Source organism: Festucalex cinctus, chromosome 18 (assembly GCF_051991245.1).
Source record: "Festucalex cinctus isolate MCC-2025b chromosome 18, RoL_Fcin_1.0, whole genome shotgun sequence".
Lineage (NCBI taxonomy): Eukaryota > Metazoa > Chordata > Actinopteri > Syngnathiformes > Syngnathidae > Festucalex > Festucalex cinctus.
Genome location: NC_135428.1, coordinates 12,086,828 through 13,240,260, shown reverse-complemented (window position 1 = coordinate 13,240,260; position 1,153,433 = coordinate 12,086,828). Strand labels below are relative to the sequence as shown.

At 38.4% G+C, this 1,153,433-nt stretch overlaps 56 protein-coding genes, 2 long non-coding RNA genes and 4 other non-coding genes across 114 annotated transcripts in view; 31 read left to right on the top strand and 31 right to left on the bottom strand.

Moving 5' to 3' along the window:
- The window catches only part of nsd1b (nuclear receptor binding SET domain protein 1b), a 28,163-nt gene extending 23,466 nt beyond the window's left edge, over positions 1-4,697 (top strand). Inside the window, 2 exon segments of the mRNA XM_077504897.1 lie at positions 1-115; positions 564-4,697. The exon segment at positions 1-115 is cut by the window's left edge and continues 87 nt beyond it. Of these exon segments, the coding sequence (XP_077361023.1) occupies positions 1-115; positions 564-1,156 (708 nt within the window). The 3' untranslated portion in view covers positions 1,157-4,697.
- Positions 4,698-5,400: 703 nt separating this feature from the next.
- rab24 (RAB24, member RAS oncogene family) lies at positions 5,401-9,982 on the bottom strand. The gene is made up of 9 exons (XM_077504899.1): positions 9,560-9,982; positions 8,856-9,061; positions 8,482-8,550; positions 8,291-8,369; positions 7,978-8,045; positions 7,806-7,905; positions 7,555-7,605; positions 7,254-7,313; positions 5,401-6,541 (listed from the first exon to the last, which is right to left on the bottom strand). Exons 2-9 carry the CDS (start codon positions 8,970-8,972, stop codon positions 6,474-6,476), a joined length of 612 nt encoding a protein of 203 aa, XP_077361025.1. The 5' UTR covers positions 8,973-9,061; positions 9,560-9,982; the 3' UTR covers positions 5,401-6,473.
- On the top strand, positions 6,406-13,642 carry pgrmc1 (progesterone receptor membrane component 1). The gene is made up of 6 exons (XM_077504900.1): positions 6,406-6,524; positions 7,238-7,321; positions 8,866-9,090; positions 10,516-10,897; positions 11,754-11,909; positions 12,962-13,642. The coding sequence occupies exons 4-6, from the start codon at positions 10,603-10,605 to the stop codon at positions 13,054-13,056; spliced, it is 546 nt and encodes a 181-aa protein (XP_077361026.1). The 5' UTR covers positions 6,406-6,524; positions 7,238-7,321; positions 8,866-9,090; positions 10,516-10,602; the 3' UTR covers positions 13,057-13,642.
- Positions 13,643-14,403: 761 nt separating this feature from the next.
- On the bottom strand, positions 14,404-14,514 carry trnal-caa (transfer RNA leucine (anticodon CAA)). Its single transcript has 2 exons — positions 14,477-14,514; positions 14,404-14,449 (listed from the first exon to the last, which is right to left on the bottom strand). It is a non-coding gene; the product is annotated as a tRNA-Leu (tRNA).
- A 164-nt stretch (positions 14,515-14,678) lies between these two features.
- cox7b (cytochrome c oxidase subunit 7B) lies at positions 14,679-16,205 on the top strand. Its single transcript, XM_077505042.1, has 3 exons — positions 14,679-14,842; positions 15,349-15,464; positions 15,986-16,205. The coding sequence occupies exons 1-3, from the start codon at positions 14,806-14,808 to the stop codon at positions 16,073-16,075; spliced, it is 243 nt and encodes an 80-aa protein (XP_077361168.1). The 5' UTR covers positions 14,679-14,805; the 3' UTR covers positions 16,076-16,205.
- Positions 16,206-16,827: 622 nt separating this feature from the next.
- pgk1 (phosphoglycerate kinase 1) lies at positions 16,828-26,763 on the top strand. The gene is made up of 11 exons (XM_077504747.1): positions 16,828-17,035; positions 19,940-19,990; positions 20,057-20,212; positions 20,294-20,438; positions 21,848-21,951; positions 22,025-22,144; positions 22,428-22,542; positions 24,191-24,370; positions 25,347-25,524; positions 25,718-25,816; positions 26,228-26,763. The coding sequence occupies exons 1-11, from the start codon at positions 16,971-16,973 to the stop codon at positions 26,266-26,268; spliced, it is 1,254 nt and encodes a 417-aa protein (XP_077360873.1). The 5' UTR covers positions 16,828-16,970; the 3' UTR covers positions 26,269-26,763.
- A 135-nt stretch (positions 26,764-26,898) lies between these two features.
- On the bottom strand, positions 26,899-32,833 carry LOC144006083 (uncharacterized). 2 transcript variants are annotated; one of them, XM_077504750.1, is made up of 11 exons: positions 32,600-32,833; positions 30,975-31,079; positions 29,872-29,914; positions 29,750-29,793; positions 29,630-29,663; positions 29,536-29,552; positions 29,389-29,440; positions 27,709-27,764; positions 27,578-27,637; positions 27,439-27,498; positions 26,899-27,365 (listed from the first exon to the last, which is right to left on the bottom strand). In XM_077504750.1, the coding sequence occupies exons 2-11, from the start codon at positions 31,075-31,077 to the stop codon at positions 27,331-27,333; spliced, it is 504 nt and encodes a 167-aa protein (XP_077360876.1). In that variant the 5' UTR covers positions 31,078-31,079; positions 32,600-32,833; the 3' UTR covers positions 26,899-27,330. The 2 variants fall into 2 exon arrangements, with proteins under 2 accessions (XP_077360876.1, XP_077360877.1); XM_077504751.1 differs by having other exon boundaries at positions 26,899-27,362.
- On the top strand, positions 28,488-38,661 carry kctd7 (potassium channel tetramerization domain containing 7). Of its 2 annotated transcripts, none has more exons than XM_077504748.1 (5): positions 28,488-28,607; positions 34,632-34,985; positions 35,535-35,704; positions 35,941-36,119; positions 37,308-38,661. In XM_077504748.1, exons 1-5 carry the CDS (start codon positions 28,515-28,517, stop codon positions 37,682-37,684), a joined length of 1,173 nt encoding a protein of 390 aa, XP_077360874.1. In that variant the 5' UTR covers positions 28,488-28,514; the 3' UTR covers positions 37,685-38,661. The 2 variants fall into 2 exon arrangements, with proteins under 2 accessions (XP_077360874.1, XP_077360875.1); XM_077504749.1 differs by lacking the exon at positions 28,488-28,607 and adding an exon at positions 28,757-28,898.
- Positions 38,662-40,037: 1,376 nt separating this feature from the next.
- On the top strand, positions 40,038-49,977 carry kcnj6 (potassium inwardly rectifying channel subfamily J member 6). Its single transcript, XM_077504631.1, has 3 exons — positions 40,038-40,185; positions 44,799-45,720; positions 46,694-49,977. The coding sequence occupies exons 2-3, from the start codon at positions 44,823-44,825 to the stop codon at positions 47,008-47,010; spliced, it is 1,215 nt and encodes a 404-aa protein (XP_077360757.1). The 5' UTR covers positions 40,038-40,185; positions 44,799-44,822; the 3' UTR covers positions 47,011-49,977.
- Positions 49,978-50,597: 620 nt separating this feature from the next.
- rabgef1 (RAB guanine nucleotide exchange factor (GEF) 1) lies at positions 50,598-58,732 on the bottom strand. 3 transcript variants are annotated; one of them, XM_077504629.1, is made up of 10 exons: positions 58,653-58,712; positions 58,451-58,557; positions 57,136-57,315; positions 56,057-56,265; positions 55,622-55,788; positions 55,281-55,368; positions 55,081-55,213; positions 54,918-55,009; positions 53,600-53,856; positions 50,598-51,627 (listed from the first exon to the last, which is right to left on the bottom strand). In XM_077504629.1, the coding sequence occupies exons 3-10, from the start codon at positions 57,312-57,314 to the stop codon at positions 51,223-51,225; spliced, it is 1,530 nt and encodes a 509-aa protein (XP_077360755.1). In that variant the 5' UTR covers position 57,315; positions 58,451-58,557; positions 58,653-58,712; the 3' UTR covers positions 50,598-51,222. The 3 variants fall into 3 exon arrangements, with proteins under 3 accessions (XP_077360755.1, XP_077360754.1, XP_077360756.1); XM_077504628.1 differs by having other exon boundaries at positions 58,451-58,731; XM_077504630.1 differs by having other exon boundaries at positions 51,476-53,409; positions 58,451-58,732.
- trnaw-cca (transfer RNA tryptophan (anticodon CCA)) lies at positions 53,406-53,477 on the top strand. Its single transcript has one exon. It is a non-coding gene; the product is annotated as a tRNA-Trp (tRNA).
- Positions 58,733-59,584: 852 nt separating the features above from the next.
- On the top strand, positions 59,585-62,108 carry LOC144006381 (uncharacterized). The gene is made up of 3 exons (XM_077505191.1): positions 59,585-59,934; positions 60,160-60,462; positions 61,074-62,108. Exons 1-3 carry the CDS (start codon positions 59,623-59,625, stop codon positions 61,533-61,535), a joined length of 1,077 nt encoding a protein of 358 aa, XP_077361317.1. The 5' UTR covers positions 59,585-59,622; the 3' UTR covers positions 61,536-62,108.
- Positions 62,109-62,555: 447 nt separating this feature from the next.
- ttc3 (tetratricopeptide repeat domain 3) lies at positions 62,556-87,768 on the top strand. Of its 2 annotated transcripts, none has more exons than XM_077504882.1 (44): positions 62,556-62,819; positions 63,498-63,601; positions 64,141-64,198; positions 64,451-64,610; positions 64,879-64,960; positions 65,240-65,293; positions 65,463-65,595; positions 66,280-66,365; positions 66,529-66,623; positions 66,701-66,763; positions 68,434-68,488; positions 68,655-68,829; positions 68,900-68,960; positions 69,065-69,185; positions 69,291-69,327; positions 69,969-70,105; positions 70,503-70,658; positions 70,752-70,832; positions 71,012-71,121; positions 71,195-71,321; positions 71,401-71,520; positions 71,586-71,684; positions 71,788-71,927; positions 72,006-72,142; positions 72,495-72,815; positions 74,973-75,242; positions 75,350-75,390; positions 75,494-75,550; positions 75,650-75,714; positions 75,799-75,954; positions 77,985-78,465; positions 81,430-81,498; positions 81,567-81,716; positions 81,806-81,945; positions 82,025-82,093; positions 82,174-82,270; positions 82,414-82,517; positions 83,601-83,679; positions 83,845-83,937; positions 84,018-84,196; positions 84,273-84,387; positions 84,457-84,585; positions 85,541-85,633; positions 87,512-87,768. In XM_077504882.1, exons 1-44 carry the CDS (start codon positions 62,720-62,722, stop codon positions 87,617-87,619), a joined length of 5,307 nt encoding a protein of 1,768 aa, XP_077361008.1. In that variant the 5' UTR covers positions 62,556-62,719; the 3' UTR covers positions 87,620-87,768. The 2 variants fall into 2 exon arrangements, with proteins under 2 accessions (XP_077361008.1, XP_077361007.1); XM_077504881.1 differs by having other exon boundaries at positions 69,966-70,105.
- LOC144006169 (uncharacterized) lies at positions 87,763-95,238 on the bottom strand. The gene is made up of 3 exons (XM_077504883.1): positions 95,164-95,238; positions 94,766-95,063; positions 87,763-93,130 (listed from the first exon to the last, which is right to left on the bottom strand). The coding sequence occupies exons 2-3, from the start codon at positions 95,000-95,002 to the stop codon at positions 91,304-91,306; spliced, it is 2,064 nt and encodes a 687-aa protein (XP_077361009.1). The 5' UTR covers positions 95,003-95,063; positions 95,164-95,238; the 3' UTR covers positions 87,763-91,303.
- Positions 95,239-97,414: 2,176 nt separating this feature from the next.
- Positions 97,415-101,632, top strand: vps26c (VPS26 endosomal protein sorting factor C). Of its 2 annotated transcripts, none has more exons than XM_077505928.1 (8): positions 97,415-97,616; positions 98,082-98,225; positions 98,393-98,542; positions 98,700-98,780; positions 98,978-99,052; positions 99,136-99,286; positions 100,286-100,438; positions 101,462-101,632. In XM_077505928.1, the coding sequence occupies exons 1-8, from the start codon at positions 97,560-97,562 to the stop codon at positions 101,542-101,544; spliced, it is 894 nt and encodes a 297-aa protein (XP_077362054.1). In that variant the 5' UTR covers positions 97,415-97,559; the 3' UTR covers positions 101,545-101,632. The 2 variants fall into 2 exon arrangements, with proteins under 2 accessions (XP_077362054.1, XP_077362055.1); XM_077505929.1 differs by having other exon boundaries at positions 97,426-97,616; positions 98,050-98,225.
- LOC144006848 (uncharacterized) lies at positions 100,798-107,157 on the bottom strand. 2 transcript variants are annotated; one of them, XM_077505920.1, is made up of 4 exons: positions 106,857-107,157; positions 106,290-106,649; positions 105,260-105,697; positions 100,798-104,198 (listed from the first exon to the last, which is right to left on the bottom strand). In XM_077505920.1, the coding sequence occupies exons 3-4, from the start codon at positions 105,491-105,493 to the stop codon at positions 102,351-102,353; spliced, it is 2,082 nt and encodes a 693-aa protein (XP_077362046.1). In that variant the 5' UTR covers positions 105,494-105,697; positions 106,290-106,649; positions 106,857-107,157; the 3' UTR covers positions 100,798-102,350. The 2 variants fall into 2 exon arrangements, with proteins under 2 accessions (XP_077362046.1, XP_077362047.1); XM_077505921.1 differs by having other exon boundaries at positions 106,437-107,157.
- Positions 107,158-107,943: 786 nt separating this feature from the next.
- kcnj15 (potassium inwardly rectifying channel subfamily J member 15) lies at positions 107,944-110,621 on the bottom strand. Of its 3 annotated transcripts, none has more exons than XM_077505925.1 (3): positions 110,447-110,621; positions 109,454-109,547; positions 107,944-109,376 (listed from the first exon to the last, which is right to left on the bottom strand). In XM_077505925.1, the coding sequence occupies exon 3, from the start codon at positions 109,332-109,334 to the stop codon at positions 108,315-108,317; it is 1,020 nt and encodes a 339-aa protein (XP_077362051.1). In that variant the 5' UTR covers positions 109,335-109,376; positions 109,454-109,547; positions 110,447-110,621; the 3' UTR covers positions 107,944-108,314. The 3 variants fall into 3 exon arrangements, with proteins under 3 accessions (XP_077362051.1, XP_077362050.1, XP_077362053.1); XM_077505924.1 differs by having other exon boundaries at positions 109,477-109,547; positions 110,447-110,620; XM_077505927.1 differs by lacking the exon at positions 109,454-109,547.
- Positions 110,622-111,614: 993 nt separating this feature from the next.
- On the bottom strand, positions 111,615-118,004 carry smg8 (SMG8 nonsense mediated mRNA decay factor). The gene is made up of 6 exons (XM_077505919.1): positions 117,254-118,004; positions 115,393-115,884; positions 114,909-115,305; positions 114,098-114,243; positions 112,722-113,606; positions 111,615-112,023 (listed from the first exon to the last, which is right to left on the bottom strand). Exons 1-6 carry the CDS (start codon positions 117,869-117,871, stop codon positions 111,811-111,813), a joined length of 2,751 nt encoding a protein of 916 aa, XP_077362045.1. The 5' UTR covers positions 117,872-118,004; the 3' UTR covers positions 111,615-111,810.
- Positions 118,005-118,341: 337 nt separating this feature from the next.
- Positions 118,342-151,526, top strand: ppm1e (protein phosphatase, Mg2+/Mn2+ dependent, 1E). Of its 2 annotated transcripts, none has more exons than XM_077505922.1 (7): positions 118,342-118,971; positions 140,294-140,415; positions 142,567-142,766; positions 144,201-144,389; positions 144,463-144,606; positions 145,267-145,360; positions 145,484-151,526. In XM_077505922.1, exons 1-7 carry the CDS (start codon positions 118,787-118,789, stop codon positions 146,284-146,286), a joined length of 1,737 nt encoding a protein of 578 aa, XP_077362048.1. In that variant the 5' UTR covers positions 118,342-118,786; the 3' UTR covers positions 146,287-151,526. The 2 variants fall into 2 exon arrangements, with proteins under 2 accessions (XP_077362048.1, XP_077362049.1); XM_077505923.1 differs by lacking the exon at positions 118,342-118,971 and adding an exon at positions 140,031-140,097.
- A 54,967-nt stretch (positions 151,527-206,493) lies between these two features.
- trim37 (tripartite motif containing 37) lies at positions 206,494-223,671 on the bottom strand. 2 transcript variants are annotated; one of them, XM_077505185.1, is made up of 25 exons: positions 223,465-223,668; positions 222,987-223,064; positions 222,811-222,912; positions 222,254-222,294; positions 222,046-222,162; positions 220,804-220,891; positions 220,607-220,729; positions 220,405-220,528; positions 219,485-219,552; positions 219,147-219,271; positions 217,533-217,583; positions 217,362-217,443; positions 217,197-217,273; positions 216,947-217,126; positions 215,719-215,833; positions 214,808-214,978; positions 214,602-214,735; positions 214,316-214,398; positions 212,907-213,119; positions 211,538-211,813; positions 211,319-211,447; positions 210,411-210,549; positions 210,195-210,301; positions 208,667-208,789; positions 206,494-207,229 (listed from the first exon to the last, which is right to left on the bottom strand). In XM_077505185.1, the coding sequence occupies exons 2-25, from the start codon at positions 223,005-223,007 to the stop codon at positions 207,195-207,197; spliced, it is 2,724 nt and encodes a 907-aa protein (XP_077361311.1). In that variant the 5' UTR covers positions 223,008-223,064; positions 223,465-223,668; the 3' UTR covers positions 206,494-207,194. The 2 variants fall into 2 exon arrangements, with proteins under 2 accessions (XP_077361311.1, XP_077361310.1); XM_077505184.1 differs by having other exon boundaries at positions 214,602-214,978; positions 223,465-223,671.
- Positions 223,672-228,067: 4,396 nt separating this feature from the next.
- On the bottom strand, positions 228,068-241,630 carry castor2 (cytosolic arginine sensor for mTORC1 subunit 2). The gene is made up of 9 exons (XM_077505274.1): positions 241,307-241,630; positions 237,054-237,124; positions 236,153-236,346; positions 233,974-234,106; positions 233,763-233,886; positions 231,259-231,369; positions 231,101-231,183; positions 230,893-230,987; positions 228,068-230,815 (listed from the first exon to the last, which is right to left on the bottom strand). The coding sequence occupies exons 1-9, from the start codon at positions 241,417-241,419 to the stop codon at positions 230,753-230,755; spliced, it is 987 nt and encodes a 328-aa protein (XP_077361400.1). The 5' UTR covers positions 241,420-241,630; the 3' UTR covers positions 228,068-230,752.
- Positions 241,631-243,349: 1,719 nt separating this feature from the next.
- Positions 243,350-311,442, bottom strand: doc2b (double C2-like domains, beta). Of its 2 annotated transcripts, XM_077504021.1 has the most exons (10): positions 310,887-311,442; positions 278,325-278,404; positions 270,999-271,022; positions 265,823-265,897; positions 263,589-263,698; positions 258,891-259,017; positions 253,266-253,423; positions 249,885-249,966; positions 247,148-247,244; positions 243,350-247,060 (listed from the first exon to the last, which is right to left on the bottom strand). In XM_077504021.1, the coding sequence occupies exons 1-10, from the start codon at positions 311,164-311,166 to the stop codon at positions 246,927-246,929; spliced, it is 1,167 nt and encodes a 388-aa protein (XP_077360147.1). In that variant the 5' UTR covers positions 311,167-311,442; the 3' UTR covers positions 243,350-246,926. The 2 variants fall into 2 exon arrangements, with proteins under 2 accessions (XP_077360147.1, XP_077360148.1); XM_077504022.1 differs by lacking the exon at positions 270,999-271,022.
- A 4,529-nt stretch (positions 311,443-315,971) lies between these two features.
- Positions 315,972-323,395, bottom strand: tmem248 (transmembrane protein 248). The gene is made up of 7 exons (XM_077504025.1): positions 323,039-323,395; positions 321,544-321,702; positions 321,127-321,415; positions 320,867-321,017; positions 319,612-319,795; positions 318,925-319,068; positions 315,972-318,775 (listed from the first exon to the last, which is right to left on the bottom strand). The coding sequence occupies exons 1-7, from the start codon at positions 323,039-323,041 to the stop codon at positions 318,755-318,757; spliced, it is 951 nt and encodes a 316-aa protein (XP_077360151.1). The 5' UTR covers positions 323,042-323,395; the 3' UTR covers positions 315,972-318,754.
- A 1,317-nt stretch (positions 323,396-324,712) lies between these two features.
- Positions 324,713-341,116, top strand: lig3 (ligase III, DNA, ATP-dependent). Of its 2 annotated transcripts, none has more exons than XM_077504020.1 (21): positions 324,713-325,025; positions 327,179-327,664; positions 328,892-329,026; positions 329,980-330,198; positions 330,277-330,428; positions 331,581-331,663; positions 331,725-331,802; positions 331,877-332,045; positions 333,808-333,963; positions 334,290-334,421; positions 334,498-334,577; positions 335,270-335,357; positions 335,433-335,510; positions 335,594-335,717; positions 336,549-336,691; positions 336,769-336,843; positions 338,325-338,471; positions 338,554-338,695; positions 339,541-339,620; positions 339,714-339,818; positions 340,612-341,116. In XM_077504020.1, exons 2-21 carry the CDS (start codon positions 327,199-327,201, stop codon positions 340,858-340,860), a joined length of 2,901 nt encoding a protein of 966 aa, XP_077360146.1. In that variant the 5' UTR covers positions 324,713-325,025; positions 327,179-327,198; the 3' UTR covers positions 340,861-341,116. The 2 variants fall into 2 exon arrangements, with proteins under 2 accessions (XP_077360146.1, XP_077360145.1); XM_077504019.1 differs by having other exon boundaries at positions 324,722-325,025; positions 331,497-331,663.
- On the bottom strand, positions 339,666-379,839 carry rad51d (RAD51 paralog D). The gene is given in 12 exon segments (XM_077504024.1): positions 339,666-340,860; positions 341,988-342,117; positions 342,238-342,411; positions 342,500-342,570; positions 373,014-373,101; positions 373,175-373,270; positions 373,533-373,598; positions 373,600-373,668; positions 374,492-374,573; positions 376,760-376,878; positions 379,316-379,377; positions 379,455-379,839. Coding segments are annotated over 11 exon segments (1,008 nt in total). The 5' UTR covers positions 379,537-379,839; the 3' UTR covers positions 339,666-340,860; positions 341,988-342,018.
- A 6,168-nt stretch (positions 379,840-386,007) lies between these two features.
- Positions 386,008-656,220, bottom strand: tmem132e (transmembrane protein 132E). 2 transcript variants are annotated; one of them, XM_077504355.1, is made up of 11 exons: positions 655,861-656,220; positions 646,167-646,328; positions 640,411-640,635; positions 463,777-464,713; positions 430,143-430,283; positions 422,830-423,022; positions 418,522-418,665; positions 407,441-407,646; positions 400,584-400,863; positions 395,913-396,107; positions 386,008-392,710 (listed from the first exon to the last, which is right to left on the bottom strand). In XM_077504355.1, exons 3-11 carry the CDS (start codon positions 640,475-640,477, stop codon positions 391,625-391,627), a joined length of 3,249 nt encoding a protein of 1,082 aa, XP_077360481.1. In that variant the 5' UTR covers positions 640,478-640,635; positions 646,167-646,328; positions 655,861-656,220; the 3' UTR covers positions 386,008-391,624. The 2 variants fall into 2 exon arrangements, with proteins under 2 accessions (XP_077360481.1, XP_077360482.1); XM_077504356.1 differs by lacking the exons at positions 640,411-640,635; positions 646,167-646,328; positions 655,861-656,220 and adding an exon at positions 482,924-483,026.
- dtx2 (deltex 2, E3 ubiquitin ligase) lies at positions 647,115-657,906 on the top strand. Of its 2 annotated transcripts, XM_077504357.1 has the most exons (9): positions 647,115-647,715; positions 649,084-649,774; positions 651,516-651,574; positions 652,179-652,409; positions 653,622-653,689; positions 653,774-653,962; positions 654,698-654,859; positions 654,957-655,046; positions 657,144-657,906. In XM_077504357.1, exons 1-9 carry the CDS (start codon positions 647,394-647,396, stop codon positions 657,381-657,383), a joined length of 2,052 nt encoding a protein of 683 aa, XP_077360483.1. In that variant the 5' UTR covers positions 647,115-647,393; the 3' UTR covers positions 657,384-657,906. The 2 variants fall into 2 exon arrangements, with proteins under 2 accessions (XP_077360483.1, XP_077360484.1); XM_077504358.1 differs by lacking the exon at positions 652,179-652,409.
- A 438-nt stretch (positions 657,907-658,344) lies between these two features.
- gtf2ird1 (GTF2I repeat domain containing 1) lies at positions 658,345-675,490 on the bottom strand. Of its 4 annotated transcripts, none has more exons than XM_077504338.1 (27): positions 675,051-675,490; positions 672,025-672,155; positions 671,812-671,953; positions 671,425-671,616; positions 671,123-671,306; positions 669,399-669,715; positions 669,214-669,309; positions 668,470-668,553; positions 668,097-668,280; positions 667,844-667,869; positions 666,241-666,358; positions 666,110-666,153; positions 665,955-666,035; positions 664,844-664,969; positions 664,092-664,148; positions 663,553-663,633; positions 663,288-663,471; positions 663,148-663,203; positions 662,958-663,029; positions 661,683-661,950; positions 661,580-661,608; positions 661,457-661,504; positions 661,321-661,398; positions 661,051-661,243; positions 660,206-660,243; positions 660,009-660,127; positions 658,345-659,611 (listed from the first exon to the last, which is right to left on the bottom strand). In XM_077504338.1, the coding sequence occupies exons 2-27, from the start codon at positions 672,148-672,150 to the stop codon at positions 659,546-659,548; spliced, it is 3,009 nt and encodes a 1,002-aa protein (XP_077360464.1). In that variant the 5' UTR covers positions 672,151-672,155; positions 675,051-675,490; the 3' UTR covers positions 658,345-659,545. The 4 variants fall into 4 exon arrangements, with proteins under 4 accessions (XP_077360464.1, XP_077360461.1, XP_077360463.1 ...); XM_077504335.1 differs by having other exon boundaries at positions 658,345-659,614; positions 675,051-675,489; XM_077504337.1 differs by having other exon boundaries at positions 658,345-659,614; positions 664,844-664,966; positions 675,051-675,489.
- Positions 675,491-677,705: 2,215 nt separating this feature from the next.
- On the bottom strand, positions 677,706-701,342 carry clip2 (CAP-GLY domain containing linker protein 2). Of its 4 annotated transcripts, none has more exons than XM_077504340.1 (18): positions 701,203-701,342; positions 692,429-692,635; positions 687,484-687,998; positions 686,195-686,319; positions 685,787-686,000; positions 684,099-684,296; positions 683,923-684,026; positions 683,746-683,806; positions 683,267-683,317; positions 681,722-682,021; positions 680,210-680,719; positions 680,089-680,140; positions 679,942-680,025; positions 679,690-679,846; positions 678,600-678,759; positions 678,339-678,532; positions 677,982-678,044; positions 677,706-677,888 (listed from the first exon to the last, which is right to left on the bottom strand). In XM_077504340.1, exons 2-18 carry the CDS (start codon positions 692,535-692,537, stop codon positions 677,867-677,869), a joined length of 2,919 nt encoding a protein of 972 aa, XP_077360466.1. In that variant the 5' UTR covers positions 692,538-692,635; positions 701,203-701,342; the 3' UTR covers positions 677,706-677,866. The 4 variants fall into 4 exon arrangements, with proteins under 4 accessions (XP_077360466.1, XP_077360465.1, XP_077360467.1 ...); XM_077504339.1 differs by lacking the exon at positions 701,203-701,342 and adding an exon at positions 694,077-694,613; XM_077504341.1 differs by lacking the exon at positions 701,203-701,342 and adding an exon at positions 694,077-694,610 and having other exon boundaries at positions 678,344-678,532.
- LOC144005891 (claudin-14-like) lies at positions 696,233-699,069 on the top strand. The gene is made up of 3 exons (XM_077504352.1): positions 696,233-696,326; positions 696,413-696,665; positions 698,202-699,069. Exon 3 carries the CDS (start codon positions 698,217-698,219, stop codon positions 699,006-699,008), a length of 792 nt encoding a protein of 263 aa, XP_077360478.1. The 5' UTR covers positions 696,233-696,326; positions 696,413-696,665; positions 698,202-698,216; the 3' UTR covers positions 699,009-699,069.
- LOC144005892 (claudin-2-like) lies at positions 700,156-702,239 on the top strand. Its single transcript, XM_077504353.1, has 2 exons — positions 700,156-700,236; positions 701,230-702,239. Exon 2 carries the CDS (start codon positions 701,239-701,241, stop codon positions 701,956-701,958), a length of 720 nt encoding a protein of 239 aa, XP_077360479.1. The 5' UTR covers positions 700,156-700,236; positions 701,230-701,238; the 3' UTR covers positions 701,959-702,239.
- On the bottom strand, positions 701,684-738,829 carry rbm41 (RNA binding motif protein 41). Of its 3 annotated transcripts, XM_077504346.1 has the most exons (10): positions 738,601-738,829; positions 731,718-731,759; positions 705,829-705,912; positions 705,059-705,175; positions 704,705-704,906; positions 704,402-704,606; positions 703,767-704,227; positions 703,456-703,606; positions 703,248-703,372; positions 701,684-701,829 (listed from the first exon to the last, which is right to left on the bottom strand). In XM_077504346.1, the coding sequence occupies exons 3-9, from the start codon at positions 705,834-705,836 to the stop codon at positions 703,251-703,253; spliced, it is 1,266 nt and encodes a 421-aa protein (XP_077360472.1). In that variant the 5' UTR covers positions 705,837-705,912; positions 731,718-731,759; positions 738,601-738,829; the 3' UTR covers positions 701,684-701,829; positions 703,248-703,250. The 3 variants fall into 3 exon arrangements, with proteins under 3 accessions (XP_077360472.1, XP_077360469.1, XP_077360471.1); XM_077504343.1 differs by lacking the exon at positions 701,684-701,829 and having other exon boundaries at positions 702,920-703,372; XM_077504345.1 differs by lacking the exons at positions 701,684-701,829; positions 731,718-731,759; positions 738,601-738,829 and adding an exon at positions 706,050-706,954 and having other exon boundaries at positions 702,920-703,372.
- klf8 (Kruppel like factor 8) lies at positions 703,381-737,927 on the top strand. 5 transcript variants are annotated; one of them, XM_077504351.1, is made up of 7 exons: positions 703,381-703,652; positions 720,036-720,203; positions 728,621-728,890; positions 728,978-729,215; positions 731,378-731,489; positions 732,667-732,806; positions 733,257-737,927. In XM_077504351.1, exons 2-7 carry the CDS (start codon positions 720,156-720,158, stop codon positions 733,436-733,438), a joined length of 990 nt encoding a protein of 329 aa, XP_077360477.1. In that variant the 5' UTR covers positions 703,381-703,652; positions 720,036-720,155; the 3' UTR covers positions 733,439-737,927. The 5 variants fall into 5 exon arrangements, with proteins under 5 accessions (XP_077360477.1, XP_077360473.1, XP_077360474.1 ...); XM_077504347.1 differs by lacking the exon at positions 703,381-703,652 and adding an exon at positions 705,947-706,438; XM_077504348.1 differs by lacking the exon at positions 703,381-703,652 and adding an exon at positions 706,673-707,056.
- A 2,574-nt stretch (positions 738,830-741,403) lies between the features above and the next one.
- klf5l (Kruppel like factor 5 like) lies at positions 741,404-820,041 on the bottom strand. Of its 6 annotated transcripts, none has more exons than XM_077504878.1 (5): positions 819,986-820,041; positions 802,316-802,568; positions 748,870-749,773; positions 747,930-747,989; positions 741,404-742,756 (listed from the first exon to the last, which is right to left on the bottom strand). In XM_077504878.1, the coding sequence occupies exons 3-5, from the start codon at positions 749,759-749,761 to the stop codon at positions 742,578-742,580; spliced, it is 1,131 nt and encodes a 376-aa protein (XP_077361004.1). In that variant the 5' UTR covers positions 749,762-749,773; positions 802,316-802,568; positions 819,986-820,041; the 3' UTR covers positions 741,404-742,577. The 6 variants fall into 6 exon arrangements, with proteins under 6 accessions (XP_077361004.1, XP_077361002.1, XP_077361000.1 ...); XM_077504876.1 differs by lacking the exon at positions 819,986-820,041 and adding an exon at positions 803,078-803,496; XM_077504874.1 differs by lacking the exons at positions 802,316-802,568; positions 819,986-820,041 and adding exons at positions 756,673-756,829; positions 756,899-757,018.
- pou4f4 (POU class 4 homeobox 4) lies at positions 804,352-809,060 on the top strand. The gene is made up of 2 exons (XM_077504880.1): positions 804,352-804,645; positions 806,414-809,060. The coding sequence occupies exons 1-2, from the start codon at positions 804,526-804,528 to the stop codon at positions 807,383-807,385; spliced, it is 1,092 nt and encodes a 363-aa protein (XP_077361006.1). The 5' UTR covers positions 804,352-804,525; the 3' UTR covers positions 807,386-809,060.
- Positions 820,042-830,107: 10,066 nt separating the features above from the next.
- trnae-uuc (transfer RNA glutamic acid (anticodon UUC)) lies at positions 830,108-830,179 on the bottom strand. Its single transcript has one exon. It is a non-coding gene; the product is annotated as a tRNA-Glu (tRNA).
- A 267-nt stretch (positions 830,180-830,446) lies between these two features.
- Positions 830,447-830,518, bottom strand: trnae-uuc (transfer RNA glutamic acid (anticodon UUC)). The gene has a single exon. It is a non-coding gene; the product is annotated as a tRNA-Glu (tRNA).
- Positions 830,519-833,528: 3,010 nt separating this feature from the next.
- On the top strand, positions 833,529-895,164 carry LOC144006830 (uncharacterized). 3 transcript variants are annotated; one of them, XM_077505880.1, is made up of 7 exons: positions 833,529-834,091; positions 841,808-841,961; positions 862,553-862,639; positions 873,555-873,682; positions 892,074-892,280; positions 894,730-894,828; positions 894,924-895,164. In XM_077505880.1, exons 2-5 carry the CDS (start codon positions 841,917-841,919, stop codon positions 892,180-892,182), a joined length of 369 nt encoding a protein of 122 aa, XP_077362006.1. In that variant the 5' UTR covers positions 833,529-834,091; positions 841,808-841,916; the 3' UTR covers positions 892,183-892,280; positions 894,730-894,828; positions 894,924-895,164. The 3 variants fall into 3 exon arrangements, with proteins under 3 accessions (XP_077362006.1, XP_077362007.1, XP_077362009.1); XM_077505881.1 differs by lacking the exon at positions 894,730-894,828; XM_077505883.1 differs by lacking the exons at positions 892,074-892,280; positions 894,730-894,828 and having other exon boundaries at positions 894,924-895,010.
- LOC144006829 (protein sprouty homolog 3) lies at positions 881,960-892,371 on the bottom strand. The gene is made up of 2 exons (XM_077505879.1): positions 891,836-892,371; positions 881,960-883,970 (listed from the first exon to the last, which is right to left on the bottom strand). The coding sequence occupies exon 2, from the start codon at positions 883,882-883,884 to the stop codon at positions 882,976-882,978; it is 909 nt and encodes a 302-aa protein (XP_077362005.1). The 5' UTR covers positions 883,885-883,970; positions 891,836-892,371; the 3' UTR covers positions 881,960-882,975.
- A 107-nt stretch (positions 895,165-895,271) lies between the features above and the next one.
- Positions 895,272-898,861, bottom strand: LOC144006825 (homeodomain-interacting protein kinase 2-like). 2 transcript variants are annotated; one of them, XM_077505873.1, is made up of 9 exons: positions 898,520-898,861; positions 898,232-898,423; positions 897,572-897,753; positions 897,371-897,494; positions 897,094-897,207; positions 896,673-896,759; positions 896,205-896,401; positions 895,924-896,130; positions 895,272-895,858 (listed from the first exon to the last, which is right to left on the bottom strand). In XM_077505873.1, the coding sequence occupies exons 1-9, from the start codon at positions 898,763-898,765 to the stop codon at positions 895,702-895,704; spliced, it is 1,506 nt and encodes a 501-aa protein (XP_077361999.1). In that variant the 5' UTR covers positions 898,766-898,861; the 3' UTR covers positions 895,272-895,701. The 2 variants fall into 2 exon arrangements, with proteins under 2 accessions (XP_077361999.1, XP_077362000.1); XM_077505874.1 differs by lacking the exon at positions 897,094-897,207 and having other exon boundaries at positions 898,520-898,860.
- Positions 898,862-902,492: 3,631 nt separating this feature from the next.
- Positions 902,493-928,423, bottom strand: pof1b (POF1B actin binding protein). 2 transcript variants are annotated; one of them, XM_077505871.1, is made up of 13 exons: positions 927,749-928,423; positions 924,263-924,355; positions 916,794-917,023; positions 907,120-907,144; positions 906,967-907,041; positions 906,794-906,886; positions 906,605-906,718; positions 904,937-905,089; positions 904,721-904,840; positions 904,073-904,210; positions 903,670-903,743; positions 903,448-903,562; positions 902,493-903,181 (listed from the first exon to the last, which is right to left on the bottom strand). In XM_077505871.1, exons 1-13 carry the CDS (start codon positions 928,151-928,153, stop codon positions 903,176-903,178), a joined length of 1,641 nt encoding a protein of 546 aa, XP_077361997.1. In that variant the 5' UTR covers positions 928,154-928,423; the 3' UTR covers positions 902,493-903,175. The 2 variants fall into 2 exon arrangements, with proteins under 2 accessions (XP_077361997.1, XP_077361998.1); XM_077505872.1 differs by lacking the exon at positions 924,263-924,355 and having other exon boundaries at positions 927,749-928,420.
- On the top strand, positions 928,351-936,786 carry LOC144006827 (putative monooxygenase p33MONOX). Of its 3 annotated transcripts, none has more exons than XM_077505877.1 (9): positions 928,351-928,485; positions 929,648-929,835; positions 929,935-929,996; positions 930,079-930,254; positions 930,908-931,022; positions 931,120-931,247; positions 932,933-933,036; positions 933,133-933,305; positions 934,974-936,786. In XM_077505877.1, the coding sequence occupies exons 3-9, from the start codon at positions 929,972-929,974 to the stop codon at positions 935,192-935,194; spliced, it is 942 nt and encodes a 313-aa protein (XP_077362003.1). In that variant the 5' UTR covers positions 928,351-928,485; positions 929,648-929,835; positions 929,935-929,971; the 3' UTR covers positions 935,195-936,786. The 3 variants fall into 3 exon arrangements, with proteins under 3 accessions (XP_077362003.1, XP_077362004.1, XP_077362002.1); XM_077505878.1 differs by lacking the exon at positions 928,351-928,485 and adding an exon at positions 928,501-929,214 and having other exon boundaries at positions 934,977-936,786; XM_077505876.1 differs by lacking the exon at positions 928,351-928,485 and adding an exon at positions 928,506-929,214.
- A 387-nt stretch (positions 936,787-937,173) lies between these two features.
- On the bottom strand, positions 937,174-943,041 carry LOC144006823 (rho GTPase-activating protein 24-like). Of its 2 annotated transcripts, none has more exons than XM_077505868.1 (10): positions 942,778-943,041; positions 941,437-941,550; positions 940,662-940,878; positions 940,448-940,580; positions 940,284-940,357; positions 939,901-940,022; positions 939,611-939,827; positions 938,752-939,032; positions 937,922-938,489; positions 937,174-937,596 (listed from the first exon to the last, which is right to left on the bottom strand). In XM_077505868.1, the coding sequence occupies exons 1-10, from the start codon at positions 942,827-942,829 to the stop codon at positions 937,335-937,337; spliced, it is 2,040 nt and encodes a 679-aa protein (XP_077361994.1). In that variant the 5' UTR covers positions 942,830-943,041; the 3' UTR covers positions 937,174-937,334. The 2 variants fall into 2 exon arrangements, with proteins under 2 accessions (XP_077361994.1, XP_077361996.1); XM_077505870.1 differs by having other exon boundaries at positions 940,671-940,878.
- On the top strand, positions 937,601-957,553 carry LOC144006826 (dual specificity protein kinase CLK4-like). Its single transcript, XM_077505875.1, has 15 exons — positions 937,601-938,498; positions 938,764-939,053; positions 948,475-948,626; positions 950,578-950,670; positions 951,258-951,349; positions 951,565-951,688; positions 951,764-951,830; positions 951,983-952,096; positions 953,034-953,200; positions 953,440-953,534; positions 953,613-953,742; positions 954,563-954,645; positions 955,640-955,719; positions 955,832-955,922; positions 955,997-957,553. Exons 4-15 carry the CDS (start codon positions 950,634-950,636, stop codon positions 956,147-956,149), a joined length of 1,233 nt encoding a protein of 410 aa, XP_077362001.1. The 5' UTR covers positions 937,601-938,498; positions 938,764-939,053; positions 948,475-948,626; positions 950,578-950,633; the 3' UTR covers positions 956,150-957,553.
- Positions 957,554-957,840: 287 nt separating this feature from the next.
- Positions 957,841-959,812, bottom strand: gpr119 (G protein-coupled receptor 119). The gene is made up of 3 exons (XM_077505848.1): positions 959,783-959,812; positions 959,227-959,632; positions 957,841-958,391 (listed from the first exon to the last, which is right to left on the bottom strand). The coding sequence occupies exons 1-3, from the start codon at positions 959,810-959,812 to the stop codon at positions 957,841-957,843; spliced, it is 987 nt and encodes a 328-aa protein (XP_077361974.1).
- A 1,349-nt stretch (positions 959,813-961,161) lies between these two features.
- On the top strand, positions 961,162-962,346 carry LOC144006607 (uncharacterized). Of its 3 annotated transcripts, none has more exons than XM_077505537.1 (3): positions 961,162-961,353; positions 961,811-961,939; positions 962,134-962,346. In XM_077505537.1, exons 1-3 carry the CDS (start codon positions 961,177-961,179, stop codon positions 962,215-962,217), a joined length of 390 nt encoding a protein of 129 aa, XP_077361663.1. In that variant the 5' UTR covers positions 961,162-961,176; the 3' UTR covers positions 962,218-962,346. The 3 variants fall into 3 exon arrangements, 2 of the variants coding, with proteins under 2 accessions (XP_077361663.1, XP_077361662.1); XM_077505536.1 differs by having other exon boundaries at positions 961,811-961,962; XR_013279885.1 differs by having other exon boundaries at positions 961,352-961,461.
- Positions 962,347-962,845: 499 nt separating this feature from the next.
- Positions 962,846-970,769, top strand: slc25a14 (solute carrier family 25 member 14). Of its 3 annotated transcripts, none has more exons than XM_077504658.1 (9): positions 962,846-963,002; positions 963,690-963,864; positions 964,696-964,834; positions 965,052-965,146; positions 965,224-965,309; positions 965,479-965,574; positions 965,651-965,775; positions 966,333-966,546; positions 967,634-970,769. In XM_077504658.1, the coding sequence occupies exons 2-9, from the start codon at positions 963,801-963,803 to the stop codon at positions 967,673-967,675; spliced, it is 861 nt and encodes a 286-aa protein (XP_077360784.1). In that variant the 5' UTR covers positions 962,846-963,002; positions 963,690-963,800; the 3' UTR covers positions 967,676-970,769. The 3 variants fall into 3 exon arrangements, 2 of the variants coding, with proteins under 2 accessions (XP_077360784.1, XP_077360783.1); XR_013279731.1 differs by lacking the exon at positions 962,846-963,002 and having other exon boundaries at positions 963,022-963,864; positions 967,634-968,740; positions 968,781-970,769; XM_077504657.1 differs by lacking the exon at positions 962,846-963,002 and having other exon boundaries at positions 963,022-963,864.
- Positions 965,016-973,880, bottom strand: LOC144006035 (uncharacterized). The gene is made up of 3 exons (XR_013279732.1): positions 973,223-973,880; positions 967,623-967,731; positions 965,016-965,322 (listed from the first exon to the last, which is right to left on the bottom strand). It is a non-coding gene; the product is annotated as an uncharacterized LOC144006035 (long non-coding RNA).
- Positions 971,310-974,375, top strand: LOC144006034 (maternal B9.15 protein-like). Its single transcript, XM_077504661.1, has 4 exons — positions 971,310-971,714; positions 971,836-971,973; positions 973,241-973,493; positions 973,914-974,375. Exons 1-4 carry the CDS (start codon positions 971,542-971,544, stop codon positions 974,127-974,129), a joined length of 780 nt encoding a protein of 259 aa, XP_077360787.1. The 5' UTR covers positions 971,310-971,541; the 3' UTR covers positions 974,130-974,375.
- Positions 974,376-975,272: 897 nt separating this feature from the next.
- On the top strand, positions 975,273-981,008 carry LOC144006033 (heterogeneous nuclear ribonucleoprotein D-like). 2 transcript variants are annotated; one of them, XM_077504660.1, is made up of 9 exons: positions 975,273-975,429; positions 976,844-977,020; positions 977,781-977,949; positions 978,021-978,179; positions 979,348-979,479; positions 979,593-979,719; positions 979,823-979,990; positions 980,484-980,568; positions 980,645-981,008. In XM_077504660.1, exons 2-8 carry the CDS (start codon positions 976,866-976,868, stop codon positions 980,549-980,551), a joined length of 978 nt encoding a protein of 325 aa, XP_077360786.1. In that variant the 5' UTR covers positions 975,273-975,429; positions 976,844-976,865; the 3' UTR covers positions 980,552-980,568; positions 980,645-981,008. The 2 variants fall into 2 exon arrangements, with proteins under 2 accessions (XP_077360786.1, XP_077360785.1); XM_077504659.1 differs by having other exon boundaries at positions 977,769-977,949.
- Positions 981,009-1,055,776: 74,768 nt separating this feature from the next.
- On the top strand, positions 1,055,777-1,068,493 carry rtn4rl1a (reticulon 4 receptor-like 1a). Its single transcript, XM_077505682.1, has 3 exons — positions 1,055,777-1,056,013; positions 1,064,119-1,064,573; positions 1,066,123-1,068,493. Exons 1-3 carry the CDS (start codon positions 1,056,001-1,056,003, stop codon positions 1,066,975-1,066,977), a joined length of 1,323 nt encoding a protein of 440 aa, XP_077361808.1. The 5' UTR covers positions 1,055,777-1,056,000; the 3' UTR covers positions 1,066,978-1,068,493.
- Positions 1,068,494-1,072,512: 4,019 nt separating this feature from the next.
- Positions 1,072,513-1,114,757, bottom strand: LOC144005856 (replication protein A 70 kDa DNA-binding subunit-like). Of its 5 annotated transcripts, XM_077504280.1 has the most exons (24): positions 1,114,351-1,114,757; positions 1,113,902-1,113,949; positions 1,112,060-1,112,192; positions 1,098,011-1,098,112; positions 1,096,479-1,097,018; positions 1,094,172-1,094,296; positions 1,093,280-1,093,462; positions 1,092,954-1,093,195; positions 1,089,375-1,089,422; positions 1,088,521-1,088,602; positions 1,088,344-1,088,449; positions 1,088,134-1,088,219; positions 1,087,366-1,087,449; positions 1,084,410-1,084,746; positions 1,081,398-1,081,500; positions 1,081,252-1,081,320; positions 1,080,726-1,080,918; positions 1,080,500-1,080,636; positions 1,080,258-1,080,406; positions 1,078,126-1,078,255; positions 1,074,306-1,074,482; positions 1,074,025-1,074,132; positions 1,073,698-1,073,784; positions 1,072,513-1,072,926 (listed from the first exon to the last, which is right to left on the bottom strand). In XM_077504280.1, exons 8-24 carry the CDS (start codon positions 1,093,191-1,093,193, stop codon positions 1,072,819-1,072,821), a joined length of 2,244 nt encoding a protein of 747 aa, XP_077360406.1. In that variant the 5' UTR covers positions 1,093,194-1,093,195; positions 1,093,280-1,093,462; positions 1,094,172-1,094,296; positions 1,096,479-1,097,018; positions 1,098,011-1,098,112; positions 1,112,060-1,112,192; positions 1,113,902-1,113,949; positions 1,114,351-1,114,757; the 3' UTR covers positions 1,072,513-1,072,818. The 5 variants fall into 5 exon arrangements, with proteins under 5 accessions (XP_077360406.1, XP_077360405.1, XP_077360407.1 ...); XM_077504279.1 differs by lacking the exon at positions 1,096,479-1,097,018; XM_077504281.1 differs by lacking the exon at positions 1,096,479-1,097,018 and having other exon boundaries at positions 1,092,954-1,093,462.
- smyd4 (SET and MYND domain containing 4) lies at positions 1,092,611-1,095,197 on the top strand. Of its 2 annotated transcripts, XM_077504286.1 has the most exons (6): positions 1,092,611-1,093,200; positions 1,093,272-1,093,432; positions 1,094,183-1,094,315; positions 1,094,378-1,094,500; positions 1,094,679-1,094,802; positions 1,094,891-1,095,197. In XM_077504286.1, the coding sequence occupies exons 2-6, from the start codon at positions 1,093,289-1,093,291 to the stop codon at positions 1,095,012-1,095,014; spliced, it is 648 nt and encodes a 215-aa protein (XP_077360412.1). In that variant the 5' UTR covers positions 1,092,611-1,093,200; positions 1,093,272-1,093,288; the 3' UTR covers positions 1,095,015-1,095,197. The 2 variants fall into 2 exon arrangements, with proteins under 2 accessions (XP_077360412.1, XP_077360411.1); XM_077504285.1 differs by lacking the exons at positions 1,092,611-1,093,200; positions 1,093,272-1,093,432 and having other exon boundaries at positions 1,093,609-1,094,315.
- Positions 1,105,374-1,108,297, top strand: tpbgl (trophoblast glycoprotein like). The gene has a single exon (XM_077505179.1). The coding sequence runs from the start codon at positions 1,105,495-1,105,497 to the stop codon at positions 1,106,536-1,106,538; it is 1,044 nt and encodes a 347-aa protein (XP_077361305.1). The 5' UTR covers positions 1,105,374-1,105,494; the 3' UTR covers positions 1,106,539-1,108,297.
- On the top strand, positions 1,111,894-1,113,908 carry LOC144005860 (uncharacterized). The gene is made up of 2 exons (XM_077504287.1): positions 1,111,894-1,112,172; positions 1,113,385-1,113,908. Exons 1-2 carry the CDS (start codon positions 1,112,109-1,112,111, stop codon positions 1,113,840-1,113,842), a joined length of 522 nt encoding a protein of 173 aa, XP_077360413.1. The 5' UTR covers positions 1,111,894-1,112,108; the 3' UTR covers positions 1,113,843-1,113,908.
- coa4 (cytochrome c oxidase assembly factor 4 homolog) lies at positions 1,114,363-1,116,509 on the top strand. 2 transcript variants are annotated; one of them, XM_077504289.1, is made up of 2 exons: positions 1,114,363-1,114,567; positions 1,115,428-1,116,509. In XM_077504289.1, the coding sequence occupies exon 2, from the start codon at positions 1,115,429-1,115,431 to the stop codon at positions 1,115,699-1,115,701; it is 273 nt and encodes a 90-aa protein (XP_077360415.1). In that variant the 5' UTR covers positions 1,114,363-1,114,567; position 1,115,428; the 3' UTR covers positions 1,115,702-1,116,509. The 2 variants fall into 2 exon arrangements, with proteins under 2 accessions (XP_077360415.1, XP_077360414.1); XM_077504288.1 differs by lacking the exon at positions 1,114,363-1,114,567 and adding an exon at positions 1,114,791-1,114,936.
- LOC144005857 (olfactory receptor 1E16-like) lies at positions 1,116,239-1,119,028 on the bottom strand. Its single transcript, XM_077504284.1, has 2 exons — positions 1,118,609-1,119,028; positions 1,116,239-1,117,278 (listed from the first exon to the last, which is right to left on the bottom strand). The coding sequence occupies exons 1-2, from the start codon at positions 1,119,026-1,119,028 to the stop codon at positions 1,116,715-1,116,717; spliced, it is 984 nt and encodes a 327-aa protein (XP_077360410.1). The 3' UTR covers positions 1,116,239-1,116,714.
- A 4,017-nt stretch (positions 1,119,029-1,123,045) lies between these two features.
- Positions 1,123,046-1,131,273, bottom strand: ubl3a (ubiquitin-like 3a). Its single transcript, XM_077504495.1, has 5 exons — positions 1,130,601-1,131,273; positions 1,127,143-1,127,251; positions 1,126,926-1,127,012; positions 1,125,036-1,125,113; positions 1,123,046-1,123,779 (listed from the first exon to the last, which is right to left on the bottom strand). Exons 1-5 carry the CDS (start codon positions 1,130,625-1,130,627, stop codon positions 1,123,727-1,123,729), a joined length of 354 nt encoding a protein of 117 aa, XP_077360621.1. The 5' UTR covers positions 1,130,628-1,131,273; the 3' UTR covers positions 1,123,046-1,123,726.
- Positions 1,131,274-1,132,119: 846 nt separating this feature from the next.
- On the bottom strand, positions 1,132,120-1,137,125 carry LOC144005961 (high mobility group protein B1-like). 2 transcript variants are annotated; one of them, XM_077504494.1, is made up of 5 exons: positions 1,136,961-1,137,125; positions 1,135,193-1,135,375; positions 1,134,092-1,134,237; positions 1,133,833-1,134,007; positions 1,132,120-1,132,844 (listed from the first exon to the last, which is right to left on the bottom strand). In XM_077504494.1, exons 2-5 carry the CDS (start codon positions 1,135,337-1,135,339, stop codon positions 1,132,671-1,132,673), a joined length of 642 nt encoding a protein of 213 aa, XP_077360620.1. In that variant the 5' UTR covers positions 1,135,340-1,135,375; positions 1,136,961-1,137,125; the 3' UTR covers positions 1,132,120-1,132,670. The 2 variants fall into 2 exon arrangements, with proteins under 2 accessions (XP_077360620.1, XP_077360619.1); XM_077504493.1 differs by having other exon boundaries at positions 1,135,193-1,135,356; positions 1,136,961-1,137,106.
- Positions 1,137,126-1,140,235: 3,110 nt separating this feature from the next.
- Positions 1,140,236-1,148,580, top strand: uspl1 (ubiquitin specific peptidase like 1). The gene is made up of 10 exons (XM_077504709.1): positions 1,140,236-1,140,431; positions 1,141,156-1,141,310; positions 1,142,077-1,142,199; positions 1,142,375-1,143,128; positions 1,143,306-1,143,404; positions 1,143,534-1,143,663; positions 1,144,450-1,144,575; positions 1,144,670-1,144,830; positions 1,145,038-1,145,357; positions 1,146,366-1,148,580. The coding sequence occupies exons 2-10, from the start codon at positions 1,141,182-1,141,184 to the stop codon at positions 1,147,395-1,147,397; spliced, it is 2,874 nt and encodes a 957-aa protein (XP_077360835.1). The 5' UTR covers positions 1,140,236-1,140,431; positions 1,141,156-1,141,181; the 3' UTR covers positions 1,147,398-1,148,580.
- Positions 1,141,167-1,143,921, bottom strand: LOC144006061 (uncharacterized). The gene is made up of 3 exons (XR_013279735.1): positions 1,143,276-1,143,921; positions 1,142,354-1,143,192; positions 1,141,167-1,142,244 (listed from the first exon to the last, which is right to left on the bottom strand). It is a non-coding gene; the product is annotated as an uncharacterized LOC144006061 (long non-coding RNA).
- Positions 1,148,581-1,149,966: 1,386 nt separating the features above from the next.
- hunk (hormonally up-regulated Neu-associated kinase) overlaps positions 1,149,967-1,153,433 on the top strand; it is a 13,082-nt gene continuing 9,615 nt past the window's right edge. The window contains exon 1 of one of the 2 annotated variants that reach the window (XM_077504710.1): positions 1,149,967-1,150,484. In XM_077504710.1, coding sequence (XP_077360836.1) covers positions 1,150,245-1,150,484 — 240 coding nt within the window. In that variant the 5' untranslated portion in view covers positions 1,149,967-1,150,244. Of the gene's footprint in view, positions 1,150,485-1,151,295; positions 1,151,417-1,153,433 lie in introns of those variants that run through there. The other variant, XM_077504711.1, reaches the window with a different exon arrangement.

Sequence of the window (1,153,433 nt, the reverse complement as noted above, 5' to 3'; positions counted from 1 at the left end):
CGCGAGGACGAGTGTTTCAGCTGCGGCGACGGCGGGCAGATGGTCTCCTGCAAGAAGCCCGGCTGCCCCAAGGTCTACCACGCCGACTGCCTCAACCTCACCAAGAGGCCCGCCGGTCAGTCGCCGCCAATCACGCTTTGTCATCCTCAACACTTTTCACACATAGTACATTTATTTAAAAAAAAAATCAAATAAAACATCAAATATATTTTAGGGGTGTCAAAATTAATACGGTAAACGCCACACGTGATTAATGAACGCCCCTTAGTTGGAAAGCCTGTACTGGGGGAATTCCAATCGCAACACAGCAGACACGTCCACGTCAAATTTAGCTGTGATAAATCTAATAATAATAATGCATATATTTGTGGAGACTGGGGTCAAGTTGTATTTTACAATTTTCAAAATGTGCACAATTTCACAAGTTACTTCATGTTAAAGATGAGATGGAAAAATGCGCTGAGCTGTAAATGCAGTTATGCTATCTAGTGGCAAAAAAAATGACAACAATGGTCTCATTCCATTGTAGTTTATCTGGTACTAATTGCCTGTGTTGTTGCCAGGCCGCTGGGAGTGTCCGCGCCACCAGTGCGACATCTGCGGCAAGGAGGCGCTGTCCTTCTGCGAGACGTGTCCCAGCTCCTTCTGCGGCCAGCACCGCGAGGGCCTGCTCTTCATCTCCAAGCTGGACGGCAAGCTGTCGTGCACCGAGCACGACCCGTGCGGGCCCGACCCGCTGGAGCCCGGCGAGATCCGCGAGTACAACCCCCAGTCCCGCTCCTTGACGTCGGGCCTGGGGATGGCCGTCATCACCCCGTCGTCGTCCGCCGCCGCGCCCGACGTCTCCCCCGCCGCCGGCACGCCCCCCACCCCCGCCAGGGTCCAAGAGGTCGTCGGCCAGGAGTCGTTTCCCGCCTTTTCCATCCCGCTGCCCATCACCATTCCCGTTTCGGCCTCACCTCCCGCGGGCAGCGGCGCGTTCCACCTCCCGCAATACTCGCCCATCTCCTCCTACGAGGAGGACAGGGACGTCCTGGACGAGGACGAGGAGGAGATGCTGGAGGAAGACGATGACGACGAGGATGAGGATGATGATGATGACGAGGAGGCTCTGGAATATCTTGAGATCAGAGATGACGATGAAGAGGAGGAGTGACGCAGTGGTTTGTGAATAACTTTATGGAATGTGTCGTTAATTCTGTTAACAAGGAAGCACTTGCGACGCAAGCTCGGACCTTTTGCACACATTCACTCGCGACAACTGTAAAATAATAACAATTGTTTCATTCACCGTGTTCCGCCATGAGCTCATTTCCAGCGGCCATAACATTAGGTACACTTCGCGAGAGTCAATATGAGAGCTGTCGCCGCAAGATTCTGCCTTTGACGCGCAATAATTGACCAAACGGCGCCTTCTGCTGAATCTGCTTGAATACTGCACCTTTTGGCTCCCGAAGCAAGTGGACTGTAACGTTGACTTTGCTATTTATTCATGGGAAAGCACACCTCTCCTACAGCTAGTATTAATATTGCGTTTGCACCGTCTTGGAGCGAAGGAACTATGTTGATCTGAAGGTTAGGAGCTTCATTTACGAAAAAAAAAAAAAGATGCTTTGGCACCATCTTGTGGCTGCTATTGGCAATTACAAACACTACAGTGGCTGTAAATTACTTGTGGTTTCACAATAAATTGTGAATGTGCGTTAATTTTTTCATGTTGAGGTTGCTTGTGACCAAAATAACTCGGAAGAATTGTGAAATTAGTGATTAAATACAAACGAACAAAATGATGATCAAAACAATATTTTTTGCACTCAATTTTGCACTTACTTGAGGTATTGATACTTGGCGTTAAATGACTAGTAGTCATTAATATAACATTTCATTTAAAAACTATCAGATTTAGGGGTGTCGGGTGATTAAATTTTTTTAATCGCATGGCCTCGATAGTTAACTCACAGTTAATTGCAAATTTTATTTCTGTTTTAAATATACAATAGAATATACAGTAAAAAAATTTGTCTAAGTTTTCATAATCTTGTTAACAAAGAAGTGGAACTAATAGAAATATGGCTGCATTATTTAGTCATTTAAACAGTAATTTCATAATTCATAAAATTGCGTTAAAAAAGATGTACTTACTGTAAAAAAAACATGAGATATTGATTTGTGTTGGTCATTTTTCTGCCACTAGGTGGCATAATTGCATTTGTAAGACGTTGTGACATCTCGGTGCATTTTTCTTTTCATATTACGAGCTTTCTCATCTTTACCATAAAGTAACTTGTGAATACTGCACATTTTTCAAATTGTAAAATACCAGTCTCCACCAATGTTAAATTTTAAAAAATTGGCGTTAAAAGAATTTTAAATAAACTCAAAATTAATGCACTAATTTTGATAATAAAATAATAATAAATATAAATAATACATTTGCACATTTAATTGTATTTAGGATGGATAATACTACTGTATCTGGGGGTTTTTTTCCTCCCAAAGAGAGTTCCCATATAATGGGACTTCTACATACTCTCTGAATGTTTTGTGCGTGTAAAGGCAAAACGTTCTTGGGCCAGCTTTCATATCAACTCTCTCTGGCGTACGCTTCGTAATCCACTTGAGTCGAAGTCACCTTAAGTCGGCCTCTAATGGGACTGTCCTTTTCCTGTTTCCTGTTTTACTGGACACTTGTTGCTTCCTTAGATGCCGTCAGCAAGGAGTGTGGGTGGACCTTTTGGACCAACCGCGACTGACGCGCTTTCGACGGTGCTTCAGCGAAACGCGAAGGTGACAACCCGCTAGACATCACGGGCGGAATTGCGACAAAGCGCTCGAGTCCGAAGGATATTTCTTGGAATCTGAGTGGAGGGGAGAAAGAAAACAAAAATATAATACACAAGATGGACAAAAATATTGGGACACAGTGACGTTCACTCCTCTTTTTATAGTACTTATCCTCATGTGGTGTTTGCGCACCGGACTGGTTACCAGACCTTGACACACCTGTGGACTATGTAGTCTTTAATGAATCTGACATGTTTTTGGCAAAGGAAGAAAATTGAAACTGCACGTGAAAAGCTCCCAGCTGAGATGCATCCAAGCATTCACTCTCAGTGCTTGAGTCCAAATTCACAAGGCTGGGTCCTCCCGAAGGCCAAATTTGTCGGATGCATGACGTCACTTACTGTGCGACTCGACAGCACGCACGGATTTATGCTGCATTCGAGGATAGTCGGAAGTCGGAAAAATACGAGTTGAAACTTCCCAGTTCCGACCTCAAAGCGTTCGAGGTGAAAGTAAACAACCAAAATGGCGGATAGTGATAAATTGTTTTTTATTTTGGGCCTCAAAACTCAATTTGACCTCCAGAAAACGTACCTTTTTGCAATTTTGCTTCATTTATTGTTTTAATCTTATTCCATACAGTTAAGTAGTTGACCGTATAATTTCATGCAGGGAGATAGCGGTAATACTGTCACGTACGTTGCGTTGCGTTACGTGGAGTTAGGTCGAATATTTATGAATGAAGAAAGCTATCTAGTTTTATATTCGAGTAAATTGTATTTTGCTATTCAGAGTGACGTCACATTGTAGTCCGCCGGTGAAGTCTGGGTCCTTTTTTTTTTTTCTTTCTTCCGACTTCTCAAGTGGAATTTCCGAGTTCAAGGGGGCGTTCCTGTTCACACTTACTGGTTTGAACTCGGAAAAGTCCGACTTCCGACCATCCTCGAATGCAGCATTGAATGGATGGAATGGATTGTCAATGTTACTTGTCGGTAACTGCCTCTCCATTCATGTGTAAGTCTGTGCGTGTTTTCAAGTCACGCCGGGAGTGACGTCATGCAGCCGACGAATTCGCCCTTCGGAGGACCCAGCCTTGTGAATTTGGACATAGGCAGTGAGTACTCACCGATTCGTTTATGATGTACAAAGTTCCTGTGTCCCAATACTTTTACCCACATGATATATTTCCATTACGTGTTCAAAGGGGTCAAAAAAACAAAACAAAAAAAGGTCTCAACACTGAAACACCAGAGAGATGGCACTAAGTTGCAGTTTGTACGCTGTAGTCATTTATTTATATTACTGTAAATGTGACGCACAACAACCGCCACCGTGTTGCTTCAGTGTGAGTGCGTGTGTGTGCGTCGTCGACTAAATTAAGTATTGTGTGTGTGTGGGTGCGTGTGTGAGCGAGATCTGCCTTAAAAGTGTCTTCTCCCTGGAGCTATTTTGAAGGAATGGATTGGTCGGCCCTTACTAACACGTCTCATTCCAGCCGGTTCCGTCTCGCCAACATCCATACACGCAAATCTACAGAAATATTACAGTAAATATATATATATATATATAGATATATATATGTATAAGATGTTGTGAAATAAGCACTTTGTACTGGCCTCATTTTTTTTCTGCTCCAACATGAAGCCAAAATAAAAAGTAGAAACTGCAAGTGGCAAATTCCCATTTGAACGTGTCGCTGTCTGCACCTTTTGATGTGTTTCAAGTGATTCCAACAGAAAAGACAACACGAGGATTTAACACTTAACATTTCATATTGTATTCCCATTTTAATGTTATTTTATTATTGTTCTTTTGGAATGTAATTTTTTTTTAAATAATAGGAAATGAGTTTTTTATTTTTAAATACATTTTAAAATATTTCTGACGACAAATATTAAAATTATTGTTTTAAATGGTGTCACTGAACTGGAATATTTTAAATAGTAGCAAACAATGGTACCATGAAAACGTGCGACCAAAAGTTGCTGCATTCAGAGTCAGACAACGTTCAAGTTTGATTGGATGTTTCAAGATGGTACAGGAGTACATCAAAACAATTTGATTTGGTTTCAAAATATGAATGTGGAAATCTAAAAATATATACAGTACTGTAATATCTAAACATATACTGTAATGGATACAAAAAAATGATTTTTTTATTTTTTTTTAATAAATCGCTACAAAAACAAAAAAAAGAAGCTATGTTTGGAGTGCAGGAGTACATCGAACATTTTTTTTTTCCTGTAAAAGATATTTGGAAATCTAAAAATATATACAGTACTGTAATCTAATATCTATACAATGTTAGATACAAAAAAATATTTTTTTTTAACTTTACCAAAAAAAAAAAAAAAAAAAAAAAGCAGCTATGAAATCCCAGTGGCCTCGAAAGCACCACTAACAGGTCTAACCTCAAAAATGTAATTTCCTGTCAAGAACACTCAGTGTGGACATTTTGTGTGTTTTAAGAGATTTCACTTTTTACAACATCCTTTTTTTCATGCACAAACGTTTATTTAACAGTAGGAAACAGGGTGAAAAGTGTGAAATGAGAAAAAAAAAATGTAAAGCAACGAATCATTTTGCACTGTAGGCCACAATCGTAGTCCATAAATGTACATTATTTCAATTTTATTTTGACATTTTTGCATCAAAAAAGCTCAGTTGAGAATGGAACATTTTCTGAAGCTTGTAATTCCCAAGGGTTATCATATTTGAAACTTTCACTGACATCTTGTATTTAAAAACAAACATTCAAGCAGTTAATTGAAGCGTTTTCCGGCACTGTGATTTGAAAAGGCAATAAATAAAGAGTGCAATCACAAAATGTCAAACAACGCAGCCTGTTAACTTTTTGAGGTGACTTGTCAGTTTGTGCCATTTGAGGTCGTCTTCCCATGTGTTGATTCAACTTCCCACTCATGTAAACCAAGCGCAAAAAAGGTGGGAAAAAATTGTGAGAGAAAAATGTCAGTCACTTTTTCATTCAGGCAGCTCAGACCATGCACATTGAGGACCCCATCATGTGACGCACAGGAAAAGGAAAAAGTTGAATTGGCCGGTGGTCTTTTGCGCAGACGACATTCATGAACGCAGATGGCTGTAAACACTACAACGAAAAGGTAAGCAGAGCTCCATGGATGTACAGGAAATTCCATCCGTGCTGTTTTTGTGGGGAGCTCACATGTGCATCATACATCATACGTATTTTGCATTTTTTTTTTTTTTTTTTTGGAGGTTCCTTAGTCGTTAATGGTAACAAAATCCACACTTGCCATTGGCCCATTCGTTTTTGGGAGGGACAACTTGCATGCCACACCCTCCAAATAGGTTGTCAGTGCAGTGTGTTCAAATTCTTGATCCTTGCGGTAGAAACGTGTCACAAACATGTTAAAACATCTGCTAACTGGATAAACTGCATGACAACCTGTTCCTTCAGACAAAAAAAAAAAAAAAGTCACAGCAGCTTAGTTGTCTTCAACCAGCACAACTTTGGAAAGGAAACTCTCCTTCTGGATGAAATGTTTGTTCTTAAATTCAAACATCCACCCGACAGAGGATAGTCCAAACTGTTTGTCATGGCACAAAAAGAAATCACCATTTTGTCCACTTTTTTTCTTTTTTTTATTGTTGTCTTCCGCAGGAGTCGTGTCCTGATCCAGTCGGATCTTCCATCCCCAAGTCCAGTGTCAGTTGCTGTTGCAGCATGAGTAGAAGTACGATTCTTTCTTCTGGCCCAGGTTCACTCCTGTTTCTTCTGCTCAAACACAGTGCATTGTGTTTACCTGACTTTTTTTAAAGGGATACTTCACTTATTTAGCCCATTATAGCAATAATAAGTTAATATTTTGTCTATAATTAATTTGATACTTTAATTATTTTTCACGTACAATTAGTACCTTCAAAAACACGTTTTGCAACTTGCTGTCAACTGAAAATGACATCACAAGGACTCAGGTAACCAATCACAGCTCACCAGTTTTCTCGGTTTGGTCATGTGACATTCACAAGCTGAGCTGTGATTGGTTACCTGAGCCCTTGTGATGTCATTTTCAGTCGACAGCAAGTTGCAAAACGTTTTTTTTAAAGGTACTAATTGTACATGAAAAATAATTAAAATATCAAATTTATTATAGGCAAAATATTAATTTTGACTGTCAAAAACGGCTAAATAAGTAAAATATCCCTTTAAACAGATGTGCTGCTTTTAATGTCATGACAACGATGACATTTTGTCGCAGTTTTAATATCGCGATATCACCATATTGCCGGTATCGTTACATCCCTACTGTTTACTAGAAGCGAGTTGTAAAGGTAATTGCATTGATTCGTCCAAATTTTTAGGACATTTCGCCGTAACCTTATGAGTTTTTTAAGTAATGTGAAATATTTAAAAAGCTGAGCTAAACCCATCTGAAAGGATTTGTTTTTAGTTTTTTGTTTCTGTCTACAGTGACGAGCAAACTCACCCGTCATGTACTGGAAAGCGGCGTTGTTGTAGTCCTCGGCCACCTTCTGGAACAGCTCGTCTGTGGTGGTAAGAGGCGTGTCACTTTCATTTTCATTCTTCAACGCTTTCATACAAAGTTTGCTTTACAAAGCTAGCAACTATTCGCTGGTGCGCTAAGACTCACAGGCGTTCCATTTCTTGTTGAACTTTCAAACCGATCATAAAATGAGCACGTTTCCAAGTTGTCCTCCACGTGAGAATTGGACAGACGATGAATCAATGAATGCACGCGTTCATGTCTGCGGACGACTGTGACTCACCCACGTTGCTTCCCGTTTTACTGGAGGTCTCGAAATGCTGTGCGCCGATCTCTACACAAAAATAAAATAAAATAAACAAACCATAACAGTCAAGTCATTGAGGAAGTGATAGAGCAGGAAGTATTTTACAATCAGGGCATTTGACTACTTGCTCAGTTGTTCCCCAAAAATCTAATTTGATTTCACAGTTCATTTGACCACAAACGCTAGTTTCTCCTTTTTTAATCGAGGGCGAGAACTCGCGTTGTCACCTTCAGCAAAGTCCTGAGTGTCGTGGTAGTCAATCTGACGGAGACTCCGGTCTCCTTGGATCAGGTCGCTCTTGGTACCGCACAGGTAGATCTTACAGTGCTAAAAAAAAGAAAGGGAAAAAAATGTTACAAAAACAATAAGAGCACATCATCCTCTGAGAAGCTCTCGTACCTCTTCGCAGTTCTGCAGTTCTTTCACCCAGAAACGAGCTCGCTGGAAACTGCTGCTGTCTGTCAGATCTAAGGACGAAAATACAATCATTAAATATTTTTTTTTAAATGTTTAAATAAATAGAAAAATATTATTTTTTTATATTATTTATTTTTTATTAATATAATATGTATAATAAAATATTATTGAAAATTATTCATCCATGTTGACATCTCAAGTTGAGTTAAAAAACTGAAAAAAATTTGATTAGATTTTCAATCCAATTAAATTCAACACATGCGGCACAAAATGGCCGCCAGCACACGCGATTTACCGTAGCAGACGACGGCCGCCCGGGCTCCTCTGTAGTAGATTCTGCTCATGGCTTCGTAGCGTTCCGACCCGGCCGTGTCCTGGTAGAGTGTGATTAAAAATGATAATAAATGATAATAAAAATGATATAAAAGCGGCGAGGCGGGACGTCACATTATGCTTGAAGTTTGAGAAAGGGGGAAGCTGACTCACCCATATTCCCAAGGTGATCACTTTGTCCCCCACCTGGATTGGTTTGGCCACAAAAGCGGCACCGATAGTCTGCATGGAGGACAGAAATGTTTTTTTTTTTTAAATCTTATCAGCATTATATGAAATATGACAGTATTTTATTTAAAACATACATTTTCTCATTAAAAAAAAAATCACTTTATTCTTATATCCTGTACATTTTTCAGAAAAGTCATTTGATATAACAAATGTGATATTTTTGTTTGAATTTCCCCCTTTTTTTGTTTTAATATAAGAGAGCAAATCATTTTACTGTTATTTATAATGTAACGCCATACATATTCTGGATGTATCTCAAGCAGAATTTCAAATCCAGTTCTTGTGTTGGATCTTACGTTCTGATAGGGTCCGACCAGGAAGCGGTGATGGACGTATCGCTCCACCAGGCTGGTCTTGCCCACGCTCTCCTTGCCCAACATCACCACCTTGGCGTCCACCCGCATGCCGCTCATACTCCTCACCCACTTAGTGGGGGCGCGTGGTTGGGCGGGGGCAAAACAAGGAGGGCGAAGGAAGTGAGTGTGGAAGAGGAAGAGCTGGCCTGTGAAAAGATACACAACAGGCATATATGTATGTAGTAGTTTATTTTTATTCATAGAAATTACATAGGCAGGAGCAAAAGCTTATTTAAACCTAGAATTTTATTTCCCAAAACATTTGCTTTAGTTACTAAGATTATAATGGAAGTTACACAATCTGTATTAAGTAAAAATGAATAAATAAAACATCACTGTGAATGCTTTCAGTTTAGCTGAATCATAAATAAATAAGTCTTACTCCGTTACAAACTACTCAGATATTTGTCAATTTATTTCACTTACAACATAGGATGTAGGAAAACTATATTTTAAAGCATTTTACAGTGGCTAACTATACAAAATTCAGGCTTCTTTTGGTCATAACGAGGCCTGAAATAAACACTCTTGTTTACATTTAGCAGACTTGGTTTGTTTTGTGAAGCTTGCTAAGAACAAATCAATAAATCACAATCAATAAATAATTCAATTCTGGTGGCTTTAGGGGAAATTAGCAAGCTTACCTAGCAGCTAGCTGGTCTCAACACGTCTTCATCGTGTCTGCGCAACAGCAGAAAGCCGAAAAAGTGATGTCAACATCGGCGGCTACAAAATGTTGTGGACGGCCAAGAAGAAGGTGACAGGAAAGGCGCTTGTCATCTCAGGCCAGCCTCGTCAAGCTAAAGTGAGCGAAAACGAAGCTAAGCCGGCTGCTATTCGCGAACGTGCACTCCCCTGTTGCGCAATGGCAGAAAACACCAGAGCTACAAAACGTTTCACAAACGCAAAATGTACATCATTTCGAATTGATAAAACTGGGGATGATGTGAAATGGTGGATGAGTGCTAAAACGAGACCTAAGCGACACGTCCAAGGGGGGATTTTTTCCGAATTCAGCGTTGTTTGTTCGGGTAGGAACTAGAGACGAACGTCAACGCGGCTTGTATCTACACGGAAGAAACGAGCTGGCACTCAATAAAAGTTATTATTATAATTTTAATAATTTGGGTAAGAAAGAAAAACACGTTACATTGTTTTTTTATGGGCACAAGGGAAGATTGGCATACTTGTATAGACATTTTTTTTAAAATCAGAAAAACGGGGAAAAACAAAACATAAAATTAACAAAAATACACAAAAAATAAAGCTCTAAAAAAATAGTCTAAAAAAAGATTTTTTTTCCCAAGTGAATGCAATACACTTCCATACTCTGTACATAAAAAAATAAGAATTTGTATTTATGCAAAAACATATTCATTCAGTATTGCTAATAGCACAGAATTCATTAAAAAAGTAATAAACATCAAAGTTTAAGAATAAAATACAGTACACAACTCAACTAAAATGCATCACATGTTCATAGTTACTTTCACAATCACGCTACTTTGTACGTGACCTGCATGACGGCAATAATTTAATATCAATTTAATCGGATTTACAGTATTAATGTGATTGGACTCTATCATTTTTGACATCACAGATCCGGGAACTGTGATTGGCTGAAAGCTCGTCACTTCTCCCACTCCCCAGACACGCACACACAGACGAAAACACGGACAGAATCAACATGGCTGAAGCGGACGAGCTCGAAACAACTTCAGGCGGAATCTTGCAGGAGATTTTCACGTCCCCTTTGAACCTAACGCTTCTCGCGTTGTGTGTTTACCTGCTGTACAAAATCTTCCGCGGGGACAAGCCGCCGGAGGTCGACGCGGCGGAGCAGCCGCTGGCCAAACTGAAGAAGCGAGACTTCACCCTGGACGAGTTGAAGCCTTACGATGGGGTGCAAAGTCCCAGAATCTTAATGGCTGTCAATGGAAAAGTCTTCGACGTGACGAGGGGCAGCAAGTTCTACGGGCCTGGTAAAGCTTTGTTGGATGTTTAGCATGAAGTTTTACGAGGCCGAATGCGTTAACAGGGCCGATGAGGACAGCTAACAATCAATTTATCGCGTTAAAACAACACAAAGGGTCGACATATATCAACGTGAGGTTTTCTGGCTTGGATCTCGTTCCGCAACACGGTCGGAGAAATAAATTATTCGCTTTAAGTGACGTTTGAAAGTGCAAACAACTGGATGTGATTTTTCTTTTCTTTTTTTCTTTCAGACAAAGCACGTTAATTGAGATGCAGTAGGAGGCATTCTTCATGTTTTTATGTGGGTCGAATTCCAAAACTGCAACTTCACCGAACACTTTTAGGCACTCGTAATTGCTGCACTATTATACAATAGCACACTTGCATCTTCATGAACCCGGAAAATTCGCACCTCAGCTCGTTTATCTCATTTCAGCTTTGCAACCTCTGCTGTGTGTAACCTCTGACCAGCATTGAGATCACACTGCTGTCATGCAAAACCTTTCTTTTTTTCTTTCACTCCTTGCACTACACGCCCAGCTACAGAATCCCATGCTTGTGAATAGTACTCACACCCAATGATAAGTTCCGTGTGTGTATCAAATATGGAAGGAGATGATAAGTTAACACTTAGAAGTGCATCCAAAAAAAGCTAATATTAATTTGTGCATCCCACAAATCTCAGTGCAATTCTGCTTACCTTTTGGGCTTTGAACAGGTAGCATTTGAAAGGTCTCAGACCAGCCAAGCTTCTAAGTCACGGGTGGCAAAACTCATTGTGGGGTGGCCAAACTTAAGAAATACTCTGCGTGGTTGTTTTAATTACCCGTGTATGTCAAATTTCCATGTTGTATTTTGCAGACGGTCCGTACGGCGTGTTCGCCGGCAGGGACGCATCCCGAGGCCTGGCCACGTTCTGCCTGGGTCAGGAGGCCCTGAAAGACCAACACGACGACTTGTCCGACCTGAGTGCCACGCAGCAGGAGAGCCTCTCCGAGTGGGAGGCGCAGTTCACGTGTGAGTGCCTGCAAAAGTCTCGCCACATAGTTGAAATATTGACCAGAGCTGTCAAACGATTACATTTTTTAAAATCAGATTAACGACATTTTAGAATTTTGGATTAATTACGATTAATCGCTTAAATAAAAATGCTTTCATTGTTATTATTATTATTATTTTAGAATTTTATTTATTCTATTTTATTATTATTATTATTATTATTATTATTATTATTATTATTTAATGTTATTATTTTTTATTTTATCTTATTTTATAAATATAAAATAATTATAATTTTTTATTTTTAATTTATATTATTATATAATTAAATATCTTATTTTAGAATTTTGATTAATCACGATTAATCTCCTAATTAAAAAGGCTTTTATTATCTTATTTTAGAATTAAATTTTTATTTTATTTGATTATTTATTATTATTTAATGTTATTTTTTATTTTATCTTATTTTAGAAATATAAAAAATTATCATTTTTATTAATAATTTGTATTATTATTATTATTGTTATATAATTAAATATCTTATTTTAGAATTTTGATTAATCACGATTAATCGCTTAATTAAAAAATAAAAAAAAATTCCGTCATTTCATGTTATGAGGACGTCTTAAATATTTTTATCCACTGCACACGCTCATCTTCCTGTTTTTCTAATCAGTTATTTACTTGCATAATTTTAAAAAGGGTAAAAAAAAAAAAAAAATGACCACAATAGTTTGACATGAACAAATATTCTGAAAGTCATACACAAGCATTTATTAAATGCAGTCAAAATTAATAGCATGATTAATCTGCGTTAATACATGATGAATACAATAATTTTTTTGTGATGAATTAATTAGTTAACGCTTTAACTTTGACAGCACTAATATTGACATTTGTTTTTTGTTTCGTTTGCTCAGCGTCCATTTTATTGAAGGGCTTGACTTACCCAATTTTTTTCTCAGTTGAAGCAATAATAATAATTTGACAAATGTCAACGTACGCTTGTGTTCACTATTAAGCTAAAAAGTGAGGTTCTCAATACGCGTCCCGTTTTTCTACCGTTGCAGTTAAATACGACTACGTCGGCAAGCTGCTGAAGCCCGGCGAGGAGCCGACGGAGTACACAGACGACGAGGAAGGGAAGGACAAGAAAGCAGACTAAAGAATAAAACGCGCGTGGCGGCGAGACGGAAAAAGACGCGGGATGCCTTCATGTTAAATCTTCTGTGTTGTTATTGAAATACTGTCCACCTCCCACGAAGGTTACATGAATGCGACCTTGGGTTTCTGCTGCCTTGAGATGTCATAAGCGTTGAGCGGTTACAAATCAATTGGATCATTGTTTTGCACGTCTGGATGTGGTGCGAAACGGGCGCAAAGAAAGTAAGCTCTTGTTGATTAAAAGTCGCCAGGTGACTTGTATGTATACCGAGGCAGCATGAACGGACGGGTGCGGCCTTCCGGAAAGGAGAAGGGGGCCAATTGGAAGTCATGTAAACTGTTAGGCAAGATTTCTTTTTTGTTTGTTGGTTTGAGGTGGAACCAAGTGTATATTCCTTCCATATGAAATCATGCTTCTCTCTTTCCACCGTCATTCCTGTTTAAACATGCCACATATTCTCCGTTAATGTAAATTCATCTAGGCAATAACTGTCACTTGCTAAGCTCTGTACATAAAGACTGAGTGTTATAATACTGTCAGCCTGGAAATGATATCCATTTAATAAATAAACCTTTGATAAAAGCTATTTCTTTGTTTTATTATACATTGTTGTCTTGTGATACAAATTTACTCCCTCAAAAATGTAATGTTTCTCATGTAGATTTGAAGTGCACTTTGTAAAAACGGTCATAATTACCGTAAATATAGAGTAATTAAGCAGTTTGTGCATCGAGATCTCATACGTTAATTGTGTGCACATCTTGGCCACAAGGGGGCAGTATTTCGAGCATGCATGGACACGCTTACACGGTAGATGCAGATGGTTGCAAATGCTCGGTAAAATGCAGTAGTTTTACAGACGATAAGAAAATATGCCTGTGAATATTGTCAGCGAGTTCATCGCCATCATACAGCACTTAAATGTCAAATTTTTGGTTTTAAATGAAAGCCAAAAATTTGACGAACGACTCCTACCTCAAAAACTCATACACTAAAGGTACCAGTGTTCAAAGAACGATAATCCGGAGAGATAAGTACGGTACTTAGACATTTTAAATGGCAGCTGATACAACCAATTCACTGCAAATCCAAAGATTAATACTCAATCTTATGAAAATAGTCATTTCAAAGCCCAGCATAATGTGCTACCAAGATAATAAATGCTGTAAAACCAGGACATTTTTGCATTACATTTATTCAACATTACAGTGCAAATTGTAATTTGTAACATAACCTACTGCTTTCATACAAAATTCGACGTTACGTTTGGAAAAAATACACCTTATGACACGTTACTATTACATCTGAATCTAGCTCTACATACACTAAAATTTAAGAAAAGGTATGTGTCAGAAGTGGGATTCGAACCCACGCCTCCATTCGGAGACCAGAATTCCCGTTCAACGGAAGGAGTTGAGTCCTTGAGTCTGGCGCCTTAGACCACTCGGCCATCCTGACACTGCTACCAATCGACGTCGACATGTTTCATTTTATATTTTATTCAACCAAGTTTTGATTTACATTAAATGTATTTTTATTTACCTCTATAAATATGTAATATTCGTTGATATTTCGTGTTTTTAAAGCCCACAAGCGTAAAGTAGCACTTTTTTCTTGCTACATTCCTCTCGTGCTCATGCGTTAAGCGTATTTTTACTACTACGTCACTTCCGTCGTGCGGCTGCGAAACAGCCATACTACCACTTCCGCCGTTCAAGGGTATCTTCAACCAACGCCAGGCTAATCGACATGTACAGATTCGCGAAAGCGGCCGTTAACATCAGCGGTAAGCCGACTTGTCTTTATTAAATGCATATTTATGTGCTTAAAAATATCGGACTACGTTTAGCGATCAAGCTTCTGTGAGTCTACACGCGTCTCCGGTGGGTCACCCCGGTCAGCGTGCTAACATGCAAGCTAATGCTAAGCTGTGGTTTGCGATGTTTTACAATTTTCATTAATATGAGTCTAAAGAACTTTAATATTGTAGTCCATTTGATATGCTGTCTTGACACTGCTCGACACGTTGCTGCACAAGAACGCAGAAAAAAAGTCGTAACCTGAGGCCCCCATTCAAGAAAAGTGTCCGTTCTCTCGCTCAAAAAAATAAATAAAAAAATCAAAAACATTGTACCAATGTCCAAATAAATGTTTTGACATATTCAACATTATTAACTAAACAATTACATGTTGTGGCTTGGATGGCTTGAGTTTACAAAGCCATACAAATGGCAGTCAAACTGTACGTCAACTGTCAAAAGATGAAAATGGTATATTACTGTTGTCTTCCAGGTCAAGCTGCACGCCAATTGAGGCACGGATCCACCGCTCCCCAGGACTTCCACTCCAAGTATGGCAACGCCATATTGGTCGGCGGGTTTGTTTTCTGCACAGCTGTGTGGTCATACGTAAGTGTCGCTCATTTTTATTATCAACATGGCAAGTTTGAAATGTCTGTTGAAGTGGATTACAAAGCACTAACATTTTGGAAAATAGGATGATCGTTTCCTGAGAAATTTATATATTTATGGTCTGGGGGGGAAATTGCATTTTTTGGGGGGAATGTTTTTGTTTCTCAACCTATCAATGTTGTCTTGTCTACTATTTAGCTCCAATTGGCTGACAGGTTTAAAAAATAAATAAACTCCAATAAGCTCATTGGCTGAAAATTTATTTGTTATTGTGGATTTTAGTGATGTTTGAAGTACTTTATCCATATATATATATATATATATATATATATATATATATATATATATATATATATATATATATATATATATATATATATTTATTCCACAAAGATGGTGACCACTTGCTACATGTTGTTGCGCATCATAATTTCGTGATAATAGCTGTATTTTAAATGGCATTCCCTCATACTGATTTCTAGAATGTGAGCCCTTTCCCCCCCCTCCCTGCCTTACAGGTGGTGACTCAGACAGGCATCAGTTGGAATCTGTCACCTGTTGGGAGGATGATGCCCAGACCATGGAGGGAGGAGGAGACTAATGAGTGAAACAAAACAACAACAACAAAAAAGCCACCATGGTAGAGATCCAAACAAAATTCTTCAGACTGTACAGATGAACAGAAAATGTCTGCCAGAGTGTGTTTCAATATTGTCCAATAAATTAAATGTGATTCTAGATTTGTTTTTGTTTTTTTAATACTAAACAGTGTGAAAACAATTGTGATTACGGATATGCACTTGACAGAATAATTTTTATTTAAAAATAATAATAATTTGAGCAAGAATTTGATTTTCTATTTGGTATTAAAGTTTGTCAAAGTAGCTGTTGATGCCAAAAAGTGCATGGCTAAAATGTGATAATAAATGTAGAAAATCTAATTTTAAAACTGCTACTTGTTTTAACTTATTTGTGGCCAACATTTGCTTGATTGGAAAATAATCCATAGCATGGTGTAGATAAAATATCCTGTCTCATATTTAATAACCCAAACATTGCAGTTGTATTTGATTTTAATCAGTTTTTGTTTTTCTTCCATTGACCAAAAAATACACATATGATTGTGCACTTTATATTTTCAAGTTTTCTGAAGTTACTAAATATAGTTGTAAAAAAACAAAAAAAAAAAAAAAACATTCTATCTAGTTGTTAAAAAAACAAAAACAGAAAAAACCGTAGCTTATATAGTCAGATCATCCTCTGTGTGACGTCGAACAAATGACATTACGGCTAGCCAATGAAACGCAACGCCCTGCTTCAGCGCAGTATCCAATCACGTTGGAGGAGGGCGTATCCTCGCCCAACCTCCTTATCCCGGCGTGCTGTTAAGGTCACCGCTGTCATTCGGGAGCTAGCCAGCCACCGAACAACCATCGAAGCCACCGAAGCGGAGGCGACACAGCGAGGAACGCGACGTGACGAGCAAGCAGAAAGACGAGAAAAATGTCTCTGTCCAACAAACTCACTCTGGATAAGGTGGACGTCAAGGGGAAGCGAGTCATCATGAGGTAATCGCTTCACGGAAGTTAAATAAGGGGATTGGATTAGCTTGCTGTAGCTAACACTTTGGTCTTTATTTTTGTTTGTGCATACTGTCGTAGTTTTGCAACAGATAATTTTATGATAACTCATAACTTATCAGTTTTATGAAACTGCACGGTGATGGTGAAAATAACAGTGGGCGTGAGGGTGTATTTTGACGACACCGGAAGTTATTTTTTTCACGTTTTATAATGACGTCACGAACCAGTGCCGTGCTATTAATATTGTGGCAAATTGCCTTCAAGTACAGGTATACCATTGAATATTGCAATTTTGTAATCCTCAGTACACGCACAAACCAACTGTTCTAAAATCACAGGTATTTTTTTTTCTCCTTAATTCCTTAATCACAAACGCTGTATTTTTTTTTGTTACAAGAATAAAATGATCAGTAATTATAATTAATATCATAAATCAAAGGATTGATGGGGCTTTGCTGATTAGTATGTCAAAAGATTAGATTGGTAAGAATATATAAATTTAATGCCTAGGCCAACAATGGGAACATACTAGAGTCCAGTTGAAAACTGAAATATTAAATCTCTGTATGAGTGTGCGCATTACAGAATGCATAGCTTTATACTGTAATAGTGTACATACATGATGTACCGTGATTGGAAGTAGATAAAAATTGTGCTTTTAATGATTGTCCAGAGTGAGATTGGAACAACTGTAGAAAATTACCAATGCATTCAAAATAATGTTGCTAATATTTGGCATATCCAAGACTTTAATTACTGCCAGCTCCCTTGTCACTTAACTAAACTTTTTAAGTTAACGTAACGTATGTTTTTGGAATGTGGCCAGAAACATGCCGAAAAGGAAGATTTGATTCCCAATCTCGAACCTGTGAGGCATTTGTGCAGCATGGATGCTCGCCTTCCTATTAATAATTCATTTTTCATAAAATGTCTTTTCATGGCTGTGTCTTCGCATTGGCCTTGTCCGTGATTAGAGGGGGCACTTGAACCTGACACCCATCTGCTGTGGAAATGTCAAAGGTTCTACTTGGCATAGGTCAAAGTTCACCGCAAGATGCACTTTAGTGTTTGCAGGCTCTTAGCAGCACGTTAGCTGCAAGCGTCTCATCGTGCAAACGTTTCCATAAAAAAACATGAGCCTGAATGAAAACGGCGATGCAAGGCGGAACGTTGCTATGGCGACAATGGGCAGAGCACCCAAGAATCTGCTTGGCTCCCCCTGAAATGAGCTCACGTCTGCCCGTTTGTTAGGCGAGCGGATCACGGGCCAACAATGACACGGCTAATCCGCCACTATCAAAAGTGCTGCGTCTGTAAGGCAAGCGGATCATCGGACGCTCGCCCGGGGCTGCCAAAAAATGCCAGTGAAAAGCTGACCGCTGTGGTTCCAGACCAGACAATGCTTTTGCAGTGACTGTACGGCATTGTGAGCACGCTCGCTTCGGCTTACGGGCGCATCAGGTGGGGAGGAGGGAAGGGAGGGAGGGAGGGAAGTTGCGCAACGCTGGCGTACGAGGGATGCAGCACGTTCACGCAGCGATTCTGGTCTCATTCGTTCCAATCGTCAACTCATGAGGAAAATAGTGCCCACCTTTGTATTATGGAGAAAATGTCTTAAAAGGAAAAAAAAATAAAATCTGAAAAAAGTCACGATTTCGACTAGAAAATGTAAAACACAAAAGCAACGGTCATTAGTTTTGTTTTTCTTTGGAGAAAAAATAAAATAAAAATTGCACCAAATTCAACAAACAGTCCAGTTGCCTCAACTCAGCCTTTGCAGGTTGCCATGACAATCCACACAGATGTTCAGGAAAAACAACAAACATTCTTAGCAAGCACATTAATATAATTTTTATTGACACAGTGACAATATCATTTTTATTCAAGGGGCACATCCACACAAATTTGAAATCAAGTGGGCTTAATCAGTATCTTCTTGGCCTAATAAGCAAAATAAAAAATAAATAAAATATATATATATATATATATATATATTAGGGGTGTTAAAAAAAATCGATTCGGCGATATATCGCGATACTACATCGCGCGATTCTCGAATCGATTCAATAATCGGCAGAATCGATTTTTATTTATTATTTTTTTTTTTTTTTTTTTTTTTTTTTTTTTTAGGATTCACACCTTGAGCATGGAAGAATGTTATATGAACGGCACATTAAGCCTTAATATTTTTATTTTAATGCTGTTCAAACATGAAACAGATTACAACCTCTATAAGACTGAAATTTCAGATAAATAAATAATACATTTTCATATAAATCTTACACTCTACAAGCTTACTGATTAGTATTTTCTAAATATGAATGAAAAAAAATCGCAACAATCGACTTATAAATTCGTATCGGGATTAATCGGTATCGAATCGTGACCATTCGTATCGGGATTAATCGGTATCGAATCGAATCGTGACCTGTGAATCGTGATACGAATCGAATCGTCAGGTACTAGGAAATTCACACCCCTAATATATATATATATATATATAATTTTTTATTTATTTTTCCCCCAGGGGCCACATTCACACAAATTTGAAATGATGATAATTCCAAGCACATTCTAAAATATTCCCATTTATTGATTATTATCTAATTGCAGATCATGTGAGTAATCTGCAGTGTTTTAATAAAAAGGAGTGCACATTTTGGTATAAAATCCTGCTAAAGATGTCATTTCTGTTGTCATCAGTGCGCCCTCCAGTGGACAAAATTAGCAACAATAGTTGCTTTTATTGCTTTTTATTGACAAATGAAATTCAACTTTTTTTTAATTTATGCAATACATAAATAAAATCCTTTGCAGATGTGTTCCACTTATAGCCTTGTTGATAATGTCCTTTTTTCTCAGCATTTTTTTCTTTTTTAAATCTTCCAGGGTTGACTTCAACGTTCCCATGAAGGACAAACACATCACCAACAACCAGAGGTAAAACTGCGCATCCTCCGCAGCTCTTGACCGAGAGAGGTCACGACCTTCCCAATGTCGTTGTAGGATCAAGGCTGCCGTTCCCAGCATCAAGCACTGCCTGGATCACGGCGCCAAGTCGGTGGTCCTCATGAGCCACTTGGGCCGTCCCGACGGCAACTTCGTGCCGGAGAAGTACTCGCTGGAGCCCGTCGCCGCCGAGCTCAAATCCCTGCTGGGAAAGTGAGAAGGTTTCCGTGAACGCGAGGTCGCGTTGTAGGTGACTGTCGCCGTGGTGACGAAAATCCTCTTGCGCGTGCGCAGGGACGTGACCTTCCTGAAGGACTGCGTGGGCGCCGAGGTGGAGGCCGCCTGCGCCAACCCCGCCGCCGGCTCCGTCATCCTGCTGGAGAACCTCCGCTTCCACGTGGCTGAGGAGGGAAAGGGCAAGGACTCCTCTGGAAACAAGGTAGGGGGAAAAATAATAAATAATTTCAGAATAAATTTGATATGAGGCCTGGGATGAACGCTGCTTCTGGGGCCTGCTGACATTTATCCTTGAAGGTCGCGGTTGCTTTTCCTGTCCTGAGAGGCCTGCTTGGTATGCGGCCTGCATGGATTCAGTTCAACTGTACAGATATCATTTTAATATTACATTAGGAACATCTACAGAGTAGTGATCATTTTATCAGCCAGGTTTAGTCCAGTTTCAATCACGCTTGTTAGTTTTTATCATAGTTGTCATAACTATGTTAGCAGTTAGCAAATACTTTTAATGTATGTATTATAAATTTCCCCAAATGCAACTTATAGTCCAGTGCGACTTGTTTTTTTTTTTTTTTTTTTTTTTTTTTTTTTCTTCATCATCTTATTCATGACGCAGTTTTTAATAGGTGCCACTTGGTCTCTCGAGTGACTTAGAGTCCGAAAAATATGGTAATATTATGACATTAGTCCAATAAATTAAATTACACCCCGTTCCACCCACATAATACAATTTATTCACTAAATAAATAATTTAAAAATTTCTTGCTACATCTTTATATTAATACGAGTTTTTCTGGTAATATTATGACCCTTTTTTCGTAAAAAAAAAAAACCTTTTGCCTTGGTTATTGACTACAATGATTATAAATAAATATTTTTATTTGTAATGATTAATTAAGAAATAATAATTTCATAAGTTAAATTATACCCTGTTCCACCCACAAAATAAAATTTATTCACTAATAAATAAAATAATAATTTAAAAATTTCTTACTCCATCTTTATATTAATACGACTTTTTTTCTGGTAATATTATAACCCTTTTTTTTTTCATAAAAAAAAATACTTTGCCTTTGTTACTGATTACATTGAGTATAAATAAATGTCTTTTTTTTTTTAATAATTAATTAAGAAATAATTAATTTTATAAATTAAATTATAGCCCGTTCCACCCACATAATACAATTTATTCACTAAATAAATGAATAAATAAAATAATAATTTAAAATTTTCTTGCTATATCTTTATAGTTAGTTTTTTCTGGTAATATTATGACCCTTTTTTTTTTTTTTTTTCATTAAAAACAACAAAACGTTTGCCTTTGTTACTGATTACATTGAGTATAAATGTCTTTTTGTAATAATTAATTAATAAATAATAATTAATTTAATAAATTATACTCCGTTCCACCCACAATACAATTTATTCACTAATATGAATAAATAAAACAAAAATTTAAAAAATCCTGCTACATCTTTATATGAATGAGTTCTTCTGGTAATATTATGACCCATTTTTCATAATAATAAAAAAAAAAAAAATACAAAATTTGCCTTCGTTACCAATTACATCGAGTATAAATGTATATCTTTATTGATTTGAATGTGCCAGACGAAGGCCTCCCAGGAGCAGATCGACTCCTTCCGGGCGTCTCTGTCCAAACTGGGAGACGTTTACATCAACGACGCCTTCGGCACGGCTCACAGAGCCCACAGGTGAGCCCCCTCCTCGCCGCGCGCGCTGATGATGAACGATGACATCACACATCTGCGCCGTCCTCCCTCCCAGCTCCATGGTGGGCGTCAACCTGCCCCAGAAGGCGGCCGGCTTCCTGATGAAGAAGGAGCTGGACTACTTCGCCATGGCCCTGGAGAAACCTCAAAGGCCTTTCCTGGCCATCCTCGGAGGGTGAGACCAGCACGTGACCTTCACGCCGGCTGCTGTCTTGTATCCATTTCATGGTGGCCTCCCCTCACTATCATTTGACGGGCTCAGAGTCCGTTTGAACCCGATGCATTGTGCAACTGCCGCTTGTTGTTTGTATTGCGCAGTGTGCATGCAACACCACATTCGTGAACTAATAACATCTTTGCTGGAGAGTCAGTCCCAAATATTGCAATATTGTGCTATTTGTTTTGAAGGCTACAGAGTCTTTTATGTGGTGTTTGTTTGTTGTTGTTTTTTTAAAAAGGGCAAAGGTGAAAGATAAGATCCAGCTGATCAACAACATGCTGGATAAGGTGGACGAGATGATCATCGGCGGCGGCATGGCCTTCACCTTCCTCAAAGTGCTCAACAACATGGAGGTGAGGGAGCAAGAAAGCAAACACTTCACTTGCAACATTCGCCACACCAGGCTTATTATAGTTTTGGAATTTTCATTTTAGTTTTGAGTTTGTTTGTTTTTCTAAGGTTAAGTTGTAGTGAGTTTCAGGATTATTATTTTTTTTATTTTTTTTCATGTGTATTACTTGCGCGCAATATTTAACTCATTCCCTCCCACCCATTTTCACTGAAGCAACCCCTTTACTGGATTTTGACTGCTTTTGCGAGGCCCACAGAATATTGTGTTCTATTACTATAAAACATGGAATCTACTAAAAGAAAAATTACCATCTCTTCTTTCATCAGGAAAAAAAAAAAACGTAGATTTCTATCTGTTTTCGTTTTGGAGCAATTAGCATTAGAAGAGAGCTAAGTTTCATCACAAATCTGTTTAAAACAGTGGGGAAAAGAGTTTTTTTGCAACATGGCTCTGTTTGATCTCTTATACTCTGCTGCCACCGGCTGGCTATATTTTTAATAACTACCATTGCTTCAAGCGTTTTCTTCAGGTCAGAGGCTGCATCAAAGCCTTCTGTATGCTCTAGCATAAAAAAAAAAAAAAAAACGTATAAATACGTCTTTGGGAGCAAATGAGTTAATGAACAGCAGGATCATGTGAAAGTGCTTTTCTATTGGCTGCTGCTAGATGACGTAACTTCTGTGTGACACACTTTCAAACGTCCTTATTCCGGTTAAATCAACATCACATTTAAAATCATCCCCAAAGGCTCATGTATTAAATTAATTACCAAAGACTAAAACAAAGGACATTTTTCCTATAATTGTAGGTAGTTTTGTAAACATAAAATGTAGTTTGTTAGTTCTCTTTTTTTAAAAAAAAGCATTTTGGTTTTATTTTATTTGGTTAAACCAAATTTGTTTTTGAGTTTTTTTCGTTACCTGAAATAACCGTGAAGAAGACACAACATTAGGTAGAGCCGCATTCTGTTATTCGTTCCAATTTATAAAATAAACTAGTCGTCACCTTGTTCTCCTCCATTGTTGACGTTAGTCCTTGATGTGTTCATTGCAGAGTGGATTTCTCATGGACAAAATTCACTCGCTCACTGCCATTCTAAGTCCAAGATGCATTTGAACTGGGCTGGCCGTGAATGAGTTAATGAAGCCCGTCTTGGTCAAGCCCCAAAAATACCAGACTGGAACATTCAACACGACCCGCATAACAAAAGCGTGTATCTTTTGTCTTTTATGATAACTTAACCTCCTGGCACCAACACTGTAAACTCTAGTGGAGTCATTGCGCTTTAGTCACATCCTAGCGTGAAATTTGAAACTATTTCACATGAGGACCGTTATTTGCTTGGCCAGATAACATACTTCAACTTTTCTCAATATGTCTTTGAATATTTGTGGCAGTAGCAAGATAAAGCATGTTTGCGATGATTGCACTATTTTCTATAGTTGGGCCTCAGTGATGGGAATTATTTATAATTATTTCTTATTTTATTAATATAATTAATTCATTATATTATTATATATTAATTATTATTAATTTATATTAATTATTTTTTTCCGCAAATTAAATGTAAAAGAAACCCCATCAGAATAAGCTAAATGTAATATAACGGTCATTCTGTGTTGATGAAATTTGCGTCTTCCTCTTTCCAGATCGGCAACTCCCTGTACGACGAGGAAGGCGCCGGCATCGTCAAGGACCTGATGGCCAAGGCCGAGAAGAACGGCGTCAAGATCACGCTGCCCGTCGACTTCATCACCGCCGACAAGTTCGACGAGAAGGCCGCCACGGGCGTCGCCACCGTCGCCAACGGCATCCCCGCTGGCTGGATGGTAAGAGCGAGCCAAGTTCCCGCTCCGCCTTGCCGTCACGTTTTTTCACAGATTTACATTCTATTTTTTACCTTCACTTTTTGACTTTGCAAATCGTCCTGAGCAATAATAATAATAATAATAATAAAATCCCTTTAAAAAATGATACTTTTTTTTTCGTGCGCTAGGAGGCTGCAATATGGTCTTGAATTACAATTGCAGATTTTTTTTTTTTTTCTAAACATGATTTCACATGCTATTTTTTTTCCCTTCACTTTTTGACTTTGCAAATCGTCCTGAATAATATTTCTTGAGAATTTATTTTTATTTTTTTCCAATGTGCTAGGAGCCTGCAATATGGTCTTGAATTAGAATACAGATTATTTTTCCCATAAATATATCAGATTTTATGTTTACCTTTTACTTTTTCATTTTGCAAATTGTCCTGAGCAAAAAAAAATAAAAAAAATAATACTAATAAAAAATTTTGAGAAAATCGATTTTTTTGTGTGCTAGGCTGCAACATGGCCTTGAATTATAATAGCAATTTTTTTTCCCCATAAATATGATTTCAGATTTTTTTTTGCCTTCACGTTTTGATTTAGCAAATTGTCCTAAGCAAAAAAAAAACAATAAATAAAATGTATAGAGAAAATTGCTTATTTTTTTGTGCGCTAGGCTGCAATATGGTCTTGAATCATAATAAAAAAAAAATTAAAATATGATTTCAGATTCTATTTTGACCTTCACTTTTTGACTTTGCAAATCATCCTGAGCAAAAATAACATTTCTTGAGAATTTTTTCGTGCACTAGGCTGCATAATGGTCTTGCATTGCAATGCAGATTTTTTTTTTTCCATAAATATGATTCCATATTTTATTTTGTACCTTCACTTTTTGACTTTGCAAATTGTCCTGAGCAAAAAAAAAAAAATTCTAATAATAATAATAATGATAATAAAATTTCTTGAGAAAATGGATGACTCCTCTCCATTAGGGTTTGGACTGCGGGCCCGAGAGCTCCAAGGCATACGGCGAGGCGGTGGGCCGAGCCAAGCAGATCGTGTGGAACGGCCCGGTGGGCGTGTTTGAGTGGGACAACTTCGCCAAGGGCACCAAGAACCTGATGGACAAGGTGGTGGAGGTCACCAAGTCGGGCTGCGTCACAATCATTGGTAAGAAACAATCAAGTGAAATGAGATTCAAATGTTTTGGGGTTGGAGTGTGTCGTATATTTAAGATTTAATATAATCAATTATTTAAAAAAAAAAAAAAAGAGGGTTACGAATATTTTGCCACTATTGGACTAAAAGTGGTCCTATCTGGCACATTGGAAAAAAAAAAAATGTAATTGTCGGTTATGTCCAGGTGGGGGCGACACTGCCACCTGCTGTGCTAAGTGGAACACTGAGGACAAGGTCAGCCACGTCAGCACAGGAGGCGGAGCCAGCCTGGAACTGCTGGAAGGTGAGTGGAGGACAAAAAACAGGATGTACATTTATTTCTTTAAAATATTTTTGCATTATTAAACACAATAACACTTGTATGTGAGCTGCGGATATTTTTTTTCCCCACTTGGGCTATTCATTGTCGCACTCTACTTGTAGTATCTGTGACTTTGAGTATGTATGGCTTTAAAAGGCGGGGCTTGGCCTGGTGAGTGACATGAGTGCCAAATTGTGACAATTTTTTTTAACGTTTGGTTAAATAAATCAATTTAAAGTGCACCAGTAACATTAGTTTGCGTGGAAAAATGAGCCCTGCAGAGGTTGGAGGCAGACTTAAAAAAAAAAAAAAAAAAAAAAAAAAAAAAAGATGTAATTGGGTTATTTGATTAATCACTGCAGTGGCCTTTGCAACTTGTTTGTGTTTTTGCAGGCAAAGTTCTCCCCGGAGTGGACGCCCTGAGCAACGTCTAAACTTCCTTCCAATCAACCTGCTGCCGTGTGTGTGTGCGTGTGAGAGAGCGTGCATGTGAATGCGTGTATTCTGAGAGGTGAGCAGCTACTAAAACCAAGACTGGTGTTAACTGGTGCAAACCAAACAAAAAACTAAAAAAATAAACAGCCACACACAGCCAGTGGGTAGATCAATCTGTGACAAGTAGAACATCTGCCTTATTGCGACACCACTCGGCGACTACTAGAGTAGATGGATTGTTCAGGTGGAATTTGGTTTTGCTGTGATGAGAACTTGACATCACCACAGACTTACTTTTGGAAAGCACGCGTTACCCTCCTCCAGTCATTCCCTGCTAAGTTGTGTGTGCGACGTGTGCATATTCACAGCATGACTGCTGCCACACACGCTGGCCATCGATTTTTCAAGGAACGGTTCGTGTGGCGTTTGTGTACCTTCTGACATCCCAGCGCTTCTGGTCGCCTCTTCAAGTTAATAAATGTCCCGGAAACCTTTCCGCTGCTCTTGTCTTCCTTCTAGACTTTTGTTATTAGTGCATGGGAGATTAATTGAAATCACAATCAATTTTAACCACCCACCCACCCCAAAAAAAGCAATAAAATATAAATTATTAATAATAAATAACAAAAAAATTTGTAATGTTTTTAATTAGCACTCTTAATATTTTGAGTTGTAAAAACAATAACGACATAATTATATTGAATGTAAACAGTTTTTGCTACATTCAATTCACTGAACAGCGCTGCTCCTTCTGCTGTGTGCATTTTGGCCACTTGGTGGCAGTGTAATACACAACTGCTATACTGTACATGGAGATTGCCCTGAGTTGCTTTCAATGGATAAATAAGCCTGGGAGAGGAAGTTTTTAACAGTTACCTAATCCAAGTTTAACCGAAAACTCCGATGAATAAATAAAAATGTATTATTTGTAGTCCAGAAATAAATTACAGACCAAATAAGTGAAATCAAATCATTTCCAGTGGCACATGTGATGTCACGACACCACCTGGTGGCAGCCTTGCGTCACTACAAAAGGCGCCGTGTCCACTTTCACGTCCACGTCAGGCTGCTTTTTCATTCACGTACAAAAAATCTGCTTGAAAGAAAAGAGAACACTTGGAAGAAAAAATCTGTCAGCATCTGTGCATTGTGAGTGACTGTATGCTTACTGTTCTCCAGCTCGTGAGATTTTTGCGCCAGGAACTCCGAGTTCTCATAGTCGTCGGCGTCTGTGGCGACACGGTGGTTTGGTTAAGCGCGACACTTTGACCTTAAAATGAAACCGATGCAGGCGGCGACGTCTTGTACCGTCGTTTGTCAGCGCCGCACCAGCCAGGTTGGCGTAGTGAGACGTGTCGGGATCGGCAGCTGCACACGAGATGATGACGTTAGCGGGCTTTGTAACGGATGATGTCATGTGTGAAAGGTCGTGAGCCCACCTTTGCTCCTCGATGGCATCTGCTCGTTTTCATACACTGTAATGGGGAGGGGATCTCTGCGAAGGCAAAACATTGGGACTCATTTAATTAATGAATCCGAACGGCCAAACGGAATGAAAATGCTGAATCCGAATGGAATTTCATTCAGAATCACAGGAGTGGTATATTCCTATCGTCAGTCCGAGTGAGCGTCATGTCATTCGGAATGACGAGTTTTTTTGTTTTTGTTTTTTTTGCTTTATTGAACAAATTGAAATCAAAAGCCGAACATGGCAATTATTAAACACACAATAATTATCACAATGACGAGGTTGTGTACGGCATGCGCATGCTCTGTCTTGACGTAAATGCGTCATGACATCATCGCTTCCACCCACTAAAATGGCGGCGTCTCCCCAGAGCTCGTCTGCGAGGGGAGAATTTGTTTTGAAGTACTTGAAATTTGATTTTCATCAAGATGTTGCTTCATCGAAAGTGTGACGAATTAACTCCATCTTGATCACGTGATCAATGTCCGTGCGTCCGCGGGGCTGATCTGATTAAACCGGGGAGCATTTTCCCCCCCCCACTCACTCACACAAAGATGAATTCTCGCGGTATTTGTGAGTTCACAAACTCCGGAGACTACCTTCTTGTACCGCTCCCGCAGAGTTTAAAAAACAAAACAAAAAAACTGCCGTTCCCGAACCACTGGTGGTTCGGACCAATCACAGAGCGACATTGTTTGGGGGCGGGATATGCAACTGTGATGGAACCAGGAAGCCAGCGCCTACGCAGGGGCTAACAAACAAACCTAACACGGACGAATGGACGCTACAATTAATTCTGTTCTCGCAGAATTACTCACCGTTTCCTTGTTGAATGTTGAAAAACGAGAGGTGCTTCATGCATTTTTGCTGGTAAGATGTGCTTTCCCCCCCTTCGACAAGAACACAGACGAAATTTTCACCAGTGGCCGTGATTGGTTAAAACAAACGTGTAGAATGTCGCATTGTCCAATCAGCTCGAATTATTGTTGAGAATGTCCCGCCTTTTCCCGAGGAAATTACTGTGGAGCGGTACCAATATGGCTATTGCCAGGTTAACAAACGCGCATAAACCCACATGGTCTCCCAGGCGTGGACGCGAACCCACGCCAACCGGCACCGAAGGCAAGCGAGGATTCGACTGCTCCACCCAGAGCCCTTAAGGTGACCAGAGAACTTTATTCGGAATGATTTCAGTCGGAATGAGTAAAAAGTCTCCAAGTGTAAACCCCACTGATACTGCTGTCAAATAGCTAGCTGCACAACTACTGGACATTTTTTAGCGAGGCAGCCTTTAATTTTTAACCTTTAACATTTTGGTTGAGTAGAAAGTAGCAAACTTCCTCAAATGTCGGCTTACTAGGTACTGTATTTATTTGGAGGAGGCCTTCATTTCTATGCTAACATGAACGTTTGACCTTGTTCAAGTGAAAGAGCACCATTTTTATTTTCCTCGTCTGTAAATAGTGGTCAGGAGAGTTTTTTGACTCAACTGCAAAGATGAGTGGATATTTACTTGAGGAGGGCTTTAATTTTGTGCAAATTCGCTTAACATGTTTTCCTCAATTGAGTCCAGACTTCCCTCATGTAGCAAGGAGTGTTAGGTATCTTTTTGAGGTGAGGCATTTGTTGTTGATGAGCATGAAATACTTACACATAAATATGTTCCCAACTCCCTGGTGGTGATGCAGCTACTGCGTAGATTGCTGTTTGCATCAAGATGTACAATTAATAAGTTCTTGATAGTGTATATCTTGCCGATTTAATAAAACGTCGTCGTCAAAAAATGTCCAAAACTCACCTGGACAAACGTCCACACTACAAAAATACAAACAGTTAAAAGAGGGTCGACTGTTTGACATTTTTTCTTAGAATTGAATGTAAAAAAAACATACTTTGAGGAACGGCTCATTTGATTGGCTTTGGTGACTGAAAAATAAAATGGTAAATTGTTAGATAAAAGATTGTAAAAAAAAAACAAAAAAAAACACTTTTATACGTATTAGTTGATTTACCAGTTTTGGATCGCACGACAGCAAATCTGCTCCCCTCACGCTGGCTGTCAGAAAATCCAAAATGTCATTATAATATGATGTCAAATGACTTTTGAACGTTTATCACATAACGTGAGACTCACAATGTGTGCGGGTTGTATATTTGAGCTTCTTCATGTATGGTCTCTGTGGAAAAATACAACAATTCATTTGGATTTTAGTGCAGTTTGTTGCGAAAACGAATAATTAACAAAATTATTATAAAATAAGATATAAAATAATAATAATACAAATAATATAATAATAAAATAACATGCCCCAGCTCTTAACTTTCTCAAGTCAGTAACGCAGAAAGGAAAAAGAGAAATTCAATTAAAAATTAAAATGTCAAATTACCACAAATTTGTTGTAAATTAATAGGGCTGGGTATCAATTCAAATTTTCTCAATTGATTCAATTTCGATTCACAAGAGTTCAGTTCGATTTGATATAGATTTTTGTCAGATTCACTTCAGTTCCGATATTGATTAATTATGGAATATCAATTATTGTTAAATATCAAGGGCACGATTTTTTTAAAAAACAAAAACTCCACAAACATTCAATTCTAAGTTACATTTTGGAGAGGCAGTAACTGGTTAAATGAGTTATTTATGAATGAAAATAACGTGTCATAATCATAAGTGAGATTAAACTGTTTTCATAATTCTAATTCAATAATTGTAAATATAAATTAAACAGATTCAGAATTGGTATAAAGTGCCATAAGTCAGGTTGTTCATAAATGTAAGAAAATACTTTGAAATAAATTTCAGGAAAACAGTAAGATACAAAAAAATGGCCTTTAAAATGATATATTTCTTGTTAAATTATGGGGAAAAGGAGATATTAAAATAATCATTTTATGAATCCATTTCACACTCGAAAAGGAAAAGCGATTCAATATTGATTATTCAATGTTTTTAAAGTATTAAAGTATGGTAAAGACGCATAATGATTAGTAGTAAAAGTAGTGCAATGGTGCTAATTTGACCCAATTTTAAAACATTGATTTGAGCGCAGTTGATTTTAGTTGTCATGATCCTGTTTTCCCCAAGACATCGTAAATGCTGTTCAAAGATGTGCAGTCATCATGAGTTCAAGGAATTGCGAGCAAAATCAGTTTTGCATTTTGATGATTGAATTGAAATGAATTTGACTTGTCGTCCTGATTAACCACCAACAAAATCCCATTATCGGAACTTACTGGACTTGCGCTTGCATCTCAGACACAGAAGGCCCAGCAGACTCAGCGAGGCCAGCGACGCGACCGTCGCAAGCGCACACTGCACGCCGGAATTTCCCAGCATACCTGAAAGCAGCACTTTTTCAAAGTCTGTCCTTGTAGGTCAAAATGCATTATCTGCGTTTTTGTTTTTCTTTTCTTTTCTCCTGTGAACGACACACATCTGTGCCTCCAGGAAGTGGTTGGCCGAAACTTTGAGAGTTTGCGGTCACACGCTTTAAACTGCAGCAAGAGCGCTGTCAACTATTCTCATCGTGCATTAATAATTCGACCATTTCTATGATTTTTGCACGGCAGTGACGTGCAATTGTACTGAGTGGTGTTCGTAATGTTTTAGTTACGTTGCAAGGGGAGCAAAAGTGTGAATTTTGTCTGACTTGTGTGAACGGAAAAACACCGCACTCGATTTATTTATTTTTTAATAATTTATCTCTTAAATTAAGATATGCTCATGCTAGTATTTAATGATGTGGTCCTGTGTAATTTGTTGAAGCTGTATAATTTGTGAATTAATTATGGTTTCCTTTGTGTAATTTGTAATGTAATAATTCAAATTTAATATAGTAGGTGACAAAAGCCAACTAAACGAGCTAAAAGTAAAACCTGAGTAAAAAAACATTTTTTTTCTTAATAAAACACTGACATTTAAAATCATTTTAAAAATAATCAAATTGGGCGTTGATCATTATCATGAATTAGTTTGGTAATCTTAATCTCCTAAAAAACAATCCACCAATGATAGATTTGTACATTTGAAGATGTTTATTTGGAAATTGGCCAATTGGAGCGTGGCTAATTCTCGTCTTCAAATTTGGAAACGCAAATGGGCCTGTGAGTGACCCCTGGGGTATGCCACATGTAGAAGATGTTTGGAATGACATTTACAAATGTCATGAAAATTTAGTTTAGTTTTGTTTGTTTTTCTTGATAATTACTATGAATGAAATATTTTTCTAAAACGGTCCAACAATGCCGATTTTGTTTGTCAACTAATTTGTCAACTACTCTGCAAAAAGTGATTTTCACTTTTTTTTCCCCCCAGTTTGTTTCTTGTTTATCATTTGCAATATTGCAATAAGCCATTAAAATGAATACAAATTACATGACAAGCAAACTACAGTAAACATAGACACAAAACTTGAGGATTAAAATAAGTAAATACAGATTAAAAAAAATGTTGTGGGAGGAAATATATAAAACGTTGAAATTTCTTCAAGATTTGGGTGGTATTTGTTGATTATGAAATACCTTTAACCTTTTTTTAAATTTAATATAAACAGTTAACTATTTACATTAACGAATCTAAACAGATTAGTTCATTTAAAAATATTTCATCACCATCAACAAATACCCTCCAAATTTTTATGTGATCCACAAAATGAATTAGAAGAGCACAATTGTGCTTTTTTTTTTTAACCTCCTTTAAAATATAATATTCTTGTTTTAACCCCATATTTTTTATACTTCAAAAGTTAAAACCCAAACACACAGATCCAGATTACAATACAATCCAAGGCTCAAATTGATCTAAAATCCTACGAGATTATTCCAAGCGTGTTTGCATATTGTTGCTGCTGCAACGTTACCTTCGGTGGTCCGGCTGCTCTCCTTCCTGCGTCGGCTTGAGTCGACATTAGCGGTGAAGCATGCATTGGTTTCCTTTTACAAGAATTGGCCACATCCGCCACATGCTCAAGACAACACTCGAGACCTCAGAGCAACCTACAAAAATGTTTGTCATTTCAAGTGGACACGAGACAAATAAGTCAAAATGTCAGCAGAACACTTTGTAATTGTCATCACGCTGCCCATTCATTGAACTGGAGCAACTGAAACAAGGTTGATTGATGTTTGGCTACAGTATTTTCTATCGTCAAAGTTCATTTGTGCTCAATTCATTTGATTGGACATCATTTTGGAAATGCACACACCTGTATTTGGGCCACCCTGATACAAATGTAAGCAAAACTACCTGTCAATTCAACTAAAAAATGATCAATTACTACTCTTAATTTCTACATCAAGCTTGAATTGGATGTCATGTCATGCCTGTACTACAATGTACACTGTAACAAAATAAATCATGAAACAAACAGTAATTTTCTGGAAGCTGGGACACCAGAAAAATACTGTGAAAACACAGTATTAAGTTAACACAAAAAAATGTGATTAATCTTTCAAAACATGGTCAATAACTTGAAAAACTAGATTTTAACAGTTTACTTTTAGGGTTCATTTATATAGCAAATAAATTTTCTGTTATTTCACAGTATTTTTCTGGCACCCCAGCTGACTGAAAATTGCCGGGGTTTTTTTTTTTTGTTTGTTTGGGTTTTTTTGTTTTTTGTTTTTTTACAGCTGTCCTTTCAAAAATAAACAAATGCGTGCATGTGCGTGCGTGCAAATACATGTAAATTTATACTCATTAATTCACCTAAAACCTAAACCTAATAAAAATCCCATTACCCTTCACCTTAACCGGATACTTCAGAGTCTCGCCAGAGTCGTGTGGTTCAGACGGTCAGGAAACCAGAGAAAAAGTCAGAAAAGATAAAAAGAAAAGAAAGATAAATCAAAGTAAAATCCAGCACCGACCAAACACTTCCTGCCTTCCACATGCTTACAAAATCAGTCTTACACGAACCCCAGAAACCTCTAAATTCCAACAAATTAAAGAGATCTCAAGAGACCAGAGGAAAAACTAAAGAGAGGAAGGAGGGAAGGATAGATAAAGCAGAGTGAGATCCACAGACACCAACATCCACTGATTCAATGAGCAGTGGGAGGGAGAGGCGAATTCTGTTTGAATTTCAGTAGATGCTGGTGTGGCATAATGACCGCCACCAAAGAAAGGAGCAGCAAAGCGCCCCCCCCCCCCCCCCCCCTACCCCCGAGCCGCGGCAGCCACCCCCACACCACCCGGGCGGATACCGGTCGGCGAGCCAACCCAGATGCCCGGAGCACCCCCGCTCCCGCCCCGGCCCGCACCCCCGAGCCCAACGCCGTAGAACGAGGCCCTGCAGGCCCCCACAGCGCCCCACCGGTCCACAGCCCCCGACCCCCCTCTTAAAAATAAATAAAAATAAACAAATGCTACCATCTATAGGGCATTACATACATTGTCATTATTTTCACTTCTATGTTCAATAAATGTTTTAAAAAATAAAATAAAATAAACTTCCGCCCAAAGAGGAAGTTAGAAAATAAGAGTTGCAAGATTGACAGAAATTTAGCAAATAAACCCTTATCCTTTACACTCCCACCAAAAAATAAAAAATAAAAATACTTTTGGATATTAGTATAATTAAAATACAGATATACACGAGTCGGTGCTTTTTTAAATATAAGAAATAAATGTTAATACTTCTTGAAATTTATGCGTTGACTAACACGCTCTGACGTCATGACGTACGCCTTTGCCACGCCGCCGTAGTACGTAGGAGCGAAAACAGCTCGATGGAAACACACCCCCTTAAACTAGCGGCGGCTTAACAGCGTTTTAAACCAGACCCGGTTGAATGACGCCGGTTCCGCACCGTTGAGAGAGTGGCGTGACAGTGAAGCCTCGAGCTAGGTCGACTTGTCATCACTTGCAGTGTTGTTGTTGATGCTCTCCAGCGCCAGCGGTTGTCCGCGCGCATGCAACAGAATGGCGCGAGCAGCTCCAACGGCTCGGACGGCGGCGGCGGTGACGCGGAGCGTCAATCTCCGTCCCGTAGCCCCCTGCTGCCGGCGGCGACGACTCGGGTGAGACGCTTCATCCAAGAGCGGCGAACGCTGCCGCTCCCTAAAGTCATGGTGGTGTTCTCGGCGACGGGCGACGCCGAGAAAGTCAGCGATGCTATGGCCGACGACGACTCACGGAAGCCGGCCTCCCCGGTGGCGGCGGCGGCGGCGGCGGCGACGACGGTGGCGAACGTGTGTCGGGGAAAGCCGTCCCGCTGCCCGCTGGACGCCAGGCAGGAGCAGGAGGTAGGCCGCTAGTCCGACAAATAAGGTTTATTTTTATTTTTTAATAATTATAAGAAATCCACAAATAAGTACAACACGTGACGTCATAACCAAGCGCCAAACAAGATTGTTTGGCTTGGAACGTGAGGTTAAAGAAGCTGCGTTGTCATTGGCCAACAGTGGATCAAGTGATGAGTGTGTGTTTTGCTTTACCATCCTGATTATGGACCTAAACATGGCAGACTAATCCCCCCTCTTTGCTGCCTGTCACTACCAGTTTCATTGTAATTGTTGCTAACATATTCAGCAGTTAACATACAACAAACTAAAGTCATATTTTAGAGACACCAGATAATCGGGCGTTTGCTGACTTAGATTGGAAAAGAAGAAAAATGCTTAAAAATAAAATGTATTGACCTGACTGTATGTGTGCACTGAAGGTCTTAAATTGCTGCAGGTTGTATAATTGACATAGGTTGTACTAGGATCCATTAAATTACAATAAATTTATCTAACTGCACATGTTGCATAATTAATAATAATGCATTCCTTTTTTTTTTCCTTGTAAAGTTTCCTGAGGTGATCTCTCTGAACGTGGGGGGCTCCCACTTCACCACCCGCCTGTCCACGCTGCGCCGCTACGACGACACCATGCTGGCCGCCATGTTTAGCGGGCGCCACCACATCCCGCGCGACGCCGACGGACGCTTCTTCATCGACCGGGACGGCACCTACTTTGGGTGAGTTGCGCCAAGTTTGAGTTCTAAATGTGTGTCAAGACAGCAATGAAATTAAAGTGCAGTAAAGTTTGCTCGCTTAATGCTAACACACAATGGGAAACGCCATAGACGGGCTAACTGTTTTAACCATGCAGATAGACAACTCACAATACTCATACATGCAAGGCAAATGAAACGAGGCACCACTTTTCATTGCGATTGAGTGCTCCACTGTGTGTGGTCTCCGCCTCCTGAAGGGACATCCTGAACTTCCTGCGCGAGGGTGAACTGCCCCAGCACGAGCGGGTGAGGGCGGTGCATCGCGAGGCGCAGTACTACTCCATCGCGCCCCTGCTGGAGCGCCTGGAGGACATGCAGCCGCTCACCGGAGAGAAAGTGCGGCAGGCCTTCCTCGACCTGCTGCCCTATTACAAAGGTAAGCTAAGTTTAATTAAAAAAATATATGATATATATAAATATATGTGCAATGTTTCCCAACGTTTTATTTAGCTAGGGCACTAAATAGCCTTAGAAATGCCGACAAAATGGGAGCAAAGCATGACTTTGCCATTAGACAGGGCTATGGCCTGCTCAGGCCAAATCAATTCAAGTGCTACTTTGGCACCATCTCAATGCCAAGGCGCTGTTGAAGTGATTTGAGGAGCTTCAGGTAGAGAAAGGTAGTGCTTTGCCGCATCTCGGTGCCAAGGCATCCTGTTGTAGTGAGTTAAAGAGCTTTGTTTAGACAAAATTAGTGCTTTGCTGCCACAGTGGAGCATTTTGATGCCAAGGTACCGTGTTGAAGTGGGTTGAGGTGTTTCATTTAGACAAAAAATAGTGCCATCTTAGTAACAAGTAACTATGTACTGTATGTTATATTAGATATATTTTATGTGTATTCATTTAGAAAAAAAAGCCCTCATGTTGTAACACCTCTGTGCCAAGAAATTCCCAATTGAGTTGAGGAGTTTCATTTAGCATAAAAGTTGTGCTTTGGTGCTGTTTGTAGAATTTTTAGTGTTAATAAAATATATTTGAAGATGGGGAGGGCTTCATTTAGACAATAGTAGTGCTTTGACGTAGGGCTGCTCCATTATGGAAAAAATAATCATCACGATTATTTTGGTAATAATTGAAATCACAAACAATTATTGTTTGGTACAAAACAAGAAAGTGTTTAAACGTTTAAAAACATTAAGACAAATACAATTATTTGAAGCACTATCAACTCAAGATTAGTATTAATAATTTTTTTATTTTTGCTTATGATTATGCCGTTGATGTAATTTAAACCTAATTTACGCCATCTGTTCGCCTCTTCGTGTCACCGACCGAATTGAGGAGAGTTGAGGAGCTTCATTGAGACAAAGTGGTGCTTTGCCGCCACCCACCTTGTAGCGTCTTGATTCTGAGGGAACTTGAATTGGAAAAAAGTGGTTCTTTGACGCCACCTTGCGGCATCTCGGTGCCAAGGGACTAAAATTAAGTGAGGCAAGGAGCTACATTTAGCTAAAAGTAGAGCTTTGTCGCCACCTTGTGCTACCTCCAGGCAATTACAGTCAGTACTGTATTAACCATTTTGAGGATTTTTTTATTTTTTTTAATTTCCGTTTTGTCCCGGCAGACAATCTGGAGCGCATCGTGGAGATCGCCAAGCTGCGCGCCACGCAGCGGAAGGCACGCCTGGCCAAGCTGAAGGTGTGCGTGTACAAGGAGGAGATGCCCATCACGCCGTACGAGCGGCCGCTCTTCAACGCGCTGCGGCCGGAACGCGCCGAGGGCGAGGCCAAGCTCTTCGAGCACCACTGCGACGTGGACGTGTCCTTTGGGCCGTGGGAGGCGGTGGCCGACGTCTACGACCTGCTGCACTGCATCGTGGGCGACCTGGCCCGCCGCGGCATCGCCGCCGAGCAGCAGTGCATCGGCGTGTGCGACAAGCACCTCGTCAGCCACTACTACTGCAAAAGGCCCATCTACGAGTTCAAGATCACCTGGTGGTGAACAGCCGACGACCCCCCCCCACCCTCAGTTTCCCATCGGGCGGAATTTGGGATTGACAGGTTTCTACGCGCTTGCAGTTTAGACGCCGTTTTCGCTAACAGCGGTTAATGTTTACCAATAACTTTCCAGGTGGATTGAAAATTGCCAATAGCAAAAAAAAAATGAAGCTGAAAGCTGACAAGATCAGGGTACACACGACGATTAGCATTTTCCCTCACTTGCCATTAAAGTCAGCAAAGGCCAGATGATCGGGTGTCTCGAAAAGATTATCCTTAGTGATTATCCTGTGGTATGACGGCGTATTATGGCCACATATATATATATATATATATATATATATATATATATATATATGTGTATATATATATGAAAATACATCCATGCCTTTTCTTTTGTACAATTTTTTATTTATTTTTTTGTTTTTTTTGTAGGCTCTGGGCTCAACATTGCAACTAAAGCTGTACTCAGTGTTGGTCCAGCAGTAGAAGGGGAGGAGCATTGGCTCATTTGCATGATACCGGACCGCCCCCTTCAAAACAGGTTAATGCAGGGATTGTTATGCAAAATTCCCGATCAGTTGTGCTTCTTATTTAAAGCATTCCGCTCACCATTCCACTTTTCTAGATGTATAGTACAAACAAATGTTGTGATGTAGCGCTAAATGCTAAGCTAACGGGACCAGCAGTGTCCTTGTACTTGATGAAGTGTGCGCACCTTGTGATTGTAGCCGAGAAAGTTTATATTTTGTACCTCACTGCTATACAGTACTAATGTTCACTTTGTTTTTTTTTTGTTGTGTTCATAGCACTACTTGTTTTGTTTCTATAATGTCTCATCAAAAATATCTGTTGGCTTCTAGGAAGCTGTGGTCCTCAAAGCTTTTTTCCCCCTCTGCTTTGTATTGTACTGTTTTATGACTGACACAAATTGAAGTAAATATATATATAAGATATATAAACATTTCTTGTTGCACTTAACATGGCTGTGGCTTTTTTTCAACTTAAAATAAAAGTAGCCTATCTTAATTAAATTTTTTTCAATTGTAATGAAAGGAAGTTAATACATTCCAAAACAAATATTTTGACTTTTTTTTTTTAACAAGTAAAATAGCACGTTTGTAGAAACATAAAATGTCATAAAATAAAACCATTGGTGCGTCATTAATTTTATCTCTTCCTGCTTTATGCAACTTGGTCACTGGGGGCAGTATAACACAGTCATGAAGGCACAAAGAAGACTCACAACTATATGAGTGGCGCTACTTCACGTTAAAATTTGGATTTAAAAAAAAAATAAAAAATTTATTTAGGGGTATCAGAGTATAAGGGGCCTTATTAGGGCGTGACCAATTAATCAGCCGATATTAGGGCTACTATAATTGGTAAACATCGGCTGCTTGTTTTGCCATTTTATTTAAAAAAAATTAACACATCGTAACATACGGCAAACTTAATTACATTCAAACATTCCCACACCATAATTTGCCTGAACCCCCCCCCCCCCCACCTTATCCCTGTTGTAAATTTAAACAAATACAATAAGACCAAGTATTGTAAACAGTAAGGGACCAAAAAAAAAAAAAGAGGTTTTGAATTTTTTATATATTTATTTATATTATGTATATATTATATTTATTTATTTATATTTATTTATTCATTTTGAAAAATTATCTGTTAAGGGAATTTTGCCCTTACTTTGTTTTGTCCTGTCACATGAAATGTCAGGCAAATACACTCAAGTTTGTGATTGTAAGTAGTGTTGTTCCGATACCAATACTGGTATCGGCAGAGGCGCCGATACTGCATTAAAACAGTGGTATCGGTATCGGTGAGTACTCACAAGTAACATGCCGATACCATTAATTTCAACGCTAATATAGGATTTTGGATGCAGCATTTTGTTCTTGCTCGTGCACGACATTCACTGATATGTGACATGCTCACTGAATGCCGATCTAAGATATCCTATTGGTCCTTGAATACTCTGAACCAATGGCAGGACAGCTGACAGCTTTTTCATGTTGACGAAAAAAAACCTTAGGTATCGGTATGGTATCGGCATCGGCCGATACTGCAAAGCTGGGTATCGGGGGCCAAAAAATAGTATCGGAACACTAATTGTAAGTTAAAAAAAATGTGGTGAAAAAAGTTCCAATTGTACTTTCTCATCTGTCTCTTAATACAGTTTGGATTTTTGTGCCGCCTTCCATCTCTCTCCTTCTCCACAATTTGCCTTTCTCTCTCCCCACTGTTGACAGTGTCTCCCGCCCATCCAGGAGGAGGGCCAAGGTTGCCGTTCCTGCTGGAGGAGGAAGTGGAGGAGGAGGAGAGAGGGAGGGAGGGATGGTGGTGGTGGTGGGAGGAGGCTGACGGTCCAACGAGCTCCCTCTTCGCAGCCTTGCAGCAGCAGGAAGGATGGAGGCAAAGGAAAGAAGACATCTCTAAGCCGCCGATCTGGGAATTCTGATGGGAAGGAAGCGAGCGGGAACCGTCCTGCTGCAGGTAAACATCTTTTTTTTTTTTTTTGTTCTTCACGTGAAGATAACGCCTTATACGGAAAGGGCACGGACGGATGGGAGAAGGGGGGGGGTTGCATAACAAGAAGAGGATGCTATTAATGTTGGCGATGTGCGCGTTGCTTCCGTGACGTGATGAGAGCTCCATGGAGGAGGAGGAGGACGACTCGAGGGAGGGAGGGATGGGGGGGTGTGAAGGAAAATATTGCCGGCTATACAGGCGGGCCCGCGGCCTCCATCAACACGACACCTGCATGTGCTGCTGCTTGCCTTCTTCATACAGCCCAAATATTCCGCACAACTCGGGTCTCTTATCATTCGTAGTAGTAATACAGCAACTCACCTCCATCTCCATGACAACAGCTTCTTCCTTTAGAAGCAACCCCCCCACCCCCCACTTGCCACCTCAAATAGTTCAGGCTGTTTTGTAACGTGAGCGCCCCAGACTGCATTGTTTACAAGCTTGTTTGAAATAGAAACACAATCCATAACCAGACTTGACTAAAACTGTCGTAATTCTGAAGGAAATAATGGAAGGTTTCAAAATAATGACCATATACCCGAAAGCATTTGATACATTATTCCAGATGTCATTCCAGAAATCGCTCCAAAAACAAATTTGTGGCTGGGGCAAAAGTAGTACACTGACAAGACATGCAGACACAAGTGGGAAAAAAAATGGCACTTCATCTTCTACTACCACCAAAACTCTGTAAGATGCTGGAATATTACTAATTCTTGTAGAGGATAAAGAATATGAATATGCCTGTGAGGATTGTCCGATTATTTGTATATGTCTGCGTTCAAATATCTTCACTATCGATCACTATCGATGCTAATGGTTGGCGTTTTAGTTACGTTTTTCATCATTTGTTAGCATTTGGCTAAACAAACTTTCCTAAGGTCAAGGTCTTTTTGGTTGTTATAAATACATGTGTAGTTTTCTGTGTTTAATGTTCACTTTGATGGCAAACTTCAACTGGGAGTAGCAATAAACGGCTTCACTAAATACTGTTGGGTCAGAAGAAAAAAAACAAATTGGATTAAAAAAAAAAAAAAAAAAAAAAGGACCGACACAACTTTTTGAGTTCTTAAACAAATTCAATTAATAATCCACAAAACTACGTAATTTTTTGGGTTGTGTTTTGGGTTATTCGTTTGACCCAACTTTTTGGGTTAATTGAATGACTCAATTGAATTTGGTAAAAAATGAACCGACCCAACTTTTTTGAGTTATTTAATCCAAAATATTGAGCCAAATTAACTAATAACCCACAAAACAAGCTAAGTTGTTGGTCTTTTTTCTGGGTTACGCATTTGACCCAACTTTTTAGGTAAATATGAGAAGCCAATTGAAATGGGTCAAAAATGAACCAAAACAATTTTTTTGAGTTATGAAAAAAACATTTTATTTAACTAAGCAACACAATATTTTATTTTATTTTGTTTAATTGTGGTTTATTCATTTGACTACGTTTTTTGGGTTATTCTATTTTTATTTATTTAATTCTCGTTTTTTCGACTGTTGAAGCATCTTTTTTGAAGAATTGTTAACCATGTGCCAAACTTCTGCTTATTACGACATGTGTTCGCCGCATTTGCAGTTTCCCGCAGAAAGCATGCACTTGACCATTGCAGGGGCGTGGAGGGAATCTCGGAGCAGTAATTTTATGGGACACCGGTCGCATTTGAAACCGACTGTGGAACTGTCTGTGCATTTCGGAAACTGAGATTGTAAAATTCCATATAAAACTGGTCATACATTCAATGAAACATAATGAACAGAAGTCATGCAAAGGTCTGTTTGTGATTCATAATTTGAGGTCAGTGATTAATATCAGCATATTCTCGGTCCACGTCATACTCTGTGGATGGAACATGAATGAATGAAAATGGGGCAATGTCATGTCTCATCACCACTCCAGTTTTTTATTAGCCAGTAAGCCACCTCCTGACCATATGGCTCACATTAAAAGCCTTCGGGGGCTCTTAATGTGAGGCATATGCGCCAAACATCCGCATGGAGGAGCAGACCCGCGAATCGCATTTCATTTTCAAAAAGTGATCCAGGAATAAACACGGTAATTGGTGTTATAATAAGCCCCTGTCGACCATTGTGGCATACACCTGCTTCAACAATACCATTTTCTATTTGCTAAAGACCAATCCCCAAACAATGGTCACCAAGCAACGGCCGCCTGATGCTCCGTCGGGCTTTAGGATTTTTTATGACGCCACACAAAGACACCTTTTGTGGTGGCCAACCGTCAATATATAGAAATACTGCAGGAGATCTCGTTCTCACAGCAAAAATGTATGCTAACATTAGCATGCACTGCACGCTTTCAAGGACATTATTAATCATTGTAATGGAAGCAGTTTAATATTAAATGAGCAAAAAAATAACCTTTTTAAATTAAACCAGTACCTTTGCCTCTCACACTATTATGACCTCTTTTAAGTCTTCTTCGGCTGGCTAATATGCTAGTAACGGCTATAATATTAGTTCAATTCAGCCTGATGAATGTAACTAATAGTAATATATAAATAAATGATAATGGGTAATTGTTTTACTTTAGAGTCATATTTGCTACACCCAAGTCTAATGATTGCTTTTAGTCGGGCTTCTGAGGGCAACATTTAAATAAATAAATAAATAAAAATAGCGGTAGACACTGATGCTACTTATTAGCCTCCATTTAGATTGAGGGTTGTAAACTGTCTTTCACCAAATGCTACTTATTTATTTCCACTTATTTATTACATCTTCAGATAGGTTCAGTGTTATTAATAATGGAAGCAGCAACATATGAAAAGAGTGTAAATCAAAACTTTTAAAACACTAGTTTTTCTTCGAACACTGTAGCCTCTATTGCTAATACGCTATCTTTGATATTATTTATTATATAGGTCTTTGGTGTCATGTTTGGTTCACTCATTCCAATATTTGCTTTTACTTGGGCTACATAACGCAAATAATTATTAATTGGTGTTTTATTACCATGGAACAGTGTTTGCTTTAGCATTTGATGCTACCATTTAGCCTCTATCAAGCTAGAGGGGTGTAAATGATGTATTTTCTTTAGCCTGAAAGCATTTACAGTTAACTGGCTTTTGGAAGATTTTGTTTATACATCTGTTACAAAAATAATAAAAAATACAAAAATAAAGACAGAGAGAACGAAAATGAAAAATAGGCTAGCTTTACACTACAGTATGCTACTATTATTGCATCTCTTTTTGCTTCACCGTGATAAATGTAAGTGTAATATTTGTTCTGCCTTTAGGCTACATGGTTCAAAACCGTAATAAATTAGTTCATACAATGCTACCGGTTAGCCTCTATTTAGTTAATGGTCCGTGGGTGCTAATGTTTAAAACTAAAGTCAATATTTCTTTGACACATACAAATTAAAGCAGTAAAGCAGGTACCAGCGACACAATTTGTTTGAAAAAACTGACCGCACATTTTTCTTCGAACAGCAGCTTTTCCCCCATCCAAAATAATGAGACTCATCTTATCCAATGCTGTGGCCCGTTCCAGAGCATTCCTGCTATATTGTGAGCACTTGATAGACGGAGCCGTGCGTTGCCATGGATACCAGTGCTGCTCAAGCTCAAAATATTCCCTTGTGAATGGAGTGCACAACAGCTCCAACGCAGTCGTTTGTTCCGCCAGTAAATACACCGATGGGGTCGAAAGGCTCAGGAGGGCAGACAATAAAAAATATCACGTGACGTGCAAATTTAGTTTTTCTACAAATTCACAGAGGTGGCAAAAGTTCTGGCACTCTTTTCTTGAGGATAAGTAAGGATATTTTTGTAAGTGGTTAGATTAGAAGTAGCAATTAAAGTAATAAAAAAAATAAAGCAATTAAAAAAAAAGTCTGACAAGTCATTAAAAAAATAAAAATGTGGAATATATGTAGAAAAGTACAAATGATTTATTACTGACAGTTATGTACAATATTTAATTAGTAATTTTGATATGTTGGCACGACAACAAAAACTGCTCACAAAATATTTAGGCTTTTTTTTTTTTTTTTACTCTAATTAAAAAAAAAAAAACTAATCAGAAATCACTGTATTACAGTAGTTAGCAAAAAAAAAAAAAAAACTTAAAAATGTAAACTATTAAGGAGGATTATTTTGTAAAGATCTGGGAACCTTATTGAACTTATGTTGGACTTGCAATTTCAACTATTGTTAAAAGAGCATTTGTTTTTTAAAACTTTTTTTTTTTTTTTTATGCAAGTATTATTATTTTAGTTTTCCTTTGGGCTGAAGTTTTTTTTTTTTTATGTTCCTTTTGTGTGTTGTTGTTGTTGTTGTTTTTTGTGCCTGCATAAAATAAACCCAATAAAAATATATTTTAAAAAAATGTAAAATATATGTGAAATGTATATTTGACACAAATTACAATAATACTAAATTCAAATTATCATGTTGTATTTCTTGTTTTTCATTTTTAAGTTTTTTTTTCATTATTATTATTTGTCTATATTTTTTTGTTTCCCCAATAGTTATTTTTGTCATATTTTGTATTTTAAGGTTTTGCCTATCTGTTGGCCACTGACGCCGTTTGCGTTCCTCCCACAGCCTTGAATCCGTCCAGAACCCCTGATGGAGCAGGATGTGGAGAGCCCGGCCATCAGCAAAGCGTCCAAGTTCCTCAAAGCGGCCGGCAAGGATCTGCCCAAACAGCCGGCGGCCATGGAGCGGGCCCGGAAGGTCCAGCGCTACGTCCAGAAAGACGGCAAGTGCAACGTCCACCACGGCAACGTGCGCGAGACGTATCGCTACCTGACGGACATCTTCACCACGCTGGTGGACCTCAAGTGGTGCTTCAACCTCTTCATCTTCGTCCTGGTGTACACGGTCACGTGGCTCTTCTTCGGATTCATGTGGTGGCTCATCGCGTACCTGCGGGGCGACCTGGACCACATCGCCGACAACCTTTGGACTCCGTGCGTCAATAACCTCAACAGCTTCGTGTCGGCCTTCCTCTTCTCCATCGAGACGGAAACCACCATCGGTTACGGCTACCGAGTCATCACGGACAAGTGCCCCGAGGGGATCGTCTTGCTCCTGATTCAGTCGGTGCTGGGATCCATCGTCAACGCCTTCATGGTGGGCTGCATGTTCGTCAAGATCTCGCAGCCCAAGAAGCGCGCGGAGACGCTGGTCTTTTCCACCAACGCCGTCATCTCCATGAGGGACGGCCGCCTGTGCCTGATGTTCCGGGTGGGGGACCTGCGCAACTCGCACATCGTGGAGGCCTCCATCCGGGCCAAGCTGATCAAGTCCAAGCAGACCAAGGAGGGCGAGTTCATCCCCCTCAACCAGACGGACATAAACGTGGGCTACAACACGGGCGACGACAGGCTCTTCCTCGTGTCGCCGCTCATCATATGCCACGAAATCAACCAGAACAGTCCCTTCTGGGAGATCTCGCCAGCGCACCTGGCCAAGGAGGAGCTGGAAATTGTCGTCATTCTGGAGGGCATGGTCGAGGCCACGGGTAAGTCTGAGCGCTGTGGAGAATTCTGATACCGTTTTTTGCAATAATTCGGACCAAAAAAGACGCAGACGGAGACTGATTGTCTGATAGGGGTTGATAGACGGACTAACACACTTTAAAAACAGTTCAAAACAGGTCAAAAGTAACTCAATCATGGATCAAAAATGGACCGATCCACTTTATGGGTCAATTTGACCCAAATTTCCAAGTTGTTTAATACAAAATGGCCCAATTTTTTTTTACCCAAAGTTGGGTCAAATTGACCCAACTTTCTGGGTTGTTTTGTACAAAATTATTTATGTATTTATTTATTTTATTGCAGAGCAAGTCAAGTCATCTTTATTTCACGCAGAACTCTGTCAAATTGACCCAAGTAGAGACTCAAACCCAACTTTTTGGGTTGTTTTATACAAAATAACCTAATTTTTAACCCATCGTTGGGTTAATTTGACCCAATGAAGTAGAGGATCTGACCCATCTTAATGGGTTGTTTTGTACAAAATTACAACTGTTTTTAGAGTGCAGACAGAATGACTGACAGAGACGGGGGCTGATCGTTAGAGACAGAGACGCGTGGACAGACAGACTGATAAGGACGGAGGGACTGAGTGACAGATAGGGACAGAGGGCTGATATAAGCTCGGGCTGGGAAGCAAATGGACAGACAGATAACAGCGTGGCGGATTGATGCACCGGCAAAAAGGGATGGACTGACAGGTAATATGTAGACGGATGGACAGATGGACTGACAAATTGAGCAGCTTGGCAGTGATGGACGGACAAGCCGGCAGATAAACCGGCTGGACAAATGGACAAAAAACAGGTGGACAAACTGACAAATATGGAAGGACGGACAGACTTGATAAGAACAGACAGATGGACTGAGAGGTAAGAACTAGTGGACGGAAGGCACAGACTGACCGACCCCGCCACACCGCCCCCAAGTCGCCATCAACCCTTGGGCTGTTCCCAGGCATGACGTGCCAGGCCCGCAGCTCGTACGTGAGCAGCGAGATCAAGTGGGGTTACCGCTTCACGCCGGTGCTCACGCTGGAGGACGGCTTCTACGAGGTGGACTACAACAGCTTCCACGACATCTACGAGACCAACACGCCCGCCTGCAGCGCCCGCCAGCTGGCCGACATGAGCGGCCGGGCCCGCCTGCCCCTCACCTGGTCCATGGGCAGCAAGCTGAGCCAGCAGGGCCTGGCGCCTGAGGCCGAGCAGCCGGAGCCGCGGACTGAGCGCAACGGAGACGTCGCCAACGCCGAGAGCGAGTCCAAAGTGTAGCTCCTCCTCCGCACGTACACGCATACGCAAACACGCTCGCAGCACGAGTCCAGTATTTGGCCCATCGGTGAGGAAAAAACAAATCGAGTCTCACCGACCACCAGATCCCTCTTATTTTTTCTATTCCAATATTCCTATAGGGACGTTTGCATACTGAGTATTTTTGTATATAATATGATATGTTTTGGACTCCTTCTGGTTTCTTGGGTTTGCCGTGTGAAATATTTGGCAGATGTTTGATACTAACGCGCTGGTTTAATTTAGGCCTGTACATAATCTATGCCTTACTGAAGCCTCGTCAACAACTAACAAACTTCAGTTTCCAGACATTCAAAAATGCTAGAAAAGGTTTTGGAAATGTGAACAGTCACAAACTTGTTCTTTTGCTTCATTCAAGGAAAGTGGGAAGTCGGAATTTTCAAATAAGATAAAAACAATAAATGACGCAAAATTGCGAGAAGGCAAGTTTGCTGGAAGTCAAAATGTGTTTTGTGTTTCATCACTATCCCCCATTTTGGTTTATTTTATTTTATTAGTTTATTATATTTGGTTTATTTTCGCCTAGAACGTTTTCAGGTCGGAGCTGGGAAAAAACAACTGGGATTATGCTGCATTCGAGGATTGTCGGAAGTCGGATATAGCCGAGTTGGTTTTTCCCAGTTCCGACCTGAAAGCGTTCGAGGTGAAAGTAAACAACCAAAACGGTGGGTAGTGATAAAAGTTTTTTTTATTTTGGTCCTAGCTCCACCAAACTTCTCTTCTCGCAATTTTGCTTCATTTATTGTTTTTATTTTATCACATAAGCATTCCATACGGTTCAGTTGTTCACCCTATAATTTCATGCAGAGAGATAGCGGCATACTGTCATGTTACGTGAAGTTATGTTGAATATTTATGAATGAAGAAAGCTAACTTGAGTAAATTGTGTTTTACTATTCACTGTCTGTGTTTTTAAAGGGGTCGCTATTGTAGAGTGACGTCACTTGTAGTCCGTCGGTGAAGTCGAGGTCCCTTTTTTTTATTTTATTTTTTTTATTTTATTTTTTATTTTTTTTCTCTCTCTCTCCCCCGACTTCAACCGATTTCAACCGTACGCACTTCCTGGTTTGAACTCGGAAAAATCCGACTTCCGACCATCCTCGAATGCAGCATATGTTGGCTGGAGTTTGGCACAACACAGCCAATCAGAGATGAGGTGCTGATCATGTGACTCGAATGCATCATATGTTGGCTGGAGTTTGGCATAACACAGCCAATCAGAGATGAGGTGCTGATCATGTGACTCACTGGCTGGACAAAATGGCAGCCTCCAAGAGCAAGGAAAGGAGTTTAGCTTTTGAAGAATGAAATATCACGAGGATAAGGACAAGAAGGTGCCGCCGTTGATCCAGGTAGATCCACAATAACGACACACATGTAGTACACGTGGTCAAATGAACTGCATGTGTTGGGGGTAGCTAGTGAGTTGACGTCCAACCCAAACAAAAGCAAAGTTGATGTTTGGAAACGTTTGCTAATGTTGACAAGGCTTTACTGTATACTATAAAGCTTTTATCTTTTTATTTTTTATTTTTTTTTACTCTCTCTCTCTCTCTCTCTCTCTCTCTCTCTCTCTTTGTCCCAGAAATGTACATTAACGGGCCACAACATTAGGTACAGCTGCACAATCAAATAAGATCCAATGCAACAGTGTAAAAGAATCACAATTAACGTCTTAAAAATGTCTAAACATTTAAAATGCCATTTAATACTACTGCCTTGATGATTGTTCTACAAAGGGCTTAATGTTTTGTTTATGATTGGCCCGAGTGAGAAGAAACGAGACAGACAATGGCCGGATGGATATTATGAATATTATATTCCGGCTGTACATTCTGCATGCCATCATGCTGAGAGCATCTTATTTCAAATATACAGATTTAAATGTACAAAAACAAATCTAATATATCGATATTAACAATAAATATGTGCATTATGCAAAGTATAGAAATAAGCAAGCTCGAACAAAATGAAAAATACAGAAAAACATTTATAGGTACTTATGCAATAAAAAAAACTGGCATCTTTTTGTAGAGGAAAAAACATATCTATTTAATGTACATTTGACTATTTTAAAAACACAGTAATAAATGATTAAAATGAAATAAAATTTAAAAAATACATTAAAAATGCTGCACATTTATAAATATAATGTAAAAAAATGGATCTTGACGTGACGGGAAGGACAAAAAAAACATCCGTTTCTAATATTTTGGCTTGACTTTATTTAATGACAGTAATGTGACAAAATAAAAAAATAAAAAAATCTAAAATGTAACGCACAGTCAGGTCCCAATAACAAAACTTGAATTGTTGAGTACACTCCTTCAACTGCCGAAACCATTATCTTTCAGCAAATTACAAAATCTGGCATACTTTTTGAGTTATTAAACATTGCATCATTTAACTCAAGGTATTTCCCACACAAAAACTGGTGAAAAATATGAATTGACCATACATTTGTGCATTAGTTATCCTTCCCTACAATAGATCCTATTGGAGCGTGCAGGTGTGCCTAATGCCTTGTCCCGTGTGTGCATAAGCATGTACAAACATGAATTAACCCTGTAAATTGTTTTTTCTTTGTTGTCCGCAATCTCCACTTTAAGAAACCAATGACAGCTCTTCTTACTTGCTAGCCCCGCCCCTTTCTCCCTCTCTTCCCCCGAGCTGCTTGTTTGTGGAACATTCCACGTTCCCAGTCCACGTTTTCAACACTTCCTGCGGAAAGCCATGACTTTGAACTGCCCTTTAAAAAAAACAAAAAACAAAAAACACTTTTTTGCACATTGGAGAGCGAGTCGCTGTTGCAGTAAAACCCCTGAACCCTTACACCTTTAAAAAAAAAAAAGAAAAGAAAAAAGCAAAACCTCTCACACATCACCAAACAGTATGATAATTAACCATAATAAATATACAGGAAATTGTTGATTGTGTTTCTGTTTTTGTCAACCTGTGTTATTGTGTTATGAAGCAAAAACATCCAGGATTCATGTTTAGGTCATTTTTCTTGTTTAATTCATAAAAAAAAAAAAAATCAGTTTTACAGCTTTTTAAATTTAATTGAACACTGCAGAGATTAATGCAAATGTAAACACGTTAACGGTCGAGCTCAAACACTATTTATTACACATGTCAAAAGCCATGATTTATTATTTATTTATTTATTTATTTATTTTTTGCAGTCTATAGTCTTGGAGTGATTTAGGATACACTGGAAACTTCCAAGCCTACAAAATGTCTGCCTTTTTAAAGTTAAACTTAATGTCTTTATCGTGGCCTTTGTTGACTTAGTCTACTTAGCAAAAAAATAAATAAAAAAATAAAATAGAATCAACAACATACTTGTAAAATAAAATAATAAATACACAAAAAAAAGCTTTTTTTTATTTTCAAAAATAATTTTACCAATAAATGTTTTGTTTTGTTGAAAAGTTCTTTATTAATTTTTTGTTTCTTTTTCTAAATAAAACAACAAATACTACAATAAACATATTGGTATATTCATTTTTGAAAAATCTGCTTTATACAATATAATTTGTGATATGTTTCTTTTTCTTTTTTTCAAAATAAAGTAAACATTATACGGAACAACAAAGACATACTAAAGTCGTCTTTAATAAATCTACTTTCAAAATCTATAATACATAAATATATAGAATAAAGAAAATACTTTTGCTCAATAAAAAAAAAAAACAACAATACACATATTGGTAAAAATCGCAACTCAAAAAGTATGTCTTGAAATAATCAAATGAGCACTTGCTAATAGCGGATTTTTCAAAGACTTTCTTACCAATTTGTTTATATTAGTTTGTTGCCATATTAGGCAAAATAAACTGAAAAGTAAATTGATTTGCAGATTTTTGTAACTATGGACTGAGTGAAATGTTCATTATAATTTAGTTCTCAACTATCAAAAAAAATAAAATAAAATAAACTTTTTATTCGCCTTTTCTTGAAATGAGGTGTACCCAATCATGTGACCTTGTATAGTGATATAAAAAAATTAAAACGCAGTTCATATGTTAAAAGTCATTAAAAAAAATAGCAGCATTAACTCCCACCTTCAAGTTTGTATAGTTGAGAGTGAGGCCACAGCGCATGTAGTGGAGTTAATCATGAAAATGACAAGGAATGCGCGGACTTCAAGCGTGGAATGTTTGGACTCCATTACCCAGCAAACACCTGGGCCGCCACAGGCTCGGGGAGCAGGTCGGCGGCGTCAGCGTTGTTGGCGGCGGGTCGGCTCACTTTCAGCGGGTGTTTCTCCAGGGCGTCCCGCACCTCCCGCGCGACGCTCTCGGGCCAGGACAGCATCTCGGCCCGCAGCTTGAGGGCCGCCTCCATCAGCGCCCCCTGGCGGCCGTCCAGCTCCGACAGGAGGTCCAAGTTACGTCGGAGCTGGGCCAGAGCGGGGTTGGGGGGTGGGGTATCCGAGTCCAGGCCGGAGGGGGCTTCGGGGCGGTTCCAGTCGGAGTGCGGCGAGGCCTGGCCCGACATGTAGGACTGGAACTCCTCCGGGGTGAGGTTGAGGGATTGCGCGTCCAGCTTCTCAATGAAGGCTGCCGCGCAGCACTGGACAAAAACAACCACAGCATGTTGATGTTTTTCAACACTTTGGGGTATGTGATTATATTAGGCTGCCATCTTTGTAGAGTGGGTTGCATCATGTCCGCCATGTTTGTGGCGTGTGTTGCAACGGGGATTTTTTTTTCCCCCACGTATGTATGTATGTATGTATGTATGATTTATTTGTATTATTATTATTATTATTTTTATTTGTATTTTTTTTTACATATCAGCCTTTTTTTGTGGACTTCTTTCATGTCTGCTATGTTTGAAAATTATTTTTTTTACATCGTGTCATATGTCATGTCATCATGAGGTTTTTTTTCTTTTTTTATGTCCACTATTTTATTTTTCCAAATCAATGCCCGTCATGTATGTTTTTTTTTTTTCATGTCTGCATGTCAGAGCTTTATCTTTTTAAAATTATGTCCACAAAGTTTTTATTCTTTTATTTTATTTTTTTTATTTATTTACATCATGTCCAATGTCCACCACATTTGTAGGACTTTTTTTTTTTTTTTTCTCAAAAATATGTCCACCATTTTTAAGGATTATTTATTTTTACATCTTGTCCACCATTTTTGTGGACTTTTTGTCCATTATATTCTCAAACATGTTTGAGAATATATATTTATTACATTATGTCCACCATCACTTTTGTGGACTTTAGTACATCATGTCATGTATATCAAAATGTACATCTTTTTTATTTTTTTATTTTTTATTTTTATTAACATCGTGACTACCGCATTTGCATTTTTACCAATATGTCCACTATTTTTGTGGATTTTTTTTTTATGTCTACCATTTTGATTTTCATATCATGTCCACCATGTTTATTTTTTTATGTCTGCCATGTTTGAGCATTATATTTTTAAAATTGTCTACAATTAAAAAAAAATAATAATAAAAAAAAATAAAATACATGATGTTCAGTTGTCCATGACATTTTGGTGCGACTATTTTCCACTATGTCCATAATTTTTGTGGATTTTTTTTTTTGTTTACCATTTTGTTTTTCAAATCATGTCTACCATATTTTTGATATTTTTTTTGCCATGTTTGAGCATTATATTTTTTAAATTGTCTACTATTTTTTTTTAACATGTCCAATTGTCAATGACATTCTGGTGAGACTTTTTTTCCAATATGTCCGCCATTTTTGTGAATTTTTTTTATTTATGTCTACCATTTTGTTTTTCAAATCATGTCTACCATGTTTGTGATTTTTTTTTTTTTTGAGCATTTTTAGAATTGTCTTTTTTTTTTTTTTTTTTTTCATCATGTTCAATTGTCTGACATTTTTGTGAGACATTTTTTCCAATATGTTCACCATTTAAAAAAAAAAAAATCATAAGTACTGTTTGAGGATATTTATTCTCCCACGGTTGGCTTTATTATTATTATTATTATTATTATTATTATTATTACTACTACTACATCCTATACACCATGTTGGAGCATTTTTTTTTTATTTATTTTTTTAAATATCATATATACTATATTTGTGGATTGTGTGGCAACATAACACTCATTAAATGTTTCTGCGTGCCACGCAAAGCGCTATCTGGATTTGATTCATTTCATTATTACATCATGTCCGCCATATTTGTGGATTTATTTTATTTCTTGCAACCTGTCCAACACGTGTGTGGAGTGTGTCAGCAACGAATAAACTGCAGCTTATCTTTTCATTGGTCCGCTCTCCCCCTCCCATCTTTCCCTGCACTGCAGCGGCTCACATGACAAGTGTCAGCTGTCTTCTGGTCTGTCTCCAGGCAACCGACTCTGTGGCGCAACGGTAGCGCGTCTGACTCCAGATCAGAAGGTTGCGTGTTCAAATCACGTCAGGGTCATTACTTTATTTTTTTATTTTTTTAAAACAAAATTTTTTAAATACGCAAAACCAGAGGTTCTTTTTGAGTCACTTTCAACTTATTTAAGTGTGACTAATTGAAAGGAAGGAAGGAAAGCTGACCAGGTTGGTAAAGTAGTATCCGTCCTCGCCGGTCATCAGCCGGCTGGGGTTGCAGAAGCGCGTGATGTACTGGATGTTGGACTGCAGTCTGGGCGGGTTGGCCTTGAGGACGATATAGATGAGCGCCGGCAGGAAGTCGTCGGCCGATGCCGGCTCGCTTTTGGTGCTGCCGATGGCGGCGAAGATGTGCTTGCTGCAGCGCGTCACGCACGCCAGCTTGTCGCGTGGGACCTTCTTTGAGTCCATCTCGATGATGTCTGGAGGTGGGCAACATGGGGGTGGGTTAACAAATACATGATAGTAGCGGGAGTTTAGCTGAGGTAAGGCGTTTAAAAAAAGAATGAAGGTACTCTGACATACTGTACTTGTAGACCTTATTTACTCTAATGCAACTGCAACCAGTCCCACGCGTTTATTAGAGGTAAGGCGTTTTTAAAAACAGCGAAGGTATTTATTACTGAGACTCAAGATTGAGCTCTCACATATTTAAAGGCTTTATTTCCTCTAATGCAACTGCAAACAATACCACACATTTATTAAAGGTCGCATTTAAAAAAAAAAAAAAGCAGGAGCATGTTTTTTTTTTTTTTTTAACAGACTTAAGATTGAGCTCTCACATTAAGGCCTTAATTCCTCTAATGCAACTGCAAACATTCCCACACATTTATCAAATATTAAATTTGAAAAAATGTTGTTTTTTAATTAAAACAAAATTAAAAACATTTAAATTTAAAAAAAAATAAATTTTAAATTAAATTTAAAAAATTACAAATGTATAAAAATGTACAGTGTTTTTTAATTTTTTTAATTTTTTATTTTTTTTAACAGTGACTCAAGATTGAACTCTCACATGCTAACTTATAGACATAATTTCCTCACATTCTTATAGGCTTTATTTCCTCTAATGGAACTGCAAACATTCCCACACATTTATTAGAGATTAAATTAAAAAATGTTTTACATTTTTAAAATTAGAACAATTAAAATTAAAACGTAAAATTAAAAAAATACATTTAAAATTAAGTTTAAAAAATAATAAAATGTAGGGTGTTTTATCATAGTAACATAAATAATCCAGTCTGAGATCCTTTTCTCAATTTGAGCTTCGGTGCAGTAACGCAACTACAAAGTGTTAGACTGGCATTTGTTAGTGGTAAGGTTTTCATTACGGCAACAGTCCCAGATTTCACCGAGGGAAATTGATTGATTATTAGTTCAAGTGGATGACACAGGTGGAAGTGTGGCATTTATTACAGAGGAGAAACTTTATTTGAGTAAATAGAGACAAGGAATTCCAAAGTAAAGCTGCCCAAGTTACCTGTGATGGCTTTGACCACGTTCTCTGAGGCTTCTGGAATCTCCTCGTCCATGGGCACACAAAGCATCTGGATGTTGACCCAGTGAAGAGCTCTGCAAGGCAAACCGCAGCAAGCATTGAGGCGGCCGACGTTAGCAAGAAGAGAAAGACGCGCGACGCCCACCTGATCCGGTTCTGCATGGCCAAATCCTTCCTCTCGTCGTCGGTGGTTTCCGGGCAGAAGACGTTTTTGTACAGACGAGTCATGATGTACTTCTCCACTTGGTCCATCACCTGCTCCACGGACTCGGACGAACCTGGGGAACGCTGCAATCACGCATCCGTCACATTTTCACGCATGATGAGATGTTCTCCTAGGCCCACCTTTGAAGTGACTCATCAAGCGGTCGGCCAGGCCCTGGTAGAAGTCCTGAACGCACTCCGACACTTCTTCTGCGTTCAGTTCCTGAAACTAAAACCGTGTCGTTAGCATGTCGGCCATTTTTGTGGAGAACGTTGTATCATGTCGGCTGTATTTGTACAGTAAATTTGACCTTGTACAATTTGTTTGTGGATTGTAGCCTGTCCTGCCATTTTTATGGAGTGTCTCGCAAGTGTTAGCCATATTTGTAGAACGCAGATTGTCCGCCATTTTTGTGCAATGTGTTTACAGCATGTCAGCCATATTTGTAGACACACTGAGGACTTTTTGTGAAGCAGTTCACCTTCTTGCTGGACATGCTGAGCAGGAAGCTGCGGCACTGCTTGTGGATCTCCCGGCCGGGCCGCTGTAGGTTCTTCAGGAACTCCACAAAGTCCTTTGACACCTGGTCCGAATCGAAGCTGGCATGGCGACTCATGGATGGGCTGCTCGTCTTCACCTCAGGGGAGTCTGATGACGGGGAAAAAGGTAATTTAAAAAAAAAAGAAAGTTGTCTTGGTTCTAGACTTTGATTCCGATTGTTCTGTTATCAGAATGTTGCCTGTTTGTGGATCAAGAATGTGGACTTTGCCTTCTTGCAATCTCCTTGACACTACAAGACATGTTGCATTGATGTCACACATACCACATTTGAAGTAAGTAATTAATTAAAATAGTAAAGTTATTCTCGCATGAAATTTTTCCTATCATTTTTTTTCACGTTTGGTTTCAATGGTACCTTTCTTGGAAGCAGTGCGCGATGACGGGCTGAAGAACTTCTTGACAGTCGTCACTTTGCGCGTCTTCTCGTTGGTTTTCTTCTCCTCGAACTTGGAAAAGGGTCCGAGCGAGGACTGGGACTGCGATGATGGTGGTGGCGTGGCCTGGGCCTGGGCCGGACCACCATGACTGCTCGCGTATGCAGCCGCCTCCTCCTCTCGCTGCAACCTAACACAATTAAGGACGCGGCATAATTTTCTCCACTTGTGATCATATTTCCTCAAATAAAATTGAACAACTCTCTACAGATTAACAAACGGTAAAGAAATAAAGTCATACTACTCAGTTGCTGTATTTAAAGGGATACTCTCCTTATTTAGCCATTTTTGGCAGTTAACCATTAATATTTTGTCTATAATTGATATCTTTATTTTTTTTCATGTACAATTAGTACCTTTAAAAACACATTTTACAACTTGCTGTCGACTAAAAATGACATCACAAAGGCTCAGGTAACCAATCACAGCTCAGCTTGTGAATGTCACATGACCAAACCTAGAAAACAATAATTATTATAATTATTAATTATTATAATTATAACTTTTTATTGCTATAATGGGCTAAATAAGTGAAGTATCCCTTTAACTTTTAAATATGTACAACACAATTTAAAATAATAGCTTATGTATTTAAAAAATACAACACTACAATACATATATATTACATATATAACAATCTACAAATATTGCTTTTTTAAATCTAAAAATAGTACATAATACATACAAAATGCATTTTTATAAATAAACCCCCCCCAATAATTTTATATAAATAAATAACAATGTAATTTGGTATGAATATTAAGGGGAAAAAAATATTTACAGAAGAACTAAACTCTCTGAGTCTGTAGTTTGGTCAACATATCAAACAAATTAGACATGCAATCGCTTTTTTGACTAGGGCCTCCTAATGGTTTGGAGGTGCAGTGCAGTTACTTTGATTGGCCTTATTGTTTATTTATTTATTTTCTACGATATTTTTATTGTATTTATTTATTTATTTATGTATTTATTTATTTATTTTTACGATATTAAGTCGTACTTTTCAGCCAAGGCCCAGTCGTCCTGGATCTGTTTCTGGCGCACCCGTTGGTACTCCTCCCTCCAGCACTTGGAGCACAGGCCTTGCCAGGCGGTGTTGCCGTAGTAACCGCATCCCTTTTTGCACAGCAGCTCCGACTGGTCCACGTGGATGCCGCGTCGCTCCGTCTTCTGACTCATGCTGCGAAAAAGAAAATGTTTTTGCGGAAAGATGAAATTCCGCTAGCACACAAATGGGGAACAAAATGACCCTGACGTGATTTGAACACGCAAACTTCTGATCTACCATTGCGCCACAGAGTCCAAGTAGCTTATTTTATTAGTCTAATCATAATACGCAATAACGTGAACACCCTGAGCCATACCATGAACAGCAAAATAAGTGCGTAATTTGACACCCCCTCAAAAGGCTTATACTGTATTGCAACTGCACACAGTGCACAGTTGTCACAGATGTCGGCAAAGTACTACTTTTGTCTAAATTTTAAGCTCCTCAACTTGCAAAATGCAAAACTTGGCCTGTCCACAAAAAAGCAAGTGAATTTTTCAGAGAATAATAGGTTTGATATGTTTCCAAAAATGTCAAGCAATCTTAATAAAATAGTGAAACATACTTTTTTTTTTTTTTTTTTTTTTTTTTTTATAAACACAATTGGCTGGCAATCAGTCCAGGGTGTACCTATGGATGGATGGATGGATGGACAAGCTTATACAAAATTTATATATGTGTAGATTTATGTGCTTTTTAAGAGGCGGGGCTTGGGATCATGTGACGCGTCTGAGTTTTGGGATGTGAACTGTGGTTGACAGCAGTTCACGAGTATGCTCATTGTGTTTTACTGTTCTCAAAGCGTAGGCTCCATCATATCAGTTCACATCCAAAAAGTTGCAAAAGTGGCTCTCCTTTCCCACAAGTGATGGCATCACAGCAAGTGTATTGCAAAAACCCGAGAGAGAAAAAAGCAATAAATCAAGCAGGTACAATGAACGGCGGGGAACATTGTTTCACAACGGATGGTTTCCTTATGCTGCCTAATGCCACAAGGGTATCATTTTCCTGGCATTTAAGCATTGCTATTATATGCTGTGATGTGTGATGTATTTATCTGCATTCTAGTCCTCGATGCATTTTTTAACTTTTGCATTTTAGCATCCATAAACATGTTCATGTTGCAATTACACCTTTAGTTGCATGTTGCTAACGTTAGCCCCATGCTGCAGCTAAACCGTGCAGGTCTACTATCAGGAGAACTGCAACCCGTGCACTTTAAACGCGACAAATTATTTACCACAAATGTTCTATGTGAAATGCATACCTCTTGTGTTTTTAAGCACAAATGCGCCAACGTAGAAGCTGTTTTTCCTTCAGTTCCGATAGCAGCCAACTTTGCCGGACAAAACAAGGAGCTTCTTCGAGATTATCCTTCGTGATATGGTCACAAAATTAAACGATGATCCACAGAATAAAATCACTTGATCCTTCTAACGAGAAACATAGCAGGATGTGCCACATTGTACCTATTTTATTGGGTCCATGAGCCTTCAGACGAGAGGGAGGGATTTGACCGTTACGTCATCGGACGCCGGAATACACGAACGCTCGGACCACGTGGTCACGTGATTGGCGGAAATAGCCGAATGACTTTCGGTTTTGATTTTTTTTTCCCCCTCCAAGAAAACGACAGTTCCGTGCTAGTTTCAGCACCGCCACCTGGCGGTCGGGAGGGACGAAATAGAACATCGCACTTGTTGACGTTTAATCCTCGCAGGAAAATACAACGAATCTACATTAGTAAATATAACACTATTTTTCTTGTGAAAATTATTCTTCACTTTTATTTCGACAAAATTCCACTTTTTTCCCGTTTTCCCACCAAAAAAGTCGTCCCCAAGATGGCGCCGCGGTACCATCTACGCATGTGCAATTTTGATTTGAAACATGTTTGTATGAATAGTTTTTAATTTGTTTAGGTTTTTAACACAAAGTTGTCGTGTGTTTTTAAGTGGGAAAACGGCGACGAGCAACAATGAGCATGAAGTCATAGTGTTATATATATATATATATATATATATATATATATATATATATATATATATATATATATATATATATATATATATATATATATATTTCGTAGCAGTCCAGCTGCCTGAATTGGTTCCAAAAGTGTTTTGTCTCCAGAAGTGGAAAAGGGACTCACCCTCAATAACTTACTTTGCCTACACCCTGAAAAGGCACCTTACCACTCATTAGAGTGCATCGTTATTGTTCATGAGTACATGCGCATAATGGAAAGAAGGCAAAAGAGCGAGGGGAAAAGTAGTAGTACTAGGAACTTCCCACCACTGTTTGCCTCTGGACTTGTGTGATGTTCCAATGGCTGGTTGAGTTTACGTCACTGACTGTAAGTAAACACACACAAAGTCAAATATACCGTGGACTGAAACGAGCTTGTTATTGCACACACATACGCAATCAGCTCCAACCATGATCCTGCTGGGCTCCAGTCTGTGCCTTCCCTCACAGGCCACCGTCCAGGAACTGTTTGTGGTGGCCCGCGACGCCAACGCGATCCCTAACATCTCCCTGGAGCCGGTCCTCACCACCTTCCTGTCACTGGACTCGTCCGCCGCGCTGCAGCACCAATACGCCTCGCTGCAGAGGAGCCTGAACGAGGCTCAGCAGGCTGCGTTGGGCCTGCGCCTCAACCGAGAGCTGGGGGGCAGCAGGGTCACGCACGGAGGGGTTGGCGTCGTGGCACTGGCTTTGTCCTTGCTGTTAGACCACATTGCCCAACAGGTCGGTAACATTATTTTCTGGTTATGAAAACCTGGGTTCTCTTGTGACATCACAACTTTAAAAAAAAAAATATATATATACTCATAACTTCAGAATATATTTTCATAACGACACAAGCAGACATAAAATAGAGATTCTAAATTCTGTTGAACTACTTTTCTTTAAGTTATTACATTTCATAATGAATAAATTATTTTATAGTCTATAATTTTATTCATCCATTAGGTGAGAAGCAACAGTTCCACAGAGACCGGCCAATCACGTCTGACAAGTCCATCCAAAAAGATTTTCGGCATTGCAGTCTCTTCAAGAATCGGCGTTATTATGCAAAACTACCTGAGCTTGATCCCGGGTCTCGCCAACGACCAGGATACGATAGCCGAGACCACGGAGGTCTACGACAACTGGCTCAAACTGGAAATGCTGGACCATTACCAGAGGATGACCAAGAAGAAGAGGATGAGTTCAGTATCTATGCAGCAGTGGTTGACCGGCGCAGCACTTCATCTCCACATGAGGATACACCAGGTCAGTAAACACTTTGTAAAATGTCTTTAATGCCTTTTTTTTTTTTTTTTTTTATAGGGTTGTAAATAATGTATTGTATTTTAGCTTATTTTGTTTAAAAAAATAAAAAAATAAAAAAAATCTCTAATTTATTAATTTTGAATTCAAGTAATTTCTCTGTATTATAGCTTTTGTTTTTACTTGATTCATTATTTTATGTATTCATTATTTTCTGTAAATGTATTTTTTTGTGTTTATTTATGTTTGTTTTGTTTTTATGTTGTATGTATTTTTAAAGCTGTTGATTTATTTGCCTTATTACTATTAATATTTGCTACATTAAAAAATACATTACCTATTAATTCATGATATTGATACTTTTTCATATTTTAAACTTTTTTTGAATTATTTTTCAATTGCCATTTTTTTTATTTTATTGGCCCCATTGTTATTATTATTAATAGTACATATTTATTTGCACATCATTTGTTGCTTTAATTTTTATCTATTTTTTGACTCACAGTGTCCCGCACTTTTTTTTTTAAATTATGTCTTTATTTTTAATTATTTTTATTATACTGGCCAACATGACTGGGAGTCTCCTATTGCACCTTTGCTTTTTGTTGGACCAGGTTCGTCTTCATTCTGTACCATTTGGGTCGGTGGAGTCTCTTCGTTTGTCCTACAAGACGTCATTCAACCGTCTGGTGCAGGGTTACACCGTCTACCTCCATAGGAACATTCGGGAGACGGCACCGTCAGCACCGCAGCAACGGGCTAACACGACCTGCTCCAGTGAGTTGTCCTTTAACATCAGCCAGGCAGAGACATTCAACGAGACAAGCCACGGGGGAGCTTGTAAAACAGATGAACTGGCTTCCAAAGGGGGCCTGCTGGTCATCGAGCCGGGCAGAAACGTCAGTCACAGTGTGTTGCACCACCCCTGCCAGTCTCCGGCCATACAGCAAGCTTTGGTGACGCGCATCATAAACTCGCAGGACCTGGACAACAGCAGAAGCTTTTTCCTCTACTCCAAAAAAGTCTTTCAGGGACTGCTCGCCCAGGAGGATGCTTTTCAGATCAATACAGACTAGATGAACAGTTAGAAGCATCCCTCGTGTGTGTGTGTGTGTGTGTGTTTTCAATACATATATCATTTGAAAATTGGCCACACATAATAGCTGAATAAAAAAAAAAACGTTTGTTTTTTGTTTTGTCCATCATACATGTCATTTTTAATTTATACGAGGGCCTGTATGTTAAATTGTGTAAGATAAGTAACGGTACGAAAACCCTTTAATGATCTACTGAATGGGAATTCAGGTGTTACAACAGCACACAGCAGAGTTTAAAAAAAATGATAAAAATATTAATTATTAAATAGAATAAAAATAGTGTACACAATAAGGCAATTTTATATGAAACAACTTGTGGCAAATGGGCCCCCTCTAGTGGCATGCAAAAGAATCACTGCTTAAACTTCAGGTCAGAAATGTAGTTTTTTTATGTGTAATACATTTTTAATCCAATCCTTATTTAAATAATATTCTATGCCTACATGTTTAAGCGCATTGTAGATGTTCAAATTATGTGTAATGTTACAGTGGCTTACCATAATATTAAATGTACTTTTTAGGAATAAAACCTCGTTTCTGATGAACACTACACATTTGTATTTATATTCTCTGTATCCATATTAGTATCTCCTTGTCGAGATGTTTTTTTTTTTTCATCGCATATACAGAATTTAAAATGTTCTTCTGTTCAATGTGATTATTAATATAGATGGATTTGATCCATCCATCCATTTTCTGAAACGCTTCCTCCTCACAAGGGTGCTGGAGCCCATCTCAGCTGGCAATGGGCAGTAGGCGGGGTACACCCTGAACTGGTCGCCAGCCAATTGCAGGGTAAGGGAAAAAGTAGTTTAAAATAAATTTAAAATATATTTTTTAAAATCGTTCTTTATTATCATTAGAATTTCATTTTTTAAAACTTTTATTTGTAATTTTGTGCGTTTACATTTTGGAACTGCTGTAGGGGGCAGTGGGACATGTTATTTATTCACTCGGTTAGAGACAAAAGAACAGCTCCTCCCATTTTTGCGACGTCATGTCCTGTTTGAATTTGAACCCCAGCATTTTGTGTGCGACTGGTGGGTAGTTTGGCACATGTAGTCGATTTTATTCAGCCAGAAGGAGGGCCAAAGTAAGTACGGTTGTTATTTTAAACGTAAAACATTTCAAGCGGGTTCTGTTTGTCTTTTCGTCCGTGGAGCATGGTTCTTCCTCCCGGAAGCTGCCCCAAACATCGACCATTTGTTATGTATGGTTCTTCGTTTGGGCACAACTTCATCGTCGACGTCGACGACCAAAGTGGTAAGAAAAACACGAGAGCGACATGGAGTGTGGAGTGTGGAGTGTGGTGTTTGTTTGTTTGTTTTTTAGGCTTTTGGCGTGCTTATTTTGTGTTTTCAATGAAGCAGTAGCCGTCGACAACATTTTTGGAGTGTGGCGTTAGCTTAGCTTGTATGCTTATTGCTAAATGCTAAAACTAGCTTCTAGCTAACTAATATGGTACATTTCCTATTTTTTCCCCACACAATGCTTACGAACACAGGATGGGTTGTTTGCATCTTATATCGTTACGGGAATTACAGTAGAGCGATCATCTTTGTTTCCTTTCACCCAAAATCGATAGACGCTTGGGTCTTTGGGTCTCCTGGCCTCGTTTTTGAATAGATTCCATTCAACGTTTCTCTTTGCACGTGTTACAAGTGCAATAAGAAGTACATGAACAGTAATAAATAGCTAGTAGTACCAGCTAAAAAAAATAAATAAAAAAATTACTCTGCATTTCGGAAAGTTATTTTGCCGTTAATCTATCCTTTGTCGCTTCCAGCACCCAGTCTTTCTTGCATCAGATGCCCACTTGTATTTCTAAATCATCTTTCTGTATACAGCGCAAAGCTTTGATTGTTCAGTTGCCCTGTTTTTTTTTTTCTTTGTTTGTTTTCATCCAAAATGGCTTTAACTCGCCACATATTCTCCTTGCAGATTCGGATCCGGAGCCGATGTGTGAGACTGAGTCGGATTGCAAGCACTTGGGCTGCAACAATGATGGGGAAGAGAACAATGGCCTATTTTCAACATTTGAATCAGTGCGTTGACAGGCATCAGTTGAACATATTTATTTTTTTGTCAAGTCTCATGCTTTTTCTTGTCTCCTCAATTCTTTTAAAGTGGACTTAACGCGAGCTTTGCAGCTACAACAACGATCCTCTGGATGCCCTAATAATCTATCAAAATTTTATTTATTTTTTAAAATTCTGCAATATTGTAGAAATACGGGCTCCACAAGATGTTCGACTGTGAGCACAGCTTCAAACAGGTGGATCTGGTGGGCATGGCCAAGGCTTGCCTGATTTCAAGTGCTTCTGTTTATAACAAGTTGGGTGTGGCCAGGGTGGGGGGTTGAAAATTGTGAGGGTGAAGTTCAGGCTGAGCTAGTGGCATGTAAAACTGAAAAAGGTGGGGTTAGTGACGTATAAAACTATTTGAGAGTGCTGTTTGAGCTGTGTTAACACGAACTGCCATAGACAAGGGAAACATGGATCGTTTAATTCACAATTCTGGGGACTCTGTCAGGGTGGGGCAAAGCATTTTATAATTTTAAAAAACAATGCAATTTTCTTTTCAGGCCCCCTTTAAGATTCAGGCACTGCGTCCTGATCATCCTCCCGTCAACTTCACTAAAGGTAAATCTGGAGAAGAAAAATGATCGAAGCTTTGGCTTCCACACTGCAAATAGCTATCATGCTGAACACATCTTCCTTGTATTTGTTTGATGACGATTTGTGTTAGCAAAGCTATTTTTTTTTTAAAAATGGTACAAGTGTAAAACGTGTCGCCTTCATGAATTTGTGCAGTGAACATTGATTTGCGTACGTCAAGGTCGCTCACACCACAAAAGCAAAACTACGTGTATTGTGTGTGTCTGTGCTTACTAGTCTACGTGTCTGATTCCTGGAACCACATCTCAGTGGATGTCAAAAAAGCAGCGGGGCATTTGATGCGGCTCTACACCTATTGGATGCCCCTCCTGCTGAACGTTGACGCCATGAACGAAACCTACCACTGGGCTATGCGCGTCGGTCTGCTCAATCCACAGTAAGTCAGTTGATGTCAAACTTTCTCATGGGCAGCCAGCGTCTGTCGTCTTTGTGACGATGACCCGTTAAACGTGTAACATCAGAATCACAATCATCTTTATTGGCCAAGTATGTAAAAACGCACAAGGAATTTGTCTACAGTAGTTTGCCTTATTGTAGTATTGCAACTATTAGCAAATAGCTATAAAAAAAAATAACATAAGTACAGATATATTAGATTTCACCCGTAATTTTTTGTTTTTGTTTTGTGCTTGTCCCTCGTGAAGTGACCCTAACGTTGTGAATCTGAAGATGCTGTTCAAGATCGAAACCGTGCAGGCAATTCTCAGAGCTCTGGAGGTCGGATCTGTAAGTCCAATTTTCTCATGCTTCAAATGGTGGATCTACACTCTACTTGATGCCATGCCTCAACTCACTGCTGGGGCCTTGTCCGCTTGAATAAATAACATTAAAATGTTCTGCTTGTTCTGGACTGATTGTGTGTTGCATTCGCCAAAAGAGAACGGTCAAGGTTGTCTTCTTGCCTGCCCCCCCCCCCCCCCCCCCCCCAACCAAAATCAGAAAAGATAAGAATCTCATCTCAAATTAGTTTCACGTGGGGATTTTTCTTTCTCTCTTGTCTTTCAGATGGCCAAAGAAAACTCATCTCATATCATCTTACTCGCTACGAGCTTCCGTGAGGCAAGTCTGAGGCTATGTGTATATGCTACTAGATAATGCAGCGGACCCACAGGAGTAGATGGAATTCCAACATATTTGTTCGCCAATCTATTTCCGAGGGCTTCGCTGTTGCGTCACTTGCATCTCTGAACGTGTTTGTGTGTGTTTTGTTGCTTGTGTGTGGACTCAGAATTTGCCAGGGGCACTAGAGGACGCTTTGCAGTTACTAGAGCAGGCGGGAGAGCCTGACATCCGCCCTCGTATCAAGGAGCTGGGCCACAAGCGCACTCGCTACGCAGCGTTGTCCTTCATCTTTATCGAGTGTAAGCCGGCTTTGCTCAAACGCTCTTCTATCCGGCCGTCTGCCGGCCAACATTTCTGTGTCTCTATATTGATTAGGGCTGGGTTTCAATTCACATTTCCTAAATCGATTGTGTTTCGATTCAAATGATTTCAGTTTGATTCGAAAAGGAAAATTGATTCAATCTTGATTATTAGATTTATATATATATATTTTTTTAATTTGTTTTTTTTTAATTTATTTTAAAACCCAGCCCTAATATTGATATCACTTGAGCCACTTTTTCATTGTACCGGTTCCACACCTAAACAGCCTAGCTGGGCACAGACCTGTTGCTCATCCATGACACTTTTTCAGTGATTCTAAAAAGCAGCCCGATTGGGGCCGTGATATCTGTCATGTCATTGGCCGGCAGACCTAGGCTTTTCTTAATGCAGCAAGTAACAGCACTGCACGCTCCTATTTGCTGGTTTTACAGCCAGTGAGACAGAGCCGGCCGCCGGCAAGTCATAAAAATAAATAAAGGGGCAGCATGGCTCAATGGTTGGGTAGTCGTCCTGGCTCCTGCAACACTGCATTCATTGTTGTTAACACCGCATTTACATTAGTAATGGCATAAATGCTTATCGAAGCTGTGGCGTTCTCGCCGAATGACACGATGACGGCCTCCGAAATTGTCTTTTGCACTAACTTTGTCTCTTTTTAGACTTGCGTTACATCTCTCACATGGGGATGAACGTGATAAGGATGATGGAGGGAATGAAATCAAAGCCCAGTGAGCGCAGCATAGCGGTAAGACTTTATTACAAGAGGTTGGGTAACAGCACCTTCATTTGATTTTATTAGTAGCCTGCTCTTCAGCTTCACCATTTTCTCAAAATTGACAGTGTTCAATTAAAATCCGTTTATTTTTAAATGCTTGCTCCACTGGATGTTTTATGTGCTTCTTATCCAGGCCAGTGACTACCACAAGAAGTTAGGGAATGAGCTATTTCAGGAGGAGAAGTATGAAAAAGCAGAGTATGAATATTCAAGAGCCATCAAAATTAAGTACGTTTCTCCCTCCCCACCCACACAAGGCTGTATGACTATAAATAAGTGTGACAATTAATTTCTTCCTGCCCCAGCCCTGAAAACCACATCGCCTTTAGCAACCGGGCACTTTGTCATACCCGCTGTGAGAAATACCTGTAAGTACACGTGGCAATCATTATTTTTCTCGAAAGACTGGGTTGGGAGTAGTGTTGTTCCGATACCGATACTGGTATCGGCAGAGGTGCCGATACTGCATTAAAACAGTGGTATCGGTGACTACTCACAAGTAACATGCCGATACCATTAATTCCAACTCTAATATAAGATTTCGGATGCAGCATCTTGTGTCTTGCTCGTGCACGACATTCACTGATATGTGACATGTTCACTGCATGCCGATCTAAGATATCCTATTGGCCCTTGAATGCTCTGAACCAATGGCAGGACAGCTTTTTCATGTTGAGGAAAAAAAGCCTTAAGTATCGGTATGGTATCGGTATCGGCCGATACTGCAAAGCTGGGCATCGGTATCGGGGGCCAAAAAACGGTATCGGAACAATACTAGTTGGGAGTGCAGATATTTTATTGAGGGCGGTTGGGTTTGGGGTCTCAAACACAGATGTTGACAACTTGACACCTACTATCTGCAAATGACCCACAAATTTAAACGTACCACAGGCAGCCGTAGCCAAATGGTACAGTCAATCCCCACTTAGTCGCAGGGGGGGTCACCCATTAAAGAGATACTTGACTCATTGGGCCATTTTCAGCAGTGACAAGTTAATATTTTGTCCAAGATGAATTTGATAACTTCATTATTTTTCCATGTACAATTAATACCTTTAAAAACTATATTCATTTATTTATTTATTTTTTATTTTTTTGCTGTCGACTGAAGACGACATAACCTGTGCTGAGGAAGTAGGTAATGACAATCATGGCTCAGTTTGCTGACCAAACCCAGGAAACCGGTGAGTCATGATTGGCCGTTACCTACTACCTCAACACAGGTGATGTCATCATCAATCGACTGCAAGTGTAGAAATTGTTTATTAAAGGTATTAATTGTACATGAGCAATAATGAAGTTATCAAATTAATTCAGGACAAAACGAACTGTACTGCTCAAAATGGCCCAAGTACTCCTTTAAAAAGAACCCTGGCTGTGATGACAAGTTTGCGCTGTATTATTTATTTGGTTGTTACTAACATAACTTTGAGATTAATTTTTAAAAGATCATTTCAAGTTTAATACATTTTGTAGAAACTTTTAGACATACGCCACCATTGTTATTTACGTCGCAATGCATTCAGTGGGAAGTGACGTAGAATGGTGGTGGTTCTCTGCCAAGCAATGTGAAACACAAGCCTCCGTTACGTTCCTAAAGGTGACGACCATGAATGCGTCTGTTGAATGACGAGAGCACCACGTGAGGGAGAGTCATTGCACATTGTTTCTTTGTGAATGGAACGAGGTTTACCTTGCTTTCTTGATAGGCGTTTCACATTGCCTGGCAGAGAACCACCGCAATTCTACGTCACTACTCACTGAATGCGATGTGACGTAAATAACAGTGGCGGCGTACGGCCAAGCATGTTTCTACAAAATGTATTAAAATGGAAATAATTTTTGGAACATGAATCTCATACTTGTTAGTAACAACCAAATAAATAATATAGAGAAAACTTGTCATGACAGTCGGTGTTCCTTTAGCACCCACTATCCTCGTAAGGATAAGCGGTTCAGATGTTGGATGGAATTGTTGTTAAAATTGTTAATTGGAGTTGTTTTTTTTTTTTGTTTTTTTAAATGTATATGTATTCAGAGAAGCTGCTGTAGATGCAAAACGGGCCACTCTGATAGAACCGCACTGGACCAAGGTACTTTTGTCATCCACCAATAGTAAAATGTTTTGTGCATGGCGTTGTCTTTTGACTGTGCTATATAAATAAAGTGGTAGCATATCATATTATAAGCATTTTTTTGGGATTTTTTTTTTTATTTTTATTTTTTTGCCACTGACTAGCTCCACGGTTTGAATTCCAGGGCCACTACCGCTACTGCGAGGCTTTGTTCCTCCTGGGTGAGGTGGACTGGGCCTTTAGTGCCAACGCGTCTGCGCAGAGTCTCTGCAAGCACGACTGCGAGGGACTCAAAGACCTGGAGCAGCAGTTTCAGAGGTTTACGAGTGAAGTTAAAAAATGCAGCAGCGGCAACAAAGGTGTGCTTGACTTGCAGGGTGAATTGCGAGCACTGCCTCCCAAACTCATACTTTTATCTTGACTTTTCAGTGGAACCCTCAAAGAAAAAACAGAGTGTAGCCAAAACACAGGAGAAAACGCAACATGCCACGTAAGAGCAGTGTGAAGCTATTTTTGTATTATTTTTTTTAACCCGTTTTTCAAAGCAGGTGACAATGGAGAGTGACTTAAACCGACCCTTCTTTTCCCTCCCAGTAAACCAGCGGCCACTAACAAGTCGACTGTTGTTGAATCGCAGCAGTCGTCAGGAAAAGAAGACGGCAATGGCAGTAGCAATAATAATAAAAAAAAAAATAAGGACAACGGGGCGTGCAAGGTATGTAAACCACAGCTGATGACGTGCAAGAGATGGACACACCCATTCAGTGACCTAGTGTCGTTTCAAGTGAAACTTACCAGTAAATTATTCCTGTTCTTCCAGGCGGCCGGAGGGACAATAAACAAGCAGAACCAACCAGGTATGTTTCACTTTCAATTTAGATATAAGTCAGACTAAAGATACATTTATAGGTCTAATTCAGACTAAAGAGTCATCTAACTTACTTTGTCTGTGCCTAGGGTTGTGGAAATAGTCTTCAAATAAAATCATATTTAAATACATCAATAAATGAAAAACTTGATTTCATTTTGTAATTTTTTCCTTCTTTGCTTATTAACCAAATGACTGACATATTTCAAAACAAATTTTGCTCTTTTATTTTGCCCTTGTATTTTTTTCTCTCCTGATTGTTGAACTTGCATCAACTTCCACAGATATAATAGAATGCCGATTCATTTACTTGAACAGAAAATGTGTATTCAAACATGATCTGATATAACATTTATGAGCCCATTTGTTGAATAATTTAACACCATCAAATGAGTCATTTAACTAATGTCTCATGTCACACCTCCAACTCTTTGATGAAAATTAGGTCAGAAAAGTCACTGAATATTGCGACCAAATTACTCTAAGTTGGCAACACTCACGAAGCCCAGTGCTATTTGTAGCATCTTCTTGACTGGGTTTCATTATAGTTAGTTGTATAACTTCCTGTAATACCTATTTTGTTTTTTGATTCAATTCAAGTTGAGCTCAGCAATGTTGTGTCTTTAGCAGTTATCAACAAGACCACCTCCACGAAAGAGCCACCCAAGGTCGCTGCAGCAGTTAAGGACAAGACAGTCACCACTAAAGAGCCGCCCAAAACTCCAAAGAAGAAATCCACGGCCAGGAAGGAGCAACCCGAACAGCCGGTAAGAGTTTTTGTCGTCCTCTAAAGTGACTTGGAATCAAGTTTTTACGACACTACATTACTCTCAGCTATATCGCGTTTACCGGTAGTTTATGCTTGACATATTGTGTGTGTTCACTGTAATTTTAGTTGGTCGTTTGAATGTAAAATATTCTTCCAGTTACAGTTTATTAAAAATACTTGGTATGTTATATTGCTTTCAAAAATGTTTTTCCAGTCTATTTTGTTCATTTTGTCTTAACTGTAATAATTTTGGTGTTTTTAAATATATTTACAATGTGTTTAGTAAGAGTTTTAAGTATGGGAGGTGTAAAGCTCATGATAAGCAGGGGTTAACTATAGAAGCAATATTAATTGTGTGTGTGTGTGTGTGTGTGTGTCCCTACCCCGCACTTTAGCAAAACATCGACAAAATAAAAATGTACAAAGATGCGTTGAGTCATGTGATAGGGAACGGTCATACTGCCCTGAAGAACCAGTGCTATTACAACGCTGAAAATTCCTTCAGAGATGCGCTGGGCCTACTGGACTCTTTTACAAAGGACGAAAACAAGGTACGAATGCATCGCTACAGATATTTATTGTTTTATTTGCACATGTTAATTATTTTTATTTTATTTATTTTTGTGGAAATGTTACATTTTTAGGAAATTGGATTCTCTGCACTGGACATGCAGCTGTTGCTTTACGGCCGCGTGTCCGCCTTGATGGAAATCGGCAAGACTCAGGTAACTAACCAGTACACTTTGTATTTTTGCAATCAATGTTTATTGATGGGATAATTGTTAGAGGACTTGATTATTAGAATATTTCATAATTAAATCCCTAGATTATAGTTCCACAGTTATTTTGCCAAAGCATGTTTTCTTTTAGTACTTCAATATGTATATTTTTCTTTGTGCAACAGGAACTTGCAGAAGCACGAAAACTCCTGGAGAAGATCAAATCATACGAGGAGAGAGTTTTCCAGTGTCTGGTTTACTATGCCTATGGAAGAATTTACCTCAAAGAGAATAAGTACGGCCGCTGTTGGTGGAACAGATGTACAATAGTTTTGAGTATTTAAACTAAAGTTGATTCTCTTTGTCAGCTATTCAGTCGCGATGGAACATTTTCAAGATTCCATGCAGATGGTGAGGAACCAGATAACGCCGGGTAAACTCACCTGGCCACTAACGAAAGAAATAGTGCAAGAGACTGAGATGGACCATTTTAAAGTAAGATTACACTGAAGGCTCAAGTCTGCAAGCATTTTGGATGGATTCTGCCACTTCACGGCATGTGTTGTCGCTTTAGAAACTTCTGGAGGATTCCATATATTTGTGCAAATTCCCTCCTCGGCCCAATGGCATCTGTCGATATGTGGACTGCCTCTGTTCTACCAAAAATATATACATCACTGACCCGGACTTTAAAGTAAGTTTATGAATAAAAAGCCTTTGTTTGGGAGTGTAAACAAAGTGCTGATACTTTCTCCACAGGGCTATGTTGAGTTCAAGTGCAGCCAAAAGTGCCTCGTTGAATACCACAATGCCTGCTGGAAAGTGTTCAAGCCGTCGTCCTTTGAGAAGACTGAGAAGGTAACATCTCATGACGACACGCTGCGCTTCCTTTGCCACCTGAGGACATTTTCTCCTCAACACATCCTTTCTTTGTTTTTCGTCTGTCCTGCGCGGTATGTAGCCATGTCTGACGCCCGACTGTTCCGGCATCATCGATTCTATTAAAATTATTGACTCAATGGGCCTGATCAAGAATGTGTTGGTCACCAACCGAAGGGCGGAGAGTCCAAGGAAACCAAAAGTGAACCAGAAGCCTCCATGGTGAGAATTCAATTGTAATTGAGTTGCTTGTGATGTTTAATGACAATAGAAAAGAAAAAAGTTCTGTTTTCAATCCAGTGTGAAGAAATTGAAGGAGAAGAACCATTTTAAAAAAGAGAATCACAATAAGCAGACCTCGGAGAAGAAGGCGGCCACCGTCAGTGTTGAGGTTCCACCGGCGAAAACCAGCGACATATCACAGATTCAACAGAACGGTATGATAACACACCCTATGTTCAGATCACAAGCTTGCCATTTGTTTTTGTCAGCACAATGCTGTACTATCAACCCCTATTTATTGTGTAATGTTCATAACAGCCAATCAGAGCCCAAGAGAATGAGAGAAAATACCCAGTCTACACGTAAATGCTCAATTGTTTTATCAACGTATGAACATTTTACTGTGTTTCAGTCTGTTTGCATGTTTTGAGTGCAGTACACTGAGAACAGTAGAGTGATACTTTTGCTTTCCAGTGCTCCAACTTAGAAATGTTTGTTTCGGCTTAACCCCAAAAAATCCACAAGCTAGCGGATAACCCTATCGTCACTTTTTCTTCCTGTTTGCAGCCTGGTTGCTGTACCAAGATCGAGTCCTCGTGCAGCTCAGTCAGATGATGCAGCTGCTCCACCAGGAGAAGGCTCTCGCTGTGTCGGCCGTGAGCGCCTGCCTGAAGCCCTGGCTAGAGCTGGACTCAGCGCGGGGCAACCGGCTCGCCGGCAAGATGCTCAACTGGGAGCAGGAGCGGTTGGAGACGCTGGATCAGGCCGTGGAGCTGCTCCTCGAGAGGAAGAATCGCGTCTGGGCGCGCGTCTTCATCCAGCTGCTGTCAAATACTTTGGATATTAACGTGGAGCTCAGCCGCTGGGCGGGACGCCTCAACGATGCAGGTGAGTACATGCTTGGCATCTTCATCCTCCGTTTCTTAAAGGAGGTATTGACTCTTTGAACAATTATCAGCAGTGAAACGTTCATATTTTGTCCAGAATGAAATTCAAAAGTAAATTTTCTACTTGCTGTCAACTGATGACATCACATGTGCTGAGGAAGTAGGTAATGGCGAATCATGGCTCACTCGTGTTAATTTTGTCTGTTTTTACTCCAATTTCAGTCATGCTTGTTAGTCTTTGTCACAGTCAACCTCATCCCAATTTTTAGTTCATTTTTAGTCGATTATAAATCTAGCATTTTAGTCTTTATTTTAGTCCAAGAAAACAATTTTATTTGTCTTTTTTAAGTCAACACAAACTGTCAACGATTTAGTCCAGTTTTCACATAAAATTTTCAAAAATTTTATGTGAGAAACAACTTGATACACAATTACAGTGGCTACTATGGCTCCATGCTATAAGATAGTAATTTAGCCAACATTATTTAGCAGTCGTATTAACATTATTGTTGAAACGTTATAGCCGTTGGATTAATTTTAAATTATAACTATAACTTACTATTTTTTTATTTTATTTTTTTTAAACCTTTCACAGTGAATCCACCTGGCGTGACAGATTAGCAGAGACGAGATTTTACGAAAGCATATAATTTTCGTCTCGTTTTTGTTCGTGAACTAAAATGTCCATAGATTATTAGAAGTGTGCCAAAAAATCGATTCATAAAAGAATCGAGATTCTCACTTATGAATCGAATCGCTATTAATATCCAAAAATCGATTTTATTTACATTAGAAATTAAGAAGGGGAAAAGGCAGTTGTAGCCCACATGCTGTTTTTGTGGAAAAAGGCACTTACAATACAAAATTAATAAATGTTTAAACAACAAAAAAAAGACACTTTAATGTCTCTATTTGTCATTTTGTCTTGCAAAGCAGACTGGAGTAGATCATGACAATGTTGTGCATATCTATAAATTGAAGCAGAAATCATTTGTTAATCAAATCAAATGAATCGAAAATAGTTTGAAATGAGAATCGAAAATCGATTCTGAATCTAATCGTAGACCCAAAAATCGTAATCGATTCGAATTGTGAGACAGTCAAAGATTCCCAGTCCTATAGATTATAGTCCAGTTTTTATTAAGTGAAGTACATTTTCGTCTCGTCTTCATTAGTTGACGAAAATGCATACTGATTTATTCCCAGTTATTGTTTATTAATTAGGGTTTTAGTCTGGTGAAAAAATGTGTGTTGACAAAATTATTTTTTAGTTTTTGTTGACTAAATTAACACTTGACTAATTAACACTACCTGTTTTCTGGGTTTGGTCAGAAAACTGAGTCATGATTGGTCGTTACCTACTTCCTCGACACAGGTGATGTCATTGTCAGTCGACACAGTTGAAAAAAAAAAGTTTTTGTAAGGTTTACACGCCAAAACATATAAGAATGACAACACAAGGATGAGAAGACAAGACTTATTCGTTTTTACCCACAGCGAGGAGAGCAGAGTTGTCAGTTACAAACTGGCAAAGATGCTCTGACAATTCTCTTGCTTCCTCTCTTTCTTTTTTTTTTCTTTTTTTTTCTTTTTTCTATTGGGGATTATTTCCTGTCCTGTTACAAAAAATAGTGTTGCTCTACTAAGGGGTGGGGAAAGCGCAATATTGCAACGCTGCATTATCTAAAAATAACATATCTCTCTGCTTGGATGTAAGTGTGTTGCAAATAAGCATGTGATTCTCCATTAGCAATGGAAGTTTTCGTTTCCGCTTCTGCCCCAGATGGTGTGACACATTGTAAACACAGCCACACTGTCTGGTACAGTTCATCTAAATAAATAGATAAATAAAACCATACCCTCAAAGTTCATATGAGTGTAAAGCTATATACACTTTAAACTTAACAGTTTTTAAAGGTACTAATTGTACATGAAAAATAATTAAGTTACCACATTATTTATAGACAAACTATTAACTTTTTACTGCTGAAAATTTCTCAATGAGTCAAGTATCCCTTTAATAAGGTGCTCTGTAAAGGCCCTTGCATTTAAGAATAAGATTCAAAGGCTAATTATGGAAAGTAGCAATTTCTTTATTTTGTATTCTTAAATTGAATCGCAACGGTCTTAAATTTGACTTCCTTTCTGTGTTTTGAAGATCTTAAGGCTGCCGAGTCCTTCATTGAACGCAATGCCGACCACCTGGATGGCCTGGACCTAACCCCGGTTTTGACCTTTGCCCCTTTGAAAGAGATTATTTCCGACAACTGTCCCCCTGGCTCCGACTTTATTTCAAGCAACTTGACTAAATATGTCAAACAGGCCCCGCCGCACGAAATGAGACTTTTTATCTGGACTTTAGAGGAGCATAAGGACATTTACGGCTCATTTAATATTTTAATGGATGAGTATTTTGTTAGTATGATTGGTACGTATTTACGCCTTATATTTATATATATATATATATTTTTTTTTTTTTTGCCCGGACATTATCATTATGTGACTTTCAACTTCATTTTTTTCCCCCCTCTCCAGATGGTCATTGTACTGTTCTAAAGAAGTCTGATAATCAAAATGTAAGCAACGCAGGAGTCTGTACTTTTAGTCACCAGCCACAACGTGCTAATGACGGTATATTTTGGCGACATAAAGTAATACCTTTGACGATATCCCTTTCAGAGTTTTCCTGCGAGTGATAAAAGTCGAGGAAGAAAAAAGAAACCGAAAGAGCCAAGGGTTAGTAGCTACTCTGGTTGACATAAGGATCATGATTGCAGAGTTAGGATATTGGCTGTATAGTTATCTTTTTAACATGAACTGAACTGATTTTCTCAGATTCCTCTAGCTTTGTCCAAGTTAGAAAATGACGCAGCGGACGAGTGGGACCAAGACGATCCAATGTACGTTGCGTTGCCATAGTGGTAGTGGTCTCATCGGGATGTCAAAATCTATTTCCTAAAAAAGCCCATCATTTTCACCTACAGGTATTTCCTCGACCCCAATGAGCCCTTCCGCATTCCCAGCCACCTTCAAGGACAGGTAGCCGAGTTTGAGGAACAGTATAACGCCACAGGATACACGAAGGATTTTAAAAAGATTTTGGACAACAATCCAGATCCCACCATGGAAAATTTATATGAGTGAGTACAAGCCTCTGATGGTCACCCATGCTTACGAGGGGTGGGGATCGTAGACTGACACAAAACAATGATTTAGGTTTTGTTTTTGTTTTTTTGGTTTTTTTTTTGGACAATATGTCAGGCAATGAAAATTTTTCATTGTAATTAATCACAACTTCAATAGTTAACTCACGCTTAATTGCAAATTTTATTCCTGTTCTAAATGTGCAATTAATATTTTTTTTTCTTAGTTTTCATACTCTTAACATAATGATAAAAAAAACGTTAAACTAATAGAAATATGGCTACTTCTATTAGCCATTGATACAGTGATTTCATAATTCATAAAATTGAGTTAAATTAAAAATGTACTGTACTGTAAAAAAAAAAAAAAAAAGAGTAGATTTGTGTTGAGGTCATTATCTGCCACTAGATGGCATAATTGCATTTGTAAGACATTGGTGATAGCTCAGTGCATTTTTTTTCGTATTAAGAGCTATCCATCTAATTTTTAACATGAAGTAACTTGTGATATTCTGCACATTTTTAAAATTGTAAAATACAACTTGACCCCAGTCTTCACAAATATATGGAATGCATTATCATTACATTTATTACTGCTAAATTTTGGCGTGGACGCATAGACTGCGTTGCGATTGGAATTCCCCCAGTGCAGGCTTTCCAAGGAAGGGGCACTCATTAATCACATGTTAAAGAATTTAGTAGCAATTAAAGGAATTTTGCGCTAATTTTGACGGCCCTAATCAAGATTATGGGGGGGGGGGGGAGGGGGGGGGGGTTAACTTCACATAAATGTCAGTTGTTATACTCTAAGTGAAGGGAATGCATTTAAAAACTGCACATAAAGCATATGTAGCCTTTGCATAGGATTTAAACATCCCGCAATGAGGAAATTCAGTTTATGAACTACTGTGTAGGTATTTTAACCATGCCTCCATCAAAGGATACATTATGCTTTTTTTTTTTTTCTCCATGATTCATTGTGAAATTTCACGCCAAAGTCCAGTTTTCCAAACTTTTTTTGTTTTTGTTTTTTTGTTTTTTGAGTGTGCCTAGCGAGTGGGTCTGGAACGCATCTCAGTTTTGCCGCCATAATGTGTGCACTCCCTAAATACCTGAAAAGGGTTTGTACCCAATCATGAACCCATGACAAGTGAGTGTAGTCTGTAGTTTTATTATTCAACACAAAAAACACCTTAAAGGGATCGTTTCGGCTTTTTTAACATGAATCTCAATTTGAGCCTCACCTCCCGTGTGTGCGATCAGCACTGACTTACCCCGGACAGCATTCTGTGACACGCGTTCTGGTCCGGTGTTGGACGAGAGGAAAATAGTCCAGCAAGCTGGCTGGGGTGTCGGAAATAAAGCGTTTTTCTTCTAAAAACTATTTGTTTTCAAAAGCGTGATACATTTCCATCACAATACTCCTTTCCTGAAAAAAGTCAGTCGCCATTACCGCCAGCCACTACTTTTCTGTTCGTTCGTATCACTCCGCTAGAAGTTGTTTGCCTTTTCGAAGGCGGAAGTATCAGCTAGCTGGCTGCAGTGCGTCGGTTAGCCCTCTACAGGGCGCCGCGCAGTGATACGAACAAACAGAAAAGTAGTGGCTGGCGGAAATGGCGTCTGACTTTTTCCAGGAAAGGAGTATTGTGATGGAAATGTATCACGGTTTTGAAAACAAATAGTTTTTAGAAGGAAAAACGCTTTATTTCCGAGACACCAGCCAGCTTGCTGGACAATTTTCCTCTCGTCCAACACCGGACCAGAACTCGTGTCACAGAACGCTGCCAGGGGTAAGTCAGTGCTGATCGCGCACACTGGAGGTGAGGATCAAATTGAGATTCATGTTAAAAAATCCGACCGATCCCTTTAATGTTAGGTTCATCAATTTTATTTGCTTGCATATGTCAATTTTTCAGTAGGGGGAAAAAACCTGTGAATGCTTAACCACAAATATGTGGGCGTTCCCTATTAAGGCAATTAAAACCCCAACTTAAAAAGTCCCCATTTCTCCTCTTTCCACTTTGTAGCTACTTTGCGCAGATTCTGGAGGAACACGGCCCCCTTCCTGCCGACGACCCCCAGCTGCAGGGCGAGATAGAAAACTTCCCGGCTGTGGCTCGCACCAGGCTCGCCAATGCGGGCGGCATTGAGCCCTTCCTGCAGCAATCCCTCCGCTTCATAAACATCGGCGGCCGAGTGGGCCTGGCCAAGCATGCAGTCGCCCTGCAGCTGTCCACCCATTTGGACCACCTGGCGCCTCCCCCCGTATTTTCATCCAGCCCGACTGCCAGTCCCAATCTTCGTAACGCTGAGCCTTATATAACTTTCGATTTGGATGAACTCCTCCCACCTAAAGGCAAAGGCCCTGCCAACCAGTCGGGCCACGACTTGAGATCTCCGAAACGTTATACTTGTGAGGTGGACGAATCCTGGGAAACGTTTTCCTTTTCAAGTGATTTAAGTGTCACGCCACCTGAAGTTATTTTGAAGAAACACGCAGAAGTACAGGTAAGATTCCAGCATTTCGGTGTTGGGTGGAAACGCAAACTCAATTGAGTATGGAAGCACATTAACAATAGGGGTGGGAACTTATGGGTACCTCACGATATGATATGCAATACAACGCTCACGATAATTATTGATAATACCGCGATGATCGATATATTGGTCAGGTAATAAATCCACAATAAAACTACTCGACATAAACTGTTTTTTCAATGAGAAAATAGTTTTTCTTCTCCCATCACTGAAACACAATATTAAAACTGGTGTCTTCTTCAGTGAGTACTCAAGTGTATTATTTTTTTTAAACAAATACAAATGTCTTCTTAAATTTGTGACTTTCTTAAACACTATTGTCATGCAACATGTCAGTCAGTTACATAGTCAATTGTTTCATCTTATAAACTGACTTTTTTTTTTTGTGTAACATTGCAAAAGTAAAGAAATAAAATTAAATATTAAATCAATATTAATATTCCTCAGAAATCGTGCGCTTCAAAAAGTCGAAACATAAAATATGTTTTAAAATGTTAAAATTGAATATATAATACACATTTTTCATAGAAATGTTTGTTTTATTCATTTTTTCCTTTCGGACACATTACAGGTTCCATCAATCACATCACATCATTTTCAACATTGAATCCAAAAGAAGGACTGACGGGTAGAAGCCGATGGCTTATTTGAGACCCATCCCCATTGATCCATTACTAAAACGCATCAGTCATGTACATTGTTTAGAATAAACAATTCATATCGTTATCCATCCATCCCAGATTATCCCAGACACTGCTCGCTCAGTTCATCTTGAATGTCCGTGTGTAGATTGTAGCAAGTCCCAGTCATTTGGAACTGGTGAATCGGTCCCGAGACGCCACCAGCAGGCCCACCCCGCCAGGCGGCAGCCAAGCCAAGCGCATTTTTTTTTCTCGTTCGCGAATAGCGTCTTCGCTGACCTCGGATCAGCTTTCACATGTTGCGGCTTCCAGAAGAGTAGATCGGCTTGCATTGTGCCTATTGCTTTCAAGCAATATTGCCTCAATTCTGGTCAGCTCAGCCACCACTGTTGCAAGCTACTTGTAGTTCTTGATAGAGGACTCCTGAGCGCTACCAAGGCCAGCTCACCCAGCACGGCAGCCCACGCCAGCTGCATTCCAGAACCCAGACCACCAACCCCCATTTTGCGTATTGACGGCAGATTCATTGGAGCCACAATACAGCTTTATCATGTAGCCTTGACTGTTACAATAAATGTCCAAATGGAATTAGAGAGACAATATTTAATTCATACGGGAAGAGCAATACATGTTATCAATGCAGGTGTGTAAACAAGAGTTAGCCTTGGCAATGTCAGCAAGTAATCATATCCAACTCCAGTTTTGGGTAATTAGTGATGTTGTGATTTACTGTTGTTGATGTTTCTCAAGCTCCGCCAATTCTTCCACTCTGTTCACGTTTCGTGTTTTTAGTTGACCAGAGTTATCTTTAGTTTGAATAAAAATTCGGCAGTCTTTTGCCCACGTGCTTTCGATAAGTCCATTCTTTCTCATTTGTCGCGCCTTTTTGGCGATGTCAGCATTTCGTTTTAGTGAGATTTTGATTGATGTAGACATGTTTACCACAAAGCTTGTGACGGTCCCTCAGTAGAGCAATTGTTTTATTTCTGTCAACAAACCTGATCAGAACTGCCGGTGGTCGTGTCCCTCCAGTTGGAAGCGAAGAGCACATCTGATTGAGCGCAGGATCTACAGTTAATCCCAAATCTCCGAGTTGAAGTGTCACTTGTTGCTCTACAGTCTCGTTCCCTGAATATTGGCCAGAATCTTCTGTGCTAGTGCCAGCCACAGCTCTCACTGAAGGGCCGCGTCGCGGCTTTATCTTGATACCTGTGACTATCACATCGTTGATACGAAGATTCTGTTCCAAATCATCCACTTTTTGTTCCAAGGCAACAATGCGTCGATCTTTTTCTTGTGTCTCTATCTTCAATTGCTATATTTCCTGAAGAAGTGGCTCGATGCTCTTCTTCATTTCAAGTAATTCGGAGACTATTCCATTGAGTTTCACAAGAGAAGATTTTATCTCCTCAATCTCGTCATCTTGTCAGCTTTTTTTCCGCCAGGCATTTTGCAACACTGTAGTTAAAAATCCCAATGCAAAAATCAACAATTAGTTAGAAATCACGAGCGAGTGCAGGAGCAAGTACAGATGCGTCCTTCCTCAACCGATGCGTCCTTGACTCTGATGTATGCAAAACTGAGTCAGTTGCTGGACAGATAAATGACTTGCACAAGTAAAAGTAAGCTCATGAGTCTTCTAAGCCTGAAAACTTGCGTCCATTTCCCCACCACTCTTATGAGTATGGGTGTGCCAAAAAATCGATTCATAAAAGAATCGCGATTCTCACGTATGAATCGAATCGATATTAGTATCCAAAAATCGATTTTATTTAAATTAGAAATGAAGACGGGGAAAAGGCAGTTGTAGCCCACATGCTGTTTTTGTGGAAAAAGGCACTTAAAATACAAAATTAATAAATGTTTAAACAAAAAAAAAAAAAAGACACTTTAATATCTCTATTTGTCATTTTGTCTTGCAAAGCAGACTGGAGTAGATCATGACAATGTTGTGCATATCTAATTTAAAGCAGAAATCATTTGTCAATCAAATAATTTTGAATCGAGAATCGATTCTGTATCGAATCGTAGACCCAAAAATCTTGAATCGAATCGTGAGACAGTCAAAGATTCCCAGCCCTACTTATGAGGCACTCCCCCTAGTGGCCCGCCAATTGCTCAATAAGTAATGAAAAATGGAGCCGTTATAGTGGCTGTATGTTAATTACAAATATCGTGACACTTGCGTAGGCGTATCGATAATCTATCGAGAGACAAAGTATCACGATTTATTGCGATATCGATATATCGTCACACTCCTCATTAACAAACAATGTTTGATATCTTCCCTCAGACATATCAAGCAGTCAAGGACTGCATTGCGGTGAACACGGAACCTTTGAAGCCTTACGAGAGCAACCAGGTCAGTTCTTGTCTATGACCTCTTGTCCCGATGTTGTACTATTCGTTTGGTCAACAATCGATCTCCAGGGTGACATCAACAAAGCGGTCAAGCGTATTAACAAAATGGAGGCGCTGATGAGCAAGAAGGCAGATGACTGCGAGAAGGAAGCTCAGAAGCACCAAGAGACCTTGGCGTCCGTGGAGAAAGACATCCAGGAGATCTGCACCAACATAAAAGTGAGATCTCCAACCGAATGTGCAACCGGCAGATCCGGCTTGTGTCTTAAGTCACGTCCCCAACTCCTGCACCCACCACCCCTATCAAGGTTACGGACAAAGAGTTGAGCCTATTCCAGCGGAAGCTTGAGGAGGAGGTCAAGAAGGATCAGAAGGAAAAGAAAGCCAACCAGGAGGAACTGAAGGCCCTCAAAATTGAAACCGAGAAGTTGGTGGAGCAACGAGGGAGGTATGTATGGAAATTCACACAAAGCTGTCTTAAAATGTGGCCTTCACCTAAACAATGCTTTTTACTCGATCACTTGTAGTCTCACCAAACAAATTAAAGCTAACAAGGCCAACTTTGACGACAAGTTGAGTAGGTTCTTGGAGCTGAGGTATGTCTTGTTCGAGCACAATACGCTGATAGTAGCACTTAAATGGGATTTCAATAAGATAATTTTATTCCATCTTCAAGCCATCAGTCAGCAGTAGAGAAGATGAGTCTGGAGGATGAGATCACGCGCTACAAAAACTCCATTGCCGCGGCGATCAGGAGGTCCCGCAGCGCCCAGGTAAGTGGTAAAAATTATTTTGTTTGACAGTACAGGCTTCTCCAGAGAAAAATGCATGTTCCTCTGTAATTGTTTGAAGTAGTCCAAACATTTTGAGTCGAGGAACGAACCCCCCCAAAGTAATCCCGATTTTGCTCCACCAGTTGTCCATGTTGGAGAGCAGTCGGGATCAGCGCCTGTACGGCCTCCACGCTCAATTGGCCGACGTCAAGACTCTGCTGGCGAAACTGGATGACTCGGTCCAAAGGTAAGGAGCGGAGAAAAGCCTTTACATATATAGTGCTCTGCGTATCTGAGTACACACCCCCTTTTGAAGAATTTCGATTTTATTCAATATCTCACTGAGCAGAACAATTTCCAAAATTTTGACAAAATGTTTTTCTGTAGAATATGCGCTTAACTCACAACATGAAAGTAAGTAGGGGTGTTAAAAAAAATTGATTCGGCGATATATCGCGATACTACATCGCGCGATTCTCGAATCGATTCAATAATCGGAGAAATCGAATTTTTTATTTTTTTATTTTTTATTTTTTATTTTTATTAATTTTTTTTAGGATTCACACCTTAAGCATGGAAGACTGTTATATGAACGGAACATTAAGCCTTAATATTTTATTTCAATGCTGTTCAAACATGAAACAAATTATAACCTCTATAAGACTGAATAAATCTTTCAGATAAATAAATAATACATTTTCATATAAATCTTACACTCTACAAGCTTACTGATTAGTATTTTCTAAATTTGAATGAAAGAAAATCGCAACAATCGACTTATAAATTCGTATCTGGATTAATCGGTATCGAATCGTGATACGAATCGAATCGTCAGGTACTAGGCAATTCACACCCCTAAAAGTAAGGTAGTAATATAATAGAATGCATAGATTTCAAAATCTTCAATTGAATCAAATTAACTAATGCAAAAATATGAATGCATCCCACAACAAAAACGACATCTCGTATTTTCTATGACCTCCATGACTGTTATGGATAGCAACTTGTCTGCTAGGCCTGCAATTAGCAAGTTGTCAGTCTTTTTCTCGGGGTCTACTTGTGCAAAATGTACTTTAATAAATGAAATTTAAAAACTACTTTTTTTGTGGGTACTAATTAACAAATCTTGTTTTAAATCAATGGCTCACATTTGTGGGAGTATTTTTTTAGCTTAGTATCACATACAAAATCTTAATTCTGATGGGAAACTAAAGGCGTTCTTCTAAACCTGTTTTGGGTGAACACATTTATGCTGAGCACTGTACTGTATACATGACAAGTGCTGTTTTCCAATTGGAATGAACTTGACGTGGATATCAACACTTGGCAGATTTCCCTCCCTGGAAACAATGCGACAAAATGTGAGAGCCAAGGTCCAAGATCTGGAGCAGAACATCGCTGCTGCTGAGGTACACATATGGGATGAACCTTGGGAAATAGTCCAAGTAGCCCCCCCCAAACCCCCCCTCCCCCCTAATTTTTTTTTAAAAATATATATAAATATATATATAAAAGTCCCATGATGCAGTGGTGTAGAAAGAAACAGCTGTGAAAGTCTTAATTGCATCCCCCAGACACAGTACAAGGAGCAGGTGGAGCAAGTCAAAAGCGGTCGAAGTGCAAGAGACGTGCTCAGTAGTTGCCAAACTGATCTTCAAGTTTCTGCGGTAAGACGATTTGCGATGGAAGTTGATGCTTCTAGCTCGGAAACTGTCTCGACTCCGCTGTCTTTGGTGAAACGTTGCAGCTGTCTTCCGATCTGGCCGCGTTGAGTGTCGCTCCCGCGCCCCCATCGCAGCCAACGGCCGCTGCCGCGCCGGCTCCAGCCACAGAGACTCGCAACGCGGCCAAACCCTCACAGACCGCAAACACTGTGTTTGAGAAGGCCATGGAGAGCCTGAGAGCCATCTTCCCTGACTACACTAGGTAAAAACAAAATGGATGACAGATGAAATGCCAGTTCAATAACATTTTTGTCACCCCCCCCCAAAAAAAAAAAAAGGTCGGACTTAATGAAATTTCTTAAGGAACTGCGGTCATCCAATGGCGGCAGTTTAAGCAGCATGACCTTGCAGGATGTTATGAGTGGAGTGAGCCAGCTGATCCTTGAGCATAAGGTAGACGACTACTTCAAAGTGGCTCAATTTTTTGGATTCATCAAGTTCAAACTGGCTGTTTCCTCTCAGGAGGCGATCGCATCTGGCACCAAATCCGAGACTGGTGCCGTCGGGGGTGCGACCGCGGCTACGCCCCCTCTGGTAGACCCGCCTCCAGTCTGGCAGCCGGGTAAACAAAAATCGATCAGCTCCAATCCGGTAAGACCAAGGTTTTTTTTTTTTTTTGTTTTTTTTTTTTTTTATAAATCCATTGCAGTATACCTAAGTACAGTTCAATTAAAATTGAATTGTGTTTAACTTTTAAGTATGTTTGCATTTGGCTCAGTCACTGCTGTGGATGCTTATATTCGTCAGACAGAATCCAAAACTGACCATCGATTACTTTGTTTTTCATTGAGTTGGCACGGTTAGCTTTGTCTGTGGAATTCTGGTTTGTAAACCACGGTGATTATGAACAGATCACTCGGTCTAAAGCTAGAAGATTTTTTTTTTTTTTTTTTTTTTTTTTTTTTTTTTTACTGGTAGAAGGGAGAGTCTACTCTTTCTTTTGGTAGTTTTGGTGCTTATATTGTCATAGAACACACAATTCTGAAATGCTCTAAAATGACAGACCGTGATGAAAATGTGTTGCGAGTGAATGAATTGATGAACTTTAAGGGGAAGTCAACCCCAAAGTGTTTTTGACAATAATACGTTCTGTGCAGCTCCACCAGTCTAAATATGGTATTCTGGTTAAGATTGCATTGGTGGAATATGAGTTAAGCAGCAAAATCCAGCCATTTTGATCCATCTCAGGCGGCGGTCATTTTGCCACTTGCTGTGTGTCGACTGCAGATGACATCACTGTTGCTCAGGTGTCTGGTAATGACCAATTACAGCGCGGCTTCAGAAAGCAGGTGAGCTCTGATTGGTTGTTGCCCGAGACCTTAGCAAGATTGTCTTCTTCAGTCGACAGCAAGTGGCAAAATGGCCGCCGCCTGAGATGGCTCAAAATTGCTGGATTCTGCTACTTAACTCATATTCCACAAATGTAATATGAATCAGAATGTCATGTTTAGACTAGATTATTGTCAATAATATGTTTGTTTGACTTCCACTTTTAACTGAACATTGCTACTGTATTTTAATGTTAGCCTTTTGTATGTAATTGCAGCTGAACTTGGAGGACCCTTGTATCATCTGTCAGGAAGAAATGAGTCCACCCGACCGCTTGGTTTTGGAGTGCAGACACACTTTCCATAAGGATGTGAGTTGGACTAAGTCACATATTTACAAGTCTGAAGCGTAAACTAAAAAATCAAGCCGAGTCTTTAGTCTTGCTCAGTCACATATGCTATAGGAGGATCCTTTAACATTTTTTATCACATGCGTGGATAGCTGTGTGGCAGAAAACATGGCGGACTGCATAGAAACAACATACACGAAGAAAGTTAGAGGGCGAATCGCCGCTATTTAAGCACGTTACCGGCCGAAGGGTGGAGGAGGTTTACGGAGATGTATTGGCGACAATTTGAAACTGTTGAAAGCCCATATGAGACGTGGGATTATGACAAAATTTGGTCTGACTCACCTGTTTCCTGGTCACACATCTGCTTTGGGGACAAATTACTCTTATTTAATACAAAGCCCTGTGCAAAACTGGATAATTATTCTTCATTGAAGTGTAAATCCGTGCGTTGCTGTCGAGTCGCGCCGGGAGTGACGTCATGCAGCCGACAAATTCGCCCTTCGGAGGACCCAGCCTTGTGAATTTGGACACAGGCAGACTATCGCATTACATTTAAGTTTGTGGAAGTACGTCACTCCAAACCAACCCCTCAAAACAATCAGCAGTCAACAATCAATAGTTCCATAGGGGAATTATGTCAACAAGCACCACAGCTTATTCTTGATTTATTTTGGGAAATGCAGTGACTTTAGTACAGTGAGACTTGTCCTCTGTGTGAGAATTTCAATGGTATCTGGTCTAGTTTTAACAACTAAATATCAGAGCTGACAAAATTCTTCTTTTCAAATCCAGTCTTGGAGAAACATGCCGTCATTCTACGTAGCATACTAGCATTGTAGCACCTTTAATGGAGCTGTCAGGATGGAACTCACTATTATTTAATTCAATCTCTGGTGTAATAACCTTATTTATTGATTGAATTATTTTCTATTTTATTATCTGTTCTCATTGCTGCTGGGCATGTAAATTTCCCAGAGGGAGCCATCCCAAAGGGATCAATAAAGTCAAGTCTAAGTCTATAGATACCGCGTATACACAAGTGAGATCGGCAGGTATCAAAACAGATGCAGAATGCACTATTTATTCAGAGAAGATGAACGTGTGGACACTCAAGTATAAAACTAGGCACTCCCCCCCCCCCCCCTTCTCATTTATAGAAATCCATAACACAACTCTGATATGCCTTTTGATCCTCTGTTCGTAACGCTGGACGGCTTTTCCGTTAGCCTTCACGTTTAGCGATCCAGGATAGCCCATTTCAAGAGGAGGAACAAGTCAAGGTGGCTGTCGATCGTGCTTGGGAACACCTGAATAAAACCGCAAAACAATATGACTCAGCGGATTTTATAATGCACAAACGCTATTATTATTATTATTATTATTATTATTATTATTATTATTATTTAATCCTATCAAAATAACAAATATATGGTCACAAGTACTTACCGGCAATAAAGTGAGCGTTAGAAACCCATCAGCATCAGACGGAATCCGGGCTTTGAGCGTGAAGTTATAACCTGTCCTCCCTGCTTGCAGCCATTTCTTTCCCTTTTCGCGGCCCCTTTGTGAATGCGATTTTAAAAAAAAAACAAAAAAAAAAACTTTTTTTTTAATTTGTATTTTTTATTTTTTTTAAATCAGGCTCCCGACGGGCTGTACAATTTATGGCACAAGAATTAACCATCTGCTTCTCTTAATCCTCCTCCAAATGTGCGAAACCATCGAACTCCATGCAAAACACGTTGGTTCTTGTCACCCATTTCCCATGATGCAACGCGCGAAACATAAACAACACGTCACACAGGATCCTCCTATTGGCCCGTCAGCCATTTTGTTCTTAGCATGTTAGCATGTAGCCTCAGTACTATGAGCACGTGTTGTTGTGTTTGTGTCCAGTGCATCACTTCCTGGTTAAAGGAGAAGAGCACATGTCCCACCTGCAGGAAAGACACCATGTTCAAAGAGTTCCCCTTACTGCCCAGTAGGAGGCGCCAAGCCCCATGAGGTCATCTCTCACCGCTAATACCATTTTAAAATAAAATACTATTCACTTTCACCTTTTATGTAGACGTTCTTAGTTATGACTGATAAAAGTCAAATTTAAATTTGCCTGCAGACGTTCTTAGTTATGACTAATAAAAGTCAAGTTTAAATTTGCCTGTCAGTGATTCAAACCCACACACAAAACACAATTTTCCTTGTAGGAGTTCCTTTTTTATTGGCATTTTTTATTAGGTCATTAAAAAAAAAAAAAAAAAAAAAAAATGAAAATAGGGAATTGAGCATTATTCTAGAAAAATAGGACAGACACTTTCAAATTATTTTTCTCACCTGGAGCATTACAGCACATCTCCAAATACAAATGCCGAAAATAGCCTCTCAACTTTGAAAGCGCATCAGTGCTCCTAAATGTCTGTCTACACAATGGGGGGTGGCCTGCTAGTATTTAATCCACAGTAAGGTCTGGTGTGTTCTCTCAAAATGATCTCTTCATTTTGCTTGCCAGCAAAAAATGCATTTTGTTGTATACTGAATGATATAACCTATTCCAAGTTATTTCAACACTTGTTTAGCTCGGCTGTCATACGTCCAGCAAGTGTTATACAGTTGAAGCTTGATTTAGTGGACTAATTGGTTGAAAATGTCATGTTATAGCCTTCAAGTGAAGGCCTTTTTTTTTAACACCCAGTACAGTACAAAATCACTGTAAATGAGGAAAAAAATTGGGTGGTAGAGATGCTTACAGTCCTTTTGCATGCCGATGGCAATGCTAAGCTAACGTCAATGCTTTCCATTGCTCGCCTTTTAATGGGACTGTTGTCACCGCCATCATGGCCGCCATGTAGGCGCGTCCGTTAGCTTGTACAAATCTGTACTAGGAAAAGTGCCATTTTGAGTGGACTGAACACTATTTTCTGCCCATGAAATCTGGAGTCCGTTGCATTTCCATGAAATCCAATTTCCAGGAGAAGCTTGGTTGTATTACTTGTTTCTTTAGAAGTACAGCATATGCTTGCAGACTGTAAAGTCTTTGTCAAGTTTTCACTTCCTTTTCGTGAATCTACAGCGCAAATTTGAACGGAGCTGGGGCCTCATTTATAAAACTGTGCGTGAAAACCTGCGCAGAAATGTACGTACGAACGAAACTCAAAACGCATGTACGCAGAAAAAAATTGAGATTTATAAAACCATGCGTATACACACATGCGCATATCTGCACGCAAGTTCCCTTTATAAATGCCACACGATCCCAACCGGTGTGCGCAGCAGATTCCACGCCATTCCCCTCCCCAAGTCCGCCAATTTCATCCCATATTTGGCAATGGAAAACAACTCATCTGCGTATTAATAAGCAGCACGTGTTGCCAACACCAAATCAAAACAATTTGGACGGCCAATGAAAGGCAAGAAAGAAAGCTAAATTCACCATGATATACATAGAATTTTTGTGTGAACAGTACGTCCTATTTAAAAAAAATAATAATAATAATAATTTAAAACAAAAAGAAAGATGTGCATTGAAACCCTCATTGAAGGGGTCGAGTCACGGAAGGCCAATAAAAGTAAGCAGGACGAGCTGTGGCGTAATGCCGCCGCAGGGCGCACAGTAGCAGACTTTCATTTTTTAAGAAGGAAAAAGAATAAATAATAATAACAATAATAATATTAATAAAAAATAATCCGTCCATTTTCTTAACCGCTTAAACTTTTGTCGTCGTTACTCATACTTATTAATTGTCTCAAGGCGATCAATAGGCCGCCCTATTATTGTTAGTATTCCAAATGTGTTGTTTATGGATCTTCAACCTGAATCATGGCTGAATGGATCGCATTGTGAACGTTTATGACTGACGCGCGCATTCTTTCATGTACTTGCATGAGTGACAAAACCTATACGCATTTATTTTTATTTTTATCCTTATTGTTTTGCGTCATAGCCTTTAATGCCAATTGCGCGGCGGGCGGGTGAAGTTACGATAGACGCATATTGTTGAGCGGCGCGATGATGTAATGCGTGCAGGATGTGTCCACATTAGTTGTCACTAATGTGATTTGTTGCGTGAGGCTTTTTCAAGATAGTTATCAATGGGAGAAGACTGACATTTAAGATGTTTATTTGCGTGCAGCTTTCCGCCCCGCTGCGTGCTTGTGACGTCGGAGCAAGTCTGCAAAATATTATAATGTGACATCCAGCATACATGGCGTTTGAGGAATAGAAATGCACCACAAAGCTGATTGTGTCGCTGTTTTCCCATGTCTCCAGAATGTGCGGATTGCGTACGGTAGGTCCAGACTTGACGTGGCGGTGCATAAAGTTTCACGTTCAGTTTGTTTTCTATAAATACCACCTTTGGCGCAGAAATGTTCGTACGTAGAGTTTTGGCCTCATTTTGATCGTACGCAAGCTTTATAAATGAGGCTCCTGGTGCTAATTGAGTTGCGTCTATCAAACCCTCCGCTCGTGTTCGTGGATTTACCCCGTCCGTAAAAGTTCTGTGCAGAGCATACCGAACGGTATTTGGTCCCATCCCTAATCGACACCGGCCTAAACAATTATTAATAATTATCAGCAATAGAAGTATGAATAACTGTAAACATACATGATACACATATACACAGTGGTGCCTTGGCTTTGGAGTTGTTCTCTCCAATTGAATTTGTCAAATCAACTTTCCTCATTTAAATGAATTGAATTGCTCGCAATACAAAGCTTGTATCTCAACACTACGGAAGCGTATTGCATTCACTTCTGGAAAAAAAATCCTCCTTTTTTTCTGACTTTTTTTTTTTCAGGCATTTTTTTCTCTTTTTCTGAATTTCTTTTGTTTTACTGACTATTTTTGTCATTAAAAAATATTCAGAAAAATGGGGGTTGAGGGAAATATTTAGAAAAACAGAAGGTAAACAGAAAATATTCAGATAAATGGTAAAAAAATATTTTTTTTAAATTACTCAGAAAAACAAGCTGGTGCTCTGTTTTTAAGTTGTTTTTTTTGTTTGTTTTTGTTTTGTTCGTTTGTTTTACCTCTGAACTCCAAGTGACTTGTTGCAGCCTCATACCTCTAAAGACCTTCAACTATGTCACTTACTGCCATGATTTTAGTAAGCTAACAGTTACGTTTTTACGAAGCTTATTGCATGTGGAAAAGTGTCCAAGTCTGCATTAGAGAGTCTGCAACAAGTCATTTGGACTTCAGAGGTTAAAAAAAAAAAAAAAAAAACGAAAAAAAGCTTTTTTTCCTGACTATTTTTTCCCCGTTATTTTTTATTTTATTTTTTTTAATATAATTTATTCCGCTGTATTTCTGGAATATTTTATTTCGGTTTTTCCTAATAATTTTTCCTGCGTTTTTCCTATTTTCTCCTTCTTCTTTTTTTGACGGAAAAAAATGTGCAGTAAAACAGAAAAAATATTAAGAAAAACATAAAATTTAGAAATAATAATCACAAACAAAGCTCCCCCCAAAAGTCTTTTTAGCCAATATATTTTTTTTTTTTCTTTTTCATTTTCCAAGTGAATGCAATACGCTTCCGTACAAATAAATGGGTTGGGTTACTTGTAAGTAAAGGTACCACTGTGTGTATGACTGTAAACATGCATAAGTATGTACAGTTTGTACACAATATACACATTTGCAATAGGGTAATACCTGATAAAAGCAGGAGAACGAAAATGAGTAATGTCGCTCACATGGAGTGAGAGCAGAGCTTGGCCACGGACGAGAAGAAGCCGAGCTTGCCGCTTTTAGGCTGCTCCATGTGGGTTGTGAGTTGGCTCTGGAGGTGCTTGAAGATGGCATCGTCGAACGACGCTTCGTCCGACGTCACCGCCTCCACCAGTTTGCTGGCTGAGCCAAAGTGGGCCAGGAGCTTCTTGACGACAGGCAAGATCACCTCCTCCAGGTTGGCCATGGTCTCAATGTTGTCCATGTGCTGCGGGTTGATCTCCTCCAGCGCCCTGCAGGACAGATGCTCCACCACCAGTATCAGGGCGTCCATCTTCAGAGATTGCTTGTACTTCCTCGGCAGCCGCTGGCCCAGCTGCGTGGCCAGCGTGTAGGCCAGCAGGCGAGTCAGCTTCGCGTTAAAGGACGCTGTGCGTTCCGACCTGGGCGACAGGTTGGACGATGGCCCCTTGGGGGCGGAGGGCTCCGTGATGGGTCGCGTTCGGCATCGCGACCCTGAAGACTTCTTGCTAAGCGTCTTGGCGCTCGCTTGCCGGGGTTCCTCGTCTTCATTGAGGGCGGTGACCACCAGCTGGTTAATCTCACTGACGGCGCCCGATACCTCGTCGGCGTACGTCTCACAGTCGTCAGTCTCCATCCAGAGGAGCAGCTGCTGCAGGAACCGCCAGGCGGCGTCCTCCGTCATGGCGTACAAAACCTCCGGGGAGAACTTGTTCCCGCCGTCCCGGTTTTTCTTCCCCTTTTGTCCCCACAACACAGAGTCCATGAAAGGTGTATTGGAGCGGCTGGAGGGTACCTCATACACTTCACTCTGACAGGACATGAGGTACTCGTAGAGGCGAGAGGAGAGATCTTGGGAGAAGACCCGGAGCTTCTCGTCCATGTAGCGCTTCATTTTGGCCTCGCGGACTTCAGGTTCCATCTGGCTGAGGTCGTCGAACATCTTGGCCACCCGGTCCTGGATAGCCTCGAACTCGAACGCGGGTTTCTGCGACGGCCTGACGTGTAAGGTGCTGGACCTGAACGCGCCTGCTTTGGGGGACTTTGGCTGATCCGACCGCAGGCACACCAGACACGCGTCTTGGTTTTTAAAGGCGCGTTTGAGTCCTACTAACATTCGCGCAAACTGCAACCGCGCAAAATTGAAGAAGCGGAACCTGCGCAGTTTGACCCGGCCGTCCGGGCTGCTCATCTCCTGCGACTTGAAGAAATTCTTCACTTTGTTGGAGATGAGCTTCAGGTTGATGTTGAAGCGGGTCAGGTGACTTTCCACGCAGTCCCCGGAGCCGCGCGATGGCTCCTGTATGATGCTTCTGGTGATGTCCAGAGCGGCCTTGTTAGCGCTCTGCCGGGCGGTGGGGTCCGCCTCGTCAGAACGTTGACTCAGTTTCTCAACGTCCACCGCCGATTCCAGTCGGCTGGGTTTCTCACCCTTTCTGGCGCGGGACCACTTCAGGAGGATCCCGCTGACGGCGTCCGTCATGTCGCCGACTTTCATGGAGGAGCGGCCGCACAGGACCACGCACGGCGTGCGCGCCCGAGCGAACACGTGCCGCAAGTACTCCACGGCCTTGCGGAAGATGGAGGCCAGGTTGCCCACACTGGACATGGTGCCGCGGATGAAGAGGGTGGGGTCAGACGGCCACTGGGTGGTCGTCTGGGCCACGGACAAGGCCGACGTCACCCGGTGCTTCACCTCCGACTCAACCAGCGAGGTGAGCTCCACCGCGCCCTCGTACTTCTGCGGCGGGAGGTCAAGGGCAGCCGCAAATGTCTCAGTGATGCACTCGCTCAGTTTCGGGCTGCACCGGTCGATGGCGTTGCTCACCTGCGGTAAGTGAGAGTCGTTACTCAAAGTACATTTTTCCAAGTATTGTCAATTGACTATTTATTTTTCTGGTCACTTTATACAGGGAGTTCTCGAGTTAAGGCGCACTCCGACCTAAGGCGTTTCGATGGTTCCGCCCGGCCCGCCATTTTGGCTCCTCGTTCGCCATATAACCCGCAGTGTTTTCCCCTCGTCCGCTATTTAGCCCTTAGCTAGTGCTAGGCTTGTGCAATTGTGGGAGTATCTCTGGCTTTTTTGCTCTGTTTTTTCCACATGGCCCCAAAGAAGAAAGCTACGTCTTCTATTAATGTTGGTCCAGCCAAAAGAAAAGCAATTACCATGGAAACGAAGCTCGACATGAAAATATCACAGAAAGGAGAGACACCGGCAAAGACTTGGGCTTCGGTCGGACAGTCGCACAGCATCTTATTTTATTTTTGTCATGTATTTTAGATATTTTTATGCAAATTATTTTGATGTAAATAATGACTTTATTGGGGAAATTTGACTTAAGTTAAAATTCGGGTTATATCGTTAGCGTACGAACGCCACTCAGACGTAACTCGAGGACTCCCTGTATTTGAAAAAACATCTATATACTTGCCACTCCTTACTTTGTCTAAATAGGCCTGTTACCTTTGTTCCTATTATTTCAGTTAACAATAGCTACGGTAATTTTATTGGATTTTTTTTCCTCTTCAGTTCACGTTACCAAAGCTACGGGAGCATGTTTTGATGGCAGAAGTCAAGCAAACGCTAGCTGGCTCTGAGCCATCATTGTGCTAAGTTAAAAAAAAAAAATGTATATAATATATATATATATGGTGAAAATTCATTTTTAAGTACATTTGAGTCTTTTTTTTTTTTTTTTTTTCCCCTTCCTTCTACTTATGTTTCTACTTGTCTCCCCCACACACACACAAGTACACACAAGTATTAGTGACTACTTTTGCAGACTGACAGTCAAAAGGTGTTCTTTTTACTTTTGTACTTGTACATTTCAGACTTTTTTTTTTTTTAACATAAGTATAGGAGTTAAATTTGTACTCATGTTTTCCAACTTTTTTTTAATGCAAGTATGTTTTACTAATACTTGAATAGTTATTTTGTAATTTAGTTATCTTTTTCAATAATCCACCTGTATTTACAGACTAGTGTTTTTTTTTTTTTTTTTTTTTTATAAACAAGTTGACAAATCTGTACTTCTACTTTTGCCAGTATTTTTTATTTTTTTTTTTAAATACATGTAAGGCTCTGCGCTTGTACTTGAACAGCGAGTACTTTTGCCAGATGTAATTGACAGTAAAAAACAAAAATACGTTATAATGCGTAATACTGTATGTAAATAATATTGTAGATTGTCCCTTAGTTGAACCCGTACTTCTGCTTTTACCAGACTTTTTATTTTTTACACGAGTATCCAGCTTTTAGTACAGGAGTTTCATACTTTTACCAGAGACCGTCTTTATTTTACTTACGGAGTTTACGCCAGTCTATAAAAGTATCTGTACTTCCACTTGATACATAGCGTGCTTTTGCCAACTGTCATTTAAAGTAAAAACTGTTGAACTTTTTTTTTGGGGTCCTTTACAAGATCCCCTCACCACCACCACCATTTTTGGCACCTGGACTTACCTGAGCCTGAGACGCTTGCCCGCGCAGGTGTTCGCTGATGGCGGGCTGAAGTTGCCGCACCACGTCGGAGGAGATCCTCTGGATCACGTCGGTGATGGTTTCGGCCAAGACGGCCTTGGTCTCCGAATCGGGGGTCCCGGCCACCAGCAGAGCCCATTGGGCCGCGGAGATGAGATTGAAGCGGGACTTGACCAGCTCGAGGATGGCGTCCACCTTGAGTAAACGATCCGGCTCCATCTCGGGGTCGCTTCGATCGGCAGGAAGGTGACGTCACAAGTTCGGATCCACTACATTTAGACTGCGTGGAACCATATAAATTCATGCAAACACTTAGTGGTTCTGTCAAATTGCCCCCCGGTGAAGTATCGGCTTATTCTTTGTACAAAAGGTGACGTCACCGGCGAACTCGCGACGTCTGGCTGTGGTCGCCCGTGACCAGACGTGACGTCACAGCGTGTAAGACGTTTACTTCCTGTGTTGTAGTCCTCTTGTGTTTCCTCAACTACTAACTTAGAAGAAACATGTCACCTTTCTTATGAGTGTTGATCAAAATGACAACAAACCTTGCAATATATTCACATTTTTAGAGAGATAAAAATTGAATTAAGAGGATGTAGTTGTATTTGTCAACAAACAAAAAAAGTTCTGCAACAAATCCTCGCAAATTATGACAAAAGTAGCCCCCCCCCCCCCCACCCTAAAAAAAAAAAAGAAAAAAAAAGTTTTAATAAATAAAAGTTATAGCAATTGAATTTAGGAAATAAGTAACTTGTGATCGTAGACATTCTCGATCTTTGGGACATACTCTAATATGCCTATTGTTCTTGAAGAAAATAGGACATTTATTCCTGTTTTTTTTTTTTTTTTTTTTTAATATATTCTTTGAAGTAACTAATCATGCAAGACTCAAACGTAAGGTATGGAGTTACTAGTTCATATTGTAGCTCCATAAGTATTTACACTTTTTTTATATATGTATATATATATATATATATATATATATATATGCGGCTTGATTTGATTGCGTAACAAAAAATTCCCTACTAAGTCAATGAAATCAAACAAATTTCAAATTAGTAACTAATATCTTTCTCTCAGCTTGTTAGGAATCTTTCAATTTCAAACAGCAAATACAGTATTACATTACATGATGAGTATCGAATAAATATGTTGAGAAACACAATAAGGCCTTTATAATCGAAAGAGTATAGTGATGGGTCGATGGGGCATCGTGAAGCGTGTTGACACAATGACACACTGGTGACACTGTGTTGATACTGTGTCACTGAATACTTATAGCTGCTGGAATTTAAGTCTCTGCAGGCAACCCACTTGACAGTGTGAAATGACACTGATTAGATGACCTAGTATATACAATAACATTTAAGTCTTCGCATTCTTATTGTATCATTCCATATCTTTAAATGTGAACATATAATGAAAAAAATACCTAAGTGAAAATCATGTGAATGAAGACACTTGTCAAATATAGTCTTCACAAGTTTTTGTTCAAAAAAACAAGTTTCTCCAACAGGGTTATCAACAAAGCAAATGTGAGAAAGTCAAAGATTGCCTGTATACATGACCGTATCCTGGGTGTATCAGGAACTTCACTGTCATGCTTGGCCCGATAATGCCTCAGCATTGAGGAGGTGCTTTTGTTTGTGTACGACAACTCTGATGAACAAATGCAAATGTGACATTTCACCTGCAAAAATAATTTGAATGACAAATTAAGTTACCTTGAAATTGATTGGAATTAAAATGGAACAAGTCGAAAATCAGAGAGGAAACAAGGAGTTTTAAATAAATAACTAATTTTCAGAAAGGAGTTCAAAATGGTCCCACACGGCAGACGACTTTCTTTTCCCCTGGGTCTGCTCCATAATGCACAACAACGTCCACAAGGAACTATACGAGTGTTTCAAGAGTTGCATCCCGTTGACAGATGCACGTCCTTTAAATAATTCACTGAGATGAGCGCGTTCTTGCCGGGTCGACGCAGTTCAAACATCGGTCACGTGATTTTGTTAAAGCGGTACGCGCACCGACTCAGGGATTGCCCTGTGAGTTTGGCGCGTGCATCGGTGCATCGGGGTTGCGGATCCATCACTAATTATTATTATTTATTTATTGATTGATTGAATTTGTTACGTCCGCTTCTCCTGCTCAGAGACCTCCTAACCGTAGTATGAAGACTGAGCTGGCAGACTCGTTCTCTTGCTTCACAACAACTTTATTGTGCACTTTTTCCAAAAACAACCGTCCGCACACACACCAGCTCTCTCGCGCTGCTTTCCTTTTTCTAAAGCAACATCGCCCTCCTGCACCAAAGAGCGGCACTACATCAGTTAAAGGTCCAGGCTTGGCCTGTAACAAATTTTTATTATTAATTCAATCTCTGGCGTAATAAACCTATTGATTGATTGAATTTTTATGTATATTATTATTATTATTATTATTATTAATTCAGTCTGGTGTAATAACCTGATTGTTTGATTCATTCATTCATTCATTGAATTATTGAATTATTTTATTATCTGTTGTTATTGCTGCTGGACATGTAAATTTCCCAGAGGAAGCCGTCCCAAAGGGATCAAAGTCAAGTCAAAGTCTAAGATCTTTTATTTTGAAACGTGTCCCGGAAAACTCTCTCGAAGAGCTGCGTGACTTTTCAGGTAATCCCGGAAGTAACCACTCAAACTATCAGAATCGGCTAATTTACCAACAAGTTAAGTCATTCAGCATGTAAATTTCCTCCCCTAACTACTGGGCTGGCGTGTGACGACCGGAGATGAGCGTCACGTTGGACATACGACTGAAACGGGCCAACAAAGTTTATCATGAGGGTGTAAGTACGTCGAACGTGAAGTGATGCTAACGGGCTAAGCTAACATCTGTGTTTTGACAGAGGAGGCGCCATCCTGGTCTCATGACTTTCACCTCATGAGCGTTTCTTTCCACTCAAAAGTTATTTATTTTTTTAGTTAACAAGTTGAATCTTAGAATGAAAGTCGTTTCTACACCAGTGTGTCTCAAACTGTGGTCCGTGAGTTTTTTTGGTGCCAAAGAAATAATCGTATCATTTCATCTCCCAATGGGGGTGGCGTAATGAAACAAACATACCAAACTAATTCTGTATTATGCTTCTGAATGATACTGTACGTTAAACCAGTTTCCCACAGACTAAACCCTTGGTACTTTTATTCATTTTATCTGCACTGGACCTTGTGTGAATTTGATTTGGGATTCTAAACCAGTGATGGATCGGTTTCCATCTTCAGAGATGGTAGCGTGTTTGTCTATCATCGTGCAGGAGTTTGTGGCCGGCGTTATCGTCCTGGCGTGCAAGGAGGCGATGCAGCATCACGGCATCTCCCTGAGCATGGAGGGCCTGGTCAACCTGCAGCTGAGCTCCAAAAGCGTGGGTGTCTTCGAAGCCTTCTACAACTCAGTCAAGGTAACACAAAATGAACAGTAAAAACTGGCTGAACTCCAGATGTCAGCAGTGTCACAGAAACGGCAAGATTCACAGAAAGGCATGCAAATGGATGTCCATGGAAATGTGAAAAAAGCACTGAAACATTGAACGTGCACTCCAAAGTGTATTTGACATCGCTTCTGCAGCCCATCTCGCTGATCAGCTGCAGCATCGAGGTGGCCAAGGCCGGAAAGATCCCGGGAGGCAAGACCGAAATCCCTTTTGAGTTTCCCCTCAACGCCAAAGGCAACAAAGCTCTGTACGAGACCTACCACGGGGTCTTTGTCAACATCCAGGTGAGCGCACTGCAGAAATACACGGACTGCCTCTGTTCATGTCATTTCTCAGTATTTGTCCAAAAATAGTCCTCTTCTATTTTGCTTTAGGCACCTTAAGGGCTTTCACTTGACAAAAATTGTACTAATTTAAAGCAAAAATGTTGGTTCCATGCAGTACACTCTCCGCTGTGACATGAAGCGCTCTCTGCTGGCCAAAGACCTCAGCAGGAGCTGCGAGTTCATCGTGCACTCTCAGGTTGGGGAAAAGACACAACACAAAATATACAGTGCTTCCTCGAGATAAGAGTTGAAATCTTTCCATGGTCATGCTTGTATCTTGAAATGCTAACATCTCAAATGGTCTTTCCCCATTGAAATAATTGGGAATGCAATTCATCCATTCCAACAACTGCACTGAGATTTTCCTGCGTGCGCTTTGTCTCAATGTTTTAGCCACAGAAAGCCAACGTGGGCGCCACCCCGGTCAACTTCACCATCACACCAGACAGCCTGCAGAACACCCGCGAGGTAGCACAAACCTTTGGCTGCTTTTCTGTCGCTCGGTTCCTGTCAAAAGTCAAACTGACTTGGCTCGCCGTCTCGGTCGTCAGCGGAGTTTGCTGCCAAGGTTTCTCATCCGAGGCCACCTGAACAACACCACCTGTGTCGTAAGCCGGCCGCTGACTGGAGAGGTGATGGTGGAGAGCTCCAACGTTGCCATCAAGAGCATCGAGCTGCAGCTGGTTCGAGTGGAGACCTGCGGTGAGGCCCCCCACCTCGTTCCTTTAGCTAGATTTTCTTAGATTGATTGATTTTGGTCAGAAAATGACATTCGCTACAAAATCATTATATATAGTCTTTCGACCTCCACAACTTTTAAGTTTGTAGAAAGTGAATGGAGAAACTGAAATCAGCAAGAGTTCCAAGTTGCGCGGTGAGGGATTGTCCCTAGTTTTTTTACACTTCATGCACAAAGACCAGCAATTTCCAGCTATGTACATGTGAATCAAGAAAGATAATACTGCAAAAGTATCAAATAAAATCTGCTTGGATTGAGGTTTTAATTGGACCAATTTTTCCCCTTTGGATGTTGCCAACATTATACTATGCCCGATTGTAGCCAGTTTTACATTACAAGGTTGTTTATAGTTAACGAAAACTAAGTGATAACTCAAATTAAAATTGAAAAAGCATTTTCAATGATATAATAAAACAAAAATGCTTAAAAAAATAAGCGAAAACTAACTGAAACTACATCTTATGATTATACTAACTATATTGAAGTGTGCTTTGTTTTTGTCCTATACGTGAGCCTTTGGGGTTCATTTAAAAGTATTTTGTATTTTTGTACATGCATATAGCTACAGAGGAAGGAAGGTCAGTTGTTTACTTTATTACACAATACTAATACATTTTTTCTCCCCATCTTGCACTTGACAAATACTCCATATGTTTAAAAAAAACACATCAAACTGAAATAAAGAGTAATTATAATGCAAAATCCCAAACTACTATAACCTTGTTACATTAAGGGATTTTCTTGTCATGGATGTTTTGCTATGGCAAGTGGCACTTTTTTGCCTTCTTGAAGTCACATGATTTATGTCCAGAACACTTGCGTTCAATGTTTTGTGAATGTTGCCAGGGTGAATTTGGAGCATCCCCAAAATACATTGAAATGGTTCGCCTCCTTGAGCTTAGATTGTTATTATTATTTTTTAATTTCTTTTTAATTTGTGTTATGAACATCTTCCTGCGCAGGCTGCGCCGAAGGCTACGCCCGAGACGCCACCGAGATCCAGAACATCCAGATAGCCGAGGGCGACGTGTGTCGCGGGCTGCCCATTCCCATCTACATGGTGTTCCCCAGACTCTTCACCTGTCCCACCCTGGAGACCACCAACTTCAAAGTCGGTCAGTAGCCCTCGGAAGTTGAAGAATTACAGTACGTTTTATGTCAAGCCATGTTGGGCAAACGTTTCTGCTCGAGGGCTATAAGAGGTGCTTACAAAAAAAATCTTGAAGAAACGCGAGTATGTGCAGAGCTCCTAAAATGACGTGGGGAAAAAAGGTAAATATGTTTCGTATTAGGACAAGAAACTTTCTCATCCTAACGAGAAACTTAGGTCATCGTTTTTCATTCGAATAAGCAAGTTTTCCTGTAATGAGAAGCATCCATGTCACTTTAGACTCCATATATATGCAATATTTATTTGTAAATATTTACATGCAATAAATAGTATTTTCAAAGTAGAGTTCCCCACATTGCCAGCTGTTTGTTTTCAACCCACAGAATATGTCATAATAATTTGACTGCTTTTCACTATAATAATGTTTTACAGCTTTTTCCGTTTATAAATCAGCAGTATGGCATGGGGGTGTTTCGGAGCAAAAAAATGCGGAAAATTCACATTTTTTTGTGAACAGAAATGAAACTAAAGGGCTTTTGATGGCAAATAATCTATTTACTGATATACAACTAAGAAAAATGTTACTCCTGCGGCAGTTTCCAACGTGTACGTACTCTTGAGTGTCAAGTGCCTAAACTTGATGTGACAAATAAAAATAAATAAATAAAATAATGCATATTTTTTATTAACACATTTCAGACAAAAAAAATGTCTAAATAAGGCGATTGCAGCATGCTTGGTAAATACTTTGTGGGCTGCAGTTTAACCACTCAGTCTGCATGATTTGCTCAGATTTTGAAACAATTTTTCTCAGAGAAATTATACATTCCAAAGCCAGTCAGCGAACATGAAAAAGTAAAAATGTCATCTGTCACATTTCTCAGCTGCTTTTTAAAAGTGCTAATTTATCAACTTCACCACTAGGTGGCGCAACTTCTCCACTTCTATATGTAAATACAAGATACAATCATTAAATACCAAGTCTGGTGGCATTCAAGCATTTGTCTGCTTGTTTGTTTACTCGTAGAGTTTGAAGTCAACATCGTCATCGTGCTCCACGATGACCACCTGATCACAGAGAACTTCCCTCTCAAGCTGTGCAGGGTCTGAACCGGGAGGAGTTTTGTATTGACAAATAAACTGTTGAAGAATCAAGATTTGATTCATTAAATAAAAAAATAAAAAAATGTCTTTGAAATTGCAGGTTTTGCCCTTTTTCGGGTAGGGATGTAACGATATCCAAACATCAGGATGCAATATTATCACAATATGAAAATCACGATACGATAATTATCACGATATTGTCAGGAGGTTGGCGATACAAAAAAAGATCACAATATTGTAAAAAACAAAAAACACAATATTGTGCTTTTGTACATTACAGCAATGCATATAAACCTAGAATCTCTAATAACACTTAATATTGCTAATGAATATACACGTTGAGTTCCTCCACACATTGACTCTCTTCACAAGCATATTACATTCCCCTTCATCTGACCATTAGTGTGGATTTGAAACATAGATGGGCCAAAATATGCCTTGTTCAAATTAAACTGCACAAAAAAAAAATAGCCACCAGAGGGTGCTAGAACTGCACAAGTTGAAATCAACCTGACTTTTTTTTTTTTTTTAACAGATGCACTGCACATATTGTGACATGACGACAACGATATATTGTGGCAATTTTAATATTGCGATATCACATTATCGTTACATCCCTAGTTTCAGGTTTGAATGAAGCATTGAGGTCACATATAAGTTAACGCACGCTTATGTACATGTTTGAAAGGTGAACTAGCAACACCACACAAACTGAGTGATAGTCCATGTTTGTAGCTTAGCTAGTCACCGCCATCTGGCATGTTTGTGATAGTCGATTCATATAAAATACATGACGGATTGTTCAGTTGTCATCAGCGACACGGATAGCAGCACATCACGGACGATAGGGGGCGCTTGGGCGCATCTCGGGGTGCTTTCAGTTGGACGGCCAGATGCTTCATCAAGACGTCGTCAAAATAAGCCTCGTCCAGCATCACGGCCTCCACCAGTTTATCCGGCGTGCCAAAGTCAGCCAGGAGATTTTTCACCACGGGTACGATCACCTGCTCCACGTTGCCGAGCGTCTCGATGTCGTCGACGTGGCCCGGGCTGATCTCCTGCAAGGCCTTGGACGACAGATGCTGCAGGACCAGCATCAGGGCGTTCGGTTTTAGAGACTTCTTGCACTTCTTGGGCAGGCGCTGGCCCAATTCCGTGGTCAGCGTGAAGGCCAAGACCTCGCTCAAGTCCTGCAAGGACAGAGGTTCCGAGTCGGACATCGCCGAGATGGTCGCGCGGCTGTAGGGAACGGTGGAGGAACGTTTTTTGCCGACATCCTTGGCGGCCTGGTTTGACGTGCTATCCGTGGAGACGATGTCGTAGTCGTCGTCGTCCGAATCTTGGTCCGTGTTGAGCGCAGTGACGACCAGCTGATTGATCTCGCCGACGGCGCCAGATACTTCGTCGGCGTACGTCTCGCCGTCGTCCGTCTCCAGCCAGAGGACCAGCTGCTGTAAGAACCTCCAGGCGGCGTCCTCCATCATGGCGTACAAGACCTCGGGGGAGAACTTCTGCCCGCCGTCCCAGTTCTTCTTCCCTTTGCGTCCCCACAACACAGAGTCCGCAAAAGGTGTATTGGAGCGGTTGGAGGGCACCTCGTACACTTCGCTCTGACAGGACATGATGTACTCGTACAGGCGGGAGGTAAGGTCTTCAGAAAAGCCCGTCAGCTTTTCGTCCATGTAGCGCTGGATTTTGGCGGCGCGGGCTTCGGGTTCCAGCTTGCTGAGGTCTTCAAACAACTTTGCCACCATGTCTTGGATGGCTTCGAACTTCAACCTGGGAAACTGCGACAGTCTCACGTGTAAGGTGCTGGACCTGAAGGAGCCTTTAGAGTCCCGCCTGGCGGACTTTTGCTGATCTGGTAGGAGGCACACCAGGCAGCCTTCTTGGTTCTTGAAGGAGCGCTTGAGTCCTCCCAACATGCGCTCAAACTGCATGCGGGCAAAATTAAAGAAGCGCAACTTGCGTTGGTTGACGTTTGCGGTCGGACTGACTTTCTCTTGCGACGTGAAGAAATTTTTCACTTTGTTGGAGATGAGCTTCAGGTTGAGGTTGAAGCGCGTCAGTTTTTCCACGCGGTCCCCGGAGCTGCCAGTGGGCTCCTGGATGATACTTCTGGTGATGTCCAGCGCGGCTCGCTTAGCGCTTTGCGTGAGTCCCGAGTCGATGTCCACACTCGCGATCTCCAAGTCTCCCGGGTCGGAGTTTTGGCTGACTTTCTCCACGTCGATATAGGGGGTTACCGGCTTGGGTTTCTCGCCCTTATTGGCACGAGACCACTTTAAGAGGATTCCGCTCACGGCGTTGGTCATGTCGCCGGCTTTCATGGCGGAGCGGCCGCAAAGCACCACACACGGCGTGCGAGCGCGAGCGAACACCTGCCTCAGGTACTCCACAGCTTTCCGGAATATGGAGGCCAGGTTGCCCACACTGGACATGGTGCCGCGGACGAAGAGGGTGGGGTCCGACGGCCACTCGGTGGTCTTCTGTGCCACGGACAAGGCCTTCGTCACCCGGTGATTCACCTCCGACTCCACCAGCGTGGTGAGTTCCCCCGCTCCGTCGTACTTCTGCGGCGGGAGGTCCAGGGCGGCCGCAAACGTCTCGGTGATGCAGTCGCTCAGATTGGTACTGCACCCACCGATGGCCTTAATCACCTGCAATGGTGCGAATGAGTTTTTAGGCACAGCATCTTGCAAAAATGAGTAATATGAACTCGTTCATTGCCAGCCCAGTTAAAATTTGATCTTTGACGTCTACAGCCGTCAATGGCAGCGAATGGGTTAAAGATGAAAATGGACAAATTGGTACTGTGCTGCATCAAACTGCTCTTGGGGAGCACAAGAAAGCCTACAGTTTGCTGAAGACAAGACCACGATTGACATGGATAACCTGAACCATGTCCTGCGGTCTGATGAGACCAAAATATTTATTTTTTTGCTCAAGATGGTATTTCATTGGCAATCTGTGAAGTTTTGGTGAGCTCTATGCCCAAGAGGGTTAAAATGGTGCTGGAAAATGATGGTTGCCAAGGGCCACACAAAATATTTACTAGTGATAGACCAATGTTTTTTTTTTTCAATGCTGATACTGATGCTGATTATTAGTAGTCAAGGAGACCAATAACCGATATTTCAAGCCGATGTTCATTTGCAGTAAAAGAGAAAATATTAGCATCAAAATAAAGCTTTTTTATTTTTTTATTTTAAACATATAAAAAATTGACAGCTTTGTTTAAAAATTGTAACAAAAAATTGCAGGGAGCTTCCAAGGTCATCAGCATGTTAGTTTTCTACTGTAAATAAAGTTTTCCAAAATTTCAAAATTACTTAATTTGTTATTTTTTAAAATAGGTTTTCTCAGTGTCAGCATCGTTTTTCATAAAGTGGAAATTTAAATAAAACCATAAATTAAAGTACCCTGTATCTTACTGAGCGTCAAATGCATGCGAATGTAGCTAATTTGGGATATTCGTCAGTGTTCGTAAAAGATCTTCGGCCCGTTTGATAATCGGTCTATCTCTAATATTTAATTTATGAGCATAATTTGGACTCTTGTTTTGGACTTTATTTTGGACTTTTGTTGTGAGTATATGACATGTCATATTTATTAAATCTGTAAGTATGATCTGGCAGACCTTGCAGAGAAACTACCAAAGACTTTTCCCTCTGTTCATACCCGAGTACAGAGTGTGAATACTTTTCCCACCCGTTCTGACCTGAGTCTGAGACTCTTGTTCGCGCAGGTGGTCGCTGATGGCAGGCAGCAGGTGCCTCACCACGTCGGATGAGATCCTCTGGATCACGTCGCCGATTGTGTCCGCAATGATGGCCTTGGTCTCCGAGTCGGGGGTTCCCGCCACCAGCAGAGCCCACTGGGCCGCGGAGATCTGGTCAAAGCTGGATTTCACCAGCTCCAGGATGACTTCCTTCGGGAAAATTTCGGCCTCCATCTCGAGGTGGCTTGGACGCGATTTCACGAGTCGCGCGGCGGCGTCATCGATTTCTGACAACGCCTGACAACAGATGACTGAAAAGTCCAAATCTCAGTGGAAATGAGGTTTGCAGAGGGGGATACAAAAAAAAAAAATAAAAAATCAAAGTTTTGTGAACTTGAGACTCAAATTTGTTTCATTTAATGTGACTCAAAGTGGATTCTAAAGGGGGAAGAAAAGAACAGAAATAGTAGTCATATTTGTGCAGAATAATACCATAAGTGTGTGTTCTATTGATTTTGAAACATTTTATAGTCTAACCCTGTAATTTATACCGAATTCTCTTATTGCAAGTTATTGTAAGAAGCAACTGAAGACTTCAGTTTCCTTCAAAACCCACTGAAGGTGGGTGGACTAGCATGCTAACAGTAACCCACCTTCAGCATTGCTAGTAGTATTTCATCAATTCTCTTAATATTAGCCGTATATTGGTAATATGTAGGGGGAAAAAAAGTTAGAAAACCTGAACACAGGGTGAAAAGTCAAATTGTTATTCATAGGCCCTAGCACTTTGTTTGCTGTCTATATTCTAGCATTCAAAAAAAATTAATTACTACAGCATATTTTAAAACAATTTCCCATTTTCATCCACTATACTCTTGTTGTAAAATTTCACCTAATTCTACAGTATTTCAAGTCACTCTCCAAAAGTAATATTGATGCACTGTGAGCAGCTTTACATGGATGCAAGACTGCTTCATATTCATAATTGAGTAGTGAATTAAATGCGTATCTAAATGTCGGTGGGACTCACCTGTGTAGCCAATAAACACAGCAATTATATACAGGATTGTAGTTATTAAAATGGATGACGCATAAGAAATAAGATATTTGTGTGACTCTTGCCAGAGCTGAGTAACAAGAGGACTTAAAAACACAGGAACTGAAGTCGCGCACTCACATTCACAGTGTGACGTCACGGCGATTCATGGGCAACCACAGGCGGACGTCGCCCGCTCGCCGGTGACGTCATCTTTTGTACAAAGTTTGAAGGCCGACGCTGAACGTGTGGAAAAATTTGTGGACCAGAACCGATGACGTCACGGCGCGGGATTCGAAGCGACCCCAAGATGGAAGCGTAAAGTTTTGTTCCAAGGTGGGCGCCATCGAGGAGCTGGTAAGGAAGACATTCATTTTCTTCTCCGCCGAACCTCGACTCGGTTAAAACTATAAAATGAAGAACTACGACATTGTAAACAAACTTAACATGGACTGTAGCTAGCTAATTAAAACAACTGATATGTGCAAAATAAAGGAGGCAGAGTGTTAGAGTAGTCAAACGACATTTCATCACATTTTGAAATCAAAATTGTCCTCACACCTCAAATTACAAGTAGCCAAAGTCCAATGTTTTTCAATGTGTGTGGCGCTTTCACCGGGTTGAGCGCCATTTTGACTTTTGATGTTAAGGAGTTGTCAATTTCAAATTGTCCATTGTCAAAAGTTTTTAAGCCAATATACACTTTATAAGGTCACCTCGGAGAACTCAAGAGTTACAAAATGGTGGCCGAACGGACCGGCATGTGGACGACTTATATGAAATGCAGTTTTACTATTTGTAAGGCCCCCTTCCTGTTTGTCCTTGGAAGATTGACTTTTTGTATTTGTAATGATGTCACTGAAAAGATGAGCCGTGTTTTGGAGTCTTGAGTGTTTATAGCAAATACAGTACTGTAGTTTCAAATGTTGTCACAACAGGAGTGTCAAGTCCACAACAAAAAGGAAGAAAGGAAGGAGTAAAAGTAGGACACAATTTTATTCTAGTCACTGCCTCCGAACTTGCCACATTTCACTCTGGTGCATTTCAGTTACTTTACATAATAATGACAAAATTATTAGCACGCGCTCTATAACGGTTAAAAAATTGACAGCTAGCTGAAAGTGTGTCCTTGTATTAAGTTCTTCTTCTGCTACATGTTGTTAGCTGGTTCTTTAGCTTAGCATTTAGCAATAACCTGTTAACAGCAAGCATGTAACGCTACATGATATGCTAACTTATTTAATCTGCTGTTTTGGCTTATCATTTAGCACAAACTCTGCTGAGCAACTTTCAGTCTGTTTCCATTTTCATTAACATTGAGTTACAAGTAGCTTGTTGTTTTCCCATTTTCATGCTGTTACCTGCTAGGCTAGGCGCATCTTGGCAACTGGTGCTTTAGTTTTGCATTTAGCATTTAAGCTCTGCTGAAAATTACCTTCCACATTCTAATGTATTCTTATCTTTTGAATGTTTTTTTTTTTTTTTTTTTTTTTATATTTGGAAATTGTGTTTTGTCGTTTACGCACAATGGAGCTTCTATTCAATTTACTTGTGGTACAGTCACAGAAAAGCAATTTTGATTCTGTTGCCCGTTAGCATTTTGTTTCGCTTTTCATTCACTTGGAGTGTAATACCATTCATTCTGATGAAGGCTAGGCAATTAGTTTTTATTTTTATGAAAAGTATCATTTAAAAAAAAAAAAAAAAACTTTATTTACAGCAGGGGTGGCAAACTGCGGTCCTCGAGGGCCGGAGTCCTGCAGGTTTTATAGATTTCCCTACTCGTAATGCAGCTGATTCCAATTAACAGGCTCGTTATCAGGCTTCTGCAGAGCTTGCTGATGAGCTGATCATGAATCAGCTGTGTTGAAGAAGGGAAATATCCAAAACCTGTAGGACTGCGGCCCTCGAGGACCGGATCTCGCCACCCCTGATTTACAGGATTTCCCAGTCTTCTTAAATGCAGTAAAAGTACCAAACGAGTGTAACATGATTCTAGACTCGAGAAAACAACACCAGCTACTCTTTCTTGTAGTCCTCCTCCAGCTTCAGCTTTTCCGCATTGTTGAGGAAGGCAGCATCATTGCTGGCCTGGACTTTGTCGAAGAAGTTGAAGTCCGCGACGTATCTCCCGCTGGCCGTGCTGAAAATCACTGGCTTGAACTCATAACCCCACAGGATCTCGTTGGGCACGTAGGACGTCCTGCTTTGGCTCGTCGCCGCTGTGGACTCCATGGTGGAGTTGAGTGTCACCAGCAGCTCAAAGTCGCGGGTGAGCAGATTTTCTGCGCTAAGCCCTGCCAAGGGGCTGTTCTCGTCCAGGATGTGGTAGAAAGTGAGTGGCAGGATGAGGAACGGGCACTCGCTGCTGGAGTCCATCAAGAACTCCACCGAAGTCTGGTGGACTTGCGTCTTCTCGCCCTCTTGCGTGACGTTGGCGTGGAGAAGCTTGCCGGTGAGGTGGCACTGGATGAGCAGACTCTTGCGCATGTTGGCCACTCGGATCATGAGGCAAAGTTGCCCCTGCCGGCGGCAGACCACCGCGCAGCGGCTGAACTTGATGGTCTCGGCTCGCTTTTTAGGCCGCGCCAGCTTGGCCAGGAAGGCCCCTGTGACGAAGATCTCTGCCAGGCCGGTGATGACCAGCTGGGCCACCAGCGTGAAGATGGCCAGCGGGCAGTCCTCGGTGATGTAGCGGAAGCCGTACCCGATGGTGGTCTGCGACTCCAGCGAGAAGAGGAAGGCGCCGGTGAAGGTCTTGACGTTCTCCAGACATGGTGTGTGGTTGGAGCTGAGATTGACCTCGAAGTCGCCGTTGCCCATGCTGATGAGGTAGAAGAAGACCCCGAAGACCAACCACGTCATGATGAAGGTGGAGGCGAACAGGGTGAGCTTGTAGCGCCACTTCATGTCCACCACCGTGGTCCAGATGTCGTGCAGGTACAGCTTGACCATGCCCTCCACATTGTTGATGCGCACGTTGTTGCGGCCGTCTTTGGACACGATACGCCGACGGGCTTCTGCTTTCCTCACCGCCATCACGCCGCAGGTTTAGACACGCTCTCGGGTTTATAAGACAAACTGCGGAAATAACACAAAAACTGCATTAGTAAACGCTGAGCAAATTTCTTTGGAAGTTGTTGGTTTCAATTTCAAACCGTCAAAACAAATCAAGACCAACTTCAATGCGGCTCGGCCTGTTGCAGTTCCACTCTAGTCCTGTAGGAGTCGCTGTGCGTGTTTCAAACTTGACTGTCAAACCAAATCAAAAAGACGACGCGTTAATGTTGTTGCAGTACCGCTTAAGTCCTGTAGTTTTTTCTTTTTTAAAGTTTATTCACCCTCCATGTTTCAAACTTGTCGACTCAAAACAAATAGACAACATATTTAGTTGGATCATCACACCTAATGCTACGACTATGTAGCATGTATTTTAAACTTTTGCAGACTGTCAAACAAATCAAAATGACTTGTCGACTGTGGAACTGAACCGACTAAAAAGTGAAAAAGCATAAAAACATAGACTTAGCTGGCACATAATTATGCGCTGTAAATAATTAAATAAGCTACTGTAGTTTGACCTGAGGAAATAGTCAATTAGTTCCAGCTGTAATGACTCAGAGTTAAAAATTAAACTGTAGAAATAAACTATTGGAAAGTTTGTCTACTTTTTCATTATGCAGTATTTGCCCTTCTACATATTTTAAACATCTATGAAAATTGTAATCAATACAGTATCATTTGAAAATAGAAACTCATTTAAAAATTTCTGTGTAGGTTATGTAGGGAGCAAATGTTATTTCTGTTTTTATACAATAATGAGTGCATTTCATTTAAGAAAAAAAAAGTATTAAAACAAGGAATCAAACCATTCAGGCCTAATGTCAAACTGCCTCAAAAATAAATATGCTAATAAACTATAATATGCTTTTCTTCCACAATTTTTATTATTACACTGATTACACCCAAAGGTGTTCAATTGCTATGAACGTGCCTATAAAAAATTCACCATAGTCACTATAATGCCTAAAAAACATTATATGGTCCGTCTTGGGTCAAAGATTGCAGTTTTTTTTTGGTTGAAACTAAACTTAACTAGTGTCGTAAACCATTGGTGGAGAAAATTGTGATGAATTTGTGGCCTTTCTCACCTTCTGAAAGCGTCTTCTTCTCTGGGTCCACCTTGGGTGTGTTAGGACTCTCGTCCGTCAACGTTTCCATTCGGTTGTCGTCTGAGGAGCTTCTTTCTCCTCCCATATGAACTTTAGCACACTGTGGAAAAGATCCAATAATTTCCCGCCGCTCCTCTCGTGTACCTGTCCACTTGGTGGGGGGGGCCTCAGGCGAGACATGATGTTTTGTTTTGGCAGTTTTTGTTTTACGCTTGTTGTCGCTTTAAACATTAGCCCAGATTTACGTCAATCCTACTTTGAAGGTCACCAAGGAACTGATAAATAGTGGTCCTGCAATTAAAGATGTAATTTTTTTAAAAAGGTTTTTAGGGTGAATGTCACATTTAGTTTTGTTCCTTTGGCATTTTTTTTTTTTTTTTGCCAATTAGATACACAGGAAGTTGCATGAATTAAGAAGCAAGAGTTTTGCAGCGTCCCAATATGTTTGTCATTGTCTCTTATTATCGAAGGACTGGCATGTTTTTGCTTCTTCTGTAGCTTTTTTTTTGTGTGTGGTTAGGACAAGATACCCAGGAAGTTGAGTGAATTAAGCAGCAAGAGTGTCCCAATACTTTGTCTTTTGAAAAGATTGGCATGTGCCTCTTTTTTTTTTTCTGGCGTCTCAGTACTTGTTATTGTGACCAAGTGAAGTTTTTACGGTCGTAGAGCAGTTATTTTTTATTTTTTACACATAGTTGATAGTAGTGCTAAAATGTTATTTAAAACATTGTCCAAACATTCAAATGTTAGTGCATTATTTGTTCCAGGGCCAAATGAATAAAATTTCAATTATTACTTAGGAGAGAAATTGTGAAAAATTTGAAGGAAAAAAAAACATGTGGAACCTGTCAAATTCCATGTGGAAAAATAAACAATTGATTTCACGTCACTCGTTGTCCCACTTGATGACCTTGAATGGCCAGCTTTGTTATTAACCGCATTATTGGCTGCATTCCTTCAGGTTATATACCACGCAAATGTTTAACACTGACCCGTTTCCGTGTTGCTTATCAAAGACGCAGGGACAATGGACTCCGCCTCCTTTCAAGTGAAATAGTCCACTTTTCTTAAGGAACTTTTGTTTTATATGTCACATCCAGTCATAGACATCCATTTGCCCAGGTTATGAATACACAACACAACACAATGCAACTGTAAATGTTTAATAAACTAAATAATGATCACCAAACACTGGCAAAATACATTAACAGTTAATGTTAATTCAAAACAGATTTATTTACGTCAAAAAGTTTTAATGAGTATTTTTCATGTTTGGCGGTAGGAGCATTCTTAAACGGTTGTCGCCCTCCAGTGGCCATTTCAGAGATTGCACATTGCAGCTGTCACTGAGGTTGCGTGTTGGCGGCGGTGGCTCTGAGGATTCCCCGTAGCACCTTGTAGTTGCCCAGGGGCTGGTTCTCCTTGGGGGGGTAGCAGGGTCCCACCTCGGTGGCGTAAGCGTACGGGAAGCGCAGCACCCAAAGGCCGTCGGGCGGTAGCGCCAAGTCTGTCTGCTCCGGGTGAAATACGGGATACGGCGCCGGACCGGGCTGCACCTGCAAAATATGTTCATGTCATCCGAAGTTGATAAGCGATATTTGTTCTTTTTAAATACGAAACTCATATGCAAATTTTATGGATGTAAAAATGAAAAGTATACATTTGCAAATTTGAGAATTTTATTGCATTTTACATTAAAAAAACAACAACTCTAAATTGAGGATTTAAAAAAAAAAAAAAACATTTTATAGTTTACGGATCTTGAATTTTTAGAAAATTTTCAAGATTTTTTTTTTGTTTAGTAAAAGCATGCATATCTATTTTTTTTGTAAGCATTTACGTATGTGTTTTTAAAAAAATATAAATTTTGGAAGTTCATGCTTTTTTCATGCACAAAACATCTTAAAATGTTTTTTTTTTTTTTACATTTCTTAAATACTAGATTGAGAGATATTTACCTTTTTATGATAATTTTAAATATTTTACATACAAAATGTGAAATTACAAATTGGAGATGAAAAATAAAATCAAAATGAAGATTTTTGGGGGGTGATAAATTATTTTTTTTGTCAATTAATTTTTTATTTGCAGATATACGTTTTATTTTAAAAAAATTGTAGAGATGCTTTTGTATTTAGATAAAAAAAAAAAAAAAAAAGTTAACATTCCAAAATATTGGTGATGCATGCTTTTCATTTCCATTTAGAAACTCAAAACCCAATTATAGACGCATGCTTTTATTGTGGGCACGTACCTGCGGGTTGAGGGTGACTTCAAGCGGGGCGTCGGGCACCACGATAAAAAGCCGCATGAGCTGCGCAAAGTGAGGCTTGACGCCTCGTCCCTGCGAGGGTGAGGGCACGTAGAGCTGCATGTCGCCATTGAGGACCCTGCTGGCGGGCTCCTTGGCACCGCCTGGTCCCAGCACCTTGACGACCTTGTCAGGCCCCGCGCCGATGAAGCGCCGCCCTCGGCCGTCCTCGTACTCGAAGCCCACGTAGGCCCGCGCCGTGTCGTCCCGCCGCCGGCTCCTCCCCAGCCCGCCGGTGCCCCCCCTCTTCCCCACCAGCGTCTTGTTAGGGGCCGGCCAGGAGGACGCGCCACCGTCCAGGGGCTCGGCCGAGTCGTCCTCGGAACGGGAGCGGATCACCAAGTCCCACGGGAGCAGGAAGGAGGCGCCGGGGAGGAAGCCGGGCAGTTCCAGACCCGTGTGGCAGTTGTATGACTTGGCCGGGCCCAGTTTGACCAGGGACCAACTGGAGAATTTGGGCAGGAGGCCCTTGGGGCAGCCCGAGTGCATCATTCCCGGGAGGTACTCCACGGTGGAGGGCTGCCGGTCGGCCAGGCTGGGACGTTTTTGCTGCACTGGGCCGTCGGCGGCGGCTGTGGCGGAGGTCGAGTCGCCGTCCCCATAAGGACCCAAGCTGTCGGTGGACTGGCCCAGGCTGAGCGCCAGGCTCAAGCTGGTGTCGCCGGGCGTGTGACTGTGGGTGGCGCCGGGCTCCTTCAGCCGGTCGGCGTCTGCCTCGCAAGGGGGGCGCGGCGCCTGGTTGCTGGCCGGGGCCGGGTCGGGAGTGCTTGGCTGGAAGATTGGGAAGTTGATGCGCTCCAGCTTCCCGCAGCATTTCTCCTCCAGGGCCTGCACGACCACAACGACATGGGTAAGATCGTCACTTTTTTTTCCTCTCAACTTCAACTGTAAATTAAAAATAAAATAACTACCATTTTTTATGAAATCACTAAACCCAAAGTGGGGACTTTTTACTCTGACATTTTTTTTGTTTGTTTTTGTTTTCATTATAACAACCAAAAAAGTGTGTAACCCATTTTTGTATTTGGCTCTATTTTATTTTAATCACAAAATTTGGAGAACCCCCCCACACAAATATTTTAAGTGTAAAATTTCATAAAATGTAATTTTATCTAAAGAAATAAACACTTAACTAAATTTGCAGACATTTTTTATTTTTTTAACTAAAGATTATAAAAATGTGAGGGAAAAAAAGCTTTTTATTTTGAAAACGGAAATTCTTTTTTTCTTAAAAAAAACAAAACAAAACAAAAAAACACAAGCATGCTGTAAGTGGAACAGCAACCATCTGTGACATCTCAAAGTCGGCAATTGCATACCTGATAAAAATCGTAGTTTGCAGCTTGTACGTCGAAAGGGTCCTCTCGGGGAGCCTGCTTCCTTCCGCAGTTGCAAGAGCTGGTAGAGCGCCCCCTGCTGTTGTGGTTGAGAATGGGCGGGTTGTGATCCACGTCTGTTTTCTCTCCTAGTCAAATAAAAAAAAAAAAAAGTTGAAAGTCACCAATTAGATTTATCTCAAGTAGCCCATAAAAGTACATGCAGTTCCACTCCAGTGCTGCAATGCACTTTACAGAGCAGGTGCCAACTTTTTGCACTCTGCTGAAGGCAGACCCAATGCACGTAGACGTTAAGCATTTATGTACTGGTACTATTTTTCACATAAAAATCATACTTAAAGCTGATTTTTTTTTTTACTTTGAGTTCATGTTAACTAGCTTAAAAACTAATAAACTAATTAACTCATTCACTGCCTTTGACAAGTATACTTGTCAATTATACTTTTTAGAGCGGAGATACATGGGGGAGAATCTGATTATGCTCCACTGTAAACGTCAAACTTGGAAACAACTTTACTGATGCCCAACCACCGGTAGATGACATCATTGCCCCATTTTATACGAAATAAACACAGTTTCAGAGCCCATGGGAGAACTGGCTGTATTTTGGCAAACCTACATTTTTCTACTGTCAATTATAAAAGAACGGGACGAGACAAAAAGTAGGGAGTCTATTCTGTCATTTGGTAGATTCGGTTTATATATAATTAATTGATCGTAATGTCGAATGGGTATTGAAAATTTTGAAATTTTCTAAAATGGCTGGCAGTGAAGTTAAAAGCCTTGCGCTTACCCGCCTGCGGCAGAAGGTGAAACTTGTGAACGCAGTGCTGGTCAGAGAGGCTGCGCTCCTCGCACAGCTGGTGCCCGTTGCTCCAGAACTTGTAGCAGTCCTCGTGGACCTGCAGGGCATAGCGCTGGAAGGCCACGCCACGCGCATGCTGGCTGTAGACGCGCAGCGCCTGTGCCAGTTGATTCTTGTGCACCGCCGTAGTGTAGTTGTGTGGAAGGTTGGCCTGGTATGCGCTGTGTGCCAGCGGCAGCGCCTTCTGGCACCGATTCTCTGAGAACTTAGCGTCTGCATCCAGGAAGCCGTCCAGCACCTTCAGCTGGGCCTGAACCTTGGCTGCCAGCTCGGCTGCCTCGTCCTCGCCGCCGCCCGCTATCGCCTGGTGGAGCTTCAGCGCCACCTATAGGCCAATATTGGAGGGAAACAAAAGATTTTCAATTGCGTTGTTAAGTTTAACCAAAAAAAAAAAAAAAAAAAAAAGTCTAACCTGTGCCCACTTAGAGTAGGACGGCAGCTCAAAGTGGCACGGCTGCGGGTTCCGTCCCACGCTGTCGTCAAAGCCTTTCTTGGTCAGAACCAGTTCCACGTGCTGCCACAGGAACTCCTTCAAGGTGCAGTCGGCCGGCGCCGTACCTGCTACCGATTGCTCCGCCGTGCCCTGCCGGGCCGAGCGGCGCGTCTGTTGATAGCGCCGCGGGCCGGATACCAGCGTGCCCGAGTCCTGCTCGCACAGGACGCAGTTGGAGCGCAACTGGCCCAGCAGGGTGCCCACTGGGTCCTCGTCGGAGGCGGGCAGCACGTAGACGAAGGCCTGGTTGGCGGGCACGGTGAACAGGCAGTTGCTGCTCTGATTGGTAAGCACTCGACTTTTGCGGAAAATGCGGTAGATCTGGTCCTCCAGAGCGTGCTGCAGGCGCCGTCGGGGCGAGTGCTTCTTGGGTTTGTCCGGGTGGACGCCCGACTCTGAGCCATTGGGGACCTGGGGAAGAAACCCATCAAGAAACGTTTATGGCTAGCAAGAAAAGGCAACCATTGTAATCTGTGGGGTGACCTGAACGGAGTAGGGTTCAACCAATGTAAAAAAAAAAAAAAAAAAAAAAAAAAAGATTGTATGTAAATTAACTTATTCACTGCCTTTGACAAGTATACTTGTCAATTGTATTTTTTAGAGCGGTGCTAAATGGGGGCGAATCTGAGCATGCTCCACTGTAAATATCAAACTTGGAAACAACTTTACTGATGCCCAACCACCGGTAGATGACATCATTGCCCCATTTTATAGGAAATAAACACAGTTTCAGAGTCCTTGGGAGAAATGGCTGTATTTTGGCAAACCTACATTTTTCTGCTGTCAATTATAAAAGAACGGGACGGGACAAAAAGTAGGGAGTCTATTCTGTTATTTGGTAGATTCGGTTTATATATAATTATTGAATGTAATATCACGTGAGTATTGGAAATGTAAAAATTTTCTATAATGACTGGCAGTGAATGAGTTAAGAGTGTGACAATATCGATTTCGTGATAAATCATGATACTTTGTCTTATGATAGATTATCAACACACCTACGCCAAGTATCGCAATATTTGTAGTTAATATACAGCCACTGTAACAGCTCCATTGTTCATTACTTATTGAGCAATTACTTGGTGGGCCGCTAGGGGGAGCACCTCAGTAGAGTGTCAGGGAAATGTACGGAAATCTTCAGGCAAAAAAAAACAAAAAACTTATGAGCTTACTTTTACTTGTGTAAGACATTTATTTGTCCAGCAACTGACTCAGTTTTGCATACGTTTCTATGAAAAATGTGTATTATATCTTCAATTTTAACATTTTATGTTTCGACTTTTTGAAGCTCACCATTTCTGAGGACTATTATTGATTTAATTGGATTTAATATTTAAGTAATTTTATTTATTTAATTTTGCAATTTTACACAAAAATTTTTAGTTTATAAAATGAAACAATTGACTATGTAACTGACTGACATGCTGCATGACAGTAGTGTTTAAGAAAGACTAATTTGTTCACAGAAAGTGGTCTCTGTTCAGAAGACATTTGTATTTGTACACTAAAGTACTCACTGTGAAGAAAACACCAGTTTTAATATTGTGTTTCAGTGATGGTACAAATATATATATATATATATTTTTTTTCTCATTGAGAAAACATCAGTTTCTATCTTGAGTAGTTGTCATAGAGTGTTGGGGATTTATTACCTGACCAATTTATCGATAATCGGGGTATCGTCATATCTTGAGATAATCGTTATCATGAGCCATGTATCGCATATCGTATTGTATCGTGGGGTACCCAGAGGTTCCCACCCCTAATGTAAATGGAGGACCTTGAGCGTTCCGCTCATCTGGAAGACGAAGAGGAGCCGAGGCGGGCACGGCCGACAGTTGACCTTCCACTCCTTGGAAACCGGGCAGTCTTTGACGGCGGCCCGGATGAGGGGCAGCGCCTTCTGCCTGAGGGCGTCCAGGGCTCGGAAGAGCCGGTCGTAGGTGACGTCGAACGTGTGGCTGGGGTGGACAAGTAGCAGAACGTGACACACCGAGAACAAGTAGAGCAGGCGGAGGCAGTGCTGCCGCTCCAGACCCTTCCAAAAGTCGTGGGCGTCGGCGTGGCCGCTGCCCGTGCTCTGGGACAGACAGGCCCGCAGCAGCTGGCGGCCGTCGCACACGGAGGTGAGCAGCAGGTACAAGACGCGGTTGTCCGGGTTGTACAGCGCCTGGATACCACCGTCGCCTCCGTCGTCCGCTCCGCCGAACGCGGAGAAGACATGTTTGTCCGCTAGGGTGTTGACGAGGGACTCCTTGAGGGCGCCCATCTGCATGCTGCTTTTGCCGAAGATGCCCACCACGCACAGGCCATCGTCCCGGTGCTCGGCGTCCTCCGAGACGGCCGCACGAAGAAGCGCCTCCATGCTCACTGGGACGGCCATGTTGGTTTCCTTCATCTTCTTTTGGACCGAAAAAAAAGGGGAACCAAAATAGTGACGCACCAACAGTACTTCCGGTTTGGACTGTCCGCCTGGACACAAAGAATACCAAAATGTGAAGTTCCTACTTGCGTAAACGAACGACACAGTTTATGTAATATTATTTTAACAATAAACTTCGACGTATAAAATAATTAAACGGATTTTGTAATATCAATAAAATGTCATTAACAACCATGTGAGGCAAAAAAATAATAATTTTTTTATAAATATGTCAGGAGAAAAATACCGGAATTAAAAATAAACAAAATTGGATAAATAACATGGTTGTTAAATGAGATTATAAAGATTATCACATTATAAATATAAATATACAGATAGCACACAGACAACCACGAATTTTATTTAAATCTTTTTGTTGTTTTATTTGAAAGTTTAAAAAAGTTTAAGAAAATATAGCGAGAAAAGTTAGAACTGTACATTTAAAGATCATAATTGATTTTACTATTGCTTAGCTTAAAATGTATTCGGTTCGTTTGTATTAAAAAAAATAAAAATCATAGTCTCCCCAAGAATGGCTCCTGTGCGTGCGCGTTCACGTCATGCGCGACTACGTAATCCGTGACGTCAACGTCCTTCCGATCCGACGAAATCCCAGCTAGCGGCGCGCGCTCCCACTCGGCGGTGAATGGGGGGCAGTCCAACACTTTAACGAAATTAGTCCGCTAGCACCTCCCTTGTCTCTTCGGTCCGCACGCCGGTAGATACCCCTCTCACCCTCCGCTACCGGGAACCAGCTAGCTCGGAAGCTCTCCCCCGAAGACCAAAAGTCCACCGTCGAGTTCGGGCCAGCGTGTCGCCGCGAGTCTTCCCAGCCGAGTGAAGCGAAGCGACGGGCGGAGCTGCGAGTGCGAGTGTGTCCAGGAATGAGCAATGATGGCCGGCTGTGCAGCAGAGGAGAAAACCTTCCGACGGTTCTTGGAGCTCTTTCTCCGCGAGATGAGCCCTCCTCTGCAGGACAGCGACCCCCTGCCCTTGCGCCCCTTGACGGACCTTGTGTGCGAGGACGAAGTGGAGGGGGAATGCCTCGATTTGTGTCTGCAGCACCTCTACAAATAGTTAAGTGGGCACTTTTCTGCGTTCAAAACGTGCATGTTGCTCGATTTTAGGGTGAAACTGCGAGAAAGGGGGACTCGACCCCGACTGGGTCTTGTTCACACCTCACAACCACGCGAGCTGGGTGTGTCCCCCCCACACAAAAACAAAAACGTTGCATATAATAATTAAAAAAAAGGTAAGATATTTGCTTTTAGTTGCATACTTTATTGACAGCCGTGCTGCAGAGCCACTTGAGAAAAAGTTCCCCAAATCCAAAGGTGAACCCCCGATTTTGCGTAACATGCCGACGTCATCATTACATAGGCGGGGGGAGGAAGACCATCATCTTCTTACAGATAAAAATAACCCCACCGGCTCTGTTATTTGCCTCCATTTGACAAATTCCTGACAGGAAAAAAAATGCAACACAAGATGCGTTCAAGAGGATGATGCACTTCTTACATAATGTAGTTAGTGTGCAGTTCGAACTGGATTAGTGCGTGTGCGTGTGTGAACATACTTGGCAGAAATGGCCAAAAAGAAAAAGTGAGAAAATGAGATGCTGGCCTGGTTTAGAATCCAAAATAGGTGCAGAAAGAAGTGTGCTGGCAAGGGAAGCACTCATCTAGGGCACCCGCGGCACACTCGTGTCTGGAAAGGAGTTTGCTTTTTTTTTTTTTTTTAAACACACCGTGGGCGTGTGGAGGTGCTCTGAGATACTCCGGTGGTGTAGGAGAGCATGTGTGTCAGGGGTTAGTAATAAAATCGTTGGGGGGGGTTGCAACATGTAAATCCACCATCCATTGATTGTCTTATTACAGTTGTCCTCGTTAGGAGTCATCTATGATGGAGTCTGTCCCAAATAAGTGTTTGGCGAGAGAAGCGGGATCACCCTGGACTGATCTCTACTAGTTAATTGAGGCACATTTCTGAAGAAAACAACCCAAGGCTGTTGTGAGAATAGTTGACAGTTTGGTGAGCTGAGAGAAGTAACACCGCAGTCAGTCAGACGGACGTGCGAAATTGTCTGTTCCGTGATTTGGATTTGGACAGTCTTGGGTGTTTTTGAGAGTTTGCCGGACCAAACTTGATGCAAACTGCTGAGGCTGTTGGAGCTCATTTGAAACGTTTCACTTTTAGCACAACATGAATGAATATTATATTTGTCGGATTTGTCAACAAAATATTCATTTTATTCTGCAACTTACTTGGCCCCAGACACTTGAATCCAGTAGGATTCATTAGTTGTGTGAAATTTATTGATTTCTCACGTTTTGAAGGAAGAAAATTAATGCCTCCCTCAAATAAGCTTGCATCCCTTTTCTCACCACAAAAAAATACTTTTACTCAAAATACGATATTTCCTCAAATACCTGTTGTTCTTTAATAGATGTCATACCTTTAATAGTCTCAGCATTTCATTTAAGAAAAATAAATGCCATCCTCAAATAACCTTGCTGCTCTTTTTCGCCACCAGAAAAAAAAAAAAAAAACATTCTTAGTAGTAGGGCTGGGTATCGATTAGGGGTGTGCCAAAAAAATAGATTCATAAAAGAATCGAGATTCTCATTTATTAATCGAATCGAAATTAATATCCAAAAATCGATTTTATTTAAATTTGAAATTAAGAAGAAGGGGAAAAGGCAGTTGTAGCCCACATGCTGTTTTTGTGGAAAAAAGGCACTTACAATACTAAATAAATAAATAAATAAAAAAATAAATAAAAAAGACACTGTCTATTTGTCATTTTGCAGACTGGAGTAGATCATGACAATGTTGCGCATATCTGTAAATTGAAGCAGAAATCATTTGTCAATTAAATAATTTTGAATCGAAAATCGGTTGAATCGAATCAAAATTTGATTCTGAATCGAATCGTAGACCCAAAAATCGTAATCGAATCGAATCGTGAGACAGTCAAAGATTCCCAGCCCTAGTATTGATTCAGATTTCCAAAATTGATTCGATTCGATTCAGAAGGGCCCGATTTTATTCGTTATTTAAAGGAAAAACACTCCTGAAGTCGATGCTAACTTCCCGTCAGCATTTGCTAACTTCCTGTTTGCGCTAGGCTAGCGATGTTTTAAAAACGAAGCGTGTTTTGTTTTTAAATATACAGTGGATGTAATTCTTAACATATCGTGTATTCAGTTTTACAGTTAACTCTAACTGAGGTGTCATTAAAAAGCTTAAAGAACGCTTAGGGACAACAGAATAACATACGCTACACACTTGCTAGTTGCTAATGCTACGCAAGCAAAATGGTGCATTCAGGGGACTTTCATAGTGTTGGAAACTTCGGCTTTCTTTGATAACGTTTTAAGGGGAAAATAATCAACGATTTAGCTCAATTGTTTAGCACCCATTGTTTTGACCGATGTTTGAAGGCCAATCATCGGCCGATTATAATCGGTGGCCTATTAATCGGTCGGGCCCTATTTGGCACATTAATTTACAGGGTAAAAAAAATCTATATTAAAAGTATCGATTCATGGTTTTATGAATCAATATTGGGTTATGAAAAGGACTATCGATTCAATATTGATATTTTAGACCCAGCCCTAATTCTTACACACACTAATGCCATATTATCTCAAATAGCGGCTATTCCATTGATAGGCGTCGTGCCTTGATTAGCAGTACCGGTGTTCCACATAAGAAAATTAAATGCCTTCCTGAATAATTTAGCCTTCTTTCTCTAATCAGAAAAGGCATGCATTGCCTATACACCAAATATGTTGTTTTTCTATTGTCATTGCCCGACAGATGATGTGTCTCAATTAGCCTCTGCATTCTTACCTAAGAAAAATAAATGCCTTCCTCATATAACTTAGACTTCTTTTTCCCTCCAGAAAAAAAGCATGTCTTTTTTTTCAAGGATGGTGTTTTTCCACTAATACTGTCAATCCTTTTGATAAACTTAAGAAAATAAATGCCTCTCTCAAATAAGGCTTTCATTTCTCTATCAGAAAAAAATGGTAGTAAACGTCCTCTTTCACAATTCATAGACACTTTTATTCACAGAAGTTAACGTGTTAGCTGCTGATTTGAACTCCATCCCTCACCATAACGACCATGCGGCAGACGTGCTAACCACTACCACACCGCGCTCAAGTCAACGTTTCCGTTTTCTCAACCATCTTGTAATCTGCAGTGACATCCTTTTTCCCGTCCAGGCTATATCACGTTAGCGTTTGGCTTCGACATTGTTTGGAAGAGGCACTTAAAGGTCGGCCGTTTCCTTCCTGATGAGTGAGCGCTGCATGCGTTGGTATTGTGTCAAAACCCAAAGCGCGACTCCGCCCTCTTCGTTTCCTCCACCAGGGTAACGACGGCCCAGATGGGGGGGGGGAGGGTGGACTTCCTCTTCCTGCTCCTGCAGTCATTCGTCACAAATAGTGTTGTTGTTTTTTTTTTTTTTTAATGGTGTTACACATTTGATTCAATCAAACCCTTGTGTTGTTATTGAGCTAGTCACAAAGAGTTTTGTACTTTTTGCACAACTTGCTTTTATCTAAAAAGACCTGAATGGCAAAATTCACAACAGTTTTTTTCCACGTCCGCTTCTATGGCTTTCTGTCACTCTTCCAGTCTCTATTGCAAACTGCTGATGAAACTCTAAGCCCCTGACATCAGAATTTTGGCCTCTTTTACTGCCACCTCTCCAGTACATTCTAGCAGGAGGGGGTGAAGTGGCAGTAAAACAGGCCAAAATACAGACGTCAGGAACTTTTCGGGCCATCAGCAGGTTGCAACAGAGATACAGACAAGACTGGAAGAGTCACAGAAAGGTTCATCTGTTGGCGATTTTGGCTATTCAGCTCATTATTATTAAAGGGACACTCAATCATTGTTTTTCATGTACAATTAATACCTTTAAAAATGAATTTTTCCACCTGCCATCGATTGAAGATGACCTCATCTGTGCTGAGGACGTAGGTAACGACCAATCACAACCAGGGTTATTATAGTTTTGGAATTTTTCATTTTAGTTATTTTTTATTTTGTTTTATTTTATAAATTTAGTGGTTTAATTAGTTTTCAGGGTGGCTCTGTTAGTTTGTATTAGTTTTAGTTATTTAATAAATGCTTAGTTTTAGTTAGTTTCAGTATTTTACTTCCCCCCCCCCCCCCTTTTTTTTTATTTTTTTTTAATGTTTATTACTTGTGCGCAATATTTAAAAAACACCATGGGAGCGATGTCATCTGAAGGTGCTTTTCTATTGGCTGCTGCTAGATGACGTTACTTCTGTGTGACACACTTTCAAACGTCCTTATTCCGGTTAATATTAAAATAAATACTTAATCACATATGAAATCATCCCAAAAAAAAGGCTCATGCATTAAATTAATTACCAAAGACTAAAACGAAGGACATTTTTGTTATAATTATAGTTAGTTTTAGTTAGTTTTGTAGACATAAATTGTAGTTTTGTTAACAAAATTGTTTTTTGAATTTTAGCTTAGTTTTTTTTTTTTTTGTTAATTACAATAACCTTGATCACGGCTCTCCTGTTTTCTGGGTTTGGTCAGCAAACTGAGCCATGATTGGTCGTTACTTACTTCCTCAGCACAGGTGATGTCATCTTCAGTTGACAGCAAGTGGAAAAATTTCATTTTTAAAGGTATTAATTGTACATGAAAAATAATGAAGTTATCAAATTCCTTCTGGACAAATTAATTTTTTACTGCTGGAAATGGCTGAATGATTCAAGAATAGATCTGCAAAAAAGTATTAAAACATCCAACATGTACGTCAAAAACTTTCCAGTAGTTTAAATAAATGAAGTTCACCTGAAAAGATTATGGTGCTTTTTTTTTGTTTTTGTTTTTTTTGTTATTTTTTTATTTATTTATTTATTTATTTTAAGGTTTTTATCCTGAAATCTCTCCCGAAAGCACAAACATGCCATTTTTTGTGTATGGTGAATATTTGTTTGCCTGGTCTTTTGGTTTGGGCAAACAAACGTGGAAAAATCTTTGCCTTTTGGCTGAGCTGTCATCTGTTTAGCGAGGGAAATCCTGATGTCAGCGAGTTTCCTAAAAGCAGTTCTGGCTCAAGTTGTGTCGGCCCAGTCTGGCTTTTCATAATGGCTTCCCACCAAATTCCTCTGGTTTGCCATCTAAGCTCATTCTGGGGGAAACATCACTTATCTTTTTTTTTCCCCTTTTATGTCTGAGGTCACACATTTTTGAGTGTCTGAAGTGGTTCAAAAGTGAAGTGCTCCACGTGAAGTTGAGGTCAGCAGAATTCAATCAATAGAAGTCGAGCTGGAATCTGATCATCAAATTAAAACCGTTGTTTTATAAAATGGTGCCCGGTGGTGCAGATTGAGGAGGCATAAATCAGAACTATGTTAAAAGCTATGATTCCAAAACCGTTGATTATCCTTCTAAAGTTGAGCAAATGATTTGCTTTTCAAATCATGACAAAGTGCAAAGCTCCAAAAGTGAACCGAAACACAAACGTTACGAGCGCCTCGGCCAACTGACGTGTCAGCGTTCAGCAGCGCGCTGGAAGGAAGCCGCCAAACAACGCGCATGCCAATATGCCCGCTTTGACACAACCTTGTATCGCGGACAATAGTTGCCATGGCAACAGCCTGGGCGCCCTCACGGGAAAAGCAATTATAGGTCAGCTGAGCACCTCGCTAATGTGCTGTATGTAAACTTTTATGCGAGTCGTGAGTTGCACATTTTATGCTTCTGCTTTTTTATTTGGTTTGGCTTGTTTCTGCTTTTTTTTTTTTTTAAACTTCTCATTAATTAACCCTCCATCCATCCATTTTCTTGACCGCTTATTCCTCACAACGGTCGCGGGGGGTGCTGGAGCCCATCCCAGGTGGCTTTGGGCAGTAGTCGGGTTGCACCCTGGACTGGGTTCCAGCCAATCACAGGGCATAGAGAGACGAACAACCATCCACACTCACAAGCTCACCTAAGGACAATTCAGAGCGCCCAATAAACCTGCCATGCATGTCTTTGGAATATGGGAGGAGACCGGAGTACCCGGAGAAGACACACGCAGGTACGGGGAGAACATGCAAACTCCACCCAGGTAGGCCGGAGCCTGGACTCAAACCCGAGTCCTCAGAACTGGGAGGCGGACGTGCTAACAAGTCATCCACCGTGCCGCCCATTAATTCAATTAAATTAGTCTTCGGGATACATTGATACCACTTTTCCGACCGAGTACGAGTAATTCAATTTGAGTACTTACAATACCAAATATGGATGTTTGGTGATGCCATTATATTAGGACTGTCCAAATTAATCGGTTAATCAACAAATAATTTATCACATGAATCAACCATTTTAATAATCAAGTAATCGTTTGGAGTCATTTTTTTAAATTTAAATTGTACAAATCCTCTGATTTCAGCATATCAACAGTAATTCACTGATTTCTGTAGTCTTTCATGAAAGAAGACTGATTATCTTCTGTTGAATCAAAATAAGACATTTGTAAACTTCTGTTTTTACTGTGGAAAACAATGACAGAACCTGTAACATAGTATATCAACCCCCTTTTTAAAAAAAAAAAAAAAAAGTCTCTACGAATACGAAGTACGAAATAAACTGCAATCACCGGTTAATAAACAGTAATCAGGGGAAAAAAATGCTTTTATAATACACGCATGCAAAATTAAAATGAATCAGATTCGTTGATTAATTGACTAATCGATCCATTAATCAATCCTAAAAATATTTCATAGTGACAACACTACATCTTCCAATTGTGATGCAAATGTGTTTTAATCAAATATTGTTTAAAAAATAAATAAACTTGAACATGGCAAAAAAAATATTCACTAAAATATAACGCTTTAGACTAACAACTTGTCATGACTGACTTTTTAACATCCAACTGCATCATATATTGACGGAAGCGTGGGACTGCCAATGTAAACAGTTCTGACTGGGCTATGTTGTTCAAACGTACTGCAAAGTCGTTCAAACGTATCGGTAAAATGAAATGTTGACCAAATGCTACAAACATAGCAATTTTCCCCCATAATGCCACGGGGTAATGCTAAGTTTTTGTTATTCCCTCTTATTTAACATGAATGTCTGTCTGCATCCCCTTCTTAACTACCCACGAAAAATGACCTGAAACGTTCCGTGAATCAACCAGAAACGTCTCCTCTCGTTTTGAGTCGACTTGCCATCTTCTCAGTAATCTCCCTACGCAGTCCACTTCATCGTCCTTCCCTCGTGACTCGTGGGGCTTCTTCTGCCTCATGCGTGAAAACGTTTTTGGCACGACCATCTGCAGCTGCCCAAACAGACTTGACGGGCCCCACGTTGGGCCTCCGTGGATGTCTAACGGCTCGCTAGCGCTGCGAGTCGGTAGGCAGCAGGTCTGGTGAATCATCCGACGTGTCATTCGTTTGTCTCTGGGCTGAACGGCTAATAATAGAGTTGTGCGAGAGGAGAGTTCAACGGTTCAATGGATGCGGAGGCCGGCTGATGGACGGTGTTGTTTTTGCAATGAGTTTCAGTGGTGTTACTGTTCATGTATGTGCTTTGAAAGACCTGTTAGCTTCTACAGTTAAGCGCTCTTTATCGAAGGGGATGTGTTCCAGAAAGTCAGCGATATAGAGATCGTTTTGGAATGCTTTTACTTTAAAAGTCACACATAAAATATAAGAGAATTACACGTTGTTTATTTAAGAAGCAAAATCTTTAACCAAACCTAACGAAATTCCGCTAGCTTAATCCTAAGACATCCTAACTATGTTTGGACACGTAAGTTACTTTATGAAACACATTTTTTAAACGCTAAATATATTGCGACATTGCATAACTCTTTGCTACCTTTTGAAGTAACATCCGAGCGTAAACGAGCTGTTAGCCATCCGAGTTAGCTTTCCTTGCTAGCATAGACATGCTAATTTTCGTAGCTGGTTGCAAACGTTCATCTCAAGAAAGCATAATATTAACGTTGTGTTGAATTTGTCAGTTAGTGATAGCTAGGATAGCTAGAGCTGTCACAATTAGTTGATTATCAAATTAATCGATAACTTAATAATCGAGTAATCATTTGGAGCCATTTTTTAAATTTAAAATTGTCCAAATCCTCTGATGTCAGCATATCAACAGTAATTGTCCCCTGATTTCTGTCATCCTTCATGAAAGAAGAATGATGATCTTCTGTGTTTTAATCCAAATAAGACAATTGCAAACATCTATTTTTACTTTGGAAAACAGTGACCAAACCATGTAACATAGTACAACCTCAATCCCCCTTTTTTTAATCACTAGACAAATACAAAGTATGACATAAACACCAATCACTGGATAATATACAGTAATCGGGGGAAATGGTTTTGTTATACACTTTAATGCAAAATTTAAATGAATCGGATTAGTCGACTAATCGATTGAATAATTAATAGATTCTAAAAATATTCCGATAGTGACAGCACTAGCTAGGTGTGCCTCCCCTTACTAGCAAGGACGCGTTATCGCGGGAGAACACTTATCAGTTTTATCTTGTCGGGAGCTGCGAGATGATGCACTCTCCTGCTCACCCTAAAGCGTTCTTTTCTTTTTCTTTTTTGGCTGTTGAGGCCTTGTGAATAAAACTCTGGTTTGGATCCAAACGCAACGCTACGTTGCAACAGCAAGAAATCGTGCATGAGACTGTGTGGTTTATTGTGCGTGACTTTTGGGACTTGTTACGCAAGACGTAGTAGTAAGTCGGAGAGAAACTATGAAAACATTGCTTAACAATATGTGATCAGTGAGTAACACCTGTGTTAAAGCAGATTCATTCAGTATGAAATCTGGTGTCTTTTTCTATAAATAGAATCTAGTAGTTAACGCAGGCTCATTGTACGGTGGAGCCTCCGTATTCACGGACTATTTTTTATTTTTTTATGCTTTGATTTTTGGCTTCAAAATTTCCCAGAATCGATGCACCTCCTTCCAAAGCATTTCGTCAATTGTGTCCACGATGCAAGTAAATATAAGCATGAAGTTGAATAGCACAATTTTGGGCCACCTGGTGCACTATTTAAAATGCTTGGTCAAAAACAGCCTCATTTGGGTCAAAAATTGGATCGACCCGCTAACTTGGGTCAATTTAACTCAATTTTCTGGATTCTTTTGTACAGAACACCCCATTTCTTTTGTACAAAGCAACCCCAAAAAATTATACCCTTAAAACTGCTGGGTCAAAAATTGAACAGACCTAGTAACTTGGGTCAATTAAACTCTGTGTTTATTTGACAAAGCGACCCATTTTTTGGGGTTGTTTTGTCCAAAAAAAATGGGTTGTTCTGTACAAAACCACCCAAAGTTGGGTAAAAAAATTGGACCAAAATTGGTCCAATTTTTTGACCCAGCGGTTTTAAGTGAACACAAAGTAGTTTTAGCTCAACTGCGAAATGTTAGGACAAATAGTGTAGTGCAACTGTTGTTATAGTAGTGTGCTTTTATTTTGAAGGCCTCACCTTTGACAAGATGTTACACTGACGGAAGAGTTTTGCCAAGCAGACCGGGAGGCTTATTAATAATGAAAAAAAAAAAGAAAAAAAAAAGGTTTTGTTACAATTTGTGGCATTTTAGAACAGATGAATTGAATTAGCATTATTTCCCTTGGGAAATATTGCTTTGGATTTTGTACCATCCGGTTTTAGTCAGACTTTGTGGAACGGATTCATCAGAAAAATCGAGATTGACTGTACTTTCATTCGGAAATGTCACCCGATCAAAAGCCCAACTTTTTGACATGTGTGCCTTTGCACAATAAAGGTGACGGAAACACAGGTCTAACGAGCCAAAATATTCTCACTGCTAACTCTCTTAAAAAAATAAAATAAAAATAAAAAATAACCGCCAAGATAGGAAGATGTGAGCATGCACAGTTGCACACTAGTGAAAAATAATAGAGAGGAGACCCTCTCTTGTGCGTCTCCTACTGCAGGGGGTTGATCCGGCTTCCTCCAGTGTTCCCTTGACAAACACACACGCACACGCTTAAGGTTATAGTGAGTGTGAAAAGTGCCACATCGCTAATGAATGCCGACAGTTCTGCTGTGGCGTCATGACAACCGGTGGCACTGTACTTAACCCGCTGTGTGGATCCACTACATTTAATGCGACAATCTTGAAAAAGAAAACTCTATACAAGACGCTTCATATTTTGTATGTGACTCAGTAAGCTGCAGTATTATTAATGATAAGCCTGGGAGTATTGTCTACATTTGTTGTTATACTGTAGCCACAAAGATGCTATTTGTTAGCCTGTCGATGGTGTTTCCAATCATTTGTTAGCATTAAGCTAGCAGTTGTCTTTGCCTCTTTTTGAAGATTTTTTTAGATAATATTTGCCAAACTGCTGCTTGTTGTGATGTGAGTTGAGTTGTCGTGTCACAAAAAAAATATATATATATATCTGAATGATGGCTTATACCTGGAAAAGAATAAAAGTCATGTAAGTGTTGTGGGATGCACTTTGCTGTTTTGTTTTGTTTTGTTTTGTTTTGTTTTGTTTTGTTTTGTTTTGTTTTGTTTTGTTTTGTTTTGTTTTGTTTTGTTTTGTTTTGTTTTGTTTTAACTGAGTTCCTACACCTTCAAATCTGAATTGTGTCCTCTGTTTGAAGGGCAAGGCCGCTTTTTGTGGGGAAGCACCAACAGGCTCACTTAATGAGGATTTCCTCAGGCGGTCGGACGCCAATGCAACAAACATAAATGTCCACCTGCTCTCTTAACTCCTGAGGCCGTTTGGGAAATGAGCGAGCTTTTTTCATCCCTGCCACACGGAGCAGGTTAGAAACAAACGGAATAATTCAAAAGCCTGGAATTTGTTAGTATAGCATTAATGCCTGAAAAGACGTGTGATGAATGAAACCATAGGTCAGTTAAAAAAAAAAAAAGTGTCTGAAGTAGGGCTGAATAATAAATCAAATTCAAATCGACATCACAGTGTGGTCCAATGCAATTTTCCAAGGCTGCAATTTGCGTTTGAGCATATACCTAATCGTCATAGCAAGAGAACACTGTCAATAGTCTGACAAAAAGTCCAATGTACCGGTACACTCTGGGCTAAATCAAGTGCAATGAGGGCAATCTGCAGGCTGTTATCTTTTTGGTCTTGCACCCTGAACAAGTTAATGAGTGCTTTGCTTTCCCGCCGGTTATTTTTCCTCGATTTGGACTAAATGCGAGTGACAGATGGGAAGGCCGACAACCTGGACCCAAAGGTCTCCGACATTATGTCTCATTGTAAGCACCTTTTGTAAGCCCTGAGCTTTTCATTCGCACATTAGCCATTAGCATCCAGCTAGTTGGGTGACATCTGACGTGGGCCTCTTTCACCAACCCCAGAAACTTCTAAATTCCAACAGATTAGGGAGATCTCAAGGGACCAGAAGAAAAACTAAAGAAAGGAAGGGTAGATGAAGCAGAGTGAGATCCGCAGACACGAACCTCCGCTGATTCAGCGACCAGTGGGAGGGAGAAGCAAATTCAGTTTGAATTTCAGTATGTGCTGGTGTGGTGGATCTGGTATGCATGAGAACCTCCACCACCAAAGAGCAATGTCATGCTGGGATGTGTCTCACCACGGCAACAATCTGGATTCAGGTGGGATTTCAGCATCCAAGATGATTTAGACGAGTTGATGCGTCCCACGTGGATGGCAATGAGTTGACCTCTTTTCAAGGTGAACTAGTTTCACACTTGAGCAGACCGAAATGGCCTTTTTTTTTTTTTTTTTCCCCACAAAAATTGTTTCCGATTTTAATCTATTCTTGATTTTGTCTCCACGTCCGAAAAAGCAAATGACAGACGTTATTTGAAACAAGTTTGGCTATTTTTTCCCCCTTGTGGTAATTGAATAATTGAAAGAACTTTTTCTTTTCAGATAAAAGATCATCTGCATATTCACAGTTCAGCATTCTTCAATTTGCATTTCCCCCACCCCCCCCCCACCCCCCCAACCTATCTTTTATTATTTATTGCAGAACTCGCCTATTTCCTATGATTGTGCTGTCTGGTAGCATCTTGTTGTCAAGGAACTTGACTTTGTCAAAGTCCTCTTTTTATTCTCACGCTGTCATCTGTCTGTCTGTGTCTGTCTGTCTGCTGGCCTTTCATGATTTAATCAGAGCACTAAGACGCCGGGAGATTTGATCCCCGAGAGACACACGTCCTCCCAGGCTTCTGCGGGCCTTTCTGGAGCAGCTTTTAGAAAAAAAACTGAAGGCCACCCATTACTTTTCCTGCAAAGGATTTCAATGCCTGAATGTTGGCTAACAGTCACTCTGAATTAGCCTTCTTCCTAGACCATGTCCACAGTTAAAGTGGGTTACCCTGCTTGATACTTGGGGCTATATCTGGACTACTCTACTTTATAAACGGGGCTTTAAACTAGTTGACCTATTTTAACCCTGGTCTGTGGACCCTGGGAGAATTATCACCAATCAGCAGTCATCTATTGTTGTGGGAATGCTGAAAGCAAAGTCGGATTTCACGTTAAAGTCAATATGTACATCGAAATACTTTGTACAGTAATTTAAAAAAAACATATTTGCGCGACCAGGAAGAGCCAGAACCAATATTTGGTGTTTCCGCACGGACGTTCATTGCAGACAGACGGCAGAGTGGAGCTAATTCAAGCTTCAACACGGAAATGTGACGCTCCTGATGGCAGGCCGACCTGCTCGATGGACGTCCGTTGCTGGAGGTAACAACAACACAACTTTAAATAACTTTCAAATTGCGTGATTAAGGTGGGAAATTAATGAAGCCGTAAAGTCGAAACAGCATAGGTCGCGTACGACGTAACTCAATGACTCCCTGTATTAGCATTCAGTTCAGCATTCCCACGCAATTTCTGCAGAAATTGCACGTAGTCTAGTATTTAAAAAAAAATAAAAAAAATTAAGACAAAAAATCCAAGCAGAAAACATGACTGTTCCTAATGCATCGTCTGTCCATGTTCTTCTTCTGTGATGTCTGTTTGGCAGTTGGCAAACATTCTTACTGGCGCCATCTAGTGGTGGGTTTTTGAAGTGCACTTATATCTTCAATTTTGACTTGGAGAATCAGAATTTGGGCCCATACGAGTTTATTGATGGATATTTTTAACTGGAATTTATAAGCCAATTGGAGAACTGGATCTGCATGGACACATATAGAGAAATAGAGGTTTTGGATGCCAGACGTGTATTCTATTTGGGAGGTTATTTCTGTCGTCTGGGCCGCTTCCTTCCTTCTTCTGGCTGTCTCGGTGCTGGTGGCAAGCTATCCCAGGCTATCCTTTTGAAATTAGTGGCAGGAATAATCCCTTAATCAGAGTGTCTCGTTGGGATTACCACCGAGAGCGGCCCGAGTTCCTGCTTCTCTGTGGCTGGAAGTTGACCAGTATTTGGTGTACTGTACGCTGCTTTTCCTGGAACACTTTGCATGACTATAGCAGAGGCCTCGAATCCTGCGCTTTTATTTGGGACGGCGGAAAAAAATAAATAAATCTGTAATTAACTATAGTAGGGCAGGGGCAAAATAGTCGACTTTAAAAATAAGTCGACTGAAAATGACGCTGCGCCGGAAACATGTTTGCGCTGCCATCCATGTTTCTACAGGGACCTGTTTTGCAGACACACACAGTGGACAGGAAGTTATTGAGCTCATTGTAGCTAAGAGGCTATTGGGCTATTCGTGGGCTATTGTTGAAGCATTACTTGACACTGTTACATGTTTAATGTAGATATAATGATGTATGTGTAAACTAAATGGTAGTGTTTGTTTACCTTAGATGGATTGCTAGCACGCTAATGCTATTCGTGATTGCTAACTGTTTAGCATAGGCTAATAATATGTAATAATAGTGTTCATATGTACATAAGATGAGTAGTACTAGTTACATCCACTCAATTCAACTCACGTTAAACCATAGTGGATTAACAGCAAGTTTTGAATGTTAATTAGCACAGTCTGGTCACATTTATAGGCAACGCAACATGTCAGTCATGCTGTGAAGACATTAGCTTTTGTGCTGCTAATGTTTACTGTTGAGTCACTTTCGAGGAATTTACGATGGTCCTGTCCGGACTTGTGCGAGGAAGGCAGAGGAGAAAAACACTTGAATGCATTGACAAAAACTTGCAAGCAAGCGTTTGTATTGAGGCCTCGTACAAAATTATCAAGTTGATCCAACGTAAAACTTCATTTTCTTGTCTTTCTGTGTTTCGCCACATGCCCCCTGCAGATCTGCTCTTCTTAGAAATGTTGGAATTAGATGGTTTGGTGATGAAGTGCTGCCTTCATGGCTGAAAATTCAATTCCTGGTTTACTGTTTTGGGGGACTATTTCCCCACACCTGGGCCAGCAGTAGCCACTAGCCTGGTTGTAGTCCCCCTACCTCCGACTCTGGTTGTCATAGTGATCATAAAGGGTGGTGTAATTCTTAATGTTTGGTGTGTTTTGACGAAAGCAGGCACATGGAAACTCTTTTAACCTGTGGGAAGAATGTATCATATAAGGCTGCCACTAATGATTTAATTTCCATCCCTTTATTCAGAAACAGTATTTTTTTTTCTCCCAAAATGACAAAACAAATTAATGTATTAACATTATTTTTGTCATGATTGTTTTGTTTGGTAAAATGTCACAAAATTGACTAAAATATTAAGGATGCACGATAATGCTATTTTCAGCCGATACCGATAAACCAATAATTTAGAGGTGCCGATGTCTATCACCAATAAGCCGATAATTGTTTGCAAAAGTAACTTATAGGAATATGCTTTCAAGTCCTACTATAAGTCTAACAAATACATTGAAACATTGTATAAACTTTGCACAATGTTTGTGTATGTAAAGCACCATGAAGTTGAATTTTATTGATATGAGCCACAACCACAACAGATGGACCAACGTGGCATGTCTATAATTATTGCTGGATTCCTTTATTATCTGGTTTATCTGTATGAAATCAAATTGCCGCTAATTATCGGCAGATTTCTCTATTATCTGGTTTATCTGTTTGACGTCAAATTGGTCGATAATTATCGGCCACCGATATTATCGTGAATCCCTAAAAAATATTGATCATTACGTTCCAAAGTTAAAGTAGATGTTCATAAATATCTTATTTTGATTCAACACAATGATAATCAGTCCATTTTCAGTGGACTAAAGAAATCTGAGAACATTTACTGTTGAGAGACAGGAGGATTTGGATTATTGTAGGCCTTTAAACTTAATCGATTATCAAAAGTTATTTTCCATTAATTTGATTATCAATTAGTTGTCGATTAATCATTGCACCTGTATGTGTCTCCTTTAATATTTTATATAATTTTATATCCCATCCATCCTTCCATTTTCTTAACCGCTTATCTAAAATTGATTTGACATTCAATTTATTTTTTAAACGTTCATTTACGCTGACATATTAATATTAATAAAATTCAATGTAGGCTTGTTTGCGCGCTAAGTGGAATGGAGCCTCACTGGTCTTTTCCAGCAGTGAGTCACATCGCGTTTCTAAAGGCGGCGCCTTCATTAATTCCAGCTCTTGAGAGTAGGCCCCATTTTTAGCAACACGGTGACCTTCAAAAAAAAAAAAAAAAAAAGTGTACAGCGTCCTCCTTTTTTCGTGTCCTGCAGCTGCCGGGACGCGGCGCGCTTAATCGCCAGCTCGCCCCCCGCCGTGTGCTCACGACGGTCGTAATTCAAATGATGAGTCATGCTTGGCATGGCTGGCAGGTGACATGAATGCAAAGCAGCTCCGGTGGGTAAATTCCGCATAGGATTTACACGGTCAGGATTTTCCCGCCAGTCACTGATCTCGTTTTGATTTTTTTTTTTTTTACAATTTTGCATGCATTTCTGTTTAATACAATAATGCACCCATTTTATAAAATTTACAAAGTTTTGAACATTGAGGATGTTTAAACGGGAGAAATGTGAGAAAATGTAAATGTCTTGATGAGAAAAGTGTATAAACTGTGGTGAGGAGTTTTAGAGCCTTAAATGTATTATAAATGTAAAACATAAAGCTAACTACTTTGCAGATTTCATATATTGCGGGTATTTTGTGGAACCTAATCCCAGTGAAAAACAAGGGAACACTATTAAAAAAGAAACACTCATAAACATTTGATATAACATGTAAGGTGTTATTTCGCAGAGCCAATTAGTGACATCATTGATCGATCGGGCAAATTAAGACATTACAGACGATCACCGATTTTGTATAAAATGATAAATATCCTCCAGCTGATCAGATTGGTTTAAAGTCTAGTTGATGCAGGGCTTTCTTGGTGATGAAGTGCTGCCTCAATGAGTGAAAATGCAATCCAAGCTTTACTGTTTTTATGGGCTGTTTTCCACACCTTGTGTGTTTAGTCGTAGCTGCTAGCATTATTGCAACACCCCTAGCTCCTGCCCTGGTCGTTTTTGTTGGACACACACTATTTACTTGTGTAGATAGTATCAGATAAACAAATTGTAACAAACCTAATTTTACAAAGTAAGGCGTATAAATGTATTTAATTACAGTAAGGAAGAAAGTACTTTGCTACCCCCCCAGCCGTTAAACATATTTGTGGAGCTTGCGGCCATAAAACAGCAGCAAAAAGTGGAAATGATACGTTTGTTCTGTGGAGGACTAAAAAGTCGAGGCTGGATGCGAGCTATTCTCAGCCCGCGGCTCGACCCGAGTGCCGCCAGGATTACGTAACGGTAGGCTTGCACTTGTGTGGAGCAGGGGTTCACAAACTTTGTGGTTTTTCACAAGGACCCCTTATAAGATGATTCACCTGCATCATTGAGTCTTGCTTGCTTTAGTGTTTTTTTAAAATATATTCTTTTTCCATTTTATTTTCATTCTTGTCGTTTCACTTTTTGTTGCATCTCTTCTGCAACATACAAAGACAATGGAGGATTTTCTATTCTATTTGTACCATGCCATAAGAAGTTAAAGTAAAAAAAAAAAATGTAATGTAATGTTAAAGGAGAGACCGCTGGTCTAGGGTTCTGAGCACACAGTTGGAATGTTTGTGACGATTTATCAGAGGCCGGCGGCGGCGTTTGGTGGCGACGCTCGCGTGCGTGCCTCTTGGCAGCCACAAGGTGCTCCTCTGCATTGTCGAGTGCGCTGGCTTACGTCATAAGGTAGCATCAATGATAAATGAGTCACTTTCATGCCGCTGCGTCTGCTAGCACTTACAAATTGACATTTGTTTCTCTTGTATGGACAGCAAGGCTGTTAAAATTGTGATATTTTTTAACAGTTCAGAGTTGTTACTAGCTATCTTTAACACATTTTTAGTATCTAATGTATCGGGCCTTTAATTTCCATATTTTAAAGCATTAAGTAGTTTTGGAGGCCACCGATACCAGTCACGATACTAGAGGCAAACTAAATCTGACTTTTGTGTAAGTCCTCCTCGGCATTAGTTGGCGCTTGCATTGCGGGAGTCTTTTTGAGGACTAAAAATGAACATGTTTGGACAAATCTCAATGTTTGTTCAACTTTGTGTCACAGTGACCACTCAAGGGAATTTAGACCTAGATATTTCTCTTCTACAAGTCCTTTTAAAATCACAGACATGTCATGGACCAGCAAATTTGAGGTTACGGCAGGGTGCCCGCTCCCTGTATCGGCTCCCGTCAATTCCGTGCTAATCTGGCTGGTGCGTAGCCTGATTGCGTAATCCCGCCTCAAGGTTTTTTTTCTTGTTGCCGAGTTGCAGTGGGCCAGCTCAAAAAGTTGTGGTTGGTCCAAACAGAAGGTGAAAGCAGGTGAAACTTGTGAGTGCAACGCGGTGGCCCGTCGAGGCTTGCACACCCGTTCGAGTGTTACATCAGCAGCCGAGCTCTGCAAACATCCAGAGGTGCGCCTAAAAATAGAACTGCTGAGAGAGCAAAAGGGTGGGGGGGGGACTTTTTGTTAAGACTGACTTGCACATGACATTTAACACAATCATAATGTTGTTTACTTTTGGCTCGTCAATAATCTGATTAGTCGGTAGTAGAATTATCGATCAATAGTGGGGTTTTAGCTTAATTTTCTTGGTCGAGAAATAAACATTTTTTAAAATTTAAACTTTTTTTGTTTTGTTGAAATTTTAAATGAAATATTTATAAAAAAAATTATGTTAAAAAATAAATAAATATTATTCTAATTGAAGACTATAACTAGGAAGAGATATTTTACTTGATTTAATTGAACACAATCAATTTAAAACAACTAATTTAGATGTATACTAAATACAATTTTAAGCAGTTAAACATATATCTATAAAATCAATAAATAGATATTTAACGTATATCTTTATACAATTTATGTCCTTCATTGACTGAAGGGAGTATTGCTAACAAATTTGTGCACATTTATTTTCATATTAAAGTTGAGTTGAGTTATTTATTAAATAACATTTAAAAAAAAAAAAATATATATATATATATATATATATATATATACCTGTGAAATAAAACAAGAAATATTACAAAAACGACAAGATAGCTAGGATATGAACTTAATTTAATCTCTTTGATTGATCAGAGAAGAAAAAAAATTAATACATTTTTTTTTTTAAGTTGAAAATATTATATGAATATGAAATAAAACCTATTACAACTTGGGATAGGTATTTAACTTAATATTAACAATAAGCAAAAGCCTATCTGAGCATTTTTGTCAGATTATAAAAATACACGTACATAAATATGATTCTATAAATTTAAAAAATGCAAAGATAAAATGGTAATAATACATCTGTTGCATTGCTAATCTCATTTAATTGTGCTGGTGTACCTATTGTTGTGGTCCACACTTGCATCTTCTGAGATGCCAAAGCACCACATGGCCTGTGTGCATTCGCGTGCACGCGCGTGCGTGTATACAAATGAATTCATTTACGTCCTCTAACGGCCTTCTTAAAGGACTCGCTTTTGTAAAAGACGAACTGGCCCTCTGCGAATTATGTAATCCCGCCTCTTGAGAATAGCGTGTTCTCTCAACCCCCGGCGTCTGCTGCACACACAAATAACAAATGGCTCTTTGTTTTTCTTTTCAAAAATCACATTTTGATTGATTGGAGTGAGAAACGAGTGAGAGAAAGAGAGTGGGGAGGGGGGGTTTGAGGACGCCGTCACCTCCGCTTCTTGGCGTCGGTACGAAGACGAAAAATAACGCCGGCGTGGTGTTATGAGGACAGCTGACATGGTTGACTGTCTGTCAATTGGCTCTGTTGCCGTGGAAACAACCTTGATGCTGCGTTGCAGGGTAAAATCAAGCTAAAAAAAAAAAAACATGACCGCCGCATGCATGAGTCATCGGCGAACACGTACTCTCAGCCTCCTGAATGCGGCGCAAAGCATCATGGGAGCGCTCTAAGTTTAATCAGTCAGGGATTGACTAGTTTGGCAAAACTGCAGGGGTGGGAACATATGGATAACGACTTTTGATGCCACCCTGCGAGCAATTCTACAAAAGCTCAGAGCTGTTGACAATTTTATCAAAAAATATAATCATAACTAGCGTTATATTTTGACAACTTTTGGATTTAATGAAAAGTAGAAATGGTGTGCTAACCCTTGATAAACTTTCTAATGCTACTGCTAAACTAATTAAACTCATGCTAACTGTGCTAGCCTAAGATAAACACGTGTAAAGTCTGCTGAGCTTTGCTCAGTAAACCTGAGATAACTTTTCCAGGCTCGTAAACACATGCTAAGCTTGCTAGACTAGTCAGCCAGGCTAAATTGAATTCCTATACTGACTTTACTAAGCCAGTAATTACAGTTGCTAACTTCTCAAGCTTTGATAAATTCATGCTAGCTTCCCTAACCTGGATAAACTTCGACTAACTTTGATAACCTCAGTAAATTTGTGTACTAGCTGCTAGCCTGGCTAAACTTATTATGCTAACCTCAGCATACATGTGCTAATACAATAAACGCCATTATACACAGATCCTGTGTGCGATTCTACAAACAATTAAACCATATCAGAACTATACAGTATTAAAACATTTTAAGCCATATAAAATGATATAAATTTGACACATAACAGACAAGATTTTATTTTTTTTAACCATATACGTTTAAGCTGTGAAAATATGTCTGCTTAAAGCCTCCGATAGCTGACATATATCCAAGCACTGCGACGAGAGGCGTTAGCTAACAGTTAACTCGCAGGCTATAACGCAGACTAACGACCCCACTGTCAGTCCGTGACGGCTTTGTCCAAAAGGTCACTGCCTCACTCAGTGTTGTCGTATGTGGGTCAACATTGCAAACACACTTCAGGGAAGCGTAACTATTAAACAGTGGCACACTTCATTCTGCCTGTGGCTCACACTATACACATTTGAGCACATTTCTGCTAGTTGTAATCCCACAATGCATTGCGTTTCAATTTACTATGGTAGCGTGAATACCACAAAACAGATAAAACAGAGTTTTTTCCGTGAAATTGTGTGTAAATCTATTTTTCAGTGTGCTACCTTGGCTAGCCCGGATTAACTCATGTGCTAGCTGCGAGCATCAGTAAACTCCATGAGCTAACTTCACTAGCCTCACTAAACTCTTGTATACTGATGTGCTAAAATCATGTGCTCGCTTCACTAGCCCGCGTTTCCTCATTCCATGTCCTTCATTTAGCCTCCATTGCTTCAAGACCCGCGATCAGTATCATCGTGCGTCGTGGTGGTGATTTGTGGTGACAGCATTTGTGTCCATCTGCCATCTTGGTGACGCTTGTTAATGAGATGCAAACAGTGCAATATTTAATCCAATGTTTGCCTCTCATGTCAGCTCTCATATTTACTGTTATGCATATGCATCCTATTTTCCCGTATACACATTTCTTCCTACGTGGTGATGCACGTCTGATTTTCGGTGTGCGCTCCGGGCTGCTGAGATTAAGCCGCTTCTTTTAATCCTCCTACGCACCACATGACTTGTCCGTGATGCACAGGCTCCGGCGAGCTCTCATTGGTGTGTTGCCGTCGTCTCCTCGGGGACTACTTGGGCCAATCGGATGTCTTGGCCTCAGCATCCGCCCCCTCTGTTGGGTAGGGGGGTTTGTTCTATGAATGGAAAGAATTCTGGGAGAGACCCGCACCATACTCCCAAAGTCCCATCTTGGCTTTCCTGTATCGTGACTTGACTTTCTGCAAAGAGTAGGTTTCTGTTTTGAGTAGCACCAGCTGACCTTTTAATATATCTTAATACGACTGTTATTTACTAAATAGAATTTTTTTTTCTGCTTTGTGGTGACAACTCCACAATCCCACAGCGTCACAGATTCTGCATTGTACTGTACATCCCTGAAAGTCAGAAGATGTTAACTGTCTTTTTCCGTATCCAAATCCACAGTAACTGCCCATGCTCGCTGGCGGCAGCCTTGGCCAGGGCGACGTCGGACAGTATTCTACAAAGCGACCTCACCATCCACCACCTTATCAAGAGCGTGGAAGATGGAGTTGGACCCTTACCACGTGAGTCCCACTGTGTATGATTGTAACGTAACAAGAGTGGCTCTAAGATTGAACTCTGAGGGACACCAGTGTAGCATTATTGGTGGGAATTTCTTTCTCTTTCGTTCGTTCGTTCGTTCGTTTGTTGTGGCTTGCATGCAAATGTTTGACTTAGTTGTTCTAATTTTAAAAGAATCATAACATCATTCTGAATTCATTTGTTCTAACATTCTTAAATGCCCTACAACTGTTAAGTGCTGTATAATAATTAAGCTAAATAAAACTGCAATAAAGTAAGAGTGCTTACATTTTGAAATTCCCGACTGGCTTGTAATGGCGAGCGGAACAGAACAGATGCCGTCACCTAGTGTTGTGTTAGGTATACTGAAATTTTTAGTGTTGGTCTATGATAAATCTGTGAGGAGTTTCTTTTAGTCTTATATAAAAGTAGTGCTTTGCTGCACTCCTGTGGCATGTTTTCCTTCTTCTTAATTGTTGAAGTGCTCTTGTGGAATTTATTAAAGTGCCAAAGGAGTCAGAAGTCGACCTCCTTGGCTCCGCTTCTCCTCCCCCGTCCTCCATCTTCCCTCTTTGACCGTTTCACCTGCAGCGAGCATTAGTAGGACGTCTTCGAGTCTTAATGGCCTCTGCCGCTCGTTCTCTCTCGCTCTCTTTCCCTCTCTCACGCTTAACTTCGAACTTCTCTAATCTGCCTCTCGGAAAAAGTAAAACGGCTCCCGCTGGGCTTTTGACGTTCACAAGTGTGTCACTCACTTGCAGTGGAAACGGGGACTTTTCTAAATTGGCCACCAAGGAAGTGTGACGCACACTTTTTTTGAGTCTGCTTTCTGCTCTTTCGTATCGTTTCTTATGAATTTTTTTAAAACGTTAAGATGAAAAAAAAAAAAAAAATTGGATTATCAGTGTCACATAATAGATGAGAAAAGCTGACGCTCAACTGAAATGCTGTGCAATGAATTGAATTGTTGAAATGTAGAATCTGAGATGTGAATTGGGAATATTAGTTTTGGAATATTTGGCCATTTTATTGTAAAAAGTGTAGCATTTCACTGATGTGTGAATTCTTGGAATATGGAAAGTATTTTGAATTTGTAATAGAATTGGTCAAGAAATGTGGAAGTAAGCGTTTGGAACCACAATGAATGGGACCCCAAAAAAATCAACCTCATTCCTTCATTTGGTTACCCTTCCACCACTTTTGAAAATAATAATAATAATGTGATTGTGGTCAAAACTAAACTGAACTGGAGTGGTTGTTGCACAGGGATCGTTTCTGTGGGTCAAGTGCAAACAAGGATTATCCGTCCAAAAACACGAACAAATATTGTTTTCTATGTACAGTAAACAGGGATTACACACAAGAAGGATTAAAGAACGCTCGCTCGCTCTTTAATCTAGTAAAGGTTGTTCTCTTTCATCACTTTTGACCGCTAGAGGTGGTCCTTCAAGGTGACATTGTCATGATTGAAAACGGTTCCTAGGTATTTTTATCAAAATATCCTAAAGATCAACAATTATGGCACAACATTTTTATACAGTTTTTCTTGCCACTCTTAACCTGTTTTGTCTTGTCTTGTGCAAACAAGCCATGCACAGTAGACTTTTCGTTACCATGACGACTACCAGGCTGGCATAGCAACTTGTTGATCCCAGAGTCCATGCATCGCACAGTATTTAGTAGAAAACTTTTTGCTTAGTTTTTTTTTTTTTTTTTTTTTTTAACAAAGGAATAATGTGGCCTGGAAATAATATATTCCAATAATCACACAAAAAAAATATAATGTGAGATCTAGTACCAGGTCTGGAGTTTGATTTGCTCAGAGATTGTTGTTTCAGACCAAAATGGCTGACTTCCTATTCAATTTCAGGCTTGGGTCCGGTCAGGTTCAGAACCTCAAAAGTACATATTTTCACCAGGATCCTTGTTGTTATAAAATTTGCCAAAGTTGCAACTTGCAAAACAAAACCCATATCATTTTGAACTAGGGAAACGCTACTGGCTTCTTGCTAAGATATAATGCAATAGGCATAGGCAGGCTAATGTAAATTAGGATAGAAATTATGTCCTACCCATTGACTGTAAAAACCCATTGAAAAAAAGAACCATTTTAACAGCAATACTTCAAGGTGAACCTTTTCAACGCATTCCAGAGATCGAGGCGGTCAAGTTGGCGCGGCTCATCTTCAACCGACTCTTCGAGACGTGCGGCGCGTGGACCAAGGAGCTGCCTTACCGCCGCCGCCCTCAGCCCTACTATGAGACGTCCATCCACGCCATCAAGAACATGAGGCGCAAGATGGAGGACAGGCACATCATCATCCCCGACTTCAACACACTCTTCAACATTCAGGTAACGCAGCAGCCACAGCTGCCTTTTTTTTTTTCTTTTTTTTTTAAGTGCCGCAATTTGGCTGCTTGCCTTAAAAGCTTCTTTTTTTTTTTCTTTCAAGGTTTAATGTCTTGGAATTGGGAAGGTTTATCAAGCAGAGTGACTCATGCTTTCAGAGGTTTAGTTATGTAACGGATGTGGAAGGTGTTTATGCCAGAAGGGGGTACCTGTGAGTCTCTTATAAGGCAGGACTTTCATAAGATACACTTGATTTATTATAGTTCCTTATTTAAGATTCAAAATCGGTAGCAATCGGACAAACGCTCAAGGATGATTTTGTCTTTCAAGGACTCCTTGAAATGTCCCTAAAATGTCTGCTTAAAACCAAAATGGCAGACTTCCTGGATCTTTTCAGACATGGTTTATCGAAACTTTTTTTTTTTTTTTTTGTAGGTCTACTCATGATTGACATGTCCACCAAGTTTCATGTTTCAAAGTGAATCTGAATTTTCAAAATAGAAGTGAGGCTGACTATTCCTCGTAGAGTTGAGATATTAGAGTTAGCCTGTTGTACAACTTTGCCAACATGCTCCTCCCACCTTCAACTATTTTAAGGGCCCCTGGAAATGGTCAACCTAACCCCACAAATGTCTGTTTTGAATCAAAATGGCACATGGGTTGTTCAGACTTTTTGCAGGTCAAGTCTACCCCATGATGTCTCTTGAGTTTCATGTTCCGAAGTGAATCTAGCTTAACTCATTTGCTCCCCAAAATGGATAAATATGTTATGTTTTGAATGTTTTAAGTGTCCCAAAGACATATTGATACATTTTTTTGTTTTGTTTTGTTGCTAGAGCATACAGAAGGCTTTGATGCAGCCTTTCGACTGCAAGGAACGGTTGAAGACATGGTAGTTATTACACAAACGGCCAGCAAGTGGCAGCAGAGTATGAGATCAACCAGCATCTTTTCCCCAATGTTTTAAACATATTTTTGAATAATGATGAAACTTAGCAATATTCTAATGCTAATTGCTGCAAAATGGAAAGAGATAGAAATATATTATTTTTTTCCTGATGAAAGAAGAGACTTTAATCTTTCTTTTGGTAGGTTCCATGTATTGATAGCAATATAACACAATATTCTGTGGGCCTTGCAAAATCAGTGAAAATCCAGTAAACCAGTGAAAGGGATTGATTCTGTGAAAATGGCAGCGAGTGAATGAGTTAAGTGGCTGAAACCATAATGACTTTACAATGGCCACTTATGTCCAAAATGGCTGACATCTTGTGTCTTTTCTAGTTTATGAGATTTTTTTTATTTTTTTTTTATAGGGCACCTTGTGATAGACTTGTCTACTAAATTTTATTTTGCTTAGTGACTTTGGCATGAGGGACTGAAATTGTCAAAAAAAAAAAAAAAAAGTCACCAGTTTGCATCCTAATGTATGTTTAGGATCAAGAAGAGCAAGCATTCTTCGCCGTTTTTGACGGACACGGTGGCGTGGACGCCGCCATTTACGCTGCCAACCATCTCCACGTCAACCTGGCGCGCCAGGACTCCCTTAGCCAAGACCCCGGCGAGGCTCTCCGCCGCGCCTTCAAAATCACAGACGAGCACTTTGTCAAGAAGGCCTCGCGGGAGGTAACTACCTGCAGCCGCGTTGTTGTTTTTTCTCTCTGTGTGTCTGAAAACCAGCATGTGGTCACTCCGACAGAACCTGCGCTGCGGCACGACGGGCGTGGTGACGTTCCTCCGCGGCCGGACGCTGCACGTGGCCTGGCTGGGTGACTCGCAGGTTATTCTGGTCCGCCGGGGAGAAGTGGTGGAGTTGATGAAACCGCACAAACCAGACAGAGAGGTACACGCACAGCATTTTGATGTTTTACAGGGTCCTCACTTCCTGGCGGGGTGTCGTCTATGGCCGTGGGGACTCGACTCGGGTTAACTCTGGAGTAGGGTGACCATATTTGAATAAAAAAAATAAATAAAAAAATGTAATTGGATATTTTTTTTCCCCCCCTCCTGATTCTTATTTACTATGTGACCACTTTTTAAAAGGTCCTCCTGCCATGTATTTTTAACAAACACACAAAAAAAAAATAAAGAAAAAATAATCTACATTAAAATAAAAAAATATCAGCTTTAATATACATACATGTTTTGGTCTTAGAGGTTAGGCTTATGCTAAAATAAAGGCAAATGAACCATGAATTTAGTTATCTCCTTCAATTAAAAGTTGTTGAGTAACTAAACAGTTTGACTTGCAGTCTTTTAAATCTTGTAGTCTTTCACTACAACAAGTTTCTTCCAAGCTAGTTTGACATGACATGTTCTGTATATCTGTTTGTATAATACTGCCCCCTAGTGGTGTATGGCATGCACACCACAAGGTGCAGCACAATGTCCATTGATTGCAAGCAAAACTCTTTAATTTCTTCCAACAAAAATAGAAATGACATCCAAAATAATGATATTGAACAAAAATGCTATTTTGTTTTGTTTTTGCAACTGTCTGCAGGACGAGAAGCAAAGGATTGAAGCTCTGGGAGGCTGCGTGATCTGGTTCGGCACGTGGAGGGTTAACGGCAGTCTGTCGGTATCCCGAGCCATCGGTAATCTGCCCGTCCGCAACCCCTGAGAGTCGAATCAGATTTGAAAGTCTCGACGAGCTGCAATTGAAGCAGTTTTTTTTTTATTTATTTTTTTTTTTTTTTTTTATTATTATTTTTTTGCAGGCGACTCTGAACACAAGCCGTACATCTGCGGGGACGCCGACCACGCCGCCTTCCCGCTGGACGGCTCGGAGGACTACCTGCTCCTGGCCTGCGACGGCTTTTGGGACACGGTGAGTCCGGACGAGGCGCTGCGCGTGGTCAGCGACCACCTGCAGGAGAACGCCGGCGACACCGCCATGGTGGCACACAAGCTGGTGGCCTCGGCCCGCGACGCCGGCTCCAGCGACAACATCACCGTCGTCGCCGTCTTCCTGCGGGACCCGCGCACCCCGCCGCCGCCCGCCAGCACCGAGGACGACGAGGACGAGGGCGCCGCCGCGGCCGAGCCAGAAGAGGAGGTCGCGGCCGAGGCGGAGGAGGAACCCGAAGAAGAGGAAGAGGAAGAGGAGGAGGCGGCGGCCAGGGCGGAGCGAGGCGGCGAGGCGGGAAGCGCGGCGGACAACGGGGGCAAAAGCCGCGGCGGGTGGCCCCTGCAGCAGTGCTCGGCCCCCGCCGACCTCGCCTACGAGGACCGCACGGACTCCTTCACGGACAGAACCAGCCTCAGCCTGGTGGGGCCCGCCACGGGGGGCCATATCCCTTCCCTGCGGGGCCCGCCGAGGCGCAGGTCCCGCCGCACTTTGACGGACCCGCTGGGGCGCCGGACCGCCTCGCCGCTGGGCCGGGTCCCCGGGCCAAGCCGCAGGTTCGGCCACCTCAGGTGGCGCCGAAGATTGGCCGAACCGTTGGGTTGGCTGCCCCTCCGCGCCATCTGGAGGCCCGATATGGCCGCGCCACGACTTCCTCGCGACGACGCCATCTGATGACAACCGAACCCAAACACGGATGGATCCGCCTCCCTCACGTTTAGCCTCCTCCTAGCCAACTTTTTTTTTTTTTTTTTCGGTTTCTTTTTGGGTAGTTTAGATAGTTGCGTTGGGAAACGTGACGATCGACTGGTGGTGTCTGTCCCTAAACAAAAAAACCCCCCAAAAAAAGCAATTAAAAAAATAGTCCATGTCAGCCAGCGCACCAAACACAAGCTTCGCTCCAAAGTATACCACATCATCGTGACGCTACAAAGTGTTCACGCTGATGGTTTTGCTCTTTGTTAACGATCAATTAATGGATATCTTTACTGGGATGGGAGCATCTATCGGTGAATGTTCTGAACTCCTATATCATGTCAATGAGCAGAATAATGCTGCGCCGGAGGAGTTGTTTGTATAGCCATCCTGTGGATCTAGCTCCCAAGGCTAACGTCCTGTTTTTTTGTTCTGCTACTTTCATCAGCAAATTTGCTTGAGACAAAAGCAACAGCGCCTCTGCTGGTTGCACCCCAGCGGTGCACTGCATTTTGCCTGTATAGCTTCAAGGTGCTATTGCGCGAGATTGGCAAAATTCACCATCGATCCATTCGTATTCGCATTACCGTTTAAATCGGCTATTGCTCGCCAATGCCTGTAAAAATTTTGAATGAATTGATACCACAAGACCAGTCGTGCTATCAAACGTATGTAGTGCATTTCTGATTTTTTTTTTCACACATTTCGAGTTTTCGCGTTTTAAGGCGATCATCAAACGTCACTACCATGTTCCAACAAATAGTCAAATTCACAATTTGTCCGTGTCATCCACCAGTCTAGTATTTTTGTTTCAAATTATGTCCATTTTCCTTCCTACATTTTTTAAATCGTTTCCAGATAAAGTATGACGTTTTTTATGTTTGGTAGCAATAATCTCAACCAAGCTGTTAGTGTTTGATGAAACCCTGGAAAATTGCCCTAAAATGGCTGTTTAGATCCAAAATGGCTGTCTCGAGATGTTTTTTTTTTTTTTTTTTCAATTGTTGAACTTTCTGATAGACATGCCTAAGAAACATTATATTCCTAAGTGAAACCAACTTCAGGGGCTGCATTTTCTCTCTAGTAAAACAAAACAAATGAACATTTGGCAGTGCCGATATATACTTTAAAAGTGATGAGTGATTTATTTTTTAAAGGACCCTGAAAATTGTTAAAAATGGCCAACTTCCTATGTCAAGAGTTTTTTATTTTTATTTTTTTTATTTTTTTTGTGTGGGTTTACTCCTAATAAACGAGCATCCCACAAATGATTCTCAGGGATTGAATTTGAATCCCAACCTTTGTTGTTTAGGAGGCTAGCCGGGGCTACGGCTAACCTATGCCTCAGTCATCAAAGTTCGCTGCCGTGCTCGAGTCAGACAGCATACAAAACCTTTGTTTACAATTTAGCATGTTGCTCCCTTTTGTTTCCCCATGAGAGTTTTTAAAATTTGGCTTTTCATTCATCAGGAGGATGCTTTCTTCCTTTCAGGTTTTTTTTTCTTCGTGGCACCGGTACAACTGACCCCTCTCTCATTTCACTTTTGACCCGGCCCGTTATCCGCTCGCGGCTTGTCTACAGATAAGAGCACTTAGACGGCGGATTACGGAAGATTAGTACTCACTTACCTGATTAGATGCGGTGTCATGCTTTCCCCCCATGCAGATTTAGCCCCTGCATTAATGGCTTTTTGGGAGAGGACAAAGGGTGATTTGGGTGTTGCGTGGATGGCGGCGGACGTGATTGTTATCAGCCGAACGCAGCGAGCTCCAGAAAACGTGCCTTCGGTCAAAGCCTTCTTCCCCAAAAATGTACTAAAACAGCACCGTTGAGTCTGGAGTGTCACTGTCTCGTATTTGTGCCACTTTTCCAAAGAAATGTTGTCTTAAACTGGCATCAAGACTGGAAACCTCCTAGCCAGCTAGCTACCTAGCGAGCTTACTCGAGTTATTTTTTATTTTTATTTTCCCATGATAGTATGAAAAGTTGTCTTAATTAATAAGGATAGTCCGACATTTGGTGTAGTTTCCAGTGATAACGAGATGTCTTCAACTAGCATAACAGCTGGAAGCTAGCTAGCCAGCTAGCTACCTAGCATTTGAAATATCAACCAGGTGTAGGTGGTCCAGGTGTATTTTTTTGTTTTCCAATGATACCAGAACAATTTGTCTTAAGTGTGCCTAATGACTGGCAACTGACAAGCCAATTAGCCACCTCGCCTCTCCAGGTAGTCATATTAATATAGCAATTCAAATTTCAACGCAAAGTGGTCCAAGTTGTTTTTTGCTCTCCGGTTTTCCAGTCTTCTTGCTGAGCTAAGTCGTTTGCTTAGCTGTATGCATAATAAGCTACCCTTCAGCTCATCTTTTTACATTGTTTGCACATGTTTTGGTTGCTAACCATCCTAAGCTAGCTAGCACAACGGGTTCTTGTCTGTAAATAAAACTACGGTATTAATATCTCCTCTGCGATGCTAATACAGAGCTAACGGCAATTGCCGTGTGATCCATGGCGCTGCGTTAATTCATAAATCAAATAACAAAGCACATGTAATCCTCCTAATAGATTAATATGATGACGCCTTCTGGATATTACACGACAACCTTATGCTAAATACCTGCTAATTGTCCTAATGTAATTAAACTGTATTATATCCTTAATTCCTATTATAGCTGCATTAATATTTGATGGATTTTTGTATTTACTAGTTTTTTGTTTTGTTTTTTTTGTATGAAATGGTCATTTGATTTCACACAAAGGATGAGTACAGTTGTGGTTATTAATACGTAGCTCTCGCGTGCTTGATTCCACCTTTTGGAGGTAGTATGAAAAGCTTAGTCATCACTTCCTGTAAAAACGTAATTTTCCTGTGTTGCTGTTCTGTTTAAATGGATGCAGAAATGGGGGTATCAAGTCAAAGCAGAGAATTTGTATCTGACTCCTTTTGCGCTGCCTTTCAAAGCTGTAATTTGCCGAGTTGTTTGAACAGATACAGACTCGAATGGTGACTCGAATGGTCAACTCATCAATTTTCTGTTAATATCAGAAGCCCCTTTAAAATGCCAGTTTTGTTTTTGTTTTTTTCGTTATTGTTGTGTATAAATTGTACCAACATAAACGCGCGTTATAAGAAGTCAAGCTGGGAATTTTCCATCTTCTAAGGTAGTATCAGACGCACATAAAGCCAAAAAATTTTTGATTTTTATATAAAGATATTTTTTGTCCCTGTGTCTGTGTTCTGTATGAGGAGCACTGAAACAAAATCGGGTTACCAAAATTAATTGAATTAACAGTTGGATAAATAAATTTTCTGGAGGTCATTTGATTTATTTTTTTTCTCCCCCCCCCAATAATCTCCTAATTTTCCACCTTCAGAGCTGGTGACAAATTCACGACTGTGCGTGAGTGTGTTTAGCTATGCCGGCACGGTTGTAACACGCAACAGTCACTTATCCCCTCCTGCCTTGTGTTGCAAGAATGCTGACATGTTTGATTGCTATGTGAAAGCAGCCATATCCTGCTTTGCTGGGTTCTGTGAAAAAAAAACAAATGTGGACAAATTGTCCGTCAGTCTGTCACTGTTTCCTGCTGCTACGTCCAATTCACATTACCACTAATAATCAGTCAAACGTTGTGGTTAACATATCTGCAGCTTTATTTTTTATCCGCCTTAAACCACATTTTGCCAATCATGTGACGGTATGGACGACTCTCAAAAACCTTGGGGCGAACGGGCTTTTCCACTTGTGCTCCTCCCGTCTGGTTTTTGGCCTGTTTTCCTGCCACTTCTCTTCCCTTTCACCCCCTCTCTCCTCAGAGAAGCGGCAGGAAAACAGGCCAAACTACAGATGTCATGGTGCCATCCTGGAAGTTTCAACGACGAGACTGGAAGAGTCATAGAAAGCCCGACGAGCCCGTCGTTTGTGAGTAGCGCATACTAGTAGTTAGTCGGCTTTTATTTTGAAAGCACACAGTATCTTGCAATGACCCCTTTTCAATTCTACTAATAATCATCCGTGAATTTATCAGTAAAGGAAGTTTTGTATTCATTATGAAATGAATAATACTGCTTAAATAAATAAATATGTCAAGATCCTTTTCTTGCCGTGCTGTTAAAACAAAAAGGAAAAAAAAAACAATTCATGTTTAGCCTTTCATGATGAAAATGAGCAGTGTCGAACTAAACGCACCTCAAATCACTTTGTCATTGCTCCCGTTTTCCATGCAATACGGTATTTCTATATTGTCAACAAAAAGGCTTCACCTCTCAAATATGGTTTAAAAAACAAAACAAAAAGCAAAATTAAATGGAAATTTCTCAGCGAAAGATGTAAACCATCTGAGTAGTATCCAATGATCCCTGCCGTTTCCATGGCAACTGCTGCCAAAGAAAATTTCCAAAAATTGGACAAGGAGGTCCGTCAGAAGCTCATTTGGGAAAACAAAAACAGGCTGGAAAGAAATGATGCACTTTTTCCACCACGGGCACTGCCCCACAAATATGAATATCAAATATTGTGTTTGTACGCAGCCGATCGATAAGCCTTCATTCTTGGACAATGGGAGCAATTTCTTACCATCTTAGCGACTCTGGACAAGAATGGGCTAACTCCAATATTGTCATTTTGTGAGAGTGACTTCAAGTTTGTGGTAGCATTGGAGATTTATTTTGACAGAAGTGGTGGTTTTCCTTCGATTTTGGACCACATTGATCATCTTTCATTTCATCGGTTGGATCGCGTTTTCGTTATTTTTGGATGTTTTGCGACATTGCTTTTATGGGTTGCGCAGATGAGTCAGGACAAGTGCTGAGTGCAACAATGGGCTGCCCCATATAGGTCAAAATTAAACTGGAACTAGACCTAAGATGTCGACAGTCGTCAAGAAAAGGGAGTTAGCCCACTCGAGTTCAGTCGCCTCTTGTAAATGTGCACTGTGTCACCTACGTACACGGGAAAGCTTTTTTCTTCTCTCTCTGTAAGCAATAATGCGTTGAGGCAAAACAAAAGTTCTCTGGGGGTTTGTCTGTGGACACCGTGCGCGCTTCGAAGACGACCCCCCAGAAGAACTTGTGCAGGTTAAGGTTGAAAGCAAGTATTCAAAAGAAATAATCTGTATGTGTATGATGTGTTCCTATAGTATACTCAGTAAATAAATAATACATGTGTACTGTAACTGGTGACTAACTATCATGTATATAAAGACGAGAACAACTCCACAGTTTTGTCTTTTCTTGTTCAATTAAAAAAGTCCAATCAATCAATCAATATCATCCTACGCACATACGTCAGACTACTGTAAAGTGGAAGAAAAGCCATTGTTGCAGAATAAGTCGTATTTCTTTATTTATTTATTTATTTATTTATTTTAATGGACCATGCATAGTAAGGCGTTTAAAAAAAAAGCCTTACTATACAAAAATGCCTTAACTAATAAGGCCATAAGCAGTAAGGATTTAATTTTATTTTTTTGGTTTAATGGACCATGCATAGTAAGCCGTTTATAAAAAAATAAAAAGGAAAAAAAAGCCTTCAGTATACATCAGGGGTGGCAAACTGCGGTCCTCGAGGGCCGGAGTCCTGCAGGTTTTATAGCTTTCCCTACTCGAAGGGCAGCTGATTCCAATTAACAGGCTTGTTATCAGGCTTCTGTAGAGCTTGCTGATGAGCTGAATATGAATCAGCTGTGTTGAAGAGAAATATCCAAAACCTGCAGGACTTCGGCCCTCGACGACCGGATCTCGCCACCCCTGGTATACATGGTCTTTAAAAAAAAACGAACAAACAAAAAAACGCCTTAGTATACATGGTCTTTAAAAACAAAAATGCCTTACTACACATGGTTTAAAAAAAAAAAAAGAAAAAAACACGCCTTACTATACATGGTCTTTAAAAAAAATAAATACAATGCCTTACTATACATGGTCTTTAAAAAAAAAAAAAGGAAAAAAAAAACGCCTTACTATACATGGACTTTAAAAAAAAAAAAAAGGAAAAAACGCCTTAGGCGGGTTTTTTTTTTTTTTTTTTTTTAAACCATGTATAGTAAGGCTTTTTTTTCTCTAACAAAAAAAAAAAAAGACCAGCTTTTTTTTTTCTCTAACAAAAAAAAAAATGACCATGTATAGTAAGGCGTTTTTTTTTTTTTTTTTTTTTTTTTTTTTAAACGACCATGTATAGTATGGCGTTTAAAAAAAAGAGAAAAAAAACGACCATGTATAGTAAGGCTTTTTTTTTTCTCTAACACAAAAAGAAAAAGACCATGTATAGTAAGGCTTTTTTTTTCTCTAACAAAAAAAAAATGACCATGTATAGTAAGGCTTTTTTTTCTCTAACAAAAAAAAAAACGACCATGTATAGTAAGGCGGTTTTTTTAACCCGACCATGTATAGTCAGGCGGTTTTTTTTGTTTTTTTCAAAGACCAGCTCAGTGGTCTAGTGGTAGAGTGTCCATCCTGAGACTGGGAGATCGTGGGTTCAATCCCCCGGCCTGGAAACACCAAAGACCATGTCTAGTAAGTTTTTTTTTTTTTCTGTAACAAAAAAAAAATGACCATGTATAGTAAGGCTTTTTTTTTCTCGAACAACAAAAAAAAAAAAACATGTATAGTAAGGCTTTTTTTTTTCTCTAACAAATAAAAAATGACCATGTATAGTAAGGCTGTTTTTTTTCTCTAACAAAAAAAAAAAATGACCATGTATAGTAAGGCTTTTTTTTCTCTTACAAAAAAAAAAAAAAAGGACCATGTATAGAAGGTTTTTTTTTTTCTCTAACAAAAAAAAATTACCATGTATAGTAAGGCTTTTTTTTCTCTAAAAAAAAAAAAAATTACCATGTATAGTAAGGCTTTTTTTTTTCTCTAACAAAAAAAAAAATGACCATGTATAGTATGGCTTTATTTTTTTCTCTAACAAAAAAAATGACCATGTATAGTAAGGCTGTTTTTTTTGTTGTTGTTTTTTTTTCCAAACGACCATGTATAGTATGGCGTTTAAAAAAAACAAAAAAAAAACGACCATGTATAGTAAGGCGTTTTTTCTTTTTTTTTTCTTTTTTTCTTTTTTCTTTTTTTTTTTTTATTCAAACGACCATGTATAATATGGCGGGTTATTTTTTTTATTTTTATTTTTTTAAAACAACCATGTATAGTAAGGCTTTTTTTTTTCTCTCGCAAAAAAAAAATGACCGTGCTGCAGGCTTTTTTTTTGTTGTTGTTTTTTTTCAAACGACCATGTATAGTATGGCGTTTTTTCGTTTTTCTTTTTTTTTTTTTTTTTTTTTATTCAAACGACCATGTATAGTATGTTGTTTTTTTTAAGGCTTTTTTTTTTCTCTAAAAAAAAAAAAAAAAAAAAATGACCATGTATAGTAGGGGTTTTTTTTCTCGAACAAAAAAAAAATGACCATGTATATAGTAAGGCTTTTTTTTTTCTCTAAAAAATGACCATGTATAGCAAGGCTTTTTTTTCTCTAACAAAAAAAAAAAAATGACCATGTATAGTAAGGCTTTTTTTTCTCTAACAAAAAAAAAAAAAAAGACCATGTAGAGTAAGGCATTTTTTTTCTCTAACTAAAAAAATGACCATGTATAGTAAGGCTTTTTTTTTTGTTATTTTTTTCAAACGACCATGTATAGTAAGGCTTTTTTTTTCTCTAACAAAAAAAAAAAAAAAAGACCATGTAGAGTAAGGCATTTTTTTTTCTCTAACAAAAAAAACGACCATGTATAGTAAGCCTTTTTTTTCTCGAACAAAAAACAAAAAAAAAGACCATGTAGAGTAAGGCATTTTTTTTTCTCTAACAAAAAAAATGACCATGTATAGTAAGGCTTTTTTTTTTTTTTTTTTTTTTCAAACGACCATGTATAGTAAGGCTTTTTTTTTCTCTAACAAAAAAAAATGACCACGTATAGTCAGGCTTTTTTTTTTCTCTAACAAGAAAACATGGCCATGTATAGTAAGGCTTTTTTTTTCTCTAACAAAAAAAATGACCATGTATAGTAAGGCTTTTTTGTTGTTGTTGTTGTTTTCAAACGACCATGTATAGTAAGGCGTTTTTTTTTTTTTTTTTTTTTTCAAACAACCATGTATAGTATGGCGGGGTTTTTTTTCTCTAACAAAAAAAAAAATGACCATGTATAGTAAGGCTTTTTTTTTTCTCTAACAAAAAAAAATGACCATGTATAGTAAGGCTGTTTTTTTTTCAAACGACCATGTATAGTATGGCGTTTAAAAAAAACAAAAAAAAACGACCATGTATAGTAAGGCGTTTTTTCTTTTTCTTTTTTTTTTTCTTTTTTTTTTTTTTTTTTTATTCAAACGACCATGTATAATATGGCGGGTTTTTTTTTTTTTTTTTTAAACAACCATGTATAGTAAGGCTTTTTTTTTCTCTCGCAAAAAAAAAATGACCATGTATAGTAAGGCGTTTTTTCGTTTTTCTTTTTTTTAATTTTTTTTTATTCAAACGACCATGTATAGTATGTTGTTTTTTTTAAGGCTTTTTTTTTCTCTAAAAAAATAAATAAAAAATGACCATGTATAGTAAGGCTTTTTTTTCTCGAACAAAAAAAAAATGACCATGAATATAGTAAGGCTTTTTTTTTTCTCTAAAAAAAAAAATGACTATGTATAGCAAGGCTTTTTTTTCTCTAACAAAAAAAAAAAAAAAAAATGACCATGTATAGTAAGGCTTTTTTTTCTCTTACAACCCCCCCCCCCAAAAAAAGACCATGTATAGTAAGCCTTATTTTTTTATTTTTTTTTTATTCAAACGACCATGTATAGTATGGCGTTTTTTTTTTTTTAAATCAACCATGTATAGTATGGCGTTTTTTTAAAAAAAAACGACCATGTATTATAAGGCGTTTTTTTAAAAAACGACCATGTATACTTTTTCTTTTTTCTTTTTTTTTTTTTTTTTTTTTTTTAAAACCGACCATGTATAGTCAGGCGTTTTCTTTGTTTTTTTGTTTTTTCAAAGACCACCTCAGTGGTCTAGTGGTAGAGTGTCCACCCTGTGACTGGGAGGTTGTGGGTTCAATCCCCTGGTCTGGAAACACCAACCACCATGTCTAGTAAGGCTTTTTTTTTTTCTCTACCAAAAAAAAAAAATGACCATGTATAGTAAGGCTTTTTTTTCTCTCTAAAAAAAAAAAAAAAAAGACCATGTAGAGTAAGGCATTTTTTTTTCTCTAACAAAAAAAATGACCATGTATAGTAAGGCTTTTTTTTCCTCTAACAAAAAAAAAAAAAAAAAGACCATGTAGAGTAAGGCATTTTTTTTTCTCTAACAAAAAAAATGACCATGTATAGTAAGGCTTTTTTTGTTGTTGTTTTTCTCAAATGACCATGTATAGTAAGGCTTTTTTTTTCTCTAACAAAAAAAAAAAGACCATGTATAGTAAAGCTTTTTTTTCTCTAACAAAAAAAGAACGACCGTGTATAGTATGGCGTTTAAAAAAAACAAAAAAAAAACGACCATGTAAAGTAAGGCGTTTTTTCTTTTTTTTTTTTTTTCTTTTTTTTTTTTAATTCAAACGACCATGTATAATATGGCGTTTTTTTTTGTTTTGTTTTTTAAAACAACCATGTATAGTAAGGCTTTTTTTTTTCTCTCGAAAAAAAATAAATGACCATGTATAGTAAGGCTTTTTTTTTGTTGTTGTTTTTTTTCAAACGACCATGTATAGTATGTTGTTTTTTTTTAAGGCTTTTTTTTTCTCTAAAAAAAAAAAAAAAAAAAAATGACCATGTATAGTAAGGCTTTTTTTTCTCGAACAAAAAAAAAATTACCATGTATATAGTAAGGCTTTTTTTTTTCTCTGAAAAAAAAATGACCATGTATAGCAAGGCTTTTTTTTCTCTAACAAAAAAAAAAAATGACCATGTATAGTAAGGCTTTTTTTTCTCTAACAAAAAAAAAAAAAAAGACCATGTAGAGTAAGGCATTTTTTTTCTCTAACTAAAAAAATGACCATGTATAGTAAGGCTTTTTTTTTTGTTATTTTTTTCAAACGACCATGTATAGTAAGGCTTTTTTTTTCTCTAACAAAAAAAAAAAAAAAGACCATGTAGAGTAAGGCATTTTTTTTTCTCTAACAAAAAAAACGACCATGTATAGTAAGCCTTTTTTTTCTCGAACAAAAAACAAAAAAAAAGACCATGTAGAGTAAGGCATTTTTTTTTCTCTAACAAAAAAAATGACCATGTATAGTAAGGCTTTTTTTTGTTGTTGTTTTTTTCAAACGACCATGTATAGTAAGGCTTTTTTTTCTCTAACAAAAAAAAATGACCACGTATAGTCAGGCTTTTTTTTTTCTCTAACAAGAAAACATGGCCATGTATAGTAAGGCTTTTTTTTTTCTCTAACAAAAAAAATGACCATGTATAGTAAGGCTTTTTTGTTGTTGTTGTTGTTTTCAAACGACCATGTATAGTAAGGCGTTTTTTTTTTGTTTTTTTTTCAAACAACCATGTATAGTATGGCGGGGTTTTTTTTCTCTAACAAAAAAAAAAATGACCATGTATAGTAAGGCTTTTTTTTTTCTCTAACAAAAAAAAATGACCATGTATAGTAAGGCTGTTTTTTTTGTTGTTGTTTTTTTTTCAAACGACCATGTATAGTATGGCGTTTAAAAAAAACAAAAAAAAACGACCATGTATAGTAAGGCGTTTTTTCTTTTTCTTTTTTTTTTTCTTTTTTTTTTTTTTTTTTATTCAAACGACCATGTATAATATGGCGGTTTTTTTTTTTTTTTTTTAAACAACCATGTATAGTAAGGCTTTTTTTTTCTCTCGCAAAAAAAAAATGACCATGTATAGTAAGGCGTTTTTTCGTTTTTCTTTTTTTTTAATTTTTTTTTATTCAAACGACCATGTATAGTATGTTGTTTTTTTTAAGGCTTTTTTTTTCTCTAAAAAAAAAAATAAAAAATGACCATGTATAGTAAGGCTTTTTTTTCTCGAACAAAAAAAAAATGACCATGAATATAGTAAGGCTTTTTTTTTTCTCTAAAAAAAAAAATGACTATGTATAGCAAGGCTTTTTTTTCTCTAACAAAAAAAAAAAAAAAAATGACCATGTATAGTAAGGCTTTTTTTTCTCTTACAACCCCCCCCCCCAAAAAAAGACCATGTATAGTCAGGCTTTTTTTTTCTCTAACAAAAAAAGAACGACCATGTATAGTAAGCCTTATTTTTTTATTTTTTTTTTATTCAAACGACCATGTATAGTATGGCGTTTTGTTTTTTTTAAATCAACCATGTATAGTATGGCGTTTTTAAAAAAAAAAAACGACCATGTATACTTTTTCTTTTTTCTTTTTTTTTTTTTTTTTTTATTTTAAAACCGACCATGTATAGTCAGGCGTTTTCTTTGTTTTTTTGTTTTTTCAAAGACCACCTCAGTGGTCTAGTGGTAGAGTGTCCACCCTGTGACTGGGAGGTTGTGGGTTCAATCCCCCGGTCTGGAAACACCAACCACCATGTCTAGTAAGGCTTTTTTTTTTCTCTAACAAAAAAAAAAAATGACCATGTATAGTAAGGCTTTTTTTTCTCTCTAAAAAAAAAAAAAAAAAAGACCATGTAGAGTAAGGCATTTTTTTTTCTCCAACAAAAAAAATGACCATGTATAGTAAGGCTTTTTTTTCTCTAACAAAAAAAAAAAAAAAAGACCATGTAGAGTAAGGCATTTTTTTTTCTCTAACAAAAAAAATGACCATGTATAGTAAGGCTTTTTTTGTTGTTGTTTTTCTCAAATGACCATGTATAGTAAGGCTTTTTTTTTCTCTAACAAAAAAAAAAAGACCATGTATAGTAAAGCTTTTTTTTCTCTAACAAAAAAAAAAAAAAAAGACCATGTAGAGTAAGGCATTTTTTTTTCTCTAACAAAAAAAATGACCATGTATAGTAAGGCTTTTTTTTTGTTGTTGTTGTTTTTTTCAAACGACCATGTATAGTATGGCGTTTTTTTTTCTCTAACAAAAAAATAAAATAAAAAAAAATGACCATGTATAGTAAGGCTTTTTTTTCCTCGAACAAAAAAAAATGACCATGTATAGTAAGGCTTTTTTTTTTCTCTAAAAAAAAAAAAAAAAATGACCATGTATAGTAAGGCTTTTTTTTCTCTAACAAAAAAAAAAAAAAATGACCATGTCTAGTAAGGCTTTTTTTTTTCTCTAACAAAAAAAAATGGCCATGTATAGTAAGGCTTTTTTTTTTCTCTGACAAAAAAAAATGACTTTTTTTCGAACAAAAAAAAATGACCATGTATAGTAAGGCTTTTTTTTTTCTCTAAAAAAAAAAAAAAATGACCATGTATAGCAAGGCTTTTTTTTCTCCAACAAAAAAAAAAAAAAATGACCATGTATAGTAAGGCTTTTTTTTCTCTAACAAAAAAAAAAAAAGACCATGTATAGTAAGGCTTTTTTTTTTTCTCTAACAAAAGAAAATGACCATGTCTAGTAAGGCTTTTTTTTTTCTCTAACAAAAAAAAATGGCCATGTATAGTAAGGCTTTTTTTTTTTCTCTGACAAAAAAAAAAGACCATGTATAGTAAGGCTTTTTTTTTTTCTCTAACAAAAGAAAATGACCATGTCTAGTAAGGCTTTTTTTTTTCTCTAACAAAAAAAAATGGCCATGTATAGTAAGGCTTTTTTTTTTTCTCTAACAAAAAAAAAAAAAAAGAATGACCATGTATAGTAAGGCTTTTTGTTCCTCGAACAAAAAAAAATGACCATGTATAGTAAGGCTTTTTTTTTTTCTCTAAAAAAAAAAAAAAAATGACCATGGAAAGTAAGGCTTTTTTTTTTCTCTAACAAAAAAAAATGACCATGTATAGTAATGTAATGTATAGTATGGCGTTTTTTTTTTTTTAAATCGACCATGTATATAGTATGGCGTTTTTTTAATTAAAAAAAAACGACCATGTATACTAAGGCGTTTTTTTTTTTTTTTTTTTTTCTTCTTTCTTTTTTTTTTTTTTAAAAAACCGACCATGTATAGTCAGGCGTTTTCTTTGTTTTTTTGTTTTTTCAAAGACCAGCTCAGTGGTCTAGTGGTAGAGTGTCCACCCTGAGACTGGGAGGTTGTGGGTTCAATCCCCCGGCCTGGAAACACCAAACACCATGTCTAGTAAGGCTTTTTTTTTTTCTCTAACAAAAAAAAAAATGACCATGTTTCGTAAGGCTTTTTTTTCTCTAACAAAAAAAAAAAAAAAGACCATGTAGAGTAAGGCATTTGTTTTTCTCTAATAAAAAAAATGACCATGTATATATAGTAAGGCTTTTTTTTGTTGTTGTTTTTTTCAAACGACCATGTATAGTCAGGCGTTTTTTTTTTTGTTTTTTTTTTCTTCAAACAACCATGTATAGTATGGCGTTTAAAAAAAACAAAAAAAACGACCATGTTTCAAGGCGTTTTTTCTTTTATTTTTTATTTTTTGTTATTTTTATCCAAACGACCATGTATAGTATGGCGTTTTTTTTGTTTTTTGTTTTTTAAAAACAACCATGTATAGTAAGGCTTTTTTTTTTCTCTAACAAAAAAAAAATTACCATGTATAGTAAGGCTTTTTTTTCTCTAACAAAAAAAAAAGACCATGTATAGTAAGGCTTTTTTTTTTCTCTAACAAAAAAAATTGACCATGTATAGTAAGGCTTTTTTTTTCTCTAACAAAAAAAAATGGCCATGTATAGTAAGGCTTTTTTTTTTCTCTAACTAAAAAAAGACCATGTAGAGTAAGGCATTTTTTTTTCTCTAACAAAAAAAATGACCATGTATAGTAAGGCTTTTTTTGTTGTTGTTTTTTTAAAACGACCATGTATAGTAAGGCTTTTTTTTTCTCTAACAAAAAAAAAAAAGACCATGTATAGTAAAGCTTTTTTTTCTCTAACAAAAAAAAAAAAAAAAAAGACCATGTAGAGTAAGGCATTTTTTTTTCTCTAACAAAAAAAATGACCATGTATAGTAAGGCTTTTTTTTGTTGTTGTTGTTTTTTTCAAACGACCATGTATAGTATGGCGTTTTTTTTTCTCTAACAAAAAAATAAATAAAAAATGACCATGTATAGTAAGGCTTTTTTTTCCTCGAACAAAAAAAAATGACCATGTATAGTAAGGCTTTTTTTTTTTCTCTAAAAAAAAAAAAAAAATGACCATGTATAGTAAGGCTTTTTTTTTTCTCTAACAAAAAAAAATGACCATGTATAGTAATGTAATGTATAGTATGGCGTTTTTTTTTTTTTAAATCGACCATGTATATAGTATGGCGTTTTTTTAATTAAAAAAAAACGACCATGTATACTAAGGCGTTTTTTTTTTTTTTTTTTCTTTCTTTTTTTTTTTTTTTTTTTTTTTTTAAAACGACCATGTATAATATGGCGTTTTTTTTTTTTTTTTTTTTTTTTTTTTTTTTTTCAAAGACCACCTCAGTGGTCTAGTGGTAGAGTGTCCACCCTGAGACTGGGAGGTTGTGGGTTCAATCCCCCGGCCTGGAAACACCAAACACCATGTCTAGTAAGGCTTTTTTTTTTTTCTCTAACAAAAAAAAAAAAAAAGACCATGTATATATAGTAAGGCTTTTTTTTTTTGTTTTTTTCAAACGACCATGTATAGTCAGGCGTTTTTTTTTTTGTTTTTTTTTCTTCAAACAACCATGTATAGTATGGCGTTTAAAAAAAAAAAAAACGACCATGTTTCAAGGCGTTTTTTCTTTTATTTTTTATTTTTTTTTATTTTTATCCAAACGACCATGTATAGTATGGCGTTTTTTTTGTTTTTTGTTTTTTAAAAACAACCATGTATAGTAAGGCTTTTTTTTTTCTCTTACAAAAAAATATGACCATGTATAGTAAGGCTTTTTTTTTCTCTAACAAAAAAAAAAAAGACCATGTATAGTAAAGCTTTTTTTTCTCTAACAAAAAAAAATGGCCATGTATAGTAAGGCTTTTTTTTTTCTCTGACAAAAAAAAATGACCATGTATAGTAAGGCTTTTTTTTTGTTTGTTTGTTTTTCAAAAGACCATGTATAGTATGGCGGGTTTTTTTTAAAAAAAAAACGACCATGTATAGTATGCCGTTTTTTTTTTTTTTAAATCGACCATGTATAGTATGGCGTTTTTTTAATTAAAAAAAAACGACCATATATACTAAGGTTTTTTTTATTTTTTATTTTTTATTTTTCTTCTTTCTTTTTTTTTTTTAACCGACCATGTATAGTAAGGCCTTTTTTCGTTTTTCTTTTTTTTTTTTTTTTTTTATTCAAACGACCATGTATAGTATGTTGTTTTTTTAAGGCTTTTTTTTTCTCTAAAAAAAAAAAAAAAATGACCATGTATAGTAAGGCTTTTTTTTCTCGAACAAAAAAAAAATGACCATGTATATAGTAAGGCTTTTTTTTTTCTCTTACAAAAAAATATGACCATGTATAGTAAGGCTTTTTTTTTCTCTAACAAAAAAAAAAATTACCATGTCTAGTAAGGCTTTTTTTTTTCTCTAACAAAAAAAAATGACCATGTATAGTAAGGCTTTTTTTTTCTCTCGCAAAAAAAAAATGACCATGTATAGTAAGGCGTTTTTTAGTTTTTCTTTTTTTTAATTTTTTTTTATTCAAACGACCATGTATAGTATGTTGTTTTTTTAAGGCTTTTTTTTTCTCTTAAAAAAAAAAAAAAAAAAATGACCATGTATAGTAAGGCTTTTTTTTCTCGAACAAAAAAAAAATGACCATGTATATAGTAAGGCTTTTTTTTTTCTCTAAAAAAAAAAATGACTATGTATAGCAAGGCTTTTTTTCTCTAACAAAAAAAAAAAAAAAAATGACCATGTATAGTAAGGCTTTTTTTTCTCTTACAACCCCCCCCCCCAAAAAAAGACCATGTATAGTCAGGCTTTTTTTTTCTCTAACAAAAAAAGAACGACCATGTATAGTAAGCCTTATTTTTTTATTTATTTTTTATTCAAACGACCATGTATAGTATGGCGTTTTGTTTTTTTTAAATCGACCATGTATTATAAGGCGTTTTTTTAAAAAACGACCATGTATACTTTTTCTTTTTTCTTTTTTTTTTTTTTTTTTTTTTTTTAAAACCGACCATGTATAGTCAGGCGTTTTCTTTGTTTTTTTGTTTTTTCAAAGACCACCTCAGTGGTCTAGTGGTAGAGTGTCCACCCTGTGACTGGGAGGTTGTGGGTTCAATCCCCCGGTCTGGAAACACCAAACACCATGTCTAGTAAGGCTTTTTTTTTTCTCTAACAAAAAAAAAAAATGACCATGTAGAGTAAGGCATTTTTTTTTCTCTAACAAAAAAAATGACCATGTATAGTAAGGCTTTTTTTTTGTTGCTGTTGTTTTTTTTCAAACGACCATGTATAGTATGGCGTTTTTTTTTCTCTAACAAAAAAATAAAATAAAAAAAAATGACCATGTATATAGTAAGGCTTTTTTTTTCTCTAAAAAAAAAAATGACTATGTATAGCAAGGCTTTTTTTTCTCTAACAAAAAAAAAAAAAAAAAATGACCATGTATAGTAAGGCTTTTTTTTCTCTTACAACCCCCCCCCAAAAAAAGACCATGTATAGTCAGGCTTTTTTTTTCTCTAACAAAAAAAGAACGACCATGTATAGTAAGCCTTATTTTTTTATTTATTTTTTATTCAAACGACCATGTATAGTATGGCGTTTTGTTTTTTTTAAATCGACCATGTATAGTATGGCGTTTTAAAAAAAAAAAACGACCATGTATTATAAGGCGTTTTTTTAAAAAACGACCATGTATACTTTTTCTTTTTTCTTTTTTTTTTTTTTTTTTAAAAACCGACCATGTATAGTCAGGCGTTTTCTTTGTTTTTTTGTTTTTTCAAAGACCACCTCAGTGGTCTAGTGGTAGAGTGTCCACCCTGAGACTGGGAGGTTGTGGGTTCAATCCCCCGGCCTGGAAACACCATGTCAAGTAAGGCTTTTTTTTTCTCTAACAAAAAAAAAAACACCATGTATAGTAAGGCTTTTTTTTCTCTAACAAAAAAAAAAAAAAAAAGACCATGTAGAGTAAGGCTTTTTTTTTTCTCTAACAAAAAAAAAAAATGACCATGTATAGTAAGGCTTTTTTTTCTCTAACAAAAAAAAAAAAAAAAGACCATGTAGAGTAAGGCATTTTTTTTTCTCTAACAAAAAAAATGACCATGTATAGTAAGGCTTTTTTTTCTCTAACAAAAAACAAAAAAAAAGACCATGTAGAGTAAGGCATTTTTTTTTCTCTAACAAAAAAAATGACCATGTATAGTAAGGCTTTTTTTGTTGTTGTTTTTTTCAAATGACCATGTATAGTAAGGCTTTTTTTTTCTCTAACAAAAAAAAAAAGACCATGTATAGTAAAGCTTTTTTTTCTCTAACAAAAAAAAAAAAAAAGACCATGTAGAGTAAGGCATTTTTTTTCTCTAACAAAAAAAATGACCATGTATAGTAAGGCTTTTTTTTTGTTGTTGTTGTTTTTTTCAAACGACCATGTATAGTATGGCGTTTTTTTTTCTCTAACAAAAAAAAATAAAAATAAAAAATGACCATGTATAGTAAGGCTTTTTTTTCCTCGAACAAAAAAAAATGACCATGTATAGTAAGGCTTTTTTTTTTCTCTAAGAAAAAAAAAAAAAAATGACCATGTATAGTAAGGCTTTTTTTTCTCTAACAAAAAAAAATGCCCATGTATAGTAAGGCTTTTTTTTTTCTCTGACAAAAAAAAATGACCATGTATAGTAAGGCTTTTTTTTCTCGAACAAAAAAAAATGACCATGTATAGTAAGGCTTTTTTTTTTTCTCTAAAAAAAAAAAAAAATGACCATGTATAGCAAGGCTTTTTTTTCTCCAACAAAAAAAAAAAAAAAATGACCATGTATAGTAAGGCTTTTTTTTCTCTAACAAAAAAAAAAAAAAGACCATGTATAGTAAGGCTTTTTTTTTTTCTCTAACAAAAGAAAATGACCATGTCTAGTAAGGCTTTTTTTTTTCCTCTAACAAAAGAAAATGACCATGTCTAGTAAGGCTTTTTTTTTTCTCTAACAAAAAAAAATGGCCATGTATAGTAAGGCTTTTTTTTTTTCTCTGACAAAAAAAAATGACCATGTATAGTAAGGCTTTTTTTTTTTCTCTAACAAAAAAAAATGACCATGTATAGTAAGGCTTTTTTTTTTGTTTTTTGTTTTTTCAAACGACCATGTATAGTATGGCGTTTTAAAAAAAAACAAAACGACCATGTATAGTATGGCGTTTTTTTTTTTAAATCGACCATGTATAGTATGGCGTTTAAAAAAAAAAAAAAACGACCATGTATTATAAGGCGTTTTTTTAAAAAACGACCATGTATAGTATGGCGTTTTTTTTTTCCTAAACAACCATGTATAGTATGGCGTTCTTTTTTTTTTTTCTCTAACAAAAAAAAATGACCATGTATAGTAAGGCTTTTTTTTTTTCTCTAACAAAAAAAAATGACCATGTATAGTAAGGCTTTTTTTGTTGTTGTTGTTGTTTTTAAATCAACCATGTATAGTATGGCGTTTAAAAAAAAAAAAAAAAAACGACCATGTATAGTATGGCGTTTTTTTTTTCAATCAACCATGTATAGTATGGCGTTTTAAAAAACAAAAAACAAAAACGACCATGTATAGTATGGCTTTTTTTTTCTCTAACAAAAAAAAAAAGACCATGTATAGTAAAGCTTTTTTTTCTCTAACAAAAAAAAAAAAAAAAGACCATGTAGAGTAAGGCATTTTTTTTTCTCTAACAAAAAAAATGACCATGTATAGTAAGGCTTTTTTTTGTTGTTGTTGTTTTTTTCAAACGACCATGTATAGTATGGCGTTTTTTTTTCTCTAACAAAAAAAAAAAAAAAAAATGACCATGTATAGTAAGGCTTTTTGTTCCTCGAACAAAAAAAAATGACCATGTATAGTAAGGCTTTTTTTTTTTCTATAAAAAAAAAAAAAAATGACCATGTATAGTAAGGCTTTTTTTTTTCTCTAACAAAAAAAAATGACCATGTATAGTAATGTAATATATAGTATGGCGTTTTTTTAATAAAAAAAAAACGACCATGTATACTAAGGCGTTTTTTTTTTTTTTTTTTTTTTCTTCTTTCTTTTTTTTTTTTTTAAAAACCGACCATGTATAGTCAGGCGTTTTCTTTGTTTTTTTGTTTTTTCAAAGACCACCTCAGTGGTCTAGTGGTAGAGTGTCCACCCTGAGACTGGGAGGTTGTGGGTTCAATCCCCCGGCCTGGAAACACCAAACACCATGTCTAGTAAGGCTTTTTTTTTTCTCTAACAAAAAAAAAAAAAGACCATGTTTCGTAAGGCTTTTTTTTCTCTAACAAAAAAAAAAAAAAAGACCATGTATATATAGTAAGGCTTTTTTTTGTTGTTTTTTTCAAACGACCATGTATAGTCAGGCGTTTTTGTTTTTGTTTTTTTTTCTTCAAACAACCATGTATAGTATGGCGTTTAAAAAAAAAAAAAAACGACCATGTTTCAAGGCGTTTTTTCTTTTATTTTTTATTTTTTTTTATTTTTATCCAAACGACCATGTATAGTATGGCGTTTTTTTTGTTTTTTGTTTTTTAAAAACAACCATGTATAGTAAGGCTTTTTTTTTTCTCTTACAAAAAAATATGACCATGTATAGTAAGGCTTTTTTTTTCTCTAACAAAAAAAAAAAAAGACCATGTATAGTAAGGCTTTTTTTTTTTTTTTTTTTTTTAATTCAAACGACCATGTATAGTATGGCGTTTTTTTGTTTTGTTTTTTAAAAACACCCATGTATAGTAAGGCTTTTTTTTTTCTCTAACAAAAAAAAAATGACCATGTATAGTAAGGCTTTTTTTTCTCTAACAAAAAAAAAAAGACCATGTATAGTAAGGCTTTTTTTTTTCTCTAACAAAAAAAAAATGACCATGTATAGTAAGGCTTTTTTTTTCTCTAACAAAAAAAAATGGCCATGTATAGTAAGGCTTTTTTTTTTCTCTAACAAAAAAAAATGACCATGTATAGTAAGGCTTTTTTTTCTCTAACAAAAAAAAAAAAAGACCATGTATAGTAAGGCTTTTTTTTTTTCTCTAACAAAAGAAAATGACCATGTCTAGTAAGGCTTTTTTTTTTCTCTAACAAAAAAAAATGGCCATGTATAGTAAGGCTTTTTTTTTTTCTCTGACAAAAAAAAATGACCATGTATAGTAAGGCTTTTTTTGTTGTTGTTTTTTTCAAACGACCATGTATAGTAAGGCTTTTTTTTTCTCTAACAAAAAAAAAAAAGACCATGTATAGTAAAGCTTTTTTTTCTCTAACAAAAAAAAATGGCCATGTATAGTAAGGCTTTTTTGTTTTTTTTTTTGTTTTTCAAAAGACCATGTATAGTATGGCGGGGTTTTTTTTTAAAAAAACGACCATGTATAGTATGCCGTTTTTTTTTTTTTTTAAATCGACCATGTATAGTATGGCGTTTTTTTAATAAAAAAAAAACGACCATATATACTAAGGGTTTTTTTATTTTTTATTTTTTATTTTTCTTCTTTCTTTTTTTTTTTTTAACCGACCATGTATAGTAAGGCCTTTTTTCGTTTTTCTTTTTTTTTTTTTTTTTTTATTCAAACGACCATGTATAGTATGGTGTTTTTTTAAGGCTTTTTTTTTCTCTAAAAAAAAAAAAAAATGACCATGTATAGTAAGGCTTTTTTTTCTCGAACAAAAAAAAAAATGACCATGTATATAGTAAGGCTTTTTTTTTTCTCTAAAAAAAAAATGACTATGTATAGCAAGGCTTTTTTTTCTCTAACAAAAAAAAAAAAAATGACCATGTATAGTAAGGCTTTTTTTTCTCTAACAAAAAAAATGACCATGTATAGTAAGGCTTTTTTTGTTGTTGTTGTTGTTTTTAAATCAACCATGTATAGTATGGCGTTTAAAAAAAAACAAAAAAACGACCATGTATAGTATGGCGTTTTTTTTTTTTTTCAATCAACCATGTAAAGTATGGCGTTTTTTTTAAAAAAAAAAAACGACCATGTATTATAAGGCGTTTTTTTTTTTAAAAACGACCATGTATAATACAAAGGCATTTTTCTTATTCTTTTTTTTTTTTTTTTTTTTTTAAAACCGACCATGTATAGTCAGGCGTTTTCTTTGTTTTTTTGTTTTTTCAAAGACCTCCTCAGTGGTCTAGTGGTAGAGTGTCCACCCTGAGACTGGGAGGTTGTGGGTTCAATCCCCCGGCCTGGAAACACCAAACACCATGTCTAGTAAGGCTTTTTTTTTCTCTAACAAAAAAAAAAAAAGACCATGTATAGTAAGGCTTTTTTTTCTCTAACAAAAAAAAAAAAAGACCATGTAGAGTAAGGCATTTTTTTTTCTCTAACAAAAAAAATTACCATGTATAGTAAGGCTTTTTTTTGTTGTTGTTGTTTTTTTCAAACGACCATGTATAGTAAGGCGTTTTTTTGTTTTTTCTTCAAACAACCACGTATAGTACGGCGTTTTTTTTTTTTCTCTAACAAAAAAAAAATGACCATGTATAGTAAGGCTTTTTTTTTCTCTAACAAAAAAAAATGACCATGTATCGTAAGGCTTTTTTTTTCTCTAACAAAAAAAAATGACCATGTATAGTAAGGCTTTTTTTTTTTCTCTGACAAAAAAAAATGACCATGTATAGTAAGGCGTTTTTCTTTTTTTTTTTTTCTTTTTTTTTTTTTTTAAAACCGACCATGTATAGTCAGGCGTTTTCTTTGTTTTTTTGTTTTTTCAAAGACCACCTCATGGGACTAGTGGTAGAGTGTCCACCCTGAGACTGGGAGGTTGTGGGTTCAATCCCCCGGCCTGGAAACACCAAACACCATGTATAGTAAGGCTTTTTTTTTCTCTAACAAAAAAAAATGACCATGTATCGTAAGGCTTTTTTTTTCTCTAACAAAAAAAAAATGACCATGTATAGTAAGGCTTTTTTTCTCTAACAAAAAAAAAATGACCATGTATAGTATGGCGTTCTTTTTTTTTTTCTCTCTAACAAAAAAAATGACCATGTATAGTAAGGCTTTTTTTTTTCTCTAACAAAAAAAATTACCATGTATAGTAAGGCGTTTTTTCTTTTTCTTTTTTTTTTTATTTATTTTTTTATTTTATTCAAACGACCATGTATAATATGGCGTTTTGTTTTTTTTAAATCGACCATGTATAGTATGGCGGGGTTTTTTAAAAAAAAACGACCATGTATTATAAGGCGTTTTTTAAAAAAACGACCATGTATACTTCTTCTTTTTTTTTTTTTTTCTTTTTTTTTTTTTTTTTAAACGGACCATGTATAGTCAGGCGTTTTCTTTGTTTTTTTGTTTGTTCAAAGACCACCTCAGTGGTCTAGTGGTAGAGTGTCCACCCTGTGACTGGGAGGTTGTGGGTTCAATCCCCCGGCCTGGAAACACCAAACACCATGTCTAGTAAGGCTTTTTTTTCTCTAACAAAAAAAAAAAAAAAAGACCATGTAGAGTAAGGCATTTTTTTTTCTCTAACAAAAAAAATGACCATGTATAGTAAGGCTTTTTTTTGTTGTTGTTTTTTTCAAACTACCATGTATAGTAAGGCTTTTTTTTTCTTTAACAAAAAAAGAAAAGACCATGTATAGTAAGGCTTTTTTTTTCTCTAACAAAAAAAAAAAAAAGACCATGTAGAGTAAGGCATTTTTTTTTCTCTAACAAAAAAAACGACCATGTATAGTAAGGTTTCTTTTTCCTCGAACAAAAAAAAAATGACCATGTATAGTAAGGCTTTTTTTTTTCTCTAACAAAAAAAATGGCCATGTATAGTAAGGCTTTTTTTTGTTGTTGTTTTTTTCAAACGACCATGTATAGTAAGGCTTTTTTTTTCTTTAACAAAAAAAAGAAAAGACCATGTATAGTAAGGCTTTTTTTTTCTCTAACAAAAAAAAAAAAAAAGACCATGTAGAGTAAGGCATTTTTTTTTCTCTAACAAAAAAAACGACCATGTATAGTAAGGCTTTTTTTTCTCTAACAAAAAACAAAAAAAAAGACCATGTAGACTAAGGCATTTTTTTTTCTCTAACAAAAAAAATGACCATGTATAGTAAGGCTTTTTTTGTTGTTGTTTTTTTTCAAACGACCATGTATAGTAAGGCTTTTTTTTTCTCTAACAAAAAAAAAAAAAGACCATGTATAGTAAAGCTTTTTTTTTTTCTCTAACAAAAAAAAAAAAAGACCATGTAGAGTAAGGCATTTTTTTTTCTCTAACAAAAAAAATGACCATGTATAGTAAGGCTTTTCTTTGTTGTTGTTGTTTTTTTCAAACGACCATGTATAGTATGGCGGGTTTTTTTTCTCTAACAAAAAAAAAAAAAAAAAATGACCATGTATAGTAAGGCTTTTTTTTCCTCGAACAAAAAAAAAATGACCATGTATAGTAAGGCTTTTTTTTTTCTCTAACAAAAAAAATGGCCATGTATAGTAAGGCTTTTTTTTTTCTCTGACAAAAAAAAATGACCATGTATAGTAAGGCTTTTTTTTCTCGAACAAAAAAAAATGACCATGTATAGTAAGGCTTTTTTTTATTCTCTAAAAAAAAAAAAAATGACCATGTATAGCAAGGCTTTTTTTTCTCCAACAAAAAAAAAAAAATGACAATGTATAGCAAGGCTTTTTTTTCTCCAACAAAAAAAAAAAAAATGACCATGTATAGTAAGGCTTTTTTTTCTCTAACAAAAAAAAAAAAGACCATGTATAGTAAGGCTTTTTTTTTTTCTCTAACAAAAGAAAATGACCATGTCTATTAAGGCTTTTTTTTTTCTCTAACAAAAAAAAATGGCCATGTATAGTAAGGCTTTTTTTTTTTCTCTGACAAAAAAAAATGACCATGTATAGTAAGGCTTTTTTTTTGTTTGTTTGTTTTTCAAACGACCATGTATAGTAGGGCGTTTTTTTTTTTTTTAAATCGACCATGTATAGTATGGCGTTTTTTTAATAAAAAAAAACGACCATGTATACTAAGGCGTTTTTTTTGTTTTGTTTTTTTCTTCTTTCTTTTTTTTTTTTTTTAAAACCGACCATGTATAGTCAGGCCTTTTCTTTGTTTTTTTGTTTTTTCAAAGACCACCTCAGTGGTCTAGTGGTAGAGTGTCCACCCTGAGACTGGGAGGTTGTGGGTTCAATCCCCTGGCCTGGAAACACCAAACACCATGTCTAGTAAGGCTTTTTTTTTTCTCTAACAAAAAAAAAAAATGACCATGTTTCGTAAGGCTTTTTTTTCTCTAACAAAAAAAATGACCATGTATATATAGTAAGGCTTTTTTTTTTTTTTTTTTTCAAACGAATGTATAGTCAGGCGTTTTTTTTTTTGTTTTTTTTTCTTCAAACAACCATGTATAGTATGGCGTTTAAAAAAAAAAAAAACGACCATGTTTCAAGGCGTTTTTTCTTTTATTTTTTATTTTTTTTTATTTTTATCCAAACGACCATGTATAGTATGGCGTTTTTTTTGTTTATTGTTTTTTAAAAACAACCATGTATAGTAAGGCTTTTTTTTTTCTCTTACAAAAAAATATGACCATGTATAGTAAGGCTTTTTTTTCTCTAACAAAAAAAATGACCATGTATAGTAAGGCTTTTTTTGTTGTTGTTTTTTTTCAAACGACCATGTATAGTAAGGCTTTTTTTTTCTCTAACAAAAAAAAAAAAAGACCATGTATAGTAAAGCTTTTTTTTTTTCTCTAACAAAAAAAAAAAAGACCATGTAGAGTAAGGCATTTTTTTTTCTCTAACAAAAAAAATGACCATGTATAGTAAGGCTTTTCTTTGTTGTTGTTGTTTTTTTCAAACGACCATGTATAGTATGGCGTTTTTTTTTTCTCTAACAAAAAAAAAAAAAAAAAATGACCATGTATAGTAAGGCTTTTTTTTCCTCGAACAAAAAAAAAATGACCATGTATAGTAAGGCTTTTTTTTTTCTCTAACAAAAAAAATGGCCATGTATAGTAAGGCTTTTTTTTTTCTCTGACAAAAAAAAATGACCATGTATAGTAAGGCTTTTTTTTCTCGAACAAAAAAAAATGACCATGTATAGTAAGGCTTTTTTTTATTCTCTAAAAAAAAAAAAAATGACCATGTATAGCAAGGCTTTTTTTTCTCCAACAAAAAAAAAAAAATGACAATGTATAGCAAGGCTTTTTTTCTCCAACAAAAAAAAAAAAAATGACCATGTATAGTAAGGCTTTTTTTTCTCTAACAAAAAAAAAAAAGACCATGTATAGTAAGGCTTTTTTTTTTTTCTCTAACAAAAGAAAATGACCATGTCTATTAAGGCTTTTTTTTTTCTCTAACAAAAAAAAATGGCCATGTATAGTAAGGCTTTTTTTTTTTCTCTGACAAAAAAAAATGACCATGTATAGTAAGGCTTTTTTTTTGTTTGTTTGTTTTTCAAACGACCATGTATAGTAGGGCGTTTTTTTTTTTTTTAAATCGACCATGTATAGTATGGCGTTTTTTTAATAAAAAAAAACGACCATGTATACTAAGGCGTTTTTTTTTTTTTTTTTTTTCTTCTTTCTTTTTTTTTTTTTTTAAAACCGACCATGTATAGTCAGGCCTTTTCTTTGTTTTTTTGTTTTTTCAAAGACCACCTCAGTGGTCTAGTGGTAGAGTGTCCACCCTGAGACTGGGAGGTTGTGGGTTCAATCCCCTGGCCTGGAAACACCAAACACCATGTCTAGTAAGGCTTTTTTTTTTCTCTAACAAAAAAAAAAAATGACCATGTTTCGTAAGGCTTTTTTTTCTCTAACAAAAAAAAAAAAAAAAGACCATGTAGAGTAAGGCATTTTTTTTTCTCTAACAAAAAAAATGACCATGTATATATAGTAAGGCTTTTTTTTGTTGTTTTTTTCAAACGAATGTATAGTCAGGCGTTTTTTTGTTTGTTTTTTTTTCTTCAAACAACCATGTATAGTATGGCGTTTAAAAAAAAAAAAAACGACCATGTTTCAAGGCGTTTTTTCTTTTATTTTTTATTTTTTTTAATTTTTATCCAAACGACCATGTATAGTATGGCGTTTTTTTTGTTTATTGTTTTTTAAAAACAACCATGTATAGTAAGGCTTTTTTTTTTCTCTTACAAAAAAATATGACCATGTATAGTAAGGCTTTTTTTTCTCTAACAAAAAAAAAAATTACCATGTCTAGTAAGGCTTTTTTTTTTCTCTAACAAAAAAAAATGACCATGTATAGTAAGGCTTTTTTTTTTTAATTCAAACGACCATGTATAGTATGGCGTTTTTTTGTTTTGTTTTTTAAAAACACCCATGTATAGTAAGGCTTTTTTTTTTCTCTAACAAAAAAAAATGACCATGTATAGTAAGGCTTTTTTTTCTCTAACAAAAAAAAAAAGACCATGTATAGTAAGGCTTTTTTTTTTCTCTAACAAAAAAAAATGACCATGTATAGTAAGGCTTTTTTTTTCTCTAACAAAAAAAAATGGCCATGTATAGTAAGGCTTTTTTTTTTCTCTAACAAAAAAAAATGACCATGTATAGTAAGGCTTTTTTTTTTGTTTTTTGTTTTTTCAAACGACCATGTATAGTATGGCGTTTAAAAAAAAAAAAAAACGACCATGTATAGTATGGCGTTTTTTTTTTTTAAATCGACCATGTATAGTATGGCGTTTTAAAAAAAAAAAAACGACCATGTATTATAAGGCGTTTTTTTTAAAAACGACCATGTATAGTATGGCGTTTTTTTTTTCCCTAAACAACCATGTATAGTATGGCGTTCTTTTTTTTTTTTCTCTAACAAAAAAAAATGACCATGTATAGTAAGGCTTTTTTTTTTTCTCTAACAAAAAAAAATGACCATGTATAGTAAGGCTTTTTTTGTTGTTGTTGTTGTTTTTAAATCAACCATGTATAGTATGGCGTTAAAAAAAAAAAAAAAAACGACCATGTATAGTATGCCGTTTTTTTTTTTTTTTCAATCAACCATGTATAGTATGGCGTTTTAAAAACAAACAAAAAAAACGACCATGTATTATAAGGCGTTTTTTTTTAAAAACGACCATGTATAATACAAAGGCATTTTTTTTTTTTTTTTTTTTTTTTTTAAAACCGACCATGTATAGTCAGGCGTTTTCTTTGTTTTTTTGTTTTTTCAAAGACCACCTCAGTGGTCTAGTGGTAGAGTGTCCACCCTGAGACTGGGAGGTTGTGGGTTCAATCCCCCGGCCTGGAGACACCAAACACCATGTCAAGTAAGGCTTTTTTTTTCTCTAACAAAAAAAAAAAAACACCATGTATAGTAAGGCTTTTTTTTCTCTAACAAAAAAAAAAAAAAGACCATGTAGAGTAAGGCATTTTTTTTTCTCTAACAAAAAAAATTACCATGTATAGTAAGGCTTTTTTTTGTTGTTGTTGTTTTTTTCAAACGACCATGTATAGTAAGGCGTTTTTTGTTTTTTTCTTCAAACAACCACGTATAGTACGGCGTTTTTTTTTTTCTCTAACAAAAAAAAAATGACCATGTATCGTAAGGCTTTTTTTTTCTCTCACAAAAAAAAATGGCCATGTATAGTAAGGCTTTTTTTCTCTAACAAAAAAAAAAAAAAAGACCATGTATAGTAAGGCTTTTTTTTTTCTCTAACAAAATAAATGACCATGTATAGTAAGGCTTTTTTTTTTCTCTAACAAAAAAAAATGGCCATGTATAGTAAGGCCTTTTTTTTTCTCTAACAAAAAAAAATGACCATGTATAGTAAGGCTTTTTTTTTTCTCTAACAAAAAAAAATGGCCATGTATAGTAAGGCTTTTTTTTTTCTCTAACAAAAAAAAAATGACCATGTATAGTAAGGCTTTTTTTTTTTTTTTCCAAACAACCATTTATAGTATGGCGTTCTTTTTTTTTTCTCTCTAACAAAAAAAAACGACCATGTATAGTAAGGCGTTTTTTGGTTTTTTCTTCAAACAACCACGTATAGTACGGCGTTTTTTTTTTTTCTCTAACAAAAAAAAAATGACCATGTATAGTAAGGCTTTTTTTTTTCTCTAACAAAAAAAAATGACCATGTATCGTAAGGCTTTTTTTTTCTCTAACAAAAAAAAAATGACCATGTATAGTAAGGCTTTTTTTCTCTAACAAAAAAAAAAAAAAGACCATGTATAGTAAGGCTTTTTTTTTTCTCTAACAAAATAAATGACCATGTATAGTAAGGCTTTTTTTTTTCTCTAACAAAAAAAAATGGCCATGTATAGTAAGGCCTTTTTTTTTCTCTAACAAAAAAAAATGACCATGTATAGTAAGGCTTTTTTTTTTCTCTAACAAAAAAAAATGGCCATGTATAGTAAGGCTTTTTTTTTTCTCTAACAAAAAAAAAATGACCATGTATAGTAAGGCTTTTTTTTTTTTTTTTCCAAACAACCATTTATAGTATGGCGTTCTTTTTTTTTTCTCTCTAACAAAAAAAAACGACCATGTATAGTAAGGCGTTTTTTGGTTTTTTCTTCAAACAACCACGTATAGTACGGCGTTTTTTTTTTTCTCTAACAAAAAAAAAATGACCATGTATAGTAAGGCTTTTTTTTTCTCTAACAAAAAAAAAAGACCATGTATCGTAAGGCTTTTTTTTTCTCTAACAAAAAAAAAATGACCATGTATAGTAAGGCTTTTTTTCTCTAACAAAAAAAAAAAAAGACCATGTATAGTAAGGCTTTTTTTTTTCTCTAACAAAATAAATGACCATGTATAGTAAGGCTTTTTTTTTTCTCTAAAAAAAAAAAATGGCCATGTATAGTAAGGCTTTTTTTTTTTTTTTTTTCCAAACAACCATTTATAGTATGGCGTTCTTTTTTTTTTCCTCTCTAACAAAAAAAAATGACCATGTATAGTAAGGCTTTTTTTTTTTCTCTAACAAAAAAAATTACCTTGTATAGTAAGGCGTTTTTTCTTTTTCTTTTTTTTTTTCTTTTTTTTTTTTATTTTATTCAAACGACCATGTATAATATGGCGTTTTTTTTTGTTTTTGTTTTTTTTTAAAAAACAACCATGTATAGTAAGGCTTTTTTTTTTCTCTCGCAAAAAAAAAATGACCATGTATAGTAAGGCTTTTTTTTTGTTGTTGTTGTTTTTTTTCAAACGACCATGTATAGTATGGCGTTTAAAAAAAACAAAAACGACCATGTATAGTATGTTGTTTTTTTTTAAGGCTTTTTTTTTCTCTAACAAAAAAAAAAAAAAAAAATGACCATTCATAGTAAGGCTTTTTTTTGTCGAACAAAAAAAAAATGACCATGTATAGCAAGGCTTTTTTTTCTCTAACAAAAAAAAAAAAAAAAATGACCATGTATAGTCAGGCTTTTTTTTTCTCCAACAAAAAAAGAACGACCATGTATAGTAAGCCTTATTTTTTTATTATTATTTTTTTTTATTCAAACGACCATGTATAGTATGGCGTTTTGTTTTTTTTAAATCGACCATGTATAGTATGGCGTTTTTTTTTAAAAAAAAACGACCATGTATACTAAGGCGTTTTTCTTTTTTTTTTTTTTCTTTTTTTTTTTTTTAAAACCGACCATGTATAGTAAGGCGTTTTCTTTGTTTTTTTGTTTTTTCAAAGACCACCTCAGTGGTCTAGTGGTAGAGTGTCCACCCTGAGACTGGGAGGTTGTGGGTTCAATCCCCTGGCCTGGAAACACCAAACACCATGTATAGTAAGGCTTTTTTTTTCTCTAACAAAAAAAAAATGACCATGTATAGTAAGGCTTTTTTTCTCTAACAAAAAAAAAAAAAAGACCATGTATAGTAAGGCTTTTTTTTTCTCTAACAAAATAAATGACCATGTATAGTAAGGCTTTTTTTTTTCTCTAACAAAACAAAAATGACCATGTATAGTAAGGCTTTTTTTTTCTCTCACAAAAAAAAAATGACCATGTATAGTAAGGCGTTTTTCTTTTTTTTGTTTTTTCAAACGACCATGTATAGTATGGCGGGTTTTTTTCTTTAACAAAAAACAAAAAAACAAAACGCCTTAGTATACATGGTCGTTTTTTTTAATAAAACACCTTACTATACATGGTCTTTTTTTATTTTTTTTTTATTTTAAACGCCATAATATACATGGTCATTTTGTTTTGTTTTGTTTTTTTAAAACGCCATACTATACATGGTCGTTTTTTTAAAAAAAAACACCATACTATACATGGTCGTTTTTTTTTTTGTTTGTTTTTTTAAACGCCATACTATACATGGTCTTTTTTTTTTTTGTTCGAGAAAGAAAAAGCCTTACTAACTATGGTAATTTTTTTTTTTTTAGAGAAAAAAAAGCCTTACTATACATGGTCTTTTTTTTTTTTGCTAGAGAAAAAAAAAAGCCTTACTATACATGGTCGGGTTTTTTTTCCAAACAACCATGTATAGTATGGCGTTCTTTTTTTTTTTTCTCTAACAAAAAAAAAAAAGACCATGTATAGTAAGGCATTTTTTTTCTCTAACAAAAAAAAAATGACCATGTATAGTAAGGCTTTTTTTTTTCTCTCTAACAAAAAAAAAATGGCCATGTATAGTAAGGCTTTTTTTTTTCTCTAACAAAAAAAAAATGACCATGTATAGTAAGGCTTTTTTTTTTTTTTTTTTTCAAAACAACCATGTACAGTATGGCGTTCTTTTTTTTTTTTCTCTAACAAAAAAAAATTACCATGTATAGTAAGGCTTTTTTTGTTTTTTTTGTTTTTTTAAATCAACCATGTATAGGTATGGCGTTTAAAAAAAAAAAAAAAAAAAGACCATGTATAGTATGGCGTTTTTTTTTTTTCTAAACAACCATGTATAGTATGGCGTTCTTTTTTTTTTTTTCTCTAACAAAAAAAAATGACCATGTATAGTAAGGCTTTTTTTTTTCTCTAACAAAAAAAAATGACCATGTATAGTAAGGCTTTTTTTGTTGTTGTTGTTTTTAAATCAACCATGTATAGTATGGCGTTTAAAAAAAAACAAAAAAACGACCATGTATAGTATGGCGTTTTTAAAAAAAACAAAAAAACGACCATGTATTATAAGGCGTTTTTTAAAAAAACGACCATGTATAGTATGGCGTTTTGTTTTTTTCTAAACAACCATGTATAGTATGGCGTTCTTTTTTTTTTTTCTCTAACAAAAAAAAAATGACCATGTATTGTAAGGCTTTTTTTTTTCTCTAACAAAAAAAAATGACCATGTATAGTAAGGCTTTTTTTGTTGTTGTCGTTGTTTTTAAATCATCCATGTATAGTATGGCGTTTAAAAAAAAAAAAAAAAAACGACCATGTATTATAAGGCGTTTTTTTAAAAAACGACCATGTATAGTAAGGCTTTTTTTTTTTCTCTAACAAAAAAAAATGACCATGTATAGTAAGGCTTTTTTTGTTGTTGTTGTTGTTTTTAAATCAACCATGTATAGTATGGCGTTTTAAAAAAAACAAAAAAACGACCATGTATAGTATGGCGTTTTTAAAAAAAAAACAAAAAACGACCATGTATTATAAGGCGTTTTTTTTTTAAAAACGACCATGTATAGTCAGGTGTTTTCTTTATTTTTTTGTTTTTTCAAAGACCACCTCAGTGGTCTAGTGGTAGAGTGTCCACCCTGAGACTGGGAGGTTGTGGGTTCAATCCCCCGGCCTGGAAACACCAAACGCCATGTCTAGTAAGGCATTTTTTTTTTTTCTCTAACAAAAAAAAAAATGACCATGTATAGTAAGGCTTTTTTTTCTCTAACAAAAAAAAAAAAAAAAGACCATGTAGAGTAAGGCATTTTTTTTTCTCTAACAAAAAAAATGACCATGTAAGGCTTTTTTTTGTTGTTGTTTTTTTCAAACGAGCATGTATAGTAAGGCTTTTTTTTTTCTCCGTAACAAAAAAAAAATGACCATGTATAGTAAGGCTTTTTTTTTTTTTTTTTTTTTTTTAATCAACCATGTATAGTATGGCGTTTAAAAAAAAAAAAAAAAAACGACCATGTATAGTATGGCGTTTTTTCTTCTTCTAAACAACCATGTATAGTATGGCGTTCTTTTTTTTTTTCTCGAACAAAAAAAAATGACCATGTATAGTAAGGCTTTTTTTTGTTGTTGTTTTTTTCAAACGACCATGTATAGTAAGGCGTTTTTTTTCTTCTTTTCTTTAAACAACCATGTATAGTATGGCGTTTTTTTTTTTCTAACAAAAATAAAATGACCATGTATAGCAAGGCTTTTTTTTTTCTCCAACAAAAAAAAAGACCATGTATAGTAAGGCTTTTTTTTTTGTTTTTTGTTTTTTTTCAAACGACCATGTATAGTATGCCGTTTTTAAAAAAAAACAAAAAAAAAACGACCATGTTTAGTAAGGCGGTTTTTCTTTTTTTTTTCTTTTTTTTATTCAAACGACCATGTATAGTATGGCGTTGTTTTTTTTTTTTTTTTTAAACAACCAATTATAGTAAAGCTTTTTTTTTTCTCTAACAAAAAAAAATGACCCTGTATAGTAAGGCTTTTTTTTTCTCTAACAAAAAAAAGGACCATGTATAGTAAGGCTTTTTTTTCTCTAACAAAAAAAAAAAATGACCATGTATAGTAAGGCTTTTTTTTTTTCTCTTACAAAAAAAAAAAAAAAGACCATGTAGAGTAAGGCATTTTTTTTTCTCTAACAAAAAAAATGACAATGTATAGTAAGGCTTTTTTTTGTTGTTGTTTTTTTCAAACGACCATGTATAGTAAGGCTTTTTTTTTCTTTAACAAAAAAAAGAAAAGACCATGTATAGTAAGGCTTTTTTTTTCTCTAACAAAAAAAAAAAAAAAAGACCATGTAGAGTAAGGCGTTTTTTTTTCTCTAACAAAAAAAACGACCATGTATAGTAAGGCTTTTTTTTCTCTAACAAAAAACCAAAAAAAAGACCATGTAGAGTAAGGCATTTTTTTTTCTCTAACAAAAAAAATGACCATGTATAGTAAGGCTTTTTTTGTTGTTGTTTTTTTTCAAACGACCATGTATAGTAAGGCTTTTTTTTTCTCTAACAAAAAAAAAAAAGACCATGTATAGTAAAGCTTTTTTTTCTCTAACAAAAAAAAAAAAAAGACCATGTAGAGTAAGGCATTTTTTTTTCTCTAACAAAAAAAACGACCATGTATAGTAAGGCTTTTTTTTCTCTAACAAAAAACAAAAAAAAAGACCATGTAGAGTAAGGCATTTTTTTTTCTCTAACAAAAAAATGACCATGTATAGTAAGGCTTTTTTTGTTGTTGTTTTTTTTCAAACGACCATGTATAGTAAGGCTTTTTTTTTCTCTAACAAAAAAAAAAAAAGACCATGTATAGTAAAGCTTTTTTTTCTCTAACAAAAAAAAAAAAGACCATGTAGAGTAAGGCATTTTTTTTTCTCTAACAAAAAAAATGACCATGTATAGTAAGGCTTTTTTTTGTTGTTGTTGTTTTTTTCAAACGACCATGTATAGTATGGCGTTTTTTTTTTCTCTAACAAAAAAAAAAAAAAAAATGACCATGTATAGTAAGGCTTTTTTTTCCTCGAACAAAAAAAAAATGACCATGTATAGTAAGGCTTTTTTTTTCTCTAAAAAAAAAAAAAAAATGACCATGTCTAGTAAGGCTTTTTTTTTTCTCTAACAAAAAAAAATGGCCATGTATAGTAAGGCTTTTTTTTTTCTCTGACAAAAAAAAATGACCATGTATAGTAAGGCTTTTTTTTCTCGAACAAAAAAAAAATGACCATGTATAGTAAGGCTTTTTTTTATTCTATAAAAAAAAAAAAAATGACCATGTATAGCAAGGCTTTTTTTTCTCCAACAAAAAAAAAAAAAATGACCATGTATAGCAAGGCTTTTTTTTCTCCAACCAAAAAAAAAAAAATGACCATGTATAGTAAGGCTTTTTTTTCTCTAACAAAAAAAAAAAAAGACCATGTATAGTAAGGCTTTTTTTTTTCTCTAACAAAAGAAAATGACCATGTCTATTAAGGCTTTTTTTTTTTTCTCTAACAAAAAAAAATGGCCATGTATAGTAAGGCTTTTTTTTTTCTCTGACAAAAAAAAAATGACCATGTATAGTAAGGCTTTTTTTTGTTTGTTTGTTTTTCAAACGAACATGTATAGTATGGCGGGGTTTTTTTTTTTTTTAAACGACCATGTATAGTATGGCGTTTTTTTTTTTTAAATCGACCATGTATAGTATGGCGTTTTTTTAATAAAAAAAAACGACCATGTATACTAAGGCGTTTTTTTTTTTTTGTTTTGTTTTCTTCTTTCTTTTTTTTTTTTTTAACCGACCATGTATAGTCAGGCGTTTTCTTTGTTTTTTTGTTTTTTCAAAGACCACCTCAGTGGTCTAGTGGTAGAGTGTCCACCCTGAGACTGGGAGGTTGTGGGTTCAATCCCCGGTCCTGGAAACACCAAACACCATGTCTAGTAAGGCTTTTTTTTTCTCTAACAAAAAAAAAAAATGACCATGTTTCGTAAGGCTTTTTTTTCTCTAACAAAAAAAAAAAAAAAAGACCATGTAGAGTAAGGCATTTTTTTTTCTCTAACAAAAAAAATGACCATGTATATATAGTAAGGCTTTTTTTTGTTGTTGTTTTTTTCAAACGAATGTATAGTCAGGCGTTTTTTTTTTTGTTTTTTTTTCTTCAAACAACCATGTATAGTATGGCGTTTAAAAAAAAAAAACGACCATGTTTCAAGGCGTTTTTTCTTTTATTTTTTATTTTTTTTTATTTTTATCCAAACGACCATGTATAGTATGGCGTTTTTTTTGTTTTTTGTTTTTTAAAAACAACCATGTATAGTAAGGCTTTTTTTTTTCTCTTACAAAAAAATATGACCATGTATAGTAAGGCTTTTTTTTCTCTAACAAAAAAAAAAATTACCATGTCTAGTAAGGCTTTTTTTTTTCTCTAACAAAAAAAAAATGACCATGTATAGTAAGGCTTTTTTTTTTTTTTTTTTTTAATTCAAACGACCATGTATAGTATGGCGTTTTTTTGTTTTGTTTTTTAAAAACACCCATGTATAGTAAGGCTTTTTTTTTTCTCTAACAAAAAAAAAATGACCATGTATAGTAAGGCTTTTTTTTCTCTAACAAAAAAAAATGGCCATGTATAGTAAGGCTTTTTTTTTTCTCTAACAAAAAAAAATGACCATGTATAGTAAGGCTTTTTTTTTTGTTTTTTGTTTTTTCAAACGACCATGTATAGTATGGCGTTTTAAAAAAAAACAAAACGACCATGTATAGTATGGCGTTTTTTTTTTTTAAATCGACCATGTATAGTATGGTGTTTATAAAAAAAAAAAAAACGACCATGTATTATAAGGCGTTTTTTTTAAAAACGACCATGTATAGTATGGCGTTTTTTTTTTCCCTAAACAACCATGTATAGTATGGCGTTCTTTTTTTTTTTTCTCTAACAAAAAAAAATGACCATGTATAGTAAGGCTTTTTTTTTTTCTCTAACAAAAAAAAATGACCATGTATAGTAAGGCTTTTTTTGTTGTTGTTGTTGTTTTTAAATCAACCATGTATAGTATGGCGTTTAAAAAAAAAACAAAAAAACGACCATGTATAGTATGGCGTTTTTTTTTAAAAACGACCATGTATAATACAAAGGCATTTTTCTTTTTCTTTTTTTTTTTTTTAAAACCGACCATGTATAGTCAGGCGTTTTCTTTGTTTTTTTGATTTTTCAAAGACCACCTCAGTGGTCTAGTGGTAGAGTGTCCACCCTGAGACTGGGAGGTTGTGGGTTCAATCCCCCGGCCTGGAAACACCAAACACCATGTCAAGTAAGGCTTTTTTTTTCTCTAACAAAAAAAAAAAAACACCATGTATAGTAAGGCTTTTTTTTCTCTAACAAAAAAAAAAAAAAAGACCATGTAGAGTAAGGCATTTTTTTTTCTCTAACAAAAAAAATTAACATGTATAGTAAGGCTTTTTTTTGTTGTTGTTGTTTTTTTCAAACGACCATGTATAGTAAGGCGTTTTTTGGTTTTTTCTTCAAACAACCACGTATTGTACGGCGTTTTTTTTTTTCTCTAACAAAAAAAAAATGACCATGTATAGTAAGGCTTTTTTTTTCTCTAACAAAAAAAAATGACCATGTATCGTAAGGCTTTTTTTTTCTCTAACAAAAAAAAAATGACCATGTATAGTAAGGCTTTTTTTCTCTAACAAAAAAAAAAAAAAGACCATGTATAGTAAGGCTTTTTTTTTTCTCTAACAAAATAAATGACCATGTATAGTAAGGCTTTTTTTTTTTCTCTAACAAAAAAAAATGGCCATGTATAGTAAGGCCTTTTTTTTTCTCTAACAAAAAAAAATGACCATGTATAGTAAGGCTTTTTTTTTTCTCTAACAAAAAAAAATGGCCATGTATAGTAAGGCTTTTTTTTTTCTCTAACAAAAAAAAAATGACCATGTATAGTAAGGCTTTTTTTTTTTTTTTTTCCAAACAACCATTTATAGTATGGCGTTCTTTTTTTTCTTCTCTCTAACAAAAAAAAATGACCATGTATAGTAAGGCTTTTTTTTTTTTCTCTAACAAAAAAAATGACCATGTATAGTAAGGCTTTTTTTTCTCTAACAAAAAAAAAAAAAAGACCATGTATAGTAAGGCTTTTTTTTTTCTCTAACAAAAGAAAATGACCATGTCTATTAAGGCTTTTTTTTTTTTCTCTAACAAAAAAAAATGGCCATGTATAGTAAGGCTTTTTTTTTTTCTCTGACAAAAAAAAAATGACCATGTATAGTAAGGCTTTTTTTTTGTTTGTTTGTTTTTCAAACGACCATGTATAGTATGGCGGGGTTTTTTTTTTTTTAAAACGACCATGTATAGTATGGCGTTTTTTTTTTTTTAAATCGACCATGTATAGTATGGCGTTTTTTTAATAAAAAAAAAACGACCATGTATACTAAGGCGTTTTTTTTTGTTTTTTTTGTTTTCTTCTTTCTTTCTTTTTTTTTTAAAACCGACCATGTATAGTCAGGCGTTTTCTTTGTTTTTTTGTTTTTTCAAAGACCATCTCAGTGGTCTAGTGGTAGAGTGTCCACCCTGAGACTGGGAGGTTGTGGGTTCAATCCCCTGGCCTGGAAACACCAAACACCATGTCTAGTAAGGCTTTTTTTTTTCTCTAACAAAAAAAAAAAATGACCATGTTTCGTAAGGCTTTTTTTTCTCTAACAAAAAAAAAAAAAAAAGACCATGTAGAGTAAGGCATTTTTTTTTCTCTAACAAAAAAAATGACCATGTATATATAGTAAGGCTTTTTTTTGTTGTTGTTTTTTTCAAACGAATGTATAGTCAGGCGTTTTTTTTTTTGTTTTTTTTTCTTCAAACAACCATGTATAGTATGGAGTTTAAAAAAAAAAAAAAACGACCATGTTTCAAGGCGTTTTTTCTTTTCTTTTTTATTTTTTTTTATTTTTATCCAAACGACCATGTATAGTATGGCGTTTTTTTTGTTTTTTGTTTTTTAAAAACAACCATGTATAGTAAGGCTTTTTTTTTTCTCTTACAAAAAAATATGACCATGTATAGTAAGGCTTTTTTTTCTCTAACAAAAAAAAAAATTACCATGTCTAGTAAGGCTTTTTTTTTTCTCTAACAAAAAAAAAATGACCATGTATAGTAAGGCTTTTTTTTTTTTTTTTTTTTTTAAATTCAAACGACCATGTATAGTATGGCGTTTTTTTGTTTTGTTTTTTAAAAACACCCATGTATAGTAAGGCTTTTTTTTTTCTCTAACAAAAAAAAAATGACCATGTATAGTAAGGCTTTTTTTTCTCTAACAAAAAAAAAAAGACCATGTATAGTAAGGCTTTTTTTTTTCTCTAACAAAAAAAAATGACCATGTATAGTAAGGCTTTTTTTTTCTCTAACAAAAAAAAATGGCCATGTATAGTAAGGCTTTTTTTTTTCTCTAACAAAAAAAATGACCATGTATAGTAAGGCTTTTTTTTTTGTTTTTTGTTTTTTCAAACGACCATGTATAGTATGGCGTTTTTAAAAAAAACAAAACGACCATGTATAGTATGGCGTTTTTTTTTTTTAAATCGACCATGTATAGTATGGTGTTTTAAAAAAAAAAAAAACGACCATGTATTATAAGGCGTTTTTTTAAAAAATGACCATGTATAGTAAGGCTTTTTTTTTTTTTTTTTTCCAAACAACCATTTATAGTATGGCGTTCTTTTTTTTCTTCTCTCTAACAAAAAAAAATGACCATGTATAGTAAGGCTTTTTTTTTTTTTCTCTAACAAAAAAAAATGACCATGTATAGTAAGTCTTTTTTTGTTGTTGTTGTTGTTTTTAAATCAACCATGTATAGTATGGCGTTTAAAAAAAAACAAAAAAACGACCATGTATAGTATGGCGTTTTTTTTTTTTTCAATCAACCATGTATAGTATGGCGTTTAAAAAAAAAAAAAAAAAAACGACCATGTATTATAAGGCGTTTTTTTTTAAAAACGACCATGTATAATACAAAGGCATTTTTCTTTTTCTTTTTTTTTTTTTTAAAACCGACCATGTATAGTCAGGCGTTTTCTTTGTTTTTTTGTTTTTTCAAAGACCACCTCAGTGGTCTAGTGGTAGAGTGTCCACCCTGAGACTGGGAGGTTGTGGGTTCAATCCCCTGGCCTGGAAACACCAAACACCATGTCAAGTAAGGCTTTTTTTTTCTCTAACAAAAAAAAAAAAACACCATGTATAGTAAGGCTTTTTTTTCTCTAACAAAAAAAAAAAAAAGACCATGTAGAGTAAGGCATTTTTTTTTCTCTAACAAAAAAAATTATCATGTATAGTAAGGCTTTTTTTTGTTGTTGTTGTTTTTTTCAAACGACCATGTATAGTAAGGCGTTTTTTGTTTTTTTCTTCAAACAACCACGTATCGTACGGCGTTTTTTTTTTTTCTCTAACAAAAAAAAAATGACCATGTATAGTAAGGCTTTTTTTTTCTCTAACAAAAAAAAATGACCATGTATCGTAAGGCTTTTTTTTTCTCTAACAAAAAAAAAATGACCATGTATAGTAAGGCTTTTTTTCTCTAACAAAAAAAAAAAAAAGACCATGTATAGTAAGGCTTTTTTTTTTCTCTAACAAAATAAATGACCATGTATAGTAAGGCTTTTTTTTTTTCTCTAACAAAAAAAAATGGCCATGTATAGTAAGGCCTTTTTTTTTCTCTAACAAAAAAAAATGACCATGTATAGTAAGGCTTTTTTTTTTCTCTAACAAAAAAAATGGCCATGTATAGTAAGGCTTTTTTTTTTCTCTAACAAAAAAAAAATGACCATGTATAGTAAGGCTTTTTTTTTTTTTTTTTCCAAACAACCATTTATAGTATGGCGTTCTTTTTTTTCTTCTCTCTAACAAAAAAAAATGACCATGTATAGTAAGGCTTTTTTTTTTTCTCTAACAAAAAAAATTACCTTGTATAGTAAGGCGTTTTTTCTTTTTCTTTTTTTTTTCTTTTTTTTTTTTATTTTATTCAAACGACCATGTATAATATGGCGTTTTTTTTTGTTTTTGTTTTTTTTTAAAAAACAACCATGTATAGTAAGGCTTTTTTTTTTCTCTCGCAAAAAAAAAATGACCATGTATAGTAAGGCTTTTTTGTTGTTGTTGTTTTTTTTCAAACGACCATGTATAGTAAGGCTTTTTTTTTGTTGTTGTTTTTTTTCAAACGACCATGTATAGTATGGCGTTTAAAAAAAATAAAATGACCATGTATAGTAAGGCTTTTTTTTCTCTAACAAAAAAAAATGACCATGTATAGTAAGGCTTTTTTTTTTCTCTAACAAAAAAAAATGACCATGTATAGTAAGGCTTTTTTTGTTGTTGTTGTTTTTAAATCAACCATGTATAGTATGGCGTTTAAAAAAAACCAAAAAAACGACCATGTATAGTATGGCGTTTTTAAAAAAAACAAAAAAACGACCATGTATTATAAGGCGTTTTTTTAAAAAACGACCATGTATAGTATGCCGTTTTGTTTTTTTCTAAACAACCATGTATAGTATGGCGTTCTTTTTTTTTTTCTCTAACAAAAAAAAAATGACCATGTATTGTAAGGCTTTTTTTTTTTCTCTAACAAAAAAAAATGACCATGTATAGTAAGGCTTTTTTTGTTGTTGTCGTTGTTTTTAAATCATCCATGTATAGTATGGCGTTTTTAAAAAAAAACAAAAAACGACCATGTATTATAAGGCGTTTTTTTTAAAAACGACCATGTATAGTAAGGCTTTTTTTTTTTCTCTAACAAAAAAAAATGACCATGTATAGTAAGGCTTTTTTTGTTGTTGTTGTTTTTAAATCAACCATGTATAGTATGGCGTTTAAAAAAAAACAAAAAAACGACCATATATAGTATGGCGTTTTTAAAAAAAACAAAAAAACGACCATGTATTATAAGGCGTTTTTTTAAAAAACGACCATGTATAGTAAGGCTTTTTTTTTTTCTCTAACAAAAAAAAATGACCATGTATAGTAAGGCTTTTTTTGTTGTTGTTGTTGTTTTTAAATCAACCATGTATAGTATGGCGTTTAAAAAAAAACAAAAAAACGACCATGTATAGTATGGCGTTTTTAAAAAAAAAAAAAAAAACGACCATGTATTATAAGGCGTTTTTTTTTTTAAAACGACCATGTATAGTCAGGTGTTTTCTTTATTTTTTTGTTTTTTCAAAGACCACCTCAGTGGTCTAGTGGTAGAGTGTCCACCCTGAGACTGGGAGGTTGTGCGTTCAATCCCCCGGCCTGGAAACACCAAACGCCATGTCTAGGAAGGCTTTTTTTTTTTTCTCTAACAAAAAAAAAAATGACCATGTATAGTAAGGCTTTTTTTTCTCTAACAAAAAAAAAAAAAAAGACCATGTAGAGTAAGGCATTTTTTTTTCTCTAACAAAAAAAATGACCATGTAAGGCATTTTTTTGTTGTTGTTTTTTTCAAACGAGCATGTATAGTAAGGCTTTTTTTTTTCTCTAACAAAAAAAAAATGACCATGTAGAGTAAGGCTTTTTTTTTTTTTTAAATCAACCATAAATCAACCGTATGGCGTTTTAAAAAAAACAAAAAAAAAACGACCATGTATAGTATGGCGTTTTTTTTTCTTCTAAACAACCATGTATAGTATGGCGTTCTTTTTTTTTTTCTCTAACAAAAAAAAATGACCATGTATAGTAAGGCTTTTTTTTGTTGTTGTTTTTTTCAAACGACCATGTATAGTAAGGCGTTTTTTTTTTCTTTTCTTTAAACAACCATGTATAGTATGGCGTTTTTTTTTTTTCTAACAAAAATAAAATGACCATGTATAGCAAGGCTTTTTTTTTTCTCTAACAAAAAAAAAGACCATGTATAGTAAGGCTTTTTTTTTTGTTGTTTTTTTTTTTCAAACGACCATGTATAGTATGGCGTTTTAAAAAAAAAACAAAAAAAAAACGACCATGTTTAGTAAGGCGGTTTTTCTTTTTTTTTTCTTTTTTTTATTCAAACGACCATGTATAGTATGGCGTTGTTTTTTTGTTTTTTTTTTAAACAACCAATTATAGTAAAGCTTTTTTTTTTCTCTAACAAAAAAAAATGACCCTGTATAGTAAGGCTTTTTTTTTCTCTAACAAAAAAAAAGGACCATGTATAGTAAGGCTTTTTTTTCTCTAACAAAAAAAAAAATGACCATGTATAGTAAGGCTTTTTTTTTTTCTCTTACAAAAAAAAAAAAATGACCATGTATAGTAAGGCTTTTTTTTTCTCTAACAAAACAAAAATGACCATGTATAGTAAGGCTTTTTTTTTTCTCTAACAAAAAAAATGACCACGTATAGTAAGGCTTTTTTGTTGTTGTTGTTTTTTTCAAACGACCATGTATAGTAAGGCGTTTTTTTTCTTTTCTTCAAACAACCATGTATAGTATGGCGTTTTAAAAAAAAACCCCAAAAACGACCATGTTTAGTAAGGCGGTTTTTCTTTTTTTTTCTTTTTTTTTTATTCAAACGACCATGTATAGTATGCCGTTTTTTTTGTTTTTTTTTTTTAAAACAACCATGTATAGTAAGGCTTTTTTTTTCTCTAACAAAAAAAAAAGACCATGTATAGTAAGGCTTTTTTTTTCTCTAACAAAAAAAAAAGGACCATGTATTGTATGCCGTTTTTTTTTGTTTTTTTTTAAACAACCATGTATAGTAAGGCTTTTTTTTTCTCTAACAAAAAAAATGACCACGTATAGTAAGGCTTTTTTGTTGTTGTTGTTTTTTTCAAACGACCATGTATAGTAAGGCGTTTTTTTTCTTTTCTTCAAACAACCATGTATAGTATGCCGTTTTTTTTTTTCTAACAAAAAAAAAAAAGACCATGTATAGTAAGGCTTTTTTTTTTCTCTAACAAAAAAAAAAGACCATGTATAGTAAGGCTTTTTTTTTTTTTTTTTTTTCAAACGACCATGTATAGTATGGCGTTTTAAAAAAAAACAAAAAAACGACCATGTTTAGTTTTTTTTTTTTTAAACAACCATGTATAGTAAGGCTTTTTTTTTTCTCTCACAAAAAAAAATGACCATGTATATAGTAAGGCTTTTTTTTTTCTCTAGCAAAAAAAAAAGGACCATGTATAGTAAGGCTTTTTTTTCTCTAACAAAAAAAAAAAAAAGACCATGTAGAGTAAGGCATTTTTTTTTCTCTAACAAAAAAAATTACCATGTATAGTAAGGCTTTTTTTTTTTTTTTCCAAACAACCATGTATAGTATGGCGTTCTTTTTTTTTTTTTCTCTAACAAAAAAAAAAAGACCATGTATAGTAAGGCTTTTTTTTTCTCTAACAAAAAAAAATGACCATGTATCGTAAGGCTTTTTTTTGTTGTTGGTTTTTTTTTTTCAAACAACCATGTATAGTATGGCGTTTAAAAAAAACAAAAAACGACCAAGGCGTTTTTTTTTTAAAAACGACCATCTATAATACTAAGGCATTTTTCTTTTCTTTTTTTCTTTTTTTTTTTTTTTTAAAACCGACCATGTATAGTCAGGTGTTTTCTTTGTTTTTTTGTTTTTTCAAAGACCACCTCAGTGGTCTAGTGGTAGAGTGTCCACCCTGAGACTGGGAGGTTGTGGGTTCAATCCCCCGGCCTGGAAACACCAAACACCATGTCTAGTAAGGCTTTTTTTTTCTCTAACAAAAAAAAAAAAAGACCATGTATAGTAAGGCTTTTTTTTCTCTAACAAAAAAAAAAAAAAAATGACCATGTATAGTAAGGCTTTTTTTTGTTGTTGTTTTTTTCAAACGACCATGTATAGTAAGGCGTTTTTTTTTTTTCTTTTCTTTAAACAACCATGTATAGTATGGCGTTTTTTTTTTTTCTAACAAAAATAAAATGACCATGTATAGCAAGGCTTTTTTTTTTCTCTAACAAAAAAAAAGACCATGTATAGTAAGGCTTTTTTTTTTGTTTTTTGTTTTTTTCAAACGAACATGTATAGTATGGCGTTTTAAAAAAAAAACACAAAAAAAACGACCATGTTTAGTAAGGCGGTTTTTCTTTTTTTTTTCTTTTTTTAATTCAAACGACCATGTATAGTATGGCGTTGTTGTTGTTTTTTTTTTTTTTAAACAACCAATTATAGTAAGGCTTTTTTTTTTCTCTAACAAAAAAAAATGACCCTGTATAGTAAGGCTTTTTTTTTTCTCTAACAAAAAAAAAGGACCATGTATAGTAAGGCTTTTTTTTCTCTAACAAAAAAAAAAAATGACCATGTATAGTAAGGCTTTTTTTTTTTTTTAAATCAACCATAAATCAACCGTATGGCGTTTAAAAAAAAAAAAAAAAAAACGACCATGTATAGTATGGCGTTTTTTTTTCTTCTAAACAACCATGTATAGTATGGCGTTCTTTTTTTTTTTCTCTAACAAAAAAAAATGACCATGTATAGTAAGGCTTTTTTTTGTTGTTGTTTTTTTCAAACGACCATGTATAGTAAGGCGTTTTTTTTTTCTTTTCTTTAAACAACCATGTATAGTATGGCGTTTTTTTTTTTTCTAACAAAAATAAAATGACCATGTATAGCAAGGCTTTTTTTTTTCTCTAACAAAAAAAAAGACCATGTATAGTAAGGCTTTTTTTTTTGTTGTTTTTTTTTTCAAACGACCATGTATAGTATGGCGTTTTTAAAAAAAAACAAAAAAAAACACGACCATGTTTAGTAAGGCGGTTTTTCTTTTTTTTTTCTTTTTTTTATTCAAACGACCATGTATAGTATGGCGTTGTTTTTTTGTTTTTTTTTTAAACAACCAATTATAGTAAAGCTTTTTTTTTTCTCTAACAAAAAAAAATGACCCTGTATAGTAAGGCTTTTTTTTTCTCTAACAAAAAAAAAGGACCATGTATAGTAAGGCTTTTTTTTCTCTAACAAAAAAAAAAAATGACCATGTATAGTAAGGCTTTTTTTTTTTCTCTTACAAAAAAAAAAAAATGACCATGTATAGTAAGGCTTTTTTTTCTCTAACAAAACAAAAATGACCATGTATAGTAAGGCTTTTTTTTTTCTCTAACAAAAAAAATGACCACGTATAGTAAGGCTTTTTTGTTGTTGTTGTTTTTTTCAAACGACCATGTATAGTAAGGCGTTTTTTTTCTTTTCTTCAAACAACCATGTATAGTATGGCGTTTTAAAAAAAAAACCCAAAAACGACCATGTTTAGTAAGGCGGTTTTTCTTTTTTTTTTTTTTTTTTATTCAAACGACCATGTATAGTATGCCGTTTTTTTTGTTTTTTTTTTTAAAACAACCATGTATAGTAAGGCTTTTTTTTTCTCTAACAAAAAAAAAAGACCATGTATAGTAAGGCTTTTTTTTTCTCTAACAAAAAAAAAAGGACCATGTATTGTATGCCGTTTTTTTTTTTTTTTTTTTAAACAACCATGTATAGTAAGGCTTTTTTTTTCTCTAACAAAAAAAATGACCACGTATAGTAAGGCTTTTTTTTTGTTGTTGTTTTTTTCAAACGACCATGTATAGTAAGGCGTTTTTTTTCTTTTCTTCAAACAACCATGTATAGTATGCCGTTTTTTTTTTTCTAACAAAAAAAAAAAAGACCATGTATAGTAAGGCTTTTTTTTTTCTCTAACAAAAAAAAAAGACCATGTATAGTAAGGCTTTTTTTTTTTTTTTTTTTTTTTCAAACGACCATGTATAGTATGGCGTTTTAAAAAAAAACAAAAAAACGACCATGTTTAGTTTTTTTTTTTTAAAACAACCATGTATAGTAAGGCTTTTTTTTTTCTCTCACAAAAAAAAATGACCATGTATATAGTAAGGCTTTTTTTTTTCTCTAGCAAAAAAAAAAGGACCATGTATAGTAAGGCTTTTTTTTCTCTAACAAAAAAAAAAAAAAAGACCATGTAGAGTAAGGCATTTTTTTTTCTCTAACAAAAAAAATTACCATGTATAGTAAGGCTTTTTTTTTTTTTTTCCAAACAACCATGTATAGTATGGCGTTCTTTTTTTTTTTTTCTCTAACAAAAAAAAAAAGACCATGTATAGTAAGGCTTTTTTTTTCTCTAACAAAAAAAAATGACCATGTATCGTAAGGCTTTTTTTTGTTGTTGTTTTTTTTTTTTCAAACAACCATGTATAGTATGGCGTTTAAAAAAAAAAAAAAACGACCAAGGCGTTTTTTTTTAAAAACGACCATCTATAATACTAAGGCATTTTTCTTTTCTTTTTTTCTTTTTTTTTTTTTTTAAAACCGACCATGTATAGTCAGGTGTTTTCTTTGTTTTTTTGTTTTTTCAAAGACCACCTCAGTGGTCTAGTGGTAGAGTGTCCACCCTGAGACTGGGAGGTTGTGGGTTCAATCCCTCGGCCTGGAAACACCAAACACCATGTCTAGTAAGGCTTTTTTTTTCTCTAACAAAAAAAAAAAAGACCATGTATAGTAAGGCTTTTTTTTCTCTAACAAAAAAAAAAAAAAAAAAAGACCATGTATAGTAAGGCTTTTTTTTGTTGTTGTTTTTTTCAAACGACCATGTATAGTAAGGCGTTTTTTTTTTTTCTTTTCTTTAAACAACCATGTATAGTAAGGCTTTTTTTTTTTCTAACAAAAATAAAATGACCATGTATAGTAAGGCTTTTTTTTTCTCTAACAAAAAAAAAGACCATGTATAGTAAGGCTTTTTTTTTTTGTTTTTTGTTTTTTTCAAACGACCATGTATAGTATGGCGTTTTAAAAAAAAAACACAAAAAAAACGACCATGTTTAGTAAGGCGGTTTTTCTTTTTTTTTTCTTTTTTTTATTCAAACGACCATGTATAGTATGGCGTTGTTGTTTTTTTTTTTTTTTTAAACAACCAATTATAGTAAGGCTTTTTTTTTTCTCTAACAAAAAAAAATGACCCTGTATAGTAAGGCTTTTTTTTTCTCTAACAAAAAAAAAGGACCATGTATAGTAAGGCTTTTTTTTCTCTAACAAAAAAAAAAAATGACCATGTATAGTAAGGCTTTTTTTTTTTCTCTTACAAAAATAAAAAATGACCATGTATAGTAAGGCTTTTTTTTTCTCTAACAAAAAAAAAATGACCATGTATAGTAAGGCTTTTTTTTTTTCTCTTACAAAAATAAAAAATGACCATGTATAGTAAGGCTTTGTTTTTCTCTAACAAAACAAAAATGACCATGTATAGTAAGGCTTTTTTTTTTCTCTAACAAAAAAAATGACCACGTATAGTAAGGCTTTTTTTTTGTTGTTGTTTTTTTTCAAACGACCATGTATAGTAAGGCGTTTTTTTTCTTTTCTTCAAACAACCATGTATAGTATGCCGTTTTAAAAAAAAACAAAAAAACGACCATGTTTAGTAAGGCGGTTTTTCTTTTTTTTTTTTTCTTTTTTATTCAAACGACCATGTATAGTATGCCGTTTTTTTTTTTAAAACAACCATGTATAGTAAGGCTTTTTTTTTCTCTAACAAAAAAAAAAGACCATGTATAGTAAGGCTTTTTTTTTCTCTAACAAAAAAAAAAGGACCATGTATATTGTATGCCGTTTTTTTTTTTTTTTTAAAACAACCATGTATAGTAAGGCTTTTTTTTTCTCTAACAAAAAAAATGACCACGTATAGCTAGGCTTTTTTTGTTGTTGTTGTTTTTTTCAAACGACCATGTATATTTCAAAGACCACCTCAGTGGTCTAGTGGTAGAGTGTCCACCCTGAGACTGGGAGGTTGTGGGTTCAATCCCCTGGCCTGGAAACACCAAACACCATGTCTAGTAAGGCTTTTTTTTTCTCTAACAAAAAAAAAAAAGACCATGTATAGTAAGGCTTTTTTTTTTCTAAAAAAAAAAAAAAAAAAAAAAGACCATGTAGAGTAAGGCATTTTTTTTTCTCTAACAAAACAAAAATGACCATGTATAGTAAGGCTTTTTTTTTTCTCTAACAAAAAAAATGACCACGTATAGTAAGGCTTTTTTTTTGTTGTTGTTTTTTTTCAAACGACCATGTATAGTAAGGCGTTTTTTTTCTTTTCTTCAAACAACCATGTATAGTATGGCGTTTTAAAAAAAAACAAAAAAAACGACCATGTTTAGTAAGGCGGTTTTTCTTTTTTTTTTTTCTTTTTTATTCAAACGACCATGTATAGTATGCCGTTTTTTTTTTTAAAACAACCATGTATAGTAAGGCTTTTTTTTTCTCTAACAAAAAAAAAAGACCATGTATAGTAAGGCTTTTTTTTTCTCTAACAAAAAAAAAAGAACCATGTATATTGTATGCCGTTTTTTTTTTTTTTTTTTAAACAACCATGTATAGTAAGGCTTTTTTTTTCTCTAACAAAAAAAATGACCACGTATAGTAAGGCTTTTTTTGTTGTTGTTGTTTTTTTCAAACGACCATGTATATTTCAAAGACTACCTCAGTGGTCTAGTGGTAGAGTGTCCACCCTGAGACTGGGAGGTTGTGGGTTCAATCCCCTGGCCTGGAAACACCAAACACCATGTCTAGAAAGGGTTTTTTTTTCTCTAACAAAAAAAAAAAAGACCATGTATAGTAAGGCTTTTTTTTCTCTAAAAAAAAAAAAAAAAAAAAAAGACCATGTAGAGTAAGGCATTTTTTTTTCTCTAACAAAAAAAAAAAGACCATGTATAGTAAGGCTTTTTTTTCTCTAACAAAAAAAAAAAAAAATGACCATGTATAGTAAGGCTTTTTTTTGTTGTTGTTTTTTTTCAAACGACCATGTATAGTAAGGCGTTTTTTTTTTTTTTCTTTTCTTTAAACAACCATGTATAGTATGCCGTTTTTTTTTTTTCTAACAAAAATAAAATGACCATGTATAGCAAGGCTTTTTTTTTTCTCTAACAAAAAAAAAGACCATGTATAGTAAGGCTTTTTTTTTTGTTTTTTTGTTTTTCCAAACGACCATGTATAGTATGGCGTTTTTAAAAAAAAAACACAAAAAAAACGACCATGTTTAGTAAGGCGGTTTTTCTTTTTTTTTTCTTTTTTTTATTCAAACGACCATGTATAGTATGGCGTTTTTTTTTTTTTTTTTTAAACAACCAATTATAGTAAGGCTTTTTTTTTTCTCTAACAAAAAAAAGGACCATGTATAGTAAGGCTTTTTTTTCTCTAACAAAAAAAAAAAATGACCATGTATAGTAAGGCTTTTTTTTTTCTCTTACAAAAAAAAAAAATGACCATGTATAGTAAGGCTTTTTTTTTCTCTAACAAAACAAAAAGAACCATGTATATTGTATGCCGTTTTTTTTTTTTTTTTTTAAACAACCATGTATAGTAAGGCTTTTTTTTTCTCTAACAAAAAAAATGACCACGTATAGTAAGGCTTTTTTTGTTGTTGTTGTTTTTTTCAAACGACCATGTATATTTCAAAGACCACCTCAGTGGTCTAGTGGTAGAGTGTCCACCCTGAGACTGGGAGGTTGTGGGTTCAATCCCCTGGCCTGGAAACACCAAACACCATGTCTAGAAAGGCTTTTTTTTTCTCTAACAAAAAAAAAAAAGACCATGTATAGTAAGGCTTTTTTTTCTCTAAAAAAAAAAAAAAAAAAAAAAGACCATGTAGAGTAAGGCATTTTTTTTTCTCTAACAAAAAAAAAAAGACCATGTATAGTAAGGCTTTTTTTTCTCTAACAAAAAAAAAAAAAAAATGACCATGTATAGTAAGGCTTTTTTTTGTTGTTGTTTTTTTTTCAAACGACCATGTATAGTAAGGCGTTTTTTTTTTTTTCTTTTCTTTAAACAACCATGTATAGTATGCCGTTTTTTTTTTTTCTAACAAAAATAAAATGACCATGTATAGCAAGGCTTTTTTTTTTCTCTAACAAAAAAAAAGACCATGTATAGTAAGGCTTTTTTTTTTGTTTTTTTGTTTTTCCAAACGACCATGTATAGTATGGCGTTTTTAAAAAAAAAACAAAAAAAAAACGACCATGTTTAGTAAGGCGGTTTTTCTTTTTTTTTTCTTTTTTTTATTCAAACGACCATGTATAGTATGGCGTTGTTTTTTTTTTTTTTTAAACAACCAATTATAGTAAGGCTTTTTTTTTTCTCTAACAAAAAAAAGGACCATGTATAGTAAGGCTTTTTTTTCTCTAACAAAAAAAAAAAATGACCATGTATAGTAAGGCTTTTTTTTTTCTCTTACAAAAAAAAAAAATGACCATGTATAGTAAGGCTTTTTTTTTCTCTAACAAAACAAAAATGACCATGTATAGTAAGGCTTTTTTTTTTCTCTAACAAAAAAAATGACCACGTATAGTAAGGCTTTTTTTTTGTTGTTGTTTTTTTTCAAACGACCATGTATAGTAAGGCGTTTTTTTCTCTAACAAAAAAAAAAGACCATGTATAGTAAGGCTTTTTTTTTCTCTAACAAAAAAAAAAGGACCATGTATATTGTATGCCGTTTTTTTTTTTTTTTTTAAAACAACCATGTATAGTAAGGCTTTTTTTTTCTCTAACAAAAAAAATGACCACGTATAGTAAGGCTTTTTTTGTTGTTGTTGTTTTTTTCAAACGACCATGTATATTTCAAAGACCACCTCAGTGGTCTAGTGGTAGAGTGTCCACCCTGAGACTGGGAGGTTGTGGGTTCAATCCCCTGGCCTGGAAACACCAAACACCATGTCTAGTAAGGCTTTTTTTTCTCTAACAAAAAAAAAAAAGACCATGTATAGTAAGGCTTTTTTTTCTCTAAAAAAAAAAAAAAAAAAAAAAAAGACCATGTAGAGTAAGGCATTTTTTTTTCTCTAACAAAACAAAAATGACCATGTATAGTAAGGCTTTTTTTTTTCTCTAACAAAAAAAATGACCACGTATAGTAAGGCTTTTTTTTTGTTGTTGTTTTTTTTCAAACGACCATGTATAGTAAGGCGTTTTTTTTCTTTTCTTCAAACAACCATGTATAGTATGGCGTTTAAAAAAAAAACAAAAAAAACGACCATGTTTAGTAAGGCGTTTTTTCATTTTTTTTTTTCTTTTTTATTCAAACGACCATGTATAGTATGCCGTTTTTTTTTTTTAAAACAACCATGTATAGTAAGGCTTTTTTTTTCTCTAACAAAAAAAAAAGACCATGTATAGTAAGGCTTTTTTTTTCTCTAACAAAAAAAATGACCACGTATAGTAAGGCTTTTTTTGTTGTTGTTGTTTTTTTCAAACGACCATGTATATTTCAAAGACCACCTCAGTGGTCTAGTGGTAGAGTGTCCACCCTGAGACTGGGAGGTTGTGGGTTCAATCCCCTGGCCTGGAAACACCAAACACCATGTCTAGTAAGGCTTTTTTTTTTCTCTAACAAAAAAAAAAAAGACCATGTATAGTAGGGGTGTTAAAAAAAAATCGATTCGGCGATATATCGCGATACTACATCGCGCGATTCTCGAATCGATTCAATAATCGGCAGAATCGATTTTTTTTTTTTGATTTTTTTTTTTTTTTTTTTTTTTTTTTTTTTTTAGGATTCACACCTTGAGCATGGAAGAATGTTATATGAACGGCACATTAAGCCTTAATATTTTTATTTTAATGCTGTTCAAACATGAAACAGATTACAACCTCTATAAGACTGAAATTTCAGATAAATAAATAATACATTTTCATATAAATCTTACACTCTACAAGCTTACTGATTAGTATTTTCTAAATATGAATGAAAAAAAATCGCAACAATCGACTTATAAATTCGTATCGGGATTAATCGGTATCGAATCGTGACCATTCGTATCGGGATTAATCGGTATCGAATCGTGACCATTCGTATCGGGATTAATCGGTATCGAATCGAATCGTGACCTGTGAATCGTGATACGAATCGAATCGTCAGGTACTAGGCAATTCACACCCCTAATGTATAGTAAGGCTTTTTTTTCTCTAAAAAAAAAAAAAAAAAAAAAAGACCATGTAGAGTAAGGCATTTTTTTTTCTCTAACAAAAAAAAAAAAGACCATGTATAGTAAGGCTTTTTTTTCTCTAACAAAAAAAAAAAAAAAAAATGACCATGTATAGTAAGGCTTTTTTTTGTTGTTGTTTTTTTTCAAACGACCATGTATAGTAAGGCGGTTTTTTTTTTTCTTTTCTTTAAACAACCATGTATAGTATGGCGTTTTTTTTTTTTCTAACAAAAATAAAATGACCATGTATAGCAAGGCTTTTTTTTTCTCTAACAAAAAAAAAGACCATGTATAGTAAGGCTTTTTTTTTTGTTTTTTTGTTTTTTCAAACGACCATGTATAGTATGGCGTTTTTAAAAAAAAAAACACAAAAAAAACGACCATGTTTAGTAAGGCGGTTTTTCTTTTTTTTTTCTTTTTTTTATTCAAACAACCATGTATAGTATGGCGTTGTTTTTTTTTTTTTTTTAAACAACCAATTATAGTAAGGCTTTTTTTTTTCTCTAACAAAAAAAAAGGACCATGTATAGTAAGGCTTTTTTTTCTCTAACAAAAAAAAAAAATGACCATGTATAGTAAGGCTTTTTTTTTTTCTCTTACAAAAAAAAAAAATGACCATGTATAGTAGGGCTTTTTTTTTCTCTAACAAAACAAAAATGACCATGTATAGTAAGGCTTTTTTTTTTCTCTAACAAAAAAAATGACCACGTATAGTAAGGCTTTTTTTTTGTTGTTGTTTTTTTTCAAACGACCATGTATAGTAAGGCGTTTTTTTTCTTTTCTTCAAACAACCATGTATAGTATGGCGTTTTAAAAAAAAACAAAAAAACGATCATGTTTAGTAAGGCGGTTTTTCTTTTTTTTTTTTTCTTTTTTATTCAAACGACCATGTATAGTATGCCGTTTTTTTTTTTAAAACAACCATGTATAGTAAGGCTTTTTTTTTCTCTAACAAAAAAAAAAGGACCATGTATATTGTATGCCGTTTTTTTTTTTTTTTTTTAAAACAACCATGTATAGTAAGGCTTTTTTTTTCTCTAACAAAAAAAATGACCATATAGTAAGGCTTTTTTTGTTGTTGTTGTTTTTTTCAAACGACCATGTATATTTCAAAGACCACCTCAGTGGTCTAGTGGTAGAGTGTCCACCCTGAGACTGGGAGGTTGTGGGTTCAATCCCCTGGCCTGGAAACACCAAACACCATGTCTAGTAAGGCTATTTTTTTCTCTAACAAAAAAAAAAAAAGACCATGTATAGTAAGGCTTTTTTTTCTCTAAAAAAAAAAAAAAAAAAAAAAAGACCATGTAGAGTAAGGCATTTTTTTTTCTCTAACAAAACAAAAATGACCATGTATAGTAAGGCTTTTTTTTTTCTCTAACAAAAAAAATGACCACGTATAGTAAGGCTTTTTTTTTGTTGTTGTTTTTTTTCAAACGACCATGTATAGTAAGGCGTTTTTTTTCTTTTCTTCAAACAACCATGTATAGTATGGCGTTTTAAAAAAAACAAAAAAACGACCATGTTTAGTAAGGCGGTTTTTCTTTTTTTTTTTTTCTTTTTTATTCAAACGACCATGTATAGTATGCCGTTTTTTTTTTAAAACAACCATGTATAGTAAGGCTTTTTTTTTCTCTAACAAAAAAAAAAGGACCATGTATATTAGGGGTGTGAATTGCCTAGTACCTGACGATTCGATTCGTATCACGATTCACAGGTCACGATTCGATTCGATACCGATTAATCCCGATACGAATGGTCACGATTCGATACCGATTAATCCCGATACGAATGGTCACGATTCGATACCGATTAATCCCGATACGAATTTATAAGTCGATTGTTGCGATTTTTTTTCATTCATATTTAGAAAATACTAATCAGTAAGCTTGTAGAGTGTAAGATTTATATGAAAATGTATTATTTATTTATCTGAAATTTCAGTCTTATAGAGGTTGTAATCTGTTTCATGTTTGAACAGCATTAAAATAAAAATATTAAGGCTTAATGTGCCGTTCATATAACATTCTTCCATGCTCAAGGTGTGAATCCTAAAAAAAAAAAAAAAAAAAAAAAAAAAAAAAAAAAATCAAAAAAAAAAAATCGATTCTGCCGATTATTGAATCGATTCGAGAATCGCGCGATGTAGTATCGCGATATATCGCCGAATCGATTTTTTTTTAACACCCCTAATGTATATTGTATGCCGTTTTTTTTTTTTTTTTTTTTAAACAACCATGTATAGTAAGGCTTTTTTTTCTCTAACAAAAAAAATGACCACGTATAGTAAGGCTTTTTTTGTTGTTGTTGTTTTTTTCAAACGACCATGTATATTTCAAAGACCACCTCAGTGGTCTAGTGGTAGAGTGTCCACCCTGAGACTGGGAGGTTGTGGGTTCAATCCCCTGGCCTGGAAACACCAAACACCATGTCTAGTAAGGCTTTTTTTTTCTCTAATAAAAAAAAAAAAAAAAAAAAAAGACCATGTAGAGTAAGGCATTTTTTTTTCTCTAACAAAAAAAAAAAGACCATGTATAGTAAGGCTTTTTTTTCTCTAACAAAAAAAAAAAAAAAAAAGACCATGTATAGTAAGGCGTTTTTTTTTTTTTTTCTTTTCTTTAAACAACCATGTATAGTATGGCGTTTTTTTTTTTTTCTAACAAAAATAAAATGACCATGTATAGCAAGGCTTTTTTTTTTCTCTAACAAAAAAAAGACCATGTATAGTAAGGCTTTTTTTTTTGTTTTTTTGTTTTTTCAAACGACCATGTATAGTATGGCGTTTTTTAAAAAAAACACAAAAAAAAAGACCATGTATAGTAAGGCTTTTTTTTTCTCTAACAAAAAAAATGACCACGTATAGTAAGGCTTTTTTTGTTGTTGTTGTTTTTTTCAAACGACCATGTATATTTCAAAGACCACCTCAGTCGTCTAGTGGTAGAGTGTCCACCCTGAGACTGGGAGGTTGTGGGTTCAATCCCCCGGCCTGGAAACACCATGTCTAGTAAGGCTTTTTTTTTTCTCTAACAAAAAAAAAAAATGACCATGTAGAGTAAGGCATTTTTTTTTCTCTAACAAAAAAAATGACCATGTATAGTAAGGCTTTTTTTTGTTGTTTTTTTTCAAACGACCATGTATAGTAAGGCGTTTTTTTTTCTTTTTTTTTCCATCAAACAACCATGTATAGTATGCCGTTTTTTTTTTTTCTAACAAAAAAAAAAGACCATGTATAGTAAGGCTTTTTTTTTTCTCTAACAAAAAAAAAAAGACCATGTATAGTAAGGCTTTTTTTTTTTTTTTTTTTTTTTTCAAACGACCATGTATAGTATGGCGTTTTAAAAAAAAAACAAAAAAAACGACCATGTTTAGTAAGGCGGTTTTTCTTTCTTCTTTATTTTTATTTATTCAAACGACCATGTATAGTACGCCGGGTTTTTTTTTTTTTTTTTTTTAAACAACCATGTATAGTAAGGCTTTTTTTTTTCTCTAACAAAAAAAAATGCCCATGTATAGTAAGGCTTTTTTTTTTCTCTAACAAAAAAAAAAAATGACCATGTATAGTAAGGCTTTTTTTTCTCTAACAAAAAAAAAAAAAAGACCATGTATAGTAAGGCTTTTTTTTTTCTCTAACAAAAAAAATGACCACGTATAGTAAGGCTTTTTTGTTGTTGTTTTTTTCAAACGACCATGTATAGTAAGGCGTTTTTTTTCTTTTCTTCAAACAACCATGTATAGTATGGCGTTTAAAAAAAATAAAAATAAAACGACCATTAGTAAGGCGGTTTTTCTTTTTTTTTTTTTTTTTTTTATTCAAACGACCATGTATAGTATGCCGTTTTTTTTTTTAAAACAACCATGTATAGTAAGGCTTTTTTTTTCTCTAACAAAAAAAAAAGACCATGTATAGTAAGGCTTTTTTTTTCTCTAACAAAAAAAATGACCACGTATAGTAAGGCTTTTTTTGTTGTTGTTGTTTTTTTCAAACGACCATGTATAGTAAGGCGTTTTTTTTCTTTTCTTCAAACAACCATGTATAGTATGGCGTTTAAAAAAAATAAAAATAAAACGACCATTAGTAAGGCGTTTTTTATTTTTTTTTATTTTATTTTTTTTATTCAAACGACCATGTATAGTATGCCGTTTTTTTTTTAAAAACAACCATGTATAGTAAGGCTTTTTTTTTCTCTAACAAAAAAAAAAGACCATGTATAGTAAGGCTTTTTTTTTCTCTAACAAAAAAAATGACCACGTATAGTAAGGCTTTTTTTGTTGTTGTTGTTTTTTTCAAACGACCATGTATATTTCAAAGACCACCTCAGTGGTCTAGTGGTAGCGTGTCCACCCTGAGACTGGGAGGTTGTGGGTTCAATCCCCCGGCCTGGAAACACCAAACACCATGTCTAGTAAGGCTTTTTTTTTTCTCTAACAAAAAAAAAAATGACCATGTATAGTAAGGCTTTTTTTTCTCTAACAAAAAAAAAAAAAAAAGACCATGTAGAGTAAGGCATTTTTTTTTCTCTAACAAAAAAAATGACCATGTATAGTAAGGCTTTTTTTTGTTGTTTTTTTTCAAACGACCATGTATAGTAAGGCGTTTTTTTTTCTTTTTTTTTCCTTCAAACAACCATGTATAGTATGCCGTTTTTTTTTTTTCTAACAAAAAAAAAAAGACCATGTATAGTAAGGCTTTTTTTTTTCTCTAACAAAAAAAAAAAGACCATGTATAGTAAGGCTTTTTATTTATTTTATTTTATTTTTTTCAAACGACCATGTATAGTATGGCGTTTTAAAAAAAACAAAAAAAACGACCATGTTTAGTAAGGCGGTTTTTCTTTCTTCTTTTTTTTTATTTATTCAAACGACCATGTATAGTATGCCGGGTTTTTTTTTTTTTTTTTTAAAACAACCATGTATAGTAAGGCTTTTTTTTTTCTCTAACAAAAAAAAATGACCATGTATAGTAAGGCTTTTTTTTTTCTCTAATAAAAAAAAAAAAATGACCATGTATAGTAAGGCTTTTTTTTCTCTAACAAAAAAAAAAAAAAAGACCATGTAGAGTAAGGCATTTTTTTTTCTCTAACAAAAAAAATGACCATGTATAGTAAGGCTTTTTTTTGTTGTTTTTTTTCAAACGACCATGTATAGTAAGGCGTTTTTTTTTCTTTTTTTTTCCTTCAAACAACCATGTATAGTATGCCGTTTTTTTCTTTTTCTAACAAAAAAAGAATGACCATGTATAGTAAGGCTTTTTTTTTCTCTAACAAAAAAAAAAGACCATGTATAGTAAGGCTTTTTTTTTTTTTTTTTTTTTTTTTCAAACGACCATGTATAGTATGGCGTTTTAAAAAAAACAAAAAAAACGACCATGTTTAGTAAGGCGGTTTTTCTTTCTTCTTTTTTTTTATTTATTCAAACGACCATGTATAGTATGCCGGGTTTTTTTTTTTTTTTTTTTAAAAACAACCATGTATAGTAAGGCTTTTTTTTTTCTCTAACAAAAAAAAAAAAGACCATGTATAGTAAGGCTTTTTTTTCTCTAACAAAGAAAAATGACCATGTATAGTCAGGCTTTTTTTCTTTTCTCTAACAAAAAAAAATAAAAAATGACCATGTATAGTAAGGCTTTTTTTTTCTCTAACAAAACAAAAATGACAATGTATAGTAAGGCTTTTTTTTTTCTCTAACAAAAAAAAATGACCATGTATAGTAAGGCTTTCTTTTTTCTCTAACAAAAAAAAAAAGACCATGTATAGTAAGGCTTTTTTTTCTCTAACAAAAAAAATGACCATGTATAGTAAGGCTTTTTTTTCTCTAACAAAAAAAAAAAAAAGACCATGTAGAGTAAGGCATTTTTTTTTCTCTAACAAAAAAAATGACCATGTATAGTAAGGCTTTTTTTTGTTGTTTTTTTTCAAACGACCATGTATAGTAAGGCGTTTTTTTTTCTTTTTTTTTCCTTCAAACAACCATGTATAGTATGCCGTTTTTTTTTTTTTTCTAACAAAAAAAAAAATGACCATGTATAGTAAGGCTTTTTTTTTTCTCTAACAAAAAAAAAGACCTTGTATAGTAAGGCTTTTTTTTTGTTTTTTTTTTTTTTTCAAACGACCATGTATAGTATGGCGTTTTAAAAAAAACAAAAAAAACGACCATGTTTAGTAAGGCGGTTTTTCTTTCTTCTTTTTTTTTATTTATTCAAACGACCATGTATAGTATGCCGGGTTTTTTTTTTTTTTTTTTTTTTAAACAACCATGTATAGTAAGGCTTTTTTTTTTCTCTAACAAAAAAAAATGACCATGTATAGTAAGGCTTTTTTTTTTCTCTAACAAAAAAAAAAAAAAGACCATGTATAGTCAGGCTTTTTTTCTTTTCTCTAACAAAAAAAAATAAAAAATGACCATGTATAGTAAGGCTTTTTTTTTCTCTAACAAAACAAAAATGACAATGTATAGTAAGGCTTTTTTTTTTCTCTAACAAAAAAAAAAAGTCCATGTATAGTAAGGCTTTTTTTTTTCTCTCACAAAAAAAAATGACCATGTATAGTAAGGCGTTTTTCTTTTTTTTGTTTTTTCAAACGACCATGTATAGTATGGCGGGTTTTTTTCTTTAACAAAAAACAAAAAAACAAAACGCCTTAGTATACATGGTCGTTTTTTTTAATAAAACACCTTACTATACATGGTCTTTTTTTTTTTTTTTTTTTTTTTTTTTTTAAACGCCATAATATACATGGTCATTTTTTTTTGTTTTGTTTTTTTAAAACGCCATACTATACATGGTCGTTTTTTTAAAAAAAACACACCATACTATACATGGTCTTTTTTTTTTTGTTCGAGAAAGAAAAAGCCTTACTATCCATGGTCATTTTTTTTTTTTTTAGAGAAAAAAAAGCCTTACTATACATGGTCTTTTTTTTTTTGCTAGAGAAAAAAAAAAGCCTTACTATACATGGTCGTTTTGTTTTTGTTTGTTTTTAAACGCCATACATCTAGCCCGTGTGAAGAAATTGAAGAGTTGAGTTTTATTGCAGAAGGACAATTTGAACAATGGAAGGATGCGTCAACCTTATTATTTTTTTTTTAAATTGCACAACTGCAGAGTGTTTGGATCGAAACCACGGACACTTGTAAGCCACTTTGTTAACCAGTAAGCACAGCGTTAGTGAATAATTGACTGACTCAAAGGTTTGCTAAAACATGAACTTTATTACGTGAAAAACATCAGTCAGACACTTCAAACAAGGATCAGTGCATTGGGGGAACATTCACAACAAACAAAAAGAAATAATTCAAGATGGTGGTGGTTCTTCCCTTGGCTCAAATCCAAACAATGCCGGACTGAAATGAATGTGAACAAGACGTGCATGCGTACCGCTTCCTACAAGTTGTGGCCCAAACAAATGCTTGGTGAGGGGGGGGGGTGGGGAGGAAGTCTTCCAAAATGAAATATGACTCAGTGCACAAAAGGGAATGGACGCTTGTAAAGTGCGGAAAACTTTTTCTTTTTTTTTCCTTCAAACAACCATGTATAGTATGCCGTTTTTTTTTTTTTCTAACAAAAAAAAAAATGACCATGTATAGTGAGGCTTTTTTTTTTCTCTAACAAAAAAAAAGACCTTGTATAGTAAGGCTTTTTTTTTGTTTTTTGTTTTTTTCAAACGACCATGTATAGTATGGCGTTTTAAAAAAAACAAAAAAAACGACCATGTTTAGTAAGGCGGTTTTTCTTTCTTCTTTTTTTTTTATTTATTCAAACGACCATGTATAGTATGCCGGTTTTTTTTTTTTTTTTTTTTTTTAAACAACCATGTATAGTAAGGCTTTTTTTTTTCTCTAACAAAAAAAAATGACCATGTATAGTAAGGCTTTTTTTTTTCTCTAACAAAAAAAAAAAAAAGACCATGTATAGTCAGGCTTTTTTTCTTTTCTCTAACAAAAAAAAATAAAAAATGACCATGTATAGTAAGGCTTTTTTTTTCTCTAACAAAACAAAAATGACAATGTATAGTAAGGCTTTTTTTTTTCTCTAACAAAAAAAAAAAGTCCATGTATAGTAAGGCTTTTTTTTTTCTCTCACAAAAAAAAAATGACCATGTATAGTAAGGCGTTTTTCTTTTTTTTGTTTTTTCAAACGACCATGTATAGTATGGCGGGTTTTTTTCTTTAACAAAAAACAAAAAAACAAAACGCCTTAGTATACATGGTCGTTTTTTTTAATAAAACACCTTACTATACATGGTCTTTTTTTTTTTTTTTTTTTTTTTAAACGCCATAATATACATGGTCATTTTTTTTTGTTTTGTTTTTTTAAAACGCCATACTATACATGGTCGTTTTTAAAAAAAAAACACACCATACTATACATGGTCGTTTTTTTTGTTTTTTTTTTTAAACGCCATACTATACATGGTCTTTTTTTTTTTGTTCGAGAAAGAAAAAGCCTTACTATCCATGGTCATTTTTTTTTTTTTTAGAGAAAAAAAAGCCTTACTATACATGGTCTTTTTTTTTTTGCTAGAGAAAAAAAAAAGCCTTACTATACATGGTCGTTTTGTTTTTGTTTGTTTTTAAACGCCATACATCTAGCCCGTGTGAAGAAATTGAAGAGTTGAGTTTTATTGCAGAAGGACAATTTGAACAATGGAAGGATGCGTCAACCTTATTATTTTTTTTTTAAATTGCACAACTGCAGAGTGTTTGGATCGAAACCACGGACACTTGTAAGCCACTTTGTTAACCAGTAAGCACAGCGTTAGTGAATAATTGACTGACTCAAAGGTTTGCTAAAACATGAACTTTATTACGTGAAAAACATCAGTCAGACACTTCAAACAAGGATCAGTGCATTGGGGGAACATTCACAACAAACAAAAAGAAATAATTCAAGATGGTGGTGGTTCTTCCCTTGGCTCAAATCCAAACAATGCCGGACTGAAATGAATGTGAACAAGACGTGCATGCGTACCGCTTCCTACAAGTTGTGGCCCAAACAAATGCTTGGTGAGGGGGGGGGGAGGAAGTCTTCCAAAATGAAATATGACTCAGTGCACAAAAGGGAATGGACGCTTGTAAAGTGCGGAAAACTTTTTCTTTTTTTTTTTTCCTAGCAGCCTGAATGTTCATCAGCTCCAGTGCATCAAAATGAGAACGTTCAACAAAAAGTTCAGCTCAGCATGATGATGCAACGTTAGATGTTTCCAGATTTGACGCGACGCTTTGTATTCAAATTCTTCAGGGGGGGTTGAAAAAAAAAAAAAAAAAAAAAAAAAAAAAAAAAAAAAAAAAAGGAATGGAATGTTGAAGTCTCTCTGATAAGTTAACTGAAAATATGCATTTAAGTGGAACATGAAATTTAGTGTAAAACAGCGATTATGGAGGGGAAAAAAAAAGCCTTCAAAATGTTTGAATACAAGAGGCGGTGTCACACTAATACTCTAAAAGAATTGTGGAGCGATGGAACCAGGGGTGGGGGCGGGTCCATCACCTGTCAGTCATGTCTTCACCGAGTGACTCCCCTTGAAGGGACAAAAACAAAAGTTCATTAATACAGTTTTTTTTTTCTCGTTCAAGAAAATCTAGTCATGCCTTATGATGAGTTTAATATTAAGTAACTATTGCCGGTAATTCTATTTTCCATGTGACACAGTGCAGAAGTAGCCACATTACAAATAAGCAAAAAACAAAAATGGATGGATGTATATTTTTATTTGTTTATTATGTTTTTTTTCATTAAGGTATGATTTTTACTTTATTATAAATTCTTTTCATTCATCATGTTCTTTTTTTTCCATTTACATTCATTTTTTCCATTGAAAGTATATATTTTTTATTTACTTATTATAGCTTGTCCAAAATGCTGCTGCTCGTCTCCTTACTGGTGCCCGGAAGAGGGAACACATAACCCCTATCCTGGCACCTCTTCACTGGCTGCCCGTGAAATTTAGAATCCATTTTAAGACTTATCTCTCAATGGTCTTGCCCCACCTTATCTCGCCGAGCTCTTGTACCCCTACACACCTGCCCGGTGCCTCAGATCAGCAGACCAGACTCAATTGGAGGTACCAAGGGCTAAGCGGAGGCTTAGAGGAGATCGAGTCTTTGCTGTTGCTGCTCCCTCCCTTTGGAACGACCTACCACTAAATATTAGGCCGTCCCCCTCATTATCCTCTTTTAAAAGACGTCTTAAAACACATCTGTATTCTTTGGATTTTGGCGCAACATGAGACTTGTTCTTGGTGTTTTGTGGTGTGGATGAGTTTGATGTTTAGTCTACTTATTTATCTTTTTATTCACTACTTCTTATTTTTTCACTGATGTATAATGTATTTACTTGTAAAAAAAAAAAAAAAAAATGTATTCGCACTTCAAAATGTTTGCTTTGTTCTTGTTTACTGCAAAACTGATGTTTATGTACAGCACTTTGTATATAGCAACGCCTGTTCTTAAAGCGCTTTATAAAGTTGAGCACAGTATATATATATTTTATTTATTATATATACTTTTCATTTTTGTATGATTTTTACTTTATTATGAATGCTTTTTCCATTCATAATTTGTTGTTTTCATTTACAGTAATTTTTTCCCATTAAAAATATGTTTATTTATTATATAGCACAGAACATTTTCTATCTCTGGAATGCAATGTTGTGGAGCAGACAACTCAACTTCATTTATGAAGTACTTTAAAATAAGCATGCTGTATACAAAGTGCTGTACATGAAACGGGACAGACACTGTTGGAAAGGTCGGTTGAGACAAATCCAAGGATGCCCGTAAGTCCCCAATCGGACGGAAGCTTCGGGAGATAGGGCCGCACAAAGACCAAACAAAAAAAAAAAAAAAACAACACAACTGTAAAAGTCCAGAAAACCGCAAGGCCGCGAAAGATGATCTTGCGATAAATGAGGGAACACCAACTAATGAAGTTGGCAGTGGCTTGTTGCCATGGTTACCCGTGCAGGGCGGAGTCTGGTTGTCATAGCGAGAGTTGGCGCTGTGCAGAGCGTCCTCATCCTCGGTGTCGCTCTCGCTGCTCGTCCCCGCCGCCGCTGCTACAAGCACGGAGGACGCAGGGTCTACAAAGAAGAGAGGTGCTCTGAGTCTCGGCCTTATTCAATCAAATCTCCATTTTCCAAACCACTTATCACTATGAAGCAAATTAAAATGCATACATGGTCCTAAGACATGAACAATTTGGAGTTCAGCGATTGAGGGGTTTATTTAAAAAAAAAAAAAAAAAAAAATAGACTTCAGGTGCTTTACATGATTTCCTATGAATCCACAGTGTCTGGTGTCCCTCAGAGCTCTGTCCTAGAGCCCTTTATTATACATTACGGACACATGATAATAGTAGTGCAGACGTATATAGCGTTGTTCGGGAGATCCAATAACTTTGGAGGTTAACGTTGAACTAGGGGTGTTAAAAAAAAATCGATTCGGCGATATATCGCGATACTACATCGCGCGATTCTCGAATCGATTCAATAATCGGCAGAATCGATTTTTTTTTTTTTTTAGGATTCACACCTTGAGCATGGAAGAATGTTATATGAACGGAACATTAAGCCTTAATATTTTATTTTAATGCTGTTCAAACATGAAACAGATTACAACCTCTATAAGACTGAAATTTCAGATAAATAAATAATACATTTTAATATAAATCTTACACTCTACAAGCTTACTGATTAGTATTTTCTAAATTTGAATGAAAAAAAATCGCAACAATCGACTTATAAATTCGTATCGGGATTAATCGGTATCGAATCGAATCGTGACCTGAGAATCGTGATACGAATCGAATCGTCAGGTACTAGGCAATTCACACCCCTACGTTGAACGCTAACATCGAAGTAAAAATCAAGGTGAAGCTAATGTTCAAGGCGACATTGGAAACTCCGGAATTGAGCATTGGATGCTCACGTTAAAACGAACAATGCAAGCTAACAGAGGTAACATTGGAAACACGCACATTTGCTCCCAAAGATGTATTTATACGTTGTTTTTTTTATGCTAGAGCATACAGAAGGCTTTGATGCAGCCTCTGAACTGCAGAGAATACTAGTAATTGTAGTCATTACAAAAACGGCCAGCAGAGTATAAGAGAGCAACCATGGCCATGTTGTAAAAAAGCTCTTTTCCCCACCGTTTTAAACAGATTTGTGAACAATGATGAAACTTAGCTATATTGTAATGCAAATTGCTGCAAAACTGAAACAGATAGAAATATACATGTCTAATCATTCTTTTGTTGGATTCCATGTTTTTATAGCAATACAACACAATAGTGTGTGGGCCTTGCAAAATCAGACAAAATCCAGCAAAATAGACAGGAGTGAAGGGGGTTGCTTTAGTGAAAATGGCTGTGGGGGAAGTTAAGAAAAAAAAATACTATTTATGTATCACACAGCCAAAACCTTATTAAAATGGCTATTAGGAAAGTAGTAATGAGTATTTTTTACAAATACAAAGAAAACACACCCGAGGCAAACTGGCCTTCACTGGACTGCGGCTTTGATGAGGTTCCTTCCAGCAAGGAATGATGGGAGTTTCCTGAACTTTCTGATTCACAGTTCAACAGAGCTGCCCTGTGAAAGCCAGCAAGGGAAGGGGGAGGGGGAAAAAAAAAATAAAAAAATAAAAAAAGTTATGGAATTTCAACAAATTGTGGTTGCATTTGGAGCCACCAAGTCGCACCCCAGGGTCCTGGTGCCGCAGTTTTTGGCGGCCGCCATGTAGCTGGATCCCGCCAAGGAGAAGATTTCGTCCCTGGGCCCCGTTGCCGTCAAAACCTGCTCTGCTGAAACCTGACCACCGTCCGCCACCTTCGCTCCTCCTGCAGGACACAAGATTTTGCTTCAGAAAGGATGCACATGCATAACATGATGAGGGATAGACCGATTATTGGCCGGGCCGATTTTCGGTGCCGATATTTGGCATTTTGACAAATATCTGCATCAGTAATTTTTTTTTAATCTTAAGGCCGATAAAGCTGGTATCTCACTGAGCAGTGAATACTTGCGAAAGTAGCGAATTTGGGGTTTTCATCAGGGATTGTAAGATGTTCACAGTTAGTTTTTATTTGTCGTAAACACATTTGGAACATATTCAGACAATTTTTCACTGCGAAGATCTTTTGAAACATTTTACGAACTCCAACAAAAACCCCAAATTAGCTACATTCACATGTATTTGTCACTCAGTGAGATGCAGGTAACTTTTCATTTATGGATTATTTAAATTTCCACTTTATAAAAAATAGGAACTTCCTACACTTTTTAGTAAAAAATAAATCAAGAAATTATGTTGAAATTTTAGAAATCTTTATTTACAGTAGAAATCTTCAGGGATGTATTTAATTGCGTTTTAATTTTTGTTATTATTTTTTAATTTAGCTTAACACATGCTAATGACTCTGGAAGATCCCTGCAATTTTTGTTATATATATTTTTTTTAAACAAATCTGTCAATATAGTTGAAAAGAAAGTGTTTTTTTTTTTTCTTTCTTCTATTTCATTGCAAATGAGTATCGGCTTGAAATATCGGTTATCGGCCTCGGTCTATCATTAAACATGATCAATAAATCTAAATCCAAATCTACAGACCGTCAGTGGACTCTTTGAGAAGCAGGCGGAGCTCCGCAGCGGCGTCTTTCTCAATCTGCTCCGGACTCTTCTGACGAGCCGCTGGCGCGTCATCGCAGCTCTCCACGACGGCTGGCAGGCATTTCCGTCCTGGAAAACGCGGCAAATGATCCAAACGTTACTTCGATGAGACTCTTCCCGTCTCCCAGGAAGCACGACAAAGATTTTGGGACTTCTCACCGGGACGAGACGGCCTGGGCTGAGCTGCTGCGGTCGCCCCGCCGAGCAGCGCCAGTTCGCAGGGCTTGCGATCCGGGTCGGCGTGGTGCGCGGGTGCCCCCTCGTCTGCGCCCGAGATCCCCGACAGGCCCGGCCTGGAGTCGCTGGCCATGTGGGATATCTTGTCACGCATCTCGGCCATCTGCGCCTTGAGGCGGATGAGGACCGCTGAGTCTGGGGCGGAGCGGCACACCACCTGAGGTCGGCGCTCGCGCTCTTTCCTGGATGACGAACCGGCTGGAGGCCACACGGACAAGCACAGCAGTACAGCCATGGCTTGTTAATGGCTTTTAGTGCATACAGGCACAAATTTAGATAAATAAATACAATTATTATTATTATTATTAATAATAATTCATGTATTTATTATTTTAATTTTTAATATTATTAATTTTCATATTTATATACACAACGTGCACGTTTCGGTATCAGCAAATCTAACTTAATGCTCAAAAAGTCAAAACTAATTTTATGCTTGCATCGTATTGCCTGTACACACACGCACTGTTAATATATTAGTGCTGTCGATTGATTAGTTTTTAATCGTAATTAATCGCATGGGTTCCAGTTAACTCTCAAGCAATCGCAAATTAATTGCATGTTATATCGGTTCTAAAATTACAAAATATAATTTTTCCAAGCTTTTATACTCTTATTAACATGAAAATGGACAAGTATGATTTCCAAATACATGTTTGGTTGTGTCTTGGTTCATTGACAAAGCAATTTAATAGTATGTAATTCATAAAGTTGAAGTTAAAAAGATAGACTAAACACTAGTTAAAAGCAACGTTAAAACATGTGCATCATACATTTGCATTGAGGTCATTTTTACGCCACTAGGTGGCATTCGTGTTATATGTTGGACATCGGTGTCACATTTGTTTGTAAATTGGTGACTTTGCACAATGCGAGTATATTTATTTAATAATAAATAAATAAATTAATTAAAAATGCATCGTTTTTTCTATCAATTGTATTGACATTTCCACTGGACGTCATACTTAAGACTAATGCCATTCGAGGTCTTAATTTGAGCAAATTAGATTCTGATTTGATCATGTGATTATGATTAAATTGATTATGAACATTGCTTCCATGATCCTGTTTGTAACCTGTATCGTTCATAAATGGGAGGTAACGGAAATGCAATTACTTAACTACGGAATGGAAAATGACTGGATTATAAAATCAGACGATTCATGAGACGCAGAGGTGTCAAATCTGGCCAGGCCCAGAAAATAAAAAACCCTCGCCACAGTTCTTCCACTCGACCGGCAGGGTTTTTAAATTTCTGAGCTCGTGATGAGGCGTTCCCCAATCCCCTCACCTTGGCAGTGAAGGAGAGACAGCGGCGGACGAGGCTGAAGACCCAACAGGGACTCCACGTTGTTGTGCTCCTTCAGATCCAGCAGCTGGATCAGGATGACGGGGTCGATGTCCAGCAGGCTGCTGCTGCAGCCTCCGGCAGCGCCGCCGCTCGCGGCACAAGATGCTCCGCCTCCTCCGCTGCCGGGACGGCCAATAGTTGAGCTGGGGCCACCTGAACATCAGGCAGAACATCTCTTTTAATACAGACAATAATAGACATAAATACGTGCATTTGTAGGTGAAACCAACATTTTGAATGGTGATTCTATAACTATTAGGGGTGTCAGGACATTAAATTTTTTAATCGTAATTAATTGCATGACTTTAAAAGTTAACTCAATTAATCGCCAATGTTATATCTGTTCTAAATGTACAACAAAAAGTACAATAATTTTTTGTTTTTTTTCTAAGTTTTCATACTCTTGTGAACAAAAGTGGAACAAACGTTAAATGAAATATGACTGCATATTATAGTCACTGATACATTTAATAATTTGTACAATCTAATTAAAACTAAAAAGCTGTAATGTACTGTAAAAAACAAAAAAACGTGAGATATTTTTTTTTTCTGCCACTAGATGGCATAATTATATTTGTAAGACATTGGTGACAGCTCAGGGCATTTTTCTTTTCATATTAAGAGCTTTCTAATCTCTAAAATGGTTTTTTTTTTTTTTTTTTTTTTTTTTTTTTATAAATACAACTTGAGTGTATTTGTTCGGTCTCCACAAATATATGCATTATTATTACTGCTAAATTTTGACGTGGACGTTTCTGCTGCGTTTCGACTGGAATTCCCCCAGTAGAGGCTTTCCAAGTAAGGAGTGGTCATTAATCACACATTAAAAATAATGTGTTAAAGGAACTTTAAATGAACTCAAAATCAACACGTTTTTGACACCCTTAATAAACGTGTTTTTTTTTAATACCTCTATAAAGGAAAGTCCTTTTTCAGGTCTACTCAATGAAAGCCACTGGTTTTGTTTGTTATTATATATACTTTATAATATTAAATCACAAACTGTGGCATCATTTTTTTTATGTGCTTCTTGTACTTGTAGCCACGTGTTTCTGGATGAGCTCAGTGTCCAGCAACAGTGACTCATCCTCTTCACGTCTTTAACGCCAACACAAGTCAGCTGACGAGTGAAGGAAAACCAGGGGGGAGAGCGAGCGGTCACCTTTGTCCCTGCCAGGCAGTGCTAAAAATGTTACCAACATGACGACTTTTCTTTGACTCACAAAAACAAGACGATAAGAGACGTCACTGTGAGACGGGAGAGTTTGTGAGTCACCGTCTACCAGGGGATCAAACGCACGCACGCACGCACGCACGCACGCACGCACGCACGCACGCACGCACTGTACCCGAGGCGCCATCCAAATCGTCGGGAAGCTCGCCCTCCTCGGTGTCCAGGCTCCCAATGAAGTCCACGTTGTTATCGCCTGACCTGAACGAGCATGAACACGAAACGAAATGATAATGAACAAGCGATTTGATACGCCCCCAGTTTGGGCAGTTTTGGTTCTCCATGGTTGCTAAGGAGGCATGCTTAAGTGAATTTGGGAGTTTCATCTGATGAAAGTACTATTTTGCCACCATCTTGTATCGGCAATGATAAACCTTTTATTCGGTGAAGTGAAGGCCACTCACATGGTTTCCTCATCAATGTCGTTCTCTTCGGTGTTGCTGGTGGCCGTGGAGCTCCCCGAGGTGCTGCTGCCGTCCAGCGGGTTCACCTCCTCCTCGGTGAGACAGTCCACCTCCAGGTCGCCGTCGGACAGCTCCTTAAGGACACCGGCATGTCTCAGCACACTTTCCAGGTGACACAGGCGCTCAACGTGGCCAATGGTCCTCACGGTGGAGTCGTCTGTGGCCTTTTTGGCGTCTCTCAGCGCGGCGTGAATGTCACCGTCGCTTTTGACGGCGCGAGGGTTCCGTTCGGAAGCTGCGCTCCCGGCCTCCAGCCTCAGGTCGGGCGGTGAGGAGCTGCGCAACGAGCGGTGGCGGACCAGTTCGATGGCCAGCCTCTGAGAAATCACACGTGCGAGATGACAACAAGAAAGCTTCATTCTAACGTCTGAGCGATCCATTTTGGAGGCCAATACAGATTTTTACATTTAATGAAGGTGCACAATTGTCCAATAAGAAACCAACATTAAGAACTCACTTTACAGATTTCTTCACAAAAATAACTCATTACATTTTTTTTAATATTATAGAGGTTTGATGTTTGTCCTGCATATTATCACAAATCAGAGAAAAAAAAATACACCTACTACTCATTTCGCAGTAAAAGGCAATATAAGACCCAATGTAAGACATGTCTGCCATCTAGTGGTGAATGGCGATATTACAAATTCCAACTACATTAGACCCTTGCATATTTTGTTCTGCTCTCGCAGGTTTGTGGTTGCTTTTTTTTTTTTTAATATTCTTTTAATATTTTAACATTCTTCTAAGGGATTTTTACCCCCACGTCTCCCCATTTTTCATGGAAAATACATTGAATGTCATTGTTTTCGAACAATACTTTGAGTTTGAAAATTACAACAAAAAAAAACATTCAATTTGGACGTTTTAAGCACCATAATCAGCCAATTTAAATCGGTGATGAGATGAAGTTACACTCACAAGTACTTGTTTTTTTTTCCCCCTCATATTTGATCTTGCTCCTACTCTCACTCACAGGAACTCTCTCAGAAACTCACATTTACTTCCTTCCTTCCTTAACCCCCCCCCCCACTCACATTTACAAACACTCTCTCACCTCTTGGAGGTTGTTGATCTGCTGGATGAAGCCACTCTGAGCCGTTTCCAGCTGGCTGATGTACCAGCACTGCTCTCTGCACTTCTGGAAGAAAGTGGGCGATCGCACCTGGAACCTGAGCGCCACAAATCAAACAAACCGGTTACGGATCTCGCACCACAGCTCAGCATTGTTTTCCCTGTTGTTTTTTTTTGCAGTAAACAGATGAGTCCGAATTTAGCCTTGTGCACCCCCAGCTAAATTCCAGATCGTCCTTTCTACAGAGCACAAAGAATAAACCCAATAATAACCGATAAGTAAGCCGATAATTGTTTGCAAAATAAACTTGAATACAAATATATTTTCAAGTCCTACTATAAGTCTAACATGTACAAATACATTGAAACATTATGGAAAGCAGCATGAATCTGAATTGTATTGACATTTCTGCTTCAAAGACAACCGGTAACTCATTGTGAGTTTGCCAAAACAAAACAGTTTGAAAAATGCAACAACAAAAAAACTGCGAGGGTAACATTTTGCGGAAACACAGTCAAGAAAGCCCACACTAACGATTGCCATGTCGCCATGCTGCATCTTCAATTAACACGAGCTCGCACGCATTATGTCACAAATATGCGACACTACCATAGGAGGGGGTGGGGGGTTGGCGAGGGTGCTTCCCAACCACAACAGATGGACCAACGTGGCATGTCGATTATTATCGGCAGATTTTTTTTATCTGGTTCATCTGTATGATGTCAAATTGGTCGATAATTGCTGATAATTATCGGCCACCGATATCGTGCATTCCTAGCTAACATTAAGCTAGCAGATTTTCGTGATCATATGGTTTGGGTGAACATTTCGGTGTTTACAATGTTTACTTCTCGTTTGATTTAAGTGTCAGTTTCCCAATCAACTTCAACAACTTACAAGAATGTTGGAGTGTTAAAAGTATTATAAAAAATTATATTTTCTCTCAATAGGGTAGATTTTTCTCCTACTACTAAGCTAACAGTAAAGCTAATACTAAAACTAATAAAAATTAAAACTAAAAAAGCATTTATGAAATAATTAAAACTACTAAAAACTAGAGATCTGCTCTAAAAACTAATTCAAACTCAGTTTTAAAAAAAAAGCGAAATGAATAATAATAATAATAATAATAATAATAATAATAATAATAATTCAAAACCTAAAAATACCAAAAAATGCCAACCCATGCTAACCGCTAACGTAAGCATACCGGAGCACCAGCGAGTCTGTTTGCATGTTGAGGTAGCCCTCGCTGGCCAGGAGGTCCAGCCTGAAGAAGCGGTTGTAGCCCCAGCACTCGCCCACCTCAAAGTCTGAGGCAAACTCGCGGATGATGTTCTTGCTTGGGTCGCTGGAGGGTTGGTGGACCATCTCCACGCGGTACTCGTACCTAGGCACAACCAAGACCTGCATCACGCGGAGAGCGAGAGAGGCGACCATGACAGAGCGTTGAGGCCTACTTTGAGGTCTCAGGGAGTCCGGCAGACAACTCCAAGAAGACAGACAGGTAGTTTCCACGAACCACACCGTTGCCATCCTGAAAAAGAAAATCACTCAATGTGAATTTGATGCATTGGTAAAAAGAGTGTCTTTTCATGTCAACAAATGTTGGCAGGGGAACTCACCGGGTAGACTTTGAGCCTCCAACAGAGTCCTGATATCCGCAGAGGAGGGCTGTAGACCGGGTCGGCCCGCTGCCTTAGGGTGCTGCCAACACAAACATGCACAATTTCATGCCATCCAATACGAGAACTGGATCAACATGATGTGCCTTTACGAAAAATGCCAGCGCATACCTGAAGTTGATCAAAACAAATGGGCTGGAGTCATATGCGGGAACCAGCTCACTGAAAACACAAAAATTGAAACGTTCACAACCATAACATTACTAGGGATGATGCAACAATAACGGCAATATCGTGATATCGCAATATTAAAACTGCCACAATATCGTTGTCGTCATGTCACGATATTAAAAGCGGAACATCTGTTAATAAAGTTAGGTTGACTTCCTTGTGTGCAATTCTAGCACCCTCTGGTGGCTAGTTTTTTAGTGCAGTTTAATTTTTACAAGGCATGTTTTGGCCCTTCTGTTTAAATACATGCTAATGGTCAGATGAAGAGGAACATAATATGCTTGTGAAGCAAGTTAATTTGTGGAGGAACGCAATGCATATGTGCATGAGCAAGTAAGTGCCTTAAGTGTCATAAGAAATTGCAGGCTGCTTTTATCTGCTTTGCTGTTATGTACAAAAGCACAATTTTGTTTTTTTTTTAAGTCTGAGCTCAGTTTTTTACAATATTGTGACTTTTTTTTTTTTTTTCCATCTTCAACCTCCCCACAATATTGTGCTAATTATCATATCATGACCTTCACATCGTGATATCGTATCTTTATGATTGGATATCATTACATCCCTGAACATTACAACCTCCTCTTATGTTTATATTAGGGGTGTTAAAAAAAATCGATTCGGCGATATATCGCGATACTACATCGCGCGATTCTCGAATCGATTCAATAATCGGCAGAATCGATTTTTTTTTTTTTTTTTTTTAGGATTCACACCTTGAGCATGGAAGAATGTTATATGAACGGCACATTAAGCCTTAATATTTTTATTTTAATGCTGTTCAAATGTGAAACAGATTGCAAACTGTTTGTGTACAGTGGCTCACGGTTATAAGCCTCAAGTTTTAGATACATATATTCATACAAATCTTACAGTGTACATGTGTACATGTACAAATTTACTGATAGTATTTTCTAAATTTGAATGGAAAAAAATCGCAACAATCGACCTATAAATTCGTATCGGGATTAATCGGTATCGAATCGTGACCATTCGTATCGGGATTAATCGGTATCGAATCGAATCGTGACCTGTGAATCGTGATACGAATCGAATCGTCAGGTACTAGGCAATTCACACCCCTAGTTTATATATATATATATATATATATATATATATATATATTTTGTATATATGTATATTTTGTGCACAGCTAGAATATCAAAAGCCATTTGAGCATTTATTTGATATCCAGTTTAAGGTCCATGTTGTCTGCTCTTGTTCTTCACTAGTATGTCAGCTACATGTTACTAGTGAGACAAAACGATGCACCAGTTGACAACTACAGTATGTGCTACTAGTAGAGTGATTCACAGTTCTGCATGAGTGAATTTTAGATTCTTTTGTCCTCCAATATTTGCTGAAAAAAATTACCTTTTTTCCTGATTTTGTGCACAAGCCCCATCTGGCAGTGGTGCCAAGGAACTATATTAAAGTGAATTTTGGCTGCTTCATTTGGACAAAAGTAGTGCTTTGCTACCATCCTGAAGCATCTTGATACGAAGGATGTAGATGGAATAAACGCTCCAGTGGCTTTGTGTGTCGCACGTCAGGTACCTGGTGAAGTCGGGTGGCACCGGCGTGGTGACGAACGACTGCATGGGTTTCCTGTGGACTTGCTGGAACATGAGCAGGATCTCTGGACTCTTGGAGATCAGCTCGCTCTTACTGCACGAGTGGAGCTGGGACACAAACGCACGCATGTCAATTCCCACAAATCCCCTTGGATCGTTGCCAATTTTGAACACTTTCGGGAATTTGTTTCCAATGCATGCGTCTGGTCTTTTTACAGATTATTCATAGTATTTGGATGTTGCCGTTTTGCCGATTACAACAGTTAGAAAGCTCACTAAACGAGTGGCAGTAAGAGAATGGAAGGCAAGAAAGGCTCCAACCTGATGCTCCACCTCCTGCAAGATCGACTCCAGCAGCTCCGTCTCCTGCGTCAAGGACGTCTTCTGGCCTAATGACGGAAGCGGAAGAGGAGAGTGTTTCTATTTTCAGAGCACTTGCACATAAACACGGAAGGCTCAGATGAAGGCTTGCTGACGGAGTGTGCGTGCATGCGAGTTTGTGTGCAGGTCTGAGTACATGTAGTCTGGATGAATATTTCATTTTGCAAATATAAATATATACACAACAGCTGCAGAGTACGGAAATTCTCACTTGTGTCGTTGAGTCTGGATATGCAAGAGTTCAATTCAATTCCATGTTAATGCCTTTACTTCATTTCTCTGCCATGTACATTTAAAGTGATACTTAATATTTCGTATTGAATTATACATCAGGGATAACAGTATTACAAAGTTTGTTTCAAATCTTTTTTCTTTTTTTTTTTTACAGAGAAGCTGCCAGAGATTCAATTGTTACAATTTAAAATATGAAGGACCCTAATCCATTTTTTAAAAATCTTTTTGAAATGTTTACATTGTCAGATAAAAGCTGAGACATTAAAGTGAATATTTCATTTTTCAATAGTCAAATCGGATGTTTACAAGTCACTTTAACCCTCAACTTAAGTTTTGTTGTATTGCTTGTTACTTCAAAGACAGTGTGTAGAATGTAGCGCCATCTATTGGTGAGCTAATAGAATGCAACAAACTAAGCTTTGAGCTAATTGGGTATATGCCACGGAAGAGGCGGGACTGATTTTTGCACATCAGTTTGTTTTTGGTTCGGTTTGCAACGTTTGGGCTGCGTCAAAAATACTTGACGGAAACAAACTGATGTGCAAAATCATGTCCCCATACAAAAGTAGCATTTAAACCTAGCGGATGTGACTAGAAGTTGCAAGCAACGAAGTGAAGCAGCCTACCCATAAGCGTGATGAGTTTATTCTTCAGCTGGTTATCCAGACGAGCGATCATCATCTCCACCGCGTTACGGATCTCACGGACCCGCTCGTCCTTGGCTCCCCGCACCGCCTCCACGTTCTTTTCCTGACACGACGGCAACACTTCAGCGGCCATCTAACGTGTGTCTGCAGCATCTTATTGAGGAACCAGCGCCACGCTCACCACTTCCTGCACCAGGCTGATGAGCTCCAAGAGGCGTCGCCGCAGCTTGGCCACCTCCTCCTTCACCTTGCTCACGTGCTGCTCGTAGATCTCCACCAGTGGCTTGAAGGTGTGGCCGCCGTGCTGCGCAAACCGAACGCACGATTCACAACGCAATCCACACGAGTGGTGCTTTCGTATCACCGGGATTCGGTTACCATGCCGCCCCACAGGGCGCACTGATGGCAGATGCATTTCTTGCATGTCCAACAGAAGACGCTCAGCTTTTCGTGGTGGTTCTCACATCTGCAGGGATGATACGTCAGAAATGTTATTTAAAAAAAAAAAAAAAAAAAAAAAAAAAGGGACCATGTTATACAAATATCATGACATAAAATTAGTGTTGTTCCGATACCAGTACCAGTATCGGCAGAGGCGCCAATACTGCATTAAAACAGTGGTATCGGTATTGGTGACTACTCACAAGTAAAATGCCGATACCATTAATTCCAACGCTAATATAGGATTTTGGATGCAGCATCTTGTGTCTTGCTTGTGTACGACATTCACTGATATGTGACATGCTCCAAACCAATGGCAGGACAGCTTTTTCATGTTGCGGAAAAAAAACAACTTATCTAACTAAGGTATCGGTATGGTATCGGCCGATACTGCAAAAGCTGGGTTTCGGAATAGGCGGACCAAAAAACATTATTGGAATAACAGTACATAAAATATATTTGTACAGAACTCAGTTCTGTGTTACAGATGTCTACTCATCATTGTAAAGCAGATGTTCAAAATACGGCTTGGGGACCATTTGCGGCCACCGTCCATTTTTAAGCAGCATGTGGAATATACTAAAAATGACATCTGCTAGTGATAAATTTGAGATAATGTACACCTTTTGTAAATACGCAAAGATAAAAAGATATACATCTTTAAAGGGAAAAATGGTTTCCTCCACTTTCTGCTCTGTGTCAAGGTCTAAATTGTGAAACTATCACATGAATGACTGCTAAGTAAGTGCTTTAAAAATGGTCAGTTTATGACAGCCTGCTCCTGTTTTGGTCCTGAACATAGAGATGGGTTCCAGCTGCTGTTCATTGCAGGGGCTGATATTTTCTGGTGGTTTACAGGGTCTCGACCACAGCAAAAATGATATGCCTTTACAGAAAGCTTTTCAGTAGCAGAAAAAACAACAACAACACTAATGTATAAAAAAAAAAAAATGGAATTGTTTGATTGACTGATTTTTTTTCAACAAAAAAAAAAAAATCAAAGTGGCCCTTGCTTCCTTCAATGTTTTAGTATGTTTAGACACCCCTGCTGTAAAGGTAATTACTTGCCACCTAGAGACACTACTTGTAGTTATTTATTTACCAAGACCTAAAAAGGTAGCTTTTGAGAAACTAGTGTACGGTGCTAAAAACACACGATGAAGAAGACGAGGAGCTGACTTGTCTTTGTTGTTGTCCTCGTGCTTGGTGAGGCTGCACAGCTGCAGCGTGTCCAGCTGCTGCGTCACTTCCTCGGCCCAGCGGCAGTTCACCAGCTCCCTCAGCTGGAGGGGGGCCCTGCATGCACGCAAGCAATCTGAAATCTGGAATGGTAGTTTGACTTTGGAGGCCAGTTTCTCCTGGTAAAAGTCAACTTTGGAGTTCTTACCGGCAATGCGGACACTGAGATCTCTGCTCCGTCAGCCAGCGCTGTCAACAGACAGTTCCACGTTAATGGCATCATCACAACACACAAAAATCATACCTTGACTTACGAGTAGGACCAATTATCAAACAGGCCAATTAATGACCTGCACCAATATTCAGAATTTGTACACATTTCGGCCTTTTTTTTTTTTTTTTTTTTTAATATATATAAAAATAACTTGAGTGGCCGATAAGAGATACATTTCTAACTGGGGTTATTTCCAGGAACCATTTATTTATTTACATTTTCAGATTAGAGATGCTGCTGAGTCTGGGAACTCCTTCTAATGCCATCGACCTCTCTTTACTTATGAGCAAACAAACTTTTTGGTCTTTTTGGTCCAAGTGGTCTCTTCAACCGATTTCTTCTTCACTTTGTGTTGCCAAGCGGTGTATCCGAAGCTTGCTTGTCACACAGAAGCGCTGGAATGACTTTATAGCATTCCAGTAGGGAAAACTGATATATTTGATTAAATCAAGTTACAAGCTATGAATGAAATTCAAAGCATGTCCACGTACTCGTATGCAGCTGAAGCAGCAGAGTTTGGAGCAGTGCGGGCAGAGGCGAGCATCCCTCAGCTTCTCCATGCAGATGAAGCAGCGGAACACCTCAGCAATGCTCTGCGTCCAGAAAACAACAAGAAGTGTCAACATTAGAAACGTGACGGGTCTGAATTTAGCAGCCTCACACAAACCTCCACACTTTGTTCGTCCATTTCCGCCAGTTTGAGTCAGTTGTTTATGACGGCCAGGAACGAAAAAGTCGCCGTAACCTAGAAATGAAGCGAGACAGTGAGACAAATATTCACTTATACTAGGGCTGCAACTATAAAATGCTGTAATAGTAGTTTAATCAGTCAATTATTTTTTGATTATTCAAAAACAGGACATTTGGTCGAGTTATCGGGTGGTCCTAATGTTGTGGCCGGTGAGAGGGTAAACGTTTAACAGCATATTGTCAAATGCCAGATCTATATAAAAGTCCAACATTTGTAGGTAAACTGCTCCCACGATTGTTCTAACATATTCGTTCGTGTTTCTTCACAACGGATGAAACGTGAGAGCTTTGGAGTTGGATAAATAATAAATGACAGGGTAGCTAGCTTCCTCCAGGTGCTAGCAGCTAGCTGATGTCGACCACCGACCAAAGACGTCGACGTCGCTAAGTCTCACCTTATGAAACGACGGCCGGGAGAGCGGCCAAGCTACATTGTGTTGTTTCAGCGAAACGCCAGGCGTCGTCCGACGTCCAAACCTTCCCAAAATGTTGCTCATGAGACGGAGACTCGGCGAAGACGGACAACAAGCTGCGGCGGTTCAATCCCCAAACGGAAGAGACCATGGCAGGGAAGGAACAAGAGGTGTCTGTAAACCCCGCCTTCTTTAATAATGTCCAATCAGAGCTCAGTTTATTTTCCCTTCGTTGATGCTCGTTGCGTAGCTGACAATGACGTTGCCACTATCTTGTAGTAGTAATGAGCTCACCACAATGTTAAACTGTTCAACTTGAACGAAAACGTTTGTTATGTTCGAACGCAGTGAATTAAAGACACGTTTGCGTGCCCCACGGGTCATGTGACTTGATCGTCACAGCGCTGCCAAAAGGGGTCGCACGTCGCTCCCACAAGCCAAGGCAGAGCTGCATCAGCCTTCTTTTCTAACCGGCGTTTGTCTCCCTCTGCAGGCGTCATTGAATCATTCATAGTCATTTTAAAATGCTTTTTATGATGAACAACATCCATCCATCCACTTTCTGAACCATAATTGTGATTACTTTATTGATTATTTTAAATATTTTAAAACTTCTTTTTTAAAATGTTATTGAATTATTTTTGATGAACTGCATTAAGTTGTGGCCTTCAATTCTTCTTCTTCTTCTTCTTCTTCTTCTTCTTCTTCTTCTTATTATTATTATTATTATTATTAATTATTCAATAACAATATCAATTTTTGTTGAAGTTTAGACATCCTACTTTTGGTCTTAGAAATATATCCATAGTCTATCGCCACTGTTTGCTTAATTAAAAATAAATAAATAAATAAATAAATAAATAAATACATATTTGTAGTGTTGTTCCGATACCGATACTGGTATCGGCAGAGGCCGATTAAAACACTGCATTAAAACAGTGGTATCGGTATCGGTGAGTACTAACAGGTAATATGCTGATACTATTAATTCCAACACTAATATAGGACTTTGGATGCAGCATTTTGTTCTTGCTCGTGCACGACATTCACTGATATGTGAAATGTTCACTGCATGGCGATCTAAGATATCCTATTGGCCCTTCAATGCTCTGAACCAATGGCAGGACAGCTTTTTCATGTTGAGGGAAAAAAAAGCCCTTAGGTATCGGTATGGTATCAGCATCGGCCGATACTGCAAAGCTGGGCATCGGAATCTGTATCGGAGGCCAAAAAACGGTATCGGAACAACACTAATTATTTGAGTTGCCTGAAAGCCCAGTGTGTGACGATGTGATTTGTCTTCAGGTGGAGGAAAAAAAAAAAAAAAAAGTCCTGAAACATCAGCAAACGCCACTGTCGGCAAAACCGAGAAGAGCGAAATGCTGCCCCCTGCTGTTTAGCCTTGGCAAACGGGACATTCATTTGATTTTTGGTGCTGTTGTTATTTAACCATATATATATTTTAGTCACTAACAGTGTGAGAGGGAGAAAGAAAAGAATCAAAACGAAATAAATGCGGAAACGTTGATGAACGTTTACGCACGATCACGTGACGTCACTTCTGGCTGGCTGCCCTTGCTGCCTCGTTCTCCAAACGGAGTTGTTTTTTTTTTTTTTTTAAATAATTAACTTGAATTGCATTTCAGATTGGCTCAAATACAAATAAATGTAAAAAAAATGGTTCCATTTGTCATTTTTTTTAAATCCCAAAGATAGTCAATGGCAAAAGGTCAAATATTGGCTTCAATCCCGCGTGGCTCCATCTTGTGGACAAAATGTGCTACTGCGCCCTCTACTGACTGTCCATTGGAGAACGGATTGGTAATAAGTTCAATAAGTTCAAAAATCATCGGAGACAATTTAAATTCACTTCAATGTTACTTGACGAATACGCCATCGTGGCTTGAGCAAACCTTTCAGACACCGTGCTCACATTAGATGGCACACTTTTCATTCAGTCATTTGTTTTCGCTTACCACTACTAGGGAATAAAGACACTATGACGGGGGTCTACAACATGCGGCAATGGAGCCAGCCACATGTGGCTCTTTAATCCCTCTCCTGTGGCTCCCTTTGGAGTTCTATTTAAAAAAAAATAAAATCTTTGCATATTTATTTTTATGGCTAGATAAAATATTCTGCAAATGAATTAATGCTTTAGATTAAAAATGAATAATTAAATACAAAAAATGTCAGAATCCATTTTTTTTAGTTGTCAGAAAAAGATGAAAACGTTTAAAAAAAATAAATAAATAAAATAAATAAAATAAAACGTGTCCATGAAATGCCAGAAAAAAAAATATGTCAGAGAATTGAATAAAAGAAAAATGTTCAAAAAGTAACCTAAAATGTCCAAAAACAAATTGCAGAAAATTACCATAAAATATTTTTGGAATTGCCAAAAGTCAGAGAATATATATATATATATATATATATATATATATATATATAAGGTAGAAAAAAACATTGAGAAAAAAAGTTACAACAACAAAAGAACTCACGAAAATTACCATAAAATGTCTGCAAAATTGCCAAAAATGTCAGAAAATTGCTAGCAAAAAAGACAGAAAAAAATGTCCTAAAATAAGCCAATAAATGTCAAAAAGGAGGCAGAAAATTATTATATGTCTATAAAATTGCCAATAATGGCAGAAATTGACTAAAAGGTCTAAAAATGTATGAAAAACAAAGTATGAAAAATTACAAAAACAAACACAAGGTAGACGAAAACTAATGTCAAATCATTGGATGCTGCATAATGTGTTCTGGTGCAGCTCTAATCTCTTGGATCCAAGTGACTCATGTTTGCAAATTAGTTCTCAAAAATATTTTTACCTTAAAAAAAACCCAACAAAATAACAAACAAACAAAAAAAACCTAACAATGCTAACAATAACAACAAATATTATGCTAACAATAACACAGTTTCCTTCATAACAATCTTGAAAGGCTCCAGACAGATTTTTTATTTTTTTGTCATTTATTTGATCTAAAATGACTCTTGACAGGAAAGGCATCGTTGCGCACTTACTATCAATTTGTCAAGATCTCGCAGTTAGTTCCACTTTATTTTCGTCGTGGAGGAAGAACATAACATGACTGGCTTTGTGAGTGGCAACATAAGATGGCCGCCGGTGGCTTCCTCCCAATGGCGAGTAAGTGGAATCCATTCATATACAAGTCCCTTGCTTGGAGAATAGAAAGACAGTCAACGCAGCTGCTCTCAACAGGATCGGACCCTTTGGCTCCCCCGCCCTGCATGCAGCGCACTGCCACAGTGGGGCGGATCGCTCCACTGCGGACTCTAACAATGACCTCAAGTGTGTTTTTGCAAAACGTAGCTGGGCTTAGATGGCTTCTCTTGCTACGTCACTACTTTTTTTTTTTGCTTTGGTGTGTGTGTATATATATATATATATATATACATATATATAGATATTTTAAATGAAAATAAAATACAAATTAGATGATGCTGCAGTGTCACCAGTTTTATTGATTAAAGTATATATTGGGAACAGATCATAATGAGGACAATAAAAATTCACACCAAGTCACAAATAAAAGAAAAAAAGCTGGTTTTAATTCTTCCACACGCACAAAAAGCTCCAAATCAAAAAGAAAATTGCATTGAAATGGAAATCAGTAGAAATGATCTCTGAGTTTTAACACTGACAAAAAAAATGTTATCGACTAGTCGGGTCTGAAAGGTGAAGAAACTAACAGCCATTAACAACAACAACAACAAAACAAATACATTTTTCATTATCAGTAAATGTTTAAGACCAATAGTCATCTCCTGTTTTGACTCTTTCAGTTCAGCAGGCCTGTTTTGGGGCTGGGGGCGGGGCCAACCTGCATTAAAGTGCAGATGATTGGTCGAGGGATGTTTGGGGAGGCGGAGTTTCAAAGATCGGAAAATACACACTGAAGGTGTGCTAGCTTATTATTACGTTGTCATTCTCGTCACAAAAGTGGCTCAGTAATACATTAAGGAAAAAAAAATAAAAAAAACGCCAACACTGGGAGCAACGACAATGTCACTGCTAATGCTAACACCTTTTCTGGATTCTTGAGGGGGGGGGAAATAAAATGGGAAAAAGTGTTAAAGTACAGTAAAGAGTTAAGGAGATGGGCTAATAATTTGGCGACAACATAAACATGTTTTTGTTTCTTTTGCAAGAAAATTAATCAATGCAATTATGTATAACATTATAGACCTGTTAAATGATTGTACATCATATTTTGGGGTAGAGTTATAAAAACAAAACTAACTATAGATTATCTTTCATTTAAATTGCTAAAAAAACGGGCAATGTTAGTTACCAAAGATGGCAATTTTTTCTTCTTTGTTTTGGTCCAAAGCCAATCCATTTTTAAAGTGGAATTCCTTTTTTTTGTGTGTAAACAGCGAGAAAAATTAACCAATTGATGTATGACATTTGTAGTAGCCTATGTCAGTTTCATATTTCAAGATAAGCGAAGTGTTTGCTGGTCAATTCCATTTTTGCAAGACAATTTTCAACATTTCAGATTAGCACAATAGTGGTGGCTAAATTTATATGGATTAAAAAAAAAAAAAAAAAAAAAAAAAAAAAAAAAAAAAGATTATTTCCATCTAAATCATTAAATATTTGTCAATACCACTACGCAAAGCCAATCAACTGTTAATGGGTGAATTCCATTCTCTTTGGTGTAACATTTGGCTTGCAAAAAAATACTAAAAAAGGTGCAACTTACATATGAAATTTTTAGTAGCACACGCAAGTTTCACGGGAGAAGCTACTCTAATCGGCACATGGTCCTTGCTTTGTAAGTGGCAATTGCATTTTAGTGAAACCCTGCAAGAAAAGAAACGTGCAATTTACATACAACAGATTAAAAATGGCAAAATCATAAACTGTAAAATCTACTGATTATCTTTTTATTGGATTTTTTTTTTTTTTTAAAGGCGGGGTCTTCAGTTTTCAGTCAGGAAAATGCACTATATAAATACAGGTTGTATACCCATGAACTCCTTCTCAATCTACACCTCTGGGCTTCTGTTAATGCGTGGTGGTGATTTTTTCCTAAACCCCCACACCCCCCCAGCCTGTATTTTGCAATATTGTGTTTGTTTTGTCAACAGTGGGACAAGCTTAGTGAAAAAGAAAAAAAAAAAAATCTGTGTGTGTTGTCAAGTTGCCTCGAGAGTTACGTCATGCAGCCGACAAATTCAACCGGCCCCATTTGCAGACAGTGAGTGACACGCCCCCCCCACCACGCCCCACTCTGTGATTGGCTGGAGGGGTAAACAACTGTCTGTCCAAAAAAACGTCCCGCTGTTGATAAAACAAACACAAAATGGCAAAATACAGGCTTTTTAGGAAAAAAAAATCACCACCACACATTAATAGAAGCCCAGAGGTGTATATTGAGAAGGAGTTCATGCGTATACAACCTGTATTTATATAGTGCATTTTCCCGAGTGAAAACGGAAGAACTTGGCAACGCTAAAAAAACAGAATCTAGTTTATTACTTATTGAGTCAAACGTCATCCTCGCTACTAACCAAACCCAGGCCAGATTTTTGGGTTACATCAAGTTTATTTTTATTTTTTTATTCCTAGCTGTGTATTTATAAGAACATAAGCGAAATTTACTTACTAATGATGAGCTTTTTCATGTCATTTGACAAATTCTGCAAACTTATTTATCCGTCACAAAAAAATAAAATAAAATAAAATAAAAGCCAGTCATACAGGCTCACATTTTTTGTTAATCGTGTTAATCGTCTAATCAAACTAGTTACCGAGTTAAGCTAAGCTACTGATAAGAAAATAAAGCAAGTTCAACCTTATGATATTTTAGACTTTGATGTATGAAACCTAAATTGTAGTGAGAATTCAATCCTGGGGGGGAAAAAAAAAACAAAAAAAAAACTCACAAGCTAGTGATTAACTTTTAAACTTTTACTGGATGACATATTTTGCCTTGCGTGTGAATCAGCAAAACAACGTAAGCACACAGTGAATAAAACCTCTTTGCCCGATTTCAGGGAATTTGCCAGTTTCACAACAGAGCTAAAAAGAAATCAAACTTTTTTTCCTTTCCAAATTCTTGTACGATATTTGAGAGCTAACCAGCGACGACGACCACAGTAAGTGAAAAGGCAAAAAGTCCCAAACATTCAAAATTGAACGTAAAGTTAGCATTATCTGGTTAGGGGGGGGAGACAACAACACATATTTGAGGAACTACGCTGCTAATATTCTGTATTGTAACGTTATAAGCGGGGGGGAAAAAAAGTTAGGTAAATTTTTTCCTTCGCTATCAAGTAGTCAACAAACTATCAATGCTACATATCCACTGTCAATATCAGATGGTCTTACGTCAAAATCCTCCGAGCGGTGGGAGGGAAGCGACGGTTGCTCGCAGTGTGAGCGCTTCGACAAAAAAGAAAAATGGAAATAAAAACAACAAAGAATCCTTGTTGAGATGGATCAACAATTTCACGCTAACGGCGGCGAACGCAGCGCGGTGCGGCCTTGGATTGCACAACAAAAGGCATCATCACTTTAGGCATTCAAATAGAAAGACAAAAAAAACAAACCTTTTTGGCACTGATGAAAACAATTGAGGGGAAAACAATGAAAAAAAAGAAGGGAGAAAAGTCAAAAGAACAGAAATAAAAATAAAAATAGGAAAAATTGAAAAAAATAGAGAAATTAATAAAAGAAATTACTAGAAAAAATACAAAAATAATGGGGGGAAAAAAAAACACCAACTAAAATACAGTAATCAAAAAAAGTAAAATTAACACCCCAGAAAATTCTGAGGTTAAAAAACAACAAACAGGAAACAGTGAAAAATTTAGGAAATAAAAGAAAAAAAAATCCCACCCCCCCAAAAAACCCAAATTGTGAAAAAATTAGACAAAAACATGATAAGCAATCGAAAAAAATTGCAAAAAGCTTGTTGTAGTAATTCTTCCACGAGTACATTCATCATCCTTCCACTAGGGGGGCGGGGTGGGGGTGGGGGTTTGTAACAAACACAGTAGGTGCATGTGAAGCAGCAACAACTACCAGGGCGGGGCCCAGCGGGGGGGCGGGGCTGTGCTCTCAGCTGGCATCAAAAAGGAAAAATGGAAAGGGACGACGGAAAAATGGCTGAGCGACAAAATCCCCTTTGTGCCTCACTCCAAGCTGATCCGCAGCAGTCCACTAATTAACTCGTGACAGTTTTACAAACGCTAAAACTCCCCAACCGTCCCCTCCCCCGCCCATCCTTGCTACGCCAGATTGCTCTCGGTCCTCAGCGCTCCGATCACGCTCTGGATGTTTTCCTCAGGAACCTGCACAAAGACGGCATACTTGTTTTGTAAGCACGAACCCGATCCCCCAAAAGACGCGCTCGGATAGGCAAGCTCACCAGGGCGTGGTCAAACTTAAAGGTGCTAATATAGTACGCTGGAATGTCAGCTGTCGCCAGGGGTTCCGATATTTGAGCCACGATGCCGCATTCGTCTGATAAAATACATGAATTTAAACCAAAACAAACAAAAAAAACAAAAAAAACACACACATAGCAACATACCACTAATTTGGAAGCGCTAGCTCAGTAAAGCTAACAAACTCACCAAATCCTAAAGGTTGCCCGCCGATTCGGACCATTTTCCAAAGTTCGCCAGAAGCGCTGGTGAACAATACGTTGTTTGGGAACCTGTGGGAAAAAGTTGCAGCAATTTAGCCAGCTTTCAGCCAATGTGCACTAACTAGCCGTTGCTTTGCCGCTAACCTCTGTGTCGTCTGTTCATCCATGACCAGCGAAATGTAACCTTCGATGAGCGAGAAGGAGAAGAATCGAATGTGGCTGGCATCCTCGCCGCATGCGCCCGATTCTTTCGACCTGAAATAAGCCAAGCTTTAAACCTAAGGAATCCCAAAGCTAATCAACCCTAACCACGAATGCTTTTGAAGCAGGCTTCGCCAATTCCGGTCCTTGAGGTCCGCAGTCTTGCAGGTTTTAGATGTTTCCGCCTACCAACTAGGGGTGGGAATCTCTGACATGAGGCCGATTCGATATGTATCTCGATACACAAGTTGCGATTCGATTGAAAAACGATCATCTTTCAGAACAGAACGGTTCGATTAAGTTTGGGAACGATACAATTTTCGATTCGATACTATTAATTTCAATATTCAAAACTTATAGTGACATTTGTTGCTTGTAAACAATCTTAAAACACCACAATTTTTTTACAGTATCTACAAATGTGTAAAAAAAAAAGAACAACAACAATGTCTTCTATATTTTTATATATTGAATCAATTATTTAAATGGACCGGAACAAAGGGCTGGGCGATATGACTGAAAAATGTATCAGTTTAAATATTTATTAGTTGTTATTGACAGTTATAATTATTTTTTGTTTTTTAATTCAAAATCAGGATCAGGAAAACAAAAGGCTGATAATTCAATTTGAAATATAAAAATGTAACCTTTAAAAAGACACCAACACAATTAAACAGAATATGTCCACATTGTGAAGTATTTCAGAAACATAAATTTAAGACATGAAATAAACCTACCGTCCAGCCAAAAGAAATATGAAGCCACCTTATGGAACAATAAATCTATCAAACACATTTTAACAACTTAATATATCCAAAAATATTTCCAAAAGTGCATTTCCCTTTTTATTAACAATTTTTGTTTTTAACAATTTTTGTTTTTCTTTGCCATCACATTCATTTTTGGTTAATGTATGACATCTTTTTTGTTTTTTTAATCTGAGACACGATGATGACCACGGAATCACTACTGTTTCTGTTTTGTTTTTTGGGCTGTCGTTCATTTTGAGTTTGATGACGTAATTGCGGGCACGTCTCAGTTCCCTGCGGCTCATGCTAGTTGTAGACATTGACAGGGAGCCACAAACTGAGAAATGAGATACTTGCAGTGTGCTTTTAGCTTAGCTGGTGTGTTGGCTGTGGGACATACCTGTGTCGTTTGAATCCATGCATTGGATCGTCACGGGAGTTATTCTTTTTGGCTCGCGCGCAGTACCAACGCCGGCCCGGGACATACAAGTGCACCGAGAGGACTCGATAGCCATGGGAAATACCGAGATGTACGGCACTGGCTTCTGCTAACTGTCTCCACTGTTGCATGTTGTCACTCGTAGTGCGCACGCGCGCCGTGTCGTGAGCACGGCGTTGACGGTAGGCTCCCCCCCAAGGTGCGTAACGTCTTTGCATTATGTTTACAACATCCGGGGAATGAAGCGTCTCTGAGCGCTACTTTGCTAGCTCTCTGTAAATAAACACGGAAGTAGCTTGAATAGTGCTGCTACTGAAATGTAAACAAAACAAGTAGAGCACGGTGCAGAACTCTTGCTATTGTTATGAAAACCATAAAGCCTCACTCGCAACCGATTCACAGCAACGCGATATCCGGTCCACAGCTTCACAAGCAATGTATCTAAGGATTCCCGGCGGATTTTGTATCGGTTGACAAGTCTGCTACCGATACGGCCGTTTAGCTCCCCTTGACGAACGATGGTTCGGTCGAATTGTTTTTTTGTCCCACCCCTACTACCAACACACCTAATACTAAAGATCATGATTGTTATCAGGCATGCTGATGAGATGATTATATGAATCAGGTGTGCTAGTGGGTGGAAACATCTCAAACCTGTAGGACTCCATACCTCAAGGACCGGAATCGGGGAAACCTTAGCACTAGTAGTTAAACCAGTGGTGGGCAAACCTGGTCCTCGGGGGCCGGAGTTCTGCAGGTTTTGGATGTTACCGTGCTCCAACGTAGCTCATTCCAACCAACAGGATCATTATCAGGCTTATTCAGATCTTGTTGATGAGCTTCAGGTATGTTGGCGAAGGGAAACATCCAAAACCTGTAGGTTTCTGGGCCCTTGAGGACAAAGTTCTTCCACCCCTGCCTTAAACCCTTACCCATCCCCAAAACCGAAACCCAACCTCTGACACCTCAACTGTAACTCGAAACCCTGAAACTAACTGTAATCCAACCATACACCCTAAACCAGGGATGGGCAAAGTCGGTCCTCGAGGGCCGGAATCCTGCAGGTTTTGGATGTTTCCCTGCTCCAAAGCACCCGATTCCAATCAACAGGATCATTATCCGGCTTATGCAGAGCCTGTGAGGTGAGCTTCAGGTGTGTTGGAGAAGGGAAACATCCAAAACCTGCAAGTCTCCAGCCCCAAGGACCTAAACCCAAACCCCTAATACAAAGTCCCAAGTCCAAACCTTAAACATCTTACCCTCCAGAGTAGAACATGACATCCATGAGCAGGGTGGCTACCGAGTGAAGCGTGTCTGGATCCAGGCTGGTCACGCAGAACATGTTACTCGGGCTGGACAGCGGGTGGATGATTGGACGCGGCACTGGAGGGGGAAGGGGCGGGGTTTGATGTCAACAGCGTTAGTAGCCGCAACTGAAAACCACAAATGCGACGAATCCTCTTGACATACCGAGTTTGGGTTTGACGAAGCCATTGGTCACCCCCAGGTGGTGGGCGGCAACTGTCTCGCCGTTGACCACCCGCAGTAGCGTGAACTCCGAGGACAGTGTGTGCATGACCATGGGTAGGTCTCGTTCTCGGACCTGAAGGCGATAACGGTCCGGTCAGTCCCGGGTTGGCACGCTCACGACACGATTAGAGAGGGGACCAAGTCTGGGGGACAGACTGTGCAGTGGCTCATTTGCATGAAACAGAAACGGTCTGACTTCAGAGAGTATATATATCACAAGACCCGTTTGGGTATTTTACAATCCAGTAATTGGGACCATCTGTCCAGAGTCCGGACAGGAAACCGACAAACGTACGATACCTGGAATTCCAGCGAGCGAGCTCCTGAGCTGCTTTTACGTAACAGATTGTCAACACTGACACCATTTTCTTTTTCCTGCAGCAGAGCCGCTCAACAGATTTTGTTGTTTTTACACCCCCCGACAGTGAGGCAATCCAAAGACCCCCCGTGGCTTTGCTAAGAGAGGATTTCTTCATAAAGCCAAGTTGAGGGTTACGGGCACACCATCATCGCATGCATCTGTAACCCAACGAAGAGCGGTTCTGAGTTGTGTCAGGAAAACATGACCTTGACGACTGACTTTTCACTCAACTGCAATCTCCGCAATTTCTGTGATTTAAGGCCCCTCAACCAGAAACGCAAGCGTTCTAAGATAGTCCCTTCAATATGTTTCAGTCATGGATCAGTTTCAAGCCGGTTGGCCGAAAAAGTGGTAAAAGTTTATATGGGGTGCGTCAGTACCCTGAAATGTGCCGGACTTTCGGACCATGAAGCCTAAAAGGAAGGCAAGACCACAAATTGGAAGCATTGAGACCAAGGCTTTGCTAAGAGAGGATTTCTTCCTATACCAAACTGAAATGGTCACAGAACCACAAAAGTGGCACTGATACGCAAACAGTATGAAGAGCTCGCTAAAGTGGTTTCAAGATCGGACTCAAAACCAAGACCTCAAGACATATTTCCTGTAATTTATGACCCTGGTGGCCCTGGCTAGATTTGCACCCTGGGCGAAACATTCCTTGACGATTTTCCCCACTGTACTTGTGCTTTTAGTCACATTATGATATATTGTCTTTTATATATATTATACTTAGTTACACTATTTTTAGTATTGATTAATCTAATGATTATTCAATCAATTAATTCGATTCATTTTAATTTTTCAGTAAAGTGTATATAAAAAAGCGTTTTTTTTTTCACCCTCCTAATTACTTTATTTTGATTTGGATTATTTGGTTTATTAACCAGTGATTGGTGTTTATTTCACACATTTCATTTGTATAGTGATTAAAAAAAAGGGGGGAGGGGATTGATGTTTGCAAATGTCTTATTTTGATTCAACACAGAAGATAATCGGTCTTCTTTTATGAAGGACTACAGAAATTAGTCAACAATTACTCTTGATATGCTGAATTCAGAGGATTTGCACCTTTTGAATTAAAAAATGGTTCCAAATGATTACTCAATTATTAAAATAGTTGTCAATTCATTTGCGAATCAATTACTTGTCAATCAATCGATTAATTTTGACAGCTTTACTATTTTTAACTTTAAACTCATTTGCTCCCAAAAACGTATAAAAACGTTCTATTTTAAACGTTTTAAGTCCCAAAGACTTATTTATGCGTTTTTTTTATGCTAGAGCATACGGAAGGCTTTGGTGCAGTCTCAACTGCAAAGAATAGTTACAGCAGGCGGCAACAGAGTATAAGAGATCAACCAGGGCCATGTCGAAAAAAAGCTCATTTACTCACATGAAACATGAAGCTATATTCTAATGCTTATTGCTGCAAAATTGAAAAAGATTGAAATTACCTTTTTTTCACTGACGGGAAAAAAAAAAAAAAAAAAAAAAAAAAAAAAAGAGACTAATCTTTCTTTTGGTAGGTTCCATGTTTTCTGTAGGCCTTGCAAAATCAGTCCAAATACAGTAAAAGAGCTGGGAGTGAAGAGGGTTGCTTCTGTGAAAATGGCTGCCAGTTAATGAGTTAAGAACCAACCTTGAATTTTGGAAAAGTCCTGGTTCATAACCATTTATTCTCCTAAATTCTCCCGGAAAGTTGTCAAAGTTTGAAAATTGCCGCAGGGATTCTGCAAGCTCCCGCACGTGGCCACTCACCAGGATGAAGTCAGTCTGATACGTGGACAGCATGAAAACGGAGATGTTGTGGTCGGCCAAGGGCGCAATGACAGATTTGGCGATCTTGGTGACACCGATGGGCTGCGAGTTGGAAGCGTTTCCGCCGCCCGACACCACGTTGAGCGCCAGCCACGTGGCCTCGGCGACGCTGATGTGCTCCGACTCGGGCAGCTCTGCAGGGGGTGGGGGAGACAGTCAATGAAGACTGTGTAGCACACCTAGCGGTTTACGCTAACTGGGGCTTTCCCTACTGATTGAATATAACTATGAACCTCTAAAGGACATTGGGGAAAAAAAAAAAAAAAATGACATTGGGGAAAAAAAATGCGAAAAAGCCGTAAGGTTACATAAAATTGACTTTTTTTTTTTTTTTTTAAGAGAAATAGTTTTGTTTTTTTTTTTTAACACACCAAAAATAAAAATACTGGAAAAAAAGACGGCAAAATTATTATTATTTTTTTATATGGACTTAGTATATTGTAGATTTTCACTAAAAAAAGGACTATTCATGCACCCCCTATTTATTGCTAATTGATAATTATTTTGTGGACCCCCAATGTGAGAACCACTGGTCTAAACGACAATAGATCATGCTTATCAAGCTTTTCTCTCGCTCTTAAAAAAAAAGAAAAAAAAAAAAGAAAAAAAAAAAAAAAAGAAACACCCCCATCTCCGGTCTCCAGGGTAACGGAGGAGATTTGGTCAGGTGCGCGACCACGCGGACTCACTCACTGACGAGCGAGTGGAGCGCCACCATTAGCGACAAAGTGTGCTCAAACACTTTGCCGCTCGCCCAAACAGCCGCCGTAACCCCACTGACCGCTACACAGCACGGGCGGTGATGATGTCACTGTTGCCGCGGCGACACCCCAAGGCTCACCTTTGAAGCCCTCCTCGTCCACGATGATGGTGTAGTCCTCCGGCGTCTCCGTCAGGCTGAAGAACTTGCACCTGCGTGGCGGGAGATGACGACGGGTCAAACACAGACTTACAACCTAATATTAGCAATGTTAGCATTTGTTCCCCATCCTTGATAAGCGCACTAGTTGAAAGCATGTCTCACTAGTAATATTTTCCCACTACTAGTGTGTTTGGAAACCCGTTTGAGTAGTTATTCAATATCCTTGATAACAAGACTGAGGTTCATGTACTCTTTGTCCTCTCTACTAAGACAATTCAGTACGCTAATGGAATGACGCAATACTGCATGACATTTCTGCACACTAGTAGGAAAACTTCATGCTACTACTGTGCTACTACTACTACGGTAAAACTGCACACTAGTTGAAATCTGAAAGCTACTTGTACTATGGATGTAAAACTAACAATTGTCAGTGGTCGTACCCATAGCATGCAGTTTTGTCTCACTAATGTAGCTGCTATACTAGTATGCCAGTATTGTTCGAGTTCAGTATTTTTTTTTTTTTAAATTAATACAATTACACTCACAAGAATTTGTGAGTGCGTTAAGGCACCAAAAATCTGATTTATTGTGGACTCACTTGGCCAACAACGTGGTTTGTTTGTTTATTTATTTCCGCAGTGTGTTCAAATACAGACAAAAACTATTGATAAGCAATCATTTCACTGTGAAAAATGGACTCCCTCTGAAGCTTAAAGCTTATAAAATGGGGTCCAACAACCCACGACCAACACAATTTACATTGCAACCCCAATTAGGTTGATATCCATGCAATTTACAACTTGTAATGAAAGATATGCCCATCATGTTTACAAAAAAAGAATAATTTCCAATATAATCTTGAGATTTATTATTATTATTATTTTTTTATTATTTTTTTAATAATTAGTAAATTAAAATTGTATTAATAATGAAATAAGTTTAAATATATTGAGTAAAAGGGGTAGGACTAGATAAGTTTTTAACTTCTTCCTACTCCCTTTTGAACATGTAAGTTATGATTGATTGAATGATTATTTTATTGGGATTTTCTTCTCTTTTGATTGTTGTTGTTTTCTGTTTTATTTCTGCTGTTCATCTGTTTATATGTTCAAAAAAAATAATAAAAGGAAAAGGAAAGAGACAGATATGAAAAACTATGTTCATGTTACAGGTGTATCAAGTATGAAGTATAACCCCCATAACCTCTGTTCCATGCACAAGAGAATTTCAAATGCAGAAAGAAACTAAACAGAAATCAGGCCACAAAATCATCAGATGCATATCTCCTGTGTAAGTTATGTTTCAGTTTTCTTTGAAATAAGGGAAAAGAAGAAGAAAGTTTTATATCATTGTCCAGGTCATTCCACATTTGTGGACCTTTATAACATACACTAAAACGAGTAAAGGTTAGTTTTCTAACAGCAAACTACTACTACTACGACAACTAGTACTACACAATTTTTAATTTCAAACATTTGGCTGTTTTCTCTTAAAAAATTATCATATAATTACACATCGAAAAAGTACTATTTTTGTTGTAATAGTTACATGGGGAAAAAAAACACGACTCATATATATATATATATATATATATATATATATATATACACATATATATATATATATATATATATATATATATATATATATATATATATATATATATATATATATATATATACACATATATATATATATATATACACATATATATATATATATATACACATATATATATATATATATACACATATATATATATATATATATATATATATATATATATATATATATATATATATATATATATATATATATATATATATATATATATATACACATACATACATATAAAAGTTATACTTTCTCAGGATAAAAAAAAAAAAAAGACAAGTAATTTGGGAATAAAATAAATAACTGACTTCGCGCTTGCAATTTAAAAGTTTTTTTGCATTTTTTTTCCATGCAGTCTTTTTTTTTTTTTTTAAGGAAAATTTTTTATTTTTTTTAAATATGAAAACCTTGTACTTTTGTAGGATAAAAAAAAAAAAAAAAGACAATTTGAAAAAAAATAAATAATCTTACTTAGCTCTTGCAATTTAAACTTTTTTTTGCATTTTGTTCACGGAGTCTCATATTTTTTGTAAATGTTTTTTTCCTTAAAAGTTTAACTTTTTCAGGATTTAAAAAAAAAAGACAACTAATTAAAAACAAAATCTGACTGTAAAATGATTACTTTTTAAGTAAAACATTAAAAAAAAAAATTCTTCCCTTGTTGTAGTCTGTGGAACTGATTGCTAAATGGCTGCTTCAAACCAAAATGGCGGACTTCCTGTTCATTTCACACACTTTTTTTTTCGTGCAAACGTTTTGATTCCTATTCCCATGAATTCTTAACATAAGATGTTTTGAACAAATTGGGGAGCCATCAGTTGTTGTTTGACTATTGCGGGTGTGTCTTCATCCAAGGTCACGCAAGCAATAAAAAGCATCATGTGGGCCCACGCGGCAGGCCAGCGACGACACAAGTGTGTCCAAACATGACATCCGCAGAAATATCTAAAAGGCCGGCTTATGTCGAAATGAGCGTTGATGCCATCTCAAATTGTTATTGCCCTTCCGATGATGTCGTTCGGTTCCCGCTAATGAGCCAATTGAACCTCGGCGTTAGTGGAATTCCCGGGGCATGTAAGGAACTTCACAAGGACCCTTTGACGGAGCCTTGTTGTTGTTGTTGCCGCTGCTGAACTCTGAGTGACCGGGGGAACATTAATTACATCAAATATTTGTGGAGGGAGGGTGGTCAGAAGGCCTTGGGGGGGGGGGGGGGGGGGGGGGGGGGGCATTTTAAGATCAAGCCCACACAGGAAGGATGACTATTGCTTTTAATAAAGTTAACTACTTTGCATTTTGCTGCTTCACTGCATTTTAAATAAAAACCTGATTGCTAAACAAAGACAATAAAATGCTAACAGCTAATGCTAACAATTGGGTAGTTAAAATGTCACACACGTCTGCTAGAGAATTATAATCAAATACACATTTTTTTTCTCCACCAAGTTGAATCATTATTAGAACAGAATTGTATATTAAATGGATACAATCTTAAGCAATCTTACAAGAATTAAGTCCTTGAAAAATTACATTTTCAAGAAAAATGTTATTAACAGAAAGAATGGATTATTTTTTGTGAGGAAAAAAAAGCTGCAATCTTCCAAGAATGAGGTGTTTTTATTTTAAAAAATTTATATGAGAATTCAAAAATTTTAATATTAAGAGATTATTATTAAGACAACAAGGTTAGCTCTTAACATGAGACGTGTAAGGCAAGCTTAAACGTAAAAATAAACTCTCCTTACAGTACAATTTTCCAAGCTACTTTTAACTTACTTCTACCAAATCAATGACAAATACCAATGGGTATGAGAAAAATCAATAAATAAATCCATAAATAAATAAATAAAAAAAGAGTGCTGGTTTTCTGTAAATGTTCAAATCTTAACTTTTGTTTTGTACTTGTAGTTTTTTAACTTAAGTACAGGGGCTGACTTGTACTTAAGTACAGAATGTGAGTACTTTTACGTCTGCTTTCAACTTGCCTGTACGGTTAATGAAGGTTGCGTGAAGGTAACACTTCTGACATGGGAATAAGAGATCATTTCTGCTTCCCAGTTGTTCCGATGGGGAAAATCAAAACGTGTCACGAATGAATCATTTGAGACAAAAGATGTGTTTGGAGAAAAGCTTTGGCGAGCTCACATGGTGAGTTTAGAGGAACTTAACCTGCTTAAGGCTCACAATTAATCACAGCCTGGCGACAAAAACAAGTGCTAAGGCCTCCTCTCGCACGACGAGCATCTCCTCGCCGAGCCCCAACGCCGTCCGTGAACGCCACGCATTAGCAATAATGCCACTTTCGACGCTTTAATAACGGAGTTTTGACGAGAACGCGTCCAGTAGAAGACACTCATATATGTCGAAGCACACGCCGGTATGGTGCCGATTCAGCTACGGGTGGCACAGATCTAGCAAAGGCCCCGGAAAGGCGCAGCTAGAACGAGCAAACGTACAGGCACAAAAACACATTTAAACGGCATTATGATGCGTTCAGTGAAACTCGGGAAACTAGGAGCACACATTGAAAAATGACGGATATTTGAAGCTCGTTGCCGTTAAAGTCCAACACCGACGAGCCGGTTTTGCGGCGTGAAGGAGAAGAATGAGCATACCTGGTTTTAGAGGCCAGGAAGGCGAGTTTGATTAATCCGTGAGTGCAAATCTGGATGCCTTCCTTCTCTATACTGGCCACTTTCAAGCTGTGCTCTAGAATGTGAAGCTCCATCTTTTACGTCTTCTCATTGGAAAGGGGGGCGGCTACGAAAAACAAACTACAAAAAAAACAACTCTAGAAAGCTACGTACAAGCAAACAACAGGGGCATTAATAAATGCATAGTCTAAAGTCGTCTTAAATAGAGAAAGAGGAGAAGAAGAGGGGGGGGAGAGAGGGACAGAAAGAGAAGCAGAGAGGGAGGAAGAAGGCAAGAGGTAAAAAAAAAAAAAAAAAAAAAAAAAGGAAAAAACGGACCTGCTTCAAGGTGAAGACGGAAACGCTCGCACTTCCGGTCGGAGGATTTACAAAATAAAATGAAACGTCGTCATACGTTAGTTAAAAAAAAAAGAAAAAAGTCTCCCACTCAATATTTTCTTTGTAATAACTGTTGAATATATTTCCGAACTATTTGTTTTAATTACATATGTTTTGAATCGTTTTGTAAATAAAATAAATAATCTCAATATATTTCTTAATTGAACATATTAAAAAAAACCATATAAATTACTAGCAAATCTAAATGTTTAAAAATATAAATAATCTTAAATGAAGGTGTATTATTGTATTCATTTTTATTAAAATATTTTAATTAAAATATATTATGCACTTACCAGATTTAAATAAATAAAATAGTCTTAAATACATTTCGCAAATATATATTCGATTTTTTTTTTTAAGAAATTAAATAAAGCTAAACCCAATTCATATAATTTTTCAAATTCTAAATTATTTAAAAATATATTTCAATAAAATGTATTTACGTCATTTTGTTTAAGAATTAATTAAAAAAAAAAATAGTTGCATATTCAGTTCTAATGATCAAATCAAATCATTTTTTATTTGATTTAGTTCATATTATATATTTTAATGTAGCTATATTTTGCTGTCAAAGTATATTTAACTTTAATTGAATAATAATAGAAATTAAATACATGTTCATTTCATATATATTTTAATTAAAAAAATCAGTAAATCAAATTTACTATTTTCTATTTTTTTTAAAATAATGCTCTAAAAATGTTTTCGCAGGAAAATACATTTATAGTTTTTATTTATCAAATATAAATCATACTCAATGCAACTCTGACAGTCACTTTTATAAAGTAATATGTTCATAAATCAATTTTGTATAAATATGTTATTAATAATAATAATAATAATAAAAAGTATTAATTCTTAAAACCCACCCCTTACCATGCGGATGGTCTCCTAGATATCATAATATGATTATGTTGAGAATAAAAACAGATTCCTTTATTTTGAAGCCAGACCAACCAAAACGGAAGCTGCTTCCTTCCAACTTCCGGCAGCTTGTCGCAGGTCCTGAATGGCAGAGTGGCAGAGGCAGCAGCTCTCTGCCTCCTTGCTTGCTTGCTTGCCTGCCTGGTGCTCGTGTTTGCTCTCCGACTGGAATAGTCAGCAGCTGCTCTCAACTCAACCAAACAAACAACCTGCATTCAAAGAGACAGGGGCGGGGCTTCAGCCAAGTAAGGGGGCGGATGAGAAATGTTGTTCTTGCGTATTTTGTCATTTATTTATTTTTTTTCATCCGCCCGGGGTCACTGGTGTGCAGCAGAAAATTGAATCGGTCCAGCGGAAAAAAGTGCCCTTTTTTTTTTTTACTATATTGTGGTCCAAGCAGGCCTCTGGTGTGCAGCACGATTGCCTTTCACAAACCGAGTGAACCCAACAACGTGAACAGGCAGCACGTCCCCACAGGACCGATTGTTGCTCAAGTTTTGTTTTGTCACAACCAGTTGAAAAATCAAATCCGATTCAAGTTTGCCCCGGGCAGACCCATAAATGGCAAAAAACTGCACTTTTACATATGGTCGATTGTTGGCCAATTCTACACTTGTTTGTGCTTACATGCACTTGGTTGCAATATGGATCTCCACCACAAGAGGATGCCAAATATAACAGAAAAATACTGTTTAGTCCTTGGTGCAAACGGAACAGATCCACTTTATTTATTTATTTATTTTTTTGAGTGTGACCAAAATATAATGTGACATAATGCTTTGACATCATAACTCATACAAACATTCAACAAACCAACAAAATTCACACCAAAGTCACACACGGCAGCCAAACGGGTACAAAATGGAGTCCAGAAAAAGCGTTGCCATCACTGGAGCATTCAGTTTGAACATTTTTTTTTTTCTTTTTCCTTTGTTTTTGTGTAAATACAGAAAACAGTATCAAACATTAGGTCATCTCATGACAAAAACAGGAACACATGCATTTTTTTTGGTGGTTTTTCTTTTTCGGAATATTGAGCTTGCATACGAAGGCAGACGGCTTACAAAAATCACATCGTCGTGTTGAGTCGGTAAATATCGGTCAGGCTCACCAGAGATCGGATTATTGGCATCAATATATAGTAGAGGGAAACATAAATCGTAATAATAATAATAATAATAATAATAATAATAATAATAATAAACACCTTGTGAACTATAAGGAGGCTGCATGAAGGTTGAATAACGTAAAAAATAAAAACACGGAAGTTAAAACCAGGTTCCATTCCAGCTGAATGGCATCAAACTAAATGATTTCAAACAGAAACAACAAAATGCATAATTAATTCTAATACATTAAAATAAAAAATAAAAAAAATGCAATACTTAAATTAAATAAAAATCTAATACATATGATTAATTAAAACAAAAGATAAGCGGTTCAAGATAACAGATGGATGGGTGGATAGTTACAATAAAATATAATTAGAACTGAAAAACTAACATGTAACTGGGGAAAATTAATACAATAAAAATATAATGAAATTAAAATACATTTAAAATAATTTAAATATTAAAATATAATTAGAAAATACTAAGGGAAAAAATAATTAGTTGAAAAAAATAATGTGCTACATTAATATAATCATGACAAATTAATGAAATAAAACAATAAAATAAATAATTCTAATTAAATAATATAACAAATAAAATCTAATAAAAATAAGAACAAATTTTAAAAAATCCTACGTGGAATAAAAATAAAAAATACAATAAAATATATTCAACATCTATTCAGATAAAGAAAAAAAATACACAAGTAAAATAAGATGAAAGTAATAAAATATAATATAATTAAATAAATAATAATCAATTCAATAAAATAGGAATTTTTTTTTTTTTTTAAATAAAACAACATTTAAAATAAAATACAATTGAGTCCAAATAAAATACACAAAGCAGAAAAACATGCCAGGCGCTTGGCTGGCAGTCTTGCACGTCTTTGCATTGCACTTTGTTGGCGGTTGGCGCACGGTGCACATTTATAAGGGCAGCGTCTGCGTTAAAAGGTCACACTGCAGACAAGACTCATAAATAAGCCACACCCCAAAAAATGGCACGCACATCCCTGCTTCTACTCGCCTCAAAACGGGAGTCCCGATTACACGCGGGCCTGTTTTAACTTAACTGTTGCTGGCGCGTCTCGTGTGGAAAAAACAATGAAATACGGGGCCCTGAAATCGCGACAACAATGAAACACTGAGATGTACATTCTCACACCACTTGGTGTGGGTTATACATTCTGCTAAATTGCATCTTGCAGCAGAGCCATAACAGAAGACGTGCCATTTACCTGCCACAACAAACCAGGAGAGGGTCAAATGCGGAAAAATGTGTGAGAGCCGACGGGTGAGGCCTCGCGTCGGATTCTCCCTTGCAATGTGAAAAATGGCCAACTTCGCCCTTCAATTCATTCTTACTTGGAGGAAGGTGGAAAAATGTATGAAAGGTACAAGTCTCACGTTTATTACGATGTCCAAATACTGCACGGAAAATTTCTAGGTTGACTTCATCCCACGTTTCATATCATTTATTCGGAACAGGGACATTGAAAGTAGTGGAAAAATGCTCTTGTTTCAAAGTTGTGTGAAAGAGGCTACAGGTGCCATCTTGCCTCAATTACTACCTTCAAAGACAGAATATTGACAGTTTGCCTGACACTGAAAAAAAGACGGCTTTGACAGGCACGGTTAAAGGTAATATTACGGCAATGATACTACCCCCCTCAAGAAGGAAAACTGCCGCTATGCCTTCATTCACCCACGTCATGCTAGATATGGAAGAGTGACGGCAAAAAGACAAATTAAATGTTGGCTTTGAAAGCATTCGAAAAGGGACCGTTGTGGCTCTGATGCTCCGTCTGAAGGCGGAAAACTGCCGGGTCAACTTCGCCTCCCCTCACATTCACTACTGTTTAAAAAATAAAAAATTGGAAATGCCAAATGAATTGAAATGCTTCCTTTGCAGTGGAGGACGACATTAAAAGAAAAGAAAAAAAAAAGGAGAAAACGTCCATGACGGGAATTCGGAATTGTTATTCTTCTGCTCTTCTCTGCGGCTGTAAACAAGACATGCTTTCTTTGTTAGCATGTTAGCTTTTTGTTAACGCGTAAACATAAAAGCGGCGGCCACATGCGGAAACTGGTCTGACAAGATTTGTCAAACTTGGGCAGCTGCACTTCCAAGCATGTCCGTGTCTGGTTGTTCAAAACACAAGTGTCGCTGATCTGGGATTACCACCAAAGCCGGAAAGTTGCTAGGTTGACTTTGTCCCCCGCATTCTGCATCGTCATTGATATTGAACAGCCACAAGGGAGAAAGGTTGTAACTTCAGACATTTTACACCATCTCTTACAAATATTACGGCTTTGATATTACCATCAGAGGCGGAAAATTGCTAGGTCAACTTTGTCCCTGCCCCGATTCCGCATCGTGGTCATTTATACAGAAAAACAGGAACAACAACTTGCAGGAACATTTTTTTTTTTGAACACCTCTCAATCTCTCAAAAAGCCTCTCTTACAGGCTTTGTTACTACCTCCAAAGCCGGCTTGATGTTGGTACCGTGTCTGAAGAATAGTGGCATGACAATATCGCCATGAAATGAGTTTTCAGTGTTAACATGTCACACCCCATTTTTGGCATCGTGGAACTACCTGACACACAGATTGTGTATACTACCTCAGAAAACGGAAAATCGACCAGTCGACTATTCCGCATTTATGCAGAAGAGAGTGAAATATTTTGACTTTGCAAACTTGCTGGACAAACAATTGCTTTCAACACAACAGGGTACAAGTAGCAAACTCCACTTGGTAATTTGCACAATTCCCTTCCAAACATTCCTGAATTGATACTCCATCTGAAGCCGGAAAATTACCGGGTCGACTTTGCCCCTCAATTCTGTGACGTCGTTCTGTATCAACAACTCTGCTACGGCTCGCGTACGACCTCAGACTGCAAAAGCCCTCATTCCGTGTCGGTGGCGTTTATACAGACATTGGACAGGCAGTGCGAAAAGGGCTCTCAAACCCCTTGAGTCACTTTTTGTACATGCAAACAAAAGGTTTTCCGCGTCCGGATACTTTGACTTGAGCCCTATTGTGAGAGGAAATGTACCCGGTACTCGATGCGACGAGGGTGAGCAGGAAGGAAAAGGAAGGATGGATGCGGTCGTCGGGTGCGGTCTGACGAGTCCGATGGCAAGATGAGGACATTCAGTCGTTTAGCGAGCCGGGTAATTCGTTGGTCAGTGTGTGCCAGCGCTCGATTTTCTTGTCCTTGTTCTTGAGGCAGTCGAACCAGTGCTTGAGTCGCTCGCCATTGGCGTTGATGCCGAGAGAGACGCCGCCTGGAATCAGGGACCAAGGTGAATAATCGGGATCTTTGCATCCAAGTGGGACTAATGTCCGTTTTTTTTTTTTTTTCCAAAACTTACCGATGAAATCGTTGGACTTCCCAATGTCGTAGTCCCACACGGTCACCTCCAGGGTCTTCTTGGTGAGATCTGCGTACTTGATGTCGTAACAGAACTCCTACGCAAAAGCGTTACTGGTTAGTAGGGCTGGCTATTGTTTCTAATTTCCTCAATCGATTCAATTTCGATTCACAAGAGTTCCCTTCAATTCAAATTTTATTCTATTCCATTCACTTTAGTTCAATTAATGAATAATAACAATTCATTCGTTTATATTTACATTTATTTCAATATAATTATATCTATATATATCAATTTAATTTACATTTAAATAATTCATTCATAATTAATCAATTCAATTAATTATGGAACATCAATTCTCCTAAAATCAAGGACATGATAAAAAACTCCACAAACATTAAATTCCAAATAAAATTTTGCAGAGGCAGTAACTGGTTAAATGATTTAGTTTATTGATGAAAGTGACACATCTTATTAGGGATGGGCGAGTACCGATACCAGGTATCGGTATCGGGCCAATACCAGCCTTTTTTCAAGTACTCGAGTACTCGTGACGCAGCCGAGTACAAGCGACCGATGGCAGAGGGGGAAGACGTTAAGTGAGTCCTCCTTGCCTGCAACTGGCGCTAGCTTGCAGCAGTTTTTCACCAAAACTTCACCGGTTTAGAAATACTTCAAAATTGTGAATCTTAAACTAAAAGAGCATTTTTGTGTTTTATTTTGAGTGTTAAGAATATTGAAGGGTGACTGTGCTGTTTTTTTTTTGTCAAAATTAAAGGAAATATATTTGTTTAGAAATATCTTTTAGTGATTTTTTTATTTGTCAAAATGTACTACTGGTATCGGCAGTTGGTATCGCTATCGGTGAGTACTGAGGGTATTGGTATCAGTCTGAAAAAAAGTGGTATCGAACATCCCTACATATAATCACTTACGTGTTACACAAAGATTGACATCAGCAAGGATGAGCTGAAAATATTGTCATAATTCTAGTTCAATAAGTGTAAATATAAAAACTAGATAAAAAAAAAAGATTCCTAAAAGATTCTGAATGGCCTTAAAGTGCAATAAGTCAGGTCATTCATAAATGTACAAAAATACTTTTAAATTCATGTGAACAGTAAATTTCAAGAAAACAATAAGGAAAAAAAATCAGACTTTCAAATTTATTTTCTTCTGAATTTTTGTGAAAAAGAGATATTAAAATAATCGATTCAAAGGAAAATAGATTTGATATCGATTGTTTGATTTTTTTAAACCCAAACCTACTGGTTTGTCGATACATACCAAACCTGAAAACTTCTCATCAGATCAACAGGATCAGTTGAAGTACTCCATAATAAACTTAATGATTCGATTCCAGTTACAGTAAGAGTCCCGGGTATCACCCCACCTTTTGGGATAGGTCGGTGAGGGCAACCAATCAGGACACAACCCCAGAACCGAACCGTGGTACTCAAATGGTGCAATTTTCACCACCTTAAAAGGGGTTAATGTTGTATTCCAAGGTAAACTATCACCTGTATCCTTTTCAGGGCCAAAAAAAGAACCTGGTAGGTTCAAAAGACAAGAATCAGGTGTACTACACCAGTGAAGAACATTATACCATTTGAGGTACACAAATGTAATGTTGCGTAGGTCAGGGGCGTCTTTGAGCTTTCCCAGGGCCAAGAAAAAAGTAGCTGGTATATTTACGAGTTGTAAAAGTCAAGCTTGCTACATTGCTTTAATATCAAAGCAGAGCGAGATGTTTGTGTCGGAAGCAAAAGGCCAAGAGGTGATGGTGGAATACGAGTGGGGAAAAATGTCAAAGCAAATGTCAAGCCGCTGGCCTTTGAGTGGCTTTGGCCTAGGGGGAGGGGTGGGTGGGACGGTTGGCTCCTACCTGCTCCACCTGCCCACTGCACCAATGTTGTTTTCAGATTGATACAAATCTGTTCCATAATAATATTAAAACATAATCAGTGATATATTATGAGTAATGTTGAGAGTAACTGAAGTGGTGTGAAAAGTAAATCAAAGTTTGAATGGAGGGAGGAGTGAATTACAAAGGAGGCCTTTATTTCTACAAACATTTTTTGGACCAATGTTAAAGACATTTTTATGGCATGCCAAATGTATGTTGAATTGAACTGGCGTTACAAATAAAGTGAAAAAATGTAAACACCCTCTCCGTATAATATTCATCACTAGCTGTATATTACAATGTTTGTTTAGTGAAACTAAGCTAAACTGGGGGCATTTATTAGGAAGGAAGCCTTTATTTTTACAAAAGCATTTTCTGAATCAACATTATATATTAGCAGTACTGTCATTTAATTAAACTGAATGGAAGAAGGTGTCTTCGGGTGGAGGCCTTTATTTGTATAAATTAATAATGTTAAACAATATTAGTGGCATATTGCTAATTATGTCAAGTAACTGGGATGAAAGCAAAATTAAAACGCAGATGGTGGGAGGCATCTATTAGAGGGGAGGATTTTGTTAATAGAAACCTTTTTTTTTTTAAATAATATTAAACAAAATTAGTGGGATATGACAAATTAAGTCCATCGGAATTGGTGTTTAAAGCAAAAATAAAACAGCAGGGGAGGCCTTAAATTGTCCAAATACATTTAACCCTAAGCACATGACACATGACTGTGCCATCATGACTGTTGACAACTTCACATTGTTTGGTAGGTGCTGATGTTTTGGTTAGCAACATCATCCCAAAGGGTAGGAAAAAGGTTGATACCTCGTTAAACTCCGGATTGAGTGTCTTCTTCTTAACGGCCGTCTTGTGCTTGGACTTTTTGTTCTCATCGGGCTTCAGGTACCTGCGGAGAGCACAAGAACAGGACGTCAATACCGGGTTGTCCCCCCAGGGGGAGCTGTGGCGGCGCCCTTCATACCCGACACTGCCTTCAACGTCACATGAACAGACTTGGACTCTGGTGTTCTTTTATATTATTGCACATTATTGATCGATTGAATGACAATAAAGACACATTCATCTGGATACATAATATTACTACCTCATTTATAAGGAAAAAAGTTACAATAAAGTCATACATTTACAAGAAAGCCTAAATTTACAAGAACTTAATTTTAGAAGGAAAACGATCAAAGACAATGTCGAGAGAAAAAAAAAAAACGAGAAAGTTTGCAAACAACAACAACAAAAAAAAAATTATGAGAAAAATATTGTTTAAAAAAAATACGAGGAATAAAGTCAATTTTATGAGAAAATAATTTCCTAGCAATAAAGGTGTCATAGTAAAAGCAAAAAAGTAAAGTTGTAAAGTTGTAACCTTACAAACCAATAAAATCTCCATTTTGTGAAAAACAAGTCACAATCATACAGGAATAAATATGTAATTTTACAAATAAAAACACATTTAAAAGAAAAAACAAAACCTCATTGTACAAGCATAAAATATAAACTGTTGAAATTTTACAATGCATCCATAATATTACAACAAAGAAAATCTGAACTTTGAGAGTGAAAAAATGATACAGTCCTGATTTTACAAGTCATAAAATTAAAACAATAAGCTGAGAAAGTTGGCCCATTTACAAGAATAAGAATTTGTCCTGTTTGATGATAAAACTCCGCTGATATTCCGCAGCTACATTAACTCATCTGCTCCCAAAAACGTATAAATGCATTCTATTTTAAATGTTTTAAGTGTCCCAAAGACGTATTTATACGTTTTGTTGTTGTTTTTTTATGCTAGAGCATAAAGGAAGCAGAGGTTGAAGCAATGGTAGTTATTACAAAAAACGGCCAGAAGGTGGAAGCAGAGTATAAGAGATCAACCAGGGCCATGTTGCAACAAGCTCTTTTTGCCAGTGTTTTCAACAGGATTGTGAATAATGATGAAACTTAGCGATATTCTAATGCTAATTGCTGCAAAACGAAAACAGATAGAAATATACTTTTTTTTCCTGATGAAAGAAGAGACTCTAATCTTTCTTTTGATAGGTTCCATGCTTTTATAACAATAGAACACAATATTGTGTGGTCTGCAAAATCAGTCCAAATCCATTAAAACAGCCGGGAGCAAAGGGGGTTGCTTCAGTCAAAATGGCTGCCAGTCAATGAGTTAAAAGCATTCGTGCGTTCAAGTGAGTATATTTGAATTTTTCGACTTGTGCAACGCTGACGCAACAGTCAACTGCACTTGCTGCCATTGTCATTGAAGTGCCATTCTACGGCTTTTTTTTTTTTTTTGCCCCTTTTACGGACACACACCAAATTCCATTTCAATATCCCAAGGTGACACGGCGGCGTGATGTTGATGAGGACGACGCGGCGGCGGCGGACGTAATTGCTTTGGCGTCCACACCAAACGAGCGACCCCGAGGGCCAACGAGCCGGCCGAGCCGCTCGCTTGCTCCAATCAAACGCTCGTACCGCTATTTCATCATCCCGACCCGAGCAAAGGCGGATAACTCAAATAATCTCTTCCACGGGAAAGCGGCCTATGTCGTGAAATCAAATGGAAATGTTTTCAGATGTGAGTTGCACGTCTTTTGACGCATCGTCTCGTGGCAAGGTACCCTGCTCAAGTTAGCGCCACGGGAAGTGTGGAGCTCGTGGGCACGACTAAAATGACAACTTCTGAGAATTGTTTCTATGAACAAAAATATACACAATCAGAGTGATTTTTGTCTTGTTTTGTTCAACAGTTGTTTTTTACAGGAGGATTGTATTGGAGGATCAAAGAAAGCTATAAGAAAATCGAAATATACTTTCTGTTTGATTACTTTACATTCTTTCCAAGATTTTACTCAAATCTCAAAGTGGAAAAATGTAATCACTCACGAGGAATTATGCAAAATTGTATCATTGACTAATTTAAAACATTTAATCACTTGACAGCCATATATATATATATATATATATATATATATATATATATATATATATATATATATATCATAATTAAATTTTTTAATCGCAATTAATTGCATGACTTCAATAGTTAACTCATGATTAACAGCAAATTTTACATCTGTACTAAATGTACAATAAAATGTACAATCATTTTTTTTCTAAGATTCATAGTCTTATTAACGTAAAATTGGAAAACATGTTAAACTAATAGAAATATGGCTTTATCTTTCATTCATTGATAAAATAATTTCATAATAATGCATAAGATGGAGTTACAATGACAGATAAGATCTAATTTACTGTAAAAAATGATTGAGATATTGGTTATTTTTCTGCCACTAGATGGCATAATTGCATTTGCAAAATGTTGGTCACAGCTCTGTGCATTTTTCTTTTTTTTCGTATTAGTCAAGTCAAGTCAAGTCAAGTCATCTTTATTTAAGAGCTCTCATCGTTAACATGAAGTAACTTGTAAAATTCTGCACATTTTTCAAATTGTAAAATTCAACTTGACCCCAGTCTTCACAACTATATGCATTATTTTTACATTTTTAACATTATTACTGATAAATTTTTATATCTGCTGCATTGCGAGTGGAATTCCCCCAGTCCAGGCTTTCCAAGTAAGGGGCGCTCATTAATCACGCATAAAAAAAAATTAGTGCCGTTAAAGGAATTTTAAACTGCCCAAAGCCAGCTGGGATAAGGTTTCAGCACCCCTGCGACAACTTGTGAGGATAAGCGGGTTAAGAAAATGGATGTATATATACATATTTAAATGAGTTAAACATCACCTTACGCATCCATTTTGCACTTTTTTCCCCACCAACTGTCGGCATGTCCTTCAAGTTCCCCAAATCTATTGGACAAAGACGGTTCCTGCTTTTGTTCCGTTGCTCTGTCGGAAATTAATTGCAGGGCTGGTTCAAAGGAAACGTTCAGGTGTGATAAAGAGAGAAAGAAGAAACAAAAAGAAGAGGAAGAACTCTCCTTGAAATTGTAGCTTTTGATGTCATCTCAGGTGAGTGGGACCTCTTTTCAGCGCAAGCGTCTGAAGCGAGGTGATTACGATGTATTATGGCTGGTACGCACGCCGAATGGAGCAATTGGTTTGGCGGAACATGAGTCACGCACTAAAAGTCTCGAGTTAAATGCGCTTATTGTTTTGTGAGGCGGTTTAAGGTAGAAAAGAACATTTTGACAATGGAGTCCGTGAAAAAAGTGTTTTGTACGTACGTTTTGACGTAGGGGTCTGAGAATCCGTTGGCGTCCATGGCGGCGAGGTGGGCGCAGCGTATGATGCCCACCACCAGGCATGACTTCAGCGTGTTGTACTTGAGGGAGATCATGATGCGCCCTCGCTCCTCCAGCGACTTGTCCTCCGTCTTGTTCACCTGCGACGACAAACAACAACATGAAACCAGCGCGCCGCCGCCAAACTGGGAAGGCGCACACAATTGTAGCAGTAATGTGATGAGACTGTTGGTTTAGTACAGTATTAATATCGTTTTCATATATTCTGTACTTTTTATATAAATATGTTTGAATGTATGTTGAATATATTATTTTTGTTTTAATGTAATACATTGATAAAAAAAATATAATGTTATGCTAAGGGTGAGTAGTTGTATTGTATTTTAGTTTTATATTGGTTATATATTGTATATTTTGCTGCGATTGGCTGGCAACCAGTTCAGGGTGTACTGCCCGAAGCCAGCTGGGATAGGTTCCAGCACCCCCGTGACCCTTGTGAGGAGTACGCGGTTAAGAAAATGCATGGATGGATTGTATATTTTAGGCAAATGTTTTAATACAGTTTAATATGTTTATTTTTCCATTTAATAAATTAATTTTCTATGCCATAAGTGAGTAGTTTTGTTGTATTTTAGTTTTATATCAGTTATATTTTGTCCTTTTATGCAAATGTTTTACCAATAAGTGTTTAATATTTTATATGTAATAAATACAATGTGACAAATAAAAATGCAATGTTATGTCAAAGGTGAGTATTTTAGTTTTATATCGTTTTAAATACGTAGGTTTCATATATTAATTTTGTATTTAATAAATTCATTTAAAATATTTTTTGATAAAACTACGTATTTGAAAGAAAGAAAATGGAATGTATCACTAAAATTAATCAAATTTTCTGCGATATTTAAACTGATTTCTGTTTATTCCTGCTGGTGAAAATAAAAATCAGTTTGTCGTCTTCTTTCCTTGGGAAATGTCTGTAAATATTTGTCCCAATTTTGTCTTTAAATGAACATTCGTCCTCTTAAGTGTTCCAACCATAAAGTAGTGCGATTAATGGTTACGTTGGAAGTGAAGTGTCCCGTGCATTAGCACCGTATTCAGCACGCTCTTATCGTACAACTATAATTGCCTTCCTGCCACACACATACAAACACGCACACCCCCACACACATTCACACAGCTCTTGATGCTCACTCCACAAGAGGACTTTTTTTTTGCAGCTTGCAGAAGGCCCACAATGCAATTTCCCAGCGAGTGACCCTGCAGTCGCTGATTGTGTGAATACGCCGTCCCTCCACGCCACACTTTTCAATCAAATGCGGCCAAAAAGAAAAAAAAGTGCTGTACCAGCGAGGCGAAATGCACACACAGTCGTTGGGAGGGGGAAAAAAAAACACATCAAGCTTATCAGGAGCTATTTGAAAGTGCAAATGTGGGCTTTTTTTTCCCTTTAATTGGAGCCATTTCCAATGGATGCCCGCTAATTCATTTGGACTTTCGTCTGTTTGCAAAAGATTTGAAAACGTGCAAAGCTGGCCACTTCCAGTCACTTGGGGGGTGGGGCGTTGCTCGTTTGAATTTCGCACTTTAGTCTGTGGGAAACGATTTCATACAAATGGAAGAAAAAAAAGCTTGCACACCCTGACAGCTAGATTTTGGCCTGTTTTACTACCACGTCACCACCCTTTTATTTATTTTGGCAAAAATATGGGATTTTTCTTTCTTGAAAATCGCAAGATAAAACTTTTTTCGGTGAATTACTTTACCTAAAAAATGCCCCCCCCCCAAAAAAAGGAAAATGTTTCTGGTTTAATTCAGCGGAATACATTTTCCTAACTATTGTATAGATTTTTTTTTATTTTTTTTTATTTTTTTTTACAAATAAGACATCTTCTCAAGTATGACTTTCTCTCAAAAACTCCCTCAAAATTATTACTTCACTTTTCTAAAAAAAATCAAAAAAAAAAAAATCAGAAATATATATATTTTTGTATCACAACCTTTTCCCAAAACTATTACTTTCTTTCAATTTTTTCCTCCAATAAACAACTACTCTCAAACATTTTTTCTTGGAAATACACTTTACAACATTATCCTCATTCAAAACACAATATATATTAAAATATATACATATTTTATTCTTGAAATATGCAGTTTTTTAATTCACGACTTCCTTGAAGAGCACATGTTTTTCTCAAGATATATTTTCTTCCTTTCCTCAGATAAGACTCTTTGTTCTAAAAATGTCGTCACCCCCCCCCCCCCCCCCCCCCCCCCCCCCCCCCCCACACACACACACACACACACACACACACACACACAACTGAATTTAACACCGCGCCAAGAAGAAGACATTTCACATCTGGGTGGAGCCTTTTCGGTGCTGTGCCATGATTGGTTCGTCATTCTTTTGGATTGCGGTTGAGCAAACGGTTTTCCAAGCACACAAAAATTGCTGATCTGCATTTGTAAATAATGAAAGTGGCATCTCAAAGTCAGCAGATTGTCTCAGCAAAAAGAATTTGTGGTCCAGAGAGCCGACTTTTGCGCTGATGTCTGAAAACGACCTCTCCCTGCAAAAAGAAAATTTTCACCAGTCCAAAAAGAAAAAAGAAAAAAAAAATCTCCCTCCAGCCATCTCCATCTTGTTCTTGCGCATTACTTGCGTGGGAGCGCAACACAGCCACACCGCCTGTGTCCACAGCGGGATACTAATCAGACATCACGTCGGCATGCCAACACGCTTCCGCCTGGCTGCTGTCCCATTGCTCATTCACGTCCGTCATTGAGTCAGATGGTCGGACGGGCTTGTGGCCGCGTCTGTAATCCGACGATGATGGGAAGCCAGCGCGAGGGGGAAGCCCGTTGAGGCGCCTCACCAGAGCGCCCTTCACTTCCACCTAGCGTCAATTTAGCCTGACTCGCCTTCATTTTGGCGAACAAGAAACACGTCTCTCAATAAACAGGCCTGATAGCACTGTGAAAAATAGTAACTTAATATCACACAAGATGTTTGATCGTGATTTGCATTTAACTATCAGACAAAATCTCCAGGGACCAAAGAAAATTGACCCCAAAATGGCCACTTCAAGCCAAAATGGAAGACTTTGTTTTACAGAAAGGGTTATTGAGATTTTTTTGTGGGCTTACTCAGGATAGATATGTTTACCAAATTTCACGTTGATAAAGTAAACAGGATTCGGGGGCTGAATTTTCAAGATGTGTTCACGACCAAATTAAATGAACCTAAAAAGCTTTGACCTTCAAGCTTCAAACCAAAATGGCAGACTTCTTGTTTGTTTTGCAGCATAGGTTCTTGAGACTTTTTTTGTGGGCCTACACAGGACAAACATGTCTACCAAATTTCACGTTGATAAAGTACACAGGATTCGCGGGCTGAATTTTCAAGACGTGGAAATGACCTAATTAAATGAACCTAATGAATCTGACCTTCAAGCTTCCAAACAAAATGGCAGACTTCCTGTGTGGTTTTAGTCATATATTCTTGAGACTTTTTTTGTGGCTTTACTCATAATAGACTTGCTTATCTAATTTCATGATGCTGACGTAAACAAGATCCAGGGGTTGAATTTTTAACATATGGAAATGCCCAATAAATGAACCTAAATCGGTGGCTTCAAACCAAAATGGCAGACTTCCTGTTTGTTTTACAGAAAGGGTTATTGAGACTTTTTTGTGGGTCTCCTCAGGACAAACATGTCTACCAATTTTCACATTGATAACGTAAACAGGATTCAGGGGCTGAATTTTCAAGATGTGGAAATGTCCTAATTAAATGAACCTAATGAATCTGACCTTCAAGCTTCCAAACAAAATGGCAGACTTCCTGTGTGGTTTTGGTCATATATTCTTGAGACTTTTTTGTGGCTTTACTCATAATAGACATGCTTATCTAATTTCATGATGCTGACGTAAACAAGATCCAGGGGCTGAATTTTTAACATATGGAAATGCCCAATAAATGAACCTAAATTGGTGGCTTCAAACCAAAATTGCAGACTTCCTGCATGTTTTTGGTCATTGCTTCCTGAGACTTTTTTGTGGGTCTACTCACGATAGACATGCCAACCAAATTTCACGTTGCTACATGAAACTGGATTTGGGGGCTGATTTCTTAAAATCATGGAGTTACTTGTATTTGGAAAAAGACATCATATAATGTCACATGTTGTAAACAAAAGGTTCAACATATTTTCCAGATAATCTTAGACTTGCCTGGAGGAAAAAAATCAATTAGTGTCATGGGAGGATGTCCGTTAATTGAATTGAATGAATACCTCAGCATCACGTGCAGCCTGGTCATGAGTAAACGTGTCCATTGGGTGCCGGGCCAGCCAAGGCCAGCCGTATTCTGAGTGTATTGACTCGGTTCCAGGTATTAGCCACTGCCCCCAGGGTGCTTTTTCTTTCATGGAAACATATTATGGTGGAAAATGGTATGATGATGTGCAGGCCTGTCTCCTCTAAGTGACGTTCCCAAGCGATACAAAACACCGTTTTCCCGATTTTTTGCTTAGAATGAGAAACACAATGTCAAGAGGACACATGAGATTTCAGTTGTCTCACTATGGAGTAGCAGAACAGGAGTTCAGAACATTCCCAGAGAAATGTCCCATCCTGTTAAAAACATTTACATATACAAAATGAATGGATCGTTTTTTTTCCTGATAAAGTCGTTGAATTTGGGAAAAGTTGGGAGTCAAATCCAAAGAAAATTATGAAGCATTTTTTATGCCTTGACTATAGTTTCAATATTAACAGAAGCTAAATTATTTACGTTTGTATGTTGTGCTTTTATTTTGTTAATGTAAAACTGATTGTTGCAAATTGCTAGTTCATAAAATTTGCCAAATTTGACCAAATGTATTTGGTAGAATGAATTTGCCACCGAAGTTCTGAAGTTTGAACAACAATGCCATGTCTATTTCGACACCTCACAGAAAATGTCGCAGAATTTGTCTAATGTGACAAAAATACGTGGTGTAAAAATCAACTAAAAATTTGGTGTATGTTGTACTTGTAGGACGTTATGATTATTCAAACAAGGCATATTTGTCAAATTTGAAGCTTTTGGGATGTAAAAAAAATATTGGGGCAGAAATTGGCAATCTCTTAAGTTGTATGCAATTTGTCAAATTTGAAACGTCAAATTTTTCGGGTTTGAAAAAAATCTGATTCTAACTGTCCAGAACTGTGTTCAAACTACATTGGGATATTTATTTTAACTGATGACTCATGATTCTGATCTTTTAAAGTTTCACAAGAAAATCACGATATGTCACTGGCCTTGTCTGGAACTTGACGACTCTAACAAGGGCTCAGGTGGAGTCCATTAAATGAAGGTCCAGGTTCAAAAGAAAAGCATATTTTCTTCAAATAGGCCTTGGGGGAGCTCTCTGTTATGTGTTGCCCTACGGGGTAATAGCTGCGCTAATTAAAACGCACAGCAGACAGCCTCTTTTGTTCAGGTTCACGGTCCAAACCTTTGTCTTTACTTGGATACATTTATTTTTAGAAAACATATAAAAAGTACACTGAAAGTGACTGACATTTATTTTTAAACAGACTGACTGAGTTACTTACAGGTAGCTGTTTCTCCAGGCAGTTGTTGAAGTTCTTGGTCTGGTTGGGCTTTAGCTTCTTGAGGGGGATTCGTGTCTCACCGATGAACTCGTTGTGGCGGAATTTGTCCTCGTCGCACACCGAAATCCTGACAGGCGATACAAAGACAATACCACACATTCAAATGATTTCAGTGATTCGACTTCGCAGAGTCCGACTGCGATGATTCGGAGTTAGGCGACTCGCAAAACAGCAAAATTATGTGGTTCACTGACTCAAGTTAGCAGAAAGAGCACACACTTGAAGATTTGATTCACTGACACGGTTAGTGGAATCTGACTTGGATAATTTGCTTCCAAAGTTTGGGAACTAGCTGAAAACATTTTACATGATGACGGTTTGGTGTTTGAGGTAGTGGACTCGTGCGATTTGGATCACTGGCTTCAATGAATGAACTTTAACACCACCGAGTCTGATGATTCGATTCACTGACTGAAGTAAAAAAGGACTCTCGGGAATACTCAACTCAAGTTTATAAAGCACTTTAAAACAAGCATTGCTGTATGGGGTAAATGCCACGGAAGAGGCGGGACTGTTTTTGCACATCAGTTTGTTTCCGGTTCGGTTTGCGACGTGTGTGCTGCGTCAAAAATACTTCCGACTTTGTGCCCCTCGGTTGCGTGTTCGCAACCCAGACCGGAAACAAACTGATGTGCAAAATCACGCCCCGCCTCTTCCGTGGCATATACCCCATACAAAGGCTGTGACATGAAACAGAAAATCGGTCATGCAGTAAAGAGTAAGATAAGTAAAATAAGAACAAAACAAAATATTGTAAGATTACAAGTGAATAAAATTGACATTAATAAATTAATAAGAAGTAGGTAAGTGAATGAATGGATAAATTACAAATATATAAAATAAAAATAAAATAAAATAAAATATATAAATATAAAATAAATAAATAAATAAATAAATAAATAAATAAATAAATAAATAAATAAATAAATAAATAAATAAATAAATAGACTAAGATGATTTGATTCCCGGACTCAAGTTTGCATGTCCACATAACTCAAGATGTTTGCTTCACTTACACGAGTTGGTGGATTTACCGGAAAAAATGCTGACTCAGAGGATGAAATTTGCCGACTTGAATTAGCCAGCCCACTAGATAAACACTGCTGACTCAGATGACCCAATCAAGATATGTTGACCGACTCAAGTCTGCGATATGAGATATTCGGTTCACTGACTCGAGTTAGTGAATTTATCGGAAACACAAATTGTGTGGACTCACACAATTTGATCCAATGACTCAAGTTAGCGGACGCGCCAGAAAAAGTCGCCAGACTCAAATGATTCGATTGACTTGATTTGAAAACGTAGCATACACAGATGAATCGCTTCATCAAGCTGATTTAGTGGACTTATCGGGAACTCGACTGATTCGGATGATTCAATTCACTGACTCAAAAACAAACAAACAAACAAACAAACAAACAAACAAACAAACAAACAAACAAACACAATGGTCTTAGATTTGCTGTCCTCACCAGAAAAACACAAATGAGTCGATTACAGCAGACTCAGATGATTCGGTTTCACAACTCAAGTTAGATTTACTGCAAACACTGTCGATTCACCGACTCAAGTCTGATGATACATTTCATCGACTGGAATTAGCCGACCCAACAGAGCAAGAAATAAGTCAAATAAAGCACAAACAACATAATTCAGTTGACCACCGAAAAACACTGCAGACTCCAACAGACCAGGTTTCAGACCAGCCAGGTAAAAACCTGCAATATACAAAGACCTTTTTAGTTAAAAATAAAATAAAAATAGTTCTACCCCTTCAACACACGTTCAACAAATGAAAACATAATTTTTTAAAAGTATTTCTCAATGCTTGTTTCATTCTATCACTGTCAAGAATCCGGAGACTAATTGGAGACAAACTAAATAATTCAGAAAATGTCAACAACATCAAAAAAGTGACATTTCTCCAAACAATTTTTCTCTCAAATTTTCAAAAACGAATGAAAAGGGCATTTTATTGTCAAAAGTGACATTTTTTGTTGTTTTTCTTAAAAAAAAAAATAAAAAAAATAAAAAGATGGTGAATTTTAAAAAAAACAACAAGTTGAATTGGGAATATATATTTCTGCCCTAAAACTTGAATTCAGAATAAAAAAAAATAGTATTGTTAAATTTTCAAACATTCATGAAAATTTAGAATAGAATATTTCCCGATGTCTCTTAGTTTTATCCCCCCCCCCCCCCCCAAAAAAAAAAAAATAATCAAAAAATTCATAAACAAAAGTAATTGCACAAATTTCAAAAACTGACAAAAACAAAACAGCAACAAATTAATGTGGTCAAATAAAACTGCAAAAACACATTTTCACATTTAAAAAAAAAAAAACAAAAAAAAAAAAAAAACAAACAAAAAAAACAGATTTTTTTTTTTTTTAAAGCAAACAAACAAAAATCCATCCAACCTTTTTTTGAATCGCTTACTCCTCACAAGGGTCACGGGGGGGTTCTGGAGCCTACCTCAGCTGGCTTTGGGCAGTAGGCGGGGGACACCCTGGACTGGTTGCCAGCCAATCGCAGGGCACACAGAGACAAACAACCGTCCACACTCACAAGCACACCTAGGGGACAATTCGGAGCACCCAATTAACCTGCCATGCATGTCTTTGGCATGTGGGAGGAGACCGGAGTACCCAGAGAAAAGCCACACAGGCACGGGGAGAACATGCAAACTCCACCCAGGGAGGCCAGAATCTGGACTCGAACCGGAGTAGTCAGAACTGGGAGGCGGACGTGCTAACCAGTCACCCACCCACAAACAAAAATGAAAAATGGGAAAAAAAAAAAAAAAAAAAAAAAAAAGTACAACTTTAGCTTAGGTCGGATAATCATCAGACTTCCTTGACCTCTTGTTGTGTTTACATGTCTTCCAATAGAAGTCAGTGCTGCATGCCCGTAATTTTGTGGCACAACGCTGTACAACACTCAAGGTGGGCAACTCGAAATTTGAACTTGCCTGTAAAAAGCTACAAAAGAGATTCCTTCAAAAAATAGTAAATCTCATTTTCATCTTTGCATTCTGTTGCGTATTTTCAATTTCGGAGTCGACAGCAGCCCGCTGTTGAAACATAATGAGACGGCCTTATCTTATCTCAAACTAATGAGTGACTCCCACAATCTCCAAATCTCTTCAAACAACGACTCGGCGTTTTGAATATAAGAACGGCAAATAATTAATCGCCCTCGAAATGATGAAATGAATCTCATTACTTGCTGAGTCTTTTTTTTTTTTTTTTTTTTTTTTTAGGGTGAGTCATGCGTTTAAGAATGCCAGCGATGAAAATGGACTTCCATAGAGGGACCATCCCCCTTTTAGCTTGACTGACATCTGTAAAGAAGCAAACGGGAAAAGCACAGAGAAGAAAAATCTGCTGGAGAAAGCGAATGTTGAATTTGTTCTCAACGCAACGTTGATGTTATGCAAGGTATGAAGTGTGACTTCATCGTTCTGCGCTCCTTTTTATTTTTATCAAAGTGTTATCAAGTGCTGCAAGTAGGTTACATAATTGTATGCATTGTGATAAGTAATGTGCAGCGGAGGATTTGCTTTTCAAAGCGTTGAAAAGTCGTTTCTATGACAACCAACACAATTGCACGTTTACAACAATCTAATAGGGATGAGAAAAATGATTCTTCTTAAACATTTTTTTTTTAAGAGAAAGTCAGACTCTTGCAAGACTTTTTTTTTTCTCTCTCAAAGACGCAAGAATCGTACAAAAAAACGAAAAAGGTTTTGAGAAAATCTCTTTTCTATGACAGCGTATTAGGGCCACATATATATACATATTTTTTTAGAAGGCGGGGGAAATATGCAGAGAAAAAAAGCCGCAAATTCTAAAGTAGCATAACTGGCAAATTTGTGAGAGAAAAAAAACTCGTAAATTTGCGAGTTTAGAAAGTGGCAAATTTGCGACATTCTAAAGTGGCAAATTTGCAAGAACAAAACTTGTATATTTGCAAGTTTCTAAAGTGGCAAATTTGTGGGTTTCTAAAGTGGCAAATTTGCGACTTTCTAAACTGGCAAATTTGTGAGAAAAAAAAATCGGAATATGCGAGTTTAGAAAATGGCAAATTTGTGGGTTTCTAAAGTGGCAAATTTGCGAAAAAAAACTCGTAAATTTGCGAGCTTAGAAAATGGCAAATTTGTGGGTTTCTAAAGTGGCAAATTTGCAAGAAAACAACTCGTAAATTTGTGAGTTTATAAAGTAGCAAAATTGCAGGTTTCCAAAGTGGCAAATTTGCAAGAAAAAAAAAACTCGTAAATTTGCGAGTTTAGAAAGTGGCAAATTTGCTGGTTTCCAAAATGGCAAATTTGTGACTTTTTTTCCCGGTATATTGCCCCTGACCTCTAAAATAAAATATTTATATGTGGCCCTAATACGCCGTCGTACTTTTCTACCCAAAGAAAAACTACAAATATATTTTGGATAATTTTTTATTTTCAACAAAAAAAAGTCAGCAAGCCACACCAGAAAAAAACACAAGACTTTAGCCCGTGAAATTTGATGACTCAGCATAAAACAAAAACTTGAATAATTACTCAACAATTATGTAAATTCAGCCCCAGAAAGGAGTTGCACATTACAAAAAAGTTTGAGGGAAAGGTAAAGCAAGGAGTACCTGAGAGTTTTCCGTACCATATCCTCATCGGTGATGCCGTAGTAGGTCAGCGTCTCGCTCCAGACGGGGTTGAGTGTGTTGCGCAGGGTCTTGGTTCGAAGTTTATTGGCCTGCCAGACAGACGGACGGATGGACAGGACAGATCAGCGTATCGAACAGGACAAGGGAAGACGCGTACCCATCGACGAGCTGCTTCGCTTGCCGGAGACACTTCAGACCTCGCGTGTCGGCTTTATTGACAAGCTGACAAGATGATGTCAAAATCATCGACGATGTGCGGAAAGCCTCCACTGTGAGTAATCAATCCATTCCAAACAGTAGACTCCATTTTTGATTGAACAATGATTGATCATTCCATGGCTTGTTTGGTACAGTTTGCCGTTTTCATTTTAGAGACCTTACCTGTACTACTACTTCAGACAAGTTTGTTGATGTACCATCAGTAGTAGTAGCCACTGCGATCTGTTAATTTTCCACTCTCTTCTTCTTCTTCATTGTTATGATGTTATGATGTTATGTTGTTTCCTATTTTTTTTTTTTTTTTTTTTTGGGAAAAAATTGCTTATATTTTTTAGCTTGAAATCCTTTGAGAATAAAGTCATATATTTTTGTAAAAGGTTGTATCTTTTTGATGAATAAATTGTAATATTTTAAAATTAAAGTCGTTATGTCACGGGAGTAAAGTTGTGGATTTTGAAGTATAAAGTTGTATAACGGATTTTTGAGCAAAAAAATAAATAAATACATTTTATATATTTTCGAGAAACAAGTTGTATACATTCAAGATGAAAAGTTACGCTCAAGATAAAAAGTTTTATATGTTTGAGATTAAATTTGGATTATTAGAAGAAGAATCATGGTATATTTCTGACAAAAAAATAAATTTATAAAATAAAATGCACATACATATATATATATATATATATATATATATATATATATATATATATATATATATATATATATATATTATTATTTTTTTTTTAATTAAAGTTTGACTTCTGAATTCTCAGAAATATAACCTTTCTTTATCATGATATTTGGACTTTAGTTGTTGAGCCTTTATTATACATTATTTTAATAATATATAAAAAAAAACAAAAAAACAAAAAAAACAATCAGTATTGTACTAGTGCTCTGAATATCCATCGATTTGTGACAGTACGAGACGGCAAGGACTTCATTCCGCAGACGTACTCGACTTGATTGACCGTCTCAGGAAGTGACGGCGAGGTTTGGGGCCAAGCTTCGCCGTTTTCCGATGATCTCGCCAGCCGCCTGGCACACGAGCGCAATTGGAATTCAACGCCAGCGTTTCGCCGTCCTGCCAACAATCGGCCTAATGGCGGTCAGGTGCAGCGTTTGAAAGACTCAAGGTGTTCTTAGCAGATGTACGAGCACCTTGACCTTCGCACCAGGATGGGATCATCAACGGGGCAACGAAATTCAATTTCAGCGTGAAAATTAATTTATTGCGGCTTGGTGTTCTTTTGTCATTGCTTCAAGGCACAAGCGAGTCATCTTGTGACGTATTTGTCAGTTTTTATTGTAAATCTTTAAAAAAAAAAAATTGAGATGAAAAGTTGCACATCTGCAATTAAAAAATTGCGTCGATTAAAAGTTTGACATTTTTTTTTACCTTGTCATAACTTCTTTACTTGAGAAAAGATTTTTATTTTTTTAAGTAAATAAGCTTCAGTATTTAATATTCATCTACACAGGCCATATAAAAAAAAAAAAAAAAAGATATAATGTAATATTCCAACAAATAAAGTTGCATATTTGACAAAAAATGTTGTATATTTTGAGGTAAAAACATTTTTCACAACTAAAGTTATGTTATGGGAATCTAGCTGTATATTTATAAGAATTTTTTTTCAATAACCTTGATATCTAGTGTAAGAGTACTAGTACGCCCTTTCTACTCACTAGTAATACAACTTTGCCAAACAGCTGCATGTTACTAATCGAGCAAAACTCTGCACTCATTGACAACTGCATGCTACTAGTACCACTGGCGACATAATCAAATTCTTCTTGTTAACATCTGGTGCTTCACTAGTACTACGAGTCGCGGGCAGATGTCAACTAGCAGCAGCTTTGTGAAGTGGAAATGTATCAAATTGCAGGTTAGCCGCCTTGAACAGTCTGCGATGTTGTTAAGGTTGTTTTAAATGTCGTTTCTAAAATAAAAAATTTTTTTAACGATGTTTGTCATCATGGTAAAAACATACCTTACTGGCACCGGGTAGCAGGTGCAGCTTGACGTAAGGGTCTGAAAGCCCGTTGTGGTCCATTGGCTTGAGACCCTGCCAAAAAATAAAAAAATAAAAAAAAACATCACACACAAAAACAGAAACACAAAAAATTTGGTTAACAAGGCGTGAAAATACTTGAATGCAAATGAATGTTGCCTTATCCAATCAATAAACGGTTACATTTTATTTCTTTTTTGTGTTTGAGAACGTTACTTTTAACACAGCTAATTTGTTTTGATCTCAGTTTTATGGTCCCAGTTTTAATGAGGCCTTGTGAGGGTCTTTTTTTTTATTTTTTTTTTTTAATCACTTTTCATCGCCTTCATCTATTTCCGACACCAAACAGGCAGCAGCCCTGTAAGTCGGAAAAGACGGCATAAGAAAAAGCTGTTGAAGGCACCCCCGCCGGGTGCGAACGTTGAAAAACGCTCGATTGTGTGGACTCGCAGCGGATGTGAGCAGAAGGAAGGTGGGCGGGTCCAACGCCACCAAGCCAGCGACAATCTTCCGTGAAAATACACGCCCGTCCCCCGGCTAACATTTTTACTAATATACAAAATAACTATCATAGGCTAGTATTTAAAACATGAACTCGAAAATCTAAAATGTTATTGTTTATGGGGAAAGGCGATAATTCACCACAATTTCTAGCGTTATATTTTCAGAATTTTATTGAATACATTTATTAATAGACTCATTAATTAATCAATTCAACAATTAACATTTCATTTCCGCCGGAATTACATTTTAGAAAATCCACAATTTTAAATTAAATGAGCAAAATGCGACTCGAAGGGGTTTCTGATTTACTGTTTTTTGAGGGCAGAAGGATATTTTTTTTTAAATAAAATCCGACCCTAAAAGTTGTCAAATTTTGATAAATAATTCTAAGTAGAAAAATTGGCGCCATCCGGTAGACAATTTTGTCACTTTTGTTGTTGTTTTTTAAGCATCTCTTTTTGATCTTAGCCTAACTTTTCAAATCAAATGTGCAAAATTTGAATCTGGCAAACTCAAGTCAAGTCAAGTCAAGTCAAGTCAAGTCAAGTCAAGTCATCTTTTTATTTATATAAGTAACATTTTAAATGTTTTTGAATGCTTTTTTGTGTCGCACGGAACAAAACAAACATTTTTTTTGTTTAACCAAAAAACAAATTGGAAATAAACTGAAGATGCTGAAATGTCTCTTTGGGTTAAAATACAGTAAAGACGTATGTAATTTTACTGCATGCTTTGAATGGGAAGAAAAACCGCCATCTGGTGGACAAACTGAAATATTAACACAAAGAATTTCATTAAGATGTGAGACCAAAAAATTTTGCTTTCAATGCTTTCCGAGTTGGACTTTTCTCAGCACTCGCAACGAAGTTGTTATTTTTTTGTGCGTGCGTGTGTAATTTTGATATTTTTGTCTAATTCAAGGAACAGAATGAATAAATAAATAAATAATCCTGTGCATTCACTCACTGTTACGGATCTCTCCTTCAGGGTTTTAACACCAAACTTGACTGACATCTTATTTAATGTGTCCACGAGAAGTAAATAAATCAAACCTTATTTGAAGTGTCTTCTATTCTCGCCGTGCCGCGCCGCTCCGAATGACAAACGGCGAGCGGCCGGCATGCGAGAGTCAATTTACAAGCCCAATCTCCTCGCCAGCCGTGACCCTCCTGTGTCTCGTCCGCCGCCTTATTTCCTCTCGTTCCCGGGTGAATCATCATCCCCGTATATATGCGCAGCAGCGTATGTACCAAACACAGATTCCATTACGCCGCCGTTGAATGATAGTGGTGGGAAGTAACTAAGTAGAAATACTTTCTGCGTTAAGTATCTTGAAGTCAATGACTTCTGCTGTTATCATAGTCATTGACTCTTGCTTAAAAATACAGAGCGCGAGTACGTTTAGCCGCTGCGTGAAAGGGACAGCTGCATCAGCGGACACTTTTTGGACACTCCATTGATCGTAATTAGCGATTCATTAGAGACGGACGACCGTGGCGGAAAGGCAGATGGGCGACATGCATCACAATGTCGCTAACGGCCGCTAGCAAGAAGAAGAAACATCTGCTGGCGCTTATAGCTAGTAAGTCGCTTTTATTTCTCCACGCATTTGTTGGGGTTGGGGAGTCCGGCACTTTGAATTGATCAAAAGCTAACATGCTAACACGTAGAAAGATAGCAACTTGGATTTCAATGACAGAAATGGGATTGATAGGAAACGGTGGGTCGTACAGTACAGTTGATTTTTCTACTTTAGTTTAAAACGGCGAGCATGTAATCCTGAATGTTTTCATTTTGGTGCTGATCCAAATAATTTTTTCTTGTCCTTGGTGGAGTTCTACGCTCCAGTTGTTCAGGTTGTAGACGTCTTTCTTGTCCCTAAAAAGGGGACGTCAACCTTAAACATTTCTTGACAATAATGTTATATGTGACCACACTAGTCTCAACATGACATTCTGATTCATATTACATTTGTAGGTTAAAATTTATGAAGCAAAATCCAGCCGTTTTTATCCATCTCATGGGGCGGCCATTTTGCCACCTACTGTCGACTGAAGATGACATCACAGTTGCTAAGGTCTCAAGTAACAACCAATCACAGCGCAGCTTCAGAAATCAGGTGAGCTGTGATTGGTTGTTGCCTGAGCAACTGTGATGTCATTTTCAGTCGCCAGCAAGTGGCAAAATGGCCACACCCTGAGATGGATAAAAACGGCTGGATTTTGGTGCTTAACGCATATTACACACATTTAATATTAATCAGAATGTCATGTTTAGACCAGTGGGACTGCATAGAACACATTATTGTCCAAAAAGAGTTATGGGTTAAATTAGTTAAAAAATGTTTTTTCAAAAGTCTTAATTCAAATTTTTAGGATACACAGGAGAGGTGCGTGATCCATGTTCAACCTTGGCGGAGGTCTAGCCTCTCCCGAGAACCGCAGCAGTCATTTGTGATTCATCTCGCTCAAACTGGGTGTGTTCTCGCGTGTTTGTTTTGCGCGCACACACACGCACTTTGATTTCCCGCGCCGCTATCAGCCTCCTCATCAGCGCCGCATACGTCTTCATTATCATATCTGACCGGGCTGGTGACGCCAGGGCGGACGAGGCATCAATCACGGAAAATAACGTGAGGACTGCGACAAGACCATCAGAGGTGGCTAATGTACTCACAACTCTACACTTGAGTAGAAATAAAGATACTGATCAATCAACTTCTGTTAATGCGTGAATGTAAAACAAGGGAATGACTATGAAAAGTCCTTAAGTATGAGTAAAACTTAAAATTGTATACATAGATGAAGAAAAATCATATTACTTGTTGTTTTTGTTTTTTTTTGTTTTTTAAACCCATAAGATATCTAGGATTAGCTTGACTTTGAGACCATCGCATGTTCGCACAGCTTTGCTAACATTGTAAACTGACTAAGATGCAAAATGAACTTATGATAACAAAAAATTAGTGCAATCAGTAGAATGTGACTTTGTTTGCTGTTCAACTGTTATATTGCACATTGTGACATGTAGTTAGCTAGCTAGCGAGCTCGCTAGATATGCCGACACCTCCCCCCAAAAAATGAATGCCCTAAGCTGTCACCAATGTCTTACAAATGCAATTATGCCATCTCGTGGCAGAAAAATGATCTTAACATAAATCAATATCACACGTTTTTTTTTTTTAAAGTTTTTAATTTCAACTCAATTTTATGATTTTTTTTAAATGAAATTACCATATCAATGACTAAAAGGTGCAACCATATTTATATTAGTTTAACATTTTTATCGACTTTTATGTTAAGAGTATGAAAACTAAAAAATGTTTTATTGTACATTTCATTGGACTTTTAACACAGACATAAAATTTGCGATTAATCGTGGGTTAACTATTGAAGTCATACAATTAAATACGATTAACAAATTTTAATCGCCTGTACCTTTGTACAGCAACAAAGTATTTCTACTAAGAGGATCCCACCCAGAGCTAGAGGCTGGGGGTTGGGCGGGGAGGTGATTTTGTCGGGGGGGAGCACCTGGGGTCTTGGATGCTTGACGCGAGGACCGAGTGATGGCGGCGGGTGATGGAGGCGGGTAATGTGGCGAGCCCGGCAGATGGGTCCAACTCATCACCGGCGAGTGTCAGCGTTGATGAGGGAGGAGAAGAGTTACGGCTCAGGCGGTCGCGCGGGGACGGGCCGGGTTGATGCAGAGTCTTTTTTCTTTTTTTCTTTTCTTTTTTGCAGGAAAACAAAGGCTGAGGCAAGGTAGTATCAGAGCCACAACGGAGGCCATATGCAGCATGCGTTCATATCGAGATTTGGCATCCGCGTCTTATGCACTATATCGCAGATTTGGAACTGATTCCTTGTATGGGTTTTCGTTACGTTTCCATTTTACTCTTGATTTATTTTGCTAATATCAATAGAACTATGCTCTGTGTGGTGCCAATTTCCACTTCCTGTTTTTTGAACGTCATCATAACAAGAATCCCAATCTCTAAAATCATGGATAAATGTTTACAAACTGGAACCTTCATATATTATGGAAAGTTCCATTATTTGTTCTCATACAAGTAAACCGATCAGCAAAATTTCAACAAAAGACAGAATCGGATCTCTTGCAATTTGGAACTATGTTTGAAGTTTCATTCCATGTTTTGGAATGTTTGATTCTTTGATGCACCAGAAATGTCAATGGGTCAGTGTGACCCACGGCATATTTACCATTTACCAAAAAAATATTTATTTTATTTTATTAAATATAATGTGAATGCAAAGTGTCCTACAAAAAAACAAAACAAAAAAACACTGTACATTAACCAAATATTTTTGGAGCATTTTAAATGTGTAATTTGAACCCGCAACATAAAAGGAGGTCAAATTGGGGTTGGGGTTAGGGCAAATTGACCCGAAAGACAGTAACAGTGTTGAGCTGAGAAGACTGGGAGTGACCAGTGAGCAGGCAGGTTCAGGTTGAGTATGTTAAGGTGTAGAATCACAATGAGGGAAGTCAGAGGGGCCTTGGGGAAGGGGGGCGGGGTCCAGGGGTTGCGGGTGGGATGTCAATCAGGGTCCACGGGTGGTTGAGGATGCTTGTGGAGATAAGACCAAACGATTGAGTCAAGGGTTGGAGCTTATCTGGCAATGCTTACCTTCTTGTATCTGGGAACAGGAAGCTTTTGTGTGTGTGCGTGTGTGCGTGCGTGCAGGGTGGGGTGCGTGGGTGTGTGTGTGTGTGGAATGCATCAGACATGAAAGCATGCAAAAAAAAGAAAAAAAGAGTGAGTTGGAGGAGAAAGGACAAAAGAGTCATGAGATTGAAAAACAGAAAAAAGATGGTGTCATAAAAGAAAATGATTGCACATGACATGAGACAGGAAGTTGGAAAATAAAAGTTGCTGTGGAACCTCCAAAGTTAAACACAGGATTTCTTTCCAAAGAAATTCATATCAAGTTTGAGGTTTGAGGGTCAAAGAGTCGCCACTGAAAAACTTTGATTAATTGTGCAGGCAAACATGTGTTAGCATAATTAGCTTAGCACATATATTTGATGTTAACCACCGAATAATATGATTGATATAAAGTAAAATTACTCGCCCCTTTGATGGTGCGAGGCAAAATTGATAATCAGGCACAATTTGGACATTTTCACTGAGGGGTGTACTCACTCTTGTTGACATGAATGAGTGTGTGTGTTGTACACTGACTACTTCACATTGCCACAAACTATTTTCTTCAATGCCATCTCGTTGAAACAAAATACAAAAATTATGAATCACAAATAAAGAGGTGGTATTGTATTGTATTTTATTTTTTTACCCAGGCCTATTTCCTGCCGTTTTCCTACATTGGAGTCAGCGCACAACCCGTTTTGTATTTCACCATGACAGACGGCAACTGGCAGACTTTTCAGGCTGCGGTTGCTGCGGTTACACAGCCAGCATGGCTCATTTGTCACGCCACAACATTCTCCATTCCGATTGGTCGTCACAAGGTCGAGCGTTTTATCGAAAGACAAACACGAGTGTTTCTGTACACCGCAGACCACAAAGCATCGCGCCGCCTACGAAATCATTCGCCTTACAAATGATCACACGTAATAACCAATCACACTTGCCCACTTCAATCTTCATACCTTTTTTTTTTTTTAGGAGATTTTATGTAGGGCTAGGTTTAAATAAAAATAATAATATTAAAGTGATCAATCAATATTGAATTGATTCCTTTTCGAGCCCGATATCGATTCATAAAAGGATGAATCGATTATTTTAACATTTCCTTTTCTCATGAATTCTTAAGAAAATAGAATTTTCAAGGCAATTTTTTTTAATCTTACTGTTTTCTTGACATTTGCTGTTCACATGAATTTGAAAGAATTTTCTTAAATTTATGAAAGACCTGCGTTATTGCACTTAACAGAAAAGACCATTCAGAATCTTTTTAATTTATATTTACAATTATTGAATTTTAATTCTGAAAATATTTTCATCTCATCCTTGCTGATGTCAATGTTTGTGTAACACTTAAGTGATTATAACATGTTACTTTTATTAATAAACCAATTAAATAATGAACCAGTTACTGCCTCCGCAAAATTGAACATTTGTGGAGTTTTTATTGTGTCCTTGACATTTAAGATATCGGATTGAAGTGAATCGAATCAAATCGAACTCTTGTGAAATTAGAATTGATAAAGTGGGCTAACTCCATTTTTGTCATTATTAAGTCAAAATGAAGGATTAATTCATATTTTCATATATAACAAGCAGCTAGTCCATTATCTGGACTCAGCACTTTCCCGAAATCATCAGTGCAACACTGGGCCAACTCACATTCCCCGCTAGCTAGTGCCAGGGGATCATTCGACATGTTTAGAGAAGAAAAACAAAAACTAAACAAAACAAAAGCGCAGTATTTTGTGTTCTCCAGGTCGAGTAAACGTGGGTGTGCAGGGAAAACAAAAGAGCAAACCACAGCAGGAAGGGCCCAAAGAAAAGACGGCAGCTGGCGTGTCAAGGTAGGTTGTAGCGTAGGCGGTAAGGAATTAACAGGTCTCGCACCTTCTATTCAATGCTGACACAGCGTCTGACCCACTCGGCAGATTCATTAGTGCAATCTCACCAGCAAGGCTCTGGAACTTGTTGCTTTCCCTTAAGCGCATGGAATTTGGTAGGCATGTCTGCCGCGAGTAGACCCACGAAAAAAAAAAAAAAAGTCTCAAGAAGCCATGCCCAAAAAGACACAGGAAGTCAAGTTAAGGCCTAAAGTACCTGGCAAAACATGTTTCTAAAACCTATGGGTGACAACCCCCTGAAAACCTGAACTTTTCCTGTAAATTCAATAATATTTAAAATAATTCATATCTGACCTCCTGAAGCAGATAGAAACATCATTCCAAAAACATTTTAGAGCTTAGACCTGTGGTGTTCACACAAACATAAGTTTTTTTTTTTTTTAATAATAAATAGGAATGTTCGATACCACTTTTTTTTAGACCGATACCGATACTCAGACGCTCAGTACTCACCGATATTTTGACAAATAAAAAAAAATCACTAAAAGATATTTTTAAACAAATATATTTCCTTTAATTTTGACAAAAAAAAAAAAAAAACAGCACAGTCACTCTTCAATAGTCTTAACGCTCAAAATAAAACACAAAAATGCTCTTTTAGTTTAAGATTCACAATTTTGAAGTATTTCCAAACCGGTGAAGTTTTGGTGAAAAACTGCTGCAAGCTAGTGCCAGTTACAGGCACGGAGGACTCACTTAACGTCTTCCCCCTTTGCCATCGGTCGCTTGTACTCGTCTGCGTCACGAATACTCAAGTACTTGAAAGAAGGCTGGTATCGGCCCGATACCGATACCTGGTATCGGTACTCGACCATCCCTAATAATAAACAATCAATACTTAAAAAAAAATCAACTGGGGAATCGAGTGGTAATTATTCGGCGTCCATTCCGTTACAAAGCCGTTGACATTTTCAACATACTCATTGTCTACAAACATATTTCTGAACAATATGCCAGTCGACTGGCTACACTGATTTGAATTCCTCCAGCGCCGGTGTCAATCACGTCATTTATTTCAGAACTCCTGTGAATCTGCGTCATGCAAAAAAGTGCTCGAATAAAATTCCACGACATGCTACGAGCCCCACGTCACCATCTCGTTTATATTCGGATGCATTTCATCAGCTTAGAGACCAAGAATTGGTCAAAAGAAAACAAAATTACTTATCTGCTCTCCCGGGTTTAAAGGGAGAAAAGTGCTGGAGCGCTCCCGGCTTTAGCGGTAGGAACGCGTTTGCACGCTCCCGGCCTTAATGGGTTCAAGCAGACATTTCCTGGTCATAAAAAAACACGACCAAATCACTAGTCAATCCCCAAAGTCAGTTTCTTTTAGGAGCATAGAATTTCGAAGTCATGTCTGCCATGAGTAGAACCACAAAAAGTCTCAAGAAGCCATTCCCCAAAAACACAGGAAGTTGGCCATTTTTTGGATCAAAGTTGCATTTTAGGAGCAATTTTGGTGATTAAACAAAAAATGCTAAAAAAATTCAGCCCCCAAAGCTAGTGTCCTTTAAGAGGATGAGATTTTGTAGACACGTCTATCCTGTGTAGCTCCACAAAAAAAAAAAAGTCTCAAGAAGTCATGCCCAAACACACACAGGAAGTCAGACATTTTGGTTAAAAGCAGACATTTTAGTCATTTCTGGGCACCCTTCAAACTTGTCCAAGATATTTTGTCTGACTTCTACCAAACCTGAACCACTTACACAAGACATGGAAAACAACAAATTGTGAAACATTTGCGTTTTCGCCACTACCACATGGGTAGTGGAGTTTTATGAAAACTTGGTTCCTGAATCCTGTCTCACTTGAAAACATAACATTCCGCAGGATTATCTTATCGATCATGAGTACACCCAAAATGTCTGAATATACCCATACCAAAAAAATAAATAGGAAGTCTGTCATCTTGGTTGAAAACAAGCATTTTTACACTCGCGTTCAAGTTCAAGTTGTGATTTCACTCTGATTGCACCCAAACTTGACGCTCGCTTCAGTCAGAACTGTGAAACATTTGAGTTGACCTCATTGCTTGTCGGCAGATTCGGATACTTCAAGTCCACAAACAAACTTGGATTGTTTTCTACTTCCTGGAAAAGCTGGCGGACCAAACAAACCGCCTCAATTTGGCCCTGATTTAATTAGCGCAACAAGAACAGAGCAAGGGAGCCTAGCGGGGGCGGTGCGTGTGTCACCAAGGTACGAGACATTTTGGCTCCCTGGCACACTCAAAGGCAGACGGGGGAGTGGAAATAACCTCATTTGTCTGAGAATGAAAAGGCGGCGGAGAAGGCAGGGGTGGTAATTGCTTTAATCAAGGCGAGCCGCGGAGGTAACATTTTGTGCCTTGGACGCATTAGCATGTAAAAGACGTGCTAATTGTTGCGCCAGACCACTGACAAGTATGGCCTGACTTGAGCATACAGTAAAAGTCAACATCAGCCGCATCAGTTGAATTGAGACGTGCTATTGAGTCTGGCCTCTGTCCTTGTTTGACGGTTTCCTCAACTTATCGAGACTGTGGCCAAAAAAACAAAACCGCAGGAAAATGGATGCAATAAATCATCGGGCCCTTCTGCCCACTTGGCACCACCAAGGCTCAAACGTGCAATGACACACAGGAGAGAAAGATATGGTTGCAGAAATGGAAGCCAAATGCCTTTGGACTGAGGTGGTAAAAGAATTCACGCTGTGTACATAAGTAAAAGTACAGACAAAATACTCAAAGTAAAAGTACTGATTCAACTCCTGTACTATCAACTACAACAACACTATAGTAAACATATTGGGGGGGGGAACAAAAACATAAAATGATTAGAAAATACTGAATATATTGTTGCATCATTCTACAGTACATTAGGGATCGGCAAATGTTTTGTAATTTTTTGTAATAACCCCGCCCCCCCCAAAAAAATCTTCCAAAACATTGTTAAACACTCAATATAATATATGTACATCATTATATTAACAATATAATATAATATAATATAATATAATATAATATAATATAAGTTGTTCACGACAAGCTGGGGGTAAACAGGGAAAGTAATTCTGTAAATAATGGTAAAAACGTACATATTAAAAAATAATAAATAAAAAGGGAAAGAAATCAGCAAATATGTGAGTTTGCATCAACTGTAAGTTGCAATATCGCCATTCATCACTAGATGGCAGACATGTCTTAATTGCGCTTGCCTGCCATGCCTTATACTGCCAGACTATACTGGGCGGGGGGGGATCACATTATGTGGTTATTTTAAAAACCTTTATTGTTGGGTTAGAATAGTTGATATTTGATACATACATTGAGAAATGTAGTTTGAAAATGAAATATATTAAGAGCACATATTTTGTTCATAGAAGCATTTTTGCCCTATACCTGGTTCGGAAGTCCGTGGTCCGATACGGACGCCCGAATAGCACTGAGGAAAAATTGGGGTATGGCATCTATCAGAGGGTTGGCCACCATTTGAGGAACTTTTCCACAAGTTCAGCTCATGAAAAAGTTTTGAAGAAATGTTGTGTATTTCTTCTGTCCAAAGATGGTATCGGGCATCTGCAAGGTTGTACTGGCGTTTTATGTTATATTTGATAAAAACAGAGAGTCGCTTGCAGACGGCGCTCTTAATCATGTCAGGTGAGATTAATGCCGTACTCGACAGCAGTTTCACGCCTCAAAGTGAATCAGATGAAACCGGCGTTACTCTGGAACGGACGGGGGGAAGCCAGTAAACGAAGACATAAAGGTCTTCTCTATTAATAGTGTGTCACGATTGCGAAGCCTTCCCTCTCTTGGTATTCAACGTAAAGCCAGTAAAGGCCAAATACTGCAAATCAGTCCCCATTTTGGCCATTTTGAGGGGTCCTTCAAAGGTGAGCTAGATTTTGTCGACCTGCTAGCAAACTCAGATTTTTTATTGCGGACGGATGGAAAACGCTACATTGTGAAGCAAAGACAAAAAGTCTATCACCACCCGGATTTATGCTCACCATATGATCATTCCCTTTTTCCGACACTGTATGCGGTAATATGCTGTTAGAAATAATCAGTACCTGTCGACATTAAACGATACACGGACATCTTTCCCGCTGCAGGACGTGTTAAGGCGCTATTCCGTGGCAACGCGTAGGACGGAAAAAATATTAAAATATTAATATTGACGCGGGCAACATATTGAAAGCGTGTCAGTGGCGTTATGCAAATTTGGCTCGGATTCCCCCTCTTGCTCGCTGCTGTTGCGTATGCATCAGTGAAGGGAAAATGTCAGCAGTCTGTCACTGCCGCAAAATTAACAGTTTCAATGGCCAATTGCTCTTTCAAATTTTAGCCGCATACCATAAATGATGCCGGTGTGAAAGGTGACGAGAATCGCTGATAGAACGGAGGCCACCTGATTTTTTTGCCAACACATTCACAATGAAATTGTGAACATCTTACTTTTTGTTTTTAACTCATGCTGCCTTTTGAATCATGTCTGGAACACAAGGATCAAAAGAAAACATGACTTTTTGTTGATGGTTTGACCTTGAAGGAGATGAAAGGAAGTAGATATTGGGCATTTTGATGAATATAATCGGTGTTTGTTTTTTTTAGAAATTAAAATGAAGTACATTGTCTAAGATTCTTTAAAAAGAAAAAAAATATACATTTTGAAGAGTCTGGAAAATTGTTCAATAAGCATTAATGAGACATTAGAATAAAGTCAAGATCGGCATTTGTAATTTAAAAAATTTTGAGGCAAATATTACCTTGTAATATCTAATGCTAATTATATTATAATGATGATAACATAATTTAATAATAATAACTTATAGGTCTAATAATCGGTATGAGTATCGGCCCTGAAAACAAAAAAACAAAACAACTATCTAACATCTAACATCTAAAAAAAAAAAGTTTTGATTTCTCTTTATGTGCCATAATAATGATTTGGCCAACTTCCTACAAATTTTAAGGCAGGCTTCTTAAGCCTTTTTGTGGGTCTACTATTGAAACAGAATTACAGGATTAGCAACCTAGCAATGGCCAAAATGACCTTGAAATGGATGCTTCAAAGCAAAATGGCAGACTCCCCCATGGGTTCTTGAGACTTTTTTTTTAAATAGGTTCACTTGGGATAGATATGACTACCAAATTTCATGTTGCAACAGGCTTCGGGGCGGAATTTTCCAAGAACTGCCATTCCGACCTGACAATGGCAAAAATGATCCTGAAATGGCCGCTTCAAAACAAAATGGCAGACTTCCCGTTTTAAAAAGTTCCCGCTGTGTGAACGATTACTAGAATGGCATGGACACCATCTGACATCTTTTTTTTTTTTTTTTTTTTTTTTTTAATAATTCAAATCAGTAAAAGGATGGCAGCTCATTACATATTATTATATTAGATGGAAAACAAGATTACCTTGGCTTTGTTAATGGTGCAGTGCAGAGCATTGTTCTCCTGGTCGTACAGCAAGCTGAAATCCAGCGTTCCCAGCGTGGCTGGAAGAAAGGAAAAGGAAAAATAAAAACAAAAAACATCATTATGACTCACTAGATTCTTGATCATCTTTCCGCCATGATTCAAAATGCAGGATGTTTGCAATTGAATGGGTTCTGCAAAGTTTTGTCAAAATTGCTTGGCTTGTTTTGTACAATCATTGTGTGCTTTTTTTTTTTTTTTTTTTTAGGTGGAGCCATCTTGCTCACAAAGGAAAACCTCAACAGTCATGTACTTGTTTACTTTATTGTTGTCTTTGCGAACAGTTTAGGAAATAAGTTGTGTTTTTTTATTTTTAGAATACTGTTTAAAAAAAAACATCAAAATGATAAAACTCGCCGTACTTTTTTTTTTTGCGCTTAGCAGAGGTCAATGACATGCTTTGGTTTGACTTCCTACTCGTTTTTTTTTTTTTTTTTAAACTCCACCACCTACTTGATCATTCATTCATTCAGAGCCATAATTAAACGAAAGAGGGAAGAAAGGCACGGCCGGCTGAGATGAAGTGCATAATTTAATAGGTACAAGTAAAAGTTTTGCAGGTTAAACGCTTCCCTGAGAAAAGAGACATATTAGTCATCTAAAGTGGTGACTGGGGGGAAAGTGGATGAAAGCCATGCCGAATGCGTTTAAAAAAAATAAAATAAATAAAAAAAATAAAAAATGACGTATAATTCATGGGTCAATTTGTGAGCTTTCTGCATTGCTGCGCTGCTGGTAATTGGAAAATGAAGAAAGAATGAAAAACACAGCGAGAAGTTGGAAGAGGAGGAGGAGGCGTGATTCACAGAAACAAGAGTAGACTTCTCCATTGTGCCGGATGCGTTTAATGACCGAGACGTGCCTCAAAAAAGGCCTAGAGGAAAAACAGAAGAAATGTTAGTGTCTGGCGGACCCTTAAAACTCATTCACTGCCAGTCATTATAGAAAATTTTTACATTTCCAATACTCACGTGATATTACATTCAATAATTATATATAAACCGAATCTACCAAATAACAGAATAGACTCCCTACTTTTTGTCCCGTCCCGTTCTTTTATAATTGACAGCAGAAAAATGTAGGTTTGCCAAAATACAGCCATTTCTCCCATGGACTCTGAAACTGTGTTTATTTCCTATAAAATGGGGCAATGATGTCATCTACCGGTGGTTGGGCATCAGTAAAGTTGTTTCCAAGTTTGATATTTACAGTGGAGCATGCTCAGATTCGCCCCCATTTAGCACCGCTCTAAAAAATACAATTGACAAGTATACTTGTCAAAGGCAGTGAATGAGTTTAAGAAGCGCTTCTAGATCAAGGCCCTCAGTCTCCCTTTGGATAAAATGTGTTTTCCTATTCCGGAGAAATAAAATATAGGTGACAGATTTATTTATTTATTTTTTTGGTCTGGCTTGAAAGCTCATTGTTGAACTGTACCAGGTCAGGGCCCTCAGTCTCCTCCTGGATAAAAATATATTCCCAAGAATGCAGCAAAGTAAAAACAAGAGAAATGTTAATGTCTGGCAGGTCCCTTTAGGGCCTAATTATGTGCTGATGTGAATACATAACGGGGCCCACAATCTCCTCTTGGATAAAATATATTTAAAAAATGCAGACAACTTTTAAGGACCAGGTAATTTCATTTTAAACTTTTATTAAATTTAAAAAAATATTTGGTGAACTCTGGCCAGTTAAGGGCCCTCAGTCTCCTATCGGATAAAATATATTTACAATAATGTTGAATCAATAAAAAGGGAGAAAATGTTAAATGTGTGGTGGACCTTTAAAGGGTTAAGGGCCTGATCATGTGATGATGCACTTCCAGGTGAGAAACCTCAGTCTCCCTTTGGATAAAATTTAAAAATTAATACAGAAGACAGCCTACAATTTTTTCATTTTTCAGGTAAGGGCCCTCAGTCTCAGTCTTGGATAAAATGTACCCCCCCAAAAAAACAGGAGAATTATTTTTTTTTTAATGTCTGGCGGAGGTTTAAAAGCCTGATTGTGTGCTTTTGCACCTCCAGGCCATGGCCCTTAGTCTCCCCTCAGATAAAATGTGTCTCCCTCTTACTGAGAAGTAAATAGAAAATACTGGACACACTTTAGTGGGCACCATGCCGTCTGAAGAAACAAGTGGCAGAGTGTTAATTTGCTTGTCAGTGCCAGGCTCCAATGAGCAATTTTCTCGCATGCTTTGCAGCGGCATCCCATTACTTCCTTCTCATTAGAGAGTGATGACAAATTCTGCTAAATAAAACCATTTTTTTTAAATATGTTGTTTGTTTTGCTTATTACCAAAGAGATGATTTCAAAAGTGAGTTGTTTTGGAATTGGCTCAGCAGCCAGACGCGCACACTTGACACAACAATCTGCCGTTGACCTCGGGGGGCCAAACAGAAAGAAGGGTCTCCACTTGACACAAGCGCCTCCTTCCCCCACAACAGGGGAAATGGTTCACATATTTGCATACTGATTAAGAATTACATGCGTTACCAGTCCGTCTTATTTTCATCCCCCCTCATCATGATTCACAATTAGGGTTTGAGAGGAATGCATCTGAAATAATTGGCAAGGTTTGATTACTTTTTTTTTTTTTTTTTTTTAAACTCTGATGGTGACTTAAGGAGCTTTTCTATCAGTCCCGTACTGCACGCTACCACACACCGCACCTGTCGGTTTTCCATTACAACTGCTGCACGGCGGGAAAGGGGCGGCAACATTTGAACCCTCCAAGCCGAGATTGCACTCCACACAGTGCGTGCGGATCTGAAATAACATTTCACCAGTGGCAAGTCACGCCAACATTGAACCATATTTACAATTTAACATGGACCACCATGGATGAAACCACGACCGGCTGAATGGAGAGCTCTCATTCAAGTGAATGGGAATACACGACCAGCCCGCGTTGTGCACTCGCAATGTTTTTTAAAACCACAAAGAAATCCATCCACAAGTAACTTTTAAATTGTAAATATAGTTCAGCATTGTTGTAAAACATTATTATATCTATTGTATATAATGTATTTTTATGACTTTGGCGAAGACCGGCCTCTGCCTCTTCTCGCTTAAAACAAGGAAATGGGCGTGTGCTATGGCGCTTTTGGTCTTGCTGTCGGCCAATCAGATAACGTCACGGCCCAGCTAGTCCCCCGATGACCGGCGCTGCAGAACTTGCTGCCGAAAGGGTTCTAAACAGCGGTAACAATGGAACGGCTCGGTCCCGAAAATGTCCCGTGGAGACACGAACATCCGGGGACAAAAAGTGCCCCTTAAGTGTGGAACCGGTACGATGGAACAGCACCAATAGTTAACCCCCCCCCCCCCCCCCCCCCCACACACACACACACACAATTTTAAGGCAGTTTCCAGGTGTCTTAATAACATGACACATAAGTTACAGCATAGCCACAAATAACAAAAATCTGTAAATAATTGACTGTTTTATAAAATAAAAATAAAAAAGATTCATGCTTATGCGCATGCTTATTTCAAACTTAGTACTTATTAAACAACCAAAACTCAACCGGAAAATAAATTACTAATAATGTTAAAGAATAATATATTTAAATAATTACATTAAAAACAAAACAAAAAACAGCTGTTTGCGCTGTACACAGCTTCTCCTCCGAGGGGCAGTGTGGCGCCATGCATGCATGAAGTACACACTTGTATTAATGTAAAAAGAGTAGTAAAAGAAAGTTGCAATTGACATTATTAAAACAGTATAGCTATTTTTGTAAGAGGTTAGGAAGAATACACAGTTTTGAGTATTGTTATATTACCTGTCTGTATCTGTTAGAACTGTGTTTGAATATTTGTTTTTTGAAGGGATATCACTCCCTTAACCCAATGCTAATTTTCTGTTAGCATGTCAGTAAGATTTTACATGAGTAATGTGATGCAATTCAGTCCAATTACGATGCGATTTAGTCAATACGATCAATCGGACTGAGTCAAATTCCGTGCCAATTTCCTCCGGTTAGTATGTGATACTATTAACTTCAATTCTTCAATTTATTTTTTATTTTTTTTATTTTTTTTTTTTTAAAACCTCCAACCCTCTAATATGACAACTGGTATTACAACAGAGGCCGCTTTTATCAGCAACTCCCTGCTGAGTTCTGTTGAGCTCATTTGCAAGGATTTTAGATCTGGGGTGGTTGCTACTAACCGTGCTGTGAATCGAAGCATCCTGGCAGCCAAAGTCACACAAAGGACAAATGGGCTGCACGGGGGAAACGAGAGAGTTCATAAATTCCTCAGATCTTTATTGCCACATAACTTCATTTGGTGTGTAAAATCAGAACCTTTTGGGGCTGCGTCCGAGGAGATTACTTTGCATCTGCACGATTTATTGAAGCAGGATGAAGCTCGGCTGCTAATAATCAACGTTCGCATCAGTCTCTATCCAACACCTGATCTTTCTTGGAAAGCGGCCAGCAAATAAACCCCAAAAGATAATATGGATGGCGATATCTCGTGTTTAATCTAACTAAGACAAAAGGCGGGTTTAACGCATTGGCGTTTTTGCAGGATGTAGCAAGATCAACTTTATAGCTCTTCAAGCTTGCAAGTCGATGTGTCGATTTACGCCTGCTTTTTCGGGCAGGTGTGATTGTTTGTGACTCATCGCCTTTGTCAGCGGAGAGTTGGAGAAGCGTTTCATCGCCTCAAAAGCTTCTAAAAATATTGGAAACGTTAGAAAAACTGTCGTTCAGGATGACTATGGACCCGGAAGGCTAAGTCGGTCACAATGGGAAGTAGATGAAAGGCCGTTTTAGGCTTTAGGTTGGAATTTCACGAAAGTGCATGTCATGCTGCAGTAACTCATTTGTTGTTGTTGTTGGAAACAGTTGTGAGTCAGCACTATATTGCCATGTAACACACATCTTGTAGTAATATGCACTAGAATAGCCGCGAAGGTGCATGCCATGCTGCAGTACCACAAAAATCTACTTTTTTGCAAAAAAAAACAAAAACACGTGGGATTCATCAATAAATCGTCATACGACACAGATCTTATGTGTATTAAAAATTTGTCACAATAGTGCATGTCATGCTGCAGTGCCACGAAAATTTACCTTTTTTTTCCCTAAAAATAAGTGGGATTCATTGTGAGATTGTCATATGGCATCATACTGTAATACGTGTATTAAATTACTAGTCACAAATGTGCATGTCATGCTGCAGTGCTACGAAAATTGTTGTGGAAAATAAGTGGGATTCATCAATAAATTGACATACGACACATCCTACTGTAATAAATGTATCAAAAAATGCGTCACAATAGTGCATGTCATGCTGCAGTGCCACCAAAATTGACTTTCTTTGCGGCAAATAAGTGGGATTCATCATTAGATCGTCATTCGACACAACATACTGTAATATATATTTACAAAATAGTCACAATAGTGCATGTCATGCTGCAGTGCCACCAAAATTAACTTTTGCTTGCGGAAAATATGTGGAATTCATCATTAGATCGTCAGACGACACATCCTACTGTAATATATATTTAAAAAATAGTCACAATAGTGTATGTCATGCTGCAGTGCCACCAAAATTTACCTTTTCTTTGGGGAGGGGGGGGGGGGGTTATAATTCATGATTAAATAAATAAATAAAATAAATAAGTAACTTATTATATGGTCCTACAACACATTTCCTCTTGTAATACTGTATGTGTTAATAATAGTCACAATAGTGCATATCATGCTGCAGTGCCACCAAAATGGACTTTTTGGTGTCACTTTTTAAGTGGGATTCAGCATACGACACATTTCCTACTGTAATATGTTTAAACACATAGTCAACAGTGCTATGGACCAAAATGGACTTATTTTTGTGGGAAACAAGTGTGATTGTTAAAACACACATCTTGCAGTTATGCGTTGAAATAGTTACGAGAGTCGTTGCTGCTAGGAGGATCATTCGCGTACTGCATGGAAGTAAATCCGCATCACATACCAATCACACTTGACGAGCACAAGCAGCTTTCAACGCCTCTAAAAATACACCAAGTGTCTATTTTTAGTTAACGAGCAGCGGCAATCAACCGGGTCGACGAGACTCGGCGAACAGGTCGACACCCGCCACGTGATCAAAACGCCGCAAAACCACATCACCGTGTTGGTTTTCGCCGCCGGCTCAGTCGTCACGGCGATAGAGGCCCCGGCAGAGAGAGCTTATAAAAAGTGCGATGCATGAATTGCCTGACACTAAAGGTGTCGCCATGACAACTGAGGAAGATCCATAAAGTGTATTAAATGACAACAAGTGGACCTTGAGCTTGTGTTTCCCCCTCCCGGAATAAAAGATACATTGTCGGGGCCATTAAACGGTTTTGGCAATGTGACGTTGGTAAGGTGGTTAGCCGGGTTCAAGGTGGTTCATGGGGAGTATGTAGCGCAACACATAACAAGCGGCATGGCAACACGTACTGTAGCGCTGAATTGGCATGAGGATCACGTCAATGTCTAAGTGTGTACTCGCGTAGACTCCACATGCTGCGGTTATGAACGCCTCGTCGTCTCATCATCCATGCAGGCGCACGCCTTAGAGAGGAGGCCTGCATTTAGACAAAAACATCGTTCACGTTCCACATTACGCTTACGGTTACAATTAATCGCATGGAGCAATTCAAGTGGTGCCTTGGAAAGAACAAAACTAATATTTATTTATAAAAAAAAAAAAAAAAGAAAGTAAAGTAGCACTCTGCAATAAGGCAGGACTGATTAACTCATTTGCTCCCAATAACGTGTAAATCCGTTTTTTTTTATGTTTTAAGTGTCCCAAAGACGTATTTATACGTTTGTTTTTGTTTTTTTTTTAAATGCTAGAGCATACAGAAGGCTTGGATGCAGCCTCTCAACTGCAAAGAAATGTTGCAGAAATGGTAGTTATTACACAAACGGCCAGCAGGTGGCAGCAGTGCAAAGGAGATCAACCAGGGCCCATCTAGAAAAAAAACTAAATTACTTTGAATTTTAAATACATTTGTGAAAACTGATGAAACTTAGCTCTCTTCTAATGCTAATTGCTGCAGAACAGAAACAGATAGAAACATACTTTTTTTCCTGATGAAAGAAGAGATGTTAATATTTTCTTTTGATGCTTTTATAGCAATTGAACACAATATTCTGTGGGCCTTGCAAAATCTGTCAAAATTCAGTAAAACAGTCGGGAGCGAATGGGATTGCTTCTGTGAAAATGGCTGGGAGTGAATGAGTTAATCGGCCAGGTGATTTAATGGAGCAATATGAGCAAAAATTGTTAGATTTTTTTCTAATTTTTTTTTTTGTACATTACCCACAATACATCACAGGACAAAGATAATGACATTCAAAACACATTTAGAGCAATTTTTTATTATTATTATTTTTTTAACTTATTTTTTTTAATAATCGACCGATTAATCAGTTATCAGAATTTTATTTGGGTACATATCGGAATTGGCACTAGCCTGGAAAAATATAATTCGGGCCTTAGTCTAAAATATTGCACTTATATATTACAAAAGTTTAATATATATAGGCCTGTAACAAAAAAACGATTTGAATCAGAAAATCATTTTTGATAAGATGTGAGTGCAACATCGCTCCTCAAAATGAGCCCTACCATATTGACTCGAATCGTAATCCCGCTGAATCAAACTGAACTGAATCGTTCCAATTTAGAATCAAACAGGCTTGCTTTGTTGACATTGGTGCCCAATTGTCTACAATTTGTTGTTCCAACTTATGTCTGTTTTGTTTTTTCTCTCTTTTTTTCAGTGTAACCTAAAACAAGAAATGATGAATGACCTATTTTGCACGCGCATTCTACCATGACAAGGATTTTTTTAATATTTTTTGGTGGAATTCTGTTGACGTGAAGCAACAACAGGCAACAAAAAGTACTCGCTGTTGAGGAGAACGCAAGACTCAAGATGAGATGCGGCATGTTTTGCATAAAACACATTAGCCAATAGTTTTGTATTCGGCGCCGTCATCTATTAAATGCCTCAAGAGAGGAACAGACGGCGCCGTGCAACAGAGGGAGGCCCGGTGGGTCAACGGCGGGCGAAGAAACAGCTTTGGGATCCTGTTGGGGGCCTGATTATTCACTCTCACTTTCAACTGGAGTGGATGCCAGTGTGGCCCCAGGCTGTTTCGTATAAGAGGAGGGAAAGAAAATGTGCACTCAAATAGTAGCATGCAACTGACAAGAATGAATGCCTTCCTCAAATAAATGTCACACTAACCCCGGGTTTTCACTGGATGCGGTTGCGGTGCGGTTGCGGTGCGGTGCGTCTTGACTGCGTGCTCCGGACGGGTCAATTTTTTTGTCAATCCACACCGGCTCCGCACAGCTGCGGTCCGGCAGCTCCGTCGCCGCCCACTTCCCAACGTGTCTCGCGGGACCGCGCGCGCGCGATCATGTGGCATTTCACAACGACAAACATACAGAATGTCTGTGCTCAACAGAGAAGCAGAAAGAGAGGTGGACTTCTTTTGATTTAACTTTTTCTTCTTCTTCTGCTATGAGATTCCATGCAGCATCCTTTTTTTGGTTGTCCTTGTAAAGTATATTAATAACGAGAGTCGGGTCAGTGCGGGTCCACTCTTTATTTCTGTCTTCCCTGTCCGGCTGCCGCTCAGTACGGCAAGCGAGACGGGCACAACAAGCAATCGCGAACATCAAACTCACAATACATTACAGTCCTTATAAAAAGGATGTGCCGTGTCATATATTATTTTGTGGTTTTCCACCTCCAATATAAACCTCTCCTCGTCCATGTTCGCTGGTGTCTAAACCGTGAATGAGCACATGGCCCGGCGACGCCCACGTCACGTTTTGCTGAAAAGCTTGCGAAATAGGAGCTGGCGAGTGTTTTATTCTGAAAGGTAACCGGAAATTTATTTTGAAACTGCGTCGGTCTTCCTGTCCCGCTCGATGTGTTTTGTGCTAGCTTGCCATTTGCCGGAGGCCTACCGCTGCGGCGTCCGGCAAAAATAGAAAATAGGTCTATCCTTGCGGAAGGCTTGCGGCACGCCGCAGGCCTTCCGCAGTCGACACGCAACGCACCCGCAAGCGGTGTAAACTGCACCATTCGAATGAATGGAATCTAATTGCTTGCGTCGCCGGACCGCACCGCAACCGCACCGCAACCGCATCCAGTGAAAACCCGGGGTAACACCAGGAAACAAAAAAGCTCACTCCTTTGCCAACCAAAACAGTAGCCTCTTTCAAAGACAAAACAGTTTATCTGAAATGGTTGAGTGACAATTTGAAAGTTTAAACCAGGCTTGAACCCGACCTTGAAACCACAACAACTTCAATGCAACCGTGCGTGGTTGTTTGTCCATCACGCACTGTGATTTTCAGTAGCGGCTGCTTCTGACAGTAATCGGGCCCGCGCACACGTTTGTCCGCTCTCGCGGCTTATCGGTCCATCATGGCGCGCATTATTGTCCATTACGGGATTTCGTCTTCCCCCTTCCCCGGCGGCGCAGATGACACGCCGAGACACTTTGCGCCTGGAAAAGCTTCCTAAATGCCCAAAAGCCTCACCACCGCTCAGCGTGTTGTCAAAACCTTTTACACAAGATATGGTGGCTGTATACTGGAGTGCTTCAATTTCAGATACCTTAACCCTCCTTTGAAGCCGAATGCGAAACCTTAACTCTGACTTGAAACTCTATTTTGAAATCACCACCCCCTCAAAAAAAATTCATGACAATAACGTCTTCTATGCATCCCCACTAGTCTAAATATGGTATTCTGGTTGATATTGTGTCAGTGGAATATGAGTTATGAAGCCAAATCCAATCATTTTTATCCATATCAGGGGGCGGGCATTGTGCCACTTGCTGTCGACAGAAGATGACATCACAGTTGCTCAGGTCTCAAGTAACAACCAATCGCAGCGCAGCTTCAGAAAGCAGGTGAGCAGTGATTGGTCGTTGCCTGAACAACTGTGATGTCATCTTCAGTCGACAGCTAATGGCAAAAGGGCCGCCATGAGATAAAAATGGCTGGATTTTGCTTCAGAACTCATATTCCACAAATGTAATATGAATCAGAATGTCATGTTTCCACTCGTGAGGTCACATATAACATATTATTGTCAAGATATGTTTAAGGTTGACTTCACTTGCACATTAAAATCCCAACTTGAAACCCTAACTCATATTTGAAATCCTACTTTAAAATCCCAATCCTGTCTCAAAAGCCTAATTTAAAAACCTTACACAAACTTGAGAACTTGAAACCTTAACTACTTGAAACCCTAATTCGAAAACTCAACAGTCTTGAAACGCTAATTTACACTCTTAATTTGAAACATTAAAAAGGGCTTAAAAACAAAAAGTCCAACCCCAATGCAGGCTTGAAAACCTACTTTAAAACTTTTAACTCAGGCTTGAAACCCTAACCCTGGCTTGAAACCATATTTTCTAACTCTAACCCCATACTTAAACTGTATCCCTGACTTTGAACCCAATTTTGAAACCCTAACCCGGACTCAATCAACCCCGACTTAAAACCAAATCTTGTCTTGAAATTTTGAACAAGTCTTGAAACCCTACTTTGATTCATGAACCATGATGTAGAGTACATATTGTATGCTGATGTAAAGTCTGATTAGATGAGTTCTAATATAATTCATTCTATCTCTACTCACATCTCTTAAAAGAATGATTTTAGTGTGTGTGTGGCCCGGCCACATGCATGCATTACAACTGTATAAACCAATTACACTATCTGGCCGTACTCTGGCTCTTCCCAAAGCATGGAGAAAACAGAACGACTAATCTGGTTGGTTGCCAGGAAGTGAGCGAGCCCGGCCGACCGACGGATGAGGCGGCCACCGTTTTGCGCGGCCGTCAAATAGGCCACCACGTTCGGCCGGACTTGATTCAAGAGCAGGCTGGGGAGGAAATAAATGGCGAGTTGTGGGAGATTGGAAACGGGGACGGGGGTCATGCGGAAAATGAACCGAGGTGCGGTCTATTTCCTGGCAGCGTCATTTGTCGGGTCGTCTACATGAGCTTTTTTCCCCCCCCCATAGCTGGCAGGGATTTTCAGTAATACTACACACCACAGCCAGTCCTCTAAACGAGGCTCCAACTTTGACCACATTACACAGGCAAAAAAAAAACAAAACAAAAAAAAGTAATTTAGTGTCATCCATCTGTCTAGTATTTCAGTACGAGCTCTGGATTTCACCCAAAATGGCCACTTCAAGCCAAGATGGCTGACTATCTGATCAATTCCGGGCATGGGTCCTTAAGACTTTTTCATGCGTCCACTTACGACGGACATGTCCACCCAATTCCATGTCGATTGGTGTAACTGGTAACGGGAGCTTAATTTTTTTTAAATTTTATTTAAAAAAAAAAACTTTCCAGGCCTCGTTCAAGGAATTTGGCCTCCAAATATCTGCTTCAAATCAAAATGGCTTAACTCAATTCCAAGCATGGGTCCTTGTGACTTTTTGTGCATCCGGTTATGATGAATTCTTGCGGTATTTGTGAGTTCGCAAACTCCGGAGAATACATCTTGCACTGCTCCCGTAGATAACCGCCGTTCCGAACCACCTGTGGTTCGGACCAATCACAGAGCAATATTGTGTTTGGGGGCAGGATATGCAACTGTGATGAAACCAGGAAGGCAGTGCCGACGCAGGGGCTAACAAACACACCCAACATGGACGCAACAATTAATTCTGTTCTTTCAGAATTAGTCACGTTTCCTTGTTGAATGTTAACAACGAGAGGTACATTTCCAGCTGGTAAGATGTTCGTGCTCCCCCCCCCCCCCCCCTTCCACAAGAACGAACATGACATTTTCACCCGTGGCCGTGATTGGTTAAGATAAACGTGTAGAATGTCACATCGTCCAATCAGCTCGAATTATTGTCCAGGATGTCTCGCCTTTTCCCGACAAAATTACTGGGGAGATAATATGTAATATCCATCTGGCTATTGCCAGGTTAAGTTATGACGTGTATCTCCTCCCAATTTCGTGTGGATTGATAAAACAGGTGTTGGGGGCTAATTTTATTTCAGTTTTAAGCATTTGAATTCATCCTAAAATGGCTGCTGTAAACCAAAGTGACCGACTTCCTGCTGAATTTCAGCCACGGGTTCTTGAGACATTTCCGTGCGTCCAGTCATGATAGACATGTCCGGTCAATTTCATGCCAATCTGTGAAACTGGTGTCGGGGTTAAGTCTAAATAACTTTGGCGGAGGTCTTCACTCTCTAAACACTCGTCGTCGGGCCCGAAATTGTCTTTCACTAGAAAAACCAGTCGCGTCAAATCCACCATGGCCCCGTGGGGTGAATCGAGCGGCGTAACGACGTACGCTGACAGATGTCGCTCAGTCAGGCTGGCAGCTGTGATTTAGCGTCACTTGCATGAAGATCACCTTCATGCACGCTAGCAGACGCACGCTATCATCAGGCCGCACGCTGCTGACAAACATGCCACACACCTTTTGACACACGCACATGTGAAGATTTATGACACGCCAAGAAGGCTCCTCCTCCTGCCTATAACAAAAAAATAAAAAATAAAAAATTTAATCTGGTGACCGGTGATTGTGTTATCACTTTGGCTGCTAAATGCTATCTTGGTTGACAATTCAACAGCTGTAAACAAGCTAATGTGTTTACAGCTGTAAACAATTTGCAATAAACAAGTGAATGTGTTTCCAGTTGTAAACAAGGGAATGTGTTTACAGCTGTTGAACTGTCAACCAAGATGGCATTTAGCAGCCAAAGTGAGAACACAATCAGCGGTCACCAGATTGACTATGTTCAAATTTGTTTACAATTTGTAATAAAAAAAAAAAGTGAATGTGTTTACAGCTGTAACCAACTTAAGTGGTTTACAGCTGTAAACAAGTTGTAATAAACAAGTGAATGTGTTTACAGTCGTAAACAAGTGAATGTGTTTACAGCTGTAAACAGCGTGTTTCTTACAAATTGTTTACAGCTGTAAACAACTTGATTTGTTAACTGGTTTACATCGGTAAACAATTTGTAATAAACATCATTGTGTTAACAGCTGTAAACACATGAATGTGTTTCCAATTGGAAACAAGTTCTAATAAACACGTGAATGTGTTTACAGCTGTAAAAAAAGTGAATGTTTTATAGCTGTAAACAACTTAATTAGTTTACAGATGTAAAATAAATAAATAAGTGAATGTGTTTACAGTCGTAAACAAGTGAATGTGTTTACAGCTGTAAACATAGCATGTTTCTTACAAATTGTTTACTGCTGTAAACAACTTGATTTGTTAACTGGTTTAAAGCGGTAAACAATTTCTAATAAACATGTCAATGTGTTAACAGCTGTAAACACATGAATGTGTTTCCAATTGGAAACAAGTTGTAATACACAGGTGAATGTGTTTACAGCTGTAAAAAAAAATAATGTTTTATAGCTGTAAACAACTTAATTGGTTTACAGCTGTAAAAAAATTACGTTACAGCAGTTGTGTTTACAGCTGTAAACAAGTGAATGTTTACCGCCGTAAACAACTTAATTTGTTTACAGCTGTAAACAATTTGTAACAAACACGTTAATGTGTTTACAGCTGTAAACAGGTTGTGTTTACAGTTGTAAACAGGTTGTAATAAGTGAATGTGTTTACAGCTGTAAACAATTTGTAATAAACAAGTGAATGAGTTTACAGCTGTAAACAAGTTAATTTGTTTACAGCTGTTAAACTGTCAATCTCACTCAATACACAAACATCCTCGCCCCTGCCAACATAATTTTTTTTTTATTCCACCACCCAGTTTGCGGCGTAATAAGAAGAGCATCTTGAATGTTGGAAGTCAAGCCTCGACATCCGACTACTCGCAGCAGATGTCGTGACAAGCAACCCTAACGTTGGTCCACGTCGTAGAGATTTATGAATGGTTGCATATCTCATCTGTTCAGGCCGCGGGCCATTTGACGGATTAAAGATGTGACGGCACGATAGGGATCGGTCGCACGGAGCCTTTCGGCTTTGTCCCCATGCGACACCTGCGGATCAATAAGCGGCCGTCAGATGCAACTTCATTGATCGTGCGTTTTATCGCCGGGAAGAATAGCAAACCACCTCGTATTGATACCTCTCTCTGGGAAAATGTGTTCAAATGCGCACGATCCTTGTATGACCTGTTTATATATATATATATATATATATATATATATATATATATATATATATATTTTTTTTTTTTTACATAGGGGTTTTTCTTTTTTAATGAATTGTCTAATTTTTAAATGTATTTTTTTTACAGAATCATTTAAAATAAACATTTCTATAGCAATTTAAGATAAGAAAGCCTCCAAAGCTAAGAACAGCATAATCACAACACTCTTTCCGAATAAACACATTTCACTGAGCACCGCCACAATGTACTGTAGAATTGTATTGTAGCAATTTCTTACACATTGCACAGTCGGTGCATTCCAATTAGTGCCTGTTCATGATTTTTTTTTCTTGCTTTTGCAATTACTTTGGAGTCGTATGGCGCAGTCGTTGAAATGCCATCTTTCTCACCACGTTCATTAATGTTTGCGCCATGGACAAACAATTGGACTTTGTTTTCAACAATTTGCTGCAGCCGTCGCGGGCAGCAAATCCTAGTAATCAAGACACTAATGATGTCGAGTCCAACACAATCACATGCGCCGACGTGTGATTAGAGGACATGCTTTTATTTTCGACTACAACTAATGTCAGGGCTTGTTTGCTTTATGTTTTATTATTTTTTCGCAACACAGCACCATTGAACATTCAAAAAAAAAACATTGCCCCGGACACACGTTTCACCCAGTGACATGAAATTGGGTGGACACGTCTATGCTAACAGAACACACAAAAAAGTCTCAGGAACCCATGTTTGAAACTGAACAGGAAGTCGTCCATTTTGGTTTGAAGCAGCCATTTTGGGACAAATTTGAGGGCTTGAAAGTTTACTAAATTACCCCAACACAAGTTTAACTAATTAAAGTGAAATTGGGTAGACATGTCTATCATAACAGGATGCATGAAAAAGTCTCAAAGACTCATCACATATTGAACAGGAAGTCAGCCATTTTGGTTTGAATCAGACATTTTGGATGGATCCCATTCATCCAAATGAGTCCCAATGATAACGAAGAATCCTCGACTGACGGTGCTGTTAAATGCTGAAGCTTTATCGTCTAATATGTGTGAGGCACAGCATTCAGGTTTGTCAATTATTTCAGGTGATGGGCCATAAAACAACAGATGAAAAAAAAAAAACAGGTATTTAAGGGCAGTTTTCCCCTCTGCACTGCACCGCTTTTGGGGCATTCCAACCGCTTACAAAATGAAGCAGTTCATCAGGCTGTTGCTGGCCGTGACAGGAACAAGCTGGAGGTGGGAGGTCACGGGCAAGAGTTATAGCTTGATTGGCTTGGCGAGCACAAAGGAGGCCATATTACAAAAGGGAAACACACACGGGTTGTAAATAAACAAGGATATTTTCAAGGAGGGTGCCTATGTTGTCAATCACTGGCCTGCACAAGACGGAAAATATGGATTGGTCTGGACTCACTGCCAAGATGCCAAGGTGTGCACTGCATACAATGTCCATTGAAATGCAGCAAAAATGTTTAATTCTAATTCATTCACTGGCAGCCATTTTCACTGTAGCAACCGCCTTCGATCCCGGCTGTTTTACTGGATTTTGACTGATTTTGCAAGGCCCGCAAAATATTGTGTTCTATTGCTATAAAAACATGGAATCTACCAAAAGAAAGATTAGAAGAGTATATTTGTCTTTTTTCAGTTTTGCAGCAATTTGCATTAGAATATAGCTAAGTTTCATCATTATTCACAAATTTGTTTAAAACAGTGGGGGGGCTTTTTGCAACATGGCCCTGGTTGATCTCGTATACTCTGCTGCCACCTGCTGGCCGTTTTTTGCTTCAAGCATTCTCTTCAGTTCAGAGGCTGCATCAAAGCCTTCTGTATGCTCGAGCATAAAAAAAATATAAAGACGTCTTTGGGAGCATGGTAATATTTAAAATAGAACAGTTTTTCGGAGCAAATTAGTTAATTATTGTTACTGCATTTTTACAAAATCATGGAGTCCTACTTATCATAAGGCCTAAATACACCAATTCGACGTCGAGAGTCGGGCAGCGTTGGGCCAACGGCATGCGCCGTCTGATCAGTGTATAAATTACTGTCGTAAAGTTGGATTGAGTTGGAATACGTCGTGGGGGTGTTTCCAGTAAAATTGTTGAATCGGCGCCGGGGCATTTAATCACTGTGATTGGCTGTTTACTAGCGAATCAGAGCACGGGGCAAGAAGAGGAAGTGACGAACGCGGATAAACAGTACTGATGGAAAGACTGATGAAAATGACATGGGGACGCTACTGGATATAAGCAGGTAGGATTTACTTATATATACACGATACTGTGCAAAAAGCTGGAGGGTTTCATTCACGTGGTAGAGAAAAAAGCAACCGGTATGCATTGTTTACGTTTTTATATCCCTCCTCCGTTAGGAGGTTTCCGGTTGCCTTTAGGAATAACTACCGCCGCCGATAGTATGGAAGGGAATTACTTCTTGCGGAAGGTACGTAATAGTCGGTGCGGTGTGTATTTAGGTACGTTTTCTATGCGACGTGCCAACATCTGGGCCGACGCCATAGGGGGTGGGCGTTGTGACGTCGGATTGGTCTATCTAGGCCTTTAGACCCATTTTTTTCTATCAGCTTGTGTTGTTTCTTCATCCCTCCATTTTAATTTATCTCTGACATATTACTCTTATTTTCTACAGTTGGAATTGTTGTCCTTTTGTATCCAACACCAACTGCAGACTGTTTAAACCCGTCGCCACCGCAACAGCCACTCGTGTCACCGAGTTCTTGTTATTTAATTTTCTCCCGCCTCATTGGAGCGATCCACATGGCAGCTGTCTGAAAAACAGCATGTGTCATATTTTTTTTCTCCTCTTTCCGGCCCTACGAGGCCGCTGCGACACAATGCGAGAAATGCCCTTGTTGCATCTGACACACTTTCAAAGAAGCCATTTTGGAGGCGCGCATTGAAGAGAAGATGCAGTGACCGTAACCAAGCCCCCCACCCCCACCCCCCTCAATCACTTGATTGGCCCCCTAACACAGTCCATGATTGGACTTCTTTGTTGCGTTGTGCAATCCCTGCCCCGATAAATGCTAACGGACACGCAACAAGCAATGTTTGTTCCACTTCTGCCGCTCGAGTAGAGTTCTTACTCAACTGTAGAAATCACGCCCATCTACTATTTTTTTTTTTTTAGGAGGCTTTAACTGATTAATGGCATCTCCACTCATTTCAACGAAGAGAATACTTCTCTCCGAACAGACTGTACACTTGCATACTTCATCGAGACTCTGTCCACATAGAAATATGCCGTTCCATTTGCGCGCTGTTTGTGAATGAAAGAACGACGGCGGCAGCCGCGCCTTTTGTGCACCAGAGCGAAAGCGTGGGCCGAAACCTCGCTACTCGCCTGCGTGCGTCTATTCAGCACGGCTCGAGACAATGCCGCCACGGGAGGCGCAGGTACATGAGGAAAAAGCAGCGACAGACAGAGTGACATTTCAAATCAAAGCAAATTCTGCGGGCTCCCCTTTGTTCCATAAATGCGACATTGATTGCCAGGAAAAAGGTATTTTTACTCAGGCACGTTGAGTCACTACCAAAACTCTCCTGTTACGGTAAAGAGAAGAGCTTGCACAAAGCATTTGAGTAATACAGATGGCTCAACCAATTTAGATTTATTTTTTTTAAGGCTGATGCAGATTCTTGGCAGAATTAAATTTTGATAACCGATTAATCAGACAAATCATTTAATATATATATATATATATATATATATATATATATAAAAATATGGTAACTTGTTTTTTGGTCGCATACAGGCACAACATTTGACAGTTTTCCAATACTGTGTCCTTCAGTATTTAACTTTAAAGAGACAAATATAACGCCCGACAAAAATAGGCAACAAAATAATTACATTAACTAACTAACTAACTAACTAACTAACTAACTAAATAAAATAATCAAATTTTTGCCTATTTGAAAACAGCTAATATCGTTACGAGGTAAGCTAAGTGCCCAGTGGTGTCCAAACTATGGCCATTTGTGGCCCACCAACCATTTTTCAGCAGCTGGCGGCACATGCTAAAAATTATATTTGTACAGTTGGTGGAGACAACCACTACTTGTACTATATTAATTTTATATTTTCTATGAAAAGATACAATTTAACTATTTACAAGTAAAATGAAAACATTCATCTTCCTAACACTGAGGTGAATACTTGGTAATTCATTTTTATAAGCAAAAATTGTTTCTCCAAATTGTGAACCTATTACATTGATTAAAAATAGTCAGATTACTGCAGATTGCTCTTGTTTTGGTTCTGTATATAAAGATGGGATTTGGCTGCTGTTTAATAAAGAGGTGACTAATGGGATAAAAGGCCGGGCCACCCTAAAATTTTAATTATAAAAAACAAAAAAACAACTAAATTATTTACCTCATCTCATTTTACAATATATGTTTTCAAAATAACTAATATATAAACAATAGACAATTGCTTGACTGATTATGGCGCAATTTAATGAACTAAAGTTGAAAATGTTTAAAGCTTTTTCTGAATGTGGCCCTCAGAGAAAAAAAGTTTAGACATCCCTGCTTTAGTCACATCCTTGAAATCCGACTTAACCCTCCTGTCATGTTGCGGGTCAAATTGACCTGAGGGAGAATATATAGCGAGAGAGGAAGAGAAGAAAGGGGTGGGGGGGGGGGGGGGAAACCTTGGCAGGTGACAACTGGTGTTGTGCCTCACTAGTAACATGTAGTTGTCTTGCTTTAGCATACTTGTACCTTTTTTTTTTTTTTAAGAGGCAAAACTACTAGTGAGCATTAGAGGCCAGAAGGCTACTAGTGCATGACAAATGCCTACTACTCATTGGATGTGGTAGTGTTAATAATGTAGCTTGGTAGTTTACTAGTTGGGTTATATTCTATGCTAGTAAGCCAGAAGTAGCACTAGTAGTGGGGGAAAAAAAAAACAGAATCACTAAAGTGTTGCCTAGAGTCCATAGAGTTTCTACGGTAGATAAAGAGCGATTTAGTTCTATTTGACTGCAAGTGTGAACAGGGTCATTAGAATAAGTAAGTCCGTTTTATTTATAGAGCACTTCTCACAGAGAGGACTCGCAAAGTACTTGAGGTGGTTGAAAACAGTCATACACATGAAATGCCTCCCCCGGCAGGGCGATTTCGGAGCAAAGTCCCTCCTGCGATTCCTCTCGCTGCACACGATGAATAAATGAATGGTGTCATTCGCTTCAATTGAAATGCAGATCACGCTAATGAGACCCTGTGTACATTTTGGTCTGCTGTGAAATTCAGACTTTTTTTTTTTTTTTTTTCCTTTTTCACATTTGGCCCGGTCGGTCATTTCCAATTAATCCCGAGCGCCGGCAATTAATTGGTTAGAGCGTTCGCCCGCATCCAGTTGGGGGAAGGAAAAAAACATAAAAAAATCAGCGGACAAAAGGACTCACTGGTCTGCAATTATTATCGCGAATGAGTCCTAGAAGTGTTAACAGTTGCATCTGACACAATTCTGAAACAAGAAACTAAATAACATCCATCCATTTTCTTAACCGCTTATTCCTCACAAGGGTTGCGGGGGTGCTGGAGCCTATCCTAGCCGGCTTCGGCAGTAGGCAGGGTACACCCTGAACTGGTTGCCAGCCAATCGCAGGGCACACAGAGACGAACAACCACTCACACTCACAAGCACACCTAGGGACAATTCGTTGTGCCCAATTAATGTCTTTGGAATGTGGGAGGAGACCGGAGTACCCGGAGAAGACCCACGCAGGCACGGGGAGAACATGCAAACTCCACCCAGGAAGGCCGGAGCCTTCGAACCCGAGTCCTCAGTACTGGTAGGCGGACGTGCTAACCACTCATCCACCGAAAAACTAAATAACAGTAATTTGTAATTATCCATCAATATGTGTTATGTATCACCGCGGCTTCTCACGATGATTAAAAAAAAACAAAAAACAAAAAAAAAACAAGATACCTACCTAACAAAAAATGTTCAATTTAGAACAACTGAACTTCACAATTATTTTAGTTTTATTTGTTAATGCTATTGTCAGCGTAACTTATCCATATTTTTTTAATGAATGAAAACACAAGGTATGAATTGTATTCTAATTTGTTGAAAACTTTACCATATGGCAATTGGTAAAGATAAACCTCTAGCTGACTAATTAAAAAAAAGAAAAGAAAGAAAAAGCAGTGAAAAAATCCAGTATTTGTAAACCAAAATTTAGCTAACAGCAAATTTGCCATCCACAAACCTTCTCATACATGAGGTTCATTTGAAAATGCATCATTTCATCACACTTTTTTTTTTTAATTACTTTGTTAAAAAAAAACTCACAGCAAAAGTTCGGCATGTTTTTTTTTTTTTTTTGGGTAAAATGATACTTGGTATTTAAAAACATCACGATAGGTATCAGTTTTTAGTTTGATTCATTTTAATTAAGATTTTTTTTTTTTTTTTTTTTTGTGACAAATTTCCATGCTTTAGGACAACTTTTCTCTACAAAATGTTTTGTATTATTTTTTTATTTTTTTTATTTTGCAGTTTAAAAAAAAAAAAAAAAAAAAAAAAAAAAAAGTTTAACATTTAAAAACATGTTATCAACCAAGTACAAAAGCGCAGGATTACAGGGGGGGGGGGGGGGGGGGGGGGGGGGGGGAATTCACAAATTTATACATATTGTCCCAAGCTAGAAACTGTTACTGAAGGAAATGTCTTTGTTACACTAATGAAAAAAGGCTAAGATCACATTTTAGAGTTAGCTTGCTGTTCAGTTTGCCATTTTTTTTTCTGTGTGCTCACATCTTTACTGCTGTGTGTTTAGATTTTGTCGAACATTTCCATCTGCCGGCTTGCGTTTGAGTCTGCACTATTTTACTTCAACTTCGCTGACTTCTTTCTTTTTTGAGTAAAGCGACGCAAAGTGAGTGCGATGACAAGTAATTTGATCCCATATGTTCCTGACTTTCCTTGAGAGAACACACACAAACACTTATACACACATACAAATGCACACGAGGATGGAGGATGCTGGTCCAGCCAGCAGAAGGCCTCAGTGGGAGTTTTTGCTGCTAGCTTGTGGCGCTCACTGAGTTATCAGTCTCCCGCTGGCACCCAGAACGTCATCAGTCTATCTCCTCCAAAAAATAAAAATAAAGACTCAAGTCTGGTTAGAAGAAACTGAAGGAAGCGAGGGCTCTTGAGTTTTTCCAAGTACAAGGCCAACAAATTTGTGCCTTAAACCAAAATGCTCGACTTTCTGTTCAGTTTTGGTCATAGGTCCTTGAGGGTTTTTTTGTCTAATCAATTTCAGGTTCATCAATTTCATTCAACTTGGTTTCTAGGGCTTATTTTTGTAAAATTCCAGGGGGTGATACTTTGGGAGATCATGTTGAGGACCTCTAAAACAGAAACATTTGACAAGATAACAGTGACGTGCAGTCAGGGGAGGCAGGAGAGGCTGTGCCTCACCTGTCATCATGGAAATATAAAATTAAAAATATATTAAATAGTTATATTTATTCAGTGTTAAAGTTCTTTTTCATTTAACTTGACAATTTTGGGATTTTCTTTCTCAAAATCGCTGAATTTTCACATTTACCGTTCAACTACTAAGAAGAGGCGAGCGCTCGCTTAGCCTCATCGGCATGGATTCACATCACTATGCCGAAAATCACTGGTCTCACTATCACCCCCTGACATGAGGCACGCAGTTCTCCTGCCTCATGTCAGGGGGCGTTAGTGAGACCAGTAATTCTGATTTGGCACACTCCTCGGCGCCAAGAAAATAGAAGTAGTAGTATTAGCAAGCTAACAGCAAGTCAAGTGCAGCCACCCAGTATTTTTTTTCTCGTTGCTTGGCCTTTATTTCAAAATGGAGGATTCCATCTCGAAATTGAAAGTTCATTTATTTGTAAATCTGACTGTGCCTCACCAGACATGAACCTCACCACACGTCACTGCAAGATAAATGGTTTTAGTGAATTTAATGAGTTTTCGGCCATATCGGGACCCCAAAAAGACGATTCATTTAAACAAAATCACGAGTAGAAAATTGTTTGGGATTTGCTACAAAAATGGCTACTACACCTAAATGGTTTACTTCCTGTTCAATATTGGACATGGGTCCTTGAGACTTTTTTTTTATGCATCCTTTTAAAGTACAGTAGACATGTCTGTCTAATTTCAGGTCCATTTGTGAAAATAGTACGGAGCCCCTAAGGTGACATGGTAGAAAAAGGAAAAAAAAAACTTTGCGTTCCCTCAAAGTTGTTTTGCAAGGGAACGCAGAGTTGTTTATTGCGCCTTCCATGTCACCTTAGGTGCGCCATAAACACTTCCGGGTCATCTTCCCTGTGACCAAAAGCGACGTGTAAACAAAGCAGTGAGAAAATACATGCTCCATCCTAGTCGCTTTGGGAAAGCTTTCCCACTGCTTTGTTCCATGTTTACAAACGTTCCATCCTCATCGCTTTTGTTCACATGGAAGATGACCAGGAAGTGTTTACGGCGCACCTAAGGTGACATGATAGGCGAAGAAAAACAATTTTGCGTTCTCTCGCAATCTTTGCGAGGGAACACAAAGATGTTCTGCAAAGTTTTTTTTTTTCTTCTACCATGTCACCTTAGGGGATCCGTAAAACAGTGACAGGGGCAGATTTTTTTTTTCCCCCCACCCCCAACTTTACAAGTGTACAACTTTTGGAGGTCATGTTCAGGACCTCTTGTATACAATCATGATTTTTTTTGCATGATTTTACCAAAACTGTTGAGTTTCCGGGAATGTTGGAGTGCCCCAAAAAGCTGATTATATGGTCAAAGGAATAATAATAATAATAATAAAAAAACAACAACAAAAAAACAAACAACAACATACTGTTTACATGTTTTGGTAGGTGCTGCTGTTTTGGTCAACAACAGAGTTCTAGTAAAGTCACAGGTATTCGACTTACTACTCATAACGTTCTTCTTTTGAATTAACTAATAGGAGGTATCAGTGTTGATGTAAAGCATTTGCTCATAGATATTTGCGAATAGTGCAAACCAGTGAGCCGATAATTGATGTGTACACGCTTCTCGGAGTGTCATTACTTGCAGCTGAGCGTTCATTCTGGGAAAACGATCTTTTCGCACATTCCTCCGCGACTGACGCCGCATTCTTAGACGTGGATTGAATGAAAAAGCAATTACCGGCCAGCCGGGAGAAACGCTCTGTCAAGGCTCTCAGTCTGACAAAAAGTCCAACTTTCGCACTTTTAAGCCGCTACACAAATTGAAAATGTTTATGCTTGGTGAGTTGTAATCTGTCATCAGATCTTTATGCAGCTTTTAGCTTCTTCTTCATCTCTCTCTCTTTTTTTTTTTTCTTTTTTTTTCTGAGCGTGCAGTCAGGAGTTTTTATGAAACAGCAGAGATGTGATCAAGTGACATATGAGCAAGTCCCATGTAAGTCTCCAGTCATTTTGTTTTGGATAAATCGAGTCAAAACAGATTATGTCAAGCCAAGATGAGTCAAGTCAGGTTATTTTGAGTAGTGTCAAATCAGGTAACTGCAAGTTGAGGTAACGGTAATCAAGTCCTTGTCGAGTTGAGTCAAATTAGGTTATATCGAGTCAAGACGAGTCAAGTTAATTTATTTTGACTTAGAAGTCATGTCAAATCAGGCTATCCTAAGTCAAATCAATTAAGGCTGTCTCACTCTCGAGTCAAGACGAGTCAAGTCAATTTATTTTGACTTAGGAGTCAAGTCAAATCAGGCTATCCTAAGTCACATCAATTAAGACTGTCTCACTCTCGAGTCAAGACGAGTCAACACAGGGTATCTTAAGTCAAGATGAGTCAACAGGTTACCTCGAATCAGATCATCTAAAGTCAAGTCAAATCATGTTCTCTTGAGTCAAGTCACGTCAAATCAGGCTATCAAGTCAACTCAGGCTGTCAAGTCAAGACGAGCCAACTCAGGTGTTTCACGAGTCAAGATGAGTCATCTTAGTTTATCCTGAACCAGATTATCTAATGTCAAGGCAAATCACGTTATCCCGAGTTAAGTCAAATCAGGTATTTGCAAGTCGCTCAGGGTGTCTTAAGTCAAGTTGAGTCAACTCGGGTTATCAAGTCATGTCAGGATATCTCAAGTAGAGTCAAATCCAGTTCACTCAGGTCAAGTCAAGTCGAGTCGAGTCAAATCCGGTCATTGCAAGTTGCGACAACTCAGACCAAGTTCTTTCAAGTCGGGTCAAATCAAGCCATCTCGAGCTGAGTCATATCAGGTTTTCTCAAATCAAGTCAAATCAGTCATTTACACAGGCTGGACAGGCTATTCAAGTTTAGAAAAGATCTGTAGTTGCTCAATTGATATAAACAATTACCATGGGGATAGTCTTGGCAAAGAATATCAAAAGTGCCTCCTAACATACTATGAATGCATGGAAAATGAGAACAGGCTTACAAATTTACAGATTTACTGAGCAGAATGGATTTTCAATGACTTGTTTCCCCATTCCTGAAGGCAGGCAATTGATTTGTATGCGTGCTTATCATTTAGATACAAAAAAATGCAGGCGTCGAATGGTAGTAAAAATAAATGTGTAGCTTCCTGTCCCCTCCCACACTGTTGCTTGTGTTTTGGCTTCTCAGAAAAAGTGATTTGTTTTGGCAGGATGCGTTTGCTTTTATAGCTACGACGAGGATCCCAAATCAGCCGCTAAGGGCTTTTCTCAGCTCTGCCGGTCAATAATTGCCACGAAGCCGGAACACAGCTCGTTGTGATTATGTACTTTTGTTTGTGCGTTGGCACAAAAAACATGAAGAAAAAAAAAAAGCGGTGAGTCAGAGCATGTAGCAGGGGTGGGGAACCTTACAGGATGGCACCGGGCATCGTTCCTGAGAAAAAGGTGCAAGGACGGCACGGAATATATTTGCCCCGCTGCTTTATGCCGGGCCAAGTTTCAACCTGCTGGGTTGTGAGCAAATTCTAATCAACACGTTTGTTCTTTTGGGGGTATTATTATGATTGTAGTAAGGGAAATTTAGCAGGTGCAGGCTGCTGCTTGTGATCATGTAATAGTATCTGTGGTGAAGCAGCATGGGGCTCATTGGTGGCCCGAGGTTGTTTGTGCACTCCCACTTCCGACTCACCATCAACAATCAGATTTTTATGGCCACCAAGCAGCTGGTGTTTGGTACAAATGCGGTGGAAGTGTGATTCCAACCACTTGAAATCATCCAATTTCACTTAACTCATTCACTACCATGGACGTTTCATTTCTCGTGCAAAATGTGCTCAATAAGAGGTTCTGTACAACCTCCTCTCTACCTGACAACGACTTGAACCATATTTTTTGCTTCTTTTGAAAATGTTACTGGTGTTTTGGGTTTTGTTGTACTTCAAATCCAAGCTTCCCTTCTCTTATTTGTTTGAAAAATTCACAACAATTTTTAAAAATGTGTTTGTTAGTAACAAATATTTACATTTTATTTCCTTTGTTTTTGAAAATTCCATAAAACTTTAGGAAAAAAAATACAATTTTACATTTTTTCCTTATTTTTGAAAATTTCACCTATTTCTTTGTTTTTGAAAAATCCATAAAATTTTAGGAAAAATTAAAATGTTACAATTTTTGTCCTTATTTTTGAAAATTTCACATATTTCTTTGTTTTTGAAACATCCAACTACTTATTTTTAATTTTCCAATTCTTTGTTAGTTTATGAGCATTTCACAATTATTGTTTTAAATATATATATTTTTAAATTTCACATTTTTTTGTTTATTTAGTCTTAAAATTTGGTTTGTGAAAATAATGTCAACAATGTTTTTCCCACTATTTATGAGAATGTAGCAATATTTTTTGTTTTTTTTTAAATGTGCTTTGAAGTTAGGTTAAGATTTTATGATAGCTACAGTTTGACACAAAAGGAATTTCTACATCAATTTTAAAATATTATAATATACAGTGGACCCAGGTATACTTGTGGTTCAGCACCTATTCACAAATTTATTCATTTCTTTTTTTTGATATATTATTGTCAAATAAATAACACCTCAGACACAAAATAAAATATTTGTGTGGACTCGTTTTTCCACCACAATGACTCGTGCATCTATTTTTTATTTATTTTATTTTTTTTTAAATACATGTGACGAGCGTCTGCATTGACGGTGTGGCATATGCCTATTTGCAGGCCAGACATAATGCCAATTAAATGTCATCAGATACATTGAAAAGTGCAGCACTGATGCAGACGTTTTTGACATTAAAAAATGGGCCACTTCTTGATGTATATTCATAAACGGCACTGAGAGAACCATACCATATTGAACTCATCATTCGGAATGAGATGCGATGAAAAAGGAAATGAGGAGAACCAACTTTTTTTTTTGGTTTGATTTTGAAATTTGTCACCATTTTTGTGGTTGTTTTTGAAAATGTCAATTTATTAAACAATTTAATTTGGTTATGAACATTCTCGACAATCTTCCCATTTGGGTCTTTCCATACCAAATCACCCAGTGGGTTTTAACAAAGCAGATATTGATTTGAATGAAACTTGTTGTACTTGTTGAAAGTGATCTCACACCAATAAATCGAAGCTATTGGCCGAATTAATTAATATGTTCAGCAAAAAGGGGTGTGTTCGCCTTTCTTTGAACTCTTATATCGCAGAAACTGTAATCTGTCACACAATTTCCCACATTTTTTGGGGGTGATCACTGATTAGGCATGCATTACCGTTTTTGTAAAATCTATTTTGATGCTGTTTAATTCACACCAATTTTTTCGTTAGCTTTTTCAAATTTTACAGCCATCTATTTTGGCACGCAGTCATTTCGACGCCATGTTTTCATTCCGACGAGAGCTTTGGGAGATGACGTTCTCCTCAGTGGCACTTTATAATTGAAGCTGATAGGAAGGCAGAATTTTGTATTTAAGGCTTTAAACGTCATCGTGGAGCAGAGCGCTTGGCAACATGAAAAGCGTCACGAGCGGGGATGAAGCCAAATGAAAAGTCCCCTCGTAGCAAATGGATGTGTGTAATAGCCGGCATTATCATTACGTAACGCGCTCAGCCGAAAGAAGGGATGAAAGGTGGGGTTGGAGGTCAATCCCGACCGAGAGAAGCCGCTCGCTAGTCGCGCTGTCGCACCCGCGGCTGTCTCGACAGCTTGTACGTAATCAGAAGATTCGGCTCCTTACGCGGAGCATTACGAAGCTCGGGGGATGTTTTGGAGCCGATCGATGCGAAGGTTTCGGTGCGAGACGAGCAACAGATGGCTCGGTGGCCTCTTAAAGGGACGCTGTCCCGATGCGCTGGTAACAAGAACAATGATATTGAAGTGCTTGTGCGACCGTATTGCGGGGCAGAAGTTTCTGCAATCAACGAGAACAAGGCAATGTTTCATTTCATTCTATTCTATTTCTAAATATCCTGAAAAGTTGTCTCAATTTTTATCTTGTCAAAAATATTAACAGCGAAAAATCTGTTCTGTGGGGAAAATGTTTGATACATATTTTAGATTTCTTTCAAAAGTATCAGGTTTTTTTTTTTTTCATTTTTGAAAATTTCACAGCCAACACTTTGAAAAGTCCTTTTGAAAATGTCCATTTATTTTTTTTACCCCGAAACTTTAACAGTAATAGTATTTTGTTGTTTGTTGCATTGTATGTTTATATAAAAATTGTTTACATCTGTAAATGTTTCCATTGCTGAAACGAGCTTCTTGACGAGATTTCCTAAAAATTCCAATAAAAATAATGCGATTGGAGGCGGCACGGTAGTCGAGTGGTTAGCACGTCCGCTTCCCAGTTCTGAGGTCTCCGGTTCGAGTCCAGGCTCGGACCTTCCTGGGTGGAGTTTGCATGTTCTCCCCGTGCCCGCGTGGGTCTTCTCCGGGTACTCCGGTCTCCTCCCACATTCCAAAGACATGCATAGCAGGTTAATTGGGCGCTCTGAATTGTCCGTAGGTGTGCGTGTGAGTGTGGATGGTTGTTCGTCTCTGTGTGCCCTGCGATTGGTTGGCAACCAGTACAGGGTGTCCCCTGCCTACTGCCCAGAGCCAGCTGAGATAGGCGCCAGCAGCCCCCGCGACCCTTGTGAGGAATAAGCGGTCAAGAAAATGGATGGATGGATAATGCGATTGGAATTAGTCCTTATTTAATTATTTTTGTTAGTTTTTGAAATTTTTAATTGTTTTATTTTCTGTTGAAAATGTCACATTTTTTGCTTAAGAAAATTTAACAGCATTTTTTTTTAAATTGCTTTTTTTTTTTTTTTTTTAAATCCTATTCCATGATCCTTTTTTTGAAAATATCACTCAAAGTTCCAATCCAGTAAATTTCATTGCAAAAGATGGTTTTATAATTGTACTGTTTATTTTTTGACATTTCACAAGAACTTGCGGCTTGTTTGTGAACATTTTCTGATAATTCACCATTTTGGGCTCATTTGATTCTGTTTTTTCAAAATTTAATGGCGAACCTTTTTTTTTTTTGTTTTCTTTTATAAATCTGATGATCATTTTTTTGGTTAATTTATTATTGTCCTTGTATTTGAAAAATTTCCTTTGAATTTGTGGGGGGTTTTCCATCTGAAATGCTTTTGCTCTTGGTAAATTTCTGAAACTTAAATTAAAAATTAAATAAAAAATGGTTTATGAAAATTGATGATTCTCATCACAATCCATCTACGCTGACCCAAAATCCATCATTCCGATGACAAGTTCCTGCACGAGTGACCCTGCAGTCTTTCATTCGACTCCTCCAGTACGTCCTAACTTTGCTCTGACTGGATGTTGCTAGCACTGAAGGGTAAGCTCTTGTTATGAGGGGATTCAACCAGTGAGACCCCCCCACCCACCACCCCCCTCCTGCCACAAACAATCGTCTTTGAGGCTTATCTCGACCGAACACGAGAGCTTCGTCTGTTTTGTGGGTCACGCCCGCTATTTCTCCTCAGCCCGGAGAGGACACGATAGCCCCCCCCCCCCCCCCCCCCCCTCCATCAGGGGGACCGGGCGATGCACTTCAATTAAGGAAGTCAAGGTTGAGTCACAATCGGTCTTGCGTGGGGATAAATGAAGCTTTTATGCAGATTAGCTGCCTCACAGCCCCCCCACCCTTAGTGGGTTTGGATCACAGAGGCCACTACCACACCCCATCCCAGGAAAGGCGCACACATACTGGATTACGTCAACAGATGATGTGGGCCATGGCTGCCTTGTTGCAATCACAAACGGTCGTACTCGCATCGAGATGACATTCAAATTTAGTGACTGCCGAGTGTCATACCGCAACTTCCAGAACTGAAACAGAAACAGGCTAAGGCAACGTTGGGACAAAAATGCAGCAAAGTGGAGACTGAGGGCAAAAGGTGAGCAAGGTAGACACTATGGACTGTCATACCACTGCCATGTATCGACAGGAGACTGGGAACAAAGTGCAATAAAGAAGCAACTGTGAACTATCACTGCTAAATTATCTTTAGTAGAATGAGGGCAAAGGGGAGCTTGTGGAGTGCAATGCTCAAGCATCCACCGTTAAGGCATAGCAATAGCTATAGCAACAATATCAACTAATGTTATAAGATGTGTGTTTGTTTTTTGTAATTTTCAGCAGTGGATTTTCAAGAGACAAGAGGGCAAAATGCAGCAAAATGGAGACTGTGGAGTGTCATAACTGCAGCTGGGTAGTGGTCAGAACGGAGTAACATTTGCCTCCTGGCCCTCCCCCCTCTGCTCTCCATCATCATCCTCATCCTCATCCTCATCCTCATCCTCATCCTCATCCTCATCCTCATCCTCATCCTCTCGGGCAGTTGAGGATTAGACCCTGCATGCCCCACGCCCCACCCCCTCCTGCTGCGGTGGGATTAACGGCCTTGTGTCACACATTAAGCTCCCATTGCAGGAAAAAAATGCAAGGAAGTCGGGCAACATGAAAGTGATTGATTCAGAGTCACCTGGGGATAAAATTTGAGCGGTTTTGGGTCACCTGCAGATGAAATTGTGGAAAGTGTGATTGATTTTGTTTTGTTTTTTTGCCGGATTTACCTCATTCCTAATAAAGCTAAAAGTTGAAAAATTGACTAATGGAATCTGATGGATTTAGGGCCACCTGCTAATGGAGTTGTCACAAGTGGGATTAAGGGCCACGCATAAGAAATTGTCACCAATGTTGTTGAGGATAACCTGGGGATCACCTGTCACCTGTTGAAGTTTTTTTTTTTTTTTTTTTTTTTTCCTCTCTCTCGGGACTGACCTGTTATTCCGAGTAAGGTTAACTACAACACTGGTAGGAAAGTTATTGATTTAGGGTCATCTTGTGATGAAAGGGAAAAAAAAAATGCCCCAATAGAAATAGATTTAAGGCCCTGTTCACACGGAAGCAAATCCTGCTTCGTTCCTCAAACAAATCTTGTACGTTTCAAGACATGCGAGTATCCGAAAGAAGATGCTCAGGTTATATATGCCAAGTCTGGAGTGGCGCTGTAGCGCTGGCACAGGGAGTTAAGCGTAGAAGAAGAATCAGCGAAGTAGACGAACAACTGAACTGAATAGCCGACAGGCCAAGACTTTTGAAGCCGCCATATTAATCCTCCTAAGAAACATTTCTTCATCTCGGCAGTATCGAAATTAGAACAAATTTGAGACAGTACTTAGTAGAACCAACAGGGATCTAAGAAATGAGCGATCAAAGAAAAGGGGGTGTTCAAAGTAGTTGAAACAGTAGACTGCTCACGAGATGGGAGGAGTAAAATGGCTGCCCTTTCGCTTCAACGGCTTGCACGGGCGTGTATGGGCTCTCGGCTATCCCGTAATATATACAGATCAGTGAGACGAACAACACATGAAAAGCGAAATTGGCGGGTGATTCTAGTACAACAACATCGCGCTAAAAAAGCATAAGCTGAGGAGGTTGCGCAAAATTACGAGAACACGGCTATTTGCGATTGTTGTTGACAGACTGGAGGTTCGTGCGCAGTCACGTGAGAATTACATCATCACTGGAGGAGTATCCCGCTTATGGTGTCCACATTGGAACGTACGGGGTGCGGTTTTGAAATCTTTCCACTCTGGGCCCAATTCCAAAAGTGATTGCTTTCAAGCTCCGAAACCCCGCCGCCATGTGGACAAACTTCTCAAATGGTAAGAAACTTGTGCGGATATATTGAAATGGGCTTTCATGTGCACGGGTTTGTGTCACCTGTGGCTGAAACAGCCAAGTGAGTGATTTGGGGATTAGAAATTGAAAGGAGTGGTGTGATTTTAAGCCATCTGTTAATTTTTCTTTCCCTCTTTAGATGACATTGTCCCAAGTGGGATTGATTTAGGGTCACCTGTGGAAAGTGCACGTTGACACCGCACAAATGCACCAATAAAAACCCATCAATTATCCTGAGGAGACAAAGTGGATTATGAAGTTTCAATTGCGGCATTTGATGATTTAAGGTAACCTGTTAATGAAATTTACATATACTTATTCCAATAAATTAGGGTCACCTGAAATAGTCAAACGAGTGATTCATTTAGGCTCACCTGTGAATGAAACATTGGCATAAATTATTTAGGATCACCTGTGTGGATGAGTGCTGATTGAGGATGGTTTTAATAGCAGAATTCTTTGATGCCATGTGATTTAGTGTCACCTGTTGATTTTTTTTTTGAGAATGTTGAGAGATTCACGCTTGACTCAGAGAAAGTGATTGATTTAGGGCCACCTGTTGATGAAATAGGGACTCCTGTGAATGAAACATTCGCACAAATGATTTAGGGTCACCTGTTGATTTTTAATTTATTTTTTTTACTTTTTTATATCCAATAAAGTTAAGAGCCCCATGTTTGACTAGTTGTCATAGATTTACTGTAGAGTCACCTGTTGCTGAATTTTAAGGTAGGGTTGAAAAACATATCCCGATATCGAGTCACTTATGCACAATTTCACAAAACAAAAGCCCCACATCATCCTGAAGAGATGAAGTGATGCAAGGTGGAGGATGGGTGCTGGCTAAGGGTTTGATTGTGGCATGCACCAACACCATGAAGAGTGATTTAGGGTCACCTGTGGATGAAATTGCCCCCTGCAGATTTCTGCATGCCATCGGAGCCAATCTGGAGTCACCCGGTCCAAAAAATAAAAAAAATGCAGTCAAACGCTGGGATAAAACGCCACGCATGTTCCTGAGGAGATGGAGTGCAGTGGAGGATGGGGTGAGCGGGTGCAACAGTTGTCTGTGTGTGGTGGCCGATTGCCACTCACACAGGGCGCAACAGACGGAAAAGGTGATGGGGATTAGAAAAAAAAAATTAACAATCCTCTCGCAGATGCCTGGCAACCGACCGCGCATCACTTACTGGAGTCATCCGAGTCGTACGCCTCCACGTCGGGCTCGTCGTCCCTCCTGGAAGCCGATGCTCCGGCGAACGCCCGGTCCGGGCTGTCCTCACTTTCTGCGGCGGCGGCCGGGGCGGCGCGGATGGCGGCGCACGGGGCCCCGACGGGCGGCAGGCCCCGAGGGTAACGGGGGAAGTAGTCCGAGATCTGCTTGATGGGCTGGATGGGTCCGGGACACACGTCAATGGCCATGTGCTCCTGGATGCTGATGGTGGGTTTCTCGCCTTTGCGTTGTGTCATGCATGCGGTCCAAGACAGGAGCCTTCTCCCAAACGCTGCACTGATAGGAAAGAAAGAAAGAAAAAAACAAAAGACAAAAAAGAAAGAAAAAAAAGAAAGACAAGCTGCTCTCGGGTAGACGCACGCACGCAATGCCGCCTCGCACCCCCCGCCGTCTGATTGCCGCCACTCCCGCCTTCAGTCCTTTCCCGCTCTCCTGTTTGGAGACGCCCCCCTCGCGCTCCACCCTCGGCCGCCTATCTGCACTAGAGCGGAGGCAGGAGTGTGTGCCGAGGAGGAGAGAGCGAAGGGATTAGCTGGGGAGCGAGACAGGGAGGGGGTTTGTTAAGGGGGGGGGGGGGGGGTGCTGGTTGGGATCAGCTGATGTCGCTACCTAGCAACCAGCCGGTAAACAGGAACCGCCGCGTCATCGTGCTTAATTCCCACGTTAACCCCGTCCATCTGGACATCAAGCCTGCGTGTGCATGTGTGTTCACATGAAATGCAACAGGTCCGAAAGGAACCACGTAGGTCTGCTAATGGGGGAGATTTAGGGTCACCTGTGGATGAAACTGCCGTGAGGAATTTATGTTCACCTGTGGAGTGTACCATAAAAGACAATTTGATTTGATAAATGCGGGATAACGATTTGATTCGATGTTGTTCAGCTTAGTTTTTGTCTTGGTTATCAGAATCAGTCTCACTTTGTCAGTGTACCACAAGGTGCAACAAAATTGGAGAGTTACAACCTGTTCAAGAGATTTAAAAAACAAAACAAAAAAACAAAAAAAAAACAATGACAACAGTTGGAGCCAGAATGTGAAGTCTGACAGTCGCCAAAAGAGGTGCACCAATTTCTGAGGTGAAAAAGGAAAAACATTGGGGGGAAAGGCCCAGCCTGCTCCTGTAAGGGAGCACAGAAAGGATTTCAGGGGGGAAAAAACCTCAGCAAACAGCCACATGAATACACAACAAATAGCGACTCAAATTCCTGCACATGTGGAAGTGGGGTGGGTGCAGGGCAGTTAAATCGGATGGGGGAATGAAAGTGCCTCAAATTCAAGAAACAAATCAAATCCAAAGAAACAAATCATCATCATCAGCAAACCAATTTATCTCTGGTGTACACATTTTATAGAAGACGATATATGGGAACAGGGGGCGCAATACAATTTTAAAAACTAACAATTCTATTCGGTTCGCTAAATCCAAAGCAATTTTCCCATTCAAATCAGTTTTTGTTACACCTCGTGGCACATGTGCTTATTTAGAGTCATTTGTGGAAGCTACCATCTCAAGAATCCTTAGTTCAGGGTCACTCGTCAATAATATTGTGGCAAAAGATTGATTTATGGTCACCTGTGAATGAAACTGTCGTGAATGATTTAGAGACATCTGTGTTTATTTGAAGTCACTGTGAATTGCCATGAAGATGATGGATTTATGGTCACCTATGGATGATAGCTTTTAAAATTTAGCTATTGCGCAGTCATGCAGATGCAACTTTTATTAAATTGGTTCTTAAATCGTATTTTAATATATTGATATTCATTATCGTTTGAACGTGTTATTGACATCATTTGGATTCTCAAATACTGTAACGCCATCTGGCGGCAACTGCAAAAATCGCACATTATTAGCATTCAGTATGAACCATGTTAAAGATCAGAATACAATGAACTGATTCACGAGCGGAGTCTAAGCATCCACTGGACAGCATCGGCGGCGGATGAGGTTATCTTCAAGTGAACCTTTGCCCAGTCAACAAGATGTCAACACATACAATAATGGAGCTAAAAATGTCCTAACTGCTACAACTGTTGACAAGTTCTGACGTATTGAATGCTAGCAGTGCTTTTGAGTGCATCTGAAATGGTTTAAAGGATTTTATCTTGTCAAGAAAATAACTGCTTTTCAGATCTTCCAAAAAACTGGCGGAGATAAGAGAAAGCTAACAATCTTGAAATGGTCAACAGTGGCCCCTGGTGGCGAAAATGGAAAACACGCCATAATCTGCGCCGTTTAGTCACTTGAAAGATAATTAAGATAATATTGGAATTACTACAAAAAATGTTAAGAGCTTCAAATTTTTCAAGAGTGATTTAAGGTCACCTGCAGATGGAATCGATTTAGGGCCATCTATGTGAGAGAAAAAAACATCAGTGAGGCCTTTAGTTTCGCAGAAATAACAGACAAACACATTTAGGGACACCTGTGGATGAAATTATTATGAGCGTGCTTGGTTTAAGGTCACCTGTCGATGTCGATGAGATTGTTTGTCGTGAGAGCGATTGATTTATTAAATTTACATTAGTAAGATTTAGGATCAACAGTAGATGAGTTGGGGTTATCTGTTGATAAATGGACGCGGATTGGTTTACAGGGTCATCTAGGGTTAATACAACAGCGCTACATTTAAGGTCACCAGTTGATGAGATTGTTGTGAGAGGGATTGTCTTAGGGTGACTTGTTGATCAAAGCTGTCACAAGAGTGATTGGTTTCGGGTCACCAGTTCATGAGATTCCTTTTGGAGGGATTAAGGAACATGGAAGGAAATGGAGAAAACTAATTGAAAACTAATTGATTTAAGGTCACCTATGGAAATTATTTATTTAGGGTATGTGTTGATGACATGTTTATGAGAGGGATTAATTCAGGACCACATGTAGACAAAAAAAAAAAAAAAATTCAATTCAATTCAATTCAAATTTTTATGTCACCCTTTAAGAAACGAATCGGGACCGAAATAAATAAAACTTGTGATATCTGCCCCTGATCAGAAAATTAAAAAAAATAAAATAAATAAATGAAATAATAATAATCAACACAAAATAAAAGGCATTAAGCAGTCAATATGCTATTATGGTAACAAACAATGTCAGTCGAAATACATCACACTTTTTGTTTTGTTCTGTATTTAGGTTTGGAAAAAAATATATGTTGCTCTTAATTTGTACTGTTTCCCTTTTTTTTTAATTTGATTTGCATGTTAATTGGTAAAATTTCATGATGTGCTTTATACATTATTTTAAGGCAGTTAAACTCCATCAATTCATTAAATGTTAAAAGTTTTTAGTTGTATAAATGGATTGGTGTGGTCTCTGAATCCACTTCATTTCTCCATTTCTGCGAGGGTGGAAGAAAATGTCCTTTTTATTTTCATTTGTTGGAAGAAATCAAGGCATCAGGACGATTGACACAGACAGTTTAATTGACTTTGTATTCATTTACAGCAGTTCCTTCATATGCACATTATTAACCCATCACTCACTCTATATGTTCATATAAGTACTACTGTCACATATATACACGGGGGGGGGGGGGGGGGGTGCAGCTGAATTAGTGCAGAAGGCACACACTTGGCTTCCTACTCGCCTGCAAGCTCTGACACAAAAAAAAGTGAGCGCTGAGTAGAAATGAGTGCAAAGCCTTGATAGACAGAAGGTGTGGCATTTTTTTTGTTTTTTTTTTGTTTAGTTGCACACTTGTTTTAAGGCTATTTGCAGTTGACACCAAAGCAACAGACGGATGCTTGATTATGAATATACACATGGTCATCTCAAGGAAGACGCATTACACAGGTTTATGTTTGATATAACAATGTGTGTAATATGAAACAAAGAAAATGACAAATTACCGTATTTCACCGTATTGTCACGCCACAAATAGTAGCCAGGTGTGCCATCTTAAAAGAATTCAAATCAGCAAAGGGTGGGGGGGAGTGGGGGTAGGTAACCCTCACGTTTACAGATGCAAATATTAACTGAACCCGTTTGAATGCAGTTGCTAACCAAAACATGAGCACATCAACAGTATGACCGTTTCATTAATCTTTTTCCCCCCAGTAGACACTGACACTGAGTCGATCTACAATGTTGTGGACATCTGGGGAGTTACAGATAACTTTATAAAATAAAAAAAAATAAAAAAAAATAAAAAATAAATAAATAAAAATCAAAAGATTTACAAAGGAACTAAGATAGCTTACAATGAAATAATTAATTACATTTGAAAATATGAATATTGGACACTTTTTCAAAGTTAATTGCTAAATTAATTAGGAATTTAAAACAACGTAAGATGAAAAGGCAATTCATTAAATATATATATATAAAAAAACTACATTTTAAAAATGCAAACATTTCTTTTACAAAATTAATTGACTTACATTGATAAATGATTATAATTCATTAAAACCAGTTATATCTTATCAAACAACAAATTATGAAATTCATTAGAGTTGAGAAATTTTTGAAAGACCAACTAAAACAAATGTAATTACTGTAATTACTCATTTAAAAAAAACTCTACAATAAGCAATGACATAAAAAAATAAAAAAATAATGTTATGCAATTTGAGAAATTGTTAAGTTCATCTCAAATACATTAATACTTTTTAAACCTAGAATTACCAAGTCTAAAGAAGACAAATATTTAATTTAATGAATTTAAGTTTTTTAATGACTGGGGAAAATCAACAGGAAAATAACTTTCATGCATTTCCACCATGATAGTTGTATTAATTTTTTTTTTTTTATTCAACTCCACTTTGATATTAATTGCAATATGTAAATAACAAGCAACTGCAGCTGAGTCAAACGCCCCGGACCACTATTTGTGCCAATACAGTAATTTAATAAGCTGAATAAATATTGTCATGATGTTGTATTGCAGGATTGGGTTGCGGTGGGCGTGGTTACAGTCATCAGGTACATTATATGGAAGTCAGTCAAATAAGAGGTAAGAAAATGTGGAAAAGGCAGATTACGGTAGGTTTTCTCATGAAAAAAAAAAAAAAAGAAGCGACAAATGATAAATTCAGCGGTTATGATAAATGATTGTCAAATGTTTATTTGAGAGAATCGCGTCAAACACTCGTTCCTTTCGCACATGTCAATAGACAAAAATAAATTACTTTAATCATAAATATAATTATACAAAGATTTTTTTGGTGCAGGAATATAACGACAAAAAAAATAAGAAATAAGTAAAAATCAAGTCAAAATGTGCAAGAAATGTACAAGGTGTGCTAAAGTAGCCAAACAAAAGTAATTCAAAATATGAAATAATTTAAAGAGGATTGATATGAATATTTATACATGGATTTCACAAGAAAACACCGAAGATGCAAACATCATCCGTCGCAGGTAAGGCAAGTTCATCTTTATGCGTCAAAATCAACGCAAACACAAATGAATTTTTTTTTTTTTTTAATTGCTTAAATGACAAAACGGTGACGTCTTCACATTCCGCTAACAGGCTAATGTGCTAAGTATCTTGCACATGAACATTGACCAATCATTTTTACCAGACCTCCAAAAAAAAAAAAAGAAAAAAAAAGAAAAGAGGAAAAATTAAGGGCCAAATAAAAACATTTGGAACTTTTTTAAGCTCACTCAGGCTAAGTCAGAACTCTTTCAATATAGCTTCACTTTTTCAGTCGCTACGATTCCAATGCCACAATCTGCACATTTATTAACATTAACCAGGAAACAGGACAGTAACTGATAAATGAAAGTGGGGGGCGGGGTTCCAAGGCTAACAATTTAGAACAAGGGAAAGTTTCCATTCTAGTAACGTAATGCTACTTGAAAATAAGTAGTATTCATTACGCACCTCAGTCACACACTGACGTGCTCAGTAGCGTACGAGAACGATCATTTGATATTTTCTGATATTTTTACAAAGGGGGGAGGGAAATAATACATATATTTTTTTTTTTAAACAACATGCATAAACACAGGGTGATCATTTTTACGAAATATATTCTTTGGAAAAAAAAATAGAGCAATTATGCAAAAAATGTTTACATTTTTATTTTATTTTTTTAATAACCAGCTCACGCTATGGAAGAAGTTTCAAATTTGAGTTTCTAGAACATGAACACTACAGTCCACAAATTCCTGACTAAGCCACGGACAATGAAGTAGCATGCTACCTAAAAATAAAAAATAAATAAAAAAATGTAAAAAAAACAAAAAAAAAAAACAACAACAACATTGTGATGCTAACAATTACACCTAAGCGGGTGCATGCAGTTTGTGCACGCTAGCTAACAAACGCTAGGACTGGAATACCAATGAACATTGCTTACCATTCCATTCTACAACCACCACCCCGGAAAAAAAATGATTATAAGTGATTGATCAATAATACAAAATACTCGTTTAGCAATGTTGATTTATGCAATTTCTTGAAAAATGCTATCGTATTCCTAAGGTCTTAGAGGTACTATGAAGCATTATGTAGCAAGCTTGCTCCCAAACTGCGCAACTACTTTCTGGTTCAAGACTAACGTAAAATGTCACAAATGTGCATTCAACCATAAGTTATACACCACCATTCACACATTTGTAATGTTAATCAGAAAGTAATATGCTAACTAAAATTCTCACGCAGAAGAAAATGTGATACTAATGTTAACTTTAGTGCAGGCGGCGGTTTCCTCCCTAGTGATGCTACTTGAATATTACCAGTAATCAGTATTCTCAGTAATGTTTATTGGATCGTGGCATTTCATTAGCATGCTACTTCCTAGTTCATGGCTAACATAAGATGTCAATGAAGCGCATTCAGGTCATACCGTTTATTAGAGTGCTACTCCCTGTTTCGTGGCTAATGTAAGATGTCGTAAATTAGCATTCAAGTCTTAAAGTTTGTTAGTTAGCGTGCTAATTACCGGTCCACAACTTAAATAATGTCACAAATTTGCGTTCAGGTCCTAAAGTTTTTTTAGATAGCGTGTTACACGACCAAACAAAAAATGTGATGCTAACAATTCAACCTTAAACAAAAAGCATGCCTTCACCAGGGATTCCATTCTATCTAGTAACATACGGCTACAACTTCACAAGAAATTGTAATTGTTAGAGTGTTCATTTACTTCAATTTAGCTGTGGCTCTCTAATGGTTAATTTCTGTAGCATTAAAGCTGCTTTGAAACTTACCGTCACTGTTGCATTATTACACCATATCGAAGTCTAACTACAATTTTGCCGCAAGGTCTGGTCTGGTGCAGTTAAAATTTGCAGAACGTCTTAACGACACCGACTAATTGTTTTGGAGCATCCTTGAACATGTTAAAACACGCTATGACTGTGTGGCATTAGCATGCTAACTAACAAGCACAAATCAGACGCTAACAATTTAGCCACTAAAGAAATATATCTGGCCTGGAAAAAGTGCTCCTTCACGTCCCAAGGAGGGTTTCTTTTGCTTTTGTAGACTTCGCAAGTGTGTCATTCAGACAAACGGTTTGAAGCGGTATGCCACTTGCTCATTGTACTGCATTGTCCTGATATGGCACCGGAGGAGTCCAGAGGCAAATCAACAATAATCCACACATATGCAACCCCCAAGAAAGAAAAAAAAAAAATTGGGGGGGGCAAAAAACAAAAGTTCCCCAACATGTCATATTTACACCACAGAGGACAGGCACTTGTATCTTTGGTTGGACCATCCCAACATCATTGCGAAGAAAGTTTGAAAATTATTCTTGAGAGTCCACCTGGCAACATGGTGAGTCGTCTCTGGGTGTGTTTATTCTTTTTTTTCCCCCCCTCTCTTTCATTTAAAGTTGTCACATTACCTTACCCTTCTCGTACCCTCTTAGCCTTCTGACAGTGCCACCTACAAGACATGAACACCAGTTCAAGTCCAGAAAGTTAACCACTTTACCTGTGACTAAACCTTCTGCTAGTTCATTTCTCAATTTGACCTGGTGCAATGTTTGATCACAAAATGCAATTGTGACAGTCCTCTCCATTTTTGGAACCTACCTTCTCGGGGAAGAAATCGGGGCTGTTTTGCCGTACTTTGCCGGGCCTGCCCTTGATGACGGCATAGCAAAACATGGTGATGACCATGACGAACAGGAAGTAGCTGGTGTGCATCAGGTGCAGGTTGATGAGGGAGCGATCATCCTGGTCAAAGAAAATCATACATATCAACCTGTTGTCGTCTCATACCATTAGCATTTTTTAGCTATCACACAAGTGTGCAAAAAAAAAGTTGATCATTGCGTAATAAAACTTGGTTTAAAAACTGTTATTAATCAATACAATCAAAAAGCAAACAATTTCATAAATAATTTAAACATTAATTTATTGAGTAAATATGAATGTATTAATTTAATGCACTTGACAATTAAAATGTATGTACATGATAAATTGTTCAAAAGATTATAAATTGATTAAAATAATACGTTACAACAAAATAAAATAAGTCTATAAACCATTTGTTTTAATTTAAACATACGCACTGACTAAATTCACTTCAGTATTGTGAGGTGTACAACCAGCATTTGATAAAATTACTGTATTTGCATTGTCCGTGTCGTACCGAGCGGCCATAACCATTTCCCCATTGCGGAAAATTTCACCCGGCTTTCACCTTTCCCATTTGCTGCGGCGCCGCAACACAAAAGCCAAAAGAACAAGGGTCTTAAATATCTCTCCTTAACTCACGTCGGGCACGATGACGGTGAGCTTGGGGTTGAGGGCGTGGTAGACCTTGCCCACGGCGCCCTTGTAGCACCAGAAGGGGTTGTAGTCCTGGCTGTACTTGGTGTCTGAGTCCCGCACAGTGGTGAACACCTTATACCAGGAAGTGGCGTTTGTGTACGTCTCTGGCGTGCAGTGTGGTGGTTGCCTGTGAAGAAAGGAGGAAAAAAAAAAAAAAAAAAAGTGTCCTTAAACATCAGAGGTGAATGTTTTGAGGGAGACCCTCACTTCATTTTCTTCTATATCGGTGTGGTAGCTGTTAAGTGTATTGAAACATTACGTATACATTTTAGACAGCAGAATACATATATAATGCTAACTTCACTACCATCCTTTGTAATTTAGAAAATATGTATTTGTTTTTCACATGCATTTAGATGTATATGTATGTATGTATGTATGTGTGTTAATGTACATTTTAGATGGCAGAAAATACAGATTTTTGCATGGATGTACAGCAAGTGTATTGTTGCGCACACTTCGAGTAGCCATACTCCATTCTCTTTACACTCTGCATTTATTTTGCTATTAAAATGTTTACTGTATTTTATAGGGCTGGGTATCGATTCTAATTTCCAAAATCGATTTAATTCAGAAGGGCCCGATTAGATTCACATTGATTTTCGATTCAGTAAAGGATTTCACGCAGTACCAATTTTACTTTTATACGGAAAATATTCCCTGAAGTTCCAATGCTGCAAAATAGTAGAAACTTCTTTCTCTCACATGGTGCATTAGTAAAAATGTGAATATTTACATTTATAAGTGAATCAAGTACAGTTACATTAATCATGTATGTTTTATTGAACATGACCTGATCAAAACCATAAATAATTGAAATCAAACAACCACAGCGCTATGTAAAAGTGGCAAAAATACTCTGGCAAATCATACATTTACATACCTGTGGCAGATTTTATACTAAGGTTCCAGTGGTTAATAAATAAATAAAAACAAATGTACCTGTATGATAAGAGACACAGCCATAGTACATAATTATGCATCCGCATTTTGTGCTTTTATGTCCAATTCTTACATTACTTCTCTTGGGGGTATTTGGCACATTAATTTACAGGGGGGGGGGATCTGTATTAAAAGTATCGATTCATGGGTTTATGAATCGATATTGGGCTATGAAAAGGAATAATGATTTGATATCGATATTTTAGACCCAGCCCTAGTACCTTATACATTTTTTTTTAAAGCTGGGGAAACTCACAATGTGACTGGAAAGATGTTGCTCGCTGCCGTGATGGTCATGCACGTGCTGAACACCACCTGCTCGCAATGGCCGTGCAGGATGCAGTCGTCGGCGCTCCAGGACACAGGCAGGGTGAACGTGATGTTGATCTCTTCGTGGGATTCCCGGCCTGAAACGCAAACTAATGGTGAACTCACAGCAGATGGAACTACCCTACCAACTCAAGATGGCTGCAGGGGGGGTCTCTCTGTTGCTCTCTCTCTCTCTCTCTCTCTCACCAGAAAGCCCAACCTGCTGTCCCAGGATGGTGGCGTACAGGTGGGTGATGTTGCGAGAGTAGCCGCCGAAGGGCCGCTGGGGGTCCAGGGTGAGCGTGATGGGCACCGAGATGTTGACGGAGCCCGAGTCCTCCGAGAGCAGCGGCGCCAGCGTGCTAGGCCGTGCCTGCCCACTGGTTGCCGACAAACTCTCGGGAGTGGTGGACTCGTTGAGACCATGCTTGATGGTCTCGTTTTCCGACACGCAGAAGTCTAGCTCGTTGTAGCGTAGCAGGAAAGTGTTCCAGTCCTGAGGAATAAAAAAATATATATATATAATATATGGTTCATAGCACACATCATACAATTAATGCTCTTGCTCCTCTTGGCAGCAAATCACGAGAACCACCACTTCTCCCATGACAGAAACGGACTCACCTCGGTCATCTCTGGAGACTTGATCTCCTTAATCTTGAAGAAGTAGCCAATGGTGAGGAAGGCGATGGCCACAGCACTGACACTGATCATAAAAATGACCAGTGGCGGCCGGTTGTTGATATAACTTCTCAGGTTGTCCAAAGGGTTCAACAGGTACACCTGCACAGCAAACAAAATGGTCACCCCACACTCATGTTCAATACCTTATTTATTTCACTAAAAACAAATGAAAATAATTATTATAGTAATAATAATAATTACAATTTTCCAAACTCTTTCGCAATATGATGAGGTCACGAAGAAGTGTATAAGACAGAAACTAATCTGTACGCAACTTACCTTTATGGCTGACCGTTTCCTTCTGTGCCTAAGTATTACAGCGATTAATTTCCAACTAGGGATGTTTGACATCAATTTGTTTCAGAGTTCAGACAGATACCAGCCCAATTTGAGTAGTGATACCAAACTCCAATAAAGTCCCCAAAACAAAAAAAAGGTAATTTTAAAGAAATATCCCAATTTAACATTTTCCCTTCCCATTGCATGAAATTAATAGCAATTTTCTATTCTTCTCATTTGTAATTTCTAGTTCCTGATCATAAAATGGCCACAAAACATCATGAGTACCGATACCTTAAAATAAGGCTAGTATCAATACTCGTCCATCCCTCTTTTCAACAAAACATACTTACTCAAATGTAACAAACCTAACTATTTTTACTTTTTATTGTCTAAAACAAAATTCAGATGCTTAATCTTAAGGCGACAAAATGTTACACGGCTCCCACAAAGTGAAGAAAGAGGCGGAGTTTGACAACACTTCTCGGGCATTAGTGGAAAAAAAATAGAGACAATGTGGGGAACAACCAATTGCCAATTCCAAGATTACGTCACAAGTCAAAATGGCGGTCTTACGCTGTGAAAGGACACTCTCCGCTCATTGAAAACCATTGGAATTCAGATCGTTGTAATTTGATGTGTGAGGATTATTTGGATTTCAAAATGTAATGAACAAAATTGTGCCTGGTTTGTATGCTAGTCACAGGCAAAAGCAATACAATACGCCCTTTGTTTTCACCTGCTAAAGGAAGCGTTTACGTTGTGGAAAAATCACAAATGCCCGGATGTTCGGTCAAAAATATTTCGCGAATAACGAATAGTGAATATGCGGGGGAAATCACCTTTCACTTTTGTACAATCCATCCTCAGTTTCTCAATACGATGTTCTTAAAGACACTGTGGGTATGCTAAAGTGTGTAATTGTTTGTGTCTGTCTTTTTTTGTTTTTAATAATAAACCACACTGTTAGTGAGTACGCATTGTTCAGTGTTTGTTGTAGTTGAGGAGCGTACTGTCCACCTTGTGTGCTACGCTAACGTTTAGCTTTGTCTGGCCCTGTCTCCCACTAAAAAAACATAAAAAAAAAAAAAAATACAACTCCAATTTCAACTATTGTCACAATATAACGTCATGGGATAAATTAATTGACACTTACCATTTTTTCGGGCGGGCGGTGTTGGCGGGGAGCTCCTTGGAATCGCTAGAAGCCGAAAGGCAACTATTTAGCCTAGCCTAGCTTAGCCTATCTCCGATGCTAGCTCGCCCGCCCGCCCGCCGCCGGCACCGCCGAGCTAGTCGTAACCTCACCCGGGAAAGGCTACTCGCCCTGGGATAGAACGCTGAAAAACAACTGACGGTGGTGAGTTGAGACAAATCCGACAGCACCACGTCCCATTCTTCTGCGTTGTTATGTATCTGTTTAGCCGTAGTTTAAGTCTGCGAACGCATCATTGACGGGTGCACTCTGCTGGACCGACTCCGCCCATCCGCAGTGTGCGTCTCTCAAATCGAGTGCTCCTGACTGACGAGATTTGCAAAATGTTGGAAAACGACATTCGGTATACATTAAAGCAAGGGCGGTTTACAACAACGTGGTTCGTTACGTTTGGAAAATGTCAAACTGCCACTCGAAATCAAAGACGCCCAAACTACGTCGCCCTGTACAAAAATGGTTGAGGAAGTTATCAAGTCAAGTCAAGTCAAGTCATCTTTATTTATATAGCGCTTTAGCTGTCACCAAGCACTTTACAGAAAGGAGACATAATGCACCCTTTTGCACAATTTTGAACAGTTCAGGCGTCTGGCATTCTTCCCTGTATTACACAATGGCTAAATAACAGCACAACTTATCATCAATTTGTCACAGTCCGGTTTAGCTAAAGTAGAACATTTCTTTGCACTAATGTATGTGCCGCAGGTCCCTATTTGTCTAACTGCATTCATTGGGGTAAGAATTAAGCAGATTATTCTATCAATTTTTATCAACCGCAGGGCACTGCTACTTTGTCCTGGACCACCCCCTGCTGCTGACTGAAATTGACGCCAAAGCTCCCTCGGGCTCGCATTGCGAGCATCACATTGCCAAACCCGGGGCTCCAGGTGGAGGAGTGGACCTGTCACTTGCCTTTGGTGCTGGTTGCCGTGGGTTCGCTCCTCTGCCTGGGAGACCCATGTGGCTTACATGAAGTGAGCTTGTGTGTGAATGAGTGATTTAATTAAAAAACAACATTGCCAAACCTGGAAAACAAGTGCGTCGTGTATTTATTTATTTATTGTTTTAATTATTATTATTATTTTTTATAAATAAGTCACTCACTCACACAAGCTTACTTCATGTAAGCCACACATGGGTCTCGGTCTCCTAGGCAGAGGATCGAACCCACGCCAACCGGCGCAAAAGGCAAGTGACGATTCAGGTGCGTCGTGTAGTTTGCAAATGAAGAAGACGTGATGACATCATCCAACTACAGACTGCGATGTAATTGCACATTGACCAATGATGCATCTGACTAGTTGGTGTTCAAACAGACTGGAAGTTGTGTATTGTTCCACTTCGTAGAATAACGACTTAAACACTATTGTCATGCAACATGTCAGTCAGTCACATTGACAGCTCTAAATTTCTGAGAAATTTACTTGGCTTTAATATGTACGTTTTTTATTTACTTTTGCAATGTTACACCAAAAAAATTGTCACAGTTTATAAAATGAAACAATTGACTGTTGAGTTCAACCTTTTTGGCTGGCGAGTACCGGCCCAATATGGCTGCTGCCGCACGCACATCGAAACAGGGCATGCACCATTGAACGATTGTACAGCACTCACTACGCCAAGTTAATATTGTTTAGAAAGCCAAACCGGAAATAATGCATATACAGTCATAAGTACAATTGCGGAACAATTAGCCACGCGTTGCAGCGTCTCTGACTAATTGATTACAAAAGGATACACATCTATTAGTGACAGCGGTCCCCTGTGAAATATCTTTTCGACGCTCTGGGTGATATTCTTTTACTCTGCAATCGGAAGTCGCCCACTTATAACCGTAATCACCGTGTACTTGACTGCGCAGGTTAGCTACAACAATGCCACGGAACCTCCATTTAAACCTCCCTCTTACACTTTGCAAAGAATCTACAAGGTACAGTCTCTATCGCCAATTATGGTTTAAATGTTGCTCAAAGTGAAATTTTGCGTGAAAGAAACAATGAGCTGTTTATATCAACGGAGCCGTGCGGAGAGGATTAGGGTTAGATTGGCTAAAAAAAAAAAAGATAGCCGATTAAGCTAGCCCAGTAGCTAAATTTACTCGTCGCTAATTCTTAAAACCACTCGAGATTACATTCGATTCTCTTTTCTGGTAGCGTTCATGCATGCACGATACTATCTTTACCCCTACAAAACTAGAACTACCAAACTAAACATTATGTTGCAATTGTGAAGAAGCAGTTCATTAGTTTAAGTCATTTGTTTTTTAAACGAGGCGTTTACCAGGCAATTCGTTTGAGTAAAAATTTAATGTCATAAACGTCTCAGATGCAACATTATTAAAAAGATCATTTGTTGGCAAAAGGTGAAACCAATCCAGTTCAGAGAGAAAAAGAGAAAACCCAAATCGAAATACTTTAACCAATGTTTAACTGCCAGTGTAAACAAAAATGAGAGCCTTGTTCACAAAACGTTAAATTAATCTAAATGTTTTGTTTTTGTTTTTTTTGCTCACAAAAAAAAGAAGTTAAAATTTGTTCAGTAAAGTAGGTATGTCAGTCTGTTTTTCAAAGTTAAAGATCTAAATCAGTCTTTTGTTTACAAAATATTTTAAGTTGATCTTGTTGTTGATTATTTTTACTTTTTGTGAGCAGTCTCTCGCCCCCACAAAAGTAGTCATTGTTCATAAAAAGTAAAATAATCAAATTAAGGGTAAACATTGAATAACACCCAGATTTATTTATTTATTTAAAATTTTGGGAATTATCCTTTTTTCACAAACCCTTTGTTCGCTACAGCTCAAAATATTTTGTTGTCAAAAGTAATTTTAAAAAAAATCTAAAAAAAAAATCCAGTGGTCACAAAAGGACATAATATTGTCAGTGTAGTAGTAGTAGTAGTAGTAGTAGTAGTAATAATAATAATAAGTTATTTTGTTAGGAAAAGTGGTAAAAAAAAAATGTGTCCGTTCACAAAATAAAAGACGATAATTCTTATTTAGGCAGAACATGAAACCAATTATGAACAAATCCTTTCACAAAAAGTTTTAAATTCAGGTGTTTGATATCAAATTATGATTTGCCACTGTGTTGAACCACTCCAGTGTGGCGCCAACTACTGGGGAGGTGGAGTTACTCATCCTCAGAACTTTTTATTTTTTTTTCCTTTTTAAATAACCTTAAGTACCGGTATCTGCAATTGGCAATCTTCAAGAGTAGGGATGTAACAGTAAGAGCAATATCGTGATATTAAAACTGCCACAATATTGTCGTCATCATGTTCACAATATTTAAAAGGAACGCATCTGTTAAAAAAAAAGTCAGGTTTTTTTTCTATTTGTGCAGTTCTAGCGCGCCCTAATGGCTAGTTTATTAGTGCAATTTAATTTTCATTCTGGATGTTTTGGCCTTCTTTTTTTTTTTTTAAATCTATGCTAATTGTCAGATGAAGGGGAACCTAATTTGCTTGTGAAGCAATCAATGTGTGCTTGCATTAGCAAGTAAGTGCTTCAATATTATTAGAGATTGTGATGTGTGATGTGTGTGATTGGTGGTTTATTGCTGTTATGTTCAAAACGACAATATTGTGCTTATATTAGTATGAGCTATTTTTTTTTAATGTATTTTATTTTATTTATTTATTTATTTTTCCAATATTGCGATCTTTTTTAAATATCGCCAACTCGCACACAATATCGTGATAATTATCGTATTGTGACCTTCATATCGTGATATCGTATCGTGATGTATGTATATCGTTACATCCCTATTCAAGAGTATCCGATACCTTGGAATAAGCTATCCGTGCTCACCCATTTCTAGTTTTAAATAATCCAAATCAAATCCTTTATTCACAAAGGTTTAAAAAGTAAATCAATCGTTAACAAAAAGTCATAAAATCCAAGTTAAGAACAAATAACTGAGGCTGCAACTAACGGTTATTTTATTGATTACTTTGTAATCAAGATGAAGAGTCCAATTTTTACGAAGGTAGAATTCTGAATCGCTTATTTAAATAATTATCGCTTAAATTGATAATCGGTTTGTTTTCAATGTATAATACTTGAAGTGTCCATGTTTTTCTCAGGTTGTAAGTGGTGAGTGTTGATGCAAAGGTGCATCATTTTGTTAGCCAAGAAGACCGTCTTCCTCCGGCCCCTCTCCCCTCCACTGATCCGAGCGTGCTCGTCCTTTTTGCACCTCGTCGCCCCGCCACCCGAATTCCGCCGCCGCTGCCTTCTCGACCGTCACGGAGGCCCAGCACTCGCTTGGCACGCGCCCGACGCCATGGCGGAGCAGCGTTTCCTGGTGGAGTACGCTAAGCGCGGCACGGCCGGCTGCAAGAAGTGCAAAGACAAGATCGCCAAGGGGATGGCGCGCATCGGCAAGGTGGTGCCCAACCCCTTCAGCGAGTCGGCCGGAGAGATGAAGGAGTGGTACCACGTCAAGTGTATGTTCGACAAGCTGGAGCGCGCCCGCGCCACCACCAAGAAGATTGAAGACATTACCGACCTGGAAGGCTGGGAGGAGCTGCAGGACGAGGACAAGGAGCTCATCAATCGACACGTCTCGGGTAGAGCACGCTCCATAAATGTTGCGAGTCGGCACGTCTCAAAAATTTTTAACATTTCAGAGTACCACCCTAATGTCCAACATTAAAATACACTGCTGTCATAGTGTTCATATATCATGTGACGTAAAGTCTCCTGGATGTAATCAAACGCTTCTTAAAAGTTACCTCTTGTACTCTTAAATCTACTGACTTACTCTGTAAAATGTACATAAATACTCTAACATCCATGGAATAATTGATCAAATTTAAGTAAATACTCTTACATTTATGAGGTTATATGTGAAAGTTACATAAATACTCTGTAATATATCAAATACGTGATAAAATTTAAGTACTGTCAAATACTTCCTAAGATATCTAAACACTCCCGATGTACTCAAATGCATCTTAAAAATTGCCTATTAAATCTGCTGAAATATTCTGTTTCATAAATCGTCTGAAAGCTATCAAGTACTTGATGAAATGTACGTAAATACTATGAAAAATCTATGAAGTATCATAAATACACTTTTTTTTTTTTTTTTTTTTTTTTTTTTTAAATGAAATTAAATACCGGCTAAAATGTAACTAAACACTCTTAAATCTACTGAAATTATCCCCAAAAGTAACTAAAATACTACTGAAATACTTCAAAAGATTTATATAAATAAACACTCCCGGATGTATTTAAATACTTAAAATATGCTTCAGTACTCTTAAATATTGTGTAAAAGTTACATAAATACTCAAAAATCAATGAAACACTTTAATAAATGTTATCTGATTAGGAATATACTATATGCTGCCTAAAATGTATCTAAATGGTCCCAGATGTACTCAAATATTCCCTAAAAGTTACTTCAATACTCACTGGAATACTAAGCGTAGTCTAAATTCACCCTCGATGTACTCCTTACCTCAATACTCTGAAATCAAAATACTCCCTGAAAGTTACCTCAATACTTTTGAACACTACCTAAATATTTTACAAAAATACCCTACTCTTAGGAAATAGTCCCTAAAAGTTACCTAAATATCATAATTTTACAGAAATGCTTCCTAATGGTTACCTCAATACTCTTAAATCTGCTGAAATAAAAGAGCAAAGATATTTGTTTACAAAAAGTTTGAAAAAGATCCAAATCAAAGTGCGTTGCGCCTGAAAACAAAAAGTCCTTTTGTTCACAAAAAGGAAAAAGACGAAAAGATTGTAAATGTAAACGTCAAGTCTGCACTTTGCGTTTGCAGAGTTGATGTCCAAAGTGAAGTCGAGTCCCCAGAAGAAGACGCCGGCCAAGTTGAACGCGTCGGCCAAGCTGACGTCTCCTCCTGCGGACGCCGCAGCGTCGCTCAACGCACCGCGCAAGTTCTCCGGCTTTACCGGTAAAGTGTCACTTGATTGAAGCCATACACTATTCTTAGCATCCATGCTCATTTGTGTTAACCTGTCTGTGGACTTCATCATTATAGTGGATCTCTATGTATCCCAGGCTCGACAACCATGGTAAACCAACATCTGTTTTTTTTGTTTGTTTTTTTTTGTTATTATATGGGTGGTATATGCCTGCCTATTCAGGTCAAGTTTATTTATATAGCCCTTAATCACACACAAGTTTCAAAGGGCTTCACATGCCCACAGTTGACAAATATTAATGACATTCCCTGATTGAACCACAAGATTTTCGGCTGGTTAAGTAAACTTTTTGAACATTTATTTCAATTATTTTTTTGGTCAATTTTTGGGGCGTGAGTGGGGAAGCCACCCTCTATTTTTTTCTTTATGGAAAATGTATATATATATCACTGATTATTCAAGATTTTCATGCGGTGAAGTAAACTCACTGTTTTTCTTTTCTTTTTTCTTTTTCTTTTTTTGGAGTATGGGGGAGACAACCCCCTTTTTTTTTTTTTTTTTAAAGTGGGAAACATGTTTGGCTGTTATATTACCACTTATTTAAGATTTTTATGCTGTGAACAACACTTATTGAAAATGCATTTATTTTTATTTATTATTTGTCAATTTAGTAATTTGTTTTGTCAATTTAGTAATTTTTTGGCGGAGTGTGGGAGCCATGTTTGGCTATTATATTACCACTTAGTCAAAAGTTTTGTGCAGTGAACTAAACTTGTTGAAAATGTATTAAAAAAAAGTTTTTATTTTTACTTTTTTGTGGGGGGCATCCTCCATTTTTTTTTTTTAAATAGAAAACGTGTATGGCCAGTATATCACTGCTTATTCAAGATTTTTGGGGGGGTTAACCAAACTTTTTCAAAAAAAAAAAAAAAAAAAAATCTAAATTGTCATATTTAGCATTCTCCCCATGCGTCCCACCCAGCGGCCAAGGCGGGCACATCCTCATCCTCATCCTCATCCTCGCCCTCGCCTGCCAAGGCCAACCAGAGCAGCGCTTTGGCAACGCAGCTCTGCGACCCGCACCACAAGGACTGCCTGTTCCGGGAGTTCCGCAAGCTGTGCGCCACGGTGGCCGAAAACAACAGCTACAACAGCAAGACGCAGATCATCGAGAAGTTCCTGCGCAAGGGCACCGGCGGAGGTTGAACCTGGCAACAAAAGCGGCACGGCGCCGTTTGATGGCAGTGTGATTTTTGTATACTCTCTTCCCTCTTTGCAGATAAATTCCACGGCGACTTGTACTTGACGGTGAAGCTGCTGTTGCCCGGCGTGGTGAAGAGCGTGTACAACCTCAACGACAAGCAGATCGTCAAACTCTTCAGCCGCGTTTTCCGATGCAATCAGGACGACATGGTGCGCGATCTGGAGAAGGTCTGTGGAACAATCCGAATATGCACCTCAACATCCGGAATGTTTTAGCATGCTCGGTTCTCAGCTTTCACGTCGATGCCCTCTTTTGGCTTTGAGATGAGCGTCCACACTAATTGCTTTTGTTTGTTGAGTTGTGAATGCTGAGAAGCTTTCACACGAGGGCTGCAACAAGCCATTTTGTAAAAATTTTTGTTTTTTTTGGGGCTTGATATCCCTATATTAAAACAAAATGACATTACATTCAATCGGCAGTGCAAAAAGCACACAAATTAAATCCGACTCAATTACCGGTTCTGGTCCATCAGAAAATGGGCAAAAATGTTGATTTTTGCTTTCTAAACTAAAAGCAGATGTTTGCAAATTATTTATTTTGAAAAAGCCAAAATATATTAAATCAATGTTTTCATTGAGGCACAATACAAATTGGGGAATATTTACAGTTGACAGGCTAAAATTTCAAAGATTTGGACAAATTAAAGTTAAATAAGGTCTCAAAACGATGAAATTGATTTTTAAAAAATATTTATCAATTAATTTGATAATTGATTAGTTGTCGATAAATTGTTGCACCTCTATTTGACACTGTTGCTTTTTTGTATTAACAAGGAAGACCAGAACAATCCGTGGGATGACACAAGGAACCAATATTAGCTGTTTTAAAATGAGAAAAAATTGGCAGATTTTTATTTATTTTTTCATACTTTCAAAAAACAAAAAAAAACCAAATCAGCCAACAAAAAGAAAAAAAAAAACCCAAAGAATGAGCCCATTTTTGCCAGTTTATTTTGTCTCTGTTGTAAAGTTCAATACTAAAGATAAAGTATGGCTAAAAAAAAAATGTAATGTGGTGTTGTTAAAAAAAAAAAAAAAAAACACAGCAAAATGTATTTTTAGTTTTTTTTTAACAATTTCTTTTCTTCATTCAAAAAAAAAAAAACCAGCAAAAAATGTGTATTCAGTTGTTTTTACCGATTTAAAAAAAAAAAAAAATTATTATTATTTTTTTTTAAAGATTTTATTTATTTATTTATTTTATAAAGTGCTAGCATCACCAGTATTCCAAAACAGGGCGACGTGTCGGAGACGGTTCGCATGTTCTTCGATGAGAGCAAAAGCTTCCCGCCGTCGGCTAAGAGTCTGCTGACTATCCAGGAGGTGGACGCCTCGCTCACACGCCTGGCGCAGCTCACCAAGGAGGACGAGCAGCAGGCCGAGCTGGAGGGCATCGCCAAAAAGTAAACCGCTGACGGCGCCCCCCTCCCTACCAACGCATCGCTAACATCTCCTCGTTCTCAGGTGCACTGGCAACGACCTGAAATGCATCATCCGCCTCATCAAGCACGACCTGAAGATGAATGCCGGGGCCAAGCATGTGTAAGCGACCGGTCGCGTCGCTTGGCATCGGCGACCGGTCGGCTTCTCGCTCACGGTTGTCTTTGTGCGGACAGACTGGACGCGGTGGACCCTAACGCCTACGACGCCTTCAAGGCCTCGCGCAACCTGGGCGACGTGATCGAGCGCGTGCTGAGGAACCAGCAGGAGGCGTCGGACGGCTCGGGGCCCAGGAAACTTCTGACCGTGGAGGCCACGCTCATGACGCCCGTTCAGCCCATGCTGGTGAGTCAGCCACTAATTAGGCATATTCCGCAGTCTCCGCTTGGCTGTCGTGCCCCGTTTAACACTCCAACATTACCACCAAACATCACCGATAACCAGGTTCTCCTATGTTTACTCCTTAGTTTTAGGAGAGCTTTATCCAAGAGAAAAGAGCGGGCAATGTGAACGCATACTATTTCAGCCAAGTGGAGACTCTGGAGTATGATTCTGTAACGTTATCACAACTGAAGCTCTTGTCAAGGGCCTTTTCACACATGGTAATGTTGCAGTATCATACTCCAGTGTCTCCTCTTTGCTCTCATTGTCCATTTTTACTGTGCCCTTAGTGTCCACCCGGATGTAATGTCCATTTACCGAGTAGTAAATACAGGTGACACTCCTCTTCCACTGAGATAACATAACAGTTATACTCCAGAGTGTCTCCACTTTATTGCAGTGGTCTGTTTTCACGTTGTCCTTCGTCTCCTCTTGGATAAGACGTCTCCCTACACAGAAGTATTACAGGAAACCCTTAACTTTGTAGTTTTAACCCTTATCAATCGTGCTGATATCACAATAATTCTAATCCAGAGTCTCCAATTTGCTGCTGTGGTCTTTTTTTTTATTGTGGCCCAAATCTCCTCTTGGATTAAAAAAAAATAAAATAAAATCTCCCAATCATGACATTTTGCGTCTTGTTTTTTAATCTTAAAAAAAGAAAAACTTGAGGTGATATTTCAAATTCCAGTGGTTTGTTTTATCTCCATAAAAATTTTCTTTAATTTTAATTTTTTAAAGGTGATTTTTCTTGAGAATTTGCTTAAAATTTCATTGGTCTGTTTTATCATGGCCCTTAATCTCTTGGATTAAAAAAAAAAATCTCAACATGATGAAATTTTGCTTCCTTTTTTTTCCCAATTTGTTTTTATTGAGCATTTACATCATACAAGCATGAAAATTTACAGTGTTTCCTAGGGGTGTGAATTGCCTAGTACCTGACGATTCGATTCGTATCACGATTCACAGATCACGATTCGATTCGATACCGATTAATCCCGATACGAATTTATAAGTCGATTGTTGCGATTTTTTTTCATTCAAATTTAGAAAATACTAATCAGTAAGCTTGTAGAGTGTAAGATTTATATGAAAATGTATTATTTATTTATCTGAAATTTCAGTCTTATAGAGGTTGTAATCTGTTTCATGTTTGAACAGCATTAAAATAAAATATTAAGGCTTAATGTTCCGTTCATATAACATTCTTCCATGCTCAAGGTGTGAATCCTAACCCGAAGTCAGACGTTTTGTTGAACATTTTTCCATTAAAAATGGAAGTTTAAAAATGGATTCACACACACACACAAAAAAAGAAAAGGCAATGATGATAAGACGTTGAATCGGTAAGACTACCGAATGAACAATTCTGAGCTCTTAAAAAAAAAAAAAAAAAAAAAATCGTTTTTTTTTTAATTGAATCGATTCGAGAATCGCGCGATGTAGTATCGCGATATATCGCCGAATCGATTTTTTTTTAACACCCCTAGTGTTTCCTTTACATACATACACAAATATGTGAGAATAAAATCTTAATTTATTTTTTTGTAAATTAAAAACAAAATTAAAGGTAATGTTTCTTGAAAATGTGTTGATGCAAATTCCAAATGTGCCTTTTTTTTTTTTTTTTTTTTAATATATCAATTAAGCATTCCTCATACTTCTGGTACCCTGGTGCCATTTATTCATGTATTTTTTTTTGTTTTTTTTTGTGGTGCTTTTGCAGGCGGAGGCGTGCAAATCCATCGAGTACGCCATGAAGAAGTGCCCCAACGGCATGTACTCAGAGATCAAGTACGACGGCGAGCGCGTGCAGGTGCACAAGAGCGGCGACAGCTTCAGCTACTTCAGCCGCAGCCTCAAACCCGTGTTGCCGCACAAAGTCAGTCACGCACACACGCAGTTATCATTATGAGCATGAGTATGAATATGATTAGCAGCCTCTCGAGATGCTCGCAGTGGGGACATTTCCCATAAGGACTTGTCAACATTTGCTCTCTCAGCATGTGGCAGCGAGCACTCCAGGCTACCACACATGACAGTCCGGCCACTAGAGGGTGCTGCAGGACATCCAATCTTTTGAATTGGACTTTTGAAATTAGCGCAATAAATATTTTCAAAATTACAAATCACATTTAAAACAAACAATTTAGTTTTATTTATTTACTATTTGTATTTACTTATTTTTTGGGGGGTTTCCGTCTCCAGGTAGCCCACTTCAAAGACTACATCCCGCAGGCATTCCCCGGCGGCCACAGTATGATTTTGGACTCCGAGGTGCTGCTCATCGACACCAACACAAGCAAGCCCCTCCCCTTCGGGACGCTGGGGGTGCATAAGGTCAGATGGCGTTTTGTCCAACTCAGGTGACAATTGTCAGAGGATGTTACCAGCGTGTCCACTTTTGTCCTTTCAGAAAGCCGCCTTTCAAGACGCCAACGTCTGCCTCTTTGTCTTTGACTGCATTTACTTCAACGGCAACAGCCTCATGGAAAGGTAACGTCACAAAACAAGTGCAAATTCATGGATTTTGTTTTTCCTTGACACAATCTCGTTTATTTATAGAAATCCTCACTTTTTTCCCATTCAAATTTTAATTTATTATTATTATTATTTTCTATTCATTGTTGGGCTTGGTCACTATCTTAGCCGTGTCCACAATATCATAATAATTAGGAAAAATGTTGCTTTGAAATGTTCAATTCTAGTGAGTTTTTTTTTTTTTTTAAATACAAAAAAACCCCAAAAAACAATTCATGTTAAATTTAGATTAGATCAGATAGATAGATCGATTTTTTTGTGCTCTTTATCTTGTATTTGTTTAATTAAGAAGTACAGCAATTATTGGTGCAAAATTTTGGATTTTAGCAATTATATTGATGGCATAAAAATTTACTAACTAAAAAAAAAAACCCACTATGCTGCATTTATTTACAATTCTCGATTTGTTACAAAATTTCAAAAATTGTAAAAAAAAGAAAAAAATGATAATTCATGTTAAATTTAAATAAAAAAATATATATATTTTATATACTTTTATTATTTTTGTTTAATTAAGAAGTACAACATTTATTATTATTATTATTTTTAGATTATTTTTTTATTTAAAAAAAAAAAAAAGTCTTGTAAGACACTCCAATAATTGGAAAAATCTTTTCCCTTTCCAAAAACGTCAACGTGGTCCGCAGGCCGCTATGCGAGCGCAGGAAGTTCCTGCACGACAACATGGTGGAAGTGCCCAACCGTATCCTCTTCTCGGAAATGAAGCACGTCACGGTAAGATCATGGCCACCGCCGTAGATTTTACCCTCATGCTAAATATCTATCAATATGCGTGTGCGTTTGTGTTAGCGTGCGGGAGACCTGGCCGACATGATCACGCGAGTCATCAGGGAAGGTTTGGAAGGCCTGGTGCTCAAAGATGTCAAGGTGTGACTTTTATCTGCCGCCATGTTGACGAGAATCCACAATTTATTGTGACGATGACTGCGCGTGTGTGTGCTGTCCACCAGGGCTCGTACGAGCCCGGCAAACGTCACTGGCTGAAGGTGAAGAAGGACTACCTCAACGAGGGCGCCATGGCCGACACGGCCGACCTGGTGGTGCTGGGCGCTTTCTACGGGAAAGGCTCCAACGGTGCGTTTGTGTGTGAATGTGCACGTGTGTGTCGTCGATTAATGCAAAGGAGTCGCAAAGCCATTTCTCCTGTGACAGTAATCATGAAATTATTGTTTGGAAAATATTACAAATTTGTGTCTTGAATTTTCTTCTGGTATATAAATAGTGAATAATTACTCAATTGTGATGTTAGTAAGATAACTGTTGTATACGCACTCTTCCACCCAAAAATAAAAAAGTGCTGTACTCTATTGTACGATGGCGTATTACGGCCACGTATAAATATGTATATATATTTTTTTAGAGGGTGCTAAATATTCTCAGGGGAAAAAAATGTTAAAAAAAAGATAAATTAGCCTTTTTTATAACGTGTATTTGTCGTAGGTTTCTGAGTTTTTTTTTCCTCGCAAATTTTTCTCCTTATGAAGGGGCAAATTTGAGTTTTTTTTTTTTTTTTTTTTTTTTTCGGGCTATTTAAGAAAATAAATAAATAAAATATTTAGATGTGGCCCTAATGGGCCATCGTAGTATTGGGATAGTAGTTGGCATTTCCGTTGGTATTATTTCCCAAATATATTAGCACTGTATTGTTATCACATGTTATAATATTGTTTATCCAAATTTTTATTGTTGTCAAATTACTGTATTATGCTATTACATTTTCCGCCAAATATCTGGATTATCACTATTGCTGTATTGTGAAATTATCGATGTATCATAATTTTCTTTCCACTATGTTGATTATTGCATAGTTGCTTTGTCTTCAAATAAATGAATAATAATGCTTTTATTGGCATTATTTCGTCATGATAAAAATGCTAATCACGTGTTTGTTTGTCTCCATGTTAGGCGGCATCATGTCCAGCTTCCTGATGGGCTGCTACGATCCGGACTCGAAGAAGTGGTGCACGGTCACCAAGTGCTCGGGCGGCTACGATGACGCCATGTTGGCTCGGCTCCAGAAAGAGCTGGACGTCGTCAAAATCAGCAAGGTTGGCGAGGACGCCCGCCCGTCTGCCGGGAATTCAGCCTCATTCGTCTTCTTTTGTGTGCATTTTGTTCCCCGTAGGACCCCAGCAAAATCCCCGGGTGGCTGAAAATCGTCAAGAACTACTACCCGGATTTCATCATCCGCAGTCCCGAGGTGAGTCGTGCATGTGATCAATGACGAGCGAACATTTGCATTCTGAAGAACTTATTTGGTTGCAAAAAAAAGTCTTAAGAATCCAAATCAAAACATTGGGTTACAAAAATCTAATTGGTTATTTGTTTTACATTAAAGGGATACTTGACTTATTTAGCCATTTTTGGCAGTCAAACATTAATATTTTGTCTATAATAAATTTGATATTTTCATTATTTTTCATGTACAATTAGTACCTTTAAAAACACATTTTGCAACTTGCTGTCGACTGAAAATGACATCACAAGGACTCGGGTAACCAATCACAGCTCAGCTTGTGAATGTCACGTGACCAAACCTAGAAAACAGGTGAGCTGTGATTGGTTACCTGAGACCTTGTGATGTCATTTTCAGTCAACAGCAAGTTGCAAAATGTGTTTTTAAAGGTACTAATTGTACGTGAAAAATAATGAAAGTATCAAATTCATTATTGATAAAATATTAACTTTTTCTTCCTATAATGGGATAAAATAAGTGAAGTATCACTTTAATATTAAGACCAAAGCACTTTGTTCACAAAAAAGTCCAAATGAAAGTGTTGATTACAAAAGTTAAAATAAAGACAAAAACTATTTAATTTTATTTTTGTTTTCATTTTTGTGGGGAAAAAAAAATCCAAAGTCTAATATTTACAAAAAGTATATCTCAGCATTGCTCAAAATTTAAACAAGGATCCAAATCATAGTTATTTTTTCACAAAGGATCTGAATCAATCTCAAAAAGTCAAATTCATACCCCAGTCCTTTGCTCACAAAATAATATCCAAACGAAAGTTAGTTCATAAAAATTCAAAAGCATTCAAATAACTCTTTGATTGGAAAAAGCAAAATAGTCCAGATTTTTGTTCACAAGTTTTTAAAAGATCAAGTTCAAATTCATACAAAACATCAAAACCTTTATTAAACAAATCACTTTTGTTGACAAAATGTATCTCAAAAGATGTAAACTGAAGTATTTTGTTTACAAAATAATATCCAAAAGAATTTAGTTGTTCACAAAGACAAAAGGGTTCAAATAAGTCTTTGACTGGAATAAAGCAAAATAGTCCAGATGTTTGTTCACAAAAAGTCTTTAAAAAAATCCATATGAAATTCTTACAAAATATCAAAATATTTCTTAACCCAAATCACTTTTGTTTACAAAAAGTTGAAATCAAAAGTATTTTGTTAACAAAATGTATATCAAAAGATCTAAGGTCTTTTGTTTACAAAATAATATCCAAAAGAATGTAGTTGTTCACAAAAAGTCGAAATGGTTCAAGTAAGTCTTTGGAAAAAGCAAAACAAACAAAAAGTCCAAGTCCAAAAATGCAATCTAGTATTTTGTTTACAAAAAGTGAAACAATACTGTGTTATCAAAGCTTAAGCCCGCTTTCATATTTGCTCTTCCAGCGTTTATAATGTTGTGGTGTTTTTTTGTTTGTTTTGTTTGTGGTGGGCCAGCAAGCACCGGTGTGGGAGATCACAGGCGCCGAGTTCTCCAAGTCGGAGATGCACACGGCCGACGGCATCTCCATCCGCTTCCCCCGCATGACACGCATCCGCGACGACAAGGACTGGAAGAGCGCCACCAACCTGCCGCAGCTCAAAGTACGCCGCCCGCCGCCACTCTCGGGCTTGCGGGTCGTCGCCTCGCTTGCTTTTCACGCGGGTCCTCCTTCCGTTCTGCCAGGAGCTGTATCGCATCTCCAAGGAGAACTGCGACTTCAAGGTGACGGCGGCGGGGGCGGGACCTTCCGGCCAAGACAAGGGCGAGTCGGGAGACAGCGACGGGAATTCGCCCGCGCCGGAAAACGCCCCACCCAAGAAGACAAGTCAGTCGGGGGGCAAAAATATGTTGACTTAGTTTTTTCAGTTTGGAGACATCAATGTTCACGGTTACGCTGCATTCATTTAAAAAAAAAATTAAAAATAAAAAATCTGATTCAGGTAAATTTTATATTAAAATATGACATCCGTTTATCTTAAGGTCAGGTTTTTTTTTTTTTTTTTGGTTTTTTTTTTAAATATCAATTACATTTTTGTGACATGATCAGGTGTTATTCGATATTTCTCATCTGAGTTTTTTTTTTTTAACATTTTCTGACAGTTTCACAATCAAATGTTACAAACTTTGCTCACTTTAGGTAAATAGTAGACACTGATAAAAGTAAGTACCTGTAAATGTAATGTTTATGATCAAAATTCAGGGCATGAACCTCCTTTTATTTGACATGAAGGAAAAACACCTGAACATCTAAACAAAAACGTGCAAAAAAAGTTGACCTGATTGAGCAAAAACCAATTTGTTGTTCACAGGTATTATTTTTTAAAGTTGAATAAAAAAAAAAAAAATATATATATATATATATATATATATATATATATATATATATATATATATATATATATATATAAAAATAATATTTAATTCAATTTAAAAACAAATTTTTTTACAGCTTTGGAAATGCCACCACTGGAGTGAGATGGAAAAGTGAAAAAGTTGCTCACGCACACAGATTGTTAGTCTAAATAGCATAAATGCCTAAGTCATATTTCACTTAAGTGCCATAATAACAAATGGATTTTGTGTTGTTAAAAATGAACTGATGCCACCATTTTCCCTGTCACTGCAAGCAAATGTAAACATACGTGTCGATTGAATTGCACGTGCCCGCAGGCAACAGCACGCCGGCCAAACGCAAGGCGGTGAAATCCGAGCCGAGCTCCCCTGCCGTCAAAGCTCCCGCCCCCAAAAAGGTACGCACGCTCGTGCCGTGCTTTACAAATGCGTAACCCTCCACATCAATTTTGGCATTTTTATTCATTCATTTTTTCTTTCTTTACTTGCAGGTGAGGAAGAGTGAAAGTGTGCAGAGCAACGGACATGCCAGAACGGCCAAGGTGACAGCGACGCCACCTCCTCCCCTGCAGATGCTGGAGTCCAACAACAACAAGGTTCGTCTAAAGCATGTTTCATTTATATTCCTTTGCTAGTTTTGAGCAAGTCTTAATTTAAGTCATTTCGGGAAAAAAGACAATGGTGTCCACAAAGTAGAAAAACAAAACACAAGAGTAAAAGAAACTAATCTTTTCTTTGTAATAAAAATGTGATAATTCAAAAAAACTGATCGACTTAGACTTTAATCAAATTCTAGTCAAATACAAAAAAAAATAATCACAAGTTGCTCAACCACCCTGCTCTGCTTTATATGGAAAATAATCCACTTTTTCTCTAACTTTTTTTTAAAAAGTATTTTGAATTTGCAAACAGATGAAAAGAACATCTGAAAATTAAAACTTAATAAAATCAATCCAAGGTGAAGATTAACCACAATATATAAACCTTTTGGTTTTAAAAATACAAATACAATCTTTCATAATAACACTGACTACTGACAAAATTTGTTATAGCTGAAGACACTTTTTATTTTTTTTATTTTTTTCCCTTTGCCAAAATATACGAGCCACCAGTCTGATTTATTTGGGGAATATATATATATATATATATATATATATATATATATATATATATAAATGTTTTTAATAAAATTTCAAAAATTCTAATAGGGTTGCGGCTGCTCAGTGTAGTACTCATTATTCCACCGATTAATCAGATATAAAATTGTTTTCATTGTTAAGCACAATAACTGATGCATGTGAGGTGCAGGCATTATTTTTGTCCACTGGGGGGTGCTGTCATGTTCTACTGTAGTATCTGTGACACTTTGTTTTTTTCTTCTGTGGCTAGACACTTCTGGACATCTTCAGTGGCGTCAAGCTCTTCCTGCCCTCCGACGTGGACGACTTTGCCAAGCTGCGGCGCTACTTTGTGGCATACGACGGCGACCTGGTGGCAGACTACGACGCCGCCTCGGCCACGCACACGCTGGCCGACAATCGGGAGGACGAGGACGAGGGCGGCGGCCGGGCCCAGCGGGTGACGTCCGACTGGATCTGGGAGTGCATCCGGAAGAGGCGCGTGGTGGCCCCTTGCTAACTGCAACAACAAAGACGACGAAAACTTCATTTGTTCTTTCCTTAGTTGAAAGCCTTTGATGTGTCGCCATGGGAACCGCCTGAAGGCTCCTCATTGGCTGTGCTAAAGTAGTAAGCTGACACCAGGTGAACCACAACAGGCGCATATACGCTAATTTGTAACTGTTTTTTTTTTAATTTAAATCATGAGGTGAAGTCTGAGCAAGTATGAAATGGTGCGCTTTTTAAAATAAAATATAATTTGATGACAAAAAAAATCTTGTCAAAATGAATACATTTTTTACCAGAATGTTAGATAGTTGACTCATTGAGCCACTTTCAACAGTAAGAAAAGATTTTGTCGAGATTTGTGATAACCTCATTTTTCATAAACAATTAGATACATGAATCATTGAGCCATTTTCAGGAGTAATAAGTTAATATTGCATCCAGAAGTAATTTGATGACTTCATTACTTTTCATGTAAACATTTCTTTTCTACTTGCTGTCCACTGAAGATGACATCATCTGTGCTGAGGAAGGTAACGACCAATTGTGGCTCACCTTGATCTAGTTCCTGAGCACAGATGATGTCATCTTCAGTCAACAGCAAGTGGAAAAAATTGTTTTTAAAGGTATTAAATGTTCAGGAAATGTAATCAAGTTATCAAATTAATTCTGGACAAAATATTTACTTTTTCTTACTGCTGAAAATGGCTCAGTGAGTCAAATATTGCTTTCAAAAGTAATTCTGCCACTTGCTGTCAACTGAAGATGACATCACCGGTGCTGAGGAAGCAGGTAATGACCAATCATGTTCTCACCTGGGTTTGGTCAGCAAACTGAGCAATGATTGGTCGTTACCTGCTTCCTCAGCACCGGTGATGTCATCTTCAGTCGACAGCAAGTGACAAAATTCCTTTGTAAAGGTATTAATTGTTCATGAAAAATAAGTTCATAATAGACTAAATTCTTCTGTTAAGTGGGGAAAAAGAGAATGAAGGAATTTGTATTTTACTTCATGAGAAAATTTTGCCACCAGCAAATACATACGGTAGCTGTAAGAAAAAAAAAATTAAAAGAAAAAGGCAGAATATTGCGATGCGCCACCAAAACACGGAAGAAACAGGGACGAAAGTGTAAACGTACCCAGAATCCTTTTTGAGCCAGTTGCTTGTAGTCAAGAATCTGCGGCATCCAGCTTCCGCTTCCCCGACGTGGTGACTCGTTCCAAGCGACTCCACTGCTGAAGGTCCAACTTGGCTCGGATCAAACACGGCTGCTCGAAAGTCAACAACGCGTGACAACCGTCACTCGTTAGCGGACCCTCCACGTTTTTTGACTTAAGGATGACATTGTTGTTTGAAGCAGTCTCCACCAGGGGGCGCCATAATCTCACCTGTCTGGAGGATTTGAGGAGGGTGGCAGACCGGAGAGCGGATCTGCCGCTCACGGTGGCCGCCATGTCCGCAAGTCGCTCCAGCAGGACTCGGGTTTTTGGGATGTGACTCCAGTACACGCCCAAGCCGGGCTGCACCTCGCCATCCTCGCTCCTCGTCACATAATTGGTCACCTGCGCACGGGATGGCGGGCTCACAACTGACAGACATCCAAATCTAAATAATAATACGCAAATAATGCATGTGCGTGTTCATCCTCACCAAGACGGCTATGTTGAAATCCTTGGCCAAGGTCCTGAGGGTGACGGCCACTTGGCTCATCCTGTACATGCCTACAGGAAAAATTATCAATATTATGACAAATACATTTTTAAATGTATATGATTAGTAAATAGGGGGGGGGGGAATCCAAGAAAAAAAGATGACAAAATATATTTTTAATAGTAAGGCGTTTTATTTAAAAAAACAAAAACAAAAACAAACAAACATGTATAGTAAGGCATTTTTTTAAACAGCCATGTATAGTAAGACGTTTTATTAAAAAAGAAAACATAAAAAAAGTAACAACAAAAAAAGACCATGTATAGTAAGATGTTTTTTTTTAAAGACCATGTATAGTAAGGCGTTTTTAAAAAAAACAAAAAAAAACGACCATGTATACTAAGGCGTTTGTTTTTTTTGTTTTTTTTCCCAAACGACCATGTATAGTATGCCGTTTTTAAAAAAAAAAAAACGACCATGTATACTAAGGCGTTTTCTTTTTTTTTTGTTTTATTTTTTTGTTTTTTGTTTTCAAACGACCATGTATAGTAAGGTGTTTTTTTTTGTTTTTTTTAAAACGACCATGTATACTAAGGCGTTTTTTTTTTTTCAAACGACCATGTATAGTATGCCGTTTTTAAAAAAAAAAACGACCATGTATAGTAAGGCGTTTTTAAAAAAAAACAAAAAAACGACCATGGCGTTTTTTTTTTTTTTTTTTTTTTTTTCCCCCCAAACGACCATGTATAGTATGGCGTTTTTTAAAAAAAAACGACAATGTATACTGAGGTGTTTTTTTTGTTGTTGTTTTTTTGTTTTTTGTTTTCAAACGACCATGTATAGTAAGGCGTTTTTTTTCTCTCCAAACGACCATGTATAGTAAGGCGTTTTAAAAAAAAAACAAAAAAAAACGACCATGTATAGTAAGGCGTTTTTAAAAAAAAAAAAAACGACCATGTATACTAAGGCGTTTTCTTTTTGTTGTTTTTTTTTTTTTTTTCTCCAAACGACCATGTATAGTAAGGCGTTTTTTTAAAAACACGACCATGTATACTAAGGCGTTTAAAAAAAAAAAAAAAAAAAAAAAAAAAAAAAAAAAAAAACGACCATGTATACTAAGGCGTTTTCTTTTTTTTTTTTTTTTTTTTTTTTTTTGTTTTTTTTTTTTTTTTCAAACGACCATGTATAGTAAGGCGTTTTAAAAAAAAAAAAAAAAAAACGACCATGTATACTAAGGCGTTTTCTTTTTGTTGTTGTTTTTTTTTTTTTTTTTCTCCAAACGACCATGTATAGTAAGGCGTTTTTTTTAAAAACACGACCATGTATACTAAGGCGTTTTAAAAAAAAAAAAAAACGACCATGTATACTAAGGCGTTTTTTTTTTTTTTTTTTTTTCAAACGACCATGTATAGTAAGGCGTTTTTTTTTTTTTTTAAAACGACCATGTATAGTCAGACGTTTTTTTGGTTTTTTTTGCTTTTTCAAAGACCAGCTCAGTGGTCTAGTGGTAGAGTGTCCACCCTGAGACTAGGAGGTTGTGGGTGCAATCCCCCGGCCATGTATACTAAGGCATTTTTTTTTTTTTTTTGTTTTCTTTTCTTTTTTCGAACGACCATGTATAGCAAGGCGTTTTTTTTTTGTTTTGTTTTTTTAAAACGACCATGTATACTAAGGCGTTTTTTTTTGGTTTTTTTTTCAAACGACCATGTATAGTATGCCGTTTTTTTTTTTTTTAAAACGACCATGTATAGTAAGGCGTTTTTAAAAAAAAAAAAAAACGACCATGTATACTAAGGCGTTTTTTTTTTTTTTTTTTTTTTTTTTTTTTTTTTTTTTTCAAACGACCATGTATAGTAAGGCGTTTTAAAAAAAAAACAAAAAAAAACGACCATGTATACTAAGGCGTTTTCTTTTTGTTGTTGTTTTTTTTTTTTTTTTCTCCAAACGACCATGTATAGTAAGGCGTTTTTTTTAAAAACACGACCATGTATACTAAGGCGTTTTAAAAAAAAAAAAAAACGACCATGTATACTAAGGCGTTTTTTTTTTTTTTTTTTTTTCAAACGACCATGTATAGTAAGGCGTTTTTTTTTTTTTTAAAACGACCATGTATAGTCAGACGTTTTTTTGGTTTTTTTTGCTTTTTCAAAGACCAGCTCAGTGGTCTAGTGGTAGAGTGTCCACCCTGAGACTAGGAGGTTGTGGGTGCAATCCCCCGGCCATGTATACTAAGGCATTTTTTTTTTTTTTTTGTTTTCTTTTCTTTTTTCGAACGACCATGTATAGCAAGGCGTTTTTTTTTTGTTTTGTTTTTTTAAAACGACCATGTATACTAAGGCGTTTTTTTTTGTTTTTTTTTTCAAACGACCATGTATAGTATGCCGTTTTTTTTTTTTAAAAACGACCATGTATAGTAAGGCGTTTTAAAAAAAAAAAAAACGACCATGTATACTAAGGCGTTTTTTTTTTTGTTTTTTTTTGTTTTTTCCCAAACGACCATGTATAGTATGGCGTTTTTTTAAAAAAACGACCATGTATACTAAGGTGTTTTTTTTGTTGTTGTTGTTTTTTTGTTTTTTGTTTTCAAACAACCATGTATAGTAAGGCATTTAAAAAAAAAAAAAAAAACGACCATGTATACTAAGGCGTTTTTTTTTTTTTTGTTCTTTTCAAACGACCATGTATAGTATGGCGTTTTTTTAAAAAAACGACCATGTATACTAAGGTGTTTTTTTTGTTGTTGTTGTTTTTTTGTTTTTTGTTTTCAAACAACCATGTATAGTAAGGCGTTTTTTTTTAAAAAACGACCATGTATACTAAGGCGTTTTTTTTTTTGTTTGTTTGTTTTCAAACGACCATGTATAGTAAGGCGTTTTTTTTTCCAAAAAAAAACAAAAAACGACCATGTATACTAAGGCGTTTTCTTTTTGTTGTTGTTTTTTTTTTTTTCCCAAACGACCATGTGTAGTCAGACGTTTTTTTGTTTTTTTTTGCTTTTTCAAAGACCAGCTCAGTGGTCTAGTGGTAGAGTGTCCACCCTGAGACTAGGAGGTTGTGGGTTCAATCCCCCGGCCATGTATACTAAGGCGTTTTTTTGTTGTTGTTGTTTTCTTTTCTTTTTTTCGAACGACCATGTATACTAAGGCGTTTTTTTTGTTTGTTTGTTTTTTTTCAAACGACCATGTATAGTATGCCGTTTTTTTTTTAAAAAACGACCATGTATACTAAGGTGTTTTTTTTGTTGTTGTTGTTTTTTTGTTTTTTGTTTTCAAACGACCATGTATAGTAAGGCTTTTTTTTTTTTTTAACGACCGTGTATAGTAAGGCGTTTTTTTTTCCAAAAAAAAACAAAAAACGACCATGTATACTAAGGCGTTTTCTTTTTGTTGTTTTTTTTTTTTTTTTTTCCCAAACGGCGTTTTTTTAAAAACACGACCATGTATACTAAGGCGTTTTTTTTGTCTTTTTTATTTTTTTTTCTCAAACGACCATGTATAGTAAGGCGTTTTTTTTAAAAAAAAAACAAAAAAAAACGACCATGTATACTAAGGCGTTTTTTTTTTTTTTTTTTTTTTTTTCAAACGACCATGTATAGTATGCCGTTTAAAAATAAAGAAAAAAAACGACCATGTATACTAAGGCGTTTTTTTTTTGTTTTGTTTTTTTTTTCCCCAAACGACCATGTATATGGCGTTTTTTAAAAAAAACGACCATGTATACTAAGGTGTTTTTGTTGTTTTTTTGTTTTTTGTTTTCAAACGACCATGTATAGTAAGGCGTTTTTTTTTTTTTTAAACTACCATGTATAGTAAGGCGTTTTTTTTAAAAAAAAAAACAAAAAAAACGACCATGTATACTAAGGCTTTTTTTTTTTTTTTTTTTTCCAAACGACCATGTATAGTATGGCGTTTTTTTTAAAAAAACGACCATGTATACTAAGGCGTTTTTTTTTTTTGTTTGTTTGTTTTCAAACGACCATGTATAGTAAGGCGTTTTTTTTTCAAAAAAAAAACAAAAAACGACCATGTATACTAAGGCGTTTTCTTTTTGTTGTTTTTTTTTTTTTCTCCAAACGACCATGTATAGTAAGGCGTTTTTTTTAAAAACACGACCATGTATACTAAGGCGTTTTTTTTCGTCTTTTTTTTTTTTTTTTTCAAACGACCATGTATAGTAAGGCGTTTTTTTAAAAAAACAAAAAACAAAAAAAACGACCATGTATACTAAGGCTTTTTATTTTTATTTTTTTATTTTTTTTTTTTTAAACGACCATGTATAGTAAGGCGTTTTTTAAAAAAAACAAAAAACAAAAAAAACGACCATGTATACTAAGGCTTTTTATTTTTATTTTTTTATTTATTTTTTTAAAAACGACCATGTATAGTAAGGCGTTTTTTAAAAAAAACAAAAAACAAAAAAAAACGACCATGACGTTTTAGACGTTTTTTTTGGGTTTTTTTGCTTTTTCAAAGACCAGCTCAGTGGTCTAGTGGTAGAGTGTCCACCCTGAGACTAGGAGGTTGTGGGTTCAATCCCCCGGCCATGTATACTAAGGCATTTTTTTTTTTTTCCTTTTCTTTTTTCGAATGACCATGTATAGTAAGGCGTTTTTTTTTGTTTTGTTTTTTAAAACGACCATGTATACTAAGGCGTTTTTTTTTGTTTTGTTTTTTTTTTTCAAACGACCATGTATAGTATGTTGTTTTTATTTTTTAAAAAATGACCATGTATAGTAAGGCGTTTAAAAAAAAAAAAAAAAAAACGACCATGTATACTAAGGCGGTTTTTTTTGTTTTTTTTTCCCAAACGACCATGTATAGTATGGCGTTTTAAAAAAAAAAACGACCATGTATACTAAGGTGTTTTTTTTGTTGCTGTTGTTTTTTTGTTTTTTGTTTTCAAACGACCATGTATAGTAAGGCGTTTAAAAAAAACAAAAAAAAAAACGACCATGTATACTAAGGCGTTTTTTTTTTTGTTTTTTTTTCAAACGACCATGTATAGTATGCCGTTTTTTTTAAAAAAACGACCATGTATACTAAGGCGTTTTTTTTTTGTTTTTTGTTTTCAAACGACCATGTATAGTAAGGCGTTTTTTTTTGTTTTGTTTTTTTCAAACGACCATGTATACTAAGGCGTTTTTTTTTTTTTTTTTTTTTTTTTTTTTCAAACGACCATGTATAGTATGTTGTTTTTATTTTTAAAAAAACGACCATGTATAGTAAGGCGTTTAAAAAAAAAAAAAAAAAAAAACGACCATGTATACTAAGGCGTTTTTTTTTTTCCAAACGACCATGTATAGTATGGCGTTTTTAAAAAAAAACGACCATGTATACTAAGGTGTTTTTTTTGTTGCTGTTTTTTTGTTTTTTGTTTTCAAACGACCATGTATAGTAAGGCGTTTTTAAAAAAAAAAAAAAAAAAACGACCATGTATACTAAGGCGTTTTTTTTTTTTTTTTTTTTTCAAACGACCATGTATAGTATGCTGGTTTTTTTTAAAAAACGACCATGTATACTAAGGCGTTTTTTTTTTGTTTTTTGTTTTCAAACGACCATGTATAGTAAGGCGTTTTTTTATTTTATTTTAAAAACGACCATGTATACTAAGGCTTTTTTTTTTTTTTTTTTTTCAAACGACGATGTATAGTATGCCGTTTTTTTTAAAAAAAAACGACCAAGTATACTAAGGCGTTTTTTTTTTAAAAAAAAACAAAAAAAAAACGACCATGTATACTAAGGCTTTTTTTTTTTTTTTTTTTTTTTTTTTTTTTCAAACGACCATGTATATAGTATGGCGTTTTTTTAAAAAAACGACCATGTATACTAAGGTGTTTTTTGTTGTTGTTGTTTTTTTGTTTGTTTGTTTTCAAACGACCATGTATAGTAAGGCGTTTTTTTTTCCAAAAAAAAACAAAAAACGACCATGTATACTAAGGCGTTTTCTTTTTGTTGTTTTTTTTTTTTTTTTTCCCCCCAAACGGCGTTTTTTTAAAAACACGACCATGTATACTAAGGCGTTTTTTTTGTCTTTTTTTTTTTTTTTTTTTCAAACGACCATGTATAGTAAGGCGTTTTTTTAAAAAAAAAACAAAAAAAAACGACCATGTATACTAAGGCGTTTTTTTTTTTTTTTTTTTTTTTTTTTCAAACGACCATGTATAGTATGCCGTTTAAAAAAAAAGAAAAAAAACGACCATGTATACTAAGGCGTTTTTTTTGTTTTTGTTTTTTTTTTTCCCCAAACGACCATGTATAGTATGGCGTTTTTTTAAAAAAACGACCATGTATACTAAGGTGTTTTTGTTGTTTTTTGTTTTCAAACGACCATGTATAGTAAGGCGTTTTTTTTTTTTTAAACGACCATGTATAGTAAGGCGTTTTTTTTAAAAAAAAACAAAAAAAACGACCATGTATACTAAGGCTTTTTTTTTTTTTTTGTTTGTTTGTTTTCAAACGACCATGTATAGTAAGGCGTTTTTTTTTCAAAAAAAAAAACAAAAAACGACCATGTATACTAAGGCGTTTTCTTTTTGTTGTTGTTTTTTTTTTTTTCTCCAAACGACCATGTATAGTAAGGCGTTTTTTTTAAAAACACGACCATGTATACTAAGGCGTTTTTTTTTTTTTTGTTTGTTTGTTTTCAAACGACCATGTATAGTAAGGCGTTTTTTTTTCAAAAAAAAAAACAAAAAACGACCATGTATACTAAGGCGTTTTCTTTTTGTTGTCGTTTTTTTTTTTTTTCTCCAAACGACCATGTATAGTAAGGCGTTTTTTTTAAAAACACGACCATGTATACTAAGGCGTTTTTTTCGTCTTTTTTTTTTTTTTTTTTCAAACGACCATGTATAGTAAGGCGTTTTTTTAAAAAAACAAAAAACAAAAAAAACGACCATGTATACTAAGGCTTTTTTTTTTTATTTATTTATTTTTTTTTTTAAACGACCATGTATAGTAAGGCGTTTTTAAAAAAAAAACAAAAAACAAAAAAAAACGACCATGTATAGTCAGACGTTTTTTGGGGTTTTTTTGCTTTTTCAAAGACCAGCTCAGTGGTCTAGTGGTAGAGTGTCCACCCTGAGACTAGGAGGTTGTGGGTTCAATCCCCCGGCCATGTATACTAAGGCATTTTTTTTTTTTTTCTTTTCTTTTTTCGAACGACCATGTATAGTAAGGCGTTTTTTTTTGTTTTGTTTTTTAAAACGACCATGTATACTAAGGCGTTTTTTTTTTTTTTTTTTTTTTTTTAAAACGACCATGTATAGTATGTTGTTTTTATTTTTAAAAAAACGACCATGTATAGTAAGGCGTTTTTTTAAAAAAAAAACAAAAAAAAACGACCATGTATACTAAGGCGTTTTTTTTTTTTTTTTTTTTTTTTTTTTTCAAACGACCATGTATAGTATGCCGTTTAAAAAAAAAGAAAAAAAACGACCATGTATACTAAGGCGTTTTTTTTGTTTTTGTTTTTTTTTTTCCCCAAACGACCATGTATAGTATGGCGTTTTTTAAAAAAAACGACCATGTATACTAAGGTGTTTTTGTTGTTTTTTGTTTTCAAACGACCATGTATAGTAAGGCGTTTTTTTTTTTTTAAACGACCATGTATAGTAAGGCGTTTTTTTTAAAAAAAAACAAAAAAAACGACCATGTATACTAAGGCTTTTTTTTTTTTTTTTTTTGTTTGTTTTCAAACGACCATGTATAGTAAGGCGTTTTTTTTTCAAAAAAAAAACAAAAAACGACCATGTATACTAAGGCGTTTTCTTTTTGTTGTTGTTTTTTTTTTTTTCTCCAAACGACCATGTATAGTAAGGCGTTTTTTTTAAAAACACGACCATGTATACTAAGGCGTTTTTTTTTTTTTTGTTTGTTTGTTTTCAAACGACCATGTATAGTAAGGCGTTTTTTTAAAAAAACAAAAAACAAAAAAAACGACCATGTATACTAAGGCTTTTTTTTTTTTTTTTTTATTTTTTTTTTTAAAACGACCATGTATAGTAAGGCGTTTTTTGGGGTTTTTTTGCTTTTTCAAAGACCAGCTCAGTGGTCTAGTGGTAGAGTGTCCACCCTGAGACTAGGAGGTTGTGGGTTCAATCCCCCGGCCATGTATACTAAGGCATTTTTTTTTTTTTTCTTTTCTTTTTTCGAACGACCATGTATAGTAAGGCGTTTTTTTTTGTTTTGTTTTTTAAAACGACCATGTATACTAAGGCGTTTTTTTTTTTTTTTTTTTTTTTTTTTTTTCCCAAACGACCATGTATAGTATGTTGTTTTTATTTTTAAAAAAACGACCATGTATAGTAAGGCGTTTTTAAAAAAAAAAAAAAAACGACCATGTATACTAAGGCGTTTTTTTTTTTTTTTTTTCCAAACGACCATGTATAGTATGGCGTTTTTAAAAAAAAACGACCATGTATACTAAGGTGTTTTTTTTGTTGCTGTTGTTTTTTTGTTTTTTGTTTTCAAACGACCATGTATAGTATGCCGTTTTTTTTAAAAAAACGACCATGTATACTAAGGCGTTTTTTGTTTGTTTTTTGTTTTCAAACGACCATGTATAGTAAGGCGTTTAAAAAAAAAACAAAAAAAAAACGACCATGTATACTAAGGCTTTTTTTTTTTTTTTTTCAAACGACCATGTATAGTATGCCGTTTTTTTTTAAAAAACGACCAAGTATACTAAGGCGTTTTTGTTTTTTTTGTTTTTTTCAAACGACCAGGCGTTTTTTTTTCAAAAAAAAAAACAAAAAACGACCATGTATACTAAGGCGTTTTCTTTTTGTTGTTTTTTTTTTTTTTTTCCCCAAACAACCATGTATAGTAAGGCGTTTCTTTAAAAACACGACCATGTATACTAAGGCGTTTTTTTTGTCTCTTTTTTTTTTTTTTTTTTTCAAACGACCATGTATAGTAAGGCGTTTTTAAAAAAAAAAAAAAAAAAAAAAAAAAAAAAAAAAACGACCATGTATACTAAGGCGTTTTCTTTTTGTTGTTTTTTTTTTTTTCCCCAAACGACCATGCATAGTAAGGCATTTTTTTAAAAACACGACCATGTATACTAAGGCGTTTTTTTTGTCTTTTTTTTTTTCCCCCAAACGACCATGTATAGTATGGCATTTTTTTAAAAACACGACCATGTATACTAAGGTGTTTTTTTTGTTGTTGTTGTTTTTTTGTTTGTTTGTTTTCAAACGACCATGTATAGTAAGGCGGTTTTTTTTCAAAAAAAAAACAAAAAACGACCATGTATACTAAGGCGTTTTCTTTTTGTTGTTTTTTTTTTTTTTTTCCCCAAACGACCATGTATATAGTAAGGCGTTTTTTTAAAAACACGACCACGTATACTAAGGCGTTTTTTTTTGTCTTTTTTTTTTTTATTAATTTTTTTTCAAACGACCATGTATAGTAAGGCGTTTTAAAAAAAACAAACAAAAAAAACGACCATGTATACTAAGGCGTTTTTGTTGTTGTTGTTGTTTTTTTGTTTTTTGTTTTCAAACGACCATGTATAGTAAGGCGTTTTTTTTTTTTTAAACGACCATGTATAGTAAGGCGTTTAAAAAAAAAAAAAAAAAAAAAAACGACCATGTATACTAAGGCTTTTTTTTTTTTTTTTTCTCCAAACGACCATGTATAGTATGGCGTTTTTTTTAAAAAACGACCATGTATACTAAGGCGTTTTTTTTTTTTTTTTGTTTGTTTTCAAACGACCATGTATAGTAAGGCGGTTTTTTTTCAAAAAAAAAACAAAAAACGACCATGTATACTAAGGCGTTTTTTTAAAAACACGACCATGTATACTAAGGCGTTTTTTTCGTCTTTTTTTTTTTTTTTTTTTTTTTTTTCAAACGACCATGTAAAGTAAGGCGTTTTTTAAAAAAAACAAAAAACAAAAAACACGACCATGTATACTAAGGCGTTTTTTTCGTCTTTTTTTTTTTTTTTTTTCAAACGACCATGTATAGTAAGGCGTTTTTTTAAAAAAAACAAAAAACAAAAAAAACGACCATGTATACTAAGGCTTTTTATTTTTATTTTTTTATTTTTTTTTTTAAAAACGACCATGTATAGTAAGGCGTTTTTTAAAAAAAAACAAAAAACAAAAAAAAACGACCATGTATAGTCAGACGTTTTTTTGGGTTTTTTTGCTTTTTCAAAGACCAGCTCAGTGGTCTAGTGGTAGAGTGTCCACCCTGAGACTGGGAGGTTGTGGGTTCAATCCCCTGGCCATGTATACTAAGGCATTTTTTTTTTTTTCTTTTCTTTTTTCGAACAACCATGTATAGTAAGGCGTTTTTTTTTGTTTTGTTTTTTAAAACGACCATGTATACTAAGGCGTTTTTTTTTTTTTTTTTTTTTCAAACGACCATGTATAGTATGCCGTTTTTATTTTAAAAAAAACGACCATGTATAGTAAGGCGTTTAAAAAAAAAAAAAAACGACCATGTATACTAAGGCGTTTTTTTTTTGTTTTTTTTTTCCAAACGACCATGTATAGTATGGCGTTTTTAAAAAAAAACGACCATGTATACTAAGGTGTTTTTTTTGTTGCTGTTGTTTTTTTGTTTTTTGTTTTCAAACGACCATGTATAGTATGCCGTTTTTTTTTAAAAAAACGACCATGTATACTAAGGCGTTTTTTGTTTGTTTTTTGTTTTCAAACGACCATGTATAGTAAGGCGTTTAAAAAAAAAACAAAAAAAAAAACGACCATGTATACTAAGGCTTTTTTTTTTTTTTTTCAAACGACCATGTATAGTATGCCGTTTTTTTAAAAAAAACGACCAAGTATACTAAGGCGTTTTTGTTTTTTTTGTTTTTTTCAAACGACCAGGCGTTTTTTTTTCAAAAAAAAAAACAAAAAACGACCATGTATACTAAGGCGTTTTTTTTTTTTTTGTTTGTTTTCAAACGACCATGTATAGTAAGGCGGTTTTTTTTCAAAAAAAAAACAAAAAACGACCATGTATACTAAGGCGTTTTCTTTTTGTTGTTTTTTTTTTTTTTTCTCCAAACGACCATGTATAGTAAGGCGTTTTTTTAAAAACACGACCATGTATACTAAGGCGTTTTTTTCGTCTTTTTTTTTTTTTTTTTTTTTTTCAAACGACCATGTATAGTAAGGCGTTTTTTAAAAAAAACAAAAAACAAAAAACACGACCATGTATACTAAGGCGTTTTTTTCGTCTTTTTTTTTTTTTTTTTTCAAACGACCATGTATAGTAAGGCGTTTTTTTTTAAAAAACAAAAAAAACGACCATGTATACTAAGGCTTTTTATTTTTATTTTTTTATTTTTTTTTTTTAAAAACGACCATGTATAGTAAGGCGTTTTTTAAAAAAAAACAAAAAACAAAAAAAAACGACCATGTATAGTCAGACGTTTTTTTGGTTTTTTTTGCTTTTTCAAAGACCAGCTCAGTGGTCTAGTGGTAGAGTGTCCACCCTGAGACTGGGAGGTTGTGGGTTCAATCCCCCGGCCATGTATACTAAGGCATTTTTTTTTTTTTCTTTTCTTTTTTCGAACAACCATGTATAGTAAGGCGTTTTTTTTTGTTTTGTTTTTTAAAACGACCATGTATACTAAGGCGTTTTTTTTTTTTTTTTTTTTTTTCAAACGACCATGTATAGTATGCCGTTTTTATTTTTAAAAAAAACGACCATGTATAGTAAGGCGTTTAAAAAAAAAAAAAAAAACGACCATGTATACTAAGGCGTTTTTTTTTTGTTTTTTTTTTTTCCAAACGACCATGTATAGTATGGCGTTTTTAAAAAAAAACGACCATGTATACTAAGGTGTTTTTTTTGTTGCTGTTGTTTTTTTGTTTTTTGTTTTCAAACGACCATGTATAGTATGCCGTTTTTTTTAAAAAAACGACCATGTATACTAAGGCGTTTTTTGTTTGTTTTTTGTTTTCAAACGACCATGTATAGTAAGGCGTTTAAAAAAAAAACAAAAAAAAACGACCATGTATACTAAGGCTTTTTTTTTTTTTTTTCAAACGACCATGTATAGTATGCCGTTTTTTTTAAAAAAACGACCAAGTATACTAAGGCGTTTTTGTTTTTTTTGTTTTTTTCAAACGACCAGGCGTTTTTTTTTCAAAAAAAAAAAAAAAAAAACGACCATGTATACTAAGGCGTTTTTAAAAAAAAAACAAAAACAAAAACAAAAAAAAACGACCATGTATACTAAGGCGTTTTCTTTTTGTTGTTGTTTTTTTTTTTTTCCCAAACGACCATGCATAGTAAGGCATTTTTTTAAAAACACGACCATGTATACTAAGGCGTTTTTTTTGTCTTTTTTTTTTTTTTTTTTTTACCCCCAAACGACCATGTATAGTATGGCATTTTTTTAAAAACACGACCATGTATACTAAGGTGTTTTTTTTGTTGTTGTTGTTTTTTTGTTTGTTTGTTTTCAAACGACCATGTATAGTAAGGCGTTTTTTTAAAAACACGACCACGTATACTAAGGCGTTTTTTTTGTCTTTTTTTTTTTATTAATTTTTTTTCAAACGACCATGTATAGTAAGGCGTTTTAAAAAAAACAAACAAAAAAAACGACCATGTATACTAAGGCGTTTTTGTTGTTGTTGTTGTTTTTTTGTTTTTTGTTTTAAAACGACCATGTATAGTAAGGCGTTTTTTTTTTTTTTTAAACGACCATGTATAGTAAGGCGTTTTAAAAAAAAAAAAAAAAAAAAAACCGACCATGTATACTAAGGCTTTTTTTTTTTTTTTTTTCTCCAAACGACCATGTATAGTATGGCGTTTTTTTTAAAAAACGACCATGTATACTAAGGCGTTTTTTTTTTTTTTTTTTTTTTCAAACGACCATGTATAGTAAGGCGGTTTTTAAAAAAAAAACAAAAAAAAAAACGACCATGTATACTAAGGCGTTTTCTTTTTGTTGTTTTTTTTTTTTTCTCTCCAAACGACCATGTATCGTAAGGCGTTTTTTTAAAAACACGACCATGTATACTAAGGCGTTTTTTTCGTCTTTTTTTTTTTTTTTGTTTCAAACGACCATGTATAGTAAGGCGTTTTTTAAAAAAAACAAAAAACAAAAAAAACGACCATGTATACTAAGGCGTTTTTTTTTTTTTTTTTTTAATTTCTTTTTTTTCAAACGACCATGTATAGTAAGGCGTTTAAAAAAAAAAACAAAAAAAAAACGACCATGTATACTGAGGCGTTTTTGTTGTTGTTGTTTTTTTGTTTTTTGTTTTCAAACGACCATGTATAGTAAGGCGTTTTTTTTTTTTTTAAACGACCATGTATAGTAAGGCGTTTAAAAAAACAAAAAAAAACAAACAAAAAACGACCATGTATACTAAGGCGTTTTTTTGTTTGTTTTTTTTTCCCAAACGACCATGTATAGTATGGCGTTTTTTTAAAAAAAACGACCATGTATACTAAGGCGTTTTTTTTTTTTTTTTTGTTTGTTTTCAAACGACCATGTATAGTAAGGCGTTTTTTTTTTAAAAAAAAAAACAAAAAACGACCATGTATACTAAGGCGTTTTCTTTTTGTTGTTGTTGTTTTTTTTTTTTCTCCAAACGACCATGTATAGTAAGGCGTTTTTTTAAAAACACGACCATGTATACTAAGGCGTTTTTTTCGTCTTTTTTTTTTTTTTTTTTTTTTTCAAACGACCATGTATAGTAAGGCGTTTTTTAAAAAAAACAAAAAACAAAAAAAACGACCATGTATACTAAGGCGTTTTTTTTTTTTTTTTTTTTTTTTTTTTTTTTTTTTTTAAAACGACCATGTATAGTCAGACGTTTTTTTGGGTTTTTTTGCTTTTTCAAAGACCAGCTCAGTGGTCTAGTGGTAGAGTGTCCACCCTGAGACTAGGAGGTTGTGGGTTCAATCCCCCGGCCATGTATACTAAGGCATTTTTTTTTTTTTTTTTTTTCTTTTTTCGAACGACCATGTATAGTAAGGCGTTTTTTTTTGTTTTGTTTTTTAAAACGACCATGTATACTAAGGCGTTTTTTTTTTTTTTTTTTTTTTTTTCAAACGACCATGTATAGTATGCCGTTTTTATTTTAAAAAAAACGACCATGTATAGTAAGGCGTTTTAAAAAAAAAAAAAAAACGACCATGTATACTAAGGCGTTTTTTTTTTTTTTTTTTTTTTCCAAACGACCATGTATAGTATGGCGTTTTTAAAAAAAAACGACCATGTATACTAAGGTGTTTTTTTTGTTGCTGTTGTTTTTTTGTTTTTTGTTTTCAAACGACCATGTATAGTATGCCGTTTTTTTAAAAAAACGACCATGTATACTAAGGCGTTTTTTGTTTGTTTTTTGTTTTCAAACGACCATGTATAGTAAGGCGTTTAAAAAAAAAACAAAAAAAAAACGACCATGTATACTAAGGCTTTTTTTTTTTTTTTCAAACGACCATGTATAGTATGCCGTTTTTTTTAAAAAAACGACCAAGTATACTAAGGCGTTTTTGTTTTTTTCAAACGACCAGGCGTTTTTTTTTCAAAAAAAAAACAAAAAACGACCATGTATACTAAGGCGTTTTCTTTTTGTTGTTTTTTTTTTTTTTTCCCAAACAACCATGTATAGTAAGGCGTTTCTTTAAAAACACGACCATGTATACTAAGGCGTTTTTTTGTCTTTTTTTTTTTTTTTCAAACGACCATGTATAGTAAGGCGTTTTAAAAAAAAAAACAAACAAAAAAAAAAAAACGACCATGTATACTAAGGCGTTTTTTTTTTTTTTTTTTTTTTCAAACGACCATGTATAGTATGCCGTTTTTATTTTTAAAAAAACGACCATGTATAGTAAGGCGTTTTAAAAAAAAAAAAAAAAACGACCATGTATACTAAGGCGTTTTTTTTTTTTTTTTTTTTTTTTTCCAAACGACCATGTATAGTATGGCGTTTTTAAAAAAAAACGACCATGTATACTAAGGTGTTTTTTTTGTTGCTGTTGTTTTTTTGTTTTTTGTTTTCAAACGACCATGTATAGTATGCCGTTTTTTTAAAAAAAACGACCATGTATACTAAGGCGTTTTTTGTTTGTTTTTTGTTTTCAAACGACCATGTATAGTAAGGCGTTTAAAAAAAAAACAAAAAAAAACGACCATGTATACTAAGGCTTTTTTTTTTTTTTTTTTTTCAAACGACCATGTATAGTATGCCGTTTTTTTTAAAAAAACGACCAAGTATACTAAGGCGTTTTTGTTTTTTTTGTTTTTTTCAAACGACCAGGCGTTTTTTTTTCAAAAAAAAAACAAAAAACGACCATGTATACTAAGGCGTTTTCTTTTTGTTGTTTTTTTTTTTTTTTCCCCAAACAACCATGTATAGTAAGGCGTTTCTTTAAAAACACGACCATGTATACTAAGGCGTTTTTTTTCGTCTCTTTTTTTTTTTTTTTTTTTTCAAACGACCATGTATAGTAAGGCGTTTTTTTTAAAAAACGACCATGTATACTAAGGCGTTTTTTTTTTTTTTTTTTTTCAAACGACCATGTATAGTAAGGCGGTTTTTAAAAAAAAAACAAAAAAAAAAACGACCATGTATACTAAGGCGTTTTCTTTTTGTTGTTTTTTTTTTTTTCTCTCCAAACGACCATGTATCGTAAGGCGTTTTTTTAAAAACACGACCATGTATACTAAGGCGTTTTTTTCGTCTTTTTTTTTTTTTTTGTTTCAAACGACCATGTATAGTAAGGCGGTTTTTAAAAAAAAAACAAAAAAAAAAACGACCATGTATACTAAGGCGTTTTCTTTTTGTTGTTTTTTTTTTTTTCTCTCCAAACGACCATGTATCGTAAGGCGTTTTTTTAAAAACACGACCATGTATACTAAGGCGTTTTTTTCGTCTTTTTTTTTTTTTTTGTTTCAAACGACCATGTATAGTAAGGCGTTTTTTAAAAAAAACAAAAAACAAAAAAAACGACCATGTATACTAAGGCGTTTTTTTTTTTTTTTTTTTTTTTAATTTCTTTTTTTTCAAACGACCATGTATAGTAAGGCGTTTAAAAAAAAAAACAAAAAAAAAACGACCATGTATACTGAGGCGTTTTTGTTGTTGTTGTTTTTTTGTTTTTTGTTTTCAAACGACCATGTATAGTAAGGCGTTTTTTTTTTTTTTTTAAACGACCATGTATAGTAAGGCGTTTAAAAAAACAAAAAAAAACAAAAAAAAAACGACCATGTATACTAAGGCGTTTTTTTTTTTGTTTTTTTTTCCCAAACGACCATGTATAGTATGGCGTTTTTTTAAAAAAAACGACCATGTATACTAAGGCGTTTTTTTTTTTTTTTTGTTTGTTTTCAAACGACCATGTATAGTAAGGCGTTTTTTTTTTAAAAAAAAAAACAAAAAACGACCATGTATACTAAGGCGTTTTCTTTTTGTTGTTGTTGTTTTTTTTTTTTCTCCAAACGACCATGTATAGTAAGGCGTTTTTTTAAAAACACGACCATGTATACTAAGGCGTTTTTTTCGTCTTTTTTTTTTTTTTTTTTTTTTCAAACGACCATGTATAGTAAGGCGTTTTTTAAAAAAAACAAAAAACAAAAAAAACGACCATGTATACTAAGGCGTTTTTTTTTTTTTTTTTTTTTTTTTTTTTTAAAAACGACCATGTATAGTCAGACGTTTTTTTGGGTTTTTTTGCTTTTTCAAAGACCAGCTCAGTGGTCTAGTGGTAGAGTGTCCACCCTGAGACTAGGAGGTTGTGGGTTCAATCCCCCGGCCATGTATACTAAGGCATTTTTTTTTTTTTTTTTTCTTTTTTCGAACGACCATGTATAGTAAGGCGTTTTTTTTTGTTTTGTTTTTTAAAACGACCATGTATACTAAGGCGTTTTTTTTTTTTTTTTTTTTTTTTCAAACGACCATGTATAGTATGCCGTTTTTATTTTAAAAAAAACGACCATGTATAGTAAGGCGTTTTAAAAAAAAAAAAAAAACGACCATGTATACTAAGGCGTTTTTTTTTTTTTTTTTTTTCAAACGACCATGTATAGTATGGCGTTTTTAAAAAAAAACGACCATGTATACTAAGGTGTTTTTTTTGTTGCTGTTGTTTTTTTGTTTTTTGTTTTCAAACGACCATGTATAGTATGCCGTTTTTTTAAAAAAACGACCATGTATACTAAGGCGTTTTTTGTTTGTTTTTTGTTTTCAAACGACCATGTATAGTAAGGCGTTTAAAAAAAAAACAAAAAAAAAACGACCATGTATACTAAGGCTTTTTTTTTTTTTTTCAAACGACCATGTATAGTATGCCGTTTTTTTTAAAAAAACGACCAAGTATACTAAGGCGTTTTTGTTTTTTTCAAACGACCAGGCGTTTTTTTTTCAAAAAAAAAACAAAAAACGACCATGTATACTAAGGCGTTTTCTTTTTGTTGTTTTTTTTTTTTTTTCCCAAACAACCATGTATAGTAAGGCGTTTCTTTAAAAACACGACCATGTATACTAAGGCGTTTTTTTGTCTTTTTTTTTTTTTTTCAAACGACCATGTATAGTAAGGCGTTTTAAAAAAAAAAACAAACAAAAAAAAAAAAACGACCATGTATACTAAGGCGTTTTTTTTTTTTTTTTTTTTTTCAAACGACCATGTATAGTATGCCGTTTTTATTTTTAAAAAAACGACCATGTATAGTAAGGCGTTTTAAAAAAAAAAAAAAAAACGACCATGTATACTAAGGCGTTTTTTTTTTTTTTTTTTTTTTTCCAAACGACCATGTATAGTATGGCGTTTTTAAAAAAAAACGACCATGTATACTAAGGTGTTTTTTTTGTTGCTGTTGTTTTTTTGTTTTTTGTTTTCAAACGACCATGTATAGTATGCCGTTTTTTTAAAAAAAACGACCATGTATACTAAGGCGTTTTTTGTTTGTTTTTTGTTTTCAAACGACCATGTATAGTAAGGCGTTTAAAAAAAAAACAAAAAAAAACGACCATGTATACTAAGGCTTTTTTTTTTTTTTTTTTCAAACGACCATGTATAGTATGCCGTTTTTTTTAAAAAAACGACCAAGTATACTAAGGCGTTTTTGTTTTTTTTGTTTTTTTCAAACGACCAGGCGTTTTTTTTTCAAAAAAAAAACAAAAAACGACCATGTATACTAAGGCGTTTTCTTTTTGTTGTTTTTTTTTTTTTTTCCCCAAACAACCATGTATAGTAAGGCGTTTCTTTAAAAACACGACCATGTATACTAAGGCGTTTTTTTTCGTCTCTTTTTTTTTTTTTTTTTTTTTCAAACGACCATGTATAGTAAGGCGTTTTTTTTAAAAAACGACCATGTATACTAAGGCGTTTTTTTTTTTTTTTTTTTTCAAACGACCATGTATAGTAAGGCGGTTTTTAAAAAAAAAACAAAAAAAAAAACGACCATGTATACTAAGGCGTTTTCTTTTTGTTGTTTTTTTTTTTTTCTCTCCAAACGACCATGTATCGTAAGGCGTTTTTTTAAAAACACGACCATGTATACTAAGGCGTTTTTTTCGTCTTTTTTTTTTTTTTTGTTTCAAACGACCATGTATAGTAAGGCGGTTTTTAAAAAAAAAACAAAAAAAAAAACGACCATGTATACTAAGGCGTTTTCTTTTTGTTGTTTTTTTTTTTTTCTCTCCAAACGACCATGTATCGTAAGGCGTTTTTTTAAAAACACGACCATGTATACTAAGGCGTTTTTTTCGTCTTTTTTTTTTTTTTTGTTTCAAACGACCATGTATAGTAAGGCGTTTTTTAAAAAAAACAAAAAACAAAAAAAACGACCATGTATACTAAGGCGTTTTTTTTTTTTTTTTTTTTTTTAATTTCTTTTTTTTCAAACGACCATGTATAGTAAGGCGTTTAAAAAAAAAAACAAAAAAAAAACGACCATGTATACTGAGGCGTTTTTGTTGTTGTTGTTTTTTTGTTTTTTGTTTTCAAACGACCATGTATAGTAAGGCGTTTTTTTTTTTTTTTTAAACGACCATGTATAGTAAGGCGTTTAAAAAAACAAAAAAAAACAAAAAAAAAACGACCATGTATACTAAGGCGTTTTTTTTTTTGTTTTTTTTTCCCAAACGACCATGTATAGTATGGCGTTTTTTTAAAAAAAACGACCATGTATACTAAGGCGTTTTTTTTTTTTTTTTGTTTGTTTTCAAACGACCATGTATAGTAAGGCGTTTTTTTTTTTAAAAAAAAAACAAAAAACGACCATGTATACTAAGGCGTTTTCTTTTTGTTGTTGTTGTTTTTTTTTTTTCTCCAAACGACCATGTATAGTAAGGCGTTTTTTTAAAAACACGACCATGTATACTAAGGCGTTTTTTTCGTCTTTTTTTTTTTTTTTTTTTTTCAAACGACCATGTATAGTAAGGCGTTTTTTAAAAAAAACAAAAAACAAAAAAAACGACCATGTATACTAAGGCGTTTTTTTTTTTTTTTTTTTTTTTTTTTTTTAAAAACGACCATGTATAGTCAGACGTTTTTTTGGGTTTTTTTGCTTTTTCAAAGACCAGCTCAGTGGTCTAGTGGTAGAGTGTCCACCCTGAGACTAGGAGGTTGTGGGTTCAATCCCCCGGCCATGTATACTAAGGCATTTTTTTTTTTTTTTTTTTCTTTTTTCGAACGACCATGTATAGTAAGGCGTTTTTTTTTGTTTTGTTTTTTAAAACGACCATGTATACTAAGGCGTTTTTTTTTTTTTTTTTTTTTTTTTCAAACGACCATGTATAGTATGCCGTTTTTATTTTAAAAAAAACGACCATGTATAGTAAGGCGTTTTAAAAAAAAAAAAAAAACGACCATGTATACTAAGGCGTTTTTTTTTTTTTTTTTTTTTCAAACGACCATGTATAGTATGGCGTTTTTAAAAAAAAACGACCATGTATACTAAGGTGTTTTTTTTGTTGCTGTTGTTTTTTTGTTTTTTGTTTTCAAACGACCATGTATAGTATGCCGTTTTTTTAAAAAAACGACCATGTATACTAAGGCGTTTTTTGTTTGTTTTTTGTTTTCAAACGACCATGTATAGTAAGGCGTTTAAAAAAAAAACAAAAAAAAAACGACCATGTATACTAAGGCTTTTTTTTTTTTTTTCAAACGACCATGTATAGTATGCCGTTTTTTTTAAAAAAACGACCAAGTATACTAAGGCGTTTTTGTTTTTTTCAAACGACCAGGCGTTTTTTTTAAAAAAAAAAAACAAAAAACGACCATGTATACTAAGGCGTTTTCTTTTTGTTGTTTTTTTTTTTTTTTCCCAAACAACCATGTATAGTAAGGCGTTTCTTTAAAAACACGACCATGTATACTAAGGCGTTTTTTTGTCTTTTTTTTTTTTTTTCAAACGACCATGTATAGTAAGGCGTTTTAAAAAAAAAAACAAACAAAAAAAAAAAAACGACCATGTATACTAAGGCGTTTTTTTTTTTTTTTTTTTTTTTTTTTCAAACGACCATGTATAGTATGCCGTTTTTATTTTTTAAAAAACGACCATGTATAGTAAGGCGTTTTTAAAAAAAAACGACCATGTATACTAAGGTGTTTTTTTTGTTGCTGTTGTTTTTTTGTTTTTTGTTTTCAAACGACCATGTATAGTATGCCGTTTTTTTAAAAAAAACGACCATGTATACTAAGGCGTTTTTTGTTTGTTTTTTGTTTTCAAACGACCATGTATAGTAAGGCGTTTAAAAAAAAAACAAAAAAAAACGACCATGTATACTAAGGCTTTTTTTTTTTTTTTTTCAAACGACCATGTATAGTATGCCGTTTTTTTTAAAAAAACGACCAAGTATACTAAGGCGTTTTTGTTTTTTTTGTTTTTTTCAAACGACCAGGCGTTTTTTTTTCAAAAAAAAAACAAAAAACGACCATGTATACTAAGGCGTTTTCTTTTTGTTGTTTTTTTTTTTTTTTCCCCAAACAACCATGTATAGTAAGGCGTTTCTTTAAAAACACGACCATGTATACTAAGGCGTTTTTTTTGTCTCTTTTTTTTTTTTTTTTTTTCAAACGACCATGTATAGTAAGGCGTTTTTAAAAAAAAAAAAAAAAAAAAAAAAAAACGACCATGTATACTAAGGCGTTTTCTTTTTGTTGTTTTTTTTTTTTTTCCAAACGACCATGTATAGTATGGCGTTTTTAAAAAAAATCGACCATGTATACTAAGGTGTTTTTTTTGTTGCTGTTGCTTTTTTGTTTTTTGTTTTCAAACGACCATGTATAGTAAGGCGTTTTTTTAAAAAAAACAAAAAACGACCATGTATACTAAGGCGTTTTTTTTTTTTTTTTTTTTTCAAACGACCATGTATAGTATGCCGTTTTTTTTAAAAAAACGACCATGTATATACTAAGGCGTTTTTTGTTTGTTTTTTGTTTTCAAACGACCATGTATAGTAAGGCGGGTTTTTTTTTTAAACGACCATGCATAGTAAGGCGTTTTTTTTTTGTTTTTTTTTTTAAACGACCATGTATACTAAGGCTTTTTTTTTTTTTTTTTCAAACGACCATGTATAGTATGCCGTTTTTTTAAAAAAAACGACCAAGTATACTAAGGCGTTTTTTTGTTTTTTGTTTTTTTTCAAACGACCAGGCGTTTTTTTTTAAAAAAAAAAACAAAAAACGACCATGTATACTAAGGCGTTTTCTTTTTGTTGTTTTTTTTTTTTTTTCCCAAACGACCATGTATAGTAAGGCGTTTTTTTAAAAACACGACCATGTATACTAAGGCGTTTTTTTTGTCTTTTTTTTTCTTCAAAAGACCATGTATAGAATGCCGTTTTTTTAAAAAAAAAACGACCATGTATAGTAAGGCGTTTTTTTTTTTTTTGTTTTTTTTTTGTTTTTTTTTTTTCCTCAAACGACCATGTATAGTAAGGCGGTTTTTTAAAAACACGACCATGTATACTAAGGTGTTTTTTTTGTCTTTTTTTTTTTTTTTTTTTTTTTTTTCTTCAAACGACCATGTATAGTAAGGCGTTTTTTTTTTTTTTTAAAAACAAAAAAAAACGACCATGTATACTAAGGCGTTTGTTTTTTTTTTCTTTCCCCCAAACGACCATGTATAGTATGGCGTTTTTTTTAAAAAACGACCATGTATACTAAGGTGTTTTTTTTGTTGTTGTTGTTTTTTTTGTTTGTTTGTTTTCAAACGACCATGTATAGTAAGGCGTTTTTTTTTCAAAAAAAAAACAAAAAACGACCATGTATACTAAGGCGTTTTCTTTTTGTTGTTGTTTTTTTTTTCCCCAAACGACCATGTATAGTAAGGCGTTTTTTTAAAAACACGACCACGTATACTAAGGCGTTTTTTTTGTCTTTTTTATTTTTTTATTTTTTTTCCAAACGACCATGTATAGTAAGGCGTTTAAAAAAAAAACAAAAAAAAAAAAAAACGACCATGTATACTAAGGCGTTTTTGTTGTTGTTTTTTTGTTTTTTGTTTTCAAACGACCATGTATAGTAAGGCGTTTTCAAAAAAAAAAAAAAAAAACGACCATGTATACTAAGGCGTTTTCTTTTTGTTTTTTTTTGTTTTTTTCCCCAAACGACCATGTATATAGTAAGGCGTTTTTTTAAAAACACGACCATGTATACTAAGGCGTTTTTTTTGTCTTTTTTTTTTTTTTTTTTTTTTCAAACGACCATGTATAGTAAGGCGTTTAAAAAAAAAAAAAAAAAAAAAAAACGACCATGTATACGAAGGCGTTTTTTTTTTTTTTTTCCAAACGACCATGTATAGTATGGCGTTTTTAAAAAAAAACGACCATGTATACTAAGGCGTTTTTTTTTTTTTTTTTTTTTCAAACGACCATGTATAGTATGGCGTGTTTTTTTTAAAAAAATGACCATGTATACTAAGGCGTATTTTTTTTTTTTTTTTTTTTCAAAACGACCATGTATAGTATGCCGTTTTTTTAAAAAAAACGACCATGTATAGTATGGCGTTTTTTTTTTTAAACGACCATGTATAGTAAGGCGTTTAAAAAAAAACCAAAAAAAAACCGACCATGTATACTAAGGCTTTTTTTTTTTTTTTTTTTTTTTTCAAACGACCATGTATAGTATGGCGTTTTTTTAAAAAAACGACCATGTATACTAAGGTGTTTTTTTTGTTGTTGTTGTTTTTTTGTTTTTTGTTTTCAAACGACCATGTATAGTAAGGCGTTTTTTTTTTTGAAACGACCATGTATAGTAAGGCGTTTAAAAAAAAACAAAAAAAAACGACCATGTATACTAAGGTTTTTTTTTTTTTTTTTTTTTCAAACGACCATGTATAGTATGCCGTTTTTTTTTAAAAAAACGACCATGTATACTAAGGCGTTTTTTTTTGTTTTTGTTTTTTTCAAACGACCATGTATAGTAAGGCGTTTATAAAAAAAAACCAAAAAAACAAAAAAACGACCATGTATACTAAGGCGTTTTTTTTGTCTTTTTTTTTTTTTTTTTCAAACGACCATGTATAGTAAGGCGTTTTTAAAAAAAAAAAAAAAAAAAAAAAAAAACGACCATGTATAGTCAGACGTTTTTTTGGGTTTTTTTGCTTTTTCAAAGACCAGCTCAGTGGTCTAGTGGTAGAGTGTCCACCCTGAGACTAGGAGGTTGTGGGTTCAATCCCCCGGCCATGTATACTAAGGCGTTTTTTTTTTGTTTTGTTTTTTTCAAACGACCATGTATAGTATGCCGTTTTTTTTTTTAAAAAAACGACCATGTATAGTAAGGCGTTTAAAAAAAAAACAAACAAAAAAAACGACCATGTATACTAAGGCGGGTTTTTTGTCTTTTTTTTTTTTTTTTTTTTTTTTTTTTTTTTCAAACGACCATGTATAGTAAGGCGTTTAAAAAAAACCAAAAAAAAACCCGACCATGTATACTAAGGCTTTTTTTTTTTTTTTTTTTTTTCAAACGACCATGTATAGTAAGGCGTTTTTTAAAAAAAAAAAAAAACGACCATGTATACTAAGGCGTTTTTTTTTTTTTTTTTTTTTTTTTTTTTTTTTTTCAAACGACCATGTATAATAAGGCTTTTTTTTTTTTTTTTTTTTTTTTTTTTTTCAAACTACCATGTATAGTATGGCGTTTTTTTTTAAAAAACGACCATGTATACTAAGGCGTTTTTTTTGTTTGTTTGTTTTCAAACGACCATGTATAGTAAGGCGGTTTTAAAAAAAACAACAACAAAAAAACGACCATGTATACTAAGGCGTTTTTTTTTTGTTTTTTGTTTTCAAACGACCATGTATAGTAAGGCGTTTTTTTTTTTTTGAAACGACCATGCATAGTAAGGCGTTTTTTTTTGTTTTGTTTTTTTAAAACGACCATGTATACTAAGGCTTTTTTTTTTTTTTTTTTTTTTTTTTTTAAAACGACCATGTATAGTATGCCGTTTTTTTTAAAAAAACGACCAAGTATACTAAGGCGTTTTTGTTTTTTTTGTTTTTTTCAAACGACCAGGTGTTTTTTTTTCAAAAAAAAAACAAAAAACGACCATGTATACTAAGGCGTTTTCTTTTTGTTTTTTTTGTTTTTTTTTTTCAAACGACCATGTATAATAAGGCTTTTTTTTTTTTTTTTTTTTTTTTTTTTCAAACGACCATGTATAGTAAGGCGTTTTGTTTTTTTTGAAACGACCATGCATAGTAAGGCGTTTTTTGTTTTTTTGTTTTTTTAAAACGACCATGTATACTAAGGCTTTTTTTTTTTTTTTTTTTTTTTTTAAAACGACCATGTATAGTATGCCGTTTTTTTTAAAAAAACGACCAAGTATACTAAGGCGTTTTTGTTTTTTTTGTTTTTTTCAAACGACCAGGTGTTTTTTTTTCAAAAAAAAAACAAAAAACGACCATGTATACTAAGGCGTTTTCTTTTTGTTTTTTTTGTTTTTTTTTTTCAAACGACCATGTATAATAAGGCTTTTTTGTTTTTTTTGTTTTTTGTTTTCAAACGACCATGTATAGTAAGGCGTTTTTTTTTTTTTTAAACGACCATGCATAGTAAGGCGTTTTTTTTTGTTTTTTTTTTTTTAAAACGACCATGTATAGTAAGGCGTTTAAAAAAAACCAAAAAAAAAACCGACCATGTATACTAAGGCTTTTTTTTTTTTTTTTTTTTTTTTCAAACGACCATGTATAGTATGGCGTTTTTTTAAAAAAACGACCATGTATACTAAGGTGTTTTTTTTGTTGTTGTTGTTTTTTTGTTTTTTGTTTTCAAACGACCATGTATAGTAAGGCGTTTTTTTTTTTGAAACGACCATGTATAGTAAGGCGTTTAAAAAAAAACAAAAAAAAACGACCATGTATACTAAGGTTTTTTTTTTTTTTTTTTTTCAAACGACCATGTATAGTATGCCGTTTTTTTTTTAAACGACCATGTATAGTAAGGCGTTTAAAAAAAACCCAAAAAAAAACCGACCATGTATACTAAGGCTTTTTTTTTTTTTTTTTTTTTTCAAACGACCATGTATAGTATGGCGTTTTTTTAAAAAAACGACCATGTATACTAAGGTGTTTTTTTTGTTGTTGTTGTTTTTTTGTTTTTTGTTTTCAAACGACCATGTATAGTAAGGCGTTTTTTTTTTTGAAACGACCATGTATAGTAAGGCGTTTAAAAAAAAACAAAAAAAAACGACCATGTATACTAAGGTTTTTTTTTTTTTTTTTTTTTTCAAACGACCATGTATAGTATGCCGTTTTTTTTTAAAAAAACGACCATGTATACTAAGGCGTTTTTTTTTGTTTTTGTTTTTTTCAAACGACCATGTATAGTAAGGCGTTTATAAAAAAAAACCAAAAAAACAAAAAAACGACCATGTATACTAAGGCGTTTTTTTTGTCTTTTTTTTTTTTTTTTTCAAACGACCATGTATAGTAAGGCGTTTTTAAAAAAAAAAAAAAAAAAAAAAAACGACCATGTATAGTCAGACGTTTTTTTGGGTTTTTTTGCTTTTTCAAAGACCAGCTCAGTGGTCTAGTGGTAGAGTGTCCACCCTGAGACTAGGAGGTTGTGGGTTCAATCCCCCGGCCATGTATACTAAGGCGTTTTTTTTTTGTTTTGTTTTTTTCAAACGACCATGTATAGTATGCCGTTTTTTTTTTTTAAAAAACGACCATGTATAGTAAGGCGTTTAAAAAAAAAACAAACAAAAAAAACGACCATGTATACTAAGGCGGGTTTTTTGTCTTTTTTTTTTTTTTTTTTTTTTTTTTCAAACGACCATGTATAGTAAGGCGTTTTTAAAAAAAAAAAAAAAACGACCATGTATACTAAGGCGTTTTTTTTTTTTTTTTTTTTTTTTTTTTTTTTCAAACGACCATGTATAATAAGGCTTTTTTTTTTTTTTTTTTTTTTTTTTTTTTTTCAAACGACCATGTATAGTATGGCGTTTTTTTTTAAAAAACGACCATGTATACTAAGGCGTTTTTTTTGTTTGTTTGTTTTCAAACGACCATGTATAGTAAGGCGGTTTTAAAAAAAACAACAACAAAAAAACGACCATGTATACTAAGGCGTTTTTTTTTTGTTTTTTGTTTTCAAACGACCATGTATAGTAAGGCGTTTTTTTTTTTTTGAAACGACCATGCATAGTAAGGCGTTTTTTTTTGTTTTGTTTTTTTAAAACGACCATGTATACTAAGGCTTTTTTTTTTTTTTTTTTTTTTTTTTTTAAAACGACCATGTATAGTATGCCGTTTTTTTTAAAAAAACGACCAAGTATACTAAGGCGTTTTTGTTTTTTTTGTTTTTTTCAAACGACCAGGTGTTTTTTTTTCAAAAAAAAAACAAAAAACGACCATGTATACTAAGGCGTTTTCTTTTTGTTTTTTTTGTTTTTTTTTTTTCAAACGACCATGTATAATAAGGCTTTTTTTTTTTTTTTTTTTTTTTTTTCAAACGACCATGTATAGTAAGGCGTTTTGTTTTTTTTGAAACGACCATGCATAGTAAGGCGTTTTTTTTTGTTTTGTTTTTTTAAAACGACCATGTATACTAAGGCTTTTTTTTTTTTTTTTTTTTTTTTAAAACGACCATGTATAGTATGCCGTTTTTTTTTAAAAAACGACCAAGTATACTAAGGCGTTTTTGTTTTTTTTGTTTTTTTCAAACGACCAGGTGTTTTTTTTTCAAAAAAAAAACAAAAAACGACCATGTATACTAAGGCGTTTTCTTTTTGTTTTTTTTGTTTGTTTTTTTCAAACGACCATGTATAATAAGGCTTTTTTTGTTTTTTTTGTTTTTTGTTTTCAAACGACCATGTATAGTAAGGCGTTTTTTTTTGTTTTTTTTTTTTAAAACGACCATGTATACTAAGGCGTTTTTGTTTTTTTTGTTTTTTTCAAACGACCAGGTGTTTTTTTTTCAAAAAAAAAACAAAAAACGACCATGTATACTAAGGCGTTTTCTTTTTGTTTTTTTTGTTTTTTTTTTTTCAAACGACCATGTATAATAAGGCTTTTTTTTTTTTTTTTTTTTTTTTTTCAAACGACCATGTATAGTAAGGCGTTTTGTTTTTTTTGAAACGACCATGCATAGTAAGGCGTTTTTTTTTGTTTTGTTTTTTTAAAACGACCATGTATACTAAGGCTTTTTTTTTTTTTTTTTTTTTTTAAAACGACCATGTATAGTATGCCGTTTTTTTTTAAAAAACGACCAAGTATACTAAGGCGTTTTTGTTTTTTTTGTTTTTTTCAAACGACCAGGTGTTTTTTTTTCAAAAAAAAAACAAAAAACGACCATGTATACTAAGGCGTTTTCTTTTTGTTTTTTTTGTTTGTTTTTTTCAAACGACCATGTATAATAAGGCTTTTTTTGTTTTTTTTGTTTTTTGTTTTCAAACGACCATGTATAGTAAGGCGTTTTTTTTTGTTTTTTTTTTTTAAAACGACCATGTATACTAAGGCTTTTTTTTTTTTTTTTTTTTTTTAAACGACCATGTATAGTATGCCGTTTTTTTTAAAAAAACGACCAAGTATACTAAGGCGTTTTTGTTTTTTTTGTTTTTTTCAAACGACCAGGTGTTTTTTTTTCAAAAAAAAAACAAAAAACGACCATGTATACTAAGGCGTTTTCTTTTTGTTTTTTTTTGTTTTTTTTTCCCCAAACGACCATGTATATAGTAAGGCGTTTTTTTTAAAACACGACCATGTATACTAAGGCGTTTTTTTTGTCTTTTTTTTTTTTTTTTTTTTCAAACGACCATGTATAGTAAGGCGTTTTTTTAAAAAACAAAAACAAAAAAAAAACGACCATGTATACTAAGGCGTTTTCTTTTTGTTGTTGTTTTTTTTTTTTTCCCCAAACGACCATGCATAGTAAGGCGTTTTTTTAAAAACACGACCATGTATACTAAGGCGTTTTTTTTGTCTTTTTTTTTTTTTTTTTTTTTTTCAAACGACCATGTATAGATTGCCGTTTTTTTTTTTTTTAAAAACGACCATGTATAGTAAGGCGTTTTTTTTTTTTGTCTTTTTTTTTTTTTTTCCAAACGACCATGTATAGTAAGGCGGTTTTTTAAAAACACGACCATGTATACTAAGGTGTTTTTTTTGTCTTTTTTTTTTTTCAAACGACCATGTATAATAAGGCGTTTTTTTTTTTTTGTTTTCTTTTCTTTTTTTCGAACGACCATGTATACTAAGGCGTTTTTTTTGTTTGTTTGTTTTTTTTCAAACGACCATGTATAGTATGCCGTTTTTTTTTTAAAAAACGACCATGCATACTAAGGCGTTTTCTTTTTGTTGTTTTTTTTTTTTTTTTCCAAACGACCATGTATAGTAAGGCGGTTTTTTAAAAACACGACCATGTATACTAAGGTGTTTTTTTTGTCTTTTTTTTTTTTCAAACGACCATGTATAATAAGGCGTTTTTTTTTTTTTTTTTTTTCTTTTCTTTTTTTCGAACGACCATGTATACTAAGGCGTTTTTTTTGTTTGTTTGTTTTTTTTCAAACGACCATGTATAGTATGCCGTTTTTTTTTTAAAAAACGACCATGCATACTAAGGCGTTTTTTTTTTTTTTTTTTTTAAACAACCATGTATAGTAAGGCGTTTTATTTAAAAATAAAAAATAAAAAAAAAGGACCATGTATAGTAAGGCGTTTTATTTAAAAAAAAAAAAGAAAAAAAAAAGCCTATGTATAGTAAGACGTTTTATTTAAAAAAAAAAGAAAAAAAAAAGACCATGTATAGTAAGGCGTTTTTTTTTTGTTTTTGTTTTTTTTAAACGACCATGTATAGTAAGGTTACTAAGGTATTTAATAAAAGAACGACCATGTATAGTAAGGTGTTTTTTTTGTTTAAAAATAAAAACGACCTAGTAAATCGTTTTTTATTTTTGAACGACATAAAAAACGACCACGTTTTATTTATTTATTTATTTATTTATTTTTATAAAAACGAACATGTATTGTAAATCGAGGTTTTAATAAGACATTTGATGTACGTATAGAGTCATGTGTAGGCTAAATGGGTCGCAGAATGATATCATACAGTTGCTGACAAATCCCAAGTTCCGTGCGGTACGATATGGTTCCCATTTTTGGTCATACTGGCATACTGGTCTTATTTGTTGAGGTATAAATTCTCTTATTTTATCTTATTCTTTGTATTTTTCTACTTATAATATGTTATGTGTGTTTGTTATATGGACCTGAGTCTGATCAATAAACTTGAATTGAATTAAAGCGTTTTATTTAAAAAGAAAAAAAAAAGAAAAAAAGAAAAGAAAAAAAAAAGACCATGTATAGTAAGACATTTTATTAAAAAAAGAAAAAAGAAAAAAAGAAAAAAAACAACAACAAAAAAAGACCATGTCTAGTAAGATGTTTTGTTAAACGACCATGTATAGAAAAGCATTTTATAAAAAAAATAAAATAAAAAAAAAGGCAACCATGTAGTAAGGCATTTTTTTGTTAAAAAAAAACAAAAAAACAACAACAACCATATATAGTAAAGTGTAATTTTTTTTTAAAACGGCATGTGTTGTAAGGCGTTTAAACAAAACAAAACTCGACTATGTAATATAAGGTAATATAGTAAGTATTTTTTTTTTTTTTTTTAACAACCATAAATAATACAACACATATTGTTTAAACACTGCTGTTCACCGATGCTGTGGTAATAAAGCGTTTAAAAAAAAAAACAAACACCAAAAAAAAAAAAAAAAAAAAAAAAAAAAAAAAAAAAAAAAAAAAACGACCATGTAGCCTATAGTAAGGCATTTTTTTTTTTTTTTTTTATAACGACCATGTATAGTAAGGCGTTTAAAATACATGGTCATTATTTAAAATAATAATAGCCTTACTAGATACATTAATTATCATAATCATATTCTGCCAAATATTGGAATTAACCTAAAAACAAAAAATCAATTATGGTCAGGTAGTCATGGTAATGACTAAATAAAGACATATGGGTGTGTAATCAATTAATGGAGCACATACTAGTTAAAAGTTCCTGGTTGAACTTTTGCACTTTGTGCCAACGAACGTTTCCTCACATAAATGTATTTCCATGCGTTTGTTCGTTCACCTTCATTCTGCCTGCTTCCCAGCAGAGGAGCGATGACGGCCGACACGGAGTCCACGATCAGCGCCTTGACAGAGGCGCCGCTGCTCGCCTGCCGCGGGAAACGTGACAGACGTCAAGTTTGGACGCTTTTCTTTTTTTTTGGCGACGAGCTTCACACGCACCTGCCGTAGGCCGCCGTCAACGAGACGGTGCAGACAGTCGAGCAGGGAGAAGATGTCGAAGGCGCGGCGCACGCCGATCCTCTGCAGGGCTTCCATCTGCCAGGCAGAATGACACTCCAGTTTCACCTGCGTTTTAGGAGGCGTCGCTCACCTGACAGTGGTTATAAAAAGTCTACGCATCCCTGTCCAAATACCATTTTTAATATTTAAAAAATATATATATACCGAGATAAAACTTTCTCCATGAATGTGACATGTAACATACACAAACCCACTGAAGTCAAACATTGACAAGTACAAATAAACTGTTGATGTTGCGTAAGTGTGCACACCCATATATGGGTTGCTATTTGGTGACCTGCTCGTCATCGCTACTGGTTTGCGTTCTCAGCATTTGGCGCAGGCGGCCCGCCGACAGCCCCCCCCGTTGTGTCCACGTAGATCACGTTTTGCCTCAGGTGGTGTGACACGTGCGCCGCCACGCCCATGCATACCTGAAAACAGGCACAAAATGCCACATTATACGTTGCACGTTCACAGTATTACAAAGGTTTTTTTTTGTGAGACAAAAGCAAAAAACAGATTTTAAGAGAAAACGATGCAACAAAATCCTTTACATTATAAGAAATCTGCAATTTTATGAGATTTTTTTTCAATCAGATGAGAAAAACATTTGGAGATTTTTCTTTTCATGGCAAAACAAAATCTTATGAGACAAAAATTATCATGTGAGAAAAAGATTCCAATATTATAAAAAAATTAAAAAAATGTCATGAGAGAAAAATATTTTGTGATAAAAATCTTTTAAAATGGATTTGATTTTCCCTCCATATTTTCTAAATGGTCAAAATATCATTTCAAAGAAATACATTTTTTTTCTAGTTTATCAGAATTTTTATATATATATTTTGAGCATTTTTTTTTAAATTTTGTGATTTTTTTATGCATGAAAAAATCATATTTAACAAAACAAAATGGAGGGGAAATATCATTTTTAAAATGGGAATTATACAGGAATTTCATTCCATTTATTATCGTTTTTAGGTTTTGAGATATTTAAATTTTGACATTTTTCTTTTATGACAAAGAATAAAGTAGGACCACCAAAAATGTGGAAAAAAAATGTTAAAACTTAATCTTTAAAAAGTTATGGGCATTGTTTAAAAAATGCTAGGGGATTGTGATTTTTATTTTTTTATTTTTATTTCATGCCCCCCAAAAATATTTCATTTCAAATGCAGGAAAATAAAAGGTAATCCATGCCTCCCCCATAAATAAAGCAAGACGAAAGAAAGACTTTGAGAGATGCTGACTCACCTGAGTTTTGCCACTTCCTGGCCCTCCTGCCAGCTCTGTGATCTCGCCCGTGTACACGCCAGAATCCAGCAGCACATCCAAGCTGTGGACAAACAAGACCAGGAAAAATTTGGCCTACAGTAAGTTACGTACAGCAGCTTTAACAACAACAACAAATTTAAAAATACCGTGCTATGCCTAAAATCAGAATATTATATATATTTTTAAAATATATTATGTTAATATAATTACATTTTAAAAAATGCATTAAAAAAACAAATACCACAATAAAATTGCATTTAAAAAATAAGTGGAAAACAGACAATTTTATCACCCCCCCCCCCCCCCCCCCCCCAAAAAAAAAAAAATCAAAAATTGCAAGCCAAAATATATATATATTTAAAAATAAAAAAAAAATAACCAAAAAACGATTTTTTTTTATTCACATTTTAATAATGGGGGAATCACAATTTTAACTTAAAATAATTTTATATTTATCTATTTTATTAGTCTATATTTTTTTATTTATTCATTCTTATTAACTTTTTTTTTTATTTTAGCTGCAGCTACTAAAGAAAAGAAAATGCTTATTTCAAACAAAGGGATCAACAAACAAACAAGTTGGACTTTTTTTTGCATGTGTTTTATCCATGTAATATTGCAAAAATAAAACCACTTCAAAACATCCCTCAGTGTGAGATGGACGCGTATGTTTGCATGATGGACCTAATTGGAGTCCAAATGGCGTCTTTTCAGCAGTAGGGGGCAGCCATGACACGTGGCGGAAGCCTCTCGCAAGAGTCCGGAGACATTTATGACGTGCTTGACAAACATTGACTTTAACTTCAAATATAAAATCAACGAGACGCTTTGTAGGATGATTTGGCCTCCTTAAAGAGAATGTGCCAAGCTTTTTTTTTTCTTTTTTTTTTGCAGCGAGCAGCCGAGGAGGAGCCGGCGTTAATGCGGCTGATACATCAGACGCCACTTTAGGGCCCCAAATGGGACAAGGCGAGTGTTTGGAGGCTGCGTTTTCTGCGGCTGCATATTCCGCCATGCGCGGCGCGACTCGGCTCGATGCAAATTCAATTTTTAGAGGCACGGCGACGTGACTCGGGCTGTGATTGATTGATTGGGGAACTGTGCAGTGGAATCTGGTTACCAGAAAAAAAATCTTATGACTGGTTTGACTTCCATGCGTCCTCCACTTTCAACAGGGAAGGATAAAAATCCACTGAAGCACAAAAAAATAAAATACCTCTCTGGAATTTCACCACATTTACACCAAAATGGCTGACTTTCTGTCACATTTTGGGGATGGATCCTTGAGAGTTTTTCGTGCCTTCTGTCACTTGTGTTACATGTTGTCCACCCAATTTCACTTTGATTGGGGAACCTTGTGACAAGGGGCTAATTTTTTCCAACTTTTGAGTGCAGGAATTCACCCCAAAATGGCTGCTGCAAACCAAAATGGCTAACTTTCTGTCAAATTTTGGGGATGGGTCCTTGTAGGACTGCTCAATTATTTAAAAATAAATAAATAAATAAATATTAATCACGATTATATTGGTAATAACTGAAATCACGATTAGGACGATCATTTATTTTTTGGTAGAAAACAAGAAAATGTTTATAGCAAATTTCTGTTATTTTTTTTTATATTAGTTTTTTTTTTTTTTTTTTTTTTTTTTAATTACCAGCACACCAATTTGGAGAAAGACCTTATTTGCTAGGTGCAAATATTAAGAAAAATTATGCAAGTTCCTTTTGGGAAAAACAAAATTTAATTTATTATTTAAAAAAAATAAAAAGGTTTATCCATTTAAACAACTCAAAATTAGTATTAATATTTTTTTCCTTTTTTTTACGATGATGCTGATTTGTTAATTGTGGAGTGTAATGATTAAAATTGTACTTGAATTTCAATTAATTGCACAGCCCGAGGTCCCTTTTTTTGTGTGTTCTGTTACGATAAACATGCCCACCCAGTTTTGTTTTGATTGGTGAAGGCTGTGACAGGGGGATATTTTTTTTATTTTATAACTTTCGGCACAGAAATTCACCACAAATGGCCTTCAACTCATAATGGCTGACTTCCTGTTCACTTTCAATCATGAGTTCTTGAGGGTTTTTATTTTTTATTTTTTTGCGTTGTTACGATACACGTCCACTTCAATTTCACATCCATTGGTGAAACCCGTGTTGGGGGCGCTAATCCGGAATTTGTCCGAAAAATGACTACTACAAACTAAGATGTCTGACTTCCCGTTGAGAGCGAGCGACGCTTACTTGGGATTTCCGGTGGAGAGGATTGCGGTGGAGCTGAGCAGCTCGTCGTAGAGGTCGGCGCCGGAAACGAGGAAGGCGGCGTGCTGGGCCAGCAGCACCCTGCGGACGGCTATCAGAGCCTGCCAGACAACAAAAGATGACATTTCACCTCGCAGCCATCGCTAAGTAACAGGCTTTCGCTCCGGCACCCGGGTTAAGGTGTTTAATTAGCAGACGAGCGCCTCGGGGTCCAGCTCCCCAGGTGTCTGTCAATTTGGTGCACAAGAGCTCATTAAGAGCCGAGTAGGCGAGCGGCCGGCGAGGTCGCTAACGGGTAGCTTCCGACTTGAGAGCTAACACCGAATATGCTGAAAAAGGTGGCTCATCATTTTAGGAGAATAAAAATGTTACAAGAATGAAAGTGGTGTTTTGGATCAAGAGCAAAAGGATGGCCCAAGTGCAAGAAGATTCCCAAATCCAAAGACAAAATGTTTGCTCTACTCAAGTTGTAGGTGTTGTAAGTGCAACTAAGCCATGTGTGCCATCTAGTGGTGAAAGGTGATATGACATCTTAAAAATACAATTGATGCAAATTTGCAGGCTTATTCGCTAAATTCTTTTATTTAATTATTTTTCCTGCACTTCTATCCCCATTTAACCACCTTTTTTTTTTCATGGAAAATCATATCTAATATTTATCAGCGGTTTTTGATTTTTTTGGGGATTGGATTTTTTTTTTTTTTTTTTTTTTTTTTTAAGACTTTTGTCCTGCACTTTTAACCTAATTTAACCTCATTCTTTTTTCATGGAAAATTATATATCTAATATTTATCAGCGGTTTTTGAAGATTTTTGGGGGATTGGATTTTATTTTATTTTATTTTTTAAAGATTTTTTTCCTGCACTTCTATCCCCATTTAACCACCTTTTTTTTCCCATGGAAAATTATATATCTAATATTTATCAGCGGTTTTTGAAGATTTTTTTGGGGATTGGATTTTTATTTTTTTTTAAGATATTTTTACTGCACTTCTATCCCCATTTAACCACCTTTTTCCCCCCATGGAAAATCCTATCTAATATATATCAGCGGTTTTTGAAGATTTTTGGAGGATTGGGAATAAAATAAAATATATATTTTTTTTTTGATTTTGGGAAGTTTTTTTTTTTTTTTTTTTTTAAATAATACAAAACAATCACCTATGGCCACCGAATTACACTTCTTCAATTAGCATAGCAGATCTTGTGCATGTATGGCAAAATTGCAATCTAGCACATTTCGATGTCTACTTAAATCGGGGACAGACCGATTAATTGGTATATTAGCACTTTCATAATTGGCAAAAAAACGGCCAATTTTTTGTTTTTTGATACACAGTACACATATATACATAAAAATAAAATTGACATTCAAATCTGCAGATTTTTTGCCAATTATTCTTTGTTGAACGCAATAGGATAAAGTCAAATTATTCGCCCTCTAATTCATATCTTTATTGTTGCAAACGTTAAGGGAAAAAAAAAAAAAAAAAAAAAGTATAATTTTATTATTGATATACATTTTAAATTAATCGGGCGATTAATCGTTTATCGGAATCTTATTCCGCCAAACATAAAACCACCATCAGCCTAAAAAAAAAAAATCCTTATCAGCCGTGCCTTAATTTGAATTGGATTAATTGTTCAGCCCTTCGCATCTTTAAGTCAGCCCCTTCAAAAGCAGCTGAAGGAGTCGCAGCAGCTGATGTGTGATGACCACAGCGGTCTGAGGGCCTCAAGCGGGTCATCGCGCTGGACCCAAAAGGCGCCGCGGGCCGCGCAGGGTCACAAAATGTCAGCTTGATCCGGCCAAACATGTAGAAAGCATTGGCAGAGACAGACGCAGCTGGAGCTTTTTGCTTTTAACGATGAAATCAAATGTTTGGTGGGCGACCGGGCGCACAGACAATGACCACAGGAGGTGAAACGATAAATTCTGGGCTGGCCTCTCGTGACCTCTCTCAGCCCACGCCAAACAAACGCCGTCTCTCCCAAAAGCCTCGTTTACGGATTATGTGCAGGAAAGGAAAAAAAAAAAAAAAAGCTTGCTGGATGGACCTATTTACAAAAATTAAGTTTCCTCTTGGCTGCCCGAGAGGTCAACATGTAGAATTTATTTTTTATTTTTAAAAAAAAAATCTCGCCTTTTTTTTTGTGTGCAAATGATGAAAAAGTGAAAGGGCTTGCATGTTTTCAACGGTTCAAGCTGCTAATAAGGGCTAGTTGATGGCCTGCACTAAAAAAATACATAAATAAATAAAAAAATAAAAAGTATGGATTTTTAAAGTTTGGAAACAGCTTGCACAGCATACTACCATAGATAATGATACATTGAGACAATTTGAATATTCTTGTTGGAATGAATTTGTTGTATTCCACTCCTATTTTTTTTTTTTAAATAAGTTTGAGCTCCAAAAAGTTCAACTTTTGGGGCTGTTTCAGTCAAGGCGCTACAGCCCTTCTCTGGTATGTCAAAGTTTCAAGTTCTCTTCTAAAATGTACACACAAAAAAAGCAGAAGAAGAAGAAAAAAAAAAGACCTTATATGACGCCGAACATTTCTGTGCAAGGTGTTCCATGTCCGACGAGAGCAGATCTTCCACTGTGGGAACAAGATGATACAGCAAATAACATTTGTTGCTCAAATTTCCACTTTTCGTTAGAGAGACTCGTTCCAACCTGTTTTAACGTGAGCATCCCGCAAACGGCGCACTAAATCTTCATCCAGTCCCGGGCACATCCCTTTTCGCAAGAGCACCATGATGATCTCTCATTGTCGATTAATAATAATGAGTAAGAAATTGAATTAAAATTCATTCCACTGCCAGTTTTGGAGAAACATAGACAGCTAGCGTAGCTACTTGTGTTTTTAGCATTTCCACGAGCTTAGCTTAGGGGAGGCAGATTTCGCCACCTTGTGACGTCCGTATATCAACTAATCTACTTTCTTGACGAAGGTAAAACAGCGACAAAGTTGAGTACATAAGTTTAAACGTTGCCTTGACCTCTTCGATTACACCCGTTGTGCTGTTTCAAACGACGTGCGGCAAAACTTGCAGGGTCGTGATGCATGCTGGGTAATGTGGTTTAATTAACGAACCAGCTAAAACATAAAAAAACAAACTCTAAATCTACTCTCCATGCACACACAACTCTTTTTATAAGCTCATAAATTGAGTTATGGGGTTTTTGTGACTGAGCAACCTATTTTAATGTCCTTATCACCATAGAACTTCAAAGCAGCTCGGTTGCAAGTGGTGCATTGTGGGTAATGAAGTCTTAACTGGCTAGCGAGCGAAAACCTTGTTCCAAAACATTTTTATTTTTTACATACAGTACTTAAAATAAACAAACAGCGCATTTACATAATTTATTTATAATTATTTAAACGAATAAAATAGAATCAGTTAAATGATTATTCCTTAAAATTGTTGAAAATGAAAGCAATGAGAGTAAATCAGACACATTTCGTTTATAAGACTTCAAACAATATTTGTGTATATTGTATGTTATCATGTATGTACTTCTTTATCCTTTACTTTCTAGTACCTGTCTATCTGTCTATCTATCTATCTATCTATCTATCTATCTATCCATCCATCCATAAAGTCCGGTCCTCGAGGGCCTGAGTCCTGCATGTTTTCGAAGTTTCGCATGTTCAACACAGCTGATTCATATTTAAGCTCATCAGCAAGCTCTGCAGGTGTGGAGCCTGATAATGATCCTGATCATTCACGTGTGTTGGAGTAGAGACACCTCGAGCTCGAGGACCGGATCTTGACACACGTGATCTCATCTATCTATCTGTCTCTCAACTCTTTTGAAAAGCTCCAAAGTTGTATTGGGTGTTGTGAGCGAACTTTTGGTGTTTTATAGCTCCCCTTTTAAAAGTTTCCGCATCGCCATGGTAACTAAGGCAATCCCAGCAGGCTGCTCGGGAGCCATCAAGCCTAAGTGTGCGAAAAGCCCGAGGCCACGTTCAAATAAACACCTTTATTGCAACAATTCCATCTCCGCCGCCTGATTAGCTGTCTCATTTAAAACAAATGTCACGGCTGATAAAAGACAAAAGCAAAGAAAAGTGGGAGGGAGGGAACAGGAAGTGCTGAAAACACTACACTTCCTGCCACAACAAAAACATCATGGCAGTGTATTAAAATCATTGTTAAATATTTTAAAGTCTGTGTATTTCATTTGGAAGAGGACTTGACATTCCATAACCTTCGGCAAAATCTACGCATAGTTGAAAATACTTCCTGTTTTCGTTCCTTTTCGTTCATATTTACATCGTTTCAAACGAAATAGTATGACGCCATCTAGCGGTCGACATTAGAATAGCATACAAAATAAAACTCGATGGACCAAAATAGTCTTCAAAAAAGGGTTACTTATTAATTTAAAACTTGGCTCACTTTTGATGGTGGTACTTTGAGAGTACGATATTTTTTAGGCTTTAACCACTGTTCTCATTTATTGAGTGAGGCTAATTAAGGACCAAATCAAAGCTAAAAGCTACAATTTCCAGCGCAACAACTAACGCATCACAGACACGACTTTGACTTCAAAGAGAAAAAAGTGAGGGAAATTTTTTTTTAAAAACTCTTTTTTTTGTAGTGCAGCCTGTCTCACATTGGACTACATTTTGAGTCGCGTGTTGCAGTTGCTTTGCTTCCCGTTTCTTCGCATTTGCTCCTCCAGGCCCGCCGAGTGGCGGTGATGAAGTGGGTCGGACATGTTGGCTGGAGGTTATCAGCCTCCCGCAGACGCCGGCGCTGGCGTGACGGCTCCAGCTGAGGCCGTAAAAACCTCTTCTCCTCCGTGCCGACTGGACACCTCTTCCCGTCGTCAGTGTTTGCGACCGTATGGGCTGGATAAAATACGACCCGATTGTCCCAAAATAGGGGCCATATTGCGCACGGGGGGGTGGGGCGTCGTTTATTTTACTCTACGGCAGATGAAGGGGAAGACGTTTTGGAGTCAATTTAAACAATGTTACTCAGTTTATGTCGAGTAAAAGTGGAGTGTAAAAATCACCCAAAATGACTGCAGTATTATGAAGATTTTTTAAACCCACAGAACTTCACTTCACCACAGACCATTTAGCTTAATGCTAACAATACAAAACATCGGTGTCGTGTTGTTACAACCATTCAAGCAGCAGATAATTGAACACAAACTCTGCAGCAAGACATCAAAAGATATAACAATACTCACGGGCATATCTTCTTTATCCTCTGCAAAGAACGATTGCTATTACAGTCAATTTTTCTATCAAGTCAGTTTGCCCTCCGCTTTTCCGAGGATTAGAGACATGGACAGCCTGCGAATAGCAAAAAAAAAATCTGTGACAAATTGACGCCCACTGAAACGCATTGGGGGGGGGGGGGGGGGGGGGGGGGAATCCAAAGCCATTTTTTTTAAACCCAAAATATAAATCAAAAAGATAAGCATTCAATATGCATTTTTTTTTTGCGGGGGACAATGGGACGCCCCCCCCCCCAAAAAAAAAAATGAACACGATAGTTGACGGAACTGCTGTCCACTGTAATTTAAAATAATATTTTTAAAATTCAAAAAATATATTTTTTGGAAAAAAAAAATATTTTGAAGAAAGGTTATAGTTTTACTTGATGCTTGTCGAAATTGCAAGTAATTTGCGCACTTTACAAAGCCAATTTCAAATAGCATATTAGTTGTATGTCATATTAGTTGTATGATCAATTGTGAATAATTACAGAAAATTCAATATGCATTTTATGCGGGGGACATTGGGAAATAATGGGGACAAACTGCTGGGTGTCCACTATAATTAAAAAAATAGTAAAAAAAAAAAAAGTAAATATATATTTTCAAGAATGGTTAGTTTTACTTGACACTTGTTGGAGAAATCTCAAGTAATCTGTGCACTTTACAAAGCCAATTTCAAATAACATATTAGTCGTATGTCATATTAGTCGATTAATCACGATGAATTACAGCAAATGGTGCCATTAATGAGTTAAAAAAAATTAATTGCTTCACAGCACTAAAATTTATGATCGATTACTTGATTTTAAAAAATAAGTCAAATTTAGGTAAAAAAAAAAAAAAGTAAGTAATCAAACAAATGAAAGTAAAACTAGTTAAAAAAAAAAAAAACATCTTTATGTTTTATAGCTCGGCTACGGACTATTTTTGTGCGACTGGAAGTTTGTCCGAACTTTCTCATCAATAATAGCTCAACTGCGTCACCTTAACCCTTATCGGACAGGACATGTTTCTTTCTGTAAGAAAAACACACACAAAAAAGGGGCCCTGGCGTTCATAAAACATGTATGACGACTTGGATGCACCGTGTCGCTGTCTCCTGGCGGCAAGGCAAACGTTCTGAAAAGTCGTACTTTCATTTTCTTTATCCTCCAGTCTTTTGAACAGTGCGCACACACGCGCAGAAGATAAATAAAAAGAAAAAAAGCCTTGAAAGTGTAATCATCAGGATAGAGAGGGAGGCTAAGCTTCCATTGATCAGGGTTCAAACAGGTAACACTTGACAAAGGTGCCTTTAAAGTGCAGCCGGGCTGCCCTGCGCGATGAATAATGGCTCTCTTGTCCTTGGCTGCAAAACTGCAAAGCTCAAATAAAACAAGGGAGAGAGAAGAAAAAAAAATAAAAAATCACCTTCCCTGCGAGTTCCATTGAGAGGGGAAATAAAACACGAGGTGAGCTGAAAGATGTTATTACAGACTCAAAGGAGCAGTTAGGAAACTCGAAATATTTGAAGATAGCTACTTAAGAATCAAGCTGATTGGATATGAGCTAGGAGAATTGCTGCTGTTGCCGTGACAACGCCAAAAACCTGGTCTAAAATAATCATCATAATAATTAGTCAAACACCTCGGACACCTTTGCATCAATGGAAATATAATTCTATAAACTTTTCTGTGTATCAAGGTGACGTAACAGTTTCTAACTTTTTTTTTTTAAACAATTTTATTAGCATTTGTTGACTAGCTTATATTGCTCCTTTAACAGAACGTAACATTGTATATATACGCGCCAACTGTTGTTGTTTGGAAATTATTTAAAAACAAAGACTAAAACAACCAATTTCTGTTTTTTAGTGAGCAGAAATTCCGACTTCGACGATTTTGACTGTCAAAATCATTGAAACAAAAACTACACAAATGTCTTTTTTTGCTTGCAAAAATTTCACAATAATTCCATTCATCTGTATGTTAATAATTTCAACAAAAACTACCTAGCTGATTTCTTGGCAAATTTATGATAATACGATTTCCTTTGCTCGTCTGCTTAGCAGAATGTTCACAAAAAACTGTGTGCTTTGTTGTTTGTATACTTTAAAGCAGGGGTGGCAAACTGTGGTCCTCGGGGGCTGGAGTCCTGCAGGTTTGATAGATTTCCCTACTCGAAGTGCAGCTGATTGCAATTAACAGGCTTCTGAAGAACTTGCTGATGAGCTAATCATGAATCAGCTATGTTGAAGAAGGGAAATATCGAAAACCTGCAGGACTTTGGACCTCGAGGACTAGATCTCACCACCCCTGCTTTAAAGCAATACTGGACTCATTGAGACATTTTCAGCAGTAACAAAAAATAATATTTTGTCCAGAATGAATTTGGTAACCATTATTTTTCATGTACAATTAATACCTTTTACTGTCAACTGAAGATGACATCGACCGTGCTAACCGACCAATCATGGCTGAGTTTGGTAACCAAACCCAGAAAACAGGCGAGCCATGATTGGTCTACTTCCTCAGCACAGGTGATGTTTTTTTAAAGGTATTAATTGTACATGAAAAATAATGAAGTTATCAAATTTATTCTGGACAAAATATTAACTTTCTACTGCTGAAAATGGTTCAATGAGTCAAGTATCCCTTCAAGCAAAAACTGCACAACTTTTTTTTTATCCGTTTGCATAATTATGCAAACAAAAACTACACGACCGATTTCTTTTTGCAGTTATTGGCAGAAATTTTCAAAAAAAAAAAAAAAATTCTTACTGTTTGCTTGTTATAAAGACTGAAACAGTTTTTTTTTTTTTTTTCTCACAGAATTCTAAAACTACACAACCGATTGCCACTCCCCCCCCCCTTCTATTAGCAGGACTATGCAAAAACGCTGTGAGCCCTTTCTGTTGGTTATCTTATTCCACAAAAAAATGTGCCAGTTGAGAATGTGTATGCGAGCATCACATAGTGATGTATTGTTGCTGGAAGCCGGTGAGAAGAACGCTTCTATAAGGACCAAGAAGTTTTTCAGCGGGATTTACAAGGACGGCTGGCCAAATGTGACATTTACTGCAGATGCTTTACGGGCTTAAAAAGATATTTGCGCCGTACTGGGAAGCTTCTTGACGGCCGATCACAGCCCGTCGCGGCAGGATGGCTTTTCCACTGCAAAAAAAACAAAAAACAAAATACGTTTCCAAAAAGCTTGTGTGATGTATTTTGACATTTTGAGGTTGTTTTTCTGGCTTTGTATCGGAATTTGACTACTTTTGACTATGTTGTTAAGAAAAACAACAGCGCTTACACTGTAAAAAACCTGTACTATAACATAATTTTACTTTATTTTTTTTCTATATTTTAAAAATATTTAATTTACATGAAATCCCTAACTGTAAAAACACAATTTGTTTTTACAAAAAAATTGCATTAGAAATACATAAATACGTTCACAAATGCATCGTAGTTACACAAATATTTGTTTGCTATTCAATGGAATAAAATGACTTCAACAACTTAAAAACCTAAAAAAATTGAAACATTTATATTTGCTGAGAAATTAACAGTAAAAATATGTAATTGTTATCAGAAGGTGAACGTCAAAATGTAAAACGGTTCGAGAGCCTCGTAAGGTGGAAAAATGCGATATCAATGAATTACACCAACATTAAAGTGATAAAACCCAATATTTAGTTTTTCAACAATTATTGGCCATTTTTGTTAAAGATGAATCACAATTAAAGTACAGTTGAAATCGGCACTTTAATTATAGAAATAAACTGTTTTTATGAGAAAGTAAATTTCTGTTATTTTATTTTTTTTAATTTTTATTTACATTTTTTTTATTTTTTTTTAAATTACAGTATACTTGTATGTGCATAAGACCATAGACAAGTTTAAAAAAAAAAAAGCATGTCCGTTGTGTTTGTATGAAGACATTAAACCTGAACTGAAACGCTTCAAAGATGCTAACCGGAAAGAAAACGCCAACACACCTTGAGTGCAGTATCGCATTTTCTTTAGTATTTTACATATGACGGGAAAATACAAGGATTTGCTTCCAAGAGAATACAGGAAATGGATCAGTGCTCTGTACATGAACATGGCGGTGGTCAGCGTGGCGGCGGGAGCGGTGAGGAAGGACCACGTTTCCAAGTAGCAGCTTGTAAGAAAAATACAAACCAGCGCACCCGAGCAGCATTACAAAAAAAAAAAGTAATCAAGGCAAGAACATGGAGGAACCAAACATGGCAACATATTTACATGAATGCAAAAAAAAAAAAAAAAAAAGCTCGAGTGAAAGCTGCGCTTCATCTGTACAGCGGACCGACCGACCGGCCGTTTGGAATTTACAGTGAACACGGAGCAGCCGGGTTGTTTAATTCTTCGTTAGTGATTAGACGAAGAAGCCTACATTCGTCCTGAGAGAGCAAAACTCGACGGTCGGACTCGGGGAAATTAAAAAAGAAAAACACGTTTGAATGATGGCTGAGGCAGGCAGAGAACCAAAACCTCTAAAAGGCCCAATCCAGATGGAGCACAAAAAAAGTCTCAACAATTCACGTGCACAGGTCACAGGAAGGCCACCATTTTGATTTGAAGAAGCCATTTTGGGGTGAATATTTTACCATTGTTTGGAAAAATGGACACCAGTTTCAAAATCAACACAGAAAATGGCTGGAAAAGTCGACTGTAAGCTAAAACTGAACAGGATGGCAGCCATTTTGAGATTGAAGCTAACGTTTTGGGGTGAGTTTCACGGCTCAAAAGTTGAGAAAAATTGGGGTTTGGTGAAAGATTCTGGATTTGTAACTGTGGGTGGAAGCTGGTGTCTGGTTGGTGTTGGATTTCACTTTATTTTGTCTTTCTTTCCTTTGATCCTTTCTCTGGTTTCCTGAAAACGTCACAACTCTGGCAGGACTTTGAAGTATCCGGTTAAGGTGACGGGTCTTGAATTTATAACAGGTTTCAAGCGAATTAAAGAGCACAAACTCGCATGCGCGCATGCAGAAAAAAGAAAAAAAAAACTGAGCTCTCAGAGAATAAAAAAAAAGTTTACGAAAACAAATTAGCACCTGACATCAGTTTGACTTAAAAATTGTTTGGACGTGTCTCAAGGACCAATTTCCAATATTAAACAGGAAGTTGACCATTTGAGTTTGAAGCTGCCATTTTGTGGCATATTCTAGAGATCAAAAGTTATTATTATTAAAAAAGAAAAAGAAAAACAAAACACTCAATGCCAGTGTTTCGTCAATCAATCTGAAATTGGTTGGACATAACGAGAACAAGATGCACAAAAAATTCTCAAGGACGAATGTCTGAAATTGAACAGGAAGTTTGGCCACCAGAGTTGAATTAAAGGAGACATTTGATTTGATTTTGGCCTGTTTTGCTGCCACTTCTCCCTCGTGTCTGCTTGCTGTAATTCGCTTTTGTACAGGGACTCCTCGGAAGAAACCAGTTCTCGAACGTGGGTCATCATGAGCTGAATTCTTCTTGGACTCAAAAGCGTCTTTCACTGATATTTACAATGGTCAATTTGTGCGCTTCAGTGCCAAGCAGGTTATGTTTGCTTATTTGATTTATTTGAAGATACAAGGCTAAATTCTTGGAAAAAAAAAAAGAAACGACAAAAAAGAACAAAACATGACATTTGCGTTTTCATGTATGGGACTGTGTGGAGGTCATTTTGTCAGGGTGTAATGATTTGTTGACTAAATGAAAAGGAGACGCATGTTTCCGTCATTCTGGATTGGGTCTTTTATAAAAGCTTCAGGTGCCTTGACAAATAAATGTGGCTAATTATTGCCACAAAGAAGGGACAAGAAAAAAAATGTAACCAAGCCCTTAGATGCCGTTTGCAATGAAATTGGGAAAAAAAAAAAAAGTGACATGAAGCATATTTCATCTCATGGTGACTTCATTTGATAACAAAATGGGAGCTTGTTTTATGAGCTTTGAGGACGTCGGCCTTCAAAAGCGGGACATGTCGGCGCTAATTAAAAGCCGGATTAGCTCGGCTGCCGCCGCTGCTGCTGATGCTGCTCGGTTTTATTCAAATAACACTTGTTGCGTGTGCGTTTTAGACTCTCTCCAGAAACTCGTCGCGGTCACTTTCGCCTTTCAAAATGTTCCAAACGCACCTGCAAAAGTGTTCCAGTGTCAATCAATTGGATTTGTCCGATTTCATTCGCAACCTGAGATACGTCATTGTGTTACTCAGATTACATGTAACACGGATGGCACGTTACCCAGATTCAACATAACACAGACCTGACTTTTTCATTATGTGTCACCCAGATTACATGCGACACAGATTATGAGAGCCAGGTCATGTCATGCAGATGGCACGTTGCTCAGAATAACAACACAGATTTGACTGTTACTCAGATTATGTGTCACCCAGATAACATGTAACATGGATGACGTGCTACCCAGATTACATGTTTGTCATTGAGATTATGTTACTCAGATTATGCGTAACATTTTCCTGTTACTCAGATTATGTTTAACGAGGATGACATATCACCAAGATTACAAATAATGCAGATGATTTGTTACTCGGATTACATGTCATTTTGAGTCCACGTTACCCAGATTATGATGTACTCTGATTACGCATAAAGCAGATTTACTCAGATTCTGTGCTAGCCGGATTACATATGTTTTGACCCATATTACAAACCACCCAGGCGACATGTAATTTATGCTACATGTTAACTCCATAACATATGACCATGTTACATGTTATCATATCATAGTTTTGACCCAATTACTCAGATGAAATGAAATGTAAATGTCACCTTACCTGGATTACAGCTAACACACGGTGATTACACAACTTCCAAATGGCTGCAGTCTCTTCACCGCGGATCTCACGTTAGCCAGATCAAAAGTCAGATGGATTCACCCCCATTACACATCCCCCAGATTACCTGCTACACACACAGCCATCTTGTCTCAAATTGCATCAGATTCATTCATAAAAAGAGAGGGGGAAAAAAAAAAAAATCACACGCGGAGGAGGAGGATGAAGTCAATTGTGTAAAAAACAGCAAATCATTTTCTGGGATGATACAAAATTCCCGCTGATCTTGTGCTCTGTAACAAGTAGTAACAAGTTCTTCTGGTCCCCCAGCGTGAGCGGTCATATATACGCATGTACACGCCAGCGAGGAACGTTGACATGTATGTGGGCCTGGCGTGACGCCATGACATGCGCGTGATTATTTCCGTAGGGCGGGCGGGGTTATATTCGGACCGTACAAACATTTACAAATTTTGTGTTGCCCACGTTACATGTAACACAAATTCCGTGTTCCTCAGATGACACGCAACGTAGATTATGTGATGCCCAGATGACACGTTACTCAGATTGCGTGCAATTGGTTTGTAATTCAGATTAGGTGTCGCCTAGGTTACATGTAACGGAGATTTACAAATTTGGTGTTACTGTTACTCAAATTGCAGGTAACACGGATAGAACTTTACTCGAACTACAGAACATGTAAAACAGATTTGCTTGTTGTTCTGTTTGCATGTAATGTAGTCTTGACTGATTCTCAGAGGACATGTAACACAGATTTTCTGTTACTGGGATTGTGTGTTAGATTACGTGTAATCTTGATCATACGTTACACGTTAGCTCGGATTACATGTATTTCAAAATTCCTTTCTAGGCAGATTGGAAATGACCAAGATTATCTGTTGCATGGATTTAGTGCAATCCAGATTACATGCAACCCAGATTACAAATAAACTAATAATCTGTGTAGCCCAAATTATGTGTTAACAGGATTGCATGTAACATGGATCACGCACAGATTACTTGTAACATAGGCAACCTATAAATATTCGGATTGAAAAATGGCCAGATTATATGTAACACAGAATAGCCTGGTACTCAGATTACATGTTACCCACATGGCACGCAACGCGGTTAGCTAGATTTAATGTCATTTGTAACACAGGCAACCCATAAATACTTGCTACCTGGATAGCAAATTAAAATGTGCAAATGTTGTGTCACCCAGATTACATGTTAGCAAAATGACAGATTGCATGCAAGCCACACAAATGAGCGGCCGTTTCCGTGTTAGCGGATGACACGCAACCTGTAACATAGGCGACCCGTACGTACTTGCTACTCGGATTGAAAATGAGACGGATGACGCGGAAGTGGGATTACGTGCAAACCAGATGATATGAGCGCGACAAAATGAAATGTGACGGTGCCTCGTCCTCGCCGACGAGACGAAGCTGCTTGCTACACGGTGGACGCTACGCCGCCTCTGAGCCTCCACTCACACGTGGCTGTAAGGCATTGAACCAAGGGTGGGGGCGGGGCTAGTAGTCGTAGTAGTCAGAGGGGGCGGGGACTTTGTGACTGGCTGTGACACAGAAAATTCCGTTGAGTAAATTTGACTGTAGAGTGCGACCAAATTGACTCAGTTTGAGAGTAAAATCTACACTTGGAAGAGAATAAAATAAAGAATTGGAAAAAAAATAAAATCATCAAAATCAAAATCAAGTCATTCAAGAGTTGAGGAACGAACTCACGGCCTTCATCTTGGGAGACAGGTGATCTACCTACCCCCTGAGACACAGTAAATTTTACTCTGAAAAAGACTATGTTCGGTCCCAGTCAAAAAAGAATAAACTTTAAACACTGAAGAGAGTAAAATATTCAGAAAAATAAACAACAATCAACAGTTGAGGAACGATCACAGAACCTTCAGGTTGGGAGACCAACCTGACCATTGACCCGTGCCACTCCTACTCGGTGTCTATTAATCTCAGGTGTCAGGTAGAATCATCATATACCTCCATTTTTCTTTGGGACACATAAGCAATATGGGAGCTAACAATAAATCTAGCATAGCTCAAGTGGTAGCGTGGCTGCCTTCCATGCTTAAGGTTATGGGATCGTTCCTCATCCTTGATCATTTTTTTTTCAATATTTTACTCTCTTACAAGTGTAAAGTTTACTATGTTTGGAATGGGACCGAATATAGAAAATTTACTCTATGAAATCTACTGCGGATCTGAGACCAACCTGGCGATAAGCAAACAGTAGGAGGGGCATAGCTCAGGTGGTAGAGTGGCATTCTCCCAAGCGGAAGGTCGTGAGTTCATTCCGCAACCCTTGAGTGACTTTTATTTTTCTTTATTCTTGATTTTATTCTCTTCCAAGTGTAAATATTACTCTAAAACTGAGTCTATTTGGTCCCACTTTAAATAGAGCCAAATTTACTGTGTAGAAAAATGTAAGCAAATGAAAAGTGACAGGAAGGACAATGAAGAAAAAAGTACCTCCTTTGGCAAAAAAACAACAAGAACTGAAAAACAAGAAAGCTTTTTTCGAGAGTCTTTGACAGTTTTCAGTGTTGATCAAAGGCCTCTTTGTTCGCCGGGTCGTCGAGTCTTTGGCTTCCTTTATGCGTCCATCTCTTTTTTTTTTTTTGTTCGTTTGTTTGTTTTGTTTAGTGTGAGAAGATTACAGCACTGTGCAAACTAAACGTAACAAACTAACCAAAACGACAGTAGGCCTCTCTTTCTTCCCAAGTCTGTGATAAAAAGGAGCCTTTTTCTCTCCCCCCCGGAATGACTGATTTCTCAGGCGATTTCTTTGATTCTGCGCATGTAATCGTGCAGTTCCTCGGGGTCTTGGAAGCCCATGTCCCGACACACCCACTGGATGTCCTCGTCGTCGGCGACGGGGACGGAGTTGTAGGGCAGGTCGTCGGCGGCGGCGGGCAGCGTGCTGAAGGTGGTGAACTTGACCCGCTTGCGCTTGGACGTGGGCGAGCTGGCCTCCTCGCCGCTCTCCTTGGCCGAGCTGCCCGAGCTGCCGTCGCCGCGGCCGTGCACCTGGCTCTGGACGCTGGTCTGCGAGCTGCCGCTGCTGTGGTGGTCCCCGTGGCAGCACGTCTCCAGCGGGTGGGACGGGGCGTCGGATGTCGTTGTCGGCGGCGGCGACAGCTCGCACTGGGCCCGCAGCGGCTGGCCGTTGCCCAGGAAGACCCAGTGGTGCGAGTGGTCCATGTTGACCTGCCCCTCGGGCGGGATGCGCTTGTGCCGGTACTTGAGCACGAAGACGATGCAGTTGATGAGGAAGACCAGGATGGCCAGGCAGAAGACCCCCAGCAGGGCGTACATGCCGATCTCCAGGTCGGTCATGTTGCGGGGCGAGTGCACAAAGTCGTCCTCGTCGTCCTCCTCCTCCTCCTCGTCCTCCGCATCCGTTTCCGTGGGCTGCTCGCGATTGCCGACGGTGGGGAAGTCGGTGTAGTCGATGGGGACGCTGGCCGGCTGCTCGTCGGATGTCTCGTAAATCCTCCCGCCCGAGTCCGGCGCCGGGCGGCCGGTGACAGCCGGCGACTCGGCCTCTTCGTCCGCGTCGTCGTCGTCGTCGTGCTCGGGTCCGAAGCGGACCCTGACGTAGACGGTGGCCGAGGCGATGACGCTCTTGCGCTTGGTTTTCTGGCAGGCCTCGCCGATGGTCATCTCCACGCGCACCAGCTCGCCGGCGCCCTCGCCCTCCGCCACCAGTACGGGCCAACGCTGCTGCGGCTCCTGGGACACCGACACCACCTTGTCGTCCAGCGTGGAGGCGTTGAAGTTGTAGTCCTTGGGGTCGAAGGAGGTCAGCGTGGCCGCCGTGTTGTCGCTGAAGAGCATCCACACTGACAAGCTGGCCTCCTGTCGGGAAATCGCACATAAAATTTAACTCCAGCAAGTTCATCGACTGCTAATCGATTAGAACATTAAATCAATAACTACTTTGATAATCAATTCATCATTGAGAAACCTAAAATTGTTCAAATCCTCAGAATTATCCTTACGCCAAGATATTTGACAGCAGCAACATTTTCCATTCGGAGGGAGGACAATAGCCGTAACAATTGTAGAGTTTGTGTGTGCCTTTAAGAGGCGGGGTCTGGTGGTGTGGCATCGGTAAATCGGCATGTGAGTGTCTGGCATGAGCTGTGGTCAACAGTGGTTTCTGCGTGAGGTGGCTATCCCGTTTACACCGTCAACTGAAATTGACGTCGGAGTGCCTTCGGGCTCACATTGCCAGTGCTTTGCAGGGCTCACCTGTTTTCTGAGTCATGTGATTTCACAATGCGAGCCCAGAGGCACTCTGATGTTAATTTTAGCTGGCAGCAGAGGGCAATGTTGGCCAAAATGGCAGCACAATGAGAGGGAAGAAAATGGATGGATTCATCTGCTCTAATCCTCTTCCACAAATAATACAGTTATTTGCGGGAGATAGGGACCAGGCCAGCCCACGAAGAGCAAAAAATCTGTGCATAATTGGTGGCCATTATATGTTACATTGAAGAAGAAAAAAATGATTGGAAAAAGAACACAAGGATCAATAATCCAATAATTTCCCATTAAAAATGGGGGTTGCAAATAGGTGAATCTGTGGGCGCCAAACTCTGGCTATGCAGGGGTCCATTGTGTTTTAAAATACTAAAACTAACACTAATAAGTTAACCCCTGAACTGAAACAATACAATGTAAAGTATTCAAGAACTAGACAAAGTGCAATTTCTGCAGAAATTGCATGGGAATGTTGAAAGCTGAATGCTAATAAAACATTTCCTAAGCAAGATTTTAATCAATACACTTGCATGTCTCCGTAACACCAGGCAAGTATTGAACATGTGAGCCAACTTGGCTCGTTGAAAATCATGGCTAGTGGCCTATTTATATGGAAAAGTGTCATCTGAAAGTACCCTTCATTCATTTAGATGGAAAAGTGAAACTAATGATATCCAATAGAAAAATGTGCCACTGAGCATTATCAGAGAGCTGGTAATGATGAGAAGTTCTATGTATGGAAGTGGGCGTGTAAAGAGTAACTTGGAAAAAGTTCAATGTCAGTCCCATTGAAAATGAATGGGGAAAAGTTGATATTTAATGTTAAGTTGTGCGAGTACTTTAAGTAATGTGGAATCAGACAATATATAGCCAAGATGGTGCAAATGTTTGAAGCAATTTGAAATTTGAACGGTGTAAATCGGATGTATTATGTGGGAGTTTTTGTACATCAAAAAAGTGTGGAGAATAAAATGTGCCTGAAATAATAAAGAATCCGAAAAACAGCATTCCCACAATTAGATTGATTTTCAGGGTGTGTAAAATATACGAGTCATGAAATGTCAGTTTAAAAATCAACGTATCTCAAATGTGTTTATTTTGGGATGTTTAAAAGTCGAAACACATTTGAATCGCATTTCGATGCCATCGGGCCGTCGATGCCTGTTGCCACGGCGACCAACGTTTGAACCCCGAGTTACCTCGCTCATCCTTCTCGCAAGGCGCGACAGATAGAAGAGGGCCTCCCGAGCGCAAGCTTGGAATACAACATGCGAGGTGACACCTGCACGGCGCAGCCTGGGGTGCGAGACCACCGCCACCATGATGGGGTGTGTGTCTCGTTTTGACAGACAAAAAAAATAAAAAATCTGCACGTAGTCATTTCACAGCAGTCATTTGCCATAATATAGAAAAATGGCAGGGAGCACAAAAAGGTGCAAGAAATGACTCGTTCTCTGCCACTGACGGCTACAGACGTCCAAAATCCAGTTAAGCTGATGTTAAAACGTGCAACGACAACTCGTAGCTGGGGGAAAAAAAAATAAAAAATAAAAAATGGCATCATTCGTATAGCGAGCGGCTTGTCCATGTGCTAAACAAACCTAATTGACAGACATGAAAAACTTGTGTGAGGACCTTGATGTTTCTTGTACACACTTCAAGCGTGATGGAGGACGTCGGAAAAGTTGCCCGCAAATCAAAAAGGCTTGAAATCCTTTGAGACGCCCCCCCAAACACCCCCAACCCACCCCTGACTGACTTTTATTGCGGCCTCGGAGAGCACTTAGAACAATACATTACAATAATTACATTTCAAGGTGGCCGGGAAGCGGAAAGCACAAAAAATTGGAATTTAATGCTCGCCTCACTCGCCGCCCGGACGTGTGTGCGTGTTGTAGCATTTTCACACATGCCGCTTGAGGTGATGAACGGCTGCCAATGACTTCACAAGCTTCACGTGGAAGGACTTTTTTTTTTTTGGAACATTTTCTATGAATAGACCTCATTTGCAACTCCTTCCCTGTAATATTCTATTTTAAGACACTTATTTTTCTTGCAATGAATTGATTATCATAAAATTAAAACATTTTATTGCTGTCATAAAATTTTCAAATTTTTCACTCATGGAATTTTATGTTATTAATATCCAAAAGTTCTTAAAATTCAATTCATATTCTAATAGTTTGGTTCTTTAAATATTACCACTTTATTCCCAGAAAATGGAAACATGTTTTGCTTGTAATATCTGCATTTTATTCTCAAAAATGTACATAATTACTCACAAAATTCCAAATATATTCTCATAAATGAAAACTTCATTATAATATTTAAATTTTATCCTAATAAAATTTGCTCTCATTACATTTTCTGACAATAATCTACCTTCATTTTCATAAAATCAAGTTTTAAAAAGTTATATTATTCCAAAAACATTCTAAAACGTTTTATGCTATAATATTACACTATTTTCAAAATATTTTTATTACTCAATTTTAAAACGTTTTTATTTTTGTCACCATATCAACGAATCTATTTTTCTGAATTTATGCATTTTTTACCTGATTTTTCGCCCCCACCCACCCAAAAATATTTCTTTAAAACTATTTTTCATGTTATTTTCTCCAAAAATCAGGACTTTTCCTTCTTCATTTCAAGACAGAATTCATATCAAAACTTTTTTTACTCAAGAAATAACTTTCTTTCTTGACATGTTTTGACTATATTCTGTAAATGAATGAATTACATTCTCATGCAAATGACAGCGTGGCTCGGTGAGATTCGGGCATCCACATACCTGCTTGGGGGCGCCGAGCGTCTGGAGGCCGGTCGCCTTGGCAACCAGGGTGTGGCTGTTGCCAGGGCTGGGCCGCAGCACCAAGTTCAAGCCCGACACGGCTTGCACACGCAGCTGGCTGATGGAAACTTTGTCGTCTGTGACGGAGAAGGCCGCCTGGCCCAACGCCACGTCCACCGCCAGAGGGGAGTCCACCTTTGGGGCGGGAAACCACAAAAAAACTTTAGTGCCCCACATGACAACAGCTCAACATCAGGTCATTACAGTAAATAGGAAGTAACTAAAGCTAAAATTGGAAAAGACATTTTTTTGTAAAGTCATTCACTGCCATCGGTGGCTAGGAAGCCAAAGAATCATTTGAACTGGGATGGCAATGAATGAGGTAATGACACTAAATAGAAACCAGAGTGCGTCTTATGTTTCTAAAACGACCTGAAACTTTAATTAGAGCAAAAATGTCCTTCATTTTCATCTTTGCCAATTAATTTCATATGAGCTTTTCGGGGTATTTAATGTTTTTATTTATTTCTACAGCCGTACATACTCGCTATCTTTGGGTTGTGAAAAATTGGGATTTTTTTTTTTTTTTGCATGTAGTGTAATTGGAGGAAGGTCATTTGTGCATTTTACCCTATTACAAAATAATGCCTTTTTAAAAAAATAAAAATAAATAAATCTTGCACTGCACAAATATGCGATATTTTAAAAAAACAAAAACAAAACAAAACTCTAATACTAATGCAAAATAAACCCATGTTAAATACTTGCCATCTTTGGGTTGTCAAAAATTGGGATTGTTTTTTTGCATGTAGTGTAATTGGAGGAAGGTCATTTGTACATTTTACCCTATTACAAAATAATGCTTTTAAAAAAGAAATATATAATAATAAAAAAAAAAAATCTTGTGCTATACAAATACGCAATATTAAAAAAAACAAATAAAACTAATACTAATGCAAAATAACAAACCCATGTTAAATACCATCTTTGTGTTGTGAAAAATAGGGATTTTTTTTGTGTGTGTAGTGTAATTGGTAAGGAAGGTCAAACGTTGTTTGTGAATTTTACTCTATTACAAAATAATGCCTTAAAAAAAAATCTTGCACTCCACAAATATGCAATATTTAAAAAAAACTCAAACTAATACTAATGCAAAATAACAAACCCAGGTTAAATCCTAATAATAAATAAAATAATTTTAAAAAAGCTAGTGCTTGTGAGTGTGGATGGTTGTTCGTCTCTGTGTGCCCTGTGATTGGCTGGCGACCAGTCCAGCGTGTCCCCCGCCTACTGCCCAGAGCCAGCTGAAATAGGCGCCAGCCCCCCCCTCGCAACCCTTGTGAGGAATAAGCGGTCAAGAAAATGGATGGATGGATGGATGGATATCTGAGAAAATGCCCCTGAAAAAACACAAAGTACACCGAAGAAGCAATCATTACAATTTAAATTTAGCAGATTTTAGTGCCGCCAAAAATTTTTGCAATCCCTCATCTGCAAAATATCAAATATGGAGTTAGCCCACTGTCATTTTCAGCGTCTCTCATGCTGTGGATGAACATATGATATCGTTCTTTCTCATTTTTGATCTTTTTGCCAGTGCACACTTTTCCTTTTTGCCATTTGCACACTGTTGCCAGTATTGATTTCAATTGTTGGCGTTTTCAATTTGGACACTTTAATTGCTTGTGAAAAGAGAAAACAGTCGCCCAGCCAGACGCCAAATAGACAAAGATCGACCGCGCGCAAACCGCCGTTTATGAGATGCCTTTTCTTTCTTTTTCTTTTTTTTTAAATGCAGCAATCGATTGGCTCCCACTGTTGGACGTTCACAGTCCTCACCTCCGTTAACATCCGTCCATGCATCGCATCAATTTGTAAAACTTTGCTTCCTGTAGTGTCCCTGCCTGTGGCATACATACTATCGTGCGCACGCGCGTCTGCGTGTGTCTAGTGAATCCATCACAACAGCATGCATATGCAAATGCATCGAGTTGCTTCCCGGACGTAATTACGACAATCATGCATGTTCGCTCACACCGAAAATGACAAATTCAAATGTTAAGCCAAAAATGACCTATGTTGTTTTTTGCTCCCACTAGTTTAAACATGTTATTGTGATGGATATTATGATTGTGGAATATTACAAGCGTCACATGACAAACACTTGAAATAGGTGAGCCATGACGGTCGTTATTGACGTTAGTTTCTAAACTAGTCGCCTTTACTCTACCAAACATCAAAATTGGCCTAAAAAATTTTAAAAAAGTCCAGACTGGTCTGGTTGTTAGGGATGTAACGATAACGGCAATATCGTGATATTGCGATATTAAAACTGCCACAATATAATCGTCGTCATGTCACGATATTAAAAAAGTGGCACATCTGTTAAAAAAAGTCAGGTTCCTTTCCATTTGTGCAGTTTTAGCACCCTCTGGTGGTTAGTTTTTTTTTTTTTTAGTGCAGTTTCATTTTCATAAGGCATGTTTTGGCCATTCTATGTTTAAAATCCAAGCTAATGGTCAGATGAAGAACGTAATATGCTTGTGAACCGAGTCAATAAGTGGAGGAACTCAATGTGTGCGTGCTTTAGCAATGAAGTACCTCAATATTAAGTGTTATTAGAGATTGTAGGTGTTTTTTATGTATTGCTGTTATGTACAAATGCACAATATTTAGCTTATTTTTTTTACAATATTGTGACCTTTTTTTTATTATTTTTTTTATTATTGCCAACCTCCCCAAAATATCGTGATAATTGCCGTGTCATGAGCTTCATATCGCGATAATATCATATCGTGAAGTTTGGATATCGTTACATCCCTAGTTGCTAGCATGCTAACGCAATGACGGCACGGGCGAGTGAGTGGCTGGAGTAAACGATCTGCGACCATGCCATTGATTTGTCAACGTGGCAAGCTACATCAGCCGGCAGATTCGGCGGCGGCGCCTGCAGCAGATTACAAATGATCAATTACCCGTTTAAGATGACGGATGGCCGCCTTGTATCTTCCTCGCGTCCATCCATCAGGTCGCCGCGTTCAACCCTGACAGCGTTAAAGCGTCATCTCTCACCGTGAGCCAAACTTTCGGCCGGCTTAACTTTCCCCGCTTTATGAAGGGCCTCTGAACCCGTCTCCATTGATGACTTGATGCGACTTTTACGACGGCCGCATTGACATCGGCGGCGGCTGGGCGAGGACCGAGGCCGAGTTAATTGCGAGGAAGGCTCAAAAACACTCAGAGAAGCTTAAAAAGTGGCGGCGACGTGTGGTCGTTTGAGCGCCGGATAACAGCTGTAAATCACCGTCACGGCATGTTGCCTTGTGAAAGGTTGAATGGCTTCTTTGACTTTGCGAAAAACGCGTCGCCTTGAACGCATCGGCTACAAAGAGATCGTGGGAGAGACGACAACAAATGACCTCCTTTATTTTCCTTGCAGTATGTGGTGATGCATATTATCCAAGAGGAAACTGAGGGAAAAGTGGAGCAAAGTGGAGACTGTGGAGGTAATGCATAGCAACAAGGTAAGCTAATGTTAAAAGGGAATCTAAAACAATCTAATCATACCCACTCATACCTTGTTTTGTATTTTTTTTTTTTTTAAACTGACTTCTTGGCATGTGGCTATTAGAATATTTTCATCCAAGAGGATACCAAAGAAGCATAATTTTCTTTAAAAAATTACAAAAGAAGCATAATTTTCTCAAAAGATTTAGTCGAATCAACATGATTGTTGGTAATGAGATATATACTGTATGAGAGGAGAGTAAGGGCACAGTGCAGAAAAATTGAGACTGTGGAGCTAAGTCACAGCCATAAGGTGAGCAGATGTTAACCAGGAAAATGTGACAACAAAAACGTTGTTGAATTAATGTGTCTGTTGGCAATTAGACAAATTTTATCCAGGAGGAGACTAAGGGCAGCAAATAAACAAATCTCAAGATCAAAGTGGACACTCTGGGGAATAATAAACATTTGTATGACTTTGAAAGATTTTGGTCAAATTTTATCCAAAAGGAGTCTGAGGGCAAAAAAAAAAAAAAAAAAAGATTGAGGGCAACATTATTTTCTAAAAAAAAATTGAGTAGAAACCATTTGGTTTCTGCTAGTGAGCCAACTTTTATCTGAGATGAGACTGAGGGCAGCAGAGAATGGATTGCTGCAGCAAAGTCGAGACCGTGGAAACTTTTTTTTTTTTTTTTTTTTTTTTTTTTTTTTCCAGAGAGCAAAGTGGATGGCATAAATTGCTCAAACATTTTGGTAGATTTCATTCGGCTTTTGATGGCAACGTAGCAAGCTAAATTTGATCTGAGATGAGACTGAGGGCAAATGGACCGCTACAGCCAAGTGGAAACTTGGAGTCAGAGAGGATCCAACACTTTATACGACTTTAGAGGTGTATTTTTTTCCCCAATGACTTTCGTCAAATTCTTTTTTCTACGGAGAAATTCATGTATTTTATTATTTATTTATTTTTATCAGGGACGAGACTAAGGGCAGTAAGAAAATAGGCAGCCGCAGCAAAGTGGACACTGTGGAGTGCAAATAGCATTGGTGTGACTTTAGAGGCACATTTCTCCACAAAGCTCCACAAATTCAGGTGTTTTATTTTTTAATTTTTTAATCTTTATTGCTTTTATCCAAGTGGAGACTGAGGGCAACGTTTCTGACCTTCAAGACGGTGGATCCCAGCTCCAGTCCCACGAGGACCGTCCTGTCCACCAGCTCGGCCACGCGGGGGTCGGCCACCTTGAGCGAGTCCTGGACCAGGTCGGTGACGTCCACCTGCCAGTCGGGCCCCAGCATGGTGATGACCTGGTCGGTGCCCTCGCTGGACGTGGTGTGGAACTGAGTCAGGACCTTGACCAGCGCCCGCTGGTACTGCAGCGTGCAGCCGCGGCTCACCCGACGGTCGTCCTCGTCCTCGTCGGCGTCGCTGTCCCGGGTGCTCCTACACAAACAAACCAGAACGGGACCACGCGGTCATGGAATTTTGTAGGAAAGAAGGGTGTGAAAAAAAAATTATCAAAATATTTTGATGACTCAGTATTACACATTTTTTATATGATTTATTTATTTTGTCACAGAAGGAGGCGGAGCAAGTGGCAGCCTGTCAAGTTTCACCGCAGCAATAATCTGTTGGTGCGGAGCAGATTGGCCTCAGCCAGGGAAGCACCTGGCACGTTTAACCCGGCTTTGCCCAAACCGGGCCCGCCTCCAAAAAGCAGCTGCTTATCGTTTCGCACCTACTGGCACTTTTTTTTTTTTTGCCTTTCCCCTCCCTCTCGACATGAAGACGGGATAATGCGACGGTGGAAGAGTGCCGAGCGACTCATCAGCGAGATGATGACAAATTGTGAACAGAGCCGAGACCCTTAAGAACAGATGGCGCGAAGCGCCGCGTCACGTGCGTCTCAGCAGTTGGCAGTAGATGGCCACTTTCAAGTTCCAGTCGCGTTTTGCTAACTGGGTCAGACAGAATAATCATAAATAATAATCGCTGACGTTATGACAGGCGGTTTTGTGCATTTCCTACTAAATTCCAGGATCATTTCGCATGACCTATAGGATTTCCATTTTTTCCATTTTGAATCATATTTTGTGCGTATTATTGCATTATGATGTCACTTTTTGGAACAATTTCCAACTAAATAAAGTAAGATTTATGATTTTTGACATTTGGCAAAATACCATTTATCTTGCCAAAACTTTATGCCAAAACTTTACTGTATTGTACCATTTCCAGTTACATACACAATGACCATTCATGATGTCATCAGTGATTACAGTAAAATATAAATAAATAAATAAATAAATAAATAAATAAATAAATAAGCAGCAAATCCTTACTTGTTTTTGCCATGATGTCACAAGTCACCACTGACTTTTAGACATATTTTAGAATTTGTAGAATATCCAACAAAATTCCTTGTGGTCATCCATGTCCACGAAATCATCAATGACTTGTTTACGCTATAATTTTTTCGTATAACTTCATACTATATGGTGTCATCTACTTTTTTTGTACAATATCCTACTATTTTTTTTTATACTGTACATTTTTTGGACTATATCTTACAAAATTCTTAAAGGGAAGTCAACCCCCACCCCAAAAAATGTATATAACAATAATATGTTCTATGGAGCCCCACCAAGTCTAAATATGTTCTCGTATGATTTCCTACTAAATATCATGAGCACCAATGACTTATTTATGCTAGTTTTTTTCATGACTTCCTACTAAAATCTTAAATAGCATTGATAATATCTATTTGCGATGTCATCAGTGACTTTATACCAGATTTTTTTTTGTAGCATTTCCCACTAAATCCATCATCCCCTATCTATGATGACTTGATGCCATACTTTCCTATCTGTCTACAGTAGGCTGTCGTCTGGGATTTCTTTTGCATCTGGTGCCATTCAAACAGGAGCCCGCAGGACGTAAGTCGCCAATGTCCGCTCAGGTAAGTGAGTTTAGTGCGACCACTCGTGAGTCATTCACTTAAAACGGCAGGCGCTCCGCTCCGTCTCTGTCCGAGACGTCCGCCCGTCGCGCTCAGGCTCCGGTTTTAACTTCAGAAAGGTTGATATTGTTGCCGGGCCAGATGAAAAATGTCTCATCCGATTAGGGTCTGGCGTCGTAGCGGATAACGCAGCCACTGACTGTAACAAAGAGACACTGCGGGCCAGGAGACCTCATTGTTGTTGTTGCTGCTGCGGGAGTGAGTGAGTGGAAGTCAAGTCAGGGCAGGGGAACAGAGCAGACTGGCAGACTGGAGGCTAACAATAACAATCCAAGCAAAAATGGAAGATATGGCGTACAAGCACTACTTTTGCATTAGACTGTGCTATGGCCTGAGCAAATGAAGGCTAAAAAATTCAGTTCAATTTGATTTCGATTTTTTTCCTATTCGATTCACTTCAATTTAATCGATATTAATTATAGAACATCAATTCTTCTTAACTATCAAGGACATGATAAACTCCACAAATATTAAATTCCAAATAAAATTTTGCAAAGGCAGTAAATGGTTGATATAGTTTATTAATGAAAGTAACACGTGTTGTAATCACTCAGTGCTACACAAACATTGACATCAGCAAGGATGAGATGAAAATATTAATAATTGTAAATATAAATAAAAAAAAAGAGTCTGAATTGTATTAAAGTGTAAAAGGTCAAATCTTTCATAAATGTAAGAAAAATACTTCTAAATTCAGTAAAAAAAATAAAAAATAAAAAAATTAAGAGAAAAAGGCCTTCAAAATTTTTAATTTTCTTATTAATTTTTTGGGAAAATAGATATTAAAATAATGGATTCAGGGTTTTATGAATTGGTATCAGGCTCAAAAATGAAAATCAATTCGATACTGATTATTTGATTTTTTAAACCCAGCCCGAGTCAGCATATACGTAGGGGAACACTGCAAAAGCATCTTGGTTGCTCACTAAATATAGGAATAAATAATAATAATAATAATAATAATAATAATAATAATAATAATAATAATAATAATAATGATAAGAAGAATAAAAAAATCCAATGCAAAATTCCATGTGATCGGTATCGGAATCAGCAGCACAACCTTGATCGGAAAAACTGATGAACATTAGCGTGAAACGTGTTTAAAGTGTGCGAGAGATGTAAAACTATTACAAAAATGTTTTTTAAATGGTCTCTCTCCATCGCAGATATCACGGATGGTTCTGGAACGCATCCTCCGTGATAAACGGGGGTTCACCGATTGAATACGTTAGCGGGATATTAAAGAAAAAAATGTCGCCTATGCAATATGTTTTGCAGGCGCTCAGGGTCATTTGAAGTACCCCCCGTCCCCGCGCCAGCGCCTTAAACGTGCCGTTTGTATTCAGCGCGCATGGGAGCGCTTTGGGTGGATGGTGATGTACTCCGGCGGCGAGGACGGCAGCCAAGCGCCGCGCGTTCTTAATGCCGCCATTAAACATCTCCTAAATGAAGTGTTGTGGGCCTGTTTGTAACCGCGCCGCACATGACCGGCATGCCGGAATACCTCCACGGCAATCACCTGACGGCCGTTTGTCATTGGAGGGACGCCCTTAAAAAAAAAAACTGCATGGAACAGTTTTTTTGTTTTTTTCTTTTCACCCAAGCCACCATTTTATTTTAATATTTTGTGTACTATTCACACAAGCACTCTCCAAATTTTTTGTAATGAGTGCGACAGTCAAAATGATATAGAGTTAGAATTGCAAAGGGGAGGGGCTAGTTATCGACAGTTCTCTTGTTGCAATGCATTATTCCACCATAGGTGGCAGCAGAACATCCGTACGGCAGCTTTAATTTCCCCTTGGCCAGCATTGTCGTTTTAAAGGGCCACACCACGTTTTTTTGCTTGTTAATTGCGCTTTGGCGCCACGGCAATTGACAAACTTCTCCATTGATTGCACTACAGCAAGATAAACAGATGACGCAAAATGTCTTACCTTCAGTTGCTTTGTGGAAGGTAAAGGTAGCAGCTAGAACAAACTTACTGGAAAAGTTCTTGTGATAAATTGCTTTGTGCAAGATGGCAAATAACTGACGCAACATATCTTGCCTTCAATTGCGCTTTGCCAAGATAACCACCTGAGGAAACATACAGTGCCTTCCGTTGCAATTTGGAAGGTAAAGATAACAGCTAGAAAATATACTGCCGGAAAATATTTTGCCATTAACTTATTTGTGCAAGATGGCAAATAAATGAAGCAACAACATATCTTGCCTTCAATTGCGCTTTGCCAAGATAAACAGCTGAGGAAACATACCTTGCCTTCAGTGGTATTTTTAGAAAACAAACCGGCTAAAGCAACAGAGCAACAAACCTCAATAGCACTTTGGCAAGAGAGCATTCAGCATAAGGAACATATCTTGCTTCAAAATTTCTCGCCTTCAACTGTGCTTTGGTGGGATAAAAGAAGAAGCAACATATCATTCCTTCAATTGTGCTGTGGCAAGATAAGGAAGCACGTCTTCCCTTTGCTTGCATTTTGGCAGGATGGGAAACATGAAGCAGCAAGTTTTGTTTCCTTCGTGTGCGCTTCGGCAAGATGGCAAACGGGTGCAGCAACCTACCTTGCCTTCAGTTGTGTTTTGGCAAGACAACAAATAGAAACAGTAACATAATGTTGCACTCAATTGTAAAATGGTAAACATAACTGGATCAACAAATCTTGCCTCGTTCCCTGCAAAATAAGCAGACGAGGCAACATTTTGCCTTCACTTGCACTTTGGCAAGATGGCAAACAGATTAAGTAATATATCTAGCCTCGTTTTCTCTTAAGCTTGGTAGTAGAAAAACAAATGAACAGATTTTACCTTCAATTGCACTTTGGCAAGATAAACACTTAAGTAAAATATCTTGTCTGGCTTCCTCTTTGGAAAGATAAACTGACAGTGCAATAAATCTTCCATTTGACTGCGTCTTGGTAAGATAAACATCGGAAGTAACATCTGCCTTCATTTGCACAGTGGCAGACGGCAAAGCGAGGAAGTAACTTATCTCATCAACATGTCTTCCCTTCAACCGAATTTTGTCTTTGGTGTTCAAATTTGAGTGAAACCTCTCAGCTTATCTTGCTTTTAATTACACCGAACAAGATCACAATCACATAGTACAAAGCAAACTATCTAGCTAACAAAAAACAAAAAACATTTATCTCCAAATGTATGCATAAAAAAAAAAAAAAAAAAAAAGATACAAACTGCAGCAAAGATGTGACGGTACTAAATGACATTGTCATTGAGAGAAAACATAATCCTCGACTGCTGCAAATGTTTTTGAGCAAAGCCCTCATCATCCCCCGGCAAGGTGCAAAAAGCACTTGTTTGTTCTAAGAAGCCTCGGGTACACATCCTAATGAAGTCTCCGTCTCGGCCTCGTCGGCTAAATGTGTCGGGAGGGCTCAGACGCCAACATGAAAAAGTGGATCAAAATGCACCTGAGAGCCTCGTTAGGCGAGGCTACGGGCGCTGCGGCGTGTTCCGTCTAATTGGAACAAAACAAGACCAAAAAAAAAAAAAAAAAAGACTTCTGCTGTTCACTTTCAAGTGTTTTTGACAAACAGGTTCAATGCTCTTCGGATAATGAGTGCAACGAAAAATCAAGTCCTGAGGAAAAAGTGTTGTGAAGGTAGATAACTCATTGAAATGCGATAAATAGCGAATGTACTCTAAAGCTCTGATAATAAGATGGCTGCCACATGCCTGTTCACATGGTTACTGGAAACCTATCAGCTTTATTATGTTAGGAACACCACAACACTGATAGGATTTCAAGTGACTGTAAACAAAGTAAATTAATCAATAACACAAGACAAGATATGTTTTGGATAGGGATGGGTGAGTATTGATATTAGGCAGTGGTATCAGGCACATAACGGCTTCAAATCAACTTCTTTTCATTTGACGCAGTGTACCCGGAAAGACGAAAATCTTTACCTTAAAATAACTGACGTTAACCTCCAGGATTCTGTGACATAGGCCAACGCCATAACCCACATTTTTGTTCTCTCTGACACCTTTTTAATTAAAGCTGTCTATGCTGCTACTAGCCTCATCTGAGCTAGCCCTAAACTAGTTTCTCTCTCAGGTCCGGCATCCAAGTTTACAAACTCCTTTCATTTGTTGCTAGCATGTGATAGCCGGCCAAATATTCCCAATGCTAGCATGGTGTTAGCTGGCCAAGAGTGAGACGTTAGCCTGCCAAATATTTCCATTGCTAGCACGGCGTTAGCTGGCCAACAGTGAAGCGTTAGCCGGCCAAATATTCACGTTGCTAGGACAACGTTAGCCGACCAACCCGGAGTCGTTAGCCAGCCAAATCTTCCTGTTGCTAGCACGGTGTTAGCCGACCAAAAGTGAGGCGTTACCCAGCCAAATATTCCCTTTGCTAGCACGGCGCTAGCTGGCCAAAAGTGAGGTGTTAGCCGGCCAAATATTCACATTGCTAGCACGGCATTAGCCGGCCAACAGTGAGGCGTTAGCCGGCCAAATATTCCCCATTGTTAAGATGGCATTAGCCGTAGCCAGCTACTTGCAGACATCCACTGGAATGAAACGTATATGGCTTTCAAGCACGTTTTCAGCAGCCAATTCACTACTCAATTAGAATCACCACTGTTTTGTGCACAGTCCTAATTTCAATGTATCAGCTACATTTTCTGATTCAAATTAGCTTTTGTTGCACCCATATTTGTTGGAGTTATATGTTTTGTTTTGTTTTTAGCACACTGGTTTACGGTTTATTTTGTCTATGAAAATGTTTTTCTTCAATTGTTTTTTTGATTTTTGATTTGATTTGATTTATTGAATATATAAACATACAAACAAACAGCAGAGAAACAAAAAATTAAAAAAGAAAAGAAGAACCCCATAAAATCATCAATCAATCACAATTTACATGTTCAAAAGGGGATAGGAAGAAGTTAAAACTTATCTCGTTCTACCCCTTATGCCCCCAATTGTAGTCTATTTTTGTGAACTACAATAACCTTGATGGTGCCTCACCTGCGGTCAGGCAGAATGGGGACCCGCCAGCCCTTGATGAAGCTCAGGTTGCTGTCGGACAGTTCCACCCGCAGGGGGAGCTTGGGCACCCACACGGTGAGCTCCAGGGGTGCGCTCAGGTGCTCGTAGCTGAAGATGACCCTGGCGTTCATGGAGCCTCGCGTCTCCTTGCCGTTGACAAACACGTAGTCGCAATTCATGGAGACCTGCCACACAAAGCACGGGGAAAGGTCAAGGTAAAGGAGCGTGGCTCTATATGGTAATGGTCACCTCGTCGACTGAGGGGTGAAATACGGAGCGGGTACACGGGTGGCTGTCAGTGCTGCAATTTATTTGCTGTTCCAAGGTTGAGTCTTTGGGCGCAACAAAAATACTGCAAAAATTTGCCAACAACAGCATGCCTTTCACAACAAGATACGTGAAAAAGTCTTCAGTATTGACCTCAAATCACTTGCAGATCGCGAACAATTGTCCAAAAAAGAGGCTTCAAACTGTTTATTGCCACTCCAAGTTGGTTTACTGACAGACAAAACAAAGCAAAGAAGACCACATGTTGTGTACTTAAAACAAACACAAGATGTGCACCGTTCAGGAATATCTGTGAGCCAGATTACCCATTTTTTACTCAAGGATGGTGAAGCCGGAATGAAGCCACCAGCCATTGGCTGGTACCTCTTTTCTTCACTCTTTAGATTGGCTAACGTTAGGCATAAGGACTGATGAGCCAATCGCAGGCAGAGTAGGGCGGGTCATGCTAAGGAAAATAATCCTTCAAAAACTGCCTTGAGTTGTGACGGTGGCCTGAAGTTTTAGCTCAATGTAAGCTCTTTGCGCTCATACACTGGACACTCGCTCGCGTTGTGGGTTCGACCCCAGGGGTGGGCACCACAGTTTTGTTTTATAGTGGCTAGGCTGGTAGTTGATTTTAAAGTAAGTTAAAACACAAGAATTGGGACAAATACAAGCACAAATGTTTAGTTTGACTTTTTCACAAAAAAATTATTTGGACACATCTAATAAAAGGACACATAAAAAAAAAAAAAAAAAAAAAAAAAAAAAAAGTCTGTAGGAGCCATGTCAGAAATTGAAAAGAAGGTCGGCCATTTTGTGGCAAATTCCAGTGCTCGAAAATGTACTCTGTAGGAGACTATTGCGATGGCAAAATCCCCACTTGGATCAACACCATGAAATCGAAGCTCAACCACCCCCCACTACTCCATTTACTGGAAATCAATCAGATCCATTTTTGGACCGTAAACGAACTCGCAAGCGGCAAAATGGCAACATAAGCTCCTTGGCGGAGGTACTCCACCTCTCCATACGTGCTAACAGGATCATAAAAGCCGTGTGTGTCCTCAAGGTCGGCCGGGCGAGGCGGGATGGATCGTAAGAGTTTACAAGGCGAAACCGTGATATTGAACGTCGGCCCTGTATGTGTGTCACCTTGTTTCCCGCCTCTATTGTCTTATATGCAAATGATTTTGAATCAACACAAGCAAGAGAGGAAATGGGAAGGATGTTTGATATGCAGATGAGGCCCTCTACTGGCGTAAAAAAAAAATAATAATCCATTGACAGGAACAGGTGTTGCAGTGCGTTCGAGGGGTCTCGCCGACATCATGTATCATTTTTCATTATCCATTAAAGCCACAAGCAAGTGAGCCGTGTGATATTGAGTGTGCTTGCTTGGCTAACCGTACCTCTGCTAATTTAATGCCGCCACTCCAGGAAATACACTTGACAGTTCAATAACTATCTGCAGTTACATTAGTTCCAGGGTCATTTATCGGGTCAAAAGACGACTGTGGGGAGGCCCAAGAGCCTCTGAGATGGAGCCTGCGGCATTAAAAGGATCTAATGTGAACTATGTGTATATATATATATATATATATATATATATATATATATATATATATATATATATATATATATATATATATATATATATATACATATATATACACATATATTTTTTTTAATATAGGTCTAAAAGTTGCAAAATGTTAGATGGAAATGCACTACCTGCATGTACCTGGCCACCGTGATGCTAAAAATAGTGGTCAGTCCTTCCATTCTTGGTTCCCGTTGTCTTGGTGTACACAATAATGTCAATAGGAGATAAGGCCAAAGCACGCCAACCCCCCCACCGCCAGGACCGGGTCCCCCGCCAGTCCCCTCGGGCGCCGTGACTCACAGATGCTACGTGAAGGCGGGAGAGATAAGACCTTGTGGCATACCATCACGTCGCACGCGTACGCTACCACAACAGGGCACAGCAAAAAAAAAAAGAAGAAAAAAAAAAAAAGATAAAAAAACAGCAAAAAGCGCTTCAATTTGCCATCTCCACCTCAAGAAACAAAACAGGATATACATAAATAAATATACATATATTTCTAATTAAATTATTCATATAAGAGTTAAAACACAAGTAAGCATTACAAAATACAAATAAATATTTGAAATTGAAATAGAAGTACAGTACATTAAAAATTACATTACATTTATTAAATTGTCCTACTTTTAAAATGGTAAGATAAATTAGAAATATTCTTAAATCTAGTATACAAAACTGAAAATAAATAAAATTGTGAAATAAATAATGGAACACAAATAACTCTTAGCAAAAATAAAAATAAAACATTACAAAATAATTAAGATGGGAAAATAAAATCCAAATACAACAGGAATAATAAAAAATACAAATAAATATAAAAACGAACAAAAAAAACCCCAGAATAACAATCACATAAAAAAATATTCTACTTTTAAAATGGTTAGCTAAATTACAAATATTCTTAAATCTAGTATACAAAAATTGAAAATAAATAAAATTGTGAAATAAATAATGCAACACAAATGACTCTTAGAAAAAATAAAAATAAAACATTACAAAAATAATTAAGATGGTAAAATAAAATCCAAAAACAACAGGAATAATTAAAAATACAAATAAATATAAAAACGAAGAAAAAAAGGAACAATCGCAGAAAAACAGAGAAATACATTAAAAAATAATGAAAAAAATAAAATAGGTGGATAAAATATCCCTAAAGCAAACAAATACAATTAACACAGAATAAATGAAACTACATAAAAATAAAACTTAAATATACATTTAAAATAGTAATATAATAAATAAATTAAAAATAAGAGAATAAAAGACAAATTTGAACTAAAATACTAATACTTTAAAAACTTAATGTCTATAAAATATGAAAATATGAGAAAAGAAATGTGAAATCGTATAGCAATATCTTTAACATTAAAATTCTATATAAATACGTTCAATAATAAGTATTGGAAACAGTAAAGCAATAATAGCATTTAAAAAAGTTAAAATAACACAAAAATAATATATATATATATGTATATATATAAAATAAAACATTTACTACATCTATTTTCGTACAATACAATAAATCAAACCTGAAACAAGAATGGAAATCTGTTCAAAATAGTATAACAAAATACAAGTAAATGATAAACAATGAAATTAAATTTAAAAAAAGAATGAAATATGTTGTAGCTGGGATAGGCTCCAGTTTACGGACAATAAAATCACGTTTAAATATCAAAATAAAATAATTAAATGTAAATAAAAATAGCCAAATAAGGCCACCAAAGTCATACCCCCAGATTAACCTATTCACATTTTTTGTTCAGATTTGAAAGATTATTATTATTTTTCGCTTTTGTGAAAAACAATTGTTGGCAGTTTAACCAAATTGTTTGCAATGCATTTATAATTGGCGTCAATTATATGTGGCTATTCGCTAGTCATTCGCGGGCTAGCCCGATCCCATCCTTGGCAAATAATTGGAGTTGCTGTAAACAAATATAAAATATCAAAAAGAAGAAGAAAAAAAATCTCATTGCCAGTGTTTGTGTTTAACTGTTTTCATCTTGGAAAGGTCTGCTCAGGACAGCCGCTCCTTCAACAACTGCCGCTTGTGTTCACCAGTGGCCAGATGCTGCCGCGCGTTAATTACCTGCTATCGCTCAAGTGGATCACACACACACACACACTCATACACGCGAACACACACGTAATCTCCTTCCATTTGTATGGACGTGTCACAAATGACTGCCATGTGAATGATATGTGGGAGCAAGAAATCATCTCTCCTCATATTTCGACACGGGCTGATTAACTGCCAGTAGCGAGGCGGCGGGGGTTAGCGCTCCCCCCCCCCCCCCCCCCCCCCTCTCCTTCCCCCTTCCCTAGTGACGGCGTGTTAAATGGAATGAAAGCTGACACATGGCGCGGCATTAGCGGGCACCACGTCGCCGCTAAGGAGCTTTCGCCGCTGTGATGGATGTGTGTTAAACGGATGCGAGCTAATTTAGCCGCGCTAGCCTAAGAGCCCCCTCCCAACCGCCGCACATTTACACATATATTAGCCTGTTGTTACTCGGATTAATGAGGCTGAAGATGATCTGATGGCCCGGGAAAAAGGGAGAAAGAGAAGTTAAAAAAAAAAAGTGAGGAGATGGGGGAACTGCTTTAGGGACTTTGTTCCCATTCAGTCACAAAAGTACTCGTGACAGCAGCCGCTGGCGTTTGGACGTTAAAGTCTGACGAGTTTGTCCGAAAAAGGTGTGAAAGTAGCAAGCGGGGAAGTCATTTCCCGCCCCATGTTTTTGGATGTTGATGGACGAGGAGGGTCACAGGCTTGCCTATAAGGCAAACTTTTACCTTTCATGAAAATAAATCTGCCTCTGAAAACAGTTGCACTTGGCGACATCAAAATAGGTAAGCATGTCTATCATGAGTAGACCCACAAAAAAGTCTCAATAAGCCATATCCAAAAACGCACATGGAGTCAGCCATTTTAGTTTGAAGCAGCCATTTTAGGGTCATTTAGCCAGTCAGGCGTCCTGAGCGTTTATTGTATTTAAGAATTCAGCCCTGGATGCCACTTGCGCTTAGGAACATGAAATTTGGTCGCATGTCTATCACGACTAGACCCACAAAAAAAGTCTCAAGCATTCAATAATGAAAATGCACAGGAAGTCTGCCATTTAAGTTTCAAGTGGCCATTTCTGGAACATTTCAGCCATTTCCTCACATCCTACAGAGCATGTGAAGAAAATTCCGCCCCTAAAGCCAGTTGCACTTTAGTATCGTGAAATTCGGTCGGCATATCTATCACAACTAGACCCACAAAAAAGTCTCAAGCATCCAATGATGAAAATGCACAGGACGTCTGTCATTTGAGTTTGAAACAGACATTTCAGGGTCATTTCAGCAATTTCTAGGTCATCTTTCTGAGCACATATGAGAAAATGTAGCCCCAAAATCCAGTCGCCGTTAGCAACATGAAATCACAGGCATGTCTAGCACGGGTATACCCACAAAAAAGTCTCAAGAAGCCATGCTTGAAAATGCGCAGGAAGATTGCCATTTCAGTTTGAAACAGCCATTTTAGGTCCATTTTAGCCATTTCGCCACATCTTCGAATTTAAAAAAAAAAAAAATAGTCTCTGCAGCCAGTTGCACTTCGGACCACGATATTTGGTAGGTACGTCGATCAGAAGTAGACCCACAAAAACGTCTCAAGAAGCCATGCCTGAAAATGCACAGGAAGGTTGCTATTTTAGCTTGAAACAGCCATTTTAGGTTCATTTTAGCCATTTCTAGGCGTCATTGAAACATTTACAAAAAAATTGAGCCCCTAAAGCCAGTTGCACTTAGCAGCACGACATTTGGTAGGTACGTCGATCAGAAGTAGAACCACAAAAAAAGTCTCAAGAAGACATGCAAACAGAAAGTCTGCCATTTTGTCCCAAAGTGACCATTTTCAGGTTAAACTTGCAGATTTTAATTGCTGCCAAATTTGGCTTTGTACATACAGTACAAGAAATCTGATGATGCACGATTGTGGATCATTTTTGTTTGCACCACTGAAGTTTGACGACTGAATGGCACTAAAGAATCGCTCGTTTGAAGGACAGACGCTTCTTCTGTCAGCCGTTCATGTATTAATGGAATAGATGTGTGTGAAAAAGGCCCTTGGGTGGCGTCGCCCTTATTAACCCCGCCACTTTCCCATCCGGCGTTAAATACGACACAATGTGACGCGTCCCCGCCCGAGCAATCTGCTGGCACCGCGGCGGATGCCACAGCGCATTAGCGGCACTGCGGCGAAGGTGGGGGAGGGAGGTGAGGGGGGTGAGGCGGAAGGGAAAGCCACCGCGGCGAACGGAACACCCGCCGCAGTCGCTAACAGCTTTCGACTCGCAATTAGCGGGCCAAATTTATCAGCGGAAAATGGCCGCGGGAGCTCCAGCGAGTATTTCAAGTGTCAGGCCCCGGACCCCTTCATCAGGCTGCGCGCGGCCGTTGCGGTGAATTACGTCCCCTCTTTGTTGCCGTCGTCCAGATACGCATCAGCAGACGGCGCAGTAAACGCGCAACGGCTGCACACGTAAGGTCAACTCCCGGCAAAATTGCATTAACCCGATGAGAACGGAGATTTTCCAGCCCGCGGACGAGAGGCGGGATATATTACCCGGCAACATGACCTGCCCCGCCCCCTCTCCGCCTCCCCCGGTTATGATGTATCCTCTGCACCGCGGAGAAGTCCGGGCCGGCCGGCCCGAACTCCATTTGCAGGAGATTAGATCCTCCGATTACCTCCCAACCACTGGATGAATCCTAGACGGGAGTCCCAAAGCCCCTCCAGATCCATTTCAATTAATAATTTAGCGTTCGAGGGGGGAAGGAGGAGTAAGGGTAGGGTGGCGGAGTATTTATGATGATTCCAATGGAGCTCAAGACGAGGCTTGAAAGTTAAAAACGACCCTCGCGTCTCCTTTGTCACGGCGTGGCATCAAGCTATTAGATGGCGTCGGCAAAAAAAGCCTCACAATTTAGCGTTGACCATCTGTCGAGGGTACCTGTTAACGAGTGGGGCTCTACGGGGACAATTTCCGAGTTGGAGTTCGTTGACGACCTGCAACTCAGACAAAATTGCTGCTTCTAACAGAAATGGAGGGCATTCCGTTCCATTTTGAAATGGGTCCTTGAAATTTTTCGTGTGGTCTGTTATGATTGACAAGTACATCAAATTTTGCACCAATGGGTGAAACTTTTGTCAGGGGCGATTTATTTATTTTTTTCAAACTTTTAAACCTTGAAATTCACCTCATAATTTCCTGTTTAATTGTAGCTATTGGTTTTTGAGACTTTTTTTTGTGTGCCTGGTTATGATCGACATGTCCAACCAATGTTTGTGCCGATTGTTTTTGTTGTTGTTGTTGTTGTTTTTGTAACTTTGGGCTGGAATTCTCCCCTGCTTGAGAACAATTTCAATCAGGAGTCCTTAAGACTTTTTCACACAGCCTACTATGACCGACATGCCAACTGAATTTCCTGTCAATGGGTGAATCCCAAAATGGGTGCTTGAAAAACATTGACTTCCTGTTCAATTTTGACCTTAGGTCCTGGAGACTGTTTCCACGCGATCTGCTATAATCAATATGTACAACCAAATTCATGTTGATCTTTGAAACTAGCTTCGGAGGCTAATTTTCCCAACTTTGGAGCATTAGAATTCGCCCCAAAATGGCTGCTTCAAACCAAAGCGGCAGACTTCCTGTTTGATCTTTGACATGGATCCTTAAGACATTTTTGTGTCTTCTGTTATGATTGCCAAGTTCAACCAATTTCACATTATTTGGTGAAAATGGGAAGTATTCGGCTGTGTAATTCACCTAAAACAAAATGGCAGACTTCCTGTTTGATTTCGGGCATGGGTCCTTGAGACTTTTTCGTACTTCATAGTATAATCGATAAGTCTACCCAATTTCGCGTTAATTGGTGAAACTGGTATTGGGGGCTGATTTTTCCAACTTTTGAGCCCTGGAATCCAAAATGGCTGCTTCAAAACCACATTGCTGGCTTCCGGTTCAAGTTCGGCCATGGATCCTTGAGACTTTTTCATGTGGCCTGTTATGATTGACAAGTCCAACCAATTTCGCATTGGCAAAACTGGTGCTGGGGTCTAATATTTTTCTTAGCTTCTCAAGTAAGAATTTGTTAAAAGTATTCACCCCTGGAATTCCCCCAAATTGGTTGCTTCAAACCAAAATGGCTGACTTCCTGTTTGATTTCGAACATGGGTCCTGTGTGTTTTTCCTGTGTCTTGTTATGATGGACCTGTCCACCCAATTCCACTTTGAACGTGGGAATTTCAAAGCGATTGTGATTTTTGCCTGAATCTCCAAAAAATATGTTTTGCCTTCACGCAGCACACAAAGCTCCCGAGAGAAGAACGGAGAGATATTTCCGCTATTGGGCGACGAGGCTGAAAAGTCAAAGTCTTGGCGGTCACGGTGAGTCACCCGAGGCCTGCGCATCCCCCGCTGAGCTCCATGCAGCGGCGTGGAACTAAACTGGCAACCTTTACAAAAGAAGCGCACGGACACAGCGGCGCGATCGGCTCCACGTATATGGCAAATCAATCGGCTTCTTCACTTGAAAGACACTTTGAAGATGAGGAGGTGGCTTTTTGTTTTTCCTTCTTTTTTCCTCCATCACAGACCTCAACTCAGATCAAGCCAATATTGGACATAACTTGTTGTTCGAGTAAATCCTGCATCGTCGTAAAAGGACGACATGCTGGTCACATTGCAGTGATTGGGCGTCGATTTTCAAGCGTCGAGAGCATGAATGCGATGCCAGGACACTTTTTTTACGATTATTTTGACATCATATTTATTTTCCGTCTGATTGACATGCAACTTCACACAGCTGATTATGTTCTGATTTAGGATCAATGCCCTTGATTGTTGATTAGTTCTGATTAGTTATGGTCATGTTGCTGATATTTATTTATAATTTATATTTTTGACTGAGGATTTAAAACATTTGTTTAAATTTTCTGTATTGATTTTTAAACTGATAATTTTTTTTTGAAGAGTAATGATGAGCTAACAATTTAATGCTTTATGTTGCAAATTGCAATGTTTAGGTATTTAATGGTATTTTAAAAAAATGTATTCAAAACTAAAATTAAATGTACTTACTTTTCTAAATTGATAATGACTGTGATGATAATGTTCATGCTAACAGATTTTTTTTTCATTATTTGTGCTGATTTTTTTTCGTTTGCTGATGCTCATTTTGGACACTAATATTTGAATTGCTATAATTTATATAGTTGCATTTTAATGTGTAAATAAATTGTGATTGATTATGACTCATATTGATTTCATTTCTTAATGCCAGGTTATTTTGATAACTTTTTAAAAAAGGCTTAGGGAATTCTTTCATGTTTAATAAGTAATTGAAATGATTTCAATAAATTCAATCATTTTAATAATTTTATGAATATTTTCTCTAATATATACTTTTTTGGTTTAATAACTACATTTAAATGATTTCAATAAATTCAATAATTTTAATAATTTTATGAATATTTTCTCTGATAATTACTTTTTTCAAGAGTACTTGAATTTATGTTTTTGAGAAATGTACGGACTGTATTACCGACAGACTTCTTATAGTGCTGTTGAGTCGAGTCGAGACTGAATCTCGAGACTCCTCGGCAATCGATTACACGAAACGGAACACCAGCTAACCACCCGTTAAGCCGTCAATACAAGAACATGATGCAACTCTCAGCTGAGAAATGCTTTTATTTACTCCAATTCTTTCTTTTTTTTTTATACTTTGCCTGTAGCCACGGCACTAAAGTTAACAACGTGAGGGCCGGAGTACACGAGACGGCGGCGGACAAGCACGTCGGGGAGATTTTTACTGCTTTCCCCCCCATTGATGTATCTGCCGCCTTTTATGAACTATTGATTTTATTTGAGGAATCAAATCAGGAGGACACGCTGAGAAGGGGCTGTGCATTGGGGGGGGTTACGCTCATGCACCGCAGCCGCCACGTAACTCGATTAATTCGGTCCAAATTGACTTCCCCGGCCAGACGGGAGACGGCCTTTACGGCTGTGGCTCTCAAACTGCGGTTCCTGGACACGCCGGGTTCGGCAGCTGTAGCTTGGGGGTCCGGAAAATATCTATTACAGCAGATTAATTTGAAGAACTACAGATAGAATAAATGTACTAAAACTACTAAATAAGTCTTTGTTCTTGTAAAGGTCTTTTTTTTTCGTGAAAAATGCAAATTGTTAACCCGACAAAATGGTCTGTTCTTGTAAAAATTCTGACTTTTTGAGTGAAAAATGTGGCTTCTCATAATTGTGACTTTTTAATCCAGACAAAATATATCTTTGCTCTTGTTTTTTTTCTTGACTAAATACTATTTTACTCCCTTAAGATTACACCTTTTGTTTTTTGTTTTTTAATCTAAATAAGATTCATCTGGAAAAAAAATCCTCACATTACAATTTATAATGTTTTTTTTTTTTTGTTTTTTTTGAAAGACAGCTTTATTTTTAAATGGATAATTTTTAGGGGTGTCGCGCGATTAAAAATAATTAATCATAATTAATCGCATGACTTCAAGAAGAAACTCACAATCGCAAATTTAATATCTGTCCTAAATGTACAATAAAACATTTTCATACACTGGTTAACGTAAAAGTGGAAAAATAAATGTTAAACTAATAGAAATATGGCTGCATCTTTTAGTCATTGATACAGTCAATTCATAATAATGAGTGAATTAAAAAGAAGTACGGTACTGTAAAGAAAAGTGTGATATTGATTTGTGTTAAAGTCATTTTTTTGTGCCACGAGAGGGCATAATTGCATTCGCAAGACAACGGTGAGCTTAGTGCATATTTCATTTCAAATTAAGAGCTACCTAATCTTTAACATGAAATTCTATACATTTTTCAAATTGTAAAAGACAATTTGACCCCAGTCTCCACAAATATATGCATTATTTTTAAATTTACTTCTGACACCACTAATAATTGTATTTTCTAGAGAAAAAAAAACAAAAACTATTTTCACAAGAGTGAGACTTTAGAAGTTGATTTTTTTTCTTGAAAAATAATATGACTTCATTCAGGGTTTCTGCAGGTATCAGCAAAACTAATTGAATGCCTGTAATGGTCACAGTGATGATGATGATGATGATGATGCTGATGATGCTTTCCGATACCTTGACGATGTCTTCGTTGGCCGACTTGCACTGCACGAAGGCGGAGACGTCGGTGACGGCTCCGTTCATCTCGATGGACACCATCTTGACGGGGATGGCCACCGTGCGACCCGTCAGGACGGCCGTGTTGATGATCTCCGTGTCCTGTGGAGGAAAAAAAAAAAAAGGAGAGCAGACGGGTCAGGTGGGGGCTTTCTAATAAAAACATCAAGCAGGCGTCCTGGCAGCTTTCAGTGGATTTCATCAACTACTTGAAATGCCTTTTGTAGTCAGGGGATGGAAATAAGACATGAAAAGGCTGGAGTTGAAATTTGGCCTCGTAATTGTGGTGAGCGTCTGCCGTCTTCATCTAAGATGAAGGTTTATCGTCGTCGATTGTGTCAAGAGTGTGGAAGAGATATGATGAGACAACAGCAATTCAAACATTTTCTGCGTTTGTGTGTTTTTTTTTTTTTACATGTACTTTTTAAGATTTTTATAAGGACTGGTGACACTGATTTTTAATGATTTTTTGTAGATTATGAGTTGTACTGAGGTTTTGACTTTATGGCTTCTTTTCAATGACGAATGAACATTTTCAAATTCTATACATATTTGATATTCACTTACTATGGCTACGATGATTTTTTTTTTTACTGATTTTATAGATATTTTTGATTGATTGATTGATTGATTGATTTTCATACATGATGTTTTACATTATCATGCGTTCTAAATTTTTTTATTTTTTTTTACATTTTTAAAGATTGAGTTTTCATCATCCATAAGCGTGGCTGAGATACTGGGAGACATAAAATAGAAGACAATGATTTTTAATGATTTTTTTTATGTTTTATTTTGCTGAATTAAAAAAATAATAATGACGTACTTTCATGGTATTTTTATTTATTTATTTTTACAGTATTTATTTGTATTAGTGTAGATTTGTTTTTCATTCATTAGTGAAAACTTTTTTTAATAGTTTAACAAGTTTTTTGTATATAAATTTTAGATTTTATTTTCATTTTAATTGCTTGCATTTTTTGATTGATTGGGATTTTATATACTGTAAGTATCTTTATGCTTAATGTTTTGATTGATTGCTTTCTTGTTAGATGATGATATTTTAATTTTAATACATTTTGCATTTTTTACTTTATGACAATTTTGATCATCATGAAGATTTTTTTTGGATGAGTTTTCAAGTCTTTTCATAGTTTTACTAGTTTCCTATGTTTTCACAGATTTTTCTGATCGATATGGATGACGATTTCCATAAAGTGGCTTTATTGATACTGTATATTTTTTTTCTTGATTTATGTCATCTTTTCACTGAAAAGAAACTAAATGAAAAGCTTGGAAAAAAAAGTGAAAGTTATACAAACATACAATTACACTCCATATTTTTACATTTATGGCAATCATGTTTGTTAATAAATAAAGCAAATAAGTTGTTTTGACTTTAAGTCGGGCTTCAATAAAAGGGACGGCCATTCTGTAAACATTTGATTCTTTGTTGTGAAATGCAGGACGTGATGTGTTTGGTGGGAAGTTGATCAAGCACGACGACGGCGAGGAACTCCTTGAGGAGCAAACAAGTCCAGTCCATTAAGGCGCCAAGTCGTCCCTGCGCCAAATAAACAAGGAAGCAAAGTAATAAACAAACGCTTTGTCAACACACCCTTATGTTAATCGAGCAGCCGCGCGGTGACCGATCGATGAATAAGGTCACGCCGTCCCGCTCTTCCCCCGTGCGACCAGTCGATAACGTCGCCCCGCTCCTCTGTCGTCGTGATTGCGCTTCCACAACATTCCTTGACGAAGGTGCGCCAGTTATGTAAATGGAAAGTTTAGGGGGGCTAAAAAAATAAGAGGTGACATCTCGGCAAGAACTCATTAGCGGGAAAAGTATGCAAATGAGGTAAACACAGACGTGATGATAAACAGACGCAAATAAAAAGATGACAGCCGCCAGCCCGCTCCTTGCCAGTCGACTTGTTACGCAAGCGTAAAATAATAAAAGTTGATTTATGCGGAGAAAGGGCAAGAAGTGACTTAAACACGGACGCGTACAACATTTAGGAGCGACAAAAAAAAAAAAAAAAGGGGGGGGGGGTCTATTATGGAGGAATTGATCAAAATTGCAAGGCTGGGTGGGAAAAAAATGAGACGATTAGCTTCCTAGAATATAAACATGGAGGAAGACACCATTGGGGACCAATCAGCCGGCTGACCAAACCCTACACTACCTACATATCAATCTAGCGCATATCTACCTACTTAACCTACCTAACTAAATCTCTAAAAACCTACCAACCTACCTAACCCCCATACCTAAATACCTGCCAACTTGAAAACTACCAACCAACCTACCTAAATAGTGACCTAAAAAATACCAGCCCACCTAAATACAGACTTAGCAACCTACACAAAATACTAGGACTGTCGCTGTCGAATAATTTTAGAATCGATTATTCTATCAATTATTTTATTGATTGATCGGATACATTTTTATCTTTCATTAAAGAGTATTACAAAACATTTTTTCCATTTACCGTTTATTAACCAACTGCTTATTTATATTACTTAGTGATTAAAAACAAAACAAAATAAAGATCAATTCAGCAAGATCACAGCAGACGGATTGATGTTTTACTCACCAACCTTTTTGAAACGGATTCAGTCACCGGTTAGGTTTTCGTTTTCCAAAGTAAATGCAAATGTTTGCACACAAAACATAACCAGTCTACTTTGACGAAGGACTCCAGGAATTAAGGAATAACTACTGTTGAGTGGCTGAAGTTGGAAGACTTGGACAATTTTAAGGTAAAAATGGCTCTAAACGATTTCTGATGGAAACAATAATATTCATTTTATTCTATTAAAAAAATTACAGTTATTTCCAGTAACTATAACTATAAATAACTATCCACCTTTCTAAATACCTAGCAACCAACCTACATGCAGTTCTCCAACACATACCTACTTATTAAGAATGACTTGACACAGCTAACATGCCTAATGAAGCGTCCTCGTCAACAATACACCAAAAGCAGCACGCCCCCTCATCACGGCAGGAACAGGTGGGCAGGCACGTAGCCGAGGAAAACAACAAGCGGCGGGTTTGCGAGTAAAAGTCACGGCGGCGTGGAGTGTAAAATTTGGCACGCGCGTCGGCGTACAAGACGCATGCTAATTCTCCAAATGTCAAGGGGCCTCATCGACTGGCGGGTACGCGGCGAGAGCCGTATGTTTGCGGCAGATGTGCAACTCCAAGTGGAGAATGTGTAATGGGGCTCGCGGCACTTGGAAGCATGCAAATGGTCTAAAACGCTGCGGCGCGACTTCTAAGCAGTGTTTGGGTACTCGCACACACGTGTACAAACACAAAATAACATGAATGCTATGCTAATGAAACAGTGCTACCTATTGCTATCATGGCAACAATTAGGACTGCTAAATATAATATCATCATAATGATTATCTATCATATCTATCTCTCTGTCTGGGTAGTTAGCATCTAGCTATATAAGAAGCTGTCTATCTGTCTGTTGAGCTAGCTCACTACAGTATCAGCATCCATTCATCCATCCATGGTACCTAGCTATCAACCAAGCTAGCTAGCATTCATCCAGTAACATAGCCATCCATCCATCCACCCTCCATCCATCCATGGTACCTAGCTAGCAATCGAGCTAGCTAGCATCTATCCAGCTACACAGGTAGCTATCCATCCATCCATCCATCCATCCATCCATCCATCCATGGTACCTAGCTAGCAACTGAGCTAGCTAGCATCTATCCAGCTACATAGCTATCCATCCATCCATCCATCCATCCATCCATGGTACCTAGCTAGCAACCAAGCTAGCTAGCATTATCCAGCTACATAGCTATCCATCTATCCATCCATCCATCCATCCATCCATCCATCCATCCATCCATCCATCCATCCATCCATGGTACCTAGCTAGCAACCGAGCTAGCTAGCATCTATCCAGCTATATAGCTATCCATCTAGCCATCCATGGTACCTAGCTAGCAACCTAGCTAGCAACCGAGCTAGCTAGCATCTATCCAGCTACATAGCTATCCATCCATCCACCATCCATAGTACCTAGCTAGCAACCGAGCTAGCTAGCATCTATCCAGCTAGCTAGCATCTATCCAGCTACATATCCATCCATCCATCCATCCATCCATCCATCGTACCTAGCTAGCAAATGAGCTAGCTAGTATCTATCCAGCTAGCTAGCATCTATCCAGCTACATAGCCATCCATCCATCCATCCATCCATCCATCCATGACGTGATGTGTGTTGAACTGACCATGGCCAGTGGCAGTATGGCCTGGATGTCCCGCTGGACCACGGTGAGCTCGGTGACCACCTTCTCAGACTCGGGTGCGGGGCTCTGACCCTTGTAGTCGATGTTCCAGTTGATGCGCCGCGTCACCGACAGGCTGGTGAAGTTCTCCATCTCAAAGTCCAGCTGCATCACCTCGGCGTTGTCCGCCACCTCCCTAAAAAAACATGCAAAAAAAAAAAAAAGACAACAATGAAAAAACAGTTCAGTTGAATTTCGTTGACCATGATGGTGGACCTTGGGATGCCAAGCATTTTTTTTATTTTTATTTTATTTAAATGTGATTTTTGGTTTAAGAACCAGCGTTACAGTGGAATGACAAAACGTCCTGAAGTCCCCTTCGATGCACTGACATTTTTAGCCCTAATGGAGATTGGCACTTTTCTTGGGGGCTTCGACTGGCGTATCAAACATGCAGGAATTAATCAGAGCCCCCGCCTCGCCCCTGTGTGCCGATGAAAACAGCTCTCGTCAATAAACAATCACCGCGCTTTAATCTGGATGCTCACGTAGATTGCAAATTTAAGTTGGAGCCTCTCACTTGCAAATAATTGCCATTTTCTCCGCACTGATCGATCGCGTTTTTTTTTCTCTCTCTTTCGCCCTTGGACTGTATACACCACAAAGCGATTTCAAATTGACTTTTGTCCGTCAACGGATAAAAAAAAAAAAAAAAAAAAAAGTGTCAAGTAATACCCTTGCTGGACGTTTAAGTGGAGTCAGCCACGGAGAGCCGTTCAACGTGATCGTCTTATAATGAAAACGTCAACGATTACGCTGAAGACGCGTCGGCGGTACGGCCCGAGGGGATCGCGCAATCGTGGAGTCCAAACGCTGCACAAAACTTGTTTTCCCGGCACGGTGTAATTACCCGCACTTGACATTTTGACGCCGTTGATGAGATTGGATCCAGGAAGACAAAAGTCTTTGGATTATAGGGTGACCTTTTTGTTGGATTATTCACTCCTTATGTCGCTAATTAATAGAGGTGTGCAAAATTTCCGATTCTTAGATTATTCACGATTCGGCCGTGGAACAATCGAGAACGATTCACAAAAGTCAAAATTCCGATTATATAAATATGCCAAGGGAACCGAAACTAAAAGTGGACCGGAGCGGAAAGTACGCGGAACTGAAACGCAGTAGCGCGCGCGGTCTTCGGGACGCTTAATGGGACGGACCGAGAGTACACATCCACAACTCACGCCTCGAGATTCAAAACAACAACAAGCATGGCTGAGCTGACCAACCCACCTCTTCGTGAGATCAGACCTGCTCCGAAAAGGCAAACAACTTCAGGCGGAAGTATCAGCTAGCTGGCTGCAGTGCGTCGGTTAGCGTTCTACAGGGCGCCGCGCAGTGATACGAACGAACGAACAGAAAAGTAGTGGCTGGCGGTAATGGCGTCTGACTTTATTCAGAAAAGAGTATTGTGGTGGAAATGTATCACGCTTTTGAAAACAAATAGTTTTTAGAAGAAAAAGGCTTTATTTCCGAGACCCCAGCCAACTTGCTGGACTATTTTCCTCTCGTCCAACGTCGAACATGAACGCGTGTCACCGAACGCTGTCAGAAAGAAGTCAGTGCTGATCGCACACACGGGAGGTGAGGATCAAATTGAGATTCATGTTAAAAAAGCCGAACGATCCCTTTAATGTTTACACGTTCATGTTTACACAAGTTAAAAAGCAGAAAAGCACTTGAGTTTTTTTTTTTTTTTGTACCTCTGAGAAACTTTAATGTTTACATGTTCATCTTTACACAACTTAAAAAGCAGGAAAGCACTTTTTTTTTTTTTTTTTAGGCATTTGTATTGAAGTAGTAGTTCACATTGTCTTTCATTTATATCTCAGTGCACTTTTGAGTGGATAAAAATAATATATTTTTGCTCAATGCTATGTTTTATTCTGTTGAAGACTGAATATACTTAAAAGCTGTTGTTACAGAATGAGGACTTGAGTATTTTATTTACTGTTTTGAACTGTTAACTTGATACTGAAATAGTAGTTTATTTAGGCCTGAGAGGACTTTTGTACTATTTTTGTAACTAATGTACGAAACATTAAAAGCACCAAAATACATTGTTTTTTTTCTGCTGCCTGGGGGGAAATCAATAATCGTTTTATAATCGAATCGTAGCCTCTGAATCGTAATCGCAATCGAATCGTGAGGTGCCCCAAGATTCCCACCTCTACTAATTAATGTCTCTACTATGAGGTAGCGCAATCGTGCAGTGATGGCAACGATTTATCGCCCCACTTCTGACACCGATTTAGTATTACCAAACTACGAGTCACTCATCTCCATACAAGAAGCCAAAGATTCACTTTTAACTAGTTTGCAGGCGAAAGAAGTTAAATATAACATCAGCTATGAGGTTGATATCCCACTTCTGACACCGTTTGTAAAGAAAGTCTGAGGGATGGTTAAAAAAAAAAATACACCCACCACATATTTTTCACAACAGTTATGACTAGTTGAGCTACATCTTCAGACTCGTGCATCCAACGAGAAAAGCATCCCACTTCCTTCACCATTCAAGCATCCGTCACATAGTACCTGTCACCAAGATTATCTAGAGTTGAAAATCTGGCACACTGACAGTGATAGCAATGATCTAGACAATTTAGCATCACAGCTAGCGTTGGCGCGTTCCTTCCCAAGATTTAACATCCCACTTCTGACGCCAATTTAATTACACAGTTAACTGAGAGACCCATGTTGAAAAACGTACACACCCACCTCCACAGTAAAGAACCAAGGTATTTGTCATTGTGTGACGGCTCCTTTGCAAGACTTGGCATGCCACTTCTGACACCAATTTGTTATCATGCAATTCTGAGTTATGGAACCCTCAAACTACTTTTAACCTCTATCCAACTTTTTGCAAAATAAGCTACTAAATGTGGCATTTTTCTTAATATAGAATCCAAAAAATAAAAATAAAAATAACACTGAATAATTCAGCCGCCCCCCAAAAAAGGAAGTGACGACCTTGTTGGCTGTTTTCTAATTCCTCCTCGTCCCGGCGTTATTAATATGGAACAGCCATTGACCACGATCAATAATGTATCGGCCCACACGCGTCAACCGTGAGCAACTGCTATGGTGGAAAGAAGAGGGGAAAAAAAGCAAAAAGCAGAGGGGTCACGGAAGATAAATGAACCGCGGGTGTGATGTGATGAAGAGAAAAGCGTCGGGCAAAAATAGAATAATGAAGTGAGTAACGCGAGGAAGAGATGAGCTGCGCGCAACCTCTTCGTCATCGGCCGTGAGATGCGCCAGCTACTTTTGCGGGTTACGCCGAGGACAAGCGGCTAAAACATATTGGATTGTCTTTAGTGATACTCCTAACGCATTACGACAATTTAAGAGGGTACTTAAGGGAATAATTGTCTGGGGATTTGTATTTTTTTTTTTTTCGTTAAAGGGTGGTGAGATGGGGGAGGCGGGTTCATTTAAAGTATCCGCGTATTCCTCCATAACACCTCAAGCTTTACGCGTAAAGTCTACCCGAGCGTGAAAGGGAGGGATGCGAGGGGGGACTAAAAAGGATATAATGTTCTTTATAAGAATATATCATAAAAAAAAAAGGGATTTGTTGCTACGTGCCAACTGAAGCATTAAAGTATTATTAGCTGTAACACGCAGGCCAGGAAAAAGCAGGTGGATAAGAAAAATACAGACAATGCTAATCGGTACATTCATATATATTCATACGTATATTCATATGGTGCTGCCATCTTGACCGTTTACTAATATGAAGAACGCAGAGTACGATCTTCCTAAGAATGCACTCGAGAACCTACGTCCAAAGAACGCTAGGCTCTTTGGTTGAAGCTAGCAGACAAGAAGAACATCCGGGTATTTTTTTGAATTTATGCGTACTTTCAATTAGAACATGACTTGGGCCGCGACCAATGAGGTTTCACCAGATAACACGGTCGCAAGAACGGCCATGAACGACAGTTGAGAAATGGCCCTTGCCTTTGATGTTTTTTTGTTTGTTTGTTTTTTACCAATTAAAAAGTCAGCTTTTTTTAGGACGTTATTGTGCTGCTACAATTCTAAATGCTATGCTAAAATTCCGCAAAATATCAAAGACAATCCTGATAATGTCTCAAATTCAGCGCATCGTTTTGGGCATCAGCCTTTGATGTTATTTTCGAACCAATGAATTTGTCAGCTTTTGTTCTTTTGAGAAGTGAGTGTGCTGTTATTAATGATAAAATTCAGCAAAGGATGAAAGACATGAATGATATTTACTGACTGGAATTGAGCGCAAAACACTGAAGATGTCTTTTGAGACTGTGCCAGCGCATCTTCGCCTTTGATGTTCCTTTAGAACCAACAAATTTGTTAGCTTTTGTTCTTTGAGAAGCGATTGTGTTGCTATTATTGCTAAAAAATCCACAAAAGGTCAAATATATTAATGATATTTAGTGACTGTAATTCAGCGTAACACTTAGAATTTGTTTCGGGCACTACCTAGGCATTTTGCTTTTGTCGTTATTTTATAACTAATCTATCAGCTTTTGTTCTAAAATTCAGCAAAACATCCAAGACACAAATAGTGTCAATTGGGTGGTAATTACCGCAACACACTTAATACATCTTTAGGGCAATGGCAGGGCATCTAGCCTTTTGATGTTCTTGCAGAACCGATGTATTCAATACAAAATTCAACCTAAACATCAAAGAGAGTGATCTGTGGAGACTGGAAATCTCTACAAAATGCTTAGAACAGGTTTTGAGACACTGCCATGACATCTCAACTTTGATGTATATATATATTTTTTTAAGAACCAATTGTTTTTTTCAGTGTAAAAGGTAATTGAAGTGATTCATTGTGATATTAAATTCTGCTAAAGATCAAAAACAATAATAATCATATCCTGTGACTCCAACTGTTCTGAGCCAATGCCTGGGTATCCTGTCTATTATTAGTCTTTCACATTTTCCGGCTATTTCTCATTATTTAAGCGTCGATGCTGCTAGTACTCATGTTGAAATTGAGCAAAAGATCAAAGGCAATCCTGATATATAATAAGCAGAATTTTGTCCAACATGCTGAGAACGTGTTTGGAAGCAATTCTGGGACATGTTGCCTTTGATGTTCTTTTAGAACCAATGGATTCCTCAGCTCTTCTTTGTGAAAGTGACGGTTCCGCATTCTATATTTTTACTAAAATTCAGCAAAAGATCAAAGGTGTGCTGAGAAAGTGTTTTAGGACAATGCCAGGACATCTTTGGCACCTTTGATGTCCACTTTGAACCAATTGATTTTTTTACTGATGGCGTTGTTGTTAATTATGCCAAAACTCAGCAAATGAGCAAAGGCATGGAATCTAGTAGTGTTCATGCTACTATTCTTGAAGTTCTTCTTTGCCTATTATCGTATGTATGTTAAAAAAAAAAAAAAAGAAAAAAGAAAAAAGAAAAAAGCAACATAAGATTTGATCACAAGCACAGCCAATTTAGTCCACATTTAGGATTTCCCATGGAATATAATCCATTCCTGGTTCAAACTGCTGCCATCATAAAACGTTTATGAAAACACGGCGGTATCGGCATCGTGAGGTTTCAACACAAATAACACGAAGAGGCGCTATTCTCGTATGCTTGTCTCTGCACATGTTCCGTGTCAAAGGCAGGTGTCGCGGCACCTTTCTCGCCTTGTCGTCTAAATAATGGATGAGGCAAGTTTTCTCCCAGAAGCCGCTGACATAATTACCGCTCTCTGACAAGCGCTCACGTCAAGAGCCTTTGCCACGTTGTCAGTCGCTGAACTCAACTCCCGAATGAGGAACAAAAAAACAACAACAAAAACCACCTGCAATACAGAATGACGCATGTGTTTAAAGGGATTGATTTCTGACTTTTTTGGACTTAAGTTTTTTTTTTTTTTTTTTTTTGTCAGATAGAAAATGCTCTTCAACCGTTAAAATAAGAAATAAAAATGTCAAAATGTTGATGGGGAAAGCTCACACTGTCAAAAGGAAAAAAAAATGTTTTTAAATATTAACTCATTTGCTCCCAAAAATGTATTAATACGTTCTATTTTAAATATTACCATGGTCCCAAAGACGTATTTATACGTTTTTATGGGTTTTATATGCTAGAGCATACAGAGCCTTTGTTGCAGCCTCTGAACTGAAGAGAATACTTGAAGCAATGGTAGTAATTACAAAAACGGGCAGCAGGTGGCAGCAGAGTGCAAGAGATCAACCAGGACCATGTTACAAAAAGCTCTTTTCCCCGCTGTTGTAAACAGATTTGTGAATAATGATGAAACTTAGCTATATCCTAATGCTAATTAGCTGCAAAATGGAAACGGATACAAATATACTTTGTTTCCTGATGAAAGAAGATACTTTAATCTTTTTTTTGCTAGGCTGCATGTTTTTATAGCAATAGAACACAATATTCTGTGGGCCTTGCAAAATCAGTCAAAATCCAGCAAAACAGCCGGGAGTGAAGGGGATTGCTTCAGTGAAAATGGCTGCCAGTGAATGAGTTTAATCATTTATTCCTGCAAAATTAAGACTTTTTTTTTCTCGTGACATTACTCAGCTGTTAAGTTGTGATATTTTAACAATGTTGGGAAAAATTGTCGTGAAGTTATGAGGAAAATGTCATAATGATACAGAAAAAAGTTATGAGGAAATACTACGACTACATTCCTGGGAGTTTATATTGTTGTCAAGTTTCAATAATGAAGTTATTTTATAAAAAAAAGTTGTCCTATTGCAACTATTAAAAAAATATGTTACCACTTTACTGAGAGGAAGTTAAGCTGTTGTGAAATTGCAATAAATAAACTGTGATGTCATGAAACGTCAAAAGTTAAAATCATAATTTTTGCAGAATAAATGTGCAATATTACAATTGTTTTTCTCATAATACTATGAACACATTTTTGTGAATTTATATTGTGAAGCTACTATAATTATGTTGTCATTTCATTAACCAAATTTGTCATATTAACAGAAGAAAAAAATCATGTTAAAAAAAATGAATACATAGCGTAGTCTAAAAAAAAAGTTGTTAAAAAAGTTGTAATATTTCGTTTTTACTGAGATGAAATTAAGTTGTGAAGTTATTGAAGCGAAAGCATAATCTATTTTCTGGTAACACAACTATATTCTCGTGAATTTACATTGCTTCAAAGTTACGATTTACTATGTTGTCAATTTGTAGAATGAAGTCCTAATATTATGAGAAAAAAAATGTTATTTTAAAAATGACGTATTATTATTGTAACTATATGAACTCACCCTTGCTTGACTGCTTTGTTCTTGTTGACATCAATGGTGGTGATGGAATGTTTGGCACCAGAAAGAACCTCCCAGTCCACTTTCCACTGGGCGTTCTTGGACTTGGTCTGGATCAGGTTCACCCCTTTCTTAGCTTTCACCCTGCGGGGGTAGGGAGAGGGAGACAGACAGAGAGAGACAGAGATAAAAAAAAAAAGTTTTATTACATGAAATGATTTATGTGATGGGTCGGAGGTCGGCGCCCCCTCCCATGCGCGGCCGCCCGCCTCCGCGCCTCGGCGTCACGGCCAAAGTAATTCCGCAGATGAATCAATAAGTGAGATGAATGAAGACGGCGGAGGGAGAGATAAACGAGAGCGGAAAAAGCTGCGACCGCTCTCGGGTCAGAATGTGTCGCCGACGCTTTTGCGCCGGATTAAAAGGAGGACGGCTCACCGCCCGCACATTGCCAACACATTAAAAGGTGTTAGCAACGGTCATGAGAGGTAACCGTGTATAAATATTTTGTTATTGTAGCTACTTAAATACTACCAAAGCAATAAAAAATACACAAACTGTCGCCTTTCACCCTGAAGCTGTCTCCAATTACGTAAACCATAATAAATCGTTGAATGGTGTTATATGCATTCCCTTTCATTAGGTGGCGGTAATGCACCAAAAGTATTTCACCAACCAGTAAAAGAAAGTAGAAGAAAGAGATGAAGTAGTAGTCATAGCAACTAATGTATGTCCTTAGCTTGCTGCCTCCGCCACTGCTCTGAATATATGACTTGATAGCCGATAGACCAAGACTTTTGAGGTCGAGAGGACGCCATATTGCTCCTCCGAAGAAACGTTTCTCGGCATACGATCCTGTTCATTTACAGTACCCAAATTGGAGAACATTTGAGACACTACTTAGTAGAAACAACATGATTTATGGTGTTCTAAATTTGTTAAACATAAACAAGAGGACTTCAGACATTTTGCAACTTGCCTTAAATACATTATTCACATGCCTAATGATGTTTACAGGAGGAAACTTGTATATATATATATATATATATTTTGAAAGATTCTAACTGTAATTCTACAAAAGATCCCTCTGCCAAATCTAATATTGGGGTTTAAGGAACTGAGTGATAAAAGAAAAAGGTGGTCTTCAAAACAGTGCATACTGTCCACTAGTCTGCTCGCGAGGTGGGAGGAGCAAGATGGCTGCCCGGTGACTTCAACAGCTTGCACGGGCGTGTATGGCCCATCAGCTATCCAGTCATATATTCAGGTCAGTGGCCTCCTCTCACGACTATCAACGAAGCTAGCTCGCTAAGTTAGCATGCGGCATCACAACAATGCCCCCCCCCCTCCCCCTTACCCATTTAGAGTCATTGGACTACTTTTCAAAGGTAGGTCAATAATGATTCTTGTTTAAAAGGTTGTTCATTATTAAGTGAAACGTGATATTTTCTCCTCTGGATGAATGAATAATATATAATAATTTGGGGTGGCTCAGTAATCCTCATTTTTGTCCGCCTTAAAGACTTCGGGCAGAAGCATCCGTCACAGGTTGCAGCGATTAGAAGATTGTTTCCTGTTGTTGCACCTTCTTATTAGAGACGACGCACGGCAATTAGATGAAACGGAAATATGTAACGCTTAACAAATCATCCAGCCTTTGATGTCAGCTTAGAAAAAAAACAGAAGAGAGGCTAAACAAGGTGACCCAGTTGCCGCTTGATTACTCGACGCAAATATTTGGGCTAGCAGACGTTAATTATGCTTTATTGTAGCGACACGCTCCCCCTGCCGACAAACAACCCCGTTTACTATCCATGACCTTTGTTAACCCGCAGCCTCCTAAAGACCGCAGCATATTCATCACCTCATATATGTTGGATTTTATTTTTTTCCTTTCATTTTTTTTTTTTTTTTAATCAGATGGCGCCTCTCCGGCAAGCCAGCGTTGGTTTAGCTAAATGAGAGCGAAACAGCGGGACCCGCGGGAGCTCCCGCACGGAATCCGACTCCCCGTCGAAGAGCGTTAACGCTGATTAATGAGAACGGCTTCCGACTGATGTCGAACATTAAGCAGCTGTGATGCGGACGCCAGGGAAATGGAGGCAGGCTGCAGCGCACGAGCGCGCGGTCGACATGTTTGCATCGTTACTGGTTGTGAAAGGGGAGGAAAAGTTAATTATTATTATTTGAAACAATTTGGTTCAATTCAATCCTCTTAAAGATTTTTAATTGTGCATTGTATTTTAAGTATTTCATCTAAAAACACATTTTTTAAATGTATTTTTTGTTCATTTTAGTTTAATTTGTTGACGTAACAAAATTGTTCTTGCCTACGTTTGTGTTGTAATTCTACGCCGTTTGTTTCCATTCCAGTGTAAACACGCGGGTCTGTCTCGACAGTGAGCTCACAGTTTGGTTTTAATTTCACGTTGTGTAATAAAAAGATCCAGCAGACCGACAGCAGAGGATCCTTTTCCCGATAACGTCTCTCCAAGGGAGAAATGCGAGTCGCGAGACCATGAAGTCATTTTTGAAAACTCCCATGGACCTCACATAAACAAGCCCGCTCTTTTACAAACATTCGATGGTCGCTCCACAACGTTGTGTGCATCCATTTGATATATCAAGGAGTAACATAGGTCATTTGTTCTTCACAATTTATCTTATTTATGGTTGTTTCTATGCATTTCTCCTGAATAGTCACATTTTACAGTAAACTTGAACTTGTGCTCGCTCCACAATGTTGTGTGCATTCATAATTATGTTGGTTTGTTTATTTGCTTTGCCCAGTCGTGACATTTTTTATGTGTGTATTTTTCCATTATAGTCCCTTTTACCAGGTAAACTAGGAAATGTGGTCACTCCACAATGTTGTGTGCATTCATAATTGTGTTTGTTTGTTTGGCCCAGTCCGAACATTTTTTAACTATTTTCTCATCATAGTCCCTTCTTCCTATAATAAAATAGGAGATGTGGTCGCTCCCCAATGCTGTATACAAGTTTACAAACCAAAATAGCTTCCACTCCTCTTAGGGTTGCTATGCATTTCGACATCAACATTCCCCTTTTTCCAGTAGACTTCACAATATTGTGTTCCAGGGAGGAACCCTGCCCCTTTCAGCCTCATTTGCCGCCATGTTTACATATTTTATCCAAAAGATTGGCGTTTTATAGTAAACTTTGACATGGTCGCTCCACAATGTTGTGTGCATCCATGTTTATATTTTTGAGCTGTTACTCCTATTTGTCCTGCTTAGTCCACCTCGTTTTTTGCCCTGTCTACCTATTTCTCCATAACAGTCCCTGTTTTCCAAGTCATGGTCATTCCACAATGTTGTGGGCATTCATGTTCAGGTACCAGGAAGCTATGTCACTTATTTTTTTACAGCCCACTCCACCTCACTTGTTACCATTTCTACGCATTTCTTCATAAATGTCAATTTTTTTTCTCCAGTCACCTCTGACATGTGGTCACTCCACAGTGTTGTGTGCGTCAATTTGGCATCAAAGAAGTGCAGTACTTAAAATTCAGAGCACTTTATCCAAAAGCCGAGCACAGCCATTAAATGGAGGCCTTCTCCAAGAAGTCAAGCACCTTTGGGACGCTGATGGTTCTCTCGGCTGCAATAATCACTCACAAAAGTTCCACCTCAAGATGAGGAAAATAAAAGTTTCCTTACAAGAGATCCAGCGGGAACAAAGCAGAGAAGGGGGGTGATCTTGATTGCCGGCAATTTCCCGCAGGTATAAACTGCCCTTTTTTGTTACTTTCACCAACACAGGAATGTAATTTACTCCATGCCACTTGTCAAACAGCCAAGTATAAATTATGTTGTAGAACAGAGCTGGTGAGGGTGTGATATTTCTGGAGCTGTGCGTGACAGAAAAAAAATAATAATAATAATATTTATTTTTTTAAACGAAACAATCCTACAGGCACAAAGTCTTTTGTTTTTTTTCCAAGAATAAAGTTATTGCATTTTTACAAGAAAAAGTTGTATTTCCCCCCCACAAGATATTCTTATTTTTTTTGTTATTATTTTTTTAGGAACTGTATTTTTTACTTAAAAATAAAAATAAAAAATTCAAACATTTTCAAGAAAACAGTCAAAACTTTAAAAAAGTTATTGGGGGGCGGGAACAGAAGAAACTTGAAAACCAGTGAAATTCTTTTCAAATAAATGTTACCTGAAAGATAATCTATTTAATAGAGAATGCATACGCTAACCCCGGGTTTTCACCGGTTGCGGTTGCGGTGCGGTTGCGGTGCGGTGCGGCGCCGCAAGCAATTAGATTCCATTCATTCGAATGGTGCAGTCTACACCGCTTGCGGGTGCGTTGCGTGTTGACTGCGGAAGGCCTGCGGCGTGCCGCAAGCCTTCCGCAAGGATAGCCTATTTTCTATTTTTGCCGGACGCCGCATGCGGTAGGCCTCCGGCAAATGGCAAGCTAGCACAAAACACATCGAGCGGGACAGGAAGACCGACGCAGTTTCAAAATAAATTTCCGGTTACCTTTCAGAATAAAACACTCGCCAGCTCGTATTTCGCAAGCTTATCAGCAGAACGTGACGTGGGCGTCGCCGGGCCATGTGCTCATTCACGGTTTAGACACCAGCGAACATGGACGCGGAGAGGTTTAATAAATTGGAGGTGGAAAACCACAAAATAATATATGACACGGCACATCCTTTTTATAAGGACTGTAATGTATTGTGAGTTTGATGTTCGCGATTGCTTGTTGTGCCCGTCTCGCTTGCCGTACTGAGCGGCAGCCGGACGCGGAAGACAGAAATAAAGAGTGGCGCTCGCCTTGAGCACGCACTGACCCGACTCTCGTTATTAATATACTTTACAAGGACAACCAAAAAAAAGATGCTGCATGGAATCTCATAGCAGAAGAAGCACAGACTTTCTGTATGTTTGTCGTTGTGAAATGCCACATGATCGCGCGCGCGCGGTCCCGCGAGACACGTTGGGAAGTGGGCGGCGACGGAGCTGCCGGACCGCAGCTGTGCGGAGCCGGTGTGGATTGACAAAAAAATTGACCCGTCCGGAGCACGCAGTCAAGACGCACCGCACCGCAACCGCACCGCAACCGCAGTCAGTGAAAACCCGGGGTAAGTATTCTTACAGGAATAAAGTTGCATTCATTTGAAAATAAGCCTGACAAGGATAAAATATTTTTTTCAACTCAATATTGCCGCGACTGTTGAATATCCTTTGACACAGTTGTTTGGCATCCCGCTTGCTTACGGTTCTGATCCCACCTCTGACGGTGGCAAATTATCACAGGCACAATGCATCTATTTTCTGTTTTTGTTTTGTTTTTTAAAGCAGAACACAAGCATTTTCCCGGCGGGGAAGAAGCTCCTGCTGAGTGGGGTGCGAGTCAGCAGAAACCCCCCGAAGCCGCAGAATGTCACACCTGCGGGATAAAGACGAAACGTTTCCGTCATTGTTGCCAATTAATCTCGGAGGGCGCTCGTGGAAATTGCGGTTAAAAATAGCCGCCGCCCCTTCGGGACTACCGGGAGGGGAGTAATTACGCGCAGTCGTTAGCAAAGGTCGCATTCGTTGAGCCGGGATGATTTTTCATGAGCGATGAGTGATGATGAGGACGATGATGAGGACTTCACCTGCCCGCCCCGACACTCTGTTCAGTTGTGTTTGAGCCGAATCATCAAAACAAAACAATTACGCATTTTACGGCAAGAAACTATTGGAAAATTAGCAATTTGGAATCTTTCCAGAGTAAAGAGGAACTTTTGCTCAAAAAACAAAAAAAGGAATCTGTGCTTTTTGCTTTATTTTAGCAATCGTCGAGTGCCGGCAGCATTTTGTCGACGGTTGACGTCAGCGTCGTTGTAATGGTCCACAACGGAGTACCGCAATCAGCGTTTATTTGTCAAAGCGCATAAAAGTGCCCGGTCCCGAGCGGCCCCTTTCAAAAGTAAAACAAATGACATGTCGGCGCGCACGGAAAAGCTCGCAGACAAATAAGAACGTGCACTTAGTTTGAATTATACATATCCTGCCGGGATGAAATTTGTCGTGTCGGCAGTGGTGCAAAGTGTCCCGCCAAGGGAACTAATGGAGCTTCTTCCTTGGCCAGGACAGGATGGGAAAAAAAAGAAAAAAAAAAGAAAAAAAGAACTTTAGCATCCAATTTTAGCCATTGCACTAATGCCAATAGTGCTTCTCGGACATTTAAGTGCTGACATCTTGTTTGTTTACTTTCATGTCGCCATCCATCAGGGACGGGAGCACTTGCAAAAAAAGTTCTCTTTGGTTTACGGTGGCCTGGACTAAATACCGCAGAGGCTTTTTTTTTTCTTTTTTTTTTCTAAAAATAAGATTTTGAACTTTATACTTCAAAAAATGTGTATGTATTTCTGATACAGTAGTCTGATTAAAGTTACTTTTAAATCAAGTACTTAGTAACTACATTACATTTTTTAGGTAACTGGCAACAAGACTGATGAGAATTATATAAGCTTAAATAAAAATCTATTTTTTTTAAATAAAATTTTCATTTTAATTTTTTAAAATACAAATCCTATTTCGAAGGAAAAAAAATCCAATCTCACGGGAATGATGATGTAAGATTTGGAGAAAAAGGTCACTTAAAGGGATACCTGACTCATTGAGCCATTTTCAGCAGTAAAAAGTTAATATTTTATCAATAATTAATGTGTTAACATCATTATTTTTATGTACAATTAATACCTTTAAAAAGTTAATGTTCTACTTGCTGTCGACTGATGATGACGACATCACCTGTGCTGAGGAAGTACGTAACGACCAATCATGGCTCAGTTTACTGACCAAACCTAAAAAAACAGGTGAGCCATGATTGGCCGTTATCTACTTCTTCAGCACAGGTGATGTCGTCATCAGTTGACAGCAAATAGAAAAATTTCAATAACGAACTTAACAAATTCATTCTGGACAAAATAACTTTTCACTGCTCTTTGAGTATTATGTTCCAAGAAGTTTTTTTTTTTGTCAAATCCCCGAGAGCAAATTTCAAACAACAATGAAGTATTTTTTCAAGAAAATGTTAACATTTTTCACATTTCTGACTGAGTGCTATCCTTCAGCCTGTTAAGCCAGCTTGTGCGCGTCCACCTGGCTCCTGTAAATCAAACAAATGAGACTTAAGCCATGTGTTAGGGATTTGGCTATAGTTAGCCTAGCATTTAGCGCAAACGTGCACGGAAAGCTGGCGAATCGCTCCGCCAAATGAAGTAAGCCGCTCGGCCGGATTACCGCACCTTCAGTGCAGTCATCCCGTTGCATCACGGCGATTTTAATTGTTTTATACCACGATTAGCAACAACCTCCGCTCACCCCCTCGCCCCCCCGGTCGCGGCATTCCGTGCGGAACGCTCGCTCTCGGACGTCAATTATTATTCCGAGCGGTACGACTCTCCGGGCGAGCCACAATCAGAGAAGTCGCCGGCGTCCAATTTATTTGATGAGGCCAGTCGGGCTGAGACGTGCAGAAGGGGGAGGACAGACGGAATCGAAATAAAAAGAACAAGCAGCCTCACTGCAACCTTGACTCGGCATTCTGTTGTAATAACAATAATAACCCGACCATGGTTGAGCGGACAGCGGTTGGCTTTCAATATGGCGCGCTGACTCACGCCTCACAGCTTACGTTGACATTACAATTCGAGCACTCGGTCGAGCGTGACGTGACAGCGGTCGTTACGCCGCCGTGGGAGTGGACTAGACTTGCAAATACAGATGATAGAATACACTCAACGGGATGCCAGACAGAGGTCGTTGTTGTTGTTAGGGCTATTTTCTCAATCAATCAAACTTTATTCATTTAGCACCTTTCATACATGACAAATGCAACTCAAGGTGCTAAACAATTAAAACATCCATAATGCAATAATAATAAAAAGAAAAAACACCCTCCATACGCACACACAACAAAAAAGACAAAAGAAAACATGGTGGGGCACAGAGAAACCCCATGAGGAAACAGGAACCAGGAAGGATCTAAAAACTACTAAATACAGACGATAGAATACACTCAACAGTATATCGGACAAAGGTCGTTCTTGTTGTTAGGGCCCGGCCTATTAATCGGCAGGGAATGGCTATTTTGTCAATCAATCAAACTTTATTCATATACCACCTTACATACATGAAAAATGCAACTCAAGGTGCTAAACAATTAAAACATCCATTATGCAATAACACCCTCCCTAAGCACACACAACAAAAAAAACAAAAAAAACATGGTGAGGCACAGAGAAACCACGTGAGGAAACAGGAACCAGGAAACACTAGAGCTAAAAACTAAAAGACAATAAAATAAAACAGTTAAAGGCTAAAAGAAAACAGAATAAAAGGCAAAGGCAAAGCTAAAAGACAATAGGATAAAAGAAACTAGGAATTAAGAAAATAAAAAGATCAGGTTGACTGTTTTTTTTAAATACACAAACACATCCTGTGTGTAATCCTGCTGACTCACAAACGGCGACGAAAAAACTCCTCAGCCGAGCTCGACTGCCACGAGAGAGATCAAAGAAGCGCGGATGAAATTCAAAGATGTTTGGGCGGGGCATTGATTCCTGATGTACTCCTCATTTTCACGTGCGTTCTTTTCCCAGGGGACCTTCTCTTTCAAATTGGAGCGCTCCGAGTAAAACTAGCTCTCTCTGGGGACATTCACAACACGGAGTGTAAGAAAAGTCATGCCGCACACACACATAAGTGGACACACGCACGCACACACACACATTAAAAGTGAAGATGACAAATCGCAAAGGAACGGCCCACAGCTCCTGCCATGCAAAGTTAATGATCACACAGCCGAGGGCCTTGAACTTGAGCTCAAATACTTGAAAGAACTTTTTTCACTTTTCACTTTTTTCTTTGTCTCTTTGTATTTAACTTAATTACAGAAAACAAAGGCAAAGAAAAAAAAAGCCAACTAAAACAACTAATATCGGTCAATTAATCTTTGAGGCCCCACTTAATGGATCGCGTATTTGACAAATTTCGTTGGGCTGGGTATCGATTCTAATTTCCTTCAATTGATTTTGATTTCGGTTCACAAGAGTTCAGTTCAATTCGATTTAAAAATTTTTTCCGGTTTGATTCGATTCACATCAATTCAATCGGATATTGATTACTTATTGAACATCAATTCTTCTTAAATATCGAGGACATGATGAAAACCACATAAATATCGCAGAGGCTGCAACTGGTTAAATGATTTAGTTTATTAATGAAAGTAACGTGTTATAATTGATTAAATTGTACACAACATCAGCAAGGATGAGGTGAAAATATTTTCATATTTCTAATTCAATAATTGTAAATATAAATCAAAAAGATTCAGAATTTTTGAAAGTGCAAAAAAGTCAGGTGTTTCGTAATTTTAAGTTAGATTTTCTTGTGAATTTATGGGTAAAAGATATATAAAATATTCGATTCATGGTTTTATGAATCGACATCAGGCTTGAAAAGGAAAATCAATTCGATAGAGCATTTTATTTTATTTTTTTAAACCCAGCCCTAAAATTTTGTGTCCACTTGTCAACTGTAATTCCTCAACTCCATTTGAAATGAGAATAACTAGTGGCCAGCTAGCGTAAGAAGCTAATGTGGAAATCTACTCCGCAAGTCAAACTGTTAATTTATTTTTGTCTGAAATCTGATGAGAAAAAAAAAAAAAAGGGAAATGTTGTGAAAACAAAAGAAAACCCCATTAAAATGTAAATCTATCTTCTTCTGTGACATTTCTGCAGCATCTTTAGCAGAACATATCTAATTCCCGGGATGCAAACAGAGGAAATGACACCAAATAAAGCAGCCAGTGCGGAGAACCCTGACGGAAATTTGCCCGTCTATTCCCCGCCCGTGTCCTTTTATGAGCCGCCAACTCCGCTTACCGTAAACGACTCCGGGAGAGAATTGGCTAAGCGTGCAAAGTGGCGCGGGTGCATTTAAATGTTACTGTGGGAACGTTTGCAAAAAAAAAAAAAAAAAAAAAAAAAGAAATGCTTCCTTAGTGACGACAAAATGATCACTTAGCTCAAACGGCAATTCCAGGGAAAGGCGAGCGCAGAAAGGATGGCGCTCGCTACCACGATCCGGAACAAATGAATCTCTCTCCCAGTGCTTGGCAGCCAGCCGTTACTCTTCAGTCAATTAGGGACATCATCAACAAACAACAAAAAAGCAACACACGGGGCGGCTTGTGGGCATCAACATGCAAATTGTGCGAGACTGTGAGCCGTTTATCTCCAAAACTATAAAGTGCTTATCGGGAATGTTGATCATCAGACGACCTAGTTGCTAATTGCTTAAAGAGTCATGAGACAAAAAGGTGGGACTCAAGCAGTAAATGTCTCCAAAAAAAGTTGCTGAATTTGTTGCTAGTCATTTTTTGGGGCGAGAAAGAGCCGCTAGAGGGATACATGCTAAATATAGCGGCAAAGTTGGCAACACTGTCTTGCACTTGCAGTGGGTTATTTTATGAGATCTGATTTTTTTTTTTTTTTTTTTTACACTTCTTTTAAAGATACGGTGTCGAATTCCATTCCAAAAAATATTGATGTGATGCTCAAAACTTTTTTTTTTTTTTTTTTTTTTTTGGGTGTACCCAAGGCTTTGTTCTAGGTACCCCACCCTTCATTGACATCCAGCCTGCCAAATCCGAGGATGTGAAAGAACAACAGGTTTTGTTTTCCATTTCTAATCCCACCAAGCATTTGGGTTGCCCGGTAACAAAATCAACAGTTTGCCAGCCATGGGTACCTGTTTCTCCCTTTCCCCTGTTTTCTTGTTTCTTTTTTATTATTACGCCTCTTGCTCTCTCCCTCTTCTCGTCTCTCGAGCCTCTCGACTCAAGAGGCGGAACAATCAAGAAGGCGGACGGCTTGAGCTCCCTGACCACCCATTGCCATAAATTGTACACCAGCGACCTTAGTTTTTTTTTTTTAACCTTAAAAAGTTGAAGGTGTTTTTTTTCTTTTTTATTCAAACGATTTCTCCAACTCCTCCATCTTTTTCATCGTGCTGCCCTTTTGCAAAACAACCACGACGGATTAATTTCAAGCGAATATATATCAGGCGGAGCACTTTTGGGGGAAAATCAATGAAATATCACACCTGCCCGCCTGCATACCTAACGTGACGGCCAATGCGAAAAGTCCACGGAAGAAAAGGGAAAGTGTTTACAAACAGCATGAATAAGCAACTTTAATCTGAATTCATCTAAGGGGAAATGGAGACTACGTAGACAAAGCTATCGTTAGCGTTTGGTGGTTAGCTCACTAGCTTTAACAGGGCTCTATTCGCTCACCATTGGTTATATTCTCCCGGTTGTGCTAGCGTCACACACGTGGGAATATGACCCTTTGTGAGGACTCGGCTTTTAGCTAGTACTTTTAGCTACAATAATTAGCATCTTCTGTGACTGCTGCATCAAAGTAAAATCGTAGACTGCCACAAATGTGCCGCTAAAGCAACTGAATCGTTTCAGAGACAACTCCCCAAAATAAAACTAGCTGCTGGTATTCAATTTAAACAATTTTAAGCGATCCAAATGGCTTTTCCCAGTCCAAGGGGAAAAAAAAAACAAAAACAAAAAAAACGACAGCTAGCCGAGATGGCCACCGCGTCAGCGAAAGACATGATTTGTTTGTTTATAGGCCGCACCAACTGGCTTGTGCAACATTAATGCTCGCTACGATTCCCCATGAAATGTGAGGCCATCTTCATAAAAGACTTGAAAATGGAACAACAGATGTACGGCACGCACGAAGCCTGCCAAAAGGTTCTTGATGTACTCGGAGCGTTGGCGGCATCGGGGCAGATGGCACTCGTCTGCTAATGACTATTTTACTGCGTCTACTTGTCGCCTGTCACAGAAATGCAGGGCGGGGGAATGATTGGATTTCTACGTCGGATTCGCAACAAACGGCTGGAATCACGGATCCGGATGGTCTGGATTTTTACAGCAGGTCCTTAAACGCCTCAGAAGTTGCGCAATTTGGAGTTTAATGAATGTTATTATTGGCGAAAAACAAGCCGGGAATTTTTTTTTGGGGGAACCATCAACTTACAAGAGTCCATCTGTTTGACTAGCTGGAGCACGGATTGAGGTTAGGTTGCTAGGTTAGCGTGTAGCCGCTAGCTAAGTAGCTTTACGACAATTTTGTTGAGAAACACGCTCAAGATTTTTCTGTGACGGGTGTCCGACATTCGAGTCAATCTGCTGGGTGGAAGTTTCATTTAGTGAAGATGTAGACTGCTACTTTAGTGTCTAGCTTCTAGGAAGATGGCTTCAATCATAAACCCAATTCATGTACTTGTCCTGTACATCTGAAAACATTGCATGACACAAATACTTTTCAGTGTATGAAGTCTAATGGATACATATGTTGTGCAAACACGCACATGAATAAATGAAACAAATACTACAAATTGATTCAAAGTGGGAAGCAAGTGGAGGCGCACATACCATCACTTTACATTCCTCTCAGGGGCACTGAAGTAACTGCCTGCACTGGACTACTTTACTTTTGTAAACAAGCATCACATGTTCGCATATTTTTCATCGTCTCATTTGTGTACATACAAAGATACAGATCTCGCCGTTTATTACCTTCACCTTCATGCTAGTTCCAGAGCTCAATTGTTAGAAAGAAGCTAACCTAGCATATGTCAGGGTTGACTTTGTTTGTTCCCTCCGTTTTATATCGATGGTGTTTATACAGAACTGCAACATGGGAGAATTTGGGAGCAATAGACCGATTATCGGCTGGGCCGATATTCAGCATTTCGACGAACATTGGCGTCAACCATTTTGAAGAATCATATGGCCGATAATAGAAACTTTAAAAAGTGTTCAAGGGAAACAAAAAAAACTTCAGGAAACTAATTATTAAATTTCAATGATGCTGCTGACCCTGGGAACTCTCTGCACCTTGTTTTTGTTTGAAGTTAAAACTAAGATAAGATAAAATTGTAATACTTCTAAATGTTAGACAACTATTTACTGTAGAACACAACAGGTTACCTAAGTTTTTAATTGAACTTTTGAAGACATGCTACTTCCCCTGGGCGATCCATGAACTTTTTGTTACATTTTTTAGAACAAAGATTTTCTTTTTTTAACTCCAATATTTTACAAACCCTAAAAGTTGCTCAATAAACATATACTTAAAAAAAAGAGCTGGAGTTTGTATTTTTTGAAATTTTGATACCAAAATTTTCTCTAGTGAAAATGAACATTGACTCCAAATATCGGTTATCGGCGACCTTGACTACTAATAATTGGTATCAGTATCGGTCCTGAAAAAAACCCATATCGGCCTCTCTCTAGAATTTGTGAATATTTTACTTTTACAAGCCGTTTTCTGTCGCATCTCTCTCACTACCTCCAAAGGCAGATAATCAGCAGGTTGACTTAACCTCCCACTTTCCGCGTTGAAAATCAGTGAAAATGCCGAACTAGTTAAATTGAAATTGTGGCGCTTGACACGTGTACTTTACAGACGACACTCAAGGACATGTTTGGCTTGTGTTTACTCGCAGCTGGCGACGGCAATCAAGCGCAATGGAGTGTGTTTCCATTCCTCCTCGGGCGGTGGGGGGAACCCGTCTATCACGACGCTTTGCTGGCTAAGTGAATTACTACAAACGAGTTTAGCGGCTTGAGGGGGAGTCGTTTTTTTTTTTTTTTTTTCTGGTGGAGGGCGGGGTAGGGCTGAAGGGGGTTATCGTACAGATAAAAAATGAGGAGACATTTGACGACGACGACAATTGCTTACAAAACAACAAGCCAGGAGCAAAATTTTATAAACACACCTGCTTCCCATTCACATCTGACCATTTGTAATACGAAAGACTCACATGACACCAGGGTGGGAAATTAGCTTCGAAAGCCCAACTCTGGACAGTTTCACTTAGGGGTGTACTCACTTTTGTTGCCTACTGTCATTAATGTCTGTGTGCTGAGTGATTTTGCGGGCACTTCCTACTTTACATTCGCGTAAAATGACGATTTTTCAGTGCTGTCCCATGAAAAGACAATAAAATATTTACACGATGCGAGGGGTGTACAAACTTTTGTGAGCTCGTGTATGTGTGCGCAAAGCGTGTGGATATTAGCGACGACAGCGACAGGCTGGACGTGGCACAAAACGCGGGAGCGACCAGCCGGAAGAACATCCCGATGTCAAAGTCAGCGCGGGTCCGGCGGTTTACGAGCTTCCGCAGCTGCCGCCGCGACATTTAGCTCTCACGCAACATTTTCCGTCTGCAGCCACGTCCAGAAAGCTTGTTCCGCCCCCCCACCCTCCAGGTCCTTTGCTCCACATATGCCACAAATGTGACTCATTCGGCGGTCACCTGGCCACTTAAGGTGTTTCCTACGGTCCCCGTAGTGCGAGGCGCCGCCGCCGCCGGCGTTTTCACGCATGGGAGGGCTTCCTCTGGAGAGAGAGAGCGCATGCAAAGGTGAACGCCGATGATGCATCGCTGTGGTTTCTTGCGCTAAAAGGTTAAGGCTGTTTTTAGAGCATACGGCACAGATGTCAACACATTGAGTATGCGCGGTTCAGAACTGGTGTTCCATTTTATGAATTAATGAGACTGCTTGATTTGTTGAGGGGATTTTTTCTTTTTTTTCATGTAGCAATGCATCGCCGCTTAATACGAAGAAACGCTACCTTTACTCTACCACTCTACAACTAACCTCCCTATACCAGCTATCTCCAGCTACCCATCCCATGCAATCAACGCTACGTATACCAGCTACAATTTTACCTAGATAAAGTATCGACTACCCTACCTATAGGGTAGAGTAACGGCACGGGCCGTTTACCGGTTTGAGAGTTTACCACGGTTTAAAAAAGTTAAGGTTTCAATAAATGCTAATTCTGGCTGACCCCGGTAATGACCTAAGCATGCACAGCACAATATAATTGGCTGCTTGCAGAGTTGAGTAAACGAGCCACCTCTATGAAAAAAATATTTTGAATGGGTGAAATACTTTGCATGTTGTGATCACAGCGTACATGACATCACTCACCTTTGTTACAAGCTGAGTTTGAAAGTAAACTAGCAACTCTAGTTTTCTAACAGTTTATAGTTAGCAAGTAACAATTCCACAGCAGGTCGACAAATGGCAAAATATATATATATATAAAAAAAAAAAATGTTGCCAGCGGGTACTAGTTAGCCCCAATGACAACATGAGTAGTTCATGGGTCTGTTTTAAAAATAGCTCACCAGTGATGGGACACTGTGGCTTAGTAAGAATAACATTTATTATTTATTGAAGCTTCCTAAATATTCTATATATAGTTCCATCCATCCATTTTCTTAACCGCTTGCTTCTCACAAGGACCGTGGGGGGTGCTGAAGCCTATCCCAGCAGGCTTCAGGCAGTAGGCGGGGGGACACCCTGGACTGGTTGCCAGCCAATCACAGGGCACACAGAGACGAACGGTGCTTGAGTGGTTAGCACGTCCGCCTCCCAGTACTGAGGACTCGGGTTCGAGTCCAGGCTTTCTGGGTGGAGTTTGCATGTTCTCCCTGTGCCTGCATGGGTCTTCTCCGGGTACTCCGGTCTCCTCCCACTTTCCAAAGACATGCATGGCAGGTTAATTGGGCGCTCTGAATTGTCCCTAGGTGTGCTTGTGAGTGTGGATAGTTGTTCGTCTCTGTGTGCCCTGCGATTCGCTGGCGATTGGTGTACCCCGCCTACTGCCCAAAAGCCAGCGACCCTTGTGAGGACTAAGCGGTCAAGAAGATGGGTGGATGGATAATGTTGACTGTTCTGGTAATTTCCCCAAATATAACATTTATCATCGACAAAACGACACCATCTGCCTGTAGCTACCTGAACACGTTCCACAGTACTTATAGTGATCTGACCAATGCCCAATAGCTACGGTACCACTATTAACATGCTTATAAAAACTAACCGCTGCCAAACGCTAACGCCTCTCGCTATGAATTCAATTTGCACTTTGGGCAGGAGGCAATAATTACTCCCCGCATGCGGACATGTAGCAATTTCCTGAAGCAAATCAGGTGCTAATATTATCAAGAAATGCAGTCAGACAATTTGCGCTTGTTGCTTGGTAACACAAGAATTGTTTTGGATTCTTTTTATTTTAATTTAATAAGCGATTGCGAGCAACGATCGGTGAAGCTACCCACAAACGTGACGTTATCCTGGTAACCGAGAGCGTCTGTCACTGTCATAAGTTACAGAGCTAGCGACGTTCAACCTATTAGCATAACGGCTTTATATATGGTCGGCATGCATATGTATGACGTGCTGCCGGAGGCTGAACCCTTGATATAGAGATGTTTATATATGTTTGCATATTTCAAATATTATAAAATGATTCAAATAATACAATAATGAATAATAAATGAATGCATGTATTGCTGCATATTTGCTCAAATACAACTAAATCATGAAGCTAAGAATAAAGGCTATATAATGTATGTATATTGAGAAATAAGAAAGAAAGTTTGATAAAACAAATACAATGAAATAAATTGGTTTAAGATGATTTAAAAATAAAATACAAACCAATAAATGGTAAACAGCCAACATAAAAATAAATAATGCACTAAAAATCTATGTATGAAGAAAATGTGTATTTACAATAGTGCCAAACTGTTTATATATACTGTTCATATATATATATATATATATATATATATATATATATATATATATATATATGATCAGTATCATGAGTCATAGGTCACGATTCGACACCGATTAATCCCGATACGTTATATATAGATATATTTATAAATTGATTATTGAGATTATTTTTATTTTTTTACACTTAAATTTAGAAAATACCAAGTCAGTAAAGTTGTACATGTGCACTGTAAGATTTGTATGAAAATATATGAATTTGTATGAACATTTATTTATCTGAAACTTCAGCCTTATAACTGTGAGCCACCGTATTTAACACAATCTGTTGCAATTAGTTTCATGTTTTGAAGAGCATTGAAATAAAATATTAATGCTTAATCTTGCATTTATATAACATTCTTCCATGCTTCATGTGTGAACCCTAACCCTAAATAAGACATTTTTGTTGAATATTTCCATCAAAAATTGATGTTTAAAAATCGATTTGGCTGCATATTGAATCGATTTAAGAATTGCGTGCTGTAATATCACAATATATTGCAGAATTGATTTCTTTTAACGTTATATATATATATATATATATATATATATATATATATATATATATATTGGTGGGGTGGGGAAGGGTGGAAACACCGTCTTCACCCTTCAACTCCCCTCCAATTTTAATGCACTTCACGTCCAAGGGGAGGGGTGAGTTGGGGCGGGGAGCCATCAGAGGGGATGGACTGCAGTGCCTGGCAGCGCTGTGGTCCCCCCCATTTGTGTCCCTGCCCCACCACTTTGTCCCTCCATTCCCTTTTTTAATGCACCACACATATACATATTCATTTTTTTGGGGGGGATACGGGTGTGTCGGAGTAGGGGAAATTTTTTCCCTCTGCTCCGACTCACCTGCTCCCAATTTCAATGCACCACACGCACACATTTGTATATACACTGGGTGGGGCCACTTTCACGGTGTAAGGGTAGAGCTCGCCAGTCGGCTCGCGGGGGGCCGGGTTCGCGGGGGGGGTTGGCGGCCATCGGGGGGGGGGGGGGCGGCTTGTTTGGGGGGGGGTGGAGGTATGGGTGGGTGGGGGGTTGGGTGTTGGGGGTCGGGGTGTGTTCGGGGGTTTGGAGGTCGGGGGTGGTGGGGCCTGGGTCGTGGTGGGTGGCGGGTTTGGGTGGGGTGCGGGGGGGGGTCGTGGGGGGATGGGGGCTGGGGACCGGTGGGGCGCTGTGGGGACCCGCTGGGCCTCGTTCTGCGGCCTTGGGCTCGGGGGTGTGGGCCGGGGCTGGGGCGGGGGTGCTCCGGGCGTCTGGGTCGGCTCGCCGACCGGTGTCCGCTCGGGTGGCTTGGGGGTGGCCTTGGTGCTGCCGCGGCCTGGGGATTCCGGGGGGGGGGAGTGCTCGCTGTGCTGGACCGCGGTTGACGGCTTCTTTCTTTGGTGGTGGTCCTTATGCATGCCAGATCCGTCGCACCAGCATCTACTGAAACTCAACAGAAGTAGCCTCTCCCTCCCACAGCCCCTTGAATCAGTTGGTGCTGGTGTCTATGGTTCTCACTCTGCCTTATCGATCCTTCCCTCCTTCCTCTCTTTAGTTTTTCCTCTGGTCTCTTGAGATCTCGCTAAATTTGCTGGAATTTAGAGGCTTCCGGGGTTGGCGTAAGACTTTGATTTTGTAATCATGGGGAAGGCAGGAAGTGTTTGGTCGGTGCTGGATTTCACTTTGATTTACCTTTCTTTTCTCTTTATTTCTTTTTTTTCTGACCTTTTCTCTGGTCTCCTGACCATTTAAACCTCACGACTCTGGCAAGATTCTGAAGTACCTGGTTAAGGCGAAGGGTAATGGGATATTTATAAGGTTTTAGGTGAATGAATGAGTATAAATTTATACGTATTTGCACGCACGCACGCACGCGCACGCACGCAAACGCACGCACACATACACACAAAAAATAAATAAATATATATATATATATATATATATATATATATATATATATATATAAAGATCATCTTTAAAAACATTCAGAAAATCCCCTCTTCCCAAAACAGCTGTTTTGCATACAGATAATTCATTTTCCTGAAAATGATCCGTCTCCATAATGCACATGTCACACTTTGATCTGGCAATCTGGATGTTGGGGGATTAAAGGGTGAATGCAAATAGAATCAGGCTTGCAGCTTTCCAAGGCACCGACAGGATGTTGAATGACACGTCGGGTTGTATTTTGGTTGGGGGTTGGTTTTAGGATGTGACGGGATAGGGTGGGGTGGTAGACGGGGATGGTCGTTTGTGTTTTTGGCACTGCCGACGGGGGGATTACACCCAAGTGTGCTTCCTGGAGGAGTTCCATAACAACTGACACCAACATCTTGGAAATTGACAGGAATTACCGTACAAAATTGGATTTCACCCAAAATGAAATCTAACAATGGCAAATGAAAAATATGATTATGCCTGAGGAAATGATAACACCCAAGAAAAAATCAGATGATGCACGTCATCAATGATGAACGCCCTTGTCCAAAAGAAATCTATGATTATGCCCAAAAAACAAAACCAAAATCAATAACAATGCCCTAACAAATATTGCAACACCACTCTAGGAAATAACTATGTCCCAAAAATGGATGATTATCCCCAATGAAATCTAAAATTATGGTCAACGAAATTTGGCCAAAAGAAATTCATTCTCGTGAGGAGTACGACACCTCTTTATTCCATCAGCAATTCAAGCAAATCGTCAACGTCTTTTCGTCTTCCTCCCTTCCAAACTGTTGCAACTGTCTTTAATTTCATTGCACCTTGTAATACGATGACAATAACGCAATTTTGATTAGGATTCAAAAGCTTATTTCATACTACACATCTTTTAGTACACGAGAAAGCAAAAATAAAATGCTGGAATTGACACCTTTTGGAGGGCGTTGACAAAATGTCCGTGACAAACGCTTCCCACTCGGGCTGGGAGCCATCCGTTGGTGTGAGTGTTCTTGGAATTACTCTCATTTAAATCAGTGTAACATAACAACGTTTGCTTCCGGCGGCGGTGGCAGGCAGATACCTCCAATCCGGAGCCCACTTCCCCCCCGAGATGCACAAAGAAGAAGCAATGATGAAAGAAGAAGTGTTTTATTTTTTCCCCCACTATGTGGGTGGCGGGGAGGTTATACAACCGCTATTGCTCATAATGGTGATAACGTGTCAAAGGAGCTGGGGGCGGGGTTCGAAGGGTGATCTAGTGGGGGGCGTGGGTGGCGTCCCTCTGGAAGTCCGGCTTTAAAACACAGTGTAAATAGGGTCGTTTTTCAGGCTTTGATAATACCTCATCATAACGCAGAACATTTCCACGTTGACTTTGCCCGTCCGATTCCGTCTTGCTGGCATTTATACAGAACGGCGAAACGGTAAAAAGGTGGAGGAATTATGGCTTTTGGGGGAGCGTAAAAAGGGAATCTGGAAGAAAGCCGGCTTTTAGAGGCCCTATCGTACTGACATCATCTTGGCTTCGTGACTACCTCCGATGGCGGAAAATTGCAGGGTCCTTCATCAGCGCAAAATGAGGAAAAGATAAAAAGTGACAACTTTTAGAGGTAGAGAGACTACAGCTGCCATCTTACCTCTTGTGCTGTCACTATCGAATATTTTTAGAAGCGATTAATCTATACAATCGATTAATCGACAAATCCGATTCATTTTAATTTTGCAGTTTTCACCTAATTACTGTTTATTAATTAGTGATTGGTGTTTATTTCGTACTTTGCTTTCGTAGATTGATTACTAAAAAGTGGGACTGATGTGTTGTACTATGCCACCGGTTTGGTCATTGTTTTCCAAAGTAAAAACAAATGTTTGCAAATGTCTTATTTTGATTAAAGACAGAAGATAATCAGTTTTCAAGACTACAAAAAACAGTGAACAATTACTGTTGATATGCTGAAATCAAAGGATTTGAAGAAATAAAAAAAAAATAAAAAATGGCATTTCTATAAAACGGCGACAAGGGGAAAAGCTGGTAAAATGACGGCTTTTATAGGTAGTATAAAAGGGGTTCCAGGTGCCATCTCACCTGGCATTTCCACCCAAAGTGGAAAGTTGCCAAGTCCAGCGATGTTTATATAGAAGAACAACACGGAAAAAAGGCGGGAAAATAACATTTGGAGAGGCAGTGGAGCAATAGGTGCCATCTTACCTGTGTTATTACCACCGTAGGCGGAGAGTTGCTCGGCTAACCTTGTACCATTTATACAAGAGGGCAGCACAAAACCCCAAATTTTAGAGGTAGCGAAAAGGAGGCAACAAGTGCCATCTCACCTCTGTTACTACCACCAAAAGCGGAAAATCGTTTGCTCGACTTTGTTGAAGCCATTCCGTATCGGTCATGTTTTTACAGAAACCGTGTCGTCGTTGTTTCAGGAAGAACATCGGATGTGTCTGGTACAACTATGATACTACCTCCAAAAGCCAGAAAATTGCCAGGTTGACTTTGCATCTTTTCATTCGTACATTTATAGGCAACGTGTGACAGTTAAACAGCAATCGAGAAAGTTATCGAGTAACCTCCAATTATTTTTCCGCATCTTCAGAATTCATTCCACCCGCTGCAATCCTGTTCTCATGGGCCAGTAAACAGCGCGCCTCTTGATCCTTGTGTACTGGATTTGAAGTAATGACTTCCAAGAAGAAGCAGAAGCAGAAGAAGAAGAAGAAGAAAGAAAAGACTCTGCAAAGGCAGAGAGGACATCATTAAAAGAAAAAAGAAAAAAAAAAGTCGGGGAAAAACTAAAAAGATGAAACCTCTCCAACACCACCACTGCTGCTGCCGCCTACTTTGAAGCCGGAGCCCACTGGGCAGGGGCAATCCTTCACGCCATGTCTATTACAACATATGTCTCTCGGCAGGGGGGTAAAAATATGGGACGGCGGCAAGCAGGAAGTGGAAAACACGGCCCATCTTGTCCCTTCAGCACCTGGAGGTGTTGAAGATGAACACGCGACTTGACGGCGGCAAATGATCTAATAGGGATGGCGCGTGGAAGCTCCTCGGGGTGATGAGGTAACAACTCGCGGGTGATTTCATGACTGGCTTGCATGGAGATGGTTATGCCAAACAAAATTGGCGATTATGCCCAAGGAAATCGATCGATCATGGCCATGAAATCAATCATTTTACTTTCATTTAGTTTGATGAACGCACCAAATGAAACTCTTGGATTACACCCAATGTTAAACCCAAGGCAACAAAAATCGATGACTATGTCCCAAAAAAATGATGATCATAAGCAAGGAAAACTGGGATTATGTCCATAGAAATCAATGATTGTGCTCAAAGAAAATTGCTAAAAATGACCCATGAAATTGATGATTATGGGCAAGAAAATGGATGACTATAAAATTGATAATTATGCCCATCAAAATCTAGTGAATGACTTATTACTGAACTCAATAATCATGGCCAAAAAAATTGATGGTCACGCCCAAAGAAATGAATGATGATCCGTCTATTTTCTATGATGTCCATGATTTATACCCGACAAAATCTTGACTGTATCTTCAATGAAATCCATGAATATGCTCAAACCAAATCATCACGCCAAACAAAATGGATGTCTATGCCTAACAAGACCTACAATTATGATCAAGAAAATAGTGGATTATGCCCAATGAAATCTAGATTTATAGCCACGGAGAAAAAGAAAATACATAAAAATCACAAATTTGATGATCATGCCCAGCAAAACAGCAAATGATTACTATGCCCCTTGAACTCAAGAAGTATGCCAAAATTTTTTTACAATCATGGCCAATGAAACTCACAGTCATGCCCGGGAAATTCAGTGATTATGCACAAAAGCAATTGATAATTCTGCCCGAAAAAAAACAAAACAAAATAATTACACCCATTTTAAATTATGATTATGCCTAAAGAATTCAATAAATATGCCCAATGGAATCAATGATTATGCCCAACGAGATGATTCCTTAAAGAAATCTAGGATTATGCCGACCAAGATTGATAATTATGCCCAAAGAAATCGATAACCAGAGAAAAATATGATTGAGGAATAAAAATCACAAATTAACAAGAACATGAAAAAAATAATGAAATGTGCAACAGTGTGAAGGAAGGAGGGACAGTCCATGAAAACAGGGCTCATCTTGGCCGTTCAACACCTGAAGGTATTCTGGATAAACACACGAGGTGACGCTGAGAAATGATCTGATAGGGACGGCGCGTGGAAGCTCCTAGGGCCACGCTGCGCATCCGACCGCAAATCTCCGCCTCGTTTGAGTCGCACGTCGCCAACTGACAGCTCCCATCTCAGGCCGCCTTATATTACTGCAGCTTGATGTTCATCTTTGCACTTTTTTTTTTTTTTTAAATGCATGTCTCCAGAATAGTCCAATTTTTTTCCCCCAGTCAACTCTGACGTGTGCACACTCCACAATGTTGTGTGTGTCCATGTTGATGTTATAGGGAGGTTCAGCACTTATTTTCTCTACCTGGTCTTTCTTGTTTCTTGCACTTTTGACACATTTCTCCGTATTTGTCACTTTTTTCCAAAGTCGAACTGATGTGGTCGCTCCACAATGTTGTGCACATCCATGTTTATGTTCATGTGACCTATGAAAATTATTTTTTCTGCCTTATCTGCCTTGCTTGTGTCTTTTTTTTAAGCATTTCTTTGTAATACTCACTTTTCCCAATATTCCAACATGCGGTCACTCCACAATGTTGTGCGTCCAAAGTTAGGCTCATGGGAACTTTGCCACCTACTTTTTTCTACCGCGTATGCCTTGATCCTTGCTCTTTTTAAGCACTTCTACATAACAATCCCCCCACCCCCCAGTAGAATATGCCATATGGGCACTCCACATTGTTGTGTACGTGCATGGTTTTGTTCTGTGGAACTGCAGCAGTTATTTTTTCCACCTAATTTGTCTTGCTGTTTGTTCTTTTTTTGGGCATTTCTACACAATAGTCAGTTTTTCCAACAGACTAACATGTGGTCACCCCAGAATGTTGTGTATGTCCATTTTTATCCAAGTTATATAAATGATTTTTTTCATCCCCACCAATCTGCCTCGCTTGTATTTATTTTTATTTTATTTTTATTTTTATTTTATAATCAACATGTGGTCGCTCCACAATGTGGTGTGCATTCACGCTTATGTTCACGGGAGCTTCATCACATATTTTTTTTCATCTAATCTGCCTCCCCTTCTTGCCTTTCCAAGCATTGCTCCATAATGGTGTCTTTTTTTCCAGTCAATCTAATGTGGTCACTCCACAATGTTTTGTGCATCCATGTTGGCTAGAGTTTGCTGCTTATTTTTTCAACTTAGATTGCCTCTTTCTTGCTGGGTTTCAGTATTTCTCCATAATTATTTGTTTTTTTACCTCAGTAGACTCAGACATATGGTCACTCCACAATGTTGTGTCCATTCATTTTTATGTTCGCAGGAGCTATTTTTCCCGCCTGGTTTGACTTGCTAGTTTTAAAGCCTTTCTGCATTTTAGTCACTTTTTACTAGCAGCCTCCAGTAGTAGTGATTGCTCCACAACATTGTGTGCATTCATGTTTATGTTACAGGGAGCCAAGACATTCATTTGTTTTGTTTGGCATTATCTGCCTTGCTTCTTACCGTTTTGTTTCATTTCCCAGGGAGGTTGTACTCCTAGTCTCAACTTGCTAGCATGTGATTGAACGGACCATCAAAAAGATCGGAACCAAGACCAGAAACACTGCGCGGCCATTTCGACAAATCACCAGAAAGTGAAATGAGCGAGATAAATCGTCGCAGTCAAATGAAAAACTCCCGCCGCCGCCTCCATTTTGTTCTCCCTTCAATAAATCGACAAAGGAGGCCGGCAAAGACGAGAAACAGAGAAAAAAAAAAAAAAGACGTAGAACTTGTCAGTCTGTGCCGTGAAGCATGCAGAGACATTGATTGAGCTCCACTCCCTTGCTACATGCTATTCATTAAAAGCATTTCAAAAGCGGGATATTTAGCGGCGGGCCTCAACGATACGACCAAACGTCCCACTTTATAAACACGGGCTCTAAATTTAGCATCGCTTACCTGTGATGAAAGAAACGCACGCAGGATTATTTTTCCTGCCGAGCCGTCTTGAAGGCGTAATGCAATTAGCGCAGGTGCAAATATTTGAAGTATGATGAAGTCATTAGTCTGCCACACTTTAATAGCAAGACATTATTGACTCGTTCGTGAATAATTCCGCATTATTTCCACATTCATTTTTGCATGACATTTTGCTGCAGTTTCACCAAGACATCATTAATCAATTCCATGCAATGTTTACATTTGCGCAAAAGCAATTGGCTGCCATTACTTGCTGGCTGCAAGCTTTTTTTTTTTTTTTTTTAATTGTGAATTTGGCCTAAATGCTTTCAGACGGGAAGTTTGGAATTCTGTTATGACGCCATTTCTTCAAGACACGATTAATCAATTCCATGCAATTGTCACAATTAATCAACTGATTGCCTCTTTACAGGATATATTGTATTATAAGAATACTTGAAATCTTTAACACAATCTATTCAATACATGATTATTCAATCTCATGAACATTTTAGGTATGAATTTCCAAAGTGAGCGCGACATAAATATCATATGATATGAACATTTGGACTTCATTTGAACCCAGGAAATAATTCATTCATTCTTCAAGTGATTGTTCCTTTTGTGTATGAATTTCCTAGCATAAGTGAGCCTTTCATGTGATGCTATGAATTCAATCAATTGCACACAATCTCCAGACTAATCAGTACCTTTTTATATAAACTTTTCACCCAAAAGTTTATCTAAGCAGAATTTTTGCATTCTTTTTTTGCCTTCAAGACATGATTAATCGATTCCCGCACCAGTACACTCGCGCAGCCGCAGCGGAACGAGCGTTGTAAGCTCTTTAGAGGCTCTCCTGACCTCGTCCTCTTATATTGGAGATGAGTGCTGATAAAAATCAGCTGAACGCGTCGCCCGATGTCTCCTGACAAGACGGCCCCGCGGCTGAGGCGCGAGTCATACGAGCTGCTGACATTATTGCGGAAAAGGGGGGGACCATCGCATGACAGCGGCGTAAAATGGTATGAACAGAATCAGATGGATGGGACTCTTAACATTTGTAAAGGGAAAATATTTCGACTGTGGTTCAGATAACATTTTTTCTGATTACAGTGAAAAATGTACAATTGTGCTTGAAATTGTGGAAGCAGGCTACTTCCTGGTTCACACAAGAATGACGCAAGAAAATAAGGAAGTAATATTTGTAGTCTTGCTCAGGGTAAATTCAATGTTAATCTAAACATCTTTTGAAATACAAAGTGAAAAATGTAAAATTGTGTCTCGGATTGTTAACAGACCACTTCCTTTTTCATGGACGGCAACTCTACCAATTTGTATTCTCCTGAAAACTGTCATTTTATTATTTGATCAACACTTTTCTATAATGAAAGTGACAAACGTGTAAACGTGCTTTGCGTTGTTTGATAAAAATTCCATTGTGATTAAATGAAAAAGTACATTTTTGACAAAAGTGAAAAATATGCAATTGTGCTTCTGATTCTTAGCTTGCGCAATACTTCCCAGTTCTGGAATGGGACTGTACCATTGGTACTGTCCCAAAGCGGGAACGACACCATCGTGATTTGAAAACAATTTTTTGAACCCAAGTGAAAAATGTACAATTGTGCTTACGATTGTCAGCTACTACACTACTTCCTGGTTTGTGGAAAGCAATGCAGGATGTGAGGAATTCTCACACAATGGAAACAGTTCCATCTGGATTTCATTTGATTTTTGAACAAAAGGGACAAATGTATAACTGTGTTTTCGATTGTTAGTTAGCAGGCTACTTCCTGGTTCATATGACTAGAGAGCCATGTCAGATATTCGGAATAGTGATACTACGATTTGTATAATCAACCTGTTCCATTACGAATCAAGCAGCATTTTCCAAACAAAAGTGAGAAATGGACAATTGTGCTTCCGACTACTTCCAGGGTAGGAATGGACAGATGAGAGTAAGCCATGGGGATTCTCGCACAGGGGAAACAGTTCCATCTTGATTTTATTTGATCTTTTTAACATAAGTGAAAAATATATAGTTGTGCTTTAGATTGTTGGTTAGCATGTTACTTCCTGGTTCATGTAAAACTAGAGAGAAATGTAAGATGTTCGGAATAGGGATACTACCAATTGTATGATCAACCTGTTCCTTTACCATTCAAGTAGCATTTTCCAAACAAAAGTGAGAAATGTACAATTGTGCTTCCAGTTGTTAGTAGACTGCACGGAAGCAAATCATACCAATGCAAGTGGGCTGAAAATGGTGCTCAAAGTGGTTCCCAGCCTTTATAAGGATTGTTGGCCATGCCAACAATTGATTGGTGGGTGTGGGGGTTACTAAGGGGGCTCTGGAATCCGTTTCCAGGAGCAACACAGTCAAGCTCATAAGCCCTTTTGTGTAGTACAACCGATATGTGGTGACTCACCAAATTCAGGGAAAGACTTGGCCTGGGATGACCTGCCAGAAGACATAAGCTGCTTACTCGCACCTTTGACACCCTTTAACGAAGTCTCCAAATGAACTAGCACACTGGCCTAATTGTGAGGCGATCTAGCGCATGGATGCTGACAATAGCGATCGTCACTTCATCAGTGCGAAAAAACTGTCAGAGTGAGTCATGAAAAAAACACAACATCAACAACGGAAAAAAAACAAAAAAAAAACAGATCCCCGTCAAGACTGTTCACAGATGGCGCTGACAGAATCTGGGAGCGGGGGCGAAAGCTCAAGTCGAGCCACATGGCGCGACGGCGGCGGCTCACGCGACCGCTAAAATATGTTTTTAATGACGTGACAGATTGCGGACGACCTGGCGTCACTTTGGATGGCGCATCTCCCCCGCCAGGCCTCATCTCCATTCGCCATATGCCGGGGAGAACTTTCCCCATGGCGCCAGCCATGTTGGAAAATTATTATTTATAAAAAAAAAAAAAAAAAAAAGTACTGTTTTAATCTACAAATGTTCAGTTTAGCAGAAATAAGTGGCAGTATTAAATTGGGACATTTTATTTAATGTTGGGCGAGTACCGATACCGGGTATTGTATTGGATCAATACTAGTGTAACTGGACAGATTCCCCACCCCCGATTTTAAATTAGGCAAGTAATAAACTGATTAGAAAAAAAAGATGAGCATGAGTGTGTACAATGGATCAAAAAATGTTGAAGACGTCCTCAGAGCATTAAATGTCGAAAGAATTTACGTAACAGGTGCTCTTTAATTAAATTTGGTGGGCAAAAAATGCTGATAAGAAAATGTTTTAAGTGATTAATTGTGACTAATCAAAATTCTAAAATGTGATTAATCTGATTAAAAAACCGGAATCGTTTGACAGTAATAATAAAAATGCACAATGTGGAGACTGGGGTCACGTTGTATTTTACAATTTGAAAAATGTGCAGAATTTCACAAGTTACTTCATTTTAAAGATTTGATAGCTCTTAATATGTCTTCCAAACGCAATTCTTCCATCTAGTGGTAGAAAAATGACCTCAATGCAAATCAATATCGCACTTTTTTTTTTTTTACTTTAACTAAATGTTATGAATTATTATGAAATGACTGTTTCAATGACTAAAAGATGTAGCCATATTTCTATTAATTTTACATTCCCCCGACTTTTATGTTAACAAGAATACGAAAACTCAAACATATTTTACTGTATATTTTATTGTAAATTTAGAAAAGATATAAAATTAATGATTAATCATGAGTTAACTAGTGACAATCCTAGTCTTATTGTTATTTCCAAAGTATCCACAAATATCATTTCATAAAGAGAGTGCGGGCAATGAGAAAACGGAGCACAGTAGCAAAGCGGAGACTGCGGAGCAGAATCCGGCAGAGCGTCGCGCGGCGTTAACAAGCCCTTCAAAACGGCGACCACTCCCAAGTAACATTCAAAAGAGGCGCGTCCTAATGCATCTTTCAACGTTTCCCTTTGTGCATCTTTAAAGGCTTCCCTCCGGGAATTCAAACACGAGATGAAGCGTCACTTGGCCGTTCGTCCCTCGTGTCCGCTCCCCTTTCAACTCATCCGGTTTCATCGGCCCTCACATAATACAAAAAAATAAAAAATACTAAATACAAAAGGAATTCAAAACTGACCTGCTCATGAGTTTTCTTAGTTTTCTCAAGCTTCTGCTCGTCGCTGCACTTTCTTCAGTTTCAAAATACACGGACGGAACCCCCGGCAAAAATCACACCTTCCGCATCTAGTCTTCGTTATTTGTGCTAGCTCAAAGCAGTAAAAGTCTCACTTTCTTGTGGCAACTTTTTGCCAAGGAGCTTTGGTGAAGTCGGTTGGTCTTCATTTCTAAAATTAAAATAGTGCCTTGGCACCATCTTGGTGCCAAGGATCAATGTTGAAATGCGTTGAGGAGCGGAGTTTAGACAAAAGTAGTGCTTTGGCAACATCTTGATGTCAAGGGACTATGTTAAAGAGAGTTGAGGAACTTCATTTACATCTTGGTGCCAAGGAAAAAGTGAGTTTTGTTGCTTCATTTAGACAAAAATAGTGCTTTGACATGATCTCGGTGCCAACAAACTGTATTGAAATGATTTGAGGAGTTTCATTTAGACAAACGTAATGCTTTGACAAAGTCTAGGGGTGCCAAGGAGTTATATTAAAGAGAGTTGAAAAGCTTCATGTCGACAAAAATAGTGCTTTGACGCCATTGTAGTGCCACAAGACTATGTTGAAGTCAACTGAGCAGCTCCATATATACAAAAGAATTGTTGTATAGTTGTCACCATTTTTTTTTTTTGGCATCTTGGTGCCAAGGTGTTGAAGCAAGTTTTGTAGCTTCAACTAAACCAAAGGAGTGCTTTGGCGCCACCTTGGTCCTATCGTGCTGTGTGTTTTAGAGCTTAATTTAGATGAACATAGTGCTATGGTGCCATCTTGGTGCCAAGGAACTATGTTGAAGTGAGTTTTGTAGCTTCAACTAAAACAAAGTAGTGCTTTGGCGCCATCTTGTGGTGCATCAATTCATCAGGGATTTTCACTATTGGCGATAGAGCTCAGTTAAACTGTAGAAAATTTGTCTTGTTGCTCAAAGCCTCATGGTTGTTGGCAGACATTTTGAAAACAAGGGCACTTTATTTTTGAGACTTCTTAGGCAGGGAAATGCACAATTTTGTTTTCCCTTGCTGCTGTGCCTTGGAAGAAATCTTGTCTACAACGAATTAGGCAAAAGTGCTTAAAGAATTTTGAGGGAGCCACAAGGTTGCTCGATGTAATCTTCTTGTAAACAAATCCAAAGTGCACTTGTACATAAAACATGTGCAGCTCGGCTCTTATCGGTAGCTTTCCATTTCCCCCCCCCAAAAAAAATAATTGCCTCCACATGGGCCGCACCAACGTTAGTCACACGTTATCACCACCCAAACGTCAATGAACGCTTTGTTTACCAAGGCACATTCCCCCATTAACAAAACAAAAACAACAAAAAAACGAACAAGCCCTGCTGTTGATTTTCATTAATTTGGGCCTTAAGTTTCCCTCTTTAGCTTTTTTATTGTTAGCATAAATCACCATTAATGCCGAGAGTGTCTGCGGGGAGAAACAATACTGTGTTTTTTTTCTCTCTCTCTGACTTAATGAGTCAGCCAGGCTTAATAATTATTCAGCAAATCTGTGACTTTTAACAAGTGTGCGCTGGAGATTATGCTAAGATTACAAATAAAGCGTTAGCAGGCTGTTTCATCATCCCGCCTGAAGACAGCGGCGAATATCTTAACGCTTGCAGTCGAGAGCGACGCGAGAATGAAGAAACTCGACCGGTTTGCGTTTTCAAAGTGTGCTTCTCAATTATTATTATTATTTTTTGTTAGGCCCTCACCCAGGAAGAAGAAAATATTTTGCGCCTATACATTTTATTCATTATACTGTATGTATTCTTTTAAATTAATCGGCTAATTAATCGGTTATCGAATTGTGTTCTGCTTTTAGGAATAGGCCTAAAACAATGTATCTGTCAGGCCCTATTCTTCACTCTATGATATTAATATTGATACTGTAATAGAGTACAGGTTGATACATTAATTAGGGGCGGGAATGTTTGACTGTCTCACGATTCGATTCCGATTTTTGGGTCTGCGATTTGATTCAGAATCGATTTTCGATTCAAAATGATTTGATTGACAATGATTTCTGCTTCATTTTATAGATGAGCAAATAATTGTCATGATCTACTCCAGCCTGACTCGCTAATGCTAATTAGCGCGCTACTCACGGTACTTTTATCACTCAAAAGAATACAAGAATATAAAATACTTCAGGAACATATACAGAAAAGCATCTTAACATTACTCACTTGCATATGCTCTTCCTACGCTGCAAAAAAATCAACTTTTATTGGCATAACTTGATCGTGACTTTTTTCTTCTACTCTCTTATGTGGCTACAACTTAATTGTGTATCAGAACACACGGAACCACACTGCCCCCAAGTGGCCAAATCAGGTACAACATGAACAGCGTTCCTGGTACACAAACAGGGGCAAGACAGTATAAAATAATTGAAATAAAAAGATTTCAAATCGATTGTGAATTGTACTAAATAAGAATCGTAATTTTTATGAGAATTGATTTTTTTTGGCACATCCCTAATGTTGATATACTGCATGCCACATTCTTTTTTTTTTTTTTTTTTAAAGAGAGAGAGCTCATTGTTGATTTGGTAGTCATTGCTCTCTCTCCCTCTCTCTCTCTTTCTCTCTGTGCGCATTAATTCACGTGAAAGCTGTAAGGAAATCCCCTTACCCTTCACCTTAGCCGAATACTTCAGAGTCCCGTCAGATTCGCAAAGTTGTCAGACCAGAGGAAGGATCAAAGGAAAGAAAGATGAAGGGCAAATATTTTAGATTGATTTTTTGGTCTTAAAGAATCCAACATAGGTTTTTTATTTATTTTTTTGCTGGATTCAGTTGGTTTTAATTGAAGCGCAGCGGGAATGGCACAAGCTCGTTCCTCCACTCAAGTGCTTTGAGCAGCATTTCCGAGCGAGTGTGAAGAGAAGCGTGCGTGCGTAACGGCAGCGCTCCAAAGTGATAACATTACCGGGCCGTGCTCCGCTTTAACCCGCCCCCCCCCTCCCTCTCGGCATGATTCAGCGTCATGAGGAGAGATGAGGGTGGTTTAAAAAAAAAAAAAAAAAGAAAAGAAAAGTGATTACATGCTCATTAGGTTGCTTGGAGCTAAAACAGAGCAACGTGGTGACGGTCAATAACGCACGGAATGAGCTTACATAGAGTTTGTCGTACTTGCACGCACGCTGCAAATCATTTGGATGAATTTCAGGATGGTGCGTTTGTTCGCCATATTTTTATCTACTTGTCCAATGCGAATATCTTGGAAATGTACGGCTTATAGTGATTTTTTTTAATGAGCTTTTACAGCATCTTATATTAGTATAAATACTGGAAAAACTATAAATATTGATCAAATGCAGTCAAAAGACGATATGGATATAAAATAACGAACATCTCAGCAATCTTGTGGCATTTTCATTTTCTCGGGCTCCGATTGGCTGCTGGTGACATCACACATTCTTGGATAAGCAGCATCATCGCATTTCTAGATGCTGTTTATGCTCGCACATTTTTTGGTGTTTTCAAAAAAAGTTATGTTTAATGTTTTAAGTTTAAATGTATTTTCAAGTGAGTGGGAGGCTTAAAAATTGCAGTGAAACCTCAATTTTCAACTATTTTTTGTTATTCCAGTTTTTGTATATTAATTTTGTTTTCGTACAAAATAAGATGCACAATTGGATCATTCATTTCCCGGAATAAACCTTCAAAATAAAAGCATGCGGTATAATCACACTTCTTTAAAGTTCTTTGGGACCAGTTGCGCTTCTCTCTCTCTCTCTCTCTCTCTCTCTCTCTCTCTCTCTCTCTCTCTCTCTCTCTCTCTCTCTCTCTCTCTCTCTCTCTCTCTCTCTCTCTCTCTCTCTCTCTCTCTCTCTCTCTCTCTCTCTCTCTCTCTCTCTCTCTCTCTCTCTCTCTCTCTCTCTCTCTCTCGACAAGTATAGAGGGGAGGGGTGAGCAGGTTCGTGCGGATGAGGAGATAGTAAGATGACAGAGACACTGATAACACGGATGTATTTTTTTGTCCCAAAAAATCAATAAAAAATTGGGGCCAACGGATGCTAGTTAGCCCAAAGAACACATGAGCAGCCTGTTCTAAAAATAGCTCATTAGTTATGGGCCACTGTAATTTATTAAGAAGAATTAAAATTGAAAAAAATATTAACATTAATTAAATTAAATTTAACATGATACATGTTTATTAATGTATGGAAAAATGTTCTTATTTTACTAAAATATTTTCTTTAAAAAAGCAATTTTACAGGTGTAATTTAAAAAGCCGAGAGGGGAGGGTGAGCAGGTGTGTGCGGAGGAAGTGGGAGCAAGATGAAAGAGACACTGATAACACGGGTGCATTTTTTTGACCCAAAAAAATAAATACAAAATTGGGGCTAGTTACGGGTGCTAGTTAGCCCCAAGGACACATGAACAGCCTGTTCTAAAAATAGCTCACTAGTTATGGGACACTGTAATTTATTAAGAAGAATTACAATTGAATAAACATTTTAACATTAATTTAATTAAATGTACAAAATATTCTATATTTGGGGAAAAAATGTGCTATTTTAATTTTCAAAAATATTAATATATTTTAAAAAAGCACTCTAATTGTAATTTTTGTCAGTGATTCCAGCTACAGTACCTGAAAAAAATTCCTTGTGTTTTAATTTTTTACTTTCTCGACCAATAAAGATGATTCCGATTGATATCACGCTGAATTATTATTTTTTTTTTTCTGAAAAACTATCTCCAACAGAACACGTGAAAGCAAGCAGAGCACCGACGTGCGACTTACTTGAGGCTGAACTGTTCCACGGTGGAGTTGGGCATCAAGTACAAGAAGATCCGGAGTGTCTCCCCAGGCTTGAGGGGCTTCTCGGGCAGCCTGAGGAACATGTTCCTGTCCAGCTGCTTGTCCACCAGCAGCTGCTCCCGGCCAGCCTGATACAGGCTGATGCTCCCGATGCGCAGCAGGGGGTGCTGCGAGGGCGGCGCCGCCCCCCGCTGGCCCGCAGCCTCGCCGCACTCGCCCGCCGCGTCGGCCTCGTGCAGCGTATAGTACAGCTCCGCCTGCAGCGTCTCGCTGCCACCGCCGCCCATCCCGTCCAGGAGCCCGTCGCCGCCGGGGCCCTTCCGGCGGCCCAGCGGGGCCACGTTGGCGTGGAACCAGGACGGCGGCAGCTCCAGCTGCGCCAAGCACTGCGCCAGGTTGCCTTTCACGCGGCACGACGTCTTCAACTCCCGCACGTCCCGGAAGGCGTGAAGGCGGACGCACGGCAGCCCGGCCTGGGCCTTGAAGTCGTCCCAGTCGCGGCCGGCGATGTAGAAGAAGACCTGCACGGCGGGGTTGCTGGAGAACACCCGCGACTGGACGATGAAGGCGCGCACCTTCCAGTTGACCGTCAGCTGGCCGGGGATGTCCAACGGGCTGGTCGGCTGCAGCAGCTCCTTGGACAGCGTCTGGTCGCGTGCAAAAGGTCCTAAGCTGATGTTGACCGCCGGCAGCTCCTTGGTCTGGAAAACCACAAAACTCTCCGAGCGCTGCAGCGGGTGTCCGCCGCCGGGACCGCCGCCGCCCACGCTCGGTCCCTCACGCAAGAAGAAGGCCAGCTGCACGTTGGACATCTTGAAGCTGGCCGGCAGGTAGATGGCGGGCGGCGAGGAATTGGCCGTCACCGGCGAGGAACTGAGGAGAGCATCGGAACTGGTCGGCGAGATTTTGCCGGCGAGAGCTGCCAAGAAAGAAATGACAAGGTTAAAAACTAAGCGGCCAGCATATTCCAACTGATTCATTTTAACGTTTTCAAAAATGTGAAAAATTCAGGATAAAACCACGGTGGCCATATTTTGTTCTCATTTCACTGACCATTTTTTTGGATGACCAAACACAGTAGGTCACATTGAGGAGCAATTTCAGGCATGACATTAGCTTAGCATGCTAAGTAAGCAGCCAAAAGTGCAAAATTACACCATTTATTCCCACAACACTGACACAGGGTCTGTCGAGTCAACCAGCCTCACTTTGAGGAACCAAATAGCACAGCGAGTCCAATTAGCATCAACAAATTAGCATGACAGCATCAACATGATTCTGAGTCTAGTGAACAGATGCAACTTTGTCATTAAAAGTCCTTCATTCCACCTTTTACTTTGAAAAGCGACGCCTTCTCACTGACTTGTGAGCATTTTCTTTAACAATGTTTAACATCACATTTGTCATTCAAATCACCCTGTTGAGTGCTAGTTAGCAACATGGTAGCAAATTAGCCAAACATGCTAAAATACATTCATCACTAACATAACCTGTGTCCATAAACTAACAATAGGAGAAACCCATCCTGAGTTTAAGGGGGAAAAAAAACAAATGACAGCAAAGTTAGCACTAGCTACTTAGCATCACATGTCAACATACTTAAAATGATACAGAGCTGAGTGTGGAAATGTGACTTGCTGTCCCTGTGGTCCAAATCATGGATTAAAAGTCACATAATTCAAGTTTTACTTTGAAAAGCACATCCTATTTTTCCCCTTCCTGTGTTGGCAAAAAGAGTCCAACTTGAGAACTTTTATTAGTTTCATTTCATTTAGTACAGATCTCCATCCATCCATCCATTTTCTTGACCGCTTATTCCTCACAAGGGTCGCGGGGGCTGCTGGCGCCTATCTCAGCTGGCTCTGGGCAGTAGGCGGGGGACACCCTGGACTGGTTGCCAACCAATCGCAGGGCACACAGAGACGAACAACCATCCACACTCACACGCACACCGAGGGACAATTCGGAGCGCCCAATTAACCTGCCATGCTTGTCTTTGGAATGTGGGAGGAGACCGGAGTACCCGGAGAAGACCCACGCGGGCACGGGGAGAACATGCAAACTCCACCCAGGAAGGTCTGAGCCTGGACTCGAACCGGAGACCTCAGAACTGGGAAGCGGACGTGCTAACCACTCGACTACCGTGCCGCCCTAGTACAGATCTCTTTATAGCAAAACAATGCCTTTTTAATTATTTGCCTGTTATGCTGTAGGTTAAATAGAATCGGTTTCAAATTTAAAGCAGCTTTCAAATATTTTAAAAACAGGATAAAACTCCTCGCTTTATTTTGATATTTTTGGATGACTAAACAGTCAGCGGGTCATGTGTGAACATAACAGGTAGGATGTTTAACAGCAACGTCAAGCATCACTTTTGTCATTCAATCCTTTGTTAAGGTTCGTTACATACTAGTTAGTAAATATACTAAACATACATCAACACTGACACATCCTGTCCATAAAACAATAATAGTAGAAGCTGAAGACTCATTTTTACAAACAGATGGCAGCCAAAATAGCATTTGCCACTTAGCATCAGAGTGTCAACATACTTATCAAAATGAACCAGAGCCGAGCGCAGAAACGCAACTTGCTGTCCCCGGGGTCCAAATCATGGATTAAAAGTCCCATATTCCAAGTTTTACTTTGAAAAGCACATCCCTCTCTCTTTCCCCTTCCTGCGTCCTCCCCCAAGGCAAAACTTGACCACTTTCTTTGTTGTTGTGCCTTAAGCAACAAAACCGGCAAGCTCTCTTGCAGTTTCTTCGCTCCTGTTGCTAACAAAATCCAGCCTGCTTCGTCTTTTTCTTCTTCTTCTCTTCTTCTTCTTCTTCTTCTTCAACTTGTGGCTTTAAATTCCCGGTTCAGGCGTGTGTGTGCTGGCTTCTGGCTCCCACGCCAATGTGATCAGGCTCCGGGTGCAGACGCCGGAGTGTTGCCTGCCCCCCCCTCTCCGGTGGGCCGTGCCGCAGACAAAGCGTCGGGACGCCGCCCCATCCCAGCCACACCTCGTCTCTTGTTTGCCGGCTGCACTCACACACGCGCGCACACTCCCCTATGGATGTGTTCAGGCAGACGTGGGGGGATGTTCCTCCAGCCTCCAGGCAGTAGCACAAGAGTAGAAGAAGAAAGGATTAGGTAAAGATTATTGATGAATTAGCCGGGCTTCTCCTCCTCCAAGCCCGTGAGAATTCCATGAGAAGGGAGGCATGGTGGGGGGGTTTTCGTGGGCAGCTCACATGCTTGGAATTCCCATCTTAAAAGAAAAAGTGTGTGTGTGTCAAGCGACTAAACGACATCCCGCTCGTACAAATGAGCGAGGCGGGGGAATTGACAGCAAGAGGTGACTTAGCGGACACGCGTCTGCCTGAAAGCCGCAAATATTGGCAAGGAATCAACGGCAACGCAACCGTTTCCACTGCTGCGAGACAACATGAGACCCTCTTTAGCTCCAAACTCATCCAAATGTGCCTCGGCTGGTGCTTGCTTTGGACGCCGGCAATGGGAAAAGTGCAGAAAATTATCCGAAAAGTACTTCAGTAGAGATAGACCGGCATGTTTTTTTCAGGGCTGATACTGATGTTATTAGTCACGGAGGCCGATAACCGATATTTGTAGCCGATATTCATTTTCAGAATAAAAAATATATTTTGTTCAACTGAGAGTAACAATTTCAAAAATGAAACTGCTTTGCCTTTCATTATATGGAAGCCAATCATTGTGAAACTCTTCTTCTTGTATTACGTATGTATGTATTGTACTGCCACCTGGTGCCTACCGAAAGGAACTTCACTCAGTAAAACTGTTTGAAAACCGCCACTGGACTTGAGCAAGGCATTTAAAGATCTCCTGAAATGAGCTTTGCAGCAATGACACCAACCATCCTCTGGACGCCCTAATATTACATCAAAAGAAATGTTCACGAAATTGTACCTTGTTGTAGTCTCCAGTCTCCACTAGAAAGGTCTATTGTTAGCCTAGCATCAACCAAGCGGATTTTGTTGAGCGTGGCCAAGGCTCGCCAGACTTCCGTGTGTTTTTGACTACAAAATGAGTTGGGCGTGGCCAAGTCTCATCTTTTCTGTGTGCTCCCGTTTACAAACGTAGTCTTCACGTCTGCACCTGAAGGAATATTGGCAATGCTGTTGCATGCTTTAGTTTCAATAGTTGGTACCGATCCCGGGGTAAGTGAAAGTGATCCACGTTTGTATTGTCCCAAATTCCTGCAGCAGTCGTCAGTTAAATATTTGCCACAAACTGTCAGGGCTGCTAACTCTCCTCACGATGCACATTTACCGGGTACAGCTACTGGGATTGACACCCCCGTACCGGTCGAACCATAAGTCCTACGGGGAAGATAAATACATCCACGGAACCGGCTCGACCTCGACTTTCCAGCGGTGAATGCCCGTGCGGGTCCCACCTTCCCTTCCCCGGATACAGGGGGTGCACCTCAGGGCTGCTAACCCGCCTCACGATGCACATTTTTCGGATACAGCTACTGGGATTTAAACCCACCCCCTACCGGTCGAACCATAGGTCCTACGGGGAATACGGGCACATCCCCGGAACCGGCTCGACCTCAGCTTTCCAACAGTGTCGGGGCCCTCCACGACCCTCTGGGCCGGAGATACAGGGCCGCGAAATTGGCCACCCCACTCGCGGGAACTAACACATTTTGGGAGTTGCTTGGGCAAATTTAATGCATAAAGTCCAACCACAAGCCTTTCTGTGGCAGAAGAAAAATGTTTTTATTGTCCTCTGTACAATCTGGTTCAGAGCAGTTCCTATAGGGTTGTTTTGCTGCCATGCTGTCCTCCTACTGCTACGGCTGCTGTTTGTTCGTGGGTTGGAAATCTACGGTGGGGGAAGGGGTTGGAAATTGTGAGGGTGGAGTTCGTGCTAAGCTAGTGACATGTAAAACTGAAAAAGGTGGGGTTAGTGACGTGTAAAACCGATCTGCTGACACAGCCCATTTGAGAGTGCTGTTTGAGCTAATTTGGTACAAACGGCCATAGGAAAGGGAAACATGGGTCGTTTATCTCACAGCTTGAGGGACTTAGTCAGGCTATGGTAAGGCATATTTATGATCAAAAACCCAAAAACGTGAACGTTTAATTTCAGGGGACCTTTAAAGGAAACGCAAAGAGCCTCAAAGTGTATTTTTTTTTTCTGCCAACGGAGACCGTGTTTGTCTCTCGTTGGTGTGTGTTCATGTGAAAGCCGGCGCCGAGCCCATTAGCAAGCAGGCGGCGTCAGATGTGTTTGCGAGCGAGTTCGCCGGGCCAGAACAACACACAGTTGGGCTGTTTGCATTGTCACTGATGGGCCACAGTCGGCGAGCTGTTAGATCAACAGGCTGCAAACAAAGTCATTAGCCTTGGCAACACAGGCGGCGCGCAATCGAAAGGAAGCACCGCCGACGAGAAGTCGACGCGAACACGTGACTTTATCAAAACGATCCGTGGAATTATATACTTGTGATTTTCAAGGCAAAATGTCAGTTTGTGGCAAAATTGCTATGACTTTCTACACGAAATCATCTCTGACAAGGAACTCTTTCTTGACTAAGACCAAGAAATGGTTACGATCCCTCCCTCCCTCTCTTTGAAAACATCCACAAGGTTGATTTAGGGCGCGAGCCAGCGCCACGCACCACTCCACTGAAACTTTATCTTCATGTCGCCGCCGCTCCCGCTGCTGCGGTTCGGGCGGTTAGTTGGAGTAAATTACGAGGTGGCGCGACATCTTTGGAGACGGCCTGCGTAATCACTCCAGACTGCAGGTAGCTGGAAGCTGTAGGTAGCCCTTGTAGGGAGTAAATCAGGGAAAAAAAGCAAGTCTACTCCCCTTGTTTGAACTTTAACTACGTTTTTCTTGTGAGAAATAACCCTTAAGCAGCATATCATGCACCATCTTGGGACTAGTGATGGAAAAAAAAACTTTATGTTTTCCTTCCATAGCACAGCACATTTATTTTTAGAACATCTCGAGTACACAGGCTTTTATGACAATTAACGACAGTGCATGGCATGCTGCTTACTGTCTTGCATAAATGATCTTACTTGTCAGCATATTTTAACTCCCTCCAGAATTTGATGTCCTGACATCACGGTGACTCTAATTATCCTTGAGCAAACAAGAAACAGCAGCCTATAATGCACTGTCTCGACTAAGGAATCATATCCTCTCTGCTTACTTCTACTCTGCTATTTGTCTTCATATTTGAGTGAATGTACAATAAAACGTGACGGGAAATAACAGTAAGCAGCATATCATACTCTGTGATGACGAAACGCGCGACTTTGACCTAATTTCGTTCTTCAAAAGGTACTTCTCAGATTTGTCTTGTATTTATTTTCTAATACTGTGCTTGGGTAATGTGAGAAATAGACACAAACAGCATATCATGCACCGTCGTGACAGTGACTTTTCACTGTGACGATTCAAAAATCGAGTCCGCTATTGGCATAGTTTGATCACATGACCCCAGCACAGTGAGCGAATATGTACACAGATACAGTATGTGTAGAATTATTCCATCTTTCTGCAGATGAGTCACCTTTTCAGGGAGGAATCAAAGTAAGCAGCATATCATGCACCGTATTGACTAAAGAAACTTATTTCTGATATTTTATACTATTCTTTTCATCAGACTTTTATCAACTACTTTTAAAAGTTAGATCACAAGACGGTCATCTGTTGATTCCTTCCAATTTTGGGGCAGCATATCATACACAATTTCACTAAAGAAATGACATTAAAGTATGATTATCCACTAACTGATTTTTCCAAAATCCCAGATATATTTTATTTTCTCCTTCATAAGTTCAGCGAGGCATAGCAGCCTATCATGCACTATCGTGAGTCAAGTATTCCCCGACAACATATCCTGGTGGGACAAATCACGTCCAAACGGAACCCGACAACCACACGCAGCGACACACGCGGTCGGTGGCTACCAGCAGAGTGTGCGGTGTGAGAATATTTTCTCGCCGCGAGCAACCCCTTGAGCGCTGTAAACAAACAACCGCTTTGACACCGCATCCCAAGGTCACCATCAAAACCTTTTTTATGGGAAGCCATCAAAACAAATCCCTCCAGATGACAACCGCTCTTCCGCGGGTTCGAGTGGACGCAGATGGGCTTTCCGGTGAAACCCGATTCCACTCGATGTCCGATTAGACCTCGGGTCAGGCGGGATCGAATTCGCTTCCTGTTGCGCTGCCATTACGCCGAGCATCTGTTGTCGTCGGGGGGTTCGGGGACTCGCCATCCAAGGGGGCCTCGCACTTATCCCATTAAGTCGATTCAAAGCCATTAATAAACATCAGGTCGGGTGTTAACGCCTTTTTAATAGCTCGTCCCAACTCTGTTGTCTTGTTAAGGCATGCGCGCAATAACCGATTAATTGATTGTAAAGAATTAAGTTGAAATTGGTTGTTGATTAATTAGGTCTGGAAGCTGCGGAGGCTAAATTAAAAGCACTAAAAAAAACAAAAAAAAAACAATCACAGGAACTCAAAATACATTGTTGTGGACGACTACATTGCATCCCCGCTGGACTTGCGCGTTGTCACTAAATTGAATCCTTCCTGAGGCTTCTTAACATTGCGACAAAAGTCAACCAAGTTGGATAAGTTGATAAGTTGAAATATCCGCTTTGAAGCTCCGCCAGAACCATGTTTGCGCCGCCGTCCATATTTCTACACGGACCTATTTTGCAAACGCACGCAGTGGACAGGAAATCATTGATGTAGCTAACAGGCAGCGCTACTCATGGATTATTGTTGAAGTATCATCTGGAAGTGACTATTAAATGTGTAATAATGTATGACGTACAGTTTGTGTGATCGAAATGGTAGTGTTTGCTTAAATGATAAATCACTCGCGCACCAATGCTAATCGCGATTGCTAACCGTCGAAGGTAACAAACAATTAGCAGTTATATCCACTCAATTCAACTCGTGTGAACTAAATGGTGGTGTTTGTTTACCTCAAATGATAATCACTAGTGCGCTAATGCTAATCGTTATTGCTAATGTTTAGCGTGAGCTAATTTTGTTGGTGTTTCATAATGAATATGTACAGAAGATAATAAATAATGAGTAGTTATCCAATCAATTCAACTCATGTTCAACCTCAGTGGATTAACATTTTTTTCACAGATTATTCGATTATTGAATGTAATAATCAATAATAATGAATTAGTGACAACCCTAAAGAAACGTGATAGTCGACCAAGAAAATATATTCAAATGCTGGCTTGTTAGTCTCAAAATCGAGCATCGAGCATACCCGAAACCGACACAGCAGCCTGATATTAAAGCATCGCCCGAGTGAGAGCACAAAGAGGATGCGATGAGGAGGGCAGACATTTGATCTTGAGAAGGAGAAGTGCATAAACATCTCTTCAGCGCAAAAGGTCACGGCCCGATTGTGGAAATCTCTCCAGGCAATACTAATGTTTCACCACCGAGGGTTTCCCGATTGATTCTTTTAGTCTCATCTCTCCTCTCCTCTTCCTCAAATGACACGTCTCGGTCACACGCGGTGGCGGATCACTCAGTCGGAGGCGGAAGGGAGGGGAGGGGAGAATTTGCATCAAATCATCCCTTCGGTAATGGAGGAAGCCAGTCATCCACAAAGCCGTTTGTCACGTATGACAGCGGCGAGGTGCGCTTTGGAGAGTGATGACGCGTGACTCGGCAACCGGTAGATGCGACGTAGCGGAAGCTGCTTTCAATTCCGACAATCTGGGTAGGAAAAAAAAGACAAATCTTAGCTGAACCGGGAAATCCAAGTCGGTTTATTTACCTGACTGAATCGGCTTTTTGGAGGCACACACGTCAGAGTTGACGGGAACGGCACATCAGAATTGTAGCACAAATTCTTATCAACTCCTTTCCCTTTCTATTATGCTATGCTAACTATTCCATTGCTATGCTATAAGCTAGGTTTGTTAGTTTTTAGTTTTTTTAAAATGTTTCATTTGAGTTTAGTTTTTATTAAATGTAGTACAAGTTTTAGTTTGTTGTTTTTATATATATAAGGAGTATTTTCTAAATGCAGGATAAAAAAAATATATATATATTTTGTAATAAATTAAAGTAAACTACAATTCCTTAACTGTTTTCTGCGTATGGCTGTATGACAATCAAATAAAATAGTTGTTTTGTTTTTTTACATACATTACTTAAAATACATTTAAAATCAACACCGAAAGCTCAAGTATGAAATTGATAATGTCAAAAACAAAGAACATTTTTGATATGGTTTTAGTGTAGCAATAAGTAGTTTCTTTAATGCACTCACTGCTTTTATTTTACTTCATTAAAAATGTCTTTTCAATTTCCGTTTTATTTCATTTGTTTCGTTAAATCTTATAACCTTGTTCGACGCACGCTTTTTCCCAAGGCTAAACATCCCCCTTCTGACACCAATTACTACGAAATAAAGGCTGTTCATCCCTCATAATGCAACCGCTTCCGTCTCGTAATGTGCATTAATTATGTACAAAACCCAACTCAATTGTTTGGAAAAACAATTTCTCTCTCACATATTTTACTTTTCCCACTCGAGCCTACTCATAAATGCGACAAATGATGATATGGATTTAAAGGTAAAACAAATGAGTACGCATTCATTAGTCCCTGACTTGACCAAATTAAATTAGGATTTTCCATCAGCTATTATAACAAGTACAATACACACCGGCGTGATTGAGGTTGTTAATTAGAGGAGATGAAGGCTTTTCTTTCTTAGCGTCTCCCCTTTATCATGTAACATTATATTATGCACAGTGCAGCTTTAATCACACATAATTTGCGAGCTTTACAAAAAAAAAAAAAAAAAAAAAGCAAGAATATATAACCAGTGTGACACCAGCCGAGGGAGAGGGAACTTTTCATCATTGAGCTTTTTATGTTCACCCATAAAATCATCCATAATTTATATTGACAGTCGCCTTATCTGGTCCGGCGAAGGCTGTTTGGATGGCGACGGTGGGGTGGGGTGGGGGGGGGTCTAAGACATAAAGTGATGGCGCCCCGATGAAAGACACCATCCATTATTCAAGCTACTCAGGTAATAGATGTTTCATAACACGCTATAGATGATGTATTCGCAAGACGGCTTGAAAGGACACGAAAACATCGGCGGCTTTTAGTTTGGTGCCGTCGGCGCAGATTGCGCTCGGCGGTCATTAAGTCAAATAAATCGTCGTATTCAGAAGGAACTGACGGTTAACTCGTTCACTGCCATTGACTGCTATAGAAATTAAAAGTTTTTTTTTAGTTTTTTTATCTGACCTGCTTGTGGATGAGTTTTAATTGAGCATATGAATGAATACATTATTGGTTAAGTATCTAAGCGAAAGCCAATGAATAAAAGTGCTGACCCTGGCTTTTAAAAGCTTGAATGCCGATGTATGTAAGCGCAAAACATATTTACAGTTGACTCGTCACAAATTCCTCTATTCACATTTTTGTGCTCTTTCTGAAAAGCCACAAAATGCAGCTTAAGCTGGGTCTAAATAGGAATTGGTGTCACGGAGGTATGGTGAAAAGGGGGTGTCAAGGCGCTTAGCTGTGACCCCTGCACGATCCGTGACGAGCATGTGCAGAAGATCGGCCATCTTGGATCGATAACTACAGCAACAACACTAGAACAATGCCATAAAAACATGATACAACATTAAATTACTTAGATTAAAAAAAAATACATTTTAAAGTAACTAAGTAACTTTTAATCTATAAGATGAACATTTTACTTTTGACCTCATTACATTTCCAGTGAGCCTGCATTGTTATACTTTACAGTAAGTCTGCGGTGCGGCAAGAACTCTTTGGACGTGTGTCGTTGCCTCAAAAAACAAAACCCATATTCCGTTGTGTGGTCAAAAACAATTTAATTCCAATAAAGTCCAATCGTTTTCCATTAATTAATATCAAGGACAACGCGATCCTTTTCGCATACCGACAACGACAGCGGTAAAAAAAAACAAAAAAAAAAACAAAAAACGTTTTGCCTCCAAGGTTCATGACACGATCTTCATTTAATTATTTCCTGGGGGCACAAGCGCCACCATGCAGTCAAACTCAGAAATCACATGAAAAGAAGGAAAAACAAAGAACACTGTAATATTGCTCCAACACAGAATGTGTCAAAATCTTTTCTATTCGTACAAGACATGCTTGGACACAAAACTGCTTTGGTTAGAATTAATAAAATAGACAAAAACAAACGTGCGTGCACCTGTCCTGAACTTTTCGCAATGTCTGTTTCATTTTGCGTCTGTGAACGTGTTTTGACCTATGTGGTTGCCGTAGTTAGCGTTCCAAGATGGCCGATCTTCTGCGCGTGTGTCACAGATGGTGCAGGGGTCATGAATCGCGCCTTGACAGGGTCATCTTGACTGAGACAAAAGCTTTCCCTGGATACGAGACTTGGAACTCAACCAAAATGGCTGCTCCAAACTAAGATGGTGGATTTCTTGTTCAATTTCAGGCATGCGAGTATTTTCCGCGCTAGCCCCGGAATGCCTGCGGCAAAATAAAATAGGAACAAAAACAAAATAGGAGATGAAAAAGACTAGGAAAAAACTTGAGATTTAACAAAGGCGACCATTCCTTTTGTTCCACGAGTCCCTTTGCAGCAGCGGCCATGCAATACCACGACGTCTCAGTTTACTTGAAGTATGGGACAAGCTCCGCATTTCTGGAGCTTTTATAGATTACGTCAACTGGTACTGCGACACCTCCGAGGCATTTACATCCTTTCACCGATTTGCCATCGATGCCAAATATGCGAAAGGAACTCGCGCAAGGTTAGCTTGTCAGATAGCAACCGAAGGGAAAAATTTCCTGCCCTCAAATATAAGTCCAGATACGGTGATGCTTTGACTTATGACTTTAATGAATTCTATACAATAGCTTTGTCGCCAACTTGTGGCATTGACAGACAATTACAAACATTTTTGGGCGGGTATAAAGTATTGGGAGATTTTCGTGATTTGTGGCAGAACGCAAAAAGAAAAAAGTTGCAAACTAAATAGTTGTACTCATACTGAGAAGACAAAGTTATCTGTCGCGTAGTTACTTGTACTTTGTTACATCCAAATACAGCACCCAAACAAATGCTAACACTATGGCTACTTGGATTCAATAAAATGTTTTGTTTTACGCTAATCACTGCCACCAATCCAACAAAAACAGTAAACACGGTACCTCTCCTGGCATTGTTTTGATCAACGGATAAACCCAAAGCGGCGATGTTCATTTTGTCTTCGGGCTCCCTGGCAGAGGCCGCTTTTCTGGCTTCACAGCGAGTCCAATTAATGTTGCATTAAGCTGATTTGTAGGTTAGAGGACACGCACCACTAATTGAGGCCCGTTGGGGGAAGAACACAGTTTCGGTCGAGGATACAACAATAGACACGTTTTCATTATGTATTTCAATGTTTTTAAATGAACTGCAGGCGTTAATTACGTACGGTTAAAAAATATACATATGGAAAAAGGTAGGGGCCCATTTCAGCTACATTAGCACGACATGAGCACATTGTAAACTAGCTTTTGGTTATATTTAGTAAATGTATATTTACAAGCGTAAAATTTGCCATTATCTTGCCGTGATGAATGAGTCCTCGCGACCCCTTTTACACATGAATCCCAAAAACTGTCATTAAGAGTTGTCAGGTTTTTTGAGGCCTTGCAAGAAGATGAAGTCTTGGAATATTTTCTTTCCAGAGGGCGCCGCTGAGTGACTTTTGTGGGGCCTTCCCACATGCTAATAAAAATGTAATAAACGTGACTTTTTAAAAGAAGAGCCATTTACATTTTTTATTGACGATATTTGCAGCTTGATGGCCAAATTATTCACAGGCCAGTGTTGGTAGCCTTCCAGATGCATTACTTTTAGGTTTGGCACTTAATTGCAAATACAAATGCTTCATTATTATTATGATAATTTATGGGCGATCAGCTAAAGCTCGCACAAGCTTTTGTCTATGTTTTTTTTTTTGTTTTTTTTTACCCCCAAGGCAAAATGAAAATGAGACCTCCTCGTGGCTCCTAGCACTACGATTATTACAATTTTCAAAAGGGTCTTCACATAAATAAGATATTAATGTTTCTAATCAGCTTTGTTTGTGTGGCTATCAATATATTGAGTTTGTGAAGCAGCATGTGGCTGATTTATTTATTTTTTTAATTGCTGTAAACGTTTTGGTGATTACAATATTTAGTATGAGTTCTAAGGGAACAAAACAATTGTATGTTTGGGATCGACATGTTTAATATTTGCTTCTTACATGTAACTGTACACAATTTCAACTTCACAAGATAAATTTATATAATAGGTCACTGCTCCAAGTAACTGTAAACAATTGCATGTTTGTGATCTTGTAATCATTTTGTTAGTGTCGTTTCCAAGTTACTGTCAACAAATGTACGTTTGTAATTGCACTGCTGTTGTGTCTCTTCCAAGTAACTGCAAACAATTCCATGTTTTGTGGACACAATCTTTCACAAGTGTCCTCGCAAAGTAACTCTAAACCACTGAATGTCTCACATGATCGTCTGTTCCAACTAACTCTAAACAATTGTATGTTTGTGATCAAGCTCATTTCAAGTGCCTGCTCTCAAAAACTGTAAACATTTGTATGTTTATGATCACAATATTTAGCATACAAGTAACTGCTGTGTATGTAATTCAAAACAATTGTATGCTTGTGAACGCAATCTTTAATACAAGTGCCATCATGTTTCATTAAGTGTGCACAATTGTACATTTATCATGACAACATTTTCAGCACGAGTGGAACAGCAGTCACCCTGTCAGTCAGTCCGAAGACCGCACACGCTGCATTCCCAGCCGCACAATCTTTCATCCACGCCAGGAATAAACTGGATAAACAACTCTTGGTTGTTTTTCCCCTGTCTCGTTGTCGAAACCAAAAGCGTCGGCTCTCTTTTGTCGGCCGGGATGGTCTATTATCCAGCTGCTCCTCACAGTGGCGGCTTTCTAAGTGACTCCACCGAGAGAAGGCTAGCTTTGTCTCAACATCTCCTTATGTATCGTCGTCACACATACACACGCAGTTTGTGCTGGTTTTGTTCTCATGGTGATAGGTTACACAACTCGCTACCGAATCACCATAACAACGAGCGACGGGGGAAAGAGGAGGCCTGGGAAAAAAGCGCTCCCCTCCACTTTAGGAGGATCTTGAGACAATGTATCAGCAGCAGATTATGGAAATGTTGTGCTTGGAGGGATCGGAATCAACAAGAGGGTTTAATGACAGAGAGGTGGGAAAAAAATTGCAAGCGTTTCCACGGCAACATCATAAATCATTTTACGTGAGTGATTTCCATTAAAAACGAGTGCCGTAAAACATCAGGCGACGACGTCTTAAAAGTGGTCAAATGTGTCGACGGCTATTAAAAGAGCGATTCGCTCGGCGAGATTGGAGAGTTAACTTAACATGCTGCTATTAAAGTCCAAAGCCAGGTCGGAAGTGCCTCAGGCTAACGTTATGATACCAACGTGAGGCCGAGTTATTACCCGTGACTCTTGATGCCGTTGTCTGACTAACTAGTTAATTTGCTAGCTAGATAACTGGTTAGTTAGTTTACTATCAAGGTTACATTCATTAGCTAGCAAATTAAGTAAATGACAAGTTAATTAGCTAGCCAACCAACCATAAGATTGATATCAACACTTTAATAATGTTATATTGTACTGGGCAACCTGACACTTTTCTATGCCATAATGAGCTCCATTTGCTTTTTTTTATGGTTATTGTCCGACTTATGGATAACCGGTGAAGTGTGACTTGATTGTTCTTTCTTACCACATTATGTCTCTTTACAATCACATTTAGTTTATTTTGCCTGTTCCAAGTAACTACACACAATAATTATGTTTTGTGATCAACCCAAAACGTCAAAGAAAAAGCAAAGTGTATTTATGGAGTAAAAGGTCTGTTACTTATTTCAAATGTGAAAAAAAGAAAAAAAAAGAACCTAATTAAATGTGTGCACACACACACATCACAGTGGCTTAAATTTGTTTGTATAGTAAAACATATTTTATAAGTGTTTATTGTCAAACAATTATTGTAGATCAAATTTTTATTTAACATTTATATGTAATACATTTCAAATGAATCATAATTCAAGTATATTTCTTCTTTATGTTACTTTATTTGTATTGTCTTGTACTTTGTATTTTAATGGTGGTCAGAATTGTGATATTTGGAAAGCCAATTATTTTTATTAGGTAGTACCAACGTTTGTGACTTTTTGTAGCATTCCACTATAAATTCCCCACTGGCATTTTTGTCATTATACAACGTACAAAAGGTTCATGTGTAAACAGTTAATTCCATATTAATTCGTTCCAGTTAATTCCATTGCTAAGGTGCAAGTAAAGCTCTTAAGGCTGACGATAGGGCTGTGCAATTAATCGAAATTCAATTACAATTTCAATGATTACACAAAATTGGCACAATTGTAAACAATAATAAAAGATAATTAATACTCATTTTGAGTTGTTTAAATGTATATATTCGCACATTTTTTATTTTAAAATAACTAATTTACTGCGATTGGCTGGCGACCAGTCCGGGGTGTCCCCCGGATTCTGCCCATAGCCAGCTGAGATAGGTGCCAGCACCCCCCACGACCCTTGTGAGGAATAGAAAAGCGGTCAAGAAAATGGATGGATGGATAACTAATTTAACAAATATTGTTTGGTCCATAATAAACTTATAATAGTGTTTCAATGACATTTATTTAAAAAACAACAACATTTTTTACATGTTTAAACATTTTCTTGTTTTGTAAGAAGAAAGCACAAAAGATGGTCCTAATTGTGATTTCAATTATTACCAACTTAAAGATTAATATTTTCTTCATAATCAAGCAGCCCTAGCTGTGCACCACTTTTTTTTTTTTAGCTGTGGGTTGACGCCCTATGAAATGAAAACACACGCACACAGTATAGTGTATACACACACGATGTTGTGATCCAATCACGTGACCTCCAATGCACTTTGTAGTCCCCCGTGGCACTTCCATTGTTTCTTGAAATGGTCCGTATGAAAGGAAACAATCCAAAGTCCATGATCTCGCTTTGGGAAGAAAAACAAGCCCCTGATTAAATATTCACACGCAAAAAAAAACAAAAAAAAATGCGGAGGCTTATGTTTTATTGATTGAAACAACAATAGTCTGTGATTGTTATTCTTAAAAGGCTGAACTTTTTACACGGCCGGCTAGCGTATGGAACACGGAGAGAGGGGAGAAGCGTTTTCCCGCGGCCCCACGGGAGGCCGAGGTTAACGGCGCGCCATCCCGAGGTTAATGGAAGGCTCAGTCGGGATAGGCGCTATCGCGGCAAAAGGTTGTAGGGGTCTGAACATCCGGCTGTCTGGGGAGATACGACGCCTGCAAATTTTAAAATTGGAGCGCAGGTTATACATATGGGGCTCGCTTGTTTGTTTGTTTGTTTGTTGGAGAAGCTCCACAACATGGATGATGGAAAGGGTTGCTCAAAGTGTAGCATGGGAAGAAATAGACTGACCTGGAACTAGCTATACAACTGACATTCTAACTAAATAACTACCCAACAACTGTCAATAAGTTGCAGAAACCAACTCGATGTGGCACATTTTCTTTGAGCTTATTTTCCCCGACACCGACGACAAAAGCGCCCTTTGAGTTTGGCACCTGCTGAGCCGCAAACATCAGCATCTTTGCGGTAAACTTCAACATGCACAATGATAAAGCCAAGATGTCTTCCACAGAATCAGACAGCACACATCAAAAGAATTGAGCTCAACTTGTATGCTGTGCAAGTGACGGGCTGAATAAACAGCGCTTGTGTTTGGGGAGGAGTGACGAAGGCGACGGAGAAAGGGGATTACTCAACCACCACAAGTCGCTCTCTGTCACTGTGATGAAAAAAAAATGTCGGCAAGAGGAGATTAGCCGCGACGACGTTACTTGTCCGCCGCTGTCTAGCGGAGCGACAGGCGCGTCCAGACGCCACAGAAACACTACAAAGACGCATTTGAAGGCCTCCTTCTTTGAACGCAACCCCCTTTTTTAACATATATTCCGCAAATATACCTGTCTTTCTACCTGTTTGTGAACTAGCATTCCATTATCATATCATTAAGAAGCTTCTCATTGGTGGTGTCAAGAAGAAAGCCAATTAATTCTATTGCCTTCTGTCAAGCAAATACAAAAATACATAGTAGATTGAAATAAAATTAAAAAAAACTAACACATATGGGGTCAGAACAACCAACCAACAAACTGACTAACGGATGGATGGACAGATCAAGCAATTGACTAACAGACAAACTAACTGACACATGGACTGGTTGACCGACGGACTAACTGCTTGACTGACTAACAGGTGGACAGACCACAGACTGAGTTACTAACTGGCAGACAAACTAATTGATTGACTAATTGTAAGTTACTGGCTGAATGACTAATTTGCGAACTAACCAACTGAATGACCAACTAACAAACTGTCCGACTAACTAATAACTAATCACTTACTGATTGACAGGCTGACTCGCTAACCGACGAACTAACTAGTGTAATACCTAACTAACTAACTGACAAGGGGATAAACCAGCTGACAAAGCAACAAACTGGCTGATGGAGGGTTGGACAGATAGACTAATGAAAGAACTAAGTGACTGATTTGCTAACTAACCAACTAACCAACTGAACGACTAACAAACTAGCTGACTAACTAATAACTAATCACTTAGTGACTGACTGACGGCCTGACTTTCGAACCGACGAACTAACTAGTGCAATACCTAACCAACTAATTGACAAGCGGATCAACCAGCCGACAAAGCAACAAACTGGCACATGGACGGTTGGACAGAGAGACTAACTAAACAACTAAGTGACTGACTAACTAATGGATTAACCAACTGACTGATAGCCAGGCTAGGCTAACTGGCTGACAGATGGACTAACTAACTAACTAACTAACTAACTAACTGAAAGATTTACTAGCTTGCATCACAGATAGCTTGGTTGACCAACTAACTGATTGACTAACAAGCAGATTGAATAAGCAACTATCTGGCTACCCATCAAGCCTCTAATCAACTAACCGACTACCTAACTGATTGACTGCCTAACTCAGACTTATGACTGACTGAATGACCCATTAACAGACTGACAAACTGGCTTACTGATGGACTAACCAACTAACTGTTTTGACAAACTACCTACAACTTAAAAATAGTAACATACCCATATTCATAACATACTCAAATTCACACACATGCATTGTACACAAGGTGAAGGGAGCAGGGTTAACAAAAACTTCTCCAGCGCTCGCTTGGCGAATATAATCAACTTGGTCACGCAAAAGATTAACGTCTGCCGTTTCCGTTACGCGTGATGGTGGCAAGGAAAAAAAGCGGATCTAAGACGAGCTAGGCCTCTGGTGAACTTTAATCTATGCCAGAATAATAATGCAAAGTAATCACACTAAAAAGGCTGGATGGTGGGAAAGTAGGTAGCTGCCTGTATGAAGTGGCATTTTCACAAAATGGGTCGGATGCAAAGTCGACATGGGAATGTTCCGCCTTTGGAGAAAGTAGCAGAGCCGGAAGAGAGGCGGGACATGCTCATAGCCTCGCTTAAACTGCCTTTGAAAGGGAACTATTCCGCATTTGGAGGTACAGCACAAGGGCACTTATTTGTACTGGTAGTTTTTGATCGGTATCAACAACACAGACACGGAGTGGGGGTGCAGAAGTCAATTCTGGCAATTTTGCACCTTCAAAGGAGATATCATGCACGGCAACAGGCAGGACGGCACCCACAGTCCCTTTTAAACAGCTGTCAAAAACAGGATAGAAATATTCAGCCTTTGGAAGTAGTGTCAGAGCCGTAACAAATGCGGAATATTGTCTGTAGATCCCTTTCACACTGCTTGTAAAAGCCAATATTTTTCTAGGCCCCAAATTAAGGTCAACAACACAGAAGGGGGTGCAAAATCAAGTGAACTCAGCAATTTCTCTGACTTCGGAGGTAGTTTTAGAGCCGCAAGAAAGCCTGGACGGTGCCTGTGAAGCTCTCACCTGAATGCCTCTCCGCCATACGAGGCCACGATTGACACAACAATTAAATCCCGTCACACTATTTGACTCCTGCCACACGCTGGCTCGTCTGAGTGGAAAGCCATACTCCATTTGTCCGCACCTTTTAAGGTCTTTTAAGGTTTTATCCCCGCATTGATTGCTGTGCGGTAGGAGGGACGTATAATAAAGCTGTCGGGAAGGTGAAGGAAGCGCGGATGGCACTCGGACACCGGGAGGCGCTGTGTTCTCCGTGAGAGACGACACAAGTTTGTCAGCTCCTTTTTTTTTTCTCCCTCCCTTGCTGGAGTAGATCTCATTGATGAGCTCCCAGGAGTCAGAATTGAGAAGAGAAACTGGGATGGGCGCATTAATAATTCATACAAACTGCATCACAAGTGAAGACAGTTGTTGGAGCAGCTGCACATTTGTTTCAACACTAACCTCTAATCCTGATCCCTAACCTTACCAGACACCACTCTTAACCCTAACCGCCAACTCCAATGTAACGATAAGCGCGATATTGTGATATTAAAACTGCCACAATATTGTCATGTTCACAATATTTAAATGCAACACATTTTTAAAAAAAAAGTCAGTTTGATTTCTGTTTGTGCAGTTCTACCACCCTCTGGTGGCTAGTTTTTTTGTGCAATTTAATTTTCATTAGGTATGTTTTGGCCCTCTATGTTTAAAATCTACACTAATTGTCAGACGAAGGGTAACATAATATGCCTGTGAAGCAAGTCAATTATTATAGTTATCAATAAAATATTAATTAGTGATGCCGGTTATCTGTACTTCACTCGTTAGTGTTAATAGGGTTGGGAAAGGTTTAGTAGGGAAATGATTAGTTAGGTAAATGTAGTATTAGAGCTTCCGGTTAGTCGGTGTAGGGATTAGGGTTAGTAGGGTTAGGGTATTAGTAGAGTTAAGATTAGTAGGCTATGGGTTGGATGGTTAGGGTTAAATGGGTTGGGGTAGTGTTCGAGTTAGGGTAAACCAGGTTAGGATTAGTAAAATTGGAGTCGGGTTAGCAAAATTAGGATTAGGGGGGCTATGGTTTGAACAGCGTTGAGGGGTAGCATCCAAGTTAGTACGGTTAGGATTAATAGTGTAAGGTAAAGAGTTAGTTAGGTTAGGATTACTACAATTACAGTAGGGTTAGCAGAGTTAAGTTATTCAGGCTAGAGTTGGAAGTGTATTAGTAGTGTTAGATTGAATCAAATGCGCAGATGTTCTGACAACTGTCTTCATGTCTGTTCCCACTTGATGCAGGAGGGGGTGACAGCACGCCTCTTCGTAATCAGACGTCTCACAGTGTGGCGGCTGACAAATACTCAAAGCGACGGGAAAGGCTGTGGGCGGCCTGAAGGGTGTGAAGGATATTTGCATCTGTCCATCATTCTTTAATGGCACATGCTGATTATGTCGCGGCTAACATCTGCCGCGCTCATCAACAACAACGCCATACAGTCGTGCCAGCGCATGGCGTCAATTGCGGCATCCGTCACTGCCAACGGCGTCAGTCAAGATGTTGGATCGTTGTCATTGTGAACAAGTTCCTGATCGCTTGCACATGACAATCGCACAAGTGGATTTTGATCGCAAATACGTCGCCTCAAAACAATTGTCTGCTATCTTAATGCTAACCTATAATAGAAAACTCCATAAATACGGGCTTTCAGAAATTAGCACTGATGCTATGGTAATTAATTCGAAACTTTCCTACACACAATGGAAACTAATACTAAAATGCCTCTGAAGTGGAATGTGGAATATAAATTTGGGAGGCGTTTCTTTAACAAGTACAAATGCCAGGAAACCACTGCTCATTGGCGCCATCTTTAGGCAGAAATATGAAACCCTAACTCAAATTTCCTTCAAACATGTCCTCTATCTGGCCCCCAAGAGTCCATCCATCTTTGCTTGCAGCTTTCATGCTTTTGCATTTCAGTCCTCCTCTGACATTGTCAATCAAAAGTGAACGTTCAATTCTTTTTTTTATAAAGCGGCATCTTTTGATGTAGTGAGCATAGATTAGCGGCTTATGTCGCTGACTGTAAAGTCTAGAGAGTGGAGTTCGCTCCAAAAGAGACGCCAAGTCATCTGGTACAGAGTTTAAAATAATCTGATAATGCATGCCTCCGAGGATTACACTTGTGGCCTAGAATATTTTGGCTTTATGAACTCGGCGCGACACACAAAACAAGAAAATTCCGCGGCGAGCGTTTATTTAGCGCCACGCGTTTCAGATGGCAACGCTTTCGTGCGTGGCGCATGATAAATGGATGATGCCAGCCAATTCACGGCAATCTCAAGGTGATTAGCATCGGAGCTGGGAGGTGCAATCAAGGCCAATGTGGCTGCGTGTTGCTCCATAAATAAGCAAAGAAGGAGAGAAGAGAGCTTCTACTGGAGCCATCGAAAAAGCGGCGGTTGGCATCTGGTGGAACCGATCAAAATCAGCGACTGTTAGACTCACCCTAAAAGAGTTTTAATGGTTGTGCTGGAATGGAATATGTCAGATTAGTAGGGTTAGAGTTAAATGGCAAATGGCACATCTTTTATATAGCGCTTTTCCACCTTACAAGGCCCTCAAAGCGCTGTACATTTTGACTACCCATTCACCTACTGATGACGCAGCATCAGGAGCAAATTGGGGGTTCATATCTTGCTCAAGGATACTTCGACGTGGTCACAATGGCATGGGATCGAACCCACAACCTCTGGGTTGGGAGACGACCACCATACCACTGAGCCACACCGCCTCCAGTTAGTCTCCAAGTATCCCAAACCAGGTCCGGGTCAGGTTTGCTGGGGTTAGTACAGTAAGTAACCTACCAGCCATGACCCTACTAACCCTAACCAACCTTACAAAAGTGAACTCTGGTCAAACATAAGCCTTCACCCCATCATACCCAAACAACCAAAACCTTACCCTAATGAAACCTTCAATCGTATAATCGTGTTTACGTTTCGTTGCTGACGAGCACAACAGATGTTAAAAAATGATGAACGGATGCAAATATCCTTCACACCCTTTCAGACCGCCCACTGCCTCGCTTCAGTCACTTTGAGTGTTTGTCAGCCGCCACACTGAGACGCCTGATGGATAGGAGGCGTGCTGCCCCCTCAACTCGCTGATGGTCTACGAACAAGATGACGAATTACGATACCTTATCACAGTTAGAGTGAATGTTGACACTGGGAGTGACTAATATACGTGTATAGCAGTAACGTTACCAACCCTAAATCCTAAACCTACAAAGTCTACTAAGTGTAACCTAGGAGTGTGCGATACAGTCTAACCCTAATCCTGCTATTCCCTAATCTCTAATCCTACTAACCCTGAAACTATTAAACTCTGACCCTACCAATCGGATCCATACCCGACCAACCCAAACCCCATAAATACTAAACGTACTAACCATAATTCTATTTACCATAACCCTTAATCCTAACCCTATTAAACCTACATTCAGGCTACACCCTACTACCCCTAACTCTACTAAACCTGTCACCAGATTTTCTGTGACCCCTACCGTACTTATCTGACCAATAACAAGCTAATCCTGACCCTCATCAACCCTAACCCTACTATTCCTAAACTTAGCCCTCCCCTTTGAGGATGATGACGAAAGCACTGCATTTAATGATGTTATCAATTGAAACGTTACACAGAATTAATATTGCCGGGAACTAATCTGTATGCGTGCAGCGGCGACGTTTTAAACGGCGGAACTGGACATGACGAAGGTGTTCGTATTAATGTCAACATGAATCAGGAGGCGCATCCCATTTGAATTTAAAGCCCTTTAAACGCCGACATTTTGTCATTTTAATCAGCCGTCTTTGGTCCAGACACCCGGGCCGAGAAAAGCGTGGAGTGCTTCCCAATTTAGGGGCTTTTTTTCATTTTAATTGAAGGGTTTAAACGCACGTATTGCTACCTTGCATAAAAGGGGCGAGGGCTGATTGCCGCACTTTTTCTTTTCTTTTTTTTTTATACTATTTAAGACATTGAGAGCATTAAAAGTATTAAAGGGTTTAATTCGGCGGGCGTTATCGTGAGCGGATATTACATTTGGGGGAAGCGGACACTTAGGATTAACGCTGGGTGAGCATTTGGCTTTTTCTTTTGCTTTTTGCACCACATGTTCGTACAATACTTTGGAATTTTGACTGTGGACTCACATAAGGATACGTGAGCTTTGTTCTTTTTTTTTTTTTTTTTTGCTTGTTGCAAACACTTAGTTGGATTATTAATGAATTAAAAATATCATGTAAGGATTCAATCTGGGCCTCTTGAGCTTTTTATTTGGTTCATATCCAACTTTTTTTTAACACGTCTTCCACACAAAACTTTGCTTTTCTTTGCCTTCTTTAAAAAAAAAAACCTGAAACTCAGGATTAACTCAATCAAAATTTGCTTTTTGTGATGCACAGAAGGTACACATTTGGACTCTTGTCGGCTTTTTGTTGGATTTCTTAACAGTGCTTTTAGCAAAACGTTTTGAATTCTAACTCAGGTTCACTTAGATTTTCTTTGACTTGGATTTTTATTTATCCACAAAAACCTCAGAACTGTCATGAACAATCAATTCTGTATTTTTGCTTTTTAACTGATCTGTTCAGATACGTTTTCATTGAGAAGAAGATAAGCATCTCCTCGCTTGAAATTATGTCATCTTAATCAAACAGCGCGGGCATAAACAACAATTACAGTCAAGTTGCTGTCTGGTATAGATAATTGTTAAAAAAAAAAAATAAAAATGGTATGAGCAAGCCCCTCAGACCAAACGGAGGCACGTCCGTGCTTGCCTTTCACACTTAAAAGGATTTTTGAAATACACACTCCACATTGGATCTTCCTGCCGGCGTTCAATTTGGGATTCGGGCGAGAGAGCAAGCAAGAGAGAGCGAGCGAGAACTTCACTACTTTGGGAAAGTTCTGCATCAACGCAGAGGTTACGCGCTCTTACGTTATCTGCTGCTTGTTTTTATTCAAACCGTTTTAAAATAAAAATATTTTAAAAAAAAGTCGGGAATGATTCTCGGGAAGTCTCCAATGGAATGCCTTTCATCTGAGAAAACAAACTTACAAAGTTGAACAGGTGAAAAATGAACTCTCGGATTTCATGGGAGTTTTTTGCAACACTTACAGAAAGTTCGGGATTCTATCCACCCTGATGCATACGGATCAACTCTGGGTGGCGGGTGGCTGTTTTGCTTTGACGTTTATACACACAAAAAACTTCTAACCAGAAAATGAACTACAGGTGCATGTTTTTTTTTTGTATTTATTTTTTTATTTTTTTAATCCTAATTAAGGATTAACATTTGCGCGTATGTTGGCACAAATGCATGAAAACAACATCGCCTGTATATTGTATAACCTCTATTATCATTGTGTGTATGCTTTGAACTGATGGAATTCTCTAAATAGGTCATTCCCAGAGTCACTGGTTTTGTCAGCAAAAAAATTAAAAAACACCGCCAGCATTGTGCCCACCCCCACGCATGTTAGCCCCCCGAAACCTTGCGTATAAATAGAAGTGATGAGGCGGAGCTTTGTGAAAATCCCATGACTTCTTGGGGAAAAAAAAAAAAAAAAAAGATAAACAGCAGCACAGAATGTGTCGACAAACTCCCGTGTGATTTTTCTTTAACCTGTATGAATCTTTTGTCTTATATTAAAGTTGTATTAACAAGTGAACCTCAGTTGAAGCAAGTTTATATAAAATTGCCAGTATATTGTTAGTACTATGATACCATAAAAACCAAACAAATGTGTGCCCTTACTGGAGAAATTGCGTGTGAATGCTGAAAGCTGAATGCTAATTTGAATGCACGTGAAATGCTTTATAATGATAATGATCATAATAACATGAAATGACATTGGTTATATTGGATAATAAATAATTGGACAATGATTATTATTATCATATGAAATTGAACTTGGACTAAAATCTGCTCCAACCGTGATTCGAACTTTAATCTCCCACGCACAAAACATTTGTTTTAACCACAGGACTATTGTTGCTCGCTGGCTGTCTCAATTAATCAAAAATAGCAGTATGCTCACTAAAAATAGATTTATGACTCAGGCCAAGTGTGCTATTAGGCTTGACTTGCCTTGGGATTAAATTTTTACATTTTTTGTCAAAACACCCCCCTAAAAAAAAAGTTCGCTAACAAAGCGAAAGCGAATTGAGACATCAAAACCTCATCGCTAACTGACACGGTTTGTGGCTCGTTAGCTGTCAGATTTCGGCCAAACAGCCTTGGCAAACAAAAGGGATTTTCTCTCCGCGCGTAAATAAAATATAAGCAACTTATTTGGGGCTGCCTCCTTTGTTCTCAGCCCGTCGACGCCGCCCCGCTGTGCCCACGCGACGTGACAGTGAGTGACACAACTGAGAGCGTTTTTGCTTTAAAAGCAGCCAAAGAAACATGCGGGAAAGCTCCAGCGGGGTTTTTATTGACAGACGGGGTTGAAGTTCAAAGAGGACTTTTTCTTTTCCTTTCTTTTTTTTTTTTTTTATTTACGACATTTCCTTTGGCTGTCATTCACAACAACAACAAAAATGTGTTAGGATCCCCGGGAACCCCGCTGTGGAGCGACCACATGTCAGAACCTACTGGAAGATTTTGACATGCTAACATAGCATAGCTTTGTTTTTGTTTTGTTTTTTTTATAGGCATGGGCGAGTACCAATGATGTGTTGGTATCAGGCTGACACCAGCCTTATTTCCGGGTATCGGATACTTGTGAAGTATGCCAATATCAGCCACCAATATTTAAGGCAATAATTTGAAAAAAAGTCATTCTTCTTCGGGAGTAGTTAGCGCCATACTGTGGCCATGTGACACAAAGACAGGAAGGTCTTTGCTCAGAATTATCTTTCAGTGTTAACTGAAATGTTATGTATCAGAAGCATAGTGGTATCAGTACTTTTAAGTGCAAACACTGAGGCCGAACGATAGCAGAAAGTCACTTTTATAGCCAAAGCCCAACCAAAGTGGTCTAGCTGTCCAGATGCTGCGACATCCTCTCCCCTGCCGTCAGGATGAGTGTCAAGCTCTTTTCGTCGGCAAATGTCAGCTGGAAAGGAGGCCCGTGCATCCGTCATCGCTCCGGACGGCTGACAGCCAGGTCGGCGGCCTGTCACCGCGTCGGCCGGGTTCAGCCAGGGCGTCGCGGACGGCGAGGTAGAGGCACGTAATTACAGTGTTTGCCTTGATGCCGGAGGGACAGGTGGGTCGGGAGGCAGACTGAGGAAGACAGTGCTGCAGAATTATGGAATTTTAGCCTATGAGTATTGTTGAATTCTCTGTAAGTGTTGCTGCTCCGTGTGTGTAAAGTAGCACTATAATTACTATAGAACTTAAGCTAATTTTCATGAGCCGGTCTATGGTGTTTTACATGATATGCTGGCATTAGGCTGGCACGCTGTTGGTTAAACACGGTGACACGGTTTGGTGGAATATTTCTGTGTTGTGCGATCGCACCTCAAGGTTTGCGGCTTATAACGTTTCCCCCAGAATACAAAAGAATGTTTTTTCTTTGGACGTCTTTAAACTGACACTGAAATGTTCTCCCAAGACAGGAAGCGGGGGTGAAAAAGCAAACGAGAGAAGTGTCAACACTAAAAAGTGTCCATACTAATTACTTCCCGGAGGGAGCACTTGATTCCGTTGTCAACACGGTTCACGCTTTCAAAGTTGACGGAAGCGCTATTCCCGGCATCGCCTTCCATTTTGATTTCCTGAACGTACAGACAGTGAACAAAAGATGCTGGATGGCGCTTGTTTTTTTTTTGTTTTTTTGGGGGGCTTTTTTGCTGCCTCTAAAGCTGGGAAATTGCCAGGTCAACCTTGCTTCCTCCAATCAGTGTGGGGAAAATGTCAACTCTTAAAGGGAGTGTAAATGGGGCTACTGATGCTGTCCTAACCCTTTTAACTTGTGACCTTGTGAAATCCAGAAAATTGCCGGGTTAACTTTGGTCCCTGCCTCAAGCTAGTTCTGTTATTTCTTCTTTCTTTTTTTCCTGATAATTTGATAATAATCGAGCCTTTGCTGTTGCTGGTCCCTTCCTTTGGAACGACCTTCCACAAAATATTAGGCAATCCCCCTCTTTGTCCGCTTTTAGAACACGTCTTAAAACACATCTGTATTCTTTGGCTTTTGGCGCACCATGAGACTTGTTTCTGGTGTTTTGTGTTGTGAATGAATTTGATGTTTAGTCTCCTTATTTATGCATGTATTTATTTATTTATTTATTCACTCGCCTATTTCTTATTAATTTACTAATGTAAAATGTATTTACTTGTAAAAAAAAAAACCCAAAAAACCCCAAAAAACTTGGATACGCACGTTAAAATGTTTGCTTTGTTTCTTGTTTTGTTACCTTATTCTTTACTGCACAACCGATATTTATGTTTATGTACAGCACTTTGTATACAGCAATGCCTGTTCTTAAAGCGCTTTATAAATAAAGTTGAGTTGATATGACCGCCAAAGCCGGAAAATTGCTAGGTCAGTTCTTTGTTGGTTTGGTATCGATGGTGAACAAAAATGCCCAACTCCACTTATTCAAACTTGAATCCCATCCCCCATTGAGCTGCTACAACCCAAAACCCCAATCCCAGCCCTAGCCCAACCTCAAACTCTCACCCTAAACCCAACAACTTTTTGAAAAAGGTATCTTTGTAGTCCAGGGGTCTCAAAGTTCAGTTCCCCTATCCAGCCTGTTTTCCATGTTTCTCTCCACTAACACACCTGATTCATGATCGGGATCGTTATCAGGCTTCTGCATAGCTTGCTGATTAGCTGATCATTAGATTCAGCTGGGCTGAAGGACGGATACAAGGAAAACAGGCTGGATAGGGGCTCTCGAGGACCGAACTTGGAGACCCCTGATGTAGTCCAAAAGACCTGATTCGTACTTCTAACAATAGCCTGTGGGGAAAGTTTGACAGCCCACGCCCCAATCCGGACGCAACTGTAGTACATTTTGGACTTCAACTTTGGAACCAAAGGTCGTAGAAACTCCGCGGTTATCTCCATTCTCCCATAATTTGGCTGCTCTGAACAGGCCAGAGGTGTCACCATGTCTCGGCCTTCCCTTCTGTTCCCATATGCGAATGTCAAAGGACAATAGAGTGGCAAAATCGGATAGTGTTTATTCTAAAGTTGGGGAGTCATTTTGATAATATACATACACAAGTGTCTTGCTACCAGATGTTATTAAAGAACTATGGAATGTTGGGTATTATCCAAAATCCTACCCTAAACTAACCTCACCCAAACCCGGTCTTCAATTCATTTTGTTTGTATACATTTGGTTAAATGCTAGTCATTGTATTCATTTCTTGTACAAACCCTCACATATATAAATGAAACTTATGACGGTTTCTGTCAAACATTCAAACTTTTACTGCTTTTCCCCGTATGGCTCAACTTCCGTTTTTAATTTGCAGTCAACAAACCGCAGCCACTATTGAAATGCGAGCCACGGCCTGCTGACTCAAAGCACACGGCCGCTAATCAGGAGCACCGTAACCGCGAGGCTGCGTCCACCCTCCCCTTCCCCCAACAATCCGCCTCCGCTTGTAACCATGACGCGATATTGATGTGTTTATTTACCGGCCACACTCGGGGTTATGCCGCTTCATCATCATCTTGTTTTTCTAACCTCCTACCTCGTTTTTTTTTTTCTCTCTCTTCTCGCACCCGCCTTCCCTCTTGATTCCGCGCCTCATCAGTCATGCGCTTGTTGCTACCGCCGCTCATCCCTCCTGTCGCCTTGACTCCTCTCTATTCAGATCACTCGTCTTGCTTTTGGCAGGCCCCCGCCTCCCCTGTGGATGGCTCAACCATCCCCGCCCTCGAGCTCCCAGGACGTGACGGGACCGGAGCGGTCGGCGTGTGCGATGCGCATTCGTCGGCCTTGTCAAGACGTTTCTAGAAACGCTCGCCGCCCGACGCTGATACACGGGCACACGCGGCCAAATGCATCATGTTAAGTGCACGGTGCCGTAAAATTGGATGGACTTGGCTATTAATACATTTGGAACTAATCTGGAGTTCATAATGTGATACAGACAATTATTAGGAAGATATTCTTTGCCCGGTTCAAAGTGACCCGGAACATACAATGCGTGCATGGAAAATGAAACATGGGTTAAGTGCACTGGGCCGTAAATAGGACGGATGTTCATTATTCATTCTTAAATTGACAGGAATTAAAACCTTCCACTTACTTTGTGGGTCAAATTGACCCATTTGAAAATACAGAAAAGCTGGATTACATTTACTTTGCTTTCCTCAGAAAATAAATAACTGTAGAAAATATATTGAATTTTATTTGGAAAAAAAAATTGATTTATTAAAAAAAAATAAAAAATTGTTTACGGGTCAATGTGACCCACTCAAGCTACACTATAGAGAGAGCAAATAATAATATATACTGTTCATTAAATTATGGCACAAGAATAAGTTTAATTCTAATTTAATTCATTTATAAAATTTAAATTATAATTTGGTCAATTTGACCCACAACATAACAGAAGGGTGTTAATATAATCCATTATCTTGACAATGAAAGTGACTCATATTGTGCTTAATCTAACCATCTTGCTTTTTTTTGTTACTTAGCAACAATATTCAGGGGTCAATGTGACCCTCTCAAGGTTTAATCATCAGGCGGTAGAGAGACATGCAAATATGATTATTTTTTTATTTTGATTTTATTAATTATTTGGGAAAAACGAAAAGTAAAACTGAAGGTTAACAGAATAAAATGAATCCTAACTAATTGATTTGTCTTTTAGATTTGCCTGTTTGATTTTCAGTTGCATCAATGTTCATGGGTCAAATTGACCCGTTGTAGATCATGACCAAAATAAAGATACATGCAAATTATACATCATACAACAACTACTACAACAGCAAAAACAAAACGTTTTTTTCTACATTCTCAAATGGGTAATTTTGACCCACAATAAGATAACTATATATTAAAAAAAAAAAAACATTTTTCAAAGAAATGTAATTCTAGCATTTCTTTAAATTGAAGGATTAAACTATTGTTTTTTCAACTGTTGAATGGCTCAATTTGAGGAGCAACTTAACAGGAGGGTGAATAAAGCTTTTTATGATAGAACAAATGAATGCATTTGACACTGTATATAATGTATACACTATCTTAACAATAAACAAACCAACAAATACAATAATCAAGGCCGTACTGTATCTCCCGTTACGGGGAATTGATTGCGGCAGGTACAAGGACGAGGGTTTGCGCTTTTGTGCCCGTGATTGCGCCACTTGAACCCACTTGGCCTTGAAATAATGCCGGAAAATGTCAAAGAGGCGCCGCGCCGCCGCCGTTGCGTTGATCCTCCTGCAAAGAGATAAATATCCCGCCTCCAGCACGGCACGCTCCCAGCGCCAGCTATCGCTTTGTTTCGCTATTGTACGCGCTGGCCTTTGTCACTAGAAAGCAAGGGCGAAATGTAATTTACAGAAAAAAAAAAAAATCCACAGGAGGATAATCCCGTGTTCGCCTCCGACAGACGTTCCACGAAAGGGGGAAGCTTTGAAGACAATTGACGCCGCCTCCGTTTAATCGAGTCGCTTATGAACACTGTCGAGAAAATGTTGCCGAACGATCTGGAAATCTGTGATTCAGATGGCGGCCCCGACTGGAATAGACACTGTGCTCCCAATTAGTCAAAAACAAACACCTCCCTCAAATAAAGGGGTGCAAAAAAAAAAAAAGAAAGGTATTATATTTAATGAGAAATAATGACATATGTTAATTTTATCCGCCATTTTTAAATTTAGTCTCAATTTTAGTCCAGTTTCAATCACGTATGTAGTTTTTAATTAATCAGTTCGTCAAACTCATCCCGTTTTTAGTCAACTATAAAACTAGCATTTTAGTCTTTATTTGAGTCCAAGAAAATATTTTATTCATCTAATTTTAGTCAACAAAATCTGTCAATGTTTTAGTATAGTTTTAGTCAGGTCACTCATTTTACCCTGTATATTTTTTTGTCAGCGGATTATGTTGAACATTTCGGAACATTTTCACTCATATTTTTGATGAAAAACAACTTCACACACAATTACAGTATATCAACAAGTGGCTTCTATGGCTCCATGCTACAAGCTAGTAAGTTCGCCAGTTAGCTAGCCAGCTAGCGGTTGGATTAACATTATTGTTGGGATAGTAGCCGTTGGATTAATGTTACGTTACTATAATTTATTTTATATATTTTCTTGAACCTTTGACCGTGAATTCAGTTCCTGTTTGTCCCATGTGTTTGTGCATGTTGCACTCGCTATGTCAATGTGAAATTAACACTATTTGAGGCGTTTCATTCGTACTAAAGAATCCACTTTCATTAATCATAAACCGTTATTTATCCCAACTAGCGACGTGTGGTTGCATCTGTAGGGACTTGTTTGTCTTGCCGAGTCTGTCTTGTTTCTTTACGTTGTCATCTTCCGTTTTTCAACCGCTTCCTTTTAAACATACCTTGACGGCTAAGTGGTCGCCTCCTGTTTGATTGGATCACCGAGTGGAGCCGTAACTCGATTACGCGCCAACGCCGCGAGACCGCCATAACTTTATTACGGCTCATCCAGCTCGGCGTCCGGCCGCTCTGTCTTATTCGTTAGCGTTCAGCCCGCGCAACGTGATAGCGGCCAGCTAGCAAATGGAGCATCCGCACATGCCGCGCCGCTAGCTTAAGTGCACTTGAAAGAAGTCAATAGACACAATGAAGTGAGGCTCTTTTTTTTTTTTTTTTTTTTTTTTTTTTTATATAAACGTTCGCATTTTTCATTCTTCTTCTAATATTTTCTCAATAGAAGCCAATTTGGTTTGTTATTGATCCGGCGGAGCTTTTCATTTGATTTAAAAAGCACTTCATTCAATCCCGCCTCCGACCTTTTAACTATAGATTTTGACGCAGGTGGGGAAAAGGAATGTAGAAGGCGGAGGGAATGTGGGTGACTTTCCCTTTGTGGCACTTTCAAAGTGCTGCGGAGTGTCAAAACAAATCAAGAAGCAGAAGATGTTTCAGGTGGCTGTCCACCATGGAAGCTAGTGCTAAAAACAAGGCTAACAACATCCACCTGGCATTTTCCCCCACATGTGGAATTCACATTTTAGAAGGTCAACAAAAGACCCTTTCATATAGTTTGTAAAAGAAAAATGATGGAATTTTTGTCCCCATCTTTTGCCGTGACTACTTAGTACTACCAATATTAATTAGCATACACTAAAATACTTACTTTACAGAGCTCCCCACAAACATAAAAAACAAAAGGGCCCTTTTACACTTCCGGTAAAAACTGACATTTTTCCACCTTTGTCTTACAATGAAAAAGGTGGGGGGGAAGGGGGGAAAATAAACGGCAGTTGTGGTTTTTTCCGCGAGCGCGGTTGCGAGTTGACCCGTGGCGCGGCAGATGCCTCACCTGCAAAGCGACAACACACTAATGTGGCGTCTCCTTCCTCCAATTAAAATCGTCCCGCAGCGGTGCAGCTGTTGTTGTGAGCTGGTTTGGTTGTTGTTCAACACAAATACAAATTGCGCCGTACGCACCAGCGCCTCGCACTCAACGCTTCCGTAAACATGAGGTGAGACTTGACACTTGCGTTCAGCCGAGAGAGGCTGCGTGGGTGCTGCTGTTTGGATTAGCAACAGAGTTCAAACTGAGTTCCGCTGTTACTATTATAATCATCACTTTTACTACTCTACTCTTTTAATCATTTTGACTTAAATATTCTTTATAAATGATTGGTCTTTGTAAATTAAATTAGTTTTCAGTGTAATAAATTATATTTCATTACTGTTTTATGCACGGTTATCTTATTTGAACCCTAATGTTGAAATGAAGGACTTGAAGCTTTTCCAATGGTAACAATTGAGCTCATTAACATGCTCCAACTAGCTGGCATGTTTCCCCTCCCGCCGCCTCACATTTTTTTGTGTTTGCTCGCCACTTTTTGGGGGATTTATCAAAGGCATCCGGGAAGTGTCATCAGGTGCTTGACATGGAACAAATCCCCTAAGAAGAGGAAGGAAGATTCAATCGTTTGTGTTTTTTTTTCCTTTGTTAACGCCATCTGCGAGTTAAGGCGTTTAGCGTTTTCATATGCGGGAAATATTGGCGGCGGGAAAAATGCCGGGAGCGCCGCCAGATGACCCCGGCAAAGGCAGAGGCGTCATCCCGCTCGGTGGCAGGAAGCGGGCGAGATCTGACACCCGCTACAAAGTCAAACATGGCGCCGAGGATAACAGACGGGAAGTTATTGGAGTGGCAAAGCCCCGCTAAGATTTTCAAACTTTCAAGTCTACAAAAGGGAGAGGACATTAACGTCAAAAATCTTTGGCAGACCCCAAGTACATAAAAGAAGACAGTTGACGTTCAAACGGAAAAGTTTTGCGCAACTTCAGGGGAAGATTCCCCCCGCCCCACCTAAAAATGTCAGTTAAATTCAATGTCGCAGGATTTTAGAATCATTTAAACAAATTGTAAAAACAGAACTTTAGAATCTTCATGGCAGTCAACTGAAGTTTTGTGGGATTCAGGTATGTTTTTCCCCCCCAAAAAATTGGTATAATTGTACGATATTGTGCTACTTTGAATCACCAAAGGGAAACATTCTTTTTCCCCAAAAAAATGGTCACATTCCAATTTGAAGGATTGATTTTAGATCTATCAGAAGACGTCACATTTGGGTCAAATTATATGACTGTACTTATGATTTTTCTAGAAATGCTAGTCAAATTTTGAATTGTGTGAGACGTTTACATTTTAAGTCTGTTGTTTTGGTGTGTTGTTTTTTCCAAAATCCGAAGTTTTTGTGTGTGTGTACCAAAGCAAATTTTCCGCAAACTTTTGGTCAATTTCCGAATTTTTTCTGAAGTCTTAGGAATGTTTTTTTTTTTTTTTTTTTTCTCCTGTGTATATAGCAAGGTAGATTTTCCACAAAATTGTTGGTCAAACTCCAAACTGTACAAACTTGGGGACATTCAAAATACAATGCCATTTACGATCGCATCAAAAAAAAAAAATGTTGAATTTGACAAACTTGGCTTAGAGTTTGTTTTTTTGTTTTTTTAATTGTGCAAGCAAATTGCACAATTTTTATATGTTCATATACTATTCTGCTTTAGAGCAAAATTTGTCAACAAAACTTCATCCAAAAATCCTTCCCACGTTTTGAGTGGATGCTCCATTCCAAAGTTGTCTCCAAAAGGCTGTTTGTTTGAGCCTCATTTCTTTGTTTGTATTTTTTTTTTTTTTGTCTTTGACTTTGTTTTTTTTCCTGCCAAATCTCCCATAATCCCTTGCGCCATCTGCTTCCCATCATTTGTGATGTTCCCAAACAGCTTGATCTGCCACTCTCGTGGCGCTGGGAATATTTCAATAGAGTCCTTCGAGGCTTTTCTCTCTTCATCATCATCGTCATCATCATCAAGCGTGCTTTCAATCCATCAAGTCAGCTCGAAGCCCCAAAATCTTTTCAACCCCAACATTTTCACCTTCAATGTGAAACCTTCAAAGCGTTAATACATGCGACGGTTATGTTTGCTGTAACCGCTTTCAAATATCATCCCAGCGGAAAGTTTGAGTGACAGACAGGTGTCGGTTTCCACGGCTAATCTCGTTAGCGGCGTGACAAACGAGTTTCCCCGGACGCCACGAGCTTATTAACGAAGGTGTCGACTTCACTTAAATTCTTCCCAGTCGTTTCAAAATAAGTGGCGAGCGGTGACGAGAGGAGACTGAGAAGTCAAAATTAATAACCAACAAAACAAATACAAAAGTTCACTGATAAAGAAAAACTTCTTTGCTAGTTTGAACTTCGAGGCATATTACATGTGTAGTAACCTCAAATTGTACAATTTTAGGGCATCCAAATTTTGAAAGATGTGCAACAATAGAACATTTTGAATATCTAATTCCTTGCATTATAAAATAGGGACTTTCCCCCCGAAAATTTTGGTCAGATTGTTCATATGATTGTAGCTCTAAATTTTCGTGCGCCTTGGAGGAATATGTTCCCTGAAAATGTTCAAATTACGTCATCTTTGATACGCTTTACTTAAGTCTTGTGATAGCAAATTCCAAATTCCAAAACGTTTTGAGCAACTTTAATGGCAGGCTTTAATAAAAATTTTGGTCAAATTTCTAATTTTACAAGAATTTAAGAGACATTCAAAATCCAAAGATTCTCAAAATGATTTTTTTTTTTGATTTTGAAATAAAATACAATAAAAAAAAAAACATTTAAGTTTGAAGTTTGATTCTCTTTTGACCCATTTTAGATGATTCCAATTGACATTTTGTCAATGGAAGTTCTTTGCAATTTTTTTTTGTAAAATTGTACAATCTCAGGAGATTTAAATTTTGAAGTTTTGCGCAACCACAGAACGTATTTTTTACTATCAAATTCATTAGCAAATTCTGAAGTTTTGTGCAAGAAAGGGAAATATTTTGTTCAAATTGTATGATAGTGTAGATTTAAATGGATTAAAATTCTGAACTTTTGTGCGACTCGTAACACGTTTCCTAAAAATGCTGGTCAAATTCTGAATTACGCAATCATTGGTTTACTTAAATTTTGAAGTCTTGTGATTGTAAATTCCAAAATTCGAAGCAGATTTTACCTAAAATGTTGGTCAAATGATGAACTGAACTCTAAAAGAATCTAGGAGAAAAATCTGTTTTTTTTTGTTTTTTTTTCCATTTTGGATGTTTTCATTGGATGATGTTTGATTCTCTTTTCCCGCTTTTTGGATTATTTAAATTGGGAAGGGAACTATTTTTTTGCGAAAATTTGAACTGAATTGCGGTCTACGTATTCCGACAGAATTTTAATTACAAAAGTTTTACGTGAATTTGTATGCTGATTAGTTTCGGTTTAAGCGACTAATCTAATTTGCAAACAAACCCCGGCTTATTATGAAAGTGTCAACTTTATTTAAGTTGAGATGAAACTGAAATGAAAGTTAAAAACAAACAAAAACAAGTTAGGTGATAGAAAAATCCGAGGATGGCGGCACCGTGTTTGCGCCGGCCTGACATTTAATTTACTTTCTGTTTGCCTCCGCACTTTGGGAGGGGGTTTTGGGGGGGGAGACGTGCTCAGGAGTTGAAGAAAAATAAACCAAGGAGCACTGACTTCTTTTTTTTAAACAAGAAACCTATTTTTTTGTGTGACAAGAAGATTAATGGTGTGAATTTTTATTTTGTAAAGCCTTGAACGTACCGCGCTTGACTTCTCGATTCCGGACTAACGGGAGGCCGCCTTCATCTTCAGCCCCCTCGTCAACTAATGAAGTCGTTTGTATGAAATCATTAATTTTGACGAGCTAATTTGTACGTGACAGAAGCGGGGGAGAGAGTCATGCAGGTGGCTCTATATTTAGCGTCCGTGTTTGAAAGCAAGCGTGAGCGTCGCGACACGAGAAAAGTTAGCGGTACAACTAGCGCGCCGCCCGCAGCTAGCCTGGCTTGTTTAGAGGTGGTGGTGGGGGGGGAACAAGATGTCTTGACAGCTAAAGGTCAGGTTGCAACAACACTAGTGGAATGCTGATTGTGTCTTTGATGCTGTGTTTGCAGGATTAGGACTGCTAAAAAATCCAACGACAAATGAAACCATTAAGAAATGCCAACACATTTCTGACCAATAATAATACAGATTAAACATTTTAATATTAAATTACCATTCCAGTAAACATTTTTTTTGATTGTGTTTGTTTTTTTTTAGAAATATTGCTAAGTAGCAAAAACACAGTGACATGACAATACGGTGTCAGAAGTGGGACACTTCACATATTAGTTGACACTTGTGGTGATCATTTACAAAATAGGTATGTCTTATTACACCGGCAAATCACAGAGTTTAAATGGTGTCAGAAGTGGGATCCTAGGCTGTGAGACCATCAGCAGAAGTTGGACCCACAAATCCAGGAGTCTTTGCTCAATTACAGTGGTATATATCCTGGGACATGTTGTTTTATCTCGCCATGACTTCGTCTCCAAATGCTGTGACCAGTAGTGTCAGAAGTGGGACTCGGGTTGAAACCCTACATTGCAGACCATCAATGAATTTTAATCTTGTGGTTCCCATTTATGCCCATGAGCAGAAGTGGGATACTGTTTTATCCCACTGTGACTCCTTCTGAATGCTGTGGCCAGTGGAGTCAGAAGTTGGACTCAGATTGAAACTCTGCATTGCAGACAGCCAATCAAATTGCTTTTGAGGTGCCCACATCACAAGCGAGATCATGTTTTATGTCATTGTCACTCCTTCTCAGAATTCTGTGGCCAGTAGTGTCAGAAGTGGGACCCGAATTCACTCCTTGGATTCTAGCCCCCCAACCAAGTAGATTACTCTTATGCTAATCATTTACGATAAGTAGTATAGTAGTGGTGTAGTGGTTTTGTTTTTTTTCTCCCCACTGTTACTGTGAGCAGTGGTGTCAGAAGCGGGAGCCGGATTCAAGCCTTGAATTGTATCACCCTGACCACCAAACAATTTACTATTATGATGACCGTTTCCATAATTCCAACCACCTCTCCTTCAAAGAGTTGTGTGACCAGAGTGTGTCAGAAGTGGGGCCCAGATTCAAACCTTGGATTGTAGCCCAACCAACTCGCTGACTCTTGTATAAAGGGGGGAAAAGGAAAAAAAAAAGAGGAATATTTTGATGTTTGTATCCTTCAAAGTGGCGAGTATTGTTGCGGCTTAATGTATGCGTCCTTTGCTTTTCCTTTAAAGTCATGTTAATCTCGCCTTTTTTTTTATCATCGCTTGGTGCTGGAAATGCTATCGCTGCCGTTGCACCTGGCTGGATTGCAAGCATGCAAAGATTTTTTTTTATGCCTGAATAATAGATGCTCAATTCTCAAAGACTCTATTAAATATATATATATTTTTGCCTTTTGTGTTGGCTTTTACCGCCTCACTTTTGGGCTGCTTCAAAATAACCGATTGAAACTTTGCTGCCTCACTTTTCTGCAGTATATTAAAAAATATATACACACACATAAAAAAAAAAGATATGAAAAATATTTGTCTTCATATGGGCCGATCTTGATCATCATCGATCACCCTGGTGTCAGAAGCGGAACCGTTGCGTCCCGGTTCTGAAGGGAAAGCTTGATTTCCTGATACGAGTGCTAAATTACGAGGCTCCCCTCCAGTAAACGCCTTGCGGCTTTATGGAATTAACGCTTGTGATGTGACATTACGAGCGTGCTGCACATGAAGGATGGCGGCAGTTCTTTCCACTCGAGGCGGCTTGTTAAAAAAAAACAAAAACAAAAAAACGCGCCGGCGGCATCAATCGGGTGAGCTTTTCCGATTGGCGGCGTCACAAATTTTGATTTTGTTGGCGATTGCGGTATTTTTATTTTTTTTGGTGGATGCCGTCGAGTTCGTTTTGGTCACTTTTTTGCGATTGGGTCCTCGTGGACGCAAATAGCAAGATTATTGTACACTGACTACTATTGTTAATCGCTAGGCTGATGATTTATTGGGGTACGGCATTCATTTACTATTGGGCCTTTATTAGGAGACATATTGATGACTGTGTTAGGTCTATTTTCAACAAAATAATTCATTTAACTCATTCACTGGCAGCCATTTTCACTTAAGCAAGCCCCTTCGCTCCCGGCTATTGTACTGGATTTTGACTGACTTTGTAAGGCCCACAGAATATTGTGTTCTTTTGCTATAAAAACATAGAACCTACCAAAAGAAAGATTAAGAGTATCTTCTTTCAACGGGAAAAAAGTATATTTCTATCCGTTTCCATTTTGCAGCAATTAGCATTAGAATGTAGCTAAGTTTCATCATTATTCACAAATCTGTGGGGAAAAAGCCTTTTTGCAACATGGCCCTGGTTCATCTCTTATACTCTGATGCCACCTGCTGGCCGTTTTCATAATTACTACCATTTTTTTTCACCCGTTCACGGCAGTTAAGAGGCTGCATCAAAGCCTTCTGTGTGCACTAGCATTAAAAAAAAAAACGTATAAATATGTTTTTGGGACACAAAAAATTCCTAATGGAACATATTTATACGTTTTTGGGAGCAAATGAGTTAAGCAACAATGTTAAAAAAAACAAAACAAAACAGTAAATTGTTTATGTTTAAACTATCGCTGGATGATGCACGCACCAATTTATTCGAGGTAGGGCATTCATAAATGGAAATCTGCACTTGATGGTGAAAACTTTCCAAGTCTAAATTGAACATGCAGATTGTTATTGACTGATTTTGTTTCTTCTATGTTAAAATTTTCTTTTCTGCTGTCTCTCTGTTTGTGTGTTTATGCTGTATGTTCAATAAAAAATCAATCAATCAATCAATTAATGTTTGAAGAAATGAATGAATGTTTCAAAGCCTGAATGTTAAGTCATTTGCTCCCAATAACTTATAAATGTTTTTTTTTCATGTTGTAAGTGTCCCAAAGACGTAACTATGCGTTTATTTTTATTTTATTTTTATTTATTTATATATTTTTTTTTTTGGGGGGGGGGGGGGCTAGAGTATACAGAAGGCTTTGATGCCTCTCAACTGCAAAGACTGGTTGCAGAATGGTAGTGATTACACAAACGGCCAGCAGGTGGCAGCAGAGCAAAGGAGATCAACCAGGGCCATGTTGAGAAAAAAAAAAAAAAAAAAAAGCTCACTTACAATTTTAAATAGATTTGTGAAAATTGATGAAATTTAGTTATATTCTAATGCTAATTGCTGCAAAACGGAAACAGATAGAAACATACTTTTTTTCCTGATGAAAGAAGACGTTAAGCTTTCTTTTGATAGATTCCATGTTTTTATAGCAATAGAACACAATATTCACAAAATCCAGTAAAACTGCCGGAAGCGAAGGGGATTGTTTCTGTGAAAATGGCTGCAAGCGAATGAGTTAAGAACAGCAAATTGTTTGACCTTGGATGATGCGCAGACAGCTGATTGGGGTATGGAGGTCTATGGGGTACATGCCACGGAAGAGGCGGGACGGAATTTTGCACAACAGTTTGTTCCCGGTCCGGGTTGCGAACGCGCAACCGAGGGGCACAAAGTCGGAAGCACAAGTATTTTTGACGCAGCCCACACGTCGCAAACCGAACCGGAAACAAACTGATGTGCAAAAACAGTCCCGCCTCTTCCATGGCATATACCCCATTGGAGGTACTGTAGGGCATTTATCCGTGGAAATATGCACTTGATGCCAATGACTTCTCAGGTCCACATTTAATGAAACCTTCATTTTAAAAGCCTCAATGTTCTTTCATAAAAGCAAATTGTCTTGTGAGTCTTTATTGCTCGGACGGAGCACCGCCGACTCATTGGGGTAGGGTGTTTATTTGAGGTAAGGCATTTTAGTAGTGGAAATGCGGTATGCGCATTTCATCTTGATGACTTTTTAAGTCTACCTTGAATAAAATGTCTGAATGTTCTGCTAAGAACAGCAAATAGTCTCATATGTTGAAACCTTTATCGCTCTGCGTAAAGAAAACGGACGCGTTTGGGAAACCTCTGGCAAGGCTTTAATCGCAACGTCGATAATGACGCCGATGTTACAATAAAGCATAAAGCCTTTAATAGCTAATCGCTTCGATTCTCAGCCCTGAGCAACACTTTGCAGTTTGCTGTGGGCAGGTGCTGGACTCTGACATTCAGACCCTCATTGTCCTCAGCTAATCTCCCGCCATTGTGTAGCATTAGCGCTGTCCTGCGCAAGAGGTGGAAGGGGGCGGGGGCAAATGAGCAAGGACAATGCGGCGGCGCTAACGACATTGTCTAATTACATTATGCTGACGCGTTAGCGCTTGGCCGCATTTCGGGAGCACGTGCGGCTGGGGCCACCATTTATTTATTTTTTTTGTCTGGAGATGTATTTCCAAATGTTTGAGACGTGAAATGAGAGGCCATTTGCAGTGCAACTCTAAGACACATTTAGCATGTTAGCTTTCATGAAAAAAGCAATATTTAGCAATAGCATTAAACATCCCATATTCAAATTAATTAATTAGTAATTAGCATCTTCATCAAACATGTTGCAATTTATGTGCACAACCAAACAAAATGGAATGGAAGTGCATTTCACCTGTCACTATATGTCGCTGGCATAGATTGACAGGCAAATTATTTGTTGTAAATACTTTTTTTTGACGGATTGTCCATCCATCCATCCATCTTCTACTGCTTATCCAAGGTCGGGTCGCGGGGGCAGCAGCCTTAGGAGGGAAACCCAGACCTCCCTCTCCCCAGCCACTTCAACCAGCTCCGCCGGCGGGATCCCAAGGTGTTCCCAGGCCAGCCGAGAGACATTGTCTCTCTAGCGTGTCCTGGGTCGACCCCGGGGCCTCCTGCTGGTGGGACATGACTGGAACACCTCCCCAGGGAGGCGTCCAGGAGGCATCCGAACCAGATGCCCGAGCCACCTCAGCTGGCTCCTTTCAACACCTCTCAACCCAATTAGAATACTTTTTTTTTTGACGGATTGTAATTGGGTAATTTGTACTCAGGATGGATGGACTTCCTTTGAGGACCAATGTGTGTCCGGGCGTAGAAAGGGGTAACAGATGTAGCTGTGTTAGCTTTATTGACAAAACGACAGCCGATCGACAGGCAGCAGGCGTCTCATTTGTCTTCAACTTAAGCTCCAATCAGCAGCTGGTGCTCGCCCAGTTGCAAGATTTGTTGTTTGCGCGCCCTTTCAAGCACTAAGCCTTTGTTAGTTTTTTTTGTTTTTTTTGTTTTGTTTTTGCACTGAAGACGCTGCCTGGCAACTGACACCACAAGACAAGAATCTTTTTTTGGTCATACATCTTACAGAAAGGGAGTTTTCTGTTTTTGTCCTTCACATCCCTGAAATCGACCTAGTTGGCGTTTCCGATTTATGCCAGCCAATATTCTGGAAAGATTCCTTCTTTTCCTTGATATGCCATGTGTTGCATTTCACGCTACTAAATGGAACTTTTGGCGAGGCAGGAAAAAAAAATGTAACATAGCTGAACAGTGTATGTTACAGAAAGCCAGCTGTGGCCAATTAATTACTTTGTCCTTTATAGTTGATCAAGGAAGTTTCCTTTTTTTTTTTCCCCTTCCTCGATATGTCATCCTGCACCTTTTATGGAAATAAGGCTCAATAACCGTCATAGCTAAAAAGGTTAGCGTTTATAGCACCACCTGTTGCTTTTGCTCGACTGCCTGCAATATTTTTTTCCTGTTATTGCTATTAATGCAACTTTTAGTCAAGAACAGCAGGAGGGGGGTTAATATGCTAGGTAGGCTAGCAGCAGCACACAAACGCTGCAGTGTGAATTATTCATGAGCTCACGATGTATTGTGTATGCATGCAAATGTAAATCCGCAAAGGAAATGAGGTGTGCAATTGTTGTGGAACACTGTTTATTGTCACAAGGTAAACCCCGCAGGAGCAAGCTCGCCCAGCCGCAATTAGATTGCTATTAATTACCACCAGGCTCGCACGTACGGGAAGTATATCGGATAGCACGCTGCGTGTTCTATTTGATCGCCTAATGAGTATTTGCATTCATGCAAAGCCTTTCTTGTCCGCTCGCCATCCACTCGGCAAGTTGGCCCAAACGCCTCGCAGATGGCCGACTGGCGCGCCTGCGTTCCGCCGTCCAACTGGCGGCGGAAAAAGTGCACTCAAATCTCCCCGTTTTATATCGACAAGCGAGTTTTTAGAAGGGGTGAAATTGGCAGATTTGTTCCTCGCTTCCTTCAATGAGAAAATCTCTTGATGTCACCAGATGGCGGAGTTAAAAAAAAAAAAAAAAAAAAAAATGAAGATGCTACAGCTGGAAACGTTCGCGAGTGTGGCGTGCCCTTGACCGGCTTTCTGCAAATGAAATGAAGAACCTCGTCACTGAAGCACGAATCCGGAAAAAACACTTCACTTCCCATTGCATTGGACGTTTGGAACTAGGGTTGTAAAAGTTTGGGAATTTTCATTCATTTTAATCTCATTTTGAGTTGTGATTTTTAAAATGAGTTAGTTTTCATTAGTTCTCTGTTAGTTTTTATGTTTCTTTAAACTTTGGTTTTTGTTTAGTTAGAGATGGTCTGAGCCGATCCACTGGATCAAGTCTGTTCCAGGCCAAAGTGATAGGATTGGTATCAGATTGTTTTTATTAGAACCAGTCCGATCCAATCCATAAGCCCAAACTGCATCAAATATCATCAACTTCACTTTACACAACATACCACAGCACAGACTAGTGTTGCACCAAGTTCTGGTACCAATACCGTCATCGTACTGGCCATGTTGTCGTGCTGCCGAAATAAATACTTTAAAATCAAACCCCAAGGCTCATGAATTAAATTAACTAATTATAATTAGTTTTCGGTAGTTGTTTTTTTTTTAAGAATTTTTATTTTATTTCGTTAAAGAATAATTTTTCCAATTGGTGTTTTAGTTCTTTCATTATTTTCCATTAACTACAATAACCTACATTGTAACAAACTAGATGTCGACCAGCTAGTGGTGGTAAATAGTACCTTCGCGCACTTTAAAACTAGAAACGTCACAAATTTAGTTTCCATTTGACGAGACTCTTGTTAGGAAATCTCAGCATGTGCGTTGACGTCAAAGTTTTTCGTGGAAGGTCCGACTGCGTGTCACTTTAACGACAAGAGCTGTGATCTGTGGGGGGGCTCGAGGAGGCCTAACCTAGCGGAGCATAACTCGCTTATGGATGACTGATTGATGAGGCCGAAGTTGGCGAAGGCTGCTTTGATTGAATTATGACTGATGGTGGTCTAGACTACATTAATAATTCTTAAGCCTCCCTCTTCCTCCCTTCTGGAAAAAAAAAATCTCTGCTGTCCCGCTATGTGACTTATATGTCTGTAACTGCATATTGCCATAAGATTCCTTACATGCATTAGAAACTACAGCAAAGTCCATTTGCGGAAATCTCGTGGTCCTTTTGAAGATGGTCTACCTCAAACGTAGGAGTGCAGGTGACAGTGAAACCGTTGACCACAGTGGAAAAAAAAAAACTGATACCATGTCTCCCCATTATTGCTCCCCAAATATGACCTTCTGTCTAAGAACCTCCACCTTTCGAGTGACTAAGTCGAGCAGTCATGTCATCATTTCGCGCTTCCAGACGTGCCAAGTCACAGCTGGCGAAGTTCCCAACAAAGCACTGGGAAACAGTCCTGCCGAGCTCACTGACAAAGCAGTTAGCGCGGTCCCCTGGAGGTCCCCGGAGAAGAAAGAGTGAACGGTAGCGAAAGAGAGAGACAGAACACCACGGCATGGAGCGACAGCCGCCCCCCCCCCCCCCCCCCCCCCCCCCCCCCCCCCCCCCAGGTCACCCCCTCAGCTCCAGGTTGCCAGATGCAGCGCTCTCTTCTCCAGGCACAAAAAGGATGAGTGAGCTCTCCACAGGGGGGGACTAAACCCCCCCGACTTCCGAATCCAATCCACCCCTTTGCTTCTCCGTGTTGAGCGCAGGAAGGACTTGTGACCCGCAGTGCTGCTCGGGTAGCAGCTTTGTTTTCCAGCAGCGTCAGCCCCCCCCAAGTGCAAGTCCACAGCCTGAAGCAGGATTACAACACGCAGGAGAGTAAATAAATTAAATGTCTTGTTTTTAATGTTAAGAGCTTTGACATCCGCTTCAGGGTGCATTTGCTCTTTTCAGACTGTCAGCGGAAGAGCGGGATATGGTACATGAGGTGAACAACGCGTTTTGCATTTAACCCTCCAGATCCCGAGTGTGCAACTGAGTCAAGGAAACAGGCTGAGAATTAATCAAATGTTTTTAAGACTCTCGCACAGAGATCCTGTCAAAATAGGTGGAACAGAAGATAAGCAGCCTTCCAGACAAAACTTGGCAAACTCGGCTCAAAAACTTAATTCATGAACCAAAACGTTCGCAAACTGAAGCAACGTTTCCTCCACCTTTGCACTCCACGTCTGCACCGTTCAAACATAGAAGCCCGGACAAAAACTGTTGGTGCACAAATGAGCTTTTGATGACGTAAACTGGACCAAAGACTCCTAACCCTAATTTCTTCAGGTTGAAGTAAGAAGATCTTGCTTGAAATATCTATACGCCAAAATACCTTTGGACTTTTTTGTGGTATGTTTGTTTAGAATAGTTGGTCTCACCCTTCCGCTTAAGGTTGGCAAGCCCTCAAGGAAAGTCAGATCCTATTGGAAGTGGTTAGGTGTCTCATGGTACGATGGTCTGTTGCTTGAATTCTAGCTTGGATTGATCCCTACCTAGCTGTAGAAATTTGGATGGGAGCCGTGGGGTTCTCGCCACAACCCAAGAAAAATACATCTTAATCTGGATGTGGTCCTCTTGGAAAACTCTGGTTGGGAACTTCTGTCTGGCAAACCTCTTATTGACAACCTGTGATTGGAAAACCATTTTTGAGACCCATTGTTTGAGGAACTCGTTAGGTAACACGTGGTTAACTTCTGGTTTGCAGAACCCCTGATTGGGAAATCCTAGTTGGGAACCTCACATTGGGTACAAGACTCACTCGTTGGGAGTCGCTGATTCAAACCAAACCAAACATGAAAAACACTTTAAGGGAAGCTAGGCTAGTCAGGTATGAACCGTTCATCTATTCTGTCTGAAACGGCGGCTGAAATATGCCACGCTTGTTATGATTAGTCTCCTCCATTAGCAGCAATTGACTTGGTTGGCTACCACTTTGCCTCTGCTTGGGCGAAGATGATAAACGCCACTCTGCTGCTGTGAAATCTCCAAGCTTGGCAAATGAGACTGAGCGGCCCTGTTGCCTTGATTTACTCCGCCAGAGGAGGCGAGAGGAGAGCTATCGAGTGTGGGAAGAGCAATCAAACGATGACCTGGTAGCAAAAGCCAACATTTGAAAGCTTGAATTTTTTGCTTTCAATATTCCGTGGCCTCCAGTTAGAGGTGTGCGGATTATACCGACTCCCAAATACGTTACAGTGCAGAGGTGAACAATTATAAATGTCAACCCGACTGCGAGGGTGTGATCGCGCCTACACAGTCCACAACACACAAGGTAGTGCTATCTAAAACGCTCAAGTGGAAGTTTGGGAGAAGAAATATATTAAGAAGGGATATCTAGGAAATCTGCAGCAGCAGAGCAGGTGGTAGTAGGGTAGTAATTTCCCCTTTTTACACGTCCTGATTTCCTGCTGTATATGATTGTCACTGCAGAAATTTTCCGGTTCAGAAGGTAGTATGAAAGGCCGGGCAACATCCCCTTTTTACACTGCTGGTAAATTGTGGAATTTCCGAAACTGATGTTATTCGGGTAGCATCAGAAGCAGGACAGCTATTGCATCCCCTTTTACACTGCACGTGAAAGCCGGAATTTTCCTGACCAATGCTCTGTATAAATGCCAGAATCAATGATGGCAGCAATTCTCTAACTTTGGAGGTAGTATCAGAGGCAGGACAGTTCCTATATCCCCTTTCACACAGCTTGCAAAGACAATATTTTCTTGACTCCATGCTCTAGATCAGGGGTGTCAAACTCATGTTAGCTCAGGGACCGCATGGAGGAAAATATATTATCAAGTGGGCCGCATCGGGAAAATAACGGTATACAAGTTAAAAACAATTGCCGTCATTAAACGCAGATTTTCGAGGACCAGCCCTAAATTACGGAGCTCAACTGTAATCATATTGTTCCGAAAAATAACACGAATGCAAATGGAACGCGGCAACACTTTGCCAGTTATACGTTCTGGACGTGTTAAATCGACCTGTTTTGCATATATATTGTTCCCAGAATGCATTGCGTGGCGCAGTTAATGATGTTATAAGGACGCTAATTCTTGTCATATCTATTTGTGTTAAACGTAATTGAATTTATGTCGTATTTAACACGTTTATGTCGGTGTATGATTACAAAAAATAATAATTAAACAAACCGTGGTTGAAGTTGTGTGTAGAATAATGACATCCAGGACGACGATTCCCCGGAAAAGTTGCATTGCTCATCTGAGGACTGCTTGTGAAATTACAAATTTATATGTTTTAATTGTGGCCAGCTGATTAATTAGTCCGAAATTACATTTTTTTTTTTTTTTTAACTTTACAAAATCATATCACGGGCTGGATTAAATCCATTTGCGGGCCTGATCCGGCCCGCGGGCCGTATGTTTGACGCCCCTGCTCTAGATGATCGGCACCATGCAGAATGAGGAATTGTCAACCCAGATATTTTACATTTTGGGAGGTAGTATGAAAGCAGTGCGATATTCCCGCTTACACTGCCGGTAAATCCCGTAATTTCCCTAACTCGATGTTCTCACCCAAGTTGACCCTGAAAATTTCAGACATTGGAGGTAGTGTCAGAAGCAGGAGAGGTCTTGCATCCATTTCACACTGCTTGTAAAAGCTGACATTTTCCTGACTCATAGCTCTGTCGAATCGGCACCCACACACTATCACAGAAGTCAAAGTCATACCGGCAATTTTCCGGCTTTGGAGGTCACATCAGACTCTGCCTTGTAAACCTCTTTGACACACGCTAACATTAGCTTTCATGCTGCAGTATCTCCACTTTGCTGTCCATTTTCTTTCCCTCTCACTACGGAGGCCTTCATTCTCCTACAATGTTTTTGTTTTTCAGCATTGTCGCAGAGCCAAGACGGAAAAGCGGCATTAACTAGCTGATGGAATCTCCCGCTACCGAAATGATCCGCCAACAAGGTTGTTTTTGTCGACGATGACGCCAGAAAGCACACAATTGACAATATGTGGCTGTGCTTCCAAATGGCAACAGTTCAGCCTTGGTTGACCAGTCCAGGTGTCGTTCCCGCGACGGCAAACGTCCCAGATTGTCACTCGCCGTGACTCGGATGATCGCCGCCTCCCGCTTGCGCCGTGACAATGGAATCACTCAGGTGGCGCGTGGATGGCGCGTAAAAAATGGGTCAAAGAGCCTCGGCGGTTTCCTTGTTGTTTGCTTTTCATGTAGCAGATGCTTCTTTTTTGTCGAGTGTCCCCAAAAGGCTCTTTGCGGGCGCATGGTGAGGCCGTTTTTAAAGGATGATTCGTTTGGAAATCTTGAAACAAACGATGAAATATTCTGCTGGCCTTATGTTTCCTTTTTATTTCGTTTAAAAAAAAAAATAAATAGAACCAGGATACTGGTACTAACTTCTCAAAAGCAGGAAACGGAAAAGAAGTGGGATCCTTATTGGACATGCACCTCCTGGAAATGGGTTCAAATTATTGAGCCTCGGACTTGGGATGGACCAAATTTGGTTGATAGAATGATATTTTTTACTACGTTGGTGGCGGTAAAAAGTTTTCACAAAGGACATCGCTGATGCTTTCGGGTGTTTTTCCACACTATTTTGTCCCACTTCTGACACGTACTGACTCAAATTCGGGTCTATTGGCTAAGGAGTGTCAAGTTGGTAAAGACATTTTCGTCAGGTAACACCAGAACTGAATTCAAATTCAGGCTGTGCCTTGGTGTAAGAAGTGGGGTGAACCTTTGCATCCAGAATGATTTAAATTATGTCATTTTTGACAGCAATGGTGTCAATAAAAGCCTTCCCAAGTATATCACTGACCCTGTGAGAGTGTCCCACACACAATTTATCCAACTTCTGGCACCATTTTTTTTTTTACTATGGTCAATTCAGTGTTAAGCGTGCACACAAAATGAAGCACCTCCCCCACCTCATTTGGCTAAGCATCCCACTTCTAGCACCAATTTTGACCGAGTACTGTCTCTGACATCAAACTGCCAGAAAATGTCGCAATACCAGGCGGCCATTTTAGGATCCATCAACATCATCCATCACAAAATTTACTCTTGCTTTTGTTTGCATATTTTTACTTTCTTTTTTTTTTTTTTTTTTTTTTTAACAAAAGCTGTAAGCTTTTGGTTTTTCTTTTGTCCAACTTGAAGTACAGTCGCGGCAACGCTACAAGGGAGGAATTTATCACGATCTGGCGTTATTGTTTGGCCTTGGCAGAGGTCTATGCTCCGCCGAGTGCTCTTTTGTTGCCCGTGCGAGGCGCAGTTTCAAAAATATATGCTCCTTTTCTGCAAATATCTCATGCTGCTGCTGCTTTTCCCGCTAGGGTTGGGATAAGCCGGTTTTCCGCCGCCACACAATGAGGCGGGTCACGTGGGGAGGAAAACACAGGTGTTCCTAACAATCACAACAATGGCTTTTTTTTTTTTTTTTGGCGCTAATGTCGCACCCTGCCAACCTGCACAATGTGACGGAGGACGACGATCAGCCCAGGCGAAAACGCAAGGAGGCGTGCGGAATTCATTAGCGATGTCGTTATTTACACCTGCGACCTGTCAAAAAGGCTTCCCGGGTGTCAGGTGGTGGCGACGCGTTCTGGAAAACTAACTTCTCTCGTTACAGCCCGTCATGAGCTGATCGAGAAGTTATTTGTCAGGATGTGTGTGTTTTTTTTTGTTTTTTTTTGTTACGGCATCTTCCCTGATGTGCACTACTTACTAGGGGTGTAACGATATCCAAATATCATGATACGATAATTACCACGATATTGTGGGGAGGTTGGCGATAAATAAAAAAGGTCACAATATTGTAAAAAAAATGAGCTCATACTAAAAAAAAGCACAATATTGTGCTTTTGTACATAACAGCAATACATATAAACTACCATCAATCGCTAATAACACTTAATATTGAGGCACTTAATCGCTAATGCAAGCCCACATTGAGTTCCTCCACATATTGACTTGCTTCAAAGCATTTTACAATCCCCTTCATCTGACAATTAGTATATATTTTAAACATAGAAGGGCCAAAACATGCCTAATGAAAATTAAACTGCACTAAAAAAAAACTAGCCACCAGAGGGTGCTATAACTGCACAAATGGAAATCAATCTGACTTATTTAACAGATGTGCAGCTTTTAAATATCGTGAACATGACGGCGACGATATTGTGGCAGTTTTAATATCACGATATTGCCAGGATCGTTACATCCCTACTACTTACACTAACAACATGGCTGAAAACAGGGAGGAGCTGCTTCAGCAAAGTAGAGTCATGTCAGTGCAGCGACTTGCTGAAATTTGGCCACTTCTCTGATTATTGTTGTTCAGTTTAATCATCAAATTTCAGAAAATTTCAGAAATGTTATGATTTTTCCTTTTTTTTGAGCGAGAGCTCAGCATCGTTTCTTCGGCAATCTTCAACATGTCCTCATCATTTTCGTGTGCGCGTGTGTGGGTACACATGCGTGCGTGCGTGCGTGAGTTTGTGCTCATTAATTCACCTGAAACCTAATAAAAATCCCATACCCTTCACCTTAACCGGATACTTCAGAGTCTTGCCAGAGTGGTGAAGTTCAGAAGGTCAGGAGACCAGAGGAAAGATCAGAGGAAAGAAAGATGAAGCAAAGTGAAATCCAGCACCAACCAGACACCACTTGCCACCCACGGGGTTACAAAACCAGAATCTTTCACCAAGCCCAGAAACCTCTAAATTACAAGAGATTAGGGAGATCTCAAGGGACCAAAGAAATAACTAAAGGAAGGAAGGAAGGAAGGAAGGATTTGATGATTTTTCCTAACGTGACTCAGAATTCAGAAAAAAAATAATACCATTAGTATAAGCTAACTGTCTGTTGTTACAATTTAAAAAATGGATGTCAGATTCACCATTTTGTGTTTAATCAAGTGAAATAGTGGTAATTGTGAGAATCGAAACTGTGTTCAAGAGTTAGCTTGAAACAGTCCAGGGAATTGTCTATGCATCCATCACAATTTCAGAAACATGCACCAGTTGCTTTTTTGTAGAGTTATGGGGGAATCTTGAAACCGTTAAAAAAAAAATCCAAGTCTTATGGGAGAGTTTGAGAGAACTGTCCATGTTTCTCAGGTTCTTTCTGTTGTTTTTTTTTCAGGGTAATGGGGGAATCTCGAAACAGTTACAACGAATCCAAGTCTTATGGGCGAGTTTGAAACAGTCCGAAGAACTATCGATGTCCTGCCACATCACCACAGATTCCCTTGACACCGATTGAAAATCCATTTTCACTTTTCTCTGAAACAGTAATCCAGCATTAATAATCAATTTATTAATGTCCGAGAGGTTTTAATACATTTTGAAAGGATTTGTAGTTTACTATTCTCGGCCCGGGTGAAAGCCATCTTGGCGTACTGTAATGCTGTTGTCGTGCTCTTCAGATTGTCGCTGTCGGCCGGTCGCGTCGCTTTTGAAGCAGGCGCGGCGCCGCCTCCCGGCGCCCGCGGATATCGGATCAAAACGTGTTGTTTGGGGGGCCCGCCGAGATTCCCGCTAACCGTCTGCAGAAGCATATCAAAGACGGCCTTGATGTAAACCCGTGCGGAATCAACAAGACGACGACAACAACGACTCTGAAGTTGCGTTTTGCAGGCTTGCGTTGCAGTCGCTGAGGTTAACTAGCTTAAGTTAGCGTCGGCAGTAATAAAATATTATAAAAGGAGCGTTTGGAGTGAGTGCTGCGTTTAATGCCGCTGGGAAGTCGGAAATATCCAACGAGATTTACGATCAGATTTCCTAAAATCGTCATATTTATGTGACTCAAAAGCAGAATGGGAGAAGCCATCCTGGAAGGAACGGCGGGGCCTTTATTTGAATGAATAGCTCACAATTTGTGTCACAACGCAATTTTTTTTGGCTTACAGATTATTTCATTTTAATAAATGTGTACGGGAGACACCATTTGCTTGAACAATAGCATAAAAAAAGCATATTAAAATTCAGACACGGTGGGTTAAAAAAAAAAAAGGATCATTGCAAAAATAGCTCGCTTTAATGCGACGAGGAGCTAAAGAGCAGAATCTAAATTGCCTCTAAAGATTTGTGGGCGCTGTAAAATAACGACAGCGGCGGGAGGAATGTGTGTGCGCGTGTGTGCGCGTATGCCGTCAATATTCCATACCTGCCCGTAAAGCCGGGCGCCTGTCGGTAAACAAGACCGCCTCCTCATCCTCTCTGGAGGCTCATTAAAATTTGAGCGGCGTCAAAACGAAGACTTTGCTTTGCCTTTTTTTTCCCCCCCTTTCCAGAGGAGGCGGGCCTTACAATCGCCATAAATCCGATGAACCTGAGATAAGAGCGAGCATTGAGGAATTGCGGGAGCGAGGTCCACAACTGGAAGGATGAATTGTTGTTGTTTTTTTTGTTTTTTTGGCGTGGTTGCTTATTTGCCTTTTTGGCAGATTGCACATAAATGATATGTGAATGTTGTAAATGTCTACAACTCCATCGGGAGATTAGCATGGATGCACGCAACATTGTGGAGTGACCACATGTCGCGAGTTTACAAGGGAAAACAGGACTGTTACGGAGGGGAAAAAATGCATAGAAATGAGCAGAAAATAGACAGATTGGATTAACTAATAAGTTGTGTAGCTCACCCAGGAAATAAATATGGAAACAACATTGTGGGGCAACCAAACATTAGCATCGCCAAGTAAAAAAGGGATTATTATGGAGAATTTCAGAAATACACCAAATTGAGGCATATTGGGCAGAAAAACAAGTCCTGTGGATAACTGAAACATAAATGTGGTTGTACAAAACACTGTGGAGCGGCCACACATAAGCAATGGAATTAAAAGAAACCATTAACGGAAATTGAATAGAAGCAGCAAGAAAGGAGACAGACCGGATGAAAAAAAAATGCCATTGCTCCTCGAAAAATACTATACTATACACGAGGCACACAACATTGTGGAGTGACCAAACGGTAGCGTCTCCAAGTAAAAAAAGGGATTATTATGGAGAAATTCAGAAAAACACCACATATTGATACGGATTGGGTGGGGGGAATAAGTCACTTGGTTTACCAAAACATAAATGTGGACATACACAACGTTATGGAGCAACCATGCCTTGACTGAATTAAAAGTTGATCATGAGGAAAACTTGAACAGACCCGCGTGTCGCCATCTCCAGAACTCAAAGTGGCAAAAATGCATCGAAACAAGAAGTGAGGCAGACTGGTGATATAGTTGTTATATATGCACTGATATGGAACCTTAGCTGAGCCACATGCTGCTTCACTTGCTTTCCCATGTTAAGATGACGAATCAAATATGAACAAACTTCAACTTACCTGAATGATGAGTCGTCGTTTTGGGGTCAGAAGCATGACAAGGAAAAGAAGAGAGCGGGAGAAAGCAAAGGTTAGCAAAAATGGTAAGACACATTTGCAGCATCACAACAGTACTTTACAATTTCGGAGACTGAGGCAAAGGGGTCCCACTTCTGACGCTAATTGTCATGAAGTCTGAGGAAAAGTACCCTCAACCTCCATCTGTTAGGTTGTAAAACATGTCAGTACTTGTCCCTAGGATTCTTTTGAAGCATCCTGTTTCTGACACCATGAAAATGATTCTGACAGCAATTATTAATTAAACCCAGGTCTACAGGATTGAAAGACAATGACCACATGTGCCAAGGTTTCGTCCTAGAGTAGCCTTACAACTAAGAGTCCCACTTCTGACACCAATTTCCCTTAACCCAATTCCTACTTTAATCATGGTTTATTAAATTGAAAACCCTGGGCAATGACTACTTGTTGCAATGCTCAACCAAAGCTCACCTGTCCCAGGTGTTTTTTGTAGCTAGGCATCCCACTTCTGACACCAATTATCACCTGAAGTCTGAGGCTCAACTAGCATTTGAAATGGGATCTATATTTGATTGATTAACCTGTACACCGACTACATTTGCCTTAAGGGTATTTTCAACTCTGTAATGCATAGATAAGTATCCCACTTCTGATACCAATAATTGTAGAAGTCTGAGGCTCAAACTGTACTTGAGCTATTGGTTTGATAAATCCTACTCTTTAAGATGGTCAACCGTCTGAACAGTATTTTCAGCTGAGCAGGGCAGAGTTGGCCTCATGGTTTAGCGCCCACTTCTGACACCACAAAAATTGTTCTGACACCAATTACTAATTGAACCCAGGTCTATTGGATTGGAAGACCACTTGTTGTGATAGTATCCAGGAGAGTAGCGTTTCTTCATTAGCCTCGCAACTGAATTTCCCACTTCTGACACCAATTACTCTGAACCTAATTACTACTTTAATCATGGTTTAGTGAATTACAAACTGTGTGCAATGACCACTTGTTGAGTTGTTAAACCAAAGATCACCTGTCCCAAGCATTCTTGCTAGCTAAGAATCCCACTTCTGACACCAATTATCACCTGAAGCTCAACCAGCATTTGAAATTGGATCTACATTGGATGAATTAGCATGTAGACAGACTACTTTTGCCTTAAGGGTATCTTCAACTCGGTAATGCATAGATAAGTATCCCATTTTTGACACCAATTTTCTAGATTACAACACAAGGTGAAGTAGCTTTTAGCTGTTATGCTGCACATAAATTGGATTATCTGCCTACAGAAGTGAAGTAAAACAATTTAGAATCAACTTTCTACATTCTATTAGTAATTTTTCTTTTGTTCTTTTATTTGTAAATGCTTTTAAATGTTGTACTTTTAATGATGTGAAGCACACTTGTGTATGAAATGTGCTCTATAAATAAAGCTGCCTCGCCTACTTGAAGTTGTGCAAACTGGATTGGAACATGAGCACGATACCAAAAAGTCCCATTTGATGAATTTGCAGCCAAGGTAGAAGCATGAATCCATTTTGCTTTTGCAAGGCCAGCGGTGACGCTAGCTGCTACTTAGCAGGCAGCACAAGACGGCAGACTTTTAAAAGTGATCGCTAGCCAAAAGGTTAATGCGACTCACTCGCCTCTCCGTCGAGTAATTACAAACGGGAATACATCACATGAATGTTTTCAGGAGCCGGGCCCTTTTCCCCAGCACCTCCGCTTAAACCTGGCAGTCTTGTTTTTTTTGTTTTGGTTTTTTTTTGGCGGGAACATCGTGTTTATGCATTTCTCTTTTATAACACCGGGCTGGTAAATTATTCATGTCGTGGTCCAAGTGCTGTATGTTGAGCCCTCCAGCCGCAGCCCGGTCCTTGCGGATGCCGCTTCATACTATCAATCCACCCTCACATGTCCCATATAGATTTTTTTTTATTTTTTTTATTTTGGAAAGCAAGAACAGCGTCTACTCGTTGAATAACAGCCCAGCAACACATACTGTATATTCACAGTCCCAAAAAAAAGTGAAATTGATTCCCAAAGTGGAAATGGAATCCAGGAGTGTTGCGGCGGCGTGTTATCGTCAGTGTGACAGGTGACGTGCATCTATTTGCCATCACACGACTAATTTTAGCAGTGATGGGTGCTCGGCAGATGGTCACTTTACTTGTTATGCCGGGGGGATTTGATTTTTATTTTCCAACGGTGGCGGGGGAAAAAAAGCTGTGAATTGATATCAGATGTATACATTTCGGTATCTGGTGCCAGTTCAAAACTGGAAGGCCGGCTTTACGTCCTCAACTGTTACATATTTTGAACTTGATCCATTTTGTTGCCTGGCGCATCCTCACGTGACTTGAGATCGAAATTTCACTGATCTCAAATCCATTGAGATGAATGGAAATGCCATGAATCCATTCCAGCCACCCCACAAAAATATACTCGGCAATATTATACTTCAATTAAAAAATACACTTTCAGTTTTTACTTCAGTTCAATGGTCAGGGTGCTTCTTCTTCTGGTGTGCAGACATTAGCCACCGGAGGGAAGTATTAGTCATTCTTCGCTGAAGATAAAGAATATTGAGTAATCTAATCCAATGGTTCCCGTTTTCCACGATATCCAAACATACGATATTATCACGATATGAAGGTCAAGATACGATAATTATCACAATATCGTGGGGAGGTTGGCGATACAAAAGGCCACAATATTGTAAAAAAAAAAAAAAAAAAAAAGAGCTCATACAACAAACACACACACACAGACACAATATTGTTTTTGTACATTACAGCAATGAAAAATAAATTATATATAAAAATATATAACTATAATATATATATTGAGGCACTAGTACAAGCATTACAATAAATTGATAAATTTTTTATTATTAATAAAATTATTTATTTATTTATTAATGATTAATTCTTTGTTATTTTATAATTAAATAAGAAATTAATACATACAATAAATTGAGTTCCTCCATAGATTGACTCTGTTCACAAGTATATTATGTTCCCCTTCATTTGACCATTTGCGTGGATTTTAAACAGAAGGGCCAAAACATGTCTTGTGAAAATTAAACTGCACTAAAAAACTAGCCACCAGAGGGTGCTAGAACTGCACAAGTGGAAATCAACCTGACTTTTTTTTTTTTTTTTTTTTTTTTTTTAACAAACGTGGCAGTTTTAATATCACGATATCGCCGTTATCGTTACATTCCTAGTGATTGGATGCAATGTTGTACTCCACTTCTCTTGCTAAAACTATTCTGATTCAATTTCATTTTTCAGACCCATTTCTGACATTATTTGAAGAGCTGCTAAAAGTCAATATAAACAGCTTTGCAAACCGTGCAAGGTGTACCCCGTTTCTATCGCCAGATCACCTTCCACTTTGATGAGGACAAAGTTTAGAAAACGGACAATGTTGGGTGCATCCCGCTTCTCTCACCAACAATCAGCTGGGATATGCTCAATCCTGAGTGTCTATTAATTCAATTTGAACCCACTCCTGACATCACTTTGAGGGGCACTGAAAGTCAATATAGACAGATTGGCGACCAATCCATGCTGCACCCCGCTTCTCTCACCAAAAAGACAAGAAAATTGGAAGCCAACAGACAACCAACCACCCACATTGCCAAATCAAGCCTGTTAGCTTAATTGAAGACTCTAAACGGCCCGTAGGTGTGAACGCAAACGCGAATTCCCCCCCGGCTTCTCTCGCCAAACGTCAGCTGGGACGGACTCCAGCTTGGAATCCAATCAGCGCGTCACGGCGCTACATAAGGGCACTAATGCGCCAAGAACACACCCGTCCGCCGCTTCCTGACGGTCTTACAAAACGAGGAAATCTGCTGACGCGGTTATAAATAAATGGAGGGGCGCCATTAAGTGGTTTGTGCGGCGCTTCCGCTTTACGGTCGTCCCCGATTGCGAAACTGACAAGCCAAAGAAACGCGCCGCAGTCCGAGCGTGTTACAGGATGTCCGCAGCAGATTCCGCATGGCCAAACTGCGCTCGGGGGGACATGATTCACCCGATTCAACAGCTCCGCTGCTCGGTTGAAACAAAAGCAGATGCGTGGAATTGCACAAATGCTACCATGACTTAAGAGTGTCCAAACAACACTTTTTTTTTGTTTTTTTGCTTTGTGCTGATAATTACGTTGATTCTGCTCTCTGTGAAATTTGAAAGATAGCGAAATGTTTTGGGGAGAAAAATGTCTATTTATTACATGTTGTTTAACCAAACCACATAACTCTCTTACAAAAGTATGCTAGCTTAATGCTAACACAAAATATGAAAGGTCATAGATGTGCTAATGAAACTAGCATCAGTAGTTCTAAACCTGAAAATAATGAGATACTCACGCATGCACTGCATGTCAGGTGGAAACATCCTATGACCAAATATGGTCAATGATACGATTGGTCTTTCCTCTGTCATGGCATCTGTTATTTTTACTCATTCACCCATTTAACATGTTGAAACAAGCTTGACAACAAATCTAAGAACTCTTTTGGAAAGTTTTTATCTGATAAGTCATAAGTCCCCGCCATTATTTTTTAGGAATATCCAATTGTACCATTTTATTTTTCAGATCGATACCAGCACAAGTATTGTATTCTATCTTTCTGACACACATGATGATTCATTGATGTGTCAGTGTAGCGCCAACTACTGGTGAGGAGGACTTACCCGATGTCCAATTGTTTTATTCTAAGTATCGGTGGCTGGTATCGGCAGCCTTCATGAGTGCTCAATTCGTTGAAATGATACCTGTTATCAACCATCTCCATCAACCGATTAATTGGCCGGCCAATTTAACTCATTCTATCCCAAAAATGTATTAAAAAAAAAACGCTTTTTAATACTTTGTCCTTCCCTCCCAAAACCGTGTTTACATGTTTTTTTGTTTTTTTTATTTATGTAAGAGCATAAAGAATGCTTTCATGCAGCTTCTGACATGAATAGGTGGCTTAAAGAAATAGTAGTTGTTATTTAAAAAACAAACAAACAAAAAAACAGCTAGCAGGTGGCAACAGAGTATAAGAGATCACCCAGGGCCATGTTGGAACAAGCTCTTTTTGTCAGTGTTTTCACCAGGGATGTGAATATTGACGAAACTTAGCTACTTTCGAATGCTAATTGCGGAAAAATGGAAACAGATACAAAACTTTTTTCCCCTGTTGAAAAGAGATTCTAATCTGTCTTTTAGTAGGTTCCATGTCTTTGTAGCAATAGAACACAACATTCTGTGGCCCTGGCAAAATCAGTCAAAATACAGTAAAACAGCCAGAGATCTCGGGGGTTGCTTCACTGAAAATGGGTGGGAGGGAATGAGTTAATTGGCCGATATATCATGAGGCACATGAAGCCTGTTTTTGCTATTTCTCCTCAATCACGCCCGTTTTTTTTTTTTTTTTTTTTACATTTCATTTCATACTCTGCCGCGTGGCGACGTCCATAATGTTGCGTGAGGATCATATCGGCATATTTGCAATATTTAACTTCCGAGCTCATTTTCCCTACTGAAGCCATTAAAGGTTTTTCCAAGAGAGTCTCGGTGTTTCTTTCACTTTGCGGGTGGCCTCAGAGCACATCAACTGTCCTTTTAAGCCATTCGCTGAAAATTGCTACGGGATCATTTGCCGTCTCCTGTTCCCGCCAAGCACCATTATAGCATTTTTTTTTCTTTTTTTTCTTTTTTTTTAAACTGGAGAGGTACGAGCCAGAGCGTCAAGGTCACCTCAACACACCAAATTAAAACGGCGATAAGCCTCGGACTGCCGAGACATTTAAAGAAAGTGTCGGGCGGGAGATAGCGTTGGGGAGAATAGGGGTAAAGAGCAGGTGAGGCCATAAAGCACACCTGATCTATGCCAGATGAATTAGGATAACTTTGCCGGCTTTTTTTTTTTTTTTTACGAAGCGGTGACATAAGACCGGCCTGCGGGAAACATCCATCCCGGACGTAATTCGACTTTATCCGGGAAATTGTCTTTTTGTGTGACGGGCGACGAGACGGTCTCACAGTCGATTCATGGGAACGGGGGGGAAAGTCGGGAGGGATTTTATTGCCGTCTCCAACCTGAGGAGTCACACTGTGACTTTTTTATCAACACGCTGGCTAGAAATATGTTGCTTATACAGTACATTTGCCGAAATTGTGTCTGGGGGGCATTTATTTACTCAAGTGGAGACAGGGGAGGCCGAATTTTCTAGAAACATTTTTGACTGCTTCTCAGGTGGCAGAGAAGGGCGTACCATGGCCAAAAGGGGTGGCGGTTCGATTCCCGGCTCAGTGTCTGCTGTCATAGTGTCCCCTTGGTCAATACACTGAACTCACTAAATTACTCCCAGGTTGGGCATTACAACTCTCATTTGCTTTACATGGTTAAACAGCGGGAAATTAGAAATGATTATGACTATAAAGTCACGGACACTACACTGAAGGAACCCTTTTGAGGCTGAGAGCTACTTCTTGGCTGCTGATTAGTGCGAAGGACTACCAGTTTGATACACACTTCTGAAATAACAAACTTGCTCAAATTGCATTTAATCGAGGACTCGGGTTCGAGTCTAGGCTCCGGCCTTCCTGGGTGGAGTTTGCATGTTCTCCCCGTGCCTGCGCGGGTCTTCTCCGGTCTCCTCCCACATTCCAAAGAAATGCATGGCAGGTTAATTGAACACTCTGAATTGTCCCTAGGTGTGCTTGTAAGTGTGGATGGTTGTTTGTCCTTGTGTGCCCTGTGATTGGCTGGAACCCAGTTCAGGGTGTACCCCGCCTACTGCCCAAAGCCAGCTGAGATAGGCGCCAGCACCCCCCGCGACCCTTGTGAGGAGTAAGTGGTTCAGAAAATGGATGGATGGGTGGATTTAATCGTGTTGTTATTATTATTATTATTATTATTATTATTAGTATTAGTATTATTAGGGCTGGTGGAAAAAAATGATGGTAACGTGGCAAAGAAGACCACAGAAATTGAGCCACAAAAAAAACTCTGCCTCAAAACTGAAGGCAACTTACAGATTAATACTGTAGATGGAATAATTAATAGGCTAATCAATTCTAAAACGATTCATTTGTCCCAGGCCCAGTTATTATTAATAATTAACCAATATGTAACATTTATTTCTATAAATCGTATCCATTGTTTAAGTTTTGAAATGATCACTTTCCTAGAAAATCACGATTTCCCATTAGTGGTGAACTGTTTTTAGCACAGGCCCTCATGCTACTCATGTGGTACTTGGGGGCTCGGTGACCCTAACGTAGCACCCGAGGTTGGCGACCTCAAGTGGACAAAAATAATACCGGCACCTCAAATGCCTATTTTGCATTGTCATTATGCAAAACCAGAATAATCAATAATCAATTATAAATAAGAGTGTGTCTTGAAATATCCTGAAATAAATGCACAGTACTTTGCAGATTTTTCATCAAATGTGGGTGGAGAGTGGGGGGTGGTTTGTGTGGTTCCGGGACTACTGTATTACAATTAATGCTAAATTAAAGCTAAAGGTTATTAAGAGATTTTTTCAACTGTTGCCGAAGTTGACATTTGCATACTAGACAGATGCACATTTGAATTTTGGTTTTGCATGTGGGTGGTGCATGGCAGCCAAAGTTTGATGACTCACCTAAGAAATAGTGTAAAAAATGACTTGACTATTTTGACATTTCAGCCCCCGAAGTCAGTTTCTGTCAGCAACATGAAGTTTTGTAGACATGTCTAACCTGAGCAGACCCACAAAAAAAAAAAAAAAAAATCATTGAAATAAAAAGATTTCTTCAAGCACATTTGAAAATCTAGACAGACAAGCAACGCTAAAATTGCCCACACCCCCCAAAAAAAGGATGTGAGCAGAGCATGACAATACAAGGTTATTATAGTTTGGGAATTTTTCATTTTAGTTAGTTTTTATTTGGTTTTGAGTTTTGTTTTTAAAATTGAGTTAGCTTTAGTTAGTTTTCAGGGTGGTTCTGTTAGTTTTCATTAGTTTTAGTTATTTAATAAATGCATAGATTTAGTTTAGGTTTAGTTAGTTTCAGTATTAGTTTAGTTATTTATTTTAAATGTGTATTATTTCCGGGCAATATTTAAAAAACAAAACAAAAAAAAACATGGGAGCGACGTCATCTGAAGGTGCTTTTCTATTGGCTGCTGCGAGATGACGTCACTTCTGTGTGACACACTTTTAAACGTCCTTATTCAGGTTGATATCAAAATATATCTACTTAAAATCACATTTAAAATCATCCCCAAATGCTCATGCAATACATTAATTACCAAAGACAAAAATGGACATTTTTGCTATAATTATAGTTAGTTTTGTAAACATAAAATGTAGTTAGTTTTCGTTTTTTAAAAGCATTTTCGTTTCTATTTTATTTCGTTAACGAAATTATTTGTTGAATTTTAGTTTTTTCGTTAGTTTTAGTCAACTAAGATAACCTTGCTCGCCACAAAACCCGAACCACTCCTAACCGTTGTTTTGACTAGCAATGCCAAATCCAAAAAGCCGGATCTTGCCTGGCAGATCCGGGGACAGCGCCGCATGTTCTCTTTCAGCTTGGCGACACGGCAACATTGCTCCAGATCTTCCCAGCTGCGATCAAATGAGTTTTGTGATCTCTGCTTTGAAAAGACCGAGTGCGGCGTTCCCGTGGGGGCGGCTCGAGACGGCCTTTCTTTTTATACGGGCACTTTTTTTTTCCATCCACGCAGCCTATTTCTTCACATTTACATCAGTCTCTTCTCTCAAGTCCCTCGCTGCTCACTCATCCTGCAACTCAGACTCCTTGGCCACCCCCAGGGCGCACCATTAACACAGAGGGGGGACGGGGGGGTGAAGGGACGAGGCTTTCTTCCCCGGCTGAAGATCAACCTGGCCCCGCTCAGTGCATGGTCAGTGCACAATGGCCTGCCAGCGCAGAGGGAAAGGAGGAGAATCTCGAATCAGACGCGCCGATTTGCACGCCAGTGTGCGAATATCGGCTAAATTGGACCACTGCGGTAGTTGACGGACCAATCCAAAAAAAAAAATAAAAAAATCACGGTTCATAACCTCACAATTGGGTATCTTTTAATCACGAAAAAAAGCAACCGCGGGAGGAAGAGTCGGATGTAAAATATGGATGATATTCTGTTTCATCTCTTGGCGGATGTGTAGGAGAGGCTGAGGCGCATCTGTAAAAACATGACAGTCTACAGCTCAGTATAAAAATAGAGCTTTCTACTCAGGATGGGTTTTATGACCAATACATCAATTTACTGAAGTTAAGAATTGCCATTATTCTGCTCATACGGCAGCAGAAAGGCAGCAGGAGTTGAGAATAATACAGTAGATGACAAATGTAATGACTGGGTCATGCCAGGGTTAAGTTTGGGTCATGACCGAGAGGTCAAGTGTCTCTTTTGAACTGATGTAACCGGCATCTAGTTTCAACTGGTCTTAACCTATGTGATGTCAAGAGTCTTTAATCTCTTTATCTGGTCAACAGCCAATCAGATAAATCAATGTCAGTCCTGTTACCCACATGTCTAGCCACAACCAATCAGATTGATTCCCTGTCTATATAAGCTGTCTGAGATATGTGTGTGTTTGTCGGATTATTACCTCGGTTCCTCTGTGCATCTCCACAGCCCAAGGGGGCTTGGCGTCTCGTGATTCTCGATGCATTCTTGTTGTTTGTCTAGTCAAGTTTGTTCTATGCCTCTCGATGTTATGCAAATAAAGAGTTAAAATCTTATTTGTGTGCGCTTTTGGTTTCCAACATCAGAACGTAACAACAATGGCATTAATGCGTCGCAAAATAGTAGTTGTCGAGGATACCTGCTTCTGACTGGTTGAATTTCCTAATCCGAGTTCTTCCAAAGTACGAGACCTGGAATTTGTCCTTAAAATGGCTGCTTCAAGACAAAATGGCTGACTTCCTGTTGACTTTCAAGTATGGATCCTTGGGTGCCTCTTTCCTGCACGTGCTTGGAAAACCAGGTCAACGCTTGCACAACGGCCTGAAATGTCATTCAGCATCTTGCTGGAGCCTGACTCTTTTTCCTTTGACTCGTTCTCACTTACTCACATTCAGAAACAGAAGACAATTCCAATCAATTAAGGTGATGGATTAATTTCATTCAGCGCACTCAGCTGTGGCTGCCAGCTGCTCTGCCTCTTCAAACCAAAATACAATGATTAGCGACTACAATGGCGCACTCAAAACATCTTTACGGAGTAGTTTGGCTGACAAGTCGACTCGTCTCTACAGCACCAAACTGAGACACCCAAAAAAATCAGTTCATCGTGGTCGAAACTGGGTAAATTCCCTCAAACCAAAAATGTTGATGTATTTTAGTAAAGCTGACAACTTGGTCAACTAGTCTGTACAAACTTTGATCCGAAAAAGTCAGTTCATCATTGGCTCAATTGAGCCAATAAATACTAAACCAAAATGTCCAACCTCCCGTCCATCCATCTGTAGAGAATTCAATTATTTAATCAGCTGTAAATTTATCCTTCATCATTTCTGTCAGTCTACTCCATTATGAGCAAACAAAGCCATCATGTGTATCATTTTTCATCATCCCCAAAGGATGAGTCACCTTGGACTTCAGGCGGACTAACCGTGAACTACTAGTTTGCGACAAGTGGCCTTTCAATCTATTTGAGAAGGTTTATGTGCACTTCTGAGTATTTCATTGATTTAATGCAATCCACGTTTCAGCAGGAAAAAAAAAATTGACATTCAGGGCTTAAATGAAATGACGTCAAAGTTCCATTTAACTAATGGTCAGAAGTTTAAGTCTGCTATATTGCAGATTTTTAAACTCATTGTAAATAATTTGTACAATTGTGACCTTGTTCGGGTCAGTAAAACATCCCGAGTCCAAAATGAATGTGACATTCTTGCCCGTGATGGTGACTGTATGTACAATCAGTGGCGCGCTGATGTGACATCGTGGGACATTTCACCATCGGGGCAAACTGACCAAGTGTAAGGCGGCGACGCGAAGGTAGCGGTGAGTCACGGCGCGCCTGCAGGCAAACACACTCGCATGTCCCAATTTTTGTTGTCTTTGTTTTATTCATTCCGTCCTCGCTCGAGACAAGGGAGAAAAAAAATGCTTCCCCTTTTTTTCACCCCGCATCCATCCGACGCATCAAACGATCTGATCCGAACGGAAGCGCTGCCGAGGAATAAACCTGAGCGAAGCATTTTTAGACGCAAGCGCCCATGGCATTCGCCGGGAAGGCCATCAGAGCCCGGGCGCAATCTCCGGAAGAAAAGAAGACGGAAGGAAGCGCGAGCGACCACTTCGTCATCGCGGGACAATTTGGCCTCGGGCTGGAAGAAGACATAATGTCATTGGCACATGTGCCCGTGAAGGAGGGACACAGTAACTTCACAGTTCACAAAAGTGAGCACACCCCTCATCATTTGTGTAAATGTTTACTTAACTTCATGAAACAATATTGAAGAAATGTCACTTTGCCGCAATCGACGAGTAAGTTTCCACTCCCCTCAAAATAAACTCAACACACACAGCCATTACTGTCAAAACAACTAGCAACAAAAGTGAGCACACCCCTTTGGGAAAATTTCAAAATTTCCACCCTACATTTTCATTTCACTTTTCAATTTTGATTTCTGACAGACTATAAAGTGGCCACAAACAAACTGAAAGGTTAGGAAAACAAATACAGAGAGGAAAGGAAGCCCAGGCCTCTCTGACAAAATGTGACCACAAGGAGAAGGAAAATGATTGTTTCCTAATGCCCATCGTAATCGGTTTCTTACAAAAAAAAAAAAAAAAAAACACACACACACACACACACACACAGAGACAATGTGGTTAGCCGAGTGCTAATTAAACCACCCGACTGTAAAATGTGCTTGTCGTGCGAGGATGCGCTTTAACAACGGCGACATACAACCGCCATCTCGGAGGCGATTGGCTCGCTCCAAATACGCCACTTGCGATCTCATAACTGTGACCTGGCACCAAAAAAAACAAAACTAGCAAGCAGCGGTGACATTTATTTATTTATTTATTTATTTTTTTTGGGTAGCAAGCATACTACATGTAAAGAGTCTGTTTAGCTAATGGATTATTTAACGGGACCACTCGGCGTGGCTGCTCGCCGGCTGTCTGGTCGGGTCGAGAGCGTCTGCTTTTCGGGCCTGTGCCAAGTGTGACAGCTGGCACACCTGATCTATCTGAGTGGATTAGTTCAATCTGTGGCCAATGTGCTTAAAGCGAAGCAGAGTACGCAACACGGGGAAAAGTGGAAACGTCTCACATGAGATGCGCCTCATGTCTTAATGGTGTCAAAGTTGAGATCATGAAAAATGTCACGATCATACTGAACTGCTTTATGGTTATGAAGGCCCGGAGTGGATTAACCCCGAGACCCTGCTTTCCTCGCCAAATGTTATTTTAGGCTGTGTGAAAATCCCCCCAAAAATCCCAATCCTTGGAAAATGTTTTATGTTTGTCAAATCCAATTCGCTACATACATTGTAAAGACTGGAGCCTATTCTATCTGATATTTTACCCGAGAGAAGCGGAATACACCATGAATGTGAAAGCATAGGAAAATCTTCAAAAATCCCATTCTTTAGAAAATTTTCCATTAATTTCAATTGCAATGAAATCCAATGCTGGCAGTTGAACCTCGACAGCATGTCCCAGCTGAGTTTTGGTGAGAGAATCGGGATGCATCCGGAATATGAAAGAATATGAACTCCTCAAAATTTCACAATCCCAGATGATAAAAGAAGCAGTGTCTACCTTGCATGTAAAAATCTCAACCAAAAAAGTAAAATAAAATCTCAACCCCTACAATTTTTTATGTTCGTCACAGAAATTGAATTTCTTATGTACACCACAAACTACTGAATCTATCCTATCTGACATTTGGCGCAAGAAGTGTGAAAACACCCTGAACCTGAAATGATATGACAATCCCCCAAAATCCCAATCCCAATAAAAAAAAAAATCTCAAAAATTCTCAATCAAATCCAATTACATTGAAATTTGCTATATACACAATAATCTCTGGAGCTATCTCATCTGATTTTTTTTGGTGAGAGAAGTGGGACATACCCAGAAAATGAAAGGATGTGAAATCTAAAATAAATCCCAATCCCAAGGGGGAAAAAAAATAATCACAACAATCAGATTACAATCAGATTTCACGACAATCTGGAAATTTTTCTGTATGTATTTTGTTTTTAATGTTCACATTATTTCATATTTTATGTTTACCCCACTTCTCTCACCAGAAGTCATCCTGGAGAGTCTCCACATCAAATTCATGATAACACGATTTGATGTTTCTAAAGATCAGGATTTTGTGGCCATTTGCATCTTTGTTGCACCAATCAAACGCTGGGCAGAGAATCAAACCCAGATCTTTAGACCATCAGGCAGGCAAATGCTGTCCACTCTGTCACTTGTCATCTTTTCCCACAATTATGTGCAAAGACCTCCCCTATTTCCAGAGCACGACCCTCTTGCCCGGCCACGGTGGGGTCACGCGCGTCCCCATAAATCCGACATTTTAGAGTGCAATTAAAATCAGTCATGTGAAAGTCTGAGGGCGACCCCTGACCCGCCAAATGACTGCACGGAATGATTCCATCTGTGTGGCGGTGGAATCACCTTTTCTTTTTCTTGATAAATGCACAAACTGTTGCCACTGAGAGCCTCGCAGAGAAAAATGGAAGGCGCAGAAGCGGGCCCACTCGTGTTTCGGAAACACGCTCAAAGCAATTCAATGCGAAGCAGTTGAGCATATTTAAATATAAAAAATAAAACAGATGCTACTTTGTCTAACATCTCTCTTACACCTACACATAACTACATGGGTTGATCACCAGGTTACCACTGGACTTTTCCACACTGCAACAACAAGGCACTCTAATGTAGCTACGCCAGCAGAAAGCCTCTATTCACACGCTGGCTGTCAAGTCGCACTTAAAAAAAAAACAATAATTCAATCCTTGTCACTTGTCCAACAGTTTGTGTGACGTGTCACTGCTGACAACGAGGCACTCTAAAATGGCTGGGTGAAGGCATAGCTGTATGTTGCAACTGCAACGGAATATTACAATACATAGGGAGCCAATTTAAAAATATGCAGCATGCCACAAAAGAACCCTGGGCTGGATTTTGGACATGCCAAGTCTGAAGGTGATGCAATCTCGCTTGGTCGCTTTTTGGTTTGCACTCGGCGAAAAGAAAACAAGAAAACAATCTGATCTGCTAGTCTAGCTTGGCATCAGCCGCCAAATTGTTTTTTTTTTCCATTGTTGCCCTTGAGTGATCCTTTTCTCCAGTTAGGTTGTCGATATCGTTGCCTGCTGCAAAAAAAAATAAAAAATAAAATAGTGGAGCTCCGTGAAACTTTTGTAGAGCTCCTTAAATAACGCACGTGTCCAACATCTGAGACAGAGGTCTTAAGGTTCAGTGAAAAAGTCTTAAACCCAAGCTCTGTAACATTCTATGCTCTGCCAAAAAGCTACACAGACATAGATTGGTCTTGTTTTAACCGTGATTTTTACCCTTGTAATCTTAAAAAGTGGTGCAGGTTAAAATAAGATGACTGTAAATCCTACAAAAAATGCATAGGATAAAAGAATACTACCATAAATCCTCAAAACCTTGATCTTTTTTTTTTTTACTACCTTAAAGTTGCACATGCTAAAAACAGATGACCAAAAATCCCACAAAAGTTGCACCGCTTGAAATAAAGCAGCCATAAAGTCAATAAAAACTACACAAGTTGAATATGATTTCGCTAAATCCCAGAGAAATTGCACAGGTTGCAATTGGATTACCATAAATCCCTCAACAATTGCACAGGTTGAAACAAGGCCACCATGAATTCCACAATAGTTATGAAGACTAAAAAAAATAATAATTAAAAAAACAAAAAAAAAAAAAAAAAAAAAAAAAGACTCAAAATATCTACAGTTTAAACAAGTCTACAGAAAATCTTCTAGAGGTTTCGAAAAGTTTTAAAGTATGACGAGAACTACCGTAAATTTCCCCAAAGTTGTAAAGTTGTGCAGGCTAAAATAAAATCAGAGTGTAACGGGAAAATTGATGCCTGTAGCCAGGTTATTTCTCCAAATCAATTAATGGAAAAAGAATTGGACAAACAGGTCGATTAAAACGAGCTAAAAGGGCATCAAAATCCTATGTACAGCTGTAGACGCGGCCCCGCCCGCCATTGTTCCTTCCGCTTGGCCTCTGGATGCTTTGAGCCACTTCAATAATGCACGAGCTTTGAATTGTGTTCTGAAATTTTAATTGTGGTCTGGCTCTGGAAATCATCTGGGAGCGTCTATGGAGCCGTGGCCGTAAGTGCTTCTCCACCGCCCTCGGCTTCATTAGAGGGCTAAGGTGATGTAGGGGAGATGGTGGTGGTGGGGTTGGTTTTTAAGCTAGCGGAAGAACAAAGAAAGTAAGCTCCGGAAGACAGGACTTGCACTCAGCGCCGTCCCGGGAGAGTCGTGTCCCGGCCCCATGGCGACGTATTGATCTAAGGCTGAGAGCGCCAGCCGCTACCCAAAAGTCATGCTAGCATACGCAATTATCGCTATTGGAAGTCATAAATCATCAACTGGTCATCTTGCTTGCTTGGACAAATGTCAAACGTGGTGACATTTCCTACATGGACTGTGCCAAAAATGTACCGGCAACCGGATTTACGGTTGTATTTAACTTTGTGCAACAATTGTGGGATCTTACTGGTTTCAATATGTGCAATTTTAAGGGGATTTTCAATCAGTCGTATAAAATGTTAAATGCTGTACGGTTTTCTGGTTTTATAGTCATTGCAACCAACCCCACATTTATAGGATTTATGTTTTTTTTTGTTTTTTTTAAACCTGTGCAATTTTGTGAGGATTTTTGTTAGTCTCATTTTAAACAGTGCAATTTTGGAGGGATTTTAGTGGTCGTATTTTAGTCTATGACATTTTTGTGGGATTTATAGTTCTCTTATTTCAAATGGCGCAACCATTCAGGAGATTTAGTTGTTTTATTTTAGCCTGTGAAAATTTTATGGGATTTTTATGGTAGTTTTATGTTAATCTGCACAATTATTAGGGGATTTTCGGCAGTCAAAAATGTTAACCTGTGCAAATTTTCATTTATGGTGCCATATTAGTTGGGTGTACGGTCATTTAATTTTGATCGGCACACTTTGGGGAAATTTACAGCAGTCTTATTTTACCCATTGCAACTTTTTATCCTCTGCAATTTTGGTGGGATTTAAGCAGCTTCATGGTTATCATCAGACTCGTTTTTATCATCCCTTGTAGTCAGCCTTCTGTAGTGGTGTCTCAAAAAAGCCAACAAAATAGCAAACCACAAAAAGTTTTCTTTAATCTGCGAGTCAGAATTTACGGGAAAGTTTATTGAGTCGCAATTAAATGTAACTTCATTAGGCGCGAGATAACTCCTGAAAAGCTTTTTAAGCTGTATTGATGCAATTAGAGATCAAATTCAATAAAACAATTGAGAAAAAAACAAACGAGTCAGCTCATCTTTTATTTTGCCTGTTTAATTATAGCACACTAAATAAATACGACAGGTAGGAAAAGCCGTTGGAGCATTTATTTGATATCCTGGTTAGCTCATTCTTTGTCCTACGGATATGGAATAAACGCTCAAACGGTTTTCCATAAACAGGTCGACATTGGCAAGGAACAAGACGCCGACGTGATCTACATACTATTGCGCTTGTTTGGAAGCGCTAATGGAGCCACCAGTGCCTGTCTGTCTGGCAAGAAATGAGGGATTTAGTGCCAAGACAAGGGGGATCACATTTCATGGAATTGGGGGGGGGGGGGGGGTGCCAGTTTGAGTTAGCCTCATACTGAAAAGATAACATTGAGCATAATCTATTTTAATGCAAATATCAAACACAAGCTCAGAAATAAAACATGCTTAAATCTAACAAAGATTGCACTAATTAAGACTACCGTAAATCCCACAGAAGTTGCATTAAGACTGTAGTACATTCCCCCAACCTTCCCACCCCACCTGTCCTCAAACTCTCAAACTGCACAGATTAAAAAAACTCTCTTCAAAGTTGAGCATGGTAAATTTTGCATGTTACAATAAAACAACTACAAATCTACCCCAAATCCCCCGAAAAATTAGGCAGGTTAAAATATGACCCTCAAACGTTGCACAGGTTAAAATCTTACAACTGTAAAAACCCCACAAAACTTGTGCGGGTAGAATCAAGCCAACCGTAAACCTCTGAAGAGTTAAAACACGTTAAATTCGGGCTACCAAAAATCTCTTAAAAGTTGAGCATGTTACAATAAGATTACCATAAATCTCAGAAATAGTTGTGCTGATTGAAATAAGACGACCGTACCTTCCTGAAAAAACAGGAATAATACTTTCATAAATCTCTTAAATTTTGTTGTTTAAAAAAAAAATGCAGCGGTTGAAGTAAGACCTTATTAAAATCTTAAAACAATCCCCCCAAAATTGCAGAGGTTTAATTAAAACTACCGTAAATCCCTGAGAAATTACACAGATTAAACTAACAATACCATAAAATTTGCAGCTAAAATCCTTTTGGAAAACATTTTGTATTTTTTAGAATTATTCTGCTAACGATAGCCAACCATAGCTAACATTCATAATGGCACATTGACTTCCCTTTCCCCAAATAAAGGCCTCCTTCGAACTCACTTCGTCATCTATCCTCATTTGGTTATTAGAGCGCTTAACCCACCCACGCGCGCACCCCCGCCCACTGCATTTCAACCCAAGTTTGTGCGTCAAACTCACTGTGTTAAGCTACAACGCACGAGGAATCAAATGTGACCTACATGTTCATTAAATTGTGTCCTTGGTGGCCGCTTCATCTGCAATGCAAACTAAAGCCATTGTTGTGCGCTAAGCAGCTTATTGTGGGGGGGTGGGATAAAAGTGGTGCGTCGGGATGAGGGTACACTTGTATTAGTTGCAGGTACACAGTACAGTACTTAAAGCATTTGACGGACCAAGACAAGCATATTATTAATTAAATTACAGAGACTGTAAATGTGTCATTATCACGCACCACTAGCACGCACCCCCGTTTAGGGAAACCCTGGTATAAAGAAAAGAAAATTGCTTGTCAGACTTACTGTCGTTGGCAGGAATTTATACAAAGATGAATCCCATCTGAAGGTAGCTTCTATGAATTGCTTTGCAGAAACGCAGGGGTGCGAGATCACATTTTAAAGGGTGCAATATAGCGTTTCAGGACGTGTGAAAATTTAATTGTCCAAATTACAAGGACAATGTTGAATGCTGAAAATGTTATAAAAGAGCTGCAAAGTATTCAGGTTCAAAAGTGGAGGCTTTAAAAGAAGGAGATATTACTTTCTAAGGGTGTCACTAGGACATACGAAATGGCTTTTTAGGGGTGCGCGGCTCGAAAGTGTTTGGTGGCTTGTAACATAAAAAAATAATAATAATAATAATAATAATAATAATAATTTAAAAAACAAAAACAAAAAAAAACGATTCTGAATCAAAATCAGAGGCTGTAATTCAATAAAAAATACTTTTGTCCGGAGTACAAAGAATGAGTACTGTTAAACAAAAAATAGGGGTGTGCAGCATGGAAATTGAAAAGAATTATAAATAATGATAATAATAATAATAATAATAATAATAATAATAATAATAATAATTACAAAATCAAAACAAGGATCAAAAGGTAAGACTGTAATAGATGAGAATTTTTTGTTGTAAAGTGCAAGAGGGCCAAATAAATTTTTCCTTGGGGTGCGCAACAAAGGTTAGAAAAGATTGCCCGTTATAAATCACACCTACAAAGTCAAGATATTCTGGATCAAAGGTTGAGGCAAAAATAGAAATCAAGATCAAGTCAAGAGGTGTTTGTTTTGAAAGCGAGCGCACCGCCGAATCCCCCGAGAGATTACGTTTGGACAACCCCGGCTCTTAACAACTTGACTGCTGTAGTTTTGGTTCCTCGTTTTAGCCGACACACCACCTTGTCCATCACGTTTTTAATAGTGTGAAGGTGCACCATCTGAATTGGGCCTCTGCCCTTTGACACCATTCTGATTATCGCCCTTTTCCCACAACGTACCCCCTCTTGCCGACCACTTTAAACAATCTCATCCATCAAAAAACGGAAGCTTGCACTATCAAAGGGGTTATTCGTCTTGTGGCAAAAGTCAACACGCTGCACTTTGCCGCTTTTACACGCGCATCGTTCGGGGGGGGCTCAACTTCGTTTGTGTCACGCACACCTGGGAAATATTTATCCTCAAACCCTAAAAATTGCACTCTATGAAATGTCTCAATATTGGATTTTAAAAGTTTTTTTTAATGAAACTTTTCTGTGCCGCGCACCCCTAAAAATTTGTGAAATCCTCACAGCACATATAAAAGTCAGTTTCAGCTCAGCCTCAGTTTTTAGATCAGGCTCCTTCGACTTTTTTTTTTTGTTTCTAATTGCTGTTTAGCATTTTTTTTTCCATGCCCGCTCACCCCTAAAATAAATTTTCGATGCCCTCGCACCCTCAATGAAATTAAAATCTCGTTTTAAAAAAATAAAATAAAAACTTTTAACTTAGAATACTTCCCACTTTTTTGGACACTGTCCAACACACCGCGCACCCCTATAAAACATTTTGCATATCCTCGCTCCCCCTACAAAATGAGTAGATAATTGGACTTTTTTCAGGATCATCATCATATTTATTTTTCCTGAAGGGCTATAACAACTTTCTGTGTCGTGCACCCCTGAAAAACATCTAAAATAACCTCACACCCCTCCACTAGAGACATAATTGGTTGGTTTCCTCCTTCTGTTACATACAGGAATAAAAAAAAAAAATCCTTCTCATTAAAAACATAATACGTTTTAGAGTTTAACGACTATTCTGAAATTAGAAAATAATGGCTCGCCCCTTTGGATAAGAGCATTTAAACGGAGCGGAAAAGCTGCGTAATCCCGTCATTAATTAGCATGGACTACAGAAAATGCGGAATATCCGCCAGGGCACACATGACGGATGCGCGTATTTAGAGCCCGCACAGCGGAGAATCCAATACGCTGAAGGCGATCAATGGCCGGGGAGATGAGCAACGATAATGACATGGCTCCGAGATGGCGTTTAACCCCGAGACCCCGCATCAGGCCGTAAAATTAAAATAACATGGCCCGTGCGCATACCATGCGTACATCATCATTAGGTCGTGACCATTTGCAACTGCCGTTATGAGACCAGGTAGCGAGGAAAAAATTTAAATCCCCCAAGGTCGTTAGTATGAAGCCGAAAATGTTTGCGTTGTGCTCGCGTGTCAAGCAGGGTACTCGCTGGCCACGCCCCTGTGACACATAGATAAAAATATATTTTTTGAAATTGATAGTAAAATTAAAATTTTCAAATAGACGTACTAGTGGTGCAACGGATCAGAAAAGTATCACGGATTTGAGTCACGGATTGGATCAGCCAAAAAAAAAAAAAAAAAGTGGGGGGCTTAAAAGTTGTGTGCTCTGTTTGACATTTTGAGTTGAATGTTTTTCTTTTTTAATGTACAAGTATTTTAAAAAATAAATGAAGACAAAGACAAAGTTCTATTTATCTTTTTATTCTAAATATGAAAAGCTATCGAAGTGCAATTTAAGGCACATTAAACATGAAGAGTGAATTACAAAGTAGCCTTGGTCCAGAATATTAAAAAATAATTAAAGTAAGCTGTCAAACTCATTTACAGCTACTGGCAGCCGGGCATTCGTAAGTAATGCTAACAGCTAGCTGCTAGCCAGTAGCCATGTACGTCGGACACTTCTGCCATATCATACAACCATGGTGTATTTAATTAGAGGTTTCTTGGCGTCCTAAATTAGTGATTGAATACGAGTTTGGGATAGCGTTATGTTGATGTTGGTCACAACTTTACTGCAATAAAAACAAAACCTAAACGTCCAAAAGGGAAGTTAAGCTAGCCATCATGCCACAACGTGGGCCAAATTCAAAGTAGAAGTTTACTAAGGCTATTTTCATTGCTGTCATTGTATTATTTGGCAGACTTTATTTTGATGTTAGCAGTTCTTGACATGTCTGAATGGTGTCCACTGTGAATGCGCAATTTGTTTTTGTTTTGTTTTGTTTTTTTCCACCAACCAATCCGCAGCTCGTGCGCGATCCGAACCGTGGGGCCTGATCCAAATGGACCACGGATCAATGATGATCCATTGCACCACTAATACGTAGAGTATATCTAAAGAAAACTAACTGGGCGCATCTCATTATCTGAATGTGTAAAGCCGCATCGTGTGTGGAACACAAACAAGGGTTGGGGGTACTATTTAGGGGCCTGGATGCACTTTGTAGTGAATGAAGAGGACTTTGTGGGCGCTTGTCACCCATTAACTGTCAAGTTGTCCCGCTCACCCTGCTTCAAAGCCAGGATGTTGTTGCTGCCTTTCTAAAAAATATGTAAATCCACAACATAATCCAGTTATTGCCAAAAAAGTATGCTGTGGCCATTTGCATGCCAAGTGAACCCGCCTAGAAAGGCTTCTCGTTACCGCTTGTTTCATCAGACCCAACAACACATATTGCTTTGAAGGGATAGAATCTTGTTTGTTGAATTCATTGGCGCGCGGATGGCGCAACGGCCGCAACCCTCCTTTCTCCTCAAAGTTTCTAAAATGCTGCACTCGGATCCAATCAGTGCGCGTACGGTGAAAGACGTATCACTTTACCCCGCCGCGGAAAGCAATCCCGTTAGTGCTCCCCGACGCACCACGCGCCCGGCGAGTAAGGATTTCACAGCTCTTTGATTACTCGGGGAAAATATCTGCACAAAAATCGATGGCGTCGATGGCGGGCCGCCGGCTGCGGGTGTCTCTATTACCATAACACGGAGGCTCTCCGCACCGGCCTACGTCGGATCACGTCTGCCGCAGGGGTTTCACTTTTCATGTTTACTCCCGTCAGGGGTCTCATGGCACGTGCACACACGCTGGCGTTGTGCAGTATGTGAGAAACCTCCAACGGGTCAAGGAGTGATGCCATCCACAGAACGCTGCACTCGACGCCCACGGAGATTCAGAGCAGCCATGACGCAAGGCCGGTTCCAACTGAAGAGCTAGCACGAAGTCATCCACACCGTTTCATTCTCAACTTTCATGCTCTGTAATTTCACATCAGTCCTCAGAGGCGGCCAAGCATTTGTTTTTCCCCCAGACGCGGCCGCATGAATAAAAATGCCCTCCGTCCTGTGTGGATAACGCTACGCTACAGTCATCCAGATAGAACCTAAATGCTAATGTGCGATTTAGTAACGATACGGGGATGAAAAGCTGAGCACCAAAATGCTAACATTATGCTACCAACAGGAAGTTATGACCCATTATTCTGGATAGATTTTTTAAAAATAAATTTAAATCCACAAAAAATAATCAAACATTATGCTACCAGTGAGCAACCGGGTAAACAAGGTTGTGTTTGGTCTGTGTTAGCATCTACCTGCACATGTGTCCTTGTTCATGATGTATTTTTTGTTTGTGATCTATGGCAGACGCACTTCAGAAAGAGGAGGTGTGCGCCGTAGGCTGGCGGTGTTTGTTTTTGTTTGGATTTTGGTTTGTAGTTTGTGCGGATTTAACACAGCTAGCTAGCGTGTGAGCTAACTGACGCTTTTATCAAAAGCACGTCAGCTGTGGACAGAAATAGAAAATGGAAAGCTCTGAAGGAGAAGACAGATCAGAAATGTACAGCGTGGCAGGCTGATGTTTGGTTCAGGCCTGAAACCAAATGCCAAAATTATGCTAGTAACGAGAGACCATATTATTATCTGTGGATAGAACTATGCTGTCGTTAGTTTGTTAACCAAAATGCTATGGTTAAACTACTACTACTACTTGATAACTTGTTACTATCCATGGATCAAGCTATGCGGCCATCTACATAGTGATTTTAATCCCCCATAAATCTCAATAACAGTATGAGACATTGTTAGTATCTTTGGATGAAATTATGTGGTCATAAACATAGTAAATTGAATCCCTCAAAAAAAAATAAAAAATCTTGAAATATTGAAATAATCGTAAGCGTTTGCTCGCTCATTTACCAAAATGCTGACGTTTGCTACTAAGCCCTTGTTCGCTACTAGCCATGTGTCTGTATAAAGCTACGCAGCTATCGGTCAAGTCTATTGAACCAGTCAAAAGACAAACAAAAACTGAAGCCAAGTTGACCTTACTTGAAATAATGGTAAACAGTAGTTAGCTTGTTTACCAAAATGCTAACATCAAGCTACTAATCCCTAGTTGATATCCATGCCTCTGTATAAAGCAGTCAAACACAAACAAGAACAACCGTTGACTGCTCCAATGTAAACAAAGTTCCATTTGTAAAAAAAGAAAAAAGAAAAATGCTAAGCTAACATTAAGTTACAAAGGACTGCGGGTAAAGCTACAGTATGCGTCAATGGAGTCATTTAAAGAGCTCATTATAGTCTACATCTCCTGTGTGGGTTTAATGGCTCCTTCCCTTACATGTGAAGACACTTTCACTAATGACTTTCCCAACTATGCTAGGCTATGATAGGACACAGGAGGTATGATAGGGCGGTAATAGCCTCACATTGTTGTACTTATTGACCATAGGAGAAAAAAAAATAGCGCACCCACTTGGCAAGTGTCACCCTTTTGCCCGCTTCTTGTTATTATTAGTAGCATTATTAACGATATGGCGGAACAAGCACGCCGCGATCATTCCTGAGCCCCCTTCAAGTAATTAGCGCTTCGAGGATTGGTCGCCATTAGCGGTGCGCGGGTCATATCCTTGATGGAAGCCTTGTTAATACGCCTACGGTGTATCAGCTCATTATGCTCATTAGCTGGGGCTCCATCCTCCCACGCTACATCGCTGACGTGCTAGCTGAGGAAGAGAAGAGGACATCAGCTGTAACAAAACAGAATCTTGTTAGCTTTTGGGACAAAATGTTAAAGTTATGCTACTATGCTGAGACTGAGCCACTGTCACTGGCTGATGGTATAAGCCATGTGGTTGTCCCTAAAGAACCAAAATTATAAACTTATGCTACTAACGTAAGGCCCAGTTATATCTATGACTCATGGAAAAGTTACGTGGTGATCCACTAGAAACAAATGCTATGTTATGCAGCTAAATGTGAGGCACAGCTACTATCTGAGAAAAACTCCATGCGGACATATGCAGAGTCTTCCGAATCCTTAAAAAAAACAAGCAAACCTGTGCTCAAAGCCTCAAAGCAAAACCTATGCATCAATAGGATTTAAAAAAACAGCTATTAAGATGATGTTATTTTAGGGATAAGTGCTGTTTAAATTAGAGTAGACAAAGGTGTTGATTTTTGCCAGTTTTAAATGACGGCTGCATAACTTCTTTTACTTTTTTGAAGATTGTTAAAAATATCCATTAAAAAAAAATAAAAAATAAAATAAAATTCTAGCTCTCAGGTAATCTGCAGTACCTGCTGCCAATACGGATACATGCTTCATCGATGCCACTATCTCCTCCGGGGAAAAAGTCAAGCATAATAGAGTCGATAATTACCCAATCACTAGCGTCTATTGAACGCTGCTCATGTTGGTGTCAGATTTGTGTGAACAGCTAAATCATGGTGGGGACCATTTTTCCGGTCATTCGTTCTGAATATAAATTTTTTTGTGGGTTTATTATTTATTTATTATAAAAGGCCCTATAAGTGAAGAGAGACAATGGCAGAGGAAAAGTGTTTTGACTTACTTTGTTTACAATGACTTTGGCATTCCGGTTCATGGTGCTGTGTGCATATTATGCAGTTATAAAATGAAATATACATCTTTTTAGCAGGAAAATGGTTATGCCGATGGTGGCATAGCTTTATACCCACAATACTTTAGGCTTACAGATGTTCGTATAGCTTTATAAAGAGTTACCACATGATTGTTGTGTTTTGATTTTTGATAGAGGAACAAAATAACCTTGTAGGAGATTTTCGAGACAAAGATGACTTTGGACCGCCGCAATGTGGACGGCCGCATAGCTTTATCAAGATTCGGATAGTAGTTGTTTTTTTTCAATTCCATTTTTGTAAAGGAAACAAAAAATACCTTGTGGCAGCACACAAAATGACTATGCAGATGGCCGCATAGCTTTATCCATCGTCACATTTTCATTGGTGTGTTTTTTATTTTTGGAATAAGAACAAAAAAGTACCTTAGGGCATAATTTTCAACGAAGGCCGCATAGCCTTCCTCAGTCAATGACATGTTTTGATTTTTGGGAAGGGGAAAAAAATTAGCTTGGGGCTGATTTTCGACACACACACACACACACAAAAAAGATGTGGATGAGTCACAATGGTCACGAGTGGCCGAATCCCTGCGAAACAGTGACGGTGGCACGCCAAGCAGGTGCACAGCATCTTCAGCCAAAAAAAGAAAGAATAAAAAAAAAAAAACGGAGTCCGTTAAAGCCAAGCTGACAGCTCACGAGTCCCAAACGCGGGATAAATAGATAAAAGCTGCCAGCGACAAGCTCCTCTGCGTTTTTTTTTGTCGGAAAATAAAGACAGCACAATTGAGGAGTTACTTAGTCGGTGGGAGAACATAAGGAGTTGAGGTTTCTTTTTATTTTATTTTTATTTTTTTATTTCAAGCTTGAAATGTGGAGAGCAACGAGAAGCAGTGCAAATAAATCTCGACGGGAAAAGTTGAAGTGAAGGCTTGTGGATAATTGTGCGTGGCGCTAATGAAGATGAATGTGAAAGTCTAACAAGCAAAGTCGTCGGGGAAAAGGGAACAAGCTTCTCTGACAGCTCCATAAAGGATCGCTTAGGTGGGAACGCCACATCACCGCAGCCATTATGACTATTAATATTTGCACCGTGGGGGGGGGGTTTCTCGGATATGACAGTCGAGGTTTTCTACGCGTCAGGGAACAGATGTACAGTATAGTATGTCAATGACTGCTAAGGCGTGAAAAGGTGGGCGGGAACGAGCTCAGCAGGTGAAAATGTATACATACTGTACCGATCAATCACAATTAAAAAAAAAAAAAAACACCAGGGAATACCGTTCACTCGCAAGTGTTTTGCGTTTCCATTGTAAATGGTCTCAAAACGGACTGCTTTTCGCTGTTCAGTTTAACATGTCAAATTATGTTATTTAATTGTTTTATTTACATCTTTATTTATCCAATTACTTCATAATTTAATATTAAATTTAATATTTAAATTATTCTATTTTTAAATGTAATATTGACATTTTTGTTAAAATTATACACTTCATTCTATTAAATATTAAAATCATTAAACATTTAATTTTTTTTAAACGTTTAATTTAATTCACAATTTTAACAAAATATGTATTTATTTATTTATTATATTAGTATTTAAATCAATATATATAATTTTTAATTCAATAACATTACACAGACATATTTATTCATTTATTAAATAATTGTAATATCTAAATGCACATTTGATTTTTATGCATTTGTTTTAGCGTGTGCATTTAATTTTTATTACAATTACTAGATAATTAAATTATTTTCAAATACTATTTAAGTTAAGCGTTTTGATTTTTGACTTCAAAAATAATTTACTTTCATATTCAAATTAAATGGTCACCAAATAAGGTACACCTGTATATAAAATCAATATGTTTATTTAATTAAAAAAATAACGACATTTTTTGTTTTCATTTCCTGACTGAATAAATCCAGAAAATTTAATGGTAGGCACACTCCCAATTAAGTAGAACTATCACAGCGGACTCTGGTCAGTCTATCTGCGTACTATACTCAAACGTTTAGTAGCAACTTCAAAGTGTAACGCTTGCAGTCGTGTTTGTTTGCTTGCTCTTTTGTTTGCACTTTCACACCACTGTTTGTAAAACAACCCTTCCAAGTGCAGGGACGACACCTCTGCCTGCTTCTATTTGGCCCGCCAGCTTTACGGCTTTGCCCCGGGCTAATGCGTCCAACGGCAACCGCCGCCGCGATTGGCCTGCCTGCTGCCGTTTCCTTGTGTGACCGCGTTAAGATCATAATAACGCAATAAAAAGTGATGCAGCGTGTCGCCGACGTGGCGGGAAAATGACGACCGTGTCACTTATAAAATTTGTATCGACTCACCAAGAGAAAATAACGCGGATGAATCAGAGCTAGGACAGAATGCAGCTGAACTTAGGGAAGTGAGAGAAATCACCGTTTGAGGGTTTGGGAAAAAAATAGTTTTATTGTGCAACATGAAATTTGGTAGGCAAGTGTATCATGAGTTGTTTGGAAGTTAGGGTAGTTTCAACCATTTTCAGGTAGTTGGCGCTCCAGAATTATTTGGAAATTCAGCCCCTGAAGCCAGCTTGAATTTGCGACATGAAATTCGGTACAAATGTCTACCATGAACAGACCCACAAAAAAAGGCTTTCCAGCTGCCCTTCAAACACAAGCCTGTCCAAGACATTTTTTCGATTGTTTTTTTGTCATTACGTGTCGGCAATGTTTGAGAATTTATAAAACACAAAACTAACAACTCAACCACAATCCTCTTTTTGAAAATTCAGCCCCGGTGCCGAGTTTAACTGAACAACATGAAGTTTGGCAGACATGTCTATTGTGAGTTGGCTCACAGAAAAAAAAAAAAAAAAAAAAAAAAGTCTCATGAGGTCATGCCTGAAAATGTACAGGAAGTCTGCCAATTTGCTTTGAAGCGGCCATTTCATATCCATCAGTTCACGCCAAACTCCAGACAAAAACAAGAGTGCAAGTCCGGGATGAACCGTTAGCGTCCATCCTGTTCAATAACAAATATAGCCATTGTACACACTGCACTTAAAGCCTTTTAACAGTCGAAAAAGCTTCCCGGTCAACAGAACTATGGGTGGAGACACTTAAATGTCTGCCGTCCATTTCATGGATTTTTTTTTTTTTTCTCTACCTCTTAAGAGGCAGTCAAGTGTACCGGAAAACCTTCAGTAGAATGTGAAAACATTCACAAGAGCTACAACGTTAAATGTCAGCGTGTCGTGCTAAAACAAGACTACACAACCACCTGGCAGCCACAGGAGCATCCAGTTAGTGTTTCACTTTTCATGAGAAAAAAAAAAAAAAAAAAATCAAGACTTTTATGTCGCGTCCTTAAAAAAAAGTTCCATCCGTTAGCTCAGCACATTTCTCCAGGCGAATTGTTCTCAAGTTAAAACGCTTGATCATCTCGTCTTTGATCTCAAGTGAAAAAAAGACACAGTCATGTTTGTAGACGGGAACGAGACTGCTAAAAGGGAGAACAGACTCAGCGTCTCATCTCCGTGAAATGTTATCAGTGTGTGCAAAGTAGCCTGTTCGTGTTTAGTTTCAAATGTGAGAACAATTAAAGTTGCAAGCAAGGATGAAGGGGCCCTCAAGACCCCTTTGGTGATGGCGAATCCTCGTCGGGATGCTATGCCTGCTTCCATTTGGGGCTCATTTGGCCAAATTCCCGTTTAGGAGAATTACCAGCCAAAAATGGCCGACTTCCTGTTCAATTTCGGGAATGGGTTCTTGTGACTTTTTGTGTGTCCTTGTATAATAGACATGTCGATTCAAATTTCACGTCTATCTGTGAAACTGGAGTTGGGGCTAATTTTTTTTATGACTTTTGAGCCCCAGAATTTGCCCCAAAATGGCCTTTTCAAACCAAAATGGCCGACTTCCCGTTCAATTCCGGCCATGGATGGAATTTGCCCCAAAATGGCTTCTTTAAAACAAAAATTGTCGATGGTTATTTTGTCAAACTTTCCAATGTACCTGTTGTTTTTCTCGTGGTACAAGTATAACGCACAGTTACAATCACCCATGCGCAACTGCATTAGCGTGAAAGCTATTTTTAAAGTCGTCCTCCCGATGTTTTTGTCCACGGCTGAAAAGCAAACACGAGTGACTACTGCGATTTATTTATGCAAGCCTTTGAATAATGGCGCGCACACGCAGACACACAAAAAGCCCCATGACATTTTCCAGAGGGAGTGAGAGAAAACATTTTCTCACCCGATAATTACACTAATCGCATGAATAATGGCAAATTCAATGAGATGTGAATCTAAGCACGGTTAATGATGTTTTGAAAGGCTCCATTATGCAAAACGTTTTTTTTTTTTCCCCCCTTTTAAATAAAAATCAGGACACCATGGAGGAAACCAAGACGGATTTTCCAACAAAGATGACAGGAAATTAATAAAAAAATATACTTTCTGTGCATTTTCCGCTATGGGTTTTTGAGAGTTTTTTTGTGGGTCTACAAATGATAAACAATGTCCACCAAAGTTTCGGGGACGGGATTTCCAAAATTGTGTAGTGAATATTATGTCGTTTACTGGCTTATCATCTGTCCAGTATATGAAGTTCAAATTGCAATCGGACAAAATCTCGAGTAAATTGTTCTTTGAAGAACCACTGAAACGGAAATGGCCAAAATGGCAGACTTCCTGTGTCTTTTCAGGCTGAAACTGGCTTCAAGGGAAATGGTCGAAATTACAATATAGTAGCCGTTCCAAAACCAATCTAGTAGACTTCCTGTGTCTTTTCAGGCATGGCTTCTTGAGATGTTTTGGGTGTTAACCTACTCGTTGTTGTCGTGCCTACCAAATATGACATTGTAAAGTGAAACTGGCTTCAGGGGTTGAATTTTCAAAATTGTGGAGCTCGTATTTTTCTGTTTTATGGGGACTCGTCAAACTTTTGCTGCCATGCGCTGCCCAGAAGCAATGGCAAAAACTCAAATTGTTTTACAATTTAGTGCCACCCATCTGTCTCGTTACATGGTTCAAATTGAATAACAATTGGCCAATATTTCTGGGACACGTTCATCTTTGAAGGACACCTGGAATTAACCAACATTCTCCTAAAATGGTGGTTTCAAAATGACACACTTTTCAGGCGCGACTTCTTGAAACTTTTGTTTTTGTTTTTGTGGGGCTACTAATAATCCAGTTTTAAATTTATTCCACAAATCAGTACGTATGTATCAAGTGAGTTTGCCAGTTTTTTGTGGCTTCTTATTTGCATACACTTAACTAAAAGCTTCACTGGACTGTGACCGAGCTTCAATTCCATCCTCCATTTGCCATCACTTAGCATGCCAGGTGATAACGGCCTCGCTCGGCTAACCTCTGCAAATACTTATGTTAATTGTCCTCGTCGTAACATAAAATTCATTTTGCCCCGTCGCAATGGGGACGGACGCCGCGCGGTGACGCTCATCAACCATTCCGCACCGCGGCCGCGTGACACGTTGGGCCAAACGGCGCTAATGGAAAACAAACAAGACGACAAAAGGCAAACGTTCAAAGCGGGCGGCTTTAAAATATGATGTCTATAAAGCGAGGTGACAGGAGCATATTTGCCGGTCGCTTCCCTGTCGGCGTGCGTTGCGTCCGAGACGTTTTAACTTAAGAGAATGAAGGGAAATCGTTTAGCATACAAATCGGTTTAGAGGCGGCGATTAATTGGCAATAAGCATGTTCAATTTACTCGAGCTGGCTTCAAAGAAGAGGGCACTCAGCATGGGAGTTATGATTAAAAAAATAGAAGCGAATGAATCAACAATCAGTGTTTGACTGGCCCCTGGAAATGGCCAAGGTTATACTAAAATGTCAGCTTCAACACAAAATGGCAGACTTCCTGTGTCTTTTTCAGCAGGGCTTCTTGAGACTTTTTAGCGGTTCTACTCATGCTAGACATGTCGACCGAATTTCATGTTGCTAAATCAACCTGGCTTCGGGGGCTGTATTTTCAAAATTGAGAGTTATTATGATGCTGTTTTTTTGTGAGTCATCAAACTGCGGCGCCATGCACAGCCCACACGCACCGACACAAAATCAAAACGTTCAACCATCTGTCTGGTAAAAAGACGATTACATTTGGTAGCAATCGGAGAACATCTCCACAAGTTGCAACTAGGGGCACACACATACATTTTTCTTTTTCTTCTCTCTGGTTTATTGTTTGGAAATTTCATAACAGCCACAGTAGGAAAGGAAATAAACTGAGTATGGCATAGAAGTGAATTAAATCATTTGTTTGTATTTAAATGTATTCACACTTCAACATAATTGAACATCATTTACTTTCACGGCCAGTTATACCGTCGTTTATACTACATGATGTTTAGACACTGAATTAGCACATACTGTATCCTAGCAGCTATTTGTTCTTCCTGGAAATAGCTGAAATGATCCTAACAGCACAGCTGTGTCAAAGCAAAATAACAGACTACAGTATGTTTTTATGCTGGCTTCAAGGGAATTGCCTTGCAGATTTACTCATAAGAGAGAAGCCAACCAATTTAGCTTGAATTGTGGCTGAAAAAAAATCTTGGCACAACAGACCTGACAATAGTCAAATAGACCTAAAATGGCTAATTGAAATAAAAATGCCCGACTTCCTGTGTCTTTTCAAGCCATAGGTTCTTGAGACTTTTTCACAGGTCTACACTTGATAGACATGGCCACCAAATTTCTTGTTGTAAAGTAAAACTGGCTTCAAGGGGTTGATTTTTCAAAGATTCTGGAGTACATGGTTAAAATGACCCTGATATGGCTACTTCAAATCAAGATGGCAGACTTCCTGTGTCTTTTCCGGCATGGGTTCTTGAGACTTTTTTTGTAGATCTACTCATGATAGGCACACCTGCCAAATTTCACGTCGCTAAGTGAAACTGATTTCGGGGACTGGATTTTTAATATTCCCAAGTGCTATCTTCCATAAAATGATTTAAATGACCCTGATATGGCCACTTCAAATCAAGATGGGAGACTTCCTTTTGTCTTTTCCTGCATAGATTCTTCAGACTTTTTTGCAGATGGACTTATCATAGGAATGCCTACGAAATTTCACAATAAGTGAAAGTGGTTTCGGGGGCTGAATTTTCAAACATTCTTGTTAGCAACCTTCCAGATGGTTCAAATGAGCCTGACATGGCCACCTCAAACAATAATAGCAGGCCACTTGGGTATTTTCCAGCATGGGGTCTTGAGACTTTTTTGCAGCTCTACGTATGATAGTCATGTCTACCAAATGTCACAATGCTAAGTGAAACTGGTGTCGTGGGCTGAATTTTCAAAGATTACAGAGTGCTAACTTCCAGGAAATGGTTGAAACAACCCTGACATGGCCACTTCAAACCAAAATTGCAGACGAGATGTGTATTTTCCGACAAGAGTTCTTGAGACTTTTTTGCAGATCTACTTATGATAGTCATGTCTACCAAATTTCACAAAGCCAAACTGGTTCCAGGGGCTGAATTGTCCAAAGAAAATTCCCTAGTGCTACCTTCTTGAAAATGGTTGAAATGACCAGTCCTATGTCTTTGCAGGCCTACAATATTTCAAGTTGAATTTGCCCAAAATCCACATTGCGTTTCTGTGTAGATCTTCTTCAACAACAGATCTTAAGTTTCTTTGCATTACAGCTCAACGACAAGCACACTTATTCATTGTCAAAGGCTCCCAGGGTCGCATTCATCAATGTGCGTTATCCACATCCAAAGAAAAAAATAATAATAAAAAAATCACCTTAATGCTTCTTCCTAACGATGCAATCTTTCACTTTGGTTGCACGTCATCTGGCAATGCCAGCGCAAGATGAATACCGTTCACGCCCCCTTAGCGCAAAAGCAACTAGAGCTCACAATTTGAATGAGGTGAAATTAATTTGACAAAACCGAATGACGTCGTACAGGAAGCGAGCGAGCGTCAATTTTCATTAGCGCCGGCGGGACGGCGTGGAAAGTGATTGAGCTGAGCCACGCTCGCACACTCCGCTTATCAATCAGGAAGTTCCCAACGCCAGCCAAGATCCATCAATGCTCATCGTCGTTTTACTTTGACTAATTGAATGGAGAAAAAGTGCGCGTCAGTCCCCCGTTTCATATCGGGGCCAGTTTGGTTCCTGTAGCATCCTCGCAAAATGACGACTTCATTCTCGACGTTTTAACTTCATTCTTGTACAATTATGATTTAAATTACAAATTTTCTCACGTAAAATTACAGCTTTGTTTCTAAAAAACACGTAATGCTTGCAAATTACAAATTCATTCTCGTTAATTTGACTTTTTGAATAATGTTACGTACAATGTGGTTGTTGTAAAGTAACATTTACTCAAAATAAATTACCGCTTTATTCTGAAACTATTGCTTTTTTTCACAAACTGATATAATTCTCAAAAAATGGATTGATTCTTGTAAAACGAAGCCTTTAGTATCCTAACATTATGATTTTTCTACTGAAAAATATTACTTTATTCTTATAAAATTTCCTTCTTTATTGTTATTCTATGACTTAATTCTAGTAATATTCCGACTATTCTCATAAAATTGTGACATTTTTAATTCCCTCAAATATCACATCGTTACTTTCCTAAAATTATTACTTAAATGTTGCAAAATTAGGATTTTAGCTTTGTAATTTTTTTTGCTAAACTGTGATTTCATTCTCGTAATTTTTTTCTCATAAATTCGTAAATGAAATCACAATATAACTCTCTTGAAATTACAACAGTATTTTTGTCAAATTACAATTTTTCCCCATGAATTACATGTTTCTTGGAAAATTATGACTATCCTCATAGAATTATGACGCTAATCTTAGAAAAATCTAGACTTCATTCTTGGAACTATATACTGTAAATCACACCTTCATTCTTGTAAATTACAACTTGACTTGACAAATTACTAATTGAGTCCCGGAAAATTACGAGAACAGTCCAGTTATACAGTATGACAATTTTATTTTTCGTAAATTACATTTTCATCCCTGGGAAATTATGACTGGATCCTCATAAAATTATGACTTTCCTCTCGTAAAAATACAATTCAATAAATTTACCACTGTATTCCATTCAAATTATGACTTTATTCTTGTATATTTTGACTTAATTTGGCTTAAATTCCAGCTTGATTTTCATAAAATTCTGACTACCGTTATAAAAAATTTTATTTTACGGCTGCAAAATTCAGACAAATTCTGCTTTTTTTTTTTCCTAAAAAAATATGACTTTATAGTCCCTGTTGATGTGCATAATTAAATCATTTTTTACATTTTTTTTTTATAGTGTCATTCATGCTGGAAAGAGGAAAAATATTGAAGGATATCGTCGGGATTGACCATTTATCGATTTTTTTTTGTTTTTTGTTTTTTTGCTTTGGAGCTATAGCGTGGACGTCTGCTGGTGGCGATTGGACGGAGACTATTTGGTGGGCAGATGAGCAATTAATTAATAACGCTATCAATCAACGGGACAGAACGGCTCCATTAACTTGACTTTTTATTGCTTGTAATCAGCGGCCGTCCGCCACTTGAGGGCCTCGCATCAGCTCTTCTCGTGTAATTGAGGAATCACCGCTCGCCTAAAGGGTTGCTTTCCCTACTCGGTCGACAACAGGGGGCGCTAAATAGTAGAGGTGGGAATCTTGGGGCACCTCACGATTCGATTGCGATTACGATTCAGAGGCTACGATTCGATTATAAAACGATTATTGATTTCCCCCCCAGGCAGCAGAAAAAAAACAATGTATTTTGGTGCTTTTAATGTTTCGTACATTAGTTACAAAAATAGTACAAAAGTCCTCTCAGGCCTAAATAAACTACTATTTTAGTATCAAGTTAACAGGTCAAAACAGTAAATAAAATACTCAAGTCCTCATTCTGTAACAACAGCTTTTAAGTATATTCAGTCTTCAACAGAATAAAACATAGCATTGAGCAAAAATATATTATTTTTATCCACTCAAAAGTGCACTGAGATATAAATGAAAGACAATGTGAACTACTACTTCAATACAAATGCCTAAAAAAAAAAAGTGCTTTCCTGCTTTTTAAGTTGTGTAAAGATGAACATGTAAACATTAAAGTTTCTCAGAGGTACAAAAAAAAACCCTCAAGTGCTTTTCTGCTTTTTAACTTGTGTAAACATGAACGTGTAAACATTAAAGGGATCGTTCGGCTTTTTTAACATGAATCTCAATTTGATCCTCACCTCCCGTGTGTGCGATCAGCACTGACTTACCCCTGACAGCGTTCGGTGACACGCGTTCATGTTCGACGTTGGACGAGAGGAAAATAGTCCAGCAAGCTGGCTGGGGTCTCGGAAATAAAGCCTTTTTCTTCTAAAAACTATTTGTTTTCAAAAGCGTGATACATTTCCACCACAATACTCTTTTCTGAATAAAGTCAGACGCCATTACCGCCAGCCACTACTTTTCTGTTCGTTCGTTCGTATCACTGCGCGGCGCCCTGTAGAACGCTAACCGACGCACTGCAGCCAGCTAGCTGATACTTCCGCCTGAAGTTGTTTGCCTTTTCGGAGCAGGTCTGATCTGACGAAGAGGTGGGTTGGTCAGCTCAGCCATGCTTGTTGTTTTGAATGTCGAGGCGTGAGTTGTGGATGTGTACTCTCGGTCCGTCCCATTAAGCGTCCCGAAGACCGCGCGCGCTACTGCGTTTCAGTTCCGCGTACTTTCCGCTCCGGTCCACTTTTAGTTTCGGTTCCCTTGGCATATTTATATAATCGGAATTTGGACTTTTGTGAATCGTTCTCGATTGTTCCACGGCCGAATCGTGAATAATCTAAGAATCGGAAATTTTGCACACCTCTACTAAATAGCATGTAAATAAAATGTGTACATGTACAGAACAGGGAACACGTTCTGCAGGCGACTCGACATTCAACGGAATCACCTGAAGAAACCATCAAGTACAAAAACGGATCCTCAAACTGTTCCTCATAATCAGAAATACCACAAGTAGCCCTGAATCATTTTTTGTGTTTGGACCATCTGATGGCAAACTTCCCAACGAGATTGACAAGAGGAAGATGAAATGTCAGCAATGTTTTCCAGCCCTTCCTCAGGTCATCGGATCGCATCGGATCAAGATCAGCACCAGACGACCGTGTCACTTTCCCAGCTAAAGCACCAAAACAGCACATATATATATATATATATATATATATATATATATATATATATATATATACATATACACTTTTTTTTTTTTTTTCCCTAATACAAAGCAACAGCTGCGACTGTTTGTGCTGTCGTTTTGTCCTTGCCTCAACACTGTGTGAACTGTTTTGGAGATGTGGTTTGATGTGCTGAAAACAAGGACGAATGTGCACAAATGGGTTATTTCATTTCACAGGTCTGGGGGGAAAAAACAAAAAAAAACAAAAAAAAACACGACACAAAGGCCTGAATCTTATTAGAAAAGTTGAGAACATTTTCAAAAGCCTTCAAAAAATGTTTTATGTATTAAAAAATTAATTTAAAAAAAAATGCAAAAAAAAAAAAAAAGCTGAATATAAAGAGGCAAGCTGCACGAGTTAAAATCTTTGGATGCAAAAAATATGTAGAAAAATATATATATATTTTTTAAATCAAGCAAAAAAAGCTAAAGTTAATTTTACAATAAAAATGTTTTAATGTTATGTAGAAGAAACTGCAAAAAAATTTAAAAAAAAAATAAAAAATGGCATGAAACTCTAAAGTTCAAAATTTTAGAAAAAAAAATGTTTTACAGTGTGGAGGGAAAAAAGATAACTATAGCAATCACAAAAAGCCTAGGTTAAAAATATTTGAAAAAAAAAAAAAAGTTTTAATGTCAACAAGATTTGGTGAAAAAGCTCAATTTAAAAATTGCCAAAAAAAAAAGTTTTTATAATGGAATATTTTCATGCTATGTAGTAAAATCTTAAAATCGCTATAGCTAAAAGTTGCCAAAAAAAGTTTTATGTAGGAAAAACAAAAAATTGTCCAAAAATGTATTAATGTTACACAAGGTACTTTATCAGTAATGGAAACAGTATTGTAAAACAAAAGGAAAAAAAAATGTTTTTAATAAATTTTCAAATTCTTTAGAAATCCAAAGCAACTCAAGAAGAAGAACGTCCAATTATTTCTTCACCGAAAGTTTTCACAGTCTTCCGAAGTTGCAATTTCTGATGCGTGAAAGTCACGCTTTCCCCCACCTGGAAACAAAATCTCCCAGAGATTGCATTTCCAAGACGATTAGCGAAAAGAAGCTCATCTTGTCAGATTTCGGGGCGGAAAACTTCCCATGTGAATCCGGTCCCGTCTGGTCCGTGTTGAATTCTTGACAAGGATTAGCATCCATTTTGCAAGTCCTCAAAAAAGATCAAGCTCACTTTGGCTGACAAATGAGACCTGTCGGCAATTGCTCGCATACGATATCGTCGCCGCAATGGCGCCGTTTAACGCACGCGTCACATGACACGCACACCTCACGACGACGGAGGGCTCAAGCAATTTAGCGTTTTTCTCATTTTTAAATGGGTTTCACCTTAATATTTTTACAAAAAAAAAAAGTATTTTTCCTGATTTTTCCCCCCCCCTTTTACGCAGATTTTTTTGTGAAAATTTTAAAGGAATACTTGACTTATTGAGCCATTTTCAGCAGTTAAAAGGTCATATTTTGTCTATAATTAATTATTATTATTTTTCATGTACAATTAGTACCTTTAAAAAGTATTTTTTCTACTTGCTGTCGCCTGATCATGACATCACCTGTGCTGAGGAAGTAGGTAACAGCCAATCATGGCTCAGTTTGCTGACCAACCCGAGAAAACAGGTGAGCCATGATCGGTCGTTATCTACTTCCTCAGCACAGGTGATGTCATCAGACGACAGCAAGTAGGAAATTTACTTTTTAAAGATATTAATTGTACATGAAAAATAATGAAGTAAATAAACTATTAACTTTTTACCCCTGAAAATGAGTCAAGTATCCCTTTAAACATTTTCTTTCCATTTTTTTTTTAACTTTACTTTTTTTCATGAAAAAAATATTTCCGATACAATCTTAAATATAATAATTTTACGTATGTTTTAGGAATTTTACCCCAATTTCTTTTCCCGACGTTTTTTTTTTTTTTACAGATTTTTTTTCTTAACTTTTTTTCTACATATGAGCTTTTTTCCATGTTCATTTCTTAAAGATTAAATAAAAAAATAAATCGTTTAAAGAAATGTAATTAATATAGAAGGAATAATATTTTAAAGGCTTTTTTTTTTACCCATTAATTTGAATGCTGGACCACTCCCACTTTGTTTTGATTGGAGTGCATGTGAAGCGACTTCAAGCTCTTACAATGGCAACGTAATTTCCTAGGAATATTCCAAGTGAATTGACTAGACGCATAGTGCCGCCCATAAGTGGTGGAGATGATTTAGCGGCAAACACAAACATACCCGACAACGCAGTCAATCATCTTGCTGGTGTGCAGACTGGTGAGAGGTCGCCAAACGACCTTCACTGCACTTCGCTGGAAGCGATTGGTCATCAACCGCGCGCATCTGGAGTTGTGCGTACGCCCCGTGGTAATTTCATAAGGCTGTGCCGACACATAATAATTAATTTCTGGGCACGCCCTGACGCTACTGGTGCAAAAAAAAAATAAATAAATAAAAATTCCAGTTCATTAAAAAAAAAAAAAAAAAATCTAATCTTGAGAAAAGGTATTGAGTTTGGTATTTTTTTCCAAGACAAAACAGCTGTACCTGTGAGAAAAACAAATGTGTAAAAATTCCTAAGAGAAAAAAAAAAAAAAAAAGGAAAAATCTTAGTTTTATTTAAGAAAAAAATAAAAAATAATAATAATAATAATACTTTTGGGGGCGGTTTCAAGAGTACTTTTCCCTATATATATTAATAAAAAAAAAATAAAATAAAAATTACGAATAGGACAAAAAGTCAGCCATAAGAAAAAATTAGGGGGGGTTTGGGAGGGGGGGGTCATGCTTTTTTTTTTTTTTTTTAAATTTTTTATACCAAGTACATATAGCGCAGTGGTATGTGGTATGATTTCTTACTAGATGAACATGGTAGTTTTCCAAAAAAAAAAAAAAAAAAACAAGATAAAAATTCCCTATATTAACGTTACCAACAAGTTTTGTCGACTTTGTTTTTAGCCAAAACTTTACTTACTCCGATATCAGACGTTGCGAATGCATGTTGGACAACTCTCTGGCATCTGAACTCGTGTACATTTGACACGCAGCTGTAAACATACAGCTCTTCGTTTTTATTTTTGTTTTTTGTTTTTAGGTTTGCGGCGGGCTCGCATGCACGACCCCGCAGCGGCTCGCACATCTCGCAATTGTCAAGAAATGAATTTTATGGAGGAAAAGCTACAGAAAACATGCTTCATCATAAAATTAAACTTTTTTTATAGGGGTAAAAAGTATTTAAGGGCAAGAATTTCGGGTGGAAATGTAAATCTTACAAGAATAAAGTATTTTTATGGCCAAAACTTTGAAGTAAAAAGTCAATTTTTAGTCTTAAGTTTGGGGGAAGATTATTAATAACATTTCAGAATATTTTTCAAGAAAAGCTTCAAAAAAAAAAAAAAAAAAAAAAAAAAAAGAATAAAAAGTTATCATCCTTTGAATGAGTGGTGAAAAAATTATTTTTGAAATTGTTAAATGTTAAATAGTATTTTTTACATTTATGTAATTTTTTTAATGAAAAAATATTACAGCAGAATTAGAAAAAAAAATATCCCCCCAAAAAAAGAAAAAGATAATCTTGTAAAAAGGAATAATTTTAGATGAATAGCGATTTTCATGAGTATGTTTTAAATATTGGACAAAACACGCATTTGGCAAATAAATCTTGTAGAAGAGAAAGACTGGGAGTGAAAAATTGCATTAATGTAGAGAATGTGTTGATTTTCGAGAATAAAAATCATATTCGGACAAAACTAGCGAACTAGCGTGCGTGTGTGTGTGCGTGCGTGCTTGCGTGCCCTTGTTTGTCCGTCCGCTACTCACGTATAATCTTTTTGTTTCCGCCAAAGACGGCAAAGCATAATCCAAACTCTCACACGGCGGGATTAAGGTTGCGAGAGATTGTCGAGGATTACGCTGGTTTGATTTGATGAAAAGTTGCGCATATTGCAGCCCAAGGTGGCGGCTAATTGGATTGTGCCACATCGTCCCGACATCGCGCCGCCATTCCAGATGCTCGGCCGGACGGCCACAGCATTTGATTGTGGCATGAGAAGCGGGATACAAAACTTCACCTCATCTCTCTTCCGGCCCAATTACGGTACTCATTTTTAGGTATGGGTGTGTACCGATACCAGCATTATTTCAAGGCATCGGGTACTCATGAAGGATGCCGATACACAGCACTATGCTGCGGTCATGTGACAACAGTGTTTATCGTCTGTGTCGGAAAAACAGAAAAGGTCTTTTTTACAATTATTTGTCATTGTGTTCATTGAAATTTGACGTGTTATAAATATTAGTGGGCAGCACGGTGGATGACTGGTTAGCCCGTCCGCCTCCCAGTACTAAGGACTCGGGTTCTGGGTGGAGTTTGCATGTTCTCCCCGTGCCTGCGTGGGTCTTCTCCGGGTACTCCGGTCCCCTCCCACATTCCAAAGACATGCATGGCGGGTTAATTGGGTGCTCCGAATTGTCCCTAGGTGTGTTTGTGAGTGTGGATGGTTGTCCGTCTCTGTGTGCCCTGCGATTGGCTGGCAACCAGTCAAGGGTGTACCTCACCTACTGCCCAAAGCCAGCTGGGATAGGCTCCAGCACCACCCGCAACCCTTGTGAGGAATAAGCGGTAAAGAGGATGGATGGACGGATGGATGGATGGATGGATAAATATTAGTGGCCAATGAATAAATAGTGTGAAAAAAGTAGTATCCAATATCCCCACTAATTTAGAAATTTTTCCATGAGGCGGAAAATGTATGGCTTGACTGTGTCTATAGATGTAAATATAAATGTAACTGTGAATTTGAATACTTGATTTAAAACTAAGTGCTCTGCAAATGACTTGCGAACAGTTCAGCTGTGTCCCATTTCTCTCACCAATATTCAGCCGTGATGTAGGCTTTTGTAAAAGTATTTTTTTTCAATGTTTCTGACTTTTCTGAGTCAAACTCCAGTCTGGCTTCCTACCACATTCCACAAAAAACATGCTATTCTATCTTGCTCCCGCTTCTGTCATCAAAAGAGAGTAGGCTTGTGTGAAATTAGTTTTTCAGCTATTTCTGATTCAACCTGCAGTAAATATTCCTCCTACATTCCAAAATCATGTGAGTTGTGTTACTTGAAGACTCTCTCTTGCCTCCACTTCTCTCACCAAAAGTCATCTGGGATGTAGGTTTGTGTGAAAGTCATTTTTTCAAGATTTTTTTGACATTCCAGATTCAACCTGAAGTCCGTCTTACTAACCCCTTTTAAAAACGTGAGCAACGTTAATTCAGGACTCTTTTGCTGCCACTTCTCTCACCAAAGGTCAGCTGTGGTGCAGACTTGCACAAAAGTAATTTTTCCAACATTGCTGATTCAACCTGCAGTAATATATTCCTTCTACAGCCCCAAATCATGCTACTGAGGTCCACTGAAGACTCTCTTGCCCCCACTTCTCTCACCAGAGGTCAGCTAGTGTGTAGACTTGTGCTTAAATAATTTTCCAACATTTCCGTTTGTCTTCTTATCACATAACCGAAAATGATAACGAGGTAAATTTACAACTCTTTGCCCCCACTTCGCTCACCAAAATAGATTAGCTGCATTTGCGGATGCATCCTCAGTCTGCTTTCAGTAGGCATTGGGTGGCGTGGTCCTCCAAGGCAGAATTCAAATGAAGGAATACATCAACAAGGCCGGCGCCCTTTAACACGGTGAAGAGTTCATGCGTACGTGCGGGGGAGCTTCCGCATTTGCAGTCACGCCACACGCCGGCCGGCTGACTCCAGTGCAGCGTCGTCCTCGTTTGCGTGTTTGGATTCCTCCGACTGCTTACCTCGCTGCCAGCATCCGAAACGGCCGCCTGGAATTGCCCGAGCTTCGGCGGCCTCGTCCTCGCGAGCCAGCTAAAAGCTTTTCTGTTTGGCCGCCAACTCTTCTCCTCGGCGGAGAGAGGAAGAAGAAGAAAGAGGGGAAGAAAAGACGCTGGGGAAGGTCAAAGCGGTATCAGCAAAAGAGAGACTAAAATAATGATTGCATTAACATGCAGCTAGGGGAGCGGCATGCTGCTTTTTTTTTTTTTTTTCTTTTTCCAAGGAGGAGGCGACGCGAAAGATGTCGCTCGTTGCGGACTCAGCGGCTATCAGGAGGAAGATTATCAAAGTGTATTTGGGCTCTGGGAGGTTTGTGTGAGCGCGATACTGAAGGAAAACTCTTTAAAGCTAAAACAAATCATGTCAGCAGCCAGATTTAAACCCCATAGGGCATGGTGTGCCATTTATTGAATACAAATGAAGGCAGTAAGAGCCCCAAACATGAAGCAACTGAAGGCCTGGCAAAGCCTCACTTATGATCTTGTTTTCAAGAATCAAGTTAGTGGCCAGATTGAAACCCCATGGAGCATGATTAGCCACATACTGACTACAAATGAAGCTAGTAAGCTTGTACAAACAAGCAGCAACTGAAGGCCTGGCAAAGCATCACGTTTAATCCTGATTCTGAAAGCAGTTAATCAAGTCAGGGGTCTGATAACAACATAGTAAATGAGAAACATACACAGACATATGTAAAGGCAGAAAGAGTGCCAAACAAGAAGCAACTGAAGGCACGTCAAAATATCTCTTACAAACTCAGCTCCAAAAGCATTTCAAAATGTTTTGAAAACAAATTATTAAACCCCTTAGATGCATGTTTTCCACTTGCTGAATACAAATGAAGGTAGTAAGAGCATCAAATTAGCAGCAACTGAAGGCCTCACAAAGCATTCCCGATAAAGAATCAAGTCAGCAGTTTTCCCTATACTGTATAGAGCCACTTACGATGGACACAAGTGAGGGCAGATAGAACCTCAAACAAGCAGCAACTGAAGGCCTCGCAAAGCAACATGTTTCTCTCCTTACTAAGGACACAAGTGCATGTAGAAAAATCAGTTTCCTGCTACTTGTATAAACCCCATAGAGAACGTTTATTCACATCTGAAGGACATAAGTGAAGGCAGCCAGTTTCAAACTGGTTGCAACTGTTGGACTGGCAACACATCTCCAATTATTTTGGATGTGAAAGCAACTCAAGTCAGTGGTCTGATTCAAACACCAAAGAGTATGTTCATCTATTTACTAAGGACACAAGCGAAGGCCATTAATCAAGTCAGTGGCCTCACTCAAACCACATAGTGCATGTTTAACACTTACTTGGGACATCAATGACTATTCACTTGCAACCTTAACCCATCACGCACCATTTTGACTTCAAATGTCCAACTACTTTTGATCTCCTACAAATGGTGCCGTTTGACACAAACTTCCTTCTTTCCTGCCTTCCTCCGTGTTTCTACCATATTTCCGAGTGACAAGTATGTGCTGTCGTGCTGTTCCTTCTCCCTCTCTGTCTGTCAGTCATGTTATGACAGACAATGATTGGACGTGAAAGGAAGATCACAAGGCAGCTGATGTGTTTGCCTGTCAACACCTGAAGGCAGCATGAAGGCACACAAATAGATTGACTTCAAAATAGAAAACGGCCCTTATTTAAAAGCAGGAAGGAGCGCGTGCACATGCTCAGCCGGGACACAAAAAGATCGCTTGAAAGGCTCGTGGGTAAGGCTAACGCAGCCTCGAAGGCCGAACAGGAGACGTGCGCAGACTGCGCGGCGGCTAATGTTCCAGCCGACAAATGCGTCTAATGTAAACCCGGCGTGACAACATGAATAATTCACCAGGTGACGGCGGCGCGGTGACGCACGGGCTAGCCGGCTAACGACGATGGCCTGAAAACATTTGCTTGATGAAGCCCACTGTGATTTGCAAATGGAAAGAGACCACCCAAACGGTGGCTGGAAATGAGGACGGAGGAGGAGGAGAAGAAGAACTATTTTGTAACCCTGTCTTGAAATCTTAACTTGAAAACCTAATCCAAATTTGAAACCCAAACCCAGGCCTAATTTGAAAGCCGATATCAGGTTTGAATCCATAACCCTGATCTGAAACGCTAACAACTAAACCCTTGCTTAAAACCAAAACCCAGGATTGGAAGAAACACTCATTTGAAACCTTAAACCCTGGCCTAACACTAAGGCTGGGTGAGAACCGATATGTATGGAGGACCAAAAATGCCAAAATTCAAAATAAATAAATGACTAAATAAATAAATAAACGACTAAAAATGAAAATAAAAATGAATATAAAAAAATATCATTTGAAAATTATATCCAAAAAATATATAAATGTTTTTATTTTCACTTATAGTCATTTATTTATTATTTATTTATCTATCTATTTATTTATTTATTTAGTCATTTATTTATTTTGAATTTTGGCAGTTTTGGGCCGTACTGCCAAGTCGAAATGTTATTCAAATGAGGGGGCGGTACTAAGCGTGTCTTGGGTTGGACTCCCCCATTGCAAACTGCCTGTCATTGGTCAAGTGAGCAGCTCGGCGGACAAGCAAGTCTTGTCGGCTTGCAATGGAGACCTCCAGCAATGGACGACGATCGTGTCCACTGTCACTTCAACTTGCGACTTGAGTTGCTAGACAACAAGCGAGACCAGACAGTGGACAAGATAGTCGTCCATTGCTGGAGCTCTCCATTGCATGCAGGTAAGACCTCCTTGTTCGTCGAGCTGCTCACTCGACCAATGACGGGCAGTTTGCAACGGCACAGACCAACTCAACACACACTTAGGACCCTCATTTGAATAACATTTCGACTTGACAGTATGGCCCAAAACTGCCAAAATTCTAAATAAATAAATGACTACATAAATGACTAAATAAATAAATGACTAAATAATAATAATGACTAAATAAATATATAAATTAATGACTAAATAAATAAATGACAAAAAGTGCAAATAAAAACTGATTTATTTCCATTTATATATTTTTTTTATATAATTTTCTATATTCATTTTTATTTTCACTTTTAGTCATTTATTTATTTGTTTAGTAATTTATTTATTTTGAATTTGGCAGTTTTGGCCCTCCATAGATACCAGGTACTAGTACTTGTAGTCCTTATTTTATGGTATTGGGTACTTGTGGATGCTGCCGTTATCAAAGAAAATGATACTTAAGGCTAAAAAATATGACATACTGTGGCAGTTTGATACATCGCCGAATCATCATCTGCGTCAGAAAGAACGATTCTTTGTTCACAATTTTTTTTTTCATAACATTAAAAAAAAAAAAGAAACATGGAAATTAAATCTTAGCTATGGGAACGTGAACAAGAATCTCGTCTCGAGACTTTCAAACTTCTCAGTGGGGCATACGAGAAACCCTTAGAGAGAGGTGAAAAAAAATTACCCTCTGTTAATATTTCTCCATTTTGCGGCACAGTCCTCCATTTTTTACGCGGGGATTTGAAAGATCTATTTGTGTTTCCGAGCCCGTTACCATCGCAATGCCGTAAAACTAATGTGTTTGCTTTGTCACATTCCCAATGATAAAAAACACAAACGCCGGCTCACTGGGGGGACGTGAATGCATTTGCATATTTCTGACGCCGCAAACTTTTTTTGCGGGCAACACGTCTCAATCATTCACCACCCCCCCACCTCACGCTTCCACCCCCCCCCTCTTCCAATTTCCCCTTTTCAGACATCTCGGAGCTCTTTTTATTGGCTATTCGGGGAGCATTTTCGCAGCTATTACCATCCGTCAAATAAACAACCCAGACGATAACGGGCATTTTTTCCGGGCTCCCCCGTTTTATGACCTCCGTTGCGGATTCTGGTGTGGTTTCCCGTCTGAATTTCGGAGGCAATTAGCACTTAAAAAAAACAAAAAAGCAACAAAAAAAAAAAAACAACAACAACAAGGCATTAGATCAAAAACTTAGAATCAAATATTAAATTTCCATCTTATTAGTAAAACGGCAGCAGAGGACATAAACTGCCGTGATTTACTGCCGGAGTCGTTATTGATGTTCTGTGTTCGACCATTGGGGGCAGCAGATATGCCAAACTGTTTTAAATTCACTGAACCACGACAGTAAAAGTGACGATTTGAAAAAGATGAGTAAAGGTGAGCATATGCTCCATTAGTAATGCAAAAAAAAAAAAAAAAAAAAAAAAAACTTTGGAAAATTGTCGTTAAATTATTCATTGTTTTTTAAGTAAAAAACAAAATCGTCATGCCCCACCTCCTTTTGCAAAGTTTTGTAAAATTCATTTACTACATAACAACAGTAATTGTAATGAAGATACGTGTAAAAAGTCACAATCATCGTAAAAAAGATAGTAGTCAATAACTTTTGTGATGAAAGCAGTCAAAGTTACGTTAAATGCAACTCGCTGCTAAATAGCTTTTGCTAAAATGCTAGCTATGCATAGCACAGCCAAATAGATGACTGAAGAATGAATAAAATACGGTTCTCAAGGTTTGAAAAAAAGGTCAAAGTTTTCAGCCCCTATTGAGAAGTTTCACAAAAATGGCTTTCGTAAAATCAGAACAATACAAATGCAGATTACATAATGTTTAAAACATCAAAATTGTTGTAGAGTTGAATAACCATCACAAATTTGGTGCTTGTGGCACACGCAAACCAAAAAAACGGTGCCTCAAATTCAGTCCTTGTCCAACAACCAAAACTTGTTTCAGTCGACATCATCATCCCTCATCAATCAATTCCACACAATCATACAATTTTATAACAATAATTGTGTCAATGAGCTGATTGTTTAGCCACACGTATACCACGTAGCCTTTCAGAACTATTACAAAATTGAAGTTTGGTTAGTCATTAAAAAGTAAAACAAAACTTCAGCTCAAAAAAACGTGTCTTGTTCCGTTATGTCTACTGAGCCATTCTTCCCAGTTTGTACATGCAAAGCTCCTTTCATCGCGTATGTACAAAGTGGTTCACATTCTGCCATCACATTCTGCCAGACTTCACAGAGGTTTCAAGTAACACGCCAAACATAAAAGAACATTCCACGAAAATTCTTAAATTAGATGCCCCCCCCCCAATATTGTGTCACTTGCAAGCCCAATTGAGCAGTCGCTCCAGGGCGAGTGTTGAATTTTGACACCGCAAACAACAGAAGCCAACATGTGTCTTATTATTAGTAGTACTACAATGGCAAATTGAGTTGACTCACCTGTGTCGCAGGCCCAGGGGACGCCATGATGAGGCATGAAAGAAAGGAAAAACAAGGGGGGGATTATTAGACAAGATTAAACAGGGACGATAAAAACAATTTTAAGACATTGTCGTGAACAAGTGCGTTAAGCGTGTCAAACAGGAATAATCATACAGTTAACATTCCGTCACAATTCGCATCAGTACAGAAAAAGACATTTCAATGAAACACATAAGGAGGAATTTTCCGGTTTCAAGGGTAGTCTCCCAGCAATTTTCCGGTTGTGGGGATAGTGTTCAGAGGCAGGGACATGGGTGTTAAGTTTAACATCTAAAACTTAATTTGTATTTCTTCCTTTAGTCGGAAATTTCCGGGTCAAGCTTTTTTTTTTTTTGTCATCAATTATTCCATTTCACACATCTGCCTCTCAAACTACCCCTAAAGCCGGAAAGAAGCCGGGTTGACTTGGTTTTTGAGTATTTGATATGACAGACGCGAGTGGCAGGTGTGAAACTTAACACTCAGGTCCCGACATGCCTCTATTCCATCTCTCATGTCCCACCTTTGACACGATCCCCAAAGCCGGCAAGTTTCTGGGTGATTTTTTTGCCCCCCATCAGAAAACGTGAGAGTAGCGGTTGTTATATTTGACACCGCTGCCCTGTCCCAGAATTCCATTATTCCCTTTCTCATAGCTGCCATCCTTTTTACTACCTCTAAAGCCTTGAACTTGTGTACCTTTCACTCAGGAAAAATCCTGGAATTTGTCAGTGTGAAGGGGTCTTCTGTGTAAAAGTTGACTGTTTTGGAGTGGAGAATTTAACAATCAAGGATCATGTAACAAAAACTGAAAGGGTAGTAAAACAGAACAAGGTCCAGTGCGCTTGTTGGGTCAATAAAAACTTGTGAAAAAAGCAAAAAAAATAATAATAATAAAAAAACGAAGGCTCACTACTAAAGCTTGACTGCGTGAAATACAACATCTTAAGTGAACAGTGCCGTGGGTGTCAGACATATGTTGCAATACATTACTCCCCATTTTCCCCCTCAACTTGAAAGGTCAGCGGGTGCCGGAGAAGCGAGCCCGGAAGTGGCGGCGTCACGGCGGCGTGATGAAGCGGCGAAAAAGTCAGGTGCGGGATTGTTAGCCGCCTTATTGACAAAAGGTCGAAGTAACTAAGGATTTTGCGGGAAAAGGTTAGGCCTGTCTCACCGATATACCGCCTGGCATTTTACTTTGAAGCCCCCATGCATCACAACAGCCCGGTCAACAACAACAACAACAACAATGCTCTCATGCGTCAAAAACAAGGTACACGCCGTAGTCGCAATATGTTGTAACTGCTTACAGGTAACACGAATCATACGGTACGCTCACTTTATTCAGCAGATAAAACATATGACTGCTGTTTGTATGTGTTGCTGCTCCATTTCTGTTATGTAGCAATTATCGAAAGTTTTATAACTACTGTAACATCTATGCTAATTTCTGTTAGCTCATCTATTGCATTTTGATGTATTAGCATTAAGCTAACTGATTTTTTTCACTTGTTGGTGTATAAAAATACAGCGCTTAATCCCCTTTTGTTTTAAGTCTTATTTTAATTTGCTCATATTGATAGTATACGTCTGGTTGGTATTCGACTAAATGGTATACGTATAAACTGTTGGCAACTTAGCATTATAAAGCTCTGTTTCTAGGACGGAATGTAAAGTTGTTGGACCATGCACATAACCAAGGCGAGCATGTCATAATTACAGCAAATAACTTGAAATGTCATGTTGGTACAGTCATAAACAGAGTACCTTTTATACCTTTTACTTAATGAGTCTAAAAATAAGAAAAGCTAACTAAACAGGAAAACATACATATAAAAAATAAATACATAAAAACTATGAAAGACAGACCTTAGCCTGATGAAGCAGTTACAAATAAAAGATTTTTGACGTTCAACTTTGGGGTAACTGATGACAGATTTTATTGTGACCCAAAGCTATTGTCAAATTCCGAGCAGTTTTTCAGACCTGAAAACAAATACTGTAACTCACCTTTTGCATACATTTTGAGTTTTGCCCTTGATCTTCGCTTTACAGAGGTTGGAAAAATCCAGGGTAGATGTAAAATGTAAAAATAGTGAATGTTTTTTTTTTTTTACATCACCTTTTACATATGGCTGGCATTGGGCTAAAACCTTGTACCTTCAAAATACCCACTTTTCGGGAGACCCCAAAAATATTTTTTTTTTCCATTGCATCGTCAAAGAGAACAAGCCGTTTTTCAACACTATAGATTGGTCAATAAATCGTAGAAATGATCATCCACGTGTGTAAATACGAAATTTGGCATCTCGGTCCGATGCCAGCGATCTGCAACAACAGTTAGCGATTTTATTCCGAAAATCCTGCTCAAATTCCGAAGTGTACAACATCTATGGTATATTGACATCCGCGATGTCGTAAGTGAAGCGTAGCTAATTTTCACGTAACTAGCTGCGTGGTGATTTTTCAGTCAACAGCGCCTGCAAGACACGTTTGTCTCTGCTTAAATATTAACAAAGCAAGATATCTGATGTTTCTGCTGCGGAACGCATTAATGTTGACTGCCGACGGTCAGATTTAACGTTAAAAATTTATGGTTTCCAGCAACGCTTTGAAATTGTGTGTATGTGTATATGTGTGTGTGTGCAAGACAAAGTGGAAGGCTTGGCGAGACACCAAGCCATTCCCCCACCTCCAAAAAAAAAGGATTTTAAATAAACTGCGGCTGCGTCCATTCCAGATGGGATGGAACTCACTGGAATGTTCCCAATCTTCAGCGTAATTCAGGGGCTGAACGGCGCTATTCATCGCAAGCGGCGTCTGAAAAGCTTTTCATCTCGGCCCCTCGCAAATGCACCCGGAGGTATTCGGAAATTCTTCTTCCCCCTGTGGATTTGTCGCTGAATGAATTCCCCCGCTGGCTAAATGAAGAGGAAGCATTTTATTTGTTTGACTGGTGGCAGATAATTGTGCGTTTGCTAGGAGAAGTAAAAAAAAAAAAAAAAAAAAAAAAAAAAAATTGCTTTTGGTTTTCTTCATTTAAGCTAGTAATGAAAAACTGGTGAAAAACAGCCTTAAAAAAACAGCAGCTTTTTTTTTTTTTTGTTAAAGTTTGTGGAGTGGCCTAACATGGCTGACAATGCTGTAGTTAGCGCTTTATTTTGCCACCATAACACTATTTTTCCCCAAGTCAGCACAGTCGACTTTTCATTCAGATTGCAGTGAAATAAATAATTGTGGTGATGAACTGAGTAGCTAACGGACATCAAAACAAGATGCTGCTTTAACCACATTAGCCAACTCATTAGCTAATGTTAATCAAAACACAAGTTCTCTCTTAATCCAACTAACAACCAAACTAGCTAATGAGCTGACTATTTGACTTACGACCTAATCCATCCATCCATCCATCCATCCATCCATCCATTTTCTGAACCGCTTATTCCTCACAAGGGTCGCGGGGGGTGCTGGAGCCTATCACAGCTGGCTATGGGTAGTAGGCGCGGTACACCCTGAACTGGTTGCCAGCGAATTGCAGGGTACACAAAGACGAACAACCACTCACACTCACAAGCACACCTAGGGATCATTCCAAGCGCCCAATTAACCTGCCATGCATGTCTTTGGAATGTGGGAGGAGACCGGAGTACCCGGAGAAGACCCACGCAGGCACGGGGAGAACATGAAACTCCACCCAGGGAGGCCGGAGCCTGGACTCGAACCCGAACCCTCAGTACTGGGAGGCAGACGTGCTAACTACCTAATTGTGACTAAAATATGTTAAGCATATCGTCACTGCTATGTGAAAAACACTTATGTCCTTTTTTTTTTTTTTTTTTTTTTTTAAATGTCTTTATTTGTATGTTTTTGGGATGAAACTGAATGCAGACGTCACAAAAATCTAAATAAAAAAAAAAATAAAAAAATTAAAAGAAAAAAAACACTGAATTGTCCCTAGGTGTGATTGTGATGGATGATTGTTTGTCTCTGTGTGCCCTGCAGCTGGTTGGAAACCAGTTCAGCATGTCCCCCCGCCTACTGCCTGAAGCTGGCTGGGATAGGCTCCAGCACCCCCGCCACCCTTGTGAAGGAGTAAGAGGTTAAGGAAATGGATGGATGGATGGATGGATGGATGAAAAGAAAAGAAAAAAAGATGTTTTTCACATCAAGTTAAAAACTCATGTTCTAAGTAACAAAACTAACAAACTAGTTAATTGACTAACAGTGATCAAACTTGATCCAATTTTTACTGTAATCCATTTTAACTAACTGACTAACTAACCAAGAAACCTCCACTAATCCAACTGCACACATTAAAAAATGCTTTCTCACAATACTAGCAAACTAACACACTCACTAACTGACCAGTTAACTAGCTGAGTGACCAACAGTGATCAGAACAAGTTTTTCTGCAGTACAATTAACCACCTATCAAACAAATTAACCAATGGAATGCACTAACCACGGATAAATTCATACCAGTAATCCAATTTTTCTGACTAGTGAAGACCACAACCTGACCCACTTCTCCCAAAATCCAACTAACTAGCGACCAATCAAAACACAACAAAGGTGTCCGGCAATGCAGCTAACTGTGTAAAACCTGATGGAGGGTTTTTTGTTTTTTGCTTTTTTTTTTCTCCCCACAATCCCACTAATTAACCACATACATATCTATCTAATTTTATAAATTTCCAAATAATGTTGACAAAACAATCTGGATTTTACCACAATAAATTTAATTGACTAAACAGTATCGTTTTTCCTTCATTCTACAAACAAACAAAAGAACAACAACAGGACTATGGAGAGCTACAAGCACAAGACCTCTGCCATTAATTCAACTAACTAATGTCTAAACATGCCGTTTTGGACATGGAAATTGTGTGAATGGTTGCATAATCCGAAGAACAAATTCTGGTGTTCATTTTTTCTACACACAACAAACGTCACTCGTGTCAACACTGGCCGTCTCCATCTCCTCATCTGCTTCTTTTATTTCCGTCCGCGTCCCGCCGCCCGGCTTGCATCTCTTTTGCTTCCCGGGACGCGAAGGAGACGCAGCGTGCCGTACATCTCAACCGCATTACCGCAGCCTTTCATTTAACTTTTTTTTTTTTCCTGTCTTCTTTTTTTTCCTCCCTGCAATAACTCTCTTGTGCCAAAGGAAGCAGCAACATAAATTTTGAATCAACCTCTATGAAGTGGAGAGCAGTAGCCAGCAGCGTGTGTGCACACTCACACATCCACAGTCACACATGCGGACAAACCTCCTCCAGGGACATGAAGGAATTAATAATTTACGCACATCTCATGTGTTCTCTTTTATGACATCTCCAAAAAAGGGAGTCAGATCTGTGGGATCATTACGGCTCAGCAATAACGCGGTAGCCCCCTCCCTAATGAAGTTGAAGACGGATGGACCCCACGCCCGAATTATTGCTACGTCGAGAACCCCGCCTGAATGAGGCGGTGCACCGAGAAAACTGCAAGGAGGAGGAGGTTAATTTTTAACTGCTTTCCATGAAGAAAAATCTCAGTTATTTCTATTAACGGCCACCATACAAAACACAACATAACAGTGATCTGAACATCCATAATCCTACTAACTAACTAACTAAGTAAATTGAGTCACTTTGGTCAAAACACAATTCAAATAGTCCTACTGACTGACTGAGGGGAGTGGTCAAAATGTTAGTCCACACAACACTCTCAACATCCAAGTTCTACAATCCAGCAAGCTAGCAAACCAACTAACTGACTGACCAACTAACTGTGATCAAAACATGGTTCCAGTTTAAGTACCTTAGTTGAAAACAAGATCCAAGTTCTTCATAATCTTACTAAGTTACTGTCTGATTGGCGACCAAAACAGGACCAACACAATTTCTGTAACAAGACTAACAAACGGATTGATTAAAAAAAAAAAAAAGGATAAAAAAAACTAACCAGTTAACTAGTCAAACAAGCAACTGATTGACTATGTAACTGTGACTAAAAAGACGACCCGAGTTTTTCACAATCCTAAGTAACTAACTAACCAATCCTCCATTCTGAAAAACTGACTAACCAACTAAGTACCTATTTGACCAAATGTGATCAAAACAGTATCCCAGTTAACCATAAAAGTTTTAGTAACTAATAAAGAATAAACAAACTGACTAAATAACTGAGACTGCCAAAAGAACGGATCCAAACATGACAATTTTTCTGTAATCTTACTCACTAACCATTCACTGAAAGACCAACTGACTAACCTAGTGACTGATTGACTAACTACGTATGACCAAAACATGATCCGAGATTCCCAATTATCCATATCCCTACTAAGTGAGGCAGTAAGTAACAAATGGACTAAAAGATCCAAACATGATCCCATTTTTGTGTAATCCTACTAAGAGCAACTAAGCAACTGACTAGACAACTGATGAGATCACCGAGTTCATTTCTGTGATCATGATCACAGCTTTCAATAACCATGCTAAACAACTAGCTAACTGACGAACTGTGATCAAAACATGATTTTAGTTTTGCGTAAACCAACCAACTACAGTCACTAAGATCATATTGTTGCAGGTTTTCTGAAATTCTAAATGAACCAAGTCACTAACTAAACAACTGTAAAGACGTGATCCTAGTGTTTTTTTTCTTTTTTTCCCCAACCATCGAACTATGTAAGCAACTAAGTAGCAGAGTGTGATTAAAACATGGCCTCTGGTCTTGCTGTGCCCACACCAGGAGGAGCAAATAATGGACGGACGATTCTCCGCTTGAATATCAAGTTAAGAAAATAAAGAGGATATAATGAGCTCACTTTAAGGTAATAACAGTGCACACAATGTGGGGTGAGGCTAATATAAAAATATGAGCTTTACAAGTAACTTAATATTCATGCGGTAGGACCTCCTCAGTGTCAGGTCCTCCCCCAGAGAGCACGCTTGTAGATTTAGAGCTTTTGCTTTTATCGTTAAAAACACTGCAATTGTTTACGCGTGTAAAAATCAGCTCATCTTACTTGTGTATTTTTTTTTCTTCCAAAAAGGCTGCTCACTTCCCTCTGTGTGAGACGAGAATGTGTTTGTTTGTGCCACACGACAACAAGAAGAAGCCGACTGTTTACCGCATGTCGCCGTCTTCAATCAATCACGCATCGCCGCGCCTCACACCTGTACAGGAATGTAATCACGGATTTTACGGATACTTGGCAATCGCGCTCGACGTGGAGCCGCCTCGTCACTGCAAACAATTGTTTACAGTTACTTGGAAGGACTCCATTTTGCCTTCACAAGATGACAACAATTTAATTGTTTTGAGCCAATCGATTACTACGCTAACTCCCAATTTACCAAAACGTCTCTAGTATAATTTATGTAATCCTACAGGTTGTCCTAATGGTGATTACATATGATCCCAGATTTTCCATATTACTACCAACCAACTACGTCACCAACTACTACCCAATCAAGTATCAAACTTCTGACTTGGATCCATTTTTATGTAATCCTTAACTAAACCGGCTGACAGATATGAATAGTTTCCCAATGATCCGTCTAACTGACCGACTGACAATTTCAGTTTTTTTCTGCGATACAAATAACTAAGTAGCTAATAAGTTAAACAATCCGACTAACTGGTCAACTAACTGGCTGACTAACAATTAATTTGATTTTCCTAACAATTAACAAATGACTGACTGACTAAGGATCGACTTTTTCAGTAATCCTAACCACTAACTAGCTAAATGCCTGAATTCCAACTAATCAGATTCCAAACATGATCACAGTTCTCCCATAATCCAAATAACTAATTAATGTACTAATTAACTGACTAATTGTGTTAACAATCCCATCTTTTTCTTTTTTGAACACCTAACTGGCTGTAGCCAACATGATACAAGATTTGCCATAAATCTACTAACTAATTTACTAAGTAATTGATTGATTGATTGATTGATTAAGGAACAGAATAACTCACTAGTTAAAATTAATTTATGAACAGAATAACTAACTAGTTAACTTATTTTGATCAAGAAATGATTCCTATTTTTATTTTGCAATCCTACTGTCTGACTTCAAAGACATTATCAGTTTTTCCATAATTTACAAACTAAGTAACTAACTAAAACTTACCAAATTACACTGATCAAAATGGATCAGTTTTTCCGTAATTTGGCAAACAGGATCCCTGTTTTTCCATAATTCCACTAAAAACAGTGATTAATACTAACCATTTTATCTGTAATCGACAAACTAACTAAATTATCAACGCTGATCATAACATGACTTAAGTTTTTTTTCTTTCCGCAATCTTTCAAACTGAAATGCTCCCATTAATCAAATAGATTATCACATTTTCCCAATTATTCTGTTTTGTGTGATGAAGATCCCCAGTTTTTCCCTAATCGTAACGAACTAATTTCCTAACCCGAACAAACCGACTTTGATCAAAACATGAGCCCACCTTTTTTTTTTTTTTTTTTTTTTTTTTTTTTTTTTTAAAAGACCCTAAAATCGTCACCTTTAAGTTTACACAAAGGAACAACACAAAAGGCATCTGGCATAAAGTGAGCAAGATGGTGAATATCTGAATACTTCTATTAAACCCGTTTCCACATCATAAACGTGTCCCCCGGGAGACATTTTCTCCAAAAATATTCACTATAGCCGCACTTAATGTATAAAACAAGGTTGGCTGTTGTTTAAGGTCTTGACTGAGCTGCACTGAAAGCGCTTGGGGCCCGCTTGGCACGGACTCGAACGCCGTTCTTACCCAGATCTCACGTAGGTGGTGGGCGGTTGTTGTTTTATGCCATGCAAAGGTCAGAGCGCATGATTCACATCATTTTTTCGCGAGGCCTCGTGCCATGTCTTCTTTCTCGCTTTTAATCAGGCCTCTTCTTTAACCCCTCCTTTTATGTTCCTCTCTTTGGTACGCCACAAATGTTCATGGGTCAATTTATAGTGTGTTCATAAATAAAAGGAAATATTACACTAGTCAGCCAGTATTTAGTGTCAGGAGAGGTTTGATATAAACATGTTTTTACATATTTTTCTCCCTTTTTAAATGGACCAATTGGATCCATAACATAACAGGATGTTTTGTTGTAAATCTATATTATTATTTTTTTTTACCCGAGCGGTTTGGTTCAGTTTAGTAAAGTTATAGTTCGTAATGTTATGTTACTTTTAGTTATTTTAGGTTTAGTTAAAAAGTGTTATGGTTGTTACGTTATGTTTAGTCAAGTCACATTTAGTTACATTACGGTCAGTCAGTGACATTATCTTACCTTACATTTGGTTTAGGGGTGTCAGGTGATTAAATTTTAAATCGTAATTAATCCTTCAATAGTTAACTCACGATTAATCGCAAATTTTCTATCTGTTCTAAATGTACAATAAAATATTTTTTTTAAGTTTTCATACTCCTGTTAACAAAAGTGCTAAAAAAATATTAGTAATTTCATAGAATTGAGTTAAAATTAAAAATATATAGTGTACTATAGAAAAGGAGTGTGATATTGATTTGTGTTAATTTCATTTTCTGCCACTAGATGGCATAATAGCATTTGTAAGACATTGGTGACAGCTTAGTGCATTGTTCTTTTCCTATTAAGCGCTATCTAATCTTTAACATGAAGTAACTTGTGAAATTCGACACATTTTTTCAAATTGTAAAATACATACAATAATATATGCATTATTATTACATTTATTACTGCTTTTGACGTGGACGGGTCTGCCGCGTTGCGACTGGAATTCACGCGGGACAGGCTTTACAAGTACGTTAAAAAAAAAAAAATTGTAACATTAAAGAAACTAAATTAACTCAAAATTAACGCACTAATTTTGACACCCCTAGTTTAGTTACGTTTAAGTTATGAAGTGTTTAAATATAAACATGAACAAAATAATTTATATTTACTTATGTTACTTTTAGTGGTGTTGTGTTACGTTGTGTTACTAAACTACGTAACTATGTTACACATAGTTACGTAGTAAATTATAGTTAGTAACGTTAATGCTTGCTATTTTACATTATGTAATGTTATGTTTATTATATTTAGTTATATTACCTTTAGGTAAGTCACATTTAGTTACTATATGTTAAGTTCTTTTAGTCACTTTGTATCGCTGTAAAAAGTGTTATCGGCGCATCCCTAGCATTAAGCAAAACATAAAGAGACAGAATAGAATAACTAAACACAAGGTGTGTACGTACAATTATTATAAGTTGACGTTTAGGCATCATTTGAAAAGATTTGTCTCACCAACTCATCATTTTGTGTAAATGCCATAATGGAGAGAAATTATTCCTGAGCTGCCTGTGTTAAATTTCTTTACACACGCGCGCACGCACACCTCAAGGGAATGAATTCCACCCGCTTACACTCTGAGCTCTTTTGTCCTTATGGGAGCTAAATTTAAAGCCACTTAAAAAAAAAAAAACAAAGAGCAAATTTACAATGACGGCGCTAAAGCGAGAGGGAGAGTTTATTACAGCCCAAAACAGAGAAGTTAGCCGCTGCCATTTTAAACTAAATCAAACTACAGCAAAGCACAACTACTCGCTTCTTGGAAGACGAACCAGCAAATGGACACAATACCGCCACCTGGTGGAATTAACAAATACGATTGAACTTCAAAGACATCGAAAATGGTGAAAATTGGAGTTCAACCAACAAGTGTTCAATCACAAATGGCAAGAGACACCAACGTAAACGTAATAATTCTGCTCAATATGCCACTGGCATGGAAAGAGGAGTTCAGAACATTTTGAGAGAATGATTCACCCTTCTGATATTTAATTCATGGATCCTTTAAGACAATATCACTAAATGCACATCCTTGATCAAAGCTGGAAAAAAAATAAAAATTTTACTCAATACATTACTTTCAACTTCTTCACTAACAACCCAGGCTAAACCTAGCTCCTCCCACGACTTACAAAACGTGTCTCTCAGTTGAGATTAATCACTTCAACATACCTCTCGGCACCAATGTACTATTTTCCTACTGGACTAGGCTTTGGCGCCATCTTCTGGTATCTTAGAGCGTTTCAGAAAGACATTTTTAGTGAATAACTCAGGCGAACGGGTAAAACTAAACAAAACAATAATAAAAATATAAATCAATTATAATAAAAAACAAATAAATTTTTTTAAATCAGGAAAATTTTACTTTTTTTTTTTAACTCCACGAGTGAATTTGCAGGTGTGAAATTTTTTAGTATTATCATGCTAATTAATTTTAAAAGCTATAAATGAGAATGCAAAGAAATAAATTGGAGAGAGCACAAAACAGGCAAATAGGTAAGACTAAATAAAACAATGAAAAAAAGAAATTATAATAAAAATTAAATTAATAAAAATTAAAATTAAAACAAAATATATATTTAATAACGTGTGGGTTTTTTGTTTTTGTTTTTTACTCCACAAGTTAATTTGCAAGGGCAAAACCTTTAAGAATTCAGTATATCAGTATATCAGACTAATTAATTTTCAAAGCTACAAATAAGAATGCAAAGAAATTGGTTTTATGAAGTGTCATTTTTTCCTGTGTTGGCTGTGTGCCGTTAAGGGGCGTGGCCTCGTAGCAACTACAGTCCACCCTATTGGTAGTGCCGCATGCTTACATTAGTACATCTTTGTTCTGTTGCGTTTATCCTGTTGAGCGGATGGCAGAAAGTGGATCGGCGTCGGTGGCTCTACTTTTGTATTTTTCCATATCTGAAGCCCACTTGCAATTAAAATTTTTGTCGGGAAGAAAATCTAAGGAAGCTGCACTGCACTGTATTGACTTGGGCCTAAGCCGCCTGCTGATTGTGTCAGCTTGACGGATGCATTTGCTGGGTGAAGTCGGGCATCGTCACGGCGACAGGAAGCGATGATCCCGCACGACCTCTCTCTTTCCCTCTGCGCTTTATCGCCCTCATTCAGCCGCTGCCCTCGCACCGCCGGTTAATCCGTTCCATACTCTTGGGATTGGGGGTGGGGGGGCTCAGTCCCGATACGCTCTTTTGTTTGGACTGGCGCGATTGTGTACACGGGGGGGCGAGGCCGGTCTGATTAGCCCGGCGACGTTTGGGGATCGGCGGAAAGGTCGGGAGTGTATTGACCCAATCGAGTGGGGACTTCATGGATTTTGTTTCAACTCGCCTCTGTCGGATAATCGATTTGGGTGGGGGTCGTGCAGGCGCGTGATGAATGGCGGCTGGCGGGCTGGCGGGAGGCCTCTGGGGCCAAGTGGCGCTAAATGCCACATGTGCCTATTTTCACAATTTAACATTTTGTAATCATGTATTTCTGCAACACATTTCAGCCTGTTTTGAGGAGGCCGTCCTGTCCTGCTCACCCCGTCTCTTTCTTAGCCTCAAGTTTACGTTACCACGACAACTAAGGGCATGAACGTGTCAAACGCCAATCCCCCCCTGAACAATGTCTAAAAATGTGGTTCAATATGACGCAAGAGTGGAAAAATCAGATGCAAAGCAATCTGATTACTCGATTACTCAATTAGGATAATCTAGTTTAAAAATATACAATAGTGACAGCTCTAATTGTAATCCACTGTAACATTATGCACAATTTGGAGATAGATGCCATGCTTCAACATAGAAAAATAAATAAATAAATAAATAAATGATTTAATTCAAATGTATTGCACATCAAACTTTTAAAGACTTTTTAAAGTTCAGTTCAACATAAATGTACTGAGGCAGTGATTATTTTGTGTTCTCAGTTTTTCAATGAATTTATTTAAATTTTTAATCCTAAAGAGTGCACTCTAAAAATTTGAACAGATTCTAATCTGGTTTTCAAATTTAAGACAGTAATCCCATTAAATTAATTTCTATTCATTATCATTCACGTTGATTTCCAAAATTATTTTTTTCACCATTTTTTTAATATGAATAATGATTTTTTTTTTTTTTTTAGAAACTAACTTTTATAAAATAAAACCAATCATTTTGAATATGAATGTGGATGCATCTTAACCAAAGTTAGGGCTGTGCAATCGGAATTCAATTACAATTTCAATTATTACACTCCATAACTACAAACTTTGCATAATTGTAAAAATAAATAAAATAAAATATTATTAATACAAATTTTGAGTTTTTTAATGTATATATTTGCACTTTTTTTTTTTAAATAACTAATTTAATAAATCTTGTTTGGTCCAAAAGAAACTTGCATAATTATAGTGTTTCAAAGAAATTCGTCTTAATATTTCTTGTGTATGTAATATGTCTTGTGTTTAAACATGTTCTTATTTTGCACCAAAAAACAAATGATTGTCCAAATTGTGATTTCAATTATTACCAAATTAATCCTAATGAATATTTTCATCATCATCGAGCAGCCCTAACCAAGGTTCTCGTCTTTAGCCAGCAAACTGCTTAAAAGTGACCCATCATCGTGAATCGTGAACTCCCATATTGCCAGACATGATTAATCAATCGACACAATCCTTATCGACTATTCTATGGCTTCCAAAACGACCGGTAAATTATGTTCAATAGCGCTGTCTATTTTTCAAAAGCACTTCCTGCCCACGATTCATTTGAACACATTCTAGCGGAACACCCAAACAAGCGTTAGCATTAGCGCTTCTCGGTCACACCTCTCCCTGACCGGTGCTAGCTTTTTAGCCAGGTGCTAACATAAACGTGGAGCATCTATTTGCCGACATTTAACACCAGACTAAACAGCAATGTCTAATCAAAGCGCATTCTTCTTTAGGTTCTTCCATTTTTATTTTATTTTTTTACTTTTTTTTATATTGCACACTTAGCGCTCTCGTTAGCCTGGCTGACATGCCGGGGCTGTTTTTGCAATAAAGGCCTTACGGCCATCAATCACGCTGATAAGACGTTCCTTATTTTCTTGTGAACGTTCCTTCTAATGGCTTGAAAATGGGTCGCCTCGGCAGGCCAGTCTGCCACCGCCGCCGCCGCCGCATCGATAACAAAAAGCGTCCGATCTCTCCGGGGGGCGAACGGAAACTCTTTCCGCTGGGCGTCCGTTCTCTTTATCTGGCATGATTGATGAACGGCCAAGCGACTCATCGCTCTGGAAGCTTATTGCTTGCTTGGACGGACACATTCGGAGGGGAGGACACCTTGTAAATCAACTTAGCAAATAAGACTGGACGCCTTGTTTGTGGTTTTTTAGATGTCTGAGCGACATTGAAAGTGTTAAAAATCCCATTTTTTTTGGGAGCGGGATTGTGTTCAGGTTGTGTCCATATGCCAGGCTAGTAGTAGCAGCTCCTAGCTCTGACCCCGGTTGCCATGTTTAGGAAAGCTGTATGGTCGTCCCTCGCCATACTGAAGCTGACCTTTTGCCGATTTTTAAAATGTTAGCTGTTTTCAGACTGGATTTGGGTTTGAATTTCTCACCCCCTATCTGTGGATGTGACATCATGTGCACATTGTGTATTAGGAGTGTGACGAGATCTCGATATCGCGATAAATTGAGATACTTTGTCTCCCGATAGATTATCGATACGCCTACGCCAATTATCAATGTTTGTAGTTAATATAGAGTCACTATAACGGCTTGTTGATTACTTATTGAGCAATTACTTGGCGGGCCGCTAGGGGGAGTGCCTCACAAGAGTGGCGAAGAAGAGTTTATAAAATTTAGTGTCGTTCCGATACCGTTTTTTGGCCCCCGATACCGATACCCAGCTTTGCAGTATCGACCGATACCGATACCATACCGATACTTAAGGTTTTGTTTCCTCAACATGAAAAAGCTGTCCTGGTATTGGTTCAGTGCATTCAAGAACCAATAGGATATCTTAGATCGGCATGCAGTGAACGTGTCACATATCAGTGAATGTCGTGCACCAGCAAGACACAAGATGCTTCATCCAAAATCTTATATTAGCGTTGGAATTAATGGTATCGGCATGTTACTTGTGAGTAGTCACCGATACCGATACCACTGTTTTAATGCAGTATCGGCACCTCTGCCGATACCAGTATCGGTATCGGAACAAGACTAATAAAATTAAACAAATGGCTATGTGACTGACTGAAATGTTGCATGACAAGTGTTTAAGAAAGACACAAATTAGTTCACAGAAAGTGGTCTGTGTTCAGTAGACATTTGTATTTGTTTAAAAAAAAAATACACTAAATTACTCACTCTGAAAAAGACACCAGACTTAATGTGTTTCAGTGATGGGACAAAAAGAAACTATTTTTTTATTTTTTCTCTTGTCTTGTCTTATACCGTGAGAGAATCGTTATTGTGAGCCTCATATCACATATTGTATCGTATCATGAGCTACCCAGAGGTTCCACCCCTATTGTGCATGCGAAAAAGGGAGTACGCAGTTTCATTTTTGGCCACAGATGGCAGTAGCAATTTGAATTTGTATTTTCTGCATTCAGCAGCACTAAATTATCAGTGTGGTCATCAGTAGAATAATGTTCAATAGCCCCAGCGCTAAAAGGAAGTGTTTATATGAGTATGGGAAGCGTGGTCCGCATTGAACCAGCAGTAGAAGGGGGTGGAAGATTTATTGATTCATGTGCAATTCTGATGGGGGGCAGGGGGCATTGTCAGGTTATATTAAGACACCTGGAACAGTGTTAAATAAGGTACAACGTTTCTCCTCTAATAAAACGTATACCATGAGGATCTAAAACAAGCGCGAGGGCGGCTTTGCGTTGCCATGACGACAAGCGAGCTGAATCCCAGGAGATATCATGGCTGCCGGTGAAAGTACAGCTGTACAAAGCCCGACATGCTCGGTGCTTACTTACTTATCGGCACGTCGGTAAAGTTCATGTGCTTCTCCTGCCGCCCGTTTATTAAAAGCCAACGGGGCATCCAACAACACTGCTGCTCTGCTCAGCTTTTGCCTTTGCTTCCAGTCGTCGTGTTTTTTTTTTTTTCCTCTGACTGTCTTCTGGCATTTGATTTTCCCTGTTGCAGGCATCACTTCATCACCAAGTCATCCGATCACACTGGCGGCTTTGTCACTATTTATTTCGAAAATGTTCAGGCATGTTTGTCCCCAAAAACTTGAGACAAATGAGTTCTGGCTGGTGGTATTGGAGCCTTTGTGTTGATAGTAAGAATTCCTCCCAGCTGCAGTCAGAGCAGAAGATTGACTTGCTTCATCTGATCCATAATACGTCTCCCTTTAAGAAACTTTCGGCTATCAGAGGCACATCACAAACAAGCAAAAGCCATTTCGCAGACAGATTATTCCGACTTCTGCTTTGTGCTTACAGCCGTCGTGATTTTTTTTTCTCTGTCAATTGATGGCGTGTCATCCATCTGTTAGCGGGAGATCTCTTAACTGCCCGGCTGTGTCTCTGCGTGACAAAGAGGGCGCCTCGTACTGCTCAAAGTCGACCAAAGCCGTGACGGCAAATGATGATGTTTTTCCATCAAATGTGGGCGTCTATCAGTTGAAGTTATGGAAGAATTATTGCTGGTGCTTATGAAGAAGAAGAATAAAACTCCATCACTTTCATTCATTTGAGCTTTGATTACTCCGCTGCTAATTACGGCGACGATGGCGAGCCAATGCAAAGTGTTACAACGTGATTGTTCCGTCGTGCGGCAAGGATCATTTGATTCAATGTTTTAAAAAATAAATAAATAAATAATTAAAGGGGGCGATGTTAAGTGGCTAATTTTGTGTCCCTCACAAGATTGAATCCTGTCACGTAATATAGCGGAGAGACCATAAGCAGAAGTAGCAACATTTTCAGACCTCTTTGCTTTTTACCCAAATCACCACACAAAGGCAAAATTGGTTTTCTTCATGCTTCAGAGAATTTTTAAATTTTTTTAATTACCAAAACAAAAACTGAATCAATCGTTCACAGCCTCAAATTCTCCAGAAGTCTACAAAAAGTCACTGAAATCAATGCTAGGCTCTTTTTTTTCCCCAGGTAAATAGTAGCTTGCAAGTTCACCAAGTTTGCAACTCTGACAGGTCCCGAGCTCCTTCCTGGTCGTCAAGGTAACACAAAAGCTTTCTCGTCATTTGCGAGAGATTAATCGATCCTAAAAACATTCAATCGTGACACCACTAATGGTAACACAAACCTCATTGGAAATTTGCCTGAAACAGAACCACCTCCCAAAACAGAGTACACAACTCTAAAAACTAGTGATATTCAACACCACTTTTTTACAGAACAGTACCAGTTTGAGTATTCACTCGAGTACTTCACATATACCGATACTAAGTACCAATACCATATATCATACCACAATATCCATTAACACAATGACAGATAATTGTGACAAAAGTCCATTCTATCTTTCTGACACACACACTGGACGCAGTGTAGCACCAACTACTGGCAAGGAAGACTTACTTGATGTCAGATCTTAAGCATCGGTATCCATCACAAACACCCAATATGGATACCTGGTATAGGTCCTCGCCTATCCCTACTGGAAACTGAAGTGGACCGGGGGAAAAAAAAACGGCATCTGCGTGAAAGGATAAAAACATTACAGTATGGATTCCCGTATGTAAAAGGTCTTGGGCAAGACGTGGGGCCATCTTTGGAAATCAGCCATCTGCGGTTAATTGTCGAGTGCATTCAGTCTGACTAGCTCATGAAATATTCACAGCGGCTGTCTAAACACTGGCCAATTAAAGACAGGCAAGGCAGAGCCATCGACTAAACGCCGGCCTATCAAACATTGAGGCGAGCAGACGGCCTAGCGACACTCAAACATCTGTTGGGCACTTTCCACCACGCCGAGGCACCGACCGCCCGCCGGGCGCGAGATTTGGGAGGCGGCTCCTTAATAACGGGATAGCAGCAGGAAGCGTGTAGGGGGTGACGGAAAGTGAACTTTGTGGACATTTTGATCCGCTTGGGAAATAAATCCAAGGTCAGACAAAGACTGTGATCTCAATTTTTAATGTGAGTCGGAGAAATTTTGGCACAACTGAGGCGTAACGCTACAGCTGGACTATATTCACCTGAAAGTTAAGCCTCCAAAGCTTTTTTGCCTCAGCAACATCAAATTTGGCAGGCATATTAATCATGAGTAGAGCCACAAAAACGGCTAAAGAACCCATGCCTGAAAAGTCACAGGAAGTCGGTCATTTGCTTTCTTGTCACAAAATAATTCCCATCGTCGCGCTTGCTGTTTGGCCACGCCGTTCCCTCCTCTGGTCAGTGCGGCTTTATGGTATTTTTCAGCTTGCTCAAACTGTCGGCTGTGTAAGCACCGTGCCGCTTTTTTTCTTAACGAGCTGCGGACCAGCTTGAAACGCGCCACTGACTACAGAGAGCAACATGGCTGGCGGCAGACACGCAGACTGCTGCCTCTGTCACCGTCCTCCTTAAAAGACCACGACTAACAAACATGAAACCTTGTGTAAACGTAAGCCAACAACTGCAAAACATGTTTAGTTTGATTTGAAGTGGTAAAGCTCATACACCAATAAACCGCCATCCGTAAGGGTATGCATATGGTAGCGTGCAGAGCGTACCAAACGGTATACGGTTACACGGGAACGACTGACTTTCAAACAATGTAGAAAATCTGTAACTTGTTCATTCCTTTTATTTCCATTTGGCAACCAAAAATACTATTGCTTCATTATTATTATTATTTTTTTATAAGCTAATTATCAGTAACCTTATTTCACCGGTTGGATCGAAACTTCTGGGCACGCGTTTGACATTGCTGCTCTAAACAATATGTAATTCTCCATGTTATAATATGACGGCTGAATCATATGATGGTCGTGGTGGTTAACAAGCTAATGTAGCTTTACTCATGATCAAACCTCCAGACCTACCGTCAACGTAAAGTGAAAACTTGACACACCACAAAGAAGAGTGTTGTTCACAAATCGGCAAGTGCCTAAAATGTGGCTTCAAAACTATGAAAAATAATTAACCTTTTGTGCCCACTCTATGGGGCGTGCTAGCTTAATGCTAAAAAGATAAAAGGCTAATTTCAGCAATTTTTTACTGCTTACACACCTTTACATCTTGGAGTCATGAAAATACATCCATTTAAAGTGTCTGGTGGCTGGAATATGGAAAAAAATACCCTAGCTACCAGCGAGCATGCAAGCTAACAGGTTTCAGGGACTCCTCTCAAACAGCAGACAGGCGGCAGGTTCATCTGGTGTCTTCACCTCGCTTGGAAATTTAAACAACACTCAGCTATATAAGTTTTCAGGTTGTAAACAAAGCTAGCTAGCGAGCAAGAATGTTGTAGTAGTAGACCTCGTAATGATAACCTATACAAAGTAGGTATATACACATTTATATGTTTTTTCATATTTCTTAGCCTTTGTACATGTTTTCGCAGAAATAAATATTTTATCATACAAGGTTTTTCAAAAATATTAGAACCAAACTGAGTCCTGTTCTTCAATTGTACATTTTCTCTTATTTTTATTTATTTATTTATTTTTCAGTTTTTTTGTTATTTTGTTTTTTATCTTTGATTAAGGTCAGGTCCAGGTCATGTTTGTAAGTGAGAATTAGTTCTCAAACATTTTTAACCGGCTAAATAAAGGTTAAATAAAAATGAATTTAGTAATAACTAAAACAGTCCTCTTTTTTTTTTTCCTCTTTTGCTATAGAATGAATGCCAAATTTAAGGATTTAGTGCAGTTGCTGCGACTACAGCGGAGAAGACGAATGTATTTTAAGAACCTACCTACACTCAGACTGAGCAAATGCCTGTCAAAGCGCGTGGGTTCAAAGCCGCCAAGATTTGTCCGAGTCCATGTGGGCCCGTAAGTGGAATGGCGGCAAAGTGATAAACGGCGAGAGGGCGGGAGGTAATTCAGGTGAAGGGCGGCAGGGAATACGGCAGTGCCGAAAGAAAGCTTGTTTCCCCAACACCCCGGAGATCAATCCGATGGGGGTATTACGAGCGAGGTTCCTCGTAACTCAAACTCTGGGATGAGCTCGGGCGCCGTCCCACCCGAGGGGGCCGGTAATCCGCGATATGGCCGCCATCCCTCACACGATGCAACCTGCACGCTGGCAGCTGGCTGGGCTTTGAGCAACGCGAGGGAAGATGCGGGGGGACTCAAGAAGACGGAGGACCAGATCAGCTAAGGTAATGCTACTGATGTCTAATTACAGCGCTACATCTGAGATACGTGACGGGGGGGGTCTACCTCTACGTAGAATCCAATTTCAAAAGACACAGTTCCCTTTGGGATAAATTACATTTGGAAAACATTGAAACAATGGCAATGATCTCTGTTAACTGTACAGGAATATACGGAAAGCATTTCGTCAATGAACTTGGAGCATTTTTCCACTACTAGTGCCATTGTTGAAGTACAAGTACCACCTGAAGATGGAATGCTATGATACTGTTTGAGCATTTATTCCATATCCTTGATAGCCATAGCTTAAGCTCATTTTAATAATCGCACATTAGTCAAGTCAACAAAATTGATTTATGTTTAACTCACCAACCTTTTTGAAAACGTTTCTGGAACCGTTACTGGTTCAGTCATTGTTTTCCAAAGTAAATGCAGACGTTTGCTTTCAGTCTACTTTCATGAAGGACTACAGAAATAAGACAATAGTTACAATTGAGAGGCTGAAATCAGACAATTTGGATAATTTTGAGTTGAACAGTAGATCTAAATGATTACTAATAGTTGCTTAGTCAATTAATTTTTACACCTGTACCTACAAAAGTTTTCCTAATACAGTAGTGAAGACAAAGTGTACCGTGATCAGGAATAATAAGGGATTGACAGCTAACAATTATTCAGATGTGTTAAGATGGATATCAAGGATATCAAAAACATGCTTGGAAAAAAATATTGTTATACTGTATGTCATCTTTCTGTATACGAAATATGTAAAATAATAATAATAATAATTAAAAAAAAAACAAACACAGGAGGTCTGCAGACAGTTTGGGGTGAGTTGGTCGCGCCCTTCAAAGGGCAACTCACCCTACAGATTTTGGCCGATTGCTACCAGATTGCGATGTAATATCCCAGACAGATGGCTGACACTAAATGCCGAAAATTTGTAGTTTTCGTCTTTGCGTGTGGGCGGAGCATGGTGGCAAATTCTGATGACACGCCATAAAACAAGAAACGCTATCAAGTCAACTTGACAAGGTCAGACGGAAAAACATTTAGTGTGTGAAGATGAGATTGGCAGAAATGGAACTCTGCATCCTAGCATTTTTTTTTAATACAGTGTTTTCTCCCCCCCTGATTCAGTGAAAGACTAATCAGAGAGCGCCGGCGCAATTAAAGCGCGATTGATGCACAACAGTGACGACGACATGTCCAATAAACACATTTCTCTACTCCGCTCTACAATGTGCTGGGCTGCCAGAAAGCGCGTGTGGCTCTTAATTAAAATGGAGTGTGCATGTTTTTGGAATGTAAATCATGTTGCGGCGCTGTGGCGGCGCGGCGCGACAGCTCAGTGATGAGTCATTTTAATTGAAATGACACCTAACTTGCACCCTCCTCGCCGCCGACATGACAACGCCAGAGACCGTTGCGTCGAGACACAATATGAAACCTAATTTTTTCCTGTCAAACATCGCGTGAAAAGCTTTCTGTTGCCGGTTTCTTGTTTACTGGAACCACTAAAGCGTGTTTATCACATCCTGTCATGAAAAGCCAGTCTTGAAAATTGGAAAATGGGCAGAGAGTGTAATTAGTTGCTATTGTCCTCGGAAAATAGTCAACAGCTGTCCCGTATCTACTCGGTTGCTAACCAAAACAGCAGTTGTAAAGAAAAACAGCCTCTGGGAATATTGGAGGCTGTGAAATCTCGCAATTTGTTAACTAATTCCATAGACACAAAAAATATGGACCTACTGAAAGTCTGTTGCTACCTATAACGGCAGCACCTAAAAAAAATGCACCTAAGCAGTCTCGCATTGATTAGAATCACAAAAAGAAGTTCTTGTACTGAATGTCTGCTGGGGTTTTGTGTGGACACTTCCTTAGTGCATACCTGAGGGAAGGAGCTGGAAGAGGTGGTGACCAGGATGTTGAGGGTCCAAGAGACTTTTGCATGCCTTTGTCCTGCTTCTTGCAATTCCCTGCACTTTAATGCTTATCTTATGTTATCTTAGCACCACTTAGTGTTCACAGCATTTTAAATCTATGGTTACTTTTTTGCTAACCAAAACAGCAGCGACTAACTACGTATGTAAACAGTCTTCAGTTGATTCAGTTCATAGACACAAACGTTTACGCACAGTTGTCTGCCAGAATCCATTCGAACTCTGTTGCAAACCAAAACAGGAGCTCCTACAAACACGTCTCTGGGTATGAATGTCGTGCTTGAGGCTCTCAAACGCCACAGTCCTCTACTTCTTTTACCTGAGTTCATTGATGCAAACTTGCATGCAGCAAGTTGCCTTCTGAATCCATTCCAACTTTGTTGCTAAATCAAAACAGGAGCACCTACACACACACAAAGTCTCTAAATATAACGAATTCCCTGCACAGTCTGAAACTTTTACGGACATTATGTTAGCAACGATTAGTGTTCATAAACACAAAAGTTCATACAGCATTCTCTTTCAAAACTCTGTTGCGAGCCAAAACAGCAGCACATACCGAAGCATGGAAACAGTTTTTAGAACATGTCCTTTTTGAGGCACCGAAATGTAACAATTTGTTGAGGTTTCCTCATGTCGTAGAATAAAATATTCACACACACAATTTCTGAACCAATTCAAACTCTGTTGCTAACCAGAACAGCAGCCCCTGCCAAAGCACATAAACAGTATGCTCCACAATGCTGTGTGGATTGTCCTTAATAGTCTTTTAAACAGAGCTCCATATTGTACTCCTGAAGTCTTTTTTGCAAACGTTGCTCATTGTTGCGCCCTTGTTAAAAAAAAAATTTAAAAAAATATGAAGGAAAAAAACTATAAACTTTCTTTGTGACAAGTCGAATAAATGAGCCACCAATTACGGAATTTTCTCCCAGGCGCCAAGAAAATGAGTAAAAACTCAGACAATTGTGCTTGAACTCTGTGGGGGAGCACGGCAGACTCTTCAATCTCCACTACATCGGCTTCACCCCACTTACTCTCAAACAAAGAGATAGACCAATCTGGCCACTCCATTAAGGTCAGTAGGTCCAGAAAAAAAAGGGTGCCAAGCTTCACATGTCAAAGTCCTAAATGGAAAGAAAGACTTTTCATCCGAGCTTGACGGCTCAACTGCTTTCTAAATTTGATATGGGGGGGGGCAGATCTATTCTTCAAGTGTTAGACAAGTGAGTGATGGGCCAGGGGAGCCAATTGGCATTTTAATTGAATACGCATTTCTTTTCTTGTACAACTTCGAGGAAATGATCGTCTTTCACACAGCCTAAAGAAAATGAAAAATATGCTGTAATACACACAGCAGGCCAGTAGTTGGTGATGTTAGCTGAACATCATCTTTCGAGTACCCTATATTAGTGCAAATTCTTTTTCATTTTCAGCTGTTTTCAGGCTTGTTGCTAAAATGTTATCAAATCATAAAATATTAAAAACAAAAAAACAAAACGGCAGTTCCAGGGAGCTATGCATCTTTTTAAGTTTGGCATTTACGCACGGTTAATTTTTTGTTGTTGTTTTCAACTGTTAGTGCTTTCTTGTGTTGTAATTACCTTCACATACAAAACGCTAAGCTTTGACCACAGGACCCACTTCAACACTGTTTCCTACCAATACAGCAGTTCTAGAAAGCTTTTCATCTCATTAGTTCGGCTAACTTTTTTCTTTTTTTTTTAACTGTTAGTGTTTTCTTTCTCCGGAGTCACCTTAATCACAACAACAACAAAGAATTGACCTCTGACCCAACTTCTCATCTGTCGCTAACCAAAACAGCAGGTCATAGAGCTGCGCTAAAGTGGTTGTTTTTACGTTTTTAACTGTTAATCTTTTCTGGCTCCAAAATATCGTGATCACCAAAACCATTTTAGACCTATTAAATCTCCCCAACTATTTCGGCGGTAGATCACCTATTCACAATATTTTCGGTATTCAAAAAAAAAAAAAAAAAAAGTTTTTCTAATGGGTTGGTCCCTGTTGGTCCTGTGTGTTGATACGCAGCTTGGAGAAGGTACGTGAGGTCGCAGCGACCGCTCAAGTCTAATGGAGTTCATCTTGGCAAGAGCGAGACGCTATTGATTTACGGCCACAGAGGCGACGGCGCGAAACGTTATGATTACGTAGTGGAGGCCAACTTTCACCTCGGCAAAATGTCACCATTTCATTACCTAATGTGAGGGAGGTATTAGAGTCAGGAAATATGCAGACGTAAAAATTGTGAACGTGTGGTGAGCCCGCTAAAGCAGCAAATTTCAGCTTCCGCACAGGGAAAAAACAAATCCAATGTTTTAAAAAAACAACAATAATTGTAGTTAGCAAGAGTCAATAGCTGCAGTCTTTTAAGTGTTTATTGTTGAAATCACTTAAAAAAAATCTGTATAAATGACTTGATAACAAAATTGTAAATTTCTTTATTTATTTATTTTTTTGGAGTACAAATGACTTGAGATATATATATATATATATATATATATATATATATATATATATATATATATATATATATATATTTATTTTATTCATTTATTTTCTAACAACATCCCTTGACATTTGAGAACTCTTGCAGCCGCCTGCTTCACGGAACTGAAAAAAACATAAGTGCATCCTTGTTGCAAATCCTGACAGATGCATCTTCACAACAAGTGCATTTGCGAGCGAGTCTAGTTGCCGCCTTGTGCGTTTGCGCGGCCCTAACCGAATTCCCGGGGAATAGAAGGTGAATGATTAACAGTCAAGTGGAACATGGCACGCGTCGCCACCAACTGACACTCCGTCATCTCCCCGGTATTTAATAAAGCGCGAGCCGGGGAGGATCTTTGTTTATCTAAGAAGGTGCCGCCTAGGATGAAAATAACGCAGAATCACGGTGGCAAACAAGCTGTCAGATATGATCAGCGTGACATGCCAATGCATCAGAGAGGCCCGTCAGGCGTGGTGGAATACCACGGTAACATACAGTTACAAAAAAAAAAAAAAAAAAAAAAAAAAAAAAAAAAAAAAAAAAAAAAAAAAAAAAAAAAAAAAGGCAATATACAATGTTGTTGATCCGAGAAGAAGACACAAAGATAACGCTGGTCAGGCTTATTTGCTCATGCAGCAGGAATAAGAAAACCTCGAACATAGACCTGCCCTTCATATTAAGCCGGCAGTATTTGGATATTGGAATGAAATATTAAATTTACACCGTCACATTCCGCCAAGCAGATGCTATCTTACAAATTAAAATACAACCCGTATAAACTTTTTTATACTGCATAAATTGATTAAACTAGATAGCAACTTAGATAGTCTTTCAGTATTTTTTTTTTTTAATTCCATGATTGGCAAACAATGCTATCTAGACCACTTGTGTGTAGTCGTCTTTAGGTTAGCGTAACCTCTGAAGTATTGTATTCCATTCACGATCTGTAGTCAACTCTTGGTAAAATCCGGATAACATTTAAGCCAAGCTAATCCGAAACAAGTTTCCTACTTCAACTACACCATGTTTTCAACGTTGCTGGAAAGTTCCACTCAAGCACTTTCTTATCCATGAGTAAGGCGTGGGGGGGAAAAAACAACACTAGAAAATGGGAAACAAACCCCCCCCCCCCCCCCCCCCAAAAAAAAAAAAAAAAGACTTTTTCCAAATAGCTAATCCTTCCCTCATCCAAATGCAAAAATGCACCCAAACACTTCCTACCTGCAAATAACAAGAGTGCTCTTAAATACGGGCCTGCTTCGATAAGATTAGCCGCTACGAGTGTGAACTGGAGATAAGTGCAGACTAATTCCCCGTGTCCCTGGGATGCGAGTTGCCGCTTAGTCTCCGTTGGGATGACCCCGCCAGCTTCCCGGGAATTTGTTATGACCTCGCCACGCCGTCGGCCCATTTGCGTGTGACGACGGAAATCTTTGCGCTAGACACGGTCCATGCTGATTCCCCCCGAACGTTATGTGGTAAACATACTGGACACCCTGCTGTGCAATAAGCAGCACGGAGCCCGGAGGAAGCTTTTCATCTGATTCGAACCAAAAGTTGGACATGGAGAATAAACGGGGAGAAAATGACAAGCAGGAAGACAGATATGGATACTGCCTACACACACTGACAAAATGTTCATTGATTTTGCGTCATCCATCTGTCTCGTATTCAGGTTAGAATTTTTGCAGAAACTGGGAAAAATCTGTAGAACCAGTTCATGTTTGAGGGACCGATTGTTAATGATTAAAATGATCCTAATTCAGGCAATTCAAAATAGCAGACTTCCCTTACTTTTTCAGGGATAGATTTGTGAGACTTTTTTGTGGGTCTACCCATGCTAGATGTGACTACCAAATTCCATGTTGCTAGGTGAAATTGGACCTGGAGGCTGAATTTTCAAAAGAATTCTGGAAATGGCTAACATGACCCTAAAATGGCCAATTCGACCCAAAATGGCTGACTTTCTGTGCATTTTTGAGCACTGATTCTTGAGACTATTTGGTGGGTCTGCTCATGATAGGTAGGGCTACTAAATATCATGTTGCTAAGTGAAACTGACTTCGAGGGCTGAACTCTCAAAATTGTGCAGTTTCACGTTTTATGCCAAATCATCAAACTTCACGTCAAAATGTCCGCATTTTGTGTTCCACGGTATTATTTAGATTTTTTTTTTTGGGGGGGACTACTCATGGTAGACATGCCTACCAAGTTCCATGTTGCTAGGTGAAATTGGACTTAGAGGCTGAATTTTCAAAAGAACTTTATGGCCAACATGAAAATGGCCACTTCGAATTCAAAATGGCAGACTTTCTGTGCATTTTTGGACATTGGTTCTTGAGACTGTTTTTGTGGGTCTACTTATGATAGGCATGGCTAATAAATGTCACATTGCTAAGTGAAACTGACTTTGACTTCTAATGTTTACAGAGACTTTTTCTTGGGTGAGTCTACTCTGCTCATGCCTACCAAATTCCATGTTGCTAGGCAAAACCAAGCTTGGAGACTGAATTTTCAAAAGAATTCTGAGACACTTTCGGATGCCTCCTGGACGCCTCCCTGTAGAGGTGTTCCAGGAATGTGCTGCTGGCAGGAGGTCCTGGAGACGACCCAGGACAAGCTGGAGAACCTACATCTCTCAGCTGGCCTGTGAACTCATTAGGATAATGAAGAGCTAGTCGAAGGGGCTGGGGAGAGGGAAGTCTGGGCTTCCCTTTTGAAGCTAAAGTCCCGACGACCTGACCTTGGTAAGAGGTAGATGATTGATGGTTGGATGGATGGATGGATTCTCGGGCGGTACCTCACCGGAAACGGCCAACGTGACCTTTAAATGGCCGCTTCAAACCAAAATAGCAGACTTCCTGTGCATTTTCTGGCATGGCCTTTTGAGACTTTATCATAGGTCTACCCAAAATAGACATGGCTGCTAAATTTCATGTCGCCAAGTTCAACCAGCTTCAGGGGCTGACATTCTTTTCTTCCCCAGTTTCACAGAGAACATTTTCAACTGGCTGTCAAAAATGCACTCGCTTTTGTTCAAAGTTGACTTTGGTGCTTTGGTACGCTTCGGTCCTTCAATACTCAATAGCGCGGCCCTGCTGTAATTTGTCAAGGCATCTTGTAAAACTTTCCCTGACACGGGATATGGGAATAAAAGAGAGTGAGCGCAAGAGAGCGTTCATAAATATGCAAAGGCTGTTCCGAGCGCTTCTGTTTTCCCACACAGATGTGATGTCATTTCATATTTGATGCAGCTAAAAAGGGAGGATTGAGGATACTAAAGACACCTTTGAAGATGCGTACGAAAACAATGAAATAACGGTGAAAAATGGATGACGGTAGCTTGAATTAATCCAAAACAATTCAGGTGACTCTTATTTGGGATCAGCATTTAGCTTAAACACGCTGTAGGAGAAGTTAGCCAAACAGTCAACTTAAATTGTTGTCAACATTTCTAAAATGGTGGGAGATTCTTCAATCTGAATATTCTGCACTTCTGCTTATCAAGTCAGTGCTGCATTTCGCCTGGATAACAAGATTGACAGAAAAAAATCAATTAAGAAAACTGATCTATGATCACGTTCATTGCTACTAGCATCATCGATGAGATGATGTAGCATAGTGATTATCCATCCATCCATCCATCCATCCATTTTCTTGACCGCTTATTCCTCACAAGGGTCGCGGGGGGTGCTGGCGCCTATCTCAGCTGGCTCTGGGAAGTAGGCGGGGGACACCCTGGACTGGTTGCCAGCCAATCGCAGGGCACAGCATAGTGATTAGCCTTTACATAATTTATACATTAGCATACATACATACATACATACATACATTAGCCTTTACATTTCTCAAGTCAGAGTTGCATTTGGAACGGATAGCACGGTCAAGTGAATTCTTAACAAATCGGTTAAACAAATTTGAGTATTACACTACCTACCCTCATCGATGACACCATGTAGCTGCTAGCCTGTCATGACTTTGACATAGCATAGCGTTCGTGTTTTTTTTTTTTTTCAACAGCAAAATTGTGAACAAACAGTATTTTTGGGATTTAGAAAAAATGTTAGTTCAAGAATAAATCAACACAAATTGATGTAATGTGTTTCTATGATGTGCCTACGGTGTAGCATAGCCTTAGCATTTTAAGTATGGGAAAACAATACAGTCTCAAAAGTGGAAAATTGTGAGTGTTTAGTTTGGTAATCCTGCATGTGGTTTAAAACTTACGATAATAGTCAGAAACAAGAGTGATTATTTTATACCATTTTCGTGCAGTGATGAATAAGGGTGTCACGATTTCGATTTTTTATCGAAATCGATCGAAATTACGTCACGATTTCGAGCATCGAAATAGAAGAGAGGACACACGATTCCATGCCCCCCCCCCCCCGCGCCCGCCGCCACCGCCGCCACCGCCGCCACCGCCACCTCCCAGGAAAGCAAATGAGACGCAGCCATTCAGCTACTAGCTAACGGCACTTGTTAGCTGACTTCTCCTGCAGTCATGATGGCAAGCGCGGACTTCAATCAGAGTGTCGCGCTGGCGTATTCAAACTGAAGTACCATTATACGGGCACCAGCCGACACAAACACACACATACATACTAGGGGAGCGGAGCCGGCGGCGGGCCCGAGCCGCCAGCCGTAACAACGGGAAACACGACAAACATGACGGGACATTTACGCAGGCATCACAAAGATTTAGATTTATCAAATTCAACTAGAAGTGGGAAAACAACGGTCCAACCAACTATTTCATCCTCATTTACAGTGAAACTTCCACACACTTCAGCTCGCGCGAAACGCCAGATCCATAGGTCTATTTATAGCAGCAGACCTGCAGCCTTGGAAAACACTGGATTCAAACATTTAATTAGTGTACTTGAACCACGCTACAGTATGCCCAGCAACTGTAAATGTTGGGATATAGTTTGTTCAGGCTGTATTTGTTCCATGACTTTGGATACAATATATTTGTACACTGTTGTAACCAAAAACAGTCAATAGATGGCAGGCACCCACTGTGACTTTTTGTTTTTGTTTTTTTATTTTTTATTTTACACTTCAGTAAGAACAAGACGGTTAACTTTATATTGTAAATAAATTCTTTGAATTTGATCATTCCTGCCTAATGTCAATTATCATATATTACATAAATTTACACAAAAATAATATGGAAATTGCATCACCTATATGTAGCCGATCTTTTGAAATAAGATTTACTGTACAATGAATAGAACCAATGATCATAGACTAGCCTTAGCCTACAGAAGCATATGCCTCTGTGTTATAAAGTGGGGGAGCGGGAAAAAAAAAAAAAAAAAAAAAAAAATCGAAAAAAAAATCGAATCGTGACCCCAAAATCGAAATTTAAATCGAATCGTGGAGTTGGCGAATCGTGACACCCCTAGTGATGAATAATCAACAACAAATGTTGAGCTAATTTGATCGCAGCGAATTGTAAATATTTTGTTACCAAGTGCAGTGTAAAAACACAAACCAACAACTTGTGACTATACTATTTTGGGACCATTTTAGTCATTTACGTACCTGTAAGACTTCTGAAAACTTCAACGTAAACAACTAAATTAAATGAAGACTGACCAAAACAACTCATATCAACTCAATACACCCCGAACGAGCTACCAGTTTTGACAGCATTGGCGTTTAAATTCCTGCCTTGCCCAACAGGTCAGAGTTCAAGGGTCATGCCTCCATACACGCGCACACTCGCTCCATTTTCAAATCTTCGAAATGAGAGCTGTCACCACACAGTAAGGACGTGAGTGAAAAAGTCCTTCTATCAGAGGATTGCCAGTCCTTGCCGGAGACGGGATTGTCTAAAGTGGGCAGGAGAGAAGTTCATTTCATGAATGACGGCCCCCGCCAAGCGCTTGCCGGATTGACGAGCGGGAGAGGTGCGTGGCGTCATCGGGCGGAATGGCGCGAAGGAAGTGGGCCATGTCCCGCGGCTATGAAGGGCGCCTACGCCTTTGAAGTAGCGACTCGCTAGCTAGCACGGAGGTTGCTGAATTTCAGATCATTTCACGGGAAAAGAAAAAAAACAGAGGCAGACGTGTGAAGAGAGGTGGCGCAAAAAAAAAAAAAAAAAAAAAAAGTAGAACCACCCCCGACCGGCTGAGCCGAACGTTACGTCAACGTCTGGATGTGTGCCACTGAATACGCAGAAAAGGCTTGAAAAGGAACTGAAAAATAGGTAGGAAGATGGATGAATCACTTCAAAGAAACGGAGGATGTCTCACTCAGAAAAGATTTCTTTGAATGTCCAGAACAGAACGGCCTTTTCATCAGTAATCTAACTGATTGAGCCTTAAGAATTAAGGATCATCAAATTAAGAAAGCAATAGTATGGAATGGATTCATGATGAACTGCAATTTGGCACAATGGATACTAAATAATGAGCAGCACTGGCTCTCCCCTCAACCCCCCATTAACGAATATTTACCCGGAGTGAATTTTGTTCTCAATCCATCTCTGACCACCAGGCTTAAGGAAATATATCCACTCAAAGCCTCCAGTGGCTAGAATATGGCTTTTTCACATCATGACAACGAGGCGCTCTAAAGCATCCATGCCAGCCAAAAAGCGTTGGTCCACTCGCTGGCTGCCAATTTAGATCTACAAAAAAAAATAAAATAACATTCTCCAATCCTCACTATTCCGCCTTTCTCCACTCCGCATGATGAGCGTGCACTCACAGCCAACAACGAGGTGTTCTAAAACACTATCCGAAAGAAAGACGCATTTTCGGGGTGTAAGCAATATAATACAATACGAAGGTGCTACAATTTTTAAATAGTCAAAAAGGTTAACTCATTACGGACTCCAAAATAGCACCAAAAAAAATTTGTCAACAAACGAGCTTATTTTTATTTTATTTTTTTTTAAATCGCAAAAATAATCATAACTATACGGAGATTATTGTGGTCACTATTATGACACACTTTCACATTGTTTTGTGTCTTTTGCACAAACACAAAAAAAATTAAAAAATTAAAAAAACACTCCGTGTAGGTTAGCTTCAATGAAAACACAAGCAGCCAACCCTTAAATCCAAAATGTCCGCCCCTGCTGCTTTCCCTCCATTCTCTGCCTCATTTACAACATTTACTTAAAACCTGCAAGGTGTTCCCTCTCTTTTCTCCCCCCCAACCGGCAAGAAATGCATTTTCATCCTCTTTCGTGTGGAGCAAGTCTCCTCTGAGGTGGAAAATTGAAATTTTAACAGGAGACGCATCACTGTCTCACTGTCCTCTTTTGGCCCGTTTCATCTGCGCGCCCGCTGATAGATGCTAAATTGACAACGCAAAAAAAAAAAAAAAAAAGGAAAATGACGCAGAGCATAAACGAAACAGCCAATACTGACATATTTTACGCAGCGAGCGATGGTTCCAGCTGACAGCCAAATACATATTATTCATAACCCGCGCATCGATAATGAAAAAAAAAAAAATTCTTGGGGGGGGGGGGGGGTTCATGAACCGCACTTCTTTGTTAACTTAGCAGATGTGTGCGCGTCCTGTAAATGAGAACATGTAAAAAGCTGTAAACAAAACCTGGCAGTAAAGCGCAACAGCTTCATGGAAGCTTTAATGAGTTCAAATAATTTTGAAAAAATCTATTTATTTAAATAATAATAATAATAATAATAATAATAATAACATAAGGGGTTTTTTTTGTTTTTATAAAATGCAGATTAAATTCCCTCAATCCACTAGAATTATTGACAAGTTGTCCATGCTTTATTATAATTCATTTTAATTAAGAGCAACTGAAAATAAAAAGTGTAATTGTTAAACCAAAAAAAAAAAAATACCAATAATCCTAAACTAGGAATGTGATTTTATAAAATGGTTGAACACTTCAAATGAAAAAAAAAACTAAACAAAGCAAGATTTTCATTAATATCCATTAAAGAAAATATTTTGATGACACTGCTTTTAAACATGAAATGATGAAGTTGACTCAATTTTATAAAACTGTGATCAGGTTACATTCAAAAATATATATTTGATTAAATTCCCTGAATCCAGTAACATTTTTTTCCAGGTAGTAAGGTGCAATATTTTTTAAGTCTTTTAAGTTTAATCAACAGACCTCAACTCAAATAATTGATAGGATTTTATTAAATCAATATATATTCATAATATGAAACTCTAGTAATCTATTGAATGCATTCTATGAAATTGTGCGCATATGCCACAGAATTAAAAAAAAAAACACTTTCTTTGCAATGCACAGCTCTCATGTGGGTTGCGTAGGGGCTTTCAGAAAAAAAAGGTACCTCAATTTAATGACTCATTCTATCTATGATGCATTCATATTTAATAGCTGCGTTTATTCCAATGGCGATGCATAATGCTCTTGGTAGCAAGTGCAGAAATCAGCAAAGGGGCCGGGTCGGCTTTTCTCTCCGTGAATAAACACACTGCAGGGCTTTATTACAACGTTCTTTCATTCGCCATTAGCGTCCTCGCGCATGTCGGGGAAAAGAAAAGCAGCCGCACTAATGTAAACGTTGCCGTTTTATATTAGCTCAGCTCGCTACTTTTAATGCGTTTTGTTGCATGCAAAGCATTTAACGGCTGCGCTAACTTCTGAAGGGGGGGGGGGGGGGACGCTGATTAAGAATTTTCAGAATCACACCACATTTCTGGCATCTGGCAACAGCTTGAAAAATAAAAATACATCATAAAGTATTTTAATTCAGATTATTCAATACCACCTTAAAATAGTAAATAATAACATACAGTATAATATTATTTGTTCCCGTCTTTCAAAATGACATGCCTGCCTTTGCATCATTATTGCAAACGTAAAAGGGCTCGGAGTTGATCCCTGTTGCACTCCCACCTTACCCACAGCACGCCTCACTGCGATGCTACAGCTCCCATACACGTACTGTACTTTTCTAACACTTCTCTGCTACTCCAAACTTCCTTCTTGGCTTTCTTCAAATCTACAAAGTCACAATCCTTCTGACCTTCTCCGCACTTTGCCATCAAAGCCCTCGAGGCAAATAATTCATCTGTGATGATCCTCCTCGGCATGAAACCAGAGTGCTGCTGACAAATACTCACGTCACGAGTCTAGCCTCCGTTTCTCTTTCCCAAACATCATTTGAACGGAAAATTCTAGACTCTTTACTAGGGATAGACCGATTATCGGCTGGGCTGATTATTCAGCATTTTGATGAATATCGGCATCGGCCATTTTGAAGAATCATACGGCCGATAATACATCCATTTAAAAAAAGTGTGCAGTGGAAAAAAAACTTCAGGAAACTAATTCTTAAATTTTATAGATGCTGCTAACCCTGGGAACTCTCTACACCTTCTGTTTTTTTCTTTAAATGAAAATATTTTATGAAACCTAAACATCGTTCAATAAACATATGCTTAAAAGTTAAACAAAAAATAAATAAATTGAGCGGGAGTTTGTATTTTTTAAAATTTTGATGCCAATATTTTCCCTTAGTTGAATATGAACATCGGCTCCAAATATCGGTTACCGGCATCCTTGACTACTAATAACCGGTATCGGTCCTGGAAAAAACAAAAAAAACAAAAAACAAAAACAAAAAAAAAACAAACAAAAAAAACCACATATTGGTCTATCTCAGTGGTATCAAACATACGGCCCGCGGGCCGGATCAGGCCCACAAATGGGTTTAATCCGGCCCGTGAGATGATTTTGTAAAGTAAAAAAAAAAATAAAATAAAATTGTAATGTCGGACTAATTAATCAGCCAGCCACAATCAAAACACATAGATTTGTAATTTCACAAGCAGTCCTCAGATGAGCAATGCAACTTGTACGGGGAATCGTCATCCTGGATATCATTATTTTACGCGCAACTATGGTTTGTTTTATTATTATTTTTTGTAATCATACACCAACATAAACTTGTTAAATACGACACAAATTCAATTACTGATAACACAAATAGATATGACAAGGATTAACGTCCTTATAACTTCATTAACTGCGCCATGCAATGCATTCTGGGAACAATATATATGCAAAACAGGTCGATTTAACATGTCCGGAACATATACGGGCAAAGTGTTGCCGTGTTCCATTTGCATTCGTGTTATTTTTCGGAACAATATGATTACAGTTGAGCTCCGTAATTTAGGGCTGGTCCACGAAAATCTGAGTATAAATGACGGCCTTTGTTTTTAAGTTATATACCGTTATTTTCCCGATGCGGCCCACTTGATAATATATTTTCCTCCATGTGGCCCCTGAGCTAACATGAGTTTGACACCCCTGGTCTATCTCTACTTTTTACAAGCACTTTTTGAGCCTTGAGTAACTAGAAACCAGTTCAGGACGGACATGGCTTCTTCTCTTGCCAGAAAGTCAGCCGGGAACGGATCCAGCTCAGCCGTGACCCCGAATGGATAAGCAGTAGAAAAAAAAAAAAGAAAAAAAAAATGGGATTGTGTGTGACCGTAGAGATTCCAGTGTAATCCAACAAGTCTATTCATTGTCTACTAACTACAGGGCATTACGGCGCAATCCCACTGTGAGCTCTGACTCGCTTAAAGAGATGGCTCGCAACTCCTAAAAATCCTCAGCAAGAGGCTCCAAGTGGAATGGGGTTTTTGCCTTTTTTTTCTCTCTAAAACGGAACATTAAAAGAATGAAATAAATAAATCAGCATCGAGCGGGATATTGCGCAGTAAAAGAGGCTTAAAGCTGGGGAAGGGCAGGAAGTCAGTGCTGACAGATTACGTCTGTCCTTCAGTTGAGTGGCACCTTATGAACCCTTGCACTTTTTTTTTTTTTTTTTTACTGGCATTTTCTCCATATGGTGGACGGCTGAGTACGTTATATAAATCTGTCAAAATTACCAAAGACTTAAATGAGACATATTACACCGTCTTTTTTTTCATCATTAAAAATCTTCCCAGGTGTATTAATAAACGAAAACTGACATTCTTCCGGCTAATGCCAATGTCGGGGACACCTTTCATTACCGTGATGAGCACGGGCGGCTATCTAGAGCCGTGCAATTAAGCAAAGGTTACCTAGATTTGCCAACTTGTTACGAGATCTAGGGAATTTGGGATGAGTTTTAAAAAAAAATAAGAAAAAAAAATCCATCTAGATCAAGAGATATTCAAGTTAATCACCACCGTTGGCTATTTTAACACATGAAACGTGCACTCGGAAACTTTGATTGAATTTTCAGTCCCAAAAGCAGTACTTCATCATCAGCAAGCTGCCAATTTACAGTGCGTCAGTCACTTTTAGATTATCTGTACTCACAGAACACTGCAGCTCATCTTAGCTTCTGGTTTTGGCCTGAGTCCAGCAGTCACTTGGAAGTGCCGGATCTTCCCCCAGCCTAGCTGCCAAGTCATTGGGGGGTGGGGGAACTCAGTGTGGGGGATGTATTACGTACATTAGAAAATTTCACTCTAAATAAATGGAAAATGGAGCAAAAAAAAAACAAAAAAACGCCCCACCCCCAGAAAAAAAAAAAATAGCCAGAAATATTGGGAAAAAAAATTAATCTCATTGTATACGCTGTGAAACCTTGAATGCCCCTGGAGTAAACAAGATTGTGTTAACTGTAATATTACATATTTAATAATGGAAAATCAATTAATCTGATGAATTGATCGTAGGGGTGTGAATTGCCTAGTATCTATTCTGGTGGTTCGATCACAATTCATAGGTCATGATTCGATTCGATACCAATTAATCCCAATTTGAATCTACAACTTAATTATTACGATTTTTGTTTACTCATATTTAGAAAATACTAATCAATAACTTATACATGTAATATTTGTATGAAAATGTATTTATCTGAAACTTCCTGCTTATAACTGAGCCACAATTTAACAAAAAGGTCTGTTTCATGTTTGAACAGCATTAAAATTAAATATTAAGGCTTAATGTTCCATTAATATAACATGCTTAAAGTGTGAACCCTAACCCTAAGTAAGACTTTTTATTTAATATTTCTATCAAAAATTGATGTCTATAATCGATTTGGCCGCATATTGAATCGATTCAAGAATTGTGCGCTGTAAAATCATGATATATTGCCGAATCGATTTTTCTAACACCCCTAATAAATCGGTAAAATAATCGATTCTAATGACGACTCATTGGTAACTGAGACAGGGATGTTCGCTTGGTTGCTTCATTTCACACTTGACGGGTGAGCATGCACTCCAGAGACACAACTATTTGTATACAAGCTATTAAAAACTACAATTTCCACAATATGTCCCCTTTTAAAAAGAAAAATTCAGCCTGTCATCTACGTTTAAACCCCAACGTTGACGTTTCCCCGGGCGAGAATGCAAGCGTGCAAGCGCGGCGCCCGTTTAGCCACGCGAATCACGTCCATGTTTTGACATTTGGGTGATTAAACCGTTTCCGCCCTTCCGATTAGCAGCCGCGCGCCGTTTCAGTCGACTACACCGCCGGGTGACGTCGCTTCGGGGTACGGCGCTATCCACTTAACGCAGAGAGATATTTATCATACGTTAAACGTAGATGACAGGGTTATGCCTGTGGGGGATGGTCGGGTGACCAAAGTAATTACTGAGCATTTAAGACATACACAAATTTGGTTCACACATCGAAGGGCTGTGCGTGTTGGTGTATCTTGACGTCTTTTTTTTTTTTTTTTCTTTCTTTCTTTATGGCTGTTAAACACCAGGAGTGGTCTTGAAGAGCAAAGTTTGCATAGAGCAGATGCAATGCAGTAGACAAGGTAGTAGCTGCCAGTAGGCACAAATGGTAACACTATAAAAACACATCTAAATTTGAAAATGTTTTGCTATGTTTTAGACACTTATTAATTGGCCTTTAATAAAAAATAAAAAAAATTAGAAAAATGTGCTTTATACACAAAAACTGGCAACTTAATCACATAAACAGAAAAAAATCGTAAAAATTGTAAAATAATTTTTCAGACAAATGTGCTCTGTACACAAAAAAATATTGTAAAAATAAAAATGTTAAAAAGTATAAAAAATAAATAAAAATTTGTAAGATAGCAAATTTAAAAAAAAATAATTCATTCAATTAAATACATTATGCATGTTAAAGCCACAGATCAATCAGAATTTCTTCAGACTTTTCTGGGAAATTAACAAAAAAATCGTGGCAAAAATAATTTTGGTTCATGAGCCACATTAGGCTTCCTCAAGTCATAATTATGTGATTACATTTTCATCACATGGTGCAAAACAATTTGCTCCCATTTGTGTAGTATCAACACTGCACCATCCACTGAAGGCCAGTGAACGCCTCCCTCAAATCGACAACTAGAACAAAAGCAAGGTGTCGAGTTATATTTGAAAAATGTCTCATTTTGAATGCTTATTTATGTGGAAATTTCACAGAACAAAAACTCCATATAAAGCAAAGGTGAATTGGAAATTTGTTTAAAAAAAAAAAAAAAGTCTCACGCTAGTCAAGAAACTTACTTTACTACTTTCCTATTTAGCCAAGACATTTCGACTTGGGAGACAACCACACTACAACTGAGCCATGTTTGCCCTGATGAAATTTTTTTTATTAATATTTTTGGTTTTCTGGAACGGATTAATTGGATTGAGGTTATTCCCTATGGGAAATATTGCTTCAGTTTTTGTATGATTTGGTTTTAGTCAGACTTTTGAAAATGGTCGTTTATGATTGATGTTACGGTTGCCATGATGGTCAGGATTAACTAGTAGAAAATAGATGAAAAATAATAATAGAACATCCACTGTATGGTTTGTCCCTAGTTATTAAATTGAGCGTCGTAGTGTTCTTTTGACGTTTCATAACATATTTGCAAGCGATTAAAAGCTGATCTAAAAAAAAAACAAAAAAAACAGACAAAATCTGCATTTCCTGTCTTAATACCAAGATATTAAACGGGTTTGTCGAACGGACCGACCAGAGCCGTCCAGATGACATCCCGAAAAAAAAAAAGAAATAAAAAGAAGGAAAAAAACAAATGACATTGGGATTTGGGAGTTTAATTTTTCCCAAAGCAGGCGGGAGCAGGTTAGTGAATGGTGAGCGCTTCAAAACAAAAAGCTCAAAAAGGACTAAATAATCGAAAGTGAGCCAGAGTGGGCTAGGTAGAGGAGAGGAGGGGGCGTGGAAAAAAAAAAAAAAACATAAGCAGATTTGTTTCAAGATTATGAGTGACTTGAGAGATTGACATCCGTCGGGATTGTCATGCTCCAAACTGCTGACCTTAATTACCCAAAAAAGAGCCAACAGCCGTGTGGGTCACGTCCGAATTTCCTGGCATCTGCGAGTCCAAGACGGAGAGCAAGGGAAAAAAAAAAAACTCCGCGCTGCTGGAGTGCAGACTGCCAAGGTGTGTGTTCGGTAAATATATATATAAAGATTACAAAGTATTTCAACTCAAACTTGATATTGCAATGTAGTAGCATGTAATTTTAGAATCGCAAACGCTGCTATTGGGAAAGAAGAAAAAATTCATTTTTGATTTAGAATAAATCCGATATTTTTTCTTGTAGGGCGATCGACCGAAAGCTTTTGAAATAGCGCCCCCTAGCGACCCACCAGGAGTTTTCACGGCACTCCAGACCGCCCACTTCGGGCCTGACTACAACGAATGATTATTTTAATAATATATTAATCTGTCAATTATTTTGCCGATTAACCCTTATGTGGACATCCACCGGTGGCAAAAATTCCATGGATTATCAAACAAAAAAAATAAAATAATAAATACTAACTGTAAAATGGTTCAGGAACAGCTTCAAACTTCCTTTTTTTTAGGCATTTTTGGCAAATTGCCCTTGTTGCGTTTTTTTAATGAACACATTTACTGCCATTGACGGTTATAGACGTCAAAGATCCATTTTGAATAGGGCTGGCAGGGAAGGAGTTAATTCCAAATTCCAAAAATGCGTTCAAAATGAGATTCTTTTGAAGAACACGTCCACACAATTTGACAGCTGAACACACTCAGCTGGTCATGTTTCTTTGCTAATTGCACGTCGATTAAGAGCAGGCACAGCTCAGGAACACACACACAAAAAAAACAAAAAAAAACATGAGTGCCGAGTAGCGTAGCACAAGTGGGTGAAGGCTCGAGCCAGCCAGAAAGTGTGTGCATTAGAGAGAGAGAGAGAGAGAGAGAGAGAGAGAGAGAGAGAGAGAGAGAGAGAGAGAGAGAGAGAGAGAGAGAGAGAGAGAGAGGAGAGAGAGAGAGAGAGAGAGAGAGAGAGAGAGAGAGAAGAGAGAGAGAGAGAGAGAGAGAGAGAGAGAGAGAGAGAGAGAGAGAGAGAGTGTGTGTGTGTGTGTGATGAATCTAGGACAGGCACTGACTGCAGGGTGAAGGGGGGGAGCTAAAAGCATGTGTGTGTCTCCATGGGACGGCGGCCAATCCGTCGCCACGTACATCACGCGCATCGCAACACCTGAGGTCGCAAGATGACAAGTCACAAGTTCATTATTGGCGGTTGCCAGATATATGGATTCGTCTGTATGGTATGAAAATGTCATCTGTGGAAAACTGACAGTATTTGAATTTTTTTCCATACAGTGAGAGTTCTGCTGGCTAATTTATGGGCCTTAACAACATTTAGTTGGTTTTTGCATGAATATTTCTCCAACAATTTCCCCCACAGAGAATGTTAGGTCGCATGCTTCCCATGCTAGCATTTTTGGATATTTTCCTTAATTATCTTTTTCCGATTGTTTCATACAGTTAGGAATAACAATCACCAAGGGATCATCTACAGTCAAAAACATAGAATTAGTTGAATTTTGCCTGAATATTAAACAACATAATTTGCCAGGATATGATGGAGAAAAGCTAATTCCTCTGTGAAGACTGTCAGGCTCTTAATATGTTTTTCTACAAAAAAAAAAAAAAAAAAAAGATATTTTTCTATTGCTCAACTGTGGAAGCATAGAGCTGCCGATGTTCAGTAAACATTTTCAACTTCTGAGTATGTAACTATATTCACACATATTCACAAATATCATAATATCCCGTGGCATTATGGGAAACAAATGTCAAACCTACAGCATGAACTGCAGACATAACAATAAATCATAAAAGTGATGAATAAACAATCTTTAATGTGGGACAAATACTAAAATGTATATATATATATATATATATATATATATATATATATATATATATATATATATATATATATATATTATTATTATTATTATTTATTTATTTATTTTTCACTCAAGTAATACCCCGTGACATTTTGTGGGGAAATATGCTACGTTTGTAGCATTTAGCCTCCAAGCAGGTTTAACCGTATTTGCGAGTATGTTTGAAAGTACTCGGAAGACAAAAATGTTTACTCCACATTGGTAGTTTCACGCTTCCGTAGTCCGCATAGGAGTAACAAAATTATCACTTTGGAATTAAGAGAATACTTGGAATAGCTAAATTTTCTTAAATGTAAGGTGTGAATATTTTTTTTCGCATGAGCATTTTTAAATATTTTCCTCATGTCTCGTTTTTTTTTTTTTTTTTTTCTATTTCTGCTTAACACAGATAAGGGCATTGAGTGCATACACTTAAAAGAATGAGTGTATGAAATGTTGCACAACATAATTCATAGAAAAGTTAGAAGAGTTTGGAAATGCTAAATTTCCTCCGACGGTACTTTCAATGTCATCATTATTAATATTTTTCATTTGTTCTAGAGCAGCAACTGATTATTTTAATGGTTGATTAACCTGGCAATTATTTGGCCGATTAATTGATGAATCGGATAAAAAAAAATGTTTGAATTTCCATCTTTTTATTTCAAAACGGGACATTATTTGAAGTTAAAGCTGCAGATAATATGAATTATGATTCAACAACTGGTTTGGTCTGTAACATGTCTGGAAAGGCAAAAATATTTATATTTTTTTCAAAAATAAAAGAAAATGTTTTATTGTGTGAGTCAACACAGAGATAATCGGTCTGCTTTCATTGAGGACAAGAGAAATCAGATCATATCTACTGTAAAGAAATTCCAACGATTTGGACTATATCATTGGAAAAAGGTCTCAAAACGCTTCAACAATACTCGAAAACAATGATCGATTAATTTGATAATTAAATAGTATTTAATTAATCGTTGCTCCTTTAATTTGTTGCATTGCTTGGCACAGTTGCAATCAGCATCCTCAAGGGCAAATTTGTGGGCATTTCACAAAATAACAGCTCAGTTTCATCCAGCGAGGAATTTGGTTCGTTTGTTTGCTAGCAAGGTCCAAGGTCCAACAAATTTAATTACATTTGCATGAGGATCAATTGGCTTCATTGCCGTTTATCTTTAATTTTTTTTTCCTGAACTAATCTGGCTCTCAAGAGAATCTGTAGGATTATGAAGAAGAAAAAAATGCAAATCTTGCACATTCTGGCACATGGAGGAAGTTTCTGGTCCAATTTAGAATGACAGAGCTTTTGCCGAGGTCCGTGTTTTCTACTCTTGCGGGCGGGTTGCATTCTATTTTCCAATATATGACCGCCAGGCATGACTGGGAATTGGGAAGCGGTCCAATAAAATGTGGTCTCGTACGTTCCAAAAAAAAAAAAAGTGGAGAGTGTGTGCTCGTTCGCATTACTTTCATCCGGGAAATGAACTGTGACATGTTTTCTCTCCGAGAGCATCAAAACAGTCAACAAGCGGATCATTCCGACGAAAAACACTCCAAGGAGATAAGACTTTGGGGGGGCGGGGGGAGGCTGTTTTTTGTTTTGTTTTTTGTTTTTTTAGGGTAGTGGAACCATTGAAGGGGGGGGGGGGGGGGGGGACTTAAGCCCAAGATTAAGATGTTTTTGTCTACCAGGGGGGCATGTTTAAAGCTTAATTGTTGATTGTTTAATTAGACAAAGAATGTCAGCTAACTGACTAAAAATACATCAGAATGCAATAGTGTATATTTTTTTAAGGGAATCTATTGCATGAGCCGCTGGATGATGATTTTGAACCAAAACATGTGGGTAACTACTAATTCATTACTTAATTACCAATACTAAATAAATGTGCCTAATTTTAGCCAGTATATGCTAATGTAAATAGCAAAGAGCCAAATTGCTAGTATGAAAATTATATGAAGAAACTTGCCACCAAATTCGTTTTTGTGACTTCAAGCAAAAATTTGGGAGAACCTACAACTATTTGCTGTAAAACTCACCACGTTTATTTCTTGAGATGAGTGGAGGAGCTTTATTTTTTGTTTGTTTTTATTTTTCCGCCATCTTGCGATATCGTGGCGCCAAAGAATGATGTTGAAGACGAGGAGTTTCGTATGGACAAAAGTATTGTTTTGAAGCCATCTTATGGCATCTTGGTGCCAAAGAACGATATTGGGAGTGAGTTGAGGAGCTCCATTCAAACAAAAGTAGTGCTTTGGCATCTATAGGCAACAATTGCTCATGGGATTTTGTGTATCTTAAAGACTAGTTGTACGTTGTTTTAGCTTTATTATGTGCTGCTTATCTTTCTAGAAGCAGTTAGCATGCTAGCATGTTAGCATGACTTTGGAGTTTCCGCTTTTGTGATACTTAATCAGAATAACACATATCCATCACCATCACTTTAATTGGATAATTTTTCTGGGTTAAGTGCGCACTAACTCATTGCTAACTCCTAGCTAGCTTCGCCCATCAGTGATGCAGGCGTCATTTGTTTCATTTTATGATGATGTTGTTGTTGTTTTCAGATCAGCATTGAGATGTTGAGCAGCTTTGTACCCCCCCCCCCCCCCCCCCCCCCCCCACTCCCATAAAAGTCAGCCCTGCTAAGGGGAGAAATGAAGCATCGATTCAGCACACAGCTTTAATTTATTGAAATGGAACTACAGTTGCTCTTCTTGTTCTTCTTTTTTTAAAGGTGAGCATAGGTAAATTCCGCCAGATCGCCATGAAATTGCGTCAGAGCCGTAAAGTTTCCCGCACTTCAACTTTACGGCGAGAATCCCCCCGCAGATGTGCCATGAGAGACGCTCTATAGAAAATGAAGGATTTGCTGTCAGCCGCCCGTTGCTCCCCGTGTGAACATTACGGCCTCCTGCGCCTTTGTTTTTGCCTTTTTTTGAAATTTATTTCTTGGTTGGTCGTCGACGCCGTACACCCGCCTGACGATGCTTTCAAACTGTCAGGAAACTTTTTCGCCGTGCGTTGTATTTTGATAACTACGTGGCAGCGAAACCTTGCTTCGATGTGTCGACGATGCCCCGGCATGGCCCCAAAGCTTATTAGTCTCGTTTCCACCAAGCGGTTCTGTTTTGTATATTAAACATTAGAGCTGTCAAAATTAATCGATTAAACAACAAATAATAGATTGTCAAATTAATTGACAACTATTTTAATAATTGAGTAATCGTTTGGAGCCATTTATTTTTCAAAAAATGTCCAAATCCTCCGATTTCAGCATATCAACAGTAAATTTTCACTCATTTCTGTCGTCCTTCATGAAAGAAGACTGATTATCTTCTGTGTTTAAGCAAAATAAGACATTTGCAAACATCTGCTTTTACTTTGGAAAACGATGACCAAACCAGGAACACAGTGCAACATCAATCGCCCTTTTTTTTAAATCACTATACTAATACAAAGTACGCAATAACCACCCATTACAGGTTAATAAACTGTAATCAGGGGAGAAAATGCAAATTTAAAATGAATCCGATTAGTCGATTTAATAATAGACAGATTAATCGATTCTAAAAATAGTCGATAGTGACAGCACTATTACACATTTTATTCTCTTCTCACCATAAAAGATGACAAAATATGTAAACAAGAAAATCATCACTTTTCTGACATCTTACCCAGAACATGTACGATATAATTTTCTTCCACAAGAAAATCCCGTCTTCCCCAATATGGACAAATTATTTTGTTATACTGTTTTTATTTTTTATTGTTTATAATCGTGGTTGGCAGGTTAATTGAACACTCTGAATTGTCCCTAGGTGTGCTTGTGCATGTGGGTGGTTGTTTGTCTCTGTGTGCCCTGTGATTGGCTGGAAACCAGTCCAGGGTGTACCCCGCCTACTGCCCATAGCCAGCTGGGATAGGCTCCATGGATGATGGATGGATGGATGTTTAGAATCAAGCTTAAATGAACATGAGCAGCTACTTTTCCCCACCCAACACTTACTAACAAAACCAATTGGAATTGGAAAACCTGTTTCGATTTACTATGAAAACAGCAGAGGCCCCAGAATCGAACCATGTGGAACACCATATATTCTGTAATAGATGTGACATCATATCTGTCCGACCATTTTCTTTTTTGGGTTAGGCTAGACCAGGGATGGGCAATCTCGGTCCTCGAGGGCCGGTGTCCCTGCAGGTTTCTGAGGTTTCCGTTTTCCAACACAAGCTGATTCCAATCAACGAGATCGTTATCCCTCTTATGCAGAGCTTGCTGATGAGCTGATCATATATCAGCTGTGTTGGAAAACGGAAGCCTCAAAAACCTGCAGGGACACCGGCCCTCGAGGACCGAGATTGCCCATCCCTGGGCTAGACAGTTATATTAAAACGAAAATTATCTATCTTCAGCTGAAGAATCGGAGCCGCAACAAAGGCGGGACTGCTCTGAGAATGTCGAACACTCACTTCTCCCGCCCTTGTTGCCGAGTGAAAATGAAACAAAATTGTGCTTATCACCGGATCTTCAGTAATTTTGCAGTATCTCTGCGGAACAGCAGTTTCTTTCAGAATCACTTTTAAGAGCTATTTATACCCAAAAGAGCTTCCCGGATTACAATCATTCATCTTCATTCTTGTGGCCTTGCAATCGAACGAATGCAAACTCTCCATGCTGCTTGGGCTTCTATTGTCCAGATAGGACGTAACCAAGCAGCAAATTGCACATATCACAGCGACCGGTTGGAGCGCCACAGGTGCGTGAAAGCATCACAGCCATTCAAGTGTGGACAAAGTCTACCTTACCTGACAGAGGCGCTTTGAATAAATGAAAGCGCTTCCCGGAGGGCGCGCGTTTAATTCAATCGACTTCGCTATTGTTGGTACCTTGCTAATCAGTGGCTGCAATTGAAAGCAATCATGAGCATACCCAAAGGCAGTCATGACCGTACCTGCTAATTACACGTCTCGTTGGATTCACTTTACACCTTTTCTCTTGAAATTGCTTCGTTCTGTCTCTGTTGGTATTCATAGAGTGAATAAATTGCCGTTTTGACAGCTCTGGCATTCTCGACAACTCGCATTTTGCAGACATGCATCCGGATGAAAATTGGATCTGGTGAAAAAAAATTATAATAATAAAAAATAAATAAAAAATAAAAAATCCAGCCCCCGAAGCCATTTTGACATAACAACCTGAAATTTGGTAGCCATGTCTATCATGAGTAGACCCGCAAAAAAGTCTCAAGGTCTAATGCTTTAAAACAAATGAGAGGGTGGCCATTTTGGTTTGAAGCCATTATATTATATTAGAGTTGTTTTCTCCATTTCCAGGGGCCCTTAAAAGATCAACTATAGATTACCAGACAGATGGGCAACTCTAAAATACTAAACCGTGTTTTTGTCACGACGTGTGGGCGGAGTATGGCAGCCAAGTTTGATGACTTACCATAAAACAGCTAGACCAAACACACATTTTAAAAATTCAGCCTCCAAATCTGGTTTCACTTTGCAACCAGAAATTTGGTCGGCATGTTCATTATTAATTAACCCACAAAAAATGCCCAAAAAGACACAAAGTAGTACTATTTATATTTAAAGTGGTCATTTTAGGGTCAAGTTGGCAATTTCCAGTGGTCCTTCCAAAACAAACTGAACTACACACAATATTAAAAAACAAATGGATGAAGCTAAATTGCCAAACATCTGATTATCACCCATTTGGCTGCTTTATTTTTTTTTATTATTGTTATAGCAATCTGCAGCGGAAAAGTATGCCGGCATTAGCTAAACTGCTGAGCAGGTTAAATTTAGCAGCGGAATGCTTGAAGACAAGGCGACTCCTGTGATCGTTAATTGTCACATTAGTTGTCGGAAGTGCACGTGTTGAAAGAAATTCCCCTGGGTGCTTTTTATAAGCGATGAAATGCTACTTAGAAAAACAAAGAAAGTTAAATAATAGATAAAACGGTCGTGGCTCCTAGCGCAAGCAAGGGCGGGGAAAAAAAAAACAACTGTCACTTCCCGTCTATGGAACTCCCTGGCGTCCATTTGAAATGCTGAGGCTTGCAGGAAAAAAATAGATTTGGTTTCTTCAGATATACAGTATTAATAATTCTACCCCCTTTAAAAAAAAAAACAAAAACAAAAAAAAAAACATTCACAACGGGGATTTTTCCTCCGCTCATCTTCAATACGCTCGCGTCAGCAAGGGGCGAATCTCAGTAGCCGTAAAATCCATTTGAATAAATTAAATTTAATTTAATTTGACAACCCTAAACGGAACGTCATACACGATATAACTTAGATGTAAAATTAAGTAAAAGTGCCTGACAGAAAATATTCATCATAAGGGGATTTTGAAAAATATTTTAGAAAATAGGATAGGATTTTAGAAAATAGTCGCCTAGTGGCATGTCAATTCAACAAAAATGCTTTTTATTAGGAAAAGGGTGAATTGGGTGAATTGGAGTCAGCCAAAATGGCTGCTTTAAACCAAAATGGCCGACTTGCTGATAAATTTTGGGCATGGGTCCTTGAGACTTTTTGTGCATCCTGTTATGATAGACGTCCATTTAATTGTGTCAATCAGTGACACTTTTTCCAAACTCTTCCATTACTGAGTGATTTTGAGTGTTAAGGCATGTTGAGACCCCCCAAAAATTAGACCAATTCCCTGACAATTCACCCAAAATTGATGCTTCAAACCAAATTTACTAATTTCCTTTCCATTTCGGGCATGGGTCCATGACACTTTTTTTCATGTGCAATATAATAGACATGTCTAAAAAATCCTCATTTATTTTTCAATAAAGAAGGGTCCGGTGATAGCGCACCAGTGGGGTTCAGAACCTCCAACCACTGAACTAGTTGTAATCTACATCTATTTTCTAAGCGAGCAAAAAAACAAACAAAAAAAGGAATAAATTTGCATCTGTGAGTGCAATCCGCCCCCGCCACAAGAACAATAAAAAACAAGCGAGAGTACGAGTCCAAACCGCGTACTGTAATACCTACTTATAGCGGATTAACAAGCAGATGGCAGCGCAGCGGAGCAGCAGGCCGACAATGTGCGGATCACGTCACTTGCACTTGCACTCCAAACCCTAAACGAACGATTTTATGAATGAATGAGCCAAATGTTGCCCGCTGTCCTTGAATGCATCGGTGTCGACGTCGTCAACGCTTTAATATTAATGCCCAAAATGCTCGGGATCCATTTTGGGTATTTTATTTATTTATTTATTTTTTTGTATACATTTTTTTTGTATTTTGGGGAAATTTTAGAGAAACGCATCACACAAAAATTCAATGTTTGTATCGCCATCAAACAAAACATGTCATGCAAGACCTTTGCAATTTATGACAACTCATTTTATTGATTTTACGTTTTAGTTATTTTTTATTTTTTTATGGGGAAAATATTTCTTAATTTCAACCTCTGCTCCAAGAAACACATTTTTATCTATATTCACACAAAATGTATTGGATTTGATTTGAGGTTTGTGAAATTAATGATAAAAGTGAAAACAACATTTCTTTATTTACTTTATATTAGGGGTGTCAAACTTAGTGTGTTCATTTTTTAAATTTCTTTTGATGCCACTAATTTTTTTAGTGCGCCACCCCAGCCTGTATTGCGGGAATTCCAGTCGTAACACAGCAGACACGTCCACGTCAAAATTTAGCAGTAATAAATGCAATCCTAATGCATATATTTGTGGAGACTGGGGTCAAATTGTATTTTACAATTTGAAAAATGTGCAGAATTTCATAAGTTATTTCATGTTAAAGATTAGATAGCTCTTAATATGAAAAGAAAAATGCACTGAGCTGTCACCAACTTCTTACAAATGCAATTATGCCATCTAGTGGCAGAAAAATGACGTCAACACAAATCAATATCACACTCGCCTGTTTACAGTACAGTACATCTTTTTAACTCAATTGTATGAATTATTATGAAATTACTGTATCAATAGCTAAAAGATGCAACCATATTTCTATTCAACATTTTTCCACACTTTTTTAACAAGAGTATGAAATCTTAGGAGGGGCAATTATTGTATATTTTACAGATAGAAAATTTGCAATTAATCGTGAGTTAACTATTGACATCATGCGATTAATTCCAAGAAAAAATTTTAATCACCTGACACGCCTAGCAACATCTTAAAAGTATGCTACCAACACTGACAGCAACCAACAAAACGTTGACAATTGTTAGCAACTTATCATTACTCGATTTTATATTTAGAAAGATTTTCTGATGGCGACGGATTGAACATTATTCTGATATCTTAATTATAAATTCGAGGCACAAATGTACTTGATAGTCCGAAAATGAGGAATGTCCTCAAACATGGTACCTGATAAATCCTAGCATCTCCGAGATAACAAAAGGCCCTTAGGGAGGTAATTAAGAGCTGGCGGTCATAAATCTATGATCGCCAATTAGCCGTTATTACTCACGGTAGCGTAATATCCCAGCGTTTGCAGGGCGAAGGTCTTACATCCATAAATTAAAGTTCACATTAAAAACAATGAAGGCGATCTGGCTCGGTCCAATCGATACGGCAGAACGCATCCCGGTTAGCATCTCATTAAGGTGCAAAGATGCCGGCGGAATGCTAATGAGCGAGCCTTGACGACCGACGACGTTGGGATGTTTCCCTGCAAAGTCAGCGCAGCTGGCATGCGGGCCCCATCTGGAGACATCGCACCCCCACCCCTCGCCCGAACCCACCAGCAAAAAGTGCCAAACAGCAGCTGGAGCTAGCGGTTGTTGGCGTTGACGTCCGCTCACGCAGCGGTCATCGGTTATTGGCGCGCCGGTCTAATGGGAAATTACAGCCGTGACCGGCTATGGAAATAAGGCTTTGATTTTGCCATTAGCCAGGCGTTGCGTTTGGATATATGCGTTGCATTAGCAGCAGATGAAACAGATGATGTAAACCACCTGTCCACCGTTTGATGAGAAACATTAACGTCGCTGTCCCATGATAACCTGGCAAGTGTTACTTGCTGACCATTTTGACTTTGAAACAGAATCAGATTCTGCTTTGTAGAGGTTTACGGGCGAGGGGTAGGGTTGGGGCGATAGTTTGCAGCCCACAAAAAGCAAATAAAGCGTGTTGACTCCATGATTCTTTTTAAATTGATTTGTTCAATTTATTTCAATTCATAATCGTTTTAACATATATTAAAAAATAATAATATGCAAATGATATTCTTAAGATAAATTGAACAAGACTAAGTAATGTGATTTCCACAAATTCTGATTTTAAATGCAATTTGTTAAAAATAGTAGTGGCCGATCAATCGGTCAATGATCATGATCAGACGATTTCTGTGGGAAAGTATGTAACTGGCCTGTCGATTAATGCCTCTCATTGTTGATCACACAAATCGACTTTGCAGCCTGCGCCAGCTAGAGATTTTTTTTTACTCCAATTCATCAATTAATCAAAAAAGAAATTGACATTTAATTCATCCGTCCATTTTCTGAACCGCTTATTCCTCACAAGGGTCGCGGGGGGTGCTGGCGCCTATCTCAGCTGGCTCTGGGCAGTCGGCGGGGTACACCCTGGACTGGTTGCCAGCCAATCGCAGGGCACACAGAGACGAACAACCACCCACACGCACAAGCACACCTCGGGACAATTCGGAGCGCCCGATTAACCTGCCAACCATGTCTTTGGAATGTGGGAGGAGACCGGAGAACCCGGAGAAGACACACGTGGGCACGGGGAGAACATGCAAACTCCACCCAGGTAGGCCGGAGCCTGGACTCGAACCAGAGTCCTCAGTACTGGGAGGCGGATGTGCCAACCACTCAGTCACTGTGCCGCCCTGACGATCAATTAATTATTAAAATATAATATCATTAGCGAAGAGCTCGAAATTAGAAAATATGTGCATCACATCCATGTGATCAGTATTGGAATCGATATGGGCCGATCTCACTCATGGCTGATTTATCGGCACATCAAACCCTCCAAATGTTTTTAAAAAGTCAATGCAGGGCTCATTTTCGATAATCTATGACCATATGACCTACACCAAAAATGAGTTTGACGCCCTGGTTTAGGGTAAGATCTTACGGCCAGGATTAGAATTAAGGTTGGATCACTAAATCGGTAATGACGACATATCATAATGACACATGACGCTCTTAAAATAACACCACACAACTTTGCCCCTTTTATTTAAAAAAAAAAAAAAAAAAAAAACTTGTTTCGACTACATCAGCCAACTGATAGTATGATGATCAATTGTACAAAAGAGAAAAATGAGATGCCTCCGCCCAACAGGCTGACACGACAAAAGAAGACAAGCACCATGGTAAATGTTGCTGTCAGAAATAAAAAAGCGCCTAAATGAAAAACAATATTTCATCGACCCCGCTCTGACGAGATGGACACCGCCCACTGGGGAACAAGCAGATGGTCCAACTGCAACAACTCCCTGGGCAAATATTTTGCTAACCGTGTTTATCTGACTGAAAACATACACGCATTCTGTACTTTAAAAAAACAAAAAAACAAAACAAAACTTAAAAGTTGAGTACTATTTTTGGGGGGCGGCTAGAGTAGATTAAGGACATTTCACTGATTTGATATAGAGTGAACTTCCGTTACTGGAAAAAAAATGCAAGTTACTAACGCCATAGCCAACCCAAAAGGATTCATGATCCCCTATACGTGCAAAAAAAATATGGTGGAAAAAAGAACTGTACTTCAAACCGTTTCTTTGGCACCAAGATGCAAATGTGGAAGAAAAACCGAAAAACAAAAATCGGCCAATATCAGCCCGGCCGATTAATCGCCACTAATGTCAATCAAAATAACCCAGTGGATTAAATCTGCGATGACACCATCGGTCCCCCCGGGACCCACGGCGGACCACTCCGGCTTGCCATATATGCGAGGGGCATCTGGGGGAAATCGGTAAATGGAGCAGCGGCGGCGGCCTTTTAATCCTCATTAAACCGCGGAAGTCGCCATGAGTTCAACTTGGCCGTCGTGCTAGGAGAAAACGACGCGCTTGTTCACGGCGCGGTGAAAAATGACTCGTTCGACCTCGCGCTCCCCGGTTTGCTCCTTTGATTTCCCTAGAGGTCGCGGGGGGGGGGGGGGGGGGCGGTCTTGTTTGAGCGAGTCGGACCTCCCGTCATTCATTCCGGATCACGCTCTCTCGTCTCTGACGGCTGTCAAATCCCCAGTAAATCTTCGCACGATAGCTGGATTATAAAAAGAGCAAATTTTGATGAGTTAAAGCCACAATACATGTCATAGATTGATCACGCATGGGAGGAGAACGTATAACATGTCTATTGTAGGCTGTGGATGGGGGAAAAAAAAAAAAAAAAAGGTTTTAATGAAGCACCTTCACCGAGCTAAGCCACAATGGAACGTGTTAAAGGGGACATCGTGCTATGGCAAATGGACTTTTTAATTGCTTGGATACCAACGGTTGGCTCTCTGGAGTGTATGCACACCCGTCAAGTGTGAAATTAAGCAACCAAGTCAATCTTTGCTGAACGCAAACTTGTGGGTGAGTGTCTCCTGCTCTGAATGTAGCTGCGTGCGGGTCTCAGAGTTGCTAAAAGTGTTCAATTAGAGCACAAAAGTGTCGCTAGTCACTTTCGGGGAACAAATTATGTGAGGGGAAATATATACTTGGAAAGGTAAATGTCTCCTGCTCTGACTGCAGTCGTGACAGAGTATCAGAGTCACATAACAGCAACAAATTAATTAATAAATATATACTTTTGTCAGTCGTCACTTCTCAAAAATAATTTTTAGTCAGGGGAATTATGTTCACTGTCAGGGTGAATTTTTCGTGGTCTGACTTCAGATGAGGGGAAGTCGGAGTCACCAAGTCTCCAATGACAGCAAAAAAAAAAAAAAAAAAAAAAAACAGTTAAAAATATAAAAAATAAATAAATAAATAAATAAAACAGTAATCATATATATTGAAAGTGGGAAAATATCAGAAATAAGATGGAAGGGAGTCTCGGAGTCACCAAGTCTGCTCTGATACAGTGAGACAAACAAAAAAACAAAAAACAAAAAACAAAAAACAAAAAAAAATCAAAAAAAAAGATCAAAACACTTAAAAATCAAAATAAATAATAAATAAATATAATAGAGTCTCTGAGTCACCAAGTCTGCAATAATGAAAGGAAAAAAAAAAGAAAAAGAAAAAAACAAAGGGGTGTGGGAATCATCAATCTGCTGGGAGAGACTCTTAAGAGTTATCCATTGATCCAAGTCAACAGCCAAAAAAAAAAAAAATCTTTTCAATAGTCACTTTTGGAGGGAAAAAATCTTTAGCCAGGAGAATTATGTTTGCACTTGCAGAGGAAAACATTTTTGCTCTGACAGCAGCTGGAAGGGAGTCTCAGTCACCAAAAAAGGTCTCCTCTTTTGAAACTGGCTTGAGCACACCCTGCAGTGAAGTGGTTGGATGAACAGTGGCTCATTTGCTTGAGACAGTTCACTTCCTTATTAGCGCCACACAGACTGCGAGTTTAGCATCTCCCGCTAACCGCTAGTTAGCCCCTGACTCACGATTAAAAATTCCTGCGCTTCTGACAGCTTTCCCGGCGGCGGTGCGAGTTCACAGGAGGTATCCGGGGTGTTAACACACTAGCCGACTTTAACGCTTTGGCGCTAATTAATTAGCAAGCCCCAGAAAGCACAGCGGGGGGGACACTAGTGGCGCAAACAACACAATGCCAATCGACATAATGACAACAGTGGGTGTCTAGTCTTTCATATTTTACACCCTCCAGCGTATGCGGAAAATCCCGGATAGTATAACGTATTTACGTTACTATTATGGTTGCCAGTCATTAGCAAACTGGTGGAAATTTACCATCAAATTATCATATTTGAGCATATATAATCTCAATATATCGATACATACTTTTTTGTATCGATATTGGGATATGAAAAGGCGTATCGAGTCACGACATCAATATATCGATATTTTAAACCCAGCCCTAGCCCTAATATATACAAACTTTGTTTTGTTAAAAGAAAACATTCGTTCAACATCGGGAAAGCACTTAAAATGGAGACGGGAAATCTGCTTGGATTAATTTATTTACAAATAAGTATAATAAGCATCACATTCACATTCACCACACATCTAGCATGTCCACAATCATGAAGCCATGTTACATAAAGGACTGCAACTCAACACAAACAAACCAACTTCACGAGTCTCGCATACTCTCACATTCTAGCCTAAAATAAAATGCTAGCACAAACTGATTACGTTTGTTATGACAAACAAAACTGCGGGAAAAAAAATCCCCATATAGGTGGATTAGCAAACGCCGTGCCGCAAATATGCTGGGGTTCACTGTACTTCCAACGTTTTCAAACATGGACTGCCAGTGTTTTGGCCGAGGGGAAGTGGCGCAGGGGGTTCTCCCGTCTTTCTGCCTCAAGCTTGTTCGGCTTCAAGTGACCAGCCGAGCGTGAAATCACATTCACAGGAACATTGCTTTTTTTTTTTTTTACAGTAATGCCAGAGATGCACACGCCACAAAACAAAGCGAGGAACTAGTTGAACTCAAGTGGAAGATGGTTTCGCTCGAGTGAGCAGTCCGTATGGAGCACCAGATATGGAACAAAGCGCTAACCTCCACACTTTTCTCGCTAACTTGTAGCGACGTGGAACAGCCACGTGCTCTGTGTTTAACGACATTTCTATTTCAAGACTTTCTGACAAGGAAAAACGCTAACTTTTCTAACAAAGTTGAGGATATATTACTTTCTTGTTTGCACTTCTCAGATTCGTGTGGGGTTTTCCCCTTGAGCAATCAGCCGCACGAGACCCGTTTCCGTGACCGCTCATTGATCGAAATGTGATCATAATCAAAATAATCCCAAATGGGGCGCTATCGTTTTCTCCCAACTTTCACCACTATGCTATTGTTTTGCTTTGTTTGTTGTGGGAATGCTAAAAGCAACGCACATAAGTTATTCAGATTTGTATTCTCCTCACTTTTTTGCCGAGAAACAACTCCCACATTATACTTCCGATTTACAGCATTCAAATTTCAACTTGCTTCAAAACGTCACACCTTCCGGGGTACATATGGCCTGATTCCACATTACTTACAGTACTCGCACAATTTAACTTTTCTCCATTCATTTTCAATGGGGCTGACATTGAACTTTTCCAAGTCCCACTTTCCACGCCCACTTCCATACATACAACTGATCATCATTACTAGGTCTCTGATACTGCTCAGTGTAGCACTTGGTTAAGTGTGCTGTCCACTAACCAGGAGGTCTGGGGTTCAAATCCCACCTCCGACTGTACATTGTAAACATGTCAATTAGCAACTGAAATGTTTAAATGCACGTTAGCCTTCATCAGATGGCTATTTTTAAAATACATACACCATTAGCCATTGAATTTGAACAAGGCACGTGAGCTCAGTCATGAGAGCAAGTTTTTCCCCCCCATGGAGAACCTGGGTTCAAACCCGCTTGGACTTCATTTTAATACATTTGATGGTTTGGTACCAACTGAGTATCGTATCAGGAAATGGATTATAATTGGTCTGAAATGATTAAATCCCACCTTAGACAGATTGCAGTTCACGTTTTCCTTTTATTCATTTATCTTTCAACTTCAATGAAAATGTAATTTTCACATAATTTATCTTTCAATTTAATTCATAAGCATTCAGCTTAGCATTCAGCTCTCAGCATTCCCATGCAATTTCTCCAGAAATTGCACTTAGTCTAGTTTGTTTTGTTGTCGTTTTGTTTTGTTTTTAAACCATCAGGCCGTCATCATGAACGTCTTACGTCACTTCATGGACGTATAGTTGCCATACGGGTGTACAACTGTCGTAAAACAAATGAAAGCCGTGTTTTACATATTAAATACTTACAAAAAGCTTACAAAGACGAAAACAAAGGATATTTTCGCTACGATTGCTTTCCTTTTACCAGAATAACCTTGGTGCCAAGGCAAGCCAGCCCAATAATTTGACAAAACTCGCATGAAAATAATAAGCAGGCCAAATTTGCCCAAAACTTCAGAATAAGTTCAAACATGTAAAGGTTCTGCACTTATTAGAAAACTCAATTAACTACATTTTCTGCACTGACAATGCGAAAAATTTTCCACCAATATGCAGATTCATGTTGAGAATATTTTCAACAGACGTCCATAGCTGAAATATTGTTCTTCAGTCAGGAAATTTTGCTTAATTTTAAGATCATACCTTATGGCAGAAAATACTGTTTTTCAACAATATATTGAAAATATTTACCACATAAAAAAAAAAATAAATGCTGAAATTATGTACTTCCTTAGATAGCAAACTAGCTATGATTGACTCAACAGCGCCTCTGCTGGTTGCAGACGAGCACAACAACAACTCCTTACAATTGGCTAAATATTTAATGATTGAAGAATTATAAATTTTGTATAATTTCCTGTTAACTTTACATGGTAGAAAATATGCCGTTTTTATCACTGATGAAAATATTTGCATACCAAATAGTTTTGGCAGCCATGTTTGACAGCTTCTTCTGCAGATCGTTAATCTAATCACTATTTTAACCTTTATTGTACACAACACAAGACACTAGTACCTTTTTCCACAGATATTTTCGAGAATCGTTCATAATTTAAAAATTAAAAATGTACTGCAACAACCATTAACAGAATTCTTGCCATTTTTTGCCCACTGCTGCAAGCTGTATGCAAAAAAAAAAAAAAACTGTAAAAAAAAAAATAATAATGTAAATGAAAGCAGGCAAAAGAGGGGAGAGAAGGGAAGAGAAGATTTGCGGCGTTGCTGACGCTCCTGCAGACCGTCCCTTCGCCCGCAATCATGGGCATGAAAGATGCATGATGTACGAGCATATGCGGCGACAAGCGCCCCCCCTGAGGCCAATCAGACACAATTTGGAAATGCGACGTGCGTGCGACAGACGGGGTGAAGAAACGTCAGATGGGGTCGATTCTTACCCAACCTAAATCTCGGCCGTGGAATGCTTTGCCCTCGTAGTCATCACGCGGAAGGGAAGAGTTCCCGGGAGGGCGCTCTAACTTTGATTTATTAAAAGGTGCGGCTTTGGCACGACGGCGCCACGTTTCATCAGGAGTATTTATAGGCGGTGGATGACGTTGTTTCCCGCCAACGATTTTACTCGATTCCTGGCCATTCGCTGCTTTACATTCAAGTTGACTGGAACTGGACCATAAGGCCTTCAAATAGAAAAATCTCATTTTTGACAGAGTGATTTCATTATCAGAATGTATATGCTTATTTGTAGGATCGATTGGAAATCACAGCTGAATGCGTGATTTTTCAGCTGATCAGTAATAGCTGAGAAAGATCGTATTTTTAAACGTTATTTATTGTCATGACTGTGTTTTGTTTGGGGCAAGCGTTATGTTTGGGTCATGACTGCTTTGTTTGGGGCAAGGGTTATGTTTGGGTCAAGTGTCTGATTTGAACTGATGCAATCAGCATGTACCCAGCAACTAGTTTCAACTGGTCAGAAGCTATTTGAAGTCAGAAGCTATTTGAAGTCAGAAGCTATGTGATGTCAGGAATCTTTAATCTCTTTATGTGGTCAACAGCCAATCAGATAATTCCATGTCAGTCCTGTTAGCCACATGTCTGGCCGCAGCCTAGCAGATCCATTCGCAGTCTATATAAGTCATACAGAGAAGTGTGTTGGTGCCGAATTATTCATCTGTCCATCTGGCCACCTGCTTAACTGTTCCTCTGCTCACCTCCACAGTCCAAGCTAGCTCCATGCCTCTGGTTCCATAATGCCTTCTCGTTGTTTCTGGTCTAGTCAAGTTAGTTCCACGCCTCTTGATGTTATGCGAATAAAGTGTTAACCTCTTATTTGTGTCTGCGGTTTGGGATCCAACTCCAGAACATAACATTTACTTCTTAGTCAAAAATAACATTTTGGTTCTTTACTTGAGTTGAACTAGTGCTGTCACTGTTGAATATTTTTAGAATTGATTAATCAACTCATCTGATTCATTTTAATTTTGCATTAAAGTGTATTACAAAAGCATTTTCCCCCTGATTTCTGTTTATTAACCAGTGATTGGTGTTTATTTCACACTTCATATTCGCACAGTGATAAATGTTTTACTGTGTTACCAATTTGGTCATTGTTTTAACAAACAAATGTTTGCAAATGTCTTATTTTGATTCAACACAGAAGATAATCAGTCTTCTTTTATGAACGACTGCAGAAATCAGTCAACAATCAACAGTTGATATGATGAAATCAGAGGATTTAGACAATTTTAAATGAAAAAAAATTGCTCCAAACAATTACTCGATTATTAGTTGTTGATTAATTTGATCATCGATTACTCGATTAATTTTGACAGCCTTACTTTGAACCACTGCTGATTTACAGCCATAAAAAAAAAAAAATATATATATATATATATATATATATATATATATATATATATATATATATATTAGGGGTGTGAATTGCCTAGTACCTGACGATTCGATTCGTATCACGATTCACAGGTCACGATTCGATTCGATACCGATTAATCCCGATACGAATGGTCACGATTCGATACCGATTAATCCCGATACGAATTTATAAGTCGATTGTTGCGATTTTTTTTCATTCATATTTAGAAAATACTAATCAGTAAGCTTGTAGAGTGTAAGATTTATATGAAAATGTATTATTTATTTATCTGAAATTTCAGTCTTATAGAGGTTGTAATCTGTTTCATGTTTGAACAGCATTAAAATAAAAATATTAAGGCTTAATGTGCCGTTCATATAACATTCTTCCATGCTCAAGGTGTGAATCCTAAAATAAAAAAATAAAAAATAAAAAAAATAAAAAAAATAAAAAAAATCAATTCTGCCGATTATTGAATCGATTCGAGAATCGCGCGATGTAGTATCGCGATATATCGCCGAATCGATTTTTTTTAACACCCCTAATATATATATATATAACCTTGGCATAAATATGTTCTAATACTTAAAAAATAAATAAATACAATATTAATGCTAATAAAATTATTATTAATAATAATAATAATAATAATAATAATAATAATACAGAGAATTTGGATGTGTTTTATTATTAGCTTAGATTCTGTATTGCAGAGTTCCAAAATTACCCATCTTAAATATGCATGTATATTAACCAAACATTTTCCACATTTTTGATATATTGATGCCGTATTCACCATCAACATTTGTTTTTCTCACCCAGCAATGGCTCATTTGACAAAACGCCACCCGCATCGTATCAGAGTTTTGGAGCGGACATCTGTTGTTAATGACTAATTATGGCAATGATGCCCCCCCACCCTCCCATCATCGGTCAGCGATATTACACCGCACTTTGGCAGCCGTTGCGGAGCGGGGGAGCGGGTGGAACAGATGATGAAGTGTTTTGACGAGCGCTCTCGTGCCGCGCGCAAATTCGCCCCATGTTTCCCGCATATTTGATAACATCGTTTGGAACAGCAAAGTGATTAAATTAGGGAATACTTTGGAGACGCTGTTTGTATCGACTGCCCTACGGAGCGCCTGAGGGCGTCTCGCTACCTCATTCGTGGGAAACAGCTTTCTTGGCGAGATGACGATTTCATTCACGTTTTGACAAGGGATGCCGCGAATATATAACAGTAATGATCCGTTTGAATTTGAAAACATTTTGCATCTCCCGGCTTTTTTAACACGAAAAAGAAGGCAAAGCGTTTCAGCTCCTGCCAAACGTTGACATATTTAGCCAGCTCTCTTGGCCGGATAACGAGTGGTAAAACTTTGTCGGTGTTGGTAGCACGTGGCAACAGACTGAAAAGGTCCTTAGCGATAATTAATATGCAAATAAACCCGCCCTCATGTTTCATCTCGAGCCTTTTGGAAAACAGTTAACCTTTTTACTTGGAAATTCAGCCCAATTCAAAGCAAACGCCAAACGGATTTTCGGAATTAGACTAATGAAGTTGACGAAACGCGGAAACGTTGCGCATTGAGGCCAAACACCCCCATCGCCACCACCACCAAAGCACCCCATCGTGTATCCCTAGACAGCTCTAACTAATTCATCATTATAATCCTTTTTACACTCGGCATGATCACCAGCGGGTACAAAGGAATGGGGAACAATTTCATTCTGAGTCCGAATGAGTCGGGATTTAAGCAATCTGTTTTTCCATTCGCACAGGAATTAGTCTTTTTTTTTGGGGGGGGGGGGGGGATAACAAAATAGCCAATTGTGATGAAATAGCCAATCAGGATCCATCTACCTACTGGAGTTAGTGTTTATTGAGGAAACGCACAATTAGAAAATTTGCAAGATAATTAGACAATTATTTGATCTAAGAATTCCAACAACGTTGATTCAACAAACAGCAGAAGTTCAGAACATTCACAATTATTTTTCACTTTTTTTTTTGTGAAATTTCCACTTCAACTCATCTTTACTGCGTCTCGTAATCCAGCCAATTTGAGAACACCGTTGTTTTCATTTGTCGTGTTTGACATCAGAACGAGAGGAATACAACATTTTTAATCACAGCATAAGGGCACGCGGCTCCCCCGTAAGACAAGATTTTACAGTTGCATGCACGACGTTAATAACCTCTTTTGTGTAGTAAAAGCGAGATGAGGGTGGCTAAGGTCGCCTCCGCACTTATTGGATGTAAAATATGTCGTCGTTCATTTTAATTAATAAAATACTCAAATCTTTCTAATTGCATTGTTTAGAATTCATTTAAGCATGATTTATTAGACAATTATTCAGTAAAATAAAGATATTTTGCATGTCAAATTGTTCTATATTTTTGTATTTTATTATAATGAAACATTTATTCAATTATATAAATCAATAAAATAGTTTATTTTACTAAAACAGTATACATTATTTATTATTTGTTTATTTACTTTAGGAAAAAAAATCACCACCACACATTAACAGAAGCCCAGAGGTGTAGATTGAGAAGCAGTTCATGTGTATACATCCTGTATTTATATAGTGCATTTCCCTGAGTGAAAACCGAAGACCGTGCCTTTAAATACAACTGAACTTTACTAAAAGAAAAAAAATATTTATATATATTCTTCACGTACCACTAGAGGGAGCCCGTGTACCACAATTTAAGAATCTCAGCCCAAAATCAATCTTTCTCGAAAGGGGAGCAACTTTATGCAAATTTCAACACTGGACTTTTTTTTCCCGGCAATTAATCACGCTCTAACAGAACGCGGCGCGGCGCTACTCGAAAGGAGAAATAAGACTTCCCTCTCCCAGGGCAGAAAAGCAACTCTAATCTATCTGTGGGAGCTTGATAGGGTTTTAATCAATAGCAATGACTCTGTGATTACTTGGCCGGAAGCTGAGATTTGCGCTCTCCAAAACAAATGTTCCCATCTGCGCGCCGGCCTTCTCGAACAAACACTGGGCTGGAGCTGTTTCAAGGCGCTCGTCGCCCGTTTGGAGGTCGCGCCGCTGTGCAAATATATGAACTTGTCAATTTATCGCTCGAATATCTGGAGGCCAAAGCATGTGCGAGTAATGAACCTCGAGACGTGCAATTTGGGTTGTGGTGAGGCAGGCAGTTTTGGGGCTTTTTATAATTACAGAGCGCCAACTTCTATTCAGAAAGTCGACTGATAACAAATCCAAAGACGGTAACAACTGCTCAGTAAACTGCAGTAAGTAAGCTTAAATGGTTAAACACCGCCACATAGATGCTATGCTATTCGTTAGCCAGCCTATGAGAGTTCCCATTATGCGTTAGCATTTATCTACCGGCCTTTAAAGCAAAGTTATGTGTTTTTAAATACACAACATGTATTTCTCTTTGTTTTATGTTTGACAGTAAACTTGAACTGCGAGTGGCAATAAAAAAGCTTGAAGCCTCTTTTTTGATGAATTGTTTAGTATCTGACAAACTGCTGCTTGTTGTCAAGTAAGTCGAGTTCACTGCTATCAAGTCCATGCAAATAAACTCAACCACAAGAAAATTTACCTGTATCATACTTCAAGTGTAATTGTCCTTTACAACTAAAAGGGTCTAACCAAATAGCACAAATGGATTTTTATTTTTTTTTCAAATTTATAAACAGCACAGGAAAGGTTTCAGTAAGGGAGGGGTTATGCTCCGTCTTAGCGTTAAGGGTTTAGGCCAGACAGTGTGGTTTAGGTTGTGGTTAGGATTAGTGTTTTAATTTAACATGATACCTACGAGTTTTTGGGCTCAGGTTTGGGTTCAAGGACTTGAAAACAGGAGAAGAATGAAGACCAGGCGAAGGTAAAGTTGGGCAAGAGTTGTGGTAAGGTTTAGCATTAGGGTATGAAGTACAGGGTTCAGAAAGTTTAGGATTCAGGTTAGGTTTAGGTTAGAGTTTCCTTCTGGGATCAGTAAAGTAATGACTGTAGATTTTAAGGTTCAGTTTGGGATTAGGGGTTGGTGTTGAGTTAGGGTGCTTGGGTTGAATTTTAGATATCCAAAAGAGTCAACTTACCTACCTACGGGTTCAGGTAAGGATAGACTTCAGAGTTTAGAATTTATAATTTGGACTTTCAAGAGTTTAAGGGTCAAGGCTTGTCGTCTTTGGGCTCTTTAATGCAGTCTAAAAACAGTTGGGGTAGAAATAACCAAAATTGGGTCAAAAGGGGCCAACCAAAATATCAAGTTGGATTAACAGAATAACCCATCAAACAACACATTTTAGTCAAATGAATGTGACAAATGAAGAACCAAGAAAGTTGAGCTGTTCCTTTTTGACCCGATTTCTTCCATTTTAGGCCCAACTGTTTTTAGAGTATTGTATGTATCAATACTATTAAGGCCAGTAAATGTGTATTAAAACTCATGTTCATGTCTATTACCCAAAAATGTGGGGACCAAAGAAGACATTTTGAGAAGTAAGCAGCAAGTTGAACTGTGGTCCAGAAGCCCGTATTGAAAAAGATGACAAATGTCAGCTGGGTAGGCCATTACAACAAAGTGGGATTCCTTTTCTCCCCAAGCCAATGCAAGCCTAATAAAAAGAATCGATTCAAACGGGCTCCAGGGTAAGAGAAAGGACATTTTCATAGCGCGCGCAACGACTGGTAAAAACGTAGCTGCCGGCCAAGTCGGCGCAGAAAATTGTACTCGTATTGCGGCAGAACAAGCGGACCCAATAATATTTACAAACCTGCCTGTAGCCATTTTATGAAGCACCTGCAATCCCAGGGATTGCTAACAAAGCGGCTTAGCAGATTCTGGTAAATTAGCATTAATGATTTCAAAATGAATTTCCGTTTGACACACTTTGGATGATATCCTGAAATCAATGGACTGTTGGCAGGAGCAGGATGTTCCAGGGAAAAAATGTTTTGGGGTCAATTTTGTCATTGTGCATCTCTTCTGCGAATGACTCTTTTTTTTTTTTTTTTTTGAAGTCTTTTTAAAATGACCGCAGTGTTCCAAGTTACTTTGGCAGTCAACATTTTAATGTGGACCCTCAAGTGTGGCCGCGGGATTGTTTTGATCCTGCAGAATATTTGTTTTTTAAAACAACTGTGGACGAGTGAGGACACGGCCACGGAGACTGTGTGCCGTTCCATGCATAATTCTATTAAAAAATAAATAAAGAAATAAAATACAGAACAACAACGCCGCAGGGCGTATTATCATGCAAAGCATTGTGCAGGAAAAGGTCATAAGTGAGGAGATAGGAGAGTGTGCACTTTTTTTTTTCATTTAAAAAAAAAAAAAACTGCTTGTAAATTTAATGAGAGGACAGTATGTCACTATATGTACAGTATAGGGTAAGTAAAGTTTACATGTAGATTTGAGATGTTAGGTTTAAAGTTCAGATATGGGTTTATTTGTTGGATGCATTTAATCAATGTCGATTAAAGTTCTTGCTAATGTTGTCGTAATTTATTTCAAGTAGATTAAAGCTTGAGTCTGAATAGGAAGCTATTGTTGAATTGAATTGTAGCCAATCATAGCGAATGTTAACGACACTCAATTTCCATGCAGTGTCATTTCCCATCAGTTTTCTTTGAGGCTTTGAAAAAGTTCCCTATTGTCGGCAACACAAGAAAGACGCTTTGAATTAAACATGACGAGACCAGAAGACGAAAAAAGGACGGGGGGAGGGGAGGTCTGGTTTTGTCATTTTGTACAAAACACGCTCACTGCAAGTTGGGCGAGTCGGGTGCAGTCGATTTTTTTGGTGGCCTAATTTGTGAGGCTTTTGTTTCCGCATGTTGAAATCAATACAAGCAAGACTTGAAATGTAATTTAAATGGGCAAACTCCCGGCTGCATAACTTATCGGTTTCCCTTTTTGCAGCAACTTTGACTAAATGTCATGTAAAGATGAGAAAGCAACCAGCAGAGGCGCTGTTCAGTGTAAGCTCAACTAATTTGCAGAAGAAGACGTTAGCGACAAGACAACCAATATTCAATTGGGGACCAAAATATCAATACTACAGTATACCAAACACCACATCATTATTTCTAACAGTATTGTATAAATACACCAGCATAAAATTCCATGCAAATTCATGTCAACTCGTTGAGCGCCGTTGATGTGAATTGTCGACACAAAACCTAACAAAGAGAGAGGTGTCTTGGCCAGCTCTGGTTTGATCAGTATGCTGCAAAAGTAAAAAAAATAAATAAAATAAAAAAAAACTAAAAAAAACTATGGCCAGCAATTGACAGCATTATTTTGGATGTGATCACAGTGTATGAAAACAATGCAGAACATAAGGTCAAAGGTCATAAAAGATTATTTCAATTTAGTAGTCGAAGCGATGATGTAAGAAAGAAAACAATGCAGAACAAAAGGTCAAAGGTCATAAAGATTAAGGTATTTCAATTTAATAGTCAAAACAGTGATATAAGAGAAGTACACATACAAACTACTAAATAGCGTGCAAAGACCGTGTCAAATGTAAAATTGTTACACTATTGATCATTTGTAAATACATTATTTTGCCATCAAAAGCACATTTTCATTGTTGTTGTTGGTATTTTATAGAAGGACTGTTCAGATGTTTGAGGTGTCAGTAACGAAAAAAATGTCAGCATAAAAGTCACTTTTAAGTCACTTTTGTGCATAAAATCTTTTCCCAAAAAGCTTGTTTTCCGCGTTTTTTTTTTTGTCCAAAATAGACGATTGGGGTGAAATCAAGCCATGTTCTACTGCTGATTCATAAAAAATTGAATTAGGTAGAAACAAACTTCTTTTGTGATTGAAGAAGACATTTTTCATAACACCAATAAAGATGACAGTAAGTCTATCAAGGGCACACATTTTAGTGAATAGAGTTTTTGTTTTGAATGGTTAGGAAATAAGTATCACATTTCCGTTTTTGGTATTATTCTCTACATGGTGATACTACCGCTATAACTTAAGCCTCTTTTATTGACACGTGAACAAGCTTCTGTCCATCAAGGACCATTCATAGCATTTACTCCAGCCAGACCATCAGCTGTCAGTGGCCTGCTCGATGGGCAGACTGAGGAAATGCTCCCCCCTCTCCACCCTCCTCCATGCCATGCAGCTTTTTAATTCCATCCTGGCAGGGAAATGCTAACATCATTCCCAGAACTCTATACTGTGTGTCTATATTTCACATGTAATTCTGGACTTTCAAACGGAACTGACAGAAAGTATCTGGATACAAATTTAAAATTCTGTTTGTTTAAAAAAAAAAAAAAAAAAAAAAAAGTCTCAAGTCATATAACTTCCGGTGCAAGACAACAGACAAAATGTGCCTGTGTGTTCGTACAGGAAATGGGCATAAAACGGAATGGCCTGTCACTCAAAATGTCAGCAAAGAAATTGTGTCATGTTTCAAGCACACTCAACAAAAGCTTGCTGACAGCAGGTTAACAGGTGGATACGTTCGTCAAACTCTCAATAGAAAAAGCCGTTTTTTGTCCTTTTAGACACAATGGTAGAATTTCGCTAATGGTGCATGATTGGGGGTCATCAGGATCAATTCCCTAGTTCTTCAAAATGGATGATTTCAAACCAAAATGGCCAACTTCTTGTTGGGATCCTGGAGACCTTTTTTCATGTCTGCCATTATAACAGACATGTCCAGGCAATTTGGCACTGATGAGTGAAACTGGTGCCAGGGGCTAATTTTTTCCAATTTTCATTCGCGTCTCAATTGAACAAATTCCTTGGTAGGAGTACAAGAAAACAGCCCTCATTCAATGGGCTAATTCGTAGTGTATTAGACATCAGTAAACCGGCCTTGGAGGCTTGTTTTTTTTTCCTTGAGAGACTTCAATGAGATGGTCACCATTTGTTCCCTAGTTTCTGTATTGAATTCTAAAAGGGAGGTGTCTTTCATTAGCAGAGAAAAGAAGCTTCTATCGGGCACTTAGATTAAGTGTGCTGTGCGAGACATCCCAGCCAAGCCTTCAGGAAGGCTAAAAGGACGACCACCTTTTCCGAGACATGAGTAACTTGTGTCCGTTTGAAGCATTATGCAAGGCTAGGTTGTGTTTTGTCCTGAAAATAATGTTCATTATAGTTGATTAACTCATTCACTGACAGCCATTTTCACTGAAGCAACCCTCTTTGCTCCCGGCATTTTACTGGATTTTGACTGATTTTGTAAAGGCCACAGAACATTGTGTCCTACTGCTATAAAAGCATCATGGACCCTACCAAAAGAAAGATTAGAGTCTCTTCGTTCATCAGAAAAAAAAAAGTATATTTGTATCGGTTTCCATTTTGCAGCAATTAGTATTAGAATATAACAAAGTTTGATCAATATTCACATTCCTGGTGAAAACAGATTAAAAAAAAAAAAGAGCTTGTTGCAACATGGCCCTGGCTGATCTCTTCTACTCTGCTGCCACTGGATGGCCTGTTTAGGAATAACTACCATTGCTTTAAGCCACCTCTTCATGTCAGAAGCTGCATCAAAGCCTTCTTTATGCTCTTGCATAAAAAAACATTAAAAAACATGAAAAAAAAAAAACCGGGTAATTACGTGGGAGTTCTGGGAGTGAACGACATAGTGTTAAAAAAACGTGTTTACATGATTTTGGGTTTGAATGACCTAAATATGTTGACATGGCACCCATTTTGGGATACCGTGAACGTCATTTTGACAATGAAACCATTTTGATTGTCCTGTATTATAGCAAAACAACTGCTTTTCTCAATTGCCCATGCCTCAGTTAATGAAGTCAAACCACTCGTCATGGTCATGTGATACGTGCTTAAAAAAAAAAAATGTAAGCCGATAGGGTAGCAAAATTCAAATAAAATGTATGGAGTAACTGTCTCCTGTTAGTATAGAGCCTCCTCTTTCTTTTGGTCGGTCCAGTGTTTATTTCATCATAAGACAAAAATGCTCCAAAATGGCTGCCATTTTGGGGAACTTTTTACTTTCCTAAATGTAAGTGCAGTGTGAAAGATTAGTAATTTTACTTTTGTGGAACAAACTCTATGCCTCATTTTTGATGAATGCTACTATGCTAATTAATGTCTTAACATCACACTCGGAGAGCTAAGGATTTTCTGAACCACTGCCTTTGAGCGTTTAACTTCAAAGAAAAATCCTGCCTTTTCTTTCCCCCTTGACCGTTCGCCTCCTCACAAAGGAGCGAAGGTCAAGCGCGGCGTAGCTTTTACGCAGCCGATATGGATGAAAGCGCCCTCGCGATGCAGCGCTATCCGTCGCTAATTACTTTCACGACGACGTTTGTGTTGTTTGGTCCCCAACGACAAAAAAATAAAAAATAAAAAATACAATAAAAATAAAAAATAAAATAAAAAAAGAGGTTAAAGCACAACACGTTTAAAATGAACACCTCTGAGCGTAGCACCAATTTTGTAAATGGATATTTAATTTTAGCTTGAGACGCTTGCCGATTGAGATGCTTTGAGGTTTGCAGTGTTCTACTGCGGCCTGCCTCATTATGCGAAAAATACTTTACATCCGCCCACCCGCTTAAGGCTGGCTTTAGGCATTTAATTTACTGATGTTTTTTATTCTTTGGCGGTGGTGGTGGGTAGTAGCCTGCAAGCCAGTAAAGAATAAAATACATTTCAAAGTATATGCTAAGTCTTTATTTGCTATTAAATATTGTTCAGATACATCAGTCGCCCATTTAAAGGAAACGTGTGTCGTTTGTTTTTGTTGCTGATTTTTTTCAAACCTTTTCATTAAAATACCGCATGCTGAAATTAGTCCGTTTTGAGGGGGTGGTTTAATCACATGCCTTTTCTGTCATTGTCATGACAACTAGGGTATGGATGACTTTAATCCAGCTCACTGAGCATTTACAGTACATTGTCAAGAAGACTAATATTGTTTGCATTAACACAGACTTTTTTTTTTTCTTGAACTTGGTTAATTAAAATGTATTTACCTACTAATTTTTGTTTCTTTGATATGTTTTTACCACATTAAATAATTGGTTAAATAATTTGGAGTAAATGAGAAAAAAAAATGTGTTAACTGAACAATTTTACTTGCATGTATTAAAAAATGTCAATAACATAATTACCTATTGTAAATTTATCGTAACTAAAAATGTAAAACATTTATTAGAAAATTAAGCAAATTGAAATAAATAATGTAAATAATTTTACATTTATTTTTAAATTCAGTAATTAGCTTATTTATCGTATGGAAAAATGTTTTAAATAACGTTTTGATATTGATTTAAATAAGATTTCATTAAATAGTGAGTTATTGAAAATAGCGCAATTCTTTAAAAAAAAAAAAAAAGTAAAATTATGAATGTTGATAAATGGTTTTCATTTAAAATAAATATATAAATTAAATAAATAAATGAATACATAAATAAATAATAATAATACATAAATATTAAATAAATAAAATTTAATAGGAGCAAACCAGTTAATTTTACATATAAATCGTTTAAAAAAATTACTGGTTAATTCGTTAATTAGTAATGTTATTAATGTATAATTCATAAGATTTTTTTTATTAATAATTGTGAATAGCAGTTTTTTTTTAAATGATTACAAATGTATTACTTTAAAATTCAAACATGAGAATATAAATATTATTTACATTTCATTACAAAAAGTTTGCGAAATGACACGCATGGCATGCACGTGGCGCATGCAGCGGACACGTCACCAAACCTAAATGCACTTAAACGCTTATGCTGAGATTTGGTCAGTCGTACATTTTTTTTTTTTTTTTTTTTTTTTTGTGTGTATGTGTGCGTGCGTTTGCGTGCGTGCGTTTGCGTGCGTTTGCGTGCGTGCAAATACGTATAAATTTATACTCATTCATTCACCTAAAACCTTATAAATATCCCATTACCCTTCGCCTTAACCAGGTACTTCAGAATCTTGCCAGAGTCGTGAGGTTTAAATGGTCAGGAGACCAGAGAAAAGGTCAGAAAAAAAAAAGAAATAAAGAGAAAAGAAAGGTAAATCAAAGTGAAATCCAGCACCGACCAAACACTTCCTGCCTTCCCCATGATTACAAAATCAAAGTCTTATGCCAACCCCGGAAGCCTCTAAATTCCAGCAAATTTTGCGAGATCTCAAGAGCCCAGAGGAAAAACTAAAGAGAGGAAGGAGGGAAGGATCGATGAGGCAGAGTGAGATCCATAGAAGCCAGTACATCCAATCCATCAAAGTGAAGTCCAGCACCAACAAGACCCCTCCTGCGTGGTTACAAAACCAGAGTCTTATGCCAACCCCAGAAACCTCATACTTCTAATAAATTAAGATCTCAAGTGACCAGAGGAAAAACTAAAGAGAGGAAGGAGGGAAGGATAGATAGAGCAAAGTGAGAACCACAGACACCAGCACCAACTGATTCAAGGGGCTGTGGGAGGGAGAGGCTATTTCTGTTGAGTTTCAGTAGATGCTGGTGCGACGGATCTGGCACTTAAACGCTTATGCTGAGATTTGGTCAGTCGTACATTTTGGACAATCGAAGAAGATTTTTTTTTTCCCCGTCACGGAATACAGCCCATCATTATCATATGCGACAACCTCGCCAAAATAAACCTCTTGTTCTTGTGATGCCGCACAGGATTTCTGACATGTTTGTTGTCATTACCTGTCACTTCTGTGTGTTCCCGCTGGCAAAGCATGAGTTCTTGTTTTTTTAAATATATATTTAGCTCGCAAGCTATAGCTTCAGGGGAAAAGATTTTTTTTTTCCCTGTGACATTTGCTAGCGGCATCAGATAATTTTACATCTCGTACCGGAGTTCAGCGTGACATTTGTCCACTATCTTTTTCTTAATTTTCAGTGACAAGGCTCATGACTGCAATTTGTGTCGTCTTAATCTGAATGGCAAAGCTACCAGCTACTGGAAAACAGGTTGTTTAGTGTTGCGCTCCCGTTCAGTTGTGAGTCAAATTGACCAATTTTCAAGATTAGTGTAATCAGTTTGCCCCATTTAAATGAACTGAAATGCTGTTAATATAATATAGACACCAAAAATAGAAATTAACTGTTATTTGTTAAGTTTTGTTTTTTTTATATACAGAAAAAAAAGCCCTCTTATAAGTTCATTCATGAGCTGAAGTGCCTTCAAGAGGTGTTGCCTATTGATTGACAACAGGAGTATGAGCATCTACTCCATGCTCTTTGTGAGCGATTTCATTTTTATATCCCACTATTGTCCTATTGAAAAAAAGACAAAGTGTATAGTGATTTATTTTTATTTTTTTTTTAACTTATCTGACAGTCGCTCACAAAACCATGATATAAATTGAACAGGAAGTTAGCCATTTTGGTTTTAAGCAGCCATTCTGGGGGATATTCCATATTTGTAAAGTTAATTTAAAAAAAAAATACATAAAATTTAAAAAAAAAAAAAAAAAAGAAAAGAAAAAAAAAAAGCCCAGCATTCTGGGTGAAATTGGCTGGATGTACAAAAAAAAAAGTCTCAAGGAACCCCGCCCTAAACAGGAAGCCATTTTAGTTTAAAACAGCCATTTTGGGGCAAAATTTTTTTTGGGGGGGGGCATTAAATCAGCCCCCAAACACCAGTTTAGTCAATCAATGTGAAACTGGGAGGACATGTCTATCATTACCAACAGTATTCAAGAAAAAGTGTCAAGGACCAATGCCCAAAAAGGAACAGGCAGTTAGCGCAAGATGGCCGCTTCACAACGTAATGGCTAACGCCAAACCAATACTTAAACTCCTACTAAGGAATTTAAATTCTTAATTCCAAAAGAGCCTCAACAGGCAGCCGCGATTCCAGACAACTAAATTGCAAGGCTGCTCGTGTGCGTTCCCAACGTCTTCATGGACAAAATGTCAAGCGGCGTCGGCTCTGTTCAAATTTGTATTCCGCCCGGGACGCTTGGAGAAATTAAAAAGGGGGCCACCTTCAGTTTAACCTTTTCCACACGTGTGCCAGGAGTGATAACTTATTTAATGCGCTGATGTATGGGACATGCCGCGACACGGGAACGGCACAATTAGACATACGGCCATTCAATCGGTGACACAACCCAGGGAAAAAAGAAAAAAAAAAAGGGATGAAGATGACAATTGTCCTTGAAAGGGCCACCCGTCTGAAAGAAAGGACTGATTGCACAATCGTGCCTATCAAAACAAAGCGTCAACATCAACTTGAGCAAAGAAGAACAAACTGCTTGTTCAGAATAAGTGGTCATGTGTCATGAGACATGGTTTGGATAAGAGTTATACTAAGCTAATTTAAGAAATGTTACTCAATTCACAATGTTAGCAAAGCTACAAGAATTTGATTGATAGCATAGCAGTTGAGCCAACGTTAGCTAGCTCTAAACGTAACGTGACGTAATGATTTATTTTTTCTCCGTGCAAGTAATAACTTAATAAAAGAGGAAAGGATTTTGTGTGTGGAGAGTTTTTGTCATGTAATCAAAAATGGTAAGGTATCAACGCCAACTCGAGGGAGCGCTAATTAGCTTGCGAGAGGAAAGGCAGGACAGCCTTGGTGCATATAATGTTTTGTATCTGCTCGTAAGGTATCAGTACAACAAAAACGTCAAACCAACGTAAGCTGTAGACTGAAGAGTCTAAGAACCACAACGCATGCTTTATTTACTGGGCCTCATCACAGATCTTGAGAGGTTGAACTTAGTGTGCAGGCTATATTCAAGCCGCTAAATTGACTATATTAACGCATCACCTTGGGGCCAAAACATGACATACTCTTGCACGATTCTTCAAAATGGGCTCAATTGACTTGTGGCCAGAAAAAAATGTCATCCTTTCAATGCTCCCCGTAGCATTGGCTTGGATGTCTCGCCGAGCACACTTAATCTAAGTTGTTAACAAAAGCGTCTTTTCAATGCTGATGAAAATCAAGCACGATTTCATGTCTGGCTCAGTCGTGCAGCAGACATGAGGGACTTGTCGGTCCTGATGACCGTCACCCTAAAAGTCCCTCAGTAGCGCACCCTGGTGGGGAGAAAAGTAGCTCCTGAAAACAGACTTCCCAAAATTGTGGTCCATCAGGATTGCGTGGAATATACAGTAAACATCTAGCACTGAAGTTACAAAGTCATCTCTTGCAACCTTTTCATGCAGGAAATCAAAGACTCATTTTACATATTTTTTTAAATTATTGAATCAATTCTCAAACATTCCCAATTTCCCATACAAAATTTCCATCTTTGAAAGTTCCTGTGGTTTTTCCAACCCAATTTGTATTATCCACCTTTATCGACCGTTCTTACGCCGTAAATTAGCACTTGTGCGCAACAAGCTTTGAGGCGGAAGAAACTCGGGAGGCACTCGAGCCAAAACCTTGACTGCGATTGTTCCTGACAGCGGCGGCGCGGTTGTCCAGAAAGGTGGCGCTAACGACACTGACCACGATGGCCTGATCAGCGTGTGTGTGTGTGTGTGTGTGTGTATGTGTGTGTGTTAGTGTGTAGGCAGCAAGACAGGCTGTTGAGGATAGTGTTTTGTTTTTTTTGTGCGCACGTAGGCGTTTCTTTGTGCGGTAATGAAATTGAGGCAAGAAAATGAGTAAGACAGAGAGGCGATTGTGAAGCCATGCCTGAATGGGAGCACACTGCGCAGCCGATACACTAAGCGCAAACTGCATTATGCAGCCAATTATACGGGGAGAGGCGACAAGGCAGAGGAGCCGCGGAGGCTCAGGTGCTAAAACTGCGGTCGTGCCGCCGGTAGGGTTCCCTCCCGGCCCTCAAGAAAATTAACTTTAAAAAAAATAAAATTAAAATAAAAAAAGCTGTAATGTGCATGCCAGGTTGTTAGTTGGCGACGTGACATAAAGAAACACTGCAAACAGGTGTTAGATTTCTTTCAATCAAAATGGTTTCTTTTGTAACAAAGTACGTCTGACGTGGTTGCCTCAAGCCATTCGTCAAACTAGGGGAAATGTATTGTAAAATTGACATGAAACGTGAATTTAAACACCAAAATGTTGAACCAAACCTCAAGATATGTCTGCTAGCTTAATGCTAACGTAAAATGTGAAAGGACATACATTAGCCAATGAAAATTAGCAGAGATGTATTCATTAATCTTCAACTGCAATCGCTGTGCCAGTGTGCAGTCTTAGTAACCAAAGTCACATCCCTGCACCTAACTCCAAGTCAACAGGGTTTATTTACCAGGGCATCATGTCTCGCTGCTGGAGCCAAAGTCCAGTTCCTGTGCCAGTGTCTAGGTGTCCAATCTTAGTATCCAAGTCAAAATCATATCCCTGTGCCTGATTACAAGTCAACAGGGTTTACCAAGGATCATGTCTTTCTGCTGGAGTCAAACTCCAGTCCCTGTGCCAGAGTCCAGGTGTACAGTCTTACCCCGGGTTTTCACTGGATGCGGTTGCGGTGCGGTTGCGGTGCGGTCCGGCGACGCAAGCAATTAGATTCCATTCATTCGAATGGTGCAGTTTACACCGCTTGCGGGTGCGTTGCGTGTCGACAGCTATAGGCTATCCTTGCGGAAGGCTTGCGGCACGCCGCAGGCCTTCCGCAAGGATAGCCTATTTTCTATTTTTGCCGGACGCCGCAGCGGTAGGCCTCCGGCAAATGGCAAGCTAGCACAAAACACATCGAGCGGGACAGGAAGACCGAGGCAGTTTCAAAATAAATTTCCGGTTAGCTTTCAGAATAAAACACTCGCCAGCTCCTATTTCGCAAGTTTTTCAGCAAAACGTGACGTGGGCGTCGCCGGGCCATGTGCTCATTCACGGTTTAGACACCAGCGAACATGGACGAGGAGAGGTTTATATTGGAGGTGGAAAACCACAAAATAATATATGACACGGCACATCCTTTTTATAAGGACTGTAATGTATTGTGAGTTTGATGTTCGCGATTGCTTGTTGTGCCCGTCTCGCTTGCCGTACTGAGCGGCAGCCGGACGCGGAAGACAGAAATAAAGAGTGGACCCGCACTGACCCGACTCTCGTTATTAATATACTTTACAAGGACAACCAAAAAAAGGATGCTGCATGTTATCTCATAGCAGAAGAAGAAGAAAATGTTAAATCAAAAGAAGTCCACCTCTCGTTGTGAAATGCCACATGATCGCGCGCGCGCGCGCGCGCGGTCCCGCGAGACACGTTGGGAAGTGGGCGGCGACGGAGCTGCCGGACCGCAGCTGTGCGGAGCCGGTGTGGATTGACAAAAAAATTGACCCGTCCGGAGCACGCAGTCAAGACGCACCGCACCGCAACCGCACCGCAACAGCATCCAGTGAAAACCCGGGGTTAGTATCAAGTTAAAGTCACATCTCTGTGGCTGACTCAAAGTCAACAGGGTTTACAAAGGATCATGTCTCTCCCATCACTCTGCCAGAGTCCAGGTATACAGTCACTGTACCCGAGCCAGTTCACTGTACAGAGTCAAAGACACACAAATTTAAGCCTACAGCTCTGCGTCTGGGTCCAAGTCTTGAGTTTTTATCAAGGAACCGTGTCTTTCTGCTGGGAGGCCCAATTATCCCGTCTCTGTACCTCAGTCAACGTCCCATCCTTGTACCTTGTACACACGTGTCCGAGATGCTGCTCTACGATTTGTTCAAACCTTTGACATGTTTTAGCATTTTAGGAAATTACTCTCATATATGGCCATTTGATTTCTTCTATTATGAACATTGCTTTACAATGCACTGTTATTTAGAGACAAGACATCTTAATTAAATAGACAATGTGTCAATGTAGCTACTTAGCTTATTCATAGGTTTATTTTAACAGGAACTTTGATGCTAAAGCATTAAACTAGATCCCCTCTGTTCAACAAAATAATATATTCTTGACACCTATACCAATTTAACCTTGCTCTCTCAAAATGAATTCTCACGGTATTTGTGAGTTCACAAACTCCGGAGAATACATCTTGTACCGTTCCCACAGATAACAGCCGTTCCCGAACCACTGTTGGTTCGGACCAATCACAGAGCGACATTGTGTTTGGGGGCAGGATATGCAACTGTGACGAAACCAGGAAGCCAGCGCCGACGCAGGGGCAAACAAACAAACCCAACCTGGACGAATGGACGCTTCAATTAATTCTGTTATCGCAGAATTACTCACCATTTCCTTGTTGAATGTTGAACAGCGAGAGGTGCTTCATGCATTTCTGGCTGGTAAGATGCTCATGCTTTTCTCCCCTTCGACAAGAACGAACACTAAATGTTCACCTGTGGCCGTGATTGGTTAAAACAAATGTGTTGTAGAATGTCGCATCGTCCAATCAGCTCGAATTATTGTACAGAATGTCCCGCCTTTTCACAACAAAATTACTGTGGAGAGGCTATTGGCAGGTTAATACCAATCTTGACATCTGTCAAAACCTATACCAGTCTTGACATGTCAACTGTATGTCTTACCTGTACCAATGTCGATTCCATTTCCATTCCTCATGACAAGACCAATCTTACCCATCTTGCTACCTTACCCACCATATACCTGCACCCCTTTTTTTAAAACATTGATACCTTTTACCTCGGCAAATCCTCATACACGATACCTTCATTCAAGACCTATTGTCCTTTCTTTCAACTAATGCCGAAAAGCCACACCGTTTGTTTTCTCTGCCCCAGCACGAGTAAGGATTTTTTTTTTTTTCCCCTCAATTGACACTGAAAGATCATCTTTGTGCATCCACCGGTGTATGTGGGACAGACTACAAGGATTATCTCTTGTATAAGAGGGTCCAAGACACGGTGAATAAATCAAAACATGGATCTTGTTACAATGATACAGTTGTGACATAACGCAGACCGTGTTTTTATTTGTTTGCCCGCTATATTTGCTTTGTGTCATTGAATAGTTTCCCCATATGATAAAAAAAAAAAGATGTTACAGCATATGCAATGTGTCCATATCCCAGAGTGACCAATCAGAGCAGCGGCAGCTACCTCTGCAGTTGCACAAATTTGGCACTATCACTCCTCTATGCAACACAATTGTGATCCCCACTGGAAGGAAGTGCAGGGGGGGGGGGGGGGGGGGGGGGCTACTCACCACATGAAAGCACCTCCAACACCATGAAGATGAGGAACGTCCGTGTGCAATCCCGTGCACCTGACATGGTAGAATTCCCAGCAGGTGGATGTTTTAATCCCAGAATGAGTTGATCTCTGCCAGATGAATAGATGGATGGATGGTTCCCTGACCGCGGGGCTTCACCAGCCGGAGCCCCGCCGATGCGCGTCCTCTCCCGGCCAAAAGAGAGCGTTCGCGCCTCCCCTGTGGAAGTTCCGAAGAGACACCCCAAAATTCATAAATCACGCAGAAAATGTCGTCTTCCACGCTGAAAATAGGTTTGGTGAAATTAAAGGGGTTGAAATTGTGGGGAAATGTGAGTAAAAATAGTTCCTTGAGGGTGAAGGAACACCCGGTGAATCCGCACCACCGTGGCCGACCTGTCACTCACACTTCCCGTGTTTCTTCCGAGGACGGACGCGGGACTGCAAGTGCATTTTGGGAGGAAAAGAAACCTGGCAGGTGGTCACGACCGACTTAGAGGCTCGCTCGGCTCTCCCGGTGTGGCTCGTTGTCCGGTGGGGTTAATTAAAAGAACCGAGTAAAGTCCGGCGAGTTTTTTTCTCCGTTTATTCCCGTTTTACTTTGGGGCTTTGGAGGCGAGCGGCGCGGAGCATCGTCGCGGTCACCGGAGTCCCACCAACTCTCCGCGGTTGTTTCATGGAACGAGCGCCGTCTTCTGAACTCATGGACACCCGGACTGGTGGTCGTCTGGCCGGGCTGTTTTAACGGAGAGGAGCCGGGGGTTCGCCGGTTCCGCCTCTTGAAGTGCGTTCAAAGTGAACGTGCTCACCTTACTGACAAGAACGCTGGTTTCGAGTCGTCAGGGCGGTCATTTTCTTATACGGCGGGCTTCCGTTTGCCGCTGTCAAAATAAAAGCATGGTCCGATATTGGGAAATAGGTTTCGAATTCGTCCCTCACCGAACGCCAGGAGGCAGAAATTTTGCTCAATGAAGCTCCTCAAATTAATTCAACCTAGTTCTTTAGCACTAAAATGCTACAAAACTGTCTAAATTATGCTTTTCTTGCTTTATAGCTGAATTCTAAGTTACAAGTTTTATAATTCATGCAATGATGTAAAAGTATGAATGTGACGTTATGGACTCTCACAGAGGAGAATAAATTGTAAAAACGTAAGACACTTAAGAGAACTCACGAGGCCCTAGTCAATAAAACAGTCATCAGAACCCGAGTCGATCAAAGCGTTTACTTTCCTGATGCCAAATAACTACTACAGTATGTGAATTCATAAAGACTATAGAAATAAAAAAATTTAAAAAAAAGTTGTCTATTTTTAAGAAGAAAAAAAGTAGAGAAATGTTTTGTTTTTTCCAAGAAAACAATATTTTGTCAAATACAAAGTACTAATATGAGAATAGATTTACAAGAGAAGTCATGTTTAAACAGGTACATTTAAATACTGTACAACTACTATAGTCTTGTAAAATTATCATTATTAAGCCACCTTTATCATTTAAAAAAAAAGTGACTATATTTCTGTATAACACCATTTGTTCTTAAAAACCAATCACGTGGGGATGTTAGATGCTTGTGGTTATGTCCCAATCATATCAGAGCTTTTAATTGAACCAAAGCTTAGGTAAAATTGAATAATTGGTTTATTTTAAGTTTGATTAGAGTGCTGGACCTTATTTCTAATAATGTACTTGATCATTATCTGAATAAATAAATAAATGTAATCATGAGCCAATTTTTTCTTATAATGGCATTAAACTGTTTATTTTCTAATGTTACCCATTTTTAAAACTCACACTGTGCCTTTAATGACCAATACTAGGCATTAATTTCGCTATTGATCAGCTAATACAGTAATCTAATAGAATTACACTATATTAATCCAAAATATTTGGGAAAGTCTTGAACTTTACTCACGTGAGTGCCACTGGTGAAAGGAAACTTTGAATCACTTTATTGCTATCATTTTATACCTTGTTCTGTTCCAGCTGCAACAATTGTGAAGGTGCTACAGTTGAGAGTTGTATTTCAAAACACTTGCTCTTGGTTAAGAGATATGCTCTTAATTTATAAACCGGAAGCGTAGTTTCCGGAATTGCCCATATTAGGCCCGGTGAACTTGCGGACTAACGCCTTATGAGACCCTCTACCATAAAAGAAAAAAAAAAAATTAATCTCGAGAGTGGTGCAGAAGAGCCAGCTACTCTGATTGTCCTTTATTGAATGAAGATGGTGAACGTTATTGATGAAAGGAGCATTGATGATTTCATGGAGCCATGCCACTAATGCGTTTATTAATGGACGCATTGCACTCCTGTATTACTAATGTTATTAGTTACTTTTTTCATTTTACTTTTTGATTTGGAGTCAAACGACTGCGATTAAAGAGGTTAACAGTCAGGCTAATGGCTATCCAGTTGTGATTTACAAGTGCAAAAATAAGTTAATTGCATCATAAAATGCCACTAAAACACGCAGGCTTAACTTTAACGATTGCCGGGTTGCCTTTGACATTTGAGAGTTGAAATTTCAACCAGAAATGTTCACAATGTTCCCAATCTTACATTTTTATTGTTTGAATTTCACAGGTCCAACCACAATTATTATTTTTATGCTTTGATAACAATGTCAACGTCTAAAATCTTCAATCGTTATAATTTTTAAAACCAATAAAGTAGGATTCGTACCTAATAAAGAAAAAAAATCAATTTGAGTCAATTTTTTCTTAACAAAAACAAAACAAAAAAAAACCTTGACTTTTACACACCCAATAAGGCAACAGTTACATTTTGTTTAAGGGGGAAAAAAAAAAAAAAAGATGAAAAAGAATTTTCAATAATATTTTTTTCTGATTTTTCAGACATGGTATGATTTTTTCAGATAAAAATGGAAAACTTGCAAATTTTGAAGATTTAAAAAAAAAAAAGGTTACATTTTTCAACGTGCAAAACAGTTTTCTTCATTAAAAAAAGGAATAAGCAATTTCACAGTCTAAAATAAATATCTAAATAAATAAATAATCGGAATCATATGGCCCCACGACTATGCAAATTTTTCAATGGGGATGAAACAATTGTTGATAACGTCGATAACATAACTAAAATCTAACATTTGTAAAAATAAATAATTAAATAAATAAAATCGGTATTCGGTCAACAAAGTAGCATGACTTTTTGCCAATTAATTTTTGTTTTCAATTTAAATTTTCTTAATTTGGAGATGTGTTTTATCTCATTAAAAAAAAAAAAAAAAAAAAAATGAAGTGAGAATTCCCCCGTGTTGTGCATGACAAGGACAATGAGCCAGGAGTAACGTCCCCATAACTCACTCGGCATTGTGACAAGGGCTGCATCATCACCCTGCTGCAGACAAACACACCCCATTGTTGTTATGATTATGAATATTACTTACACAACAACAACAACAAAAACTGAGCTGGGTGGGGATGACCTCACAGCAATGCCACTGGATATTTGCGAGTGTATAATGCAGTTGCACATTTTGATATAGAAAATGGCATTTTATATTTCATATCATTTTTAAGATACAGCCTGAAAGACTTCACTGCTTTGAGGCTCATTTTAAAACAATTTAATTGTGATTTAATTTAATTCAACTATAATTACTAAAGGATTAGTTTTATTTTTCATTTTTATTTATAAATGTAAGATTATTTTAGTGAACATCGACAAAGTTGTCTATTTAATAAAAATAAAATGAAATGACGTTTTAATTACAGGAATTAAAATGCTTGTAGCATCAGCGATGTGAGCTGACGAAACTTATTTCCATAACAACTCCACAGCAAAAAAAGGTTAACATAAACACAGCACCACACATATGACATACACATTTTATATTCAAAATAAGAGGACTAAAAATGTTTTAGGGAAAATATGCCATTAATTATTAAAAAAAATATATATATAATTTTAGGCTGAAACTGGCAAACTACGGTAATAGTGTCTCCTTAAAGCCTCCTCTTGATAGCATGAAGGGCAAATTGAACTCCGTGAAATGAAATTAACAGCTGCCGCGTCAGTGTGAGGTGTTAATGCATCTGTTTTTTTGGGTTTTTTTCTTCCCTTCTCCGTCTGATTTCCGACTCACCGGCATGTCGCGCTACCCACAAGTCACGCAATTAACATCGCGTTAAGTCGTTCGGATTTTTTAATCGTTCGCCGCATTCTCAGCGTGCCTCATCAAAAAAATTTTTATTTTTTTTTATTTTTTTTTTATTTTTAAAAGAACATAATGCAGACATCTGTCGTACATCATTTGTTTTTCATTTGAGCATGAAGGAATTAACAGGCAATTTAACACAGCTGCAAAGGGGTTGTGGGTAATTACCACTGCTACTAAATGCCTTACCTGTAATAGTCACTTGCTAATTCATCTCTGCGGTTAGAGCAGAACTAATCTCCTACATTTTCACTTAATAAGAGCCACACCTTAAATAGACACACCAGTTAAAAAATAAATAAAGTCCTAATTACTAGTTATAATAAATGCCTTGCCCTTATTAAATACCTGAGTGTGGGACTCTCCAGTGTAAAAAAATAAAAAATAAAATAAAAATACCAATCTTCTCAATTAGTCACCTCCATAAGTAAAGAAAAAGAATAAACTCTCACTCTAAAAGTCACTTGGGACTAGTATCCACTGTTAGAGTCCCGAACTAATAATCTACACTTTCCCTTAAGTGTCGTGCCTTGACTCGAGACTTCAAGAGTTAAAAAAAAAAAAAAAAAAAAAAAAGATGGGTGGTATCACAATTATTAATATTTTTTCTATGTCTTGCACTAATAAAACAAACCCTGCTGTGCATCCAATTATTCATCTCCACTTAAAAAAAAATAAGTGCCACACCTCAAATACACACCCTGATTGAGTTCTGATTTATAAAAAACATCTGGTATTTCTGATAGTTGACCAAATAACTTCTTCAAATAGTGGCCATTTCTCTAATTCTCTCCTGCAGTTGAGTATAAACTATTTCTTTTGATTTATTATTGCTACAACTCAATAAGACAGCTTCATTTGGGTGGACAAATATAAAATATAAGCACCACACCTGAAATAGACACCATGCCTTCTTTGGAAAAACAGCGTAACAGATTTAAAAAGCACCGGACCTTAAATACACATCTCCTTGCTTCTCCTCAAGAAAAAGAAACAAAACAGGTGCGCTCACTTGGTGGCTCTCAATACGAGTAATAAATGCCTGACCCCCAATAGTTGCCTGAAGTTGAGTAAACAGTGCATTTCATCTGCTCTAATAAACACCATGACTCAATAAATCTTCTTCATTTGGACTAAAATAAGCACCAGACCTCAAATATACTTTTGTCAACACTGCGACACATTCTATACGTTAGCTCATCTGCGGTATTTTGCATTATTTGTTAGCATTAAGCTAAATTGACTAACACAAAATGCTTGTTTACAATACACAAAGTGTAAATTTAATGTTAAGTATAACAATAAGTTTTACCTGCAAGGTGCAAAAAACAGCTTGGACTCTTTTTTGAAAGAATAGTTTTGTTTTACCAACTGCCAAACTGCTAAAATATTGAAAAACTCAAGTCGGGTCATTCGTATCTCAAGGCACCATTGCATTCAAAAGCCTTTCAGTATGCAGACGACTTAATAAAAAAATGAATAAAAATGCTCCACAAACGTGGCAACAGGTGCTTTTGTGCTGATAAGCACTAATGAAAGGTGTTCTGCCGCCATGTTAACAGGCGCCTATTTTACCTGCTCCTTTGATCCGGCGTCTTTCCGCAGTTGTTCATCTTGCAGCACCTGTGCGCCCCCGCTCAATGCGCCGCTCTGTAACACGCCACAAAGAATCTCCCAGCCGGTGCAGGTGTGCTTGTCGGACATCCCACCTGCAGACACTGCTCACATTCTTGACCCCTGTTGGACCCGAAAACACCATTACTCACATCATTACAGAGAACGCCAGCGTATTTGCGGGTCGGCTTTCGCAAATTCACCTTTTGTAAAAATAAATAATTAATTATTTTAAAAAGGGGGAACCCTATTATTTGCTATTCACTGAAAAGCATTACTCTAGCACCATTATCTTGTGGCATTGTTTTAATATTAAACAAAAAGTGCTTGCCACCAGATGGTGCTGAAGTACGACATGGCTTTGGTCTGAACACAAAAATAGCAAAAATAAATAAATCGCAAATAGATGAACTTGTTAAAGCCGAATCGTTAAATAACATTTTCAACATTTATTTACTATTACGATCTCGCGGTATTGTTATGTATGTTATTCTATTATTGTTCATATTTTTACAGAATATCGATGATAGATTTGCTCTCATTTCCAGCAAGCAGTTCCCCTCTCAGGCCAACAGTTGTGTCATCCCTACAAATCGCCAGCCGAGGGCAGCAGCGAGGCTGATATCAAGCCAAACTGGCCCTGGACAATGGCGATGTTTGTCACCAGAGAAGAAGAGAATGATGCCTTCGCTTACAGTTGGAAATATTACGACTTTACCTTGTTTGTGAATAAAACATGTAATTAAAAAATGTTTATGATCTTTAAATCCCAAATGAATCGTGTTAATTTTGTATGTGACTCTTTCAGTTTTTAAAACGTACCGATGTAAATACTCAAAACATTAAACAGCTTTCCAGTTGTAGCGTTTAAAAGAAAACTTTATTTTGCGATATTTTTTGAAGGCCGCATTGAGACGAAACGAAGGCACCCTGGCAACGCCGTCACCAAAAAAACAAAAAACAAAAAAAACACTAACGTTTCGCGTTTTTGCCCTCTATGCGCGACTCGCATTTTTTGGTCAAATATCTATTTTAATATACTACCAAATGACCAAAGGTTGTGTTAGGTGCCACAAATGAGATTTTAACGCGTTCGTCATGGTGTTTTTCAACGAGCCTAGCTAGCCTAGCCTTTCTTCGTGGACTTACATTAGCTTCGAGCTAAAGCGAAAGCGTCGCTGATTGATTATGGCGATTGTGTCCGGCTCCTGCACGCGGGTCAACGGCTCCCGCAGCGGGCCCTCTGCGGCGGCAATGGCGGCCCCGGTCCCGTCCCCGTCGTCCGGCCAGTCGCAGCCCATGATTGCCGTGTGGGAATGGCAGGACGACCATGGCCACTGGCGGCCGTACAGCGGCCAGGTGAGCGCCTACATCGAGCGCTGCCTGTCGCCGCGGGGCCACCGCGGCGGCGCACCCGGCGCCACCACCATCTGCCTGGGACAGTCGGACTCCGGCCTGTCGCCCTATCTCATCGACGTGGCCACCCTGAAGCAGTTCAGACAGGACACTGGTGAGTGATTGAAACATGTTCAAGTGTCGTTACTTTGGGCTACATTTTTAAAGGCCCTGCTAAGTAGCTTAGCATGTTAGCATTGATAACGGACACGTTTGTTGTCATCGGAATGTTGACAGCTGCTGCGCATGACGAGCCGGACAAACCAGGCAAAAGTGATATTTGTGTATTTGTTTGATAAGATGTTCGTTCTTGTGGTCGAGATGTGATTATGAAGTTTGTTGACACGTAACCGTCTACAGTTGGACAGCTTTCGTAAAAAAAAAAAAAAAAATCTTTAACGTACACCTGAAGGGTATGGGGAAACTACGGTGGCCCAATTTCACTTAGAAAAAAACGCGATATGCAAAGTAAACATTGCATTGTTCAACATAAATTATATTCAAGTATGATGTTGAGTAGTACGTTCACAGAGGAGTTTAATTTGTTTCGTATGCTCAGTTACGCTATTTTACTTTATCATATCAGCATTCCCTATTATATTAGAGAATTTAACGATATCCAAACATCACAATACAATACAATAATTATCACGATATGTGGGGAGTTTGGCGATATTAATAAAATGTCACCATATCGTAAAAATAAATAAGCTCATACTAAAACAATATTAAAACTGGTGTCTTCTTCATAGTGAGTGCTTCAGTGTATTTTAAAAAAAAATACAAATGTCTTCTTAACAGATTCCACTTTGTCAACAAGTTTCTTTCTTCTCAACTTTATTTATATAGAGCTTTCAAACAGCCTGAGCTGTCACAAAGCGCTTTACAGGAACACAAAAAACAAACAACTTAAAACATTAACACCAATACAATACAATCACAACAAATCAACATTCTTCCATCCCTACTAACGCTTTGCTGTTTCAAGCAGTTTTTAGATGAAACAGGACAGAACCAGTCTCCTTTCTTAAACACTATTGTCTTGCAACATGTCAGTTACATAGTCAACATTTTTTTGTGTAACATAAAAAAATTAAATAAAGAAAATTACTTAAATATTAAATCAGTATTAATATAAGTTTTAAAATGTTAAAATTGAAGATATAATGTGCATTTTTTATACAAACATATGCAACACTGAGTCAGTTACTGGACAGATAAATGTCTTACACAAGTAAAAGTAAGCTCATGAGTCTTCTTCGTCTGAAGACTGCCTTCCAATTCCCCGACACTCATATGAGGCACTCCCCCTAGTGGCCTGCCAAGTAATTGCTCAATAAGTCGCGTAGGCGTATCGATAATCTATCAGGAGACGAAGTATCACGATTGATCGTGATATGGATATATCGTCACACTCCTAATTGGGGGCGTGGCATTAAGGCTGGTTGGTTGACGTTTTAATGAGGTTTGTTGTTTTTCTCAGGGAAGACGCGGTCGGTGCGCCGCTCCCTGTTCGCCCAGTCGTCGGGCTTGGGCAGCGGCGTGTACTGGGAGTGGGCCAACGACGAGGGCGGCTGGACGCCGTACGAGACGCGCACGTCCATCCTCCTGGAGCACAGCTACCAGGCCCGGCAGGGCACGGCCGACCTGGGCCCGCACGGGTTCAACTACATCGTGGACCTCACCTCCCTGGTCCAAGTCAACAAGTCGTCGGGCTTCAGGCGACAGGTGCGCCGCCAGTGCAACCTGCCCTACCCGCTGGCCTCCTTCGGACCGCCGGCCATCCCCTCGGGGCCCTCGGCGCTCCCCGCCGCCCCACCACCGCCGCCACCGCCGTCCTCCTCCTCCTCCTCCTCTGGGGGCCCGGCCTGCTCCTGCCAGCAGTGTCTTAGCCACGGGGCCACGGGGCCCATGCCCAGCCGATCCCGCCACTCGTTCTCGTCGGGCAGCCTGAACCGGCCCAACCTGCAGGTGACGGGCAGGGCGGCGGCGGCAGCGGCGGCGGCGGCGGCAGCAGCGGCGGCAGCGCACCCGACCTCCGTATACTCGCCGTACCCGCGCAGGCCCCTCTCTGTCGGGGGGATGTCCTGGGGCACCCCCTGGCCTCCGCCGCCTTCTGCTAGCCAGTTAGCTGCGCCCCTTCTGAGCAGCTCGTCGACTGCCAACGGTCTCAGGTTGGTATCGAGTCTGTTTTGCCGATGGGGAAATTGATTTGAGACACGTGTTGATTTGTCCCATGTGGATGATGAAGCATCTGACAACTCATTTATTAGGTTAGACTCTATTGGAGTAAATAGTCGTCCTTGACTTAGTAGGCCTGAACAATTAATTAGAAATATTAGAATGTAATTTTCAAAATTGTAAAGGCTGCAATTTTATTCTTAAGTATCAAGGACATGATAAAAGTCCACAAACACAAGATTCCAAATTTTGCGGAGGCAGTAACTGGTTAAATGATTTAGTTTAACTCATTTGCTCCCAAAAACGTATAAATACGTTCTATTTTAAACGTACTAACCTTCTGACTACCAGAAATTCAAATTTGTTCTCTGTAGTGGACCTTTTTAAACCTGAATATCTCACACCCAGCGCATACGATTGAATTAACTCATTTTGTGCTCTATAGAGGACATTCAGACCTTTCCACTGATACCAAATATGTAGGGGTGGGGCATCATAAAAGAAAATGGTTTCCCTCAGTGCAAGCACTTTTTAGGGAAGAGGAAAAGTGTACTGTATAACACTTTTTATTGAACAAATTTAGGCTTTAAATGTTAACATGTTTTCAATAAGACTCTTAAGAACACAAAGTATCGTTTGAATTATTTTAACTATTTGAGCCTAGCATTTAAGTTGTAAAAAATGTCCTCTGTAGTGCACACAGCTGAAAAATCTAAACTTTTTTTTTTTTTTTTCAAAAATTTCTTTTGCAGTATTCCAGTTACTTCACAAAGATTGGGGAATATCAAAATAAACATGATTGGACAATTTTGTTTTTTTCCTGGTAGTCAGGAGGATATGTGTCCCAAAGACATATTTACACGTTTGTTTTTTTTGTTTTTGTTTTAGTGCTAGAGCATACAGAAGGCTTTCATTCAGCCTCTTAATTGCAGAGAACAGGTGGGGAAAAAAATGGTAGTAATGACGAAAATCGCCAGCAGGTGGGAGCAGAGTATATTAGATCAACCCATGATTAAAACAAGCTGTTTCCCCACAATTCTAAGCAGATTTGTGAATAATGATGAAACGTAGCTATATTCTAATGCTATTGCTCACTGATGCAAAACGAAAAAAAGATATAAAAATATACTTTTGCTTCCTGATAAAAGAAGAGCCTCTAATCTTTCTTTTGGTAGGCTCCGTGTTTTTATAGCAATAGAACAATATTCTGTGGGCCTTGCAAAATCAGTCAAAATCCAGTAAAACAGCCGGGAAGCGAAGGGGGTTGCTTCAGTCAAAATGGCTGCCAGTCAAGGAGTTAATTGTTGACATGTAGTTTCCATGGCAATCGAACACGAGTGTTTTCTTTCTCCAGATAGCCTGGAGTCCAAACTGTCCAATTTACATTTCTGATTAAGCGTACTCTTTCGATATCAAATAATTGGATAGCCAATGAATATGTGGAATTGTCTTCTTTGTACTCGTGCACTTCCTGTTCCTCATGGGGCAGAAGCTGCTCTGCTTTAACGAGGAGTCATTAACATGCTCGTCACCGACACGCTCGTTCGGTCGGTCGCCTTCCTCACAAGAAAGACAAATTCCCTCCTCGGCATCAAGCTTTTATTGACACCTTTCCTGCTATTGTACCAAGTGATCAATTTTTTGTGATTTCACACTGCGGTGGAGATTGGGTCGAAAAAGAGCAGGAAGCACAAGTTTTACGTTTAATGACCAATGTTTTTCTTTTTCTCCCAGTGTTCCTTCCATCCCCGTTCAGCTCAACGGATCCACTAGCGTCAGCTCGGCCCTGGCAGGTAAAACCCTCAAAACGCTTCCTTTACTGGCTACACGGACTAGCTCCGCCCACTTTGCGTACTGCTTTTTCATTTTGAATTCTCGGGTGATTTATAATCTGGCTTTGATGGTTTATGTGCCTCTGTTCTCTCTCGGCTTTGGTCTTGCCAAGACCCTCTAGCGGCCATTTTAACAAACTTTTGTCATCAAGTCAGCGCAGGAAGAATTAAAATGATTTAAAAAAAAAAAAAAATTAGAAATGCATATATTATTTAAATTAAATTATTAGTGTATATTTCAGTAATCAAAAATGAACAAGAAAGAAATATTTAGTGTCTTTAAAAATATATGTACACATTTTAAAATTAAAAAAAAAAAAAAAGCGAAAACTTTTCTGGAAGTTATCCATGTAAAAATAATTTGCATTACGCATCATATTGTGACATTTAATCACCAATAAAAACTATTTTGGATGAGGAAGAACCGTCGCAGCTCTCGCATACATTTTTTTTATTTTTGAATTTGTTCCTTTCTGCTCCTGCACCTCACCTGCTTTTGCCCCGCCTTCGCCTTGACCCCCCCCCCCCCCCCCCCCCCCACCCCCCTGCCCCTCCCTCGCTCCAGGCATGGCCTCCATTTTGATGTCAGCGGTCGGACTGGGCGTGCACTTCACCACCGCCACTGCCCCCCTCCCGCCTCCGCCTCCTCCGCATCTGCCGCCCCAGCAATTCCCTCTCCCGCCGCCGCCGCCGCTCCCCGTCCAGTTCCCCCCCGCCAGCCGGGTCGCCAAGCCCCCCAGCGGTAGCAGCAGCAGCGGCGGTTCAGTTAAGAGAGCCAAGAGGCAACACAGGAGAGGTAGCTACCACGCCGAATGCCCACCCGCTCTCGCTTGGAGGAGCATCTCGTCGTCCTCGTGTTTCCCGTCCCCGCATTTTGTCTTGTGCTTCTGCTCCCCTGTCATCCATTTTCCAAACTTTCAAGTCCCGATTGTTGGGTATATTCGATGCCAGGTGGGTAAAAGTCAAACGTCTCAAAGGGTGCGTGAGAAAGAACGGCCAAAGTTTGGAAATCAGACGATCGACACCCACGTCACTCGCCAGACTAAGCTTCGCCTTACACGCTCGCAGTCACATAAGCTCTATTGCGTTGACGCCGTCCCACCTCAACAACATCATCATCATCATCAAGCCTAGCGTTCTATTCACGGCTTTCTCATTTCCCATCATTGAATGTCTTTTCCCTGCTAACTCGCTTTTGCTTGCTGGGCCAAAACGTCGTTTTGGGGGGTGGAGGTTATTATAGTTTTGGAATTTTTCATTTTAGTTAGTTTTGAGTTTTGCTTTTTGAATTTAGTTAGTTTTTATTAGTTTTAAGGGTGGTTCTGTTTTGAAACACTTTGAAACGACCTTTTTATGCTTCTTAAAAAAAATAAAAAAATAAAACTTAAAATCAGCCCCAAAGGCTCATGCATTAAATTAATTACCAAAGACTAAAACGGACATTTTGCTAAAATTATAGTTTGTAAGTTTCGTAAACATAAAATGTAGTTTGTTTTTTGAAAGGGATTTTCGTTTTTATTTTTTTTTTCGTTGAATTGGTTTTTGAATTTCAGTTGTAGTTTTTTTGTTAGTTTTAGTTATAGTTAGATACTTGACTCATTGAGTAATGTTCAGCAGTAAAGTTATATGGTAACTTAATTATTTTTCATGCACATTTAATACCATTAAAAAATATTTTTTTCTACTTGCTGTCGACTGATGACATCACCCGTGCTGAGGAAGTAGGAAACAGCCAATCATGGCTCCTTACTTCCTCAGCACGGGTGATGTCATCATCAGTCAACAGTAAGAGGGGGAAAAAAATAAAAAAAATAAAAAAAGTGTTTTAAGGTATTAATTGTATATGAAAAATAATGAAGTTATCAAATTCATTCTGGACAAAACATTACATTTTCACTGCTGAAAATTGATCAATGAGTCAAGTATCCCTTTTAACTAAAATAACCTTGGTTGGGGGTCAAGTTGCAAGATTGCAGGGACGATTCCATGTTGCCATGTTTTGTTTCAGCTTCCACTCCGAGAGCCGAGGAGGTGATCCGGCGCTACATGGAGGTGGTGCCTGGCGTCCCGGATGAGGTGCTACTCGCTCGCATATTTGCACATTTTTGTCAACGGTCCTTTTTTTTTTTTGGTCTGACACCTTTTTTGCTCACCCACCAGGACTGCATCATCTGCATGGATCAACTGTCCAACCCGTCCGGCTACGAGACGCAACAGCCGCCGCCGCAGCCGGCTACGGCGGAGGAAGGCGGCCAGGCCATCTTGCCGGACGCCGTGGGGAAGTTTGTCAAGTGCGGCCACACGCTGCATATGCTCTGCATGCTGGCCATGTACAACAATGGCACCAAGGTAACAATGGGCAAAAACGGACAGCATTGCTAAAGTGCTTCGTGAGTAAAATGAGCAACTTTTTATTCATTTTTATTAAACTTGGATAAATGTAAGAAATATAATTAAATATATATATTTTTTAATCATTTTAAAAAAGATGAATTGTGTCATTTAAATATTTGTTTTGATCGAAGACTAAACTATACTTTTATGGAAATATTTTAAGTCAAATTAAGCATAAAAATATCAATGAATAAATTTTGTTTTGATCAAATGTACTTTTTGAAATTATTTATAGATTTTAACTTCAGGAATCATTAGCATAATAGCATAACATTTTGATCGTCCTGTTACCAAATCAATGAAATAAAACGAAAATGAAATATGGGCGAGCTTAATTAAAAAAAATAATAAAAAAATCTGAGTGCTGAAAATTGTTTTAATGAGTCAAGTATTCCTTTAAGAATAGGAAAAATGAGTATAGTTTAACAAAAATGATTTAAAAAAAAAATCAAATTCATCAGAATAAATTATGCCATAGAAGATGAATATAGCGTTTTGGATGAATTAAGTATACAGAAAATAAAATAATTGAATTCATGAAAAAACACGTGTTAAATGGTGTGTATTTCCGTAACTCTTAAGTGGTTTACGTCTAATGAACATCCGATCGAATAGTCGCTCTCCTCTAATCAGTTTTACATTGATGAGTTTGAAAACGGACGGACACGGACGCGGCTTTTGTCTCCCCAGGACGGCAGCCTTCAGTGCCCTTCCTGTAAAACCATCTACGGCGAAAAGACGGGCACGCAGCCAAAAGGCAAGATGGAGATTTACAGCATCCCCCAAGCGCTGCCCGGACACTCGGACTGCGCCACCATCCAGATCATTTACAGCATCCCGCCCGGAATACAGGTGGGCCAGCACCCGTCGCCAAATACTTCCTGAGAAGAAGCGCAAAACCGCTGACCTGGGCTATTTTTTATTTTATTTTTTTGGTCTTGTCCTGCAGGGTCCCGAGCATCCCAACCCGGGACAGCCCTTCACATGCCGAGGATTCCCGCGCTTCTGCTTCTTGCCCGACAGCGACAAAGGCAGGAAGGTAATCGAGTGAAAAGCTCATTCAATAAGCCAAAAGCAACACACACATGGTGCAGTGAAATATTTTAAATTTCCGTGGGATGTAAAAATTGAATTTTTTTCCCTCAACTTCCAATGGGCAAATAATCACAATTATTTTGGTAATAATTGAAATCGCGATCAGGATGATCATTTATTGATGCACAATATGAAAAATTTCAAACGATAATTTTATTATTTTTAATATAGCCTTCATATAATCTGCCATTTGTGCATCCAGGAATGGAAAAACTGATGTTTTAGTAGCTCTGATTATGACAAACTAATGTCTCTTTCAAAATGTGTATTTATTTTCTATATGAAATGGCTAACAGATAATTACACCAAATAAAAAGTAAATTTTAAAACTAATACAGAACTACAACTGGTTTATCTGGAAAAACAAAACATTCATGTCTGTCTGCATTATGCGATAGGAATGCATTTATTCAACACCCCAAGTGCAATAGTGCATGGGGCTGAGGTAGGTGAACGGTTGGTAAAATTATATTCATTGACATTTGTCAACCTTAATTAAAAAAAAAAAATGAAATCAAGTAAACAGACATAAGCTGTTCACCTTAGCGTGTTGTGTTGTGGCTTGGTTACAGCCGACAGTAACTGGCATGAAATAGTTAACTCACTGCTTGGCTTGATCATTTCACAACGCTACAGTATTAATGCTTCGACTGAACTGGGTATAGTAGAGATTTCTCTGAAAATGTAAAAGTTAAAAATAAAATAACCTACGATAAGCATCCCTGAAAACCCCCACGCCGAACTGCGGTGAGACTTACGTGTAGTGTTAGTCCGTTCTTGTCAATCAAGCTGTGGCCACTTGGGAGGATGGAACGTGACTCCAAATGTGCTTTTAGCTTGTTAAAAAAATAAATAAATAAATAAAATCCAGGTCAACTACAAAAAACGGCTGCTGTCTAGCTCTAACTTTGGCGTAATGGGCTTTAGATTTGTTGTTGCTGGCTTGTTAGCGTAGCGCCGGCAGCCTAGCAAATTAGCTGCTGCAGCTGTACCTCATTAACGTTCGTTCAAAACAGCTTTGACATGATGACGGATTTCAGGTGACCAAAAGCCCCCCCCCTCTTAGAATCCTTGCTGAAAATGTTTTCATCTTCTGCTATGGAGAAAAACGACCACACTGGTGAGGAGGACATGTTGATTGCTACGTGCTAATTTAGACAGTAGTGTGGGGCGGGGCCAAGCTTCGGTTATGCCGGTGTTTTTTTGTTTTTTTTGTTTTTTTTTTGTTTTTTTTTAGACGGTTGGTCGACAAGAGCGAGAGGCGTGATAGATGATGTAATCAGTGCGACGTGGTCTATACATGACGTAAGCAGCGCGACTTGGTCTGTTGTAGGCTGCTCGCGTTGCAAACAGTGTACAGACTTTAATAAATATATCGGACCTTTTTATCAGCTAAAATATACATATCGGGCCGATCAAAAATGACGCCATATTTTCCCATATCGGTCGATATTTTATCGGTCTGATAAATATCATGCATCCCTAGTTTAAATGTAAAAATTAAGAAAAATAAAATTAGTTGAAAACACTTATTATGCAAGTTCCTTTAGGATTAAATACAATTTAAGTTATTTTAAATAAAAAAAAAAAAGGTGCAAATGTATAAATTCAAACAACTCAAAATTAGGATTAGAATCTTCTTTTGATTTTTTTAATGCTGATTTTTCAATTGTGGAGTGTAATAATTAAAATTGTAATTGAATTTTGATTAATTGCACAGCCCTAAAAATAGGTTTTTTTCTAGCAGATGGGTGAATTACATCATGAACCGGTCCCTTGCAGAAAAGAAGGTTGAGGCCCACTGCACTTTAACACAAAATATTAGCCACCAGGTGACACAGTTGCTCATTTTAAAATTATATTCCAGAAAAAATATTAACTCCAATAGTACCACTTGAAAATTTAAGTTCCCTTCTTAAAGCCTGGTCAAATAGTCTCCGAAAGGTTTGTTTACGTTTGTCGCCATCAACAGCCGAAAAAACGAATGACAACGTGCTAATTTGACCCCAACCCCCGCCCATCTCCTGCATTTTGTTTGAAGGTTCTGGAGCTGCTGAAGGTGGCGTGGATGCGCCGCCTTATCTTCACGGTGGGCACGTCCAGCACCACCGGCGAGCCCGACACGGTGGTGTGGAACGGCATCCACCACAAGACGGAGATGATGTCCAACCTATCGGGACACGGCTTCCCCGACCCCAACTACCTGGACAACGTCCTGTCGGAGCTGGCCTCTCAGGGCGTGACCGAGGACTGCCTCAAGGGCCCCGGGTGCAGCAGCTAAGTCACTAGCTGACTGACACACACCCAGCAACAACAAAAAAACAAACAAACAAAAAAAAAAAAGTTGAGATCCTCCTACTGGAATGGAAGCTATTTGAAACCGGACCGCGGTATAAACGGCACTGGAATCGGGGAGAAGAACCCGACAGTTTTTCCCGCCTTCGGGAGTTCTATCAGAGCCGTAGCAGAGGCTGGAAATGCGTAACGCTTGCGTGAAAGAATGTCCCGCCTTTTGGTACGGTTCCGACGCAAGCTACATTCCCCGTAAACCTTATTCTGGAAAATTGTTGTTTTTGTTCTTGTTTGTATATTCTTCGTTTCGAGCGTCATTCACATTGTCTCCACACCCTCTTTTCCTGTTCGCTTGCCGTGACGACGACCGGCACTTCGAATCTCGTAAAGCACTTTAGTTGTGACGGCGCAGAGAACTGCGAATAAAAAAAGATTAATTAAAATATAATAATAAAAATAGGGGGTGGGTGTTATGCAATTGAAAGCGTAGCAAAGCGACGCCACTACTTGGGGGGTGGGGCGGAGGGGGGGGGGGGGCTGGTGGGGGGGGGAATGCTTCAAATGAATTAACAAATCAGTAAAGACAGCTACTTTATAACACTCGTACTTTAGTTAGCGTTCTAATTGAGTCCTGCACCGTTTTCACCAACTCTCACCGACTGAATTGGGCGTCCGTTCAGCGTCTGTTCTCCTGGTTATAGCGTTGTAGCCGAATCCTGCACGGCTTGACGCCCTACCGCCGATCTGAAGACAAAAAAAAAAGTCAAGAAAGGCGCTCCCGACGGCGACAATCATGGCCTCACTTCCTGTACTCACAGTAAATGTTCCGCCTGTTGGGGCACAAGTCACTGCAATAAATAAAAAGATTTGACGTCGACAAAGAGACTCTGTGGTGTCAATCGGGAAACGCGCGGCGGCACAAACATTAAAAAAACAACAACAACAACAAAGCAAGGCAACACATTTTATTTGGAAAGGCCTAATTGGCGTTTAAGGTACAGCATGTTTACATGGGGGTTAGTCATCATAGCATTCTTTACTGTTAAGTCAGGGACGGGCCCTGCTTGATACATTCAGACTGACTGGTTTGTTTTAATATTATGGTACATATAAAGCCGTTGGCGCATTTAGTCCGTGTCCTTGATATCCAGCTTAAGGTCCATGGACGAGTACACAAGTTGACATCTGTAAGCTACTAGTACTAATAAAGAAGTGCTAGATGATAACTGGTAGAATTATAAAGTTTCAAAGTTGTCATACTACTGTGCAGAAATGCCGTACAGTAGCAAAAAAAAACAAAAAAACCTGAAACTTGATATCGAGAATATCGAAGAAATGCTCAAACGGCTTTTAATAAATGTGCTAACGTACAAAAGGCTGTGTTAATCTCAAGCTCCTTCAGGGGGCATCCATACACTGGATACAAAGATTCATTCAAATGGCACGGAAGCAAAAATTAAATAATAATAAAAAAAATGTGAGCATCTTGTGCTAGCTTTGTCGCTGCAACAAAGATTTCAGGTGGGTTAGCATCTCATTCTCTACCCTAGCAGGTCATCTGTTTGCTGGAATGATATCGAATGATATGTTAATTCATATGCTACCTGGTCGCCGACGGGTTAGCAAAAGTGAACTGTAAGCGACACCGGCTAGCTGACGACCAATTAAAATCGACCTATGTTAGCTTTTCTTGCTAGCAATCTAGCAACTGAAGAAGTAGACTAATATGTTAGCTTTTCGCACCAGCTTGAGTGAACATACGTAGACTATTGCGTTGGATTCTTTTCCACAAAATAATTAACTGGAATGAAGACAGACTGCTGTATTCTTTTTTTTTTTTTTTTTTTTTTTTTTTTACTATAAATCCAGAGTATGGGCCCCCCGCTAAGCGTTAGTGTTTTTGTTAGCATCCCTACACATGGCGATGTTACAGTTTAATAAATAGAATAAATTAAAAACGGTACAAACATTAGCATATGATGTCACTGTGACTTATAGTGTCAGTAATAACAGCGTGGATACTAATCTCTCACACAATGTGACTTTTTTTTTTTTTTATAACGCTAATGTTAGCAAACAAAACAAAAAATATGAAAATCATCATCGTCATGGCAGATTGTTGACCACGCCATTTCTAGTCTCCGACTCCCTTCAGTAGTTGACTTTTCCAGGTACTTGCATGTTGACTCCACTGTAGTCCACCATGTACATGGGCCACTGCTGAGGACACAAAATGGCGGCAGTGTCAAGTGCCTTTTTCTTGGGCTGATTTTGATCATCATCTCCAGAGTTGGTTGCCAGAGTAACGACAGACCACTATGTTAGTGTCTTATGCTAACCAGCTACTAATTTCTTAGCTGAAGACATAGACTGCTGGGTTAGCTTCTCACGCCGTCTAGCCACAGTCAGCTACGTTAGAGTGAAGATGTCGACTTCTTTGTTAGCATCTCAAGTGCAGATGTATTAGCTTCTTTCTTGTGCTAAATAGTTTACAACCGTCAAGCTTGGTTTGTCGTGTTATCGTCAAATTGCCTAAGTTAGCTTCTTCCACTTTGGAAGTTCCACATCCCCCATTTTGTTCATCTGAACTAATCAATGAATATGCGGCACATACCATGACAGGAATTTGATTAGCCGACGGGGCCATCTCAGTGGAGAAGGGGGCGGGCCCTCGGTGGGGCTCCTGGACTCGCTTGCGCTTCCGTCGACTGGTCGAGGCTTCCGGCGCTAACGCTATGGCAACAAAAACAAACTGTTTAACAAAATTGTGGCTAACACAAGACATGATGGTGATTATCCAAATGTGTGTACCTGTGTTGCCAGGCTGACTACACAGTTCTGAAAAAGGCCTGTGAGAGACAGAAAAGCTACCATTAGCATACAGTAGCTGTTAGCATTGTATCAATTTTAGTACCCACTTCCTCGATCTAGATTGGTGTCTATCTAGCTACAGTGCTAATTGTTTGATTACTCTATAGTGTTAACATTTTATTAATTCTCATTAGAAATAGCAGCTACGTAAAAATACCATGTTCGACAATTTACATTTGTTTGACAGGTGCTAATGTGCCAAAGGCTTATGCTAATAGTTTGTATGCTCACATTTACAAACTGGTACCAAGAGCACTAAAAGACATTTGCCCCGTATTCAAGTACTAGTGAGAATCTAATAAGAATTGATCAAATGCTGATAAGCCAACAGCAAGCATGCTGAAAATCAACTTTCCGTTAGAATAGCAACCGTTCGACTTTTTAGCACCTGTCATAGAGATGTTACCAAAATTGTTAAAATTTCTAGCCCTTAACATGCTAACTTTTAGACGCTAGCTAATAGGATATCAGCATTTAACTCATCTCAGCATATTAGCATCTGCCAAGGAAATGCTCCAAAAATGAACATTATGGCTCGAGGCAGGTTGTTAGCATGCTAGCCTTTAGCGTTGTAAGAATTACAATATTTTTTTGTGGCGGGCTGTTTTTTGTACAGGGCCATATTGGTCAGCATTGTTAGAATTTCAACATTTTGGGCGGAGATGTCACCGATGTTTATGCTATATTGTTGATCTTTCCAGACTCAAAGCCGGTAAAACGGAAAATCTACAAGTATGACCATACTCATTAGCCGTTATAGGCTAACGTGAACGCATCTTGCTCACTGTAGCTGGCTCTTGACGCTGAAGCTGATTTTGTCTTTGGCGTGGAGGATCCTCTCCAGGCAGGCGGCGTCGTAGGCACCCGGGTTCCGGAAGGGCACGTCTTCGGGGAGGCCGTCCACCTCCACGCTCTCTGGGCTTCCACGGATCAGCTTGTATGGCACGGCCACCGCGCGGTCCAGCCCCAGAGCCTCGCCTGGAGACATAGAAACTTTTAAGCTAACAGAGTTAACACCACCACGTATTACCATTTTTTTTTTTTTTTTTTAATACCGTATTTCTTGTTAAACAGCTCCTTGACCTGCTCACGGAGGACCACCTTATCCCCGACTCGGTTGACGTCGTCATCATCTAAAGATAAATTGCATTTAATGACCAGCTAAGCTAGCAACAGTTAGCAACAACTCACCATTTATGGTAGCATACGCCTTCTTGAGTAAAGTGACTCGACGAGGTGCTGAAGAACATGAGAGGTTATAATGACAGTTTTTAATCAAGGGACCAATTTTAGTCCTTGTTGGTCTGCGCTTACCAGGCTTTGGAATGAGGCCTTGGAACGGTCTGGAAATCAACCAGTCGAAAGGCAGTTAGCTTAGCCAGCAACGGAAATGTTACCATCAACGTGTGGCGCTAACCTGGTGATGGTGAAGTTGATTTTGTCGGCGACCGCCAGGATGCGCTCCAGGTTCTGAGAGCCGAAGGTGCAGGGCTTCCGGAAGGGGATCCCGGGCGGGAGTCCCTCGATGATGACCGAGTCCGGGTTGTTCTTGATGCGCTTGTAAGGCACTTGCACCGGGTATTTGATGCCCAGCGCCTCGCCGTACTTCCGGTTGAACAGGTCCTGGACCTGCTCCCGCAGCGTGTTGGCCAGGTCGATCCTGGACAGCTTGGACTCCAGGCACTCTGGAGACGGCGGGAAAAACTTGTGTTCGATTGTCATGGAAATGTCGTGTCAACAATGAACTTAACTCATTGACTGGCAGCCATTTTGACTGAAGCAAGCACCTTCGCTCCCAGCTGGATTTAGGATTTTACTGGATTTTAACTTATTTTGCAAGGGCCAAAGAATATTGTGTTCTATTGCTATCAAAAGAGAGGACCTACCAAAAGAAAGATTAGTCTTTTCTGTCATCAGAAAAAAAAAAAAAAAAGTATGTTTGTATCTGTTTCCGTTTTGCAGCAATTAGCATTAGACTACAGCTCAGTTTCAGCATTATTCACAATCCTGGTGAAAACACTGACAAAAAGAACTTGTTGCAACAATCCCTGACTGATCTCTTATACTCTGCTGCCACCTTTTTTGTAATAACTACTAGGGGTGTGAATTGCCTAGTACCTGACGATTCGATTCGTATCACGATTCACAGGTCACGATTCGATTCGATACCGATTAATCCCGATACGAATGGTCACGATTCGATACCGATTAATCCCGATACGAATTTATAAGTCGATTGTTGCGATTTTTTTCCATTCAAATTTAGAAAATACTATCAGTAAATTTGTACATGTACACTGTAAGATATTTGTATGAATATATTTATCTAAAACTTGAGGCTTATAACCGTGAGCCACTGTACACAAACAGTTTGCAATCTGTTTCACATTTGAACAGCATTAAAATAAAAATATTAAGGCTTAATGTGCCGTTCATATAACATTCTTCCATGCTCAAGGTGTGAATCCTAAAAAAAAAAAAAATCGATTCTGCTGATTATTGAATCGATTCGAGAATCGCGCGATGTAGTATCGCGATATATCGCCGAATCGATTTTTTTTAACACCCCTAATAACTACCATTGCTTCAACCGTTCTCTGCAGTTCAGAGGCTGCATCAAAGCCTTCTGTATGCTCTTGCATGGAAAAAAAATGATTTGATGAATGATTTAAAATGAATGACACCATTGTACCTGAGAAAGCGGGTCTTTTGGACAACACCGCCGCGTCCTCCGTCAGCGGCGTCACTTCCTTGCCGTCCAGCTCTTCATGGAGGTAGCGTTCAAAAAAGGTCAACCTTTAAATCTCCGTAAGAACGACCAAGAACCCGAAACCGTCGCAGGAAAATCAAAATTGTACCACAACTTTTCACTTGCGACTTACCCGAGTCACAGACGGAAGGTATCTCTTGTTTGACCTGCTCGCTCAGCAGCTTGGGCCTACGGACGACACGAGCAGACAAATTACGCTCGGCGTTTGGTACCACGAGGCGAGCGAGCGTTCGCGCGGGTGTTTCCGCTCACGTTTTGATGACGAACTGGATGTTGCTGCCGGCGGCCAGGATCTTGCGCAACTTGGCCGCCCCGAAGCAGTTGGGCCGCCGCAGGGCGATGCCTTCGGGCAGCCCGGTGACGAACAGGTCTTCGGGGTACATCTGGAACTTGGAGTAGGGCACCTTTGCCGGCTCGGGGAGGCCCAAAGCTTCCGCTGAGCAATCAGAACGGCAGGAAGCGGTGATGGTAAGTTACCCTTCCTCACCAAAAAAATGGAACGCCGTTCTGGACTTACCATATTTGATGCTGAATAAGTTCTCCACTTGTCGGCGCAGCTGAAGAATCATTTCACCAATATCCTCCACCAGGCTCCCAGCTGAATGAATCAACAAGACAAGAGAACCGATTTCTGATGTGGTCAAGAAAAAAAAAAAAAAAAAAAGTTTTCTTGCTCACTGCACCGTGAGAGGATCGATTTAAGAAAATCATACCATATCTGCTCATCAGGACCTTGAATATGAGGTAGGACTCAATTTGGTTTGTACCACATTATTTTTCTTAAGGTTACTAGCTAATTTTATCTTGATGATAGAGTAAATATTTGGATGCTGAATCCTCTTATGAGGGTATAATGGAAAATTCATAACCTCTAGAAAGCTAAAACATCTAGAGCTAAACTAATGTAAACTTCAGGTTTTTAATATACTTGATGATTATATCATCATATTTGGCTACATTGGCAAAATAATACCATATCTGGAATCCCCTCACCAAGACATTTGAGATGAGATATGACTTGATGGTGGTTTGCACATACAAACAATAAAGTGTTACCTTCAGGGGGTCTTCGGATGTTCTGGGGTGCCACATTGGGCGACAATGCTTCGCCAGCTGCAAGATGCCAAAACAACAACATAAGAGCAGTTTTGGAACATTTGTACAGTTCAAACTAGATTCATGAACTAATTCCATTGTTTGATCATATTTGTGTGAATCGTGGATGAATTGATGGACGGGGGTCATGTATTTATTTTGCATTTTGATGTTCATGTGGAGCGCTTGGATTTGTCGCGTGCGCTTACCTCCGGTTCGTCTCCTGCAGTGGTCATTTGTGAAAGAAAAGAAACTTAAGCAAAGCACAGTCAAAAACAAGAAAATTAAAAAAAAAAAGAAAAAAGAAAGAAAAGTTGACAACAAAAAGCGTGTGCGCTAAACCCCAAGTACACATTTGCGTGGACTCTCATTGTGTGGCAACAAAACAACTTGCTAGAGTTTTGGATGTCATTTCCTTGAATTATTAGTATTTATATTTAAAGAGAGTGACTGCACAAATGTTGCCTTGGGTGTGTATTCTGTGTGTTAGATTGGAGGGAGGGTCATAAATCTTTCTAGTGGGAGTTGCTATAGGAGAAGAACTACAGCGGAGGGTCAGGAGGGGGGCAAGAGGGCGTCGGATGTGACGGCATCACTAAGTTTAAAGTTCATACGTGGGGCCTTAAAACAACAAGCAGGTTGCAAGCGCGGCAGGCGGCCTTGCTGGGGGCCCCAGACGCTGGTCCGGCTGAGGAGGAGGCGTGTAGGGATACCTGCGTGCTTTTCTGCCGGGTGGTGGAGGGCCGAGGGACCCGAAGGAGAGGACGTGGCCCAACACGACGGGGCAGAGGTGGTCTCGGACACAGGCTCGCTGGTGTCCTCTGCGCTGGAGCCGGCTTCTGAACACAAGGACAGCCTTCAGGTTTGGACTTCAAAGTCCTCAAAAGTAATATTTGGACCTTTGAACCTTTACTATAGTTAGTTTAGGGTCATGAACAAGGTTCGTGGCTTAGGCTCCTTTTAAAATGTTAGTAATTTAAGGTCTTTATCCAGTGAATAGTTTATGGTCCTACAAAGGTTTCTTTAATGATTATAGTTCATGGCCCTTTACACATATTGTGGCTTGTAGTTTACAAAGTATTTAGTTAAGGTCCTTAGCATTGTTTGTAGTTTATGGTCCTTTTATGATTTTGTAGTATAAGGTATATCCATCATACAGTTTGTAGTTTATGGCCCTTGGCAAGGTTTAGGGTCTTTTACATGGCTTTTGGTTTCAGGGTTCTTATACAGTGGCAGATTAGGGTCTTTTACAAAATTTATACTTGAAGATACAGATTTATTTATTTATTTATTTATTTATGTTTTGTGTCCGTTACAAACTTTGCACGTAAGGGTCCTTTAAAATATTTGCAGTTTGGTCCTTTGCATAGTTTGTAGTGGATTCTATCTTGTACAGTTTGTAGTTTATGGCCCTTTACATTTGTAGATAAGTAATCTACTTAATGCAGGGTCCTTTATAGAGTTTGTAGTATAGAACAGTATGTAGTTGAGTTGTTTGTACTTTAGCAACCTTGACAAAATATAACATTTAGGACCCTTTACAGTTTGTAGTGTAGGGAGGCGGGCCTAATGTAAAGTTTAAGGTTTTGCAGTAATTTATAAAAGGTGGAAGTTTAGGACCCTTGATAAATATTTTAGTTTAGGACCCTTTACAACGATGATACTGTAATGCCTCTTTCCCCAAAAGTAGTTTTGAGAGACCTTCATTCATTTCAAAGAGTTTCCTTTGCTTTTTTTGCTGACGGCTTTCTGATCGGACACAACAGAGCATTTTTCCCCGGGAAAGGTCACGACCCATGGAGACGCTGCGTTTGTGTCACTTACCCGGCACCGTAACTTGAATGATGTCCCCATCCGGAGGTTCCGCTTTAATCCTCTTCACGGGCAGGCAATCTGCCGATGGGCCTGTGGGCGGCAGCATCATCATCATCATCATGATTATCATCATGATCCTGTCTGAAAGGCCATCATTTTTGTACCTGCGTCACACTCGGCTGGTGGACTCACGCACACGCTGGTCGACCTGTTCGATGAAAAGACACGGGACAACTTATTAGGAACGGTGCAGCAGCGCCCGATGGGCAAGCGAAATGACGGGACGCGCTCTCACCGGCCGCTGTGAGGATTGACCGGTGGCTCCGCAGAGGCCGTCGTGAGGCTCAGGTTCTCGGGGAACGAATCTTCAGGGGCGTCCTGCTTGCTTTCCTCCCTCGACATCTTGCTGGCAGCTTCACAAGGCCCGGGATGGTAAAAACATGTTCAGTTGAAGCTTCTTGTGTTTGCTTGGGGCCATTTTAAATCATTTGTAGATTAGGGTCCAATATCAAATGTGTACCGGTAGTTTCGGGCCTTAACAAAACTTGTAGTTTAGGTTGGTGGTTTAGAGCCCTTGTAGTTTAGGCTCATATACAAAGTTTGAGTTTTATGGCCTTTTTTTTTTTTTTACATGTTTAGGGTCCCTAATCTCTACTAAGTTGCTTTTTGTTGTTGGGGGTCATTTACAATTTTTGTTGTTTAGGTTGGTAGTTTCAAAAGATTGTAGTAAAGGGTCTTTAAAATATATATATATGTGTATATATATATATATATATATATATATATATATATATATATATATATATATATATATATATATATATATATATAAGGGGTGTGAATTGCCTAGTACCTGACGATTCGATTCGTATCACGATTCACAGGTCACGATTCGATTCGATACCGATTAATCCCGATACGAATTTATAAGTCGATTGTTGCGATTTTTTTACATTTAAATTTAGAAAATACTAATCAGTAAGCTTGTAGTGTGTAAGATTTATATGAAAATGTATTATTTATTTATCTGAAATTTCAGTCTTATAGAGGTTGTAATCTGTTTCATGTTTGAACAGCATTAAAATAAAATATTAAGGCTTAATGTTCCGTTCATATAACATTCTTCCATGCTCAAGGTGTGAATTCTAACCCGAAGTCAGACGTTTTGTTGAATATTTTTCCATTAAAAATGGAAGTTTAAAAATCTATTCACACACACACAAAAAAAAAAAAATGCAATGATGATAAGACGTTGAATCGGTAAGACTACCGAATGAACAATTCTGAGCTCTTAAAAAAAAAAAAAAAAAAAAAGATTTTTTTTTTATTGAATCGATTCGAGAATCGCGCGATGTAGTAGCGCGATATATCGCCGAATCGATTTTTTAACACCCCTAATATATATATACACACACACACACACATATATATATATATATATATATATATATATATATATATATATATATATATATATATATATATATATATATATATATATATATATATATATATATATATATATATATATATATATATATATATATATAAATATATATATATATAGTGTTTTTTTGTTGTTGTTGTTGTTGTTGTTGTTTTTAAACAGTTAATGGTTAAAGTTTATGGCCCTTCACAGTGTTTGTAGTTTAGGGCCCTCTACAAAGTTTAGAGTGATTTACCCTGTTTGTAGTTTAGGGCCCTTTTTTTTTTTTTTTTTTTTTTTTTTTTTTTTTTTTTTTTTTTTTTAAAGTTTAGGGCCCTTTTGCACAGTTTGATTAGGTAGCAATGATGAAATCAGAACTTCACCCATGTAACAGAACGGATATATATGATTTATATGTATATTATAAATCTATATGATAAATATGTTTGTGTTTGTATATTTAGAATGTTACCTGTGAAAATCTTTTCATCAAACATCCTGTAAGGCAAAGCAGAAAATGAGTCAATGCTCGCATCCCTCACTCTCGGTCTACTTTGAAGGCGAATAATAAGCCCGGGATGTAGCATTAGCAGACTCTGATGATCTACAATCTGGGCTGGATTCAAGTCTAAACTTGGAATCCGTAAAAGGGCGAACGTATGGAAATCCATTGGAGCGGTTTTCTTCGACATCCTTCGCAAGGAAAGGAAAAATGTCGGACGTACCGCCTGAGCACAAATCGGATGGCGTGTCGCTCGTCCAAGATGCGTTTGAGTTTGGGGACTCCGTAGGTGCACGGACGCTTGAAGGGGATCTGGTCCGGGATGCCCAGGATCTCCACTGCGCCCGGGTCGCACGCAATCTTGCGGTATGGCACCGGCACCATGTGGTCCAGACCGAGGGCCTCAGCTGCAACGCAACAAGAAAAAAAAGATACAGCAATTGTTTAGGGTCCTTTATGTCGTTTTTTTGTTATGTTTTGTTTTGTTTTTAAATGGCGTTTGAAGACGTTTGCAAAATTGCTCATTGAGGACCTCTGAAAACACTTAACGACACGCGCATAAATTGTAGACCGCCACGACATATTCCACTCCTCACCATATCTGCTGTTGAACAGGATCTGGACGCATTCCCTCAACGTGTTAATGTCCTCCGTCTCCCGAATAAATGTGTCCCATTTTTCTGCAGAAAAAAAAACAACAACATCAAATTAACCTTTTTTTCAGTAGCAGTTAATACTCAGAATTGATTTATTGGAGGGCAGGTGCAATCGTCTTATGAGATTATGCTCAATGGCTGAGCCCCTTGATGGCTAAGTTCTTAGCGCACGTTAGCCACTTGAACACCATCGAGGAGAGATTGTACAGAGCAGAGTGGCGGTGAGCCACACGCTGCTTCATCAAAACAAGATTTTTGTCTTCCCTACTACCCTATACAACCTGGCAATACAGCGTTTCCTCGTTTTCCACTGGGTTGAGGTTTCAAAAAACACCCACAATAAATGAAATCTGCGAAGTAGCTAGCTAGCTTTATGTTTTACATTTTACTATAAATGTTTTAAGGCTCTAAAACATCCTCACCACACAGTTTATACACTTCTCTCATCGAGGCATTTAATTTTTCTCACATTTCCCAACATGTAACGTGAGTGACCGGATTCAATGTAAAAAGGTCATGCTGGATTTTATGTTTTTAGCAATTTTGCAGTGGTTCTGAAAATTGGTTTGTGTCTGTAAAACACCTCAACAAAGAGTAGCTAGCTAGTTGCTAACTAAAAACAGCGCATAGCTGCAAAACTACTGTACCGGATTCAGTGTCAAGGACAAAATGGTTGAAGCATACCTGATTTCTCATGCACGATGGAGAAGAGTAGCCTCTTAGATATGTGGACACTCGCAGGTGTCTGACCCTGCTCACCAGCTAGTCTTGTTGTCTCATCTAAAAAAAATAAAATAAAAAATAAAAATTCAGCTGCATTTCACCACATGCGGTTCACATCACCCGAGGCGTAAATCCCGGCGCGTTACCATTGCTCGCAGCGTCCTTCCCACACGCGCCCTTATCTGTCCAGTTGGCTAGTCGGTCCTTGCCCAGGCTGAGGAGCGACGTGGGTTTGAAGTCGAGCGTGCCATCTGGGTGGGGTTTGGAGGACACGGGCATGCCGTACAGGAAGTTTGAGAGAACAGCGTTGGCGGATGTGGCGGGACTTGACGGCGTGACTACCTGGGCAGTAGTCTTGACCGGGCCGGCGCCGCCCTGAGCTACGGGGCTGCCGGAAGAGCTTTGATGGCCCGGCAGCTCCGCGCTCGCCGACTTGGCTTCGCGGGACAAGTCTTCCGTCGGCCTGCGCGCAGACCACGGGAGACGCGTCAAACAAAGCCACAAGGGGGCCCTAATAGTGGCGGAAGGAGTCGCGGAGCGAAAAATAGTTGCAGAGCTGGAACTGGTCGCAGAACTACTCATAATAAAATAAATATCCATCCATCCATCCATCCATTTTCTTGACCGCTTATTCCTCACAAGGGTCGCGGGGGGTGCTGGAGCCTATCTCAGCTGGCTTTGGACAGTGGGCGGGGTACACCCTGAACTGGTTGCCAGCCAATCGCAGGGCACATAAAATAAATAAAATAAAAAAATAAATAAATAAATAATAAAATAAAATAAATACATTAAAAAAAATAAAAAATAAAAAATTAAGAACAACAATAAAAATAAAATAAATACATTTAAAAAAAGTACCAGTACCACTAATACCGTACATAGGTATGTAACGATATCGGCAATATCGTGATATGGCGATATTAAAACTGCCATAATATATCATCGTCGTCATGTCACGATATTAAAAGCAGCACATCTTGTAAAAAAAAAAAAAAATAAAAAAAAAAAAAAAAAAAAAAAAAAAAAAAAAAAAAAAAAAAAAAAAAGTCTGGTTGATTTCCGCATGTCCTCCCCGTGCCCGCGTGGGTCTTCTCCGGGTACTCCGGTCTCCTCCCACATTCCAAAGACATGCATGGCAGGTTAATTGGGTGCTCCGAATTGTCCCTTGGTGTGCTTGTGAGTGTGGATAGTTGTTTGTCTCTGTGTGCCCTGCAATTGGCTGGCAACCAGTCCAGGGTGTACCCTGCCTGCTGTCCAGAGCCGGCTGAGATAGGCGCCAGCACCCCCCGCGACCCTTGTGAGGAATAAGCGGTCAAGAAAATGGATGGATGGATGGTTAATTTAAAGTTAAAGTTTGATTTTCACAAGGCATGTTTTGGCCCTTCTATTTTTTTAAATCCACGCTCATGGTCCGATGACGGGAAACGTAATATGCTTGTGAACCGAGTCAATGTGTGGATGAACTCATGTGGGCTTGCATTAGCTAGTAAGTGACTCAATATTAAGTGTTATTAGAGATTGTAGGTGTTTTATATCTATTACTGTAATGTACAAAAGCACAATATTGTTTTGTTTTTTATTAGTGTGAGCTCTTTTTTTTTTTTTTTTTTTTTTTACAATATTGTGACCTTTTTTAGTATCGGCAACAACATCTTGGTAGTATCGTATCATGATATTTGTGTATCGTTATATCTCTAACCATAAATAGTAGCAGAATTAAGTTGCATAGCCAGAAAAGGTACAGGACTAGTCGCGAAACTTGGTGGTGAGATTTGGTGCACCACCCAAAAAGACAACATTTTCGGTTTGTGTGAATTGTGTGGAAAATTTGGCGCACAAACAATGAACATGTACTTGTTGAGGTGCTGACCTTGTGACGGTGAAATGTATCCTGTGGCTTTGCTCCAGAATCTTTATGAGCGTCTTGGAGTCGTACTCGGACGGCTTTCTCAAGGACACGCCCTCGGGCAGGCCGTGGGCCACAAGGCAAGTGGGCTCCTTCTGGAGCCACTCGTAAGGCACAGGGACCAGGGTGCTCTTTCCAGCTGCTTCGCCTTAAACACAACAAAGGGGAGATGTTCGTTTAATAGTGTGCAAAATGTGCTGCAACACCCAAAAAACACAAAACAATTTTACGGTATGTGGTGCACCTTTACAGAAGACAATGCTTACTGTAGAGAACGGTGAAGACCTCGTCCACCATCTTCCTCAGGACAAAAATGTTAGACTGTGCGTCCGGTGGCGGCGGCGGCGGTAGCTGGGGTGCTCTGCTGCTTTTCCCGTGCTCGCCTTCCTTTCCCGCCTTGCCCAGATCCACATCCTGGTCTTTGGTGGGGGTCACGTTGGGCAGGCACGAGGGCGCCCCTACAGGCAAAGGACGGTAGCGGTCGAAGGTAATCAACATGTCACGCTTGAAAAATAGCGGCTGGTACAATTAATGACTTGTTTGTCCCGCCGTCTCTTCCAATTTGAATCTAAAGAACTACCTACAAGGAGGTTGCGGTGCCAAATGTATGCCAAAATGAAAAAACAGCAGTGGAAGACGTAAGAGAAACTTACGGCAAAACTTGTAGAATTCCGTCTGAATTTCTCTCCTGGAGTTGAGAAAAATCCGTCCCTTTTCCGTGCCGACTGCGATGACGCTGTCTTCGTGGACGGTGACGCAGGCCACCTCGGCGTTGAGTTTGGACATGGCCATGCACTGGAAAAAGCACTTGGTTACGACATCACATTTGGTAAGTAGGTAAGTGAGATGTGTGACGGTGGACTTACCACCGAGTCCAAGGCCGACACCAAGCTGGTGAGGATCTCCTGCCTGGCGGACAGCGCCGGAACCGGAGGATCGTAGCGGGAGGTGGGCCGCACGCCGTCACATGCCTGCTTCCTCATCTGAGACATGGCCTCTGCCGAGACAACAACACACTTTACACCTGCTAGCATCCGATAGCCGTGTTAGCATCTTCTAGCTAGCTTCTTGCTTCGTGTTAGCATAGCATCTACGTGTTGTTACCACTTATCTTAACAAACGTGCTAGTTTAGAATCTGTGAGTCATGTGTTAGCTTCTGTCACGTTGTGATCTTTGTGTTGATCTATCTTAGTATTTGCGATTTATTAGTTTAGCATTTGATAGTCACAAGTTGACCTTCATTAGTCATATGTTGCCTCAGCCTAGCATGTACTAGCAACTATTAGCTTAGCATCAGTTAGCATCTTCTAACCAAAAGCTTGTCTCCATTAGACTGACGTTGGCTTAGCATCTCTCTGTAATTTACTGTCTTCACTGGGCCATGTAGCTTAGCATCAGTTAGCTACAAGTGTTAGCTGCTCACTAACCTGTTAATCATATGATGCTTATGAGAGCTTGGCATCTGTTAGCCTCTTGTTGACCAGCTACGATCTTAGGTTAGCATCTTTGAGACACTCATTAATCTGTTAAATCATATGTTGACTATTACCTTAGCACTGTTAGCCATGTACAAGTGTGTAAGTTATCAGTTATGGCATATATGAGCTCTGGTTACCGCAACATCAGTTAGCCATGTGTTTGCAATTATGAGCGACTAATAAATGACTCTATTAGCTTAGCATTTGTTAGCCATACGATAGTATCTGATATGTTAGCCCCAGTTGGCTACATAGACGTCTTGATCTGTTAGCTTAGCACCAGCTAGCCTTCTCAGTCACGTGCCATTAGCTGAACTAACCAGGGCAGGCCGGTCTGGCGCTGCTGCGTCGCCACAGCAACCGCAACCCGTTTCCTTGGAAACTAATCTCAGGGCATGCGAACAATGTGACACTGGCCCTTTAATCTCTGCAGACACTGCCAACCATTATGCCGGCCTCTGGCTCAATCGACAGAGGAGGAAGATGGATGAAGAGGAAGAGGCGGGCGTGGCCGTCTAAATGCGTTTCCCCTGCGGCCATAGCAAGCATTCAAACACCCCCCACCCCTCTCCCTCTTCAACGATTAGGGCCTGAAAATAGACTGAGCCTGAGCACATAGACCAGAACAGGAAGTGACAGAGGAGGAGCTAAGATTGAGCAGGATGATAAATCATAAAACAGAGTCAATAGTGATGACATACAAACATGCCACAGTGACGGTTTGTGTGAATAGTGCGGGAAAATTGTACACCACCCAAAATTTGACACTTTGGGCATAGTGTGGAAAATGTGGCACACCCCCAAAAATTGTGTCAATACTATGGAAAATGTAGAAAAATGTGATGTACTCCGGAAAAGATTATGTGCATGTGGCATATAAGATTATGGGGAGTGCGTAAAATGTGACACCCCCCCCCCCCCCCCCCCAAAAAAAAAGGCAGATTGTGGACATACTCAAACTTTTTTGTGAGTAGTGAGGAAAATTTGGTCAACTACCCTCAAATAATCTCCAAAAGGTTTTTTATCTGAAAAGTGTGGAAAATGTGGCACACCCCCAAAATGTGATTCATGTAGAAAATGATGGCTCCCCGCGAAAAACTGAATAGTGTGGAGAATGTGCCACCCCCATAAACTTTAGTGAGTTATGTACTTCACTTTCTTCACAATGACATGTCATCCCGGAAAGGTACAAACACAGAACGGCACATTTCCCTGCTTCTGTGGTTTAACGCTAGCATATAATAATGCCCTAGATAAGTTAATGGAAATTGGCATAGTTATTATGGTAATTATTAACCTTCAAACTATTTTAGCACACATGGAGCAGCAGCACTTACAAACAGAACATACAACAATAGAGAATTACTCACTGTATATTTAAACACCAAGATGTTTACACAATCTCTACACGAGAATGTCAATCTTTGGGACTCGAACCCTAAACTTTAGAACTGTGATGCAGACGTGCTAACCACTAGTGCCATATGTTCTATGTTCCCCTGTCGTATTCTGTGTACTCGGATTTTATTGGTTTTCAATTAGCAGTTTTACTCCGACATTATTTTTTTTATTATATTTTAAAGTTAGCACCATCTAAACATTAACCAGGTTTTCATTAACAAATTACAACAAAAATGATGACCGCAAATGAACAAGTGGCCCAACACAGTTTATATATAAAAAATAAAAAATAAAAAAATAAAAATTAAAAAAAATAAATAAAAAAAAGTTAATCTCAAAAACTCTTTTACTGCCAAAGACGTTTAATAATCATTCGTAAAATTCCGATGAATGGAATGCGATCTTTCATTTAGTAGCCACATTGTATATGTAGTAAAGGCAAACAATATTCTTTTTGAATTGAAAGTTGAGTTTAAAATGCTCAAAAGCGGCTGGCACTGTGGATTTTTTTGTTTTGTTTTTATAACGTGTGGCAGTCAAAGAGTTAATTCAGGTTCGTACAAAGAACTAAATAACGACTTTTAAACGCTCTGTTTGACTGTACAGCAGCTGGCTTTGTTGTGCGAGCCTAATAACCTTTAAACAGACACTTTAGCGAAGGACGAACATAAATAAAAAGAGAACTGACGCCACGCAGTCGTAGCCTTTAAACCACACGAGAGGAAGAGTCTTCATTTCGTTGCTGTCGGAATTTAGTCGCTGACATTCTTTTTATCAGTTGAGTTCAACAAGCAACCAAGCGCGGCTAATTAGCTAACGGGCTAGCTAAGTAGCTGGCTAGTTAGCACGCGAGCTAACGTTAGCACTCCCCCCTTCCGCTCCATGATGTCGTCGCGAAATAATCTATACATTCTCTACGTACAATTCAAAAAAATATCAATTTATGTACAATGTATGATGTACCTATTGTGGGTAAAGATCGAAAAATGGCAAAAAAGAAGCAAAATCTCACCTTAATTCGCGATTAAATCCGCCTGGTCGACTGCTGTCAATCCCGGAATAGATTTTTTTAATCCATCGTTTAAAAAAATCGGAAAAATGTCGCTGAACGCACTTTGGCAAAAAACGGACGTAATCCCACCCTCAATCTTTATATCCCCCTATCTCGTTTTTTCTTTTCTTCCAAAGCAGTAATTGTAGTAATAGTAGTGTCCTTTTCGCACCCCCTTCTCGTTCTTTGTTCTGTAATCCAGTAAAATTGAAAGTCATTCGCCCTCCTGCTAATCCCAACCCCAACTCATCGGCGACGTCCATTGGCTGCGGCCGGCGGGGCCGAGCAGGATTAACTGGAGAAACTCCGGGGAGGAAGACGATGGGCAAAAAGAGGAGAGAAGGGGAAATTCCTAGCGTGTTTCATCATTTTATTGCATCCGTCCAAACAAGTTAACGTGAAAGCCTGCGGGAAATGAAGACACAGCACGGGTGCCAAACATAAGGCACGGGGGACACAGATAGCAGCACTGTATGCGGTCCATCCATGCTAATTGTGTGAAAAATCTGACAAAATATTCAAGATTATATAAATGTATGTATCATCATGTGATAATCTACAAAAGCTAAATGGGGAAAAAAATGTTAGGTGTAAAATGTCGAAGGGGGGAAAAAAAATCTTAAACATGGTGTTTTTTTTACATCTAACTTGTACAATTTATGTGAGAAAAAAAATGTTGGGGTGAGAATAAATAGAATCCATGTGAAAACTTTTTAAACAACTTAAAAAAAAAATCAAAATTTTTTTTTAACCGTGCTGTTTTTACTGTATAAATTATAATCCAAGTGATAAACACCAACAAAAAACAAAACAAAACAAAAAAACAAAACAACAAATTGGCCCCAGTTCCCAACTTTTCACTACTAGAACTCCACTATTCCTGCTCCGGGGCATCGAAGCCGCATTCAAGTACTTCTGCAAATGTCAAGAAGAAACAGCCAGTGAGAAGAAAACCAATTTGGGTTGTAAATATTTAATGAGTCAGTCTCGGAAAGCATTGCGGCAGTAATCCCGATAATGATCGTTCCTGTTACAGTACAAGAGTGGATCTCCTCTTTTGCCTTTGATGGCCAACTAAAAACCCAAACGTAATTGAGAATAGCAGGAAGACCTTGGATGCTGGCAGGTTTTAGCCCAGGAAACCACCAGTCATTGTGTTCTTGTTCCTGCACAATTAGAGAAAAGTACTTTTATATCTTGTGTAGTGTACCCTTTAAGGTCTTGACTTTGACAGATAGCAGAACATAACTGGTAGCCCTACTTTGTACGTACATTAGTATACCTGAAGAGGTACAGTGCCTTGTTTTCTGGGGTGGGACCCTCAAATGAATTTGTTTTGATACTTTGACTTTTACAGATTAGCAACATAGCCAGTATATTGTCGCTAACAGATACAGACAGCACCTTAGAACCTTAATTGTGTACATCCATGCACTTTAAGGGATACAATTAGCTGTCACTGGGGTGGTACCTTGGACGATAGGTGCCAGTACAGGCCAATACGGGAACATACTTACAGTATTTGGCTTTGGAACAGGTACATACAGTAACTCTGTAGCGTACTGAAAAGGCACGATGTCTTGTAGCCTCAGCACAAAATTCACAGATTGTGGAACACACCTAGTACTTTTGCTTTTTTGGGGATGTGAAACAGGTACAGACAAGTAGCCCTATGATGTTCATTGGTGTACCTTTAAAGGTGCAATAGTTTGTCACTGGGACCTTTGCACCCTTGACAATGAGGGTCAGTATCCTCTTGGCGCTGGAACAGGTAGGTACGGGTTACAACAGCTTGAGACTGGTGGGAACATACATACTGTACCTTGCACTTTTTAGGGGCTTAGCTGCATTGGAGTCTAAAGACTTGAGGGACACAACTGGACTCTTTCCTTGGGGGGTCCTTATGAATTGTGACAATTGGAGTCCAAGTCCAATCAGACTGTGGGTCTCTTTCTGGATCATGAACAGGTGAAAATAGTTACCTTAATGTTCCAAGATTAGATTTGGACTACTTTTTTGGACCACTGTTGGGAGTCCAATCATAGAGATCATACCTTTCTGGATCTGGAACAGAGGTACAACCAGTTACCTCAGGAGTTCAGCAGTGAGGACTTTACTGCAGGGACAGAACCCGACTCCTACAATACACTTTGTTTTATTGACAGTTCCTGATCCAAAGACACCCTAGTTCAATTTTTAGACCCCGCGAGAATTGGCCACTAATAGAAAAGCGGAAGAGTACTGTTACTTGGAACGTTTTAGCATGAGTCATCCTGGAAAATTGAGTTTTTGAGTACCTTGGACATGATTTGTCACTCCACTGTGTTTTATAACAGGACAACTGCTATTTCTGGTGGAATAGTTTGAGGTAAGGCGCGATCATTGGGCTAATTTTCATATTAGAATAAAAAAAAAATCCCTGGCGCAGCAAACTTTTGGGCGATTTCGCATGGCGACCAATCCCTTAAATAACACATTTGTCATATCTGCAAGTCCATTGGTAGATTATTTCAAAGTAATAAATAAAAAAACAAAAAAAAAGTGACCCAGTGGAAAGTTCTTGGACTCGAGGCGTTCCTGCTACTGAAACAAAATAAATTAGCCTTCGAGGGTAGCTAATTTCTCTCAAGAATCCCATGAGGCGTTTAATTGACAGTACTTGGTCCTTGCAACTGGCTAATAGGTGCTCTCTCGGCGACCATGCGTGGTTACAGTATCAACTTCATACGTCCGTCGCAGGATCGGACGTTCCTCTGAGAGTCCCGGTTAATGCTTCCTCAGCTTGTATCAGTGCTGCTCCTGAAAACACCCCCAACAACAACAACAAAAAACACTTTTAGCACCGGCGGGTGTAAAACCACGGTAGAAAGTCCATTGAAAAATTCTACGCACGTCTTGAGTGCTGTTGGGCTCCTGATGGTGAATTCCGTTGGCCGACTTGTGGGCTCCGTGCATCTGAACGGGAACAACCAGGACTTATTTGAAAGGAGGCATCAATTTCAGAGGACACGTTCATTTGGACAAATGGCAGAAGAAAAACTTTCCAAATTTCACTGTGATTTCATCAGCTGCAAGCAGTGCCAGGGGTCTTATTTGAGTAAGGCATCAACTTGAGAGGCGGCTTTCATTTGTACCAGGGTGGAGATGGATAATTGTGGGAGGGCATTTATTACAGTTCACCTGGCAACTAACTCAAGTATGGCATCCATTTAAGGGGAGGCCACTATTTGAGGAAATATGACATAGTACCTTACCGGGCTCTTCTCCGGATGCTTGCCCATGGCCTGCACCAGCTGGTCCACCTGCTGGTTGTGCTCCAGGGCTGTCCTCAGAGCGTCCTCGGTGCTAAGCAGCTGCTGGCGCAGGCGGGTCACCTCAGAGTCCAGAGCCGAGGGGTCCAGCATGGAATGGCGGCGGTGGTCCGGGGAGAATCTCTCACGGCCCTGGAATAAAAGGCACAAGATGGCCTCTATTGTCTAATTCTAAACTGTGCCGTCCCTGGTTTCTCACCAGCATAAGGAGTTTTTCCCGGAGCGTCTTGATATCATCCTGCAGTTTTTGCTCCTTCACCTTCCACTCGGCTTTGCGCATTTCACGGTTTAGGTCTTTGTCCATCTCGCGAGAGTGGCGGCGCGACTCCAGAAGCAAAACTCTCAACTCGTTTAGGCTCCTGGTGTGAACAAAGTGAAGAAAGAGTCAGAAAAGAACTTTATTTTGACACACAAATATGACTCACACAGAATTATTTAGCTGACAGATGCCAACTAACACTGACAAGTGGTGAACAGATGCTAATATTTGGCTAACAGATGCTAAGATAACAGAGAACAATAGACTTACATAGGCTTACATATGACAAGCGTGACAAAAAGATGCTAACAGATGCTAAGCTAACAGAGGACAACATAAGACAAACATGACAAAAAGATTCTAACAGAAGACAGCATATGACAAAACAGAAGTAAACAGAGAACAATAAAATATGCGGCTAACAAAGGCCAACATATGACAAAGATGACAAAAAATTCTAACAGATGCTAAGCTAACAAAGGCCAACATGAAAAACGTGACAAAAAATGCCAACAGACGCTAAGCTAACAGAGGACAAGTTGCAACATATGACAAACATGACAAAAAGATGCTAACAGAAGTCAGCATATGACAAACATTACCAAAAGATGTTAACAGATTCTAAGCTAACAGAGAACAATAAAATATACGCTTAACAACATATGATGAACATGACAAAAAGATGCCAACAGATGCTAAGCTAACAGAGGACAAGTTGCAACATATGGCAAACATGACAAAAAGATGCTGACAGACGCTCAGGTAACAGAGGACAACAGGACAAACAGAACAGAAAGATGTTAACTGGTGCTAAGCTAACAGAGAACAATAAAATATACGGCTAACAAAGGCCAACATATGACAAAAAAGATGCTGAAAGACACTAAGCTAACAGAGGACAACATGACAAACATGACAGAAAGATGCTAACAGAGGCTAAGCCAACAGAGAACAATAAAATAAACAGCTAACAAAGGCCAACATATGACAAACATGGCAAAACGATGCTAAGCTAACGTGTCAAACAAACCCCTCTTTCTTCAACAGCTCCTTGCTGATGCTGAGCAGCTGCCCAGAGGCATCATGGGACTTCCTGGTCATGGACTCAAGCTCCGCCTCCACGCGCACCTTCTCCCGCGCCAGGGCTTCGGCCTTCCTTTCCCCCGTGCGAACTTTTCCCTCCAGAACTGTCGTTAAAAAAATAAAAATAAATAAATAATAATAATAATAATAATTTGAACATTTTTCGAGTAAATATTTTAACGCAGGTTGGTAGGCTTACCTCCAATTTGAGATTTGAGGGCTTCAACTTGAGAGGTGAGAGTGGAAACCTCTTTTTCCCTTTTCAGCAGCTTCTCCATGGTTTCTGCAAGGAAGACAATTATTTACATCCTTGGAAACGGCCTGTCGGACAAAACTCAAGTCATACCTTCTATGTTCTGCTTTAGCTTCTCGTCGGTAAGGTGGTTATCGTCGATGACCTACGACAATAAGGCATTGCACAAAACTGTCAAGCAGGCAGCGGATGCTAGCATTGCTAGTTCACTCACGTTAGCGTCGCGGTCAGTCTGGGTGGCCTGCAGCTGATTGGCCGTCACCCTCAGCTTCTCCTGCAGCTTCTGGACCTCCTCCTGGCTGACCTCCTGTAAGGCCCGGTAGTCGGACAACTTGTTCTCGGATATCTCGAGCCGTTCCCTCAACTCCTGGGCGCTCCGGTCGCGCTCCCGTTGAAGCGTCTCCATCTCCGCTATCCTCTTCTCGGCCCTTTGCAGTTTGTCAGCGGCCTCCTCCAAGGCCTCCCTACCGGTGCGGTCCTTGGCCTCTTGGAGGCGAGCGCAGAGGTCCTCGCGTTCCTTGGTGAGGATGGCGGCTTCGATTTTGTACTTGGCCTTGAGGTTCTCCACCTCAAGCTGGTGCTCCATCTTCAGGCCCTCCAGGGCAGCCCGCAGCTCCTGGACGCCCGGCTCTTGGCCCTCGGGCGTGGACTGGTTGCCGGAGAACGAGGCCTTCAGCTCCTCCAGGGACTGCTGGTGGTCACTCACGAGAGAGTCGAATTTAGCCTGCGCGGGGATGAGCAAAACAGCTTTACAATTTGGCATTATCCCGTAAACAACAAACCAACTTAGGGCTAGCAGATGCTAACACATTTAACAGATGCTAAGCTAACAGCCTGTGCGTGGCTAACAAAGCCCAACATATACCAGCACAAAGCTCACAGATGGTAAGCTAACAGAGGCCTGCTAACATGTAGCTCACAGATGTTAAGATGGCTAGCATAAGCTTATGTATGGCTAACAAAGGACAACATTAGAAGCTCAAAGATGCTAAGCTAATTCAGTCCAATTCAAGGCTAGCAGATACTATGCTAACAGACACCCACGTACGGCTGGGACAAACATAACATACAAAACAAAACAAAACTCAAAGATCCTAAGCATGTGGCTAACAAATGCTAAGCTAACAGAGGCCTGCTAACACGTAGCTCACAGGTGCTAAGCTGGCTAACAGAAGCTCATGTATGGCTAACAAAGGACAACATATGTAGCTCAAATATGCTAAGCTAATAGAGGCCAATTCAAGGCTAGATGATACTATGCTAACAGATGCCCAAACATGGCTGAGACAAAACTCAAAGATGCTAAACACATGGCTAACAAAGGACAATACAGTATATAGGATAGCGAAGGCCAAAATATGACTACCAAAGAGGCCTCACAGTCGCTAAGAGATGCTAAAATAGCAGAGACATTTCTTTGTGAATGGACGGCTACCCATAGGCCTACTTAACAAGATGCAAAACATGGCTAACAGATGTTATGCTAACAGAGGCTGATATATGGATAAAAAAATGCTAACCATGGCTAGGGATACTAAAAATGTGGCTAACAGAAGTTATGCTAACAGATGACGATGCAATTCATAACTTGCTAAGCTAACCGCTAAACTAATACATGGCAAATGGAAGGCTACTACTGGCACACAGATGCTAACACAGGCCGACTAACAAGCTGAACAACCTTTTCCAGAAGTGACTTTCTTCCATCTTGTGATTGGCTAATTACCTTCCAGGCGTCCATCATGTCCATGTTCTCTTTGGTGGCCTGCTGGATCTTCAGCTTCAGGTCGCAGATCTCCTGGTTCTGTTTCTCCGCCAGCAATTTCAGTGCCTCCGCCTCCTGTCGGCTCGCCGCCAACGCCGCCGTCATCGTCTCGGAGTCGAGTGCTTGGGTGGGGGCGGTTCCCGGCCCCTCGGCGGCGGCAGGGCCCGGCAGCTGAACCCGCAGGGTTTCCATCTCAGACCTGGTTCGGTTGAGCTCCTCCTCCAGTTGCACGATGCGACTTTGCTCCTCCACCGTGGTTTGCTGTCATCAGGGAGAACAGAGGGATATGAATTAGCATATTTAGAAATACATTTATTATAAATAAAACTATGCAGACTGCAACAGGCTCCTCATTCGGCTCCCTGCTTGGATGGCCACAACATTAGGTACACCAGATCCAATGCCAAAGTGTACCTAATGAAATGTCCAATGTTTGTGTATTGATTTTGGAAATGACACATCGTATTAAAATTAAGACAAGTTCACAAAATACTTGTGACACAACGTTTTCATGTTTTTTTTTTCCATTTAGTGGCATAATTGTTAAACACATTGGCAAAATCAAAATTTGCCAAGTGACACCATGAAATATGAGATTTTTAAGACATTTTCACATCTTTAATATTATCATTATCATAGTTTTAGGGATAATTATTTTTCTTCTTGTATTATTAAAACTTGCCTGTGCTTGCTAAAATTCTGCCTAGCAACGTATTTTTTTAACATATGATGTATAATATTTAATATATATTTTTAGCACAGTCCAATTATCTAAAAAAAAATGTATTTAGGTTTTTAATTTAATATCTTAATCGTAAAAAAAACCCAAAACTGATTTGCTGTATTTATGCTGACTCCAATTCTATCATAAAATATTTGTTTTTTTAATTGATAAAGCATAATTTGATGTATTCATGTAAACTAAAACTGAGCCTAGCACAGTCATTTTTGTATTAGCACTGTAGTTTATATTACAAATAATTATTAGTAGAAATGTAATTACTAAAATATCGTTACATTGCAGCATGTCAAAAAAACATATTTTTCTACTTAATTTGAATTATTTATCACCAAGCAAATTAGCAATAGGACTCACATTCAATTTCACAGAAGAGTCAACAAATATCCAAAGTAATTATTTTTCCCGAAAAACGTCAGCATTGAATGTCATCAGGTGTCATTTCCAAGCAAAGCAATCCGCCAAACGAGGAATCGCTGCGTCCCTTTCCCAACATTTCGAATTGGATTACAAGCAACGTGCCAGCGACAAAGTGGAAAATTGTGAGAAGAGCGCAGCCACTGGCGGATGGGTCATCTACAGTTCAAGCATCGGCTCGAAACAAACGAGACCGAGAAGAAGTCCGGTTCTACTTTGAAGCCACTACTTGATTGGTTTGTAAGACGTCACAGCACAGCAAAGAGGAAATATAGCAAGTGTGTGTAAGGTTAATGTGGCATCCAAAGCAAGATCATGTTTCATTTTAAAATTCTGTTTTTTTTTGTCACCTTGGTCCTCTTACCCAACCCCAAGGATGCTGAGTCATGCTTGCATCTTCCCTGTTGGCAAAAACACACTAAATCATTTAAAACTGATTTTTTTTTTAATCTTATCTTTTGGGTTTTTTTTTTTTTTTTTTTTTTTGCACCATGGGACAAGGAAGTACCCACAACATCCACTAGATGGGGCTGTAGAAACATACTAATCAGACAGTAACAAAAAACAAGCAAGACTATCAGGTCTTTTAATTGCGTTTGCCCCTCAAATCCTGCCTAGCAACAAGTGATACACCATCAAAAGTAAGCCAAGCAATTCTGTGGTCCCTTTAATTCTGCATAGCAACAAGTGATGCTCGCTGGCTAAAACCATCATTTCAACAGTCTTGTCCTTTTTACCTGATATGTGAGGCAGTGGAACCATAAAGTGTTCTTTTCATTGGCCGTGGAATTCTGCCTAGCAACAAGTGACGAGTCCAAATTGTGATTACCTCCAGGTCTCCTTTGGTGATGGACTCCTCTTCCACTCTGAACTGGAGGTCCTCCACCTTCCTGCAAACAACAAGGGGATTATGCTAACATGCTAGCGCACACGACAAGGGTTGACACGCTTCGCCTCATGCTGCTGTTTTGGTCAGCAACAGGCGACAGCTTCCATTCAATCGTACCGTTTCTCTTCCTCCAGCTGATTGGCTAACTCCACCTTCGCTTTCTGCACGCCGGCCAACGCCGCTGTGACTTGCTGCAGGGCACCCTCGTTCTCCGAGACATACTAAGAACGGACAATGAGGTCAGGTTGGACAGTCCCCGTTGGAAGCGACGTGATCAGGTGACCGTTCCCCACCTGCACGTGCTGCGACTTGAGGGCGCTGAGCTCCTTCTCCACCTCACAGATGCGGCTGGTGGCTTTGGCCATGTCGGCTCGCTCCAGGTCACGCTCGGCCAGCAGCTGCTCGATGTGCTGCTGCTTCTCCTTCAGCGCCTCCTGCAGGGCGGTGGTGCTCGAGATCTTGCGGGCGTAGCGCGACGACGTTTCCGTCAGCTTGGGCAGGAACCAAATCAGTTGTCGCGGTAACAGCCAAGGACGAGGAAAAAAAAAAAAAATCATTGGGTGAGGACATATGGAGGACCAAATCTGCCAAAATTCAAAATAAATAAATGACTAAATAAATATTTTTCTTTTCGCTTTTAGCCATTCATTTATTTATTTAGTCATTTATTTATTTTGAATTTTGGCAGTTTTGGTCCTCATAAGGAGATGCAACATTTTTGCAGCCACTAGAGGGTAGTGTTTGACACAATTCTGCTTGGCCTGAGAGATTTTACAAATATTTTTGGGGTTAAATTATCTATCTATAAAGAATACTCAATGTCGTAAATAATGTTTAATGATCATAAACTAACAATGCAGGACATGTTGCGGTACAATGAAGATGACTTCTGATTATTTGTAACTTTATTCTTATTCATCTAAACGCGTAATGTTATGGCATTAATGATTGCTGTCATAAATTTTGTATGCCAAGTTAACAGAAAAAATATGAATACATTTTTTACAATTTCACATAAATATTTACATATACAAATATTTTATAAAGCAGCTGGTACTGACAAAAACGACAAATAAATAAATGATGTAATACAAAATTTGAATCGAAGAATTATTTTTAAAACAGCAAATAAAAATGTACATTTATTAGATCATAATTTTGACATTTTAAGAGGTTCACTAAAAAATATTTATTTTAACCATCAAAACATTTTGTATTACAACTTTATGTATATTTTTTACCAATAATGCAAAAATACCCAAAAATATCTGAATAACTGCAAAACAAAAAACTATGAATATTAATTTGCATGTCTTATAAAACATTTATTATAACTACTACCACAACTACTGCTACTCATAATAATAATATTATTATTAATAATAATGATAATAATAATAATAACATAAGTACAAATAAAAACAACAAACAAAAATTCATTAAAAGTATAGCACATATTCTTTACATTTTTTTAATTATAATTTTTTGGTGCTATTTACAAGATTGATTTTTATCTCCATTAACCTGCTCAAATATGTGTTCATTTTTAACATAAAGAAAAAGTTGCATGATTATTTTAAAAATGAGTCATTTTTAAAATAATAAACAATAAATACAAATACATTGATTAGACTGACATTACATTCTTGAGTACTTGTATAATTTGTTGTGCTTTCAAGGAGAATTTTCTGCCGAGTGTATTTCAATGTCGTTGAATCATGGGGGACACATCCCCATCACTCAAGCCGATTCTTGCTTACGCCGCTATCTTTATGACCGACGGAGCATAAAGTTGATCAGAACGGCTGCCAGCAATTAAGCAAAGTAAAAAAAAAGGGGCGTGACCGCTGAGCAAAAATCAATGCGACGTCGTCCCCGTTTGATTGCTTTTGAGGACGTGGATGCTTTATCAGCGAAAAGGTAAGGGACGAGCGAGTCCCGGGGAGTCACTCCTGATTATCGGGGCCGTTCGTTATCTCACCAGGCCGGCACGGCTGGGTCGCCCGCCCACCGACGAGGCCACCGAGCTGACGGAGCTGATGGACGAGCTGCTGGGGCTGTGGGCCAGCGACGACACGCCCATGGCCACCCGCTTGCTCTTCTTGGCCTTGGCCGGGCTGGTGGACGGGAAGCCGATGCGGATCACCTTGTGGACGGGAGCGAACAGGCCGAACTTGGGGAGACACTGGAAATATCTGCAACACATTGAAAAAATATATGTATATTATCTATTTATTTATTTTAATTAGTGAGGCATATTTGCCCCAATCAGGAATACAAGTTAGAACCCTCTTTTAAGTGCTAAGTTTCTTTTAAGTGCTAAGTGAATGGCTCCATTGACTGCCAACTGTTCAACAGTAGTTTGTGTTGTTTGTTGTGCGCCTTGCACCTTGTACCGGCCACGGCGCCGTCGTTCTTGCCCAGAGGCTCGTCCAGCTCCACGCCGCACCACTCCCCCTTGGCGAAGTCCGTCTCCCCCATGTAGCGAATCACACCCATCTTGGAGCCTCCCACCTGACCGCAAAGAGAGATGTAATTCATGTTTGTACTATGTTTGTATTTCTGTCAAATAATCTTTTTAAAAATAAAATAATGAAAGGAAATATAGCAAAACTATCGAAAAAAAAAAGTGCAAACATATTTGAAGGAAATTAATTCGGAAAAAAAAATACATTTGAAAGAAAAGCAAAAATGTTTCACCAAATAAAAAGCAAATTGAATATATAATGCAAAAAGCATTTATGCAGTTTTTATTTTTGTCTAATAGAAGTGTGTGTAATATTTTCCTTTTTTTTCTCATATTTTGTCTAATATGTGGCTATTTTTCATCAAAAATTATTTTAAAGTAACTGCAGGCTGGCTGTGTTTTTGTCATTTTTTCCATAAATGCATTTTCCATCTAATATTTCCATACATATATATTTTTTTATTATTATTTTAACACTTTTGAACTAGTTTCTAAAATTCCTGTTTTTTGTATTTTGTATTTTTTTTTTATATGGCCCAATATTTAATTTTTTCCCTCTAATTGTGTACTTCTAACATTTTTGTATTTTTTCCCTTTTAGTCTTTACCATGAAAGGGATACTTTACTTATTTAGCCATTTTTGGCAGTCAAACATTAATATTTTGCCTATAATAAATTTGGTATTTTCATTATTTTCGAAAAAAAACAAAAAAAAACAACAACTTGCTGTCGACTGAAAAGCACAAGGACTCAGGTAACCAATCACAGCTCAGCTTGTGAATGTCACATGATGTCATTTTCAGTCGACAGCAAGTTGCAAAATGTGTTTTTAAACGTACTAATTGTACGTGAAAAACAATAAAAGTATCAAATTAATTATAGAAACAATATTAACTTTTTTGGGGCTAAATAAGTGAAGTATCCCTTTATTATTGTATAATTCATTGAACATTTGTGATTTTTTTTAAAATAGTTTCTAAGGGAATATTTCTTAAAATAAATACTAGGATTATTTTTCTAATACTTTTGCGTGTCCACCAAATACTTGACTTTTTTTCCAAACACGTTTACAACAATTTTTTGTAAAATAAGAAAACATTTTTTAATAGATATATAATATGACATATATAATAATAATATTTTTGAATTTGCTGTAATGTTGTCGTCTTTTTTTTTTTCATAGTAATGTATTTTAGGCCATTGATCCTCACCAAAACGCGATCTCCAGCCCTCAGGTCCTTGTCCCCGCCTTTCTTGACGGATCCACTGTCAGACATGTTGGACCCCGACTCGTTTCCCGTCTTGATGGCGCTGTTGAGCAGGCCCTCTCGGAGCGGTGGCGCCGTCGCCGCCCGCTGCCCGACGGGGGCGCCCCCACCCCCGCCTTGCAGGGTCTGATTGTGGGCGCAGAGGGACTCGGCCGAGAGGCCGTCACTGCCCTCGGCGGCCGGCTGCCGCGTGAGCTTGGAGGGCCTCGTGAAGATGCCCTGCAGGGGCTGGCATTCGAAGTAGCGGACGCCGCCCACCGAGCCGTCGTTCTTGCCCAGGAGCTCGTTGAGGATGACTCCGGCCCACTGGCCCGGGGCGAACTGGGTCTCCCCGAGGTAGGCGATGACCCCGGGTTTGACGCCGTTCACCCACACCTGCTCGCCCACCGTGTAGTCGCCCGCCACCTCGTCACCCTCCTCCGACGCTTTGGGCGGCGTGCTGGGCTTGACTGGAGCACCTGGAGACAAAGTTTTGTACAATTAGTCCACTATACCAAGTGAATTATTTGAAGGTGGCGTCAATTCCAGAGGAGATCAGATGGAGATTGTGACCAAGGTTATTTTAGTGAAATAAAACTAACGAAAAAACAAACTGAAATACAAAAAAACAATTTCGTTAATGAAATAAAATAAAAACGGAAATGCGTTTTAAAAAACGAAAACTAACTGTAGCGAAAATATCCTTCGTTTTAGACTTTGGTAATGAACTTAATGCATGAGCCTTTGATGATGATTTTAAATGTGATTTTAAGTAGATTTATTTTGATGCTAACCAGAAAAAGGACGTCAAAAAAAAAAGATAGATAGATAGATAGATAGATAGATAGCTACAGTAGTGATAGACGCTAGCTAGTTAGCTAGGTACAGTAGCGATAGATAGCTGGCTAGCTAGCTAGCTACAGTAGCGATAGATAGATAGATAGATAGCTGGCTAGCTAGCTAGCTAGCTAGAGTAGCGATTGATAGATGATAGCTACCTACAGTAGCGAGAGATAGATAAAAAAGAAAAAAGAAAAAAGGGGGGGGGGGAAGGACGTTTGGAAGTGTGTCACACAGACGTGACATCATCTAGCACAGGTGTGTCAAACCTAAGGCCCGCGGGCCGGATCAGGCCCACAATGGGGTTTAATCCAGCCCGCGAGATGATTTTATAAAAAGTTACAAAAATTATAATTTAATGTCGAACTAGTTAATCAGTCGGCCACAATCAGAATATATAAAATTTGTAACTTCACAAGCAGTCTTCAGATGAGCAATGCAACTTGTATGGGGGAATCATCCCGGGTGTCATTATTTTACACACAACTTAACGAAGCATTTATTAAATAACTAAAATTAATAAAATCAAACAGAACCACCCTGATAACCAATTAAAACTAACTCAATTTAAAAAACAAAACTCAAAACAAAATCATAACGAACTAAAATAAAAAATTCCAAAACTATAATAACCCTGATTGTGACTAACTGCAACGTAACGTATCAGAAACAGCGGCGACATTGTGCGCCTCTCCCTCATCAACCCCCTTTGACCGCGCCGTGCCGGCGATAAACGCAAGCTGTGCGTGCCAGCACGCGGCACAAGGGTGCAAATTGTGCGCTCAGACTCTAATTGGTGCCGAAAAAGTGGGTCAGCAAGACGCATCTGCGATGAAACCGGCCATTCTTTCGCCATTTTTTTTTTTTTACACACAGACGAGTGGGGCTGTGTGCAGTGCGTGCGCGCGGGTTCCGTTGCCGCCTCCGCACCACCCCGAGTTGAAGACCTGCCCGAGGCTTTGTGGCCCCATTGCTGGAGCTTTATGCCCCAATTGCTGCCATATGTTGCTGTTATTGTGGAAATGGCTGACAAGTCGCTCACCGATTTTTTTTCAAAGTGTGTGTTTCCTGTGCCAAAGTAACTCACTAGCGCCCTCTAAGAGTTGGGGGAGGGGGGGGGGGGGGGGTTCCTAAGACAGGCGGACCTGTAAAGTGTCAAGAATCAAATCAAAGAAAATCACAGAACAAGTCAGCCATTTTAGTTTGAAGCAGCCATTTTGGGGCAAATTTCATGAACAAGAGGCTGAGAAAGATCGGGAAAAAAAAATTAGTCAGTCACCAGAGTCATTGAGTGATACAAGATTGAGCAGGCAGTCAGCTATTTTGGATTAATAAAGCCAAATGTAAAATACAAGATATTTTGAAACTATTCCATGAGTATATTTTTTTTTCTCCATTAAAACCCTGACGTATATGATCTGACACATGCAATGCAATGTTAATCCATTGGAGGGCAGTATCACCCAGCTCATGGCTTTTCCAGCGACTTTTTTAAGATTGCCCCAGTTGAGAAAGGAGAGACAACTATATTTACTAATAGTGGGAAATGTTCTTTCTGGTTTTGGGAAATACTAATATGCTTGATATGTCTGTTTATTATTATATTGTTGACAGTTATAAATGTACAAATTTAAAGCATTGTGACCGGTATCAAATATGTATCAAATATGACACAAATCAAAAGTCACATGAGGAAGTTTGCTCAAAAGGACCAATAAATACTCTATTTAAAAATAATCAAAATATATTTCATGGTTCAGGCTTTATTTAAAGCAGCCATTTTGAGGTGAACTTCAGAGCTTGTCTTATCACAACAAAAATGTCTTAATTCTTTCAGGCAACTTTTTTCTCTTGAGAAAATATGATTTATTCTCATAACTTGATATTAAGGCAACTTCTTTATTTCCTATGGCATTTCAGCGTACACAAGTTAGTGGTATGCATTCGTACTCTGCTACAAAGGGCGCATGGACCAAAAAAGGATCCGTCTTTTCAGGCAGATTGGGGCCAGGAGGAGGTTAGACGACCACTTTATATATAGAAAAGAAAACAGGAAATGGTAAACAGTTATGCGTGACCATCCAGGCTTCGGACTCAGCCCTGATTTGCGTTGCCAAGGCGACACATTCGCGTAAAAAGGGAGCCGACCCAGAGCCAAGACTGGCAACACAAGCCTCCACTTTGACCATTGTGCTCGGGCAATGTGAAAACCCGCCATTCATGCGCACAATGAAACCTCCACACAACTTCCTCCGCCTCCAAACGCTGGCAGCGGCCACACCTCTTGCCACCGGCCCGCCTCGGTTATTTACAAGTGCTTCAAATACAGTCGAGGGCGGCAGCAGATGGGAGGAGGCTGAACTAAAGATCACTGAGTTATTTATGACACGGCTGTCTGCTTTATTTATTTATTTATTTATGTATTTATTTATTTATTTTTGCGCAGGTGTCACGATGGAGCTATTCTTCATTTGTGCGTGAGAAGTGTTTAGCTCCAACTAAGGCCCTTTCAGTCATCCAAAAGATTTTGGACTCCTTTGATACACACCAAATTGACATCACTTGAGGAGCATATACAGGGCGGGTGTATTTTTGTCAGTTGTTCATACATATTAGCTAATGTAGCACTTTTTGGTAGTCCTGTTTACATCCTCGTCCACAGATCCCAGCTCGCAAACAGATGTGAGGCCACATGCAACATTTCATGGATTATCTTTCTGATCCCGAACTGACGGTAGTGACGTGATGACGTGACGCAATTTAAGCTGCGAGATGCTGAAACGAGTGTGGGGCGGGGGGTTTCTCTGGAAGGCCGCTAGGATAAACCGCTTGAGAAATGGCATTTGGCGGTGAGAAACAGGTCGATATGGGAGCAGTCCACAGTCTACTTGACTGGGTGGTTTTTGGATTGTGGAATCATGCAGGAAGCTAACGGTAGCTAGCGTTGTTAACATACAATCCAACCTTTTCACAAGATGTACTCACCCTTGTGGGATTAGCCGCCAATCACTTTAGCACTTCATAATCATTTAAATGGCATCAGAGACACAGCTTTAAAAATGGCAGCCATAATTACAATGTCAACATGGCTGAACGTAATGTAGCGGGGATGCTAACATGACATCAAAGCTGTAATTTAGTGGTTAACGTTGGAGGCAGCTGTGTTTACATTTAGTAGGCTGTGATTTAAGGCGCCCATTTAGTGCTACTTGGGAGTCGAAATTCTCAAAAATGCCTCCTTAAGTTCGTTTTCTACTGTGTTTGTTTGTTAGTTAGTTAGTTTAAAGCTAGCATCCTAGCAAACTGATTTTCCAGAAGCTTGTGACGGGATGGTGTACAGATTGAGAACAAATTGGATAAATCTTTATATTAGGCTTTAAGATTTGACCAAATAGTGTATGTTTGGATAAAATGTTAATCACAATTGTTATTGTCATTCATAGGGGAAAGGTTTCTAATCCTGTAATAGGGCCGACGACAACTTTTGTCTTACCAAAGTCTGCTGTCTTATTAACGGTAACACACGCTGCAAAATACAATAGATGGGCTAACAATGCTAGCTAACATTAACGTCGCAGTGTTAGAACCTTTTTAGCAACAGATATTTGTAATACAGGCATATATTCTTTATCCTCCGTGAAAAACGACTTACTGCATCTTAAATACAACTGATCTAACTTGGGCAGTGATTCTTTAGTATGTCACTAGAGGGAGCCCATGCACAACTGCAGCTATGTAGGCCTATGTCCAAAAGTTAATTCTGTTTTTTTTTTCCCAACCTGTGCGTTGTCAAAACAGAAATGACAAGAGTTTAAAAAAAAAAAATCAATAAACAAAATTGACACAAGCAAGTTAAAAGTGCAGCAAAATGTTACTAAAAAACAGCCTGTACAGTTAATAAAGGTTTGACGAGCATGTAGCGTGCATCATGTGTATTCCGCGAAATAGCTTTTCAAATAGCCCAGCTGTGAGTCAGTAAACAGTGCAAACCACAGCAACGACGACCAGACGTTTTTTTTTCTTTTATTTCCCAGCGGAGGATGAGGAGGAGGAGGAGGAAGTGACTTACTGTCTTTGGGGGGCACGGGGGAGCTAGAGGTTCCGCTCCTTCCCATCGGGCTGGAATGCTTCGCCCCGCGTCCGGGGATCTTCAGTCCGCTGGACTTGAGCATGTTCATGGTTTATTAAAAAAAAAAAAAAAAAAAAAAGGCGGTGAAGGCTGGCGGTGAAGGCACTAAGCCAGGGGGTGGTGACCGTCTCCCTCCATGTTTTCCAGCTGAAAATGCAGGCAAAGTTATGAAACATGAAGAGAGTGAATATCATCAAAGTTAAGCAGAACAGACAGCAACAATTCAATGTTAGTGGCCATCACTGAAATATAGTACATGTTTAAACGCTTGGATGAAGATTACAGTTTTAGTTTTTAATGTTACATTTAGTTAGTTAACTCATGTGCTCCCAAAGGCGTATAAATACATTCTATTTTAAATGTTTTAAGTGTCCCAAAGATATATTTATACGTTTTTTTTTATGCTAGAGCATACAGAAGGCTTTGATGCAGCCTTTCAACTGCAACGAACAGGTGAAGAAATGGTAGTAATTACAAAAATGGGCAGCAGGTGGCAGCAGAGTATAAGAGATCAACCAGGGCCATGATAAAAACGAGATGATTTTCCAACAATTCTAAGCAGATTTGTGAATAATGCAGAAACGCAGCTATATTCTAATGCTAATTGCTGCAAAACGGAACCAGATACTTTTTTTTTCCTGATGAAAGAAGAGACTTTAATCTTTCTTTTGGTACGTTGATGTTTTTATAGCAATAGAACACAATATTCTGTTGGCCTTGCAAAAGCAGTCAAAATCCAGTTAAACAGCCAGGAGTGAAGGGGATTGTTTCTGTGAAAATGGCTGAGTGAATGAGTTAAATGCTAGCTAGCTAGCCACAGAAAGCTAGCCTATGGCAGGCTAACAATCATTAATAGCTAGTTGTCAATTTAATACAACTCTTCTCTTGTGGTATTACAACTTTCACAGAAGAAAACGATTTTTCCCCTTTCACAAGTACAAACGTTTTCTTATAATATGATGACTTGACAGCGCCAATTAACTCGCAAAATTAAAATTGTAACTATTTCCACATAACTTACTGCAACTTTCTTCTTGTATTACAATGACATTTTGTAAAAGTATTGATTTAAACTCATACTGTACACATTATGAGACTTTCCTATATTGTGTACTGTACTTCCATGGAAGTCATAACCGCTCCATAATCTACCATTTTCTCACATTTCCTCCGGTTCAGTCCGCCAAAACATGACAAGCACCTGTCAGTGTGATGCAATGCAGTGCTTCTCCAATTTCCAGCCCAATAACAATGTCACTAAGGTTGGTACACAACTAAAAATTCTTATCATCGCCCCCACCCCCATGTCCCTAATATTGTGGCATGTGGTGATGGCTGACACATGCAGGGCTATGAAATGGGTCAAGGATGATGCTAATTGTTACAAATGAAAGCCTCCACCATAATGAGGCCTGCACCTGATAGTGCCGAGGTGGGTGGATGGAGAGGGGGGGTAGATAATGCGCACCTCCACAAAAATGCATCCAGTTTGATCCATTGTTGTGAGCCACACACTGCGGCAAAGAAAGGAAAAAAATACCTCACCTCCATTCAACAAAGGAAAAAAAAAACCTGAGTAAATACTCACATTGAGTCTCACAAGGGTCCAGATATAAAAGGGAGCCACATGGAATATTCCTCACTGGGAAAAGGGAGGATGCCACTCCCTGGGTTGGGGGGATGCAAATATGGATGCTTAGGGTAGCAGAAAGGGAGAGTCCGCCGCGTGGATCCGTTCGACCGGTTAGCACTTAGCTTCCCGGAAGCAAGCATCGGAAAGCGCTCGAGTCTCCCAGAGTCCCCGAGGCGTCTTTTTCGCACCCCACTTTCCGTGTGTCCGACTTTTTCTTCGCGACCACAAACGCATCAGAAGCAACTTTTCTTTCTTCCGATCTTCCCAAAAACGTCTCGCGTGATTTTCTCCAGGGCTCTTTTTTTTCCCTCGCCACCTCTCCTATCGGTTTTCTCCGCGGTGTTTTCCCCCCCTCTTTCTCTCGCTCTTTTTCTTTTTTTTGTTGTTGTTGGGGGGCTTAGCGCAGCCTACCCGTGACTGACTCAACCCACACCGGCGAGACGGAACAAAGGGGTCCGGGGAAGCAGAGCCTCCTGGGGGACGGATGAGAAGACTACAGCCTGACCCCCCACCACCCCCCTGCCAATGGCGCGCTCCGTTCGAAAACATGGGGATTTAAATTCGCCACCACCTTTTGGCTAATGTACACAAGTCATAACTTTACGCTTACAGCGTTTGGCTTCATTTCCATACGTCGCATAATTCGGCACCATTAAAATTTCGAAAAATGTAACAGAGTGACAAACATTATTCTCATTCTCAGTCTTCATGTGTGCCTCGCTCAAGCGATATCATCCAGTCGAAGCAAAAGCAGTCATTCTGTCGAACAAAGACAACATTCTGGTATTAAACCCACGCCGAAATAAAACACAAAATGAAATGTTTAAATAGACTTTCAAAATCATGTACTACATAAATAATTCGTGCCGAAGAGAATTGAGTCTTAAAATGAAGACATTCGGATCGGAGTTCGGTGTGGGCAAATCTGTACATTAACGCGAAGACGTAATTATTGTTACGTGGGCGTTATACAACGAATTTGTTCAGGGTTTCGTCACCTCATATCCTCCTGTCAACACTCAAAACATTCACGTCTAAGATTCATGCTCATATTTAACTTTTGACAAAGCGCAAAATTACAATCAGGATTACGTTGTGCACTTCCGGGCCGGCGAGATTTACAACCACCCGATTGGGCAGTGTAAAAAAAAAAAAAAAAAAAAACGCTCCCGGTTTGAACGATCACGTGACTTGTCATTAACACCCGTATTTATGTATTTTTATTTATTTAGTTTACATTTTACGCTCTATTGCAAGAAGAAACATTTACAGTATGTCCTTGTCTCTAACAATTTTCAAGCTACAATCTTTTGAAATACTTTATTTAATTAAAAAAATTTTTTACTCCTGACGAACCTTTTACATGCAATTACAGCAATATTTCATATTACCCGGCCACCCGGCCATTTACTCACTGCCATGTGATGAGTCGGTTAGGAAAAGCGGTGTCGAATATAATCGGTGTAACGGTGAGGAGATTTGACTTTGTGAAGAAGCCAGCTGATTGAATCCCTGAGGGTTACGCTCACTTGTTTGGTCTGTGTGACTGTATTATACTGCCCCCCGGTGGCCAAGGTGGCCACAACAGAAACAGGGAACAGTACAATGAATCGAATGGAAAACATTAAACCATGATGGCAAATGTTCATCAATTTACAGTATTCTCTACAGTTTATTTGATTTAAAAAAAAAAAAAGTATTTTTTTTATGTTTTGTTTTGTTTGGGGATTTTTTGTTTTTAAGAATTAAAAAAAAGGTGTTTTTGAACAGAAAGTTTTTGGGTTTTTTTTTTAAGAAAAAGTTAATAGGTAATATAGTTATTTTATTCATTAGTTTTATGGATTTTCCGGGGGGGGGGGAGTCACAAATTGAAAAAAAAAATGTTTTTATTAATTTGTTACTTACAAAAAAAAAAATGGCAAGAAGCCGACTTTATGCATACAACGATAAATAGATTTATTTATTTAATGAATTTGACAGAATGTATTTCATCTGTATTATATTTATCAATCTTGTTATTGTTAGAAATAATGAATGAATGATTTTTTTTTTTCATGGCAACATTTCCGGATAATAAGGTCCCTGTTCCGTTTCCTAATAAAGGCCTCAGTGTTTGAACCCAGTGGATGGAGCGCTCGCCGGCACTGCGGGATTATTCCACTCTTTTCTAATCCCATTAAAGCACCGCGTGAGGGCAGGAATACTGTACGGTGAACGTGGGGGTGAAGGATGGCAAAGGTTGTTTTGTTTCGCCAATGAGAGAATCATTAACTGTCGCGTGTGTTTGACAGGAGGCGACGGCCCGGATGGCGACACCCATCATCTGATGAGGATGCTACGCACGAGCACACATGCGCGCGTGCACACGCACACACACATCCATTGTCCTTCCTTGCAAATCCACCTGCTTCCGAAAATGCATTCAAAGTCTTCAAAAGTGACTTTGAGGGTTGGGTTGCAAGGCCGCAGAATGTTGAAGTGGACAGAAAATTTGTGATTTTTCAACTGGACAAAGCAGCAAGCAACAGGAGCGACTGATTCACTGTAAGTCAGCTTTTTGTGTCGTTTGCTTCTCATGCCACAAGTCTTTCATTAGATACAATACAGTCAAAAGGTACATTTTGATGTAAACTTATTTGTGATATATTTAAAGATGAGGTTGACATTATACAACACGAGACAAGTTACAAGCTAACATTAAGCAGGGAAGTCTTAACTGTTTATTTGACACTTTTTGAATGTAACATTTCACAAGACATATATGAACAAAAATTAAACTATATAACCTTGAATGATACAGAGGTTACAAGATTTCACATCATCAAGGCTAATTCTGCATCCTATTTATGAAAAAAAAAGTGTTGTGTTGAATAGTCAAATCATCATTTTGAGACATTTTCTCAAAATGGACGCCAAGATAAACGCAAGCAATAATTTGTAATTAGCAAGATGCTAATTGCTAGTTAGCAACAAAAAGTTGGGATGGTTATTTGATAACCACTAACTAAAGAAAGATAGCGAATAGCTCAACCTATAGCTGTCATTTTTTGTATGTTTTCTCAAAATGGATGCATCAACATGTGCATAATTTGTAACGATCCTGTAATTTTTGTGTATTTTATCAAAATAGATGCCTGAACAGATGTGTGCAATGAGTAGCGAGCGTGTTCTTTTTCCTAGTTAGCTACAGAAAGCTAATAAATACCTCCATTGAGCTGTGATTTTTGTACATATTCTCAAAAATGGACGCTGTAGTTGTTAATTACTAGTTAGCTTCAGAAAGCGGGCGGATAGCTCCAGTTAAATGTCATTTATGTACATTTTATCAAAACTGACACTAATTACAATCTAATTGCTAGTGAGATACAAAAAAGCTGGTGGTGGTAATTGTTATTTTAACGATGCATAATTTTAGCTAGCTACTTAGTTGCTCCCGCGACCCTTATGAGGAATAAGCGGTCAAGAAAATGGATGGATGGATAGTTAGTTGCTAATTGCCAGTTAACTACTAGCCTACAAACCCACTCTCTAGCTAGCTAGCTAGCTAACTAGCTAGCTAGCTAGCTAGTTATCAACTAACTCGTAAATTATCTATGAAAGTCAGAAAGTAGCTTCGTAGCTTGTGGCCATTTTCCCATCGTAGCCACAGCTTCTCTAAATCAATGCATTGACTCTACTTTGTCACGAAAACCTTGTTTGCGAGAAATCATGAAAGCAGCATGAAAGTAGGAATGTAGCTTAGTAGCCATCTAGTTAGCCACAGCTAAGATGGAAGGTTCTCAAAATAGATGGTTTGAATATACTTTGTCAAGCAAACCTTGTTAGCTAGTTAGATACTGTTAATGAGTAACTTAGATGTACTAGCTAGAAGCTAACAAGCGACAAATCTGTAGCCAGGTAGTCAATTAGCAGCAGTACACAGTAGTTGTGATTAAATAGCAAATAATGAGCTACTGAGGTTTCAAAAATCTTGCTCGCTAGTTAAGCTTCCATTTATTGACACGCAGGTTAGAAATTTTAGCATTATAGTCATCCAACTGTGTCTGTTCTCACTTTGCATTTGTGCTTGTGGCTACCCAGGCTTGTTTGCTTGCCATGGCCTCTGCGGCTCTGGAGCTGGTGGGCTTCTTCTTGGGCCTGCTGGGCCTACTGGGCAGCCTGGTGTCCACAGTGCTCCCCTTCTGGGAGAACACAGCGCACGTCGGCTCCAACATCGTCACGGCCTCGGGCAACGTGAAGGGCCTGTGGATGGCGTGCGTCCACCAGAGCACTGGGACCTTCCAGTGCGATACGTACAATTCCATCTTGGCACTGTCCTCTGACCTCCAAGCATCCCGGGCCCTCATGGTGATCTCTCTGGTGCTGTCCACCCTTGGCCTGGCCATCGCCGTCCTGGGCATGCAGTGCACCGTCTGCCTGGAGAGCTCCGGGGAGCTCAAGAGACGGGTGGCGGGCGTGGGCGGGTGCTTCTTCCTCCTTGCGGGCTTCATGACGCTGGTGCCCGTTTCCTGGACCACCAACAATGTGATACAGAACTTCTACAGTCCCAGCGTGCCTGCCACGCTCAAGTTCGAGCTCGGCGACTGCCTCTACTTGGGCATCGTCTCCGCTGTGCTCTCTATGCTCGGGGGCAGCATGCTGGCCTTGTCTTTCTGTGAGGGACATGAGGGTGGAGGACACCGGGGGAGGCGGTATGGGGGTGGGGGATACCCGTACCCGGTGGGCGGAGGCAGTGTGCCAGGGGTACGAAATCCCGCCACCCTGCAAATGGGAGGCATCGGTGTGAACAGTCGGGGTCATGCGTTGGTCCGAAGTGGTAGCGGGAGCTCTGGGGGAGTCCATGTGAAACCATTAGCGGCAGGATATGATGTCACGGGATACGTGTGATGTATTCATGTTTTTTTGTTGTTGTTTTTTTTGCAATGAAATAAATAGTGCCTTGTTTGAAGAGTGTTCAGATACTTTTGAGATAACTGTGGCTCAACTACTGATGCTATGCTAATGTGGGGGGCTAGCTAGCTGGATAAAGCTCAGCCACCCACATATCTGCAAAATGCTAATGTTAATGTGAGGCCTAATTGCCAGTGTTATCATGCGAACCAAAATGCTAATGTTATGCTACTCATTTAACCGTATTTGTTGTCGCGTTGGACACATCTAGGAGCTAGCTCACATCATACCAACATGCTAACATTGTGCAATTAGCGTGCTAGTTAGGATCTATGGCTCTGGATAATTTTTCGAGGTCATCCACCCAAAATGCTAATGTTATGCCACTAAAATGTGAGACCGAGTTAATATGTCTCCGTGAACTAGCCTACAAACGTAAAGTACACATTAAAGTCCATTAAAGAGCAACAAGTGACCTACAAACAGAAAGCATACAAAAACAAACAAACCAAAGGGATCAATACTGGATGTGTGATAACTCAACTGAACTAGCATCTGCGCCCATATTTACAAAGACTCTTGACTTCGCTTAGATTAAGAGCTCATAATGTAGGCCTGATAAACATATCAAGATAATCTGGTCCCGATTAGTCTGTGGTCTGAAGTGTACTAATGTGAATTTGTACCAATAATATGGACCAAAATGGGTACAAAGGTTTCCAAAGAGACAAGCATTCTTAGGAGGTGCGTTCACTTGCTGAGTACGAAACCATACTCTGCGTTTTTGATCTTGGGAAATCTTTGCCAGGAAGTGTGGTTGATCCCAGTGAACATACCCTCAACACCTCACAAGGGAGGCGTCCGGGCATCCAAACCAGATGCCCGAGCCACCTCAACAGGCTCCTTTCGATGGGGAGGAGCAACAGTTCTACGCTCCTCTTTCTCAGGGACAACCCTGGGAAGAAAACTGATTTTGGCCGCTATCCGTGATTGTGTTCTTTCGATCACTACCCACAACTAGATGAACCGGAATATCGAAAGCTATGTCTTTAAGCTCATCTTCATCTTCACACTGATGCACAAAAGTGAAATAAAGATATTAAATATTAGAGGTATGATGACAATGATGAAACAATAAAGACATCAGACATCATGCTCCACACATAAACACAAGGAGACCAATTTGTTTGGTTTGGCCTAACTCTTGGACAGACTCTCTTCAAGTGTGAGTAGAATTTCAAAAAACTCGTGTTCAGTAGTCAACAGCTGTCATTTTGGGACATTTTCCCGGAAAAATTTGTATTGTATCTGCACTGAACTGTTTATCAACGGCTTGCGGCATTTCTTGAAAATGCGGTCTTCTCAGATGTATTAAGTTAGCCACAGCTACCATGGAACGTTACCAAAAATTAGGGCTGCTTGATTATGCAAAAATAATAATCACAATTATTTTGACAATAATTGAAAGCATGATCATTCAAATTACTGTTTATTTCTTCGTACTAAACAAGAAAATGTTTAAAAATATTGAGACAAATAAAATAAAAATAGAAACACTAATAATTATGTAAGTTCCTTTTGGACCAAACAGAATTTATAATAATAATATATATATATATATATATGTTTATTTATGTTGGCAAAAACTTCAAGTTGGAGTGTATTGGAATGATCTTTTTTTGTACAAAACAAGAAAATGTTTAAATGTAAAAACACAAATAAAAAATTATTCAGACAAATACAATTATTTTAATCACTATAATTATGCAAGTTCCTTTTGGATGAAACATTTAATAAATTTTTAAATTAAATAAATTTTGAAAATGTGCAAATATATAAATTTAAACAACTCAAAAATTAGTATTAATATTTTTTTAGTTTTTTACAATTATGATGATTTTGTAGTTGTGGAGTGAAACAATTGAAATTCTAATTTCAATTAATTGCACAGCCCTACCAAAAATACAAACTTGAAGACAATTTGACTGCAAAAAAATTGTTAGCTAGTTTGCGGACATAGCTACTTTCATTGGTTGGTTTGCTCGTTCTTTGCATACTTAATAGAAGCTAGTCGCTAATTGGTTCCAAGAGAGCTCATGGCTAACAAGCAACTCAAAATCCTTTTTTTTTGCTCATTGATGTGCAAGTTAGCATTTTTAGTATATGGTCAGCTAACTGCTTGTGTACTCACTCTCCATTTGTTCCCGTGTCTCCTCAGCGCCGTTTCATGGCAATGGTCTCTTTGGGTCTGGAGCTGGTGGCCTTTTTCCTGGGTTTGATTGGCCTACTGGGCAGCCTGGTGACCACAGCGCTCCCCTTCTGGGAGGTGTCAGTGGGCGCCTCAACAGGCCTGTGGATGGAATGCATGCACGGGCTGAACGGGAGCACGGTGTGCTCCATGTACAAGTCCGTCCCGACGTTGTCCTACGATCTCCAGATGTCTCGGATCCTCATGGTGGTCTCCCTGGCGCTGTCCACCCTGGGCCTGCTCGTCACCGTCGTGGGCATGCAGTGCACCATCTGGCTGGAGAGCTCGGAGGCGCTCAAGAGTCGGGTGGCAGGCACAGGCGGGTGTTTCGTCTTCGCCGCCGGCGTCATGTCGCTGGTGCCCGTCTCGTGGGCGGTCCACCAGTTGATCGGGAACTTCTCCAGTGTGCCGGGTACGTGCCTCTACCTGGGTATCGCCTCGGCCGTCGTCTCTATGCTGGCCGGCTGCATGCTGGCCGTGTCCTTCCACGACGGAGAACGTCGGGGCAGCTACACGTACAAGTGTGACGGCGGCGGGATCCCCATGGCGGTGGCGGAGAACTCCAGCAGCCTGCAAATGGGAGGCATCGGCATGAGCAGCGGCGGGCAGGCGGGGTTTCGAAGCTGCCCCGCCGGGAGCTTCCTGGAAGTTCATGTGAAACCCATCGGCTCATCGTATGATATCGCACGATGTCTGTGATGTCACATAATCAGAATTGATCAATGTTCCAGACCAGAGATGAGTTCGTTTTTTTTTGTTAATCGGAAAGTTTTGAGGAATTGTGGTTACAATGCGAAGGCTATATGCTTTGAATAAACGACAATCAATTTGGAATTTAACCAATACAAAACATGTTTTGTGTAGTTTCTGTATACGATTAATTGACATTACATTTAGCTTCCGAAGGAACTTGAAAGTCAACCATGCTCACTTTGGAGGCTGAACAACACTGGGTATTGAGATCTTGATCTGAAACAATCAAAGCCGAAATTCCACAAATTCCAGGACTCTGGGGGGGGGGGGGGGGGGGGGGGGTGAATATCCCCACCCCTCTCCTCTTTTAACTAGATCCATTCATAAGAAACTAATTGGGACATTTTTTAATCCTGTTGTAATACCATTGTAATCCCATGGTCCAATATTTTGGACCTAAGAACACTAACCCGACCCCTAACAACATCACCATCTAGTGTCCAAAAGGGAGAGGGAGTGGGAGAGAGAGGGAGTGGGGGATAGAGGGAGTGGGGGATAGAGGGGGGGGGAGAGAGAGAGAGAGAGAGAGAGAGAGAGAGAGAGAGAGAGAGAGAGAGAGAGGGGAAAAAAAACAGTATTTGAAAGACCAAACAAATCAAACCTGCATAAAAAAAAAACATAGAAAAATAATTGCATATCCTGACTCTAATTTTAACATACAAAATATGTAATTGCTTTTAATTATCTATAGTGACATTAAAATATTTTATAATACACTAACTGTTATTAACAATTATTAATTTTTGAGAAGTTAATTATTTTTTTATTTAATCGTAGAAATTAATCATCATCATACACAACATGAATTTAATTGTTTTAATGCAACAAAAATCTTAAAACTCATCAAAATAATTGTGGAAAAAAAAAATCTCAATCAAAATTGAAATTAGAAACTCCTCTACATCCGTTAAAAATATTCTTTTTTATTAATATGTAAAATGTTACTGACAGATTCCAATGAAAACAAGTTGATAAAGCATCAAAATATTTAATGCATGAATTTAAAAAATTATATTTGGTGTTTATGGCAAACAATGTTTTCTTGCATGAAAATATTCATATAGACAATATTTTAAACTGCATTTTCCTCTTTTTTAAATAAAACTACAGACACAATCCAGTCATATGTACAATTGTACTCATGCATGAAAATTTATAAGCTGTAATAACACAAAAATAAATATATAAAAAAGCAAAATGTCAGTCTTGGCTACTTCTGAGAAGTTTTTGTTTACTTTTCACGTCTTCGCTTCCCTTTTGGCGGCTTCCTTTCGCTCGCGGCCAAACTCCAGCACCAAAGGTTTCCCTAGCAACCGGTAACCATGGAGCAGTTGCAAAGCATTCTGGGCCGTTTCCGTGTCTCCATACAAACACACACACAAAGCACCCATAAATACAGCGTGTATTTAACATTAAGTTCGAAAAAAGCCAGCGCGTACTCACCTGGCAGAGTGACAAAGGCCTGACCCTTCATACGTCCGGTCAGGAGGCGGTACAGCAGCGGGGGTCCGCCGCCGGCCCCCTCAAATCTGGAGAAGAGCGCCACCAGCTGGGCCACAGACGCCTGCGGACTCAGGTTCTTCACGCACACCACCTGGAGTGGAAACAGAAATCTCAGTGACTATGAGGAAAGAGCACAAGTGAGTTGAAATGCTTCATGTAGTGCTTTGCCGCCATCTTGTTTCACCTATGGGCAATTCAAAACCATTTTACAGCGGCGTCAATTACGGATAGTGTGCATTTAATGGCCATACTCTAGAGGGTTTTCCAGGCTGGTAGTTCCGGAATCTCGGGATGCTCCGGATGCCCTCATGACTTTCCCGGTTATCCAGGATTTCCTGGTCCGTCACGGTCACCACCCGCCCTGTGACCATCAGCGGCCGGCCCGAGCCGGCCCCCTCCCCCCCACGCAGGCTGCCGATTGGCCGGCTGATCTCCAGCGGAGGAGCAGAGTGGCGCTCCAGTAATTCTGGTGAGCCTTCCTCTGATTGGCTGTTGCCTTTATGTACAGAGTGGCAGTCCGGCAGTTCTGGTGAGCCTTCCTCTGATTGTCTGTCGCCTTCCGATAGCGTGTCACGTGACAACACAGATGTAGAAAGGCTTAATGTTCCGGCCGCTTCTACACCCTGGGGGGACTTGCTGAGAAGATCTTTGTACAGGGAGTTCATTGGATCTGTAGATGTCGCTCCTTGTGGGCCATCTTGGTTATTTTCATCTGGAAGGAGGAGAATGTCTTTTATATCATTTGTGCGTCAACCATTTCCTCACATAGTGACATCTAGTTGAAAAATAAACACTCCAAATAGAGCACTCCCTTTTTTCCCCATAGCTTCTAAATCTTAATGGTCGCAATTTTCCACTTGAAGAAGTAAACACCTCTCACTCCTACCTCGATGGTAGAGCGCAGAGAGGAAGCCTTGGCGGTCACTGCCCTGGAAGAGCGCCTGCTCGATCTCCATCTCGCGGCGGGACAGCGGCCGGCTGGCGGCAAAGCGCTGGGGTCGCGCCAAGAGCTCTGCCCGGGCTGCGATCTTATCTTGGATGGCTTGGAGGCGCTGCCGCTTAACGCCGGGCGCCGCGCAAATGCTTTGACACTGAAACAAAAACATGGTTGCAAAATTCAGACTTTCCATGGAAATTTGCCAGATATGTTCCACATCAGACTGATGAGAAACCTTCCCGTGGCATCTACCTGTTCAGGTACTTCCAGGGTGTCCCTGTTCTGCCACAGCTGGATCTCAGCGTCTGTGAGGCCAAGCTCCCGCAGGCCAGCGAGCTCCTGTTCGTCCTCTTGCAGTGCCTGGAACTGAGACAGGCTCCGCACGCCGGACGCCTGCTCACCGAACGGCCGGTAGAGCGCTGCCGGTGCAAAGCTCCTCTTCTTGGCCACACATCTGAACCACATGTGTAGTGATTGAAGAGGTGACAATTTGAACACTTCTAATTGCTGTATAAGTGTTACAAAGTAACTAGTACAGTTAATATTAAGGTAAAAACAATCAAATGACAAAGGTATACTACTTAGGTGCTTTGGCCATTTTGTCACCTTTCAATGTCGACCTGGGTATGGAGTTGCCGCAGCAGGAGGCCGTGAAGTTGCCGCTGTCCCTCCGTCTCCTGTTCCTCCAGCAGTGGGCCATCCTCGCACGATTGCCTGCTCACTCTGAACACACACACACACACACACACACACACACACACACACACACACACACACACACACACACACACACACACACACACACACACACACACACAAACACAAATTAATCCATATTCTCATTTATTATTTTGTTCATTCATTGTTGTTTATTACTATCGATGACTTAAAATGCGTTTGGTGCGGTGCATGTCAAGGATGCCCGTTGAAATGCCTGGTTAACTACGCAAATGCAGAGGACGACTCTTGGAACTTGTAAAACTATAATCAAATTAATAAGAAAGTAATGATTTTTTAATAACAATTATTTAAAAAAAAACAGACAACAAAATATAAATAAAATAATATTAATAAACACCACGAAAATTAATTTATACGATTTTCCTGAGCCTCGGACGCACTTCAGCGTCATTCTTCATTTATTAACGTCAACCATGAATGAACTACGTGATGCGCTGTGGCGGCCGAGAAGCTAACGTTAGCCGAAGACCCACCTGGTCGCCTTCAAATATTCACCGCAACGAGACGCTAGTTATTTAAAATATGTAACGATAAATAGTATTTGCGGTTAAAGATTGAGAAGTAATACTTCCTGACAACATAAAGTTAAGAGGCTGCAAATTGTTCGGAAAAAAATTAACAAGAGATTTGTTTACCTTCGCATGCTTCCGCGTTGGACTCCAACTTCCGGCGGGTTGCATCCTGGGTAAGGTTAACTTCGATTCCTCTTCTACTCCATTCTATAACGGTACCAACACAAAAAAAAGGTACTTACGTTTGAAATGTAACAATAAATAGTATGTATTCTTAAAAAATGAAGCACGAATAATATTGTTGACACAATTCACAAGCAGCAAATGCAACTTTAATCACGTACTTCCGCGTTGGCGCTCGCGTTCGGTGCGTGGCATCATGGGAAATGTAGTCAAACCTTTCAAACAAGCGTTTCAGCCTGCGCAGAACGTGTACTGTCAATATGAGTACATTATTTAAAATATTATAATTGTATGGCAGGGGGTCCTAGTTGGCGACGTTTTTAACGGGTAATTTATCATTTTTATCATGCAGCGCAGCTGTTAAGCATGTTTTTTACGCTGCACAGTGACACTTCCACGGTTATAACAGATCACCGTGTTGGCTCCGTATCAAACTTGTGGACGGTGTCATATTTATCAGATGCTGCAAAGCCTCCACACGCGCGGAGACCAAAGCCCTCCCCACCCTGCTGGAGTGTCCTCAATTTGCCTTCCGGATGACGTCAGTAAGGTGACATGGGCTCCTCTCCACGCATGATAGCGGCATGGCGAATAATTGAGGAGGGGGGGGTGCTGGTGTGGGGGGTATGCATGCCACTTTGAATGCATGTTCAAATTCGGCCGTGCATGTACCCCGGTGCACAACATGCGCTCCTCCTGCAACGACTCGACTCGGGCTCCACCGCAAAGGGCTCTCTCTGCGCAGCAAGTGAGTGACAGAGATGAGGGGTGGGGACGCAGGGTGGGGTCACAAGCAGGGAGAGGCGGAGGAGGAACAGGCAGAGAGAGAGAGCCCAGCCCTTCAATGCACGGTAGCGAACGGCAAGAACCAGAGGCGCAACGCTTGGCTGCTTTATTCCCTTTTTTTTTTTTATTATTATTTTTTTGGATGGGGGGTTGCAAAGACAACGACGCTGCGGATATGAACTGAACAGAAGAGGCACGCACGACCGTGCTCCTATTACCCGAATATCCACAGCCCACCGCCCCCTTCCTCCTCCTTGTCCTCTCCCATAAGCCCTCCTTTCTCCCCTTTCCCCATATTGCAGCTATACACACCCACCCCCCTCCCCCGTCCTCCTCCCCCCTGCCCCTCCACGAGATGCACACGGAGAGCCGCCACAAGAAAGTAAGTGCACGTTCTATTTGACACATTATTGTGACGTTGTCAGTGCGGTATAGAGCTTTAATAATGTTGACGAGCGCAGAAGACGCGATTTGCAGCCTCGCAGGACACCGTCTTAGCTTTTAAAGGGCCAGCAACACCGTTTTTTGGCCGTGCGCATGCGCACGGAGGAAGAGCCAGGTGCACTTCCGGCCGCCATTGCTGTACACCCCTTTGTTTATGAAGGTTAGAAGGTATGAAATGATTTCATTTTATATTTTACATATATATATATATATATATATTCATAACTGCAATATGGGTTGGTTGGTTGACGGTAAACAAATCATGGCACTGTGATTGATTGGCAAACAGTCTATTGGTTATCAGTATGTTTATGTAGAATTTGTTCTTAATTGCTTGGGCCTTGCCAAATATGGTCGTTCCTGGCTTTGACTGCAAAATCTTTGAAGTTTTCCTGAAGATGATTTTTAATGCTGCGTTCAAGACTGCTGGGAAATAGGAAACATCCACTTTTGGTTTGACCAAATCTGCTCATTAATTTGGTAACTGAAACGACCGTATTCAGGTGGGTTGTCGCCGTTGTGTAATGTCAATTGATTTCTTTTAGAGATTTGGAATTTCCCAGGTTCCTCAAATGCAGCATTTGAAATCCTGGAAAGCACACTGATTTTGCCTTTTTTTCTTCCAGGAATTTGCAACACGTTTGTGTGAGTGTGTATGTGTGTGACAGAAAAGTGGTGGGATGATCCACACTTTTGTCAATCATTAACAGAGCCGAACAAAGTTTGATCACAGTCCTGAGATAGTGTGTTTGCATTTATGTGTGTGTGTCCATCATTCTCACATCTCATGAACACATTTGTCATCCTGACATTGCGGGTCTGAGGGGGGGGGCCAAGGAGATGACGCGTTAATATCCCGCCTTTACTCGGTGGAAAAGGAGAAAGGGTATCGGGGTAAATTCCAGATCTTTTCTTGAAATTTTGCGGAATCGCTTCGTGAAAGACGACATTAATTCATTCACTACCCAGCCATTTTCACTGAAGCAATCCCCTTCACTCACGGCTGTTTTACTAGATTTTGACGGATTTTGCAAGGCACAAAATATGGAACCTACCAAAAGAAAGATTAGAATCTCTTCTTTCATTAGGAAAAAAAAAAAAATATTTCTATCTGTTTCCGTTTTAGCATTACAATATAGCCAAGTTTCATTATTATTCATAAATCTAATTAGAATTGTGAGTATTTGAGCTTTTTTTCAACATGGCCCTGGTTGATCTCTTATACTCTGCTGCCACCTGCCGTTCGTTTGTGTAATAACTACCAATTCCTGAACCATTCTCTGCAGTTGAGAGGCTGCATCAAAGCCTCTGTATGCTCTAACATAAAAAACAAAAACGTATAAATACGTCTTTGGGACACTTAAAACATTTAAAATAGAACGTCTATACTTTTTGGGGAACAAATGAGTTAATGTGGCTAAAGTGAACTTGGATTGCCGTTAGCAATTTGCAACAGAAATACTGAAAGACTGGAAGAGAGAGCGGGGTGGAGAGAAGAGAAGTGGCAGTAAAAGAGGCCAAAACCCAGATGTCATTGTTTTAGATTCATGCACAAATTTCAACCCGACATCCTGAACTTGCTGTGAAACGCAATTTATGTCCCACGCCTGATTTTTGACAACGTGTGCACTGTCGAAGGTTCTCGAGCTTCAAGCCGTGTGAGGCTGACACGGGAGAAGCAGGTCTCACGCCGTGTCTCAGTATTTTGGTATCAGGTGGCTTGAGCGGATGACTGGTTAGTGGGCCAGCTGGCTGCCTCTTTGTGTGCGTGCGTGCTTGCGCGCGTTGAGATAAATGAGCGCAAGGTAAGACGACGTGGTGTGAGGAATGGGCCGAGCGCTTCAGGGCCAGCCCGAGGGTCGCCGCTGGCGGGTGGCGGCGCGCCCGGGTCGCCGAGTCGAGACGTTGTCAGAGAGAATTAACGAGCGGCAGGTAGCAGGCCCGGCGCGCAGCAGAAGCGAAAATTAATGTGCTGCTACAAATGGACTGTACTGCTGATAGGAGAAGTGGGAGTGCAGGGGACGGGATATTGATATCATTATGCCCTACCTACTATATCGCAACCATGTACAGTTATTCCCTCTTCCATCACGGACATATTGCAAACCACACCTGCAATAAGTCAAATCAGCAATATAAAAATACCCTATAGGCAAATTTTTAAAATTTATTTATTTATTATTTATTTGTTTATTTTTATTTTTTTGCCCCCTATTGTAGGGATAGTCCGATTATCGGCCAAGCCAGTTATAGGTGCCGAAATGTGGCATTTTGACAAATATCGGCACTGGCCTTTTATGAATCTGAAGCTGGTATACTCACCGAGAGGTGAATGCTTGCGAACGTAGCAAATTTAGGGTTTTCGTCAGGATTTGTAAGATGTTCACAGTCAGTTCTTACTTGTTGCAAAGACATTTCAAACATATTCAGACAAACACTGACAAAAAAAAAAGCACAAAGCTCAGTGAGATATGGGGAACTTTTCGTTTATGGATTTATTTAAATTTCCACTTTATAAAAATGATTCTGACACTGGGAATTCACTACACTTTTTATTTTTAAAAATAAAATAAAACAAAATAAAGAAATTGGTTGAAATTTTGGAAAACTATTTACTTGTTCCATTTTTAATTTAGCTTAATACATACTAATGACCCTGGAAGCGCCCTGCAATTTTTGTTATAATTTTTTAAACAAAGCTGTCAATTCTGTATATGTTTAAAATTAAAAGAAAAAGTAATTTTTTTTAAATTTTAATTAGAATATTTTCTCTTTTACTGCAAATGAACATCTGCTTGAAATATCGGTTATTGGTCTTCCTGACTACTAATAATCGGTATCGGCCTATCTATCACTACCCTATTTAAATATATTTTAAGCATGTTTTTAATTTTTATACCTAGCAAACTTATCATCTCACAATATATCGCTGGTGCTGAAACCTCCGATCTCCCAATTAAAGTCTCGTTTACTTGATTTCCTCCTTGATAACTTCCACGTTGTCGTATTGAGGAAGCTGTTTATTGAGGCAATAAACTGAGTGAAAAGTTGCCTCATTTCCTCAAGCAGCAAGGAAGAAGTTGTTTTCTTCACTTGCTGGTTAGCCTCGCTTTAGCTCTATTTATAGACACACACAGTCAACTTGATATGCCCTTAGTCTCCTCTTGGATACCCCAAATAATTCTCTATACCAACACACATAAATGCTAAGTAAATAAAATGTGCAGATGGCAAAAATAAACACAAATATTCTAAATGTTAGCTTTGCTTGTTGCAGTGTGTTCGTTCTGGACCTTTTAGTATTTGCCCTCAGTCTCCTCTTGGATCAAATCTAATTACATACCAACAGCCTCATGTCAAGAATTAAGAATTGCAAAATGACAAAAGTAAGCAAACACGCTAATGTTAGCTTAGCATGTATCTGTGCCTTAGCTGTTGATGCTGCACTGTGGTACTCAACACTCTGCTTGGCTAAATTATGCCCGGAGTCTCTTCTGGAATGAAATTTGTATCCAGAACAATTGTTGCATGCTGAGAAGGGAATATAAACGATTAAGGTAAGCATGTTAATCCTGTTGCTGTTCCTTAGCTCTGGAGTCTGGACACTACACTATTATACTCTACTGTTTCTACTTTACTGTACTTTGCCCACACTCTCCTCTGGAGTTAAATTTGTCTCCAGGACAATTGGCGTATTCTGAGAAGTAATTATAGATGACCAAGTTTAACAGGCTAATGTTAGCTTAGCCAATTGCTATTCCTTAGCTCTGAAAATTGCACTCCTATACTCCACAGGCTCTACTTTACTGCACTTTGCCCGCAGTCTCTTTTCTCGGGCAAATTTGTCTTCATACAGCTCACCAAGTCAATACAGTAAAAATACAAATGACAAATGTCAACACAAACATGCTAAAGTAGCTTAGCTTGTTGCTGCACTATGATTCTCCACAGTCTCCATTGGGCTGCACTCTGCCCTCAGTCTCCTCTTAGCTAAAATTCATCTCCATACCAATCGCCGCATACTGAAAATTAAAGTGACAAAAATAAATGCAAACTGACTAATGCTAGCTTCGTATGTTACTGCAGTATGGTACTCCAGCGGCTCGACTTAATGCAGTTTGCCCTCAGTCTCATCTTGGATAACGTGTCTGGTCATTTTGGGGGGAAATGCCAAAAAGTTGTCAGGAACATTTCGTTCAATCGAGCGTGTTTTTTTTTTTTTTCGTCGTCGTTTCCCGCAGTTTCTTACATGTTCTCGTGTGTGTTGCTTTCAGTTTCTCTTTGCTTACAACACCTCTTGCTGATAGCGCCATCCTCTAGGTCTGTGTCCTTGAACGCATCGTTTGAGCTGAGCAACCTTATGACCACAAAAGCTCATGAGATTCTCAAGCGTGTTTGTTTGCGTTGTGCCTCTGCTTTGGTGTCTAGTGTTTGTGTGTTTTTGTGTCTGTGCATACGTGTGTGTGCGTGCGGATAAGAGGGTGTGTAGGGAAGTGGCGGCCGGCTTTGCGTCAGCAGGGTGTGGTGTGATAACAGGCAGGCGGCTTCTCTCGCTTGCCTCACTGCTCGCCAGATGGAGGGCACACCCGGTGTTTCGTTTCACTCTTATGTGCGTGCGTGCGTGCATGTGCGTGCGCGAGCGTCTGTCGACTGGCCTCGGTTCGGCGTGGTCGTTCCTGGTCGTGGAACTGCAAAAAACATGCTGCAGTGAGCGCATCGGTCAGAATAGATGTGTTTTATCCAAAAGGAGACTGAGGGCAGCAAAGTGGAGACTGTGGAGCACAGTGACTGGCTAAACTAAGCTAATGTTAGCATACTTATCAGGGACTAGAAATAATTTCTTATGTGCTTTTGTATTTACATATTGTCATTATTTCAGAGAAGATTGAGGGCTAAGTACAGCAAAGGAGAGAGTGTGGAGAAATATAGTGCAGCGCCTGGAGCTACAACACAGCCATAGGCTAAGCTATTGTTAGTAAGACTGACCAGATGCTAGAATTAGTACCTCTCAGCATGTGTCTTTTGGGAAGGAGACATATTTTATCTGTGATGAGAATGAGGGCAGAAAAGTGGAGGGTTGGCAGCTAAGGTACTGCAACAGGTGACGAGACACAGCAAAGGAGAGTGGAAAGGTTTGCTGCTGATCTAAATTTAGTTAAAAAAAAAAAAAAAAAAGTGTTCTTGCCCTCAGTCTCGTGTAGGATAATATATATGGATTTAACGTTGCCTCTTTGGTAAAAATGGTCTCCCTTCCATTAGCCTCAGTTTCCTATTGGATAAAATTGGTCTCTGTACCATTGCCCTTTGTCTCCTTTTGGATAAAATGTATGTCTCTATTTTAGTAAAATGTGCCTCTGTACCAATGTTTTTAGTCACCTTTGGGAAAAAGATTTTTCTCTGTAGCACTGACCTTAGTCTCCTCTTGGATAACATCTATGTCCATACCACTGCCCTCAGTGTCCTCTTGGGTAAGATTACACTTTGTCCCATTGCCCTCAGTCTCCTTTTAGGTGAAGTGAAATTGATCTTTGTACCAGTGCCCTTAGTCTCCCTTTGGGTAAAATTGGTCTCCAATCTCCACCATTTCCCTCAGTCTCCGCTTGGGTAAAACTATTCTGTGTCCTATTGCTCACAGTCTCTACTTTAGTGAAGTAAAATAGGTTTATGTACTAGTGCCCTTAGTCTCCCTTTTGGTGAAATTGGTCTCCATATCATAGCCCTTTGTCTCCTCTTAGATAAAATTTATGTCTGTACTACTGCCCTAAGTTTCCTCTTGGGTTAGATTTGTCTCTGTTCCATTACCGTACATTTTTTTTCCCCCTTCATATCTTTTCCCTCAGTCTCAACTTGGATAAGCCTCATCTTATATATCTATGCGGAACTTGCCATGTAGCAGTAACAATACAAGTCAATGCATTTTTTTTTTTTTATTGTCTTGTCCTCTCATTTTGGTCCACAATTGACATTCATTTCACGTTTACTTTTTTTTTTGGCTCCCCTTGGCGACTCAAGCCTCATTTCTATGATCCATCCCATAATTTTCCTTTTTCATATCTCAATGCAATCCAGTATGTCAGATTCCGAAGCACTGTTTTTTGGGTGAACTTGACATGAACCCGGAGCGTGCGGTCACTGTATTTTTACCCTCTTCACTCACGCTCATTGTGCAGGGAAAAAAAAAAAAAAAAAAGCTGCAATGTTATGTGTGTATGTATTATTATTATTATTATTATTATTTTGCTGGGGTGCCTTGGGGGAGGTTTCCGCCTCTGAGCAGCTCGTGGGAGCGGGCAGCCGCGTTACGAGCACATATGTGTGGATCCTGCAGGGGGCAATCCCCCACCCCCTACCCAAAACACGCACGTGCACACACATACACGTACACACACATGGTGAGGACCGGGGGGGGGGGGGGGGGGGGGGGGGGGGGGTTGCAGTGACAGCGAGTGAGCAGAGCGCTGACCCAGTTAGACTTTGCTGTCCCGCCCTCTTTCTCTCACGCAGTAAACGGGGGTGAAGCATGTAATAACACTTAAGTGGAGCTATGCTAATATGCTAAACGTAGTGGCGGATGGTGCTAGCATTAGCTGACAACTCACCACTTGTCATGTTGTTGGTATCTACTGTGATTTTTTTTTACGCTACTTTTCAATAGGATTTGGATGTTCCTACAACATCGTAGTTTTTTAAGCGATTGTTTTTACCTGGTAATATTGACCAATTGAGAAATAGTGTAAATTAGCATGTAATTGATGCTATTTAGATGCCCTTAAGACGTAGGCCTTCCTTGTTGTTCTTCTTCTGTGGTGTTTATTGGTGCTTATTGGTTCATTAGCGCCACCAACTGACATTGTCCTTCCACTGTAAGTAAAGAATTGAGGTTGGCCGGATGTTGTGATACCTACCTGGTATCACTACTTGGCCCATGGCTACTCAAAAAAAAAAAAAAAAAGAAACCAATTGGCTCATATCTTAAAAAAAAATCCCGTCAAGACAAAATAAATGAGAATTGTAAACTTACTTAAAAAAAAAAAGCAATGTAGCGGGATGCTAGCAATGAACAACAAAATATTGTGTGAAAACTTTGTATAATTTTTCTGTTTGACATTTTCAATTGCTATAATTTGCCGGACGACACATTTTGAACGTGACTTTTGTGTCTTGTCCCGAGCTAGTCGCCGGCCGTGCGCTAACGCGGCTCACGCTCGGCTGGCCTTTTAGCGGATAAAAATAGCTTGTTAAAAACGTGCCGGGGACGGAGACGCCTTTTGAAGCCCTCTCCACAAATACTTCAGTCGCTCTTAAAATGTGATGGTGGCACTAAAAAAAGGGAAGCCAACAGAATTATTTCCTTATGTAAGTTACACTTGTACCGATGAGGCGTGAAGGAAATATTTGCAGTCTGGATTGGCTAAAATTAAAATTGTTAGTGGCTTATTTTTTTGTTTTGTTTTATGGTGTAAAGAAAATTAAGTTTGGAGTGATTCCTGCCACAAATAGTGAAATGTAGCGCCACAGGACTACATTTATATGACATGACATGACTGTGATTTTGTACGAGCACACCTAATAACAGAGGCTAGGTTAATTAAAAAAAAAAAAAAAAAAAAAGAACAAAAAAATCGGATTTGGCCTTTGGGGTGAAATTTCTTGATTAATCGAAATGCACTTTGACCTTTATAGGTGAACTTAATTTGACCTCTAACCTTTCCAAGAACATCAACTTTACTGTCTTTCTGTGCCTCTTCCAGTGCCAGCTGCTGATGACATCATAAAGTCCTGATATCTGGATTTTGGCCTGTTTTACTGTCACTTTTACTGTACTACTACTTTCCTATTCAGACAGGAGCTGAGCAGCACCTGAGGATGTTTTAGAACAAACAGAAAAAACGTGAACAGTTTGTGGTTATTTATTTTATTTTTTTCTCTCAGTGGTATTATTTGTTCATTGACTCCTCATTCTGTTTTTCCTTCTCGTCTTTTCGTTCTTGGTCGTCTCCTTGGCTAACCAACCCCCACCCTCACTAACTCACCCCCCACCCCCCACCCTGACTTCCTGTGTGGAGATCACAAGCTGACAGGGTCACGCCCACCCCGCCCTTTTTTTTTTTCTAGTTCCTGGAACTCTGCACTCACAGAGCGAGACCCCTCCTCTTGCGGTCCAGTGGTCCTCATAAGGTCTTACATGTTAACTGACCCCCCCACCCACCCACCATTGCCTCCACCCTAACTGGCTCGTCCAAGTGGGATTTGGAGACGATTCTCACTCTTGCCTTTTCTGAGTGGGCGTGGTTGAAGTCGAGATGACTTCTTAAAATTAGTGATGGATTTTTTTTTTTTTTTTATTCCCCCACCCCTCCGATTTCACAGCGTTTTTTATTTTTTTATTTTTTTATATCCCATTCCACAGAATTCTCCGCCCGGCGGGGGTGCTCCAGATTAGGTCAAAACAAACCTTGAGGAATTATTGGCTAATCCTTCCTGTGGTTCGGGCCCCGACACTCCCCGACAAGGCCAAAAGACATTTTTGCAGACGTTTTTGTTTGTGCTCATTTTTTGGGACGCGATCTCCACCCAAATGAAGACGATCCTTAAACACATCAACAGCGTTGTCTGCATTTGGTGTCTTGTTTGTAACAACAACACTCTTCCCTTTTCTAAAGTTTGAGTTTTTCAATTTGAAAGTATGCAAACAGCACAAAACTTTCTGGTTCTATTCTTGTGGGAAAACAACGTTTAAACTAAAGCTGCAGTCATAGAACATTTTAAAAATTATTTTACCGATTATTGGATTTAAAAAAATATTTTTTATCGTTAAACAGGTTTCATGTTTTTGGGTCAGTATCCTCATGTTCTACTGTAGTATCTGTAACTTTGAATATATATATATATGGCTTTCATGTAAACGGTCTGGTGAGTGACGTGGGTGGCAGCGAATGAAAATGTAGAGTTGGCTGGTTGCATGTTATGCAATTCCATTTGCAGCCATCGGCGTCTAATAAATAGATTATTACATGCTTGTCTGTTCGCTAAAGCAATTGAAAGTGCAGCGGTGGCATTACGATACATTTGTACTAACCATGAATCGGTAGCAAGGAAGTGTTGTTGAAGTGATAGAGCTCAACAACACTCGATTTATTTTTCAAGTCCTTGCGGCACTAATTATGGCATGGGTTTTTGGGCGAGCGAACTGGAGGATGATCTTTGTTTTTGCTGGTGGCGTAACATCAACTCTTGTTTTCCCATTCTGTAGGGCGTCCTTGCACTTTCCCAAGCAACCCCCCTGTTGGGTTTTCCTATTTGGTTTCACGACTTGGCCCTTGGACTCCCGGCTGTGTTCAGAATCTTGCTGGGCTGGGGGTTTGGGGGGGGGTTCGGGGTGGTGGTGGTGAATTTACAAGCTAGGTGAGCTTCAGGGAAATGTTCTGTTTCTTATACTGACCAAGTTAATTAGATGCCCGCTGTTTGTCATCATAAAGACACAAAAACTAAGTGTGAAGAGTTAACTGCTAACCAAAACAGCAGCAACTACCGTGGATGAATCAGTGTCTGACAGAAAAATCCAATTGTTGTTTTTGACGACAACCACTAACAATATAAATTAATAAGAACTCAATTAGTTTTTAAATGTATTTTTTTTTAAATGCAAATTTCACAAAACATAAATTAATCTTGCTAGTTAAAACTAAAATTCAAATTTCAATGTGTCACTACAATTAAGTTAAAAAATGTGAAATATTAAAAAAAAAACATTCAAATTTAACTTGCAAATGAAATACAGATCTAAGATAAATTCCAATTTCAAAATTTAAATACAATTTTACTAGCAATTTAAAAATACAAATATTAAAATTAAACTTGTATTTAAAATAAAAATTCAATTTAATTAAGGTCAATAAATATTTGATCTAATGAATGAATGAATTCCAAAACATTTGTAAAAATAATAATTAAAATATTCTGCATAATTTTATTTTTAAGAATGAATTGCTGTAAATTTTCGTCATCGTAAAATCAATTATTACTAACTTTTAGGCAGTTTATTAAACAATGTTACCATGACTTTAACCCACAACATATTTGAAGTAAAATACATTTTTTAATTTTTTTAAAAATATATGCATATTTGATTTAAAATATTTTTTAAAATTTTTAACCACTTTAAAAATATTTTCAAAAATTAACTCAGCTGTATATTGCATTTTGAAATAACCATTATTCCAACTTTATTTCACTATTACCGGTACATGGCTTCAACCTGTGGAATGACAAAGTTTTTTTTTTGTGTGTGTTTTTTTAACATTAACAAATGACTTTGAACTCAGTATTGCACCTTCTGTTATTTATGCACTACTCAAAATCATGTGCCATGTTTAATACTATGTTATTACTAAGTTATTACTATACTAAGTTATTACTATATTAGTATTACTATGTTATTACCAAGTCTGCTGACGGGCCATGGAACTATTTGAAGTGCAAGGAGGTTAGTGTTGGTCAGCTGAGGGGGGGGAAGGTGTGGCATGGTGAGGCCTTTACCTTTGTTTAGAAGCACAGAGGGGGCTCTGTCCCCCTCACAATGGAACTGGAGGGCCACCAGTGTGTGTGCATGCGTGTGCGTGTGCGCATGCAAGTGTGTGGGAGGGGTGGCGCAGCCAGTCACACCCCGTATCTGATTGGTCGAGGCCACGCCTCAGTGTGGAATCCGCTAGAGTCACATGACAAACTGTTCAACTGAGTCCGCAGAAGTCCACACTGATTTTATGAAAACTATGTACCATGAAATTTCGGAGGCATTTCTGTTATGCGGCGACCCACAAAAAAATTCTCAAGAAGCTTTGCCCGAAAAGACAGACACAGAGAAGCTGCCATTTTTTGGACCAGTTTGGCTCTTTCCAGATCATCGGAATTCTTTCTGAAAATGTACCAACATTTTGGCTATTTTGTGTGGGCGGAGCATATTAGCAAAGTTTGACTCTCGTAACTTTACGACGCAAAGGCTTTCCACCAGCGTTTCGTCGAGCCGCACCTCTCCGTTACAATGCAGCTCACATTTCAGCGTGTCAATAATTTAATAGGCGCAGACTTGTTTTACTTTCAGTGCTGTGTGACTCTAGTTAGCATTTAATGCGCGTTTGCACTTTTATTTCATTGCTTCCGTGTATAAAACGTGTTGTGTTCTTCTCACTGCTTTTGTTTGGCATCAAAGGGGAAGAAGATGATGACATGTCATCCTTTGTGACTTCCTCACGCACACACACACACACACACACACACGCACAGACACACACACACACACACACTCTGAAGAAATTAGTCAGGTAATTACTTAATTAGTGCTGCCTCCCAAATACAAAATGAATAAATAGTAAATAAACAAAACTTAATTATTAAAAAAAAATATATTAGTAATAATTATTCAAATGTATTATTTTTCTTTGTAAATTTTGGTTACATATGACATATAAATAATTGCATATTTAAAATATGTAGTTTTTTTCACGTTTTTGCCATATTTTAAATCAAATTAATAACATGATTTTTATTTATTTAACTAACAATAGAATATCACACCGTAAAAGACTTATTGTACCTATTTGTTTATCTTCTGACTATGCCAAATGTCTGTGTAGTTAAAAATCAAGATTAAAGGGATACTTTATTTATTTAGCCATTTTTGACAGTCAAACATTAATATTTTGTCGATAATTAATTTGATACTTTCTTTCATTATTTTTCACGTACAATTAGTACCTTTAAAAACACATTTTGCAACTTGCCGTCGACTGAAAATGACATCACAAGGGCTCAGGTAACCAATCACATCTCAGCTTGTGAATGTCACATGACCAAACCTAGAAAACAGGTGAGCTGTGATTGGTTTGTTGCTATAATGGGCTAAATAAGTTAAGTAACCTTTAATTCATTACACTTAAATAAGTTTGGCAAAACAGGCCAACGGCATTTTTGTACTTACAAAACACATTACTGTACTAACAACCAAATTTCATTGTAAAATAAAGTAAAACATCTCTTAACACACAAATTAAAAAAATATATATAATTATTAACCAAATTTAAAAAATGAATTATTTTTCTCTCTTTTTTTTTTTTCTTTCTTAGCCAAACCCCGCTCACTTTTTTCAAAAAGAATTTGTGGACAGAAGCTTTGCACTAACATGGCTGCTGTAGAGTGCCTCATTGTCAGCTGTGAGTTGTTACCCAGAGAAAGCCAAAAGGGCAAGTGGCTGGGGGAGGGCAATGAAATGAAAAATGAACTCACTATTTGCTCCTACTTTTATGATTTATGCCCTACTTAAAGTTCTGTGACAACACTATGTTATTATCATGTTATTACTATGTCATGACTAAGTCTGGAAGTTGTCTACAAGTATTTGAAGTGCAAGGAGGTTTGTGTTGATTAGCTGAGTGTTTGAGTTTTTTTTAAAGGTTGTACTTGTTTTACGCTACCTTTGAAGGGTCCGGTTGTGGACATTAGAGGAAGTTCTTTGAGGAAATGGTTTGTTTATCAGGAGTTCAGACTTATGTAAATGTGTGTGTGTGGACAGAAAAGGCCTCGCCACACCTCATTGTGCGCGCGTGTGCGTGCGCTTCCAGAAAAGGGTGTGTCCGCCTGCCTGGCTGAAAGGGAGGGAGGGGCGACTCCTCCCTGCTCCCCCACCACCACCACCCTCGCTCGTTCACTGGCTTGTTATTCCTCGCCGGCTTCTCATTCCCTCAGTGGACGCCTCGACATTAAGGCCTCCTTTTTTTCCTCCCCTCTCTCCTTTTGTTAAATAAACTTCCTCTCCCTTTTTCAAAGTGAGGTATATGTTCATTTCCTCCTCCTCAACTTTTCTACCTTCTCCCCCCACACCCCGCATCATGACACCCTCTTCTTCTTCTTGTTTTTTCAGAGGAGGAGCGGCGCCCAGAAGAAGAAGAAGAAGCCGTCGATCGCCGCCCTGACGCAGGAGGCCACACCGCCGCCGTCGCCGGCCAAGGAGGAGGAAGAGGAGGAAGAGGAGGCGTCAGACATGCCCTCAGTCCAGATCAAAGCTGAGCCAGAGGAGATGGAGTGCACGGTGAGGAGGGGGGAGGGGGAGGAGCAAAGGGGCGGTGGGTGTGGCCAGGTAGTCCACGAGCGTTAGCATAGGGCAGTTAGCGTGGCGCAATTAGCATCTGGTGGTTAGCATCAGGGGAGGCAGTTTTTAGAATTTGCCTTCAAAAATCCATTCTTGTCCCTTGGTTTTCAACTCGGCATGAGGGTCTACACTTGTTTATTTTTATTTTTAATGTTTTTAACTTTGTTATTGTAATTGTTTGATGTGACTTTTACTTATGTACACCCTGTGGTTGATTGTCATAAAAAAAGTTAAGTTGAAATGATTTGGCATCCAGTAGCTAGCTAGTCTCTAGTGGTTAGCATTAAGTGGATAGAACCTAGTTGATTGGATTCTCCAGTTAGCATCTACTGGTTAGCATCTAGCAGTTAGTATATAACAGTTAGCTTGTGTCATCTAGCATCCACCAGTAAGTGCTTAGCAACACGCAGTTAGTATGCAACTGCTAGCATCTAGAAATTAGCATCTAGCAATTATTATCTCGAGCACAGATATCAAACTCAAGGTCCAGGAGCCAGATCTAGCCCGCTACATCATTTTATGTGGCCTAGTAATGCAAATCATGTGTTTCTTTGTATAAAATATACACCAATATTACAATTTGTATTCATTGAGATATTGTCAACACTCAATTTTGAACAATAGTTTACCCAACTATTTTTCTTGACTACAGATTTTAAAACTAGTAATGTATAAATTGTTGTGTATAACATCACTAGAGTATGATATTCATGTGGTTTTACAGTCAAAACGGCCCACTGAGAGAAACGCTAATTACAATGTCCCCTACTGCAAAAATGAGCTTGACATCCCTGATCTAGTGGGGTCGCAACGAACAAATAAGATGTAACAGTTAGCATCTCGTGGGTAGCAGCAAGCGGACAGCAACTTGCAGGTAGGCTATAGCAAGTGGCGTCTAGTGGTTAGCATCCAACAGTTAATATCCCGTGGTTAGCGTCAAGCAGATGGAATAAAGTGGCTAGGGTAACAGTGAGTGTCTTGCAATTAGCCTCAAGCAGTTAGTATTGGTTATCATCCAATGGCTAGAATATAGTGGATAGGATCCTCCAGCTAGCATCTACTTGTTAGCATCCTTTTGGCTTCTAGAGGTTAGCGTCTAGTAGTTAGCCCCCCTGTGTCGGCTAGCATCCACTGATCAGTGTTTAGCATCGAACAGAAAGGATGTAGCGATTAACCTCTACCGGTTAGTATCTAGTCGAATAGCAACACGCAAATTAGCTGTAGCAGTTAGCATCTCGTGGGTAGCATCAAGCGGACAGCATCTCGCGGGTAGGATAGAGCAGCTGGCCTGTAATCAAGTGGCTGGGATGAGCATCTCGTAGTTAGCCTCAAGCAGTTAGCATCTAGTAGTTAGCATCCAGCGCAGGGAATTAAGTGTATAGAATGTAGCGAACAAGATATAGCAGTATAGCTATTTTATTTTTAGAGGGGTGTGCGCGCCATCTCTGTTAGGATGTTAAAAAGTTTGAGAAAGTTCTCCCAGAGACACCCAAACGGTGGTGCGCGACATGAAAAGTTGTGACGGTATGTGAGAATGCGGGATGAAGACGCCCAGCCATGTTGTGATGGGGAGATAAGTACACAAGGAAGTCGGATGATGTTTGCTTTTCATCTTCGTCCCAGCGCCGAGTTTTGTTTTCCCGCCTGTTTTCGCTGCTATTTATGAACTGGAATGCGGCAGATGAAGTCAAACTGGCAATTTTCTGTCTTTAGGTAGAATCAGAACTATAACAGAAGCTGGACTTGTGCGTAAACGGTATCCCTTGATGCAGGGACAGTGTGGTGAAGTAGAACAATGATATGCTGCGCGTCTCCGTGTGAGTGCTAATTCTGCGGTGTCTCTGCGTGAAAAGGGTAAAAGTTCGTCTTGTGGGAAACATAAATGACACTTGTGGTGCGTTTAGCTCCAAAGACAGACGACCCTTTGTTGCAAGGAGCCTCAGAGCGTAAGAGATTTTAATCCGAGGAGTTCCCCAGGGCTCGACGCTTGGCCCCCTTTCTTTTCCAGTTCAATCACATGACGCTGTCAAGTCTCAATCGGTAAGCGAAACGCGTCATCTGACGAGTAACAGTGGAGACGCTTGTTTTTCAAGTTCAAATTCAATGTTTGTATGTATGTGTGTGTTGTGGGGTTATTGGGGCCACTGGTGGTGGGGGTTGGGTGGAGTAGCGTAAGGGGTAGAGCAGAAGGGAGATAACAGTTTCCTGGCCGAAGATAAAAGGATTAGCAGATTGTCTCGTCTCCGCGCTGAATTGAACGCTTCGCCTGCATCACTTTGCATCGGGATTCGCAACAAAGATCCTGCAGCTTCGCAGATACCAGACGTTTTGAGAGTAACGTTCGGACATACACGGCGAGAAATGACAAAACACACATGCGAGACGTTAGCTTAGTATTATGCTCCATAGTCTCCACATTGCTACTGCTGCCCTCTGTCTCCTCTTGAATAAAATGCAAACGAGGCCTTAAGTTGCCAAAAATCAGCAAAAATGCAAATTGAAGCATACCAATTGTACTCCATAGTCTCCACTTTGCTGCTGCCCTCAGTCTCTTGGTTATAATGTGTCCATGAACATTGGGGGACCCACACTGGGAAAAGGCAAGACTAGGCCAAGATCCCAACATTAGCATGCACTGTTGATATACCAAAGACTGCTGCCCTCAGTCTCCTCTTGGATAAAATGTGTCATTGTAAAATGTTAGTATTAGTCAGCCACAAGTTACCAAAACAAGCAAAAATGCAAACATTAGCATAGCCTCTTTACACTGGTGTATTATACTACACAGTCTCCACTTTGCTGCTGCTGGCCTCATTCTCCTCTTGGGTCAAATGTGTCACTGGAGGCTACACAACTAAAAAATGACACTGCATACCTTATCCTGCCCCATTTGCTCAAAGCCCCTAGTCTCCCTTTGGATAAGTTGGTCTTCATAATTCAACTAATGCTTATTTCTCATGCCAGTTTGTAAACGCGACATAAATTGTCTATGATCCCGAAAGCCGACGACCCTCTTGTCGAAATGCCCGCAAAGCGTCAGCAGGCCTCGTTAAAGCAAACGTTGCGTTCAAAGTTCGCCGTGCGGACCTTGCCGTCAAGGCGGCCAGGTTCTTACTTCCTCCTTCCTTATCCTCCTCCGCCGCCTCTATTCTTCTTCTAAAAACTCCTCGCCCTTAATAGGATGTGTCGAGGGGAGCGGCCGGACTGCGCTTCCGCTCGCCGTCGCCGTGGCAACCGCGGCGGCGGGAGTTGCCCAAAAAGACCCTCCCCCGTTCCCACCCCGCCTCCCTCCGCCACCTTTTTCCACTTCAGCCTACGACACACGCGCACACGCGCGCGCGCACACACTGAATAGCTACCAGCATAGCAAACTGAATAGCTCCGTAATCTCTCTTTCTCTGGTATACACACTCGCACAAACAAGGCCTTGTGTTGGTGTGTGTGTCTGTGTGAACATAAACAAGTCGGTTGTCCTCCAGCAAACAAGAGCAGTCATGCACGACGTCGACAACACTCACAGATGCACACACACTTATACACACACACACCAACATACACGCGTGTGTTTGTGTCATGAGAGGTTAGCGGCCTCGCATTTGAGCCAGGAGGCTTTCTTGCTTGTGTGCGTGTGCGTATATATGTAGCAAAAGGACACAACATGCACAATTTTTTGGGGGGTGGGCAAGGGCGGGAGGGGGTAGTGGGAAAGGCGCGGTAGAAAATGCGGCGACGCCTAAGCTGGTGCGGGCTGATGATGTCATCGCTTACATATGGTGCGTTTGGGACCGGCGGGAGTTTTCAGTGCTCCCAATGAGGAGAAAGCATCCCATAGTCATTACGATTGATTTTACTACGAGAAAACTGCAAATCTAATGAATGATGGCAATTTTTGTGCAAAATGCTACTAAAATCTTGCTGCAGTAATGTTGTGACGACTATGGCATGTGCAGATCGCAGCCATTGTTTAGCAAAGAATTTTGTTGGATTTTGCATGACAATGTTATTTTTTGTCAATAAAAATGTCCTAAATTAGTTTTATTTCTATTATTTTATCATATTTTATTTATTTGTGACCTTGGGTTGTCACTCAGCAGAGCACAAACCTCCGTCATGGTTGAACAGTAACTAAAACGAGTAAAGAAAATCATTTAGTTGGTTTTTATAGGAAAAAAAAAGCACCACAAATTGCAAAAATACCCCCCCCCCCCAAAAAAAAATGCTGATTTGTTTTCTCCTGACTGCATGATTTGAGCCTGCAGGTCTCCTTCTCGAGGCGTAGTCGTTGACATTGCACCGTCGCTAAGCAGCCGTCACGTCAACAAGACTAACGTCGGATTAGGTAACGTCAGGGTGCGGCTAACGCGTGTGCTACGCTAACAGGTGGGCGAGGCAGGCGGCGGGTGGGCGTGCGCCAGGGAGGGGCGGCCTGCTGCCATCTTTTGTGGTTTCTATCCAAGCCAGCTGTTGTTTTTGCTCACACTTTTCTTTTCTTTTTTTTTTTTCTTTTTTTTGGTGGTATCTGAGCGTAACGGCTGCACCGCTCGGCTGCACAACATGTTGATGAAAATGAACAGTCGCACGCTGACCCAACTCTTGGCCTATTGATTGGCGCCCCGAGCAAGAAAAACAGCGGCAAAGATGACAAGAAGTAAAAGCTAATGAGACTGTCCAGCGTGTTGCGCATTCGCTGCTGGTGGACAAACATGAACGCATCATCAAATAAAATATATAATTATATATATTACATATAATAAAACTTACGATTTAAAAATGGCATGTAAATGTCAACTGAATAAATTAATAAATATACAATAAATTAAAATAATCATAAATACATAAGTTGCAAAAAATAATTTTACGTAATAAAACATTTGAAAATAAAACTTACAATTAGCGTTGTTCCGATACCGATACTGGTATCGGCAGAGGCCCCGATACTGCATTAAAACAGTGGTATCGGTATCTGTGAGTACTAACAAATAACATGCCAATACCATTAATTCCAACCCTTATATAAGACTTTGGATGCAGCATCTTGTGTCTTGCTGGTGCACGACATTCACTGATATGTGACTTATTCACTGCATGCCGATCTAAGATATCCTATTGGCCCTTGAATGCTCTGAATCGATATGGCAGAACAGTTTTTTCATGGCGAGAAAAAAAACCTTAGGTATCGGTATGGTATCGGCATCGGCCGATATTGCAAAGCTGGGTATCACAATTGGTATTGGGGGCCAAAAAACGTTATCGGAACACTACTTACAATTACAGTGTCATACTTAAAAATGTAAATGTCTAATAACCACCTCAATAAATAAATTGAAATGATTTTAAATGAGTAAAAATAAGTAATACCAAAACAACCAAAATCTATCGAACAATAACATTTTCAGATAAAATAGAGAATTAAAAAAATAAAATATATATATATATATGTGTGTGTGCGTGTGTGTGTGTGTGTGTGTATGTATGTATATGTATGTATATTTGCGTGCGTGTGTAATAAATAATAAATCAAGTAAGAATAAACCATTAGATTAATTCTATTTATTTTGATTTATTACAAGCATTTGTGATGTATTTTTTTAAATACTGTATATAAATTTTAAAAATAAAAATAAAATGAACAAGAAGCCCCTCCCAAAAAAAATCAAACACATTTAAAAAAATGTTAACACTGGAAAATATATGAAAATAAAAGCAATTTTTCCTCAGCTATTATCAGTGTTATTTTTTCTTATAAAAATCATAATGATCATACATAATAATTAGCAAATATTTCATTTCAATTAGAATGCAAATAAAAATTTAAATCTGTTAAAAAGCTGACTTAATTATTATTTACGAATTCTAATTAAGGTATTTGATTTTTTTTTTCTCTGATCATAAGAGAAGAAATTATATTTTGGTGTGAAAAACAAAAATGCAAAACAAAACATGCAATAAAAATAAAGGACTGTAATCAACTAGAATGTACACTGTCTATATTTTTCAAAGTCTTTTAATTAAGTGTGCCTATATCTTTACTTTATGTATTGGCCAATCTGATGAAAGCAGGCCATCTTCAAGAGACAGGAAATGGTGTCCAAATGGTGTCCGTGCGAAAGGGCATCCTGCCTTCGCTGTGTCTCCGCGCAAAACCCGACAAATTGTGCATTTTCTTCCTTGGACGTCGCGAGGCAACGACACGGTTGACCCACTTTCATTGGCGCGTGGGGCACAAAATGGCGGCATGGGCGGGAAGGGTGTGGTTGACGCAGGCGAGCGGGAGATGATGGGAGGGAGGAGCGAGAAAGGTGAGCGAGGACGGACGAGGGTGTTGCCGGGGAAGGGAAAGGAGTGCCACAACATGGAGGCGGCTGATAGCTCCCCAGTTTCCATGGCAACGCGAGGCCCTTTTTTTTTTCCCGCCCACTCTTCCCCCTTCGTCTCTTCTCACTGCCTCACCTCTTTCCTTCTTCTATCCGCGTCATCTTTCCTTTGTTACGATAACTTACGAAAAGGAGAGGATGTATTTTAGTTTTTATTTTTGCGTATGTGTGTGTGTACCCGGCCCTCCAGTTGTCCCGCGTCACCCGATGTAAAAGGGCCAAGTAGAGGCCTGGCCCTGGCCCTTGCCCAGGGCCGAGCCATGCTCAACTCAACTGGAGCGGAGCCAGCTTCTTCTTCTTCTGCTTATTTTTCTGCTTATTTTTCTCGCGTACTTCCCCCCTCAGCCTGTTTTTCTGTTGCATCCCACACAGCGGGTCATTGTTTCCCGGTGAACCGCATGCAGCAAAAGCAGCCAGGAAAAGTTTTAGTTTGCATTCATCTCCTCTTGCCCATGTTAAATGTGACGAGTCTGACGACGCGTGGGTTCATGAGAAAAAACGAGAATGAAGTTGTATTTTATGAACAAAAAAAAACAAAAAAAACAAACAAAAACAAAAACAAAAAAAGTCTGAAATTTATTACAATAATGTCGTATTTAGAAACAAAACATTTTCACGAGATTTTTTTTAGTTATTCAATTTCAGAATGTTATGAGAATAACACAAAATACTGATACAATTGTTTTGGGAATTTGTTTTTAGGACAGTAAAGTGTAATATTTTCTGTAAAAATCACCTTAGTGAAGTAATCACAATAAATTTGCTTTTCCAAGAAATATACCATATATGATAAAACGTAAAGTAATATATTCTTCGCAGAAATAGAACATTGTGTGAAAAATTTGAAATTTTATGGTAATGGAATCATATTTTGTGACAAAAAGTTGGAATCTGATTAGAATGTCATTTAGAAACAAGACAATTTTACAAGATTTTTTTTCTTTTAAAATATCAAAATGTTACTTTTTAGAAATATTACGACAAAACAGTAATAATTTCATAAAAGTAAAGTCCTATTTTCCTGGGAGAAAAACAACCAATATTTCGGAAAAATTTTGTAATGTTAAAAGATTAAAGTTGAGTATTTTTTGTGAAAAAAAGTTATATGTATTACGATAATGACATCATATATTTGGATTAAAAAGTTGGAATCTTACGAGAAGTAAGCAATATTTAAAAATCAAAACATTAATTTTCTAAAAGTAAAGTAATATATTCTTCAGAGAAATAGAACTGTGTGGAAAAAAAGGTGTAATTTTATGGTAATTAAATATTATGCGGCAAAAAGTTGGAATCTGATTAGAATGTCATTTAGAATTAAGACATGCAATTTTACAAGATTTTTTTTCTTTTAAAATATCAAAACGATACTTTTTAGAAATATTACGACAGAACAGTAATAATTTCATAAAAGTAAAGTCCTATTTTCTTGGGAGAAAAAGAACCAATATTACGAGAAAAATTATGTAATGTTACAAGATTAAAGTTAAATATTTTTTGCGAAAAAAAAGTTAGACGTATTACGATAATGACATCATATTTTTTGGGGGAAAAAAAGTTTGAATCGTATGAGAATTAAGCAATATTTAAAAATCAAACAATATGATGAAAAAATTTTGGGAAAAAAAAAATCAATCTTTTCAGGACAAAGTGGAATTTTAGTAAAAAAAAATAAAAAATGTGGAAAAATAAAACCCTGTGATGATGCAGGAATAAGTAGTTTTTAGATGAAAAAAAAAATCATTTATATACGCAACAAAACACGATATTACGAGAAAATATTATTTTGTCGATATTTTGCGATTGTAAAGTGGAATATTAACACAAATAAAATAATTTGCTAACGAAAACCTCAGCAAAACGTAATATTTCAAGAATAAAGTGATATTAAGATAAAATGCTGATCAAAGAGTAATAATTTTTCAAAAATAAAGTGATATTTTCAACGTGGAACAAGAATTAATTGTACGTTGCCTTATTTAGGCCGACGTCGGTGACGAGGGTTCCCGCCAAACCAACCCCGACATGAAGTCGGACACGTGGAGCTGTAAGGCCGAGCCGTCCTCGCCGAGCCCGTGCCCGGCCGAGGACCAGACGGAACCGGTGGACCTGTCCCTCCACAAGCCTCGCTCGTCCTCGCTGCCCCCCGCCACCATCAACGTGCCCGTCAACCCCGCGCCGGGAAGCGGCCTCGCGCAGCCTGGACTCACGGCCACGCCCGTCACCTCCAACATACAGTCCATAGGATCCATGGTAAAATAACACCGAACCTAACTTTTAAGACAACATGCGCGTCCACGAGAACTGATTTGTGATTTTGTGACGTGCTTTGGCCCCCAGGTTCTATCGCCGGGCTCCATTTTGGCCACGCAGGGCGCGGGTGGCCAGCAAATCTTGCACGTCATCCACACAATCCCGTCGGTCAGCATGCCCAGCAAGGTGGGCCAGTTGCAGACCATACCCGTGGTGGTGCAGTCCTTACCAGTGGTCTACACCGCCGTGCCCGCGGACGGCGTCGCCGCCACCGCAGCCATCACCGTGCCGCTCATCGGCAGCGACGGGCGGTCGGAAGGCTCGGGTAAGGAACACCGATGTTTGTTTCAACTCTGTTTCGGTTGCTCTTTTACTTTGTACGCAACCTGACTTCTTTGCTCCCCGTTAGCACAGTGTTAGCCCCTTCGTTCATCCATCTGCCAAAGACGAAGAGCAACTTGTTTGGCTACTATCTGTCATTTTTCTACATTTTATCTGAGCTTGTCGTCGTGTTAATGACAAGCTCGACCCCAGATATTTGACAGACTTTGAAGTAGATGCTTGAAGACAACTAAAAAGCATAAAAATACTGAGATTTCTTATCAAAATAGTAGCTTATATGCCTGAACGAGTGATAAACAAATAACTAGCTATAGCCTAACAAAAAACAGCTGAAAACTCAACTAAGCTGTGAGTTCACTTGTTTACTGTATTGAGAGTCAGTCGTAGTAGTAGCCATTGTTTACAACGTAGCGTAACATAATAGCCAAGGTAATGTAGCATTGAGGTAGTCCTAATGGTATCGTAATGGTAGCACGACGCAATGTAGTGCAACTTAATGTAGCATAACGTAATGTAGTGTAACGGAAATGTAATGCAATGTAGCGTAAACAAAATAGCGCTGTGTGAAGGTATAGACAGAAATAATGAAGATATAGCGCAAAAAAAACGGAAAACATAAACTGCAATGTGATTGGAACGTAGCGTAACATTTATATCTCAGTGTTTTCATTTTTTCTAATCTTAATGTAATGTGGGGTAAGATAGTGATAAGCTAACAGTGTAACGTATCGTAGCCTAACGGACTACTGTTAAAAAAAAAAAAAAAAAAAGGAAAGCTTTTCATTAGCTTAGCATAACTACTATTGTTAGCAAACAGTTGCTAACTATCTTGCTGTTTGTATTGCGGGAGTGCATCATTATTTAGAGCCGTATTATATTTATATGTTATAGTCGAAGATTTTATGGCGTGGGAGGTGGCGAGGCAGACAGGAAGTGAGGGTAAAGGAGGGAGTGCATGTTATTTTATTTTTTATTTTTTTTTAAATGGGCGATGTCAGAGTGGGTGTGGGCGTAATCATTGTCTCTGGAGAGAAAGAACACTTCTTTTTGCTGTGTGTGTGTCACTCTTGTGTGCCACACCCTTAATCCTTCCCTCGCCTCTGTGCAGGGTGGACGCTGTTTATCCTGCAGGGTGTAACGCTTCCACTCTATTAAACCTTCCATTTTAAGTCTACAACATATTTACGTAACGTACAGGTAGCACAACATTAATCTGGTGCCGCAATTTACGGAAGCGTAGAGCTGCCAATGTGGAGTAAACATTTTTGGCTGGCAAGTATGTTCGAACATACTTGCAAATAGGTTCGAACATATTGAAATATGTTTTCAAACATAGTCGCAAATACGTTCGAACATAGTCGCAAATACGTTTCAACATACTCGCAAACATGTTAGAACATACTCGCAAATATGTTTGAGCAAATATATTTGAGCATACTCGCAAATATGTTCGAACGTACTTGTCGGCTACATGCTACAAAGTTAGCATACCTTCCCATAATGCCACGGGGTAATATTTGCGCATGCGCGAGTGGAAACAAAACCCCATTTTTTGGACATTTGGGCCACATAACCAATTCATTAGATAATTGAGTAGACCAAAAACAGTGTTCATTCGTAACGTTTACAATTTATAATGTCTACCGTGCATGATTTAGGTCCGTCATTTTTCGAAAAATTTGGGTTTTTGTTTTCACTCACGCATGCGAAAATAATACCCCCTAGCATTATGGGAAGCTATGCTAACTTTGTAGCATGTAGCCTACCAGTACGTTCAAACATTTGCGAGTGTGTTCAAACGTATTTGCGAGTATGTTCGAACATACTCGCCAGCCAAAAATGTTTACTCCACATTGGCAGCTCTACGCTTCCGTACGCAATAGACTTTGTGTAACGTAACATTTGCAGAGCAACATAATCACAAATGTAATGTAACGTAAACAGTAGTGTAATATATATGTATGTATGTATGTATGTATGTATGTGTGAAACATAATGAGTGTAACAAACGCTCAGCGTACTCCTAGCCTAACCTAAACATAGCGTACATGTAGCATAAACATAGTAAACTTAAAATAGGGTAAAGTGCCGCAGGTGTATGAATATTTCTAATCTTGCGACGTTTTCCCATCGTATTTTCCTCAGTCCGCATTAAGCCCGGCTCCACGTCTCCGGTGGAATATCACAGCGACAGTGACGTTGAGAGCGGAACCGAGTCTGGATCGGCGTCGCTCAGCGCCCAGAGCCTCGACGCAGGGTGAGCACACGCTAACTTTTGTTATGGTTAGCTTCACGCATAAATATGTTTTTATAGTACTGGCCCTGTAATGTTTTGATTTGTTTGAGCGTGCGTGTGTGAATAAGTCCGAGTGTCTTCTTCACACCTATTTGGGCGAGGTTTTGCAACGTTAACGGAAAGTTAGGGTGTGGACCTTGTAGGTTAGCAGTAATCTGATGTGTGCGTGCGTGTGTGTGTGAGCCACACCTTGTTTTCTAAGTTGCCTGTCGTTGACCTTCCTTTACGGGTCTAAACAAGAAAAACATACAACAAGGCTGTGATGTAAAAACGCATAAAGTCAACAATACCAGCAAAATAAAGAATGAAATAATCATCTAAAACATATGAGAGGTCAACATAATAATAATAATAATAATAATAATAATAATAAGAAGAAGAAGAAGAAGAAGAAGAAGAAGGTGCAAAAAATAAATAATAAATAGTCTAAAAAAAAATTAACGATAAATTAAAGATTTTATTTAAAAATAGTGAAGGAACTGACATTACTTAATACTTAACATATAATAAATCATATAAAACAATCCTAATGTAAAATAAAAAAAATAAATAAAAATAGAAACATTTTAAACATACTAAATAATAAAAATAAGTATACAGATATAACGGAAAGATAAACCATTAAAACACAAGATAAATAATATTGACTATAATTTATGCCAATAGCCAAAATAATTAATGCAAACATAGATAAAAATGAACAAAAAATAATTATAAAAAAACTATGCAAAGATTTTTTTAATACATTAATACAAACCATAAAACATGAATCAAAAAACAAAAGAAAAGATTGAATACAAAAATAATAGAAAACAAAATTGAATAAACAATTAACAATATAAAAACATGATTTGAGACAAGAGTTTAAAAATGAATACAAAGAATACAAATTTAAAAAACTGAATTTTAAAAAAGTCAGTCACTATACAGAAAACATAATCTGTATAATGATTTTTAAAAAATAAATAAATACTAAAACATCCAAAATATAATATTGTATCTTGGTTGTGACTTGAGCAGCTATCTATCGCCCCCTGGTGGCCACCCAGACTCACTGTTCACTATTCACCATTGCTCCTATTTGTTGTACATTCAAAATATTTCAGTCGCCTTATGCTTGTCCTATGCCGGCCTTCAGGTCAATGTTAGACTTGGAGCCGGCGGATCCCGACTCCCCGGACGTCAAGAGGCGGCGGATCCACATGTGCGACTACGAAGGCTGCAAAAAAGTTTACACCAAGAGCTCGCACCTCAAAGCTCACCGACGGATACACACAGGTGAGCACGCAACCTAAATCCGAATACAAAGTCCTTTTCTTCATGAAAAGATGGCTGACACTTATCCAGTTGGAGCCTAGCCGCAGAAGCTAACGTTAGCGTAGCAGCTTCATCTTTTTACTACTTTCATCATAATACTTGAAATAGTGAGACACATGCTGGTGGAGGGTTTACTGTATCTCATAATACATTACGTTATACAGAAATATTTTCCAGTCATGCTTCTGCATTCAAATTGATTCATTGTGGTGCGAAAATATCTTTAATATTATTTATTTAATGTATTATTATAATATAGAATATTTAAATTATTATTTTATCTTTAATTTATTTATCATTTATTTTATTTATTATTTTATATTTAATATTGGGCGTGACAAAGACCAAGCGGTGTAGATCCCGGTGTCGGTTCGTGCCCACTAAGGTTGTTCCCTTCATCCCCTTCTTCAGGTGAGAAGCCGTACCATTGCACCTGGGAGGGTTGCACTTGGCGTTTCGCCCGCTCCGACGAGCTGACCCGGCACTTCCGCAAGCACACGGGCATCAAGCCCTTCCGCTGCACCGAGTGCGACCGCTCCTTCTCGCGCTCCGACCACCTGTCCCTGCACCGCCGCCGCCACGTCATGATGTGAACTTTTTTTGCTTCTTTGGATTTGATTGGATTGTGTTGTTTTTTCCTTCTCTCGCCGCCTACAAAACAAACTTTGCTACTTTGACACTTCTACGACTCATCTTGTGCAGGAGTACCAGGCATTAATAGAGGTTGGGGATTTTTTTTTCCACTCATCCGTCCATTCATACAATTTTTTTCCCCCCCAAGCGTGGATTTCTCCTCCTCCGCTGCTCCTTACTCGCTTGGGCCATGGTGTTTAATTTGAAAGACTTCTAGACATTTCTCTTGGATTTTATCCCCATTTTTTTGGTGACAGGAATACACAATCCTTTAAAATTCATTTGTCAAGATGGTGATGTAAGCGTTTTTTGGGGGGGGGGTTTCCCCCCCTTCTTGGGATGTGGCATTTTAATTTTTATGATCTAAAAGTAGACGCCTGGACAAGCTCATTTCTCGTGGACTTTACCCCATTTTTTTCCCGAGCAGGATAGCCCAACGTATTTCATGCATTTGTCAAGCTGTCTCACTTGCAGCAAAGGACATTTATAATATGGGGCGTGGCATTTAATTTTTGATAGCAAAGTTAGATGACCAGGAGTCTTAGTTTTTTTTTTTTTTTTTTTTTTTTTTTGTGCCAACATTCTTTTAGAGTATTGAGTGCCTGACCCTTTTAATCAATTTTTCAAGGCGTCTCGTTGTAGCACAGGGTTTGCTAGACAATTGTTTCATCCTCGGGATGTGGTCTTTAATTTTTTTTATCTAAATGTAGACTTTCAGACAAGCACATTTCTCAATTGTCCTGAAACGTATGCGATAGAAGTTCTCAACCCTGTTTGCAAACTTGTTGTCAACTGCACCACAGGTTATGAAAGACATCGATGTCATTTATTGGGGCGTGGCATTTACTTTTAGATTGTGAAAATTTGATGTCCAGAGAATCACATTTCTTAATGTGTTGCAGCTTCTGCAATTCGACATCCCAGCCATGTCAATGCATTTGTCAAGCTGTTCAAGTGCAGCACAAGTGACGTTTTAATTCTTGGGACGTGGCGTTTAATTTTTACGATTGAAAAATAGACATCCGGACAACTCCATTTCTTATGGAATTCATGACATTTTTCATTAGAATCACAATTCCCAACCCTTTTATAGTGCATTTTCTGCGGTTGAGGTCATATATGACATGCGGGGTGCGGCGTTTTAATTTTTAGACCTGCGGGCACCTATCTATTCGGGCGCGCTTTGAGAACTGTGAACACATCACATTCTTTTTGCATATCCTCCTCTTGCACACACTTTATTATCATAAAAACAAACAAACAGTATTTTCGTGTTATCGTTGTTTTGTCGATGTTTTTCCCCTCCCTTGTGATAGAATCGTCTCTTTCCCCGTCGTTTTGAACTATTTCCAATCTTTGGTCGTCTTTTAAACGCTGTGAAGAAGTGGTCGGCGGAGAAGTTAAAATTCTCTCGCGGGGAAATACGGGAGCTTTTTCCGGCCGTTGTCGAGTGGTCGCGCATGTTTTGCGACAAACACATTATCAGAATTGAGATTTTTCTTTGTTTTGTTTTTACTTAACGAGCGACCTCTTGCCCGTTGAGCCTTAAGAACCCAAGTTGACCGAAGCAAAAAAGGGGAAAACCAGAATCATCTGCAAAATGGGCCGTTTGTTTGTCGGAGAAGTCGAAAGTTGCCTGGTGACTTTTTTTTAAAGAAATTTCCAATTGACCAGTTTTATAAGTCGGCATTTTTGGTTATTGAACAAAATGTCTTCTATTGCAAAAATTGGAGTAACGTATGATCATGTTGGTCGGATGTTTCTTATGCTGCCTTTGAGAGACCTGGGATTTCGCACTTTTCCTCGCTAAAAATTGTCTATTTTCCCGGTTTTCTCAAATGCAGCACAAGTCTACGTTGTCACGTACTAAATAAATGCTGGCCCCTCTGAGATGCTCGATTGCGGTGAGATTTTTCACTAGGCGAAAACGTCTTGGCCTGCATTAGCGTAAACTGGGAAATTTCCAACCTGCCACCAGGAAAATTGTGAAATGTTCCACTTTTAGCGAACTCCTGACTTTCCTCTTCAGGAACATGAATGAATATGTCCATTTTTTTCAGTGGCGTCCTTCACGTCAATTCGAAAACTAGGACATGAGAGCAAAAACGTTACATGAATTTGTGATAGAATGAGGTGAAGACGCAAAAAAACACACAAAAGAAAACATCCGATCGGGTTGTCATTTGGAGGGATTTTTGTTTGCGCATTTGCCACCTTTTTTGCTTGGTCAAACCACAACAAGAAAATGGAAAAGCACATCTTTCTAGGAGAGTTTATGCATTCTTTTGTAAACATTAAGGATAATGACAAAAAAAAAAAAAGTTTAAAAAAAGCATTCATGTATATAAATGTATATAATCAAAAAGTAAACGTAACGGGTGAAGTTCTATTTTTAACACTGACTAGATAATGTGAACCGCCTCCCTCCCGCCATCCCTCCCTCTTCTACCTTTTCTTCTTTTTACACATTTTCTTTTTTGTAGTTTCTTACAAATGATAATAATAATAATTAATAATAATAATAATAATACTATTGGTCCCACTTGTGTTGTGCATACTTGTGTTGCATGGAGAGTTGCCCACTTGTTTTCCAATAGTGACGTTGGTGAGCATGTCGTTTGTGTGAGTGTGTGCGTGCGAACCTGACCTTTTTTTAGGGATAAAAATGTATTAATTATAAAAAAATAAAAGCTTGATATGATCCATTCCGCACAAAACCTTTAAGAAAAGAAAAAAGCTCTATGTTGGTACCAATGTTTGTTTTTGCGACAACGAGCTAGTGGTTAGCACCTTGATGATTTTGTGTACTGATTTGTTTGAATTTTTGTTTTTTACAAAATACAGAAGGATACATTTCATCGAGTACTAATAACAGCATAAAGATAACAGAATTTTGACTATTTGGGTTACTCATGCAATGTCAATTTGACCACATTTCAGTAAAACCACTTGTGGAAGGTGTTACATGCTAACATGTTAGCATTAAGCACGCTTAAGACACAAGTGACAGAGTTTCTACATTATACATTTTTTATTATTTACATTACATTTCTACATTTTTGTCAGATTTTTTTCCCGCAAAATGAGTGATCGTGTTGTATTCAAGTGACAATACTGTTTCAATGAAGCTAGCCACATGAGCTAGCCTAGCTTCAGTCATTTGCACTAACATGCTAGCATCCAGGCACACTCTAGCCACAAGTGACAAAATAATTCATTGTGTTGCATTCAACTGACATTTACTTTGTTTCCAAAGCTTGCCTAGCTTCAGTCATTGGTTATTATCACATTTTGAGTTATAGCGGCGTAAAGCTAATGGCTAGTGTATTGACAATTTAATGTACTGACGTCGCGTCATCAGATTTCACATTATTCATCAAACAAACAAACAAACAAACAAACAAACAAACAAACAAACAAAAACCTACCTTAAATGATTAACAACATCCGTGCTCCCTGCTAACATGTTAGCATCATGTACTAATTTCTAACATTTTAAATTCTAGCTTCAAAAAGCTAAGGATTTGGGGTAACAATTTTACATTGATTTATATATATAGTGTTTTTTTTTGTTTTTGTTTTTTTTTTTACATATTTTTTCATTTTGCACTGGCTTATTAGCAATGCACGCTAACGTTTTAGCAACTAGGCTTATGTGTTGCAATCACCAAAATCAAGCAAGCATAACATAAGCTAATGGGCCAATTAGCAATGCATGCTAACGTTTTAGCAACCTGGCTTACGTGTTGCAACTTGCTATCAATCAACACAATCATGTTGCAAACAAAAAAAACAAAAAAACAAGTGAATCGTGTTTAGCTGTACGTGCTAACGTAGGTTGTGTCAAACTATTTTAAGTAATCATATCTCGTAGCGTCCAAAGCTGATTGGATCAATACGTTAGTGCTTTCTTTTAGTTCATGCTAATGATAATTTTAGTATTTTTATTTTTGGGCAAGCTTGTTTCGCTTGCCTAACTTATACTGTATGTAAAAAAAAAATTAAAAAAAAATAAAATATTTGAAAGGTTTAATGCACATTGCCCACTATCGGGTCCCAACTGCATATCAGTGCCTCCTCTCGCCACCAATCGCCACTTTCATCTTTGATTTGTTTATTTTATTTTATTTTTTTTTACCCTCCCTGTTGAATGCAGTAACATTTTACGGGCCAGTACTCTTTATTTACTCAGTGCAATGCAGTTATTATGGTTCTAATAATAAGAATAAGAATATTTTTTGTATTTGTGTCCAGAACAACAACAAAAAAGTGTAAAGATGGACGAGGATGGGAAAAAAGAAAAAAGAAACGAGAGCTTTTTGATACTGTGACTCAACGCTGGTGTTTAAAAGTCCTTCGTTTTCCTCTTCTGTATACTTGTGATGATTACTCCTGCTCATCCTCCCTTCTTCTTCTTTTATAGAATAAACTTGTTTTTGGTGCAATTTACTACCTGTTTTTTGTTTTGTTTTTGTTTTTAAGATACTGGAAAAGTGTCAGGAGCAGTTGTAGTGAGATTTGAACGCCACTGGGGGGCGTTATGCGCCAAGAAAGGAGATGTCCCCTGAAGTCGTTCAATCAAGTTCGAAGTGGCGATGTTATGTTGCTAATGTTATGGTATCTAAGTAAGGCATCATATTAGGGTTCGGGACTTAGGGTTGCAAAGTATAGTTTGGGGGGCATTAATTCAATTACAATGAGCTCTACCTAAACAGCTACAGTATTATATAACATACACTGAAGCAACATTCATACAAAGCTATAACACTGAGGAACTATTTTTAATACGGAGGGAGTAGTTGTTAATCTTTTATAATGTTTCAAATGCACAAGTTTATACATTAATTTGTAAACTACAGTATAAATTAAAATAAATATATAGTAGCGTCACATAGCTTTACCTCCACTTCCGTATTGATTTAGTCTTTTACATAAAAATGTCAAAGCGGCCATTTCCTACTTGTATTATTTTTCTGTATGTGGCCTTCGGAAGAAAAAGTTTAGACACCCCTTGTTTAATTAAGGACTAAAAACACATAAGCTTTTCCAAGTTCAATGAGATGAAGAAATCAATACAGGGAAAATATCACCAGCTGGACAGTTTTGCTACAATGATACTCACTCGTTTTGCGTGCCCAACAAGTGACGTTGTTGTTGTTTTTGTTGCTGGCTGAGAGTTGCTGCGACGAGCCGCTGACGCAGACACAGTGAAAAATTGTAGTCATTTTTGGTAACTTGGAAATAGACTTATTTTCCTCTTTCTTCTTCCTCCTCTTTTCGGCTCCGCTTGGATAACTTCTTTTCATTGTGGTTTTTATTTTACTTGCTTCTCGCTCTGTCGTCCCTTTTCGCGCCGTTCGATTTGTTTTGAGCCGACTTCCTGGATACTTTTTGCACATGCGTATTAGGATGGATCAATCCAATCTAGTGGAAGCGCGGGGGGTGGTAGTAGACAAGACACCTTCGTTACGATAAGCTTTCTGCTGGCATTTTAGGAAAGTAAGGTTTTAAATTATGGTTAGGTTTTCAAAGTAGGGTTTTAAATTGGAGTTATAGTATTAAATCAGGATTTCAAATTGAAAACAATCCAAGGCTCCGTCACGAGCAAGCTGCTTTTAATGCAGAGTTTCACTGTGCCGTACGTCTGATGGGCGGGGCGGGGCGGGACATGTCCCGACAAACGCTGGCGCTGAGTGACAAGTCGCTGGCTTTGGTTTGCCGCCGTCTCACCTGGAATGCACTTGCACCGGTATCCTTATTTTGTTCCCCTATATACGCATTGCATTATGCGTGCAAAAGTGTAACTTCCCGTTCATGGCTGATGACACCATCCAGGAAATAGATCCTGCGATCTTATCTGATTATGTTGTTGCGACTTTCCGCTTAACAAGCCGTTTCAGTACTTAAGTCCATAACCTTGATATCCTACGATGTGAACCACAACACTTCCAATTGGCCTGCTCAATGTCATTCTATTTGGCAACTTAATTTAAGCTAAATATGGACCTGTTCCACACCACTGTAAGAGGAGACTATGTGAACCACTACACTATGCTCTAAATTGATATCATGTACTGTAACGTTGAATATGGAGCAGACTTATATGACAGAATTAAGCCAACAAGGCTGTATGAGCTCGGTAAAAAAAAATATATATATATTTTATTTTATTTTTTTTACTAGGAACCAAAATGATAGAACATTGTGTGCGACAAAAAAACGAATATACACAAATACTGCTTTAAATATTTCAGAAAACTTAAAAAAAATAAAATCAATTTAATTCCTTAAAAAAAAAAGACATGAAAATTGAATTGAAATGGAAATTGAAGGACATTTTTAACGTGTAAAAAATTGTGAAAATATATCTACATGAGTGAAAATATTTAATAAAATTAAGATAAAATATTTACTTGCTTTTCCTGTATTTTTTTTTTTTTTACATGAGTGTATGTACTATACTGATGCCATCTCATGAAAACATTGTATCTCCAAAAAAAGTTTTTTTCTTTAACAAAATAATTTTCCTAAGTTTTTTTTGTCAATGATTCTTTTTCTTTATCCTCCAGTTCGATCTCACGTGTAATCTCCGTAAATCCACACATGATGCATGACTGACAGAAAAGGGCGCCTCCCATGCACAAACACGCTCAGCACATTACGACGGAGAACAAAAAAATGGCAAGAAAAAAATGAAGGCGTTGTCCCGGTGTGACCACGACGAGACAAATCCTGCTAAAAACACGTTAGCACAAACACCACAATTACTTAAGTAACAAGAACGACTCCACCCTGTCTGCTTTTCTTTTTGCTTACTATTATTATTATTATTGTTACGGTGATGGTTCTCATCACCTGTTGTGCTTTTGTCTCTACGGCTTAGCAAGAACGGCGTGTTCAACTTTCACCGAACTTGTCACGCTAAAAGACCTTCAGCGAACTATTAACTCCTTGTTACCTTTGTGGATGCTAGGATTTAGTTTTGACACAGGGGTGGAAATGCCCTCCCCTCCTTTAAAAAAAAAAACAAAAACATCACTTTCCAACAAAAAACATGTATCTCCACATTTTTTTTTTTTTTTTTTATTTTTTTTTTTTAGAAAAAAAATTCTTAAGATTTTTATTGTGAGGGGCATGAAGATAAGATAAAAATTTGAGAAACATGCGTTCGACTAGACAGTGACCTGATATTGTCACAAATTCACAATATGATATAAAAAAAAAACATTTATCTCCAAAGTGTGACAATACCTGTAATCTCGCACAAAAAATTTAAAACATGAATTTTAGAGATTCATGCTTTTACTTGCACAGCAATCTATTCGGGGGGGAAAAAAATAAAAAAAATTACGTCCAAACATATTCTTTCCAAATCTGTTTATATCTGATATACAAGACATGGAAAAAAGTTTGTTTGTTTTTTGTTTAAAAATAAATAAATAATAGGAACCACAAAAGTGAGAAAAGGATTCTTTATCACGTGGAAATGAAAAACTCGAGCTGTATGCTGTTGAAAAGTGACATTAAATATTGTACGATTTCTGTCTGCTTTAAAAAAAAACATTTATCTCCAAATTTACGTTTTAAAGGAAATACAGTTTATCTTTATCAAAAAAAAATAAAAAATATATTTATTTTTTTTCACATGAAAATAGAAACTTGACAAAATGTCAGGCAAAAAAAACAAAAAAAAAGTCCAAAAATTAAATTAATAGATAAAAACTCACTTTTGTTTAATTGTTGACCGAAGTTACCAAAAGAGAAGTCACACATTATCATTTTTTTTTTTTTTATTATTATCTCATTGAAAAAAATTTTGAACTCAAAAAACAGAAAAGTCCACATTGGCTTTTGCCCAACATTCCGATTCAACATTAAAATCCGGATGCGATGACGTAAAAACCAAAGTAATATTTACAAAAGCATTGAAGATAGTTCAAATGACACTTTTTATTGTCATTTCTGTACACGTTGCGCCTGGAGAACTTGAATCCTTGCAAAGCCATGAAGAAAAAAAAAAAAATCATTTTAGCATTGAAATAAAAGACTATTTCACCGCAGTGCATTCATGCGTCCACGATGGGGGCCCAAAAATGATATATTTTTAAAATTACATAAAAAAAGAAATACATAATAAAATTGGTGATTACATAAGTTGGGTGCCATCGAAGCAACCGACACAGCCAAAACAGGCACAACCAGTCCGTGACTAAGTACAGTTTTGTTTTATTATCATTAATATTTTAAACACTTAAGGGAAGTTTTGACTTGTGTTAACAAAACGTTAAAAAAAAAAAAAAAAAAAAAAAAAAAAAAAAAAAAAAAAAAAAAAACCCGTCAAGTATAAATCTAAATACATTCATTGCTTTTTTTTTTTTCCTCCTCGCAGATACACGTATGCACAATAGATATATAAACAATATTTACAGTACATGAGAGCGGGGGCGGGGCATCCACCTGTCCCACAGAAAGCTCGGAAATTTTTCACAAAAAAAAGGGAAGCATGCAAACGGTGTTTCAATGATAACAAGGCAAAGAAATTCTTAAATTGCTACGCCAAGGAAGGTTACATGATTTTATTTTTTGCCAATTTTGTGTACAAGTGGTGCATTAGTCACGGAATGAAACAATAAATTCTTTGTGCTACTAGTTCAAATTGAATAAAAATACCAATCTTGATTAAATTTTTTTGTTTGAAACATAACCAGGAAATTTTATGGAAATTTCAAGGAACACTGAAGCAAGAACCTGTAAAACTTCATGTGCGAATCTGAGAATTATTTTTGGGGCCTTGGCACAACTCGCCATTATTTAGTCCTTTTTCAATGAGAAAAATGTGGTAAATTTTAAACAACGAACAAAATTTTGCCCTTGGTGAAAGTTTCACAGGTAACTTTCCATTTTTCTGCAAGTTAAAAACCTGATTCGGACAAAATTTGTGGAAATGCGGCCAATTGTCAAGTTACAAATGTAGCCAATTTTGACCCCATTTTTCGGAAAGATGTTTTGTGGTGAGGAAAAACCCAGAGAAGAAAAATACAGTGAAATTTTCCGACTTGTCTGCACTTCTCGCGTTGGATCCCGCGGGGCTCTCTTTTCTTAGTTCTGGTGCCGCTTCATGTGGAGGGCCAGGTGGTCCGAGCGCGAGAAGCAGCGGCTGCATGCCACGCACTTGAAGGGTTTGGCGCCCGTGTGTTTGCGGTAGTGCCGGGTCAGCTCGTCGGAGCGGGCGAAGCGCCAGTCGCAGTTGTCCCACGTGCAGCAGTACGGCTTCTCGCCTGACAAACAACAACACGGCAGCTCAGTCAAACGATATTTGGGGCCGAGATACTAGAAGATATTCGCAAATTATTCCACTTGGCAGCAACATGCCACAAGAAAAGCCGTAAAGCACTACTTTTGTCTCCAATAAACGCTCCAACTTACTAATGTGACAAAAAGGGATTAGTTTAACCGAATATCTTGAAAACATGCTAGTTTTTTATTTAAATGCGTTCAGTTTCGCAGCAAGCTAACATGCTAACTTCACAAAATGTAGTCAGTTTATCCAAAAACGTCAAGTAAACATGCTAGTAACTACCCTAAAGGCAATACATTTAATCGATAGCAAACATGCTAATGTCACAAAATTTGACTACATTTTTTTATAAAAATAATAGAAAGCTAACATGCTAACATCCAAAATGTGATTAGTTAATCTAAATGATAAACTAATATTCAATCAAGTACTCTTAAAAAATAAAATGTGATAAATTTTTCCAATCAAGCTAGCAAATGCATCAACTTCATGAAAAATGATTAGCTTATCCAAATATCATGAAAACATGCCAATGACACAAAATTGAATCTTTTTTTATTTTATCAAAGGCGAGCAAATCTGATAATATACCCCAAAATGTGATCCAACTATCCAATCAAAAACTAGCAAACACTACAAATTCACAAAATGCCAATTAGTTTATGTGAACCAGCTAAGCGACATGCTAACTGAACCATTAAATAATAATAATAATAAAAAATAAATAAATAAATAAAAATACATTTAGTTAATGAACCAAAAAAAATTGCTTTTAGTTTTCAGGCTCAACACGAGAAGTTGAACACCAGCAAATGAAAGTTTGTTCTCTTATTTAAAAATAAATAAATAAATAAATAAATTGAAAAGGTGAAAAATAATGAGCCTGGCTCAATCTAACCAGACGTTTAACGGACCACACCCAAACGTTTGACATTTGACATGTGCGTGCCAAAGTGCCAGCTAATCATCAACAAAGATTTGAATAAAAAAAAAAAAAAAAAAAAAAAAAAAAGTTTGAATGGGCTCCTATGCAAACATACCACAAGAAACACAAAAGATTAAAAAGCAGGAAGAGAGAAAACATACAAACGGAAAAGAAGATAAGAAAATTAGATATTAAATCAGTTAGTGTGACAAGCTATTATTATTATTATTATTATTATTATTCTTAGCAGTTTGCAAATAGGTTGACTTCTCCGTATTTATCCATATAGTTGAAAAATGAGGTAGAACACAAGCTAACCGTTCAGAATGTCATCGGTTAATTCAATAAACAGCCAGCCGATGAACTAAAACAATTGCTAAATTCCTCACGTTATCAAATTAATGCCTGATAAACATTTTAAACCTCTATAATATCACTTGACAGATTAAGATAAAACAGGTAGCAAAAGTGCTACATTTCCAAAGTATAATTAGATAAACAGCTGGCCAACCTGAACTTTCAAAATTGTGATTCATTTATCCAATCAACATCTTGCAAAATTTTAATTTCCTACATTGCCAGAAAGTTGGCCAATCTGGTTTAGTCTTGTTTTTCAGTTAGTAAACATGCAATTGTCCCATAATGTCATCAGTATGTCTAATTGACAGCTAATCAATGAGCTAACTCTCCAAAACTTCACCAGTTTGTTTGATTAACCGCTAGTAAACGAGCTAGCAAAATCGTTAACGTCCTAAATTGTGATCAGTTCAGATCAGATCAGGAAACCTAGTAGAAAAATTTGCGAGCAAACATGGTAACTTCTCTGAATGTCACCAATTTAACAAACAACTAGCAAAAATGCTAACTTCAGAAAATAATCACTTCATCCAAATAACAGCCAGCTAACATGCTAAAACTTTGATCCAAATAGTTGTAGCAAAATGAGCTAACAAACATGCTAATGTTCAAAAATATGATCTCCTGTGTTTTTACCAAGTCGCAGTGGGTTTCCTCAGATGAGAATCCTCTTATGCCTCCTTTTTGTCTGTTTGGGTCATCAAGCGCTAATGACCAACGCCGATTAGATTAGCGTGCGGCTATTGACCAATCAATCACGACTTGGGCAGTCAGCGGCGACGGGGCGAGTCCAAAGAGCAACAGGTGACCACAATAAACTGACGTTAGTGGCAATTTCCAAACGTTTCAAAATATTGCTGTTGGAACAATAGAACACAAAAGAATACAATGTAGGATGTATAGTCAGTGGGCTGACACAGATTATTCTCCTCCGGGGTGCGCAAATTGGCGGCTGAAATCTGACTCGCACTGAGCAAACACTCTCGGCTGGCGTACTTTTCTGAACAAAAAGGTCAAGCTGCCTTCAGGGAGATAAATTGGATATGATTTACAAGTCTACATACAGAAACTGGTAGGATTTGGTACAAAAAAAATTGTTACTTGATGCCATGCGCATTGTCCTGAATTTTTACGTGTTGTTTCTTTCATACAACTTAACCGTGTAGACGTCTAAGTAGCACTCCAAAATGTCATTAAAAATCATTTCAAGCTCAACTGTTTGAGCAGCTGGCAAAGACAAAACCTGAAACATTCGCGCGCGCGTGCACGCACGCTAATCTAGCATGTCTGCGCGTAGACGCGTCTTCTAAAACGCAGCGAGAGCCCTGGCAAACACCACAAAACAAAACTCGGCAGAAGCGCATCCATCATTCCCTCGCGCGCACAAAAGGCTTTTGTGTGCTTTTTAGAAGAGCAATAGGAGGATTGAAAAAGTGCAACGACTGATGTCATCCACTTTGCTCAAAAGCTACAAAGTTGAGCCTTGCACTACTACTTACATTTAGCTCTTTCACAACAACATAATAATCTTACGTAAAACTCCATTTTGCAAGAGTAATGAATGTTTTATAACAGCCAAAGTTTGACCAATTAAATTGTTTACTTCTGTTTTCTGTTGCTACCTATCACAGATCTTCTAGAACCCATTCCGGTTCCTTCATTCCTCTATAAGCAAACCTTGTATCACAATAGTGACATTTTATGACTACCTCCACATGCTTTTACTGAGGCAAAGAGCAAACACTTAACAGGCTTCTCCAGGACGCCCATAAAGTCTTTATCAGCTCACCTAGTGTTTGGAAAGAGGGCTGGGGGTTGGGGGGTGGGGGCAGAATGCACAAGTCCACGGTCAAGGTTGTCCCCCTCCCGACACACACATACATGTGAGGAAGGGGCCAACTGTTATGATAACACACTTGTGAATGACTTGCTCACTCGTCACAAAGTCCGTCCGGCTTGTTTACGTCCACGAAAACGACATCAAGATGCTAAGCTAACACAGCAAATGTTAGCGTCGCCTGATGACAGAGCAGGCAATTTAGCACTGTAGCGATGGTTCAAAAGCAATATGCCGGACGTTATCCTCATTAGCTTAGCTGGCTAAGCTCGCTAGCTCTACGGAGCAACTCATTGAAGCTAAGGACAGTATTGCATTATTTTACAAGCAATATCAATCAACTTTATTTGTATAGCACATTTAAAAAAAATCCACAAGGGAACCAAAGTGCTGCACAAAAAGGTCAGACTACATTGATGCGCTTGGGGCAGACAAAAGTATGCATGATTTTTGATGGAAAGACCCGAGCCAGGATTCTAATCCAGAACATCTTAGACTCGCTAACTACATGCTAAACCGATCCACCACGAAGCTCTTCATTTAGTCCTGGTCTACCGCTTAACTTGTCAATAAGGCGCAGGGCACGTTCACACCTGATTTTAGGGCAACATAAGCCAGGTAGCACCCTGGACGATATGAGTAATTTAGTCATGTACGTTTTTTGGAACCCATAGCCTCTAAACTGCGAGGCAGCCACGTTGACCATATGCCCCAACCGTTACATCACAGATACAACCATTTGTCTTGGTTTTTGCTCAAATATTTCTGTACAAACACTAGCGACAGCATCCGAGGTTGTTCTTTTGCTCCATTTAGCCGTCAGTAAAGACCTCGTCGTTCCACATACTCCACTCATGAGTCATCGCCGCCAAACAATTGGAAAAAAAACCAAAAAAACAAGACAGGACGAGTGCCATTTTGCAAGTAAAACCTGCTGATGAGACACTCTGATCACACTGAAAGCTTCAGACGAAATGGTTCATTCACAGATATTGTTAATGTTCAGACAGATAGCTAGACTATGTATGTACCAGTCGTACCTACCACAATTAATGTGAAAACAGATAAATACTAATATGGGAACTATCCAGCTTTCGCGACACATAATGGTTAGAGCGCTAGTGCTAGATCCTGAAAAGGTGGCTAGCGATCTTTTGAGATAGACAGATTCTAGTAACATGGTTAGCTAGCTTTCCAGACAGATGACATGGATAGCTCTCTAGCAACATCGATGCTGGCTAGCTGAGTAACTTGCTGTGTACACCTTGACAAATAACTAAATAACATTTATTATGTAGATAAATGCTAATTAGGTAGCTCACAGTTGTTCTTCATAGATTAATAGATGAAAACTATGTGCCTCACAAACTGCCCAGATAAATGAAGTGGTTTGTTATCTTCAAGAGGTAAATATTGGATACATAGATAACACATTAATAGCTAAATGCTAATTAGGTGGCTAGACACTTGAGCTACTTTGTAGGCACATCCCTAAATTCAAATAGCTTGCATCGCTACCTCCGGCTATGTTTTTTTTTTTTGGTGTGTTTGACTTTCTCACTACTGTTATTTGCAGTGGGAACTTTCCCACAGGATCCATCAGTGTTATCTATTTATGACATTTACACTCTTTCAACATCACATTTTGGAGTATGTCGCCATCGTACAAAACACAAACAAACAAACAAACAAAAGAAATAGAAATCAAAGTGATGGGAATCCCAACGTTTCACTTTACACGGCGGGTATCAAAACCGGCCTTTCCGTTGCATACGACAACACCCCTACACCTCAATCTTCTTCTGAAAAGGACTAAAAAGCAGGAGTAACTGGTTTTAGCCTTAGCTATTCTGCGTTTTCCTTTCCTCATGTCCACACCCCCTTTTTGCTTTTTCTTCCTCACCGGGCAGGTACGGACATGCGACACAAATGGAGAAAAAGACGTGAATTCTTTGGCTGTTACTGCAGGATATTAGCACACTTCCTTACATCCTTATTTGCTGTTTTTCTTTTTTTTTCTTTTTTAATTCTTACCTGTGTGCGTCCTCTGGTGCGCCTTCAGATGTGAGCTCTTTGTGTAAACTTTTGTGCAGTCTGAAAAAAAAAAAAAAAAAAAAAGACACGGTGTGAGACAAGACGGCACAAAAAAAAAAAAAGAAAGCAAACAAGTTGAGCATCTTCATAACATGACAACAAAGTAATTGGCACCTTTGACTAAAAATTTGCATGGTAAAGCGCGTTTAACCCAGTTTCAAAAGAGGAAGAGTACATGGTGTACACATTGCACTCGAGACCTCTGCCAAGGAGGAAAAAGGTTGAGTGGAGTTGAACGGGTGAGGTATTGCCCTGAGAAAAATGCTAACGCTAAACATTTTAATTGGTAAATTAACTGTAAAATTAAATCTGTCATCAAGTACACTGACTATGAAACAGTCTCACCAATGCGAGCTAGATAGTGCTTTACGTGGTTTAATCGGTACTTCTCCAGATGGATGCAAGAAAAGTAGCTTACCTGTATCTTGACCGACATATGGGTAGACCAACAGACAGGCAGCTAACTAGTCAGATAGCTACAAGCTAGATAGCTAGTTAACTACTACTAACTAGCCTCAATATATTGACAAATAAATGTTAATCAGGTAGTTAACTAGCTTTCGAGTTAGCTTCAAACTAGGTAACTCTCAAAGTACAGTGGAGCCCTGATATTCGCAGGGAATAGGGACAGAATAGCGAAAATCCAATTACAAATACATTGGGAAAAAAATATATTTATATTTTCGTTTTTAATCCCTCCAAATTATTTCCCATTGAGATTAATTGGGGGGAAAAATAATTTATAACTCCCAAACTTAAAACCATTCGCTGATAAACCTCTTATCAGCAAATGGGTGCTGAACCGGCCAACATGTAGGGGCCCACTGTATATAGAGCTCTATAACTAGCTTTCAAAGGTTATCTGGGGTAGGCTAAAGACCTGGATAGTCGCAGAAATGAATTCTCCTCTTCTCCAGCTCTGGGTTGTTCCGCCGATTGTATTTAGGCCCTGTCAGGACGCCCTGGCCATGCGTCATCAGCATGGCGTGAGGGGACAACCCCGTCACTTTTATTCCGCCCAGCAGATGCTGTTGGTACGGTGGTGGTGGCGGCTGGCTCGCCAAACTGAGCAGCTCGGCCTGAGCCTCAGGACTGCCTGGTTGCGAGTTCGGTGGTGAGGGAGGCAGACTGTGGGGGCCCGCATGCTGGGTGGTGGATGCCTGGTAGTAACCGTGGTGTGCCCCCAGCTGGTGCTCGGCTAACATGTAGCCACCAACACTGCTGGCATTGCCGAGGTTCAGCATGGTCCGAGAACCAGACGCTGAGGGTCCGGAGTGGGACAGAGTCATGGTGAGGTCTGCTGTGCTGTTGATTGGCATGTGGTAGACCTGAGGTTGAGGGGGATGGGGTCCTATGTGAAGGTCCATGTCCAAACTCTGCTGCCGCTGTGACCCACTCGAAAGGGTGACACCCGAGCTCTGGTCCGGCTTGATGAAAACACTGTTGACCACGGGCGGTACATTGAACACCGAGGTGAAGTCCGGGAGGGCCTGGGTGCCGGCGGAGGAGCAGGGCACCTCCAGGCCGGGCTCCGTCTTAATCTGCGTGGGGGCCAGGGTCTTCGAGTTGTTGGGGCGATAGAGGCCCGTGCGCAGGTGGGATGAGCCGGGGAGGATGAGGTTGATGTTGAGGCTGTAAGGGGCGCCGCAGGGCTTCTCCTCAGAGAAGTACTCGTCCACCACCGAGGCGCTCTCCCGCCGGTACTTCTTGTCACTCAGGTCAATTGCGGGACTCAAGAGCGAGCTGGTGATCTGGGGGAGGTATTTATCCATCTCCAACTGGGCCTGGAAGGGTGAGTCGCAGACAATAAGAACGAGAAAACCATTTTTGGACAGATATCCCACAAAAGTCATGAATCAGGTGGGTAATATCAGCATTTATTCACACGGAATCCATTGAAGCGGTATAGTGCCGTAACTGCTGTTTCAGGAGATGTTACTGTCAAGTGTTTTAACTTTATTCCCCAGTACCAGCAATCCAGGTTACCCTTACACCTAACTGCTGTGCCGTCTTTGTTACGACTCTGACAACACTGGGGTGCAAATGGGGTCTAAAAGGGGCTACAGTAGATTTCTTCCGCCTCTGGTTATACCGCCAAGGTTGCAAGCTGCCTGTTCATCTTCATCCCCCATGTCCGTATCATCCTATCTCTGATAGTACCTCCGAAGCCATCAAATTTGATGGCCCTTACTACTCAACCGAAACATGGGGAAATGGATGTAAAAATACCTCAGTACACGCAAAACTGCCCTGTCAACTCAGTCCCCATGTCTCCCATCCGTCACGCCTCTGATACGACGGAATGTCGGCTTGTTACGCTGGCGAAGCGACCTCTAGCCAGCAAATTCTCAGGTTGACTTCTGCCCCCGTCCCATTCCCGTGTCTGTGCAGTTTAAACAGAACAGCAACATGGAAAATTGGCAATAAAAGTGGTGTCCCCACATTATTTACATTTCTGCCACCAAACATTAGTAGTGCACATGATTTATTTTACGGGGCACACAGGTTGTGCTTCACAAATTCCACCTGGCTCTCCTTGTCGTTCCTCTGTAAACCCTTACTAATAATCCAAAACAATCTTCGCTATCTCTTGCTCCATCAGAAGGTCATAAAATACCAACGCCAGGCGAATGACCACAGTTTTCACGCATTCCTCTGAGCCATAAAGGGCAACTGATGTGCAGATGCGGCAATTTTGTGTCGCAACGGCTATACTGGACTCTATGTGCCACCTTTGTTTCCATATTCTCTACATCTTCTCTAATCTGTAATACACTGATTACATCAAATTGTATGCTTTTCTCTATCATGAAGATTACACTTTTAAATTCCTTGTTAGTTACTGGATTGAATCATACAATTTGTCCAAAATAGCTACAAATCAAACTGAACTGGTAATAAACATGCTACAAAGCCACGACCACTTTGTCAGCGTTTCGAAAGGGGAACAATAGCGGCGAGGTTCCTGCATTATAAATCACAAAGCTTTGATCTGAACAAACTTGAGGTCACCTAAGGATCAACTGTTAGATGGACCGGAAGTATGGAAACTCCCCCTCGTCCAATAAAGTCAAAAAGGGAGCTGATAAGCGACTCTTACTGTTTTGTTATCATCGGACGCCAGGATTCATAGTCGAGCGCCTTCTCCAATTATTAACCGAATATGGATGCCTGGAGACATTGTTCAAACCATACAAAGATGGTTTTGTTTTTCTTGCGTTTGTACTGTCGGTGACCGGCTACTTTGTTTATCCAAAACATTTTTAACTCCATCCATCCATCCATTTTCTTGACCGCTTATTCCTCACAAGGGTCGCGGGGGGTGCTGGCGCCTATCTCAGCTGGCTCTGGGCAGTAGGCGGGGGACACCCTGGACTAGTTGCCAGCCAATCGCAGACATTTTTAACTGTCATACTAAAACGACTTAAGCAACCTCAGATATTTGTTTTTCTGCCCCTTCTTTTGGAATCCATGACAAGCCAAATCAGAAAAAAAACAGCACACACTTAAGCCTTTAATTTGCTGAGGTTGTGTTTTAAAAACGGACTACATTAAATATTTGAACTGTTAGGCTACATGATGTTAGCTAAGCATGCTGATAATGACATTCTCGAAGGTGAGCCATTATTTTGAACGTGAGGTCTATCAAAGTATTTTTACTATATCACTGACGTAAGACCCGTACTAAAAATCGGAAATGATTGCGGGTTAGGCATTGTGTTCACAAAACAAATTCAAGTTAGTTACCTCCCCAATGTATGCTGTACTTTTCCAGTTTTTTTTTAGTTTTTTTTTTATGCTGCATGATGTGTTAACTAAGCATGCTAATGCGAGTTGCTCAAGGGTTAGCCACTGGCTAAAATGCAAAGCCTGCCAAAATCAGCTTTATTCAGGAAGATTTTTAACATGTTAAACATGCTAATTATCAGTCAGGTTTGAGGGTTAGCCACTAGCCAAAAACACAACATTTTCATTTTACTACAACAAGCATGAAAAGAAGTTGGCGTTATCTCAGTGACTCACGACACTGGTGTTATGCTACACAATGTTTTGCTAAGAATGCTAATAATCGGTGTTAGCACTTTCCAAACATTTAGCTTTTTTTTTTCTATTTGGTTGTTTGCAGTCAATGGCCAATTGGCCATGTTTCAAATTATGTTAGCACGCGATGACTACTATGAATGAAAATAAACAAAAGGCAAGATATGAACAAGCAGACATTTTCAAGTGTTGTTCATCGAAAGAGTAGGAATATTTTTCTTCCGATGTCTTGGTTAGATTAACTTGCTCATCGTAAGCCGCTCACCTTCATTCCAAACATGATTTTTATTTTTTATTTTTTTTTATTTAAACAAAACTTTTGTTGTACTTAAGATACTTTCTCAGGCCTTCATTTTCTTCTTGGTGTCTATTTTTACTTGACAGAGTTTACGTTTCACTGCATCGTTTGAATGCCTCCAGCCTTTGTTTTTGGCTTGGCTGAGTGCGTTGGCTTCCAGCGACACACCCGTGTGGAGGGAACTCTGTGTTTGTTGTTTGAGTAGCATGCGCGTCGTTAAGTTAAAGGATTGATGGTTTGCATCATACGCCAGCAAGTCGGGATTAAGAGCTATTCAAACGGAAGAAAACACCTTTTATTTCTTTCATGAAAACATCTTGTCCGGTCTTGTTGAATGCCAGATCAGAATTTTATGTCAGCATCAAAACCTTTGAGACTGCTGATATTTTATGACCTTCTGATGCAAGTGAGCAATAACAAGGCTTCTTTTGAATTATTATTATTCTCGTTTGCTTCTTCGCAATACGATTTAAATTGATAAAATGAACACCACTATATCGGGGATACTGGTCTGCTAACATAGAAAAAACCTTGACTTGGTTATTTTTTTTAGGACTTCCTGATGGAGCAAGGAATAACTAGTCTTGTTCTACAAAAATAAAGTTCACTTCCTTGTATTAGCATTCAAATCCAAAATGAAAATGACAAAAGCATCCAGGAAACGGGGTGAGCGTAACCTGATGACTAAAAACTAAACACTATTTAAGCATTAGCATTGTTGACACTGATATGCTAGATCAGAAAATTACAATTTAGCAATGTATATTTTTTTTTACTTTTTGATGGAGCAGGCAATTAGGATTGTTTTAGATATTGAGCATAAGTAAAAAGTTTGCTTCCTTGTAATAATTTTCGGTTTTAAGGTAGCAGTCACTCATCATGCTAACAGAAGGTAATAGTGTAAGTAATTTGTGCTTTTTCCTGTGTTAGATAAGCATGCTAATCTGAAATGCCACTGGTTTGGAGTCTGGTGAAGTATTAGTACTATGATTATGAAAAGAACCTTAGCATTATCTTGTCGATTTACAACACTGCACTTAACCTGAGCCATCTTCCAAAATGTGTTAGCTAAACATGTTAATAATATGAGATGATCAAGGGTTAGCCATCAGCTTGAAAACAAAACCTAGCCAAGTTTTTTTTTTTTTTTAACTAAAAGTATTAAAAGAGTTATTATCCCACCAATTTACCACACTGCGCTCAATTTGAGCAAAAGCCATCAACCATGATGTGTTATCCTATGGTTCTCATTTGAATAAGCGACTGCAATTGTTTGGATTATTGGTTTTTCCTTATGTCACAGATTTGTCTGGTCACTTGTAGACCTCAATCTTTCATCACCCAAAGACCAAGCTAGCATTTGAAGCCGAAAGACGACAATGACATTTTCACAGACAAAACAAAAAGTTAAGCCTGCTTAAAGAGTGAGTAGTCTGCGGGTAGCGTGTCATCAACACACGCAACCGTACGTAATGGGTAATCACAAGAGTTAACCAAAGAACCATAGCAACCAGAGAACAAGTCAAAACTCAAGTCTAATGCAAAATTGGAAGTTGCCGCAATAACATTCTCACATTGTTCATGATTTAAAAAAAATAAAATAAAATAAAAAAATACAGTTGACTTCATGCTCAAGCTAACGGCTAACCGTCTAGCATCTCAGTGTAGCAAAACAAATTCAATGGAAGATAGTTTAGCATAGTATCATAAATCGGCTTTAGTAAAAATACAGATGACTTCGCTCAAGTTTGTGTTCAAGCTAACAAGTTGGTGAGATAATGCTAGCATCTCGGTGGTTTGGTATAGTAACTTCTAATCTGTAATAAATATGTATTTTGCCACGAAATAAAACAATATCTATTTCCTCTATAAAACTTTTATTTATTTTAATAACAGTAGAGTAATTTCATATGTGATTTAAAAATAATAATAAACTGAATTCATAGTTGGAAAGAAAACACACTTTAACAACTTTTTTCACAACAGCACCACCTGTTCGCCGTGACCACCAGCGGTACTCCACTATCCTTTTTAAAGACGCAGGTGCGCAGGGGAATCCTGCGTCGCTGCTTTGCGTGTATGCAAATGTTGCGTGTACGTTGTCGTGGAAGTCAAATGGTTAGTCCAAAAAAAAAAAAAAAAAGAAGAAGAACAACCGGCACAATTACAACACCCGTATCTGAATATTGATCTGCGGGGGATCATTAGGTGTGACCGTCAGGTTACTGTGTAACCGGCCCCGTCGTCTTACGGCCGCTGATATCACGGCTAAAGAATCTGGCGAGTGCCTTCATATGGGTTACTCATTCTGCAGTTACGGCTGGCGGAGACATGAATGTCATTCACGTCTTCGTCAAAGCAACATTAGGCTACTGCGATGGGGTTCTATATGAAATTGTGCTAAACCTAAAGGCAATGTGAAAGGGGTCTTAAAGTACCTTAACTTTTCCACCTTTTTCAGGTCCACTCCTAAATGCAAACACAAGAACGATGTGGCAAAACAAAAGCAAGCACATGACAGGTAAACCCGTACAACCCCAGCCCCGCCCCTCACTTCACCCCCTCCTACCCCTTCCCCCTGCTGCTTTACTTTCTCATGGCGGTGGGCCTTTGACGGCGGTGCCCCGAGGCGGCTTACGGAGATGTGGGCCCTGCTCAGACAGGTCGGACCGCATACTGCTGTCACGCCACAGACATTCACTTCAAACAACAAAGAAAGGAAAAGAAACGGCCAAAAAGAGGTTGAAAAACGAGGACTGCAAATGACAAAAATAAATAAATAATTAACAACAACGAAGAGGCTAACGGTTAGCATTTATAGATTGAGGGGTGGGCAACATGAGGCACTTGGGTCATCTCATGGCCTCATGAGAGCTTTTAAAACGGTCCACTGTGCAAATTCTACAAACGAAGCATTTAAACCACAAATGTACATAATATATAATAATAAATTATTTCTAATAACATCATTTTATGACTACTGCTTTCACGCATTATAACAATTACCTTTGACATCAATTAGCATCTAAGAGTTAGCATCGATGTCTCTGACACTTGTCATGAATTACTGTACAGCTCGTGTCAGTGTTTTCTTTTTGGCAATTTGTCTAGGTTCTTTTTTTCTTTTTTCTTTTTTTGCAACACACAGTGATGATGTAATTTATGACAATTTGATGCGTTTTAGAGCTTTCATCACCATTTTCGATAATCAGCAATGAGCATCAACGTCTTTTAGGGCTATTATCATCTTGAGAAAGATTGGTGTCAATGTACAACAGTGTCAGTTGACATCCTTTTGTGAAAAATATCATTGCTTTCTATTTTGAGCAATTTGTTGTCACTGTCCTTTTCAATACTAGCATACACTTTTTTACAGGAAAAAAAAATAGTGTCATTGTCATTTGACACGAATTCATGACAACAATTTGCATCGTCAACATGATTTAATGACAATCAGCGTTGACATCTTTTACAGTGATTACATAAAAAAAATATATATCTATAGAACACATCGTATTGACATCCCCTAAGACAATTGGCATTAGTCTTTTAACAATTACCTTCAACTTCTTTTTACAATTAGCGTCTATAGCTCTTTCATGACAACTAAACTTCTTCGAGCCACAGTTAGCATTTACATATTCTACAACTACAATTGTCTTTTTTTGGTGACAATTAGTCTTTCATAGCAATTTGTGTTTGAACAAATATCTCTTTTTGCCAGTTAAAGTAGCCATCTTTTAGCAACAATTAGCACCATGTGTTTTTTTCTGCAATTACTGTCTTTTAACCTCAGTTAGCATCGTCTTTAACACCAGTTAGTCACTTTGCAACGAAACGTGCGTCCCTTGCAGAAGCTTACCCACGCCCCTCTGCAGTTAAGTAAGCAGAGTATTAGCAGCCTCCTAGCTTAAACAACAACAGCAAAACGAGGTGTAAAATTCACAAGGTATAAATCCGCGCGCGTTTTAGCCTCAGGTCGCCGGTCGAGATCTATTTATTAGCAAACAGTAAATGCTGCGTTAAACTTTAACACAGTTGTTTGTCCGATTTATGGCACGATAATTCCTGGCTAATTCCGCAGGAAACAAACATTTTTTTGCATAAGTCTAGCCAATCATGTGATCACATGAGTAACATAGTGTTCCATCATGAATGTGGGGGAGAAAAAATAAAAGGTGTTTAATTTCAACACGTAAGCACGTATAGTAGCCTATAATGCTAACTTGTCAGGTGTCAAACGGTACTTTAACCCGCACAGGTAAGCGAGCATAACACAATAGTTAATTGAGAACGAGGAACCGGAGCTCCGGTTCACATCGACGGGTCGGCGGAGACTCTCACCCCGGGTTTAACGTCCTCAAACACGGATGAGTCCTCGGCACCGTCCGCTGCTCCGGACATCCTCACCGGCTTTAGCTGCGTGAAAACCACCCGCTCGTCGCTCCCCTGCGGCGGATTCATGACCGGCCCTACGCTCGCTGCCATTTCAAAACGTTCCCTTTAGGTGAAATTCTGGTTTTAAATACACATAGGCGCTTGTTTGTTTGTTTTTTGGAGTTATATTTACCGCAGCTGAAAGAAGCGACACAATAAGTCCAGCAGTCTTCGGCGCTGCTCTCACCTGCTATCTTTTACCTGGACTCAAGTATGCACACATACTACCAATCAGAGGAGGGGACCAGGCGAGCTGGTGGGCGGGATTCACCTGAGCGTGAACAGGAAGTGAAGTGCACGTCTCCAAAATGGCACAGATTTGCTATTCATAAACACGCTAATAAATCATATTGTCACTTTATGTTAATATTTGTCCAGTTTTTTTTTTTTTTTTTTTTTTAGTCTGGAAGAAAAAAAGGGGGGCGCATCAGTTCCATAAAGGAAAAAATAAAATGGTGACAACGGTAAAGGTCTTATTTTCTGATTGTATATTATTTAAAAAAAAAAAAAAAAAAAAATCTAATTCTTAATTTATTCAAATTGAGAGCGTTATAAGAGCTATTTTTAATTCAGGAAAAAAAATTAAAATTCAGTTTAAAATATTGAAATAATAATTTCTTTAATTTATGAACTATTGTTTTAAGTGTATAGACCTACCAACAAAACAGCAATAATAGGATTAGTTTTGTACTTAATCATTTATTACAATTTGTATAGTTGTTGAGTATTTTGAACACTTTAAAAAAGTTTAGAAGGTGTAAAGAAACATGACGAAGAAATAAAAATCATAATAAATAAAATAGTCAAAAATATATTTAATACATTTTAAAATAAATTATTAAGTGTGTTCTTGTCCAAGTATCTATCGCCACACTAATTTGTGAAAAAAAGAAAAATTATTAAATATTTTAATTATTACTCAAAAAACAAACTTTTAGTGAATATGACACTTTTCATTTAAGTGCACCACTTTTTACAGTATCTTCTCATTACCGACATTTCAACATCAAACTGCATGTTCCTTGAACAGTTTTGCCACACATATCACTTAAATGTAACACAAGGTATTTCAATTTATCTCAGTCTGAACAGTAGGAGCCACTATGTGAAAGGACCAAGAAGAGTCTGGTATGAACATTACTTTTGTGTAAACTGCAAAATAATAACAATGACAGTGAAAAAAGTGATCAATGATAATATTTAGAGGAATGTAGAGTATGTTTTTTCTCCGACCAGGAACGTTTCTATTCTCATCTTCGCACACTTTGCTCAGCATAAAAACATAACGTTATTTAAAAAAAAAAAAAAAAAGCAAAACATCACTGCTGCACTACAAAAAACACGTGAAGTCATTTGTGGTAATAACACTGGGAGGATCCCATCGCCCTTTTAATTTCCATTTAATTGCTGTCAAATGACACATAATTGCAGTACAGTTTATGTTGGATTCACGTCAATAAGAAACGACGCGATGGATTCCAGTTAACATTACCCTAACCACTTTTTTTCCCTGCAGGTCTGAACCCATGTAGGGACTGATGACATATTTATTGCGTTCTGATCCAGGCGGCAACATGAAACTATCCTCAAGATAACAACTGGAATAGTCGCATTCCTCCATAACGGCGACCTTTTCTTAATGAGGACCCAAAAAAAAACATGTAGCAGGCTAACGCCCTTTATTGATTTTGAGGAAACGGATAGTAAACCGGCGACACGGTGGTGGTATTGTGTTAGCATTTTCGCTAACGAGCTAACATTGAGGCAGTGTTAATATTTGAATGAATGAACACCCAGTAGGTGTTAATTTTTGGTGAACTTTTTTTTTACTCTAATGAAAATAAGCTGTTGTTAGCTCATTAGCCAAAATGCTAACATGATGTTGCTAATGTGAGGAAAGGTAACTATCATTGGATAAAGCTATCCATTTAGCAGCAAGAAACCTGACGTGACTGTATGCTGTTGTTAGTAATTAGCCAAAATGCTAAACTATGCTACTAACATGAGGCCAACCTATTATCTGTAGATAAAGCTATGTGATCATCTACATAGCCATTCAAAAATTGAAAAGTAATGGTATGCTGTTGTTCGCTCGCTAACTGAATAGCTATCCTACTGACAAGAGGCCAAGTTACCAACCTTTGATATTGCTATGCAATCAGCTGCAGCATCATTTAATTAACTAAAATGTTAAAACCATGCTACAAACATAATGTTATGCCTACTTGCATTATCTGTAAAACAACGCTATGTTATTTTTAGCCTGTTAATCAAAATGCTAACACTATGCTACTAATGTAACGCCAAGTTGTAAATCCCCGTATTAAACGATGATGATATTATTAGCGTTTGTGTGACAGTCGTAGTGGAGTGGGTGTGTCGAAAATGAGTGCCGCCATTGGCCACCCGGCGTCCTTATTGACCGAGGGCGGATCCAGTGAACAGTCTGCGATTGTTCTTAGCTATGACGCCGCCTGTTTGCCTTCCTTCAAGGGCATTGATCCGCTTCGGTGACTCTGTCAAGTTCAAGACAAAAAAAAGGAGAGAACCAGAGGGGAAGAAAAAGATGATGATGATGATACAAACGGCGCAAAAATACGACAAAGTTCTGATAAATGTGAAGAAGTGATTATACAGATAAGACCCAGTTGGGTAGAACCAAGCAAGCTTGGGACTGACTGGTCGACGTCAGGTTGTCTTCTTTGTACAGCAAACAAATAGAATTTTGATTTAATCACTTAAAGACACAATTAATCGACACCTGACACAATCAAGTGATCAATTAATCAGTTAATTGAAAAATCAATTAGAAATAATTTAGAAATAAATTAGAAAAAGAGTTCATCTCTATTTTTACATTATTTAAAAAAATATTTTTCAAATTTGACATTTATAAAATACAATTACTTTGGCAAGTATAAGTACAATGCAATATTTGAAGAATATAAAATATCTTCATTTGATCTACAGCGCATATAAATATTTACTATTAATTACATTTATTTAATGTAAATACTAGACTAAGTTTAATTTCTGGAGAAATTGCGTCGGAATGCTGAAAGCTGAATGCTTATGAAGTAAATTGAAATATAAATTATGTGAAAATTACAAAGTTTTAATTGAAGTTAAAAGATAAATGAATAAGAAGAAAACTTGAACTGCAATTTGTCTAAGGTGGGATTTAATCATTTCAGAGAAATTATAATCCATTTCCTGAAACGATAGTCAGTTTGTATCATACCATGGAATATACTAAAACGTGGTCCAAGCGGGGTTTGAACCCAGGCTCTCCATAGGGGAAGAACTTGCTCTAATGACTGAGCTAACTTGCCTTGTTCAAATTCATGGATAATAGCGTATTTATTTTAAAAATAGCCATCTGATGAAAGCCAACGTGCATTTAATCATTTGAGTGAAATTGTAATGCATTTCCTGATATGATAGTCAGTTGGTATACAGTTATATCACTAAGCATAATTGCCATGGATATATTTGCAATGTACAGTCAGAAGTGGGATTCGAAACCGGGACCTCCTGGTTACTGGACAATGCACTTAACCAAGTGCTCCACTGAGCAGTATCAGAAGGCTGGTAATGTTGTATGTTTGGAAGGGCCACGGAAAGTGGGACTTAGAAAAAGTTCAATGTCAGTCCCATTGAAAATGAATGGGGAAAAGTTGATATTTAACGTTAAATTGTGCTGGTACTGTAAGTAATGTGGACTGAAGATAGATAGATAGATAGATAGATAGATAGATAGATAGATAGATAGATAGATAGATAGATAGATAGATAGATAGATAGATAGATAGATAGATAGGACCCGAATATATGAGATAGATAGCTGCTAGCTAGCTAGCTGCTAGCTAGCTAGCTGCTAGCTAGCTACTAGCTAGCTAGCTGGGCATCATCACATTTGTTGCAAACTCATTCTACTGCTGTACATTGCTATGCCAAGGCACTTCCTGTCACAAAAAAATATGACTCAAAATTCTTTTAGTGGCTCAGACGTGACACAGCAGTGGATCACCACCGTTATAGTTTTATTGTCGCCGTCAGACATTTTACAGCCTGTTAGTGGCGTCAACACAAAAAGTACAAAGTTTAAAAAAAAAAAAATCATAGATCAAGGATGAATCATATAAAAAAAATAATACTTTCTTCAACCTAATTAAAGAAAATAATTGTAATACACCAATAGCGCAAAATACAAAAATAGCAGTTACAGTTTACTCGCTTCAATAACATTTGCAAGTGTACGAATAAATATCAAACTTGAGAAGTTTTAAGAAATCATTAACATTAGGGGCAGAATTTTCTTATCAGTAGGATAACTAATACACTTTATGACTCAGTGTCAGGGCTATATAGCCGATATATTGCACAACACGCTGACTATGATGGGGAAAACTATTGTAAAATGGAAAAAAAAAAGATTATCGCTAATTATGTCAATTATAGTGAAGGAAGTCAGGGCGAAAAATGCACAATTGACATATGTGACATGACAGGAAGCAAAGAATGTGGATTTCACCATCATTGATAGTCCCTGCGGTAGTCGTGACCATATATGGGCTCAAGGAAGTCCCTGGAATTCCTTCTGAGATGACGCCACTTTGACAATTGAAACATGGGAGCCCAGCAACTGCTCGACCAAACGGCCCATCATCATGTCTTGTAACCCCTGAAATCGCCTGTCCTAGCATGTTTCCATGGGGGGACGGCCATGATTCATGCTTCATTGTTGCAGGGTAAAAGCAGGGGAAACATAAATATGTCATCATCCTCGGAACATTTTCTGGCAAAGACAAAAAAAAAGATGCAATGATTCTTATAGCAAAATGTGTAAAAGACAAAATAGTGAAAATTAAATTTTAGCTAACTAAATAATTATCCTTTTGCCTATTCTCTTGTTGCTAGGTAGAATTTATAGACTTTGTGGATGTGGAAAAAATGATCTAACAGGAGGGTAACTTAATTTCAAGTTAGTTTTATTTTTCAGTATGATGTTATAATCTGTGATGGGGCACTGATCGAGCTGTCCCAAATGCAAAATCAGCATTCAAATTTTACACTTTTGAATAAAATAATAATAAATTACTCAATTAAAAATATTCTTACATAAAAAAATGAACTCAAATACATCAATAATTGTAATTAAAGCAAATTCAAAAAAATTAAATGAAACAAGTTGGCTTACAAATTTTAGTTAAAATATGTTTAGATAAATGCTTAATAAATATAAAAATATAATTCATAACTTAAATGGATTATTTTAATAACAAACAACCAAATAGCTTAATAATTAAATTGAAGAAGATTATAAAAAAAATCGTAACTGGTAGCAAAATCGACTTGAAATCCGAAGGCTTGAAAAATCGATTGTTTTGGTGCGAGGCTATAGGTTGCAAAGAGGAGTTGACAACATTCCCAGGGAGATTCCCAATGCACACGCTTGCGATCTGTCAGCATCGGGTTCTGTGTCGCGTAACACCACCTTACTCTCGGCGTGTCAACTGTCAACAATGCGCCAGTAAACCGATGCAGCATCCACTGGAACTCGATATGATATGTGCGCATCTTATCAACTTGTTGGCCTGAATGTCGTCTTGGCGCGTACGATCTGAGGCTAGCGATACATTATACGTGCCGGCGTGTCGACCGACTGATTACCTCGCACCTTGCTGCCGTGTGATGAATTAGCGGCCATGAATTATAAAAGGGCTAACGTTGTTTATGCCGATCAGACAGCAAAAATCCGAGTAGGCTATGATGGAGTTGTTAACTTTGACGGCATGCTACAGTCCCACCAGATGGAGTAGGTATAGAAATGCTTGGCGATGTTGTGTTGTCTCGATTGTACGTCTCACCAAGTTCTACGAAAAGTTGGAGGGACGATATATGTAGTAGCCCAAGACCTAAAAGTCTCTTAGAGGTATATGCAAAACACAAACACAAGTCCACCATTTTGAATTTCCTTTCAAATTTGGTCTCGCTGTGACAATAAAAGCTGGTGTAACTTGACACAGATGATCATATCTTGTCAAATATCCGGTTAGCCAGATCTATGTCATATTTGCTCTTAAGACTGTTTAGGCCTTCATGATGTTAAAACACAAAGTTTGTGATTTTTCGTGACACGCTGTTGCCTTATCCTCTAAAATTGAAGCAATTCTACAAAGCTTTATCATCTGTTGTTGAGGCTTTGTTATGTTTCCCAGTCACAGTTGGGTAAGTCCAGTTTTTTACTTCCTTAATCAAGTCTGTGATCCAAAGAGTCATTATCATTATCATCTATTTTACGACAGTAACGAAACTTCCTTCACAATGGTGTGTTACTCAAGGATGGCCTACAATGGGATGATGATTTGTACATATCTGTCGGACGTGTCTGAACAGATGCAAACTGACTTTACTCTTTACTCCAAGCGGATCACTTCCTCCCATTGCGTCACTCGCAGCATTCCAGTCTCAGTGGGCCAATCGGGATCTGACGGTGGGGTGCCTGATGCTAGAGGTGCTTGCTGGTGGCAGACATGCTTTGGCAACTGCTACCAAAGCATGATGGGCCTCAGAAGATGATGGCTGCAGGGTAGATGATGCATCATAGATATGACTGTGAGCGTCATTTTGTCGTTTTCTCACGTGTTCTTTGAAGTTGTGGTGGAACGGTTAAGGTGGTATGCACCATAAGTCGAGGACCATGGATGCGGTCTATGGCAGAGTTCACCAATTCCGGTCCCTGAGGCCTGGAGTCCTGCAGGTTTTAGCTGTTTCTGCCTAGCAACACGCCTGATACTAAAGATCAGGATCGTTATCAGGCATGCTGGTGAGCTGATTATATGAATCAGGTGTGCTAGTCTGCAGAAACATCTAAAACCTGCAGGACTCCAGACCTCAAGGACCGGAATTGGTGAACCCTGGTCTATGGACTATAAACGATGGACCACAACCCATGAATTACAGACCCTGGACCAAAGGCAGTGGACCATAGACCATCTACTGACCATGGACCACAGTCGATGAATCAAAGACCAAATGTAACTGGGATCCTGTGCAGTCCAACCACACCAGTTAAGAGTTCAGTGCACGAATCTTCAAGGCTTCTGAAGAGTAAGGATTAACTAACCGACATTTTGCACAATGCAAGATGGCATCTGATACAAGATCACGGATTATCAACCATGATTAAGGTCCATGGACCGTATAGTCCAGTGACCATAGACCATGTACCAAAGACCATGAATGACAGACCATAAGATCATATCATATCATATCATATCATTGTTTAATGATCCCCAGAGTGGAAAATCAAGACTGCGGATCAATTATTGAACCACTGATGATCATCATATCCAGATCATGAGTTGTATAAATAAAGATCATGCTTTACAGACCATGAATTATAGATCAAGTCCATAAGACTAGAGACATGGGATAGAAAACCCCGATCCTCGAGTTACTGTCCTACCTGTTTTCCATGTCTCCCTCCTCCAACACAGCTGACTCAAATAATCAGCTAATCAGCAAGCTCTGTAGAATCCTGATAACGATCTTGTTCATGAATGAGCTCTGTTGGTGGAGGGAGACATGGAAAAGAGGCAGGACAGTGGCTCTCGAAGACCAGGGTTCCCGACCACTGCTGTAGACCATAAACCTTGTATCATAGAACTTAGATCAGTGACAACGGATCAAGGACTGTGAATCAAATACCATGGACCCTAGCCCTTGAGACCATCTGATCCAGAACGTTCTATTGACGCAAGTTCTTAATAGTCGTGCATGACCAACGTCAATACCAACACATTTAACAAAAACAAAAACATTTTCAGTTGTGTGCTATGCAGGTAATTGGCAAAGAAGACGACATTTGACATGGATTTTCAAGTTCTGTGGGGCCACCAAGAAACTGCTGACGTCCAAGACGTCAGCGACGAGCAGTGTTCTTTTATGTGACGGGTTCTCGTGAATCCGTAGGTGGGCTGAGTCACACTTAACAATGTGCTCGCAAAAGCCTGAAGCACAAAGCCGCATTTTGCACAACCTGCACCAGTGACGTTTTTTTTTTTTTTTTTTTGTACCTGGCAACAAAAGGTTACGAAAACAAAACACGGTTACTATGGCAAACAAAACTACGGTCGTAAAATTAAGTATATTAATTATAATGCTCGATTATGACATAACATGTTCGTTCGCCTACGACACTAGCAGGGAGTATCCAAGTACAAAAATCTGGTTAATGTATTGGAGATTTTTCAGGTATTTGTACTCTACTTGAGCATTTTTTATTTTGTACTTTTACTAACTCCATTAGAAAACAGTTTTTTAAAAACTATTTCTCCTTCGAGTTCTTTCTTCACCTCTGGCCTACAGAACGTGAAGTGTCAAACCAGGCTCGTTCTCCCACTATAAATAAGCTTCAGGTTCCCGCTGCTAACGAGATGCAACAGGCTAAGGTTACTTTTTATTAATAGCTGCAGTGACAGCGGCTTTGTCGCGGCCTTCGTTGGCCGTGTTTACCTTAAGATTACCGCGACAAAAAGCCTGGTTATAGCGCAACCTTTGACCGGCAGCGTTGTGACAGTTACTGTATGAGAACATGATGGATGGACGGCCGGAGTGTTCAAACACTGAACCCTGAGAGAGTGCGAAACGCACGGTGAAACTTCTTCTTTCACGTGAACTAGGACACACCCAAATATCAAGACCGTGTATTGGAATTACTGCATATAACGGATTGTCATTTGTTTTCAGACCATGTTTGTGCGGGTTTACGTCCGGCGATCTGGGTCCTTCTCAGTAGGGAAGCGCCTACCAAAAGCAAAACCCCCAACCCAAACTATAATCCGGGTAACTAATGCCAACCTGAAACCGTGATACAGACCCCCCCAAAAAACACTCTCTACATCTGAAAAGACATTACCCTGAACCCACAACCCTAACACCAACCATAACTCCAAAACCACACAATTTAACACCAATCATACCCCTAAACCCAGAAGACGACAATCTCTGCTGAGGTTCTTCCCTGGTTTTCAGGTCCAGTTCATTTAAATGCATTTGAGTGGTTCACACTGACCTCTAGTGCACAAAATGGGAGAAGGCAGTTTTCGTTTTGTACCTCTTCCTGGCTGCACAGCTTGATCTCAAACAGTCATTTGTTGAAGTGATGATGAGGTGTCAAATTTCCGCCTTCAAGGTCCGATGCTAAGCAGATGTGAGCCACCCAGGAAAGATCAATGTGTGTGTGCGTGCGTGTGTGAGGATCAGAGCTAACCATAGCGTCTTTAATGACCCCTCCAGAGAGACCCCGGATAATCCCTGTCACCTCAGGGACTTTAAGCATCACCCACCTTGCTTCAGTCACCTCGGTCTGTTTTCCGTTGGGGGTGTGCACGGTCCGGTGCGTCCTGGTTCTCTTGTTTGATACATCGCATATCGTATCGTTACGCAACTTAGCTTGTCTTTGTCATCGTATTTTATCTTTACATACTGTATTTTTATGTATCACAACTTTATGTACTATATCAAATCACATCTTTATGTAACATATTCTATCTATATGTATCAAACTGTATATGTACGTACGGTATGCGTTATTTTAACACACAGCAACACATACAAAACCACTCATAGGGCTTTGCTGCCTCTTCTTCTTGCTGTTAATTACGCTGCATGAGTTCCAGTAGAGCTCAGTGCTGCCCAACATGTTGTGGCACAACGTGGTACTACACTGAAATTGCACCGCTCGAAATTAGGATTTGCTCGTGTACTGGATGAACCTATGAGAAAATGATTCAAATCAGGTGGACTGCTGCCTGCAGAGGCTCCAGCTCACCACCAGGGGGCGCCAAAGGACAGCACTTGCAGGCGGTCCTACTGCATTTTGCCAAGGGAGACACACTGATATGAGGGATGTGTAACCCTGGGCTAATTAGCACCTGATGTTCACTTAATGAAGACACACACACACACACTGGGCGAGCACTGGGAGAGGCAACTCTCTTGATACAGGTCCAAATGACACCGCCGCCCTCTTAATTAAGACACAAGGATTTGCATAGACACACGCACGTGCGCACATGCACACGTACACATGTACTAATGAGCTCAACAAGCTGCTCTAATCAAAACATCAGCTCACAAATTAACAGGGGCATTTGCACCATCATTACTTTGCTTTTAATTCGGCGCACCCCCTAGAGGGCGTTTTCACGCACCAACAGGGGTGTATCCATAACAGTTTGGGAATGCTAGGTGTATACAGAATGAGTCTTTTTTTTTTCTCCAAGTCATGCACCCACTTCAGTGTTAGGTGGCGCACCGCTCCTCACCGTTTTAAGCCACACCCCCCTTTAAGATCCCAATATGGTGAAAAAGTTGTGTCAGCAAGATGGTGCACTCCATTTCACATCCTAAAAATGTGCATGCTTCAGTATGTTTAATGTCTATCTTGCGCACCCCCGGGTGTAAGCACACTCTCTTTAGTACCAGGTACCATGTGCGCAAAAGAGATGGCGCACCCCTTTTGCTCTGTTTTTAAGCCTTCAAAGCATCTCAATAGAGATTGCGTACCCCTCTCCCCCTATATTAAACCCCGTATCCCTTTCGACATCTTGACAGCGCTAGCGCACCCCTTCACCCCGTTTTTAAATCACACACTTTCAACACACACATATGGCAGACCCCTCTCCCCATGATTTTCGCACCCCATACTTTTTAAGATTTTTCAAAATCTCCAAAAATGGCGCACCCTCTTTCCTCATATATTTAAGCGTTATCCTGCAGAGCTGGCGCAGCCCCTCTCACATTTTTTTCACAGCCTTTATCTCAACAGTTTTCAGCCGTGCACCCCTTCAGCGTCCCAACAGTGATGGTGCACCCCTCACTCTGAAAATGAAAACTATGTGTAGCTATTGAACCACATCGCTATTACACTTTTGCACCCCCTGTTTCCTGGAATAATCTGTCACCAACTTTTAAAGCCACACACACTTCTTCCTTGCCTAACAGAGATGGCGCACCCCCGCTCCTCCATACACCCCCTGAAAAAAAAGGCAGTGAGTTTGCAGTGTTGAAGAAGGAGCCGGCTCTCTACTTTTGCCTCTCTAGTTGATTAGTATGAAGCTTTATGAAAAGGCTTCATTAAAATTGCATCCATTTTTTTCTGAGGCTGTAATGAAAGTTAACGCAAGTGTCAAAAGCTTTCCCGCCAACCAAACGGAAGCTAACGCCGACTGCTTGCTCGCAACACGGATTTCTTTAATTGCGTGAAAGCTACTAAAAATTGAATCAAAGGCAAGCTTGTCATATCCAAATGTTTTTATACGCAAAATATTTTTTACAGTAATTTTATTAAAGATTATTATCTTTCAACATTTGGATTTGTATATATATTAATTTGTCTGTTTGTACGTACTGCAAATGTGAGGGTCCTGCTGTCGTTCGGGCCCGTAAAGTGTCTTGGATGTCCGAGCTTGTGTTCATTAGAGCCGCTCGTCTTTCTCTCTTTCCTGTTCTAATTGCCCGTGAAGGCCCGCCACCTGCCATTAGAGCGCCATTAGACCATTAGGCCGCCTCCCCAGCACCGCCGGCTCACGGGCTGACTTTTACTACACCTCCGAGGCCCCCGTGTACACGCGGCAATGATATGCCAACGTGCAAGCCTGCTATCAACTCAAAGCTACCTAAATCCCCTTTGAAGCTCGGCCTCTTAGCATCGACCTAGGTACTACTTTAGATTACCAAAAAAAAAAGAGAACAGGAAGTAAACACTTCCTACCCTTCCTTTGAAAAGTGCATCAGCATCACAGTCTGCAAAAGGAGCAGCTTTTCTCCATTTTTGGTTGATATTTGTTTCAGATTTCTTCATATGTACAATTGGTTTTTCTCTCAAAATGTTCTGTTTAGTTTTAATTATTTTTATTTTTTTCAAACAGGTAATTTCAATTCTGGTGACTGTTTTATGTCTGTTTTTGTATGTAATTAAAAATAGCTTCGGCCATTTTTTTTTTCCCAATTTAGCCAACAATAGCTGTTTTTTTTATTTTTTTTATTTAGAAAAGATTTTCATTTTTAATCACTACTTTTATTCCCTCAAAACATTTTCTTTACAAACAATTACTTCCATTTTATTTCGGAAAAAAAAAAAAAAACTATTACTTTTACTGGCATTTTCTTCAAATTCCATTTAGAAAAAAAAAGTATTAATTATTTTTTTCTTTTTACAAAAATGTTTTTATTTTTAAATGTTTTTTTTCATTTTTGAACTTTAATTGGAAAATATTTGCTTTCCTATTTATTTATTTGTTTATTTATTTATGCAGAAACTGCATGAGAAAAAATATTTTTATAGTTTGTTAATTTTTAACTTTTATTTTATTTTCACAATAGAACAAACAACTTATAATTTAATTTATTAAATTTAGCTATTTTTATGTCTGTTTTTTTTTAATAATTAAAAATAGCTATACAAATTTTTTTCAATTTCAGCCAACAATAGCTGTTTTTTTTAAAAAAATCTAGAAAAGGTTTTCATTTTTTAAACATTTTTTATCTCTATTTTTATTCCCTCAAAACATTTTCTTTACAAATTCTTCCATTTTATTTGGAAAAAAGTTTACTATTAATTTTATTGGCATTTCTTCAAATTCCATTTAGAAAAACATGTTTTAATTAATTAATTATTATTTATTTTTTTTACAAAGAATGTTTTTATTTTTAATTGTTTTTTTTAACTTTAATTGGAAAATATTTGCTTTCCTATTTATTTATGCAGAAATTGCATGAGAAAAAAACGTTTTTATAGTTTGCTAATTTTTAACTTCAATTGTCATTTTCACAATAGAACAATCAACTTATAATTTAATTTATTAAATTAACTATTAAAATTTTATTTGAATTTACTTTGTAAATTTGTGAGCTTTTATTGTGGAAAATTTTGTTTAAATGAAATAGTTTTTCACAGCAAATTTGATTAGTTTGAGCCCTTTGAACCATAAAGTTTCGACATAACATTTTCTAAAAAAATAAAGATTTAAAAAAAAAATATATATATATATCATTAATCAATCAAATCTTTTAACAGAAAATGAAAAAAAAATATTTTTGGATCCAAGCAGCCAATCAACACCAGCCCCAGTATACGTGTGTTTGTGTGTGTGTGGGCGGTTGTTCTCCAGTAAAAGTTTCATGTTATGTGTCAGTCATCAGTACAGTTCATTAGAGGGGCGAAAAAGATAAAATATTTAAGTGACACAGCTTTCACTTTCTCGAGGCTCCGGCCTCCAAAGTTCAGAGTTCACGACGGCGGGGAGGTCGGGCGGAAAAGAAACTGAGGGGTGTCAGCCTCCGGCCGACTGAACGGACCCGGAGACACGCTGGTGGTGCTAAGTGGTGTCAATCACGTCGCCTGACATGACAAGGAAGCATCAATGATGGATTGCGTGCACACACAGTTGGCACGATACCACACCGCAAACAAGCAAACAAACAAACAAGCAGAATGATTGACAGACCTTTGCCTATAACAAATAACAAAAAGTCTTGTTGAATATTAACCCTTTTATCTATTATAAATACTCAAAATATTATACAACATGGTGTTGCATTGTATGGAAAATGCATCACAGGCTCTTAGAGCTAATATTCCATTACACAGTCACGTAACGTATCTCATTTTTATCTTCACGTATTGTAAAGTATAATTTACGGCCTCGCTGTTTCGCGGATTTTTTACAGCGTGCTTTTTTGAAAACAACCAAAAAACTACATACTTTTATTGGAAAGAAAATGACTAAATGCAAAAAAAAAAAAAAAAAAAAAAAAAAAAGAAATGACGAATGAAAAAAACATTCATAATAAACTAAAAATCATATCAAAACAAAAAACACACATATGTAATAAATGAAAAAATATATGCTGTGCTGTATACTGTAATCACTAAATAATTTTTTTTTAAAAAGACTTTTCATGGAAAAAAAATGAATGTAAATGAAAAAGAACATATGATGAATGAAAAAGTATTTTTATAATAAAGTAAAAAATAATAGCAAAACGAAAAACATATATATGATAAACGAAAAAATATATATAATTAATGGGAATTAAAAACAACAACAACACATATTTCCATTATCGCAGGTAGTTTTTTTGGAAGGTAACACCCGCGATAAACGAACACTGTACACAATACTGCATCGTATCACATTTACAAATTGTCACATGATACCAGTATCGCATTAAATAGGGTTGTACCGTGGCCTTATATATCATGATATCACTTTGTATCATAACGGTATTTTGGTATCACGTTACAGCATGCCGTAAAGTCGTTTCATATTGTTTCTATATGATGTATCGTACGGTATCAATGGTATATCTTCACGCATTACATCTTAGTTGACCCTCTTGCCTGGTCTTGTATCGTACCTTTATAAATTATATCGTTTTGTATTGCATCATATTGTAGTAGTATAGCATAGTCGTATCTATCTCAGTGTGTGTGCATGTGATCAATAATAAGTGCAGATGAAAAAGGTACAAAGTAAGTGTTGTCTATTGATTCGATGTCGCACCATGGCAACACGGATGTAAATGTGTGTGCGTGTGTGTGCGTATGTGTGCGCGCGTGGCCCACGGGGAGTGTGTGCTCTGTGATCCAGGTAATGCGGAGCAGCCATTGAACAAGAAGAACATTCGCCATCCATCTCGGCTTGACGACACGTGCCGTCGGCGCGTATCGATCCGGCCGTTTGGCGTCACGCCATATCAACAATTTGTCCTGACCGGCGGGGGACAATGTGGACGTTCCACAGGGGACCGTGCCGTTTGTATTTCGATATATTTTTACGAGAGGTGTCAAAATTAATGCGTTCATTTTGAGTTCATTTAAAGTGAATACTTTCAAAGTCTGTACTGGGGGGGATTCCTACACACACATCAACATCAAAATTTAGCAGTTATAAATGTAATAATAATGCATATATTTGTAGAGACTGGGGTCAAGTTGTATTTTACAATTTTAAAAATGTGCAGAATTTCACAAGTTAAAGATTAATGATTAGATAACTCTTAAGATGAAAAGAGAAATGCAGTGAGCTGTCGCCAACATCTTACAAATGCAATTATGCCATCTAGTGGCAGAAAAATGACTTAAACACAAATCAATCACACTCGTTTTTAAACAGTACATCTTTTTAATTTTAACTCTATTTTATGAATTATTATGGAATTAAATTACTGTATCAATGACTCAAATATGCACCCATATTTCAATTAGTTGAACATTATTTTTCACTTTTATGTTAACAAGAGTATGAAAACTTTTTTTGTACATTTAGAACATAAAAAAAAATTGATTAATCCCGAGTTAATTATTGAAGTCATGCGGTTAATTACAATTAAAAATTTTAATCACCTGACACCCCTAATTTTTACGTATTATACCTGTGCATACTGTATCGTTTCATAATATAATGCATTATAATGTATGGTATGGTATCTTATTGTATCACATAATGGAATCACATTGTGCTGTATTTTTATGTATCATACTTTTGCAAACCGTAACACATAATTCGGCCTCTTACATTCTTGTCTTTCCTATTTAACTACAAATTACTCATCCCATTCATTCTCAATCATCACTGACATTTCCGTATCGACTGAATGCAACATTCGATCACGCAGCTCCCGCATCGGCGTTGTCCTCAAACACGCGACGATTATGAGATTGGACATCGGAGGGCTCGGATAATTAGCAACGGCGCCCTGTTTGGAATGATCCATCATGGCCGCTGCCATGCAGAGGATGTTGGCGATTTATCATCATGTGAGAGAGGACACGCTTACTTAAGCGCCTGCCGACGCTTTATTGGATGAGGAACACTACTTGAAAAGGAACAAATGAATAAATTCACAATTGCGACTTTTACTTTCAATCTGATCTAAATAAATAAAGAGAAACAAAAGTAGTCTGTTTCTGATTAAACAATTATGAACTACATAGGTGTACAGTAATACAGTATGTCCATCTATTTTAATGTTATTGAAAAATAGCTTAAACATAAGGCAACTATTTTAATTGTATACATTTTCCAATGTATATTATCTATATTTTGTTTCCAATTTACAATAAAATACTAAGCTACAATAAGCATAACTAGAATTAGCGTAATGCTTGCGATGTTACCGGAACTTAAAGAAACAAAACAAAAACACACAGTGGAAGCAGCTAATAATAAATGCTAATCACAAAGTTGAGAATACTGTCTCTTTAAGTCCATCTTCAACACTAATTTACAACCAATGTGTATCAATGAGTTGCAGAGTTGTATATTTTGCACATTTTATGACGGTTAGCGTTAGCAACAAGCAGGCTAGCGTACACTATATTCACCGTCCATGTGCGAACAACTTTATTGATACACTCAACACAGTCAAATAAAAGTTAATCATTGAAATCCACAAATAGTCCTTTAAGCTAAACAGACTTAATTTAGTCCGCTATTTTAGTTTATTGTACATAGGTACAGGTGTGATGGGCAACCTAACGCCTGCGGACCATTTAACCCACTAAAACAAGGACTAAAAGTAAATGATAACAATATGTGAAAAAAGGGCGTCCTTTTGTGGCTATCAAGAGAGATCCATGCCACATTATCCAGCAGACAAACAGCAGACAACAAAACACACTTGAAAGAAATCATTCTCGAACTTAAAGCATCCATGCAGACTTTGAATGTCAAGTACTCATTCAAGGATACGAAAAAGTAGATGTTACAGCGTCCAAAAATGCTGTAGTTACGGCATTTATTCACCGCTAGCATTGGTTAAAGCAACATTTGAAATGGTATCGCTAGCTGCTCTCAAAAGATCAGCTAGCAAAAAAGATCAGTTAGCAATAACATGAGATTTGGGTCATCAACATAGAAATTCAAATGGCGTTTAGGGTTACATTTTTTAGCTTATTTTCTAGTAAGCTAAAATATTTAGCTTAGGAACATACTCCAAAAAAACAAACAATCAAACAAACTAGCAAACAAACAATCAAACAAACATATGTTAGCATTTGATATGTTAGCATTTGAGTGAGATTTGGGTCATACGACTGTCAATCTTTGTGCTAATGGAGAAATAGTTTATGAAAATGTCAACTTCCAATGATCTTTTATTTGAGGCAGAATTTTCCACATTTATTCATATATATTCTAGATCATACTATAGTGTGTTGACATTAATAACAAAATCTGATCAAACGAAAGCAAAATACTGGAAGTTAATATTTCTGTTTCCATTCAACTTTTCCCCTCCAGATGTCAAGTTCCCTAAATTTGTGATTAGTTTCCAAATTATACAACAATAGGGCATTTAATAAAAATTCAGCCGTTATTACAATCCTGGCAAACAATATAGTCATCTACTGTATGTAAAACATGGCAATCTATTTTTTATGTCAGATTTTTCAATGGCGATATTCTTTTGCTAACATAGAACAAAACTATGTAACAAATTGAACCACTACTACTTCTGCCTCACGTCCAAATTTCACAAATTGTTATTTACGCTTTCCAAAAGTATGATATTTCTGTGACATTTTCAATGTTTAAAATTATTCTGTAAAAAAAAAAAAAAAAAAAAAAGATGTACACAATAAAACAAAGTTGACATTTACGTGAAATTTGCAACTTTTCAAATCGGGAGGTTTCTTACGTTAAGGCTGACCAAAAACAAAATGAAGATTCCGATGTTCAAACCTGCCGCCGACGAACCCGATACGTTCCCCTCTGGCGATCCCGCCCGCATAACAATGACGAGTGGCGGCACACGCCACAAACAAACGCAGCGACAAGTGCGTGGATTTGATCCCTCTTGTTCTGACAAACAATAACAGACAAGAGCGCAAAAAGAATTTTTGCCCCCAGAGAGGAAAAATCTGTCGTCGGACGGTTGAATGAAAAACGGCCTGATTTGAAACAACAGATGGGAGATAACGTCGCTAACGGAAAACAAAATGGACGCTTTTATCTGACGTATGAACTCCTTTGTGTATAGCTATACAGACACTTTATTAACCAGGATTACTACTGTACAGAATACTATATTAATCTGATGGACAATTTTTGTATGTATGCACTACGACATGTATGAACTCCTATGTGTATGCACTTCTACATGTTACAAATTGTACATGTGTAGATAGACATTTTATTAATCAGGGTGGATATTATCTTCATGTATGAACTTCTACTCATAGAACCTCTAATACGTATGAACTCCACCATGTTTAGATATATGTCTATATCTGTCTCAATTCCAAAATGTATGAACTCCTACATGTGTAAACTTTTGCATGTATGAACCCCTACATGTGGAAATATACTTGTATAATTTTATTAATCAGGGTGGAAATTCTCTTCATGTATGAATTTCTACTATAGAAACTCTAATACGTATGAACTCCACTATGTTTAGATAAATACTTATATACATCTATATCTGTCTCAATTCCAAAATGTATGAACTCCTACATGTGTAAACTTTTGCGTGTATGAACCCCTACATGTGGAAATATACTTTATGAATCTGGAGAGAAACTCACTACATGTATGAACTCCAACTGTGTATGAACTCCTACATGTAAACAAACACGGCAAAGAGCAACCTATGTGACCACACACGCACACATTGTAAATCCCAGTCATGTTTACAGACAGATGAATAAATGATGTGTCTGTGTGATGTATAATGAATGGCTCTTGTTCATTACACAAGTTCACATTCAACAGGCCATTTCCAGAAGCACACGCGCGCTAATGCTCTTTTATTAGCAGGTAGCGATTGAATCTGACTTTTGTACTTTTCTTTTGGCATCTTTGACGTCGGCAGGTCATTTGAGGCGACTCAACGGGCAGCGGACAGACGATGAAACAAAGATGACAATAAGGAGCTTTGTGAGGATGATGCAAGTAGTGGGAGGGGGCGGGGCACCCTGAGGGGAGAAATACATGAGGAGGAGGAGCGGTGATCAAGACTTATGATTGTTTTATAGGAATTGTTATGTAACGCCTCTTTCTTGGCTCTTTGCTTCAGGCAGGACTGCGCAAAGCAAAATTGTACTTTTAACACTGTTCAGGCAACCAATGTCAAGAGGAGGATTTGGTTTCATTTTTATTCTTTCTTAATTTTTGGTGAACCTTTTTTTCCTCCCTATTTCAAAATACATACTAAAAACGTTTTAAAGAAAAAGGAGAAATTGAGAGCTATACTATTTTTTTCACTTAAATAAAAATGTCAGAAATTTACAGCTATTTTTTTTCCTCGAAAAAAAAAGAAGAAAAAAAAAGTACAAAACTTGTGGACATTGGATTGTTAGTCTTATTTTCCCTAAGGAAAAAAAATACAGATTTGTTTTTTATATTTTCTTCCCTAAAATATATATAAAATACAAGAAAAGAGAAATTGAGAGACAAAATCCAATTTTCCCTTTAGTAACAGAACTAAAAATCAAACAAACAAAAAAAAACTGCATGAAATCAACAGCTAATTTCGATAAAAACATATTTTATCAATTTAATTTACATTTATTTCAAGAACATTTAAAAATGGTGAAAAAAGAACTGTCTAATTTTTTCTTTTAAAAAATGCATGTTTTAAGATTTCTTTTTTAAAGTATTTTTTAATTTTATATATATATATATATATATATATATATATATATATATTCAGACCTCTAAATAAATAAATACACAAACAAACAAACAAATAAATAAATAAATACTGGCCTATTTTCAAATTTGTGTCCAAACATATAAAATCAAAATACAACAGCCCTGGAGAATTTGACTTAGAATTTAAAAAAAAAAAAAAAAAGTTCAGATTCTCTACCCACTCCAAAATAAAAACACAAATACAAAAAAACAGTCATATTTTCAAATATTATTTTTATTTGCTCTTTTATTAATTTAATTTATATTTATTTCAAGATAATAATTTAAAAATGATGAGAAAAAAAGACTGTCTGATTTTTTTCTTTAAAAAATGCATGTTTTTAAGATTTGTTTAAATGGTATTTTTTATTTTATATTCAGCACTCAAAATAAATAAATAAATAAATAAATAAACTGGCCAATTTTCAAATTTTTGTCCAAACATATAAAGAAGAAGAATTTGACTTAGAATAAAAAAAAAAAAAAAAAAAAAAAAGTTCAGATTCTCCACCCACTCCGAAACAAAAAACCCAGTCATATTTTCAAATATTATTTTTACTTTCTCTTTTATTCTCCACATTTGTTAAGTAGAAGCTCAGCGAATGATGCCAGCAAATGTGTACACAGCACAAATGCAGCTTTAATATTCCTTTCCATCTTCATATGTTAGCCCAGCAGGAAACACAAAGGAAGATTTCATTCGGGTGAGTGACCCCACGCCGCTCCCGACTGTTTTATTTTACGAACATGATGACCTTTGAACCCTGTGACCCACTCCTCCCTGGGCCCGCTGGCAGCCCGACAAAAGAACCCGAAAAAAGGGACCTCCAAGTGTTAGAGCGGGGGCGGGGGGTGCCGTATTGCCATACGTTGGTGTCGGACTCGCTTAGCATCGAACTCGCCTCACACACACACGCATAGACAGGAAGTGGTCATTTGTTGTCATGTAATTGGACGGATGAAAGGATTTGCAGGGGTCGTCGAGTGGGCTTTCACTCGTCATCTGTTTGAGCGAGTGAGAACGAAGCCACTTAAGAGCTAATTATGGCAGAAATATATATATATATATATATATATATATATCTGAGCTAGCCTAATGCTAATGAAAAGATGAAAAGCGTCAGTAGACGGGTCTGTAAGTTAGTCTAGCTAGCACGCGAGTTATGCGCGTCTACAAATATCGACATTCCCTTTAATGGCCTGAGAGTCGCTGATATCAACAAAACGCATTATTGCTGCCATGAGTGCAAGATGATGTATGGATGAAATCTCGGGCAGACGGCAGGACGCTAATTTGTTGTTTTGACATGTGCACATATCAATAAAGTGCATTACGCCGCTGCTGCACTTCATTTGGTCCCGCTGGGGGAGCCGGCAAAGCAACATACACGAGCTCGCCTAGCACAATCTCCATCAAGGATATTGTTTGGATACTAAATTGTAAAAAAAAAAAGAGAACAAAAATATGAAAATTGCCATTTATTTTATTGTTTTGTTTTGATTCTTGTTTATTGGTTTACTAGTTTGCTGGATTAAACAAAAACAGCAAAATTGCATGATAAAATGCGAAATAATGATTATTTTAAAAATTCACTCATAGAATTTACCAGATAGCTAAATATGAATGGGTACAATATTTTGAGTTTTGTGTTTTGAGAGATCAATATCCTACTTACGAGAATTGAAAATACTATTTGTAGCTTTGTCATGTTAGCGCTCATATTGTTTACACATGATCTAACACTAACCCTCAATAATTATGAATTATGATTAAAATTTTGCTTTATATGTTATAATCAGTGTTCAAGCTAGCTGTGTCCAAAAAAAAAAAAATCTAAATTCCAGAATTGAGCATCGTTGTGGTAATGCTAAAGCATTCCCACAACTATGTTATTGTGATGTTTATTCTCCACACTTTTTTTTGCCACCTAACAACTCCCACATAATACTTCCAATTTACACTGTTCAAATTTCAACTAGCTTTAAAAATTGACGCTTCCCGGGGTATATATTGTGTGATTACACATTACTTTCAGTATTTGCACAATTTAACTTGTAATATCAACTTTTCCACATTCATTTTCAATGGGACAGACATTGAACTTTTTTTTATCATCATTATGCATTGTCCAGTAACCAGTGGTCATAATTTTATAATTTATCTCTCTTTTATTTTTACTTCATAAGCATTCAAATCTTAGCATTCAGCTATTAGCATTCAGCTTTCGGCATTCCCACGCAATTTCTCCAGAAATTGCACTCAGTCTAGTTTGCTCGCGTCGCTTGCCTGCCGTGTGGCGTTCAAGAGCAACAGCTGCTCTCTGGGAAACAGGAGAGCGTCGAGTGCTTTGCATAGCTGATCCTGAGCTCCGCGTGCCATATGCTGCTGCTCCCTCGCCCTGGTGGCTCCAGGTGAGGCTTAACCTGAACAAGCGCTGTTGTGTGAGCGCTCGTGCCCCCCAACAACGACAACAACAAAAATATCCGCCTGGATGCTCTTAATCCCGGATTTGCCATTTGCCATTTCACCTTGAATGCACCGCTGCGTTATTTCAATGTTTTGTAGTAGAGATTGATTGATTTTGGGGGAACTAAGTTACTTTTATAATCAAGTAATCAGTAAAATAACTTTTTCAAGTGAACTGTGACAACAGTGGAAAAGAGCAGATCGGGAAGAATACAGATGTCAGTTTTAAGTCAAAATTCAACAAACAAAAAAAAATAGGAAAACACAAATATGGGAAAAACCTACTTCGGCTTTCATCAAATATTTGTAATTTGTTACTTTTCTCCCATTACTTTGAACAGGATTTATTGGTTGAACTTGATCCGAACTTTCGCTTTGACAACAAGTGTAAAAAGTTTGCCTGCGAAGAACTTCGACGAGAGAATGGAGCGGACGCCCTCACGAGGGTTGCGCGTGTGTTGATGTTGTGCTTATTTACGGCCGTTACGTCTGACCCGTGCGGCCGGCCACTCACTATTAGACTGCATGCCGGATGGATGATTGACAGCTGCTCATCCGTGCCCCGAGGTGACGGGCGGTCGGCGCCTGCCAATCACCCGTCCGATGCTCCGAGCCGCTCACGCATGTGCAACTGCACAAACTGGAAAAACAACAACAACAAAAAAAACAGGATCGTTAATTGGCCAATTGATCCTCATCATCCAATCAAAAGATGGAATTATTCATGGAGTAGATGACGAAGAGGGGGATTGATTGATTGGATGCTGATGGGTAGTTGTAATGGAAATCCTGCTGGACGGAGGAAAGTATTGATTGGTCGCCACTCTACACGTGAAGACTTTCCTGAAGTTTTAGTTTTCAACATAGATAGCACACTTTAACATTATGAAATATATATGTCAGGCGATTAAAAATGTCAAATTTTAATCCTTAATTAATCGCATGACTTCAATATTTAACTCACGATGAATTGCAAATTTTATATCTGTTCTAAATGTACAATAAAATGACCAATAAAATGTTTTCATACTCTTGTTAAAGGGATACTTGACTCATTGAGCCAAAACCAAAAGGTTAATATTTTGTCTATAATTAATGTGATAACTTCATTATTTTTCATGTACAATTAATACCTTTAAAAAGTTTTTTTTTTTTTTTTTTTTTACTTGCTGTTGACTGATGATGACATCACCTGTGCTGAGGAAGTAGGTAACGACCAATCATGGCTCAGTTTGCTGACCAACCCCAGAAAACAGGTGAGCCATAATTGGTCGTTACCTACTTCATCAGCACAGGTGATGTCATCATCAGTCGACAGCGAGAGGAAAAAATACTTTTTAAGGGTATTAATTGTACATGAAAAATAATGAACTATTCAAATTCATTCAGGACAAAATATGAACTTTTCACTGCTGAAAGTTGTTCAATGAGTCAAGTATCCCTTTAACGTAAAAGTGGATAGAAATATGTCTGCATCTTTTAGTCATTGATACAGTAATTTCATAGTAAGTCATAAAATTGAGTTCAAATAAAAAAAGATGTACTGTACCGTAAAAAAACGAGTGTGATACTGATTTGTCTTGAGGTTATTTTTCTGCCACTAGATGGCATAATTGCATTTGTAAGACATTGGTGACAGCTCAGTGCATTTTTTCTTTTCATATTAAGAGCTATCTGATCTTTAACATGAAGTAACTTATAAAATTATCTATCTATCTATCAATAAATAAATAAATAAATAAATTTAAAAAAAATATATATATATATATTTTTTTTTTTTTTTTTTTTCCTTTTTTTTCCTACTTCATTGCTGATTTCCTGCTTCCCCGCTCTCGTCATACCTTTTCTTTTTAGTCATTAAAAATTAATGACGCCATTACGGACTAATTGTCTTCAACATGGAAGAGAGCAGTGGAATGAAATTAAGCCATTAGCCCGGAGATGCTTTCATCACTCTGTGCGTGCGTGTATGTAGTCATCTATCCGTCCATCCATCCACCGACGAATCATAGCAACATTTTGTAAAATAAGTTAATTATTTTTTTTTAAGCAATAAAAACTCACGTGACCAAGAGAAATCACAAAAAGAAGTGTATTCTGTGTTTTAACAATGTCCTCAATAACTTTCATATGAAGGTAATCCTTCTATACTGTGATATTTTTTGTTTTGTTTTACATTTTATTGCTGACTTTTCTCCCCCTTTCTCGCCGTCCTTCTCAGTCAATCGTCCCCCCCCCCCGTCTCATTTTCCCGCTGTGAGCGTGGTATTGAATGTATTGACAGCGTAAAGTGGTCCTACTTAACAGCACTCCCCGGGGAGGCGGCCGCGCCAACCCGAGAGAGAGAAAAGGCCTGCTTCATAAATGTCAAATGCTCACTTCAACAATTACAATTAGTCAAATTACAGTTGAATTTGGAGCCACCAGAATTTTGTAGCACCTTTCTGCTAATTGTAGCATACTGTACTCTATTTTCTTGGGTTGTATTTCTTTCATGAATTGATGTTTTGAAGCTAACTGATTTGACAGATGACACTTTTTTTTTTAAAATTGGTAACGTTGACCATTTTAATCCAGCAAATTGATGTTTTACGTTATGAAGTGCTGTACGCCATTTTCCTACAACATTTTCAAATATTCTGACATTTTTCTTTTGAAATAAAGCGTCAACTGTTAGGTCATGGGATTATGATATTCGTGTTTTTTAGGTTTGGCCAATTCTTAAAGGGATACTTTACTTATTTAGTCATTTTTGGCAGTCAAACATGAATATTTTGCCTATAATAAATTTTAGATTTTCATTATTTTTCATGTACAATTCGTACCTTTTAAAAACACATTTTGCAACTTGCTGTCGACTGAAAATGACATCACAAGGGCTCAGGTAACCAATCACAGCTCAGCTTGTGAATGTCACATGACCAAACCTCGAAAACAGGTGAGCTGTGATTGGTTACCTGAGCCCTTGTGATGTCATTTTCAGTCGACAGCAAGTTGCAAAATGTGATTTTAAAGGTACTATTTGACCGTGAAAAATAATGAAAGTATCAAATTAATAATAGACAAAATATTAACTTTTTATTGCTATAATGGGCGAAATAAGTGAAGTATCGCTTTAATATGATTATCAGTAAAATGACGTAAAATTTTGGTCATTTTCCAAATTAAAAACAGCAATGATTATCCTAATGCTTGAGTACCACAGAGTATTTTTTTTTAATTAAGCTAAATGCAATAAATTAATACAATTAAAAACAAAATCAGCATAAATTCACATTTATTGCCATCTCTCATCTACATTTTCCACCGACTGTCAAGCAGACTCGAAGTCTTAATTAGATGTTAAAAAACAAGCAGGTAGACATATTATCTTCATTCACCTGAGGGACCTGGCGAGCTAATTAGGACACCGCCTCATTTATGCCTCGTTAGCGCTAATTAGGCTTCCCCTCGCTTTTCTTTCTTTCTGTCGTCTCCCCAAAAACAAGCGAGGCTTTCCTCCGTTTGTTTGTTTTGGTACTGTTGCAGCATCTAAATTAAATTTGATAAACGAGTCGATCTTTAAATATTAATTATGTATTAATTACATTCGCCGGGGCAAAACAAAGATCGCTTAAAGATTTATGAGGTGCGCCGACGCTTTTACTCCACATTTCCTCGTCCAATGAGAGTCGGTGGGCGGGGAAAACCTTGACAACGGGAAATGAGCGAGCGAAAAAAAAAAGAAAAAGAATTGATTGCATCTGGCACATGATTAAAATCCGTTCCGGTGACAAAATTACAGAACAAATTCTATCCATAATGTGTTGTCAAATTTTATATGAAATTTGATGTCCTTGTTGCAGTGTTGAAAAGAATTGACTGCAGATGGCACATGATTAAAATTTGATTTGTTTATGTGATGATATATGCACCAAATTTTAGCAATAATGCATTTAGGAATTTTTCATGGAATTTGGTGTCCTTGTCACATCATGTAAAAAAATAAAATAAAATAACTGTATCAAGCATCTAATTAAAAGTTCATCAATTCTTTCAAAAGTCATACAGGAAGAATCCATAAATAACTTTATTTAGGAATTTATTTATTTTTTAAATAAATTTAAATTTAATGTAATTTAAATGTATTATTTATTATGGGAATTTAGTATTATTGCTATATCTTGTAAAGAGAAAAATGCATCCATCACCCAATAAACATGCTATCAATTCTTCCACAGGTTATATATATATATATTTTTTTATTTGGTAAAGAAACTACATATCAAATTTTTTTTGGTAAAGAAATTACATATCACTTTTTTTGGTAAAAAAAAAACAAACTAAATATAATTTTTTTTGGTAAAGAAACTACATATAAATTTTTTGGGGTAAAGAAACTACATATTTTTTTTGGTAAAGAAACTACATGTTGTTTTATTGGTAAAGAAATTATATATCATTTTTTGGTAAAGAAACTACATATCAATTTTTTTTTATTTTATTGGTAAAGAAACTACATATTTTTTGGTAAAGAAACTACATATCAATTTTTTTTGGGGGGTAAAGAAAGTACATATGATTTTTTTTTGGTGAAGAAACTACATATTTTTTGGGTGAAGAAACTACTTTTTTGGGGGGGGTAAAGAAAGTACATATGTTTTTTTTTTTTTTGGGTTAAGAAACTACATATTTCATATTTTTTGGGTGAAGAAACTACTTTTTTTTTGGGGGGGGGGGGGGGGGGGGTAAAGTTTTTGCACCCCCACCGTGGAATTTTATGGTCTTGTTGCACCATGAGGAAATTTAACCACATCCGGTACACAATGTCTAACCAAAATTACGCACCAAATTCCATCCATCCATTTTCTTGACCGCTTATTCCTCACAAGGGTCGCGGGGGGTGCTGGAGCCTATCTCAACTGGCTCTGGGCAGTAGGCGGAGACACCCTGGACTGGTTGCCAGCCAATCACAGGGCACACAGAGCAACCATCCACAGTCACAAGCACACCTTGGGACAAATTCGGAGCGCCCAATTAACCTGCCATGCATGTCTTTGGAATGTGGGAGGAGACCGGAGTACCCGGAGAAGACCCACGCGGGCACGGGGAGAACATGCAAACTCCACCCAGGAAGGCCGGAGCCTGGAGTCGAACCGGAGTCCTCAGAACTGGGAGGCGGACGTACTAACCACTCGACTACCGACGCACCAAATTACCAATGAAATTGTGTGACATGTTATGGCGTATCATCCTAAAAATGCTCATGATTTTGAGCAATTCAATCGCCACATACACATACACCTGATACGTCGGGTTGCGGTTTTCGGGTCAATTCCTTCCCCTCGTTGACTCGGCTCAGGACACCGCGGCGGTCATCGCCCTGTGTGTATTTTGTGTGCGCGTGTGCTTCTTTTGTGTATTGTGTGTATTTGTTTGCTGCACGCGGCACGACAACGGGGTCGAGTTTCCACGAGGAAGAAGAGAAGAATGCTGAAGGCAAATATGACACCACTTCTACGCACACACATGCACGCACGCGCACACGCACACACACGCACCTTTGTTTACTAAACTTTCCGCCTTTGAAATATTTATTAGCTTTGGGAATCTCACAATATGTGTGTGTGTGTGTGTGTGTTTCTATAAAGAGGTGAGAAGTTGCCCAAGAGACAACCGAATATCAGGTTGACAGCTTCGAAATGCGCGTGCCCGCGTTAGCGACTTAGCAAATTACGGTGACACGGTGACGTCTATCTTCTCCTCTTGTATCTAGATGACAACGGTTACCATAGCAACAACATAGACACGTCAAATAGATAGCTAGGTTACTGCTGCTGGCTACTGTCACACAATACAGCAGACCCGTCTATGTCAAAATTTAGCAGTAACAAATGTAATATAATAATGCATATAGTTGTGGAGACTGGGGTCAAGTTGTATTTTACAAAATGTGCAGAAGATACTTCATGTTAAAGATCAGATAGCTCTTAATATGAAAAGAAAAAATGCACTGAGCTGTCACCAATGTCTTACAAATGCAATTATGCCATCTAGTGGCAGAAAAATGACCTCAACACAAATAAATATCACAATTATTTTTACAGTACAGTACATCTTTTTAATTTGAACTAAATGTTATGAATTATTATGAAATTAATTAATTAATTAATTAATTATTATATACATATTACTATATATTATTATTATTATTATTATTATTATTATTATATTAATATATTATTATCCATCCATCCATCCATTTTCCTGACCGCTTATTCCTCACAAGGGTCGCAGGGTGCTGGAGCCTATCTCAGCTGGCTTTGGGCAGTAGCGGGGTACACCCTGAACTGGTATATATTATTATTATTGTTATTATTATTATTATTATTATTATTATTATTATTATTATTATTATTATTATAATATAATATAATATAATATAATATAATATAATATAATATAATATAATATAATATAATATAATATAATATAATTAATGAATTAAAGTGGTCCAGTCCAATTCATGGCATCAACTGAAAAAGAAACAAAAAATAAACAAAAAGGCATTATATGAAAAAAAAAAAATTGTATTATACGTGCTTTTTGAAAATAACGTTTCTTTATTTGTCTTTTATTAAACCTACAAATGTGTCAGATAATTTTGCCTGACCCTGTACATTTGATAAAATTTGCGATTAATTGTGAGTAAACTATTGAGGTCATGCGATTAATTACGATAAAAAATTTTAATCGCCTGCCACCGCTAATTTACATTGCTTTGACTAACTTTCGAATTGAATCTTAATCTCATTAATCCGGAATCAGGATCATTTGTGTAGCACAGACGTTTTTGGTTCGCGAATTTTGTACTGAAATTTCCATGTAGCCTCATTTAACGACCAAATAAAATTTCAATCACGAGCCAGATTCGGGTCCGTCAATCGGGCGGTAATGTAAATTCCAATCGTCCTTTAAGCACTTTCCAAACATTTGATCAACGTGCGCTTCAACGTTTTGGTGGTATCAGAAAGGTGACAGCAGTGAGACTTGTGTGAAACTGTAGCCGAACCCGAGCGTCCCACTGACCGAGGTGGGGGCCACACAGGGTGGGTGCGGGTGAATACAAGCGCGGGTTGATGTCGGTGTAATGTAGCGGGGGGGTTGTGGGGGGGGGGGGGGGGGTGTTCGTTAGCACATTGAGGCTAATAGCACTCCAAGACTTTGAGAAAAGCCTCGAGGCAAAAGTCCGAGAGGGGAGGGTGCAGCTGCGTTGGAAATGGAATCAGATGGCTAACTGGTAAAAAAAAAAAAAAAACAACAACAAAAAAAACATTTTTATTTTTCTCACGGTTGACTTTGTTCTTCAACTTGGGACGAGTCGGGAATTTTTATTGGTTGTTAATGAAGTTCACGTGTTGAATAAAAATTTGTGGGCTAAGCACATTTAGCTGTAGATCACTTGTGTCAACATTACAATACGTTTCTATTTATTTATTTATTTTTTTAAACACAGAATAACGCATGAATTAAAGCACACATTCCATTTTGTGATTTAGGTGCGTAGCTAAAAATGTGGAATTCAAGTTTGTTGTTATTATTCCTAAAGATATATTTCATGATAGCTTTTCAGCTTATTCTGTTTTTTGGTCATTCCGGTATTTATTTATTTATTATAGTTTTATCTGACATTTGCAAAAAAAATTAAATAAAAATCTGCTGCCATATTTGTTTCCTTTATTTTTTTTAGAGCTGGAAAAAAAATAGCTAGAATACTTCTTTTTATTTTAGTTGATTTTTAGTTTTAATTATCCTATTTTTTTGCACCTTTAAAAAATGCTATTTTTAATGAACAAACAACTTTTGCTGCCCTTATTTTATTTTATTTTATTTTATTTTATTTTATTTTATTTTATTTTATTTTATTTTATTTTATTTTATTTTATGTCCTTTTCAAACTATATAGAATTAACAATTAACCCGAAAGGCATGAAAACCAAATACTTCCACGGGTCAATTTGACCCACAATATAAGATGAGAAGCGTAAACGGCGTACAGTTCTTCAACCCGAAACGAATGAATACACTTCACACTGACACTTTCCAAACAGTACGGCTAATTGGTTAGCATTAGCATCGCGTCGCTTCCCCGTGAGAACGATCCGATGGTGCGGTGGTGGGAGGGGACGACGGTGACGATGACGATGATGATGATGATGATGATGATGATGGCCTCTTTAGTGGTCGTGTGATCTCAGCCACCAGTTCCACAGCTGGTGCACCAGCAGGCAGCCCAGCCTGGCCATATGCCGCCTGGCTGGGCTGCTCCCATTGCTCCCATTATCCTCAGCGGAGCCACAAACACACACCCCCACCCCGCACCTAAAGCCCCCCCCCCCCCCCCCCCCCCCGCCAAGAGCCCAACACCCTAAACCACCAGCAGCTTCTGCTAATACTTATTATTATTAATGTGCTTTGTACTGTAGCTAGTGGAAGTCAATGAAAGGGAACATTTCAAACCCTCATGTTATACTGTGGGTCAAATTGACCCGTGAAAATATTGAATCTGTTCTTACTATTTGACTCTCATTGGACTCTAGCTAGACTTTTTGTTTGGTTGTAGTTTCTATATGAAGCAACGGTGTATTGTCACTATAAGCCTCCTATTATATTGTGGGTCAAATTGACCCATAGAAATATGTAACATTCTTCTTTGTTTGTTAATTAATATGCATTGTACTGTAGCTGAACATTATTGTTTGGTTGTAGTTTGTATATTATGTTACGACGATTTGTGTCACTACAACTTTACTATTACATTGCGGGTCAAAGTGACCCATAGAAATACACAAGATTTTTCTCTTTCTTTTTTGTTCATTATTGTACATTGTACTGTAGCTAAACATTTTTTTGTTTGGTTGTAGTTTGTGTATATATAAGGGTGATTAGTGTCACTACAGCCGTACTATTAAATTGCGGGTCAAATTGACCCATAAAAATGTATGTTTAAAAAAAAAAAAAATGTATTTCTTTTTTGGCGGGGGAAGGGGGTTCGTGTGCATTATACTGCAGATAAATATTTTGTAGTTTATGTATTAAGTGAGAGTGTAGTATCACGACAATCTTCTTGTTTCATTGCGGGTCAAATTGACCCATAGAAAATGTATGCTTTTTTTTTCTGTTATTGCACTTGGTAAAGTAGCTAAATATTTTGTCGTTTGTGTATTTAGTGAGAATGTAGTGTCACGAAAACCTTCTTATTAAAATGCGGGTCAAATTGACCCATACTTTTTTTTTGGTTCGGTATTGCACATTGTACTGTATTTTTTGTTTGGTTGTAGTTTGTGTATTAAGTAAGAGTGATTCGTTTCACTACAGCCTTACTAGTAATTTGCGGGTCAAATTGACCCATAAAAATGTATGTTTTTTTAGTGTTTTTTTATGTATTTCTTTTTTGGTGGGGGAAGGGAAGGGGGTTCGTGTGCATTATACTGCAGCTAAATATTGTGTAGTTTGTATATTAAGTGAGAGTGTAGTATCCCGACAATCTTATTATTAAAATGCGGGTCAAATTGACCCATACTTTTTTTTGGTTCGGTATTGCACATTGTACAGTCGCTAAACATTTTCTACTTTGTGTATTAACTGAGAGTGCAGTGTCACTACAGCCTTAGTTTTAGATTGCGGGTCAAATTGACCCATAAAAATCTACATTTGATTTCTCATTCTTGCTTACTGTAGATGTCATTTTTAGAATATACCATTTAAATATGGATGGCGGGCCACAAATGGCCCTCAGGCCATAGTTTGGCGCTAAGTGAATATTTGATAGGATGAAAGCGAGGACAATCCGCCATTTTCTCTTTAACTTCCAATCCCGTCCGTGTTGGTGGGAGGAACGACTGTATGATGTTCCACCACTTTAGATGTTTGAGTGTATATCTTGTGACAAGATCTCCACTCTTTGATTTGAATGACAGTTCACAAGAGTGCGAGCCCCCCCCCTCCCCTCGCCATTCTGCTTTCTGCAAAGCCCCCCCGGGCGCCTCCCGATACACTGGTGGGACATTCTTCCCATCCCGTTAAAAGTATCTCCCCGCCGTCCCCATCAGAGGCCACGCTAAAGAGCATGCAATATGGATGAGGCCGCCTCCAAAGGAAGATAACCGGCGGCGGCGTCCCACAAGGCCGAGCGACACACTTCACAAGCGGGGGGGAAAAAAAAAAACGCTTACTGACGCTTTTATCCAACCCTCGTTCGTTTTTCAACCACAAAATCCACTTTCTCTCTTGAGCGTTTTTCCTTTTCTACCCGTTGATGTAACGGCAGCGTCGAATTCTGGGCGCATCTTGAATTTAGGATGAAAACAGAACAAAGTAAATAAATAAACAAATAAATAAATAAATAACACCATTATTGGTTTCTCTAAAAAATTTCGGTAATGCAGCTACAAATTAATTAAATTCTAAAATTTTTATAAATGATAAATTATTAAATTATTATTTTTTTAAAAATCCACAAAACATCACTCTCATTACATTTTTTTTGTCAAAAAAAAAGCGACAAATATGGTGTTCTAATTGATTCCTGTGGTTCTAATGAGCTCTCCTTTACTCTCTCTCACATTCTCACTCAATCACACTCTAATACACTCTCTCACTGTCATACAGACTCTCACATATGCAGAGTCGAACTCCACCTCACAAACTCACTCTTACGCACTCTATTGCACGCGAGCTCACTCATGTAAACACCCACACAAACACAGCAGCACATTATAGCTCGCCCACTCTCACATTCGGTACATGCAATCACACATTCACACGCTCACCCGTACAGTCTCTCACATAAATCTTCATTCTTACGCGTGCATACACGCTCTCACACACATTCTCGCAATCTCTCTCTCATAAACACATGCACACGTTGGTTCTCACGCACTCTCACATTATATATGGACTTACATATCCAAAGAGTCTAACTTACGCTCACTCTCACTGCATCACTCTCACTATCTCACTTTCAATCATGTACACACTCACATAACACTCTATGTCTCACCCACTCTCATGAGCTCCCCCTCTCACATGAATGCAATCATACATTCACAATATCTCACGATACACACGTCTCACACGATTCACTCTCACACACACACATACACATGCTGTCTCCCACACATTCTCACAATCTCTCACTCAAAATCACTCTCGCATTTTTCTACAACCTCTCTAGCAACATTCAACACCACTCTCATGCATCTCTACTGTCTATCTCACACGTACACACATTCTCAAAGTCTATCTGTAGCTCTTACGCTCACATAGACAAATCACTCTGACTCACTCACACAATCACTCTCACGTGCTCTTTCACACATGCATATAGTACACTGAAACACACGTACACTGGCTGTCTCACACACATTCTAGCAATCTCTCATAAACACATGCACACGCTTTCACATTATATATGGACTTACATATCCAAAGAGTCTCACTCACGCTCACTAAATCACTCTCACTATCTTACTCTCAATCATGTACACACTCACACAACAACACTCTATGTCTCACCCACTCTCATGATCTCCCCCTCTCACATATATGCAATCACACATTCACAATGTCTCACCAATACAGTCTCACACATAAATCTTCACTCTCACACACACACACGCCGTCTCGCACCATTTCTCCCAATCTCTCACTCACAATCACTCTCACATTCTTCCACAACCTCTTTAGCAACATTCAACAACAGTCATGCATCTCTACTGTGTATCTTACATGCGTACACAGTCTCAAAGTCTATCTGTTGCTCTCACACACACATAAACAAATCACTCTGACTCACTCACACAATCACTCTCACATATTCTTTCACACATGCATGCCGTACACTCACACATGCAGTTTTACATTCTCTCACTCTCTCTCTCTCTCTCTCTCTCTCTCTCTCTCTCTCTCTCTCTCTCTCTCTCTCTCTCTCTCTCTCTCTCTCTCTCTCTCTCTCCCTCCAACACACACACACACGGTAGTAGCAGTAGTAGTAGTAGAGTGTAGTCGTGAAGTGTATTAAGTGTCCTAAATGGTTTTGCCCATCTGTTGCAGAGCTTGTAAATAAGACATCAGGCTTGTCGGCCTTAAATTAAGGTCAAGTAAAAACATCAAAAATGCATTTCCTCTTCAGGAGAATTATTTATGATGATTGTTGCACCTCTCTCTCCACGCCGCCGCCAATCAATAACGCCATCGCCCCTGACAAAGTTGCGTGACCTCCGCCAGGAAAAGTGTTACAAGGATAGTAGCCGGGACATCAAGTATTTATCAGAGACGACAAGGGAAGCCGTGTTAGCCGCTAAGACGTCCAGCTTACGCGCTGCGCTCCTCGTGCCTGCCTGATGCCGATTTTCAACAATCGTCAGCTTGACCAGAATGTCTCTTAACTGCATGCTGTTAAAAATAATTGGCAAACAGATCAATGTTGAATAAGTCACGACAGCCAATGAATGTGTTACACCAGGAGTAGAGACTCTGTTTTTTTTCCCCTCTCATTTTATTAATTAAGTTTGAGCCAACTGTTTTTGTTTTTTTTTTGTTTTTGGCCTATTTGAACATATTTTGTCTTTTTTTTTTTTTTTTGACAAATTCTCCCACAAATAGACGTGTTTTAAAAAAATGACGAATGTTCCAATTTTGACCCAATTTTACGGCATTGCATGCAGGGCCATTTCTATCATGTTGAGATCCAATTTTAACCCAGTTTGAGATGTGTTTCAACCTTAGTTGACCACTTATCCATAATTTGACATGACTACACTAAATTGACAAGTTTGACCACAATTTCCCAGCTTAACTGAATTCACCTGTCATTTTCTGAAATTTTGGATCCAGTTGAATCCAGATTAAATTGGATTTAGAAAAATCCTGCTCACCATGTGCCGCTGCTTCTCAGAAGCGTTGATGATGGATTTTACTCAAATGCATTTGCAGTCATTCCCTCCAAGCCTTGGCGGAGGGCACGTTCAATGTATTTCTCTCCCTTTTCTTTCACTCCCTCTCGCTTCGTCGTCATCGTTTCCTGGCGCGCGGTTGCCGGGCAGTTACCGCGGAAACATGCTGCATTATTGATGGCGCGCACCCAAAAGCGTCCCCCGGCAGGGCCCGAGCGGCGTGCTAATGCGTCGCTAATATATGGAATGCCTCGTCTGATTGTCAGCACGTTTGGAAATGTCATCAGGACGTCGCAAAAGTCACTTTGAAGTTCGGGGAGCGCCCGCTTCACATTTTATCGGTGGCAAACCTGATTTTTAAGTGATTTATATTTTTTTTAAATAGGTTTTCATTTAACTCATTCACTGCCATTGACGGAAAAATACGTCAAATGATACATTTTTGCTGGGCTGGCAGTGAATGTGTTAAGCATAATTTCTTTTTTTACATTATTCTTGAACAAACAGCTTGAAGCAAGCACACTTTGGATCTTTTTTGGAGAACTGTGCCAGTGAGTCTTCTTTTCTTGATATTGTCCCAATATTTTGACAGCAAGTGTTTGAGAACAAACCCTAAGAAATATATTTCAAATTATATTTTAACAGTAAAACTAGTTTTAAAATGTTCTTGTTGTTGTTTTTATTATTATTTTTTAATATGGTCTTTCTAAATAGCAGATTTTTACCAATCGGGGAATGTATCCCGCACAATAAATGGCGTTTCACTGTTCGTATGTGCTTCCAGGGTTTTGGCAGATGAAACCAGATCCGCAGAAGGTGACTCTTGGCAGCCATTTTGTCTCAACTCCCACCCACCAATCAGCCTGCAGGTGACTTGTCTTGAGACCTAAACGCAAGGCAGTAATCGGGTCAGTGTCCAAATCATACCACAGCATTTAGCTACATTTCACATAGCCTCCTGACTACCAGGAAAAAAATAAAAAAAATATTGTCCAATCATGTTTATTTTGATATTCCCCAATCTTCGTGAAGTAACTGGAATACTGCAAAAGAAATTTTTGAAAAACAAAAAAAGTTTTTATTTTTAAGCTATGATGTGTCCACTACAGAGGACATTTTTAAAAACTTAAATGCTAGGCTCAAATACAGTTAAAATAATTCAAACAATACTTTAATGTGTTCTTAAGAGTCTTATAGAACACATGCTAACAACATTTAAAGCCTTTAAATTTGTTCCATAAAAAGCATTATACACTTACTTTTCCTCTTCCCTAAAAAGTGCTTGCACTGAGGGAAGCCATTTTCTTTTATGATGCAATCAAAGGTAGCAAAGCCCCGCCCCTAAAAATCTGGTATCATTGGAAAGCTCTGAATGTCTTCTATAGAGCACAAAAGGAGTTAATTCAATTGTATGCACTGGTTGGGAGATATTCAGGTTTAAAAAGGTCCACTACAGAGGACAAATTTGAATTGCTGGTAGTCAGGAGGATACGCAATGCTAGGGTTCGCCGCGTAGCCCTTGCTCATGGGCAATCCAGACTACACAATCCGTGTACACTCAACTGCAGATGGGATTAGGTGCATATAGAGGACAAAATTTCCAATTGTTAGCACAATTGTATGTATGCATTTGTCAAACTTCAAAATTTTTACAAATTTTATCTGTGTTTGCCAAGTTAACAAATATTAGCATAATTGTCTGTGTGTCTCTGGCAAATTTTTAAATTTTAACACAGTTTGATCTGTTTTACAAATTTCCAAATGTTAGCTCGGTATTTGCAAAATTTTCTAATTTTAACACAATTTGATTTATGTTTGCCAAATTTCCACGTTAGCCCAATTATGTGTCAAATTTCAAAATTTTAACAGAATTTGACCGACGTATATTTTCTAAATTTCTAAACGTTAGCACAATTCTATGTGTATGTCAGCCAAATTTCCTAATTTTAACACCATTTTATCTGTTTGCCAATTTCCCAAATATTAGCACAATTGTATGTTTGTATCTGACAAATTACTAAATTGTACCACAATTTTTTGTTTGTCTCAAATGGATTTACCAATTTTAACGTAATTTACCAGATGTAACTACTAATTTTAACTCAATTTGATGTCTACACAGTCAAATTTCTAAAACACAATTTGATATGTATCTCCTCCAAATGTAAAACTAGCCAATTTGAACACAATTTTATTTTTTGTCAACTCGAAAGTCACACAGGCTGACAGTATTTTATTTTTTTTTTACATATGATTGCTTTACTCGCGGAGTGGACTAACAAGCGCTTCTATTAAAGGATCAATGTGCGATCATTAGTCAGCGTGACTTGAGCATCACTCACCTGTTGTGCCCCCGAGGGCCGCCGCCGCCCCCGCCTCCTGCCCGTCACGCAGCTGTCACATCAGCCCTCTGCGGCACCCTCAATAGGCTCCATTGTACGGTGGCCGCCCCCCCCCCACCACCCCCCCCCCCCCCCCCCCCCCCCCCCCCCCCCCCCCCCCCCCCCCCCCCCCCCCCCCCAACTACACGCCACTATACCCTTTGACCAGGGTGCACCATTCCAAGCCGATCTTCTGTCAAGCGTCCTGCTAATCCCATCCGTGTTAGAAAACAGTGCATGAAAAAGTAAAGCGCAGGCCGGGCTGGCCTGAGGGCGTCCGAACGAGCAGACGAAGAAAGAAAGAAAGATCTAGTGAGTCACGGAGCCTGCGCTCGGCGAGTGAGCGGCGTCGGGGCCGGGCGGCGGAGTTTATACGCGTCCTGGCTCCCCCTCGGCCCGGGGGACGAGATGAATAAATAATACAATGGATATTCCCATCATCATTATTTCATCGTCGGCGTAATGAGAGAGCGCCAGGCGCTTGCTTCCTGACGCACGACGCGGCAGGTGAGGCGACGGCGACGGCGGCCTCCACCCAAAACGAACCAGGATGGTCACACAGTATCAGATCAGTTCCCAAGTGCCAAACGGTTAACTGCTATATTAACAAGTACAATTATGAGAAGTACCTATGACAACTACTTGTACATTACAACGACAACAACGGCAATATCAACAGCTATTTCATCTGCTTCCTCAACAAGTAAAACGATGAGAACGACTATGACCACTATGACAACTCACTCACTGTAAACATGAACGTCCAAAATAATCAAATAGATTAAGTACACAATACTCAAAGTTTATAAAAAAAAAAAAAAAAAAACTAATACTACGTAACTTTTTAAGTTGGTGTAACTTTGTATGCTTTTGCTTTTATGAGTCATTTTTGGTTGGTTGGTTGGTTGGTTGGTTGGTTATGTTACTCCTTGGCGGATGATTGTACTTCTGTGTATGTTTTGTTTTACTTACTGTATATTTACTGTGTATTGTTTGTTTGTTGTTGCTTTTTTGTTTTATTTGTTGTTTTATTGTTTTATCCCCATTTTTCACCTTTTCTTCAAGCGGTATTTACCTCTTGTCAGGCCAGTTACTTGGAAAAAATAATTTGTTCTTAATCTGTTTTGCCTGGTTAAATAAAGGTTAAAGGGATACTTTACTTATTTAGCCATTTTTGGGAGTCAAACAATATTTTGCCTATAATAAATGTGATATTTTCATTATTTTTCATGTACAATTAGTACCTTTAAAAACACATTTTGCAACTTGCTGTCGACTGAAAATGACATCACAAGGGCTCAGGTAACCAATCACAGCTCAGCTTGTGAATGTCACATGACCAAACCGAGAAAACAGGTGAGCTCTGATTGGTTACCTGAGCCCTTTTGATGTCATTTTCAGTCGACAGCAAGTTGCAAAATGTGCTTTTAAAGGTATTAATTGTATGTGAAAAATAATGAAAGTATCATATTAATTATAGACAAAATATTAACTTTTTATTGCTATAATGGCCTAAATAAGTGAAGTATCCCTTTAAATATATATTTTTTTTAAATTGTCCTAATTTTTTTTATTATTATTAAATTAAACAATACTAGTTTTTGGGTATGGATAACTTAAAAACATAAATTAGCTGTAACGTAATAAAATTTCTGTATTTTGTGATTAAAATCTTGTTTCTATTATTTCAAGAAAAGGTCATATTTACAAATAAAATTAATTTATATACATACTAAAAATAATACTTAATGTATATAATATATTTTATGTTTTGTCCATTCATCTTCCTTACCTGTTTTAAATAATAATAATTTGTTAGATTATTTAAAAAAATAAAAATAAATGCTCATAACAGGCAGCATGGTGGTCAACTGGTTAGCACATCTGCCTTCCAGTGCAGAGGTTGTGAGATCGAATCCGGCCTTTCTGGATGGAGGTTGGATGTTCTCCGCGTTCCCGTTCTCCAGGTACTCCGGTTTCCTCCCACATTCCGAAAAATACGCACGGCGGCTTAACTGAACACTCTGAAATATCTCTGTATCAATAACTTAAGTTTGGTGTCATCAAACTATTGAAGTTCTGGCAAAAATTTAACTTTTGAGTTGATCAACTCCAAAAAATGGAGGCAACCGATTACCTCACACTGCGAGTTGCGCTAACTTATTTGGGTTAACAGTGTATATCAACACTGCGATTGGCAACCAGTTCAGGTACTGCCCATAGCCAGCTGGGATAGGCTCCAGCACCCCCCGCGACCCTTGTGAGTACTAAGCGGTTCCTAAAATGGATGGATGGATGTATATCAACAAAGATGACATCATTTTCCTCTGTACTTGATTCGTGTGGAAGAAGTAGTCAAGTATGAAGCTGCGTATTGCACATGCTTGGACACATGGTCACATGGGTGAATTCGGTGTCCCAGTTGCGTCTCATGTCCCTCGGGGACCAGGCGTCTCGAAGCCTTTGTGGGACGACACCCCCCCCCTTTGGAAACAGGGAGTACCTCTATATTCACATTCATCCTTCCGTCCTCTAATCCTGTTAGTGTGAGACTGCTGTGGAGTCAAGTCCGCGGGGTGGGGTGGCTTTGGGGGCAATGCGCGACACAAAGACCCCCCTGGACCACACCAGCTGGATGTCTGTATGTGGTTACACATTTTGTCAATGTTTTTTTGTGATTCACTTTTTTTTGCGTGTCTGTCAAAGTGAGCTAGCTAGGCTAGCATAAGCTAATGTTTTGTCACGTTATTTTAAATACTTTTGTTTAAAGCCAAACTATGATAATAATAATAATAATAATAATAATAATAATAATAATAATAATTGTTATTTTTAGATTTTTAAAAAAAAAGCTAGCATGCTAACATGAAACATTCTCGTAAATATATATATAGCGCCAGCATTCATGACATGTACATCAGTATGCTAGCGTACTGTAAGTAGCTAATCATTAGCATAACATTAACCGTTAATGTTATGGGACAAGTTCAGATTTCAACTATGACATCAATAAAACTATTTTTGTTGTTTTTATTTGTCGAAATACATTTTAAAAATGGATCCTTAATGCTAAATGTTCTCATTCAGCACTCATTTGTTGTGAAAGTTAGAAGGCTAGCGGAAGGTGCTAGCATTATTGGACACTTTCAGATTGTAAATGAATGTTTGCTAAACTCCAACTATGACAACAACTACATGAATTTAAAACAAGAAAAACATGAAAATTTGAGGATAAACACTGGGATCTAAAGTCAACACTCATGATGTGAAATATCGCAAGCTAACGAAAAATTCTAGGCTATTTTTTTTAATTTTTATAATTAACCTCAACAATGACAATTACCAGGTCAATGACAGTATCACTTTTTTTTTGTTTTTTTCCCCAAAACTTTCATTTCCAGTCGCTGAAAAATGGAAAAAAAAGAAAAAGTTTCCATTTGTGTGCTCCGATGTATAGTGGCAGAATCTGGCATGTAGTACATCACTCAGCATTTCGGGATCTCTCTTGTCGTAATTTGAAAATAGCTCTGACTCGTCTCTATCTGGTTGTCCCTCCGGCGGCAAACATCAGAGACGCAAGTTCGGGGGGGGGAAAAAAAAATCATTTGTGATGCGTGACATGTCTTTGCTTGTTTACGCCTTTTGTTTGACAGCGCGCTATTGTTGTAGTACAGCGCGCAGGATTTTGTTTGTATGCTAATGAGAGGGGGTGAGTCGGTGGGGGTGTTGTTTGATACCTGGTCCTCGGTGGATCGAACCACTACGGGACAATGTTGGGATTCAACGGCCTGACAGTAAACTCGAAAACGGGAAGCCAACATGCCAATTTGCTCAAGGCAGCCGGCGAAATGACACAACCTATTATCTATATTAACGACTATAAATATGACGACTAGCTATTACAACTCCTACTACATTAACAACTACAACTACTGCTACGCTAAAAATGCAACTATGACTTGAGTTGAACTACTACATTAACAACTACAAAACCTGTTGCTCCATTTACAACTGTTACAATGCCTACTACATTATTAGCTACAACTCTTACCACATTAACTACAACTCCTACTAAATTAACTACTAATACTATTAAATAATTAAATACTACAGTAACAACTACAAATTCCTACTACATCAACAGCCACAAGTATGACTACTCATACCACAAAAAACTACAAATGTGAAAACTAATGACACATTAACAACTACACTACTAAAGCATCATCAGCTAAAACGATGACAGACTACAACAACTACACGTATAAATACTTTTTAAAATGTAACTGCCCACATTTTTGGACGATTTTGGGCCACCGTATGTCAAGGTCAAGTTGTGCATGTGGAGTTGATTTGTCGGCGCGGGCGCAGGTTCGTGTGCAGGGGTTAGCTGGATGCTAACAGCGAGTAAACAGGCCGGGCCTGGGTGAAGCTTTTACACGCCAATCTCGGCCAACTTTACGTGCAAGTGCTGCAGGGCTACGTTGCATAATACATGAGCACTCAGTTAATCTATTGATCCAAAATATGTCTTCTGTCTTTTCTCCTCCGTCAGCCTCGCTCGCCTTTTGTCGTAGCTGCTCTAACAATGTCAGCAGCATCAGCCGTAACCGCTACACTAACAGCAGCTACAACCTAAAATATATACAGTATATATTTTCTAAATCTGCTGCACAACTATTACAATCTAAACAGAACTGGTTACGCTAGTGACAGAATGCTACAAATACAGTGACGACTACTCCTACTAGGTTAGCAACTAGCTTTCAGCTAAAACAACTACTACATTAACAATTTCAACTGTGACAACAACTTAAACCATGATAACTCCTACTATATTAAATATTTCAACTGAGACAAGCCCTCCTACCACAACTACTACATTATCAACTATAACTCCTGAAACAATGAAGACAACCACTGCTACATTAACCACTACACCCATTAAGACTAGCAATCGAGGTCAGGTTGGTCGTCGTGTCGAGTGTGACGCGCTGCAGCGGTGACACACGGACGAGTGCGGGCTTGTCATCACCTCAAGCGGAAGGAACACGGTCTCCGTTTCCCGTCCGGGTTATACAAATTTGCAGGTAAAGTGCAAAGAGAGAGGATCTCTCCTCCTGAGAGAAGCGCTGGCGTCTTTAATTTGTACTGGCAGACAATGAAATATTCACAAGGAACCCTACAGGCAATTACATTAAAAGTGTGTGGTTAGACACCGCCTACCCTTTGGCGAGGCCCTGCGCAACCCCCCCCCGATCCCCCCGAGCGCCCCCGCCCCACCTCAAAGGCCGGTTTGGTGAACTGTCGCGAAGTTTACAACGTCAGATTTTACCCGCTATGAATAATTCAAGGTGGAAGCGGGAAGGAACGCGGAAAAGGCCGCCGCGCTGGATGTCGGTGTGCGCGCGGCGCAGCTTCCATTTGCTAAATGCGGCAGAAAGGCACGGTGTGGCGAGCGTGTTTTGCCCCGATAAAAAGCTCGGACGGACACCCGAGGAGTCCATCCTGCACAACTGCACACTTTATTTTTTTCAATATGTGGCGCTTTAAAACACGATAAAATGTTAGCAACAAGTGAAGGCGCGGACACAGCTCTGCCGCCAATTGTGAAAATTTTCAAATAACTTAGTAATTCTCTATAGATGGTGTCAAAGAACGGGAAATCCGTTTGGGATGGTGTAGGAATAATTGTAAATAATAAGTTATCATACATTTGCTGCAATGAAGAACGGCTCCTGCTGGCAATGAAGAATGCTTTGCTTTGCACTCACAATCACATAGGCGAGCCATATATGTTAGCTCATCATATATTTGCTGCAATGAAGGATTGCTTCTGCTTTCAGTGAAGCTTTCAATGCCTGGCTATTTGAAGATGACTCAAAAAGCTGAAGAACCACATCTAACACAGCAGAATGGTTCGAGCCAGTCTGCTGAGGTCGCCTGTTTTCTGTTAAGAAATGATTACAAACTTGACCACACATGTACTCAGCAATCTTCCACTGACATGAACAACACATAGACAAACAAGCACACTGAGTTCCAACTATGCATTGCATTTGCATTTTTAGGGTTGGAACACCCATGCAACTAGGGGCGTGGAAAACCAAATAAATAGAGAGGGTGAGGAGAGGAATCTTCAAAAAGTGCAGGAGTGAATTGCATCAGTCAGTTCCTCTCCTCACTCCTCGCGAGCCCTGAACTGAGTATCTTCTCTCCTTTTTGTCGTGTTTAAAGTTTCCACACAGGTAACCCTGACAGATGGATTTCTTAACTGGGGTCTAACAACGTAGACGAAGAATGAACACCTTGCAGCTAGCATGCACACAATCACAAACAACTGCTAAGATGTTCATCATCAAGTGAAGGCGCGGACACAGCTCTGCCGCCAATCGAGAAAATTTGCAAATAACTGTTTGTAATTCTCTATAGGTGGCGTCAAAGAACTGTAAATCCGTATTGGATGGATTTCTTAACTCTTTTACTGCCACGTGTTATCAAAAAAAACAACAACTTTAATATGACAAAGACATCATCCTTCAAAAAGTTCTGTTTCATCAGATTTCACACACATTGAGACCATTGAAAAGAGATACAATGCTGCCATCTGCTGGCTATAGGTAGTGACGGTTTTTGATTCCACAACTCATTGATCAGGCAGCACGTGCTGCACTTACACGGTGAACTGCCCATTGATAAAAAAACAAAAAAACAAAAACAAAACATAGTTGACATCATTTAACATTTATGGCGGCATACATCGCGATTTTACAAATTGTTATTAAACGTTTTTTGGCAGTCAAAGAGTTAAACTGGGGTCTAACAACGTAGATGAAGAATGAACACCTTGCAGCTAGCATGCACACAATCACAAACAACTGCATTAAGTAGGGAGGCTCAGCCATAGTTTTAGCTAGCGTACTCGTCTCATAACAAGCTAGCACAAGCTTGCGTGACATCACATGCAAACAAATATACGCACAAGAAATTTACACATTAAACAGATCTTTTAAACAAAAATAAATGTTGGCAAAATAGACTACATGACTATTGTTGCGCCATTCACCAAAGATGTAAAAGCACTGTATATATATACGTACTGCATTATGTTAGCATTAAGATAGCATAATCTTTTAGCTTTTAGTGTTTCGATAATCAATGTTTAATTTTCTTTTGCATTACTTGCAATGTTATTTTAGTTAACTAACAAAATAACTCAAACTAAAATTCAAAAAATGTTCATGAAATAAAATCGAAAATGCTTATTAAAAAAACGAAAACTAATTGAAACTACATTTTACGTTTACAAAACCAGCTATTATTATTTATTGCGAAAATGTCCTTCTTTTTAGTCTTTGGTAATTAATTTAAAACATGAGCCTTTGAGGATCATTTTAAATGCGATTTTAAGTGAATTAATTTTGATATTAACCGGAATAAGGACGTTTGAAAGTGTGTCGCACAGAAGTGATGCGACATCTCGCAGCAGCCAATAGAAAAGCACTTTCAGATGACGTCGCTTCCAAGCGCCAATTTTTTCTGTTTGACTTTTCCAATGGCTCGGCTCGTCTGCTTTTGCATTTAATTCAGCCCAAACGTAACGCTAGGTAAGAAGTGCGTTACTTTTTTCATTTTCCCATGGTGTTTGTTAAAGCTTGCACCCATGAAAAGTAATACTAAAACTAAACAAACTATTTTTTAACTAAAACTAATCAAAACTTCCAGAGCTGCCCTGAAAACTAATTAAAACGAACTAAAAAACAAAACTCAAAACGAAATCAAAACTAACTATAATAATAACCCTGATTACTTGTCAGTTTTACACACGGAAAGGCCTGTTGTATCATATTTGACACAAAAAATTCACAACTGGCCCTTAACCAGATTTGCACCCCCCAAAAAAAATTTAATCAAATTGGGTGAAATTTTTAAAATTGGGTGAAAGTTTCCACTTCTTTCTGTACCCCTTATTATTATTATTATTTTTTTTTTTTTTTGGAAGAAGAATGAAATAAAAATTTGGAATTGAATTGAAACAAGGTCAGGGAGCTCCCTTACCTCGCACCCGCCGACCTCGGTTGTTCTCGGCCTCCCCACAGCTGGACTCCATGCTGGTGTCGCCTTCCCGCAGGAGCGTCCCGCCCGCCCGCCTGCCTGCTCGGGTCCCAGAAGACGGCGGACGATGCATATTTGATGAGCGGGTCCCAGGGACCCTCTTGTGGGGGGCCGCGCACATCGGGGACAATGGGCACCTCGCTCGTGTTACGCCGCACGCATGCTGCTCTTTTTTTGCAGGCCACTGCTTACGAACCTGTTACAAACAACAAAAGAATGTCATCATCATCATCATCATCATCATCATTTATTATTAAAAATGCCAATATGAACCATTATTTTAAACTTCTGAAAAGATGTCATTTTAAAAAACATTGATGTGTCATATTTTCGTACATTTAACCCTTTAAACTACATAGTAATAATTGAATTGTTTTTCACCTCCTAGTCAAGTGTCAAAGTGACTGGCTGAATTATTAATGTTATTCATATTTTATATTGCACGTCTCCCATCATTATTTAATCTGCTAATTGTGCACTAATTAGTATATTAATAAATACGTATACAGAAATATAACATACAGCAGATATGAAAAGTCTACACACCCCTGTTCAATTGCCGGGTTTTTGTGAAATGACAAAAATGACACCAATATTTTTTCAAGATGGTTGCAAATGTGTGCACACCCTCATATAACTAGAATGTGGGTGTGTTCAGAATTAACCAATGACATTCAAATGTGTGTTAAATGGGAGTCAGAACACCTGCCGCCATTTCAACTGCCTCTGATAAACCCCTAATGAAGTTCAGCTGTTCGAGTAGGCTCTTTCAGTCATGTCCTGTACAACGACATGAACAGTTTATTTTTTTACATCTCCTTAATAAAATGTTGTTAAATTCAATTGAGTCTATTTTTTGTTCAGACTTACACATATAAGGCCTATATATAAAATAACATTAAAAGAATAAATAACAATAAAATAAGTATATGTATAAAAAATTGCACACAACAGTCAATGTTAAATGAGCAGGATTATTTTATGAATTGCATATAGATTGAGCGAGCCACTTGCCTTTGCAATTTTACGTGTGTTTGATTTAGGATTTTGGGTGCCCCCCCTTCCACGACGACACCCGCAAAGTAAACGAAGCATGATTAATTAATGCATTAATTGCCATGAAAGTGAATGTGGTTCACACAGGCAAGTAGGAGGAATTTCCTGCGCGCCTCACATCAATTAATAATCCCGAGCTGAATAAATAACTGTGTGCATGAGCGCGTGTGCGCGCGCGAGTTTTTGTGTGCGCGTGTGGTCGCATTGTTTATTAATTGTGGGATCTGGTAATTAATCGACAAATATCAATAGAGTCAATCCTATCATTTCTTTACCATGTGTTACGCGATTTTATGTAGTTTTATATTTTTTTAAATGGAATTTCAGTGTTGTAAGTAAAATAAAAAAACAAATGAGCATTTTTCTTATTTTTGTTTTTAAATCAACATAAGAAGTACTTAATGTATACTCCGATTGCATTTAAATGAGCAGCTAAATTATTCAAATCTGTCCAGGGACCCTAATCAATTGTTTCCCTCCCGCCCTGTACATTTGTCTATTTGTAATATATATTTAAAATTTAATTTATGTTTAATATTAAGTATTGATAAGCAAAAACCCAATAGTTTTTTTAAGGAATATTTACGATTTTTAAACTAACTAATTTTTAGAAACCATCCTTTTATTCTAGGTTGACTCCCTTTTCGGCAGTGTGTTTAAATTATTTTTCTAAATTTTCTAATATAGGCAATTTTCTTCGTATACAGTTACAAATTAGATTTTTTTTTTTTTTTTTGCAGCCGGCCACCCTGCCTTCCTGGCTCTCTCCAAGCGAGACTGAGGAAAAGAGGCACGCGAATGGGCGTGGCGAGACTCCGACTAGCTCGCTCTGATTGGCTGAGACGCCTTCTCGGGGCGTGGTTTACGCCCGGGGCTCTCCCTATAAAACCTTCAGGAAAAGGGGGGCCCAGCTTCGTCTTCATCGTTCAAGAGTCCCACACGCGAGGATTGGAGGACTTAATTTTTTTTTTTTGCTCCTTTTTTTTTTCTACCTTGTTCCTTTTTCATCAATTCTCGTGATTTTTTTTTCCCTTCTCGATATTTGTTGAAAGAGGACGCCGGACTGCTGCCTTGCCTCCCCGCTCAGCGCCGTCATCATGATGTCGATGAACAGCAAGCAGCCGTTCAGCATGCACCCCATCCTGCACGAGCCCAAGTACACGCCGCTGCACTCCAGCTCCGAGGCCATCCGGCGGGCCTGCTTGCCCACGCCCTCGGTGAGCCGCAACATTGGCCAAAACAGAATAATAATAATAATAATAATAATACAAACTTAAAAGTTAAAACAATTTGTTTTTAAAAAAAACGGCCTAAAATGATGCATGATATTTCACTGCTTTAATTATGCATGGCAAAGTGCGTATCATCATCCTAATATTACCAATTAAACAAGTGTCATTCATATTCAAACTCACGCCTGTCTCGTCTCATTGTATAGGCACAAATTATTCAAAAGGAAATGTGTGTGCTGGGGTGGGGGGTGGGGGGTGCAGCGTTGTAAATATTAATTTTAAATGAATGTCAATCCGCGCTGCATGGCACACGTCGCAAAACATGTGCACGCACACCAGGAAATGGTTTGGGACGTTTCATTTCATTGGAAGGAGAAGGAAAGGACATATAATTCGTTTTTAATTCATGTAAAAAATGTAAAGTTTTAGTTAAGTATTTTTAAAATGATGTATCATCATTTTTAAAATAGAGAAGATAGATTTTTTTTTCAAACCACTATAGAAAAATTCAAATCAAGTGTTTTTTATCGTTATTTTTTTAGCTTTGTAAAAACGAATACCACATAAGGCCTGCATAAAAGTTAGTTTACAAAAAAAAAAACGCGCGTGCGCGTGAGCATGTGACAAATCTTATCACCGTGCAAATGCAATTAAACGGCAAGATGACCATAAGGGCACGATGTTATTGCACTTTACTTTTTAATTTCAGTTTCCAGGCACGTCCGGTCGCTGTGACAATAGCAAAATGAGCATATGTCATTTGTGAAACTGTAATCTTCAAAATGACATATTTTAAACGTGAAGCATCAGATTTAAATTTTCCAGTCAAAATATGAGCAATATAATGTGCATGTCATATAAACGACTTATTAATTTCGGACTAATTTTAATGGATCCATATTTGGACACGTTATTAAAATTGAAATTTTCCATCAGATCACAGATAACTTGATCAGAAAAGCCAAATGACCATATTTGGGCATGCTGTTAAACGTTAAACATTAGTTAGCGTATAGTTCCAATAAACTTTCAGTTTCATATTAAAAACAGTGACAAAGTAAAAATGTTATTCAACTTGACGCTTGCATTTGCTGACTCTTCCGGTCACTATGCAACTCAAAGTTAACAGCAAAATGACCATATATGGGTATGCCATTAAACTGGACATCTTGATTTGGGTAAATTTCCGGGCGTGCAAATACAAATGAGCATTTATAGTCTGTTTTATTGATTATTGCACGACTGTACGTTCTAAAAACACTTCCGGCCAGTGTAAATTAAGGACCTTACATTTAAGTTAAATCTGTCGGGGAAAAAAAGATCCTTGACGCTATCAATACACTTGGAAATGACAACGAATAAGCATTACATTTTCAGGCAGTTCCGGTCACTGTAAGACAATTAATGCAATATGGCCTTTTGCTCACTTAATTGCACATATAGTCGATATTTAATTTTGTTTACTTCTTCTTTAAATTAGATTTAAATTTATTTTAATTTCATGTGTATATATATATATATATATATATATTTTTTTTTTTTTTTTTTGATGAATCAAGTTGTTGTTTTTTTTTTTCGAGCTAACCTGAACCTGTCATTTGCACGAGGACCATATAAGGGCATGTGATTGATTTTAGCAACTTCCGGTGACTCATTTCCCCGTCAATTTCGGGCCACTTTTGCCATCGAACGCTTCCAATGAAAACTTTAACATTTTTTTTTTGTGTGTGTGCGTGCATGTGCGCGGGCGCAGCTGCAAGGCAACATCTTCGCGGGCTTCGACGAGACGCTCCTGCAGCGGGCGGAGGCGCTGGCCGCCGTGGACATCGTGGCCCAGAAGAGCCACCCGTTCAAGCCGGACGCCACCTACCACACCATGACCAGCATGACCAGCATGACGTGCACGCCCACGTCGTCGTCGGCGCACCTGCACCACCCGTCCGTGCTGACGTCGCACCACCACCACCCGGCGCACCACCACCAGCCGGCGCAGGGCCTGGAGGGCGACCTGCTGGAGCACCTGACGCCCGGCATCTCCCTGGGCGGCATGGCGGCCTCGGACGTGTGCTCCACGGCGTCGCACATGAGCGCCATCAACCACATGCAGCACCACCACCACCACCACCACCACCACCCGCAGTCCATGAACATGCACGCGCACCACGGCCTGGGCTCGCACGCGGCGGCGGGAGTGGTGGTGGGCGGAGGCGGCGGCGGCGGCGGCGGAGGCCCCGCCGGCGGCGACGCCGAGCCGGACCCCCGCGAGCTGGAGTCGTTCGCCGAGCGCTTCAAGCAGCGGCGCATCAAGCTGGGCGTGACGCAGGCGGACGTGGGCGCGGCGCTGGCCAACCTGAAGATCCCCGGCGTGGGCTGCCTGAGCCAGAGCACCATCTGCCGCTTCGAGTCGCTGACGCTGTCGCACAACAACATGGTGGCGCTCAAGCCCATCCTGGAGGCGTGGCTGGAGGAGGCGGAGCGTGCGCAGCGCGAGAAGATGGCCAAGCCGGAAATCTTCAGCGGCGGCGACAAGAAGCGCAAGCGCACGTCCATCGCCGCGCCGGAGAAGCGCTCGCTCGAGGCCTACTTCGCCGTGCAGCCGCGGCCCTCGTCCGAGAAGATCGCCGCCATCGCCGAGAAGCTGGACCTGAAAAAGAACGTGGTGCGCGTCTGGTTCTGCAACCAGAGGCAGAAACAGAAGCGCATGAAGTTCTCGGCCACGCACTAAAAACAAACACAAACGCGAGAAAAATGGAGAGACAAATCATGGAGCGGCTGCTATCTTATGTTCGTGCCTCTGTGAGACATTTCATCACCTTGAATGTTGTGGGAGCTCACGAATACTTCGTTACTGTAACTAAGCAGATCCTTCAGGTATCTGTTCTTTATTTAGTTTTTTCTGACCACTTTTTTTTTTTACTTACTCCGTTATTGCTTTGGCAAAATAGGCTCGTTACTTTGCTGTGTTGGCCTCTTAACGAAACATTTCATCATCTGTCGTTATTTGAAGTAACGAAATAAAAATACCTCGTTACTGCACTTGAGTAGAGATTTCCTGGCGTCTGCACTTTGCTAAATTTCTTGGGCCTTACTCCCTATTTGAAAAGAAATATCTGTACTTTCTCCTTACGTTCCTCAACTTTAGCAGATGACGTCATGACGTAGAAAAGACGTTACTGTACTTAAGTAGATTTTAGGACTGTTTATCACTGTTTTTTTTTTTATGAAAACAGAGTTGTACTTGCGGTTATTTTCCTCAAATTATGACGCCATGACGTGAAAATATAAGCACAACTCTGACGAGAAGCAAGATGTCCATTACGCTAAGATAATTTCTTAAAATTAACAGCTACAAGAATGATTTGTGGCCAGTGCAAATTTTATTACAATGAGCTATAATAAAAAAAAATAAAAATAAATACTTTATACTCGATTGCATTTACTTTTAGTTTCGCAGTTTTTTTTCTTTACACATTTACCTTACAGAATGTGAATATTTTTATTATTCAATCACTTGTATTTATTTATTTATTTATTTATTTATTTATTTACAGTGTATGCGAAGGTGATGAAATGTCTTGTATATGGTCAAAAACTGGACGAGGATTTGGATAAAAGCCCACCGTGAGAGCACCACGCTCGGACTTCTTCATTCATAAGGCAATTATTGTACAAAGAAAATACAAATGACTCCCTTTTTTTAATATTTATCGTTGTACATATTGTGTGAATAGGCTGCACCGATGTATCGAATTGGTTTTGTTGATTATTTTTGATGAAGATGTCAAAAAAAAAAAGTGAGAGAAAGAGAAGCCACATGCATGTTTGTTTTTGTTTTGTTTTTTTAATCGATCGAGGGCGTCTTCTGTGCGAGTTCAGGAAATTCCCACCGCAATGAACGCATCGCAATAAGAAGAAGAAACACACAGTTGTGTCGTGGCTGTGTGTCTACCTCATTACTATACACGCACACACACAAAAGTGTTCATGGTGATTTAGCGCACACAAAATAAGAACTTTTTTTTTTTTCTTGTTTTTTTGTTTTGATGATTCACAGTAGAAGGAAGTCACTGTAAAAAGCTGTCACCACAATGATGCTTTGACAATCAAGTATGACCATCATTTTTTTTCTATTGATAAAAGTAACCACTGCATCTTATTATTTACCCCCCCCCCCCCATCCCCCCGTACAAACACAAATACATAAATGGAGCGCACTTTGTAGATACATAACTTATTTATTTCATTATTTAAACATTTCCCCCTTTTTTGTTTTTAATTAATTTATTTTGATTTTTTTTAAAAAATTGAAACGAATGGATTTGATTTGTGAAAGGGTGTTCTTGAATAATGTGTCTGTGTACATGACAGAAGCTGAAATAAAACGTGCACGTTTTACGTCATCCTCTCGCACAGATTCCTGTATTATTATAAATACTTTCAGCATATTTATTGAGGGGGTAAATGTGTTTACAATCGTTGGCCGCTCTAAAAAAAAAAAAAGTTATTAATTTGATCAAATTCAGCAACAGGCTGTGATTTCAGTGAGGGGAAAATAAACATACAGTCACTGGCGTGTCTAACAGCGATTCAGTCATTGGTCATTCTAAAAATAATGATAACATTTATCAGTTCAATTGCTGAAAATACTAAACGGGCATTGGCCTCTCTAAAAAGTTGTTTGACTGGATGCACTTTGCTGGAAACGGTATTGTGTCATTGACCGCTCTACAACAGTGATTTGGTCATTGGTCGCTCTAAAGTGCTGCTTAATTGTATGTGGCCAATGCTGAAAATGTTCTGAAGTCATTGGTCACTCTAAAAAAGGGATAAGTTGTAAATGAATAATTTATGAAAACAATACAGTCATTGGCCTCTCTAAAAAGTGTTTGATTGCATCTAAATGCTGAAAACAGAACACAGTCATTGGCCTCTCTACAAAGGCGATTTGCGTCGTTCCGTTGACCCATCATTGACGTGTGCCCACATTTTTGACGTGCCCACTTTTCAAAGCCTTATAAAAAAAAATACACTGGTGATTCGGTCATTGGTCATTCTAAAAAAATAACATTTATCAGTTCAATTGCTGAAAATGATAAACAGTCATTGGTCTCTCTAAAAAGTTGTTTGACTGGATGCACTTTGCTGGAAACAGTATAATGTCATTGTACTCTCCCCAACAGTGATTTGGTCATTGGTCGCTCGAAAGCGCTGCTTAATTGTGCGTGACCAATGCTGAAAATGTTCTGAAGTCATTGGTCACTCTAAAAAAGGGATCAGTTGTAAATGAATAATTTATGAAAACATAATAGAGTCATTGGCCACTCTAAAAAGTGTTTGATTGCATCTAAATGCTGAAAACAGAACACAGTCGTTGGCCCCTCTTACAAAAGCCATTCGTGTTGTTCGTTGACCCATCATTGACGGATGCCCAAGTTTTCGCCAAAGTGCGATGTGCAGTGATTCGGTCATTGGTTGCTCTAAACATTTAATGCTTAACTCATTCACTCCCGGCCATTTTCACTGAAGCAACCCCTTTACTGGATTTTGACTGCTTTGGCAAGGCCCACAGAGTACTATAAAACATGGAATCTACCAAAACAAAAATTAGCATCTCTTCTTTCATCAGGAAAAAAAATGTATATTTCTATCTGTTTCCATTTTGCAGCAATTAGCATTAGAATATAGCTAAGTTTCATCCCAAATCTGTTTAAAACAGTGGGGAAAAGAGTTTTTTGCAACATGGCTCTGTTTGATCTCTTATACTCTTCTGCCACCTGCTGGCTGTTTTTGTAATAACTACCATTGCTTCAAGCGTTTTTCACGGCCTTCTCTATGCTCTAGCATAAAAAACATTTTAAAAAACAAAACAAAACAAAACAAAAAACGTATAAATACGTCTTTGGGAGCAAATGAGTTAATTATGTGTGACCAATGCTGAAAAAAAAAAAAAAACTGTAGTTATTGATCACGCTAAAAAATGCTTAATTGTCTCTGAAATGATTTCTCAACGCACAATAGAGTCATTGGCCTCTCAAAATTAGTGGCTCAGTCATTGGTCAGTCTGAAGAAGTAGCGAATAACTATCTGACATTTTAGTCCCTGGTCACAAAAAAGTTGTGAATAACCCATAATCAGGAACCAATCCTTTAGGCACGAATTACTCAATAAAGTAATCTATCATGTGAAAAAGTCATTGGTCATTCTAAAATGTAGTGATGACTTGTATATGGCCTACACTGTAAAAAGTGCAGTTGTTGGCCAGTTTAAAAAGTGTAACTGAATATGCTGACTACGGAAAAGCAGTTGCCAGTTTCGTGACTTTGGTATGATGCCAAATGTTCGGGCCTTCAAAAGTGAGGCTGGAGGGCCCAATATGGCCGCTGCCTGTTGCTGCTACGATTGCGCACCATGGGAGCACACACTTGTTGTTGTCTTGATTTTGTTTTTGTTATTGTTGTAGTAACTTCACGTTAAACTTTTGTTTGACTCAAAGTCAATTTGGGAAAAGTCAACTTCATCAACGTGCAGAGAGGCCTTCTTACTGTGTCATGTTTAAAAAAAAATAAAATAAAATAAATAAAAGTCACTTCAAAACATGCTTTCATTATACCGCAAAAATGTAATGTGATTATGTAACAATATAATTAATATTTTTCAAGTAACATTTCACACTTAATTGTGTACTTATATGACAAATTCTGTTTTTACACGTTTAAACATTATTTCTGCAATTTTGTATTCTAAAAAACAAAAGAAAGGCAGAAAAAAGTCTGACTTGGTTACTTATTATAGGTAATTTTGTTTTTGCTTTAAATCCATCAATTCACTTAATGTGCCACTTACCAAACTTATTTTGGGAATAAATGGGGGGGGGGGGGGGGGGGGGAATAATAATATTGGTTTATTAAAAAAATAAATCAAATGGGGAAAAAAAGTTTATTAAATACATACAAATTACATGAAAAAATGGCATGCAAAAAATGATTGAAAAATGACATATTGTATGTTTATAAAAAAAAGAACAAAAAATGCTTAACAAAAAAAATCATATGTAATTTTATTGTCTCTTATTATTTATACTCATAAATACATTAATAATAATAATAATAATTATTATTATCATCATCATCATCATCATTGTTATTATTATATAAACAGAGCTCAGCTAAATCAGGCAACATATCAAATGGATCCAAACCTGCTCAATTAATAGCATTATGTGCATAAATCTTTCATTTCCTGACATAATACAAATCATAACATTTGTGCATTTTAATATGTAAAAGATACCATTTTGAATACTTTTTTTCCCCCCAGATATATTTGAGAACATGCATGCATGCATGAGAGCGTTTCTTCAGTCTCCAAACTCACGACTACGAAATTGCACATCAGCTGTTGTCATCCATTCGCAGTCAATGGCCACTTTAAAAATTGTTCAAATATATCTGACAATCTAGCCAGTCTGCAAACAATGAAATGTATCTGACCAATCATTAAAATATACGACAGTCATTGGTCCTTCAAACAAGTATATATTAATTTAATCATTTACAAAAAAATAAAAAATAAATAATCAAATCATTGGTGAGTCTGAAAATAATTACATTTACAAATAGCTGAAAACATTCTATAGTCATTAACCACTGTAAAAAAAAAAAAAAAAAAAAAAGTTTAACTGATGACTTTCTGAAAATATTTTTCAGTTATTGGTCACTGGTCACTCTAAAAACTGTATCTGACCTTTTCTGGAAACATGAGGTCATTACGCATTCCAGTCATTGGCTGCTCTAAAATGTGAACAATTGTTTTGTGGAAATATTTTCTTGAACAAAAACAATTAACTCATTTACTTCCAGCCATGTTAAAATGGATTTTTGACATCTTTAGCTGTCAATGGTAGTGAACGAGTATAAAAAAAAAGTAGATGTTAAATAATGAAAGCCGACAAAAAGCGACTTGTTGCTTTAATCCATCTGATTTTTAATCCTGATATGAAAATGTCTGTTGCATTATGAATCGTCGCTGTTTCATATTTGAGCCCTACGCTGGCAAAACCGTCAACGCAAGCTCATCACATCTCAACAAACGTCGGCCATGTTTGCACTTGATGCCGCTTCTCCTCTCACATTAGGCCGCCCGCCTCCTCCTGTGTTTTTGTATGCATTTTTTTTTCTTTTTTCCATGAAGCGAGGAAGCACATTTTCATAAATAGACCTTGGCCGAGCGCTGCGGCCATGAAACTTTAATGACGCTCCGAGTCTTGAGTGCAGCGTCGGGGTGGGGGAGTGGGGGGCGTCGGATGGTTGGTGGTGTTGGGTTGGGGGCGCCTTGGAGAATAGCGGGCCTCTGTTACGCTACTATGTCTCTTGCTCGCACTCTCTCACTCACACATATGCAAACAACCCGCTTTTCTCTACCCCCCCCCACCCCAAAATGTGCGTGTGCGTATACGTGTGCGTGTGTGTGTGTGAGAGGGGGAGATTAGGACAGAGGCAGTGGAAGTCTAATCTGTTATTCTTTTATTATTATTATTATACGCAATGTCTTGAGGGGGGACTGACCTCCGCTAATACGCCATTAATGGAGAAAATTCATCGAGGCAACCGTGACCACACACGCACACACAACAGCCGACGCACAATGGGAAGTGTTCAGTGGTCCTGTTACAATATTTATCATTGACATACATAGATAAAATCGGAACGGATGATGTAAACACACACTACAAAAGGCCTCTGCTGAATCACTTTTCGCTTCTGTCAAATATTTATCACGTGTACAAATATACAACCTGAGCAGATGATCTCACAGTTGAATTTAAGGGGCCATAAATCTGGGGCAGAGGTGTAAAGGGGTTAGGATGTTATAGAAAACCCCCAAAAATGGTTTATGTTGTAAGCGCGATTTTTATTTTGCGTGTGTGAGACCACTCTTGGATGACAGTTATAAAACGCATAACCCGTCCCACACACATTAGATGCGAGGTCGCCACAAGAGGTCAACATGACATCAGTGTGTAAAATCTTTATTGTCCCGATCAGGACACACACTTCCTTCCTATTAGTGATAGACGGATACGTTTTTTTCAGGGCCGATGCCGATACCGATTATTCGTCGTCAAGGAGGCCGATAACCGATATTTCAAGCCGATATCATTTGCAGTAAAAGAGGAAATAATTGTGTAAAAAAAAAAAAAAAAAGTTTTTAATTTCAAAACATATAAACAAAAGACAGTTTTGTTTAATTAAAAATTTTAACAGAAATTGTAGAAAATGTAGGGAACTTCCAGGGTCATCAGCATGTGTTAAGCTACATTCAAAACTAAGCAAGCAAATAAATAAATAATTAAATAGTTTTCTACTGTAAATAAAGTTTTCCAAAACTTCAACATAATTTCAAATTTTTTTATTATTATGATTAATTTTTTTGTATAAATTAAAAAGTGTTGGGACTTCCCAGTGTTTGCAGTGAATAAATAAATAATTTTCTAAAGTTTTCTACTGTAAATAAAGCTTTCCAAAATGTCAACATAATTTCTAAAAAAAAATGCTTTAATTAGTATTTTTAATAAATTAAAAAGTGTTGGGACTTCCCATTGTTTGCAGTGAATAAATAAATAAATAAATAAATAAATAAATAAATGCGTTTTCTAAAGTTTTCTACTGTAAAAATAGTTTTCCAAAATTTCAACATAATTTCTAAATGTATTTTTTTAAATTATTTAATGACATAACTTGATTTCAGCTTTATTGCCCTTCAAATTTGTAAAACGGCCGATGCCGATATTTGTCAACAAGTCAAATATCGCCACCGATAATCGGCCCGGCCGATAATCGGTCTATACCAGGGATGGGCAATCTCGGTCCTCGAGGGCCGGTGTCCCTGCAGGTTTTTGAGGTTTCCGTTTTCCAACACAAGCTGATTCCAATCAACGAGATCGTTATCCCTCTTATGCAGAGCTTGCTGATGAGCTGATCATATATCAGCTGTGTTGGAAAACGGAAGCCTCAAAAACCTGCAGGGACACCGGCCCTCGAGGACCGAGATTGCCCATCCCTGGTCTATACCTACATCCTATCATCCCAAAAGTGGCCCAGTGATTTGACTCCCCAAACACACTTTGTCTTCATACAGTTATAAAAGCCAAAACACATTCACACGTTTCCAGATTTATTGTGAAAGGTCAGCATGACATGATTGCTGTGTAAACACCTTTCAGCCCCATCAGATTGAAATACGTGCTTTGTCTCCATCTTGTGGAATCTTGATGCGAAGGAACTGCGTGGAAGTGATTTGAGGAGCTTAATTTGGATAAAAGTAGTGCTCTGCCACCATCTTTTGCACCTCTGAGCAAATTCTAAACCTGTTTGCATGGGCGTGAATTACTCAAAGGCGCCAGGGCTCGGTCCCTATCCTAGGGAGGTTCACCGGACAGTACTAAAAACCAGAACACACTGTAAATGACCACATCCAGTATTTGCTCCTCAACAAGAGAACGGCAACCGCGTGAACTTTTGAGGGCGGTGGGGGAACGTCGTTACGCATATGGGGCGCTAATTAAAACATGGCGACGGTAATCAGGAACATTGTATAACTAATCAGGCCTAATGAGCATGGGGGGTGGGGGGTTAGCGGTGTGTGTTTGCGTGCATGTGTGAGAGATTTTTTTGGGGGGGGGGCTAGGCCGTGATCAAACAGGCAACTTATAAGGCCTAATGGGCGGACTTGCGGGACGACAATAACGAGCAATCCGGACAAATAACATGAAATGTTGGTGAGGCGTTCAGGTACTCGCTGTATATGAAAATATATTCAGTAACGCTTATTTGTATTGTGTGCGTGTGTGTGTTTGTGTGTGTGTGTGTGTGTGTGTGTGGGGGGGGGGGGGTCACAAATTCCTTTTGTCTACAGAAGAGTCAAATAGTAGTAGTAGTAGAAGACGAAGAAGAAGAAGAAGAAGGAGAAGAAGGAGAAGTCGTAGAAGAAGAAGAAGAATGAGAAGAAGTAGTAGTAGTAGAAGAAGAAGAGCCATGTTTGTATGTTTTACAGCAAAAAAAAAGTACTAGTAGAAAAAGAAGATGAAGAAGAAGAAGAAGAAGAAGGAGGAGGGGGAGGAGTAGAAGAAGTAGTAGTAGTAGTAGTAGTAGAAGTACTAGAAGAAGAAGAAGAAGAAGAAGAAGAAGAAGTAGTAGTAGAAGAAGAAGTAGTAGAAGAAGAAGATGAAGGAGAAGAAGAAGTAGTCGTAGTAGTAGTAGTAGAAGTACTAGAAGAAGAAGAAGAAGAAGAAGTAGTAGTAGAAGAAGAAGTAGTAGAAGAAGAAGATGAAGGAGAAGAAGAAGTAGTAGTAGTAGTAGTAGAAGTACTAGTAGAAGAAGAAGAAGAAGAAGAAGAAGAAGAAGAAGAAGAATTAGTAGTAGAAGAAGAAGGAGAAGAAGGAGAAGAAGGAGAAGTAGAAGTAGTAGAAGAAGAAGAAATGACAGACTGAGAATTTAAATTGAGCTTGAATTAAAAAAAAAAACATAACAATGTGCATAAGAAAGAAATAAGCTTCCTTGTAACACTCAAACAGCTCTTGATCATTTCTAATCAATTATGTAGCAAACAGCAATTATTGAAATATTTATACACACACTACCAATAATTCAACTTGTGTCATGACTTAAGGCCCTGCTGCGATGTTTGTGTTTATTATTTAGTAGCTAGCAAGCCCACTGACAGCAAACACCTGATTCAATAAAAGTGCCGCTTGGTTCATAGATATTTTTCAGCGGAAGCTTCTAATAGGAGCAGAGAAAAAAAAAAAAAATAGAATAAATCCCATCAAACGTTGGGAAATATAAAATAAAATAAAATAAAAAACAACTACGTAACTGAAATTGCAATATAACAGGAAAAGCAGTAATAGCAGCAAAATTTTAATACGATAAAAAAAATAAAAAAAAAAGGTGCTAAGTTACAGCAGTAAACTTGTAACGTGACGGAAAAGTTATTAGGTTTCTTTGGTAAAAATATAATAATACAAAAATAAGTTCTCAAATGACGAATGAAGTCGTGATATGACAAGAAAAAAATTTACAACATGATGAAGACTTGATAAGTTTTACGGGTAAAATGTTAATACAACAAGAAATAATGAGAATGAAGTCAGATGTTCCAGTATTCTCTGAGTTTTTATGTATAAAAACATGAAAAACGTAATTATTGTCATGGTTAAACAAAATTTTCATAAGATAACTTATTTTCAGTGCTGTCCTATGTCATAATAATTTCACACCAAGGTTGTTTTAACAGATTAAATTATTTTCATTCTTATTATTGCTGACCTAAGTAGAGGTGTTTGCGTCCATGTCGTTTCCATGACAACACAGAGAAAGACTTTCCTCACCGAAAGTCTTAAATGTTGCTGAATGGAATCAAAGCGGGAGGCATAAATATAAGATAAGTCTATGCAATATATATTATTATACATTTGGTTGCATTTAGTGTAAATTAAAGCGAGCCGGAAAAAGGTTATATATATATTTTTTCTGTTTTTACCCCCCCCCCCCAAAAAAAGGCATGTTTGGAGAAGCCCGAGACGTAAATACAAAGTTGCACTTAATTCAGAGAAGTGTGTTCAAAGTGCGCTGCAGTGCATCGGGCTCCTCTAATCATGTCTCATCCATAATGCATGCGCAAAAACTGACAAGATGCCCTGCAAAAAAAGAAATACATTTGAAAAAAACACGGGCGGCGCAAAGCTTACGTTTTTTGTTTTTTTTTCCCTCCGACGGACACTGGCTAAACTTCACCATTTAGCACCGGTACAATTTTAATGAAATAAAAAAAAATATATATATTGACATGACTGCTCGGGGGCCGATGATTAGCTTCAAATTGGCTCCGGATGAAGTATTTCATCTAAATTCACGATCGATGCGGCCGTATTTATCACAAATATCTTCATCCTGACAACTAGGATTACAACTTGCTCTCGTTTCAAACCTATTGATTCCTCATTGGAAATTAAGTCATTGAGATACGAGCCGTCACTCTGACAATTTTTTGCTCTGACTTGACTCAAGATAAGAGCTTCAAGGTTTTTATTACCGCTCCCACTTAGAGTAATGGTCACCTGCCATCACTGACACGTACAACTGATCTCTACCTAACTGAAGCGGGTAATGCAATCATTTATAGTAACTATAGGATTTGCAGGATTGACCCCTGCGGAACGCCACATGTGATTGCCATTTGGTCACAGAACATTACCAACTTCAACAAAGTACATTGTTGTCCTTGAGAAAGAATATGATTCCCACCTAATGTTCTAACCTCTCTAATAAGATTACAGAGTCCATCGTGTCAAAGTATATCCAGAAGTTTTAGTCAAGTATTAGAAATTATTACTAAATGCACAACAAATAAATCAACACATTTTGACAGAAGTGTATTAAAGTCATAGCAAACAAATTTTATATTTATATTTTATGTACAGTATATTTTTTTATATTTTTTTTTAGTGGTTATCATCACACTTTTAAAATGTGATTTCACAGATTTTGATTTTCATCAACTCCAATGACACAAATACAAACAAACTAGCAAGCTGCTACAATTGGTGTGATTTGTCTTTTACCAAAAGCACAATACAGTATCGAGGACAAGGGGTGGATTAAAATGCTAATGCTAAACAGACACCACAAAAATAAATAACTAAATACATAAGCCACTAAAAAAAAGCTCCACCAGCACCTTTCAAAACTGACAGAGAACCAATAATTGTTGTGTATGCGTGTGCATCCTTGTGTGTACTGAAGGCTTGGTATGGGCTCGTGTTTGGGGATTGGCTCCATGCGGACTCGCTTGCTTTGCTTGCTTTCTTGCTCTGGCCCATATACTGTACTGTATATTTGTGTGTGTGCGTGCGCGCGTGTGTGAAGCGCTACTTTCTTGTCTCGCTGATGAATAATGCAGCGCTGCCAGGCCAGCGGGTTTCCAGTTAAATAGCAATTTGCTTAACCAGTGCTCCCAGTCACTGCCAGCGGCACTCGCGCTTACAACCTAGCGAGTACATTTATGCATACATTCGCATTTATCAATAGAAACACACTCGCGGCTAATTACACTTAAAGACCTATACCGTAGGTTTCTATTCACAAGTTGCTGGCATTACATTGAGGAAACGAAGACAAATGCATATAATTGTGAGAATAAAGTTGCTATATGATGGGCAAAAAAAAAAAAAAGTTCATTAACTCATTCACTGCCATTGACGGATATACACGTCAATGGGAATGGAATTGACTTAACTCATTCACTGCCATTAACGGATATACACATCAATGGCAGTGAATGAGTTAAGGCATGTGGATAGAATTATATTAGAAGACTAAAAGCAGCTGAGTTGCTATATTATTATTATTATTATTATTATTATTATTATAGTGCCCTGCAATTGGCCGGCAACCAGTCCAGGGTGTCCCCCGCCTACTGCTCAGAGCCAGCTGAGATAGGCTCCAGCGCCCCTGCGACCCTTGTGAGGAATAAGCCAAAATGGATGGATGGATGGATGGATTGATTATTGATTATTATTATTATTATTATTATTACTGTTATCCATTTTTATTCTAGACTCATGGTCCACAGACTCCACATTATTATTATTATTATTATTATTATTATTATTATTATTATTATTATTGTTATTATTATTATTATCCAATTTTATTCTAGACTCAGGGTCCACAGCCTCCACACTATTATTATTATTATTATTATTATTATTATTATTATTATTATTATTATTATTATCCAATTTTATTCTAGACTCAGGGTCCACAGACTCCACATTATTATTATTATTATTATTATTATTATTATCCAATTTTATTCTAGACTCAGGGTCCACAGCCTCCACACTATTATTATTATTATTATTATTATTATTATTATTATTGTTGTTGTTGTTGTTATTATTATTATTCAATTTTATTCTAAACTCGGGATCCACGGACTCCATATTATTATTATTATTATTATTATTATTATTATTATTGTTGTTGTTGTTACTATTATTATTCAATTTTATTCTAAACTCGGGATCCACTGACTCCATACTATTATTATTATTATTATTATTATTATTATTATTATAAGTTGTTAAGTTCTCAAAATGAAGTTGCCATAATACGCGTGAGAAAAAAATTGGGACATTCCCCACTCACCTGCAAATGATGAAAATCAGCAATATTGAGACGCACCCCATAAACAAATTTAAACTTACTAAAGACCACTTAAACATTTTAAAAACACACTTCATAAAGATTTCCAGGCTACTTACGGGCACATCTTCTCTGCCGCTTCTTCTTCTTGCTATTAATCCTACTGCATCTTCTTCCAGTAGAGCTCAGTGCTGACCACCATGTTGTGGTACAACGTGGTACTACACTGAAAGAAGAATAAGAGTTAACAGAAATGTCCACCCCCCAACAAAACCAGTCATGTGTTGCACCTGAACAAGTTCAATGAAGGAAAGTTCATGAGCTTGTTCCTATTTTGGGCAAACGTGATGTGAATGTAGCGTATTTCTACCTGATGAACTCACGTAAAAAAAATGAACTTTCTAAGTTGACGTCGACAAATGAAAACTTTAGTTTGGGAGCAGATCTTTAATAATTCCTCCCCCGCTATCTTATTACTTGCATATTTTTCCACGCTGGCCCAAAATCTTGACTCAACCGCCGCCATCGGGAGATTGAGCGGAATTTGAATTCATTTGAGGGATTTTTTACAGGCGACGAGGCTTGTCGGGTAATTCTGTTAACAAAAGGTATCCTTAGATAGAATTAAATATTTATCCGCTCTATGAATAACAATTGGAGGGGAACGGCAGGGGGAGAGGCGCTGTTTACTTTTTCGCAGGGTTTGCCTGGCAGGATTCTGTCGTGCTTTCCATCTCGCGGAGATGATTGCCGGATCGGTAGGTGGTGTTGGGGGGGGGGCAGCCGATACACGTGTTACTGAAAGCCATGTTCAGGGTCTAATCCTCCACAGGAATGAGCGAGCCCGAGACTCAGCGGGATCTCTTGACCGGACTAATCTGTTGAAACAGCATGCGAGTCGCATGGGCTCAGGCCTCCAGTTGCGTCCTATCACGACAGCGCGTATTCATGTCGAATTAAAACATTTATTTAACTACTCAAAAGAAGTTCAGGATTTTTACAGGGGTCATTTACAGATGAATGCGTTTATAAACTTTATGAGTAAACTCGAATTTGATCTTCTGTTCTGTTTTAGTACTAGTCTTCAAAAAATGAGCTCAAAAATCCAAATTTCAAACCTTGGTGCTTTTCTGTGACTCCTCCCGTCTCTCTGTACATCATGATTGAAGCCTCCACTTCGACAAGTGAACTTACATAACTGGATAGAAAATTGGCCATTTTTTGGCCATTATTTAAACATATTAACACATGAAATATGGCAAAAAAAAAAAAAAAAAAAAAAAAGATTCAATTAGCCCCCGCCCCCAGAAAAAGTTTGATTTTTGCTGATTTATACCACCAAAGTACAGTATTGTAAAACAGACAATTATTCTGCCTGTAATTCTTTATTTATTGTAAGCAGTTATTTTATTCATATAATTTTTAAATCCATCAACTGATTAATTGGTTATCTGAAATATATTCTTCCAAATATGAGCTAAAAAAAAATCTCGCTCGGGAACGAATAAACTTAAAGGGATACTTGACTCATTGAACCATTTTCAGCAGTAAAAAGTTAATATTTTGTCCAGAATAAATTTGATAACATAATTATTTTTCATGCAAAATTGATACCTTTAAAAACAAATTTTTACACTTGCTGTCGATTGAAGATGACCTCACCTGTGCTGAGGAAGTAGGTAACAACCAATCATGGCTCATCTGTTTTCCAGGTTTGGTCAGCAAACTGAGCCGTGATTGGTCGTTACCTACTTCCTCAGCACAAGTGATGTCATCTTCAGTCAACAGCAAGTGGAAAAATTTGTTTTTAAAGGTATCAATTATGCATGAAAAATAATGAAGTTATCAAATTCATTCTGGACAAAATATTAACTTTTTTTTGCTGAAAATATCTCAATGAGTCAAGTATTGGTTTAAACTGTATAATTTTTAATGAATTTTTACTGTACTTTATAAAGTCTGTTTAATAAGTATTTCCTGTTCTAGTCACTATGAAGTGGAAAATATGTCAATTTGTTTGTTTACAATAATGTGTTTTATAATATGTTACAGGACTGACATGGAATTATCTGATTGGCTCTTGACTAGATAAAGAGATGAAAGATTCCTGACATCACATAGCGTATTACCAGTTGAAACTAGATGTTTACATCAGTTCAAAACAGACACTTGACCTCAGTTCAAAACAACCGTACAGTGATGACCCGAACATAACCCTGGCCCCAAATAACACACAGGTAAAACACGGTCATGACAATTTGATATTATTATATATTTTTGAAATCAATCAGGCGATTAATCGATTATCAGAATCAGACTCCAAAAATATATATGGTCAGGTATTAGGAATTGCATATTTAAATGGTATATATTTTTTTTTACTCTATTTTAGAAAGTCTGTTTGAATTAAGTTTAAGTTTTTTTGTACAGTGGTAATTTGGATAGTATTAACTTTTGAAATGTGTTTGAAGCGTATGGGTCGAGTTTCTTGCATTGCTACGAGACAACAGGCCTTGATGAGGATCCGTTTAGAAGTTATACAAACGAAGGCCTCAGTGTTGGTACCAAAAAAAAAAAAAGAGTTGAAGATCCGTGTTTGTATTGGTAGATCTATCGCATCGGAATGAAGTTTTTGAAACGGGGAGTGTTTGTTTTGAGAGGCGTAGAGCAGACAGATGCGCAGCAGGCCTTCATTGATCTGCGGCGCGAAGATCCCCAACTCCTTTTTTTGCTCCTTTGTATTGCTTCCCGGTCATAAATAATGCATCCTAGCGGCTCTGATGACATTAACGCCCGCGATGAGCTTAATGAGCCGAGCGCCGTTGACTGATCTGAAGGACTCGGCGGCCATTTTGAATCAAACCCTCACGGCGGGAGGGCGGGTGAGAAGAAATATTGATTGCAAATAAAGTCAGACGCTTTGATTGGAGAGTCGGTACCGGACGCTGCCGAGCTTTATGGCAATCGAAGGGTTTGTCTTTGGCGAGTCACCCGAGAGTTACGACGTGTTGTGGCCAACGCAACTCGCAATGCAATTTTAATCAGCCTCGCTCCGAGGATACACGCCCTCCTTTTTTTTTTTTAATTGAATGATTAATTCTTTATTTTAATTTCCCCAAGCGTTGGCCAAACGGCGAGTGAGAAGGTTTCCACGCGCGCGGCAAAAAGGTTTCAATCGGAGGCCTTTGATCACGCCTAATAATATCCCAGAGGTTGACGGATGAAATGGAATGACGGCTCTTTGATTCGGCGCCGTTCGTCTAGTAGTAGATTACACACACACAAAAAAAAATGGAGATATATCCACGTCGTCATTCGATTCGGCAGCTTTTCAATTAGCGCGATCATAAAGATTTCCAGAGGGGAAAACTTCGAAAAACAAAAATCCTCAATATTGTAAATTGTATAATTCACTATACCCGTTTATCGCAGGGGATACGATCCAGATTCATCCACAACAGGCCCATATACATTAAAAAAAATAAAATAAATAGGTTTAGCTCTCCTACATGCTCCTCGCGCAAATTTAAACTCATTAAATCAGAATTCAATTTATTAAACCGGACAATAACAAAACTCTTCTAGCCTAATGCTAGCATACAATGTGAAAGGCCTTTGACATGCTAGTAGAAATTAGCATACGGTATATGTTACAGTAAATATAAACCTTCAAACAATTGATATTTGAACACAGACAGTATAAACAGAGCATGCAACAATAACCACAGGCATATTCCTATTTTTGAATTTTTGCATATCAATTATTCACAAATTTCTGCTATTTACGGCCAGGCTCAGTCCATATCGAATTTATTAAAAAGTTGCAATGAAGCACAAAAGTTTGTTATATGGCAGGTGTTCGTTGTATTTATGATGTTTACTATCAATATAGGCAATTCTAAACATTTTTAAAGGTTGCGTCAATTTCTGTAATTGTGTTTTGTTTTGTTTTTTCTCTGCTATTCGCAGCAGGGCATGGTCTGTCCCCCATAAATTGCATGGACATATTACATCAACTTTTAGTATTTTGAAATCTACTGAATTTAGTATAGAAATTGTAGGGCTTGAACCGATTAGACGACTAGCAAATGAGTCGACTTTACTACTCCGCATCAGCATTTAAACTTGACATCGAGTAACTGCTAATTATGTTTTTGGCATCTCAACTTCCAATAGGCTAATTTCCATTTTCGACTCGCGCGGCCACTGCCAAGACTATGAAAATAAGAAGGTTGAAGATGAAAATAAATGGTTAGCCTTGCTAGCTTCCGCTATTCCGATCACTGTTAGTCCTAAAGTATTGGCTTCTTTAAATTTGGAACATTCTATTTAACAATACTGGGGTTGGAATCAATGATGACAGTAGGTTTCGAGTTGAATTTCATCACATAATAATCGACTAAAAAAAAAATAAAAAAATCGGAAGTCACGAGTTCGTCCCTCTCTCCTTTTATATTGCGTTAGCTTCTTTAGAATTTTTATGACCAAAATTATATTTGGATCAGTTTTACATTGCAGTTTTGAAACTTGCAGTAAAAGATTATTTTGCTTGCGTCATTCCATTTGTTTCGCTTCTGACGAGCTCATCGTCTTCCGAGGATTTCACCCAATACAAATTTTGCTATGCAACACAGGATGGTCAAATGTATGCAACATTTTTTTTCCGACTGCTGAAAATTGATTCCTTCAAACTTGCAATCCGACAGCACTTTGGGGGCAGCTGGAAGGATATTCCCGTAACCTTTTTTTTTTAATGAGAGCAGATTTGCTGAGCATACTTTTTTTTTAGCTGCATTTAATTCATGCTGCAAGCGTAACGCTTGGAAACCAGCACGGATCGCAGTTGAATTATCAATTCGGTGGGTGTGTAACAGATTCTTTGTGGTGTTTGAATTGCATGCCGGTAAGGTTGCAAACATATTCAGTACATTTACAGAAGGATTCCAGTAAATTTCCATGCGAATTAAGATGGCCAATTTTGGAAATATTCCAAGTTTGAAACTGGAAATTAAAGGAATTGACGGGAACTAAATAGGAATTGAAAGTAATTTTATGGTTTTAGATTGAAGCATCATGAGAGCTCTCCTTGCCCATCTGAAAGGCATTACAACACGTGAAGTTCCCTACTAAGAGTCAGTCTTCAATTAAGTACATTTCTTGTGTATTCCCATAAATTCCCCCCAATGGAAGACTTTAAAAATTGTTGGAATTTTGCAGCCTGACATGTTGGGCCCTCTAAATTCTCTGGAGGGGCCACACTTGGCCCACTCGCCCCATGTTGGAAGGCCTCGTGTAGTTTGAAAGCCGGATGTCTTCCCCGATTAGCGGTGCCTTCTGTGAGTGCACTAATGCACCTCGCTATTAGCATGTTTCTCTGGGTTGCCACGGGCATCTTAAGCACCCGCCTCACCCCTCCCGCCCCCCTCACTCACCGCCGTCGCCACCCTGTTTCGATGTGTCAGGACGCATATCAGTCAGAGCGCGCCGTGGCCCGTGCCGTGGGCTTTCCTCTCGTTAAGTAAGAAGCGGGGCATGCTAGCATGAGCTGCCAAGTGAGTTGATGGGACTTAACGTTTTTGTTCTTTTGGAGTTAGCATTCAACCACTGGATTGGATGCAGGTAAACTAAATTACCATGACATGAAAAATAAAGAAGTGACTCTTTATTTTGATGCGTTTTTCAATTTAACACATGGAGAAAGACTGATTAAAAATGATTATTTATGCTCACTTAGGAAAATAACAAATAGTTTACAAGCAGGAATCAAAGATATATTTGAGCTAATATGTATTATGAGTGTTGTTTACCTGTTAATGGCAGGAAAAAATGTGGACAAAAAAAAACATTCAAGGAGCAGGAGTGTCTTCTTCTTGGGTATTGCTGTTAGTCAGGCATTTATGATGCGGCAAAGAGTGCGCCACCTGTGGCAGCTGGCCGAATTACAAGTGTATTGGTGACACTCCTGCTGTTTATTGTGGCCAATTATGCATAAATTTTGCCGTTTTCCCCTAAGATTGGTTGATTAAAAAGTACTAAAAAAAATTATTCATATATAATAAAAACAAAAATAAACTATTTTAATTATTTGTATTAAATAATTGTTTAATTTAATTATAATTAAATGAATTGTAAAGCATAGAGTGAATAAAAGAATTCAAAATGACACAGTTAGACAATTTAAAATGAGCATGAATCATCCATCCATCCATGTTTTACATATTTACATACAAATTTGAGCTATAACCTGTAGGGATAGCCTGGCTCATCTGTCCATTTGAAAAAAATCAAACGTGGCCCTTGAGCTCAAAGTTAGCCCACCTCTGGGATCCACTCAGGTGGGTTCAAATTCATAGGTTAGGGGAGAGAAAAAAAAAAAAAAAACCTCCACTCCAATAAGAATTTGTCTGGGCCTGTCGAGCCTCTTCAATCATTCATAGAATAGGAGGGTGCGAAGCTTGTGTGCCTAAAGAGCTTTGTTACCATATTAACGCACGCCGGGCACGAGAGAGGTGCGCGTGGTGAGGATCGAGGCATGAAAGGATGATTGCTGAGTCCTCGGAGGAGAGGGGGGCTCCAAAAGCCTCCGTACCCCCACCCTTCCTCTATGTGCTCCCATCTACTATTACATCTCCCGCGTGTTACATTCTTGTGAAAAATCGCCCCGAGGCGAGGCCCTCTCCTGGGTGGCGCACCCCCGAGCGGAGCCCTTGTTCCTTCCATCATTGGAGGCCGAGGCCGGCTTTTAGCGGGATCAGGCTGCGAGGCCCCCCCGCCGACATCACGCATTGCGTCGGGCCTGGTCCCGCCACGTGCCGCGCCTGCTTCCAACTTTCCCATCTCAGAAGTTTGCGTTAAATACAGCGTCTATCGGGAAACATGCACATTTGGAGGTTAGAATCCGTAAATTTGACTTTTTTTTTTCTTTTTTTTTTTTAAATGTCAAATGTAGGTATGTTTAAAATGGTATATTATTTCAATATATAAATGTTTATATAAGTTGTGTCATAATTAGCGTGTTAATTTTGAGTCAATTTAAAGTTCCTTTAACGCCACAAATTTTTGTAACACATGATTAATGACCGCCCCTTACTTGAAATGCCTCTCCTGGGGGGAATTCCAGTCGCAACGCAGCAGACACGTCCATGTCAACATTTATCAGGAATAAATTTAATAATAATGCATATATTTGTGGCGACTCGGGTCAAAAATGTATTTTACAATTTAAAAAGGTGCAGAATTTTACAAGTTACTTCATGTTAAGAATAAGATCGCAATTATGCCATCTAGTGGCCGAAAAGATGACCTCAAAACAAATCAATATCACTCTTTTTTTTTTTTTTTTTACAGTACATTACATCTTTTTCATTTTAACTCAACTTTATGAATTATGAAATTACTGCATCAATGACTAAACATTGTTTAACATTTTTTTCCACACTTTGATGTTAACAAGAGTATGAAAACTTTTTTTTTTTTTTAATCGCCAGACACCCCTCGTCAATGTATATTTTTTATTTCATCATTAGAGTGTTTTAAAGTAAGCAAACAGAAAAAAATTATATGTTATTGAATTAGTAAAACTCATTGTGAGTGAGATCTGTTGTAAAAAAAAAAAATCACTTTTGAGTGATACATTACGAAACATTCGATTATGCTCCCATTCAGACACGACTGGAGGTGTTTAATCCCTATAATCTGGATCTGATCCGGATTTAATTTGACTAGTTAATAGATACAACGCATTTTGAGAATACAGAGTCAAAACAAACACAAACTAAGGTAACATTAATTGTTAGCTCTGGACACTGAGGTGCTTGTGCTCCATAGACTCCACTTTGCTGCAGCGCTCCATTTTCCCATTGCTCTGAGTCTCTTTTTAAGACTGCCCTGCGATTGGCTGGCAACCAGTTCAGGGTGTACCCTGCCTACTCCAGCACCCCCGCAACCCTTGTGAGGAGCAAGCAGTTAGGAACATGGATGGATGGATGTTTTTCAAGACGATGGTGCTATCCCATTATTATCGAGCCTTAGTTCCGGATGTCACAATATTGATACTCCACAGTGTCCACTTTGCTGCAGTGTTCCCTCAGCCTCCTCGAGAATGTGACTCATAAAATTGTTCTCATCCTTCTCCAGTTTTTGTTCCGCAGCTATGGATGTTCCACCGTTCATACTCCACAGTCTCCACTTTGCCCTCAGTCTCCTCTTAGATAACGCCTTCAATACAGGAGATTGATGTGTTTACTTCAGCGTGGCTTTCATAGTTTTCTGCAGTACAAGTTTGGCTGAGGTGGATAGAACCAACGCCGTACTTAGGTCTACTCTGCATTATATACTCCACAGTCTCCACTTTACTGCAGAATACCCTTAATCAATAAGGAAACAGCATTCAGCCACATGCTAATAATTAACTCCAAAATAAAAACATGGCAGTTCTTTTTTGTGCCTTGGTCTATCTACTTTGCCCTCAAGTCTCCTCTTGGATCGAATGCAGGAGAACCTTGTTTGCTAGCGTGTCTCGTTCCTGACGCCTTCAATTACATTTTTGCTAGGCCTTTATAAAATACACTGTTCTTACTGTGTTCAACTCTAAAATCGCTCCTCATATCAAAGGTTTATTTTGCAATTGTGCACACAAACTCCTATAGTCTGTAGCTAGAGGGCCACCAAATACATTTTTCTCTCTGCAGGCCCTAAAGTGTCTTACATAACGGCCCTGACTGAGGTAAAGACAAGATGATGAAATCTCATCCCGGTGCCTCAGTGGCTCGCGATGACATAACAGGAGCTACGAAGGGGAGAGATCACGCAACCGCAGCGCACACGCGCACCACAAGCCTTCGCGACTTCGTGTGTCCTCCATGTATGCGACATTGTTTAATCTGCTATTGATCGACGGGAAGCGGGTTTGGGGGGCCACACATCCCAAGATGCATTTCCACACAGGTACAGTATGGCGGGCTCCTCCTTGTCCTGCAATCCACCTCTGGCAGATCTTTTATTTAGCCCGCTGCAGCAAACGGCTCCTCCTCATGAATTATGCAGCCGTGGGCCCTCGGAACAAGCTCCAGGCCGACTCTACACCTTGTGTGTGGCTTAAAATATAGATAAAAGCCCAACAGCCGGCTACAAACATTCTTTTTTTTTCTTTTCAAAACCCGAGCAGGCTGGCAAGGAGAGAGTCAGCGCCGCAATTAGGCGCTGCAGTCGGTTGGAGGATCCGTAGAGATGCATGCTGACTGATAGCGGGATCGGGATAAGGGTCAGAAACTACAACGCGGCAGAGCAACAACAACACGTGCGTGTGTGTGTGCGTTATCCATCATGAGATGAAGGGCTTGGAGTGTTGGTGCATTATTTTACTTTAACCACTCGCCGCGTGACGACACTTCATTGTGTCAGCGAGATGAGCTTTAAGTCGGCGCCCCCCTGTGCCGATTTCATAACAAAGCTTACGCAACTTCTCCCAACCGCAATGATGGTTCGTGTGCCGGATGCGGTTATTTTCAGACGAAAGATGAAAGAATTAAGCCCAGTTGGTTTCGATAAAAGTGATGGTATGTAAAACACCATGTGATGATGTGGTTACAATAGTTTGTTCAGCATTTCCACTGAGCGTGAGCTTAGAAGTCCATTTTTAACTGAGTATATTTCGGGTTCTTTTTATCTATTGGTTTGATCAGTACCTGCGATTGGCTGGCAACCAGTCCAGGGTGTCCCCCGCCTACTGCCCAGAGCCAGCTGAGATAGGCGCCAGCACCCCCCGCGACCATTGTGAGGAATAAGCGGTCAAGAAAATGAATGGATGGATGGATGGATGGATGGATGGATGGATGGATGGATGGATGGATGGATGGGTTTGATCAGACAGACAGACAGACAGACACTTTCAATGTACTGTAATCATTTCACATACCTGTGGTGAAAGAAAATCTGAGCCACTTTAAGAAGGCAAGACTGAGTTAAACACTGGCCACCTAGGTAAAAACCATGACTCCAGACCACACTGACCACCAGGAATCCTAATCACTAGACCATATGAGACCTCAAAAGACAGCTAAGTGACCAGTTCAGTGGTATCTGATTTATCTCACGTATTCCAAAGGAAACCAGAAAAGTTGGGAAAACAGCTGTGGAGTCAAACTCTGGGAAAAATTCTAACCACTAAAGTATGATCAATGAGAAGGTCATTAATTTGCAAAGCTATCAGAAGGTTTGTGCAGTACTAGTAAAGGTTATGATTCCCATACCGGGAGTTGAACCCGGGCCACCTGGATGAAAACCAGGAATCCTAACCGCTAGACCATATGGAACCACAAGATACCAGGGTCCAACATGTTCAGCACTATCTAAATTATGCCAAGGATTCCAGAATACCCTGACCAAAAACGGACCTTGTCAATTGTGAAATAAAACCGTGGCCACTGGCTAAAAGCAGGTACCTTAACCACTAAATGATATGGTACTACTTGTACTTGGTCAGTGACTCCTTCAGTGTTTGTTTGCATTGTAAGGGTTAACAGTTCTTGCAAATTTACCAGAAGGTTTGAGCAGCCAGATACCACTACCGAAGGTTATGACTCCCATACCAGGAGTTGAACCTGGGCCACCTGGGTGAAAACCAGGAATCCTAACCGCTAGACCATATGGGACAATAACATACCAGTGGCCAACGAGTTCAGTACTGTCTAAATTATGCCAAGGATTCCTGGATAACTCCTGACCAAAAACGGACCTTGTCAAATGTGAAATAAAACCGTGGCCACTGGGTAAAAGCAGGTAACCTAAGTACTAGAAGATATGGGACTACTTGTAGTTCCCCTTGGTCAATCACTCCTGCAATGTTCGTTTGCATGGTCAGGGTTAACAGGTCTTGCAAATTCACCAGAAGGTTTGAGCAGCCAGATATCACCGCCAAAGGTTATGATTCCCATACCGGGAGTTGAACCCGGGCGAAAACCAGGAATCCTAACCGCTAGACCATATGGGACCACAAGATAGCAGTGGCCAACAAGGTCAGCACTATCTAAATTATGCCAAGGATTCCAGAATAACTTGACCAAAAACGGACCTTGTCAATTGTGAAATAAAACCGTGGCCATTGGCTAAAAGCAGGTACCTTAACCACTACATGAACCCTGCACTACATGATATGGGACTACTTGTACTTCACCTTGCCTAGTGACAACTTCAATGTTTGCTTGCATGGTAAGATAAGGCTATGATTCCCATACTGGGAGATGAACCTCGATGACCTGTGTGAAAACAAGGAATCCTCACCGCTAGACCATATGAGACGGTAATGGGATACACCATGACTAGTTTAGTATTAACAAAGACCAACAGATTACAGTATAAGGTCTTGGGTGTCAAGTTCAGTGCAACCCCAGGTATCCCAAAGACGCTGTTGAGAAATACGTAAGAATTATTGCCAAAACATATAATTCCCATTTGAATGTGGGCCAAATGGTGAAACAGGATGCATGGGACTACATGGCACTCCTACCTATGCGACTAGTTCAGTGTTAGTAAGACTAACAACACAATAGTTTAATGTAAACATTTGTTTGCATTTGACATCCATGGCGTCTTCATTATTCAAAAGTGAACACAAAAGCTTAAACAGCAGACGATTGTAATAGCTCAGTGCACTTATGAATTGTTTAAAGATAAATCCGTGCTACACAGTGTTAGCGTGGCTGCGCTGATTATTTGAAGAGGAGTCGCTGGCCATGAATTCAATAGTGAATATGATATCATACAACAGCCGGTTATCTATTCATGGTGCCATTAATGAATCATAGCTTCCCCCTCCTTGACTTTATACTCCAGACATGCCCTCTTTGAATATGTCATAAGCGCTTATTCTTTTTTAATGGCCTGGCGTAAGCCTCAGACAAACACAAACATACAAACATGACGCAGCGCTAAAGGGGATCAGCCTTTGACACCGGGTTTGATCACTTGCGGTAACGGCGTATGTATGATTGTCACAGTGAAGTTTTGTGAGGTGATGGAATGTAGCAATACGGCTAGTGTGTCTCTCTCTACTACTTCAGGTTACATTATTTATACTTTATACCCTCCAGGCTCTTTAAGGCTCTTTTTGCAACACTTTGCGAGGCTGGAATATCACAGAGAGCAGAGACACCAGAGTTACCATCATCAAAACTGTATTAACTGTACGGGGCATTTTTAACTGTCTCGTAAAGAGACTGTAACCTGTATCATAAAACTAAAAAGTAAAAGGGCTGACACCTAAGAGGCATGTCATGAATAAAGTACGACTAACCGCTTTTGTTGCCTTACCTGGCTAAATAAAGGTTAAATTAATACATGAAAAAGTGGTATGAATGATGGTGGTCGTTTTAGCTAAATACTATTTTAGCAAGTTAGCCACTGCATGCTAGATTAATTGTGTAATAGTTTTGATCTCAAGAGAAGGTCTTTAGAAGAAGTCCCCTCAGTAAACGGCTCCCTAGACCCAAAGTCTGAATAGCCGACGGTAAAGTGACTCTAGAGTGCGTCTACTGATTGCAGGACTTGATTTATGGCAACACGTCAATCAAAAAAACAGTCACAAGTCGCTCTTTAGATCAGTAATCATCGCCTGGAGTCCAGTCGGATAAATAATGCACGGATGACAAGGCGTGGATCTGACGGCTCTGTCGCTAATTTATTGATTACCCCCTCCAGATGACAAAGGTTAAATGTCAATCAGAGGATCTGAGCGGCGTAGAGAGAATACAATTTTCCCCTCTGATGGCCGGATGTATTATTAAGTGTTGTGCTAAGACGCCGCTTTCGTTGGGGAAGCGGGAAACGCCTCGGAGGGGGGAAAGCATAAAGTGAATAAGGAAGCAAAAAACATTTTTAATGTTGCAACAACGAGGCGCCGAGCAGACGATGGCCTCGCAGCATGTCGTCCAGCTCTGTCTTTTAATGCCTTCATTAAGTCGAGTAACGTCTAGCAAGCTACCTCGAAAGCTAGATAGCAATCTAATTAGTAGGACAACTTAGCTTGATACTACTACCTACTGTAGTGAGATTCCTGGAAAGTTATAAATATAATAATTTATCACATTTGGAAGCGTCTTGCAAGACCCTCAAGGACGCTGTACAACAGATAAAAAACTTCAGATTAAATAGAATTATAACTAAAAAAAAAATAGATATCTTTATACAAAAAATGAATTACTAAGCTTCCTGGGTAGCATCCATCAAGCTAAAAAGTTAGCTTCTATCTATCTATCTATCTATCTATCTATCTATCTATCTATCTATCTATCTATCTATCTATCTATCTATCTATCTATCTATCTATCTATCTATCTATCTATCTATCTATCTATCTATCTATCTATCTATCTCAGTTAACCACTGACCTAATTAGCATTCATCTGTGGACATATATTGGAAGTTAGCCAGCTACCTGTGTAGCATCTTTGAATCTACCTATGTGTCATCCATTTTACTAATCAGCGATCTACCTGAGCTAGCTAGCCACCTAATTAGCATGTATCTGGTTGTTTATCTGTTTGTGGTTGTTGTGTACTGTATCATCCTCTCCTCTAGGGGTGCTCCAGAGCGTCAGTATCAGTGCAAACAGATGTGTTCAGGTAACAAAGAAGGGTATTAACACATAACTGGACAATAGCAGGAGGCTAACATGTTCTTTGGGTTGTTAATTTGTAAATGAAAGTAGACTGCGGAGCTTCAGCACGCATGAGAGTTCATTTGGTAGTGTTTGCCACTGATGTAGCTTAGCACTAGCATGGTAACATGAGTTTTGTAACTAAGTTGAGTGAGTGTTCAGTTACTTGAGCCTGTAAGTTGTTTATTGAGTAAACAATAGCCTGCTTTTATTCTGTATGTTGTTTTTGGGAAAATGACAACAAAGAAAGGCAAGATGTGGCGCTTCATGAAGAGGAGAGCCTTGGGGAGTCCTTGTCATTCCAACATCTGCTGCAGTGACACGAGACCTGCTGGTGCAGCTGCTCGACAGGGCCCTCAAGACTGGCCCAGGCGGTCAAAAAAAAGCTCCGCATTCAGGCCTGCTGGGACGCCAGACGCAGACAGCCAAAAGACATGCGCACGCACAGACGCACACACGGTGCCACTCAGTATTGACTCTGTGGCCCTTTCACCTGCGCAGATGCACCAGTGGTTGATGTGCCAGCAACTTCACAATCCAGTATGCAGAGCGTCATGTGACCAAAAAACAGGTTAGAAGATTTCTTGTGTGTGCTACAATAACTACCGTACCTCCGGGCTGATGACAGACATGATGGTTTGAACCCAAATTGGCTAAAAAATTTTTGTTTTCTGACTTATCGTCTGAGGACAAAAGTTAAATACATGTACTGTATATCATTTCTACATTTGTATATGTAAACACGAACAAAACCAAAACTTCAGGTCACCTTTGGTCTTTTGAAGATATCTTATATATGACAAAATACATTGTAGAAATTTAATGTTGCTACAGGTGCTTATGCTGCATTCGAGGATGGTCAGAAGTCGGATATATCAGAGTAGGTTTTTCCCAGTTCCGACCTGAAAGTGTTTGAAGGTGAAAGTAAACAACCAAAATGGCGAATAGTGATAAATTGTTGTTTTTTTTCTTATTTTGGTCCACAAAACTCATTTTGACCTCTAGCAAAGTTCCCTTCTTGTAATTTTGCTTCATTTATTGTTTTTATCTTATTTCATAAGCATTTCTGCATTTCTGGCCCGCGAATAACTTTATAAACCCTGAAATGGGGAAAAGATTGAAGCTGGTAATCAAGCCGCATCCCACCTCCCACCCTCAACACTTTTCAATTTCCACTTCCGATTCCTGACCTGCCGTAATTGGCCCGAGAGTGGCCTCCCGTCACCTGCAGCGTCGGCGCTGCTGGCAGGTGAATTATTAATGTCTAATATCATTATGTAGGCTCGGCTTGTCATAACAATCCCGACTGGCAGAACGAGGGTGAAACTCAATCTGCCGCCCTGCCCCTTGCGCAGACGATGCCGTTCAATTATTGATACCGACTAATTGGCGACAGGAATCGCCAGGCAGGGTTACTTTTGTCCCACCCTCCCCCTTCGCACTACTCCTTCAATAAAACAATCTTACGAGGAGGCCACCCCCTCCTCGTCGAACCTCCGTGTCGGCAAATTAGCAGGGAGCGCGACCTCGCTATCTTTTTTCCTCTCTTTTCATGAGAATTGAAGATTCTCCCGCAACCTCTCTTCACCTCCACCACTTAATTAAATAAGAAACCTTTTTTTATTTTTTTTATTTTTTTTTTATTCGTGGCACGTGGCGACAGGTTTGATTGAGCAGAGTTGTGGAAGTGTCTGGGGGTTAATAGAGTTTAATTAGGGTCAGGGTGACGGTCCACTGGGGCTCTGCTGAACACCTCATTAACACAATGTTCAATATCAGCGGGTGCAAGGACTTTTAAAAGCCATATTTAAACCGTTTATGAAAATTAGACACTTGTCAAGCTAGCAGGGGCACTCGGTAGGGCGCATACCACCGATACATAATACACATTACTCAAAACTTGAGATTATTGTTGTGAAAGTGGAAGTCAACCTTAAACATTTCTTGACAATAATATGTTATATGTGACCTCACTAGTCTAATCATGACATTCTGATTAATATTACATGTGTGGAATATGAGTTATGAAGCAAAATCCAGTCGTTTTTATCCATCTCAGGGGGCGGCCATTTTGCCACTTGATGTCGACTAAAGATGACATCACAGTTGCTCAGGTAATAACCAATCACAGCTCACCCGTTTTCTGAGGCTGAGCTGTGATTGGGTGTTACTTGAGATTTAAGCAACTGTGATGTCATCTTCACTCGACAGCAAGTGGCAAAATGGCCGCCTTCTGATATTGATTAAAACGGCTGCATTTTGCTGCTTAACTCGCATTCCACTACCGCAGCATTAACAGAATACTGTATTTAGACTAAGTGGGGCTGCATTGAACATATTATCAAGAATTTTGGGGGGGTTGACTTCCAATTTAACTCTAAAATCACCACACAAAATGGAGGCTTTCTGGGAGTTTCTTGTTTATTTTCTGAGACCAACTATTCACATGAATTAAAGTCACCCTGGCTGGCTGTATATTAAGTGAGCCTTAAGTGGTGTCTATTTAACGTTGCAGGTGGTGTGGTGTGCATATGGTAGGCCTATATATACAGGATAGTGCCACTCTGGTCTTGGCATACAAAGTCCAACACCCCCCAACTGCCGCCCACCTCCTTCCCATTAAAACCCGTCTCTTCCAGTCACACACACGTACACACATATGGGCCCGAGCACTAAGTGGTCCCGCCGTCTTGCGCTCTCCATCTCAGGGCCCATTCCGCTGGGGCGGGGTCCAAGTGGGTGATGATGCTGAATCACATGCTAATGCTAATGCTCAGCGGAATAGCCGCGTCCCAATCTAAGAGGCTCCCGAGCCCTAATCTGCTTTTTAGGGCCCCGCCGCAAACGCGCATCTGCATAATCGGGGCGACGTGTGGAGAGGGTGAAAGTAAAGAGAGGCGGGGGCGGGCGAATAGTTGAGGAAGCGTTGCGAGTTGCAGCCGTCATCATACGTGACGTCGTCGTGCGAGTCTCGCGTTTGAGTCCCTTTATTTTATAGAAGTAAATTAAATGAATGAATTCAATATTATAATTTATTATACATAACAGTATTATAAATAAAATTGTTTTTTAGCATTATTAATCATAATTGACAGGGTTTTTTATTGTGATTAATTACATTTAAAAGCAATGATTTATACTACTACATTTTCTACTAACAACAATAATAGTAACAACTAGACTAAGTGCAATATCTGGAGAAATTCTGTGGGAATGCTAAAGCTGAATGCTAAGATTTGAATGCATGTGGAATGCTTATGGAGAAAATTGAGAGATAAATGATGAAATGACCTCCTGGTTAATGCACAATGCACTTTACCACCTGTGCCAATAAGCAGTATCAAACACCTGGTAATGATGATAAGTTATATGTATGGAAGTGGGCGTGGAAAGTGACATGTAGAAATAGTTCAATGTCTATCCCATTGAAAATGAATGAGGAAAAGTTGATATTTAACTCATTCAAAACCAAAGACGTATAAATATGTTTTTCAATATTTTGTTCTTCACTCCCAAAAACATATTTATACGTTTTTGTTGTTGTTGTTGTTGTTGTTGTTGTTTTTTTTTTAATGCTTCAGCATACAGAAGGCTTTGATACAGCTTCTGACATAAAGAGGTCGTTAAGCAATGGTAGTTATTAAAATGGCCAGCAGGATGCAGAAGAGTATAAGAGATCAGCCAGGGGCATGTTGCAACAAGCTCTTTTTGCCATTGTTTTCAACAAGTTTTTGAATAACGATGAAACTTGCTGCAAAATGGAAACGGATACAAATATACTTTTTTTTTTCCTAATGAAAGATGAGACTCTTATCTTTTTTTTTTTTTTTTTTTTTTTGGCGGGTTCCACGTTTTTATACCATTAGAACAGAATATTCTGTGGACCTTGTAAAACAGAAGGGAGCGAAAGGGGTTGCTTCAATGAAAATGGCTGGGAGTGAATGAGTTGAATGTTAAATTGTGCGGATATTGTAAGTAATATGGAATCAGACGATATATACCCTGAGAGGCGTGAATTTTTTCAAGCAAGTTGAAGTTTGAACTGTGTAAATCTAAAGTATTATGTGGGAGTTGTTACATAGCAAAAAAGTGTGGAGAATAAAAATCACTATTGTGGGAATGCTTCAGCATTCCTACAATAATGATAATTATAGTCAAGTTAAATTCACAAAGATAACATTTGTCTTTTGTTTTGCATGTGTGTGTGCGCACGCGCACGTTTGCGTGTCAAACATCAGCCAGCACGCCAACCCCGTGTCGTATTGATCAGTTAACACGGAGTCGTCTGCGCTATATCGTGGATAAATGGGAAATTAAAGCGCACTGTCGCACAATTCTGCACTGCAACTGCATCAATAATTCAACTTCTTCCTCTGACACACACACCCACAAACACGCACACACAAACTAGCCAACTTGAGAGGCGATGAAGAAGAGAAAGTTTGACAATAATCCAGACGGACATGTTAAGAAAAGAGGCTCAGTGACATATTTACAAAATCCCTTTTCCCTTGTGAATAAATGGGCCAGCAAGTAGGCAGATCCGCAACGATGAAAAGAAGCAGGAAGTCGTACACAGACGACAGGAAGTGAGAACGACAGAGGTGGCAAAAATAGTCACTCAACAAGTACGAGGTACAAAAAAATGGTAAAAGTAGACGTACTGATTTTAAGCCCACAAAAAAAAAAAGTTTCGAGCCCCCAGAAAGTCTTCCCATTTTCAACACCCATGCTTCCCACCAATAGCGACTCAAAAAAAGCCATAAAACTGCTGATATCTGTCTTTACACAACAAAATACTTCACCCCCCCCCAACCTCGCTTCATGACCATCAACTTTGCCCCCCCCCACCCACACATGAGCACCCCTCCGCCAGGCTTCTGGCATCACAGGCGAAGCTCCATGTGATCAATAATGGATGCGGCTGTCTCCTGCACTGCTGCTACATTAGCTGGCGCAGGGGGCTACATTTAACTTGATGGGCTTGTTAATGCGTCCCGTCGGGGGGGTACGGCATCCTCACAAACGCACGCATGCACCCCGATGGATGATGGACACCCGCCCCCGCACGTTGGCACATGCTGGGTCAAAGTTGGCGGGATGGGCGCCCGGGTTAATAATAATATTAAGGCAATCAAATGAATTTTGTGCCATAGTTGAGTGAATTGTAGAAGGAAGTAGTTTTGTTTTGTTTTTCCCCCTGAAAATAATATTTAAAAAAAATCTTTTCTGAATCTTTTTTTTTTTTTTTTTCAAGAAAAATATTGATGTTACCCTGGTTAAATGATGTTTATTGAACCCAAATAGATTAAGTTGAATTCATTCCTAGTAATGAAGCTTTATTAACGAGGGCTGGGTATTGATTCTAATTTCCTCAAATCGATTCATAAGAGTTCGATTCGATTTTTCACGATTCGATTCACTTCAATTCTATCTGATATCAATTAATTATGGAACATCAATTCTTTTGAAATGTCAAGGACATGAAAAAACTCCACAAATATTACATTTTAATAATAAAGTAAATTATTTGGCGGCAGTAACTGGTCAAAAGATTTGGTTTATTCATGAAATTAACATGTGTTATCAGCAAGAATGACGTGAAAATACTTTCATAATTCTAATTCAATAATTGTAAGTATAAACTAAAGAGATTCTGAATTGTCTTAAAATGCAAAATGTCAGGTCTTCCATAAATGTAAGAAAATACTTTTTAAATTCATGCGAACGGTAAATTTCAAGAAAACAGTCAAATCGTCCTTTAAAATTCTATTTTCTTAAGAATTTATGGGGGGGATGTGGGATATTTAAATAATTGATTCATGGTTTATGAATTATTATTTGATTTTCTTTTTTAACCCACCCCTAATATTAACCATAATAATTTGTGCTGTCCCAACACAAGTACATAGTTAGATAAATAGTATTGCTTTTAGGATTAGGACAGGGTTAGGACAAAACAAACAAACAAACAAACAAACTACTTCTCAATTTACAAATGTGGGCTTCTCTTAATTTCTGGTGGTGATTTTTTCCTAACCCCCAAAGCCTGTATTTTGCCGCAGAAACGTCCCGCTTTTTACAAAACACAAAATGGCAAAATACAGGCTGGGGGTGTGGCGGTTTAGGACAAAATCACCACCAGAAATTAAGACAAGCCCACATTAGTAAATTGAGAAGTAGTTTGTTTAAATCCTGGATTTAAAAAGTACATTTTCCTGAGTGAAACCGGCAGACTGGGCCTTTAAGTTCATGAAAAGAGCAATTTAGTGAATGAGACCCAATGTGAGCTCATGACAACAGATCATTAGGAGTCTTGCTTCACTAGAGCGATGTAGATCTTGGTTGCACCCCCCCATTAACAAGGCCTAGTGGTGCCCCGGGGGCGCCCCTCACTGTGACTTCTTCTGCCACAGGGCTGCGGCGGCTAAACGTCAAAAACATCAGAGAATGGAAATGTATTTGTCTCTTCTGATCGCTTTATTCCGCGTCTTCATTGGCCGTAATGTTGCGCCAAAAGCACAGCGGGATCGGCATTAATGCATAAAACAGATATTCCCTAAAAACATATGTCAAGGTGATGCAATATGCATGCGCTTGTTAGGATGCATCATGTCTGCCGACGCCGTACGGCGCAAATGTTATGCCGGGATGTTCGCCTTGCCGACGTTTGATCCACTTGGCGCTCGCTGCAATTTGTTAGCGCAGCAAAGAGATGAATGAAAGAAACGATATGAAAAGATTAAATGTGCGATGTTGCAAGAATGAAGCTGGTTTTCGAAAATATAGTTAGGATTCTAAAAAAAAAAACGGAAAATAATTATTAGACTCCAAGAATAAAGTTTTATTAGGCAAATACTGTCAATGAAATCCAAACTTTTTTTTAATCTTTTGTGAAAGAAAGATAAGTTGCAGTTTTTCAAGAATGTTGTAATTTTTCCTCAAGAAATTCCTTTGTCAAAAAATATTTTTTTTCTCCTGAAAACATATCATTTTTTTCCAATTAAAATACTTGTACAATAATTATTTTATTCTACAAAACTTTTATATTGTTCAAAGATTTTTTTTCTTCTTATCGTACAATAATAATGTCAAAAAGTATCTTATTACTAGTATTTTTTCTAGAAAGTTGTTTAAATTAACAAGACTTAAGTTAGATATTTCAAGAAAAAAATCACACTCTTACAAAATTTCATATTTTTTCAAGAGAATTTTGTAACAATTGATTTTTTTTTTTCCCCTAGGAATTATTTTCAAGAATAAAATTATTTTTATTTCCCCCAAAAAAATAATCGTGTAAAAATTGCTGTCAAGGAAAGAAAATCTCATAATGATATAGACAAATAAAGTAAAATCAAAGTTCTAGAAAATAATATAAATAATTTAATTTTGTGAAAATAAAAAAATAAAAACAAATACATTTTCAAAATTTTCAAGAAAAAAAATCTGACGAAGTCATAGTAAATAAAAAAAAATAAAATAAAAATCTTGAAAAATACCTTACAAAATATAGTTGGTTGTATAGGAAAGAAAATCTCATAATGATGTAGACAAAGTAAAATCAAAGTTCTGGAAAATAATGTAATTTTGCTAAAATAAAACAAGAATAAATAAATAAATACGTTTTTCCTGGATTGGCTGGCAACCAGTTCCGGATGTACCCCGCCTACTGCCCGAAGCCAGCTGGGATAGGCTCCAGCACCCCTGTGACCCTAGTGAGGAAAAGCGGTTAAGAAAATGGATGGATGGATGGATGGATGGATAAAACATTTTTAAAAATTTCAAGAAAAAAAATCTGACGAAGTCATAGTAAAAAATAGAAAATCAAGAAGAATACCTTACAAAATAATTGCATAGTTATTGTGTTTTCCGTAAAATAAGTAATAATAATAATAATAATAATCTTACTGGAAGAGTTTTTTTTTTTTTTTAAATCCAAAATAGTCCTTTTTTAAATCCAAAATAGTCCTGTGTTTTCAAGAAAGAAAAATCCATATCTTATGACAATGAAGTCACATTTTTGTCGAGACATGTAAATTGTAATCTCACAAGAAGATCATTAGATCTTGCTGCAACTTCAAAACGATCCAACACAATCTTAACTTCAACACAAACAAAGCCAAAGAAAAAGCAAGAGAGTTCATCCATGGCTGTGGCGTGGTGCGACCTCAGTGGCGTTGAACTTTCTGCGGGGCCTGTTATTCTGGAGCTTTGGTCTCAAACATGCAGATATATTCCTGCGGCGCTCATTTCTCCCGTTTGCCGTTCCTCTCTTTTGCATATGAAGCGCGGGATCGAGACCCCCTCGAGTGGAGCCGCATGCAGAGTGAGGGGACCAACAGGAGGCCTAATTGACGGCCCTTTAAAATTCTCACAGAGGAGCCGCCGTGCTTTTCATGTGGGGGCCGCTCCGGTCCAGAAGAGTCACGAGTGACAAGGAGGTGAGGAGCACATTCCACACCTGCCGCACGTACGGGATTATCAGAAAAGGAAAAAAAAAATGTACACCTTCGCTACACTTACACTTGTGATATATAGAGTAATTTAACTATTGCGAATGCTTATTTTTGGTTTAAGAAAAATATGTCAAATGTAATTTTCTCAAAAATGTCCAGAACAATTCTTGAAAAAAAAAAATATATATTTTTTATTAAAACAAATCTAAATTCTCTACACAAATATATATTTTTTTCAGCAAATACAACTTTTTTTTAAGCCCTTAAATAATGCAACTTTATTCTTTAAAATCAAACTTTCTTTTCATCTCAAAACAACATTTTTCTTTTATTCTTGTGCAATTATTAGTTCTTTTTTTCTGAAGACTTTTTTTTTCTCTATCTCTCAAAAAAAAAACAAAAAAGAAAAAAAAAAAAAAAAAAGCCCCAAAATACGACTCTTTTATGAATACGTTACAAGATTGTGTGGGTTAAATATTTCCCTGGGTGTCGTCTCCAAAAAGTCCAATACGGCCTACGGCTCATCCAGTGAAGTTTCCGATCGACACATGGTGTTAGCTTACGGTGCAGCATGTTCTATTAGCGTGTGTCAACAAAGGTTCTCGTATTGATCGCGCCCCCTCAAGTTGTATGATGATCACTACGCTTGAGAGAACAATTAATTGTGCATGTGATCGATGTTCATCCAGGAATCAATGGACACTCTGTCTCTATCTGCCGTCTATTCACTCTGCGTGTGTGCGTGTGCATGCGTGTACAATATGCATGATAGTAAAGTAAAGTGAAACTATTACCACAATACCAAATAAGGAGTATTGTTCAGGGGTCAAGTTTTGCCTTGTAAGAACTTTTAATTTAGAAAATTGTGACATTAAAAACAACTGTCAGGTTTTTTGTTTTTTTTACGACCTTTTTAAAAATGAAAATTCCAACATTTTTCATCGAAATATGAGCAAGTATGAAATGACAACAATATGGCTTTTTATTTGAAAATTGAAACAACAAAAATGTCAAAATATATGATCTTAATCATGCTATTTGTAAAATAAAAAAAAAACTATTTGGTGGCGAGGGAAAAGAAAACGTAATAATAATGTAATATGTCATAATATATGTATTGCATTTCTCTGGGGAAATGTATTTTTTTTTAAATGATCTCGACAATATCAAATTGCATAAAAAAAAAATGTAAGAAAAAAAATGTAAAAAACCTACAAAAATAATTTAAAAATATGTTGTTCTGTGGAGAACATAATCTATGCAAACATCTGGAAATGTTTAGAAAAATTGGACAAAATATTCCTGACCCCCCAAAAAAAATCCACATTTTTTTTTTTTTTTTCCATCTCGAAAATGAGTTTTGTTTCCAGGAAAACATTCCCTATTTTCTCTGAAAGTAATTTAGTTATTTATGTATTTATTTATTTTTTACAAAAAATCTAGAAAAATAGGATTTTTTTTTAATGTTTATCCCAAGGTTACTGAGGTGTGGAAAAATATGGCATTTTCTAGAAAAATACAACCTTTGCCAAAGGTGCGTTCCTTGTGGAATGAAAATGACATTTAAAAAAAACTTTTTTTTTTGCTTTTTTTTTTTTTTTTTTTTAGTAATGGCGGTAACTAGCAAAATAGGCCATTTTAGAAATATAACACCTTTTCCAAACAAATATTTTGACCGAAATCTAGAAACCTATGGAATTTTGTCGACAAAGATGGGCAAGTTTTTTTCTAGGAAAAATATTGTTGCAAAATTTTTGAAAAATACACTTTTTTTTTTTTTTTTTTTTTTTTTGGCTTAAATTCCAACACCATGGTCATAAAAAATAATCACGGGTGAGGCAAGATGCCTTCATATCTCATCGCTCTCACTTTTGTCTTGATACGCGTAAAAAGCCAACGCTTCTCTGGGCCCCCTCAGCTGCCAACTCGGAGACAATTCCGCTCGGTGCACACGGCGAGGCGGTTGCCCGCCCTCTTGAGTGCCACAGCGTGTCCATTTCCCCCACCTGCAAATGGCCCCCTCGCCGGCTCGCACGCACTTCCGCACCCCCGCCGTCCCTTTCTGAAACGTCGCGTGGTCATATGTATGAAAATGGAGGGTGTGACAACATACCTGCTGACGGTATGCGGCGAAAGAAAAGAAATGACCTCACCGTGAAAATGTCATCAATATTTCAGCGGGTGACCAAGAATTGTTCAGTTCTTCAGTTGAATTTTGGGTACACCCACTCTTATCGAGGAGGGGAAACACCCACATTGATATCCTCTTTATATTTTTTATGAATTCACTTTGCGGGATGGCCTTTCGCCTGCAATGTGTTTCCTTATTCAACATCCAGGAACGGCTTGGCTCTGGTGGTTAGAGTGGTAGTCAACACAGGTGGTAAGAGTGGTTGTTTTTCGTAGCGTGGTCTGTGACCTGGACGGTGCCGTGATCTTTCATGGAGTTGCCTAGAATCTAGGTGATGGGTAGAATGATTGTCTCTCATGGAGAGGTATACAATAGTGTTGTTCCGATACCGTTTTTTGGCTCCCGATACCGATACCCAGCCTTGCAGTATCGGCCGATACCGATACCATACCGATACTTGAGATTTTTTTTCCTCAACATGAAAAATCTGTCCTGCCATTGGTTCAGAGCATTCATGGGCCAATAGGATATCTTAGATCGGCATGCAGTGAACATGTCACATATCAGTGAATGTTGTGCACGAGCAACACACAAGATGCTGCATCCAAAATCCGATATTAGCGTTGGAATTAATGGTATCGGCATGTTACTTGTGAGTAGTCACCGATAACGATACCACTGTTTTAATGCAGTATCGGCACCTCTGCCGATACCAGTATCGGTATCGGAACAACACTAGTATACAACTAGGCTGGTGCCATGTTCGTCTTTTGAGAGTTGACTATAGGCCTAAATACACCAATCCGGCGTCGGGAGTCGGACAGCGTTGGGCCGACGGCATGCGCCGTCTGATCAGTGTATAAATTACTGTCATAAAGTCAGATCGAGTTGGAATATGTCGGGGGTCAATATGTTGAATTTGCGTCGGGGCATTTGTTCACTGTGATTGGCTGTTAGCTAGTGAATCAGCGCACGGGGCAAGAAGACGAAGTTACGAATGCGGAGAAACAGTACTGATGGATTTTTTTTCCGCTCGTTTTGCGCATCATCACCCTGCTGTACCCTCCGCATTTGAACATACAATGTCTGTCGGGACAGAAGATGGGGAAGATGACTTTGTCTCTTTGGTTCAAGAGAGACCAGCATTGTATGATATTTACCGTTAAAGGCAGTATAAAAGCCAAACTTTGGCATGACATGGTGACGTGACTGCAGGATATAGCAGGTAGAATTTACTTTTATATACGATACTGTGCAAAAAGACGGAGGCTTTCATTCACGTGGGAAGACATCATGAGAGAAAAAGTAACCGGTATGCATTGTTTACGTTTTTATATCCCGCCCCCCGTAAAGAGGTTTCCGGTTGCCTTTAGGAGTGACGACTGCCACCGATGGTATGGAGGGCATTACTTCTTGTACATGCACTGAAGGTACTTAAGTGCGGTGTGTATTTATGCCATTTTTCTACACAACGTGCGGAGGTCTGGGCCGACGCCACAGGGTTAGGCGTCGGTCAAATTTGGCCGATGTCAGATTGGTGTATCTAGGCCTTATGACCTGGAAGGTAGCATTGCTGTCTTTCATAAAATGATTTATGACCCAGGTGGTAAAGTCGTTATATTTTGTACAAAGGTCCGCAACTCGGTTGATAGCAGGTGGTAGTGAAGTGGTTGTCGATGTCTCCAACCCGGGTAGTCTGTATTTGTAGCGTGGTCTGTGACCTAGGTCAGGGTTCACTAATTCCGGTCTTCGATGTCCAGAGTCCTGCAGGTTTTCGATGTTTCGGCCTACGAGCACACCTGATTCTTATAATCAGCTCATCAGCATGGAAACATCTAAAACCTGCAGGACTCAGGACCTCGAGGACCAGAATTGGTAAACTCTGACCCAGGTGATGGAGATGTCATCTATGGTAGAGTATGGTAACAATTTGAGTTTTCTTCGTGTTTTTTCTTCGGCCTCTTTTTGTCTTCGAGTCTTGAAACACGATTTTCACAATCAACATTTTTGTTTTTCTCCAATTTTTCTGTATGTTTTGGTCTTTTCTGTCTATGGGTTGTTTTGAAACCCAAATTTTACGATCGTTTATTTGGTTTTCTTCACATTTATATTATCTCTTTGATCTTATTTTGGTTCATGAAACCCAGTCTTCAAAATCAATCGTTTTTCTGGTTCTTTTGAGGTTCTTTGTATGTCTTTGGCTCTTGAAAACCAAACTTCCCAGTCATTTTTTTTTTTTTTCTGTGTGTTCATTGTTGTCTCTTTTTGAATTTGGGTCTTTGCTTTCAATCTTTACAGTTAAGGTTTTTGGTTTTCTTCACGTTGTTTGATCTCATTTGGATCACTTTTTGTGTTTTGGCAATCAACACTTCGTATTTTTTCAGGTTTTTTTTTTTTTTTTTTAGGCCCAAGTCTCTTTTTGCGTCTTTGGGTCTTTTAAAACCCGAACTTCCCAACCAATGTTCGCAACCAACATTCTCGTCTTATTCGGGAGAACATTTAGGGATAGACCGATAATCGGCCCCGGCCGATTATCGGCGCCGATATTTGGCATTTTGACAAATATCGGCATCGGCCATTTTTTGAATCTGAAGGCCGATAAAGCTCACTGAGCAGGGGATACTTGCGAACGTAGCGAATTTGGGGTTTTCATCAGGATTTGTAAGATGTTCGCAGTCAGTTTTTATTTGTCGTAAACACATTTGGAACATATTCACACAATTATTGACCGCGAAAATCTTTTTGAAACGTTTTTACGAACCCTAACAAAAACCCCAAATGAGCTACATTCACATGAATTTGTTACTCAGTGAGAAATTATATATAGTTTGAAAGAATTCCCCCCCTTCCCCATTTTATTGCAAATGAATATCGGCTTGAAATATCGGTTATCGGCCGACTTGACTACAAATAATCTGTATCGGTATCGGCCTTGAAAAAACCATATCGGTCTATCACTAAGAACATTTCAAGTTGGGGAACTCGAAAAGCAACTTTACCTGACAATAATGTGTGACGGTTTCAAGAAACAAGGGGCACCCAACACACACACACACACAAAAATAAAATAAAAGAAGCGGAGAGACAAAGAGGGTAACCGAGGGAGAAAGACGGAAGAGAGGGAAGGAGGACAAGGCCCACCACACTCAGCTACAGGAAAGCAATTAATAATTTACATCATCTGTCACTGTGCGCTCCACTGGACCACTCAACAAACAGCACCCGTAATTTAAGGCAAAACACACACACATGCACACCCACACACACACAGGAAATAAAAGCATGCGTGCCGAGATCTGGCATGCACTCGCCTGCCACGCGACTCACCGGCGCAGCCTTGAGGCCGAGCCGAGATGAAGCCGAGCTGGAGCCTTAACGGCCGCCTCCTCCACACTGGCTCTCCGGCCTAGTAGAAGCTAGCTCCTGGCGGCCCTGCCTTTTGTCTTGGCGGCGGCCATGTTAAATTCATGCCGTGTGTGTGTCACTGCTAGCTAGGCCCCTGACGGTAAATATTTGATACATTCCCATCCGTCTGAGGAACTCCCCTAAGCATACGATTAGAGCTGCCTGTCTGTTGGGGTAAGGGTGGGGTTGAGGAGTGGGGGGGGGGGGGGGGGGGTCGTGGTTGCCGCCGCCATGATAAATTTACAACGTTTGTTTTGGGCTAAAAAAATAAATAAATCAAAAAATCTTGCAAATGGATGCTCGCAGAGTCATAATTGGTTTTGGTACAAACAGTCGCCATCCAGGAAAAGAACAGGTCAGACTTGAGATGTTTTAGAAAAACTTGTGCTTGTGCTTTTCCGCTGCCTTTCATGCAGACTGTGTGGATTCCATAGTTGGCCAGTACCCTGATTCCCAACCACAGCTGGTCCCAAGTTCTGAAGTGCGGCAGAAAAACTGTTGGCAAACAAATCATGCTGTGATGACCCTATAGTATAAAGAACAGCCAAAAAAATCAACAACAAAAAACCCTGAGAGACCTGCAAAGAAGCTTAACGTGCTACTTGTTGTTACTGGACAAACAAAATGCTAATAGTTCATATATACGATTGTTGCTTATAGTATTATTTCCAAGGCCTAATAGGTGTGGCTAACATTTGATTTAGCATGTCAAAATCCTGATGTCTTGTCAGTTGCTAACTTGCTATTTTAGAACCAGACATGGTTGATCAAATGCGAACATGATAGCAGTTAATGGGATAGATAAAATGCTAACATTTGATATGCTAACATCTATTGTGTCAAACTCTTCATGGGATTGTGTCCGAAGGAAGAAGAAAAGGCTCACATGCTCAGTTTGTATTCTAATACCTAGAGTAGTAGCATAAACTCGGTTAGTACAGTATAACTAAAATGCTAACATGCTAACAGCAGGTACAACTTGTAATCTGCATGAAAAAAACAAAGACTGGTGGACGCATGGTGATTTTTATTATCAGCAAAACATCGGGTAAAATGCTAGCATACAAATAGTTTGGTTTAAGAATGTCAAAGGAACATTTGATGCCTTTTTAAGGCTATTACTTTATTCTGGAATTTAAATAGATATTTAATCTCCCCGGCAGGGCAGAGCTAGCTACAAGGTCAGCCTCAGATGGTGGGAACGTTTCAATTTCACACTTGGTCTGTCATAAAATAGCGACGCGTCCTCCGTTTTGAACACACACTCGTGGAAAAGAGAAGGAATGAGCGTTCCCATCAGTGAGCCTCGGTTTAGACACCTGAGCCAAAGGTTTCAAACTAACAAAACAAAAAAAAAAAAAAGGCTGGGCAAATATGGCCAATATGCCCAATAAGCAAAGCTACAACCATTGGGCACAACTACGACCAGAGAATGTGGGAAAGGCAATTGCCAGTGAACAAATGTACTGCCTTTCGGTAAAGATTCAACTGGTGGGCCAAGCTACGTCAGTGGGCAACGCTAAAGCCAATGGCAATAGCATCGTCAGTGGGCAAAGTTATTGCCGGTGGGCCACATATAGCTGGTGCACAAAGCTCCGGCCACCGGCTGCTGGGCGAAGCAACTGTATGGCCAGTGAGGCACAACTAGGAGACAAAGCTACAACTTGGCGGTGAAGCTACGGCAAGCAGGTGAAGCTACAGCCGGTGGGCAAATAATCTGGGTGAAGCTACAGCCAGTGGTCAACACTCCGGCCACTTGTCGAAGCAAAGTTCCGCACCGGCTTTTAAGCAAAGCTCCGGCCAGGTAGCAGTACGATGCCTAGTCGGCATCCTACGACTGAAGGGACGGATAGATATACAAATGCCAGATTGAACGAAGACTAGTCAAAAGCGTGAAAAGGTGTGTTGACTCAACACTCGCCTTGCGTGTCCACATCGAGTCAGTTAACAAAATCAATAACGATGCGTGATTGTGTGAGAGAGCGAGTGAGCGAGTTGTTCCCTCTTCCTCACATCAATTATTGAGGTGTCCGGACACATCAAGAGCTCTGAGGGAGTTCAAAGTTCAAGAGACTGGGACTCTGGAGGGCTTTCAGGGGGCCATAGTGTCCCTCATTTTAAGCACATTATCCAGTGGAGGTTCTCTCCATAGTGTGCTATCGTCATAATCTCCCTGAATAGCCACATTAAAATACTACACCTCTTTTGTGCCTTGTATTTGACATATTGACAAAATAGAAATGGATCTCAATACCCATGATCTTGTTCTTTGAAATGAGGTCCGACTTGATATGGTTTGCTGCTATTTGACCTTTGTATGAGGCCGAAATTGTGAAAATGGTAACGGAGGAAAGCCCTCACCAAGAACTGTGATAGATCTCCATCTTGATTTTTGTTTTTCACTTTGACAGCAAGTAAGCAAACTTTATCTTGACATTTTTGATGAACTTGTGGACAAAAATTGTCAGTCGAAGTAACGCATTTTTCCTCAAAGCCTTGGAAGAGGTCATCACCCATCAAATAAAAAGTACAGCAAAGTATCACAGCAGCCCAAGTCAAGAAATCATTTAATGTCTGTTGGTGAGTGAACTTTCCGGACCTTGCTGAGTTGGAAACCAGTTAATAAATATTTAATCTCTGCATGTATGCACGTAGCGTTAGCATTTCTAAATTTCAATTCAAAAGGGTTTGGTTTTCAGTTCTCCATTAAAAGTCAATCAAATCTTGAGATCTTTCTGCTTTTGGGGCTCTTTTTGATGTTCGTCTATGGGATTGGACATCCCGCCATCCTCTAAGGCTCTCCATGGTTGTGAACCATCACTTTGGAGCAGAATAAAGTCTGCAGGTGTAAGCATCGACCGCATTTATACGCTCGCGTCAAGCGCACGTCGGACTTGAAGAGCAGCTAAACTCGCTCAGAGCGGCCTCTTGGCCCCCCGGACGCCTGACCGACTCGGATCTCTTGTTCCGCAGAAGCGCTTCGCACCTCCGAGGGGTTCTGAAGACTCCGAACCCGCCGACTACCGCCCTCCTCCCCGCTCACCCCCGCAACCTCACATGAAACACCACGAGTTCTCGACGCAACTTTTAGCGCACCTCCTCTGTTTTCGCCAGGCCCGAGAGGACCTCGCTCACCCGTACTTCACCGCCGACCCCGCAGCCCCTTCCCCACACCACCCAGCTTCCCTTCTTCCTCCACCACCGCCGGCTGCATTAAAGGCAAAGGGGTGGCTGAAGCGTGTACCGTTATGGGGTGGTGGATGGGGGTGCGAGGGGCGGGCGGCCCAGCAGCGCCTGCCCGTGTCTGGGCCCGCCTCATGAAATATTGACGGGCAAGTGTCCCTTCCAGGAGCGAGGAGGAGGCGGGCGGGTGGTGGTGGGGAAGGGGGGGCGTAAGCGGGTTCAACATTAATATTTCAGACTGCAATCTCCTGCTTGACAAACTCCCCCACGTGATTGGCTAAAAAGCTCGCAGTGCCTAGCAAGCAGACGCCCCACCTCTCCACCAACCCCCCCTCCAGCCATCCATTCTGTTTTTCTGCTTACACCTCTCAATCTCACCACTCCGAAATTTGCAGAGGCGGCGAGGGGAGGGTGAAGATGCCGAGCGACGGTGGTACCGGCAGGGGTGGCGGCCGTGCGGGTAGGTAATTAATTACGGCCAGTGATTTTTGGCAGCGGAGATCCCCGCGCTCGGCCGGCCCGAAGCCTCTGGGGGGCGCAGCCGGTGGGTCCCGTCGAATGAAGTGGCATCCATTTTTTATGAAGAGCAGGTTATCCTATTTAGTCAGATTAAAACAGGCATGGGGGGCGGCAGTGGGGAAGAAGGAAATCGGAAGGCGGAAAAAAAAAAAAAAAGAATCTTCCTCCAGCATCCCTTTTGGCCCGCTCCTCCTTCCCCCTTTTACTTTACGCTAAAGCTTCTCTCAAAAACAACCCTCCCCTCCCTTCTTTTTCCCATCAGACCCATCTAGACGCCCGCCCGCTTCCCCATTAACCTGGTTATGCGCGCAGAGTGCTTCACTGACCCCTTGCCAGGTGCGTCCTAACCACCACTTCCCCACCCCACCTTCCATTTTGTTCATCATTTCTTCTGACTTATCTACGCCTATTTCAGACATTTTCGTTCTGCACTTATATCATTGTTGGTGGGGAGGTGATTAACCTGTGACTGCCGTTTTGAACATTTCAGAAGACTCCTGAGTATGGGGCACATTTTAGGAATGATATAAAGGGAGCAGAAAATCAAGAATTTGGCTTGGGTTGGATTCTGGTATGGTTTGGTGAGAGTACTTTCAAGTGTTAATTCCACTTTGGACTAGTCATTTGAACTATGCACCTCCATCTGGACCATAAGACTAAATTTGGAGTGAGTATTGGGGGGATATGTTCGGAACCCCTGGGATACATGCACCAGGATTCACAGGCTTGCCAAATCAGTTGGGCAGATTCCCTTGTAGGAGTACGAGAAATGGAATTTGGCATAAAATGGTTGCTACAAGCCAAATTGGCTGAATTATTTTCGTCCTAGACAGACTCAACCGATTTCTGTATTCACTCTTGTGATGTTTGGTTCGGTTAAAACCTACTCTTGGGCGGTGGGAGCTTTATTATCGGAACCCTAGTGTCCACCAAAGATGGAGTCTCACTTCGTGTGTGAACACGATATAGACCAAGACACGGATCAGTCAAGCAAATTAGAAATGTGTGTTTACTAGGGATGTAACGATATCCAAATATCACGATACGATATTATCACGATATGAAGGTCACGATACAATAATTATCATGATATTGTTGGGGGGGTGGCGATATTTAAAAAAGATCGCTCGTACTAAAAAAAAGCACAATATTGTGCTTTTGTGCATAACAGCAATGCATATAAACCGCCTACAATCTCTAATAACAATATGAGGCACTTACTTGCTAATGCAAGCACACATTGATCGCTTCACAAGCAAATTAGGTTCCCCTTTATCTGACAATTAGTATAATTTTAAACATAGAAGGCCAAAACATCCCTAATGAAAATTTAATTGCACTAATAAACTAGCCACTAGAGGGTGCTAGAATAGCACAAATGGAAATCAACCTGACATTTTTTTTTTAACAGATGTGTTCTTTTTAAATATTGTGAACATGACGACAACGATATTGTGGCAGTTTTAATATCACAATATCACGATATCGCCCTGAATGTGACATCCCTAGTGTTTACATGGTTTTGGTTCAATTAATTAAAATGAACTCTGTCGATGGAGTTGGTCTACTATCACTTTGCAAATGGACTCTGTTGCACTTGATAAAAATTCGGTGTAGGACGTCTTAGCCATCCTCTCCTGGCGACATATCTCTGTCTGCACTAGATAAAAAAAGTGTGAACACACCCTTAGACTACATCCCACAGGGATAAATGCTTAAAGACCAGCATTTGGGATGACTTACCCTCCTCTGGGCAGTGTCTGCGGAGGTGTGAGGGACACATGAAATATACAAGTGTAGTCCTACTGGAGAACAACGTCTCAAAGCCCTGAGCAAAAAAAAAAAAAGAAGAAAAAAAAACCCAGCCTAAAAGCTGGCGGAATTAATAACAGTTCACTGCCGTTGTGCCAATTGGGAGGTTGACGAAACCCTCCCGTGCAAGTTTGAAGCCGCTTTTCCGAAAGTGACATCAACTTTAGATGAGTCATGAGAGGATGATGAGGTCATATACACGGCAGAGGATGAAGGAGGATTCAGTCGTAAGGTTGCTTCCCAAACAAAAGTCACTCCGTATTACCGTCTTGAAAGTAGGAACAAAATCAGCCTTGGACCCACTGACATGAGGGATCTGCTTTATGAAAGGTTTGGAACTTCTGAAAGATCTTAGGGTTGACTTGTAGCAGTCATCAGAAGGAGTCATGCCGTTTCACCTCTGACAAAACTTTCAAATCTGTTAAACAGAGCAGCTTTCCTGGTCTGCTGTCCCAAATTTGAAACGTTATACAGATTGGGCGCATAAATCGTACATCCAATTTAAACATACTTGGGACCAGGTGAGTCAAACAAAACAGGGATATATTTAAATTCTGTAACTCAGTATTGCAATATATTTGTCTTCCACTAACACTTCCAGTTCCATCACTTCAAACTTCATTTTGCACCGTCTCCAATGAGAACCAGACGTAACTAAAGTGCAAAACAACAACGCCTGCAATCTGTTGTTTGAACGTAGCGCCCGGCAGGCTGCAAATTGTGTGGTCATATCACATAACAGGACTCAAACAAAGTCTCAAGGACCCGTGCCTGGAATCGAACAGCAAGTCAGCTGTTTTGGTGCAAGGCGACCATTTTTGGCATGTTCCGGCGCTTCTTGTACTTGGGAATTCGTCCAAATGAAACCCACTCGGTATCCTAAACCGATTGGCAACACAAAATTGCCAAACATTGTTGCCTAGAGCAGCTAACATGGATTGAGCGTGGCGTCTAAGTTTGAACGTGAATGATTTTTCAACTTTTTCTCTACTCTTGTTTTTATTTTGTCTTATCCATGCCCACATCCTCCCTCCGTTCCCCCGTGTGTTCTTCTTCTTCTTCTTCTTCTTCTTCTTCTTCTTCTTCTTCTTCTTCATCTTCTTCTACCTGTCTGCCGTCATCACGCCGTGGGAGGCTTCTGTTAAATGATGCAGGAGGCGGCGGACAGAATTGTAACATGGCAAAGCCAATGGCACGTAAAAAGTAAAAGCGCACAAAAAAGCGGCGTGAAGCATCCTCCTGGGGTTAGAGGTGGAGGAGAGTGGTGGTTGCAGAAGAGGAAGACAAATGGAGATACTTGAGGGAGCGCTGCAGGCGAAAGGTCGTGTCGGCGACGGCAGGATGCGGAGCGAACGTTTGGAGCGCCGCCGACGCTCGACTGATCTTTACGACGTGTTAGGCTACATTATTTAACACTTATTGAACACGACGTTTATTGTCTTTATGGCTGTATTTACGGGGCTGTAACGTATTTGCAGCTGGTTGTCTTGATGGCGGAGCTTCTTTTCATAGCGCTGAACTAACCACTTGTGCATCTTGGACAACAAAAATTATAAAATCTTTTGAGAGCAAAAAACTTTCCTAGACTCAGAAAAGTCATGCTTGAAAAGACAGAGGAAGTCAGACAATTTGGTGTGAGGCGGCCATTTTAGGGTCATTTGGCCCATTTCCAAGTCAGTCGCGCCCCCGAAGCCAGTTTCAGTTAGAAAACTGAAATTTGGTTGGCAGGTCTATCATTACTCGACACACAAAGTCGTCACAGGAAATCTTCCATTTTGGTTTGAATTCGCCATTTGAGGGCCATTTTAGCCATTTCCACTCCTGTAGCACCATGGAAATTTTGCAAAACTCAGCCCCCGAAGCCAGTTTCATTTAGAAAAATTTAATTTGGTAGGCAGACTATCATGACACAAAAAAAGACTCAAGAATGCACCCCTGAAAATACATAGGAAATCTTCCATTTTTGTTTGAATTTACCATTTTAGTCATTTCCAGATCATTAGCTACGTGTTAGCCAGTTTCACATCGAAAAATGAAACTTGGTAGGCAGGTCTGTCATGACTAGACACGCAAAAAAGACTCAAGAATCCATGCCTGAAAAGACACTACAGGTCTTCCATTTTGGTTTGAATTTGCCCTTTTAACTCTTTGACCGCCAAAAACGTTTAATAACGATCAGTAAAATCACGACGTATATTGTCATAAACGTTAAATAACGTCAACAATTTTTTAATATTTTTTTTCTCAGTGCAACGTCTATGTGCAGCGCTGCCTGGTCAATGAGTTGTGGAATCTAAAACACTCTAAACTATGGCCAGCAGATGGAAGCATTTTCGTCAATGATCAAAGCCTCTGTCATATCAAAGTTTTTCTTTGATAACGTCTGGCAGTAAAAGAGTTAGTCTTTTTTATTTTTATTTATTTATTTTTTTTATTTTATTTTTTTAAGCCATTTTCAGTTCTGAAGCACCATGGAATTTTTGGGAAAATTCAGCCCCCAAAGCCACTTTCACTTTCAAACATGACATCTGGTAGACATTTCTGTCATGAGTCGACCCACAAAAAAAAACCTCAAGATCCTATCCTTTAAAAGATACAGGAAATCAGCCATTTAGATTTGAATCAGCTATCTTCCGGTCATTTTGGCCAATTCCAGGTCAGTTGTGCCCCCCCTTTTTTTTTTCTTTTTTTTTTTTTTCAAGTTCCTAATGCTTGTTTCATTTAGAAGCAGGCATAGTAGACCCACAAATAGTCTCAAGAAGCCATACTCAAAAAGACAGCCATATGTGGTTGGAAGAGGCCGTTTCTGGGTCATTTTGGCCTAACGTTGTCGTATACATTTTGTCTATTGCTACCAAATTTGAGCCACATTTACTGCACAGATGGGTGCAAGGCAATCTTGTTCCTCCACTTGGGTCATGTGATGGTTGCGGCCCTCCCGATGGAATGGATTGAGGACGAGAGGACAAATAGCCGGAGCAAGATTACGAGAGCAAACAAACAAAACACTTCGCCGTGACCCCAAAACTGCAAGCAAAGCTGCTCTCACACAAACACTTGGTCTCCCAAGATAACAGAAATCATGGCTGTGTTAGTGCTCCGAGTTCAGCCATGCAGATGATGTAAGGAAGTAGCTCAGCCTCACGCGCGCACGCACACACTCGTTGAGTCGTGTTTTTAAAGGACACGGCCGGTGGGACAGACAGTGAGCGAGAATCAATGAGGAGGCCGCCACTCCCCGAGCGTCCGCGACCAAAAGCTACACACACTTTGTGTGTCTTATTATATAAATGTGCGTGTGTGCGTCATTACACACAGCTGTTGTGTGTGTCAGTTGTACACAATTCTTAATTAATGAGTGTGTGTGAATGTAATTAGACTTTTTTTTTTTTTTTTTTTTGCTTGAGAATGAGATGTTTCAGGTTGTGGTATGGGGCTGGCAAAAGAGCAGCACGGGTCCCCCAAGACGTGTCATTTGAGTGCACACGTGTATGGAAAAAGCAACAAAACACTCAAGTGATATACTTGAGTGGTCAGTGCACGTAATGGGCCGCTCCACTTTGTACATCCCATTGGGAAGACTCACTTGCAATAGGCAAGGCAAGGCAAGTTTATTTGTATAGCACATTTCATACACAAGGCAACTCAATGTGCTTTACACAAGGAAAGACAACACATAAGCATCAAAAAACAGTAGTTAACATTCAGAGGGAAAAAAAAAAAAAAACCAAAAAAAAAAAAAAAAACACTTAATTAAAGCTGTTTAAAAGTCCCTAATCAAAGGTATAAGAAAAAAGCAAAGTTTTTTTTTTATAGACTTTAGACTTTATAGACTTTTTTTTTTTTTTTCCTTTTCTTTTTTTGGTGGGGAAGTATAGGCTATTGATGTATTCTAGTCATTTTTATTTTATTTTATATTTATTATATTTAGATACATTCTTTTTAATTTTATTTTTCTACAAATTTTAATAAATATTTTTAATATTTTTTCTTTTCTTTAAATGTATTATTTTTATAATACATTTCAAAATTATTTTAGATTTTTATTTTCATTTTTGGTTTTCCAAATGTACTTGTTTTTCAAGTTTCCTATTTTAAGCTCACTAAATAAAATGTACTATAATTTTATTACAACTTAATAGGGTTTTCTGCTCTTTATTAAATCGTAAAATGCAATTTAATGAATAAAATACTGTAATAATCACATTTGTTTTGTACTATGAAATATTTATGTATTAATCCCAACTCAATTAATTGAATCTTTTTTTTCCCCCATCCAAGCTATTTTAACACAATAATTTATCAATTTTGTGTCATTACAATGATAGCGGTCGGGTTTTTTTTTCTAAAAGAATTACACAATATTGCATCTTGAAATATCTATTAAATTAAATATAACTGCAATAATTCAGCATGAAGAAAATACAAATAATAAATACATAAAATAACATAAAATAAAATAAAACAATAACCATGATTGTATTTTTGTATCATTCTGACATGATTATTTTTGTTCTTATAAGAGTGTATTTGTCTGTAACTAGGTAGAGTATCACAGGAAAAAAAGTGCAGGTAAAATGTATTTATTTATTTGGTCTTTTTCTAGTATGTAACAGATAAGTCCATTAATGATGTGCCTCTCCCCCACCAACCAAGCAAGCAAGCAAGCAACACACACTGTACACTCTCTGCCGTCCTCTGAATTATGGATGGAGGGGCCCCTTGTTTTTCTGCCTGCGCTCGGCCCCCGCGTCCACTCAGTGCACTCTACTGTACACGCACGCTTCTTATTTCGACACGGAGTGGGCGGGACTGGGGGGGGGAGCGAGAGCGGGCCTGGGCCTTCCCTGGTCGGATCGATGCTGATAAAGTTTGGCGGGAGGCCGGAAAAAAAACAAAAAAAACTTTCAGGCAGGCCCCAAACCTGACGGGAACGTTTTGACACATAAATGGAAGGATTTTTTATTTTTTTTTCCCCTGTGATGGAATTTAACCAGAGCAGGATGCTCCATGTGATCGTGTCATCGTGATGAAGCAGCATGTGGCTCAAGGTTATTTTGGAATGGCCTGTTCCAAGTAACTAAACTATTGAATCCTTGTCACAAAAATGATTTTAAGTTTGAGATCACAATGGTTAGTGTTTGTTAGCGTACACATATGATGAAGTGTTTAAGTATCTGTAAACAATTGTATTTTGTTGTAATCAAAATATAAAAATAATAGAAAAACTTACAATAAAAGTTGCATCAAAATGATTATAAAGTCAAGTTTTTCTCGAAAATTCAAACATCCTCCCTCTAACGAGCAGCGCCACTAACGAGCCACCCGCTGTCTCCATAATTAGTCTCATTAGGAAAGCTCTCCAAGTATTTCTATTAGCTTAATTAGCAAACACCCACGCTCATATTAGCCCTCAAGTCCCCGTAGACGTGGACACAAGCTAACGCAGACAAGATAATACCGCTAGTTTTAGCACTAAATGCCGCCGTGTATGCATATTTCCGAGGGGGATAATCATCAATTATGTTAAGTGCATATTGATGTATGTAGATATTGACATTGTTAAGCATTCATATGGACGCTTATTACTCATATTACGATAGACGAACCAACTATTTCTTGTATGGCATATTTAATGTATTCAGTTAATTACAACGGCAGATGTTATAAATGGCGCCAACAACTCACTATCTTCCTCGTTGAAATGTTTTGGTCGGTTGGTTGTGTTCTTCGTAGTAATGCACAAAACATATTCCGCCGATTTCCACAAATGAAGGAACTATTTGGTGGAAACGAGTGAATTGACAAGTAGACAAGGGACTGAACAAAATGATGGTAAGAAACGAAGGAACTGAACGAGGAACAAACTGGGTGATTTGTTAAATACTTTCAAAGTTCCTGTTAACAAATAAATGGAAAGAAGAAACATAAAGGTGAAACAATAAACAACAGAAGAAAGAGACAAAATTTATCAGCGTCCTAATAGAATGAAATGAAAAAAAACAAACAAACGATGGAACAGAACAAAGGGCCAAATCGGAGGAACATAACGTACAAACCGAACTGGAAAAGGTAACGAATTCATAGGTATGGAACACAACAAAGGAATCTACGATCCGAAGACTATTTAGTCATTTTTTTCACCAACAAATTGTGACGATTCCTTCCGAGTCCGATTGAAATATCTTCACTTCTTGACACTCTTTGCAGTGTTTCTCGGCCCAGCCGGGGGCTTCATTAGAGACATCTGGAGGCCAACCCCAGCAGCCCGGGGGCACTCTGGTGGAGGGAGGTGGTAGATGTAGGGGGGGGGGGGGGGGTCCGTACAGAACCCGCCGCCCATCTTTCGGCTGGAGATGGGCCAGGCTCCCCTGGGGCGACCGACCTCCTGCTTCTCCAACGGGCCAGGGAGGAAAAAAAAACTCAACAGCGTTTCTCCTTTGAACATCCTCCTCCTCTGTCTCTTCTCTTCTTCCTCTGTGGACCCTAATGAATGATTCATTTAACCCCTCCACCACCTCCACTACCACCACCACGACTACCACCCAACTCAGGAGCCTCGTCGGCAACAAAAGGGGAGCAACAAACACCCCCGATTTGCACCACTCGGCCAATTAAAGGCAGTGTTTGACAAATGATTTTACACAGGCGCGCTATGTTGACTCGCCTAATGAGGGTAAGATGGCAGAACAATGAGGAGAGGTGGGGGGGAAGGCCTTCGGATAAATTTTTTTTTAAAAAATTAAAAAAATCAATTACAGGCCTTTATTATCTGGGAAGAGGCGTTAATTGAACGGGATAATTGGGGGTGACGCCAAAGGGCGTAATTGCCTTGATGCAACCAAATGTCTCGCGTAAGAAAATGAAGGCAAGTCTCGGGACGACTATTTTTCAAAGTCTCGGACTCCATGTGAAGAAAGTGCTTTTTGATTGGTCGCGCATTAGTTTAACTCGTGGAAAATAGAACGTTGCCGACAAGGAGAAGAAGAAGAGGAGTAGAAGGGGGCTAAAACAAACAAAAACACCCGCTCCCTGTCTCCCCACTCAGCATGAGATCAGCTTTATGAATATTTCACGCAATTATGAAACACACAAAAAAAAACAGCGTAAAAGTAAAGAGCATAAGGAGGGAGTGGGGAGTCGAGAAAAAGGGATTATGAGGGTAAAAACGTATAGCGGTGCTTTAGCCTTGAACATACAGTACATGCGCTAAAAGTGTCATGAAATATTCACACGTAAAAAGCACGCCGTCCCAGGAAAGCGAAAGCGCTTGTCCCCCTGAAGGTTGGAGGTCACGCTGAACTCCCTCCCCAGGCCTTTACTCGTTTTTGCTCATGCTCGATACCTTTCTGCCTTAATCTTGTACGGCTTTCGCGCGGCGTCGAAAGGATACCGACCAAATGTTACAATTTCTCCAATTCATCCGAGTAACTTTTGTTCGAGGCAAACGTGTCCATGTGGTTTCCCACATTTAGATAATAGATTTCTGGTAACCTCAGTGCAACGCTGACTGTAACTTTCAACACAAAGTGGCTTGGTTATTCTTGGTCTTGAATCAGGGCATTGGCTTTTCCAAAGTAAACATTCATGACGCTGCTGTGGGTCCCTGTAACTGACTGACAACCAATCCTGGGTGCCTTCTGACCAACGTCAGCTGGGATCGATCTCAGGTCCCCGTCACCCTAAACAGAATCTGCGGTGGAGAAAACAGTTGGGTGTATCATGACGATTGATGGTAGCCAGTCCTGCAGACAACCCTCACTTCTTGTTCTCCATCAGGAACACCTCATCGCATCGGTCCTTTGTAGCATTTCGGGTATAACTTTCTTGGAACGGTGGTCACCAAGCTCTAGAGTTGTACATCTTGATGACCTAGAAACCTGAGGATCAACTTGCTACACTAAACCATTGTCTGTATCCAGCCCTGAAGATGACCCCTTCTTGTTCCTCCTCCTGCCATGTTCGACAAACCCTTAACTCTCATAACTTTTACCAGCTGTGGAGGTGGATGCAGATGGGGATGTGTCAAATTTTCCAGAAATTTTGGTCACCTGGCTCAGGAATCCTACATGCTGACAAATTGGAAACTTGAGGAGCAACAGCCTGCACCAGACGATTGACAACGCCTGCTTTTCCCCTCTAGCCAGGTCACAGCCCTTGTGATTCTTACCTGTCAGAAACTCTCCAACTTTTTGAAGAGCTTTGGTCAACAAGCTCAGCAAATTCTACATTCTAAGGCGCTAGAAACTCAAGAAAAAAAAAAAAAAAAGCTCTCCCTCGACGAACAGAAGACACTAGTGACGCTTTCATTCTCTCTACAAAGATGCTTCTTCTTGTTCCATCTTTGCAGACGTTTGGCAGGAACATCTGAGCGACCCAAGAGACACAAAATGTCTGCCCGAAGACGCCTCCGCCAAGCCAAGTGGCAGCACTTCAAGTCGAGTCCTTCGCAACTGCTATCCTACTTAATCACAATGCCAGGTTGGTGCTGCGGTGCCTTCAAGTTTGAAAGACCGTTGGCGGTGTGACAGGCGCCCAGACCACCCGGGTACGTAACGGCGATATTAAAAATGAAAGTAAAAGTAATAGAAGTCCCTAATTTGTTTGGATTTGCTCGACGTCCTCCCTGATTGATGTGTGTTTTTCTGCCTTTTTGATCTGCGATTATCCAGGATAAATAATTGACAGTGCTAAAAAGTTAATCACGAATCCTGCCGGTAAAGGATTTGACGGGCGTGAAAGGACGGTCCTCGCCGCTTTGGGCGTGGATGAAAAAACATCGAGAGGTGTTCCACCCCCCCTCCTCTAATTGGTACTTAAACGCCCGCGTCGAGCCAAACTGTTGCTATCATAAGAAATTGATGAATTAACCAAGTGAGAGTCTGTCGGACGGCAAAGAGAGAGCAGAGAGAGCGGGAGAGGGTTCTGAATCTTTTAAGAGGATAACTTACTTGGGCAAAACAGCTGTTTATGCATTATTTGTGCGCCGGGCCATTTACCGCCGTTTAGGATGAAAACCTCGGGTTTCCGCGCCGTGCAGGAGTTGCCCGCGGGGGACGCACGCTGAGGAGGAATTTTCGGGAGGGACCGTCCGTCACTGATGAGCGAGGATGAAAAATTTATCGGACGCTCGTTTTGGTTTTAAAGACTGGGAGATGTCGGCCTGTCAGTCTGAGAGCGTTCGTTTAAGTGACAAACAGGCCAGAAGGGGATTCGGGTGAGAGGAGGGCGGGGCCAGGAGGGGTCCGAGGTATTTGTTAGTGGTCCAAGAGCTAATTTAGTCTGAATTTTGTTGTTTTCTGTAACATGGCGTTGTACTGAAGTCCTCAAATGGACAGAATCACTCCAGCAGTTTTTTAATGTTTTGATTGATTATCAAACGCACCTGGTTATTTTGGTCTCTGGGCAAACAACAGAAGCTATTTGAGTGGAATATTTGCTGTCAAAAAATTTTAGCAGCAGAGATGTATTATTTACCTTTAGTATCCATCCATCCGTTTTCTTAAAACCACTTACTCCTCACCAGGGTCGAGGGGGTGCCGGAGCCAGCCGGGTTTGGGTAGTAGGCAGGGTACACCCTGAACTGGTTGCCAGCCAATTGCAGTTACCCATGGTAAGAGAGTGAAGATATTTTAAGATTATTATTATTATTATTATTATTTTTGCATGTGACACATACATACCCATACCACATTGTTTATTTTTTCTATTTGTTTAAATTATTATTATTATTATTATTATTATTATTATTATTATTATTAACTACAAGCGTTTGTTCGGCCTTGGCAAATATCTCTCTGCTTTGATTATAAATCAAAGTGAAGTTTTGCTACAGCTCCAGTAACAACTCTGTTAGAATTCACACATGTAATTAACATTAGCATTAGCATAAGCCATCCCTTCAACTCACTTAATCAAACATGATGTGTGTGTAGGCGTGAGTTTAGATGTGTGTCTGTTTCTTTCCTGCTGTCACCTGTCCTCTCCTGTGCTGTCATCCCATAAACTTGTTGCCTGGGCGAACGCCTCAGGCGCTAGACACGTCGCCAAGTGTCAAGCTAGCGGCTGACGCTGACGGTTCCCGACGGCCACTTTTTGTCACCCGTTTGTTCACCTAAAGCGACCATGGCGGTGTGTCATACGGATACACTTGAGAAACACACACACACACACATGCACACCCCCACACATGCACGCACACACTTGAGATATGCTGCTAGGTAGGTAGTAAGGTAGAGGTGTTTAGGGTTATTTTAAGCTAGGTAGTAAGCAAACTATTAACACACTACAGAAAGGACTTCAGAATGATGTGGTGGGGATTTATAGTTTAATAAAGTAGTATACTTATGTAACAACTTGGAGCATGTTGATAAGTTGGTAGCTAAGTAGATATAGATAAAGCTAGCTATCAAGCAAGGTAGAAACACCCTAGCTTAGCTCAGAATGACCAAAGTGCCGTTCTACTCTTTTATATGTACTTTAGTAAATATAAATATAATACGGTGTCCCTTTAATACAATTTCATAGAACAAATTTTATCATTTAAATTGTAAATGTCGGTCAATGCTAGTGATCGTGTTAAGGCTAGCAGAGAAGGCCTTGCTGACAATAAACTGAAGTCTACTGTATATACAGTAAGTAGGTAGCTAGCCAGCAAGCTAAATCGAAAGAAAGACAGCAAGGTTTGAAGCAAGTTAGATACTGTCCAGTACATTTTGTAACTTAGAACATGGTAGATAAGTAGTAGGTGGCTAAATCTGTAGCTACCTAGCTGCTAGCTCGCAGACCTCATCATGCACCTCAGCACTTCTACTCTAAGATATCAAGATAGATATATAGACAGACAGATAGAGGTATGATGATTATAGGAGATTTATTCTGGCGCGTTTAGGGGAAGAAGGTGGAGTGATATTGAGGGGTGCGGGGGGGTGCTGAAATGGTAATGTGCTTTAAATGTCAGAGGAAAGGTACGCTTCTCATCAACCTTTGGTCACCCGTCCGCTTTGAATATTCTTATTGGCGTCATGTATTAGTAATGAGAGTTGAAAAGTAAGTCAAATTTAACCTTCACCGTACCCGTGGAAACTATGAATATTAACGAGGCCCATTATGTGTACCTGATCTGAAAGATTCTTAACCGCGGGCTTTCCACCGTTTGCCAGGGTATGGCACTTCCTTTTCAGTACTGTAATGCTGCATTCGAGGAGAGTCGGATCTATCCGAGTTGGTTTTTCCCAGTTCCGACCTGAAAGCGTTTGAGGCAAAAGTAAACAACCAAAATTTCGGATAGTGATAAATTGTTTTTTATTTTGGTCCTCAAAACTCATTTTGACCTCCAGCAGACTTGCATTCTCTCAATTTTTGCTTCATTAAATGCTTTTGTCTTATTTCATAAGCATTTCATACAGTTCAGTAGTTAACCGTATGATTTCATGCAGGCAGATAGTGGCATACTGTCACGTACGTTGTGTTATGTGAAATTATGTCTAATATTTATGAATGACGAAAGCTATCTAGTTTTATACTTGAGTACGGTAAATTGTATTTTAGTATTCACGGTCATTGTAGAGTGGCGTCCGTCAGTCCCCATTTACGGTTGTTTCAACTCCTTTTTAGATTGAGAAAGAATGGAAGTGGGACTAAACATTTTTGTATGTGTTGTGTTTACATATTCAGAATAGTGTGGCTGATGAAAGATTGGCTCATTTGGGAGAAAGGCGGGGTGTCAATTGCAGCTAGCAACTCTCTCCAAAAGAAATGAAAAAGTGGCACTTTTGTACGATGGCTAGCTAGTAACATCATAAAATGATTCGGACGACCCAACCAACCCCCACACCAGCGATATATCGAATCTCGTTCAGCTTGTGTCTGTCACCCCCGCTGTGTTGCCTCATCTCTGACATCAGGGCTGTTTAGCATGCGCAGACACCGTTAGCATAGATCAGGCCAAAGTGGGACGAGATGGAGGAGGGTGGTGGGTTATGTGAGGGGGGGTGAGCTTCCTCTATGGATTAAGGCTTGATCAAGGCGCCATCAACACACTCTCTCGCTCACAACTTCCCCAAAAGAGCGCCAGTAAGGGGGGTGGGTTTTTTTTTTTTTTTTTTTTTTTAGTGGGGGGCATCTACCCGCGATGGTGGACAACAAAGACAAGAGGAGATGTTTGCTTCCCGCTTACTGTCACTTCAGATGTTGCACCCGGGGAAAACTGTCAAGCTCTGACGTGCCTCCTGACTGTTGCGGAATGTTTATTCGCTGTGTTTATAACCCTGATTTTTTTTTTTTTTTTTTTTTTAACTCTGTTTCCACCAAGGGTGCAGTTCGGTTTAGATATCCTACCAAATGGATCACAGTCCAGCAGAAAGTGGCTGAAGTGAGTTTCAGTTCTTCTGGAATTTCAAATTTGACCTAGCAGTCCATTTCAGTACTGTTTAGACAGTTTCTGTTCCGTCCATTATGTAATACTTTTGGGCTCCATTGGCACTGTACCGAAGGACTGGATCTGTACACAGGGGATGTAGAAATCTTGCCAAATGGATCAGAGCAGTAATGATAGACCGGCAAAAATTTTCAGGTGACTTTCAAGTGTTCTGGGATTTGGAGACAAGCATTGGACAATACCAGAATCACGAAAAAGTGTCTGGTTGACTTCAGCCTCGCAATCCAATTTCAGTACCGAAAGGGCTGCAGGTGGCAACTCCGTCAAGAAAAATGATAGGGTGACACTTTTCAGGATCTGTCCACTGGGGATTAGAGATACTGAAGAAGCCTTTCGGATGAAAAGTGGCATATGTTGGGAAGGTTGCCACCAGATTGTGTCCAATGTCTGAGATCAGTTACTCTTTAGTAGCTTAGTTTATTGATTCGCAGGGATTTGGGGCTGAGCCGGTCTCATTAGCACCGGATAAAGTCTTAATCCCTCTTCCCCACCCTCAACCTCCAGGATTAGGCGCACTTTGCTTCACCGCCTCCCGGGATTGGCTACCCGCATGCAATGTGAAGTTGATCCCAGGCTAACAGTTTAGTTTAGAAACATGATGTTGCAAGTGTTATTGCGGGTTGTCCTTTGAGGATTTTAGGACCACCATCTAAATCCATGTGTGGTCTTTAGTTCTTGGTGAGAATTTATGACCAACTCTATTTCGTGACCGTTTATTTGTGTCTCTTTGGTTGTGTTCAATTCTTTGGCGGCGTGCTGCCATGTTCCAACTGCTCCTCCCTGACTCGATCCACCAATTGGTGCAAGGGAAAGAGCCTCATTGGTAATTGTTTACCAAGTGTGCCATCCCTTCAAGCTAGTTTAGTGATTCTGTTGCCTTCGGTGGCTGGCTGGCTGGCTCTGTTTCTGTTTAGTCAGCCCTTATACCTCTTGTGTATCTTCTATTATCCTGGAAAAATAGAGTTCTCATCGAGACGAAATTTTTCATTTTGTATTTGTGTGTTTGCCACGTTCAATAATTGCCTGAAAGTGCAGTGGCGACTGTGGCAGTCCTTGCCCACGTGTTGAAAAAATTGACCAAACCGAGGCAGATAATGACGGCCACGAACGAAGAACGACATCGCGGGGAAACACTGGATACAGAAGCCGAGAGGCATGGGTGCCTCATTATGTTCCTGAGTACAACTTCTAACGACAACTGTCAATCATTCTCTCCGAGTCCTCCTCGGACCCTCTTTCCAACTCTTCTCCCGGCCCTGCGCTAGCCCAGAGCGATCGATAGCGGCTGAAGGTGGGAGGTTGGCTCACAATGATGGCGGAGGCCGATCGATAGACGTCTCCTTCAAAGCTTTTCTCTCTGCCAGACAAGCAGGGAAGCCAGAAGAGAACGTGAGGAGAAGGCGGAGATGAGCTGGAGTTTTTTCCCCTCTAACCCCCCCCCTCCGCTCGTCTTATTCCCGGGGTCACGAAAGTGGGGACGAGAGGGTTGAAAGACGGATGTGACGAGGGTGTAACAGTAGCAGGGGGATTCACTGAGCATAAAACTGGAAGGACACGAGGGATTCAAATATGAATGAATGTGAAAACGATGACATCGTGGTTAGCACGTCTGCCTCACTGTGAGGAGGTCTGGGTTTGAATCTTGACTACCATTTGTAATATATATATATATATATATATATATATATATATATATATATATATATATATATATATATATATATATATTATAAATTAACATACCCTAAAAAAAACAATTAAGACATAGTTAATTATATATGCATATAATTAAAAAAGTCATCATATATATATATATATATATATATATGTATATATATATATATATATATATATATATATATATATATATATATATATATATATGTATATGTATATGTATATATATATATATATATATATATTAAGGGTGTCACGATTTCGATTTTTTATCGAAATCGATCGAAATTACGTCACGATTTCGAGCATCGAAATAGAAGAGAGGACACACGATTCGATGCCCCCCCCCCGCGCCCGCCGCCACCGCCGCCACCGCCACCTCCCAGGAAAGCAAATGAGACGCAGCCATTCAGCTACTAGCTAACGGCACTTGTTAGCTGACTTCTCCTGCAGTCATGATGGCAAGCGCGGACAGACACAGCAATGGTGCTTCAAGCCGCTCCCGCTTCTCTCGTCACCAGTTTGGAAACATTTTGCGTTCCCGGTGAGTTATGTCGACAACGTTCACGTTGTCGATAAAAAGACCACAGTTGCAAGATATGCTATGTGCGCGTACTGTACTCGGCCACGGTGTTACGCCCGGCTCGTCAAGGGGAAGGGAAGTAACACAATAACAGAAAATATAGAGTAGATAAACACGGGTCGACTTTAACATCTGAGTAGTTTTAATTGAAATTTCAGGCAGGGGTTTGACAAGGGAGTGAAAGTGGAAGGTGAACAAATAATAACCGCATTTGACAGAACTGACAGAACGGAGGAGAAACAATAACTAATAGGGGTATAATACACGGATACACAATAGCGTCGCGCTGGCACAGTCGTCCAATCGGAGTGTCGCGCTGGCACAGTCGTCCAATCGGAGTGTCGCGCTGGCACAGTCGTCCAATCGGAGTGTCGCGCTGGCACAGTCCTCCAATCAGAGTGTCGCGCTGGCGCATTCAAACTGAATGGCCCGAGCCGCCAGCCGTAACAACGGGAAACACGACAAACATGACGGGACATTTACGCAGGCATCACAAAGATTTAGATTTATCAAATTCAACTAGAAGTGGGAAAACAACGGTCCAACCAACTATTTCATCCTCATTTACAGTGAAACTTCCACACACTTCAGCTCGCGCGAAACGCCAGATCCATAGGTCTATTTATAGCAGCAGACCTGCAGCCTTGGAAAACGCTGGATTCAAACATTTAATTAGTGTACTTGAACCACGCTACAGTATGCCCAGCAACTGTAAATGTTGGGATATAGTTTGTTCAGGCTGTATTTGTTCCATGACTTTGGATACAATATATTTTTTGTTGTTGTTGCACATTATTTTAAGAGGAACGCACAGCACACTGTTGTAACCAAAAACAGTCAATAGATGGCAGGCACCCACTGTGACTTTTTGTTTTTGTTTTTTTATTTTTTATTTTACACTTCAGTAAGAACAAGACGGTTAACTTTATATTGTAAATAAATTCTTTGAATTTGATCATTCCTGCCTAATGTCAATTATCATATATTACATAAATTTACACAAAAATAATATGGAAATTGCATCACCTATATGTAGCCGATCTTTTGAAATAAGATTTACTGTACAATGAATAGAACCAATGATCATAGACTAGCCTTAGCCTACAGAAGCATATGCCTCTGTGTTATAAAGTGGGGGAGCGGAGAAAAAAAAAAAAAAAAAAAAAAATCGAAAAAAAAATCGAATCGTGACCCCAAAATCGAAATTTAAATCGAATCGTGGAGTTGGCGAATCGTGACACCCCTAATATATATGTATATATATATATATATATATATATGTATATATATATATATATATATGTATATATATATATATATATATATATGTATATATATATATATATATATATATGTATATATATATATATGTATATATATATATATATATGTATATATATATATATATATATGTATACATATATATATATATATATATGTATATATATATATATATGTATATATATATATATATGTATATATATATATATGTATATATATATATATATATATATATATATATATATATATATATATATATATGTATATATATGTATATATGTATGTATATATGTATATATATGTATATATATATATATATGTATATATATATATATATGTATATATATATATATGTATATATATATGTATGTATATATATATATATATATATATATATATATATATATATATATATATATATATATATATATATATATATATATATATATATATATATATATATATATGTATGTATGTATGTATGTATAAAACGATTCACTTATTTTTAAATAATTAAAAGTAGCAATATTATTATTTTTATTATAATTTAGTACACCTAATTTATGATGTACAGTCTTTTTTTCCCCAATTCAATTTTAGTTTATTTTGATTTACATTAGCATCTTTACTGTAGTACAATTAACAAGTCCAATGTTTTTCATATGCTTTTATGAAGTACAGTCTGGGTCTTAACGAAGAATATATTTGTAAGGCTAAACAAGTTCCATTAACACGTGTGAGCGCCCTCTTGGGATTTTCATCCTCGTCATCAAACGACGCCATCAAGGCGAATTTTAATGAATCAAAGACAAGACGGCGTGAAACAATCTCACCTTATTATTGAATGTTACACAGCTTTTCATTTGCAGGAGGGGGCGGATGTCTCCTGCTTTCTTGCCGCTAATTTGAGGTGCGGGCTGGCTGGCTGGGCGTTAATACAAATCATGTTTCAATCGTTACTTGAAGACCTTAAAGCTCTCGGGAGGGCCTCGGCGTAATGAGGCCTGCTGGGATTTCAATCCCTTTTTTTATTCATTTATTTTATTTTTTTTTAAATGTGGTGGGAAAGTGCAGGAAAAACACAGAAAAAAAAGCCCCTCCTCCATTCTCTGGTTGGACACAAATTTGACATGTGTAGCTATTTCTTACCAAAATTAATGTTAAAAAAAGATGAAATCGTTTGAAAAGAATACATAATATGTTGAAAACAAACAAAATGGTGTCCCGCAAGGTTTGATTCTGTAACCCTTGATGTTGTTAAAAACTGTTACAGATTAATTTGGCTAATCCTTGTAGCATTCTAACACTAAAATTTTTCCCGAATGTAGCTGTGTCGCACTAGTTTAACGTTTTTAACCAAAAAATGGACTTCCTGCACTTTGCCCTTAGTCTCCTCTCATATAAAACTCGTCTCCTAACCAACATCTTGAAGACAAAATGCAAAGATAAAAGCAGGTAGCAATGTGTAGCTCTGGATGCTGCACTAGTGTACTCCATGGTTTCATACATGCCGCAATGTGCCCCAAAGGTAGCACAAAATAAAAATACAAAAACATGTGCCACCAAAGTTACTTAGTTCTGAATGCTGCACGATTATGCTGCTTAGTCTCCACTTTGCCCTCATTCTCCTCTTATTGGAAAAAGCGTGTAATTTGGATGGATTAAACCTTGTGACTATGCATGTAGCGTCAACTCAACTACTATTGTTTACTTGTCTTCCTTGCTAGCTAGCGAGCTCTTAGCCCAGATGAAAGACGTTTCTGACTCAAGGTGTCGGCCATGTTTCAGCACAGTGTCAACATTTGATCTGTGGATGCTTTTATTTGGACGGCAAGCAACACACACACAAAAATCAAACGCGAATCTGAATATCAAGCTGGCGCGTTTGCCCGAGCCGCCTTTGAAGGCTCCTGGCGGCGCTACGCGAGGGAGTGCCGCAATCCGGCGGAGGTGGATTGAAGTTGAAATCCACCTCGGCGCGTCCCCCCCCTCCTCCGAGCCCAAACATCACAAGCGCACTAGGCCGTCCCGCTTGGATGCCATTTTGTTTGTCTGTCAACTATCAGCTGGATATCCAAACTTACAGGGTGTACTTAAATGCATCGTTCTGCGCTGTTTGAACGTCACTGGGCAATTAGGAACGAAAACAATGCTAACATGCTAATATTAGCATTCCCCAATACTGTTGTACTTTAACTCCACAGTCTCCACAAGAATATATTTTGCCCTCAGTTTCCCAACTTTTGTCTCCTTACCATCATTGTGCTCATATGAGCCCACCCTGTTGTTGCTGTGCCTCAGCCGTAAAATCGTCTGATTTTCCTCCACAGTCTTCACTTTGCTGTACTTTGCCCTTAGTCACCTCTTAAGTAAAAATTGTTTCCAAATGTAACAATAGTCATAAAAAAAAGACAACAAAAAATCTGATCTAGTAGTCATGACCATGACCATGACCATGAGCCGACTGACTGTAATTTGCCCTCAGTCTCCTTTTGGATAAAAGTTTCCTCCTTACCTCAAAGTAAATACTAACCAGGCAAATGTATGTACAAAACACTTGTTTGAATTCTGTTGAATTGTAGGCTACTCCAATTTTGCACTTTGCTGCATGTTGCCCGCAGTCTCCACTCACGCGAAATTTGAAAATAAAGGCTGTTACTCAGCTGTACAAATTTACAGCATGGCTGATATTGATATGATTGATATGATGATAGTCCACTTCCACTTTGCTTACATTTTGCCCTTAGTCTCCTCTAGAATATAATGTGGTCCGTTACTACATGGCATGAAGTACTGTAACATGCAACATAAAAAAAAAATAATAATAATAATGTGAGTGAAATACCTCACATCTGGAAGCTGCCGGATTATACGCTTAGAAATAGCACTGACTGGATCTTCCTTGGTGGAGGTAACAGCCACCAAGTGAGTGAGTCAGTGAAGGTATCACAGGATTTAGAGACTCTCTGCTGACACAGATGAGTGACAGCTAACCTCCCTCAGCGCTCTTTATTGATCATGCCTGTATGTGTGCATATGTTTGCGTGTGTGTGTGTCTCACTTGGGGTTCAGAGGTTACTAATACAGTTTCCAGTGACCCTTGCATGAACTTCCTGTTGTTTGCTCAGTGGGTGTGAGTGTTGCTGTGTCAAAATGTCATATCAGTGCTTTTCCTCAAATAATATAACCCCCCGCTACACACGCACGTTAATCGATGCCCTGTCATTTTCAGACAGTTAAATGCCTCCCTCAGATTGACACCTCCCTTTTACCGTCAGGAATTATTCGTGTTATCTGAAAATGGCTAATTGGGGCAAATTTGGACATTTTGTCTCAGAGGTGCAGTCACTTTTGTTGCTAGAGGCTTAAAAAAAAAAAAAAAAAAAAAAAAAAAAAGTCTCACTTCAGTATCTCATGAAAAAGATGCAATAAAATATTAACAAAAATGTGAGGCGTGTACTCACTTTTCTTAGACTATACACCATGTAGACGGTAGTGTAAAGTGACAAAGTACAAATACTTTGTGATTGCACTAGATTTTTCAGGCATCTGAATTTTTATTTTTTATTTTTTATTTTTTTATTTTTTTGGGGGGCAGAGCTGTCTGCCAGTCACAAACAGCGTGCAGATGCTGACACCGTTTGGCTAGCTGTTGTACTGCATGCCAACTACATTTAGAATGAGAATGTTTACCAACTAACAGAAAAACGAGAAAACGTCCAACTTTAATTCGTATTTCTATGATTAAGTGAAATATACAAAAATAAATGAATGAATACAAACTCATAAAAGAACTGACTTAATGTTTTTAAAAGTTCAACATGAAATATAAACAAAATTTTCAAAACGAAATTAAATATGTCAATAAATTAGATGATAAATGAAAACCCAAATCACAAATAGAAATGTTTATAATAAATACAATTAAAAAATGTTAACGTTAAAAGGCCATTTAAATGCAAATGTAAATACTATTTTTGAGATAAATGTAATTTAAACAATGCATTGAGTTAAATATTTTTAATAACTTGAGTTATTAAAATGTGAAAATAGTTCTAAATTATAAATCCTGCATATAATACAATTATATATTTAAATAAAAATAAAATTATATAAAAATATGAATCAAATATATTTTAAATAAATATTCCAATGTTTTTAAATGCAAATGGAAAAACATAAAAAAAATGTGATTATAAATTAAAAAAAAAAAAAAAAGTAAATTAAATGACAAGGTCAGTCTTGCACATACTGAACTGAATTGCAATATTTTCCCGAAAAGCAGTTGTGACTGCTTCAATGTGGTACACATGACTTTCTCTGCTAGACCAGCAGAGGGAGCCATAACACAAACAGTAACTCAAGTAGTTGCAACCTTTAAAAATTTTATTTTTTTTTTAAAGCGAGCGAGAGCAACTGACTGTGTGTTATGAGCCACATGTGACAGTATTCCACTAATAATGCGGTTGATGAAATATTGACTTTTGAACTAACGTGGAACTATGCCTTGTCCTGTTGTCAACCCCCCCACCCCCTTTCCCTCCTCAGCCCTCAGGCCGTCGTCATGACCCCGACTTGTTGAGGGCCTCCATCCATCCGCTGGTTCATTTCCACTCTGGCCCAGTGTGGGAAAAAGTTGCCTCACTAACCTCTCACAAGCCGCTTCCTGTTTCCTGGTAAGAACCACTAAATTTAAACCCCACTTTGGATCACACACATCACTGTAATTCACCCTTTTTTTTTTTTATCTCACGCATTATTTCCCAGGCTTTCTTTTTGTATGACATGTACATTATCTTAAAAATGTAGTTGTTACTGTATGCAAAATGTAACTCATCAAACTGAAAAAGGCTTGGGGTGAAATAAAAAAAAAAAAATCTTGTTTAACCTAATTTACAAAAAACTATGGTGTGATTTGCTCACTTGAGTTCCCCCAAAATGTTTCCTTGCAGCCTAAAAGCAGAATTGCAACATTCATGGCCGGTAATGTAGGTCAAGCTTGTGCGAGAGAGCAAGTCAGTGATTTCCATTGTGCATCCTGTGTGAGAGGATGCAAGCGAGAGGAAGCCATTGAATAATTCAGCGTATTTCCTGAGCCGTAATGGCTCGCTGCCGCTGATGGCACTGCCGCGAGGTTAAGTGCTGCGTCTTCGTGCATCCGTCCATCCGTCCGTCCATCTTTGGGGGTTCGACCACAAATGACCCAAGAGTTGCTTGAATTATCAATGTTGGGTGATGTATAGTTGCCAACAATGAATGCAGAAATGATGAAAGGGAACCCCCAGTTATGTACTAGACACACTTGCAGTAAGTGAAAATCCACAACATTGTAAGACCATCAAAAAAATAAAAATATTGTTTAGCCCTCCCATATGCTTTAAAGTATATAGTATAGTATTCCTTATAGCAAATTATAAATTTTTAACAAATGGTTGCTAGCTTAATGCTAATGCTAATGCTAGTTGTTTTTACATCTACTTCTATAACTACACAGTTTGCCACTTTTTAAAATTATTTTATTCGGGGGGAGGGGGCGGGGGCGGGGCGGGGGGGGGGGGGGGGCCTTGTATCGAGCAAGGTTATTTTAGTTAACTAAAATTAACAGAAAACAAAACCCTAAAACTAAAATAAATAAATAAAAATTCGTTAACAAAATAAACTAAAAACAAAAATGCGAAAACTGAAACTACATTTTATGTTTACAAAGCTAACTAAACCCAACTATAATTGTAGCAAAAAATGTAATTTTTTGTTTTAGTGTTTGGTAATGAATATAATGTATGAGCATTTGGGGATGATTTGATATTAACTGCCGTTTGAAAGTGTCGCATAAAAGTGATGTCATCTACTAGCAGCAGCCAATAGAAAAAGCTCCTTCAGATGATGTCGCTCCCATGATGTTTTTTTAAATATTGCGCAAAAATAATACACATTTTTTTTAAACTAAAGCTAATACTGAAACTAACTCAAACTAAACTAATACTAAGCATTCAATCTCAATCTAATAAAAACTAACAGAACCACCCTGAAAACGAATTAAAACTAACTAAATTTAAAAAACAAAACTCAAAACGAAATAAAAACTAACAAAAATGAAAATTCCAAAACTATAATAACTCTGGCATCGAGATACGTATTGAATTGTCTTTTACTAAGGGACCGTCAACTATTGGCTGATTTTCACTGTTAGCTGTCACGTTATTTGGCACACAAAGAGCAGCAACTCATACAAACCAATCATATAAAATTCGTGACAGGCTTATATTCTGCCTTGTGGTCCAAATGAGCCCAAATCGGAAGCAGGTGGTTGGTGCTACATTGTCAAGCTTTTTCGCCTTCTAATGTGTGTGGAGCGTTGCTCAACGTTTGGTGATCATTCGCCATGAAAAATTATTCAGAAATGTCTGTTTTTGTTTTCTTTTCAAAACTGTTCTTTTCCACATTATGTTCGCATCTGTTTCCCTTGTACAAGAAACGCAAAGCTCAAGAGTCTCGACTGAGCTCCTAAAGAGGGTGGGAACATGCTGCGAACAGATGCTTTATCGCTGTCCTTGAACGTAGCAGCTGCATGCTTGAACACAGGCCAACAACTTCGGACGGACATTCCGTGTTTGACTTTAAATTTCGTTCCAAAAGGATGTCTTATGAAAAAAAAAAAAAAAAAAGAGGAGGAACGGTCAGGAGGGGATGCGTTTGAATTTCAGAGGGGAGTTGTTGTTGTTGTCATACCAGCGGCAGGAACAGGAAGCGAGTTGAAACTTCTCGCCTGACCGCGTGACCCCTGCAGATAACATTCCCATCCTTCCCCCCCAAGCCCCTCCTTCCTCCATCCCTGCCTCCTCCCTGTGAAATGTCTCCTTTCTCCTACTGACTTAGAAGTTTTTTTATTTTTGTGCTTTTCTGTGTCCACAATCACCAAAAGTTAAAATAAATAGACATAGAAATTAGCATCACCCACATGTCTGGAAATGGCCAATATGTCAGCTTCAAACCAAAATAGCAGAATTGCTGTGTATTTCTCAGCATGGCTTCTTGAAACTTTTTTGTGGACCTACTTATGATGGACATGTCAACCAAATTTTCCCCAAAAAATCCAGGGGTACGATACCTACCTAGAAAGTGCTAAAATTACCCTAAAACATAATAGCATACTTCCTGTGAAGTTTTGGGTATGGTTTTTTGAGAGATTTTTGTGGGTCTACTCATGATAAACATGGCCACTAAATTTCCCATTGCTGTGTTAAACTGGCTTCAGGGGCTGAATTTTCCAAAATTCCAGTATGCTACCAGCCTGGAAATGGACAAAATGACCCGTTAATGGCCTCTTCGAAACAAAATGGCAGACTTCCTTTATCTTTTGGGGCATTTCTTCTTGAGAGTTTTTTGTGGGTCTACTCGTGATAGACATGGCTACTAAATTTCACATTGCTGTCTGAAACTGGCCTCAGGGGCGGAATTTTCCAAAATTCCAGTATGCTACCAACCTGGAAATGGACAACAAACAAAAAAAAGATCCGGAAATGGCCGCTTTGAAACAAAATGGCAGACTTCCTCTGTCTTTTGGGGATTTTCTTCTTGAGATTTGTTTGTGGGTCTACTCATGATAGACATGGCTACTAAATTTCACATTGCTGTGCGAAACATTTCCATAAATTGTATGAGTACATGACTGACCTGGAAATGGCCAATGTCTCAGCTTCAAACGAAATTAGCAGAATGGGGTATTTTCCAGCATGGGTTCTTCAGACTTTTTTTTTGTGGGCCTACTTTTTATGTCTACCAAATGTCATGCATTCTATGAGAAACTGGCTTCAGGGTCTGAATTTTTCAGGAAAGTCCAGGAATACGATACCAATTTGGAAATGGCCAAAATGACCCTAAAATGGCTGACCTCCTGTGTCTTTTTTTTAACACGAGACTTGAGACTTTCTTGTGATTGGTTCTACTTGAGTTCTTCAGTCAAACTGGCTGGAAAGACTTCTGAGTAAATTTCCCATTTTCCCACTTCCCGGGATGCCGACGTGTCGCTCACCCTGAACTCTGACCCCTGGTTCATTTCAACGACTCAGCGTTGACAGCTGTAAACAACAAAAAATTGGAGTAAACATTCCGGAGTAGCTCTGTGATTGATTGACAGTTCAATGCGAATTTGATGGACAGCTGGTTTTGTCTCGGCGAGGGGGACTCCCCAAGGGGGACAAGAAGATGGGTGGAGGGGGGGGAGTCGCTTGCTTTGACAGTGGGGTCAAAGGCTGGTTGTCTGTTCACATGGAGAGCAGGAAGAGTCTCTTCGGGGGCCCTCAACACATTCTTCAATGATCACTCCGTAAACAAGATGAACGCTCACAACTTCAAGTGTTGATCCAGTGGAACGTGGCTGCTCACCAAAACAGCAGCACCTACTGAGACGTCTAGTTGGACAGAAGTGCAGAGTCTACTCCTGTGTCAAAAATGAATTCCCCATTTTCGTTAAGTTCGCAACGATTAGCGGTAAAAAAAAAATGCGAAAGTAGGATAGTCCTCAACTTTTTGTGCTTTTTCCTACAAACTTTACGTTGGAGTTTGACATTCATTACATTCATTCGTGACAATTTTGCATTTTTTCTTTTTCTTAATGCAATGATTTCCCCCCCCCCCCCCCCCCACACATCATAACTACTTTTTCACAACTTTGTTTCAAATAACAATATGACTTTATTCTTGAAACATTACAACTTTTTTTGTCAAATTAGGATATTGTTTTATTAACATTACATTTTATCATATTACCATTATCATATTTATTAATACTACTACTACTATTTATCATATTTACTCTCGAAACATCACAACTTTTTCAAATATGACTACTTTGAATTTATTCTGGAAACATTAAAAATGTTTTATCTTAATATTACAACTTTATTTCCCTAACAATACGTTAGTTATTTTAACTTTGTTCTTACAATATGAACAAATATTTATAATAATATTATGACTTTACTCTTGTGGCATTACATTTTCTTTTAACTTAAATGGTAAAATGACAACTATCAGATTATTGTTTCTTTACTCTTCTAAAATGTCAACATTTTTCACATACTGTAACTACTTTTTTCATACAGTAACATACAACTTTTTTTAGCACAAAATTGCTACTTTTTTCATATTATTACAATTAAAACTTTGTGCATTACAACTTATTTATTTATTGTAATTTTGCAACTCTTTCCTCGTAACTAAACTCATTTTTTATTCTTACACTACCATAATGCACATCTTTTTGTGACACATACAGTTTTTCAAATCTGTTATAATCATAAAAAGCAATTAAAAACATTTTTTTTAGGCAGGAATTCCAATAAGACTATTTTTACTTGCTTTATTTGATTTGATTTAAACTTACTGCCTGTTTTCATGTATGAATGACTATTGTAGAAATATGAAGAACTTTGTGAGTCCTCCCTTTGAAAAGTACAGTAAAAACCAAATTTACGAACATAGCGACTTTTCCGACCTTTTGATGAACAGCCCTTCATAATTTATTTTCAACAGATTCAAAGACATTAACAACCGCCCTTAATATTAAGACAATATTCTCCTCACTTAACGACTCCATCCTTGTGAGTTCACAACCATTTTTTTTTTTTTTGTTCACCCATAACATACATAAAACATACACAGATGCTCATTAATGTTTGGAAAGCTCCTTTTTATTGGATGGTTGTCAGCAGCCACACCAAATAGCCAGAAAAACAAAAATACAAACGACAAAAGCACACACGTAATCTTAAACTGTACTCCATGGTGACCATTAACCTGTAAATAAATTACCAAATACACCACATCGGCAAAGAAATGTGTACTGTTCATATATCATAATAATATTCAACTTTTAGATAGACTTCTGTATATATTTGCTTCATATACTCTTCTTAAATTTCTCTACAACAAACAAGATGCCAATTGTGTACCGAAAGCATGTGTAGTGGATTATATTGTGTGAAGTGGGGGGGGTGGACAACCTAAGGTGAATGGGCAATATGCATCATTACCCCCACCCCCATCTGAGAGCGTTTGATCCGGCCCACCATGCAGAGGAAAAAAAAAAAAAAAAAAAAAGCAAACATCAAAGAAACTGTTATTTCAACAACATAAAATTTCATAATTCATAATGAAAGACTATTCATTATTAATTCAATAATGTAGCCCTTGGAGGAGTGAAAAGGCCCCTGATTGGAAAAAGGTTGCCCACCCCCACTGTAGCTAACGTGTTAGCCCCAAACCAAAAAAAAAACAAAATTTGAAAAATATCCCCATTACGTAATCTATGCACTCCGTACAATGGGAAAGAAATAAATATAAAATATAACACGTACCTCTACGCGCACATCCAAGAATAAATTCAAGTTTTCTGTTTTATTCAAATAAAAGCGTCTTCTCCAACATGAGCATGTGACAGTTTAACATGTTCTCCATGATGACTTTGCATAATATTTTCCCCCATGGTCTATTCTCACAAGAATTTAGTAGGATTTGAAAGTGTTGGAAAATATATTATATTATGGCCATATTATGGCGTATATTATGGCCATAGCAAAAACGGGGGGAAAAAACAATTTCAAATATTATGTTAAGTTATTACTAGTGCTGTCAAAGTTGAAGCGTTAAATAATTAATTAATGACAAAAAATTATCGCATTAATCATTGTATTAGCACAGATTAATCACACTATTAATTTTGACCGCAGATGATCCATTTTAGCCAACAGCAGATGGTTACATTAAAGGTAGCTGTTGGAGTTTGAGCAATAAACATAACTACATGCATTAAAGTAAAGCATTTAATAAATGTTTACATATGCCGTAGGTCATTTCTTCCCCATTTTAAATTATGCAAATAATTAATTGATTAGAAAAAGCAGGATGAGCGTGTGCAGTGAATATAAATTTTTGAACACATAACAGGTGCGCTTCAAATTTAGCGGGCAAAATATGTTGGGGGGGGGGGGAAGCATTTTTAAGTCAGTGATTAATCATGATTAATCAAAATTCTAAGATGTGATTATCTGATTAAAATTTTAATCGTTTGACAGCTCTAGTTATTACTTAAAGTTGTATCATTACCAGTTTAAAAAAAGAGAAGAAAAAATATCATACCGTTACGAGAATGAAGTCAAAATATTACGAGAAGAAATGTTAAGGTTACGATACGTCAGAATATTACAATGACGATGGAAGCGTTTTCTCGTAACGTAACATTTGGCAGGTAAATTCATGACATTATTTACAGAATTTTACAAATTTATTCCCATAGAATACTATTTTTTGTAACTTTGTCATGTTTTTTATAGCTTTCTTCCAGTAACATTTCAACATTTTAATTGTAATTATACATCTTTTTTTGTCTGAACAACTTTTATTATTGATTGCAACCATTTAAAAATTTTAATATTCGTGACACATACTTTATTATGCGAACATTTTATAATTAGAATATTACAATGTTCTCATAACACTATAACTTTTTTTTTTTTTTTTTTTTTTTTTACCATAGTATTAACTTTTCATTTAAGATTGTTTTTTTTGTTTTTTTAGCCGACAAATGTGACATTTTCGGCCGTATGTGGTAAGACCTTTTGTACACTATCCTACTAAATCCTTGTGCATCCTCTTTTGATTGTTTTGTCGATGTTCCTGGCCCCATAAGTTCCTGAATTGACAGCCGTTGCCATGGAAGCGCAATAAAAAATAAAAATAAAAGAAGTCATTTCAACGCCGCTAGCTCGTATCTGCATATAAAAATATAATCACAAAGGAAGGTGTTAACGCCTCGGGTGTTGTTTTCATGCATCCCGCAAACACACACGCACATTCACTTGAAAACATGCACACACGTGCACACACGCGTCAGGAAACCCGAGCTTCGTCCTTTCTACCCCCTCCATCCCTCCTTCTTCTCCGTCCGCCAAAACACCGCAACTCCTTCCTGCGTTCTCGTCTGGCCCATTAAGAGCAATCACAGAGATAATTGCACGTCTGATCAACTCTCGACGGGAGGCTTTTAGCCCAGCGGCCAGCGAAAGAGGAGAGGCAGGCGCGGCCGGAGGGTTGGGAGGATAAACTGGTGAAAAAGGGAAGTCAGGCGATGTGAGGGGGGCTAGGGTTTGGGCGGCGGCCTTACCAGGGAGCTTGGCGACAGACTGAGAAACCCGACCGGACCGGCACAAAGATGTAGCAGCGAGGCTAAAAATAAGACGATAACAAAGACAACTCCTTCTTCTTCACGCATACACACAGAGACACACACACGCACACACGCAGACGCGATGGACAAAATCCCCACCCTGTTGTTGAAAAATGCACTTTTGAAAACATTGTACGGTACTGCGCAAAAGTCTGAGACCACCAGCAGATTGTGATTTGAGAAAAGAAATTCAAATTCCATTTCTATGAGATGTTTTAGAGTGGTGTTGCATACTACCCATTGGTGTTTGGTGGAGGATCGAGTTAAAAGCGTGAATATTGTCGCAGAATCCATCATCTGATCCTCCAGGAACCAGAAAGTCAGCCATGAGATAACCCAAACACAATTTACTGTATCTCGGCTGTCCACAAGTTTTGCACAATAAGTCTGAGGCCACCATCAAAGTTACAAGGCATTTCTATGAGATTTTCCAGAAGGGTGGCACATAGAACCCGTTGTTTTGGGTGAAGATCGGCAATCCCAGAATACACTGTAAGGTCCTCCAAAAACCAGGAAGTTGCCAGAGACTTTTGAGCAGTTTGCATCCAGCTTATACAAATGAAATGGCATTGAGATTTAATTCCGACAACATATGGTCAATGTGACTTCATAAAAAAGAACATATTCCAAGCACATCAAGTGGTGGTAGACTCCCAGAATCTGATGTCTGATCCTTCGCGAACCAGGAAGTCAACCTAAATACAATTTCACTCAGTGGCCCACAACTTTTGCGCAGTACCGTTCGTTTTTTCAGGGGTGAAAGTGTGCCAGTGGTGCTGCAGATGTATTGTGCAGAAGTCTAAAGTGACCACCAATGAGGACAGATTCAGTTCGAAGGCATTTCTATGAGATTTTCTCAAAGGTCGGCAGATAGAAATCAGGTACCAGTGACAGAATCCAGCGTCCAGCTCTGTGATTTGCCTTGGCGGCCCCCGAATTCTGCGCATCACTCTGTGTCTATTCATACAAATGAGCTTTATAGCGTTGAGATTCCATTCAGACAGTGCGTGCTCCCTTTTTTCAGGGGTGTTAAAGTGTTCCAGGTGTGCTGCAAATGTACTGCGCAAAAGTCTGAAGCTACCACAGGTGACTTCTCTTAAGGATAGACTGGATTAAAAGCCATTTCTATTATTTTTTTTTTTCGGTGTGGCATGTAGAACCCTTAGATTTTGGCGGCGGATCTAGTTAAAAGTTTGCAGAATACATTGTATGATCCTCCAGGAACCAGAATGTTACCTACGAACTAACCCAGGCACGATGGCCTGCCACTTTTGCGCAGTACCGTGTGTCCACCTCGTACAAATGAGCTTAATGGCATTGAGATTCCATTCGGACAGTGCGTGGTCCCATTTTTCAGGTGTGTCAAAGTGTTCCAGATGTGCTGCAAATGTCCGCACGTTTATATCGTTGGTTTCTTGGCCTTCAAATCTTCAGTGGAAGCATCTACATTCTGTTATCCGTTATCCCAACTGTGAGTTCCTGATCCAGTCCGTGGTTTGGGTGTCGACCACAAAGCGTCGGTAGACAGTTCGTTAATAAATAAATGCATGTCAGACATCCCGATTAGGCAGAAGAAGGAAGGCGAGTTCAGTTCAGTTCTTCTTCAGGTTCAGCTTTTAGTTTCCAAGGCGAACAGGCACAGTAAAGCTTTTGGTCCCTCTCGAGCTGGAGAACAGGTGGATGCATACAAGGTAGGTGTGCACATGACATGGTTGCCGTCTTGTTGCCACCAATCCAGGCCTGTCATAGTGACTTCTCCACAGCCTTGCTCATGGAGGAATGGCCCGGGTTGGGGTTTGAAGCGGAGATCTTGCGGCACACAGTGTTGGTGTTGCTGCACCGGCAGCCGGGTCGCGTGGCCCGGTCGTGGGCGCAACGGCACAGGGCGAGGCACAGCCGGGCAGGGGGGTAGCAGCAGAGGCAGGGCAGGCAGAGAGCCAGAAGGCTCATGGTGCCCCAGCGGGCCAGGGTGTGGGCTGGGCCACAGGAGCACGGCCGGTCAGCGCAGTTGTCGTCATCATCCTGCGCTGAGCAGTGGTAGAAGAGACCCTTGACACAACACAGGCAGGTGCCATACTCCACTACACTCTCGGCTGAACACAGGCAGCGCTGCCCGCAGGCCCAGCAGGAGGGAAGGCGGCGCGGGGCACAGCACTCGTGGCACTTGCAGCGAGCGCAGCGCTCGCAGATGAACTGGTGCAGGCCCAGGTCGTCTTCGGCCAGGATTTTGCTCAGAGAGGCGTCGTGCTTGAGCTCCCCTTTTGGTTGACTGCGCACTACCGAGGCCAAGCCGGAGTGCGAGGGCGTCAAGCCCGCCAGCAGCCTCTGGTCCGACCCGGCGCTGGTCCGGGACATGGAGGAGCTCACAGTGCTGGAGCGGCTAATGCGGGACATGTGGGTGTGCTGCTGACTTTGGCTACGGGGCAGGGCTGCGTGGCGGGGCAGCTGAGGGTGCTGCGAGTATATTCCATGCGGGTGTCGCTCGTCATGGGTGTAGAAAAAACCAGACTGGGACGCCAGTTCCAGTGCCACCGGCCGGTCCACGTAGTCGTTATGGGTCCGGATGGCACGGATCTGGTCGAGCGACAGCACCGGGACCTGCTGGAGGTCGAGCCCGTCCAGCTCCATCCTAAAGGAATGAGCGGGGTCCATGTCAGAAACCCACAGTAGGCGGTACCAGGGTGGGTGGCACCAGGCTGGGCGGCACCAGGCCGACGCTCACGGAACATCAGCTAAACCTGGCAACACAGGAATCACACAAGGTTGATAATGGTGGTTAGTTGATTAGTTGCTGCTAATGCTACCTAGCCATAGTCAAACTAAGAATGCAGGCGAAAGTTTTTGCATAAACCAGATAACTCACAATCTCGAGCTCAAGCAAACTAACAAACCATGTGAGAAACCGCAATAACTCGGCGATATTTAAGTATTCTGATAACTAACTAGCAAATAATCCAGCAAGCAAGCTAGTTTATAGTCAAGTATTTTTTTACATAATTCTGTTGACTAATTGTAGAGTCAAATATTTCATTTTCACATGCTTCTATTAACTAATTATCTAGTTAACAAGCTAATAAACCTCAAACTAACAAATAAGGTGGCTAACAAATGTGCAAGGTTGCGGTCAGGCCAAATTACCGTACAGTTGGATGTATTTACTTCCTGTTATCTAAATACCTAGCCAACAAGCTAACTTACTAAAATAGTAATTAACTAGCCAGCAAGCTCAATAACATAGTCATGTTTTTACATAATTTTGCTCACTAATTATATTACCAACAAACTAACACCATGAAATGAATAGCATAGGCTGTTGGGAATAAATGAATACAATTTATTGACAGAAATATTAGAATATAAGTTCTACAATAAATCTAGGTCAGTGCTTCTGATAGTGTTTCAGCTAGAGAGAGGGCCTCGTGTCCCTGCATAAATTAGCTGTGAAGATGTCAGATAGACGCTCGGGAAAGGAAAATAAAGACAACAAGTGCAGGAAATGCACAGGCAGCAAAGTAGAGTCAATTGAATAAAAGCTCCAGATGAATGGATAAGCAGATAAGGGAAAAGGCAGAAGTCTCGCATTAAAGATGATGCTCGCCTCAGAGGACGTTTTGGGGGAACGCCAAAAAATACATGGAGCATACATAAAAACAAGTCCAAAGATTTGCAGTGTCTGTAGACTTTTGGCTCAGTACCGGGATAAAGAAGAACCTGACATGAACTTGAGGCCTCTTTCAGCGCTATTACATTCGCAAACTCAAGTGAAAGGCTTGGAGCAGGGTAAAAGTCAAGGTTCGGGTTTCAAGTGTTTTGGGTTTCTGGTTGTAGTTAGTGTTTCAAATTATGGTTATAACTTCAAGTCATTGGTTCATGTTAATGTTAGGGTTCCAATATAGGGGAAACATAGCTTACTAGTAGGACAACTACATATTACTAGTGAGGCAAAAGTTGTGACTAGTCCTACTAGCAACATAAAATTCTGCAAGTTAACATCTAGCACATCACTATTAGTACAGGTAGCAAGCTAACTAATTAACAAGCTAACTAGCAAGCAAGCTAATTAAGGGTATAGACAGATGTTTTCCCCTAATTCTGTTATATAGCTAACTAGCGAACAAGCTAAATAAATCTAGCCAGATGTTTGAACATAATTCCGCTAACTACCTAGCTAATAAACTATTAGAACTAACGAGCGGGCAGGCACCTACAGAGATGTTTTTAGATAATTCTGCTTGGTAACTAGTGAGCAAGCTAAAACAAAACATTACTAAGTGGTAGGCAAGCTACAGAACTATATAGTAAGATGTTTTTACATAATTATGCTAACTATACAGACAGACAAGTTTTATATATGTTAACTAATAACTACTAGTAGGTAGATGGAAACTCCTACAGTTTTACTTCACTAATAACGTGTTTATCCGACTATGTCAATGTTGTCCTACTAGTTTTCAAAAATGCCATACCTACTCTATGTAGGGCAGTAGTACAAATAACATAAGTCATTCTACTAGTGAGGTCAAAGAGCGTACTAGTCCATCAACCTGAAGCTGGATATCAAGGATATTGCGCTCAAACAGCTTTCCATACGAGCCTCCCTTCTCACATTACAAGACGAGCCAACAACGTGTCACATGGTTGTTAATGTTCACTAGGGAGCATTAATGGCGATGATGCAACAGATTCAGAGAAGCAAGATATTCCTCACCCATGGGTTTATTTAAGAGAATTGCTTGATGTTGTCGATACCAAGAATAATTCATGGCGTATGCTAGCTAGCAGTTGCACAACATCAGTTTGATGCTAATACACTCTAAAAAGAGATTGGTCTAAAATAACCTAATTTGGGTCAAAAAGGGACTGACCCAAAGTTTTGGTTTATTTATCTAAAACAAAAAGTTGAGTCAAATGAATAACCCACACAACAGTCTGTTTTGGGGGAAACACGCCTATATTTCGGGTTATTAATTTTGAACCAAAAGTTGGTTCAAAAGAATAACCCAAAAAGTGGGTTTTGTGGTCTATTCATTTTTATTTTTATTTTTTTTAACCGAAAATGTAAAATAAAATAAAATTGCAACCCAAATTTTTGGGTTGTTTTGTGTGTTATTCATTTCACCCAACTTTTTGGTTTAAGAACTAACCCAAACTGTTGGGTGGGTCCACTTTCGACCCAATTTGGGTTATTTTTTTTTAGCCAACTGTTTGATTGTATGATAAGTAATTAGTCCAATTCAACTAGTCGCTAATGAAGGTTTGTGTCACATGTTGGTATTTCCAGAAAAGAAAAGAAAAAAATCCCCTCACTCGGTGTGCATGCCACTGTTAAAGGCACGGTCTTCCGTTTTCACTCAGGAGAGTGGGGGATGGCGGGGTGAGTGAGTGAGTGAGGAAATAAAAAATCAGTGCGTGCTGTCAAGTTGCTGCAAGAGTGACGTCATGCAGCTGACAAATTCACCCGTCTGGGACACGCCCCCCGCCACACCCTGCGCTGCGATTGGCTGGAGGGGTAAACAACTGTCTGTCCACAGAAACGTCCCGCTGTTGACAAAACAAACACAAAATGGCAAAATACAGGCTGGGGGATGGGGGTTTAGGAAAAAATCACCACCACACATTAACAGAAGCCCAGAGGTGTAGATTGAGGAGGGGTTCATGTGTACACATCCTGTATTTATATAGTGCATTTTCCTGAGTGAAAACGGAAGACCGTGCCTTTAAAGAGCCAGGTTAACGCTTGTACAACCAAACGGAAACCTGTCCTCGTTCTGGGCCCACCAAAGCACTGGGTTCTGCATGGTGGCTATTTAAGGTTTTTACAAATAATCATCAATTACTTGTGAAAGTGCGGACCGATAAGTTGTTCAAGATCCTGCTCGAGCCTGCCATTTTTCCACTTTACCGGTTCTCGCTAATTTATCAAAAAAGCTCGTTCAGAAATACAAGACAATTTATGACTCATTTAATTCTAGTGGATGTCTAAACGTTATTGCCTTAAGTCACCTAGTCGACTAGTCTGCACAACTCCTAGTGCCAGCCTAATTTAAAAAAACAAAAAACGTTTGTCATCTCTGAACCGAGATGATAAAAGTGAAATGCGGATGCGGAAAACCTTAACGGAGGCCCTTGTGTTAGCAATGCGGTAACCTGAGCAAGGCCCCTATTGCGGTGCTGGGGGAGTATCAGTGTAACGAGACGGGTGGACCGCCACACATACACACACTCACAAAAAGATGCACTGTGAGCTTCCATTTTGCAGAAACAATTTTTCATTGGTCACTTTATTAGGTGCGCCATCCAATGAGAGATTTGTATGTAAAATTTTGCTATCTGCCTCTTTGAAAAAAACACACGCTCGCTCAAGGTCGAAATGTGTTTCTTCTTTTGACTTCCGCTGAGTCTGGACGGTCGATGGGGCTTTTTAATGGACCAAGCAAGCTCTCTCCGCGATGACCTAATGCAAGCAACCGTGCTATTTTATAAAAGCCACTGCAAGTGAGTGGCGGGGGGCCACTTCCTTCTTCAAGAGGAAAATATTAGTTGAATTGTGATACATCCGTCGAACAACATATTTAGCAACTTTAACTTAATTCACTGGCAGCCATTATCACTGAAGGAACCCCCTTCGCTTCCTGGATTTTGACTGATTTTGCAAGGCCTCCACAATATTGTGCCTTAAAATATGGAACCTACCAAAAGAAATATTAGTCTCTTCTTTCATCAGGAAAAAAAAAAATCTATTTGTTCTGTTTCCGTTTTGCAGCAGTTAGCATTAGAATATAGCTAAGTTTCATCATTATTCACAAACCTGTTTAAAACACTGGGGAAAATTGTTTTTTTTTTTTTTTGCAACTTGGCCCTAGGTGATCTCTTATACTCTGCTGCCACCTGTTGGTAGTTTTTTTTCTTTTCTTTTTTTTTAAATAACTACCATAGCTTTAAGCGACCTCTTCAGGTCAGAGGTTGCATCAAAGCCTTCTGTATGTTCTAGCATAAAAAACAAAACATAAAAACAAAAACAAAAACATATAAATACGTTTTTGGGACCATGGCAATATTTAAAATAGAACGTGTTTATAAGTTTTTGAGAGAAAATTAGTTAATAAAAGTGGAAGAAGATTTCCCGACACAACTAGCCACTACTTTGAAAGGTACCGCCACAAAACTCAATTAGGTTCTCACATGACTGAACCACGAGCGACTTTTGACTCCATTTCACCAATCAAAGTGAGACACAAATGACAAAATTCAGGGAATATCTTTCCAGGTTCTGCATGACAAATTTGGGTGGGTGATTTTGCTAACCAGGATGGTCACATGACCTGCTCACATGTTGCCCTTATGTTATTCATTGGTTAATCTGGTGCTGGTGCAATTAAATCAATCCAACCTGCCATGCCATTATAAAACCAAAAGACCAGAGAAGAACCTACAAATTCCATGTTCAATTGTTGCATTATCAATTTTCATACATGAAGCACAGTCCTCGGTATACACTAGGCACTAAGACTCGGAGGCTTTCCTTCCTCCATGCCCTCCCGGGAGCAGCAGCAGCAAGATTGGATGTCAATAAACTTGATGAGATACCGGATGTGCTGAATCTGACCGTGACAGAAAGACTGAAATAGACACTGAAGACCAGGAGGGGAAGCGGGGGCGGTCACAGGAAGGGAAGGGTCAGCCAATGACCGAGAGATCACGACGCTATTAATAATTTTTAAATATAAATATGATGAAAGGCCGTCTGGGGGTAAGTTGGGGAGGACGTTCCCATAGCACAAGGGTGGGGAGACGTTTCAGTTTTGATAAAGTCCTCTGAGGCCCATGATAAACTGATAAAATGTTAGGAAGTTAACAACAAACAGTTTTTATGATACACTATGAACATTTGTGGGTTTTGTATTTTCGGGACTTTTGGGTGTAAACAAGACAGGAAAGCTGCCGTTTTGGTTGAAAAATCACCTTTTTTTTGTTTTTTTTTTTTGTTATTTGGGCCATTTGGGTGGTATCCTCGGAATCGTTTGAAAACAGCATTTTAGCAACATGACATTTGGTAGGCATGTCTCGACCCACAAAAAAATCTCAAGAACCCTAAAATACAAAGGAAGGCTGCCATTTTGGTGAGGAGCCACCATTTTAGGGTTATTTGGCCCATTTAAGTCAAGTCCACTTAGCGATGTAAAATTTGGTAGTCATATCCATCACAAGTTGACCTACAAAAAAATACCAGAAAAGATACAGGAAGTCCACCATTTTCATTTGGAGCTGCCATTTTGGGGTCATTTGAGTTTCCGGGTTCAGCTTACATGGGAACTTTTTAAAAAATGAAGCCCCCGAAGGCAGTTTCAGTTATAGCAACATGACGTTTAGTGGGAATGCCTGTCATGAGTCTCAAGAACCCGTGCCAAAAAGACATGAAGTTGTCTGCCATTTTCCTTTGAAGCGGCCATTTTAGTTATGCTCGCTTCCAGAATTTTTTTTTAAAAGGAAAATCAAGTGAAAATGTTCTTTACGATATATTCTGATGTCACTAAAGGCACATGCTGGATTATTTTGCCGGTGGGTGGAACTGATTAATGACATTTCAGTTCTTTTCAATAGGGAATCTAATTTGGGTTAAGTCGATATTAAACAATTTGTTTGATTGTTGTGACATTTAGTGTGGCTGTCGTAAAACTTGGAGGAAAAGCCGAGAGGCTGACTGATTAATTGATCAAAAGGTTCATCCTGATACTTTTGTCCAGCAATGTGAGGCAAATCGAACTCAGTAAAGTTGTCTTTTAGTGCAAATTGTACATTTCCGCAGCACTGTGGTTGTACAGTGCATTAGTCGGCGCATTAGTGCTTCTGCTGTGGCATTAAAAATTTTTTTTAAAAAACTCCATTCATCCCCTCCCTCCCTTTCCCCATCATCCATTCATCCATTTCATCATCCGGCCATCCCCCCTCCCTCTCTTATCCCCTCTTCCGCCCCGTGGCTGGTTATTCCTCCTACCACTTCTCCACTCCCCCGTCCCCCCACGTCACTCCATCCCATCATCCATCGGCCCACCCCGGCGGAGATGACTATCGACATTCTGCATCCGACCTTGAGGACAATCAATGGCAACCCTTGCAAGTGCGGCCCGGTCACGTTTACCCACACACGCGTGCACACCAACGTCCATTATGGGGAGGGCGTGACTTTTGGTCCCCATGACGAGACGATATCAGGATTGTGATTTGTGGTCCTAATGACGAGACAACCAGAATATGTGCACAAAGTTATCAGGATTGTGATTTTTAGTCCTGATGGCAAGAAAAATCAGAATACATGCACAAACTTCTGTGATCTGGGCTGTGCTTTTGGTTCCCATGCCAGAACACGCACACACAAACGTGCATTATAGGGACCTGATTTATGGTCCCTGTGCCACAAAGAAAACCCATGACCACTGACAGTACAACCAGACCTCATGTACACCTGAAAACTAGACATACATAACCTTCAATGATGAGGCTGTGATTTTGGGTCCCCATACCTCAAGAGGCAATTCCATGATTTTTGGTCCATTTGATACAAGGTGATGTGACAGTATAGTCATGAATACCAGAACACATGGGGCCATAATTTTCCCGAATGGGGCCCCAGATTTATGGGCCCAATGCCCCCAAGCGTAACCAGATTTTGTTATCAAAAAATCCTGAACACCAGAAAGCAAACATTTTAAAACTATGAGTCTGTGATTTTTGGTCCCTATGCATTAACATAAAAAGTAACTTAGTTTCTTTACTGATTACGTGACTTTAAAAGTAACTTGGTTACTTCACTGATTACTTGATTTAAAAAGTAACTAAGTTAGATTACAAGTTACTTTATTAGTTAATTCAACAGTTGCCGACAACCCCACTTAACAAATGGAAGTGAATTTTTTTTACAGTGAAGTTTAAGAATAAGTTGGTTTTTTTTAAACATTTTAAATAAAATACTGTACATTTTTTGACTTCACATCAGTATACTTTTTAATGAGTATTTCTATACTTCACGTAACAATTTTTGAAGGCAGTCTGTAGCCTGCCATGTTTTACTGTTTTGATATTGTCATGGCAAAATAAAATTTATAACATGCGTTGTTTATAAATAAAATGAAGAAATTTGGAGACAGACAAATTTCAAGTCTTTCTCGTTAGCTTGAACGTACTGCCATCCATACACATATATATATATATATATATATATATATATATATATATATATATATATATATATATATATATACATATATATATATATATTTTATTTTATTTTTTTGTATTTTTTTTTTGTTTGTTTCATTGATAGTACACTTTGTCAACAGCACATAATGTGCAACGTACCTTAATATTTTCTTTAGCTGACACAATCTCAAAATAGTGAATGAATTTCGACTTCTCCAAAACACAAATCTGTCATTCTTCTGAACTTAGACACTTGTATTATGTAATTTGTGGTCCCCTTTGCCTTTAGGGATCTTCATGGTGTAACTATAAGCAAACTGTAGTCCCTACAAAGTGATGTGGACCTGATTTCTGGTCCAAACCACACATGCATAAACTTGTTTAATTTTCAAAAGGATGCACTTACCTCTGATTCGATTAAGATCCATTTTGCGTTGGTGCAACTCGTCTCTTTTTGCAAATTATCCTCACGCAAACTAATGTATGATTACAATATGCATCTGTGGTAACTATAGTAACTCACTTCACAGGACGCTGTACGCGGGAAAAGTCCTTGTCATAGTTGACGTGAAAATAAGTCCTAAATGTCCACGCGTGCGTGCATGGAGGGAAAGAAAGGCTTCATGGATGCTCTCTATCAGCAGGATGTGCCCTCTTCCTCCTCCTCCTCTTCCTCCTCCTCTTCCCGGAGCTGGGATCCCTGTGCGTCCTCCTGAGGTCACCTCCTCCCCCACCGCCACCGCCTTCTTCTGAAAATCAGACGGAGTGCGAGCCTTCCAAGGATGCTGGCGAGCTGGCAAGTCGGAGATGAGGAAGAGGCGCGGCTTTCGTGGTCGGGAGTGGGTTAAAAAGTAAGAAAGTGCATGAAAGTCAAGAAGATGGGAGGCACATACTGTTTACAAAGAAGTCACTTTCCCGCCCCGGTTGTAGCGTCCGCGTCTCTTCTCCAGAGATGAATGGCTGTGAGGGCTGCATGCTCTCTCGCACTCGCTCACTCTCAGAAATACACACACACACTCCTCCCTCTCGACCCCCACCCTCTCCCATCACTGAATTCAAGCCACTTCATGCACGTGCGCTCAAGTGGCCATCACACACGCCAAACTACTCGAAACAATGATTAGTCGAGTCCAAATACGTATGTTAAGTATATACTGAAACTTTGTTGAGTTTTGTTGCACTTTTGCGGCTTCGTGTACGAAAAAGGGGCAGTTGTTTGAAGGTTTAGGAAACGTGCTAAGTTCCATTAGCCAATCAATGGAGTTTTACATTACAGGTTAGCATTTAGCTAACTTTTGTTGGATTAAAGGTGGGTTCAAGGATATTTTTGTGGCTGCGTCTTCCGGGTGGATCATCTGAACGATTGTTTCTCGATCCTGTCAATCAATATGCGTAACGACCAGTGTTGTCACTAACGCGTTACTAAGTAATGCGTTACTGTAATCTGATTACTTTCTTTCAATAACGAGCAGTCTAACGCGATAATTTTTCCAAACCAGTAATCTGATTAAAGTTACTTTCCTAAGTGGCTCTACGTTACTATTTTTTTATTATCTCATAAGGTATGTAGAATGCAAAATGTTGTTGTCCATTTCGAAGATAATTTTGAGGAGAAAATGTTTCTCTTGCGTTGGGAATGACGTCACATCGCATGTCACGTTTTCTCAACTGAAAGACGCAACGGGTCACGTGTACCAACGGAGTAAACATGCACATTTGGGTTATTCAAACCCGCGAGTAAAGTCTACAAGCAATCATGGCATTTTGTTGCCATTCTGATTGACCAATCAAAGACATTAACGGCAAAATAACGGCCGGTTACGTCAAAAATAAACAAATAATAATAATAATAATAAAGCCTATCTGCATGACCGTAGTTCAGCTCTGGTACTTGAGAAAATAGAAAATGTTACAGTTGCAACCAGCCTACATGTAAATGTTATAGTTACAGTTTGTAACCAGCCTGCAGGTGTAATGTGTTATACTACAACAATTTATGTATTGTAAAACCAGAGAAACAGAAACAAAAGAAACATGTTCATGTTTCAAGTTCATGCATTTTTATAAGTTTTATTTATGTAACCGGTTGTCATTTTTATGTTAAGGCAGCAAAGGGGGGAAATTGGTACTAAAAAGTAACTGATAAGTTACTTTTTGAGTAACTTAGTTACTTTGACAATAAAGTAATCAGTAAAGTAACGGGATTACTTTTTTGAGGAGTAATCAGTAATTACATGACTTTTTCAAGTAATCTGTGACAACACGGGTAACGACGTCGTGTGTGCTCGTTTCTCGCCGCGCATGCACGCTTTGAGTGTTTGTAGCATGTAGCTAGCTTCATGTAGTGAGCTTCGGATTCGACCATTTTTCGTTGTAGCTGTACTTTGAAAATAGCTGAGAGCCGCAAGAAGCGAGGCCAGCTGCAGAGACTGATGAAGATGATGATGAAGATGAGCTCGGATGTTAGCGTCATTTGAGAGGCATTTGCCCCAAACGAGCAGGAGGGCTGGTAGGATCGTCTTCCGCATGCGCAGGTTTTTAAACATGACAAACAGATGTTTGGCTTCCACTTTTCGAGAACATCATTGAATCCACATTTAAATCAGGGCTCTGCAACCTGCGACCGCACGTGGCTCTTTAGTCCCTCTCCTTTGGCTCCCTGTGGAGCTCTTAAAAAATTTTTTTTTAAAGTACACAATATATTTTGTAACATTTTATTATATCAAATATTCTTCTAATTGACTTTATTATAAAAAAGAACATTTTAATATTAAAAAAATGTCAGTCCAGATTTGGAAGTTTTCAGAGACGAAAGGTCGATGATTTTTTTTTAATACCTAAAAATGTCCAAAAAGTAACCATAAATTGTCCAAAAAGAGCATAAATGTAGCATATATAATGTACATAAAATGGCCCAAAAAGTCAGAAAATGTATTTTTAAAAAGCAGAAAAGAAGACGTTCAAAAAGTTAACCATAAAATATACAAAAACAAAACAATCCCCAAAATGACCATAAAATGTCCACAAAATTTCAGAAAATTGATAGCAAAAAAAAAAAGGCATAACAAAAATGTCAACAAATAGCTATAAAATGTCCAAAAAAGGGAAGAAAGGAGGCAATAAATTACCGTAATATGTCCATACTACTTTGTTCATCAAAATATTCAAAGGTCATACGGCTCCAGACATATTTTTCTGTTATTTATTCGGCCTAAAATGGCTCTTTTAACAGTAAAGGTTGCTGACACCTGGATTAAATGATAAATGCAGGATGTTTAATTCTCCTGTTTTATGTGTCAGTTTATAGTAAATAACTGGGAGTGACGATACAGTTTGAAGCAGGTACACCTCAAAGTGATGTTATAGGACGATAGTCTGCCATTTCTTGAGAACAGGCAGGTAAAAAAATAATAATTCTCAACATATTCTCAACATTGTTATCAAAATGTCAGTTTTGAAATGGATTCCAACACGTTTGTGCATCCGTTCCGTAGCAGGTCCCCCACCCTTAGCCAGCTGCTTCTACGGTCACACCCACGGGCCCTCTAATTGCCGCTGATATGTGGGTGCGCAGATGAGTCGAGACACGGATCCATTAAGTGACCAGGCCCGGCTTGATTGGCCCCGGATGAAGCACCCCCTCCCTCCCCCTTGAAATAGCATGATTGGCTGTTGGCCAAGCGGCCATTTCCTGTGTCTGAGAGGAGCTCCAGCCACCGGGACTCGAATGCATTTCCTGACTGAGAATAAAAGTTTTATTAATGAGCGAGCGCCAGTGCACTCTTCTTGCCTTGCTCGTCAGGAAGGATGACGGGTGTGAAAATACAGACACGGTCACAATATAAGGAAGATTGGCCTTTATTTTGAAATCCTGTCACTGTTTTCATGAGTAACACAGGATACACTGCGTGATTACATAATCAATGACAATCCATGATAGTGTTTTATTTTGGGGGGAAAAAAAGAAAAGAGTGGTTAATAAAAATAGGTTGGATGCAAGGGTTAGGCCGGGGTAAGCGTATAACGAATGGTTGGGATGTTCTTGTTCCTATGCCTGAATCATCCTGGTGTCTTTCCTGAGCTCCATCCTGGTTCGGAAGGTTTGTATTTTATGATTGTGGGGTAGTGTTCCGATTAGGGTTAGGTTTAGGGGAGGTTAAGTTTAAGGATGCTGTTTTGAGATCCTGTTCTACTCCGGTTCCAGAAGCATCCTCATGTCCATCCTCAACCACAACTTTGATTCCATTTCAGAGGGGTTACAATTAGGGTAGGTTAGCGTGGACGTTTGAGTGCTTCAACCCTCCTCGTGTCCTTCCTTAGCCACGGCCTTGATTTAGTTTCAGATGCTGCATGAATGTCCAGACGCTGCCTTGCATTCTTGGGGACCTTGGAGGGAGGTTGAACTGGTTGCACAGAGTCCGCCAGACGCCTGGAAAAAGATAATTGCAAAGTTAGGGGTTCGATCTTGATGACGGTCCTTCTAGTTGAGCCTACCTGGGCTGACGCCCTGCATCTGCGGTCTTTCGCTTTTTGGGAAGACGACCCGCTTGTTCCTTCCCACCACCCTTAACTTTCTTCTTCTGCCCCGACTGTTTTTTCTTGCCGTCACGGCTGGCCGGATTCTGCGGTAAGACTTTTGTCTTTTTACCACGAGGATCTTTGCTATCACAGACAGCCATTATCCTGCAGCAAAACCTAACACTGTGAAACGAATAATCTTTTCATTAGCCAGGAGAAACCGATAAACTGATTTAAAAAGTTTTTCAGGTTCTTACTGGGGGCTGATGGAAAAGTGAGGCCATAGGTGGCTCATGCTGACGAACTCATGCTCCAGAACCTGGCGGGGCGTCACCCGTAGGGACGCATCCATGTGGAACATCCCCTTCAGCATGTCCACAAACATCAGCTTATCGGACGCGTACACGACCTGGTCCAGGGGGTGTTTGGTGTAACACCACTGGAACTGCTGGAGCTGGAAAACAAAACTCATGAGAACCTCATCAAGATTCTCTTTAGATACTTTTAGGTCATGGCTCATCAATTCCAGTCCTCGAGGTCCGGAGTCCTGCAGGTTTTGATGTTTCTGCCCACTAGCACACCTGATTCATATAATCAGCTCATCAGAATGCCTGATAATGATCCTGATCTTTAGTATCAGGTGTGTTGGTAGGCGGAAACATCTAAAACCTGCAGGAGTCTAGACCTCGAGGACCGGAATTGGTGAACCCTGTTTTAGGTCATACTTGCAGAAGGTGGTCAAGAGAGCTCAACTTCACCGTCTTGGGCGTCCTGACTGCTATTCCGGTTTCTTTGTGATAAGTTTCCGATGTCTGGAGAGAGATGCTTTTGATGTTAGATTTGACTTTGACATGGTATTCATGAGACTTGACTAGTCTTTGACCTGAAATATGACTTTACAAGTCTTGAAAATCTGCAACTTGAAAATAAGAGACACTCGACTTGACTTTTACTAGCTTGAAATCTGAAGGCTGTCTTGAGACCGACTTTTGACTTGCACAAATGGGACTTACTCCCGTCTCTTGGGAGAAGCATAGGGATAGTTTGGAACGATTGGCTTTCTCACCATTTGTAAGAAAGCAACACTTTTGAACAGAACTCGAGATTAGTTCAGTTCCACCAGCAACAACATGGGAGGGAGTGTACCTTAAGGCTCCACATGCTGGTTTCACTTTCCTTGTGGAAAAAGTTTTTCGTCTTTTTGCCAGAGACCAGAAGGCTGTCTGGAAAAGCTCCTTGAGTCTCTGTGATAGACCTTACCTGAAGAGACAACACAACAAAGTCTCCATGGAGACCTTTGATTTTAAAGTTCCAAGTTCCCATAATCTAACTATTACCCCGCCAACTGTAACCCTAACAATTTGCTCAGCCCTTTCCCAAGCCTTCAATAATATTTGACCATTTTACCATACTGGATATTTACCATTTCGTAGTCATTCTTGCCAGGGAAAATCAGCGTACCCATGTACAAAAAAGCAGTCACACAGCCCATGGACCAAATGTCAATTGCCTCATTGTACGGCGCCCCCACCAAGATCTCCGGAGACCTGAGAGAGGGTCAACAATGTCAAGTTGGCTCCCACGGACACCAATGGAAAAATCTCTCACACAACCAGTAAAATACCGGTAGGGGCGACTCTGAATGTATGAACCCGGTCTAGCATCTGCGACGTCGTGTGTCAGGCCAAAGTCGATGACTTTGACACGGTAGGGCTGCTGCCGGTGGTTGATGAACATGATGTTTTCCAACTTGAGGTCGGCGTGGATCATCCGTCCACACTTGAGGTGTTCCAGAGCCCTGGCGAGCTAACAGAAAGTGGGTTAAAAGAAGGCACATTTGAGAAAATTGAATTTTATTTTGTCTTTCTTTTTTTCTGACAGTCAGTATACAAATAGCCACATGCTCAGAAGTGTATGTCATAATATCGGAGTTTCCGTCACTCACTTGCCTAAGACAGGACCTCACCCTCAAAACAAGATATTTCAGAAATAAAAGAAATTACGGGGTGTAAAGTTCCACACTCTAAGCTCTTGCTTCCAGGAAGTAGCCACTCGCCTAGTCGGAACACCCCAAGTTGCTGCCTTAATACGGGCTAGTTTCAGCAAGAAAAGAAAAAGTTTGTATATGCTTTAGTTGATCCTTGGGTTACTGACCAAAATTTGTCACATACATATTAGTAAGACAGCTGGGAGTTCTTTTACATTGTGGAAAAAAGAAAGCCCATACACAGTACGTTGACTTTAAATCCATTGATTGTAACATCACTGGCTGAACTCAACGTACCTGGTGGACGATGGGTCGGATCTCCTTGACTTGAAGAGGCTTGAATTGTCGCTCCTTCATGAAGTCGAAGAGACTCTTATCCAGGTATTCAAATTCCAAGCAAATGTAGCCCATGTACCTGAAAGTGCTCATCCATTGGACCAGGTGACTCGTGTAGTTTTCCAGCATTTGGATTTTCTGTAGTGCCTCAATCTGTACACATTAGAGTATTGGTTCTCAAATTTCACCCTTCATTCAAGTACAGTACAGTATTTTCATGATTTTTTTTTTTAAGTGTTGTGTTCTAACCTCAAACCTGGCCTGCACAGCAAAGTTTCCCTGGTCCCTGATCATCTTCACCGCCACCGTCTTGTTGGTGTCCATCTTGCGACATTTGGCCACTTTGCCAAAGGTACCCTCACCCATAACGGAGAGCACCTTGTAGTCGGTGACTGCCGATTGAAACCTGGCTCCCGGGCACAGGCTGTAGGTGGTTTCACTGGGGGAGCTGTCCATCTTTGTCCGTACCACTTTCTCTCTTGAAGTGGAAAGCATTTTGATGTGATTGTGTGTACAAACATTCTAAGAAATAAAGCTGAAGCGGCCTGGTTGCACACACACGCACATGATCAAAGAAACACAACATAAAAAGTGGTCATTTTCTTTTAAGGTGTGACATCACTGATGTCTGTAGCATGCCTTTTGGCATCACAGTGCCTTGCCTTTGTATGTTTACATGTATGCTGTACTGACATCACTTTGAGTGATTATAATGAATAAAATCAAATTAAGCATCAAAAACAAAACTAAATTCATTAAGAAAATCTGGTAAAATTAAAATGGTTAAAAAATAATGCTATTGTGTAGTTTGACTCTGATCACCCCAAATTAGGTGTGATAGCCCACTGTGATAATACAATAATAATAATCATAATAATCATAATAATAATAATAATAGTAAATAATAAGAGAATAGATGGATGTTACATTTAAAGAAAGTTACACATTAAAATCATTTACAGTCTACATAGTCAATATTATTATAAGGGCCATTGTAAAAAGAGATTTTCTTTGAATTTGATGAAGTATAACAAATGTAAACACATCCGTAACCCACATATCTGTTGATAATTTTTAAATAACATGCTACAGTACTTCGTAACAGGTGAATCCAAAACATTAAAATGATGCGAATCTGTGCCAGCAGATTTATTTTGAAGGGGTAACAAAGAAAGTTGTTTGTTTCTGACAAAGTTGGTAAACTTACGCACATACAGAGCTTTACTGTATACATATTCTAATTTTGTAGAAAGAAAAAAAAATGTGAGAGAGAGAAAACTCAAAACTGATGTAGAAACACGAAGATCTGATTTTTCTTTGAAGTACTTTTCTTTTTTAAATTCTGTTTCTTATTAACACTAGACCATGAAGTGTAATATGCGTGACAAGTATTTTTTGTTTTTTAGTAAAACAAATACAGTATTACTAAAGTTTGTAAGTGCGATTTTATTTTGAAGGGGCACTGTCAAAAACGGAAGTGTTGCTTTTGAGCACACCTGCGAGGCCCCCCGCCCCCTGTAGAGATAACGTTACGTCAGCAAACACTTAAGGTCAGTGGCAAACACGATGTTGGTGAGTTAATCGACTTTTTAACTTGTTTGTTTTAACGTTCTACGGTATGTGGTTAAAATCACTTAAAACAACAAAACACGTTTCCGTGCATCATGTACTGTGTTGACTTCAACTGAGGGGGTCATTTCAAAATTACAAAAAATATATACAGTATATAAAATGGCGGCGTATATGTTAGCAACTAAAGATGTCAAAGTCGTATTTTCTAGACCGGTCACCACCGGGCTGTAGACCCCCCTCGGGCATGTGGGGCATGCTTTCTGTGTAAAAGGGGGTCGATAGGCCTGGCAGGCTTTGGACGGGGGAGGGTGGGTCAAAATGGTGACAATACACAAGTTACCTTTAACGGAGCTTTCAACCATTAAATACATACATAAATTGACAGTATTAAGAAAGCAGTATACTCAATATCATATTTTTTCTTCACCCTGAAATTAGAAGAAGGGGACAAAAAGAGCCAAATATACAATATTTGAAAATGTCATTTATTTCTACAAGTGCACTGAGGCTGTTCTGGATCAAATTTGACCCTTGTCTACTCAAATGAATTTGAGACGTAGCCTAATGTATGTTCTCAAACTTTTTCTCAAAGTTCCAGCTTAAAGATTTCTATAATTCTCCAAATAAAAACACAATGACAACCATTGGAATGCAGAAGTAGCACAATACACAGTAGTGTTCATAATGTTAAAATAATAATAATAATAATAATAATAATAATAATAAAAAGGCGGAAGCTAAATTATTTATAAAATATATATTTAACTTTGTTGAGAAGAGGAGTTGTGAACAATTCTGTGTTCTTTGAACCCCCCCCCCCTCTCCCCATCAAGGCCAATAAATCCTTATTGATCTGATTAAAGGAGAGTGTGTATGGAGGGTATGGTGGGGGAAGGGATTATAATAATAATGCGGGCGACATTGATTATGGCTAATAACGCTTTTGATCTGGACGATGCAGTTTCTCTTCCTGCCTCCATTGCACTAAAATCCCCCCGGGCCTCTCAGAGGCAGAGTGGGTGTACATGGATGCATCCGACACAGAAGAAATTGCATGTGGCTGAGATGAGTGAAATGGTTGAATGGTATGGGAGTTAAAGTAAAGGGTATTCAGTCATTAAAAAGGGGATTTACTGTACTGAACTCTGGAAAAAGTCACCATTAGATTAGTTAAGTTAATGCTAAAGGTGGACATGATCAGCTAATCAGTGCTAATCATTAGGGGCGTTAAAAAAAATCGATTCGGTGATATATCGCGATACTACATCGCGCGATTCTCGAATCGATTCAATTTAAAAAAAAATCGATTTTTTTTTTTTTTTTTTTTTTTTAAAGAGCTCAGAATTGTTCATTCGGTAGTCTTACCGATTCAACGTCTTATCATCACTGCCTTTTTTTTTTTGTGTGTGTGTGTGTGTGAATCGATTTTTAAACTTCCATTTTCAACAAAACGTCTGACTTCAGGTTAGGATTCACACCTTGAGCATGGAAGAATGTTATATGAACGGAACATTAAGCCTTAATATTTTATTTTAATGCTGTTCAAACATGAAACAGATTACAACCTCTATAAGACTGAAATTTCAGATAAATAAATAATACATTTTCATATAAATCTTACACTCTACAAGCTTACTGATTAGTATTTTCTAAATTTGAATGAAAAAAAATCGCAACAATCGACTTATAAATTCGTATCGGGATTAATCGGTATCGAATCGAATCGTGACCTGTGAATCGTGATACGAATCGAATCGTCAGGTACTAGGCAATTCACACCCCTACTAATCATGCTAACCAGTGAATTGATCGTTAATATTGTGGATTAAATTTGAGGTACCAGGCTACTTCCTGGTTTGTGCAGGATAACTTAAGTGGTACAATGATGATGCTTTTCCACAGTGCTGAGGCAAACTGCAAAAATCATGCCGCACTGACCACTCCAGTTGGAACGAAATGCACCAAAAACAACTACAATTATATTGATTTTTCTTTTTAGAAAGAACACACAAGAGACTGAGGGCAAAGTGGAGGGTGTGGAACGTCAACACTTATGTTAGCATTGTGCATTTGCTTTTGGAATTTGTAGCTACGGGTCCTAATATTACATATCTCATGTCAATAACACATTAGCACCTTTAATGAATCCTTAGTGGAACACAAAACACATTGTGCAGTTTGACCTTTTTTGTGCCATCTCATAGCTGAAATTTGTTTGTAAGCAGTTGCTGTTTTTTTGTTGTTGTTTTTGTTCCCCCCCCCCCCTCTTCCACTGTCATGCCTCATAATTAATTCACAAGGCCTACATACCGTCCAACGGCCTGCATAATCGATTGGGTCCATGAACGTGTGAGACGAGGGTGGGAAAGGATAACATAAAATTTAGCTCTGTGTGGTAGAGCTTCACTTTTTACGTTGCTTTCTATTGTGCACATTTGGAGCCAGTCGGGATGGCTTTCATTTGTAGGAGAACGTCGGGGGGTAGTGACAAGCAGTCGATGGATCATGGGGCAGCCAACAAGCCCTACAGAGCTGCCATGACCTCATTCCACGCTCCACTGCCTGACTCAGAGGAAATGGCGCCATCTGTTGTCTAAATCACAACAGTGCAAAAACAAACAAACAAACAAACAAAAAACAGACACTGAAAGACAGTTATGTTTTGTTTAATCCCAAACACAACAGCGGATGGACGTATCCATCCAAAACAAATTACAGACAAGTGAAAACAGATATAGTTCCAGACTGACTAAAGCTACAACCAGTTAATTTAGCTTAGCCTACTGTTAGCATGTAGCATCGTTTCCACCTTTGGAAACATTATACAAACCGGGAATGAGCAGTCAAAATTTTAGAAAGTTTTTTTGCATGGAGGTTTTATTGCTAATGAGTTAGCGTCCATGCTATACAGGCTGGAGATCAGCTTCCAGTGGACTAAAAGGGTTCAATACAAACACACAAAGAAATAAGTCGACATCATATTGTGCTTTAAAAACCATCTTAAAACTCCATAACCATAAGCACCTCAATTCATGCACCTCCCCTTCATACCACCCTCAGATAAAAATGATTAAATACAAGCGTCGGACAGCAAAGCAAAGCTCCCCATTTCTCTAAACCGTCTCACAAATATATATATTTAAATATTTACAGCGACAAATTCACCTGGCTTTGTGTGGAAACATCAACGAGCTACTGCAAAAGCCAGGCAGTGTTTGCTCAGAATTGGTCAATGCAATAAAATATTTTCGGAATTGTTGTATTAGTATAAAAATAAGACATCAGATGCTTGGAGTGGACAGGATGGGTTATCTCCATGTTGTTCTTGTTCCCTCATTCCTGTTGAACAGAAGCAGTGTTTTCATTCATAAGTGTATGGAGAGAATTGCCTGCTGTAATACTTTTTGGCCACCAAGAGGCGCCAGTTTATTTGATAAAGGTGAACACAAGTGGGTCTGTAATGTATCTCCAGTCAATTGCAGGGGAGACACATTCAAGACACACCTGCGAAAGGTGAAAAATTGCAATTTGCAACATAGCGAGACCATATAAACATTTAGCATTTTGCTAATGCTATAGTTGTCAAGTCCCATTCCGTTACATACCCGTCTAATAATCTCTCCGGATCTTTCAATGACGATGGTCTTGTCTTCACCGACAGGCGATGTCACCTGGTAATCGTCACTCAGCAGGCCGAGGAGGGGGTACTGGTTCCTGTATCTGCAGTGATGTAAAAGACCAGAAATCACACAGTTGGGTTGTTGCGACGAATGAGCAGTCGTGTGTGATTTCCTCTCCTCCCCTACTGTCTTTATCATGTTAGGTACCTTTTGGTGATGATAGTCTTGGTAGTCTTGGAGCTGTCGTTTCTGGTTCTGTCCATCATCAGCCTCCGGATCTCCTACAGGCAGGTCAAGAATGTAACAATTAGTAGCCAGTACACTGAAGACAGTGGTCAGTGGAAAACTCTAATCAGGGTTGTTGTTTTTTTTTAAACCAAGGAATTCACAAATACTGTCTCTGTTTTTCAAAGGCTAATCGTAGAAGAGTGTATCGGCCAGCTTGTTTGTAAACCACGATAATGATTCCTAGTTTTCTACTGATAGTAACTTTTTCCTGGTGAAAGGAAAGAGTCTGCTCTTTCTTTCGGACGGGTTTGTTGAAGGGGTTGCGTTACTTCCTAAAAACGTTAGTAATGCTACATGAGCGTTTGTGCTGTTAGTTCCAGACCTCCTCCTGTCTGGAGATGGTGGTCTGCCGCTGCTCCAGCATGGCGAGCAGCTCCGAGATCTTCAACTGGAGGGTCTTCTCCGATGCAGACGCCGACCTCTCGGTGGTGACCTCTGTCTGGAGCCTCGTAATCTGAGTCTGGGAGGAGAGAGAAGCACAGACAAGGGTGAGTGTTCCCTTTCCCAGTTTCAATTAGGGATGGAACGATATCCAAACAACACCAGATAATTACCAGACCATTAGCATGTATTTAAACATAGAAGGGCCAAAACATGCCTTGAGAAAATTAAACTGCACTGAACTAACCACCAGAAGGTGCTAGAACTGCACAAATGGATATCAACCTGACTTTTTTTTTTTAACAAATGTTCCGCTTTTAATATCAACGACGATACATTGTGGCAGTTTTAATATCGCAATATCACAATATTGCTGTTATCGTTGCATCCCTAGTATCAATACAATGTACCTTGAACTGTTTGCGCACTTGCTATAACCTGTCCATGGCATTTTGCTTTATGATTTAGCATTAGCAGACGTTGATCAGATGAAATTATATTGGTTTGGTTGAACAGTTTGCGTCTTACATATACAATGTAAACAAATATGAAATAGGGATTTGCTGTGTCCCAATGCTGGTCCATTCACCCGCAGCCGCTGGATCTCTTGGTCCTTCTCCTGTCTCATGGTCCCGAGCTGCTCGTTGAACTGCCGCGACAGCTCCTCGGTCTTGATGTGCAGCGTGCTGCTGTTGGATTGGCCTAATTGCTGCAAGGTGAGGGCGGAAAGACGAACATGTTCAGATACTTTGAGACAAAAGTGAGAAGGTATTTACTGAGAACGGGAGAGAGGGTGGTCGGCTACTTTCTGTCGGAGTATCTCGTTCTCCTTCTCCAGAGCTCTGATGCGTCCTTCCAGCTCTCGCATTCGGAAGTCGCGGCTAGAGTCGGTGTTGCGGGCGCTCATCAGCTGGCTCTCCAAGGAGCGCTGGGAGGCGGTGGTTTCTTTCAGAGACACCTGGTGCACAAAATGGTTAATCGGGAGATGAGACTTTTGCATAATGGGTTACTCAAGATCATAATCTACTCTCATAGCGGTCAGGATATACCCTTTCAAACTGTACCAGAATGTATTGTGGACTGTTAACTAGGGGTGTAAAAATTAGTGCGTTAATGTTGAGGTTAATTTAAAGTTAACGCTACAATTTTTCAACATGCGATTAATGACCACCCCAGCCTGTACTGGGGGAATTCCAATGTATATATTTGTGGAGACTGGGGTCAAGTTGTATTTTACAATTTATAAAATGTGCAGAATTGTACAAGTTACTTCATGTTAAAGATTCGATAGCTCTTAACATGAAAAGAAAAATGCACTGAACTGTTACCAACGTCTTGCAAATGCAATTATGCCATCTAGTGGCAGGAAAAAAATGACAGACACAAATCAATATCACACTCGTTTTTTACAGTACAGTACATCTTTTTAATTTTAACTCAATTTTATGAATTATGAAATTACTGTAGCAATGACTAAAAGATGCAGCCATATTTCTATTAGTTTAACATTTTCTTCCACTTTTATGTTAACAAGAATACGAAACATTTAGAACAGAGTAACAGACATAAAATTTGTGATTAATCGTGAGTTAAATATTGAAGTCATGCGATTAATAGGGATGTAAAGATATCCAAATGTCGCGATACGATATTAGCGCGATATAAAGCTCACGATACGATAATTATCACGATATATTGTGGGGAGGTTGCCGATATTTAAAAAAGGTCACAGATTGTGTATTTAAAAAAAAAAAAAAAAAAAAAAAAAGGCACAATTTTGTGCATAACAGCAAAATTCTATTATGTTTTATTATTATAATTATGTTATTATTGTTATGTTGTTCATGCACGCACACATAGTTCCTCCATATATTGACTTGTTTCACAGGCATATTACATTCCCAATTCATCTGACAATTAGTGTACATTTTAAACATAGAAGGGCCAAAACATCCCTAATGAAAATTAAACTGCACTAAAAAAACTAGCCACCATTTTTAATTTTCTTTGTATTTCCTTTTTTGGTCTAATCTATTCTGGCTGACTCAATTGTCAATTGTTAAAGGTCTTAAATCTATATTGACTTGAGTTTCTAATTCTGTTTGACAGTGATGGGTATGTTTGTTTGGGTGGGTTTTAATTTGTGTACATTTTTTGTATTTTTGTGTGTGTGTGTATTTAAAAAAAAATCAATAAATATATCAAACACAAAAAAGCTAGCCACCAGAGGGTGCTCGAACTGCACAAATGGAAATCAACCTAACTTTTTTTTTTTTAACAGATGTGTTGCATTTAATACCGTCAACCTGACTCAACTCAACTCAACTCAAGTTTGACGACCACGACGATATTGTGGTAGTTTTAATATTACGATATCGCACTTATCATTACATTACTAGCGATTAATTGCGATTAAACATTTTAATCGCCCGACAACCCTAGTGGAAACACATTTTGCGGTTAATTTTCTTACCTGAAGCTGTCTGTTGTTTTCGCGAACCTCTTCCAAGAGGCTGTCGTACTGGCGAGCCTGATCCACTTTGAAGGCCAGATCTCGCTCCAGCGCCTCCTTCTCGGTCTCCAGGCGCTGGAACACGCACCCACACACGTTTCAACCTAACTTGCGTATTAGAAGTGAGTGCTGAAGTGTTGTCGGTCTTACCCGCAGGTCGTCGGACATGTGGAGGAGTTCCTCTCTCAGGCTGCTGAAGGTGGACAGCAGCAGACGCATGCTCTTATCCGCAGTCAGGCGAGTCTACACGTGAGCAAACATACACACTTGTTGACATTTTGCTCGACGCTGATCTCAACACGTGGTTCTTATTAATAACTGACCTGGAGCAGGTAACGGATTTGCTGTTTGGTCAGTTCAGTGGCTCCTTTAGGGAGCAGAGCCTCCACATCTTCCACCTAAACACACACATTATTACTGATATTAGGTGTTCAGTCTGACAAAATGAGTGTTTTGGTCATTTCACGTTAACGCACCTGGTCAACACCGAGATCCACTTTCCTGCCACGCACAATGGAGAAAGCAAACAAAAAGATCAGTCACAACAACAAAAAATAAACGACAATCATCCGCCTGACATCCCACAATTGTTGTTGGACAGCACAACAGTACGGGAGTAGATGGCATCAGGTGTCACATGTCGTATGTCTGACTGGATTTTCCATAATTCTTTTACACTACAAAACAACCATTTGCGTGATGTACAGATTTTTTTGGGCGGGGAAACTCAGTGCTTGTTTTCCGTCAGTACGCCCGTCACGGTTTGAAGTGGATAAATTTGCCAGGTCGACCGTGTTGCCACAATTATGTGTCAGGGCTGTGTAGTGCTGTCACTATCGAATATTTTTAGAATCAATTAATCTGTTGATTATTCAATTGTTTAATCAACTAATCTGATTCATTTTAATTTTGCATTAAAGTGTATTACAAAAACATTTTTCTGTGATTACGGTTTGTTAACCAGTAATTGTTTGTTCTGTACTTCAGATTCGTATAGTGATTAAAAAAAAAAAAGGGGGGGGTGGTATTGATGTTGAACTGGGTTATTGGTTTGATCGTTGTTTTCCAAAGTAAAAACAGATGTTGGCAAATGTCTTATTTTGATTAAACACAGAAGATAATCAGTCTTCTTTCTTTTTTTTTTTTTTTTTTTTTTTTTTTTTTTTTTTTTTTTTTCTTTTTTTTTTTTTTTTTTTTTTTTTTTTTTTTTTTTTTTTTTTTTTTTCTTTTTTTGAAGAGCTCAGAATTGTTCATTCGGTAGTCTTACCGATTCAACGTCTTGTCATCATTGCTCTTTTCCTTTTTTTTTTTTTTTTTTTTTTTTTTTTTTTTTTTGTGTGTGTGTATGTGTGCGTGCGTTTGCGTGCGTGCGTTTGCGTGCGTGCGTGCGTTTGCGTGTGTGCGTTTGCGTGCGTTTGCGTGCGTGCGTGCAAATACGTATAAATTTATACTCATTCATTCACCTAAAACCTTATAAATATCCCATTACCCTTCGCCTTAACCAGGTACTTCAGAATCTTGCCAGAGTCGTGAGATTTAAATGGTCAGGAGACCAGAGAAAAGGTCAGAAAAAAAAGAAATAAAGAGAAAAGAAAGGTAAATCAAAGTGACATCCAGCACCGACCAAACACTTCCTGCCTTCCCCATGATTACAAAATCAAAGTCTTACGCCAACCCCGGAAGCCTCTAAATTCCAGCAAATTTAGCGAGATCTCAAGAGCCCAGAGGAAAAACTAAAGAGAGGAAGGAGGGAAGGATCGATAAGGCAGAGTGAGATCAATAGAAGCCAGTACATCCAATCCATCAAAGTGAAGTCCAGCACCAACAAGACCCCTCCTGCGTGGTTACAAAACCGGAGTCTTATGCCAACCCCAGAAACCTCATACTTCTAATAAATTAAGATCTCAAGTGACCAGAGGAAAAACTAAAGAGAGGAAGGAGGGAAGGATAGATAAAGAAAAGTGAGAACCACAGACACCAGCACCAACTGATTCAAGGGGCTGTGGGAGGGAGAGGGTACTTCTGTTGAGTTTCAGTAGATGCTGGTGCGACGGATCTGGCATGCATAAGGACCACCACCAAAGAGAGAAGCCGTCAACCGCGGTCCAGCAAAGAGAGCACCCCCCCCCCCCCCACCCCCCCCGGAATCCCCAGGCCGCGGCAGCACCAAGGCCACCCCCAAGCCACCCGAGCGGACACCGGTCAGCGAGCCGACCCAGATACCCGGAACACCCCCGCCCCAGCCCCGGCCCACACCCCCGAGCCCAAGGCCGCAGAACGAGGCCCAGCGGGCCCCCACAGCGCCCCACCGGTCCCCAGCCCCCATCCCCCCACGACCCCCCCGCACCCCACCCAAACCCGCCATCCACCACGACCCAGGCCCCACCACCCCCGACCCCCAAACCCCCGAACACACCCCGACCCCCAGCACCCAACCCCCCACCCACCCATACCTCCACCCCCCCCCCAAACAAGCCGCCCCCCCCCGACGGCCGCCACCCCCCCCCCCGCGAACCCGGCCCCCCGCGAGAACCCCCCACCCCCCCCCGGAAACCGGCACCGGGCAGCAGCGCAGAGAGGGAAGATGTGCCCACCCCACCTCCAGCCGCGCGAGATTTGCACCGCGGCGGGAGGGGGGAAGCAGAGGAGGAAGCACCAGGGGAGAAGGCGGGACACCAGAACACCGAGCCCGGTGGGGAGAGGCCCCGGTCGTCACGCCAGAGTACAAGTGACACCTAACCCTGTTACTGAGTCCGCCAGCTCGCCGACTGGCGAGCTCTACCCTTACACCGTGAATGTGGCCCCACCCAGTGTATATACAAGTGTGTGCGTGTGGTGCATTAAAATTGGGAGCAGGTGAGTCGGAGCAGAGGGAAAAAATTTCCCCTACTCCGACACACCCGTATCCCCCCCCAAAAAATGAATATGTATATGTGTGGTGCATTAAAAAAGGGAATGGAGGGACAAAGTGGTGGGGCAGGGACACAAATGGGGGGGACCACAGCGCTGCCAGGCACTGCAGTCCATCCCCTCTGATGGCTCCCCGCCCCAACTCACCCCTCCCCTTGGACGTGAGGTGCATTAAAATTGGAGGGGAGTTGAAGGGTGAAGACGGTGTTTCCACCCTTCCCCACCCCACCAAGAAATGTGTTGTGTGCCCTATGTGTATATTTACAAAGTGTATAGTGCAAGCTAGTGAAGTGAGTAAGAGGAGCGACCAGCGGGGCCTCACCCAACCCGGCGGGTGTAGGTGGCACGCCCGCCCCCCAGCACCCCCACCCCCCGCCGCCCCCCACCTCATCCACCCGGCACCACAATGGGCGGACAGCCAGCGCAGCAGGGCTACCGGACAGCCCACCAGCCACCGGGGCCCGCCCGGGGCACCAGGAGTTATACCGGAGCGGGGCAGGCCCCAAACCCTCGCCCGGCCCCCGGAGCCCGACGCCCGGGCCGGGGAGGGAGCCCCAGGCCCAGGGAGAGGGAGGGGGAGGGGCCGCAGGGCAGACAGGGAAGGGGGGGGGGGGGCGGGGGAAGCGGGGAGAAGACGACAAGAAGGCGAAAGGGCGGCTGCAGGGCAGGAGGCGGGGGGGGAGAGGAGGAGGGAGGGCGACAAGGGAAAAGGGACCGGGAGGCAGAGGAGGATGGGCGGGAGGAGGCGAGGAGGGAGAGGCGACGGGGGGGAGGAAGGGGGAGGGGAGAGGGAACCACGGGGCACACCGGAGGCCCACCCACCCCGAACCGCGCCGCCGGGCACGGAGCAGCGGACCGCGCCGGGACGGCACCGCCCCGGGCACCAGGGGAAGCACCCCAACACCGCACCCCACAGGGGGCCCAGGGAGCGGCCAAGACGCAACCGCCACCGAGCAGACAACGGGGGGGGGGGGGGGGGGGGGCAGAACCACCCCCGCCCGACCACAGGGGACGGCGTCAAGAAAATTGACTAATTAGCATGCAGTAACACCAAGTGTTGATGCTTAGTGCCCACTAGAAATAGATCTTAAGGAGTTATTGAGTATAGTGTCGTATAGTGTGGTATGCTCGAGCCCACTAGCAGCAACTAGGTTCCTGACTATATAAAAATAAAAACAATCAGATACAAAATACCAAATACAGGAGCAGCGAAAACAGAAGTTGTAACGATGTGGTGGCTCTCGTTAACAGGCAGAATCTTGGCAGGATTAAGTTGCCAAATTGAGATTAAAATATTCTATGTACATAGACCATATTTGTTTAAATCTTGATACTTGATTTTTATTTAAGGCAGAGATTTTTTCCATTGAGATATAATTTATTAGTAAGTTTAACCAGTGGTCGATATTTAGAGATTGTTTATTTTTCCAATTGACAAGGATTATTTTTTTAGCAATAGTAAGGGCTATAAATATAGATTGAGATTGTTTACATGGTCGCTCAGTTATTGTTAAGTCACCTAGTAAACACAGTCTTGGAGATAAAGGAAGCCTACAGTTTAATATATCAGCGAGCTTTTCCAAGATTTTAGTCCAGAAATGCAGCACTGGAGTACATGACCATAAAGCATGAAGATAAGTATCGGCAGTGTTTTGTGAGCACTGGAGACAAATGTCGGAGTCAGAGAGTCCCATTTTTTTCATCATATATTGTGTAATATATGTTCTATGAAGTATCTTATATTGGATAAGTTGCAAATTTGTCTGTTTGGTCATTTTAAATACATTTTCACAGATTTGGGTCCAAAAGTCTGGTTCCGGAACTATAGACAAGTCTTTTTCCCATTTTAAAGTCGGTAAATACGTTTTATTTGTGTATAAAAATAACTTATATATTTTTGATATTTTCTTTATTGTTGTTGGAGAAAGCTTTATAATATCTTTAGCTAAGACAGGCAGTTGGAGCGTATCTTGAAGTGTTGGGATTTGTTTCTTAACCATATTTTTAACTTGCAGATAATGTAAGAAATTTCCCTTTTTTATTTCATATTTCTGGACCAAGTTTGTATATGATATAAACTTATTATCTGAGAAAAGATGATGAAGGTGTGTAATTCCTTTCTGCTCCCATAGGCTTAAATGGAACGACTGATTATTAAGTTGAAAGTCGGGGTTATGCCAAATGGGAGAGAGCCCACAGGGCGCCAATTGGGAGTTTGTAATTTCTAATGCCTTCCACCAGGCAGTCAGGGTGGCGGCTATCATTGGGTTTTTAAAACAATTATGTCGTCTTATTGATTTTGTAATAAAGAGTAAATCTGACAGTCTAAGATTATTACAATCCTTCTGCTCCAATTCCAACCAACAGTTAGTATCTCTGTTGGGTTGTGTCCATAGCACAAGATATTGTAGTTGATTAGCTAGATAATAGTACATAAAGTTTGGTGCCTCTAAACCTCCTTTAGATTTACTTTCCTGAAGAGTAGATAGACTAATTTTGGCTTTTTTTTTATTCCAATAGAATTTTATGATAGCAGAGTCCAGCGATTGGAACCAGTTAGACGTAGGTTTAAATGGAATCATTGAAAATAAATAATTAATCTTTGGTAAAACTTTCATTTTTATAGTAGCTATCCGTCCTATTAAAGAGATCGGAAGATTATTCCAGCGTTCCAGGTCACTACGGATACTATCCAATAATGGTGAAAAATTTAAAGAAGTTAATTCAGTTAACTTAGGTGAAATTTTAACACCTAAGTATTTTAAATTACCTGTAGGAAAGGAGTAGTGTGGATCCTGACTTGTAGGATTCCATGAATTTTCTGTAATAGGTAATAATGTTGATTTTGTCCAGTTAATAGAGTAATCTGATAAGTGAGAGAATTTAGTTATTAATTTAAATGCTTCCCCTAGCGAAATAGCAGGTTCTTCTAAATAGAGTAATATATCATCGGCATATAGATTAATTTTATGTTCTATTGTCCCGGAGTGGATTCCTTGGATCCGTCTATCCTGACGTATAGCTAATGCAAGCGGCTCAATAAATATAGCAAATAATAAAGGAGAAATTGGGCACCCTTGTCTTGTTCCCCTTTGTAAAGTAAAACTCTGTGATGTAATCCCATTAGTAGTAACTGTAGCTTTAGGAGAATCATGTAATATTGAGACCCATTGAATGAATGACTCCCCGAAGCCGAATTTATTTAAGACAGCAAAGAGGAAGGACCAGTTAACTTTATCGAATGCTTTTTCTGCATCCAGCGAAATAACAACTGCCTTTTTATCATGCCGCTGTGACATACTAATCAAGTTAAAGAGTCTCCTAATATTATTAGTAGAATGACGACCTTTAATAAAACCTGTTTGATCACTATGAATAATTGTCGAGATTACCGTCTCTAATCGAGATGCCAAGGCCTTAGCGATAATTTTAATATCGGTATTAATTAGTGATATCGGTCGGTAACTTGACGGGAGGGTAGGGTCTTTTTCTGGCTTTAATAAAAGTTTAATTGCTGCTATATTCATATCTTGACGTATATCACCTTTACTTTTAATTTCAGTTACTACTCTTAGAAATAATGGAGCAAACATTAACCAGAAATGTTTAAAAAATATAGCCGGAAAGCCGTCTGGACCAGGTGCTCTGCCATTAGGCATACTGTCTAAAGCACGATACAACTCATCTATAGTAAGCGGGGTATCGAGAATATCTTTATGTTCAATAGATAACTGAGGTATATTTAAGCTGTTTAGGAATTCCTCAATATATTCAGGGTTAGGTCTATTAATTTCTGTGTATAGATTTCGATAATAGTTATAAAAAATATGGTTAATTTCTTCTGGTGATTGTGTGCATTCACCATTTATATCTTTAATAGCCGTTATAAGAGATTTTTCCCGATTCCGTTGAAGTTGATTTGCCAGGAATTTACCTGATTTATTATTATGTTCAAAATTATTATATCTCAACTGTTGTATTATAAACTCTGTCTTTTTAGATAACATGTTATCTAACTGTATTTTTATATTCTGTAGTTCTATCCATATTTGATTATTTGGGTTTAATACATATTCATCCGTTAGTTGTTTAATTTTATCTTCCAGGTATTTTTCTAATTTTTGATCCTGTTTCTTTTTATAAGTTGAATATGATATAATTTTCCCTCTAATTACCGCTTTCCCTGCTTCCCAGAGAAGAGATGGAGATATATTTGGAGAGTCATTTATTTCCAAAAAATCTGCCCACTCCCTTCTAATAATTTTATCAAACTCTACGTCTTTCAGTAATGAGATGTTAAAACGCCATATCGGGGGAGGTTTAAAGGTAGAGTCAATTTGTAGAGTGAGGGAGACTGGTGCATGATCACTTATAATTATAGAATGTATTTTTATAGCAGTTTTATCAACAATAGAATTATTTGTAAGGAAAAAATCAATTCTTGAGAATGATCGGTGCACAGCAGAGAAGAAAGTAAATTCCTTCTTAGTTGGGTTTTGAAGTCTCCAGCCATCGCTGAGGCCAAAATCCTCCATATACTCATCTATTACTTTAGCGGATCGTAATCGCCTTGTATATATCGTATTATTAGAACGATCTATTAACGGGTTCAAGACCGTGTTAAAATCACCTCCAATAATAATAGTAGAATTTGTTGCTAAATCGAGTAACCGAGAGAAAAATTCATGGAAAAAATCAGGGTCATCATTATTTGGGGCATATAAATTACCAATTGTATATACTTTATTAAATATAGTTACCTGGATAATAATATATCGGCCCTCTAAATCTGTTACTATATTATTTAGAGTAAAGAATAAATTCTTATGTATAAGTATAGAGACACCTCTTTGTCTACTATTATAGGAGGCAGAGTAAACTTGACTAAAATTTTTATCTATAAATAATTTTTCTTCTGATTTTTGTAAGTGGGTTTCTTGTAGGAGACAAATATCTGCCTTAAATTTTGAGAGATGGTCTAAAATTTTTATTCTTTTTGCCTGGGAGCGAGCGCCACACACATTCCAGGAGACCAGAGCTAATTTCTGCATACAAGCAATATAGACTCAGTCTTATGTATACATCTATATAAGCTGCTTATTAATATTAACATATTGTAGGATAGCAAAAGAGTAATTAGGCAATTTATATAATTTATATAAAGAGAGAGATAGCAAGTAGATAAGTATAATAGTGAAGAAACGTGGGGGGAAGTGAGTGTGAAGGAAATCTGTGGGGGATTCAACATAACAATACACCAGTAAATGGTGACCTAAGCGAGATTATTATTATTATTATTAATTTATTTTTTTAAGAATATATTTCTATATTATTATTATTATTATTATTATTACTTTATAGCCTATGCATAATATAAATTCATATTCTATTTCGTAACCCATTATCCATACATATACATACATATACATATACATATATATACATATATACACATATACATACACATACATATACATATACCTACGTCAAATAATCACACAATGCTCGGCTCTACCAATTGTCAGTTAGAACAGCCAAGGGGTCGAGGTTGGGTTTCGGAATAGCTGGCCGTCGATATATAATTTATCAACGACCATCGAAGTCCGTTTACCCTCCTGTCTATTTTGTTTCATGATAGGAAACAGTACTTTTCGCCGCTCGTTTATCTCTCTTGGGAATTGATCATTCATCCCGAAAGATGTCCCTTTGAGCTCCCGTCCTTTACTTTTTACCAATTCTTTATGTTTAAAATGTTCGAACTTAGCAATAATAGGACGGGGCTTATTGCCCTTACGAGCTCCGAGCCGGTGTACACGGTGAAAAGAGATATTATTTACCGTCTCCTGTGGGATCTTTAGCGATGATGTCATGAATTTTTTTATCTCACCCTCTGGATTATCTGGAGAATTTTCGGATATACCTGAGAATATTAGATTTTCCCGCATACTACGGGATTGAACATCTAAGACCGTTTCCTTTAGCATTTTATTTTCCTTTTTAATCGTCTCCAACTCGGCTGTGACAGCGACGAGAGAGGAGCGTAGCTCGGAGTTATCGCATTGGAGATCGCTTACCTGTTGGCTAACGAATTCCAAACTTGCCTTTAATTCTTTGACGTCCTCGCGGATAAGACAGAGGACGTCAAGTTTTTTATTTATGGAATCCAGCATACTCACCGATACGTCGGCGGTTGCTAAATCGTCCGTGTCTGTTGACGAGTCATTTTTCCTTTTTTTTTTCGAAGGATTATCCCGACTGGCCGCCGGCTCATCCATCGCGCAGCTATAAAAATGATCGTCAATAAAACGTTCGAGGTCGTCCACACTGGATAATATTTCCGATCTTTCTTAGAAAAGAAAAAAATCGAATTTATCTAATCATTAAATTCGGGTTTAATTAGAAATATAAAGCTAATTCTATTTTAGCAGCAGAGCGCCGCCATGTTAGATTTTCCCAGTCTCGCTACCGGTCACGCGATAGTCACAGCATCTCGCGATGGGAAATGTAGTTCCTCTTAATCGAATATTTTTAGAATCAATTAATCTGTTGATTATTCAATTGTTTAATCAACTAATCTGATTCATTTTAATTTTGCATTAAAGTGTATTACAAAAACATTTTTCTGTGATTACGGTTTGTTAACCAGTAATTGTTTGTTCTGTACTTCAGATTCGTATAGTGATTAAAAAAAAAAAAGGGGGGGGTGGTATTGATGTTGAACTGGGTTATTGGTTTGATCGTTGTTTTCCAAAGTAAAAACAGATGTTGGCAAATGTCTTATTTTGATTAAACACAGAAGATAATCAGTCTTCTTTCATGAATGACTATAGAAATCACTGGACAATTACTCTTGATTTGCTGAAATCAGAGGCTCCAAACAATTACTCGATTAATAAAAGAGTTGTTAATTAATTTGGTAATCGATTACTTGTCAATTCGCTGGCTGGTCGTTTTTTGTAATAACTACCATTGCTTTAAGCCACCTCTTCATGTCAGAAGCTGCATCAAAGCCTTCTGTATGCGCTTGCATAAATAAACATAAAAAATGTATAAATACGTTTTTGGGACTGAAAAAGTATTAAACATATGTACACATTTTTGGGTTTGAATGAGTTGATCGATTAATTTTGACAGCTCTAAGTGCTGTTACAAAACGGTGACACGGGACAAAGTGGTAAACATTACAGGCAGTGTGAAAGTTGCCTAAAGAAGTCTTGGTTGAGTAGTGCACTCCACTTACTGTCCTCTGATCTTGGACACATGCTCGGAGATGCAGGAGTGGATGTCGCAGTTCTTCCTGTAGACGTCGGCCAGCAGTGCGGCGAAGTAGCGCGTGTCCATCTTGGTGGCCTCGCTCAGGTCGGTCTTCACCTCCGTCCGGGAGATCTTCTCGATGGCCGGCAGCGGCTTCTGCTGTATGATGTTGACGATCTCCGTCTCCTCCACTTCCACCGCCTCATCGTCCTCCTCCTGGAAGCACAGCGTTGACCTTAGATGGAGCACTATGCTCGCGTAAAAATGTCACAATAGAGGCGTTTGCTATGAAGCCACTCGAGATCACGGTTCAGCGTTTGTGACCCTTCTTGTATCATATTATCTTTTTTTTTCTATCTACCTACACAGCAGTCGTTTAATTTTAATTTTTTTTTTTTTTTTTTACCGTTTTCACATTCCATCATGCATTTTTGCAGGCGTCTGGTGGTGACGAAGGTCCCAGATTCATTTCCAGTTGCACATCACATTACCAGCCATGGAACTCCATAGTAGGGCTCAATTAATGGCCAATTTAACCCACCAATATTAGCTCTTTTATAAGATGTCTTTATTATTATTATTATTATTATTATTATTATTATTATTACACATTAAACACAATGCAACATAAGTCAAAAACGATGATGTCCATGCACCCTGAACCTTCCTTTCTCTTTTGTAAAGTTAAACAAATTAAAAATAAATAAATAAGATTTGCAGAACGGTCAAATGTTCTTTCTGTAATTCATGTATTTATTATTGTAAGCATTAAGGCCCAAAAAATAAGTTTTTATTCCCTACACATTTGTTTTTATTAATCGGACGATTAATGGGTCATTGGAATTTTATTCTACCAAATATCGGCGCACCTTCCATCATAAATGAATATCCGTTGGGGCCTACCTCATACTGTGGGATTTACCGCCATCTAGAGGTACTCACAGCATTTTTCAATCATGCAGCTACAACAAAAACATTTGCTATACTGTATATTTTATGCTTGCAAAAGAAATTGTCTAATAAGTGGCGGTAATATTTTTATATGGTCGCTACAACACAAGCCCCAACACACCCATCACCATGTTTTTCTTATCTGTAGCCGCATAGTCGTCTTCAAAGTTGCATAACCTGTTATCGGCAGTCATGCCATGCAAGTGCACGCAACTTAACTCTGTAAACATCCACCCTTCACTCTCTCTTTTATGAGCTGACACCTGACGTCATCATTTGCTCGGCGCGCTGCAAATATGATTGATATGGGAATAAGGTGGAAGTTTGGCATTTCTGTGTCTGAAAAAACAGTTTGTCAGATTCAATCCATCTGTAATGTCTTAAATCGGTGTGTTCTTTATTCTTTCCGTTTTCAATTGGCAATTGAAAAATGAAAGTGAGTTTTTAGTTATCTGTTTTTAAGTCGAACACAAAAATCAAAATTGTGTGATTTTTTCATATTTACATTTTTGGCTTAGATAAAAAATAAATAAATAAATAAATAAAAATCATGGCTTACGCTATCGTACTCTTTCTTATTGACATGCTATGCCCCTAATGCTAACCAATTTTTTTCTCTCGTATCACTGTGTCCATTCAAATCATTTTAAATTGGGCTGCAGGCCATGCTAGTTGTCATCCACCCCCCCAAAAAAGTGTTCACGAGTTATTTTGCGGCAGTATAGGAACGGAACTCTATACTAACATGTTATCAATAATATCATATAGTTCTCAGTAGCGCGAGTTGTAATAAGATAACCCGATTGCATTCACTGGGTCAGCATTTATTGCACTCCTTGCTGTGGACTCGGGTTTCTGTTTGTCATTATAGCACCACCACTTCAATGTTGATTGTTTTTATAAGGTCAAATGTAAAAAAAAAAAAAAAAAGGTCCCACTTGATTACTTAACTGACTTGGAGACATGACCCGATACTTTTGCCCATACTGAAGTGTGCACTTCTCACACCGGGCGTTGATGTCATTGTTTCATAAATACCTGAGACAACCCAGAGTCGCTCCACCAGATTCCACAAGGGCCCGAGGAAAGAGCAGAAACTGCCATGTCAGTGACAAAAAAACAAAAAACAAAACTTCATTGTGTTGCATTTAGCTTATTAAAAGAAAATGTCCCCAATTTATGTGACAACAATTTTTCAGACTACTTCTACAAGTCATATGGGTAACAGAAGAAACTTTGTTTTTTCTTTTTTTTTTTTGCAATAAAATGTGACTACGAGTAGCCTATTTCACATTTGACATGCCCTGACTTTAATGAAAGCATTCCGAGATAAGGCCAATAATAAACCCTTAACGCTTCTGTCAATTAAAGTGAAAACCTGCGTGAGGGATCACACACATGGGTGTGTCGCCGCATGCCGGTCATTCCTGCACAGAAAGCGAGCGAAGGCGGCCCAAAAACCGGTCGGCGACTGACGATTGTTCTCATGTTGACAGTTAAACTTGAAATCATTGCTTCAAATCGCAGTGACGAGCTTGAAATTCAAGGAAGTGAAATGCCATTTAAAAAAATCCATTTTTTTTTTGTTATATGGTTTTAATAAAGAAAAATAGTTTAATTCTAAAACAAATAAAAGACAATGTTAAGACAGAAATTGGTTGAGGTACAACTGTAGCTGTATTATCCTGGATTCAAACGGCAACCAAACAAACATTGCAGTACAACTCGATGCTACAAATTTCTGATACTAAAAATACTCCACATTGTTTTTAATAACAGTAAGCGTAGTTGAAGTACATTTAAACCACCATCAGGTCACACTAGGACAGAGTTGGCAGCGTTGATTGTCTCGCAACGCAAGAAAGTGCTTGGCTGGCTTTTCAGTATGCATATTAGCAGCAGATGCCAAATTCCAAAGAGACGGTTGAGCTCATGCTGGACATTAGACAAGGGGGAAAAAAAAAACAACTTACAATTGCATTTCTGCAAATAGCTGCCGGGGCTATTAACACAACTGCACATGGGGCACTTGCCGATAGTGGAGAATGTTTTTCGTCATACAAACATTACAAGTTAGGATAAGGTAATTTAAGATTAAAACGGCATATAATTGACTCTCAAACAAGAATGTAAACAGATTAATCACTAACTTGAGAATTTTTTTTTTGGCTTAACTTGCAATAATAGTCCCCAAAAAAGTAGAAAGAGTCATATACACGTTATAAGTTTTCATTTTTAGGAAAAACTTTTGAACCTTGAGAACAGTCACTTTTTTGCAGGGAAAAAAAAAACTTTACGTGAACAGTCACATGTTTTCAAGAAAAAACTGACTCAATAAAAACAGACTCTACTTGAAAAAAAATTCCGTGCTTGGGTTAAGTGTTGCTGTTTATGTTAGCAACAGGGTTCAAATGGACTAATTGCATATTTTTAATGTCTGTGTGTAAACAGTACACTTACACTAAGTACTGGTTTTCTTTTCCTGATGGGTAAAAGTGAGGCATCTATTTGAAGAGGACGTTTAGCTGTATTTCTGTTTGGACACTATTTGAGGAAATGGTGACCAAAAGAAATCTCAATTCCATTCAAACACAGACTGACAAAAAGAGGCAGTGTGGTAAACTGACCCTTTCTCAATAACAAGATCTTAGGTTACACTCTGAGAGCCACTCTGTCACACTGACCTACATCACCATTGATGCGCATGCACACATACTTAATACTCGTTCTTTTAGGTTGATGCTTTGAAGTATTTTCTTCTTTTTAAAAAAAAAAAAAAATCAAGAGGCAATGTTGTTTTCTTCACCGGTGATGTCACCATATACTTACATTGTAAGTTAATATTGAGTAGTAGTCTGGTAATAATGGTATGATATGATACTATTATTGCCAGATACCTTGGGGGGAGGGTTTCATCATTCATATCAGTTGTCACAGTCATGAGCATGTCTGTATCCCTTAAACAAATGACTCACTCCTCTGTCTTCCAGCAATTGTTATTAGTATTTCATGATACATATCTCATAATCTGATTGCCAGATTGCTGTGTGAAAGCACACAAAGTTGTCTTCACAACAAATGCAAAAAGTGTCCTTTCTGCTTTTAGAACAATGCTGCCGCCCCTCAAAGGTGGCCTGTAATCAGCTCGGAATGCCTCGTCTGAGGAGAAGCGGTCAGGGATGAGCACGAGCCAGTACAGCGTTGCTTATCATCTTCCGATAACACCACAGAAAGTTTCCATCCTTGTGGCGTCAATTGTGTCTGCCAGCAGCCACTTTTAGTTGACTGCCAGCTAACGCCTCTCAGGCAAGCTGCTATTTCACTAAATCGCATTAAAGCTAAAGCTAGCAAGCTAACTAGCAGAGGGTTGTTGAAGTGGAAGTCACCCTTAAACATTTCTTGACAATAATATGCTATATGTGACCTCGCTAGTCTGTTTAATATTACATTTGTGGAGTATGAGTCATGCAGCAAAATCCAGCAGTTTTGAACCATCTCAGGGGGCGGCCATTTTGCCACTTGCTGTCGACTGAAGATAACATCACAGTTGCTCAGGGCTCAGGCAATGGCCAATCACAGCTCACCTGTTTTCTGAAGCTCAGTTGTGATTGGTTGTTACCTGAGACCGAAGCAACTGTGATGTCATCTTCAGTCGACAGCAAGTGGCAAAATGGCCGCCCCCCGAGATGGATGAAAACGGCTGGGTTTTGCTGCTTGACTCATATTCCACTAACGCAGCATTAACCAGAATACCATTTTTAGACTTGTGGGGCTGCTTCAAACATATTATTGTCTAAAAATAATAATAATAATAATAATAATAATAATAATAATCTGTGTGTGGGGGGGTGACTTCCCCTTTTAAGTGTAGTGGAACACACAGGCTATTTTACCAATTAATAGCATTTGATGCACCCTACCCTAATGAACCCAACATACATGTTTGGGGATGCGGAAGAAAGCTGCAGTAGAGGAAAACAAAAACATGCTGAGATTCAAAGCCTGTGAGGCAAGATGTGCTAACCACAACTTCCAACGCGTTGTCCAGATTTCAGGACTATAGCAGAACTAAACTTGGATTAGTATGCGAGCTGTTTGAGCTCTGTCTTACTTGGAACCAGGGGCGTGGTGTCGGGAGTTTCCTAAACTTTGTTCGCTGCATATCAAATAAATGCTGAAATAGCTTTTTGGAAAGCCATTTGAGCATTTATTCGATATCAATGATATTAAAGCCATTTGAGCATCTAGTCAAGAAACATGACATCCATTTTCAGGTCGTACTAGTAGGCCAAAAGTGGCGTTAGTAGGGGATAAAACATCTGTTGCACCATAATTGTTCTTGTGTACTTAATTGCCTTATACACAAATGGATTTCTGCATAATAGGGAAGAACTAAGCCAAAATTTCATTCACATGAGGCAACAACACGCCTACGATATCAACATTTTGATTGTCATTTTCACGGAAAAGCCTCTCAGGTCTTCCCAAGAAAAAAAGTCTAAGTCAGTAAGCACCTATACTGTAAATCACTTTATCTGTGGCCACGCCCGTCCATCTTATACGTGACACTGCAAGTTGAAATTCCACGGAATGTACCCACCCACAGCAAAAACGTGTGGGAAGTGGCCCCAGACACGCCTTTGTACACACACACATTCACACCCTTGAATGCTTTGTCACACACACTTTGAGCTACTAATACATGATCGTCTGCTTTTGAGTTGATGGCTGTCTGCGCACGCACACACACCCACAACTTTTTTTGCCTTCTTTTTTCCCGTCAATACCAAACGTAAGACACTTTCCGTCAAAGTTAACATCCCTCCTTTATGACTGTTCAGGGAGCAAAAAATGTGCAGGTGTAGCTGATCAAATGTCCCTTGAGTCTTACGTACAAGTTTCAACAAAGTGTGGTCACGGACAGGCTATTTTAAGACACCAAAGTTAACGCTGTATGTCTTCAAATAGTGGCCTCAGCTCTAATAAGTGAATTGTCTGCTTGAATAGATAAATGCTCCAAACAAATAGCCTTTTTAAAACAATCGTGGCTGAATGGTAGACGTATTTACCACAACACACGGCCTGCAATGCTGAGATTGCCATCCATAAGGCTGCAGAGCTTCAATCACATTTTTAACGATTTTGTGCTCATATTTTTCATTTCCTATATCAGATTTAGAGTTTCTCAAGTATTTTTTATATATTTTAGATCACAATGCTGTGTACGCTCTGTCACAAAACTTTGCAGAAATATTTTTGGTGTATAACAAAAATATAGATATTTAGTGAAGTATTTTGATTGGGATTTTAGACGAAAAGCAACCACTTATATCCCTAGACTGAGTGCAATTTCTGGAGAAATTGCGTGGGAATGCTGAAAGCTGAATGATAATAGGTGAATGCTCAGATTTGAATGCATGTGGAATGCTGATGAAGTAAATTGAGAGATAAATTATCACATTACAACCTCCTGGTTACTTGACAATGTGCTTTATCAACTGTGCCACTGAGCAATATCAGACACCTGGTAATGATGATAAGATATGTATGGAAGTGGACGTGGAAAGTGATACTTGGAAAAGATTAAATGTCTGTCCCATTGAAAATGAATGGGGAAAAGTTGATATCAAACGTTTGAAATTGTGCAAATATTGAAAGTAATGTGGAATCAGACGATAAATACCCTGGGAGGCGTGAAATTTTAAAGCTAGTTGAAATTTGAACAATGTAAATTGGAAGTACATATTATGTGGGAGTTGTTACGCGGCAAAAAAGTGTGGAGAATAAAAATCACAATAACATATGTGGGAATGCTTCAATATTCCCACAATTATTTAATTAAATATCAGTCAAATTTGAGTACTTTAGTTTTATTTTGCTTTATTTTGCCCTGTTGTCTTCAGCCAGGTTAAAATGTAATATTAAAATGTAGAGTAATACAGTCCACCCACCATTCACAGCGTATAGGGACAAGGCCAGGCAAACAGTGAAAATCCACAAATAATTGACTCCCATTCAGTTTACCATCTTTTAAGCAATTTCAGTCATTTGAAGCACCCTTGGGATCCCTGAACACAGATCGTGAGCAAAAATTGCGAAAAGGCAAGAAGCTAAATATTAGCTTATTTATGGTAGAACAAGCATCTATCCATTGAAATCAATGCATGTACACTTTCCAGTCTGACATAATGATTTTTGGCACAAAGTAATAACTTGTCAGTTTTGCAGAAGTAATTGCACTTGAAATTCAACTCCTACTGCAACCTGTCGTGACAAGTTTAAGCTCCTATGCTAAAGCAGAATGCGATGTTTCCTTCAGTGTTTAATTTCTCAGACTACTACACACAAAGTCAAGCAAACAAAGGCCAAAGGCTTTCATCGGCAAAGGACACATATTTGTGCGCCTGCCAGATAGACGGCTGCTTCCCAGAGATTTTCCACCATTGCGAGCGGTTTTCGTGGCGGGTGGGGAAGCGAAAATTGGTGTGTTTGTGTGTGCCTTGCCTCCTCCTCCTCCTCTTCCTCCTCCAAACTGGGCTCGGGGGTCTTGGGGGGACTGGAGGACAGGCTGAATGAGGACGAGTTCCTGCTCACGCTCTGAGACGAGAGGAAGAAAGAGCCGTGTTCATAGAAAGCTGTGGCCGCCGGAGTTCTTTAACCCGGCCCGCCACCCACCCGAATAATACTTCTTTGTAGTCCTGTTTGAGGAACATGCGGAAAGTCAGTCTGGTGTATTCGCTTGGATCGGCCCTGCTACTAAAAGCTGTAAATGTCTTTTCATTGCAAACTTTTTTAAACAAGCAGACAAAATGACTTTTCAGTTCAAAATGTTTCAATCATGGGACTGCAAAATGCCAGTTTCTTTTCAACAAATGGTAAAAATCGACAGATTTGTATACATTTATGGTTAAAAACGTGATCTTGTTCTACATACATTTGTGAAACACGTTAGCATGCTACGTTACGGCGCAGGTGTACTTTTCTGACCCGTGTGTGTGTGTAATATACGAAGTTATATTAAACTATTAAAGCTTACTTTCATGCAACAAGGGTTCAAGAAAACCATCGTTGGGGTATGCCATGTGCTAATGGTTGATTCTTTTTTACTTTTTTTTTTTTTTTAACATTTTTTTAGCTATTGTTTTAGTATTTTCATTGTATTAGTTTCATAATTTTATTTTTATATTTCATTCTTTTTAAGACACAGAAGCCCTTAAATTTGGTAAGAAAATAGCTATGTATATAAGGCACATCAGGATATAATTAAATCATGAATTTAATTACATTTAAGACAGTATCTGTCCAAGTGCTTTTGAAAATAATATACTGTAATACTAATGTTATGTTCTCTGGGTGCCTCCGTGCTTGCTGCTAACATTCACAAGTTGTTAGATAATGAGTCTTTGGCTGGTAGTGCAACAGGAAGCTCAGACTGTTACTGGCCTCAAATGCCTTCAAATCTTTTTTTTTTTTTTTTTTTCAGATACCTTTTACTATATTCCTATTTGCACAATCGCTTTACTACCCCACCTGGCAGGTTGAAGTCAATAATGTGAGACTTAGTATCTGCACTATGCAACGTTTGTGTGTTATTGTATTCGTGAGTGACGTACATTCTGTTTGTGAAGCTCAACACCTAAATAATAATTTAAAAAAAAAACACAATAGGAACTTGTCTTTCCAGAAAATTACTATAACGACATTGCTGACAACCGTTTTTCACAAAACGCTCCTGCTGTGCATATACCTGCAGCATGTTTAGCATGAGATGTTCTTAATTAGCTCAAATTAAATTGTAATTGCAGTCAATGTCTAAATGTTTCCTTTAATGTGGTTGTTATTATTATTATAATTTTATTTTATTTTTTTTGGTATGTTTCCCCCCACTAAATTTAGTTTTGAATGGAAATCATGTCAAGCGAATTACTCTGTTTCAAGGTCCACTTTGCAACATGCTATATAGGTTAGCATTTACAACTGCACAGGTAATGTAAAAATATTAAATAATAATAATAATAATAATAAATATAAATTTATATATATATATATATATATATATATATATATATATATATGCATAAATTTTTTTTAGAATGTATGTTTATTTAACCAAACCTGCCTGAAATGAGCTGTTTAGTCAGAGCAGTAATGTGTTACATAAGCTTAGCGCGCCACCTCATATGACCTATGACCGCGGCACTCAAACTTGGGGGGGAGGCTGAGCCAACCAGGTGAAAGAATGCGTTGTTATCTTCTGCAACTCAACTTCAGGGTGTGCCACCTTGGCAGTCGGGTGGGCGGGGTGTGGCGCTCGCTCGCTTTCTGACAATTCCGACTGGAGTTACTCAAACAAGATAACAAATGAGTGGGGTTGGAAGTGAAAGATGAGTGTGTAAAAAAAAAAAAAATGAAGAAAGAACGATAGAATCCATATTAAAACCAAAGCAGAGGAAGTGGAAGTATTATTTTTGAAAGAGGTTAATCAAGTCACTCTGGGAGCATGCGCAGAACCTTCAATATACAGTATCCTGGTGAAGATGTATCCCCAAAACACACAAAGTTCTGGTAAATTGGGCCCCGACACTAGTTTCACAGATTAACATGAAATTGGGAGGACATGTACCACAACTTGACATATACAAACATGTCAAGGACCCATACAGGAAATACCATTTTGTTTTAGCAGCTAATTTGCGACGAATTCCAGGGCGCAAAAGTTCAAAAAGCTAAAAAAAAAAATCAGTCCCCAATCGTAATACTAGTTTGACTGATTGATGTGAAATGGAGTTATGTATCATAAGAGGACGCTTGAACAAATATCAAGGATCAATGCTGCAAATCGAACAGAAAGTCGACCATTTTGGTCTAAAACAGCCATTTTGAGGAAAACTCCAGGACTTTGAACATTCAACTCTCAACATCAGTTTGAGCGATCGATATTGGTAAACATGAAAAAGTCTCACGCACCCAAATCGAACAGGAAGTCGGCCATTTTGGTTTGGAGCTCTCATTACCCAGTGCTTGTATTTTGACCCACTACCCCTTGAGAATTTGCCCAAATAAACCCCAATCCGAAGCAGGTATCCTAGACGGATGACGTTATTTATTGTTTAATTCCAATTCCATTCACTGGATGGGGCGAAAACGATACATCAGCGTGAGTGACAAGTCACTCGAATCCATCATGATGACAAACGATTGCTCATGATAGGCCGCGAGAAGTCAGGGCAGTGTGTTAAGATGCGGTCAGATGACGCCACATGCACATGCACACTTTGTTGCATCATGCATCCCGCCCAAAAAATACACAGACAAAATACGGTCTTCTTTTCCAAGCATGCAAAGGAGGAGCTGTAATATTATGATACAGACAAATACTTCAATGCAAATGACACAGTATGTTTTCAAAATGATGATACATACTGCTCATAACACACACACCCACACTTAGCATTGCTAAATTAAGACACATCATCACATGTGGTTGACTTATGCAACAGTGTAACCTCCATAGTGGGAATTTCAAAAGCCGATTTCACACTATCAGCAAATAGTGTTGTACCCTATGTGTAATAATGCATTTGGCCATTTATGCCTTATCGTTTTGGCTTAAAGATCCATGTCCTAATACTAGTAAAAACTGTCTCACTATCATTTTTTTTTCCAATCCTGTATGATATTTCTGCATTCTTGTGAGACAAAACTGCACTGCATAATATCCAAGCGCTAGTAGTAGAATTTTTATTCCACTAGTAGTTATCATGCACAGTTGTGCCTCACTATTAACATGTTGTCCTGCCAGTATGACAATTGTTTAGGACAAAGACTGGACTAGTATGTGGACATTAAACTGTCTGTCTCGGACTTGGAATAAAGATTGTCAATATTTTCCTTGTTAACAGATCAGCAACTTGTTTCAAGAAGTTGGCAGCAGTGAAGTATTTGCGTGTTGCGTTCACGGACCGCGCGAGAGTCAACAGGAGATCTCACCGTGTTCTGCTGGAACAGGAGCTCCGAGTCCAGGCTGCTGACGCTCAGGCGGGGGACGCCTTGCAGGTAGACGGGCGACATCATCTGCTGCATGACGGCCGGCTGCTGCACCAGCACGTAGGACTGCTGCTGCACGGTCGGCTGCACCGGCACCAGGTAGCGCAGCGTGTTGTAGTTGCCGCCGTTGACGGCGTACTGGAGCGGGGAGGCCGAGCGGGCCGTCGTCGCGGTCAGCAACGTGCTGCCGCTCACCGGCTCGGGCGATGCCACGTTCAAGGTCCGGTAGGTGGAGGTCGGCTCGGGCGATGCCACGTTCAAGGTCCGGTAGGTGGAGGTCGGCTCGGGCGAGGCCACGTTCATCGTACGGTAGGTGGTGGTGGTGGTCTTCTGGCTCTGGACGGACATTGTTGTGCAGATACGGACAAAAAGTTTTATAGGAAAAAAAAAAAAGTTGTGGTAATGTTTTAAACAAGCTGGTTCCTGGTGTTTGTTGCTTCCCCGGAGAGGAGACGTGAGTCCTCTGATGTTACTTCCTCCTCTGCGGGCAGCACTCGGGAGGAAAGTCCGGTTAGTGGAGTCGCTCCTGGGGGTGGGGTGGAGGAGCCAGCGACGCACGGGGGAGGGAGGTGCTGTTGCTCGGCATGCAAATATCGACTCTGCTTCTGTGGAACAGGGTGGAACCGAGAGAAAGTTTCACCACGTTGTTGACTGATGGCAAACTGTTCGAACTTTGCAAGGTACTGCTACTGGTCACATTATAAAAACTAGTAGTACTAATGCGCGGATCAAGTATTCAACGAATGGGACAACTTTGGAACAGTCGTGAATTAAACATTATAATGTGCAAAAATGTGATCCAAACGTTAGTGCGCTGAACTCTTACTGGTGAGGGCAATGAGTGTACTTTTATCAGGAGAGGCGTTTCAGATGTATATCAAGAATATGAAACATCTGCTCAAACACCCTTTCACGTTGTTTACTGGACATGAAGTCATAAGTCTTGTTCGCAAGTCGGTGGTCGCCATGGAAACGTCCACCGCTCAGCTCATAAATCTAACAGAACATGTATTACGTCATTATGTGCTACTGCTAAATCGACCACTAGGTGTAGCCAAAGAGCCATTAATGTTCAGACGTAACGTACGTGCACATATAAATACGAAAGTATTCAGACACGGTTGCGATATAATCGCATTAAGAGTCTTTAAAAAAATAAAATAAAAAGTACAGTACGTCGGATTTGGTTTAGCTGCATATGCGGTACGATAGCTCTTTACCCCAAAACAAAAACCACAAACTATCGCGAGATCGTGACGTGTCGACGCCCATCCGTCCCGGAAATCTCTTCATAATAAATCAGCATAATGGCCGTCGAGCAAATCATCAACTTTTCCGCAAACTGCTTACACGTCGTTGGAGGTTCACACTGGACACTATAGCCACACGCCCCGAAGTCACCGTTTTAGGTAAGAAAGAAAATCCCCCGTGGGAGATGTTTGGCTGCCAGTTGTGTCGCATCTGTTTGTCCTTGAGCATCAATTAGTTCCGCAATCTGCGGCGCTAAACTGCGTTCAGAATTTTCACGGATGAACGATGCCACCATATTTTCATGTCGATGGTGAATAAAAGGTTATACGCTTGTATGTCACGTTTTAGCCACCATTCTTCAGTTCGGCGTCGATGACACGCACCCAGCTTAAAAATAAGGCGTTGAAGTTCGCTAGCGTCCTTCGACGAAACACCCTTAAACGGCGGAATGTCGCTGAAAATTGCTGACATCTACCTTTTAGATTTTTCTACAATCGTAATTAGGTTTATTTTGAGGCGAATACTGTATTATTTTCCCTTGTTGGTCACAGTCTTTCAAAAAAATATTCTCTGTTGTTCCTGTTTATGCAGTTGTTCCTTCTCTGGCCTGACTGGCGGCCTTTTCCATAATGCACTACCAGCGGACTTGTGTTCATCTGACTGACCTGATGTAACATGATCAGCCTCTCCATCAGCCCGGTCCACAACACATAAACACAGCCGGGTGCGATGAGCCCAACCATTGCCAGCTTCTGCTCTTGCTGCTACTCTAATCACAGGTTAAATTGCTGTTTTAGTACTGCCTACTGGTTTTGTATTTACCATAAATTCTCACAATGTGGGGTTCATTATCATTTTTACTGTTCTTGTTCCCACAGGTGCTGATCAGTCTTTGCTCTTAGTAGTACAGAAGCCATGTCTGGTTCAGGTGACTTACCAGGTGAGTGGGAGAAAATAAATCTGGTGTTGAAGTTAATGAGGAAGGGGCATGAAATGGTGACGTGATGGTATTGCCTTGGCAGCTTTGGAAGGTTCGGGGATGGGCGGGATGAAGCTCCCCATCGGCATGACCCGCCGGGCGCTCAGCTATGATGACAACCTGGAGGCGCCCATGTCCACACCACCGCACGACATCAACATCACCAATCTGTGGAGGCGCCCTGTTGTGCCCGAGAGGAAGTTCAACCACCTGGCTGAGGTGGGACGCAAAACCTGAAACACTCCAATTCCTTCTGCTTTAGAGTTTGAAGGATTGTTTAGATAGGATAAAATATCTTAAGATAGAGAATTAACATAATTGTGGATAGAGCTGGAGTTTGAGGCCCACAAAATAATATAATTGCACACAAAATAAGTCATAACATCTTGAAGTATTTTTTCCATTGAAGAAAAATTTTCAAATATATAAGTAATATTTACTTTTTTCAGCGTTAATTACTACTACACCTTTTGATATTTACACACTATAAATGTTGGTGAAGTAGCCTACACAGCTAGTTGTCGCTGTATTGCGAGAAGAAAAATGTATGATCAGCTGCTGTTGTTCATTTTATTTTATTCAGATAATATTGTGACTTTTACATAATAGCATCATTTCTCAAAATGTTTGGACGTAATCCCATATTACTGTTATTTTTCATTTTAATGAACTTTATTCACATAAAATTCCGACTTTATTTACATAAACTAATCACTGCTTTCTCATGTTACTGCTACGGTGTTTTTGGGCAATTTAACACATCTGAAAGTTATTGGCAAAACTAAAAATGTATCTTTATTCCCCTTGAAATGTGCTGCATTTAAATCTGTTCTTATTATTGTAATAATTTGGTGAATGTGTGTTGCCGCCAGGAGGACGAAGGTGTTGCTGCGCGTCACTCTAACATGTTGGATAGCGCCCCCGCCAGGTCCACAAGTGTGGTGAAGACCAAGGCCTCTTCCCTCATCCTCAACTCTCTCATCACCAGTATGTAAACCAATATACATATTTTTGTACTTATTAAATAGAAAATCATTTACATCACACTTTTTTTTTTTTTTTTTTTTTGTCCCTTTCCCAACAGAGCAAACTCATGATAGTATGTACAAGTTTGAGCAGAAGGCGGGGCTCACCGACACCAGTTATACTCCACACAAAGGCCTCACAGCAGAGGAGACGAGACACCACCACCGCATGCCTGAATCCTTCCAGGTAACGCGCACACACCTGCTCAATTAAAAACACCACCATATGGAATTTGTTCCACAGACTCATCAAATCTTTATTCGTTCTAGAGGCAGTACGTTCAGTCGCAATGCATCGTTATGAACTGTCATAAAGTATAAGCAGAAGTTAACCAGTTAGATATAATAAAACAATAAAATGCTCTTTTAAAGGTGGATTCAATTATGTTCTCAAAAGGTGGAAGCCAAACATCTGTTTGTCACGTTTAAAAACCTGTGCATGCGGAAGACCGTCCTACCTGCTCGTCTGGGGGAAACGCCTCTCAAATGTTGCTAACGTCCGAGCTCATCTTCATCAGTCTCTGCAGCCGGCCTCGCGTTATATAGATGTCCTCTTGCAGCTCTCAGCTGTTTTCAAAGTACGCGGTCAGCTCGGTGGAGCTACAACGATGAATGGCCGAATCCGAAGCTCTCTACACGAAGCTAGCTACATGCTACAAACACAAGTTTGCATGCGCAGCAAGGAATGAGCACGCGGATTGATTGACAGTAGGGGTGTTAAAAAAAAATCGATTCGGCGATATATCGCGATACTACATCGCGTGATTCTCGAATCGATTCAATAATAGGCAAAATCGATTTTTTTTTTTTTTTTTTTTTTTTTTTTTTTTTTTTTTTTTTTTTTTTTTTTTTTTTAGGATTCACACCTTAAGCATGGAAGAATGTTATATGAACGGAACATTAAGCCTTAATATTTTATTTTAATGCTGTTTAAACATGAAACAGATTACAACCTCTATAAGACTGAAATTTCAGATAAATAAATAATACATTTTCATATAAATCTTACACTCTACAAGCTTACTGATTAGTATTTTCTAAATTTGAATGAAAAAAATCGCAACAATCGACTTATAAATTCGTATCGGGATTAATCGGTATCGAATCGAATCGTGACCTGTGAATTGTGATACGAATCGAATCGTCAGGTACGAGGCAATTCACACCCCTAATTGACAGGATCGAGAAACAATCGTTAAGATGCTGAAGAAGCAGCCACAAAAATATCCTTGAACCCACCTTTAAGCTCTCCTTATTTCATGAAGTTTTTGCGTCATTTCTTTTGTACGTTATTTTACATTTACACTTTTGTATTGTAATATTGATGCTTTTTTCTTGTAAAATTATGACAAAATTCTTATTACTTTTTTTTGTAAGTATTCCAATTTTTTATTCATAATATTTCCACTTTTGTAGTTTAGTTTTACAACTATATTTTTGTTATATTACAACCTTTTCCCATGAGGGCACAACTTTATTTTTCTAATATCCTAACACTATCTTTCCACAATAATCTTGATTCTTGATTATCTTAATTAAATAACATTACAACTTTGTTTTGTTAGTGATGATTTTTTTGTAACTTTTTTTGTTGTTGTAGTATTACAACTGTTTTCTTTTAATATTACATCTTTGGAATACTACAACAATATTCCCATAATACTACAAATTTTTTTCTTGTAATATTACGACCTAATTCTCGTAAAGGCTCTCGTAAAATTCCGACTGTTTATTTGCAGCTTTTATGTCATAATTTCATGTCGTAGGAGCCTTAATACTTCTGTGTTATATGCATATTTGTATTCTGTTAGTAGTAGGGTCTTGTTGTGTTTAAAGTAACATTATTTTTCTGACATTTGCGTTGTGGTATAGAAAATGCAGATCCAGAGTATGGAGGCCCGGGAGGAGCGCCAGAACACGTCAGCCCAGTCTACGCCATCCACCACGCCGCACACCTCCCCAAAACAGCAGCGCAAGTAGGCCGGAAAAAAAAACAAAAAAACACTCGCCCCCAAACCTCTTGGCTAATCTATAACCAGCCCTGCTCACATTTGTTGTTTTGTTTTGTTTAGGAGCTGGTTCAGCGGCACCAGTTCGGACGTCAGCGTGAGCTCCTCCAACAGCAGCGTGGATCTGGTAGGAGGCGACGGAGGAGGAGGCGTGCTGGAGCGCTGGGGTGTGTTTGGGCCACGGCCCCCTGTGCACAAGTCCACGTCCGATCTGGGCACCGATCCCTCAACACCAGGTAAACACGGTTACTTAAACAAAGTGTCAAGTGTGTTCGTATAAAGACATTTGCTGTTACTCGGGTGGTGTTAGTCCCAATAAAGGCAATTATAGCCACTTACTGTAGTAGACTATCAATCAAACTCCAGTGTTAATGTCAGTTTTACAGATGCCACGTCCACTCCATAATGTTCTGTGCTGATGTAAAGGAGTCTTATGCATAATCACGCGGCTGCCGTTCGAATTGGTGAAGCAGCACATGGCTCGTTCGGCAAGGTGTTCAAGTCGCATTGTAAACAACCAAATGTTTACGAATAACTGGAGTCACGTGGCTCACGCATTTGAAAAGCAAAATTTAAAATGCAAACAGAAGCGGGGGTTTGGGTTAATGAGTGAAAGGACGACCTTCAGACCGGGGGCCATTCTGGGATGGCTGCGTATAAAAAGCGAACGGACGCGGATCAGTTTGACGCCGAGCTCCAAGCAGTGGAGGTGTGAGACGCGACGTGCTGGGGAAGACGTTGAAGCCTTTTGCCGCCGTATGACTTTGGGTAGGTGACTTCAGAGTACGCCTTTATTAATCTGTTGTTGTAAAGCAGCTGGTCCCATGCCATCAGGTCTGTCAAAGACTTTGTGAAGCAGCATGTGGCGTGGTGTCCACTATTCCAAGTAACAATTGTATGTTTGGGAATGAGAGGTGCCTCAATGCTTTCTAGGGCTGTGTATTGTTTCAAATTTCCTCAATTGATTCAGTTTCAATTCAAACTGCGATTTATTTATTTATTTTTTTCGTTTCAATTCACTTCAGTTCAACCTGATATTGATTAATTATGAAACATCAATTATTAAATATCAAGGACATGATGATATTGGAAAAAAAAAACTGGCTTCACAAACATTAAATTCCAAATTAAATTTTGCAGAGGCAGTAACTGGTTAAATGGTTTATTTATTAATGAAAACAACACGTGTTCTAATCACTTAAGTGTTATGCAAACATTGACATCAGTATGGATGAGGTGAAAATGTTTTCATAATTCTAATTTCCTGATTGTAAATAATATAAATTAAAAAGATTCTGAATTGTCATCAAGTGCAATAAGTCAGGTCGTTTATAAATGTAAGAAAATATTTTTAATTTTTTGTGAACAGTACATTTCAAGATAAGAGTAAGACACAAAAAATCTGTCCTTTAAAATTCAAATTCATGGTTTTATGAATTGATATCACGGTCAAAAAGGAAAGTCAATTCAATATCGATTATTCAATAATATATATTTTATTTAAACCCAGTCTTACACAATTTTTTTTAGTTTATTCTCTAGCACGTCCGCCTCCCAGTACTGAGGACTCGGGGTTGAGTCCAGGCTCCGGCCTTCATGGGTGGAGTTTGCATGTCCTCCCCGTGCCTGCGTGGGTTTTCTCCGGGTACTCCGGTTTCCTCCCACATTCCAAAGACGTGCATGGCAGGTTAATTGGGAACTCCAAATTGTCCCTAGGTGTGCTTGTAAGCTTCGATGGTTGTTCATCTCTGTGTACCCTGTGGTTGGCTGGCAACCAGTTCAGGGTGTACCCCGCCTACTGCCCAAAGCTAGCACCCCCCGTGACCCTTGTGAGGAATAAGCAGTCAAGAAAATGGATGGATGGATAGTTTATTCTCTCCGTTTTCTTTTTTTCTCTTCCACAGCAGGCTTTGCTCTGCAGGCGTATCGCGGCGTCCACAAGCCCAGCGCCGCGGAAGTCATGAAGTCGCAGGCGGCCGCCCGCTTGGCCGACGGCCCCGACGCCCAGAAGGCGGCCACCCCGCCCAAGATGGAGATCCCGACGGTGGACGGGCGGCGGCAGGGCGCACGCCCACACAAGCTCAAGCCGCGCGACATGAACATCCTGACGCCCTCCGGCTTCTAGACGCCACAACCCGTCCTGTTACCCAGTTGGCTACGATGAGGTCACATGCTTCCCCCTTTACCGACGTCCAGCTCGCTAACTCCCGTCTCAAAATGGCAGTTCCCATGTACGGTGGAATTTAGAATTCAGGACTTTAATTTGCGTAGCCATCTAATCTGAACGGAACATTTTACTATAACATCCCCAGGCTATTCTAACAGAAAAACATTAGTGTTGTTCCGATACCAGTATCGGGAGAGGCCCCGAAACTGAATTAAAACAGTGACATCGGCAAGAACTAACAAGTAACATGCCGATACCATTATTTCCGACGCTATTATAGGACTTTGGATGTAGCATCTTGTGTCTTGCTTGTGCAGTACATTCACTGATGTGTGATGTGTTCAATGTATACCGAGCCAAGATATCCTATTGGCCCGGCAGCTTTTTCATGTTAAAAAAACAAACAAACTAGGTATCAGCCAATACTGCAAAACTGGCTATCAGATTTGGTATTGGGGACCAAAAAATGGTATTGGAACAACACTAAAAAAAACATACTTTGTTCATATTGGTCACTATAGAGCAGTGATAGGCAAAATAAAAGTCCTGTAATATTTGTTGCGCTAATTAATGCAAATTAACGTTTTTATAACCTAAAATTGGTTAAATCGTAGTTTTTTCATTTGTTTAGTTCAGTAAACAATGAGTTTATTGTGAAGAATAAAAATAATTGAATACGATGAGAAATGTACTTTTTCAACTTTAAGTGCTAGGCTCATTAATTCAATGATTAATAATAGTCAAATCTGTCATGATTTAATTCTTAAAATATTTTGCAGTTTTTTTATTTTATTTTTTCATTTTATTTAATTTTTTTTTTAATTATAAACCTCAACCTGCCCTTGTGCACTGGAGGTTTGCCTAACTCTGCTATAGCGAAGTATATGCAACTTGAAACTATAAAATCTCAGCAAATTGTCACTTTGTGGAAGAGTGACTCCATATAATATTGACATGATCATTTCAAATTACTGAAGAAACCCGTCTTCTAATTGCACTTTATATTAACCTTCATACTGTGCTTAATGATTCCATAAGATATTCATGAAGTATACGGAAGTAACTAAAAGGTCTCAGGAAAATGGTTGACATGTTCTCGCTTAGAATATTCCACTTTTCAACTTTTTTCTCGCCTCTTTATTATTTCGATGTTTTAATGGCGAGTGTAGTCCATACATGATTCAAGTACGTTTACTCTTTTTGAAGTCGTCAAAATAGCCTAAAAGCAACACGGCGTGATCATTGTTGTTGTTAAAATGATTGTGATTGTGGAGCTTGTATTCCCCACACCCACTTTAGTTGCACTTTTTTGTTGTTTTTGTTATTGCACTTTTATTTTCATTAAGTGGTGTTGCTGTTGCTTTTTCGAAGTGTTCCCTTGTCTATCAAAAGAAAAAACAGCAGCTGTGAATATCAGATGACTTTTTGTCCGTGTCTAAATAGGGTGGCCAAGTTCTCAAAGGGCCCAACTGAAAAAAATAAACAGAACACTCCTTGGAAATTTAGAAGAAATGAAAACACGGACATCTAACTTTTTTTTTTTTTTTTTTTTTTTTTTTTTTTTTTTTTTTTTATAAATGCATGGCAGGAGAAAAATATCCTTGCAGGCTGTATTTACTGTGTGACCCATGTCCCGTATGTTGCCCAACCCTCCTCTAAATGGACTGAAGTATGTTCCAAAATGTCTTCTTTTTTTTTTTGTGTGTGTTTGATTTATAGTTTCTGCACATGATTATTTCTGACTGAATTTGAGAATAAATGTCACATTCTCATTAACCCCAAAAACGCATTTTGTCTTTCCTGTGAAAATATGCTGGCAGGATTATCAAAAATGAAATGTACAGTAAATTGTAAATGCTCTAAACATAGGGGTGTTGGTCTCTTCATGAAGTGCAAGAAAATGTTAATAAGCCAACAAAAACCACAGTTAAAGGGACTGAAGTTTGTATGTTTTGTCCTTTATTGTAAAAGTTCACTCATGCAAATGACTGCAGACTTGCTGTGTGTTGTTTTGCATATAAAATCCGTAATTTGGAGAACTGTGATAAAATGTAAGTCCATTATACACATGACTAATTCTCCATCTTTCCCTCCATCCTCACAGGCTCTTTAAAATGCGTTCCCTCTTTCCTCTAACATCATCCTCATCCCTCCATTCCTGCGTTGTGATCTTTCCGTACGTCCGGAAAAACAGCTCCATGTCCGACTGCAGTGTGAAGTTGCGGCGGTCGGCAGCGGCCCTGGCGCGCTCCGCTTGACGGATTCTGACCTCGGCGGCGCTCTGGCTGCGCCTCTGCCGCTCCAGGCGGTCGCGCAGTGCTGCCACCTGCCGCTCGAGGGCGTCGTTGCAGCGCTCCAACCTGTGGCGAGAGTCCAAGAAGGTTCTGGTGAATATTGAAAACGTTTGTTGTGTTGATCACATGGATTTGCTGTTAACACAGAGCGAGCGATAATGTTTGGTTCACTTTGGTTTAGCGGAAGTTGTAGACAGGGCTGGACTGGCCATCTGGCATAAGGGGCAGATACCCGGTGGGCCGAAACGGTTCTATTTAATTCGTATTCTTCTCTATTTCACCCCAAGAGAGGGAGAAGACCAAGTCAAAATGCCAGGGCCGACTTTTTGGTGCCAGTACCGCGATGGCTGTGAATATCAAAACAGAACAAGATACTTGTATTTCTGTTTACCTGTGTATCCTGGCCTGGTAGTCTGTCCTCTGCTGGACCATCTGCTGTCGAAGTTCGGCCAGGAGCGACTCAGCATTATCAGGCTGTGGCTGAAGCTCCGGGGCTGAAGGTTCTGCAGGACCAGATGGGAGGAACACCTCGGAGCTCCCGGTGCTGAGGGGGCTGAGGATCGAGCCGGAAGTCGGGGTGTTCAGGTGGTGTCCTCCGTTAAAGTCACTTTCTGTATCACCATCAAGGTGTTTGTCATCTTCTGCTACTTGACTTGAGGGGGATCTCACCGGTGTCAAGTCAGAACTAACCCGACCCACAGGATCCTCGTCCAGGGGTAAAACCTCACAGGAGGACCATGACGAGGAGTCGTCGACTGTCTGCCACGCCTCCTCTGATTCTTCACCGGAGTTGAAATGTTCACCGGCGACGTCCTCCATGTTCTCACTGGAGGGCGCCATGTTGAGGTTGTCATAATCGGATGGGCTGCTGTCTTCCTGCGCCTCACTGCTGCCTCCGCTGGCTGCTTCACCTTGTGCCACTGCAATCTGGGTGGCACTGGAACTCCACAGGTCCTTGCCTGCCAGTGGTGAGTAATAAAGTACAAACAGTTGAAATATTTGTATTTCACTTGAGTATTAATTTCTCTGATGACTTACTCCTTTCACTCCCTACATTTGAAATTGAATATGTACTATTAAATACAGTTAGTTGAATCAGTACTTCAGCTTTTCCCCAAGTATTTTTTTTTTTACACAAGTCTCCATACTTCTACTCAAGTACAGACTGAGATTAGTTTGCCCACTGATTTAAAAAAAAATAATAATAATTTGTTTGCCCACCTTTGCCGCTAGCTTCTCCAAGACTGGCCCAGACCTCCATCCAGGCCATGTGCCCAGATCTCGGCTCCGCACTGCTGCGGACATTCGCGGAGGGTGATCCAAAGCTAGCTAGGTGCTGGTGTTGATCTCTCGTTCTCTCCTCGTGCTGGTTCTGAAGGGGCTGACTTGAGGAGGGTAGCGGGAAGAAGCAGTTTTCCGGATGCGACGAAGTGTAGCGATGGCCCAGGAATCGCTTGTGATCTGAGGTTACCTCCGACATGGCTGCAGCTGAGGGGATAGAGCTGCAAAAACAAGTCAAACAGGTATCTGTACTTTCTAGTTTGGCAAAATGGACGTGCTACTTCTTTCAACCACTGTGGATGATAACACGATGTAAACAGAGCAGTAAAGTAGTAAACCGCAGTCGCTGTCTTGGCTGATTGACATCTTGGTGACTTGTATAATAAATTCAGTTTACATGCGTTTTTTTGTACATTTAGGATATGTACTAAAAAAAATGAAACCAGTGCTTTGACTTTTATAAGAGCCTTTTTCCACGAAGGAATAAATGTACTACCTCTATAATATTCTCAGCATTAAATCAGACATAGATTAGCTGGTTGCTAATGTTAGTAGCCATGATTGTAAAAAAGTTGAAAAGTCTGCAATTAATAATTAGATACTGTCACTTTGTCCATTGCATTCAAAAAAAAAAAAAAGTCTTTTGCTCATTTCTGAAGTTGCAATGTTCCTCAGGGCGCTATTCGAAATCCACTGGGTTATAATATAAGTACATTTTCCACCTCAAGATTTAAGGGTCTTCCGGGAGGATTAAAAGATAGTTGGTAGCATGGATACACAGTCAGAATCCAGAAGGTACCTGGTACTCTGTCCCGGCTCCCGGCATCGCTCCGCAATAAGCGGCAGCGACATCTGGCGAAGGCAGGGGGGCTGGTGCAGATGCGGTCGCCTGAGAGCACCGGGCGACGCGTGAAACCCTCTGGCCGTACGTGCAGGAACTGCTACAGAGTCTCTGGAAAACAGGGACTGGTGCTCCCTGATCAGCTCCAACATCAGCACCTGGACTATTGCTGCACCTGGAACACAATCCTTCAAAGGTCTTTCTGATGTTAAAACCTAATCACGTGTGCCTTGTGAGTTGGTGTCTACCTCCCATAAGGCTTTTCGGGTCCTCCGCTTTGGCTCTGAGAATGTTTGGTCCAAAGACTGTGGCCAAGTTCTGACAGCTCATCTTGTTCCCTATTGAGTGACTCTGGACCTCGTTGAGAAAGCTGTGCACAGACGAAGCAAGGATTCAATACAGGAGCACCTTGACTTTGAGTTTTACAAATTATGAGACGTCTTCTAAACATGGGTGTTTAGAAAGTGAGTGCCAAGAAGAAGATGGTTATGTCCATTAAATTAAATCTTGGAAGTCCTTGAAAAATATGAGCGAGGTGTGTGTAGGTATAGTTGACGCAGTACTAGTGTAGTACTTTGTGCCATCCTGAAGCAGAAGGATTCATAGATTGTATTTATTTGGTGGGTCTTACTGGCATATAAACTTGAGAAGGTTGAAATTGGCCACTGGTAGCTCCTGAAGCAGATTCCGCAACTCCCCCAAGCCCTGTGAAGGAACGAAGAGCGTTTGTAGTGTTTTACTTTTCACATAATATTCTATTTCCTCACTCTTTCACATCTTTTAGTAGAACATCACCTGCGTGCGGTCATTAGAAAGCTTTTGGCCACTGAGCAGGAAGTGCTCATAATGGTTGAAAGGAACCAAAGGCTCTGGCAGCTGTCGCAAGTAGAGCTTTAGCAGCGATGCCACTGTGTGGACATCTGTGTTACTGCAAACACATCAAGCTTGGTTTAAATTTCCTGATCGAATTGACTGACTGGATTTCAAACATAAAAAGGTGGAGGCTTACTGTCCAGACCTGTCGAAGGAGGGCCTTTCCCCGGCGTCGAACGCCTCCTGCAGTTCCTTCACCAAGGTGGCCCGTCCCGGTTGCCGAAACAAGCCCACCTCATTGAGACCCCGCTCCCGTATAAAGGCCACGCATTGTTCCACCACCAGAGGAACCGAGCGTACGCCGTAACGACGCTCGTACAGCACCGTCTCCTCCAGACGCTGACCGAAGACACCTAAGCAGGAGTCACAAATAAATTGTCAAGTGTGGTAGAGCGAGTAAGATACGTAACAGGAGACACCTGACTTCTGTCATTCAGTGCCATTGACGGTTATAGACGTCAAAGATCCAGTTTAACTGCTGTGAATGAGTTTAGCTGTTTTATTTTCATCCTGCAATTTCCCGCATTACTCTGAAATCTGTGCAATTGTGGTGGGAACACAACCAGTTCTTGGGACTGTTTCATGCTCTCTCTTAAACACTGTCCCATTAAAAAAACACATATTATGGCATGGCAAAATAACCGTTGTTTAAAGCAAAATCGGCCATGTAAAGGCTAATATCTCGAAAAAATGTATACGTCGGGCCACTCATAAATTGAGGTACCACTGCACAGCTTTAGTGAGTGGGCGGTGTTGTCCCATAGAAAGACTGATCTGAATTTACTGATCTTTGGCAGGACTGGCCGGCCCCATGTTTTGAGGCCAATAAAAGTTGCTTAGCAATGTGTGAAGCACATTCAGTACAAGTTCTAGGATAAAAACAAGCATCCCAAAAGGCTCACTTTGTTTACCTGTGAAGGGGATCCAGACGCCCTTGTTGAGGCTTTTCAGCCACTCGTCCCCCTGGCCGGCGCTGTTGGACAGGAAGAAATACGAGCCCGGGCTGGCCAACACGTCTCTGTTCCCTGCGTACACCAATCCAGACATGCTTTTTATGCTTTTGGCGGTAAAGGGACAAGTCGCATCCCTTAGCAAGTCAAGATGATGTGAGATATTTTTCTCAAGACTAGCCAAGATCAGTGACAGAGCAGAGGCTATTTAATGAGCCAAAGAGGAAATTAGATTATGTTAATGCAAGATAAGATCACAGGAGGCCGAGGCTCCAACCATCTCAATTATTGTCAAAAGAGTGTTCTTTGGCTTACAATAGCTACTTGAGAGAACTTTCAAAGCCCTTAGTCATCTTTTGACCTCAAGGACACACATGATCTAGTGCAGGGGTGTCAAACTCATGTTCGCTCAGGGGCCGCATGGAGGAAAATATATTACCAAGTGGGCCGCATAGGTAAAATAACTAGTGTTGTTCCGATACTGATACTGGTATCGGCAGAGGTGCCGATACTGCTTTAAAACAGTGGTATCGGTATCGGTGACTATCGGTGACAGCTTTTTCATGTTGAGGAAAAAAAACAACTTAAGTATCGGTATGGTATCGGTATCGGACGATACTGCAAAGCTGGGTATCGGTATCGGGACCCAAAAAAGGGTATCGGAACAGCACTAAAAAAACCTTAAGTATCGGTATGGTATTGGTATCGCCCGATACTGCAAAGCTGGGTATCGGTATCGGTATCGGGAGCCAAGAAACGGTATCGGAACAACACTAAAAATAACGATATATAACTTAAAAACGATTACCGTCATTTATACACAGATTTGTGGACCAGCCCTAAATTACGGAGCTCAACTGTCATCGTGTTGCTCCGAAGAATAACACAAATGCAAACGGAACGGGCGACACTTTGCCGGTATACGTTCCGGACGTGTTAAATCGACCCATTTTGCATATATATTGTTCCCAGAATGCATTGGGTGGCGCAGTTAATGACAAGGACAAAATCACCACCAGACATTAAGAGAAGCCCAGAGCTGTAAAGTGAGAAGTAGTTTGTTTGTTTGAATCCTGTATTTAAAATGTGCATTTTCCTGAGTGAAACCGGCAGACCGGGCCTTTAAACAAACCGTAACTTTAAGCTGTATGTAAAATAATGACATCCAGGGCGACCCCCGTACAAGTTGAATTGCTCATCTGAGGACTGCTTGTGAAATCACAAATTGTATATATTTTGATTGTGGCCGGCTGATTAATTAATCTGAGTGGGATTAATATGTTGTTTGTGTGAGTGTGTCACCTTTGAGGCCTGCTCTGTCATGTTTCCAGGACTTGAAGCAGCTGAGTCCCATGCTGCTGCACTCCCGCTCTCTCTCTCTTGCTAGTTGCCGCGGTAACGGTGATTATAGACGCTCAAATGCAGATTATGCAGAGTTGAGTTGATTTTAAAATAAAGTTGATAGAAAGTGTGCACCTCTGGCTGTATGCAGTCCTCATCCTTAGTGCAACTTTAATCCTGGATGAACAAATTCCAATCTGGGCAGTGATAATTCTTGGATCAATTTTGTAGTGTCCTGCTCCATTTGCACCGGTGGGTCTGGGAAAAGATGTAGTGGTTCACATTGACTTTTCTACACCACCTCAATGCCCCCTGTGGTTGACTATTTTGCGACCGGTCGTCTGAGCTACAGATGAACAGGGATAGCCAAGCAGACACTGGAGGTCTTGGCAACTAGCCCAAGGAGATGACAAGAAATTCTAGAAGATAATAAACTTTCAATTTAGGCTCCCTTGGGGCAGGTGAACCCCAGTTTCCATATTGTCCAAGAGATAATCCTGGTAGTTCTATAACCGTAGGATGTGTAACTGTGAAAGTGTTTGGTTTTGGGATTTCGGGATCTTGCTGCAGAATTTCAGGGTACCTAGGGGGTAGTCAGTAGAGAACAGATATTTGTAGGTGGCATGATACTCTTCTCTGGAAATCATCAAGCTTCGCGCCCGAGGGCAGGTTAGGTGGTATAGAAAGACATGGATGAATTTAAGTTTTGGAAGAGATCAAACCTCCAGTTTTGGTTCCTTGTGGATGATTCAACTTTTCCATGTTCTTCTAGAGAGGATCCTGGTAGTTCTAGAATCTTACAAAATGTGTCTATGGTCTTCTTAATCCAAAAGGTTTTTACGGGGTCTGACAGTGGCTGATGACTTCAGTCTGCAGTCTTGGTTCCTCATTGATGTTTCACCTTTCTTCTGCAGGTTTGAGGGCTTAGGGTTGAGGGATGTTCCTAGAGGTGGGAATCCTCAGGTAGAGAATGAAAAAGTTAAGAGCCGGTCTCACTGGTGGTTGTACCTCACAAGCCAAGTCCTCCTTGTCCTAAAAACGGAATCTTTTAAAGGAAACCAGCATCTCTCGTCAGTGGCATCCACCTCAAGCAAGCATTTTCATTCATTTCTGCCGATTCCTTTCCTTCAGTCTCTGGCTGCTCCAGTTAAAAGGTAAATCCCATGGTAGACAAAACCCCTTTTGGACTGCTCTAGAGTGACTTTGTAAGCCCATTTCTTGTCTGTCTGTCTTTTGGGTACTTCAAGCGGAAGAAACCACAAAAGCGGCATTATTCCGTCCCTTTTGGAAGTTGTCGCACGTTTGTTCTCTCGTACCCTCGTAAAAAAACAGATTCTAAAGGAGCCCCCTTTCAACGTTCCCTCATTCTAAATGGGGGTCCCGTTCCATCCTAGAACATCTGGCGGTCTTCTTCCCTCGCCTCCATCTCGTCCCCTCCTTCCTTGTCCGGCTTGTCCCTCTCTTTGTCCAGCTTGTCCTTCCACAATCCTCCCCTCTCTCTCGCTCGCTCGCTCTCTCTCTCTCTCCATTTCCCAGCACTTCGTGTGGCCCTACGTTGCCCCCCTCCCCATTTACCTCATCAATAACCGTGGTATGTGTGCCAGTGCATTAGGAAAATTGGTTCTCTGCGACGCAGCGCTCTTTTACTCCAGTAATCACAGCAGAGAGAGAAGGACGTCGAGAGAGAGAGAGATGATCTGGCTCTGATTCTGCTGCTGCGATATGGTCTGCAGCACTACACACACAAACACGCTGTCACAATGATTCACATTAAAGCGAGGGAGACTGGTTGTCCCTGTCAACTTTTGAACTCACTGTAAAAAGCTGTCGCTCGACTTCAGCTCGATTATATTTTATTCCTTCTGACTTATTGTCCTGATGTTCTAACTGCCAGCAGTAGCAAAATGTGTGGCTACTATGATAATTGGCAACCTGATAAAACCTCCCCAGAGTCCCATTTTGGATCTTTATATAGGAAATGCTGCCATTGAGGACCCTTTCAACAATTTCTTTTCGATCGGACTAACCCAGTGGAGGTTTGGTGAGAGGTATACTCTGGACTGTTTGCCTGTCAATTGCATTTATGAACTCGAACCCTCAGGAACACTGCAAGATCCAATCTAATGTACCCCATAGAGTGAATTACTGGACCTCAATGTAGCTGTTGCCTTTGTTCTCAAGAATATAGCCCAACATGTTTACAAAGGCAACAAATAGAACAAAAGTGCCCTGCATTTTATGAGACAGAACGTAATAATGCGACCAAAGAATGTTAAAAAAATAAAAATAAATAATAATAATAATAGTGACACTTTTAACTCATTCACTGCCATTGACGGAAAAAGACGTCAAATGATGCATTTTTTGCTGGTTTGTCAAATGAATGTGTTAATAAATAACTAAAAAAAAAGAAATCAAATTGGCCCTTGCAGCTTTCTATTTTTCTGTTTGTGGCCCTGAGAGGAAAAAGTTTGGAAACCCCTGCTGTACATTATATCAACAATTTATAATTGTTTCATTGATTTTTACCATGTTTAAACAATGGCAGTGAATGAGTTAATTAAAATTAGTTTGAGGTAAGTTAGGAGTACTTTTCTGTACCGCAAATCTGACAATTAGACAACTATGACTAGAACCTAGAACAAAAGAAGAGTGGCCCTTGACAGGATCCCTGAGGAACACAAGATGGATTTCCAGGTTCAAAAAGACACAATGCTTGCTCCCAGGCGCCAGGGGTACAAAAGCAGAATGTACATGTGACAACAACACACTGGACGGGGACGTAAAAGGCAGCTCCCGAGGATCGTTGTTAAGCTCCAGAGCAGGCCAATTGGTATTAACGGCCGACTGTATATCTGCCTGATCGATAGTGTCCCGGACTTCTAATCCCGGCCGAGAGCTTTAACAGCTGTCCGTGGATATGAGTGGCGCTGACTACCTCCATGACGACGACATAACTCTGTGTTCGCCTGAGTAACAAGCTTTTCAATGAATGAAATATTGAAGCACCTCCTCTCGCTAATTGAATGTGCCACAAATATTGTTTTTTACTACTACTCATTTATCTACTTTTATCGTGTTTTATTGATTTTACTTGGTTTTGTTTTTTAACGTTTTGTATAGTGATCTTGAGTGTCCTGAAAGGTGCTTATACTTTGTTTTTATTATTATTATTATTATTATTATTATTATTATTATTATTATTATTATTATTATTATTATTATTATTATTATTAGAAATCTTCGATACCACTTTTTTCAGACCGATACCGATACTCAGACCTCAAGGAGGACTCACTTAACGTCTTCCCCCTCTGCCATCGGTCGCTTGTACTCGTCTGCGTCACGAGTACTCGAGTACTTGAAAAAAGGTACCTGGTATCGGTACTCGCCCATCCCTAATTATTATTATTATTATTATTATTATTATTATTATCCATCCATCCATTTTCTTGACCGCCTATTCCTCACAAGGGTCGCGGGGGGTGCTGGCGCCTATCTCAGCTGGCTCTGGGCAGTAGGCAGGGGACACCCTGGACTGGTTGCCAGCCAATCGCAGTATTATTATTATTCTTATTATTACTTTAAGATGCAATGATAGAAGACTGATAATTTTTGAAATATCTTTTAATTGTAACTATTTTTTTTCATATTTTTCTGTGACTGTGATTGGCTGCTAACCAATTCGGGGTGTACCCATCCTACCCTTGTGCGGACTAAGCGGTTAAGAAAATGGATGGATGGACTTTTAGGTGGGATTTCATGTGTCAATGTGTTCCCTCAGCTCAGCTTGTTATGCAACCATCATAATTACCCGATCTAATAACAAACGGTTCCCTTTCACCACCCGCAAGATCGTGAGGCAGCTGCTGGAAATTGTTCCGCTGTTTGGCCTCCGTTGGGATTGCGTACAGCCAATGGTGTTGTCATATTAATTTTAGCTTTGACTTTTAGATGAGGTGCTGTTGCTTTGCTCGCTTGCCGCTAAAGCTAAAGATAGGTGTTGACTTGCGTCAATTAAGAAACAGGGACATTGCTAAGTTGTTTGTTTTTGTGCGACGCACTGATAAGTAGCTAGTCACATTGTTGATATTTAACAAATTGTTGCTAGTGTAGCAATGATTTTTTTTTTTGCCCCCCAAATAAGAGTGGACATAGAAATGAGCCCTGAGGAGCACCACCTTACCTTAACTTCTCATTTTACAGTAGTATGTTGCGTATATTGGAATGCCTTTTTTTAGTGGTAGCATATATTATGTGGCCAAGACAAATGCATTTAAGAAAAGCTATTGTTAGCAATTGTTTAGCCCCAGCAACCGAGTCCAAAGCGTTGTCTTCTTGATGTTTTGAAAATGTGGAACTGGAAGTGAGTCCCGAGGAACACCACCTCACCACAACTTGTCTCCTTTACATCCTTTCTATTTACTGTAATTCTGACTTTAATACTGTGTAAGCAATGGACTATGCCACCTTCTGACTTGCATACAAATTCAGATTATTGTGATAATCAGCTTGCACTTTAGCTTTAGAATGGTTAGCATAATAGTGAACCTGTGGAGTCTGTGTGGGAATTTCAAACCAAATCTTTACAGCTTTCGCTTGACTGTGAGCCACTGCAACAACTGATAAAAAAAAATAAAAAATAAATAAAAAGTGCACCTAGAAATGAGCCCTGAGGACCACCACCTGTCATAATTGTCTTTTTTATTTATTTATTTTTTTTATAAGTACTGTGAATTCCAACTTTTTTTTTTCTTTTTTTGTCAAATTTGGGTCACGTCACCACTGTAGGATAGAACTTCAAAACAATCCATTACAACTTTAATTTGATTGTACTGTAACAGTGATTATTTGAAAACAACTTTAGAAAGAAGCCCTGTGGAACAGCGCCACTTCAGTAACTAAGTAACTGGAAAACGATATCCTGTGAATCCAGTTTCTCCATATTGTCACTCTCAAAATAATTGTCCTTTTTTCTTTTCTTTTTTTTTCTTTTTTTTTTTTTTTGCAAAAAATATTTTTTGATTAAATCATCTCCACATGATGCAAATGGTTCAATTTTTTGTGTTTCCTGAAAAATGTGAAAAAACGTTTTAGGCAATCATTTTACAAAGGTGTAAATTTTAAACATTTTAATAAAAAAGCCTTTTAACTTTTTTAATATATATTACATAAATAAATAAATACTTGCATAAATTACAGTATGTTTGCTTCAAATGTTAAGTTGTGAACCCACCAGAAAGTTAACAAACACAACATTTCCCACTATGTACAGTACGTACTGATAGCATGACACATTAAATTTGTACGAATATGATTCTGGATTATTTTTGGTGTTTGTTGTTAAATGAGTCTTGACATTTTAGGTGTCCAACAACACCACGCAGGCCGTAATGCATCGTGAAATGCAGTGTACATTTACATCACAAAACCATTATCTGCTAGTAAAATTAGAAAGGCCATGTTTTTTTTTTTTTTGAAAGTGGAGCTCGTGCTGGGGCAGCGGTGTTTCCGACCCGTGTCTCGTTTCACTGCAGCTGACTGTGACTTTTAACACCACCGCGATGTTTCGAGGGAATGTCCAACGTCTTGCTTTTTCGAAGAACATCATGTTTTATTGCACTGGTCACGCCTATTCCGTACCCCCTTTTTTGGCAGGTCGCGTGGCATTCGGCACTCACGTTCCACCTTGTTGGGAGGAAGAGGAGGAGAGAAGTGGAGTCAAAACAAAGCAGCAGGAGAGCAACCAGCCAGCGAAGAACGGCACACACACAACATAGCAGCTTTCATTCAGCATTTGTTGTATTAAGGTAAGAACTCTATTTATTTATTTATTTATTTATTTTGGTGGAATGAAAGGAAGAAAACTCATTTTGTAATTTTTATTCTTAGCCTGTTTTTTGTGGAGAATTTCACACAACAAGATAGGAGAAAGTAATGATGCGATTTGTTGAATTAGTTTTAATGGGACTAAATTTTGGATGTATCCATAGTTGCAATTAGCAAATATTAGATTATAATTACGAACTGTATGAAATGAACAGATTTTTATTTTCTTGTGAATATTGTGGAACATTTGGTAAAATTCTAAAAAATAAAATAAATAAAAAATACACATTAAATTTTAAATTCAATGTGGTTTAATTTTTTTTAAATGTATCCTGTAAATATTGAATAACATCTCTGAGGTCAACCGTCAAAATCATTTACCTGCATTGGTATAAAACACAGAGAAGTTATCAATTCTAAGCCAATCCCTTTCTAAGACCAAAACATGACTCAAAAGTTTCTGCCTGACAACACTAAAAATGTAAATAAAATGACTGAACAAAAAAAGACTAAGAATGTAAATTTTTCCATATTCTCATCTGCGTTTAACATTCTGTACATATTCCTCAAAATCCTTTGAAAATTACAGGGTGTCTATAACTGATTCCTAAGGTACGTGTTACAGTTCAGAATTTACTGAAGAAAAAAACAACAACAACTAAAAGACTCCGTCAGCCATACCAGTCCAATTAAAAAGGATGATCGCAAATCAAATATGAATTGAAATCATTTAAACGCTAGACGCTGTACACGTATGCCGCTCGCTACGCTGGACAGCACCCTGGCAGCAGCTTTGAGACTCTTAAGTGAGTGACAACAATCTGCATGTTGACAAGCGCTAAGAGTCTTCCTCGCCGCTGATTTACAGTCTGGCACTGCAGCCGCTGACGCCGTATGTGCTCGATTGATGTCAGAATCACATTATTGCTATCAAACATAAAGCCGCCGCGCTTATCATCAAAATTACACCTGGAAAATAATTGCTTGAATAGTCTATCTTTTAAAATATGTAAAATATATATTTTTAATAATCATACATAAGTAGCAATTCATAGAATTTTTTAGATAGTTTTGCTCATTTGTCTTCTATAACAGTCCGAATTTGGACGTGATGTGGACACGTGGCAACGAAAAGATGAGTACGAACTAGTCACATCAAGGTGCATGACCCCTGCTACCAATTCTGCTATTTGTAGAAGTGGGTTTATTGAGGGGGTGGCTGGCTGAAACCTTGGCCTCGACCCACATGAGTAAAGCCGTGCAGACCACCATGTTGTCAAGATGGCATCAGCACAGCTTAAAGGTCGTTTAGGAATTCTGAAATGGTGGCAAAAAGCAATAGTAAACAGATAACAGTCAATCAAAATGGGGAATTATTTGCGACAAGCTCGAAGGCACGAGGTCTCGTTTTGATCGTCGTTTTTTGACTGACCTTATTTGGCTCGTGATTTACCACATTTTTCAAGAAAGAGCCCATTTGATTTTGGTGCAAGATCGCCAAATGATAAACATGTGAATTAATTCAGTCTCATTGTTTGAATAATCCTACACTAGGAAGTAGCCTGTTAGTTAACAGACAAACACAAATATGGTGCGTCAAGACTTTTTTTCATTTTTATTATCATGATTATTTTATCCTTTGCCATTTTTTTTTTGTGACATAATGCTGCCCAAATGAAAAATGGTACGATCCTATAAGCGTCCGTCCTCCACCAAGTGAACGTAGCTACCTAATGGTTGGACAAATTGATTTAAAAAAAAAAAATCTTAATTATTTAACCATTTTTCCAATTGATTCTTCATGGATCTATTCTCTTGTCACAAAATCAAAAGTGGTACAGTCCATGAATTACTCTTTATGCTAACTAGCAAACAAATAAACAAATAATCCGAAATAGGAAAGCTTATTCTTTTTGTTTCATACCCATCTAGGTCAAGGTGTCAAGTCTTGCTGGAGGCGGACGACTCGACTCAGAAGTAGCAACGCGATGGGCAGGAAAGACCAGGATTTTGGTTCTTGGCTAGGTATTTCGACATTAACTCATTCACTGGCAGCCACTTTTACTGAAGCAACCCCCTTCACTCGCGGCAGTTTTACTGGATTTTGACTGATTTTGCAAGGCCCACAGAATATTGTGTTCTATTGCTATAAAAATATGGAGCCTACAAAAAGAAAGATTTGAGTCTCTTCTTTCATCAGGATAAAAAGTATATTTGTATCTGTTTCCTTTTTGCAGCAATTAGCGTTAGGATATAGCTTTAAGTTTCATCATTATTCACATTCCGAGTGAAAACACTGGCAAAAAGAGATTGTTGCAACATGGCTTGGCTGGCTAATCTCTTATATTCTGCTGCTACTTGCTGGCTGTTTTTTTGTAATAACTGCCATTGCTTGAAGCCACCTCTTCATGTCAGAAGCTGCATTAAAGCCGTCTGTATGCTCTTGCGTAATATACCCCCCGTGTAAACACGTTTTTGGGAGTGAAGGACAAAGTATTAAAAAACGTTTTTACACGCTTTTGGGATTGAATGACCTAATCTTGTCAGTCATGAATGTTGAGATGTTGAGTAGCTATTTTGCCAATTGCTCCATGATTTGTCTTCTCTGGTAGACAACAACAAGGCCAAAAGAGACTCAATCCAAGTTGAGATGAAGAACAGTGGAAGTGACAACCAACACAGCTCGACAGAGAGTCATAATTCTGTATGTATTTTTATTTTATTTTTTTATAAGAAACAATCAGTGGTACCTTTGACATTGACAACATTTTCAGCCATGATTATGAAAATCCAGGTTATACTGAACCACCATGTATCCAGGATTCCCTGTAAAAGCAATTACAAAGTCACTTTTTCATTATATGTCCCCGTTAAGTTGTCCATCATACCATGTAGCACTCTCGCTCTTCTTCACCCCAGCTGGAGTCCACCCGCCTTAGCGATGACGATGAGGTTCCGAGGAGTCAGGCCGGCGGGAGCGACAACTACGATGAAGAGGAGGGTCACCTGGTCTACCACGTCGGCCTCGTGATTAAAGAACGGTGTACGTTTCTGTTCTTTCTGTTTCTGATGTCCCTCAAAGTCGGTCAATAAATGAATTCCGACCGGTCTTTCCCAGATGAGGTGGTGTCCACACTGGGAGTGGGAGCCTTCGCAAAGGTCCTGGAGTGTATTGACCGAGACAAGTAAGCTACATTTTGATCTGAAAATGTTCTGTCTGTGCTAAAAATGAGAAAAATTGATTGTTTGTCATCCAGGGTTAAAGAATTAAAGAGTTTCACTTAGCGGGAAATCAGTTTCTTTTGGCATTAACAACATGTTCGCATATGTGTTTCAGAGGCACGCATGTGGCAGTGAAGATTGTACGCAACATCAAAAGCTTCCGTCAGGCGGCCAAGTGTGAGATCGCCGTCTTGAAGGAGATCAACACTTTGGATGATGACCGCAAATTGTGAGTTGAGTACATTTCCTCTCGTGATTCATGAAAGTACTCCAAAAGTAAAGTTCAGTTGTAGTTAAGGTTTTGTATTTAATCATTATGAATTTGTTTGATTTTAAACATTAATTTAGGTCACGCAATACCTTTTAATTGAATCATTATTTTAGTTTTCTTTTAATTTTGTTAAGCACTGTGGTAATGTTCAAACTATGCACAATGTTACAGTGGCTTACATGAATATCATCATCCTCTTCAAAATAATTGCCTAAGTCATATTTTTTTGCCTTAAATATCTCATCAGGATGTTGGCCACCACTAAAATTGTCTACCTCCTGAGTTAAATAGATCACTCATTTCTATTATCCCCTTTTTCTAATAAAATAATCAATATTCAATGATTTTTTCTGTTTTATAAAGATAGATATATATATATATATATATATATATATATATATATATATATATATATATATATATATATATATATATATATATATATATATTTACGGCCATTATTGTAGAAAAATGAAGATATTTAATCTTTTTTTTAGGTATAAAATCACTGTCTCAGTTTTGACAAACACTTGATTGTACCTAAGAAGCATAAAAAAAAATAAAAAAACAATGGCTCTAGAAAGGAGCTCTGAGGAATGCCACAACTTCATAAACAAATGGAAACGCTACACTTAGTGAATCCAGGGATCAGAGTGGCAATACACTAATCACTGTTAGTTAGCTAAGCAATATTTGTTTCAAGTTGTGAACCCAACAAAAAAGTTTTGGCTATGTGCAGCTAACATAGTCACTTGTGGGAAATGACTTCGTTATGCTGCATTTTGATGTTGGTTATAATGACGTTACTTGGAGAGCAAAGTAATTTTTAGGTTGTGCATGGTGTAAAAAAGTTTGCAAACTGTCCATCAGGATTTCTTCTGTGTCTTCTTCTCAGTGCTTGTGTACGGATGTTGGACTGGTTTGAGCACCAAGGTCACGTGTGTCTGGTCTTCGAGCTGCTGGGACTCAGTACCTACGAGGTCCTGCGGCAAAACCAGTTCCTGCCATTCAGCGTGGAGCAAATCCGTCATATGGCCTTCCAGATCTTCCGAGCCGTCAGCTGTGAGTGGTCAACTAGCAAAAAGCTAACGTAGCAGTGTGTTCAAGCTGGTTGCTGGTCTGTGCAACAAAACTCAATGCAGAAAAAGCAGGGGGAAAAAAGCTTTGGATATTTGATTTCTCACATGATGGGTAGACAGGCACTCTATGGACCCAATTATTTGTACATAGGATAGTAAAAACTACATTTCCCATAATAGATCCCCTTTTAAGGCATTTTTTGTGTGTGTGTGGTTTTCCAGTCCTGCACCGCAATAAGCTGACACACACCGATCTGAAACCGGAAAACATCCTGTTTGTCTGCTCTGACTATGACATGGAGTACAACCCGCGAAAGGTAAACGCCTCCCCACAGTTGCCTTTGAAACTCCAAAATAAAACCTGAAGTGTATTGTTATATGTTTGCGTATGTCAGAAACTCGAACAGAGGAAGATGAGGAGTTTGGATGTAAAGGTGGTGGACTTTGGCACCGCTATTTTTGACCACGAGCATCACGAGTCCCTGGTGTCCACGCGCCACTATCGAGCTCCGGAAATCATACTCGGTAAATCAACACAAACAGTCGATGTGCCAAAAAAAAGAAAAAAAAGAAACAATTTTCTTTTCTTTCTTTCTTTTTTTATAAATAACACTATAGTATTGTACTTTATAAGAACATACATTAATGACCTAATTAATTGCAATGTAAAAAAATAGGGATGTCAAAATTTGTGTGTTAATTTTGAATTAATTTAAAGTTCCTTTAAAGGGGCTGTCTGCTGGATTCACTCAGGAAAATGCACTTTTTAAATACAGGATATACACACTTTAACTTTCTCTCAGTCTACACATCTGTGTTTTTGTTAACCTTTTGTGGTCATTTCGTCCTAAACCCGCACCACCCCCCCCCCCCCCCCCCCCAGCCTGTATTTTGCCATTTTGTGTTTGTTTTGTAAACAGCGGGAGGTTTCAGTGGAAAGACAGTGTTTACAACCCTCCAGCCAATCGCAGAGCGGGGGGTGACGTGTCGCAAACGGGGCCGGGCGAACGTGTCGGCTGCGTGACGTCACTCCCGCGGCAATTTGAAAGCACGCACGGATTATTTTTTTTTTCACTCACTCACTCACTCACTCACTCACAGAAGCTTACGTGTGTGAATGAGTGAGTATGAAAAAATATTTTCTTGTACATTTAAAACATTTATAATTTACGATTAATCATGAGTTAACTGTTGAAGTCATGCGATTAATTACGAGTAAACATGTTAATTGCCCAACACCCCTAAAAATAAACATTTTTCGCGTTATGATTTAATGCTATAATTCAATGGATGTTCTGCTGCTCCTTTTTCTAATATAGCTCATAATTTAAACCTGTGTGGTCAGGTCTAGGCTGGAATCAGTCTTGTGACGTTTGGAGTTTGGCCTGCGTTCTCCTGGAGTACTACCTTGGACAGACGCTATTCCCGGTATGAGCACACACACAACAGCAGTTTCCAAATGGTGGACATGGAACTTTTTCTTTTTCTGGGCAGAATGAGAATATGTGCCACTCGCAGTGACTACCGTATTTTCCGCATTATAAGGCGCACCTTCAATGAATGACATTTTAAAACTTTTTTTCCATATAAAGTCGCTAAAGTAGAGGCTGGGGTTACGTTCTGCATCCATTAGATGGTGCTGCGCTAAAGGGAATGTCAACAAAACAGTCAGATAGGTCAGTCAAACTTTATTAGCACATTCACTGCCATAGACGGCTTTAGACGTCAAAGATTCATTTTTTTCCTGCACACGCAATAAAACAATGTGCAAAAAAGCTTTTTCGTTATGCATCAACTAGGTATTAAAGCAACAACAGTAAATTGCAGCGTTTAATACACATAGTTTAAAAAAACAACAACTTTTGTGTAGTCTCCAAGAATATTCAAAACATGCGGACATCCAACTTTAACACATTCACTGCTATAGACGGTTTTAGACGTCAAAGATTTTTTTTTTGTCCTGGACTGGCAGTGAATGAGTTAAGAGATTACAAACGAGCTTTCTGACAACTCCATTCACTCCCAAAATGAATAAACAACTGTTTTATTATTTTCTCTGAGGTAAAGTATTAATATTAGCTAGCGATCCAAGATGGCGGGATCTTCTGCGCATGCGCGTCACCGATCGTGCAGAGTCACCGATAGCGTCTTGACAGCGAGATCTGTTGCGGCTCAGTATTGATCCATATATAAGGCGCACTGGATTATAAGGCGCATGGTCAGCTTTTCAAAAAAATTGAAGGCTTTTAGGTGCGCCTTATAGTGTGGAAAATACGGTACTCTACTTACTAACTCCACTGCTCACGAAATATCCAAAAAGATGGTTCTCCCCCACTTTAAAAAAAAAAAAAAAGGAAAAAAGGGGGAAAATGGAAAAAAGAGAAGGGAAAAAAATGCTTGTTATTCATGTATGTTGCTCCAGACTCATGACAGCAAAGAACACCTGGCCATGATGGAGAAAATCCTGGGGCCCATCCCGCCGCACATGCTGAAACAAACCAGGTACCACAGAAAACTAATCTGGTCTAAACAAAGCTCCTCAACATGGTTCCTTGGCACCAAGTTGTCACAAATTGATGAATCTGCAACTGTGATGTGCTGTGTTTGTGTTTAGAAAGCAACACTCTGTCCTCAACGGCCGACTGGACTGGGACGAGCACAGCTCTTCAGGCAGATACGTACAGAAACACTGCAAGCCTCTCAAGGTGCGCTTGATACAGGAACGAAGGCAGGCAGGAAGTCAGACAGGAAGTGATGTCGTTCTGGTGCGTTTTGGCAGAGCTTGCCGAGACGCGACGAGGACGAGCGGCAGCTGTTGGACCTTCTGGCCTGCATGCTGGAGTACGACGCGGGCCGACGCATCACCCTGGAGGAGGCGCTGTGGCACCCGTTTTTCGAACCCGCCAGAATGGAGAAGCAAAGGCGAAGCTGACACACACACACACACGCACATGTTTGTCTTTGTATCATCATGGGGACTTCTCATTGGCATAATGCCTTTCCCTAAACTCAACCATCAAAAATGATTGCCTACCCCCGTTCCTTACTCTAACCTCAACCATAACACAATTCAAAGCTAAACTCTAAAACCAAGTCTTGACCCTCAAAAAGGTCTGAACTTGTGGGGACCACCAAAATGTCCTCCACAAAAAAGTCGGTCCCCACGATGGTAGTTAAACCTGGAAAAACATGCACGTATGGGCCTCACAATGTAGCAAAACCAAAGGCACACTCACACACGCTGTATACAATACTGTGAACAAACGGTATTTGGTTGAGCGACCAAAAGGCCAGCTACAAATAGCAAAAAAATGCTATTTAAAAATGGCCATTAACTCTTTTACTGCCACGTTTTCAAAAAAAAAAAACAACCCTGACAGTGCCGACCGATTTTGAGCGTTTTAACTCATCTTTCAAGGCAAACAGAATATTGTGTGCTTTTACTACATAAACATGGTTGGTGCCACTTGAAAGATCGGATTCCATTCTTTCATTAGGAAAAAAAATATGTTTCTACCTTATTCCGTTCTTTCGTAATCACCATTTTAAAATAGGTCAAGAAGAAAATGGGCTTTTTGTGAAATTTGTCATGTTTCATTGTGATTTCATACACCGGCAGCCCATTGAAAAGAGATACAGTGCTGCCATCTGCTGGCCATAGTTCGTGGCTGTTTTTGATTCCACAAGCCATTGACCAGGCATCGCGCCACTGCCCATTGATAAAAATAAAAAAATAAAAAAATGTAGTTGTCATTTAACATTTATAACGGTATACATCGTGATTTTACTTATAGTTATTAAATGTTTTTGGTGGTAAAAGAGTTTGGCCATTTTTTATTTAAATGGCCAAACGATACAATTTGATGTAAACACTATAGACGTCTGATAGGTGTATTTCTGAGCACATAGTCCTGCAAAAAAATATATATATATATTGTCTGTAGGCGAGTTTGCAAATGGCAATTTGCAAACTCAACCAGGGTTGACTGTTTATAGAAATACATTCTACCTCAGCCTGATGCTTTATGGGTTTGGGTTTCTTGATTGCTGAATTGAATTTTGTTACCAGATGACATTAGCATGCCTTCCTGCTCATTCTTGTTGGTGAATAAATGCCAAAGTGCCATTTTGGTCACTTTTGTCACAACTTCCTATTTGGGCATTTTTTCGTCTGCTATATTACCCCTCTGAAATGGCAAGTAACACCGAATTAGGCCATATTACCTATCTTGCCTTGCCAGATTAGATTACATAGAAATAAGTGTGCAGTGACATTTAAGTCAATATTGTATCCAAACGGAGCCTCATTCACATGGTCTGGTGGCAGATTTATTGAGTGGAGCAAACCAGGACGTTTCCATGACTGAATAATCAACTCGACATATGAAAACCTTGAGATAACCTCGAGACGCTTGGCTTTGTTATCTCCAGTCTGTGAATCAGTTCATTGGATGTACTTTGAAATGCACAACCAATTGTTGGCGTATGTGGTTTGTAGATCTGCCTCACAGTCAAAGTGTTCTGGGTTCGAATCTGGTTGGTGGTTGGTTAAATAACATGGAAGGATCTTCTCTTGCCAAAATTAAGACGGTTGTAAGCTCCAGAAACGCGCAATTGCAGAGTTCAAGTCTGCGTGTGCGACTGACGATCCCCAACATCCAAAACCGGCCCGTGAGCCGACCGCCTTCCCACCGGGCACGCCAACATGCCCGCTATCTGCGTCCTTACCTCCCTCTGCCAACAGGCGTACACTAACGGATTGATGAGCGAGTTGGACATGCCCAGCAGCCACAGGTGGTTCTCCAAAACCGTGATGAGCCGGCAGCTGGCACACAGTAGCTGCACCATGCTCACCACGAAGAAGGGACACCACAGGGTCAGGAAGCAGCCCACCAGCAGGGCCACGGTCCTCAGGGCCTTGACGTGGCTCCAGTAGCGGCTCATGGCTCGGGGCCACTGGGGCGGGTGCGTCCGAGAGCCCGCCTGGCTGATCTGGGAAATGTGCCGTTGGTGGCCGCAGGCGATCTTGAGGATGTCCATGTAGATGTAGACGAAGGCGGAGAGGACGGGGAAGAAGCAGACGCTGAGCAGGACGATGATGCCTGGCGGGTAGATGACGGAGAAGAAGGCGCACAGGCCGCCATAGCCGTCTGTCTGCAGCTGGCGGACCATCACTGTGGACGTGAAGGCAGGAGTATTATCTTAAAGAGGAAGTCAACCGCTCAAAAAATTGGCAATAATATGTTCTATGCAGGTCCACTAGTCTAAATATATTCTGGTTAATATTGTGTTAGTGGAATATGAGTTAAAACAGCAAAAACGACCTGTTTTTATCAGTATTAGAGGGCGGCCATTTTGCCAGTGGAGGGGTTGGCCATATTTAAAAAAAAAAGAGCACAATATTATGCTTTTGTACATAACAGCAATGCATATAAACCACCTACAATCTCTAATAACAATATTGAGGCATTTACTAGGTTCCCCTTCATCTGACAATTAGCATAGATTTTAAACATAGGCCAAAACATCCCTAATGAAATTTAAATTGCACTAATAAACTAGCCACTAGAGGGTGCTAGAACTGCACAAATGGAAATCAACCTGACTTTTTTTTTTTTATGTGTTGCATAAATATATTTTAATATCACGATATTGGCCTTATCGTTACATTCCTATTAATTTCTTCTTTTTTTTTTTAAGGGAAACTGCTTTATTGGTCTTTCTTTAAAATTACATTTCTGGGGGGGGGGGGGGGGGGATTTTATGTAGTAGTGATATCTAGTGTAGTGGTATCTGTATTTAGTATTTGACATCGGTGTGACTACTCAAGAGTTGAGTATCGGTACCGGTTTGAAAAAAAAAAAATGGTTTCAAGCATCCCTACAAAAAGTATAAAAGTCTTAGGTACCGCAGATGTATACCAGACACAACAAATAAAGTTTTAGGTCCTGCGTAAATGGAAGATTCTGCAAATCTAAACATAATACTGCTTTAAGTCACAGATTTTACCTGGTAAGAATCCCACAATGAGCGAACAAGCCCAAAGTGCCACCAGTGACCCGACCGCTGTCCCCATTCCAGAGAACCTGGAGTACCTCAGCGGTGCCTTAATGGCAGCATAACGGTCCAGCGAGATCAGAAACATGGACAAAATGGACGCCATGCAGGGCGACATCACGAAGGCCATCCGCATGTGGTCCGCGGAGGTGACGTTGGTCCCAAAGTCCTCCGTAGCCAGGCCGGTGATGGCCACGCCCACCAGCGTGTCGGCCAGGGCCAGGTTAAGGACGAAGCACCAGCTCTGGATGCGCCTCTTGGCCAGGAGGCGCAGGAGGGCGGCGGCCACCAGGAGGTTGGTGCCCACGATGAGGCAGGAGGCCACACTCAGGATGAAAGCCGTCACGTCATGCTCGCTCTAAGGCCTCTCGCAATCCACACGCTGCCATCCACCTTCATTAAATGGAGCTTTTTCCGACCCTCAGATTCGGTCTGGTTGAGTCGTTTTTGATTTAAAAAAAAAAAAAAAAAAAGCAGCTTGAGTTAAAGTACAACCTGCCAGACCTACTTTGCTCCCACCCGCCCTCAGGAGAGACATTTGCCATTATGGGACATTTTCCACTCGGCTTCACACACAAACAGACATGGCTCATGTTTTTTTTCACCGCCTCGCGTAAAAGACCTCATGTTGATTGCACAATGTTTAAAAAAAAAAAAAAAGGCATTATGGAATTAAGGTCATGATTTAAAATGTTTCTACTATGTTAATATTATCCTCAGATCATAGTATTTTAATTAACTTTTTTTTTTATTATTATTAAAAAAAACACCCTTAAAGGGATACTTTATTTCGCTATTTTTGGCAGTCAAACATTAATAGTTTGCCTCTAATAAATTAGATATTTCCATTATTTTTCACGTACAATTAGTACCTTTAAAAACACATTTTGCAACTTGCTGTCGACTGAAAATGACATCACAAGGGCTCAGGTAACCAATCACAGCTCACCTTGTGAATGTCGCATGACCAAACCTAGAAAACAGGTGAGCTGTGATTGGTTACCTGAGCCCTTGTGATGTCATTTTCAGTCGACAGCAAGTTGCAAAATGTGTTTTTAAAGGTACTAAATGTACATGAAAAAATAATGAAAGTATAAAATTAATTATAGACAAAATATTAACTTTTTATTGCTATAATGGGCTAGATAAGTAAAGTAACCCTTTAAATTTGTGTTATTTTCTGACTGAAATATTCTGCATGTTTATTTATTTAAAGATTTTCCAAATACGTTTTTTTTTCAGATAGGACATTTTCTATTTCGCTGTCAACATTATAGCAATACTCAAGGATTTCAATTCTTTACCCTCTGCAGGGGAAAAAAAAACAACAACGCAGTCTTCTTCATGTATATATTATGTACTGTATATATTTTACTGCTCCCTGGTGGCCAGGTTGGGCACAACAGAAGGAGCAGCATAATAACCGAGTTAAAGCATGAAATCACAATTAAAAAAATGTTCAGTTGTTAAAATTATATTTCATTATGTCATTACTGTATGGTTTTATGTAATATACTGTGGAGTGCTATTTTTCTAATTAAAAAAAACATTGTTGGTGCTTTTTAAGTGCACCACTGTATTTTTTAGCTTTTTGAGCCATTTACATTTGATTTGATAATAAACTGAAACAAGGCTAATGCTAACAATTCCCCCCCAAAAAAGACAGAGGCTGTTAACATACAGTATGCAAACTATGCATTGGGAAAAAACAAAACAAAACTAAAAAACATTCCAGGAATTGACTTTTGACTGCCTCATTGGTGGTGTCATTTCGTTTATCAGCTTTACATGACTTGGACTCAAGGCTTCACATCAACCTGAGAACTTTTTATCAACCTGTCACCCCCCTCCCCTTCCCCAAAACACATAAATAGCCCCTGCCACATTTGACACAATGCATCCATGTTATCCAAGCGCCGCTGGACCTTTCAGGACCTTTTGAAAAGCGCCCACCTCAGCAGTTATCGTGGCTGGCGGATCGTAGGCACGAGGTTAGGGTTGTTTACACCCCGAGACGCCGCCTTCCTGACATCCCTTATTTTTAAGCAAGAGGAGCTTTTAAAACCCCAGGAGGAATCGGTAAGCAGAGGGTGTTGCAGTCTTGTGTGTGGTAGGCATTTTTTTAGGGTTCCACGTTCAATTTGTCCGCAGTGATGTCAAGAAGACAAGTGACTAATGGAGAGATAAGTAATGGAGAAGAAGCAGGAAGTTGTTTTACTATTACTATTGTACTGATGTGTAGTACTGCCTAACCTACTAGGTTTCGGAGATATTACTAGAACTATGTTTGTTGTGTTTATTAGAAGCAAGTTTATAAATGAAAATGATCCAAATAAAAATAATACCCCAAAAATGCTTTATTAAAAAAAAAAAAAAAAAATCATTAAATTAATAATTTAATTCCGTGGCTAAAACAAAAGAAAAATAATGAATAAAAGTAAACCAAAGTAAAACTACCCAATCTTTTAACATTAGCGGTTTAGCATCCGCTCAGCATGTTGCGAACTAGTGATGGGCGGGATGTGTTGTGCATCAGTTTTTGTTCCAGAGTAAAGATGTCCGTGAAAAGCCCCCTGCTGGCCGTGCTGGTGTACTGGGTTCAGCGAGCGGCCAAGCTCTTCTGTGGTCAGCACAAACGCAGCAGCGGAACCTCGGCAGGACCCCGGTGAGACTTGGTCGCTTTATTAGGTACACCCCCTCTCGACCCCCGCTTACTTCAGCATCCACAAACTTACCTATTCGCTGATGAAATGTTTTGTTTTTTTGATTAGTTCAAATTTTTGAAAGAGTGCTTGCCCTCCATTTTCATTCCCAATCCCACCAACAAATATCTCCCATGTTTACTCTCTGTCACCATAGCAACCTGATGTCGCTGTTCCAGCAGCTGTCCAAGAGGGTCACCCACATGCTGCGCAACTTTCTGTGAATCCCGACTGGGAATGACGACAGCAGAAAATGTGGAAAGATGATGATCATAGTCCACTATAGGAAAAGTGCTGTTTCCTGCTGCTGTGGGATCCTTTTGCCATGTTGTTGTTAACCCAATAAAACGCCCTCGTTGTTTTCTTGTAACTCGTGGGATTTATTGTCATTATTTGAACTATAGTAAACAAAGACAGTCAGATATTTGGTTTGTCTTTTTTTTCTCTGCCTTATGAAAACATCTCTGAGAAACCTATCATGTAAAAATGATTAATGATTATTAAATGTGAAACGTATTATCACATATTTATCACATTAAAGTGTGAAACTCAAATTTAACGTTAACATTAACGTGTGAGAGTTGGCGAAACTTGCTACTTCTAAACATGAAATTTATCACGTTATAAGTGAACTTGTTCTTGCTGGTGTGTGTGGCAGCAATGTGTTAGTTTAACTTTTATTTTGAAACTTGTTTGTATCCATCACGTCACACGGCACTTGCACTCCACTCTATCACCTTGTACAATAGCCTCAACAGTTTTTGTCCTTTGAATAACAACGAATGACACCATTTCACTTCGATATCCTCATGACCTTGCAAAGGACGAGTAGTTGTTTTAATTTGAAAGTGTAACCCGGAAACCCAGGCTGTGTCGCTTCCGTTCCACTTGACATTAGCTTAATTGTGCATTAGCCGAGAGCGTACGGCGAACAAGTTTTTCTCTTTTTCGCTCCGTTGGCGTGTCTCTTGAGTCATGGAAAAGCGAGAGAAGTAGCACTTTGTGGATTTTATCCACTCTCTACAGGTGTGTAAATCCAATTTATTTGTATCGGCAAGTGTTTGGAAGAGAGCCAACAGGCTAGTAATCCCTAAAAAGTGCTAACCGACTAGCCGACAAGAGCTAGCTCACTCCGATGGCGTTCAATGTGATTTCCTCTAACTATGTAGTAAAAAGACAACAAAAGGAAATAAATATTAACGTTAAACATTAATATGTATTTGGCGGGTTTGTTGTCAGCTATGACTTCATGAAGAACTTCGTTTTCCATTCGATGCACATTCGAGAAGGTTCGTCCTCCCCCAATAGAATCGCGAAAACATTTGAGTGACATGGTTGCTAGCCAATAGCAGCAACGAGCCAGTGTGACGATGTTTCGTGTCTTTTCCCGGTCGCTGTATATTCGAGCATATGGGCATATTTAATATATACTTATATTTATTAAATAATTTTCCGCGGCCTTGTGCCTTCATTAAAACAAACGATTTCGTGCTATTTTCCACTGTTATTCGATAACGTTCGTCCTCCAATAGAATCGTGTTCTCCTTTGATTGACCTTGCTGACAGCCAATAGCAGCGACGCGGCTGTCGTGACGACGACTCGTCTCAGTTTCCGGCCGCAGTGTGCTTTCGGGTGCTGATGCTGATGAGGGAGTCCCTGCCGATCTCGGTAGCATCATGTTTTTTGCCGTGCTTGTTCGCCTGCTGTCACAGCGCTGCTGCGTCGACCTGTGCCTGGGCGGCTTGCTGTTGTTACTGGCCGGGCTGCAGCAGGCGGAGGCAGCTGCAGCCGCAGCCGCAGTTGCTGGAGCCCCCACGGCAGAGATGGCCAACCTGAACTGGAAGCCTTTCATCTACGGCGGGATGGCCTCGATCGTCGCAGAATTCGGTAGGTGACAAGGCAATTGGCTTTTATATGAAATGGAAGGCATTTTAGATTTTACACCTGTCCGATGCAAAAGCGGTGTTATTAGTAAAAAAAAAAAACAAAAAAAAAAAACGTAATTATTGAATTTATTCTGTCAGACAGGTATTAAATTAAAAAATATATCTATTATTTTGGTTGTGCACAAGTGACATGAGCAATTCATGCTTCTTTTGTGTTGTAGGTCAAATTGGTTAATTTCAAAGTTTAAAAACACAAGAAAAATATTTGTAAAATGTACAACAAAATATTTTTTAATTATTTTGGTAAATATGTTGACCCAACAGTGGCTCAAAATGTTTTTTTTAGATCATATATCTTCATCTATTTTTTTTAATTACTAATATTATTTTTCAAACGTTTGATTTGATATTTGAATTTACATAGTAGACTGCTACCTCAACACATTGTTTTAATAAGTAAAATAGCATTCTTAATATTGTACTTTATAAAAAAAACAAACAAAAAAAAAACAAAAAAAACACGTAATCAATATAATTATCCAGATTGAAAAGAATTCAACAGTTTGTGCTACTTTTTTTTGCCACAATTCTTTGGACATTGAAACTAGGTAGTTGATTTATTTATATACAGTTAAATATGCAGTTGGTCATATTGACTCATTAGCATTTCTAGTGTACCAAAGAAATGTAACGAGGGTTAAAAACACTTGCAGTGCCATTGTATATACCGGCATACACAATGTATTTGTCTTCTGCTTGTATGATGTCACATAATGGTTTTGATAGTCACGCTCTCTCATCACAATTGATCATAGTCCATTTCTATTCTTAGGCACCTTCCCCATCGATCTGACAAAGACTCGGCTCCAGGTGCAGGGTCAGTCCCAGTACACGGAAGTGCGCTACCGAGGCATGTTCCACGCTCTGTTCAGGATCGGCAAGGAGGAGGGCATCCGGGCGCTCTACTCAGGGTGAAGGACTCTTGAGCTTTCTAAGCTAATCAGAGCTGCAGTTTCAAATTGTTCATAGCACTATGGGCTAGATTAGAAGCAGTTCCTCGTAGAGGAAGCAACCACCCCTTCTAGCCTGGAATGTCAACTGTAATTCTTGACGAATGCGCGTCACGGCAGGCATGTTATAAAAACACCAGAGAGATCTTTGAAAAACAAAAATGTGTCCTTGTTGCAGGATCTCGCCTGCGCTCTTGAGACAAGCGTCTTACGGGACCATCAAGATCGGAACCTATAACTCCCTGAAGAGGCTTTTTGTCAGTCACCCAGAAGGTGACTAACACTATACGGTATTTATTTATTTTTTTTGTATTTTTTTTTTTTTAAACGTGTTGATGTTTGTTTGACAGACGAGACCATGGTCATCAACGTCTTCTGCGGAGTGGTCTCCGGCGTACTGTCGTCCTCCCTGGCCAATCCCACTGACGTCCTCAAGGTGGTGCCGCCTTCTAAAGCCACACACATTCAAAGTCACAGTTACGACATTTTGGAGCAATCCCAAGTAGACAAAAAAAATAATAACATCTGCACCTCATATGTATATTTTGTATATATATTTCATGCAAAATTGAAGGGGAAAAAAAAGAAAAATTATTTGTTTCTAGATCCGAATGCAGGCGCAGGGCAGTCTGCTGCAAGGCAGCATGATGTCCAACTTCATCAACATCTACCAGACGGAGGGGACCAAAGGCCTGTGGCGAGTGAGTGAGCGAGCACCAATCAGAAAGGTGTCGAAATCATTTTCCAACTTCAAATTTGTGCCTTCGTGTTCCTCAGGGCGTCATTCCCACGGCGCAGCGAGCCGCCATCGTCGTCGGCGTTGAGCTTCCCGTCTACGACATCACAAAGAAGCACCTCCTCCGATCCGGCGTCATGGGCGACACCATTTTGACGCATTTCATGTAGGACCATTTGATCGTCTAAGTACTTTTGCTTTAATTTTCGGTTTATGTCACTCCATCAGGGTGATAATTGCTTTTGCTTTGGTTATTTAATAAATGCTTAGTTAGTTAGAAAGTGAGTTAGTTTACGTATTAGTGTTAGTTTTTTTTTTTATGTGTATTACTTGTGCGCAATAAAAAAAACAGCATGGGAGCGATCTGAAGGTGGTTTTCTATTGGCTGCTGCGAGATTACGTCACTTCTGTGTGACACACTTTCAGACGTCCTTATATCTAAATAAATCTATTTAAAATAATCCCCAAAGGCTCATGCATTAAATGAATTACCAAAGACTAAAACAAATGACATTTTTGCTATATTTTATAGTTGGTTTTAGTTAGTTTTGTAAACAGAAAATGTAGCTTCAGGTAGTGTTCGTTTTTTAAAAAGCATTTTCGTTTTTATTTTATTATGTTAACGAAATAGTTTTTTTGAATTTTAGTTTTAGTTTTTTCATTAGTTTTAGTTAACTAAAATAACCTAGCACTCCACATACATATTTTTTCCTGTGAGTACAGTTCAAGTTTCACGTGCGGCCTGGCGGGGGCGCTGGCCTCCAACCCCGTGGACGTGGTGCGCACGCGCATGATGAACCAGCGGGTACTGTCGGGGGCACCCATGTACAAAGGCACACTGGACGGCGTGATGCAGACGTGGCGGAACGAGGGCTTCTTCGCGCTCTATAAAGGATTCTGGCCCAATTGGCTGCGGCTGGGGCCTTGGAACATTATCGTATCCTTTGCTCTGTTTGCGTTTGAGGGTGTTGTGTACATTCACTCAGGTAAAGTACACCCTACTTCTTTTTTTTTTTTTTTTTGCAAGTCAATACCCATGTTAATAATTTTTGGTGAAAGGTGTCTTCATTACAAGTCAATTTACGACCACCTCCATCTATCTTTATTTATAACTGTACATTGTCAAGAATGTGCCTTCATAAACACAATGTGTAATATTTGGGGGGTTTCTAGGCATGTACTGTATTTTACTATCTTGTGAACCAAAATATAAATTTAATTTTAGGGCTGAGTTTAAACAAAATCGAAGCGATTTTCATTTTAGAGCCCAATATCGATTTGTAAAACCATGAATCGATTATTTAAATATAATATAATATTTTCCCTCTATAAATTTGTCAGAAAATAGGATTTTTAAAGGACTTTTTTTTTTTTTTTTTTTTTTTTTAATCTTACCGTTTTCTTGAAATTTACTGTTCACATTAATTTAAAAGTATTTTCTTACATTTATGGAAGACCTGATCTAATGCACGTTAAGACGGTTCAGAATATTTTTTGTTTATATTTACAATTTTGATTTTGAATAATGAAAATAATTTTATCTAATTCTTGCTGATGTCAATGTTTGTGCAACACTTTATATCACGTGTTACTTTCATTAATAAACTAAATAATTTGAACAGTTGCCTCCGCAAAATTTACTTTATTATTAAATTTAATATTTGTGGAGTTTTTAGTCATGTCTTTGATATTTAAGAAGAATTGATATTCCATAATGAATCAATATCAGATTGAACTGAGGTAAATTAAATTGGGGGGAAAAAAATCAAATCGAACTGAACTCTTGTGAGTTGAAATTGAATTGATTGAGGAAATTAGAATCAATACCCAGCCCTAGTTAATTTAAAAAAAAAAAAAAAAAAAAGCATATTTCAACAAATTTTCATAGAGGATGTGGCAAGGGAGAATTGAGTGAATTTTGGTGCTGGTATGGGAGGTTAGTGTATAACATATATAATAAGTATAATATAGTGTGAAATAAAATATCAGCTTTTCCTGCTTATTTTCCTTCACCTGCCTCTCAGTTCTTCATCACCTTCGAGCAGCTGAAGAAGCTCCCGTTGTAAGCGGGGAGTGCGATTCGGGACAGCACTGATCTGTTGGACTGTGTCGGCCATACAGCCTGTTGAGGAGACAAAATAAATAAGAAGCAGCAGCAGTATTGGGAGGGTTGTGGCACCAGTCCACATTCACACTCCTTTACCAGCAAGTTCACCACAGCATCAGCCAACCTCCCAACAACACTCATCAAACACCTCATGTATTTATTTCATTTTTTTTTTGCTCTTTATTTATGAGTGACTGATTGTGTTTTCACCACAGTCGTGAGCACTGAGACCAGGCAGCTACTTTTAGCAGAGCTTTAGCAGCAGAGAGGGAGGGAGGGCGTTAGAACCTGGTTACCGCTGCACACCAGGTGAGTTTAAACCTCATCTTCTTCTTTTTTTTTCTTTCAAAGATGTTACGTGCATCTGCTAGAGGGACGTCGTCCTTCAGTTGCGAGAACTTGACAGTAAGGTGCCATACTTTGATTGATGTTTGTTGGCCAGAGATTCTAGGGGCGGGGAAAAAAAGCCCGACATGAGCGTCAAGCTCAGCCAAAGTCTTTGCTGTGACACTGTTAGAAACGCAGCAGCTACATGTACTGTATGCTTTAAGTTTTTTTGCGGGTCATGACTAGAAAGGAGGGCCGAATGTGCCAAAAAGTAGTTTTACTCGATGTATTGCCGATTCCCAAAATGTCTGTGATTCTTCCACTGCATCCCTGTTGAAACTTGCTGACATCGTCTGCATTGTTGCCTGTTTTACCGCCGCTTCTCTTCTCTCCCACCTTCTGCATTATAATTCTTGTAGCTGATCTTAAAATGTCATCAGCAGCTTGTAAACAGAGACTGGAAGATTCGCAGAAAAGTATAGTCATGAGTCATGACTCATTGAGCCATTTTCAGCAGTAAAAAGTTCATATTTTGTCTATAATTAATTAGTGGTAACTTCATTATTTTTCATGTACAAATAATGCCTTTAAAAAGTAATTTTTCTACTTGCTGTCGACTGATGATGACATCACCTGTGCTGAGGAAGTAAGTAACGACCAATCACGGCTCAGTTTACTGACCAACCCCAGAAAACAGGTGAACCATGATTAATAGTTAACCTACTTCCTCAGCACAGGTGATGTAATCAGTCAACAGCAAGTAGAAAAAAAAATACTTTTAAAGGTATTAATTGTACATGAAAAATTATAAAGTTAATTCTGAACAACATATGAACTTTTCGTTCCGACTGGTTCAACAAGTCAAGTAGCCCTTTAAACCTTTCTTGACAATATGTTATATGTAATAAACATGCCATTCTGGTTAATATTACATTTGTGGAATAAGAGTTATGAAGAAGCAAAGTCCAGCCATAGTTATCCTGTTAGGGGGCGGCCATTTTGCCACTTGCTGTCGACTGAAGATGACATCAGAGTTGCTCAAGTCTCAGGCAACGACCAATCACATCTCAACTTCAGAAAACAGATGACCTGTGATTGGTCGTTGCCTTCTGAGCAAATGTGATGTCATCATCAGTCGACAGCTAGCGGCAAAATGGCCGCCTCCTGAGATGGATAAGAATGGATGGATTTTGCTCCATAGCTCTTTTTCCCCAGATGTAATACAAATCAGAATGTTATGTTTAGAGTAGTAAGATCATATATAATATATTATCAAGAAATGTTTAAGGTTGCTAATAAAACAGAAAAAACTCAGAGATTAGATACAGTTAAGATAATTTATGTCAGTTGTCACCATTTGCCATGTTATGTCCTACGGTGAGAAGTCCCAAGATGACAAAATAAAAACAAAAATCCCTCCTAAAATAAGCAATGCAGACATTTTTAAGTTTAGTGGAAGCTTGACGTAGTTTTCCACATTTGAAATAATGAAAATAATCTGAAAGTGGCGCTACATGACAAAACACTCTTAAAACAAATTTAAAACGAGGTAACCTCAGATTGATCTGTTTCAAAGTTAAAATAAGAGAAAAGTTAGTAGTAGTTTTGGGTTATGAAATTTAATCTGCTTGATTTATAAGTGTATTATTTATAGTGTTGTTTCGATACCGTTTTTTGGCCCCCAATACCCGATACCCAGCTTTGCAGTATCGGCCGATGCCGATACCATACCGATACCTCAGTTTTTTTTCTCAACATGAAAAAGGTGTCCTGCCATTGGTTCAGAGAATTAAAGGGCCAATAGGATATTTTAGATCGGAATGCAGTGAGCATGTCACATATCGGTGAATGTTGTGCACGAGCAAGACACAACATTCTGCATCCGAAGTCCTATATTAGCGTTGGAATTAATGGTATCAGCATTTTACTTGTTAGTAGTCACCGATACCACTGTTTTAATGCAATATCGGGCCTCTGCTGATACCAGTATCGGTATCGGAACAACACTAATTATGAATGTACAGTAGTTTCTGACGTCAAATTGACCCGGGTATGTTATTGCTGTTTCTGAGATATGTAAACTTGAGCACAACACAATCCAAACGAATGGTCACTATGTGGATGTTAAGAAACATCAAAAATTCCTCACTTTTGACTGAATAATGTCAGTTTTTGAGTGCAGTTTCTTATTTAATGATTATTGTTTTTGACACTTATTTATTTTCAGGAGTGTTTTATTGTCTAATACACTTAAATTAACGCTGCTTTCATTCACGCTCGCCTTTATACAGTCGTTCTATTCATTGAACGCTCACACGTTCGGGAGCAGTTGTTTTTCTCTTATCAGACACGTGACTTCATCGCCAGCCATTCATTCGCTTAGTTACATCATGCAAAGGGAAGAAAGAAAAAAAACATGTTTTCTGATTTTTTTGATTGTTACTATTTAAAGCACCTTTTGTTGTATTGAATAAAAGAACTGAAATATACTATATAGGTCATCGAAATGTTTTTATAAAGGCCACACTAAATTTATGACAAAAATTCAACAAATTGCACTTTCTGCTCAGTTATTTGTTGTTGTTGGTTTTATTTTTGTGCTTGCCTCAATGGAGGGCTGTTATGGTGGAGGTTTTGAATGTGAAATTATTATTTTTTTTATTTCTTTTGTCAAAAAATAGCTTCAATCCATGTACACTCCAAATAATAAAAACAAGTGAATCCAATCTTTTTCTTTCTCTCTTTTTTACACCATGTTGATGAATCAGAAGATGTGGGTAAATGTGTATTAAAAAACAAAACAAAAATATAGCTTTGCCTTAGGAAAATCCACTGAATTTAATGCTAACAAACAATGCAAAACACCATTAACAGGCTAACTGCTGTGTCCTCATCTTGTGACTGCCACCGTGTGCATTCATGCGTCTCTCTTTACGCTACCGCAAGAAGGAGCAGGAAGCACTAACTGTTCGATTTTATTTTATTTATTTTTTTTAATATTGAGATTTTGTTACAGTATGTTCAAAAAGCTAGAAATATTAAAACATGTTTCATCCTGGTTGTTATGAAAATGGTAGTCCAATTACTGAAATTGAAATGATAAAAATGAGAAGAAGAAAAAATCCCTTCAAAATAATACCTAAACATTATTTTTGATAAATTAGAAATGATCAAATGGAAGGATCAGAGAACAAAATTCCTCCTATTGAACCAATCAGATGGTTTGCTCCGCCCATGCCAATTAAGTCAAGCGTCTACAGGTGTTGGCTGTTCCCACAGCAGACTTGTGAGTGCAGTCTAGAACAAGAAGGCTGACTTCTCTGCAGAGCTCCAACAGCAATTATGTTTGCTTGAGCTGTGTATTTTCTCTTTATCTTTTTACTTTTACTTTTTTTTTTGGTTGTAGGAGCAGCCTATGTGTTTTTTTTATCCTGTCTTCATGTTTTAGCAGAGAGAAGCAGTCTTGTCCTTTCAGTTGTTTTGATTTCAAGCGACGCTATGAAGGAGGAAATCGCCGCCGCCGTCTTCTTCGTGGGCCGCCTCGTCAAGCGCTACGGCTGTCTGGACAACGATGGCCGCGATCGCTTCGCCGCCGCTCTCACCTCGGCCTTGTTTGAGAGCTACAAGAACCACTGGCATCCCTACGTGCCCACCAAGGGCCAGGCCTATCGGTATGCTTCCATGATAGTTGTTTTGGTGTTTGTAAATTTTAAATACTATACTTAAACCAAGTTTGTAAACGTTGTCTATGAAAAAACTTTCACTAAATGTCTTGTTTTGTTTTTTTAACAGATGTCTGCGAATGAACCGGGCGCAATTTAAGGATCCAGTGCTTCAGAAGGCATGTGAGAAAAGTGGCGTGCGCTACGAAGACCTGGGTCTGCCTCAGGAGCTCACCGTGTGGGTCGACCCCGGTGAAGTGGCGTGCAGGTTGGTGGACGTCTTGTGTATATAACAAGCCACAAGTTTCTCTGACATCTAACAGTGTTGTTATAGTTTATGGAGTTTTCATTTTAGTTGACTTGTATTTATTTATTTATTTTAAGTTTTTGAAAAAGCTTAGTTTATCTTAAGTATTTTTTTGTATAAGCGGTATATGATGGTTGGAAATATTTTTTGTTTTTCTTTAACTGTTTGACCACCAATAACATTTAATGACGTATGCTAAAATCCTAATGAATGCCGCCATAAACGTTGACGTCAGCTCCTTTTTTTTTTATTATTATTATTTTTTTTATCAAATCAATGGGCAGTGCTATGTTTTGTGGAGTGCCCCCTGGTCAATGGAGTTGTGAAATCCAAAACAGCCACTAGCTAATGGGCTCAAGGTGTATGAAATTGCAATTAAACATGACGAATCTGATTGAAATAGACGTGAATGATCAAAGCCTTTGTCACGTTAAAGCTAATTCAGAGCGTCACTGAGTGTCAGTCACTTGTGCAGAAAATTTATCTTTTCACAAAAAGCTTGTTTGCGCCTTTTTATTTTTTCTTTCCTCGCTATGTCACCTAAATTACCTATTTTCAAATGGTGATTATTACAGAACAGAATAAGGTAGAATTGTACTTTTTTTTTTTTTCTTTTTTTTTCTCCCTTCTAATGAAAGAATGGAATCCAGTCTTTCATATGGTATCCACCATATTTATGTCGTCATAGTGCACAATTTTGTTTGCCTTGATAGATGAATGAAAACTGCTCAAAATCAGCTGGCACTGTGGGGTTGTTTTTTGGATAACGTTTGGCAGTCACTTAATATGTATTGTGCGCAATATTTAATGAACACCATGGTGAAATAAAAAGTAACACGTTTTTTTTTACCTAGATGTCATCAGAAGGTGCTTTTCTTTTGGCTGCTGCTAGATGACGTCACTTCTGTGTGACAGTCATTCTGGTTAATTTCGAAATAAATATACTTAAAATCACATTTTATAATCATCCTCAAAGGCTCATGTATACAGTTAATTACCAAAGACTAAAACAAAGGACATTTTCGCTATAACATAAAAGCTAATTTTAGTTGGTTTTGTAAAAAGTCGTTTCAGAGTTGTTGTTGTTTTTTGTTTGTTTTTTTTAAATGAATTAGCTAAAATAACCTTGCTATTTAAATAACAGCTGCTGGAAATTAATCAATGTTTTTTTCAAATGTACACATTACTTGTGACTTGCTTGCAAGTTGACCTTTGACATCTGCGGCAGGTACGGCGAACACAGCGCCCCCTTCTCCATCTCGGTGCTGGACGGCAGCCAGCGCTCCGACAGCCAGTTCTCCCGTCGTGTCCACGATGCGGTGGAGCGCGCCAGCCTGGACGTGCCCTCCGAGAGTTCTTCGGAGGAGGATGACTACAATGGCGAGGAAGAGGACGCCGCCGCCGGTGGCAGCAGCAGCCCGTCTCTCGCTGCTGAACCCAAAACCATCCCGACTGTTAACAACCCCAATAGCGTCTACCGGGTAAGTCGGCACAGGTTAAAGATTGGAAGTAGTACCCACCCCCCCAAATCCTTTTACTTGAGTAAAAGTACATACTGGGCATGCTTGTTTTTTTGTTTTTTTTTCTTCCAGTTCCCATATGCTTTAAACACTTGGACTTGACCTTCTGGGCTCTATGCTGACCATTTGTACCCACCGTGCTTCCCGTTTTTAAAGCATTTTAACTGATTCCCATGTAATGAAACTCAAACTACATTTTTTTTCATTGTTTACTGGATTGAATCAATTACCTGAAAAATCTACTTTAGTACAATGGTAAAAAAAAAATTTTTATTTTACTTTCCACCATTATAAGTCTGAAAGAGTCCTTAAATATGAATTTAGTTTTTTTTTCTTTTTTTTTCTCCCCCCTCCTCCTTCATGGTCATTCTTTCCCCTCAGTTCAGCGACTTTGCTCCCGGCGCCCCCCAGACATGGCTCACCCAACCCAAGAGGAAGCCATTTGGCGGGGACACCTTCCTGCCTTTCGCCCCCGTTACTCCGCTCTCACCACAGCAGCTGTCGGGCTCCAAAGGTTTCAATTCCTACCGGGCCATGTTCACCTTTGCTGGGCCTCGCGTCGATAAGTACCACTGGGTCAGCAAGTCCCGCTTCTAGAACCTCCTGGATCCCCCCCCTGGAAGAAGAAAAGAAACCAAAACAAGTCTCAGGGTTGTTTGTCTTTAAAGGATGAGTTTCTCACTATTTGTGCATGATTTAAAATGAGTTTTTGTGTTTTAAATTTTTTGACATACTCAAGTGCTTTTAAGTAATTCTAACTGTAAATGTGCTTTTAAAATCCAGTAACTGTGAATAAAGTAAATTGTGTACTGTAGGTGAAAAGAAATAAACGCGTTCATTTCAGCTCGTTTCAAAGTGTTAGCCCTTTATTCCCCCCCCCCTCATTTTTAGTTTTGATTAACGTGCCAGCATTGTATTCAATGTCATGTTTGCACTTTATGAACATGTATCACTAAGCAATTTATCCTGAGAAGTTTTCCCAGGGGGAAATAATTACTGGTAGTGTTAAAAGTGGTACATGGAGTAAAAATTGTACTTGGAAAGGGGGGGGGGGGTTGAGAATTGTTACTTATTGTTCGTGAGCAGAGTCTCTTCATTTTGAGTAAATGATTAGTGTACTTTTGAGTTTTGTCAAATCGTAGTAAAAATGTGTTGTGTGCGTATATATGTACCTGTATGTTTACTGTGCAATTCGTCATTTCATATTATGTAAGATGTGGTATGCGTTGGATACATGGTACACTTAACCCCGTGTTACTATAGTTTTTTAGTTGTTTTTTTTCTTCCTTGGGAAGCCGTTAAATACTTTGAAAATGTGTTTCTCCACATTTGTGCACACTAGTAGAATTTTGATGCTACTAGTTGAACTGGGGGGAAAGCATGACCATGAACGAGGAGGGGGAAGAGAAAAAAATCATTTATAAGGACTCTCAGACTTACAATGGTGGAAAGTAAAATACATTTTATTTTTTTACCATTGTATTAAAGTAGATTTTTCAGGTGCTAAGTAGTATAGTAGTAAAATTTGTGCATGCAGTAATCGATATTCATCTTTGTCCTCACTAACAATACATCTTTTGCCATAATAGAACAAGTTACTAGTGAACTCGAGGCTGGAAGACTCTCAAACAGCTTTCCACAGGACGAAGCAAGCACACAGGAAGGACATTCGGTCGACGTGTGGACGTCATAGCCCAGCGGTCGCTGTCGGGCCAATGACATGGCGGTATTATTCGCGCGCGCCACCCTTCCGCCCAATCGGTAGGCTCGTTGTTGGAACGTAGAGCGGCGCTGGGTCACATCCGGTCGTATATAAACCGCCACGAGTTAGCGGCGAATTTGGAGTGTCCATTTTGAGCAGAAATCCGGCGTCTCCCGCTTTTCCCACCTTATTCAAGTAAGACGCTTTTGCTTCTTTTTGTCTGTTTAAGGGCTTATTTGTGACCTTGGGAGAAATTAGGCGACCATCTGCGGGTATTTACGTTACGGGCTACCCACCGATTTGAGCTTTAGTGTGCTTCCACGGCGTTTTCCGGAGCGGTAAGATGACGCTCTCGGTGAGCTAGGTGGCTAACAGTGGCGCTTTACATTGAGACTCATGTTACGTATGGCGAAATCAATGGTTAGCACGCAATCCATTTGGAATTTGCCCCCGAATGCACATTTGAAGCGCGTTTGTTGTGATAACGTAATCCCCAATCCCCATGTGTCTTGTTTGTTTACTTTCGATTTCGGGTGGTCGAATGCCAGCTGGGGCCTTGTTCTGTTCCCCGAGCGTGATTCGTTAGCATCTAGCTAGCCGTCTTATTGTTATCAACTATTAGCCGACGTCGCTAGTTGGAAAGCACGGCAGTTTCGAGTATCTTTATTGCAAACAAGATTTGAATTCTCAAATCGGCTGTGATTTGAAGTACTACAACTGCAAATGGTGGTTATAATTGCGCGTGTTTTGGTCTGGTTGAAAAGCGTGCATGTTTGTTTTTGAATGGGAAATTGCTCATTCAAGTCAGTTTGAAGGCACTTTTTAATTCCTGTGAATTACTAGCAGTGCTAGAAAATTCAACTGTGGTGTTAAGCCACGCTAAGTATTATAATATAATCACATCTGGTGAAGTGGCTATTTTACCGTGACCGGCAATTCTTCTGCTGGTGTTATTTTGCCGCGAGAATTAAAAGTTCAAATTTTGTGCCGGTGCATGTGCACCGGCTTGTTCATAGTGGTTAGAGCTGTTGCGCCGAAACTGTTGGGTCACAGGTTCGAATCCCGCTAAGTATTTTTTTTTTCTCAAATTTATTGCAACCAGTCGATAGTTGTAATCAATCCGTTTTGTTTGACATCTTTATTCAAGAGTTGAACAGTTATTTAATTGTCCATATTTAAAGTAGAATAAGACATGCTTGCTGCATTTGAAAATGGAAACTTTGTGAAAAGAGAACAGGAGGCGAACAGTGCATGATTCACAGAAAAAGATGATTCCCAGCAGGATATACATCATGGCATCATACTAAAATAACTTGTTCACAGCCCAGTGATGTAATCACGGTAAAATAGCCCTTCGTGCTAGGCCAATCCAACTGTTGACTGACCAATCAAAGCTGCGTACAACAAATTGCAAGCGAGAATTGCCGCTTACAACAAAATAACCTCTGTCAGTAAATTATAACCTGAAATGCCATTCAGATGTCAAAGCGTCATCTTTGTTACTGTCATTGAGAAGCAGAAGAATTTGCTCATGGCATCATAGCTCTAATGTTCATAATCTCCCTTAAGAATTCTGGTTCTGCAAAGATTAATCATGCTCTCATATCAGGCTTACTTAATCCGCCTTCACGATGGCTGACGCTGACATGCTGCTCATGGAGACATCGGAGCAAAACGGCAACGAGGGTGACGAGAACGACGCCGCTGCCGATACGGAGCTGATGGGCGAAGACGACCAGGCCGACGGCGGCAAGATCGACGCCAGCAAGGGCGAAGAGGATGCCGGGTGAGTACCGCTTGATCGACGTACCGGGATTAGGGTTATTATCCTCTTTGACTGCCAAAGACGTTTAATAATGATTAGTAAAATTCCGATGAATGGAATGCGATCTTTCATTTAGTAGCCACATTGTATATGTAGTAAAGACAAACAATATTCTTTTTGCCTTGAAAGATGAGTTAAAATGCTCAAAAGCGGCTGGCACTGTGGATTTTTTTTTTTTGTTTTTATAACGTGTGGCAGTCAGTTATTATAGTTTTGGAATTTTTCATTTTAGTTGGTTTTGATTTTGTTTTATATTTAGTTGTTCAAATTTAGTTTTACTTTTCAGAATGGTTCTATTAGTTTTTTATTAGTTTTAGTTTAATAAATGCTTAGTTGTAGTTTCAGCATTAGTTTTAGTTTTAAAAAAATGTGAGCAATATTTTAAAAACACAATAGGAGCGATGTCATCTGAATGTGCTTTTCTTTTGGCTGCTGCTAGATGATGTTACTTCTGTGTGGCACACTTTCAAATGTCCTTATTCCGGTTAATATAAAAATAAATGTAGTTAAAATCACATTTAGAATCATCCCCAAAGGCTCATGCGTTCATTACCAAAGACTAAAACGGACGTTTTGTTATAATTGTTGTCCGATTTTAGTTAGTTTTGTAAACATAAAGTTTAGTTTCAATTAGTTTTCGTTTTTTTTTTTTTGTTTGTTCTTTAAAGCATTTTCTTTTTTATTTTATTTAGTGAATGAGATTTTGTAGTCTCTTTTCCAGCAAAATGTTCGTGGGCGGCCTGAGCTGGGAGACGAACAAGAAAGACCTCAAGGACTACTTCAGCAAGTTCGGCGAGGTGTCGGACTGCACCATCAAAATCGACACGGCCAGCGGGCGCTCCCGGGGCTTTGGCTTCGTGCTCTTCAAAGACTCCGCCAGCGTGGACAAGGTGGGTCGACGTACAAGCAAAAAGGCGTCAATGTCTCCACGCCGACCGACTGTGCTGCGCGCGCTTTGCAGGTGCTGCAGCAGAGCCAGCACAAACTGGACGGCCGCCAGATCGACCCCAAGCGGGCCCTCGCCATGAAGAAGGAGCCCGTGAAGAAGATCTTCGTCGGCGGTTTGAACCCGGAAGCCACCGAGGAAAGCATCAGGGCACACTTTGGTACCTTCGGAGAGGTGAGGCGACGTGGCGAGAAAGCAAAGCGGGTCTTTTTTTTCTTTTTTCTTTTTTTTCTTCCATAAATAATACAATACAATACAGTACAATACAGTATGATGCACAGTTGCAGTTAGTCGATGTAAATATTTTGAAAGGATGATAAAGGTTCGAAAAAATAATTTTGTATTCTGTAGGCATACGCTGCCTGGAATCACTTGAAAACTACTTAAAATTCTGTCTTTTCTTTTTGGAGAACAGAGCCTTTTTTTTCTTTCTTTTTTCCAACATTTTGTTGATAATTTGTATGTGCACACATCTTTATAATTTAATTCATTAGCTTTTTCTGACAACCCAGAAAACTAATTAAACTAACTAAATTTAAAAAGCAAAACTCAAAACTAACTAAAATGGAAAATTCCAAAACGATAATAACCCTGGGACTGTGCACACTTTATCATTTTTATTTTATCTAAAAATGAAAATCAGGTGGCTGTTAATTATTAAATGCAAATGTTTGTCTGATCTATTTAGAATTGTACTTTAACCAAGCAACAGTGTTTTTTTTTTTTTTTTCTTCTATCCAAATAACTGATTATTCGCTAGAATTTTCAGTAGGCTTTCCAAATTCAAAAATATTTGATAGCTGCAGCCCTAACATTAATTTTGAGTTGTTTTGAGGCATGCACACATGAGCTCCTCTGCCTAATCAAAGTTAGCCTGCACCCCGCAAACCAAACTAGGAGATAAATTAGCATTAATTGCGATATAGGTCAAATTATGGGGGCATAATCGGATTTAAAAATAAAACTATTTTCTAGATTAATCTAATAGAACAATAATTGTTTAACCCAGACCTAGTTGGAAGAGGGTAAACCACCAAAACCTGCAGGACTCCGCCCCTCCAGGTCAGAGTTTGCCCACCCTTGTATTAAATGATTGCCTCCTTTGCCAAATTGTTGGCTAATCATGTCAAATTAATACAATAACTTAAGTATTGTTTTTGTTTGGTTTACTCGATGAGTGTAGTATTCATTTAGTCTAAAATGACAAGCTGCATCCCCGTAACAGCTTTACATTGTTTGTTGCAAAAAACATCATATGCATTGATCATTTAAAAAAAAAAAAGTTTCTCTCCTCTCCCCCCAAAATCAAGACACAAGTTCACGTGTGTTGTTTCCTTTTCAGATTGAAACCATCGAGCTTCCTCTTGACCCCAAGTCGAAGAAGAGGAGGGGCTTCATCTTCATCACATACAAAGAGGAAGCCAGCGTCAAGAAGTGCTTGGAGAAGAAGTTCCACAACATCGAGGGCGGAAGGGTCAGTCATCTCATCTGGTCGAGTTTAGCCGGCCCCTTTTCTGGACGAGGTGGGGAGGGAATGTTGTGCGTATGTTTTAATGTGGCCGTTATTGTTGTGTGTGGTTTTGTCAGTGCGAGCTGAAGATCGCCCAGCCCAAGGAGGTGTACCAGCAGCAGCAGCAACAGCAGCAGTATGGTGGAGGACGCGGCGGCGGAGCCGGTGGCTACGGCGGCCGAGGGGGCAGAGGGCGCGGAGGAGGTCGGACGGGCACGCTTAACTTGCTGTCATTGACGGCTTTACAAGTAAACGAGCCATTTTCAAAGTAGTGACAAAAATTGATCAATGCGTTTTATGTTGGCAGGGCAGAGCCAGGGCTGGAACCAGGGCGGCTATGGCGGCGGAGGCTACTACAACCAGGGCGGCTACGGCAGCCAAGGCTACGGCGGCGGCTATGGCAGCAGCTACGGTGGCTACGGTGGCTATGACTACCCATCCGGTGGTTACTATGGATACCCTGGATATGACTACAGTAAGTCCGCTATAATTCCCTGGCAAACCGAGCCGGGCAGTCGGAGCTCCCGCGAGCGTTGGACTCACCGCGGCTGCGCACGCCTCGTGTTTGTGCGAGTATAGTGGAGGGAGGGGGGGTAAAAAAAAATTTTAAAAAAAAAAAAGACCACACGGATTCATCTTAAACCAAGCTTGAGCCTGCATAAAGTTGAACGTGCCACAGACGATCTTGCCGATCTGTCAGCTTTATGAGATCGTCAACACATTAAAGTTCTTAACGATCTAATATCGTCATATCGGCCACCCCTAGGACAGGGACAAGTGCAGCATTTTTATTTTTTATTTTTTTTACACGTGCTTTTGTTTTTTTGTTTTTTTTAAACCTATCAAACATTTCCATGTAACCTGAACTGTATTTTTGATTATTGTATTTCAGAAATGTTTTTTTTTGTTTTTTTGTTTTTTGGTGCTTATTTTTAAATGTTTGTGTGTGCGTACGTGTGTGCTGACAGGCCAGGGCAGTGCCAGTTATGGCAAGGCTCCCAGAAGGGGCCACCAGAGCACCTACAAGCCATACTGATGTGTGCAACACGTGAGGTACGACAGCCGCCGTCGTCATGCTTTTGAACGTGTCCAACAGAGTTTCAGGGTGGTTGTTGTTTTTGTTCCTCAGGATCCAGTGAAATAACACCCAACTGGATGGACGCAACTCCTTTTATGACAGAAGACCATTTGTACAGAAAACACCAGAAATGTAACTTTTTCCATGTTTGTTTTTTTGTTTTTGTTTTTTATTTGTATGCTTTCATTTTTTAGGTTTTATTTCTCCTCAGTGTTTTTTTTTTTTCCTTCCAGTTTTTTTTTTCCTTCCCAACATTTCCATTGAAAGGAAGTGTAATTTTACTGTACTTTTTGGTACCTGTTTGATTCTAATGTATTGTTGAGGGTATTTTACATGTCAGCTGGCTTTACAGGTTGGATGTGTTGGTGCTGTAAAGCAGCTTTTTTGACAAATAAAAAAAGAGAAAAAAAAATCACTCAAGCTGGTGTCCTCCTCAATTCGATGAGAAAATAAATCTGCTCAATGTGAAATTGTGTATACATTATTTGACGGTTATAGATCAGACTTAATTGTGGAGCCCTTGAGTTTATGTATTCATTGGGACCACACATTTTACAGCCTTTAGTTTATAAAGTTAACCTTTTAACGGGTACTCTGAATGCTACGAGGTTTTAACGTTTGCAAAAAAAATTATTATTATTATTTTTTTAAGACGGTTAAGATTTACAGTGTAGTTTACTAATTAAGGCTGCTTCGTTTAAAAAATAAAATGAAATACGCAAAAAACACCTTACTACACGTTTAAAAAAACAAAACAAAAAAACCTTACTATGCATTTTTTTAAACTCCTTACTATAGATGGTCGTTAAAAAAAAATGACTTACTATACGTGATAATTTAAATAAATAAATAAAAACCCTTGCTTTTGCCAAAATAAAAAACGCCTTACTATACATGGTTGTTTTTTTAGGGGGAAAAAAACGCCTTACTATACATGGTCGTTTTTTTTTTTTATCAAATAAAAAACGCCTTACTATACATGGTCATTTTTTTAACAAAAAAAAAAAAACGCCTTACTATACATGGTGTTTTTTTTAATCAAATAAAAAACGCCTTACTATACATGGTCGTTTTTTTTAAAAAAATTAAACGCCTTACTATACATGGTCGTTTTTTTAACAAAATAAAAAACGCCTTACTATACATGGTCGTTTTTTTAACAAAATAAAAAACGCCTTACTATACATGGTCGTTTTTTTAGGGGGAAAATAAAATGCCTTACTATACATGGTCCTTTTTTTAACAAAATAAAAAACGGCTTACAAAAAAAAAATAAAAAAACGCCTTCATACATGGTCGTTTTTTTAACAAAAAAAAAACAAGTCTTACTATACATGGTCGTTTTTTTAATCAAATAAAAAACGCCTTACTATACATTGTCGTTTTTTTAGGGGGGGAAAAAACGCCTTACTGGTCGTTTTTTTTTTATCAAATAAAAAACGCCTTACTATACAGGGTCGTTTTTTTAACAAAAACCAAAAACGCCTTACTATACATGGTCGTTTTAAAAAAAAAAAAAAAAAAACGCCTTACTATACAGGGTCGTTTTTTTAACAAAATAAAAAACGCCTTACTATACATGGTCGTTTTTTTAACAAAATAAAAAACGCCTTACTAAACATGGTCGTTTTTTTAACAAAATAAAAAACGCCTTACTATACATGGTCGTTTTTTTAACAAAATAAAAAACGCCTTACTATACATGGTCGTTTTTTTAACAAAAATAAAAAACGCCTTACTTATACATGGTCATTTTTTTAACAAAATAAAAAACGCCTTACTATACATGGTGGTTTTTTTAACAAAATAAAAAACGCCTTACTATACATGGTCGTATTAAAAAAAAAAAAAAAAAAACGCCTTACTATACAGGGTTGTTTTTTTAACAAAATAAAAAACGCCTTACTATACATGGTCGTTTTTTTAACAAAATAAAAAACGCCTTACTAAACATGGTCGTTTTTTTAACAAAATAAAAAACGCCTTACTATACATGGTCGTTTTTTTAACAAAATAAAAAACGCCTTACTATACATGGTCGTTTTTTTAACAAAAATAAAAAACGCCTTACTTATACATGGTCATTTTTTTAACAAAATAAAAAACGCCTTACTATACATGGTGGTTTTTTTAACAAAATAAAAAACGCCTTACTATACATGGTCGTTTTTTTAACAACAATAAAAAACGCCTTACTATACATGGTCGTTTTTTTAACAAAAAAAAAAGAAACGCCTTCATACATGGTCGTTTTTTTTAATCAAATAAAAAACGCCTTACTATACATGGTCGTTTTTTTAGGGGGGGAAAAAACGCCTTACTATACATGGTCGTTTTTTAACAACAACAAAAAAAACGCCTTCATACATGGTCGTTTTTTTTAATCAAATAAAAAACGCCTTACTATACATGGTCGGTTTTTTAGGGGGGAAAAAAACGCCTTACTATACATGGTCGTTTTTTTAACAAAAAAAAAACAAAACAAAAAAACGCCTTACTATACATGGTCGTTTTTTTAACACAAAAAAAATGCCTTACTATACATGGTCATTTTTTTAACAAAATAAAAAATGCCTTACTATACATGGTCGTTTTTTTAGGGGCGAAAAAAACGCCTTACTATACATGGTCGTTTTTTAGGGGGAAAAAAAAACGCCTTACTATACATGGTCGTTTTTTTAACAAAATAAAAAACGCCTTACTATACATGGTCGTTTTTTTAACAAAAATAAAAAACGCCTTACTATACATGGTCTTTTTTTTTTAACAAAATAAAAAACGCCTTACTATACATGGTCATTTTTTTAACAAAATAAAAAACGCCTTACTATACATGGCCATTTTTTTTAACAAAATAAAAAACGCCTTACTATACATGGTGTTTTTTTTAGGGGGAAAAAAACGCCTTACTATACATGGTCATTTTTTTAACAAAATAAAAAACGCCTTACTATACATGGTCGTTTTTTTAGGGGGAAAAAAAACGCCTTACTATACATGGTCGTTTTTTTAACAACAACAACAAAAAAACGCCTTACTTATACATGGTCATTTCGCCTTACTATACAGGGTCGTTTTTTTTTAACAAAAAAAAAAAAAACGCCTTCATACATGGTCGTTTTTTTAGGGGGAAAAAAAACGCCTTACTATACATGGTCGTTTTTTTTTTATCAAATAAAAAACGCCTTACTATACATGGTCGTTTTTTTAGGGGGAAAAAAAACGCCTTACTATACATGGTCGTTTTTTTTTTATCAAATAAAAAACGCCTTACTATACATGGTCGTTTTTTTAACAAAAAAAAAACAAAAACGCCTTACTATACATGGTGGTTTTTTTAATCAAATAAAAAACGCCTTACTATACATGGTCGTTTTTTTAGGGGAGAAAAAAACGCCTTACGTTACATGGTCGTTTTTTTAACAAAATAAAAAACGCCTTACTATAAATGGTCGTTTTTTTAACAAAATAAAAAACGCCTTACTAGACATGGTCGTTTTTTAACAAAATAAAAAATGCCTTACTATACATGGTCGTTTTTTTAGGGGAGAAAAAAACGCCTTACTATACATGGTCGTTTTTTTAGGGGCGAAAAAAACGCCTTACTATACATGGTCGTTTTTTAGGGGGAAAAAAAACGCCTTACTATACATGGTCGTTTTTTTAACAAAATAAAAAACGCCTTACTATACATGGTCGTTTTTTTTAACAAAATAAAAAACGCCTTACTATACATGGTCGTTTTTTTAACAAAAAAAAAACAAGTCTTACTATACATGGTCGTTTTTTTAATCAAATAAAAAACGCCTTACTATACATGGTCGTTTTAAAAAAAAAACAAAAAAAAAACGCCTTACTATACATGGTCGTTTTTTTAACAAAATAAAAAACGCCTTACTATACATGGTCATTTTTTTAACAAAATAAAAAACACCTTACTATACATGGTCGTTTTTTTAACAAAATAAAAAACGCCTTACTATACATGGTCGTTTTTTTAACAAAATAAAAAATGCCTTACTATACATGGTCGTTTTTTTAGGGGCGAAAAAAACGCCTTACTATACATGGTCGTTTTTTTAGGGGGAAAAAAACCGCCTTACTATACATGGTCGTTTTTTTAACAAAATAAAAAACGCCTTACTATACATGGTCGTTTTTTTAACAAAAATAAAAAACGCCTTACTATACATGGTCGTTTTTTTAACAAAATAAAAAACGCCTTACTATACATGGTCGTTTTTTTAACAAAATAAAAAACGCCTTACTATACATGGTTTTTTTTTAGGGGGAAAAAAAACGCCTTACTATACATGGTTGTTTTTTTTTTTTTATCAAATAAAAAACGCCTTACTATACATGGTCGTTTTTTTAACAAAAAAAAAAAAAAACGCCTTACTATACATGGTGTTTTTTTTAATCAAATAAAAAACGCCTTACTATACATGGTCGTTTTTTTTTTTTTAATTAAAAAACGCCTTACTATACATGGTCGTTTTTCTAACAACAACAAAAAAAAACGCCTTACTATACATGGTCGTTTTTTTAACAACAACAAAAAAAAAACGCCTTACTATACATGGTCGTTTTTTTAACAAAATAAAAAACGCCTTACTATACATGGTCGTTTTTTTAACAAAATAAAAAATGCCTTACTATACATGGTCGTTTTTTTAGGGGCGAAAAAAACGCCTTACTATACATGGTCGTTTTTTTTAGGGGGAAAAAAACCGCCTTACTATACATGGTCGTTTTTTTAACAAAATAAAAAACGCCTTACTATACATGGTCGTTTTTTTAACAAAAAAAAAAAACGCCTTCATACATGCTCGTTTTTTTAATCAAATAAAAAACCCCTTACTATACATGGTTTTTTTTTAGGGGGAAAAAAAACGCCTTACTATACATGGTTGTTTTTTTTTTTTTATCAAATAAAAAACGCCTTACTATACATGGTCGTTTTTTTAACAAAAAAAAAAAAAAACGCCTTACTATACATGGTGTTTTTTTTAATCAAATAAAAAACGCCTTACTATACATGGTCGTTTTTTTTTTTTTAATTAAAAAACGCCTTACTATACATGGTCGTTTTTTTAACAACAACAAAAAAAAACGCCTTACTATACATGGTCGTTTTTTTAACAACAACAAAAAAAAACGCCTTACTATACATGGTCGTTTTTTTAACAACAACAAAAAAAAACGCCTTACTATACATGGTCGTTTTTTTAACAACAACAAAAAAAAACGCCTTACTATACATGGTCGTTTTTTTAACAAAATAAAAAACGCCTTACTATACATGGTCGTTTTTTTAACAAAATAAAAAATGCCTTACTATACATGGTCGTTTTTTTAGGGGCGAAAAAAACGCCTTACTATACATGGTCGTTTTTTTAGGGGGAAAAAAACCGCCTTACTATACATGGTCGTTTTTTTTAACAAAATAAAAAACGCCTTACTATACATGGTCGTTTTTTTAACAAAAATAAAAAACGCCTTACTATACATGGTCGTTTTTTTAACAAAAAAAAAAAACGCCTTCATACATGCTCGTTTTTTTAATCAAATAAAAAACGCCTTACTATACATGGTTTTTTTTTAGGGGGAAAAAAAACGCCTTACTATACATGGTTGTTTTTTTTTTTTTTATCAAATAAAAAACGCCTTACTATACATGGTCGTTTTTTTAACAAAAAAAAAAAAAAACGCCTTACTATACATGGTGTTTTTTTTAATCAAATAAAAAACGCCTTACTATACATGGTCGTTTTTTTTTTTTTAATTAAAAAACGCCTTACTATACATGGTCGTTTTTTTAATCAAATAAAAAACGCCTTACTATACATGGTCGTTTTTTTAACAAAATAAAAAACGCCTTACTATACATGGTCTTTTTTTTTAACAAAATAAAAAACGCCTTACTATACATGGTCGTTTTTTTAACAAAATAAAAAACGCCTTACTATACATGGTCGTTTTTTTAACAAAATAAAAAACGCCTTACTATACATGGTCATTTTTTTAACAAAATAAAAAACGCCTTACTATACATGGTCATTTTTTTAACAAAATAAAAAACGCCTTACTATACATGGTGTTTTTTTTAGGGGGAAAAAAAACGCCTTAATATACATGGTCATCTTTTTAACAAAATAAAAAACGCCTTACTATACATGGTCGTTTTAAAAAAAAAAACAAAAAAAAAACGCCTTACTATACATGGTCGTTTTTTTAACAAAATAAAAAACGCCTTACTATACATGGTCATTTTTTTAACAAAATAAAAAACACCTTACTATACATGGTCGTTTTTTTAACAAAATAAAAAACGCCTTACTATACATGGTCGTTTTTTTAACAAAATAAAAAATGCCTTACTATACATGGTCGTTTTTTTAGGGGCGAAAAAAACGCCTTACTATACATGGTCGTTTTTTTAGGGGGAAAAAAACCGCCTTACTATACATGGTCGTTTTTTTAACAAAATAAAAAACGCCTTACTATACATGGTCGTTTTTTTAACAAAAATAAAAAACGCCTTACTATACATGGTCGTTTTTTTAACAAAATAAAAAACGCCTTACTATACATGGTCGTTTTTTTAACAAAATAAAAAACGCCTTACTATACATGGTTTTTTTTTAGGGGGAAAAAAAACGCCTTACTATACATGGTTGTTTTTTTTTTTTTATCAAATAAAAAACGCCTTACTATACATGGTCGTTTTTTTAACAAAAAAAAAAAAAAACGCCTTACTATACATGGTGTTTTTTTTAATCAAATAAAAAACGCCTTACTATACATGGTCGTTTTTTTTTTTTTAATTAAAAAACGCCTTACTATACATGGTCGTTTTTCTAACAACAAAAAAAAAAAACGCCTTACTATACATGGTCGTTTTTTTAACAACAACAAAAAAAAAACGCCTTACTATACATGGTCGTTTTTTTAACAACAACAAAAAAAAACGCCTTACTATACATGGTCGTTTTTTTAACAAAATAAAAAACGCCTTACTATACATGGTCGTTTTTTTAACAAAATAAAAAATGCCTTACTATACATGGTCGTTTTTTTAGGGGCGAAAAAAACGCCTTACTATACATGGTCGTTTTTTTTAGGGGGAAAAAAACCGCCTTACTATACATGGTCGTTTTTTTAACAAAATAAAAAACGCCTTACTATACATGGTCGTTTTTTTAACAAAAAAAAAAAACGCCTTCATACATGCTCGTTTTTTTAATCAAATAAAAAACCCCTTACTATACATGGTCGTTTTTTTAACAAAAAAAAAAAAAAACGCCTTACTATACATGGTGTTTTTTTTAATCAAATAAAAAACGCCTTACTATACATGGTCGTTTTTTTTTTTTTAATTAAAAAACGCCTTACTATACATGGTCGTTTTTCTAACAACAAAAAAAAAAAACGCCTTACTATACATGGTCGTTTTTTTAACAACAACAAAAAAAAAACGCCTTACTATACATGGTCGTTTTTTTAACAACAACAAAAAAAAACGCCTTACTATACATGGTCGTTTTTTTAACAAAATAAAAAACGCCTTACTATACATGGTCGTTTTTTTAACAAAATAAAAAATGCCTTACTATACATGGTCGTTTTTTTAGGGGCGAAAAAAACGCCTTACTATACATGGTCGTTTTTTTTAGGGGGAAAAAAACCGCCTTACTATACATGGTCGTTTTTTTAACAAAATAAAAAACGCCTTACTATACATGGTCGTTTTTTTAACAAAAAAAAAAAACGCCTTCATACATGCTCGTTTTTTTAATCAAATAAAAAACCCCTTACTATACATGGTTTTTTTTTAGGGGGAAAAAAAACGCCTTACTATACATGGTTGTTTTTTTTTTTTTATCAAATAAAAAACGCCTTACTATACATGGTCGTTTTTTTAACAAAAAAAAAAAAAAACGCCTTACTATACATGGTGTTTTTTTTAATCAAATAAAAAACGCCTTACTATACATGGTCGTTTTTTTTTTTTTAATTAAAAAACGCCTTACTATACATGGTCGTTTTTTTAACAACAACAAAAAAAAACGCCTTACTATACATGGTCGTTTTTTTAACAACAACAAAAAAAAACGCCTTACTATACATGGTCGTTTTTTTAACAACAACAAAAAAAAACGCCTTACTATACATGGTCGTTTTTTTAACAACAACAAAAAAAAACGCCTTACTATACATGGTCGTTTTTTTAACAAAATAAAAAACGCCTTACTATACATGGTCGTTTTTTTAACAAAATAAAAAATGCCTTACTATACATGGTCGTTTTTTTAGGGGCGAAAAAAACGCCTTACTATACATGGTCGTTTTTTTAGGGGGAAAAAAACCGCCTTACTATACATGGTCGTTTTTTTTAACAAAATAAAAAACGCCTTACTATACATGGTCGTTTTTTTAACAAAAATAAAAAACGCCTTACTATACATGGTCGTTTTTTTAACAAAATAAAAAACGCCTTACTATACATGGTCGTTTTTTTAACAAAAAAAAAAAACGCCTTCATACATGCTCGTTTTTTTAATCAAATAAAAAACGCCTTACTATACATGGTTTTTTTTTAGGGGGAAAAAAAACGCCTTACTATACATGGTTGTTTTTTTTTTTTTTATCAAATAAAAAACGCCTTACTATACATGGTCGTTTTTTTAACAAAAAAAAAAAAAAACGCCTTACTATACATGGTGTTTTTTTTAATCAAATAAAAAACGCCTTACTATACATGGTCGTTTTTTTTTTTTTAATTAAAAAACGCCTTACTATACATGGTCGTTTTTTTAATCAAATAAAAAACGCCTTACTATACATGGTCGTTTTTTTAACAAAATAAAAAACGCCTTACTATACATGGTCTTTTTTTTTAACAAAATAAAAAACGCCTTACTATACATGGTCGTTTTTTTAACAAAATAAAAAACGCCTTACTATACATGGTCGTTTTTTTAACAAAATAAAAAACGCCTTACTATACATGGTCATTTTTTTAACAAAATAAAAAACGCCTTACTATACATGGTCATTTTTTTAACAAAATAAAAAACGCCTTACTATACATGGTGTTTTTTTTAGGGGGAAAAAAAACGCCTTAATATACATGGTCATCTTTTTAACAAAATAAAAAACGCCTTACTATACATGGTCGTTTTTTTAGGGGGGAAAAAAACGCCTTACTATACATGGTCGTTTTTTTAACAACAACAACAAAAAAACGCCTTACTATACATGGTCGTTTTTTTAACAAAAAAAAAAAAACGCCTTCATACATGGTCGTTTTTTTAGGGGGAAAAAAACCGCCTTACTATACATGGTCGTTTTTTTTAACAAAATAAAAAACGCCTTACTATACATGGTCGTTTTTTTAACAAAAATAAAAAACGCCTTACTATACATGGTCGTTTTTTTAACAAAATAAAAAACGGCTTACTATACATGGTCGTTTTTTTAACAAAATAAAAAACGGCTTACTATACATGGTCGTTTTTTTAATCAAATAAAAAACGCCTTACTATACATGGTCGTTTTTTTAACAAAATAAAAAACGGCTTACTATACATGGTCGTTTTTTTAACAAAATAAAAAACGGCTTACTATACATGGTCGTTTTTTTTAACAAAATAAAAAACGCCTTCATACATGGTCGTTTTTTTAACAAAAAAAAAACAAGTCTTACTATACATGGTCGTTTTTTTAATCAGATAAAAAACGCCTTACTATACATGGTCGTTTAAAAAAAAACAAAAAAAAAAACGCCTTACTATACATGGTCGTTTTTTTAACAAAATAAAAAACGCCTTACTATACATGGTCGTTTTTTTAACAAAATAAAAAACGCCTTACTATACATGGTCATTTTTTTAACAAAATAAAAAACGCCTTACTATACATTGTCATTTTTTTAACAAAATAAAAAACGCCCTACTATACATGGTGTTTTTTTTAACAAAATAAAAAACGCCTTACTATACATGGTCGTTTTTTTAACAACAACAAAAAAAAACGCCTTACTATACATGGTCGTTTTTTTAACAACAACAAAAAAAAACGCCTTACTATACATGGTCGTTTTTTTAACAACAACAAAAAAAAACGCCTTACTATACATGGTCGTTTTTTTAACAAAATAAAAAACGGCTTACTATACATGGTCGTTTTTTTAACAAAATAAATACCGGCTTACTATACATGGTCGTTTTTTTTAACAAAATAAAAAACGCCTTCATACATGGTCGTTTTTTTAACAAAAAAAAAACAAGTCTTACTATACATGGTCGTTTTTTTAATCAAATAAAAAACGCCTTACTATACATGGTCGTTTAAAAAAAAACAAAAAAAAAACGCCTTACTATACATGGTCGTTTTTTTAACAAAATAAAAAACGCCTTACTATACATGGTGGTTTTTTTAGGGGGAAAAAAACGCCTTACTATACATGGTCGTTTTTTTAACAAAATAAAAAACGCCTTACTATACATGGTCGTTTTTTTAACAAAATAAAAAACGCCTTACTATACATGGTCGTTTTTTTAACAAAATAAAAAACGCCTTACTATACATGGTGGTTTTTTTAACAAAATAAAAAACGCGCGACTATACATGGTGGTTTTTTTAACAAAATAAAAAACGCCTTACTATACATGGTCGTTTTTTTAACAACAACAAAAAAAAACGCCTTACTATACATGGTCGTTTTTTTAACAACAACAAAAAAAAACGCCTTACTATACATGGTCGTTTTTTTAGGGGGAAAAAAAACGCCTTACTATACATGGTCGTTTTTTTTTTTTTTATCAAATAAAAAACGCCTTACTATACATGGTCGTTTTTTTAACAACAACAAAAAAAAACGCCTTACTATACATGGTGTTTTTTTTAATCAAATAAAAAACGCCTTACTCTACATGGTCGTTTTTTTAATCAAATAAAAAACGCCTTACTATACATGGTCGTTTTTTTAACAAAATAAAAAACGCCTTACTATACATGGTCGTTTTTTTAACAAAATAAAAAACGCCTTACTATACATGGTCATTTTTTTAACAAAATAAAAAATGCCTTACTATACATCGTCGTTTTTTTAGGGGCGAAAAAAACGCCTTACTATACATGGTCGTTTTTTTAGGGGGAAAAAACCCGCCTTACTATACATGGTCGTTTTTTTAACAAAATAAAAAACGCCTTACTATACATGGTCGTTTTTTTAACAAAATAAAAAACGCCTTACTATACATGGTCGTTTTTTTAACAAAATAAAAAACGCCTTACTATACATGGTCATTTTTTTAACAAAATAAAAAACGGCTTACTATACATGGTCGTTTTTTTAACAAAATAAAAAACGGCTTACTATACATGGTCGTTTTTTTTAACAAAATAAAAAACGCCTTCATACATGGTCGTTTTTTTAACAAAAAAAAAACAAGTCTTACTATACATGGTCGTTTTTTTAATCAAATAAAAAACGCCTTACTATACATGGTCGTTTAAAAAAAAACAAAAAAAAAACGCCTTACTATACATGGTCATTTTTTTAACAAAATAAAAAACGCCTTACTATACATGGTCGTTTTTTTAACAAAATAAAAAACGCCTTACTATACATGGTCGTTTTTTTAACAAAATAAAAAACGCCTTACTATACATGGTGGGTTTTTTTAACAAAATAAAAAACGCCCTACTATACATGGTGGTTTTTTTAACAAAATAAAAAACGCCTTACTATACATGGTCGTTTTTTTAACAACAACAAAAAAAAAACGCCTTACTATACATGGTCGTTTTTTTAACAACAACAAAAAAAAACGCCTTACTATACATGGTCGTTTTTTTAGGGGGAAAAAAAACGCCTTACTATACATGGTCGTTTTTTTTTTTTTTTATCAAATAAAAAACGCCTTACTATACATGGTCGTTTTTTTAACAACAACAAAAAAAAACGCCTTACTATACATGGTGTTTTTTTTAATCAAATAAAAAACGCCTTACTCTACATGGTCGTTTTTTTAATCAAATAAAAAACGCCTTACTATACATGGTCGTTTTTTTAACAAAATAAAAAACGCCTTACTATACATGGTCATTTTTTTAACAAAATAAAAAATGCCTTACTATACATCGTCGTTTTTTTAGGGGCGAAAAAAACGCCTTACTATACATGGTCGTTTTTTTAGGGGGAAAAAAAACCGCCTTACTATACATGGTCGTTTTTTTAACAAAATAAAAAACGCCTTACTATACATGGTCGTTTTTTTAACAAACAAAAAAAAAAAACGCCTTACTATACATGGTCGTTTTTTTAACAAAAAAAAAACAAAAACGCCTTACTATACATGGTGGTTTTTTTAATCAAATAAAAAACGCCTTACTCTACATGGTCGTTTTTTTTAAAAAAATTAAAAAACGCCTTACTATACATGGTCGTTTTTTTAATCAAATAAAAAACGCCTTACTATACATGGTCGTTTTTTTAACAAAATAAAAAATGCCTTACTATACATGGTCGTTATTTTAGGGGGGAAAAAAACGCCTTACTATACATGGTCGTATTTTTAGGGGCGAAAAAAACGCCTTACTATACATGGTCGTTTTTTTAGGGGGAAAATAAAACGCCTTACTATACATGGTCGTTTTTTTAACAAAAAATAAAAATAAACGCCTTACTATACATGGTGTTTTTTTTAATCAAATAAAAAACGCCTTACTATACATGGTCGTTTTTTTAGGGGGGAAAAAAACGCCTTACTATACATGGTCGTTTAAAAAAAAAAAAAAAAAAACGCCTTACTAAACATGGTCGTTTTTTTAACAAAATAAAAAACGCCTTACTATACATGGTCGTTTTTTTAACAAAATAAAAAACGCCTTACTATACATGGTCGTTTTTTTAACAAAAATAAAAAACGCCTTACTATACATGGTCATTTTTTTAACAAAATAAAAAACGCCTTACTATACATGGTGGTTTTTTTAACAAAATAAAAAACGCCTTACTATACATGGTCGTTTTTTAACAACAACAATAAAAAACGCCTTACTATACATGGTGGTTTTTTTAACAAAATAAAAAACGCCTTACTATACATGGTCGTTTTTTAACAACAACAATAAAAAAACGCCTTACTATACATGGTGGTTTTTTTAACATAATAAAAAACGCCTTACTATACATGGTCGTTTTTGAACAACAACAATAAAAAACGCCTTACTATACATGGTCGTTTTTTTAACAAAAAAAAAACAAAAACGCCTTACTATACATGGTGTTTTTTTTAATCAAATAAAAAACGCCTTACTATACATGGTCGTTTTTTTAGGGGGGAAAAAAACGCCTTACTATACATGGTTGTTTTTTTAACAAAATAAAAAACGCCTTACTATACATGGTCGTTTTTTAAAAAAAATAAAAAACGCCTTACTATACATGGTCATTTTTTTAACAAAATAAAAAACGCCTTACTATACATGGTCGTTTTTTTAACAAAATAAAAAACGCCTTACTATACATGGTCGTTTTTTTTTACAAAATAATAAACGCCTTACTATACATGGTCGTTTTTTTAACAAAATAAAAAACGCCTTACTATACATGGTCGTTTTTTAACAAAAAAAAAAAAAACGCCTTCATACATGGTCGTTTTTTTTAATCAAATGAAAAACGCCTTACTATACATGGTCGTTTTTTTAGGGGGAAAAAAAACGCCTTACTATACATGGTCGTTTTTTTTAACAAAAAAAAAAAAAAACGCCTTACTATACATGGTCGTTTTTTTAACAAAAAAAAAAAATGCCTTACTATACATGGTCATTTTTTTAACAAAATAAAAAATGCCTTACTATACATGGTCGTTTTTTTAGGGGAGAAAAAAACGCCTTACTATACATGGTCGTTTTTTTAGGGGCGAAAAAAACGTCTTACTATACATGGTCGTTTTTTAGGGGGAAAAAAAACGCCTTACTATACATGGTCATTTTTTTAACAAAATAAAAAACGCCTTACTATACATGGTTGTTTTTTTTAACAAAAAAAAAGAAAAAAACGCCTTACTATACATGGTCGTTTTTTTTTAACAAATAAAAAACGCCTTACTATACATGGTCGTTTTTTTAACAACAACAACAAAAAAACGCCTTACTTACATGGTCGTTTTTTTAACAAAAAAAAAAAAAACGCCTTCATACATGGTCGTTTTTTTAATCAAATAAAAAACGCCTTACTATACATGGTCGTTTTTTTAACAACAACAACAAAAAAACGCCTTACTTACATGGTCGTTTTTTTAACAAAAAAAAAAAAACGCCTTCATACATGGTCTTTTTTTTAATCAAATAAAAAACGCCTTACTATACATGGTCGTTTTTTTAGGGGGAAAAAAAACGCCTTACTATACATGGTCGTTTTTTTTTTTATCAAATAAAAAACGCCTTACTATACATGGTCGTTTTTTTAACAAAAAAAAAAAAAAAAACGCCTTACTATACATGGTGGTTTTTTTAATCAAATAAAAAACGCCTTACTATACATGGTCGTTTTTTTAACAAAATAAAAAATGCCTTACTATACATGGTCGTTTTTTTAACAAAATAAAAAACGCCTTACTATACATGGTCGTTTTTTTAACAAAATAAAAAATGCCTTACTATACATGGTCGTTTTTTTAGGGGGGAAAAAAACGCCTTACTATACATGGTCGTTTTTTTTAAAAAAATAAAAAACGCCTTACTATACATGGTCGTTTTTTTAACAAAATAAAAAATGCCTTACTATACATGGTCGTTTTTTTAGGGGGGAAAAAAACGCCTTACTATACATGGTCGTTTTTTAAAAAAAAATAAAAAACGCCTTACTATACATGGTCGTTTTTTTAACAAAATAAAAAACGCCTTACTATACATGGTCGTTTTTTTAACAAAATAAAAAACGCCTTACTATACATGGTCGTTTTTTTAACAAAATAAAAAATGCCTTACTATACATGGTCGTTTTTTTAGGGGAGAAAAAAACGCCTTACTATACATGGTCGTTTTTTTAGGGGGAAAAAAACCGCCTTACTATACATGGTCGTTTTTTTAACAAAATAAAAAACGCCTTACTATACATGGTCGTTTTTTTAACAAAAATAAAAAACGCCTTACTATACATGGTCGTTTTTTTAACAAAATAAAAAACGCCTTACTATACATGGTCGTTTTTTTAACAAAATAAAAAACGCCTTACTATACATGGTCGTTTTTTTAACAAAATAAAAAACGCCTTACTATACATGGTCGTTTTTTTAACAAAAATAAAAAACGCCTTACTATACATGGTCGTTTTTTTAACAAAATAAAAAACGCCTTACTATACATGGTCATTTTTTTAACAAAATAAAAAACGCCTTACTATACATGGTCATTTTTTTAACAAAATAAAAAACGCCCTACTATACATGGTGGTTTTTTTAACAAAATAAAAAACGCCTTACTATACATGGTCGTTTTTTTAACAACAACAAAAAAAAACGCCTTACTATACATGGTCGTTTTTTTAATCAAATAAAAAACGCCTTACTATACATGGTTGTTTTTTTAGGGGGAAAAAAAACGCCTTACTATACATGGTCGTTTTTTTAACAACAAAAAAAAAACGCCTTACTATACATGGTGTTTTTTTTAATCAAATAAAAAACGCCTTACTATACATGGTCGTTTTTTTTAAAAAAAATTAAAAAACGCCTTACTATACATGGTCGTTTTTTTAATCAAATAAAAAATGCCTTACTATACATGGTCGTTTTTTTAACAAAATAAAAAACGCCTTACTATACATGGTCGTTTTTTTAGGGGTAAAAAAAACGCCTTACTTTACATGGTCGTATTTTTAGGGGCGAAAAAAATGCCTTACTATACATGGTCGTTTTTTTAGGGGGGAAAAAAACGCCTTACTATACATGGTCGTTTTTTAACAACAACAAAAAAAACGCCTTCATACATGGTCGTTTTTTTTAATCAAATGAAAAACGCCTTACTATACATGGTCGTTTTTTTAGGGGGAAAAAAAACGCCTTACTATACATGGTCGTTTTTTTAACAAAAAAAAAAAAAAAAAAAAAAAAAACGCCTTACTATACATGGTCGTTTTTTTAGGGGGGAAAAAAACGCCTTACTATACATGGTCGTTTTTTAACAACAACAAAAAAAACGCCTTCATACATGGTCGTTTTTTTTTATCAAATGAAAAACGCCTTACTATACATGGTCGTTTTTTTAGGGGGGAAAAAAACGCCTTACTATACATGGTCGTTTTTTTAACAAAAAAAAAACAATGCCATGTATAGTAAGGCGTTACTATACATGTAAGGCGTTTTATTATACATGGTCGTTTTTTTAACAAAATAAAAAACGCCTTACTATACATGGTCGTTTTTTTAACAAAATAAAAAACGCCTTACTATACATGGTCATTTTTTTAACAAAATAAAAAACGCCTTACTATACATGGTCATTTTTTTAACAAAATAAAAAACGCCTTACTATACATGGTGTTTTTTTTAGGGGGGAAAAAAACGCCTTACTATACATGGTCATTTTTTTAACAAAATAAAAAACGCCTTACTATACATGGTCGTTTTTTTTTTTTTTAAATAAAAAACGCCTTACTATACATGGTCATTTTTTTAACAAAATAAAAAACGCCTTACTATACATGGTCGTTTTTTTAACAAAATAAAAAACGCCTTACTATACATGGTCCTTTTTTTAACAAAATAAAAAACGCCTTACTATACATGGTCGTTTTTTAACAACAACAAAAAAAACGCCTTCATACATGGTCGTTTTTTTTAATCAAATGAAAAACGCCTTAATATACATGGTCGTTTTTTTAGGGGGAAAAAAAACGCCTTACTATACATGGTCGTTTTTTTAACAAAAAAAAAACAAAAACGCCTTACTATACATGGTCGTTTTTTTAACAAAAAAAAAAAAATGCCTTACTATACATGGTCATTTTTTTAACAAAATAAAAAATGCCTTACTATACATGGTCGTTTTTTTAGGGGAGAAAAAAACGCCTTCTATACATGGTCGTTTTTTTAGGGGCGAAAAAAACGTCTTACTATACATGGTCGTTTTTTAGGGGGAAAAAAAACGCCTTACTATACATGGTCGTTTTTTTAACAAAATAAAAAACGCCTTACTATACATGGTCATTTTGTGAACAAAATAAAAAACGCCTTACTATACATGGTCATTTTTTTAACAAAATAAAAAACGCCTTACTTTACATGGTTGTTTTTTTAACAAAAAAAAAGAAAAAAACGCCTTACTATACATGGTCGTTTTTTTTTAACAAATAAAAAACGCCTTACTATACATGGTCGTTTTTTTAACAACAACAACAAAAAAACGCCTTACTTACATGGTCGTTTTTTTAACAAAAAAAAAAAACGCCTTCATACATGGTCGTTTTTTTAATCAAATAAAAAACGCCTTACTATACATGGTCGTTTTTTTAGGGGGAAAAAAAACGCCTTACTATACATGGTCGTTTTTTTTTTTTATCAAATAAAAAACGCCTTACTATACATGGTCGTTTTTTTAACAAAAAAAAAAAAGAAAAACGCCTTACTATACATGGTGGTTTTTTTAATCAAATAAAAAACGCCTTACTATACATGGTCGTTTTTTTAGGGGGAAAAAAAACGCCTTACTATACATGGTCGTTTTTAAAAAAAAAATAAAAAACGCCTTACTATACATGGTCGTTTTTTTAACAAAATAAAAAACGCCTTACTATACATGGTCGTTTTTTTAACAAAATAAAAAACGCCTTACTATACATGGTCGTTTTTTTAACAAAATAAAAAATGCCTTACTATACATGGTCGTTTTTTTTAGGGGAGAAAAAAACGCCTTACTATACATGGTCGTTTTTTTAGGGGGAAAAAAACCGCCTTACTATACATGGTCATTTTTTTAACAAAATAAAAAACGCCTTACTATACATGGTCGTTTTTTAACAAAATAAAAAACGCCTTACTATACATGGTCGTTTTTTTAACAAAATAAAAAACGCCTTACTATACATGGTCGTTTTTTTTTAACAAAATAAAAAACGCCTTACTATACATGGTCGTTTTTTTAACAAAATAAAAAATGCCTTACTATACATGGTCGTTTTTTTAGGGGCGAAAAAAACGCCTTACTATACATGGTCGTTTTTTTAACAAAATAAAAAACGGCTTACTATACATGGTCGTTTTTTTTTAACAAAATAAAAAACGCCTTACTATACATGGTCGTTTAAAAAAAAAAAAAAAAAACGCCTTACTATACATGGTCGTTTTTTTAACAAAATAAAAAACGCCTTACTATACATGGTCGTTTTTTTAGGGGGAAAAAAACCGCCTTACTATACATGGTCGTTTTTTTAACAAAATAAAAAACGCCTTACTATACATGGTCGTTTTTTTAACAAAAATAAAAAAACGCCTTACTATACATGGTCGTTTTTTTAACAAAATAAAAAACGCCTTACTATACATGGTCGTTTTTTTAACAAAATAAAAAACGCCTTACTATACATGGTCGTTTTTTTAACAAAATAAAAAACGCCTTACTATACATGGTCGTTTTTTAACAAAATAAAAAACGCCTTACTATACATGGTGGTTTTTTTAACAAAATAAAAAACGCCTTACTATACATGGTTGTTTTTTTAACAAAAAAAAAAGAAACGCCTTCATACATGGTCGTTTTTTTAATCAAATAAAAAACGCCTTACTATACATGGTCGTTTTTTTAGGGGGAAAAAAAACGCCTTACTATACATGGTCGTTTTTTAACAACAACAAAAAAAACGCCTTCATACATGGTCGTTTTTTTTAATCAAATAAAAAACGCCTTACTATACATGGTCGTTTTTTTAGGGGGGGAAAAAACGCCTTACTATACATGGTCGTTTTTTTAACAAAAAAAAACAAAACAAAAAAAAAACGCCTTACTATACATGGTCGTTTTTTTAACAAAATAAAAAACGCCTTACTATACATGGTCGTTTTTTTAACAAAATAAAAAATGCCTTACTATACATGGTCGTTTTTTTTAGGGGAGAAAAAAACGCCTTACTATACATGGTCGTTTTTTTAGGGGGAAAAAAACCGCCTTACTATACATGGTCATTTTTTTAACAAAATAAAAAACGCCTTACTATACATGGTCGTTTTTTAACAAAATAAAAAACGCCTTACTATACATGGTCGTTTTTTTAACAAAATAAAAAACGCCTTACTATACATGGTCGTTTTTTTTTAACAAAATAAAAAACGCCTTACTATACATGGTCGTTTTTTTAACAAAATAAAAAATGCCTTACTATACATGGTCGTTTTTTTAGGGGCGAAAAAAACGCCTTACTATACATGGTCGTTTTTTTAACAAAATAAAAAACGGCTTACTATACATGGTCGTTTTTTTTTAACAAAATAAAAAACGCCTTACTATACATGGTCGTTTAAAAAAAAAAAAAAAAAACGCCTTACTATACATGGTCGTTTTTTTAACAAAATAAAAAACGCCTTACTATACATGGTCGTTTTTTTAGGGGGAAAAAAACCGCCTTACTATACATGGTCGTTTTTTTAACAAAATAAAAAACGCCTTACTATACATGGTCGTTTTTTTAACAAAAATAAAAAAACGCCTTACTATACATGGTCGTTTTTTTAACAAAATAAAAAACGCCTTACTATACATGGTCGTTTTTTTAACAAAATAAAAAACGCCTTACTATACATGGTCGTTTTTTTAACAAAATAAAAAACGCCTTACTATACATGGTCGTTTTTTAACAAAATAAAAAACGCCTTACTATACATGGTGGTTTTTTTAACAAAATAAAAAACGCCTTACTATACATGGTTGTTTTTTTAACAAAAAAAAAAGAAACGCCTTCATACATGGTCGTTTTTTTAATCAAATAAAAAACGCCTTACTATACATGGTCGTTTTTTTAGGGGGAAAAAAAACGCCTTACTATACATGGTCGTTTTTTAACAACAACAAAAAAAACGCCTTCATACATGGTCGTTTTTTTTAATCAAATAAAAAACGCCTTACTATACATGGTCGTTTTTTTAGGGGGGGAAAAAACGCCTTACTATACATGGTCGTTTTTTTAACAAAAAAAAACAAAACAAAAAAAAAACGCCTTACTATACATGGTCGTTTTTTTAACAAAAAAAAAAATGCCTTACTATACATGGTCATTTTTTTAACAAAATAAAAAATGCCTTACTATACATGGTTGTTTTTTTAGGGGAGAAAAAAACGCCTTACTATACATGGTCGTTTTTTTAGGGGCGAAAAAAAACGCCTTACTATACATGGTCGTTTTTTTAGGGGGAAAAAAAACGCCTTACTATACATGGTCGTTTTTTTAACAAAATAAAAAACGCCTTACTATACATGGTCGTTTTTTTAACAAAAATAAAAAACGCCTTACTATACATGGTCGTTTTTTTAACAAAATAAAAAACGCCTTACTATACATGGTCATTTTTTTAACAAAATAAAAAACACCTTACTATACATGGTGTTTTTTTTAGGGGGAAAAAAAACGCCTTACTATACATGGTCATTTTTTTAACAAAATAAAAAACGCCTTACTATACATGGTCGTTTTTTTAGGGGGGAAAAAAACGCCTTACTATACATGGTCGTTTTTTTAACAACAACGACAAAAAAACGCCTTACTATACATGGTCGTTTTTTTAACAAAAAAAAAAAAAAACGCCTTCATACATGGTCGTTTTTTTAATCAAATAAAAAACGCCTTACTATACATGGTCGTTTTTTTAGGGGGAAAAAAAACGCCTTACGATACATGGTCGTTTTTTTTTTTATCAAATAAAAAACGCCTTACTATACATGGTCGTTTTTTAACAAAAAAAAAACAAAAACGCCTTACTATACATGGTGTTTTTTTTAATCAAATAAAAAACAGAACAGAAAGTGCGCGTCACCCCATCGTCGCAATCGTGTATATTTGTGGTCACAAACAGGAAAGGCAAAGAAAAACAAGCGAGTGTCACTTCTATCTACTATACATGGTCGTTTTTTTAACAAAATAAAAAACGGCTTACTATACATGGTCGTTTTTTTAACAAAATAAAAAACGGCTTACTATACATGGTCGTTTTTTTTAACAAAATAAAAAACGCCTTCATACATGGTCGTTTTTTTAACAAAAAAAAAAGTCTTACTATACATGGTCGTTTTTTTAATCAAATAAAAAACGGCTTACTATACATGGTCGTTTAAAAAAAAAAAAAAAAAACGCCTTACTATACATGGTCGTTTTTTTAACAAAATAAAAACGCCGTACTATACATGGTCATTTTTTTAACAAAATTAAAAACGCCTTACTATACATGGTCGTTTTTTTAACAAAATAAAAAATGCCTTACTATACATGGTCGTTTTTTTAGGGGAGAAAAAAACGCCTTACTATACATGGTCGTTTTTTTAGGGGCGAAAAAAACGCCTTACTATACATGGTCGTTTTTTTAACAAAATAAAAAACGCTTTACTATACATGGTCGTTTTTTTAACAAAATAAAAAACGCCTTACTATACATGGTCGTTTTTTTAACAAAATAAAAAACGCCTTACTATACATTGTCGTTTTTTTAACAAAATAAAAAACGCCTTACTATACATGGTCGTTTTTTTAACAAAATAAAAAACGCCTTACTATACATGGTCATTTTTTTAACAAAATAAAAAACGCCCTACTATACATGGTGTTTTTTTTTAACAAAATAAAAAACGCCTTACTATACATGGTCGTTTTTTTAACAACAACAAAAAAAAACGCCTTACTATACATGGTCGTTTTTTTAACAAAAAAAAAAAAACGCCTTCATACATGGTCGTTTTTTTAATCAAATAAAAAACGCCTTACTATACATGGTTGTTTTTTTAGGGGGAAAAAAAACGCCTTACTATACATGGTCGTTTTTTTTTTTTTTTATCAAATAAAAAACGCCTTACTATACATGGTCGTTTTTTTAACAAAAAAAAAAAAACGCCTTACTATACATGGTCGTTTTTTTAATCAAATAAAAAACGCCTTACTATACATGGTCGTTTTTTAAAAAAAAAAATTAAAAAACGCCTTACTATACATGGTCATTTTTTTAACAAAATAAAAAACGCCTTACTATACATGGTCGTTTTTGTAACAAAATAAAAAACGGCTTACTATACATGGTCGTTTTTTTTAACAAAATAAAAAACGCCTTCATACATGGTCGTTTTTTTAACAAAAAAAAAAGTCTTACTATACATGGTCGTTTTTTTAATCAAATAAAAAACGCCTACATGGTCGTTTAAAAAAAAAAAAAAAACGCCTTACTATACATGGTCGTTTTTTTAACAAAATAAAAAACGCCTTACTATACATGGTCATTTTTTTAACAAAATTAAAAACGCCTTACTATACATGGTCGTTTTTTTAACAAAATAAAAAATGCCTTACTATACATGGTCGTTTTTTTAGGGGAGAAAAAAACGCCTTACTATACATGGTCGTTTTTTTAGGGGCGAAAAAAACGCCTTACTATACATGGTCGTTTTTTTAACAAAATAAAAAACGCCTTACTATACATGGTCGTTTTTTTAACAAAAATAAAAAACGCCTTACTATACATGGTCGTTTTTTTAACAAAATAAAAAACGCCTTACTATACATGGTCGTTTTTTTAACAAAATAAAAAACGCCTTACTATACATTGTCGTTTTTTTAACAAAATAAAAAACGCCTTACTATACATGGTCGTTTTTTTAACAAAATAAAAAACGACTTACTATACATGGTCGTTTTTTTAACAAAATAAAAAACGCCTTACTATACATGGTCGTTTTTTTAACAAAAATAAAAAACGCCTTACTATACATGGTCGTTTTTTTAACAAAATAAAAAACGCCTTACTATACATGGTCATTTTTTTAACAAAATAAAAAACGCCTTACTATACATGGTCATTTTTTTAACAAAATAAAAAACGCCCTACTATACATGGTGGTTTTTTTAACAAAATAAAAAACGCCTTACTATACATGGTCGTTTTTTTAACAACAACAAAAAAAAACGCCTTACTATACATGGTCGTTTTTTTAACAAAAAAAAAGAAAACGCCTTCATACATGGTCGTTTTTTTAATCAAATAAAAAACGCCTTACTATACATGGTTGTTTTTTTAGGGGGAAAAAAAACGCCTTACTATACATGGTCGTTTTTTTTTTTTTTATCAAATAAAAAACGCCTTACTATACATGGTCGTTTTTTTAACAAAACAAAAAAAACGCCTTACTATACATGGTGTTTTTTTTAATCAAATAAAAAACGCCTTACTATACATGGTCGTTTTTTTAAAAAAAATTAAAAAACGCCTTACTATACATGGTCGTTTTTTTAATCAAATAAAAAATGCCTTACTATACATGGTCGTTTTTTTAACAAAATAAAAAACGCCTTACTATACATGGTCATTTTTTTAACAAAATAAAAAACGCCTTACTATACATGGTCATTTTTTTAACAAAATAAAAAACGCCTTACTATACATGGTCATTTTTTTAACAAAATAAAAAACGCCTTACTATACATGGTCATTTTTTTAACAAAATAAAAAACGCCTTACTATACATGGTGTTATTTTTTAGGGGGAAAAAAAACGCCTTACTATACATGGTCATTTTTTTAACAAAATAAAAAACGCCTTACTATACATGGTCGTTTTTTTAACAAAATAAAAAACGCCTTACTATACATGGTCGTTTTTTTAACAAAATAAAAAATGCCTTACTATACATGATCGTTTTTTTAGGGGAGAAAAAAACGCCTTACTATACATGGTCGTTTTTTTAGGGGGGAAAAAAACGCCTTACTATACATGGTCGTTTTTTTAACAAAAAAAAAAAAAACAAAAAAAAAAACGCCTTACTATACATGGTCGTTTTTTAAAAAAATAAATAAAAAACGCCTTACTATACAGGGTCGTTTTTTTAACAAAATAAAAAACGCCTTACTATACATGGTCGTTTTTTTAACAAAATAAAAAACGCCTTACTAAACATGGTCGTTTTTTTAACAAAATAAAAAACGCCTTACTATACATGGTCATTTTTTTAACAAAAATAAAAAACGCCTTACTATACATGGTGTTTTTTTTAACAAAATAAAAAATGCCTTACTATACATGGTCGTTTTTTTAGGGGAGAAAAAAAACGCCTTACTATACATGGTCGTTTTTTTAGGGGCGAAAAAAACGCCTTACTATACATGGTCGTTTTTTAGGGGGAAAAAAAACGCCTTACTATACATGGTCGTTTTTTTAACAAAATAAAAAACGCCTTACTATACATGGTCGTTTTTTTAACAAAATAAAAAACGGCTTACTATACATGGTCGTTTTTTTTAACAAAATAAAAAACGCCTTCATACATGGTCGTTTTTTTAACAAAAAAAAAACAAGTCTTACTATACATGGTCGTTTTTTTAATCAAATAAAAAACGCCTTACTATACATTAGGGGTGTTAAAAAAAATCGATTCGGCGATATATCGCGATACTACATCGCGCGATTCTCGAATCGATTCAATAATAGGCAAAATCGATTTTTTTATTTTTTTTTATTTTATTTTTTTTTTTTTTTTTTTTTAGGATTCACACCTTAAGCATGGAAGAATGTTATATGAACGGAACATTAAGCCTTAATATTTTATTTTAATGCTGTTTAAACATGAAACAGATTACAACCTCTATAAGACTGAAATTTCAGATAAATAAATAATACATTTTCATATAAATCTTACACTCTACAAGCTTACTGATTAGTATTTTCTAAATTTGAATGAAAAAAAATCGCAACAATCGACTTATAAATTCGTATCGGGATTAATCGGTATCGAATCGAATCGTGACCTGTGAATCGTGATACGAATCGAATCGTCAGGTACGAAGCAATTCACACCCCTACTATACATGGTCGTTTTTTTAGGGGGGGAAAAAACGCCTTACTATACATGGTCGTTTTTTTTATCAAATAAAAAACGCCTTACTATACATGGTCGTTTTTTTAACAAAAAAAAACAACAACAAAAAAAACGCCTTACTATACATGGTCGTTTTTTAAAAAAATAAATAAAAAACGCCTTACTGTACAGGGTCGTTTTTTTAACAAAATAAAAAACGCCTTACTAAACATGGTCGTTTTTTTAACAAAATAAAAAACGCCTTACTATACATGGTCGTTTTTTTAACAAAAATAAAAAACGCCTTACTATACATGGTGGTTTTTTTAACAAAATAAAAAATGCCTTACTATACATGGTCGTTTTTTTAGGGGAGAAAAAAACGCCTTACTATACATGGTCGTTTTTTTAGGGGCGAAAAAAACGCCTTACTATACATGGTCGTTTTTTAGGGGGAAAAAAAACGCCTTACTATACATGGTCGTTTTTTTAACAAAATAAAAAACGCCTTACTATACATGGTCGTTTTTTTAACAAAATAAAAAACGGCTTACTATACATGGTCGTTTTTTTTAACAAAATAAAAAACGCCTTCATACATGGTCGTTTTTTTAACAAAAAAAAAACAAGTCTTACTATACATGGTCGTTTTTTTAACAAAATAAAAAACGCCTTACTATACATGGTCATTTTTTTAACAAAATAAAAAACGCCTTACTATACATGGTGGTTTTTTTAACAAAATAAAAAACGCCTTACTATACATGGTCGTTTTTTAACAACAACAATAAAAAACGCCTTACTATACATGGTGGTTTTTTTAACAAAATAAAAAACGCCTTACTATACATGGTCGTTTTTTTAACAACAACAATAAAAAACGCCTTACTATACATGGTCGTTTTTTTAACAAAAAAAAAAGAAACGCCTTCATACATGGTCGTTTTTTTAATCAAATAAAAAACGCCTTACTATACATGGTCGTTTTTTTAGGGGGGAAAAAAACGCCTTACTATACATGGTCGTTTTTTAACAACAACAAAAAAAACGCCTTCATACATGGTCGTTTTTTTTAATCAAATAAAAAACGCCTTACTATACATGGTCGTTTTTTTAGGGGGGAAAAAAACGCCTTACTATACATGGTCGTTTTTTTAACAAAAAAAAAAAAACGCCTTACTATACATGGTCGTTTTTTTAACAAAATAAAAAACGACTTACTATACATGGTCGTTTTTTTAACAAAATAAAAAACGCCTTACTATACATGGTCATTTTTTTAACAAAATAAAAAACGCCTTACTATACATGGTCATTTTTTTTAACAAAATAAAAAACGCCTTACTATACATGGTCATTTTTTTAACAAAATAAAAAACGCCTTACTATACATGGTCGTTTTTTTAAGGGAGAAAAAAACGCCTTACTATACATGGTCGTTTTTTTAACAACAACAACAAAAAAACGCCTTACTATACATGGTCGTTTTTTTTTAACAAAATAAAAAACGCCTTACTATACATGGTCGTTTTTTTAACAACAACAAAAAAAAACGCCTTACTATACATGGTCGTTTTTTTAACAAAAAAAAAAAAACGCCTTCATACATGGTCGTTTTTTTAATCAAATAAAAAACGCCTTACTATACATGGTTGTTTTTTTAGGGGGAAAAAAAACGCCTTACTATACATGGTCGTTTTTTTTTTTTATCAAATAAAAAACGCCTTACTATACATGGTCGTTTTTTTAACAAAAAAAAAAAAACGCCTTACTATACATGGTCGTTTTTTTAATCAAATAAAAAACGCCTTACTATACATGGTCGTTTTTTAAAAAAAAAAATTAAAAAACGCCTTACTATACATGGTCATTTTTTTAACAAAATAAAAAACGCCTTACTATACATGGTCGTTTTTGTAACAAAATAAAAAACGGCTTACTATACATGGTCGTTTTTTTTAACAAAATAAAAAACGCCTTCATACATGGTCGTTTTTTTAACAAAAAAAAAAGTCTTACTATACATGGTCGTTTTTTTAATCAAATAAAAAACGCCTTACTATACATGGTCGTTTAAAAAAAAAAAAAAAACGCCTTACTATACATGGTCGTTTTTTTAACAAAATAAAAAACGCCTTACTATACATGGTCATTTTTTTAACAAAATTAAAAACGCCTTACTATACATGGTCGTTTTTTTAACAAAATAAAAAATGCCTTACTATACATGGTCGTTTTTTTAGGGGAGAAAAAAACGCCTTACTATACATGGTCGTTTTTTTAGGGGCGAAAAAAACGCCTTACTATACATGGTGGTTTTTTTAACAAAATAAAAAACGCCTTACTATACATGGTCGTTTTTTTAACAAAAACAATAAAAAACGCCTTACTATACATGGTCGTTTTTTTAACAAAAAAAAAAGAAACGCCTTCATACATGGTCGTTTTTTTAATCAAATAAAAAACGCCTTACTATACATGGTCGTTTTTTTAGGGGGGAAAAAAACGCCTTACTATACATGGTCGTTTTTTTAACAAAAAAAAAAAAACGCCTTACTATACATGGTCGTTTTTTTAACAAAATAAAAAACGACTTACTATACATGGTCGTTTTTTTAACAAAATAAAAAACGCCTTACTATACATGGTCATTTTTTTAACAAAATAAAAAACGCCTTACTATACATGGTCATTTTTTTTAACAAAATAAAAAACGCCTTACTATACATGGTCATTTTTTTAACAAAATAAAAAACGCCTTACTATACATGGTCGTTTTTTTAAGGGAGAAAAAAACGCCTTACTATACATGGTCGTTTTTTTAACAACAACAACAAAAAAACGCCTTACTATACATGGTCGTTTTTTTTTAACAAAATAAAAAACGCCTTACTATACATGGTCGTTTTTTTAACAACAACAAAAAAAAACGCCTTACTATACATGGTCGTTTTTTTAACAAAAAAAAAAAAACGCCTTCATACATGGTCGTTTTTTTAATCAAATAAAAAACGCCTTACTATACATGGTTGTTTTTTTAGGGGGAAAAAAAACGCCTTACTATACATGGTCGTTTTTTTTTTTTTTATCAAATAAAAAACGCCTTACTATACATGGTCGTTTTTTTAACAAAAAAAAAAAAACGCCTTACTATACATGGTCGTTTTTTTAATCAAATAAAAAACGCCTTACTATACATGGTCGTTTTTTAAAAAAAAAAATTAAAAAACGCCTTACTATACATGGTCATTTTTTTAACAAAATAAAAAACGCCTTACTATACATGGTCGTTTTTGTAACAAAATAAAAAACGGCTTACTATACATGGTCGTTTTTTTTAACAAAATAAAAAACGCCTTCATACATGGTCGTTTTTTTAACAAAAAAAAAAGTCTTACTATACATGGTCGTTTTTTTAATCAAATAAAAAACGCCTTACTATACATGGTCGTTTAAAAAAAAAAAAAAAACGCCTTACTATACATGGTCGTTTTTTTAACAAAATAAAAAACGCCTTACTATACATGGTCATTTTTTTAACAAAATTAAAAACGCCTTACTATACATGGTCGTTTTTTTAACAAAATAAAAAATGCCTTACTATACATGGTCGTTTTTTTAGGGGAGAAAAAAACGCCTTACTATACATGGTCGTTTTTTTAGGGGCGAAAAAAACGCCTTACTATACATGGTCGTTTTTTTAACAAAATAAAAAACGCCTTACTATACATGGTCGTTTTTTTAACAAAAATAAAAAACGCCTTACTATACATGGTCGTTTTTTTAACAAAATAAAAAACGCCTTACTATACATGGTCGTTTTTTTAACAAAATAAAAAACGCCTTACTATACATTGTCGTTTTTTTAACAAAATAAAAAACGCCTTACTATACATGGTCGTTTTTTTAACAAAATAAAAAACGACTTACTATACATGGTCGTTTTTTTAACAAAATAAAAAACGCCTTACTATACATGGTCGTTTTTTTAACAAAAATAAAAAACGCCTTACTATACATGGTCGTTTTTTTAACAAAATAAAAAACGCCTTACTATACATGGTCATTTTTTTAACAAAATAAAAAACGCCTTACTATACATGGTCATTTTTTTAACAAAATAAAAAACGCCCTACTATACATGGTGGTTTTTTTAACAAAATAAAAAACGCCTTACTATACATGGTCGTTTTTTTAACAACAACAAAAAAAAACGCCTTACTATACATGGTCGTTTTTTTAACAAAAAAAAAGAAAACGCCTTCATACATGGTCGTTTTTTTAATCAAATAAAAAACGCCTTACTATACATGGTTGTTTTTTTAGGGGGAAAAAAAACGCCTTACTATACATGGTCGTTTTTTTTTTTTTTATCAAATAAAAAACGCCTTACTATACATGGTCGTTTTTTTAACAAAACAAAAAAAACGCCTTACTATACATGGTGTTTTTTTTAATCAAATAAAAAACGCCTTACTATACATGGTCGTTTTTTTAAAAAAAATTAAAAAACGCCTTACTATACATGGTCGTTTTTTTAATCAAATAAAAAATGCCTTACTATACATGGTCGTTTTTTTAACAAAATAAAAAACGCCTTACTATACATGGTCATTTTTTTAACAAAATAAAAAACGCCTTACTATACATGGTCATTTTTTTAACAAAATAAAAAACGCCTTACTATACATGGTCATTTTTTTAACAAAATAAAAAACGCCTTACTATACATGGTCATTTTTTTAACAAAATAAAAAACGCCTTACTATACATGGTGTTATTTTTTAGGGGGAAAAAAAACGCCTTACTATACATGGTCATTTTTTTAACAAAATAAAAAACGCCTTACTATACATGGTCGTTTTTTTAACAAAATAAAAAACGCCTTACTATACATGGTCGTTTTTTTAACAAAATAAAAAATGCCTTACTATACATGATCGTTTTTTTAGGGGAGAAAAAAACGCCTTACTATACATGGTCGTTTTTTTAACAAAAAAAAAAAAAACAAAAAAAAAAACGCCTTACTATACATGGTCGTTTTTTAAAAAAATAAATAAAAAACGCCTTACTATACAGGGTCGTTTTTTTAACAAAATAAAAAACGCCTTACTATACATGGTCGTTTTTTTAACAAAATAAAAAACGCCTTACTAAACATGGTCGTTTTTTTAACAAAATAAAAAACGCCTTACTATACATGGTCGTTTTTTTAACAAAAATAAAAAACGCCTTACTATACATGGTGTTTTTTTTAACAAAATAAAAAATGCCTTACTATACATGGTCGTTTTTTTAGGGGAGAAAAAAACGCCTTACTATACATGGTCGTTTTTTTAGGGGCGAAAAAAACGCCTTACTATACATGGTCGTTTTTTAGGGGGAAAAAAAACGCCTTACTATACATGGTCGTTTTTTTAACAAAATAAAAAACGCCTTACTATACATGGTCGTTTTTTTAACAAAATAAAAAACGGCTTACTATACATGGTCGTTTTTTTTAACAAAATAAAAAACGCCTTCATACATGGTCGTTTTTTTAACAAAAAAAAAACAAGTCTTACTATACATGGTCGTTTTTTTAATCAAATAAAAAACGCCTTACTATACATTAGGGGTGTTAAAAAAAATCGATTCGGCGATATATCGCGATACTACATCGCGCGATTCTCGAATCGATTCAATAATAGGCAAAATCGATTTTTTTATTTTTATTTTTTTTTTTTTTTTTTTTTTTTTTTTTTTAGGATTCACACCTTAAGCATGGAAGAATGTTATATGAACGGAACATTAAGCCTTAATATTTTATTTTAATGCTGTTTAAACATGAAACAGATTACAACCTCTATAAGACTGAAATTTCAGATAAATAAATAATACATTTTCATATAAATCTTACACTCTACAAGCTTACTGATTAGTATTTTCTAAATTTGAATGAAAAAAAATCGCAACAATCGACTTATAAATTCGTATCGGGATTAATCGGTATCGAATCGAATCGTGACCTGTGAATCGTGATACGAATCGAATCGTCAGGTACGAAGCAATTCACACCCCTACTATACATGGTCGTTTTTTTAGGGGGGGAAAAAACGCCTTACTATACATGGTCGTTTTTTTTATCAAATAAAAAACGCCTTACTATACATGGTCGTTTTTTTAACAAAAAAAAACAACAACAAAAAAAACGCCTTACTATACATGGTCGTTTTTTAAAAAAATAAATAAAAAACGCCTTACTGTACAGGGTCGTTTTTTTAACAAAATAAAAAACGCCTTACTATACATGGTCGTTTTTTTAACAAAATAAAAAACGCCTTACTAAACATGGTCGTTTTTTTAACAAAATAAAAAACGCCTTACTATACATGGTCGTTTTTTTAACAAAAATAAAAACCGCCTTACTATACATGGTGGTTTTTTTAACAAAATAAAAAATGCCTTACTATACATGGTCGTTTTTTTAGGGGAGAAAAAAACGCCTTACTATACATGGTCGTTTTTTTAGGGGCGAAAAAAACGCCTTACTATACATGGTCGTTTTTTAGGGGGAAAAAAAACGCCTTACTATACATGGTCGTTTTTTTAACAAAATAAAAAACGCCTTACTATACATGGTCGTTTTTTTAACAAAATAAAAAACGGCTTACTATACATGGTCGTTTTTTTTAACAAAATAAAAAACGCCTTCATACATGGTCGTTTTTTTAACAAAAAAAAAACAAGTCTTACTATACATGGTCGTTTTTTTAACAAAATAAAAAACGCCTTACTATACATGGTCATTTTTTTAACAAAATAAAAAACGCCTTACTATACATGGTGGTTTTTTTAACAAAATAAAAAACGCCTTACTATACATGGTCGTTTTTTAACAACAACAATAAAAAACGCCTTACTATACATGGTGGTTTTTTTAACAAAATAAAAAACGCCTTACTATACATGGTCGTTTTTTTAACAACAACAATAAAAAACGCCTTACTATACATGGTCGTTTTTTTAACAAAAAAAAAAGAAACGCCTTCATACATGGTCGTTTTTTAAATCAAATAAAAAACGCCTTACTATACATGGTCGTTTTTTTAGGGGGGAAAAAAACGCCTTACTATACATGGTCGTTTTTTAACAACAACAAAAAAAACGCCTTCATACATGGTCGTTTTTTTTAATCAAATAAAAAACGCCTTACTATACATGGTCGTTTTTTTAGGGGGGAAAAAAACGCCTTACTATACATGGTCGTTTTTTTAACAAAAAAAAAAAAACGCCTTACTATACATGGTCGTTTTTTTAACAAAATAAAAAACGACTTACTATACATGGTCGTTTTTTTAACAAAATAAAAAACGCCTTACTATACATGGTCATTTTTTTAACAAAATAAAAAACGCCTTACTATACATGGTCATTTTTTTTAACAAAATAAAAAACGCCTTACTATACATGGTCATTTTTTTAACAAAATAAAAAACGCCTTACTATACATGGTCGTTTTTTTAAGGGAGAAAAAAACGCCTTACTATACATGGTCGTTTTTTTAACAACAACAACAAAAAAACGCCTTACTATACATGGTCGTTTTTTTAACAAAAAAAAAAAAAACGCCTTCATACATGGTCGTTTTTTTAATCAAATAAAAAACGCCTTACTATACATGGTCGTTTTTTTAGGGGGAAAAAAAACGCCTTACTATACATGGTCGTTTTTTTTTTTTATCAAATAAAAAACGCCTTACTATATATGGTCGTTTTTTAACAAAAAAAAAAAAACGCCTTACTATACATGGTGTTATTTTTTAGGGGGGAAAAAAACGCCTTACTATACATGGTCATTTTTTTAACAAAATAAAAAACGCCTTACTATACATGGTCGTTTTTTTAACAAAATAAAAAACGCCTTACTATACATGGTCGTTTTTTTAACAAAATAAAAAATGCCTTACTATACATGATCGTTTTTTTAGGGGAGAAAAAAACGCCTTACTATACATGGTCGTTTTTTTAGGGGGGAAAAAAACGCCTTACTATACATGGTCGTTTTTTTAGGGGGGAAAAAAACGCCTTACTATACATGGTCGTTTTTTTAACAAAAAAACAAAAACAAAAAAAAAAACGCCTTACTATACATGGTCGTTTTTTAAAAAAATAAATAAAAAACGCCTTACTATACAGGGTCGTTTTTTTAACAAAATAAAAAACGCCTTACTATACATGGTCGTTTTTTTAACAAAATAAAAAACGGCTTACTATACATGGTCGTTTTTTTTAACAAAATAAAAAACGCCTTCATACATGGTCGTTTTTTTAACAAAAAAAAAACAAGTCTTACTATACATGGTCGTTTTTTTAATCAAATAAAAAACGCCTTACTATACATTAGGGGTGTTAAAAAAAATCGATTCGGCGATATATCGCGATACTACATCGCGCGATTCTCGAATCGATTCAATAATAGGCAAAATCGATTTTTTTTTTTTTTTTTTTTTTTTTTTTTTTTTTTTTTTTTAGGATTCACACCTTAAGCATGGAAGAATGTTATATGAACGGAACATTAAGCCTTAATATTTTATTTTAATGCTGTTTAAACATGAAACAGATTACAACCTCTATAAGACTGAAATTTCAGATAAATAAATAATACATTTTCATATAAATCTTACACTCTACAAGCTTACTGATTAGTATTTTCTAAATTTGAATGAAAAAAAATCGCAACAATCGACTTATAAATTCGTATCGGGATTAATCGGTATCGAATCGAATCGTGACCTGTGAATCGTGATACGAATCGAATCGTCAGGTACGAAGCAATTCACACCCCTACTATACATGGTCGTTTTTTTAGGGGGGGAAAAAACGCCTTACTATACATGGTCGTTTTTTTTATCAAATAAAAAACGCCTTACTATACATGGTCGTTTTTTTAACAAAAAAAAACAACAACAAAAAAACCGCCTTACTATACATGGTCGTTTTTTAAAAAAATAAATAAAAAACGCCTTACTGTACAGGGTCGTTTTTTTAACAAAATAAAAAACGCCTTACTATACATGGTCGTTTTTTTAACAAAATAAAAAACGCCTTACTAAACATGGTCGTTTTTTTAACAAAATAAAAAACGCCTTACTATACATGGTCGTTTTTTTAACAAAAATAAAAAACGCCTTACTATACATGGTGGTTTTTTTAACAAAATAAAAAATGCCTTACTATACATGGTCGTTTTTTTAGGGGAGAAAAAAACGCCTTACTATACATGGTCGTTTTTTTAGGGGCGAAAAAAACGCCTTACTATACATGGTCGTTTTTTAGGGGGAAAAAAAACGCCTTACTATACATGGTCGTTTTTTTAACAAAATAAAAAACGCCTTACTATACATGGTCGTTTTTTTAACAAAATAAAAAACGGCTTACTATACATGGTCGTTTTTTTTAACAAAATAAAAAACGCCTTCATACATGGTCGTTTTTTTAACAAAAAAAAAACAAGTCTTACTATACATGGTCGTTTTTTTAACAAAATAAAAAACGCCTTACTATACATGGTCATTTTTTTAACAAAATAAAAAACGCCTTACTATACATGGTGGTTTTTTTAACAAAATAAAAAACGCCTTACTATACATGGTCGTTTTTTAACAACAACAATAAAAAACGCCTTACTATACATGGTGGTTTTTTTAACAAAATAAAAAACGCCTTACTATACATGGTCGTTTTTTTAACAACAACAATAAAAAACGCCTTACTATACATGGTCGTTTTTTTAACAAAAAAAAAAGAAACGCCTTCATACATGGTCGTTTTTTTAATCAAATAAAAAACGCCTTACTATACATGGTCGTTTTTTTAGGGGGGAAAAAAACGCCTTACTATACATGGTCGTTTTTTAACAACAACAAAAAAAACGCCTTCATACATGGTCGTTTTTTTTAATCAAATAAAAAACGCCTTACTATACATGGTCGTTTTTTTAGGGGGGAAAAAAACGCCTTACTATACATGGTCGTTTTTTTAACAAAAAAAAAAAATGCCTTACTATACATGGTCGTTTTTTTAACAAAAATAAAAAACGCCTTACTATACATGGTCGTTTTTTTAACAAAATAAAAAACGACTTACTATACATGGTCGTTTTTTTAACAAAATAAAAAACGCCTTACTATACATGGTCATTTTTTTAACAAAATAAAAAACGCCTTACTATACATGGTCATTTTTTTTAACAAAATAAAAAACGCCTTACTATACATGGTCATTTTTTTAACAAAATAAAAAACGCCTTACTATACATGGTCGTTTTTTTAAGGGAGAAAAAAACGCCTTACTATACATGGTCGTTTTTTTAACAACAACAACAAAAAAACGCCTTACTATACATGGTCGTTTTTTTAACAAAAAAAAAAAAAACGCCTTCATACATGGTCGTTTTTTTAATCAAATAAAAAACGCCTTACTATACATGGTCGTTTTTTTAGGGGGAAAAAAAACGCCTTACTATACATGGTCGTTTTTTTTTTTATCAAATAAAAAACGCCTTACTATATATGGTCGTTTTTTAACAAAAAAAAAAAAAACGCCTTACTATACATGGTGTTTTTTTTAATCTAATAAAAAATGCCTTACTATACATGGTCGTTTTTTTAACAAAATAAAAAACGCCTTACTATACATGGTCATTTTTTTAACAAAATAAAAAACGCCTTACTATACATGGTCATTTTTTTAACAAAATAAAAAACGCCTTACTATACATGGTCATTTTTTTAACAAAATAAAAAACGCCTTACTATACATGGTCATTTTTTTAACAAAATAAAAAACGCCTTACTATACATGGTGTTATTTTTTAGGGGGGAAAAAAACGCCTTACTATACATGGTCATTTTTTTAACAAAATAAAAAACGCCTTACTATACATGGTCGTTTTTTTAACAAAATAAAAAACGCCTTACTATACATGGTCGTTTTTTTAACAAAATAAAAAATGCCTTACTATACATGATCGTTTTTTTAGGGGAGAAAAAAACGCCTTACTATACATGGTCGTTTTTTTAGGGGGGAAAAAAACGCCTTACTATACATGGTCGTTTTTTTAGGGGGGAAAAAAACGCCTTACTATACATGGTCGTTTTTTTAACAAAAAACAAAAAACAAAAAAAAAAACGCCTTACTATACATGGTCGTTTTTTAAAAAAATAAATAAAAAACGCCTTACTATACAGGGTCGTTTTTTTAACAAAATAAAAAACGCCTTACTATACATGGTCGTTTTTTTAACAAAATAAAAAACGCCTTACTAAACATGGTCGTTTTTTTAACAAAATAAAAAACGCCTTACTATACATGGTCGTTTTTTTAACAAAAATAAAAAACGCCTTACTATACATGGTGTTTTTTTTTAACAAAATAAAAAATGCCTTACTATACATGGTCGTTTTTTTAGGGGAGAAAAAAACGCCTTACTATACATGGTCGTTTTTTTAGGGGCGAAAAAAACGCCTTACTATACATGGTCGTTTTTTAGGGGGAAAAAAAACGCCTTACTATACATGGTCGTTTTTTTAACAAAATAAAAAACGCCTTACTATACATGGTCGTTTTTTTAACAAAATAAAAAACGGCTTACTATACATGGTCGTTTTTTTTAACAAAATAAAAAACGCCTTCATACATGGTCGTTTTTTTAACAAAAAAAAAACAAGTCTTACTATACATGGTCGTTTTTTTAATCAAATAAAAAACGCCTTACTATACATTAGGGGTGTTAAAAAAAAATCGATTCGGCGATATATCGCGATACTACATCGCGCGATTCTCGAATCGATTCAATAATAGGCAAAATCGATTTTTTTTTTTTTTTTTTTTTTTTTTTTTTTTTTTTTTTTTTTAGGATTCACACCTTAAGCATGGAAGAATGTTATATGAACGGAACATTAAGCCTTAATATTTTATTTTAATGCTGTTTAAACATGAAACAGATTACAACCTCTATAAGACTGAAATTTCAGATAAATAAATAATACATTTTCATATAAATCTTACACTCTACAAGCTTACTGATTAGTATTTTCTAAATTTGAATGAAAAAAAATCGCAACAATCGACTTATAAATTCGTATCGGGATTAATCGGTATCGAATCGAATCGTGACCTGTGAATCGTGATACGAATCGAATCGTCAGGTACGAAGCAATTCACACCCCTACTATACATGGTCGTTTTTTTAGGGGGGGAAAAAACGCCTTACTATACATGGTCGTTTTTTTTTATCAAATAAAAAACGCCTTACTATACATGGTCGTTTTTTTAACAAAAAAAAACAAAACAAAAAAAAACGCCTTACTATACATGGTCGTTTTTTAAAAAAATAAATAAAAAACGCCTTACTATACAGGGTCGTTTTTTTAACAAAATAAAAAACGCCTTACTATACATGGTCGTTTTTTTAACAAAATAAAAAACGCCTTACTAAACATGGTCGTTTTTTTAACAAAATAAAAAACGCCTTACTATACATGGTCGTTTTTTTAACAAAAATAAAAAACGCCTTACTATACATGGTGGTTTTTTTAACAAAATAAAAAATGCCTTACTATACATGGTCGTTTTTTTAGGGGAGAAAAAAACGCCTTACTATACATGGTCGTTTTTTTAGGGGCGAAAAAAACGCCTTACTATACAAGGTCGTTTTTTAGGGGGAAAAAAAACGCCTTACTATACATGGTCGTTTTTTTAACAAAATAAAAAACGCCTTACTATACATGGTCGTTTTTTTAACAAAATAAAAAACGGCTTACTATACATGGTCGTTTTTTTTAACAAAATAAAAAACGCCTTCATACATGGTCGTTTTTTTAACAAAAAAAAAACAAGTCTTACTATACATGGTCGTTTTTTTAACAAAATAAAAAACGCCTTACTATACATGGTCATTTTTTTAACAAAATAAAAAACGCCTTACTATACATGGTGGTTTTTTTAACAAAATAAAAAACGCCTTACTATACATGGTCGTTTTTTAACAACAACAATAAAAAACGCCTTACTATACATGGTGGTTTTTTTAACAAAATAAAAAACGCCTTACTATACATGGTCGTTTTTTTAACAACAACAATAAAAAACGCCTTACTATACATGGTCGTTTTTTTAACAAAAAAAAAAGAAACGCCTTCATACATGGTCGTTTTTTTAATCAAATAAAAAACGCCTTACTATACATGGTCGTTTTTTTAGGGGGAAAAAAAACGCCTTACTATACATGGTCGTTTTTTAACAACAACAAAAAAAACGCCTTCATACATGGTCGTTTTTTTTAATCAAATAAAAAACGCCTTACTATACATGGTCGTTTTTTTAGGGGGGAAAAAAACGCCTTACTATACATGGTCGTTTTTTTAACAAAATAAAAAACGCCTTACTATACATGGTCGTTTTTTTAACAAAATAAAAAACGCCTTACTCTACATGGTCATTTTTTTAACAAAATAAAAAACGCCTTACTATACATGGTCATTTTTTTTAACAAAATAAAAAACGCCTTACTATACATGGTCATTTTTTTAACAAAATAAAAAACGCCTTACTATACATGGTCGTTTTTTTAAGGGAGAAAAAAACGCCTTACTATACATGGTCGTTTTTTTAACAACAACAACAAAAAAGCGCCTTACTATACATGGTCGTTTTTTTAACAAAAAAAAAAAAAACGCCTTCATACATGGTCGTTTTTTTAATCAAATAAAAAACGCCTTACTATACATGGTCGTTTTTTTAGGGGGAAAAAAAACGCCTTACTATACATGGTCGTTTTTTTTTTTTTATCAAATAAAAAACGCCTTACTATATATGGTCGTTTTTTAACAAAAAAAAAAAAAACGCCTTACTATACATGGTGTTTTTTTTAATCAAATAAAAAACGCCTTACTATACATGGTCGTTTTTTTAACAAAATAAAAAACGGCTTACTATACATGGTCGTTTTTTTAACAAAATAAAAAACGGCTTACTATACATGGTCGTTTTTTTAACAAAATAAAAAACGGCTTACTATACATGGTCGTTTTTTTTAACAAAATAAAAAACGCCTTCATACATGGTCGTTTTTTTAACAAAAAAAAAACAAGTCTTACTATACATGGTCGTTTTTTTAATCAAATAAAAAACGCCTTACTATACATGGTCGTTTAAAAAAAACAAAAAAAAACCGCCTTACTATACATGGTCGTTTTTTTAACAAAATAAAAAACGCCTTACTATACATGGTCGTTTTTTTAACAAAATAAAAAACGCCTTACTATACATGGTCGTTTTTTTAACAAAATAAAAAATGCCTTACTAGACATGGTCGTTTTTTTAGGGGAGAAAAAAACGCCTTACTATACATGGTCGTTTTTTTAGGGGCGAAAAAAACGCCTTACTATACATGGTCGTTTTTTTAACAAAATAAAAAACGCCTTACTATACATGGTCGTTTTTTTAACAAAAATAAAAAACGCCTTACTATACATGGTCGTTTTTTTAACAAAATAAAAAACGCCTTACTATACATGGTCGTTTTTTTAACAAAAATAAAAAACGCCTTACTATACATGGTCGTTTTTTTAACAAAATAAAAAACACCTTACTATACATGGTCATTTTTTTAACAAAATAAAAAACGCCTTACTATACATGGTCAGTTTTTTAACAAAATAAAAAACGCCTTACTATACATGGTCGTTTTTTTAACAACAACAAAAAAAAACGCCTTACTATACATGGTCGTTTTAAAAAAAAAAAAAAAAAAAAAAAAAAAACGCCTTACTATACATGGTCGTTTTTTTAACAAAAAAAAAAAAATGCCTTACTATACATGGTCATTTTTTTAACAAAATAAAAAATGCCTTACTATACATGGTCGTTTTTTTAGGGGAGAAAAAAACGCCTTACTATACATGGTCGTTTTTTTAGGGGCGAAAAAAACGCCTTACTATACATGGTCGTTTTTTTAGGGGGGAAAAAAACGCCTTACTATACATGGTCGTTTTTTTAACAAAATAAAAAACGCCTTACTATACATGGTCGTTTTTTTAACAAAATAAAAAACGCCTTACTATACATGGTCATTTTTTTAACAAAATAAAAAACGCCTTACTATACATGGTCATTTTTTTTAACAAAATAAAAAACGCCTTACTATACATGGTCATTTTTTTAACAAAATAAAAAACGCCTTACTATACATGGTCGTTTTTTTAAGGGAGAAAAAAACGCCTTACTATACATGGTCGTTTTTTTAACAACAACAACAAAAAAACGCCTTACTATACATGGTCGTTTTTTTAACAAAAAAAAAAAAAACGCCTTCATACATGGTCGTTTTTTTAATCAAATAAAAAACGCCTTACTATACATGGTCGTTTTTTTAGGGGGAAAAAAAACGCCTTACTATACATGGTCGTTTTTTTTTTTATCAAATAAAAAACGCCTTACTATATATGGTCGTTTTTTAACAAAAAAAAAAAAAACGCCTTACTATACATGGTGTTTTTTTTAATCAAATAAAAAACGCCTTACTATACATGGTCGTTTTTTTAACAAAATAAAAAACGGCTTACTATACATGGTCGTTTTTTTAACAAAATAAAAAACGGCTTACTATACATGGTCGTTTTTTTAACAAAATAAAAAACGGCTTACTATACATGGTCGTTTTTTTTAACAAAATAAAAAACGCCTTCATACATGGTCGTTTTTTTAACAAAAAAAAAACAAGTCTTACTATACATGGTCGTTTTTTTAATCAAATAAAAAACGCCTTACTATACATGGTCGTTTAAAAAAAACAAAAAAAAAACGCCTTACTATACATGGTCGTTTTTTTAACAAAATAAAAAACGCCTTACTATACATGGTCGTTTTTTTAACAAAATAAAAAACGCCTTACTATACATGGTCGTTTTTTTAACAAAATAAAAAATGCCTTACTAGACATGGTCGTTTTTTTAGGGGAGAAAAAAACGCCTTACTATACATGGTCGTTTTTTTAGGGGCGAAAAAAACGCCTTACTATACATGGTCGTTTTTTTAACAAAATAAAAAACGCCTTACTATACATGGTCGTTTTTTTAACAAAAATAAAAAACGCCTTACTATACATGGTCGTTTTTTTAACAAAATAAAAAACGCCTTACTATACATGGTCGTTTTTTTAACAAAAATAAAAAACGCCTTACTATACATGGTCGTTTTTTTAACAAAATAAAAAACACCTTACTATACATGGTCATTTTTTTAACAAAATAAAAAACGCCTTACTATACATGGTCAGTTTTTTAACAAAATAAAAAACGCCCTACTATACATGGTGGTTTTTTTAACAAAATAAAAAACGCCTTACTATACATGGTCGTTTTTTTAACAACAACAAAAAAAAACGCCTTACTATACATGGTCGTTTTAAAAAAAACAAAAAAAAACGCCTTACTATACATGGTCGTTTTTTTAACAAAAAAAAAAAAATGCCTTACTATACATGGTCATTTTTTTAACAAAATAAAAAACGCCTTACTATACATGGTCGTTTTTTTAGGGGGAAAAAAAACGCCTTACTATACATGGTCGTTTTTTTTTTTATCAAATAAAAAACGCCTTACTATACATGGTCGTTTTTTAACAAAAAAAAAAAAAAAACGCCTTACTATACATGGTGTTTTTTTTAATCAAATAAAAAACGCCTTACTATACATAGTCGTTTTTTTTAACAAAATAAAAAACGGCTTACTATACATGGTCGTTTTTTTAACAAAATAAAAAACGGCTTACTATACATGGTCGTTTTTTTTAACAAAATAAAAAATGCCTTCATACATGGTCGTTTTTTTAACAAAAAAACAACAAGTCTTACTATACATGGTCGTTTTTTTAATCAAATAAAAAACGCCTTACTATACATGGTCGTTTAAAAAAAAACACAAAAAAACGCCTTACTATACATGGTCGTTTTTTTAACAAAATAAAAAACGCCTTACTATACATGGTCATTTTTTTAACAAAATAAAAAACGCCTTACTATACATGGTCGTTTTTTTAGGGGGGAAAAAAACGCCTTACTATACATGGTCGTTTTTTTAACAACAACAACAAAAAAACGCCTTACTATACATGGTCGTTTTTTTAACAAAAAAAAAAAAACGCCTTCATACATGGTCGTTTTTTTAATCAAATAAAAAACGCCTTACTATACATGGTCGTTTTTTTAGGGGGAAAAAAAACGCCTTACTATACATGGTCGTTTTTTTTTTTATCAAATAAAAAACGCCTTACTATACATGGTCGTTTTTTAACAAAAAAAAAAAAAAACGCCTTACTATACATGGTGTTTTTTTTAATCAAATAAAAAACGCCTTACTATACATAGTCGTTTTTTTAACAAAATAAAAAACGGCTTACTATACATGGTCGTTTTTTTAACAAAATAAAAAACGGCTTACTATACATGGTCGTTTTTTTTAACAAAATAAAAAATGCCTTCATACATGGTCGTTTTTTTAACAAAAAAACAACAAGTCTTACTATACATGGTCGTTTTTTTAATCAAATAAAAAACGCCTTACTATACATGGTCGTTTAAAAAAAAACAAAAAAAAACGCCTTACTATACATGGTCGTTTTTTTAACAAAATAAAAAACGCCTTACTATACATGGTCATTTTTTTAACAAAATAAAAAACGCCTTACTATACATGGTCGTTTTTTTAACAAAATAAAAAACGCCTTACTATACATGGTCGTTTTTTTAACAAAATAAAAAATGCCTTACTATACATGGTCGTTTTTTTAGGGGAGAAAAAAACGCCTTACTATACATGGTCGTTTTTTTAGGGGCGAAAAAAGCGCCTTACTATACATGGTCGTTTTTTTAACAAAATAAAAAACGCCTTACTATACATGGTCGTTTTTTTAACAAAATAAAAAACGCCTTACTATACATGGTCGTTTTTTTAACAAAATAAAAAACGCCTTACTATACATGGTCGTTTTTTTAACAAAATAAAAAACGCCTTACTATACATGGTCGTTTTTTTAACAAAATAAAAAACGCCTTACTATACATGGTCATTTTTTTAACAAAATAAAAAACGCCTTACTATACATGGTCATTTTTTTAACAAAATAAAAAACGCCTTACTATACATGGTCATTTTTTTAACAAAATAAAAAACGCCTTACAAAACATGGTCGTTTTTTTAGGGGGGAAAAAAACGCCTTACTATACATGGTCGTTTTTTTAACAACAACAACAATAAAACGCCTTACTATACATGGTCGTTTTTTTAACAAAAAAAAAAAAAAAACGCCTTCATACATGGTCGTTTTTTTAATCAAATAAAAAACGCCTTACTATACATGGTCGTTGTTTTAGGGGGAAAAAAACCGCCTTACTATACATGGTCATTTTTTTTTTTATCAAATAAAAACGCCTTACTATATATGGTCGTTTTTTAACAAAAAAAAAAAAAACGCCTTACTGTACATGGTGTTTTTTTTAATCAAATAAAAAACGCCTTACTATACATGGTCGTTTTTTTAACAAAATAAAAAACGGCTTACTATACATGGTCGTTTTTTTAACAAAATAAAAAACGGCTTACTATACATGGTCGTTTTTTTTAACAAAATAAAAAACGCCTTCATACATGGTCGTTTTTTTAACAAAAGAAAAACAAGTCTTACTATACATGGTCGTTTTTTTAATCAAATAAAAAACGCCTTACTATACATGGTCGTTTAAAAAAAACAAAAAAAACAACGCCTTACTATACATGGTCGTTTTTTTAACAAAATAAAAAACGCCTTACTATACATTGTCATTTTTTTAACAAAAATAAAAAACGCCTTACTATACATGGTCGTTTTTTTAACAAAATAAAAAACGCCTTACTATACATGGTCGTTTTTTTAACAAAAATAAAAAACGCCTTACTATACATGGTCGTTTTTTTAACAAAATAAAAAACGCCTTACTATACATGGTCGTTTTTTTAACAAAAATAAAAAACGCCTTACTATACATGGTCGTTTTTTTAACAAAATAAAAAACGCCTTACTATACATGGTCATTTTTTTAACAAAATAAAAAACGCCTTACTATACATGGTCAGTTTTTTAACAAAATAAAAAACGCCCTACTATACATGGTGGTTTTTTTAACAAAATAAAAAACGCCTTACTATACATGGTCGTTTTTTTAACAAAATAAAAAACGCCTTACTATACATGGTCGTTTTTTTAACAAAATAAAAAACGCCTTACTATACATGGTCGTTTTTTTAACAAAAATAAAAAACGCCTTACTATATATGGTCGTTTTTTTAACAAAATAAAAAACGCCTTACTATACATGGTCGTTTTTTTAACAAAAATAAAAAACGCCTTACTATACATGGTCGTTTTTTAACAAAATAAAAAACGCCCTACTATACATGGTGGTTTTTTTAACAAAATAAAAAACGCCTTACTATACATGGTCGTTTTTTTAACAACAACAAAAAAAAACGCCTTACTATACATGGTCGTTTAAAAAAAAAAAAAAAAAACGCCTTACTATACATGGTCGTTTTTTTAACAAAAAAAAAAAATGCCTTACTATACATGGTCATTTTTTTAACAAAATAAAAAATGCCTTACTATACATGGTCGTTTTTTTAGGGGAGAAAAAAACGCCTTACTATACATGGTCGTTTTTTTAGGGGCGAAAAAAACGCCTTACTATACATGGTCGTTTTTTTAGGGGGAAAAAAAACGCCTTACTATACATGGTCGTTTTTTTAACAAAATAAAAAACGCCTTACTATACATGGTCGTTTTTTTAACAAAAATAAAAAACGCCTTACTATACATGGTCGTTTTTTTAACAAAATAAAAAACGCCTTACTATACATGGTCATTTTTTTAACAAAATAAAAAACGCCTTACTATACATGGTCATTTTTTTAACAAAATAAAAAACGCCTTACTATACATGGTCATTTTTTTAACAAAATAAAAAACGCCTTACTATACATGGTGTTTACCATACATGGTGTTATTTTTTAGGGGGAAAAAAAACGCCTTACTATACATGGTCATTTTTTTAACAAAATAAAAAACGCCTTACTATACATGGTCGTTTTTTTAGGGGGGAAAAAAACGCCTTACTATACATGGTCGTTTTTTTAACAACAACAACAAAAAAACGCCTTACTATACATGGTCGTTTTTTTAACAAAAAAAAAAAAAACGCCTTCATACATGGTCGTTTTTTTAATCAAATAAAAAACGCCTTACTATACATGGTCGTTTTTTTAGGGGGAAAAAAAACGCCTTACTATACATGGTCGTTTTTTTTTTTATCAAATAAAAAACGCCTTACTATACATGGTCGTTTTTTAACAAAAAAAAAAAAAAAAACGCCTTACTATACATGGTGTTTTTTTTAATCAAATAAAAAACGCCTTACTATACATAGTCGTTTTTTTTAACAAAATAAAAAACGGCTTACTATACATGGTCGTTTTTTTAACAAAATAAAAAACGGCTTACTATACATGGTCGTTTTTTTTAACAAAATAAAAAATGCCTTCATACATGGTCGTTTTTTTAACAAAAAAACAACAAGTCTTACTATACATGGTCGTTTTTTTAATCAAATAAAAAACGCCTTACTATACATGGTCGTTTAAAAAAAAACAAAAAAAAACGCCTTACTATACATGGTCGTTTTTTTAACAAAATAAAAAACGCCTTACTATACATGGTCATTTTTTTAACAAAATAAAAAACGCCTTACTATACATGGTCGTTTTTTTAGGGGGGAAAAAAACGCCTTACTATACATGGTCGTTTTTTTAACAACAACAACAAAAAAACGCCTTACTATACATGGTCGTTTTTTTAACAAAAAAAAAAAAAACGCCTTCATACATGGTCGTTTTTTTAATCAAATAAAAAACGCCTTACTATACATGGTCGTTTTTTTAGGGGGAAAAAAAACGCCTTACTATACATGGTCGTTTTTTTTTTTTATCAAATAAAAAACGCCTTACTATACATGGTCGTTTTTTAACAAAAAAAAAAAAAAACGCCTTACTATACATGGTGTTTTTTTTAATCAAATAAAAAACGCCTTACTATACATAGTCGTTTTTTTAACAAAATAAAAAACGGCTTACTATACATGGTCGTTTTTTTAACAAAATAAAAAACGGCTTACTATACATGGTCGTTTTTTTTAACAAAATAAAAAATGCCTTCATACATGGTCGTTTTTTTAACAAAAAAACAACAAGTCTTACTATACATGGTCGTTTTTTTAATCAAATAAAAAACGCCTTACTATACATGGTCGTTTAAAAAAAAACAAAAAAAAACGCCTTACTATACATGGTCGTTTTTTTAACAAAATAAAAAACGCCTTACTATACATGGTCATTTTTTTAACAAAATAAAAAACGCCTTACTATACATGGTCGTTTTTTTAACAAAATAAAAAACGCCTTACTATACATGGTCGTTTTTTTAACAAAATAAAAAATGCCTTACTATACATGGTCGTTTTTTTAGGGGAGAAAAAAACGCCTTACTATACATGGTCGTTTTTTTAGGGGCGAAAAAAGCGCCTTACTATACATGGTCGTTTTTTTAACAAAATAAAAAACGCCTTACTATACATGGTCGTTTTTTTAACAAAATAAAAAACGCCTTACTATACATGGTCGTTTTTTTAACAAAATAAAAAACGCCTTACTATACATGGTCGTTTTTTTAACAAAATAAAAAACGCCTTACTATACATGGTCGTTTTTTTAACAAAATAAAAAACGCCTTACTATACATGGTCATTTTTTTAACAAAATAAAAAACGCCTTACTATACATGGTCATTTTTTTAACAAAATAAAAAACGCCTTACTATACATGGTCATTTTTTTAACAAAATAAAAAACGCCTTACAAAACATGGTCGTTTTTTTAGGGGGGAAAAAAACGCCTTACTATACATGGTCGTTTTTTTAACAACAACAACAAAAAAACGCCTTACTATACATGGTCGTTTTTTTAACAACAAAAAAAAAAAAACGCCTTCATACATGGTCGTTTTTTTAATCAAATAAAAAACGCCTTACTATACATGGTCGTTGTTTTAGGGGGAAAAAAACCGCCTTACTATACATGGTCATTTTTTTTTTTAGCAAATAAAAACGCCTTACTATACATGGTCGTTTTTTTAACAAAATAAAAAACGCCTTACTATACATGGTCGTTTTTTTAACAAAATAAAAAACGCCTTACTATACATGGTCGTTTTTTTAACAAAAATAAAAAACGCCTTACTATACATGGTCGTTTTTTTAACAAAATAAAAAACGCCTTACTATACATGGTCGTTTTTTTAACAAAAATAAAAAACGCCTTACTATACATGGTCGTTTTTTTAACAAAATAAAAAACGCCTTACTATACATGGTGGGTTTTTTTAACAAAATAAAAAACGCCTTACTATACATGGTCGTTTTTTTAACAACAACAAAAAAAAACGCCTTACTACACATGGTCGTTTAAAAAAAAAAAAAAAAAAAAAAAAAAAAAAACGCCTTACTATACATGGTCGTTTTTTTAACAAAAAAAAAAAAACGCCTTACTATACATGGTCGTTTTTTTAACAAAAAAAAAAAATGCCTTACTATACATGGTCATTTTTTTAACAAAATAAAAAATGCCTTACTATACATGGTCGTTTTTTTAGGGGAGAAAAAAACGCCTTACTATACATGGTCGTTTTTTTAGGGGCGAAAAAAACGCCTTACTATACATGGTCGTTTTTTTAGGGGGAAAAAAAACGCCTTACTATACATGGTCGTTTTTTTAACAAAATAAAAAACGCCTTACTATACATGGTCGTTTTTTTAACAAAAATAAAAAACGCCTTACTATACATGGTCGTTTTTTTAACAAAATAAAAAACGCCTTACTATACATGGTCATTTTTTTAACAAAATAAAAAACGCCTTACTAAACATGGTCATTTTTTTAACAAAATAAAAAACGCCTTACTATACATGGTCATTTTTTTAACAAAATAAAAAACGCCTTACTATACATGGTGTTATTTTTTAGGGGGAAAAAAAACGCCTTACTATACATGGTCATTTTTTTAACAAAATAAAAAACGCCTTACTATACATGTTCGTTTTTTTAGGGGGGAAAAAAACGCCTTACTATACATGGTCGTTTTTTTAACAAAATAAAAAACGGCTTACTATACATGGTCGTTTTTTTAACAAAATAAAAAACGGCTTACTATACATGGTCGTTTTTTTTAACAAAATAAAAAACGCCTTCATACATGGTCGTTTTTTTAACAAAAAAACAACAAGTCTTACTATACATGGTCGTTTTTTTAATCAAATAAAAAACGCCTTACTATACATGGTCGTTTAAAAAAAAACAAAAAAAAACGCCTTACTATACATGGTCGTTTTTTTTAACAAAATAAAAAACGCCTTACTATACATGGTCATTTTTTTAACAAAATAAAAAACGCCTTACTATACATGGTCGTTTTTTTAACAAAATAAAAAACGCCTTACTATACATGGTCGTTTTTTTAACAAAATAAAAAATGCCTTACTATACATGGTCGTTTTTTTAGGGGAGAAAAAAACGCCTTACTATACATGGTCGTTTTTTTAGGGGCGAAAAAAGCGCCTTACTATACATGGTCGTTTTTTTAACAAAATAAAAAACGCCTTACTATATACATGGTCGTTTTTTTAACAAAAATAAAAAACGCCTTACTATACATGGTCGTTTTTTTAACAAAATAAAAAACGCCTTACTATACATGGTCGTTTTTTTAACAAAATAAAAAACGCCTTACTATACATGGTCGTTTTTTTAACAAAAATAAAAAACGCCTTACTATACATGGTCGTTTTTTTAACAAAATAAAAAACGCCTTACTATACATGGTCGTTTTTTTAACAAAATAAAAAACGCCTTACTATACATGGTCGTTTTTTTAGGGGGGAAAAAAACGCCTTACTATACATGGTCGTTTTTTTAACAACAACAACAAAAAAACGCCTTACTATACATGGTCGTTTTTTTAACAAAAAAAAAAAAAAACGCCTTCACACATGGTCGTTTTTTTAATCAAATAAAAAACGCCTTACTATACATGGTCGTTTTTTTAGGGGGAAAAAAAACGCCTTACTATACATGGTCATTTTTTTTTTTATCAAATAAAAAACGCCTTACTATATATGGTCGTTTTTTAACAAAAAAAAAAAAAAACGCCTTACTATACATGGTGTTTTTTTTAATCAAATAAAAAACGCCTTACTATACATGGTCGTTTTTTTAACAAAATAAAAAACGGCTTACTATACTTGGTCGTTTTTTTAACAAAATAAAAAACGGCTTGCTATACATGGTCGTTTTTTTTAACAAAATAAAAAACGCCTTCATACATGGTCGTTTTTTTAACAAAAAAAAAACAAGTCTTACTATACATGGTCGTTTTTTTAATCAAATAAAAAACGCCTTACTATACATGGTCGTTTAAAAAAAACACAAAAAAAAACGCCTTACTATACATGGTCGTTTTTTTAACAAAATAAAAAACGCCTTACTATACATGGTCATTTTTTTAACAAAATAAAAAACGCCTTACTATACATGGTCGTTTTTTTAACAAAATAAAAAACGCCTTACTATACATGGTCGTTTTTTTAACAAAATAAAAAATGCCTTACTATACATGGTCGTTTTTTTAGGGGAGAAAAAAACGCCTTACTATACATGGTCGTTTTTTTAACAAAATAAAAAACGCCTTACTATACATGGTCGTTTTTTTAACAAAAATAAAAAACGCCTTACTATACATGGTCGTTTTTTTAACAAAATAAAAAACGCCTTACTATACATGGTCGTTTTTTTAACAAAAATAAAAAACGCCTTACTATACATGGTCATTTTTTTAACAAAATAAAAAACGCCTTACTATACATGGTCGTTTTTTTAACAAAATAAAAAACGCCTTACTATACATGGTCGTTTTTTTTAACAAAAATAAAAAACGCCTTACTATACATGGTAGTTTTTTTAACAAAATAAAAAACGCCTTACTATACATGGTCATTTTTTTAACAAAATAAAAAACGCCTTACTATACATGGTCAGTTTTTTAACAAAATAAAAAACGCCCTACTATACATGGTGGTTTTTTTAACAAAATAAAAAACGCCTTACTATACATGGTCGTTTTTTTAACAACAACAAAAAAAAACGCCTTACTACACATGGTCGTTTTAAAAAAAAAAAAAAAAAAAAAAAAAAAAAAACGCCTTACTATACATGGTCGTTTTTTTAACAAAAAAAAAAAAAAATGCCTTACTATACATGGTCATTTTTTTAACAAAATAAAAAATGCCTTACTATACATGGTCGTTTTTTTAGGGGAGAAAAAAACGCCTTACTATACATGGTCGTTTTTTTAGGGGCGAAAAAAACGCCTTACTATACATGGTCGTTTTTTTAGGGGGAAAAAAAACGCCTTACTATACATGGTCGTTTTTTTAACAAAATAAAAAACGCCTTACTATACATGGTCGTTTTTTTAACAAAAATAAAAAACGCCTTACTATACATGGTCGTTTTTTTAACAAAATAAAAAACGCCTTACTATACATGGTCATTTTTTTAACAAAATAAAAAACGCCTTACTATACATGGTCATTTTTTTAACAAAATAAAAAACGCCTTACTATACATGGTCATTTTTTTAACAAAATAAAAAACGCCTTACTATACATGGTGTTATTTTTTAGGGGGAAAAAAAACGCCTTACTATACATGGTCATTTTTTTAACAAAATAAAAAAAGCCTTACTATACATGGTCGTTTTTTTAGGGGGGAAAAAAACGCCTTACTATACTATGGTGTTTTTTTTAATCAAATAAAAAACGCCTTACTATACATGGTCGTTTTTTTTAACAAAATAAAAAACGCCTTCATACATGGTCGTTTTTTTAACAAAAAAAAAACAAGTCTTACTATACATGGTCGTTTTTTTAATCAAATAAAAAACGCCTTACTATACATGGTCGTTTAAAAAAAACAAAAAAAAAAACGCCTTACTATACATGGTCGTTTTTTTAACAAAATAAAAAACGCCTTATATACATGGTGTTATTTTTTAGGGGGAAAAAAAACGCCTTACTATACATGGTCATTTTTTTAACAAAATAAAAAACGCCTTACTATAGATGGTCGTTTTTTTAGGGGGGAAAAAAACGCCTTACTATACTATGGTGTTTTTTTTAATCAAATAAAAAATGCCTTACTATACATGGTCGTTTTTTTAACAAAATAAAAAACGGCTTACTATACATGGTCGTTTTTTTAACAAAATAAAAAACGGCTTACTATACATGGTCGTTTTTTTTAACAAAATAAAAAACGCCTTCATACATGGTCGTTTTTTTAACAAAAAAACAACAAGTCTTACTATACATGGTCGTTTTTTTAATCAAATAAAAAACGCCTTACTATACATGGTCGTTTAAAAAAAAACAAAAAAAAACGCCTTACTATACATGGTCGTTTTTTTAACAAAATAAAAAACGCCTTACTATACATGGTCATTTTTTTAACAAAATAAAAAACGCCTTACTATACATGGTCGTTTTTTTAACAAAATAAAAAACGCCTTACTATACATGGTCATTTTTTTAACAAAATAAAAAACGCCTTACTATACATGGTGTTATTTTTTAGGGGGAAAAAAAACGCCTTACTATACATGGTCATTTTTTTAACAAAATAAAAAACGCCTTACTATACATGGTCGTTTTTTTAGGGGGGAAAAAAACGCCTTACTATACTATGGTGTTTTTTTTAATCAAATAAAAAACGCCTTACTATACATGGTCGTTTTTTTAACAAAATAAAAAACGGCTTACTATACATGGTCGTTTTTTTAACAAAATAAAAAACGGCTTACTATACATGGTCGTTTTTTTTAACAAAATAAAAAACGCCTTCATACATGGTCGTTTTTTTAACAAAAAAACAACAAGTCTTACTATACATGGTCGTTTTTTTAATCAAATAAAAAACGCCTTACTATACATGGTCGTTTAAAAAAAAACAAAAAAAAACGCCTTACTATACATGGTCGTTTTTTTAACAAAATAAAAAACGCCTTACTATACATGGTCATTTTTTTAACAAAATAAAAAACGCCTTACTATACATGGTCGTTTTTTTAACAAAAAAAAAAACGCCTTACTATACATGGTCGTTTTTTTAACAAAATAAAAAACGCCTTACTATACATGGTCGTTTTTTTAACAAAATAAAAAACGCCTTACTATACATGGTCATTTTTTTAACAAAATAAAAAACGCCTTACTATACATGGTCATTTTTTTAACAAAATAAAAAACGCCTTACTATACATGGTCATTTTTTTAACAAAATAAAAAACGCCTTACTATACATGGTCGTTTTTTTAGGGGGGAAAAAAACGCCTTACTATACATGGTCGTTTTTTTAACAACAACAACAAAAAAACGCCTTACTATACATGGTCGTTTTTTTAACAAAAAAAAAAAAAACGCCTTCATACATGGTCGTTTTTTTAATCAAATAAAAAACGCCTTACTATACATGGTCGTTTTTTTAGGGGGAAAAAAAACGCCTTACTATACATGGTCGTTTTTTTTTTTATCAAATAAAAAACGCCTTACTATATATGGTCGTTTTTTAACAAAACAAAAAAAAACGCCTTACTATACATGGTGTTTTTTTTAATCAAATAAAAAACGCCTTACTATACATGGTCGTTTTTTTAACAAAATAAAAAACGGCTTACTATACATGGTCGTTTTTTTTAACAAAATAAAAAACGCCTTCATACATGGTCGTTTTTTTAACAAAAAAAAAACAAGTCTTACTATACATAGTCGTTTTTTTAATCAAATAAAAAACGCCTTACTATACATGGTCGTTTTAAAAAAAAAAAAAAAAAAAAACGCCTTACTATACATGGTCGTTTTTTTAACAAAATAAAAAACGCCTTACTATACATGGTCATTTTTTTAACAAAATAAAAAACGCCTTACTATACATGGTCGTTTTTTTAACAAAATAAAAAACGCCTTACTATACATGGTCGTTTTTTTAACAAAATAAAAAATGCCTTACTATACATGGTCGTTTTTTTAGGGGACAAAAAAACGCCTTACTATACATGGTCGTTTTTTTAGGGGCGAAAAAAACGCCTTACTATACATGGTCGTTTTTTTAACAAAATAAAAAACGCCTTACTATACATGGTCGTTTTTTTAACAAAAATAAAAAACGCCTTACTATACATGGTCGTTTTTTTAACAACAACAAAAAAAAACGCCTTACTATACATGGTCGTTTTTTTTTAAAAACAAAACAAAACAAAAAAAAAACGCCTTACTATACATGGTCGTTTTTTTAACAAAAAAAAAAAAATGCCTTACTATACATGGTCATTTTTTTTAACAAAATAAAAAATGCCTTACTATACATGGTCGTTTTTTTAGGGGAGAAAAAAACGCCTTACTATACATGGTCGTTTTTTTAGGGGCGAAAAAAACGCCTTACTATACATGGTCGTTTTTTTAGGGGGAAAAAAAACGCCTTACTATACATGGTCATTTTTTTTAACAAAAAAAAAAACGCCTTACTATACATGGTCGTTTTTTTAATCAAATAAAAAACGCCTTACTATACATGGTCGTTTTTTTAGGGGGAAAAAAAACGCCTTACTATACATGGTCGTTTTTTTTTTTATCAAATAAAAAACGCCTTACTATATATGGTCGTTTTTTAACAAAACAAAAAAAAACGCCTTACTATACATGGTGTTTTTTTTAATCAAATAAAAAACGCCTTACTATACATGGTCGTTTTTTTAACAAAATAAAAAACGGCTTACTATACATGGTCGTTTTTTTTAACAAAATAAAAAACGCCTTCATACATGGTCGTTTTTTTAACAAAAAAAAAACAAGTCTTACTATACATGGTCGTTTTTTTAATCAAATAAAAAACGCCTTACTATACATGGTCGTTTAAAAAAAAAAAAAAAAAAAAACGCCTTACTATACATGGTCGTTTTTTTAACAAAATAAAAAACGCCTTACTATACATGGTCATTTTTTTAACAAAATAAAAAACGCCTTACTATACATGGTCGTTTTTTTAACAAAATAAAAAACGCCTTACTATACATGGTCGTTTTTTTAACAAAATAAAAAATGCCTTACTATACATGGTCGTTTTTTTAGGGGACAAAAAAACGCCTTACTATACATGGTCGTTTTTTTAGGGGCGAAAAAAACGCCTTACTATACATGGTCGTTTTTTTAACAAAATAAAAAACGCCTTACTATACATGGTCGTTTTTTTAACAAAAATAAAAAACGCCTTACTATACATGGTCGTTTTTTTAACAACAACAAAAAAAAACGCCTTACTATACATGGTCGTTTTTTTTTAAAAACAAAACAAAACAAAAAAAAAACGCCTTACTATACATGGTCGTTTTTTTAACAAAAAAAAAAAAATGCCTTACTATACATGGTCATTTTTTTTAACAAAATAAAAAATGCCTTACTATACATGGTCGTTTTTTTAGGGGAGAAAAAAACGCCTTACTATACATGGTCGTTTTTTTAGGGGCGAAAAAAACGCCTTACTATACATGGTCGTTTTTTTAGGGGGAAAAAAAACGCCTTACTATACATGGTCATTTTTTTAACAAAATAAAAAACGCCTTACTATACATGGTCGTTTTTTTAACAAAATAAAAAACGCCTTACTATACATGGTCGTTTTTTTAACAAAATAAAAAATGCCTTACTATACATGGTCGTTTTTTTAGGGGAGAAAAAAACGCCTTACTATACATGGTCGTTTTTTTAGGGGCGAAAAAAGCGCCTTACTATACATGGTCGTTTTTTTAACAAAATAAAAAACGCCTTACATGGTCGTTTTTTTAACAAAAATAAAAAACGCCTTACTATACATGGTCGTTTTTTTAACAAAATAAAAAACGCCTTACTATACATGGTCGTTTTTTTAACAAAATAAAAAACGCCTTACTATACATGGTCAGTTTTTTAACAAAATAAAAAACGCCCTACAATACATGGTGTTTTTTTTTAACAAAATAAAAAACGCCTTACTATACATCGTCGTTTTTTTGACAACAACAAAAAAAAAGGCCTTACTATACATGGTCGTTTTTTTAACAACAACAACAAAAAAACGCCTTATTATACATGGTCGTTTTTTTAGGGGCGAAAAAAACGCCTTACTATACATGGTTGTTTTTTTAGGGGGAAAAAAAACGCCTTGCTATACATGGTCGTTTTTTTTTTTTATCAAATAAAAAACGCCTTACTATACATGGTCGTTTTTTTAACAAAAAAAAAACAAAACGCCTTACTATACATGGTGTTTTTTTTAATCAAATAAAAAACGCCTTACTATACATGGTCGTTTTTTTAATCAAATAAAAAACGCCTTACTATACATGGTCGTTTTTTTAACAAAATAAAAAACGCCTTACTATACATGGTCATTTTTTTAACAAAATAAAAACGCCTTACTATACATGGTCGTTTTTTTAACAAAATAAAAAACGCCTTACTATACATGGTCGTTTTTTTAACAAAAATAAAAAACGCCTTACTATACATGGTCGTTTTTTTAACAAAATAAAAAACGCCTTACTATACATGGTCGTTTTTTTAACAAAATAAAAAACGCCTTACTATAAATGGTCATTTTTTTAACAAAATAAAAAACGCCTTACTATACATGGTCATTTTTTTAACAAAATAAAAAACGCCTTACTATACATGGTGTTATTTTTTAGGGGGAAAAAAAACGCCTTACTATACATGGTCATTTTTTTAACAAAATAAAAAACGCCTTACTATACATGGTCGTTTTTTTAACAACAACAACAAAAAAACGCCTTACTATACATGGTCGTTTTTTTAACAAAAAAAAAAAAAAACGCCTTCAAACATGGTCGTTTTTTTAATCAAATAAAAAACGCCTTACTATACATGGTCGTTTTTTTTTTATCAAATAAAAAACGCCTTACTATACATGGTCGTTTTTTAACAAAAAAAAAAAAAAACGCCTTACTATACATGGTGTTTTTTTTAATCAAATAAAAAACGCCTTACTATACATGGTCGTTTTTTTAACAAAATAAAAAACGGCTTACTATACATGGTCGTTTTTTTAACAAAATAAAAAACGGCTTACTATACATGGTCGTTTTTTTTAACAAAATAAAAAACGCCTTCATACATGGTCGTTTTTTTAACAAAAAAAAAACAAGTCTTACTATACATGGTCGTTTAAAAAAAACAAAAAAAAAACGCCTTACTATACATGGTCGTTTTTTTTAATCAAATAAAAAACGCCTTACTATACATGGTCGTTTAAAAAAAACAAAAAAAAACCGCCTTACTATACATGGTCGTTTTTTTAACAAAATAAAAAACGCCTTACTATACATGGTCATTTTTTTAACAAAATAAAAAACGCCTTACTATACATGGTCGTTTTTTTAACAAAATAAAAAACGCCTTACTATACATGGTCGTTTTTTAACAAAATAAAAAATGCCTTACTATACATGGTCGTTTTTTTAGGGGGAAAAAAAACGCCTTACTATACATGGTCGTTTTTTTAACAAAATAAAAAACGCCTTACTATACATGGTCGTTTTTTTAACAAAAATAAAAAACGCCTTACTATACATGGTCGTTTTTTTTAACAAAATAAAAAACGCCTTACTATACATGGTCGTTTTTTTAACAAAATAAAAAACGCCTTACTATACATGGTCATTTTTTTAACAAAATAAAAAACGCCTTACTATACATGGTAATTTTTTTAACAAAATAAAAAACGCCTTATATACATGGTGTTATTTTTTAGGGGGGAAAAAAACGCCTTACGATACATGGTCATTTTTTTAACAAAATAAAAAACGCCTTACTATACATGGTCGTTTTTTTAGGGGGGAAAAAAACGCCTTACTATACATGGTCGTTTTTTTAACAACAACAACAAAAAAACGCCTTACTATACATGGTCGTTTTTTTAACAAAAAAAAAAAAAAACGCCTTCATACATGGTCGTTTTTTTAATCAAATAAAAAACGCCTTACTATACATGGTGTTTTTTTTAATCAAATAAAAAACGCCTTACTATACATGGTCGTTTTTTTAACAAAATAAAAAACGGCTTACTATACATGGTCGTTTTTTTAACAAAATAAAAAACGGCTTACTATACATGGTCGTTTTTTTTAACAAAATAAAAAACGCCTTCATACATGGTCGTTTTTTTAACAAAAAAAAAACAAGTCTTACTATACATGGTCGTTTAAAAAAAACAAAAAAAAAACGCCTTACTATACATGGTCGTTTTTTTTAATCAAATAAAAAACGCCTTACTATACATGGTCGTTTAAAAAAAACAAAAAAAAACCGCCTTACTATACATGGTCGTTTTTTTAACAAAATAAAAAACGCCTTACTATACATGGTCATTTTTTTAACAAAATAAAAAACGCCTTACTATACATGGTCGTTTTTTTAACAAAATAAAAAACGCCTTACTATACATGGTCGTTTTTTAACAAAATAAAAAATGCCTTACTATACATGGTCGTTTTTTTAGGGGGAAAAAAAACGCCTTACTATACATGGTCGTTTTTTTAACAAAATAAAAAACGCCTTACTATACATGGTCGTTTTTTTAACAAAAATAAAAAACGCCTTACTATACATGGTCGTTTTTTTTAACAAAATAAAAAACGCCTTACTATACATGGTCGTTTTTTTAACAAAATAAAAAACGCCTTACTATACATGGTCATTTTTTTAACAAAATAAAAAACGCCTTACTATACATGGTAATTTTTTTAACAAAATAAAAAACGCCTTATATACATGGTGTTATTTTTTAGGGGGGAAAAAAACGCCTTACGATACATGGTCATTTTTTTAACAAAATAAAAAACGCCTTACTATACATGGTCGTTTTTTTAGGGGGGAAAAAAACGCCTTACTATACATGGTCGTTTTTTTAACAACAACAACAAAAAAACGCCTTACTATACATGGTCGTTTTTTTAACAAAAAAAAAAAAAAACGCCTTCATACATGGTCGTTTTTTTAATCAAATAAAAAACGCCTTACTATACATGGTCGTTTTTTTAGGGGGGAAAAAAACGCCTTACTATACATGGTCGTTTTTTTTTTTATCAAATAAAAAACGCCTTACTATACATGGTCGTTTTTTAACAAAAAAAAAAAAAAACGCCTTACTATACATGGTGTTTTTTTTAATCAAATAAAAAACGCCTTACTATACATGGTCGTTTTTTTAACAAAATAAAAAACGGCTTACTATACATGGTCGTTTTTTTAACAAAATAAAAAACGGCTTACTATACATGGTCGTTTTTTTTAACAAAATAAAAAACGCCTTCATACATGGTCGTTTTTTTAACAACAAAAAAAACAAGTCTTACTATACATGGTCGTTTTTTTTATCAAATAAAAAACGCCTTACTATACATGGTCGTTTAAAAAAAAACAAAAAAAAACGCCTTACTATACATGGTCGTTTTTTTAACAAAATAAAAAACGCCTTACTATACATGGTCATTTTTTTAACAAAATAAAAAACGCCTTACTATACATGGTCGTTTTTTTAACAAAATAAAAAATGCCTTACTATACATGGTCGTTTTTTTAGGGGAGAAAAAAACACCTTACTATACATGGTCGTTTTTTTAGGGGCGAAAAAAGCGCCTTACTATACATGGTCGTTTTTTTAACAAAATAAAAAACGCCTTACTATACATGGTCGTTTTTTTAACAAAAATAAAAAACGCCTTACTATACATGGTCGTTTTTTTAACAAAATAAAAAACGCCTTACTATACATGGTCGTTTTTTTAACAAAATAAAAAACGCCTTACTATACATGGTCGTTTTTTTAACAAAAATAAAAAACGCCTTACTATACATTACATGGTCATTTTTTTAACAAAATAAAAAACGCCTTACTATACATGGTCAGTTTTTTAACAAAATAAAAAACGCCCTACTATACATGGTGGTTTTTTTAACAAAATAAAAAACGCCTTACTATACATCGTCGTTTTTTTAACAACAACAAAAAAAAACGCCTTACTATACATGGTCGTTTTTTTAACAACAACAAAAAAAAACGCCTTACTATACATGGTCGTTTTTTTAGGGGCGAAAAAAACGCCTTACTATACATGGTTGTTTTTTTAGGGGGAAAAAAAACGCCTTACTATACATGGTCGTTTTTTTTTTTTATCAAATAAAAAACGCCTTACTATACATGGTCGTTTTTTTAATCAAATAAAAAACGCCTTACTATACATGGTCGTTTTTTTAACAAAATAAAAAACGCCTTACTATACATGGTCATTTTTTTAACAAAATAAAAAACGCCTTACTATACATGGTCGTTTTTTTAACAAAATAAAAAACGCCTTACTATACATGGTCGTTTTTTTAACAAAAATAAAAAACGCCTTACTATACATGGTCGTTTTTTTAACAAAATAAAAAACGCCTTACTATACATGGTCGTTTTTTTAACAAAAATAAAAAACGCCTTACTATACATGGTCGTTTTTTTAACAAAATAAAAAACGCCTTACTATACATGGTCGTTTTTTTAACAAAAATAAAAAACGCCTTACTATACATGGTCGTTTTTTTAACAAAATAAAAAACGCCTTACTATACATGGTCGTTTTTTTAACAAAATAAAAAACGCCTTACTATACATGGTCATTTTTTAACAAAATAAAAAACGCCTTACTATACATGGTGTTATTTTTTAGGGGGAAAAAAAACGCCTTACTATACATGGTCATTTTTTTAACAAAATAAAAAACGCCTTACTATACATGGTCGTTTTTTTAACAAAATAAAAAACGCCTTACTATACATGGTCGTTTTTTTAACAAAATAAAAAACGCCTTACTATACATGGTCATTTTTTAACAAAATAAAAAACGCCTTACTATACATGGTGTTATTTTTTAGGGGGAAAAAAAACGCCTTCATACATGGTCGTTTTTTTAATCAAATAAAAAACGCCTTACTATACATGGTCGTTTTTTTTTTATCAAATAAAAAACGCCTTACTATACATGGTGTTTTTTTTAATCAAATAAAAAACGCCTTACTATACATGGTCGTTTTTTTAACAAAATAAAAAACGGCTTACTATACATGGTCGTTTTTTTAACAAAATAAAAAACGGCTTACTATACATGGTCGTTTTTTTTAACAAATAAAAAACGCCTTCATACATGGTCGTTTTTTTAACCAAAAAAAAACAAGTCTTACTATACATGGTCGTTTTTTTAATCAAATAAAAAACGGCTTACTATACATGGTCGTTTTTTTTAACAAAATAAAAAACGCCTTCATACATGGTCGTTTTTTTAACAAAAAAAAAACAAGTCTTACTATACATGGTCGTTTTTTTAATCAAATAAAAAACGCCTTACTATACATGGTCGTTTAAAAAAAACAAAAAAAAAACGCCTTACTATACATGGTCGTTTTTTTAACAAAATAAAAAACGCCTTACTATACATGGTCATTTTTTTAACAAAATAAAAAACGCCTTACTATACATGGTCGTTTTTTTAACAAAATAAAAAACGCCTTACTATACATGGTCGTTTTTTTAACAAAATAAAAAATGCCTTACTATACATGGTCGTTTTTTTAGGGGAGAAAAAAACGCCTTACTATACATGGTCGTTTTAAAAAAAAAAAAATAAAATAAAAAAAAAAAACGCCTTACTATACATGGTCGTTTTTTTAACAAAAAAAAAAAAATGCCTTACTATACATGGTCATTTTTTTAACAAAATAAAAAATGCCTTACTATACATGGTCGTTTTTTTAGGGGACAAAAAAACGCCTTACTATACATGGTCGTTTTTTTAGGGGCGAAAAAAACGCCTTACTATACATCGTCGTTTTTTTAGGGGGAAAAAAAACGCCTTACTATACATGGTCGTTTTTTTAACAAAATAAAAAACGCCTTACTATACATGGTCGTTTTTTTAACAAAAATAAAAAACGCCTTACTATACATGGTCGTTTTTTTAACAAAATAAAAAACGCCTTACTATACATGGTCGTTTTTTTAACAAAATAAAAAACGCCTTACTATACATGGTCATTTTTTTAACAAAATAAAAAACGCCTTACTATACATGGTCATTTTTTTAACAAAATAAAAAACGCCTTACTATACATGGTGTTATTTTTTAGGGGGGAAAAAAACGCCTTACTATACATGGTCATTTTTTTAACAAAATAAAAAACGCCTTACTATACATGGTCGTTTTTTTAGGGGGGAAAAAAACGCCTTACTATACATGGTCGTTTTTTTAACAAAAAAACAAAAAAACGCCTTCATACATGGTCGTTTTTTTAATCAAATAAAAAACGCCTTACTATACATGGTCGTTTTTTTAGGGGGGAAAAAAACGCCTTACTATACATGGTCGTTTTTTTTTTATCAAATAAAAAACGCCTTACTATACATAGTCGTTTTTTAACAAAAAAAACAAAAAAACGCCTTACTATACATGGTGTTTTTTTTAATCAAATAAAAAACGCCTTACTATACATGGTCGTTTTTTTAACAAAATAAAAAACGGCTTACTATACATGGTCGTTTTTTTAACAAAATAAAAAACGGCTTACTATACATGGTCGTTTTTTTTAACAAAATAAAAAACGCCTTCATACATGGTCGTTTTTTTAACAAAAAAAAAACAAGTCTTACTATACATGGTCGTTTTTTTAATCAAATAAAAAACGCCTTACTATACATGGTCGTTTAAAAAAAAACAAAAAAAAACGCCTTACTATACATGGTCGTTTTTTTAACAAAATAAAAAACGCCTTACTATACATGGTCGTTTTTTTAACAAAATAAAAAATGCCTTACTATACATGGTCGTTTTTTTAGGGGAGAAAAAAACGCCTTACTATACATGGTCGTTTTTTTAGGGGCGAAAAAAGCGCCTTACTATACATGGTCATTTTTTTAACAAAATAAAAAACTCCTTACTATACATGGTCGTTTTTTTAACAAAAATAAAAAACGCCTTACTATACATGGTCGTTTTTTTAACAAAATAAAAAACGCCTTACTATACATGGTCGTTTTTTTAACAAAATAAAAAACGCCTTACTATACATGGTCGTTTTTTTAACAAAATAAAAAACGCCCTACTATACATGGTGGTTTTTTTAACAAAATAAAAAACGCCTTACTATACATCGTCGTTTTTTTAACAACAACAAAAAAAAACGCCTTACTATACATGGTCGTTTTTTTAACAACAACAAAAAAAAACGCCTTACTATACATGGTCGTTTTTTTAGGGGCGAAAAAAACGCCTTACTATACATGGTTGTTTTTTTAGGGGGAAAAAAAACGCCTTACTATACATGGTCGTTTTTTTTTTTTATCTAATAAAAAACGCCTTACTATACATGGTCGTTTTTTTAACAAAAAAAAAACAAAACGCCTTACTATACATGGTGTTTTTTTTAATCAAATAAAAAACGCCTTACTATACATGGTCGTTTTTTTAATCAAATAAAAAACGCCTTACTATACATGGTCGTTTTTTTAACAAAATAAAAAACGCCTTACTATACATGGTCATTTTTTTAACAAAATAAAAAACGCCTTACTATACATGGTCGTTTTTTTAACAAAATAAAAAACGCCTTACTATACATGGTCGTTTTTTTAACAAAAATAAAAAACGCCTTACTATACATGGTCGTTTTTTTAACAAAATAAAAAACGCCTTACTATACATGGTCGTTTTTTTAACAAAATAAAAAACGCCTTACTATACATGGTCATTTTTTTAACAAAATAAAAAACGCCTTACTATACATGGTCATTTTTTTAACAAAATAAAAAACGCCTTACTATACATGGTGTTATTTTTTAGGGTGAAAAAAAACGCCTTACTATACATGGTCATTTTTTTAACAAAATAAAAAACGCCTTACTATACATGGTCGTTTTTTTAACAACAACAACAAAAAAACGCCTTACTATACATGGTCGTTTTTTTAACAAAACAAAAAAAAACGCCTTCATACATGGTCGTTTTTTTAATCAAATAAAAAACGCCTTACTATACATGGTCGTTTTTTTTTTTTTATCAAATAAAAAACGCCTTACTATACATGGTGTTTTTTTTAATCAAATAAAAAACGCCTTACTATACATGGTCGTTTTTTTAACAAAATAAAAAACGGCTTACTATACATGGTCGTTTTTTTAACAAAATAAAAAACGGCTTACTATACATGGTCGTTTTTTTTAACAAAATAAAAAACGCCTTCATACATGGTCGTTTTTTTAACAAAAAAAAAACAAGTCTTACTATACATGGTCGTTTTTTTAATCAAATAAAAAACGCCTTACTATACATGGTCGTTTAAAAAAAAACAAAAAAAAACGCCTTACTATACATGGTCGTTTTTTTAACAAAATAAAAAACGCCTTACTATACATGGTCATTTTTTTAACAAAATAAAAAACGCCTTACTATACATGGTCGTTTTTTTAACAAAACAAAAAACGCCTTACTATACATGGTCGTTTTTTTAACAAAATAAAAAATGCCTTACTATACATGGTCGTTTTTTTAACAAAATAAAAAACGCCTGACTATACATGGTCATTTTTTTAACAAAATAAAAAACGCCTTACTATACATGGTCAGTTTTTTAACAAAATAAAAAACGCCCTACTATACATGGTGGTTTTTTTAACAAAAATAAAAAACGCCTTACTATACATGGTCGTTTTTTTAACAAAATAAAAAACGCCTTACTATACATAGTCGTTTTTTTAACAAAATAAAAAACGCCTTACTATACATGGTCATTTTTTTAACAAAATAAAAAACGCCTTACTATACATGGTCATTTTTTTAACAAAATAAAAAACGCCTTACTATACATGGTGTTATTTTTTAGGGGGGAAAAAAACGCCTTACTATACATGGTCATTTTTTTAACAAAATAAAAAACGCCTTACTATACATGGTCGTTTTTTTAGGGGGGAAAAAAACGCCTTACTATACATGGTCGTTTTTTTAACAAAAAAAAAAAAAAACGCCTTCATACATGGTCGTTTTTTTAATCAAATAAAAAACGCCTTACTATACATGGTCGTTTTTTTAGGGGGGAAAAAAACGCCTTACTATACATGGTCGTTTTTTTTTTATCAAATAAAAAACGCCTTACTATACATAGTCGTTTTTTAACAAAAAAAAAAAAAAACGCCTTACTATACATGGTGTTTTTTTTAATCAAATAAAAAACGCCTTACTATACATGGTCGTTTTTTTAACAAAATAAAAAACGGCTTACTATACATGGTCGTTTTTTTAACAAAATAAAAAACGGCTTACTATACATGGTCGTTTTTTTTAACAAAATAAAAAACGCCTTCATACATGGTCGTTTTTTTAACAAAAAAAAAACAAGTCTTACTATACATGGTCGTTTTTTTAATCAAATAAAAAACGCCTTACTATACATGGTCGTTTTTTTAACAAAATAAAAAACGCCTTACTATACATGGTCGTTTTTTTAACAAAATAAAAAATGCCTTACTATACATGGTCGTTTTTTTAGGGGAGAAAAAAACGCCTTACTATACATGGTCGTTTTTTTAGGGGCGAAAAAAGCGCCTTACTATACATGGTCGTTTTTTTAACAAAATAAAAAACTCCTTACTATACATGGTCGTTTTTTTAACAAAAATAAAAAACGCCTTACTATACATGGTCGTTTTTTTAACAAAATAAAAAACGCCTTACTATACATGGTCGTTTTTTTAACAAAATAAAAAACGCCTTACTATACATGGTCGTTTTTTTAACAAAATAAAAAACGCCCTACTATACATGGTGGTTTTTTTAACAAAATAAAAAACGCCTTACTATACATCGTCGTTTTTTTAACAACAACAAAAAAAAAACGCCTTACTATACATGGTCGTTTTTTTAACAACAACAAAAAAAAACGCCTTACTATACATGGTCGTTTTTTTAGGGGCGAAAAAAACGCCTTACTATACATGGTTGTTTTTTTAGGGGGAAAAAAAACGCCTTACTATACATGGTCGTTTTTTTTTTTTTATCTAATAAAAAACGCCTTACTATACATGGTCGTTTTTTTAACAAAAAAAAAACAAAACGCCTTACTATACATGGTGTTTTTTTTAATCAAATAAAAAACGCCTTACTATACATGGTCGTTTTTTTAATCAAATAAAAAACGCCTTACTATACATGGTCGTTTTTTTAACAAAATAAAAAACGCCTTACTATACATGGTCGTTTTTTTAACAAAATAAAAAACGCCTTACTATACATGGTCGTTTTTTTAACAAAAATAAAAAACGCCTTACTATACATGGTCGTTTTTTTAACAAAATAAAAAACGCCTTACTATACATGGTCGTTTTTTTAACAAAATAAAAAACGCCTTACTTTGGTCATTTTTTTAACAAAATAAAAAACGCCTTACTATACATGGTCATTTTTTTAACAAAATAAAAAACGCCTTACTATACATGGTGTTATTTTTTAGGGTGAAAAAAAACGCCTTACTATACATGGTCATTTTTTTAACAAAATAAAAAACGCCTTACTATACATGGTCGTTTTTTTAACAACAACAACAAAAAAACGCCTTACTATACATGGTCGTTTTTTTAACAAAAAAAAAAAAAAACGCCTTCATACATGGTCGTTTTTTTAATCAAATAAAAAACGCCTTACTATACATGGTCGTTTTTGTTTTTTTATCAAATAAAAAACGCCTTACTATACATGGTGTTTTTTTTAATCAAATAAAAAACGCCTTACTATACATGGTCGTTTTTTTAACAAAATAAAAAACGGCTTACTATACATGGTCGTTTTTTTAACAAAATAAAAAACGGCTTACTATACATGGTCGTTTTTTTTAACAAAATAAAAAACGCCTTCATACATGGTCGTTTTTTTAACAAAAAAAAAACAAGTCTTACTATACATGGTCGTTTTTTTAATCAAATAAAAAACGCCTTACTATACATGGTCGTTTAAAAAAAAACAAAAAAAAACGCCTTACTATACATGGTCGTTTTTTTAACAAAATAAAAAACGCCTTACTATACATGGTCATTTTTTTAACAAAATAAAAAACGCCTTACTATACATGGTCGTTTTTTTAACAAAATAAAAAACGCCTGACTATACATGGTCATTTTTTTAACAAAATAAAAAACGCCTTACTATACATGGTCGTTTTTTTAACAAAATAAAAAACGCCTGACTATACATGGTCATTTTTTTAACAAAATAAAAAACGCCTTACTATACATGGTCAGTTTTTTAACAAAATAAAAAACGCCCTACTATACATGGTGGTTTTTTTAACAAAATAAAAAACGCCTTACTATACATGGTCGTTTTTTTTAACAACAACAAAATAAAAAACGCCTTACTATACATGGTGTTATTTTTTAGGGTGAAAAAAAACGCCTTACTATACATGGTCATTTTTTTAACAAAATAAAAAACGCCTTACTATACATGGTCATTTTTTTAACAACAACAACAAAAAAACGCCTTACTATACATGGTCGTTTTTTTAACAAAAAAAAAAAAAACGCCTTCATACATGGTCGTTTTTTTAATCAAATAAAAAACGCCTTACTATACATGGTCGTTTTTTTTTTTTATCAAATAAAAAACGCCTTACTATACATGGTGTTTTTTTTAATCAAATAAAAAACGCCTTACTATACATGGTCGTTTTTTTAACAAAATAAAAAACGGCTTACTATACATGGTCGTTTTTTTAACAAAATAAAAAACGGCTTACTATACATGGTCGTTTTTTTTAACAAAATAAAAAACGCCTTCATACATGGTCGTTTTTTTAACAAAAAAAAAACAAGTCTTACTATACATGGTCGTTTTTTTAATCAAATAAAAAACGCCTTACTATACATGGTCGTTTAAAAAAAAACAAAAAAAAACGCCTTACTATACATGGTCGTTTTTTTAACAAAATAAAAAACGCCTTACTATACATGGTCATTTTTTTAACAAAATAAAAAACGCCTTACTATACATGGTCGTTTTTTTAACAAAACAAAAAACGCCTTACTATACATGGTCGTTTTTTTAACAAAATAAAAAATGCCTTACTATACATGGTCGTTTTTTTAACAAAATAAAAAACGCCTGACTATACATGGTCATTTTTTTAACAAAATAAAAAACGCCTTACTATACATGGTCAGTTTTTTAACAAAATAAAAAACGCCCTACTATACATGGTGTTTTTTTTAACAAAATAAAAAACGCCTTACTATACATGGTCGTTTTTTTTAACAACAACAAAAAAAAACGCCTTACTATACATGGTCGTTTAAAAAAAAAAAAAAAAAAAAAAAAAAAAAAAAAAAAACGCCTTACTATACATGGTCGTTTTTTTAACAAAAAAAAAAAAATGCCTTACTATACATGGTCGTTTTTTTAGGGGAGAAAAAAACGCCTTACTATACATGGTCGTTTTTTTAGGGGCGAAAAAAACGCCTTACTATACATGGTCGTTTTTTTAGGGGGAAAAAAAACGCCTTACTATACATGGTCGTTTTTTTAACAAAATAAAAAACGCCTTACTATACATGGTCGTTTTTTTAACAAAAATAAAAAACGCCTTACTATACATGGTCGTTTTTTTAACAAAATAAAAAACGCCTTACTATACATGGTCGTTTTTTTAACAAAATAAAAAACGCCTTACTATACATGGTCATTTTTTTAACAAAATAAAAAACGCCTTACTATACATGGTGTTATTTTTTAGGGGGAAAAAAAACGCCTTACTATACATGGTCATTTTTTTAACAAAATAAAAAACGCCTTACTATACATGGTCGTTTTTTTAGGGGGGAAAAAAACGCCTTTCTATACATGGTCGTTTTTTTAACAACAACAACAAAAAAACGCCTTACTATACATGGTCGTTTTTTTAACAAAAAAAAAAAAAACGCCTTCATACATGGTCGTTTTTTTAATCAAATAAAAAACGCCTTACTATACATGGTCGTTTTTTTAGGGGGAAAAAAAACGCCTTACTATACATGGTCGTTTTTTTTTTTATCAAATAAAAAACGCCTTACTATACATGGTCGTTTTTTAACAAAAAAAAAAAAAAAACGCCTTACTATACATGGTGTTTTTTTTAATCAAATAAAAAACACCTTACTATACATGGTCGTTTTTTTAACAAAATAAAAAACGGCTTACTATACATGGTCGTTTTTTTAACAAAATAAAAAACGGCTTACTATACATGGTCGTTTTTTTTAACAAAATAAAAAATGCCTTCATACATGGTCGTTTTTTTAACAAAAAAAAAACAAGTCTTACTATACATGGTCGTTTTTTTAATCAAATAAAAAACGCCTTACTATACATGGTCGTTTAAAAAAAAACAAAAAAAAACGCCTTACCATACATGGTCGTTTTTTTAACAAAATAAAAAACGCCTTACTATACATGGTCATTTTTTTAACAAAATAAAAAAAAACGCCTTACTATACATGGTCGTTTTTAAAAAAAAAAAAAAAAAAAAAAAAAAAAAACGCCTTACTATACATGGTCGTTTAAAAAAAAAACAAAAAAAACGCCTTACCATACATGGTCGTTTTTTTAACAAAATAAAAAACGCCTTACTATACATGGTCGTTTTTTTAACAAAATAAAAAACGCCTTACTATACATGGTCGTTTTTTTAACAAAATAAAAAACGCCTTACTATACATGGTCGTTTTTTTAACAAAATAAAAAACGCCTTACTATACATGGTCGTTTTTTTAACAAAAATAAAAAAACGCCTTACTATACATGGTCGTTTTTTTAACAAAATAAAAAACGCCTTACTATACATGGTCGTTTAAAAAAAAAACAAAAAAAAAACGCCTTACTATACATGGTCGTTTTTTTAGGGGGAAAAAAAACGCCTTACTATACATGGTCGTTTTTTTAACAAAATAAAAAACACCTTACTATACATGGTCTTTTTTTTTTAACAAAATAAAAAACGCCTTACTATACATGGTCGTTTTTTTAACAAAATAAAAAACGCCTTACTATACATGGTCGTTTTTTTAACAAAATAAAAAACGCCTTACTATACATGGTCATTTTTTTAACAAAATAAAAAACGCCTTACTATACATGGTCATTTTTTTAAGAAAATAAAAAACGCCTTACTATACATGGTGTTTTTTTTAGGGGGAAAAAAAACGCCTTACTATACATGGTCATTTTTTTAACAAAATAAAAAACGCCTTACTATACATGGTCGTTTTTTTAACAACAACAACAAAAAAACGCCTTACTATACATGGTCGTTTTTTTAACATAAAAAAAAAAAATGCCTTCATACATGGTCGTTTTTTTTTTTAATCAAATAAAAAACGACTTACTATACATGGTCGTTTTTTTAACAAAAAAAAAAAAAAAACGCCTTACTATACATGGTGTTTTTTTTAATCAAATAAAAAACGCCTTACTATACATGGTCGTTTTTTTTAACAAAATAAAAAACGCCTTCATACATGGTCGTTTTTTTAACAAGAAAAAAACAAGTCTTACTATACATGGTCGTTTTTTTAATCAAATAAAAAACGCCTTACTATACATGGTCGTTTTTTTAACAAAAAAAAACAAAAAAAACGCCTTACTATACATGGTCGTTTTTTTAACAAAATAAAAAACGGCTTACTATACATGGTCGTTTTTTTAACAAAATAAAAAACGGCTTACTATACATGGTCGTTTTTTTTAACAAAATAAAAAACGCCTCCATACATGGTCGTTTTTTTAACAAAAAAAAAACAAGTCTTACTATACATGGTCGTTTTTTTAATCAAATAAAAAACGCCTTACTATACATGGTCGTTTAAAAAAAACAAAAAAAAACGCCTTACTATACATGGTCGTTTTTTAACAAAATAAAAAACGCCTTACTATACATTGTCATTTTTTTAACAAAATAAAAAACGCCTTACTATACATGGTCGTTTTTTTAACAAAATAAAAAACGCCTGGTCGTTTTTTTAACAAAATAAAAAATGCCTTACTATACATGGTCGTTTTTTTAGGGGGAAAAAAACGCCTTACGATACATGGTCGTTTTTTTTTAACAAAATAAAAAACGCATTACTATACATGGTCGTTTTTTTAACAAAAAAAAAACAAACAAAAAAACGCCTTACTATACATGGTCGTTTTTTTTAGGGGAGAAAAAAAAAACGCCTTACTATACATGGTCGTTTTTTTTAGGGGAGAAAAAAAAACACCTTACTATACATGGTCGTTTTTTTAACAAAATAAAAAACGCCTTACTATACGTGGTCGTTTTTTTAACAAATAAAAAACGGCTTACTATACATGGTCGTTTTTTTAATCAAATAAAAAACGCCTTACTATACGTTTTGTTTTTTGTTTTTTTGTTTTCTTTTAAAACCATACTATACATGGTCGTTTGAAAAAAAAAAAAAAACAAACAAACAAACAAAACGCCTTACTATACATGCTTGGTTTATAAAAAAAAAAAAAAAAAAAAAAAAAAGCTTACTTTCTCCATGGTCTCTATAGACTTTGGTGTGACCCGGCCGGGGAATTGAACCCACGACCTCCCAGTCTCAGGGTGGACGCTCTACCCCTTGACCACTGAGCTGGTCTCTGAAAAAAACAAAAAAAAACAAAAAAAACAAAAAAAACGCCATACTATAAATGGTCGTTTTAAAAAAGACAAAAAAAAACCCGCCATACTATACATGGTCGTTTTTTTTTTTTTTTTTTTTTAAACAAACAAACAAACAAACATGCTTGTTTTTTTTGTTTTTTTTTTTAAAACGCCTTACTATACATGGTCGTTTTAAAAAACAAAACAAAACAAAAAACGCCATACTATACATCCTTGGTTTAAAAAAAAATAAAATAAAAAAAATAAATAAAAATAAAAAAATATCCATGGTCGTTTATTTTTTTTGTCTTTGGTGTGACCAGACCGGGGGATTGAACCCACGACCTCCCAGTCTCAGGGTGGACACTCTACCACTAGACCACTGAGCTGGTCTTTGAAAAAACAAAAAAACAAAAAGAAGGCCATACTATACATGGTCGTTTTAAAAAAAACAAAAAAAAAACGCCTTACTATACATAGTCATTTATTAAAAAAAAAAAAAAAAAGACTTACTATACATGGTCGTTTTAAAAAAAACAAAAACAAAAAAAAAACGCCTTACTATACATAGCCATTTATAAAAAAAAAAGACTTACTATACATGGTCGTTTTAAAAAACAAAAAAACAACAAAAAAAAACGCCTTACTATACATGGTCGTTTTTTTAACAAAAAAAAACAAAACAAAAAAAAAACGCCTTACTATACATGGTCGTTTTTTTAACAAAAAAAAAAAAATGCCTTACTATACATGGTCATTTTTTTAACAAAATAAAAAATGCCTTACTATACATGGTCGTTTTTTTAGGGGCGAAAAAAACGCCTTACTATACATGGTCGTTTTTTTAGGGGGAAAAAAAACGCCTTACTATACATGGTCGTTTTTTTAGGGGCGAAAAAAACGCCTTACTATACATGGTCGTTTTTTTAGGGGCGAAAAAAACGCCTTACTATACATGGTCGTTTTTTTAGGGGGGAAAAAAACGCCTTACTATACATGGTCGTTTTTTTAACAAAATAAAAAACACCTTACTATACATGGTCTTTTTTTTTTTAACAAAATAAAAAACGCCTTACTATACATTGTCGTTTTTTTAACAAAATAAAAAACGCCTTACTATACATGGTCGTTTTTTTAACAAAATAAAAAACGCCTTACTATACATAGCCATTTATAAAAAAAAAAAGACTTACTATACATGGTCGTTTTAAAAAACAAAAAAACAAAAAAAAAACGCCTTACGATACATGGTCGTTTAAAAAAAAAATATTAAAAAAAAACGCAAAAAAACCCTTGCTATACATGGTCGTTTTAAAAAAAAACGCCTAACTATACGTGGTCGTTTAACAAAAAAAAAAGCCTTACTATACTTGGTCGTTCAAAAAAAACAAAAAAAAAACGCCTTACTATACATGGTCGTTTTAAAAAAAAAACAAAAAAAACGCCTTACTATATATACATGGTCGTTTAAAACAAAACGCCGTACTACAGTCTTCCCTCGCTATAACGCGGTTCACTTTTCGCGGTCTCGCTGTATCGCGGATTTTTTTTAAGTGCAATTTTGCACATTTTTTTACAGTAATATACCCATTTTATAAAATTTATGAAGGTTTGAACATTGTCAATGTTTGAACAAGAGAGAAATGTGAGAACATGTAAATGCCTGAATGAGAAAAGTGTATAAATTGTGCGGTCGGGGATTTTAGAGCCTTAAAACATTTATAAGAGTTGTAAAACATAAAGCTAACTACTTCGCGGATTTCATTTATTGCGGGTATTTTTTGGAACCTAACCCCAGCGGAAAACGAGGGAACACTGTATACGTGGTCGTTTAAAGTAAAAAAAAAAGCCTTACTATACTTGGTGGTTAAAAAACAAACAAAACGCCTTACTATACATGGTCGTTTAAAAAAAAAACAAAAAAAACGCCTTACTATACATGGTCGTTTAAAAAAAAAAAATGCCTTACTATACATGGTCGTTTAAAAAAAAATAAAAAAATAAAAAACGCCTTACTATACATGGTCGTTTTCAAAAAATAAAAATAAAAAAGCCTTACTATACATGGTCGTTTAAAAAAAAAAAAAAAAAAAAAACGTCTTATTATACATGGTCGTTTAAAAAAAAAATTGCTTACTATACATGGTCGTTTTAAAAAAAAAAAAACAAAAACAAAAAAAATAAAAGCCTTACTGTACATGGTCGTTTATAAAAAAAAATAAAAATGCCTTACTATATATGGTCGTTTAAAAAAAAAAAAAAACACAAAAAAAACCCTTGCTATACATGGTCGTTTAAAAAAAAACAAAAAAAAAAACCTTACGATACATGGTCGTTTAAAAAAAAAACAATAAAAAAACGCCTTACTATATCCATGGTCATTTATTTTTAGAGTCTTTGGTGTTTCCAGGCCGGGGGATTGAACCCACAAGCTCCCAGTCTCAGGGTGGACACAAGCTGGTATTTGAAAGAGAAAAAAAAAACAAAAAAAAAAAAAAAAAAAACTTAATATGCATGGTCGTTTAAAAAAAAAACAAAAAAAAACAACGCCTTATTATACATGGTCGTTTAAAAAAAAAATGCCTTACTATACATGGTCGTTTAAAAAAAAAAAAAAAAAAAAAAAAAAAAAAAAAAAAAAAACGCCTTACTGTACATGGTCGTTTATAAAAAAAAAAAAAAACACCTTACTATACATGGTCGTTTATAAAAAAAAAAAATGCCTTACTATACATGGTCGTTTATAAAAAAAAAACAAAAAAAAAAAAAAACCTTACGATACATGGTCGTTTAAAAAAAAACAATAAAAAAACGCCTTACTATATCCATGGTCATTTATTTTTAGAGTCTTTGGTGTTTCCAGGCCGGGGGATTGAACCCACAAGCTCCCAGTTTTTTTTTTGTTTTTTTTTAACCACCAAGTATAGTAAGGCTTTTTTTTTTCTTTAAACGACCACGTATAGTAAGGCGTTTTTTTTTGTTTTTTTTTTGTTTGTTTTTTTAAACGACCATGTATAGTAAGGCATTTTTTTATTTTTTTTTAAACGACCATGTATAGTAAGCCGTTTTGTTTTTTTTGTTTTTTTAAACGACCATGTATAGTAAGGCATTTTTTTTTTTTTTTAAACGACCATGTATTGCAAGGCGTTTTTTTTATTTTATATATATATATATATATATATATATATATATATATATATATATATATATATATATATATATATATATATATATATATATATTTATTTATTAAAAAAAAAGAAGAAAAAAAAAAGACCTCCCGGAAAACCGTCCTGCGCTTCCCCCATCGGCCACATGATGGCAGTGTGCAACCACCCGTGTGCTGCATGAGCCCTTTAAGCTCATTTTGCAACAACGGAATTGCATGACACGTTTTACTTTTGAATTTAATATTACCGGCAACATGGGGCGCAGCAGGCGTTGTATATATTTTTTTCTGGTGTTAATTGCTTCTTTTGTTTATTTTTGTGATTTGTTTATTTTTTTCAAGCACGAGGACAGGGCGCCATGCAGTGTAAATTAAAATCATTTATTTCTATTTTAAATCGTTAAATATTGGAGTTAAAAAAAATAGTCAATAGACGTCTTGTTTTAAAAATCTAAAAAAAAAAAGTTCAGGGATCTCCCAGGGGCAGTAGCATGTTATCAAAAATTAAACAGCTCCCTATTGTTTTCTACAGTAAATCAAGTTTTCCAAAATTTCTAAATATCTGAAGTACTGTATTAAAATTTGACTAATATTAGTTTTAATTAAAAAACAAAAAAACAAAACAGAAGGTAAGGTGCTGGGCCAGCAGAATCTCTGAAAATGTAAATAATTAGTCCTGAAGTTAACAGTTTTTTTAAATGGATCTTTATATCTATAATAGCAAAATGCCGATATTCGTCAAAAATCTGAATATCGGTGCTGATAATCGGTCTATCCTTAGAAGAGAAAATGTTAGGAACACTACTGTAAAATACACACACAAAAAAAGAAGTGAAGCGAAGGATGGGTGCCTAATAAAATGGACAAAAAAAACCCAGAATGGGATGGCGAAGGAACGCGTCAAAACTGTTACTCACGTATCACGTGATGGTGCGCACCACAACAACGGAGCGAGAGAGCGAGAGTGAGAGAGAATGAGGGAGGAGTGCAGCATCTGCTTGTGAGCTGAGAGTCCGCCGCCGCCGCAGCCCCAACAGCAGCAGCAGAACAATCTGAAGATCGAGGAAGACAAGCGACAAGATGTCGGCCTGCTTTATCACATAGAGTCGGAACATTTGTGAGCGAAAGTCCCGGGCGCCATCTCGTCACTTTCACCCAGGCGGGAAAGAGGAGCATGCTGCTCCCGTCAACAACAACCTACTAGGATGTTCACGCGCCGTGAGTCTCGCTGCACCCCGCCGATTTGTGTGCGTGTGTCTTCTTCGTGTGTGTTCCACTTGTGCGCGCGCGTGACCACTCATGAAATATTGACGAGACGCTGCGCGAAACCAAAAGCCTGAAAATGGGGAAGCTTAGCCATGCCGCAGTGTGCAGCCTTAAAAAAAAAAAAAAAAAAAAAGTCACTTCGGAACATGATCGATTACTTGATTGGAACTTTAAGTGATTGATCAGGCTCAAAGAAGGCCCTGCTGGTGGGGTTTAGTACCTTTTAGAGGTCCTGGGTTTGTGTAGGCTGAAAGAATGAGAAGGTTTCACCTCAGGACTAAAAGTTGTTGGAACTTGAGTTGGAAAAGCTGCAAAACAAGAATGAGGACGTGTCGACATAAATGGGTGCGCGCGTGCGCATGCGTCAGTCCATCCATAAACATGCACATCGGATTTGCATCAAGTCGCGCACAGTCTGCCAACCCAGTCGCCATGGCAACGAACACAAGCACCTCTGAACCTCAAAGCCTGTATTGATTGTGTTTACCGGCTTTTATATATATATATATATATTTTTTTTTTTCATGTTGTCATACATTCGTATTTTTTCCTGCTAATTTGAATATGCAAATGGTTTGAGTCTTCCTTTATCGAGTCAAACAAGGAGTCATGATTGCGTGCGCGTGCGTGTGTTGAACCTGCCGCGGGCTGTTGACAAATCTGTCAATCAAGCTGCTGAGAGCAGAATATGTTGAAGTCTGAAATGATTTTTTGAATGTTGACAACGTGTGAGTGTGGTGACACCCCCCCCCACCTCCCCCCACTCCCCTGCTGTCGCTTGGTGTTTTCCGCTCCTGACTTGTGATTGGCTCAAAGCCCACGAGATGAGGGCTTGCCCCAAAAATTTCAAATAAAATATGTTGCTTCCGTGTGAAGGTGATTTGTGAAAGTTGGACGTCAGGGACCAATGGGAAACGTGAGTGTCGAGGAGGCCATCGAGGAGCTCGTTAAGAGTCGCTAATTAACATCTGGCCTGGCAACGCCAGTCTAGTTGGGAGTTGGGGGCGGGGCAACCCACTTAAGATGGACCGATACAGTTTTTTCATTGGTTGGTTTTGTTATTTAGTTAGTTAGTTATTTAGCTAGTTGTTTGGTCTGTCATTTAGTTGATTGGTAGTTTGGAGTTGCTAGGTCATTTCTTTGGTTAGCTTAAAAAAGTAACTCAGTTACTCTACTAGTTGCGTGCTGTTAAAAGTAACTTAGTTACTTTAATGGCTACTTGCTAATCAAAGTAACTCAGTTACTGTACTGGTTTCTTTTAACTAAAGTAAATTTGATACTTTAAGGGTTACTTGCTTTTAAAAGCAACTTAGCATATAGTAAACGTAAAGATAATTTCGTTGCTTTACTGACTACAACTAACTCAGTTTTCCTGGATTGACAGCGCTATATAAATAAAGATGAGTTGACTTGAAAAATAACTCAGTTACTGTTCTATTTACTTTTAAAAGTAAGTTAGGTAGGTTACTTGCTTTTAAATAACTTTTTTTTGATTACATGAAAAGCGACTTTTAAAAGGTTTTAAAAGTTAGATTAAAAGTTGCTTAAATAATTGGTTGATCTTTAAGTCTACAAGCTGGTTGGTTGGTTAATTAGAGTATTTTTTTATTCCAATTTGATGGCTTGAATCTTGCTGAAGTGATACAGCAAATTGTTGACATTAGTTATTATTTTGTGCGTGCGTGGGTAAAAGGTGTGTTTATTTGGGTCACGTGAAGGTCACACACAAACACACGCCCACACACACAGCAGCTAAAAATAGCCGCGTAGTGAGTATGGAGTGGGCAGAAAGTGCCAGCTAAGCGTCTTTCCCTCACGCACTAATTGAAGCTGATGCTGAAGATGATGATGATGATGATGATGATGCACTTGTGAGCAGGCTGAGCCAAAGCAAAAGTGAAGGCGAGTCACAAGCCGCCGCGGACTCTGCGTGACGCGTCGACGGCTTAAGAAGATTAATGTCATCCGGCTTCCGGGCTGACAGCCACGACAGGCTATGAGAGCGCCACCTTCAAAATCCGGCAGCTCATCCTGCATCACTGGTAGTTGCTTAGTTAGTTAATTGGTTTTTGGTGAGTTAGTTGGCGAGTTCATTGGTTGACTTGTTGGTTAGTCAGCTGGTTGGTTATTTGGTAAGTTGTTCAGTTCATTGGTTGACCTGTTGGTTAGTCAGATGGTTGTTTAGTTGGTTATTTGGTCAGTTGGTCGGTCAGTTCCTTTGTTGGTTAGTTACCTGGTTTGTTATTTAGTTAGTTGGTCAGTTCATTGGTTGACTTGTCGGTTAGTTACCTAGTTGGTTATTTGGTTAGTTGGTCAGTGCATTGGTTGACTTGTTGGTTAGTTCGCTGGTTGATTAGCTGGTTATTTGTTTAGTTGGTCAGTTAGTGCATTGGATGACTTGTTGGTTAGTTATCTGGTTGCTTATTTGGTTAGTTGGTTGGTCAGTTAATTGGTTGACTTTTTGCTTAGTTATTAAGTTGTTTATTTGCTTAGTTGGTTGGTCAGTCCATTGGTTGACTTGTCGGTTAGTCCCCTGGTTTATTAGATTGTTATTTGTTTAGTTGGTCAGTCAGTGCATTGGTTGACTTGTTGGTTAGTTACCTGGTTGGTTATGTGGTCAGTTCATTGGTTGACTTGTTGGTTATTTGGTTAATTGGTCAGTTCATTGGTTGACTTGTTGGTTAGTCAGCTGGTTGCTGAGTTGGTTAGTCAGTCCATTGGTTGACTTGTCGGTTAGTTCGCTGGTTGATTAGCTGGTTATTTGTTTAGTTGGTCAGTTAGTGCATTGGATGACTTGTTGGTTAGTTATCTGGTTGCTTATTTGGTTAGTTGGTTGGTCAGTTAATTGGTTGACTTTTTGCTTAGTTATTAAGTTGTTTATTTGCTTAGTTGGTTGGTCAGTCCATTGGTTGACTTGTCGGTTAGTCCCCTGGTTTATTAGATTGTTATTTGTTTAGTTGGTCAGTCAGTGCATTGGTTGACTTGTTGGTTAGTTACCTGGTTGGTTATGTGGTCAGTTCATTGGTTGACTTGTTGGTTAGTCAGCTGCTTGCTGAGTTGGTTGGTCAGTCCATTGGTTGGCTTGTCAGTTAGTTCACTGATTGGTTAGCTGGTTATTTGTTTAGTTGGTTGGTCAGTCCATTTGTATGACATGTCGGTTAGTCCACTGGTTGATTAGCTGGTTATTTAGTTGGTCAGTCAGTGCAGTGGTTGACTTCTTGGTTAGTTATCTGGTTGCTTATTTGGTTCGTTGGTTGGTCAGTTCATTGGTTAACTTGTTGCTTAGTCTCTTGGTTGTTTAGTTGGATAGTTGGTTGGTGAGTTCATTGGCTGACTTGTTGGTTAGTTAGCTGGTCATTTAGTTGGTTATTTGGTCAGTTCGTTTGTTAGTTCATTGGTTGACTTAGCTGGTTATTTGGTTGGTCAGTCATTGGGCTAGTTAGTTACTAGATTGATTATTTATTCAGTTGGTTTCAAATAAAATTCTGTGCACGGCACTCCCCAATAAGACTTGCAATTGCCTGTAAATGCCACAAATGTACCTTTTAAGTACCTTTAAGTACACAAAGTACCCCCCTCCCCCTATTGGGCAAGGTTAAAAGGTAAATGAAGCTCTCATCTCATTTCAACATAGTTGCCTTGGGATCAAGATGCCACAAGATGGCGACAAAGTAATTATTTTTAGACTAAACATGGTTTTGGCTCAGGCACAAAAGCAGCCAATTGTTTTTGAATTTTTCAGCTAACAACGGAGGATCGGTCCCCTCCCAAAAATGTGTCAACAAGCAAACGCCCAACTGCGAATATGCAACTCTTAAAATGAACAAGCTAAAACACACATCTGCTCACACACGCTTATTCTTCTATTTTCTTGCGCTTCCTGTGATGCATCAGCGTCTATTTTTAGCCCACCAGTGCACCTCCACAAGTCACTGTGCTTCACGGGATAAATGAGGACTTGAATGTCGCTCCTCCCACCCCTTACAAGTGTGTGCGTGCGTCAGTGAACGCAGCACATTAGTTTCCCTAATCTGGTACACACGCTCATGCACAAGAAGATGTGATGCGTTCAAGGTCCACGCTAGCCTTGGGAAAAAAAAGAAAAGGAACGACTTCATCACGTCACGGGTTCTAGCGAGGGCATGGCACTGGACCACGTTAATTTTTACTGAAAGTGAAAAGTCATGCACGCGCTTCCATTTCAGATTTATTTGAAGAGGGACTTTTTGGGACACGGTGAAGCAGCATGTGGCTTATTTCGACGCCTGTATGTTTGTCATCGCAAAGCTGGTTGTTTAGTACCCAAATACGAACCCGGTCCGTCTCCAGTCACGCTCAACAAAAACCTCCTGCGGCTTGTTAGCGTGTGAGCTTAGCAACAGGGGACGAGGCGTTCGGGCGTCCCTGGCAACGGCGGGACTCCACGCACCTGGTGCACGGGTTCCTTCCTCGAGGGAGGTGTCCTCATCAGAAGCAAGCTGTCTGTTTGCTCTGAGAGTGACAGGGCAGCGAATGCGACAGAGTGTCATTATTATTAGTATTATTTTTACGATGTGATCACCCGATAAATTCCAAGTCCCACCACAGTGACGTTAATTCGAACAAATGTTAAAACACGTGACGACAGCCAATCAGAGTTGACCTTTTCCTGCTCTTACTTTTCATTTGGCTTTAACTGTAAAGGACAAAAACAGACATTGCACCTAAATTTCATTCAGTGTGTTGATTTCAAAGATTTTACATTCATTGTCACTTAATAATCAGCGGGTAGGGTTTTATTTACATTTTGTATAATCGAGGTTGAGGAACACATGAGGCCGACCGCTGCAGAGGTCTATTATCTCGGATGTCAATCAAGACGCTGCCACTCTAAACTCACAAACGCACGCGCGCGCACACACACAGTTTGGCTTCTCGGCGATGCGAGATGTTCGCGCGCTTGCGTGCGTGTCACTGCGGAGCGCTTGGCTGTTGTGAGGTTCCGCCAAGTCAACATGACGCCCTCGGCGTTGTGCGAGCCAAACCAAAAGGGGCTAATTATTTCCTTGCTGGTCAGTGAATGACACAAAATGAACTGAAAAATGTGCACACGATGAACGTTAACGTATTAAGAAGCTGCTTGTGTTTGGAATAATCGTGTTCTCCTGAATGAAGTAGCACACAATGCATTTTTTTTTACTTTTTCTTCCCACCCATTCACTGTACGACCAAAATGATAATAGTGATCATTGGGCTCTAGTAGTCAAATTAATGGATAAATCGACAACTATTTTAATAATCGAGTATTGGTTTGGAGCCATTTTTAATTGAAAATTGTCCAAATCCTCTCTTTTCAGCATATCAACAGTAATTGTTCACTGATTATTTTCTGTGTTTAAGTTATGTTTTTTTTTTTTTTTAACTTTGGAAAACAATGACCAAACTAGTAAGATAGACTAACATCAGTTCCCCACCACCACCCTCTTTTTTAAATCACTATACGAATTATGAAATAAACACCAATCACTGCTCAATACACAGTAATGCACTGTAATGCAAAATTAAAATGAACCAGATTAGTCAAATAATCAACTGAATAATCGATAGATTAATTGATTCTAAAAAAAATATTTGGTAGTGACAGCACTATTGGGATCAATATTGTTATAAATAAAAATTACAATTAGCATGTCATTATTTGTGCTGCAGAGTGTTTCAACAAATAAAAATAAAAAAAACAGTTAAGTGCAACATCAAAGTTTTAAAAATGAATGGATTATTTTAAAGTAATTGATACATTTAAAAAAAAATATACAATGAAATGTACCCAAGAGTTTAGAGTTTTATTTTTTAATTTTATTGTCATTATCTTGTTGAAGGACAATTTTTTTTCCCCCCGTGTACTTTCTTCTCTCGACATGACTCACTATTTAATTATTGGTTTATTTAATTCCATATTTAATTAATAAACGGCACATTTAATTATTTCACGACATTTATTTAATGGTGTATTTATTTTATGTTGGCACTTTTGGAATTATTTCATGACACATATTTAAATATTGGTTTATTTAATTCCATATTTAAGTAATAAATGGCACCTTTAATTATTTTTACAACATATTTATTTAATTATTTAATGCTGTATTGATGTATTTAATATTGGCACTTTTGGTCCTCCATACCAATTCACCGTCACACTGAAAACAAGCAAACGCTGCGTTCACTGTCCCCCGTAAACGTGGCCACTTCCATTCAACGCAGCGCATCCCTCAGCAAGGCTTGCGTTATTTATGCGGGACACAAAGTACGAGCAGCCGGCTGAAAGACGGCGGGAGAGCAGAACTTAAGAGTGTGCCGGCCATCTTTTATTGACGACGTCCTGCCAGCAGCTTTCAGCTTTGCACTCCACTGTCATCTGTTGCTAGCCAGAAAAACACGCGCACGCAAACCACCCGAACGCCGTGTTCGTTTGCGAGACGACTTGGAAATATTACGGAGGTTTACATGCACACTTTTTCATATTGACGCGTGTGTGTAATATCATTTATTATGGTTTTCCAAATGTTTGTTTTCTTTTCTAAATCGAGTCGACTTCAAAGCTGGAAACGAAGAGCTGCAGGCTACTGGCATATGGACGTTAATTGAACCAAGATACACACACATTTTGTGAGTGTATCGGTTTGTGATGCGAGCATGCACTTTACCTTAGTGCCATGAGACACTTCAAGCAACAATAGAGCGAGCGTGTGTATTTACGCACACATATGCACATTAGTGACGCTGCTTGACTGCATTCTGCTTGTTGGAGTGGAACAAATACACACACACACACACAGACACACAAAATTGTGCTTAGATCACTACATAGGAAATTCACGTTGACTGTTTTTACAGAACATAGTCCAATTCTATAAAAAGTAATCGAGATGTGCGAGTACCGATACCGGGCATCATATAGGGTTGATACTAGCCTTATTTCAAGGAATTGGTACTCGACCGCAGTTGATACTAGTATCGTCCGCCCTCTGTTGGCCATTTTACAAACAGGAACTAGAAATAAGAGAAGACGAGAACATTCGTATTATCTGTAATATTTTTACAGTGGTTCCTCGCTACTTCGCAGTTCACTTATCGTGGATTTGTATTGAGGTCCAAAATTGTATACCTCGATATACCGCGGTAACTCACACCCAAAGAAACAAAAACTTTTTTTTTCTTTTTTCTCATATATAGTTGGGATGTAATGATATACAAACATCACGATACGAAGGTCAGGATATGATAATATCACGATATTTATTAAAAAAAAAAAAAAAAAAAAAAAAAAAAAGAGAGCTCATACTAAAACAAAAACAAAAAAACAAAACAAAACAATATTGTGTTTTTGTACATAAAAGCAATGCATATAAACCATCTACAATCTCTAATAACAATATTGAGGCACTTACTTGGTAATGCAAGCACACATTGATCGCTTCCCAAGAAAATTCGGTGACCTTTCATCTGACAATTAGCATAGATTTTAAACATAGAAAGCCAAAACATCCCTAATGAAAATTAAATTGCACTAATAAACTAGCCACTAGAGGGTGCTATAACTGCACAAATGGAACTCAACCTGACGTTTTGTTTTTTTAAACAGATTTGTTCCTTTTAAATATTGTGAACATGACGACGACAATATTGTGGCAGTTTTAATATCACAAAATCACGATATTGCCCTTATCGTGACATCCCTAATATATAGCGGGTGGATGTGGTACATAACACCTGCAAAAAATGGGAAATTTTATATATCAAAAGTAAGTAAGTAACCTTCATTTGTATAGCGTTCTTGGTCTCAGTACTTGTACTTGTACTAATATTGGTCTAAATAAAGCAATATTGAACGTCTCTAAAAAGTAGCATAAAAAGTTAAACACAACTGAACAAGTTTAAAAAAAATCCCTTTGTTGGCGATTGAGGAGTATGGAACAATGAATGTTTCCGAACGCACCCGTTCGCTCATTCCCCGACTCCCCAACTGCTACAAAAGGATCGTCACTCGAGGACTCACATATTTGCGTCCCGTTCAGGTTGCGGCGGTGTGGAGCTGCTGCTGGTCCTGTGCGGCCTGGACGCGTCGCTGCCGTGCCCGCGCCACTGCATCTGCTACACGTCGCCCAGCACCGTGTCGTGCCAGGCGCACAACTTCCAGGCCGTGCCCGAGGGCATCCCGCCGCACAGCCAGCGCATCTTCCTGCAGAACAACAAGATCGGCCGGCTCCTCCGCGGACACTTCCCGCCCGCCGCCGCCATGTTGTGGCTCTACTCCAACAACATCTCCTACATCCAGCCGTCCGCCTTCCACGGTTTCCGGCAGCTGGAGGAACTGGACCTGGGCGACAACCGTCACCTGAAGGCGGTGGCCGCCGACACCTTCCGCGGCCTGGGCCGACTCCGCGCCTTGCACCTGTACCGCTGCGGTCTGACGAGCCTGCCGCCCGGCGTCTTTGCCGAGCTACATAACCTCCAATATCTCTACCTGCAGGTAAGTGGCGACTCGAGTAGTGTAGTGCTGTCACTATTGAATATTTTTAAAATGGATTAATCGGATTCATTTTAATTTTGCATTAAATTATTACAAAAGCATTTTTCCCTTATTACTGTTTATTAACTCATTCAGTCCATGCCATTTTCACAGAAGCAATCCCGTTCATTCCCGGCTGTTTTACTGGATTTTGCAAGGCCCACAGAATATAAATATAGGTAAAATATATTTATATATATATATATTAAAAAAAAGAAGCATATTTCTATCGGTTTCCATTTTGCAGCAATTAGCATTAGAATATAAATAAGTTTCATCATTATTCACAAATCTATTTAGAATTGTGAGTAATTGAGCTTTTTTTCAACATGGCCCTGGTTGATCTCTTATACTCTGCTGGCACCTGCTGGCCGGTTGTGTAGTAACTACCATTTCTTCAACCGTTCTTTGCAGTTGGGAGGCTGCATCAAAGCCTTCTGTATGCTCTAGCATATATATAAAATAAAACAAAAACGTTTAAGTACGTCTTTGGAACAAAGATAAAATAGAACGTATGTATCCGTTTTTGAGAGCAAATGAGTTAACCAGTGATTGGCGTTCATTCCGTCCTTCGTATTCCTATAATGGTTAAAAAAGGGGGATGATGATGATGTACCATGTTAAAGATTCAGTCATTGCTTCCCGAAGTAAAAACAGATGTTTGCAAATCTTGTCTTGTTTTGATTAAGCACAGAAGGACTACTGCAATCGGTGAACAATTACTGTTGATATGCCGAAATCAGAGGATTTGGACAATTTTAACTGTAAAAATGGCTCCAAACGAGATAACGATTATCAAAAGAGGTGCTGATTAATTTGATAATTGAGTATTTGATTTATTTTGACAACTGGAGGGAACAAAATGTTGCCTACGCTATCACCGTTGACGTCTCTGCGATGTCTTCTTTGTCGCCAGCAGTTCTCTGCGATTTCTCAGAGACTTCTGAGAGCAGTGGTGTCCGAACTGGGTCCTCGAGGGCAGGAGTCCAGCAGGTTTTGGATGTTTCCCTTCTCCAACACACCTGAGGCTCATCAGCAAGCTCTGCATAAGCCCGATAATGATCCTGTTGATTGGAAACATCCAAAACCTGTGGGACTCCGGCCTTCGAGGACCGAGTTTGGACACCACTGTTTTAGAGACTTCTTGGAGACTTGAAAAAGGTTTCCCCCTACTCCAAAAAAAATCCGTTTGAATTTACTGCAACACCGAGAATGTTTTTTGCAAACGGAAACTCAAGTCGCAATTAGGTCACAGACTAGTCTCAGGAATAATCCATATATATCCTGGAATCGGAGTAAACAGATTATCATATTTTTGTCAGATAAAGTAATCCCGCCAAAATTCGTGAGGGATCGGGACAAAAACCTACATTAAACTGAAAATATATCACAAAATTTGATCCCTTAATATAATTTCAGACATTAAACTTAAAAAGCTGAACAGATGATTTGATATCCGAACGAGAAACGAAACGGTCAAGCTTCTCCCTAACGCCGCAGTCTCTCTCAGGACAACCACTTGGAGTTCCTGGAGGACGACCTGTTCATCGACCTGCTGAACCTGAGCCATCTGTTCCTGCACGGCAACCGCCTGTGGAGCCTCCACCAGAACACCTTCCGGGGCCTGGGCGCCTTGGACCGCCTACTCCTCCACCAGAACCGCATCCAGTGGGTGGACCGGCAGGCCTTCCACGACCTGCGGCACCTCACCACACTCTACTTGTTCAACAACTCCATGACAGAGTTGTCGGCGGGGAGCCTGGCCCTCCTTCCGGCCCTCGAGTACCTCCGCCTCAACGACAACCCGTGGGACTGCGACTGCAGGGCGCTGCCCCTGTGGGACTGGCTGCGGAACTTCCGGGGCTCTACTTCTTCGTTGGTGTGCGTGTCGCCTCCGGAGATGGCGGGGAAAGACCTGAAGACGCTGAGGAAAGAGGAGTTGCCCGCTTGTCTGAAGGGGGAGGACGGTGGGGCAGGGGTCGAATCATTGACCCGCCTGAATCGCCACCGGAGCCGCCACAACCAGCACCAGCGACCGTACCTGCCACACGGTGACCAGCACAACCTGCCGCCGCCCTCACCCTTGCCACGACAGCCCAAGGGGGGCCACGGGAATTGCACCCGGCGAGGGCGCAAAGCCAAAGGGGGGCCCAATGAGGTGCGGCTGCTTCGCAAGGGGAAGGAGAAAGACTTTGGGGGTAAACACGAAGGGTTGGCCACCGCCAGGAGAAAAAACAAGTGCGTGCCAATAACTTCGGTAGGCCCCCCCAGTGGGGTCCAGAGAGCCACAAACGCGGCAGCGACACCCTTTGCAGGGGGCTTTTTCTGTTTAGCGCTGCTAGCGTCACTGCTAACTCTACACTGACCCAGGACATGGTCACGTTCGACTGCATATTTCCAAGTGGGACTCACAAGTCAAAATGTACAAAGGCAGAAGAGCCTTTGAGGGGACAAGACCACATACCGTTTACATTCCAGAATTTGTGCAATACTCAAGCTGATCATTTTAAAAATGTCTCAGTCAGGGAAAATGAGATGTGACTTTGATGCTTGTGTCGATTCTCAATCATCTGCAAAGGTTGATCGAGGCAACTAGACACTTCTTGTTTGTGGAAGACACAGCTTGGGGGGTGGAGGGGGTCGTTTTGTCTCAGTCTTGTTACTATCTCTGCTTTAGCCTCATGATGCACAAAGTCATATATTTTTAAGAAATTCTCTTAAAAACTTCTTGGGTGATAGCCAGTTTACTTGGGTGTCCCGCCCAAGTATTAATAACGTGTCGGGAAACACTGCTTTAATCCAAAAGTTTTATCAGTTAGGGGTGGTCATTTGCATTAAGACAGCAAGGTCCAAATTCTGGGCAGGGAGGACCACTGGTTTGAACATGGGTCCCAAATCATTGCGTGAAACTAGAACAGCCATCTTTGCCCTGAAGATCATCTCAGTCCAATGGAAACGTAGCTACTTAACAAGCTGTTTTTGCCACCAGGCAGAAACGGTCGGTCATTCACCAGCCAGGGGTTAAACCTACCAGTGACAAAAAATATAAATCTAAAAACATACAACTGAAGAAACCTTTTGGATGAAATGAAAGATCAGCAAACAAGAAGGGTCCCGTTGCCCCCATTCAAACTTTGTAGAGTTTGGATGACATCAGAGTTGAATGACCCCAAAAAAAGGTGTACCCACACCTAAGAACCAATGAAAACCCTTAAAGCCATGTAACCAGAAAGATGCTACACGGTGAGAGTGCCTAACGAGGACCTCTCCGTCCTCAAGCTTGGAACAGTCAAACTTCTGAAGAAACTTTTCCTAAATGCTCCAAAACCAGTGGACTGCTGATCTACGGCTAAGGTCTTGGGGTCATAGTCCAGGCCATAGGTATGCTCCTGGTCAGGTCTTTGTTCTTTGACTCTCAATCATGCAAACACAAGCACAAAGATTTTGTGTGTGTCGTGTTAAACGCTTGGAAGAACTCTGGTGACCTGTTTATGTGATGTCACCGTGGAGGCATGTCATGATGATGTCACTTTTATCTTCTGTCCGGTCGGGAATTTGCAAAATATACTGACCATGTTTACTTGCATTCATCACAGCGCCGTTTCCCTTACCCTCCCTTACCCTCCTCCGTTTTCACTTCACTCCTCCACCACCTCCCCATCTTCACTCATCTCCTGTCCTCAACCCATCCGCTCTCCACCTCCCCTCGTGTTCTCCTCCTCCTCTATCTCCTTCTTCATTGGCAACGTCCTCCGCCATCACATTCTAGCTTCTCCTCCTGTCTCTATCATTCTCCTCCATCCGAGCCTCCTTTCATCTCCTACCCTCTCTAGTTTCCCTTCCATTCACCTCCTCTCATCCCTTCCTCCTCCACCACACACCCACACATTTGTTTCTAAATAAAAAATAAACAGGTGTCCTCAAACGACTGTGTCCTGCTGTTTGTGTGTGTGTGTGTGTAAGAGACTTGCTAATAAATGAGACCTGAGGCACACTGATAATAAGCCAAAGAGAGGAAATAATAGAGAAGAAAGGGGGGGGGGGGGGGGCAAGTATTTTGGCCTCTTTGGTGGCCTACTTTCACTGTCATATCAAATATGCAACACACACAGTTGTTGTCAGTGTGTGTTAGTGGTGAGGGGGTGTCAGGTCAAAGGGAGTGCTAGCATTAGCGATGTTAGCACATTGCAGTCGTTTTCTTGGTGGAGGCTGATGAGGCCTGGCAGTGCAGTGGGAGGACATGAAAGATGAAGAGGAGGTGTAGAGTGGGAGGGTGAAGACGAGATGGAGGAGGAAGCGGAGGATCATCTAAACGAACTGGTGGCGGCAAAAGAGGAGTTAAGTTGATGGGTGAAAAACAGGGAGAGAACGGAGTATTTTTATCGCCCATAAAAACTTCATTCAACAACATTCCCTGACCAGATGAACACTTTCACAACAACTAGTTGTTTTCTTACTCTTGGCGCGTGTGTGAGATGTAGAAAGTGGAGCAGTCCTCATGAGGAGGAGGCGGCGGCGGCCATGTTCTCGTTAAGGCTTTCAATTAAAGGCTGCTGAGTTCTGAGTCCATCAAAGGTAGGCGGGTGGGAAGGGAAAGGAAAGGAAGGATGACGGCAACACTGAAAGTAACAAAACAAAACACAACATGAATCGTTTTGCGCTTGTTAGGTCCGTAAACATTGCGACGTGAACACAATTGGCACCTTCTTGGCTCTAAACAACAACATGATGCGCTTGAAGTGAAAACAGCAAGACATGCTTCAACTGCAAACCTTCAGCTTGAATTCGGGTCTCGTAAATCCAAGTCAGATGTCTGTTTGTGCATGTCCCGCCCACTTTTGGCTCCTCAGTTCTTCCATGTGTGGTTGCCATTTTGTATTTATCCACGATGAGGCTGCTGACAAAACTGAGAACTGTGAAACGTTTCGGGCAATCTGATGAGCTGCTCATTCAGCCAAATGTTTCACAACTCATTGAATGGACTGACTGCGCTTCACAGTGCAGATGGACAATGACCCATCCAAAGCTTATTGCAAACTTCAACAGTTTAAAGGCCAATAAAATACTAGCTTGTAAAAGAAAAACACACACATATATATATATATATATATATTTTTTTTTTAATATCACATTTTTTTTTAAAAAAGGACAAATGATATTTGTGTCTTGACGATTTTTATTTTACAAAAATAGTTATTTGCAGTTTACTTTTACATTTTTATTTATTTTTTTTTAAACTACAAAAATGTTTATTTAGATTGAATTGTGACCACTTCTTATATTTGTTACACGTTCGCCTCCCAATACTGAAGACTCGGGTTCAAGTCCAGGCTACGGACTTCCTGGGTAGAGTTTGCATGTTCTCCCCGTGCCTGCGTGGGTCTTCTCCGGGTACTCCGGTCTCCTCCCACATTCCAAAGACATGCACGGCAGGTTAATTGGGCGCTCCGAATTGTCCCTAGGTGTGCTTGTGCGTATGGATGGTTGTTCGTCTCTGTGTGCCCTGCGATTGACTGGCAACCAGTCCAGGGTGTCCCCTGCCTACTGCCCAGAGCCAGCTGAGATAGGCGCCAGCACCCCCCGCGACCCTTGTGAGGAATAAGCGGTCAAGAAAATGGATGGATGGATGGATAAATAAAAAAATAATTACATTGAAATTGATGCAAATTATGGAGACTATAGAAATTTGTTAAGATTTGACTGTTTTGTTTCATCAGAAAACGGATGGATGAATAATATGTATTTCAAAACTAATTAATTTTACAAGAAAAAAAAATCTAATTCTTAATTTTGGGAGAATTTCTGTAATTTTCATATATTTATAACCAAATAAATATTCAATTATACTTTTTTTTTTTTTTTACTCAAGATACATTTTCCAGATTTTTTTTCCACATTTACAAACAAGCTCAAAGTCTAAAGTTAAAAAAAAAAATCTTGGTTTCATTTCAAATCAATTGTGCTGATGCTGACAGGCAAAAAAATGACAATTTTGTCCACGTCTCAATATTTACGGACCTGAATGCATCATGTACAGCAAGTCATGCTATCAACTTAGCAGTCATGGCTAACGTCGGCGTGTTTACAACGCCGCCTTGTACTCCTCCCATCACAACCTGCCCACCTTCGCGCCATCTTTCGAGCCTTGCCTGTGGTCACCATGGCAACCGCCTCCTCCTCCCACCTCTCCCTCACACGCTCGTCACTTTCCCGTTCAGAGTGTTCACGCCTCCTCCCTATCGCCTTCCTCCCGCCAGTCAATCAAACCTCCGCACTTTGACAGTGTCAATCACAATTTGTAAGAATTACGGATTCATTAACGTCCACTGTTTCTAATTGTGCAAGTCTTCGAAGAGCTCCGCTGCTCTCAATGTCGTCCAAAACAAACAGGCTGGTGTTATGCAACGCTGCCGGACTAAATTAAGACACATGAAGTAACTATTGGCTTCAGCGATGTGCCGTTTTAACAAAGTACTGGAAAGGAATTCATCCCCGTTCACCAACTTCTTGATCTTAACAACACAGGATCAGCTGCGTGCGCCCCTTATTTACGGTTGCTTGTTTCATGCTGCATTCAAGGACTCTTGGAAAATTGGCATTTCCAAGCTCCAGTTCCCAAAAATGTGTCCCAAACAATTGAAGATTTCTGGCTTCCCATTTGAGGAAGTGCATTCCAGTAAAGCTGAAGTCCAACTGAGTGGAAAATAAATAAATCACACCTCCAGCTGGGAAAACTATCCAAATTTCAACTCAAGTACATTTACAACATCTAAGTTGGTCATTTCAAAACTTCTATGAGGAAAAAGTGCATTTAAGGAAAGTGGACATTTCACAAGTCAAGTGCAATCCAGTCAACAGCAATTTCTGACTTCCAGCAACCAGGAATTAAAGTGCATTCAAACTGTGGAGAAATTAGACATTTTCAACTTACTTCCACCAAACATGCATTCCAAAAATTTGGGAAGTGCAATTCGGTAAAGGAAACGGAAGTTGGACATTTCCAAACTTAGAAGCTGGGAGCGTCCAACTTGAATGGGCCATTACCACAAGGAAATTCCAGTACTGGAAGCTTTTCCAGTATTAACTCTTTCCCTCCCACCCATTCTGACTGAAACAATCTGTTTGACTGGATTTGGACTGATTTTGCAAGGCCCACAGAATATTATGTTCTAGTGCTATAAAAACATGGACACCTACTAAAAGAAAGATTAGACTCTCTTGTCATCAGGAAAAAAAAAAAAAAAACACTGGGGGGAAAAAAAAAGCTTGTTGGAACATGGCTGATCTCTTATACTCTTCTGCCACTTGATGGCCGTTTTTTGTAATACTACCATTGCTTTAAGCGACTTCTTTAGGTCAGAAGCTATATTATTCTGTTTGCTATAGCATAAAAAAAAACAAAAAAAAACGTATAAATATGTTTTTGGTTGTGAATGAGAAAGTATTAAAAACGTATTTATACGTTTTTGGGATTGAATGAGTTAAACTAAAACATAACAAATTTCATTCCACCTAACGGGGAAAATTTTCACCCTACAACTACAAAACGTCTATTCAGGAAACTGGAGAATGGACATTTCCAAGTCTGGTGTTTTCCAGGAAACGGAAATTTTTGACCCCCAATTTGCGAGGTGGACAGTACTGACCACCACATGAGGAAAAGGGCATTACAGTACCCTTCAAAATTGGACATTTTTAACCTTTAACTAGGAAAACAAGATTCCAGGAAATTAGGAATTTCTGGCCTCCAATGAGGAAAATGTACACTAGACAGTGGTCAAGTTGCTCATCTAATGAAAGCTCTGTGCGGTCCAGTGTGGCGAACTGAATGGTCACCAGCGCACATGTTGACACATTTGCAGTCCACAATTAGTCACACGTTACAAAACGACCAAACGTGTGAGGACGACAAACTCTTTTAATTACTTTTTTTTTCTCACTCTGATTGGTTTTAACAAAGGCGTCCTTTCCCGCAGGCCGCAAGCAAAAAGTGTCAAACAGCCCACGCGCACACGACAAACATACACCATGAGTCACGCGCACACAAAGAGCGTCCGCATCAGCGGCTTACCAAATAAAGTCCACATGCAACGAAAGTGACAATTACATAAAATTAAACGATAAAAAAACAGAAAACCAAGATGATGTGCATTAGCGTCAGTTGGCTTGTCGTCAGGGGCGTGGCTCTCCGAGGCTCGGCTGCGGCTCAGTTCCCGCGGGCCAGCGTGCGAATGCTGTCCAGCAGCCTGCGGCTGTGCTGCCGCTGGTCCACGGGGAGGACCTCCATCACAGTCACCTTCACGCGACACTCGTCCTGAACAACAACAACAACAATTCAAGCAGCTTTTTTAAAAATATGTAGATTGTTTAAATTATTAAAAAAATAGACCCAATTTTACAATTAGGTCATTTACTTTTGTGATTATATAAGGCCACATTTTATACAAAGATTTTAAAAAATGTGAACATCTTTTTTTTTTTTTTTTTGATAATTTGAAAAGCACAATTGCCCATAAATAAATTCTTTGTTTAAAAAACATTGTAAAATTTACAAGAAAAACTTTCTGCAATTTTTAATGGTAATTAAATGTGATGCTGATTTTTGGCAGAAAATAAATGTATTCTAAAAAAAAAAAAAAAAAAAAAAAAAATGGTAATTAGGGCCTGAAATATATGGTTTTTCTTTCTTGATTTTTGGCAGAAAAAGGGCTCAATTTAAAAAATATGTACTGTGAAACATAAAATAATCCCCCAATGGATTTCAGTGCACATCAATTAGAGGCAAATTTTCATTACTTATGGGCCAGCCTGGTCTTCATTGCTTATGAATGAGAATGGGTGGGCGAAGGGGTTATGTGGTCAACTTTAGATACTGTTTATAAAAAAATTAAGTAAATAAAATAGAAATATATATATACCCCCAATATAACAATTTTATTTACAATTGCATGAAAACAATTGCAATTTTCAGATTTTTTTTAGCCAATTTGTTGATAAAATAAATTTCATATCGAGCGCACAATAAAAATGAACAATCACAAATAGGTTATAAGGTTATGATATAGATTTTTGTCTGCGCACTCACATTGTACGTCTCCAGCTTGACTCGATTCCTGAAGACGTGCGTGCTGAAGTGGACTCTTTGGAAAACTTCATTGAACGCGTCCTCATCCTGATACAAAAAAAAACACACAAATAATTCAAGCCTGCAAAAGTGGCTGCAGCATGCTAACATTGCTAATGCTAACAGTTGAACGACTAAGGATTTTTTTTGTCGTCGACTGTTTTGTGGTCAGTCAAGTTGATGAATATTTTGAGGTGCAGATTTTGGGCGCCACGGGTGGGTTTCAAGTCGACTAATTGTTTCAATCCCTGTGTGTATGTGTTTTTTGTTTTTGTTTTTTTTCCCCACCGTTTCCTTCAGCTGTCCCAGTTGGTCCGCACTGATACCAAGTAAGATCTCTGCCGTTCCCTGGAAGCACGTTGCCCATACGTTGTCCCCAAAGTCGGCCAAGTTCACCTGCAAACATCACATTATCATTTTTCACACAAGAGGAAAAAAAACAAACCAACCGATAAAGGACGTTAGAATTATTATTATTATTTTTTAATTAATGCAAAAAAAAAGAAAAAAAAAGAAATTGCAGATATCCAAATGTGCAAACAAAACGGTTGAGGTAAAGATGTACTCACAGAGAGCATGAATCTGTACTTGAAGTTGGGGTAGTCCCGACCGCATTTGTCGCAGCGGTAGCGTCCGTCGTCTTGCTCGTGAACCTTCTTGTAGCAGGACGCGCCGGGGCAGGCCCGGTAGAGGCAGTTCTCCTTGCGTGTGAACACCACCGTCGCCACGCAACTGAAGTAATCCGCCTGTGTGCAAATACACACAAAAAACAACAACATGCTTTGGTATGAGACACAAATGGGGGGGGGAGAACTATACAGTATTTTCACAACATTATAAGTAAGGTCAACATTACTTTAAATGACAGATAAATACATCAAAAGCATTGCAACATGGTTGATTTCGAAGCAGAAAACTGATACGATTTTCGAAATGCGTAACTGTACTAACAAAACTTGACATCATTCAACTACAAATTCTGGCTCAGATTGTCTTATAATGTAAAGCATTCCACTGAATATGTAGTGAGGATAATTCTAATTTGAAACAGTTTAAAAGCGTTTGAAAACAGGTGAATCTGTTTTTTTTTTTTAGCAACAACAACAACGCAAATCAATGATAATGATAATCTTAAATGTTTGAAAAATCGGGGAGCTCAATACAGTAGTACAGTAACATTGATTAAAATTTGAAATGGAAAGTTTGACATTAAATCATAGTTCAAAACATTCTGCTAAATGCCCAAGTAACGATAATTCAACATGGCGTTCAGTGGAACAAATGATATTAAATATGATAGTAATTGGTATTCAAATTTGAAAAGATAATCATTTGAATACATTATGCTGTAAACCAATCCAACAACTGGTATTTTATTTTGTTATGCCTTCGAAAAGGAAGAAAAAACAAACAAACAAACACTTATTTGTATAAATTTTTTTTGCAAAGGTGCTAACACTCGGGCACTCTGACAGCGAGAGCACCACTGCCACCTACTGAAGTGGATGTGCAATTACACTTTATTCTAGCAAGGCCAAAAAAACGTGCCATGGAGTCACACGTGACGTGTTTGTACCATGGCCCCGTCTTTGAGAAGGGTTGCATTATACGGCAGTAAGATAATGACATTGGAATGTTCTGAACGTTTGAAGTTTCCCCAAGGTTTATTGGAAAACCGTTTCATCGCAATTTGAGGTCAAAGCAGTTTGCTTCTAACAATGTGTGCGTATGCACATTCTTTGGTGAGCAAAGGAGTAGCTGGGCGTGACACAACAAACGGTCAAATAAAATGTGAAAAAAAACAACAACAACAACAACAACAACAAAAAACCCACACACCCATTTGATCAAAACTTGGCTTCATTGGCCAGCTGCTAACACAATCAAAACACACCACACACACACATCTGTATGGCACATCTGCTCGACTTCCCTGCAACATACTGTAAACGCAAAGTGCGCCTGGCCTGACAGAATGTCCAAAAATTTTGTTAATTAAAAAAAAAAAACATTAGAAACAAACCTAGCAATAATTGTACTCAACTGACAAAGTGCAACCCCTGGTTGTCATGGCAACCAGATCCACAAGACACATCAACCCCTAAAAACTGCATAATGCCGCTATTAATCATAGACAAAATGCGTCTCTATGGGACACTTGAATGAACACACGTGCACACTTAAATATAAATAAAACATTCCGAGCTTTTCTTCTACAGGAGGTTGGGCAAAAGCACAGTGTCAATATGTCAAGATGCTGCACGACAACAAGTCATAAATCAGCCGTGGCATCACAAATAGTGAGAACGGCTCCCAGCAGCTGCTCATCGTGCTTACATAAGACACCACCACGACAGGAGAGTACAAGGCTCCAAAGTAATATTGCGAGCATACGAAGGAAAGACTACAAACTAATATCCCCCCCACGCCTTTTTGACTTCTACTTTCATGTATTAAAACGTCAAAACAAGTGTCCCTGTCTGTCAAACGCCATGTGATACGACGCAGCCCCGCCCACCATGACCTTCTGACCTCATCGTGTCGCCCCACCGCCGAAACAAATCTAGTGACAATTTTAATCCAGCTGTTTTACCGATCTCATGGGGCAGCCATTTTGCCACTTGCTCGAGGCTCAGGCTACAACCAATCACAGCTCACCTGTTTTCTGAAGCTGAGCTGTGACTGGCTGTTACCTAGGCAACTGTGATGTCATTTTCACTCGAGAGCAGGTGACAAAATGGCCGCCTTCTGATATTGATAAACACTGCTGGATTTTGCTGCTTAACTCATATTACACTAACGCAATATTAACCTGACTAAAATATTTAGACTAGTGGGGCTGCACAGTATGGGGGACAAAAACTACAATAAATGAATAAATAAATGATTAAATAAATAAATAAGTGTGAAAATAAAAATGGATATAAAAAAATAAAATAAAAAAAATATACAAAAATTATAAATGAAAATAAAAAAACAATATATATATATATATATATATATATATATATAAATCAATAAAAGTAACAACTAATTAAATAAATAAATAAAAAATTAAAAGCGGATATTAAAAAAATAAAAATAAAAAATCAAACATTATATACAAAAAAGAAATTATAAATGAAAATAAAAAAACAAAGAATATACCGGTATATATCCATAAATAAAAGTAATAACTTGCGACTTGAGTTGCCCGACAGGTCGTGGTGACGGTGGACAAGATAGTCGTCCATTGCTCGAGTTCTAAATGCAAGCCGGCGAGACTTCCTTGTTCTCCGAACCGCTCACTCGACCATTGAAAGGGGGTTTGTAACAGCAGAGTCCAACCCAAGACACGCTTAGGACCGCCCCCTCATTTGAATTTACAATTCGTCCTGACAGGGCATCTGGAGCATGAAAAAAAAATATGTATGTGAAAGGGAAGCAGAGTGTTTTTATTTGATTGATATTTAATTCTATTTATATATTTATTTTGTATTTATTTTCACATGTATTTTTTTTTGTATTTTCACTTTTATTCATTTATTTATTTTTAATTTTGTCAGTTTTGGTCCTCCATTACATAGACCATATATTACTGTCAAGAATTTTTGGGGGGTTGACATCTCCTTTAAAAAAGCAGCAAAAACAAAACAAAACTTGCAACTACTTAAAAGCGACGATCAACAAATCCAGTAGCAATATTTGTACAAAGCTACTCACGACAAATTTATGTGACAGCGTGTGCCCTCAGCAACCATTGACTCACTGTCCTAATCATGTCCCCGTCTCTCCTCCCCCCTTGTCGTTAATGAGGCGTCCGTCAAGCATCCAAATGCCCGTTTCCGCCTGCCTCGTCACATTTCTCAGAGCAGCGCGTTTCCAGAGGCGCTTGTGCACGCTGGTGGTGGCTGCAGGGTGGACGGGTTGGGTGGGAGAGGGGGGTGAGGGGGTGCGACCAACACTCTGCAGCTCAGATGCCAACATGCTTTGGAGCACTTTGGAAACTATCAAAGTGTGTCAGCAGACTTGAAAGACGACACAAAAAAAGTGATTTTTCTCTTTGGATTTTGGGCAAAAGGGGCTAAATTTCTTCAAAAATTATATATGGTCAAACTTTTTTTCTGGTTAAAGAAGAGTCTTCTTTCATTTGTAGATTTGGTGTACAAATCATAAAACACAAGAGTCTGAATATTGAAAATGCTCAAAAATGCGTTGAGAGCAAATGGCTGCCACGAATGAGTTCACATCAACATTACAAATTTGCCCTAAAACATTTGACTGGATTCTTTAACGTGTTCCTGATATTGACTGTAAATATTCATGATTGCTAATTGACAAGCAATTTTTTGACCCATTTCAAACTCATTATTCGATATGTGTACGAGAGTATGTGTGTGAGTCTCCCACCTTTTCGCCGTGTCCCAGTTGTTCAGTCTTGACATCACTCAGTGTCTTCCAGTTGGTCATGAATTCGCCACTTTTGGACCGGACCTCCGTCAAGGACTGACTACTGAAGGTGTGGCCAACCTGGTTATACCTGTGAAACACACATCTACATTTTTTTTTTTTGTGTGTGTGTGTGTAGGTTTGAATCATAGGTCGGCCAGTCATACCACAGTAGCTTATAATGACCCCCACCTGTGACCCAAACTGTGTCTAAAAGTTGAGATTGGTGGACCAAGTTCCAGAGCAAAAGTATGATTTTGAGGCACCATCTGAAGCATTATTGTGTTAAAGCCAAAAGGTAAGCAGAACTGCAGTGTTTATTTACACAGCCAACAGTGTTGACGTTAAAACCTTTCAGTAAAGTTGTCCCAAGTGGGTTCAGGTGGCCAAACTGTGTGGTGTAATTTGGTGGCTTGGTGATAAAATGCTGCAGTTATGAACACCACTAAAATATTTTTGTTGTCTCGGGCTCTCACTTGTTTTCCTACTGGTTGTCTTGGTAACATAACAAAAGCCTGGCAGTATATGGAGGGGGGGGGGGGGGGGGGGGGGGGGGGGTCTATAATTGTGGATCATTGGGGTATTATGCAAAAACGTGTTGCAGACATTACAAAACCCTTGAAAGTCTTTAAAATTGTGAAAAAAAAAAAAAAAAAAAGCAAAATACACTACGTCGTGTTTAAATGACGAGCGAACACATCCAAGACATGATCGTCGAGCATGTGAAAGTAGCGCAAAAGCATTCCTATTCCCTCACATGCGGCCTTAATAACAAGATGAGTCACCATTCCACATCCCCGCACCACTCGCCGACTAATAAGCTCTAGCGTCCCATCTGCTCTCACAAACACACACACACGCACACGCACATGCTTCCGAGCGTGCAAATATGGGCGCTCTCCGGCGTCTCTACGAGTCCCGTCGGGACGGTGGAGGAGAAAACAGCACGCAGATGTGCCTGCATGTCAGTCAGCAGCCTTTTGGGGAGCAGCCGAATAACATTTGAACGGAACAAGACCTGATTCAGGTTTTTCATGTGCAGCACTGGTGATTAGTGGTTAACACGCTTGCCACGCAGTTCTGAGGTTCAGAGTTCAAACCTGGGCAGCGGCCTTTTCTGTGTGGAATTATTTTGTATATTTTCTTTCTGTGCTTGCGTGGGCTTCTCCTGACATCAGCTTCATTAAATATCAGAAATTGTGCCCCGACTGACTGGCTAATAGTCTGGATGTACCTACATGCAAAGAAGAACAGAAGCCCACTTGGTCTTATTTCAACAGAGTTGCATATTTAAAAAATATATACATACATACATACAAAGTAGCATAATCGAAGCATTCTTAAAATAATTACCGAAGTAATTTTTCCGATTTTTCAGGAAACACAAAAAAATTAACCATTTGCATCACGAGCTGATTGAGGCAAAAAAAAAAAAAAAAAAAAAAAAGATTTACGCAATTATTTAAAGAAGGTGACAAGAGAGGAAAAGCTTATAAATTCCTGATTTTTATTTTTTTTTTAACATTTTTGTCAAAGTTCTGCATTTGAGAAAATGTATTTTTGAAAAAAAAAAGTGCAGATTTGAGATAAAAGTATTTTTAAGTACAAATACTTTTAAATTTGTAATTAAAAATTAGAATTTCTGAGATACATTCCTGAAAAAAAAAAAAAAGTGTACATTTTTGACAAAAAAGTTCTGCAAAGTTTTTTAGGGAAAAAAATGCATATTTGAGAAAGTATTTTTAAGTACAAATAGTTTTCAAAAAATCTGTAATTTCGAAAATAAATAAATAAATAAATAATTGCTGAAAAGTTATCACCATAAAGTTCTATATTTCTGAAAAATATTTAGTAAAAAAATAAAATAAAAATTCGTGAGAAAAAAAAAAAAAAAAAAGTCATTTGAGGAAAACAATTTTTTTATAGGGAAAAACATGTTTGAGGGGGGAAAAAAAAGAAAAGAAAAAAAAAGCAGATTCGGGGCATGGGTAGGCAGCGTGGTGGAATATCAATGTAATTTCCCAAAATTATAATATTACCTATTCATTGCACGATATTTTCAAAATTGGAGACATCGGAAGTTCGGAACTGACCAGGCTCTCAATGCGTAGGCCTCGGCGATGTCGGGGTTGACCATCAGTGTTGAGCTGAAGAGCGTCGACAGCGAGCGGCCGCCAAAGTCAGATACGCGAGCCCCTTTGATGGCCACCACCGGGTGACTGCAAGCATTGAACTTCTGAGCCTGGAAACACAACAACACGCCATTTGGGTTACAACTAAGATGGCAGCCTTTTGCCTGGGTTATTTCGCAATGTCAACTTTAGACGATCATTACCTGGTCTCCCCACAGTGTGAGCGTCACCATCTTCCCACTGGAGTCAGTCAACGTTAGTGCCCTCTTGGTGAGCTGCTTGCCAGCCTTGGTGGTGATCAGGGCCGCGTCCTCGGCCTCCTTGCACACACCAATCACGTCTATGGAATCAATCGAAATGCATCATGCAGTCAAAAAACAAAACAAAAAGTTGAATTCATCCTATTCATATTTTGACCAAGTTCTTTACCAATGATGGAGTCGGGGTCCTTGCCCTCCAACTGTGAGATGGGCACAAAGTCGCAGTGCACGGCGGGCACACCCTGGCCGTCATCGCAGGGCACGATGCGCGAGCTACCGTTCAGCGTGATCTCGTAGTCGTTTTTTATCGACGTGAACTGTTTGTTGGCAACCTTCAGCGAGCCTTTGGAGATCAGGTACACCTGCGAGATCAAGCCAGACGGTTCGCTTCGTTTTTTACTTTCCAAAAAGAGCAGTTGACTCACCAACGGATGTTAAATAAAAAATACACAAGAAGTGATTACTGTCAAAATTAAACTTTTTACAATTAGCTGCCTTCCCTTGCCAGTTTATACGAGTTTCGGCAAAAATAGTTTATCTACAGTGCTATTTTTCCTCATCCTGTCAAATAAACTCAAATTATTTTAAAATATAAATAAGTCAATTAATTAATCATCCAGTCACATCTACATTCACGCACATTGTTCAAAAGAGTGAAAAAAAGAAAAAAAAGAAAATAAAAAAAACATGCTCACTTTGTTTTGCTCCACCAAGGAGAAAAACTTGTCCGCTTCGCTGTTGAAGGCCGTGATCCTGATTTCTCCCTGCACACAGTGAACGCCACGCGACATTCGAGTCGACGCGTGACATGCGTGCCACGTGTGTAGTCGACATTACTCACACTCTCGTCCACAATCTCGAAGCTGAAGACCTTCCCCTCCCCTCTCGAGTTGCTCCAGTTTCGGATATCCGACTTGTGGGTCACTCGGGCTCTGATGGTCCAACTGGAAGGCAAACAATTGTTCAAAAGAGCTAACATACATGAAGGTTTTTTTTTACACTATCCAATAGATTTACATAAGTATTTCATACGTTTTCTATTGGTGCAATGGACACGTGTCCCCATATGGTGCATGCTACCCCCCCATCTGCTTCTATGTGGTTATAGCATTGATGTTATATAGCTGACATTTAGGCCATAAGCAGGCATCACTCTATGTATTACACAACACGTCTACTTAATAATAATAATAATAATAATAATAATGACAGCTGACCCCCATAGGGCCCTTGAAGGACTGCTGAAAATGACTAAAATAGCCGCCCAAAACCAAATTGGCCGGCTTCCTGAGACTTTTTTTTTTTTTTTTTGCATGCTTCCAGAAATGCCCACGAGTACCAAATTTCATGTTGCCAAGTCAAACTTGTAACATTGGCTACATTTTTCAGACATTTGCTCAGGCATTTCACTTGTGGAGTTAACTCTTAATTTGTTGGCCCACAATAATAACAATAATAACAATAACAACAATATTAATAATAATAATAATAATAATAATAAAGCCTTCCTTTGTTCGAGCAAGGCTTCTTGAGACTTTTGTTTTGACAGACATGTCTACCAAACTGAAACTGGTGGCGGGGGTTTAATTTTCCGCAATGACTCTTTCAAACCAAACGGTGATTTCCTCTGTCTTTCCAGACCACAGACTTCAATTTGAATAGATTATCAATAGCAGCCTCGCAGCTGAAGCAGCCATCTTACATTGCCACTGTTACTGAGAACTTGTTTTCATTGAGAACACTGTTGATGGTTCTGACAACATTATGAAGAGGAATCTTTGAGTAGCCTCAGATATACTTTGCGATAAAATTTAAAATCACACATTTGCATTTTCGTCGCAGAGGCAGAAAATAACGTGGAAAACGCAGCGGAGAAATTAATGTATTCAAGTTAGGCAGGCTTGTCGAGTAGCAACGCAAGATGGCTGCTGGTGGCGTCACTTCACCCGAAGGCGAGTTCTCGGAATTGTTCATTTCCAAAACATTTGGTTCAAGATGTGACTTTTTGCAATTGACTGACTTGAGTTTCCCCATTTTATGGCGGATCATCAAACTTTGCCACCATGCTCCGCCCACACAAAATGACAAACCATAACTCTTATTACTCACACTTTTAGCATCATGCCATCTGTCTGGTCTGCACGTTTCAAAATGTGGTTGCAATTGGACAAGATTTCTTGCAGGAGTCAATCATTGAAGGACCTATTAATTCTGTTTTTTGTCAAAGCGCTCAGATAATTTCATGAGCATCAGACCCATGTTAGGAAACACTAAACATGGCCCACGTGGATGCGCGGGCGTTGCAACGGGGCCAAATGCACAAACAGTTAAAAAATCATTTTCAAGGCGCCAAAAGGCAGAGCCGCTTTTGACTAATGAGCATCCCGAGCGCTCACATCAGGCGCCAAGGCGAGCCACAGCTGTGCAACTAACCAATTCCCAGGGTAACGCCATGAAGGACTCGGATGTCTTTTAAAAGTTGGGCAAAGAAGAAGAAGGCAGACAAAGTTTCTTTTCAAAAGAACCAACGAGGAACGCCGTGCATCTGCTAAGTTACGCGTCGCTGTCTAATGACAGGAATTCAAGAAGGAGTCAAATGGATGTCTGAAGGATGAAAAGAAATTTCAGAAGCTTTCTAATGGACAACTGTAGAAGGTAAAAGAACTGAAGGTGTAAAATGGAGGTCACATATCTTTTTTGCCTAAAGTATCAGTGGCTGGTATTAGCAGCCATCATGAGTACTAGGGTTGGGCGGTACTACGGTAATAAGGTATCCCGGGGTGAAAAATAGAAACAGTGTCACTTTAAATATCGGCATTTAAAAAAAAAAACTAAAATAAATTTATGATATAAATATATATTTTTGAGAGTAAATATAAATATGTACTTGTTTTCAACTTAATAGGCTTATAATTATTTTAAAAACTAATAGCAATAATTAGTCATGTGACAGCCTATAAACCGGAAAAACTAAAGACAAGATGACTAGTCGAGCAGCTCCCGCACGTCTGCAGTTTGGCAGTATTTTGGCTTCAGGTCCGATGGGGGAAAAAAAAAAAAAAAAGCGAGCCGGTAGATGTAGACGAGGCAATATGTAAACTGTGCATGAAGTAATTGCGCGATGCCGATGCGCTGGCCCTGGCGGACTTCACTGTGGAGGAGCGAGCTGGAGCAGAAACCGCTGCCTATTATCGCGAACCCGTCATTCAGGGAGACGATGACCATCTGGTGGAAATGTAATGGAACCACGTGCTTTCCATTGATGTCGAGGGTTGCTTGAACATATTTATGTATTTGTGCCATAAGCTGTCCGTCTGCAGAGCGGTTCTTCAGCACCGCGGGCCAAGTTGTGCATCCTGCTCAAACAGGATAAAGTTAATGTGCTGGTTTTTCTTGCAAAAAATAAAAAATAAAATCTTCTTGATGATATTCTTGAATATAACTTGACGCGTGAACCGTTTTTTTGTTTTTTGGGGGGGGTTTGTGTGGTAAAGTAAAGCTTAAAATGAAAAAAAAAAAATCATTGGAGCACCCAAATCTCAACAAAACATAACCCCCAGAAAACTAAAGAGGAATAACGTGACGATATTACCGTATACCCCGGTGTAATGAGGAGACGGTGAAAAGGTGTCACAATCTTAATACGTCCAACCCTAATGAGTACCCAATACCTTGAAATAAGGCTGTATCAGCCTGATACGATAACACTTCAGCACCAGTGTGACCAGATGGCGCAAATACATCTAATAGGTGAAAAGAAATCAATCAATTAATCAATTTGCGAATATATGGGGAGTCACTGTAAAGCAATTGCGGAGGAAGTCAAGAAAGAAGTAAAATGATGCCAACTTACTTGCTCAGGTATGGGTTGAGTTGGTATATTGGGGTGAATTTGGTTGGACTCTTGGAGGGACTGCAAGATGGGGTCGCCATCCCAGACCCCTTCATGGGCGACGGCTGCATGGGCGAAACCATTCCAGACCCCTTCATGGGCGACGGCTGCATGGGGGAAACCATTCCAGACCCCTTCATGGGTGACGCCTGCATGGGGGAGGCCTGCATGGGTGACGTCATCCTGGGTGCTTTCATGGGCGACACCTGCATGGGGGAAGCTGTCCCAGGCGCCTTCATGGCGGACGCCATTCCGGAGCCATTCATGCGGGACTTCTTCATCGGAGAGTTTTCACAACCTTGGTAAAAAAGTAAGGAAAGCAGTTTATTCATTCATCCATTCCCTACTCACAAATCACAATACCGCATAAGGACTTTCATAGAGTGAACCAATTAGCTGACTATAAAAAAAAAAAAAGTCCGCTAAAACTCCTGAGTGGATCATTCCTAATGAAGTCGCTGCATTTGGAATCATTCAATGTTCCCATGAACTTTCTAAGCGTTAGATATTTTTATCTTATGAACTGCACAGTTGAACCATCAATCAAAGGTGAAACACATTAGTACCTTCAGATAAGAGCGCCTTGATTTACATTTTTTTTTTTTTTTTTAAGATAGATACCAGCCATTGCTTAGCTGATTTTTGGTCTTGAGAAACAAGCAACGATTGGCGTTACAAATGTACTTTTACTCCCCCACCACTAGATGACACCAGTGAACTTCACAACATCCGGAGAATAGCAGTTGAGTAAGCTGCAAAAAACGTATTAGACAATCTTCGTAGAGGATGAAGAATATATGCTTGAGAGTGCAGTGTTACCTCGCTATAACGCGGTTCACTTTTCGTGGTCTCGCTGTATCGCGGATTTTTTTAGTGCAACTTCGAGTTCCTTTTTTTTTTTTATAGTAATATACCCATTTTATAAAATTTATGTGTTTGAACATTGTGAATGTTTGAACAAGAGAGAAATGTGAGAAAATGTATATGCCTCAATGAGAAAAGTACAAACTGTGTGGTTTAGAGCCTTAAAACATTTATAACAAATGTAAAACATAAAGCTAACTACTTAGCAGATTTCATTTATTGCGGGTATTTTTTGGAAACTAACCCCAGCGCAAAAAGAGGGAACACTACATTGCTAAATTGTTTGTCTATACCACAGGTGTCAAAGTCCGGTCCTCGAGGGCCTGAGTCCTGCATGTTTTTGAGGTCTCTCTTTTCTCCAACACACCTAATTCAATGGTCAGGATCATTATCAGGCTCCTGCAGAGCTTGCTGATGAGCTTAAATATGACTTAGCTGTGTTGAATGTGGGAAACCTCGAAAACATGCAGGACTCAGGCCCTCGAGGACCGGACTTTGACCCCACTGTCTTCAAATATCAGTCGCCGCTTCAAGGGTCATAATGCTGCAACACCGATGTGATTCATCGGCTTATTAATGAGACTTTTAGAATTATAAGAATAGAAAATAGTCATTAATTTCATAATATTTTAGGGGAAATGTGACATTCCGATATATATCTTTTTATTTATTTTTTTTTTTAATTGATCTGTCATTGTTGACATTTTATCCATCAAAAGTGCTAGTGGTATCCGCACTTGGTGTCGGTTGCTAATAAAGAGTTGAGTACTCGTACTGGTTACAGCTATATATATATATATATATATATATATATATAAGAAATAAATAAAAATGTCTGGGTATCAGGACTAGCATTTTCAGTTTGGTGTCCACTCGATGAAACTTTTGCTTCTCTTCTGTTGGCAGGACGTCCCGATGATGTCATCGCTCACAAAGTTTTCCTTTTGTTTTGTTGGCCGCCCGCTGTGAGCTCGCCTCCCTCCTCGCTGGACGGCGACCAGTCACGCGTGACTCAGCGGACGCAACACCTCAACTCAAGGCTTGGCGCAGGCCAGTGGCCATATTGAGCCGTCGGCCATCAAAGGACATCCGCGGACACGAGTTGCGCAAATGCAAACGTGTCTCAAGTGGCGGTTTTGCACGCTCGCGTGCGGCTCGAAAATAGAATTTAGACGGCGTGAAACTCCTACATATTTATTGATATTGACTACACACTGAGTGAAATGGCTGATGTCCAAAATAGTCCACCAAAAAAAAAAAAAAAAAAAAAAAAAAAAAAAAAAGATAATTTCACTGAAATTGATGCAAATGATGGAGACTATAGAAATTTGTTACGATTTGACATTTTTTTCATCACTTGTATATAATAATACCCCGACTTGCTGGCCCATTATTATTCCATTATCCTTTACTATCACAGTGAATAATAATGAATAAAGATTAAAAACATACCAATAAAGTGGAAATGATTTTAAAGAGCTCTATGAATAAAAGTTGAGTTTAATATTTTATTGTTGCTGACAAAATTCTGCTCACCCCATTAGCCCGTTTCTCAGTAATGTAGTGAAAATAGTGGGATGAATATTTTGTTTGCACGTTAATTTACATTGTACGCCCCTAAACGTATTTAAGCCCCTAAAATTTCAGGTGGGTGGCCACTGTGCTCCTTATTTAAATAATTGATTATTTAAATGCATTTAAAATTCCCCCCAATGTGCCATTTTGACATGTAAGCATAAATGAAACCGTGAGCAACAACAACAACAATGTTGGTCTGGAGTGCCAGTCATGTTTTTATGGTCTTTTTCTTAAACGGATACATGGCGCCACCTGCTGTTCAGACTCAGAAACATCAGTCTACTTCTTTTTGACACATGAATCATAAGCTCTGAATTGGCTCTCACATTGAGATTCTGCTAAGTTGGTGCATCAGAGGCATAAGTTGGACATTGCACGCAGCTGTTGCGGCCTCGCGCATTCAAATAATCAGCCGTGCGGCAAATGTATAACACATTTCGCAGGGGACAGCGAGGGGAAAGCGGTTGCAACTTACTATTTATGCCATGTCCAGAAGGTCCCGGGATTTCATCAGATCTGGAGGTGCTCGCCACTGCCTCCTGCTGGCCTGAGCTTTGAACTGCGGGTCAAACAAAACAAGCATAAGGACACCTTCTTCAAATAAATCGCCAGTCATTTTTTTTCAGATTTTTTAGGAAACACAAAAAAATTAAACATTTGCATCATGAAGAGATGATATATGCCAACAAAATTTTTTGCAAAAACAATGATTTACGCCAAAAAAAATATTTTTTTGCAAAAACAATGATTTAGTCCCCCAATTGGTTTTTCTTTTTTGCAAAAACAATGATTTACGCCAAAAAAGTAATTTTTTGCAAAAACAGTGATTTATGCCCCCCATTTTTTTTTTTGCAAAAACAATGATTTACGCCCAAAAAAATAATTTTATGCAAAAACAATTTACGCCAAAAGAAAAATTTGTTTTAGCAAAAACGATTTATGCCAAAAAAATATTTTCTTTTTTGCAAAAACAATGATTTACGCCAAAAAATATTTTTTTGCAAAAACAATGATTTACGCAAAAAAAAAAAAATATTTTTTTTTTGCAAAAACTGACAATCTGCAATATCTCTGTCTCTCTCTCTTGTGTGGTATCGGGAGGAAGTAAATCCCCAAACACACACAAAAAAAATTGTTTAATTATGTCATTGGCATTGTTATTTGCTTTTTCGCTCAGCTATGGGAGACAAAAATAAATCAGATTTTTGTGAAAACAACTAAGTGCATTTTTCTTTTCCCTCACAGGTTAACGGTGTGGGATTGCCGATCTTTCCTCCCGTCTCGGCGGCTGTCTGCAACACGTCCATGTCCAACACCACCAGAACACGCCTGCCACACAAACAACAACACATGAACACACAAACACGTGAGCATGAATACACACCTCAAACACAAACAAATGCACACACGTGCATTCTCACCCCATGGGCACGGGCGCATCAAACACACACACCTGCTGGCCAAAGAGGAGGAGACCGTCTTCTTGAGCACGCACACGCAGTTTGGCTCCAGCAGCTCGGCTTCCCTCAGGTGGTTCAAGTGCGAGGCCAGCAGGAAGCCTACACAAACAAACACACTCACCACGAGCGCATGACATGCGACGACGACACACGTGCTGGAGAACACTCACAGGACAAACTGCGCACGCCATCACTCAGGTTCAGGCGGTACCTGGTGTGACCTTGTTTGCCTGCCGGGTACTCACGGATGTGCTGGGATGGATGAAGAAAGGGAAACACTGCATCAGTGAAAAGCGAAACGTATACTTCCTAATATGTAGAGGAGGCCATTTGCAATGTAAAGAAATGTTTTTTTTCCTTATTCACATTGCAAGAAGTAAATATGTTTATGCTGATTTTTTATTTTTATTGTGCACATCAGGCAGCAGACGTCGCGATGATCCTTGGATGGCATCTTGCTGCCAAAAAGTATGCGTCATAAAGGTGGACAAGACTGCACATATGCACATGCATTTGTAAATAGCTCAGTCTTCATAATTTGGAAAAATGTTAAAATTGTAAATAGATACTTTGATAATTTCGTAGTTAGATAATTGCTTTTTGGCATCAATATCCTTTTTTTCTGAATTGTTTGATGTTATTTTGAAGAAAATAATTACTTTGTATGTTTGACCTGTAATAAAAACAAAAAGTATTGGTGCCAAAGTTGAATTTTACATGATCTATATGCATCTTTTCACAAAACCCTGGATTTCTTCTTTTTTTCTTTCAAAAACAGGATTGACAGTTAAACTTGCCTCTCTTCTACTACTGATTACTCAAGAATAACAAATGATAAAAAATAAAAATAAAAAAAACTAACTTTTTTTCTGATGGAAGATTAGGTTTAAGCTTTCTTTCGGTAGGTCCCATGTTTAGAACAATATTCTGTATGCCGTCAAAAATAGGTTAAAATTATGTAAAAATGGCTGGCACTGAATGGCAAATGGGTGGCATTCAATGAGTTAATGTACAATCGACTCACCATAACCTGCAACACTGGATTTGTGACTGCAGACTCTTTGAAAAGGGCCTAACACAAAAAGAAATTCAAAGAGTTAAAAGGAATGACGTCACACACACACAAATGTCTCTTTTAACAACTCTAGGGGCCACATCAACAACTTGAGGGTTGTATAGCGTTCACAAGGTACTAATTTTAACACAACTTTCTTTTGTAAAGCAGAGCTTTTGAAAAGCATTTTTCCTCACGTGTCAAATCAGCAAATGAATGACGTCACAACCAAAACAACAATGGAGGAAAACTGTTTTGTGGTTAGGACGCCTGTCGTTCAAAGAGCACATTTGATCCATAAATCATATAGTGACATGCGTCAAATTCTTATGTAAAGCATGACATGATTCCCGTCGTCGCGTAAATTTAGTTACGCGTGTTAGCATTTTGTGGCTAATGTGATTTTACCGATTGCCAACGAGCGTTACACTATGTTGTACTAATATCCACAATTGTTCATTCTCACCTCGATCGCCCCTTGCGTGAGTTTGACGCCCATGTCTCCGCGTACAATCGTTCCAAAACATTCAAGAGTTGCGCTCCCTTTAAACGTACTGCCAAATTCAGAAGTGGGAGTTGTCGCGACGAAACAACTCGGACCGGATATGCTACATTTATGCCTCCAAAACCATATTTATTTATTTATTTTTTATTTATTTATTTATGTTTGCAATTTAGAGATAGTATGTCTGTTGTAAAAACACCAATATAAATAAAACTAAATTTCAAGTGTATGAATTGTAAATATAAAAACACCAATGTACGGAACAGAAACCGAAGAAAAGGAGGCCCTTGTTTTATTTTGAAGGGTTAGTACTTCCAGTCACCAAACTCACGTCTTGTCCGGATTATGCCAGGTTCTACTTTAAAAAAAAAATAAAAATAAAAAATAAAATACAGATCACAAACAACTAGCTACAGTATTGTGGAAGTATAATTCTTCTAACAAAATCAGTAAAATATAAATTACAGTAGTTAGATAATCTATGCACATACAGCAACGAGCAACGCAGTAGGCAGGTTGTATTTTATTTTGAAGCTTCCCGTCACGTGACAATGCGGCTAAGTATGGCGGCCGCTGGCTGCCTTTGCGGCATGAAAGCCAACTTTTATTAAGTTTTTCCCAAATGGATCTTCCGTGCGTCCCGTGGCAAGACCACGTTGCTCGGAAGTGGGCCGGACTCGAACCCAAGTTCCGGGAGCGTTTTAAGTCCCTGCTTGAAATCGAAGATGTCTTTGAAAGCGCCCTGAGTGTGACAACGTGAGCAGCTTCTTGACAAATCCAGTAGATTTCAGGCCAAATGTTAAAATGGTGTTTGTGCTTCATGATTTCGTGCTCAAATTTATTGTGCTACTCCTTCTGGTGTGCGCAGCAGTGATAATGAAAGACAAGAAGTTGTTTTGCAGAGGATAAAGAATCTATACCATGGCAGACTTGCCAGTGATTGTTTTATTGTCTGCATGCTCGACTTTGTTTCCAGGCAGGATGACGTGAAGGGTCTGCGCAGCATCTCCGCAGAAGGACATCGTCACACACAAAAGCATGCCGGGGAGGCGTCCGCGTGCAGGGAGAGAGGAAACGCCAGCTTCAAGAGCAGGAAATACACGGAGGCGGTGCTGCACTACTCGCAGGTTGCTCTTTTCTACCTTCATTTTCATTTATTTACTTTCTTTTCCCTTTGACAAATGTGCATAAATTGTCTCCCACCATCATAGGGCGTATGTTTGTCTCCCCAAAGTTCGGAGCAGCTGTCTCTGTGCTACGCCAACCGCTCGGCGGCCCTTTACCACCTGCAGCTCTACCAGGTGAGACTGTCACTAATAGACTGGCTAACACTGGACTGACTGGTCGCCAGTCAAACAAGGGAGATGTGTGGACAATCACTGACAAACTTTGGACTGGTTGCCACTCAATCGCAGGACACCGATAGACAAACTTCAGATTGTTCATCGCCAGTTACTCACTGGGCATCTATCAACCAATGGAGTGGTCATCAGTCAATCATAGGGCATTTGTTGGCAAATATCGGATTGGTCACCAGTCAAACACAGGACACATCTGTAGACAAACTTCAGTCACTGGGCACCAATCAACAAACAGACTGGTTGACAGTCACTCACAGGGCATGTATTATGTAGACTGGTCATCGGTCACTCACTGGGCATCTATCAACAAATGGACAGGTCGCCAGTCAATCACAGGGCACTCATTGAAAACTTGATTGGTCGCCAGTCCATTACAGGACACATACACTGGATTGGTCAATGACAGGGCATATGTAGACAAATTCAGTTAACATAACTAGACAAACACTGTCGAGGTTGCCGTTGACAAACCCGGGATTGGTCGCCAGTCAATGTACAGTTTGTCCCCCTCAGGAATCTCTGGATGACGTGTCGGACGCCGAGAAGAGCGGCTACCCGTCGATTCTGGCGCACAAGCTGGAGAAGCGTCGCGCACAATGCCTGATGCGTCTTTCTTCCCCCGACACCCGTGCAGACCAAAACGACCGGTTGGGGATGTCTCCCAAAGTGACCGTTCAATTCAGCCCAGAGAAAGGTCGCCACGTGGTGGCGTCGGAGACGGTAGCGCCCGGGGAGGTGATCCTGAGTGAGAGGCCATACGGCTTGGTCCTTGTAGCGAGTGGCGGTGACTCGGGGTGTGAACGCCGGCGCTGCCACGCGTGTTTAAAGCAGACGTGGCGATTGGTCCCGTGCGACGGGTGCTCGTACGCCCGCTACTGCGACGCCCGCTGCAGGGACGCCGCCTGGGCAGAACACCACCGTTGGGAGTGTCCGCTAGGCGCCCGCTTGGCGGCGTCGGGCGTCCTGTCGCAGCTGGCGCTGAGGGTGGCGCTCAAAGCGGGCGTCGCCGGCATCCGCGCCGCCGCCGGAGGAGAGGTCGCCACCCCGGCCGCAGCGTATGCGGGCGTCTACAGCCTGCTGCACCACTTGGAGCGACACAGCGCCAGCATGCGCTTCCTGTGCGCCGTCACCATAGCAACGCTGCACCTGGAGCTCGGCGAGACCGGACCGCCGCCCACGGGACGAGCGGACGGCGGCGAGGAGGACAGAGGGTGGCGGCCTCTGAGCGGCGCGGCGCTGAGGCACCTGCTGCAGCTGCGCTGCAACGCGCAGGCTGTCATCGTGCTGCAAGAACAAGGTGATAACCGCCGGCGTGTCGTGATCAGGGTTTTATGCCGCCCATTCCGATACCGATCAATCATGAGAGAGACTTATGGATTAGGTCAGGGGTCTGCAACTTGCGGCTCTGGAGCCACACGTGGCTCTTTAGTCCTCCTGCGGCTTCCTGCGGTTCTCTCAAAAAATTAGTAGAATGTTTTTTTTTTTTCTACATATTTATTTGTATTTTTTTTAGATAAAATATTCAAATTAATTAATGTTTAGATAAAAAATGAATGACAATAAAATGTCAGAGTCCATTTTTTTTTAGTTGCCAGAAAAAGATGAAAAAGTTTTTAGAAATTACCTAAAAATGTCCAAAAAGGAAGAGAAAAAGCAGAACTTTACCATAAAAAGGTTGCTGACCTGTAGACTGGGTGCAGCCAAGGCAGTAGAGGGAGTCCAAATTGGTGGCCCTTTTGTGCTGCAGGTTTGTCGGATGCTCCCGTGCAGTCCATTGAGGAACAACGGGTGGCTACGGCCGTCTTCCCCACGCTGAGTCTCCTCAACCACTCGTGCCGGCCCAACACCAGCCTGATCTTTGGCGACGGCGGCGTCAAGCTGCGAGCGGCCCGCAGCATCAACGCCGGTCAAGAGGTCACGCATTGCTACGGTGAGATTTGAATTTGTGCTCGTTTTGTTTTTATTTCATTTTGACTTTACACGACTCGTGTTTTCCCTCAGGTCCTCACAGCGGCAGAATGATCGTCGGGGAGCGGCGGCGCCTCCTGCAGGAGCAGTACTTCTTCCTGTGTCGCTGCGAAGCCTGCGCCGACGGCGAGGAGGAGCGGTCGCCGGGCAGACAATCTGGACTCTTGTGCGCCGGGTGCAACGCTTCCCTCCTGGTAAGTGATTTTCTCTTCAGTGGCGTCTCGCTAGAGACAAACATCAGACTGGTCACCAGTCAATCCTAGGCAAGGTTATTTTAGTGAACTAAAACTAATGAAAATCAAAAAAACAATTTCGTTAACAAAATAAAATGAAAACAAAAATGTTTTTTAAAAAACAAAAACTACATTTTATGTTTACAAAACTAACTAAAACTATAATTATAGCAAACATGTCCTTCATTTTTGTCCTTGGTAATTAATTTAATGCATGAATCCTTTGGGGATGATTTTAAATGTGACTTTAAGTAGTTTTATTTTGATATTAACCAGAATAGGTCACACAGAAATGAGAAAAGCACCTGAAGATGACGTCGCTCCCATGGTGTTTTTTTAAATATTGCGCACAAGTAATACAACATTTAAAAAAAACTAAAACTAATACTGAAACTAAACTAAAACTAAGCATTTATTAAATAACTAAAACTACTGAAAACTAACAGAACCACCCTGAAAACTAAATAAAACCGAAACTCAAAATGAAATTAAAAACTACTAAAATGAAAAAGTCCAAAACTATAATAACCCTGATCCTAAGGCACTTAAAGAGAAAGAATGGTCGCCAGGACCCTCGGGGAATTTATATGCAAACACTGGACTGGACAATCAAAAGGGACCTTTGGACAAACAGACATCAAAAATCAACAAACTGATTTTCAGTCAGTCCTATTGCACATCTCAAACCCAACTGAGTCACCTGTCAATCAGCCTTCCAGCGGAGGCGACCATTCGTGCGCTTTGTGCGGCGGCTCCTGGTCCGGCGGCGAGCTGAGCGAGATGCTGCGGGACATCCGGCGTGACTTGGACGCGGCGGGTCATCTCCTGGAGAAAGACAAACCCAGTGAGTGATCGCCGGCTCCCTTCCGCTGATCCTTTTGTTGATTTTTCGTTTTTTATGCTCAGGCGAGGCGGCCGCACTGCTGGAGCGGTCGCGGACGCGGCGGCGGGTGGGTGTGACGCTGACGCCCACACACGAGCTCTGCGGACACACGGAGGACACCTTGGCCAGGGCGCACGCCGCCAAAGGTCACCATTTGTTTTTCATGAATTACTTCATGATGAAAATTAACTAAACTAGTAAATAGAGAATTTGATGGCAGTTTTTTTTTTCAATACAATTTATAAAATAAGACATGAGCTTTGATCACTTTTCAAACTTTGGCCACATTCACACTTTTTCTTTCGTTCTTTTTGGTGAGCGCAGGTGATTGGTCGCGGGCAGCCGGGCACTTGGAGCGCAGCGCCGCCGCCGTGGCTGCTCGCTTTGGAGCGGACAGCGTGGAAATGGCGCGACAGGTCGCCAAGCTGGCGCAGCTGCACTTCAATGCGTGAGTCGCAAAAACCCCCCCAAAAAACAGAAATTGTTCTTTTTTGTGTGTGTGTGTGTGTGATGACATCACGGCGCGTTGCCCACAGCGGCTCGAGGGAAGCAGCCTTGTCCGTCATCCCCGAGGCACGGCGCCTTCTCAGCCTGCACTGCGGCGCCCTCTGCCCCGAGGTTCAGGAACTGCAGGCCATGGAGGACTGCTTACGCTACTAACAAAAATGGACTTTTGAAGCCACATTTGACCTGTGAACATCACATCTTCTCCCTATTATATATTATCTGCTACATTGAGCTAAAAAAAAAAAAAACAAATAAAAAAAAATCTTGTAAAATAAGACTTGGAAATATTTTTTACTGTTTTGTTTTTTTTGTATGAATTGTTCTACTTCTTTTTTTTTTAAAAAAGAAGAAAAATGTATCCATGACTTTCTCCAAAAATAACTTTTTTTTTGTCAAAAACTTCATTAAAAGGATACTTTAATTATTTGGCCATTTTTGGCAGTCAAACATTAATATTTTGCCTATAATAAATTAGATATTTTCATTATTTTTCATGTACAATTAGTATCTTTTTAAAAACATTTTGCAACTTGCCGTCGACTGAAAATGACATCACAAGGGCTCAGGTAACCAATCACAGCTCACCTGTTTTCAAAATTTTGTCATGTGACATTCACAAGCTGAGCTGTGATTGGTTACCTGAGCCCTTGTGATGTCATTTTCAGTCGACAGCAAGTTGCAAAATGTGTTTTTAAAGGTACTAATTGTAAAGTATCAAATTAATTCTAGACAAAACATTAACTTATTATTGCTATAATGGGCTAAATATGTAAGTGAAGTATCCCTTTAAATGTTGTCTTATGACTTTTGAAATTTATCTTTTTTTGTCAAAAATAACTTTTTGGGGGGAAAAGTAAAAAATATATATAGAAAATATAGATAAAAAAATATTGAAAAAATATCAAACTATTATTAAAATATATTAATTTGGAATTTAAAGCCTGGATCTACCAGCACTCCATCCTGCCCAGTCTTGTGGCCTCTCCTTGTTTATGCAGTCCCATTAACAACTGTGGAGTCTCTCGAAAGGAAGATCAGTGGCTTTCTTCGAAAGTGGCTGGGACTTCCCCGCAGCTTCACCAGCGCTGCCCTGTACGGGACAAGCAACACCCTCCAGCTACCCCTCAGTGGGCTCACTGAAGAGTTCAAGGTGGCACGTACAAGAGAGGCTCTACAGTACAGGGATTCCAGGGACAACAAGGTGTCATCAGCAGGGATCGAAGTGAGAACTGGAAGGAAGTGGAGAGATGAGAAAGCAGTGGAGGTGGCAGAGTCACGCCTAAGGCAGAAAGCGCTGGTAGGGGTTTTGGCAACGGGGAGAGCAGGCCTGGGCTACTTCCCAAAGACCCAAGTGAGCCAGGCCCGGGGAAAGGAGAGACATCAGCTACTCCAGGAAGAGGTCCGAGCAGGTGTGGAGGAAGAGCGAGTGACCAGGGCAGTTGGACTCCGGCAGCAGGGGGCATGGACAAGGTGGGAGAGCGTGTTACAGCGCAAAGTGACCTGGTCGAACATCATGCAGGCAGACTTCCACCGCGTCCGGTTCCTTGTGCAGGCAGTTTACGACGCCCTCCCGAGCCCAGCGAACCTTCGTGTGTGGGGGAAGAGTGAGACACCCACCTGTCCCCTTTGCTCTGGAAGAGGCTCTTTGGAACATCTCCTCAGCAGCTGCCCAAAGTCCCTGGCTGAAGGTCGCTATCGCTGGCGCCATGACCAGGTTCTGAAAGCAGTTGCTGAGAGCATAGCCCTGGGAATCAGCACGAACACACATCACAAAGCTCCGAGCAGGGCAGTCCCTTTCATCAAGGCAGGAGAGAGACCCCAGCCATGTCCACAGACAGCAAGAGGACTACTCCACACTGCCTCGGATTGGCAGTTGCAAGTCGACCTGGGAAAACAGCTAAAGTTCCCCCAGCACATCGCAGCAACATCTCTCCGGCCAGACATGATCATTACCTCTGAGGCTTCAAGACACCTGATCATGCTGGAACTCACAGTACCCTGGGAAGAGCGCATGGAGGAAGGCAATGAGAGGAAACGTGCAAAGTACCAGGAACTGGTGGAGGAATGCAGGGGTAGGGGCTGGAAGATCTTCTATGAGCCCATAGAAGTTGGCTGCAGAGGCTTTGCTGGTCGATCCTTCTGCAAAGTCCTAGGACGCTTGGGTGTATCAGGGGCGGCCAAGAAGAAAGCCATTAAGTCAGTTAGCGAAGCTGCAGAGAAAGCCACCAAGTGGCTATGGCTCAAAAGGGCAGATCCGTGGACTGCTACTGGGACGCAAGCCGAGGCTTGATCAACCTCGGCTGGGTCACCTGGGCAAGAGTGTCTGATGTTGCGAGACCCGAAACACTCAATGAACCCAGGCTACATCACTGATGATGCGTCCCAGTTGCATCCAGGAGATGTTTCTCTTAAGTGGAATGCAAATTTTTTTTCCCCTCAAAATTACAACTCTAGTCCAAATTTGAAAAAAAAAATTCTCTCTCTCTGAATTTGTTTTTGTAAATTTCTTGTTTCATTGTGCTTCCTTCCTTTTTAAACATTAAACTGGCAAATTCATCAATTCTCTTGAAATTTCTTCATCATCATCATCATTATGAAAGGCAAGATGACGACCTCACCTCCCGACACGATGCGCAATCACTTGATGGATGTTGGGCGCGAACGTGACGGACGCGCCACGGCAAACTGACACGCTTATCCGTCATCGGCTTAGAAACACCACATACACACAAGATGCAACACATGCTAATGCTCCGTACACTTTATCACTTTAACTTAACGGCTGCTTCGTGTTGTCAGGTAGTCGGGGTGAAGCAGCATGTGGCTCACTTTCTCAAGGTTATTCTCCTGCACTGTATCAAATAAGTAAACAATTGTTTGTTTGGTGTCAGGAAGTAAACAACAGCTTGTGACCAGGTGGGAAATAATTGTATCATAATTAATTATATAAAACATCTAATAAAATAATTGTATGTAGCACAAGGTGAATACTTGTATGTTTGCGATCACGAGGTAAACAATTGTGTTTATCATGGTTGAATGCATGCGTCAACATCTCCATCGCTTTGAATGAAAAAGTGACAAAACACAGTGCAAAAAAACGTGATTGGCCGCACGTGACGGCGACCGGTCGGGCCTCAGGCGCTCACCTTGTGACTCAGCAAATCTTTTTTCATTTTGACACGCGTGCAGTCGCCGCCGCCACTTATTGCTTGGCGCCACACCAGGCAGGATATTGCCGCTTACGCTCCCTGCGGGGACAAAAAAAAAAAAAAAAACAATAACGAAAGGTGACACACTGACAAAATAAAAGTCATCATAAAAAAAAATATGAAGAAGGAAAGCACCCTGGGGGATGTTCGTTAGTTTGTTTACAAAATCTGCAGCATCAGCAGGCGTGTGCTGGAGGGGAAAAGCTGCAAAACATTCCCGGGAAGAGAAGTCATAATAAGATCATGTAAAATTCTAACGGGGAAAATATTTATTTGGGGAATATTTGACAGTAAAGTCGGTTAATGTATTTTTAAATTACAAGTTCTATGAAAAAGGTGAATTTTTGGAGAAATGTTCACAATCACCACGGGGCTAAAATTGTCTGTGATTGCAAAAGTCAACAACTGAATAATTGTGTAAAAATGGTATGTTTATACTGTAATAATGGAAACAGTTGCCTTGTAAACAATTATATGTTTATACGTTTGAGTTGATTTTTGTGCTGATTTGTTATTTACATGTTTGCGGGTGTGCAATGATGTCACCCCACAGGTACCCCCCACTCGTCATCGCGTTTGCGCCTCCCCCACATATGCCCACCCGCGGCTTCTTCTCCTTCTTAACATGCGCATGAATAAGACATGAGCGGACGAGCATGCGGGTGACCTGTTGGCACCTGGCGGGGGAAGGAACGGAGGAGGAAGGCAAGATGGAGGATGGGGCTGGTGGTGGTGGGGGCGACTGGTGGAAACGTATCCGCGGCAGACGGTGTCGCCTGTCCGTCCACCATCAATTAGTTATTTGGGCGAGGGTTGGACGCCGGGACAAACACGGCCATTAGCACTTAGCTTTGCTTTAGTTGTTGAATAGAATGTAATGTAAACATAAACACAATTTGTTTTGTGCTGTTTTGATTTTACTTTAGCTTAATGCTAATGCACAATGCAAAATTACATAGACAGGCTAACAAATAGCATCAATTTGGTGGTGTTATAAAATCCCTAGGCAGCGTTCTTCCGAGAACACATTTCATTGAGCACATTTAGGGCTGACTTCACCTCAGGTGGCAACTTAGTCCATTTGCATAACAGCATAACAACTAAAAGCCGCTTCAGCATGTTTGCTTTGAACTCTGGACTCCACTAATCGACCAAAGTCTGCAGATCTCAGAGTACATTGAAGCAAGCAATACTGAACACAAACAGTGGACACATGAAGACATAACAATACATATTCTTTATCCTCTGCAACGAATGACTAATATTACTGCGGCTTACTGAGTAGATGTGATCGTCTCACGGTTTTTCCTGGCTCAAATTGAGGCAGAGGTGGTATCATCCTGACTATGATGGGTGATTGCCGATACCAGGTATCGGTATCCGTGCCAATACCAGTCTTATTTTAAGGTATCGTATCGTTATTCACGGAGGTAACCGATGCCATTATTGGCCGCCCTCCTGTGGATGTTTAACGATCAGGGACAAGAAATTTGAAATTATATGAATGCAAAGTTGCCATTAACATCATGCAATTTTAAGGAAAAAATAGATATTGGTTTATATTGGCCTTTATGTATAATCATCTGTCATTTATGGGTGGGAAATTGTATTTACTAGTGGTATCGGTATTTGGTAGCAGTAGCGGTGACTAGTCAAGAGTTGCGTATCAGTCGGGAGAAACACCCCTAACCCTGACCATGCGACATGACGTGCATGTATTCTGTAAATTCAACTGACCGGCTTTCATTTGTTACAGGAAACATACAATAATTCCATGTTTTAATAAGTGTCAATAAGAATATGACTATTATTATCATGTTAAAGCATTCATTTGTTATCAGTCGATCAGGCTGGAGGTGGCGAGCAAATAAGATGGAGGTGGCCACCTCTGAATTTTATACACAAGAAAAACCCTGACTCTCTGTAAGTCTCTATTTAACTGCCACAGCAAGAAAAACAAAAACATTGTCAACATTGACCCCAAAACTGGAGAAGCTTCACGCATATCTCAATTGTCCTGTCCTATCTTTTACTAATGACGTGTCATCTAATATTCCATTCTCCATCTTTCTCTCTCTCCCGCCTGCCTGAAAATATTCTGAACGTCATAAAAAGTTAAAATTCCATCTTAGACGGCGGGATGAAGAATGTTTATGAAGATCCGCGTCACGCTGAGGCTTCATAAGTCTTTTTTTTTTTTTTTTTTTGGGGGGGGGGGTCTTTTAATCATCCTCATGTGCTCTGCAGACTAGAAAGTTCTGGAGACAATTGAGTGATAGAAAAATTCCAACGCAAAAGATGACAAGCGCCATTACGATGAAAAATATCAGGCAGGCTACCAGTTGTGATGTCGCATTTTGTTTGCCTGCAAAACCAAATACGTCCTATGTAAAATAACAATTCCAAACCCAATGAGTTCAGTCCGTATTTTGATGCTGGAGTGACTCACCTCACTAAACAACAAGCAGTACTTTGATACCACACAAAACCACCTTAGGCTTCCAGTCCACTTGCTGAATGCTAATGCTAAATAGCATCTGTGTTGCAGCGCTTGACTCTTTCAGCAAAGGGTTGAATGAAAACCGTACGGCTAAACTTGTTGACATGTTAAAAAATAAATAAATAAATAAATTTAAAAAAAAAACGCAATAGGCTATGCAGTCATTTATTTGTAATCCTCTGCATAGAATAAATGAGTGCCACACTGGTGAGGTGAGAAGAGTTGAGACACCGCAATGAACAGCATATCTGTCTGTCTTATCAGTATTTTTTTTAAAAGACATATTTATTTATTTATTACTTGTGGGAACAGTTAAAAAGAGCATCAATCATTCACAGATTTTTGCGATTTGTAGGTTGGATTTCACATTGTATTATTATAGGTCACATTTTTGTTGCTGGGTTAGTTAGTCCTCCGCTGCCCCCATCTCCCACCCACCCGGATTGTGAATAATAATAATAAGCAGCAGGTGACACGCACACTTGGCCACTCTCAGCGGATCGTATGGCAAAACGTTGCTGCGTCGTGAGCGGCGGCCCGGGTTGTTGATGGCGGTGAAGACGAAGCAGAAAAGTATCGGTGACACGCGGCCGAGTCAGCGCGGAGACCGGAGACGGCGGCCGAGCGCTTTTAGACGCCGCCTGGAACCGGATCGAGTTCCAAAGTGCAGATTAAGTGAGGATTTTTCCTTCCACTACGACCGACCGCAACGCACAAAACGCTTTGTTTTATTTACCAGCGCTGACTGATTTCGATCGGACAGCGAACTCCCGCTTATCGTGGGCGACGCGTTCTACACTCACCCGCAGAAAGTGAAAACCTGCCAATTTGGGACCATATAAATACTGATATATTATTTGTCACTCACAGACCAAGTAAACATTGTATATTTCAACACATTAGTGCCCAAACAAACGATTTAATTTGGTTTGAAATCAACTAGTTTAATGCTCACATATGACACAAAACGCAATAGAGAGGCGAACAGAAATTAGCATCGATGTTACGGCGCTTTGAAACTTTTCTGCCAAGATTATTATGACCAAAATGATGAGATTAATTCCAAATTACTGGCATAAGCAAATATCTTATTTGAGAGTAAAATGAACAGCGAACACTCCTAGTAGCTTGTCTCCGATGTCACCGATTGAGTGATGTCCTCTTTATGCAAATGATGCTAAATGCTAACGTGACACATCAATCAACACCCCCCTCGGCGCGCCTATCGTCGTCAGGGTGAACTCGGCGGGATAAAACGTTATTTTTTTTCTTTTTGTGGCAGGTGGCGGTGACGTAAGGGAACATGTTAAAATATGACACCATCAGCCACGTGGGGAAGCGTCCTTGAACGTCCCCGTCGCCGACTCTGGAAATGTCGCTGGCCGTAAAGTGTGATGAAGTACGACGGCGGCGCATCGTTCATGCTGCTGAAAATACTCGGCCATTAGCGGAGGAACGTTTGTGGAGATGGACGAGGAGGAGGAGGGGGAGGCGGAGATGATCTGCAATTTATTAGCGCCTCACTTTTTATTTATGTGCAGCTAAAATTAACTTGATCATGATTATCAGTGCCCCCCAATAAATAAAATATCAGATTGAATATTTAAAACGTTAAATGGCTCTGAAGTTAATGATGTAAGGGATAACAATGACATAGATATGCATCATTATTACATCAGGTATGATAATGAGTTATCATTATATAAGGTATAAAATATAAGACTTAGACTTAGACTTGACTTGACTTGACTTTATTGATCCCTTTGGGATGGCTCCCTGTGGGAAATTTACATTTCCAGCAGCAATAAGAACAGATATTGAAATAAAAAATAATAATAAGATATCCTTACAAATATAAAGTACGGTAATGAACATGGTAGAACCATATAGACTAAAATATCACCCTTTACTAATGCTTATAAGGATGATTATGAAATGAGAGGAACTGACGTGAAAAGTGAAAATCTGTGAGTAACTGACGCCCAACAAAAAGGTTGCCACAAAATATTTCAGGCGTGCTTGACGTTCTCAGCCTCAGCTGACAAGAAATCACATTCTCGGCTTACGCATGGACTGCAAATCACAAGCCTGGATTGGAGAACACACGTCAAGCAAAAGTCCAACTGGGAGAATGTGGAGCGAAGCCCCCAGACACGACGGCCAAGGTCACGGCTGTTACCCGGCAGCCTTTTGCCGAGGAAATCAATTCAGCGGCTGAGAGTCAAGTTGCAGGCCACCGTGACGGGGCGGGGGGTTGTTTGGGATGGGGGGGGTTCAAGTAAATCATCCGAGGTCCTGAGAGGCGCTGCTGGTGTGTTTGGACATCGCACAACGAGCTGCTGTCACATTTGCAGAGCTTTATGGTCGCTTACGGAGCTTATCGCAAACATCCAGACACACCTCAGCACATCAACACGCCACACCGCCTTATCTTATGTTGTACCACCTTGTGTTGTATGTATTCAGTGAAAAACGCTTACAATTGCCCTTAAGAGTGGTTGTCAAATATCCCCCGAAAAAAACATGCAGTGGTGCAATCCAAGATTATTATAAAAACAGTATAACTAAACTAAAACGGAATATCCGATATAAACATGAAGATGCTTTTTTTAAAAAGAAAAACAGTGTACATTTATAAAACCAACTAAAAAAAACAAAATTATAGTGAAAATGTTTTTTTTTTTTTTTGTTTTTAATTTGCTTGTCAATTCATATCACATATGAGCTTTTGGGGTTGATTGGATATGCTTTTATTTTGGTATTGCTGGAAAGTCAAGGAAGCATTTTCCACAAAAAAGGGAGTTGGCTCTCAAATTGAATGAGTAAATAAACATTTAAAAAAAATTTTTTTAAATATTGTGGAAAAAAGGGTATTAGTCGGTAGAACGCCACGATACTGATGCTATTAATTACCCCGTGGCATTTTTCATTGTTTGTTAGCCATTAAGCTAAGTGCACGTAAACTTGTGTGGCAGTTTTAAGCCCAAGAAGGCTTGAAAAAAAAAAAATGTTTTTCATATCACGGAAGCCGCTGGAACATTCTGCACAGTTTGAACATGAACATGAAGAGATGTTTTTAGTTTAAAAATGCTTCAGTTGTCGTGCATTGCTAATAGCAGTCACATCAAAATTGCTCTGGGATGAGATTTTGTAAGCGTGTCACAAATGATTTGGGATGGAAGGTTAGTTTGGTTTCCTCAAAAGAAGACAAACAAGTGATGCCACACTTTCCTCAAATGAAAAGATTGAAGCTGTTATGGAATATGAAATTTATGTTCTTGCATATATTATTTGAATTTATTTGAGAATTTATTTGAGATTTTAATGCTAACAGTTTGAAGTTTGCCGTGAAATGTGTTTTGTATCCACCAAAGAGGATTTTCAAAGATTTTGATTTTTTTTTTTTTAATAGCATCATTAACTCATTCACTCCCAGCTGCCGTTTTTTTTTTTTTTTTTTTTTTTAAATAACTACCATTGCTTTAAGACACCTCTTCATGTCAGAACCTGCAACAAAGTCTTCGGTATGCTCTTGCATAAAAACAAAAAAAAAACCAAAAAAAAACATGTCAATATGTTTTTGGTAGTGAAGGACAAAGTATTAAAAAACTTTTCTGCTTTGATATGAAAATCTTGAGATTTTAATATTTATACCATCATTAATGTGTATTTTACTAATCCAGTTTGATCACTGAAAATAGCACACCACAAATTGTGTTCATGTTAAATTAGATCTGAGTTCCTGACATTTTGATAAACTTTTATACTTTTATACCAACATTAATATGATTTTAATCCAGCTTGATATAGTAAAGTCCAGAGCACAAATTGCACTGAAAATAAAAAAATTGTGACATCCTTGGTGAAGGTGATAATCACAAACAATCAAAAACGATTCTTGAATGTTCGAGTCTGTCAAGCACATGCAAATTATTCAAAAGAAGATCAAAAAGTTGATTAATGTGAAAATGGTGTTTTGCAGAGAAGCGAAGGATGAAGAAGAAAAGGAAGATGCTAAGGAGGGGGAGGTTTTGTTTACTAACACTCCCGTTTGTTTGCCAACTCAGCGTGTCACTGCATGCTAAACACCATGAAAACAAAAAAAACATGTCGTGCATGGGGGCAAACGAACAACTTTCTCACAGCGCCACGAGTAAGTTGCATATTTAAATCAAAAGGAAACCTTTTTGGTGTGCAGCGCCTTCTGCTGTCGAGCTAAATTGACGTCACAGTGTCCCCGGGCTCACATTGCGAACATCATGTGACCAAAACTATGCTCAGAATGCAAGCCCGAAGGCAGCGTGATGTCAATTTCAGTCGACAGTGGCGGGCTCTACACGACAAATGAAAATGGCTGCTTTCATTTGCTTCATATAGTCCACAAAAATAAAAAATAACAATCACAAAATAAAAGTCAATAAAGCTGGCCAGCGGAATGGAGCTCAAAGTAATGGAATAAGAGGAGCATTTCATAATTAAAATACTCTCAGGTATCAAATTTAGGAGTGTAAAAATTTGTGTGGTAATTTTGAGTTAATTTAAAGTTGCTTTAAAACTGAGGAAAAAATATTTTATTGTACATTCAGAACAGATATAAAATTTGCAATTAATTGCGAGTTAACTATTTGAAGTCATGAGATTAATTACAATTGCAGCGAATGTAATGCGTTCCTACCGACCTTGTTTCTGACTTGTTAAGATGAACGGTCAATTTACACTCAACGTAATGACGTCATCACGCAACGGCAACATCATTTAGCAACACGCCGCGAGCAACCTGACCCGCAAAAGAGTCCTCCCTCCTGACAGGCTGCGCGAACGCCTCGCGCACGCGCGCTGCTGCTGCTGCTGCGCGCGCACGAGGACAGGGAGCAGATAAGTTCTGGCGCTCGGCGCGCGGACGCCCACACAGAGAGCCGAGATGCGGACGCGCGCCTGCACGGAGCCGCGGCGGCGGCTGTGCGTGCTGGCGGGCTGGGCAGCGTTCTTGGCGTGCGCCCGCGCGGAGGAGTCCGCGTGCCCGCCGGCGTGCGCATGCTCCCGGGACTCCGGCACGGTGAGCTGCCTCGGTGACGGCGCGTCGGGGTTGCCGTCGCGCATCCCGCCGTGGACGTCCGCGCTGATCGTCCGCGGCAGGAACGTGCCGACTCTGCAGCGCGACGCGTTCGCTCTGGCCAACGGCAGCCAGTCGGATGTGGCCGCGCTGTCGCTGTCTGCCAACTCCATCCGCGCGGTGGAGGCGGACGCCTTCGCGGGGCTCCCGCACCTGCGCGTGCTCGACCTGAGCCACAACCGCCTGGAGAGCGTGTCTGACGGCGCCTTCCAAGGCCTGGGGGAGCTGCGCACGCTGTGTCTCAACCAGTCCATCGTCCCGGAGGCGGTGGCGGAGCTGGCGGCGGCGCTGGCCTCTGGCGACCTGCGCGGCCTCCACCGGCTGGAGCTGGCGGGGAACCGGCTCCGGAGCCTTCCCCTGGCCGGGCTGGACACCTTCCGGCTGCTGCACCAGCTGGTTCTGGTCAACAACTCCATCCGGAGTCTGGGCCGCGAGGACGTGAGCGTGTTGGAGCGGCAGAGGCGCACCCGGGTCTACCTGGCGCGCAACCCCTTCCGCTGCGCTTGTGAGCTGGGGGCCTTCTACTGGTGGCTGAGGAACGCCTCGCAGTGTCCCGACGCGGCGCTGCTGCGCTGCGCCGAGCCCGAGGTCCGGCGCGGGCTCCCTGTGGAGCGGCTGCGCGCCGAGGACGTGGACTGCCTGAACGAGAACCTGGAGGCCGTCTCCTACGTGTTCCTGGGCATCGTGCTGGCCCTGATCGGACTGGTGTTCCTCATGGTGCTCTACCTGAACCGCGGTGGAATCAAGCGCTGGCTCAACAACATCCGCGAGGCCTGCCGAGACCAGATGGAGGTCTACCACTACCGCTACGAGCAGGACTCGGACCCTCGGCTCGCCAACGTGGCCGTCTGAGCGCCAAAAACGCGGAAAGCTGCTCGCGCCGCCAAAGACTCGACTCACTGTAAATTCTGTCATGTAAATTTGACTCTATTACAGTAAATTTTGACTCTATTTAGATAGGGACTAAATAGACTCAATTTTAGTGTAAACTACGATTTACACTAGGAAAAGAGTAAAACAGAAAATTGAAAACAAGAAATAAATAAAACTCACTCAAGGGTTAAGGTTCAAACTCACGACTGCCACACTCCCACCTGAGCTATGACCCTCCTACTGTTTGCTTTTCTCCAAGAGACCAAAGATTGTTTTTGGCTTGTTGGAGTTAGTCAAGTCAAGATATCTTTATTTATATAGCGCTTTCAAACAACCTTAGCTGTCACAGAACGAACCTATGCAATCATGGAATCAGCTGCAGCTGACATGAACGATATATTCGCAGAAAGTATTATTAGTATTAGTATTATTTTATTATTCTATCTTTATTTATTAATTTTATGTTGTATGTATTTATATATATATATATATATATATATATATATAATTTAGTATTATTTTTAGTGTTAATTAGTATTTGTATTATTAGTACTATAGTATTACTATAAATTAGTCTATTTGGTCCCTATCTAAATAGAGTAAAATTGACTCCACAGAATTTACTGTGTATAGTACCAATTTTCACATGCAGGTAATATGCACATGAAATGATCATTGTGGCCACAAAATACAAATTTGTGCCCACAAATGAATATTTTGAGGTCACAATTTTCCGCCACTAAAAACGTGCACATGAAGGTGACCATAAAATACTCATTTGTGGCCACACCATAACGTACACACGTAACATAAACTGGTTTGAACTGGAAAATTGCTTTTTGATTTAAAAGATGCTTCGAATCGAATCATTTGCTAAATATTGAGATACGTACCGGATTGTCTTTTATTGGAGCGATTTATTTTCAACAGAAATGGTACGAGCTCATTCAAATGGATATGAAATGGCAACAAAAAAAGTCATTGCATCAATGTCATACCCTCAGCCGTACCATATCGAATTGATTCGGGAATCCCACTGATTTGAATCATTCCACTTTGAAATGGAATCGTCCTTCAATCGTTTTGAAAACCTCCCTGATCTTCTTTTGCAGAGAGATGCGCACAAAATACAGATTTGTAGGTCGAATATCGATCCCAAGAACAACTCGTATGTTTAGGTACACAAATGGAGCGCACCTTCACCAAAAACTGCAGAAAAAATATCAGAGGAGGTGTGCTTGATTTGCTAACCCAACGGGCCAGCAATGATGAGGCACAAGTTTGACAGTATTTCCAGCATTTTTGTGAATTAGCTCCATTTTTATTTAACCTTCTCCTCTGTTATCTGCTGAAAAAGTCACTGCTTTTGTTCTCAATTTTAAAATTCTGTTTTGGCGCCATCTTGTGGTATTTTTGTGTCAAGAAACTAAGTTGAAAGGTGGATCGGAACTTCATTCTTGCTATTTGTAGTCTCAATTGAGTCCCGGTAAATCCTGGAACATAACTTGTAGCCACGATTGCATTTTTTAATCACACACGCCACACTCCCATGAAATATAATAACCATTTGTTTTGTACATAAAGCTAAGATGTAGCCTGTGAATATATGAAGTTATAAGTTTAGATGCTGTGACTTACAAACATGACAATAATTATATTTTATAGAGAGAATCATTTAGCATACATGTGACATTTTGGCATGCTTATGTTTGTAGAAGGCCAACGGAACGGTAGGATGTGGAGCACCTTGTAAATATGGGAAATGTGCTTTGGAAAATATGCCATTAAAGTCTTTTTTTTTTCCTACATTGGTTTCAAGAGGTCTTAATTAGACGTTCAAGTATCAATTAGTGTTATAAAGGTGTTATAACTGTGTTATAACCCATAAGCCGTTTCTTACCCATTTACCAATTTGTCATCATTATCTTAGTCCTTATCATCATCATCATCATCATCATCATCATCGTCTGGATGGGTGGGTACCAATAATGGGTATCAGTATTGGGACATATTTCAAGGTAGGACCATACCAGCTGCCAATACTTATGGCAATAAATCAATAAATAATTAAATAAATAAATAAAGCTCTCACAAAATGCCAGGCTGAAAACAGACTAAATAGCTCTCACATACTACAGAACGGCTCCCGTGCACTGTTGAGTCATGCTCAGAAACTACTGATATGCTCTCACACATACTACCAAAACACTCCCATGCCAAACTTAAATGTTCTCTAACACAAATGAAACACTCTCAGGCATATTACTGAAATGCTCTCATTCACTACCGCAAAAGTGAGAACATTTCTGTAGTGTGTGAGTTTCAGTTTTGCATGAGAGTGTGTGTGCAACTGATGTACTCATTAAGGCTGCTGACTTGTTTCTCATGATGATAATGATGATGATGGTGTGACCTTCATCTCTCAGTCAAGGATACGCACGAACACACGCATCAAGCCATTTGCACACTTCACGCCTGCACTGGAGCGCAGCTGCTGCTCACAAGGCCGGCCGGAGCAGCCAGGTCCGCAAAGGTGACATTGAGGCTTACGCAAGCACACGCGTACGAGCAAGGCGGGCGGCGCTCATCAAAAACTGCGGTCAACTACCCGCTTGGCAGCGAGTGTCAAGCGAGCTTGACATTTGAAAAATTGCGTCGGACTTCATTCAACTTCAGACGGACGACTTGCGTGTTCAGGTCACTTGTAATAACTAAATTATAACACATTTATAACACATTTCAATTAATCATTTCACAAATAGATACAAATTTTAACTGGATTTTTAATATTCATTAAATATTTTTTATTTAAAAAGAAAACAGCTATTTTTGGTATACGGGAGATGTAATATGTAATAACTACATTATAACACATTATAACACATTTTAATTACTCATTACATAAATGGATACACATTTTAACTGGATTTTTATTATTCATTAATTAAATATTTTTTATTTTAAAAGAAAATGCAGATATTTTTGGTCTTCGGGAGATGGAATAATGTAATAACTAAATTATAACACATTTCAATTAATCATTTCATAAATTGAATACAAATTTGAACTGGGTTTTTAATATTCATTAAATATTTTTTATTTTAAAGGAAAATGCAGATATTTTTGGTATTATTTAAACAATATTTCATATTATTATAATTATACCTGATCATTTAAGTTATTAGTTTATTGCTGCCATTTCAAAGCAAAATTTGGTGGGAAAACCCTTGAACGAATTAAATCAATATTTGACATCGGTATTGATAGCTACTCAACATTTAAGTCCTTGCACTGGTGTCGGTTTGAAAAAAAGTGGTATCAAACGTCCCTACATTTAATGTATGAAAAGTGGAAAGCCAAACATTGACAAAAAACAAATCAACGTCAAAATTATTTTATTTTGTGTACTGTATATTGCTTCAACATGAACAATTAATTTCCTCTGACATCTCTATATTTTTGGGGGAATTATGAAATGATTCCTTAGTTTAACGAGTACATCCGTATTGCTCAACATTTTTCAAATGTACTATATTAAATCAATCATAAGAATTATTGATTGTAATTAGTATGAAAATGTGCTTGTTTGGAGTCAGCACATGATGCTAATATCGCTCGCTAATGAGCCTGCACTGTTTACGATACCGGACACTTCATTACGTACACCAGATGTACTAACAGATGCTCGTATCGATTGATTGATTGACTGACTGACTGTCATCAATAGTCAGTCGGGAGAGAGAGCGAGGTCGACTCGTGTACGCTGACGTCTCAATTAAGTGGGATGATGTTGGGGAAAAATGCGGAAAGGATTAAGAAGACAAAAGAAGCCCCCGAGAGGCTCACATGAAAAAAGAAGAAGAAATAAAAGCATCTATGAGGTCACCTCTAAAAAAAAAAAAAAAGTGTGACTGCACCCGTCAGCCCAAATTCCAACAAGGATGTAAAAGGCCTCCAAAGTGGCACAAAACAAAAACATGCTTCCCAGCATGTTGAAAATGAAATGTATTAAGAGTCATGTGTTCATGCACGTTTGGTGAAAGGAGACAAGCGTCTATTTTCACATTTTCTGTTAAAGCAAATATATAAATACATGTTTGTAAATGTTGATTTTCAGACCAAAATGTGCTTTTTCTTGATGAAGGGGTTTTGTTTGTTTCACTTTATCTTGATGACACCGACGACTTTTTAATCAGCACCTTGGCTCTTCATTAACGAGACAAAAGACGAGATTAACGAGGTTTTAGAGTAAGCCGCGGCGGCTTTTGTTTGTTTGTACGCAAGGTCAGATGGCTCCTCGTCGGCGTTTTTGGTGCCGCCACGTGCGCAAGCACATGAAAGGGGGAACAGACCCTGTCACCGCACTTCTTGATGAGTTTTACAACTTATTTGAAACTTGGTGTTTTTCCTGTTTATATGTTCAATGATAGCCAATCAATCAATTTTTAACTGATACGAGGACAGCAGTACGCTTGACTACCTTTATATGTATCGAACAGATCAGGTTTTTGAATTTTTTTTCTTTTTATTTAATTTTTAAGTTTGATCCATAAAAATATATTATTATTATTATTATTATTATTGTAAAATAATAATAATAATAATAATGTTAACAATAATAATAATAATAATAATAATAATAAGCTACAGAAAAATGTACAGCATAAAATGTGTAAAAATGTGAGATATAAAATTGATATAAATATATAATTATTATTACTATTATTACTATAATAATAATAATAATAATAATAATAATAATAATAATAATAAGCTATAGAAAAATATACAGCATATTTGGAATCAGTACAAAAAAAATCACCATCTATAGAAAAGTTGACTTGCATCTCTGATGAAAAAATGTCATAAAAATGTGTTGGCCAATGTAACTGAGCCATTCTGAAAAGCCTTCCAGTTGAATTTGAATTCCACTACAAATGTTTTGTCTGCTCAATCAAAAATTCCACCAATTGTAAGTGAAAGCATCTTTAAAGTTTTCTTAAAAGCCAACCATTTTCTTTACAATATCTTCTATTTAGCCCCAGTTGTATAAGTATGGTACTGTGATTAATATTTTGTTTGTGGAATATCAAAATTAAGCAGCAAAATCGCCTTGTTTTTCTCCATCTCATGGGGGCGTCCATTTTGCCACATGCACTGAAAATAACATCACAGTTGCTCAGGGCTTGGGTCACAACCAATCACGGCTCAGCTCGTGAACATCACGTGACCAAAGTCAGAAAACAGGTGTGCCGTGATTGATTGATACCTGAGCAACTGTGATGTCATTTTCAGTCAACTGCAAGGGGCAAAATGGCCGCCCCCTGAGATGGAAGAAAAGCTGTGCTGTTTATATCATCTGCTTTTGAGAATGAAACGATTTCTTTTGAGGTTGTGACATGTGTCGCCATCTTTGAAAATCTTTATGGGCACTCGGCTGTGTTTGTGACACGGACGTGCTGTCATGTTGGGATGTAAAGCCGTTCTTGGGCCATCGTACCTCATTTGGTGTTTTCGCAGAACCGGCGACAGCAGCTTGTGGACAGACGATGATTATGAAGATGAAGATGAAGGACACTCTGATGTGGGCTGCTCTCGTGTTCCTTCTACCAGGTAAACTTCAGTTGTTGCTCCTGTAATGTAGTACAAGTACTTGCATCTGTACTTCATAGGAAAATTGATTTGACTGCTTTTGTAAATTTGATGTTTGAATAATGCCACAATGAGAAACAAACTCATGTAGTTAATGCTAATTTCCAATAATACAAATATGAAAACCATGGCTAGAACAAATCAGCTGCTTTTATGACATGTACTAAAGCCAAAACGCATGGCGCATGGTTAGCTTAGAATGTTAGCATATTGCGTGAGCTCGTGAGTGCCCCAAAATAGAACTGTGTGAAATCAGAAAACATTAAGATCAGTTTTTAAAGACAATTTTTAAGAAAACTAAGATATCCCTTAAAGTAATGCGGTAACCAGACAGTCTTACCTGGCTTGTTCCTATATAAAGCACAAAAATAATACAATAGCTCTGATAAAAACAAAAAGTGAAAAAGAACAACCCTCAAAACAAAATTTCTCCTTTCTTGTACTTACATTAAACCTCCTTACTTATGTTTTATTGCAAATCACTTGTATTTACTTTGACACATCCAAAGTCTTGTATTAAAAAGGGACTGTGAACATTAAAGAGACTTAGTGGAACCGCAAAATCAGCTGTTTTAATCCAAGTCCTTTGGCGGTCACTTGCTGATGACTGAAATGGCATGACAGTCATTTGAGAATTGTAGTTTATTACTCTATTAAATAATGAGAATTGTAGTTTACTTTAGGGATACTTGACTCATTGAACAATTTTCAGCAGTGAAAAATTTATATTTTGTCCAGAATGAATTTGATAACTTCATTATTTTTCATGTACAATGAAAAAGAAAGTGATCTTTTCTACTTGCTGTCGACTGATGATGACATCACCTGTGCTGAGGAAGTAGGTAACGGCCAATCAGGGCTCACCTGTTTTTTGGGCTTGGTCAGTAAACTGAGCCATGATAGCTCATCACCTACTTCCTCAGCACAGGTGATGTTATCAGTCAACAGCAAGTAGAAAAATTACTTTTTTAAAAGGTACTAATTGTACATAAAAAATAATGACGTTAGATTAATTCTAGACAAAATATTAACTTTTTACTCAATAAGTTAAGTATCCCTTTAAATAATACTCAACTACTCTATACACCTTTAAAAAAAACACAAAACTAAAACTAATACGAGAACTAACAAACCTGCCAAGTGTGACCACTTCAATTTTTCTACTGTTGTCAGGTGTGAGCCTGGCCAGGGAAACGAGCACGGCCGCCCAGGCGGGCGACAACGTCATCTTCTTCACTGACCACACCGCCAGCGCCGAGAAACTGCACTTTATCGAGTGGACCGTCAACGGCCACAAAATCGTCACCTACACCGCCGACGGCTTCGAGAGACGGGCCGAAGCTTACGCCGACAGGATCGAACTGGACTACTACAACGGGTACCTGAAGCTGAAGAACGTGCTGCCCACCGACAGCGGCGACTACTCTTACAGCGTGAAGACAGCCCAAGAGGTGCGGAAGATGAAGAAAAAGAAGAAGGCAATGGCGTCCAAATTGCAGAAGGTGGACAAGCAGGATGATGCGTACGGCGTCAGAGTGACCAAGTGTGCCATTGCTGTTGTGTGTCTCTTTTTTAGCGTGATGTTCCTCCTATGCGCACCTCTTTTTTTTTTTTGCCCATCAATGGTATAGAGGTGCAACGATAATGGATTGATCGTTTAGATACCTTGTTAATTAAAAAATTGTCAAACCTCTGGATGTCGAGTCTCTGTGGCGAGTCTGTGCTGGTCTGCTACCACCTGAACACAAATCATTTTCATTTTAAATTATGCCAACCTATATGACTCTTCGTAGCTCGGTGCTGCCCTCCGGTGGTTACTTGTATTACAGCACACTTCATTGGTACAATACTTGCATTTTTCCCCATAGTTTTTTGATTGTCATGTCACCAAGCTTCTAAGTTAGCCTGTATTCATTTGATAAGTACATTATAAACGTGTACATTTACAAATTGATAGTAATTCTGTTGGTGGAAAAACGTTAGTTAGGCGGAACAATTACACAAGCTATTTGATTCAATAACACTTTATTTCTTGTACGTATTGACATGTCTAATTCCCTACGAACATGTACAGTTACAAACCAAACATGGTTAATTCATAAGCTTTTCTTGTTTGTTTGTTTTCTGATAGTACTGTACCTGTAAAACTGTTACACGCGTTCGAAGTGGCAGTGCACGGGGGACCAGTTGACTGCTGGACCGGGCTGGAGCATTTCTTGAAGAATGAGTTCTATCTCATTTTACCACATATAATGAATTATGAACATTCTGTTCATATAGAAGCAAAACATGATCACTGCCATCATATACGCCTATAGAGATTTTATTGGTTCTTGAACCTTTTAATCGCGTTGAGGTAAGTGGTAGTACTTAGTAGGAACCATTTAACCGCTACACCAGGTCTTGAGCTAATTTCAAAACGACAGCCCACAACAGCCTTCGATTTAATATAATGACCTGGAACACAATATTATCATATTATGTACAGTTGAAAACGCAGCACTATCAATATCCTCACTTTATGAGCTACTGACGTCATACGAAAAAGGGAACTGTTTGACTGTTGCACTTGGCCCAACGCTTAAATGCTTCCCCCAATATCAAGGGAAAAACAGCAACCCATTCTATTCTGTTTGTGTTTTCATATAAATATTCTAAAATTGCGCGATTATTACATTTTTATTTGACTATTGGATACACGGAGTCAATCGGGGGAAATAAACAGGTATGGAAATAAAATGTTAAGGGAAAAAATATATGTGTTCTTGGCCGTAAGGTCACCTCAAATAACGTTGAAGTTCCCATTACTGTACAACACATCCATCCATCCATCCATCCATCCATTTTCTTGACCGCTTATTCCTCACAAGGGTCGCGGGGGGTGCTGGCGCCTATCTCAGCTGGCTCTGGGCAGTAGGCGGGGGACACCCTGGACTGGTTGCCAGCCAATCGCAGTGTACAACACATGTAGACCATAAAGATATATTTTATGTGATAAAATATAAACATGTACAATTATATACCTCAATGCATAATATTTGTATTTAGCACATATTCTTGATAAGATATTAAATAAGACTACGAGAGGACATTTTACTATACTGCAATTGTTGTAGCCATTTGTCTGCCTGGCAATAATTGACACCATAACCCAGGAGAGATGGGTGGAATTATTAAAGGTTATTAAACTAATAACAGTTGCACATTTTTGCACAGAATGGCATCACCTTCTCCTCACGACCGAAGCAAGAAAAAGACATCGGACCCCAGTGACGACGATGAAGTCGAAGACCCCGTGGAGCGAATGATCTCACGCACAGGCTGCGCCGAGCTACACGAAGCCTTGCAGGATTGCATGGCCGAGCATCAGGACTGGCGAGCGTGCCAGAGCCACGTGGGTGCCTTCAAAAAATGTATGAGCGCCCACTACAAGGCACGGCAGGAACATTTGAGCCAGGTGCGGCGGACGGCCAACAACATGCCTACCTGAGACCGCGACTACATCCATACATGTCTTGGTTTGTTGAAGCAGTCTGGACATCATGATTGCATAATCTGGATCAGATCTCGATTCACTTTGATCTGTCTACACCTTCTGACCTGACAAACAAACCAACAAAAAAAAATATAATAATCTGTTTTTGATTACAATAATGTAGAAACACTGAATAAATTAATAATCTGGATCAGATTGGAATCAAGCTTGGTTCTGCACCTTCTGATTCTGAACATAATTTGAAAAAAAAAACAATAGATTCAGATTTGACAGTTCTGTACATACAATTGAACATGTTGAGTGTAACAAATGTAATCTGGATCAGATCTGGATTAAACTTGCTTCCACATTATGCATTACAACGCTGCAAGCACCACTAAATATTCCGATTTGACAATATGTCTGATTATGTTTACTGTAATAAAAAAATGAAATTATAATCCAGATCAGATCTGGATTAAATTTATTTTATTCTACACCTTTTGATCCAGCAAGTATCAATAAATCCGATATCGTAGAAGCATGTTCCATGTATGAGTAAACTCAATCAGATAATTGGAATCAAACTTGGGGTTTTTTCCCATGAAAACATTGAAAAAACATGAAAATTGGATGTAATTCCAAATGTAATCTGGATCAGATCTGGATTTCACATTGTCTGATACATAAAAGATTACAATCTGTCAGAGATCTCTATGCTTGAAGACTTCCACATAACAACAAACCTTCCCCATTAAAATGAAAAGAAATGCTGTAAATCTGTTGTCAATAATCTGAATATACAACTACAGCAACATTGAAACTGGTTTCGTTAGCTTGTCTATGGCGTTTTGCATTCTGCGCTAGCAGTAAGATAACATGTACAGGTAATTTCCTTTTTTTCAACATCATCTTCGACTGAGAGTGGCAATAAAGAGCCGAAGAATTGTTGCTATCTGCCCAACTTTGAATTGTTATCAGACATCATCTCGATCTTAAATTTTGAGTGGCAGCTGGCATCTGCCTTCCTAGTGGAGCTCCGTCCATATTTTCGCGTGTTTGGCGCGCCCCGCACTCCTGACCAGCCTTCTCAGCGACTCTTTGATCTCCTGCGTCTGCAGCGTGTAGATGATGGGGTTGAGCACGGGCGGGAAGACGGAGGTGAGCGACAGGTTGATGATGCGGCCGTCTGGGTGGATGTTCTCCATCAGCGTGAAGGTGATGAGCAGCGGGATGAAGTAGATGGCCACCAGCGAGAGGTGGGCGGCGCAGGTGCGCAGAGCCTTGAGGCGCTCCTGGACGGCGGCCACCTTGGCCAGGGTGCAGCCGATGGCCACGTAGCTGAGCAGGATGAAGGCCAGCGGCATCCAGAAGATGACCACCGGGTAAACACAGCTCACCACGTAGTTGGGGTAGTGGCTGTTGCAGGCCAGCCGGTAGATCTGGCCATGGTCGCAGAAGTAGCTGTTGATCACCACCGACTGGCAGAAGGACAGTCGGGTCAGCAGGCCCGTGGCCACCGCCACCAGGACTGCCACCAGCAGCCAGAAGCCCGAGATGAGCGAGAACATGAAGCGGTGCGTCATCCTCACCTGTGACAGAGGCAGGAAAGCATGCGTTTTGTTGGGTACATTGAGGATTAGAACGGCCGGAGGTATCAAATCCAGGTCCAGAAAGTGAAAACCCTATTTGCTGGGAGCTCGCTACACCAGGTACAGGCAACCGATGGCCACTGTGAGCTGCCCCATGAAACAATAAAAACTAAACAAAATAAATAAAAAAACAACAACAACCTTTTAGGATTAGCTTTTTTTTTCTTCTTTTTTTTTAAGCATGTAATAACATTCCAAAACATTGATAAACATTCCATGCATGTTTTCTATGGGACTTCAAGGGGGTTAAAAAAAAAAAAAAGGAGGGGTTACTGCAGGTAAAAAACATATTTTTATTATTGCTGTTCAGTAGTGTTGTGTCGTCCTTGAATGGTACATTTGTTATATGGTACATTTATTATTTATTTCAGAGCATGTATGCACGTATTTTGTCCATATTAAAGCACATTTTTGTCATACATCAGTCCTCCAACACAATACAACCACAGTAGTCGTTTGGAAATGAAATGTGCCAAACTAGTGTTGCGAATTGTAGTTTAGCGACCTCTATTGGCCTTGTAAATAGTAAAAATATATATTTCGTAACGTGAACCATAAGCCTTGTAAATAGTAAAAATATATATTTCGTAACGTGAACCACAAGTGTAGTTACTGGGATTCGAACCCGGCTCGTGTAGTCGGAAGACAAGCTTCTACCTGGCTGAGTTAACTGGGTAGTGTATGTTTTGGGGTTGACAAAAAATCTTTTGTTATGTCAAACATCCTCCAACAGTTCCTAACAACCATTAGTGTCCCATGTAACGACCAATATGATCGTTTATTGTTATAAACATTGCTCGGATGAAAACTTGTGGCCCTTTTCTAGCTTTTAAGTTGCTCATTAGATAGATATTTGCAATCTACATAAACTTTTATCGTGCAGTTTATGTGTATTCAAATACTTTTCAGTCCTTTCAGTCGAATAGCAGCCTCTACTGGTGAAAAGTTGATATTGCAGTCTAGTAGAAAAATCGCCTCAGCGATGCTGTGTTTGGACACAAGATACAAATCCGTCCGATTACACGATGGAAAAGTTGATAGCATCAAGGATTGTAAAACAATTCCATGGTGACAGCTCTAATGGGGATGCTCTAAAACAACCTGTCTTCTTTCAATTTGCAGAACTGAAACTCAAAGATCAGTCGGCCAGACAGCCTTGCAGTTCAGCACAATACAAAGGCTCACTTGCAAAAACTTAGATCTCCCCCCCCAAACACTTCGCACATTTCTATTACTCATTTCTATCTAAATTTCTATTACTGCTCCTCACCTGGTAGTGCAGCGGGAAAATGATGGCCAGGAGGCGGTCGTAAGCTAGAGCCACCAAATTGAAGGACTGCATCGACAAGCAGGTGTAGCAGAAGAAGAGGAAAGCCAGGCAGCTGCGGAAGGGAATGCGGCGATGGCCCAGCAGGAACACATCCAGGAGCTTGGGGACCAGCGCCGAGCTCCCGAACAGGTCCACGAAGGCCAGGTTGAAGACCGCCACGTACTTGGGGGTCCGCAGCCGGCGGTCCAGGCAGATGACGGCCATCACGGAGCAGTTGGCCAGCACGGACAGCACGTAGACCAGGAACAGGAAGACGTAGTACAGCTTGATGTGAGGGATCCCCGACAGGCCGCTGATGACGAAGTACTCGGGGTGCACCATGGACACGTTCTCGTCCTCGGCCGGATTGCACAGGTTCATGGTCCTGGACGTGGAGACCAACTGGATCTTGACTCCAGAGTGCAGCCAATAAGAGAGGACGTCGGCGCCCCGATTCCCCCACCCCCACATGGAGGCAGTCCCACTTGGCACAAAAACAACTTTAGTTCAAAACAACAACAAGTTTTTAATCCCGCAGTGAGATCGGCCTGCTGTAACCTTGGCGACCTTTTGACAACAAACTTGTTCACATGTCTTGACTAAAAAAAAAACGACACACAAGAATCGGCCCACAGTTCACGAAAGCATAACCCAAAATTCTACAAAAACCTTAATCTGAACCACCAAATTCGAACCAGCAAACGGACGGACGGACAGACAGACAGCTATAATTAATGTAGATTCAAAAAGTTTGGGTCCAAGAATTGACCCCTGTGGTACACCGTAATTGATGTCACATGGTTCTGATCCTGTACCCATTATTTTTTTGTCTCTTTTTTTGCCTATTTGTTGTGCAATATATCCCATATTGATGTAGTTTTTGAAGCAAAAAAGCTTTTTTTTTACGTTAGCTAGAACAAAGCCTATAAATGCGTTTAAATTAATATTAATATTCATCTTCACATTGTAGTTTCTAGCACATATTCTCACAAAGGAATGTTTCTTGTAATTCAATTCACTTAAAAAGTCACCCGAGACAGCAACTCGCCTGAGCCGCCATGGGGTTTATTATTAGGACTGAATATGAATAATTAGAATTCCCATGGAGATTTGCGAGCCCACTGAGAGCTGTTTCTAATATTGTGACACGCACAAAAAAAGATTATTAGCTAGCACGAGTAAGTGAAAATGATTAGCGCTTGCATGGAGGGATCGCGTCAGATGGTGTACCTAATAATGTGTCCAGCTAGAGATTTTGGCAGTTATACATTTATTTTAATTGCATTATTATTCTCTTAGTGACATTAAATATAATTTAAATATGAATATGTCATCACAAATGATCTGTTTTAGGTTATTTGAATGAGTAAATGTCACAGAAATGTTATTGGGACACCTGGGAACAGAAAATTGTGACTTTTTTGTTTTGTTGCATTATGTCGCTTTTAAACTGAACTTTTTCACATCTCATTAAAATGTGACATTTACATTATTATGAGTCTTGTAATATTTGTTGCATTTATTTAGCGATTACCCCCCTGAAATTTGTATATTTAAAATGTTTTGAATTCATTTACTTCATTAAAGAAAATGCCTAAATTTAAAACAAATAGTAAAATACTTTTGTACATTCACTGTATATAGAATTTTTTTTAATTAATTTGTCAAACATACATGAAACTATTTTTAAACAATTGGTAAATTACTTTTGTAAATTAAACATTCTAAATATTTGTAAAATATTCTTGTATACAAACTGTTTATTGAACTCTGTAATTATTTTTTAAATTGTTAATCCAAACATCTTAAAAAATAAATTTTTTAAACATTTAAAAAAAAGAAGTTATTAAATAGCTTTGTTGTGATTACTTATTTTATTCAGTAATGTGTTAGTGGCTTTATTGTTAAAAAAAAATTATACTAAAAATATCTGTAAAATAAACTACATACTAAACATTTTGCAGTTAATTGGTTAACACTTTAATTAATACATTTTTGATTATTATAATTATTGATTATGATTATTATGATTAATACATTTAATTTAATTGATTTAACTGTAAAAATATATATTAAAATGTCTACATACACTACAATCTAAGTTTGTCAAATTTAAATCCAGTATTATTATCATAGTTTGACTATATTATAGTTCAATGAATTATAAATATATTACAACTTTTCAAGTTTTGGGGATTATTTAATATAATAAGCAGTGGTTGCTTTTTTTTCCCTCTTGATATGACAATAAAAAAATTTTTTTGACATAGCAGCGAGTCATTAAAGAAGACAAAACAAACATGTGACTCCAGGGGCCCACTTATTTTCCCGCCTGTGCTCCCGCCGGTTTTACCACCTCACTAATTGAGCCTCAGGTGACCCCCCCCCCCCCCCCCCCCACACACACACACACACACACACACACAAAATTATCACTCTGTTGTTTGTTTTGTCTTGAAACTTTGCCACGTCATAGTTGAGTGGCAAACTTTCAACTTGGAGAAGAAAAAGTTTGCATTTTATGATGAAATAATAGGAGACGTTTTCATTTTCATTGCCATTAATTAATTGCCATTAATTAATTGCCATTGAATTGCCATTAATTTGTCATTAAAAAATAAAAAAAACCAAAAAACAACCTTTTTTTTTTGTTATGCCGTCTGCATGTGAGGTCGTGGATGAATACGCAAATTTCATGGCAGTCCAATGTGTGTCAACTGAAATGGCTGACTAATTGTACTTTTGCTGAAATACATGTCACACTCAAAAAAAAAAAAAAAGGAAAATCCATTGTGATCATAACAGTAAATGGAGTGTACTATCTATGTCTAACGTAGCCGCGTTAACCTACGTATATGTGAAGGTTTTCTTTTTTAGTTTAAAATAACAAAAACGTCATAAAACAAACAAACAAACAAAAACCTATCTTTCGAGTTGCTAATGTGTCAAATCGCCGCATTATAGTGCCAACTACTGCCGAGGAGAACATACTCAGATACATCGATCTCAATAGATTACTGTACTTCAAAAATGTTTGATCATGTTGCAGTTACGTGTTTTGACCATAAGGTGGCAGCCTACTCAAAGATGGGCAGCAGCTGCTTCCTTTGAAAACAAGTCTCAACATGTTATGCTAACATCTACTGCCCTACTCTAGTCAATGTGACTACCACAAGTAACTACTTAGACTGAACCAACAACTAACCAGTAACTAGTTTCTTCAGTGTACAATAATCCGTAATATCTGTAATGTAACGTTAGTTTTCTCTTACTGTACTCAATTACTGTAATGACATTCTACTTACTGTACTCAATTACTCTAACCACATTGTCCATTATTAGCAACTATCGAGTAACTTGTAACGTCAATCTACAGTGACAAGTACAACTATCTAGTTACTGTAACTTTAATCTCATTTTACTGTGCTCGTTACCGGTACTATAACAATATTCCACTCTTACTGTACTCTGACTGCACAATATACATCTAGTTGCTAGACTTAAGTTACTGGTTGATGCAACTTCAGTCTAGAGTAACAAGTTACTTGTAATAAGATATTGTAACTACAATCTACCAGCAACACATTTTCTCACTTTCCTCACTATACTTGAATTCTATGGTAACTATAGTTTTTCAATATTATCAGCAACTCTAACTAGTCTATTGCAACACTCAAATACTGAATCTAGAATCCAGTTACTGTACTGTTACTATATGTACTTAATGTAACTTCAAGCTGATATTGCAGTACTGTTATTGTTACTACAGCCTATTCTTTACTGTAATCAGTTACTGTAACTAGCTACTGAAATGATCACTGTACAGTACTGTTACTCTTACTAGTCTACTCGCTGTACTGACTAACTTTTGCAATACTCAGAACAATAACAGTGCAGTTGCAGTTACTGTAATTATTGCTATGCAATATTTACATTACTAGTTTACTCTTTCTCTACTCAATGATTATCTAGTCTACTCTTACTGTAATCAGCTCCTCTACGCAGTCTGTTATAATCCTTCATGATTGTAAATAGTCTAGTTTCACTTCAATCTATGTTGTACAAAACCCAGTTACTTCTATCTAGTCTGCTTTTGCTGTAACCAGTTGGTCATACTCAATGAGTAACAACTAACTAGTCCTCAATGTATTAACAAGTTGCTAATACTCAATGACTAACAACTAACTAGTCTTCAAATCTATTATTGCTGTACAGTGCTGTTTATAGACTAGTCTCACTGTCCTCAATGACTAGTTGGTGCTTTACAGCACTCAACTATCTTGTCGAAGCCTTAAAGTTGACTAGCTGACTGTGATTACACACATACACAGACACGTGTGGTTAGCACGCCTTTATATCTAAACAGAGTTCTCAGCAAATCAACATCGGAGTCACATGACACTTCTGACACTTCGATAAGCTTTATTTAGTTTACAAGTGTGTATGTGTGTGTCGGGAGCTATTTCCTGTCCACATTTGATGGCAATAAAAGATCATGTTGATTAAGAACAGACAAAAAAAAATAAGCGCATATCAAAATTCATCTGTCAATCAATCAGTCATGATGAAGCGAGAAGCAAGTCACACATACTTAACATATATTTACATACAAACGTCTTACATCCACTCTTACGTGCATGTTAATAAATGTGCATGAGTAGCACACGCTTGTGTTGTGCAAAATGGTCGTCATTAAGAATTCATAATCATTACAACACAAATATGAATATTCACGCAGAGAGAAGAACAAATTGTTTTCATTCCATCCTGTACGGATGACACCGCTGCGGAGCGTCACATAGTCCTCCTCTTGGCAACAAGATGGCCACCAGCGCGTGTGTGTGTGGTGGCATATTAGCGCACTTGTTTGAATGCAAAAAGAAAAATCAAGGCATCGTTGCCATGGCAACCAGCTCACAGTCATTTGGAAACTGTGCGAGAAGGCTTACAGTGTTGAGAACGGGGAACAGAAAATAGGCTAAAAAAAAAAAAAAAAAATGACATAAATCCAGTTTAGTGGTCCAATGTGGATTTGTTGTTGTAATGAGAGTTGAGGGGCGAGATTTGAACGGGTTCCATTTACAGGATGACACAGCAGTTGCGCTCCCTGCTCTTCTCCCGGTTCCTCTGACCTAAACACAAAAGCACACCCGTCAATATGTGCGCACACTGCAAACCGCTAACATATCATCTTTCATACGTGCATGCCACAAATACATTTTTTAAAATGTTCATACAGGACTAATAGGAGGCTTTACTCTGCACAAATTGTATCTCAAGTTTTACAGGCACAAATGTCGCCAACAGAAAAAAAACAAAAAAAAAACAATGAGCCGAATAAGTGGATATTAACTGCACACAAACTTACCTTCGTGGCTGATTGGTTCCTTCTGCACCCAAGCATGGCAGGAATCCATTCTTAACAAAACAGGTTTACTCCAACGTATCTAATCTAAATACTTTCACTCTTTAGTGTCCAAAAATAAATTAATAATTGGGGAAAAAAAAAAAAAAAAAACAACTCATCCAGGCTTTCAGTCTTGAGGCAATATAATGCTGCACGGCTCCCACACATTGAGGACAGAGGAGTTGTTTCATGACACCCAAAAATCAATAAATACGATTAACATGCACATAAAATCACTAAATGTGATCTTGTCTGTTTTATGTGTAAATGAATAACAAACTGCTTTATATGAAAACATATCACTAAATATGATTTATATGCATGAATAACACTTTTTATCCCAAGCGTATCTATTTTTTAAACAGGATGACTGTTTCAAATGTAAATTAATCACTAAATATGATGAACATGTACATAAAACCACATACCGTAAAATCCTGTGAATAATAATAATAATAATAATAATAATAATAACAACAATAATAATAAGTATGTGAAGCATAATAATTTACGCTATGTATTTTCAATATTTTTTTACAACCCCTATGTATTGCCTAGGCCCTGATTTGGGGGTCTTTTTTTTTTTTTTCTTTCAAAAAAATGGTTGTTATTGACAGAATTGTAAAATAAAAAACAAATTATTTTAAATAAATAACATGTTTTAAATGAAAATAAATCATGGGAATAATGTTTTATATGTAAATAACGTTTTATATTTGCATCTGTTGGCATCGGGTTGAAAGCAAAATGTCCAGATTTTTTTCACAAATGGATACAAGTGAGTCAGTCTCTACTTGGTGTTGGAAAAAGCTCAACAAACATGCCTTTTTTTCGCAACTGTATTTAAAATGAATCACTACATATGATTAGGTGTACATAAAACTAAAAATGCAATTATTTTTTGTGTTAATAATTGACTAATATGACACGATTGTTTTTGCGTGTTTTGGGGGTAAATAAGTGACTGTTGCTGTTGGTTACCTTGGGAGTTGGGCTCGGGCAACGTCTCTCGGGCCACTAAGTGCATGACGGTGGTCTTGCCCACAGGAAGCTTCAGGCCTGCCACGCAAAAAAAAAGGACAACGTTTGCATTTTGGAGGATGTATCAAACATTCATGTGAGCAAATCCGTGGCAGAATAATCCAATTTGAAGCCAAATGGAACGTGAATGGAAAATGTCAATAGAAATGAAATGGTCAAAGAGTCCCAATTAAGGCAACACTGATTAGTTTTGGAGGCGAAATTTTGTATTTATGTGATCAAATATGGTTTAATCTAAAGGTAAAATATTAGATTGAAAATTGAGCATTTCCAGGAGTCCCTCGTTTACCACTATGTATTAGTAAAGCTTATTTTAACAATTTCCATACTCTTCTAAAACATTTTCTATTGAAACTGGGGCTATCAAATCATGTTTACAACCGATTACTCACCCGGTCATCCCATTAATTAGTCATGTAATCGCAGAAAAATTGATTTTGCATGACACCAACAGAAAATATGTATGTGAGGTGCAGGAATTACTTTTGTCCTCATGTTCTCGCCTGGTTTATCTGCGACTTTGAATGTGTGTGTCTTAAAAGGCGGGGCCAGGCCTGGTGAGCGATGTGGGAGTCAGCCAATAAGAGTGTAGAATTGTCTGGCTGTTAATTAGTTAAAATATGAACACGCTTGTTAGGGTGTGTTCAATATGAAGTGTTTTATTGTCAACATATTCACTTTTATTTATAGTTAAAGGGGACGTAAACCCACATTTTATGAACAATAATATGTTGTATGCTCATCCACTAGTCTGATTAATATTGCATTTGTAGAATATGAATTAAGCAGCAAAAAGCAGGGGGCGGCCATTTTGCCACTTGCTGTCAACTGACAATGACATCACAGTTGCTTATAGGACTGTCTCAGAAAATTAGAATATTGTGATAAAGTCCATTATTTTCTGTAATGCAATTAAATAAGCAAAAATGCCATACATTCTGGATTCATTACAAATTAACTGAAATATTGCAAGCCTTTTATTATTTTAATATTGCTGATTATGGCTTACAGCTTAAACAAAACTCAACTAATCCTCTCAAAATATTAGAATATTTCCTCAGACCAAATAAAAAAAAAAATGCCATAATCAGCAATATTAAAACAATAAAAGGCATGTAATATTTCAGTTGATTTGTAATGAATCCAGAACGTATGTTTTGCTTATTTAATTGCATTACAGAAAATAAAGGACTTTATCACAATATTCTAATTTTCTGAGACAGTCCTGTAGGTAATGACCAATCACAGCACACCTGTTTTCTGAAGCTGAGCTGCGATTGGTCATTTCATGGGCCCTGAGCAACTCAAATGTCATAATTTTTTATGACTAATATATTGTGCTGATGGCAAAATTCAATATTTGTGTGGGCACATTTTCTATTTTCATGGCAAAAATCACCAAATGACAAGATGTTTAAGCACAATTGTATCATTCAATGCCAAAAAAAGAACAGAATTTTCCTGACCAAATGTGGCGTTTGAGGCCAACCGTGACAAGAAAATTCTTTGTTGGCCACTGCACTACGAAATGCAGATGTGAACAAATTGTGAGGAAAGAATCGTCTGCCCCGAAACCCAAAGTCAACTCCCGACTGCGTGTCCCCGCTCACTCCCGTCCGCTTTTTCCCCCTCCACTTCCTGTCTTGCTCAAAGGACGCTTGTCATGAGCACTGAGCTTCCTCTGTTCTGCTGCTCGGGGGAAAATAAATAAATAAAAAAAACACACACCACGCAGCCAAGAGCTTTCTAGCAACACACTATGCGTGTACTGTATGTGTGTTTGTTCGTGTGAGAATATGTGATAATATGTGAGAGAATGGGGGGGTGTACCTCCTAGCGTGACGTTGCCGTGCAGGAAGCGTCCCTGGTAGATGAGCCTGAGGATGTTGGGCCTGCTGACTTGCTCTTCTTCCCAGTCTGCAAACGTCAAACACGCGCGTCATTTCTTTTGTCTGACGTTCACGCCACTTGTGCCGCATCAAACGCGATTGCGGCGAGATGCAAAAGGAGCACGTTTTGCTGACAAAAATATGACGCTTTGGCTCACCCACTGGCCAGTTGTCATAAACGTGCTTGGCGATGTCGGCCGCAGAGTCTTCGGGAGAGAACAGGAATTCTTTGGTCTTCCCGCTGACCAGGATTAGTCGCAGGTTAATCTGAAAGGCGCACACGCAAAGACACACAATTAACAACTCGATCCGATCCATTTTTTTTTTTTTTTTTTAAAGTGGATGTTATATTTGTGTCATTGGTAATGAGATATGTGATGAACGAGATGGCCCTGGGATTAAGCTCTGGGGCACACCTGTGGTGAGTGGCTACAACTAGGCACCGCCTGATGATTCAAGCTGCTACTGTTAGCGTTTCTTAGTTCCTATGAGCTAACGTTAGCTTGTGTTAGCTCCACTAAGCTTGCAATAGATCCTATGATCTAATGTTAGCTTGTTCACTTGAGTTCACGTCCAAAAATCTTGTGTTGTCTCGTATGACCTAGCTAGGATGTGTTAGCTAGTGTTAGCTAACTGTACCGCCTATAAACCTGTGTTGCTTGTGTTAGCTCACAAGTTACTTATCTTATGTTAGTTCCCATAATGTAGTTAGCTTGTGCTAGCTCTTATGAGCTACTGTTAGTTTGTGTTATCTCAATGTACTAACATCATCTTGTGTTAGCGCCTATAAGGGCCACAGTATTAGTAGTATTAGCATTAGTAGTCCACTAGTTTCCACTAATACGAGTAGCTTGTTTGCTTATGTCATCTTGTTCTGTCTACTACGAGCTAGTTAGGTTGTGTTGGCTCCGATGATCAACTGGTACCTCCTATAAAATTATGTCACTTGTGTTGCCTCATATAAGCTAGTTAGCTTAGCTCTTGTGAGCTACTGTTCGTTTGTCTTATCTCAATGTGCGACCTTGTGTTACCACCTATAAGCTAATGTCCATTAGCTTGTGTTAGCTATACAATAACTTGTATTATCTTGTGCCTTTCTATGGGCTACTTAGTTTGCGTTAACTCCTATGGACTTGTGTCAGCTTCTGTTTGTTCCCTTGAGCTAGCTGTTAGCTTCTGTTAGCTCCTTCCACTAACTGTTAATAATGTTCCACAGTAACTCCTGCAGGGCGTCCGCACGAAGGCAAACGCAGCACGTGCAAGAACACTTGCCTGCCCCGGGGGCCAATAGTGATGATGTCATCGGTGATGATGTCATCGCCCCACCAGGCTGCTGATGCAACCCAAGTATGAAGCAGGACTTTGACCTGCTTCTTTTTTAATGTTGTGCGTGTGTTGTAACAACGTGACTGCTGCTCACTGAGCTAAGGCTAATATTGATATTTGCTCCTGATAAATCCGGACGCAAGCATTGGATCAATTTGGAGCGCACTTCCTGCAGTCCGCCGGACCTTGTCAAACATTAACCACGAGATGGGCTGGCGGGATTGTTCGTGACCACTTCCTGTGGAGCGAGACGCTAATGACTTCCTGTTGGAGTGGGTTGGAGATATACACTCAAAAGATGCATTTTATGTACGTATGTATTGTAGCTTCTGCGTAATTAGTTTGCATGTGCCTACTCTGAAAACAAGTTTTTCCTCCTTCGATATATAAGGACTACATTATTAAAAACTTAAAACTTTTAAAATGTTTAACAATTTCACATCAATAAATTCACAATAATTGTTATTTTGAAGGAATGAACCCCCAGGGCTTCCCCCAGTGTTTTATAAGCCTGGCGGCCTACCAGGATTTTCTACACACAAGCACGCACGCACACCAACTTGCTAGTTGTGATCCAATCGGAGTGTTGGTGGATGTGTCAAGAGGACGCGTCCGATGACAGGAAATCATTATTCACCACACACACACACGACTACACAGCATGTTGCGCAATCCATCAATGACTGTGTGAAGTGTACGTGTCGGACAACGTGTGAAGTTGCACACGCGTGACAGTACACGAACCCTTGGGCGAGGTCGAGATGATGTCATAGCCATGAAAACACACGCGCGCACGCCTTCGTTGAGCCACTCCACCCAGATGGTGAAATCGCACTTGCGTCGGGTTATTTGCACTTTCCCGACAACCAAAGTCAGCAGAGGGCCCGTCAAAAACTCAAAGACACGCGACTCGCTTCACAACAGCGAGTTTGAAGAGCGCCAAGACGCGCACGCAAGTGCATGTCTGTTGTTTTCACCTGATTATGAAGGGAGGTGTGTCTTTGATATTTGTACTTGCATTGTGCAAATAGTTGTGTGTCTAATGCAACTCAAACTATGCAGGAAGTTGTGTACCTTAGACGCTTTAACCAGTTACAGAATGAGGTGTGTGTGTCTTTGATGTATTAACTCAGTTTTTTTGTGTTGCAAAATTAGTTGTGTCTGATGTACGTAAGTGCCCACTATGCAGGGAGTTGTATCTTTGATGTTTTGCCCTGGGTAAAGGAAGAAGTTCATCTTCTTGTCTTGACATGTACGTAAGCGCCATGTCACACAATGATGTCACGTCAATGTCACGATGCGCCTTTCCCCTTCGCCGCGCGACCTTTCCCGTCGACCTCGTTGAGCATCGACTGACATGCTCATGCAGGTTGAAGCCGGTCCTGGGGAAAAACAGTGGGTCTATGTTGCCGCCGGCATGTCGGGATAACGCGGGGAGGGAGCTAATTGCAACGTACCCTCGTATGCACACATGCACGCTTACAACAGGTCCACAGACAATCCGGTGGCTAGAATTAGCACACCGGCATTGATTATAGCTATAATCACGAGTCTTATTTCTGACCCCTCAAAGGCGTTCATCGAAGGCCGCCGTCACTGACTTACATGCGCGCTATCACAACATCGTTAGCAATTGCATCCTCTGCAGACAGAATGTGTTGTGTCTTTGTTGTTTTGACTCATTGTGCAAAAAGAGTTGGGTGTCTGATGCATTTCACCGCTTGACTTGTGCCAGTTGTCTGACGTTTAAACTCGCTTTAGCATCTTGGGTGTTTTTGGTGCTCAAAGACACTGCAACAGTTGAGTTGGAGCATTAAAAAAAATGCAACTCTTGTTTATAAGTAGAGGTGCAATGCAATGATTGACAAATAATCGATCAAAATAATCTATGAAAAGGAAAATTGATTGAATAACAACGAATCAGCTTCTTTTTAAAGGAAAAATCCTCAATTTTTAGCAACAGGCCTAGACGATACACCTCAATTGTTCTATGAGCAGCTGTAAAAAATAAATAAATAAATAATAATAATAATCTCATCAATCCTCAATAATAATAATTGATACGTTTTCAGATTGCAAAGGCAGTCGCACACCTGTCAATCTTGTCATTTTATGTGAACTGTGAACTAGTGCCTCATTTTCCTTGACTTCTGCTCTGTCCTGTCTTTTGGGGACAAGTAATTTCATTTTTTTTTCATGACAATTATAGATTAATATGTAATTAAATCTCTGGTTGGGAAGATTTTTTTATATTTTTTTTGCGGGGTGGGGAGGGGATAATAAAGCTCACCATATCTTCTGGCGTGCTGGTTGTCATCTTGCAGGTCGTTCAAACCCAAATATGCAACTTCAGGTGGCTGCCACTGACTGTCTGAAAAGGTCAGTGAATGTTTGTATTTATTTTCAGTTCTTTTTAGGGGAACGGGCGAGGGGGAGGACAAATCTTAGGTTGTCCGACTCTCCGGCAGGACCAGCACACCGAGCCACACTCGGTCCGTCCAGATCAGTTCAGGTACGTCCAGGTTCGTCCTCTACTGCGCCGACATGTCCGCTAACTTGCTGGGAAGGCAAGCTTCGACAACATGTCTACCGCCGAGTCCACTCTAGAGGCAACCTTCTTCGGACGCCGTCGTCCTGGTCGTCCTAGTGGTCCACCCCCGAAACTCAAACGCGGTTCCGCCGTGAGAAAAAAAAAAGGAAGACGACGACGAAGGAAGAGAGAGCTACGCCATGCGGAACGAGAACCAGCACAAACACGTTCCAGTCACTCGTTCGCCGATGAAAAAAAGTCAAACGACGTGTGGGGATTTGAGAAAAGATGACAAAAGAGCGTGAAAAGACAACAAAAAAGGTGTTCGGCGTTTTACGGGCTCACTCGTCGGCGTCGTCACGGACTGACTGAAGACGTCATCGCCTGCCTGGACTGACCCATACTTGATTGGCGAGTTAGCTTGTTACTTGTCATTCATGATCCGGTTCTGGATACACAAATAAATGGTGCGCATCCTGTTTGTTTTTTCAAAATAAATTTATCACCCGCTTCCAGTCTACATTTGCCGATTCAAGCAGTTTAGCCGTGGCCCAGAGTGAGCTAAAAACGTTTTATATATTGTCGACTCCACTCTAGAGGCATATTTTCATGTTTTTTAATTCAAATGATTTGTCTTTATTTTATTTCGAAGTCAGGGGTGTTCTGCTTTGTCGTTGCTTGACTCACTTCACTCCTATCCCTACGGTACTTCACTCGTCTTCACTTTATACATTCACTACATTTTCACCACTTCATTCCTACTCTACAAAACTCTCACCTCATTCCTTTGCTCTTTCCGTTAGTTGTTACTTCCATACTTCATTCCTTCACTCGTCGACTTAATTCATTTCGTCCCTTCAGTAAATCACGTTTATCTGAGCAATATTCAATTATTTTTAACTAAACTACTTTATTCATTCCCATTCGATTTCGTATTTAGTTGACTCATCTTTATGATCGATTTCATCTGACCCTTCCAGCCCCAAAAGTGACTTTTTACAACAGCAACATCTAGTGGACAATAGTGATCATTACAGCACACGATTCACAATCCCTACCTGGAGGCGAACGGATATTCTGCACACGGATGCACTTTGTCCACTCGATGTCGCCAAATGACCACTGATATTTATGACCAGAACCTGCTGCTATTTATTTTTCTCGAAAATACACTTAACTTTACTAAATTGCTTAATTTGTTGGCTGGTTTAATTATAATTCTACTAAGAGTGAATTTAAATTTGCATAACGCACACATCACAGAAATAAAAACACAAGATATTAAAAAAATGTTTATTGACATCAGAAGCAATTTAAACTTTAACAATAAACGAGGCTTTTTTTTTTCTCCATTTCTTCTCGTGTTGCTCTAACAGTGGTACGTAAAGATCAGTAAAAGTGATACGTCAACGGCGATAAAATGAAAACACAGAAAAACAGAAACACTCAAGATCTAACATTTGTAATTTTTTTTTATGTGCTGTGCACGTCTAGCTAGGCTAAATACTGTAAGCCGTCCCACCCCTGAGCCTCCAGAAGAGGATTTCGAGGAGGAGAAAGAACACGAAGAAGAGGACACGGACACCAGACGTGTGTAGTGTTAACTATACAAAAAGGAGAAACAAACTGTACAGCATAAAAACAAGTGATATACACAGCCTTTTTCTGCAGTTTTTTTTTTTTTAAGCCCGCCCCATACCCCTTCGCCCCTCGGAAGCAACTAATGGATTTGCTTTTGTAAAGAGAAGTGTGTACACTGGGCGCCTTAAATGCTTTACAAACAACAACATAACCGCCATCACCGGACCAACCGACTGACCAACCAACCGACTACTCGTCATCCTCGTCCTCATCCTCGTCCTCGTCATCTTCTTCCTCATCGTCGTCCTCATCGTCGTCATCCTCATCTTTCTCCGCCTTGGCCGCTGCTTTGGCTGCCGGGGCGGCGGCACTACCGCCGCCGCCGCTGCCCACCTTGCCCTTGGCGCGGTACGCCGCCACGTCCTACAACAGCAACTTGACATGGTCAAGCCAGGCTGGGCCACCAATCAGGTTTAGACATTTGCTACATTTTTTTTGACAGGGATATTTTTTTTAGTCAACTATTTTTAGGTGATTCAAAAAAAAAATATTTTTTTTTTTTAAAAATACTGAAGTCAGGAAAAAAAATTGTATATTTTCAGGGATTTTTTTTTTCTTAAAAAAAATAAACTTTCAAAATATCCTTTTGTTTCTTTGGACTTCATTTATTTACATTCAAATACCAATTACTTTTTTTTTTTTTTAACATACTTTACATCTTTTTTTTGGCAAAGAAAATAAAGATTCCCGCCATCAACAAAAAAAAAAAAAAATAATCAAATTTAAGTGTATTTTTCCATCCAGCAACTATTTTTCAAAGTAAAAAGATAAACAGACAAAAGGCTATAGAGCTCGTGTTTTTTTGTTTGTTTTGTTTTTTTAATGCAAAAAGTTATTACATCCATCCATCTCGAGTCCTCAGTACTGGGAGGCAGACGAGCTAACCACTCTAAAGTTACTACAATATAATATAAATATTTTCTACTAAAAACGAAGAGTTTAGATTTTGAGGGGGAATATTTTTTGTTTTAAAGAAATGTCTTATTTCCACCACAGAAGAAGTATGTCTTACTTTATTACAGTAATAAACATGTATTGGAAATGTAGCAAAGAAAATCCAATTTTTGTTTTTTTTAAAAGGGAATTTTTTTTAAGTAAAAAAGTTTCAGAGGACATTCAACTAAAAAAAACGAAAGAAACTTACAATGTGGTTGCACAAATGTACACACCACCCTCTTTTCACTCATGCGGTCGCAACCATTCATAATTGAACTTTTGTTAATTGCATTCAGAGCACACACCCAGCACCACTTAACCCCAAATAAAGTTTGGTTGTTCTAGTTTTACATTTTACTTAAGAGAAAAAAAAACTTATGAGCTCATTTACTTAGGGACATAGGTACGATCTCACCTTCTCGTATCTCTCCTTCAGTTTGGCCGCCTTCTTCTCGAAGGGCTGCTTGTTCTCGGCCGAGGTTCCGTTCCACATCTGGCCGAGCTTCTTGGCCACATCCCCAATGGTCAGGCCCGGAGACTCGCCCTTCACCTTGGGACGGTACTCGGAGCAGAAGATGAAGAAGGCGGACCTGCAACAAAAAAACAGGTTGGCTTGCTTGCATATTCTTCTGTGAAAGTGCCTCCTCCATATCGAGGGAGGCGGTTTAACTTACGGGGGCCTCTTGGGGGCATTGGGGTCCTTGAACTTCTTCTTCTTCCCTCCACGGGCTGGCACGTAGTTCATCATCTCTTGCTCGTATCGAGCCTTGTCCTGCTTGGCCAGGTCCTCAAACTTGCCCTTCTCCTTGGCTGACATTGTCTGCCATGTGGAGGAGAAAAAGCCGTGGTAACCCCACTTTACATACCATTACGTTTCTCCTCTTGGTCAAATTGACCCCAGCAATTTAAAACCCCAGTAAAGTAGACCTATGTCCTAAAAATCACAATTTTTTTTTTTTTTTTATAGGTTCAACGCAGCTTGAAAAATACCAGGGTCAAATTAACCCTAAAAAAGGACCCACATTTATTTGTTGGTTACTTTGTTGACTAGAGAATTATGTAGTCATGACTTTACGTGCAAACTGGGTCAAACTGAAATGAGCCATTTAAAACAAAGTTGATGCTTTTGTTTCTTTGTTGGCTATTTCATGCTTTATACGGTTGAAACAGCCTTAGGTCAAATTGACCCGGACAGAAAATTAATAACCTAAAACATCTCAAGAGAAAAAAAAATGCGTCAAATTGGCCTAATAAGTACCCAGATTAATGAATCATTTGTTTGATTACCTAATTAATGTTCTATAGGCCCACAGCTGAAACAGCCTTGGGTCAAACTGACCCAATCAACTTAAACCTCCACAAAATGATAGTGTGTTTGATTGTTTGCTACTTAAGTAGCACTGAGTATATTGACCCGAGCAATTAAGACCCCCCACAAAAACGATTATAAATAACCAAGCATATGTTAAGTAGGTATTTGTATTTTTTTTTTTATAGATGAAACATCCCTAGGTCAAACCAACCCAATCAATTAAAACTCCCCTACTTTATTTTTTTATTATTATTATTATAAACATCCCTGACCTAGATGTTTCTTATAGGCTTTATAAATATTAACTAGTCTGTGTCAAACTGACCCAGGGGAGAAAAAAAAAACATGTGTGCAGATCATGGAAAGTACAGCAATTTAAACATAACTGTTCCCATTCAAAATGAAGCAGAGAAAAATGACATTCAGAGGTCAAACTGGCCCGTTGCCGTGGGCACTCTGATACCTTCCATCTCTCGGAGCACTTCTTCGAGAACTCGGCAAAGTTAACTGAGGCTTCGGGATGCTTCTTCTTGTGCTCCTCCCGGCACGTCTGCACAAAGTAGGCGTAGGAGGACATCTTGCCCCTGGGCTTTGTCGGATCTTTCCTCATCCTGCCGTGGAAATCACCTTAAACCAAACACAATATCTGCAATCCGAAAATGGCAATTAGAAGTGGCAATAATCTGGACTCCAATGTACTTTAAAATGATCGATTGTGGGAGCGGAAAGTTGATGCACAACTCCTTTGATAATGTTGAATATGCATTCATTAATGAAGGCTACGTGTTCATTATGGCGCGGAACAAAGCGTGCACACAAAAACACTTTGTGATGCTGGCAACTTCTTTACTTTGACGTCGGAAGCTACGACCAAAAACATGGACTGCGGCTCCGGTTGTTGCGCACGTCAGACAAAAAAAGACAAATCACACATCAAAGGGCTATATTTATTATAAAACAATCCATAAAAGCGTTATTACTTCAAGTCCTATTAGTTTTGCCGAAAGCAAAAAAAAAAAAAAAAAAATCAAAATTCTATTAAAATGTTTTTTTATTCTTTCAAATTCGCCGTAAAAAGCGGCGAAAAGTTACGAGAAAGGAGGAGGAGTGGTCGGCGAGTTTGGTGGTCATGGCGCTCGGGCTTGTCGGAAAAGGAGGTCACACAACAACGACGACGGCGATATTTCTTCTTCCATTTTGTGAAAATGGCCTCGCGATGAAAGAAAGTGCCCCTCAAATGTCTCCTTCCGGCCCGCCGCGAGCTTTCGGGGTCCCGCCGAAAGCTCCGGCGAGCTGCCCGCTGTCCCCCGGTGCTCTTCCATAGCTCGCAGCCTACTACATTGGCTTGCATTGGCTTACATTTGAACGGCTCTCTATGAGCTTCTAATGGCCGCTCGTCTTCATGGAGGGAATATGGCTCCCTTCTCTTTGTGTCAGTGGCGGAGGGGGCAGCCCGAGCCGCTCGTCTTGCTTCGGAAGCCCGTAGCTCGGCCCCACGACGCCGCACGGAGTCCCACAAGGCGCCATCGGCACGGCGAGGGTCTCGTCTAGCGTTCGCCGCCGTCGGGCGCCTCCCTTACGGGCTCCGCGGGCGAGAGAAGCCGCTCGGAAAAAGTTGCTCGTCGCCGTTGTGTGCGACGCTCGCCTTGTTTCCTACGCGAATACAGTCAGCCATTACAGTAAAGCGCAGCTTGCTATGAGGCTCGTCCTTTTTTTTAAACTCCATTTTGAAGGCCAAATGAGTCGACAAACACACAACCAGGTGTCCTTTTCATGCCTTTCTTTCTTTTTCTCCACTTTTTCTACATTTTCGTCATGTTTCATGGCGCGACTTGCGGCGCTGAGAAAACGTTAACGGTGAATCTGCTACCATTGTCGCCACTGACGAGACGTTCTTCCCGGATTTTTGGACGCGATTACCGCAAGACATTCAGACTCCATTTTGTACACACGACACCAGAAAAAATGTCAAAATATTTCGCCTTGGTCAAATTCACGGTTTACCGTTAAGTTTGCCCAACGTGAATATTTCAATTTGTTCACTATTACCACCGCGTCTGGTCCTACATTCTCTTTAACCTTCGCTGCCTGTATTTCTCGGCTTTTTTCTGCCATTTCGACACGACAAAACAGAGAGTAACATCAAAGACCAATGGGTGGCGAGATATTCTGGATTGTTCCGGTCGTCGTGGTGTTAAAAGCCTCGAAATGCCGCCGTGTGCGGTACTTACCGAACGACTGTGACTGGGTTCTCAATGCTCGGCAATGGCTGTTGTGCGAGGCGATACGCAGTGTCTTCACTCCTCCGTTCTCTAACATTACTCTCGACGGAGCTCGCGCGCCATTGGTCGGCGCGCGGCCTGGCGCTCCGCCGATTGGCCGCGGACTTTTCATTGTCCTAATAGAAGACGAGTGACCATTGGTAGGTTTTGCTTCGACGTCACGGAGCTTTCCGGGGGCGCGTGGATATGAAAATATTTGTGTGGGAGCAGAGCACGCCGGAGCTGCTTGCGCTGGTGCTGCTGTGTGCTCAATAGTGAGGCTTTGCCCGTCTCTTCAATCCACTGTGGCCGAGTGGAAGAGGCGAAGCGAGGCAACCGGGAGCCGAGCCCGCCGTGGGGTCTCTTGTCATCGAGACCCACGCGAGCTTCTGTTCCTTCCGCAAAACAGCAGTGGAAGCAAAAGTACTGACATTCTGTACATGAGTATATTTACACATTCTTGTGTCAAAAAAGAAAGAAAGAAAAAGACTCAGGTAAAAGTATAGAAGTCTCCGTACTTTGAGATTGAGATGTTCTAAAGTAAAAATGAGCTTTCATTGTCAGTTAACTGTGCAGTATACAGCAAGCAGGGGTCAACAACAACCTTGTAAAAATGAGTCACTTCTTGGGTACTGATTAACTGATATGCACTTCTGAGAAAAAAAAACCCTCAAATGACATTTAATTACGTTACTTATTAATAATATTCAAAGCCACTGATCATGTTAATTGTTTCTCACAATAATCAAAAATGATTTTGGACGCAGATAAAGTAAATTAAATAACAATATGCAATAACTAAATTTCACAATATTCCAAAGAAATAACAATTTCCCATAACTGATGATGATCTAACAGGCCCACGGGTGAGCTTTGGTTCACACTGACTGAAAAATGACAATCACTGACATAATGAAATAATAATATAATAATAGGCAGTAATATGTGACTATACCAGGGTCACCATCATGGTTGCATGTGGGCACCAGGTAGCCCCAAGGACCGCATGAGTAGCCTGCAAGCCTGTTGTAAAAATATCTCACCGGTGATGGGACATAATTTGTGATTTTTCTAGGAATGTTGTCGAAGTGAACACTAAAAATGTTAACACTGGCTCAGATTTATAAAAATAAATAAATAAATTGTTGCATATAATGCTGATCTATAATTCTATAATTATAATAATAATTCTTCCTCATTATTATTATGAGAAAGTATATTGTGATTTTTTTCATCACGTAAATAAAATAATAAATAATAATGGCACACAATAATAATGTAAAAAGTAATGTAAGCTAATTTATTTCAGAAGTCTGTATCAAAGTGGTAGCCCTTCACATTAATCAGTACCAAAGAATACAAAGTAGGTCCGAGTTTCAAAAAGGTCAGTGACCCCTCGACTATACGCTTGAGCAGCACAACAAAAAACCCTCACATTAATAAGTTAAATTTTGCCGCACATCAACCTCACAGTTGTGAGATTGGGTATTCAAACAGTAGCATGTCATCATTCATTTCGCTGCAAACAATTGCAACTTTGTATCAAAGACCATCAACCTTTTAACCCAACTAGGTGAGAACACCTCTTTTGACAAAAGTATTTCAAAGTACGTCACTGTTGACTGCAGTCTTTTCTGTGAGTGAAAATGACTTAATGGGCCCAAACTCCTTTTGTTTGAATGTCAGTGTTTCCCAGTGATAAGCAAGGAGGAGAGGAAGAGGAGGAAAATGGCATCAATTTGTGTCAAATTGCAGAAATGTAGATGCAAAGGTGGCATTAATCTAACAGTGTCGAGTTAATCTAACTGTAAGTGGTCAATTCTGTGACATAACACCTACTCTGGACATCATTTAACTCTGAAAATGTAAAAATTACACTTTGGGAGTTAAAATTAACTCCCAAAAATTTAACACTGTAGTTTTAACACTCCCAATTTTTCGATAGATAGATAGATAGATAGATAGATAGATAGATGTTTAAGTGTGGCATGCTGACTACTGTCGTAGTGCGATCATCTCCACTTTCATCTGTTGTCTCATATAAAAACAAAGAAATCCATCATCTTTCGTTTTAATTCCGGAATAAATGTCCTTTCCTTCTCTACGTGATACTTCCTGCGTGCGCTTTTGTGCCAGGAAGGTGCCACAAGCTGGCGTCTGTCTGCTCCTCAGGCCGAGACACGGGCCGACGTTTGTGCATGCTAATGAGCGCTCGCCCAAATGGGAATCATATGCAAATTTCTTCATTTGTCATCATGAAGAAAATAGAGGACAGGAGCTCATCCTGGAGGGGCGATGGGGGCGGCGGATTTAGAGGTGGCGGGGGGAGGACAGGACACATGTGAGGATGGAGGCGGGAGTGGGTGGTGCAAAAGACAGTAGATGCGCTCATGGGTGTGTGTGTGTGTGTGTGTGTGTGTGTTCGAGCGCGTTGTATGGGCTGGATTGAGAGGGACATGTGTTGCCCCCACACCCTCCCCACCCCAATACATCACTTTAACCCCATTACGCTCCACATTATTCCAAAGATTAACAGTAAGCCATATGGCCATATTTACCATACTGTGTAAATTAAATCCACATCCTTTGAAATTTGCAATTTTTGTTGAATTTGTGAGGTAAATTTTATTTGCAACCACTTATTATTTTTGAATTTGCACTTTATGCTAAAACAAACAAACAAACAAACAAACAAATAAACCAAAGCAATAGTACCACTTCACCACGGGCAACGGTCACCACTTTACTTTCCTGGAATGCAATTAAATAAATACAAATATACATAAGAAAATAAAATCATTTTGAAATGTATAAATAAACTTGAGTTGAGTATATAATGTAATGTATATTTTTGGATGAGCAGGCTTATTTATTTATTTATTTAATCACTCATTCCTACATACACAAGCTCACTTCATGTAAGCCACATGGGTCTCCCAGGCGGGGGAGCGAACCCACGGCAACCGGCACCAAAGGGAATTTTTGGATGAGCAGGTCAGTCGTGTGTTGGCTGATTTCTGACGCATTTCCGGTCTGGGGCTGTATAAGTGATACACAAAAAAAAAAAAAAAAAAAAAAAATGCTCAGGTTAACGATACGGGAGTGGGGGGTAAAAGAAAGAAAGAAAGAAAGAAAGAAAGAAAAAGAGAGAGAGCGAGAGCGAGAGCGAGAGCGAGAGCGAGAGCGAGAGCGAGAGAGAGAGAGAGCGAGAGAGAGAGAGAGCGAGAGAGAGAGAGAGAGAAGAAATCCGGGCGGAAAAAAGCTTGGTCGTGGTTTGGAGGAAGACAAATGGTGCAGCACAAGCGGAAAGACCCACAACGTTTTCAATACGACTAATGATCCAAGTGCTGAGATCGGTACTCATACATTTACATGCCGGGTTATTCTGATTATTTTTGTTTTTGGATGAACATGGCAACTTTTAACTCAAGTGTAAGAACGGTAAGTATTATTTTAAGTCATTTGTTCGCACTTGGGCTCGACTTGTACCGCGTGTGTCTTAACATGCTAGCATGCTAACCGGCAGGCGTAGCACGCCTCCTTCGTTTTAGTCTTTAGACAAAATAAGTACAGTCTATAGTGTAACTTTGTTCGTATCATCTAATAAAAAGTGAGTGTTGGTTTGAGCCACATTTGATTGTCTTTTGAAGTCGTGGTGAGAAAGTGTTACGGTAATTATGAAGGAGGGAAAAAAATGCAATTAATGACAGACATTGTCCCGCCTCATCTCATTTCTTAATTTTATAAGAATAAAATATAAATCTTACAAAAAAAACAACTTAATTTTTCAGAGTCTAATGGGGGAGGTTTTGAAATTAAGTAGTTTAACTATGTCCTGCGGAATTTAGAGAAATTGTCCTTGAAAACTGCAATTAATCAATAAAAGCAATAAAACACACAGTCCTACTGTGAGTTAAAACTTCTTATCACAATTGCTGCAATGGTCATTGTAATAGAATTTCATATTAATCAGTTACGTTAACTTTACAAGTCAGTGTAAGCTTTGAAATTAAATGTCCAACTGTAGAATATTTCAATACTTTTTCTACAACTTGCTGTTCTCTAACAAAGAGCTGAATAGCAAAATTCACACACTTTTTTTGCGAGTTGTATATTTTTCATTCGATTGATGCATCCCCCCCCCCCCCCTCCCTCCCTCATTCAGCTACCTGGGAGGTGAGCCAGGTTGTCATGGTGATATTGCTGGAATGGCAGCAGGCGGCAGCAGCAGACCTCAGGAGGAGCGGCGCTGTAGAGATGCCTGGTGAAGACGCCGGTTCGGGGGCTCGGGCCTCCCCACCGGTGGGGTATTTGGGAAAAGTCAGTGCGAGCCCTCAGTTGCTCTCCTCTCAACTTGTTTGTCACCTGCGCAAAGCTGAATTTTGTTTGACCATCACTGCGACTGACAGTGCCACTCCAAATTATAGCAAAACACAAAACGGAAATCTTTGGTAAAAGGCGAAAGGTTTGCTTGGTTCAATTTGGGTGGAATTTGTTTATTTTGGATGAGAACATGTAGTCATACTGCTGCAAGCACAATAATAAAGTGGATATTTTTTTGAGCAAATTTAGTGTTAAAAAAAAGTTTTAATAATTCATATGCAGCAGATTGATATTCAATTGTTAAAATATGAGCTCACATTTTTGAAAAAAAACAACGTAATTTTTGTTTTTGTATTTTTGTTATCTAAAAAAATGCTTATGCAAATCTTTTTTTCTGTACAAATAGGTTACCTAACCTGTTCTGAAAATCTTTTTATCTTCGAAAATTTACAGATTTTTTTTTTCCTTTTAAATAAAGTACCTAAAGTTCTCTAATAATGTTATCATAAGATTACACTTTATTCTATAATTTCCATAAAGAATGCACAAATTAACAATAAATCAAATCACTTATTGTTGACCATTAGTACCAAAATCTCACATTTTCTTCAAATATATTGATCTCACTTTAGTCATATTTTCTGAAAGAGACATTTTACATTTGATAAGTGGTTTGAAAATGGCTTAAGTGGAATGTTTTTACAAAATGAAGGCTTTGATTACTAATAAAGTGTCCGTAAATCCGTCAATCCTGTCTTCCAAGGTCCAAGAGAGGGCGGCATCTCTGGACTGCTGTCCGTGGTGCGCGTCCAAAGGTCTGCGTTCGTCGCTACGCTCGTACAGCCTCAACCTGCACGAGTCCATCACGCTCTGCACCGAGCCTCAGGTCAGCTGCTCCACACTTTGTTAGTACACGTAAAGATCAGACACCCTGTACGGTAAAATAAAATAAAACAATTACCAGAGAGGAAAATCTGAAAAAAACTTGTTTAGACAATAATTTGTCATTTGTCAGTGCTACATGCTAATTCTATGCTAACCGTATTGCCCCCTTTCAACAGTGCCTCTTCCCTCTGGTAAGCCGCCCCCTGGAGGATGTTTTGGCAAGTTTGGTCCCGGCGGAGACGGTGGCTGGCGGCAGGAAGAGAAAGTTGTCGCAGGGGGAAAACAAAGATGATTGCGATGAAGTCAAAGTCAAGCGTTTGCGCTCTGACCAACTGCACACGAATGCAGGAAGTACGGTTCCAAATGGCCAGCGTGAGGCCGCCGTGACACATGCCGAATTGTCCGGCGGCGTTTCTCGTCTGCCGCGAGAGTGCGCTCCCCATCAGACGGCACCCCACACTGCCACTGGACCTACATGCCGTCTGTCGGAGGAAAACCCACCCTCTCCGTTTTCTGTCACGCAACAGACAGACGTGGATGACGGCTACACGGAACAACTCGGAAAGTTTCCCAACGAGACCGTCGATGCTTCCAAAGAACCAGTCGACACTCGTGAGGAACCCGTCGAGTCTGCTGGGCAATGCGTCAACCCGTTCCTCGCGAGTATCAACGTTCCCGAGGAATCAGTGTGTACTTCCACTGAATCTGTCAATGAAGCCTCTGAGGAACCCGCCAACAAACTTGTCACACCACCACGTCTCTTCTGGAAGAATACTCACAACCTGTGCTGGTTGGACGTCCTGCTGGTTGTCCTGGTCAACTGCGGGAGCCTGAGGAGGCGCAAACCCCGGCACGAGCCTCAGCGTGCTGCCGTCTGGCATCTAATGAGCGGCTACGACGGCGCGTGTGACGTCCTCCAAGCAGGAAGCGGTGAGTATCGGCTCCTGGATGGTGTCTGGACTGACGAGTTTTGAGTTACCAACCTTCGCTTGGTCTTTCGAGAGCCAAAATATTTGGAACAGATAATGAAAATGGTTAAACAGGAAATTAAAGGTACCACTGCATTTGACTTTTCACCTGTCTCACGTGATCTGCTCTCTTGCATAGATGGCGAAACAGGGGATTGGCGTGACGCAGACCAGCGGATGCAGAACCTCCGGACGGCAGCCTTCGAGTTGCTTCAGCCGCAGCTGCGCTGCAAGCTCGGTGAGTGCTGGCTTGTTTGGAGATTTGCCGACGTCAGTCTTTTTGTTTCTTGGGGTTTTTCTTGAAACGAGTTTGCCACTTGACCCTCCTCATTTCTCCTCCCGCGTGTCCTCATGTTGGTCTGCGCAGGTCAGAAGGAGAGTCCGGTGTTCGCCATGCCGCTTCTGCTGGCGGCCGACTCATGGGCGGAGCCTCTTTTCCAGACCACCTTCCGCTGGGAGTTTGAGTGCGCCGAGTGCAAGACTGTCACCACAGAAAGGTCAGTTTTAATTTTTTTTTATGGAGCATGTCCATGCTGACATATGAACGTGGCTGCAGACAGTGTGAAGCTAGTTCAAAACTACAATCAGTGTTAGCTTAGCACGTCGCTATATGTCATGACTTTCTTGTACTTTTCCACTTTAACTCTTTTACTGCCACAAGTTGTAAAAAGAAAAAAAAAAAAAAACTAACTCCTCTTTCAAGACAAACAGAATATTGTGTGCTTTTACTACATATACAATGTGGGTACCAAATGAAAGATCGAATTTCATTCTTTCATTAGAAAAAAGTGTGTTTCTACCTTATTCCGTTCTTTAGTAATCACCATTTGAAAATAAGTAATTTGAGTGACATTGAGAGAAAATTGAAAAGATAAGGAGAAAACAAGCTTTTTGTGAAAAGATACATTTTCTCCATAACAGTGACTTTGACACGAACATTTATTGTTCAGTGACGCTCTGTGAATTAGGCTTAAAGTGAAAAAGGCTTTGATCATTCATGTCACCCTTGAAACGTTCTATTTCATCAGATTCCGTAGCGTTTCATTGTAATTCTGTACACACAGCCCATTGAAGAGATACAATGCTGCCATCTGCTGGCCATAGTTAGTGGCTGTTTTTTTATTTCACAACCCATTGACCAGGTAGCGCGCCGTTAGACGTTGCACTTCCCGTTGATTTAAAAAACAAAAAAAAAACAACAAAAAAACAGTTGACGTTATTTAGCATTTATGGTGTTTTAAATTGGATTTTTTGTACTCTAAATGTCATATCAATTGTTTAAGGGTCACCAAAACTCTTCCCACGTTTACCAACGTGGTGCCGGATTGGCACCCGACACGTGCCACTCACTTGGCGGTGTGCAACACCTGCGGCGACCAGCATCAGCGCAGGAGCATGAAGCTGGAAAGGTAAACGCTAAAATTACATTAAATTTTTGTTCTTGTTGTTTTGGAAATGTGTCATTTTGCTTTGCTGACCCGTGCGGATGTTGCGCTGCACCAGGGTGGCTCCGGTGATGGCGCTTCACTTTGTGGAGGGCGTTCCGCACGGTGACGTCGACGCGCTCGCGTTCACCTTGGAGGGTCGCAGACGCACGGTTACGGCGCTCGTACAATACGACCAACGGGCCCAGCACTTTGTGGCGTGGATGCGCACGCCAGATTGTAAGTGGACACTGACTTAACTTTCCACTTATTTGAGTGATCTGATAGTGATTTTGCATTATTAGTATTTTTTTTTAATTTTTTTTTTTATATTTAAATATTTTAATTATACAAGAAAATGAGATGGAGGTGTTTTTTGTGTGTAACATGAAGGTGAGGTTGAAACTTGGGTTTTGCTTTTTATCCCCCCACCTCCCTCCCTTTCAGGCTCCTGGCTAGAATTTGATGACTTGAAGCACCCGCAGGTCGTGCTCCATCACACGCTGCCCGTTCCCGCTCAGGAAGTGCACCTTCTCTTTTGGGAAGAAGACTCACCCAGCTCTGGCGCGTGTTCCCCGTCCAGCACCCAACCAGATACTCCGTCGTCCCGTAGCGTCGTCCTCGAGCGGCAGGTCCTCGCTCGCGATGAAGAGGAGAACGCTACGACGGCGGCTGCTTGCGAGGACGTGTCCATCGGCTCCGTCACTCTGCTGGACACCTTCCACGGGCTGTCCCACAATGACATCATCACGCTCACCTTAACGGAGGTGAGTTGTGGAAAACGATACCTGAAATAATTTCAGGGACTACATTTATGGAAGAAGACGGTATGTAAACCTAAATGGGGAAAAACTCAGAAAAGGAAAATCTAGAATTTGGGGTTCCCCAGGGATCCAGTCTGGGACCCCTCTTTTTTTTTTTTTTTTTTTTTTTTTATTACATTAGCGATTTTGCTTTTTTGCTGCAGTGATACTCACAAAATAACCTTTGCAGATGATACAAATTTGTGTCCAATAAAAGTATTGATCAACTAGAGAAGCTGTTAAATGAGCATTTGGGTAAGGTTAATATTTGGTTCAAGTGTAAATTATCGTTAAATATTAGGAAGACGTTCTATATGGTCTTCCATACTGGCAATCATAAGTTTAAAGATCCGGGTTATGAATGTAACTCGATGATATCTCTATTAAAAAATTCTACAAAATCTTTAGGAGTCTATATAGATCAATGTCTTAATTTTAAGAAACGCATTGATGAGATTATAAAAAAAATATATATAATAGATATGGAAAAACTACTTTTTAAAGTAAGGAAATTTGTACCAATAGAAGCACTATTGTCACTTTATAACCTTATTTGAGCCACATCTAAATTATTGTAACATTATTTGGAACAATACGCACCCTACTTTCATGGCAAAACTACAGACATTACAGAAGAAAGCCATACGAGCTCTCATGGTGCATGCATAATTCTCTAACAGATACACTTTTTTTTCTCCAATATGGTATTCTAAAGCTCCCTGAAAACAATTTATACCAAAATGCATGTACAATATAGTTAATAGGTTAAATGTAATCTCACCCCGCTACACGCATCATCTCACCAACATTACACCAGGCACAAATTACTCTTGAAAGGAAATTAAAATTCACTAGTTTTAGTATAACTAACTTCCAGAGGCACATGATCACATGGCTGTGCAATTGTATTCATGACTTGTGTGATATTGTGAAATAAGTCGTCGCTATGAACGTCAACATTTTGCATTGCAGGTTGGAGCAGATGCGCCGATGGATCACAAAGTGCTGCTGGACTGCATTGACGCGCCGGACAGCTCTTCCTTGATGCCCCAAGACCCCGGCGAGGGGCCTCTACAGTCGGTGGAGTCTAATGACGTCACCACCGACAAAGATCCCGCGCCGGGCCAGGCTCAGAGTAGAAACAAAAGGATTTCCAAAACCGAACAACAAGCAGCCGGAAAGACTGCTAAGATGAAAGCGCCGCTGCCGCAGGAAGTGGACCGTCAAGCTAGCGCCGAGCCTACTCAGGATCGCCACCTGCCCGCTCAAGCCTCCAACCCGCCGCCTCCAAGTGTCCAGAGGACGTCGCCTGTGTCCTCCACTGGGCCACCGTCGCCGCCATTGGACCACAACTCCCGCTGGTCCTTCCTGGTCAGCCAACATTTTGCCAATCAAAGGCCAACCAGCACCAAGCCCCCTCCTCCTGCGCCCGTCAAACATGTCCAACACCCTCCCAGTCATTCCACTCCCGTTCCCGCCAGGAGGTCGCCCGCTCCCAAACTTCAGTTTCTACATATGGAGGACGGAGAAGGCCTCCCCCTCAAGGCCGCGGAGATGTTCGGTGCGTTCGGTGCCGCCGTCCAATCGTCACCGCCGGTTGCAAAGAATAGTAAAACGACCGTGTTGTCGTCGGCCCCGAGCGACACGGAGGCGCTGCGCTACAAGCTGCTGAAGAAGCTGAAGGCCAAGAAGAAGAAGCTGGCCAAGCTCAACCAGCTGCTGGCGTGCCGGCCCGACAGCACGGCGCTCATCTCGCCCGTCAGCGTCAGCTCGTCCGGCACGTGCGACGGATTCTTCCCGTCCGACCTGGTGCACCCCTCGCCCGACAGCTCGGGCTTCCCCGACTTGTTGGCCGGCCACCAAGACGCGACCCCTGACACGCCGCCGCTATCGCAAACGGAAAATTTCCTGGACGAATTTTTGTCAATGACGCCAGCGGTGACTGAGGCTCAGCGGGCGATGGAGGACGAGACGCTTAGGGAACTGGAACTTTTTCTTTCGTAGCAACAGCACTACTACACATGGGCGTTGTGCATCTCAAGAAATTAGAATGTGGTTTCATCAGCCATTGATAAAAATGATTACATGCATCGCTTTGACGATTTCTTCTGTGGATTAAGTTCACCGCTTTGACGATTTCTTCTGTGGATTAAGTTCACCGCCACCATACGGTGCTTGTATCTCCAATTTTTGCTCGCAAGTCAAAGCAATAATAAATTGGTTAAACGGCAGCTTTTAGCGGAGCGTAGCCATCTGGTGGTGAAGTAAGTTCAATCACAAAATTGAGATAAAACTAGTCATTTGACGGCATTTATATGCAATTGCAGTATAAAGCTTTTAGGCCAATTTGTGGCAGAACTCAGTCACTTAACTTCTGGACGGCACCACTAATAAATGATAGGCACTGGGGGCCAGTCCATTGTTTTTTTTCATGTACTTTTGGGCTTTTTAAAATGAAGCTGCTAGGTTTTACACGATCAAGATTTTTCAGCTGATCACTGATCGAGTTTGGAATAAAAGATAACCGATCAATGGTTCCATCAGAAGATGAAGCACTCAACAGTCGACTGCCGCCATTCGCGGGAGATGGGTACTGCCCACGGATAGCGAAAACCCACATATAATTGATGCCAAGCCAATCTTCAAAAAGCGCTGATAAACATCGGCTAACATGAAAATCTTATTTTGCCGAGCAGATCAATGACATAACCAATCAATTAGGCAAATGAAGACATTGCAACCGATTTTTGCATAAATTACAAAAAAAAAAAAAAAAGTAAAACAAAACCATTCCTATCAGCTTGGTGTAAAGTTTAGATACTACTGAAGTGGTTGAACTTTTCTCCTGTATCCTAATTTCTTGAGATGGATCTTATGTGTTGATTATGGCTTTATACGCCTTGGAATTGTCGCTGTTGGTGTACAACATAAAAGCTGTATTTTTAGGTGTGCATATTTGTTGTTTTTACATTTTCGCACAAGAGTATAATGTCTGTTAACATGCAAGCTTATTTTACCTGTGGTTGATTTTGGTGGGAAGATCAAACCTGTTCAAAGGTAATTTATTTGGTAACAGTAAAGCACTTTTCTGAGGTGGGACGACTTATGGATGGAATTGTAAATACTGAATGTGTGCCTGAAAAGTAGATGTGATGTGGCTTTTCTCAATAAAGGGCACTAATGTCTACATTTCACTGTTTTTTATGAATGGTAACTTCATAGAAAATATCAATTTGATTGAATATGAATCAATCAGACTGCTACACTAGTTACTTCCTAGCAAGTCTAATAGAAAAAAACTTATTTGGAGGTAGCTGTTGGTCGATAGGTGTCACCGTTTCTTCCAAAAATCACTGCTGTACTGTATTGTATGTTGCAATAATATTGGGAATTTCACCCTCACAAAGTGCAACTTCAATCCATTTTCTTTTGATATAAAGATTATGTTACCACTTTAATCTGGTTATTTTCTTCAAATATTTAAATATTCTTCCAAATGAATGTGATTTAACTATAAAAAAAACAAATGTTGAAAGACAATCTGTATAAGAATAAAAAAGTAAATGTAATATCACAATGGCTTTTGCTGAACCTTATTCTGAAGACAGAATTCTTGTTACGTTATATTTGTTTATGTAAAAAATATTTTTGATTGGGGGGGTGTAACTAATCTCAAATTGTTTAATTTACTACAATATGTTTTATTTATAAATGGATTATTGCTAATTCAAATTATTTGTTGTTAAATTAGTTATTTAATTTTGAGTGCTATATCCTTATTATTACGTATAGGGAAAGATAATGTTTTTAGTTGGGCAACGGGTCTCCTTGTTGCAGTACACTACAACGTCAATAGATGGTGGTCCAGTCTAACTTTTGCCAGGACGCGATTGTTTTTCTTCAACCCTCCAAAATTTAACAAGACAAGTGCGTTTGTGCAGGTGCCAGTTCCTTCTAGGAATCCATGCCAGCTCTAAATCCATAAATCTGTGTCTTTTGTCATCACATATGCTAATGATCTAAGTGCTAATAACCTATGAAGAGAACACAGGCAAAATAGTTAACCGTGAATGTATTACTTTTATAAAAACATGCTTAAGAAATTAATTTGCATTGATTCATATATGAATAAACGACTGCTTGGGTTTTTTTTTTTTTTTACATTTTTGTACTTTTATGACTGCTTCCTCAGTAAAACAGTATATTGTATCCCAAAAATAACGATTTTTAATGTTTTGATTAATAAAATAAAACTATTCTTGAAGCATTGTGATTTTTCCAAATGTTAGTCATAATTAGACAATATTTAAATACTATTGGCATATATTGAGTATTTTCGAGCATCTTCCAACGTGCTTTGTTCGTGTGCTTTTGTTTTTGTTTTTTTTTCCCTCCAAGGGCGTGTGTTTTTCTTCCTGGCATTTCTCCCAAAAGCCACGCCTCCGTCAGCACTGATTGGCTCTACAGCTTGACACCCGCCTAGATACGCGCTGGTTGGCTGGACCGGATAAGCCCCGCCTATCGCCGAAACGCCCCTTCATCTTTCACTCGAACCGGGAAAGTCACTTGTTCTTCAAACTGGCAAACAAACGCAACTGAGAGCCATTCACGACACACACAAACCAAGACGACTTTGTTCAATTCACTTTTTTTTTTTTTTTTTTAATAAAAAAAAATAAAACATAAGAATCCCTCGCGACTGTATCAAGACACGTTTGTTACTGCGGAGGCGTCGTAATGCGCTCGTAGGGTTCCTTTGGATGGAACAGGTGGCATTCACTTGTAATTAGACGGCACATTCGGGACTGGTCCAACTGCCGGACGAGGAGCCCAGAAAGCAGGCGGACAGTCATGCCGGTGGCCGAGTGCGACGTGTTGCAGTCGGAGGGGCCGGCCGGCAGCGGCGAGACTGACGAGGGCGACCTGGCACCGGCGGCGGCGGCGGCCACGCTGTGCAGCAGCCCCGCCGCCGACATCCTCAAGAACTTCTACCACACCAAGCGGGTCGGCAACTACCTGATCGGGAGGAAGCTTGGCGAGGGCTCCTTCGCCAAAGTGAGGGAGGGTCTGCACGCACTCACCGGGGAAAAGGTACCACAAGCCTCCCTTTATACACCGTTCTTGTAAAACTAAGATTTTGATGAAGAAACTTTGTGGTAAAATTACAAGAAAAAACAAAATCTGACTTGCATCGCTCTTTTAAGCGCACTTTTTTTTCTCTCTTTTTTTTTTTTTTTTTTTTTTAAAGTTAATTCTCATAAGATTTTTCATTCTCATAAGACTTTTTTCCCCCCTAAAAATGACCACTTATGTTATTGCCAGTTTAAAAATCTGCCCCCGCCCCCTTTTTTTTTTTTTGAGTAACTCAAAATGTACATTAATTTTGCAATATTATCATAGCATTTTGAAAAATAAAAAATAAAGAAAAGACTTATTTTTTTCAGTTAAATTAGTTAATATTGCCCTTATTTAAATAATGATTGTCATAATAGTACCATAAGAAGGCTTTATTTTTAAGTCACATATGTGTAAGAAGAGAACAAATCAATGGACCTTATCACTGAACCATTGTGGTCATCTACCAAAATGCATTAAATACACAGTTGTGTAAAGAACCTTTCCGATGCAACTCGTGTCACTGAGCTCACTAAGTAGTGAGTAACTAATGTTTTACTACAAATGACGTAATCGTATTCCGAAAGTAATCCAAAGGTGACATTTTATCATGCAATGATGCAGGTGCGTAGAATTTGACATGTATCTTTTGTCTGCTGTCCCGGCTGATGACCTCACGCCCGCTGACGTTTCTTGTTTTGACAACATTGCGTCTTTCTTCTCGCTCCTTTGTGTGCGCGTGCGTCGCATAACGAGCAGACTCACGGAGGGGCGGGGGGTGAGGATGCTATCGGGGAGTGCCATGACAGCCGTGTGTGTTTGTGATTAATGGACCTCATCAGGATTCTGCTGAAGGCCACTCGGTGACTTGCCTTTGTCTCGGACGCGTGGACACGACTCGTCTGAAGGCCAGTCCTTCGCTTTGTCCTTTTGTGGCCACGCCATCATTCGCCTTTTTCTGTGGAGGAGCGACAATTAAACTATTGTCTGCCATTTTAGAGCATTTTTTCATGACCCACAGAGGATATTATATTCAATGATTATATCGAAACACAAAATCCACCCAATGAAAGAATACACTTGTATCTTTCACCAGAAAAAAATGCAACCGTTTCTCCCAGTGGACTCGCATGCTGTGTTGCTCTCATATTTAAAATGGGGACTTGACGCCATCAACCGGTGGATGTGCATCAGTAAAGTTGTTTCCAAGTGTGAAATTGACAGTGGAGCAGCATCAGACGCTCCCTCCAGCCATTCCCTTTGGGGGGGAACGAAAAAAAATCTAGTACGTGTCAATGGCAGTGAAATTAATCGATTAATCAATAACTAATCTATAATATTGTCCAATTCCTTAGAATTTCCACCTCCCAACAGTAAATATTTCCCCATTGTATAGTTCTCATGATAGCAGACCGATTATCTTGGAGTGGAATCGAAAAGACATTTACAAACATTTGCTTTTACTTTTATTTATTTTTTAATTTTATATTTACAGATTTTTCTTACATGTCATGGACTCAACCAGTAATTAAACAATGTTTAATCCTTTTTTTTTTTTTTTTTAAATCTGATCAAAAAAAAAAAAAAAAGATTAGAGTATTTTAAAAAGATTTAAATTAAATTTGCTACAAAAAGTGGCAATATTCTAAAAGTCATTTTACGAAGAAAAAAAGATGTAATATAACAAATCATTTTTTAAAAGTCTTTAAGACTATTTCTCATATAATTTGCTTATAAAAAATGAAAGTAAAATTTTGCGACAAAAACGTGTTAATATTACGAGAATGTGATTAAATGAATGTGATTTATTTATTTATTTTCCTGCGTGCCTGCATTTTGCGTGGCGTACACGATCGGTCACCGAGGTGTTGGCCTGTCGGATTTGCTACCCTCGTGGCACTTGCATCTCTTTGTCCAGGATGATGCAAACGTTTGCAACCGCGTGGCCAGGGAGGGAGTGAGGCGAAGGGAGGGGTGAGTTGAGGGGAGGGCGGGGGCAGAGGGTTTATTGTCGCTGGCAGGCTGGAAGCATCCCTGGAAAGTGAACATTTAACACCATGCGTGGATGAAAGTGAAGCGGAGGTGGGTTGGGGTCACATGTTTTGGATGTGGTACTATAACCCACTTTCTTGTCTTGTCCCCCGCCCCCCAATTCGACCCGCTTTTTTTTCTGACTGAGGGGAGCCCAGAAAACAAATGACCCCCACCCCCACAGGCCCGCCGGCGAGCTGGGGAGCCCCCACCCACTCACATCAACCCCCCACTTTGGCTCGTACTGTAAACAACTGCCCCCCCACACCAGTGCACATGCGCTCGATTGTAAACAAGCGACATTTAGCGCCGCTTTTGCCACCAGTGAAATACAATAAACACCGCCTTGCACATTAGAAATAAAGAACTTCAAATAATCCACAATAGAAAACAACTAGAAATAATCCACATTATGCATGAGTACTATACATAACCTATAATGGGACTGGCTCGTCTCACCAGTATTGTTCAAGTTATTGTTCAACTGCCATTTTCCACAATAGAAATGAACAACAGCAGCAAGTAAGAATAATCCATGAAGGGAAAAAAAACAAAAACATCCACAACATGTATACTGGTCATGTGCATAGACAAAATTTGGGTTTCATGATTATGTGATATCTCCTCTTGCCACTTACTCTTGATAACTTCCACTTTTCTCAATAAAAATAAACATAATGACTGGAAATAATCCAGAGTTAAAAAAAAGGGAAAAACAAGTTGACAAGGTCACGTTATGTCTAAAATGAATGTGATGGCTCCTCTTGCCAGTTATATTTGCTAAGCACGATTTTGAACAATACAAATATATGCAATGACGACAAAAAATCCACAGAGTACAAAATAAATAAATAAATAAATAAATAAAATCCAGAGTGTCACCAGGCACTGGAA

Coding starts and splice junctions, on each gene's coding strand:
- rab24 (XM_077504899.1), bottom strand. CDS start 8,972: ATGAGCGGCATGCGGGTGGACGCCAAGGTGGTGATGTTGGGCAAGGAG. Junction 8,370..8,481: donor TGATCACCTTGGGAATATGG/GTGAGTCAGCTT, acceptor ACACTCTACCAG/GACACGGCCGGGTCGGAACG. Junction 7,906..7,977: donor AACTGCAGAACTGCGAAGAG/GTACGAGAGCTT, acceptor TCTTTTTTTTAG/CACTGTAAGATCTACCTGTG.
- pgrmc1 (XM_077504900.1), top strand. CDS start 10,603: ATGGCTGAAGCGGACGAGCTCGAAACAACTTCAGGCGGAATCTTGCAG. Junction 10,898..11,753: donor CAGCAAGTTCTACGGGCCTG/GTAAAGCTTTGT, acceptor TGTATTTTGCAG/ACGGTCCGTACGGCGTGTTC. Junction 11,910..12,961: donor GTGGGAGGCGCAGTTCACGT/GTGAGTGCCTGC, acceptor CTACCGTTGCAG/TTAAATACGACTACGTCGGC.
- cox7b (XM_077505042.1), top strand. CDS start 14,806: ATGTACAGATTCGCGAAAGCGGCCGTTAACATCAGCG. Junction 14,843..15,348: donor AGCGGCCGTTAACATCAGCG/GTAAGCCGACTT, acceptor GTTGTCTTCCAG/GTCAAGCTGCACGCCAATTG. Junction 15,465..15,985: donor GCACAGCTGTGTGGTCATAC/GTAAGTGTCGCT, acceptor CCTGCCTTACAG/GTGGTGACTCAGACAGGCAT.
- pgk1 (XM_077504747.1), top strand. CDS start 16,971: ATGTCTCTGTCCAACAAACTCACTCTGGATAAGGTGGACGTCAAGGGG. Junction 20,439..21,847: donor AGGACTCCTCTGGAAACAAG/GTAGGGGGAAAA, acceptor TGAATGTGCCAG/ACGAAGGCCTCCCAGGAGCA. Junction 25,817..26,227: donor CAGCCTGGAACTGCTGGAAG/GTGAGTGGAGGA, acceptor GTGTTTTTGCAG/GCAAAGTTCTCCCCGGAGTG.
- kctd7 (XM_077504748.1), top strand. CDS start 28,515: ATGGACGCTACAATTAATTCTGTTCTCGCAGAATTACTCACCGTTTCC. Junction 35,705..35,940: donor CGGGACGGCACCTACTTTGG/GTGAGTTGCGCC, acceptor CGCCTCCTGAAG/GGACATCCTGAACTTCCTGC. Junction 36,120..37,307: donor CCTGCTGCCCTATTACAAAG/GTAAGCTAAGTT, acceptor TTGTCCCGGCAG/ACAATCTGGAGCGCATCGTG.
- LOC144006083 (XM_077504750.1), bottom strand. CDS start 31,077: ATGCTGGGAAATTCCGGCGTGCAGTGTGCGCTTGCGACGGTCGCGTCG. Junction 27,765..29,388: donor AGTTGGGAACATATTTATGT/GTAAGTATTTCA, acceptor TTGCCTTCGCAG/AGATCCCCTCCCCATTACAG. Junction 27,638..27,708: donor GATGCCATCGAGGAGCAAAG/GTGGGCTCACGA, acceptor TCTCGTGTGCAG/CTGCCGATCCCGACACGTCT.
- kcnj6 (XM_077504631.1), top strand. CDS start 44,823: ATGGAGCAGGATGTGGAGAGCCCGGCCATCAGCAAAGCGTCCAAGTTC. Junction 45,721..46,693: donor GGGCATGGTCGAGGCCACGG/GTAAGTCTGAGC, acceptor GGCTGTTCCCAG/GCATGACGTGCCAGGCCCGC.
- rabgef1 (XM_077504628.1), bottom strand. CDS start 57,314: ATGAGTCAGAAGACGGAGCGACGCGGCATCCACGTGGACCAGTCGGAG. Junction 55,010..55,080: donor GCCATGCAGAACCGGATCAG/GTGGGCGTCGCG, acceptor TTTGCCTTGCAG/AGCTCTTCACTGGGTCAACA. Junction 51,628..53,599: donor GATACTACTTTACCAACCTG/GTCAGCTTTCCT, acceptor GTTTTTGTCCAG/TGCTGCGCGGCAGCCTTCAT.
- LOC144006381 (XM_077505191.1), top strand. CDS start 59,623: ATGATCCTGCTGGGCTCCAGTCTGTGCCTTCCCTCACAGGCCACCGTC. Junction 59,935..60,159: donor TAGACCACATTGCCCAACAG/GTCGGTAACATT, acceptor TTCATCCATTAG/GTGAGAAGCAACAGTTCCAC. Junction 60,463..61,073: donor TCCACATGAGGATACACCAG/GTCAGTAAACAC, acceptor TTGTTGGACCAG/GTTCGTCTTCATTCTGTACC.
- ttc3 (XM_077504881.1), top strand. CDS start 62,720: ATGGTTCTTCCTCCCGGAAGCTGCCCCAAACATCGACCATTTGTTATG. Junction 70,106..70,502: donor AGGAGCAACCCGAACAGCCG/GTAAGAGTTTTT, acceptor CCCGCACTTTAG/CAAAACATCGACAAAATAAA. Junction 71,122..71,194: donor ATTTACCTCAAAGAGAATAA/GTACGGCCGCTG, acceptor TCTCTTTGTCAG/CTATTCAGTCGCGATGGAAC.
- LOC144006169 (XM_077504883.1), bottom strand. CDS start 95,002: ATGGAGCCGGATCGTTTACTCAAGGTGGACGCCATCCTCGAGCTGGTC. Junction 93,131..94,765: donor GGCAAGCGTCTCAGGCTCAG/GTAAGTCCAGGT, acceptor CACTTACCGCAG/GTGAGCAACGCCATCGACCG.
- vps26c (XM_077505928.1), top strand. CDS start 97,560: ATGAGCGTCACGTTGGACATACGACTGAAACGGGCCAACAAAGTTTAT. Junction 98,543..98,699: donor GGGTCTTTGTCAACATCCAG/GTGAGCGCACTG, acceptor GGTTCCATGCAG/TACACTCTCCGCTGTGACAT. Junction 98,781..98,977: donor AGTTCATCGTGCACTCTCAG/GTTGGGGAAAAG, acceptor TCAATGTTTTAG/CCACAGAAAGCCAACGTGGG.
- LOC144006848 (XM_077505921.1), bottom strand. CDS start 105,493: ATGGAGGCCGAAATTTTCCCGAAGGAAGTCATCCTGGAGCTGGTGAAA. Junction 104,199..105,259: donor AACAAGAGTCTCAGACTCAG/GTCAGAACGGGT, acceptor GCACCATTGCAG/GTGATTAAGGCCATCGGTGG.
- kcnj15 (XM_077505925.1), bottom strand. CDS start 109,334: ATGGCGGTGAGGAAAGCAGAAGCCCGTCGGCGTATCGTGTCCAAAGAC.
- smg8 (XM_077505919.1), bottom strand. CDS start 117,871: ATGAAGGAAACCAACATGGCCGTCCCAGTGAGCATGGAGGCGCTTCTT. Junction 115,306..115,392: donor CCTACTCTAAGTGGGCACAG/GTTAGACTTTTT, acceptor ATTGGCCTATAG/GTGGCGCTGAAGCTCCACCA. Junction 112,024..112,721: donor AAGTCACCCTCAACCCGCAG/GTACGTGCCCAC, acceptor CATATTTTGCAG/GTGCAGCCCGGTCCGGCGCC.
- ppm1e (XM_077505922.1), top strand. CDS start 118,787: ATGATGGCCGGCTGTGCAGCAGAGGAGAAAACCTTCCGACGGTTCTTG. Junction 144,390..144,462: donor TCAAGAAGGCCTCGCGGGAG/GTAACTACCTGC, acceptor TCACTCCGACAG/AACCTGCGCTGCGGCACGAC. Junction 145,361..145,483: donor GTCGGTATCCCGAGCCATCG/GTAATCTGCCCG, acceptor ATTTTTTTGCAG/GCGACTCTGAACACAAGCCG.
- trim37 (XM_077505184.1), bottom strand. CDS start 223,007: ATGGACGAACAAAGTGTGGAG. Junction 208,790..210,194: donor TGAAGGCCAGTTTGCCTCGG/GTGTGTTTTCTT, acceptor TCTTCTTTGTAG/ACCCTGCGTCCTCCGTGCTT. Junction 207,230..208,666: donor CCAGACTCCGCCCTGCACGG/GTAACCATGGCA, acceptor TGTCCCTTCAAG/GGGAGTCACTCGGTGAAGAC.
- castor2 (XM_077505274.1), bottom strand. CDS start 241,419: ATGGAGCTTCACATTCTAGAGCACAGCTTGAAAGTGGCCAGTATAGAG. Junction 237,125..241,306: donor TTCCTGGCCTCTAAAACCAG/GTATGCTCATTC, acceptor CCCGCCACGCAG/GTGCAAGTTCTTCAGCCTGA. Junction 230,988..231,100: donor CGGGCAACCTTTAGGATTTG/GTGAGTTTGTTA, acceptor GTATTTTATCAG/ACGAATGCGGCATCGTGGCT.
- doc2b (XM_077504021.1), bottom strand. CDS start 311,166: ATGACACAACGCAAAGGCGAGAAACCCACCATCAGCATCCAGGAGCAC. Junction 263,699..265,822: donor TGCTACCCGGTGCCAGTAAG/GTATGTTTTTAC, acceptor TCTGTCTGGCAG/GCCAATAAACTTCGAACCAA. Junction 259,018..263,588: donor ATGGTACGGAAAACTCTCAG/GTACTCCTTGCT, acceptor ATCGCCTGTCAG/GATTTCGGTGTGCGACGAGG.
- tmem248 (XM_077504025.1), bottom strand. Junction 321,416..321,543: donor AGTCTCCAGAGATGACCGAG/GTGAGTCCGTTT, acceptor TTTATTCCTCAG/GACTGGAACACTTTCCTGCT. Junction 318,776..318,924: donor CCGATTTCTTCCCCGAGAAG/GTAGGTTCCAAA, acceptor CATGTCTTGTAG/GTGGCACTGTCAGAAGGCTA.
- lig3 (XM_077504019.1), top strand. CDS start 327,199: ATGCAAAGGTGCATCATTTTGTTAGCCAAGAAGACCGTCTTCCTCCGG. Junction 331,664..331,724: donor CTGGAGGGCATCGCCAAAAA/GTAAACCGCTGA, acceptor CCTCGTTCTCAG/GTGCACTGGCAACGACCTGA. Junction 332,046..333,807: donor CGCCCGTTCAGCCCATGCTG/GTGAGTCAGCCA, acceptor GTGCTTTTGCAG/GCGGAGGCGTGCAAATCCAT.
- tmem132e (XM_077504355.1), bottom strand. CDS start 640,477: ATGTCAGGTGCACGGGATTGCACACGGACGTTCCTCATCTTCATGGTG. Junction 430,284..463,776: donor GTGGAACAGTTCAGCCTCAA/GTAAGTCGCACG, acceptor CTACCCCCGCAG/GGTGAAAGCTAAGAAAGGGG. Junction 418,666..422,829: donor CCATACTGCCACTGGCCATG/GTCAGTTCAACA, acceptor TTTCCTCCACAG/GACACGGAGATCATCAACAC.
- dtx2 (XM_077504357.1), top strand. CDS start 647,394: ATGGCGATTGTGTCCGGCTCCTGCACGCGGGTCAACGGCTCCCGCAGC. Junction 649,775..651,515: donor TCGACTGCCAACGGTCTCAG/GTTGGTATCGAG, acceptor TTTTTCTCCCAG/TGTTCCTTCCATCCCCGTTC. Junction 655,047..657,143: donor ACAGCGACAAAGGCAGGAAG/GTAATCGAGTGA, acceptor TTTTGTTTGAAG/GTTCTGGAGCTGCTGAAGGT.
- gtf2ird1 (XM_077504335.1), bottom strand. CDS start 672,150: ATGTCTCAGATGAGGAAGCAGGCATGTGACGGCGTGCGGCCCACCTCC. Junction 671,307..671,424: donor GGTCTTCACCGTTCTCTACA/GTAAGCATTGTC, acceptor GTTGTGTTTAAG/GCGAAGCAGCTGGAAAGAGC. Junction 669,716..671,122: donor ATACATTTCACCGTCACAAG/GTCAGCACCTCA, acceptor GTCTGCGCGCAG/GCCGACGGAAGACTTGTCCC.
- clip2 (XM_077504340.1), bottom strand. CDS start 692,537: ATGAACATGCTCAAGTCCAGCGGACTGAAGATCCCCGGACGCGGGGCG. Junction 684,027..684,098: donor TCAAGTCGCAGCACGTGCAG/GTGGGGAACGGT, acceptor GTCCGTTCTTAG/TATGTCTCGGAGAACGAGGG. Junction 683,807..683,922: donor CAGCTGGAGGAAGAGAAACG/GTACGATTGAAT, acceptor TGTTGTTTGCAG/GAAGGTGGAGGACCTCCAGT.
- LOC144005891 (XM_077504352.1), top strand. CDS start 698,217: ATGGCCTCTGCGGCTCTGGAGCTGGTGGGCTTCTTCTTGGGCCTGCTG.
- LOC144005892 (XM_077504353.1), top strand. CDS start 701,239: ATGGCAATGGTCTCTTTGGGTCTGGAGCTGGTGGCCTTTTTCCTGGGT.
- rbm41 (XM_077504346.1), bottom strand. Junction 703,607..703,766: donor AGCCTGGAAAACCCTCTAGA/GTATGGCCATTA, acceptor TTTCCACTCCAG/GTGGTGTGCGTGAAGAACCT. Junction 703,373..703,455: donor GGCCTTTGTCACTCTGCCAG/GTGAGTACGCGC, acceptor GTTTGTATGGAG/ACACGGAAACGGCCCAGAAT.
- klf8 (XM_077504347.1), top strand. CDS start 706,349: ATGCTGCAAAGCCTCCACACGCGCGGAGACCAAAGCCCTCCCCACCCT. Junction 728,891..728,977: donor TACAGTCCATAGGATCCATG/GTAAAATAACAC, acceptor TTTGGCCCCCAG/GTTCTATCGCCGGGCTCCAT. Junction 731,490..732,666: donor GCCCAGAGCCTCGACGCAGG/GTGAGCACACGC, acceptor GCCGGCCTTCAG/GTCAATGTTAGACTTGGAGC.
- klf5l (XM_077504874.1), bottom strand. CDS start 756,816: ATGGCAGCGAGCGTAGGGCCGGTCATGAATCCGCCGCAGGGGAGCGAC. Junction 749,774..756,672: donor TTGAGGACGTTAAACCCGGG/GTGAGAGTCTCC, acceptor TCACCCTTCCAG/GCCCAGTTGGAGATGGATAA. Junction 747,990..748,869: donor TCATTTCTGCGACTATCCAG/GTCTTTAGCCTA, acceptor TTTTTTTTTCAG/ACTGCACAAAAGTTTACACA.
- pou4f4 (XM_077504880.1), top strand. CDS start 804,526: ATGATGTCGATGAACAGCAAGCAGCCGTTCAGCATGCACCCCATCCTG. Junction 804,646..806,413: donor CCTGCTTGCCCACGCCCTCG/GTGAGCCGCAAC, acceptor GCGCGGGCGCAG/CTGCAAGGCAACATCTTCGC.
- LOC144006830 (XM_077505881.1), top strand. CDS start 841,917: ATGTGGGGGCCGCTCCGGTCCAGAAGAGTCACGAGTGACAAGGAG. Junction 841,962..862,552: donor GAGTCACGAGTGACAAGGAG/GTGAGGAGCACA, acceptor ACTCCTCACCAG/GGTCGAGGGGGTGCCGGAGC. Junction 862,640..873,554: donor GCCAATTGCAGTTACCCATG/GTAAGAGAGTGA, acceptor TTCCCTCCTCAG/CCCTCAGGCCGTCGTCATGA.
- LOC144006829 (XM_077505879.1), bottom strand. CDS start 883,884: ATGGACCCCGCTCATTCCTTTAGGATGGAGCTGGACGGGCTCGACCTC.
- LOC144006825 (XM_077505873.1), bottom strand. CDS start 898,765: ATGCTTTCCACTTCAAGAGAGAAAGTGGTACGGACAAAGATGGACAGC. Junction 896,402..896,672: donor CTCTTGACCACCTTCTGCAA/GTATGACCTAAA, acceptor TTTGTTTTCCAG/CTCCAGCAGTTCCAGTGGTG. Junction 896,131..896,204: donor CACTTTTCCATCAGCCCCCA/GTAAGAACCTGA, acceptor TTCGTTTCACAG/TGTTAGGTTTTGCTGCAGGA.
- pof1b (XM_077505871.1), bottom strand. CDS start 928,153: ATGTCCGTCCAGAGCCAGAAGACCACCACCACCACCTACCGTACGATG. Junction 905,090..906,604: donor AAAACAACAGACAGCTTCAG/GTAAGAAAATTA, acceptor TTTGTGCACCAG/GTGTCTCTGAAAGAAACCAC. Junction 904,841..904,936: donor ACGAGATACTCCGACAGAAA/GTAGCCGACCAC, acceptor CTCACCTTGCAG/CAATTAGGCCAATCCAACAG.
- LOC144006827 (XM_077505877.1), top strand. CDS start 929,972: ATGTCTGGTTCAGGTGACTTACCAG. Junction 929,997..930,078: donor TGGTTCAGGTGACTTACCAG/GTGAGTGGGAGA, acceptor TTGCCTTGGCAG/CTTTGGAAGGTTCGGGGATG. Junction 931,248..932,932: donor GCATGCCTGAATCCTTCCAG/GTAACGCGCACA, acceptor GTTGTGGTATAG/AAAATGCAGATCCAGAGTAT.
- LOC144006823 (XM_077505868.1), bottom strand. CDS start 942,829: ATGGGACTCAGCTGCTTCAAGTCCTGGAAACATGACAGAGCAGGCCTC. Junction 940,023..940,283: donor CTTCTCAAGTTTATATGCCA/GTAAGACCCACC, acceptor GTCTGTGCACAG/CTTTCTCAACGAGGTCCAGA. Junction 937,597..937,921: donor TACCAGGCCAGGATACACAG/GTAAACAGAAAT, acceptor CTCTCGCCACAG/GTTGGAGCGCTGCAACGACG.
- LOC144006826 (XM_077505875.1), top strand. CDS start 950,634: ATGGGCAGGAAAGACCAGGATTTTGGTTCTTGGCTAG. Junction 951,689..951,763: donor CCTCGTGATTAAAGAACGGT/GTACGTTTCTGT, acceptor GGTCTTTCCCAG/ATGAGGTGGTGTCCACACTG. Junction 951,831..951,982: donor GAGTGTATTGACCGAGACAA/GTAAGCTACATT, acceptor TATGTGTTTCAG/AGGCACGCATGTGGCAGTGA.
- gpr119 (XM_077505848.1), bottom strand. CDS start 959,812: ATGTCTCTCCTGAGGGCGGGTGGGAGCAAA. Junction 959,633..959,782: donor TGAGGGCGGGTGGGAGCAAA/GTAGGTCTGGCA, acceptor GAGAGGCCTTAG/AGCGAGCATGACGTGACGGC. Junction 958,392..959,226: donor CATTGTGGGATTCTTACCAG/GTAAAATCTGTG, acceptor TCACGTCCACAG/TGATGGTCCGCCAGCTGCAG.
- LOC144006607 (XM_077505536.1), top strand. CDS start 961,177: ATGTTATCCAAGCGCCGCTGGACCTTTCAGGACCTTTTGAAAAGCGCC. Junction 961,354..961,810: donor TAAAACCCCAGGAGGAATCG/GTAAGCAGAGGG, acceptor GTTGTGCATCAG/TTTTTGTTCCAGAGTAAAGA. Junction 961,963..962,133: donor AGACTTGGTCGCTTTATTAG/GTACACCCCCTC, acceptor CTGTCACCATAG/CAACCTGATGTCGCTGTTCC.
- slc25a14 (XM_077504657.1), top strand. CDS start 963,654: ATGTTTTTTGCCGTGCTTGTTCGCCTGCTGTCACAGCGCTGCTGCGTC. Junction 965,310..965,478: donor ATCCCACTGACGTCCTCAAG/GTGGTGCCGCCT, acceptor ATTTGTTTCTAG/ATCCGAATGCAGGCGCAGGG. Junction 965,776..966,332: donor ACCATTTTGACGCATTTCAT/GTAGGACCATTT, acceptor CTGTGAGTACAG/TTCAAGTTTCACGTGCGGCC.
- LOC144006034 (XM_077504661.1), top strand. CDS start 971,542: ATGAAGGAGGAAATCGCCGCCGCCGTCTTCTTCGTGGGCCGCCTCGTC. Junction 971,715..971,835: donor ACCAAGGGCCAGGCCTATCG/GTATGCTTCCAT, acceptor TTTTTTTAACAG/ATGTCTGCGAATGAACCGGG. Junction 971,974..973,240: donor CCCGGTGAAGTGGCGTGCAG/GTTGGTGGACGT, acceptor CATCTGCGGCAG/GTACGGCGAACACAGCGCCC.
- LOC144006033 (XM_077504659.1), top strand. CDS start 976,866: ATGGCTGACGCTGACATGCTGCTCATGGAGACATCGGAGCAAAACGGC. Junction 977,950..978,020: donor ACTCCGCCAGCGTGGACAAG/GTGGGTCGACGT, acceptor CGCGCTTTGCAG/GTGCTGCAGCAGAGCCAGCA. Junction 979,991..980,483: donor ATACCCTGGATATGACTACA/GTAAGTCCGCTA, acceptor GTGTGCTGACAG/GCCAGGGCAGTGCCAGTTAT.
- rtn4rl1a (XM_077505682.1), top strand. Junction 1,064,574..1,066,122: donor TCCAATATCTCTACCTGCAG/GTAAGTGGCGAC, acceptor AGTCTCTCTCAG/GACAACCACTTGGAGTTCCT.
- LOC144005856 (XM_077504280.1), bottom strand. CDS start 1,093,193: ATGCGTGACCTCTTGACCGGCGTTGATGCTGCGGGCCGCTCGCAGCTT. Junction 1,088,220..1,088,343: donor TCCTCCTCTTTGGCCAGCAG/GTGTGTGTGTTT, acceptor TTTGTGTGGCAG/GCGTGTTCTGGTGGTGTTGG. Junction 1,078,256..1,080,257: donor GCCTACGCATTGAGAGCCTG/GTCAGTTCCGAA, acceptor TGTGTTTCACAG/GTATAACCAGGTTGGCCACA.
- smyd4 (XM_077504285.1), top strand. CDS start 1,094,030: ATGGTCGCCAGGACCCTCGGGGAATTTATATGCAAACACTGGACTGGA. Junction 1,094,316..1,094,377: donor CCTGGAGAAAGACAAACCCA/GTGAGTGATCGC, acceptor TTTTATGCTCAG/GCGAGGCGGCCGCACTGCTG. Junction 1,094,501..1,094,678: donor CAGGGCGCACGCCGCCAAAG/GTCACCATTTGT, acceptor TGGTGAGCGCAG/GTGATTGGTCGCGGGCAGCC.
- tpbgl (XM_077505179.1), top strand. CDS start 1,105,495: ATGCGGACGCGCGCCTGCACGGAGCCGCGGCGGCGGCTGTGCGTGCTG.
- LOC144005860 (XM_077504287.1), top strand. CDS start 1,112,109: ATGATTATGAAGATGAAGATGAAGGACACTCTGATGTGGGCTGCTCTC. Junction 1,112,173..1,113,384: donor TCTCGTGTTCCTTCTACCAG/GTAAACTTCAGT, acceptor TACTGTTGTCAG/GTGTGAGCCTGGCCAGGGAA.
- coa4 (XM_077504289.1), top strand. CDS start 1,115,429: ATGGCATCACCTTCTCCTCACGACCGAAGCAAGAAAAAGACATCGGAC.
- LOC144005857 (XM_077504284.1), bottom strand. CDS start 1,119,028: ATGAACCTGTGCAATCCGGCCGAGGACGAGAACGTGTCCATGGTGCAC. Junction 1,117,279..1,118,608: donor TTTTCCCGCTGCACTACCAG/GTGAGGAGCAGT, acceptor CCTCTGTCACAG/GTGAGGATGACGCACCGCTT.
- ubl3a (XM_077504495.1), bottom strand. CDS start 1,130,627: ATGACAACCAGCACGCCAGAAGATATG. Junction 1,127,252..1,130,600: donor CCAGCACGCCAGAAGATATG/GTGAGCTTTATT, acceptor TGCGCCTTTCAG/ATTAACCTGCGACTAATCCT. Junction 1,125,114..1,126,925: donor CGGCAACGTCACGCTAGGAG/GTACACCCCCCC, acceptor TTTGCGTGGCAG/GCCTGAAGCTTCCTGTGGGC.
- LOC144005961 (XM_077504493.1), bottom strand. CDS start 1,137,048: ATGTTAGAGAACGGAGGAGTGAAGACACTGCGTATCGCCTCGCACAAC. Junction 1,134,238..1,135,192: donor AGTGCTCCGAGAGATGGAAG/GTATCAGAGTGC, acceptor TCCACATGGCAG/ACAATGTCAGCCAAGGAGAA. Junction 1,132,845..1,133,832: donor TGAAGGAGAGATACGAGAAG/GTGAGATCGTAC, acceptor TTGCTGTTGTAG/GACGTGGCGGCGTACCGCGC.
- uspl1 (XM_077504709.1), top strand. CDS start 1,141,182: ATGGTGATATTGCTGGAATGGCAGCAGGCGGCAGCAGCAGACCTCAGG. Junction 1,142,200..1,142,374: donor CGCTCTGCACCGAGCCTCAG/GTCAGCTGCTCC, acceptor CCCTTTCAACAG/TGCCTCTTCCCTCTGGTAAG. Junction 1,144,831..1,145,037: donor GTGGATGCGCACGCCAGATT/GTAAGTGGACAC, acceptor CCTCCCTTTCAG/GCTCCTGGCTAGAATTTGAT.